The 1,019,219-nt window shown below is 37.1% G+C and overlaps 22 protein-coding genes and 7 non-coding genes across 40 annotated transcripts; 17 read left to right on the top strand and 12 right to left on the bottom strand.

Annotated features, from left to right (window-relative positions):
- Positions 1-3,500: 3,500 nt before the first annotated feature.
- LOC134742221 (uncharacterized) lies at positions 3,501-84,851 on the bottom strand. The gene is made up of 17 exons (XM_063675238.1): positions 82,129-84,851; positions 81,450-81,550; positions 50,199-50,350; positions 42,635-42,776; positions 39,530-39,983; positions 38,957-39,192; positions 29,547-29,661; positions 23,538-23,682; positions 20,267-20,438; positions 19,795-19,977; positions 19,119-19,323; positions 18,526-18,694; positions 17,558-17,697; positions 16,431-16,580; positions 15,217-15,361; positions 9,327-9,528; positions 3,501-4,424 (listed from the first exon to the last, which is right to left on the bottom strand). The coding sequence occupies exons 1-17, from the start codon at positions 84,813-84,815 to the stop codon at positions 4,261-4,263; spliced, it is 5,562 nt and encodes a 1,853-aa protein (XP_063531308.1). The 5' UTR covers positions 84,816-84,851; the 3' UTR covers positions 3,501-4,260.
- Positions 41,149-41,220, top strand: Trnae-cuc (transfer RNA glutamic acid (anticodon CUC)). The gene has a single exon. It is a non-coding gene; the product is annotated as a tRNA-Glu (tRNA).
- A 95,380-nt stretch (positions 84,852-180,231) lies between the features above and the next one.
- On the top strand, positions 180,232-193,846 carry LOC134742223 (Bardet-Biedl syndrome 1 protein homolog). The gene is made up of 12 exons (XM_063675240.1): positions 180,232-180,417; positions 182,132-182,350; positions 183,428-183,628; positions 185,212-185,313; positions 186,229-186,317; positions 187,710-187,863; positions 188,189-188,348; positions 189,152-189,220; positions 189,988-190,149; positions 190,845-190,978; positions 192,574-192,705; positions 193,547-193,846. Exons 1-12 carry the CDS (start codon positions 180,256-180,258, stop codon positions 193,826-193,828), a joined length of 1,866 nt encoding a protein of 621 aa, XP_063531310.1. The 5' UTR covers positions 180,232-180,255; the 3' UTR covers positions 193,829-193,846.
- Positions 193,847-205,089: 11,243 nt separating this feature from the next.
- Positions 205,090-210,524, top strand: LOC134742306 (acyl-CoA-binding protein-like). The gene is made up of 3 exons (XM_063675356.1): positions 205,090-205,104; positions 206,887-207,013; positions 210,339-210,524. Exons 1-3 carry the CDS (start codon positions 205,090-205,092, stop codon positions 210,464-210,466), a joined length of 270 nt encoding a protein of 89 aa, XP_063531426.1. The 3' UTR covers positions 210,467-210,524.
- A 1,903-nt stretch (positions 210,525-212,427) lies between these two features.
- LOC134742205 (acyl-CoA-binding protein homolog) lies at positions 212,428-223,179 on the top strand. The gene is made up of 4 exons (XM_063675209.1): positions 212,428-212,516; positions 212,730-212,770; positions 218,069-218,186; positions 222,251-223,179. The coding sequence occupies exons 2-4, from the start codon at positions 212,756-212,758 to the stop codon at positions 222,388-222,390; spliced, it is 273 nt and encodes a 90-aa protein (XP_063531279.1). The 5' UTR covers positions 212,428-212,516; positions 212,730-212,755; the 3' UTR covers positions 222,391-223,179.
- Positions 223,180-224,176: 997 nt separating this feature from the next.
- Positions 224,177-227,825, top strand: LOC134742204 (acyl-CoA-binding protein homolog). 3 transcript variants are annotated; one of them, XM_063675207.1, is made up of 4 exons: positions 224,177-224,277; positions 224,716-224,764; positions 225,614-225,731; positions 227,122-227,825. In XM_063675207.1, exons 2-4 carry the CDS (start codon positions 224,750-224,752, stop codon positions 227,259-227,261), a joined length of 273 nt encoding a protein of 90 aa, XP_063531277.1. In that variant the 5' UTR covers positions 224,177-224,277; positions 224,716-224,749; the 3' UTR covers positions 227,262-227,825. The 3 variants fall into 3 exon arrangements, with proteins under 3 accessions (XP_063531277.1, XP_063531278.1, XP_063531276.1); XM_063675208.1 differs by lacking the exon at positions 224,177-224,277 and adding an exon at positions 224,390-224,483; XM_063675206.1 differs by lacking the exons at positions 224,177-224,277; positions 224,716-224,764 and adding an exon at positions 225,078-225,105.
- Positions 227,826-228,261: 436 nt separating this feature from the next.
- LOC134742202 (superoxide dismutase [Cu-Zn]-like) lies at positions 228,262-240,601 on the bottom strand. Its single transcript, XM_063675204.1, has 4 exons — positions 240,167-240,601; positions 237,633-237,698; positions 229,079-229,306; positions 228,262-228,539 (listed from the first exon to the last, which is right to left on the bottom strand). The coding sequence occupies exons 1-4, from the start codon at positions 240,341-240,343 to the stop codon at positions 228,285-228,287; spliced, it is 726 nt and encodes a 241-aa protein (XP_063531274.1). The 5' UTR covers positions 240,344-240,601; the 3' UTR covers positions 228,262-228,284.
- Positions 240,602-244,738: 4,137 nt separating this feature from the next.
- LOC134742203 (uncharacterized) lies at positions 244,739-246,831 on the top strand. The gene is made up of 3 exons (XM_063675205.1): positions 244,739-244,974; positions 245,915-246,033; positions 246,745-246,831. Exons 1-3 carry the CDS (start codon positions 244,785-244,787, stop codon positions 246,829-246,831), a joined length of 396 nt encoding a protein of 131 aa, XP_063531275.1. The 5' UTR covers positions 244,739-244,784.
- An 11,876-nt stretch (positions 246,832-258,707) lies between these two features.
- On the top strand, positions 258,708-263,632 carry LOC134742220 (superoxide dismutase [Cu-Zn]-like). Its single transcript, XM_063675237.1, has 4 exons — positions 258,708-258,789; positions 261,101-261,168; positions 262,010-262,225; positions 262,851-263,632. Exons 2-4 carry the CDS (start codon positions 261,109-261,111, stop codon positions 263,103-263,105), a joined length of 531 nt encoding a protein of 176 aa, XP_063531307.1. The 5' UTR covers positions 258,708-258,789; positions 261,101-261,108; the 3' UTR covers positions 263,106-263,632.
- Positions 263,633-273,367: 9,735 nt separating this feature from the next.
- LOC134742572 (23 kDa integral membrane protein-like) lies at positions 273,368-277,538 on the top strand. 2 transcript variants are annotated; one of them, XM_063675785.1, is made up of 6 exons: positions 273,368-273,536; positions 274,311-274,499; positions 275,280-275,459; positions 276,000-276,120; positions 276,885-276,990; positions 277,448-277,538. In XM_063675785.1, the coding sequence occupies exons 1-5, from the start codon at positions 273,462-273,464 to the stop codon at positions 276,956-276,958; spliced, it is 639 nt and encodes a 212-aa protein (XP_063531855.1). In that variant the 5' UTR covers positions 273,368-273,461; the 3' UTR covers positions 276,959-276,990; positions 277,448-277,538. The 2 variants fall into 2 exon arrangements, with proteins under 2 accessions (XP_063531855.1, XP_063531854.1); XM_063675784.1 differs by having other exon boundaries at positions 273,374-273,536; positions 276,000-276,133.
- A 6,024-nt stretch (positions 277,539-283,562) lies between these two features.
- Positions 283,563-286,794, top strand: LOC134742571 (23 kDa integral membrane protein-like). The gene is made up of 5 exons (XM_063675783.1): positions 283,563-283,713; positions 284,107-284,295; positions 285,013-285,189; positions 285,701-285,940; positions 286,521-286,794. Exons 1-5 carry the CDS (start codon positions 283,651-283,653, stop codon positions 286,614-286,616), a joined length of 765 nt encoding a protein of 254 aa, XP_063531853.1. The 5' UTR covers positions 283,563-283,650; the 3' UTR covers positions 286,617-286,794.
- A 4,164-nt stretch (positions 286,795-290,958) lies between these two features.
- Positions 290,959-322,346, bottom strand: LOC134742216 (23 kDa integral membrane protein-like). Its single transcript, XM_063675233.1, has 5 exons — positions 322,118-322,346; positions 300,440-300,622; positions 293,692-293,874; positions 291,988-292,233; positions 290,959-291,395 (listed from the first exon to the last, which is right to left on the bottom strand). The coding sequence occupies exons 1-5, from the start codon at positions 322,178-322,180 to the stop codon at positions 291,321-291,323; spliced, it is 750 nt and encodes a 249-aa protein (XP_063531303.1). The 5' UTR covers positions 322,181-322,346; the 3' UTR covers positions 290,959-291,320.
- Positions 322,347-335,896: 13,550 nt separating this feature from the next.
- On the top strand, positions 335,897-348,776 carry LOC134742201 (23 kDa integral membrane protein-like). Its single transcript, XM_063675202.1, has 10 exons — positions 335,897-335,924; positions 338,413-338,514; positions 339,688-339,764; positions 340,565-340,603; positions 341,081-341,244; positions 341,972-342,160; positions 345,107-345,283; positions 345,737-345,902; positions 346,666-346,748; positions 348,492-348,776. The coding sequence occupies exons 3-10, from the start codon at positions 339,740-339,742 to the stop codon at positions 348,588-348,590; spliced, it is 942 nt and encodes a 313-aa protein (XP_063531272.1). The 5' UTR covers positions 335,897-335,924; positions 338,413-338,514; positions 339,688-339,739; the 3' UTR covers positions 348,591-348,776.
- Positions 348,777-348,908: 132 nt separating this feature from the next.
- On the bottom strand, positions 348,909-354,554 carry LOC134742305 (uncharacterized). Its single transcript, XM_063675355.1, has 4 exons — positions 354,466-354,554; positions 352,449-352,649; positions 350,452-350,595; positions 348,909-348,937 (listed from the first exon to the last, which is right to left on the bottom strand). Exons 1-4 carry the CDS (start codon positions 354,530-354,532, stop codon positions 348,909-348,911), a joined length of 441 nt encoding a protein of 146 aa, XP_063531425.1. The 5' UTR covers positions 354,533-354,554.
- Positions 349,119-349,189, top strand: Trnag-gcc (transfer RNA glycine (anticodon GCC)). Its single transcript has one exon. It is a non-coding gene; the product is annotated as a tRNA-Gly (tRNA).
- Positions 354,555-356,580: 2,026 nt separating the features above from the next.
- On the top strand, positions 356,581-360,117 carry LOC134742304 (uncharacterized). The gene is made up of 3 exons (XM_063675354.1): positions 356,581-356,684; positions 357,618-357,848; positions 359,402-360,117. The coding sequence occupies exons 1-3, from the start codon at positions 356,609-356,611 to the stop codon at positions 360,115-360,117; spliced, it is 1,023 nt and encodes a 340-aa protein (XP_063531424.1). The 5' UTR covers positions 356,581-356,608.
- A 3,009-nt stretch (positions 360,118-363,126) lies between these two features.
- Trnag-gcc (transfer RNA glycine (anticodon GCC)) lies at positions 363,127-363,197 on the bottom strand. Its single transcript has one exon. It is a non-coding gene; the product is annotated as a tRNA-Gly (tRNA).
- Positions 363,198-364,009: 812 nt separating this feature from the next.
- Positions 364,010-911,197, top strand: LOC134742211 (uncharacterized). 5 transcript variants are annotated; one of them, XM_063675216.1, is made up of 13 exons: positions 364,010-364,616; positions 510,763-511,168; positions 561,873-561,983; positions 700,544-700,680; positions 876,287-876,377; positions 895,253-895,402; positions 898,684-898,843; positions 899,186-899,340; positions 899,668-899,797; positions 899,916-902,106; positions 902,282-902,414; positions 903,286-903,424; positions 907,047-911,197. In XM_063675216.1, the coding sequence occupies exons 1-13, from the start codon at positions 364,579-364,581 to the stop codon at positions 907,214-907,216; spliced, it is 4,011 nt and encodes a 1,336-aa protein (XP_063531286.1). In that variant the 5' UTR covers positions 364,010-364,578; the 3' UTR covers positions 907,217-911,197. The 5 variants fall into 5 exon arrangements, with proteins under 5 accessions (XP_063531286.1, XP_063531285.1, XP_063531287.1 ...); XM_063675215.1 differs by lacking the exon at positions 364,010-364,616 and adding an exon at positions 390,610-391,087; XM_063675218.1 differs by lacking the exon at positions 364,010-364,616 and adding an exon at positions 390,611-391,087 and having other exon boundaries at positions 907,018-907,180.
- Trnae-cuc (transfer RNA glutamic acid (anticodon CUC)) lies at positions 374,634-374,705 on the bottom strand. Its single transcript has one exon. It is a non-coding gene; the product is annotated as a tRNA-Glu (tRNA).
- Trnag-gcc (transfer RNA glycine (anticodon GCC)) lies at positions 376,764-376,834 on the bottom strand. The gene has a single exon. It is a non-coding gene; the product is annotated as a tRNA-Gly (tRNA).
- On the top strand, positions 386,067-386,137 carry Trnag-gcc (transfer RNA glycine (anticodon GCC)). Its single transcript has one exon. It is a non-coding gene; the product is annotated as a tRNA-Gly (tRNA).
- Positions 417,849-422,863, top strand: LOC134742200 (uncharacterized). Of its 2 annotated transcripts, XR_010127926.1 has the most exons (3): positions 417,849-418,644; positions 419,626-419,785; positions 422,710-422,863. XR_010127926.1 is itself a non-coding variant. In XM_063675201.1 (2 exons), exon 2 carries the CDS (start codon positions 419,943-419,945, stop codon positions 422,580-422,582), a length of 2,640 nt encoding a protein of 879 aa, XP_063531271.1. In that variant the 5' UTR covers positions 417,849-418,644; positions 419,626-419,942; the 3' UTR covers positions 422,583-422,668. The 2 variants fall into 2 exon arrangements, 1 of the variants encoding a protein (XP_063531271.1); XM_063675201.1 differs by lacking the exon at positions 422,710-422,863 and having other exon boundaries at positions 419,626-422,668.
- Trnad-guc (transfer RNA aspartic acid (anticodon GUC)) lies at positions 423,763-423,834 on the top strand. Its single transcript has one exon. It is a non-coding gene; the product is annotated as a tRNA-Asp (tRNA).
- LOC134742218 (uncharacterized) lies at positions 612,203-656,166 on the bottom strand. The gene is made up of 2 exons (XM_063675235.1): positions 656,143-656,166; positions 612,203-612,917 (listed from the first exon to the last, which is right to left on the bottom strand). The coding sequence occupies exon 2, from the start codon at positions 612,871-612,873 to the stop codon at positions 612,262-612,264; it is 612 nt and encodes a 203-aa protein (XP_063531305.1). The 5' UTR covers positions 612,874-612,917; positions 656,143-656,166; the 3' UTR covers positions 612,203-612,261.
- Positions 635,319-637,258, top strand: LOC134742198 (sodium-independent sulfate anion transporter-like). The gene has a single exon (XM_063675200.1). It carries the CDS (start codon positions 635,506-635,508, stop codon positions 637,255-637,257), a length of 1,752 nt encoding a protein of 583 aa, XP_063531270.1. The 5' UTR covers positions 635,319-635,505; the 3' UTR covers position 637,258.
- Positions 911,198-915,489: 4,292 nt separating the features above from the next.
- On the bottom strand, positions 915,490-926,249 carry LOC134742214 (ero1-like protein). Of its 2 annotated transcripts, none has more exons than XM_063675231.1 (2): positions 924,623-926,249; positions 915,490-915,601 (listed from the first exon to the last, which is right to left on the bottom strand). In XM_063675231.1, exons 1-2 carry the CDS (start codon positions 926,062-926,064, stop codon positions 915,544-915,546), a joined length of 1,500 nt encoding a protein of 499 aa, XP_063531301.1. In that variant the 5' UTR covers positions 926,065-926,249; the 3' UTR covers positions 915,490-915,543. The 2 variants fall into 2 exon arrangements, with proteins under 2 accessions (XP_063531301.1, XP_063531300.1); XM_063675230.1 differs by lacking the exon at positions 915,490-915,601 and adding an exon at positions 918,979-919,325.
- A 2,020-nt stretch (positions 926,250-928,269) lies between these two features.
- Positions 928,270-962,123, bottom strand: LOC134742197 (tetraspanin-9-like). 3 transcript variants are annotated; one of them, XM_063675197.1, is made up of 6 exons: positions 961,951-962,122; positions 935,502-935,687; positions 934,594-934,758; positions 933,567-933,770; positions 932,513-932,604; positions 928,270-929,297 (listed from the first exon to the last, which is right to left on the bottom strand). In XM_063675197.1, exons 1-5 carry the CDS (start codon positions 962,008-962,010, stop codon positions 932,533-932,535), a joined length of 687 nt encoding a protein of 228 aa, XP_063531267.1. In that variant the 5' UTR covers positions 962,011-962,122; the 3' UTR covers positions 928,270-929,297; positions 932,513-932,532. The 3 variants fall into 3 exon arrangements, with proteins under 3 accessions (XP_063531267.1, XP_063531269.1, XP_063531268.1); XM_063675199.1 differs by having other exon boundaries at positions 932,546-932,604; XM_063675198.1 differs by lacking the exon at positions 928,270-929,297 and having other exon boundaries at positions 932,510-932,604; positions 961,951-962,123.
- Positions 962,124-977,242: 15,119 nt separating this feature from the next.
- On the bottom strand, positions 977,243-1,015,013 carry LOC134742569 (23 kDa integral membrane protein-like). The gene is made up of 5 exons (XM_063675782.1): positions 1,014,660-1,015,013; positions 1,014,059-1,014,247; positions 1,012,866-1,013,045; positions 1,011,374-1,011,595; positions 977,243-977,515 (listed from the first exon to the last, which is right to left on the bottom strand). Exons 1-5 carry the CDS (start codon positions 1,014,717-1,014,719, stop codon positions 977,351-977,353), a joined length of 816 nt encoding a protein of 271 aa, XP_063531852.1. The 5' UTR covers positions 1,014,720-1,015,013; the 3' UTR covers positions 977,243-977,350.
- A 474-nt stretch (positions 1,015,014-1,015,487) lies between these two features.
- On the bottom strand, positions 1,015,488-1,018,278 carry LOC134742336 (uncharacterized). Its single transcript, XM_063675386.1, has one exon. It carries the CDS (start codon positions 1,018,276-1,018,278, stop codon positions 1,015,528-1,015,530), a length of 2,751 nt encoding a protein of 916 aa, XP_063531456.1. The 3' UTR covers positions 1,015,488-1,015,527.
- Between the last annotated feature and the right edge of the window lie 941 nt (positions 1,018,279-1,019,219).

The raw sequence follows: 1,019,219 nt of genomic DNA, 5'->3' as shown, positions 1-1,019,219 counted from the left end.
CACTATGACATAATTACGAAATATTCCTTGTATGAATAAGAATAAGAATAAGAAATATTTATTAGCACAAAAAAAACAACTAAAAACAACATAAAATAACATTCATTTAGAATATAAACTAACAGAATTGTGCTAAAAGGTCCTCACTCAGCTTAATGTCCCGAAGTGAATCATAGGACTCACTACGTGACGCTGATTTTCAGTGAGGCCTGATAAAACTAAAACTAAAACTAGAACTAAAACTAACTAGGTGGCAGAAATAAGTATAAAATTAAGTATGTAACAAATTAATGAATTGCCTGTTAATTGGTGTTAGCAATTAAGCATATTCTAAAAATTATTGTCATTACATTTTATCCAGCCGCTATACATAGTCTAACTGTTGGAACTTATTTCCACGCAGACGAAGTCGCGGGCAAAAGCTAGTCAATTAATAAAAGTTAGAAAAAAGAAATCTAAAGAACACGTCGAACACGAACGGGTGTGTATGTGTTTGTGTGTGTGCGAGTGTGACTGAGTGTGTGAGAGTGTGAGTTGTGTGTGAGTGTGCACGGTTGCATAAGTGCTACAATTTTTGTTTGTTTAGTAGAAAATTCCGGAGTTTAACTTTAAAAGAGGTGACCGATAGATGGTATGGATGGTATAGAAAGGATGCCAATCTCTTATGGCAGAATTGTTGCAAAAGTGACCGCTTACAGCTTTAAATAGTAGTTCCTAATCTTTCCGGTGGCGCTAGTTAGGCTCTGGGACATGAGTATAACATGAACCATATAAGGCAACAAATAACCCGACCAAATTACGTAGGTTGTTTTTGGTAGTATTTCGGTGTATGGTGGCGCCGCCTAATTACTGTTTTTTGATGGACACTTTTCATACATAGAGATTTGGCTCCTTTATATAGTTTCCATGATTCCTTGGTTAATGGTTATATCTCGCTGCCCTGGTAACATTTCGTACACACCACAGGCGGTAGTAAGACGTCAGAAAGTAGATCTCACGTATAGGTATCGCCAGGAGAGTTAAGGCAAAGATACATTGATTGAGTAAGATGCGTAAAATTTAAGACAATTTCGTGCTTCGAATTTGACAGGTACATGAGATGGCGCTGTACAGCTACACAGAGTACTATCGCAAAAACATTATTTCATGAATGAATGAGTAAATGTGACTTAAGCGCACGATATTAAGCTAAAAAAAATTAAAAAAACCTTGAAAAAACTTTTTGCTCCACTTTCAATTGGCGGTTCAACTTACTATCGGTAACATAGACATATCGGTAAGAAAAAATAATACTAATTTCAAAATCTTACATGATTTTGTTGTGTGTGTGATTTCAACACTCGTGGCCATGCCTATACTTCGCCTTTGCCTTCAGCTACAAATAACTGATACCAGAGGCATTAAATAAACAGTATTATAATTCGCATTAGGATCTACCGCGTGGTCTAAAGTATTAGTTTGACCGTTACATGATACGTTACTTACATCTTACAACTAATCAGCAGTTCCATAAACATCTGTACAATAAACTCTCGAGAATCTCATGCGTAACTGTACACTCCTCTATACATTACATTATACGCTCACTATACTTACATTATGACGCTCTTTGAACGCGAAACATGAATACATCGTTATAAAACAAGCACCACTATCTTACTAATCTATTCCAAAAATGCATTACAATTACATGAAAACACGTATCAATGCATTTTGTTTTTGTAAATAATGATGTCTCACGCTACAGTTTACCGAACTGACTTTTAAGCTGGTTTTAACCTGTCGTCTACCACGTTGTCAAAAAAAGTACACCTCCAGTTTGTAACTTTTCGTATTTCTGGAAAGTGAAGTTGTTATATTCGGCACGAATCTGTAGCTCACTTCATTGCGTTTGTATTGGATTACGACTAATAGAATATAATACGTACTTTTATTTAAATAAAGCTACTTTTCGTAGCAATTACGGGGTACAAAATACTGGCCGAAGATCTCCAGCCTGGGTAGATAGAGGGGTGCTTTTTTCTCAGTCTTGACAAATGCGTTGGCCTCTTTTGGCCGGAGATCTCCGACTTGGGTAGACGACAGGTTAATAAGAGTAAAACTTGCATATTTCGCAGCGTAATGTGTTTTCAGATGACACTAGTCTTGTATGGGCGCTCGATATAGCGTGAGTCAAAACGTAGGTGCAGTAACATTATGTTGGTTAAAATGCTCCAAAATACTAAGATCTATAGTAATTATAGTCTACTATAAAATAAGGCAGTGGTTGGACGGACATTCTAGTCTTCACCGCTTCATCACTCAGATCATTATGAAATTGCAATAGTACATTACTACAGAGGCCGGGAAGTAAGGGGTTGCCGGCCGAATGCATATATACGGCCGAACGTAGTGAGGCCGGATAGTTATGAGGCCGACAACCCCTTTTCACGCCGATGTATGTATAGTGCTTTTCTCAAACATGCAATGAAATAAATAAAGAAATCTCCACGAAATCAAAGTTTTAATTCTAAAGAAACTAAAAGTAAACCAGGCACAAAATATAACTACCACCTGTACCTATCTTTATCACACGTGTCGTATATTTTACACATGTTGTTAATCAATTTAATTTATTACACAAATGTTCAAAGGTATATTTATGTATCTTTGATTTTTCGCCTTGCATCCTTCTGACTGTAGTTTTAGCCACATAACTAAGATTACATCGTTTTTTATGTTGATATTATGCTTCACATACATCGTTGCCTTAAACATGGAGTATAATTAACAGGTATTCATTTAATATTTTCGTCGGAACTCATATTAAATAACACAATAAACGACGCACAATAAATTCAATAAAATAGAATTACAGATACACAATGAAAAATGTTCAACTTTACCTCCAAAACGATTAAAAAAACACGAACGCGTGTTTGAGTAGACATTTTTACCGCTAATATTTAAATGAAATATAGTTTGTCAAAGGACTGTCTCATTTCAAACATAGACAGAGATAATCATACTATCTTTGTCTTACACTGGTACTAGCACCCAAAAGAAAAGGATGAGTATAGTTTTTTTGTTCTTATTTACTGACAAACAGGTTTGACCAACTATATTTTAAATCTGTATTTGTAGGTAAATTTGCAATTCAATATTATTGGAATTTGTTAATAATGTTTTATTTATATATTTTTTGTAAATTCGATACAAATAAAACTGAAAAATATATTAATTATCGTTTATTGTTTTTTTTAAAGGGGTATTGGCAGAATGTCATTTCGAACCATAAGCAAATATTGGTTATAGTTTTTTTTTTGGCTGAATGCCATGATGCTGTGTCACAAATATATGTGAAATGGAAATTAAAAAAGAGCCACTTCCCGGCCTAGGCCTGCAACTTTGTATGAAATTTCATTACAGGCCCCTCGTCTAGCCGCGCCGGAGTCGTGATACTTCCCAGCCTAATATAAAGAACGTAATATCAATATTACATAGCATGTTTGAGAAAAATATATTAATAATTACAACTCATTAAAGCACCACGATTCGAGTGGCTAATCTTATAAGTACTTGAGCTACATGATAGTTGGACAAAAAGACTGGACATACATATTCTTAATCCTGTGTGAATTTGCGACACCAAGCGATTTAATGGAGCAAAGTCCTTGGAAAAACAGCTCTTAGACCTTAGAATAGACGACAGTCTGTTCCTTAATACGTTTACCGAAAGTTTCGCAATCAGAATTGAAGTTTTTCACAACTAAAACATTGTGTAAGTGTTGATGAAATTTAAAGTGCAAAAACAATGTTTATGTCATTAACATTGCCAATTCAAGGGTGAATTCCGCCGGAGCTACTTGAAGTAGTTGCCCGCACGCTTTTCACATAAATCCTCAAAGCCCTACACACTGTGACACTTCTATTTCCTTCGGTAAGTCAGTCAGGTCAGGGCTTCTTATGCCCCAGACTCGTGCCAGAGTACCTTCATAGTGTAAAAGGTTTGTCAGAATTATAGTTACTTTTTTCACAGTTGCAAAGAATCCTATCGTAGCTAACTGACGTCCCGCTTAGAGCTGACATAAATCCTCGAAGCTCTCACTGTGACACATTTAGTATTGTCTGTGTGTCAGGCCGCTAGCAGGTTGCGTGCGCGCGCGCACCGAGGGGTGGTTCGGGAGCCTAGTTCTATCATAGCTATCTTACGTCCCGCTTAGAATTGACATAAATCCTTGAGGGTCTAGGGACTGTGACACACCTAGGTCCCTCGGCGGGTCAGGGTTTCTTCTTCTGCCCCAGGTAGGTCCCGGAGAGCGCCAGCAGCCGGTAGCGCTGGCGCAGGTTGCGCGCGCGCGCATGCGCGGAGGCGACCTCGGTGGTGTAGGAGCCGGGGAACCAGCCCGCCTCGCCGTCGCGGGTGCGCTCGCCGTAGTACCAGCCTGGAATAAAGTCAAAAATCTTTTTAAAAAAAATTGTTGGATTGAATAATATATGAACTCTTACATTGTGTATTTATGATTCGGATTGGGACTCTCATTTGTAATAAATAAATGCTGTCGGGTTACACTTAACTCTTGAGAGTGTGTGCTACCATTGAATATTAGTTGTAGCGGTCTAAGCGAATCTAGGTTCGAGTACGATGTATTAACCTTTTCGACGTCGTGTCAAACACAAAAGCTATCACTCGGACGCCACGTCACCGAAATGTCAAAACTGAAATTGAACTTTATGCACATGCATTTATCCGTCTTTGGCGTTGGACCTGCGGTGCCGATATATCCGTCATTGGCGTCTAAAAGGTTGATAAAGCACTTCTAACCGGAGAGATGGGGCTTGTTTGCAGCGAGACGTTGAAGTCGAAATCGATAACCAATCTAGCGAAACACGCTATAGATCTGTGTTTGCTCAACACAACCTCACTGAGCACGTTGCCATTGTCTCATTACATAACACTCACCTTCGCTAGTCTTGCGCGTGACGTTGAGCACATCTCCCTCTGCTAACGACAGCTCGTCAGGCTGAGCGGCCGCGTAGGCGTACAAGACTACAGCCTGAGGACAGTCCCGCTACACCGCCACAACACTAGACACTCACCTTCGCTAGTCTTGCGCGTGACGTTGAGCACATCTCCCTCTGCTAACGACAGCTCGTCAGGCTGAGCGGCCGCGTAGGCGTACAAGACTACAGCCTGAGGACAGTCCCGCTACACCGCCACAACACTAGACACTCACCTTCGCTAGTCTTGCGCGTGACGTTGAGCACATCTCCCTCTGCTAACGACAGCTCGTCAGGCTGAGCGGCCGCGTAGGCGTACAAGACTACAGCCTGAGGACAGTCCCGCTACACCGCCACAACACTAGACACTCACCTTCGCTAGTCTTGCGCGTGACGTTGAGCACATCTCCCTCTGCTAACGACAGCTCGTCAGGCTGAGCGGCCGCGTAGGCGTACAAGACTACAGCCTGAGGACAGTCCCGCTACACCGCCACAACACTAGACACTCACCTTCGCTAGTCTTGCGCGTGACGTTGAGCACATCTCCCTCTGCTAACGACAGCTCGTCAGGCTGAGCGGCCGCGTAGGCGTACAAGACTACAGCCTGAGGACAGTCCCGCTACACCGCCACAACACTAGACACTCACCTTCGCTAGTCTTGCGCGTGACGTTGAGCACATCTCCCTCTGCTAACGACAGCTCGTCAGGCTGAGCGGCCGCGTAGGCGTACAAGACTACAGCCTGAGGACAGTCCCGCTACACCGCCACAACACTAGACACTCACCTTCGCTAGTCTTGCGCGTGACGTTGAGCACATCTCCCTCTGCTAACGACAGCTCGTCAGGCTGAGCGGCCGCGTAGGCGTACAAGACTACAGCCTGAGGACAGTCCCGCTACACCGCCACAACACTAGACACTCACCTTCGCTAGTCTTGCGCGTGACGTTGAGCACATCTCCCTCTGCTAACGACAGCTCGTCAGGCTGAGCGGCCGCGTAGGCGTACAAGACTACAGCCTGAGGACAGTCCCGCTACACCGCCACAACACTAGACACTCACCTTCGCTAGTCTTGCGCGTGACGTTGAGCACATCTCCCTCTGCTAACGACAGCTCGTCAGGCTGAGCGGCCGCGTAGGCGTACAAGACTACAGCCTGAGGACAGTCCCGCTACACCGCCACAACACTAGACACTCACCTTCGCTAGTCTTGCGCGTGACGTTGAGCACATCTCCCTCTGCTAACGACAGCTCGTCAGGCTGAGCGGCCGCGTAGGCGTACAAGACTACAGCCTGAGGACAGTCCCGCTACACCGCCACAACACTAGACACTCACCTTCGCTAGTCTTGCGCGTGACGTTGAGCACATCTCCCTCTGCGAGTGACAGCTCGTCGGGCTGCGCGGCCGCGTACGCGTACAGGGCCACCGCCTGCGGGCAGTCCCGCTACACCGCCACAACACTAGACACTCACCTTCGCTAGTCTTGCGCGTGACGTTGAGCACATCTCCCTCTGCTAACGACAGCTCGTCAGGCTGAGCGGCCGCGTAGGCGTACAAGACTACAGCCTGAGGACAGTCCCGCTACACCGCCACAACACTAGACACTCACCTTCGCTAGTCTTGCGCGTGACGTTGAGCACATCTCCCTCTGCGAGTGACAGCTCGTCGGGCTGCGCGGCCGCGTACGCGTACAGGGCCACCGCCTGCGGGCAGTCCCGCTACACCGCCACAACACTAGACACTCACCTTCGCTAGTCTTGCGCGTGACGTTGAGCACATCTCCCTCTGCTAACGACAGCTCGTCAGGCTGAGCGGCCGCGTAGGCGTACAAGACTACAGCCTGAGGACAGTCCCGCTACACCGCCACAACACTAGACACTCACCTTCGCTAGTCTTGCGCGTGACGTTGAGCACATCTCCCTCTGCGAGTGACAGCTCGTCGGGCTGCGCGGCCGCGTACGCGTACAGGGCCACCGCCTGCGGGCAGTCCCGCTACACCGCCACAACACTAGACACTCACCTTCGCTAGTCTTGCGCGTGACGTTGAGCACATCTCCCTCTGCGAGTGACAGCTCGTCGGGCTGCGCGGCCGCGTACGCGTACAGGGCCACCGCCTGCGGGCAGTCCCGCTACACCGCCACAACACTAGACACTCACCTTCGCTAGTCTTGCGCGTGACGTTGAGCACATCTCCCTCTGCGAGTGACAGCTCGTCGGGCTGCGCGGCCGCGTACGCGTACAGGGCCACCGCCTGCGGGCAGTCCCGCTACACCGCCACAACACTAGACACTCACCTTCGCTAGTCTTGCGCGTGACGTTGAGCACATCTCCCTCTGCGAGTGACAGCTCGTCGGGCTGCGCGGCCGCGTACGCGTACAGGGCCACCGCCTGCGGGCAGTCCCGCTACACCGCCACAACACTAGACACTCACCTTCGCTAGTCTTGCGCGTGACGTTGAGCACATCTCCCTCTGCGAGTGACAGCTCGTCGGGCTGCGCGGCCGCGTACGCGTACAGGGCCACCGCCTGCGGGCAGTCCCGCTACACCGCCACAACACTAGACACTCACCTTCGCTAGTCTTGCGCGTGACGTTGAGCACATCTCCCTCTGCGAGTGACAGCTCGTCGGGCTGCGCGGCCGCGTACGCGTACAGGGCCACCGCCTGCGGGCAGTCCCGCTACACCGCCACAACACTAGACACTCACCTTCGCTAGTCTTGCGCGTGACGTTGAGCACATCTCCCTCTGCGAGTGACAGCTCGTCGGGCTGCGCGGCCGCGTACGCGTACAGGGCCACCGCCTGCGGGCAGTCCCGCTACACCGCCACAACACTAGACACTCACCTTCGCTAGTCTTGCGCGTGACGTTGAGCACATCTCCCTCTGCGAGTGACAGCTCGTCGGGCTGCGCGGCCGCGTACGCGTACAGGGCCACCGCCTGCGGGCAGTCCCGCTACACCGCCACAACACTAGACACTCACCTTCGCTAGTCTTGCGCGTGACGTTGAGCACATCTCCCTCTGCTAACGACAGCTCGTCAGGCTGAGCGGCCGCGTAGGCGTACAAGACTACAGCCTGAGGACAGTCCCGCTACACCGCCACAACACTAGACACTCACCTTCGCTAGTCTTGCGCGTGACGTTGAGCACATCTCCCTCTGCGAGTGACAGCTCGTCGGGCTGCGCGGCCGCGTACGCGTACAGGGCCACCGCCTGCGGGCAGTCCCGCTACACCGCCACAACACTAGACACTCACCTTCGCTAGTCTTGCGCGTGACGTTGAGCACATCTCCCTCTGCTAACGACAGCTCGTCAGGCTGAGCGGCCGCGTAGGCGTACAAGACTACAGCCTGAGGACAGTCCCGCTACACCGCCACAACACTAGACACTCACCTTCGCTAGTCTTGCGCGTGACGTTGAGCACATCTCCCTCTGCGAGTGACAGCTCGTCGGGCTGCGCGGCCGCGTACGCGTACAGGGCCACCGCCTGCGGGCAGTCCCGCTACACCGCCACAACACTAGACACTCACCTTCGCTAGTCTTGCGCGTGACGTTGAGCACATCTCCCTCTGCGAGTGACAGCTCGTCGGGCTGCGCGGCCGCGTACGCGTACAGGGCCACCGCCTGCGGGCAGTCCCGCTACACCGCCACAACACTAGACACTCACCTTCGCTAGTCTTGCGCGTGACGTTGAGCACATCTCCCTCTGCGAGTGACAGCTCGTCGGGCTGCGCGGCCGCGTACGCGTACAGGGCCACCGCCTGCGGGCAGTCCCGCTACACCGCCACAACACTAGACACTCACCTTCGCTAGTCTTGCGCGTGACGTTGAGCACATCTCCCTCTGCGAGTGACAGCTCGTCGGGCTGCGCGGCCGCGTACGCGTACAGGGCCACCGCCTGCGGGCAGTCCCGCTACACCGCCACAACACTAGACACTCACCTTCGCTAGTCTTGCGCGTGACGTTGAGCACATCTCCCTCTGCGAGTGACAGCTCGTCGGGCTGCGCGGCCGCGTACGCGTACAGGGCCACCGCCTGCGGGCAGTCCCGCTACACCGCCACAACACTAGACACTCACCTTCGCTAGTCTTGCGCGTGACGTTGAGCACATCTCCCTCTGCGAGTGACAGCTCGTCGGGCTGCGCGGCCGCGTACGCGTACAGGGCCACCGCCTGCGGGCAGTCCCGCTACACCGCCACAACACTAGACACTCACCTTCGCTAGTCTTGCGCGTGACGTTGAGCACATCTCCCTCTGCGAGTGACAGCTCGTCGGGCTGCGCGGCCGCGTACGCGTACAGGGCCACCGCCTGCGGGCAGTCCCGCTACACCGCCACAACACTAGACACTCACCTTCGCTAGTCTTGCGCGTGACGTTGAGCACATCTCCCTCTGCGAGTGACAGCTCGTCGGGCTGCGCGGCCGCGTACGCGTACAGGGCCACCGCCTGCGGGCAGTCCCAGCCCGCGTACACGGCCTCGCCGGCGCCGGCCTCGGGCGGGGCCAGCGCCTCGCTCCAGCGGGACGCGTCCGTCTCCGTCGGGCACGAGATTAGCTGACAAACAGATTAACTTAGCGTTATTTCTATGTGCTGGCTAGCGACGCAGTGTGAAAAATAGAAAGATCCTGATAGCAATAGATGGCGCGAATTTTATCGCGTTGCTCTACATGCTCTTCATGCGCTTGCGGACTTTTGTAATAAAAAATACATCGGTAACATAGCCAATTCTCCGAAGAATTAGCTCCATGCATGAATTTATTTTTATTTTTGGATTCATAATTTATATCGTTGGAACACCGGAAATGATAAAAATACTTTTGTAGACCTTAACATTATTTTATTAAAAAATATTTAAAATGTTGAAAATTGTTGAGCGGTTGAAACGCTCATAATTTTTGGCACGAATTCGACAGAGCGTGATGACGTCACACGTTGGGCGGCCCAACTGACGTTTGCTACTAAAGACACTAATCTGTCGAACGCAGCGTTTCGTTCACTAGCTTTTCGCGGGCAAATTTTTGTACTTTTTATTTATAATTTTAAGTAATTAAATGGTAATTTAAAAACGGAAATGCATTTGTAACATGAAATAACGGTAACAAACATCCGAATAAAACATATTTCGTTCAAATATAAACTTCATGCATGAGGCTAATTGTAAAATACGGCAATAAATACATCGTATAATACTCGTTTTTTAGGTAGTAGGTAATAGTTATTTACGATACAAGTGCGGAAAGTAGGAAATTGCGAGCACGACGAGTTGCGAATTACCTATTCGCACGTGTATCGTACAACGTTTTACAGTATGCATGGCCTTTTCAATTTTCGACATAAGCAAGGAAAGTGTTCATTCCCGCACTAATGCGGGAATAGCACCATACGTACTCACGTACTGTAAAAATAAAAAATGTGATACTGTTGAATGAAGGGCAGTTTATAATTGTGTTATTTACAGTGGTGTTTATAAATGAGGAAATATATAGGTTAGGTAAGTATGTAAAAATAACTGTAGGTTTAATATATGTTTTTGTGTTTAGAGATCAATTCACATAAGACTACGTTACGCTTAGACGGTGCAGTGTTTAATGATACATGCGTCAAAATTAACTGGTCGTAATTTTACGTACGAAAGTCGAAGTAAGTCCAGTCAGTTTGTCCGTATGTTCGTCTAAGTTATCTGAAAATATAGACTTAATTTTTAACAATAAAAATATATAACATACTTTCTTATGATATTAACCATATCATCGTATAAGATAATAATAATAAAAATAGTTAACTGTCAACGTCAGACGCGTTTTTTACTAAATTTTCCTTTTCTTTTTAATCAAATATGTTTTTACTGGCTTTTTCTACATTTTCCTTGTACTTTCTTGTGGAAAAGTTACCTCTTCACATTAATGCGACACTCGCAAAGGATACGTGACCGCAAAAATGTAACTACATATGTACAAAACTAGCCGACAAACAATGGTCGAATTATAAAGAAAAGAAAATGATCACAAGGAGTAAAACGCGTCCACAAGCGTCTACCACAACCAACGCACGCCCACCACCCTCGCCCGCCTCGTCCGTCTCCTCGCGATTGTCGTCGGGCGATGAATTCGCCACCGCGCCCGACACCAGCGAGTCGAGTGACGAGAGCGGGCCGCCGCCGCCGCCGCCGCCACGACCACCTGCGCGACGAGGGCGGCCACCGCTGCCGGCACGCTTGGGGCCTGCGGGACATCCTGCCCCGCCCACGGCTCCCGCTGCCGGTGGTGTAGTGCGTCGCATGAGATGGACTCAATCCATGAATGAGAACGTCATGCGCGCCTACTATGGGGTTACAGAGGGGGGAACCCGGCTGTCCGCGTATCGTTCAAGGATGCTGCCTCTGTTTCAGGCACTTGAACCTACCATCACCGTATCGGAGCAGCGACTATCGGACCAGGTGCGCGTCATTCAACGGTTAAAGCGGTTGGATGACGCGACACTTGATCAGCTTCGCCAGGAGGCTCTCTCTGCTCGCGCGGACTCCACCTCGGTACGAGATCTGCCCGCCACGTCGCCGGATCCGGTGCCCGCACCCGACCTGGCACCGGGGGCGCCGCGGGTTGATTTTAGTACCGACGAGGGGGATTTTGTGAGTCAGAGCGTGAGTACATCTGCCAATGAGCAACTGAGGAGGACTTTGGAAGAGGCGATTACGCAGTATCGCGCCACAACCAACTCTAGGCCACGTCTGCCTATAAATAGACGCAATCTAGCGCTAGTGGGAGCCCTAAACGCTTTACTAGAGCCACATTTACGGACTAGTAAAGATTTAGATGATACGCACTCGATCATGTACTGCGGAGCCATCGCGGCGTGCCGTGTTGCTCGAGTCAAGTTTCCGGACGCTGAACGTGCACCTAGGACCGCCGGAGGTGTCCCTGCATGGCAAGCGCGAATCGAGCGACGTATCAGCTCGTTTAGGACTCTCATTGCAAAGCTGATCTGTTTTAGGGGGGGCAACAACCGCCCCCGAGTAATGCGCTTTGTGAACCAGGCGTTCGCGGGGACGGATGTCAGGCCCCGCGACTACATGGCCAATGTCACAGAGCGCATCGACTTTCTAAAGCAGAAAGTCTATGCATGGGCAAACCGTATTCGCCGCTACAGAAAGCGTGTGGATCGATTCCAGCAGAATCGTCTTTTTCAAAGTGACCAAAGGAAGGTGTACCGAAGGTGGGAGGAAGCCGACTCTCGTGTGTCCGACGTGCGGCTACCGGATGCTACTGCCATGACTGATTTCTGGCGTAGCATCTGGTCAGTGCCTGTAGAACACACGGAGGGCGGTTGGATAGACGTTGTCGAACGTGAGAGCGAGAACATCGAACCTATGGGGGCTATCACCATCAGCCCCCATGACGTAAGTTGTGCCATCCGTACGACCCAGAACTGGAAAAGTCCTGGACCGGACGGATTGCACAACTTCTGGCTAAAATGGTTTCGATGCTCGCACGCACGGTTGGCAACGCAGTTCCAACAAGCCCTAGAGCTCGGTTCCCTCCCACCTTCCCTAACAACTGGTGTAACCTTCCTGCTCCACAAGTCCGGTAGTACCACGGAAGCAAAGAACTACAGACCCATCACGTGCTTGCCTACACTTTACAAGCTCCTTACATCCATTTTGAGAGCAAAAATTAACGCGCACATTGTCGCTAACAACATTTTGGCCTCCGCTCAAAATGGATGTAGGGTTGGGTCCCGTGGTACTAAAGAGCTCCTCCTCATAGACATGACCATATGCCAGCAAGTTCGGCGGAACAGGGGGGCCCTCTCGGCCGCCTGGATTGACTATAAGAAGGCCTATGATTCGGTGCCTCACTCATGGCTGAGAAGGGTATTGGAGCTGTATAAACTTGATGCAGCTTTAATATCCTTCCTAAGTGCGTGTATGAGGCAGTGGACCACAGTCCTTCGTCAACCAGAAGGTGGGGATGACCGCCCTGGCCCGCAGGACTTTATAAGGATCGAGCGAGGAATATTTCAGGGTGACAGTCTGAGTCCCCTGTGGTTCTGCCTAGCTCTGAATCCCCTCAGCACCCTGCTGAAGGATTCAGGGTTAGGTTGCCAGCTTCGGAGAGAGGGTGAAGTCATTTCTCACCTTCTGTACATGGATGACCTCAAGCTATTTGCGCCAAATAACCAAGACTTGATGGTGCTATTGAAAACCACAGAAGTTTTCAGTACCGCCATCAGAATGGAGTTTGGTGTCGATAAGTGTGCGGTTATGCATGTACAGCTGGGGGAGGTTGTAAATTCAACAAATTTACAACTTTCTGAGACAATGTCTTTCAGATCTATCTCTGAATCAGAAACCTATAAATACCTTGGTATGTCACAGTCGTTGGGTATTGAGGGCGAGGGTATTAGACGGTCGGTGAAGGAGCGCTTTTTCAGTCGGCTCACAAAAGTCCTTAACAGTCTTTTGTCAGGAGGCAATAAAGTGCGCGCCTTCAACGCCTGGGTAATGCCCATACTCATATACTCCTTTGGCATACTAAGGTGGACTCAGACCGAGCTGGACGCCCTGGATCGGAGGGTCCGTCTACTACTCACCACACACCGTATGCTACACCCACGCTCGTCAGTTATGAGATTGTACATCTCACGGAAGTGTGGAGGTCGAGGCTTCCTTAACGCCAAAGATCTCCACAACCGCGAGGTGTGCAATCTCAGGAATTATTTCCTTAACAACGAGTGTGGGATGCATCGTGATGTGGTGGCAGTGGACAGGAACTTCACGCCGCTCTCCTTGGCAAACGAGAACTGGCACAAACCTGTGGTACAAAGTGCTGTGGGCCGCAAGGCGGTATGGGAGAGTAAGGTGCTACATGGGCGGTTCTACAAGGCCCTCACGGGACCCGATGTAGACCTGCTCGCGTCGGTGAACTGGTTACGATTCGGGGACCTCTTCGGAGAAACCGAGGGTTTTGCCTGTGCAATTGCGGACGAAGTTATGATGACGAACAACTATCGGAGATATATCCTGAAGGACGGTACGGTCGACATTTGTCGGGCATGCCGCCGTCCCGGAGAGTCACTCAGGCATATCATTTCCGGTTGTTCTCATCTTGCTAACGGCGAGTACTTGCACAGACATAATCTCGTAGCCAGGATTATTCACCAGCAGCTTGCTCTTCTATACGGCCTTGTGGACTGCGAAGTACCGTACTACAAGTATTTACCTGTGCCAGTTCTCGAGAATGGTCGTGCCACGCTCTATTGGAATCGATCTATCATCACTGACAGGACTATTGTAGCCAATAAGCCTGACATTGTGATAATAGATCGATCGCAGCGCCGGGCCGTGCTCGTCGACATCACCATCCCCCATGATGAGAATCTCGTGAAAGCCGAGAAGGACAAGTCCAGTAAGTACCTAGACTTGGCTCACGAGATAACCGCCATGTGGGATGTTGATTCGACGATCATTGTCCCGATAGTCGTTTCAGCGAACGGTCTCATAGCGAAGAGTCTCGACCAACACGTTGAGAGACTCTCGCTAGGTGGTTGGATCAAGGGTCAGATGCAGAAGGCGGTGATCTTGGACACGGCGCGGATAGTCCGCCGGTTCCTCTCTCTGCGGCCCTGACCACCGGCAGCTTGGGCCCTGCCCCGCTGCTGGCGGCACCCTAGGTTAGGTTTTTTATAATTTGTTTATATGTATTTTGTATTGTTTTGTAAGTGTTTTTATATTTTACTTTTATATGCATATTATAAAAAACCTAGCATAAGAAAAATAATAAATAAAGAGAATAAAAATAGTTACATCTACCTACTGAGTGATGGAGTATGTAGGTATTTAGACTATTTAGGTAAAATAAAAGAAATTTTACATCGTCAAGCCATTTAGGATGCCAAAATTAGAGGGACCGTATCGAATGTACACGGTCAGATAACGCCACCGGTGACTGGCTGTAAAGATGGCGCTGATATATTTTTTTTCAGGAGAAAATAATGCTACACGCGCGGTTATCAGTGAACCAGTTTGCCATTCGTGGGGGTGTCTCATAAAGTCAAGGTCACATGATAGGCTATCCACATATTTGGCCAACGTAGCACGTAGCCGAATCTAAGGGACGCATTTATGCATTATATGGAGCAAGTGATATTGCTACCTTATTCCACCGCATAGCTGTGTCCCTAGGATTGGCCTAGGTTGGCCGAATATGTGGACTCGGCATGAGGTTTGTACGGACACGGACTCACCATCTCCAGCGTGCGGCCCTCGTGGTTCTCGAGCAGGGTGAGCAGCAGCGCGTGCTTGGCGGACAGCCCCGCCGGGCCCGCGTCGCCCGCGCACACCTCCAGCAGCGAGCGAGGGCAGAACTCTACCGCTATGTGGCTGTTCTCTCTGTAACAAACACAATCAAGTTACTATATGATTGGGTAAAAATATTACAACGTGGAGTTAGTTTAATAATGTCACTTCAATAGTACATCCGTTTTCACTTTACCATAGGTAATTGTATAAGTAAAAGGCCCAATTTTAAGTAAACGTAAAAACGTCCCAAGCGCCGTGCGTCACCACCGCCCCGCACTTTAAATTGATCCACTAACTAACCAAAAACTTAATTAAATATAGAGTATGAACGTTGGAAATCAACTGATTGAACAGCTTGGTAAGAATGACAAGTGCGTAAAAAAAAAGGTCGCAATAACAATCCATTCAAATTCCGACTTTACTGTCTAAAGCGTACGGTTCAATGTCTACTGACTCACTATTTGGTGATGATGAACAGGTCGTTGAACAAGTAGAAGTAGAAGATGCAGCGGCGTCTTGTGGAACTTGCGGCCGAACGTTAGCTTGGACTCGTCGGCCTTCCATACTAGCTGTGTAGCCTCGACTAGAAATAGCAACTCTACTGTCTAAATCATACGCATCAATGTCTACTGACCCCTTTTTCTTGGTGATGACGAGCAGGTCGTTGAACAGGAACAGATGCAGCGGTGTTTTGTGGAACTTGCGGCCGAACGTTAGCTTGGACTCGTCGGCCTTCCATACTAGCTGTGTATCCTCGACTAGAAATAGCAACTCTACTGTCTAAATCATACGCATCAATGTCTACTGACCCCTTTTTCTTGGTGATGACGAGCAGGTCGTTGAACAGGAACAGATGCAGCGGTGTTTTGTGGAACTTGCGGCCGAACGTTAGCTTGGACTCGTCGGCCTTCCATACTAGCTGTGTATCCTTGACTAGAAATAGCAACTCTACTGTCTAAAGCATACGGTTCAATGTCTACTGACCCCTTCTTCTTGGTGATGACAAGCAGGTCGTTAAACAGGAACAGATGCAGCGGCGTCTTGTGGAACTTGCGGCCGAACGTTAGCTTGGACTCGTCGGCCTTCCATACTAGCTGTGTATCCTTGACTAGAAATAGCAACTCTACTGTCTAAAGCATACGGTTCAATGTCTACTGACCCCTTCTTCTTAGTGATGACGAGCAGATCGTTAAACAGGAACAGATGCAGCGGCGTCTTGTGGAACTTGCGGCCGAACGTTAGCTTGGACTCGTCGGCCTTCCATACCAGTTGTGTCGCTTCGCCTGATCGGACTAGCCATCGGATTGGCCTAAATTACAGAAAGAGGATCGGATATAATTAAAATAATTGGTTTTCGTTGAAAATATTTGGGCGTTTTCTAAAATAAATAATAAAAACCTGATTAGTTCTTTCAAATCTGGACATTCTTGGGCTCATTCTACTCAGAATCGACAATCGACACCATTCTCCATTCTGCCATTAAAAAAAAGATCGCAAAATGTCCGTTCCATTACGTCACGTTTTAGTGGTTTTTTTTTTACTTGTATGTGTGTTACGTAGTGGAATGTACATTTTTCATACAAACAATACAATATTTGAGTGCCAGTGCACCGACGCTCGCGCCCTCGACATCTCGCAACCATTGGCACTACCAAAACTTGAAATGTGATTATGGGGTATTTGACAGTATTAAAAATAAATTATTTTAAACCATGCATGAAATAAAGCACCAGAAGATTAATAGAGAAACGTAGACAGCAGTTAATTTTAGACAACATTTCTATTTTAAAACCCGTATAAAACTATAAAGAGTAGGTAATTTGATTCATATAAATTCCATAGAAGCAAAATCGTTTTGACAGTTCGAAAAAAGAAACTGATTTGGCTAGTCAAATACCCTATTGACAGGTTTTTTTCGTCCATCTGGACAGGCCACGGAAGGTTTAAATTCGTTTGAACTAGGCGTTATATGTACAGTCTGGCAGTAGAAATTAAAAAGTGGCAATACTGTAGTGTCGTCCCTTTCAAATCAATCTAAGAATACGGGACGACACTACAGTATTGCCACTTTTTAATTTCTACAATTTCTTGTCGGACTATAAATCTCACATAAAGACATGTCGTGACCTACTGTCAGAGCACATGATTGACGCGACAGTATCTCGCCGCGAGATAGACTACCCGTCTTTTACTAACTGTATGAATTAAAGGGGGACGGGTAATCTATGTCGCGGCGAGATACTCTCGCGCCAATCATGTGCTAGCCCGGCAGAAGGTACTCGTTACCTCTTGTCTCGCCGCGAGCAGGCCGGCCCGAGGTTGGGCGGGTTCCGCATAGAAGGCGGGAACTCGATGCTCTGCGATATCCGGAACATTTCTTCAATACGCTCTGTGTTGCGCGCTCCCTCGTTACACTGTGACACGAACTGTAACAATAAATGGCAACTTTAAAACTAACTGTTTAAAGAGCATGACGCTATTACAGGGCCCTATCACAAAAAAACTACAAGTGTACAAGTCGACGATATTGTTACGTTGTAGATAATGTGTTACGTGCCCAATTATTACAAACATATCAGTGCCCTGTTTATCAAAAACTTGTAGCTTGTAATACAAGTGGAAGTCCCTTTTTAACAAAAGCTGTCAAAAAGTGAGTTCCACTTGTATTACAAGCTACAAGCTTTTGATAAACAGGGTACAGATCTACAAGTTTACAATCTACAAAAATTCACACTTAACAACGCGTAACACAAAACATGGTGCTTATGTCAAATGTAGATTAATTAATGTACATAAATAATACAATTTTGTCGTTTATTTTGTTTTCTGGTACACAAATTTGTAAAATCTACAATCTTGTAAATTGTAATTGTAAGTTTTTTGATATAGGGCACAAGTCTACCATTTTACTGAGACAATTTGGAACCCTCATTTGAGTTTGAACATGGCGATTCATTTACTGGCCACTGCTTAGTAAAGCTTTATCTTATGGCCAGTTGTAACAACCAGAATGGGGTTGGCAACTGTCAAAGGTTTGCAGAGATGGCGCTATTGACCGGCCAGCCCCATTAGCGGACTGATCAACGTCAATCAGCAGTGAGCTATGAAAGTTTTTGTACAATAAAATTTATCTAACGTATTTTATACGAACGTATATTGTAGAGAGAATCTTTGAGTAAACAAGCTCAGTTCATAAAATTAACACTATAACGAACGCCAGGTAACGACAGAAACTAGGTATAATAGGTACTGACGTGGTTGAGCGTGGCCAGAGCCAGCATGCATCCCTCGCGTTCCTCGTCGCCCTCGTTGAGGTGTTTGAGAACGGCGTCCAATAGTAAGGGCAGTCTGGTCACTCGCTGCATGGGCAGCATTAGGAACGAGTGGAGGGATAGCGACTGGCACGCTGGGTGGCTTTCGAGTCTGGAAACAGTAAAAAAACATTAATAAATACAGTTATAAAAAAAAACAAATCAGATCACGGAGCTCGGAATTATCGGTGAACAAACATTAAAAAGTCTGTAGGTTGGTAACTTTCACACGTCTGTATTTTCCACCGTTTCTCAATAGGAGACACACCCGAAAAGCAACTCAACAGTCAGTGTTTATTTAAAAATAAAATTTGCTTATTTTATTTCCTCGTTAAACTCAAGCTTATTTCCGTAGCGGACCTTTTCCTCGATCTTGGTATTTTTCATGGATAAGTGTTCACGGTTTATCAGTGTCCATTCTTAAGAAGTACTAATGCATGCGACTGGTTCGAGCAGGAATAGGTGTAGCTGTGGAATTGTTTCGCGAGGCTCCTCACGAGGTCACAAACACAGAGAATGTTCTCAAGATATCTCACCTTCTCAACGCAGTTGCAAACGTAGGTCTCTCTCTCAAACGCTGCAACGCGCGCACCATGAGCGCCTGGTTCGAGCAGTACTTGACGTAGCTGTGGAAATGTTGTTCGGCGTGTCTTCTCACGAGGTCGCAGATGCCGGTGAGCAGGATGTTCTCCTGCCAGCAGCGCTCAAGCTCCACCATGAGGAGCTGGGAGCACTTGCGTACTGGAAGGAAATGAGAAGATACAGTTAAGAAATATAATATAAGGTAATTAATTAGATAGGGCTAAATAAAGTAAAAAAAAAACAAGTTACAAGACCCATTGTAGGCAAACCTTTTTTACAAATACCCTTAACTAATAATATACTACAACCTTGAGAAGGTTTATGTGCCGATGGGGTTGACTTGTCCAAGATGCTTTCGGCTTACCGAGTTTGATGCTGACATTACAAATACAACTGGTGCTAGCATTAGAGACATTCCACCAGTGTCGTTTACGAACGCTACCTTTGAGTATTCTGAGAATGTTACAAAGCTGAATTTCGGTTAAGGTAAATGAGAGACTATTACAATTTTAAGCCAAGACATTTTGAATTTGACAAAATGATTTTGAAGTCATGAAATGTCATCAAACCAAGTATTAAAACCTTGGTAAGCGATTTTTAGTTAAATTTTACATTAGAGCCGATAGTTACCAGGTAATATGGTGGAAAAAAGCGCCTCCCATTCTTCGCGGGGCATCACTTGCGGGTCGCGGAAGGCGGGGTGCGCGATGAAGTGAGAATCGAGGACGTTCAGTGAGTTGAGGTACGACGCCTCTGAGGTGAGCAGCTCGAACTTGGCCTCTTGAAGGCGCTTCTGAGCTGGCGCTAGGGAACCTGCCATGATAGAAGTGAACATGATTAATGTTTGAGAATGAAAAAATTAAAAATGCATAAGTATTATGATGTTGAGGCTCTTTTACATACACGAATATAGGGTGTGTGTTACCTACTGTAGCACGCTTTTTGGCAAACTAGCGGACATGGGACGGGGTGGACTACTGTTTACTTTTTACAATAAAGCATTCGACAGCTATGGGTGTAAGTAAAAGATAAAATTGTGATTTTTAGTGCCTGGTGTAGACTGTTGGTACTTCTAATAGGTATGTACACCGACTGAACTTACTGAGGACAGTAGACTGTAGCACCTCGGGCACCTCGCACCAGAGCGTGCGCGCGGGGCCCCGGGGCGCCACCAGCGCCATGGCCGACGGCCGGGAGGGCGCCGGAGCGGCGCCCAAGCCGGCGCCCGCGTCGTATGCGTCCGAGTCCGAGTCGCCGGTGTCGCGGCAGACGGACTGTGAAATCAAAATATTTAGCATTTATTCCGTAACTGACATAAAAATAATGCCAGTCGCCAGCCAGAGGACTCTCTAAACAAACCAACATAATCAGAACAATTGATCAATTGAACACTATTGTCAAAAATCATCCCAACAAATCATGTAGGTTACAAACAAGGTCATAGGTTAAAGGATAAATTTAGAGGAACGCAAAAAAAGTTTAATTACTAATTTTGAAATTACTACTTTAGGTGCGTCTTTGGGTAGTCCGCGAGTTGAACAAGTTAGTGGCTTTCCATTTGAGATCATCGATCTACTTATATAAGACTTATATAATTATATAATTTTAACATTTATTATTCAAATTTTTACCTATACAAATTAAAGATCAAAATTTTTGACCCGTTACTCTCGTTACATTGTTGTGTCTGTACCATATGGTACTTAAATAAAAACGATTTAATTTTATTTTTTAATGAGTTCTTAACTGACAAAATTAGGTCAAATAGATTGTATCAAAATGCAATTTTAGACTAAGTATAATCACAATAAAAATCAAGTTGTTTGTTATTTACTTTCACCATCGACCTACCGTATCTCCGTCAGGCGCAGAACTCTCTAAAGTCTCTAATATCTTAAACGATTGCGCGCACAGCACACTTAAAGGACAATTCACATCTTTTAAACTATTCTTCCGAGATACTCTTTTAAGTTTATTCATTTTTAAATGCATTGAACACCACAAGCACTACTGTCATGTAAACAAGTCTACTTAATTATTAATTAACTCTCACATTTAGTTTAAACGAAGCGTCGGAGGTCACTCGGATAATTCACCGACCCGGAGGTCGGTGCAATTATAACGTCAATTATAACAGGTGCAATTCATTAGTGGAACGATAATTGCGTGCGAATTTTGAGCAATAAATGCAATAGTTGTGCTAATAATTTTTGCCCGGAGCGCAAAAACTTTTCATATAGGTATAATAGGGAACTGATTCGTGCCAATTCACGTTTCGTTAATTAGGTTTTAACGAAGCTCGAGTAAATATCTAGAACGACGTAATAACACGTACCTAACTAATGTTTCTAATGAATTCGCGCATGCTAACAACAAAGCGTGATATCGGTCATATTCTGGTCATATTAGTCATATACTTACTTATTTATGACGATTAAATATTTCATCAAATACAGCAAAATTGATAAAACGTCGTAAAATTAGAGTTTTGAATGATTCACGGTTAGTTTCACTAGACTTATATTGACCGGGATATAGACCGTAATTACCTTTTGTATTATTTGTGAGCTCCCGATATTTCGACGCAGTTACATGCATCATGTTCACGGGTGACACGGGAGCTCACAAATAATACAAAAGGTAATCACGGTCTATATCCCGGTCAATATAAGTCTAGTAAAACGTCGTAAAATTGAGTGATTAACGTACTAAAATTATCAGTAACCTAACGAAAATGACAACTGCTTATAAAAATTTTTTTTGCGAAAATGATAGGTACCTATCTCATGACGTTGTTATTGTTAATAGTTAGGTATTTTGCTAGTTTTTTGTTTCCGAAATTAACCGACCTAGAGATAACAATGTGGCTGTTCAGAATTACGTAAGCGACGCACGTAAAATACATGCCCTTTTGTCTTGTACCAGTCTTAACCTTACGTCTGACGCAAAGACGCATATATTAGCCTAAAGAATGGTTTCTGCTACGCCTATTGAGGCTGTGGGCTGTCGACACTTGTTGAGCAAACAACAATGATGGTATTTGGGGCTCATATTTCGTTCACGTCAAGGATTTGACACATTCAGCACTGTGTAATACTCCCCTAGAAAATGTTAATAGTTAAGGCATAGTTTGATTACAGTATAGCACAGTATAGCAAGCAGCGATGCTTTGTTCAGTTCAGTTCAGTTTATTTATTGGTAAAAAATATTTTACAGGTCACACAGGTACATTTGAAATACGACAGTTATATACAATTGAATATGATTGATAAAATACATTGGTCAAAGTTTTCAATTTCTTAAATAATCATCGTGCAATAGTTGTCAATACAATAATATTTTAAATTATCTCTTTCATAAAATCATCAATAGAGTAACATGCTTGGTCAAGGAGTAGACATTTAAGTTTTTTATTAAATATTGAATCTTTACTAGCTGTTATTGTATTTTATTTTATAATTTATGTGTGTGTTTTGTGAATTGTAATTGTATGTCACTAACCTTATTTCATTCTAAGTTTTGTTGTATTTACTAACACTATATGGATCAAAATGATTCGAATCAAATAAATAATAATAATAATAATAATAATGAATCGCTTTCTGTAAATTTAATGTCATTAGGAATTTTGTTGTATATTTTTGGCCCGATACTTTAGTTATAAAAGCTAGAACTAGGTAATCGAATTTGTTTCGTATTATCAAGAGATAAAAGCAAATAACGTAGGCTTGTGTATGTGTATAGATACACGATTCTTCAGAATATAGTAAGTTCCTGTAAGTAGAAGAACAGGTACAGAAATCTTAAAATTGACTTTTGCATTTCTAACAGGATATTTAATGCAGTGCTCATCTTTCATCTTCCAGGTTTTAGGAGCCCTTACGGATACACTTCGATTTCGTTTCGACCTATAGGAGTCTTGTGCAATTGGCCCCTGTTTGAGCCCATTCAAACGCTTGTTCAACAAATCAAATTATTTTATGAAATATTTTTATTTGTGTTTTTTAAGTAGTCACACTACTATATATAAATTATAAACTGAAATGGATATAGACCGCGGGCCAGGAACAGATTTCCATGACCAATCGCCTCCCGGGCGAAAACTCGTATAGTGGTTAACGGCTATGTATGATGAACCCTCGTGAACGTCAGCTGCCGCTCCGTTGGTGGGTTGCCGCTCCGATCTCGGGAGGCGATGACTGACGAAATTTGCGCCTGGCTCGCGGTCTAATAGTTGAGACTTGTTCAACCTTTTCCATATATCAGAAGATTCAGCTCAAGGGCAGGTATTCCTTTGGATCGAGTTATTCGGCGCCAGGCCTTCATTCTCTGCGTGGTGAGGGCGTGACAACCACACAGTAAGCAGTTCTTACCTCGACTTTAGCCGCGTTGTAAAACTGGTAGAGCGGCTCGTGTGTGAACAGCGAGTGGGGAAGTGGCGAGGCGGGGTGAGAGCCTGATGATGCACCTGATGATGATGAGATGTTGCCAGCTTGGTAGAGGCCGGCCTCCGCATACCTGTGGCAAAAGACAGTTATTGATAATGTTTTATTGACAATCGTTTGTAGGCAAAGGCGGACACAGCTATAAAACCAGGAGGCGTCGTTATCTACCATTGTACTAGACCCAGTCCAGGGGTCGTAGCACGGTACGCTTATCACCATGCCTGTCACGTTCTAACAAGTATGTGAGGGCGAAAGTGACGGACTTAGTGATAGGGGAACCATGGTGCGCGGGCTGGGCCCAGGGGAGTCATGACCCCCGTGTTGAAATGGAGCATGGGGCACCAGAATGTCGATCTTTACTCTTTTAAAACCTCTGAAGTGTAACACGATTTTTGATGTGATACTTGTTAAAAAAATTAGCAGAGACCAATCAAAAGCTCTATTTAGAAAAATTAAAAGAATGGCGCTCGTAAGAGTCGTAAAGTAACGTAAGTGTTACTCTTGTGCAATGCCCTGAATAGGTTTTTAATCAAATAATAGGTATCTTATGGTATCACAAAATTATCTAATCAACCTATTTTCACACAGGAAATAGGACATTATATGAGTAATGGTTTAGTATTAGGGCTAGATTTATTTGAAATAAATCTATCCAAAAACATTTTTTTTATTAATGTAGGTTAAAAAACATGCTAAAGAGACAAATGGACGCCACACTTACGTCGACCTATTGACCTAAAATACATAATACATCAACTTTAATCGGCTGCAAGTATCGGAACATCGATTTATCGCAAAGTAAAGAAAGGCCACTTTATTATTAATCTTCAATCGTAAACTTAATTATTAATCTTCAATCGTAAACTGTGTCAATGCTAGTAGGTACTACTATTACATGGTGTGTTTTAAATTAAATATTAATGTGTGACCAAACATTTAGCTATAATTAAAAATTATGGTTTTGTTTACCTACACGTGTCTCGCAGATAAACTAGGTAGTTACAATAAAAGTATGTAAATATCATTTTCATTTCTCATGCTCTGAAAGAGGGCCATTGTTGTTCTAAAAGGTGTGCAGAAAATGATACGTGTCTGCACTAGAGCATTTTACGTTCGAAGTACGATTTTTTTAATATTTTTACGATAAGCAATTGAAATTTGAGTTGAAGTGGATTTGCTATACAATTTCCATTCTGATATTTGACTCTCCATTCCATAAATAACGATACTTTTGCCTAAATTGTTAACTGAAAGTACCCTTAAGAAATACTATAAAAATTTATTATATATTATACTTAGTCATGTTTAAAAAAAAACATGCATTTTACTTTCCTCGTATTCGAAATGAAAAGTAGAGTGTTTAACTCGGGTGAAAGGCATCATTTCAGCCTCGGACTATTGGCGCTCTCACTGCGTTCGAGCACCAAAATACCTCGGCAGGAATGAGTGCCTTTCATCCCTTGGTTAACAATCTACTATTTTTTACTTTAAAAATATGTTACATCGATATGAAACTGTAAAACACATGCCTGATTATCATCAGCTAAATAAGATTAATAATAAGCAACCTTTGGTACATTTTCAATATTTAACGGGTTTTATTATAGATTAACGGGTTTTATTATAAATTATATTTTATATATTATAGCCAGTTGTCATAAATATGCAAATTTTAGTTTTAATGTAATTTTCCTGTTCCTAATTAGTATCTCGTCTTCGAGGAAATTGCAGAAATAAACACATTAAGAGTTATGTTTTTACCAATAACAATAGGTTCCTTTTTTGTACCTACATAAATGTTCTTATACTCCTCTTAGTTAATTACCTACATTGTGTAACGAAAGTTACCCACATAAATTGTAAGTTTTAATTAAATACTACACAGGCGTCCTACCTAAATAAGACAATTTAAAAGTTAAATTCAGGCCTTATTAAGAACATAATATTTGCCTTCCATCCAAAAACCTATCCATCAATTACTAATAGAAACTGCCGCCTAGCTTATCGATTTAGAGACATAAAAACGCGTCAAGTGCTAAACGTTTTATAAAACATCCGCACTAAAGATAACAACAATCTAACGCCTCAATTACCATAAACACGCCACAATACCATTGTTAAAGTATGACTTACACTTACAGCGTGGGAAAAAGAGCGTCGCTACAATCCTTCACCAACCAGCACGTTCCACACACGAGCATCACAACTTCACATACACTTTACTGAAAACAATTGAAAAACGAAAACAAAAACGGTATTCGATAGTCTGTTTTGAAATGTAACCGAATTCAACGTCCGCTCCGAAGGCAGTGGCGGTGGAGAATCGTTGGATACTGCCTTGTTCTTCGGCGGTGGCCTAAGTAAGAGGAATTGAGCGGTTGAATAGTTTAAGTAGTAATTGTTTTTGTAAATTCGACGTGGTTCTAATTGTAGCCCGTCATGCCTATAAGATTTATGGGAATGAGCTGTTTAGAAATGTGCGTAAATTGTGTCTGACTAATCAAAAACATCTCTGGAAACAATAACGGATCAGTTTGAAACAAATTTCGACATCCGAACTGCAAAAAATTATCGCACAAAAGTACTATTAATAATTTGTTGTTATAGCGGCAACAGAAATACTTACATCATCTGAAAATTTCAACTGTCTAGCTATCACGGTTCATGAGAGATACAGCCTGGTGACAGACAGACAGACGGACAGCGGAGTCTTAGTAATAGGGTCCCGTTTTTATCCTTTGAGTACGGAACCCTAAAAACAAAATAAAATAAATATTTAAGTGGGGCTCCCATACAACAAACGTTATTTTTTGCCGTTTTTTGCGTAATGGTGCGCTTAGTGCGCGAGTCCGACTCGCACATGGCCGGTTTTATTTGAGTCTTTCTTAGCAACGCGTTCATGCCTCACGCCAACACCTAACGGTGATGGCACTGGCTGGTGACTCACCGCGCCGGCGCATCGTTATCCCGACTATTCAAAAGGCACTATGTAACTACGACTCAAACGCACATACGTCCTTTCAGTTCCGCAGGGTATCGTTCCTTAGTAATCGTTGTACCAACTAGAATGCACATACGTCGTTTTAGTTTAGTAAGGTATGTTTCCAGAGTTACGTCGACTCACGCGCCGATCCAGTCATACCGGCGGTGGGATTGGGATTCTTCTACTTTGCATTGACGTGTGAATCGTATGGTATGATGCCTCAAAAATGTTTACAGTACATATGGTGCTACTTTCTCGCACTAGTGCGTAAAAGAGCACTTTTCGTGCATATGTCGAAAGTTTAAAGGGCCATATGTGCTGTAAAACGTTGAACGATACACGTGCGAATAGGTAATTCGCAACTCGTGTCGATTTAAAACACTCCCTGCGGTCGTGTTTTAATACTTTTAATTTATCGCCACTCGTTTCGAATTTCCTCTTTTCCGCACTTGTATCGTAAATAACTATTCCTGTCGGGACTTTCTTGATAAGTCAAGATAGTCCCAACAGGAAACATTTTGGTAAGAAGTAGTAGTAGTAGTAATCACTTTATTAATTGTACACAACACAGGTTTTCAAAAATAAATTACAGTAATGGAAGTACAAAGGCGAACTTATCCCTATAAGGGATCTCTTCCAGCTAACCTTCGAGTAGATGATGAGTAAGTAACTAAATACGCATATATCTCTCTTTGTCATTTCGAGTTTTTTAATAATTGCATTAGGTACCTACTAGCTATTTTTAGGGTTCCGTAACCAAAGGGTAAAAACGGGACCCTATTACTAAGACTCCACTGTCCGTCTGTCTGTCTGTCACCAGGCTGTATCTCATGAACCGTGATAGCTAGACAGTTGAAATTTTCACAGGTTATGTATTTCTGTTGCCGCTATAACAACAAATACTAAAAAGTACGGAACCCTCGGTGGGCGAGTCCGACTTGCACTTGTCTGGTTTTTTTTAGTCAGAAATTCGCTATTTCAGGTCTGAAATTAATACTTTTTTAATGCACTAGCATTTATGGAAAATAACCTATCGAAGAGATTGGCTTTTGGACATAAATTTATTTCACAAACGTATATATTATATAGGTAGGTGTAGTCTCTTTAGTATCTTCTATTTTTAACGTTAGTTTTTTAAGAGATTTAAATTTATTTCTGAAATTTCCATATTATATTAGTAACATACTAACATATTAAGATAATCTGAATTCGTTAGGTCATAGTTAAATGTGGTCTAAAGTAGGTAATCCTAAAAGGCCGTTAATTTTGAGTGCGTTCGGATTTGCGAACGGGTTTCGGATAACGGTCACCGTCTGGCGCGGGCGCGGGGTTCGCATAAGTTATATACCTACTTATTACGCAGAGAAAGTTACATTCCCGGGAGGAGCTAAAGGTCATTCTTATATTCATTCATAAATATATAGATAGATTAATTTATTTCTTATTGAAAATTACATGATATTTAACAATTTCACAATGTTTCTAAATAACATGAACTCACAAAAAGATCGTCAGATTGTAAAAGATAATAAAAATTCATTCAAATTATTAAGTATTAAGTAAAAAATTGAAAACAATCTTTACCAGTGCTTCGCTCGAAAGAGCGGAGTGTATAACTGAGCCAGAACCCTTTTGTTTTGCTGCAACGCACACAGCAATTCTACGGTTTGTTTTTTTAAGTTTTGTTTTTTATTTAAATGTTGCTTTTTTATATCTCCTGTGTTTCTTCTGTTTTAATATGTGTGTATTGTGATTGTGGCAAACGAATAAATGGTTTATCTATCTATCTATCAATTTAATAATCATACTAATTTTTTTTAAGTAAAAGTCATTTTTTTGCAAATATGCATCATGACATGACTCATGAGATACGATTTACAATGATCGGTACAGACGGATTAAAAAAAACCGTTCGATTTGTTTACTATTTAGTTGATTTCTTTGACCTGAACGGCTTTGAGATTAGGCAGGGGCAGGGCGATGAGAGTGCGAAACCCGAAGGAAACAAACGTATAATAAATAAATTACAAACCTTTAATCAGATCTCTACAAAAGGTTGAATTTTCTACTACTTAATACGTTTTACTGATAAATGTCAGTGAAGTTATGTAGAAAATGTTTTTGCCACTATAGGCGGAAGTACAGTTTACGGAAAACAGCAACGCCATATGCTATCGCGCGTGTATTTGTAATATAATAAACCGATAACAGTAGTGTAAGGGAAATTACTACATTACATTGTTAGGTGGAAACTGTAGATGTACGTTTACCTACAGCACGCTCCTGTCACACATTGTGTCATTGTACCTAAAGTTTTTACGAGTTCTTTAGGTAGGTATCTACTTTAAATGGGAAGGGAAAATGGGTTGTAAACGAATATTAGAAACTATTAAATGTCCGCTAGCTATATTACTTTTAACGAATGCGGCCGATTTTCGAGATTTGGATCGCTTACCTTATGTGGTACACATCTATTTATCAGATATGTTTTATAGTTTTGAATGTTTTGATAACTTTTTCAGTAGAAAATAGCGAAAAGTTGGAAAAATTTACGTGTGAAGGGTCGCTCTCCCATAATTTCGTGCCTTTTTCCACTGACAGATTTGTTTGACATACTAAATTAATATATTAGTAACTTAACAACTGGACGAAGTCCAGGGGCCCGTTTCTAAAAACCTTGTAACTTGTAATACAAGCGGATGTCACTTTTTGACAGCTTTTGTTAGAAAGGGACTTCCACTTGTATTACAAGTTACAAGCTTTTGAGAAACGGGCGCCTGTTGGTCTTCCTAGCTAGATATCGGGCGGATGGAGTGGAGGCGGATCTCCGTGAGCTCGGCGTCGGCGAATGCTGGCGTGATATCGCTCTGGACCGGGCAAAGTGGCGTGCTCTTGTGTTGGAGGCTAAGACTCATTTTGGGTCATCTCGCCAGCAAAGTAAGTAAGTAACTTACCAAGAAGTGTTGGAGGTGTGCGTGGAGGTGTCGGAACCACATTCAGCATACCAAGAAGTTCGCGCTCGCGGCGCCTTGTCCTTCCGCGTCAGCGTCGGCAGCAGTCGTTTTAGTTCTACATACAAACAACAATCAATTACTTCTAAGTTATGTAATACTTGCAGTTTATAAATGCGGTTAAACGAACAAAGCATATAGATGGCGTTGCAGCGAAACGGTGTTAGTTACAGATGAGATTTGATAAGCTCTAATAAAATATAATAACCGTTTATGTACCTACTCGAAACTCGCGGCTGATAACTCCGTCTATATTGTGCAATTGTCCGTTTAAGCGCAATCATAATAGTAATTTACATGTTTTTCGCTTAATCACGGTACTAGGAATGCAAAGGCTACCTACTGACCGGAATTGTGAATACCGAAGAGTTACGGATTGTGGAAGAGGTGTAAGTTATTTATTTAGAGGTGTACAGTATTTACAAAACTTAGTTTAAGCTAAACTTTCTCTCCGTATAATAAAGTTAAATGACAAAATGACGGACAGAGACTAACGATTACCAACGGCTTATCAGGCTTGTGTGTAACGCCATAATAAAACATCTTGCTCCCGAGTTTGACAGACGAACTAGATGACGCTATGCTGTCCATCAGAAGCAGAATACAGGGTAGTGCCAACACCATACTAAATATGTTAGCGGACAGGCCAGATAGTCTTTTACAAAGACATTGGATGTCCTCACTTATAACTTATAAACCCCCATTCAGGGGATATATATATATATTTTTTTATTTTATTATTACACACTAATAAAAATAGTTTTAGTATAAATAACCTAGCTTTTAAGTAACAAACTAACAAATTTGGAACAACGTGTCTGAATAAAGAAATTATTTATTATTATTATTTGTCTGTCTTTCCATATCTCGGGACCATGGGGTCCCCGACCTTTGGGAGGCGTGCGTGGGGCCGAAGCCAACAGCGCAGAGGCCTTTTAAGACAAATTAATCTAAAAGCAAGGGATACGCGTAGTGGTGGATACCATCCCCGAACGCACAAATTATGCGGCACCATATGTTTTGTGGTCACTCAATTATAAAATCTCAACTCTTGACTTGACCACATAATAAATTAATTAATGTACAGCTGTCAAATTCAAGGTACCTTTTTTCTGGCATAAAGCCTATTACGTCTAACAAGCCCTTGATAATCGTTCGTCCTTATCCGTCATATTAAACATTTGTATTTGTTAGAAGACTAAATATAACAAAGGTTTGCTAAGTTTTAAGAATACGGAGGTTAGACTTAAGGTACTATTAATAACTCTCTGATTTGAAATAGCAATCAGCACAGGTAGCCGAGCGACGCGGATGTTTGCGTATTCAATCAATATCTGCACGCGATCGTTTCAAATGAAGGATTTATAGTTTCTATGCAAATGCCAATACGAGATCGCAAGCGCATCTGAATTAACGACGCGTTAAGTGCTTCTGTCATCTGTTATTGTCTAAAACATTATCGGCTTCTTTAAAGCTGCCATAAAATCATAAATTGAAGTAGTAATCATAATTATAGTATGAATTATATATCTCAGATGATTTTTTCGGGCTCGGGCTCTATTCTGCTAAACAAAAGGTATTGTTTCCTTTATGCAGTGGTTACACTGCTTACTGCTAAATGCTAATAGCCCCGATATAAGTAACGGGAACAAGCCCGTTTAAAAAGCAAATTTACCATCTTAATTATATGGTTCAAATTCATGAAACAGCCCATTCGGAGATAACACGTTTTGTTATCTCCAAAGAAAAAAAACCACCCTGATTCTCTGAATGAGCTGTCACATAAATTTGAACCTTAATGCTATCACGATAGTTGCTTTTTAAGCGACATGGCTGCTTTGGCACGTGCTGAAGACCGAAACAAAGGCCTTTGTTTAACAGATTAGGGCCCGAGCCCGAAAAAATCATCTGAGATAATTCATATTATACCTGTATCACAAAGTATTTTTCGCGAAGCATTTGCAAAGAGACTAATTATACCTAAATTAAACACAACTTGGTACAGTCGCCATCAGATATATAGGAGCGGCCGAGGTGCTCAAAAATATCTGAACACGCACCTAGCGCCTTGGCAATAGAGGCGTGTTCAGATATTTGTGAAAGCCTCAGCCGCTCCGATATATCTGATGGCGACTGTAAAAACAAAAGCAACAAATTTAGCTTTACAAGAATGCTGCTGTTGTTTTTAAGTAGCTAGTTTCAGATTTAAAATTTAGGGGATATTTGCAAGTGCATTATTATAAATACAAAAGCAAAACCAAACAATTTTTTTTTTACAATACGACAATATAATACTGTACAAGTGTACAATATGCTTGGTATGATTAAAAGTCTGGCTTTTGTATTTATCGCATCGGCTATTTCGTTATCACTTTCACACGTGTAGCCACTTCGTGCGTATCAATTCGTCACATTATAAACACAACAATGTTTTGTATGACTATTAGCTAACATGCAACAAACGTGGGAGTTAAACAACAAAAGATATTACTCATGCTACTACAGTTCCATCAGACCAGTCCATCCAACATTCATTTACGACACCGGTTAACCTTCATTGATGCATTTTGCATTTCTCAAAGCGCACAAACACAGTTAATACTGAACATGAAACATGATGGGGTCCTAAACAATTGAAAATCATTTATAAAAAAACGCCCAACGAAACTTAAATCACGTCAATTTTTATTGCATCTGTGGTCCCGTTACATTGTTACTTTTCGATTTGCATTTGTCGATATAGGATTCTCGTCTTAGCTTCGGGCCCAGGTGCAATATTTTAAAAATAGTACCCATAACACAGAACACAATCACGACACAGACTAAACGAATAGATACGTGCTCGAGCTAGGAGCGCCGGCAGTTCACTAAACGGTACATACAAGTGATACAAGTAATAGCAGAACTGCTGGTTGTAATGTAATGTAATGTAATGATATATAATTGGTGTGCAGCGGGAAGGTCGCTGATGTCATAGTCATAGAGCATCATAGCGTGATAATATATAGAATTAGCTATAGAAATATTTGAAACATGTCATACTGAAAAAATAAGTAAGAGAACTTCGAATCAATGCAATTGAATGTTTTATTTGTTTACTTTGACTTGACTCCACATTAAAATGCCATTTTTGTACTACACATCAGTGGCAAACGAGCATACGGCCCGCCTAATGCCAATCGGTTACCGTAGTTATAGTTGTTGGCTGACTGAATTTTATTAAAAACTGTGAGTAAGTTCTCATAGGTAATTAAAGTACCTAACATTTCAAGATGTTTTTGCAAAAAAATTAACATTGAACTTCCTTTAATTTAAGATGAATAAAATTGGTAAACACGGATATTTTGCTATGATTTTCTGTAGCAAACACTAAATAACGACAAAGCCCTTTTTTCCTCAATTTTAGTTCTTTGTCTTTATACATAAACATACTGTCCGCGCGACAATTCCGTGCATTCGGAGGTCGAGGAAGTGTGGGGGGGGGGGGGGGGGGTTTGCGCCCGTACGTACAAAATGACACCAGTCACCGTCACTCTGTCATGACGCCCAACATTCCTGACATTCCTCAGCCGTGCACGGAACTCGCGCGCGGACAGTAGTTGCCACTGTGAGTCATCGGCATCGGTTGTAATTGTAACACTTGGAACGTACAACTAAGGACGTGACAAGCATTTTGAACCAAGTTTAAGAAAGTACGTGACAATTGCCCGCAAATTACCATGACAAACATATATTTAGACAGTTGGCTTTAAAATCACAACCATACCGTAAAATAGGGTGAGTAGGGTTCGCGGAGAGAGTTGGGTTATGAATGGGGAGAGAAGGGATGAAAGGGGGGTGAGATGGGATTTTAAGGCTACTGCTATAAATATAATCAAAGATACATATAACTCCGTAATAGATGGATACAGTCTAAGGAAAAAACGTGCCTCGAAAATCACGAAAATTTGATTCTCGATCAGACGGCGCCACTAGTTTTGGCCTACTCTCGTATAGAGGGCGTTGACTGTTTCGTTTGTAATTTATAATTTTAACGCATACCAGTGAAAGAACATGGGTCAAAATCATATAAAAATAATTAATGCAAATAAAAAAAACATTTATCCATATTTAAATACATTTTAACGTATTTTTATAAATCTTCATTTTTAGTTTTAAACTATGTCGATAGATGGCAGTGAATTTAAAGTGGTTACAAAATTTACTATGACAGTACCGCTCTATCTTATTATATCCTGATTGATATAATGTATTCCAATTTAAAATGGAGCTATTATAGTCAGTCAGTTTTGTCCCTACTCAAAATGGGGATTTTACGGTAATGAATAATAAAATGTAACTATATATATGTTGACTGTATAAAATGGGTTCTACACAGCGCCATCAACATCATCTCCAGCTGTCCAATTTAGTAGGTACGATTTTTTTCTTCGACTTTCTACCTCTTCTACTATTAAATACTCTTTGCCTATCTATGTCCAGCAATAAAACTAATGAATATTTACAATAATGATAAAAGGTATAATATGATATAGTACAGGAGTCGACGTCAAAAAGAGTAATGACGTTGTTCCGTAATAATAATTACCTTATGTGTAAATAAATGATTCATAGGGGCTCAGTGAATATCAATAAGTCTTAATACTCTTAATTGCAAGTCTAAGGTCAGATAATAAATTCATTGTCAAGTGACAGGAAAAACTGAGCGAATAATACCTGCCGGGCTAGCACATGATTGGCGCGAGAGTATCTCGCCGCGACATAGACTACCCGTCCTCCTTTAATCCATACAGTTAGTAAAAGACGGGTAGTCTATCTCGCGGCGAGATACTGTCGCGTCAATCATGTGCTCAGCCTACAGCCTTGTAAGAATTACCGTAGCGACTATTATGAAGGATTCCCTTCAATCCATTAGAGTTGTTACTGCCATAAATAACGCAGTTTTAATATCGATTCTATAGGTAGTTAGATGTATGTAATTTTTAACCGGATTTTAGATAATAACACGTTCAATAGAATTATTTTGTTACTTGATTGGCGGAACTGCAAAACATCTTCATAATGACCTTCAACATACACGGTGGCTAAAAAAATAAAAATAAAATTTACCCTCCCATAGAAAATGGACCAGCCAAAATGTATGTAACAGCCAAATTTTTTTTCGCGATTTCGGGGTTGGTCCCATAGTAAAAGTTGCTAAGTATAATCCCAAAACCTCCCTGGCAACGGACTTATTTTTTAGCCACTCTGTATAATATGGAAAAGGAAAATAATTCATACTATACGAAACGGTTTATATTCTAACAGGTACAAGTGTGTGGGCACATGTGAATAAGAGAAACACGAACATGATTCAAAGTCACTCCCACAAGCTTTTTTGCTATTATGATATCGCGATCGTAGCTAACTACTAAATGCGATTGCATCATTAAAATCTAGATAATTCTAGACTGACGTTTATAAATGTATGTCCTTTTTAAATGTACCTATGTATTTTGATTTATGTAACAAAATATCTATCAACTAGTATAAATAGTTGGTCAAGCAAATCTGCTATGGGAAGATATCCCTTCGCGGCTATATTTTTTTAAATTTGCCGCCTTTTTCTACTGACAAGATTTGCTTGACCGGCTATAGCTACTAATAGAGGAAATTTAACTTCTAAAAAATATTGCCCCCGTGTTCGACACATGATGTAGATGGCGCTATACGGTTCGTCAAACAGCTTTGCCGTACAACCAATGATATTGTATCCATAGTCCATACTAATATTATAAATGCGAAAGTGTGTCTGTCTGTCTGTTACCTACTTCTTCACGCTTAAACCGCTGAACCGATTTAGTTGGGTATAGAGATAGTTTGAGTCCCGGGGAAGGACATAGGGGGTAGTTTTTATCCCAGAAATTATCCTTTAAGGGGGTGAAAAAGGGGGGTGGGGGGGTGGAAGCTTGTATGGGGATCGATTGGATAATAAATAAGCTATCCAAATTACTAACTCCACGCAGACGAAGCCGCGGGAAAAAGTTAGTATAACTATAGATAGGTACATACATAAGGAGCGCAAAAAATACTTCCCTATTTATTTCTATGCCTACGAAGAAATCAGTTATTTTTGATTAATTTTCGAATTCCATTCATCTTTGCCACACTCGTTGTTAAACATGAGCTTGTCTCTTTCTCTATCGGTGAGTTAGCACGTGCCACATTTCTCGCTTGCTCAGGTGCGAGTAAAGGCAACTTGTACAATTTGTCACAAGGTAGCGCTTGCTTCAATTTTGGAACGCCTATAACGTATCTTGAGTTATAATAAATCATTGCGTACAGCAACTACTTCGGCCGTCAAATTCGAGGCCCAAAATGTTTTCTTAGACTTTACACCTCTTCTAAAAATAATAGCTCTTTGCAACCTATTAACTAATGACGGTTAAGAACATTAAAAAATCAAATAAGATTAAAAATTATAGTGCAATTTGTACATGGTAACTAAAAATCGCATGCTCGGTGAGTATTTAAAATATCACCAATGCACAGGTATTACGTGTTTGGTACGACAGATGAATGTGTGAGTGTTTAAGGACAGATGTGGGTAAGACAAAAAACAGTGCAAAAATAGAGCATGCTTGTGAACATAGACCTACACCATCCCGCGCTCGCTGGAAAATACTACAGAATTTTGAATATATTCGCATATACATAACAAAACTTCCGTGAGGCACTCACATATTAAATATATTAAACCGGGTCACAGAATAAGTAATAGTATTATCATACAGAGCGGCCACGCACCGCCCCGCCCCGATTCCAATTACCTCGCCCCGCGACAGCAGATTGACGGCCGTTTGCCGGCCGCTCAGTACTGTTTTTATGCAACTAACTCACACTATGACGTATGACGCGTGTACAGACGTGCCGTTCACACATAGAAACGCAAGTGATTTTTGATGTATAGCGTGTCCGCCCTGTGACCGGGTCTCTCAGCTTTATAAAGTCGATGATTGCACGACATCTTTAGCTCCATTATTCGCATTAGAGGTTGTCCCAGAACAACCACGTCACAGTGACACCGGTAGGTCAACTGAAGAAGAACCTAACCAGCGTTTTTTTAGTTGCATGGTTTTATCGATGCTGGTAGGTGCTAAAAATGTTAAAACAAAGGAGAAAAGTCATTTTTATTTTATTTCGGTAATAACTCGAAAACCGTGCAGCTTTTACTGGGGTCATGTTAGGCTGGTTAGGTTCCTCTTGAGTTGACCTACCTCCGGTGTCACGTGACGTGGTACTTTACTCTGGGACCCCAGAGTGTCTGTTCTCCCTAAGTGGAACACCGAATCGTTTAGGTAATAAAAAAGTTAGATTAGCTTTGCCAAGCAAGTGACACCCATCAGCATAGATCGATGCAGAGACATTTTGCGTAAAAATATTTAACAATTTGAAAAATAAAGAATTATGTTGTCTTCTGCCAGCTTCCGTTGGGTACATTCATTGTTACTATATATATTTGTGCATTGGTAGAAGGCCGTTGATATTATATCACGTGAAAATGATCACAGCTATTCATAATAGGTATTAGCTATATCAAGGTAAATATCAAATGGAGGCAGGAATGCTAGCAACTATCATATAGAAATAACTGAATTGTCCGGACGCAATAATCAAGTACCGTCAACCGGGGTGAATAGAGATGGCTGGGGTGAATAGGGACAAAACTTAAAATGAGATTTACCTGACATTTTCTTACATAAATCCCACACAAATTGTCTCATACAAAATCTACTATTATTTTCAATTGAATGATACAATTTGTGTGGGTATATTTTTTTTAATTGTCAGGTAAATAACATTTTAAGTTTTGTCCCTATTCAACTCAGCCATCCCTAATCACCCCTATTTGATTTTTTACGTATTAAAATTGTTATAATGTACCGTTTAGTGGGTACCTAATTTAATTTTTACACGTAATATTAGTGGAACTGATAGTATTTTCCAGTTAGCGCAGGCACTGACCTCTGTTTAGCGCTGTCTTCGTGTTTAGGAACATCGTCCGACATCGGACAGACGTCAACTGAAATTACTTTTTGTCGTATTTAGAGCTGTTCAATTAAGTTAGGCTTCCGTACCCAAAGGGTAAAAACGGGACCCTATTACTAAGACTTCTCTGTCTGTCTGTCTGTCAACAGGCTGTGTCTCATGAACTGTGATAGCTAGAAAGATAAAAATTTCACAAATGCTATATTTCTATTGTCGCTATAACAACAAATACTAGAAAGTAAGGAACCCTCGATGGGTGAGTCCGACTCGCACTTGTTTTATTTTACAGTGTTTTTTCGCAAACGACATATAGATACAGCGCAACAGTTTAAAATGATAATAACTTAGGTACCTTTTACTTTGTAAGTATTTATGTATGTAACTGAAATTATTCTTAATTTAAATAATACGTGTCACGTACAGTCAATACTATTAGCTTAGCACCTTTGCATACACATGTATATGTAGGGGGTACCTTTGCTCTGCAGCTGTCTGTACCATCAGCCGCAAAAGTGCATGGCGACTTTATCAGTGAATTCATTCATAATTTCTCCATGCAATTTCGCAGCCCACTGTACAGTCGCCATCAGATATATCAGAGCGTCCGAGGTGCTCAAAATATCTGAACACGCACTCTAACGCCTGGACAATAGAGACGTGTTCAGATATTTGTGAGCACCTCGGGCACTCCGATATATCTGGTGGCGACTGTACATGTTGTGTACGCCATCGACACGAGATTCGACATAGTAGTAGAATAAAGCCGATAATTATGTTGGCGTTACCATTATTTTACTTTTGGTTGATAAAGGTCTACAATTTGAAGGTACCATACACACTGTAAATCAACTGACCTTTAGGCCATTTTTTGACCAGAAGTTTTTGCGAGCCTAGATACATTGGTGTGTTTAATTCAGAACAAGGCAATGTTGCGTCCATGTCTGAAGTAGGTACCTACTGAATAGAATTACATATCTACAATTCTACATATCCTCGAAATTCAGCCTCTACTAAAGGCGACATCCGTTGATTAGCTGTCACAAACAGGAAGGTTTCTATTCTCCAAGAGCGCAAACGTATCAAATCTAGTGTTGTTCCAAACTAAACTAAAATTTAAGTTACTCAAAATTTAGCTATAATCTCTAGGTACCTATACAATCTAGCAATCTACATTTAATGCATTCTAAATTCAAATTTAAAGTTAGTCAAAACCTATCATCAACCATTATTAAAAGACGACTATTCCAAATTCAGTTAGTCAAATTCTATCATTCCCTACAAACTTCCAAGCAGTTAGTCCAAGCAAAAACAGTTGACGTCCGTACCTTCATTGACAGCGCTAATGTCAGTGGGCCGGCCGGGCGGCGGCGGCGGCGGCATGCTCGGGCGCTCGAGCGCGGCCTGAGTGGCCTGAGTTGCCTGTGTGGCCTGAGTGGCCTGAGCCTGGGCTCGAGCCAGGCAGGGCGTGGATGCGGAGATGAGCGCGCGCGTACCGTCGCGGTGGTGGCGCGCCGGGGCGGTCGGTGAGAGGGTCTCCACGCTGCCTTGCCCGTTGTCGCTGCTGTCGGAGATATAGTTTTTAATGTTTCATTTTAATGTTTTTATACATATAGCTCATCACAACAATGTGTTGGGAGAAGAGGCTGCGCATGGGCATAAATATAGAATACTAAACGTTGGGTTCATTATAAGCGACGAAATTGATGAAGAGCCATGAGTGATGGTGGGAGCTTTTGTTATAGCTAATCGTATTTTTTCAGAATTAGTAAAAACAGTAGCAGAATAAGTAGCTCTACGCATAAGCGTAACAAGACTCCATGACTAAAATTGCTTGTTTATAACAATTAACACATGCAACCAACAACAATTGACATTTTAATATAAGAAGCAATCCTCACCAGTTGCTAAACCCGGAGTCTCCATCCATCGAGTCAGTCAAATAGAACGTCGAATTCGTGATCTTCAACGCGCTAGGCACGTCCGAATTGATATCCACCGCCATCGACGTCGCTCGTCTGAACCGCGATTTGAACGAAAAATACGTCTTTCTAGACAACGTCCCGCTGTCTTTTTTAGTCTCACTCGTAGGGGTCGATGGTTTATCTTGCTTCTCAGGTAACGGTGGCGCCATCTCTCCATTACTAAATCTCTTCTCACTAATAACCGTCTTCAGTTCATCTTTGAACCCCTTCACTGGATTATCAGTCTTATTGAGTGTGTCTTGGAGGTTGATATTGCTGTAGCCGTGCTCGGGGCGCTCGCAGTTGGCGTATATGGGCGATTTCTTCGGCTCGTTGTATGGGTCGGTTTTCGGCGTCGTTACTTTTGTGAAGGGATTACCGTCCATTGCCACTGGAAAGATAAGATTAATGTTAATTCACTTGTTTTACTCGTTCTCTCAGATAAAAATAGCGCTGTCTTTCTCTTTTGCATGTGTGTGAAAAGGTCGAAACTAAAACAAACAGCCAGATCATTTTATACTACAATATATCCAACAAACAGAATTAATTAAAAACGGCCAAGAGAATGTCGGGCCATGCTCAGTATAGAGATTCGTAGTTACCATTATGTCAGAACAGGCTAAACGATAGGGCTATTAGCAAGTATCATGTACATTACTGGCATGTTCCTTCGCAGCGCTTTATACTTATACGTCTTTTTGAGGAGAAGATTTTTTCAAATTTCTCAAAAACGGCTAGACCGATCATCCTATGTTTCAAAAGTTAGAGGGGGCATATTTTTATTCTTTCGGAGCTATTATTTCTGAAAATATTAACTTTAATCAAAAACAGGAGACCCTTATTCGTTCTGTGACTACTAGTGATTATATAATTATTTTTGCACAGTTTGTCAACATCCGATATGGTCTAGTGGCTAATAGGATACCTGGCTCTCACCCAGGAGGCTCGGTATCGGAATAACTTTTTGAATTTTTGACAGAATTGGGAACAAAAGGCAAAAAAATAATTATTAAAAACCGGCCAAGTGCGAGTCGGACTCGTGCACGAAGGGTTCCGTACCATTAGGCAAAACACGACAAAATAAATACGTTTGTTGTATGGGAGCCCCACTTCAATATTTATTTTATTCTGTTTTTAGTATTTGTTGTTATAACGGTAACAGAAATACATCCATCTGTAAAAATTTCAACTGGCTAACTATCACGGTTCATGAGATACAGCCTAGCCTGGTGACAGACAGAGGGACAGTGGAGTCTTAGTAATAGGGTCCCGTTTTTACCCTTTGGGTACGGAACCCTAAAACCCCTTTATACTTCTCTTATCATTTTAAAATAAAGTAAATTGGCAAAGTGCTAACTATAATATAATCACTATCAAAAGTATGTTTTAAATATAGGTACTCAATGAAAAGATAGCATAGAGATAAAATTATCTGTCTTAGCGCGAGAAATTATGTCACACTCACTCGGTACGAGACAATGTTTTTATTTTTAGGTATATTTATACAGTTGTACTAAATCTCCATCAAACACTGAATTTCGGACCGCTCTACAACATCCGATATGGTCTAGTGGCTAGGATACCTGGCTCTCACCCAGGAGGCTCGGGTTCGATTCCCGGTATCGGAATAGTCTTTTTTGTTTTTTTTTTAACTATCCAATTGTATAAAGTACAGATACAATAAATAAGTAATTATGATATGTATATGTTTAGTGGTCAGAATACCTTAACTACTTATTTTTGTTAAGTGCTACCGCTTATTTACAGGGGTTTTATATAAAATGCAAAATACAGTTTTAGCCTAAACTTAGATATATGCAAAAGGTAATTTATCCGAAGGCCAACGAAAAAACTCTCCACAATAGGGTATTTGAGTTACCTATTTGGAAGTTATTTTTATTTGAAACGTATTTTTTTTTTATTCCCATATATTTTTTAAGTTTATACGTAACATGTTTGTAAGGGTCAAATCTTGCAAGTTAAGTTTGACCCACTTCCCGGTGTCACAATGCAATATTATGGTACCATCGAGCTGATCTGATGATGGAGACAGGAGGTGGCCGTAGGAACTCTGTGATAAAACAACGCAACCTAATTGTGTTTGCGGTTTTTAAAATTGTCTCGATGAGTATTAGTTGGTCGTGGAAAGAAAAGTACAGTCAGCGATAAAAGCTTGTACCAAAAATGAAATTTTTGCCAAAAACTTATCTATATCTATCTCATTTTATATATTTATCTAGATCTAGTTATAACATTCAAAATGTGTCAACAACCCTATTCTGGCGGTGGACGATGCTTGCTCTAACGTAAAAAGAATTTGTTCGTACCGTTTTTTCGTGAGTTTAAGCATGTTCGAGCATTATTCGCTATGGCTCTTACTATAATTAGGTACTTACTTAGATTTTAACCCTCGGTGGAAAAAGAAAAGAGTTATAATTTGTCTGAAGAATCGTAGCTCCCCTACAAATGAAATGATTGAGTAAGGTTTTTCGGGTCGAGATGACTCTTATAAGGATTTCTGTAGGTTTCTGTAGGTTAACTATGTTTGTGTCGGATGTTTTAAAAGTTATTATATTGCTTACCAGAGCATCGCTTGGTAAATTTCCGTTTCAGCTGTCGCATCTTCTTGTGAGCCACGCTGGCTATCTTGGCGAGCGTATATCCAGGACTTGGCGGAGCTGGAAACTGGCAGTGCTGGAGCTTGGTGAGCATGGAATAACCACAACACTTACCGGAGCATCGCTTGGTGAAGTTCCGTTACAGCTGTCGCATCTTCTTGTGAGCCACGCTGGCTATCTTGGTGAGCGTATATCCAGCACTTGGCGGAGCTGGAAGACGGGATGCTGGCAGTGCTGGTGCTTGGTGAGCATGGAATACACAACACTTACCGAAGCATCGCTTGGTGAAGTTCCGTTTCATTGCAGCTGTCGCACCTTCTTGTAGCCACGCTGGCTATTTTGGTGAGCGTATATCCAGCACTTGGCGGAGCTGGAAACTGGCAGTGCTGGAGCTTGCTGAGCATGGAATAACCAAAACACTTACCGGAGCATCGCTTGGTGAAGTTCCGTTTCAGCTGTCGCATCTTCTTGTGAGCCACGCTGGCTATCTTGGTGAGCGTATATCCAGCACTTGGCGGAGCTGGAAGACGGGATGCTGGCAGTGCTGGTGCTTGATGAGCGGCAGACTGAAATTATCGAAACATCATTTAGCAACATTTTTATAGTAATTTCTGCAGCATAACGCTTTAGGAGAAACCTTTTTTCTTTACAAGTGAATTCTTTGATTTGCTTTGACAACTGCCAAAAGAATGAAAAAAAGATGAAGGTGTGAAAACTGTCAATGTGAGAAGGAATTAGATGTGATGTTGAAAAAGTTATTGATCTTTTCACAAAATAAAAGTAATTCTGCCATTTCTGCCCATCTATAACAAGTACCGGGTTTATCCAGGATCACGGAAGTTTTTTTAACGTGAATAGCCGACCCTTTAGAAATAAGGATAACCGCTTTTTGTCGCGGGTAAGTCCGTTCCATATTCTATTTTATTATTTTATTGGTTTTCATTTCATCACTTTATTATAGCGTGGCCCTTCTCTTCGTCCGCAGTTTTTCATTTTATTTGGAGAACATATTGCTCCTACTTTTTCTGGACACGGATCACGGCGCACGCCATACCACAGTGTCCGGCATAGATCCCTGGTTGCGGCTCCGACATCCGCCTGACCGGAACCGGTATAGGCCTGGGCCTGTTTCTCCAAGCAGCTCACTCTCCTCTCTCAAGGGAAGTGACCAACCTATTTCCTACCTACCAATTTTAGGCAATCTACTCAACGTCTTCCTTTTTATATCTTTTATAATTTAAACCACTGTTAAATATTTATTACTCGCAGCCTTCACTCCTGGCTGATCCCCACTGGTACCAGTAGGCTTTAGCCATTTTTTATTTAATAAGATTGATTTCCGTGGCATTTTTATAAAATTGATTTCCGTGGCATTTTATTTAATAAGGTTGATTTCCGTGGCTTGTAAATATCAATATATATATCTTGTGGCATTTATATTTTTTATTTATTCCCAAAATTGCTACAAATTTGGCGCCCGAACTAAAAAAATAACTGTTTTTTTTTGTTAAATAAACTTTCGATATTAATTTTTTTTTTGTTAAAAAAAGGGGAGGGAGTCCGGTCAAACGGCCTTACTGTAACGCTTAGTTTCGTGCCCAAGAACAGTAGTGTTATAATGTCAAATCAAGGTGAAGGATCCATTGGCGACACTCCACACCGATCTCTAAATCCGTTTGCTGACCCGAATCCACGTGTGCTAACCATGGATAGCGGTGACGCGCACTCAAGTCAATTCGCGGAACCACCACCGCAGTCTGGACCATCTCCGTGTCCGATGTATACGAGTCACCAATGGAAACCAGAGTCGCTGACTAAATGGTGTCTTACCTTTTCGGGTGAGAGCTGTGTTCGCGATTTTTTCGGTCGGGTTGAAGAGGAGGGCATTGCGCGCGGCGTTAAACCATCCTACGTTGTACAGAGGTTTCACGAGCTACTTTCCGGCAGCGCTCTGAAATATTTTCGCGCTATTCGCCATCCGAGGCTTTCGTATGTTGAGCTAAAGTCAGCCTTTATGCGCACCTTCGATATTGTTGATTTTGATTTTAAAACAGAACGTCAACTGCGAGAACTGAAACAGTCCGATACTCAGACCGTTATCGATTTCGTCATACAGGTCCGTGACCTTAATGCTAAATTACGTGCCCCAGTCGGTGAAGACGACTTATTTACTATCGTCAAATACGGATTACACAAGCGATATCACCCATGTCTTGCCACAAATATTATAAGAGACATGGACGCTTTGCTGGAGGTAGCTAAAAATTTTGAATCATTCGAACCACAGCTGGTTCCGGCTACTACAGTGGCTCCGATTAACGCCCTAAGTCCAGCATGCCTTAAGTGTGACATGTTGGGACACGACTATAGGGGGTGTCCAAACGTTCGAGGGGTGGTGTGCTTTCAGTGCAAGCGGGCAGGTGCTGTGACCCGGAATTGTTCCAACTGTAACCCTCCCACGCCACAAAAAAACTAGATGTTGGCGGCGCCACGCTCAATCCTTCGGTGTCGCCGATAGTCATAAACAACTCTCTTGATAATAGATTATTTGTCGAAGTTTCTGTTTCTGGTATTCCTGTTAAAGCTCTTTTAGACTCTGGTGCTATGAGGTCTCTCATCGACCTCTCACTTCTTAGGGGTTTAGGTTTAAATTATTACACGGGTACAATGCCAGTAGTGGTATCCGCGGACAATTCACCGATCGAGATTCTTGGTGGAGTAGAACTTACCATTTTTTTTCATGGAATGTCTATTACCCACCCATGTCTCGTAGGTAGGAAGTTACCTACACAATTTATCCTCGGAATGGAGTTTTGGGATGTGTGCGGATTGACATCGGTCATCAAACAGTTTTTCGAAGGTGAGAATAGCGGTAAGCTTTTTGTGCCGTCTACTCACGTTCCTGTCAGCGGACGCATCGAGGCTAGTGATACTCGATATTTACATCCGAGAAGAGTCCTTTCTGCCGATCAAGAACTCAAACTCCAGTCCGTTATAAACACCCTGGAAGACATCTCTTCTGACAAGATAGGTCTGGGATGTACATCTTGGTTATCCCATAAAATCGAGACAATTGGACCGCCTATTCGTCAGCGTTATTACCCACTGTCTCCTGTCAAATTGAAGGTTCTCAATGAAGAGATTGATAAGATGCTTGCGATGGGGGTCATACTCCCTTCTCGGTCACCGTGGGCAAGCCCAGTTGTAATGGTGACAAAAAGCGACGGAAGTGTGAGATTCTGCGTAGATAGTAGGAAATTAAACAGTGTTACTATCCGCGATTCCTACCCGCTTCCGCGAATCCAAGACATCCTGGATAACTTACGTGGTGCCAGATACCTCACATCGCTTGACCTTAGGAGCGCCTTCTGGCAGATTCCGCTCGCCGACAAGGACAGCTGTGAACGTACAGCATTCATTGTTCCTCAACGCGGGTTATTTGAATTTGTCCGTATGCCTTTTGGGCTCACGAATGCTGCGTCAGAAATGCAACGGCTAACTGATATGATAGTCAACTATGAATTTTCAGCTGAATCAGACGACTTTGTATTTGGTTACGTGGACGATTTAATTTTAGTATCTCGCGATTTTGATAGTCATCTAAACCTAATCACCAAAGTCCGCGATCGCTTAAGAGAGGCCGGTCTATCTATCAATCTAAAGAAATGTGAATTCTGCAAATCGGAACTCAGATATTTGGGGTACATTGTCAATGAACGCGGGCTCCAGACCGATCCAAAAAAGTTAGAGGCGATTAGTAATTTCCCGACGCCTACGACGGCAAAATCTCTACGGGCATTTATTGGTATGTGCTCATACTACAGACGTTTTGTGGATAATTTCTCATCTATCATCGCACCTTTAACGTCTCTTATCGGAAAAAAGAAAGGCAAAGATCCCATCAGTTGGACCAGTGAGTCTGAATCTGCGTTTAAGCGATTAAAAACGGTCCTTATTGATTCTCCGGTTATGGCATGTCCAGACTTTACAAAGCCTTTCGTGTTGCAATGTGATGCCAGTTCGGTTGGTCTTGGTTCGGTTCTAGCCCAAAATATTAATGGAGAGGAGCATCCAATTGCCTATTACTCACGGTTGTTTTCAAAAGCGGAACGCAATTACTCAACGACAGAACGGGAGCTGCTCTCGGTTTTGGAATCTATTAAACACTTTCGCGGCTATCTCGATGGAATAAAGTTCAAGATAATTACAGACCACATTGCCCTAAAATGGCTCATTACCCTAGACAATCCAAGTGGCCGACTAGCTCGTTGGGCTACTCTAATATCCCAATACGATTTTGAGATCGAGCACCGAAAAGGCGCATTAAACGTTGTCCCAGACGTTCTTTCTCGTCCCCAGATTGGTTTGATTTCCTTCAGACGGGGTGACAGCATAACGACTGACCCCTGGTTCGAGAGGGTGTTTACAGGTACAACAAGATCGCCACAAATATTTCCGGCGTATGCAATACGGGATGGGGTTCTAATGCGTAAGATGGCGGTTAATAATCCTTTAGAGACTAACTCCTGGCGGACGGTTTTGCCTAAAGATAAAATAAGAGAGGCTATCGCTGAGATTCACAACGGGTTCCCGAATGTTCACCCTGGGGTCATGAAAACTTATTTGAAATTGAGAAGTTTATACTATTGGCCAAATATGTATCGCGATGTAACCGAATACCTTGGGGAGTGCCAAGTCTGTAAAGCATACAAGATTTCTAACACACAACCGCGTGGGCACCAGCTTTATCCAAGACCTGTATACGCTCCACTAGATTTAATTTCCATAGATTTGGTGGGTCCTCTTCCGATAGCCTATTACGGATATAGATATATTTTAACCATAGTTGACGTTTTTACAAAATTTGTATGGTTGGTACCTTTGAAGAAGGCTGATACGAGATCTATCACAGTTGCTTTGGAGTCGGAAGTGATATTGCGCTATGGAACGCCATTCAACGTTCTTTGTGATAACGCGACTGTTTTCCGTAGCATAGCATTCGTAGATTTTTTAAGGTCCTACGATATTCCCGGTCCGTGTTACACGCCCTATTACACGCCTCAGGCCAACGTCGCTGAACGTTACAATCAAACCGTAATCACGACTCTTAGTATTCTGACAGGTAATGATAATCGCACTTGGGCAAGGAATTTGCCAAAAGTAGCATTATATTTAAATTCATGCGTAAACCTCGCAACTTCATATACCCCTAATTTTTTAATGTATGGACGTGAGGTGGAGACTACGCGACAACGTGCCCATTCTCAGACTCCAGGCCCAGAGTTGGTCCGTAGTCGGAGTGATCGCGCCTTGTGTCTTGTAGCACTCCAAGACATCTATGCGAAAGTTGCTGATTCCTTGTTTTTTGCTTTTCAACGGAACGCAAACACCTATAATGAGAAAAGGAAGGCTGTTATGTTTCAGCCAGGTGAAATAGTATGGCGGAAGAATTTTCAACGTTGCCCTGTCGGAGAAGGAACTGGCGGGAAGTTCGCTCCGCGGTTTGTCTCGTGTCGCATAGTCAGGCGTATTTCGCCGCAAGTTTATGAACTGGCTGACGTAAGCTCACCACACGTTGGTTTTTATCACGTCAAAGACATCTTAAAGTAGCTTTCGGGAAAGTTGCGATAATTTAGTTTTTTTTGTTGCTTACATAATTCGTTTCGCGAGTGTCATAAGGTACCGTTTATTTGCGCCTGGTTGCATCTTCATAACAATCATTTGTTGTTAGCGTTTAAAGTTTTTTTTATTGGTTACGAAGAAAGGACACCTTGGTTAAGGATCAATTGTTTGCGGGTTCATTTCCCATATTTGTAACATGACTATGAAGTAATACTAGGAACTTCAGTCTGACCTTTTTAGTTGTTGGAGGTGCCCTTTTTTTTGGTATTTGTGTTGAGATACCTTTCATAACAACCACCTTTTTTTGTGTATGTTAGAGGATGTCTGCAGCATAACGCTTTAGGAGAAACCTTTTTTCTTTACAAGTGAATTCTTTGATTTGCTTTGACAACTGCCAAAAGAATGAAAAAAAGATGAAGGTGTGAAAACTGTCAATGTGAGAAGGAATTAGATGTGATGTTGAAAAAGTTATTGATCTTTTCACAAAATAAAAGTAATTCTGCCATTTCTGCCCATCTATAACAAGTACCGGGTTTATCCAGGATCACGGAAGTTTTTTTAACGTGAATAGCCGACCCTTTAGAAATAAGGATAACCGCTTTTTGTCGCGGGTAAGTCCGTTCCATATTCTATTTTATTATTTTATTGGTTTTCATTTCATCACTTTATTATAGCGTGGCCCTTCTCTTCGTCCGCAGTTTTTCATTTTATTTGGAGAACATATTGCTCCTACTTTTTCTGGACACGGATCACGGCGCACGCCATACCACAGTGTCCGGCATAGATCCCTGGTTGCGGCTCCGACATCCGCCTGACCGGAACCGGTATAGGCCTTGGCCTGTTTCTCCTAGCAGCTCCTCTCTCAAGGGAAGTGACCAACCTATTTCCTACCTACCAATTTTAGGCAATCTACTCAACGTCTTCCTTTTTATATCTTTTATAATTTAAACCACTGTTAAATATTTATTACTCGCAGCCTTCACTCCTGGCTGATCCCCACTGGTACCAGTAGGCTTTAGCCATTTTTTATTTAATAAGATTGATTTCCGTGGCATTTTTATAAAATTGATTTCCGTGGCATTTTATTTAATAAGGTTGATTTCCGTGGCTTGTAAATATCAATATATATATCTTGTGGCATTTATATTTTTTATTTATTCCCAAAATTGCTACATTTCGTAGTGATTTCAGGCTGTAACTTAGAAAACTATCTTTGTATTTAGTACCTTCATATTATATGCCATGAATAAAATCTAGATAGATAGAAATCATGATAGAAAGCTATAGCCGGTCATACAAGTTTGTCAGTGGAAAAAGGCGCGAAATTCAAATGTTCTATGGGACGATAACTATTCGCACCTAATTTTTTTTAATTTGCCGCTCTTCTACTGACGGAAATTGCTTGACAGAGTATATGTATTTTTATCTTCCTTCGGTGTAACATTGTTTGGTTGTTGTTGGTTATTTTTTATTTTAATTTTTTATTGTCTGAATTAAACAAACAACTAGTGACAAAAATATCACGATATTTAGCTAAAAAGCTTGTTTAAGGAAAAACAGATTGCTTTTAGAACAAACCTGGTGACGATCAGGAATATCAAGATGATAGGCCAGGCAAAGAAAATCGTAAATTCTCGGAGCTATACATACCGAGACACTTACGTAATACGTAGGACCCATCAATAAGAAGTGCAGAGACCGCAGAGTCACTGTTGTCACGTGCGTGTGTCGTGCGCGGCCGGCGGCGGTGTTTTCAGCGACTCGTACAGGGCTATAACCGCGAAAATCGAAGTTCGCAAATTGCGGGCATTTTTCTCTGTCACTCTAATTACGCCTTCATTGTAGTAAAAGAGAAAGATCCCCGCAATTTGCGAATTTCGGTTTTCGCGGTAGCCCCTCAAGCCAGAACGCTAATACTTATGTACTGTAGTTGGTTATCTTGTGTTCATCGTCGGTGTCGCTGTCGAACGAGTCGAATTCGTCATCTAGAGCGTGCGTACGTCGTGCGTGGCCGGTGGCGGTGTTTCCAGCGACTCGTACACGGCCAGAACACTAATACTTATGTACTGTAGTTGGTTACCTTGTGTTCGTCGTCGGTGTCGCTGTCGAACGAGTCGAAGTCGTCATCTAGAGCGTGCGTACGTCGTGCGTGGCCAGTGGCGGTGTTTCCAGCGACTCGTACACGGCCAGAACACTAATACTCATGTACTGTAGTTAGTTGCCTCGTGTTCGTCGTCGGTGTCGCTGTCGAACGAGTCAAAGTCGTCATCTAGAGCGTGCGTACGTCGTGCGCGGCCGGTGGCGGTGTCTCCAGCGACACGTACAGGTGGTTTTAACACTAATACTTATGTACTGTAGTTAGTTACCTCGTGTTCGTCCTCTGTGTCGCTGTCGAACGAGTCAAAGTCGTCATCTAGCGCGTACGTGCGTGTGTCATGCGTGAGCCTTGCCTCGTGCGCGGCCAGTGGCGGTGTTTCAAGTGACTCGTATAGGTGGCCTGAGTCGCCGCTGTCGCATTCTGTAAAAAAAAACGAGAATAATTATAAATGTTGGTTTAGAAATCATAAAAATACCGTTTTAATGCTTTCTCTTTATTCTAACTAACGATTTATGTCAATATATTTTTGCCATACGTAATAACGCAAATGCTTTTAACAGGCTTAGGTTAGGTAGCACCCATAGCTAACCCTTTGCATTTGTAATAGTTTACAAATTGTCTGTCAATATACTACACTTACGGGCAAATCTTGTCAGTAGAAAAAGGCGGCAATTTAAAAAATGTAAGCGCGAAGGGTTATCGCCCCATAAAAAAATTGAATTTCGCGTCTTTTTCTACTGACAAGATTAGCTTGACCAACTATATAAACCTATATGAACACTCTATCACCTTCATAAAAGTGTGCAGATATTTGTTCGCCTCGAAAATCTGATGATTTTCTAAGACCTAAGTTATTTATTTATTTATTTACTTCAGTAGCGCTTCAACTTATACATATACCTACACATCCTGCAATAATTTTATATTCTACGTTTACACGTCATGATTTCGGAGATGGCATGTCGCAAGTCGCAACGTCAGTCGAGCTTTATAGAGAAGTAACATTTGACATTTAATACCGTCGTCACGATGGAGATGTATATCGATGGCTGTTACCGAAATTGGGCTACCTACTGGCCTTCACTGGCTCTAGGTATGAAACGTGTGAAATTGTGCTTTTAGTCACAATATTAGCTATACAAAGAGACCGTGTGGTAAAGCGCAGACCGAGAAGTTATGTATGCAATTTTGCATAGATGCGGTTTCGAGACCGGCTAACGAAATGCAAGTAATTGAAGGGAATATTAGGTATCCTACAGGCTACACGTTTGTAAATAAAATACGACTTGTCGCTTAACTAGGTCCAAATATTCCTTCCCATTAACCCGGGGTTATCCGGTTAAACCCTTAGCCCAGTGTCAAATTGTACTGTGTTTGCGTGAGGTCAAAACGGTCAAATGATATCACACATCAAGTAATTTTTGTGACATCTATTTGCTAGGTAACAAAAAATATGAAATATCGTTTTTAAATACATGTTAAAATACATGTCGTAATAGAAAAAAAATGCCCTTTTTACAAAGGTCAACTAAAATGTTGCTTTTATATCTAACAACACATATATATGTACATGTAAGAGTACGTGTACACATATACAAAACAAAATGTCAAGGCCTCGTATGACCGGCATGACCCATCGCTTATATAACCACCTGCCCGTAACATGTTGTAACCAGCACCACAATGACACTGCAAAATCAACCTCATTGTTATAGCCTTAAGAATTACCATTTCCAATTTCACTTAGTACTACTGTAACACGCATATGTTTAAATTGCAATCGTATGATGTGGTGGATAAAGTTAATTTTTGTTTGATCGAGGATGAATATGAAAGTAAAATGGTGTCGAGTTGCCGGGCGGGTCTACTTGTGATGAAAGGTTAGGTTAGGTATGAGCATGGAGTTACTAATGATGGACGTTAAAATTATTAGGTACTTTGGCAAGCTGGTAGTTGTGGGGGTTAAATATTTTAACTACTTATATATTATGCTATGTTGTAGGTAGGTACATGAATTGAACATGGTAGGGTAGTTACAAACAGCATTCATATTAGTGATGGGCAGCGGTAACATTCCCGCTACCAGTAAGTTTCCATTTGGGAATGTTACTAGTAAGTTACCAATGTTACCAGTAACATTCCCAAAAGCCGGTAACATATGAAACTGATGATAGTGATGACTTATATGAGATAAAATAAGGTTCAAAAGTTATTTTTTTAGTACAACTTACTCAAAAATATGTCCCATAGTTCTTAATTCGCTGACATAAGAGCTATGGGATCAATTTTATAAATTTGGTATACAGATAGTGAGTACCGGGGAAGGACATAGGATACTTTTTTATCCCAGAACTCACCCCTTAAGGGGATGGAAAGGGGAGTTGACACTTGTATGGGGAATCAATAACCGCTGAACCGATTTAGATGAAGTTTGGTATGGAGATAATTTGGGTCCTGGGGAAGGACATAGGATAGATATTCGCGGGCTTGGTTTCCGCAACTCGACGTCTTACTATTGCGCCTATTTTGCGTGAGGGACACAGGATAGGTTTTACCCTAGAAATCAACCCTAAAGGGGGTGAAAAGGGGAGTGGAAATTTGTATGGAACCCAATAAAACCGATTTAGATGAAATTTGATATGGAGATAGTCTTAATTGTTGGGGAGGGTGTAGAGTAGTTTTTATTCCCGAAGTCATCCTGTTCTCTTCTCCACTCTTCTAACACTCACTCAAAGTGCCGCTGGTAATGTATGATGGAGGCAGCTCAAGACCTGGAACACCTGGAGTGCTCCTGGGTGCAACGGGTCAGGGGTAACAATCGCTCAACGTGCTGCTGGTAGTATACGATGGATAAAGCTCAAGACAATGTGGAGTGTTACTGGGAGCAAAGGGTCAGGGGTAACACTAGCTCAACGTGACGCTGGTTGTATATGATGAGGAAAGCTCAAGACCTGGAACACCTGGAGTGCTGCTGGGTGCAACGGATCAGGGGTAACACTCGCTCAATGTACCGCTAGTAGTGTATTATGGGAAAAGCTCAAGATCTGGAACACCTGGAGTGCTGCTGGGTACAAAAGGTCAGGGGTAACACTCGCTCAACGTGTCGTTGGTAGTGTATGATGGAGATAGCTCAAGACCTGGAACACCTGCAAGACTTTGGTGACCAAGTTTCTGCTGGAGACGCTGCTGATCTCCCACCAGGGGCTACCACAAGCTATTCAGCGGGTAAAATTTAGGTAGTAAAAAGGGGTGGAAGTTTGTATGGGGAAACAATAAATCTAGCTGATTGTTTAAAAATAAGCTACCCAAATTACTAATTCCACGCAGACGAAGTCGCGGGCAAAAGCTAGTATTTTGTATAAAACTGTGATCATTATTTATTATCCCTTTACTACTACTACTACTACTTTAATTTCAAATTTGATTAATTAATATAAAATCGAAATTCCAACAACTCAAAAATGACGTTTGTCACTTGAAACGTTATACGAAACTAGCTTTTGCCCGCGGCTTTTTGTCTAATGTACAGGGTGCGGGGGAGGCAGGGGAAGGAGAAAATATGGTTTTATAACTACTTACAAAAGATGGTTTATATGGTATATGGTTCGTAGGTAGAATACATATATATGTACTTACGATGTTTTGCATGTTACTTAGAATGGAAACCTAAACTTATAAGAAGCAAACAGACAACCACCTTCTTGTAACACCTTGAATGTACTCATTACGGATGCAGGAAGTTTCCCGATGACTTACTCCTTCCGCCCCGTCCGTCCCGCCGCGCCGCCCGCACTCGCCTAGGTACCGATTGACGACGATCGAGATGGCACCAAATACAAATTTAAAAATCTATTAGGATAACGCGGGTCTCCATACCTCAAAAGCAAAATTAGAACCCTTATAGGATCACGTGTGGCTGTCTGTCGGTCCGTCTGTTACAACCGATTTGCTCCGAAACTACTGGACCGTTTGAATTGCAATTTGGCACAAGAATTTTCATGAGCACATTATTCAATTTCAAAATCGATGCGATTTTCGTAATTAACGTCCCAAATAACCGACACCCATATTGATATTTAGACATTTCAACCCCATTGCACCCCAACAGGGGAGATGGTTTTTCACGTCCGTCACGTTGGATTTTAAAATCGTTCTTGTTTTCCTAATTAGCAACCCGATAAACCATAGAAACAATACCCATGTTGATTTTCAGACTTTGTCACCACATTTCCCCCTATTAGGGGGGAATTTGCAAAAAAAACCTGTAACACGTGTTTATTCATTTATCGTTAGGAATACTCCTGTGAAGTTTCGAATATAATAGTCTAACTAATCTTGTTTCCCCATACAAACTTTGAACCCCCCATTTAACCCCCTTGGGGGGTGAATTTTAAAAAAATCATTTCTTAGTGCACCCCTAGACCTTATAAGAAACCTACGTGCCAAATTTGGGATCTCTAGAACCAGCGGTTTGGGTTGTGTGTTGATATGTCAGTCAGGCAGTCAGTCAGTCAGTTTCTTCTTTTATATATTTAGATGTTGATTGGTTTATTCTAATAATTAAACTGATTTATACACATTTTTTTTTACTTTATTTTCAGTCTTCACTTTTAATCATTATTTCCAGATAGTAATGTTCCCAGTAACTTTGGAAAAATACCTGGTAATATTGGGAATGTTACCGGTAACATTGGGAATTTACTCTTTCAGAGATTCCTTGACTGTTTTATGACTGTAAATAATAGCATTATTATTTTATTAAGTATTTAACACGAAAAAAGCATATACAATTCTAATAATTTTTTCAAAGTTACTCAATGTTACCGATCTGGGTAATGTTACTGGTAGCATTACCGGGAATATTCCCACTTTTGAGTAAGTTACTGGTAACGACCCATCACTAATTCATATATAAAACTCTGCCGCAGAAGTGCGTCTGTACGTTGCTGTGTGCCACCACGTGACAACACACGACACACGACGCGGTACAACATTACCTATTTGATCGTTTGTCAAGAAATGTTGGTCATCCTGTTATGGGTCTAATTTAGTCTTTCTACAGTTTATTGTGGGACTGCATGTGAGTTTTATTTTCCACGAGCAAGGTATCTTAGAAACTTCCTTTTTTCTACAAAAAAATGTGTGATGATATCATTAGTATTATTACACGCACTTTACGATGAGAACACGTCAAACTTGTCTTTTCACTCTTTGATATATTTCTGACTAGAAAAGGCTTTATAAGATCTAGTGTACTTACTGACACTACAGTGTCTCTAGTGTCCCCACTTCCCAGTTTTTCATATAAAATGTATGAGTCAGTATTGCACTGCTTCATTCAAAAAACGCGAAGAGAGCGTCAAAAATAATGCAATAAGAAAAAACATAAAAATTAAAAGTATTTTTTGCTCGGAGTTGAAATAACCTTAAACGTTACATTTATTTTTTCGGAAAAACTATTTTTGTCAATCGTCATAAACTTACATTCAGTTCAGCAGCTCAAATAGCTCAATTTGAGAAGATTACATTACAGCTATCTGTTGCGTTATGTTCCGCACTCGTTGCGCATGCGGTTTTCTTACCGCTGCACGCCGTACGCGCATCATGTTTTATAATGCGCCATCATTTATAATGTCAGTACTTAGAGATAATTAGTGATGGGTCGTTACCAGTAACTTACTCAAAAGTGGGAATATTCCTGGTAATGCTACCAGTAACATTACCCAGATCGGTAACATTGAGTAACTTTGAAAAAATTATTAGAATTGTATATGCTTTTTTCGTGTTAAATACTTAATAAAATAATAATGCTATTATTTACAGTCATAAAACAGTTAAGGAATCTCTGAGAGAGTAAATTCCCAATGTTACCGGTAACATTCCCAATATTACCAGGTATTTTTCCAAAGTTACTGGGAACATTACTATCTGGAAATAATGATTAAAAGTGAAGACTGGAAATAAAGTAAAAGAAAATATGTGTATAAATCAGTTTAATTATTAGAATAAACCAATCAACATCTAAATATATAAAAGAAGAAACTGACTGACTGACTGCCTGACTGACATATCAACACACAACCCAAACCGCTGGTTCTAGAGATTCCAAATTTGGCACGTAGGTTTCTTATAAGGTCTAGGGGTGCCCTATGAAATGATTTTTTCAAAATTCACCCCCCAAGGGGGTTAAATGGGGGTTCAAAGATTGTATGGGGAAACAAGATTAGTTAGACTATTATATTCGAAACTTCACAGGAGTATTCCTAACGATAAATGAATAAACACGTGTTACTGGTTTTTTTGCAAATTCCCTCCTAATAGGGGGAAATGTGGTGACAAAGTCTGAAAATCAACATGGGTATTGTTTCTATGGTTTATCGGGTTGCTAATTAGGAAAACAAGAACGATTTTAAAATCCAACGTGACGGACGTGAAAAACCATCTCCCCTGTTGGGGTGCAATGGGGTTGAAATGTCTAAATATCAATATGGGTGTCGTTTTTATGGTTTTTTGGGACGTTAATTACGAAAATCGCATCGATTTTGAAATTGAATAATGTGCTCATGAAAATTCTTGAAAGTACTCGTATTTGTGCCAAATTGCAATTCAAACGGTCCAGTAGTTTTGGAGCAAATCGGTTGTAACAGACGGACCGACAGACAGCCACACGTGATCCTATAAGGGTTAATTTTGGTTTTGAGGTATGGAGACCCGCGTTATCCTAATAGATTTTTAAATTTTATTTGGTGCCATCTCGATCATCGTCAATCGGTACCTAGACGAGTGCGGGCGGCGCGGCGGGACGGACGGGGTGGAAGGAGTACGTCATCGGGAAACTTCCTGCATCCGTAATGAGTACATTCAAGGTGCTACAAGAAGGTGGTTGTCTGTTTGCTTCTTATAAGTTAAGGTTTCCATTCTAAGTAAAATGCAAAACATCGTAAGTACATATATATGTATTCTACCTACGAACCATATACCATATAAACCATCTTTTGTAAGTAGTTATAAAACCATATTTTCTCCTTCCCCTGCCTCCCCCGCAACCTGTACATTAGACAAAACGACATAGATTCTTAAATCACGCAGGCGAAGCCGCGGGCAAAAGCAAGTTTTGTATAACGTTCCAAGTGACCAACGTCATTTTTGAGTTGTTGGAATTTCGATTTTATATTAATTAATCAAATTTGAAATTAGAGTAGTAGTAGTAGTTTATATATAAAATACTACCTTTTGCCCGCGACTTCGTCTGCGTGGAATTAGTAATTTGGGTAGCTTATTTTTAAACAATCAGCTAGATTTATTGTTTCCCCATACAAACTTCCACCCCTTTTTACTACCTAAATTTTACCCGCTGAACATTCAGCTTGTGGTAGCCCCCTGGTGGGAGATCAGCAGCGTCTCCAGCAGAAACTTGGTCACCAAAGTCTTGCAGGCACCGAGTGACCCATGGGAAGTCACCTCCAGGTGTTCTACGTCTTGGAAAATTCAACCTGATTACAGCAAACAGTATCTACTGCACGTTAAGCGTGTGGTAGCTCTGGTCAGACGCCTGCTTCATCTGGCAGACCTCCAGGTGTCCCAGGTCTTGGAGAACTTAACCTGCCTACAGCATACTCTACCAACATCAGATTAAAGGAGTTTTACCCTCATCAGGTACATCCAGCAGCACTCCAGGTGTTCCAGGTCTTGAGCTATCTCCATCATACACTACCAACGACACGTTGAGCGAGTGTTACCCCTGACCTTTTGTACCCAGCAGCACTCCAGGTGTTCCAGATCTTGAGCTTTTCCCATAATACACTACCAGCGGTACGTTGAGCGAGTGTTACCCCTGATCCGTTGCACCCAACAGCACTCCAGGTGTTCCAGGTCTTGAGCTTTCCTCATCATATACAACCAGCGTCACGTTGAGCGAGTGTTACCCCTGACCCTTTACTCCCAGTAGCACTCCACATTGTCTTGAGCTTTATCCATCATATACTACCAGCAGCACGTTGAGCGATTGTTACCCCTGACCCGTTGCACCCAGGAGCACTCCAGGTGTTCCAGGTCTTGAGCTGCCTTCATCATACATTACCAGCGGCACTTTGAGTGAGTGTTAAAAGAGTGGAGAAGAGAACAGGATGACTTCGGGAATAAAAACTACTCTACACCCTCCCAAACAATTAAGACTATCTCCATATAAAATTTCATCTAAATCGGTTTTATTGGGTTCCATACAAATTTCCACTCCCCTTTTCACCCCCTTTAGGGTTGATTTCTAGGGTAAAACCTATCCTATGTCCCTCACGCAAAATAGGCGCAATAGTAAGACGTCGAGTTGCGGAAACCAAGCCCGCGAATATCTATCCTATGTCCTTCCCCAGGACCCAAATTATCTCCATACCAAACTAAATCAACCACTGCTACCAAATCGGTTCAGCGGTTATTGATTCCCCATACAAGTGTCAACTCCCCTTTCCATCCCCTTAAGGGGTGAGTGGGATAAAAAAGTATTCTATGTCCTTCCCCGGTGCTCACTATCTGTATACCAAATTTATAAAATTGATCCCATAGCTCTTATGCCAGCGAATTAAGAACTACGGGACATATTTTTGAGTAAGTTGTACTAAAAAAATAAGTTTTGAACCTTATTTTATCTCATATAAGTCATCACTATCATCAGTTTCGTATGTTACCGGCTTTTGGGAATGTTACTGGTAACATTGGTAACTTACTAGTAACATTCCCAAATGGAAACTTACTGGTAGCGGGAATGTTACCGCTGCCCATCACTAGAGATAATACATCCATTTTAGTTGATGTGTCACATGTTAAGAGGACTCTACGCTTAGAAGTGTACCCTTTATTTTGGCCAAATAAGAAAAAGAATATGATCAAGTCTCGCTTGCCAAGCGAGCACAAAAAATGCAAAAAGAGGATAAAACATTATATCTTGTAAGATACATTGCCAAGAAAAGGGTTGAATAGGTAAATGTACAACTATTAAATAATTTTCACTACCTATTTTAATAATCGTTATGCGTAGTACAGTCGCCATCAGATATATCGGAGCGGCCATGGTGTTCACAATATCTGAACGCGCACTCTATCGCCTTGACAATAGAGGCGTGTTCAGATATTTGTGAGCGCCTTGGCCGCTCCTATATATCTGATGGCGACTGTACATAATATGCTGCACAGTCGCAAGAAAGTTACATCTATAATAAATAAAAATGTACAGGAGTATTTCTGCATATATTAGTAATTCGTAAGATAGGTAGAGTCCAGGGTCCAGGCAATTTACAAACCTGGACAATCCACTTTCACCCTATTGACCATCACACTGACACTTAGACATGTTGCTAATAAACATGTTAACTAAATAACTAGAACATTATTTATAATGTTATATCAACATTATCCACCTGCATAATCAATTTGTTTTCACTTCGAATCATCTACAATCATCAATCATAATCAACTTAGTAAATTACCGAGGCTGTTATTGCAATGAGTTTCATGTCAGATTACACACGATTAACGAAGAAAACGTGACGCAAGTAACAGGTTTTTCTTATAAGCAAATATAAAATAAACACTAAAGATAAGTAAGTAATTTTTCACCTCAGCAGCTCGAACAAGCCTACTTTCGTCACTCCCTGGAGTGAGGAAAGTGCGACTTTCCTCACTCCAGGGAGTGAAACAATGTAGCTTTTTAATTTAGTGAAGTCCATGAACTTCATACTTTTATTACATTTTTTTTTATGGTACGGTACGGTACGGTACGGTCCGGTCCGGTCCGGTCCGGTCTCGTATTGTATCGTATCGTATCGTATTGTATCGTATCGTACATATTATAATACTTTTTTTTCTGTTTATTCTGTGTAATTCGAAATACATTTTAACCTTCAATATGTTCTCACTACTGAGGTGAAAAGTTATGTGTGCAATACGAGAGCAAAGTTATTTTAAATCTCGTGTTTTTGAGTCCCTCGCTACGCTCAAGATTCTACCTTAGAATCACTCGCTTCGCTCGTGATTCAATTATAGAGCCTTTCGCTTTCTCGGGACTCAAAATAAACACTCGCAAGAAAAACCAACTTTCCTCTCTTGTTGCACAAATAACTATAGCCGAGTTTTTCTGCACCAAAGCGAACGAGTAGCTATATAAAATTAAATAATAAATTATTTATTACAGCTATACTTAATGACTGACTCAGTTACAGTTTATAAATACTCAGTTAGAATATTTACATTTTGTGTAAAAATATATGGATGACTTAAGGATAAGCACGTATCTCACCTCTTTAGCATCTGTTGTTTTCTACATAATTATTGACAAATACAGTAAGAGTAAATTGTAAGATACAAACTTCCATATCAATAATTGTAAGATTTCCTGTTTTTTTTTTTTTGTTTTTTTTTTTTTTTTTTTTTTTTTTTATAACAGGAATTAGAGTCGACCGGACAATTTCCCGGCCCTATTTCTCTTTACCCTAAATAAGATTTCCTGTCGTAACTATTATGTTATTTATCTACACTGATTAAAAGATTTTCGATGACAAAGTAATATAGCGGTATGAATGAGTATAATCGCCAGTCTGTCAAGTTAAATAGACTATCAATGTGTTATTGATTAGCTTAAAGCGTTAGAAAGTTTATTTTTATATACTTACCCAGCAATTTGATAAGCCGTCCACTTTTTTATACACTTTGCGTTCTATATAAACACAATGTCATATTTACGCATAGCAATTTTAATTAATTGCTATAAACGATTAAAAGCTGTACGTTATTTTTGAGATTGGTTTGGGCTAAAGACTTTTGCGTGTAAGTTATCTATTAATTATCAGCCTGACCAAAAGACGTGAAACTATTGCTCAATTAAACGACCTAAAAGATTTACGATCACGCGAGTGAACGAATATATCTATCATTTCTATTTTTTAAATTGTCATCTTATTTAAATGACCAAGTCGTAAGTTGGCAATAGTACAGTCGAGTTCACAAATATGTATACACTTTATCACCTCATTGCAATGGATTATGGTGAAGAAATATATACACATATACATATTTATGAAATCGACTGTACCTATGTTACTACTGTAGCTACCATTGCTAAATTAGGATTTAGTCAATGCTTTGAAGATGACCATGCACCTAGAGCACCTAGGCAGGTGTATATTTACTAATTAGAATGTGTAACGTAATAGAAATGAGGGTTAAAAAGGCGACATGCGACAATATTTCTAAAATAATCAAAGATCAAATGATAGAAAAAGCCCTGGGTATGACAAAATTCGAGTCATGGACATTAAAAAAAATTGTATTAAAATAACACCAATTCTTACTCACTTGATTAACACCTGCCTTGCCACATCGGTATATCCCGACGAACTCAAAACGGGTATAATACGCCCTATTTACAAAAAAGGAGCGCATAGTGATTGTAATAACTATAGACCAATTACTATATTGTCGTGTATCGATAAGATAATTGAGAGATACCTCGGTAACGAAATCAGTAACTTTTTGACTCAAAACAATATAATTAACAGTAAACAATACGGTTTTCAAACGGAAACGATGCAGCGGATGAACTGGCCAGGAAAGGTTCAGAAACACCGGCATATGGACCCGAGCCCATTATGCCTCTACCAATATCTTACATACACAACCAGCTAGAACAACATAACAGACAACTGCACAACAAGTACTGGAGTGAATTGAAGACATGCAGGCAAACCAAAGAAATTCTACCGGAACTGAACCACAAGCTTACCAAAATATTACTGAAAACACCAAGAAGCCAACTACGTAAAATAGTAGGATTAATAACAGGGCATAACACACTAAACAAACACCTACATAATATGGGTAAAACTGACAGCCCCATGTGCAGAGCGTGCATGGAAGAAGAAGAAACAACAAAACATATTCTCCTAGACTGTAAACAGGTAGAAGTATATAGGAGCAAATACCTAGGGAATCCATGCACACTAAAGGAGGCAACTAGCAACCTGAAGACTTTGCTAGGCTTCGTGGAGGAGCTGGGGTGGTTAGAGTAGCGCTACCTCGTTTCACGCAAAATAGGCACATTGGATGTCGATTTGCGGAAAATGCCCAGCATAACTAACTAACTAACTACGGTTTTCAAAAAAATCGAAGTACCTCTCAGCTACTTCGTGACTTCAACAATGAAATCAACGATCACATGCATGAAAACAGGCATGTGCTCGTTGTTTTCATTGATTTCAGCAAAGCTTTTGAAATGCTAGATTATGAAACGTTATATTACAAATTAGAGCAGAGCGGTATACAGGGCCCTCTAGTTAACTTGCTGAAAAGCTATCATAAAAATAGACATACACGAGTAAAAATAAACAACACATACAGTGACGAAATAAAAACCGAAAAAGGCACGGCGCAGGGATCCATAATTGGCCCAACGGAATACCTGCTGTATGTTAATGATATGTGCAACATAATAACTGAGGGCTCTGTCTATCAGTTCGCGGACGACACATGCATTATCACAGCCGACCGTGACATAGCTGCCGCAGAACGCATAATGCAATCCAACTTCAACACCCTCTGCAAATGGGCGCACGATGTCGGTTTAGTAATTAACGCCCAAAAGACCAAGATAATGCATATTCGTTCAGCTCACAATAAAACTACTCATAATATTACTGTATTTGCACACCAACATAGCTGCCTGCACCAGCATAATATCACAACGTGTAATTGTGAAAAAATTGAAGTGGTCACAGAGCACATGTACTCCCTAGTACCTTGGGTTAATAATCGACCACAGATTCAACTGGGGACCGCACATTAATTATGTGTGCGATAAGTTGAGAGCCATCCTAAGTAAAATGTCAACATTAAGATATAAGTTACCGTACATAACCCTACGTATGTTGTACTTAGCCCTTGCTGACTCTGTGATCGGTTACGCTCTGAGTACTTATGGTAAAACCTATAAAACATATATAGAAAAAATATATAACTTACAAATAAGATTATTGAAGACACTTGTACCTAAGCATATCAAAAAGAAGTACGAAACAGACTATTCCCAACTTTTCAAATACTGTAATTTACTCCCAGTTCAAAATATGTGTAAACTAGCCATACTAACAGAAGAATATCACCATGTTACTAAACTAAAAGAACACAAAAGATGTACAAAATTAAGAAGTCTACAGAAGCAAAACAAATATTGTATACCCAAATATAACAACATATATGGCACTAGGCTATACACATATAAATTACCTAAAATATTGAATGATCTGCCAGAAGTTGTTTGTGCTAAATATTTAAATGGTAAACATATAAAACAGTCGTTAAAATGCACTTATTAAAAACTAACGACACAAGCTATGTATACTAAGAATCATACTTATGATAAGATATAGGATATAATATTGTTTTTCTTTATGTTATTCTCGAACTCCCCATCGGCACACAAACCTCCATAAGGTTTTGCCTACGATGGGTCTTGTAATAATCTAACAAACTGTAATTTGTTTCCTTATTCAATAAAAAAAAAAGTCAAAGTTAAGCAATTTTACGGCCACGTTTCTCACAAGCACGAATGGATAATTTTAACATGTTAGATAAAATAAAATCGCTTTCAAACACTCAATAAACACGAGTCTGCCATAAAGACTAACAACAGTCTATAAAATACCGAGAAAGCGCTCCGAGACTGCCATTTTAGTTATGATCAAGTCCATAACAGTGTTATCAAGCTAGATGTCGATGTCGAGAGAAATTGACGGTTAGCCGACAGCTTCCGATTAGAGCAAAAAAAACAGGAATTTTAATCATTTTCCGTCGATAAGCACCCTTATCGACGGAAAATTATTAAAATTCCTGTTTTTTAAGCGTGAGAAGAAAATAAATAAATGTTACCAAACATAGTGAAGTAAGTTCTTGGAATAATTGGTAGGCAAGGCACTCATTGCAAGTTTTATCACACTACTTGTACATTACAAATGTCTCACTGTTTACCAAAACTTAGTTTGGTTGTCAAGTTTGCGCGACATCCGCGGAATAGATTGATTAAGTCCGCTGGTTTTGTGTAATAACAGAGATCTGAATATAAGTTCCTAGTCATGCTCTCATGCTATGAGATTTTTAGGGTGATCGCATATTATTGTACTGAAAAAAGTAGTTTGTATGTTTTGGAAATATGCACAACCAACAGTTCCTAAATACGAGACAAACAAAAGCAGACTAATTTATTCTAACCTGCAGCGGTATCATGGTCGCATTTTTATCACCTGTCACGCGTCACTTTCGCACTTACATATTTGTTAAAACGTGATAGGCATGGTGACAAATGATAAAGAGCCGACCATCTTAGCCCTACTGGACATGCTATAAAAAGCACTATTTACCAATAAACGCGATAAGGTCTTGTATCTCGAATTCTCCATCCCGCAGCACAGTCCTGATGCTGAGCCAGCACGTCTGCTCCAGCACCTCGATGACCCTGACTGCGTCCCCCATATCGTCGGCCTCCTTCGCCACCTCATCGTTCTTGCTGTAGTGAGGCGACTTGACACTCGTGTCGATATACACCGTCGTCGGCGACGATATGAAAACTAAAAAAGGCGATCAAGATAGCTGTTGTGCTTACCATCTTCATACTATGAGATCACGTCAGATAACGCCAGAGCAAATACTAAAAATCTTAACGCTTGTTAGCTTTGAGTTCACAAGAAACAATTGCCCGGGTTGATTATTTAATTAGTTAGAATTTACTATTATGAGCAAGACTTGAAAATTTACATTTATTTAAGTTTTTCAAAATTCGCGACGCGCGGTTTGGCGTAGGCATTTTCTTGCAAACCGAGAAAAACAAATATTTTTTTTTACAAATGTACAAACCGAGAAAATCTTGAAATCTCATAGTGAGATCTTGATAACTCGGTACATTCAGAATCACATGGGCCCAGTTGGCTTCGCAATGTCTTAATTCAAATGAGTACTTACTAAGCAAGTATTTATAATTTCTATAACTGTGGCATTTTGTTCTTTCTACAGGTCTTGTGGTCAAGGCAAAACTAATTTCTATGGCCTCGAATGGATGCTAATTCAGACTACAATATGAAACCTATTTTGGCTTGTGCCGGTTGCCACATAATTGAGTCATGTTAATGTTGCCTGGCGTCGTCATACGTGTCTCGGCTGTATCACAACAGCTCTCAGTTGTCTCACAACAGCACCAACTCAACCGGCTCCTTGTTGACAAATAGCATCGCTTTCAGCACAACTTGTGTTACGGTACCAACTTGTTTGTTGCTCGGTAAACAGTCTCTGAAGTGTCTTTAAATTTTCAAATGACACTTGAATTGTCTAAATGCCTCTGCCGCTAGAAACTTTTACCGCAAATAGTGTTACGTTACAGTTAGATAGGTACTTTGTACTGTAAATATTTAGCTAGTAAAAGAAAATAAAAGTCAATAAACTAGTAATTTCGTAAGTAAATTTGACAATGCAAACAAGAAACATTTAGCGGTTAATTTAGCACATTACATCACAAAAAAATTACTAAAAAAAGACACCGAGCGACAAATGTAACACAATTTGTTCAATCCACGCTTTTAGTGTCAGAAAAAGTGCTATCTATAACTTGAAGCCAGCCGTGTCGGCCTTCTTGAGTTTCCTTAGGGCACCTTGATCGCCGCAGTTCCTCCGAAACGTCCGAGGCCTCACCGGAGGCCCGCTCACCGGGGGCCTCTCGGCGACCATTTTTCATTTTCACTACACTTCACTTTATTACGCACATTTCACTGATTTATCACCGACAAAAGTTCACGTCTTTTCAACTGTCATAAAGTAAATGAAAATGAGATTTCCATCGTTATGAGAAGCTGGTTACGTTGCAAGTGTTTCCTATATGAATGGTCAAGTTTCAATAAAAAACAAAGTGAGGCAGTGAGGCGGCAGCTGCGTTGCTCGGAGCGTCAGGGTCAACTGGTACGAGAGGCTTATTTTCAACGCCTTTAGAACCGAGAGCGGTTTTTTGCCGGTTTCAATGCTGCAGTAATTGCAAACAAACCAAAAAACATCTTTTATTGGATTGACCGGCCTTTAGTCACTTTAGAGATTTTCCAGATCAAAACCTACGTAATTCAGTTCAGTTGGAAAAATACTCAAACAACTTTTGGGAGGAAAAGTGGGGAATCCGTACACGATTCAAAACTTCCTCCAAAAAAAAAGGTAATTTTACCTACTGTAGATGTATGGAATTTGATTGCGATAATGCAAACCGAAACGGTTATGGTACAGTTGCAAAACTAGAAGATATGTGTGTATGGCGTTGCAATCAGAGCATTGCACGTTGCAAAACAATGAAGGCCTAACATAATCAGTTCCGCGGAAGGGAACCACACGATCAATTACCAAGTATTCGAGTTTGTATGAGCTCTTTATAAACCAATGGGAGTTTTGTATCAACAGATGAGACAATGTTCTGGTAGCCTATAAAATCTACTGGCAATATCAGCTGTGTGCTTGAAGGATTAATCTCTGAAACAACCATTTTATCAGACCAGAACTTTTCGTCGATCAAGCATCATCGGACCATGTGATATGAAAACAGATTAGGAATTATAAAAAGAACTTGAAATACTACTCTCAGGTCTTACATTATTGGCCGGCACTGTTTATCAGTGTTACCAGCATCGGTAGCACAATCATCAGGATTTATGTCGGTCTTCACTATAATTTTAGAGAATGTGCTATCTACAGCAGCTATGGCCACTTTGAGAAAATAAATGAAGATCGGTAGATAAGTTGTTAGCGAGCAATGTGGATAAATATAAGTTAAGTTAACACATGCACTCGCTTTTGTATCTCGATTCCATATCGCGCACTGGGCACGCGACACTTTCTAACATACGGCCGCGCGTGGCGATAGAAAACGTCAGCGAGTGTGTTTTGTCTCCGAGACCGTAAATAAAATGCGAACTGAAAAACGATTGCGAGTTGCAAGAAGCGAGGCAAGGCACGCAATGGTGATGCAATTTAAATGGTTTCAAAATTTACCACAACAGGATTGAGATACGTCTCGAAACTCTTGATCAGCTCTTACTGGATTTTGGCACAAGCTTGCGCTTCGCAGATAACGATAAAAGGATTTGTCTAAAGCGGATTTTAGTACAAAAAAGAACATAGAAGCAAGTATCGACAATGTCGGTACTCGGTGCAGACCAAACAAACGTTATATTATAACCAGTAGTTAAGTACAAAAACTTTCCATTATTTCATTATAGGACATTTCATCATCATCATTATAGCGGTTATTTGTGAACAGTAATCACAGTTTTGCTCACGTCCTGGTTCCGGCTACATGATCGCTTAAATGCGGATGGCACTCTTTATAAATACAAGCTGCATTGTGCCAAACTAGAATTAACTCAGTTCCCCATTGACCTACCAGCAGTGTACCAGCATAGGAAACAATAATACTATTATTCGTAATGACCGAAATTTACTTAATGCCATTGTGTTTTGAGAAATACGCAATATCGAGGTTGGGGAATCCAAATGATGTATCATTAATTTTGCAAAGAAATACACAATAACACGTCATATAACTAATTGAATTAACAAACTGGTGAGTATAATTGTGAGAAATAAAATAAAGAAGATTTTTATACATTGATGAAAAATCATTAGACTTTGGAATTGATAATGACGTTAGGACTTCTTTAAGCAAGAGAGACTTAATATTGTCTTCGGTTACCGCGATAGTTACTCATGAAATAAAACTATGAAAACGGATTATATCGCGTATATTGAATTTATAATACATCCCGACGTTTCGAACTCTTTACAGCGTTCGTGGTCAACGGGTGACAAGAGAGACTTGTTTGGGCTGTTAATAACAATAATATATCAAGTACAAAACTTAAATTCGATCGAATCGAAGCGTGACGGAAGATAACATACGAATTAGTATACAGTAACCGTAGAAAGTAAACTACAAAGCGTAGAGCATTAACTGCCCGTTAAATATTTGGTAATTGCTCGTAGGTTTTCGCGTGTTCTTGTAATTTCGGAGCAACGCAACCGGCCGGCACTTGCAACACAAACAAAGACACAATTGGCACATATGACACTTGAAGGCTCATCACTGATAGAATATCATTGCGAGTTCGAGTCGAGCGCTCCAGCAAACCAGTGTAAGCGCGTTCACCGAATTACGGATCTCGAGCTCTCAGCCACTGATTGGCTTTTGCTTTCGACTCAAGAAGCAATAACAACACACGGGCAGTAAGTACTTTCACAGGCTGCGCGGGCGCGGCGCGTCCGTTCGCGGGCAGGCGCAGGGCTGACTCGCGCCGCGCGCCTTCCCCCACACGTACGTGTACCTAAAGCAGCAACTGTAGCACCGAACAAGCGTTGGCGTACCAGAATGTCCATTTAGGTAACACCCTGATGTGTCCATGCGTTAAGGAGACACAAAGGAATGTCAAGTTGATGTCAGCATCAGTAAATCTTGGATGATTTAACGACATCATTATATTATTATATTAGGCTCTTAAAAACGAGTTTGTGTTTATAGTTTTTCATCAAACTGAAAGTAAAGAAGCAGTTGTGCGCACAGTCGCAGTATCAGGAACATCAGGATATGTATTATTTTATTGCTTAAATGCAACAATATTTAAGACAATAACGCAGGTGATAGAGTATGAAGTAGATGCAAAGAGCAGTCTAGATATTTTATAGTAGATCGGACAAATGATTCATGTAAATGCGTTCCCGTTATGTAAATCATTACAGCTTTCAATTCGGTTGCTGAGGGGAATGTCTTGTCTAAAACTAGAATGGAGACAATAGAAAACGAACTGCAACTGGAGCAACATTTCAGACTGGTCCAGTTAGACCGGCGGGAATGTAGGGCGAAACGATACTAATTAAATTAAGCTATAAATTTCGGCTCGGACAACAGCGATAAACGCAAGCAATCAAAGACAAAACGCCGATAATTTATTGACAGTAACTAAAAAGGTAAACAATCGCATGACACTAGAAGATAAAGCCACTAAACAAGATGTTGAAACCGTCTTGTTTTGAAATATTTTAGGTGACGTTATTTAGTGTTTAGTTAGCTGAATGCCTGAACGTATTATATACGTATATATAACAGGTTCGCCTAATTGTAATGCGCAAGAAATCTAGCGCATTGCTCTCGTCAGTGACATAACGTCGACAAGTCGCCCCCAACTGGATCAGGTAAATAATTGATCCCACGTTCGACTTCATCGGCGATTTTGACTGTGTGTTGAGCAACTTGTTTCACAACTGTGCCGAGATTTAGTACATTTACTCCTGGATTGCCTTCGAATTGTTCTATTTGGCTGAAATGGCATGTTGTGTTCGACGCCAGTTTAGTTGAAGGTTATTTAAACGTGACAATCTCCTTGTAAAAATTTGATAAACGTACTGTCTGGCAGGTTAATAATACAACAGGTATGTGCAAACGGCAGCCTGGGTCCAGGCTCAAGAGTTGACGTAATCGGTCCATTGTTATCAGGTTATAAAACGTTTCTCACCATTATATATTTAGTCGCGAATTGCTTAGCGAAAGTCATAAATTATAATTCAGTTGTATTTAACCAGACGTTTGTAATCGTTGGACAAATTTCGTTGTGTCTTGGAAACAGGTTTCCCCTTAATTGTTTTATAATGGAAATTTATCTGTTGATTTGAAAAGTGTCGTGCACGGATTGCATTAAGTGATTATTGGAATTGGCTTTTTCCTTCGAGAGATCTGATACAGTTTCCCGCGATCAAGTCGCTTAGCAGTTTTTGCTGCTACATTGTGTGTTGTGGAGACAATTTCATGTGGCTTATTGTCTTCGCCAATTTATGTGTTAAACGAACTTTCTGATGTGATAAAAAGACCTAAAGTGTCATGTATACGTTATCAACTAGATCTATAGTCGATCAATTCTTCCTGCTTGACCGCTTGGCTAAACGGTTTACAACTTGTTAAGTCATTAGTCTATATGCGAGGCTGTATTCAATGTCATTACAATCTTTTACGAACTGTTAGATAACTGCTCAATTTATTCCAATGGAATACACATTATCTTCTAAAACGCATATCGCTATAAAAACTCAAGTCATCGTGTACGCAATCTCCAGGGTAACATGACCTCTCCGAGTAGTCCTTGCCAAACACGAGTAGTCTTAAGCAAAAAGATCTCGTTTCACCGGGCAGGTTCAGTATTGCAGTAAAGACCATAACTTTTCGGTCAAGGTTGAGCGATATAGGCTCCACGCCGTGAGAAGATATTCGCGCATTATACCTTAATCACAATAGTTAGCAAGGAATTCTTTTGTTCTGGGACTTTAGATATCGTTTCGATGCTTGATTTGCATAAACGACGATATTTAGTGTCGTCTTCAAGAGATTGATAACTTTATTCAACTCTTTAGGTACATGTTTGTACAATTTAGGAGGGATTTAAATCTTCTCGGGTCAGAGGTGTAGGGCGTAGCTTTATTTTTATTCGACGTTCATAAGCGCATTGTAACATGCCTACTTGGAAAATAAACTATCTTATTAATAATTTATCTTTGTGTTTTATCTGTAAAGGGGGCCGGATAGATTTCTGAACGGTCAGTTAGTATACATAATAAGGAATACATGAGAAAATTTTAACTACCGGCACTTTTTACAAAATATATGTAGAGACCTTGATAAAACCCAGTCCAAATTATTCATTTTGGACCTCTGCCAAGCGAGAAGTTCACAATCCTTTTAATTTCAATGCCATGAGTGCCATGACACATCGAACCTCATACTTGGTTGCGTTACCACACCCAAATCGGACTAGTGTTTATGAAAGTTAATAAGCGTGATACGTCGTGTAAAAGTTGTAAAACTACGAAGCTATACTTAGAAAAACCAGGTAAATTCGCTTGACCAAATATGCCATCATGCAAGACCGAACTATTTGAAAGAGGAAACAGAACTTTCACCAGAAAACTAGGAACCGGTCCTGATGGTAATGTTTTCCTGTCGAACCAAGCCGGAAAACTGAACTAGTGCATAATGGCACGAAGGCAAACTTATGGATTTACGAAGGTAGTATCAATGTTGGTACCTGCGAAGACATAAGTAAGTAACCGTTTATGAGCCTTACTACTTATAACATAAAGTCTATTTATGTTCACTTAAAGTGCTTTAGTTTGCACTGAACTTAGGTAGATACTCCATTTTTATTCAGAGCAGTGTTTTATTCTGGCATTGAATATAAAATATGATTCAGTCGAGGCCGCTTTAGTACAATTTGACATCAAGATTTGATAGTCAAAGTGATTTATTAAATCTGCTCTAAACATGGCGAATAGAGCATGAAATAAGTCACTAATAGTAATGATATCATTAGGAGATAATTATTAAAGTTGCGACCGTCTATCGATATGGCAAGACACGTTAGATGTGGAATTAATTGCATAGGTTATCTTGGATTAATCAAAGACTATTTTTAAAACTATGCGGGGCCTAAAATGCAATTTTAGCATGAAATAAATAGAAATAGAGCATGAAATAAGTCACTAATAGTAATGATATCATTAGGAGATAATTATTAAAGTTGCGACCGTCTATCGATATGGCAAGACACGTTAGATGTGGAATTAATTGCATAGGTTATCTTGGATTAATCAAAGACTATTTTTAAAACTATGCGGGGCCTAAAATGCAATTTTAGCCTTAATGATCGTTGAAGATCCATAAAGATAAAGATAAGAGTCAATTCACGATGTTAAATGCCTTAGTCGTACTAGCTGTACCTAAGTAGTAAGTACTTAGAATATGTATTAATGATTCATTGTTGCGTTGTTAGATCACGTTGTTTAACTTTTATATTTTGTAATCCATGTCCATTGTTGTATTACCTACAAAGGAACAGTATTGTTAGTGCATTGTCGGACCTGTTATGTACATATTAGTAAATGGTTATATAAGACTTTCTATTACTTATTTTAGTCACAGATAACTTCAAACTTCAAATATTCTTTTCCCCTCACTAGCTCGGAAAGCCGTCTATTATCCTTTAAAACAAGCGGGGAAAAACGCATTTTATCCACTAGTGGGGAAAGTAATTTGACCTTGGATGGAGCGTGTTTAAGTAGCTTGACAGATAACAAAACGTAAAACGTTCGATATTAATTATCATTAAATAAATGGTCTGAGAATCTAATAAAAAATACCAAATTTAGCTTTATATTTTAAGTCATAAACCTTAAAATTCCATAAGAAATGTTAGATTTTTTATAATGATGTTAAATATGTATAATTCTGAACGCACAAGTTGAGTCGATGCAATTTCAAAACGCATCGTTGACATTTCATACGTCAGAACAGAAATGTCAACATTGTCAACAAAATTTTTACTGTTTATTTTCTAGTGTTTTCTGTTATAATATCGTAAAAAAAATAGTGATTCCAGTGATGAAGATGATTTAAACGCCTGTAGATGTTGCACTTTCCTAGCTATAGAGAGGGGAAAAGTTTTGTGTTACACACGGGTGCAAATGTATTTTACTTCTCGTGTGTTGAAACACTCGCGGGTAAAATACAACTTTGCACCCTTGTATAACAAATAACTATTATTCAAGTAGGCCTAGCAAGAAGCTCTTTCGAATTGTCGTTTTATTATCTTATGCTAATTATCAGAGCATTTAATTGCTGTATTTATTATTCCATAATAATATTAGATTTTTTATACACATGTCAAATTTAATAATAAAATTTCACAATAAGATCGTCAAACATTAAATAAAAAATTGTATAAAAAATACTAGTCTAGAGTGTATCTAGAATAAAAAATGTAACTAAGTAATATATTGATCGGAATGCCAAATTCATCATTATTGAAATATAATAATTAATTAATTATTTCAAGTCACAATTAATCCCACGGTGTTTTATCATTCATGTAGTCTTGTGTGGTATAACAAGCTTTAGAAATAAGTTTGCGCTTTACATAACAATCTTTATTAAATTTGTCTTATTAGAATGTACAGTCAGCAGCAGAAGTTGCTAAGCGGGCGAAGTGTTCAAAATTACCTTGACACGCTCTTATTCTCTTAACAATAAAGTCACGTCAAGATCATTTTCAACACCTCGCCCGCTTAGCGAGTTCTGCTGCTGACAGTACTACCAAAGAGGATATAATTATCTGTTAGTGCTAATATTATATATTAAATAAATAATAAATAAATAAATAATAAATAATAAGATAGAGCGGTACTGTCATAGTAAATTTTGTAACCACTGTAAATTCACTGCCATCTATCGACATACTTTAACACTAAAAATGAAGATTTATAAAAATACGTTAAAATGTATTTAAATATGGGTAAATGATTTTTTTATTTGCATTAATTATTTTTATACGATTTTGACCCATGTTCATTAACGGATATGCGTTAAAATTATAAATAACAAACGAAACCGTCCACGCCCTCTATACGAGAGTAGGCCAAAGCTATTGGCGCCATCTGATCGAGAATCAAATTTTCGTGATTTTTGAGGCACGTTTTTTCCTTAGACTGTATCCATCTATTACGGAGTTATATCTATCTTTGGTACTACAGTGCGGAAATCGCATGTAAAAACAAACAAATAAAATTCCAATTTATTTTCCATCCCACGCTCTATCTCGACCTTGATTAGTTCCGAATAACACTTTTTCAAGTAGCCTGTACTGCAACGTCTTTAAGTTTAATAAAACCGGCCAAGTGCGAGTCGGACTCGCGCACGAAGGGTTTCGTACCATTACGGAAAAAAACAGCAATAAAATCACGTTTGTTGTATGGGAGCCCCATTTAAATATTTATATTATTCTGTTTTTAGTATTTGTTGTTATAGCGGCAACAGAAATACATCATCTGTGAAAATCTCAACTGTCTAGCTATCACGGTTCATGAGATACAGCCTGGTGACAGACAGACAGACAGACGGACAGACGGACAGCGGAGTCTTAGTAATAGGGTCCCGTTCTTACCCTTTGGGTACGGAACCCTAAAAACTGAAGTGTTTACTTGAACAAATCGATACGTATCAAAACGGAATTCACGAATGCCTCAAACGTACTCGTAGCCATAGTTAGTTGAATATTTGTAGATAACCTTTACTGCTACGAAACAAGGTCTAACATCGGTCACGTGCTTTTTGTACCATCACAGCTTGTTGACATTCCATTCGACAGAGAATGATTGGAGCATTTTTCTCGTCAATTTAGCGTAGAAACACCAATTCGAAAGCCGCGACCGAGACCTACATGACCAAATGCGATTGAATTTTCAAGACCAAACTACACGTACAGATACTGAGAAGTGAGAACATTTGATGTGAAGTATTTGCGACAGAAGATTTTATGTTGTCTGGGGTGTGGTAAAAGTTTAGTAATAGTTATTTACACCAGCGTATGCCAGCGTAGTGCAAGTATTGTCAATTATTTTAGAATAAATAATAAAATGTGAACTGAATATGTTATAAATTTTAATACATAGCTTTACATGACGACAGGGCGGAAAACTTACCTGCAATGACAGTGACAGTGTTACTAGTAGAACTACAATATGCTATAGGAGCATGACTATGCCTACATCATATTCTATTTTTACACACTTTTATTTAGCTTCACTGCGTATACCTTTGTATATATAGTGCTTCAAATCTTGTAACTAAAATTTGAACCACTTCCCGGTATCTGATTCAGTTGAAATTTGGAGTACTGTCGTAATTCCGGTGACAATGCAATAATATGCTAACATGGAGGTGTTCTGATGATGCATACCGGTAGGTAGCCAAAGGAACTCCTCGATGGAAAAACACAAACACACCAAGTTTAGGCTCATTATAAAGGTCTCAAGAAGTACTCGATAGACATGCAAACGAGAAGAAGTACAGTCAGCAATAAAAGTGTGTCACAAAAATTTTTTTTGACAGTTACTTGTTACGGATAAAAATGCCAACACGATTAAAGTTACCTTCATTAATTCTGACACACTTCAATGGGTATAAACAAAGGAAAGTGAAGAAGCATTGACATTACACACCCATACAATAATTTACTATTACTATTCGAACATAATAAAAAGTATCAATATTACTACAAAATTTGTCCCACAACGTGTACAGTTAGCAGCAGATTCATTTACTCGTCCTCATGAAGAACTAAAAACCGGCCAAGTGCGAGTTGGACCCGCGCACCGAGGGTTCCGTACTTTTTAATATTTGTTGTTATATAGCGGCAACAGGAATACATAATCTGTGAAAATTTCAACTGTCTAGCTATCACGGTTCATGAGATACAGCCTTGTGACAGACAGACGGACAGACGGAGTAATAGGGTCCCGTTTTTACCCTTTGGGTACGGAAAATTAATAATCTATTCCCTACAAATAAGAGTTTATTTCAAGCAGCTCTTTCATACCCATCTGTTGCTTTCTGTATTGTGCGTAATTTGTTTAAGCACAATCACAATAGTTAACCCATTTAATGCGCGAGTGCCCGCGTCTTCAGCTCAATAAGGAAGTCCACTCCACTAGCGCTGCACAATCGCTAATGGTCATGATGCTACCATTGTCTTAATAATTAGCTACAATAGACCCTAATTAATTTACTGAATGCTACCTTTGGAGTTTGATACCAATATTTCGTGGTTATAATTTGTGAGGTTTTGCAATGGAGATTAGTGTGGGATAGTGGACTGGTGACTTATTTGAAATACACCATTTCTATAGGCGTTTGTGTATCAAAATGTATATAAGTGTAAGGTCAAAGTTGGTATACCTAGTTGACGGGTGATAAAGTAAGGACGCTAAGCACGAAGAATTCGAATTATAAAAAAAAATTTTTTTTGAAGAAAAATAAATAATATGTATACATTTCTTCACCTTAATCCATTGCAATAAGGTGAAAAAATGTATAAAAATTTATGAACTCGACTGTACGTACACGCCTTAAATCGACCACCCGAGAGTGTCTATGGAACTAGACTGGATCGGTAAATTTTAAAAAGAGTCATCCGAAATCACCAGTTCTCGAAATCTCAAAGTCGCAAATGTAGTATGTAGTCCAGAGTGCTCTATGAAATCGAAGTGTTATTTTGAGAGACTTGACGAGCCGTAATTTTACCTCCAAAGAGCTACATCCGATCCTAGTTAAATTTCAATTATACAAATAAATTCGACACGATTTAGATAAATCATCAACAATGTACCATAAAACCATAATTCTAGCAAATAAAAAACTATGACTATGAATCAATTTCTAAGCTAAGAAATAAATTTTAAAACATTACAAAACAACGTATACATACACATAAATACACACATAAGTATTGATATATTGTATATTAAAAACAATCATATGACAGAAAAAGATAAGGAAGGTGAACAAAATCAGGAAGATGTTTGCATATGTCCTCATAGCGTATAATATATTCAAGATACGTAATTTACGCATTCATGTGTGTGTACTAAATGGACATTAAGAGACTACGTGTGTAATAAAAACTCTTTATTGCTTTTTGCTTTTACTTTCGTCGGTTAACTATATGCTTTTCGCTTCCTTGCATACCAATGAACATTAATTACATGTTTGGATACTTCTGGTTCTGATGGATTTTCCTTTAAGCAGTGATATGTATTTTATGCGAAACTGTTAGTAGAGTAGTATAATTGAAAAAGTTGCTGCTTTAATTAACCACATTGACCCTTTTATGTACGGTTTACTGACAAAGATGTCTGCAGAAGATGATGGGAATGTGGATTTATCGAAGAATGCTCAAAATTAAATAGACAGATAGAATAACTAATGTCAGAGTTTTGGAAATCATGAAAAAGGCTTAGAAGTAGTATCAACAATGAAGAAAAGGAAAGCAGCATATTTTGGACATATATATAGAAACAATAAATACAACCTACTGAAATTAATAATTAAAGGAAAAATTGAAGGTAAGCGTTGTAGCGGTAGAAGGCGCACATCATGAACTGAAAATATAAGAGACTGGTTAAAAGTGAAGAGCATAGATAGACTAATTCGCATGACTGAACATAGAGACATAGACTTAGACATATGGTCGCCGACCTCCTGGACGGAGATGGCACGTGAAGAAGAAGACTGCCAAAGATATCTTATTACTTAGACGAGAAATGCGCCACACAGCACGACACCTTCCATGTTGAATAAATACAAACTTTTGCAATATAGAAATTAATAAAGAAATCTACAGGTACTTGCCTATTTATTTATTTTTTGCTCTACATAAGTTGTACAGTTTTTAAACCTTGATTTTGAACTAATCAAACGGTAAGGTAATATACAGTGTGGAAAAAAATTATGGGCCCTGGAGTGGAAGTACATCATAACACTAAGTTACCTCATTTTACATAAAGAGGACGTTCTTTTATTTAAAAAAAGAAACAATACTGCATTCAGATTTTTTTAAATACGCTTCCCTCGTCCGGGAATCGAACCAACTAAAAATTCTAAAAATACTAAATATGCATGCAATTATATAGATATTTTGTACGACAGACGAGTGTAAGACCTAATGTTTATTGAAGAAACTATCTGGAATAAAATAACAACTTTTTTTTGTCAGTTCGATTCTCAGGCGATACCAGCGAATTAAAAAAAAACTGTAAATGCAGTTTTGATTATTTTTTTAAATTTGATAATGTTTCCTTTAAGTAAAATGAGCTAACTTAAGGTTTTAAGGCACTTTCCCTCCTAATACCAGCCACCATGTTCAACAGAAGGGAAGAGGTGTTGCTTTTTGATATGCGTAAAAAAAGCACAGATAATAGATGGGATATAATATAGTGGGATATAATTTAGGGAAAAGGGTTGGATAATCCACAAAAATTTGTAACTTTCTGCCTTCAACATAAGTCATTAATTCATGCATGTATTCTTTTTGCTATGCTACGTCCATTTAGTATTCGACAAAAGTTACAAAACTAACATGTATACGTACTCGTATTTAGTTGTAGTTTACACATGCACTTAATTATTTAAACGTTTAAGTTAAAGAGACAAATAAAGCTGTCTCCGTGCTAATTTAAACATTTTTCTCACGGTTTTATTATACTTTCCGGTAAAACAAACATTTTACTGTTGTTTCCGAACAAGAATGCTACGGAGTTACCTATGTGCGCCTGATATCAAACTGGGTCAGCGGCTATCAGATCGATAGTTCAGCCAAAGTTATCAAAAGCATTCCAAGGGGAGATTAGAAGAGTTATTACAGGCACACATTTCACCAACATTTGATAAGATAACTGTAGATACTAACACAAATGTGAAAGTGGGGATTGTATAACCGACCTATGTCATCAGATATTATAACTTCGTGACTAATTCACTATAAATACGACTATGGGGATGACGCTTCTCTCTAATTGCTCCTTTCCCCACTTCATTACACTAAAATGAGGTTGGCCGGATTAACGAAGCCATCTACAGAATGAATCCAAAATGGCAGGACGATCTGAAGACGTGTAAAATATAGGGAAAAAAGTCCCTTACTAGTCTCACTTTAAAGTACCTCTAAGTTTACTTAACTTAAGCATTACTTACAAAACCACTTTATCAGTTTGCCGTTTGTTTGTTCAATATTTTGAGTCATCTTATCTATGTGACATTAATTCAGAAAAAATTACGAAAATAAAAGGAGTCCTCGGCGAGCTCTCTTTTTGCTCTTGGTTGCCTTATTAAAGTTATCTTAGCCCCATTGAACAAAATGATCAAACAACTACAATTATACACCGTGATTTCTCCTAAATCTTATGTGTATGTATGTATGTATGTATGTATAAACTCTTCATTGTACAAAGACATAGAACACAAATATGGCACAGAAATAGGCAGTACAAAGGCGAACTTATCCCTTTAAGGGATTTCTTCCAGTTAACCTTTGAGTAGATGAGAATTGATGAAGAACGGTAGACAGATATAGCACTGCGTACAATAGACTAGAGGAAAGTCAATAAATTTATAAAAGAGGGCGAAAATAAATAAAATAAGATAAAAATTTGAAGTAACAGTATAACAAATATATATAATACCTACGTTATATATAATAAACGATGTTCGTAGTTATCGCAGAAACTTTCATCGAGTTAAAACTTTAGCATTTGATGTTCGCTTTCTTCCTAAATGCGTGTTGGTAAATGAAACAATTGCAATAGCGTGTAATGTCTGTAGGCGAGACACGGCGGTGAATACAGCTAGCCCTAGTCCTTTATTATACGAGTTTTTTTTACAAATGAGTTGGTTTTGCTAGAAAATTTAAAAACTCCCTACAAAAATCATCTAATAGTGTACTAGATAGATACACTCTTGGACATTTCTATCACTAAAATTCGGAGTTACTACTTCATATCATCACTAAAGGTTGGAAGGGTTTCCAAATAGTCTCTAACTGTTAGCTGTAGATCTTGCGAAGCCGCACGGCGCCGCCATTTTGAAAAAAAAACCGAAAACTAATCCACAAAAAATATGTTTAATTCTTGAACCTGCTCACAAAATTTCACGACAATCGGTTGAGAAATGGGGACCTTCCTAACGCTCGGTCAATTATTGTCTTTTTACTACAGTGTCTTTAACTGTTCCAGATTGAGAAACCCTGTCAGATCGATTCGCCATATAAGAAGTTCTTTGAGAGATCGGTGCAATGTATATTTCACTAACTATTCATTCTGACTCGTCGTTGTTCACGGTAAGTATATCTAGATTTGCAGAATGCCTTCTCTGTTGTGCGCTGTGGTGCGCGCGCGCAGGAATCCGGCAACAATTAGCGGCGCCCACGGCGGGCCCTGAACTTGTTGCGACAGACAAACTTCGAAATAGTACAAAGTACAGTAAAGTATAACAACAGCAACAGTAGCAGGAAGTACAGTAGTAGTAAATTAGTAGTTATAGTAGTAGTAGTAATCAGTTAGCCGCGACCACGACCAGTGAAACCTGTGTCGAAACGTTGGTAAATAAAGGTAGGTAACTAAATAAATTCGCGATAGATCCGATTGTAAATGTGATTTAATATGTGTTCAAAACGCGAGAGTTTTAAATGTTATATTTCGAAATAGTACCCATGCAGATTTTAGAAAAATTAAATAAAATTGATAATGATAATAAGTTGTTATTATGGTATACAGATGGTTCAAATATTTTGCGTAGGTAAATGTAGGTAATTGCAACTATTAGGATTACAAAGCCGTCAACATCAATTAATCAATCAAAACGGCCGGTCATTCTAACCACAATGCCGGATATACCATAAGTGCCGACAACTAACAAACACCCAGAAATATAATTAAAAATAATGAAACTACTTTCTGTAGACACTTCAAAAATGTGTCTACAGAAAGTAGGCAATTGAAACGCCCATGATTCTGACCTGGTTAATTTGCAAAAAGAATTAATTTGGCGGGGCTTGACCGTAAAAAGCCGGATAAGTACTCAAGCAAATATACAAATAACAGGAAAAATAGATATTATGTAGGTTATGTTAAAATTTACAAAAACAATTATTTTACTGACACGATCATAGGACACTGAGCACATGTTATATTATAACTACTGGAAATATTTGAAATGCAATTTTATTTTGTGATATTTATGGCTCGGGACTCTCGGGAGCAGTTGGTTACCTAAGGACTGCATGTCATAACATACAAATTTATTTCTTGATCTATTAATCAGATATTCATGAGACCGGGTCAACCGTTTCAAATAAATTAGGCTTATTTACAGTTAAAATAAAACCGTGGCAATATGGTGAGAATACGGTACCAAACCCAATTGTAATCACAATTAGTTCACGCCATAAAACATCACAACAATAAAGCGCTAAATGGTATATTGTACACTTCTAATCTCTAATTAGATTTTTATAGCTTTCAACTAAAATGTAATCACATGTAAATGTTCTGAGAAACTGTATAATTTCAAGTCATTTGTATGCGGCGACAATGCAAGCGTAGGATGCCTGTCGCAGAAGCTTGTGCAACTTGTGTCTAAACCGTAAAAGCATTCCATTGTGAAATCGTACCAGGTGGCTGAAGGAGTCGAGAATCTAGACCTAGTTGATCAAAAACCTGCCGTAATCCTACACTTAGAGCCCTACGCTACGGTGCCTACGATAAATGATACAGGTACAGGTAAAATTTACATTCCCTATACCGTAACGCCATCTAGCGGTACCCGTGAACAACGCATCGATTAGTAAGCGTGCAGTTACATCATAGTACGACAGCATGCTAACAGATGGCGCCACGCGTATGAAAACATTACGACAGTTTTGCGCTAACTGACGTAGTGTAGTAGTATGCCACCTTTTAAATACAGATTGCTTTGAACATAAGTTTTTTTATTGGTACATCTCACAAACGACTGTATCATATCATATCTGTTGTTAACGTTTGTGATATGTAAAAATTATACGTGTTAAACATCATCAATCATGCATCTTACCTTGGTCGTTCTCAGTTTCTTTAGGGGTCTTCTGCCACTGGTGCCGCACCTTCTGCGACCAGCTGATCGGACTTTTTCTTCCGCGACTTCTCTCTCGCACACTGTAATAAACATTCATTGAGAATTAATGATATGTGGTCACCAGTCATCAGTTTTTACTATGGATGGTTGAGTTTTTCTAATGTTGGCATATGTAAGTATTGCTAAAATAACGTCAACCTAATTCGAGAACTGATGTGGTACTGAGCCGGTCGCTTAGGTAGGTATATCTTGCTCTGATAAGAGTGTTTACTTTTCTCTTTGGGACGCAGAGTGTGACTTATTAGCGTCATATTCTTGCACATTTTTTGGCACATTGACGCATTTTTATTATTCAGTAAATCTAGATGCCTGACTCGAATTCGACAGATGACCTACGTTATTTAAAGTGTTGTAAGATTGTGTATGGATTATTCGAAAATTAAGGTGCAGGAGATCCCAACTGGGATTCCCAGGGTTTTTTTTATAATAATAGGACAGGATTTATGTATGAGAGGACATGTTCATCATCAAACGACATTTGCCCTTGAAAGCCACCAGACGCTATTGAATTATAACTAAATAATCCCGCAGATCAGTACAAAATCTAATTTTGATAAGGTCAGACTATGAACTTGAGTGTGACCAGTATAATACTTACATAATGATCTTCTGTTCATCGGTTCTCTCCTCGTCTGACACGTCGACCCAGTCGTCACTGCGATCGCTCCTGTCGCTGACACTCGTCTCGCTGCTCGGCACTTGAAAAGCGACTTCTTGACCATTGTAACTCATCACAGATCTCTGCCCGTATATACTATTAGTCTTCTGCTCACTCGAAATCGTTGACTGACTTATATTGGACATATTATCGAACGACAACCGCTTATGGACAGTAGACGCTAATTGTTTCCTAAGATTATTTCTCAGTTTTACCATACTTGGGCTGTTCGGGATGCTTTCATAGCAATGCGATAAAGAATTTGCGTCAGCGTGCTTGATTGTATCATAGATGTTCTCAGAATCGTTGTAAGTCGTGTAGTCGGAGGCGTAGGAATGTCTTTTCCTATCCGTGGGACTGCTTTCTTCAGACTTGGGAGCTCTCGCGGGGATTCGCTCGTATATTCTGTCGGAGCCGATCTTTTCGTAGCTGACAGTGGATGTGCCGCTCACAGATTTGGAGACTTCGTAGTTTTTGTTAGCTTTCGGTTGGTAGGGCTGGTATTTTTCAGCTATTTGTATTCCGGAGCTGGAGGTAACACAGTAGGGTTTGATTGGCGACTTGCAGTATTCATAACCGTCGTCACTGTCTCCGTCGCCTCTAGTTCTCTCTTCTAACTGCGAATCGCACAGCTCGTAACTATGCAAACTACTCTCGTCGCCTTCAGGATGCGATCTCATTTCTAAAAGACATTGATAAATATTTTCTCCCGTGTCATCTTTCTTCTTTTCTATCGGCTCTTCTTTAGGGATTTCAGGTAGAGGGCAGTTTATTTTTGAAACTCTATCCAACGTTCTAACAGGTATTATGACTACGTTTTCAGTGTCTCTTGGTTCTAAGATTTCATAGTCGTCCTCAACAACGACGTCTTTTTTAGGTTTCGACGTAAATCCCACTAAAACTTCTTTGTTATAAGCCTCAACTAAGTTACTTTCAAAGTCTGAATTAGACTCATTAGTAGGATTAGTTCTAGTCTCTTCGTTAGTTTGCGAAATAGTTACTACACTATTAGGAGATTCTTTAGTAGATATGAAAACCTCTGGACATGATTCCGCCGTTTCATTAAGACTGCAGCTATAAAAACTGTACGGACTTTCAGACACAGATTTTTCAGAATCCGAATAAAGTATACTACTTTTCCGCCGCCAAAGAAATGATTCGTTAGGAGTTATACTATTATTAACATCTTGCACTTTTTCTTCCACTTTACTATCAGGCGATGCTACACTCTCTGGTTCTGGGTTAATCAATGTCATAGAACTCTCACTGACATCCTCTTGAATTATTTCCACAATCTTTAAAGGTAGTTTTTCGGAATGTATGTAGTTAGTTTTATACTTATTTTTATCATAAAGAGATTCTTTTCTTTTGAGATTTTCTGCGATTGGTGTTTTGACGTTTACTGGTTTTGGAGGTAGTTCCGAAGGAGCCGGTTTTATAATCTTAATTTTAGGAACACCGTCCTTTACCACAATGTTTTTCGTTAAAACTAAAGTTGATTTCTTTTCAGGTACTTTTGGTTTCTCTTTAGGCATGGGTAAAGGTTTTTGGGGTTTCGCAGGTGGTCTTTTTAGTGTGTTATTAGTTGAATTTGTTTGCGCAATGATTTCGCACTCAAATTTCTTAATAACATTTTTAACTACATTGCTCTCCGTTGGTTTTCTTTCTTTAGGGGGTTCGACGTCTTTACTGCTTGTTTTTTTGGGTGATCCATCTACGGAATCAGAGCCACTCTGTTCACTAGAATTGGAGTACTTTAATCTTTTCTTAGGCGATTTTGGTATTTTGGTGTTATCGGATTTTGAGCGGATTATACGCATTTTGGCTGATTCAGAGACGTGTTTGTCAATGGAATCCATACTAGAGCACCTTCGTCTACTATTGCGTTTCCTTGAGCCTCGTCGTTGACGTACTACTATTTTTATATTTGGGCTTGAAAGTGTCGAAGACGGTGTGGAGCTGTTACTTGCAGAACATCGAGCCGCTTGCACATCTATTGTTTTAGCCAATGGTTTTTTCGTGCCTCTGATCGGTTCATTAACTACTAGATCATTAAACTTTTTAGTCAATTCCGTAACTTTGCTGCTTGTGATAGTTACCGTCTTCGAAACAGGAGCTCGTCGGTAAGAGCTCCCAGCGTTTTTAATTTTAAAGCTCACTTTCCTTTGCTGTTGTTCCACAAGTTTTTTGATATTTGGAGATATGTCTTTTGGTGAAACAGTTTCCCTCATTTTGAACTGATTGACAGCTTGCTTGAAATCTTTGCCTCCGCCGGTGCTCCTCGAATCCTCGCTTTCTGTTGTGATTGCAATCTGAGCATAATGCAATGTAACTTCTTCTTTCTTGATTTCTTTTCTAGGCGGCATCGTTTGCGAGTTTACTGTGGAGTTTAAGAACGCCTGCTTTGCGTCATTGATGGACTTCATTCTTTCGGAGATCGGCGGCTGGAGGGGCACGGAGTACACGCATTTGTCGGTTTTTTGGTTGTCCTTTATCGCCATGCTTGCGTCCGGTAGGATGAAGTTCATCAAATCACTGATGGTCCTGTGTTCCTTTTCGAGCTTGATCGACGGTATCAAGTTGGTCTTGGGTAAAGGTTCCCCTTCCATTAGACCGTTCAATAACATTTGTGATGGATGTCTCTGACTGCTTTTCTACGTCATCTGAAACAACAACAAAAAATTAAACAACTGTGTAGTTGTAATGTAACTATACTATCATTTTATTGTCGATTGAGGTAAAATCCCTCACAATTATAAAATGTGAATGTTGAAAGATAACTGTCGCCAATAAACCTACTTTATGTGTGGAAACAGATCGTTGATTGCGAGCGAAAGTACGCGTTCTTTGGCAGATAAGTTTCCTCAGTAACGGACAGACTGACGTTGGGATTGCTAGTATTATTGTCTCTGACGTTCCCACGAGATCGCGATTACGATAGAGCTTGTATTCTTGTACCGTGTTGTACATTATGTTGGTGCTTTTTATAGGGCTTGCAAAATTGTCGTTTGGAAAATTCCAGTCCTTTTATTGTGCTCTATTGTGTTATTTTATTAGTTGCATTTAATTACCTCAAGCTAATTTGAATGATAATAACATGCATTCTGTGACGCGTGATAAAGCATAAAGAAAACAAAGCAGTATGGATGGAGACGCGCGATTTCTTGCATGACGATATGTTATGTTATTGCCATATATTATAACACTTCAATCTTATGTTTTGATAGGATTGATTAATATAAACTTTCAAATGTGTAGATCGATTTATTACATCAGAAAATTATTCATAAATAGGAAATGAATATATGTATGAGTATACCATTGTGCCAGGCTCAAGGCCTCCTCCCTTTCCTTTCGTTCGTTTCAGTTTTGTGCTACATCTAGCCAGTCTTTCAAAAAGGAGACGGAAAGTTCAACTTATAGGGCACACACTTCATGGTTGTGTACGAGTTTGAACTGTGGTTACATATAAAGAGTACGTCTATCTGTACAGTTACATCAGCTTGACAGCATTGGCTTCCCTTGAATGCGGCTGACCCTGGTTATCTTGGTCGACGAGCGTGTGTTAGCATCCTTCTTAAACGCATAAAATCAAATTTCGAAATTAAAAGGGTAGTAGCTGATTTTGAAAATGACGGTAAGGCGGCCAGGGCTCGGAACCGGTATTTTTAAAAAAACCCCGAAATAGCCCAATATTTTGAATTATTTTATGCTCATTACGTAGGACTGAATCATGTACTTAGGAAACAATTTTGCATTATTGAAACATCCCATTAAAAATGAAATTATAAACAAAAGAACGAAAAAGAACGTAATAATACCGGTATTTTTGTATGGAGCAAATACCGGTTTCCGACCCCTGCAGGCGGCCATTGGACGATCGGAGCTGAACTCAACAGTCGATACGGTGGTTACGTATTTTTAAAGAAAAATCAATGTAATGGAGTACTAAATCAAAATACAAGCCACGGATTTAAAGAGGATTTGTCTTATTTAATCAAGGACCGCTAATACGTGGGGATACGAAACGAACCCTAGATTCCACGGGAATAGTAGATTGTTAACCAAGGGATGAAAGGCACTCATGCCTTTGGACAAAAGGAAATGATGCCTTTCACCCAAGTCAAACACTACTTTTCATTTCGAATACGAGCAAACTAAAATGCATGAGTTTTTTTTTTTCATTACATTTTTATAGTATTTCTTAAGGGTAGACTTATATTGACCGGGATATAGACCGTGATTACCTTTTGTATTATTTGTGAGCTCCCGATATTTCAACGCAGTTACATGCATCATGTTCACGGGTTCATATCCCGGTCAATATAAGTCTAGTGAAACTAACCGTAAATCATTCAAAACTCTAATTTCTTAAGGGTACTTTCAGTTAACAATTTAGGCAAAAGTACCGTTATTTATGGAATGGAGACACGTATCATTTTCTGCACATCTTTTAGAACAACAATGACCCTCTTTCAGAGTACGAGAAATGAAAAGTATCTACTAGTCCAGCTCTATTTCCCAAGAATGCCAACAGCCCTTAGGTCGTACGTGACGTGGTAGCATCGTGTGCTTATGCGCAAGAGTGCAAGTGGGGTCAGTCGTGATCAGCTTTCACTGGGACACTGTCAGGTGTTTAATGGGGAAAAAGCATAGTCGTAGACATGTCAATTAAATGGCAACGTGTTTATAATATAAAGTAGAATTGTAACAATTTAATTAACCAAAGAATATTTTATTACCCTTACCGGACTTCTGTTTCCTTTTAATAAAATTATACACAACGATACGTAATACTAAGTAAAATAAACATTACTATACAAATATCGTACCAAATGTGTCCAGTGTTTATAAATGTAACACCGTTGCACAACAAAGCATGAGCACAGAGTAACAATACACAGAAAGAGTACTCAATAAAAAGACAATAATATGCCAATGTAGAAACGAAAAAAAATGCCATCGACAAAAAAAAAATAGCACAGCTGGATGTCATGTGGATGGAGGATATGGATGCAGGAATATCAAAACAAATGAAAAGTTATCGGTTTTTGCTCTTCCGAAAGATAAGTACCTAGACATTTTCAATATTACGTAACCCTACTGTTATTATTTTAACGATAGTTCAAAGCTACAATGGTACTATTTATTTTTTGAAAGATGTAATGTTTTTAACGACAGAATTATAGTTACATATCTACCTTACCTTATTTGAAATAGGGAAGTAAGTAACTTTTAAGGTATTTTGGTACATGTTTATTATGACGTCAGTAAGTAAGTACCTGCTTACTGCTATTTAAAAATATTATGTCCTGGTTATATCGAATTATAATTATCTCTGCATTCATGTTTTCAATATTTTCTTTATTGTGTAACGTAAATCTATCTGGTTTAAACCACACAAAGTTTTACAACTGATTCTTGCTAAGTTAATTGCGTGATTTATAAAACGGCGTAAACACACAAGTTTAACAACAGAACACTTAAAGAAGAAAAACAAACATTAAACATTACATAAAAGTAAAACAATTGTAAATTAATGATTAAAATACACAATTTATGATATAGATTTTGTTTTAAGTCACTCCGCTGTTTAAGTAGGTACTAATTTGTTAAATCATTTCTAAGCGTCGGCAACCCTAGCGTTGTGCAGGTGCGCGCGGCAAGTTGAAGGTCACTCCATTGTATTTTTGCGTAGGCATCAAAACGGTAGGTATTTGCGTTTTCTTTGAGAGATAAGTATCTGTTCGTAAGAACTATTATATAATCTGTGATAATACACTGAAAGCTAGGGTTTATTTCAACTGCCCTGAGAAATGTCAAAGTTTATACCTACACACAAGCTTGTGCTTATTTAGCTAGTAATATTATTTTAATTGAATTATGGATTCCAACAACACTATTAACTCTTTAAAGCCTATTTCAGATCATTATAGTAATTTAAATTTAATTTTGACACAAAATCAATGCACGTTAATGTATTTAAGAGAGATCTAGTTAGTTTCCTATTGCCCCTATTGGGATTTGACACTATGTGATTAAGCCTAGAGTTTGATTAGGTTAGAAGTGAAACTAGCAGCGCAGCACAGTTTGAGGCAGGTAATAGAGAAACATGATAATGACATGTTTACACTTTTGCAAATTACTCCATTGTAATAAGGCGAAAAATTAAAACATATCTTTGACGTCGACTTTACCAATACCAATCTCTTTGCCACAACAATGCTGCACCGAAACTGCATGCTACAACATTTACGACGTCTGTTAGGAATAGTAGATACTGTAGATAGGTACAGTAAAGTAAGTAAATGAAGTACAGTACTTAACTAATAGTTAACAACAGGCGGTCATATCGCTAAAATCGATCTGTCCCAGACAACTTTTGGCACATCTGCGTCTTTTTGTTCTGTGGTATGCGCGTGCGCTGATTTCCGCTCAACATTACGCGGAATGGGCGCCGTCGCTTCAGGCTCACGCAAAACTCTAGAAAGTCCGTACGTGACAGAAAGCAAAACAAAACATTACATCTTACAATTCAATATGTAATGCCGGCAATGCCGGCACACTTAGGTGCGATCGACTTCGTTGATTGTTACGATGTCAGGAATGCGACAAAATGCCGCGGTAAGTACAACTACGCCGCCGTAGAACTCAATCTGACTGTGGTTGGCTTTAATCACGCCTAAATGGCTATGGAAAAATCATAATTTTCTCAACATTACCTACCACGCCAAGCATAGCCAAAAACAGTGATTTTATACCAAAGAGCCGGCTATGTCATTCCTAATAATGGCAGAAAGGCGACCATTATAAGGAATTATAAGGAAAAGGAAAGGAATACATAAATAAATATTAGGGGACAATTAGGGGCCAATCTTCCAAAGATCGACCTAGCCCCAAACTTAGCAAAGCTTTTAATATGGGTACTACGCGACGAAATAGATACATACATATTTACAGTTTGTCAAAGGACTGTCTCATTTCAAACATAGACGAGAATCATACTATCTTTGTCTTACACTAGTCTAGTACCCAAAAGAAAAGGATGAGTATAGTTTTTTTTGTTCTTATTTACTGACAATTTGGTTTGACCAACTATAGATACATATATAACATCTAGAACTCGGGAACAAATATTCGTGATAGTAGAGACACAAATAAATGCCCTTACCGGAATTCGAACCTGGGACCTCCTGCTTCGTAGGCAGGGTCGTATGTTAGTTGTGGAGAAGCTAATTTGTTTTTATTTGCGACTTCATTTTGATGCCATACCTAAATATGAATAGATCTAATAAATAAAACAGCATTTGTTAAATATTTGTGTAACCAAATCACTCTAGGAAATCCGCTAACAACACAATGAAGGTTTAACATTTATGTTTTAACCCCGACAGGGATTAACTTCCGAAAAGCATGTCGGAAGGTAAGGCGGACGATGCAAATGATAAATGTAACTCATTTTAATGAAGTAAAACTGTACGAGTAAACGAACATATTAGAGCTAGATTGAAAATAGTTGCGAGCAAAACTGTAAACAATAACAATTTAAGTTTAGAACTACAACAAATGAAACCAACTATATAGGTAGACCCACAGAAAAAAACCAACAACCTACTTTAAAAAAAATGTTATACCACATCAGGCCATGAAGCATGAATCTTGAAACGGGATCTATCAAAAGTTATTCTGTGTGAGTTTTGTGACCAACATATGCAATTCACAAGTATGATGGCTAAAGGTAGAAAAATCTCCCCGATTATATCGAATAAGTGCCAGTTGCACCATCCGCACTTGACAGACTGATCAACGTCACCCGGCGCGCCGCGGCGGTTTACTATGAAACTTTGCATACAGTAAAATTTTGCGAACTCTAACGATGACAAACAGTTTGGTGCAACCGACCCTAAGTATATTCGTATTTGTGATGCAAATGTAAAAAAAGCACAATAGTACGTAAACTTTGCCGATAAGCAACTTAACAATCCGAATCAATAGAAGAAAGTCCACAAACTGGCACACAAACCCATATAGCCAACAAATACCACATTTTAAATTCAAACAGCGATTTCCGAATGCCGAGAAATTCCCTAAACGTGTAAAGTGAAGCTTGGTCAGTTCATAACTGTACTTGTAACGGTATTGACCGTTGGACTGATGAAAGAAGAACATTATTTGTTGTAATTGATGATAATGATGATCAAACCACGGGTCTGATTGATCCAACGGGTTAATTGAAGCGGTTAATTATTTGGATGCGATGATTGAGTCAATGATCGAACGGTTCAGGTTGACAGAGATCACAGTTGGCGTAGAATAAGAATACTCACTAAAGAAATTACGAAAACAAGATTAGTTGTAGTTTTTTCTCATTCATTCTTGTACAGATACATCTACATTTCGCGCCCTATAAATTCAAAAAGTTCAACTGCAGCTGCACTAAGATAAGAATCTATGTATCTATAGATTAATTTAAATATTGATTTATTGTTATTTTTTTACAATGCAAAAATTATGAATCTTATTTGCACTAAAACAATTATTGCGTCAAGGTTTACAACGAAGAATATACGAGTATATCTAATGTTATCATCATCATCGTCATCATTTTAGCCTCCAGTAGCCCACTGCTGAGCATAGGCCTCTCTTCGGCCTCCTACGAGTCCTGGGCTAGTCTCATCAACAGAACTGCCTTGAGATTATCCGTATGTTAATAATGTTACATACTCAACTAATGCTAATGTTATACATATAGTTATCACGCCATTCACATCTAAAAATAAGAACAAACATAATTGTTCGACTAAAATGTGACAACACTAATTATCTAAACACTTATAAATATAGGTAAGCATTTAAAAAAAACACTTTCACACTTGACCACTTAATTACTTATGCTTACAAAAACAAGAAGTAATAACTCCTCGTGTATGCTAATAATTCTTTTGTGTACAACTCTTTATGGCAGAGAGAAAATGAACACTTAGTATGCTACTGCATGTGTCTAGAATTACAAATGACAATAATATAAGCTGTTTGACCGAGCGCCTTTGAAAATGACCCTAATTACTGCTGCAAACAGTCGTGACTCGGCGAAAAGTGTCAATTAGTGCGAATATTTATACATCTTGACTTACTGACAAACTTAAGTAGCTCAAAGAAATTACACTCTCATCCACTATTATTGCTCTAATCTATGTCAAAGGCAAATGCATCGATTTCTAGAAGAGCCAAAATTTTAGACACGAAAATCATTGGGCGCTATTATGCACATACAATTACATGTCCATCGAGAGAACATTTAAATATTTTATGTTTTTTAGCCCCTCTTATTAGAAGCGTTAACTGCTGCAAAAAAACAACAATTTTAGAACAAGGAGGTCAACATTTTTGCAACGTTAAGACTGAGATGTGGAATGGTATTTCCTGTAAGATTATATATGTTATATGTAAAATATATCAATTCAAAATAGTAGGTATGTTGAATAGACAGATGGAGCTTGTTAGTGTCGCAAAATCTATAATGAACGCGATCAGTATTCAAAGCTGCCATCTTGATTAGGACGGAACAGGACCAGATTGAAAGATAATTCGAAAGTTAATGAACTACGGCTAAGAAAGTGAAAACAAATAGACCACTCGACAGAACTGAAAGGAAGTACGAAGTGTAAACACAAATGGGAGATTTCAATTCAAACGAAGAGAAATTATATACAATTTTCATAGCACGATCGACAGCTAAACACAATCTATGTAATTTCGATGCTTTTATACTAATAGCATGTATTAAAGAACAATTTAGAAAACTACTAAAGCGAGTAGTAAGTAGTAAAATATTAACAATCGTGACTCCAACGAATCCAAATGTACCTAATGATGACAAGAATGTTGCTGGAAGAGAATAATAATTGTTGTAGTTACGATAGAGATTTTTCTAGATTCTCGACACATTTTACGGTAATCTTGTAATAACAATGACATTACGTCTTTCGTACCTAGAACGCAGCATACGTAACGCGTATATGTAAGTGATAGGACAATTACAGAGCTACATATTATCTACCTACTTCCCTTTGGTTGTATGACTTGTATCATATAAGTCATATAAGTTGCAAGTAACTATGTAGGGCTGTTTTTTAGGATTCCGTACCTCAAAAGGAAAAAACGGAACCCTTATAGGATCACTCGTGCGTCTGTCTGTCTGTCTGTCCGTCTGTCACAGCCTGTTTTCTCCGAAACTACTGGACCAATTAAGTTGAAATTTGGTACACATATGTAAGTTTGTGACCCAAAGATGGATATGTAACATAAACAAATTAATTTTAAACACGGGGGCCACTTTTGGGGGGTAATTGAGAAAATTAAAAAATAAAGTTTGTCAAACTATATCGTGTTACATATCAAATGAAAGAGCTCATTGTGAGAATCTCAAATATTTTTTTTTTATAATTTTATGATAAACAGTTTAGAAGTTATTCAAGAAAATAGGCAAAAAATGACAATTACCCCCCTTTATCTCTGAAACTAATAGGTCAAAAATTTTGAAAAAAATACACAAAATAGATCTACCTATAGATCACCGGAAAACCTATTAGAAATGTGCTGTCAAGCGTGAGTCAGACTTAATTACTTAGTTTTTGATCCGACCCCTACGGGTTTTTTTAAAGACATTTCACATAAGAAATACATTGTTTAAATTGTGTAATGTACGGAACCCTTGGAACGCGAGTCCGACTCGCACTTGGCAGGTTTTTTACTGGAACATGCGTCACTAAAATCGCACTTTATAAAAACCGGCCAAGTGCGAGTCGGACTCGCCCATGGAGGGTTCCGTACTTTTTAGTATTTGTTGTTATAGCGGCAACAAAAACACATCATCTGAGAAAATTTCAACTGTCTAGCTATCACGGTTCACGAGTTACAGCCTGGTGACAGACAGACGGACAGCGGAGTCTTAGTAATAGGGTCCCGTTTTTACCCTTTGGGTACGGAACCCTAAAAATGGATAATTTAATAAACGACTAGTACCTGTGCATATATTTCCTGGCAATAACAAATTAATAATGTGCTAAGTGGTTTTATGCCATCTATATTGATTTTGGGCGATAAGGTTTTACTAGTTTAAGCTAACATTACAGCATACTACTGTATATAAATTTCTGTAAAAAAATATTAGGTAATGTTAGAGATTTCTCTAAATCGGAGAAACGCATAAAATACAAAGGGCCGTAACCCATCAAGTTCGAACTACCAATATGTTAATACTGTCAATTTACTGACGCTACTTTCACTTGCAATAAACATAAATATTAAATAAATGTATAGAAGTTATAAAACGAACATACCTACCTAATAAGGAATCTCTAATAATAACTCCAAGACGCCACTGGGATGTTAGATAGTAAAAAAAAACTGAAGAGTGAAATTAATTTTAAGGTCAACTTGATAACTAAACAGTCCATTAGTTTAGTAGTGAGGCCACAGATTTAGGTCAATTGAGAGTGTAAAATTGTAAATGTATCCTGGGCTCCATAAAAAACAAGCTTAATCAATACTGATATAAACAAAGTTGTTTGGAAAGAACCAATTAAGTAGAGAACGTATATCATTATTGGAATGGCAAAAGGACTAAATAAAAAGCATTTTTGTTCAATATGCATCTTGTTACCCTTGGAGAGCGAATGCGAATCGGAATATCCTTTTACCGCGTTCTTGCACATACTCACATTCACAAAATTAATAAACAAAATCAGTCAATAATCACCATGTGACTGATAATGTGGAACATTCATTTTTGGGAGCCTATGGCTTTAAACAAACCGGACAAGGTTTTTTAATGAATTTCTATTTCTACTTATGATCTATATAAGCCTGTGGTAGACCATGTCAGTCTCGCATCGGTCTATTCATCCACCAAAAAAGGTGTCTCTCCGGTTTTACACCATAAATCGTCTGCAATAGACGCAAACGCCAATGATGATGATTAGTCGTTGCTATAGTAATCTGAATGAATGTTTTAAACTTTTAGCACAGCAATAATTACTTACTACGTCAAAAAAAGGATTCTAAGGAGATGTAACATAGCTGAACTTAACTAATAAATATGTAATAACTATAGTATGAGGATAATTTCAAACAGATCTCAATGTCACAGTTTCGTCATCGATCACTTGTAACTTGAAACATGTAACAAATGTAATAACCAAGGGCTGGTACGTCACGAACTAAGACCAATTAAATAAATGACGTAAAGCCTTTGAACAAAATGATTTAATCATTTTACCACACACCATTAATCCTATAGGCAGTCAATGCACGTCAACAAGTACAGCACACAGCACCCATTGTTTAAAAGCATTATCTATCATTTCGACATAACGAATGTTACCAATTCTAAGAACTGATAGTGAGTTTGAAAAGAGATAAGAAGAGATAATTTATTTTAAATGAAAGTAACATCACGATTATATGCCTATCTCTGACTGGTTAAACCACGTCGTTAAGGTCAAAGGGAGGCAGGAAATTACTAAACCGCAACTTACGAAACATCTAACTTGTTTGTAAATGCTACTACCTATAGATGACTGGCTTCTGCTCGCGACTTAGTCTGCATGGGATGATGATGATGACGCTGATGATTGACAAAAACTATCCTATGTCCTTCTTCGGACCTCAAACTATCTCCACATCCACACTAAATTTCATGTTCAGCGGTTTAAGCATCAAGAGATTCCAGAGGTAACAGACTGACAGACAGACGGAGCTACTTGAGATACTAAATCGTCCTTAAGGTTTTAGAAATACTTTGTCAATAGAGTAGTGTTAGGATATTTACCTGTTCCAGAAAGACAATTAATCGCGGGCAGGTGAGGTCATTCTTACGTATTGTGTATCATAATTGTCTGTTTTAACAGATTTTATTAATTAAGGCACAAAGAGCTATACTTGATATAAAACAAATTCAAAAACCATTTACATTTTTCTTTACACACATGTGCATATTGTACCCTATAAATTTATGGTTTCTGCAGGTTTTACTTATTTTTCCATAACAAGGGTGAAAGTTAATGTTTGAATAAAAACCGGCCAAGTGCGAGTCGGACTCGCCCACCGAGGGTTCCGTACTTTTTAGTATTTGTTGTTATAGCGGTAACAGAAATACATCATCTGTGAAAATTTCAACTGTCTAGCTATCACGGTTCATGAGATACAGCCTGCTGACAGACAGAAAGACGGACAGCGGAGTCTTAGTAATAGGGTCCCGTTTTTACCCTTGGGTACGGAACCCTAAAAAAGAGGAAGTCGCAAAACTACCACATCGATCAATCCAATGAATAAAGAAGAAGCTACACATAGTCCGTAATGTAATACTAATAAAACCAAATATCAATCAATTCATTCGTATCTCAGAACAATAAGACTTTTGAGCAAAGTCGAGAGAAAAAGCTAACGCTCGAATACAAAGAAGGGAAGTCCCAATTCAACCATCAATCTGATTAACATAGAAGCGGTGTTCACCTTCGTAAAAGACGACGCCTCGGGCGTCAAGATCCTTATACCGCCGAAGTCTTATTGTCTCCATTGTCTTACAATTAAGGACTGCCGGTTTCGTCAGGTGCTAAACTAGGTTCAGTAGCAAATAGACTTGATAAACTGTCTTGCGATCTTGCACCTGCAGTGACAAGTGAGGAGTGTCTTTCAAAAGGGCTATTTCTCTTATGAAATCCATACAAAAATAAACCCTTTAAGTAGGGTAAACGGGTTTATTTTTGTATGGATTTCATAGAGAAATAAGCCCTTTTGAAAAGACACTCCTCAAGTGATATATACTATTATATCTGTAAACAGGGTTCTGCGTGATACCTACGAGTGGAAAATGACAAAGCTGTTACAAGGCCTTTCAACTCAACACAAATTATTTTTATTTTAAGTCACGTATTTACGGCAACACAAAATAAAAGAACGGTTAAAATGTGTTATATAATGTTGAGAGTCTATTTAATAAAAAAAAACAACGGCTGCACTAGACTTGATATAATTATTACTTTCAACACATTTCCATCACACCGATAAAACAATAAAAATAAAACAAGAGATTACAGTGTAAGCAAATTATCAAATCCTGAACCTATTTTTAATGACGGAATGCTGCTTTCGGCGGTTACACACTGATGCGGTTTCCAGAAGCGGTGTCACTGTAATAACCCCTTTAGACCTATAAGTATTTGTTGCGTCACAATAATAAATAAAATAGGCACTACGACTACGACCATTTAATTCTTACACAATGGCCTGTTTATATAAATGAAGTTACAATAAGGAAATGTTTGAAAATATGAGTAAAGAAGACGATGATATTATGTAAACATTGCCATTGACTTTTGCAAACATGGAGTACCTATTTACCTAATACATATAACCACACTGGAAATACCATTTTAAATCATTATTAGGTTCCAACATTTACACACAACAACAATTTATTACAAAGGATTTAATAAATAAAAAAGCATATTTAAATCAAAATATAACTATTGACTCTATGTGCTCCTGGTCTCGAGAATCCAGATGACCACCATTTTCGCTGCCAAAAAGTTCCATATTAGTTTTCGAACCTGCTCACAAAATCGCACGAAAGGTGATGAACAAAACCGAAGCTGAAACGGAGATGCTTCGTGCTAATCGTGCTCGTTCGGATTACAACATATTACATATCTTGTTTGCAGTATTTGGAAAATGTTAAAATGCAAAAGTAAAGTGAAAGTGATACAAAGGGTAAATGAAGCAGGTATAATCCTTAATCCCTCTAATGAGTTAAAAGGAAGGGAACCCCAAGGACAGACAAGACCGGACGACTAGCATAATGGGTATTGTCAAGTATTGTGTTGAAGACAATGGAACAGATTCTGTGGTTTGTTTATCTGCTTTACGATTCTAAAAACAGTATGAATAGTTTGTAGAAACACACATATTTAAAAATTACAATCAAAGATTTATTGTAGTGTCCAGGGCTGCAATTGAATTACCTGCCTCCTGCTCTAATACTCGTATGTAAGATTACTCTTGCATATCGCTCGAATATGCAAGAGTAATAGAAGGGCAGATAACGAAATTCCGATTTTCGCGGTACGTCCGCGGTAGATGTGGTACAGGTAGACTAGATTACAAACACTCTAATTTAACACAATTAATCTGTTGCCTACACCGCAGTCGGGTACAGATTTTTTGTTTATTATTTCCTATGTCGACCATAGGAGGAGACAGGAAAGATCTGGACGCGTTTCTCAACAACTGTCCAGAAATTGTGCTAAATCTAGTCATCAGCTCAATCAGTCTCGGAAAGGCTTTTGCTCATCAGCGGGGCTAAGATGGACTGCTGTCTATCATTTGTCACCATACCTGTCACGCTCTAACATGTACGTAAGTGCGAAAGTGACGCATGATATGACAAGTGACAAAAACGCGACCATGATACCGGTGCAGGAGATCATTTTATCGGCTATTATAAGAAATTCTTAAAAAACTACATATAACGGTTTCTATAAATAAACACAGATGCTCGCTAAAGCTAAACGAAGACTAGATGATCAAAAACTCGCACGAAGCTGCAACTACATGTGCAACGCCGTATTAAGGTCAGCTATCCGCGCCACTGGCTGCAATTACGGTTGTTAATAATATGAAGTAACGCGGCAGATGCAACCGCGTGACGTATGGGGGCCGTCCTAACCTAATCCAACGACTGCGAATGCGCACGCCGGTTTGCTGAAGATTGCGCGCTTTATACGAGAATTGCATGAGCTGTGCTCCTTGGGCGAGCTATCTAAAGCAAACATGGGTCTCGCGGTGCATTTGCTAGATCTAGTTTAACTTTATTTTTCTGTTTTACTTGTAGTGTAGATGAAAAACTTCGATGTGATAATATCTGGATCGAGCTTACAAGTTGTTACAAAGTTTTTTGTAGGCAATGCACACTTAATTTTTTTTTGCTTTTTTATGTAATAGGCAAAAGCACTTTGTATGGAAGTTCTACGCTCATTAGAACATAAAAGGATGCAATTAAGCCAAACACAGATTTTCTGTTTTATCCTGACTAAATCACTTGTTTGATTCTTATTTGATTTCAGACCTAATGCAAATGCTTATACCAAAGATAGATATAACTCCGTAATAGATGGATACAGTCTAAGGAAAAAACGTGCCTCGAAAATCAAGAAAATTTGATTCTCGTTCAGAGGGCGCTACTAGTTTTGGCCTACAGTCGTATAGATGGCGTTGACGGTTTCGTTTGTTATTTAACAATTTTAACGCATATCAGTGAAAGAACATGGGTCAAAATCATAAAAATAATTAATGCAAATAAAAAAAATCATTTATCTATATTTAAATTCATTCTATGGTATTTTAATAAATCTTCATTTTTAGTTTTAAAGTGTGTCGACAGATGGCAGTGAATTTACTGGGGTTACAAAATTTACTATGACAGTACCGCTCTAGTATAAGTTACTCTATGCTTATACAAAACAAACTGTAGTTTCTTTAATTAACAGATACTTCTGGTTCATAACTAATTCATGAAAACTTTTATAGTTAGTTACTGGTCTGAGTGATATAAAATCAGCAGCATCAGAAGCCACTGTAAACTTATATTCTATCTCACTGGCCTATACAAAAAACCAAGCCATAATTTTAGCCACGCCAGTAACTTCGTACGAAGATTGAATACTTATTAAACATGAAACCGCATAATTGCATCATTGGAGATTCGCGACGGTCAAGCGGCACGTCTAGACGAAATTCTAAATCGTTGACTTAGTTCACCGGCGCGAGGTAATTCGAAACGAGGAGTTGCGTGTGTTTAATCGACCGCTGTTAGATAAATAATACAGCTCATTTGGTGCTCGATTGTAAAATCGATAATGATAGCAGAATTTTACGCTATCAAACACGCTTCTAGATATTAAAACGTTCCTAATAAGCAATGTTTGTTGTTAGCGGCGTTCACGCACGGATCTTAAATGAAGAATCTGAATGTTTATGGGCTCTGATAGAAAAATATTTTATATCCGTTTGTGATGGATAGAAGCCCAACTTGCAATGAGAATTTGATAAATACAATTTTAGTGTCGCATAGCAATGGCAGCCAGCGTCCATAAAAGCGAATGAGACTACGCGATTTTCTAATAGTTAAGCTATTAGAAAATCGAAGAGAAGTAAATGGTATGCAGGGCAACGATATACATATAACTGAAAATATCAAAATAGTAAATGATTTTTTATACTACGTGGCAACAAGCATACGGCCCGCCTGATATGTTAAGCAGCCTCCGTAGCCTAAATTAGACATGTTTTCATGTTTTTGGTCTATTCTATCGAGGCAAGTTTAACCTTTTAATGTTTTGGTTGGGGTCTGTAAATATGGTCTAGTTTCCGTGTAAAATTTTCTAAGGCATTTTTGCACTTGATTACAACGTGTATAATTTCAATATAAAAACTACTATTTTGCATTAGCCCGCTCTTAACGTAAGTAGTTAAGCAACTTAAATAAGGTAAATGCTTTGCTCTACCTATTAATGACAGTTAATGTGTTTGTCATGCGGGAAACAAATCCAAAGTCCCAGTGACAATGTCAATTTATTTACCTACAAATCCATTAACGAGTCATCCTATGAACCATAGTAGGTGTTCTGTTTGTTATGATATCAATATACCGATGAAAACAATGCAGACTTATAATAATAGATAGTAACTAAATCAACAACAAAAACATTAAACAACAGGTTTTAAAGCATCCAAGCAAATTGGTAAAAAAGACAAAAAATAGGCAGTCTTGTGAGGAAGATAGAGTCAGTTGAAAATACCTAAAGTACGTCTTTTTTTAGCATTAGAAAGAAGGCAAGCGATCTTGACATGTCTTTTTATTGAAAAAAAAGACAACTAAAATGCGATCCTGTGGAAATTCTAATTTATTTTGCAGCTTACTGTACCGTCAGAATAAATATCAATATTCTCTATATCCGGTTGAGTACTTAATCAATTTTGATGCACAAAACGCACCGATCAATTATACGCGCTGCAAACTGAAGTGTACTTCAATTATATTCCATCAAGACCCGTACTTAATTGACATGATAATGATACAAAACTTAATCGACTTTCTCCACCATTTATAACATTTTAATAGCTAATTTTGAGTAATTTGCACCACAGTTAAATACCTGTAAGTTTGGGATATCCGAAATCACAGCACTACACTTCACTCTCACACATTGTACACTCACTGATGATTAATCGTGTTATTATTAGGTTATTAAAAGCGTTGTCTCTGCGGGTGGTGAAACATAACGTAAATATGAAATGCAGCTGCGCCAAGCGTGCGCGCTCCGTCGCCGTCGCATAGGATCTGACGTTGCGTCTGTTGTGATGTTTCGTTTCCACTGTGGACGGTCTGACCCAGTGGGCGGGAGGAATGCGAAGGGCTACCTGCTTAATCTGTTATTGAAAGAAAGTTAATCCCATTATTTATGGTTCATTCAACCAAGGTTAGACAGACTACGACAGTTTGTTAAGTGTGTAATTGACTGAAGGTGAACGGCATAGTCAGACCAAGCTAACTGTGTATGGGATTTGCAATGACGAAATGTGGCAATGTCTACATTAATGTCAAATTTCTATGCAAATATGTCGTTTATAATGTCACTCCCTCACTTTGTCCTATCCAAGTCGCTGCAAAGTTAGCTTGGGCAGATTCTATTAATGTTTTGGACTCTATAGAGCTTATAACACTATCCCAATTTAGTGACTAACAAGAGGGACGCCGCTATACGTGAGAAACGATAGGATGTATCTATTATCGCGTCTCACGTATAGCGGCGTCCCACTTGTTAGTCACTAAATTAGGATAGCGTAATAAGCTCTTATGAACTACTGGAACAATAGATTTGTGTTAAAGTACAAATTGCTTGTTGATAAGGTTGATTTCAAATTGAAGCTATATTATGGATATAGTGCCTTATTGACAACCGACAATAAGTACCTTTTTAGATGAAAATTGCACAATTACTGACCTTAATTCTGTACCCCTGGTGTGAATTTGATTCGATAGCGTGACGTGACGTACGCGTTTGCGTTAAGTGTCATTTTGTATGGGATTTTGAGTTTCTAAAACTTCCCGCTTGGCGCGCTGTTAAAAAATCCATACAAAAATAGACATAACGCAAACGCTCGTCACGCTATCGAATGGACACTAGTTAGGGGTTCTGGCCCCGTAAACAACATGCCAATCGCTAACGCTACGTAGCGAACGAAACGCAACTCTCACCTCTCACTGTCACAGTAATATGGAAGAGTGATAGAGAGACGAGAGACACAGCGATTCCATGGCGAAGCGATAGCGACTGTCACCTTGGCCCTAGCCTTGGCTGATCTGAGCTATTACATTTTTAATTTTAAAACTAATACGGGACTTAATCGCGTACAAACTTACGTTTATTTATGGCCGGACGATTCGAACGTGCTTTTACATTACATTTTGTTGCAGCGACATTAGTGGCTTACTTTCTTCACTAAGATAAGGTCCAAAATGACATAGAATAGAATATAAATCGTTTGACCTTACTGCAAGAACTTTCTAACTATTGTCAAAGCGAATGGATGCAGAGTTTAGGAGTTAGTTATTTATTTATCGTATGGCATCAATACACACACTTCTTAAATTAAACTTAACATCAAAATTTACAATTCCGCAGATACAAACTCGCGCTTTCTGTTAGATTTTTAAAATCCTCAACTGGGCCATTATATCTGGTAACAGGGCACTGAAATACCATATGATGTATGGTCGTTTCGGATCTCCACACTCGCACGCCGCCGACTCGCTCGGAGGAGGAGGAGTTAGTGTAGTTAAAGGTTAAAAAAAACAAAAACTGAATCTGAAAAACATTACAGAAATCCCAATTTTACAAGCCTAAAACCCCCTAATTAATCCTAAGAATTCAAATAATCCTACAGTGGCATTTGCCAGACATGATATGGCTCATTAGATCATTAGGTTTTACGAATAATACCACGCATTTAGAAAATAACACGTGCAATGTAAGTAACAAAAACTACATGATACATACATTTGTTTCGCACTTTAAAAAAGATTTTTTACAAAGTATTTAATAGCAAATAACAGAATAAACAATTTGAGAACAGTAAAACATACCCTGATGATGATACAGGTTCTCCGCCTACGAGTAGTATCCGAAGATTATCTAGACCTAGATTTGTAGTCCTAACATGTAGGACGATTTAGGCAAGATGGTTACATTGAGGATGGTTTGGTTTTGATTTTGTAGAAACTTAGAAAATACATACAATTCCTAGCAAATTAACAGTAGGTATGAAGGGGCCCACTGACTAGGTACTCGTATCAGTCCGCCGGACGATATCGGCCTGTCAGAACAAAAATTCCGAATAACTGTGAGGGCGATATCGTCCGGCGGACTGATACTCAGTGGGCCCCAGTAAAAGGAAATCGACATGAGTTGTTATACTACAGAGCTCTCAAGCCTCAGGTCATCAAGTGAAGGTTACTCTAAAGTCTACAGCTACTACACGGAATGATCGATGCCTCATTTCGTTCGTTACTACACTTCGTCCGACGCGACGCCCACCGCCGACCTCAACATTTCTTAAGACGGTCCACTCGTTTCTAGGGCGAATACCTACGCTGACTAACAATTGTGGCTTCTTTAATTCTAAAATACGTTTCCCATGAAACTAAGGACTACTTATACGACTTTAAAACGTTTTGTCAAATGTTTTCACAGTTTTATAAAACGTTAAAGTGAGCTGCGAATTTGCATGGAGAAATTATGAATGAATTTATTGATAAAGTATACATTATACACGAGGTGCGTAAAGATGCAAGAGTACTGGCAAGCATTAAAATGTTATGTTAATTACGTACGTCACTTGCGACAATGATGTTAATGATTTTTTTTTCGCTTAGCAAACGCCTGAGGGAGGCCACAGGTGACCCTCGCGCGGGCGGCTTTCTCGCGCAAAGATTGGCTATAGCAATCCAGCGCGGGAATGCCGCCTGCGTGATGGGCACCTTGCCTAGGGGGCAAAATTTAGAAGGGCCTTTTATGTAAGTATTTTTAAGTTTATTTTTACTTTAGTATTATTTAGTATTATTATTTAGTTTGTAATTTGTTTATTGTTTAAGTATCTTTTAGTTTTTTCTTAATTCTTTCTGTAGTTAATGAATGTCATTAACAGGTCTAACGCGATTAAATTTTTAAGCGAGCGAGCGAGCTTAACATCAGTCTTACTGGTATGTTTTTTAAGAATAGCAAAGATAAATGAGCAATTAAATTCTAGTGTGACCCTAAAATACAATCTCGACCATATCCATAGTAAAACAATTAACCAAATGTCATATTAACAATCTATTACTAGTATTACCGCAGTAAGTAAAGGTGTAATACGAGTAACAACACGCGGTGCCGCGCGGCGTCAGGCGCGGTTATGTGGGTCACTATGACTTATTAACGTGCCTGCATACTTCATTGTTAACACTCGTTATTAATTTTATAACAATGAGATACAACACAAGAAAATATGGCGTAGTTATTTAGTTTGAAAATATTGTTTCACGGAAAAATATAAGGAGACAATTAACGCAAACTATCCGAGTGCAAAATATTCGAAAACGGCGTCAAGGATAGGGCGGAGTAGAAACGAAAGACACGGAAAGCTGACCCGGAAAGTTGGGATATATAGCTTAGAAGAGAGAAAATGAGGGCTACCGTTGTTGTGCTTACCAGTTGGCGCCACTGTAGATGTAGGTCCAGAAAAACAGATCTCAAAATTCTTCTATGCTTATTTTTATAAAATCAATACATTCTAATATACACAAAGGTAAATTTAACGTCTAAATGTGAAATTTTTTCAACCTGTTTAATTTTGCATGTATTTTAGACATTTTAGTTGGCACTTTTTTTAAACCACTAACATTTATTGAGCTAAGTATGTCTATTGTCTACGATGATTAATCAAAGATGGACAAAGATTTACCACAATTATTAATAAGGACTGAAAATTCCCGATAAAAAAGCTTGAAACCCCCAAAACTTCTATGCATTTGACATTTTGAAAGAACTCCATCTACACTAGAGCGGCGATATTAAACGCGATAGTCCTCATTAACAACGCAAACTGTATACTGTATTGAGATTTATGACTATATGGAAAAGTATTCGAGGGTGGCAGATACTTTTGGTTCGTTGTTTCATACTGCTATTACCTATTGATTCTGACTACAAGTATACACTGAACATACGGGTGATAGTAAACTATAATTATGTTATCTCCCAAGGCCATTGTTGACTGACCCGTAATCGTAATACTGTTAACGATTCATCAAACCAAGCATGCAATCAGCTGTGCTAGTATTTTCGCTACTTATAGAACGCTTGCCTCACTCAGACCAATATAGTTAGGTACTATTAGATAATGCAATAACAAATCAAGATTGGCGATTCGAGACCTCGCACGAAAAATCTCAATCGAAATTGGGTGTTTCGAGATTTCGACTGTCAGACTTTCGAGATCGAGCACTTTCGATCCTAGTACGAGGAAAAAATAGTTACTCAGCCACTGATTCGTACTAAACGCTACGCATCTAGCTTTGTCAAGCATCCTCCACACTCGTGCGCGAATCGCGGCGCGTAGTCTGTAGCGAGCTTTAGAATGAACGGCTAAAGGCTTGTTTACACTATTTACACATTGATTAGTGTTAAGTCGAAGTACAGTCAAGAGAATAAATATATATACATTCCCAAAGTTTGAAAAATATGTGTACGCTCTTACGCCTTAGACAATAAAGTCGTGTTTACATATTTTTGAGTCATTTGTCTGGATCGATATTTTTGCCTTCGACTGTATATACATTTTGCTACTTGCGTTTAGTAGCCAAATGTAGGTATGTGCTCGCACTTAACACTAAATGTAAAAACAGGCTATAAGGTGTGGAATTCACTTCCTGCTAATCTATTCCCAGCCTACTATAACTTGGATCTTTTCAAATCGAGAGGGAATAGACATCTCTCAGGTATATATGCCCCATCCTAGACCACATCGGCACCATTAGGTCCACCAAAAAAAAAAAACGAATTTAAAAAAGGTGTGTGTAACTAGACTTATATTGACCGGGATATAGACCGTGATTACCTTTTGTATTATTTGTGAGCTCCCGACATTTCGACGCAGTTACATGCATCATGTTCACGGGTGACTGAAGATAGCGGGTGGGTGTCAAAGTTGTGTAGACAGCGCTCTGTCTACCCTCATTCTTGCGCGTCGGCTGCGTTCACTTTCAACGTTACCAACGGTCGCATTCACACTTGTTGGTCCGGTCGCGTTCACAATCGTTGGTCTGTCCAAACACACTACACTCACGGTGTCACTACGCGTGTTTGATTCGGAAACTCTAGGTGTGTGCAACTTTAAATAAAACGGTCCGCTTATATTCGTCTAGTGAAGAGAGTAACAGAACTCAACAAAAACTATTATCAATAGGCATTCACAATACGCATTCTTTGATGGTGAAGTAATACGTATTTGAACAAGCCTCGTCGTTACGTAAAAAGCATTATTATAACGTGGTTCGTGATCATCTTTATTGTAATACTATGGTAATTTGCTTTTTGGGATAAGATTCAAATAGTAGTCTCTCAATGGCTATGATGGGATGTATCAAGACATAAACACAACATGAGGTATTCATACCAATATATATATTTATATTTTAAATTATGAATAGGCAGCGCTGGTGGCCTAGCGGTAAGAGCGTGCGACTTTCAATCCGGAGGTCGCGGGTTCAAACCCCGGCTCGTACCAATGAGTTTTTCGGAACTTATGTACGAAATATCATTTGATATTTACCAGTCGCTTTTCGGTGAAGGAAAACATCGTGAGGAAACCGGACTGATCCTAACAAGGCCTAGTTCCCCCTCTGGGTTGAAAGGTCAGATGGCAGTCGCTTTCGTAAAAACTAGTGCCTACGTCGATTCTTAGGATTAGTTGTCAAGCGGACCCCAGGCTCCCAGGAGCCGTGGTAAAATGCCAGGATAACGCGAGGAAGAAGAAGGAGAATAGGCAGGCGTTTGACCACGATCCCACCTGAAGGTAAGTGATGATGCGGTTTACGGTGGAGCACGCTTACCTATGAAATACCTATTAACTCTTGCCTTGAAGAGCCCCAGATTGGAATATTTAAGAGCGGAATAGACATTAATTAGGAATTAGGACATCTTCAGTTCTTTTCTAATTCAATAAGAAAAAAAAACATCGAAATAAAGAAAACCCTATGACACTTTGCACAGTCAGCAATACTATTTGCTTAGCATCTTTGCATACAAACTTCTATGCAGGGGGTACCTTTCTCTGCAGCTGATTGTACCATAGATAGATTGATTATGTCACTTACTTTCATGAAAAGACACTCAATAGCCCGTCAATTAGACTGAATATGCAATTTAGCAGAAAGTCCACTACAGACTATCAATCTTGGTTCACATGCAAATGACTGATATCTTGACAGCCGTCTTCTTCACGTAACAAGTGTGGGAGAGAGACAGGTGTCAATGCGATAAGCACAGTCATGGATTCAATTAAAAGATAGGATGGAGTTGACTGATCATTAGTTTTCTCTAGCATATCGTGTAAATTTTTCTATTGATATTAAATTGGCTTGAAAGAACCATTAATGTTGCCATGTATAGTCAATTACTTTTTGCCAGTTTAGTTTTGTAGCAATTTTAAAACTAGTTCCGAAAAATAGGTTTCGAGAATTTCTCTAAAAGCAGGGTATCTCGAAGTGGAATTTATGAATCCCTAGTAGTTCACCACCACCAGTGATTGTAAAGGCTTTGCGAAAAGACACAGCATATGTTTTGTTTGAGAAAGAGGAAATTTAATACGAGATCGTGACATTATAGGTTTAAAAACCCCTCTAAAGCAGTTAAACAGTAGCTTAAGGTAAATGTGGGGAACACGCCCATATACAATTTTTGGGAAGACAATTTTTGTCAAAGAATTCTCGTATTTGAATACCTACTTCGCTCAGACACAGTCAGAAACAAAAGAGGTTCGCTCCTTCTGCTCTGTAAGAGAAGTATGTGTACAAACCACGTACAAACGCAGGAGTTAGAACTTAGAAGCAACGAAAGAGCTTGTACCCACATTGACCTTACCTACAAATAAACTTTTTGAAAGACAACATTGCTGATTAGTCTGTGATATAATAGCCATTTACACCATGTAATTCTACCCCGTAAATATTACATTACCATTATATTAGGAAGCCGGACGCTAGGGCCCAGCTAAGGTTTCCTTCCGCGGCCGTAATCGATTATACGGATTCCATATCCGATGTCGAATCGATTCGATATCGATTGCGAGATGTAAACGAGATGAGAAAGTGGTACTTCGATGAAGTAAGAGTTAAATAACATGAGTGTACGTGTAATTGCAGACGAGTTTCTTGTTTATGATCTGATGTTGTGATATGGGGGTGTATAATCAGATAAAAAAGCATGATATGGGTGGTAAAGGAGGCAATTATATTTGTAAAAAGTAAGTGTGGTATCACTGGGACATTCAAATTGTCTATTGTTGTTTTTTTTATACCACGTCGGTGGCAAACAAGCATACGGCCTATAGACGCCTGCAACACCAGATATATTACATGCGCGTTGCCGCGCGACCCTTTAAAAACCTGTGCACTCCTTTTTTGAAGAACCCCATACTGTAGCCCCTCGGGAAAATCTCGGCAGGGAGCTCATTTCACAGCCGAAGCGTCTGCGGGAGGAAATACCTGCACCGTCTTTGACATGACAAATTATGAAGTGCCATGGATAACGTCATTATCATAGAAATTCAACAATTATGCTGTCCTTTAGATACGTAACTATGCGTAAAACGGGGGTATTGCTAGGTAACTAGTAGTTTTTTGTTAATTGTTACCACTAACATACGGTAATACTTAGATGAGAAACCTTTAACGGGGATACTTAGATGAGAAAAAAAAAGTCAGTGGTTACGTAAATAGTGGTAAGCCTTTATTGGTCCACCAGAACCAAAGCGGTTAAGTTTATTTAATTGCAGCCGCTGTAAAAGGCTTTACGGTGTAGGGAAAGCGGCTGAAGGGACGCTGCACCTACTTTTCTGTCTGATTGCATTGCTGCGCTATATCTGGGTGGAGTTTATCGCCATTGGGATAGTTTTTTGTCACGCGACCAATTTTAACACCTCATTCTATTCAGCGGTGTTTGAGAAATGCCGTTGGGCGGACAGAATAAGTAAGAGACTAAAGCCACATTACAGGCTACACATAGAGCTCTTTCCCTGATGTCCAGTTTTTTGCGGGTACGGTTTTCTGCAATTCTTTGGGATTTGCCAAGCGGACCTCAGGCTCCCATGAGCCGTAGCAATATGCCGGGACAACGCGAGGAAGATGATGTGTGGTTTTCTGCAGGATCCCGTTTTAAAAGTATACGTGCTAATAATAGTAACGTTCTCACGAGCATTCTGTTTGCGGGATACTGCACGCATACTACAGAAAACTGGGTCCAGCAAAAAACTGGACATCAGTGGGAAAGAGCTCATAGAGCAGCTTCGAGAGATTCGAGAGAATATAAATTTTGAATTTCGCTACTTTATCTATTGACATACTTATTAGTTCGCCAGCTGACAACTTTATGGAATTTAAAAGAAATCATTCAACGGCCAAAAGCATCGTCTTCTCCGGGGGCTTCCTGGTGAGTCAACAAGAGCACACTTTCGTAATTATTTAGGAGATTGCAAAAACTATCCACGAATCGTATACTTTTCGCTTCTCGTTAAAATCAGTGACGTCATGACGAATCGTGCCGACCAGAGATAACATTCACAATGCTAACATGTGTCTCAGCAATGTGTTTTTTAAAATAAATAAATGCGCGCTCTGCGATGAAGTATTTTTATTGTGCATCCCGAGGCCACGGGAATTTGGTTTGATCGACAATTCGATTGGCCTTTGCTTTTGACCAATGAGAACACGGCCAGACCTGTGTCAGGCGGTAACCTGGTACAATAGGATAAAGTTTAGACATGGACATCTATACGAACTTTAAAATCTGAGGCTAAATTGATATAGTCGGACCAAGTTAACTTGCTTGCTACAGTTGCTACAAAGTAATACAGCGGCAAAAATTTCTATGAAAATGTGACATTTATAATTTATTTATTACACTATGTGGCTGGTGTCCTCACGTGTTCTCAATGTGCGCGGGGGTTCGCCTCGAAGATCGGCTACGTCAGCCATATTCGGGCGCACGAGCGCCGTGCCAACAGTAACAGTTAGCTTTAGTTACTAAGAGTCGAAGTGGTCGCCATGGTCGAAATCGGTCGGAAGGATCATCATCATTACACTCCATAATTTGTTCTATGAAAGTCGGTGCAGAACTAGCTTAGACGGACTCGGTTAATTTGACATTAGATGCTGCATGCATTTCGCGTGCCGTATGTCCAGTATATAAGTTTATAAGTGCGACGAGATGCACTGCGACTACGAGTTGTCAAATAATCATGTCAATTTGTAATTTACTTAAGGTCAGCCTTCATTTGTACTCTTTCAACATGTGTTCAACATAATCTTATAATCTACACTAGATGATTCAGCATATATTTGTATATGCGTGTAGTTTTGATAGCCGCCATGATTACCCAAGACGCCAAGACTAAAGATATACGCGTAGATATGCTGCTATCTTATGGTTTTTACTTACGTACGTACTTAAATTATGACGAAGGTTCCCACTTTGAAACTCGGAACATATGTTCTTCAAATGCCGTAAAGCTTCACTAAGGAAGGATTTTTAGAAATTCAACCCCTAAGGAAGTCAAAATGTGTGTAAATTATTTTAACGAAGTTTAGTCATTCATATTATACTATACTACATGTTGTGGTTAGATGGCGTATCACCTATAGTAGTATAGAATCTGTGGCTGCATCAGAGTACAATGCGTGGGAATGAAAGTGTTACCTTTAAAGTGGAACGTTCAATCAATCTCGGTGACCTTTGGCAAGTGCATCGTGAAAGTTGTCCGATAAATTGGAGTTGCAGTCCAGGCAACTTTACGTGAACTCTTTACAGACAGACTATAATTGCGTACTTTTCATGTATGTGCTCCCAACTCAACTTTAATATTCATTATATTGTCTTCGGTTACCGCGATAGTTACTCATGAAATAAAACTACCCCCGTCACCCGACGTCCCCGAGTCACCCGTTGACCACGAACGCTGTAAAGAGTTCGAAACGTCGGGATGTATTATAAATTCAATATACGCGATATAATCCGTTTTCATAGTTTTATTTAATATTCATTGTCACTGTTATTTTTCATATTCAATTATTCATAATGTAAAAAAAAACTGACAATCACAATATAAATTCCTAAGAATTTACCATGTGTAATTTAAAGTGCAATTGTATATTACGAGATAAATAAATCATATCATATCATTTCGATACGCTGCAGTCAAACATTAAAATTTTTACCAATCACGTGCTGCCGCGCTCCCATAGAAAAGACATACACGGGCAACTATTTTATATGCTCATGAAATAGTCGCGCGTTTGTGTCTTTTGTACTACATTAGGTCTACTGAGATACTTACCAATTTTCATTAATTATTTAGGTTTTATAGTAAAAAAAAGTATTATTTTAGATAACTCGTAGAAAACATATTGTACACAATAGTGATACAATCAAGCTTTTCAATCTCGTACCTTACTTTATGGAAGTGAAACGTGGACAATGACCCTAAGAGATAGAAAGAGAATGGAAGCATTTGAAATGTGGTGCTGGAGGCGAATGGAAGGCATTAGTTGGAGAGACAGGATAACGAATGAGGAGGTGCTAAGAAGAGTGAGTGAAAGAAGAGCTATTCTGAACACTATTGCAAATAGACGCGGGAAAATGATTGGACACTTAATACGACACGACTACTTCTTTAAAACTATCCTGGAGGGGCGGATAGGAAGGAAGCGGGGTAGAGGAAAACCCAGACGCAGCTTTTTAGATCAAGTGAAAGAAAAAGTAGGGGTCGTGTCGTATCAAAAAGTCAAAGAGCTGGCGCGGGATAGGGAAAGCTGGAAGATACTCCACCGACAAGAGAATAACTCTTAAGTTAATGATGATGACCTTACTTAGGCAACTCAGCAAGCTTCGTTGCCTAAACACGGTTGACTGAAAAGCTCTATTATACCACGATTGTATAAAATACTATTTGAAAAGCCTTCCTTTTATTTAATTAGTCTTGGTATAGTAGATTGTAGTTCATTATAGGTTTGAGGATAAATAAGGTTACTTTGGCACCCCTTTGCGGACGGAACCCTAAGTAATGCAAAGGCTAAAGGTTACAACTTTTCAACCCGCCCATACATAAGTGTGGCCACCACTAGTTTGGCAAGTAAACGCTATCGAGAACAAATTTACTTTCTATGCATCTCGTTCGTACTCGCGTATTAGTGCGAGCGAGATGTATAGAAAGTAAATTACGTAAACGTTAGCGTATTATGTCAGTCTTGACACTGTCAGTGACTCATGGTACGGGTATAGGCCTATAAAATGTCATATTACGTATACTCATACAGGGAAAGCGTTGTTCAATTAAATTGAATTTTGACATGACATGCGAAAAATTTGAATTTTTGTTAACTGCAGAATGACCAAAATTAGTAATAAATAATAATTTGTTGGTCCAGGTAAAGCGGAATAAATTAGTAACATGCGTAGAAAGAAGTCGCGACAAGTAAAATTTTATATTTGACAAATTTGAATAAATAAAGTTTCAAACTTCACGATATAAATTCTCATTTTTGGATTCGTTAAGTATTTTAGCCTATAAAATAAATAAATAAAATAAAATAAAAAATGTTATTTATTTAGGTATCTAATTTATACATTCTAATCTAATTTATACATTCTAATCTATATTAAATTTTACTATTCTAAACTAAACTAATTATTACCTAATCTAACACTAATTAAATATTTGCAGCGGAGGCCTTGCTCATACAGTAGCAGGTTGCGTACACTACGCTAACAATGCTGTTCATCGATTCGCTCACTCTCCCGACCGACAAACGACCAGTGCCTTTTACGCATTATAGCGTAAAAGTCGTCTACTCTGTTCACGGCGAACATGCCAGATGCACTACACCGCCACGGTAGCCGTAACATTGCACGAAACGCGTTGTTGTACTGTACTCGAAGCTTATTGAACGATCGTTTCGTGTAATGGTACCACAGCTGACTGGTGTAGAACGCCTGACAGTACGCCCTGAACAAAGTTATTTTAGCTTGGTCGGAACAGTGAGCAAACCGACGCGCCAACATGTTGCTTCTCATCGCTATGGCCCGCCGCTGTCTTTCGAGATCGTCATCGTCCTTTAGTCTGTCTGTCAAAATGTGCCCTAGATACTTAAAACTATTTACAGTTTTTAATTCTGTCCCGTTTAGCCTAACGGGAGGAACGATATCTGGGCCCTTATCATATTTAAATACAATTAATTCGGATTTTTTAACATTATATTTTAGTCCGTGTGTTGCAGCATAACGCTCACAAATCGACACTAGTATCCTTAGGCCCGTGAATCCCGTGATAGAGGGGCTCAGCAGCACCATATCGTCCGCGTAGCTAAAGTTGTTGGCACATACGCCCGCGACGTGACATCCGACGGCAGCGCTGCTGAGCTCCTCTATCAGGTCGTTCATATAAAGATTAAACAGCAATGGCGATGTCAGCCCCCCCTGCCTAACTCCGCATTGCAACTTGTACGGGTCCGAATTGGCATTTCCCCATCTAACGCTGTTCATCTGGTTACCGTACCAGTATCTCAACAGATTGGTTATTTCACTCGGTACACCTGCTTTTGACACTTTATCCCATAATAAATTATAGTCAATAGTATCAAAAGCACGGCTCAGATCTAGAAAACAGCCGTATACCGACGTTCTTTTCTTAAGATAACGGTTCACTACGTTCTTAAGGCAGAATATAGCCATATCCGTTGAGAGACCCGGACGGAACCCAAACTGTGCATCGTGTAAACGTATATGTTTGGTAAGTAACTACCTATACCTACTATGTAACTTAGGCCATATCGATTGACAACTCTTTTATGAAATTCAACTCATTGACCCATACAAGTCCATAACATTAACATATGTGTGATAAATTGATAATATAGCTAAAATGATAAAATAATGCGTATCTTTTCATCCCATGTGGCTTTGCTCAGTTTGACAAGAAAAGTAACTAATTCAGAATCTTAATTTACTTTACAATGCATGTGCTCGAAAAGTGCGTTTCCTACGGAGCCATATCATGCGGAAAGTACTACTTTTCCGCACTAGTGCTTTTTGTTTTCAATTTTTTTTTACAGTACATATAGTGCTACTTTCTCGCACTAGTGCGGAAAAGAGCACTTTTCCGCAGTAGTGCTTTTTGTTTTCAATTTTTTTAATAATTAAACTTATTTGCCACTAGCTTTTGCCCGCGACTTCGTCTGCGTGGACTTAGTTACCGCAGCTATAGTAAGAATAGCGCCTGGAGAAAATCTCATAGCAATCTAAATTTGAGCATATTATGCTCACAAATTAGCAGGCACTTCGTTAATTATCTCAATTCCACCCCGCTTTTTACTTTCTTAAGGGATGATTTTCGGGATAAAAACTATCCTATGTCCTTCTCAGGGACTCAACCTATCTCTATGCCAAATTTCATCTAAATCGGTTCAGCGGTTTAAGCGTGAAGAGGGAACACACAGATAGACAGACAGACTTTCGCATTTATAATATTAGTATGGATTATATGTTTTTTTTATTTACTCGCACAATGCATAGTAAAACATTGTATGATACACGTGCGTAAAGATGATTTCCGCACTTGTTGCATAAATAGCTATACCATTATATGTATGTGTCTTTAATGTGATTTCAATACTGCATATCGTATACGTTTGCACAAAAACTAATGCGGATTTAGATATGATTGTGAACCAGATCGAGCAGTTGACATAGGAAGGTAATCATTATGTTGGCAATGTGACATACTTTATTGTTATTAGCCTAATGATACAGATAGGCTTCGGGTATGTGGTTGCAACGCAACTGAGATCAATCTCAAAGATAGAAAAACAGTGCGGTCGTCGCAATATTACTCGGAAATCTAGGTTATACTGATCTTGCGGCATTTTTCTTTGTACTTACACTCAAGAGTAGAGAAAACGGGGCAGTTTATTTAGAAACTCGACTCCAACCATCCCTTTTTCATTGAATTCATTGATATTTCTTGAGTGTAGCTAAATGGCCGCGCATAATGACAGTACCGCAGTTATAAACATGCAAAAAACTTACACTATCAATGACATACTCGTAAGGTCCAAATGTGTATAGATATTTAGGACTAGGACTGTACTCGTGCGTAAATCTACGCTCTAATGGAGTATCGTATACTGATCTGAATTCTGAACAAAAGAGAAATTCAATTATACTTTCACCCAGAAATCTTTGAGCAAATATCGTTAAATTAATTGAAGATAGCAATCTGATCTTTCTTTCAATCGTGTTATATAAGGTGATCTTCTTTCCTTTCCTATCCCTACTAAAATTATCAATGCGAAGATAACCACCTCGTCTGTTTGTCTGTTACCTCTTCACTGATTTGAACTCTGAACTGATTTAGTTCTTATTTGACATGGAGATTGTTTGAAGCCCCGGGAAGGATATATAAGTTTTTATCATCATCATTATTCCACGCGGACAAAGGCGCGGGCAGAAGATAGTTTTGTCTATTTTTTTACCCGCTCTCCCTTTCTTGTTCGAATATTTACCTACATCTTAATTAATTCTAACAGTAGTCATCAGACTCATCAGTCGCGTTAGGTACTGTCATGTAACGCGCAGCCTAAATCATTAGATTAAGGTAGTATAGAATCTTTGAATATGGAGAATATGTATATTGTTTAAAATGTAGAGCTCCATTAAGAAATATATTTTGATCCCTCAAGGCTATAAAATCGAGTCTGGTGTCTAAAAAGGCCTGTGTAAATGGAGAGAGCTATAATGCCTATAAATCATCAGCTATACCGACAAGTTCTTAATTTATGATGGTCAATCAGATTACGTAAAACTCACGAGGAAATCGCAGGTCGTATAACAGTCGTATAGCGACGAGAAGACGCAAATTGCTTTAAATTTCCCCCAAAACTGTAATTGGTCAAGCAGGTTTAATTAGTAGTTTCTACCTGACGACACCTGATTACCGCTGGTGGCATTTCGCGGCGGTCGGCACCTTAAAGGCTAGGCCACACCGGGAACGTACGCAACACTTCTTCAGCCCTCTGCATGGTACCATCACCCACACTGTTGACTGTCGGTAAACCTTATTACAAAAGACATAAGGTCCACCGAAGGACAGTTAAGAGTGTTGCTGTTTGTACGTCGCAGGTAATTGAAAAGTGTGCTACAGGCCATGGTGCATTACGCATGTCATGTGCATCGGTCTTTAAGGGTCATCATGACCGCTTTCGTCAACTCAAATTTGGTGACATAATGTTCATGAAGAATGAAGCCGAAAAGGAAGCATTATGGGTGTGTTTACATTTAATAACCGCATTTGTCGTAACCGTAAGTCTCATTCGAAAACTCTTTACCGTATTCGTTTCCCCGTAATTTCGTGGGGTTACAAAAATTACAAAAATCCCCGAAGTAGGCATCAAATCTGCCGAATGAAGTAACTAAGCTACCACGTGCTAACAACGCTAAATTTATATTTAAAATCCCCGACGAAAAGCATGAGCTTGTGAAACATCTGCTCCGATCGCAAAAACGTGCATATATGTAAATTAGTTAATCCGCGATTGTACCTATAATAAGATGTCATTAAGAATCATCGTCTGTTAGTAACTTATTAAATTTGACAAGGATTATAAGAATATTGTCTTCGGTTACCGCGATAGTTACTCATGAAATAAAACTATGAAAACGGATTATATCGCGTATATTGAATTTATAATACATCCCGACAATAATTAATAATTTTTACAATGAATACAATGAATACATATGTCACACGTTTATGTACATAGTAACGCTTCTTGTATCGAAACATATATTTAAGCGTATTCGTATATATTATGACTCTTGTCCTACCAAGAATACAATATAGTAAATGTTGACACTGTTGACACTTGACAGTGACAGTCAGTTTTTCTTTTCATTTTCAATTAAGGGCTTACCTGAAGTTTATGTGCATAACGTGTTAACTGCAGGTTCTGAAACAATGAAAATTACTATAATTAAGAGTCAATTAAAAACAAATTCAACCGTCACTTTATTATACGTCATCATTTTAATAACGTAAACAGGTTTCGCAATTATGCCATTTCTGTCTGGGTCTATTTTTAACAGACTTCCTAGAGAAGGAGGTCAATATTAACACTTTTATTCACGCTTACAATAAATTTAAAATATCTATGACGATGCTATCAAGCTTAGAATAAATTTAAAAGTGGCAAAAATACTGTGAGACTTGAACTCACGGCCTCTGGACTCCAGACGCAGACTTTTCTGCTCGATAAAAATTAATTCACTTTTATTCACCTTGGAACTCTGTTTTTTTTTATAAAGATTTGAAAAATGTGATCTGATATTTCTTCTTCTTTCTTTCTTTAAAATTGTTGAAATTCCTCAAATACACACGCGACACACGCTAAAATGACAATAGTTTGCGATTTTCTAAATATAAGTACTAAAGTTTTTCGTTATCGAAAAACTTTATTCATATCGGAATCAATTTGGTTCATGGGAAACCAATAGCTATAAACTAGGTACATATTACCAATGAGGATATAATAAGTTAGAGCGGTACTGTCATAGTAAATTTTGTAACCACTGTAAATTCATTGCCATCTATCGACATACTTTGAAACTAAAAATGTAGATTTATAAAAATACGTTAAAATGTATTTAAATATGGATAAATATGAATTTGACCTACATTCTTTCACTGATTAAAATTATAAATAACAAACGAAACCATCAACGCCCTCTATACGAGAGTAGGCCAAAACTACTGGCGCCATCTGATCGAGAATCAAATTTTCGTGATTTTCGATGCACTTTTTTCCTTAGACTGTATCCATCTATTACGGAGTTATATCTATCTTTGATATTACTTTACTTCGCAATAATTAGTGCTGTTAATTACAAAATTAATCATTCCACAAAGACAAGGAAGATTCTAACGAGGATGTGAACCAAATAAGCAAAGAAATGGTTCCCCACGTACGTGTAACGTGTGTAATCGTCGTTCCATGTTTTGCAGCCGAAGGAAGCGCGTGAACAGCCATTGTTTGACACCGATTGTTATCTATCACAAATCCAATATGGCGGATCGATCCATAACAAATCTATTACCCTAGTAATTGTCGGGACATATTTCCGCGGCGTAATATCAAATGAATAGGCAGTTTCGTTTATTTTACTGTTTTTTTTTTACATTGCGTAATCTCCTTCTTTATAATAATACCTTGTAATTGTAAGTGAGCAGGTAATTTAAATGTGCATGAGAACATTGTTGGTGTTTACTTCCGTTTTCTTTTGCGTTACGTTATATGCGCGTGTGCTACTTATCGCCGCTGGAATGTAAGTGACAATACACGTTTAAACGTTTCGCAAAAATGTTTAGTAAGTAAATAAGCACATACAGTTACGTACATTAGTAATATTTCATTCAAATAGTAAATGTCTTGCATGTCATTACCCTGTCAATTTAACTTTGACGTCAATTTCATGCCAGGCAGGTATTATGTGCACAAAAAATCCATAAGGGACAATGTAAGTTTATTACCTCTTTCTAGAAGGTTTCTAAAGTGAATGACCAGACCGATAGTTTTTGCTTATTAGTCTTGCAATTTCATATACAAACACAATTACATATTATTTGCATAAACTGCATTTTTTGCTTATCTTGCACGATACGCTCATTATTTGTTACTCTCCGCTCTGGCATTGTTTAACATACCGCACCAGTTTGTTCTCATCTTTTTTTTTATACCACGTCGGCGGCAAACAAGCATACGGCCCGCCTGATGTTAAGCAGTCTCCGTAGCCTATGTACGCCTGCAACTCCAGAGGAGTTACATGCGCGTTGCCGACCCTAACACTCCTCTCCCTCGTTGAGCTCTGGCAACCTTACTCACCGGCAGGAACACAACACTATGAGTAGGGTTTAGTGTTATTTGGCTGCGGTTTTCTGTAAGGTGGAGGTACTTCCCCAGTTGGGCTCTGCTCTAGATCTGGAATGACATCCGCTGTCCTGTGCCCTACCACACAAAGCGAGAGGTCATTCACAGTGCCCATGCCTCTCTTTTGGACGTAGTTTAAGGACATACCCGCGGGTCCAATCAAATAAACACTGAAAACATTAAACTAATAAGCAAATAGGCCCAGATTTTAACAGCATCAATTAAAGTAAAATAACAAGGATTTTCATAAGGCTAAATAAATCCAACCTATCCGTTGCGTTTAATGAGGCGTTTTAAATAAGGTATGTTGCTATGTTACTTGTGACAAAATGCTCTGTTCTGATCTCGAATACCTGATAATCCAGGATTTCTATTATTTTAACAATTTTTACTACTAAAGACTTGTGTAAAGGAGCCATTTTCAAAGTGTGCTCCGCGGAGCCCTATAGGGCTCCGTAAACCCTTTGTGGGGGCTCCGCGAGAATATCTGTAATAATAAGAAAAAAACCAGCTCTATAGATGTCTGATCCACAGTGACGGACGGAAATTTAATTTGGAGCTCCGTCAAATATTGCGCTTTCCAAAAGGGTTCCGTCACCGAAAAAGTTTGAGAACCGCTGTTTAAGGCAAAAGTCACTAAGGAAAGAATTCAATGGTCTATAGGTGATCTGATAGGTATTCATATTTATTATGCATTACAGGTTAAAAATTGCGTGGGACCGTCAGAGTCAGACGTGGGTGGATTAGAACGGTTTCCTGATCCTGACATACAATTAGGTATATTTATAACTAGCGACCCGCCCCGGCTTCGCACGGGTAGGTCAACTAATTTACACAAAACCTTTACAAATTTATCAAATTATACATACATATAAATATAAACCGTCCTCTTGAATCATTATCTATAAAAAACGGCCAAGTGCGAGTCGGACTCGCGCACGAAGAGTTCAGTACCATTACGAAAAAAAATCATGTTTGTTTTATGGGAGCCCCACTTAAATATTTATTTTATTCTGTTTTTAGTATTTGTTATTATAGCGGCAACAGAAATACATCATCTGTGAAAATTTCAGCTGTCTAGCCATCACGGTTCATGAGATACAGGCTGGTGATAGACGGACAGCGGAGTCTTAGTAATAGGGTCCCGTTTTTACCCCTTGGGTACGGAACCCTAAAAAACCGCATCAAAATCCGTTGCTTGTTGACTGACGTCGTAAGTACATATCCTTAAAGGACGCCTAACACTAGAACAGAACGGTCCGGGTCCGGGTCGAGAAGTCCGACACTTTGTTCTCCATGAGATGGGTGATCACGTGATGTTTTTCGTGATGTAAAACGACCTGACCTGGACCTGAGTTTTCTTCTCTCCATTAAAACCCTAGCAACAAACTATTGCAACCGACACCTTTTAAGAATATATCAATGATATCTTTCAGAGTTGTAAGTATCTGAGGCTAATGTTTTAATATTAAGTCTGAGGTAATTTCAAACTAACGAAGCAAGGTCAAAATCAATTTTAAAAACTAGCAACTTGCCAGTAATATTACATATCTTATTTACGCAATAACGATTGAATTCCCAAAGGGCTTATAGTATATATCTTAGATATACTCAAATGCTATTCTTGAAACGCACGATTAAATTCTTACAAAAGAACATGTGGGAGAACAGACGCCATACACCAGTTTCATCATATATATATGAAGCTAAAATTAAGTTCACTTCTCATTGAATTCTGTATATTTATGGTTGCTTTTTGCTTAGCATTGTTTTTGCAAATACGGTAATCAAGTGCATTGCTCGTTGAGCTCTATTATTTAATCATTAGGGTTGATTTTAGATTAGCAGTTTTTGTTTTTGCAAATATTATAGATCTACAGTATTCCTCATGATACAGTGCATATTATAATGGTGCTAGGGTTGAATTTAGCTTGGCAGTTTTTTTGCAATGAGTTGGTCACGGACGCATGCGCGGTCAGTGGCTGCGATAAAGCTGCAATATGGCGCCCGAGGATGCTTGATAAGTTTTACTTAGAAATTTTGTTATTTTTGTAAATAATGGTAGTCTGTGCTGTCTGTGTGATGTCAATATGGGGTATGTTGGGTACCTACTATCTTTTTTTAAACATTGAACTTTAAGCTGTAAGTTTTTCTTTTTAAAGCACATTAAATTTCTCTGACAATGATATATTATACCTATTATTATTATGGAAAGCCCTCTCCCTCAGTGATTTGAATCAAGGTCAAGAATTCTTGATTTTTACCACTTCTTTCACCACTGGATATGAAACTATTGCAGATATTTATTTCTATATAAAGAAATTTTATTCAACCATAAATATCATTGTTGACAGCTGTCTTATCATATGCGTAACAAAATGACAACAAGAAATTACTATCTACATAAATAGGCCTCCAGGTATATTGCCTACAACCTACAACCTACAAATACCTAGAACTAATCCTGAAACTTAACAAGTTACTGTTAAGTGGAGCGCCAAGCTGCGTGTACAGTTCTCGAATTAAGTACTAAATGCGCGTCTGCGGCCACACTAGTGTTAATAAGTGGTTTGGTCTGGTATTCTGTAGTGTGGGTTAAATATAAAACCCGGTTTCCGGTCAGTTAGTGACAAGATAACTGATGTGTGTAGTCTGGTTTACAAGTTGAATTTAGTATTTATATTATTGGAGAATCAAATAGTCCGTCTAAGCTAACTTTGCATCGACTTAGAACAAAATGAAGACTGTCATTATAATATGGAACAACTTTCATTTTGTATAAGTGCCCATGTCGCTAAGACGCATAGTTTCCGAGATATAATCGAAAAAGCAAAAAAATGGGACCTTCAAAATCCCCTCTCCTCCCGGCTCAAGGGCTACGGCCGGGGACTTTTACCCCCTTATTCATAAACGTCTACTAAAGTTGACAAGCCGCTAATAATCGTTTGTCCCTTTCCAACGTATTGGTATGATGGAAAGGGACAAACGATCATTAGCGGCTTGTCAACTTTAGTAGGCGTTTACGAATAAGGGAGTTAATGTTTACCTCCTAACTAGTCCAAACAAAGTTACGAAGTCAAAAATTTTGTTCCAAGCATTTCCCTCTATAACTTTTTTTGAGCATTCATTGCCGGCCTATCTGTATTTTAGTCAAAACTTGACATCATAAGAATCTTTCACTTACCTATCTCTCTCAGTGAGTGAGCTGATTGTGAGTGCAAAATATTAAATGTGTAGGGTTAACGAAATATAATTTTTAATACAGTTGCTCAAAAAGTGTTACTTTTCGTGGCTGTTTAGCGTGCGGAAAGTTGGTTTTCGCGAACTAGTGCTTTTTACTTTTCCAATTTTTTTAAATTTTTACTTGTTCCAATTCATGACTACTTATTGATGAGTGTTAATATTAGTTTCCTTTTAACGTCGTAATCAACATAAAAACCTACTGTTAATGTAAGAATATGAAAAATATGCATATTTCATATTTTATTACTTACCTCTTCATCATTATAAGTATTATAACACGTTTATGTTTTAATGTTGAAAAACCGTTCTTAATAAGTTGTCTGAATGGAACGGAACGCCTGTCAAAGAAGAGGCGTATTTTCTTACTGCAAGAATGTTTTAAGTTTCCAAAGGCAACATTCGATATTGTTTTTATAAATATACGATACACAAATAATCGTAAATTACGATATTTAGGTAATAATAGTACAATGTTTTAATATTTACAATTGTTTGTGTCTTATAGAACATGCATTTGAAAAAAAAACATTCATTGAAGTGGGTTCAATAATAATAACAAAATCTATTCTAGTCGAATAAAAGCTAGAAAAACACCTCTTCATAATGTCAATGATGTCAGTGTCACAGAATTAATAATATAAAAGTTTCGAATTCCATTCCTTACTTGTTGCTTTTCTTATTTTTTCGCAACTGTATTAAAAAACGTCGTTCGATACACGTGCGGATATGTCATTCTTCACTCGTCCCGAGTATATCTTATCCCGAGTATATATAGAAGATATCTCGGTACTCGTAAAGTAATGACATACTTTCCGCACTAGCATCGAAATGTACTATTGCAATCTCGAACAACTTGTATGTCAAATCGGTGCACATTATATTACGTCAACTATCACTACCCCTCAAGTTTCTCACAAATCACTGCAAGCCACAATCACAAATTATGATGGATCTCAAAAACTATACAAGATGTCGAAAAACTTGACTTAAAAAACTTGTAAAAAATTGAATCACGTTTAATTTTGTATAAGTGGCCATGTCGCTCAGACGCATAACTTTCGAGATATAATCGAAAAACCAAAAAATCGAACCTTCAAACCCCACCCTCCCCCCCAGCACCAGGGTTACGGCCGGGGACTTTTGATATGTTCACCTCCTAACTAGTTCAAACAAAGCTACGAAGTTCAAAAATTGTGTTCCAAGCATTTCCCTCTATACCTTCTTATTGCTTGGCCTATTATGTTTAAGATTATACCCGCCAAGCAGTCAATGACTCCCGAGTCCAGTTTAATTTCACTTAGCGTAAATTAAACAGAGCTCGGTTCACGTCTGACAGTAGCCCTTGTTTATTCTTTATGTTAGTAAAGATCATAATATTCTGCAATGAAGGATTCAAACCAAGACTTGAATGGAACTGACTGAACAAAGAACTTTAAACTCACAAGTGGCAAAACTGACGCATTTATTTTTCTTTTTGCAAAAAATAATTTAAAACCATATTTATTATTTACAATGTGAAAACTAGAGGGTAGAGGGGAGGTAGGGTTTTGGATTTTTGGTATATACTACGGGCGGTCATCGAGGGCTAGGAGGGGGGGCTAAAAATGAAAAAAAAAATGGGTCACGTAGTAGGTATGGGTATTATTTATGTCCCAAAAACACAATTACAATAAATTTGGTAGGTACAACGAGCTGTAAACTTGGATTGACACATTATGAATGAAGTCATAAATGAAGTGGGTATACAATTCTTGGACTGGGTGTAGAAGTTTTTGTTAGTTTGGAAGGCCAAAATTAGGCTTCAATTTTGTATTTTTTCGTCTTTCAAACCGAGTGACCTAAGATAAATTTGCGAACTAATATGTATTCTGGATCATTAAATGCCAATGAAACTAGGTCACTGAACAATACGTTTGATTCACTCATCCTTATATTACAGAGTGTTTTAATAACAAACCACAAATGCAACATCCGACACCGTTCTCCGACAGTTCCAGTTTGTACACAACAATGATTCATTCATTTCTCCAAGTTTCGGATGAATGGACTGACACAGCACAAGCTATTTCAAATCACAACTACTTGTTAATAAGACGTTATTTGCATTGACGGCTTTCACTGCAAATTGCTGACCCGAGTGAGTCAGGGTGAAGAAAACGTAGTGGGTCAATGTGACGTCAAAATTTTACTCCGTAGATCCGTTTGTGACGTAAGGGTGCATATAGCGATACGATCAATTAATTTGAAAATACTTGACAATGATGACGCATGGTTTAATGAGGTAAAAGTATAAAAGTCACGTTTTGAAGCTAACCGCAGTGTTGAGTGGACAATGACAACTATTTTCGTGATGTACTTACCTACTTAGTATACCAAATTACCAACACAGTGGTAAATTATCTATTGATGTACTATGAAAGGTATTTTATTCATAAAATATACTGCATTTGTGTAAGACGTCGGATAATTGGATAATGGTCTTATACGACTTTTCCATTTTATTTCCGAAAATGTTAAAAATATGTTATGATAAGTATGAACTAATGTTGGAACAAAAACATCTGAAATTTGTACTAAAGGCCAGATTTGTTGGCACGCCTGTACTTACAAGCCAGTGACATCGATATAGGATGGTGTTGGCATTAATAAACGTACTTAAATATATTGGCAAAATTTTACCCTACTTCTCACACATCAATTTAAGCCTGACAACCCTGGGAACCATTCTCAGGACTAGTTTCAAAAGCAATACTTTCCCCATGTCCATGCATAATCTAGATAAAACCGTCAAGAATTACTTAATGAATAGTAAAACCTGATCGGCCGCCATGATGGAAGATTGCGGCGTTATCTGCGCCCGCGTACGCGCGGGTTATCATGTTATTAAGAGGCCGTAGTCGATTTTGGAGCAAAAATGGAAAATTGATAGATTTAGTCGTTAAAATTATACACGTTTTGTTACGTAATATCTAAATAACAAGTATTGATTTCTATTAGCACGTCTTCTCATCTTGCCTTTTAATAATGAGGTCGCGAGCGTGCGTCACCGGTAATGCATGAAGAGAAGGGGCAGTTTTTAAAAATTCATCAAAAAATCATGGTGGTAAATTATACAAATTGATGTATAAGAATAGTTTCAGCAAACGTTGTAGATTGTTTAAGTATCAAAATAACGTTGAAATTAAGTCGATTTTCAGAGAAATTGTCACTTGTTTTGAAGTAATTTCTGGAGAAAATTGATTTCGTCTAACTTTCATTTACACTACTTCAAAGTCATAATAATAAAAATGTAGTCTGATAAACGTTAAGTACAGGATATGTGTAATACAAAATTACCATGTTTAGCAGTCCAAACTTTACGAAATTTACAAATAAGAGCGACAAAATCAGTGCTTTACGCGCGTTTACCTAAACGTCCATCAGAAAAGCAAACATTACTTATTTAGTGAGTCTGTTTTCAAAAAACTGATCTGATAAAAGGTAAGATAAGAAGACGTGCTAATAGAAACTAGTACTTGTTATTTCAATGAGGTAACAAAAGGTGTAAAATTTCACGGACTAAATCTTTCAATTTTACATTTTTGCGACTAAAATCGACACCGGCCTCTTAATCAAGACATTTCGCAATGAAAATGAATGTGCTCCCGCCGTTGAATATATGTAAGGCATGCGAGTTACTTTGGTAATCATGGTAATCGATGTCGTAGTCGTAACAACTGTATGATTCCCGTCGATTTTAATCAAAGTTAAGAATGATAAAACGTGTAAGTCGTGTAACATTATTTAGATACTTACTTATGCTTTCGTTCTCAATACAACTGAAATGTAACTACAATTTTTATTTATCTTGTTTAATATACATAGGTAGTTATAGGTATTAATGAGGTTAAATACCTTTCATGATTAAGAAAATCGGCTTAAACATAAGCTTAATTGCATGCATTACATTCTTTAGCCATATTTTAAACTTGCAAGTTTTAAACACGGTTATACGCAATGTTAGCCACATTATTGTAAGATTTGTAAGCTACTTGCAAACTTGGAAAGTTATGCTCGAAGTGAGATATTTAATGGCAAAAAATAATGTATCGTAGAATTGACATAACCAATTGAAAAACCCACGAGTTACCGTGCGTCAGAAAATCGATTAGTGATTGGTAATAAAAACGTAACCAACTAGAGAAAGGTTTCATAGAATGTTTGTTACAAAGTTTAGTATAGACAGCAATTTCTTAAGGTGGAAGTCCTAAAGCACTTTCTAACGGGTGTCATTGATCTGTTAGTTGCCACGCCCTGGAACTAGCCCTTGTTGGGAAAACAATATACTTGTGCTTGTTATGGTCAATTAGTCACTGAGCAGTGTTTACTTAGGTTTCATGTCTACGAACGTACTTCATGATCGGTTGGTTTCAAGTTCAGTTTCATTTGGTCGATAATTTCGTAATATTCCTTAGTTTCAGGATGTTCAAATAGATGTAAATCCTAAAAAAACCCTCAAGTTAAACCCGTTTCAAGTCCGTGAAACTTAGGGTTTTGTTAATATTGTCTTCGGTTACCGCGATAGTTACTCATGAAATAAAACTATGAAAACGGATTATATCGCGTATATTGAGTCACCCGTTGACCACGAACGCTGTAAAGAGTTCGAAACGTCGGGATGTATTATAAATTCAATATACGCGATATAATCCGTTTTCATAGTTTTATTTCATTAGGGTTTTGTTAATAATATGGAAAATTTAAAACTGGAAAGCTAATAGAAGTTTTATTAAAAATGCTTCTTCTAATCTCTATACATATTCCGATGTCTGTAACGGATATCACCTCTCTAACTTATAAAATGCAATGGAATATGTATAAATATGAATTAGCACGCTGGTGTCAGCCAAACTAATTGGCAGTACAACTCATACTGCATAAAATCAAAGATAGATATAACTCCGTAATAGATGGATACAGTCTAAGGAAAAAACGTGCCTCGAAAATCACGAATATTTGATTCTCGATCAGATGGCGCCACTAGTTTTGGCCTACACTCGTATAGAGGGCGTTGACTGTTTCGTTTGTTATTTATAATTTTTACGCATACTAGTGAAAGAACATGGGTCAAAATCATAAAAAAATAATTAATGCAAATAAAAAAATCATTTATCCATATTTAAATACATTTTAACGTATTTTTATAAATCTTCATTTTTAGTTTTAAAGTATGTCGATAGATGGCAGTGAATTTACAGTGATTACAAAATTTACTATGACAGTACCGCTCTATCTTATTATATCCTCATTGATAAAATTAAAGAAAATGTTATCATTAGAGCAAAATAAACGCTTGTTCGTTCGAAAACAGTTTTCTTCTATTTGCACATTAATGTGTTGCCATGATGGCATTTCTGACGCGACACAAATCAAAAGCAGCCAACCTAACGGGTTAATCGATTTTTAATAAGGCAACACTGGCACACTCGACATTTTCATCTAGCTTTCATTCGGGGAAATGGAGAAAACAGAAAATCGTTTATGAACCAAATATGTTTTATTGATTCATTTGTAAGCTGGTCATCATGTATAGGAACCTACCTATAAGGAGATATGTATAACGAAGTAAGCGTGCGTCTTTCTATGTATTTACTACGAGTAAATAAAAAATCGGGAAAGTTCGAGAAGGGAGTTCTGTTCTTGTATCATCAGATCATCACACTGATTTCTTGTCTTGAAAGTGACTCATGATGTGTGCCATTCTCAATCAAAAGGGTACTTATTGTCGGTTGTCAATAAGGCGCTATTTCCACATAGCTTTAATTTGAAATCGACCTTATCGACAAGCGACAATGTGGTACCTTTTGGTTGAAAACGTCACATATAGTTAGCTTTACAGGTATATAGTTATTTGTTATACAAGGGTGCAAAGTTGTATTTTACCCGCGAGTGTAGAATTGAAACACGAGCAAGCGAAAGGATTCTATAGGTGAACCACGAGCGAAGCGAGTGGTTCTAAAATAGAATCCTGAGCGTAGCGAGTGTTTCAACACACGAGAAGTAAAATACATTTGCGCCCGTGTGTAACACAAAACTTTTCACCTCACTATAGCGAGGAAAGTGCAATATCCACAGGCGTTAGATCATCTTCATCACTGGAATCACTCATTTCTTTACGATATTATAACAGAAAACTTTGGAAGTTGTGTATTTTTACGCGAGTCGGTGAGAAAAGGTTTTAAGTAAAAAAATTGTTGACAATGTTGACATTTCTGATGTATGAAATGTCAAAGATGCGTTTTGAAATTGCATCGACTCAAATTGTGCGTTCAGAATTATATTTAACATCATTATAAAAAAACAAACGTTTCTTATGGAATTTTAAGGTTTATGACTTAAAATCATTAAATAAAGCTAAATTTGGTATTTTTTATTAGATTCTCAAACCATTTATTTAATGATAATTAATATCGAACGAACCATTGTCATGAGCGTTTTACGTTTTGTTATCTGTCAAGCTACTTAAACACGCTCCATCCAAGGTCAAATTACTTTCCCCACTAGAGGATAAAACGCGTTTTTCCCCGCTTGTATTGAAGGATAAACGACAACTTTCCGAGCTAGTGAGGGGAAAAGTCATAAAAGCACCATATTTGATGCGTATGTATACTTGTTTATGGAAAACGAAGCAAAGCGTTTTAAATTTTCAAAAGGGTTTTTTTCTTGAAAAATTCCATATATTTTCGATTTATTTGCAACTTTTTGGAAATGTTCGCCAACTTGTACATCTGTACGTATTTTCCAGTCGACCCAAATGTTGTTTCTTAGCACCTAGTTCACGATTTGCCAGCATTTCACGTTCAGTGTTCTAATGAAATACCTAACTTAGATATGTATCATCATGATTCGGAACGGATATGATATGAAATGCAAAAGAGTTACTGGAAAGTAGATACAATTGGCTTTACGTAAACTTTAGTCAATTATGTTTGCAATTAGTTGATTTGCGATTTGTTTTAGCAATCGAGCGAATCATTGCAATGCCAAATTCCTTGCAAGTCGATAAAAAAGTCATAAAAATTGTAATTATCCGATTTCTTTTATGCAATTCAAAGTGGGTCAGATAGGTTTTAAAGTTTTAACACGCATATCATCATATCATATTGTGTGATTGAATTATACCTAGCAATAGGTATGTTTATGTTGCAAGACTTCTGTAATAGTTCAGAAAAAACTAAACGAAAATATCTAATAGTATTACGACTTCTTTTCCTAACAAATTAAAGTCAAGCCAATTTAATGCTTTCTTCCAGTTTGGACTGTACTTTGAGCTAAGAACACCTAATTTAAAATCATGTTCTTACAACCAGGTAATTATTTATTTGTTGATTTAAATACTTTTTCAGTCACATACAACTGGAATGTGTTAATCGTACCGTTGCTAAAACAAAACACAAGCGAATTCCTATCATAAATCGATGCGCTTTAACTGGATTACATGCATCCAAAGATGTTGTATCGAATCCAACTTATCCAACGCAAAAGGCCAGTGGCAATGTCCTCTAAGCTGCGGTGCGCTTGCGTCGCCTCCGAAACATTTTTATTATTAGACTTATCCTCCACCTGTGGCTTCGTCCGCGTAATAGAAGTCTTTAAACTTTTAATACCATTTTCACACCGCTGTGCTAAAGACTATTCAGTAAAAGAATTCCAGGCTTTGCTACGAATTAAACCTATTTTTTTACAAATATATGAACGCGTTTCATGTGTCAGTCTTAAAAGCCAGGCTAACGACGAAATATCCGTGTCCGAAAACATTTTTCTTTTTTTGAATGACTTCTACTTGGACGAACATGAGCGAGACAGCGCTTTACGCGTATATATAGCGATGTCCCGCTCGCACACCAGGCCGGCATGGCAGTTAGTCCAATGTGAATAACGCCTAAAACGGTTCTGTCAATGATATTTGTGTTGTAGTCCTAAGGTTCGGAGGCTGCGTACGCGCACGGCATGTCTGCGGTTTCACGCTCGTGACTCGAATACCGAGGAAATTCTGCCAGTTACTTGTCAGGCCATTTAGCACCTTCAACGACACCATAGTGAACTCCAATTTTTTAAATTTAACGCAGCCTCTGATTTGATGGGAAGTGATGACAGATATTGCTTTGAAGAGATCTAGAGCGTATTTTCTAAGGAATATGGATGTCGGTTAGCAACTTCCACTAGCATTTATAGCACATTTAGCATTAGAAATCAAGAGGGAAATTCCTTCGTGCTAATAAACAATATTGATACGTAAGGATGAAATCTACGGAGAGTAAAACGAAAAGAATGTTTACCTATATTTATGACTGTTCTATATGCTATAGAACAAAACGGATGGGCCACAAAACTGATATAATAAACACATTTAAACTTATTAAAAGCATTTAAAAGTAAAAGTGATATTGTCTTAATGAAGTCGCTTAGAAAACGCTTAAAATAGGCACCATGCCATGTCACTCATGTCACGCAAAATGACATCACTCGTATTCGAATGAGATGTAAATCACAAGGCTAGGTCATTTCTTTCAACCTCAGCGGAGAATATTCATCAATACCTTGGGGAAAACTTGAGGTCTGGGCTATTACCGTCAACTGAATACAACCAGTATAGTTCAAACTACGCTTACGTATAGTTCTAACAGATTCTTAGGTCATACTAAAACCTACCGAGTTGCGCTGGGGCTAATGTAAGCGATAGGAACGCAGTGCCAGCCTTCGTATAAGAGTGCAAAGAATTTTAATGCAATCGCAGTAAATACATATATCGCTATAAAAGATAAAAGTGACAGACATCAGACAGAGCCCGGGTATTATGATAACGTTGAGTTACGAGTAACAAGACACATTTTTTTAATTAAGAATCTTTTTAGAAAAGACAACAGAGCGAAGGTTAAATGATAATACTTTTTTCCAGCATAATGTTATTCCCGGTTGCAAACGCAAAATGCTTTACAGCACGTCATCCACTGTATGTATTACGTGCATACCTACTTACTATACTTACTTAGTTCTGATTTTGATCAAGGAACTTGAAACGGGAAAAATCTTCAGATTCAGGATTATTAATACCTTTTCCTTTGGCGTCATCTACAAAATAACTTGTCTACTTGTCTTTGTGTTTCTTCTCCGAAATTCACATCTTTAATTGTCGGCCGTGATGTCTGTGTAGGCTGTTGTAAGTGTACCTATATGAAATAAACAGGAAGATTGCAGAGGCAAATGTACATAATACAAGAGCTTGGCAAAGCAGCAAGGCTAGATTTAAAGAGGACCTTTTGAAGGATATGTACAGGAAAATCCGCATGTAAAATTGTCTTCAAGATAAGAAGACGTGCTAATAGAAACCAGTACTTGTTATTTCAATTAGGTAACAAAAGGTGTACAATTTCACCTACTAAATCTATCAATTTTACATTTACTGCAACTAAAACCGGCCTCTTAACTCGAATGTCTTCGTTCAGGCTTGACTATTATTTGAATGTCGTCGCAATATATATATATATATAGATAAAACTCAGATAAAACCAAAAAGAACATTGGTATTGTATATATAGTTAATTACGCATTAAACTTATGGACTACTGCACCCGTACCATGAGTCACTGACAGTGTCAAAACTGACATATATGCTAACGTCTCCGTAATTTACTTTCTATACATCTCGCTCGCACTAATAGCGAGATTCAAAATATGTTACGTTCTCGATAGCGTTTATGTCAGTGCCAAACTGGTGGTAGCCACACGCACTATAGTAGGTGGTTTTACGGCTAGTAATATTAGGACCTTTCTCTTGGTATAATGGTGAAAAGAAAGACGAACTGCACTTTATATAATTTATTCTAATTAAATATTTGTGGAGCACAATCCAGACACTTGTACAGCGACGCCATCTTGGGTGGAAGAGAGAGTTGCCACAGATAACACTAAATCTCAAACTAAACTAGTGATGTTATTACCAACCTAACATCTCTCAAGCGTGTATGTTCAATCATATTGCATTTAAATGATACTTTAATGGTTATTCTCGCTAAGCAATCGCCAGTCAATATAATAATATGATATGACTATCATTGCTTCATATCATTGGTTGGCTGGAAGAGATCGCTGTTTAGCGATAAGTCCGCCTGTTGTTACCTACCAATTTATATCTTTTCTCAATGTCTGTATCTTTTTTTCATGTAGTGTGCACAATAAAGCATTTTATTATTATTATTATTGCTTAGAAAACGATATCCGTCGCTCTTTTCTCTCTTTCAAAAACGAAGGATGTTACGATCTCTCTTAACTACACATTTTAAGTAAATACACACGCGAGTCAGCGAAAGGTGTCCGAAAGTTCGTGTTAATAGGGTTATTAAGTATATGTACTTTAAGTGTTTTTAATAAGAGTCATATTCAAATGGCTGGCAGATTACGTGTGTAACATGCCCTGCTTATATCTTACACCCTTCGCACCCTGTGCAATAAATGATCGTAATAATTATCAAAGACAGGTATACTTATTATAAAGACACATAGTTTCAATACAAAGTAATGGGGACCTAGTCAAGATGACATTCGTACGTATCGGCAAAGATAGATATAACTCCGTAATAAATGGATACAGTCTAAGGAAAAAACGTGCCTCGAAAATCAAGAAAATTTGATTCTCGTTCAGAGGGCGCTACTAGCTTTGGCCTACTGTCGTATAGATGGCGTTGACGGTTTCGTTTGTTATTTAACAATTTTAACGCATATCAGTGAAAGAACATGGGGCAAAATCATAAAAATAATTAATGCAAATAAAAAAAAATCATTTATCCATATTTAAATACATTTTATCGTATTTTTATAAATCTTCCTTTTTAGTTTTAAAGTGTGTCGACAGATGGCAGTGAATTTACTGGGGTTACAAAATTTACTATGACAGTACCGCTCTAGTATAAGTTACTCTATGGTATCGGGATGACAAATGCTACGAAAAGTCACGTGACTATCCATCTTTGCGCCTCTATCTATACCAAATCAAATAACGAATAACATGACTTTGTATGGAATTGACGGTATTTTTTTCTCAGGTTTTCGTATAAGATATGCCCTTTTTTACCCTTCACAGCCCGTGGGAGATTTAGCGCGAAGAATATTACGCAATGCTGTCCGTAATAATTACGTAAAGAGTACAAGATGCATGTTTTCCATTTAAACTCGTTCACTTTAGGGCAGATTAAGTCATCAGTGTTAATTATAAAGTGAGAAATGTCGAAATAAGCAAACATAAATTATATTTCAGTTCGAACGTAACTTTAATAATTAAGGTTATAAATTATTTGCCTTTCAACTTTTAATAACCCGTACCTTAATTTCAAATTCACATTAATGGCAAGTGTTATTATCATTAATCAAGTAGTTAGATGTTATAAATGACGTATATGTTTAGAAAAAAATTCGGAGACTGTTATGGCCCCGTAGCTAACACGCCAATCGCTAACGCTCCGTAGCGATCGAAACGCAACTGTCACTGTCACACTAATATGGAAGAGTGATAGAGACACAAAGCGATCGTCTAGGCCGCCAGGTAAGCAGTAAAAAATCATTATCGTGACATAACTGATATATAAAGTACTTACTTCAAAAGTGGAGCCGAAAATGCTTTGATTAATCAAATACAATCAAAATGTTATCAAATAATTAATTAAATTGTACGTAGTTATTATAAATTATGAATTTTATTTTATTTGTTTTTCACTTGTCTTCACTTGTTATTTAATTTATTTAATTTTATTATTAAAAATATATTTATTTGCTGACATGTCCCATAATTACTCATTTTAATTTAATTAAGTTATAAGCATGTATGTAATTAGTTCGTAAGATTTCTAACACAATGCATTATTGTTAAAGAAATAAAAAAATAAAATGAAATGAAATACAAGGTGAGGCATTATAATATAAGAGATCACTTTCCCCTGTAATTGATGGCAATTCAATGTAATCAATCATTTGTGACTTTTTCAATCAAAAGGTAACACATTGTCGCTTACCATAAGGACGAAAACTGCTAGTATCTTTATACGAAAAACCTGCCAGCGTCCTTATGGTAAGCGACAATGTGGTACCTTTTGCTTGAAAACGACACATTTATATATAATTTAAACCCAAAACAGTAAGTACAGAGCGTACTCCCATCTTAAGGGCCGGCAACGCACTTGCAGCCCCTCTGGTGTTGCGGGTGTCCATGGGCGGCGGTAATCGCTTGCCATCAGGTGGTCCGTCTGCTCGTTTGCCTCCTATTTCATAAAAAAAAAGTAACAAAACTTAGGTATATCTACCTTGTTAAGTTATGTATATTTTTAATTAACAACCTGTATTTTAAATAATTAAACCGCAGCAAAAAAAACAATACTCCTTTTCATTGGATTACACAATATACATTGAGAGATAAAACAATTGAAGCCCTGAGACAGCAAACCCCGAAAACCTCGTACAAATCACGTTTCTATATAAAACATAAATACATAAAGATAGGCAGTTTAGTGTAAAGTTAAGAAATTGACTGATAAGTGTGACGCACAGAAATTCAAATCGAGATGAAGTTGGTCAACGGTCTTTGAAAATAGGCTTGCATTGACTGATAGTGAGTTTTTATCGCGTATATATATATATATATCTTTACTTGAAAATAATTGTAGTGTATAACTAGCCTTATGAACCGATTTTGCATGTACAACCAGCCTTAAAGTTCATAGTCTATGATTGTTCATTATTTTTTAGTATGTGGGTATTTTTGCACTTTGATATTTTTTCCTCAGTCACCCGTTGACCACGAACGCTGTAAAGGGTTCGAGACGTACGGATGTATTATAAATTCAATATACGCGATATAATCTGTTTTCATAGTTTTATTTCATGAGTAACTATCGCGGTAACCGAAGACAATATTATGTTAGTGATAAATTAATAATGCATTATTTTATTCCGTTAGTTAAAACTCACTGTCTCGGTCGAGTAAGTCTTTGACTCTCTGTAGTTCAATTGGTAGAGCGACGGGCTGGTATCGCTGAGTCGCCAGTTCGTGTCTTACCCGAGACGGTGAGTTTTTTCCACTTTTCCTTTATTTGTAAGCGTAGTATTGTTTGCATTTAGGCGAAACATCGTTTCTATTAATTTTAATTACCAAGTTCAAAGTAATTTCAATATGTGTGAACATGTCTGTGATCTTGTCATCAGTCATCAACGAAAACTGGCTATTAATACTCATAACGATGTCTTCATTAATGTTTTTACACGCGTTGCTTCACACCCGTGAGAATATTTCAGTTAGGAACAAAACACTATTGTTTTTTGCGAAAGCAAACCGTAATTATGCATGTCATTAATAATTGAATAGTTCATGCCTTGGTTTATAAAATACTTGACATACTTGTCCTTATTATTCTGCTTAAAGTAATAATCAAAATAATTAATAGTATTAATGCACATGATAACCTAAATGTTTTTAGTGCCGTTTGACTTTTCACTTTGAAATTTTTACGAATTAAGGTGACGCTAGGATGTCAATTTCCTTGATAAAATGAGTAACGTTCGCCGCCGCATTACTGCCGAGACGATCATCCCAGTCGCTCTTTTTTATCAAGGAATTCGACAGATACAGCGGCGGCAAACAACGCCGCAATAGTAATTTTTTTTTTTTTTTTAACGTTGGGGAAATGCGTTTACGCATGCCACCTGGTCCGGGGGAACCAGGAGGGATGACGGACTAACCAGAGGACTACCGTCTAAAACCACCAACGAGTGCCGAATCCGCCTTAGATGGGGTGCCGCAGGGTCGCTATCAGCATTCGACCGCATGCGGCAAAAGTAATGCTGCTGCAGTTGATATTCGAACGTTACCCTTAGTAGGTACAGTACAGTAATTACATTACGTACCAGTATGTATGTCAGTGTTTAACTAGCTTGCTGACTGGTTTATAACCTTGCACTTCCACAAATCAATCGCGATAACACCTCATTAAAATTGCTAGCTGGCATTTTTATCCGGAACATTTTAATTGCAAGTATTGCAACCACTTTTATCAATTAGGTACTAGCTACGAGTACTAGTTACACCTACAATGTAGTGCTTAACTTAGGTAATTCACTAAAATGTACACTACCGGTCAAAAAAATTTAGTCCACTATAATTTCAGGTTTTAAACTTTCGTGCAATCCATTTTTGCGGTATTTACGTAGTAATTTATTTTAAAGTAATCTTTAGATGTAATATTCCTAGAATTCTAAACAACACTCTTCTAATATATTTTATAGGCATGACGGGTTGAAATGTCATGAAAAACTGCGTTGCACTGACTGAACTATGACGTCTTCACGACTACCTAAAACTGAGAAGCAGAAACACAGCCATGGGCAATCTTGATGCAGCTATAGTAAATTTAGTTCTATCACTTCTAACAACGCGCTAAGAAAGCGAAATAGCTAAAATTGGATACTAAACGTTAAGTAAGATAAATATTGTGTCTGTCTGTTTTGTTTTCCGTTTACCGCTTCTTTAATTTACCCACAAACCCACTTAAAATGTTCCATTTACATGGAGTTACTTAAAATGCCCGATTTGCGACCTTTCGCGCGGAAAGCGGCGCGTACGCAGGCAATTACTGCGCGGTATGTGGCGCGGCTCGCCTTGCGCACGGCCAGGAATGCTGATGATACGGACACGCCGAGAACATGATGGTTTGCCAATCTAGCTTTTAAACATGTTCTGTTGTTAAAGACGATTTGAGTGCGGGTTGCACTACTTAAAATTGGTAGACTACAACGTTACAGCCTTTTCACACAAAAGGAGCGCATTTACTCGCTTACAGTAAAGCAGATGATACGGATATCATCATCATCTTCCTCGCGTTGTCCCGGCATTTTTGCCACAGCTCATGGAAGCCTGGGGTCCGCTTGGCAACTAATCCCAAGAATTGGCGTAGGCACTAGTTTTTACGAAAGCGACTGCCATCTGATCTTCCAACCCAGAGGGGAAACTAGGCCATGTTGGGATTAGTCCGGTTTCCTCACGATGTTTTCCTTCACCGAAAAGGGACTGGTAAATATCAAATGATATTTCGTACATAAGTTCCGGAAAACTCATTGGTACGAGCCGGGGTTAGAACCCGCGATCTCCTGATTGCAAGTCGCACGCTCTTACCGCTAGGCCGCCAGCGCTTCTTCTCTCATCTAAACAGAATACGGATATGATATGTTGGATATATTTTGCAAAATCAACAAAACGTAAACTGAAATAGTGGGTTTTAAAAACAATCTCGCATAGCGTACCTTGTACAAACGCGCCTCTACTGAGCTTATGATAAGGATTCTGATAAGACTGCATCACTTGTCTATACATCTTATAAAACAAAGTCCCCCGCCGCGTCTGTCTGTCTCTATGTTCGCGATAAACTCAAAAACTACTGAACGGATTTTCATGCGGTTTTCACCTATCAATAGAGTGATTATTGAGGAAGGTTTAGGTGTATAATTTGTTAAGAGTAACCCGTGCGAAGCCGAGCGGGACGCTACTTTACAATATTTTCCGACTATAACGACTCATCATTCGCTTGCCCTTATCCCATTCATTTGGAGTCGGCGCAGCATGTCTTTTTCTTTCATACCTCTCTCTCGCCCGTCATCTCATCACTCAATCGCATTCGTTTCATATCATCTCTCACACAGTCCATCCACCTTTTCCTCGGTCTTTTCTAGTCTTTTTTTCTCTTTTCCGACTATAACGACTATTTTGGATCAATTATTGACGTAAGCTAATTATTGTAACATATTTACAACATATACTGCAACGCTGAAGGATGATTCGCATGTATTGGAATGTTTTCATGTTTGTTCAGCTGTAGTTTTCAAGTGTGTAATACTGTTCAAATCTAGATTACCGACCTAAGCTCGTCTTTTCAAAAATACCTTGGGATAAAACTGTAGCTATTGCGATTCGTTGGCATCAAACTAGGTTATCATTTTTGCTTAGCTTATAACATTTATAAATAACGATGTTATAATAAATATGGTGGCTTTAACTAGTTGTGTGCTGTGAGAGGGTTAAAAGGAACACATTTAAGAAATATGTAAATTTACAAGATGTACAAGTTGATTCATAAGAGTGAACGCGAGATTTGTAATGAACTAGACTCGGACCAAGCTAACTCTGCATGGCATGCATGACAGTGTCATTAATGTCAAATTTCTATATAAATATGACGTAATAATGACACTCCCTCACTTTGTCCTGTTCAAGTCGGTGCAAAGTTAGCTAAAGGGGCTTCTAAACGGGCCATATTTTCACTGCAATATGTGGCCGGCAACTATTGGTGTCTCTTTCTTACTCACATGTTAGAGGCCGAGAGAGAGAAAATATGGCCCGTCTACAGGCTTCTTTAGACGGACTTTATCAAAATTCCCATATACATAAATCCGCGTCAGCTTTCGTCAATCGAACTATACGACAAAATGTTTAATAATCCGTAAACATTTTATACAAATTCGTCGCAACTATTGTGAACCGACCTGTCACTTGCACCCTAAAACAATACTCAATATCTTTATTGCTAATAAGGACGAATCCATGCAGTAGTGGATACACAGTATAAATGTCATATACTAAGAAAAAATACCCTACCCTACCCTAAAACAATGTTTACCAAACGAATGCGTACCTACCTACAGCTGATATGTTATCAATCAAGTCATTAGTGGAGCTGTCATTCAACAGGCCCTTAAAAGTAACAAGAAAACGTGACACAACCATGCGGCACAAGCATCCTTAACGAATTCATAAATATGAATTCAAACTGCCACATTAACGGTCCCAACAAAACTTACCACAAAAAGCTGAATGCTTGATCCATTGTCAGAGAATCCAAAACAAAACTAACCATCACTCCCTCTATCGTTTGAAATAGAAAGAAGACAGTAACACAATCACCAACTGTCACTTCACGTTTTTTTATTTATTTTAAATATGGAACGCGTCGCGCGCGGGTGCGCAGGCGCGCTGTCAACGCAGGACTGGAGACAGGCTTCGCGAAGGTTGTGTAGAGATGTGCTTTGCGTAACCGATACCGGCATCGAATAATAGAGAAATAGAAATAGACAGCTTAATTATTTCTCTATGATCGAATGTAATTATGTAATTAAAATCGATAACGATTATAGAAGTTAATGCTTTTGTTTATAGCCGTGGGTAGCTGTTTACGAAATTGTATCAACTAAAGTCAAAATCTTTTTGCGTAGTATTAGTTTGCAATTGATGTTTGGGAAGAGTAGTTTTTCGGAGGAACATTAGGCATATAGAATCATATTGTATTTTTCTTATGTTAGTATTAAAGTGGAATAAGTATAATTTTTTTCCTACTGTTACTGACAAAACTTTCAATAGGTACAATACACGCAATAAAATAAAAATAAAAATTATTTAATTCAGACTTTCAAAAAATCCGTATTTTGTTAGTGATACTTAAACTAGGGAACCTATAAACTAAGTGTTAGTCTAATTATAACATTTACAACAACCAATCCAATCAAAGTCAATAATATTTATTACATTAAAGAAATGAACATTGCAACTTTGTATGATCTTCTAATGCACCTATTACCTAAATGTCACGCGCGTTAATTTGATCTAAAACTACTTAATAGTTGCTAATTACCGGTCGTAATTAAGATTAGATGCTTAAATTAACATTAACAAACCAATTTCTATGCAATTTGTGACCGTCTTCAATTTGATTTATTACTTATATCAGGTACGTTGAATAATGCTAAATAGTTAGATGCATTGTTTTGGTTAGATAATAATTATTACATTTTATTATGATAATATCGGAGTGGCGAGCCTTGGGGGAGGCCTATGTCCAGCAGTGGACGTCTATCGGCTGACATGATGACGATGATGAATATCGGCCTTAAGGATAAAGAGTTTTTTTACCACACCAGCTGGTAAAGGCTCAATTTAATATAATTTTGGAATCTTTCGCTTGCTCGGGTATCAATATTAGCACGAGAGGTTATACATACTTTGCTCCCTTGTAAAACAAATAACTATTAAAAGTGTTTGATATATTAGAGATAACAAACATAAAATATAATTTTGTACCGTACTAATTAGATAGTATATTTTAGTAAATAGTAGTGAAAGTATAGTTTTGATTCCATTCGGTTGAAATGCACAGTAGAGTTTATAATTTTTCATACACATACTGGTAAAGGCTCTCTTGATTGTTCAAAAACTGATGAAAAAGTTGCATTCTAACCACATGTGGGGCAAAGTAATCTGATGCAAATTTTTAATTTGTTTCCTTATGATGACTGGTAGAATTGACTTTTAAATGATGATTTTGAATGATATAGTATTTTATGCAACAGTTGTTTAAGAGAGGTCAAAAAAGGCGAGTGGCGTGAGTAAAGACGCCACGAGTATTTTTTGACTCAGTTAAACAACGTGGCATACAATAGTTTTTCTAGCTTTCATTTTGGAATATTAGGCTTGTCGAGTGTCAATATTAGCACGAATGGTTAAACAACAATTTTGCCCCCCTTGTAAAACAAATAACTATTATACGTGCTCTACCCATACTGAAGTTTAGGGCCTACCTGAGGTTTTCATCGATTTTTGACAAGTTTTGACTAGTATCTCCTACTTTTACACTACATATAGAATTATAAGACAAGCGGCTATCGGTTCTTCAATCTTTTATCTCCATTTTTGTCTACCGGATTGTGAAAAAAATGAATACTTATTTATTTATGATTGTTTTAAACATTGTCTAAAAAAACACTTTTTTCGTATCTCGATTGCTGTGAAAGATCTTACTTATACGAAATCTACATATTTGGGTTCGTCTTAGACGTCTCTAAAAATTTGTCTAAGGTTTTAATTTTAAACTAATTAACACAAAAGTTATGGCCAGAAAACCAGTTTTTTGGCCCAAAATTGTTCAACTTTGATGCCAAATATTTCGAAAACAATGAACTTTGATATAAATATGGGATACCATATTGCTAAAATCCGTTGCTGTTAATATGATAAGCTACAAAAAACATTAGAAAACTAAGGGATTCAAATCGAAGGTCATTGGGGCATGGGATCCCCTTAAACCTTACTCTACCCTACGACTAGTACGCGTTAAAAGTGCTATAAGCATTTTTTGGGTCCTATTTGACTTTGCCTACATATACTGTCATATTTAGTTCACTACGGTCCCTCATATCATAATGCTGTCTGGAACAGAAAGTGACGTCACCAACGACCTCACATCTGCAACACCTGTTGACGTGTTGACGCTGTTATCGCTGAACTAAATTGCTGAACAATTAGGGTTGCATTCGAATTGCTACATATGAAGGGTACACGGAAAGAACATGTCTAGTCACTTTGACAACATTTTGAGTTATCGCGGTTTGAAAGGAACGATGTAGGTAATTAACCATATTATTTTCGTGTATAGGGGTTTTTAAAGTGAGACAAAAAGGAGTTATATTTATAATTGCAGCGGTAACAGAAGTTGTAACTAATAGTTCATTAAGGGCTCTACATTTTGAGATTAAAATCTCATTTTCCAAAAAAACTGACGACATGTTCTTCCGTGTACCGTTCATATACTGTCATATTTAGTTCACTACGGTCCTTCATTCACTTCACATTCATTGCTGCCTGGACCAGAAAGTGACTTCAGCAACATCTGTTGACGTGTTGACGCTGCTATCGCTATACTAAACTGTACAATTAAATGTAAATGTATTCAGTGATAGGGTAATCAGAGTTTTATCTTGTGCCATGACTGAAATGTTAACGTTACATTATAACTACAACATAAAATATAGGTGTTGTGAGTTCCCGGTTTGCTTTGGTACAAAAACCTGCATGCACAACCCTACACAAGCCAAACAGAATTGCGCTACAAACCTTAACGAGGACATCTTTTGTTCATAACATAACCCACGACCAATGTAACTGGGACCGTAAGCTTTACAGCCGACGTCAAAAATAAGTCTACATCTTTCACCTTATTACGAAGGAGTAAGGTACAAAATCACATACATATAATTGACATGCATCGACTGTACACATTCCAACGATAATCAGGTTCTTGTTAAATTGGTAAACGACCGCTTAATTAGACGTTCCGTTATGCGAGAAAATTAAATATGTTTCGTAACACATTTACTTTTGCCAAAATATTGTGCGGAAGAATGTCAAACATTGTTTGCAATTGACAACACGCATATCATAAACCCTCTATGATGCCTTCAAAATCCGTAAATAATGGCCAACATTAAGATAAACTCACTTCGTTCGTTTCATAAACCCACACTCGAGTTTGAATGCCTTTCATTATGTAGCAGTCACGTAAACTACTATTAAGTTCATGTGTTCTTAGAATTCCCAGATTTTAGGTTATCCCTACGCTCAGAACTCAGAACTCAAAATTTGGAACACTTATGTTCTTCTAAAAAAATCAGTAGTGTTATTTATTTTTAATCTTTATTGCACGAAAGAAAAACTTATCGTACAAAAGGCGGGCTTAATGCCAAAAGCCATTGTCTACCAATCAACCTAAGGCAAAGTAGAGAAATTTTGGGCGGAGTATTCATGATTCTGAATAGGAAAAAACCCAACATTTCTAGGAATAGTAGTAGTAGTAGTAAATACTTTATTGCACAAAACAAGTACATAACACAGAGAGAATACAGTAAATGTGTACAAAGGCGAACTTATCCCCTTAAGGGATCTCTTCCAGCTAACCTTTAAGTAACTGAGAGAGATACATATTTCGAAATGGTAGTCAAATTAAGATAATATGTACATGAAGGCAAGACTTTAAAGAAATAGCTAACCATAGAAACATAACTAAATACAATACGATGCATTAGGTGCAAAGGCATATATATAAAGGCTTAAAATAGGAATCCTAAGAACACAGACTTACAACAATAAAAAAACGCCAACCCATTGACGATGATGACTTGTACCGCTTGTACGAATGTATAAAAAATTTGACAAATGATATATAATTTTGACTTTCAGATTTTTCTCCGCATGATGTAAGTCGTATTACTTATTGCAAGCAATAAACAAATGCAATCAATTTCACGGACTTGTACTCAATATAAAATAACCTGCTCAGCAAGATTGTAAAATGTAACAAGTATTTTTTTATAAAAATATATTGGACGTGGTTTTTGGAAACTCGAATGATATGGAGGTTAATTCATGATTCATCAAGAACCAGAAAAGAAAAGTATTATATTTTGCAGACGTTAAACACTACATAGAGATTGCATAGAAGTATTTCAGTCTAGGCACTATTCATTGAAATAATACATTTATTGATTCAAGTACACAGAAATTTCAAAAACAGACAACATCACATCACGTAACGTCATTTGATATTTCGCAGAGATCAAACACTTAACGTTCAAGTGATGAAAGCGCCAACATGTATAGAATAATTAATCTATCGATATAAATGATATAATCAACTTAACATCGACGTCTAATTGATAATTGAAAACCCATAAACAAATTGACCTAACAGGTTACGTACCATCATCCACACTCCCTCCTAAGGCCCCCACCATACAAAAAAATGCCGCTTGAATTTGAAATTAATATTGAAGGAAATATGGTTACTTTTGTTTTGAAATCGAATGAAAATAGTCCTTCTTCCAATTGAAAATAGTTTAAATTACATTGAAATAATTAGTCCTACAGGTAGGACCGTGGACTTTACGAGGACTACGAGGTTAACTGATAATTCGTAAACCATATATCAACATCCACAGATGTTCAGTTAAGAGTTGATGTTAGTACAGTCACCATCAGATATATCGGAGCGGCCAAGGTGCTCACAAATATTTGAACACTCCTCTATTCTCAACTTTCTCAAGGCGCCAGAGTGCGTGATTAGATATTTTTGAGCACCTCGGCCGCTCCGATATATCTGATGGCGACTACGGTAACAGGTGGCCCTTCGATAATCAAATCGATGGGCAATCGAATTTATTGAGACACCCACTCGACGGAGAAAGCGCAGAATACAAACAATGGTTGCGTCTAGTCGGGTGACAAATGGAATATAAATAGTGTTGAGACTTTCGCCATTTGAGGTATGAGGTGCGATTGCGATTTTTAGAGTTACTTAAGCAAATGAAACCGTTGCAATTTTTTTTGTTGTGATAGACTTTAAATTAGGTACGTTAAAAATAGAAAAGGCATCTGTGAGCAATCTATAGTCATTGCTTCCCCTCATCTGTGGGAAAGCCCAACGACAGGCTTGATCAACTTTTATATATATAATTATGAGTTATGACATAATAAAAATCAAAATAGCTCGGGCCCCCTGGGCTCGTTCACAGCTGAGAGGATAATCTATTAAGGTTGGTTAATGTTGAACTATGCACTAATATTAGTAATATTTAAGACTCATATATGTGACAACATAAATGCAATAAATGATTAAATTGAGTTGAAATCAGAGAAAGTAGGTAGGTAATATCTGCTGCATTAAAAATTGTCGCTTTTCTCAGATAATCATTGGCTAGGAGCAGTTTAAACCCCTGTTTTACCTCCTTAAGCATGATTTTCAGGACAAAAAGTTGCTTATGTGTTATTTCAAGTTACATATGAAGTAAATATGTATACGTTACGCCCTTACGTCGTTTTTGAGTGAAAGAAAACGTACTCATACATCCTTACAGACTTTAATGTTTAGTTTTATTATTATAGTTCTTAAGATTTATTATTGATAAGATAATAATATATTTCCTTTACAGACATTTTACTACTTCCGAAGATTAACCGGGGAAAACTTTCGTTAGCCTTTAGCTTTCTTAGAAGATATTGTCTACAAGTATTTGTAAGATATATTTCCTCTAGTTATTTTTCATTTGTTTTTATTTAAGCAAGAGATTTTATCGATGATAAAAAATTACTAACAATTGAACCGAGATTTTTTTTAAATATTATCATACGTCATTTTCATCTCCCATAGTTGTTACATAAGTTGGATTAATTCTAATGGTTCTAAAATCTAAATAATAATAAAAAGTCTGTAGGTAAAATTACAATTAATTTGGAGCAGATGTCGGCTAAAGTCGCAAACCTCTTATCTCCTCCGAGAGGTTTGCAACTTAAGATAATGTTAGCTAAAAGCTAAAGTTGCAAACCTCCTAACTCCTTTGGAGGAGATAAGAGGTTTGCGACTTTAACCGACGATATTCACGTAATATGATTAGATTGATTACATTCAGAAAAAAAATCTGATTCTGAATACGAAAGTAGTAAGTAAGTAGGTAATAATTCACACGTCTTTTTTATCTGAATTATGCAACTGCAATGCGTGACAAAAACGTGTAAATAATTTTAGATTTATTGATTAGAAGTACGGCACAATTAGAATGAGTTGCATTAGGCTTTAGGCTATCTACATAGTATAAATGTTTGCTTAGGTACAACGATTTTCTTTCTACATCGATTACAAAGATTACAAATTCTAATATTATACTCTCAACGTTACGTTTTGATTTGTTTACCTACTTAAAGTCGCGTGTATCACGTAAAATATACAAGATAACACATCTATCTTTTCCTGTCAAGTGTCAAGTAGTGTCTGAATGTGACTAATGTTATAACATCTTTATCACGCGATACTCGCAATGCCATTACGGGCCTTTACATTGACCACTCAAAAAATCAAATGAAACTGCATATCGAATTGGCATAATGTATTAAATAAATTAATGCTGAATTATATAACACTAGTATTATGGGCTTGTCGAGAACTTACAATCCTGCAATTCCACTTTCGCCGGTCTACCGTAATATATAATTAAGCTACATCTTAATGCATCATCTGATTTAATGTTCTTAAAATAAACGGCATAGTTCTACTGATGACAGATCGCATCGAAAAAACGCATGTGTACTACGGAAATAAGTGCGTTTGGTTCAATTCAATTTATGTACTTAATTCGAAATGATAAAAACGTAATACAATATCCGTACTTCCAGGTCGAATCGCGAAAATATCTAGGCGAACCTGTTGTCCATATATCTGTTGTGAAATAGTTAGAGATTGCCAAATAGTTTTCTGTCCAGGCTAGGTTATCTTGAGGGAATGGATAAAGATTGCAATGTGAAAAGGCGTCGTACTTTTATGGGCCGCCTATTAGCCGAAGTACGCCCCAGGTATCGCATGGAGCGACATGGTGGAGGCGGGTCTGCGCGAACTCCGAGTCAACAATTGGCGAGAAGTAACGCAGTCAGAAAAGTGGCGCGGTTTTGTGTCCCAGGCCAGGCCAAGTCTTATTTTGGGTCACTGAGCCAACGGAGTAAGTTTGTCTATCCAATGTTTAAAGTTAACTCCTAGCAATGACTAGGTAAACCAAAAGGAGTTTTGCCCACAAATCTTACAAAAAAATGATTTGTAGGTATAAGTTTTGCAGAAGATTCGCTTGAATAACTTATATCACTCCTATAATAGAATACACAGTGGCATTATCTAAACGGACAAAAACGATATGTGATTTGATAACAAATAGACAGTACAATAGCCAGCATATGTTATAACAAAAATCTATTAAACATGGAAAGTTTTCAGTCGTGACAAATGAAATGTTATCTCATTTCGGCGATACGAGTAAAACAATGAGATGATGTAAGTGATGCTGTAATAACGTGAGAATGTGGTAAGTAGAATAAGTTGATTAGTTGAGTGACACCCGAGATGAAAAGATGAGATGATATTATATATGAGATGATTGGGATAATGATTCAATACACGAAGCGTGAGGCGTTAAATTCCGACTGATGGAATGGTCATTTGATAGAGGAAATTTTCTTATTATATTACCTAACCAAAACGATTTTCAATTAAAAGTAAAAGCGTTGATATAATTTATTACACGTCATTTCAATTGTGGACGAATGCATGTGCATTGGATTATTTGAATTGAAAGTATGTAGTGTTTAGTGTTATTCTAGAGAAACCTGTTTAAAGGATGACTCACGTTAGACCGGGCCGTGTCCGGGCCGGAGCTTCCGGCGCTTCGTTTTCTATGGAAAGCATCACGTGATCACCTGTCATGTCATAGAAAAGTAAGCGCCGGACGCTCCGGCCCGGACACGGTCCGGTCTAACGTGAGTCATCCTTAAGGCGGACAATTCTTTAAATGATGTACTTTAAGATTATCGGCAAATAACGCGGCCTTAACCCTTAAATGCATATTATTATTGTTGCCAAATGTATACAAAGCATTGGACAGCAAACAGATTCAACAGAAAAAAAAAAATGGGTTCCAAAAATAAAAAAAATCATGCATTTTAGGGTTAAGGACAATACTATTTTCTTCTGGTAAAGTTAAACCTTAGTTTAATTTTTGAAACGAAGTTCCTTATTGGACGGTTTGCGGAGGGGGGCTATTAGGCGAAAAAAAGTGTAAGATTTTGCCGTCACAGTCCATACACCTGCGATAGATGCAAATGTTTGATATTGGCGTCACAGACCATACACCTGCGATAGATGCAAATGTTTGATATTGGCGGCACAGACCATACACCTGCGATAGATGCAAATGTTTGACATTGGCGTCGCATACCATACTATAGTGCGATAGATGCAAATGTTAAATATTGGCGTCACAAAGAGAACAAAACAAAACAAAACAGAAGAGAGCAGAGCAGAGCAGAACAGAATAACATAACAGAGGACGAGCACCAGAACGAGCACGAGCATGAGCATGAGCATGAACACGTCACCAGCCTCTCTTAACTTCGTTCCAACCGAGTGTTCCACGACACCACTTTTTTTACTTGATTACATCGTAGCAAGCGCAAGGTTATGATTTTGACCGAAGACTGACTTATTAAGTTATAGAGGCTAATAAATATATAATCAAGTACCTAATATTAAACAGTTAACGGATCTACTACAGTTACTGATCTAGGAACGTTGGAAAGCCTCATATAAATCAGTTTTACCACGTTGTTAAAATGAAACTTCTAATACCAGTCATATTATCTACAACCTGTAATGCAATCGCATTCCCAACTCATTGGAAAGCACCGACAGAAAGCGAACCTGAAAGCTGCACTGGATGAGAACCAAGTCCTTCATTAACAAACAAAAGAACGGGTCCATTTGTCTTACTTCTCAATGAAAGTGAGAAGCCAATAAGTAGAGCAAATTGAACAAAAGACGATACTCGATACCATGGACGGAAATAAAGAGTAGTTTTATTTAGGCTTGTAGTATTTTTAACCAACTTTAAAAATTAAGAGTGCACATCCTAAACCATAGACTAATAGAGTAGAGTAACTTATACATACTAAACAGCCTTAAACAGTTTCTTGACAAGTTTTCACTATGACATTGATGCATCAAGGCGATTTGTTTACAGGTGGCCTAACACGAAGCGCGAAAATTTAAATTTCGTTATCTGCCTCTCTATCGATCGAATATGCAAGAGTGATAGAGAGGCAGACACCGAACTTTCATAATGAGTTTTAAGTCATAATGTATTTAATATTGTCTTCGGTTACCGCGATAGTTACTCATGAAATAAAACTATGAAAACGGATTATATCGCGTATATTGAATTTATAATACATCCCGACGTTTCGAACTCTTTACAGCGTTCGTGGTCAACGGGTGACTAACGGGTGACGGGTGATAATGTATTGTTCGTCCGCATTTTCGTTACTCATAATTTGGGTTTTCTAAGAAACTCGTAACTTTTCAGGATTGCCATAAAACTAAACCTAACCTTTTTTTTTTTAGGGGGTGGGGGGGGGGGAAATGCAATTACGCATACCACTCGGGCGCGGGGACGATCCCGAGTGGTTATGTGGGACTCCTTGTTTTGGGCTGATGGGACCCCAAGTCTACCCACTAAACAACCCCCCCGTCTGTCGCCTCGGTGCTGTAAGGCGGGGCCACGGGAACACCAAGTGCACACTACCGTGATCTCGCAGCGGCCGGCTGCTAAGCCCCATCTCCGGGAAATTGATTTCCCAACCGGGAAGGGTTTTATAGGATTGCCATAAAACAAAACCTAACCTAACCTATCTATAGGATAACCTTACGAAAATCCTGAAAAGCTAACGGTTTTAGAACTATGACTAATGATAATCTGACAATCATGGACAACTATGGAAGGTAGAGGTAAGGAAATGAATCTTCATGTACCAAAAAGTGACCGTAAAAAACAGTAAATAGGCGGCGCTACCATACACTGAAGTACCTAGACCATACACCTAGTATTTTATATAGATTGTGCACCCGTGCGACCGTGAGGGACAGAACATACGCAATGCGACAAAATTAAAAACACGTTTTAACATTCCTGATAACATACCAGAAACAACCTACGTAATTTGGTCGGGTTATTTGCTGCCCCTCCCCCATTTCATCTCTACATTATTATACCTCTATGGTTCATGTCATAGAGTCTCCCATATATCACAATCTCGCCACCGGAGAGATTAGGAACTATTTTTTAGTGACCGCTCACTTTCGCAACAATTCTGCCATAAGAGATTGGCATCCTTTCTATACCATCCATATGTCCCGGATCCCGTCTGATATACACTACGCAACCTCTGGTCGACCTTCAACGGAGTAGGCCTAACTCTTTAGCCCAGGGCACACTAAACCGGATTAATTGTAAGCAATCGGCGTGTGCCACTGCCATTGCCATCAATCATGTTATGGGTGTGACAACCATGAAACTATCTTGTTTGACTTGTTCTAAATCTAGCCAGTTTTGAGTTATTATGAATGCATGTAGCATTTGCGTATGCTAGTCAAATGTAATAACTAATAATAGCCCTACACAACTTTGGGGACAACTCAAATTATTTTAATAAATATTTTTGATTTGTGGTTCTTTTAATTAGTCACACCACACTACTATATATAAATTATAAACTACTACAACAACTATATACAGGGTGGCCAAAAAATATGTGCATTCCCGTTGCCAGGGAGGTTTTGGGATTATACTGAGCAACTTTTACTATGGGACCAACCACGAAATCGCGAAAAAAAAATTTACCCGCCCATAGATTTTTTTTCCGCGATTTCGGGGTTGGTCAAATAAAAAGCTGCTCAGTATAATCCCAAAATCTTCCTGGCATCTGGAATGCACATTTTTTTTGGCCACCCTGTATAAATAATAAACTACTACTATGACTATTAGGGGTCTTAGTCTTAGTTAAATGGCATATAGTCGAGAAATTGGGACGGGTTCCGCCGTGGCGGGGTAGCGTAGGGGTTCAAGGCGTTAGCCCGGATTACTAAAGACGCCGGTTTGACTCCGGCCTTGACCACTGGAGGGCTTTGTCGCTTTTTCTTTAATATATTACATCAATTTCAGTTTAATAATAGACCTCTTAATCCATTATTCCCAGAACTAGATTTTGGTCTGAACTCCTTGACGTTGTAACGTCTCTCTAACGGCTCTCTCTTACTCATTTCTCATTTCAATGAGGTTTTTCGGGTTGGTCGAAAACGATCTAATGGAAATACCTACGGGTATATGGGTTAGACATGTCATGCTCCATTGGAAGTTATTTATCCCCACAATCTCTCCTGCTTTGCCCTAAGGTTGACTGGTAGATAATGCTTTTGGCATTAAGTCCACCTTTTGTACGATAAGTATTTCTTTTGTGCAATAAAGATTAAATAAATAAATAAATATTACAAATGCGAAAATAACTTTGTCTGTCTGTATGTTACCTCTTTACGCTTAAACCACTGAAGCGATTAAGGCGCTTCGCGCAGTTTTTGGCCAAAAACTGTTACTTTTTAGAGCTTATAACTTCTAAATGAGTCAACCAAAAATTATGAAAAAAATATATATGCATCTTCACTCTATGGACAACAATCGCAACATTTGACTTTTTTCCTGAAATTTGTAGTTTCACCGAAAAAAAAATAACACGACAGGCCGTTTTGCGGCTAACTTTGCTTATAACTTCTAAACGGCTTAATCGATTAAAATTATTTTCAAACTAACAAATATGTTTTAACAGGTTCTACAAATGCAACATAGCTTTTCTTAATCAAAAAATATTTTCTTAAGAAAACGAACGTTTTTCCACATTTCATGCGTATGCAGCCTGAAAATGGCGTGGCCGGCAGTCGTGTGCCAGCTTTGAGACGAGGAGGCTGTGTCGCTCGTCGCTCCGTGCCTTCCTTGCACTATGTTCGCTTATGCACAAGCAAAGTGCTATAATATCGGAGTTATTGTGGCCAAAGAATAAATAACTGCAGAGCGCTGATTTGGTTGCGACGCGCATTAGCGAGCGCAACACGGTATTTTGCGGTCTATTACAATGAATGTAATGATAATATCCGTATATAATATACTATGATATACGTATGTTTGAGAAAACTTCATTTGAAATAAATAAATAAATGTTTTCTAACCGACATATTATAATGTCATTCAAGTTTTACGTTTTGAATAATGTTCCATTCCATCTCGAAACAATAAATAATTGATTTAACATATTTAAGCTACCTATTACCTATTACGTTGTATGTATGAATAGTACCTTTTAAAAAACATTGTTTTTGTAGTTTAAAAATAATTTTAATCGATTAAGAACTAGCAAAACGGCCTATCGTATTTTTATTTACGGAAAAACTTACTATTATGTTTATTGTAGGTTTAGTTAAGTAGTAATTAGTGTTAAATAGTGTAATTGTAGTTATGTCTGTAAATTTTTCATGGGTGATCCTTGCCTGTTAATAAACGTTTTATTATTTTATTATTATTTGTATCTCCTTCTGGATTTCAGTAATTATTTCATTGGGTCAACTTGGTGTATTATGTCTTCTAAATGGGTAAACAAAAAATTATGAAAAAAATATATATGAATCTTCATTTATTGTTCAACAATTATAAAATTAAACTTATTTCCGGATATTTATAGTTTTACCGTAATAAAAATAATAAAACAGGCCATTTTGCGGCTAACTGGTTATTTTTACTAAACGGCTAAATCAATTAAAATTATTTTTAAACTAACAATAATGTTTTAATAGCTGACGGTCTTTCCACAGCGATACAACCGGCCGACGATTTGTTTTATTAACAATATCATCTAAACTACCATCTGACAAAGTATGAAATGGGATGCGATGACTGAAAAGATTTTTTTACATGTTCATGTGACCAGCTGACGGTCCACCGAGATACAACCGGCTGACCATTTTTTTTATTCACAATAGCATCTAAACTATCATCTGACACAGTATCAAGCGGGAGGCGATAACAATTTTTTTTGCGTGTTGCGGTGGCTGCCATTCCTCAACCCATCAACGGAGCGGCGGCTGACGTCCACAGGGGTTCATCATACATAGCCGTTAACCACTAAAAAAAATGACTGCAAAGCGCTGATTTGGTTGTGGCGCGCTTGTAATAAAAACCGGCCAAGTGCGAGTCGGAGTCGCGTTCCAAGGGTTCCGTACATTACTCAAATTAAACAATTTATTTTTTATGTGAAGCGTGCGTGAAATGTCTTTAATAAACCCGTAGGGGTTGGATCAAAAACTAAATAATTATGTCCGACTCACGCTTGTCTGCTCATTTCTAATAAGTTTTCCTGTGATCTATAGGTAAAGATCTATTTTGTGTATTTTTTTCAAAATTTTATACTTAGTAGTTACGGAGATAAAGGGGGGAATGCTCATTTTTTGCCTATTTTCGTGAATAACTTCTAAACAATTTAAAAGTGCTTGTTGCTAGGCCTATTTGAGTAAAGAATATATTGAATTGAATTGAATTGAATTGACTATTTATCCTAAAATTATAAAAAATATACATTTGAGATTCTCACAATGAGCTCTTTCATTTGATATGTAACACGATATAGTTTGAAAAACTTTTTTTTTTTATTTTCTCTTTTACCCCCCAAAACTGGCCCCCGTGTTTAAAATTAATTTGTTTACTTTACATGTCCGTCTTTGGGTCACAAACTTACATATATACACCAAATTTCAACTTAATTGGTTCAGTCGTTTCCGAGAAAATAGGCTGTGACAGACGGACAGACAGACAGACAGACGCACGAGTGATCCTATAAGGGTTCCGTTTTTTTCTTTTGAGGTACGGAACCCTAATAATGATGATATTCCCACGTAATGATTGAGAAAACTTCGAACTTCGAAAAATAACACATTTGTATTAGTATATGAAGCTAGTAGGTACTTTAATTTTATAAGTTAACTATTAATGGCATTATTTATATTTATTTATTACGGATAAAAAAAACTGTATAAAATAAACGCACTGTACGCCTCAATTTAGTACATACCAAGCTTTAGCTATAAATCTTAATCCGTCGATTTGACTTAGGTATTTATTTGTAAGAAACAGATAAAACACAAATTAACTAATTGAGGCTTGTAAAGTATAATGCATAAGGGAATATATTTTTATTATAATTTACGACCACTACACGCATAATCTACTCATACTCAAACAACAAAATATCTGCAAAAGATACACAAATACGAGGTATGGCGCCAAATGCCGCGCGCCTCTGGGCTGTAGGTTATTCTTTGAACCTCGTTCCGCCGCAGTCGCCGCACCGAGACGAAATTCACGTACGATCGCAGTGAGCGGGGTGCGGGTACAGAGACGCTCAAGGCCAAATCAGCGAGAATCGTCTTAAGATGAAACTTAGTAAGGAGAGGCCCGGGGAAGGATATAGGATAGTTTTTATCATTCTATCATCATCATTCTACATATACGAAGTCATGGACAGAAACTAGTGGATGATATGTTTCGCAAAAATGTATTCTTCCGCTTATTTTTAAAGACAGGCATTAGTTTTCAAATACACCATTTTGGAAACCCACGTTATTTGAAACCACGGCACCAACTGTTGAACTCTAAGTATTGACTCTCATCGGCGGAACCAACTAACCATCTGATTGAGGTTATACGTAACTGCCTTGTCATCAAAGTAGGTTGCTGCATCATTTGACCACTGCCCAGTCATACTGTAACAACTATTCGATGATTCAAACTGGGGCGCGAACTCGATACTTTTCTAAACATAACCTCAAACCCTACTATACGAGTTTCAACTTTCGATGTTAGCTTTCAAGTGCAGTTTCAGCCAGCAGAGTTTTTGAAAAATCATAGCGTTTTTTAAATCATAAAACGGTCGCCAACATTTTTATTAGCTATCTTGAGGCCTTATTTTATTCTGTAGTAACTTCATCGATTCGAAACCATTTCTTGACTTTCGCCCGATAGAAATAAATCACGAACATAGGTCTTAAAGGCACCTTAAAAATGCGCTATCTTTATTTTTGATCGAACGCATCGATTACTTTGTTTTAAATTAGGTATCTAAGGTTATAAGTTTTTATAGTCCAAAACGTCTGTACCCTTGCCTTTCTAAGGGGTCCATTCTTAACCAAAACCCTTATAAAACCTTTATAATGCTTTTGCTCTTATATGTGAGTTATGTGACAGTGTCCAAGACATTTTTGCTAGTTGGGTATCTCGCTCACGCTTACGCTCAGTGTGAGTGAAAAAAGAACTTGAAACCCCTAAGTCGTTAAATAGAAGTGTAAAGGACTATTTTTGCATGTGTTTCTTTTCTTTTGCTAACGGTACGACACCGTGAGTTTGACCTTGATGCATTAAACCTGTGAACGCCTCCGTGTTTTTGGGGTTCAGTAACACGACAATAACAATGTCAATGCTTTATAATCATGTTAATACAAAACTGGCAATTGGGAATTTAAATTTGAATTTTTGTGACAGGCTGAGGTAAAAATGTTGCGGCCCATCTCTACATTGTAGGTAGAGATGGGCCGAATATATGGACTTTGCAAAATACGAATGTTCGGTCGAATATTCGGTTCAGATCATACCGAACCGGCCGGTTGTCATAGCACAATTAAGGATGACTCACGTTAGACCTGGCCGTGTCCGGGCCGGAGCTTCCGGCGCTTCGTTTTCTATGGAAAGCATCACGTGATCACCTGTCATGTCATAGAAAAGTAGGAAGCTCCGGTCCGGACACGGCCCGGTCTAACGTGAGTCATCCTTAACCCTCTATCCTACATATTATCTTGCCACGACAGTACATAAGCGGCACCATACAATCGCATACATTTGTGAGGTCACGACGATGACGACCGATTTGTCGTAACGAGTAAAGGCCCATTCATTGTTCGTCCTATAGGAGAGTAGATACACATTCCATGATTTGAAGATGGTATGCAAAATCATCATCACAGTTTGTAGTCACACTTTACAGCTCACGAAAATCCCGTAAAACCTACCTGTGTTGACTCGAGATACTTGATATCGTGGTTGCGTCATACGTGTGCAAAATAATTATTTGATGCTCACTTGTGGTAAATATGGTTAGTCTTTGACGCAGGTATTTAGTGTGTATTATGTATTTTAGCTAATGAAGGGTGACCTTCCTTTGTGTCTTAAGCGCAAACTCCTTGACTTGCGCATCCTGCCCATCCTATCCTACGGTCCACAAACTTATTAACTGAGGCCCTAAAATCGAAACTCAAGGTTTGCCAGCGAGCTATGGAGCGTAGTATATTAGGTGTTAATAAGACCGCTAAGCTTAAGACGATTCTCGCTGATTTGGCCTTGAGCGTCTCAGCGTCTCTGTACCCGCACCCCGCTCACTGAGATCGTACGTGAATTTCGTCTCGGTACGGCGACTGCGGCGGAACGAGGTTCAAAGAACAACCTACAGCCCAGAGGCGCGCGGCATTTGGCGCTATACCTCGTATTTGTGTATCTTTTGCAGATATTTTGTTGTTCGAGCTACACTACACGCATGATCTACTCATGGAGGTCGTAAATTATAATAAAAATATATTCCCTTCTGCATTATACTTTACAAGCCTCAATTAGTTAATTTGTGTTTTATCTGTTTCTTACAAATAAATACCTAATTCAAATCGACGGATTAAGATTTATAACTAAAGCTTGGTATGTACTAAATTGAGGCGTACAGTGCGTTTATTTTATACAGTTTTTTTTATCCGTAATAAATAAATATAAATAATGCCATTAATAGTTAACTTATAAAATTAAAGTACCTACTAGCTTCATATACTACTACAAATGTGTTATTTTTCGAAGTTCGAAGTTTTCTCAATCATTACGTGGGAATATCATCATTATTAGGGTTCCGTACCTCAAAAGGAAAAAACGGAACCCTTATAGTATCACTCGTGCGTCTGTCTGTCTGTCTGTCCGTCTGTCACAGCCTATTTTCTCGGAAACGACTAAACCAATTAAGTTGAAATTTGGTGTATATATGTAAGTTTGTGACCCAAAGACGGACATGTAACGTAAACAAATTAATTTTAAACACGGGGGCCACTTTTGGGGGGTACAAGAGAAAATTAAAAAAAAAACGTTTTTCAAACTGTATCGTGTTACATATCAAATGAAAGAGCTCATTGTGAGAATCTCAAATGTATATTTTTTATAATTTTAGGATAAACAGTCAATTCAATTCAATTCAATATATTCTTTATTCAAATAGGCCTAGCAACAAGCACTTTTAAATTGTTTAGAAGTTATTCACGAAAATAGGCAAAAAATGAGCCCCCCTTTATCTCCGTAACTACTGGGTATAAAATTTTGAAAAAAATACACAATATTAAATCATTTTACGGTTTAGACTCACTTGTTTTAGTCACTCGCGCGACATGTTTCGGAGAGCCTAGGTCTCCTTTCTCAAGCACTAATAGTGCGAGCAGCGTTCACGACGACCGTGTGTTGCGTACTGCCGCTGCCGTAATATTAGTATGTCTCACAACAGTTTAAATTCGAAAAATACACAAAATAGATCTTTACCTATAGATCACAGGAAAACTTATTAGAAATGAGCAGTCAAGCGTGAGTCGGACTTAATTATTTAGTTTTTGATCCAACCCGGGTTTATTACAGACATTTCACGCACGTTTCACATAAAAAAATAATTGTTTAATTTGAGTAATGTACGGAACCCTTGGAACGCGACTCCGACTCGCACTTGGCCGGTTTTTATTACAAGCAAATCAGCGCTTTGCAGTCATTTATTTTTTTAGTGGTTAACAGCTATGTATGACCCCTGTGGACGTCAGCTGCCGCTCCGTTGATGGGTTGAGGAATAGCAGCCACCGAAACACGCAAAATAAATTGTTATCGCCTCCCGCTTGATACTGTGTCAGATGATAGTTTAGATGCTATTGTGAATTAAAAAAATGGTCATGTAAAAAAATCTTTTCAGTCATCGCATCCCATTTCATACTTTGTCAGATGGTAGTTTAGATGATATTGTTAATAAAACAAATCGTCGGCCGGTTGTATCGCGGTGGAAAGACCGTCAGCTATTAAAACATTATTGTTAGTTTAAAAATAATTTTAATTGATTTAGCCGTTTAGTAAAAATAACCAAAGTTAGCCGCAAAATGGCCTGTTTTATTATTTTTATTACGGTAAAACTATAAATATCAGGAAATAAGTTTAATTTTATAATTGTTGAACAATAAATGAAGATTCATATATATTTTTTTTCATAATTTTTTGTTTACCCATTTAGAAGACATAATACACCAAGTTGACCCAATGAAATAATTACTGAAATCCAGAAGGAGATACAAATAATAATAAAATAATAAAACGTTTATTAACAGGCAAGGATCACCCATGAAAAATTTACAGACATAACTACAATTACACTATTTAACACTAATTACTACTTAACTAAATCTACAATAAACTTAATAGTAAGTTTTTCCGTAAATAAAAATACGATAGGCCGTTTTGCTAGTTCTTAATCGATTAAAATTATTTTTAAACTACAAAAACAATGTTTTTTAACAGGTACTATTCATACATACAACGTAATAGGTAATAGGTAGCTTATGTTAAATCAATTATTTATTGTTTCGAGATGGAATGGAACATTATTCAAAACGTAAAACTTGAATAACATTATAATATGTCAGTTAGAAAACATTTATTTATTTATTTCAAATGAAGTTTTCTCAAACATACGTATATTATAGTATAATATCATACGTACACGTATACGTATACGCATACGTATATTGTAGTATATTATCATTACATTCAATGTAATAAACCGCAAAATACCGTGTTGCGCTCGCTAATGCGCGTCGCAACCAAATCAGCGCTCTGCAGTTATTTATTCTTTGGCCACAATAACTCCGATATTATAGCACTTTGCTTGTGCATAAGCGAACATAGTGCAAGGAAGGCACGGAGCGACGAGCGACACAGCCTCCTCGTCTCAAAGCTGGCACACGACTGCCGGCCACGCCATTTTCAGGCTGCATACGCATGAAATGTGGAAAAACGTTCGATTTCTTAAGAAAATATTTTTTGATTAAGAAAAGCTATGTTGCATTTGTAGAACCTGTTAAAACATATTTGTTAGTTTAAAAATTATTTTAATCGATTAAGCCGTTTAGAAGTTATAAGCAAAGTTAGCCGCAAAACGGCCTGTCGTGTTATTTTTTTTTCGGTGAAACTACAAATTTCAGAAAAAAAGTCAAATGTTGCGATTGTTGTCCATAGAGTGAAGATGCATATATATATTTTTTTCATAATTTTTGGTTGACTCATTTAGAAGTTATAAGCTCTAAAAAGTAACAGTTTTTGGCCAAAAACTGCGAGAAGCGCCTTAAGTGGGACTGGGCGGGACATGTCTGTCGCATGCACCCGGAAAGGTGGGCCAAAATGGTTACTGAGTGGGACCCACGGAGCACCATAGACGGTGCAGGCCGGGGTTCAGGCAGACCAAAAAGGAGATGGCGGGACGACTTGGACGCATTCTACCCCAAATGGTGGGAAAATGCCGATGACAGGGTCGAGTGGAGAAAACGAGGGGAGGCCTTTGCCCAGCAGTGGGACACCAAAGTAGGCTAATAAAATAAAAAAAATATTTTAGAATGGTTACCAGTAAGGTAGGTAACATTGGAGCCTATTAAATAATACATAGAGCTTTGCATACATTTACATGTCTTACGATGGTATTCCATCTGTTCAATAATTTGGTCCAATGTGTATTTGCGACTCACATTTTACTTAATGAGATAGTGAGACGTAATGCACATTGGACAAAGAAATACGGAATATGCCAAATCCAAAGAAATATAATCCGTAGACTTTTATTTGGTTTCAAGTAAAGATGTGCTAGCTGCGGAAAATTACTCTGAATAATGAATAAAAATTAAATAATGACTAATGGAAGTTGCTATTTTGGAAACCGAAAATTTCTGTGTATCTCCAATTCTCCATGCAAAATTAGGAGAAATTTTCGAAATTTTACCTTGCAGATTTTTCGCAATTTTGATTAATTTTCTAGAGCCACTTCAGTATGTTCCAAGACAGCGGGAACCATTATAATCAGTGGGTTTTCAACCTCATTGAACCCAAAGCCAGGGCTCGGAACCGGTATTTTTTAAAAACCCCGAAATAGCCCAATATTTTGAATTTTTTTATGCTCATTACGTAGGACTGAATCATGTATTTAGGAAACAATTTTGCATTATTAAAACGTCCCATTAAAAATGAAATTATAAACAAAAGAACGAAAAAGAACGTAATAATACCGGTATTTTTGTATGGAGCAAATACCGGTTTCCGACCCCTGCCCAAAGCACTGCGAGCTTGTCAAATAAACATCATATTTTTAAATTTAGAATGCCTCTGTGCGTTGCGTACGCGCAGTTTTCCTCATCAAACCTGTTCGTAGATCGTTGACATTTGGGCAAGTTGCGGCCTTCGGCTCGCCAGGAATTAATTATCATCGCAGTCATACATAATTATAGGACAAGCCATGTCTTAATACTATTAAAGACTGTTTCTGCCGTTAAATATCTCCATCTTACAATCATAACCTTTTTATGGGCGATTACGAAGGAGCAATACCTAAATAGAGGGTTATTTCTTACAGTTGTATATCTGCCGGGTATTCTCAAATTCGAATTATCACTATAGTTCATAAAAAAATCTAAGAAAAGGTGTTAATTAGATTCAATGACCAGCCGTAAATTTATTTTTGACACCTAACAATTACATATATTATTGTATACCTATCTTATAGTGTTTCTGAGCTAATAACATGTGTGCCAAAACTAGGTAAGCCAAAAAAAACTGTTTCCTTTTTAATTTTTCGTTGTTTCTAGAAAACAATTTATAGCTTTATCTATACGTATGTAACCTAACGCTAAATGGGATTAGTACCTTCACGGTACCTCTTGTCAAAATCGTGTCTTCCAAATTAATGCTTACTTAGAAATTATGTTAATTACTCTACACCCGTTAGCCTTCAGCTGATGCAAATTTGTTTTCAAATTAGTAACACTACGCACCTAGTTAAATTAAAATTATCGTGAGTCTACTACCACAACCTACCTACACTACAACCAAATGTAGTTCATGCACTAATTATAAGTACTACAAAAATACCTAAATCATTGTAGGCGTCTAGATCATAACGTGATGAAAATAGGATCAACTGTACATATGTCATAATAGAGAGACTTTGATGCATGCGCTAATTTTGGTGCTGACTGTTTCTACAGGAATTGAGAACCGATTTTCGCGTTTCGCGTTAGGCCTGTAAACTGCCTGCCTGCTGCTGGCTGCCTTAAGGCATTAAGTCCGCCTTTTGTACCTTCATGTATTGTGCAATAAAGCTTAAATAAATAAATAAACTAATCGCCTTGATGCATTAATGTCATAGTGAAAACTTGTCAAGAAACTGTTTAAGGCTATTTAGTATGTATAAGTTACTCTATAGTCTATGGTTTAGGATGTGCACTAGTGCTGCATTCTGGCGGAAGAACATTGCAGTAATACTCTCTATTAGGAATGCGGAAACCAAACCGGTGCTATTATATTAACTGTCTACATCAAAAATAAATTAAAACCCAATCATCATAAACCAATATAACATTTAAACCTTCGCGCTTTGAACACATATTAAATCACATTTATAATCGGGTCTATCGCGAATTTATTTTGTTACCTTTATTTACCGACGTTTCGACACAGGTTTCACTGGTCGTGGACGCGGCTAACTGACGTCCCAGCAAAATGTCAAAACAGAATGTGTATGAGACGCCAGTTAGCCGCGACCAGTCCACGACCAGTGAAACCTGTGTCGAAACGTCGGTAAATAAAGGTAACAAAATAAATTCGCGATAGACCCGATTATAATATTTAATATCATAAACCAAGTATTTCACTCATGTTATAACTACGCTTAACACTTAAGTATATCCGAGTTTATCTGAAGAGTGCAAATATCAATCTAGAATAATATTTGATTAAAATCCAGTAACAGCCATACGATAAATAAATAAATAAGTATATCCTGGTTGACTGTAATAATATATTAGTCTTCGCTTTCCTTTTTATTGGGCTACATACATGATATTCTTTAATCACCAAAAACTCAAGATATCCACTTGGCTTGGTAGAATAGGACTTGCTCTACTTGTTTCCTCCAGAATAAATAAAAAAATTAAAAACTGAAGTCATTATGTAAAAACTACTTAGACCATGCCATCAGAGGCTCAGCACTATCCTTCTTTTTGAAATAAGTAAATTAGTACTAAAACAAAACTAGAAAAGAATGACAAGAAGTAATGTTGTACTAAAGCAAGTAAAATAGGTACTTACTTCTTCAGTAATCTACTTTGTTTAGTAATCATAAACGCACGCTTGTAGCAAGTAGCAATATATTTAGCTCGCAGGTTTGCTCACTGCTCCAAAGATGTAAAAGTCACCCCTTTTACACAAGCAACCTGTGGGCTGATTATACATATAAACGATACAGCGCTCTGCGTGTTCAATATAACAACGCTTTCAGAGTGCTGATGGGGCTGCCCAAATTCTGTAGTGCATCGGGGATGTTCGCGGAGGCGCGAGTAGACTGCTTCTACACCACCATGCGCAAGCGAGTTACATCCCTTGTGCGCAGAGTGAGGGCCAGCGCCAACAGCATTCTGAGAATGTTAGCAAACAGAATAGATGGCCTGTATCTGAATAACTGCTGCTTGATACACGCACGCAGTAATAAATAAATGTATAGTTATGGTTCCCGGTTCCCTGAGCCAGAAGGCGAAAAATCTCCTTATATGATCCTGTTTTTCTAAGAGGCGTTGATATTCGTAGACGTGAAAAAAATATATGTAGTTCTTGACTATATTATCTTTAATATCATAGCTTCCGATACACGAATTATGACACTTCGCTCGATACAATTAATTCCCAAAGTAACCTCTAACTCGGACTTTTAATCCAACTTTACTCGGTTATTTATTATGTGAACCTATAAACAAAAAAAGAAGAAAAAACAACCTTAACTTAAATAGTAATTTCATAGCTTTCGAATTTCGATATTGTAGGGTAACGTTTTAAAATAAATAAAAATCGACAAAATTCGATCAAAATTGACACTTGGCGCGCATGATCTTTCCCGTTCTTTCTTGCGAAATGTGACAGAGACAGCGGCAAACCGATGGAACGGCCTTAGGATATTTATGTATATAGTTCTAACACTTAGATAAGATTATTTAAATTTAAGGTAATTACTAACCCAATGATCCCCGATGGTCTTAAATAAAGAATTTTATTATTATTATTTAATATGACTAGCATAGTTACTAGCAATTTTCATGGTAATCTTAAACGTTCTCAACCTAACCTACTATGTCTTTTTGTTTAGTAGAAAATCTCATAGAAAGGTTCAACCATTCAACTTAGCGTGAAAGAATGAATCATTCACGAATGGGATATAGTTCAGTTCATTTAGCACGGTACGTGAGACGAAACGAAACGTACGTTTTTGAACACATTGCTTAATGAGGTAACTGTGTCATTGTCCGCAAAGGGTATCGTGAACTTAGGGGAAAAAAATTTTAACTCCGAAAACCTCTCGGTGTTATATGTAGGTTTGTGAGTTTGTGGCATCGTAGCTCCCAAACGGACGAACCAATTTGAGTGATGTGTTGGTAAAAGATTTATGAATTGTGATATACCAGCGACGATGGTTATAAACAAAAATAGATATAACTCCGTAATAGATGGATACAGTCTAAGGAAAAAACGTGCCTCGAAAATCAAGAAAATTTGATTCTCGTTCAGAGGGCGCTACTAGTTTTGGCCTACAGTCGTATAGATGGCGTTGACGGTTTCGTTTGTTATTTAACAATTTTAACGCATATCAGTGAAAGAACATGGGTCAAAATCATCAAAATAATTAATGCAAATAAAAAAAATCATTTATCTATATTTAAATACATTTTATCGTATTTTTACAAATCTTCAATTTTAGTTTTAAAGTGTGTCGACAGATGGCAATGAATTTACTGGGGTTACAAAATTTACTATGACAGTACCGCTCTAGTATAAGTTACTCTATGTTATTAGACAGGTTTTATTTTAACTTAGCGCTGTCATAGTTTTCTTAAGGAATTGAGCAATTTTTAATTTAATTTTTGCATGTAAAATTAAAACCTACCTACTTTAAGTTTACAACATAGCCTTGTTATTAGGGTTCCGTACCCAAAGAGTAAAAACGGAACCCTATTATTAAGACGCCGCTGTCCGTCTGTCTGTCACCAAGCTGTATGCTGTATCTAAAGAACCGTGACAGTTGAATCAATGTTGTCAGGCCTACCCTTTTTTTTACGTTAGGGAAATGCGTTTACGCATACCACCTGGTCCGGGGGAACTAGAGGGGATGACTGACTAATCAGAGCAGTCAGAGCACTACCGTCTTAAACCACCAACAAGTGCCGACTCCTCCTTACGGCCCGGCCACGACATCGCGCGGCAGCGGCAGCGGCGAGCGGCGGTCATAGGTGGGAACGAAAGGTCCGATCGCTGTGTCTCGCTTTAACCTATGGCCGCCGCCGTGCGATGTCGTGGCCGGGCCGTTAGATGGGGTACCGCAGGGTCGCTATCAGCATTCGCCCGCGTGCACCCCGGGTCTGGCCTACCCTAGAAATTGCTGTTGGATCTAGGGCGAAACCGTATGAGTTCTTCAATACAGTACAGTACAGAGTGTGTTTGACTCTCTTTACTGCTATTTAAGTTGCTAACCATGCAATATTGTGCAATAAACTTGGTCGCATTAAAAGGCTCCGTTTGACACGTTGGAATATACCACGTGATTCCTAACCTGTTATACAAACCGTTTTGCCATAACACGTAAATAAACATACATTCGCCCACATAACACCCCGTATACGGTATGCGCAGGGCATCGGCCGTTACGACTGTCTTTTGGCAGCATTTACAATTTATACGCCTTTGAAAACACATTTAATTTTATATCCTATGTCTATGATATAAAGTACATTTTAGAATTGGTTTTTAAATGCACTTACAGTGGATACGAGTATGCTTAGCCGTAGATCGTTGCAAAAGACGGTAAACATTAGCTTTCGTGCCGCGCAAGGACATTCTTATTTCAAACGCGTTTGGGATTCGATACGCGTCCTGGTCGCGAACAGGAGTGTAGGGTGGCCGTAATTCACTGGAGATCAGGGGAATTACAAATATCTCCTAATCAGTAGAGCCACCAGTTTGAGGCGTAAATCTAAGCCTTGAACTTGACATTGACTTTTCATGCCCATAAAGCAAGTGGGACCAGAGGGCCTACCGCGAACCACGTTCGACGTGTTGCCTCCTTGTCTCACTTACGTACGAATTTACAAGTGTAGCTAGGTGGGCATAATGTACAACAATACAATGTTATCTGTTTTAGGTATAGTATGGATGTTCTCAAATGATTTTTACGTCTCAGACCCCAATCTGTCAAACAAAAGCCATTGCCACGCGCTCAGACACAATGGCACACAATGACCGACCGCTCGCAAAAAAGAAACAATGGCTTTTGTTTAACAGATTAGGGTCTTAGACGTAAAAATCATTTGAGAAAATTCTTACTATATACCTACACTGAACGCTCCATTGCGCGTTGAAGGATCTACTGCGAAAATTTCGGAAACTTCTTTTATCATTGTATGGAGATTTGGAGATTGAAACTTTCAGTTTAAAAAAATAATGATATATTTTCATAATTTTTTCAAGAAACTTCTATAAAAATTTCCAACTTTTAGAATTTTTTCCGCAATTCGACATTAACACTTGGTGGGTGCCAATAAAATAAACAGGAAACTTTAGGTCAGATGTATCCGTTTAGGTAACTGTCCAGTGTCCACTTGTCCAGTCCAGAAATAACTGAACATCTCTTCATTTATTGTTCTGTCATATATTGCTAGAATAGAAAGGTGTTATTTTTTAACTCCAAAAATACGTCCAATACTTCGTCAGTTGGGTAAACACTACGTTCGTACTATACGGGGTACGTACTATAAAATAGCAAAATAACTCATACAACAGATATAAGTATCTAACTTTTGGACCAATCTCTAAATTAGCCTAACGCTTGGTAACCCTACACTTACGAGACGTGATCCAACTATATTACAAATTTATATATATAGATTATAAGATATCAATTATCAATTAGCTTTCCAGCTTCACTGTTCAAGTTACCAAAATACTTACTTTGCCAACGCCTACGCTTTCTTTCTTTGACATCTATGACAGGCGAAGGGGTGGAGGTGAAAGCAGCAACATAACAATTGCGTAAGTCCTTAAAACCTGTACGACAAGTGAATGTTGTTATTATTAAATCTTCAATAAACGCTTTCTTATCATATTGCATACATTGCAGTTATGGACTGAATAGTGTCTACTACTACTTAAATTAATTTTGATTACATTTGAAATTTGAATAGCGACATACGTCACACATATTTGCGTGTACCTATTGTTCGCGCATTTTATACATATTCGATTGGACCGAATCCGTTATTATCAGAAGATAACCCTTTATAAGTTTGTTTAGTTATTCCGTATTTTGTTTTTCTTTATTGAGCTATTAAGTGGTGGCAACTGTCTTGGTTTATGAATTATGTACAAGACACTAATTATAAGAAACATGTACAGTCGCAGGCAAAAATATCGATCCAGAGACAAATGGCTCAAAAATATGTAAACATGACTTTATTGTCTAAGGTGTAAGAACGTACACATATTTTTGCAACTTTGGGAATGTATATATATTTATGCCCTTTGACTGTACCGTTTGTGCTCAAATAAACATTAAAACAAGTCACCCAAATGCAATTTTTTTCATAATTTCTGCTGGAATTGTTCTCACTATCGGAACGGCAATGAACGTGCATGTTTCCGTTTATCTTATCGCGGTGTTAAATCCACATTACAGCTATACAACCGTTTAAATCTCTTTTTGCACAGTTTTTGCTCTTGAACGCAATTTAAGTGGAACGTTCTTATCAGGTGATTCGACAAGTTTTCCAGCGTTAAATGTGTCCAAATTGGCGTGTGATTAATTCAATATTCCATGTTTTACTTTTATCACTGGACTTCAAAAGCCGTAGCCGGACATTGCTATCTACTGTACTGTACTAAAAACGTATAATCGCAACTCGATCGAGTTTAAATGTTATTGGAAGCCTGGATGAACTTGTTTGGATGTTTTCACATTTTAAGCGTCTGAAAATAGAAATACAATTCCATGATACAATTACTACGAGACTACGAGGTTCAAACTACGAATGGTCACGTAAACATCTCATCAAAACTTAGTCCACGTACGTAGTAGACTATATTTAGTTCCGCGTAGGAGCAAGTCAACAAACCTTCAGGTGTACGACCTTTAATGCTTTTCGCAGGCACGTACATGATCTGCTTGATAGAAAAATGTACTAAGTATGTACGAAACATATGTACTTACTACGTAATAATAAGACGACAGAGCACAGCACGCAGAAGCGAGAACCTTTGTCCTGAGATTTTAACGGCCTTTCCCTTTTTAATAGAAACTTCCTTCGGTTTGAAACAACAAGTTGTAAAAGTAAACTAAGTAAGAATGTTACTACCAAAGTAATTTATTGTATCCCTATCTAAAAATCGGTAAGTTCAAGCTTTATAACAAAAAAATGGGAATCGGTATTAACTAGTATGAAGAAAATGATCATATAGCAGAAACCTCCATATTTTTGAGGAGGAAGATAGTTAAAGGAATTGTCTCCGGGGAAAGGAATAAGGAAAATGACCCACAGCCGACATGGTTATATTGGTTGGAGACAAGAAAAATATTTATAACAATTAAAACAAGATAGGATCATACCTAAGTTAAAAAAGAAGACTACTACCAGAACTCCAGAACGCTAGGATAACTTTTAGCTGTTTATAACGGTTTTATGAAACGTAATAAACGACATCAAAGTTCGTTTACCTTACTTTTCTAAAACTGTTCTCGATAAACTCTAATACCGTTCGTATCTTCAAAAGCGTTTATATTGAAAACAAGTCACATAATGAATAAGTTTACAATACTTGGAAATACTTCAAAACAGTCTTTCTGTTCATCAGTCCGTAATGGTGTATTTTGCATAACTGCATACAAGTCGCTGTTGTAGTGATAAAGGAATGTTTTCTGAAGATAGACAATCCAGCATTCATAGGTAAGGATTAGTAAAGTAATCGTCATTGTACTACAGTTCAGTTTTCTACTAGGTACTTACACCTAGTAGAAACATGAGACTAATGAAATTAACTAACTATTTGCGTAACTATCTCTATATCCAAATATGGATGTGACGTAAGTATTACTGGATGGACGAGTTTTACAGACAGTGTAATTCTCGTAAATATGGTGTGCAAAGAGACAGTACCCAGTGTTCCTTGTCTACTACTTTTATGCACGTTTCCTATAGAATATTATAGGTTTTGAAACCTGGGGTTAGCTCCTTAAGAAGCCCATCGAAAGACAAAGTCACAAAGTGTCGATAACCCAGACACGAATGTGGAAAAAGTAAGTAACACAGGGGAAAAGTAATACGCAGTGCAAGATGCAGTCAAAAGCTAGAATTCTCTCTTCTAAACAATCATCAAAGTGATACTTGTAGAAGATATGAACGCTTCCACAGGAACACCGCCAATGCGCAGACATCCGGCGCGCGTGCAGTCAATTTGCCGCACGATCGAACGCTGATCGCATTACATGTATATAGATATGAACAATCCATTACAAAAATACTATGTCTATGTAACTTTCAAGTGATTTTACACCTTGAGTATCACAAGACAAGCTATGTTTTAGTGTATGATGCTCTGTATCATGCCATGTTTACTCTACATGGTTGTCAGTGTCTTTGATGTAAAGTACGGGTAGCTGAAGTACGTACTTGTTTGGTTTTCACTTGCTTTAATGTTTGAGTGACAGTAAGCACTTGGTAATTAGCGTTTTGTTTGTCTGCTAATGTGTCTGATAAGTGATGACATAAGTTAGATTAAGATGTTGGCTATACAAATTAGTGTCTATTCCCTACGCCCACCCCACATATTATAAAACAACGCTGGCTACTGCAAAAAAGGTACAAATACTATGTACCATGTACCTAATAGGTAATGTTTATAAAATCATTGCCTATTAGAACACAGAAGGTTCCAAGCTTTTACGGATAACTAAAGGACTAGACTCGGGGCTTAAAAGACTTGGAAGTTTTTTAAGCGCTGCTGAGTCTTGTAAATACGATTGCGTTCTTCAAGATTCAAAAGAGTAGAGTTGCTAGTGCTGCCAACACAAGGTCGGATACGCGAGATGTTATCACGTCCACGATGGCTTCCAACGATTAGTGCGGGAATACCGTTTCTACTTTGATCTCATTGTCTTCACATCTGATTAGCTTTGTGGATCATACTTATTGAAAGGTTTAAGTGGTTTAACGACGGATTTTAGGTAGATAAAGTGATGGCTAAGAAAGTATTCGATTTCTTTTTCTTTAAAGAATTCTCCTTCACGAAAGTTATTTGATGCCATATAGCTCGTAAGTAGTAGATTGTAAAAGCCACCATGAATTGTCTATCTGAATGTGACAAAAAGTCATGATCAGTCTTATCAAATGGGTTGTGCAATAGAGATAGGACAGGCGGGTCAATGTAGGAAATCCCTCATCTTTTCTTTAATTAGTGTTTCGTTGTCTTGTCAGACCAAATATCATATTTTCGCCACTAGTTTAATGCCTAGTTACGAACGTCAGGATGGACCTGATAAAGAAATCACGAAGTGCGTTAGCAGGCCAAGGTTGGCAGATTTCATCCGCTGTGATATCGCTAAATACATACTTCTGCCATTGATACTGAATCACAGTTCGTTAACTATGTAGGTAACAACAAGAAGTACGTTAAATCTTTGTGGTTTATACTTATTATTAAGTTTGACATAAGTATCTATAATAATTCAATGTTTCTAAAAACTATAAAACTGCATCAATGAATTGCTCTGATATTTTAGATTAAGGTAATATTTTATAATACTTGACAATTTAAAAGTGTTTTGAATGATTCACGGTTAGTTTCACCCGTGAACATGATGCATGTAACTGCGTCGAAATATCGGGAGCTCACAAATTATACAAAAGGTAATCACGGTCTATATCCCGGTCAATATAAGTCTATTTAAAAGTGCTTGTTGCTAGGCCTATTTGAATAAAGAATATTTTGACTTGACTTGAAATTCCGTCCAAATACAATTAAAAGTTTCCAAAAAATAGATAACCTCATCTGATCCTCTCGTTAATTAGGACAAGAACGCACCGCACAGAACTTATTCGAAATTTAATAAAGATTGATCGGCGACTAATTTTTGGGATACATAAAAAAAACACCGGCCAAGTGCGAGTCGGACTCGCGCACGAAGGGTTCCGTACCATTACGAAAAAAAAACAGCAAAACAATCACGTTTGTTGTATGGGAGCCCCATTTAAATATTTATATTATTCTGTTTTTAGTATTTTTTGTTATAGCGGCAACAGAAATACATCATCTGTGAATATTTCAACTGTCTAGCTATCACGGTTCATGAGATACAGCCTGGTGAGGGTGACAGACAGACAGACAGACGGACAGACGGACAGCGGAGTCTTAGTAATAGGGTCCCGTTTTTACCCTTTGGGTACGGAACCCTAAAAGAATGAGCCCTTTGTCCGGAGCACTGTATGACGACTCGTAAAAACCGGACAAGTGCGAGTCGGACTCGCCCACCGAGGGTTCCGTATTTTTTGGTATTTGTTGTTCTTATCTATGGAACTGTTTTGTTTACATATTTCATCGTTGTTCGATGTCGATCGATGTACATTGCTGCTTTTTGTTCGTTTCCTAGGGATACCATACTTTAGTTTGCTTTACATTGCTACTGACATATCCAGCTTGACAGACTATAAATATGATACTGTACGTAGTGTAAGCAGGTGTCAACCGTAGACAATGGACTAACGAATTTGTGCGACTACAAGCAGAGGACATTGTCTTGCAGGTAAATGGTCGGACTAAAGATGTTCCACTGGCTGACCAGCCAAGTTCAATGTCACCGTATCTGATGCGTGAAACGGTACGCTTTCAATGGATATTCGCAAGGGTTTCTTTTCTTCAGACGAAACTCTTTTGATCCCATTCGCTAGAGAAAGTTGAGAACAGTTGGCTATCGAAATAGTAGACTGAAAAGGACACATTGAAGATGATATAAGGAGAAGAATTTGTTAAAACGTCTATGAGCGATTGCTTGTTCATTGTTCACTACATATGGTCAGAAAAGCAGAGGTACATAAAATTAGATGGCAATAATAGCTTGGACACTAGCACCTAGGGACTCCGTGCACACTAAAAGAGGTAGTTAGCAACTTAAAAACATTGCTAGGCTTCATAGAGGAACTGGGGTGGTTAGAGTAGCGCTACCTTGTTTCACACATACGAGTAAATAGGCACAATAGTTGTCGAGTTGCACTGGCCAGAAATGCCCAGAAGCACTAACTAACTAGCTTGCACACTGAAAAAAGTGGGATTAGATTAAGTGCAAATGCTTTATCATTGTTACTACTCTCGAATCCAGAATTAGAAAGAGTAAACTAACAGTTACGGTGTACTTCATTGCTTTATTTATACCTATGATTTGAAGTTACTTTTATTTAGTTACGTTGCGGAGGTCGCTCGTTAGTAGAGTCTAATATTTTTATATGTCTAAATACGTCTGAATCAAAAATCATTCTTTCCACAACTGTGATCAGTTTACTCTTCCAAATTCTGGATATCAGTATAGCACTGAATGTTAAAGAAACGCATAATCATTTCACAGACAGTATAATCTAATTCCACACAAAAACGCGCGAAGTTCAATGTCACCGAATAGGATGCGTGAAACGGGACGGTATCGTTTACGAGGGTTCATTTGTCTTGAGGACGTGAGTGGCGAATGGTGAAGCCGTGACGGGCAGAACGGATTGTGGGAGCTACATAGCAATTATACGGCAATTAAAAGGAAACAATACCTACAGTTTTTTGCATCCGTTCGAAACCGAATATAAAAGAAACGGTCAACCCCTGCTTGCTCTCATCTCAACGCCCCGTGAGACCGTGGCTTGATCAGACCTCCCAAGCAGGTCAGAAAGCTCTGAACCCATGATACCCAAACGGTTTTCGTGTTCTAACAAAGATACGATATGTCATACTGTCATCCGCCGTGAAAAGCGCCATCTCCATTCCATCATACTCTGCCCTGATTACTATTCTGTGAGGTTTATCAGTGGCTACTAAGTTGTATAAAAGCTGAAAACACATTTTGTAAAAAAATCACTAAACAATCATCATCAATCATTTTCACATAATAAGCATAATACAAATAAGTTATACTAGCCTTGCGGGAGGCCTATGTCCAGCAGTGGACGTCTATCGGCTGACATGATGGTGATGATGAAGTTATATTTCAACATTGTTGTGAAGCATCATTTCATGTGTCATACATCCAGTATCTCTAAAACAAATATCCTATGATTTACATCAGGAAATTACAATTCCTGAGTAAATACTAGAAAAAGTAAGAGCGAGATACCTTCACTCACTTCACTGTACATAATTTAACGCTAATGCATGACGGATACAAACACAAACCTTCTCAAAATCACAGCTCGATTTTTCACGATATTGAAACCTGAACAGTATCTTCTGTGTAGTAAGTCAGATTTTGCAATAGAACTGTAGCTACAGATATGAGTTTGCTCTAATAATTGTTACATTTCATATCCCGATACATCTCAGGAATGCGATGATCGCTCGGTTTCCTGTCGAACAAGCAAGATTACTGCAAAAACCCGACACTTTTTACTCTCACCGTTCAAACAGTTACTTCAAATTTAAATTTAATTGGTTCACTGCCATCGAAGAATTGATGATTTAATTTATGCTCAAGAATCTAGTTTCTCCGTTATTGTTTTAGAATGACAATCATCTCAATATTTTGCAACAATGTCGCTGTTAAATCATTCGTTAAATTCGTTTGTAGCAGTTTGAGGACTTCGGTAAGGTACTACAGATAGTAGATAATTATGATGTTCTCCTAACTTTCTTAGTGACGCAATTAACCTATGCCTGAACGAATATCTCTCATTATGCGGCGACTTATATGCACATGATTTGATCTTCCTGTGACCTGTGACCTTAGGACCGGTGCATTAGGACTTACCTCTGTGCATACCTAAATATGCTGGCTACAGTGGCCGCTCTCATTGTGATTTGTTATTGCGGTGTTTCGCTACATCACTTTCGTTTAATATGTTTAGAAAAGAGAATGCAAATAAAACAATTAAATAAATAAACAAATATTATGAACAGTCCGGTCAGCGGCAGAAACAGGCAACGAAGACGACATTCAAAGCATTCCTAATTCGCTCACGAATTCAATTTCGCAGTTAATTTGTTTTGGCTCAGTGTTGTTGGGAATCGACCAAAACTTCGTTCGTGAAATCTCATATTCGTTGTGTCAAGTTTTGATAACAGTCTGTCAAGTTCTGCGTGGACTTCTGGCCGAAGGGTGTGATATTTTGACGGTTTCGTGGGAATCTGCCGACTCCTACACCGAAATAGGGAGCCTAGTATGAAAACGAAACGCTATCTGTCTCTCTATCGCACTAATATAGAAGTGATAGAATTGTCGTAGCGATTGTCTTCTTTTGGCTAAGAGGATATAACCAAACGGAGACGCCACGTCTGTAATTTTCTGAACAAAAAAGTCTGCCGATTTTTGCGGGGGAGGGGAACGTCAAATGTATACGTAACATCAAAATAGGCATGTCAGATAAACGTTAGTCCATACATTGTGTATGACCATTGGCCGACTATTTTCGACAGAGGGGAACGCCTGTTAATGGCTACTCCGTTTAGTTATATCCTCGGTATCGGCAAAGTGATTTATAGCTTGTAAAATCTTTATTGTATGTACCAGATGTATGCACCTATTATCTATATTAGTCTGTAAGGTATGTAGGTATCTATCGGCCATAGTTTTCTGAAAATAAATGATAATTGATTTGATTTTTACTCTACCTAGGTACTCATATCAAGCTACAGACAAAAAGTAACGAGTTACATAACGAGCAACAGATGCCGTTTCCGTCGCCGGCGCATGCCACTGTGAACATTTGCAACCAATTTGCCGGTGTATTGATTCCATTTCGGAGTCGTGCGTGTCTTGTGACGAATTCAGTGGGAATGTTCTGATAAATTTGCCAATGATTGCGGTAGCGATGACAACAGCTACTGTTTATCCGAATGCAGTTTTACTACTAACTTGGTTATAACTTCTTTGAATCGTCTACTTTATTTACGAGTTTTACGACTCATCTCAGTTTTACACTCTAAATTACACTCGAAACTCGAGTTGTTTTGAACTTGTTAGAGAACCAAGCCTTTTGTAGACTTAAGTACTTTTCAAAGAACTCATTGTTTTTACTAAAAAAATATCTAAATGCTTTGTCTTCCTGTAAAATTCATGGGTTAGGTACAGGTACACCATACAATAACGCTTATTTTGAAAATTGTTGACGGAATCTTTATTCGGAGGCTCAAGTCCATTTGGATTGCACTTAAAAATACTCAATAAAGCACTCGGGATTTAAAGACTCGGAAGTTTTTTTAAGCGCAGTCTCGTGGAAACTAGTCGAGATCTTCAAATCTAGGCTAGTAGTAGCTAGGAGTAGAATTCCCACCAACACTAGTAAGTATTTAGATAAAACCTACAGAGGCTCGATGCTCTTAATTTCATCATTTTCTACAGCACAGATCAACAAAGTATCAGAAACAGCCACTGAAGAAATCAACGTCTTATTATTGCTAATATATTCACAGTTGAGCGAGCACAGCACATGGCAAGCACAATCCACCGGGAATGGGCCGTGACTAAGACTGAGAGCGACGCGATCTTATCTGTCCTACCCGGTTTCTACGAGCAGGCAATAGCTATTCGCAAAATGTTTTCAAGCACTGGACCAATCAGCCAGCCATTATTGTCGACACGACAGAAAACTATCGCAAAAAGCTATCTACGCACCTCTATGTGATATTTGTCATAATTTCAGCGCTGGGAATCGCCAGACTCATCACTACAGTCATACTGAGATGAGACCATTTCGTGGCACTTTCTTCTTCCTATGTATGTTTGTCTGTTTTGTGTAAGTAAGTACTGTTTGTGCTTACAAATATTTCTAAGGAAACGTATGTTAGCTGCTTATTTTATTCCCTTTCTTTGACGACGTCGTCACTCTCCCTTAAATAGGTTGTTCCCGTTACATACAATCCTTTCATTCAATAACTTATAAAATGAGCAAATCTGAGCCGCAGTAGTGAGTAGACTAACTCACACTGAACAAGAAAAGCGTGTGGGAGAGGTTATATTGTCAAGTTTGTTACTTCGGCAGGCATAAAAGCAAGACTAAATGAAAATTTCTAATCTCAGCTTACTGATCCTCCTGTGGATCGCTGTGACGCTGTGGTGTTTATTAGTTCAGAGGGATTTGCGAATGACACAAGTTGTCAACAGCCTCAAAGGGCCGAGATCCTATTTAGAGATTAGAAAATGGATTTCACCTGAAATCAGAGGGACTACCGCGAACACCGAAGTTCGCCAATTACGGGCATCTTTCTATTTAACTAAGGCGTAATTAGAATGACAGACGTCAATGGGAGGAAAGAGTAAAGGTTTAGCGCAGGAAGAGCGCTAATGTGCCGTTCGTGTTTCGCTTATTTGCCGTCATGTTAATGTCGGCACGAGGGTCATTTGAAAAGATTATGCTAATTTAATAAGGGAAAAGTATAAGTACTAATGTTGGTTATCTCTAATGCTTGCCCTCGTTAACCGTATTTTAAAGAAAATAGGTAGTGGTGACTTTCCTTCAAAAATTGGTAGCAACCATTGGATAGCTAACCCTTCTTCCCTTACAAACTTATATCCCAAAGTAGTACGGCTCTCTTCTCTAAAAGAAAGCATAAAACTTGGCAAGGGAAAACGAAGAAAAACTATCATTGGCTAGTAATAGGTTTCTATTTCTTATTTCTAGTTTACATACAATTTTCATATTAAAATTATAAAGTTAACGAGGGTTGTGCCACTGAAAGGAATAAATAATAGGCTTCGGATGTCCAAAATAATTAATGTGAAGTCTCCCCGCTTAAGTAGTCAAAGTTAACGCGCTTAGGAGGCGCTTAGAAGAATTAAAAAATGGACCCTTGTATTTTCTGATCATATTAAATAACAATTCATGATTCATATTACAGAGCAATTATAATAAAGCCAATGCCGTGTCACCTAAATTCAATCATCATGCAAATCTGAAAACAAACAGTAGCAAGTAGCAAGGCCGTTTCGTAACCGGGAGATATCGAGGCCGGAGGCCGCTTTCCCATTGTCTCGCCTTGGTACTCTGATACCATCTCACATACATACCTGCTAATTCAATATTTAGTCTTGAACATCTTGTTGCCAGCGAAAAACAGTTCTAGTGTGTCTTCAGTAAGGTCGGTTATAGGTTTGATGAAATAGCAGTATTGAAGTGGAAAAGCGGTTTGTTTTATGACTCTTAATTAGATGTTTAGTATAGCTTGATCAGCAGGTATAGGAATATGAGTTATGGACACTCGTTTCATGGATTTTAAAAGCAATTTTAGCAATTATTGTTCGGAATACAATTGGCTACAACTTTGATTGTTATGGATCCGCGAATACGGCCTCCTGTGGCTATTTTATTAAGGTAGTGATTTCAAGGAGATGTAAGAAGAACCACTCTCTGAAATGACTTGCAAATACATAATAGTATCGCTATTAATACTTTTATACTGTTATGCACATCATATGTAACTCGTTTTACGGATTTAAAAGTAGGTACCTATTAGGTACAACATTATCAGTCATGTCAGTTCATTATTTACAACGGGTGAGGCTCGGAATAGATAATAGGATGGGTCACTCGTTTATGGAGAAAAAAAACCGGCCAAGTGCGAGTCGGACTCACGCACCGAGGGTTCCGGACTTTTTAGTATTTGTTGTTATAGCGGCAACAGAAATACATCATCTGTGAAAATTTCAACTGTCTAGCTATCACGGTTCATGAGATACAGCCTGGTGACAGACAGACAGACGGACAGACGGACGGACAGACGGACAGCGGAGTCTTAGTAATAGGGTCCCGTTTTTACCCTTTGGGTACGGAACCCTAAAAAAGGAGTGTACCTACTGGTAATTACCACCCTATTACCCTAAAAAGTATGTATCAGTTATCCTTCAGTAATAGTTACAAAAAGTAACGTAATAATAGCTTATAGACATAGACCGCGAGCCAGGCGCAAATTTCGTCAGTCATCGCCTCCCGGGCGAAAACTCGTATAGCGGTTAACGGCTATGTATGATGAACCCTCGTGAACGTCAGCTGCCGCTCCGTTGGTGGGTTGAGGAATGGCAGCAAAAAAAGTCATTATAACCCTCTCAAAGACTATTATATTAACTGGTCCTGTTTTATCACCTGCACACCTGATACACCAGTATTGGTGATTCACAAAAACCGCTATGATAGCAAAGTCTGTATTCACAGACTGGTTGGTGAGTCAGCCGCCGTTTCCTCTAGACACGAATAAAATAAAACCAGAGCACAATATTTTAAAACCAAAACGTCTATAAACATTCCCGTAACGTATGTCGGTTACGACTATTTGCCATTGCGACGCACGCAAATCTGCCTCACTAATTCCAAAAGAACTTATAAACATTTGCTGAATCTCTGTCAGTTAAGACTATATGTAGATTCGCAATGATCTTGTCAACTGAAAGATTTCTGATCTAACCGTTAACAGTCTTTATCTAGTTGATATAAGGTTTTCAATCGGTCAACCAATTGTGTCCACGAAGTGCTACGAGTGGTTTGATGAAAGGTAAACAGCAACACAACTGATCATAAGTAGACCTTATATGTTTGGAATAAGGTTTATTTATGGGTAACAGCGTGGATAATGGTACAGGTTCCTAGGGAATGCCGTTAGGGCTATCGATGAGTCATCCAGAAGTTATATGCAGGTGCTTGTACTTATAAAATTAGTATCAAGTATTAAACAATGTGCAGATAAGATTAATATGTTTATGATATTAAATAAACACTAATTTCATAATTAGTGTTTATGTTTATACAGTAATGTTTATACAGTAATTAAGTACCTATTGTATGGGTGTTTATCTAGATATAGGTATAGGTAATATTTTTCTAAGCACTGCTTTAGATATCTGCGTATTTACCTACACCTAAAAGTCGACTCAAGAAAGAATAAGGAAAACTGGTCACTTTATAAGAAAATTTTCTCCTCATTAAAAGGTACCATATGGCGGTCGGCGCTTACGCCATTATTAGCGGCACGCCACTAATGCGGCACTACGCGACGTAAGCGCCGACTGCCATGAGGTCCCTTTTGATATGGACTGTCACATATGCCCTATTCTAAAATAATTTAGAGAAAAAAAAGTTAGAGAAAACCATTAGACAATAGGCATTAAAACCTTGTACATTTTTGTTTCCTCATGCGGACACTTTGGCTGTGGAATTAGTTCCCTGTCGAGGTACTCCCGAAGGGCTATAGTCAGTCAGTCAGTGTCAGGTTCTTCAAAAAAATAGAGTGTACAGGTTTTTAAAGGGTCGGCAACACGCATGTAATATCTCTGGTGTTGCAGGCATCCGTAGGCTACGGTGACTGCTTACCATCAGCCGGGCCGTATGCTTGTTTGCCACTGATGTGGTATAAAAAAAAGTTAAGAAATTTTTTAAATTAACCTATTTTCATTAAATTAACTGTAGTTTGACTACATCTAATAGAATTAACGGGGCAAATCCATTAAGCAATATCCTCTTATCCATAAATACTTCAACTTCCTCTAGAAAAATTACTATTACAGTACATTTAAAATTATCAGATATAAGCAATACAAGCATACAAGATTCAACACAAGGGTCTGAATTACTCTGTATTAATCTAATCTTTATGGCAATAAAAATATCTTTGTTGTAGGTATATTGTTTTGCCCTGGCTTGGGCATGGATGGCCATTTACATTATCTTGAAACGGTTTTAACATATTATACTATAACATAACTATTATATTCATTAGAGTTTTGAATGATTCACGGTTAGTTTCACTAGACTTATATTGACCGGGATATAGACCGTGATTACCTTTTGTATTATTTGTGAGCTCCCGATATTTGCGCGCAAGAATGAGGGTAGACAGAGCGCTGTCTACACAACTTTGACACCCACCCGCTATCTTCAGTCACCCGTGAACATGATGCATGTAACTGCTTCGAAATATCGGGAGCTCACAAATAATACAAAAGGTAATCACGGTCTATATCTCGGTCAATATAAGTCTATTATATTCATGTTATTAAAACTAAATACCCAATTAGCAGCAAACTGAGAACTGTAAAAAACTATAATAATAAATAGATTTTTCTTAATTCTGATCTCTAAGATCAGGCCAGACTTCTTGAAATTTTGTATGTATATTATGATAACACACAAACAAAGTTCTATTAAGATTCTAAGGAGAAATTCAGAAAATGATCATAGGTAGTTGGTAGTCCCACTCCCAAGCCAAAAAATTCCAGCAATCTGCAATTCCACAATCAGCATCTCTAGTTTTTTTTTTTATAGATAGGAATTTTTTTTAAATTACAGCAGTCTAAGATCTAGGATTATAAAGGCAAACAGAAATGAATATCTAAAACTTACCAAACTGAACAGCAAGTGGCAGTAGTAACACCTCACATTATATGCAATTAAAAGTGGTCAAGCATTTGCTAAAATTAAACTTGGAAACTTTTACATTATATCTTTGAAACAACAAACCGAAAAATCACCAAGAAAGTAAATTATTTTTTTTTTCTTTAAAATATTTGTATGCCAATGTCCATACAGCCATTATCAAACTATTTGAATTGTTTATGGTCCAAATCATACAAATTACATTGTTATATGCTTTATTTGACCTTTTTATAAATACTATGCAAAAAAATCGAATAAAACAAAAATGAGTATTAAAATATATTGATTTCCATTAATAACATAAAATATTAAAACATTTTGAAACAATGGAAAGATTTTTGCTTTTAAATTTTTAGATCACTTTTAAATTTTACGTTCATTACGGACCGGATCTGCTGTCACTGTGTCAGCTGTTGGGTTACCAGGATTTCAATATTTGCATAGATATAGGATTTTTTGCATAATAACAAGAAGGCACTAACTAAACTTAAATATATCTCAAAAATAAAATAGTGAGAATGATTTTTAAGAAATGGTAAAAATAAGTAAGTAAGTAAATATTCTTTATTGCACTAATAATTAAATTAAGATAGTGAATATAGACGTAAGTATAATGTAGTCTCGGAACATTTTTTTTTATAAACATATACAAATATATTCTTATTTTATTTCATTCAGTACTAACCGAGTTCTACTCAGAAGCATGCCATTCCATTATACAATATTCCAATTAAAATGACATTTCGATTGACCAACTTGCTAATCGTGTACCAATTTTGAACAAATATGACAGATCGGTCTTACAAAACGGGGCAAATGAGCGAGGCAATTCACATGGATGAGAACAGAAAATGACTCTGATCTTGATTTATTTTTAACATGAGTGGCACCCCTTTACAGTGTCAATTAGTTTTCAAGTAGTTTTAATTTAATTTTGTATGCAGTATAAGTAAACGCCTGAAATAAAAGCTTTATATTTTATTTATTTAGTTTAGAACTTTGAGGATTTTTTGCAAATAGTATGGCAACTCACAAAACCGAATGTCAAAATAATTGTCACTGTCAGTGTCAGTGCATTCACCTCACCATGGTGTCCATGGTTACGGCATGTAAACATTAATAAAACTGTGTCGTACCTAATTGTAACGTTTTATTAGTTAAATAATCATGAGCAGCATGACCCGTTGGTTGGACGTGGAAGTGGGCACGGACGACGTGGACCTGAACGCGCTGCCGTCCAACTTGTGTTTGGTGGATTTGCACAATGACAACGAATACAGGTTGCTCATGGGAGACTTGGGGAGGGAAGAGGATGGATCCAAGTTGAGGGTAAGTTATAATTGTAGTGTAAATGTGTATTTTTTATTTTCCCGTTTTAATTACCTTACTTTAAAGTTTAAAGTTGATAAAACTACTTAAGAGGAAAGGGGAAGGCCGTTTCTTCATAGAAACATAGTCCCCATTTTCCTTTCTGGATATTTACATTATGGACAATATTTTTACATAATTTGATGTCTATTAAGCATAGCTATGCCCTACTTGTTTGACTTTTTTAGATTTTTTGATTATTGTAAAAATTAGGAGCGTAAAACAATTTTCATACGAATTTATAAATGCTCCTCTTATAATAATTAAAAATTCGAAAAAAAAACAAACAGTTGATATACAATAAATTGTGTAAAAATATTTTCATTAATGAGGAAAACGAGGACTAACTTTGTATGAAAAGGCGATTTCGCACGGGTCCTCCGCTTTCGTCTTAAACTAAGTAATACCTTAAAAAACTTTAAAGTAATTATTGATGAATGTTGTACACAAAAAAAATTACACTGTGCTTATCCAGAAACCAGAAAACTCTTGGACTATTGTTTTTCTAATAAGAATGATTATTAATGTTGTATTACTAGAGCCCGCTAATTTAGCTGGTTCATTAAAATCTGCTTTCTGCAATATTGTATTGTGTAATGTGTACCTATATTGAATTCAGTAGATGATTATTTACGATTTTTCATATCATTATGTTTAGTTGAAATCCAAGATATAGACACGATAGTTTGTTTGTTTGATAATAATTTGCTTATCTTGATGTAAATAAATAAATAAATAAATATTGTAGGACATTTGTACACAGATTTACTAAATCCCACAGTAAGCCCAAGGAGGCTTTTGTTATGGGTACTCAGACAGCGATATATATAATATATAAATATTTAAATACATAGAAAACACCCATGACTCAGGAACAAATATCTGTGTTTATTTCACAAATAAATGCCTTTACTGGGATTCAAACCCAGGACCATCGGCTTCACAGGCAGGGTCACTACCCACTAGGCCAGACAGGTCGTCAAGTAACCAAATCACTTACACATTAATTAAATTAATATTTCCTAACATTTAATATTGTGACAAAACACTCATGGTCACAGGAATGAGTGTCCAAATTTTCTAGTAGAACAGGTCTCTATCAAAACACTGATTTAAACATTCACGATTTTTACTCATTATTATTTACAACGACGGGACTTAATCGCGTAAAATAAGTATTAAATACCACTGGATTGAGCTTCACAACCCTAGAATACTTTCTACAGATCGTGGGTTTTATAGTAGAAAAATCCGTGAAGCCATTGAAATCAAGAAACATAGAAATTTCAATCGAGACGAAGGTCTTAAGATCTCATCCACATGGAACCCAGTCATTAGTAAGTGTAAACGAAACCAAATATCGAAAGTTGAAAAATTGAATATTGTGAGTGTTGTGTGTCGACCCGGTAACATCCCTAGTGCGCAAAACGTTCAAGTTAATAAACAAGACCAAGTGCGGGTAGTTTGAAAAACTCGCGCGCCTAGAAGATGTTGATGTAAACTTTAGCCAGTCTTCTCCGAGACCACGGGGACAACGCCGTCCTCGAAACGTCGGAGGTAAATTTAATACTTATTTTACGCGATTAAGTCCCGTCGTTGTAAATAATAATGAGGTCTCTATCATTTAAGTACTTAAAATAATAGTGGTTTAAACCAACATTTCACCTAATTTCAGATCTTCCAAGGGGTAACCCAAGTGTCCGACATGGTGCTCCCCGATCTACCGCTAGCAGTTGTCAGTCTGTACACCAACGACAATGTGCCCCGCAGTCTCCCGGTCATTGCTGTCACGTTCAGCTCTTGTATCTACATTTATAGGAATATGAAGCTGTTTTATAAGTACTATCTGCCTAGTGTGGAGCTAAATGCGAGTGAGATTGAGGTTTGGAAACAGGTTAGTGTGGCAATATTTTTTTCACCTCAGCAGCTCGAACAAGCCTACTTTCGTCACTCCCTGGAGTGAGGAAAGTGCGACTTTCCTCACTCCAGGGAGTGAAACAATGTAGCTTTTTAATTTAGTGAAGGCCATGAACTTCATACTTTTATTACATTTTTTTCTTATGGTATGGTACGGTACGGTACGGTCCGGTCCGGTACGGTACAGTACGGTCCGGTCCGGTCCGGTCCGGTCCCGTCTCGTATCGTATCGTATCGTATCGTATCTTATCGTATCGTACATATTATAATACTTTTTTTTTCTGTTTATTCTGTGTAATTCGAAATACATTTTAACCTTTAACTTGTTCTCACTACTGAGGTGAAAAATTATGTGTGCAACACGAGAGCAAAGTTATATTACATCTCGTGTTTTTGAGTCCCTCGCTACGCTCAAGATTCTACCTTAGAATCACTCGCTTCGCTCGTGATTCAATTATAGGATCTTTCGCTTTCTCGGGACTCAAAATAAACACTCGCAAGAAAAACCAACTTTCCTCTCTTGTTGCACAAATAACTATTTAACAGTTTTTCATACCTGCATAAAATTTCACTAACATACACTAACAGAAAGAAAATTAGAGAAATTAGAAAAGATAGAGAGGATTGGCAAAGTACGGAACCCTCGGTGGGCGAGTCCGACTGCCACTTGTCCGGTTTTTATCTAATGATTAAGTTATTAAATGGACCCCTGGCCCTGTTATTGCCAGTTTTTGTCTGTGTTCTGTTTTTTTTTTCAATACAGAGCATTTCTGCACTACTATTCTTAACCTTTTGGACTCCAGTGACGGATATATCGGCACCGCAGGTTCAACGCCAAAGACCGATTAATCGGTCAAAGACCACAGAGCAACATAGACCTACGTGCATGTGCATGAAGTTCAATTTCAGTTTTGACACTTCGGTGACGTGGCGTCCGAGAGACAGCTTTTGTGTTTGACACGGCGTCTAAAAGGTTAAGGGTATTTTTTTCTAAAAACGTTAAACAAACCTTAATCTAATCACCACTAACACTATAATAACTATATTTTTCCAGCTCCTTACCCCAGCCAATCAAAACCCCGCCTCCATCAAATCCTACACCGACAGCCTGAAGCACTTCCCAGAGAAGACCCTCAGCCAGCAGTCGCAGAACTTCCTCAGCATGAGCACAGACCAGCAGTTGGAGTTTCTTGAACAGTCTCCGAAGCTGCCAGCAATGGTGCTGCCGGAGATCACTTGTGTTACCAGTATGAAGGTAATTAAGAGTAGATGGAAACCATCCATTTCTGATAAGATACATATTTTGCGAGTCAGAAATGGGTATTTTCACCCAAGGTCCATTTTTTCTAATGAGAAAATGAGCATAATAGAATCCTGCTTGTAAATGTACAAATACTAAAAGGTGCCCTAACATTCTTGTATCAATTTGATTTTACATAGTTTTACTAGGTACAGGAACTCTTAAAATTTTAAGAGTTCCTTTTTAGGGTTCCGTACCCAAAGGGTAAAAACGGAACCCTATTACTAAGACTCCGCTGTCCGTCTGTCCGTCTGTCCGTCTGTCTGTCTGTCACCAGGCTGTATCTCATTAACCGTGATAGCTAGACAGTTGAAATTTTCACAGATGATGTATTTTTGTTGCCGCTATAACAACAAATACTAAAAAGTACGGAACCCTCGGTGCGCGAGTCCGACTCGCACTTGGCCGGTTTTTTTTAGTCGTAGTTAAATCGAATCTTAAGATCGAAACTACATTTCGTTTGAAAGCTTATTTACAATGAAAACTATTTTGAACATGTTCTGAGTTTTCGCAAAAAGTCATTCCTTCTTAAAAAGACGTAAGTGCTGCGAAATTTAAAATACTCGTTTGATTAATTTGCCCATAGTCCGTGGCGTAGTTAGGCGTGGGCCAATGGGGCCTTCGCCTACTGCCTCGCACTTAGGGGGGCCTCGCAAAGCCAACCTTTTTATTACATTGAAAAGGGCCTCGCAGATGTAGTTTTGGCCCACGGCTAGATTGGTTCACGCTACACCACTGCCCATAGTACCTACCTATCTACACAATCTTCTTTAGTCTGCCTATTGTAACGGATAGGCAACTACGGAACCCTAGTAGGCTCCGTGAGTATGGACCGATATCTTCAGGTGACTACTTATATATATCCACAGTTGAGTTTTAGATGTCACCTCACTTGTCGATATGTTACCTTACAAAAATATACACGGTGGCTAAAATATAAGTGCATTCCCGTTGCCAGGGAGGTTTCGGGATTATACTGAGCAACTTTTACTATGGGACCAACCCCGAAATCGCGAAAAAAAATTTGGCTGTTTCATACATTTTGGCTGCTCTATTTTCTATGGGAGGGTAAAATTTTTTTTCGCGATTTGGTGGTTGGTCCCATAGTAAAAGTTGCTCAGTATAATCCCAAAACCTCCTGGCAACGGGAATGCACTTATGTTTTAGCCACCCTGTATAATGTCTTCTTCTTCTTCTTCGTCGTAACCTCATGGCTGAGGGACGTGACGAGTGTGGACACTCTTCACCAGTGCTCTCCAGGCTGCTCTGTCTTGGGCCCAGTGCATGCTAGCCTGCAGTGTGGCGTTTGTCACTGCTGTTATTCTGTCCGCCCAACGCGTGGCCATACGTCCATCCCTACGCTTCCTTGCCATGCGGCCAGTAATTATGAGCCTTTCCAGGCTATCTGGCCCTGTCCTGCTCAGATGACCGAAGAAACCAAGTACACGTTGGGAGCAAACAGTGGAAAGCCTCGTTGTAATGTTATGTTCGTAATGTAATGATGTTAAAAGTTTACATTTTTCTTTCCGTCTTACAAGTTGGCTTCGGTGGACAAGCATGCGGCTGCGTGTTTAGTTGTCGGAACGGAGGATGGAGATGTTTTTGTACTGGAATCACAGATGTTTAATCAGTTATCACAGGTAAGCGATTTTTCAATAGGTACCTATTATTTTTGTTTTAGTTATGCGCATAGACATACGACATACCTATATATTACTTCGTACCTAAAGACCGGCCTTACGAGCACTACGAATGGGGCCGATACATTGGAGTCAAAATCGCATTTAGTTACACCAGCGCGCTCAGTCGTGTGGCGAATTGCGCAGCGGAAAGGCGTCACCATTGGTGTAAACAAAGTATAAGTGTATGGATATAATTCCGACCGAACATCGACGTCTTTCCGCTGCGCAATTCGCCACACGACTGAGCGCGCTGGTGTAACTAAATGCGATTTTGACTCCAATGTATCGGCCCCATTCGTAGTGCTCGTAAGGCCGGTCTTTACGAAGCAATATATATGTCTATGGTTATGCGCTGTTTGCATAAAACCGTTCTTTCAATGTCTAAAACGTCAGTCCACAAAACGTCGAAGTTACGAACGAGCATATAAATGGCATGATGTAAGCGATTACACCGTCGCCCATGGATACGCAGTTGTAAGTGCGGTGCCTGCTGTAAAATATAATTCGTAGTATTTTTAATACTAAACATATTAATAGCGGGTCACTCACGTATTTTAAGTCCCCGCCCGCCGAGTCATCGGGCGCGGAGGGCTGCGGCCCGCAGTCTGCGCCGGTCTGTCACCGTCGACGCAAGCTCCTGATGACGCTCCTCGGTACGGAGTAAAACATGTCGAGCGTTTTTCGACTTAAAATATGTGAGTGACCCGTTATTAATATGTTTAATATGTCTGTGTCTCACGGAAGTTTTGTTATTAAAAATTTTAATACTTTAGGCACACATTGCCAATGCTAGCGGGGCAACCTAAAATAAGTCATAGAACATTATAAAATGGACTAAAAATGTATTTTAACTATATTTATTCGTGAATGCAGGCAAAGCTGTGTAATATGAAGAAAACACCGTATCAAATGGTGGCAACGGGACTGTACAGCGTAGACTATAGAATTACTGTGGCGACGAGGTGAAAGGCTCTATGGCTATTAAATGCACCACGCACAATTTATCTTTTAACGTTAAATAATGTACCTACAGTCACGGAATTTGAAGGTTTGTCAGTTTTGAAGCTTAATGCCATTACATAGATCATAGAGCAGTCATCCGCTTTTGTGTTTGACACGGCGTCTCTCTCTCTCTCTCTCCTTAGCAATTATTATTCCCATCTGATTGTGGGGTCTGCTTTTCTTGTCTTTTCTCTCCACTTCGCACGATCGGACGTGTCGTCTACTGAAACGTCGCAGGCCCTCATGTCTTTTGCTATGGTATCTGCCCATCTCATCTTCGGTCTTCCTCTTCCTCTGGACCCAGCAATGTTCAGATCCATAGCAACATTCCCGATGTAATCAGGAGGTCTTCTTTTCACGTGTCCAAACCATCTCAGACGACTCTCTTGTAGCTTATCGGCGATATCACGTACTCCGAGGCTACCGCGAACGTGCTCGTTGCGTATCTTATCAAGCCTCGTTACTCCGCACATCCACCGAAGCATCTTCATTTCGGCGACTTGGACGGACCGGGCATGGTTCTGCGTCATAGCCCATGTTTCACTCCCATAGGTTAGAACCGGTCGTATTATGCTCTTATATACTAGGCCCTTAAGCTTCACGGGCATCCTCCGATCACAGGTAACGCCAGAACGACGGAGAGACAGATTTGACACGGCGTCGAAAATGTTAAATATGTAGCGATTAAATAGAATCGAAAAGTGACAAGCTTTCAAATTCCGTGACCGTACGTATGCATACTGAACACAGCACAATATCACTACATAGTATAAAACAAAGTCGCTTTCCGCTGTCTGTCCGTCCGTCTGTCCCTATGTATGCTTTGATCTTTAAAATGCCGTGATTCTTCTCACCTGATGGTCTCATCGGAAGATCAGCGCTGGAAGTCACCAGCAACATGCTGAGATGAGGCCATTTCGTGGCACTTAATCTTATTTTATGTTTTCTTTTATATTATGTAATGTCTTGTTTGTTTGTGCTTACAAATAAAATCTCATTCTATTCTATTCTAAAACTTACGCAACGGATTTTGATGCGGTTTTTTTAAATAGATAGAGTGATTCAAGAGGAAGGTTTATATGTATAATTTGTAAAGGTTTTGTGTAAATTAGTTGAATTACCCGTGTGAAGCCGGGGCGGGTCGCTAAACAAAAGCCATTGTCTCTTTTGTGCGAGCGATCTAGCATTGTATGTGAGCGCTGCACGCGCCGTGGCACGCGCCAACACACAATGGCACACAAACGCGACCGCTCGCACAAAAGAGACAATGGCTTTTGTTTAACAGATTACCGTCTTAAGCGTACAAATCTTTTGAGTAGATGCAGACTTTAACAGACTATTTACAATTTCAGAGAGAAATCAGTGTGTCTACTAAAGAGGGGTTGGAGTGAAGGAAAGATTCTGTTCAGCACGGAGGAACATATAATTGCCATTGAAGTGATGCCGGTAGACAGCAGTGTAATCGCTATATGCGCCGATAATACGCTCACCTGCTATAGTAAGAAGGTTAGTGATAAATGGGGTTAGTTTGGTTACTGGGGCGACTGTGACCAAATCTTGAAATGGGACAGTAGCGTAATGGTTATATGCGCCGATAAATGGGAATAATTTGATCGCTAAGGTCTTATTTTAAAATACCGTGCTACGAAAATAAATGTAGGTACCTTACGTACTTAACCCATATATATGTATAGGCCAGAAATCCCATAATGAAAACTTTCGTCCTAAGACTGACCACGCTTTTACTTTGGCACGACTTGTTATATTTTCTCTCTAGCTCTAGAATACCGTGAAACTAAGTTTTTCTTCATTTAAATGCACATACTTTCAGGGTAAAAAGCAGTGGTCTCTTAACCTGGAGCACCGTCCGATCGCCATATCCCTAGTGGCGATATCGCACCTCGGGGCTACATTGATAGCTGTGTCGCTTGCTTCTGGTCACGTTCATCTGTATGATGGGAAGGCACGAAGAGATACTATTTTTGTTAGAGGTAACGATATCAATACGAAAGTAGCAAGGCTAAAAGATAATTATGTGTTTAAAATACCTATAAATAAAGTGTTGTAAAACGTGCTTCCAAAACACAGAAATAGTGTTCCAAAAGTACCTAAGGTGCATTGAGGTAACTTCGAAAACGGGATAATTTTGAAAAGACCGCCTGTTGTTTAACCTCTTCTTTTCTGTGTTATTTGAATTGTTTTCTGTATGAGGTGTGCAATAAAGAGTATTTGTATTGTATTGTATAGATACTAAACCATAAATGAAACACTTCATTCTTGGGAACACTTACGCCACTGCAACACTTATTACGAAGGCATTTTGCTTAATGTTGCTATATCAGTATAGAAAATGCTTCTAGTTTCATCATCATCGCCGAAAGACGTTCACTGCTGGACAAAGGCCTCCCCCAAGGATCTCCACAACGAACCGTCATTCGCTGCCCTCATCCAACGGTTTCCCCCGACTTTAACCAGATCGTCGGTCCATCTAGTCTGGGGCCTTTCCACGCTGCGTCTTCCGGTACGCTGCGGCTTCTAGTTTAGCAGATATTTGTGACGTTTTTAACCAAAAGGTACCACATTGTCGCTTGTTGATAAGGTTGATTTCTAATTGAAGCTATATGGAAATAGCGCCTTACTGATAAGCGACAATAAGTACCCTTTTGGTTGAAAATGGCACATTTATTGTTTTCAACATTACCTCGTTTCCGAAGTTACCCCAATACACCTTATTTTTTATGACGAACTTTTTACTCTTTTAAGATCAAAAGTGCTGACTGTTGGTTGTTTTCAGACGTGGCGTCAGTCCTAAAGTTTGGTCAGCTCGGACAAGAGGAGCACGTCTTCATTATTGTTACAGGAAGTAAGTTTTTAATACTAGCTTCTGCCCATTGCTTCGTCTACATGGAATGATAATGATATAATAGTTTTTATCAATCATTATCATTCCATGTAGACGAAGCAATGGGCAGAAAATGAAGAAGCCACACATAGGCCAGGACATATAATAGTTTTTATCAATGTCCTTCCCCGGGCCTCAAACTATTACTATTTCCATGCCAAATGTCATTTAAATCGGGTTTAAGTGTAAAGAGGTCAGACAGACAGATAGACAGAGTTACTTTCGCATTTAAAATATAAGTAGGGATTATAGTTAAAGCCACAATGGTACAGCTAGCTTCAAAAATATATGCTAACTCACTCAAGAACATTCACCGTTCTTATACCAAAATTTAGACAAAAAATCAGGTTAGTTTGATTCAGTCTCTGTGCTGAAGCTGAAGTCATATATGCGACATGTGGGAAAATGAATTTTCAAAGTCGCCCCTGCATTTCAAAGTCACCCCAGTTTACAGAAATATTATTCAATGATAATCCATTATTAGGTATTTTTCGTCACTAAAACAGAATTGAATGAACCCCTCAAAAATAAAACATTAAAAACTTTTCTATGAAAATAAACTTTAATTTTAAGATCTATTTGTGACGTTTTCAAACAAAAGGTACCACATTGTCGCTTGTCGATAAGGTTGATTTCTGATTGAAGCTATATGGAAATAGCGCCTTACTGACAAGCGACAATAAGTACCCTCTTGGTTGAAAATGGCACATTTATTTTTCCATTTGCAGGCGGCCATCTAATGCTAAAAATCCTGAAGAGGACGGCAGATTTCAACGCACATGGCGTGGGCATAGAATCCTCCGCGCCCAGCGCTGGGAAGCCGTGGCTCATACCCAAGAAGTCAAAGTTATTTCTAGAGCAGAGTGTGAGAGAAAGAGAAAACGCTGTTGGTAAGATTTCAAATCGTTTTGATTGAGAGTACCTAATTTGTACGTTATATAAAGCGAAAGAGCAATATCGCATTTATGTTTTAGATTATCTCTTGCTAGCATTTTCGCAGGCATGATACTGAAAACGAAATGTGAATTTCAATTACCGTACTTAATGTAGACTTAATTTTGCCCCCAAGAATCCGATGTCTATGTATAACCTTTATTGTTACAAGCTTTAACTTGCCCTGCTACATTAATTTGACCCACTTCCCGATTTTCTATTGAGATGATATTTTGCATAAGTACATATGTAAATCGGATGAAAATGCATTATTATGATGTCATATAGCTGATCTGATGATGGAGACAGGTGGCCATGGGAACTCTGTGATAAAACAACGCAAACAAATTGTGTTTGGGGTCGTTAGAATTATCTCGATGAGTATTAGTTCCCTTATTTGATGCATGTACGCTCTCCTTGGTCTTCCCTCCTTCCTCTTTGCTTCAACTTTCCCTTCTATGACGTCAACGTCGTGTCGTATCAGGCTGTCAAAGAGAAGGCAGAGGACCGCGAAACATGGAAATTGCTTCACCGACAAGAGACTTACTCTTAAGTATATGATGATGATGATGAGTTGCTTGTGGAAAGAAAAGTACAGTCAGCGATAAAAACATGTACCAAAAATTTAATTTTAGCCAAAAACTTATTTCAGGTATGCACATATCGTTCCAACAAGAGATGAGTCGCCTACGGATCGCAGCGGCGAAAACTCTACTAGAGGCGCATCAGAAGAGCGATAATTCCGTAGGCGTTGGCGCTCTAGAACCCATCAGGCTAGCTGCTGAGGTTAGTACCAACAAGATGTATCCTTATGTACTCTTCCATATATCGTGTCCAGGTATGCACAGTTTCAACAAGAGATGAGTCGCCTACGGCTAGCAACGGCGAAAACTCTACTAGAGGCGCATCAGAAGAGCGATAATTCCGTAGGCGTTGGCGCTCTAGAACCCATCAGGCTAGCTGCTGAGGTTAGTACCAACAAGATGTATCCTTATGTACTCTTCCATATATCGTGTCCAGGTATGCACAGTTTCAACAAGAGATGAGTCGCCTACGGCTAGCAACGGCGAAAACTCTACTAGAGGCGCATCAGAAGAGCGATAATTCCGTAGGCGTTGGCGCTCTAGAACCCATCAGGCTAGCTGCTGAGGTTAGTACCAACAAGATGTATCCTTATGTACTCTTCCATATATCGTGTCCAGGTATGCACAGTTTCAACAAGAGATGAGTCGCCTACGGCTAGCAACGGCGAAAACTCTACTAGAGGCGCATCAGAAGAGCGATAATTCCGTAGGCGTTGGCGCTCTAGAACCCATCAGGCTAGCTGCTGAGGTTAGTACCAACAAGATGTATCCTTATGTACTCTTCCATATATCGTGTCCAGGTATGCACAGTTTCAACAAGAGATGAGTCGCCTACGGCTTGCAACGGCGAAAACTCTACTAGAGGCGCATCAGAAGAGCGATAATTCCGTAGGAGTTAGCGCTCTAGAACCCATCAGGCTAGCTGCTGAGGTTAGTACCAACAAGATGTATTGTTATGTCCTCTTCCATATATCATTTACAGGTATGCATAATTTCAACAAGAGATGAGTCGCCAACGGCTCGCGGCGGCGAAAACTACTAGAGGCGCATCAGAAGAGCGATAATTCCGTAGGCGTTGGCTCTTTGGAACCTATCCGGCTAGCTGCTACCAAGCAAGCAAGCATGTCAACATGAAGTTCTTGTTTTGAACTGGATTTTTAGAGAAGCATGCGAAAGGCTAAGCATGTTAGTAGAACGTTATACAATATTTCCCTTTTACAAACTGTACAACGGCAAGGTGCGAAGTCGGTGGAGGCAAAAGTGGCGCTGATTGTCACAAACACACGTAACACGTAATCTTATGGAATGTCAAACATTAATGCCATCGGCAGCCGTTGGAACTAATTTTGCTTCATAAGATTTTACGTAGAAAAGCCGACAAAATGAGGGCACCATGACGGGGCAGAATGACAACATAGACAAGTAACTGTTAAAAATCTTTTTTTGTGACACACACTTTTATTGCTGACTGTACTTCTTCTCATTTGCATGTCTATCAAGTACTTCTTGAGACCTTTCTAATGAGACTAAACTTGATGTGTTTGTGTTTTTCCATCGAAGATTTCCTTTGGCTACCTACCGGCTGCATCATCAGAACACTTCCATATTAGCATATTATTGCATTGTCTCCGAAATTACGACAGTACTCCAAATTTCAACTGAATCAGATACCGGGAAGTGGTTCAAATTTTAGTTACAAGATTTGAAGCATTATATATACAAAGGTATATACGCAGTGAAGCTAAATAAAAGTGTGTAAAAAGTTGATTAACGTTTAATCTATAAAATTATTTACAGGTGGAAGGGCTAGGTCCAGTATTCCGAGTAACCCTTCAAGTTGAAAACACGAGCGAAAAGGCCGTGGTCGGCCTCTCCATACTGTTCCATGTGCACACCTCCAACTATAAGGTGTCGCAGCCATACATAAAGGTGATCATTATTAAGTTTGCTTTTTGCTTATGGCAGGCGTGGCTCACTCCGCGATTTCGTCGCGTCGCCACAAGTACATGCGGCCCCACGCGGCCTACACCAATTTTGGTGTCTAGCCATAGTAATTGCCGCGCACCGCTAAGGAACGGACGCCTGCTCGCGCTTGCGCCGCCTTGCGGTCATATCTGTCGTAATAGACGCGATTTGTTACGAGAATTACTCAGGTTAGGGTTTTTACAATATGCATAAAAAAGTAAAATACAAAAACACGTACAAAACAACACAAAAAATATATAAACCTAACCTACTATAGGGTGCCGCCAGCAGTGGGTCAGAGCCCAAGCTGCCGGTGGTCAGGGCCGCAGAGAGAGGAACCGGCGGACTATCCGCGCCGTGTCCAAGATCACCGCCTTCTGCATCTGACCCTTGATCCAACCACCTAGCGAGAGTCTCTCACGGTGTTGGTCGAGGCTCTTCGCTATGAGACCGTCCGCTGAAACAACTATCGGGACAATGATAGTCGAGTCAACATCCCACATGGCGGTTATCTCATGAGCCAAGTCTAGATACTTACTGGACTTGTCCTACTCGGCTATTATTATATGTTTATTATTATAAAAAAAATAAACACTTTTGTAATACGTGAATGTAATGTCACAGTTGTTGTGTTTATCAAAATGTTATTGTAATTTTATAAGCGCATTTTTAAAAACAATCTTGAAGCTGATGAATAAATTCTCCTTCAGAGACGTTATGAACAAATTTTAGTGAATTTAAAACCAGATTTGAACTCAAATACTGCATATTTAGCGGGCGCTCTTATTAAATAAACTGTTTCCAGGTACCGCTTCTAGCACCAAACAGCAAACTCCGCTTCCCAACCAAAGTCGAAGAAGTTTTCGATAGCGAACTGAACCCGGACATTTTCTTCCGCTCCGTAACCGGGCAGGGGGGAGAGCGGGCGCTAGTCAAAATACTGTTACTGAAGGAGGGGAGAAGGGGTCCTGTGTTGGCGGCTACGGTGCAAATGCCTCCTACAGACCCAATGATGCTGCCGTATGATAAGATGCAGGATACGGCCGGTTTTGGAGTTGCTAATCCCACGTTTGCTAATGAAACCTAGCCGAGTCACCTAGTGATCCTAAAATTGACAGTTCATTTAAACATGAGCAAAGATAGATATAACTCCGTAATAGATGGATACAGTCTAAGGAAAAAACGTGCCTCGAAAATGACGAAAATTTGATTCTCGGTAAGATGGCGCCACTATCTTTGGCCTACTAGGGTTTTCTAGGGCGTTTCGTTTGTTATTTAACAATTTTAACGCATATCAGTGAAAGAACATGGGTCAAAATCATATAAAAATAATTAATGCAACTAAAAAAATCATTTATCCATATTTAAATACATTTTATCGTATTTTTATAAATCTTCATTTTTAGTTTTAAAGTGTGTCGATAGATGGCAGTGAATTTACTGTAGTTACAAAATTTACTATAACAGTACCGCTCTATCCTATTATATCCTCTTTGATATGAGTCAAGTTTTTCAGACGGGTTTCTATAGGATAACAATTGTCAGTTTCACGTCAAGTAAAAAATACGAAGTTGGGGTTTTGACCCCATTAATTAAACCAGGAAAAAGCGCTGTGCAGTCGCCAGACTCGCGGCACAATTTGAGTCGCGAGCCTATTGTCGCACTTAGCATTTATATTAGACATGAGTAGTTCGCGAATGAAAGATTCAAATGAAGTACTTCACTTGATGTCACTCTTTCATTCACTAGTTCAGTTCGGATTTATTTAGTTCTTTACTTCAGCAGTTGAGTTTAATTATCTTTTCATTTACTTGCTCATTCGCTTAGAGAGTGACAAGGACGCCACGTTTAAACATTTAAACCTTGATTCATAAATTCATTTATTTGAGTGATTCATATTGAATGAAATTATCAATCGAATCCTTCATTCAACTCAATATATCCGCGAATGAGAGATAGAAAACCATTACTGTTGTTATAGATGAATCTTTTGAGCTACTGAACTAAACTGAACTAGTGAACTAAAAGAGTGAAGTACTTCACAGCGTATGAAAGATGCATATCAATCTTTTCTTTTTAGTGACACATTTTGCGCATGACTAATTTATATGTTAACTATAATTATAAATATCATATATATAGTTAGTTCTTAATATGTACTTGTATACTGCTGTAGTTTAAGCTTATTGTACCTTCTACTGTTTTTTTTCTGCGACAATAAATGACTTATTTACTTATTTATTTAAAAATCTTAACAGCGCGATGTAGAATTTTCAGCGCAACTTGACAGTGACATCTACCGTGAATTTGAGTAAACTTTTTAGTACTGCTACTCGCGTTCAGATGGCGGTATAAGTCTCAAAGCGGCCGTTCGCCTGAATCTAAATAGGGAATATTACGCGAAACTCTGCGTAGGTGGCGCCACTACCACAATCTAAGGGTCTATGGCAAAACAAGAAAATCGAAATTTCGTTATCTAACATCTCTGTCACTCTTGCATATTCGAGCGATAAAGGGGCAGATAGTGAAATTTTGGATTCGCGTTTCCCGGTAGATCCTCTGTAAACAAACCGCCTCGATGCATCAAATCAATGTCATACTTTATTATCTCTGAAAAGTATGTATAAATTACTCTATGGTTTACTAAAAAGGCTAGTGCTGCACTCTGGTGGCAGAACATTGCAGTAATATCCCCTAATACTAAAGGTTTCACTACATTTAAAGTCCATAATCCCTTGGCAAGATACTGTTTAAGTGTTTTCGACAACTTTTTACGGAATGATTTTTGTGGTGCCTCAAGGTTTGGGCTCTGACCTCTGCCCCCATTATGAGGAAAAATTATTCGTAAAATCAATGATAGATATAACTCCGTAATAGATGGATACAGTCTAAGGAAAAAACGTGCCACGAAAATCAAGAAAATTTGATTCTCAATCAGATGGCGCCACTACCTTTGGCCTTCACTCGTATAGATGGCGTTGACGGTTTCGTTTGTTATTTGACCATTTTAACGCATATCAGTGAAAGAACATGGGTCAAAATCAAAATCATAAGCGAGATTTAGACTAGCAAGAACTTGCATGCAATTTTCATTACAGTGCAGTATCTGATCAAACTTTTAATTGCGGTTTACCTTGCTAGTCGGCATTGTAACGTAAATTGCATGCAAGTTCTTGCTAGTCTAAACCTCGCTATATAAAAATAATTAATGCAGTTAAAAAAATGATTTATCCATATATAAATACATTTTTTGATATTTTTATTTTTAGTTTTAATCGTGTGTCGATAGATGGCAGTGAATTTACTGTGGCTACAAAATTTACTATGACAGTACCGCTCTATGATATACCTAAGTCTGTTACTAGTTTTCATTGCAAAAAAATGTTATACAAAGAAAATAGAGCGTGTAGAAGCTTTTCACAAAACTAATTTTTTGTTATTTCAATGTTCATGTCATTTCAAAATGTCGTTTTAAAATGAGAGCGTTAGTTCGATTGTATGGCGGCGTGGTTACTAGAATCGTGTGACTCTTAACTCTTAAAAAAACATATACGTGTTCTCGGCAGTGAATGTGTTATCACTGCCGAGAACACGTATATGTTTTTTTTTGCACAAAGGGTACATACATGCTTACAAACAAAATTTATGCATCGCCAAACTGTAACCAGTTTGTTGGCGATTAAAGCGCTCAATTACAAAACGGAATCATGCACCTAAACAAAACAATTAGCAGCTTAAACAGTAATCCTATCTAATATAAAAACGAACATGCACAAATACTTAATATGTAAATAAATTTTCCCAATGTTTAATTTTCTAAAAGGTATGTTTTAGCCTCTAATAAATGAAATAAATCAATCTCTCTTTAATGTTTGTTCATTTTGTACTGGAACAGGAAAGTGTTAGACATCTAAGATAATACGGCAAATCGTGGCATAATACCACTAATACTGGGCCGCCGATATCTAAAGATTACCGCACGATCGGCGCGATAGTATACTTAAAAGGATGTCGATATCAACCTTCTACTGGCCTAAGGTCAATAAAACTGATTATGCAAATGATTATCCTTCGGTGCATTGTGCAAGGAGTACCTGTATCATTTATTTATTTAATCGTATGGAAAACAAAATTCGAGTCGCTTCAAAATTACAAAATAATAAAGAATTAAATAACTATATCTAATGTAACATTTAAAACTTTCGCGTTTTGAACACATATTAAATCACATTTAAAATCGGGTCTATCGCGAATTTATTTTGTTACCTTTATTTAGCGACGTTTCGACACAGGTTTCACTGGTCGTGGTCGCGGCTAACTGAAACCTGAGTCGAAACGTCGGTAAATAAAGGTAACATAATAAATTCGCGATAGACCCGATTTTAAATGTGATTTAACATATATCCAATGTCTTGGCTCATTAGGGCCGCGTCTTCACTAGGAGCGAGCGAGTCTTCATGGTTGCCAATAAACTTTCTCTTAGGGCAGTCGAGTATTATGTGGTGGATAGTCTGCTTTGGAGCTCCGCCGTCTAGTAGTGGAATTATCAGTACTGCTACTTGCCACCAGATGGCACAAGTGCCGATTCTGACAAAAATTGTACTGCTAAAACAATTTACAACTAATATTACAAGCAGAAGGAGATGAAAATAGAGTTCCGGTTTATCCAGTTGTAATATTAGCTGAAAATCGTTGAGCATTAGTTTTCGTTCGTCGCGACATCTATTGTCAACTAGCAGTTGCCTATATGAGGTACATGGCGTAGCGTCCGATAAGAGGGTTGATGGTCAAGAACAATCAAGAATCATTGATAGAGCAGTTTAGAATATCCGTCATGATCACATTGCTAAAATAGGTATACATACTGATGTCGCACTCCAACACCGAAGTCAGGAAAGGGCCTTAATTAAAATAAAATTGAATTTCTTGACTAAATTCAAGCAACTATAATGAAGTCGGTAAGTATTGCTCATGCCTACCACTATTAGATGTTATTAAATAATTTTATTTCAGAGCTTCGTCCTTACATTTTTACCCATGACGAGGTACCTATTGGTGTAGTATGTTTTGGAATAAGAGTATGTCATAAAGTTTGTGTACCTGATGTGATTTAATAACAATTTTCTCTAAAGGATTACACTTATGATACCGAAAACTTGCTCACCATTGCCTACCATGCCAAACATTGCCTGACCTGAATCTGCCTGGTAGATAATACTTTTTTATCAAGCCAATCTTTGGCATGGCAGGAAATATCGACCAGTTTACGGTACACTAGTGTTGATTCTTCGACAGGTTATAAATTAATACCAGATGGTCGACAGCAATTCGTCGAGTGGAAAATGTTTAAGATCTGATGACTGGAGCCATCGGATATTCCTAGTGAAGAAACCGTAAAACACTTGTCCGCCATCGGAGCACCCAACTGGCATAAAGTAACGTTAAATAGACCGCAGTGGGGACATTTCGGGAATGTGTCAGGTACGTGACGCAATTTTTTTATAACTTTTATAATAAAGCGAAGAAGCCAGTCATGATAAAGATAGCATTTTGGTAGTTGGCATGATAATGTTTGATAATAATCCGATGGCCAACTGCATGAAACCCTACCTGATAAATAAAATTAAAATACCTAGTTTGTAGGGGTAGCTGATATGATCATGCAGTCGGTCACCGGACTATAAATGAAAAATTAGCTTTAAATTCAACGGTATACGAGATAAATCTCTACAGCTGTCATGCCCCTGAAAAAGTAAACCTTTTTGTAGAATGCCTCTGTGGCGTTTTCTTGAGTCGGAGGCCATAATCCTCTTTGGGTCACTGAGTCAGTGAAGTAAGTAAGGTAGTAGGTATAATATAATTTTATCAAAGTAGGTGAATTTTAAGGCCTACTGTCCACGACGCGTAGCTGCATAGACGCTGCATGAATACGCAGTGCAGCTGCCATGCAGCCCGGCGTACAGACGTTGTCCACGAAGCGTAGCGTAAGCGTATCGTAGCCTACATTTCCTTTCATTCGTGAGAATGTCGTCCAACGACGAAGACGTTATTTACAAAAACTCAACGTGCTATTCCTTGCGATGTAGCCCGGCGTATGACATGCAGTACGCCCAGCGGCGTGAAGCTTGCATGCAGCGTCGCTGACGCAACGTTGCCGCTCCGTCGACAGAGTTGTGCGGTTTTGTATGTAGGCTGCAAGCAAGCGTACAATGACGAGTACGCGTCTATGCAGCTACGCTTCCGTGGACAGTAGGCCTAAGTCTAGCAGTGCAGATGGGTAACGCCGATGGGTTCTTGCGACCATACCGGAAGGGGGTGATTTGGGGGAAGTGTTTTATATTTAGTTTCGTTTTAGGTTTTCTTTTGATTTAGCATGAGTTTAAATTTACTTGAATTTTATTGTAATGCGATAAAATGTCATGTAGTGTTTTTGAGAAATAATAAAGGCACTTTTTACGTTTTAAGTAGGTATAAAGTCTATCGAAGTGTTGGCGGAACCCCATAATGGTCTATAATAACATTGTTTGACTTGACAGGTGTTATCAGGAATGCACAAGTGCTTTGAGGTGTGGCTCGCCAAAACTCGCAAATTTTCCCTACTGATAGCATTTCAAGTGCATGACAAATAAGTGATATAGGTGACCTGCTTGCCCGATACGCGATAACTTTAGGAGATAGGCCGGTTTGGCATTATTTAACGCTATGGAACTAGGATAAGGTGAACTCTAGATCTCTGACAAAGCATTTGCAATCAGAGCTCAACTGAAGTTGTCAGAAATATGTTCTATATACGATTGTAAGAATAAGAACACTGAGATAAAGGGCTTACGTTTAAAGGAATAATAAAATTATATGAGGATATTTTTATCAATAAACCCCAATGGACTTTATTGCTTTGCAGATAAGAAGTGAAATTGAATATTAGGTCGGGCCAATTGTTCTTTACTACGATATTGCGAAAAAAGTTAGATCAATAATGCAGGTGTTTTTTTAGGTGTTTATCATAAAATTTAATGATGTGGTATTCTTAGAAACATACAATTATCAGCAATGTGTCATATCAGCCATATCTTTTTGCAAAAGCAATTGTGTCGCTTAGCTTTAAAGTCAGGTAAATCCATTCGACCCTCTCATCTTTTTATTACTCTTGACGTATGTACCACTAAAAAAGTGGTGCTTATTTTCCTTACAGTGTAAAATATTTAGTTATGCCCCTTGAATTTAAAATCTCTACTGTAAAAATTTGTAAACATTAAAAAACAATTGTTTTTAATTTTTTTTGGTAAAATCTCCATGTATTTTTTGGGCAAAACTTTACACATACATTCACAAAATAATGTTCTATTATATTCCAAACACAAATTTACTGTAGGACATAATGTGATGTCCACAACAATTCAAAGTTTAGACCCCGGCCTATTTTACGACTTGACTTAGTCATCCTGGTCCTTACTTTTTTAAAACTAATAATTAAAAAGTGGAGTTTTTTACGCAGAAGACATTCATTCTTAGAAGGTAGTTGATACCTAGCTAGAATCGTAATCATATGCCAAATCCCAATGGTCGGTCGTTTTATAAATGGCTGCTTATAAGGCCCCTTTTTGGGAATTATTCCTAATAAATAGGTAAAGATTAAATACAAGATAATAATTTGTCGTTGGTACCGATAAAAATTATGTGTAAAGTAAAGCGCACTAAAGATACAATAATATTTATGGTGAAGTGATAAGCAGTTTTGACAGATAGCACATTTTTATGATGGTGACGAAATAGGGTTGGCAGAAAATTTTATATGGATTTTTCAAATGCATCATATCAGCGTCAAATAGATAGTGATGGACGAGTGGCCAAATATATCGGCATACATCCTTATTTCTATGGTAACAAATTTAATGTGTTACAATATATTTGGTCACTTTGGCCGTCATCGTCACTATCTATTTGCTGTTGACTACTTTGGAGGAACCGGAACGTGGGTACGTCTGTCTTCATTATTGATATTTTTCTTAAAACTTTCAGACAAAAATTGATGAAATTTACACAAATAAGTAAAAATATGCTGTTTTATCCTTGAGTAGAGTTCTAGACGACTTACCACTTCTTGTCAAGTACTTAGAAATGTTTTTAGTTTAGCTAGTAGGTACATATTTTTTTCTTTGGTACGCGCGTCATATGCTATGTAAATTTAAATTTAAGTAGGTATCTTAATTATATTTTAAATATCGTACTTACACCGAAAAGGTACATCATAGCCGCTGCATGAAAACACTATCACCTGTACTAATGTATTTACACCTGTGATGACGAAATAAAAATGATTGATTGATTGATTAGTAATTAGGTAGGTACATAAGAAATAATATATTTTGAAACAAAAAATATGAATAATTAAAAACTATAATTTATTCATATTTAATAGGTTGGTTAGTTTGCAAATTTGTCCCATTTAATTATTTCGTGTTTTTACTTTAAATTTCATTTATTTATTTTTCATTCAATAAGCATTAACAGCTAAACTTTACGTGCTAATTGGTATTATAATTAATACTTAATGGCTAACATGCATTAATTGCTAAAAACAAAAAGATAGACATACAAATTGCAACAGTAAATAAGATTTCATTCAGGGGTCGGAAACCGGTATTTGCTCCATACAAAAATACCGGTATACGTTCTTTTTCGTTCTTTTGTTTATAATTTCATTTTTAATGGGACGTTTTAATAATGCAAAATTGTTTCCTAAATACATGATTCAGTCCTACGTAATGAGCATAAAAAAATTCAAAATATTGGGCTATTTCGGGGTTTAAAAAAAATACCGGTTCCGAGCCCTGATTTCATTAAACCCATGGAGAATAATTAAATCGGAATAAATGTCAAATAGTGTCATTTCACCCGAATACATGGTACAGTACAATGCAGTATATAGTGATGTCACAAAAATCCTAAGGCAAGGTAGACCTTTTTGACTTGCCTATCGTAAAACCGGGTTAAAATAGTTCCACGGGGTTAACATTGCCCAGCGAACCCAAGATATTTTTAAATAAACTAAGCAACCAAACAAGGTTGTATGATAAATATGCTATGTAAGTATAAGTTGTCGAGTGTAATTTTAATATTTTTTTAATTGGAAAAAAAAATGTTTTATATTTGAGTAATGTATAATTCTCCCCTATAAGGTCAACAGGTGGGACGGTGCAACACGACACAAATTTATTTCTTATGTAAAACTAAGCATATTTTTATGCGCCAAAACCGAGAAAAGTCGCGAAAACCTACATATTTTATACCACTTATTCGACTTTTCAAAGATAGATATAATAATTTTTGGTGTTCGAGCCCGTAGCTTAGCTAGATTTTCTACGTATTAAGTACTAGCGACCCGCCCCGGCTTCGCACGGGTGCAATGCTGATGTATTATACATATAAACCTTCCACTTGAATCACTATCTATTAAAAAAAACCGCATCAAAATCCGTTGCGTAGTTTTAAAGATCTAAGCATACATAGAGACAGACAGACAGCAGGAAGAGACTTTTCCCCTCACTAGCTCGGAAAGCCGTCTTTTATCCTTTAAAATAAGCGGGGAAAAACGCATTTTATCCACTAGTGGGGAAAGTAATAGTAAGTTGACCTTGGATGGAGCGTGTTTAAGTAGCTTGACAGATAACAAAACGTAAAACGCTCATAATAATGGTTCGTTCGATATTAATTATCATTAAATAAATGGTTTGAGTATTTAATAAAAAATACCAGATTTAGCTTTATTTAATGATTTTAAGTCATAAACCTTAAAATTCCATAATAAACGTTTGTTTTTTAATAATTATGTTATTTTATATAATTCTGAACGCACATGTTAAGTCGATGCAATTTCAAAACGCATCATTGACATTTCATACGTCAGAAATGTCAACATTGTCAAGCAAATTTTTACTTAAAAACTTCTCACGTAAAAGTAAAGAATTTCCAGAGTTTTTTGTTATAATATCGTAAAATGAGTGATTCCAGTTGATGAAGATGATCTAACGCCTGTGGATGTTGCACTTTCCTCGCTATAGTGAGGGGAAAAGTTTTGTGTTACACACGGGTGCAAATGTATTTTACTTCTCGTGTGTTTAAACACTCGCTACGCTCAGGATTCTATTTTAGAACCACTCGCTTCGCTCGTGGTTCATCTATAGAATCCTTTCGCTTGCTCGTGTTTCAATTCCACACTCGCGGGTAAAATACAACTTTGCACCCTTGTATAACAAATAACTATTGTTTTATGTATGTAGTGAAGCCCCTATAATGTTAACCTAATCTGATAGCTATTTTCGGTGTATTCCAATTTGTCCCCGCACCACGTGACCGCCGCCATACACGAGTGGGGACTTAAATGGGAATGATTTGTATGAAAACAGCTATTCCCATCTGTGCCCAGCGGGGACAAATGGGATTACACCCTATTTCCAGAACATTCCAAATATATATGTATTTTTTTAATTTAATAATAATAACATTTATAAATTATTTGTAGATTTTTATCAAAGCGAACGTTCTTGATAGTGTCAACCCTATCGCAAAAGTTCTGAAAACGCGGAAATTTAACACGAAGCCCCCGCGGATTTCAGTCAGTGCCGACGTTGATTCCGACCTAGCTCCATCCCCACGGTAAGTACTAAATAGTGCTCAAGAATCTTTGTTTAACCCCTCTTGAATGTATATAGTTGTGACTTGTGTTTGTTTATTTGTTGATCTTTTGCTTTCATCCATACTAATATTATAAATGCGAAAGTCTGTCTGTCTGTCTGTGTGTTCCCTCTTCACGCTTAAACCGCTGAACCGATTTAGACGAAATTTGACATAGAGATAGGTTGAGTCCCTGAGAAGGACATAGGATAGTTTTTATCCCGAGAATCATCCCTTAAGAAAGTAAAAAGCGGGGTGGAATTGAGATAATTAACGAAGTGCCTGCTAATTTGTGTGCATAATATGCTCAAATTTAGATTGCTATGAGAATTTTTCCAGGCGATATACTTACTTGAGCTGCTGTTACTAAGTCCGCGCAAACGAAGTCGCGGGCAAAAGCTAGTAAGTAATATAAAATAATGGTTGGTCCATACAACAAACGTGATTTTTTGCCGTTTTTTGCGAAATGGTACGGAACCCTTAGTGCGGAAGTCCGACTCGCACTGTGCCGGTTTTTTCTTACACGTTACATCTCTTTTACTAGTAATCACTCTTTGATAGAGAGTATCAATATCAAATCAGTAACAGATTTAAAACTCTAAATGCCGCACATGAGTTCGTTGACCCCACGGAATTTCACTATGGTCACGGTTGAGGCGGTGCTCGGGGGAAAATCGGCGCATCGCTTTTCTAAACAATTAGTCTAGTTGTAGTTTGGCTATGACTGACCATTTATAGTATCTGTGAGGTTTACATTACCTTGACTTATATATTTAATTACATATCGCCTTTTGACAGTGAAGTAGTCTTAACATGCCACTGACCTGACAGTGACACTGTTATATTCGCTAGCATGTGCGTAACTTACTTTCTATGCATCTCGCTCTTACTGGCATATTAGTCCGGGCGAGATGTATTGAAAGTATATCGGTGTCAAACTTGTGGTACGGTCACAGATTATTAACTAGTTACTTCGTGGTAAGGTATCGCTATTTAATACCAACTACCGTAAATTTTCATTGATTATATTTTGGTTGAATTTAATTTTAAGGGATCAACAACTCCCATAATTACTTCCCAACTAGCAAATTATGTCGAATAAGCTTCACTCTTTCGACTATTAAGTCGAAAAACAGTCGTATGAAAGATCTCTCGTTATCAAAAAGCCGTATAAAAGCAACTCTCTCGACTGTTTAGCATTGAACGCTTTTTTGTCGCATAAAATTGTCGAGTAAACGTGCTAACTCATATCGCTTTTACTCGATAATTGTATAAAGGTATCTCTCGATCGCCTTCTTACGACTGATATGTTGTAAGAAGGTTGTATAAAAGTAACTAAATTGCTAATTTGTCATCAAAACAGCTTTTATAGCGCCATCTTTCGACAGTCAGTTCTGACAGCAGAATTGTTGACCCCCATGTTTAAAGGTCACGGTATCGCATACCACTGTACTGGTCGTATGCGTGTTTGCCACCGACGTGGTATCACCACATAGTATAAAACAAAATCGCTTCCTCCTGTCTGGATGGATGTCTGTCCCTATTTATGCTTAGATCTTTAAAACTACGCAACGGATTTTGATGCGGTTTGTTTTAAATAGATAGAGTGATTCAAGAGGAACTTCACTAAAATATTTTTTCTTCTCCTTCACAGATCTCACCGACTAAATCACCATGTCTCTAGACGAGGTAATTATTAATATTATTTATTTATCATTTATTGCAGACAACATTGGTCCATATACATAATAAGCATAACACAATAAGACAACAGTTACAATTATAATAAGAATTAAAATAAAATTATGTTAAAAATTAATAATAAATAAATCTTGACATTAAAATTTAATAGATTGATCATAATAATGGATACTGATGGTACTAATAATAATAGATTGATTAAATTCTGATTAAAAATAATACTAAAATTAATATTAAAAATTAATAGTAATTCATTATGCGCAGTCAAAAATAAATTTAAATGTCAACTCTAAAATTAAGTTTAAATATTAACATGCAGACTATGCCAGTGTCCAGCTATCGGACAATCTAGCCTGTCTGCCACCAGACTCAGGATGCTGTTGGAGCTCCCACGCACTCGGCGCATAATGGAATCTGAATTAAGCATTATGATTAACCTTTCGACTGAGCCCTTCCAACACTTAAGCTAAAGATAAGATAAAGATAGAGATAAACGTCAAATAAAGCAACGCCGGCTCTAACCCTACACCTCTGCCTCGCGAAGATTTAAATCCCCCCTCAACTGGGCAGCGCCCAACTGGGGAGGTACCTCCACCTTACAGAAAACCTCAGCCAAATAACACTAGACCCTACTAATAGTGTTGTGGTCCTGCCGGTGAGTAAGGTTGCCAGAGCTCGAGGGAGAGGAGTGTTAGGGTCGGCAACGCGCATGTAACTCCTCTGGAGTTGCAGGCGTACATAGGCTACGGAGACTGCTTAACATCAGGCGGGCCGTATGCTTGTTTGCCACCGACGTAGTATAAAAAAAACTGGTGGAGGGGTGTCCCAATATGGGACCGGCAACAAACTCGGGCACATCTTAACATTAACAGATTACATCTTATAATTAACATGAATTACGAGTAAAATAAGAAAAAATACAATTTAAAATACTGTAGAATTCATGCAATTACATACAGTGGGTACTTTTCTTTATATAAATTTGATTTAAAAATATATATGTACATACATCAAATTATTTAAATACGAAAATTTACCTTTATAGCCCTAAACTTTTGGGTCTACAGGAAAGACGCGAACACAGTTTTGTGTTTGACCCACGTAATCGATAATTTATCATTGATTTATTAATATTTATTGATAAAGTACTTATGTGATAAGGCGAAATAAATTAAATGCTAACGTTATAATGCATACATGATACTAATTTTTTTACACTTGTACTTATGTTATTGATTCAGACAGCGTGATGCTATACTGACGCTGGCAATTCGATTATTCGGATTTTTAGAACCAAATGCATTTAATAAGAAAAGCTTTCCAGCAGTTAATCTGTATTTGCTTCCAAGTTTGATAAAATTGAACTTATAGTCTAACTGTACTTTGAATTAATTATAGCTTACAAACCTATAAGATTAAATGTGTCGTTTCCAAGAAAAAAGTCCCACTTTCTCGCTTGCCATAAAGACGCTTTGACAGGTTATTCACATAAAGATACAAGCAAATCTCGTCCATATGGTAAGCGACAAAGTGGGACCTTTGACTAGGCATCGATACAAATACGCAATACGCATCTTGTAAAAAGAGTTCATCTAAGAACCTAGCTTTTTTAAATTAGTTAATTAAACCACCAGGACCTTAGGAGTGAAAAGTTGGAGAAGGAATGCCACAAAATAGATCGGACTGGAGAGATTTGCTTGACCAGGCTAAGGCCCACCCGCGGCTGTAGTGCCTTAGATGATGATGATGATGGTTAATAAACATTAATAATTTCCGTTACAGCAATTCAAACAAGTCGCCGAGTCCGTAAGGAACTGGAAGACCAAGCCCGCCGACTCCGAGAACCTCGCTCTTTACTCCCTGTATAAGCAGGCCATCGCCGGCGACGTCAACATCCGTAAGTATCTGTCATCCGTAAAACGTCCGTCAGGAACGCACAAGCCCGCCGACTCCGAGAACCTTGCTCTCTACTCCCTGTATAAGCAGGCCATCGCCGGAGACGTCAACATCCGTAAGTATCTGTCATCCGTAAAACATCCGTCAGGAACACACAAGCCCGCCGACTCCGAGAACCTCGCTCTCTACTCCCTGTATAAGCAGGCCATCGCCGGAGACGTCAACATCCGTATATATCTGTCATCCGTAAAACATCCGTCAGGAACACACAAGCCCGCCGACTCCGAGAACCTCGCTCTCTACTCCCTGTATAAGCAGAACATCGCCGGAGACGTCAACATCCGTAAGTATCTGTCATCCGCAAAACATCCGTCAGGAACACAAGAACAAGCCCGCCGACTCCGAGAACCTCGCTCTCTCCAGCTGGTATATAAAGGCTCTCTTGATTGTTCGAAAACTGATGAGAAAGTTGCATTTTATCCACTTGTGGGGCAAAGTAATCAAATGCAAATTTTGAGTTGTTTCCTTATGTTTTGAATGATAAATATTTAATAGCATTCATTTTGTGTTGGTGTGGTGAAAAATTTTTTTCACATCACCAATTCGAAAAAGGGGTTTTTCTTCCCTGCTAGGAGGGATCAAAGTGGCACTTTTCTTCCCTGCTAGGAGGGATCAAAGTAACACTTTTCTGTTCTAGTGTCCACTATTAAAAAAAAAATTGCACATTATTTTTATAGCTTAAATAATATTTTTAAACATCATAATTACCTCATAGGCGATGTGAAAAGCAGTATGTGTCACATGGTAGCAAAATTATTTCCATCTTGGGCGTAACACACTTGAATCCCTCACTACGCTCAGGATTCTACTTTAGAATCCCTCGTTACTCTCGGGATTCTATCATAGAATTCTTCGCTTCGTTTAGGATTCAATGTACGGCTTCGCCGTAAATATGTCATTTTGCTCCCTTGTAACACAATCTACTAGTGTGTCACTCGGTGGAAAAATTAGTTTCTCTGGTGCCTTGAAACCCTCGCAACTCTCAAGAATCATTCGCTTGCTCGGGTAACCACATTAGCACGAGAGGTTAAACAACAACTTTGCCCCCTTGTAAAACAAATATATATTTAGGTAATATTGTCTTCGGTTACCGCGATAGTTACTCATGAAATAAAACTATGAAAACGGATTATATCGCGTATATTGAATTTATAATACATCCCATCCCATATATTTAGGTATTAAAACAAATTTGTTACACACACATCAGACTTCTATTCTTGTCATTATATTATTATTTTGCGTTCGAGAAAAATATTCTAACGTCGTTTGCCGATATACATTATTCAAGTTTGTCACGTCACAAAAACAAGTTTTGTTTTAATTTTTAGCGTCTAACGTAAATCTGACGGCATATATCGAAGATTTTATTATACCTGTATTTATTTATAGTAAAGACAAAAAACCATCCCTATAAGCGTAAAAAATAACCGGCCAAGTGCGAGTCGTACTCGCGCACGAAGGGTTCCGTACCATTACGAAAAAAATAACAGCAAAAAACACGTGTTGTATAGGAGCCCAATTTAAATATTTATATTATTCTGTTTTTAGTATTTGTTGTTATAGCGGCAACAGAAATACATCATCTGTGAAAATTTCAACTGTCTAGCTATCACGGTTCATGAGATACAGCCTGGTGACAGACAGACAGACGGACAGACGGACAGCGGAGTCTTAGTAATTGGGTCCCGTAGGGTAAAAACCCTTTGGGTACGGAACCCTAAAAACAAATCATTAAGAGACGGTGCGACAAGGACATTTTTTCTACAGATAGTTATTTGTTGCATTAATGTTTATTGTTGTTTGTTATTATATGTCGTGACCAGTAATATAAAAACGTCTGCCATGGCTGAAAGTTAACATAAAACATACATAATATACTTGTTTCATTAGTGTCATTACTGTCATTAGACAGAATAAGTGAGAATCAGCAGACTATGGATGGTATAGAAAGGATGCCAATCTCTTATGGCAGAATTGTTGCAAAAGTGACCGCTTTCAGCTTTAAATAATAGTTCCTAATCTCTCCGGTGGCGCTAGTTAGGCTCTGGGACATGAACGTAACATACACCATATAAGGCAACAAATAACCCGACCAAATTACGTAGGTTGTTTTTGGTAGTATTTCGGTGTATGGTGACGCCGCCTAATTACTGTTTTTGATGGACACTTTTCATACATAGAGATCTGGCTCCTTTATATATAGGTAGTCTCCATGCAGCAGACATTTTCTATTTCCTAGAATACTTAGTATGAATGGTATAGAAAGGATGTCAGTCTCTTATGGCAGAATTGTTGCAAAAGTGACCGCTTTCAGCTTTAAATAATAGTTCCTAATCTCTCCGGTGGCGCTAGGTAGGCTCTGAGACCAAAGAGTATTGTAATATATAGGAGACTACATAACCATACACCACACATGAACCGTAGAGGTATAATAATGTAGAGATGAAATGGGGGAGGGGCAGCAAATAACCCGACCAAATTACGTAGGTTGTTTCTGGTATGTTGTCACTGTTGTCAGGAATGTTAAAACGCGTTTTTAATTTTGTCGCATTGCGTATGTTCTGTCCCTCACGGTCGCACGGGTGCACATCTATATAAAATACTAGGTGTATGGTCTAGGTACTTCAGTGTATGGTGGCGCCGCCTATTTACTGTTTTTTACCTTCCATAATACCTAGTTTTTCAAGGACAGTCCTGTCTAGGTCTCTATCTCGACAAGTTACTAATCAATTTTATAAGTACCTAGTGTACCTAACCTACTCGTGATAGCCTGATAGGCTATCGTGATAGGCTATTGTGGCTCACTGATAGCCACTCAACATTAGTCATTGGTACACGTATCTTTCTATTAGTCACCTTTGTGCTTGTGAAGTTGTTCCTGTAATAATTATCATTGCGTCAGACACAATAAGCCAATTATAAAATAATTAAAAGTTGATTGTTGAGATGAGCAATTGCATTGCATCCACTCATTTTGTAATCTCTTCTACCACTACTTCTGCTTGGTACGGGTTTAAAGAAAAGATTTTTTCATATTTATTTATTTAATTATAAATAGTTACATGTACATATCCAGGTCATATACCAGTACTTTGGATCTTGAATAGTGTTCGATAATTTCTTCCAATCGTCTTCATTAATTCATAGGAAAGTCCTAAAATTACCCAATTTGACGATAGGGTGAGGTGGCCAACAATGAACCACCAAAAGTTTGGACCTTCATAAATCAGTCCTATAGATTTTAACGAAAAATTTTTTTCCAGCTGAGCCCAGCGGCATCGTAGAGAAGGCCAAGTTTAAGGCGTGGAGCGGCCGCAAGGGCATCTCCGCCGATGACGCCAAGAAGCAATACATCGACCTGGCCCAGAAATATGCGGGCAAATACGCCTGAATCTTAGTTTAAGTTTATTTGTTAAGGATTTGTTAATAATAAAATAATAACAACTTTATAGCGAGTTTTTCTAACCCATTCCTAGTCGCTCTGTAAGGTGTAGGCCTCGCTACCCTCCATGGCTCCGCCATTAGAAAGAAATCCTAAAGTAATGGCTCCTCTACACGATATTAAGATGGCCCAGCGTGTAGTGGTGGCGGATGGCTTATGGCGTTACGATTTACCTACTTATGTTCAAAGAAATAAATGGTGACAAAATTCATAAAGATAGATTTAAAATACTACTCACCTTTCTTTGTCTCTCGGAAATGAAAAAAACAACAAATTTTCCTTTGTTTTTTGACCTTTACACCCATCTACTGCACAATAATTACGTGGTTTCGGCATTTCGAAGCGAAGGCGGGGAAAACGTGCGGCGCGTGCACTCAGGCGGGCGTTCGGCGGCCCTCTGTCGGTTGTATCGTCGACGATACGCCCAGCGGTAGGCATATAGCGCGTGACCTTCAGCGAGTGAAGGAGGCCTGCCACGGTATCGGTTTTTCGTCCGCACATCAAAGGTAGTGGGCCGGAGATGGTGCGTACGCATCTACACGTGGCCGATTCCATAGTGCGTGCTCTCGACCATCGCATGGCCATCTCGCTGGTCCAGCGCTGGGCCATCGTGTTGAGGGGCCATAATACTGAATCGACGAAAAAGTTACAGGTATACAGGGTGTCCTACTTGGACGAAGCCAAAATGTACATATGCATTAGGGTATTTAGAATTAGTATGCAAAGTATCATAACAACCGGTGTAGCGGTTACGAAAATGGTTTCAGAAAACCGCCCGTAACTTTAAATACACCGGATGGTAAAGTCGAATTTATAAATATGTATTTATTTTATCACCGTATTGCAATGGATTAAGGTGAAGAAACGTATAGGTACATATTTATGAACTCGACTGTACCATGCCGCGGGGGATACCTTGTTTTAGTGCATTTTTTTAATTTTAAGGATAGGAGAGAAGAGAAGAGAAAAGAAGAAGATATGACTTCTAAATAAATTATAAAAACTATTCTACACCCTTCCCAACAGTTAAGACAATTTCCTTATAAAATTTCATCTAAATCGGTTTTATTAGGACCCATATAAATTCCCACCCCCTTTGCACCCCCTTTAGGGTTGATTTCTGGGGTAAAACATATTCTATGTCCTTCCCCGGGACTCAAAGTACCCCTATACCAAATTTCAACAAAATCGGTTCAGTGGTTTAAGCGTGAAGAGTTAACAGACAGACAGTCCGACACACTTTCGCATTTATAATAGTACTAGTATGGATATAATAGTACTAGCTTTTGCCCGCGACTTCGTCTGCATGTAGTTAGTAATTTGGGTAGCTTATTTTTTATCCAATCAGTTTTTTATCGATTCCCCATACAAACTTCCACCCCCCTTTTCACCCCCTTAAAGGATGACTCCTGGGATAAAAACTACTCTATGTCCTTCCCCGGGAGACAGACACACTTTCGCATTTATAATATTAGTATGGATGGATGTATTGTCCTATCATACCCTAACTCAGTACTGTAGACCTGGCTGCTGGGTAGTGGGGCTAAATCAACCCTTATAGTTTTAAAGATTTTTTTTCCCCAAAAAATCTGTAATTAAATAAACGATAGAAGTATCAGACATATTTTCATTAAAAATGTCTACCAGCTCTCGGTACATAATATTTATTCACACCAACCAAAGGAGACGAAAATTTCTTGTCATCCGTGGTAACTGTCATATTTCAAAATCAAAACAACTACTAGTAAATACAACGAGTAAAAAATTCGCTCGCAAAGCAGAATCCTCTGAATCCATCAAAAACAAAAGCAATGTGAACTAAAGGTCCTTTAATTTCAACTTCAGGATACCAAAAATATTACACGCTACGCGAAGCTATGACGCAAAAATCCGATAGCAAAGCAGCTCTGCACAAGTTTTGTTCAGCCGCGGCTCCATTCCATTACCTCAGTCCACTGGTTGTATCCGCGAGGAACACCCGCTTTCATTCTCCATACCTGTAAGTGCCGCTACTTTTTAAAAAGTTGAAAAAATAATAATATGCGAAGGCGTACCGCATATATGCCAAAGTTATCTCTAAACGAAAGTTTAAATAAGTTTATCAGTATTTTCAGTTGTGACGATTTCGTCGGTCGTAACACCTAATTTCACTGGACACATTTTGAATTAATGATATTGCATTTTCGATAATTTGAATGTTTGTATTTTACAGGTAACCTACTAACAGCACCACACACCATGTCTCTCCAGGAGGTGAGTATTATTTGTGTAGTTTCTTTGTATTTTACATTAAAACCCGTATTTAGATTCGCAGTGTTAAAGTTATAGAATATATACCTATTTAGAATTGTATGAGTACCTAAGTATATTAACCGGTTATTAGTTTCCTGTGTCAAATATTGGTCAAGTTAGATATTTTTCTGCGAAATGTTTTTTTTTCTAAGAACCCATTATAGCCGTCAGCCGCCCATATATTTATTAGCCGGTTCGGTGAGCTGTAAAACAACTGTAATAATTGTGCTATTTAGCACAATTTTGCTAATTATCTGAAAAAGTTAGTAAAATTGTTAGTTATTGTAAAACGATGCGAACGATTAACTAGTATAGGTAGTTAGCCGAAGCTAATTATGCACTGACTTGACTAGAACAAAGTAAGGGAGTGTCATTTGATTATAAAGGTCATATTTTTATAGAAATTTTACAATGATGACATTGCCATATTTGTTCATTGCCATGCAGAGTTAGCGTGGTCCGACTCAAGTGTATATACCTACAATATAGAGATCAGATCACGTATAGTCCGACCAGAAATTGTAGAAAATTATTGAGGGCGCCACTTCCTACGTAACCACACGTAACTGTCATTTTTGACGTAAGATGTATAGTTTACGACTAATTAGCATTACATTAACATGTTAAATATAAATATGATTGAATGGAAAAACACCTTTATGAAACAAAATAACCATAATGAATATGTATTAATTTTTGTACCGGTTGTGTAATGAGCATACATAACTGAATAAATTCTATTGTATTATAGTGAAATTATTAAAGTTTTGTGTATCTAGTAATAGGTAGGTATTTACGCTTTGCCTAAGGCCAACAAAAAACTAAAGTATAGATTCACTTCATAATGCTATTAATTGGTTATTCAATTGACGAATTTGAAAAATTAAAACTATTTAAAATATTTTTTTCTTTTTTTTAATTAAAAATATCGACGGCTCACACTTGACCGGGATTTACCTAATTAAAGTCATTAATTATCACTTATCGAATGATATGATATTTGTGACAAAACGCCACGTCAGATATTATATTATACCTACGCCGCTGTGGAGGGTCGTTTGACAGAAACAAACTAATGGGACGTTCGCGTAACACTGATTTAAACTTTTACGATTTTTAGTCATTATTATTCACAACGACGGGACTTAATTGCGTAAAATAAGTTTTGAATTTACCTCCGACGTTTCGAGGACGGCGTTGTCCCCGTGGTCTCGGAGAAGACAGTCTACAGAAGTCTTAGCCAAATAACTCAACCGCCACCAGGGGGCCTAGTCAAGATGACATGGAAATAGTCACGTGACTTTTCGTAGCATCTCTCATCAAGGTACATTTTTAGGGTTCCGTACCCAAAGGGTAAAATCGGGACCATACTAAGACTCCGCTGTCCGTCTGTCTGTCACCGCCGTCGTCGTCGCCGTCTCATGAGCCGTGATAGCTAGACAGTTGAAATTTTCACAGATGATGTATTTCTGTTGCCGCTATAACAACAAATACTAAAAAGTACGGAACCCTCGGTGGGCGAGTCCGACTCGCACTTGTCCGGTTTTTTTGGACGACATATGGCTAGACGATAAGATGGTCGTTGTCTACGTGACAGCGTGATAAAGACAGTGTTAGTCACTTTCATTTCAATCGCGCGTTAAAAAGTGACGGTTATTTTATCACATGGATAAGTCATCCATCATACACCTGTAACAAATACAAACGGGTCGAAAGATCAAGTTTAGTCTTTATGAATAAATTACAGTGACGTCGTGCTTACCTTTTTAAGTACTTATTTCCGAGCCCATTGTTCTTTATGAAGGACGTTAATGCCTGCAAAAATGGCAATTATTGTCTGACAATGGCCTGACACTCTTTGATAGAGAAAGATAGTCTTATTGCGATTCCTATAAGAGGAAAGAGAAAATAGTGCCATGCTTTGTCCTTATCACCGACCGGGTGGCATCCTATGCTGCCCAAATTTTATATGAATAGGTATTCTTTCTCTTACCCCCGGTCGCTCGGTGGCGCGTCTATAACTACTTGTATATACTATGTCTATGTTGTCTGATGTTGTGCGATTAATTACTGTGAACATAGTCGAGATAGAGACGAGTAGCAAATGCGAAAATGATGCGAATATAATAATCGTCGTTTCGTTTGACGATTGTCGATGGATGTGCATTTGTCTTACCTTACCTAAAGGCACAGAATAAGTAATAGTATTAGCATCTAAAGGTATGTACTGGCTAGTCGAGCAAATTAAACGAAATCGAGCATCATCGAGCGAATTGACACTAAACATTTAGCTAAATATCATGTTTTTTCGGCATTTGTCGCGGTTCGAAAGTCTGGAGTCCGCTTCTAGAGAGAGCAATCTAAATCGAAAAATTGGCACATGCACTATTGCGACTGCCATTTGAATCCAAGCGATATTGGGATTAGTCCGGTTTCCTCATGACTGCAATTAAAGATAACTCTAGCTAACCATTAAAGTCTGGAAGGCTAACAGACGAACGTAACCAACAAGTCAGGGCGACAGGGTTAGGGTCAAGAATTAATGACATGTTTTCGCGCCAAACTTAGATTGTTCTAAATGCCCCTTAGACACTAGCGTCTTATTGATAAAATAAATGACAATAGACGATAAAATTAGCATTTTGCACAAATTACGATGACGTGGCGGTTACATTGTCTGATTCGAGTGCAACCTCGAACCTTTGTCCATAATAAATCAATGTTCTTTATAACCGATGTCAAGGTTTGCACCAGTTATGACTTAGCAATTTGGTTGGCCAAAATCCACGATCTGAAAAAATGGTCGATTTATAAGACATTTTATAAGCGTGTCGTGAGCGAAATTGGGAAATACTTAAAGAATCCTCAAACTTGTTTGTAATGTCTACGATTACCTGTATATCATTTTTTCTTCGAGCCTAAAGATCCATATGAGTGCTTGCCCCTGTGTGGCCAGTGGCCATCTTGTGGCACGCACTATACCTATAGAGTCAGCAGCAAAAGCTAAGATGACAAGATGCTTCAAGATAATTTTGAACACTTCGTCGCTTAACTTTTCATTCTGCTGACTGTATAGTTGACGTGACCACAATAACTAATAGAGGAACTAATATAAATGACAAATGAATGATACAATTATCGTCCTCTAGTGAAAATTCACGTATTCAATCAACTGTCATAATCTTTTGTTTCGTTATTGTCTTAGTATTTAGGTAGATAAATCAATCACAATCATTGTTGACTATTAATGTCAACTTAATATTTAGTTACACACAGAATAAAATCCAATTTGCAACCATATAAGATGTTTACTCTGCCTAAATTATGATCAAAGTAATAATGCAATAGGCACACACGATTGATTTCCGTTTATGACGTCATTATGAAGTTTACAAAGTATTAGGCAGACCGAAGGTTACTTTACTAGGCATATTGTGTATATTTTTCATAAAGGTTGGAGACTTTGACCCAGCTAGGGCTGCAGAGTTAACTAAAAAACACGTCAATAATATCACAAGAGCTTCCCCAAATAATAACGCTATACGAACTGCAACTGCGATCCATAGCATGATACTGTCAGTACTAATGCAAAGTATTAGGCAGACCGGAGGTTATTTAGAGTCGTGTAGGTATGTGAACGAGCCCCCTCGTATGATCAATTTATATTCAACACATGCAAAGGCAATTGGCCTTTTTAGCATACCAGAACTATATTTAGGCCGTCCTCAAGATACTATTTTAAACTTAAAGCCAAAAAATCTTAAGTGACCTAAAATTTTTGGAAAATATAACGCTTCCCTTAGATATTATCTGGCTTGTTATATACACTGTCGCATTCGCATGTTACGTCCGTTGTTTTGTTCCGTTAGAGGTTTTTGTATCGACATTAAATCCCATTCGACCATGGCATTGGAGCACGCCAGTGTAGTGGAATTCGCCATCGTTTTAGAAACCTGTTTGAGTGGCCTTAAATATAATCTTATATAATAAGGAGATATCTAAATATAAAGGAGAATCTGTGGAGGAAAAAATGTGATTCATAGGATTAGTCGTCTAAAAAGGGTTAAAAAACGTAATGGTCTTGACATCGTATCCATTCCAAATTCCAAAGCAGATATAAGTACCTAATTACACGTTACTTAAATTATAATGCTGTTACAATTTTGTTACATCTTCTGAATATTAGTAATGGAGAAAGGAGTACCGTTATGGAATGACATGTAACTGAATACATTAATAATGATGCATGCATAATTGCATATTTTATATATAGCGTAATCTTAATAAATCTAGATCTAGCCAGTGCAGCTTTCTCAGATTTCGCCAGAGAAAGGTTTTCGGCAGGACTCGTTCGAGCGTAAAGCAAAACTTGCTTCATTTAATTCAACTGGTTTGATCACATTAAACAACTGGTTTTTCGAAGATTCCACATGTAGTGTCCTTGACTAGATTTCTACAAGCAAGCTAACTGTGTAAGAATTCTACAAAAACGCGTGGGATAAATCATTTTTCTCGAATTTTTAGAATTCTAGACAAGACAGAATTCATAGTAAATTTTAGGTATAGATACCTATCTTTACCCATTAAAGGTTCCAAATTTAATATAATAATTTGCTAATGTATATTATGAACCAATTTTAAGAAAGAATATTTTAATTTAACGGACACGGTCTCAGATATTGACACAGGTATAGATAGAACGCAATAAAAAAAAAATGTTTGACTTAACTAAACTACCCCAATTGTAATCAATGGCAATTATAGAGAAAGACAGAGTTTATTTATTGTACTTTACCTGCGAGTTTACTGGTAGAAAACGCGGGACTTCCCAAACGATCGGTCAAAATCTCAAAATCAAAACGTTCATCCTCTGGGGTCTTTCAATCTTTACTGTAATATGAGTAGACGCTCGAGTTGGGCGTGCAGCGAGCGGGGCGTGCGGCGTGCATGTTAAACAAATGCAAACTTATTGGAGCGGCCTTAGTACACGCTGCTCAATTCACTTGTGAGCCCGCCGCCACGCTGCACGCCCCGCCGAACACTGCGCTTCGAGCGTCCACTCAGGCCTTACCTTTAGGGGCTGTATAAGTCTCTAACCCTATGACGGTGACACCTACAACGTAGAGAATTTAATTTTGAAAAGGCTGAACTTCCCCAACATCCGATTACGTTGTGTTATCAACCTTAGCATTTTGATTCTAGTTCCTTGGTCCTGGTCTTTAAATAATTTATCAAGATAATATGTTTGTCTATTTCCAGCAATTCGACAAGGCCGCCGGTGATGTTAAGAAGCTGAAGTCTCTGCCCAGCGACACAGACCTTCTGGAGCTGTACGCCCTCTTCAAACAGGCGACCGTTGGAGACTCCGACCCTTCCAGTACGTATCAACATTTAATTTAGTTATTAAGTTTCCCCATAGTCCAACTTAGATTCACGTTTGTATGGGAAAAATTCAAACTAGCTAGAAGAAGCGACATCGGCACCCCCTTGTTTTGTTACACTTATTATGTTGATAAAACACGCCGTTTTGTATCGTTCTCAACTACAAGAAGGTGCTCAACCACTTTGAAATTTTTAAGTAGGTAGTAGGTAGGTTTTCACATTATTTAAAAATGTGATTTTTTTTTTATACCACGTCGGTGGCAATCAAGCATACGGCCCGCCTGATGGTAAGCAGTTACCGTAGCCTATGAACGCCTGCAACACCGGAGATATTACACGCGCGTTGCCGACCCTTTAAAAACCTGTACACTCCTTTTTTGAAGAACCCCATACTGTAGCCCCTCGGGAAAACCTCGGCAGGGAGCTCATTCCACAGCCGAAGCGTACGCGGGAGGAAATTCCTCTTAAACCGCACAGTACGCGACCATTTAGGTGCTAGGGTGTGAGGATGAACACCCTGCCGATGGCGAGCGGTGCGGTGATAGAAAGCGGCCGTTGGCATCATGTCAAACAATTCTTCAGAGCACAGCCCATTGTACAAGCGGTAGAACACACACAAGGAGGCGAAGTCTCTCCTTAGACTTAAAGGTTCGATACCGCTTGTGAGTTTGGGATCGTCGACGATTCGTACAGCGCGCCTTTGGACTGAGCCTTGCCTTTGGATTTATAAGTTATTAAGTAAAAAAGTTTGTTTATTTGTAGTATATATAATTATTTTTAAGTTTATTTATAGTTTACTGTTATGTGTGTAATCTCGTTTAGAAATAAATGAACCAAAAGTAAAAAAACATTTTTATTTTTATTTTTTATGTGTCTTAGGTGAAATAAAGAAACAAAACCGTTGAAATATTATAAAAAATTGAAATAAACATGTTTTTCTACTTCAAAACGCATAACTCACATGTACAAAAAGTGTGAAAACAGATACATAAAAAAAAATTTTTTTTTGGATTTTATACAACAAAAAAAATTCAAAGTGGCCCTTTGTAGTTGAGATAAAGTTACAAAACTTAGTGTTTTATCAGCATAATAAGTGTAACAAAATAAGGGGGTGCCCCGTCGGAAACAAAAAAGTTTTCTTGTCCGACTACGATGTTAATTTTATTTTGCATTTTGTCCTTTTTCATCCTCTAATCTCTTTTATCCATGTCCACAAATATACAGGCTATGAGATCGCACACGAAATTAAGATAGCCACATAATAAAATTCCCCAAAGTAGGATGCCATACCGTGGATAGAAATAATGTAACTAGAATATACTGTTAGCGTGGCGTAAAAATATTTAGCTAGTCTACTTTTCTAGAAGTGTCTCTAATAGCTCTAGCCATCATGCTGTGCCAACATGTTCTTGTTATTTTTATTTATAGCAAACATGACACTTCAATCATGATAAATCAGTGATGGATTGCGATTGATATCCATAGGTATATGGCATTTGTACTTTCTTATCGTGGAATTAGCTTTAACTGATCGTTTTTATCAAAAAAGGCGTAAAATTAAGTATAATTAAAAACCGATTATAAACCGATTTTGCATGCACAACCAGCCTTAAAGTTTATAGTTTATTATGGTTCATTAATTTTTGTATGTGGGTATTTTTGCACATTGTAGCTTTTCTTCAGTCACCCGTTGACCAGGAACGCTGTATAGGGTTCGAAACGTCGGGTAGTATTATAAATTCAATATACGCGATATAATCCGTTTTCAAAGTTTTATTTCATGTGATTAAATAGTTAGTTTATCATTAAAATCTAAAATTATTATGATTATTTTACCTCTACTCCTGGCTACTAGATATTTAACTTAAAATAGGTTCTTAAATCAAAGTGCTCACTCCATACATCAGTTACCAAAAAGACTATTATTTTCTTAGTCGACATCTAGCGTCAAGTAGCGGAATTATCAGTACTGCTACTCGACAAAAGATGTCGCGACGAACGGAAAGTGATTGATTCATTGATTGATTATCAGCTAATATGATAATCGGATTAACCAGAACTCTATTTTCAACTCATTCTGCTTGTAATATTTGTTGTAAATTATTTTAGCAGTACATTTTTCTTCAATAGCGATACTTGTTAAGTAGCATGCTGATAAATAGAATAGAATAGAATACTTTATTCGTAAACACACACAGACAATAGACATACATTAAAAGAACATGAAAATAAAGTGTCACGAAATGGTCCCATCTCAGCATGCTGCTGGCGACTTCCAGCGCTGATCTTCCGATGAGACCATCAGGTGAGAATCACGGAAGGTAACAGACAAAAAGAAAGCCAAATGATATAAATGATAAATTCACTACTTCACATTAGATGTCGACTACGAAATAACTCGCGTTTCGGTAAGAAACCTGAAGTATGGAGTTACCACGCTTTCTTTACTTATATTTCTCTATGCTAAAATTAAGAATTTAAATCATTTTGAGGTTTTATGACCCTAATAACCTCTCTGACGTCAAACAACCAGTTTACTTTTCAAGGTTAACTTGACATAGGTATTTAAATTCAATGCCACGATTTTGAAAAAAAAAAAACGACATTCGTTTTAAAAACCACATAATTTATGTATTATTTAATATTAGCAACATAGTTTTATGCAAATATTAACAAGGTGAGAAAAAATTGTAGCGCAAAGGTTTTTTATGACATTTTAGGTATTTTAAAACTTGTATACTAACATTAACTACAGCTTGTATTGTTAATTGTGTTTGAAGCGATCAATTTTACCGTTAATGATTTATTAATAATTGTTTTACTTATTGTTCCCTTAACTTACATACGTTGTATTGTTACCGAGCTTCAAACGCATACACCTAAATAAATATTATCATGTCTAGTGTCTGGCAAAAAAGAGTAGAAATTAAAAAATGGCAACACTGTAATGTCGTCCCCTTCAAATCGATCTAAGAAAAACGGGACGACAGTGTTGCCACTTTTTAATTTCTACTCTTTTTTGCCAGACTGTACCCTGAATAAGTACACATAGCTGTAGTGCCGGCCCGAGTCCTTGATCAGGGTAGAGCGAAATCGGGTTTTGGCGCCCTTCGTTGAAGCTTTTTACCCAAAAGCAAAACGAACCTTATTTTGGGCCCGCGTCACACAAGCGTCTTTTAAAACTTTTTTTTTCTCATTTGTCATTTTGGCGCCCCCCTTGCCATCCGGCGCCTAGAGTGGCCGCTCCACTCGCTCTACCCTAGATCCGGCCCTGCATAGCTGCCATTGCGTACAATACAATAATGGTGGCCATACACCATCCTTCTCGTCTAATCGGCATGACGCTCCAGGCTTGTTTAACAAGATCAGTTTAAATTGTCCAATCGGCAGCGACGTTCAGTTGTGGTAGCCATTCACCATCATTCCTATCTTCCAATCGGCATGACTCTATCGATCACGGTGCACGGTGCCTTGAGCACCGACATAAATCTTGATCTGACTGAACTGACGATCGCCGACCGCCAATACGCGGTCCAATCGGTATGAAGCCAAAAGAATCGAAATTCGTTTGTGCCGTCAAGTATAATTGTCATGCCAATCCACTCCCACACGGTCAGTTCTAACTGATCCAATCGGTAGCGTCATGCTGATTGGACCATAGGAGGAATGGTGTATGGCCAGCATAAGTGCCACTTGCACCACCCCACTAACCCGGAGTTAAGCGGTTAACCCAGTGTCAAATTGTACTGGTAACCATGGTAATTCTAGGTTTAACCGGTTAACCCCCCATTAGTGGAATGGTGCAAGTGGCGCTAAGTATCTCGGTGATTATGCAAAAAATACGATACGATTATCAACAAACTAAGATTAGGTGGGGCAAGAGAATCTGTAGACTTAACTTGCTCTGACCACGCTAACATTGCACAAACTTGGCAGTAAGAATGCATTCATATCCCGACAAACTCCATACTTGACATGAAAACTTAGCGTGATGCGACTTGGAGGATTCCCTACTAGTGTTTCTATTACCCCTCCTGACCCTGAATGTTTTTTTTACAGACAAACCCGGCTTACTTGACCTGAAGGGCAAGGCCAAGTTCGAAGCGTGGACCAAGAAGAAGGGCACCTCCAAGGAGGACGCACAGAAGGCCTACATCGCCAAGGTCGAGAGCCTCATCGCCTCCATCGGCCTCCAGTAAAAAAAAAACAGTTTGGGCGAGCGGAACCATTGTCAGTGTGGGCATTGCGTAATATGACAGAATTATTCATAAATCAGAACATTATAGAGTGAATCCTTCCATCGAATCTCTAATGGGCGAAAAAGTGCATTTAGTCAATAAAAGGTCATTATGAATTTTTACGCATGCCCTTCGGTATAACCAACGCTGACGTTTTTCGAGACTGAACATGAACATGACTAATAACTTATTACCAGTTACAAGCATTTGGAGCGCCCTAGTATTTGGGTCGTAGCGACTCAGTATCAGATGTGTGTTATGTTATGATGGTGAAAGGAAAAACGAACTGCACTTTATATATTTATTATAACTAAATATTTGTGGGAGCACAACACAGCCAATGGTACAGCGACGCCATCTTGGGTAATGGGTGCAAGAGAGTTGCCACAGATAACACCAAATACGACACAACTAAGACTAGTGATGTTATAACCAACCTAACATCCCTTAAGTTTATATTATCTCTTATTTAGCTCATCTTTACAACATGTTAAAGTCTACAGATCAATATGGGTAAAATTGCTTTCCATCAATTTGTTATATAAAGTTCCTGCCGCCCGTCTCATGAGTCAATTATTTATAATTTCGGTTTAGGCACAATTAGTATAAGATGTTGGACATCACAATATTGTAAGATGGCATCACATATTTATTGTGATTATAATTGTGTGATACGCTCGTTTTGAGTTGGTATTGTTTTGTTATACTTTTTTATATTGCCTGTGAAATAAAATCAGTTGTGAACTGTTATTTTTAAACAGTAGTGCTTCGATAAGTTAAAGATCGTGGGATATCGATAATATTTGATTTATATTTTTTTATTTTACTTATGAAATTTGTAGTCTGGGCTAAAGTAGAGGAAAGGCGCAAAAGTAGAAATAAGTTTTTATTCACTCGAACCGTCTTTTTTAGTAGACACGAATTGCTGTGTTGTATTTATAGCCTTTTTGTGTTAAAAACCCAGATACATAAGTACAAAAAAACAGGAATAATGAAGGTATTCACACAGTCGAAATTTAAATTATCGAAGTTTTACACTGTATGTTTTCTTCTTATAAGTATAGAAATCCCTTTAGATTTGCTAAAAATTCTGAACTTCCGATTACTTAATACAAATATTTTCCATATGGAACTAGTAAATGAAACTTAACTAATCGATATTTATCGATTGAAAATAGTTTGTCTAAAACCGAAGCTCATTTTTGCAGTTTCAATACTTACCTACTTATATACGGATGTGGAATAAAAAAAACCACGAACCCTAATCATTTGACCGAGCGTTAGTGAAGGTCTCCGGTTCAGCTTGGAGAAAATGCTTTCGTATGTCCGGTCCGGATGTATATGCTTTGGTACGGATGTCTCCTCTGCAGGTCGCATTACTCGCATTTCTTAACCGATTCCCATAAAATTTTGTGAGCAGGTAAAATATCAATACGGCTCATTTGTAAAGATACTAAACAATTGGCTAAAAAAATATTTTTTGCGGATCGTATAAAGAGAGCTCCATCAGCGCCATCTAGTATTGAACTAGAGAAGCAAACCTACAATTTCAATGCGATTCGCATCATTAATAAGTTTTATACAACTACTTACTTAGGATTTGTACTTATTTAGGAGGTTAATTTGTTTTTTTTTTAAAGTTGATTGTATATTTTATCGGCGTTTTTGGATTTTTTTGTAACTTTCGTATGTTAATAAAAATTGAGGACGGTGACCCCAACGTTGGGGGTCACGGTTGCTGTCAAAGTGACATTGACAGATAAAGTTTACTCAAGCAAGCTTCATAAATAAAAATCGAATCCGTCCGCCGATCTACTTATAATAATCCGTCTTTCTGCAAAAATAGAAGTAAGTATTGTTTCTTTTACATTGAATTGAAGTTCTAATTATGAAGCTGTAACGTTTCCTTGCGACGTAAAGTGTAGGTAACAAGTGTTCATGTATTCATCGAGTAGAGTGACGTGTTTTTATTACCTAGCTGATAATCAATTCACTTAGCCAGTCCATTGGAAGTATCCGCGGTAGAGACACCGGCTTCCGTTCTATTTAACTAGGTAAGAGTTGTGGCATTTAGAAAGTTTTCTTTCAAACTTTAACTCTACTAGCGGTGTTGACGTAAGGTTAGTTTGAAATTAGAAAAGTAAAAATTAAAAAAATATTAAGACCTTAACTTGTCCTTGTCAGTCAGCTACCGAGTAATGTAGTGATATCGCTCATCACGCACCTCGATTTATGCGAAAATAAATCCTGTTTAGTGAATAATAACTGAGTGATTCTGCTTTCTAGGTTTCCTGCTAGGTATATTCACCCACCACACATCATGTCTCTACAAGAGGTAAGTGGTATGTATTTGCATACCTGAATGTCATTGTTGTATTCCAAAGTCTAACTAAGAGGTCAATCAATATGTTTTGTCTGTGGTGGCAGATTTTGTACTTTTTTTTGCAATGTGATATATAGTTGGTCAAACCAAATTGACAGTAAATAAGAACAAAGAAAACTATAATCATCCTTTTCTTTTGGGTGCTAGTACTAGTGTAAGACAAAGATAGTATGATTCTCTCTGTCTATGTTTGAAATGAAACAGTCCTTTGACAAAATTATAAGCATTTTCTATTGTAGAATCTGCCATATTGACAGTGTTTTTACATTGTCAATATGGCAGATATGGATGTGGTAAGTATTTTATGAATTTTTGAAGATAACAAGAAACTCATTTGATTTGGTTTTATTATGTTGTGTCATGCACTGCTTCATCTAAGCATTTTTTCTTTTGTGTCCTACCAGAACTTATACAAACTAATAACTATTATACAAGGTGCAGAATAATATTAAATTTTAATTTTAATTTTATCAGTCCGCCGGACGATACAACCTGTCAAAACAAAAATTTGACAGTTCCGAACAACTGACAGGCCGATATCGTCCGGTGGACTGATAGTCAGTAGGCCCCTTTATGGAGGTGTTCATACATAGAATAGTAATCGTCATGTAGTGACTTGAATATTTACTGACAACTACAAGAACATAGTGAGAATGCCGCTTTAGGCGAAACAGCTAAAACAAAAATATATGTATAATGGGGAAAACTGGTTACATTGGTTATGCCATAAGAACTCAGGGTCCTTTTGGTTACTTACCATTTATACACAGATGTCTTTAATACATAATCCTGTCATTTCAGCAATTTGACAAAGCCGCTGAGGATGTTAAGAAGCTGAAGACATCTCCTGCTGATGCTGACCTTCTAGACATCTACGGGTGGTTCAAGCAGGCTACCGTTGGGGATGCTGATCCTGCCAGTATGTACTAAACTATGCATGAAGTCAGCTACTAAAATATCTACTCACTAATTGACACTAATAAGTTTAACTCACATAGACGGATAGGATGACAATGGAATCTATGGATTTTAATAATGTACTTAAGGTAAGGTGGGGTAAGACTGTCACCGGATCAAGACAAATACTTGTATGGAATTCTCATACTGTTTGTCTTGCCCTAAGCAAAATAGACTATATATTTCGGTAAATAAAGGTAACAAAATAAATTCGCGATATAGTCTATTTTAAATCACATTTAAAATCGGGTATGTTCATCTTACCCCACCTTACCTTACAAATTTTTAGTTTCTTCCGACTCTTTCTTTTAAATAGAAATTTGATACAGATTTTTAGTTTGGGTAACCAATTAATTAATAGAAAAAAGAGCAAGTACATACTTTAAGTACTCTCCACACATTCAGATTATTTCAGATTATGAAATTCTTAGATGGATCTGATGGAATTATTCTGAAAAGCATAATAAATTTAGAATATGAAAATTAAGATTTTGAATTCTGAATGCACCTCTTTCCATACATTATCTATGGATGAGCTCACACACACTGGAATGTTTGGAATCAATCGGAATTTTTAAGACATATGTGAGGCAAAGCATCGGACTCAGACTATGAATTCAAATGTGGTATTTTCTATAAAAAGGGACCTTATTGTCGATGGCGCTTACGCCATTATAAACGATACTCCGATATAAATACAATGCCGTGCGACGCTGTGCGGCGTAAGCGCCATCTAAATAAGGTCCCTTTTCATACGAAATGCCTCAAATTATAGATTCAGATTGTGTGTGGCCTCCCTAAAAAATTGTAATAGTGTAACTATAGTTTGTCAAAGGACTGTCTCATTTCAAAAATACACAGAATCATACTATCTTTGTCTTACACTACTAGCAACCAAAAGAAAAGGATGAGTATAGTTTTTTTTTGTTCTTATTTACTGACAATTTGGTTTGAACTATACATATGTCAGTAAGCAGAATATGATCAGCGTGTGATGGCTAATGATAACTACACAGTAGAAAAACTACATAAAAAATACAGTTATGTGAAAATATGGGTTCAGTACAGACTACAGTAACTTTCCACAACGATTTTACATTTTTAGGGTTCCGTACCCAAAGGGTAAAAACGGGACCCTATTACTAAGACTCCGCTGTCCGTCTGTTTGTCTGTCACCAGGCTGTATCTCATGGACCGTGATAGCTAGACAGTTGAAATTTTCACAGATGATGTGTTTCTGTTGTCGCTATAACAACAAATACTAAAAAGTACGGAACCCTCGGTGCGCGAGTCCGACTCGCACTTGGCCGGTTTTTTCTCTTTGAGAAACTAAAAACCATTGTTTTTTACAGACAAGCCTGGGTTCCTAGACTTCAAGGGCAAGGCTAAGTTCGACGCTTGGTCAAAGAACAAGGGCAAATCCAAGGAGGAGGCCCAAAAGGCCTACATCGCGAAGGTCGAGGGCCTCATCGCCTCCATCGGCCTCCAATAAGCAAAATAAAGGAGGCGAGGCAACTGTGGCGTCGGTTTTGTGTGGTGATCTTTATATTAATAGAAAATTCTAGAACCATCTCGGTGTTATACAATCAGTCTTAAATGGCTACTTAAAAATTTGGTACACTTTTTACAATGTACCTATAGTAGGCATATGGTTACAATTACAAACATATATTTGTTTCGATGTGTGTAATACTGCACACAGACTAGGACTGAGCCGTAAAGTACCTATACTTAGTTTGTTTTTCTTTTAATATGAAGGTCGAATATAAGCATCTACTCATCCTGTGTACGACTGACGTTTTTATGAGAGACCGAACGTAATAATTTATTACTGCATTTATGCCGTAAAACCTCTTGACACTTCCGTTGCTCTTCCGCTCATCTCATAAGGAAACTAAATATTTATAATTTCGGTTTAGGCACAATTAGTATAAGATGTTGAACATCACAATATAAGCATCACAATGTTGTGTTTATGGTCTTCTCTCTGGTGCAATGACTTTATTGTTATACATTTTTTATATTGCTTATGGAATAAAATCAGTTTGAAACTGTATTTTAAATGTTTTATTTGCCACCTTAATGCTTTATTGTGTGTTGAGCATATAGCGTATATAGCGTATTGTTGAGGAGGTGTAAAGTTTAAGAAAAAATCTTGAACAACTGAACCAGATGGCGTCGTAAATATACGTCAGTTTTTTGTAACTGAATTTTTCAAACGTCACCTTTTACCAAAGTGTGACCAAAGTTACCGCTGGACGGGCCCGTACAGAGACAATATGGTAAGTGGCCAGTTGGCCACCGACCAACTAACTGACCGAAGTCCAACTAGAAAGATGAGGATGGTAGGCGATTTTCACGGCCAACGTGGCCTTCTTTCGGTCTGATTTGATGTCAACTACGTAGGAAATCAGAACAATAAAACGTGTCAAGGTCTATTGGGTATATATTACATAAAGTTACTTGGCGATACACAATATTTATAGTATCCGAAATAATAAACTTAACCTAATAATTAATTCATATAACCAATAATACCACAAGCGACCGCAGGCCCTGACGATCCCGTCAACGCGCTATCCTCAGTCCCCGCTCTACCATAATCATCTTCTCCCTTAGTTATAGCCACAGATCGGCCAACTATAGACCTCGGACCGGCCAGAGAGATGAGGTGGTCGACGATTTTTACGGCCAGCGTGCCTTCGTCTGCCTTGATGTTGCCGAGGTCTCCGACGTGGCGGATGTGGTCACGAGGCCCGCCGTGACGGCCCTGGGGAATGATAATTGGTTAAGTGATCACTAAGTGTTTAACGGATTTATGAATGTGTTTATTGCGGGTTGCGTGTAAAAAATTATAAAGTTATGTAGTAAAGATAATGTAGGTTTATATGTAATAGGTTGCTATATTTGTAAGAAAGGGTGTGTCCCCTTTCGGTAGGGGCCCTACCGTAGGGCCAATCCTCGCTTAATCTTACTTCCTACATATATATTTGTTTTGAGTTAGAAAAGCTTTTATAAATAAGTTTAAAGTCCTAAAAAAGATTAGTATTATACAGTAACTGCACAATATGAATTACCCGTAATATTCCTACTTTGAAAAAATACTTTACTAGTTATTGAATTAATCAAAATTAAAATCATATTTATTAAAAATGATACTCTGTCGGATTGATCTGCGATTCTTTAGTAATCTCTATAAATCATACGAGTATAGTGTTGGCGGGGTTGTTTAATGTAATCTACTTTTTTGGTTTTTTGTTTTCTTGATGAGAAAAAGGGCCTGATTGTCTTATCTACAAAGGTACTTACGTAATAAGCGATGAAATGTGGTCCAATATCTTTACAATTATCTTGGATAGCTCCCGACTGGTGAACATGCAGCCCATGCAGCCCCGCCGCCAGGCCCGTGATGTTCCCCTCAATGGTAACAGGACCATTAGGCACAATTTGTGTGAAGAGCAGTTCCCCAGTAACCCCGGAGTCCTCGTCTGCCTTGAGATAAGCGATTGCTTGAAGCCCGGGTAGTGATCTCGGCGCCTGTAAGAATTTAATAAGTACGAGCGTAAAGTTCTTGCTATTAGTTTTGAGCAGGCGTTATGTTATAAGTAAAATATTTAATTTTGGTTGGCAATAATGGTGATAGTGATGTGATAGTGACCCAACTGAGTATGGTAACCAGTGTCATAACAGGTCATGGATTATTTATCAAACATCTTTGTATAACAGGTGTCACAGACAGTCCCCTATGCAGAGGATGCATGAAGACAGAAGAAAACAGCCTCTCACGTGGTGCTGGAATGCTGCGAAGTGGCCTCATACAGGGCAAAACATCTCGGATCCCCAAGAGACCTCCCCGAGGTCCTACTCAACATCAAAGGTTTGATAGGATTCCTCGAGGAGCTGGGCTGGCAGGACTAGCCCACCCCCCCCCCCATGTCATGCAAAATAGGCGCCAGTCGATTCGAGTTGCGGAAAATCGCCCGAACTACAATACAATACAATGGTGATAGTTACTTCTTCCTCGTCAATTTGTGGATAAAAAGGAGAGTAACCATTTGGAATGGATTATTTATTTTCTCGCATAGCTGATGAAATATAATTTGCACCGATTCGACATACAAGTTTTTCGAGAGATCGGTGCCAATTTTATTTCGTCAAACATAAGTTATTTTTTTGTAATAATCGTAAGTAGTTTATCTATACCTTTTAATCCTGATGGCATTGGTTATTAAAAGTTATCAGTATTTTTTCTACTAAGTAAGACATAATTAAACAGAACTATTAGCATATTTGATTGGCATGTTCGATCGCCCAAAATATAATATCAAGAAAAAAACCTCCATCCATAAACAATAATTTGTTAAAGCCTTCAATTATAAAGCGATTGAAACGATTATAAAACTGAAAACCCCACAATATATATGTCTATTATACAATACTGTTTATCATCGAATAATGTGAATTAAGTATAAAAACTTGCCTTAATTTTCATTGTTTACTTCTACAAGTGATTGAGGAAGAATTAAGTTGGTACTAAACATCTTTTTTTTTAAAGAATTATAAAATTGTCTTTTTATAAAGTAACATTCTTCCTGTAGATGGGCAGGCCCGGATATAGAGACCTAGGGACCCTAGGCACTTGGTATGGCACTTAGAATTTAGGGGGCGCCTCAAAACCATTGCTAGGTTGCCTGGGCCCTTAGGCCCGGGCTTTGCGGGCCTAGGCGGAAATCCGGCCCTGCAGATGGGCTCACATTGTCGAGGTCTCGTTACTCCATATACGTTTTTATAGAGCTTTATCTAACAAGGCCGACCGTATAAAATTGTACGAGTTTGTGAAATAAGGAAACAACGGCTTGCCAGTCTGCATTGTTTACATGTCTCTGTTTAACAAGACAGCGAGATATAAGTAATGTAATGTAATTGGAGCTGGCAAGTAATAGTACATTATGATACAAGTGTGCTAAGTTGGTCATTACACACGAGGCGATATTGTGCGCGCGAGCTGTAAGCGAGCGCCAATAAGAAAGCCGATGTGTGTAATGACCAATGCACACGCGTTTCATACGACGTTTTTCAACACACTTGCGAGAAAAAAAAGAAACTCATATTAATCAAATTTTAATAGTTAAAACATAACTAGTATTGTGTGTTGCATCTGTCATACTGCCGGTCGCCCCTCGCCCCAGCCGCGGGCGGCGCGGCGGGCGGGCCGGCCGGGCCGCGCACCGCGCAGGCGCGATGAGCGCGCCGGTGCCCGCCAGTCTGACCAATTAAAGAAGGCTCCCTTTCCATGCATATTATTAGCAATCAGTTACCTTCTTAACTCAGTCGGATAATATAATGAAAAAGCACGAGTGGAATAATACACTGAAAGAGCACGCGTGTTTAATATCTAGGATTATGAGCCAAAAATCGGTGGAATAAAAACGTCGTTTTGAGCAAGTGTGTTGAAAAAAACTTCATGTGTTAATTGTATTAGTAAAGAACTACGTGAGTGATCTTTTAAACAGAATGTTTCGCAGTAATTATTGGCGATTACCAGCACGGAATAAAGAAAGAACGCGCCGCGCCCTCGATTACTGAAAGTATATGCTGGCAACCTGGCAACACATCCTTTATTATATCCAACTCGGCAGCTAAGTTGCATTTTTCGTCCTACTCCTACTCTACCTACTCTTAAAAAATTCGCAACGCTCAGGAGTCTTTCTTGTGTATTAAGCATGATAGTTTTAAGACGTAAAAGGAAACTAAGAAAATAATTAAACGAAGTTGCATTATGGACAGAAGCTGAATACAACTTACTTATGTATCTGTTTAAAAGCCTATATCACAAAATCGGCACGGGGACAAAACTTCTTCTTAATATTTTTTTTAAATTATTTATTTATTTAATAAATCTTACAGCTATCCTTACAGTTTCCCAATGCGATAGTAGTGTACACAGGCTATTAACATTAAAAAATAATAAATTACTACTATAACTATACTTCTACTATAACTAGGTATAATGTTTGTTTGTATATGATTCCATGCGCGGTTTACGTGGCTAGCTTAATAATATGACCCTTTAAATTTTCGACAGGCACGTAAAGTGCTAATTACCGCATTAATGTAGCACCATCCATAGGTATGTACTGTAATAGTTACTTACGATACAAGTGCGGAAAGTAGGAAATTCGCGATGAGTGGTGGTCGACACGATTTGCGAATTACCTATTCACACGTGTATCGTACAACGTTTTATACAGTATATTTGGCCCTTTAAATTTTCGACATAAGCACAGGAAGTGCTTGTTCCCGCACTAGTGCGGGAAAATAGCACAATATGTACTTCATTCAAGGTAGGTACCTACTTAGATACGAAATACCCCCCTAAAAGTTACAAATCGCTAACGATAGACATCTCATGACCGTATTTAGGATGTAATCTCACGATGCGACAATAGGCCCCTAAAAGCGTGCCAAACTTAGATGCCAATCAACAGTCCTTGGCATGACAGAGTCGCAGTGCCAATTACTGGCACGCAAAGATGCACGTTAAAAACATGTTAGGTTACCATTCCGTGTCACCCAAGAACACGAATGTTCACGTGATTCTGAGTATTTATCTAAGTATATCTATGTAACCGATGTAGCTCTCCGAATCGTTTAACTTAAATGGCAGTGGGCGGGGCACATTGCACGTAGAACCGATGGCCGTTGGGGCGGAAAGGTTCTCGAGTGGCGAGTGTGGTGACCACGTACCGGAAGGCGCAGCGTGGGTAGACCCCCCACAAGGTGGACTGATGACCTGGTAAAGGTCGCGGGAGTCCACTGGATGCGGGTGCCGCAAGACCGGTCATTGTGGCACTCTTTGGGGGAGATGTCCAGCAGTGGACATCCTCTGGCTGATATGATAATGATGATATCTATCTACATATTATATATCGTCTAGTACCCACAAGACAAGCCTTATTAAGCTTACTGTGGGGTTAGGTCGATTTGTGTAAGATTGTGGATTGTGAATTGTGTTATATGAGCACCTTGACTGCTATGTCCTCGGTCACGTGATTAGAACTAGTGCAAAAGTGGAATTTACGACATTTTGACCATAAGGATGAAAGCTGTAGCCGCCGTGCAAGCTCGACGACTCAAATAAAAATACTTCGATTTGAAGTAACTTTAAATCTTGAATAGGTATTGGTTACGTTACAAGTTACGGTTGACGAAACGGTTAAATAAAAGGTGTAGAAGTGGTGGTTATAGTATGGAGGCTGATGCGAGTGATTAAGCGAAATTTGAATAGTAAAAAGGTAGTTTAAATGTGGAGCGCTCCTATTGGTGCTTTAAAAAAGCCTCCGCATACTAACCGAGCCCGACGGCTGCGTTTAGCTACTGCATTATACAAGTAAAAGGTTGCGTTCGCAACAAAAGCCATTAGGAACTAAGATGCATTACGTGATCTTCACCTTCTTTAACATAAAATCATACTTGGTAATATGTCTATGTGGTTATTAATAGATTGCGTGGCATCGGTAAGCAAGTGCTTCGTCCAATAGGACCCAGTATAAGACTTTTTATTGGCATAAATTTAGAAACTGTGGACTCTTTCAAATCCAGTATTGTCATTTTGCTGACCACACAAAAGGACTTTTCTGATTTTCGCCAACACACTACAGTGCAATGTCGGAAGCAAGAGGGCCTACCGCGAAAAACGAAAAACAATATTTCTTTATACAGGGTGGCTAAAAAATATGTGCATTCCCGTTGCCAGGGATACTTTAGGATTATACTGAGCAGCTTTTACTATGGGACCAACCCCGAAATCGCAAAAAAAATTTTGGCTGTTTCATACATTTTGGCTGGTCTATTTTCTAAATTTCTATTGGAGGGTACATTTTTTTTCGCGATTTCGTGGTTAGTTCCATAGTAAAACTTGCTCAGTATAATCCCACCCAGCCAGTTGCTCAGTATAATCCCAGTATAAACCTCCCTGGCACCGGGAATGCACATATTTTTTGGCCACCCTGTATATCTCGAATATGCAAGAGCGGATAACGAAATTTCGATTTTCGTTTTTCGCGGTAGAGCCCTTGTGTTATATTTCGACAGTGGGGCTACTCCAGTTTCGAGCGAGATAAGTAGGTATAGTTGGTCAAGCAAATTTTGTCAGTAGAAAAAGGCGGAAAATTTTAAAAATGAAGGCGCGAAGGGACATCGTCCCATAGAAAATTTGAATTTCGCTCCTTTTTCTACTGACAAGATTTGCTTGACCAACTTTAGATGACATTTGGCTCCGCTCTATCTCAAAATTTTAAAACTAACACAGGACTTAATCGCGTACAAACTTGCGTTTATTTATGGCCTGACGTTTCGAACGTGATCGTTACGTTCGTGGTCACAGGCAGACTGGCGAGGAATTGTATTCAACATCTTCTTGCTGCGCGGGTTTTGCGAACTACCCGCACTTGATCTTGATTATTAACTTGTACGCTAGGGTTGCCACGAACGTAACGTCACGTTCGAAACGTCAGGCCATAAATAAACGTAAGTTTGTACGCGATTAAGTCCTGTTAGTTTTAAAATTGTGAGTGAACATTGTGTTAGTTTAAATCAGCTCTATCTCTCTAAAATAAAATTAGTTTTTATACTGGTTTTATTGACACAATGTATAGGTACAGCTAACATATATTGCTAAAACACAAGTGTTAGATCACTCTTAGATTTATGTAGACACATGCGTACATGCGTAGGTATGTTTTAATGATTTTCGTGAGCATACGTATTGATAAAGGGTTTCTGTAATTACATTGAACATAAATTATTTATTGCCATAGTTGTCAAACATAAATTATTATGATTGCGGGTATTGCGAGATTGTCAAGATTGTGACGAATACGATACGAGTCATTTTTCTTTCTGTATTGTTTTATTTATTGAGGTACATGTGCAATAAAGAGTATTGTATTGTCATAGTACAGGTACGGAATTACAAAAATGCCGCTGATAAATGTTAATGACGTCTCAGTAAGTATTTTTATGAAATCAAAAAAGTTAGACGTATTCTGAAATTATTTAAGTAAAGCGCATAAATGAAGTGTATTTTAATGAAATGATTATCCAAATCCAAATACGCTACCTGTTTGTGTTTATGTACAGTCGAAGGCAAAAATATCGATCCAGACAAATGGTTCAAAAATATGAAGGTGTAAGAGCGTACACATATTTTTGAAACTTTGGGAATGTATATATATTTATGCCCTTGACTGTATGTTCGCGATAAACTCGAAAACTACTGAACGGATTTTCATGCGGTTTTCACGTATCAATGGAGTGATTCTTAAGGAAGGTTTAGGTGTAATTTGTTAAGGTTTTGTGTAACCCGTGCCAAGCCGGGGTGAGTCGCTAGTGTATACATAATTCGTAATTATTTTACGTCATTGTTGTTGAAAAGGTGAATTGCTTGATATGTGTGTACCTATCGGAAATTGTAGTTACTTATACGTCAATCTACCACTGAAGTCATTCAGAAACTCCTGATGCACGTTTATGACGTAACAATGTCATAGTCGTGCGACCTAAAGCCTTGGTACTTCCGTTGCGGGATATATTCCAAAATATGATCCAATCACGAGCCGTGATGATGAATCAACTTAATATCCAACAATGGATAAAGCTGACTTAACAGATTATGTGACACTGGTTACAAGCACATAATGGTGCAAAAAATAATAACATCGAATTTAAATTGTCGTGAGTCATAGTAATATTAAATTGATTTTACGGTTTATTTCGCGTATTTTTAGTCGCTGACGTGACATTTATCAGTCACTCGGGCTACATCCTGTAACTTTGATGTCGCTTGCAGTGTTTTCAATTTCGCGTATTTTTAGTCACTGATGACATTTATCAGTCACTCGGGCTGCGTCCTGTAACTTTGATGCCGCTTGCAGTGTTTTCAATTTCGCGTATTTTTAGTCACTGATGACATTTATCAGTCACTCGGGCTACATCCTGTAACTTTGATGACGCTTGCAGTGTTTTCAATTTCGCGTATTTTTAGTCACTGATGACATTTATCAGTCACTCGGGCTGCGTCCTGTAACTTTGATGCCGCTTGCAGTGTTTTCAATTTCGCGTATTTTTAGTCACTGATGACATTTATCAGTCACTCGGGCTACATCCTGTAACTTTGATGACGCTTGCAGTGTTTTCAATTTCGCGTATTTTTAGTCACTGATGACATTTATCAGTCACTCGGGCTGCGTCCTGTAAGTTTGATGTCGCTTGCAGGGTTTTCAATTCAAGCCTTGTAGTGCTAAGTAATGCAGAGTAAAACTTTGCAGACAAGTAAGACTTGTACACAGCAGCAAATTATATTATTTTTTATGAAATTCATTCATAAATTCATTTATGTGACAAGCAGCAGAATTAGCTTACGCCAAACCGTCTGTATAGGTACCGATCTAAGACCATATGCTACAACATAAATATAAGTATTAGTAAAACACTAATGTAAGTATAATAATAATAATAAAAATTGCCCGCAGGGCAGCTTGTGGCGAGCTGTTGGGGAGTAACGACCCCACGGACCCGAGTGCTCCCGAGAGTCGGTCAGGGTCTCCGTCTCCGGCGTGTCTTCGTCGGTCGGAGTGGACCCCAAGGGGACCCGCAGGACTCTCAGCTCTGGCTTGCCTTCATTGGCTGTCCAGAGAGGAGTCGCTAGAGCTATATGCTCCAGGGGTGGAAGTGAAAGATGCATAAGACGCGAGTTGGCACAGTGGCTGGTAACAGCCACTAGGTAGAAAGCGGCGCACACCTCTCGAGACCCCTGAGCCGCTCACACCGGTGTTGCTCCTGGTCGTCTTCACGACGGCAGTTTCAGGGGCCCATCTAGTCAGCGGCAAGTCACCACCTGCCTCGATAACGTGTGTTAGCATTGTTATGGCAGGTGTCCGGACTTCTTTTCAATAGCCCAGTCTCATTGTCCACCCAAACTTCAATCCATAGACCGGTATACTGTTCACTTTTTCTACAATAGTCCCAATGCCTGTTGCAACCGGTTCATGGGTGTCTATTGTTGCACCTGTGAACGGGTTCCAGCAGGCGTTCTACATGACATTAAAGCTCTCCAAGGGGCCTCTACGTGTTGGATCTATATCCCCACGCAAGCCTATCAAAAGACCGGGATTTATAGGCCCGAGAAATCCGAGGAGATACAAATAATAATAAAAATCTTTATTGCTTTAAACCTTGGATATTACATTTCACATGTAAGTTACATATCTATAGTTTGTCAAAGGACTGTCTCATTTCAAACATAGACGAAATCATACTACCTTTGTCTTGCACTAGTACTAGCACAGAAGTATAGTTTTTTTTGTTCATATTTACTGACAATTTTGTTTGACCAACTATAGTTATCCAGAGTTAATGTAATAGTACGTCAGTTGATGACTAGTTGGTCAAACCAAACTACATATCGATTTCAGTATTTTGTCCATGTAGCTAATTCTGACGCTGACTGTCACAGTTACAGTAATAGCATATACAGGGCCTGATTTACCCACAGGCTAATAAGGCTAAAGCCTAGGGCGCAAGGACCAAGGGGGCGCGCAAGGGGGCGCGCAAGGGGGCGCGGCGGCGGCTCTGAGTTGAGACAAGCGGGGGGCGGATATACATAGTCAGTCTAGGGCGGTCAGAACTAAGTCAGGCCCTGAACATATACTAATCTATGGCCTACAGTTCCCAAAATGGGTCTAGGTATATCAAGCAATAGGTATACAGTTCAGTTCAGTAAATTAGTTTAATTAGGAGTGTTTAGTAGGTATTGTTTAAATATTGTTAGTCGGTTATTTTTATTAAAGTAAAATCAACTTACAGCGGCTAAATCTATTTGTTTTTGCGACCGATCCCCTGAAAACGTGTAGGCTGGCCGGCTGAGATCCTGTAATACATAACTTCTCTTAGCGCCACTTGCACCATCCCACTAACCCGGGGTTAACCCGGTAACCCAGCATCAAATTGTACTGGTAACCATGGTAGCTCCAGGTTTAACTAGTTAACCCCGGGTTAGTGGGATGGTGCAAGTGGCGCTTAGTAATAAAATTATGGTTTTCGCAAAAAATGCAATTATTCAAAAGATGGCGCTGCTGTCGAGACAACCTAGCCAAAAAGGTTTATGTTTTATAAAAATATAAAATGTACATACCCTACCTATTAATAAAGAAAACTGAATAGTACATATTAGAAATAAAAAGGAAAATCTATTGAAATATATATCTTAGCCGTTGTTGAATTAATTCATGCATAAAAAATGATGAAACAGGCAAAATTGTTAGTAAGTAATTTACTTAAACCAAACTCTACGAATAAGCCAACATAATATTTAATTATTTTAGGGCCACTTGTACAGTAGAGTTAAACCCTGTATAAACGATTAACACCGAGTTGGCTAACCCTGCAACGCGTAAGTGATCCTTAGAAGAGTATTATTGTATTCCAGATAAAAAAAAATCCCACAATCAAAATAGTTATTTACGATACAAGTGCGGAAAAGAGGAAATTCGAAACACGACCGCAGGGTGTGTTTTAAATCGACACGAGTTGCGAATTATCTATTCGCACGTGTAGTGTATCGTACAACGTTTTACAGTACATAATATGGCCCTTTAAACTTTCGACACATGCACAAAAAGTGCACTTTACGCACTAGTGTGAGAAAGTATACAGTACAGTTATTTTTTGTAACACGCCTTTATATACTGCATTTATAATTACTCAATTGCTATAGTTATATTAGATATACCAATCATAAACTATACTTATTAGCTACCAAAATACAGTCATCAATTTATTCTAACTAATAGGTTTGGCTAGTGGATGAAGTCAATGACCAAGTCATGTCAATTTCCTGACCAGTTTTTGTCAAAGCGAATTAGAAAACTGTCAAGTCGCTTTTGATGTGTTGTTAGTTCATGGACCCATTGCAAAAAGTAAATGACAGCAAAAATGGATACGGTTAGTGCACAAGTTCAATAAACTTTAAGAACCGGGGCCCGTTTCTCAAAAGCTTGTAACTTGTAATACAAGTGGAAGTCCCTTTCTAACAAAAGCTGTCAAAAAGTGACATCCGCTTGTATTACAAGTTACAAGCTTTTGATAAACGGGCCCCTGGGGTCCGTTTATCAAAAGCTTGTAACTTGTAATACATGTGGAAGTCCCTTTCTAACAAAAGCTGTCAAAAAGGGACTTCCACTTATATTACAAGCTACAAGCTTTTGATAAACGGGCCCCTGGTGGTCACAGATTATTATAACACATGGCTGAAATTACAGTATCTACCTATCGCTATTTATATTACCGTTATTTATTTGTGATAGTTGCAATTTATTGCCGCGTTCCACAATTTCTCGCTGGGCAAAGGAATGATCCCTATTTCTGCCCGATTGGGTTGGGTGTGTAAAAATTTGACTGACGCGTTGAAGTCTTTTTTACTCAACTGCCGAAGCAGGGTTATGTTTTTTGCACGAATTTATGTAAAGCCTGACCAGTAATATATGATCAATGATCATTGTCGAGAGGGCGCTGTTCAAGCGCTGTTCATTCTCATGTATAGGGTGACAGTTCAGTATAAATAGTATGAAAAAAATGAAAATGAAATGGATGTGAAATTCCGCAACATGGCGCGTGATCATGTATATCTGGTCAGGCTTTATGTATGTCTAATTTCTTGGCACGGTCTACGTATATATATACGTACTATTCCTGTACCATTTGACGAATTAAAATGAGGTGTCATTAGATTCGTCGATGTGAGAGTGACAGAGCCTGATCTGATATCGGGTAGGCCTAATTTTATTTTCTGTTTTTTTTTTGTCAGAAATCGATATTTTTTTAATATAAAGTGTTCCCTATTCTGTACAATATAAGCGCAATTTTACTGCATTTAAACGAATAGTATTCTCGTAACTGAAGGGAAACTTGGTACATATATTTTTTGTCTTAGGATTTCGAACCTATTTACTCCGCCCAAAATACTCTATCGCTCTTAAAACTAACCAAATTTTAGTAGTTCGTTTATAGTAGAATGATTTATTTATTAGTTTTATGATTAGGATTAGGATGCAAGTATTGAACCTGTTACCTGTTGCTTGAAAACCAGTAGTTAGGATTAAATGAATGAAACTTGCAAAACACCGAAAACTCACACCATGCATGATTTTGTTCCATAATCATCAGCCTAAAATATATTCTCCAAATAGAAACCAAAGATCAGACGGACAGAAGCAAAATCATTTTGAATTTGGAGTCAATGTTTTAAATCCGTCGCTATTACGCTCAGGATTATTTCTAGTCTCATGATTTTACTCCTATGCAAAGAATAAAAATGAAAATGTAGCATAAGAAACTTACATATAAATATGGCTCCATGAACACCTCATAAACGTTGCTCTGATAATCTTCAATCGCAGGCAAAGTTTTTATAACCAAATTCCTCCCATAACCAGGGACCCCTTGCAACGTCTTCCCTTTCAATGCCGCAATCAGCCACACGAACTGGCCGAAAAACACATGCAGCCGCAGATTCATCACGAAAAAAAAAAAACAATTTAAAAATTTGCGGCAAATTATCCTTGTTCCGCTTCTCTGGACAGGCGCGCGGTTTTGACGTTTCTTTTTTTTAAAGCAGACGTGTGATCTTGCCAAACAGCCGGGTATCAATGATTTTCGCCTAGCAGAGTTCAATTACGTTTTTCAAGATGTTTTTACGGGTGTATCGTTAGGCCGGCTAAGCGGTAGTGATGATTACTCGCTCGTGGGATCACCAAGGCTCCGTAATTGAGAGGCATGATGTAATGATAACTTAGTTACGGCATTGTTTGAGCTATTGAGGGGAAGTTAATTCGTTCTTAATATGTAAAATAAGAGGAAACGTGTGATTGGCATCGTGATCGTGGTGGCTTTTGATTAATAGGCGCTCGACGGACATATTATTATGTTTTAACACATTAATTACTTATGTTAATAGTCAATTGAAAATTTGAAGGTATTAAATTCGTTACAAGTATACCTAAAACTTGTTAGAGTCTGTGCGGAAAGGGAAGAATCGTGGAATGTATGGGGCCCAATACATTTCAAGACTTCTCTTTCCGAACAGACAGACTATGCGGCAAATGGCAATTATGCTTTCTATAAATAAAGAATATATGATCACGCGCCATGTTGCAGAATTTCACTGGAACTATTTTTTTCATACTATACTGAACTGTCACCCTATACATGAGAATGAACAGCGCCCTCTTGACAATGATCAGGCTTTAAATGGAATGATAAAATTCACAGACTTTCCACATGGACCAACTACGTATGCACATAGAGTAACTTATACTAGAGCGGTACTGTCATAGTAAATTTTGTAACCCCAGTAAATTCACTGCCATCTGTCGACACACTTTAAAACTAAAAATGAAGATTTATAAAAATACGATAGAATGTATTTAAAAATAGATAAATGATTTTTTTATTTGCATTAATTATTTTTATGATTTTAACCCATGTTCTTTCACTGATATGCGTTAAAATTGTTAAATAACAAACGAAACCGTCAACGCCATCTATACGACTGTAGGCCAAAACTAGTAGCGCCCTCTGAACGAGAATCAAATTTGCTTGATTTTCGAGGCACGTTTTTTCCTTAGACTGTATCCATCTCTTACGGAGTTATATCTATCTTTGGTATGCACAACTAGTTGTGCCATAAAGATTTTTTTTTCTAAATCCTTCCCATAGACACAACTTGTTTACTGTCATTTAATTTTAGTTCCCAAATACACAATACCTACCAAGGCCTATTTATTGACTTCCTTAGAAATATATGACCCGCCAAAAGCTTCTATGTGTTGTCCGTTCTCAAAGAGTTCAGTAAAAGTTGCCAGTAATTAACATAAAAATATTTTACAACAGCAACTTTGGGCTTCGTCTACACAAGTCCGGGAACGAACAAATCAAATTATTTTATCAAAGAGAGAGAGATTTTATTAATTTGTATTTATAAAGTAGTTACACTACTACCTATATGTAAATTATTATTTATTTTTGACATAAATTATTACCTATTTCAGTTTGTATTTGTCTATGTTTATAAAATCTACAGAGGGTTGACGTGCCTCTTGCACTTGGGTCTGGCTGGTAAGAACTAAGAACATAGAGAAAATCTTTAATGTCGATGCTGTCATCAAGCTGTCATTAAAGTCATTGAACGCAAAAAATCAAAGTTTTCATATAAAACTAAGGATTTATTTGCTTAAAATATTTTTATTTAGTAGTTTTAAAAATTAAAACTAATCATATGCGCGAGCAACGTATGCTAAATGCGTCCTCGCACAGACTCGGTTAAATTTAAACCGTTGAAGTAATAAACCAGAAACAATAATTATTTCAAGGTAAGAAATATATAAATCTTTAAAAAAAATAAGCGTACTAGTTATTGCCAAATTCAAATATAATAATTTAATCTTACTATCACTTTAAGTCCCGCAGACGCTATATGGCGTCCGAAATTACAATCATAGTTCAGCATAGATGATAGATGCAAAACCTCACATATTGTTTAAGCTCAAAGCTGGCAAATTTAGACCCCTGGTAGCAATTTTAAGCGAGGTTAGTTAGAAGGAAGTTAGGTAATATTGTTTAATTTGCGACTGTTTTGTTTTAGAGAGTAAATCAACAGATGGCTTGAGCGTGAGATGATAGTATAACCCTGGACCGTCATATATAATATCTTTGAAAAAGCTCAAAGGGCAAGGATCTGCCGCATATACAGACTAGTTTCCCGGTGACCAAGACGGCTGCGCTGAGCTGTGGAGTAGAAAATGTCCCATAACCGGATAGACGTAATAACAACTTTAATTGCCATTTGCCATAATCAATGTATTTATTTTCTTTTGCACTGATAGATATAAACAAGATCCACAGTTAGTTCCGTCCGATGCATAATTTTGTACAGAATACGCCTTTTTTTCTGCCTATTATATTTTTTTCTAATCAAGCTCTTTTGATCCTACGTAATAGGAATGAAAATATTTATTTATATCATAATTAATAACTGTTTGTATTTTTGTATTGTAAGAATTTCTAAATATAATAAAAATCATTATCTCTTCACATATTTATTTATTTAATTGAGAAATAAATTAACCCCAACAAAAACAAAAAAGAAAAAATACAAAAAGAAATTCCCTCGCTGGGATTGAACCCAGGACCATTAGCTACCTGAATTTAATTACTGCTAATACCCGCTAGGCTAAACGGGTTGTCAATTTTAGTGTATGCTATAGAACCAGAGCGCCACTAGTATAAACGAACTTTTGAAAGGGAAATTTTTTTGTATGGAGTTATCGTTCTTCTCCTAGTGAGTATTATATTCTTTGATACCTACCTACGCTTTTTTCCCCAAGTGTAATGTTTTCTCGGACGTCACACTGTCAATAGGTAGGTAGGTTAGGTTCGTTAGGTAGCTTCAGATGCCCGAAGGGCAAACCGCCCAGAAATCGGAGCCCCGCATAGCGGGGCTTCGTCTAGTAAAGTTGCGGAATGCATGTTGTTAAAATTAATATGAAAGCTATCTATTTCCTCTTCTGACTGTAGTTGTGTTATAAGGAATGGTTAGAGAGCACATTAGTTGTGCTTAGTTGTGCCAATTGGGTGTAGTTGTGCCATTAGGAATACATATTTTTGATGGCACAACTAGTTGTGCATACGTAGTTGGTCCATGTGGAAAGCTTGAAAATTCACACATATTTCCGACCATTTTCTGACACAAAATCGAATTTGCGGCTGTCATTTTGTGATTGAAGTCAAAGATCGAAGTATGATCGAAGCATGATCGAAGTAACATCTGACGTATGGATGGTATAGAAAGGATGCCAATCTCTTATGGCAGAATTGTTGCAAAAGTGACCGCTTTCAGCTTTAAATAATAGTTCCTAATCTCTCCGGTGGCGCTAGTTAGGCTCTGGAACATGAGTATAACATGAACCAACAAATAACCCGACCAAATTACGTAGGTTGTTTTTGGTAGTATTTCGGTGTATGGTGGCGCCGCCTAATTACTGTTTTTTGATGGACACTTTTCATACATAGAGATTTGGCTCCTTTATATAGTCTCCATGATCTGACGTTTAAGTTTAAGTGTAAATTTTTCTTCTTATAACATAGAAACACTATCAAAGAGTATTAATAATATATGAAGGGTACACGGAAAGAACATGTCTAGTCACTTTTTTCGGAAAATAAGATTTTCATTTAAAAATGTAGAGCTCTTAATGAACTATTAGTTATATCTTTTGCTACCACTGCATAATATATGTACTTTTTTTAGTTAAAAAAGACCTGGTCACGGAATTAACATACATTTTGACATAGATCCAAATTTAAAACCGCGATTACTCAAAAAGTTACTAAAGTGACTAGACATGTTCTTTCCGTGTACCCTTCATATATATATGGCACTATTTAGAGGCATAAGCATGCAGGCATGGATCGGCCTTTTGTGTACGAAATAAGTAGTGATTATTTATGGTCTTTGGTGTACGACATCCCTATATACTTACTTTACTCTTTGACGACATCCATGACGACAGCCGGCCGAGCTTGTGGTCGCGGACGAGCACTACGTGAACAAGTGGTTGGCCCAATGTATAACTATGACCAATTTTCTTCTCAAAACATAAATACCACTAGGCACTAGAGAAAATGTAGACAGCGGCAAATTTGAAAGATATAGGCTAAAAGGGCTCAATCTCGCATAATTTTATTCGAGTTTCGCGCCTTTTTCTATTGACAAATTAATTTGTCAACTATAATTTGATAATTTCTCATCTTCATAGAGGTAGGATAACTCGTTTCATAGCCAACTAGTTCCCAACTGAACCTCCTCTCACCAGCCGGCATCCAAAAGAAAACAAACGTCAGCTCATCAAACGTCACGTCGGCAAACGTCATCGTCATCCAACAAAAATGGCATGCAGGCATGAATCGGCCTTTTGTGTACGACATCCATGAAGACAGCCGGCCGAGCTTGTGGTCGCGGACGGGCACTACGTTGAACAAGTGGCTGTGGGGCGCGCTGTGCTGTGGCGTGCCTGGGATACCATGCTATTTTTGTAATTGCCGCGCAAGGATTAATCATAACAGGGATCGGGAAAGGACTAGAGTGAATCGTAAGTTTGGTATAAGATTTACACATTTATACCGCAATGCTGCGGCTAACAGAGCGAGGTAAACCGTCCGTCCAGGCAAGGATGCATCCGGATATTAGAAATGCATCACCAAAGCCACTGGGTGCATTTTATCAACTAACTTATTCAGTCCGCGGCGCACTGGCAAGTTTAAAATTTAATTCGGCGCCCTGACGTAGTTAGGCTATTTGAAATAGATAAGGTCCACCGGTTCCATGACTCCACGTGGTGAAGCGGATTGCCTCACGGCGCCCCTCTTTACTGTCTACGGCGCTCCAGGGCGCCGCGGCGCACTGTTTGGGAGTTGGGAGCCCGTGATTACTTACTGATGTAGTTGCGTCGTTGTGGAATCGGCGAATCTGTGTATAATAGATTCCAAATAATTTATTTGAAGGTGGTAAAGTAATCTGAAGGCTCGAATATGGTAGAATTTAGGCAAGCGATGGATAGAGTTGACTTTCTTTTAAGGAATATGTCATCGTAAAAGATTTTCTAGCCAGATGATAAACTTGATCAAATCTAGACGAATGCGTTTCGTTCTAGAATCTACGTAGAGCAATAAATATTTTAAATGTCATAAATCTAATTATATTATTATATTCAGTTATCCCCACTATCCCCAGCATTGGCATATTAACTTGACATAACTAAACACCTCCTACCTCATTAATAAGTCATCCACCAAGCCTCTATTTCATTAATAAGTCGACCCAAAACAAGTCTACAAACTTGTTTGAAAAAATCTGGGCCCAACGACCTATTTCCCTGCCCGCCCTCTTCCACCATCTTTTTCGTGCCAAAATCATCTACCGGGCCTGCTTAATCTCGTCGCAGCTTTAGATACCTATTAGGTCTGATACGTAATGAGGTAGTTTGAGGAGGTTTGAATGATTTTGGATAGGTAATGACCTGTATCTTCCAGAGTCAACGGGAACAGCGGCGGAGCGGATAGCGCGGCCGCACCGACCTCACGCCCCCGGCGGTCGCAAGTCCACTCCGGAGATGCTCAGCGCCGTGCGCTGTGCGCTCTCACAACTACAGGTGTGAAACAAACTTTTCTCATGGCCTCTACAAACTTCACTGATAATCGCATGCGATTGAACTCGTTGCCCGTGCTTACGCAGCGTACTACGTAGGCGAACAACACGCGAACGCGAAGCGGAGCGGCGCGGCGTGGAGCGGGGTAAATCAGTCCTTTGATACCTATAGAAGTATCCTACGTGGGTGATCTCGTTGCGAACGCGAACGCCTTGGGCCCGCCGCGCCGCGCAGCGCCGCGCCGCTTCGCTTCGCGCTCGCGAGTGTTCGCCTACGTAAGACGCAGCGTAAGAGCAAAAGAGGACAATCTATTCTCCATACAAACGTAGTCCTCATTTTCCTCCCTGGATATTGACATTAAGGAAAATATTTTTACAGAATTTTATGTATTTTATTTATTTATTTCTATGCCCGACCGTTTGATTTTTTCTTTTTTTTTTAAATTATTATTAAAAGTTAGGAAAAAAGCAGGTTTCATACACATTTTTAAATGCTTCTCATGCTCTTATAACATTGAAAAAAATCCAAAAAAATCAAGCGGTCGGGCATAGCTATGATTAAAATACATCAAATTGTGTTAAAAATATTTTCAATAATGTTAATATCCAGAGAGGAAAATGGGGACTACGTTTGTATGGAAAGGCGGTTTCGGAGCGGTGGTCCCCTTTCGTCCTGAGTTGTAGTGCTAATATTAATTAATTATTTTATTTTTAGGGTGAGCCCGCTCCGCCTCTGCCCGCCAAAGATTCTTCAGAGAGCAGCAAGCGGGAGGCCAAGGCCGATGCCGTTCTACAGCAGTGAGGCATTAACTTTGTTTATTAACATACAAAAAAGCTTAAAAATTGAATAAAGTAGCGCTTTATAATATAATGCAGCCGCTTTGACATATGAAGCAAATTACACGACGCACTACGTTTTGAGGTTGCAAGACGCGTTGCCACGCCTATCAAAAAGTAAAGAATGTGTGGAAAGAATCATGTGACTTTTTTTTCGCATCTGCCTTTCCCTTCTCCTTGGATACGCGCAATAAAAGCAATAATTTGGAATCGTTAGGCGATTGATAACCTAGAGGGCGTGTAAGCTAAGTTTTCGCGTCAAAAATATACGTCAAGTAACTATCAACCGCGAAGTACGGGCACTCCCATACATAGTCGCTGGCAAGTCGGAGCAAAAACGTAGACGTGCGTTACCGTATCGCCGTCTACTTTTACGGTTTATGTTTCATTATTGGTGCAACGTCCATTATAGGAGAGTTTACCGTAGTCCTAAAAGTAGAAATATTAAGCATTTCAACGCCACGACTTTTTTAAGGCCTTTGGGGCGTCGGCTAGCGTAGTTCGTTGGTGTACGGACTACGGAGCGGTCGCACGCACGCGGGTGTCATTGTATGTACTCGTAGGATCGTAGGATGTAGGTAAAATCCGTCGCACGCGTCCGCGCCAGTTAGCACTAACGCTGCGTCTTACGTAGGCGACTGGCGAGCACTCGCGAAAGCGAAGCGTAGCGGCGCGGCGCGACGCGGCGGGCCCAAGGCGTTCGCGTTCGCAAGGAGATCGCCCACGTAGGCCAAGAACACTTCTATAGGTATAAAAGGATTGATTCACCCCGCTCTGCGCCGCGCCGCTTCGCGTTCGTGCAGTGCTAAAATATTATTTTGGGATAAGAATTATACAGTGTTATTTGTATGTTTAATGTTATACTTTTTAATTGCATTTTTTTTATTGTAGTAGAATAGTAGTTAATTCAAATAAAGTAGTTACTAAATATTGTTGTATTTTATTGAAATTATTTTTAATTAATTAAGCATCATTCAAAACAATTTTACCCGAAAGCTCCTATAATCAAATAACATATACTAATCTACGCCTATAATGTCTAAAAGCGACATCTAGTTTATATGAAGCTAAGTAGGCTCTATGTCTCTACGAAGATTATCAAGTACCTACTGAGTCATGGATGTCGTGGTTCGTGCGTCTTGATGACTGTTCTATAACACCTACCTAATCTAATAGTTCGTAAAGTTCTTCAGAGATGGCGCACAAATATAAGCATAGGTATTTGGTTTTAGGTTTGATATAGTCATATTGGTAAATAAAATTATAAGAAACAGAAATGACCAACAACAAGAACACGACGCTAGTACAGGGTAGAGGTAGACGGGTTGGGTAGGGATGCACATCAGTCATTGAAACCGAAGAAATGTTGGATGGATTTGAATCTGTGCCGTGTCCCACGGATACACATGCCGGTGACTCGCGGATTATTGAAATCATAATTTTGGATCTTAGCCAAGGGATCGGTAGATAGCCTTACTAAGGGATCGGTCCCACCGGTCAGCGATGGCTTCACCGAGGTGTTTAATGAAGATATAAATTTGCGGAGCGAAAACTCCATCGACGGATTAGACGAGGGGAGTGAAAGTTGCGTGATGCTTTTCACAGGCGTTCGAGTTTTTCTTTTTTATATGACTCTTTTTAATAAAGTGTACCTTTACTCTGACACAGCCACTTTGTCAGTAGAAGAAGGCGGCAAATAAAAAAAAAAATGTAAGCGCGAAGGATTGATCTCCCATAGAAAAATTTTCTACTGAAAAGTTGTGTGTGCTGAGTATAATTTATAAATGGAATTAGTGAAGACTTGTTTACCGGTTTTGTATACCACAGCAACAGCTTTGCAAACACATTCATTCATCTCACATACAACACAATGACTCAACCATGGGCACCATGGGAACCCCTCAAAGATCCTATAGGTACTTATGTTTATGTTATGTCAGACAGGTTTAACGGATGCGTACGCGCCGCGTTCAGTACTACGCGCACTGCCGACGCTGTCCGTCCAGCCAGCATTACGCGCAATTAAAAAAAAAGGTTTAAAAAGTTAGTGTTGTGGCCAGTGATTTGTGAAGTTTTAAAAGCTTTGGTAAGCGTTTTGTTTATTTTGAAATTGGAAGAGGAATTTGTGGTGTGCTGGTATAATTGGTGTTGGTATGCAGGTGAAAGAGTCGTTGCAGTTTTCTCCATTGTGTTATCTTAGTAGGTTGGAGATAAAAATCTCGTAAAACATACTGTAATACTGTGAAAATTATAATGCAAAGATTGTTTGATAGCAATTTGTTTATTATAAAAAAATGTTTCATTTAAAACTTTCGCGTTTTGAACACATATTAAATCACATTTAAAATCGGGTTTATCGCGAATTTATTTTGTTACCTTTATTTACCGACGAATCGACACAGGTTTCACTGGTCGTCGGTAAATAAAGGTAGGTAACAAAATAAATTCGCGATAAACCCGGTTTTAAATGTGATTTAAAAAATGTTTCATTGATAATTAGCTCTATCTGAATTAAAAATGTTTTCGGAGTATATTTAAAATAAAAGTTATCTAAATAAATAAATAATAAAAATGTTTATTGAGTTCTCACAAACAAACGTAATTATAACTGGGGAGGAATGACACTTGTGTCAAGAGACACCGCTCTCCCGTAGGTGGTAACAAAATTTATATAAAAGCAATAGGCTTAAAACTAATATTTTATATAACATAAAAAAATGGTGCAAGAAGGGCTCAAGGGCTCTTTCATAGCACTGATCATGAGTGATGCTGATGCTGATGTCATAAGTTTTCTAGTTAATTTTGATAGGTACATGTTACCAATTATTGATAGCCAGGTAGTAGTGGCAAAATCTACAGATGAACTCAAAATTATCAACTCACTATACATCAAGTTATCAAACTGAACGATTTTACCGACCGTGATTGAAGCAATTGCGTATACCAATGACCCAGTAATGACTTGAATCATTCTATGAATCTAAGTAAGTCTCTCGGTAACACTTGAATCATAAGTACCTACTGTTTTTAAATACCATAAGGATTACTCATCACCCAGCTTCTTATTATGTTCGCCGTGAATACCGTCGTCTGATGTTTGCCAAACACTTATTGTACTTTTTGCTAAATAGGTAGGTTAATAGGTAGGTATTTTATTTAGATACCCAAAATATTTACTTACTTATACCCAATTTGACCAGAATTATCTAGAATTCTAGATCTAAGCAACTAGGTGAATATTCCTTGTTTCGATATATTGTCTTCAAAATTTTAAAGATTTTCAATTTTCAATCAAAAGGTAGTAGTACCACATTGTTGCTTACCATAAGGACGAAATTGGATTGTATCTTCATACGAATAACCTATCAGAGCGTCCTTATGGCAAGCTACAATGTGGTACCTTTTAATTGAAAACGACACATAATAGTTTAGCTTAGACTTGTCACTCGACAACGATGTTGCGGGTCATCTAAATAACGGCCTTTTGCCTAACTTTATTCATGTTCTTCCAAATTGCAATTGATAACAACATTAACAACTAAGTGACTTTACCATGCGTACTTACATTGCCAACCGTTATTAAACCATCTACTTAATACTTTTAAAATCCATTTTCGCCTCTTAAAATAATTGCTACCATTTACGACGACCCTTTAACCCCAGAACCAAAATATTTAATTTTAAAGAATTTTCAAAGGCTTATAGGACATTTTAAAATTAGAATGCAACAAAGGAGCGTCCGCGCAGGATCTTCGGCTCGTTGGTTCCGTTTCGGTGTGTCAGTGAACTGTGGTGCCATCTGTTGAGAACGGTGCAGAAATTACGCTTTTCCGTTGAGGAGTTATTACAACTACTTGCAACTACCCTTTCGCTAGTTTCGCTGGACTCTTCTGCTATCTTGTTGCTGATAGGGACGGGGAAGCAATATGGCCAATATGTGTTTCTTTATCTGTAGATATAACTCCGTAATAGATGGATACAGTCTAAGGAAAAAACGTGCCTCGAAAATCAAGAAAATTTGATTCTCGTTCAGAGGGCGCTACTAGCTTTGACCTACTGTCGTATAGATGGCGTTGACGGTTTCGTTTGTTATTTAACAATTTTAACGCATATCAGTGAATGGACATGGGTCAAAATCATAAAAATAATTAATGCAAATAAAAAAAATCATTTTCCCCTCACTAGCTCAGAAAGCCGTCTTTTATCTTTTAAAACAAGCGGGGAAAAACGCATTTTATCCACTAGTGGGGAAAGTAATTTGACCTTGGATGGAGCGTGTTTAAGTAGCTTTTGACAGATAACAAAACGTAAATGCTCATAATAATGGTTCGTTCAATATTAATTATCATTAAATAAATGGTCTGAGAATTTAATAAAAAATACCAAATTTAGCTTTATTTAATAATTTTAAGTCATAAACTTTAAATTCCATTAGAAACATTTGTTTTTTTAAATGATCTTGAATGTAAATCTGAACGCACAAGTTGAGTCGATGCAATTTCAAAACGCATCGTCAGAAATGTCAACATTGTCAACAAAAAATTTCTCACCCACTCCGACACGTAAAAATACACAACTTCCAGAGTTTTCTGTTATAATATCGTATTATCGTAAAAAAATGAGTGATTTCAGTGATGAAGATGATCTAACGCCTGTGGATGTTGCACTTTCCTAGCTATAGTGAGGGGAAAAGTTTTGTGTTACACACGGGTGCAAATGTATTTTACTTCTCGTGTGTTGAAACCACTCGCTACGCTCAGGATTCAATTTTAGAATCACTCGCTTCGCTGGTGGTTCAACTATAGAATCCTTTCGCTTGCTCGGGTTTCAATTCCACACTCGCGGGTAAAATACAACTTTGCACCCTTGTATAACAAATAACTATTATCCATATTTAAATACATTTTATCGTATTTTTATAATCTTCATTTTTAGTTCTAAAGTGTGTCGACAGATGGCAGTGAATTTACTGGGGTTACAAAATTTACTATGACAGTACCGCTCTAGTATAAGTTACTCTATGTCTGTAGGTACGTCTCAGCAGAAAGCGTTAAAAAAAGATTAACCTCTGTTGAAACGGAATACTACATGGAAATTTGGTGATCGTCTCGATAAAAATGTAAATAATAAATTCTGTAAGCTAGTGTACCTATACAAGATTGTTTTTTAACAGAAACGGTTTCATTCACCAAAAAAAAAATTGCAGTTACCTAAGTCCTTGGTATTAGCAGAAGTTGAAACTCATAGCTTTTTATCGCAATCACACGTAATTGCTTTTTTGAACGAGTATGCTAATGGAACTGACGGCCTACGAGATAATCACTTCTTTTTTAATGATACAGTCAGCAATCATTAATTCAAGATAATTAAATATTTAATTACTAGCTTTTGTCCGCGACTTCGTCTGCGTGTGATGATGGTGATTATTGATAAAAAAAACTATATTATGTCGTTCCTCGGGCCTCAAACTATCTCCATACCAAATTTCGTCAAAATCGGTTCAGCGGTTTAAGTGTGAAGAGGTAACGCACAGACAGATAAAGTTACTTACGCATTTAGAATATTCGTAGGGATTGTAATGTCATAGCTAAACAAAATAGCCCCAACATAGAACTTTTAAGCCCCACAGCAATTAGGGCAAAGGCCGACTAAGAAATAAATTAGCGGGATCTTTCTAGCGGGATTAGCGGGATCTTGCTTAGCACATAGAGGAGTTGAGGACACAGAAGCGTAATCTCGTAAAAAGTGGAACTTTTGGTTATTTAATTTTTATCTGCTCTTTTCTTACTTTGTCAGAGTAAAGTATAAAAAAGTACCTAGGGTAAGCCTGGGATTTATCGAATTTGTTACCTATTGACACTTGATACTTTTCTGGTATTGCTTCATTTCCTCGCTTAAGTATATCACACCCAACAATTCCCTGTCAGCTTTAAAAAACAGTAATTATGACCAGTTCTTGCAGTTCCACTTACGAATATGGATATGGCACAGAAATAAATATACCATAGAAGACGCAAATGCATCTACTTCGCGTGTCCGAACCCCGACCAAGCGTCGAGGTTGACTGTCGCTCTTTACAGTCTACGCCGCCGGTTGTTGCAGTCGGACGTCCGTGAAAACTTAAAAAATGCTTCGTTGTATGATAATTAATTGCAACAGCCCAAAAATTGCGCGCACCCAACATATTTCCTATCACAGATAAGTAAGTTTAAAATTATATTATGCGTAAATTTTGTATGAATAAGTCGGCACGCTTGGTTTCAATACAAATCGTGGTATTTGCGTCATCTAGCGTATATATTAAATCTGTGGGATATGGTGTGTCAGGTAGACACTGAAAGAGGCAGTTAGCAACCTGAACACATTGCTTCATGGAGGAGCTGGGGTGGTTAGAGTAGCGCTACCTCGTTTCACACAAAATAGGCACAATAGTTGTCGAGTTGCGGAAAATGCCCAGACTTCAACTATCAATTGTGTCTAAATTATCATTATTGGGAAAATTAAAAAACAGCAAGAGCCGCAATGTGACGCGCGAGCCGATGTTTTCTCATAGTACTGTAATATGATCCTACTACTGCAGGGGCGTAGCTAGAGGATATGGCGCCCGGGGCAGTCACCAAGTTTGCGCCCCCTGACGACTGACAAAAGTTTCCCTGCTGCTGCCTTTTGCCCATTTTGCCTCTGCCCCCCCCCCCCCCCTAGTTACGCCACTGCCTACTATTAGTCTAATACAAAAGTTGCTGACTGTACAGCAACTGTGTCAAGTTCAACAACCCGTGCGAGGCCGATGACTGACATATCATGACATGATCGATTATCTATGATCATTGCACCGGACGTAGTTTTGGATTGATTGAGGTAATCCAGTTTGATGATGTTAGGTATGTTTTTAAATTTTATAGCGGAAATAACATAATTGCTAGGGTGAAGGCGGGAACAGTGGCTCAACGCAAACAGTGGCTCAGTCGCCCAAATATCGCTAAATCGCTATACACTGTAGCACCCTTACGTGTAAGTATAACTATATTTGTGACATTTTCAACCAAAAGGTAACCACATTGTCGCTTGTCAATAAAGTTGATTTCAAATTGAAACTGGTTGGAAATATCGCCTTATTGACAACCGACAATAAGTACCCTTTTGATTGAAAATGGCACATTTTTGTTCGTCCATTTGAATTTGTCCGATTACTGAATGTTTCTGCTGTATTAGCAGGGAATTAAGTAAATATCCTCTCTCATGTTGGAATTAGGTTGAGTGAGCCACTGTACCCGGCTATTTTTTTCCGAGCCACTGTTCCCTTCTTGTCCCTACTAGATTTCTTATAAAAAGGTAATGACCAAAATAATGAAAAGTTTGACCGTAAAATAAAATGAGATGTTGCTCATATCATATCCATTCATAGGTACTTAATATTATAAATGCGAGTGTGTCTGTCTGTCTGTTACCTCTTCACGCTTAAACCGCTAAACCGTTTTAGTTGAAATTTGGTATAGAGATAGCTTGAATCCCGGGGAAGGACATAGGATAGTTTTTATACCAGAAATCATCCTTTAAGGGGGTGAAAAGGGGGGTGGAAGTTTGTATCGGAAATCGATAAAAAGCAGACTGGATAATAAGCTCCCCAAATTACTAACTCCACACAGACGAAGTCGCGGGCAAAAGCCAGTACAACGTACGTAGTACGCTAGACCGGGCCGGGCCCGGGCCGAGGCGTCCGACATGTCATTTTCTACGACGGCTGATCTGTGATCTCGTGGTGCTTTCCATAGAAAACCAACGCCGGAAGCTCCGGCCCGGCCCCTTATACAATTAAGTGTATTGTGTATTTTGTTTTTTCTCTTGTGCAAATTTGTTTTGGGTAGTGGCAATAAAACTATTTTATAATTTAAATTATTCATCAGTTGCGAAATAACGTAACTTACTGAATACTAGTACATACATACCACACCACAGTATAAGGAGGATAGTAAATTTAGACCTAACTAACCATATGGTTCCTATGAGAAAGTCCGCCTGTCATTTTCCAACGTGTTATTAGCTAGCAAACGTTAATTAGCTCTACGTTAGTATTTAGACCAACACTTAGACCGTACATTAGCGTTAGGTCGCTTGACAGTTATCCTCTATTATAGAGTTGACAATGGACCTTTGAGAATAGACCTATAGTTGGTCGACATTGCTGGTTATCATAGAGTAACTTATACTAGAGCGGTACTGTCATAGTAAATTTTGTAACCCCAGTAAATTCACTGCCATCTGTCGACACACTTTAAAACTAAAAATAAACAATTTTAAAAATACGATAAAATGTATTTAGATATGGATATTTATTTTATTTTATTTGCATTAATTATTTTTATGATTTTGACCCATGTTCTTTCACTGATATGCGTTAAAATTGTTAAATAACAAACGAAACCGTCAACGCCATCTTTACGACAGTTGGCCAAAGCTAGTAGCATCCTCTGAACGAGAATCAAATTTTCTTGATTTTCGAGGCACGTTTTTTATACGTGTTGACTTTCACACAATACGAGTACAATATTAAAAATCTAGACTAGGTTTAGTCAGTCACTCCCTACACAGATCACAATGTAATCAGTACAATAGGGTGTCTTTTATTATGCAAATTCTGGCATTATGTGTATACACTGGCGTAGCAAATAATACAATGCACAAGCGTGCATTAATATCAGTCATTATGCTGGTTGATATTTAAATTAGCTGGATTTTAGATAAAGACTGTTGACGTGAAAATTTGTGTTTTAAATAAGTAGATATATATTGCATTAGATACGTTTAAACTTATACTGATGAGGTATTTATGAAATTTTAATAAATTGTTTATAAATTACGTTAGTCAAATCATACAGGCTGTACTTATTAAATAAGAAGATTAAGAAACTATTTTTGCAAATAAATTAAAACAAATGCTTATAACAAAAACCTATCATTCTGTGAATATTTAAACGACTTACTATAAAATGATTTTTTTTGTTTAATAAGTTAGTTACAGTTGTTACCTAGTGTAAAAAACCTTAGTTTAAGTTAGCTTAAGAATCATGAGCATTTAAGAATTGTCATGCCTTAGGGCGGGGCTCGTTTAATACTTTTATTTCATAAGAACTTATGTACAACATGAAAGCAAATACCGATCTCGATAATCTCGATCAGATGGCGCCACTAGTTTTAGCCTACTCTCGTATAGAGGGCGCCACTAGTTTTAGCCTACTCTCGTATAGAGGGCGTTGACTGTTTCATTTGTTATTTATAATTTTAACGCATACCAGTGAAAGAACATGGGTCAAAATCATGTAAAAATAATTAATGCAAATAAAAAATCATTTATCCATATTTAAATACATTTTAACGTATTTTTATAAATCTTCATTTTTAGTTTTAAAGTATGTCGATAGATGGCAGTGAATTTACAGTGGTTACAAAATTTACTATGACAGTACCGCTCTATCTTATTATATCCTCATTGATATTAGGTAGTTACTTATGTGCGCTGCGAAGTGTGAGGGAAAATACAAGCGAGAACAACGGCCGGCGTGAGAAAATTTGAACTTTCAGGGGACGACAGCTTCATACTATATGACGCTGTGAACTGTCAGATATCTAATGTGTCCGTAACCCGCTAGGGAGGCGCCACAGTCACAAAGAGAATATAGAAGCAGCAGTTTGAAGAGTACTTATCAGCTCTTTTCCAAAATAATGTGTAGGGGATTTCTGGCATAAAATGGATTTAAAAACTCTGTAAAATTAAAAACAACAACTACACATAAAAGACTATTATTAAAAACAACCCTTAAAAAGTAAAAAATATAATCTTTATAGATTTTTTTGTTCAGATATAATGTCGCGGCGGGTTATTACTAAACAAACTAAAGATCCATTCTGAACTTTTAATTTAACAGTTATGGCAAAGATAGATATAACTCCGTAATAGATGGATACAGTCTAAGGAAAAAACGTGCCTCGAAAATCACGAAAATTTGATTCTCGATCAGAGGGCGCCACTAGTTTTGGCCTACACTCGTATAGAGGGCGTTGACGGTTTCGTTTGTTATTTATAATTTTAACGCATATCAGTGAAAGAACATGGATCAAAATCATAAAAATAATTAATGCAAATAAAAAAAATCATTTATCCATATTTAAATACATTTTATCGTATTTTTATAAATATTTATTTTTAGTTTTAAAGTGTGTCGACAGATGGCAGTCAATTTACTGGGGTTACAAAATTTACTATGACAGTACCGCTCTAGTATAAGTTACTCTATGGTTATGGTAATGTTAAAATACTGGTTTCATATAATTTCGCTGTGTAAGGTCCGAATCCGAATAATCCGCACTGGCCTTCACCTTGACTCGACTCAAGGAGAAATTAGTTTATTAAATTAATCCTTTTTGTGTGTTTGTAGGTCTGTAGCACTATTGGCTATACGCTGTCTTGTACTAACCGTACAATTTTAGTAGTATTTAAAGCTCCTTCTCCTCCTTTCAAGACCTTGATACTGGCGAAATGGTCCCACTGGACTGAAGCCATAATTTTAAAAGAATGAATGAATGAGTGACAGCTATTGTGTTTGACACGGCGTCGAAAAGGTTAAAGATGATTACAAATAAATGAGTACGTGTACGATTCAGATTTATCAATTTGTTATGGTTTTGAACTAGTTTTGACACGACTTCAAAGATCTCAGGCTGATTGGTGCATGCGATTCATGCATGCATTTTTATTTTTAGACGGTTCGATTCCCAGGCGATACAAACGAATTAAAAAAAAGCTGTGAACGCAGTTTTGTTTATTTTTTAAAATAAAACAATGTTTCCTTTAAGTAAAAAGAGCTAACTTAAAGTTTTAAGGCCCTTTCCCTCCAGGGCCTAATAATTTTTTCCACACTGTACAATTTCGTCACCTTGTGAAACTTTGCGTGCACTGAATACAATTAAATCGTTACTTAATAACTCATTCTTCGTTAATTATCTTTATCTTTATCACCCATTTGTTTTCAATTTCTCGATTAACCGCAAGTGATTGTTACTTAGTATTTAACATAATATGTGTTCAGATTATACGCTCAAGTTTAGGTCATTTTGTCCATTTGTATGTATGTTTAACTAAAAATATGAACATTCTTGAATACAGATTACGAATTTTCAAATATACTCGATGGACTTTAGAGAAACGCAAAAAATGGTTTAATTACTGGATTACAGCACCAGGTTGGATTTTAAAAATTAGGAAATTAACTTTTTTTTGCGTTCTAAATTTGTCCATGAGTGTATAAAGAATGGTTTTATACAACTTCTTAAAAGCTTGTAGACTTTTTAATATTCTGAATTTATCTAAATATTCTAAATCAAACGTCCAGCCAGTGGAGTGACAAAACTGTTTATATTGTTATTTTAACTGTGTCAAACTTTATTAACAAGCAGCAATTTGCTATCGTCGTCTTCCTCAATAACTCACCTTCACCTATTACTAAATAAATGCAAAAACCTTTAAATCAACCTTGTATCGAGGAAAACTGGAGCGCAAGACTATAGTCCATTAATCTCAGACCGGTCCACCGACCAGCAAATAAGACCCCCTCGTCTCTCGGTTGTCCTATCCGTGGTCCTAAAATTGGCAGTTGAATTTCAAATCAATTTTGTAGCTAATATGGTTGAAATTGTTTTGTTCTGAAATCAAATTAAACAAAACAAATGCAACTTTGTTCCAATTGATTAAAAAAATATATATATTGAAGTAATAAGTAATGGGTAGGACTGTGGGCCTTAGCAGGCTAATACAGATTGGTATAATTAGATAAGGCAAGAGGGGTCTTTGTATATTGGTAGTAGTTAGTGCGTAGGGAGGAGTGTTTGTGTGGATTCTACCACTCAGTGTCGTTGAGATCTCAGAGAGGTGAGTCGTATTTATTATTTAAATATTTATATTGTTTTGATGTTCTTTACGAACAATTCGTAATCTATAATTAGTTTATTTAGATTGCTTACCGACTGATCTTTAACTATTTAGGATAAAAGTACGATATGTTTTTTATAGAATAATGTTCAAAAATGTTAAAGATTCTTTTTAAATCTTGTAATTGACATATTGACAACTTGTGAAGCGGTGTGATGCACATAAGTGCATCAACCGGGCCAAATATAGAGGTTGCTTTGTTATAAAACTTTGTTATTGATTTCGTTGCTCTCGTATAACGTAAGTAATTTGTTGTTTTTCTTTATTCACTGCACATATTTTTGACAACATTTGTCCTTATTTACGTTTACCACGTTCTATTTTTATATACGGATTAATGTAACGCTCATAGTTCTTCAACTGGTTGCGTTTTTCCTTTATTTTGTATAATTTTCAATTGAAATTAGTCTCCCATGGGATAATCCGTGGGATACGAGTTCAAATCTCATTAACTTAGGGGCCCACTGACTATCAGTCCGCCGGACGATATCGGCCTGTCAGTTGTTCGGAACTGTCAATTTTTTTTTCTAACTGACAGGCCGATATCGTCCGATGGACTGATAGTCAGTGGGCCCCATTTACTTCTATCTTCCCATATCCTAACAATGGACCGCCAGCAAAAAACCATTTTTGTTTATATTATATCACAAATTAGCCATTTATATTGTGGTGTGTGATGGCTTCCGTTTCTCACTTCTTCAGTTTTTTTACGATATAATTTTACGTTGATTGAGTGACATTAAGTCATCATCATTAGCCCCAGTATCTAGTGAATGGTACAGGCATTATTGTGTGGCCAGATTTCGAGCTTATTAAAATAAATTAGATATTACAACCATGGAGACTATATAAAGGAGCCAAATCTCTATGTACGAAAAGTGTCCATCAAAAAACAGTAATTAGGCGGCACCACCATACACCGAAATACTACCAAAAACAACCTACGTAATTTGGTCGGGTTATTTGTTGCCTTATATGGTTAATGTTATACTCATGTCCCAGAGCCTAACTAGCGCCACCGCAGAGATTAGGAACTATTATTTAAAGCTGAAAGCGGTCACTTTTGCAACAATTCTGCCATAAGAGATCGGCATCCTTTCTATACCATCCATAATTACAACATTGACACTCCCGGTAAAGTGTCAACATTTCTTCTTTCTTTCTTCTTTATAAATATTTACTAACAACACAAAGATAAGATTATAATAATAAGTTTAAGTGAAATAAATATTTACTCTAGAACTGTTGTACCTACTACTACTACCTATTTACTGACCTGTAAAACATTAACTTTTATCAATAAACGTCTTGTATCTTGTAGATGGATCCAAAATAACTTTAAAATATTTTAGGTAGTTACATTTTTAATTAGATAATTTTTTTCAATTAGATCCCTGAAAGGATCCAATGTTGTTCCCATCTATCGGACAGACCGGACAGACTTATAACCAATGATACAAATAAACCTCGTTACGAACATCGTTGAGTTAGCATCAAGGAGGAAGTTTAGTACTTACCTACTACCATTGCAAACGAGCTGAGACAAAATATGGTCACGAGTTATCAATTGAGATCTACCTCGTTACGCAGAACCAAACCTGTTTGAAGACTCTGAAGTACCTATGTCTAAGTCCGCCTATTAAACAGCTTGAGATTGAATGTAACTAGTAAGTATATCTAGTAATTCTGAGCAGGAATAACATACCATTCGAATTATTGAATGATGAATGCTGCCGAATTTGTGTGAATTTTGTAGATTGTTCATCTCGCTTTCGAAGATTAAGTATTAGGATATGTTTAGCTTCATGAACTGAGCTGTAAAGACATTTCACTAAGTATTGTTTTCTTTTGGACTGATCTGGTTGTCCAATAAATTCACCAATTCCGTAGAGGAGGTTCTACTTAGGTACGTTCAACTTGGTTATTTATTGTTAGTTAAACTGTCGTAAAAATATTTAGTGAAATGGGGCCTGGCGGTAGAGTTGTGCCGTTCCTGGTAACATTCCTCATTTTGTATGGGGAATGTTACCGAGCGAGAAGTTTCCCCATACAAAATTGGGAATGTTACCGGGAACGGCACAACTCTACCTGGCGGCATGTCGAGCATACACTATTGATGATAAATGCTGTAGATTTTTCCGCAGTGTAAACAGGGAGAGAAAGGCAAAATTTACCTAGCCTGAAGTTCCACGGTCTACTATGAGTGAATTTAGTGATTCTTCTAGCATTCAAGTGTTTTATTGTCTTCTAGAAGCAGCCATGAAGCACATCGTACTGTTGGCAGCCTGCGTCGCCATGGCGGCGGCACACCACGGACACGTAAGTGTGCTAATTATACGGTGTTTATCAATCGATACCTACCACGGCCGTTTTGATGCACCATGCAAATGCGAAAGGAAATTAACTAGGCACTCGAAGTTTGAAGTTCTTTGTTTAATAAGTTTCTTGTTCTGAAAATGCCGGGACAGCTTAATTCTTAATTAAATTTTGACAATATACAGATAGAGATATTTTGATATTAATCGAAATTAATCATGCAAGGCGCATCACCTCATCGATTAAGTACTTAAGTATTAGGAATTTGACATTTTCTCCCAGAAAACATTTAAACAATAGTCGACGCATTCCTTTCTGATATTACTCTTAAGTTAAAGAGTAAATCGAAATTAATCATGCAAGGCGCATCACCTCATCGATTAAGTACTTAAGTATTAGGAATTTGACATTTTCTCCCAGAAAACATTTAAACAATAGTCGACGCATTCCTTTCTGATATTACTCTTAAAGACCGCTTGATTGCTGTTACACATACGTATTATGGACGGTTTGATTTGACCAATATGAAGGATGACTTACACTAGTCCGGGTCGGGGCCGGGCCGGAGCTTCCGGCGCATCGTTTCTCTATTGAAAGCACCACGCGATTATCAATCAGCCGTCATAGAAAATGACATGTCGGACGCCTACGACCATGCCACCACCACGCCATGCTGCCACCATGTTGGACGTATTCTGGCAAATAAAGCAGTTCTATTCTATTCTATTCTAGGCCCCGATCTAGCGTGAGTCATCCTTAAATATGTAAAATCCACCTGAACATTCCTTATCAATTCTTTTTTCAATTTTTGAATTTTCTCTCAGTATTTTAGTTATTCCAACAGGTTCCCGAGCTCCGTGCCATCGCCCGAGTGGGTGACCCCAACAACCCAGCTAGCATCCAGGGCAACGTGACCTTCACCCAGCTTCATGACGGCAAAGTCCGTATCGAGGGCACTATTCTTGGTCTGCCTCATGGACAGTACGGGTTCCATGTCCATGAGAAGGGAGATCTGACTGGAGGGTGCTTGAGCACTGGTGGACATTTCAACCCGGAGCATGTAAGTTTTTGTCTACCTTTACTTATTCGTAGCTTAGGTACTCCATGCTATCATTCGTGAGAACGCAACAACTAGCATCCAGAACGTAGGGGGTTGAGACAGGTTTTACAAGAAAGAAACTTTTACTGGATTCTTTGAAGACGCCAATCACTTCAAGTCTTACATCAACATCGAGTACATAGCTTTCCATATTCATTAGAAAAGATACTTCAATAGTGATTAAATCCTGAGTTACAGTATTGTCGAGTTCCATCCCCATTCTCCTCATTTTCGGAAAAATATCCCTTATACTTTCCTATCATCATCTATATAAGGATCTTCTTAAGGCCAACTCTCAAGACTTCTTGATAGACAATTATAAATGGGAATCAAAATTGGGAGAACCTTTTGATTATTTAAAGTAAATAAAAAATATCACCCCAGTTCAAATGCCGAGCTCTATTCTGTAAGCACTTAAGCACAGAAGCGCTGCGACAGTATCTCGCCCGTGAGATATACTACCCGTCTTTTTCTATCTGTATTAACTAGAGATGTATGGGTATTAGTCTATCTCGCGGGCGAGATGCAGTTGCGGCACTCCTGTTCTAAGCCATCTGTTTACAAAACCATCTTCCAACCCTTCCAGAAACAGCATGGCCATCCCAACGACGAAGAGCGCCACGTCGGCGACCTCGGCAACGTGGAGTTCGACGACACCCGCATCGGCCGCATCGACTTCACCGACTCCCTGATCTCCCTGGTTGGCGAGCACGGCATCCTTGGCCGCGCCGTGGTCTTGCACGAGAGAGCTGATGACTTCGGACGCTCTGACCATCCCGACTCGAGGAAGACTGGGAACGCTGGCGGTCGAGTCGCTTGTGGCGTCATTGGCATTCTGTAGGCGCTTTTTTACTCTTTTGTTTTTGCATTTTCACACTGGCCAGTATGACGTTCTATGTTTAAAAGTGTTACTTATACTTTTTTTTTGTACTGGCCAGTGTGAGAATTGGTATTCTAATTTGGTTTTCGATTGCTTTCTTTTATGCCAGAACGGAGATCAATAAAATGGATATACTATATAGGAAACATTCCTTATTGGTTAGGAAGATTGAAGGACATTCTGCTTTCAAATCTGGATATATTTTTCCACTGATATTTTTTCCGCTCTCTAAGTTACCTATTGGTTTTAAAAATAGAAATTATGTAATGTAAATTATTAGTTTATCACCAGGTGGTCACAAAATACGTTATGAAAAGAATTAAGCTTGTTTACAATGGGCAGCCGTTGCACTAGTTCAAATATCTGGAAAGACTGGTTTGTCCGAACGCAATATTAAAGAACGATCTGAACAGGTTTGTTTCTCAATGTTCTCGCAGTAGGTTCGGTTAACGATTTTTGTATTTAAGTGAATAAAGATAAATGTGTAATAGTGTGTTTCTTTTGTATCAGATGTAGAATATTATTGCGAATATACCGAAAATAAAAGATTAAGGGTCAAAAACAGAAAAAAAATTAACATAAGTAGTCCCGTGGTGACAAGTAGGCATAAGGCATTCCTTAATAGTGTTAATAATAATAAGTAGGTTAGAGAAATTATGCATCTCTCACAAAAGTACAGATTTTGAAAGAACAATCCTTACATACAATCAGTCTCAACCTGATACTTAGAGAATAATTGGTCCCAAAATATTTGCTATAAAAATTTGACACATATATGTATGTTACCTACATGTCTCTGCCAGAAAGAACAGAAAAATCAATGACTACTTTGAACGTAGCTACTTAACCCCCGCTTTCCTGAGGTACCTACTCGAGTTGACATTGTCAATGTAAAGTCAGTCACGACAAAGCCTATGCACATATTGCACATATCTGATGCAATAATTCAAGTCTCCAAGGTGAACAGAACACAACCACGATTCACGCATTACTAGACCCTTTTTACATACAACTTCTCATACATGCATTTCGTACAACCTAAATCACACTTAGTTACAATAGCGATACAGTATAAATTTGATTGGCCGTCTCGAAGCTTGTAAGTAGCCTATAATTTTATTGTTCGATTTTAGAATTTGCATAGTTGTGATAGAGTTTAAAATTGGCTGATCGGACGTAAAGCTTGTTATACCTAGATTGAACACTGGCTGTTTTTGCACATTGGAATAAAAAAACCGGCCAAGTGCGAGTCGGACTCGCGCACGAAGGGTTCCGTACCATTACGGAAAAAAACAGCAAAAAATCACGTTTGTTGTATGGGAGCCCCATTTAAATATTTATATTATTCTGTTTTTAGTATTTGTTGTTATAGCGGCAACAGAAATACATCATCTGTGAAAATTTCAACTGTCTAGCTTTCACGGTTCATGAGATACAGCCTGGTGACAGACAGACGGACAGCGGAGTCTTAGTAATAGGGTCCCGTTTTCACCATTTGGGTACGGAACCCTAAAAAAGTAAATCCATTATCACGTTGGCAGAATCTTGAGTCATGCATGGTAGTTTAAGAATAAAAACAACATACAATCGGTGATTGTATGGGTGAGACATCGTAATCGTACTGCCCCACCAAGCATAATTCTACATACTATATAGGGTGATTCAGAAGACGTGAGCAGGATCAACACTGCGCATTTCGTAAATTACAAGCAACTTATCAGTATTAGTGAGTTTAATGTTGATTTTTTAGTCGCGTTGAAAAAAAAAGTTATTAATTTATTTACGACATGCATGGTCGTCCTACAATAGGGAATATTACGCGAAACTCTAAGTACGGGGCGCCACTACCACTACCACAATCTGAGGTCTATCGCGAAACAAGGAAATCGAAATTTCGTTATCTAACATCTTTGTTACTCTTGCATATTCGAGCGATAAAGAGGCAGATAGCGAAATTTCGGATTCGCGTTTCCTGGTAGGTCCTCTGTAAACAAACCGCCTTGATGCATCATTGTCATATTTTATTATCTGAAAACTTGTCAAAAACCTGTTTTAGGTACAGTATGTATAAGACTCTATGGTTTACTAAAAAGGCTAGTGCTGCGCTCTGGTGGCAGAACATTGCAGTAATATCCCCTATTAGAATAAGTACTAAACTACCGAGATTCTGTGTCAAATTGAGTGTCATCACTTCATCGTTGTCATCAGAGGTACTTTTGAAAACTCGTATCTCACTCAAGTTTGACAGTTTATTTTCTTTATAATCAAAATGCTGTCATTGCGGTTAAAGAGGTTTTATGTTTATTAATTAGGTGTAGGGTAACCATGATTGTAGAGAATTAAATTTGTCCTCACCAAAAAAGTAAAAAATCCGAAAAAGCCTGGTATGTTTCAACTAAATACGACGGTGATCGATCAATGAATCACCCTGTATACTGCATTGGACATGGACACTTATTCAATTGTATACCTATCTTGTTCTCGCGTGATAAAGTACCTAATATACTTTTCATTTCTCACGCTCCGAAAGTGGGTCATTGTTGTTCTATGAAGTGTGCAGGAAGTGATACATTTCTGCTCTAGAGCATTTTACTTTCCAAGTACGTTTTTTCTTTTTTTTCTACGTTTTTTCGCAGCGATACGATATTGATCTGTTAGTGTCGAAAGCGACATTTTTGGTTGAAGAAATGTCACTTTTGACACTGACAGATCGGTATCGTGTATCGTATCGCTGTGACATCTTGTAAGCATTGTTCGAATTGGGCCGTACGTTAGAACACAATTAACGCATCATATTAAATGGCTACAGATAAAAGGTCGAATGTTAACACGGGTGAGCTGATCTTGCAGAAACTTTGTAGCATTCCACTTATCATTTATGAAGCGATAATTACGACAAAATAAACAATGATAAGATAAATAAACAACAACTATTCGTACTAATCTTGCGGATCTTGCCTCGCTGTTTCGCTTGTCTAAACATGTCTTAACGGACTCCGATGATTCAAACTTTAATTGTGTGTGTTGTGACAATCCTTGTACACGAGCAGCCTGTGCGGTTCGGTACACGAAACGAGCATACAACGCCTTGCGCGTACAGTACAATTCTTTTAGAATGCTGATGGGACTGCCCAGCAGGTGCTCTGCATCGGGCATGTTTGTGGCAGCTCGCACGGATAGTTTTGAGACTATATTACGTAAAAATATAGTCTCATTACTAAGTCGTGTGAGATGTAGTCCCAACAGCATTCTAAGAGAAATTGCCGATAGGTTTAATTGTCCGATCCTCAAGCACTGGACCGAGCAAATTAAAAGTGTAGTTCAATTTATAATATAAGTAGGTACCTATTGTATTTAATACTAACACTAGATTAAGATTTTGCTTGTAGTACTAACACTCTATGGATGCATTTGTCCGAAATAAATAAATTTTATTATTTTATCATTTAATTAAAATTCTGTGGTAAAATCGCTTAAAATAAATTACGGTGGTAAGTCATAATGTAAAAATATCTCCGCTGCGTAGTTTTCTCCTGAAAATATATGGAAAAAAATGTTTTACTTACTAACACATTTCGCATCGCATGCATATGTTTTTAGGGTTCCGTACCCAAAGGGTAAAAACGGGACCTATTCTAAGACTCTGCTGTCCGTCTGTCCGTCTGTCTGTCACCAGGCTGTATCTCATGAACCGTGATAGCTAGACAGTTGAACTTTTCACAGATGGTGTATTTCTGTTACCGCTATAATAACAAATACTAAAAAGTACGGAACCCTCGGTGCGCGAGTCCGACTCGCACTTGACCGGTTTTTTTATATGCACAGCTAAAAGTACCTCCAATATTAATTTAATGGCCACTGCCACTAGTTCGATCCTCATTGTCGCCCGTTTTAGAAAGGAATTGTCGCACTCTTCTATCCTTCTTCAGCGCGTATGCGCCCACTGTTGGGCATACGCCGCTCCAATTTTCCTCCGCGCAGCCCGGTTTGCTGCTTCTCTCCTCCAGTGGGCCTGCAATCTTTTTAATATCATCCTCTCACCTGGTTGGCCTGTGAAGCCGATGGTCTGGGTTCGAATCCCGGTAAGGGCATTTATTTGTGTGATGAGCACAAATATTTGTTCCTGAGTCATGGATATTTTCTTTGTATTTAAGTATTTGTATAAGTATTATATATATCGTTGTCTGAGTACCCACAATACAAGCATTCTTGAGCTTACCGTGGGACTTAGTCAATTTGTGTAAGAATGTCCCTATAATATTTATTTATTTATTTATCCCGCCTTTTAGAACGAGGCCTCCACTCTAGGACACGCTTGCACAGCTTGCACTACCTACAGAGAAACCCCTTTTTTCCTGGCACGTACTCTACATTTGCTAATTGAGATATTATGTACAATCGAATTCACAAACATTTGCACGCCACCGCTCCAAAAATATACACGACCGTATTGTCATGCGTCTTAGTGGCGTGTTTCGTGTTAATATATTTTTGGGACGTTGGCTTGTAAAGATGTTAAACAACTTGACCGTACCTACTGAACAGATTGGCACATGACGGATAAAAAATCAGTTCTATAAGTAGTAATTATTAGTAGTTTCACTGTTATTAAGTACTTACTAACGATTTCTGCTCTTGATAGACGTTTAGGAAGCCGAGTTTTACCATTTGGGGCTGAATTAGCCCCAGCACCTCTCTACTCAACTCAAATTTCTTCCATATTCATACTAGAGATGCAACGAATAGTGGCTTGGCCGAATACTGAATATTCGGCGGAGCCATCGGCCGAATAGCCGAATATTCGGCTAGAAGTTTTACCTAAAATTAAGTAAATTCGAACGCGCGTATGCGTGCGCTGTGTAAGTTGCAACTTGTTTCTCGTTGTAGGCAATAGGCATGTCTTAATAACATTCATGAGTGTTATTTTGTTTTATATTATTCTTCTCATATTTTTGTACTATCTATGAATATAAAGGTATTCTGAAAGATTGATTATACTAATTTTAATAATTGATTACTTGTAGTTTGTTACTTTTACCCCTCGTATACCGTTATCTACGTGTTAACGTACTATTCGGTATTCGGCCGAATACTATGCCACTATTCGGTATTCGGCCGAATAGTGAAATTGTGGCCGAATAGGCCGGATACCGAATAGTGGCTGAATATTCGTTTCATCTCTAATTCATACTTATTTTTTCTGTTTCCAGGGATCCCGTCAATGGGTGGAGCAACACAGCCTCCTTAGCCACCATCGCACCATCAATGTTCCTCCTTTCATCTTTAATGGTCTTGCTGCGTTAATCCACTAACCTTAAATATTGGATATTTTTTTGTATATTTTACTCACACTCGAAGTGAAAAGCAGAGTCACTGAGATTCAGGCATAAATGTCCATTTTTATCCTCGACTATTATTGATATAGATATTGTAAGATGTATTTATATTTATTTCTGTTTAAAAGTGACTTTGAAGTCTTTGAACCTATCTTTAAATATTGCAACCAAATTATATTCATTTCAATTTGTGACGTTTTCAACCAAAAGGTACCACATTGTCGGTTGTCAATAAGGTTAATTTTAAACTGAAACTATATGGAAATAGCACCTTATTGACAACCGACAATAAGTACCCTTTTGATTGAGAATGGCACAATTATTTAGAGTCGGATCGGACCACGTTGTTTTAATGCCAAGCTACGTAACGTCAAGTATGGAGCTTATAGGGATATGTATGCATACCCTTCTTACCTACTGCTTAAAGTGTGTGCAAAGTTAGCGTAGTCAGAGTCTACGCTTCATTGATATTCGGAACTACATGGACCAGTAAACTGAAATGGTATTTATTGTATGTAATCCTGGATATTATTCCAGTGCTACGATTAGTACAAATTGTTTAATTATATAATTTAAATGGCCTCTAAAGAAATAAATTAAAGTGAAACGTATTTTCAAAGGAAATATTTAAAGATAGGTTCCAAGTCACTTTTAAACAGAAATAAATATACTATAAGAACAAATTAAATTATTTTCTATGAAATAATTATTTCAGAAATAAATATAGTTAAAACACACTAATTGAACCAAAGTGCAGTCAATTTAATTGTAATAAATACATCTTACAATATCTTGTGTTAATGTCATTTTGATTAGACTAACTTGAATTGAAATAAAATTGTTCATATTATTAACGGTTAGTAAGTATGTACTTGCAGTTTTGTATTATCTATTGATACAGTATTATTTACAGTCACCCAGTTTTTTGTAAAAAAAAATTGTGTTTTTTAGTCTCATCAGTACTTATTATAACATGTTTTGTTTGCTTTTACACCTGTACCTAACCCGTAAGTTATCTAAGTTATGTCCGACTTATAGTTATTTAAGTAAAATAGGTACATGCATATGTAAGTATTTATTTTTGCAAATCACTGTACAGAAAAACTTTTTATACAAATAAAGTGTGTTATTTCCACGTGAAACTGCATTATTATTTGTTCTTAAATTATAATATTTAGTAGAGATAGGCCGAATATGAAGTTTGCCGAATACGAATGTTCGATACAGATCATATCGAACCGAATATTGGGTCGAATTAATTCGGTTCATCTCGATTCGATTCTAATAAACCATTTGAAAACGCTTTAAAAATTTCCGCAAACAAAACAACACTCCAAATAATCAAAATATCATGTGTTTATATGACAACGGGAAAACGTAACGTATTTTAACGTATTTTTTCGGGAAAAGAAAACTTTAAAATATTTTTTTTTTATTTAAAGCATGTTAATGATGTAATATTTTGGAAAGATGTGTCTCGCCGAGTTTCTTGGCGGCATATTAGGATACCCTCCTCCAATTTGGGAAGGATTTAAATTTTCGCGGGCAAAGGTGTAGGGTTAGAGCCGGCTAGTGATGGGCAGCGGTAACATTCCCGCTACCAGTAAGTTTCCATTTGGGAATGTTACTAGTAAGTTCCCAATGTTACCAGTAACATTCCCAAAAGCCGGTAACATACGAAACTGATGATAGTGATGACTTATATGAGATAAAATAAGGTTCAAAACTTATTTTTTTAGTACAACTTACTCAAAAATATGTCCCATAGTTCTTAATTCGCTGGCATAAGAGCTATGGGATCAATTTTATAAATTTGGTATACAGATAGTGAGCACCGGGGAAGGACATACGATACTTTTTTATCCCAGAACTCACCCCTTAAGGGGATGGAAAGGGGAGTTGACACTTGTATGGGAAATCAATAACCGCTGAACCGATTTAGATGAAGTTTGGTATGGAGATAATTTGGGTCCTGGGGAAGGACATAGGATAGATATTCGCGGGCTTGGTTTCCGCAACTCGACGTCTTACTATTGCGCCTATTTTGGGTGAGGGACATAGGATAGGTTTAACCCTAGAAATCAACACTAAAGGGGGTGAAAAGGGGAGTGGAAATTTGTATGGAACCCAATAAAACCGATTTAGATAAAATTTGATATGGAGATAGTCTTAATTGTTTGGGAGGGTGTAGAGTAGTTTTTATTCCCGAAGTCATCCTGTTATCTTCTCCACTTTTCTAACACTCACTTAAAGTGCCGCTGGTAATGTATGATGGAGGCAGCTCAAGACCTGGAACACCTGGAGTGCTCCTGGGTGCAACGGGTCAGGGGTAACAATCGCTCAACGTGCTGCTGGTAGTATACGATGGATAAAGCTCAAGACAATGTGGAGTGCTACTGGGAGCAAAGGGTCAGGGGTAACACTCGCTCAACGTGACGCTGGTTGTATATGATGAGGAAAGCTCAAGACCTGGAACACCTGGAGTGCTGCTGGGTGCAACGGATCAGGGGTAACACTCGCTCAACGTACCGCTGGTAGTGTATTATGGGAAAAGCTCAAGATCTGGAACACCTGGAGTGCTGCTGGGTACAAAAGGTCAGGGGTAACACTCGCTCAACGTGTCGTTGGTAGTGTATGATGGAGATAGCTCAAGACCTGGAACACCTGGAGTGCTGCTGGATGTACCTGATGAGGGTAAAACTCCTTTAATCTGAAGTTGGTAGAGTATGCTGTAGGCAGGTTAAGTTCTCCAAGACCTGGAACACATGGAGGTCTGCCAGATGAAGCAGGCGTCTGACCAGAGCTACCACACGCTTAACGTGCAGTAGATACTATTTGCTGTAATCAGGTTGAATTTTCCAAGACGTAGAACACCTGGAGGTGACTTCCCATGGGTCACTCGGTGCCTGCAAGACTTTGGTGACCAAGTTTCTGCTGGAGACGCTGCTGATCTCCCACCAGGGGGCTACCACAAGCTGAATGTTCAGCGGGTAAAATTTTGGTAGTAAAAAGAGGTGGAAGTTTGTATGGGGAAACAATAAATCTAGCTGATTGTTTAAAAATAAGCTATCCAAATTACTAATTCCACGCAGACGAAGCCGCGGGCAAAAGCTACTATTTTATATATAACTGTGATCATTATTTATTATCCCTTTACTACTACTACTACTACTACTACTACTCTAATTTCAAATTTGATTAATTAATATAAAATTGAAATTCCAACAACTCAAAAATGACGTTTGTCACTTGGAACGTTATACAAAACTAGCTTTTGCCCGCGGCTTCGCCCGCGTGATTTAAGAATCTATGTCGTTTTGTCTAATGTACAGGGTGCGTGGGAGGCAGGGGAAGGAGAAAATATGGTTTTATAACTACTTACAAAAGATGGTTTATATGGTATATGGTTCGTAGGTAGAATACATATATATGTACTTACGATGTTTTGCATTTTACTTAGAATGAAAACCTAAACTTATAAGAAGCAAAGAGACAACCACCTTCTTGTAGCACCTTGAATGTACTCATTACGGATGCAGGAAGTTTCCCGATGACTTACTCCTTCCGTCCCGCCGCGCCGCCCGCACTCGCCTAGGTACCGATTGACGACGATCGAGATGGCACCAAATCAAATTTAAAAATCTATTAGGATAACGCGGGTCTCCATACCTCAAAAGCAAAATTAGAACCCTTATAGGATCACGTGTGGCTGTCTGTTACAACCGATTTGCTCCGAAACTACTGGACCGTTTGAATTGCAATTTGGCACAAATACGAGTACTTTCAAGAATTTTCATGAGCACATTATTCAATTTCAAAATCGATGCGATTTTCGTAATTAACGTCCCAAAAAACCATAAAAACGACACCCATATTGATATTTAGACATTTCAACCCCATTGCACCCCAACAGGGGAGATGGTTTTTCACGTCCGTCACGTTGGATTTTAAAATCGTTCTTGTTTTCCTAATTAGCAACCCGATAAACTATAGAAACAATACCCATGTTGATTTTCAGACTTTGTCACCACATTTCCCCCTATTAGGGGGGAATTTGCAAAAAAACCTGTAACACGTGTTTATTCATTTATCGTTAGGAATACTCCTGTGAAGTTTCGAATATAATAGTCTAACTAATCTTGTTTCCCCATACAAACTTTGAACCCCCATTTAACCCCCTTGGGGGGTGAATTTTGAAAAAATCATTTCTTAGTGCACCTTATAAGAAACCTACGTGCCAAATTTGGAATCTCTAGAACCAGCGGTTTGGGTTGTGTGTTGATATGTCAGTCAGGCAGTCAGTCAGTCAGTTTCTTCTTTTATATATTTAGATGTTGATTGGTTTATTCTAATAATTAAACTGATTTATACACATATTTTCTTTTACTTTATTTCCAGTCTTCACTTTTAATCATTATTTCCAGATAGTAATGTTCCCAGTAACTTTGGAAAAATACCTGGTAATATTGGGAATGTTACCGGTAACATTGGGAATTTACTCTCTCAGAGATTCCTTGACTGTTTTATGACTGTAAATAATAGCATTATTATTTTCTTAAGTATTTAACACGAAAAAAACATATACAATTCTAATAATTTTTTCAAAGTTACTCAATGTTACCGATCTGGGTAATGTTACTGGTAGCATTACCGGGAATATTCCCACTTTTGAGTAAGTTACTGGTAACGACCCATCACTAAGCCGGCGTATCTTTATTTGACGTTCACGCGCATTGTAATATGCCTACTTGAAAAATAATCTTTATAAAGACATAACTAAATGCATACAAAATGCTGACAAGCGAATCGATATCACCTTTTAATAATTCACTAGCCGATTAGCCATCTGGTGTTTCCCCAGAATTTATACCTAGTTTAATTTTCCACCTGACTCAATCAATGTCATGGTGTTGACCCAACCGGGTCTCTGTATACAAAGGAGGTTTGATAAGGAACTCTAAACGTGGTGCAGTACCGTAAGATGGTGTACCAAATGTCAGAATTTGGACACGGATGTTCGAGAATACTGCTGGTGGCCTTGAACGTGCTATGTATCGTAAGTGTTTTGATTAACAGCTATTGTTTATTTGCTTTTTCAAATCGTAGCGTATCCAATTAGTTTGTTTATAACTAATCTAGTTACGACATATTTTCTTTGTTCTTCGCTAAAACAAAATATCATGAGTAAACCCTTAGGTTTACTCATGATATTTTGGTATGATATATGATATTTCCCATTGTTGGGCATTTTTCTAAGCAGACACTTATGTCTGCTTAGAAAAATGCCCAACAATGGCACTTATACAAGGTGGCTAAAAAATAAGTGCATTCCCGTTGCCACGGAGGTTTTATACTGAGCAACTTTAACTATGGGACTAACCACGAAATCGCGAAAAAAAAATTACCCTCACCTAGAAAATGGACCAGCCAAAATGTATGAAACAGCTAAATTTTTTTTCGCAATTTCGTGGTTGGTCCCATAGTAAAAGTTGCTCAGTATAATCCCAAAAGCTCCCTGGCAACGGGAATGCACTTATTTTTTAGCCACCATGTATAAGCTGGTTATGATCTTATGATCGAATATGACTATGACTAGATAAGCACAACTCCAACTTATAAGTTCAAATTGAGATTCTATAGAATCTGCTCTTGCTTATCGCTCTAATAAAAAAAAACTTGCTTGTAATTTCAACAACCTTAAAAACTATTTCACTGAGCTGCTGTATGGGGACCGTGAGCTGGCATTTGACACTTACGCTAGCGACTGCGTGATCGCGATTGCAGCTCATGGTAGCCGTACTGTTGGTTCTTCCTAAAAGTTCATCGTTAGGTCACGGCACTCTTCATCTTCGGTTTCGCCGTGGTCGACACCCGCATCCTCCACCAATATGGCGAAGAAGAGGCAGCAGGCACCTACGTGGGCGACATGCTAATCATTGCCGCCTGTACACTGCTGATCATCATGGGCATTTTCGGCATCATTGCGGTTTTGAGGAACAGCGTCAAGTTGCTATACTTGGTAAGCTTCTTAGCGAAACAGGAATGAACAGCCTGCGGTTTTTCCGGACTGATACAACCTTCAAGAAAAGATCAGCTACCTCCATCTAAAAGGCAGTCACTTACAACCCTTAGTGTTGCGGGTTTCAATGGGCGACTTACTATCTTTTTCCTCGTTTTCTCATGACTGAGGGTCGCGACTACATGAGGTCATTATTTTTTGTACCAAGTCTCTCCATTGTGCAATGTTTTCCGCCATCCCAATAATAGGCGCCTGTGTTGATCCCTGGCAGGCCTACAATATCTACCGAGCGGGTGGATATCCACTACCCCGCCCTCCATCCACCGTGCCAAACACAAAGCAAGTGTTCAAGTTATCTGGCTCACATCTGGCCACGTGACGTGCCCAAAGTAATTAAGGATCTGCTGGAGGCAAAAATGTTTGATAAGCGGCACTGGACTATTAAGCTACATCTCTTCAAACTACCTGTATTAGAATATCTCTTATTTTCTAGATTCTGCGTTAAGTTAAATAACGTTTGTGAAATAGTGATTAGTATTTAGTTACCTTGCGATACAGGATCATTAAGGTCTGTACATCAATAATAGCCAGGGATTAGCCTATTCAGGAACAGCCGGCATACAACAGGGATCAAAATTGTGCGGAATATTTCTTCTTAAGTATGATACTATAGAGTAAGACGGTGGGCGGTAGGCATCAAACGCAGTTATTAGGTATGAGTTTTCGATGAAGACATCCTTATTTAAGAAACTTAGAACGTTAACAGCACCTCGTTTCCAGTACGTTGGCTTCCACGTCATCCTCATGGTGATGGAGGTGATGCTGGCCATCTATGTGGCGCTCCAGCGTTACGGGCTCGAGTACAAAGTCACCAGCTATCTGAGGGAGGACTTCTTCCGCAACGTTACTGGTGAGGATGTGGGGACACATCGGCAGTATTGGGAGTTCTTGGAGGCTAACGTGAGTTTGTGGTTTTTGTTCTGTCACTCAATTCTACCAACACACTACAGCTACCAACAGATGGCGTTACTATACCTATACTCTTAGTACTCTTACCATGATTACTGGTTCTACATCTCGCTTACGGAGTTGCAAATATCAGCTAAATATTATAAAAGTTCCTAAAACTGGCAATGATTCACAACAGTGCATGGTAAAATACTCGGAGAGAGAGATCGATTGTCTTGTAGGAATAAACTTAAAGAAGCTGAAGCACTAACCTATGACAAAAAAAGTTTTTTATAAAAAAAAAAATATGTTTTTACCGTATTGTTATACTTAAATGTTACATTTCTAAATAAAGGAAAGTGCTAAACTTTCAAAAAAAAATCTGCAAAAGCGACAGCTAATCCACAGTCTCCATATAAATGTGAACTGATATAGGGATCATTTCGATGCGAGAGGTATAATAAAACCTCTCAGGTGGGCCAGGGGGAGTAGCTTGCAGATCCCTCTATTATACACATTTTCTAATTTCAAAATTATTCCTCTTGTTTTCAGTACGAATGCTGTGGTCTGAACGGGCCAGATGATTACCAAATCGTGAACTCGCCTGTGAGCGTGGCTTGCTGCCCACGCGCATATCGCTCCCGCACCGCTGCTGTGCAGACGCAGCTCTACCGTAACTGTCTCAAGTAAGTAGGTATTAAGAACTTTGAACCTTCCCTAAATAATAAAAATATTGATGCCTTTAAGGATTTGCCACACTGGATGCGTTCTGCAGTCAGCGGTCAGGTCAAACCCGCATTATGTATGAAGAACATTGTCAATTGACAGCAACCTTTGAAGTTGAAGTTTGCCCTGACCGCTGACTGCAGAACGCATCCAGCGAAAATCCTTTATAAAAAAAATGTTGTAGTATAAAATTAGGAAAATCTAGAAGTGTTCATTATTAGTAAACCTTCCCGCACCTTTAAAGGGTTGCCACCATAATATTTCCTTGACCTCCGTCACATCCTCGTCACATCCTTGGGTTAAGTTGTAAGTGAGCCACCTACGTTGTTTTCTGATTATAACTTTGCTTGAATATAGTTAGATTACCCATTTAGTGATATTATGTCCCTTCTTAACATCTTCTTCCGTACTAAATATCACATGAAGAAAGAAATGTGACATTTGGACCAAGTTCCTAAAAATTTCACATCACATGGTGACCCTGCCAGCGTTGAAAAAAATCAACCATTAGGTCCGGCACAGGAGTGGCACGACAGTATCTCGCCCACGAGATAGACTATCCGTCCCTCTCTAATTAACACAGTGAGAAAAAGACGGGTAGTTTACCTATCCCGCGGGAGAGATACTGTCGCGCTACTTTTGCGCTAGGCCTACAGGTACACATAAAACACAGACTGATTGAATTTTCAATGCAACGCATTCCGTTTCTAGTATCAAGGCCTTCTACACAGAAGGTTGCGAGGACGCCATTTTGTACGCGCTACGTGACTCGGCTGACTGCATGATCGGCGTCGCCTCTATGTGCTTCTGGTTTGAGGTTAGAAAAGTCAAGTTCCCATTACCACACATATAAAAGAGCTATTCGCTCAGTGCATGACTGTGGGATAGAATAAGTAATAGTATTATCATACAGAACGGCCACGCACCGCCCACTCATAGTGTTGTGTTCCTGCCGGTGAGTAAGGTTGCGAGAGCTCAACGAGGGTATGGGGATGGGGTGTTAGGGTCGGCAACGGTGACCGCTTACCATCAGGCGGGCCGTATGCTTGTTTGCCACCGACTAAGTATTAAAAAATCTTCATATTTTAATTTTTCCAAAATTAAGCTAGACTTTCTGAGCTAAATATTAGTGTTAAAATTACTTCGGCCCGGTAGGCCATTGCCTGCGTTAATAATATGAGCAAATACTTTTAAAGATGAGAGAATATATTTATAAGATATTATTCGCTCACTCACTCGAACAAAATTACCTAATAAGATATTAATGTTTTCAGGTGACCGGGACGGTGCTGTCATTGATGGTGGCTCACAACCTGAAGAACAGGGTACAAGTTTACAAGAAAACTGTTAAATATTAGCTCGCAATGAACAGAGAAAGGAACGTATTGAAAAACTTTAAATCTGATACCAATTTGATTTCAGTATCATCAGGCGCAATCTGTCCCATCGCACCAGGTCTTTTATTGATAACTGTAATAATAGGCACTGGTTATCTTTCAGAAATACAATGTAATCTATCGATTTATAAAATAGATAAAACGAGTATCAAAAAACCAAAGCCCAAAAATACATAAAAAAGGTAAAAATCTATAGAAAGTTGTGAAGTCTTGCACAAAGTCAATGCGGCCCACAGACCAACCCCAGGGTTTTCTGTGATGCGACCAAATACGTGGTGGGGCAGATTACGCACGTGATTAGGATTTTTGGAATAAAAAGGTTTCAAAAAGATTTATTGTACTTATTTCTTTTGTATTTCCTAGGTTTATGGTCATACAACTCATACATGGCTCTCTAGGGGGCATGTCGGGGCACGACAGTTAGTAAAGTTTGCAAATAAATCAATAAATTTTCGACTTGTCAGAATAAGGTATTTGTACTTAGTATTTATAACCTGGTATTTAATCATAATGACGCATGATTTTAATTTGTTATATCCCTCACGTCGAATGATGATTCTTATGTATCTTAAGGGGCTTACTGACTATCAGTCCGCCGGACGATATCGGCCTGTCAGTTGTTCGGAACTGCCAAATTTTTGTTCTACCTGACAGGCCGATATCGTCCGGCGGACTGATAGTCAGTGGGTCACTTTAAGATGATTAACTGTCATTTACATAGTATTTGAGTAAAAATAAAGCCTGACCAGAAATATATGATCATTGTCAAGAGGGCGCTGACAGTGACAGTTCAGTTTAGTATGAAAAAATTAGTTCCAGTTAAATTCCGCAACATGGCGCGTGATCATATATTCCTGGTCAGGCTTTACATTATTCTGAAACTCCAAAATTTCTTGATTTATTCAGACTGACCAACCGACCAAATAGTTTTTTTATCATGTCATCTTAATATTACGAAAGTAATAATATAACTAACTATGCACATATATTACAGCGACAGCTAGCTTGCTAGCTTAGATGCACTATAGGTTTATCACTTGCGATGTTTTTTTTATACTGCGTTGGTAGAAAAATCATGATTAGGTTCCATTTAGGCCGAAAAGGTTCAATTTAGGCCGAAAATAAAGACGCCAGTTAAAAAGAAACATTTAAATTAGACAATCTTAAAGTAGCTTCAACTTCTATTAGGGAACAAACTTTCGAACCGTCTAATCTAAGGTAGGTAGAATATAGTTTTTAATACAGTTGCTCAAAAAGTGCTACTTTTCGTGGCTGTTTAGCGTGCGGAAAGTTGGTTTTCGCGAACTAGTGCTTTTTACTTTTCCAATTTTTTTTAAATTTTTACTTGTTCCAATTCATGACTACTTCTTGATGAGTGTTAATATTAGTTTCATTTAAACGTCGTAATTAACATAAAAACCTACTGTTAATGTAAGAATACGAAAAATATGCATATTTCATATTTTATTACTTACCTCTTCATCATTATAAGTATTATAACACGTTTATTTTTTAATGTTGAAAAACCGTTCTTAATAAGTTGTCTGAATGGAACGGAACGCCTGTCAAAGAAGAGGCGTATTTTCTTACTGCAAGAATGTTTTTAATTTCCAAAGGCAACATTCGATATTGTTTTTATAAATATACGATACACAAATAATCATAAATAACGATATTTAGGTAATAATAGTACAATGTTTTAATATTTACAATTGTTTCTGTCTTATAGAACATGCATTTGAAAAAAAAACTTTCATTGAAGTGGGGTTCAATAATAATAACAAAATCAATTCTAGTCGAATAAAAGCTAGAAAAACACTTCTTCATAATGTCAATGTCAATGATGTCACTGAATTAATAATATAAAAGTTTCGAATTCCGTTCCTTACTTGTTGCTTTTCTTATTTTTTCGCAACTGTATTAAAAAACGTCGTTCGATACACTTGCGGAAATGTCATTCTTCACTCGTCCCGAGTCTTGCCACTCGCCTACGGCTCGTGGCAAGATATCTCGGTTCTCGTGAGGTAATGACATACTTTACGCACTAGCATCGAAATGTACTATTTCTTAATGAAAAAATATGATGGTATATTTCCGTTTTTAATACTTTTGACCCAAAAAATAATCTCTTCAAAACTAGCGGCTCTGTGAGCTGTAGACCTCGCGAGGTCGAATCCGCTATTTTGAAAAAACCGGACTCGCCCAGCGAGGGTTCCGTACTTTTTAGTATTTGTGGTTATAACGGCAACAGAAATACATCATCTGTGAAAATTTCAACTATCTATCACGGTTGATGAAATACAGCCTGGTGACAGACAAACGGACAGACAGACGGATCCGTTTTGACCCTTTGGGTACGGAACCCTAAAAAATACAGAAACTAAAATCCATATACCCATAACAATGGAGCTTGCTCACACAATTTGGTGAGATTCTTATGAGAATCTGTTAAGAAATGAGAAATGGTTTTCCTCTAGGTCTAGTGTCTAGCATACTACGAAAGCATTTTTGCCTAAGTTGAAACGGATAAAAACCATTCAGGTACAGTCAAGTTCATATATATGTATACATTTTTTCACCTTATTGCAATGGATTAAGGTGCAGAAATGTATACATATTTATGAACTCGACTGTACCTTCTGTAAATCTAATGGAAATGCAAAAGACAAAAAGGTACATACCTATACAGTGTGGAAAAAATTAATAGGCCCTGGAGGGAAAGTGCCTTAAAACCTTCATGCAGTTAGCAGTTAGCTCATTTTACTTAAAGGAAACATTCTCTTATTAAAAAAAATAAGCGAAACTGCATTGACAGTTTTTTTTTTAATTCGCTTATATCATATATATCGCCTGGGAATCGATCCGATTAATAATTAAAAAAAAAACTTTTGGTATTTTATTCCACTAGTCGATACAGTTCGTTAATGTTAAAATTTATCCATGAAACATTTGGTCTTACACTCGTCAAAACGTTCATAAAATCGAATATTTAGTATTTTTTGAATTTTTAGTTGTCTCGATTCCCGGACGAGTGAAGCGAAACTTAAAAATCTTTGAATGCAGTTTTGTTTATTTAAAAAAATAAACGCATGTTTCTTTTGAGTAAAATGAGGTAACTTAAGGTTTTAAGGTACTTTCCCTCCAGGGCCTATTAATTTTTTCCACACTTCCAGAACATGGCATACTTTCAGGCGGTATTGACGACACGATACATTCCTGCGGGCTAAGCACGGTCTCATTTTTATCGCCTGTCACCATGCCTGTTACGTTCTAACAAGTAAGTAAGTGCGAAAGTGATAGGCATAGTGACAGACGATAAAAATGCAACCATGCTGCCACCGCTGCTCCATTATGAATGACAAATACATACCTTAACTAATTGGCAAACGACAATCAATATCGAAGAATTCATTGCAATAACGCAGTACTGTCAAACTAGAATAAAATGTGTTTTTCAAACAACTATAAACCTTATATCAATGAAACACGATCCAAACAAACCGCATGTTTAAATTGGTGCTGAAAAAACCCTAGAATAAATGTGGTTCTTGCGGACCACGAAAAAATGACATAAAAGCAATAGAAATTAATCCTTACGTTAAAGGGATAAAAGTCACAGTGGATGCAAAATTAGTTGTGTCTCAGAACAAAGACTGGTGCGCTACTGATAAAGACAGACCCTGATGTGTGGGGAAGTGGACACCTGGATTCTCACGCTCTATATATTGCCACTTGGTGATGAACGTAGCGGGTAGCAGAGCGGTTTATAAATAGGGCAAGGTAGAGTCATACTAAGCTAACCCTGCAGCGATTTTGATAGCACAGATGGTGCAAGTGTTATTATTTTAAACGTCATAATTTCATAGAGGTTTGATAGAAATGAATAATGAAGTTTGTGCTATCAAAATCGCTGTAGAGATAGCTTGGCCTGTTTCTAGTATGTAGGATGTCATGATTATATCCTCCATATTGATCCTCAAAACGGTGCTTTGTACACACCAACGGCAAGAAAAAGAGAAGTTTTTAAAATACAAGAATATTGTATAACAAAAAAGTAATGATCAGTGAATAGATGCGGGATTGGTAGAGGCTAGACTGCAGAGCCTTGAGCACCGTAGAAATGTAGCTTGTTTATCGGTATTCTACAGGATACATTTCGGGGAGTGTGCGATGGGATTACATAATCTAATCCCCCATCTCCATTCTGCCACCGTGGGACAAGACGCGGACTTGCGTTTCACCCTTACGTCGTTACTCTGCCACTGATTCATACTAAGCGCTATGCATCCAGCTTTATGATGCGAACGGCTAAGGAGTGGAATTCACTTCCTGCAAATCTATTCCCAGTCCACTATATCTTGGATCTTTTTAAATCGAGTGAATAGATATCTTTTAGGTAAGCATGATCCACCCTAGACTGCATCAGCACTTACCATCGGGTGAGATTGTAATAAAATTTTAATTTGTAATTAAAAAAATATATAAATTACCCGGGCTCCCGTGTAATGTAGCGAAACGGTCAAGCCACATATTTTGATTTGGGTGTAGAGTTTGTGAAGTTAGGGCTTGTAGAGTTAGGGCATGTAGACTTAGAACCTTGGCTCTACATGAGATCTGATAACTTTTTGACAGTGCGAGATATATGGTCGTCTTGGCAACATTTTACATGAAAATGTTTCTGCTGGGACTTTTTGTAGGTTACTTATGACAATCTTCCATCCCCTAATTTAAAGGAAGGGGGATGATAAAATAAAAATCCTGAAATACGTATTTTATTATTTATAACAAAGAGTCCCTATATCAATTTTCAGACCTCTGGCATCATAATTTACGGAAGTCTCATACAAACTTCCATCCCCTAGTTTAAGGGGTTGGGGGGGTAAGAGTTAAATGTTTTAGGATTTTTTTGTTGTTTGTGTCCTAATACTAGCTTACATACCAAATTTCAGCTTTCTAGGACTTCAAGAAGTACTGTAAGAATTTTGATGATCATTAGTGAGTAAAGGCGCGATTCGGGAAATGAATTAGAGATTCACTGGCCGTCTCAACCGCTCTTGACACAGCGTTGCAACAATCATCCGTCAGGGATGCAGTGGCCATTGATGATGAAATATGAAAGCGGCTGGCGCTTACGTCGCATAGCGCCGCAATAATTTGAAGGGTAATTAATTAGTTTTAATTCCAATATTAATTGGAGCGGCGTTAATAATCGCGTAAGCGCCAACCGCCATAAGGTACCTTTAACAGTGGGACGTCACATATCTTTACTATTTCATATCTAGTGAATCTCTAATTCATTTCCCGAATCGCGCCGTAAGTGACGAAATCGGAGTTTTTAGATATCAATAAAATTCAAAGTAATAAAGCTATAATGCAATTGAATTTTTTTATGTTTCATAAGTCCACTATTGACATCATATCCTGAGAATTTGTTTATCTGGTATAAAGTTTAATATTAAATATTCAGGGGCCTATTTTACAATTAAGCTAGTTATTAATTTAGTTTAATTTAATTTAGTACAGTATACATTTTTTATGTAAATAAATGCTAGAGTTTTGAATGATTCACGGTTAGTTTCACTAGACTTATATTGACCGGGATATAGACCGTGATTACCTTTTGTATTATTTGTGAGCTCCCGATATTTCGACGCAGTTACATGCATCATGTTCACGGGTGACTGAACTCACAAATAATACATACAAAAGGTAATCACGGTCTATATCCCGGTCAATATAAGTCTAGCAAATAAATGCTTTCTAAATGTCTTGTATTATTTAAAAAAATAAACTTGAAGTGATTAGGTATCTAAGATTTGATATTGATAGATGTAAGTAATTATTCATCATTTGAACATGTGACATGATTTAATCAAATCCTCAGTCAGTAACATAACACATAACACAAAAATTAATAGATACTTCATAAATATTCGCTCCGCTCGCCACCAAGCGCTCCTATAATCACCCAAGGGGTCGTCAAATGCAGATGATCGATACGATGTCCATAAGCCTCACTTCCTTTGGTCTCGTCCTAAGCTTCGGACATCGGTCACTTTGGCCTCTCGGCCTCCGCTAAAATGAAGTCCCGCAGCATACGCTGCATGAAGTTTTTCCTCACGTTATTCAATATTACATGTATCGTAAGTATTTTGTTTGGAATCAATATCTAATTCGGGCGTAGCGTTATCGATTGTTTTGTGATGTTATGGTATTACGTGTCCATGTTACGCTTTGACTGAAGGAGGTAAAATAGTTGCGGAATGTGGATGCATGCATTTGCTTTCACTTTTATTCGGTTTATTATTATTTGCTTTTACAACTGCTTTATTATAAATATTGTATGCAAAAAAAACTGTTCAAATTTCCCTAAAGCTAAAAATGACAAAAGTTCAAAATCCACTTATTTCAAATTTCCTATTGTCGCTTTCATGTTTTCTCTGTTTAAAATCTAAAATGTATGTTTTTTTTTTTGATATTTGTTATAGTTGACAAAAGGTAAGCGAATATAACCCTTCTGAATATATTGTCTCCAGCTCTTCGGTCTCATCTTAATGGCGATCTGCGTGATGAACATGCGTGAACGCAAGAGCCGCCCCGACGAACAGGCGGCCTTGTCTCGAGGGGTGCTGACTTTCCTTTTGACCCTCGGCTTGTGTCTCGTCGTCACTGCGGTGCTGGGCTGTATTGGAGCCCTTCGGGAGCATGTGAAGATATTATACGTGGTAAGTAGTCTAAGTACCGAGTCAGATGCGAAAAAGTCTGGGACCTGGAAGAGTACCCTGTGGAACTCTTTTTTTTAAGTCGTTATAAAGATCGAGGAATCTTCTCACACACACATACATTATCTTATTTTACATTTACTTATAAGAATATCTAAGATAGATTCTGATCTTAGAATTTGTCTGTATACGTTACTTTATATCATCGAACGAAGCTTCAGAAAGTCATAACTGATAAGTGGAGTTGCCTGGTGTCCTTGGGTTATCGAATCAATTAATATCGATCGTCAATTGGTATTAGTAGTGGTGAAGGTACAGTCAGCAGCAATAGTAGCGTATCAGACTATGCGTCAAAATGTAGATTCTCGAATTAAAACAATATTTATAACTCTATTTGTAGAAAATTTAGACCGTGTAAAATTCTTTTGAACGTGATCTGTAGATATAATTCTCAATTTGGAATGGTATTCGAGGGTGCCATGAGGGAGCCAAATACTTTTGGCGCCTTTTTCATCCGCTACAATAGACGCTGACTGTACACTACACCTACTGACCATGATGCTTGCTGTGTAAAGTATATTGTTCTGAATTTAGGGTTTGAGCAATTTCAAGTATTCAACGAATTCATATTTGTATTGTAGATAGTAAACGTTTTCTTGTTTACTGATAATCACAAATTTCCTAGGTTTTAACAATAATCTTTATATGTTTTACTTTCAGCATGCCTGCTTCTTCATATTCCTCGTATCAGTGGAGGTTGTAGTGGGGGTGGGGGCAGCCGTGCTCAGTGCCTGGGTGGGAGGGGGCAGCGAGATGCGCATCCAGTTCTACCGCAACGCAACGATCGATGATGAAGTTGTCAGCCATCGGAACTATTGGGATAACTTACAGTCAGAGGTAAGATTGCGTTACCTAGTTGACAAAGTATTACTAGTGACTCTATGAGCTGTAGACTTCGCAAACCCCTATGGCTCCACCATTTTGAAAAAAATCCAAAAACTGAACAAAAAAAATCTGTAACTCTAGAACCTGCTCACAAATTTTCACGAGAATCGGTTGAGAAATAAGATCTGTAGTGAAGAACATCCCGACATACGAAATAATTTTTGCCAAAGCTGGAACTTGCTGAAACGAAAAACTTCGTTCCGCTTCAGTAATTAGCTTAACACCGATATCCTGATCCTGAACAACTTATACGGCGGATAGGTGTTATACCTATATTTCATCAACAAAAATATTTTCAAATGACTATAGAAAATATAGGTTAGGTACAGGTTTTTACTACTTCATCAAAAATTCTTAGGATCGAAAATAACTTTCGAGAAATTAAATTAAAACCAAGACACTTTGTCAATGTTTCTAATGGACTTTCAATTTCAAACTAAGTAAAACTTCTGATATCGATTAGAATCAATGCTGCGGCGTCGACGGCCCTCAAGACTATGCCATCATCCACCGCGACATCCCACCTTCGTGCTGCGCCCGCGCTCATGGCCTTCGAGATGGTGGTGCTCGAAAACACCTTCATGGTACCTGCTTGGCTGATCGGAGTTACTATGCAAGGGGATGTGAAGAGGCGATGCGACAGAAAAAAGCCTTGAAAGGAAACATCTTCATTACTACTGGAGTTATATTTGCTTTGCTAGAGGTGAGTTAAGGAAATGTTTTAGTACATACTAGAAAAACCATTGACCATCTAATAAGTATTTTTAGGGTTCCGTACCCAAAGGGTAAAAACGGTACCCTATTACTAAGACTCCGCTGTCCGTCTGTCCGTCTGTCACCAGGCTGTATCTCATGAACCGTGATAGCTAGACAGTTGAAATTTTCACAGATGATGTATTTTTTTTGCCGCTATAACAACAAATACTAATAACAGAATAATATAAATATTTGAATGGGCTCCCATACAACAAACGTGATTTTTTTGCTGTTTTTTTTTCGTAATGGTACGGAACCCTTCGTGCGCGAGTCCGACTCGCACTTGGCCGGATTTTCTATCTTAAGATACCTTATATTTTGGAATTGGAAAGCAATTTCAAAATGTATATTGCATGGTTTGAGACCCTTTTGCTATTATTGAAGTATCTACATACCTACTTAGTAAGAGAGGAAGAGTTGTACAATCATCGAGCGAATGTGTCTATATTTCTGACTAGCAAATAAATAGCTACCTATAGTTAGAAATAATTGCGAATTAATATATTTTTATTCATTTGATTCTACAGTTAGTCTGCATCATATTGGCGATGTGGATGGCCAGAACAATACGAGCGGAACGTCGAAAGCTTCAGCAAAATCTACAAGCACATTTCGAAAACTAACAATCAGCATCGCATTTGCATAAGTAAACGTTTTAGAACACTATTATGTTTGTGAAGACATTTTTATGTAGAATTGTGTACGATTGAGAATTCACTCACACTTTTGTATTAATAGCAATAAGTATTTTTTTAAGTATTTTCGATAAGTATCTGAGGAGGAACTTATAATTTAAATTACTTATAATAAGTGTTGCTGTTGCTATTATATTTACTTCAGTCAATCTAATAGCAATGAAATTAGCCGTGTTTATTTCTGTCGAATGATTTTAATTGGTAATAGTTAAAATGCACAATGAAATTGAACTTCGGGTGCTGTCACGGTAGATGTTACCTTTTGCACTTGAAACGTACAACAGTTCTATGAACCGTAGCTGTATCCTGTGATAATAAGTAGGTTTAAGCAAATCAGCTGAGGCTATAGAGCCACATGGGACCAATTATGTAAATCTAGAACTAATCGAAAACACGCATATTCAAACTAATCTCTATTGCCATTCTCTGCTTCTTCAGTACTACTTGAGTTGTATGTTTCTCAAATGGATTTTGCACTTATGTTATATCTGATGATAGTTCTACATATTTATAGTTAATAGTTCTACATATTTATAGTTAGTAATGTAAATATATTTTTTCGTCGCATCGGTGCATCTCTCAATTAAACAAGTAGTTGTAACCGATGGTTGTTAAATAGTTACCATTATTAAAATATTCACTGTAAAAATATACTACTCTTAAATTAGAATAGATTATTATAATATATATTGATTAGTGCACTTTCGTTTATGAATTGAATGAAGTTAATACACTAGATGCACTAACTGTTTCATAATATTTTTGTGTAGAAGAACTCATGTTTTCATTATCTTTATTTTAGTCAGTGATTCTATAGTAAGTAGGACTCTCTTCTAAATGTCAATAGTATATTTAGAACTATACCTAATTAGAAATCAGCAAGCTAATATTCATTTAAATTTTATCTTCGAAGGGGAAAGTAAATTACGCCAAATGTGACCTTATTGTGTAGGTCATCAGTCAGGTATCAATTCAAAAGGATTATTTAAAAATGCCATAACAGATGTTAGATTCCCGTAGTGCATGATTGATTCTAACCAGTCGCACTATGCACTATAGGTACATAGCTTTACCGTGTAGCAAACGATCGAATACGAATTTACGTAGTTTAAGTCTTATGCCTACGATGTTGTGAGAAATGTTGTTTGGTGTTACAAGGTATGTTACAAGGTATGTTACAAGGTATGTTACGCGTTGTTTGCTTGCTGCGCGCTGTATATTATAGTGATCTTGCTTGATTTGCAAAATACTTATAGAAAAGGTTGTATAATTTGTAGATGTGAGATTTTTTGGCTAATTTATTTAACTTAAGTACGTGAGTTAATTTTTATTTTAGTTAATTGTTTAGTTAGGAATTAATTATGTTTAATGGTACACTAATTTAAAGCAAAATTTTTATTGCATGACAGGAGAAAGCCTTCGTCTCTTTCGTACAGCAATTAAGAGTGACATATATGTATTATATATTTCTTTCTTTATGACTGGCCGGGTATAGTCGTTATCTTATGATGTTTTGTAGATATATGTATAATTATTTTATTTTATAGGATACCAGAAGAATTATCAATTCCATTTCTGCAATAAGGTGTTTCATCACAATTTCTCGTAAAAGGTGATATTACACGTAGGCGATGCGGTCCATAAATCTTAAATTTCCACCAAGGGCCGTAATGTATGTACGAAATTAAGCAGAAGTTTTATTTATTTCCCTTTTTGAGCTCATGTTAATTAAGCCCTCGCCTTTGGCTTCGGGCTTCAATTCACACTCGGTAGTAAATTCTTGTTTACCACCCACCACACACAATATACTATTATTGCTTTCCAACACACAATTTTTCTCATTAAATTAGTTTATAGAACTTTCTATTTGAATTTTTTTAATTAAGTTAGTATTTATATCGTCTGATGATGAATTGCAGTAATTTTTAAATACTTTTGAGAACAATGAGTTAGCATTCGTAAGAAGTTATTAAATAATTATAAAAAACTTAATAAATTAAGTATTTACCTATAGCCCATCAATAGGCTGTACAATACTATTACTTATTATGTGGCTGTACACTGATAGAACTAGACAAAGTAGATGCTCTGACACCTCGCATTAATCTATTTTAAGAATAGAAATGATTAAATTGATATATTTTTGTCATAGAATTAAATTTGGTCGTTATGATTGCAGGCAGAAGTATTTTAACATAATATAAAAAAAAACTTGTAGTAATTAATAAGTCCAATTAGTCTACGTATACCTCTAAGTACAGTGAATGGTTTTTTCGTGCACTAAGTAATAATACATGGCCAGGGAAGTGACCCTGCCTGTGAAGCCGATGGTCCTGGGTTCGAATCCCGGTAAGGGCATTTATTGGTGTGATAAGCACAGATATTTGTTTCTTAATCATGGGTGTTTTCTATGTATTTAAGTATTTATATAATATATATCGTTGTCTGAGTACCCATAACACAAGCCTCCTTGGGCTTACCGTGGGACTTAGTCAATCTGTGAATGTCCTACAATATTTATTTATACGTATTATATTTGCTTACTGTTAAGGAATATTATATGTAAGAGGAAATTGATATTACTTAGTATTATTTATAAATTAAGGTTGGTTCATTCTGTAAAATGCTAAATAATATAAAAATAAATGTCTATTTTTAATAAAACACGACAACCTTCATACGAGTTTAGAAATTTTATATAAATTTATTATAATTGATTGAATGGGAATATTTAAATAAAGTAAAATGCCAAAATGATATTGCATGTTTCATAATGACTATGGAGGTATTTGTGAATAAATTAAATTTTGAATTATATATTAAATCTATATATGTATTGTTAGCTATGCTTATGTGTTGAATGTATGCAGCCATCTTCTTCATTAACATAATTATGGCTATATTTATGGTTCAATAATAAAAAAAACACCTACCGCGAGTTTTATTGCTATACACATAACTATATTACAATATAATATTTATATTACAATAAAGATATTAAAATATTTTTTTAAATGTCTAGATAAAAATATATTTAGGTTCAACTGATGCAACACTGCACTATCTTTTTACGAAAATCAATTAAAGGTCTAAATTATTATTATTACCAATTTATAATTGTAAATAAAATGCAAAGTTGGAACACGTTTATTTTGTAACAAAATTATATTTAACATATGATATGAGTTTCAGGTAATTTAACATATTCCCAAATAAACAAATTTAACATACGATGTATTTATAAACATACAAACCTTGAAACAGTGACTAGTAAATAAATATCTTAAACCATATGTTAAATAAAAATAATTACTTATTTATACTAAAGTAGATACAGTTTATTTAATTTCCATGGTCGCTACAGATGTCTAAAAAGCAGATTTTTTATTTTATTTTTTGAAATGAATTTTTGACAAAATATAAAGCTATTGGAAAACTTCGGAGTTTATATTAATCAGAAAATAATGATTGTAACAAAAATAAACTGAAAATTGTTAGAACAAGCATACATTGGGAGTTCATAACATATAATACAAAATGTGCATGTATCACAAACCTTGAGGTGAAATACAGATACACAATATTTAATTCTACTTAAAAACAAGTAGCCTTTGGTTTAGATGTTAAGTGCAATAATACTAATATTATTTTACAATCTAAAAGCATTATATACAGCAGTTTTAAGGTTCATTCATACATTCATGAAATTAAATGATGAAAGATAGACCATGAAAGTAAGATCAAACATTAAGTCAGTCAGGTGAGGTTTTAGGTAACAAGAATCTTTGTTACCTAAGTTTTCAATTTTGAAAGTGAATTTAAAAAAAGGCATATTTTTAATGGCACCCAGGCCAAACAAAGATTTCAATATAAGATGTTCTTAGAAATAAAACTAAGAATTATCACAATATTACGTTTTGAGGTGACCGTACGCTTTATATCTAATTCTAAGCAACTAATATCTAACATAGACTTTTTTTACCTACGTATACCTATATAATATTCGAGGTAACAAATATTAAAACTATGGTTATAAATTATTCTTAGATAACGGTTTCAATATAACTTTATACTTAAAACTCTTTAGATTCATGTGGATTCAGTATAGATTAGGTATAATTAGTTATAATTAATTGTCTTTTAAATATTGGAGGAATAGATAATGCACCTTTATGAAAAAAATATATCAAAATATTATGAATTATTTTCTAATAATGATATTTGATAATATCGCAATTAAATAAGATTAGCATATTTATATTTAAGAAGTAAACGATGCAGTGACAATATTTTTTTCTATTAAATAGGTAATCTATTAATATTAAAACAATAATTACAGTAGCTAGTTAGCTACTCGTTATTTAAATACTATGTCTAACTAAACCATCCAATGAAAAATCGTTATACTCTTAGCTTAAATATAATTGAGACAACATATTAAAGAGAGATTTCAAGAGAGCTAGAATACATTGTTTAATGGATTCCAAAAATGGAGAATAATCTTGCATTTTTTTCAATCAGTAAACAATTGCAGCAAACGAATTAAGATTCTGCCACGACCAACTCAGGTCGGTCGTAAGAATAGGTACCTACTGATGTTTCTATTTCTTGCAATACAATTCAAGTAAATACTTAAGCCGTGTCTCGGCTCTTTCCTTGAGTTTTAATAGCGTGCGCCAACCAAAGGGCGAGGACGATACCAGCAACCTGAAATATATAAAAACAATAAATTAAAGTTGCACATAGAAAAAAATAGAATACAAAAAATCAAAGGTTAAATTGGAGTTAATTTTATTCTGTATAATACATTTTGTATTTTATTGTGCTAATTAGTTCCTACGCCATTAATTACAAAAAATTAAAAATCGGTAGAAAAGTACACTACAAGTACAAGCTAGTGAGGCAGTCAGACCGCAAATCTTGATAGCTGTTATACCGTCATGATTGATGATTATTATCGGTATGTCGGTAACAATCTGTCAGGGGTGCAGGAGTATGGTGCATATGAATAGAAGAAATGAATAGAGTAAGAAAAATCCTTACTTTAGGAACTGTCACAGAAAACAACACAAAATGGTAGCAATAAGGGCTAACGCGTATGAATTCGCCGCTAGAGGCGCTAGTGTAGATGGTGGTCTTCGCAAAGTTCAAAGTGTCAAATGTCACTTGTCACGTCAATGACTGACAGCTGTTCTTTAGTCTTTTGGACCACCATCAACAGAGGCGCCAACTGGTGAGCAAAAAAACGATAGCCCTCATTGCTTGTGATTTCACTGGTAGTAGTAGAGGCAAGTCTCACCTCCAAAAAGCAGAAGAGCAGCCCACAGACAATAACAGTCATTCCCGCACTATGGATCGCACTGAGCACCTTGTCCTCACACCCCTGCTCGTAATACGATCCCGCGTTAAGGCACTCGGAGCGCTTGATCTCGGCAGATTTGTCGGAGTTGTCGGGAGGGCAGCAGCTGTAGGTGGGGTTGATGGCGGCCTGGCCGCGGTCGTTGGCGCGGTAGTCATTGGGGCCGGTGATACCGCAGCATTGGAGCTGGAAAGAGATTGATAAACTGTGAAAAAAGCAGCAAACAATTTATTGTCCCTAAAATTGGCACAGACCTAGACTGAGTTTTCGGTGAAATAGACTAAGAATCGATGCTGGCTGAGTAATAGAACTAGAAGGCACTATTATAGTATCTATGGTAGTTTGAAGTAATATCTCTTATACATGGTATGGTGTGGTCTTGTGGTACCCAAGCACTGACGCCAATGATTTGTTCATAATGCAGAAAAAATGCGTCCGTATTCTGACAAACACACGAATACCAAACAGCAGTCGCCCTCATTTAGTAAAACATAGACTACTTACCTTACCGTGTATATATATACTGGAGTGTGCACTTTTTGTTAGAAACCAAAATTGTTTTCGGAATTGTTTAAAACCAAAGGAGAAGTCTGTAAAACTAATAGTAGGTCTAAGAATCAGTTAGCCATACCAAATATTAAGTTAGCTATGTGCAGAAAGGGACCTTATTATCAATGTATTATAATCACAAATAAACTACCCGACAGTACAAAACAGGAACCGAATGATAAACTGTTTAAAAATACGCTTAAAAAGCTTCTTCTAGAGAAAGCATATTACACAATAGACGAATTTCTAAATGACCAAACACTGAAATAATGCTATGTACTTACCCAAATTGAATTAATTAAATTTTATTGAAATATTATTGTAAACATTTATTGACATTTATGCATTCTCTAAAATGACATATAGTTAATTAATATTAACTATATTGTTTCACATTATTTAAATCTATTTATAAATTAACCTGGACATTTAATATTTAGCATCATTATTTTATTATTTTACTAATTTTCTTAACGAACTTGACATTTAACGTTGCATAAACGTCGATAAAATATAAAGTTATAAATATAGATTTTATTGCTATTTGTATGAGATGCATGTAATTTTACCTAGACTTAAGAAAATTGAGTGCCCTGACAGGGTGTCATGTACCTACCATCCTCAAACTGTAACACCTAATGTATTATGAACATGACTGCAATACAATAAAGAATAAAGAATACAACAATGAAGCAAAGTAATGAAAAATGAGATGCAGTGAGGTAATACTTAAAATCGGTGTTGATTGATGCAGAATTAGAACTGGAAGATTTCAGAAGATAACAGCACTCATGTAGCCGACGAAGTTAACAAAAATGATGAAGAAAGATTAATTTTTGGTTAATTGTAAAGTGTTTTTAGATATCGTTAACCTATCGCTGGAATCGGACGAAAGTCTGCATGGCATTTGCAACACAAACAAATCTTCTTTCTTGTACAAATCGATACGAGTATACATATAATATATAAATAATGTTTGTGCGTTAAAGATTTAAATTAAAGAAATATCAATATAAACTAAGCGAAGATTTATTGGCTAAAAATGTTGTTAAGGATAAAATAAATAGTGAACTAGATAAACATTTCAAAACTCACGTTAGACTGAATGCGGTCCCAGAAGGCACGATAATCGTTATCCTCTTCGCGCAGCGACTTGTTGTTAATGAAGGACTTGCGCAGGTTGGCCTTCATGGACTCCTCGATCTGGGGGCGCAGCGCTGCCGCCGCGATACCCACGGACAGCTCCAGGAGGATGATGATGATCAGTAAACCGACGAACTGGAAGGGAAGATAGACAAGATGAGTTTTTGTTTACATCTGACCGTATAACATTTAAAACTTTCGCGTTTTGAACACATATTAAATCACATTTAAAATCGGGTCTATCGCGAACCACGTCGGTCGGTTGGTCGGTCGGGTCGGTTTCACGACCAGTAAAACCTTTGTCGAAACGTCGGTAAATAAAGGTAACAAAATAAATTCGCGATAGACCCGATTTTAAATGTGATTTAATATCTTCCCGTACTCAGGGGCTTGACTATGCGTAGAGTTAGTACTTTGTCAGGATGTTGAGGGTTGTGGGGACTTGGAGAGTGTCAGGGTTTTTTTAAATCTTAACTAATCACTAGAAGGTAGCCAAAAGTTAGTAGTTGGGGAGAGAAAAGGGAAAGATATGCTGTAGCAACAGCTTATGGTGGCGATTTAAGATACTAGTGCTTCTCTAAAGGTTTCGGAGTAAGGGATTTAGCTGGCGCTTTTTTAGAGAAATTACTATACTGCAAATGTCAGGATTTTTATGATGACGTTCGAGCTTTTGCCAAGCCCAAGATATTCTATTTTAACCCGCCAATAAATATGTGGGTTATACTAAACAAATTTTACTATGAGAATAACCACAAAATTACGAAAAAAATTGCTGTTTATAGAAAACATTAATATATATATACTTGTTAGAAGGGGTATTTTCTTTGTAATTGCGTTCGTTTTTTTTTGTAGGTAAGTATATTTTATAGTTTAAAAAATTGTATTTTTTTATTCTGATAATTAACTATATTATGTATTGTGACAATGATTTATAAATAACAATAATAATGTATGTAGGTATTCCAAAACTTTTATTCGTGGTTCATCAAATTGTACAGGAAAAGTAAGAGATGTTTAGCTTATTATCTTATTAGGAATACATTCATTATATAGTTCATTGTATCTTTTTCATTTATCCAAAGAGCAATGAATATTTGATTTATGCAAACGAAATGTAGGCGTGTTGATACCTACTTGCTGGCGACTTAGATAAAAAAAGTTTGAATGAATTTACAGACATAAATAAACTAATAAAAAAACTGGGTTCAAAAAACTATTGATATAAAGTAGCTATAGTATTAGAAGTACCTGTAGTATACGAAGGAAATGAGTGGGTGTAGAACATGGCCTGATTTCACGGGTCAAATCGAAATGATCGACTGTCACGCACTAGTAATGTTTTCTTGAACACACCTACTTACTATACCCGGATCAATACTTCCGGTATATTACTGTAACCCGGGAGGTTACTTAAATTAAATCAATTGTTTGTGTATCCAAGTAGTAAACAAAATACCCGATGAGATCAAGTTGGAACCAAATGACAAACAGTTTCACAAAAAATTAAAAAACTTTTCTCATACAGTACAGAAATGTTACTACTCAGTGGAGGAGCTTTTAAATGAGGAAACCTAGTCGCTGTAAGAGAAATTAACTATCAAGTATCAAGCATAGCAATTAAGCAAATATTGACATTGAATTTATTATTGTAATTATTTATACCTCATACATATACAAAAAAATCTCTCTAACCCATACATTATACATTAATTCAATTATTAATTATAAATAATAGCATGCATGGCCTATAAATGTAATTTAGTAATAAGCTAGATATAAGACTTTGTGTGCCCTGACAGGGTGTCATGGAAGCTTCCTGTATAACTTCAATAACATCTCATGTACATGACTTTTACAAATAAATAAATAAAACAATACTAAATATTATACTTAGTCAGGTCATAAGTTCTGTCACAAAGGTTAAACTGATAAAATGTAATAAAAAAAAGTTTGTTATGATTTGAAAGCTTGTTTAATACTGATCAAAACGTAATATAACTAGTTTAAAATTTAGATCGCGATTTTATTTACTACTTGTTTACTTTGGGATTGTCGTTAGTCGCGAATACGCGGGTGGATAGTGAAAAATTATACTTTACAAAAGGGAGTAAGTAAGTAAGTAAGTAATCATTTATTGTCAGATTGTGCATGTCAGTATACAGATGTTACAATAGTATCTTATAATAGTAAGTGTCACAATCAACCGGTTTAGGGTATACAATAGACTTATTCCTAAAATACAATAGTAATATATATATATATATTAGCTAGATAAATTACATTCCAAAGACAAGTAAAAATCAGTGTCACATTAATAAAATAGGTACAATTGTTTAGTTGTATGAGACTACTTTATTAGAACGTTATTTTATCACCAGCATTTAGTTCGCCGTCAACTCTGTACTTTAGCTAACCCTTAAAAATTTTTGACTGCCATCCAACCAGTAGGTAATAGGTTTGGTAAAACACGTTCAGTTGCAATATTAGCAGTCCAATACATATGAATTATATATTTTAAGAAAGATATAAGATCCAGCTTTTGTTTTATGTAAGATTCAACCATGTAAAAAAAGAAAAAAATAATGATCAAAATCGCTTTGAACAGCTCGCATATTTTTTGCACGTTTTTTATAACTTTTCTTCGAATATTTCATAGAATTATGCAAAACTGAGACAGCAAATTACGTTAAATTATTGTAATCATTCAGCATTAAATAAGCTTTCAATCCATATGTACAGTCAGCTGCAGAGAAAAGTGACCCCCCTGCATAGAAGTTGGTATGCAAAGGTGCTAAGCGAATAGTATTGCTGACTGTACGTACGCTCTTAAAGGTTTTTATTTTATTTTATCAACAGAGATATTTTTGAACGCGATTATAAATAAATACCTACGTATTTTTGTTTTAGGGAACGATTAACAAAGTCAAGTGCATTGGGAATTAATGGCTCAGTCTCAGTAATAACAGTAACACGCAGTTCCAGTGGTATTTAGAAACTCTATAAATTTTAAATGTATGTACAATCGGGGACATTTCCGGTGAACCACCTTAAGGGCAAAAATAGTTTAAAAGTCTTGCAGACGGTCAGGGGATATCATAAAAGTCATGACCAATAAATAGCATGGCACTTAAATATGTGGTTATTGTAAAAAAAGGTTAGCCGAGGCAAAGTTTATTACCGTCCATTGTCTTTGTTACGTCCTGCATTTGCAAACTAAGATAAGGAATCCAAAATGCATCTTAACTGGTTATCTTAATGGGGAGTCGAAGCTTAGCCTAAACAACAACGCCCTGTCCTTACTACCTATTGCTTGTACAAACTATAAATGAGACATCTCATTACCTGTTTTTAACCTTTTCTTTATTAACATCAAGTACAATCCTAAATGCATAGTAATGAGGGCTAACGCGTATGAATTCGCCGCTAGGGGCGCTAGTGTAGATGGTGGTCTTTTCCATAGTTCGAAATCTCAAATGTCACTTGTCACTTCAATGACTGACAGCTGTTCTTTAGTATTTTGGACCACCATCAACAGAGGCGGACTTCCGGTTCGAGCGCCATCTTGATAGTTAGCATCGTGATTAATTACTTTGTTTTTTGCTTATTAATATTGTTTAAAGTGTAATATCGATAGCTTATTATACAGTAAACTAATGTGGTAGTGTGCAGTGAATGGAGAATTAATTTTGAAGCGCGTTTAACCACCATCTTGGAGTCAACGGCCGGTAGTCCACGTGCTTCTTGTAAAGACTAGCTATCGATTTACAAGAGCTAACAAATCACCGTACACTGTCTTGTACAACCGTACAATTTTTGTCGTTTGTAAACCTCTCAATACCTTGATACTGGCGAAATAGTCCCACTGGGCTGAAGCCATAATTTTAAAAGAAGAAGAAGAAGAAGATCAACAGAGGCGCCAACTGGTGAGCAAAAAAACGATAGCCCTCATTGGTTACCTATCTCTATGGGAGGCGGAGTTTAGCTCGTTCGTAAGTATCGAGGTAAAAAAAAATCTGAAGTGGTTCACCGGGAATGTCCCCGATTGTACCTACCTAGACAACTACGTTTCTGTAAACGTAATCGTTTAGCTTAACTACGTTTCATGTAGTACATTAATAATGGATTGATTGCTTACAACGTTAGTAGTTTAATCGATTATGTTTTCTAAAAGTAGAAAGTTTAAGTAATACCGAGTAAAGGATGACTCACGTTAGACCGGGCCGTGTCCGGGCCGGAGCTTCCGGCGCTTACTTTTCTATGACATGACAGGTGATCACGTGGTGCTTTCCATAGAAAACGAAGCGCCGGAAGCTCCGGCCCGGACACGGCCCGGTCTAACGTGAGTCATCCTTTACCGACTGACCTCACAAACTTTGGTCAAACCTATTGTTTTATCCCCAATGGCTCCGCCATTTTTAAATTTTCCAAAAACGGAATACACAAAATTATGGGGTCCCTATGTTTGACATAATTATTGTCAGATTATTATTAGTCATAATTCTGAAACCGTAAACTTTCAGGATTTTCGTAAGGTTATCCTATAGGTAGATTTGGTTAGGTTAGGTTTGTTTTATGGCAATCCTGAAAAGTTACGCGTTTCTGAGAAAAACCAAATTATGACTAATGAAAAGGCGGACAAACAATTAATACATTATGACTTAAAACTTTATGGGAAACAATTTAGACCCAAAAATTATATATAGGTACCTAATTATCGAAATGCAACCAAATTTCACAAGAATTTGTTGAGAAATGCGACCTGTAGAAGAGAACAGCGAGACAGACATACGAAAGCACTATTGCCTAAGCTGAAACCACTGAAACATTGTCATTGACAACAAACAATTTTTGGGTTACTTCAGTACCAAACTTGTAGATTACGTTATTTTTAACTGCACTAACATTGATTTAAGACTGCTAGTTTTAAAAATTACAATATATCTTGACTTTACTATGAAAAGATATATTGTAATTTTTAAAACTAGCAGTCTTAAATCAATGTTAGTGCAGTTAAAAAAAACGCAATTTTGACTTTACTATGAAAAAAGTATGATTTGTACCTAGTACTTATAGGTAGGTAACGGTCTACAATAGTTGTAAATGACACATATAATGTATTAAGTTTTTCGTTTGAACGTTCATTAAAACGGACATAATTATTTATTTCATAAAAAATAGGCAGGGTTTTGTCGCGTGCGATTATTAATTTAGCCTGATGTATTAACAACTATGAAGTATAAGGTAGTGTTCACTGTACACTAGGGAACTATAACTATTTAACTGAAAAATTGTGTCATATTTTAACTATGTAGGTAACATGTGACACAGTAACTGAGGTGGGGTAAAAGGCGCATAGCGTCGCTATATTTACTCAACCTCATATCTGCAATCATCAACAACAACAACAACAATCATTTGATGGAAATGTCGCTTTTCTTTCATTCGGAATACGGGTGTTTTTGTCATCAAATGAGTGTTGCAGATACGAGGTTAAGTAAGTATAGCGGCGATAGGGGGAAAGAGAATCTATGGAATATTCATTCAGGAAAATTATCTGCCACGAGAACTATAAACTACTTATTCAATTTAGCTCCTCTTACCGTATTTACCTCACTTTAAAAACAATCTTTAACCTAACAAATTCATTCATTAATAACAAAACCATTACCTCGTTTAAAGTCACTCAATCTCTTCACATACCTATTTAATGCTAAAATACCAGTAGAGTATGCTTTATTCCGAATGTTTAAGATCTTATTTTGAACAACACTATCACAAGTGAATGAATGAGTTCATGAAGCTAATTTCGCTGGACACATTCTCCTGACACTTGCTACCATCGCTTCTCTCATTTTCTAAACATACCATTTAAAATGTGATCTATTACCCATACTAGTTACAGACTTCGAAGCCAGCCTTGGTTAGCTAATGTCAATGAGCTATGGATAACAGCATTCCCAGAAGTACTGAAATGTCTTAAATAATGGACCTGGTGACCGAATTACGGAGACTGCGGTACAAAAATAGACGCGATCGAGATTTGGGACGCGGAACATATGATTATGCGAGAAATAGATTTGACATAATCCCCGTATCGTCTCAACGTTTGGTAATCTAAATAGTAGTCGGATTTGTTTCTTAGGTGTTAGATTGTATATTCGAAATGTACTAAGGTAAGGTGAGAATTATAAAAGAACCTAGTGAGAGATATATGACTGAGATGACATATAGGTAATTTGATCATGATATAGATAAACTCATTTAGTATTATGATATTAGCACGAAGCGTCGTTTTCCGTACAAATATTTTTAATAAAGCACAATAATAAAGAAAGTTAAAAGATTTCAGCAAAAGTGACGCGTTTTTTTGCCTTGGATCATACGTTATAAAAACGGCATCTGATGTGTTGCCCAGTTTAAATACCGACCAAGCCCTGGATCATGTCATCTCATAAGACACTACTAGGTAGATAGATACCTATCAGAAGATACGTTTAAGCTTATTAGTTACTTACGAAATACAACAGCTTAGGGCTTTCCTTCCACGCGCCGAAGCACCCAAATGCAGCCACGATGATGATAATAAGAACGCCGACGGCTATAAGTACGACGTCCATTTCTGCATGTCGATCAAACCCTGGATCCCGATGCCACCTCAAGTAACACTACTGGATAGAAAGAGATAGGTATATCTACTCACAATATACAGAAGCTTAGGGCTCTCTTTCCACGCGCCGAAGCACCCAAATGCAGCCACTATAATGATGAGAACGCCGACTGCTATAAGTACGGCGTCCGTTTCGTGTCCACTTTGCATGTCAGCGAAGCCCTGGATCATCCCCATGTCCACGCATGCTGTCGCTATTATGACGATACCGAAGATCTGGAAAAAAGGAAAGAGGTGGTTAAAATGTGTGAGAATAATGAGTGAATTTTAAAGTTTGGAGCGGAAAAATCTTAACTGTCTAAACGTTTATTATTAAACGAGCGCCAATTTTGGACTTTTGATCAAACGCTCAAAGTGTGACCACTAAGTGACGAAGATTTTGGTGACGATGACGCTTGATTAATTTTATTAATATCATAATGATTATCTGATGGTAAATGAGCCAATGCTACTGCAGATCTCAAGCCTTACTACTCGTATTGCCCTAATTCCCAACAAACAACTTACTCCTCCAATCATGAAGACCTGACTAGACTCTGGTTGGAGCAAAAAGCTTTGGAAACTTAGCAAACGGCAACTCCAAATAATAACGGGGGTGTTTACTGGCCATTACGGGGTCAAGGGAATCCTGGCCAAGATGGGGCACGCTGACAACACCGATTGTCGTATGTGTGGCGAAGAGGAAGAGACAATAGAACACCTTATGTGTGAATGTCACGCCCTCGCCAGACAAAGAATGAAGGACTTTGGAACAGGCTACCTGGTACCAAAGGAATTCAAAAAGCTACCCATAAGGTCCATCATCCGGCATATGGAGATGGTGGGGAAGGCTCTTGAGTAGCGGACGGATCTTTTCTAGGGGGTAACTGCACAAAAGATCCCTATGGGTCGAAGTGTATCCGAAAGGGCCCCCGAAACTATAAGATAAGATAAGATAAGATAATCATGAAGACCGGTTAGGAAAAAACATATTTTTTCTATATCAAAGATTGAACTTGAATTTATTAATAAAACAGAGATTAAACAAAATCTAAACCTAAATTAGCCTGAGGCATTGTACCCAGGACACCGGCGTTCCCCCTCTGCACAGTGAGGCTGAGCTTCTGCGCAGAAAATGCGCCCGCTCAGAGGTCCCAGACACCCGGACTAGTTTGGTAGAAATTTCTTTTACTAGTTTTTTGGTGTCTGACGACCAAGGACCGAAAGTCTACTTGAATACTTACTTATCTGCTGACGAAATACCGTTGACATACCTCAATCAAATTACCGGTGCAGTGCCAGAAAAAGCTACTCGTAAGCACACATCACGACATTACACAATCCAAAGACATCTGTTTATCCAAAAAACTGGCTTGGAACAGGTATTCATTAGTAGGTACCTACTCGTAATGTTGTCGACACTCGACGGTAGCCGATTTTTCATGGTTCATTCATACAAAGATTTTAAAACAAAAGTTGTTTCTCCTGTAATATCCTTTGTTTATGATCATTTTTAAAGATTATTACCCCCTTATTCATAACATGTATTCATATTCATCATAGAGTAACTTATACTAGAGCGGTACTGTCATAGTAAATTTTGTAACCCCAGTAAATTCACTGCCATCTGTCGACACACTTTAAAACTAAAAATAAATATTTATAAAAATACGATAAAATGTATTTAAATATGGATAAATGATTTTTTTATTTGCATTAATTATTTTTATATGATTTTGACCCATGTTCTTTCACTGGTATGCGTTAAAATTATAAATAACAAACGAAACAGTCAACGCCCTCTATACGAGTGTAGGCCAAAACTAGTGGCGCCATCTGATCGAGAATCAAATTTTCGTGATTTTCGAGGCACGTTTTTTCCTTAGACTGTATCCATCTATTACGGAGTTATATCTATCTTTGCAATATTCATAAACGGCCCCGAGGAATTTTGTAGTTTTAGAATTACTGCTATAGTAAAAGTTGATCATAGAAATGAGTAAAATCACGTACATAATATCTTCTATCACCTAGGTACAAAATTACACCAGGATTTACATTAAATATATGAGGTTTCAAATTGGCAAACTATTGGTAAAAAGGGGAAGCTTCCTTTTTTAGGGTTCCGTACCCAAAGGGTAAAAACGGGACCCTATTACTAAGACTCCGCTGTCCGTCTGTCCGTCCGTCTGTCCGTCTGTCTGTCACCAGGCTGTATCTCATGAACCGTGATAGCTAGACAGTTGACATTTTCACAGATGATATATTTTTGTTGCCGCTTTAACAACAAATACTAAAAACAGAATAATATAAATATTTAAATGGGGCTCCCATACAACAAACGTGTTTTTTTTGCTGTTTGTTTTCGTAATGATACGGAACCCTTCATGCGCGAGTCCGACTCGCACTTCGCCGGTTTTTAAGTAAACAACTAACGACTTTGAAGTAACACCGATCTCAAAAAATCAAGTCCCGAATTTTAGGTTAAATATACCTATTGACAAAGGTTTTAAATTAAAGTTTACACCATGAGTTCATGACCGTGAGTTCAAATGATATGTTGGTCTAATCTCAAGTGGGCAGCGTTTACCAATTATCGCTGTTCTCTCCCATTTGTCGACGCCCACGGATCTAATGATATCTTAGTTGCCTAATCGTATTGTTAGGATCTAAGGATTACACAATACTTATTTCTGTTTTTGGATCTTTATTCGGAAGTAGGTAGTACTAGACTTATATTGACCGGGATATAGACCGTGATTACCTTTTGTATTTCAATCGTGAAGATGGGTTTAAACTGTCAAATGTGTGGAATCCTGTGGTTTGTTTGTGTAAAAAACCAGTGATATCCGAATCAAACACACGTAGTGACACCGTGAGTGTAGTGTGTTTGGACAGACCAACGAGTGTGAACGCGACCGGACCAACAAGTGTGAATGCGACCGTTGGTAACGTTGAAAGTGAACGCAGCCGACGCGCAAGAATGAGGGTAGACAGAGCGCTGTCTACACAACTTTGACACCCACCCGCTATCTTCAGTCACCCGTGAACATGATGCATGTAACTGCGTTGAAATATCGGGAGCTCACAAATAATACAAAAGGTAATCACGGTCTATATCCCGGTCAATATAAGTCTAGTGAAACTAACCGTGAATCATTCAAAACTCTAGTAGGTAGTACCTTGAAATAGTAGTAAAACTAGTCAAAATTAAAAAAAAATGTGATATTTTCTATAAAAAGGGACCTTATTGTCGATGGCGCTTACACCATTATAAACGATTCTCCGACATAAATACAATGCCGCGCGACGCTGTGCGGCGTAAGCGCCATCGACAATAAAGTCCCTTTTCATAGATAATGCCCCATATACCAATGCAAGAAAGTCGAGGTAGGACGACAGAAATATCAAAATTAGATTGATAGTTAAATACATAAGGAGTTTATGACACTTACAAATTTATCTACTGTTTTATTATGACTATAATTGGTGACCCCTCTTTTTATTTTATTTTATTTAATCGTATGGCATTATGTTAATATATACAGATACAGAGAAATCATAAATCTAACTCCAGAGAATTAATCCACTTGATAGCTTCGTCGTTCAGTTTTATCAGGTCTCTTTTTATTACTAACGTATTATGTACAAGTAAATGTGTAAAAAATAAACATTGAAACTATTTTTACCCCAACACCAACCCACCCAACCCTACCTATAGTACCTATACGTAAACCAAGTATCTCCTTTTCCATAATAGAACATATTGTACTTGTACATTCAACCGTTAAATGTAAACATCTTTAACGTTGAATTTCAACGTCAAAGATATGTTTACATTCTTCGCCTTATTAAAAAGTCAGTACAAAATTGACGTCTGACGTCGACTGAACTCAAATCTCAACTCTCTATAATCACTGATTTTCTTAACTTTTTTGAATACCTTTCAAAAGGCTGGTTGTGTAAAACCGTCTCTAATCGTGTTTTGTATTAAATGACAGCTGTCAGTGCCATATTTAACGGCATCTTACAACTAATCGGTTTTGGACACGGGTAATCATATGACGGGTCGCTTCAATGTGATTATGTCTCACCATTCTCATTTACATATCCCATTTGGTTAGATTCCCATACTTTTAAAGCACACAGACGGCGCCAGAGGTATCTGTCAACTTGGAGGTCATTCCGAAAATTTTGAGAAATACTTATAGCACAATCGGATTAAGACTAACCTCGAAATCTCTTCCAAAATTATGAAATTTGGTATGTATGGTAATTAAAGGTCTCTTTTTTATGTCCACACTATTTGACATTTGGGGACCTCGAGGACGCAGCCATCTTGGAAAATGTGTACCATCCTGGAGAAATTTGTGTTTTACTCTAAATCTACGTTATATTATTGGTCTTTAGCGGAATGTTGCGCCTACGCCTAATAGGAATATAGGAAGGTAATCAACCTTTAAACTGTTGGTTTAAACACCTTAATTAAGAATTAGTTTTTTGAAGTTGTGTACCTATGAAATAAAAGTTACTTTGGTACCTACGTAACAATCCAGCAAAACAAGAATCCCGCAAATCGTAAACTATACTTAATCAGTTATTTGAGTAGATAATTAGTCTTTATAGTTTTCAATGTTTTCACGGCCATCTTTCGCAGTTTAGGTCATTGCTTGGTGCTCGCTGAATTGGTTTCCAGGTTCCAAGAAGATGATGACGATGACTTTATGTCTTTATTAAACGTACCTTAGAAACTACATTATAGTCCAATAAAACAATTCTGTGGCCCTAGTGAAAAAGGTACATTTATGAAACTACGTTGCCTTATAACTAAGTACAATAATATTCGAACCTGAACTAAGATATCCGAGTTACTTTTGGACTATAAATAGTTGAGATTTTAGATTATAGTTTAGTGGTTTTACGTACACCATACGGTACACCTCCTCATTGCTATTTACAACGACGGGACTTAATCGCGTAAAATAAGTTTTAAATTTACCTCCGACGTTTCGAGGTCTCGGAGAAGACTGGCTAAAGTTGACATCAACATCTTCTAGGCGCGCGAGTTTTCACGAGTGAAAATCGAATATTGTGAGTGTTGTGTGTCGACCCGGTGACATCCCTAGTGCGCAAAACGTTCAAGTTAATAAACAAGACCAAGTGCGGGTAGTTCGAAAAACTCGCGCGCCTAGAAGATGTTGATGTCAACTTTAGCCAGTCTTCTCCGAGACCACGGGGACAACGCCGTCCTCGAAACGTCGGAGGTAAATTTAAAACTTATTTTACGCGATTAAGTCCCGTCGTTGTAACCTTCTCATTGCACTACCTAATCGTCTACGGAGCCTCACACATTCAACACGTGCCACCTTTTCCCATCATTTATACAATCCCACGTCATCTTCGGCAGTTAAAATAGGTCAGTTTACCTTATACGACACTAGGCGGGGGAAATGGGCCGTAATAAAAACGATGACGAAACTTTCGATGGTGTGGCAAGAGTGTCTTCTGTGCTCGTATGGCTTTGGCATTAATGGGGAACTTTGCTATAGACATTGTAAGTATAGTTTGACAAACATGTCGTTTCTACTAGTGAGTTTTTTAGATGGGGTTGGGATGGGTAGTTCAACAGTTTAGGCCGTGGATTGTCTCTCATCTTCTTGATCGTTCCCTCACTGCTGAGGATCGTGACTCCTTATGATCTATTGTCTCTCAGTCTTTAATTCTTTATATTATATAACATAACAATTTTATACCTATCCATGCACAAACATATGAAAATAAGCTTATATGACAATAGAAAACCGTGATTTTCATGAAATGGCTTTTTTATACATCATGGACAATTAGAAAACAAAATTATACATATATGATTTTTAGTATTTTTACTAATTGATAATAGAACATTTTAAAAGTAAATGACTAAAATATAATATTATTGTAAGCCAATTAAAATATGCATGTAACTTACTATTTTTAATCTTTTTAGCTACGTACTAAAAAGGTGTATATTATTATCTTTTGGAATTGACAATTGTAAGTTTTTAGTTACCAATATACAAAAATAATAGAAACATAATACATTAAAAAACCGGCCAAGTGCGAGTCGGACTCGCGCACGAAGGGTTCCGTACCATTACGGAAAAAAACAGCAAAAAAATCACGTTTGTTGTATGGGAGCCCCATTTAGATATTTATATTATTCTGTTTTTAGTATTTGTTGTTATAGCGGCAACTGAAATACATCACCTGTGAAAATTTCAACTGTCTAGCTATCAGGGTTCATGAGATACAGCCTGGTGACAGACAGACAGACAGACGGACAGACGGACAGCGGAGTCTTAGTAATAGGGTCCCGTTTTTACCCTTTGGGTACGGAACCCTAAAAAGGCAATGTTGTCAAAATATTTAGATAACTACGGTTTCACTTGCTACTTAGTATTTTTAGTCGCTTTTGGCCGTACCTTAGAGATATAAATATTTTGAAATATGTCTCACGATAGTTTAATTTCGATTAGCAACGTTGTCTCCATACTTTTGGCCTGGTATGTAGGTAAGTCTATTTCAACTTTACATGAATATCGCCAATTGTATATGCGTATTATGTATGTATAGGCCAGTTACCTTGAGCTAGAATAGGTGCATCGAATTTCCGTTGATCCACCTGCATCAGTGCGCGAAGGGCGAATCATTATCATTAAGATGAGCGTGACCGATGGCTTTGTATGAAATTGTTTCGTTGTGTTATATACTCATATGATGCCTAGTTTAGAAATATCATGATATGGGTAGTCTTTCTAAGCTGAAATGGGACTAGGCAGGGCACATCTGCCGAATCTGCAGAACGCTGGGCCAAATTAGCCACGGACTGGATCCCACAGGATGGATCTCGGGGCAGGCAGACCGGAACGGAGATGGCGGGACGATCTCGATACATTCAGTGTGGAGTGGTGGGAATGTGCATTGGATAGAGCCAAGTGGCGGGAGGAAGGGGAGGCCTTTGCCCAAAAAAAATAACCGGCCAAGTGCGAGTCGGACTCGCGCACCGAGAGTTCCGTACTTTTTAGTATTTGTTGTTATAGCGGCAACAGAAATACATCATCTGTGAAAATTTCAACTGTCCAGCTATCACGGTTCACGAGATACAGCCTGGTGACAGACAGACGGACAGACGGACAGCGGAGTCTTAGTAATAGGGTCCCCCCGTTTTTACCCTTTGGGTAGTCTTTATACTTTATAACGAGTGGCTACGAACTTTATAGTAAGTTTACGAACTATATCTCAATCTTTTTGGTGATAGGACACCTGAGGGCCCTTGATGGCTTATTTGGTCACTTTGGCCGTCATATCTATTTGATGCTGACTGTACCAATCTTGCGTGACTACTTACGATGCATCATGTCCCGGGTACATCGGTATGACATCATAATTGCATCATATACAGCAGTGCATCATTTAATTACACTTAATTCGTGACTAGTTCAAGTAGTGCTAGGAAGTGTTATTGTTTTTGTACCTTAGGCCCATCATTTGCACTATCCCACTGGGGTTAAGCGGTTAAGCGGTTAAACCGTTAACCCAGTGTCAAATTGTACTGGTATAACCATAGTAACTCCAGGTTTAACCGATTAACCCCGGGTTATTGAATAATGCAAGTGGCCCTTTTAGTAACATACTACTTCATTAGTTAGATCTTGAATTTAGTCAAAGTTTTGCTTAAAATGTGAATCAACTGAAGCATGAAGCTTAGGAACAAACTATCCGTAGTCATTACAGTTCTTCTTCTTTCTTCTTCTTTTTTGTCCGTCCCTGCTCCCGTTATCTGGGGTCGGGTCTCCTCACATTTCTGCGCCAGGCCCGTCGGTCCTGGATTGTCGATTTTGGCAATTGGGTTTTCTTGAGGTCCCTCTCTATGTTAGACCACCAGGTCAATGGCGGGCGGCCGATACCTTTCTTACGTTCTGGTAAGTTTAGAGCGATTTTTACCACATGGTCTTCACTGCGTCTCATTACATGGTTATACCATCTAAGGCGGGACTCTGTCATTTTGTCTGTTTTGTGTGTGTGTTGTGTGTTGTATCCGTAGTCATTACAGTTACCGTCATGAAATTTAAAACCTTTACATTATAACTTTTATAACATTTAACGTTTAACTCGTTTAAAAAGCAACTTGCTAAACATGTCATTGAAGACACACCTATAATATAACACTGCAAAACGAGTTGAACGTGTAGTTATGTATGTAGTTATATAATTCAGTTATACCTAGTAAAATATGCCTATTATTTTTGTTATGTTGCGACAACGAAAATAGATGTAAATATTGTATTTTCTATGTTCTATGTTCTATGTTCTCATGTCAGTGATGTATTATCTTTATGAGAATAAATATCTTTAAAACTAAACCGAACATATCATTACCGCCATTAAATTTAAAATCTTCACATTATAACATACCATGCGGAACCAAATATCAAAATTAAAATTTAACAAGATATTGTTTACCCAGTATCTCCGTATGATCCACAGTTTTAATAGATGCTTATTATATTTATTATTTTAGCATACAACAAGAGTATCTCCAGCAACAATTGTAAGTCAACAAAAAATGTTTTGATTGACAAGACCACACTGACTGTCATGTAAATCTTTATGCTCCATGTGTGGGCGGGACTAGGAATCATTAACAAAAACATAAATATATAGCATTTAAATTGCATGGCAGCAGAAGCAGTACTTAGTCGACTTCAAGAAAAACAAGAAGGAAGGACATTTTCAAGGCATTGTGTTTATTTAATATGTTCTTAGAGAGAAGAGAGGAGGGATGAGGAATGTAATAATACTTGTAAAAAAATCCTGAGAAAATCCGCGAGAAATCATCAACAGATCTATGCATTTGCGTCCGTAAACAGCTTAGCGAAGTATAATGGGCAGGATGCCATGGACCCCTGACGCCCCTGATAGTATAAAAAGTACCCGGATCATATAGCAGTGAGCACGTAAGGGATATCCACTACCTAGAGGTAGAAAATTGAGTACCAGATTAAACCGCCATGCACCCTCATTCTAAGAATTTGTCTTGGGTGGTCAATTGGGTGGTATAGTTCCGCTCCTGACTATAAGATACAAAAAAGAACTCAACTAGGTATTTAAACTATTAGTGCCCGATTCGCCGGATTATTGTTTTGCCGGATTCCTGTTTTGCCTGATTTACTTTGGTACCTATGTCACAATCCAGCATAACAAGAATCCGGCATATCGGGAACTATACTTAATCAGTTATTTGAGTAGATAATTGGCTTGACTTTATAGTTTTCAATGTTTTCACGGCCATCTTTCGTAGTTTAGGTCATTGCTTGGTGCTCGCTGAATTGGTCTCAATTACTACTCCGATCCGGGTATGACATCAGAAGGAGACGATTCAAGATTCATTTAATTGGTTTAATTTAGATTTTCACGAGGACATGAAATACTATTCTAGTGCTAAATAGACATCCCTGTTGGCGTAAATGTCATATGGCAATAAAATTAATATAAATATTGGTGTTGGTTTATGTACTCGTATAGTCATCATCATCAATAATAAAATATCTTAGACGAAGCATGCATGTATGTAGATCAAACTCGGCAAAAAGACATTATAATTATAGTATTTATTACCAAACATTTTCGTCTCTAAAAGCAGGCAGCAACTTTAAAACTTTGTTTATGTTTCAGAAATTAAATTACAATATTTATTAATGTAAAATGTACACTTAGGCAACCGTGCACACTAAGTCACTCACACACAAATCTCATGGACACACATACATACATACACACGAACATTCATAAGACTTAGGTATAGGCTAATTTTAATTATGACATTTTAATTAAATAATTACGCTTTCCCTTATTTATTTTTTACATTGTGTTCAGTCAGCTATAACCCATTTACTGAGTGCCACCTTGTCCATTTACTGGGCCTTACTGAAAATCAGCGTCGCGGAGTGTGCCATGTTGGCTCACACCGTGACACCAAGCTGAGTAAGGACCATTTAGCGCAACCTCATTCTGTGTAATTAGTTTTAGTTTTATGTTATGTTGTGCTAATAAATGTTTTTTCTTTCTTTCTTTCTTTCTAATGTAAATACACATGTTTAGCTTTGTGTTAAATTTTAGATGAGTTCTATAATATTATCAAGTTAAATAATTATAGGTAGTTACGTACTTCAATTTCGAGATATTTACAACTAAGTTTTAATAATCCCTCCAGCGTACTGCAAGAAAGCAATACTGATATATACATACTTCCCTGCCTACTTCGTATATCTACATACTTATGTATGCCAACCTAAGCCATTCTACTGTCATCGCAGGACATTTTAAGTACCTGTTGTACACCCCCCATGGTACCTAACTATTATCGTTCTAACAAATACTTGTGTTGTGTTGTGTTGTAAGTGCGAAAGTGACCGGCATAGCGACAGGCGATAAAAATGCAACCATGCTGCCACCGCAGCTCTATCGTAGAGAAGCAAAAGCGTATACACGACATGGCAATCCCATTATGATGCAGTCTTTTGTCATTATAACAATTGTTGATATAATCGACCGGCGTTACTAGCACGCGACCTGTATACGGTTATGATGGTTGCAATCGTCTACATGACAGTCTGATAACGACAATGTTTCTCTCTTTCAATCGTGCAGTGTTCAAAAGTGACTTCTCCCTTGTCACAGCGATAACATCGTCCATCATACGCCCGGTGCCTATTCATAAAACATTTAATTTTTGTCTTATCGTTAAGTCTTGATCCCTATGCGTGTAACAACTATTAACAATCACAGGTCGTATTAGAATAATGGTATTCTTGTGCGGAAATAGTGGCTATGCTCCACTGACCTGAGTATCGATTGTAAAATGACTTAAATGCCACTCCCCATAGTTTATTTTAATGGGTTTTTATTTGTTAAGTGTAGGATGTTTGTTTGGTTTGATTGTATCTAGGTAGTGATGAACTGGCCGTGTGATCACGTGATAAAACATCATTTTTTTAGTGCAAACATACAAAATTAAACTGCATAAAGTAAACAAATGGGTGGTTAACCCTTCAAGTGGCACCAGCGAAAACGCGAAAAGTCAAGTGGCGCCGTGGATTTGCGCAAAAGCAGTCACGTGGCGGGGCTCCGATGGGTGGTCGCTAGAAGAGCGTAAATATACTTAAATGCGTTCAATTTCACCTCTAAATTCGGCAACACCTCATCAACCACTCACTGGTGGCCGACAGTTTTTGGTTTTCGCATCGACTCGTGAGTGGTGGGCCGCCAGTTTACGGCTTTACGTAAGAAATACTTTCGGTAATGGGTTACAATAAACAAAAAGCCTTTTTGGCGTAGTTTAGCATAGTTTCTAAGGTCAAAGTAAATTTCTGGTTCCTGTTTTTCAATGTCTGACAAAATCTATGACAGGACAGTAAGGACAAGTCACAGGAGGTTATTAGAAATTCTTAGAACGGGGCTATTTGGAACTATGAGAATCATTAATAGGTAAGGTTTGGAATTATTAATAGGTAAGCGAGTTAAGCCGTAGATATAATTTATTATGAACATCGTTGAATCAGAGCAGTTCAAAAATTTCATTGACCGAGCGTTAGCGAAGGTCTCCGTTTCAGCTTGGACAAAAATGCTTTCGTGGATGTTCTCCTCTACAGGTCGCAATTCTCAATCGAACCTCGTGAAATTTTTTGAGTAGTTCGATGATTAAATAGATTTTTTATTTGCCGATTAAGTTTTTGTTGACGCATGACGCGTGTACAGACGTGCCCGCCCTGTGCTACAGCTAACAGATACACTAGTAGATAACCCTACGCAACGTTAGGCCCCAGGGCCCCACCCACACAAAAAAACTTGAATATATCGACAGATATTACAAATTATATGCCCCCAGCAACCCAGCTGACCTGTCAATAAATCGTAAACACTACCTTATGTCCAAATATAGCCGTACGTGCACACAAGATTAACTGACAGAAGAATGGACATTGAATCAGCCGTCATTAAAATTTATAAGCACGTGCCTACTTAAATAACCATCATAAAAAGCCTATCCCATTCATAAAACCTTTTGTTAGTAAGTAGAGAGAGTTCAGTAAACTTGCTACAGTAGAAAAATGGTATGAAACTAAGGCACTGCCAAACTACAAAAAAAAAAGAGAATACAAATAAAAACGAAACACAAATTAAACATTTGATTCGGGCGATATACAAGGTGTTAGCCGCGACCACGACCAGTGAAACCTGTGTCAAAACATCGGTAAATAAAGGTAACAAAATAAATTCGCGATAGACCCGTTTCTAAATGTGATTTAATATGATATACAAGGTGTTTACGAGGAAACCGAAAGATTTTAACCACGCTTTTCTGAGGCCAAAAGAAGGAAAAAAATTAATAAGTTTGTCATATTCGCAAAAAAAAATTTTTTTTTTTTTTTCGATTTTTCAGATGTATTTGTACATAAAAAGTAAATATTATTGGTAAACTTGTCACTTAAAATGGACTTTTACCTACTTTTTTTTCGTAAAACGTAGTTTTTACAAAGTGGTACTTTGACATCTATCAATAAGGTTACTTAGACTACGTCCCACAGTGGCAACATCGACATCAAATATGCGTTTTGCACTATGTAATAATAAAAACTTATTTTTTTTTATTTATTGGTATTAACACTATTAACTCTGAAACTAGGCAAATTACAGAAAAATTTATAGGACATTTTAGTCTTTAAATATGATCAGGAATAAGCTGTTAAAATTATTCGGTATCACCGTGTATAAAGTGAACCATTTTTCAAAAACCAATGACACGTCAACCTAATTTTTTTCATGGTGGCTTAATATTTTAGAGACATACCGTTCTCATTGGAGGTCAAATGTCTAACATAGCCTTGTTATCGAAATTACAGGTTCGAGACATACTATGTGTTTAAATATTCTATAACATCAAACATCACTAACGATCGACAAATATGACTGTATGTTTACTACTTACAAATAAAATACCGAAGTAAGAACTACACAACACCATGACATAATTTAAAAATTCAATGCACATACCAAATAAATAAGCCGAATGATATAATTGTAACAAAAATCAAGATTAATAAACCCATTTGTCAACTGATCACGCACTGGACATCGCTACACTTAGTTTCAAAAGGGAGTAAATGCTTGTATTAAGATTGGACTGAAGTCTTTTTATTGTAAAGTGTGCGCATGAGTGAATCACGGACTTAGACGCCTCCGGTAAATGTTACATAATCCACTCGCAGCCGTTGATTTAATTTAGAAATAGGGTTGGCAATTGGGTCATACACGTTTTAATTGTATGCTCTTTCGCGTCTCCTGTAGTCATCGATTGTGAAGGTGATACTTTTCACTAACGGTCTGATTCTAATTTTAATAAACATCAAAAATTAGATCTCGATACGATATCATGCGTCGTTGATAATGCCAAATGCCGTTATGTGCTCGATTTTTGATTGACGAAGTTACCTAGCAATAAAATACATAAGGTATTAAGATTTGGTATTCTCAACGACCTATTAGATTGGAACTGTCAGTGTTTTGACACTGACGTTTTTGTTTGAAGAAGCGTCACTTTTGACACTGACAGTTCCGATCCATATCGTATCGAGATCTAATTTTTGAAGTTTATTAAAATTTGAATCAGGCCGTAAGGCCGTATATAATTTCAGAACTGCATCCTTACAGACGAGATACATTTTTTCAGTCTGACACTTAAGAAAAACGGGTCATTAACTTTTGTTGTTTTGTCTACAGAAGTGACCGTTGTCTGAAATGTGTTTGAACCAACTCTAGATGTTTACCTAAGGTTAAACTTACAATATAATTCAACTGTGGTAGGATGCTACCATGGTTTTGGTATTAGGGTTGCCATAACTAGATTGCTGGTTATTCAGGGTTAAATAGGAATGGCTGGAGTGAATAGGGACAAAACTTAAAATTAGATTTACCTAAAAATTTCTTAAAAAATACACAAATTGCATTATTTGATTGAAGATAAAAGCAGATTTTGGATGATTTGACAGTTTTTGTATTTTTTTGAATAAATTGTCAGATAGATCATATTTTAAGTTTGTCTCTATTTACCCCAGCCATCATTAATAACCCCGGTTGACGGTATGTAATGTAGCCTACATTGATCAGATAATGAAGAAACACGAGACTAATATGAACAAATATAAGTACCTTTTAGGAAGCAAAGATTGACAGAAACATGGAGAGATCATAAAATACATACAACAATAGGAAAACTTTAACATGGTGTCAATTTATTTAAACTTACACGATTTTTACTCATTCTTATTTAATAAAACGGGACTTAACCGCGTAACATTAACATATAAAAATAACCTCCAAAGTTTCGAGGATGGCGTTGTCCCCGTGGTCTCCAAGACTTACTCATAACATTTATTAAATCTTCGAAAAGATAAATATGAAAGCTGAAGTAACCCCATGAAAGCTAAAGTAGCCCCATTTCTAGACTTTCTGGTCATAAATAAATGTCATACATACACATATTATATTGTCATACATATGCATATTAGATACCCACCCAAATTGTATTAGTATTAGTATTTCTATCAAATCAATTCTATTCAAAAACCGTACCTAAACGTACAAACCCTAGCTTTATTTACACATTGAATAAAAACTATTGACCTTCACGCTTTGAAATGAACAAACGCCCAGTCATACATGTATAGAATACAGAACAAAACCGTATCGGTTCCATGGTCCTAATGTCCCATGGTGCAAACAGACTATTGTGAAAATAATTTACTTTGAATGATTGATAGCAATAGCTTAACATGTAAAAGTAAAAGCCCCGATCCAAAACAGTTCACGGGCGGACTTTGATTTTATTTTATTTATTTTATTTTATTATTTAAGGAGTACCAACAGCTACAAAATGATTATGCTTATTTAGGTAACAATACAAAGCCAATTACAGGTACTCACAAATAGGAATTAAAAAATAAATAGAAATGAGAAATTCAGCTTTTTACTGCTACTAAAAAAGAAAGCTTTTAGGTTAGTAAATGTTGACGTATTATTTAGCCAATTAATTATAGGTAATGTCACTTAGTAATGTGATTTGATAAAAACATATCTCTCAAAAATGTAAGGTGCGTTGGGATAAGATTTTGGGTTTTTCATGAGGGGTAAGACAAAAAATCTTCCGTATGCCGAAGCATACATTTAATCTTAGCCCGCATGAAAAACCCTTTCAATCTTACCCCACCGCACCTTATCACATAACGTTAAACCACCCAGCTACTACAACCATAATAGTTGTTGACCATGTCTATTATATGATCTGTGATAATAGGAAGTTTACAGTCACATACGACTTTTTGTTTTTGAACATCACGGGCGTCAAATAAAGCAAATAGTCATATTTCCTGACGATTCAAAAAATACAAACGTCAAGTCAACGTCAAGTTTCCACTTCTTTTCACATCTATCGGCACTCTCGGAGTGCCACTGCTTTTTCTTTATGAATATTTGTTTTTCAGTTAAGGTTGTTAAAAAGGTTGGAGGTAGGTACACAGCGAAGGTGCAGAAAATGTTAATTTAAAAAACCGGCCTAGTGCGAGTCAGACTCTCGCTCGAAGGGTTCTTTACCATTACGCTCAAAAACGGCAAAAAAATTACGTTGTTGTATGGGAGCCCCACTTATTTTTTTTATATTATGTTTTTAGTATCTGTTGTTATAGTGGCAATAGAAATACATCATGTGTGAAAATGTCAGCTATCTAGCTATCACGGTTCATGTGAGATTCAGCCTGGTGACAGACGGACAGACGGATAGAAGGACAGACGGACAGACGGACAGACGGACAGACAGACAGCGGAGTCTTAGTAATAGGCTCCCGTTATTACCCTTGGGTACGGAAACGGAAACCTAAAACTGAAAATTGCATTCATCTTCTTTTCGTAAAAGTAAATAGTTTTGGTTTTAGGTTTTTTAAATCGGTAGGTAGGTATAGGCCAATTAACTTTCTAGACAGTCGAAGATTAGTCATAGCTCATAGTCACTTAGTTTATTGTTAATATAAATAACCATTTTGTCTGGTAAGCATTTACCCACTGATACATTGACCTACAAAAGTGCATACCTAAGATACAAGTAAATGTTTACTTAGTTTAGGTATTGTTATCAAATTTCCATGAGCGACAGAAAATACAAATTCGTTCGGTATTAAAGTTTTTAACTTGAAATTGTATATTTACCACTGTATAAAACCAATTAGCATAAGTTTTAAATGAATAAATATTATCTTATCTTATCTTATCATATAGATAGCCTTGGATACCTACAGTATGTTAATGTTAAATAATTCTTCTTCAATCCTAACGTAGTTCAAGCTAGCATTGGCACCACGAGAAAAATGGTAATTAAAACGTAAAACTAAATTTATTACCAGCATAAAGCCAGTTTCTAAATCATAGTTAACCCTAATTGGGACCTCGCGTGACGGTTACCACGAAGTGACCGCTACAGAAACGCTATCGGGGGTGATTTATCCAAGGAACATGAAAGTGTTCTTAAAATATAAGCTTAAGGAAAGCTAGGTATGCACATAGAGTAACTTATACTAGAGCGGTACTGTCATAGTAAAGTTTTGTAACCCCAATAAATTCACTGCCATCTGTCAACACACTTTAAAACTAAAAATGAAGATTTATAAAAATACGATAGAATGTATTTAAATATAGCTAAATGATTTTTTTTATTTGCATTAATTATTTTTATGATTTTGACCCATGTTCTTTCACTGATATGCGTTAAAATTTGTTAAATAACAAACGAAACCGTCAACGCCATCTATACGACTGTAGGCCAAAACTAGTAGCACCCTCTGAACGAGAATCAAATTTTCTTGATTTTCGAGGCACGTTTTTTCCTTAGACTGTATCCATCTATTACGGAGTTATATCTATCTTTGGTATGGATTATGATTACCAGATACAAATTTTGAATTTCCTGAGAAAATATCGGAATTGTGATTTTTTTTCTGACACTTGACGACGTGTTGTGTCTGATTAAACAAGACGATTTAATTGTTATCTTTGCAAATGCGAATAGTAGACGTAAAGATTTGTTAATTAATAATTACGAAGTTATTAAAAAGGTACTTTATAAAAAAGTTTATTTATTCGAAAAATTCCTGACATTTTCGTGTTCTGTCCGCATTCCTGACAAAAGGCGAAATTTCCTGATAAGTCAGGAAAATTCCTGACATCTGGTAACCCTGTATGGATGATAAAAATACAAGTGAAGTGTTTGAAAAACTTAAATCCGAATACGTATAAACAACTCTCTGAATTAGATGTCCCAATAAATGTCATATACATACTAAAGACATACACACTACATATTAATTATTATTATTATATTCATTATTTAAATTTATTGGATTTTGATTTTATTGTTGAAAGTTTTGTTTTTATTTTTAATGTATTTACTAACACATAGCTAAAACGATATATATTTTTTAAAGAAAAAGTGATCAAGCCCTTGGCGGAGACCGGGTTAAAACAGGTGTCTTGAGCTAGCTTGGCTAATGTCATGACCTCTATACCACTCATCAAGATGGATGGATGGATTGGATGGATTGGTCATGGCATTAGCCGCGTAAGTATTTAAATATACGTATACCGCTAGAATCATAGCGCTTTACGTGTTTGGGTAAAGTAGGTAAAGCTACTGTTTAGGGTCGGAATGTTTTAGCATAATAAAATTATTTTACTGCATTCTAAATGTAGGTTTATTTAAATTTAATATTGAACCACCAATTGGAACAGATACCAATTATCTAATAAAAAAAAATTTTATTTACAATGGCCTCATTTCACCCCAAAACGTATAACGAAATTTGTTATCAATACAATTTAACGTCAGAAACCCCGCCACCTGTCATCTAATAAATAACTGTCAAAATTCCCCACAGCCCTATTAATGAATGCGTAGGCTATAATAAAAGGGCGTTCAATTAAAGTGTTGCAGGAAATGTACGATTTATGACTAACTCCGTAATAGCCAGGTTTTCTATGACTAATTGACTACATCGTGTCATGCCTAAGGTGATGCTTGAATCACCTGTCGTTACTTACTAAGGACCCCCTCAGGGACAATGAATAAAGGGAAGGTTAAAGAAAAATGTCTCGACGAAATTTTTTTTTATACTTTTTAATATATATTTTTTTTTATGTAATATTGTAAAGAATTAATAAAGGCTTATAATCGTGTAGTGTCATCAATTGTGAAATAAAATTAAACGCTGAAAATGTATAGGACTACTTAATTAGTGAACCAGTGAGGCTTTGATTTGTCGTCGCTTAGGTATCATCAGGTAAAGGTAAAGGCGCTAAGGTAAATTGACTAAAATTATAAGGTAAATGCTCCCTTGCTTGAAACTTGAAACTGAAATTAATCTTAGGTATTCATAGGAAAAGATGTAAATACCGAGGATGACAATCATTATATGTTAAGGGGCCCACTGGCTATCAGTTCGCCGGACGATATCGGCCTGTCAGATAGAACAAAAATTTGACAGTTCCGAACAACTGACAGGCCGATATCGTCCGGCGGACTGATAGTCTGTGGGCCCCTTTAATCTTACACTACAGACTCCAAAAAAATGAAGTGTTCCTTCAAAAGCTACAACTGTTTTTCAAAAAAGTGACAAATCTCTCCAGTGGCGGAGGTCGGAATCGGAATCACATTTAGCGGCGTCTTCAGCTTACGCGGTTAAAAAACGCGGAATTATTAGAAATCTATTTGCGGTAACAATAGACCATCAGCATGAAACCCTGGAAATTGCAGATCGTACTATATTAAACTAACTATACTAAATTAATCATAAAAGCATTAGCTTAAACAATGATAACGATTACCGCTCAGATGCCAAGGTTTTTTAATGCAGATAAAACTATTTCTGTAGCTTTATTAATATACTAGATTACGTATTTGGTTATCTTTAGTAAAAACGTGTTGAGCCTTGGATGCCTTAGACCTAGCCTACTTAACTTGATATGTAAGTTTGCAATAGATTTATAAGGTCTAAACAAGGGCTGACATCTGTGACCCTAATCCTGTTTCCATTGATGTTTTTGTCATGAATAAGTACAGTTGGCCAGTGAATCATACGTACCCTGTTAATCCGACCAAATTACGTAGGTTGTTTTTGGTAGTATTTTTGATGGACACTTTTCATACATAGAGATTTGGCTCCTTTATATAGTCTCCATGCTGTAAATGTTAAAGTAGACGTCCGAGCATGGAGACTATATAAAGGAGCCAGATCTCTATGTATGAAAAGTGTCCATCAAAAAACAGTAATTAGGCGGCGCCACCATACACCGAAATACTACCAAAAACAACCTACGTAATTTGGTCGGGTTATTTGTTGCCTTGTATGGTTCATGTTATACTCATGTCCCAGAGCCTAACTAGCGCCAACGGAGTGATTAGGAACTATTATTTAAAGCTGAAAGCGGTCACTTTTGCAACAATTCTGCCATAAGAGATTGGCATCCTTTCTATACCATCCAAACGTCCGAGTGCTCGCCACTGTCCAAGTAGGTTCTTCTTCTTCTTTTAAAATTATGGCTTCAGCCCAGTGGGACTATTTCGCCAGTATCAAGGTATTGAGAGGTTTACAAACGACAAAAATTGTACGGTTGTACAAGACAGTGTACGGTGATTTGTTAGCTCTTGTAAATCGATAGCTAGACTTTACAAGAAGCACGTGGACTACCGGCCGTTGACTCCAAGATGGTGGTTAAACGCGCTTCAAAATTAATTCTCCATTCACTGCACACTACCACATTAGTTTACTGTATAATAAGCTATCGATATTACACTTTAAACAATATTAATAAGCAAAAAACAAAGTAATTAATCACGATGCTAACTATCAAGATGGCGCTCGAACCGGAAGTCCCCAAGTAGGTTAATGTCATCTTTACACTTAAGTCATTATTGGCTATAGAGATGACAACAGGGTGTGAACATGCCGCGCACTAGGACCTTTACCTTATTTTATTTTTTTAAATTAAAGGAAAACTTTAAAAATTCACCGCTAAAGGCAAGATTCGAACTTGCAAAGTTTTGGAACCAATCCAAAACTTTGCATCATCATCATCATCATGGCTTTTTGTTTGATTTGGTCCAATCGCTCTTAACGAACAGAGGGCCTACCACGAACCACGTTCGACGTGTTGCCTACCTGTCACGCTTACGTACGAATTTACTAGTGCGACAGAGAGGCAACACGTCGAACATTGTTCGCGGTAGGGCCTCTGAGCTACCAAAGCTTACCAGCAGCGTGCGAATTTTTAAATTAGTATATTTTTAAATAAGAATTTGTGGTAGGTATCGGTTGTAGACGTAACTGTTTGATAAACTATTTTTCCCTTCACTAGCTCGGAAAGCCGTCTTTTATCCTTTAAAACAAGCGGGGAAAAACGCATTTTATCCACTAGTGGGGAAAGTAAATTGACCTTGGATGGAGCGTGTTTAAGTAGCTTGACAGATAACAAAACGTAAAACGCTCATAATAATGGTTCGTTAGATATTAATTATCATTAAATAAATGGTTTGAGAATCTAATTTATATTGTACAAAAATGAGTGATTCCAGTTGATGAAGATGATCTAACGCCTGTGGATGTTGCACTTTCCTCGCTATAGTGAGGGGAAAAGTTTTGTGTTACACACGGGTGCAAATGTATTTTACTTCTCGTGTGTTAATACACTCGCTACGCTCAGGATTCTATTTTAGAACCACTCGCTTCGCTCGTGGTTCAACTATAGAATCCTTTCGCTTGCTCGTGTTTCAATTCCACACTCGCGGGTAAAATACAACTTTGCACCCTTGTATAACAAATAACTAACACCTTATTTTTAATTAAGAAGATCGCTTCGATGAAATACAGTTGAATGTCACATTAGAAGTTTCTTAATACAAAACTTAACCTTTCATTGTCCAACTGGGGCCCGTTTCTCAAAAGCTTGTAACTTGTAATACAAGTGGAAGTTCCTTTCTAACAAAAGCTGCCAAAAAGTGACATCCGCTTTTTTATAAAATGTACTGTGTATCTTGCCTGCATGCAAGCGTGCAAATCAAATCAATCTTAAAAATAATAAAAATAAATAACATATCAATGAAGCTTGTATTACAAGTTACAAGCTTTTGAGAAACGGGCCCCTGTAAATAGGTACCTTCTTGTAGAAAGTAAGTATTACGCACAGTCGATTCATACGCAGTGCGAATTTAATTATTTCTCTATCAATTGCACTTTACATTAAACAAAAATTACCCGACTTTCCAAAAAAAGAAAATTGTAAATATAGATCATGAAACTATCAGTGCAATCAATATCAAATAAAAATTGCCAAATTTTCAGGAGGCGTTATTTACTATGTCTATAAATAAAACTATAAACTTAAATATGTACTCCATTACATTATGTTTTGTGATTTTATTATTTACTTTTGATACCACAAACGTTAAATAACCAAGCTTCATTTGATTTGAAGTAATAATACTTAATTAGAAATCCCGATTTTCAATTAACCTGAGGTTAATTCATTAATAACCTATAAACAATAATTCACGCACGCTTCCCAACATCGTATAATTTAACTATCTAATCTACTCACCATAAACAATCCATTGAAGACGATCAGCAAATATTTTATACATCTACTGCCGCAACCCTCCATTTTGGAAAACAACACACAACCGAATTCAAAACAAGCGCGACAAAACTGACAGTTCCAAATTTAAAAGTTTATTTTTTATTTTTCACGGACGCGTTCACTCGGCGGAGACGCGGCGAATTCTGTGTATCCAGCCAGTGGCGTTGGAATAAAGTGCCGCTCCGTTACTACGATTCGGTATTTAGTACCCCAGTTGTTTGATGGTGTGAAATCGCGTGCGGGGTTGACTCACTACCCCCAAATTAGTTTGACCACGTTATTTAAGGGTGTAAAGTATGTAAAAGGATCGCAATAAAATGGTTTTGGTTTGGGTTATTGGTCCCGGTTTTCGGTTATTAATGTGTGATGGTCTGATGGTGTGATGTGGCTTGTACTTATTTTTATAGGAAACTGGGTTGGATACAAGGTAATTTTACTAATGGTGACGACTTGACAAGCAATTTACTTTCAACGCATCGTAAATCTTATCAAACTCAGTTGATATTTTTAACACTTAGTTAACACCTAGATATTTTGTAATACAGGGTGTTTTTTAGGGTTCCGTACCCAAAGGATAAAAACGGGACCCTATTACTAAAACTCCACTGTCCGTCTGTCCGTCTGTCTGTCTGCCACCAGGCTGTATCTCATGAACCGTGATAGCTGGAAAGTTGAAATTTTCACAGATGATGTATTTCTGTTGCCGCTATACGGAACCCTCGGTGGGCGAGTCCGACTCGCACTTGTCCAGTTTTTTTATTACCTACCGGCAATATTTTGCGATGGGAATATACATAGATCATACTGAGCAATTTTTACTATGGGACCAACTCCGAAATCGTGGAAAAAATTGGCTCTCCCTTAAAAAAATAGATTTTTTTCTCGTGTTTTTGTGACCAAGAAGTTGCTCAGTATGATAAATATATATATTTATATCGCTAAATACTGCCGGTAATTAAAAAAATATTAATAACAAGTGTGAGTAGGACTCGCGCACGAAGGGGTCCATACCTTTCCGTAATATCGTGCAAAGACGGCAAAAAAATTACGTTTGTTGTATGGGAGTCCCACTTAAATATTTATTTTATTTTGCTTTTAGTATTTGTTGTATTTGTTGTTATAGCGGCAACAGAAATACATATGTTAAAATTTCAACTGTCTCTCACGGTCCATGAGATACAGCTTGGTGACAAACAGACAGACGGACAGTGAAGTCATTAGTAATAGGGTCCCGTTTTTACCCTTTAGGTACGGAACCCTAACAACCACCCTCTATTATCAATCAATTAATTAATCACACAGTTACAATAATACAGTTGTATTTAAAAATTTAATTATTTGAAGAAATATGACTAAAAAAATCAAAGAAACAAAAAATTACTAATTATTTTTCCCTGAAAAGTTCACATGTAAAATCATCAGCTAACTCATGACATGAGATTATTTTTGAAAGAGAAGTCGTGGAATGTGTGGGGCCCAAATACATTCCATGATTTCTCTTTCCGAACAGAATCTATGAATGTCAATTAAAAAAAGAGTAGGTAAGTAAAAAAATAGTTAAAAAAATAGTGTGTCAATGTCACAATGCCGTCCGGTGGTCTCATTAATTTAGGTCAAAGAGTAGACAGTGGAACGTGATTCATTAAATAAGCTCCGGGAATGTACAGCTGGGATTTCATTCCGGAGTCACAAAGACAGTACGTCAAGGGCATAAATATATATACATTCCCAGTTTCAAAATATGTGTACGCTCTTAGACAATAAAGTCGTGTTCACATATTTTTGACCCATTTGTCTGGATCAATATTTTTGCCATCGACTGTACGAGCTTTGCTTAGTTTGGGGCAAGGTCGATTATTGTAAGAATGTCCCTAAGTATTTGTTATTTGTGACGTTTTCAATCAAAAGGTACCACATTGTCGGTTGTCAATAAGGTTGATTTCTAATTGAAGCTATATGGAAATAGCGCCTTACTGACAAGCGGCAATAAGTACCCCTTTGGTTGAAAATGGCACATTTATTTATTGATCTACCTTTAGGGTCGATACAGACGGACTGTAACCCGACTGCACGACGACGTTGCAGTTGGCGTGCAGTCGCCGTGCAGGCCGGTGTCGATTTTGGAGCAAAAATGTAAAATTGATAGATTTAGTCGTTGAAATTATACACGTTTTGTTTCGTAATATCTAAATAACAAGTATTGGTTTCTATTAGCACGTCTATTCATCTTGCCTTTTAATAATGAGGTCGCGAGCGTGCGTCACCGGTAATACCTATATATGAAGAGAAGGGGCAGTTTAAAAAAAATCATCAAAAAATTATGGTGGTAAATTATACAAATTGATGTATAAGAATAGTTTCAGCAAATGTTGTAGATTGTTTAAGTATCAAAATTACGTTGAAATTAAGTCGATTTTCAGAGAAATTGTCACTTGTTTTGAAGTAATTTCTGGAGAAAATTGATTTCGTCTAACTTTCATTTACACTGCTTCAAAGTCATAATAATAAAAATGTAGTGCTGATAAACGTCAAGTACAGGATATGTGTAATACAAAATTACCATGTTTAGCCATCTAAACTTTACGAAATTTACAAATAAGAGCGACAAAATCAGTGCTTTACGCGCGTTTACCTAAACATCCATCAGAAAAGCAAACAGTACTAATTTAGTGTCTGTTTACAAAAAAAAAATCTGATAAAAGGTAAGATAAGAAGACGTGCTAATAGAAACTAGTACTTGTTATTTCAATTAGGTAACAAAAGGTGTACACCGGTGGTGCCACAGGTGTGCCGACTAAATCTATCAAATTTTACATTTTTGCGACTAAAATCGACACCGGCCTCTTAAACGTTAAAACAATATCGGCCAATTATTTTAACACTCGTGAAATTGCTGACAAGCTGATTTTGGTTTGATATTGTTTTTATGTTAGGTAGGCTGTGATAGTATGTCATTAAAAAGTACCTTGAAGTGAAACAATACTCTGGTCATATGGTGTGCTTTTACAAGGAATAAAAATTAAATGGTTGGGATTTGGGATCCAAAAAAAAAAATTATGAACTGTAGCGAAGTCAACATTAAAATTAATGAAGATTGTATTTTATAACATGACGACCAAAAGACGATAAGAATGCAATACTTAAAATTCTTAAGCAATACCATTAATTTTCCCTAAAAATTGCATTTATTTCGTCAAGATTCCTGTTGAAGTTTTATTGGATGCAGTCAAAACCGTCGTATTATGGCATTGCCATGGCAACACTTTCAAACCACTGAGTTCCTTCACCTTGGTGGAAACACCTATGTCTTAAGAGTTCATTGTACTGATTTCCATAGGACTAGACGGCCGGATTTAGGGGAAGGCAACCGGGGCGACTGCCCCGGGCTTCCACAAAAGAGGGGCCCCCACAATAGAGACTTCGGAAAAAATTTTTTGGGGCCAGGGGGCCTCCACTCCTTTGTTGCCCCGGGGCCTCCAGACCTCTAAATCCAGCCCTGGGGCTAGTGATATTTTACTATTTCCTTCTGAATCTAGTAAACTACACGCAAAGTGACTAGATTAGCCTATCTTGTAGTTAGTCTAGATCGGTGGTTCTTAACCGGTAGTCCCTGGAAGTACCTGAAAAGGTCCGCGAAAATTTAAACACTAAGTAGGGTGACTTAACTAACTTAGCGGTTTCACTTACGTATTTTTAGTTACTAAAAAACGCGAGTACGCGATACGTGAGTGGAACCGCTAAGTTAGTTTATATTCGACTAAGTAGGGTGGTTCACGTTTGTATGGGAAAAATTCAAACTAGCTTGAAGAACCCCCCCTTATTTTGTTTCACTCATAATGTTGATAAAATACGTCAAGTTTTGTAACTTTATCTCAACCACAAGGGGTTTTCAACCACTGAAATTGTCGCTTACCATAAGGAAGAATATTGCTTGTATCCTTATACGGAAAACCTGTCAGAGCGTCCTTATGGCAAGCGACAATGTGGTACCTTTTGCTCGAAAACGTCACATTTTGACTTTGAAACTGAATTTTGACTTTAATGAATTCAATCATAAAGCGATTTGTGCGTGACATAGGCCGTCGACTTAGGCAAAAGGGAGAGGACCCCCGCTCCGAATCGTTTCTGGTGCAGAGGGTGTCCATAGCCATCCAGCGGGGTAATGCCGTGAGACACTTTTGCATCGGAAGCGATAACGAACGGGTTTGACTAAATTACCTCGTGTAATTATATAATTATTTGTAAGAAATGTAATATTTTATTGTATTGTGAATAAATTTTGAAAGAAAACAGAATAATGTCATAAATAAGTAGATTATGGTATTTCTTTTTGAAGAAGCATATTTTCATCAACTTCCGTGAACGTAGGGACCTATTTGTGTCTTAAGACGTCATTGCGTTGAATTTTATTGATTTAATAACTAATTCATTTAACGTCCGGTTACTTTGTACGGCCCTGACCAATGACCGATACCGAAAATGTTTTTCTAAATCCATTTAAATATGTATTTTTTAGGGTTCCGTACCCAAAGGTTAAAAATGGGACCCTATTACTAAGACTCCGCTGTCCGTCTGTCTGTCCGTCTGTCCGTCTGTCCGTCTGTCTGTCCGTCTGTTAGATACAGCCTTCTCATGAACCGTGATAGCTAGACTGTTGAAAATTTTGTTATGGGTATATGGATTTTAGTTTATGTATTTTTTAGGGTTCCGTACCCAAAGGGTAAAAACGGGTCCGTCTGTCTGTCTATCCGTTTGTCTGTGACTAGGCTGTATCTCATGAATCGTGATAGCTAGACTTGAAATTTTCACAGATGATGTATTTCTGTTGCCGCTATAACAACAAATACTAAAAAGTACGGAACCCTCTGTGGGCGAGTCCGTTTTTTTTTATTCCTTCTTTTTACAACATAATCCATATAATAGCGTGTCAAGAAGTTTATCGAATGTCAAGTTCATTGGACCTAGGTCTTTTATAAATCTAGCTATAAATCTTACTTAGTCACAGTAGCAATGAACCTGACACGAAAATGGTTATTCTAATCTAATGTGAGAACATGTTATAAGAAAATTACTTTAGTTTTACTTATAAAAAGAAAGGTTACTAATTTCATATTCGTAATTGTTTCTAGGTATGTTTAAATCTGGTTATTAACCTCTTGTGGGCTGCTAGGCGCGAGCAGATTTCAGGTCAGCTAATATCAAAGCAAAGGTTATAAATGTTAATGGAAAGTGGGACGACTTGGACGCATTCTACCCCAAATAGTGGGAAAATGCCGATGACAGGGTCGAGTGGAGAAAACGAGGGGGTCCTTTGCTCAGCAGTGGGACACGAAAGTAAGCTAATAGAAAAATAAAAATAAATGGAGTGAATAAAACTTTGATTAAATATCACTTTATCAAGACATGACATTCAGATGGAAAAGGCAACAGCGTAAAGGCAAAGATAGATATAACTCTGTAATAGATGGATACAGTCTAAGGAAAAAACGTGCCTTGAAAATCACGAAAATTTGATTCTCGATCAGTCGGCGTCACTACCTTTGGCCTACTCTCGTATAGAGAGCGTTGACGGTTTCGTTTGTTATTTAACACATATAATGCATATCAGTGAAAGAACATGGGTCAAAATCATATAAAAATAATTAAGAGGCCGGTGTCGATTTTAGTCGCAAAAATGTAAAATTTAAGATTTAGTCGATGAAATTGTATACCTTTTGTTACCAAATTGAAATAACAAGTACTGGTTTCTATTAGCACGTCTTCTTATCTTGCCTTTTATCAGATCAATTTTTTGAAAACAGACTCACTAAATTAGTAATGATTTTTTTTCTGAAGGACGCTTAGATAAACGCGCGTAAAGCACTGATTTTGTCGCTCTTATTTGTAAATTTCGTACAGTTTGGACTGCTGAAAATGATAAATTTGTATTACACATATTCTGTACTTGACTTTTATCAGATTACTTTTTTGTTATATGACTTAGAGTTCGAGGAAATGAAAGTTAAACGAATTCAATTTTCTCCAGAAATTACTTCAAAACAAGTGACAATTTCTCCGAAAATCTACTTAATTTCAATGTAATTTTGATACCTAAACAATCTACAACATTTGCGGAAACTATTCTTATACATCAATTTGTATAATTTACCACCATAATTTTTGATGAATTTTTAAAAACTGCCCCTTCTCTTCATATATTACCGGTGACGCACGCTCGCGACCTCATTATTAAAAGGCATGATGAGAAAACGTGCTAATAGAAACCAATACTTGTTATTTAGATATTACGTAACAAAACGTGTATAATTTCAACGACTAAATCTATCAATTTTAAATTTTTGCTCCAAAATCGACTACGGCCTCTTAATGCAAATAAAAAAATCATTTATCTATATTTAAATACATTTTATCGTATTTTTATAAATCTTCATTTTTAGTTTTAAAGTGTGTCGATAGATGGCAGTGAATTTACTGTGTACCGCTCTATCCTATTATATCCTTTTGGTAAAGGTAACGTTCAGCTGCATTATCGGTGCATTGCCGCCGCTATGTAAATTTCCTTAAAAAATGATTGACTGAATGAACATGACGGTATTTAGGTTGGCAACGCATAAGTGGTTTCTCTGATGTTGCTTATGTCCATGGGCGGCGATGACTGCTTCCCATCAGGCTCGTCTGCTCGTGTGCTTCCTATTACATAAAAAAAACCGGCCAAGTGCGAGTCGGACTCGCGCACCGAGGGTTCCGTACTTTTTTAGTATTTGTTGTTATAGCGGCAACAGAAATACATCATCTGTGAAAATTTCAACTGTATAGCTATCACGGTTCATGAGATACAGCCTGGTGACAGACAGACGGACAGACGGATAGACTGACAGACAGACAGCGGAGTCTTAATAATAGGGTCCCGTTTTTACCCTTTGCGTACGGAACCCTTAAAACATAATGGCGATCATTGGAAACAAGTATATTTTAAACTGGAAGTGTTATTTCATTACGGTGGTTCAATAATTAAAATCATCTCTATAATCCTTTTAATTTAAAAATATTTTGATCAATTCTGTTTTAGTACTGGTATTCTTTTTTTGGTGTTTTAGTTTTTATTCATCATGCGTATGACATTTTTACATCATAACTGGATACTCTTATTACAAAAAACAAACATGGACAAATCAAATGCAACAACTTACTCGAGAGAATCTGTATTACCGCACCTTATAATTATCCTCGGCGTCCTATAACGAAAACATTCTCGGTGCCAGTAACTAGGACCAACCTCGGTCTGCAGTCTCCCATGGTACGAGTTTGCGCCGCTTACAATGCCTTTATAATGGAAAGGGGTTACATCGACATTTTGACCGCTTACCCGCATTCAAAAATAAAATAATAGGCAGAATATAATAATAATAAAATTAAATATAATTAATTAGTATAATTTTAGATTTTAGATTTAATTGTATAGTTTTAGGTTAAGTGTGATCTCACTGCGATGCTTTTAGTCAATGTTATGTACTCCATAATTGTCATATATATCAGTATTTATTACCTTTTAAAATGTTGTTAGTGTAAGTTATAATATGTATGATGTGGATGTTCTTTAATAAAAAATAAAAATAAAAAAAAACATTAAAATTTACTTTACCCTCCATTACCCTTTACCCTCAAATCTAAAACTCCAAAACACTTATTTCTATATAATTACACAAATTAATTGCTATTTAGAAGTAAATAGAACTGAAAAAGAGGCCCCGATGTTATCTTAAAAACTATGTTATTCGTATGTTATATATTATGAAACTTATTAATTATGTTTCTTTTCCACTGTGCTCATATAGAATCGATCATTGGCTTAATGATTTACTAGAAATTGTTGTGTATGGTAAAAAATGCTCTATAATAGACAATCATAGCTTAAGGCATTATTTACGTTTTTTAAGAACGTTAAAAAGAACCTATTGTTTCGCTGAATTTTAAAATGTTTATAGGAAAATATATATGTTATGTGTTTATATTATGCTTACTTGTATTTCGAGTATTTTCATAGTACCTATCCGCTCTAGATACTCGTAATATTCGGTCAAAAGTCTCAAAGGGTAAATCAAAATCTAGAGCAAGACAATCTTTGCCCTCGTTTCGTTTCCGTCTAAAAATATTCTTAGACACCCCTAATCTAACCTCGATTTCAGTGAATTCTCTTGGCTTACTTACATTTCAATTATATAATACTAGCTGTTGCCCGCGACTTCGTCTGCGTCCAGTTAGTAATTTGGGTAGCTTATTTTCTATCCAATCTGCTTTTTATCGATTCCCCATACAAACGTCCACCCCCCTTTTCACCCCCTTAAAGGATGATTTCTGAGATAAAAAGTACCCTACGTCCTTCCCCGGGACTCAAACTATTTCTATACTAAATTTCAACTAAATCGGTTCAGCGGTTTCGCATTCGTAATATTAGTATGGATTAGTATGGATTTGAACAGTGGGTTTCATAAAATAAGAATAGAGAATGAACCTACCTACGCTTGTTAAAAAGGTAAAATGTAGTATATCACAATACTACATGTATGTAGATTATAGCCTTAGCTAATAAGTTAAAAGTTATAGATATAAAGTGAGGTTAAAGCGAAGTTTAGACTAGCAAGAACTTGCATGCAATTTTCATTACATTACGGTATCTGATAAACATTTTGAATGCAGTTTACCTTAGTAGTCGGCAATGTAACGTAAAATACGTAAATTGCATGCAAGTTTTTGCTAGTCTACCTCGCTTTAATATGAGAGCATCTACTTGCGCATGGAGACTATATAAAGGAGCCAAATCTCTATGTATGAAAAGTGTCCATCAAAAAACAGTAATTAGGCGGCGCCACCATACACCGAAATACTACCAAAAACAACCTACGTAATTAGGTTGGGTTATTTGTTGCCTTATATGGTTCATGTTATACTCATGTCCCAGAGCCTAACTAGCGCCACCGGAGAGATTAGGAACTATTATTTAAAGCTGAAAGCGGTCACTTTTGCAACAATTCTGCCATAAGAGATTGGCATCCTATATACTTGCGCTTGACTATGGTGTCAGTTGTGAATAAACCGCCAATGAAGTCACATATATCGTGTCACGTCATAATTTCATAGAAGTTTGACGTTTAAAATAACACTTGCACTGCGTGTGCTATCAAAATCATTGCAGACTTATCTTGGTCTAACTCTAACCTACTCCTTCAGTAGGTATCTATTTACTGTCAAGAAATGGGCACGTTAAAAATATTTAAAATGTCTCACAATGATGAATGAAATTAATTTATTCCAGAATGCATACTTCCATTTCTACAAGTAAGGAATTTTTATTTACATACAAGATATATACAGTGGTACTACGTAAACGAAATTAATAACTAGCTTAAATCTGAAATAGGCCCTTGAGGTATTGTACAAATTTAAAAGTTTTTTTTTAAATATGACGACCCGCCTGATGGGAAGCAGTCATCGCCGCCCATGGACATAAGCAACACCAGAGGAGCCACTTATGCGCTTAGTTCTAGAAGTTGCTGCAAGAAATCTTAATTTTGTGGGACGATATGACGTTTCCTGCAGCGATGCAGTCGGCAGCATGGTTGGCTGCTGAGTACATCGTCTATTTGTGCCATTTTCAACCAAAAGGGTACTTATTGTCGCTTGTCAGTAAGGCGCTATTTCCTGTTATCTTCAATTAGAAATCAACCTTATCGACAACCGACAATGTGGTACCTTTTGATTGAAAACGTCACATGTGTAACTTTGGACTAAATACTAATAAATTTCAACGTCATATAAAGTAATTTTTGTTATGAAAATATCCCTAACTGTGTATTGGGAAATAACAGTCCATTCACCTTCAATTCTTGTACTTATGCCCCCGAAATATGACCCATTCAAGTGGACTCTACACAATCTAATTAGTAAAAGTGATTGTAAAAGGAAACCGCTGAACCCTCGTGACAGCCTGACAGCCCCTACTTCCTGAAATTATTAGTCATTTACAATCACCTGTCAAAACATTGCTATCGTAATGATTTTGAACCGACTAGAATTTCGTCGAGAACTTTATTTTTTAAGATTTTCATTTTTCATTTTATTTCATTTCATTCGTAGTCCCTTGTGAAAACCTTGGCAGGGAGCTGATTCCGCAGCCGGAGCGTCCGCGGGAGTATAAATACTCACACCCTAGAACCTAAATGTTCATGAGCACCTTGCCGATGGTATGCTAAGTTCCCCCATTTCTCGAAGACGATTCTCGTATTACGCAAAATAAAATTCTCACACATAAGAAATTTGAGGATGGAAATCAAGGGGAGAGGCCTTTGCCCAGCAGTGAAACACTATAACAGGCTATTAAAAAAAAACCGGCCAAGTGCGAGTCGGACTCGCGCCCCGAGGGTTCCGTACTTTTTAGTATTTGTTGTTATAGCGGCAACAGAAATACATCATCTGTGAAAATTTCAACTGTCTAGCTATCACGGCTGATGAGATACAGCCTGGTGACAGACGGACAGCGGAGTCTTAGTAATAGGGTCCCGATTTTACCCTTTGGGTACGGAACCCTAAAAAGGAAAGGAAAAAAAAGGAAAAGGAAAAGAGGATTAAATTAATTTTAAGAAATGTGTGTAGATAAAAATACAAATGATACAAATTGCCAGTATTACAAGGTATTACAGTAAAGTGTTTTATGTTTACTGTCTTCGAATCTACAGAAATTCGCATGTTACTTCTAATTGCTTTCAACTATTTAACTATTGGCTTTCCCATTTGCTATATAAAAGCCTTGAAAGGCCATATTGTAGTATAAATTTGCGAATGATGGTATCGCCGGGGTTGCTTTTGTGCGTGGTGTTGTGGTGTCGTTGGCATGGTGACGGTCGATAGCTTTGACCTGTGAGGACTGGCGGTGTCAAAAGTAACTGACTAATAGTTTTAGTATTTTACTAAAACACTAAAGAAAGAAAATACAGTTCGATTTATTAATCTATCAACGAAACTGATGTACAGTCGCCATCAGATATATCGGAGCGGCCGAGGTGCTCACAAATATCTGAACACGCCTCTATTGTCAAGGCCCTAGGTGCGTGTTCAGATATTTTTGAGCACCTCGGCCGCTCCGATATATCTGATGGCGACTGTACTACAATGGCAATTAGGCAATGAAACGGGCAGATATAGTAGTAGATTGAGATTGGGCAATTGAACTTGTATTTAGTAGTTTAGATACGTTATTTTGATGTGATATCTTCGATAATTCGTAAAGATACTATCGGATTACGAAATTTACAGATCCTGATGTAGACTGTCTTTTACCAACTTTTACCTTCTTAAGTCCTACCACGCTAAGTTTTCATGCCAAGTGCTACGTTACGCATGACGCTCCTATGGTATAGGTATGTATGTATTGTCACTGCCAAGTCTTTTCTTAACTAAAGGTTTTTTAATAAAAGCTCCTACATTTGAAACGATAGCTTTTAGCTATCTCACAATATTAGTAAAAATCATATGAAAGCTATTAACCCATACTCAAAATATAACGTCTGTAGCCGGCTAACTAGAGCGGTTTTAATTTAAATTAGGTTTTTATAGTAAAACAATATAATAGTAAAAATATGTACAATAAAATATACTAATATCCGTCAGTACGAATGTCTAAACCAATAAAATATCATCACTAGCCTTAACGTTCTCGAACTCCAATCTTCGTCGAGCCGAACGATGAATTCCGGCAGCGGGTGCTACTGCGGGCTACGCGGGCTCACCAGGCGCAAGCAGATAGAAACTTCATCAGCGAATATCAAGAAAATAAGTAGCTTCAATCATGCGTCTTCATTTTTAAATAGGAAGAAAGGGCTGCAACAATCGTGCGTTCTTAGATTTCGGGTCGAAACTTAACCCAAGCCCCATTCAGTTACAAGAACCAGTGACGTACAAATAAGACTTGGATTAGGTTTAATTAAAACATAAACAGAAACAATACTATATACAATTATACAAATTTTACCTGCATTAGAGGCAGCCCACTATTAACTTTTAACACAAATGATAAGCATCGAGTAGTCACATTAAATAAATAAAATCAGTTGTGCTAATATTTGCAACAAAAATCCAAGAGAAAATTGATGAGAGAAAACAAAAGACGACCGTATGGCTTCGTTTTTTTTAAATCACCAGCCAGTGCAGCCACTATGCAGGTTTGCTATGTGACACGTCTCATAGGTAATCAGTCAGAATCTATAGGTGTCCAGTATGACTATCGAGGAGGCTCCCCCATCGGCAAGACGAAACGGACTGCAGGCCGCACGGTACCTATACATTTTTACTGCGCGTCTGTACTTATTACAAAAGGCTCACGACACAGTAGATGAAAACTTCTATACAATGTTTCGTTCACCGAAATTAGTGGAAGTAATATTTAAGTATTACATAAACGTTTTCATGCTAACAGTACCTTTTCCGAGTAACACTTTCCCAGGAAAGTTGGCTCATAAATTGGAACAAAGCAAATGACGGGCTTTCGTTGTTCAACGTCATCGTACGACATTCTTTATGTTCTGTATCCCTAGTCTAAACAAAAGGCTGAAACTAAAGAAATAAAAAAAACAAGAAATAAAGGACACTATCATTTTGAAAATGGAAAATTTCGGTTCCCAAAGCCTAACCAGGAATGATCACGCGCCATGTTGCGCAATTCTACTGGAACAAATTTTTTCATACTATACTGAACTGTCACCCTATACATAAGAATAACAGCGCCCTCTTGACAATGATCATATATGTGCCATCCTCAATCAAAAGGGTACTTATTGTCGGTTGTCAATAAGGCGCTATTTCCAAATAGGTTCAATTTGATCCTTATCGACAAGCGACAATGTGGTACCTTTTGGTTGAAAACGTCACATATATTTCTGGTCAGGCTTTACTACGTACTAGACCGGCTATCGAGAACAAATTGGGTCCGCCAATTTCGGCGTTTGACGTCTTTCCACACAAAGAAAAAGGCGTCAGGCCGAAATTGATTTTTAGTGAAATTTCAAAATTATCTTAATGGGCTTAAAACAACGGTTTTTCCACATGGAATGAAATTTGCTTTGATTATGTTTATAGATATTATTAGACTACATTTTTACTACACGCAAAGGCATTTTTCATTTATTTATTATTTAATTTTTGATACATGTGTATAGTGTCTCGTCAGTATAGATGGAGACGTATTATGAAGTGACAACACTTTATTGAGACTGTATTGGGAACTTTCCGATAACATATTCAGTAAATAATAATAATAGGCAATGGAGATTGTAGGTATATTAAATAGAAGTTATGACGTTTTAACTTCATATTAATGTAACGTAAAATAGGTAACGTATTTACCCTGTAATACAGACATACTTGTATCTTGTATTTACGAGTATTACATAGTACATGACGCGCGTAATATTTTACAGACTTAACGAAGGTGTGTCTTGTCGTCACCCGCTAATATCAAAACAGCGTGGGTTATTATATTTAGCACCAATTATATATAACACGATCATTTGATGGATATCATTGTCTTCCATTCATTTTATAGCGTTTAGTACTGACTTGAATTCGCTGCCACTCTTACGCCATTTTATTTTATATTATAAATTTTATTATAATTAAAAAAGTATAAATACGTGATAAATACAGTGATTCTGTGAAAGTTTTGATGCTTTGAAATTTAGTGGAGCCAATATTGTGATATTTTTATCGAATCAAAAGTGTAGGTACCTATATTGAACTTTTAATTAACTTGTAACTTTGACATTAGTACGGTAAGGGTATGAAATTTGCTCCGATAACCATTCGAATACTCGCAAGTAAGCAAATTTTTTCAGTCAGAATAAAGGAGGACTCACGCTAGACCGGGCCGGGCCCGGGGCAGGCGTCATGTAATTTTCTATGACGGCTGATCGGTGATCACGTGGTGCTTTCTCGCGTGCTCTTTCATAGACAACCAAGCTCCGGACTGGCCCCGGCCCGGTCTAACGTGAGTCATCCTTAATACTTCGAGAACAACTCGTATAAAAATATACCGGAACCTAATTGGTTAATGATTTGTCCACGTTTACCTAAACAACAACTGAAGAAGCCGAGAATATTTCAACGCTGTAACAACAATGAAACCAAGAGATAAATTGAGAAACTTATTTAAATAGGTACCTATGACGAATCAAATTTTACAAATTGTCAGTAGAAAAAGACGCGAATTTCAAATTTTCTATGCGACAAATAGGTATACCCTTCGCGCCTACTTTTTTCTAAATGGCTATGTGTTTGGCTAATTTCGATTAAGCTTTCGGCATAAAAATCATATTAGAAACAAGACCAAAACAGAACCTTCGGTTTTCTCAACAAATCCTATTTCGGTCGGACACAATGTTTTAGTAAGTAGGCTTTATTTCTTTGACCCGGCGACCCACCCGGCTTTACACGGGTAGAACCGTAACATATTATACACTTAAACCTTCCTTAAAAGTCACTATTGATAGGTGAAAACCGCATGATAATCCGTTTAGTAGCTTTTGAGTTTATCGCGAACATACAGACAGACAGACGCGGCATACGCCAGGATTCCCTAACCCTATCCCCCGGACATCATAGCATTGTCTCAACTGTCTCAAGGGCGTTGGTGATCGGTATGATTAGGTACTTCACCGGGTCTAGATTCTAGAGATACGCGCAAGACAAGGAAGTCGCACTACAAAAACTTTGGGTGCCCCCTGCGCTACTGGTTACAAGAAGGCCCAGTAGAACTTTAAAGAATCATCTTAATCTATTAAATATATTAATAACGGGTCACTCACGTATTTTAAGTCGAAAAACGCTCGACATGTTTAACTCCGTACCGAGGAGTGTCATCAGGAGTGTCTCCTCGGTACGAAGTGAAACATGTCGAGCGTTTTTCGACTTAAAATACGTGAGTGACCCGTTATTAATATATTTTTCCCCTCACTAGCTCGGAAAGCCGTCTTTTATCCTTTAAAACAAGCGGGGAAAAACGCATTTTATCCACTAGTGGGGAAAGTAATTTGACCTTGAATGGAGCGTGTTTAAGTAGCTTGACAGATAACAAAACGTAAAACGCTCATAATAATGGTTCGTTCGATATTAATTATCATTAAATAAATGGTTTGAGAATCCAATAAAAAATACCATTTAGCTTTATTTAATGATTTTAATATTGAATATGAAAGTATTGCTGTCTGATATCTCTTAATTTTACCTTAAAATTCTATAATAAACGTTTGTTTTTTAATAATTATGTTAAATATAATTCTGAACGCACAAGTTAAGTCGATGCAATTTCAAAACGCATCATTGACATTTCATACGTTAGAAATGTCAACATTGTTACTTAAAAACTTCTCACGTAAAAGTACAGAATTTCCAGTTTTTTGTTATAATATCGTAAAAAAATTAGTGATTCCAGTTGATGAAGATGATCTAACGCCTGTGGATGTTGCACTTTCCTCGCTATAGTGAGGGGAAAAGTTTTGTGTTACACACGGGTGCAAATGTATTTTACTTCTCGTGTGTTAAAACACTCGCTACGCTCAGGATTCTATTTTAGAACCACTCGCTTCGCTCGTGGTTCAACTATAGAATCCTTTCGCTTTCTCGTGTTTCAATTCCACACTCGCGGGTAAAATACAACTTTGCACCCTTGTATAACAAATAACTATAATATTTCTGTGTCTCACGGAAGCTTTGTTATTAAAATCATCTTAATCTGTTGGTATTATATGAGTTAAATGTTAACATGTTATCGATTGATGAATAAAAAAACTAGGACGAGCGAGATGCACAGATTAGGATGAGTTTTTAAATCCTTGCCTTCAATCCTATAACATGTCGGTCAGTCAAGGAATTTTGTTTGTAACTTTGTACCATTTCGTACATTGTGACAATATGTGCCGATTGTCTAGCATCTCATCCTCTACCGATCTACATTTATTTAATCTTTATTGCACAGTAGAAGATACAAATGGCCAACTTAATACCAGAAGGCATTCTCAACCAGTTAACCCTCAGTAAGTAAGTAATACTGTTTGGTATTTAACAATAGGTGCCGAACGTTATCACAATATAATATGAGAAACTGAACACATGATATTTGTTAGGTATTTGCTTCTGTTTGATTATCAACGCACTATCATCCAATGCGCCATACATCGCAGCGCGTAAAGTAAATGCTGTATTGTGCGCAGGAGTCGAACCGATGGAGCGTTGGACCGTGCATTGTTAGTGAGTATAAATGGAGGCTGTGTGCCAGCTGGGCGTGCGAGACATGGGATATTTCACGTCCTAAGGTACGTATATAGTTATATTACATAAATAATGTTATGTGTAAGGTCAGAGGTAAGAGAAACATAGTTGATTTTACTCGAGGCAAGAGAAACAGGAAAGTCCGTAAGTATTTTTAAGTTAATTTTATTTAGGCATCAGTTTTAATTTAGTATTGTCACTTTATTTAGTTTTGTAATATTTTTATGTATCTCTAAATGTTTATTTTTCCTAGGTACAAGTGTTTCTCTTGCCCCAGTGATTCTCTTATCCCACCTAACCTTATGTTATTATTTTATTATCGTCAGGTGACAACCAAAATTAACTTATTACAAAAGAAATAAATAAAAACCGGCCAAGCGTGAGTCGGACTCGCCCACTGAGGGTTCCGTTCTTTTTAGTATTTGTTGTTATAGCGGCAACAGAAATACATCATCTAAAAAAATTTCACCTGTCTACCTATCACGGTTCATGAGATACAGCCTGTTGACAGACAGACGTACAGACAGACATACGGACAGAGGAGTCTTAGTAATAGATTAAGAGTAAGTAAGTATACTTTCGCATTATAACCTCCTGAGGCCCACCATACCAAATTTTCCATTATTTTTTTAACCTTTTTGTATAAAAATTGGGTTGAAAATAGTTTGTTTAAGAAAGCAATGAAATATAAGAAATGCCAGTATATTTGGTTTATGAAAGGTTGTAATTAGATTGAAACGGAGTGTATATGTGCCATTCTCAATCAAAAGGGTACTTATTGTCAGTTCAGTTCAGTTCAGTTCTTTATTTGCTTTCTTAAGATACAAGTATCATGCAAAATTGTATACAATGCAAAATTGTATGTCGGTTGTCAATAAGGCGCTATTTCCATATAGATTTAATTTCAAATTAACCTTATCGACAAGCGACAATGTGGTACCTTTTGTTTGAAAACGTCACATATTGTAATGCGCATTGGGCCTTACGAGTATAATATTAATAGAGTTTGCACGGAAGAAATGTTTTCTTTGGGCTTATAATGCTGCCTGCATCATTATGCCCAAAGAAAACATTTCCGAAACTATTTCTCTATAAGTAATCATTATAAATTTTATAATATCAACATATGTTTATTTGTTTAAATAACCGCCTCTACCAACGTTACTATTGACCTCAGTTGATTTGACTCGATTGTTAAAATGGCGCCATGTTTTTAGTGCGCACTCGCCACTCCCTCCTCCCTCGGTATTATTGCAGACGAAATTCAGAATGACGGACACCAAGAAAAGCTCAAGTAAGTTTCTTATTATTATATTTCATAATTCATAAGCATGTAATGTAACATATTATGTACTTTAAAATATCTTTCAATAGCTGCAATTAAGAATTGTATGTTTATTCACATTGTTCATGTAAGATCCGGTTTTATAAATATTAGTTCAAGCATGTGTCGGTAATAAATAAATATTTTGAACGAATGTGAAATATTGTCAATAAATTGGCAGTTGTTTATACTTATATTGAAATTCGGTATGGAACAACCAACTTTTTTTATTACGCTACGTATCATGGTATCATCCCCGTAGCGTAATAAAAAAAGTTGGTTGTTCCATACCCGTAATAAAAGTATTTCATTATATTTCATTTAATCATATTTTTATCTCAGAGTAGATATGGAATACAAGTTGATAAAATCATCCTGTGCCATCTGATGGCATTTTTATAAAACCGAAGCTCACATACAGGGCGAAATTCTAACAACCGTTCATACTCTACGTAGTGAATTTATAGGTCATAACTGAACAACTTTTATTATGGGACCAATGCCGAAATCGCGACAAAATATTTGGCTGTTTTGTACATTCCGGCTGATGTGATGCCGCTGATTTCTATGGGACAGTAAACATTTTTTTCGCTATGTAGGCATTGGTCTCATAATAAAAGTTGTTCGGTATGACCTATAAAGTCACTACGTAGAGTATGAACGGTGGTTAAAATTTCACCCTGTATATAAAAAAACATCATTGTAACTAACATCTGGCTTATTTATTGGTATAATTAACCGGGCATTTTATTCATTATTTGCATATCCAGACTTCTTACAACGGCTGTACGGGTTCAGGAAAGATCGAGGTAATCATCGCAAATTGCTCGCACCAAAATATTTATAGTTGGGTCAAACCAACACAAAATTGTGTTCACGTCTTTCCTGTAGACATACCCAAAAGTTAAGGGCAATGAAGGTTAATATTTAACCTTTATCCGCATGATAAGGTACTCCTTTTATTTATATACATGCCCACAAACTATTGTCCACAGGAGAGAAAGCTTGTGTGCTCGTCAGAACTGTACAGTTCCACTATTAACAGGGATATTTAATTAACACCTGCCTACTTAACTTAATTCACTAACCCACTCATTAATTTGACGTCACAGTACTTGTAAGAATTATTAATACGCTACACTAATTTTCCTTGTAAGAATAGTACATATGCTAAACATAAAAATAACGATGGGCCTTTTTTTGTGCAGGTAGTACCTTTTATTTGTAGTGTATTATAGAAAAAAACTTAAAAAATACTGTAACTAATGATGTTAAATGTTTATCAGTCGCCGGGCAAGGCCAAACCCTGGAAGATATGAACCAGAATATGGGTCAGAAAGAAAACGAGTTGAAATTAGATGTACAAAAGGATGCGAAAGACATGAAGAAACTAAAAACTGGTGCGAAAGCCGTCGGTATCGCGTTCGGCGTTGTCACTGTGGTTACTGCAGTAAGTTTTTTTATACTAACAGGTAAAAAATTAAGAAATCCTTCACTGTATTTAGTATTTAGTGAAGTATTGGGATATGTATATTAAAATATTTTAATTTGTTATTAAATATGTATTGTAAAGTTTGCACTTTGCAGACACATTAGTTAAGAAGTTTGTTATGAAGATTAAGCTTACGTAGGCGGTGCAAAAATACGTTGGAATTTTTTTTTAGATTTTTTTTCCCTTATTTAATTAGTAATTAAAAATAAAAATTTCATTTGTTTAACTGGAACAAAGCTATTTAAAAAAAAATAGTAAACTTTCGTTTTGATACACAAACGCAAAGTAAAATATCTTTGTCAACGTATTTTTGGGTCAACCTGTATAAACTAATTTATTTAGGTACTTAAGTTTTTAACTGTACCTGCCTGTTATAATTTCGTTATGACTATTATCCACTTACGTAGAACTTCTTTGTATTTAGGGTCAACAATCAACCCCTTGACCACTATACCACTAAGAGCCCAGGGTGCCTAGCCAAGATGCCAATCGTTTGCGCTCCGACAACTAAACTCTTTCTGTCTCTATCACTATTACATATTAGTGCGATAGAGACAGATAGCGTTTCGTTGTCGTAGCGCAAACGATTGGCATCTTGGCTAGCCACCCTGACAGATTATTTATGTGTAAACATAAATTTATTTGCTACAATTTTATCTGCACTAAAAACTAAAATTCCTTTCAGCTCCTAGCGATATCCCTAATTGCCGTATCGACGATGTCTGCCGTGGCAGCGAGCGCGATGGACGCGCAGGACGACTCGGGACGTCTGGTGGCGCTGGTGGTATTGGCGGTTACGGCTGCTGTCACCATCGCCATAGTCGTTTATGCGCAAATTGCTACGTGTTCGAAGAAGATTAGGCCGATATTTGTGGTAAGTGACGACTCGAGGAATCTGGTGGCGCTGGTGGTATTGGCGGTCACCGCTGCAGTCACCATTGCCATAGTCGTTTATGCGCAAATTGCTACGTGTTCGAAGAAGATTAGGCCGATATTTGTGGTAAGTGACGACTCGAGGATCTGGTGGCGCTGGGGGTATTGGCGGTCACCGCTGCGGTCACTATTGTCATAGTCGTTTTTGCGCAAATTGCTACGTGTTCGAAGAAGATTAGGCCGATATTTGCCAGTGGTATTGGGGACCATTCCCAATCACTATTTGACCATGAAGATTTTGTATACCTACTTGTTTAAATGTAATCGTAGGTATAGTATAATTTTAAATTGCATAAATGTCAGCACTAAGTAAATCATTTATCGCTAATATCGCTATTTGCTACCCATAAAGGATAACGAGATACCTAATCAAAGTAGTATATATTGGAAAAGAACAATGTTATGTGAAACAATGAACGATCATAAAAATGTATCTATAAATTCATGTATGTACGACCATATAGGTAGGTACAGTCAGCAACAGAAGTTGCTAAGCGGGCGAGGTGTTCAAAATTACCTTGACACGATTAAATCACATTTAGAAACGAGTCTATCGCGAATTTATTTTGTTACCTTTATTTACCGACGTTTCGACACAGGTTTCGACCACGACCAGTGAAACCTGTGTCGAAACGTCGGTAAATAAAGGTAACAAAATAAATTCGCGATAGACCCGTTTCTAAATGTGATTTAATATGTGTTCAAACCGCGAAAGTTTTAAATGTTATACCTTGACACGCTCTTATTCTCTTAACAATAAAGTCGCGTCAAGATCTTTTTGAACACCTCGCCCGCTTAGCAACTTCTTCTGCTGACTAGGATACACACCAACACCAACCACACCGTCATGCATATAAACAACGAATGGTTATAAAGTGACATAATGGGCAAGAAAACCATTTATAAAATCATTGTATTATAGTTTTTGGATTATGATATTTATGATTTAAGACTCGGTAATAAGTCGGTTTCTAAGAAACTGCATTTATTGCATCCCCGCATGTAAAGGTTTGTAGATTATTTCCGTTTTCCTCAAGTCTGACAAACAAATACTAGACAAAAAAATGTATACTAGATAAGCCGGTTTCTAAGAACCTGCATTCTGTGCATCCGCGCATGCATATAAATTTGGTTTAAAGATTGTATTCGTTTTCCTCATCTTACCATCATCATCTGTGGTCTCAGTCGGGACCACACTGAATTTACACTGACTTTGCAAAGACAATGCATACATATACCGTATGATAGGAGCACCAAAGTTGTTAGCATGGTTCCTACCTTCTTATAGTTAGATCAAGTTCGCTCAGAGGGTCTACCTACCTCGAAAATAAAGTCGAAATTTCGTGAATGTTAGGCGGAGTAAGAGAAACTAGGAAGAGAAACTGAGAAACTATGGGGCGAGAGAAACACTTGTAGAGAAAACAAACATTTATAGTACTTAAAGATATTGACGAACGAAAACGAATAATAAAATTAACGTTCACTTTTTCTACAATAGTCCTAATGCCTGCTGCGACCGGTTCATGGGTTATTGCTGCGCCTGTGAACGGGTTCCAAGGGGCATCTACGTGTTGGATTGGATCTATATCCCCACGCAAGCCTATCAAAAAACCGGGATTTATAGTCCCGTGAAATCTTAGGAGATAAAAATAACAGAAGGACTTTCCTCATACAGTTTCTCTTGCCCCGAGCAAAATACTAATCTATGTTTCTCTTATATACGCTTTTCTTCTCTGCTGAAGGGCGTATGTGGGGCACCAGTATTCCACCCGGAATACGTCCGTCTGGGCCAGTCCCAGATACCGCTGAAGTGACGAAGCCCTAAACGACCTGTCCGCCCTCGGAATACCCAACTGGCGTGTAGTAGCGCAGAATAGGGCAGACTGACGCTCTCTTGTGACAGAGGCCAAGATCCTTTTTTAAAGCACTGAGCCAATGAAGTAGTAGTAATATGATTCTCTTATCCCACCTAACCCTATTTGCCCCAGTCGCTCGAATAGACAATAATGATAATGGCCGGTAGGCCCTCAGGTCAATAAGTTACTTTAGGTTTGTTTTAGGTACAGTATACCTGAACCTCTGTATGTAATGTTATGCTAATCGGCCAGGGTAAAGGCCTTGTGTTAATAATACCCCTTCAAGTTCACTGGACGTATAGCCTATCACGCGATCCTTGAAGACTTCGGGTGAAATCGCTTAACTGAATAACTGAATGTCCGGTCGTTATACTTTACTAAATAAATACCTACCATCGACAGGGGGAAAATTAGCCTGATGCACAAGATAAAATATAGCTCACATTGTATTGATCAGGGGGCCTAGCCAAGATGTCAATCGTTGATAGAAAACCCCAATCGAAATATGAATAAAATATGGAAAGGCCCCATCAGTGATATTATCGTCAGAGATATTTCTATCAATGCTATTTAGCTTACTCGTTGGGACGACACATTTTCGCAAGTAACGTAAAAAGTCCTCCTTAAGGATGACTCACGTTAGACCGGGTCGTGACCAGGCCGGAGCTTCCGGCGCTTCGTTTTCTATGGAAAGCATCACGTGATCACCTGTCATGTCATAGAAAAGTAAGCGCCGGAAGCACCGGCCCGGTCACGGCCCGGTCTAACGTGAGTCATCCTTTAGGTACCTACCCAGGCTGATTTATTTGTGTATTTTTTATTGAGCGAACATTGTACACTATGGTGTAATCATCTCCCTCGAACTTATTCCTTTAAATCAACTACACTCCCTACTGAAAATGGATCGAGATTACCGATCACCATTTCTACCAAAGCTGCCACATCTTTAATTAACAATATCATCACTTCCTGAAATGAGACTAGGAGCATGTATAATTAATTAATTATTTTTGTAATTAAAATGTCCCCAGGCGACGGTGGTGCTGTCGGTTCTGATGGTGATCCAAGGCATCATCGCCGGCGCATCCGTGCGGGTGTCGCCGAAAGACGCGGACCATATTCAGCAGTCGCTGAAGGATTCCTTCGACTTGGCGGCCAAGCAGCACAGTCCAAGGCATGTCAAGATGTGGGCTACTACACAGTCTACTGTGAGTACTACAATTACATATAATAAAGCCTTTGTTCGTGTAAGGTATCGATTGATTCTGCGCCATTCTAAAGCATAGTGCGTCCTGCTGTCAACTTAAGTACCTAAAAACTATTAGGTAAGTTCCAAAGAGCATTGCTTGAAGTAACTGAAATAGATCATCAAGAGAACCAAGGTCGAAATAGTTCAGTGTTGCCAGACTTAACATTTTATATGTGCACGGTGGTCTAAAATTCAAACCTCGATTCGTCGAATAAAATTCTTGAATATTGACCACGGATCGCAACATACAACAGGCTTCAAATGCCTATGAACCTATGACCAGTATGACCTACTCGACAGTACTCGTATGACTCTATAGTCATTCCAAGTTGTTTTGTTGTGACTTCGTACTGAAAGAAATAAAGAATAATAAAGAATATTTACTTACTTATAATAATGATGATCCTTACAGTTCCACTGCTGCGGGTTCCAATCCCCCTACGACTACACCCACAACGGGCTTCAAACGCCCGACGTGCCAATTTCTTGCTGCCCAACCTATGACTCGGAGCGCTCCGACCTGCTTCAAGAGAAGGAGCGTTTCATGTGTAAGGACAGAAGAGAGTTCTTTGACACAGGTATTTTGTTTTATTCATTATCAATCCTTTTTTTTTTTTTTGACCCAGGGGAAATCCGTTATGGATCCCACCCGGCCCGGGAGAAGCCGAGTGGGTATGTCCGACTCACACGGACTAAAACCCCTGGGGTGTTCCACCGCTCGCTTTTGGACGGGGTTTCGGGAACGCGGCTGCCAACTTCCGATTCATTATCAATCCTCATTTGACCTACCTCAACGGGCTGCAAACGCCCGATGTGATGTGCCGATCTCATGGTGCCCAACCTATGACTCGGAGCGCTCAGACACTCAGGCCTGATTCAAATATAGCGGTTCGTGTGCAAGGACAAAAGAGAGTTCTTTGACACAGGTGTTTGTTTAATTCATTTTCAATCCTCATATGACCTACCACAACGGGCTGCAAACGCCCGATGTGATGTGCTGATCTCATGGTGACCAACCTACGACTTTGAGCGTTCAGACACAGACATACTTCAAAAAGAGCGCTTCGTGTGCAAGGACAGAAGAGAGTTATTTGACACAGGTTAATACAGTTAGTAGGTCCGTCGAAGTTTAACCTCGCACCGGCTAGATAGCGACCACGTAGAGAGAGACCACGTGAGACCTGGTTGACCTTATGTCTTACATTTTACTTCCATCCGATATGCTATATCGGATCGGGCAATGTAAAAATTGTCTTGTCCCTATTGACCTAACCTACTTAAACTACTTATTCGTAATTTGGGATTCTAAATATTTTGTAGCTAAATATTTTTTTAATGCAGGATGCAGTGGCGACGTGCTGATGTTCATATCGGAGACTGCTCAGTGGGTGTTCCATGTTTCTACCGCGCTGATCGTTTTTGAGGTAATTGTTTCTACCTACACCCTACAGGATAATAGAATCCGAGGAAAAATCCATAGAAAGTTTGCAAGCGCTGTTGGCAATAGCCAGAGAAAATGATGAAATTATACTAATGGGGTTGGCCGGTCGAAATATTTTACAGATGGCGCAAGCATAGGTTTTACCTGTCAATCCTCGAAATGTCAAATTCTTATATTTTATTGGAGTTCTATGGCCTGGATGGTAGTCCTTTAAGCCAAATCCCAAGGAACAAAACTAGAGACAGGTAAAACCCCTACTGGCGCCGTTTATAAAAACATTTGACTGTTGCCAATCCCATTAGAGAAAGGTACATTTCATCAGATGATAACCAAAACTCACTAATTGCAAAAAGAAAATTTTAAATCAACTTAATTTAAAACCAATTTTACCATTACCAAGCTTAAATGAGTTGGGCGGGGCGGGACATGTTTCGAGGCAGAGTGATGGCAGGTGGACCAAAATGTTGACGGATTGGTGGCCGCTTTCGGATGAAAGAAGCGTCTGGCGTCCGTTGGCTCGTTGGGTGGATGACGTTCGAAAAATCGCGGGGCACTTTTGGATGGGACTAGCCAAGGACCGGGATAAGTGGCGTAAACGAAGAGAGGCCTATAATCAGCAGTGGACGACTGAAGGCTAAAATGATGATACCTATGATGATGTTTTAAAACCAGTATGATTCACGATGATTCTGAACTTGAGGAAGTAGGAGGCAGTATATTAGGTAAAAAATTGGACTAACTAGTGAGTTTTGGTTTGGTTGTCGTTGTCGCCTGACGTGTGACGATTTGTTCTTAGAGTCCGTTTAAACTTTGCACCGATTTAAAGAGAACAAAGTGAGGAAGTGACATTATAAACGTTATACTTTTATAGAAATCTGGCATTATCAATGACATCGCCACACTTTGTCATTGCAAATGCTGTGCAGAGTTATCCTGGGCCGACTTTAATATACTATATACTATACGAGGCCTATTTTTCGTGATTACGTGTTTTTATAATTATATGAGTTTATTTGAAATTTTATTTTAAAAACAATTATTTCATGATTTTTTAAATTAGGGACCTCCAAATTTTGTACAAGTGACCTCTGGGGGCCTAGCCAAGATCATCAAATCATTTGCAAAAAACGAAACGACACGCTATTAATTCCATACATTATTTACGTTTATCTTAGCATTCCGTTTCGTTTTCTACAAACTATTGTCATTTTTGCTAGTCCCCCTGTACTCGTAATAGGCAAAACTTCTGCGTAGGGGGCGCCACTAGCACAAATCTTAGAGGGCTTACCGCGAAACACGAAAATCAAAATTTCGTAATCTGCCTCTACTTGCATATTGAAGCGATAGAGTGGCAGACAATTTCGATATTCGATTTAAACAGACAAACCGCCTTGATGCATCAATGTCATATTTTATTCGTAACAAATTATCTTTAAAAACTTGTCAAAAAACTGTATAAGGCACAGTATATAAAAGTTGATCTGTTGATCTATAGTTTACGATAAGTGCTAGTGCTGCACTCTGGCGGCAGAACATTGCAGTATTTTTTATTTTAGTTTTTTTATTCTATTTATCTAGAATTGTACCTATATATCTATATTTATAATTAGCTTATTTAAAAATGTAGGTATAACCTGTAAAACATATTTTACCATTAACAAAACGAAAATAAATAAAACCGCTCGGCGGTCTCTCACAGCTTTATTTAATAATTGCATTTTTTTAGATACTTTCAGTTATATTTGGAGGGATTCTTGTCAAGAGACGAAAAGAATTAGCTAAAGCGAACGAGAACGAAAATGCCGACGACAAGGAAGCTAATTGATAATCATCACTCATCTCACAACAAAATACATCCTTATAATTTTGTGCCAACTCTGCCGAATAACATGAAAAACTGGCCAAAATTTCGGATTACTTGAAATTACAACTTAATTTATTTTTTATTGCAAACTTCATTGTAGAAATTGCCTTATTGTACGAGTTACAAAGTAAATTACAGTGAGACTTATGGAAGCATTTTAATTTTAATCCCAAAATTGATTTTTGAGATTAGCGCCATCTATACATTACACGGCGCATTATTTGGCCACACTGCAGTATCAAACAATCCGCAGCTAAACGTCTCTGATCACTCAACCTCTTAGTACATGAGATGAACCATAGATGGCGCTGTAATAAAAAATGTGTTGGTAGGTATATTTTTATTCCAATATTATGCTCGTTCAAATAAATGGAATTTACAGTAGGCCGTAGGTAATCAATGTAATCATGTAAATTACCATGCAAAACTCATTTGAATTTTATTTCATATTTGGCGTCCAGATTTATTTATTCACACCGTAGGTCATAAGCATCGGTGGTTCAGTGGTAGAATGCTCGCCTGCCACGCGGGCGGCCCGGGTTCGATTCCCGGCCGATGCATGTTTTTTTAAATATTTTGTATTAGAAAACATTTTTTCATTTTTTAATGACTAGCAACCCGCCCCGGCTTAGCATAGGTGTTAAAAGCGTGATTCTTGGCAACATCATTGGCAAGCAAGGTTAACTACCTATATTTTGTTGGTTTCTCCCGGATTTTAAAAGACGACTCCATACAAACATATTTGTAGTCCCCCATTTCCTCCCTGGATATTCAACATTTATCAGGAATTCATTCGCTCCTAGATAGATAGATAGATAGATAGAGAGATTTATTATTCAAAAGTTATACATACAAGTTATACAGTTTCCTACAAAACTGTTTTCACTCCATTTTGAAAGATAAAATGTGACATTTTCAACCAAAAGGTACCACATTTTCGCTTGTCAATAAGGTTGATTTCAAATTGAAGCTGTATGGAAATAGCGCCTTATTGACAATCGACAATAAGTACCCTTTTGATTGAAAATGGCACAAATACGTTTTGTTTCAATTAAAGGACTGTAGTTTTATTTTATAATCAAATTTTGTAAAAGATGTACCTACTAAAAAAAGTATATGCCGCCCTATTCGGTTTTAAGCATTGTAGCTAACGTGTACTTATGTCGCGAAGTTCATTTATTGTCCATTTTCAAATTACCCAATTGTAGCCATCAACAAAAAAACTCGAAAAAGCTACATATTTTTTGGTGCAGCGTGAATTAAATTAGATTCGTGATTTCTAGAGTTCAGCATACTATTATGTGTATGACCCAAATGGTGTGTAAATAAATTTATTTGTTTGCCTGAATGCTATGCGTTATCATACATTCCGACGAATACATCCGGATATGAAATACATAATAGTTTTACCTTACATAATTTTGACTTACTCACTACAGAACGAGTAACTACCGGTATTGAATAGAAGTTATACGTTACAGTACTACATTTCTAACTTCGGAGTAGGTACTAAAGAAACGCATCTACAGTTGGTAAAAGCTTGTATCAAAAATGATTGAATTTTGAAAAAAAACAACATTTATTTTTCGGGAATGGTATTTATTTTCCATTTCAGCAAGATGGATTTTATCAAATGCTGTTTTGTAGACTTTAACTTGGTGTTAAAGAAAGTGTTTGATTGTTTTTTTATTTTTTGGTTTCAACGTAAAGGTCCAAGCCCTATAAGGTCCTGTCCCTGTCACAGGATCTTGTGTCAAATATACGAGTGTAGTTTTGACAAAGTCATCATATTCTTCTCCTGATTTATATATATCTTCTTTACTGTCTTCAACTGTAGTTTTTTCATTCGATAACATTTCTTTTGATTCGATTGTGATATCTTTTTTGTTGACGATGCGATGTAATTCTTCTAGTTCTATTAAACTCAAATGTTCTATGGAAATTCTGATCCTACCTTTCCAGGAACCTGTAAATAGGTATACTGATTTAAGTAATTATCATAGTAATGAATACGTAGGTAGAGTTAAACCAAGAGAAGTCTGCGACTATTTTGATAGCATACGCAGTACAAGTGTTATTAATACGTAATAATTTAATAGAAGTTTGACATTTATTTAAAACAACGCATTGGTTTCAACGTAAAGGTCCAAGGCCTATAAGGTCCTGTCCCTGTCACAGGATCTTGTGTCAAATATACGAGTGTAGTTTTGACAAAGTCATCATATTCTTCTCCTGATTCATATATATCTTCTTCACTGTCTTCAACTGTAGTTTTTTCATTCGAGAACATTTCTTTTGATTCGATTGTGCTATCTAAATCGTTGCAGACTAATCTTGGTCTAATTCTATTGAAAAGTCTAACGCTTTGAGTAAAGCTAGACTATAAAGTGTCTATTATTATTATAAATGTGAAAGTAATCTAGGATTATTTTCACATACAGTCCATGAACTAATTTGATGACATTGTTGTATAATTTTGTACCAAAATCATCTCGACGTCTATCTCTATTCTACGGGCGGAGCCGCGGCAAGAGCTAGTAAAGTAAGTATGCAATGTATACAAACTTTACTGCACATAAACAAGTTTACACAAAAAAACGAAACAAAGTAAAAGAGTTAAGTACCTATAATATATGTACAAAGATAAGTAAGTACAAAGTAAGCAGGTATAAGTATATGTACTTATCTCTAAAAGGGATCTCTTCCAGCTAATCATTGAGATGATGAGAAAGGAACAAATTCTAAAAGGTGAACATATAACAATATAAAAAAATTGAACACACGTTAAATAGTATAAGGTGCTAACAAATCAGCTACCAATATTTTTACAGCTAATAGTACTAGGTTTTATAATGTTTTTAGGGTTCCGTAGCCAAATGGCAAAAAACGGAACCCTTATAGATTCGTCATGTCTGTCTGTCTGTCCGTCCGTATGTCACAGCCATACAATTTTTTCCGAAACTATAAGAGTTATACTGTTGAAACGTGGTAAGTAGATGTATTCTGTGAACCGCATTAAGATTTTCACACAAAATTTGAAAAAACAATAAATTTTGGGGGTTCTCCATACTTAGACTGAGACTCAAAATATTTTTTTTATCAAACCCATACGTGTGGGTCGTGGGGTATCTATGGATAGGTCTTCAAAAATGATATTGAGGTTTTTAATATAATGTTTTTCTAAACTGAATAGTTTGCGCGAGAGACACTTCCAAAGTGGTAAAATGTGTGTCCCCACCCTAAGCTGTAACTTCTAAGATAAGAGAATGATAAAACTGAAAAAAATATATTATATACATTACCATTCAAACTTCCACCGAAAATTGGTTTGAACGAGATCTAGTAAGTAGTTTTTTTTTAATACGTCATAAATCGTAAACCGCAATTTACCTTTCACTTACGTTTCACATAAAAAATACATTGTTTAAATTGTGTAATGTACGGAACCCTCGGTGCGCGAGTCCGACTCGCACTTGGCCGGTTTTTTGGAGAAAATTGGAAAACAAATTTGCTACGAAAAACACTCTCATTGCATAGAACAGATTCTAGAACTTCTTTTAGTTACCTAACAATTAACTGGCCACTTCACGTTGATAAATTAAATGAATGACACGTTGATAATGGCATTTAAGACAAACAATTGTTGACATGACAGAAAGTAATAGACATCCTCAGTTAAATGCACATGATGATTATTTTTAGATAGAACTATAATTTATTTTGTTCGGTAAATAAAAACAAAAAAATGATATGAAATATTTTCTTAATTTATCTCTTAAAATATCGGTAACTAATTTGTTAGCTCCTTTTAAAACATACCTCTTTCCGGTCCATAGTACTTCGTCTTCCCTATACAGTATTGTGAGCAGTGGTACTCGTTTTCGAACATATTATCTGTGGGACAACCGCGCCACATCTCGATCTCGCACCTCGAACCATACTTGAAGTATGAGAACACGGGGGTCGGGGGTGTCCCGCAGTCGCTCCGGTTTAGGGGGGAGAGGCAGTATTCGTCGGGTACTGGGAACAACCATGACGATTTTTGGGCCGAATTTATTTCTTTGGAAGATTTAATTTTTTTGTCAGATTTTGATAAAATTTGATAGGTTTGAAGAGCTCCTCATTCTGGTCGGAATATACACGAAACCCCAATTTGGGCCAAAAAAATGGTATGAAAATTTGCGTTGAGTTACGAAAATTAAAAAAACGTGTGGCGATTTCGTTTCATTGGAAGATTTGAATGAATGAATTTTTCTTTATTCAGGCAATAGACCCATTACTAATTTTGTAAGACATACGGTGAAGTTATGATTTACAGAATAGGGAATTAAAATGGGACAAAAATGAACAAACGGCAACATAATTTACATAATAAAAATTGCCCTTTTACGATTCGAATTCACCTTGAAAAGAAAAAAATTCGTTATAAGGTCATGTGGAAAGAAACATAATTTTTAATACAGTTGCTCAAAAAGTGCTACTTTACGTAGCTGTTTAGCGTGCGGAAAGTTGGTTTTCACGAACTAGTGGTTTTTACTTCTCCAATTTTTTAAAATTTATTCTTGTTCCAATTCATGACTACTTATTGATGAGAGTTATTAATATTAGTTTCCTTTAAACGTCGTAATCAACATAAAAACCTACTGTTAATGTAAGAATACGAAAAATATACATATTTCATAATTTAATTACTTACCTCATCATCATTATAACACGTTAATTTTTTAATATTGAATATTGAAAAACGGTTCTTAATAATTTGTCTGAATGGAACGGAATAGCTATGGAAGGTAGAGGTAGGAATAGCTGCCGAAACGCCTGTCAAAGAAGAGGCGTTTTTTTTCTTACTTTTACTACCTACTAAGAGGCGTTTTAAGTTTCCAGTTTTTATTCCTTACTTGTTGTTTTTATTATTTTTTCGCAACTGTATTAAAAAACGTCGTTCGATACACGTGCGGAAATGTCATTCTTCACTCGTCCCAAGTCTTGCCACTCGCCTACGGCTCGTGGCAAGATATCTCGGTGCTCGTGGAGTAGTGACATACTTTCCGCACTAGCATCGAAAAGTACTATTACTTTGCTCAAGGCGAAACAGTATGATGATATCCTACACAAGTATTTGTCTTACCCCATCTAACTTTAAATATTTTATTTTATTTTTTATTTTATAGCCTTTTATCAGAATATGTGGTATCGTTTGTTTAATTATTTTCCATTGCTAATTCTGTGTGCCCTTTGGCAAAGGCCTCCTCCAACATTTTTTTAGGTACTTTTTTTAACTTTAAATAGTTAGGTACTTATTGACGCCGAAACTTCAAATTGCATGAAAAATTTACGGCCCATGAGCTGAAGCGGGATTATGAAATTTATGCTTATGGTGTAGAGATTTCTCTGTCTGACTTCGACAAATATGATAAAAATCTAACAAGAAAACAAGACAAGTGTTCTTCAAATTGCAGTAACTCTTGCGTTGCAATTTGGGCCAAAAAAATTGTATGAAAATTTGCGTTGAGTTACGAAAATTAAAAAACGTGTGGCGATTTCGTTTCATTGGAAGATTTTGAATGAATGTAACCCATTGCCAACCCAATTTAACTCCAGTAACTAATTGCCAACCCTGACGCAGGAGTTACCAGAGCAAAAACGTAGTTATACTAGTTATATAGTCTATCCGATTTCTAAGATCAGGTTCGCCATACATTTACTATTGCGTACTTGATCTTAAAAAAACGGACCGACTATTACCTAATTTCTGATAATGTATGTGTTAACAAATATTCATAATCAACAAATAACAATGAACATTACGGTTATATTAATATACCTAATTACTTACCTAATTCAACATATTTCAAATAAACAATTATTAAAAGAAGTTGAAAACAGGAAAATTTTAGTTTCATTGTGCCTCACGCAATAAAAACCAATGCTAATCAAAATCCTTACTTTACATGTAATGAAGAAAGTTAAGTGGTTATTAAAAATGAACCATGAAATTGACTTTTAACCCTGCAACTGACGTTACGTCTGACAGACACCAAAATACCTACGTGCTGTTGCTACGTCGCCATTTAGCGGCGTATCGTTCTGACTCTCTCTGTACCTTCCTGCGTGGACGCACGCCTCCCGCCGGTGCAGCGACGGCAGCTGCGGCTTGCCCACGGGTGGAGTTAGAGCTGTTTGGTGTCCACAGGACGTAAGGTCAGTAATAAGTGATGGGTCTAGCAGACGTGTTGTCAGTAATATTGCTATAACCCCATACTGTCTCACATACGTCACGTCAGTAAAATAATTATATTCATAGTGTCTACCAGTCGTAACCTCAGTAAATTATTGTGAAAATATTTTCTAGGTGCAGCTCAGTATATTGTATGGAGACTTTGTGCTTCATTTGGCTCGTGAATTAGTGCTCCCTGCCTTGAAACAGAGAATTATAATGAAAAGTTGCCTAGAGAATTAAGGCTGACCTTACGCTGTGTTTTAGGTAGTGATTTACCTCCTCCGCCATCACCAACTTAGCCTGAATCGTCATCTACAAGGAAGTTATGTCGTGTTTGCCCAAGCAAATTGAAGCGGCAACAATAGATTGTGTCACAAGGGAGCAAAATGACATATTTACGGCGAGGGCGTACATTGAATCCTGAACGAAGCGAAGGATAATAAAATAGAATCTTGAGCGTAGTGAGGGATTCAAGTGATAACGCCCAAGATGGAAATAATTTTGCTACCATGTGACACATACTGTTTTTCACATCACCTATGAGGAAATTATTATGTTCCAAAATATTAATTACCTTAAAAAATAGTATGCAAAAAAGAAAAAAAATCGTGTCCTATTACAGAAAAGTGCCACTTTGATCCCTCTTATCAGGGAAGAAAAGTGCCACTTTGATCCATCCTAGCGGGGAAGAATAAGCCCTTTTTCGAATAGGTGATGAGAAAACGAGATTTGCCTGTTGTTCTTGCGCAAAGCCGATTTGTCTGCAGTGTGCGGCCCAAATTTGCAGACTGCAAGACCGAATTTTTAAGGCTGAATTTAAAAAAAAGTGCTCTAAGGATTATTTTGATTATTTTTTTATTGTTAATTTTATGCCAGAAGAAGCTAAATTTAAGTTATAATTATTGATTTTATGTTTCAGTTTTTTTTTTTTTTTTAAAGAGGGTTGTGTCAAAAGTTCGTATATTATGATGATTATAAAAAATATTGAATATTTTACTGATTTATGAGTTTTATTCCATCAAATTAACCTCTATCGGTTCTATATATTACTAAAAAGTTATACTAATACACTTCCATTTATAGTAGTTCATTATTTTTAAATATAATAGCAACTAAAATGCACGTCTGACAGACTACTCCTCAGTGGAATAATTACAAGAATCCCACCTCAGTTGCAGAGGGTTAATGTTAAATTAGTTCATAAAATGCAAAGTTGAGCACGGGCATAAATTAAGTACATAAAATTAGAAAAGTGCCATATTGTGACGCTACCTAATATTTATGTTTTAGGAAATTCTGGATGTTCTATGTTTGGCAAACTTTATTACTTGTTTTTAATAGATTTTCATAATAATTATGAAGTACGTAGGTATAGTTCGGTTTCTAAATGTTTTTACATATAGCAAGCAAATATTAAATATTAAAACTTTTCGTTTATTTCTTATTTCGTATCATTCCGTATTCATCACTCGTTCTTTACTCTTCTTGTACCCTTTGTCATTATCTTCTTTGGTCATATTCTGTTACTAATATTGGTCTTCCTTTTTAAAAATAGACGATGTCGATGATGATACCAGATTTTTTGTATGGCATAGAATTTTATCAGGTGTTTTTGCATTTTCATATCATATTAATTTGTACAAAACGGTAATTTATCGTCTAAAACAACTGCGCATAATTTCCGTTAATTTGTGCTGTAAATAAGCATATCGAAATACTGTATGTAGTACAATAAACCTAAACGATTAACGATTTGCCCATGATGGAAGTGATCGATGCTAAGGTGCTATTAAAATTGATTTTATCAGTTCTTTATGTATCCATTGTTGATTCAGGTGAGAATACAAACGGTGTAATAAGACAAGATTTAACTCTTTTTGAGTTGAGACTATAGAGATAACGTAAACACGTGTTACAGGGGGTCACTAAATCCCAATATTTCGAAAATTGTCTTACAAGTCCTCTGCGCTGTTGTGGCTTCGGCCCCACGCACGCCTCCCAAAGGTCCATGATCCCGAGATATGGAAAAGACACATAATAATAATAATTTTGCTCCAGGGGTGGAAGTGAAAGATGCATAAGACGCGAGTTGGCACAGTGGCTGGTAACAGCTACTGGGTAGAAAGCGGCGCACACCTCTCGACACCCCTGAGCCGCTCACACCGGTGTTGCTCCTGGTCGTCTTTACGACGGCAGTTTCAGGGGCCCATCTAGTCAGCGGCGAGTCACCGCCTGCCTCGATAACGTGTACAGACATTGTTATGGCAGGTGTCCGGACCTCTCAGCAATAGCCCAATCTTTTGACCAGCCAAACTTCAATCCATAAACCGGTATACTGTTCACTTTTTCTACAATAGTCCCAATGCCTGCTGCGACCGGTTCATGGGTGTCTATTGTTGCACCTGTGAACGGGTTCCAGCAGGCATTCTACATGACATTAAAGCTCTCCAAGGGGCCTCTACGTGTTGGATCTATATCCCCACGCAAGCCTATCAATAGACCGGGATTTATAGGCCCGTGAAATCCAGAAGGAGATACAAATAATTCTCTTATCGATGTCTACAGGAAATACGAATGAACGAGTTAGGCATAAGTACATACTATAAAATTAATCTTTTAGCAACATAATATTCTAGGACCTTCGTTTACGTGGCACTTAGAAACTTTTTTTTCTGCTGTATACAGCACGATCGAGGTTTGAGCCCACGATTTTTGACCAACACACATACATTATGTCATATACGCAAGGTTAACCTGATACATTTTAGTGTCCTCCAACTGCCAGACTCCTTTCAACAGCAGCGACTGCGGGCTGCCCTCTACTGTCGTATACACTTACTATAGCCCCAGTTCCATTTGCTACCCGGACTTATGGCGGGGGTGTCCGACCTACAACAAGTTCGAGAACGAGGACGAGTGCTTAAAATCCTGTGTTATGTATTTTGGAGTAACTGAGCCTATGCCGAAGAAAATGGATGCTATTGCTAGTAAAGTGCAGGGTAAGTATTAGCACCGAATAAGTAATAGTATTATCATACAGAACGGCCACGCACCGTCCCGCCCCGACTCGAATGACCTCGCCCTGCGACAGCAGATTGACGGCCGTTTACCGGCCGCTCAGTAGTCAGTACTATTTTTAAGGGGCCCACTGACTATCAGTCCGCCGGACGATATCGGCCTGTCAGTTAAAACAAAAATTTGACAGTTCCGAACAACTGACAGGCCGATATCGTCCGGCGGACTGATAGTCAGTGGGCCCCTTTAAGCAACTTATTACTCATACTATGACGCATGACGCGTGTACAGACGTGCCGTTCACACATAGCAACGCAAGTGATTTTTGATGTATAGCGTGTCCGCCCTGTGGTATTAGTGCAAAACTGAGCTTATCAAATCAAATTAAAAATCATTTATTGTCAGGCCACTAAAGGCCCATAGATATTATACAACAAAAGCAACAGACTAAATTACATACAATAGTTATAATCCGCGGCTGAATGGCGTCGAATCGCACAGGACAGGATCCACTTCGGGTCGCTGAGCCAGCGAAGTAAGTTATAATCCGTTCCCTAAGTTTGTCTAATTTGAATTCCCCTCATCTACTCGAAGGTTAGCTGGAATAGATCCTTTATAGGGATAAGTTCGCCTTTGTACATTGTACCTCCTGTGTTGTGTAAAATAAAGTGATTAGTAGGGTGGCCCAAAAATGTGTCGACAAAGATTTTGTACTGTACATATTGTTGATAAGATCACAGGCCTTTGCGTCCATTGCAGACGATTTATGCATTGTTTAGACAGCGAGTTTGGTGAGTGTGGAGGCCGATGCGTGAGCGGCACGACCTCACACATTTTTGGCAGAGAAAGCTCATGCCAGCTGAGGTTCCAGTCCCGGTTTGCTTTCTGCGACACCTTTTCTGCTATCTAACGCATTAAACCAGGCTTGGTCGCATAGCGTTCTCCCCTCCGCAACACGCTTGCGCCATCCATCACGGTCGTCAGCTAAGGTTTCCCAGGCATGGTGGTTGATTTCGAATGCTGACATGTCTCGCTTGACACCATTAACATTTTTTGATTGTTGATAACATTACGTTTTAAAGTGATTACTATTTATTACTACTAATAATCTTAAAATCAAAAAATCATTTTGGCGACCCAACAGTTCTTTGCTGCTGCATTACCTGTTCTGGTGTAGGAATAATTGACCGAGTGTTAGCGAAGGTCCCCGTTGTAGCTTGGGCAAAAATACTTTCGTATGTCCGGAATGTCCGGATGTTATGCTCTACAGGTCGCAATTCTCAACCGAATCTCGTGCAATTTTGTAAGTAGGTTCCACGATTAAGCGAAATATTTTTGGTCTGAGTTTTTGGAAATGACAAAATGGCGGAGTCAGACATTTATTCAGTTTAAAGCTATCCTCGCGAGGTCTACAGCTCAAAGCAACTAGTGTTTATGTTTAGGCAGTCAGCAACTAACCCATTCTAAGTACTTTTTAACTTTTTCAGTAAACTTAAGCCAGAAAATACGGTTTAACTCACGTAATTCATTATTTCAGTAAAAACCAACACGAAAAGTCAGTCAGTAAAAATCAACCGATGTGATGTCCCTCTCAACACCAGTCGTTGCTCTAAACACATGAAGTTAGTTTACACATACAGTGATGAAATAAAATCCTGCGTTATAGCATTGTGGTCAGGATGTCCTACTGAAAACATGTTTCCTGACATCACGTCGTGTCAGGATAACTGTCAAGAAAAGAAGGACAATAAACTGAAATCAAAAGATAAATCCAACGTACAACAAGCTTCTAATGTTCTTGAGCTGGTGATTAAGGAATCGAATGCACTGAATACAGATAACAAACTGGTACAAAATAATGAATATAAGATGCAAGAAGTTCCGATTGATCTTAAGAATTTGATAAAGAAAACTAATGCACCAAATGAAGAAAATAAAATTGAACGAAATGATAAATCCAAGGTACAAAAACCTTCGAATGTCCCGAAGAAGTTGATTAAGAAAATTACTGCACTGGATAAAGAAAATAAACTGGATGAAAAGGATATATTCAAGGTACAAAAAATTCCAAATGTTTTTAAGAAGTTGCTTGAGAAAATGGAAGCATTGAAAAAAGAAAAGAAATCTGGTAAAAACATTGATTTGAACGCGAAAGCCTACTTTATATATAAACTTGTAGAAGCTAATATGGAATTGGATGAACGCACTGAACATAGAGTTGATTTCATGTTACTTGACGAATATTTAGTTTAGAAGAATAATAAAAAATAAACGCTGGTCTGATTACTAGGCCAATCAAATTAGATCCAAAAAAAGCGTTTTAGGAATTGATTCCCAGCATGCTCTTTTGGTCCTTAATGCGTGTAATCCGAGTTTGCTCAATCCCAGGAGGTGTGCATAAATTATGGGAGCCTTGGAAGATACATTTTTTCTTGATAATGCACTCGAATTAGAAGCCATCAATTACAATGTTATGAGTGTAGTGACACACCACCAAGGTTTAGTGGATCAGACACTGGTGGAAAAGAGTTTTCGGATTTTAAAATTTTAACATGTATAATTGATTATACAAAAAAAAACAAAGCGGTGGCCACAAACTTTCGGATCCTCAGATATCAATTTTCATCATGATCAGAGAATTTTTTCCGTTAGATGTACCGTTTTCGAGCAACAAGCAAAAAACTGAAAAAAGAGCAAAAATGTATGCACACTCGGATTAAGCAAACTCGGATAACACGCATTTTATTAGGTAAGTGTCGTCCACAAATCTTAAGGAAAAGAGCGTACTCCAGTCTTAAAGGTGGACAATGCACTTACAACGCCTCTGGTGTTGAAAGTGTTCATGGGCCATCCAGCGATCCGTCTGCTCGTTTACATCTTAAAACACTAAAAAAATCACTAGCCCAGATTAGCCTGATTTAGTATGAATACTTAGGAGTTACGACCAGTCAAATGCATTCGAGTCGTTCGACCATTCAATATCGATTGTGACTTGAGTATTTCTTTTTTTTTCTTGTTTCTATAATTAAGCGTGTCTTCATAATATTATATCCTAACAGTTTAAGTAGATATAATCCCGGTTTATATCTGTAGAAGCACAAAGACCCCAAAGATCGTTGCTTAATAACCATTTGACAGCCAAAGACGTCAACGTCCGCGCGGCTACATCTTAATATCATCCTTCGTGCATTCAGACAAGGTTCATAATGACGCGCTGCATTCGATATGCGTGGCGTTCAAACGGTTAAACTTGAAACACTTTCAATAGACCCGCAATCCGATAAACTTTATCCGATTAAAGATAAAATTGATACCAATCGTAATTGACACTATAATGGTGGCGCGTTCGACATATTTATTTCTTTTGGTTATCACTTCATCGTTACGATTTTAGTTTTTAAATACAGTAATTTGAGATATTTATGGGATTTGATATAATTATTCTTATGTATAATGTCATCTGAATCTAATGATGAAATCCGGGTTTGGCAGCGGGTTTGTCTAGCTCTTGAAATTGCTTTCATAACTTTACTTTTCGCCCCAGGACTAATATAATAGTCTATTGTCATATCTTCAGATTAATGGATCAGATATACTAAAATAATAATAATACCTATTTATCTAATAGAAAGCAATAAAACGGTAAGCTCAATTTAGTAGAGTTATTGACTTATACCGTTCATATAGATTGATATTATGGATAATTGTTAAGTATATTTTCATAGAAGGTTGTAGGTATTTATTATATCTGTATTGTATTTCTACATTTTGCGAATCAAATGAAGAGCTAAAAGTGAGAGTGAAATTTATGAGAGATTTTGTTACATGATGTTTCCTAAAAAAAGCTCTCTACAGTCTCTACCTCTCTATCTCTGCCGATCGATATATTGGCGTACTGCCGTAATTTCGAATACAAAACAGTTATGTTAACATGCAACTGATCTAATGATGCATCGGAAGGTAGACAAAGGATCTTCTCAATGGAAAAACACAATAGTCAGCAATATAATGAGTGTATCGAAAAATATACGATGATGGTAGGTATATTGTCTTGTCAGTAACATTGTCTCACTAAAACGGCAGTAACGCAGCGTTACCAAGTCTTAATACGTATACGTAAGCGAACAACTCGCGAACGCGAAGCGAAGCGGCGCGGCGCGGTGGGCCCACGGCGTTCGCGTTCGCAAAATCGCAACGAGATCGCCCACGTAGGACACTTCTATAGGTATCAAAGGATTGATTCACCCCGCGCCGCATCGCTTCGCTTCGCGTTCGCGTGTTGTTCGCCTACGTAGTACGCTGCGTAACATTGGAATTTCGAATAGGGTTAACAAAACTAGGTACAGAATCTAAACCTAGTTTTGTTAATATAACAGATGTAGTACATAATTGTTTTCCATCGTATTTTCTCGGAAACTTTCGTATTTGTCATGTTACTTCAGTCAACCTCAGTACTTTTTGTACCGAGACTGACTGACATAGCAAGACACGTTCGTACGTTTCCGTAAAAATACGATGGAAACATCTGTACTACATCTGTATAAAGATTTCGATACGATTTCGACTCGTCGGTAGCCCTAAAAATTAAGCTCTAACTTAAGATTAAATTCCCCTGCTGGGCAAATCGTGAAGTTACTTTTCACATCTATTTATCAACGTCATTTCTGACTTATTAACTGCTTTCATAGAAAAGGACTTACAATTATTCTAAGCCCCAATGCTCTTAAGCTCTTTTGGCATAAACACGGCAATTTAGCCCCCTTGAAAAGGGTTTGAATGTCAAGGTCAACCGACCTTTTATAGGAGTGCTTAATGTTGCGATAACAAGTGGGATTTTAGTTCAGTATTGTTAATACAGCCAAACAATTTTATTGAACTATTAAGCGAGCGTAATTAACTAATTATACTAGTAATTCATCAGTAAAGTGATAAAGAAATGCAAAAATGTCATGTACTTAGATGTTTTTACTATTTATAATTTATAACTGAATATAAAAACCGGCCAAGTGCGAGTCGGACTCGCCCACCGATAGTACCGGTAGTACGGAAGTACTTTTTAGTATTTGTTGTTATAGCGGCAACAGAAATATGTACATCATCTGTGAAAATGTCAACTGTCTAGCTATCACGGTTCATGAGATGGTGACAGACAAACGGACAGCTGAGTCTTAGTAATAGGGTCCCGTTTTTACCCTTTGGGCACGGAACCCTAAAAACACAAAAAAAAGTTTCGAAAACTAAAGTTGTATAAAGCAAAAAGCATGCATCGGCCGGGAATCGAACCCGGGCCGCCCGCGTGGCAGGCGAGCATTCTACCACTGAACCACCGATGCTCATGGCATTTAAACGAAATTACTATATACATCACTTACGCTATTGTTACAACGAAAAATATTAATAATTATGATAGCCAAGTGTAAAGTTCATTGTTCCCAAAAATATGTATCCAGGTGTTAAAATGTGATGAAATGAAATGATACTCTAATAGAATAAAATATGGTTTTATTTAAAATTAGGCAACTACCTATGTTGATTATTAACTCAAGTGTGATATGGAATTTAGATCACAAAGGGCATTGGCTTCACAGCATAGCATCAATAATACTAAATAAATAGGTGTAAGGTAACTACTAGAAGTAATAAAACGTAATAAATCACCTTTAATAATTTATTTAACCTTTATTGCACAAAAGAAAACCATACAGTACAAAAGGCGGACTTAAATGCACTTTTCATTGTTAAATTCTAAAAATTGGTACAATAATTTAAATACAATCATCAATAACTGTCAGTACGTAAGTGATATCAGCCAAGTTTGCAAATTCCGTCGCAAATTAGGTGGTCTGTTTAGTTATAGAGGTCACCGATAGATGGCGCAAAACTCAATCCAAGATGGCGCTTTGCGAGCAGCTGATCGACCGCGCACCTTACGGGCAAGTGTGCACTGTGCAGGTCTGTTATTTCCATCGCCGAGAGCTTCGCTATATAAACCAGGTTAATCGTGGCCTCCGGATCCGTAACAAACATAAGCTATAGCAGATCACACTAATACTGGATTGTTAGAGACGTTTGGTCTATAATCGAAAAAAGGTCGGGCACACGAGGCCCTCGCTCAGCAGAGGACGGCTATCAACATAACTCAGTCGCAATTTCGCTGTACTAACGAACAGACGCGTACACCGCTTGAAGGCTATCCTGTCTGTTTGTTTATAAATCGAACAATGATCTTGAATTGTATGATAAACAAAACAATAAACGTTACCTAGCGTTTGATCTATGATGTGTTTTAAGTTTTAGTGACAGATTGTAGGATGTATAATAAATTATAAGTATGATTTTTATCGATTTTAAAGATGTTCGAAATGTAGAACGGAGCTGTCACCGTGTCTAGGTCAGTTGATATGCTTTGACAAGTATTGTCTATCTTATCAAACGGTGCAATTATTAATTCTTGTGATTCAATGTCAATGGCAGAAAACAGAAGTCAATGATTTATGATTATCTATCAGTTTAGAATTGATAACAGTTAGTATTAGACCGCTATTGTAGCTAAGTGTTTTTGTAGTTTTAGAAATCTTGTGAATGTAGCTCATAATTACCTTATATTAGTGTTGATTTGTGAAGCCCGGGTTTCTAGAAGTGTGTGAAAGTGCTTTGTTTTCTTTGTGAGACCTATTGTTAACGGATAATTGCTTGTCGTCGAAAATCAGCAAAATGTTTGGAGTTTTCATGAAACGATGGAAGCCAAAAAGGTAAGTGTTTTGTAATTTTTAATCTGCTCAACGGACTCTTATAGATATTTATATTCGTATGGGTATGTTATGTTATGATGATTTTCTTAATTTATATTAGCTTCTTGGCCTCTAAATTTGACCCGAGGTCCGAGGTTTATGATTATGATGCTCTGTTATGATGTACGTAGGAACTTTATTTTAATTTAACATGAATGGCTATCAATTACAACTGTCTACTTTTAATTAAATTTCGGGGAAACACGTATAATATATGAGTAATTAATTACGAATTCTGACAGAAACAATACAGTTTCATTAAGTTAATGGCACACGAAGTAGTATTTTTGTCCTTTTTGTGGACAATGTTTTAGCATTGTCACTTCAGTGTACTTTATATTTGCATAGGTATTGCTTGCTCACTTGTTCTACCCTTGACATGGACTTGAGTCCCTTGGAGTTTCTGTGACAGAAGTAGTTAGCAAACAACTGCATTGCATATGAGACTTTACCACATTAACTAGTACCTATCTGTGTTTGCCTTAGTTTTTATCTTTGGAAACTGCACATAAACAATGTGTCTAAATTTTTGTGTTCTTCTGCATCCTTCCTGTGATATGCGAGAAAATTAACAGCAGTTATGTTTAATACATGTCTTCGATAGTTTTCACTTATATATATATCTACATCTAAATAGCTTTAATTTTTCGATAGACACGTAATACTGCATGTTCCCTGCAGTGATTGATAACAAAGGAACGAAATTGACGAGTCAGGGACATTAAATGTGTATGCTAGTGTACCTTTATCTAAACATTATGTAAACACTTTATGTTAAAGTAGGTGCATGGTAACAGTAACAGTTTTCCATTCGTTAATTAATTATTGAAAAGGTCCGTAATTATCAACCACGAATAATTTCATTACAAAACATTTTAGGCACAATACGTTAGGCTTTACAGTCCAGTTAGCTATAGTGTTACAAAACACGTGTACACTCGTGATGTGCCAACATACTAAAAGTTTATGCTAATTAGACCACGTCAGCTAATTTGTATGGTGTCAAGTACATGACAACCGAAAACATTGCGATGCAAATAAACAACGAGCCAGGTGTCATATTCCATGTTACGTGGGTGGTTTCGAATTTGCTACTAGGCGTTTTCGGTACGCATGTGTTCTGCTGAAAAGGTATTTGAAAATATTATAAAAGATTTGCATGCGCCTACACTAACAATGTATGTATTACACCGAATGTATAGTGTAAATCTAAAAGGAAACCATTATCTGTAAGTACATGATTATTCATTTTATAATTATCTTTACATTCTATTTTTATCTTCTACAATCATCAAATATATGTAAATGTCTACAAAAGTTTAACCAGCCGGCACTAAACATCCCATTTAGTTACTATATCACAATTCCCATCGCTCAAACGAATAATTCCTCATTCGGCAACCGAAGTAACCAATCAAAACTGTAGCAGCCCTACAAATTATTTAAAAAGTAAAAAACGGTAGGGTGACCACACAGCGTGAAGCCCTGCAAGGCCGTGAGCATTACAAATAGAGGGCCAATTTCCAATTAAAGTCGCTGCATGTGGTCCGCCAGAGGGCAGTACTGGGGAATAGATTGGATCGAAGGGTTGAGAGTTCTGATTCAGTCATTTTAATTATTAGATATGCATAGTTGTATTTTTAAAGGCTTTCTGATCTGTTATCTGAATTATCTGACGCTACTGTCGAGTAAAAATAGTCTTGGTTGGTAACGCTGAACCGGCTGAACGACGAACATTGACGTATTATATCTAAGGACGGGCCTTACGGGCAATCATGGGCAATAAGAATGGGACCAGTACTTTGGTTTGCCACAGCTACAACGCGATTGGTTAATGAGTTCCCATCACGCGCGCGATTGGTCGAAGTTAACGCGCTACGCGCGTTAGTCAGCACGATTGGCTCGAAATTCGTGAGGCATTCCGCTGAACTAGCACCATTCTTGGTGCCAGTAAGGCCCGTCCTCAAATATACGTCAATGACGTCGAAAAAATATCTTTGACATCGTTAACTAATAGAGGTTTATTTCAAGAAATTAAAACATTATTTCATTACTTGATAATTGTAATCTTTATATTTTTTTTTCTTTTTTTAATAAATTACCGCCTTGCTTTAATTATTCTTATCAACCTGTGACCTACAAGCTACGTCTCAATATAGAACATCAAATCACAAGCCTCGCATATTGATTGTACTTACAGTAATTTTAAGTTCAACAGTTTTCATTACTTTAATTATTAGTCCATTAAAGAAACACGTGAACGTAAACACAAGCCAAGTTACAAACTAAAACCTCCAGCCGTTTTATCACCAAATTAATAACTAGCAATCAAACCAAGTAACTTTAAATACCAAATCAAACAGAACCGCGGGCCACACGTAAGTAGTTTAACCACCTCATAATAGCAGTTATAATTATGTTTTTTGTGGTTTTTACGTTTAAAGAAGCGGAAATGAGCGGCGATACGCGTTTTTGATTGTGGTGATTAGGCCTGTCCGTGATAATTTTAATTTTACGGCATTATAAAAAATAGAAAAAAAGCTACATATGGACGGAAGAATAAGTCACACTCAAATATAACGGACAAAAAATACATCTGCTTGAAATTTTTGTTAGTCATTAACCGCATTGTTGTGATTAGGTACCTAGTAATAACCACAGCCACACTCGCTAATAATAACAATAATTTAGACTCGCTGATCAAGGGTCAGATGCAGAAGGCGGTGATCTTGGACACGGCGCGAATAGTCCGCCGGTTCCTCTCTCTGCTGCCCTGACCACCGGCAGCTTGGGCTTGCCCCGCTGCTGGCAGCACCCTAGGTTAGGTTTTTTATGATGTGTTAAATGTGTATTTTTTATTGTTTTATTTGTGTTTTTATATTTTACTCTTATACTCACATTGTAAAACCCTAACCTAAGACCTAAGTTAAATAAAGGAAATAATAATTACACGCGTAATGTTAGGCATTTCAAGTAGGTAAATTTTAAGGTAGCTGATAAGAGTGATAAGCGATAATTAAAAGAAAAGTTCGTTATTCTATTAATATATTATTATTATTTTATATATTTTATGTTTATGATAGTTAACATCCAGTAATTTAATTATACTCGTATATTGTCACCGCCGTAAAAAAAACAATATAAATATAATTATAAAAAATATAGCTTTAACAGGCTAATTTCTTGACGCAAGTCAGATTTTTATTTATTTGTTAAAAAACTGCTATCTGTGACTTCACAGGAAGCAATTATTTATCGTTATGATATTAATATTTTCACTAACTGAACAACTGCATAAACATGCAAAATAAAATGTCTATAGGTACTTAAAGTTCTCTTGATTAATTATTCCGCCCGTATTAGTGAATTCCTTTTCCTAATTATGTACTTCAAAACGATTACATAAGTTAAAAGTTAGAGACTTCTGTTCAGAAGGTATATAATACGTCAAAGAACTAATAAGAATCGTACGATCATCACGCACGATCTTATCGACGGTTATCATTATCATAGGCATGTCGCCACAAATGTCACGGCATAATACCTTTACTTGTATTTCTTGTAATCTAAACTTGATTAGAGTCAGACACTCAAAGAAAAAAAAATGCGGTCTTCGAGTGTCTAACCTACCTCAAATAAAACGTATATTGGAATCTTAATTCCATTTAAGATTCTTATGTTTTATTAACCATTATTGAGGATTTTCTACAAAAAATATGGTGCATGAGACCATCCTTGAAGTAAAACCTTGTAGAATGCAAAAATAATTTGGAAAATCGATGGCTGAGTAAATGCATTAACAAAGGATAGATGAGGTTAATGTATAAATAAAATACTGATTAATTCTAAACTTCCTTTTTTATAGAGCCGTTCAACTTACATATTGATACATTGTAATAATATATATGAAAGCAAGAGCGACATAGCAATCTTGTTAAACAGAAAACAGACCACTAATGTAGTTAAATAACATCCCTGCGAAGTCATTTTCCACATGGCCGGCAGTATCATCGATGTAAAACTCTACTTTTATTTTGCAGCTTCCATAAAAGCCTTTCCAACGTATCTTCTGTACTAGTGTATGCCGCTGGCGACCAAATAGACGAGCTTGATTTAGGGTACCTTCATACCCGTTCGTTATTTTATAATAAGTACAAAATTTGTATTTTGTATTTGTATTTTATTTTTCTCTATTTTCAATAGCTCTGAAACAGTAGATTGGTTAGTACCATTTAAAAGTAAATTCGTATTAAACCATTTCGTTGAGTATGTTTATTCGTGCTGTAGATAAAACAAACAACAACCAAAAAAGTAAACAAATGAATACTTGGCTTGCATTTTTTCAACTTCCGCCCGGCTAATAATTTCCTACTAGTGATTTAATAAAAAAATATGCTAAGAAATACAGCTATTAATATGTTTCAATACATTTAATATTCGAAAACTATGATAAGCCTATACTTGAGCAATTATTTGTTACTTAAAAAAAACATAAAATATACATAATATTACCTAAGATAATCACTAGAAAAAACCAAGAACCCTTTCTTCATCCTCACCGTTCGTATTATGCTTTTTAGTTCTCTGAGCTAACACGATTCAGTCGTTCCCCGAGGGTAACAGGCATGGATACATTTTACACAAATTGCAATCGCTCTTGTACAATTTAATAACTGATTAATTTATAACCCTCACGCTCTAATAGAGTGTCAGGTTGTAAAGAATGGGGGTACAATAATTGCAATTGCTTTCCGATTTGTTTTAATTGGAAATTGCAAGGTTTTACCAACATTGTAGTGTAACATTTATTACTCATGTTTATGGTCTGTTGTAATTATTACTCTGTTTTCTACGTTGTACATAGTTACATACAAATTTGTAAGCATAAGCATTTTATGATAACCTAACAAATATATGGTCGCTGAAAAGAGAGTGTTTAATTAATTTGCACCAGTTTCCAACGAATGTCCTCCATTTGAAAATGCTTGGTCAGATATTAGACTTTAATCGACAGTATTGTTATAATTAATTGAAATCACATTCGTAAACTGTAAGTATCAGCAAAACAACCGCAGGTATATGCAAAATATTTTATAATTCTTGTCATATAACCTATTTAATAAAACGTTATTAGTTTTTTACTCGTTGTACTGTTACCACTGTTACTGTAAATATGTATGTATAATCTCTGTATTTCTCTTTCACCATTTCTATTTCTATCTTCATATTTTTTCTTCATGCCAATAACCGCTTGCGAACTCGTATATTTAGCATAAAATTCAAGTAAAATCGACATTTATATTTTTTAGGTAAACATGCTTAATTAAAACAACATCTGACAGTCATTTAATCAAATAGGCAAAACACAAACTGGCACTCACTTCGTCGGCAGAGTAAAATTAAACCTGACGTAATTTGTGAAAGACAAACTTGGTAAAGTAGTAAATCACTGTAGAACCTTTTCTCAATAGCGTAAAGGTGAGGTAAAGACAAATTACTGCCTAAAGTAATCCTTTGAATTGCCGCGACAAAGTCTCATTTGCCATCCAATTGGTTGAATGTACAGCGTTGCCTTGAAGTTGAAACTATCCGCTTCAATATTTAATCCTAAATTAGCATGCCCTTGGTTAAATCGGATGTTAAGATGAACTTGAGATTGTGTTTGACAGGTAAATTGGTTCCTTTAAATGTCTTTTAAGCTAAATTAAATTTGTCATTCCTACGTAGGTGTGGTACCTATCACCAATCTGAGCAAGTAGGTTTATCTAATAATTAAGACAGATAAATATGAAGCAGCAAAAATGAAGTCCAACTAAGGCCCTATCTTAAGTCTTACATATTGACTTATAAAATACTTATGTATCATGTTTGTTTTTAGATTCGGCGCAAAACATTAGGTTTAAAGATATTTATTCTCATAAAAGACACACACACGTCAAACGAGAACAGTTATAAGTAAAAGTCATCCTAATTACGGTAGCATAAAAACTAATACATTACCATCACATGTAATTTTCCAATAATGCGGAACTTTTCCCACACTGCCCACACATAATAATAATACTGTGACACATAGATAAGTTCAATACTAGTGGATCAGGAATCGACCGATAAGGCAAAACGTCACTTGTTGACTTATGGCACTGATAAAACGATATAATACACGCACGTGGAAATAACATTAAAATGCAGTATGTATATTCGATCAGCGCTTAAAAATATTTTGAAGCTTAATACCTAGACTTGAAGTTCTAAATTATATGTGATAGTATGATGTTCAAACGGAGTTATAACTTTTTAATTCTAAAGTAAAGGGCGGCGAGGTTAACAAGACGCACGCATACTTACCCTTTCCTGATCAAGGAAGGTGTTTGTTTTTAAAAAATGTCAGTAACGGTGGGTGATGTTTATAAAGAATTAATTGTGATGTGTTAATTATTGAAAGACTTTAATGTATTAAAACTGGAACGCGAGATCGCCTGATGATGATGTCATTTGTTTATTTACGAACTTGGCTGTCTTTTTACCTGAGTAACGACGGAGGAAGGATAATACTTTTTTAGTACTTTTAGTTTATTTATGAGACTAGACCCTTTCAGTTGGAGGTACTATTAGCGTTACAGGTAATAAGTAACAAAATTTGGATTAACTTTTAGCTACTTTCTGGATGGTGGTTTTGGGCGACATTAGTGATTAGTGAAACGCTGATTTAAACCTTCACGATTTTTACACATTATTAAGTCCCGATTTATAATTTAATAATTATAAATGCAAATGTAACTCTATCTGTCTATATATCTGTCTGTTACCTCTTCGTGCTTAAACCACTGAACAGATTCAAATGAAATTTGATATGAAGATGGTTTAAAGCCCAAAAAATAACATAGGACATAAGGTAGTTTTTATGAATAATACGATCATTCCACGCAGTTGAAGTTGTGAGCAGAAACTAGTTATGCATATAATGTTCAACTTTTGCCATAACAAGCGCTGTCATCGCTTTTAATCCCCCCACAAGTCACTTAATATATTTCTAGAACTATTCGGTGTATCTGCATTAGGTATAACCTGTAATAATGTCAACAAATGTAGAATAAATCACTAAACAACTTGTTTACATTATTATAGGTTATTGCGCTGTCGCGTCAATATTGAGCTAAATGTCGCCATTAAAACTAACAATTGCAACGTCTATCTCACGTCACTTCTGTCAAGTTGTCATTACAAATGACACTTAACTTTGCGTATTGTTTTGACAAAATTAGTCAGAAATAATCCTTACGCCAAGTGAATACGGATTGTTAAAATTTTGACGGTTACTATTTAAGTTGGTCAATGACTCTTTAGCATGCGAATGCTTTATTTTCATACTTCAACAAGAATCAACACAACTGCCTAACTACTTAAAATTCCAAGGTTTCAGTGTTAATTTGTTCGCTTGACTCAGAACTTTGACTTTGACAGTTGACACAAGGTTTAAAGTGAGGAGCGTATTACAATTGGCCTTGAATACTTTCTCATTGTCGAATTCGAATTATGCTAACGCAGCGTACTACGTACGCGGACCACACGCGAACGCGAAGCGGCGCGGCGCGGGGTGAATCAACCCTCTGATAGTGATACCTATAGAAGTGTCCTACGTGAGCGATCTCTACGTTGAGAACGCGAACGCCTTGGGCCCGCTGCGCCGCTTCACTTCGCGTTCCCGAGTGTTCGCTTACAAAAGACGCAGAGTAAAGGAAAGGCTGATTTACTGTGAATAACACCTAACTATCTGCTCAACGAAATCAGGAATTTCTATAATAATTTTCTAGTTGACGCGGATTTTGCATACAAATCAAGATTCTACAGTACAAAGTTAAAAACCGCAGCACTAGTCGCCGCTTACAAATGGAACTCACAAATTACCATTCTTTTAATAAATGTCGTCATCGAATTTAAATCTACGTTAATGATTTTGCAAAGCACACATACTCAGGTAAGCAGAACTAAGAAGTTGAAAGAGTGGACACAGCGTGCGTAACGCATAAGATTATCATAATGCATGATGCATGAGTCGTTCGCATACTGCTTTCTAATGCACCCTTCAGACTTCGACTTGAATATGGGTTTCATTGTTTGGAGACTTTTCTCTTGTTAGTATAAATGCTTACCCTTATTTTATTCAATTTAAACAAAGGTCAGATGCTATCTTATGGGAAATAACTCATACTGCAATGACAACTAACAATAATGCACTTAAACTGACATATTTGGGGCATTTTCTATGAAAAGGGACCTTATTGTCGATGGCGCTTACGCCGCACAGCGTCACGCGACATTGTATTTATATAGGAGCATCGTTAATAATGGCGTAAGCGCCATCGACAATAAGGTCCTTTTTTATAGAAAATACCACATTTAGTTATTTACCACAGCATTAGATTAAAACAAAACCAACATAAATGACTATAATTACATTAATTACTCAAAAATGCACCATTCCTTTCACTCTGAAATCTAGCAAAAGACAAAGGAATGAATGAGAACGAATTTATTTTTTCTCGCAAGCGGGCCGCCTGTGACAGATTTCTTCTGTTTAAAAAGAAAACATTCCTTTTTTAAATGCGCTGAATGATGAGCTGTTTCCGCTCGCGATCTATGGAACGTTTTTAGGCTGTGGTTTGTCTAAGTTTCACAAAATAGATGTTAGTTTCCTGGATCGAAGTAAGGACCATGATTTATTATACGTTATTTCGACTAATGATCGAATCGTGAAGCTGACAGCGAAAATATTCTGACTTGGCAGGTTTATTACGCTGATAACAGAGGGCCTACCGCGAACCACGTTCGACGTGTTGCCTCTCTGTCGCTCTTGTAAATTCGTACGTAAGTGTGACAGGGAGGCAACACGTCGAACGTGATTCGCAGTAGGCCCACTGGCACTTTATAAGCAGACGTAAACACCAAATATAATAACAATAACTTTAGGCATGTTGTCTATTTCCAAAATTCTACTTTTTACAAAATTGTATGTCTATTAATTTAACTTTATATTATCTCAGTAATCAGCTCTTAACGTAATTCAATACTTGTAGGTACTTTATTATGCGTTGTCGGGTTAATAACTGATTAAGGTCAATGACATTATATAATTTAATTAGATATACGGCACACATTTTCCGATTGCAAAAAATATCTTATCATAGATGGAAATCGTTTGTAGCTAACAGGATATTATATTATACGGCATTGTAAATATTACAAAATATGTACAACTTATCTAATATATATGTAATAAGCAATAACATATTCCTAAAAAACAAACAGTGATAGGGGTAGAATATAATTAATGAATTCTCCTTAGTTAAAGTACTTCCTCGTCCCGTTCCCGTGTCCGCTTTGCTTGACTTGGCCTGACGCACTACAGGTGCTACCGTATCTAAATACATGTAACTTGCGTATATATTTCGGCGTTGACTGTTCGCCTTAATACTTTAATTCAGCGCCATCTATCGATAACAGTAATTAACAGTACAAACTAGGGTACCTTACCACAAACACAGGTTGCTTTTGCTTCCTGGCCAGCTCGTTCGAGCGTCACGGGCAGTCGGGCGTGCTGCCACGGAAGGCTGATTGTTTCAAGCTACCGATATGTTGGTATTGTTTCTTGAGCTATTGTTTTTAGGATGTTTAGTAATAGGTAATTGATTTTGATTACGTGATCGGAAATTAGAATTGAAACTGAAAGAAAAAAAGTGTGACGTCACTGACGTCAATAAATGATATCGATTAAAAAGTCTCAAAGTGTGCTCAGCGGAGCCCTAGGTCTCCGCAAAAACTTTGTAGGGGCACCGCGAGAAAAAAACGAAAAAAAAAAAAAAACAAAATCCAGCTCTTTTATATTTTGGGGCTCGGTCAAATATTTAGATTTTCAAAAGGGTTCCGGCACCTAAAAAGTTAGAGAACCGTATGGAGAAATTAAAATGCAAAAAGTTATTCCGATACCGGGAATCGAACCCGAGCCTCCTGGGTGAGAGCCAGGTATCCTAGCCACTAGACCATATCGGATGCTGAGTGAAGTGTCGAAATTATGTATTACAAGATTTACAAGATTATATTGGATAAGATTGGATAAGATTTTCATATCGATCACATGTTTATCAAAAGTTTTATAATAAAATATGATTACCACCAAAGATAGATATAACTCCGTAATAGATGGATTTAAAATCATATAAAGATAATTAATGCAAAAAAGAAAACATGTATAGATACTATAGATAAATTTTATGGTATTTTTATACATCTTCATTTTTAGTTTTAATCGTGTGTCGATAGATGGCAGTGAATTTACTGTGGCTACAAAATTTACTATGAGAGTACCGCTCTATCCTATTATATCCTTTGTTACCACTGACCAGTATTGTTAAATAAAAGTACTTGCGGTTTACTATTATGATATTTAATTTTAAATATTATAATTAATAATACCTATTTAATCCGATTTATCCGTCATATATAATGGAGCAGCCAATGTGTTCAAAAATATCTAAAAATGCACATCTTTGTAATAGAGGCTTTGTGTAGATATTTTTGAATACCTTGGCCGTTCCGATATATTAGATAGCGATAATAATATTGAAAACAAAATCGATTGTATAATAACATTCAAGTTTGAAACATTATAGTAAATCGACTTAAATAACATAAATATAATTATAAACTAACTTGTTTAATAAACTAAAACTACAAATAAATTAAAATTAAAATTACTACTAAAATAAAAATAAAATAAAAATAATATTGATATTTTTAATATAACACTATTATTTCCTTAGCACGAAAATGGTAGATTAGTTAGGTAGTTAATTTTAATCTTTTCTTTCAGTTTAAATTAAACTAAAGTGCGACGGGATGCCGCTAGAGTGCCCATTGACCTAAATGAGTCTTCTGTAATCTCTGTAATCTAATTTTAGTTGACGTGTTTTTAACTCACGCTTCTCGGGAAGTATTAATTCTAAATCTTTTTCGCTAATGACGATCAAAATAGCTGTTAAAGATAGATGTAACTACCTAAAGTAAATGGAAATTGTGTAATTACAGGTTTTCATCTAGTTGAAGTAAATATATGTTCGGTTAGAGTTTTCCTCTCTTTAAGCCCGGGGCAAGTTATTCGCTTTTGAATTTGGAATTTTTTTAATAGGGAATATTACGCGAAACTGCGTAGGGGGCGCCATTACCACAATATGAGGGTCTATCGCGAAACAAGGAAATCGAAATTTCGTTATCTAACATCTCTGTCACTCTTGCATATTCGAGCGATAAAGAGGCAGATGGCAGATAGCAAAATTTCGGATTCGCGTTTCCCTAGGTCCTCTGAAAACAAACCGCCTTGATGCATCTATGCCATATATTTTATTATCTCTGAAAACTTGTTAAAAACCTGTTAAAGGTACTGTATGTTAACTTACTCTATGGAGTCTATGGTTTACTAAAAGGCTAGTGCTGCACTCTGGTGACACACAGATGCAGACTATTTTAACGATTAAATCTTCTTCTTCTTCAGGCCTTATTCCCATCTCTATAGTTCGTTTTTTAGCATTAAAAAGAAGGTAAGTGATGAAAAATCACTTTTGCAAAATAAGTCACAGCAAATATGTTACAAATATTGTAACTAGGTTTAAGAAATGGTGATGCTGATAAATTGAAATAAACAGATTTACGAATTACTCTAGAAATATATTTAACCAAATACGTAAGTAGTAATCATGATTACCCAGATTACCCATTAATCTAATTGTATAATTAACTGACCTCAGTAAGACCGCGACTTGACCCCATTGCCTCCAATTGGTAAATGGATACTCCAGTGATACATACTCAATGGGCGATGACGAATACATGTGCGTACATGTATGGTAATTACAATTTAATTCACTTAGCGCATTTCCCTAATCAGCTCGAAGAATAGATAAGGACTTGATCCTCGCGTAACGCTTTCAACGCGACAAATTCAGTGTCAAACTGTACTAATAACCATAGTAACTCCAGGTTTAACCGGTTAACCCCGGGTTAGTGGATGGTGCAAGTGGTAGGTACTCTGTATAAAAAAATGCAAAAAGATTTTGCATCGGCCGGGAATCGAACCCGGGCCGCCCGCGTGGCAGGCGAGCATTCTACCACTGAACCACCGATGCTTCGAACGTCGTTGCGAAATTCGGAATTGCAGTCCGGTTACTATAATTTAGTTCATCCGAATTACGATATAAAATGGAGTAATGTTATTTATAACCAAATTAAACTACAATAGTACATTACGATACAAGTGCGAAAAATAGGAAATTGGCGATAAATTAAAACACGAGATGCGAATTATACCTATTCGCACATGTATCGTAGAACATTTTACAGTACATATGCCCTTTAAATTTTGGACATAGTTACGTAATGTGCTAATTATCGCACTAGTGCGGTAAGGTAGCACTATATGTACTGTAAACTAATGTTAAATGTTACCTATAGATTTATCAAAGCCGTTACTTCCAATTTAAAGTATTATGTCTAGAAATATTTCAAGCTCAAGCAATGTTTTCTAACAATATCTTACAAAACGAATAACTCACCTAACTTAACCCTTACTGCTACGATATAAGGTCTATCGACAGTCACTGTGTCTTCATTAGCAAAGTACACAGCGTGTCGTGTTTCGTGTTCAAATTCAAACGTATACAATTCACAAAGTTCAATGTATTACCTACTGCTACCTACTTACTGATCGTTGCTCTTGCCATTATTACCTAAACTTCAGACACCCGCAACAGCAGAGGGATTGTAAGTGCGTTGCCGGCCTTTAAGATGTGAGTACGGTCTTTTGCTTACGCTAGTGTTCGACCGAAATTACGATTTCGGATTCAGCAGGTTTCGGCATAAAAATTATGTTCGGCCGAAGGTTCGATTTCGGCCGAAACGAGAAAAACCGAACCTTCGGTTTCAATTTCGTCAAAAAGTCCCATTTATTTCGGGCGGAAAATAACATAGTTGTGATCTTCTAGACATCGCTCGAAGACGAGTAGAAATGTTTTGTGAATACGAACATAGGTTCGACGTTCGCTAGTCACGCGCAGTTAGCACGACCGCAATTTTCTTTGAAAAAATATGCAAATTGTAACTTTCACGAAGGGATGCTGGTTAAGTTAAAGGGTAAGTCACGTGAATTTTTAATCATTAAACGAGTGATGTCAGTTATCCGGCACCCCTGCGTCTCGCTCGCGCTAACGCAGCGTACTACGTAGGCGAACAACACTCGAACGCGAAGCGAAGCGATGCGGCGCGGGGTCAATCAATCCTTTGCTATCTATATAGAAGTGTCCTACGTGGGCGAGCTCGTTGCGAACGCGAACGCCGTGGGCCCGCAGCGCCGCGCCGCTTCGCGTTCGCGAGTTGTTCGCTTACGTAAGACGAGATATGATTACGAAATAGCTTACCCACAGAAAATCTGTGAGCTCACGAAATTCCTTGGCAGCAATTTCAAGACGTATACGGGTAAGATTCGTTGGCTGAGAGCTGAGAGCCCTCTAGCGTCGAGTAGCATTGCATTACGAGGTGCAGCGTAGGGTTGTCAATGTAAAAAAATAGTACAAAAAGCGTGCAAATGTAAAAAAATTCTTCCCCTCGTAATCCGTAATAACATAAGTAATAAGAGTTGAATGATTCACGGTTAGTTTCACTAGACTTATATTGACCGGGATATAGACCGTGATTACCTTTTGTATTATTTGTGAGCTCCCGATACACCCGTCACCCGTGAACATGATGCATGTACCTGCGTCGAAATATCGGGAGCTCACAAATAATACAAAAGGTAATCACGGTCTATATCCCGGTCAATATAAGTCTAGTGGAACATAAGTAATAAGTATTGGGAGGTACAAAATTGTGCTATCGATATTTTACGACTTTTTTTTATCCAATTAAAAATTTAAAGCGATCGCGATTCTGAGTAGCTTATTATAACCTAAATCGCGAATTTGCACCTTGAAAGAAATATTTTTAAACAGTAAATTATATATAGGAGCATTTTTACGCACGATAAACCCTTAGTCCTAGGGACGTTGCCCATTCTAAAAATATTATCATGTCATTGATTAATGTGAAATCAAAGGTAAACTTATCAACCACCAAGTATTTGACAAGGACTTTTCCTTCTATGTAATACCAAATCCGTTTCAAAGGTCGCAACAGCCGAAAGTACCCATTCATTTCCCTTAGCGTCGTCAGCGTCAGCAAACCCTTATAAGAGTCAGCGACTCGAACTGTTTGACATCCTTAGTTTCCTTATCCTTACCTTACGTCCCTAATTAGGACGAGAGGATACAGGTGGATAGGGTTGCCACTTGGATAAAAAATGTCAACATTAGTTTGAAAATCTAAGCAGCCATTTAAACAAATAGAAAAATTCAAATCTATATGTATTTATGTGTTGGGACAAGTCCATAGAACCAGAGTTACGCTCTCAGTTTAAAACAACATTGTTAAGTTATTACATGACACTTGGCATGATTATTTACGTGGTATTAGTACTTATTAATTTCTAAACATTTTTGTTTTTATAACATAAACATTATTATAAGTATAAAATAAATAGAGCTCGCCCTAATTTCTTGGTGTTAGCTGAAAATGTCGTTTAAAAATGAAAGCGTAACTTCGATTTACGCCAAACGATTGGTACCTAGGCCAAGAACACTACCCAGTGAACACCAAACAGCAGCCCTCGAAAATGGCGGCACGACCCTGACATCTTTAGGAAAAGTTGGCCTAATAATTGTCAGAGAAGTGGAAGAAAAAGAGGGAGGTCTTTGCCTAGCAGTGGGACACAATAGGCTCAAAAAAGAAGAACTTACTCATTTTAATGCAGATAAGTGACAAGTTGACAACCCTAGCGCATTCCCGGAGGCTACGCCAAGTGACCTAGTTTTTAACGGAAAATATAAACCGCAATTTTGATGCCATATTTTATCATAATATTTATTTAGTACTTACTTACCGTGATGGAGGCACTCTAGGTAAGGCAAAGGTAAATTATGTAAGTACCTACGTATGATGGTACCTATATGTTGGAAGAAGTAGAATAAAAAAACTCAGAGTATGTACCCAAAAATAACCTTCGTATGCAATCTTTCACTCATTTTCTTTGGCCATGTATGCCGCTAAAGTCGTCGTCAATAGAACTTGCAAATAATGTAAACAAATATGACAGATTTTGCTAGCGTTTGACACATAGCCTAACATTTTTACGAAGGTTATTTTCCCTGAAATATGAATAATTAACATTTAATTTAACTAAAAATGTAAATAAATAAAACATTTAAGTATATAGACTGTTGATAAGGTCATGATTGTTATTTTAGAGAGCGAAATTACGAAGTAATGAAGGTGAGATGGTTTGTTTCCATTATTTGCAAGTTCTATTGACGACGACTTTAGGGGGATATGGTTATTGAGTGATGTGTGGTCCAGGGAAGAATGGATGGTAACAGGCCACGAACAAAACCACCAATGAGATAAACGGACCAGGTCAAAGCTGCAGTGGATTGGCTAGGACACATTGTACCAGCTATGGTCTCCTATTTTATGCTATACGCGGCGTCTGACGTTAGCGTCAACGTTCAATTCCGCTCCGATCGAAGTTTGAACGCAACGCATAGCGTCGGCGGTCAATACGTCCGCAGCAGAGAAGTGCGTTTCAGCAACTGCTCGCGAGCGTCATAGACGTTCTAACACTTTTAATGGTATATTTAAGAAGAGGCACAAGACGAACGTGTAAGAAGAAAAATAAGGGCAACACGGCATCGGTCATCCGACTGCATCACAATTTTTTTCCCAACATGTTTATAAATATTGTTTTTATGATTCTTGTTACTTTTATCATAAAAGTTTTAACCGATTCTATTAATAATTCGTCTTTTTCTGTATTAAATTTTATCATTTTGTGTGACGCGAGAGACTACCTTCACGCTGCAATGGTCCGAAATGGCTAGAGACGCGGCGCACAGTGTTTAGATGCCGCGTACGGCCTCAAGACGCCAACTTCGACGTGTGAAAGAGACCACAACAGTACATCTCTATAGTAAGCATTGTGACGCGGCGTACGACGTGACGAGACGTCGCGTATCGCGTATAGCATAAAATAGGAGACCATAGCCGAAGGCCGCCAACAGAGAAGTATGGTGGCGTGTTGTGATTGTGAAATTCGTCACGTCTCTAAAATGTATGTATGTTTACTGTACAAAACACAACACAAATATAGCACAGAAATAGGCAGTACAAAGGCGAACTTATCCCTTTAAGGGATTTCTTCCAGTTCAAAAAAATATATATGAAGAAATGGGAAAATGATGACCAAGACCACTTTGTCAAGAGTGAAACGACAAAGAAGAAGTACATGTATGTAACTGCCATTGTCCCTATTCTATGATGGAACGACCGTTGGGTAAATAGTCAAGTTTTCAAGTTTGACCGTGGATCTGGGAGCGTGGGCTTATCGGCCGATCGTGCGCCGAATAACGCAACCTAATTGGGGCTTACGAAATACGGAATTCTGATATACATGCTCGTATAGACGGAACTTGAGCTTTCTTAGATAGAAATATATAATACAAGTGTTCAAGAGTCTAACGGGCTTATAGTAAGAGAAAACACCTATAAATTCTGGTTTCTTTATTTATACCCGGTTCGAAGGACCATGCTTATTTGAACAGACCCTTTTCTGACGTACTTAATTATAGTGATAAAAACTCCAAAAATATAAAATGAGACGTGTAATCTTTGTGGTACAGGACATTAACATTAAATTCTTTATAAAAACCGGCTAAGTGCGAGTCGGACTCGCGCACCGAGGGTTCCGTACTTTTTAGTATTTGTTGTTATAGCGGCAACAGAAATACATAATCTGTGAAAATTTCAACTGTCTAGCTATCACGGTTCATGAAAAACAGCCCGGTGACAGACAGACAGACGGACAGACGGACAGCGAAGTCTTAGTAATAGGGTCCCATTTTTACCCTTAGGGTACGGAACCCTAAAAACCATAAATTATAATGAGAGGCGATTGACTGTGGCGCTTTTACTATGATGTTCATGTTCATGCAGGCGCTTCATTGGTCTGATTTTGACCCAAACAATGTGTGATAAGGAAAAATAAACTATGAATTGGATTGGATATAAAAAAATACCATATACCTAGGTGGTAAAACGGGCAATTATTTGTTAGAAGAAATAGAAAATTCCTTAACCCAAAATATACAACTACAATATATTGTACTCTATAATAACTAATTAGCTAATTACATACGAGTACAATAGGACAATCAAAAGATAGTATGTATTAGAATGTTATCACTACCATCATGTCACTAAATGCCATTTCTTATCAATATCTTATCACGAATTTAACGAAAGTAAGATAAAACAAAGGTGTAATTACTGTTGCCATGAGCAGTAAAACAAAATCCACTCAACCACGAGAACTCATCCTCCAATAAATTTCTAATAAGATTCCTCAAATGCCTTATGAAAACCGATAACGCCAATAGGTTTTCGGTTACGCGAAAATCAATTTTCCATTTTAACCTCTCACCTTCACAATCCAGACCCAAAACACACTTTTTCCTTTCAATTGTTACGTCTCTTACGTCCTTTTGGCAAAAGAAGGCAAAACCTTTATGCTAATATTGGTAAATTCGAGGATGGAATATCTTGTATACTTTAAGGTGAAATCGTTGGTTCGACCCAGTTCCGAGAGTGTTTTGTTGGGGAAACCCAATTTAATAATACATAGACGTGGATAAACTTAGATTTTCATCGGTTTGTGTGTTTCAATGATAACATTTCTTCATATGACATGAGACTGAGGAAAGGTGTACCTCAAGGTACTTTGTTTGGTCCGTTACTTTCCAATTTGTGCTAGTAGATAGTGGATAGGTACTTAACTTACATATATTTAATTTGAAGCGAGTTTTTCCCCCCTTTTTAGATTTTAGTCACATTACGTTGTAATTGTAAATTTGAGAAATACATAAATCAGAAATACTCAATCAATGTAATAAGACACTAATAAGTAAGTATTAGACTTATATAGTTCCTAAAATCCTTTAAATTAGACTATAGCCTTGAAAGACGTCATAAACCATCTTTAAACGCTTTTAACCTAGACTTCCTCGAAGCACTAAGTTACGAAGACAAAACCCATCAATAAGATCTACATATACCACTAAACGGCACAATTTTAACCTAGGTTCTAAAACATCGTATAAGCCATTGTTTTCCCAAGAAGTTACGACTTTTTTATTCTAAAGCAGCCGCTATCCTGCTTTCTTGAAAGGTCGTAATCTTGGTACAAAATGACCAGTTACTTACGACGTATACGCACGGAAACCATACAATTTGCCATGAGAAATTGTCGGTTCCATGCAATATAGGTAACACTTACGTGCTGGGATGTTCACACTCGTGTACTTGGTTGTACTGTTTATAGCTTGATGCATTACATACGATGTTAGAAGTTACTTGCAAATTTTCGAGGAAGGCAAGTAAGACAACATACGTTGACTTTTTTGCACATTATATCCATAAGTCTAGTTTGTATCCTCCCGCTGCCATTCGCTCCGGTCTTCAGCATTAGCTTTCTGTAAGCTGTAATTAAACTCAACTAGAGAACAAATCAAATTATTTTATGAAATATGTTGTGATTTGTTTTTTTTTTAAGTACATAGTCAGTTAGTCACACCACTATATATAAATTATAAAGTGAAATAGATATCCGTTTCAGTTTGTAATTAAACTTTTCAGCTAAACAATAACGGTACCTTTATTTTTATTTAACTAGATTACTATGTATTAAGGGAAAAATATAACTTATGAGTGCTTGTGAGTTCCGAGTCCAATCACGAACAGAGTAGGCCCTTTGTTCGTGATTGGATAACAATGGCAGCAGACCCTAACATCGAAAATAGAAATATCGTCGTTATCTGCTGCTCTGTCGGTCTTGCATATTCGAGCGATAGAAAGGCAAAGTAATTTTAATCTTTAATCTTTCTATTTTCGACGTTTCCGTGACTTCAGTACTCTCATCTCGATCTAAAATGTCGGAAATCGGAATATACCCAATAGGTATTCCTAGCCATGCTGAATCTCAAGTACATCTCCGCTGTAGGTAGGTATTAGGTATCGATGCAAAAAGTTGCCATGAACGTCTTTTTGACTAAAATCGACTGTGTCCAGTCACGTTTCAATTGATACGATTTGAATCGCTAAATGAGCCATTGAATAGAAAAGTGCTTGATACTGTCAATTCCTTTATTTAGCTACAATGGCGTTAATGATGCTATAGAGTAAATTAAGCTAGAGCCTTAAATTCAATGGAAATCGGTCAGTAGTTTTGAATTAGGCCTTGAAATCTAGGCCTCTGACTTAAAATTACCTTATTTAAATAAGAGTATCATAAGGTCAGGTGCAAACAATGAAAATTGGTTTTTAGGGTTCCGTACCCAAAGGGTAAAAACGGGACCCTATTACTAAGACTCCGCTGTCTGTCTGTCTGTCACCAGTCATCTCATGAACCGTGATAGCTATACAGTTGAAATTTTCGCAGATGATGTATTTCTGTTGCCGCTATAACAACAAATACTAAAAACAGAATAAAATAAATATTTAAGTGGAGCTCCCATACAACAAACGTGATTTTTCTTGCCTTGGTTTTTTTCGTAGGTGGGTATAAGGTGGCGTAATATGTTGGCTTAGTCAGTATAATTTAGCACACTGTTAGTTTATAACCTAGACAAATACTTAAGATCTTAATTACCTACGCCTAGAATTCATCCCTTAAGGGGCCCACTGACTATCAGTCCGCCGGACGATATCGGCCTGTCAGTTGTTCGGAACTGTCAAATTTTTGTTCTAACTGACAGGCCGATATCGTCCGGCGGACTGATAGTCAGTGGGCACCTTTAAGGACCTGAAATGATGGCTGAAAGTTTATAGTCTAAGATGATGGTTCATTATTTTTTGTATGTGGGTATAGTCACCCGTTGACCACGAACGCTGTAAAGGGTTCGAAACGTCGGGATGTATTATAAATTCAATATACGCGATATACCTAATCCGTTTTTATGGTTTAATTCCATGATGGCTGAAGGTACGAAAGTACTAGGCATCGCGACATTTGAGAGAGTACAACGACTTCTATACAGATGAACCCACTTGCGAGATTCCACAATTTCCAAACTGTACTATTCCCGGTACCGTAACAGCCCGCCAGCAAGTCTAGGGACCCTGAGTACTCTGATATTTTCGTAATAACAGCCCTGCGCGCCCGCGGCATGCGCATCGAATAGACCATTTTCGGCGTCTGCGCTTGTTGTTCTAAAAGACAAACGTCTGAGGAAGTACACAGTAAAAGTAACATGTCCGGAAGATGCGCTGCGAGTCATTTAATATGCTTTCTAGATACCTACATGCAAAAAGTTCGTCTTGGTTCCTCTAATATTCGTATTTCATTCAAGTCTTAGATTTATGTAGGTATGTATGTGACGTTTTCAACCAAAAGGTACCACATTGTCGCTTGCCGATAAGGTTGATTTCAAATTGAAGCTATATGGAAATAGCATCTTATTGACAACCGACGATAAGTACCCTTTTGGATCAATAGTCATGCAGGATCATCATTCTTGTTTACTTTCCGCACATCATTCGGGGACCTGGCCGATATAGGCCCTATACCGAAATACCGAAAATCGTTTTATGCTTCTCTATCGCTTGAATATGCAAGAGCGATAGAGGCAAATAATGATTTTTAACTTTTCAATGTTGGCGGCTCATGCTCAGTAAATTGCATAGCTTTGCTTCTGCAATTTGCCTAGTTTTTGATAAATTATGGGAAATATTGCAGAGAATGTGTGGGAAAATATTTATACACACGATCGATTTGTTCATTCCATGTGACCTAAAGGCCTCTTGAGGTTTCAGAGCGTGGAATTTCAAAACAAAAAAGAATTTCAAGCAGTATATTTTGACAATGTATGTATTTGTATAAAAGAAAATTCGACGTCTTGGTTATGTTCGTTCAGATATTTAATAGCACCTTGGTCGCTACAATATATGTGATGGCGACTTTTTTTAACGCTGTAATATTCATTCAAGTGTTCATTCATGTGTAATATTGTTATCAATGTTTCGTTACGCAAGCTACGTTCCGGTGGTGATCGCAGTTTATCTAAAATATCAGTAACTTGCTATCCAAGTGTGCACGTTATTTCATAACACATAAAGTTGATTATCGCAAGACTTAACATGGACTTTAATCACTTGCAAAATATTTAGAGGCGTTGCATAAAATTAGCTATTCGAACGGTACTTTCGACGTCACCGTCACAAGCATCGGTGGTTCAGTGGTAGAATGCTCGCCTGCCACGCGGGCGGCCCGGGTTCGATTCCCGGCCGATGCATGCTTTTTGTTTGTGGCACTTTAAATAATATTATCAATTCTCTACTTTTTGTTGCTTTCAGGTACTCGTGGTTTATATTTAGAAGCGACCGGCGAGAAGTGTTGAGCGAGTTTTCTCTAAGAAAAATATCTCAGCAGTGTGATCGGTAGTATATAAGTATCTACAGTGGAGTCTGGTTATTACGACTTCGCATATAACAACCAACCGTTATACCGTTATAGCGACGTAAGTGAAGGCACATGTTTGGTTTTAGTACAAAGTACAACCGTTTATTACGACTCCGCTTATAACGAACGACCGACTTTCGTCAAGTCCGGTTACAACGACGAGCGACGTAGTTTTTACAAAGGGTTGTGCATCCCTTCACTCACAGGGTTTACCAGTGCAATCAATCAACGTAGGTGTAACAACGTGCGAGCTGTTAGGGAGTAGCGACTCCACATACCTGAGCGTTAGGGAGTCCTGTCACACAACTTAGAGACAAATAGTCGATCGCTAGTCGTAGTCGCTTTCTCGCCTCCAATAAAGGCGAAATTATTTTCTTTATCAGTATTCTCTTCTCATATTAATCTTATCCTATAAAAAGCTTTCCCAATCCATTGAAATTGAAATTTACATTTTGACAAAGCATTTTTCTTGGCAAATTTTTTTCGTGGGCGGCTAAAGGTTGTGGTTACCGCGAGTAAAAAGTTTGGAAACCTCATTAACCTCAAAAGAGCAGTCACTAATCTTTTTACAGCACTTCCACATTTCACCATTATCCCACAAGCCTCCAGGTAAATGAAGCCGCTTAATCTTTCATTCCGTCCGTAAGTGGGTCAGTCGGCCGTAGGGACTCCAACTTGGCCGGGTTTTTGCCGTGCCTCGATCATTTATCTGCTACTGCTAGAGCATAATGTGTGACGCCGAAGGAACACGCACCTACTGAGATGTCTACACGAAGAGCTCCAGTGAAGAAGCCTCGGAAGTAAGTGACTGCGACATTCAATTGCTGGTCGAGAAGGACTGACAAAGTGATCTCGTCTCAATTTGATTTCGCCACCTTCCATCAAATGACATCACCGACACTACCAAATAACATCGCAGGAAAAAAGCGGCTACTCCCATTATATTCCGGTTTCCGGATTCTTGGATCACAGAATATCTTCAGAAGGAAGAAGAGATAATTACAACGAGCCTGACATGACCTCACCATGACATCAGATATCCACCAACGCTTTATGGCAAGAGGATCCTGATTAATCCTGATGTGGCACGCAGCAAACCTAGCGACCCGACTACTCTACTCAACGCTCCACTACTAGTCGTCGCCCTCAACGCTCGCCTTGTCGGCTCCGAGCACCCCGCTCGCCACAATGGCTCGAGATTCTCCGCTCGCCACCCTGGCTCGAGCATTTCCGCTCGCCACGCTGGCTCTGAGCACCCTGGCTGCACTTCATACGTCCGCCCAGACGTATTAGAAGACATAGGCACGTCTCCGTTTCTTCCAAGAACGACAAGTTTAAGGAAATGATGCAACGGGGAGGACTGTCACAACGCATCAGGAATATATTCAAGGGAATTCACGCCGAATTGCAAATTAATTAAATGAAGTCATGCCAGCTACATATTATAATTGTTTTGAAGCCGCACTCAAGAATGCAAGCAAGCACAATACGCGACACGCGCGAGGAAATTATTGTCAACGCAGCACGCGTCGAGACATGCCGCAGCAATTCATTTTCAAGTTCACGGTCGCGGAGCCGTGATTGAAGCTATAACGTCGTGGAAGTGAAATAATCGTATCGTAATCGTAGGCAATAATCGTATCCTGTTCAGGACAGCTCCTGCGAAGGACCTGGTCGTCAACCCTACCGGTTGACTAAGGGGGGAGTACTATGGCGGTCAGCAAAATATTATCGGCGCGTGTCGATAACTTAGTATAGGTTAGAGCACGCGCTGATTGGATTAAGATAATGTCTGTACCGCCGTAGATTAGAGATGTATAAAACACTTGATTATGATTTAATAAATCAGTCAAAGTCTACCCGTCAACGGTACCTTTTTCTCACCCAACTACGTTCCTCTAAACCATGTTTTCGTATGGGCAAAGAGGATATAATAAGATAGAGCGGTACTGTCATAGTAAATTTTGTAACCCCAGTAAATTCACTGCCATCTATCGACACACCTTAAAACTAAAAATGAAGATTTATAAAAATACGATAAAATGTATTTAAATATGGGTAAAAAAAAATTTTTTATTTGCATTAATTATTTTTATGATTTTGACCCATGTTCTTTCACTGATATGCGTTAAAATTGTTAAATAACAAACGAAACCGTCAACGCCATCTATACGACAGTAGGCCAAAGCTAGTAGCGCCCTCTGATCGAGAATTTGATTTCTTGATTTTCGAGGCACGTTTTTTCCTTAGACTGTATCCATCTATTACGGAGTTCTCTTTGGTATGGGGATCCAAATTTTCCATTTCCAAAATGAAAGATTCCTTAATCTTCTATGAAATTTTCCTGAAATTTCCGAGAACTTTTCCGACTTTTATAAAAAATTCTGCAACTTACACATCTGTACTAGAGCATATAAATGACTTAAGGAAAACCAACCAATATTGCGAAGAGTTTTATTTTGGACAAGAGAATTTTAATAATGCATACCTATGTACTATTCATCTCTCTTAGGCACAACATTAAAGCGCCTATATGCTTTGCTAACGGCGTAGTGCGTAGTCTACAAAAAGTAGTCTACGCCGTACCCTGACTAACGGCCTCCCAGAAAGGCCAACATTTATTTACGATCACATAAAATTATGTGTTTCTATCATTTTGCGGTTGTGGCGTAATTTTAAAGGGTGGGCGTAGAGTGGGTCATTCAGTGCGGTATTACTAACCCTATAAAACGCTCACTTTGGACCCTGTAATTTTAATTTGAAATATAAAAAATATTTGAAACCTAACGGGTTCGAGAAAAAGTTATACCTACTTACTGTACCGGTACCTACTGTTGTATCTTTCTTTGTTTTTTCTCAACTTGGCGGTGGCACTACCGTGTCCTCAAATTGGTAAATTGATTTTGATTTTGTCTGCCGAACAAGTGTTATATAGTCTGTCAAACCACTTTGTCAGTAGAAAAAGGCGCGAAATTCAAATTTTGTAAGGGACGATAACTCATGAGTCACTGACAGTCACATCATATACGCTAGCGTCAACGTAATTTACTTTTTATACATCTTGCTCGCACTAATATGCGAGTACGAACGAGATACATAGAAAGTAACTTAAGTTCTCGATAGCGTTTATGCAAAGAGGATATAATATTATAGAGCGGTACTGTCATAGTAAATTTTGTAACCACTGTAAATTCACTGCCATCTATCGACACACTTTAAAACTAAAAATGAAGATTTATAAAAATACGATAAAATGTATTTAAATATGGATAAATGATTTTTTTTATTTGCATTAATTATTTTTATTATTTTGACCCATGTTCTTTCACTGATATGCGTTAAAATTGTTAAATAACAAACGAAACCGTCAGCGCCCTCTATACGAGAGTAGGCCAAAGGTAGTAGCGACATGTAATCGAGAATCAAATTTTCGTCATTTTCGAGGCACGTTTTTTCCTTAGACTGTATCCATCTATTACGGAGTTATATCTATCTTTGGTTTATGTGATTTATGTCAGTGCCAAACTGGTGGTGGCCATGTAACTTGTGTAAAATAAATGTACTTAAAAAAAATATTGCCTAGCAGCATTTCTAATAAGGAAATATTAAAATAGTAATTAAAATGTAAGTATAAAAAAATGCTGCCGTATCGAAATTAATACGAAACAAATATCACTAGTGTTGTACCGCGCCCACCAAATTACTACGATTACCTGTTTATTACGATTAATCGGATTAGTTATCGTATCAAAATAATACGAAACAAATATCACTAGTGTTGTACAGCGCCCACCAAATTACTACGATTACCTTTTTATAACGATTAATCGGATTAGTTATTGATTATGATTTTATTCACCAAATTACCTTTAAAGCACTGTTGTTTCAAACTAACAATATTAAAAGGTTTATAAACTTATTCAGCGAGTGACATACTTTTTTTACATTTCTTCTCACGCAACATCATAATAAAAGCAGAATGAAAGGAAGAAGGGAAGTTCATTCAAGTTTTTATCGCTCGTTAAGAAAAAAAGTAAAGTCATCTGTTATGATTGTGATTGATGACAGTTCTAATGCTAATAGGCTTAAGTTCATGAATACACCTGTTATTTTACTTCCTGACGAGACAAGATTATTTACGAAAATGTATTTTAAGTAGGTGTGTTTGTTGTGTAGGTACATATAGACACGAATTTGATAAATGAATTAGAATTAAATTGTATGACATGCTTCTTTTATTAAATACAAAGGTAAAACGGGGAGGTAAAAAAGTATTTGTTATTCCGATTCTAAATCGCCGACGATACAATCGCTTTATCTTGCAAAATAGCCCTCCTAAGCGAGGCGGTGACACAAGCCCATTCAGCCAGCTAGCCGGCCACCACGCAGAGTGGTTGACATCTAAAATTTATTAATACTAAGCAACCGGGATACACACCAGCTGCATACTTGCATAGTGCAAGGGAGCTCGCGACCGCGAGTTCAGTCTCCGTGCAACGTCCGCCGCGTTTGCACGTGTCGCTTGTGCGTTTCTACGTTTGACGATTACAAAAAAAACAAATGACAATCGATTCGATTACGATTGCGCAACCGACGACGTTCTATTTTTAAATAGTGTTTGTAAACAGTTGCAATTCGGTGATCGTTTTGCGATCGGAATTATTTTCGCCCCTCAGTGTAAACTTAAAAATAGTGTTGTGCAGTGTTTGTGGTGTGTAGTAGTGATGTGAATTGTATTTGACAACATGTTCGGAGTTTTCATTAGACGTTGGAAGCCTAAAAGGTGGGTGTATGGTCTTGCATTAGTTTTAGCTCAAAATAAACATCCACATGCGAGATAGTTGACACAACTTGTTTGGTACGAGACTAATAATAGAAAGTAATAATCTTGGCTATAAAAACTTAAATTAACCTGGACGGTTCAGTGGTTTAATCAGAGGGTTACAAGAGAAACGGTTTTTATCGCCGTGCCGAGAGAAACATCCGAGTTTAAACACGAATAAAAATTGTTTAAGGCCGCGGCCGTGAATATTTTCTGTCAAAATGATAAAATACTTAAATAATTTTCATTTCACAATACGACAAATGACGATCTTTCTAGCTATATGGCCCACGTCCACCCACTGCTAGGCAATGGGTTTTTGGTCGTCAAACAGTTAAATGCAAATAATCATTTTGTATGTTCTTGTTGTCTGTGACAATTAGTTAAGTTAAAATTTAAAAGCAAACATTAATAGTTGTTACCTTGAATAGAAATGGAAAACTATTTTATGTGTATTTTTAGTTAGAATTTCTATTATCTATCTATAGGTATATGTATACGAAAATAAATAAATAATATAGATGAGTTTTAGAAAAGGATCGATGAACGTATTTAAAAACCGGCCAAGTGTGAGTCGGACTCGCCCACCGAGGGTTCCGTACTTTTAGTATTTGTTGTTATAGCGGCAACAGAAATGTAACATCATCTGTGAAAATTTCAACTGTCTAGCTATCACGGTTCATGAGATACAGCCTGGTGACAGACAGACAGACTTACAACGGAGTCTTAGTAATAGGGTCCCGTTTTTACCCTTTGGATACGGAACCCTAAAAATCATAAATCCGGGATCGATATTGAGTTGCCAATAAGGTAATCGATTATTTCCACGATCTTCATACTGAGAGATGTTAATTTTACATATTTAATAACAAGTTGGCACTGCACTAAAAACTAAACGAGATGCTTCAGATGCTGATACTAAAGGCTACAATCGTACAAATGCTAAACAAAAAGAAAAAACGCAAAGTGAAAAGAAAAACCCTCAGGTTATATATTCTACGAAAAGTCACGTTACTACTTTTATATATTATTTAATCAATCAATTGGCGATTTCTACTTGTCAAAGATTGTCTTCTTGGCTAGGCTCCCAAAAGTACTATCAATTAAATTTATCTAGGTAAGATACAAAAATCGTAAACAGTACGACGAAGCATGTCAATAAACAAAAAGGTACGTCACTACAATCGTAATAGATGTACCTTTTTGTGCCACAGAGCATTCACTCCGCGGTATCTACATATACCAACTCACCTATAATATTCCTTTTGTATTTACTTTCTCACATCCTTATTCTAAACTCATTAGACAAAAGAACATTGATATTTGCGGAAATACAGCGAGGAGGACCGACGAGGGCTATATAATTTTTCGGTAAAATCGCCAAAAATTTTACTCACAAAATTTCACGAGAATCGGTTGAAAAATGCTACAAGTCGCATTGTCGAGAACAACATCCAGACATACGAAAGAATTTTTGTCCAAAGACCTTCGCTAACGCTCGTTTAATAATAGTAAATAACTTAATTACATATAACACTTTAAACTCTCGCGTTTAGTACACATAATTATTGTAAGGTAAAATAATGAAATTTAATTGCGTTAGACCCGGTAATTACATTATTTACTTAAGTATATAATAAAACGCATTTATTTATTATCGTAAATAATAGTAAACAAATGCGCCTTAAAACTCGTAATCCCTTGACGAGTTGCCAATTAGAATCGAGTCGCGATCGATTATTTGCGGAACAAATGGTGACAGATGCGATCCGAGTGATTGGTGTACGGAATACGCGCCTTTTTCGAGGCAAAATAGGACCCTTGTTTACATCTCGTTTTGTTTTCAGGTCTGAATATAAATAAAAGTTACTTATAATTGGTTTGGTAAAAAAAATAGAATAAAATTTAATATAAATATTTTTATTCGTAACACAAACACAAGTGAAACAAAATATGTACTTAAAAGAAAAATGTACTAAGAAGAAAGTTCCATGAAATGGCCTCATATCAGCATGTTGCTGGCGAGTGGCGACTTCCAGTGCTGATCTTCCGACGGCATGTAACAAGCTGAGGTAACAAGTAACAAACTAAAAGAAAAAAAACCGGACAAGTGCGAGTCGGACTCGCCCGCCGAGGGTTCCGTACTTTTTAGTATTTGTTGTTATAGCGGCAACAGAAATACATCATCTATGAAAAATTCAAATGACTAGCTATCACGGTTCATGAGATACAGCCTGGTGACAGATAGACGGACAGTGGAGTCTTAGTAATAGGGTCCCGTTTTTACCCTTTGGGTACGGAACCCTAAAAAACATAAAATAACCAGAAATCTACAGTGCACAAATTGATTAAATAAGAAAACTTATACAGAAATAAGATGCAACAAAGATATAGAGAAGATAAAGAGACGGGGTTGGCCTTTAAGTGGAGTTGGACCAAGCTAACTTTTCACAAAATGCAGCGACTTTTGGCACAGTTGAAAAACTCCACAATGTCTTTTTACGACCAGTGTGGCTACCACCAGTTTGGCACTGACATAAACGCCAGCGTAAACGTAACTTACTTTCTATGCATCTCGCTCGTACTGACATATTAGTGCGAGCAAGATATATAGATAGAAAGTAAATTACGTTTAAGCTAGTTATTAATTTCGTTTACGTAGTACCACTATCTGTATCTATATCTTGTATATTATAACTAAATAATTACGTAGACTATGGATGGTATAGAAAGGATCGCAATCTCTTATGCCAGAATTGTTGTAAAAGTGACCGCGTTAAGCTTTAAATAATAGTTCCTAATCTCTCCGGTGGCGACAGTTAGACTCTGGGACATGAGTATAACATGAACCATATAAGGCAACAAATAACCCGACCAAATTACGTAGGTTGTTTTTGGTAGTATTTCGGTGTATAGTGGCGCCGCCTAATTACTGTTTTTTGATGGACACTTTTCATACATAGAGATTTGGCTCCTTTATACAGTCTCCATGACGTAGACGTTAGTGCATATGTCAGTTTTGACACTGTCAGTGACTCATAGAATAGAATAGAAGTAATTTATTCGTTAGCACAAACACAAAAATAGAAAATTATAAAAAACAGAGAAACATAGAAAGAAAAAGTGCCACGAAATGAAACGAAGTGCCTGCGTGCTCATGGTATGGGTATGGAATGTTTTATTCCATCAATCGATTCTGTCAATTAGTAGAGACTCTACCAATCTTCAATTAAAAAAAAAATCCTTCACTCACTTTTGCAAAAAGTTTCCTTCAGCGTCATGTCATACAATTTAAATAACGGCACATATTCCACAATACCCTGATAATAACATACATATTTACCAAAAACGTTATATCTGCCCAAAAACTAACGTACTTGCAACCTTTTTGCTCTAAACGTTGAGGGCAACGCACCTTTATTTAAACTAATAATACAGTCCGCTGCAAAAATGCATTTACTGCAAAAAGTGCACACGGTGAATGCATGCGGAACGCGAGAGCGCATACTGCAGACATTGCCAGCGGAGAGACGCTGTAGAGACTGTTTTACTTATTAGGTTATTTAAATTGAACAAAACATAATAGGTGAACAAAACACATACATAATGATTATGAAATAAATATAAAAACTTATATGGTAGTGTTGGGCGCAATTAATTACTTGTATGTAATTGAATTACTTATTGAATAAGTTGTTTGTAATTGAATTACATGTAATTCAATTTGGTATCCAATTATGACGTGTAATATGAAATATTATTATAAATAAATGAGTATGAGTATGAGTATGTAATTTTTTTTAAAATATGAATTAAATAACATTTATTGATCAGAAACGTAAAATTATTTAAAAAAAAAACAGAAATGAGCAACGACAAGAAAACGACGCTAGTACAGGTTAGAGGTAGACGGGTTGGGTAGGGCTGCACCGTCATTGAAACCGAAGAAATGTTGGATGGATTTGAATCTGTGCCGTGTCCCACGGATACACATGCTGGTGGCTCGGATTATCGAAATCATAATTTTGGATCTTAGCCAGCTCATTACTACACTAAGGGATCTGTTCCACCGGTCAGCGATGGCTTCACCGAGATGTTTGATGAAGGTGGACATTTGCGGAGCGAAGACTCCATCGACGGATGTGACGAGGGGAGTGAAAGTTGCGTGACACTTTTCGCAGGCGTTCGTGTATTTTCTTTTTTTCTCTTCTTCGGCGGATTTTAGGACGGATGCTACCGGACAAATGTCCTTATTTATTTGCATTTGGTTATTGCAATTAAAATAATTGGTAATTAAATTACATAATTAGTTTATGTTGCCAGAAGACTAATATAACAACAAACAGGCGAAAAAAAAAATTCAATAATAATTATGTATTAGAAACTCTTACTGTATTTTTTTTATACATTAACTTAAACCCGATGATATAAAAATATTACATTTTAATCTTTCGATTTCCCATACATGATAGAGTATTTTATTTATTATTTCCTTGTACAAAATCTTGCGAAAATACTCATTTACATTTTTTTAAATATAAAAAGTCAAACATTGTAAGGTTAGTAAATTTAGAGCTCATTTATAATTTTAATATGTTCGAAAACTTGTATTCAATAAAAGTAATTGGTAACTGAGTAAAGTATTGCAATTTCAAAATGTAATAAAAAATAATTAACAATTACATTTTGCAATTGTAAATTGAAGGCGCAATTACGTTTTACATGTAAGTAAATTGAAGGCGCAATTACTGTTGACATGTAAGTAATTGAAATTATTAATTTCAATTACTAATTGTAATTGCATTTGCTAATTAGTAACTCAATTACTTTTTGCATTACACTGGTAGCTACATTAGCTACAGTCAACATTAATACTAGCGGATGAAATGTACAAGTACAACGCATCAGAAGTATCTGCCACCCTAGAATACATTTCCAAAAAGAGATGTATTTCTACAGTTCAAAAGTATGTCATTCTAATTTTTTTATATACACGATGAAATTTAATCGGTGATCAGGAGTATTCAATACGTGAGATCTCATGCAATTTACTTCACTAGAGTTAGACCAAGTAAAGTGTGCAACGATTTTGATAGCATACGGAGTGCATGTGTTATATGGACGTCATAATTTCATAGAAGTTTGACGTTTAAAATAACACGCACTGCGTGTGTTATCAAAATCGTTGCAGACTTATCTTGGTCTGACCAAAAAGGATATAATTAGATAGAGCGGTACTGTCATAGTAGATTTTGTAATCACAGTAAATTCACTGCCATCTATCGAAACACTTTAAAACAAAAAATGAAGATTTATAAAAATACGATAAGATGTATTTAAATATGGATAAATGTTTTTTTTTATTTGCATTAACTATTTTTATGATTTTGATCCATGTTCTTTCACTGATATGCGTTAGAATTGTTAAATAACAAACGAAACCGTCAACGCTAAGCTAGTAGCGCCCTCTGATCAAGAATCAAATTTTCTTGATTTTCGAGGCACGTTTTTTCCTTAGACTGTATCCATCTATTACGGAGTTATATCTATCTTTGGTCTGACTATATCTAACATTCTCATAACGGTGTCTAATTAAAAAAAATATCAAGCGTAGTTTTATTTTCGCCTCGACATAGTTTAGAAATGGCAACGCGCGGTGAAAATAATCAGAGAACAGTGCTTCTGTTGACATTCTCGAGAATTTGCGCAGAGAATGTTGAATTAACTTATGGGGCATTCCACGAGAATGTCGCTTACGAAATGCCATTCTTCTAATTCTTCTGAAAATGCTGGTAATATTTATTTTTTTGAGCAGGCTAACAAATTAGACAAACGCGCATTTCGTAAGCGACATTTTTGTGGAATGCCCCATAAATTTTGTCTTCGAATTGTTGTGTCGTATGAAGTAATAATTTAAACTACGACAGTTACATTTCTGCGATGTAAGTTGCTAAATAAACCATTGGCCTCTGACTGAAGTTTCCTGTAAAGTTAATCTGTAAAACTATTACAATAAAAAAAGAATTACTCAAATCGGACCACGGGTCTCGGAATAATCGGTGAACATACATAAAAAAAAAATAGCCACAATCGAATACAGAACCTCCTCCTTCTATGAAATTGAAGTCGGTTAAAAAACAGGGAAAACATGATACTTGATAATGTTTTTGAGTGTATTACTAATTAAATGGTTAATAAGGATTTTAATTATGATCATAAATCAATTAAAACACGTCACGTTTAATTATAACGCGTAATTATTATGATCTAGAATATAAAAAATACCTATTTAGATACATAAATCCATTGTGTGTACATATTTATATTATTAATTTATGTGTTTATTTACAAGTAGATACTGTTGGTTTTTCCTTGTGTTTGTGACATTAAAATTGCTCTTCTTCTATGATTTCCTGTATATTATCGTCTATTGTTCTTTGAAGCCTTAAATATTGTTGAGCCCATGAAATAAAACTATGAAAACGGATTAATATCGCGTATATCGCGCGTCGGGATGTATTATAAATTCAATATTTGCCCGCGACATCGTCTTCGTGGACTTAGTAACTGTAGCTAGAGTAAGAATAGCGCCTGGATAAAGTCTAATGGCAATCATTCAGTTTGAGCATATTATGCGTAAATGCTTACACAAATTATCAGGCAATTCATTAATTATCTCAATTCCACCCCGCTTTTGACCCACTGTAGGGATGAATTTCGGGATAAAAACTATTACTCTGTCCTTCTCCGGGACTCAAACTATGTCTATGCCAAATTTTGACTAAATCGGTTCAGCGGTTTAAGCGTGAAGAGGTAACACACAGACAGACAGACATTCGGATTTATAATATTATATATATGGAAAGTATGGAATAGTATGGATTTATTAATTACCTGCTATGTGAGCTATGTCTCTATGCGACAATCATTAGGATAAGTAAGGAAGACATCTGCATCAAAAGCCAACAATATCTGTATGTCCATGACTCGCATTTTACTAATCAGCGAATAAATTAGTCTCCGTGACGTACGTAAACAGAACATTTAGATAACTTTGTTGTTCATTTCAATATCAAGATCAGGTGATCGCAGACGCGTGGAGGTCAAAAATGTCAGAACTCAGATGTCAAACAGTAAAACCGTTGTTCTAATTGAGGGACGAAACTATCGGGGACTATCTATTAGTAGTCATTTGTGCAGATACTACGTCGTAATAATTGGTTAATTTTAAATTAAAGAGAAAACGGAAAATTCACGGCGCGATTCGAATTCGCGACCTTACGGATCACCGACTGATCTGGCCCTTAAGGGCGTGTATGTATACAAAGAAAAGTGTGAAGTAAACATTCATACAGCTCTAATAAACTTTGTTCCGAATGGTCGCGAGCTCGAATCTCGTCGAAGCCTTAAAATGTTCTCTGCTTAGTACGACATTAATAAAACTCGTTTTCTTCTTTCTTTTCTTCTCTTTGACTTGACCTGCTTACGTCGTTGAGACTAGATTAGTTCATCCCGTAGGTCGTAAGTCATCCGGCGATGAAAATGTATCCGTCTATGACATAATACGGCCATTCTGTCATACTTCGGCCAAATTTTCATTAAGAGCACTGGAAATAGCTGACAATGTAAAAGGTAAACGAAATGATGGCTACAGGTGTCTTTGGAATCTTCGTCACGCTCAGTCAACTAGGTCAACCGTCCGCTACCGCTTATGACAATTTAACCTAAACGGAAATAAAACGTAGAATGGACCGCAAGTTGTTCGTTTATTCGCAACTAGCACAAGCCATTATTTTGTGGTCGGTAACAATAAAATATTAAATGCGCTGGTGGTATGTTAACTGTGCTTGAGAACAATACTCATTAAAATCTAGCTCTTTATTGTTTTAATATTACCATCGTTGTTGTTGTTACTAATGATTGAGATAAATCTATCATAGCTGAATGTCTCATAAAATATATTCCGTCAGGAAATAGTGTTACTGAAGTTGTATTTATACTGAAATTATAAAATTAATAACACAATTTTATGAAGAAAAACTTTGCTTTACGAGAAATCCAAGGGAACACGTAATATACCTAAGATATAGGTACGTGTATACTCTGTACCAATGAAAATTGGTAACTTTTGTTAGCACCAAACACTGTTTTTTTTAATATATGTTTATATATATGCAGTTACTTTTTTTTTTCAATTCAACAGAGGCTGTCTACAAAACTGTTTTAATAGTCAGGAAGTAGGCATATTACATTTTTAAAACAGTTTAAAAAAAACGCGTAAGTACCTACCTACTTACTGGCTTATTTGATTATGGTGTAAATTACATTAGTATGGTTTGAATTAAAATAGATTTAATTTGTAAAACACTGATTTAAACTTTCACGATTTTTACTCATTATTATTTATCTCCACGGGACTTAATCGCGTAAAATAGTTTTAAAATGTACCTCCGACGATGTACGATGTACGTCGGAGGTACATTTTAAAACTATTTTACGCGATTAAGTCCCGTGGAGATAAATAATAATGAGATTTAATTTAATCGCACTTAAACTATCGTGAGACATATTTCAAAATATTTATCAGTACGGTTTTTACTCACTATTATTTTTAGTCGCTTTTGGCGACATGTTTCGGATTCTTTGGGAATCCATCCTCAGGCACGAGTGTCCGCGGCGGTTGTTCGTCGTGCACTGCCCGCGCCGCCCGCCTCGTCGCTCGTTGCGCACGCGCTGATGGGGCGGGGGCGGGGGGCGCGGGGCAGTCCGCAGATGGAGTCGTCAAGTGAAGGTCTGGTAGGGCGGCTGTATCGAACGAAGTCAAGTGTGTGTGTGTGTGTGTGTGTGTGTGTGTGTAGTGAGTGCAGTGTGCTTGACTTCGTTCGATACAGCCGCCCTACCAGACCTTCACTTGACGACTCCATCTGCGGACTGCCCCGCGCCCCCCGCCCCCGCCCCATCAGCGCGTGCGCAACGAGCGACGAGGCGGGCGGCGCGGGCAGTGCACGACGAACAACCGCCGCGGACACTCGTGCCTGAGGATGGATTCCCAAAGAATCCGAAACATGTCGCCAAAAGCGACTAAAAATAATAGTGAGTAAAAACCGTACTGATAAATATTTTGAGATTTAATTTGTTTTCCGGATTCGACTGTAGTGTGTCAGCTACGTCTCACCCACACACCAGTCATAGCCTGAACACATAAGTGCATTGTACGTGTTATTTAAGCGAATATACGGTTATACTCGAACCTAGATGTTTGTCTTTACGTCACACCTCACATGGCGACCCTGCCAGGATGTGCAGAAACAAGGAAAATTTTAAGGACAGGAAATTGTTTCATCGCTTTTGTTCGTCACTAATCGGATTCTATTTATTTATTAGGTACGTTTTTTATGTATTGCATTTCAAAATGACGGTTTGACGGCGTTATGATTTTCACAACCTTTAATGATTTTCTTGAGTCTCCAAGATTCAACTATACATACAAAATATATGTCTGTTTTAAAACTATCCATAATAAAGTAGTAACATTTCAAACTACTCAAACAAATAACCTAATGGCATAACTAAAAGCGTGAAGAACATATTCATTTGTTCCATAACCGTAAAAAGCATAACAAAGTTATATATGACTTGGTTACATCCCACTATTATCATTCTCTAAGTCAGTAAGTCATAGACTCAACAACTTTTTACTATCTAGTAAAAAATGGCGAAAAAACTTGTACTCTAATCGATTTTTTCACGTTATCTTGAATGAGTCATCGGATATTGCTATTTGAAATTCAACCTTATAAAATAAGAATTAGAGTTGTGAATTGTGATTAGGATCGGTTACATTTTTAACTTGATACGCTTTTGTTTTGTGCCATTAAACAACCTAAAAGTAAAGAACTTTGACTTGGGTATATTTCTTCATGTAAGAAGTTCATTTTACATTGGATATTATTTCCATCTTAAAAGACCTGCATTTTAAAACGATATAAAGGACAACATAGATCTCACTCAATTGGTTGTAAGGTTACTGTTGTAGGTACTATAAAGAACTGTTTTAAGCGGTCTCTTCATGCAAAGGGTATAGCGTTTCAGCGTTTTTGAGAATTGGAACTTTAACCGATTTGGAATACGGTCGTTTTCTCAAATGTTCTTTTTAAGTTAAGTTTTTTGTGTGAGGTCAGTTTCGACCAATAGTAGTACTCGTAACAATAGTAATTAGGGTACAGTGCGAAAAATTTGCAGGTTAATTTGCCTTTCAAGAGCCGTTACTCGTAACAGTTTGGAAGAAGCGGTAGTACAGTTTAATGTCGGTTTTTATGGAACTGTTAGGATAGTAATTTAGGCTTAAAACAGTTATAACTATATATAATCGGGGATATTGGCGGTGAACCACCTTAAGGGCACAAATCGTTTAAACGTCTTACAGACGGTTAGGGGATATCATAAAAGTGATAACAAATAGCATGGCACTTAAAAATGTAAGTGTTGAAAAAAAAAGGTTAGTACAGGTAAAGTTTATTGCCATCCATTGTCTTTGTGACGGCTGGCATTTGCAAACTAAGATCCAAAATGCATGATAATTGGTTATCTTTATGGGAAGGCGAATCTTGGCTTAAACAACGTACGAAGTCTTAATAAATGCCCTCAATCAAGGTACAAGATCTTGAATGCATGTTCTATTGACAATTTGTTGGTGTTTGTCTTTATAATATTTACATCCTTTATCTTATTTTAGACATAAGTAATTTATAATATTATTTAGATTAAAAATACAATTGTTTTAAATTAATTTTTAACAAGCAGAAACGTCTGCGATCGATGCTATTAAGCTTAGAATAAATTTAAAAGTGGAAAAATTACTCTTATTAATTATTATTATTAGGGTCCCCTAGACCCATATAGTGGGAAGATTTGCTGACTATGGATGAGGTCTTGGTGGCTCAGTTGGCAGAGCGCTGGAGTATCGATCCAGAGGCCGTGAGTTCAAGTCTCACCCAAGGCAGTAATTTTTCCACTTTTAAATTTACAATTGTTTTAATCTGATTTAATTTATAAATGGAAGATGTTTTGTTTCATTACCTACGTATATGTACGTCTGTATGTATATTTAATACGACCAGCAGCCTAAAAACAGTCTATTGCAAACATTTATTAAATTTGTAAATTTTAATAACTGCGTTTTATTGATCTTCGTTAATTCTTTCTCAAGGTATTTTTTATTAAAAAAAGTTGTTTAAGAGGTAGTCAAGCTAATATGAGATGACCAGATGACCTTTTCAACTCCAACCCAAGCCGCAAAATTAAATCTGATATTGGCTTTACCCATTGAACTATTATTAATAATATCAAGCTAATATGATGAACTTTTTATTAGTTACTATCATATAGAACCGGCACAGAGAACCAGTATTTTGCGCCATGAGTTGCTGCCGTTTTGGCATCAAACCATAGAAGCGGAGCGTGAATCTCTCGACCTAAACGCGTAAGCGCCATTAATTTTTCGGCGCTTACGACGTTTTGGTCGCGTGGTACAGGTTGTGATTGCGACAATTTCATTGATAGGTATAAGCCTTCACAAATGACTTTTTCGTCTAAGACGGTAATCTGTTAAACAAAAGCCATTGTATCTTTTGTGCGAGCGGTCGGCCTTTGTGTGTTGTGTGTGAGCGCCGCACGCGCCGTGGCACGCGCCACAATGGCACACAAAGGCCGATAATAGCTCGCACAAAAGAGACAATTGCTTTTGTTTAACAAATTACCGTCTTAGACGAAAAAGTCATTTGAGATGATGCAGAGTGCAGACTATATGTCGTCTCTACTCTATAGTAATAATAACCAGGCATCGTAAACTGCGAGCGAAATCCATTAAAGTACTAGGGTTGTAAGTTGTAACTGGTTGTCATACGTCATTTCAATGGATTTCGCTCGCAGTTTACGATGCTTGATAATTAACTCAGTGGCTCTGTTTCATACCCCACAGCGTTGCCTCAAAATAAATTTACACATTAATATTAAACATACATCCTATAATAAAAGTTACATTTATTTCATTTGCTCCGCGTTTCACACGAAAATATTTTACCTCAGGCTTAGCCCCAAAGGAAATCTCCTCCAGGTCCAAAGGGAAATTGCTTTAAATTTTCGTCGTTTCTAGAAAACTGCGAGTGTTTTTATTTTTGTGGATACCTACTAACTGCTGCCCGCTACTTTGTCCGCAAAGAAGTCAAAAGGTTTCAACCTACATATTTTTATCCCCTAAGGCAGTTTTTTTAAAATAGGGAGACAAAAGGAGAGATTTACTTAATAGAGCTCTACAATATTTGAAGAATAACTTTTTCACCTTAGCAGCACGAACAAGGGTACTTTGCTACTTAAGTGAGCAAAATAGCATTATGCTCACTGAGTGAGACAAAATGACAATCAAGTGAGCTTTACCATAGAGTAACTTACACTAGAGCGGTACTGTCATAGTAAATTTTGTAACCACAGTAAATTCACTGCCATCTGTCGACACACTTTAAAACTAAAAATGAAGATTTATAAAAATACGATAAAATTTTGGGGATTCCCCATACTTAGAACTGAAAGTCAAAAAATTTTTTTTATCAAACCCATACGTGTGGGGTATCTATGGAAAATGATATTGAGGTTTCTAATATCATTTTTTTCTGAACTGAATAGTTTGCGCGAGAGACACTTCCAAAGTGGTAAAATGTGTGTCCCCCGCCCTGTAACTTCTAAAATAAGAGAATGATAAAACTAAAAAATATATGATGTACAATTACCATGCAAACTTCCACCGAAAATTGGTTTGAACGAGATCTAGTAAGTAGTTTTTTTAATGCGTCATAAATCGTAAACAGCAATTTACCTTTCACTTACGTTTCACATAAAAAATACATTGTTTAAAATGTTTAAATTGTGGAACGTACGGAACCCTCGGTGCGCGAGTCCGACTCGCACTTGGCCGGTTTTATTTTTATTATTATACGTAGTTTTCATTAGGTACAGTTAGGCTATGCATTGTGTGTCAGTATACATATAACACTCGAGTGTTTTATATATTTAGATAGGTATTTCTAAAAAGAACACTCAATGAGTGTACTTTGAAAAGTCCCTTTGTGCCAAAATATTCAGGTCAAAATACAATTGCTAACACAGAGAGTTAACAAAGAATAGTGATTAAAGATCTAGTTCGGTGACCAAGGGCCTGACACTATTTGATAGAGAAAGATAGTCTTATTGCGATTCCTATAAGAGGAAAGAGAAAATAGTGCCATGCTTTGTCCTTATCACCGACCGGGTTTTTTTTCATGGTCGCGTTATGGCAGCATAGGTAGGAGGCGATGGCGAAATACCGAAATTTATAAGAGTGAAAGAGAAAAAGGATACACTGCCATACATTAACCTGTCAATACATGAATATGTCTTTCTTTCACCCCTGGTCCCTCGGTTTCATGTCTATAACTACTATACTATGACTATGTCTGTGACCGAAGAGTTGAAGTTTCATTACTTTGAAGTAGGTACGAGGAAAAGATAGCAATTAAAAACTTTGTCATTGTATGCGGGTAGCTAAGTAAGTTTAATGAATGTTTTAATGTTAAGAATGGCGCTAATACCATCATACTTACATTTAATTACGTTAGTAAATGAGTATTGAAATGGGGTATAAGTTTCATACAAATTATATAGTACATGTGGCTCTTTCCTTGGCCTGAAGTTATACCCTAGGTCGTAGGACCAAAACGGGACCCAGATATCAAAATTTGTCAAAACAAACAATGATTTTATATAATTATAGATAGGCTACTCAATAAGGAGCACAAAAAATACTTCCATATTTATTTAATTACCTACGAATGAATATGTTTTTAACCGACTTCAATTTCATAGAAGGAGGAGGTTCTGTATTCGGTTGTGGCAATTTTTTTTTTTTATGTATGTTCACCGATTATTCCGAGACCCGTGGTCCGATTTGAGTAATTATTTTTTTATCGTTACCATTCATCTTTGTTATAGTCCTTTTCTTATGCTTGTCTATTTCGGTGTGCGGAATAGCACGTGCACATTTCTCGCTTGCCTAGGCACGACTAAAGGGAACTTGTACAATTTGTACAAGGTAAGAGTTTCAATTTTGGAACGCCTATAACCTATCTGGAGTTATACTATCATTTAAGACAAATGGAGTTTATTGTTGACTAGCGACCCGCCCCGTCTTCGCACTGGTAGTTCAACTAATTTACACAAAACCTTTACAAATTATACATATAAACCTTCCTCTTGAATCACTCTATCTATTAAAAAAAACGCATCAAAATCCGTTGCGTAGTTTTAAAGATCTAAGCATACATAGGGACAGACGGACAGACAGCGGAAAGCGACTTTGTTTTATACTATGTAGTGATAGTGATATGTCAAAAAGAGATATAAAATAAAATGGAATGGATAGAGGGTACCTACAGACCCTACAGTTATTTTGTTAATAGCAAAGATTATAACTCCGTAATAGATGGATACAGTCTAAGGAAAAAACGTGCCTCGAAAATCAAGAAAATTTGACTCTCGATCAGAGGGCGCTACTAGCTTTGGCCTACTGTCGTATAGATGGCGTTGAAGGTTTCGTTTGTTATTTAACAATTCTAACGCATATCAGTGAAAGAACATGGGTCAAAATCATGAAAATAATTAATGCAAATAAAAAAAATCATTTATCCATATTTAAATACATTTTATCGTATTTTTATAAATCTTCATTTTTAGTTTTAAAGTGTGTCGATAGATGGCAGTGAATTTTTTTTTATACCACGTCGGTGGCAATCAAGCAAACGGCCAGCCTGATGTTAAGCAGTTACCGTAGCCTATGGACGCCTGCAACACCGGAGGTATTACACGCGCGTTGCCGACCCTTTAAAAACCTGTACACTCCTTTTTTGAAGAACCCTTATTATTAATTTACTGTGGTTACAAAATTGACTATGACAGTACCGCTCTAGTATAAGTTACTCTATGTTAATAGTCATTTAAACGCGTAAAACAGTCAATAATTGCATAGGTATAGGCACAAATATATAGGTGCTCATTATGTATATTTATTTGGATCAAACGCAGGCAGATAATAGGACAAGACTGAATATTTATCAGTACGGTTTTTACTCACTATTATTTTTAGTCGCTTTTGGCGACATGTTTCGGATTCTTTTGAAATATGTCTCACGATAGTTTAAGTGCGAGGACAAGACTGAATAATTAACGAGCACATTTATCTTTATGGTGCAGGTGCAGGTTAATCATCAGATCCTTTATTCAGAATTATCTAGAACACATGATGAACCCGAACTGATACAATACCAATTACCTCACAGCACTCGTAAAACAATAATAAAACTTCACTGAGATGCCTCGACACGCCATATTGGAACGCAGCCAGCATGTTGGATTTTAATGCACTCCTCACCCAATATAAATTGATCTGCATTGCTCCTACCAACCCTCGTTTCCTGACCTAATTTCTCCTATCACGGGCAATGAAGGAGCTCTTTTCAAAATGGCTAACATCGGAGTTCTAATTTCAAATAACGTATTCGGAAACGAAAGAGCGACAGATGACCATTTAGAGTAATCAATTTTCAGGCATATTTGGAAGGTATTAAGATTGAATTTGCATTGTAGGAATTTGTTGTTGGGTTTTAGTCTTGAAGATTTTGACGTGTTGCCGGTGATTCCGAATAATTGAAACTGGCAAGTTTGTAACGATAGTGTATAAAGTTAGGAACAAATGGCTTTTTAAAGATTTGTTAGCCATAGACATTGTAGAGTAGTTTCCGTGTTTAATATAAGCTTCATATTATCTGCCAACTATGCAGGCATATAGTAAAGAGACCACACAGGACTACTCAAATAATATATATATAAAGATAGACACAAAATGTAAAAATATAAACATTATTTAGTTGGTCAAGCAAATGTTGTCAGTAGAAAAAGACGCGAAGATCTCCCTTCGCGCCTACATCTTTTAAAGCCGCCTTTTTCTATTGTCAAGATTTGCTTGACCAACTATAGAATTCTTATCGCTGTCTGATTTACAAGACTACCTACCTATACTCACACTTATGTATTACTTTTTTATTTTTTTTATTCATAAATTTTAGGAGTTTAGTCGCTGAATACTAGGGAGCGTAGTATATTAGGTGTTCGTAGAACTGATCGAATCAGAAACACGGAACTACGCTCCAGAACTAGAGTTGCAGATGTAGGCGTCAAGACCGCTAAGCTTAAGTGGGACTGGGCGGGACATGTCTGTCGCATGCACCCGGAAAGGTGGGCCGAAATGGTTACTGATTGGGACCCACGGAGCACCACAGGCGGTGCAGGCCGGGGTTCAGGCAGACCAAAAAGGAGATGGCGGGACGACTTGGACGCATTCTACCCCAAATTTGGTGGGAAAATGCCGATGACAGGGTCAAGTGGAGAAAACGAGGGGAGGCCTTTGCCCAGCAGTGAGTGGGAAACCAAAGTAGGCTAATAAAATTAAAAAAAGTCGCTGAATATGTATTACTTATAGGTACAGGTAGTTTAAACTTACCTGTTTTATTTACAATACATATTTTAAGCTTATAGCATCGTTAGCAGACAAATAGACAATACTAATTAAATTCACACCACTTAATACTAAATTAATTTTCATATTTTAACCAAGTTTTCATTAGGTAATAATAACAACACATGTTGGGAGGGTCCCTCCCTTTAAACCTAGAATATAATTTTGTTTGTATACCTACACACTAAACATAAAGGATAAGTTTTTTTCCTAGCTAAGAATTGAACCAAACTGGTTGCCACGTGTTTTGAAGAATACCGAAAAAAGTAGAGACATGTGTCGATAACCTAAACAGAAAAATAACGCAGAACGACTGCGGAATTTGTTCTCAAGTGTCCATGTGGACAAAAATTAACACTTACAGAAACAAATTAAAAGTGGAAAAAATCACTGTCTTGAATAGGTATAGTACGGGCGGCGACCGTATGATCTACTACGTCATCTGATACAAGGATAAACCCCGTGGCACACGTTTATAAAAGAGATGCTATTAAATAGTAAAAAAATTAAAAATTGGCCGAAAGCACGAAAAAACATATAATACCACTTCCGTTTGCAAAAAAAAAGTGAAATTTACGTCATCTGATACAAAGATGAGACTGGTGGCAACAGATAGGAATTTATATGTAGCTTCAGAAACCACTCGTCTGCCAGTACCTGTATGGCCGAAAGTGCGTCTGTCGGGCACTTTAAAGGTACCAAAAAGAGGCATTTGATACAAAGATGAGACTGGTGGCAACAGATAGGAATTTATATGTAGCTTCAGAAACCACTCGTCTGCCAGTTCCTGTATGGCCGAAAGTGCGTCTGTCGGGCACTTTAAAGGTACCAAAAGAGTCATCTGATACAAAGATGAGACTGGTGGCAACAGATAGGGATTTATATGTAGCTTCAGAAACCACTCGTCTGCCAGTACCTGTATGGCCGAAAGTGCGTCTGTCGGGCACTTTAAAGGTACCAAAAAGAGTCATCTGATACAAAGATGAGACTGGTGGCAACAGATAGGAATTTATATGTAGCTTCAGAAACCACTCGTCTGCTAGTACCTGTGTGGCCGGAAGTGCGTCTGTCGGGCACTTTAAAGGTACCAAAAAGAGGCATCTGATACAAAGATGAGACTGGTGGCAACAGATAGGAATTTATATGTAGCTTCAGAAACCACTCGTCTGCCAGTACCTGTATGGCCGAAAGTGCGTCTGTCGGGCACTTTAAAGGTACCAGAAAGAGGCATCTGATACAAAGATGAGACTGGTGGCAACAGATAGGAATTTATATGTAGCTTCAGAAACCACTCGTCTGCCAGTACCTGTATGGCCGAAAGTGCGTCTGTCGGGCACTTTAAAGGTACCAAAAAGAGGCATCTGATACAAAGATGAGACTGGTGGCAACAGATAGGAATTTATATGTAGCTTCAGAAACCACTCGTCTGCCAGTACCTGTATGGCCGGAAGTGCGTCTGTCGGGCACTTTAAAGGTACCAAAAAGAGGCATCTGATACAAAGATGAGACTGGTGGCAACAGATAGGAATTTATATGTAGGTTTCAGAAATTACTCGTCTGCCAGTACCTGTATGGCCGAAAGTGCGTCTGTCGGGCACTTTAAAGGTACCAAAAAGAGGCATCTGATACAAAGATGAGACTGGTGGCAACAGATAGGAATTTGTATGTAGCTTCAGAAACCACTCGTCTGCCAGTACCTGTATGGCCGGAAGTGCGTCTGTCGGGCACTTTAAAGGTACCAAAAAGAGTCATCTGATACAAAGATGAGACTGGTGGCAACAGATAGGAATTTATATGTAGGTTTCAGAAAATACTCATCTGCCAGTTCCTGTATGGCCGATAGTGCGTCTGTCGGGCACTTTAAAGGTACCAAAAAGAGTCATCTGATACAAAGATGAGACTGGTGGCAACAGATAGGAATTTATATGTAGCTTCAGAAACCACTCGTCTGCCAGTTCCTGTATGGCCGGAAGTGCGTCTGTCGGGCACTTTAAAGGTACCAAAAAGAGGCATCTGATACAAAGATGAGACTGGTGGCAACAGATAGGAATTTATATGTAGGTTTCAGAAAATACTCGTCTGCCAGTACCTGTATGGCCGAAAGTGCGTCTGTCGGGCACTTTAAAGGTACCAAAAAGAGTCATCTGATACAAAGATGAGACTGGTGGCAACAGATAGGAATTTATATGTAGCTTCAGAAACCACTCGTCTGCCAGTACCTGTATGGCCGGAAGTGCGTCTGTCGGGCACTTTAATTTAAAGGTACCAAAAAGAGTCATCTGATACAAAGATGACAGCAGATAGGAATTTGTATGTAGGTTTCAGAAAATACTCGTCTGCCAGCTCCCAAATGGCTGAAAGTGCGTCTGCCGGGCACTAAGGTACGAAAAAAGTGGAATTTATGTCAACTGATACAAAGATTGAATTGGATTGGATTTGGAAATTACTCCACCGACAAGAGCAAAGCTCTTAAGTTATGTTGATGATGATACAAAGATGGGACTTGTGGTAAGTGGCAACATGACTTATTGTCCTATGCCCCCTAGGTGGGGCAGAGGGCGTCCACAGTGCGCCGCCATCTGGATCGGTCTTGAGCTTCGTGCTTGACTTCGCTCCAAGTCTTCCCAATAGCCTTCGCCTCTTCAATGATAGTCCGGCGCCAGGTCTGCTTTGGACGGCAACGTTTCCTCTTTCCTTGGGGATTCCAGTCTAGGGCTTGCCTCGGTATGTGTTCAGGATCCCTTCGGAGTGTATGCCCAAACCAACTCCATTTCCGGCGCTTGATCTGCTGGTCGATCGGAGTCTCATTGCAGCATCTCCACAGGTTGATATTGGAAATTTTCTCGGTGTGTGTCAACATAATAAATAGCAATTTATTTGTAGGTTCAGAAAACACTCGTCTGCCAGCTCCCAAATGGCTGAAAGTACGTCTGCTTTAGTGCACGCTGCTCAAATCACTTGTGACTTGGGAGCCCATACATGAAAAGTACCCAATTACAGTTTGGTATACGAAATCTTAATTCAACTATTATAGTCGAGTAGAAAAAAAAGTTAATGGTTATAGTTAAGCAAGCACGTTTTGAATAGTTTATCAAACAATTTAATCAATCTTAGTAAGCCAGTTAAACTGCATTGTAATGGAAATATTATTATAATTTATTCACAACCTTGGCAAATAAGGCCGTACCTATAGTTTTACTACACATTGCCAAAGAGCAATACACTGCGTGTAGAGAATTTGCGAATGTATACTAATAATAAATTACCAATAGTTGACTTACATTCATCACGCTTTACTAACATACAAATCGACACACAACTTTGAGAACAAATAGAATTATTATATTAAATATTTTTTAATTTGTGTTTTTTTCCACCACCACCACTGGAGGCTTTCGTCACTATTTCAGTTTATAATACAAATCGACGTCAATTATGAAGAAAACAAACGGTATGGGTTATAAAATTTCGGTAACTGGTGTCTTTTCTGTAGACGTTACCAAAATTGACGATAAGGATACATTTTTCAAACTTTTTATATCATACAACTTGTAAGAACTAGAAGGTTTTAACATAATTAGGCTTTGAAGTCCGTAAATTTTATGATGTCCACAGGAAAGACGCATTAACCTTACCTAACTAATATAAATAAAAAAAATCACCCGTAGATAAAATGCCTAGAGCTAAAAAGAAGTTAGTCGAACAAAGAAACAGGAATCGTAAACCTGTGTAATACTAGATTGTTAACCAAGGGATGAAAGGCACTCATTTCTGTCGAGGTAGTTTAGTATAACTATCCGAGCCTGAAATGATGCCTTTCACCTGAGTTAAACACTACTTTTCATTTCGAATACGAGGAAATTAAAATACATGTGTTTTGTACAAGTATGTTTCAATTAACCATTTAGGTAAAAGTATCGTTATTTATGGAATGGGTCGTTAATTATCAGAATGGAAATTGTATAAGAAATCAATTTAAAACCATATTTTAATCGCTTATTGTAAAAAAAACGTATATACTTGGAAAGTAAAATGCTCTAGTGCAGAAACGTATTACTTTTTGCACACTTTATGGAACAACAATGGCCCTCTTTCAGAGCATGAGAAATGATAATATTTATAATTGACATCGAATCGAATTTCTTTTCGTCTCAAATAGAACGGAAAAGTGGCGTAAGCTTTAGCAAATAGATTTCCCAACCCGTGTTATATGGGCCAAAGAAATTTATGTCAGAGTCTCATAGTCGAAACTATTTTTAAATGTTTATGAGTGTCTGTCAAAATAGACCGCGGGCCAGGAACAGATTTCCATGACCAATCGCCTCCCGGGCGAAAACTCGTATAGTGGTTAAGGGCTATGTATGATGAACCCTCGTGAACGTCAGCTGCCGCTCCGTTGGTGGGTTGAGGAATGGCAGCAAATAAAGTCTATAAAAAAAATTTAGTCATCGCCTCCCGCTTGATACTTTGTCAGATGATAGTTTAGATGCTATTGTTAATAGACAAAATCGTCAGCCGATTGTGTCGCCGTGGAAAGACCGTCAGCTGGTCGCATGAATATGTAAAAAAGAAAATTCTTTTCAGTCATCGGCGTCATCGCCTCTCGTTTGATACTTTGTCAGATGGTAGTTTAGATGCTATTGTTAATAAAACAAATCGTCAGCCGGGTGTATCGCGGTGGAAAGACCGTGTTACGCGTTTCGGTAGCTGCCATTCCTCACCCCACCAACGGAGCGGCAGCTGACGTTCACGAGGGTTCATCATACATAGCAGTTAACCGCTATACGAGTTTTCGCCCGGGAGGCGATGACTGACGAAATTTGCGCCTGGCTCGCGGTCCAAAATAACATTCGCCTAAATGCATAGACGATATGTAGATGTGTGTGTAAACAAATAAACTATTTATGTGTGGGAGTGTAACGGTTGCGCGCGCAAAAGGAAATTTTAAAATTGTAATTGAATTGTGTTTACATTTGTTCTGTGTTGGTTTAGAGAATTAACAGTCTTTTGTTATACTGTTCATGTTTTGTTTACACGTAGCACTAGATAGATAAGATTTTAAAACAGTCTGAACCTGAAAAGTTTTCAAAAACATACACAATCTAATGAAATGATTAACTTTTTCTTATTACTCGTTGCCATATCATTTTGTACGGGGACAGTGAACTTGTTAAAACTATGCATTTTTATGGTTATAAACTCTCCATAATCGGCCATCTACTAAGCATATTGGTAGAACAAGGGACAAGGGTTAACATTTATTCTTACAAACTTTGCTACATTCGTCTTTCGGCTGACGGGACAGAATAGCAAGAAATTAATCCACCCTGAATTTTTTTAATAACAATCTATGTGAACAAATTACACAGGTTTACGATTCCTGCCTCTTTGTTAAGTCTCCAGCAAGCTTTCGGTTCTCCATACAAATAACTTAGTCACGCTTTTATTTCAAAACGACCAGCTAGATTGCTTTGAAACTTTGTACTTACAATAGAATAAGGTATATCTATGTCTGTAATTAGTTTATGTAGCTTCAGATGGGCTATTGTTGTTTTTTAAATACATACAAAATAAACTGCGAATTTAAGTTTTTCATACAAAACTTGTTTTCGCTCTATTTCGTTTGTTTTATAAACTGGACCAATATAAACTAGTTTCAGATATACCGGAGCGGCCGAGGTGCTCAAAATATCTGAACACGCACTCTAACACCTTACCAATAGAGGCGTGTTCAGATATTTGTGAGCACCTTGGCCGCTCTGCACAATCCAACACGTACATAGTTTTAAAATAAAATGAGACCGAAACTCTGTTTGTATGGGAAGGTGAAATTCGACCGAGCTTGCTGGGGCGTCCCCAGTGGGGACTCTTAACCAACTTCTTTCTAAACCAAAAGTTGGTTGCCGAGGTTGGTGCGTTGTAAAGGCTGATTAGACGAGAGGTTAATTTCATAGCAAGCATCCGTTATATAACAATACGCAATTCGCGAACTAACGCCCGGAGGCTCAGAACAGGTCTCATCTAGGCTGCGTTGCCTCACCACTTACCTAACTTGGCGTACCAAGTTCAACTAACGTTTGATGGAATTCATTATAAAAAGTGGTTTCTCTTAGGCCTAAGATTAAACGTAAGACGGAAAAGTTTTGTATTTGTAATTGTTTTGTATAATATGATTTTGTCAGTAACATTTATCCAAATGAGATTAAATGGACATTGATTTGTGAGTTTAAATCAGCTTCAGGTTACAAAAGTAGTCAGAAACGCGTAACTATTCAGAATTGCCATAAAACAAACCTAACCTAACCTTTATCAGTACGGTTTTTACTCACTATTATTTTTAGTCGCTTTTGGCGACATGTTTCGGATTCTTTGGGAATCCATCCTCAGGCACGAGTGTCCGCGGCGGTTGTACGTCGTGCACTTTTGAAATATGTCTCACGATAGTTTAAGTGCGACTAACCTAACCTATGTACAGGATAACCTTAAGAAAATCCTGAAATGTTAATTGTTTCAGAATTATGACTAATGATAAGCGGACATATAGTACGTTATGACTTTCAATAATTATGTGAAACAACCGTGCAATTTGGTTATACTTTTGCACTTTCGTGAAATTGCAACGTCTTTCACTTTATGATCCTAGCCCTCTATTATTCCCCTAAGGGGCCCACTGACTATCAGTCCGCCGGACGATATCGGCCTATCAGTTGTTCGGAACTGTCAAATTTTTGTTCTAACTGACAGGCCGATATCGTCCGGCGGACTGATAGTCAGTGGGCCCCAAAGGAATAGTGGTAGTGAAATATTCACATATAAAACTGAAAACGTTTATCTCCTTTCGTATCATTCGCTCGAGAGATCAATGTTTTATGATAAACTCTGGTATTTCTATTACAAAACCTTTTGGCGGCCGGTTGGCGTATTTGCAAAACATATTTATTTTGTTGTTCAATAATAATTTATTTGTGCCAACACGTATCGTTTTTATAGACGGCTCTTACGCCTTCGATAAAATGTGACGTTTACTTAAATTACTGCCGCCATTTATGATGTTCATTCCATCACTTATTTTATCAAGTCAATTTGTCAACAGATACAGCGGCGAAAACAACGAGTAAAGGGGCCCACTGACTATCAGTCCGACGGACGATATCGGCCTGTCAGTTTGAACAAAAATTCGACAGTTCCGAACAACTATCGCCGATAGTCCGGCGGACTGATAGTCAGTGGGCCCCTTTACGACGCCACAACAGTAATGTAGAGGGCCTACCGCGAACCGCGTTCGACGTGTTGCCTCTCTGTCGAACTTGTATATTCGTACGTAAGTGTGACAGGTAGGCAACACGTCGAACATGGTTCGCAGTAGGCCCTCAGCTGCAGTTGAGTTGACATCCGAATGTCACCTTTTCAAGTTTTCATTTACCCGTAACCCCGTAAGGCATCAATGTGGCATCAAAACATTACGTACCTACTAGTACCTACCGTACCGACCCATAGATTTAGAACTTGTACAATGTGTAAGTATGCTATGTTTTTATGTGCAAATAAATGATTGATTGATTGAATATGTCTCCAACCTTGGGGCTTTAACTGTAGGGCTCGATTCAACTCGCTAAATCGAGCAACTTTTACTATGGAACCAACCCCGAAATCGCGAAATTTTTTTTGACTTTCCCATAGAAAAACTTCGACATCTGATCAGCCAAAATGGTTAAACCAATATTTTGTCGCGTTTTCGGGGTTTGTCCAATAACAAACGTAGCTCAGTGTAGCGAGTAGAATCGAGCCCCATGACGAGAGACCTTGTATATGGCGTGGCTCACTCAGCGATTTCGTCGCGTCGTTACAAGTACATGCGGCTAACACCAATTTTGGTGTCTAGCCATAGGTAGTTACCGCCGTTGCCGCGCACCGCTACGGAACGGACGCCTGCTCGCGCTTGCGCCACCTAGCGGTCATATCTGTCGTAAATGTCGTAGACGCGTTTTGTTAGAGATCTGTACTATTATTTATTCTGTGGCATGAATTAGGTTTTATAATCCCAATTGTCTTCCATTCATAAGCCGGAACAATACCCGCGCCATCGTTACATAATCAGCCTTGGCATTGGTACGGCGCGGCGGCGTGCCAAATCTGTTCATAAGCGTTGCCAAATACGGTGCCAGGCAGGTGGAATTTTTTAGCTGGTTATAGGAAAATGCGGAGACCGTTATTTTTGTTGTTTGAAATTCGAAATTGGATTTTGTATTTGTACATGTTTGAGTTTTAATTTTTAATGACGTTTCTTAACTTTTTCAAGTACAAAACAGTACCACAGTCACCATCAGATATATCGGAGCGGCCGAGATGTTCACAATAACTGAACACGCACTCTAACGCCTTGACAATAGAGGCGTGTTCAGATATTTGTGAGCACTTTGGCCGCTCCGATATATCTGATGGCTGTACTTTACCTAGTTTGGGTTTGTTGGGGATGGGGATAGAAGGTAGTGTCCGACTAAAACCGATTTTTTTGCTTTAGTTTCCAGGAAAACCGAAATTTTCGGTAGTTTTTTGCCGAAACCGAACCTTTGACCGAATCATGATTTTTATGCCGAAACTCAATTCGAAACTTCGGTCGGACACTAACAGAAGGGTCATTTATTTTATAAGTACGGTACGACTTAGCTACGCGGGCAAAGTCGCGGGCAGAGGCTATAGTTAAAAAATCATTCATGTCAATTATATTACACAAGTGCATACAACGGTCATTTCTCAGTATTGACATGTCAGTTGTCATGCATTCGGTATTGTACAAACTTACAACTTAATTATTCTCAATGCGTCTTTCGGGACACTAAATTTGTACGCGTAATGAATAAAACACTGTTTGTACATGTTTGTCATACAATTATCACCCGCATTTGGGTGGTGGGAAAAATGCATTTATAAAACGTATATAAATATGACGCTGACTTAATATTCAAGACGTTATTTGTAAAAAGTTGACATTAAATATTATTATGTTACCGTAAAACCTGTTTTTAATTGAAAACGCGTTTTCCCTAGTTGAGTTGAAAGTTGAAACTAGGAGTTTCCGTATTGTCTCAGTGAAATTGCGTTTTCACTATTTAAAACTACTTTTCCGTAAGGCCTCGCGGCGAAAACTTTTCAGTCAAAACTAGTTTTTACTAGACGATGCACGTAATGAAAGAAGTTGTTTTTTAAGTTAACAAAAATACTTAGTCGGTATTTGTTCAAGGTTAACCTAACATGCTCCACCTCACTTCGCTCGTCGTCCCACCTATCTTTGACTTAGGTTCATTCACTTTTTTAAATAATCAAAACAAGTAACAAAAGCAGTGCGGTATTTCATCATCTTCCTAGAAATGTCCCGACTTTTTGCCCGAACCCATGAGAGCCTGGGGTCCGCTTGGCAACTAATCCACAGAACTGGCATCTGACCTTACAAGTTTCATAGCGTTTTTACAACATTTCATTCAGTCAAATGGTCTTACAAGTCAATTGGGTAACATACTACCAATTTACGTCATTTTACCAAAAAATACCTATTTATCGTATTGCAATAAATCAGTGCCGCCTGCGCACACGCCGATGTCTCCTCAATGAGTTTCATTCTCTCTATTTATAGACCAATTTCATCTCGTAAGTGCAATATTTATGTCATTTAAAACAGAACCTTGACTTAAAGCAATAAAGTATAATTTTAAATGTTTATTTATAGAACAATTTCAGCTGTTTTGTCGTTAGTCTAATACTAGTCACTGAAAATAGAACCTTGACTTAGCGTAATATGGTATAATTTTGAATGGTGACTGAGTGTGCTTTGTGTTTTCAAAGATTTGAGAGCTGCCACGGAATTTGAGAGTATAGAGGTTTGTTTACTAAGAAGGGCGTTTATAGAGACGTAAGGGAAATGCAAAGTGCAAACATTACTCACGGCTATAATGGCTATTTTCATGTATTTAAACTAACTAACTGAATAAACTACGTACATAATATATTTTAATTAGATAACAGGTAAGGTAATTAAATTACGTTTGTATAGGTGGGTGAATCAACTTTTAATGTTCAACATCAAACGTACAGAGTCCCTGATCGATATTACATATTTATAATAAAGGTAATGAGCTTTATTTGCATTCCATTCTGTTCCCAGTAATATTACGTAACATTTCATCACGAAACATTGAATTGTTTTTTACAATTTATCCGGTTTTTAATGGTTGTCCGAAAGACCAAAAGATGGTTTTCATAGTACGTCAAATTGTCCCTTTGCGACGGTGCACCATACAAATTTGAATCATGAAAAAAAATACTATTGTGGGATTGATATACATATACACATAATCATTTTTATGGATAAGTATCATCAATAAAACACCGATTTCTTATATTTGTACTAAACCGTTTATAAATTTCTTGCGTTTTAATTTTGTCCCTTGAAATTATCCGCGTCATGCAGGTCCATCGGACAACCATAAATTAGTTACGGAATCTAAATGTAGATGGCGCAGTAAGGCACTTGACAACAAGTTTAATTTCCTGGTAATCTGATAGGTCTAGCCGCCATTTTGAATAAACGACACTCGCGGCGTCAGTCGGTCGGGTACTGTTGGTGAGTGCGGGGTGGTTTTATTGTCTGTCCATCGGACCACCGGCACAAATTCGTAAGTACTTAATATATTTGAATAAATTATGTCGTACTAGATTCTGTTATATGTATATGTTACGGTAAGGGTGAAATAAAACACAACAAATTATTAATTTTTATTGTACGGTTCAAAGTTTTAGAAAAGTCCCTCGGACAACTAGTCACTCGGACAACTGATTTGGTTGTCCTTGGGACATTTTGGTTGTCCGTTAGACAAAAATGATGTGATAAGATTTTTAATAGGGTAAATACATGTGATAAGATGTTAACCTTTTGACCGCCAAAGACGGTAAATCACGTCGTCGACATTTTGTGCCACTCACGCCGCCGACGTCATTTGCCGTCCAAACTTAATTTATCAAAGACTCTTTAATAAATAACTATATTTCTTTGTTTGTATTTGCATTATTTTATTTTGCCCTTCTACTTTATTGTATAACTTTATTACAATTCAACTATGAATAGAAGGTTAAAAAAAAACAACATTATGTTATAATACGACTTACCCAGTAAATAGCATAGCTAGCCACGCCAAAAACGGCACTTGACGTCGCCTAGTGATGTGACCGAGTCATGGAGGAATAATATTATTATATGAAAGTAACAATCTCCTAATAGAAATCGTTTCGCGCAGTTCCGACAAACACGCTAGCGCCATCAATAATAGATATGGCTTAATCCCATACATTTTGTAATAGTTGTTTTTGCTAAAATAACTGCTATTTGTGCTGTTACGGTACTTGTTTTCGTGCTTAATTTAAACAACTTGGTTTGAAAGACGGTACTGACCTTTTGTGATAATGTAACCCCTTATGCATTTATTTTATTGTAACGATACTGCAGTTTGCTAATTAGTAGGTAATAATAATCGACAACGGGTTTGCACATCTCTGAGTAACGCGCGCTTATCAGTGTTCCGTGCGCCCATGACGGCACTTCACGTCCGATGCCTGACGTCACCACCAAGTAGTGATGTGGCATTATTGAGAGATTTGAGTGGAAGTTACAAGTACATTTTGATATTTAAATACGTTATTTAAAGGTTTTTAGTAGAGCTAAAAGCCAGAATTATCTAATATTATATTGTAAAACACCTGTGTAGTGGTTCTTCTAATCTAAGTATGTCAAAAACGAAATCAGTGAAAATATCGATATCCTGTTTTGTAATCACTATTGTTCTCTAAGGTTTTATTTTGCTTCATTGCGGTGTCACGTCGAGTTACGTCAATGCTTGGCGTTCAAAAGGTTAAATAGGGTAAATACCCAGTCTTTGACCTTTCGCTTTGACATAAGGTTAATTTTAAGATATCAACAATTACATTTTTTTTTCAATCACGGGGATCTTTACCGTAATTATAACTTGCTTACACGTATTTCATGTAAATAAAACTGTCTGTATGAAACTGTTTTTTTTTAATTTATGGATTGAAATTGTAAAAAAAATACCGTTGGTACGGAACCCTCGGCGCACGAGTCTGACTCGCACTTGACCGGTTTTTATTTACATGAGTCGATATCGCGGAAACCGAAGACAATATTAAATACGTATTTCATTTTAGGCAATGGGGTTGACGGAGAAGGAAAAATCTAGGCGCTATAGAGAGAGACTTAAAGCAGACCCAGAAAAATTGGCTGAAAGGAAGCGAAAAAAAAGAGAAAGTTATCATAAAAACAAAATATCGATATCAGCTATGCAGCCTGAGGACAAAAAAAACTGCAGAACCATATGGAAATTGCGTAAACAAGAACAAAGAAAGAGATCAAAAGCACTTCGAAACATACTACAAGAAACACCACCAAGTTCTCCGTCTACTTTGCAGGAAATCAATATACCACAAGATCAATATGTACCCACTCCGCCGGCTTCTCCCTTTGCACCTCTGGAATCTGAACAGAACAAAAAAAGAGGAAGGAAAATAATCCGTAGAGATAGATCTAAGATGTACAAAGAAAATTTAAAATTACGAAGCCAAGCCAATATGTGGAAAAAAAAATTTGAAAAATTTAAGAAGAGGGCTCATCGTAAAGCAAACGAATTAAATAAAATTAAAGAAAAAAGAACCGTGGCAGAAAATGAATTATACGAAAAATACAAAACTTTAACTCGTGCTATAAAGAAAAACTACATGACAACAAAGGCACGAGAAGGGAAAAGGATGTTGAGAAAGATATTTGAAAACGTAGATGAATCACGCAAGAAACAAATCATACAGGACAGTTTAGGTGTAAAAGGAAGCGCTAAAGCAAAGACAACATGTAAGGGTGAAACGGAACTAATAAAGAAAGTAAAATGTTTTTTCCAAAGAGATGATGTGTCAAGAAACACCGCCGGCAAGAAAGAAACCGTCACTAAAGGAAAAGAAAAAGTTCAAAAACGGTTCCTTTTAGAGTCAATGGAAAATTTATTCAAAGCGTTTAAGTTGGAGAATCCAGGGACAAAATGTTCCTATTTCTATTTTACGAAACATCGACCCTTCTACGTACTCAGACCAACAGTAGATGGCAGGGATATGTGCCTTTGTAAAACACATGCAAATGCAGCAGCTAAAATAAAGGCTCTAAAGCAGAAAAGAGTTATTAATGCGGTGGATACAAGTACACTGATTCTAGAAACAGTGTGTGACAGTAATAAAATGGATTGTATGTTTGGTACTTGTGTACAATGTCAAGATAGAGAAATAAAAATAAACGAAGATAATGTTAAGGGTAAAATGCAATGGTTTGAATGGGTGAGAGAAGAGGAAATTTATGTAAAAGGAGGCAAAAGGATGAAATCTATTAAGAATGTTAAAAGATTGAATGAAGATTTGGTACAAAACATGATAGATAAATTTAAAGAGGATCTGAAAATATTAAAAAAACATATTTTCAATATGAAAACCCAGTACAGGAATTTCCGGCAAAGTGTTGATAACATTAAACCAAACGAAGCCGTAATTTTAGTTGATTTCAGCGAAAATTATAGTGCAAAATGCCATGAAGAAATTCAAGCACACCATTTTGGTGGATCCCGCAACCAAATAACACTCCACACTGTTGTCGTATACCTGCACGACAAAGACAAAAATTACAAGGTATCTTCTTTTTGCTCTGTATCGCCATGCAATATCCATCAACCTGCTGCAATATGGGCGCACTTACATCCGATTCTAACAAGCATTATTGAAGATTACCCTGAAATTGACACTATCCATTACTTTTCTGATGGACCTTTCTCTCAGTATCGCCAGAAAGGTAACTTCTTCTTGGCTTGTACAAAAACATTTGACTACGGGTTTCAAGCATTTAGCTGGTCATTCTTCGAAGCAGGTCATGGCAAGGGAGCGGCTGATGGAATTGGGGGATTCCTTAAAAGAGAGGCGGATAACAAGGTAGCAACTGGAAAAGACATAACCGATGCATTTGGATTTTACCAAGCCCTCAAGGAATCTAGCAAAATCAAATTGTTTTATATAATCAAAGAAAAAATTGACGATGTTCAAAATTGTATTCCAAAGGATCTTGTCCCTCTGCCTGGAACCAAAGATGTGCACCAAATCTTTTCAAGGATTCGTGGCCAACTAAAGTATAGAAATTTGAGTTGTTTTTGCTCAAGAGGATTGTGCGACTGTTTGCATCCAAAGTTTTACTCACCTACCCCAACTTTAAGAATAATTCCATCCCCTGTGGACATGTGTGAGGACAACATACTTGATGATGTAGACAACATACGTGATGATATTATATCCAGTGATGATACTGATGATGATTTGCCTTTGAGTGCCCTGGTTTCTTTAAAACAGGATGACATCTTATTTACTGATCTACATAAGGCTCCAAACAAAAGTATTTACAACTGTGTGTATGGTTCTTCTGATGAGTCTAATGATGAAAAAAATACTACACAGCCATCAGTATCAGGGCAAAACCAGTTATTACCTGGAATGGGTGATTATCTACTCGTCAAAGTTTATGGCACCAAAGGCAAATCATACCATATTTACGCATGCATTGCTCAAAGCAATATCGACGACGATGGAGAAATTAAAGTCACATTTATGAAATGTGTTAAAGGTGGGAAACTATTTGTCCTCAATGAAAAAGATGTCTCCTATGTTGCTTATGAAGACATCGTTCAAAAACTTCCTAATCCGGAAATTCAATTGAAAAGAGGTGTCAATTATTTTAAGTTTCCAATAGACACCAATGTTTTTGAAAAGTAATTTATTGTAGGGAACTGTTGATCTCCATTAGGTTAAGAAAAACTAATTTTTCGATAGATACGTTAATTAGAAAAGAGGCGTCAATATTATTTTAAGGTTTTCATTGGATACCAATGTTTTTCAGAAGATTTTTATTTTAGGGGTATAACAACAACTGTTGGTCTCCAATTAGTCTAAGATTTTTTAAAGATTATTCTCTGAATATGACTCGTATTGTGATCTTTTATTATAAGAAAGAGACTGTCAAAGACTGCACTAAGTATAAAAAATGTTAACTAGTTGATTTAAAGTTGTTGATTATTAAGAATTGTATTATCACAATTCTTAATGTTGTTAGGTGTGCTGAAATATTAAAACTGCTTCCTAATACTTCAATAAATTTGTTTTATTTAGTACCTTCCTGAAGATTGTAGGCTCTAAAATGTCCTTTGGACAACCAGATATGTCCTTGGGACAACTACGTTGTCCCTGAATTGAAAATCACTTATTGTTATTTTTTTCGTTTTAACATCCAGAATTATTCATATTGTTTTAAAAATACAATAGCACAATACAAAACCAAGTAGCAGGAGGAATTTTGTTACATTACTATTACTATATAGCGTTTTAATTAAAAAGTTCCGATCCTGTGAAGTCACAGTTGTCCTGGGGACATGATAAGGGGAAATATTGTGAAATTCAGGGCGATATTGGCATATTTATAGATAAAACATGAAACTATATTGTTTAATCAATGTATGTAAAATAACTGTTTTCACAATAATTGATGTCTGGTTTGTTAAAAAAATAATTTTAAATAGTTGTCCAGGGGACAGCAGATTTAGGCTGGTGAACTTTTTTTAGTAAAATTCACTAAATTCGCAAAAAAAGTGCTCTGCTCTATACATAATTATAAATTATAGAAAATTATCTTTTAAACAAAATAATGAAATATGGAATATAAGAAAAAAAAATAAGTCCATAAATTCATCATGTGGATATTTAAAAGTTGATTCACCCAGATAATACAATTGTATGTTTATCTTATCTTATTTGTAATAAGATAATTTAGATAATATAACAGGTTAACAAACTTGATCGTTCACAAATTTGAGTAAAAATTTAAGAATGACAAAATGGACAAATAAGTTGGCGTTTATGTTGTTAGCATATCGTCGATAATTTCAACCTCATGTTTAAGTCTTCGGTAGTATAGTGGTAAGTATCCCCGCCTGTCACGCGGGAGACCGGGGTTCGATTCCCCGCCGGAGAGCTCTTTTGCATTTTTTTTATTTTTTCTACACGCTGCCACAATTCGTGATTTAGATTTTTTTTTAAATTTAGATATATCAATGTTTTTTTACAGTTATATATTCAAGTATTAGTAAGACTTGCGCAATACGCGGACACGGGCAGCTCTGGCTCTGTGAAGTTGTTGTTTATAGTCTGTAAATCAGCTTGTGAAATGTGCAGGGTATTTTAGGATGATGGCCGTGCGTTCCCGTTGTTGGTAAACTTACGATACGTCTTTGGAAGCGGTAAAAATAAACAAATAAGTTAAGTACCTATCTAAATTATATCTTAAAATACTAAGACAATACAAAAATCTTCTGTCAAATTTATCAACTTCGCGCATCACTTATTTACTTCGGGTCGATTGCACCAACCAAATCATCTCGTGTCGCCGTTAAAGCGTTCGCTTTTACTGTAGTGTTATTGTAGTGGTGTTAATCAGTCTGTCAAGTGTGGTTGGTGCAATTGGCCCTTAATCTGATTAGACCAACTGAAAAATATTTAATAAAGGAATATACACCATAAAGCGGCAAAAACTATTCCCTTAACAAACCATTTCCACATATTCCACGTTCCATTTTACAGAATGTACACAATACCAACTCATTCGTCCCAATAGCTTTAATTAATTGAAGGGTACACGGAAAGAACATGTCTAGTCATTTTAGTAACATTTTGAGTAATCGCGGTTTTAAAATTTGGAACCATGTCAAAATGTATGGTAATTCCAAAAAAGGTTGTGTTACATATATTATACAGTGGTAGCAAAAGATATAACTAATAGTACAAAAAGAGCTCTACATTTTAAAATACAAATCTCATTTTCCGAAAAAAAGTGACTAGACATGTTCTTTCCTTGTACACTTCAATTGCTGTTTGTCTTCGGAATTTGATATGTATACCTCTCACCTATTTTATAGAACAAACGGAAACAAGTGATAAACAAGTCAGTACGTATCTTGATTATAATTAAACCTTATTGTATAAGCCATAAGATTCACCTATGGCTAAGAGTGTTCCTATAGTACGTCGACACAATTCATTGACTTTTCATAAACTTTATTCCAACGTGTCAAGGTCTATGCATGGTCACTTATCGCTAGCTTCCGTTCGTCATTGTTCTTTGTCAAGCTTCCATACTGCAGTTGCAATATGATGTCACTGTTGTTTAGGTTTTAATCAAGGGCCTGACACTCTTTGATAGAGAAAGATAATCTTATTGCGATTCCTATAAGAGGAAAGAGAAAATAGTGCCATGCTTTGTCCTTATCACCGACCGGGTGGCATCATAGGTAGGAGGCGATGGCGAAATACCGAAATGTATAAGAGTGAAAGAGAAAAAATCCTATGCTGCCAAAATTTTATATGAATATTCTTTCTCTTATCTGTCTGTCTATGCTAGGGGTACAGACATCGGAGATTCGCAGAAGACGTCAAGTTCTAAAGGGCGGATTTCTCATTTCGTCGGAATCTATGGTTTGATAATTTTAATCCGTGGAAAATCCTAATTACTGTTATACCAATCAACAAATATAAACTTGGTCCATAAAATGCGTCTCTTTTGATGCGATTGCGGCAGTTTTCTCAAATATTTTCCCAAAAATTAAAATTAGGATTACTTTAGAGAGCCCAAAATGAAAAGTCTTTTGTTTGAATCTCATAATAGACTTGACTAATTTCAAACCTAATTATTAAATCCAGAAAATTCTGCAAATACCAAATCTTTTACGTATGGGCATCCATCTCGGTCGATCGATACACATGCCGCGCCTTTTACTTTTTAGTTTACGTTTCGTTTTCGTTTCTCATTGTATTAGTTTCGTGCCGCTTAAACGAGTTCACAGATCTATACAGAGTTTTTGTCCACATAATATGATGATCCCTTATAAAAAAAATCAAAAGAACAAAAAAAGCATTGCCCTTTTGACCAAATTTTACAAACTCATTAGAAAAAGCCCTGAAAGTCCAATAAAAAGTCGTATTCGAATGGGCACGCGCCATCTCGGCCGATCCACGTGGCGTTTTACAACTTTTTAATTTACGTTCCGTTTCGCCGTGTTTATGTTTATGTTATTTGTCCAGTGCCACTTAAACGAGTTTATGGATCGACCGTGGATTTTTGTTGAGGTTAAATTGTGACATTTTCAACCAAAAGGTACCAAATTGTCGCTTGTTAATACGGTTGATTTTCAATTGAAGCTATATGGAAATAGCGCCTTATTGACAACCGACAATAAGTACCCTTTTGATTGAGAATGGCACAATTATGCATTTTGCAGATATTATGCATAGTGACCTTTATGTTGATATTAGTTTTTTTGTAGAAGTATGTAGTTACTGCATACTTGTATTATGGAGACATTGGAGACTTAACGAAGCCGCTTAGCGGACTGAACATTCATATGAAAATTTGATGCCACATATGGTGCTGACACATATTATTGCTGCCAAGTTGGTGCAAAATTGACTGACCAAATATGCTAAAAAAATACCCTCCATACAAGTAATTTTCTTTCATTTTCATTGTGGAACGACAACGATTCAAAGTGTACTAATGTACAATTTAACATAGACAATGCTATTTTTTTTTAATTGTGTTTATACTTTATAGGAACGGAAAGTCGCACGCTGTCGCACCTCTAAATCAATACTTACACTTAGAACCCCTAAAATATTAATAACCTACAACGAAAATCGAAATAGAAAAAAAAAAATTTGTATGGAGGATCCAATTTTTTTGTGCGGTAGCGACTGCTAAAATGTAACATTAAATAATATAACGGTTTAGACTCACTTGTTTTAGTCACTACTAAAATGTATTTAAAAATTCTGGAAAAAAAGAATTATAAAAATCGGACTCCTCTGTAAAAAGTTATGCGTGGTCACATGAGAATTGAGAACCTCCTCCGTTGTTTCGTCGGTAAAAAATTACATTGGGTTTTTAGTGGTAAATTACAATAAGCACCCGCTTGTATTGTATTGTATTGTAGTTCGGGCGATTTTCCGCAACTCGACGACTGGCGCCTATTTTGCGTGACATGGGGGTGGGCTAGTCCTGCCAGCCCAGCTCCTCGAGGAAACCTATCAAACCTTTGATGTTGAGTAGGACCTCGGGGAGGTCTCTCGGGGATCCGAGATGTTTTGCCCTCTATGGGGTCACTCCGCTGCACTCCAGCACCACGTGAGAGGCTGTGCACCCGCTTATTATGCCCCGTAGAAAAATATAACTACGACGAAATAAGAAGCACCCTAACACACATGTAACATTAATAACAACTTGTCTATCTATAAATAAAATATATTTTATGTCTGCCAAATCACACAACACATTAGCATGATATATCTCTGACTAATCGGACGTGAAGTACCCATTAATTAGGTACTAAAATTGAATTAGCAAACATGACATTCCATGTGTCTGTATATAAACAGATCATTTTATGAGGAATCCATTTACTTTCATAACTAGGTACATGATGTGGGTAGATACTTGCTAGACAACAAATTGTGTTTGCCGAACTTGAACTTTTATTTTGGCACTTTTTTGATAATTTGGCACACCATGCATCAAATCCTAATGCTTTGCACATTTAGACTATGCAAGTTCCTTGCACAAGAATCGGCAATAATTGTATGCAATTATTTTGTTTCAATAATAGTATTCAAGAATTGCCATATATCTATAATGACATAGACGCATTGAATGATTTGTAAAATACGGTACTTACCTACAACCTACCTGCCTACTAAATCAATCATTTTTTTTTTTATTAGCCTACTTTGGTGTCTCACTGCTGGGCAAAGGCCTCCCCTCGTTTTCTCCACTCGACCCTGTCATCGGCATTTTCCCACCATTTGGGGTAGAATGCGTCCCAAGTCGTCCCGCCATCTCCTTTTTGGTCTGCCTGAACTCAGTAACCATTTTGGCCCACCTTTCCGGGTGCATGCGACAGACATGTCCCGCCCAGTCCCACTTAAGCTTAGCGGTCTTGACGCCTACATCAATCATAATGAAAAAAAAAAAAAAAAAGTACCGACAGCAACAAAAGTAGCTTTAGGCCAGGATTACACTTGTAAGTTTTACTTACGTAAGTAGGGACAAAGCTATTTGCTAGAATGAGATAACGATATTCATACCTCATTCTGTAGTATAGCTGTGTCCCTACTTACGTAAGTAAAACTTACAAGTGTAATCCTGGCCTTAGTAACATTGTGTTCACTGTTCAATTATGTTTCATCAGTTTGCCCACTTGGAAACTTCTTACTAATTGCATCTTTGCATCTAAGTATTAATTCATATTCCTGTATTCAGTACTGCATATCTCTGAGATTTAAATCTCATTGGTAAATACAACTACTTAAATTAATCAAATCTAATAATAATTTTGACTTAAAATAAAGCTCAAAGTCGTGTCACGGAACATGCTAGACGTCGTGTGTTAGACTCGGACAGATTAATCATAGACACCAGTACCTTCGACACAATGAACTGACCAATTTTGGAGTTTATTACAAAGAGATAAGGTGTACTTATGATCAGCTAAAGTTATTTTAATACACATGCCCAAAAATGCAATACAAATGTCAGCAAAAAATATGACAATGCAAATCTTAACATATATGGGACGCTGATTGCCTGCATTGTCAGTTTTTTGCTTATTTTTCAAGTTGTTTGAGGTTAAAATGTCAAATTATGATGACCTCTCGTTGGTTAATAATATTAATAAATGTGCCGGACATTGAAACTGACAAAAAGTAATTATTTAGGTTTTGAAAACCAGATTTGAAACCCTTTGCACGCTAAGGACGCATTCGTTGCGAGTTTTTTTGTCTACGTGTCAAATAAATATGATATGCTAAAGGGACATTTGAAAATGGTAGTAATTGCTAGGTTAATATTGGCTGGCCTGGCTGGCATTAGGTTTAAGATAAGATAAGATAAAGATAAGATATGAGGTTTAGTCAGCAGTTAGGTTTTCATGTAAAAATCTAAAGTATATATAACGATTTTGTGTTTGAAGTTTTGTGAGGTGTTTACCTAACTATATAAGATGGGCAAAAATATGTTAAGTTGGTAAGCAGCAATTTGTCCGGTATTTTTTTTTTAAGCAACTGTAATTATTGCTTTGGTGCTGAACTTAATCCAAAAGACAGTATGCTAAACTGTTATTTGCGTGAAATGTAAATTATAAAAAGCTGTATTTTAGTCTATAGAGTTCCGTATCCAAAGGGTAAAAACGGGATCCTATTACTAAGACTCCGCTGTCCGTATGTTTGTCACCAGGCTGTATCTCATGAATCGTGATAGTTAGACAGTTGAAATTTTTCACAGATGATGTATTTCTGTTCTCGCTATAACAACAAATAATAAAAACAGAATAAAATAAATATTTAAGTGGGTCTCCCGTACAACAAACGTGATTTTTGCCGTTTTTTGCGTAATGCTACGGAACCCTTGGTGCGCGAGTCCGACTCGCACTTGGCCGGTTTTTATTATACCTAATCCCTCAGGAATTACTCCAGGACCAGGACAATGACAAATGACAATAACTAACAAAAGTTAATTTGCTAGTGGACAAATTTACTAAACAAACATAAGTTTCCAACTCAATATGGGGCATTTTCTATGAAAAGGAACCTTATTGTCGATGGCGCTTACGCCGCACAGCGTCGCGCGGCATTGTATTTATATCGGAGCATCGATAATAATGGCGTAAACGCCATTGACAATGAGGTCCCTTTTTATAGAAAATACCACATATTTCATGTAATGTCCCAGGTGACTTTTTAAAGGACATTAGGCCCGTTGGAAAATTTTATCCATTTAAATATGTATACTAGCTTCTTCTGCCCGCAATGACGGAGTTATGGTGATAATGATTCATACAAACGGGATAGTTTTTATGAATAATCAGTCCTTCCCCGGGCCTCAATCTATCTCCATAACACATCTAGATCGGTTCAGTGTCCAATTTTTGTTCTAACTGACAGGCCGATATCGTCAGGCGGACTGATAGTCAGTGGCCCCCTATAGGGACGAAATCCCGGATAATGACACTCTCACTATTTTATATTTGTCACGGATTATTTATATGAACAAGTTTCAAGGAGCCGTAAACTTCAATACCGACGAAACAATAACACACAAGCATCATAACTTTGATTTATTAATGGGGCTAATTTGATAGTTTATCAAGTTTTTATTAATTAATCTTGATATCATTGACCTGTGGGTCAAGTGCATGTTTCGTATGTTATCAATTGTAAGCGTCGCGTCGCCTTCATTATTATCTCTGAGAATTTAAAATTAGTCTTAACGACCTAATTTCTTTGCTCTTTTAGTTATGTTTATTTATACAAAATGAATGTTGTTGCATAATTAAGTACTAGGTATTGAAATTCGGTTGCCGGTGAAAATTTTAATTTGACCATTGATATAGCAATTTTCTCGTTTTCTATATTTTAAGACGGCTTGGTGATCGTGCCAAACCGGATCGACTGATACCATTCAAAAAACTTGCGATCTAGCCAATTGACACAGTAGGTACTAGTTTTTTACGATTGTTACTGCCATATGACCCATATATAGCCATATGATCCCGGAGAGGAAACTGTGCGTCATTTGGACTACATATGCCTTTTATCTACCTAAAATTCGTTAATGCTAGTTACAAACCTTTTTTTTAGTTTATTTATAAAGGTTATATTAACGTGATTAGAGCTGGACTCGATTTTTTCCTTAAACTATTTTCAACTCGCTTTTTTCGCACAATTGAACTGCAATTCCGTGCCAGATTTGCGGATTCGATCGGATTAGAAAGTTTAATAGTTTCACGAACTGGCGAATTCTGTTCCGCTTCGATTTGTTTTTAGTTTATTTAGAAAGTTTACATTTGCGAAAATCAAGTGTTTCGATTATTTTATTTTTCGTAGACTTTATTAATTGGCAATGGCATACTTGTAGATTACCTTACTTAAATGCAGCATATGATGCTGATATTTTAAATTAATCTAAATGAATAACAGTCACAGTTATTGTCACAATATGTATATCTATTATATATGTTTAATTTAATCGTTTTAATATTAATCGGTATCCCTATTAAGTTTAAGATTGACATCTTTTTATTTTCGTTGTACTTCTTTTATATGTAAGTTTCATTATTGTAAACTGTTTTTGTGTAATAGCTTAAAATTAAGTAATAATAAAACAAATTCTTGGTTGTTTCAGGTACATACTATGTTTTATAACTGCGCACAATCATGTTGATCATAATATAATGATCGTGTCATCGTAGGTAAGTATTATTAAAATGTTTGTCTTGACACAAATTACAGTACAAATATATCTATAGCCTAATCTAGAGGCATTTGGGCACGTGTCTGTTTAGACGATAGTGGACGAACGTTTCTCCATACACATGTAGCTCCCATTCTTCTCTGGATATTGACATTATTAAAATACATAATATATTTGAAGTGTAAACATATTTTCTCATATTATCCAGAGAAGAAAATGGGGAGTACGATTGTATGAAAAGCGTTCTCGCGCGGCCGTCCACTTTTGTCTGAATAACTGTCAATTATGATGACAGTTAATATTGAAACCGTATAATTGTTATTAAATAGATTCAGTGGCCCAGAATTCCTTTTGACTGTACAACCTACTTGACCAAACATCACACCTCTCACAAAGTACACTCATTACTGTGAAGTGGTACATTCTAGAGACACAGTAATGCCACCAATACAGCTCAAATATTGACTGCACTTGCATTATTTTATCACCATCACGTCTTCGTCCGCGACGATTTTAGAATTTAAATTCTATGCTACATACAATACAGTCCATTTTGGCATTTTGCTATTAAGCGTTATACGAGGTTTAAAAATTAGAATGTATGACTAGCTATCATGAAGAGTAGGCCAAACAAACAGTGTTCAAGTCAAGCAAAAACAAAGAAAATTACGCGCTTGTCGAATTACTTAGGATAAGGGAAGAGAGTTCATAACAGCTTGATTCAGAATATACAGATGCACTGCAGTAGATTTTTTAATGTAATTGAGAATGTAATGTTTGCAACAGTTGTATGCTTAGATTTTGGCAGGTTGATAGCTAATATTTACGTGCGCTAATAATTTAGTTACGTTGTGCTAAACAAAGAAAAACGTATATGTTTTTATTGTAATCATAAAGTTTGTTTATTTATTGAACGAACGAAGCGGAGGTCACCGTTTCAGCTTAGTCAAAAATGCTTTTGTATACCTATTGCTTTCTTATATTTATTATTTTGTATATATATTCTCTACCACGGTTCGCATTTCTCGACCGATTCTCTTGAAGTTTTGTAAGCAGGGTCGTTAATTATATGTTTATTTTAACGATTCAGATTTTGGCTCAAAATAGCTGAACCATGAGCGTTCGCGAGGTCAAGAGCTGTCAAAGCTTAGTTACTTATTTAACCATTTTAATCGTAAACGAGAAGAAAGCATGTACCTACCTATACCTAATATACCCGTAGGACTGTTACAGTAGATAAAACAGAACTCGTTATAATGTCATCAATTACACGTTGTTAGAAACTTTTTTATCTGCGTGACACGATGATTCGAATTAACATTATGCATGAGATATCAATGACACTTTGTTGTGCAATAGAAGCATAATTTACAACATTTACATATAAGATGGTCCCTTTTCGTAACGCCTACATGTCGAGTTTGTCAGTTGCGAAACAAAACATGTTTTCAAATTTTCAAAAACCTAGTATCTCACTGAAACGATGGTGGGATGTGACTTTAATGTAGGCTTATCTACACACATATCATAAATCCTCTATGATGCGTTTAAAAACCGCTTGCAGCTCGCTCTGCTCGCTTCATAAACCCACACTCGTATTTTATTTTAATGCCCTTCATTATGTAGCAGTCACATAAACCACTATTTTATTACTGTCTTTAGAGTATTAACAGATCATAATATCTGGGGTTCTTTATAATAGGAGTGCACAGGTTTCAAAGGTTCGGCAATGATCATGTAACACCCCTGAAGTTGCAGGCGTCCATAGGATACGGTGAGCGCTTACCATAAGGGCCGTGTGCTTGTTTGCCACCGATGTGGTATAAATTAAAAAGTTATCAAACAAATCCGCACACCACCAGTGCAGAGTTAACTCCGCGATCCGCATGGCTTTATCGCAATGGGCTTTGTCGTTGTTACAGTTAACTTACCAACAATAACCCTTATTGCAACGAGATAAAATCTACTATAGGTACGTAAAGTGAGCCGGTAACTCGTCCTCTTATAGATATTTAAAATTGGATTTCGTGCGGAAATTGTGGTGCAAAAAATAGAACTGTGGAAATGAGTCATTCGGAGTTTTTGAATGGTTTAGTAAGTTAACTCTGGCTTGTTAATTTCATTTGAAACTTGTAACGCTTTTTTATTGTTTGGTGAAATTTTGGTTATGGATTGATGCCTGGTTGCCTGGTGCGGTATGATATGACGGATTGACTAAAAAAGCAAACATGATCATGTTTTCTTAGTTCATGTTCAACATAGTAGGTTGTTAAAAAAAACCATTTAAACGATTTGCAAGACCGAAGATATCCCATAAGTGCTTCGCGAACATAGTTTTGGTTGGGGCACTAATTAGTTTTGATTTGAGGTTAGTATCCTACTAAGTCCCATTGTCCTTTTAAAAGCCAAGGACGTGAAGCGTGAAAGGACCCAATAAATGCTAGGTGAAAGCGGTGGCGGCGGGTTATTTTATGCGATAAACGCAGCGTTGAACGCATGCGTCAACGGAATGTAGGAAAAATGATGCGTTTGCCGCTGCGTACCGCGTAAAACAACGTAGTGTCATCAGATTATTTGATTTAAAATGGGTGTGCGGCAAACTGCGTTTATCGCATAAAGCAACCGCACGCTTTATATCATTATTAAATATCAGTATTATCACTACAAACTACAAACTGTGAACTTTATCTTAAATTTGGTAACCGGTTGTGAGATAACCATACAGCAATCGAAGTAAAAGGTTATCTTCGATGAAAACATTAAGAACACGCAGCGAATTGATTGATTATACGTAAGATTGGAGAATTGCACAAGATTTGTTAGGCCTATATTATTTAAAGGTCATTATCACGTAACTCGAATATTATCCTGACCCAGAATATTTTTTGCAGTAAGTATTGAATTTGGAACCTCCTTTTATTCCATTATAGTTCAAAATTCAATTTTTTCTGTCCTTTTAAAAGGAACTCGGGATTTATGACGTTAAAATATCAATTATAACCTTTAATAGGATATGTTATGAATATGCATTACAAAAATTAAACATTTAATAACATAATACAAATGTAAAGCGTACAGATCTACGAGGTACTTATCTCAGACGATTGGTAAAAAAAACAATACGCTGCTTTTTTGGGCAGTCGTGTAAGAAGCTGCGGATTAAAACTAATTTATTATACCTATTACTATTACATTTTTACGTACAAACAGAAACACTTAACTGGCTTAACTGTAACCAGAGGATATAATAAGGTAGAGCGGTACTGTCATAGTAAATTTTGTAACCACTGTAAATTCACTGCCATCTATCGACATACTTTAAAACTAAGAAAATTTATAAAAATACGTCAAAATGTATTTAAATATGGATAAATGATTTTTTTATTTGCATTAATTATTTTTATATGATTATGACCCATGTTCTTTCACTGATATACGTTAAAATTATAAATAACAAACGAAACCGTCAACGCCCTCTATACGAGAGTAGGCCAAAACTAGTGGCGCCATCTGATCGAGAATCAAATTTTCGTGATTTTCGAGGCACGTTTTTTCCTTAGACTGTATCCATCTATTACGGAGTTATATCTATCTTTGCTGTAACGTTAACGAATTGTCAGTTAACAGGTAGTGTGGGCGATGGTACTTGACATAATACAAATCAGCTTCAATGATAGCAGTAATGGCAGGTGGGCCAAAATGTTAACGGAATGGTGGCCGCTTTCAGTCGAAAGGAGTGCCTGGCGTCCGTTGGCTCGTTGGGTGGACGTTCGGAAGACTGCGGGTCACTTCTGGATAAGATTGGCTCAGGACCGGGATAAGTGGCGTACTCGAAGGCAGGCCTACGCTCAGCAGCTCAACACGTAGTTTTAAAATGAGAACGTAACTCCGTTTGTATGGGAAGGTGAAATTCGGCCGAGCTTGTTGCGGACTTAAAATCCCTAAAAGAACTTTATTTGTTTATTTTTCTTTACCATTCCACAGATAGAGAGACTATGTTAAATAGGCACAGGCACAACACAATCTTCAATCTGAGATTTAAATAATGAAGCCTAAATACTGCTAGATAACATAACTGATTATCCCGATAACGATACAATTGGTCTCACAAACCACCTTTAAAGAGTTAAATACCGTGTAGGATTCACAATTACAATAATCTTAAAACACATCCAATCTTAAATTTGAACCGTAATACGTTTGGTTTGAGTTCAAATCTGATTGACGGTGATTAGAGATTATGATTCAACAATACGATGATCAAAACAAAAGTGTGTTCATTGTTATGAAGCCCCATTTTAGCGACAACTCCAGACAGTCTGGCGCGGCGTGTGTAGCGCGACTGGCAGATCTTGATACATTTATTCTTTGAGGAAGTGTGGATAAAATTGTATCGTTTTCAACCAAAAGGTACCACATTGTCGGTTGTCGATAAGGTTGATTTGTAATTGAAGCTATATGGAAATAGCGCCTTACTGACAAGCGACCATTAGTACCCTTTTGGTTGAAAATGGCACAATTTGTCTTTGATTATATGCGACACAGATAAGCAACGCATACCTAGTTTTAATGTTGGTTTTACGTTATAAACTGTAATATATGACATCTATTACAGTTTATAATTTATATATAGTAGTCTGACTACTTAAAAAACACAAATCAAAATATTTCATAAAATAATTTGATTTGTTTCCAAACTTCTTCGTTGGTCTTACATTACCTAGCCACTGTTTTCAGTGGCACTACACTTAAATACTAGTACGGGCAATATGCACTACGTCAAGTCAATACAATGTATATGTATCAAACAGACAGCTGTTTTTGTCATAATAGATCTGTTGCCTAGCTTTTTTTGACATACATTAGAAGTAAAAGACGATATACTTCTTTCATTGACTGAAAAAAGTGGGATATGAATTTGATCTGGATTTGTTATGGACTAATGGATATGATCTGTCAGTTTCAAAAGTGAAATCTGGTTAAATAAATGTAAAGAATACGCCTCCAGGACTAACAGTTTTCTGACTTGCACGTCTTGTAATTTTCCTTATTTAACGATAATTACCTACTTATAATATTCGTACCTGGTAATAAATTAATCACGAATATGTAGAGCGAGCTGCAAAACTGCATAGACACATTATGAATTAGTTCATTTATAAAGTGGCCTTGCAATTTTGCGGCCGGGTGTATCTACATAGTACAATAAAACCTACCGACCGACTGCTCCATGTATTGTTCTTCAATAAAACAATGTCTGAGATCTTCAATGGTAGTTTTATTTTTAATAAGATATAGTACCTTTTTTTTTATGATGAATAGGCAGGCGTTTGACCACGATCCCACCTGATGGTAAGTGATGATGTGGTCTACGGTGGAGCACGCTTACCTATGAGATACCTATTAACTCTTGCCTTGAAGAGCCCCAAATTGTACTCATGCGGAAACACAACTCGGGCAGGGCGTTCCACTCCTTGGCAGTTCGCATAAGAAATGTGAAAGCAATTCGTGCGTATTTTATGAAATGGTCCACTGCGTGGCGAGCGCAAGTCACTTACAGTGCACTCCTGAGCAAAAACAAGAATTAATTAATTAATCTAATAATTATATGGAACTTCATAAATTAATCGAATATACTAAGAATGGATGGCCAGACAAAACACATGTGTCAGACAATTTACAGTACTATTTTAAATTTAGATCGGAAATAACAATAGATGAAGGTCTAAGGAGGAATAGATATCACACTACATTGTAAGTTCCTGAAAGTTAAATTATGTATGTAAATTGTCACGTGACTTTTCGTAGCATTTGTCATCCCTATACATTATTTCTTTTCGTTTGTTTGTCGATGGACAATTGACATCTTGGCTACGCCCCAAGTAGTGCTACTATCAAAACATGTTAATCCTCACACACGCACATCGCGATTGCGACACCGCGTGGGCGCGCACCGGTTCCGATAGTAAATATTGCGGCTAACTGTACAAACACTCTAAAACTAAAAGGTCGTAACTCTATATGATAGTAGTATTGAGATACGATCTTTTCATAGCAAGCGGTGTAAGTATCTCAGAAAAAAGGGCTTAATTCTCTATGAAACTGGTATGAAGATATGACCTTTTCTTAGCAAGTTTGTCCTATTTACAAGAAAGGGCATAATTAAATTGGAACTTTAAGGCTGTTTAGTCGTTTTGGTTCTGTGTAGATTGTCTAGTCGATTGCACAGAGTATTGATATATGGAAGTTTATACAGGAATATAGGTTATTTAAATTTTAAACTAGTTGGTTAGTTTGGTTTACTCTTCAGTGAAGAGTAGGAGATGCAATAGCCGCACAAAGTTCATAACCGGTTTCCGTTATGCCCGTAAAATAACCGATAATCGGTTACGGTTATTTTCGACAAAAAACGATAAATCTACAACCAAGTTATCAAAAAAATACGAAAACAAAGGTAGTTACAGTACTATTAGTACAGTTAATAAAACACATAAAATATAGTAAGTGAAAATATGACCTTGGACGTGGTACAATTTATCAATCAAAATATTTTGGCAAGTAAATTAGGTATATTTCGTTAGTAAAGTACACGAATAACAAAAGTTATAGTCACAGGCGTCACAGCCAAAAAAAGGCAGGGTTTGTAATCATAAGATCAATTCAATTTTAGTCATAAATAAATAACCGAAAATAACCGTATGGGTTATAACCGATTATAGCAGTTACGGTTATAACCAGGTTATAACCGATTTGCATTCCCTAGTGAAGAGCAAGGCACAGTCAGCGGACAAAAATTGAAACAAGAAATTACCTTAACATATGTAGGGTAGGGTAGGAAACAGTGACTCGGAAAAAAATAGCCGGGTACAGTGGCTCACTCAACCTAATTCCAACATGATAGAGGGGATATTGGGGCGACTGGGTCACTGTTCGAGCTGAGCCACTGTTTCCCACGCTACCCTACATACAATATTTTGATTTCTATGACGGGTGATCAAGCAGTGATGCTTTCTATAGAAAACTGCCCTCCCGGCCCGGCTGCGGCCCGGACCCGCGGACCTTTCTAGTATGTCGTGAATCATCTTACTACCGCTTACCATCAGGCGGGCTGTATGCTTATTTGCCACCTAATTATAGTATCAACAAGTACTTACTAATATCACCATATTCAAACTAAGGTTAGATAGGGAAAGAAGAACACTGGGTCAAGACAAACACTTGTAGGGTAACCTCATACTGTCTCTTGCCCCGAGTAAAATTAATGTTTCTTTCACCACATATGACCTTACAACTTTTTGCTTTCATGTTATTTACGTCACATGGCTATTTGAGCTCCCTTCTATTTAAATATCGGGTTTCATATAACCCACAACCCACGTACGGATTAAGGATTACGTCAGTAAGTAGGGACTTAGGGAGACATACATAATAAATGTTCCTATCAATTGCTGTAAACCTATACGTCATTTTTTAACAGTAGTTTATGTGACTGCTGCATTATGACTTTCATGCATTAAAATACAAGTGTGAGATTATGAAACGAGCTGAAAGCGGGTTACATACACTGCTTTACCTACACATATGTTATGGCTCTTTATGATGTGTTCAGGAACCGCATGTTACGACAATTGCGGGATTAGATCACACACTCAATAAAACGCCATATAATAATAATAATAAAAGACGTTTATTCAAGAAGTTGTAACATAGGTACATAATAAAAGTACACGATAATGCTTACAAACTAATTGAAAGGGAAGGTGGCTCAGCTGATGTCTAAATTATAATGATGAACGTGATATAGAAATGAGGTCAAATAAAATTCGTTTGTATTTAAGATATATGCGAAATGTTTGTCATTATTAGATCGATTTCGACATAACGACACTCATGGACAAATTTAGAGGAAAAAAAAGGTTTAATTACTAATTTTGAAATAAGTTTAGGTGCTGTAATCTAGTAATTAAACCTTTATTTGCGTTCCTGTAAATTTGTCCATGAATATATTATATTACCTACGCAATAATAATACTTTAAATATTCCTATCAATTGCTGTAAACCTATACGTCATTTTTTAACAGCAGGTTATGTAACTGCTACATTATGACTTTCATGCATTAAAATACGAGTGTGAGATAAGAAAGTTCACAGATAAGAAAGTTATAACACAATAGTTTATTAATTTGCAGTTTTTAAACGAACGAACATGAATTCTGAATTGTACAGTCATTGCTTTTACTTTGTCTATACTTTCCCAACAGACAGACAAAACAAAACAAACTCCCCATTGCCCTCGTAAAGTGTACTTTGAAATATAACTCCATCAATTACAGCAATTAACGCGGAGGATAAATAAGCAGGACGGAACTAACATGTTTACAGTTACACACCTCTACACGAATTCATCCGTACTTTTGGTTCTACTTAGTATTTCCAAAGATAGATATAACTCCGTAATAGATGGATACAGTCTAAGGGAAAAAACGTGCCTCGAAAATCACGAAAATTTGATTCTCGATCAGATGGCGCCACTACCTTTGGCCTACTCTCGTATAGAGGGCGTTGACAGTTTCGTTTGTTGTTTAACAATTTTAACGCATATCAGTGAAAAACATAGGTCAAAATCATAACAAACGGCAAAGAGGATGAAACGCCGGAGTGGGTTTAGTGCGTAGGGCCAAGTTCTCCCTCCCCTCTCGCCAGTTGAGAGGGGACAAGAGCGGCGAGTCCCACACACCCCCCCCATCAAAGGCCTTCTCGCGGCCGGGGGGACGGTGCGTAAAAGCATTCGCCCACTCCGTGAACAAAAAAAAGGTCAAAATCATATAAAAATAATTAACGCAAATAAAAAAATCATTTATCCATATTTAAATACATTTTATCGTATTTTTATAAATCTTCGTTTTTAGTTTTAAGCTGTGTCGATAGATGGCAGTGAATTTACTGTGGTTACAAAACTGACTACGACAGTATAGCTCTATCCTATTATATCCTCTTTGGTATTTCACTTGCATTTCATCTAGGGTGCGTTGGGGCACAGGGCGGACACGCTATAGTTCCCGTTTCAAAAAGACGGAAGCCTAGTCGGAACTGCCTGCCTGCGAAGCAAGAGATCCCAGGTTCGATTTGTGAACTCGACGGCACTTAGGTACTTATTTGTATTCTGCATCTTCGCCTAACTTCGCAACGCCTAAGACCCTAATCTATTAAACAAAAGCCATTGTTTCTTTTGTCGAGCGGTCGGCCATTGTGTGCCACGCGCTCAGACACAATGGCCGACCGTTCGCATAAAAGAAACAATGGCTTTTGTTTAATAGATTAGGGTCTTAGTAAAAATCATTTGAGAAAATTCATACTACCTATATATATGTAATTGTAAAAATTATGCAGTAATAACATGAGAACTTTTTCTCTAATAAAACCATAATGTACAAACTGTAATAGATGTCATATAATAAAGAAAAAGTGACGAAGCCCTCCAGTGGTGAAGGCCGGATTCGAACCGGCGTCTTTAGCTATCGCGGCTAACGCCATGAACCCCTAGACCACCCCGCCATGGCGGTACCCGTCCAAATTCGAATCCGAATTCTATTCCAGTTTATAATTTATATATAGTAGTGTGACTATTTATAAAACAATTCAAAATATTTAATAAAATAATTTGATTTGTTCCCAAAATTGAGCATAATAGGTACAGTCAGCAGCAATAGTTACTAAGCGGACGAGGTGTTCAAAATGATCTTGACGCGAATTTATTGTTAAGAGAATAAGTGCTGGTAAAGGTATAATTTTGAACAACTCGCCCGCTTAGCAAAACTTTAATATGGAAATTGGTAGTTCATTAATAGCGTTTACCCCTTAATTTTTTTCTCATGTTACCCCTATACTTTACTATAGATACTTTCTTTAAGAGCATAGTGTGTGGTCTTACAATGGCATTGTCTGTACCGGGAACTGCAGTTAGACAATAGGAAGTGCGCTCGGGTGGCATAACTATACTTATTTTACGCGCCGATGCGTTGGGGATTTTGTAGTTTTATGTTTTACTGGCCAATGATATAATGTTGCACATTCGTGTAGTTTTTAATGAATTGTGCGTTTTTTATATTTACTGGTTTTATAATGAAATATAAAAAAGTGGTATTAAATTATCACATCGATCACCGTCGCCCATGGATATTAGCAACATCGGAGGAGCCACTTATGCGTTGCCGACCCTTGAGAACCCTAAATCTGCTTCTTCAATAACCCCATGTCATATAGCGCACAGCAAATACCTTACTACCCTACCACAACATACCTACTGACCTACCCATAAGTAGTAAATAAATAATAAATAAATAAAAATAATTTATTTCAGGTCTTACAAACCCATATTTTAACACACTACAAAAATTACAATAAGAAAAATAGAAAATAAAAAATGAAAAATATAAAATAACATTAATAAAAATTCAAAATTAGGTAAAAATAGGGTCAAAATAATTCAAAATATCGTCGTAAAACATAGGGAAAAATTCTATTTCAAGTATATTTTTAGAAAGCAGCAGTCAATGAAGTGAGAAGGATGTATTTGATTTCTTTTCTCTCTCTCAAGATCATGATACCAGAAATAAATATCAATAAAATAGCATTAAACAGCATTATTGGATGGTTGTCCTAATTCTGCGAACCGATAATAAGAGCCATTTCAATCAAATCCAATTGAAGAACGAGTCGATAACGATAAAATATCGATTCCTTGCGACGATTTATAAACTTGACACCTACTTGTACCAATAAAATGAAGATATATGTGTTAAAAAAATTGCAATTTCATTCCTTCCGAGTCCCTTTGTTTCCCATAATTATTGAGTCATAATGTAATAAACTCTAGGTCCATGGGGTCCCAGCGCGCATAAGTTGTTTGCAAAAATCGCGAAGCGTCTGGTTGACGTAACTGGTGACCGAAGAGCTGGCGGCTTTCTCGCACAACGTATCAGCATTGCGATACAGCGGGGAAATGCCGCCAGCATCCTTGGTACAATGCCTCAAGGGCCTATTTTAGATTTAAGCTAGTTATTAATTTCGTTTACGTAGTACCACTGTATATCTTGATATCTTGTATGTATGTAAATAAATGTTTATATTGAAAAAAAAAAAAATGTAATGATTGTCAGATTATCATTAGTCATAATTCTGAAACCGTAAACTTTTCAGGATTTTCGTAAGGTTTATTTTATGGCAATCCTGAAAAGTTACGGGTTTCTGAGAAAAACCAAATTATGACTAACGGAAATGCGGACAAACAATACATTATGACTTACAACTTTATGGGAAACAATAGAGACCCCATTAATTCACTTACTACCAAGCGAAGCGTTGTAGAAACGAAAATCTTTCATACAATTTCACACAACACTTTGGGAAGTGGAAGTTGACGTTTCAAACGTTAATCCAAAAGTGAAAATGTATGATTAAATTTTAAGTATTTAAAAGTGGAAAAATGACTGTCTTGGGTGAGACTTGAACTCACGGCCTCTGGATCGATACTCCACACTGCCAACTGAGTCACCAAGACCTCAAATATAGCCAGCGAATCTTTCCAACATATGGTGTATGCAAAGTTTTATTACAATCCAACACGTAGTTTTAAAATGAGAACGAAACTCCGTTTGTATGGGATGGTAAAATTCGGCCGAGCTTGCCGGGGACTTAAGTGGGGTGGAAATGTTTCTGCGTATAGCGATGGCCAAAAAAAGCGCAAGGGATTATTTCAAATAATTCCTATAAGTAATATCCCGTATAAGTAAGATAATTATGTTCCTGAATGGTCACCAGGTACTTACTCTTACTTACGTGAATTTAAATAAGATAAGCATTAAGCATCGTAAATATTTATTATCGTAAATACCCACAGATCAAGAAATAAAATATGAATATGAAACGTTCCGTCTTTTTATCTCCATATACACGTTACACGGCGATCGTAAATACGTCCTATCTGCGCACGGGCATAATCCTTGTGCGATGTATTTAGCATTTCCTGCTTGTTGCTGTCTGTTGGTTATGAATGGGAGATACTGGGCTGATAAGTTAAAATGTCGCATGGCAGGTTGGTCCGAGTACCTATGTTTGTGTAATTCGAAATACGATGTGCAGTACATAAATTGCAAGCACAATATTGCGAGAGTATAGGGTTGATATGCGAGTATGTCAGGATTTTCCCTGACATTTCAGGATTTTTGGTTATTTGTCAGGGTAGAGAGCAGACTTGCCAAGTGGCAGGATTTTTCAGAAACTACAACGAACTACTAGAAGCTAGCTAGAAGTTTGAGATTAGGAAAAGGAAAGATAGAACCTAGAACTTTTCATGGCAAAACATGTGCCTGATAATATTAAACGGTTTCAAAAACTTCGAGTACGTTGATTGGGGAGTTTGGGGTTTGGAGTAATGTCAGGATTTTTTACTTTTTCATATGGCAACCTAAGCAAGTAGCGCATTCGCCAGGATTTCTATCTATCTGATCTGCCAGCTGCCAACAGTGACATTTATGGTTGAAGAAATCCTCTAGATTTGGAGTGGAAGTTGGAAGTTGTGCAGGAATTTGGTCGAGTTTCACGCGAACGAAGTCACGGGCTAAGGTTAGTTATTAAAAAACATTACCCTTCTCCTTTGGCAGTCGGGTAAAAAACAGCATGAGTGACTGATCGACCCATAGGATTCAGTGTAGGTACATTTCAGTTATGTTTAGATAATTTTATTTTAATTTTATTATTTATGGCAACAAACAGCCATTACATCGAAAGATACAATAGATGGACTACAGCGAAGACAAACAGTGCCGAGAATTTTTACATGTGATATTGTAGAAACATTATAAGAGTTGATACTGAGTGGTAAGGAGCCCACTGACTATCAGTCCGCCGAACGATATTGGCCTGCCAGTTGTTTGGAACTGTCAAATTATTGTTTGTAACTGACAGGCCGATATCGTCCGGCGGACTGATAGTCAGTGGGCCCCTGTAGAGAGAAATGCATCTCGCAACCCAACAGACAGGTTTACAAGATTTTAACTGTTAATCTATTACTTTGTATACGTACGTATATGTAATGAATTTTGAATAATGGTGGACAATTGGACATCAAACCATTAATTTTTATTCAGTTTCTATCTGCACCACAAAATCTGCCATCGAAATAAACTTCCCAAGCATGTAATCCCACAGCAATCGAAACAGCTAACAATCGATATTTCTAATCACACACACAATAGATATCGATTTTCTAGTGCGTCCCGTGTGGGGCAGATGAGAGGGATGCTGCATTGTCAGTCTCACCCCCACACGTGTGCAGATAATAGGGTAAATGCTCCACTTAGTGGATTGGTGAGATTTTTCATGTTCCGATCATAATTTTAACGTCTTTTATGTGTGGTACATACCTACTAGTTTTCGTTGCTATAAATTGTAATACAAAGAAATTAGAGCCAGTAGACGTTTTACATTCTCCTACTGACTCGCAATATTTTCTTTGTCACATTTTTTATGCATGATCATGCAAGCAGTTTCATGTAATTAGCTCGATTGTATGGAAGCGGCTTTTTGGCGGTGGATTCGTAATACTGACTATTAGGTACAGCAAGTTAAATAAAAGCTTCTAATTATTGTACCTGTCTACTTACACTAAAAGTGAAGGGTTTCTTATTACCCAAAGTTCACAGTGCATTAAATTTTATACCAAATTGTACATAAACCGTGTGTATCAAATTGATAATATCACCGAGTAATTTCCAGTAATAATAGAATTATGGCCGTATCGCATTGGAGTATTACGATATTTCCATTCTAATGACCTATTAAAGTACCTATGCGTTAATAGTTTTATGACTTATCTAATGAATTATGGATTACATACAATATAATTATTAACTCTGAGGTTAATTAACTCACAAATTGTATTACATCACGTAATAACAGCAATTGATTATAGAGACAAACGTGACGTAAAGGGATGAAGAGTACCCAGTTAAAAAGGCTAGCTATCCCGGAAAAGAGAAAAGGCGGAGAGCGCCACCTAGCTACGTGGTAAAGTTCCAAAGACCTGGAACGGGCTCAGCTGGAAACACAAACAACCCAGGACAGGCGATCCTGGCACCTAAGGACGAGGAGAGCAAACCCTAAATGAAAGGATAAGGCTAGGAAGAAAAAGAAGATGGAGACAAACGTGAACATGCTTGGTAATTTTATTTCAAGCCAAAATTTAATATGTATTATTTGCAAGTCAGTATAATGCATATTAAATTTTCTTATAGCTTCAAAATAGCGACAAAGGTTTCAAATTAATCTCCACCATTACACCATTATATACGCACGCGATCTCTCATTATCCCACGCTGTCGACTGCTAGGGATTGACACCTGCAGGCTCAGCATGGTTCCATTTTTATCGCCTGTCACTATGCCCGTCACTTTCGCACTTACATACTTGTTAGAACGTGACAGGCATGGTGACAAGCGATGAAAATGCGACCGTGTTAATCCCCCAGGCGCTAGTGTTGTCGTAAGTTTCGATTTTCCGGTTAACGTATACATAATTAAAAGAAAAAGGAATACGAAATCGCTACTTTGCTCTATCCGTCACAATACGCTCAATGTTTTTACGCCATGTCTTTTCTCAACTTAAGTAGGTGTATCAATTTTAATGTCGCAAAAAGAAACGTGAATGTTTGGGGAAAGCGTTTTATTAGGTTGTCATAAAGTACAAGATGGCGTCGTTATACGGATGATAACCTGCGATAACGGGATAAAACTGTAGTAATACTGTTGCCACAGGGATCCGTATAAATAAGGGCTGTTTTTTTTTCGTTACAGTCTGGCAAAAAAGAATAGAAATTAAAAAGTGGCACCACTGTAGTGTCGTACCTTTCAAATCAATCTAAGAAAAAAGGGACGACACTACAGTGATGCCATTTTTTAATTTCTAGTCTTTTTTGCCAGACTGTAGATTTGGATAAAATTTGGCTGGTTTGAAAAGCTCCTTATTCTGTGTAGGATAAATATGAAATCGCAATGTTAAATTAGGCTTATATTGTACAAAATAGGGAACTACATCAAACATAAATCCACCAAAGTTTATGGATTATGGAAATCTGATAACTCGAGGAACAACAGAATCGACAAGAAAATAAAAATCGGCTATATTCTACTTTTAAATTTTTCTTCGAGTTTTGAACACTTTTTCACACCCCTATCAACTCGTCATTTATAGATTTGTGAGTTAAGTGATTGCATGATTTGATAAATGTTGTTTTATTTCAGGTTTGATTTCCTATAGGTTGGTCTCAACCAAAGTTACCTACAGGTAGATGATGCACAACTCATTATGTCAAAGTTAAATAATAAGAAATCATTTATGTTTTTTAGTAATACTTCTTCTTCTTTCCGTGTTTCTAGTTCTTTTCGTTTTTTTTAGTCATACATATCTTCAATTTGCTAATCTAGAATGGCCCCTATCGGTACTTATCGTATGTACATTACATAAACATAATTATTTCATGCTTTTATTTTGTTTCAGGTACATAATACTTACCAACTCTTGAGAGTTATCCACCAATCACACCCATGAGATGTGTGCGAGAAAGTGTTTGGTAGGTACTTATTTACCTAGTATTTACCTACACTACGACTTTACAGGAGACCGAAATTATCATATTCTTTACTCTAGCATTCGAATGTCAAATTCAAATATACGAATCAGCTATGATCTTTGGTCGTCGTGTCTTTTATTAGCAGGCATCGTAAACTGCGAGCGAAATCCATTGAAATGACGTACTTTGACTTGACTAAGTAACAATTAACCCTAGTACTTCAATGGATTTCGCTCGCAGTTTACGATGCCTGTTTATTAGACATCGACTACTTTTTGTACGAAAACTATGAAATTAAGTGTTTGCAACATGTTGTAAACAGTAGCACAATTGTGGACGAGGCTTTATTTTGAAATACCATTTACAATCTTTTACAATTTATCTGGCAACGGTAGGTAGACTAGCTATAGCTAGACGTTAATAACGTTCTTTATAGACGCGTTTCGCTATGTGACCCTTTTGACAAGGCTTAATCGATTATCGTCTTTATGGCTTTGGATATAAGTTCTCGTATTTATGGCATTCGTTAGGATCACTATACTTGATGACAATTGTGAGGATACATTTTGCAACTAGTTAAGCAACATGCATGCATCATGATACGTGAGCTTTTAATATTGCAGTTAGGGGAGACCGAGGTGAATTGTGACAGAGGAGGGTTGGGACATCGTCGATTTTTCGGAACTTATAACTACTAGTGAGCTCACAACAGCCGCGCATTTGTGAGTTCTAGACTCGAATTTGAAGATGTCCTTCTTTTACTCCTGGTTGCTCGGTTTCATATCTATAACTACTTGTATATACTATGCCTATGCTTTATAAGGACAGTCGAATAACACATACAAATAATAAAGACTATGACGACTTTTTTACGAGCCCGGCCGAGATTGACTATAAAAAACCTTTTATAGCTTTATGATGCGTCCTAACTGCCGTGATATATGACATGACGATGTCCGATATGAAAAACTAATAAAACACTCGAAATGTTTTTATGAATAATGTTGAAGCTGATTTAAATGATGACAAGCGCTGGCGCCCTTTTAACTAAGACTCCGCTGTCTGTCTGTCTGTCTGTCCGTCTGTCACAAGGCTGTATCTTATGAACCGTAATAGCTAGTTGAAATTTTCACAGATGATGTATTTCTGATGCCGCTATGAGAATCAGTGGCAGAGTAACAACGTTAAGGGTGGAACGCAAGTCCGCATCTGCACATTCAAAGTGCAGTCGCTGAGTGGCACTGGCTTCCAAGTCAGAGATCATGGGTTCTCAAACCCCCGCTCATATTAAGCCCGGTTCACATTTGTCTGACGTGTCGTGTTGTGTTGTGTCGTGACGCATATCGCTTTCATACATTTAATATGGTTGCGTTCACATTTGTCTGATGCACGCTGCGTCAGACACATGTGCACGCAACCATAAAACTATATTAAATGTATGAAACCGATATGCGTCACGACACAACACAACACGACACGTCAGACAAATGTGAACTGGGCTTTAAATACCTATATATGAGTACCTACGCCGATATTTGGATTCGGCCAAACTAACTTTGAACAGACTTTGCAGGGACAGCGTGTGGGAGTGCCAGTGCCACCATAATTGTGATATGCTTTGAAAATAGGTATGAAGTTTATAGTGGCACTGCCACACCCACACAAAAAGTTGTTACCGTAAAACCACCATCTACAATTCAAAATCTAACTATGGTCCAAAATTAACACTGATATTTGAATACTATAAACTTACTTGAAATGAATGAAATGTTATTTGAAAGATGCAGTTCGAAGTTAAATCCATACTTATAATGTTATAAATGCGAAAGTCTTGTCTGTCTGTCTGTATGTTACCTCTTCAAGCTTAAACCGCTGAACCGATTCAGTTGAAATTTGACATAGAGATAGGTTGAGTCCCGGGGAAGGATATAGGATACTTTTTTCCCGGAAATCATCCCTTAAGAGGGTGAAAATTATCTCACTTCCACCCCGAAAGTGAGATAATTAATGGATCGCCTGAGAATGATGTAACTATTATGCTCGAATTGAATCATTGCCTTTACAAAATTTATCAAGGCGTTAGAAGTTAGAATTGTCTCTAAAATAAGGATATAAGGAAGTTGGTCAAGTTGGTATAGGGAATCAATAAAAAGCCAGATTGGATAAAAAAAGAGGCTACCCAAAATACTAATTCTACGCAGACTAGGTCGCGGGCAAAAGCTAGTATTTAATAATACTTCAAGAAAAAACTCATATGAAACAGAAAATAACTGGTATTAATACTTAGTTTGTTACGTATTGAACCTTTGGCCCATAATAGTTGGTTTACGGTGTACACGTAAACACAGAACGTACCCAAGGAATACCAAACTAGGCTGAGCTTACTCGGGAAAGTGACATATAACAGAAAAATATGGTTTAGTAACAGTACTCCACCGTCTTCAAACCGTGCCGGTCCGCCGCCTGACTCTCCTAACGGTTGCGGTCGGATCGCGTTACCGACACTTCCCTGTGCCCTACTAGGATAGTCAGGTTTCCATGGTACAGTGAAATACAAGCCCTACCGGGATCTGAGTAAAAAGAGCACGCAATGCTCTGTTTAGCTAGGGATATATAATCTTTATACTAATACTAGCTTCTAGCTTGGGCCTGGGCCTCAAACTTTTTTCATACCAAGTTAGCAGTTTAAGCGTGGAGTTCTCACCGATTTAGGTGCTGCAGCAAAATAAATACCAAACCAATGACATTAAGCTATCATTAATATCTCTCTCGAATAGGGTATCTGCCATAGCAATGTGCAAGTTGCAGGACTTAAAGAACATTCTCAAAATGTCCGAGATTTTATGGAAACTATCATGAGAAAATTGTCATTCAAGATTCCACTTAGAAAGTTCCTGTTCAAATTAGGGATTATTACTTACTCACTATTACTCACTCAGCGGCGTCTATTTCAAAATAGAAATCTAAAGAAACTGTAAGAAGATTTGGCAAAAAACGTGCTGAAAAAATAATACCTAGAAGATTTCATGGGAATTTTGCAATTTTTGAAAATTCTTTTTGGCATATTGCTAATCTGCCATATTCATGATCGTCTTCATTATTAGCAGACCGACAAGTTTGTCGTCATTTAGCGATTCCCTGCCATTTTAACAAATCGTTGTTAAACCATGTTGAATGCCTTCTAGTATTTAAGTATGCAGTCGCTACCTACCTTACCTTTGAATCACACCTGATACACGCAAGAGCTTGTTAAGGAAATCTGCACAAAATGAGGCATTTTCTTTACTCTTGAATGTACAATTGTAGATGCTTTAGCTGTATATTCAGTTGTATTCAAAGACATACCTATTACCTACTAGCTGTCTTTTAACTATTCGTTTTCTCGTAATAACTATTCCAATAGACATATTAAATATATTAATATCTCTGTGTGATCTGTGTCTCACGGAAGTTTTGTTATATTCCAATAGAGTTGATAATATTATTTGAAAGATATAGTTTGTCAAGGGACTGTCTTATTTCGGGCGTAGACGAAGAGGGTCATACTGTCTTTGTCTTGTACTGGTGCTGGCGCCCAGAAAAAGGGGATGTGTGGTTTTTTTGTTCTTCTTTACTGACAAGATTTGCTTGACCAACTATTAGGTATCAGTCTCGATATATTTAGTATGCAGCGAAGGCTGACACTGGCATCTGAGCGTCAAGTTTTCCAGAAGCGATAGAAAAAAAGATTTACAGCCAGATAAGTGGAAGCATAAAGAGCTTTCCTACACTAGTTATAAATAATCTATTGTCCTACATCTGTCTGTGTGTTTTTATTGCCATATCTAGGATCTCAAGTGACATAGTTGCACTAGAAAGAGATGGACGTGTCGGTTATTGGTTCATATAAATTACAGTTTTTGCAAGAAATACCGTTTCATTCATTGATATGATTGACGAATGGAATGTTTCTAGTTTTTATATAATTACTCTGCTTATTCTTGAAAGTAATTTCGATCCGATCCTAGTGGCCCGGAATTTTATCACTTATCGTTGTGGATAAAACGCCCATCACTCCCGACTTGTCAGAGCTTGACGGATGTCTTTTACATTTCATTATATCGTAGCTGGTGTAATGTTCTTAAAATGTGTTTCTTTCTTTTAATAGGTAACTGTTTCCAACGGTTCCAATAAGCAACCAAGCTTGATATAAAAATGAAATTATTTTTTCTAACAAATTTTGCTATTCAAAATCTGTCATTCAGGTACATTATGGATATTTTTCCAATGTTTTGAAGTTTGATATTGCTATGAACTTTGTGCTTAAAGGACATGTATCTCATGAGAGCACAATACTTATTAATATCAAATACCCTGAGAAACTTTAAACCATAAATAATCGCGTGAAAAGTTAACGAACCAAACAAAAACTTTTTTAGAACAGTACGCACGCGCTTGCAAACAAGAGTTGTGCCGAGAACCGCGCCTTACTGCTAGCGACACCTATGGAGTGTCGTCAAAATAAAATGCACTAAGTTTATAAAACGTTTGTATGTCGATACGACCTTTTTCATTGAGCGCATCAATAGCAAAATCTAATGGAAACAGAAGGCAGGAAAATCGTATGTGGCTCGTATGTTAGGACCTTTTTGAAATGCGCGCATTCTTAATAAGAAACTTACATCAGATACATGCGAGTTTTATGAAGATGGTTCTGGGAAAAGACGATGTGAGAGAGCAGTCGCGATAAATGATATAAACTGATAATTTATCTAGCTAACAGTACTCTAACCTTGATTCATTTGGCCGATGAAATTATACCAGCGACGGTCGAAGCTCTTATAGTAGATTTTAACTTCAAAAAACCGGCCAAGTGCGAGTCGAACTTGCGCAGCGAGGGTTCCGTACATTACATAAATTTAACAATGTATTTTTTATGTGAAACGTGAGTGAAAGGTAAATAAATGGCGGTTTACGATTTATGACGTATTAAATAAAAAACTACTTACTAGATCTCGTTCAAACCAATTTTCGTTGGAAGTTTGCATGGTAATGTACATCATATATTTTTTTCAGTTTTATCATTGTCTTATTTTAGAAGTTACAGGGGGGGGGACACATTTTACTACTTTGGAAGTGTCTCTCGCGCAAACTATTCAGTTTATAAAAAATTGATATTAGAAACCTCAATATATTTTTTTAAGACCTATCCATAGATACACACACACACACACACATACATAGACACGTATGGGTTTGATGAAAAAATTTTTTTTGAGTTTTAGTTCCAGGAACCCCCAAAATTTATTGTTTATTTTTTCTATTTTTGTGTGAAAATCTTAATGCGGTTCACAAAATACATCTACTTACCAAGTTTCAACAGTATAGTTCTTATAGTTTTAGAGAAAAGAGGCTGTGACATACGGACGGACGGACAGACAGACATGAAGAATCTATAAGGGTTCCGTTTTTTGCCATTTGGCTACGAAACGGTTTACGATTTTTCTCCGTTACTTTGCAGTAGTGCTGATCAAATATGCAACCTCATCAAGTACTTTTTCCTCTTAAAACCTATCACTTGTCGCTGTTTTTCCGTGAAATTTTACAATCGTTCAAGCTTAAAACATATAGGTAAATACAAATCATAACAGTGAGACGCGTGAGAATGCGTCTTTTATCTACTCGCACACATGTATGTCAGTCTGTTGAGCTATAAACAGTGAACAATGCACGTGCGACAATGCATTGGCAGTTTCTTTGCTTTATTTGGCGTTTATGGCACATTCAGAGAAAATAGAGAGTTGGTTTCATGCGAAGATTTCATCCTAAGGTGGGTGGGCTATTTAAAGGCTGATGATTCTATTTGGCCCTGAGATAGTGTCGCTAAAAGCAGCTTACATATGGCAATCATTTTGGTACGTTATGTACTTGTAGTTAAATAAAATATCAGTACGGGTCATGCCAACGACTAATAAAAAAAAAGAATGCTACGCGTTATGGTGATTCTATATTATTATGTCCCATCATTGTATATTATATCCATGCTCTACAGACAATAAACGAATTAATCTTGTCTCCTTTCATTGATGTAAATGTTGTCTTGTAGTCATAATATTTTTTCTTGCATCTCTGACATTCTTTTTTGCATTTTTGTGGTAAAATCGGTGTGTTGTCCAAAAGTAATCCTTGTCAGTAAAAAAAGTAAACCACCACTAAAGATCCGTAATGTGGCGGGCAAATATAATCTTGTCAGGTTTTAAGTGACAAATACCAAACGTTTAGTCATTGTCATTGCTAAGCCGGCTGAATTGAAAGGCCTTTCAGGTTGCGTTTTATACTTTCCCGTGTTTAGTAACAACTAGGTTGTTAACAAAAACCGTTTTATACGCCATAACTAATCCTAAAATTCCAGTATTTAATTTATGTGCCGACTTAAGGCTGTTCTAATAGGGCAACGCATAGCAAATTATAAATAGAGTAGAGATGCCTGTCAAATCCTCTATTATTGAGAACTTTCTTTCAAATTCCTACCAACACATGTGCAAACACTAAAATTGGGTTAACTTGTTTGAATAGACAGTAACAAGCCCAGTATAACGTGGTCTTTAAAGCTTGTACCATTACTATTTACTACGGATCAAGAGAGAATTTCTTCAACAGTCTTTAAACAACCAACGAAGACGATTCTTCAGAATGATAAATAATTACGTTAAGACAGGTCTTCTTAAACTGGATATTTCTTAGTAGAAAAGAGCTCTTAACGCTTTCATAAAGTGTGGGCGGAAAGGTCAAGATACAATGGTTTGTTATAAGTGTAACTGTCAAAGAGTAAATAAAAATGATGGAACGGAATAGTCTTGTGTAATGTGCAAACCAGATAACTCGGGGCACATTTTAGGGATTTAATATCGATAAAAAAGATGTCGATAGAGTTAGAGTAAGTGTTATTTATACGTCGTAATATCATAGAAGTTTGACGTTCAAAATAACACTTGCACTGCGTGTGCTATCAGAATCGTTGCAGAATTTTTTTTTGTCTGACTATATATTTTGCATCCGTTAGCCGCCCATTAGTCATTATATTGTCTAAAAAACTATTTAACTAAGAACTCCTTTCAGGCATATTTTACAAATAATTAAGGTTTGTCTCGAAATGGTTTATGTACCTAATGGTATTTTTATGACTTAAGGTAAATTTCACTTTTTATTTACTTTTAGCAATAAATGAAAGTGGAATGTTTAAGAAATTTAATAATAAATAACGATATAAAATGATTAGAATAAATATTTAGTGCCAATGTGGAAAACAGGTCAGAAGACCTGGATTGAAAATAAAATAAATTCTTCGAAAAAACACCCTTTTAGAATTTAAGAAGCAGTATACAAAGCGATTTTGTATAAATATATTTATTTTGTAGAACATTGAGATGTTGACAGTAACATCGATATATTTAATTGTCTATAATAGCTATTTATGCAACAAGTGCGGAAATCATCTTTACGCACGTGTATCATACAATGTTTTACTATGCATTGTGCGAGCAAAAAAAAAAACATATAATGGCAAATAAGTTTAATTATTAAAATATAGAAAACAAAATGCACTAGTGCGGAAAAGTGCTCTATTCCGCACTAGTGCGAGAAAGTAGCACCATATGTACTGTAAAAAAAAATTGAAAACAAAAAGCACTAGTGCGGAAAAGTAGTACTTTCCGCATGATATGGCTCCGTAGAAAACGCACTTTTCGAGCACATACATTGTAAAATATTTTGCTACATCACTAGTACAAGTGCCCCGAGTTATCTGAGGTTTGTGTGACACTTTTTATAATCCAGTAATGCAAACGAGTATGTATGAAACTTTAATTGCTTGACAGCTTCGAAATTAGTTTGACATATTGGCTTATATTATAATCAATACAAATAAAGAATATGAATATATAACTAGCCGCCTCCCACAGAAAATGGACTAGCCAAAATGTATGAAACAGGCAATTTTTTTTTCGCGATTTTGGGATTGGTCCCATAGTAAAAGTTGCTCAGTATAATCCCAAAACCTTCCTGGCAATGGAAATGCACTTGTTTTTTAGCCACTGTGTATATTATATACATTTTTTGATATTTTTATTCATATTCATTTTAAGTATTAATCCTGTGTCGATAGATAGAGTTAATTTACTGTGACTACAAAATTTACTATGACAATAACCCTCTATACTACCTATCTATTGTCTTTGGTAGTCCGATTAGTACGTACGTAGTACTTAATGACAGCATTGTAGACAGGAACAATTTGTTTAAGTCCCTCAAAGACCTTAAAAGTGGGTACTTTTACTGCAAATCATTCCACTACAAATTGAACACCACCCAAAAAAGAAAATTAATCGCAAAGATATTCATCGACGCATCAAGATGCCCGTCAAATTTCCGCATAGCTTCACCAAATTATCTTTTTTTAATTAAACACGGGCGTAAAAAATGTCATTAAGGGCTCCGTGAGTTATTATAATTATTGATACCCAGTAGTGTAGCGAGCGTTCGAGTTTACCAGTAAAACATAAACATTATTATTCACAACGACGGGACTTAATCGCGTAAAAAAAGTTTTAAATTTACCTCCGACGTTTCGAAGACTGGCTCAAGTTGACATCAACATCTAGGCGCGCGAGTTCCCCCTAGGGGAGTTGGGGAGGAGTTAAGTCCTGTCGTTGTGAATAATAATGAGTAAAAATCGTGAGTTGTAATCAGTGTTTTAAAACATAAACATAATTTATTCAAAAACACGTGGCATTCTTACATTCTTACAAAATAAAGACTTACAAGGTAGTAATGGTTTTACATTGCCTGAATAACTAGGGTACCCGGTTGGACTAAAGCAAAGGGGGCGCAGGACTTAAAAATTTTTTGATGGGGTTGGTGTTATTATGACACCTATTTTTTATGATGCTATCGTATAGAAGACGCTAAAATAAGCAAGATTTGTAGAAAAAACTTTTTCTCTAAAATAAAAAATGGCCGAGATATTGGACCTGAAAGTTGAGCCGATTTTTAGGACATAGAAAAAGTTCGATGGGTGTTGTTGTCATTATGACCCCTATTTTTTATGATGCTATCGTATAGAAGACGCTAAAATAAGCATGTTTGGAACAGTAAATTTAAGTAACAGAGACAAGATAGGTGCGACGACGAGCGAAGTCTTTTTTTGCACCCCCTTTGCTTTGCCAATTTTGAAGTCTATTATCTCGGTCATTTTTGATTTTAGAGAAAAAGTTTTTTCTATAAAACATGCTTATTTTAGCGTCTTCTATACGATAGCATCATAAAAAATAGGGGTCATAATGACAACAACACCCATCGAACTTTTCTGTCCTAAAAATCGGCTCAACTTTCAGGTCCAATATCTCGGCCATTTTTGATTTTAGAGAAAAAGTTTTTTCTACAAAACATGCTTATTTTAGCGTTTCGAATAAAAAATTTCTAAGTGTTTTATGATTCCTGTATAATTTTCACTTTTGGTCAAAAATTTTCTAAGTCCTTATATTGCGCCCCCTTTGCTTTAGGCGGACCGGGTACCCTGTGTTTCAGGCGAGTAAAAGTGGTTAAGACCCCGGGTTCATTTGGGCTTAGCACGGCATTTTTATCGCCTGTCACCATGCCTGTCACGTTCTAACAAGTATGTAAGTGCGAAAGCGACAGGCATAGTGACAGGTGATAAAAAAGCAACCATGCTGACACCGCAGGTTCTTTTCTCACTCTCACTGAGCGTAAGCGTGAGCGATATTGCTATGCTATACTCGGGATCGCGGATATCATGTTTTAGTTTTTTTTAAGTTAAAAAAAAGTAATCGATAAGTTCAATCAAAAATAAAATTGCGCATTTTTAGAAGAAATTTTCATAATTTTAGCTTTCTTTCAAAAAATGTTACAATTTTTTAAGATGCGTTGTAGACCTAGCTATGTTCGAGATTGAGCTGCCTCCTCCTAGATAATAAAATTTGTAACTAAATGTCCCCCTCCCCTTGGTCATCGGCCATCAACTGAAAAAGAAACCACTCTTTTTCCTAATATACAGCGGTTAATTGATTAAGTAATTAACTTTAAGTAATCGGGCATCTAAAAGTGCATACAGCAGCATTTTTATCACTTGTCAACATGTCATGTCATGCGTCACTTTCGCACTTACATACTTGTTAGAACGTGACAGGCATGATGACAAATGATAAAAAACCGACCATCTTAGCCCTACTGGTCTAAGCATTAAACTTTGCCTCCACTTCATATGCAATTGGAAGTCATAACCTGGTCAGTCCGGTGGCGCCAAGCAAAAAATACGGATAAAGCAATGTTATTAATCCCGACCTGAGAAACCGGAATCGTGGACACTTTAATAAGGTAAGGTGTTGTGGTGACAACGCGTCAGACGCTGATAAGGATAGTCTTATCTTTGACAGCGACAGGGTGAGATAGTGTCTAGTGGTATTCGAGTTACGCTAGTATTGTGACTTTACTTGATATGCTAATTGTAAAGAAAAAAAGTTGAAAACAAAAGTGAATATAAGAGTCCAGGTTATACATATCCCAGCAAACTTGATCCTGACTAACTTGACTACCTAAGACACTATTGTATTGTATTGTATCTCGTATTCTTTGCAAATAAATACTTACTTGCTTGACGTATCGGGCATTTTGACGTGATAACGTCTTATCGTCTTATAAATTGATGAACACCGGTAGCATGCACGAAATAGTGTCACGTTGTGGACTGATCTCCATGGTAACGTTACGGCCTTTTCAACAATGTTTTCTTATGACGTTATCACGCAAAATTATCGTCCGTAAACCGACTTTACAACCATTTTTTTTTCGACTGTTGGTGGAACCTTCAAAATAACTTTTGTTCGTGCACTAATGCTTATTAGAATATTTAGAATAATACTGATATAGAAACGAACTACAGGACCCAGGACGCTGAGATCTTAGAGCATTTAGTAACTGGAGACGCCTTGTCTGTCATTTTCTGTACAATACAGTGCCGATTTTTGCGGGGAAGGGGCACGTCAAATGTATGGCTATTGGCTATTTGTCCGTAACGTACAAATAGCCATGTCAGATAAACGTCCGTCCATACAAAAGTATGCACAATTATGCAAGGTTTTCGGCAGAGCAGAGTTATTAAATGCTGTAAGGCTGAGATTAGTGGAGTTTGAGACTATTTCAGGTTAGAAAGTAAACCGACCGTATGACGCGATATAACGATACTGACAAAATTACGTCTGCTGCCCCTCTGACATTTGTCCCAGTCTGTTTTTAAAAATTCACTTTCGCTCAGCTACTAGAACGTTGCGTCCGTCCAAGCTTAAACTTTGCACCGATTTGAACAGAACAAAGTGAGGGACTGCCATTTATAAAAGTAATATTTTCATAGAAATTTGACATTAAATATGATGGCATTGCCTCCATTTGTTATTGCAAATGACAGAGTAAGTTTGGTCCAACTCTAGAAAGTATCGCTTTCTTAATTAACTGACATCCGATCTCCCAATCTGTTTACAACAGCTGATGTTATATTCTACACCCATGAGCAATGAGAACGTCACTTTGTATTCTTACAAATTCTTACATTCCATCTAACGTGACCTATGTTAATTGCTCTTGAGTGTAGATGCCGCTATCTGATATATTTAAAATTGCTAGACGTTGCGTGCGGGGGTTGATAGTGTTGAATGTTGATGCTGATAATTGCCGTCCGGGAAATGGCTGTTTGTTGCGAGTTTATCGGACGCTAATGAGTGTGAAAACTGTTAAATTATTGACGGTGGAGAGTGGAGAAGGACAATAATTTCTAATTTCAGAATGCGAGTTGGATATGTGAAATAGTTTTGTTAAAAACATATATAAAGTCCATCTTATCTCAGTTTGCAACGATTATAACAGAACAAAGTGCGGAGGTGCCATTATTAACGCCATTCTTTCATATAAATTTGTCATTATGACATTGCCACACTTTGCCATTGAAAATATCATGCTGTTAGCCTTTTCCGACTCTAATATTTTTTATTATGACTGATTAATTGCTTAATAATAATTATATTTGTCACGAATACATACATGGTTCTTAATGACTTTTGTGGTAGGATTCAATTCGAGTTGATCTTCACTACATAGTATAAAACAAAGTCGCTTTCCGCTGTCTTTCCGTCCGTCTGTCCCTATGTATGCTTAGATCTTTAAAACTATGCAACGGATTTTGATGCGGTTTTTTTAATAGATAGTGATCAAAGAGGAAGGTTTATATGTATAATTTGTAAAGGTTTTGCGTAAATTAGATGAACTACCCGTGCGAAGGGGCAGGTCGCTAGTAAAAAAAAAAAAAAAACAAAGTAGACTTTTCATTTCACGATGTTATCACTTATCACCATTCATTCAAATTCCCCAGTAGCATTTATACGTCATTTTGACGTTAGCGACGTCATTATGACGAAATAATGCCGTCATTAAGACGTCGCTGACGTCATTTTGCTACCTGGGAAGCTATATCTATGCAATGCGTCTATATCTCATAATTCCGAGTAAAGTTACCTAACTTCCTCGCGAATATCAAAAACGCATACCAGGAATAACAGTGCCAAATAAAACAAAAGAACAGTGGCGGTGTTTAATATCCGATCTCACAAGTGTGACCACAGGACTGCATGCAACACGGATATGACACCCGGTTCTCATGGCCAACGTATCCTTCTGCGAGTCATTTGTTTATAAAAGCTATATGCCACTTCTCAAAACAACTCAATTCGCAAGGAAGTGGTAATTGAACACTTCTTTCTATCATGTAGACTTCTTTCTATAAATGGAATTGGGCGGGACATGTTGCCAGAGTGAAGGCAGGTGGACCAAAAGTTGACGGATTGGTGGCCGCTTTCGGATGAAAGAAGCGCCTGGCGTCCGTTGGCTCGTTGGGTGGATGACGTTCGAAATCGAGGCCTATGCTCAGCAGTGGGCGACTGAAGGCTAAAATGATGAAGTTGAATTTGTTCGTTTGACTCAATGAGTATGAGACTATTCATACTAAATTTGCCTAACTTGTCTGTTCATACACACAAGTGTAAAAATTGTATAAGTTAATCTGCCGTAAATATATTAGATACGTTTTATCTACACTTTCTCAACGTTTTATTCATGTAGTATAGTATTATATAGTTTAATAACTCTGTCGTATCTTTACATAAGCGTTCTATGCAATTAACATGGTAATTCTTTATCTCATATCTCTCATTATCAAGATAGTGCATGATACTTACTCACCGTATTACGCAAGTCATTCCTTACTTTACCAAAATAAAGAACCTTCAACTTGAACTCGTATTTCCCACGGCCCACAATGATCAGTCGAACGTTACATTACTCATGTTAATTTTACGCTTTATACGTAGTCGTTCTCCAGTAGATCTATTAATTAAGATAAACCGTCATTTGTCTTGTATTACACCTTGTTACATACTTTTGTTACACAAATAACCTTAAACATGAACTTGGAAGAGATTAGTCCCTTTCTCATGGCTCACAATGGTTACGGCGAGCCATGAGAAAGTGGTGATCTTTATTTCTAGTGTAGGGCATCCAAAATTCTCAATACCGGTATTGAAATCCGATATTGACCGGAACTCCGGAATTAATACCGGCATATTTTTACTACCTATCCCGGGTGGGCCTTTGTTACCCAAATAACCTGAAACTTGAACTTAAAGAGACTTGTACCTTGTACTGTTCCCACGGCCCGTATTCACGTAATTACACAAAGTTTTCGCATTTTACATAGGTACATAGTTGTTCTTTATTTCTATAATTATGTATGTAAACACTTTATTGTACATAAGACAGGTTAAGATACAATTAAACAGAAAGTATACAATAATCAAAGGCGAACTTATCCCTGTAAGGGATCTCTTCCAGTCAACCTTTGCCCGTAAACCGTTTAAACCGTATTACGCAATTCTCTTGCTACATTCCTTTATTGAATGACAACCTTAATATTAAGACTAGTCCCGTTCCCACGAGCCACGATGGCCACCCTGACGTGACTCACGCTAATTTGTTATTGCCGGCGCTCGCGCACGTCCTGGGTGCTTAATATGTATTGGTCGTTGTATTGGCTATCTTGATAGATCTTACTTTCATTCGTTCCCCACTATTTCTGTTACACTCTGTACACTGGGACAGTCGCGAGCACTCAAGTCCTGCATCTTACCTGTATTTTCTGGGGTTTTCACTGCCCCTTTTGGATTTAATACACTATATGGGAGTGTTCATTAGGGTTTTGAATGATTCACGGTTAGTTTCACTAGACTTATATTGACCGGGATATAGACCGTGATTACCTTTTGTATTATTTGTGAGCTCCCGATATTTCGACGCAGTTACATAATACAAAAGTAAGTAAGTTATAAAACATTAAAACATAATACAAAAGGTAATCACGGTCTATATCCCGGTCAATATAAGTCTAGTGTTCATTAGGACTACAGACAGCATTAGAACCATATATTTTTGTTTGAAAATGTTAACTCTTAAATTAGTAGACATTACCAACTTTTGAGAAAATCCCGTTATCGTAGTTACACCCACACAACTACCCAATAAAACAAATTGCACGCCTTTCGCTACTAAAACGTGTAACACAATTTAAATCCATGTAAACCTTCTAATTTCATGTTAACACACAGCCCTGATAAATCGCTAACAGCTGTGTAAAATGCACTGCAATCTATATTCACAAACTGTCGACTCAAATTTTGCAACTTGAACGGTTTTGATACGACAGAGCATGAGCGATCGTCACCTGCAAGCGAAATGAAATGAAAGTTGCGCGTGAGATGTTCGCCAATCACCAAGACCAGTCGGCAATCTTTTATGATACAACACAACCAACAACAGAAACAGAACAACAACACAACAACACACAACACTACAACAGTAGAAATCACTAGTTTTAGGAAGCTCAAAGAACATTTGTATGTTGCTTTCAGGGGTCTAAGAACTCTCAAATGTCCATTTCTCGGCTCACTGGATGGAAGAGCCGCAAATGTACCTCAAAAGAGCCGCATGTCGCTCGAGAGCCGCGGCACAGATTATATAATAGTTGCCGCGGTTTGCAGACGCCTGGGTGGTCAAAGCCAGTTTAAACCCGTAACAAGTGTCTGAATCGGGCTGAATTTGCAAGGAATTAATGCATTACGACCCGCGCCCACGATGTGACCCCAGACAAATCACAATGTCAAAGTGATAATACGCAATATAAGTACGTGGAGATATGTAGACCTCTAAGACCAGGTTAGCTTGGTCTCTTGTTTAAGGCGATTAGCCCAACATTATATGTGTGTCGTGGCCAAATCTTAGAATTGATAATTTCGTAGTGTGACAATCATTTCATGAAATGATCGGTTGGCAACTTAAAAAAGTCAAACCTAACCTAACCATATCATACCTCCGAGTGTGTAGGACTTTACACCCAGACCAGACCATTGAACATAAACGTAGTGTTGGAATTAGGGAATGCTTCCGGTACTGAGTTTGTATGACGAGAGCTGGGAATTCCGGTACCGTATTTGTATAATAAACCAGTACCGGGAACACTCCCTAGTAGTAATGTCTTCTTATAACATATGATTAAGCCATAAGATAAATAAATACAGTCATTTTACATTCTAGTCACCTTAATAAAACTTGCTGGGCCGAGGGCTTACTTTAGTGGTGACCTAAGGACCCTAAGCTAAAAGACTGAGCGTGTTATGTTGCGTACTTTGATTTATGAAAGACTTTCCAAACGTCCCGTTTTGGGCAAGACTTACGCAAATAATGATTAAGGTAAGACAAAAAGACAGAATTCAAATAAGCTTATAGAGAAATCTGGTTCGTGCTACATTCTTGAGATAAGGGCAGGCAAACAGATAATTGTGATTTATTGTCCGTAAATTTCAACGGGCTCTGTAGGTTAGCTGCAATATTTACATTAGCTACAAAATCTGTGCACGCAAACTGTATCTTCCTATGAATTTCGCACTTATTTTGAAAATGCGCGCCTTAACGAGTTAACGTATTTCAATGTTTTATATTTTATTTTTATATCCTTTCACACCTCATAATTTACAAATCTATGGGTTTATAAAAAAATTCATACTGATTACTTAATATAATTAAATAAATATATTAAACGTTTGTACCGATCGAGGTTTCACCTCCAGGCCTCCGGTCAAAACAACCAATTTTGATGGTTTAAAAAGGAGAAAGAAAATAAGTATTATGAGATTACAGTTCAAAGGCTAGTAATACTTGTTTTTTTTTAATGCACATTTTTTTTATCCCTATGCTAAAAGAGGGGTATTATAAGTTTGACCGCTATGCGCGTGTGTCTGTCTGTGGCACCATAGCTCTTTAACATCTGAACCGTATGTAGTTTTTTTTTCATTTGAAAGCAGGTTTTCTAGTGGTGGTTGTTAGACAAGTTTTATCAAAATTGATTCGTCTCTTTCATTACGTTGGGTATTTTTTGGCAAAAACGGGATTACTAAGACTTCGCGGTCCGTCCGTCTGTCACCAGGCTGTATCTCATGAACCGTGATAGCTAGACAGTTGAAATTTTCACAGATGATGTATTTCTGTTGCCGCTATAACAACAAATACTAAAAACAGAATAAAATAAATATTTAACTGATGGGGCTCCCAAACAACAAACGTGAACTTTCCCATCACCACAAGTCCCCCTAAGGGGGTCCCTTTGTTTGACATAATTATTGAAAGTCATAATGTAATGATTGTCATATTATCATTAGTCATAATTCTGAAACTAAACTATTCAGGATTTTCCTCAGGTTATCGTACAGATAGGTTAAGTTAGGTTTGTTTTATGGCAATCCTGAAAAGTTACGCGTTTCTGAGAAAAACCAAATTATGATTAATGATAATATGACAATCATTATGACTTTCAATAATTATTTCAAACAATGAGACCCCTCTCTAAGTTGTCAGTGTCTCTGCGAGCTATGTGTCCGAAATATCTCAGTACTAGTTGAAGACAAATGGTGGATAGTCTAGGTTCCTTTTCCAATTTAAACCCCGTCTTCTTCTTCCTCGGTCCCTCATTGCTGAGGATCGCGACCATGTATGCTCCGTCTCCATAGTGTGCGGTCATAAGCCACATGAGTCACGCACTGCATGTTGCCGCCAACCACCCTCTTCACACCATCATACCATCTCGTGGGTGCTTTTCCTCGCCCGCGCTTGCCATCCATTTGACCCAAGATAATCTGCCTTTCTAGGTCATGCTTCTTAGACCGCATGATATGTCCAAAAAAAAGCTGAGTGCGCGTTCTTGACATATTGTAGAGAGCCTCGTGGTGATTTTCAGCTCCTCTAGGATGGACTTATTGGTTCTCATAGCTGTCCAGGGTATACGTAAGAGTCTTCGCCAACACCACATCTCAAAAGCGTCGATTTTTGCCCTGTCGCGACTTTTCAAACTCCATGTCTCGGACCCCGTAGGTATACTTAAAACAATATAAAACTTCCATGATTTTAATATTTAAGAAAACATCAAAAACCGATCTACGTAACCTTTAAAACATACGATACCGACGTACATGGAGTGGATCTAATATGATCAGATAAGGCACTACCTGCTCCGAGTGCCATAACCATATTAGTAACAATGCCGCATACGGCTAGGACGTTCACTCTCGGCGTAGGTCAGGTTTGTTAATGATGATGGGAAACTATTCTATGAACAATTTTTTTTTTATACTACGTCGGTGGCAAACAAGCATACGGCCCGCCTGATGTTAAGCAGTCTCCGTAGCCTATGTACGCCTGCGACTCCAGAGGAGTTACATGCGCGTTGCCGACCCTAACACTCCTCTCCCTCGAGCTCTGGCAACCTTACTCACCGGCAGGAACACAACACTATTAGTAGGGTCTAGTGTTATTTGGCTGCGGTTTTCTGTAAGGTGGAGGTACCTCCCCAGTTGGGCTCTGCTCTAGATCTGGAATGACATCCGCTGTCCTGTGCCCTACCACACAAAGCGAGATGTCATTCACAGTGCCCATACCTCTCTTTTGGACGTAGTTTAAGGACCCGGGTCCTTGTTTTGATGCTTGTTTAGTTAATAATTTATTAAATTTAGAATTATAAACCGGCCAAGTGCGAGTCGGACTTGCGCACGAAGGGTTCCGTACCGTACCATTACGCAAAAAACGGCACTAAATCACTTTTGTTGTATGGGAGCCCCACTTCAATATTTATTTTATTCTGGCAACAAATACTATCTCTATCACGGTTCATGAGATACAGCCTGGTGACAGACGGACAGACAGACAGCGGAGTCTTAGTAATAGGGTCCCGTTTTTCCCCTTTGGGTACGGAACCCTAAAAAGAGACTAGACCAGATTTAAAACCTAAGTGCCATGTAACCTGGCATCAAAAAACAAAGTCGCATACTGTTCTGATCGTGTTATGTCCATGTATGGCTTATGCTTCTTACTTCTTTTGTTTTTAGTTGTTACGCTGCATGGCATGGCGCTTGTGGTTATGATTGTGTTTTGTTTTTATACTTCCTGGAATTAATAAATGATTATTGAGTGTAAGAAGTGGAAGAATAGATCAGATAGTAAAACATTCGTGATGCATTTTTTGTACACTCAAGGGTAAATATATCGATGCTACTAATTTAGCAAAAATATATGTATAATAATATGTATAGGATGACAAACCTTACTGCCTTATTATTAGGTAGGTTACTGACAGAAAATTTTCAAATATATAAATTGATCGTGAGATACCAATGGCTAATAAATACCTATTTAGTTCAGATGGTCGGCTAAATTACGAGCTAGACCCTCGAAAACGATCATTTAATGGCAGTAGCTTTTCTTATTATTAGAGCACTAAGATTAAAACTGAAATAATCGAAGTAACCAACACTCAGTGCCCGATGTCTAATTCGAACCTGCGAAATGTTTATATGTGATTTGATTTATTCCATAATTATTCACAACGGCGGGACTTAATCGCGTAAAATAAGTTTTTAATTTTTTTTAAGAAGATGCCGATGTCAACTTTAGCCAGTCTACGAAGACCACGCGGACAACGCCGTCCTCAAAACATCGGAGGTAAATTTAAAACTTATTTTACGCGATTAAGTCCCGCCGTTGTGAATAATAATGAGTAAAAATCGTGATAGTTTAATATTACATTACGATACAAGTGCGAAAAATAGGAAAACACGACTAAAGGGAGTGTTTTAAATCAACACGTGTTGGGAATTACCTATTCGCACATGTATCGTACAACGTTTTACAGTACATATGGCCATTTAAATTTTTGTCATAGTTGCGTAATGTGCTAATTATCGCACTAGTGCGGTAAAGTAGCCCCATATGTACTGTGTGAAAGTTTAAATCAGTGTTATTCCATAGTATTTACTAAGAAAAATTACACTACAAGTAGGACGCGAACTAGGAAACAATCAGCCAATCGTGCGCAATCACAACGGTTGATACCCTGAGGACTGAGTTCCCACGGCGCCATCATTGACATCATTGCCTGCAGTACATTTTCTGGAAACAGTACGATTATGTATTTTTGTAATGTTTTAATATGTATGTGTGTTATCTGTCGTGGCATCACCGAATGGGCCCTACGCAACACCAGCGCTGGCTTTATAGCTAGCATTATGCTGAGTTGGGTCCATGATGTGATGCACACTTGATGATTTCTTCTTTTCTTACTATTGTTGTCTGTAGTGCTCTGTACATGTTCGTACTTGTGTTGTGATCGTCACGAATAAATATCTTTTATCTTTATCTTTATTATCTTCTTCTTCTTCTCCTTGTCCTTTGCCTATTATTTGGGGTCGGCTCTCCTAGTTATATTTCGCCAGGCTTCTCGGTCCTATCTCTATCGGTCGGTAGGTCGGTTTATCTTTATTATATAAAATATTTTTATCGACAGCTCCATTAATGGATCACAATAGATAATTTTATAATTATATAGAACAACTATATTTGTTGCTTAGTAAAATTCGTCTAGTACAAGTAAGACGCGGTGGACGCGAACTAGGAAACAATCAGCCAATCGTGCGCAATCACAGCGGTCGATACCCTGAGTACTGAGTTCCCACGGCGCCATCATTGAAATAATTCCCTGCACTTTGCAGTAAATTTATCGGAAACAGTACGCAGTGTTGCCAGGGCTGTTGAGTCATGCGTTACGTTTCGTTTGAGACGAAAGTGGAGGACCCGCGCGAAATAGCCTTTTCATACTCCTCATTTTCCTCTCTGGATATGAACCTTGGGTTTTAACCTTGTTTACTGTTGCAAGTGTTAATCGCGTTGGCTGATGCTTGTTAATTAGATGAACGAAACGCTATACTACTTATCTTGCAACATGTGCTAATGTCTCAACTTTTATGGGTTAGTTTTACTTAGGTACTGTTTTAACACTTTTAACCTTGTTTACTGTGGCGAGCATTTATTACGTTGGCTGATCTTCAGACGATTAGATCAACGAGTTGCTGTCTTATCTTATTACAGCATGTGCTAATGTCTTACAAATCTCATTGGTTAAAGTGACTTACTGTTTTAACTTTGTTTACTGTGGCAAGTGTTGATCTCGTTTGATGCTTCAGTTAATTAGATGAACGAAATTCTATACTCCTTATCTTGCAGCATGTGCTAATGTCTTGCATCTTTGATGGCTTTTTTAGTATGAGAAAGTTATGTCGATAAATGTGTCGTTTTCAAGCAAAAGGTCGCTCTGACAGGTTTTTCAAATAAAGATACAAGTAAGCGACAATGTGGTACCTTTTGATTGAAAACGTCACAGATACTTGCTATGTTATGTAACATCCAATCAGTATCTTAACTATCTTAACACGAGTGTATAATAATAAAACAAACAAACAATCATACGGCCCGCCTGATGGTAAGCAGTCACCATAGACTACGGATGCCTGCAACTTCAGGGGTGTAACATGCGCGATGACGAATCTTTAAAAACCTGTACACTCCTTTGAAGAACCCCATACACTAGTCTAGCGGTTCTCATACTTTTTTGGGATCCCCTTTTGGAAAGCGAAATATTTGACGGAGCCCTAAAGTGCAAAGAAGAAAAGTACAATCAGCGGTAAAAGTTTTTACCAAAAATGAAAAATTGCCAAAAACTTATTTAAAATTCTCTTTGGCACATTTCTACGTCTAACTAGAGCTCATTTACCCCACGGGTCATTAGGTAGAATATAGCAATTTATGCAACAAGTGCGGAAATCATCTTTACGCACGTGTATCATACAATGTTTTAATATGCATTGTGCGAGTAAATAAAAAAACATATCATGGCAAATAAGTTTAATTATTAAAAGGAGTGTTTTAAATCGACACGAGTTGCGAATTACCTATTCGTACGTGTATCGTACAACGTTTTACAGTACATCATCATCATCATCATGTCAGCCGATACACGTCCACTGCTGGACATAGGCCTCCCCCAAGGCTCGCCACTCCGACCGATCCTGTGCCGCTCGCAACCACCGAATTCCCGCGACCTTCACCAGGTCGTCGCTCCATCTCGTTGGAGGCCTACCGGCAGTTCGTTTTCCGGTACGCGGACGCCACTCCAGAACCTTCCGGCCCCACCGGCCATCAGTTCTGCGAGCAATGTGCCCCGCCCACTGCCACTTAAGGTTTGCAATTCTGCGAGCTATGTCGGTGACCCTAGTTCTACTGCGGATATCATCATTTCTGACTCTATCACGCAGAGAAACCCCGAGCATAGCTCTCTCCATTGCCCTTTGCGTGACCTTGAGCCTTCTTATGAGGCCCATTGTTAGCGCCCACGTCTCAGATCCGTATGTCATCACTGGCAACACACACTGGTCAAAGACTTTTGACTTAAGACACTGCGGCAATTTGGACGAAAAGATACAGTACATATGGCCCTTTAAACTTTCGACATATGCACGAAAAGTGCTCTTTACGCAGTACTTATATGTACTGTAAAAAAAATGAAAACAAAAAGCACTAGTGCGGAAAAATAGTACTTTCCGCATGATATGGCTCCGTAGGAAACGCACTTTTTTTTTATACTACGTCGGTGGCAAACAAGCATACGGCCCGCCTGATGTTAAGCAGTCTCCGTAGCCTATGTACGCCTGCAACTCCAGAGGATAGGAGGAGGAGGAGGAGGGATTGGACTTTTCGAGCACATGCATTGTAAAAACCTTTTTTGACGTTCTTTTAATAAATGCAACCACTCAACAACAACAACTTTATCTTAAAGTTCTTAAACAAATATCATAAGTACTAAACCATCAAAATAAATAGTCAATTCCTAATTCGTCACTCCCCATTTGAAACCTTTTAAAAATGACTTTATCTTAAAAGGTTTTTTACACAAGACTTTCCGTTTTTACGAATAACGTTTGTATCCAAATAAATTCTATTTATAAAATTGAAATGAGGTTTATTTAAAAAACTCTTGTCGTGTAAGTACAAACCAATCTGTGTGTCGGGGACCTATTCAACATTATTTAATAACAAACTCATGATGTGACTTTTGAAAAGTGTCTTTAGGGTTATAGTCTGCATCTTCTCAAATGGTTTTTGCGCTTAAGACGGTAATCTATTAAACAAAAGCCATCTTTTGTGCGAGCGGTCGGCCTTTGTGTGCCATTGTGTTGGCGCGTGCCACGACGCGTGCAGCGCTCACACACAATGGCACACAATGGCCGACCGCTCGCACAAAAGATGGCTTTTGTTTAACAGATTACCGTCTTAAGTGTAAAAATCATTTGCTAAGATGCAGATTATACACGAAACCTAGCTGCCGTCATAAAATCGATAACACTCTCATTTTAAAACACCGAGTTATTATTACTATAGACACGACATACCAAACAATGAAATTGTCGCAATCACAACCTGTACCACGCGACCAAAACGTCGTAAGCGCCGTAAAATTCATGGCGCTTACACGTTTTGGTCGCGAGATTTACGCTCCGCTTCTATGGTTTGATGACAACACGGCAGCAACTCATGGCGCAAAATACTGGTTCTCTGTGGCCGGTTCTATACGTTAGTAATAAAAGTTCAATGTTTTAAAACGACATTCTTGAATACTAAACATGAAGTGTCTATAGTACTTTTATGCACCAACTGTTTGTCATCGTCAAAGAGTTCGCAAAATTTTATTGTACGGAAAGTTTCATATTCAACCGTCGCGGCGCGCCGGCCGGGTGACGTTGATCTAGTTTTCGTTGCTATTAGGAATTGTAATACAAAGAAATTAAAGCGAACTTCTACTTGTACTTTCTTTGTATGAAAATCTTTAGTAACGAAAACGTATCTATATACGAGTATGTGTTATGTAAATGTTTATGCCAAGTTTTATGTAAAAGAAGCATGTCGTTATGAGAGTATGGGAGCGACTTTTATTTGGCGGGTTTGAAGGACTCTTAAGCAGTTTTAACAGCGATGTGACTCAAGTTTAAGTGCATTTGTAATTTGTAAAGCAGTGACGACAGCAGTGTTTTGACACTTTTTTCTCTACGAAATCCTAAACATGGAAAACTTGAAAAGGCATATATTCGTATTGAGACGCGTCAACATTGGCGATGTCACCAGCCAGATAAAGTCTCCCGAATGGGGCCTCTTATCGAAACGCTTTCTCCAAATTTGACGGTTGGTTGGGCCCGATAACGTAAATAGTGTTAACGAACCATACTCAAATTACAGAAAAGTAATACGTTTGAGTATTTGTAATGAAACCACTTTGCTATGACTAATGCGTTGAACGCTCGAGTATGTGGAGCTATGAAACTGATATGGATATTTTTTATTTATTAAGGTATCAATATTAATTATAATATTGATACCTTAATAAATAAAAAATACTGTGTAATTTTAACTACAAGTTTTATTTTATTTTATAATGAATAGGCAGGCGTTTGACCACGATCCCACCTGATGGTAAGTGATGATGTTGTCTACGGTGGAGCACGCTTACCTGAGATACCTATTAACTCTTGCCTTGAAGAGCCCCAAATTGTACTCATAATATTTACGAAAACGGGATTTAATGTGCAACAATCGTGAAAGTTTAATTTAAATCAGTGTTCCTTGATGTGTTATTTTTAATAGGTAACCATTAAAAGTAGGACCACGAAAGAAACATTATTCTTTAGGTAAACGTAGTAGAGATCCACTAAGAAAGGATTTATCGAAATTCAAACCCTAAAGGTGCGAAAATTAGGGTTGAAAGTCTTAAAGGGTTCTAAGTCGCAAGCAATTCGCAAGCAGAGCGTGAGTTTTGATAATAATATTGTAACTTATTTTTTCACGTCATTGAATTTTTTAAACCAAATACTATAGCGGAAAAAGATGAATTATGAAAGCGATACATGCTTACACAGATTTCATTAATTTAATTTATTACTTTATTGTCTTGAAAACAATGATTTCAAAATATTGTCTTCGGTTACCGCGATAGTTACTCATGAAATAAAACTATGAAAACGGATTATAAACGAAACGTTCGAAACGTCGGGATGTATTATAAATTCAATATACGCGATATAATCCGTTTTCATAGTTTTATTTAATGATTTCAAAATTAAAGATATCCGTCCCGGCCCGTTCATACAATTTCGACCGAACATTGACACCCAAAATGACACCGCTGAACTGGCACCATTCTTGGTTCTTACGAAGTAATATATAAGTCAATGCTTGAAAATTATTATAAAATCATTCGATTAGGTACCTGTATGAAAAATTGCAATTTGAATTTTGATGCAAAATGGATGTATTAAAAGTTAACAAAGTCAGAATGACTTGTCAATTTCAGATGTCGGGTATTTACAATTGCAATAATAATAAATGGATAGAGGTTTGCAAATAGATAATGAAAGAACTAACGCTCTTAATTAATAATGTTTACTTCAAGGGTGTCACATATTTTACTACTTTTGTATGATTTAGGAATTGCTTGCTATCAATTGTGTGAAACTAAATAAAAGCTTGTAATAAAATGGTGCTGCATGTGCTGCTGTCGGAGAGGGCTTCTTGCCGCCTGTATAGGTACATATTACGAAAACAAAAATAAAAATTCCGATGTCCGATCATGACTCTCCATAACAACATCGCAGCTCCGAGTGCGTTGTGATTTGCTGCAAACCGCGACGAATCGGCCGATGTGACGAATCGCGAAGGCAACCCAAGCTTTCAAGATTCGACGTTAAAATATATGTTTGCGTTTTTTGAACCTTACTCCTTTGTAATAAGGTGAAAAATGTATACATATCTTGTTAGTGCCTATAAAAACTTTAATTAACTTTCTTCATTAGTTCCTTACTAATTTCGTAATTTCTTCATTTGTGAAATATAATGGGAAAGTGCAAGTAACGCGTATTGATCGTTTTGTAGCTTTCTGTTTTGGTTTTACTATGAAAAATGGTTTTCATATAAAATAATATTTGTATCTACGAATATTTAAATTTATTAGAAATTTTCAAAAAAATATTTACGTCATGTTATTACCTAATTTGGGTTGTAATAGTAAACTCTTCATGGTATAAAACACAAACAAAATGCAATTTAATTTACAAGTATGTAAAATGCAATTTAATTTGAAAAGGTACAAAACCTGGTCCTAGCTTGGTCACAAAAAATCAAACCGAATGAGTTAGAAATCCAAAATATGACCTAACTTTGCTTACGATTTACTCTAAAATAAGATAATACATGAACATAACCTTAATTAAACAAAACAAGCAAAAATCTACCTTATCCGGTAAACAACATGGTACATATTTCCTTGACGACTGAACTCAGACAATTCAGAGTAAAGAATCTTATACAGAATCTGTAATAAGCAATAACTGAATATCTGCAATCATGAAATAGACGACTTAATCTCCGTTTTCAATATAGCAGTCGTGAATCTGTATAATGTGTATAATATGTATAACTGCAGTTATTTTAATCGATGTCTTCAATCATAGAGCGTATCGACTCTATTTCGTATAGGGTTGCCAAAAAGCATTTAAGTCAAAATATTTATCAGTACGGTCACAGATTATATAATACTATGTACGGTTTTTACTCACTATTATTTTTAGTCGCTTTTGGCGACATGTTTCGGATTCTTTGGGAATCCATCCTCAGGCACGAGTGTCCGCGGCGGTTGTACGTCGTGCACTGCCCGCGCCGCCCGCCTCGTCGCTCGTTGCGCAAGCGCTGATGGGGCGGGGGCGGGGGGCGCGGGGCAGTCCGCAGATGGAGTCGTCAAGTGAAGGTCTGAAGGTGAAGGTGTAAAGGCCAAAAGCGACTAAAAATAATAGTGAGTAAAAACTGTACTGATAAATATTTTGAAATATGTCTCACGATAGTTTAAGAGCATTTAAGTCCGTAAAATAGCAAGTTCCATCGGTTTGCCGCTATCACTGTCACATTTCGCAAGGAAGAACGGGAAAGACCATGCGCGCCAAGAGTCAATTTTGATCAAATTTTGTCGGTTTTTATTTATTTTAAAAACGTTTTCTTACAATATCGAAATTCGAAAGCTTTCAAATTACTATTTAAGTTAAGATTGTTCTTTCTTCTTTTTTTTGTTTATCACATAATAAATAACCGAGTAAAGTTTGATTAAAAGTCCGAGTTAGAGGTTACTTTGGGAATGTATCGGAAGCTGTTACGTCTACGAATATCAACGTCTCTTAGAAAAATATGATCATATAAGGAGATTTTTCACCTTCTGGATCAGGGAACGGCCTTAAAATTATTATGTACAATCACTCTGATAGCATAAAAGATAGGTAAATAAGGATAATAAGTACTCTAACGAATCAATTACAATTTAACACTCGAAAGTTTCACTCACTTATTTTTGGCCGTAGTGCGAGCCAAAAAATGAACAATTGTAAAAAAGTTGCCTTAGATATTCCTCGCACTCACCTAACAATTTGTTACTGTTTGAGTTTTTTTTTTAATACAACGTCGGTGGCAATCAAGCATACGGCCCGCCTGATGGTAAGCAGTTACCGTAGCCTATGGACGCCTGCAACACCGGAGCTATTAAACGCGCGTTGCCGACCCTTTAAAAACCTGTACACTCCTTTTTTGAAGAACCCCATACTGTAGCCCCTCGGGAAAACCTCGGCAGGGCTCATTCCTTTTATATTGTACAGTCATCAAAAGAATCTGCCACCCTGGAATATTTTTCCATATGAAGATATTATATACATATACCATACAGCATACAGCGCATTCAAAAATATTGTTCTACATATTGAGTCATCTCTCTTTTTGTGAAGCTATTAGTGAATGATAGTTACTTTTGACACGTAGTCTGCTACTTTTGATTCTTTGCTGAATGTATGTCATAATACACACATGTTTCCTTGAATGTTATCAACGAATCGATAGGCACCTCCGATAGCACAGTTGATTTACTAACATACTGCATTAGTGTCAACCCTAGAAAACGGCCGTACATTACAGGGCCGGGCTCTGTATCCAATTTCTGAAATTTATCGCCAGCGTTTATCCGAGCTTTGATAAATGTGTGCAATCCGGCCCTGGATGGATATATCCACTTCTTATTTTAGAGTTAGGTTGCAGGCTATATTAACGCTACATACACTGATGTATATAACTATGTATAGTATATATACATGATTGAGAATCCCCTACTACATAATTTACATAAATAATGCAACAAACATGCCAAAATAAGATGAAATACAAAAATTATACCTATATACAACTAAGTTAAGTACACTTTGCAAAATAATAAAGGACTAAGTAGGGTAAAACAGAAAAAAGCGTGTTCACATCACCAATTCGAAAAAGGGCTTTTTCTTCCCCGCTAGAAGGGATCAAAGTGGCACTTTTCTTCCCTGCTAGGAGGGATCAAAGTAACACTTTTCTGTTTTAGGACACTATTTTTACATTTTTGTGCGCATTATTTTTTTAGCTTAAATAATATTTTTAAATATTATAATTACCTCATAGGTGATGTGAAAAGTAATATGTGTCACATGGTAGCAAAATTATTTCCATCTTGGGCGTAACATACTTAAATCCCTCACTACGCTCAGGATTCTACTTTAGAATCCCTCGCTACTCTCGGGATTCTATTATAGAATCCTTCGCTTCGTTTAGGATTCAATTGTACGCCCTCGCCGTAAATATGTCATTTTGCTCCCTTGTGACACAATCTACTATTTCGTAACATGTCAAGACATTTTAAATTAAGTAAACCTATGTTTATAACCTGACTTAGTTTTATCATTGTGATATGCAGTAGGTATTCTCAGGAAAGAAGTTTGAAAGAGATATTGAATAGGTATATAAATATACTAAGATATCGTTTTGGCGTGTATCGACAAAACATCGGGCTCAAAATAAAGCTATAAACACATTGAATGTATTGGCAATAAATTGTCTTGGCAAAATAACCATGAAGCGCACGAGTTCATATTGAACAATAGCAATATTATCTTATTTATCCACAAGTTTTTGTAAGGAAAATTCTAAACTAATACTTGTATTTTATTGGAGCGTATTATAAGTTTCAATTTTTTTTTACTAGCCTAATTTAGTGTCCCACTGCTGGGCAAAGGCCTCCCCTCGTTTCCTCCACTCGACCCTGTCGTTTGTAGTGTCCCGCCAATCCGGATAAAATGCGTCCAAGTCGTCCCGCCCTCTCCTTTTCGGCCTGCCTGCACCCCGGCCAGCACCATCTATGGTGTTCCGTGGGTCCCACTCGGTAACCATTTTGGCCCACCTTTCAGGGTGCATGCGGCAGACATGCCCAGCCCAGTCCCACTTAAGCTTAGCGGTCTGGACACCTACATCTACAACTCGAGTTCTGGAGCGCAGTTCCGTGTTTCTGATTCGATCAGTTCTGCGAACACCTAGTATACTGCGCTCCATCGCTCGCTGGCAAACCTTGAGTTTGGACTTTAAAACATGGAGAAGAAAAATGAAATCCCTTCTTAAAAGGCATTGTAGGTATATTATGAGAAGCCTACAAATCAAATAATACCTAATTTTCTTGGGCGAATTGGGGCAGCGTTTGTGGGAGAGAGGTCATGACCCTCGTTCCGGGTCATTCCAGAGGCTGTCTGTCGCGATCCAGCGTGGCAACGCGACGAGCGTGATGGGCACCTTTGCGTCTGGACGGGCGCGGGACAAGTGGTTTAACTAGGTTCTAATTGTGTCTTTTTTAGTTTAGTTTTAAATTAAAACTAAACTAAAAAAAGTTTAGTTTAGTTTTAAATTAAAACTAAACTAAAAAAAGACTTTTAATTTAATTTAGTTTATAGTTAATTTTAGGCTAATTTATTATTATGTACCTAGGTACTCGTATTGTTGTGACTAAGTTTTAGTTTAGTTAATTTAAATGTAATTTATTAATGTAATGATTCATCAAAAAAATATTTATACCTAGTCACACCTGTACAAGAATGTTTGAGTAAATTGGACCATAGTTGGAAGCTTTTATGGAACTTCGGTGGAAAAATAACAGCATAGCTATACTTGGAAGGTAAACGAACAAACTGGCACGACAGTAAACCCACAGAAATATTGATCCAAACTTTCTTATGCTATTCCAAGTTCCAAGGAATATTGCACATAAAACCCTAAACACATGGGCCATAAATTATTAGCAGTGACCATAATTTAGAGGCCGATTCTGATCTACCAATGTTTTACGGTTTTGATATTATGACTATGACGATAGCTCATGCCGTTTGATGCACACGACATGCACTGGTAGCCGTGTCATTAAGGTATCTCGCTTGCACTTATTAGTGCAAATGAGATTAACTGTAAGTAGTGTCAATACATGATCATAACAAGATCCAATCAAAATCTTGCAACTGGCCGAATTCTACACCAAGTCAGACGCAACGGAGCTACGCTGTTATGTCGTCGCCCAAATCTAATGTTTAATTTGTCTGGTTTTTATTTGTAGTTTTGTTTCCTTGTATTTTGTAGTTTCACAGTGCTTTGGTTTTATTGTACTGCTGTGTCGCTTATTTGAGTAATAATTAAATAAATAAATAAAATACGAAGATTAAAGAATCATCATTAGAAAACTTGTTTTCAAATTTAAAAAACCCGATTAAGTGCTACGTTGGTATAGAGAAACGCAGAGACATAGCAGTCAAAGTTATTAAAACGATTCTTTTAGCGCCGGGGGTTAATAACAAAACAGTAAATCAGAATATGCCTCATGGCCGAATGACCCTGCCACCGCGGGGGCTTGGTATCGCATATTCCTTTTAGTTAGGACGAAAATTAAAACAAAAGAAAGACATGTCTTTTGTTTTAAACCCACTGTGATAAATTATTGCGATTTAAAGCGAAATGGAATATTGGCAATAATAATAAAGAAGCGTGTTTATATTGACAGATGTTTTCGTTGTTTTGTGGATTTATATTAAGGATGCAGAGTGCACAGTTGTTTGGAATATTTGCTATGATTTTTAGTGTTTCGTGCAAAACTTTGTTTTGACAAACGGAACACTAAACTTATGGGATCACTTCGGTCTTTTAAAATAACGATTCGTTTTTCTGTTTCAGGTAACAAAATAATGCAGTAAATGAGGCGAAAGTCTATAAGCCGTAACGTAACGTAGTAGTATATAAATAAGATACTAAACGTAAATAAGGGATGCAAATTCTTTGAGAGTATAACTGTAAAATCGTTCAATCGATCAATGAATTAATTAATTAATAAATACTATCAACATTTCCCTGAAACCACAAATTGATATATAGGAAACGTATCAACCCTTAAATCGACAAGGGAAAAAATCATGATTCATCATCAGTCATGAATCATGATGATCAAGGGAAAAAAATTCATGATTTTTCTACAATAAACAACCACATAATAATACCAAAAAAACGATACAACACAGTTTTTTTTAGATTTTTTTCCCTAATTGATTTAAGGGTTAATTGAAAATAAAAACCTGGAGGACTTTTTGCAATTACTTAAGGTATAAAATAATTAGAGATAATAAATATTAGACCTGTATTAGTATGGAAAAAGTAGACATCCGATGGACATACCAAAGCATTGCAATTTGCACCCTAACATATCCTACAAATTAGCCAATTACATGCTTTGTAATTCAAAGGAATACATTTAGATCTAGTTATGAACCGTTGACCCTTCATTGGTATCGATTATAAAATAACCATGCATCGATATCGCATCACAATCGGTTGTTGACCTGCGATGGAATGGTGCTCATAGAAATAGAAATATAAACAACATGCGGCCCAATTTAGATTTGACAATTTGTTAAGGTTTTGATACAACCTTGACGATATCACAGAATAAGTAATAGTCACTCAGCCACTGTTAGTGCTTGAAAATGGAGACCTAGGCTCTCCGAAACATGTCGCGCGAGTGACTAAAAATACGTGAGTAAAACCGCTAAGTTAGTTAAGTAAATTCAAATAAGTAATAGTATTATCATACAGATCGGCCACGCACCGCCCCGCCCCGATTCGAATTACCTCGCCCCGCGACAGCAGATTGACGAGCTTTTGGCGAACGCTCAGTTCGGTTTTTAAGCAACTTACTCACAATGACGCATGACGCGTGTACAGACGTGCCGTTCACACATAGAAACGCGAATGATTTTTGATGTATGGCGTGTCCGCCCTGTGACGATAGTATGTATTGTAAACTCTTTATTGTATAAAACACAGAACACAAATATGGCACAGAGTTGGCAGTACAAAGGCGAACTTATCCCTTTAAGTGAGGGAGGGACGATAGTCTTGGTGATTGGCGCGCATCTCTCGCACTTTCATTTCGCATGCACCAGTCGTAAGCGTTTCTTCACGGTGGTATCAAAACGAATTCAAAACCATAACAGATTGTTATATCTGAATCGGGTTAATGATATATGGAGTCTTGCTTTCATAGAAGTTGATACAACTGATGAAGCTGCCTGGTTTCAAAATTGACATTTCGTTGGATAATGTATGCCGTATGATAAGATAAACGAGATCGCCCACGTAGGACACTTCTATAGGTATCAAAGGATTGATTCACCCCGCGCCGTACCGCTTCGCTTCGCGTTCGCGTGTTGTTCGCATTCGTAGTACGCTGCATATTTATCAGTACGGTTTTTACTCCCTATTATTTTTAGTCGCTTTTGGCGACATGTTTCGGATTCTTTGGGAATCCTTCCTCAGGCACGAGTGAATTGGCAAATAATAGTGAGTAAAAACCGTACTGATAAATATTTTGAAATATGTCTCACGATAGTTTAAGTGCAAAAGGTTTCAAATTCAAAACTGCAAAATGACTGTGGGACTTAAGAGGGTATTCAGTTTAGATTACCGACACCTAGATTAACTACTATGTATTAATGTAGATACTCAACATATTTCGACTTTTTTCAATTCTACATTTCAGTATCTAACCCTTACAATACTCTACAGTCTACACTAACACAGACAAGAACCAAGTACCTACTCGACATAGCCATTGTTAAGCCTCTGAGGATTTTTTTGTGTCTCGTAAACCGAAACAAAGACGGTATTCCTGCTCAAGCCTTATCTTTCGACAAAGCTCATTGTTTTAAAACAGAATCCTGATTATTTTTATCATTTCCGTTCTTTATTCCTTGAATTAATGCGTTACTCCTTTCAAGTGTAATCATTTATGATTCTTGAAGGATATTAAATGGAAATGAGTTTTGGTTTGAAATTTTGAGGCAGTTTTTCGAATTTTGAGTCACACATCCAACGCCATATAGTTGCTCTTATACAATCGGAGGTACGCTTTAATTTTAAAACCACATTGTGAAATGTAATGAAATTGTAGCTATAAAAAATTCGTTGCTAGAAATTGTAGGTTAACAAAATAAAAAGTTTTAATCCCTCCATTTCCTTTGTATAACACATTTTAACAACGAAAACTAATACGTAAATGTTTATGCCAAGTTTTATATAATTTAAGCATATATTTTTAAAATAAGGGCGTAAGCTATAGTATGAGAGCAGCTGATTCTTAAATACAATATATACCGAAAAGCAGGTGCATAGGGTAGATACTTATCGCATTTATTGTAATATTATGTACAGTCAAGGGCATAAATATTCACATTCCCAAAGTTTCAAAAATATGTGTACGCTCTTACACCTTAGACAAAAAAGTCGTGTTCACATATTTTTGAGCCATTTGTCTGGATCGATATTTTTGCCTTCGACTGTACCTACATACAATAAAGTTATAGCCCTATTGCCCTATTGAATAATTTATTCTTCTGTAGTTCACGACATATACAGGAAATAACACTCATAACCGTAACAACAGAAACTCAATATTCTTATTCAAAGTCTAATTACCCATTATCTATACAGCTCTATACATTTTAAAAAGTTATTCGAATAAATAACGTGAAAGGCACCTTATCGCAAAGGCAATAAATCTTACATTCGTTTGGCGTACGGTGAAGCCCTTTACAAGATATAGTGTGGGAAATGACAATGTGTTATTAATTAGGTATTCATACGACGTGGCCGGTACTGTATTAGTAATAGGATATGGTGATAGGCGGGCGCGGGAGCGTAAGCGGAGTGATTTCAATGTATTAATTCCTTGAAGAAATCGTAATTGCTGTTCTTTATTTTTGTCGCAAAAAAGCCACAGTAAAAGCCACAGTAAAAACAAGCTACCAGAGATAAACACAAAAAGGAGTCCTGGTTGGTGGAAGGGAGATTGTTTGCGCTTTTATTTGTATATTTTTTATTAGTTTTTTTTTTGTGTAATTTGACATTTAGACGAGATACATCTCTAACAAAGTATCTAATATTTTATTGATTCCATATTTGTAATTTTTTTTTGTAACTTTTGGTTAATTTTATTGCTTGTAAAACTTGACATGTAAAAGTGCCCCTGTGGCCTATTTGCTGAATAAATGTTTGTTGTTTGATGTTTGACAAAGTTGTGAACGCCTATATTCCAGAGAGGTAAATAGAAGATCAGGGACTGCCAATTGTTACGTAGTTTATTGATGCTCATAATTTCTTTATAATCGCTTATTAGTTCAGTGTAGCATACAAGAGGGAAGAGGGTTAGGTCAGGGCAAATCTTAACTTGGCTTACTGTGACCTTAATTTCCGAATTATCTCACAATTGTCTCAAAATAATCATTTTGAGTGAAAAAATAATTTACATGTGACATAGTCTACAGAATAAACTACCCTTACTGACGTTCAAGATATCCGCTAATGCTTCCGCTTCCGCTGACTTATAAAATATCCCTACTTACCAATACATGTACTACATACTCACTCATTCTAAAAGGGCTATGATTTCGCCTTGCATTTATAATTACTTTCACCCGCATTTTCATTCGTGTACTTTGATACCGAGTGACGCAACTACAGTTAGTAAGACAAGCAATTATGACACTAATTAGTAAAAAATTAATTTCTTATTTGCGTAAATATTTTCATGGCTTTGACTAACTTTGGCTATAAGGGGCTACCCGAGGTTTTCATCGATTTTTGACAAGTTATGAATCGTATCTCCTACTTTTGTACTACATATAGAATTATAAGACAAACGGCTATTCGTTTCTTCAATCTTTTATCTCAATTTTTGTCTACCGGATTTTGAAAGAAATGAATACTTATTTATTTATGATTCTTTTAAACATTGTCTAAAAAACACTTGTTTCGTATCTTGATTGCTGTGAAGGATCTTACAGATACGAAATCTACATATTTGGGTTCGTCTATGACGTCTCTAAAAATGTGTCTAAGGTTTTAATTTTAAACTAATTAACCCAAAAGTTATGGCCAGAAAACCAGTTTTTTGGCCTAAAATTGTTCACTTTTGATGCCAAATATCTCGAAAACAATGAACTTTGAAGTAAATATGGGATACTATATTGGGGCATGGGAAGTAAAGACTTTGAAATGCTTGTTAATGAAAGTTCAAATGTGATTGATTTCTGAGTCGTTTGTCGATAAGAATTCGATTAAAATGACTTGACTTTTCAAAACAACCTTCCTGCTAATTTAATCCAATATAGCAGTAGCAATACCTTATGTAGCAGCAAACTAGGTACACTTTTCAATGACAACTTCAAAGGTAACGAATTTACAATAAAAATCCGACGTGTGCTTGTGGCAAATGCTACTTCACTGATATGAATTCAAAGTTGAAAGCGGCCTTAAAACCTGCCAAGTAAACGACCCTTTTTGATCAGATACCACAAATGGTACAAATTATGAATAAATTACTAAGTTTGTAATTAAACGGTGTTTTTGAAGATTACCATCAGATTATGATAATTTCTTGTTAAGAAGTTAAGTGTTGTGTTGATAGTTATTATGTGTTACCCGGGTTTTATCATAACGGAAATTTGTTATAACACCTTTCTAGGCTTATGATTATTATTACGACGATATTATTATAAAGGAAATAGGGTTATAAAAGGTTAATAAATTAATAACCGTACGAGAGACATTACAACTTGATTACATGATTATGTACATAACACACTTAATTGAATCTTATTAATATTTATCTGTACTTTTTGTTTGAGGTTCCAGTAATAAAACACACATATTTTTTGAAAACAGGACAATATTTAGTTTAGTTTAGTTTTAGAAAGAGAGGACAAATAACTTCTTTGTTGAAATGGTGTATTTTATTAGATGACCTATTTAAATAGCATGTATTATAATTGTAGAATAATAGTTTTAGTCCATGTATTTTGCCCAAATGTCCAGTCAGCTGTAGAGATAACTGACCCCCGCCCCCATAAAAATTTGTTTGCAGGGGGTTCAACTATCTCTGCAGCTGACTGTAAGAACTATACAAACTATAGTTGCAATAAATGCTATGACTGTTGAGGAGGTTGTTCATGAGGTTCGCGATACAATAACGGTAAGAGTGGTATTTGACGCGTCTTGAAAGGATCTAACAGTATTTTCTTAATAACGAATGCGCGTGGAAGTCGTTCATAACTTTCAACTCCATTTTCTCATTAGAATGTTTAGGATAGTGTAGGGTGTAAGTTAAGTTTCACGAACCCTTTCTGATGGGATTTTGACATTGATTGTTACTAATTTTAAGGGTAAATGCTACCTTAGACGTTCTGTGCATTATATGTCAGTCTACGTATCAAGGTACCTGTACCATTCTATATGAAGACGATGGAGTATGTCACCTGATGGAAAGTGACAATGGAAACGTATAGCGTCTGTACCTGTAGCGATTTGGCTGATTAAATATTGCCTTGAAGAAAATTGCGCGAAAACAGATAATAATTAAGTACTATTTAATTAATACAGACCTTGAACAGACCGGACCCCACACGACAAATCGCGAAATACATTAATTTTAAAAGCTTGATCGAAAGCTCCAGGAAATGCCATTGCAACAAAAAGCCCCACAGGAAGCGCAGGTGCAAGTCTGTCCGTCTGTCTGTCCGAAACTCGAACCACGCCGTTATTCACCGACTACTTTATGCCCAGTATAAGTTTGTCTTGCAATCGTAGCAGTTATTACAGTTTTTGGGATCAAGTTATGGTAGAAACAAGTTGAAGATATTTTTTTGTGAATAGATAGAATCATATCAAAGAACCGGCCGTATACATTATGTATGAGTGCTTTCATTGATAATTCGAACTTGTTGTGAGCATTGAACAGACATAAGGTATTAAATCATATGCTTTGTTTAAATTGGTCTTGGTCTAAAATCTTATTGTTCTTTCTCATTGACATAATAGCTGCGGTGTCAAAGTTAAAAGGTTTTCGATGAACAACTTATTAGAGGACGAAGTGTGGTGTATGAAGGAAGGGTCCTCAAAGAGTCCTGGGACCCAGGATCTGATGAAGATACCAGGAAACCACCACCATATCTGCGCAAATGCACACGACCGGCCATTATTGATGGTCATTAGGCTGCCCTTCCACTGAGGTGGAGATGAGCGGTTTGAGAGGAGACGTGCGGGAATCAACCAATAGCATTCTCAAACGTCTCCCTCATCTCCGCCTCAGTGGAAAGACAGCTTTAAGTTCTTTGTCTAGCAGTGGAGATACATATTTTGGCTGAAATAAATATGACATTCCTTGCACATACATATTTGTTGTTAAGTCAGGCAGTTTTTTGTGTTGGCCTGTGAGTCTACTCGGTTTTTTATCATAGAGACCCACAAGTGTGTAATGTATACATTTATAATAATTGCAAAATAACATACTGCAGACAAAATCTGCCTGCAATTCTTAAGATAACTTTACACGCACGAGTATACATGATACAAAAGGGCATAAAAATTAAACTAATTAGCAGAACTGGCAAGCGTTCCAAACCACTTTACATTTAGCTACAAACACACCTAAAATTCTCCAAAAGGTCATAATGACAATAATAACACGAATCCCACTTAACCAACAACATTACCATTCCTTATAAAATCACTCAAACTGTTACAAAAGCATTTTAAAAATGCAGTCAGGTGCTATTCATTGGCTGTGGAAATAAAAAATCGATTTTCGAATATGGAACAAAAAGGTGTCCAATCGCGCAGCTGCCATGGCTCGTGCCACATGTTTAAACGGCTTTTTTACTACCTTAAGAATACATTTCCAAGCTCATTTGTTATCTAAAACAACGCTTTCAATTACAACCTTATGCCTTCCAGTTAAAATTCAAATTTAAATGAACGCGGCAGCGAGATAAGATCTTTCTACGGAAACCTTTACTCCGTTCTTTTTTTGAAAACGGCAGAATCTCTTGTTTAAATCGAATGCATTGTCGACAGGTGGGTAGCAGAACATTAATTGATAGTAATGCATGTGTGTGCGTAACGGGTCTTACGATCTTTGTTGCGCGTGAGTCACTGCTGAAACTGTCTCAGTTCTAAACAAGCTCATGTTATATTATATTATATCAGAGGAGAGAAATAACAATAGTACGTTTCATAAATCCAAGAAGATCAATTAGAAATGCTGTATTTTTAATGCATTTCAACCTGCTTGCGCCTGCGCCTGCGCCTGCTGCAGTAGCGCCATTTGTTACACACTGTGGCAATTAAAAAATGATTTCAATTGAATATTTTTTTCATGTTATAATTTTACACCTTAATAAACTTTAGTCTATAATTATGTACACAGGTGTAGTCCGGCAAGATATTGTAGAAAATAAATGAGGGCACCACTTTAACTGTCACATTTTTGACGTAAAATGCCACTATTTAGTATGGATTTTTTTAGTTCTATTTTATTTAATATCTACTATATTATGTCTCACTATATATGTATATAGTCGAGACTGTTGTTTATTTATACCTCACCAGGCAGTACTCCCTTTGGGATTTGTGCTGATTTTGTATTGATGTACATTAGGGGCGATTTTTATTTTTAGTCGTGTCTTATTCAGATTTCGATATAATTTGGTGAGTTCCCGATTCTGTAAGTACAATATAAGCGCAATTTCACCCTATTTCCTAAAAAATCTTCCTCAGAGTTCGGAAAACGTTCGGGATTCAACGAGGTTGCGGAGTGTCAACGTCGGCAACGCGCAGCATGTAACTCCTCTGGAGCACAGATTATATAACGAGAGTTGCAAGCGTATATACATAGGCTACGGAGACTGCTTAACATCAGGCGGGCCGTATGCTTGTTTGCCACCGACGTAGTATAAAATAAAAAATCGTAAGGGAAATTACATACATGTTTTTGTCCAAAGTTAGTCCGCCCAGAATGGACTCTCCAAACTTTCCAAATTTTATCAAAATCGCTCAAAAAAAATTACAACAAAATAATTATCGCCCCATTGCCCTCAGTGCATTCTCCTGTGCTTTTATAAAATTGTTACTTCGATAAATGTCATATCAAGATCGTATTCTAAAAGTTCAAATACGCTCGAGCGAATAACAGTCCCGTCTGACCCACTGAGCTTAGTTCGCACGTTTTTTACACGACATTCTTCGTCTATAATTTATTTTTAATCTGATTATGTATCGTGGCGTATTAATGATGTATCGTCTCGATATAGAGGTTATTATTTAATCCTGTTAAAAGTAAGATTAATACTTCCGCTATTTAGAGCGCGATTTATGTTAAGTTTTTGTCTGTTCGATTTAATTAGTTTCGCATTATAGAGTGCTTTATGTGTTTGTATTTTAATCCTGACTCCTACTTAATATGTACCTTGTAACAGTCGTACCTAAATAAATATTTACCAAAACGTATATTAAATAATCAAAATCATCGCTAATACACTATACGACATACGGTAATGCAAAATGTTTTGTTACTCATTTTATTTCCTCCATATTAACAAAATCAGTTTCCATAACAGTTTACCTCATAATCTTAAACCAGATCAGCTACAGAGAAAGCGTCAGAATTCGGGCTAATCTCAGAAAGCCGCAAATTGCCCAAACTTATAATACGGATAAGAAGAACACGTTCCGTCGTTTAATTTAATTTGAGGATTATCAGTTGCGAGAATTAACTACTCGGACATATTATACAGGGTACAAAGACGGGATATGAACGAAAACTTATGTGTACTATTTTGAGAAAAGAGATTTTCCTGTTTCTTTCTTATCAAAGTTGATTGGCAATGGCGCTTACGTACCTGAAGAAGCAAATGGAAAGGATCTCATCAAGGTAGACCGGAAATCTTCTCAAGATTAAAGAGACTATTCGATATGGGAGCACATGGCCGACCGCCGTGGAGGTTTTTCGTGGAGGTGGAGAATGAAAAACCCAGACAAGACCAAACAGAATAGAACTTAATTACGTATTGAACTTATACCATAGTTCTAGTACCTAGCTACCTACTGGGTTATAGTTGAGTGGTTTTACGGTACCTATTAAGTATAATGATAATGATGGCTGGTATAAATATACAAATATTCACGATTCACGATTTTCTCATACTTATGCGTAACAGTTAGAATGCAATCTTTGTTTTTTTTTTCTTTTTAATACTACGTCGGTGGCAAACAAGCATACGATGATGTTAAGCAGCCTCCGTAGCCTATGTACGCCTGCAACTCCAGAGGAATTACATGCGCGTTGCCGACCTAACACTCCGCACCCTCGTTGAGCTCTGGCAACCTTACTCATCGGCAGGAACCGATCGAAAATATCACCGGTAGCGATATTTGGCTGCGGTTTTCTCACATATAAACTTACATCCCCTTTTTAACCCCTTTAGGGGTTGGATTTTTAAGAACGTTGAAATAACTTTTTTGGAATCTTATACAATGCCTTTCTAAGAAGTTTCAAAGCATTTGTAATAGATTCACTTTGAACCCCTTTTTAACCCTTTTAGGGGATGAATATTTAGAAACGCTTAAATTACTTTTCTTGTATTCTAATAATATATGCCTTTATACAAAGGTTCAATTCCCGGCAATATTTTTTGACGTCAAAAAAATATTTGATCTCCATACAAAATTTAAACCCCATTTTTACCACCTTGGGGGATGAATTTTCACTTTTCTTGTATTCTAATAACATGCCTTTATGTAAAGATTCAAGTCGCGCACTCAAAAAAATGTATGATCTCCATACAAACTTTCAACCCCTTTTTCGCCACCTTAGAGGATGAATTTTGAAAAACCCCTTCTTAGTGGATACTAACGTCATAAAAGCTATCTATTGTGAAAAATTCAGCTCTCTAGGTCCAACGGGCTTTGGGCTGGGCGTTGATTTAAGTGAGTCAGTTAGTCAGGACTTTTACGTTTATATATATAGATTTTGTCGTTTGCGTCCGCACCACCTGATTTGGTCTGGACTGCCCTTAACTTCGTCCGGAAATCGCAAATAACTAATAGACAAAAAACTATAAACTATAAAAGACACGATCTCTGTGCATGCGCGCTCGATTCGAGAAGTAATTTTAAAATTACCTAAATTAATATTTAATTATCTGGTCAGAGACCAGAAGCGGTCAGAGATCAGCGTGGGGCAACTGCCCCAGCTTGCCCCACCGTGGCTACGCTCATGGTTTTCTGTAAGGTGGAGGTACTTCCCCAGTTTGGCTCTGCTCTAGATCTGGAATGACATCCGCTGTCCTGTGCCCTACCACACAAAGCGAGATGTCATTCACAGTGCCCATACCTCTCCTTCGGACGTAGTTTAAGGACATACCCGGGTCCGGACGTAGTTTAAGGACATACCCGGGTCCAATCTGCGTATTTGAAGTTACAACAAAAACGGAATGTCTTTTTTTTAAGAAGTTGAATAAAGGTTCCTCGTTGATACAGCCTTGTTGAATTTAAAATTATACCACGAATTGTTTTAATGCCAATACTGGCATCTTCTCCATAATTTTGTTGTTCGTGATTTCTGATATAATCTGTTTCACGAATTCGGTGATGGAATCGACTCTGACACGATTTTGTCCCGTTTTCCAGCCGAAATGCCAAGGTACTCTGGATGGATTTACATATATATAGGTACATTATACAATGAAGTAAAAATATGTGAACTCTAACCTAAACATATTGCGTAGTCATTATGGCATAAACTAAACACTTATTTTTTCGTCACGTTCGTCTGGCTGTCTTGTTAGATAATGTATGATTAGGAAGTCCAAAAAAAGTCCCACCCCCCGCTAACTTAACTTATAAGGTCGAAAAAGTATAAAAAATATCGAGCAATTAAAATAACATTGATGATGAGAGGTTAAAAAAAATGTAGTAAGTTACCTATCGCTCGTAGACGTATCAGCTGCTTGATATTTTTTTTGTGATTTAGCTGTTTAAGCCTTTAAATTCTCTTCTAAGAAGACAAGTGCCGTGCTATCATGGTTGTACGGTTTTTGTGTGTAATTTTTTTTAAATATACGGAGTAGGTACCGAACCCTCCATTTTATGCGATCCGACACGCACTTAGGTGGTTTTTGACTACATTTACTTATATAACATTTAAAACTTTCGCGGCTTGAACACATATTAAATCACATTTACAAACGGGTCTATCGCGAATTTAAACGTCGGTAAATAAAGGTAACAAAATAAATTCGCGATAGACCCGTTTGTAAATGTGATTTAATATACATTTAGCTATAACCTGAGCATTCGCTGCTAGGCCAAAAATTCATTATTTCGCACAAGTGAAGAATGTTAACATTACAGCATAAACAGGTAAGTAGTATATATACGTGGCATGCAATTAAAATGAAGCACGCTGGAGGACGTCTGGCTGCACGGAGTGGAGGGCTAGCCCTCTGCTACCTAATTTGAGACCTTTTAGGCGACCTCGCGAGAAAAGGGTGTTTTTTCATGTATAATTTTGAGAAAAACAATGTGTTAGATATAATTATGTATATGTTAATACTTAGCTTGTCGTTAATACTCAAAAACTAATAAATGTAAAATTTGAAACTATGTCTAAAAATTGCTTATGAAATAGCAAAACGAGATATTCTATTCTTAGTAAGTTGGTCCGGTTGTTCAGGATCACCCTGTAGAAAACCTTTAATTAGGTATGTATACCTGACACCATGTAGGTTAGGTAGGTACTATTATAATGAACGCCATAACGCTTATAATTTTATAAACGTATTGGGCGCTATTGATAGTTCTTGGTATACAAATGTTTAAGACATTTTTTTGACTGAGCGGAGCGAATATCTCCGATTCAGCTTAGGAAAAATGCTTCCTGTCTGCGTCTGTTAGTACAGCGGTGGCAGCATGGTTGCATTTTTATCGCCTGTCACTTTCGCACTTACATACTTGTTAGAACGTGACAGGCGATAAACATGCGACCTTGCTTAGCCCGCAGGTCGCATTTCTCGACCGATTCTCGATAAGTAAGTACATTCAGTTTCATTAAATATTTAAAATGGATGGCGTAGCGATGGAAAACGTGGGGATTCGTGAGGTTTACAGGTCACAGAGCTGTTACTTTTATTTAAATATATTTAAATATATATTATAAAATAAATATAAACGTTATTTTTCGATAAACTATGAGATAAATGTTACTGACACTCAACAAATGTGCCATTTTCAACCAAAAGGGTACTTATTGTAGCTTGTCAGTAAGGCGCTATTTCCATATAGCTTCAATTAGAAATCAACCTTATCGACAAGCGACAATGTGGTACCTTTTGATTGAAAACGTCACAAATATATGGTTTAATTTATTGGCCTCAGGTACCCGGGTCTACGCTTTTACACTTGTAGCATTTAACATTCTTTCTCTTTTTTTAACCACTTACGAACTATATTAGGAATCGCCCTTAAACCATAAGTGTCGCAAATTTATGTTCTCCTCTTATCTTTATCTGTGCATAAAATATTGTGACAACCCTAATGGCTTTTGCATATTCAATTTGACAACATCGTATCTCGTTTTATAAAATAGTTCAAAGTTGAATTTTCAGGTGAAAGAAATTGGGTTGATTATCGACTGGCATTTAGGATAATTATATGATGTTTACATTTTTGTTGATTTGTTTGGTTCAAGGTTGCCAATATGGAAAGTGCACGTAGTATATTTATTCGTAAATAAGAAAAATCTTTTAGTACGTTTCTAGAGGGAAGTACAGTCACGATCAAATATATAGTGACATCCAAAGTGGCCAAATATATCGGAACACATCCTTGTTTCTATGGTATGGTATCATAACACACACGATAGGGTCATTGCGCTAGTTTCCGTCCATCCTCTAGTTTTCGTCCACTTGCCGTGAGCCCGCCGCGCCGCGCCTCGCGGGCCCACGGCGTCGCGTTCGCAACGAGATCGCCCACGTAGGACACTTCTATAGGTATCAAAAGATTGATTCACCCCGCGCCGCATCGCTTCGCTTCGCGTTCGCGTGTTGTTCGCCAACGTAGTACGCTGCGTTATACCAAAGATAGATATAACTCCGTAATAGATGGATACAGTCTAAGGAAAAAACGTGCCTCGAAAATCACGAAAATTTGATTCTCGATCAGATGGCGCCACTAGTTTTGGCCTACACTCGTATAGAGGGCGTTGACTGTTTCGTTTGTTATTTATAATTTTAACGCATACCAGTGAAAGAACATGGGTCAAAATCATATAAAAATAATTAATGCAAATAAAAAAATCATTTATCCATATTTAAATACATTTTATCGTATTTTTATAAATATTTATTTTTAGTTTTAAAGTGTGTCGACAGATGGCAATGAATTTACTGGGGTTACAAAATTTACTATGACAGTACCGCTCTAGTATAAGTTACTCTATGGTTATACAATCCTCGCTTTGCCTTATTAATCTACTGAATCTACTACTAAGCCTTAAAAAGCAAAATAGCATATGGATTACTTTACCAATTTAAGGACTACTATATCGATGTATCAGATTGTCTCAAATGGTGCATGTTAAAAGTTGCACTTTCGAATGGACACGCTCAATATTATACGAATGTGGTTTACAAATTAGGAGTGCAGTCTGCACTGCGCTTGACTGCTACCCAGGTAGCAAAGTGACGTCAGCGACGTCATAATGACGTAATTATGGCGTCATAATGACGTCTCTAACGTCATAATGACATATAAACGCTGTTAGAGTTTGAATTTAGTAGTTTTTTTACATATTTTTGTGATCAAAGACATTACTTTATAAAATACATTTTGCGTAAAAAGTATTAGTTTCTCAATTCATAAGTTTTCAAAAATGGAACAATACCAAAAACGATGAAGTAAATTGTCGTACGGGGTCCATTCGGCCCCGTACATCTATATATGTATCGTTAATTGATGAGTTATACAAATTGCTAAAGAGAACGTTAAAGTGGAGGTAAAATCATTAACAATATATTATTATGCACTAATACAAGGTAATAAGTAGATTATAATTATCTACTATACAGGCCAGTTCGAACGTACTGACATCAGAATCAGAATGATATTTGAGTACGAGCGAAAAGCACGATAACTCAAATTGTGATTCAAATAAATATCATTCTGATGTCAAGAGTACGTCAAATTGGCCTGTATACTTATCGGTCTATCAGACTGTCTCAAAAGGAGCGTGCAAAAAAGTGGCACTTTCGAGTTCGCACGCTCAATACGAATGAGGTTTACATAATAGCGGTGCAGACTGCTTAACTGTTAGTTTGGCAAAGATTAATAAGTTCTCGTGCGATGTTGTTGCCTAAAAGGATTGATAAATTGTTAGTAATTTATAATTTACCATACAAATTGTTCGTGATTTTGTGTTTCAATACATAAGGAGATAAAAGACGTACAACCGTACTGTATTTTCTCGACATGACCGATTAATATAACTATCACATTTTTGAGATCTAGTGGCGTGACAAGGGTTTCTCGCCCAGTTTTTTTTCTATTAAGATGGATCAGTATGGTTTTGTTGTATGACGACGATTGCATAATTTCAAACGATTTGCATACCAAGAAGTTGTTGATGACCAAAAGTATGTAACTAAATGGGGTGTGTAGGTGAAAGTATTTTACAAATGGTGCCAGCATTAGGTTTTACTTGTCATTCCTACGAATAGTGACAATGTCTTGTTTTTTTTTCGAATTTTATGGCCTGGGTGCAAGCCCTTTAAGCCAAATCTCATAGAACAAAACTAGAGACAGGTAAAACCTATGCTGGCGCTATCTACACAAACCTGTGACAGTTAAGTTGCCAACCCCATGTAACTAATCATAAAAGATTAAATCGATAGTTCATTCTGTAGGTTGACGCTCTGTGACCACTGACCACATTTGCACCGTACCTACCATTTACGGCAACCTGTGGTGTTATGGTGCTATTCCAATATATCAAGCAGACGAAATCTAAAACTTACTAAAACCACTAAAAGTATTGGTCTCTACTTACGCATAGTTGTCAGGGATCTAAAGGTCACGTTTGCGCTGGTTTACGCTTGCACGTAATGCAACGCCTGTTATTAATGGGAATATGTATCTATCAGTACGAATATAGTGCGTATACGCAGGTCAAGTTGTGCCGTCTTTGACTGTCTTTAATGGTTCCGCGTTATTAACATTTTTAAGTCATACCGTAACTTAGGTAAGTTATAATTTATTTTTTCTGTAAGGTACGTTGAGGTCACTTTGAAAGCGAGTTAATTTTTAAAACGGCATTATTTAAAACCAGACGCACGTCATACATTAGCAACACTTAGCTCTTAGGTACGCTACTGTAATGCTTACCATCTTGCTTACTGTTCCTACAGTAGAAAGTGATTCTAGTTCAGTAGATATATTTGCCATTTTTTTAATACCCCGTTTTCTAAATTATTCCCATGCACTATACCCAAAAGTTGGAAAATATCTATAATGGGTCAAGTTCACACGGCGTAAATTTTTCCCGTAGGTATACGGTATACGGGATTTTATTTTACGGGAAAAATTAACGCCGTGTGAAGTGTGAACCTAGCCTTACAGTTTGCATTTTACTTGCCTGCACTCTGTAAGCTATGGGAACTACAGATGTGCATGCGCAGGTCACGCCGCGGCATCTTTGATGGTGCCGCGTACTATTGTTATCTAATTATCCGTGTCTTTTGTGTTAATTGTGTTTATTAAGCAGTTGGATAGCGGTTTATGTAGAGATATCTATCCGAGTCTAGTCGGCCATTTGTACTTTCTCGCTGTGTGCAATAAAAGTTAATTAGATAAATAAATAAATATACCAAATCTGTGATAAATTGATTAGACAACTCTACGGGATATTTAAGTACCGTAAAACCACAACCCAACTATAAAGCAAAATCTTAAACCAAATATGTTTAGTCCAAAATTATATAATTATTTACGGAGCTCTGAGGCAAGATATTTTCATAAATGAGGTAAATAACTCATATAAAACAAAAAATAACAATGGTTTAGATAGGTACAATCACATATTGAAACTGTGGACCATATAAATATGTAGTACTTAGATAGTTTGGGGATTTTACGGCCCGATTCGATCATGGCTTATTAAGAAATCACAGCGGTACGATACCGATCTGTCACCAACCAAGTGACCTTTCTTCAATAAAAAACGTTCTTATACCTAAACCTTCTTATAAACTTTGTTCGAATATGGCCGAGAATATTTATTTTAATGATACATAAGGCAAACGAACCGTCGAATCGCCTGATGGTAAGCGATTACCGTCGCCCATGGACACCCTAATTGTAATTGTGGGCGCAACTGTAACGCAGCGTACTGCGTAGGCGAACAGCAAGCTAAGCGATGCGGCGCGGGGTGAATCAATCCTTTGATACCTATAGAAGTGTCCTACGTGGGCGATCTCGTTGCGAACACGGATGCCGTGCGCCCGCCACGCCGCGCCGCTTCGCTTCGCGTTCGCGATTTGTTCGCTTACGTAATAAGCGGTATCTTCCATACAAAATTGTACGGGAGCGTTTATGTGAGGTGACCTCGATTGTCTTATGTGCTCTATCTACTAGTCGAGGTGGTCTGTGGAATGGCAGCCTTAGCGTACTCAAACATAGAGCATACGAATGACGTAGCTTCGTACCAAGAAATATATAGAATTTCTGCATTTAAGACATTTCTCTAATCACTGAGATCAAACAAATACCGCCGCTGTTTCTCAGACACTTAACTAAGCAAATATAAACCTTATTGTAACTATATAAAGTAGAGTATTGTTCACGTCAATATGTTGTTTGTACGAAAGGAATGGCTCGCGTTTGGCCGAGATTGAAGTTCTGACATAGACATATACAAGAGTTTTGAATGATTCACGATTAGTTTCACTTAAATATATTGACCGCCTTGACCGGGATATAGACCGTGATTACCGTTTATGAGCTCCCGATATCCCGGTCGATATAAGTCTATAGACATATATATTACTTCGTAAAGACCGGCCTTACGAGCACTACGGATGGGGCCGATACATTGGAGTCAAAATCGAATTTAGTTACACCAGCGCGCTCAGTCGTGTGGCGAATTGCGCAGTGGAAAGACGTCGGTGTTCGGTCGGAATTGTATGCATACGCTTATACTTTGTTTACACCAATGGTGACGCCTTTCCAGTGCGCAATTCGCCACACGACTGAGCGCGCTGGTGTAACTAAATGCGATTTTGACTCCAATGTATTGGCCCCATTCGTAGTGCTCGTAAGGCCAGTTTTTACGAAGTAATATATATTTAAAGACAGATTGATTAAATAACCTCTATGTATAGGTACGTTTTTTGTTTTATGCAAATATTTAAATACTTTTTAAGACTTTAACCTAACGTTAACTGTGTTTCATACTCTTATGCCAAACACTGCAGTATACTGTAACACTTCCTATTCATTTAGCTGCGCATAGACACCTCAATGCAGGGAGAGCGTTGAACTGGCGCGTGCGCAATTAGCCTGTGCGCCGGTGGGAATCTGCGGTTACCCAGACCAGGGTAGTCTTGATACTTGCTATATTCAATCTATTCGTGAACTGCCAAATATTTTTTTAAATATATTTTAGTCGGGCGATTAAGGCCTTGGGCCATGACGAGTTGTACCTTTTTATGAGGGGGTTGCACGCTGGTCCAGTGCGGGTTGATGGGTCGTCAATGCCTCGTTCGTTATTCAGCAGGGCATACCACGAGCATGGGGAGGTTGACTTGAAGCCCTTGATGTTAATTGGGCTCTCATAGAGAGCAATGGAACGCAACATACTTGGTGTTCGTAGCACCGACCGTATTAGAAACTGCATTCCAGAACCGGAGTTGTGGATCTGGGCATGATGGCCGCCAAGCTAAAATTTGACTGGGCAGGGCATGTCTGCCGAATGCACCCGGAGCGACAAACAATTTCAAAGACTTATTTGATTTGCCAGACTTTTATTTGGGACATTCCATAAAAATGTCTACTTTGTCGGGGACGTGACGGGTGTGGCAGCTGAGTTAATAACCTGCAAAATCTAGTAATTTTAAAATTGAAACGGGACTTAATCGCGTACACGTACAGTTATATTTAGTAGGTATGTACCTATTTAAAATTATGAGTGAAAATCTTGTTAGTTTAAATCAATATACCGTTGAATTGAAAGTTAAGTTATCAAACGTCATGCCAAATATCGGCTTAGATTTATCAGAAGTATTAAATAAATAGCGTCATGTATTCGTCATTTTTCTGGAGTGCCTCAGTTTTTTTTTTTACATGACAAGTATTAAAACTGCGCCAACCAAAAAACACTAGAACGCTAAATTATTTTTACCACCATTCTTAATCGCAATCAGTGCACTTCCGTTGCGCTATGCAGCGACTTAATAAGTGCATGTATCTTCCTATCCCCATTGCTTTATAACAATTCAACAACCATCGTCAGTTGAACCCTGATGTGTATAACAACTGTGGTTTATCAGGGATCACTCTTACTTTGGTTTAACTTCTGTCATATGAATAGCAAGATGCATTCACTAGACTTACCAGACTAACTACACCAATCAAAAAAGGCTTAAGGTAGTAACCTTACCTTGGTACTTAAGACCTTTTTCAATTGTTAATTGTAATCGTTTTTGATAGTTTTAAATGACTTGGCTATTAGTTTGAATTAGTCAATTTGTTTAATTGGTGGTTTGATACTGACCAAATTTGGCTTTGATTTTGAAGTTGTTTCATTATAGGTCAAGTGGGCAATTTAGCTGTATTGTAAGTGTGTTTAGTACTAAGTGGCACTTAGTAATAATGTGCTAGTCTCTGTAATATTCATAAGGAATCCTTATGCATAATATATAATCATCAAAGAATAAAATAATGTTATATTATTTTATATAATATAATGTTATATATTATTTTTTAAGATTTTCTCAAAAAAATCACATCTCCACATTTTCCACATTCACATTGACACCAACTTGGTTCTACTAAGATTCTATTAGGGCAGATTTGCACCTAAATGTAAGTAATAAATAATAATAATAATAAGATAATAAGATAATATTTATTCATTTAAAACTTATGCTAATACACAATTAATTATTATTATTATTATTAGACAATAAATAACCGTTAGTATAGGAATAATTTACGTGAAGTGAAGGTGGGTCATTTTTGGTACGGACGGCTAAAGAATGGAATGCGCTCCCGCCATCTGTATTCCCTGATCAATAAATATAACCTCGGTCTAGTGAATAGGCTATTATTTACTGAACCGGTGAGCTCGATCTTAGGCCCTGTCTTCACATTCCATCGTGTGACTAGGGCCAATTGCCGATTAGTTTATAATAATAAATCTTATTTATTACTTATTAAGTATTTCAATGCCTTTCACTGAGTTTTATGTATAACCGATTTCGCAATTTCTGTGTAACCTTTTGCCTTTACAAGATAGGTACTTTCTCGTGCTTCTGTATAAAGATATATTTAATAAAAATGGAAACAGGTCTAGACTAAGAGAAGAAACTTTAACAACATTTTTTTGTATGACCGTTTGTTTCATATTTCAATAAATAAATAAAAAAAAAATAAAAAAAAGTTAAGTCAGATTTACAAGTATTTAATAGGTTTAAATCCCTTAGGGACAATCCCGATTTCACTTATCATAGTTCATTGATAACTACTTGTTTAGGTATTGTATTTGAAGGTTGATTAGGCATGAGTCAGAAAAACCGGCCAAGTGCGAGTCGGACTAGCGCACCGAGGGTTCCATACTTTTTAGTATTTGTTGTTATAGCGGCAACAGAAATAGGTAGGTACATCTGTGAAAAATTCGACTGTCTAGCTATCACGGTTCATGAGATACAGCCTGGTGACTGACAGACGGACAGACGGACAGCGGAGTCTTAGTAATAGGGTCCCGTTTTTACCCTTTGGGTACGGAACCCTAAAAAACAAGCACTCAATGAAAATAGAGAATATCTGCTGTACTTCATATCTCAATATTTATATTATGAAATCGCTTTCTATCCAAATATACCTTTATCTGACTGCTAATGCCCAAAGCTAAGCTCCTAAACCAGCTATTCTCAAAATGTGCTCATCTCCCTGACTTTCTCCTCCTCAGACTTCGCTATGAATTCTGAAAATAAAAAAATAAAAGCTCGTAATAAAAATGACCTAAAGGTTTTTAACATTATGTAGGAATTACAAACGTTGATTCTGTAAACATAGGACCCGGGTATGTCCTTAAACTACGTCCAAAAGAGAGGTATGGGCACTGCGAATGACATCTCGCTTTGTGTGGTAGGGCACAGGACAGCGGATGTCATTCCAGATCTAGAGCAGAGCCCAACTGGGGAAGTACCACCTTACAGAAAACCGCAGCCAAATAACACTAGACCCTACTCATAGTGTTGTGTTCCTGCCGGTGAGTAAGGTTGCCAGAGCTCGAGGGAGAGGAGTGTTAGGGTCGGCAACGCGCATGTAACTCCTCTGGAGTTGCAGGCGTACATAGGCTACGGAGACTGCTTAACATCAGGCGGGCCGTATGCTTGTTTGCCACCGACGTAGTATAAAAAAAAAATGTTCTGGTTTAAAGTTTAAATTCACCAAAATGACTAAAAAATTAGTAGTTTTAAAATGAGAAAGAAACTCCGTTTGTATAGGAAGGTGAAATTCGGCCGTGCTTGCTGCGAACTCTTAACTTTGACTTTGACAAAAGACGCCCGGAACAAATAGCACAACAGTTTGAGAACCGCCGTAGGTACTAGATATTTCACAACCTTAAAGACCCTACTTGACAGACGTAGGGTCAACTAGGCCCTTCGAGTCCCGTAAGGTCAGCTATTGTTGAGGTCTCGTGGGATTGACAGCTTTGTGTGTGGATTATGAAGTTGTTAGGTATATAATATGGCAGGGAGAGCGCTCGGCAAGTTAATAAATTAAAATTAGGATGGTACTTAAACACGATGATACACCATACAACAATTTTAAAGATAGGTTTTTTAAAATGCAAACTATCAAAGTTAAGTTGTCATTTTTCTAAAGTATGATGTACTTACAGTGAAAGTGCATGTAAACTTGTAAAGTATGTACTTTTTGTAAGAGAGAAATTATAATTTAACAGAAATTACACAAATGTATTTTGCAAGCAGGTAAGAAAATTGTTATTTGTTCAGAATCAGAATAGTACATTTCGATGCTAGTGCGGAAAGTATTTCATTACTTCACGAGTACCGAGATATCTTGCCACGAGCCGTAGGCGACGAGTGAAGAATGACATTTCCGCACGTCTATCGAACGACGTTTTTTAATACAGTTGCGAAAAAATAAGAAAAGCAACAAGTAAGGAATGGAATTCGAAACTTTTATATTATTACTTCTGTGACATCATTGACATTGCCATTATGAAGAGGTGTTTTTCTAGCTTTTATTCGACTAGAATACATTTTGTTATTATTATTGAATGCACTTCAATGAGTTTTTTTTTCAAATGCATGTTCCATAAGACAGAAACGATTGTAAATATTAAAACATTGTACTATTATTACCTAAATATCGTTATTTACGATTATTTGTGTATCGTATATTTATAAAAACAATATCGAATGTTGCCTTTGGAAACTTAAAACATTCTTGCAGTAAGAAAATACGCCTCTTCTTTGACAGGCGTTCCGTTCCATTCAGACAACTTATTAAGAACGGTTTTTCAACATTAAAAAATAAACGTGTTATAATACTTATAATGATGAAGAGGTAAGTTATAAAATATGAAATATGCATATTTTTCGTATTCTTACATTAACAGTAGGTAAGTTTTTATGTTGATTACGACATTTAAAGGAAACTAATATTAACACTCATCAATAAGTAGTCTAAGTAGTCATGAATTGGAACAGGTAAAAATTTTAAAAAATTTGAAAAGTAAAAAGCACTAGTTCGCGAAAACCAACTTTCCGCACGCTAAACAGCCACGAAAAGTAGCACTTTTTGAGCAACTGTATTAAGAAATTATTTATTTGCATTGATACAGTATGGGGATGTTACATTAGTTTTACAGTTCATGTATCTAGCTTGCATGCAAGCGTGCAAATTTAATGTCAATGAAATTACACACAATAAATACATTCATAGATTTAAGGCGCATATGTAATATCTACATCATTAGGTATATTTTATTCTTTGATTAATATTACCATATATCTACAAAAAAAAAAAAAAAATTAAAATAATTGAATTCTAAATTAAGTATATTAAAATCAACATACTGAAAAAATGTTAAAAATAATTATTTTGTAGACATACAGTAAATTATTTAAAATTTAAAATATAAAGTATAAGTTATGCATGCACTATTAATTCGATATTTCTCTTATAATATTGTAACGATATTAAGGAATAAACGGCTTTTTTTATTTATTTATTTATACCTACAAAGAGCTAAAATTTGAATCTTATCATGTAATTTAGCAAATTTCTCGTTCTATAAATATTAGACGACAAATTACTATACTTAAAATATTTAATCCATATTATCGAATTATATAACATCCTTACACTGCAATCTATCATATTTGGCCACAGGCGTGATTATATTATCTAGGCTATGCTAATTTTAGGCTGCCCAGGTCGGCTAAAACTGTTCATAATCTACGTTATTATAATTTAATACCAGATTACTATAGCACGAGTTATGGTTTAGATTTAATCTAAAATTGACTGAATTTTATAATAAATTGTCGGTAGTCGATTCTGGTTGCCTTTGGTATTGGCTTTGTTGCGTAATTTTAGAACTTGGCTGTGTTATTTCAACGACTTACCGAGCATTGGGAGCTTAAAAAGCATTAAATTTATTAGTACATCTTGTAGGGTTTTTGGATATATATTAAAAAACCGGCCAAGTGCGAGTCGGACTCGCGCACCGAGGGTTCCGTAAGGGCAACAGAAATACATCATCTGTGAAAATTGTTAACTGTCTAGCTATCACGGTTCATGAGATACAGCTTGGTGACAGACAGACGGACAGCGGAGTCTTAGTAATAGGGTCCCGTTTTTACCCTTTGGGTACGGAACCCTAAAAAAATATGCGCTTGATACCGTATTCCGTCGTCTTTTCGGTCCATTTAATATTTTTCCCACTTTTAAGAAGTTGGACTTGCGTTTAGGTCTTTGGAATAAATCTCATTTTGGCGGATTTCCTGTTATTTATTACGTTATTTCCGTATTGTTTTAAATAATTGATGGGTCCTCATTACTCAAATTAAGCTGTTATCAGTTTTGCTTATATGTCTTGATTAACGTTAAACGTTCCGGATTGCCTGACGTGAAACATCTACATATCGCTTAACGTTATAAACGGCCCTACACTGGTTTTCAAAGGCGACCATTAGTGTCCCAATAGGAATATAGGGCCAAGTTCTATAAAGTTGTTATTATGGTGGCGATAAAGTTGAAATGTTATCGCTTGTCTGCTGAAACTACAATGTTGCGATGGTGGCGGCAACGGTGGCATTTGCATTGAACATCGTTATGTGCAATTTAGATTGCAAGTCGTAGTTTTTTATACAAAACGACTTGCCACTTTTTTTCAAATGCGAACTGCTAGAGTGAAATTTCGGCATTCGCTCACGCCTGCGCCGGCATTAGATTTTTGAATCAATTTGATTGATATTAGCATAGAGTAACTTATACTAGAGCGGTACTGTCATAGTAAATTTTGTAACCCCAGTAAATTCACTGCCATCTGTCGACACACTTTAAAACTAAAAATGAAGATTTTTAAAAATACGATAGAATGTATTTAAATATAGATAAATGATTTTTTTATTTGCATTAATTATTTTTATGATTTTGACCCATGTTCTTTCACTGATATGCGTTAAAATTGTTAAATAACAAACGAAACCGTCAACGCCATCTATACGACTGTAGGCCAAAACTAGTAGCGCCCTCTGAACGAGAATCAAATTTTCTTGATTTTCGAGGCACGTTTTTTCTTTAGACTGTATCCATCTATTACGGAGTTATATCTATCTTTGATATTAGTTAATTTAGACTTTGAAGTCATTTATTTTATGATGTGCACAGTAAAACACATAAACATAACTGAACTCACATTAAAAAAGTTTTTGACTTAAATTTGACCCTTAAATTTAAATCTCGATTTTCATAAAATAAATATTCATCATTAAATTATCCATATAACGGTTTTTTAAACATTAAAACTGCAAAATGGGACACAAAAGTGGGGAAAGAAGAGAAATACCCACTTGACAGGTTGATTCCATTCTACTTCTACATATTTTCTTTCTTACCTATTATCATATTAATGTAAAGGGGCCCACTGATTATCAGTTCGCCGGACGTTATCAGCCTGTCAGTTAGAACAAAAATTTGACAGTTCCGAACAACTGACAGGCCGATATCGTCCGGCGGACTGATAATCAGTGGGCCCCTTATTAACACTGAACTGAGCTGGACTATCAAGTAAGTATATCCTTAAACAAGTGTCTCAACTCCTTATAATGCCCTATTATTATCATTATGTCGTTATCGTTACGTAGGGCGTGAGTACGATTAAGGGACGAAGCGGGTACGATTAAAGTTCTATTTATACACGGTAATAAATAGGATGGTTAAAGGGTATCCGGTCGCAGGGTTTTTAAGTTGTCCGACATGTCCAAGGCTTTGGTTAAATGTGATTTCCTTTATAATTAGTTTAATTCAACAGGTTGTTTTGATGTTTAACTTTATTCACCTTTTCCGTGTCTTTTTAGGTACAAAATTCCACGTACCTTTAGATATAAGTAATATTATTTGAGCAATTTTTTCTAAGAAATATTTTTTATCTTTTCAGGTAAATTTATAACGAGATAGCCGGTAAAGGTACAGAAGGATGCCACAGCCTTATTTAAGTAGTTAATACTAGAAATCTGATATCCCTTTATTTATTTACACAGGATAGTACAAATGGCGGACATCTAGAAAGATTAAATAGGTGCAGGGTCTTTAAAAGTAACTAAAATTGTAAACAAGACATTAGATGAATATTAAGCTGTATTGATAAACTACACATATATCTATACAAATAGACATACATATATACCTATGTGTATCCACACTAATCCTAGTGTTAAAGATTCTATTAAGAGGACGATGTAGAAAATTTGTCAACCAGTTACAATGATACAAATCATTTCCGCCATACTAATTGTATGTATAAACACGGAATAAGAAGTAATAGTATTATCATACAGACGGCCACGCACCGCCCCGCGCCGATTCGAATTACCTCGTCCCGCGACAGGTCGTCAATCACCTTTTGCCGACCGCTCAGTACTGGTTTTAAGCAACTTACTCAACAATGACGCATGCCGCGTGTACAGACGTGCCGTTCACACATAGAAACGCAAGTGATTTTTGATGTATAGCGTGTCCGCCCTGTGGTATAAGTGAAATGACTGGAAAATTGAGGTATCTATTTTTAATAGCACTAAGCTAAACATCAATTTAATGGTGTTCCTTCACCATAACTTGTCACAAGTAACAATGCACTTATCGTACGGTAGCGATAACTGCAGGTATCCTGCTTACATTAAAAACGTCTTATCTTACCACGAAACTAACGTTATTTACGACAATTTGAAAATGTGAGGTAGATAACGGCTCGTTGAACTCTATCCAACTGCATTGTAACTTTTAACTCTAAAGGGGCCTACTGATTACCAGTCCGCCGGACGATATCGGCCTGTCAGTTGTTCGGAACTGTCAAATTTTTGTTCCAACTGACAGGCTGTTATCGTCCGGCGGACTGATAATCAGTGGGCCCCTTAAAGGTATGAGAATCGTAGGGTGAGAATACGGTTGTGCCAAATACATCATCTGTAAAAAAAAACTATCTATCACGGTTCATGAGCTGGTGATAGACAGATAGACGGACAGAGGAGTCTTAGTAATAGGGTTCCGTTTAGCGAACCCTAAAAAGGGCAGAAGAGTTGAATTTAGAAGGTAAAAAGAAGCTTATTACAGCGTGTAAAAAATTAAGAAAATCATAAAGATATTCACCGAGTTCGAATAAGATTCCGCTTTCTCAGTTGGTTAGATAATATATTCTCAGATCATAGAATCATGATTCCTTCTATGATCTGACGATAGATGTTTTTTTTTTCATTAAAAACATCAAGTTTTTAGCTAATGTTACATTTATTTAATAAATTTGGTTTTGAAAACGATTGATATTTTGAATTCCACGCGCTCATTTTCTACATAATTATCTCCAGTGAATACATTTCGCCCAGCTCAAATGACACGCCACGCGTCAGTCGCAAATAGCGTATTCTGACGTGACTTTGACACGCTTTGATCTCGCCTCGCGCCTTACGTGTCACCTGTGGAAATTCACTACTGACTACCTAACTAAAAATAAAATAATGTGAAAAATAGTAACATCATTAGTTATTTCTTCAATTTCTGTTAGAATTTTCAGCTCCAATTTGGAAGTTAAAGGCATAATGCTTTACATAGGTAGACCGGTGCTTAAATAACTAAACTTGTAGAATGTAGTTCTTCATGCTGCAACTATTTTGTGTAATAGACCATTAGTGTAATATACCATAGACCTTTTTTCTTGCCGAGTACCACCTATTATCTTAAAAATTAACCGTTTTCCTACACCGTGTTAGTAAAATTATACAAAAGCAAATTTTACACACTAGACTTTTGCGTATATTACGCAATCGAAAACTTATTTCCAAGTTCACAATTTCAGTAGTCGCCCCAAAAACGTCAAACAGACACAGTGCCCAAATTATGTTCGCGACAAATGGAAGGCATTATGTTGCGACCAATTTGCCAGCGCTATTTAAACCCTTAGTACCAAACAATAAAGTTAAATTTAGCTTGTAGCTTGTATTTTCGTTTATATTTGTTTTGTAAAGTGCTTCCTTCCCGTCGAGCGGACGAATATAGAAATCGCCGGATTACTTTGGAAACGTCGTATTATATTTTTCTAAGACTAAGTATTTATTTGCATACAAACATTTTCCCTGTTCATTGTTATTTATTTTATGATAGCTTCGTGAGGTCAAAGTTTTTTAAGGATTTGGGTTGCCGATGACTTGGCATTATAAGGCGAAAAAGCTTGATTTTTATTTTTAAAGCTTGGTTTCAATTTTAAGACTGAAATAATCGTAAAACAAACTTTTTCGTAATAAAGAATAAGAATAAAGATCATTTATTTTCAGCTAAAGGTTACAGACATTCCAGGGGTCTCCGCACTAGGCAGTGCCTGTATCGCGGGGAACCAATTACAATTTAAATATCAGACTTGTTACAGTTAGTTTACCTACTATCATTTAGTCAGAAACTACTAACTACAAACTAAGGCTTAATCTAGACACAATATTGAAACTAAATTTTGTTAATTTAATATTTTGTATTTAATATTGTTAATTTATTAATAAGAACCTAATATAGAGTCAGACCAAGCCATATGCCATATGGTAAAGCTAGCCCTAGATTTGCCAACGACGAAACGGGGACCTGGAAGGCCACCCACCACTTGGCTTACGACGGTCGAGAAAGACCTAAAACAATTAGGATTGGACCCTGCACAGCTCAAGACCGAGCACAGTGGAAGAGAAGGATAAGGAGGGCCGACCCCAAGTAGATGGGAAAAGGTCGCGACAAAAGAAGAAGAAGAAGAAGATAGAGTCAGACCAAGCTAACTCGACAGCAATTTTAATCGCACAGGCTGTGCAAGTGTTATTTTAAACGTCATGATTTCATAGAAGCTTGACGTTAAAAATAACACTTGCACAGTCTGCTATCAAAATCGCTGCCGAGTTAGCTTGGTCTGACTCTAGCTTGGATTTTCTTAATACAACTCTTAGCGCCACTTGCACCATCCCACTAGCCCGGGGTACACCGGTTAAACCGTTAACCCAGTGTCAAATTGTACTCCAGGTGTAACACCAGGTTTAACCGGTTAACCCCGGTTTAGTGAATGGTGCAAGTGGCCCTTATTATAATACTATACCTGTCATTGGTTTGTGAAAATTGCAAGATATCCAACATTTTTTATTTTACTATGTTAGATTACGCAACTAATCGAAACTCAGCGGATTTCCGTCTACCCGATTAACTTGATTAACAGTTACTACCGAATCCAACTAAAAGCCCATCTGTCTTGCTTTACATCAAAGCTTGCCAAATTCTTTATCAAAACAGTCTTATGTGCCTTCATATTATTGCGGCGCTTGCGACCTTTTAGATTTTGCTAGCGGAGCAAGGTTGGTATTATGTACATTCGTATATAAAACCACTTACGCTGTTTTGTATAGCTACGGAATGACGATTTTAACGCTATAAATCACGGATTTAATGCATCAGAGACTTTGTTTGTAGATCTTATTTAAAAGATAATAAGGTTTAAAATACTGCAGTATTTGTATACATTACGAAATGTCGTGTGAAATCGTGTAACGCCGGCTACTTTGTTGTAAACTTTGTGATTAATTTTGATTATAGGTCATTTATTATATTTAATAATCGTAAATTTGGGAAATGTGTGTTTGAAAATGTAATTTATGTTGTTATTGCCATATCGTGTTTGTCAAATATGATCACTACATTATGATTTAAGAGGTATAATTACGTGAAAATGTTCGTGAGTTTTCTTATAGGAAATATTATTAACACAAAAATACACTTACCACTTCATTCTTTCTATTTAGAATAGAATAGAATAGAAAACGTTTATTGTAAAAATCTACATACAGCACCATACAAATTTAAAAAGAAGAAGATCTTATACACTAACACGTAAAATTACAAGTAGCTTATACTAACATGCAATAATTACAATATTGATGCTGCTATAGAGGCTACAAATGGACACCACTCAGCATATGCTCTAACATATAGGTATATGCTACAGCGCTGGTCTTCCGTGGAGCCCAGGGCAAGAAGATAGCTCAGAACAGTAAAGGCAGTAACTAATAATTAGGACAAATTAGAAACAATATACAAGGAAAAATTTGAAAGTGGATGTGGAAGTGAGTGGTTTGGGAATATGTAAAAATATATATAAAGAGGTGTAAGTCAAGCATGTATTTAGTTTAATATATAGTGGAGCATATATGCCTTAAGGCATTAGATCTATATCTATTTGCCTCTCTATCGCTCGAATAAACACGTGATAGAGAGGTAGCTAGAGGCATGTTAGAGGTAACTAATAGTAATAGGCCGGGCATTGAGTTATTACTATACCTATAGATAGAAAGTCATACCAAACAATGAAATTATCATCGCAACCAACACGCGACCAAAACGGCGTAAGCGCCTTAAATTCACGGGTGCGTTAGAGAATTTCCACAAGCCTAAAGCATAAATAATGGAGACTTGTAGACACTTAACAGATTTTAACAGTCCTCAATAAAATAAGAACATCACCAAACTGTATTCAAGTCGTAGAAGAGATAAGAATAACGAAACATCCCTTCGCGAAATTTCCAGAAGCGTATACAATTCGCAACAAATGTCGAGCACTAGATTTACGAGAATTCGACCTTGCGCCATAGACGTTACAGTTTGATTTTGCTGTTTTGCAGTGTTTGTGTTCGGATACTTAGTTGCCTAGTGTACTTATCTGCCTCAGCAGCTTCGTATAATTTGGCGCTTAGGCTTTAGATACGCTGAAAAGTTTTTTTTATTTAAGTAGGGTTAGTATCTGAACGTTTGAAAAGAATTTGTTTCTTTTGGTGAACGTTTAATCGCTTATTTGTCTTTTCTTGTTCCATTTCCTTTTTAGGACGATCATCGTCATATATATAAGTTATACTCTTGTCGGTGGAGCGATTTCCATGTGTGTCGGTCCCCTGCCTTCTCCTTGACAGCCTGATACGACACGACGTTGAGTTTTACTTTTGTTGTTTTTTACTTGATCTATGTATGTTCTCCTTGGTCTCTCCATCCGTCTCCTTGCCTCAACTCTCCCTTCAATTATGTTTTTGATAAATTCGTCGTGTCGTAGTGTCGTTTAAGACGATAAGAAATACAAATACAGTAATCACTATATACTTAGTATAAAACAAAGTCGCTTTCCGCTGTCCGTCCGTCTGTCCCTATGTATGCTTAGATCTTTAAAACTTTTTTTATTAGATAGAGTGATTCAAGAGGAAGGTTAATACTTATGTATAATTTGTAAATGTTTTGTGTAAATTAGTTGAAGTACCTGTGCGAAGCCGGGGCGGGTCGCTAGTTATTAGATAAAAGTTAAGGTAGGTAGGTAACACTTCCTAAATAATAACACACTTCGCTCGTGATTCAATTATAGAATCTTTCGCTTACTCGGGTCTCAAAATCAACACTCGCAAGAAAAACCATCTTTCCTCTCTTGTTGCACAAATAACTTATTGTATGTTAATGTAAACCGCAGTTTCAAAAATGTAATAGACATGGCAAAGTCAGTAGGTATATTATTAAGTATGTTACTTTATTTTAAAATTCAATGCACAAAAGTATAGCTAACTCTCAATTCCGCTGCACGAAATTGTAACTCCTAAATTAAATTCTGTTTTTCTAAACAGAACAACTTCAGTTTATTCTCGTAAAAACCTTCAACATAATAAACAACTTGACATCGCGTAACTTTACCAAAACTTCCACGAAATTTACTTTAACTCTTAAACTGCATTTCCTTGGCAAGTTTGATATTGGTTAAAGTGTTAAACTATTTAATGCATAAATACTGAAGGCACCAAGTCGGGAACTCTATTAAAAGTTAACCCGTTTGCTGGCGATAGGCGACCTTTAGAATTGTATCGATGAAAGGGTTAAGAGTAACAACAACATAGCCGCCGCTATACCATCGAAATGACATAATTGGAATATATAGAAAACAGAGCGAGTACAAGTTTTGTATATGTAACGTCTACCTCGCACTAACAAAAAGGGTAAAAACGGGACCTGTGGACGGGACCCTATTACTAAGACGTCCGTCTGTCCGTCTATATATCCGTCTATCCGTCTGTCTGTCCGTCTGTCACCAGGCTGTATGACAGTACCCCTATCCTATATTCTCTTTGACTATAGTAATAAGTAAATAGCTTAAGTTTTACAACTCACAGATGATAACTTAATGATAAGGATCGTAAATATAAGTGTAAGCGGACGTTTATAGCTCTTGTTTATGCTAAGCACTTACGAAGATTTAATTAGAATTAAGTGCCTAAGTAAACTTAGTTTAAATCTGAAGAGATGGAAGTTTTTTTTAACACTATGGTACAAAAAAAAACAAAAAAAAAACATACAACCGAATTGAGAACCTCCTCCTTTGAAATATTGAAGTCGGTTAAAAATTAATATGCGTTTTACATTAAACGGGCTTCTGTCATATTTAAAAATGTCATCACTAAATAAGGTCAAAAATCAAACATTTATTCAGCAAATAGGCTACAGGGGCACTTTTACATGTCAATTTTTACGAGCAATCAAATTAACCAAAAATTACAAAAAACTTACACATATGGAATCAATAAAATATTAGATACTTTGTCAGAGATGTATCCAGTCTAAATGTCAAATTACACAAAAAAAACTAATAAAAATATACAAACAACAGACAAGTACTAAAAATCCATGTCCATGGTCCATAAGAAAAAAAAAACTCACCCAAGGCAGTAACTTTTCCAATTTTAAATTTATTCAAAATGTTTTGTTGACAAGGCTCAATGGGTATTTCTTAAATTATTACCAGGCAGGGAATTTGTATGAACCATAGTATAAAAAAACCCTCTACAAAAAACAACTGAGAAACACTTAACAAACAGTTTTTCAACCAAGCAGCTACCTTAATACATTTGTCAACAGGTTGCTAGATAAGGAAGCTCATAACAGTAGCCAGATCTCTCTGATAACACGGATGTACCCTACTTACAACCTTTTCGTACTCAATGACTAAATGCCACCCAAAGTGGGAGTAGAGATGTGAAGGTTGTTTTTATTGTGATAAAGTTCTAGAGCATTTTTGTAAGATTTTATCGTAAGAATCCACAAAATGTTAGAATTCTGTACACATTTGTTTTGTAAGTAGCGTGAGACTGTGGACAATTGTATGTGTACATGACTGCGGCGCCGTCCTATCGGTTATAGAAGCACTTAGTTAGTTTGAGTTGCATAAAATATTAAGTAAAATTCCACGCTCAAACCACAGGGCGGACACGCTATACATCAAAAATCACTTACAGAGTTAAGTGACCCCCTGCATATTTTGTTGTCACACTAAAGAACTCACCTCCGATGATGCGAGGCCGTTTTGGGGTATATATACGGAGCGGTGGAAAAATGTTACAAGCGCGTTGTAGGACATTTGCGTGATTTTGTATGGAAATTGAGAAAAAGATTGATAAATCTGTAGCGCAAAGCATGTCAATACATCAATCAAGCTTATTTAAACATGATAAGGTACTTTTTGAATCAAAATTAGGCTTACTTTAGAAGATATTTCATAAAAATGGGAATATAAACAGCGTGAGTGGTGCTTGTGGCGTCATCTAGTAGATCGTCGCGTAAACGTTGTAGCGCTGAAATTGAAACCGGCAAATTCCGCTTCAAAACAGTGGCGCTTTTCTTAACTTACTGAAGAATTGAGACCAAAATGGTTTTAGTTACAGAATTCTACAAGTGTTTCTGTAGGTTATGTAGTTTATTACATGTTACGTGGGTGGCTAACAAGGGTCCGGCCTACCTAAATGTAACTTCTTTTTGGTCACTTGCAACGCCGTGCCGGATAGTCCCTAACGGTCTCACGCGCGTTGTTGACCCACTATTCGAACTGTAACATTTAGCTAGTTTCTACCTATGTACTTAAAATGAGTCTTGGCCAAGAGCACGCCACTGTGCCCGGTCCAGAACGATATCACGCCAGCTTTCGCCGACGCCGAGCTCACTGAGATCCTCCTCCACTCCATCCGCCCAACGATATCTAGGACAACCAACAGGACGGCGTCCAGTTGGTCGACCCAAGTAGGCCCTTTTGGCTGCCCGATCTTCACCCATCCTGCGTTCTGCGTTACCTAATTTTACTTTTTTTTTGTTGCAGAACATCAAACGCCGACAGAAATGAAAGTCCCGATGCAGAAGGCAACATATCCCCCGAGCCTCCCGACCGTCCCCCCGGAAAGGCTCGCCAAGTCCATCCTGAAGAAAACACTCAAGTCCTCGCCTACGACTCAACTTACAAGAGAAAACCTAAAGCGCTCCCTCTGGAGGACTATAGTTACAACCATTTAGCTAACACGAACGTAGCTATGTCGCCTATGTATCCGTTGACACCGAACATTTGCGTTGAGGGAGGGAAGATTGAGTTCATAAAGTCCCCGTCAGGGAGCGCTAGGAACAGTGTGGCGCTAGTGTCGCCCCCGCAGACGCCGGTGGCGAGGCGCGGGTCGAGAGAGAAACGAGAGCGGATATATGACGAGCCGACTGAGAAGTTCGATGGGGATAAGGTAGGTGGCGCTGTTTGCAATGTTTGAGTTTTGATGTTGAGATTATCTTACATGATAAATTGATAAGGCAATGATATAAATATAAAACACTTTTGTAGACTAAATTGACACTTTAACATGAAGTCTGTGCCGTGTGCAATTGTTGCGATGGTCATTATGTCTTGTTTAGATGTAATGATGTAAGGTAGCCACTTAAAATCCGACCACTAGGCCAGACGACCGGTCTGGCCTAGTGGGTAGTGACCCTGCCTGTGAAGCCGCTGGTCCTGGGTTCGAATCCTGGTAGGGTAATTTATTTGTGCGATGGACACAAATATTTGTTCCAGAGTCATAGATGTTTTCTATGTATTATAAGTATGTATTTATCCCTACAAGTATGTATATCGTCGCATAGCACCTTTGCTTAGTTTGGGGTTTGGGGCTAGGTTGATCTGTGTAAGATGTCCCCTAAGTAATATTTATTTATTTATTTAAAACACCGACCTTCATACCCACATAAGTATTTTAGAAAAAAACTCGACCTAAACAACTAAACTGAAGCGACAATAGGTTTCGATTTTATATCTACGAGCAACATTGGACCGGTAATACTTTCAAAGCAAGCAAAAAACTAAAACAACATTTAATAAGAAAACTTCAAGTGCCCCGCAAACACTTAGAAAAAATCTTCCTTCAATATTCGATACCTTTTTCAGTTTCCAAAAGTTTCCACAGATAATATTCTTCCGAAGCAAAAGAAGCTAAGGGATCACATTTCAATTTGAACAAATCTTCAACACTTGCGGTTCACCCTTATCAAGAATCTTTGAAAGCCTCTAAACTTTATTTGTTCGTATACGTTTACAATTTAATCTTTTAGGGAAAACGAGGTATAAATATACACTGGGGACAACATCTCGTTAAAAAGGGAAAATTGTGTCCCACCGAAACCGCACTTTGAAAGTGGTTAAAACTTTTACCCCCTTATTTATAAAACTTAGCAAACCTTTGTTTTTTTAGGCTTCCGTACCCAAAGGGTAAAAACGGGACCCTATTACTAAGACTCCACTGTCCGTCTGTCTGTCTGTCACCAGGCTGTATCTCATGAACCGTGATAGCTAGACAGTTGAAATTTTCACAGATGATGTATTTCTGTTGCCGCTATAACAACAAATACTAAAAGCAGAATAAAATAAATATTTAAGTGGGGCTCCCATACCACAAAAGTGAAATTTTTGCCGTTTTTTGCGTAATGGTACGGAACCCTTCGTGCGCGAGTCCGACTCGCACTTGGCCGGTTTTTATCCCTTTATTACAAAACAAATGTCAAAATGACGGATAAGGACAAACGATTATCAAGTAAAAGTTGACAAGCGTTTAATGAATAATGAATAACGCCCATAATATCATTATCATACCTACATTGAAACGAAAAATATAGAATTAGGCAATGGAAATTTTTGATAGGGATATAGCTTTTGGCACTGAATAAATACTTTTGGTAATGTTAATGTATTATGATAAGCTTGAACAATTTTTGTTTTATACTATATATTAGAAAAATAAAAAATAATTTTCAGAATCCAAACTTTGTATTGCGATAGTAATGTTCACTGTAGTTTTCATTTAATGTCTTTCTTAACTTCTATTCCTAAAATAGCACTTTCCTTTTACTAGATAGGTATTAGGTCATTTACTTGTATAGTATAGCAGGTCAAAATAGAAACAGTAAGCAAGATGCCTTGGTTACTGTAATACGGGCATGTAATGCGTCGAGAAAAAGATCACCCGGTAAAATTGCTCTAGAAATTTACATAGGCAAATAACAACCAGGACGCCCAAAACCTAGAGAAACAGTCGCAAAAAATATCAGCAACCTACTTTGACACAGCCAAATGGCGAAAACATATTCAGAGTTCAGAGGGCCGACCCCAAATACGGGAAGAGGCACGGAGAAAGAAGAAGAAGCAAGATGCCTTGGTAAGCGTTGCAGTAGCGTAAGTGTGTGGCTTCTGGTGTAGCAGATATTGGTCATTTTCAAAACTACCCCGTTTTCAAAGGTACCCCAATGCATATCCTCCATATAGAAAAGGCAAACAAGAACGCCCGAAACGCCAGTTTTATCTAATAAACTCCGATTTTGCAGCAGCGGCAAAAACATTTCTTTGACATTAGCAATTCATTAACTGCAGGATTTCAAAGAGAATACGTAGCCATATAATATATTGCAAAGTAGGTATATAAATCCCAGCCACTTCATAATTGTCTACAATCGCAAGCCAACACAGTTTTTACTAAAGGCGCCGCAAACTGAAAATGGTTTCCTGTAAAGTGCAGACAAGCTATTAATATTAATAAAGGAATCATTGGCCGCGATGGCACACTACTCAGATTATAAACCGTAGTATAAAATAGGAATGAATAGGCTCAGGTCTCAGATTGGCCGATGTAAACAGAGCTTGGTCGAATAGCGACTGCTTCCAGGCCACTCTATCCAATGTGCTTGCGACACAGCACAGCCAACCATGGCTCACCTGCAGGATAGCCCCGCGTGCCCGCACTCCTGCTCTGAATCTGACCTGAGAGATGCCACGGTCCGGGCTGTCAGCACCGCTGCTTTCCACTACACCGCCAACCATGGCTCACCTGCAGGATAGCCCCGCGTGCCCGCACTCCTGCTCTGGATCTGATCTGAGAGATGCCACGGCCCGGGCTGTCAGCACCGCTGCTTTCTGGGCATCCACTGGTTTTCTTCATTGATGACGATGATGAACGTTAAGGGGTCGTTAAATAATTTTCTTAAAAAGATTAAGACCCCCTGGTTTGTTACCATCCTATTAGGGAGACCAATTTTTAAACCCAACTTATCTTTATTCTACACGGTGTTTTTTTTAAACTCCTTTATTAACTTTAAGGGTGCATTCCTGAGCTTAAATTAAGTTATTTTCACCGGTTTTTTTTTATTTTTATTATAAACTGATCGGCGATTGGCCCTAGTCACACCTGATGGAAAGTGAAGACAGGGCCTAAGATGGAGCTCACCGGTTCAGTAACAGCCTATTCACTCTTGTTTTAAAGAGACCGAGGTCATATTGATCAGGGAATACAGATGGCGGGAGCGCATTCCATTCCTTAGCCGGTTAGGTATTCTAATTAACTTCATTTCGGAGATAATAATAAATTTATTTTTATCTAATAAGGCCTATGAACGTGTACACTTGCATTAGGGCTTGTTATATTGATTTAATGTTTAGTTTTATGAGTTTATCCTTCCTCTACAAATCTGTCCACTGCTTCTCACCTAATACATGTTCAGATGCAAGCCTTACATGATATCGGAAACACATTTGCATAGTTGAATGCTCAATCCGTGCTCACTTGCTTGCTCGAATACTTGATGCTTATGTGGGACATATGGAACGTAGCTGCAGTGTGGCGTAACTAGGGGGGGGGACGACGACAGAGGGGGCAAGTGCACCGGCCGCCATCCAAGGGGGGGCGCCAAAATGGGCAAAAGGCAGCAGCAGGGAAACTTTTGTCAGTCGTCAGGGGGTGCAAATTTGGTGACTGCTCCGGGCGCCATATCCCCTAGCTACGCCCCTGCGTAGCTATACATAGATTATAAACTGAAATAGTTGTCATATACAAAGAAAAAGCGACTATAAGCCCTCCGGTGGCCGAAGTCAAAATCGAAGTGGTGTCTTCAGCTAAAATTAAAAAACCGGACAAGTGCGAGTCGGGCTCGTCCACCGAGGGTTCCGTACTTTTTAGTATTTGTTATAGCGGCAACAGAAATACATCATCTCTGAAAGTTTCAACTGTCTATCTATCACGGTTCATGAGATACAGCCTGGGGACAGACGGACGGACGGACAGACGGACAGCGGAGTCTTAGTAATAGGGTCCCGTTTTTACCCTTTGGGTACGGAACCCTAAAAAGGGTCAGGTAACCTATTTAGTGGTAAGATTAGGAGGGATTACAGAGTACGAGTATTACTCACAATTGATCTACACGTCTTTACATGTATTCACTCACACTAACAATTATCTTACAGAAATTATTTAACTACCGACAATTTTAACTAACTTCATGCATTTCATTATCATTTAGAGAAAACTTCACTAGAAGTTTCCACAAGAGAAATGAAAGCAACTTATACTAGATGAGTTAACTATCCGAATTGAAGTAACGTGTCTTAACTACTTATGAAGACATAGATTAAACAAATATAGATATGCTTCATGTCCACAAGATAAAATAATATGTGACTATAGTTATATAGGTACCGGGTGTTTCCTGTAACAGGAGCAATAAATTAAGCTATAGGCTGTACTCTTCAAACTGACCAACATTAGTTCAGCAACTTTTAAAAATAACTTGTGTTTTGATTTTTATTACACTTTAAAGTTTATTCAAAGACGCAATGTATTGCAAAATTTGTTATGTTTAAAGGGTGACAAGCAACGTCAAACACACAGATGGCAGCGTACATTGAAAATAATATTTAATTATTATGAAAAAGGTATAATCTACAAATTTCAAAATTTCATAATTTTAAAAAGTTTCTAAACAAATGTTGGTCAGTTTGAGGAGAACTGGACCGCGAGCCAGGCGCAAATTCCGTCAGTCATCGCCTCCCGGGCGAAAACTCGTATAGCGGTTAACGGCTATGTATGATGAACCCTCGTGAACGTCAGCTGCCGCTCCGTTGGTGGGTTGAGGAATGGCAGCCACCGAAACGCGTAACACGGTCTTTCCACCGCGATACAACCGGCTGACGATTTGTTTTATTAACAATAGCATTTAAGCTATCATCTGACAAAGTATCAAACGGGAGGCGATGACGCCGATGACTGAAAAGAATTATCTTTTTTACATGTTCATGTGACCAGCTGACGGTCTTTCCACAGTGATACAATCGGCTGACGATTTTGTTTGTTCACAATAGCATCTAAACTATCACCTGACAAAGTATGAAGCGGGAGGCGATAACTACATTTTTTTTATAGACCTTATTTGCTGCCATTCCTCAACCCACCAACGGAGCGGCAGCTGACGTTCACGAGGGTTCATCATACATAGCCGTTAACCACTATACGAGTTTTGACCCGGGAGGCGATTGGTCATGGAATTCTGTTCCTGGCCCGCGGTCTAAACAGCCTACAGCTTAATTTACTGCTCCTGCTACAGGAAACACATGGTATATATGATGAAACACGTCTTATAACTCCTTCTGCATAAGAACATTGTTTTGCTGTGGGCCGTCATTTCAAACATAGACAGAGAGAATCATACTATCTTTGTCCTACACTAGTACTAGCACCCAAAAGAAAAGGATGAGTATAGTTTTGTATTGTTCTTATTTACTGACAATTTGGTTTGACCAACTATATTTACGGAAAACTAAGAAAGGGACCTTTACACTTTTCAAATCAAGTATTCTTCAGGTTCTAACAATCTGCAGTCCTCAGAAACCAGTAACGTGCACGCATTAATTCATCCACTCTTCGAGCAGCGAGTGGCTAGATACGTGAACTGGATATTTCACAAACCTAACATCTGCGAAAAGCGACTTTATGTGGATTGGATAGAGTTTAATATCAATTGATAAAAATCATTGAAAGGCAAAGTTTTCCAGCTTCTACGAGTTCGATAGCGAATAAAAGTGACTCTTATAATAAGAAGTAGAAATACTTGTACGCGCCATTAGAAACTTGAAACGGTTGAATGTAACATACATTAAGGGTTACACTTGATAAAATAAAATAGGGTTGCTGAAAAAGTGATTTATGTATAGGTGTTTAGTGTGCGTTTAGTCAGTTCTTGTGTAAAAAAGCTATAAAAGCATGTATAAAAGCTATTGACATTAATTTTAAACATGAAATAATTTTATAATTATAATATAATATTAATAGCTCAAGTCTCGAAATCTCGCGAGTCCACTCTCGAGGCTTTAGGACTCGTAATTGACTAACCAATCAATCAATTTATTTTGCTATAATAAGGGTTGGTTTACAAGTGTTATTACAATAAGTATTTTTAAGTACACTCCTTAATTAGCCATAATCTATAGCATGCAAAATATTTACAATTATTTACATATGTACAAATACAATTTAAACTTAACTAAAAAATAAATAATATTAATAAATATTTCTAATCTTATTGCATTATAATATACATTAATATAGCAAAAAATCATTCAATTTATAAAATCTGCGTTCTTATAGACCGCGAGCCAGGCGAAAATTTCGTCAATCATCGCCTTCCTCGCGAAAACTCGTATAGTGGTTAACGGCTATTTAAGATGCACCCTAGTGGAAGTCAGCTGCCGCTCCGTTGGTGGGTTGAGGAATGGCAGCCACCGAAACACGTAAAAAAAAAAATGTTTTTAGTCATCGCCTTCCTCTTGATACTTTGTCAGATGGTAGTTTAGGTGCTATTGATAGTAAAACCAATCGTCAGCCGGTTGTATCGCGGTGGAAACATCGTCAGCTGGTCACATGAACTTGTAAAAAAAAAAATGTTTTTAGTCATCGCCTTCCTCTTGATACTTTGTCAGATGGTAGTTTAGGTGCTATTGATAGTAAAACCAATCGTCAGCCGGTTGTATCGCGGTGGAAACACCGTCAGCTGGTCACATGAACTTGTAAAAAAAAAAAATGTTTTCAGTCATCGCCTTCCTCTTGATACTTTGTCAGATGGTAGTTTAGGTGCTATTGATAGTAAAACCAATCGTCAGCCGGTTGTATCGCGGTGGAAACACCGTCAGCTGGTGACATGAACTTGTAAAAAAAAAAAATGTTTTCAGTCATCGCCTTCCTCTTGATACTTTGTCAGATGGTAGTTTTGGTGCTATTGTTAGTAAAAACAATCGTCAGCCGGTTGTATCGCGGTGGAAACATCGTCAGCTGGTCACATGAACTTGTAAAAAAAAAAACTGTTTTCAGTCATCGCCTTCCTCTTGATACTTTGTCAGATGGTAGTTTTGGTGCTATTGTTAGTAAAAACAATCGTCAGCCGGTTGTATCGCGGTGGAAACACCGTCAGCTGGTCACATGAACTTGTAAAAAGTGATAGCATATCAGTAGTGTGTTTGTGCCGGTTCTAGACCAAAACTTTTCTGCTAGGGGACAACACTAATCTAATGAAAAATACTGCAAAAATGGAAAGTATATCCACCTGGTGCATTAAAACATTCAATGTATTAGAGGAAAATATTTACAGATAGAACTTTATTGAATGATTTTGATATTGATATTTTATGTATTACTGAACTAATAATGAATTAATGCCTCAACTTAATAACCACCAGGTGGGAAGTTCGTTCACCAGACCTAGTTAATTCGGTCGTTAATTATATTAAATAATAAATAATAAATCATTTTTATTTCGAGTAACTTTACAGACTCATATAGCTTGTGTTAGTAAGTACTTATAGCTATGTTAATGCTTACATCTATCACTATATATACAGAATAATTATTATCACAAAAATTAACATTACAATAAATAATAAAAAATAAACAATATTGAAATGAACTGACTTATGTTTCTAGAAGTACATACCCAAGTAGCTTATACATAATAAGTACTTCTAGAAACATGCATGTCCTCACAGTGCTCATATATGGGCAGTCAAACCTCTCGGCTATCAACCGCAGGATGGGGTTGGGGCTGGCCCGCACCCGGCGCACCAGGGATGTGCATCGTTTGCGCATAGTCGTATAAAAGCAATCTATGCGTGCTTCAGCAAACATCCCTGACGCGCTGCAGAAGCGAGGCAGCCCCACCAGGACCCGGAACGCGTTGTTATATTGGACCCGGAGAGCCCCATAGGCCCGCTGCGTGTAGTATGTCCATAAGCTGCACGTATAGAGGGAAGTGCAATATGCTCTAAAGAGAGTTAATTTCACCTCCTTAGTACATCGCGCAAACTTACGCGCAATCATGTTTGCCCTCACCGACAGGGCCCTCCGTTCACGCTCGATATCCATGTTGTCTTTTAGGTCTGAGGTGACAACATGGCCTAAATATTTAAAAGCCCTCACCCTTTCCAGTGGAGTACCACTCAGGTTGATGGGAGGTACCTTGGGTATCCGATACCCAGTAGGTTCAAACACCATGTATTGCGTTTTACCCACATTATATTTTAGCCCATGATGGATGGCGTAGGTCTCGCAAATACATAAAAGTTTTCGCAAACCACAAGCCGACGCGCTCAACAAAACCATATCGTCTGCATAACTCAAATTATTCAGACAAACTGTGTCGATATGGCAGCCGACATGAGTTTTGCCGAGCGCCTCGAGAAGCTCATTTACGTAAAGGTTAAAAAGTGTGGGCGAGGTCAAACCCCCCCTGTCTCACCCCACACTCCAACCGATACGGGTCCGATAAGGTACTTGACCATCTAACGCTATTGACCTGATTTCCATACCAGTACCTCAGGATTTGTATGGTCTCATTAGGTAATTTAATGGCTTCTAGTTTTTTCCATAGGATATTGTAGGAAACCAGGTCAAAAGCCTTAGACAGGTCTAAGAAGCACGCATAAACTGGCGTCTTTCTGTTTAAATAGTAATTGACAGTGTGCTTAAGGCACAGTATTGCACTTTCCGTTGATAACCCTGGTCGAAAACCAAACTGGTTGGGGTTAAGGCTCACGTACTTATTTAATTGTACATTAAGCACACTATCAAATACCTTAGCAATAATAGTCGCAAGGGATATAGGCCTGTAGTTATTGGTGTCGGACAAATCTCCAGTTTTATTTTTGGGTACAGGAATAACTACAGTTTTCATCATATCCTCGGGCAGATAACAGTGCCTTACACACAGCGTATAAAACAAAGCTAACACTCTCGAGATATGGGGACCCGCATTTTGAAGGTGTTCGATGCTGAGGCCATCGTGTCCTGGGGATTTGCCTCGGGTGATAGATTTAATAGCCTCTGCTACATCCTTAGCAGAGTATCCCGGTCCAGGTTTCACGTTGACCTCAGCACCGTTCATCTCATCCTGCGACCGCACAAGAGGTGATTTGACAACGAAATGATCTTTAAAAGTGTTAGCTATGTCTTTGGTGTCAGTTTTGCCATTAACACTCACAGGGCACGAAGGTCGAAACTTCATGTTGTTTGTGGCGTTCCAAAATGACCGGAAGTCCTTTTTGGAGTGCTGTGAAGCTAGAATATTCATTTTTATTTGGGTTTGATGGTCCTGGCACCATTTTAAGCGAGATTTGAATATTCTTCGCGTTTCACACATCTCATTAAATAACCTGCCCACTTCCGGTCTACCACAGAGTGTCCACTCGTGAAATTTCTCTCTTGCGGCCCTGTGCGCATCGCTGACATTAAACTGATATTAAATAGTCATTTAAAATTTAAGGAACGTAAGGACATTGTATCCATGCCTGTTGAACGATGTAGTAGAATTGGAGCAATTTTGAAATATTTGAAAGCATAATGGAATCTGTCCTACTTAAAATATCACCTTCTAGTAAGAAATTACTTATATAAATGCTATTATAAAATTAATGAATATTTCACATCTGTAATTGAATAAATAATTTTATGTAATAGTAATATTGTAAAACCGTAGGTAGAAATGAAATCATGTATGATCTGTATCCCGATGATGTTATTATTGTATAACTTATTAGTTATAGTACGTAGCTAGTAAGAAAAATTTGCATGCTTCTTTAAGTGAAATGTACGCATCCAAAATTACCGTCCACCTATGTTCATCACTACATTTGTACAAATAAACACATCTTTATCTTTAACTGTAAACCTAGTTGAAACGTCGAAATAAAAGGGAAAATAATGAAATTTAATCGCGTTAGACCCGGTAATGACATTAATTATGTGTACAAAACGTGAGAGTTTAAAGTGTTACATCTTTACAGATATACAGATCTTTATTGGTAAAATAAAGTACATTTTACAAGTCACAAATTCTTAAGAATAAAATAAAGATAAAATTATTATACACAATAATAGGTTAATATAAATGTTTAGAGGAAGTTACGATATGGAATCAATGATCATTTCGCATAGACATCATGAATTCGTCGATCGAGTAGTAAGCCTTTTCTACAAGTAACGATTTTAGCTTTTTGTTAAATATTGTGTCACTTTTCGATTCTTTTATATCGGTCGGTACTGAGTTACAAAGCTTTGGTCCCATAATATTTAGTGACTTTCGTGACTTCGCGAGCCTGCATTTAGGGGCGAGAAGAATAGGCAACCTGCGGGCTGGGCCACTGCGGGTAGATCCACTGGATTTATACAAGTGCATATTTGTTCTGACATACGTACATGCGGTCAGTATATATATACACGGTAGCGTTAATATCTTGTGTTTTTTAAACAGAGATTGTGCAGGATAGTCAACGGGTTTGCCATCAATAATACGAAGGGCGCGTTTCTGCATTCTAAGCAGTCTATCTCGATCAGCAGCTGTACCCCAAAGATCGACACCTTGAGAAAGTATTGCGCGGAAATATCCATAGTAGGCGGTCTTTAAGTTCTCAATAGATAAACTGGGTGCTATTCGGGACAGCGCAAAACAGGCTGAGGCAAGTCTGTCGCAGGTGGATTGTATGTGCGGGGCCCACGTTAGTCCTGAGTCGATTTGGTATCCTAGGTATTTCACAGTGTCTACTTGTGGGATTTAGGTGTCATTTACTACAATATTCAGTTTATTTGTATTTGTATTTTATAGTCGAAAATGAACAATATTTGTCTTGTCAAGATTAATTAACATGCCATTTGCAGAGAACCATTTTTCGATTAAACTTGTCACGTGACAGAGTTTGTACTTTAAATTGTTGAAATTATCCGCTTGTACAATAATACAGGTATCATCCGCTTTATCTTAAAATTGCTCCCATTCTACTGCACTTAGTTCTATAGTCCGTTCAACAGACATGGATACAATGTCCTTACGTTCCTTAAATTTAAACTGACTATTTAATATAATTAACGACCGAATTAACTAAGTCTGGTGAACGAACCCCACCTGGTGGTTATTAACTATTAAGTTGAGGCATTAATTCATTATAGCTAGATAGTTTAGCTTCTGTTGTGATTAAAAATAATCGTCAGCCGGTTGTATCGCGGTGGAAACACCGTCAGCTGGTCACATGAACTTGTAAAAAAAAAATTGTTTTTAGTCATCGCCTCCCGTTCGATACTTTGTCAGATGATAGTGGTGCTGTTGTGAATAAAAACAATCGTCAGCCGGTTGTATCGCGGTGGAAACACCGTCAGCTGGTCACATGAACTTGTCAAAAAAAAAAAAATTTTCAGTCATCGCCTCCCGTTTGATACTTTGTCAGATTATAGCTTAGGTGCTGTTGTGAATCAAAATTGGCTCGGTCAGCCACCTATTTTCTACCAAGCCACTGTTCCCTCTTTGGGTCCAGATATTTGATCCAAGTGAGTGTTCAGAAACTTTTTATGGAAAATTGTATATAAATTTGCTATATGATGTTACGAGTTATTTACGAAAAACTAAAATACCTACCTTTAGGAACAACCGTGATCTGATTCAGTTGAAATTTAAATTACTTCTTTATGTCCGATGACAGTGTAATAATATGCTAATGCAAAAATAGACGTGATCAGCCGGGCTAGCACATGATTGGCGCGAGAGTATCTGCTACATAGCTATCCGCGACATAGACTACTCGTCCCTCTTTAATTCATACAGTTAGTAAAAGACGGGTAGTCTATTTCGCGGCGAGATACTGTCGCGTCAATCATATGCTCGGCCTACTGATTAGATATGAGCGCCGCCGGTCAAAATTAGTCGGCGGCGGCGACGAATCGGCGGGATGGCCTTAAAAGGCTTGATGTAGGTAGGTATGCAAAAAGAATTCAAATCAAAATTAAGGCAGAAAAATATGATTTTGCCTTGAAAACGTTATAAAATCAGCACATTATTCATTTCAAGGACAATTTATCGAATAATGGTTATTGGGACCGTGCACGAAGACAGCGCCACACAGCGGTTGCAACTATAGGCTTGTATTTTATCAAAGTATTAAGCGAGCAGTAAGTATATCGTAATAATTTCAGTGAAAACTACTGAACGGATTTTTATGCGGTTTTCACCTATGAATAGAGTGATTCTTGAGGAAGGTTAAGTCGTATAATTTGTTAAGGTTTTGTGTAAATTGGTTGTAATATGACGATATTTGGTAATCAAGTCAGAAAAAAATCACGCTGGCTAACACATTTAATCGAAAACGCTGCCCAACCCGTTTGAGATATAACAAAACAATGTATGGTGGAAAGATCTCTCTTTCATTGCTCTACAAAAAAGTCCGCGATGGTGTATGTCTATCTTTTAAGGATAACTTACTATACCCATTCTTATCTTTACTACAAAAAGATTTCATAGTATGTGGTATTTGCAAAGCTATTTACACGGATACAGTATTAATAATAATTACCAAATTAAATACGTCAGTTATATTAAGCATTTCATACAGATTACAAAGGTCCCTTACACCATACAATTTAAATTAATATCTCAGGAGTAATCGTAAATTAAACTTCCATTTCGACCCATATAACTTGTATGAAATGTTAAAGACGCTAATCCGTTAGTTCAGTTAGTTGTCAATCTTTACCACCTTATGCGCTGACAAAATATCTATTTTCTGATTCGGAAAGTAGTAGTATCTATAAGGTCACGAGGGAGTCCAAGGGACGCATTTATGCGTTAGAGCGAGAGCGAGCAAGTGATATTGATATCTCATTCCACCGCATAGCTGCGTCCCTTGGACTGGCCTACGCTGGGCCATCGTATAAGAATGTACAAATATATTGAAAAATTTATAAGAGCCATTTATAACGGTATTACGTTCTTTAAAATCGACAATCAGGATACCATGGCCATCCCAAAAGATTGTGCACATCAGCTTTTTGGTGGACTGGTGCACCTTCGCTTTAATAGGGGGCTTTTCGTTTTTAAAACGCCACTCAATCGACTCGCGTTTGCTCTCGGGATCATAATAAAGCACCATTGTTTCGTCTCCAGTTACCAGCCGTTTAATTAAAAAAAAAAAAATATATTATAGGGACATTCTTACACAAATTGGCTAAGTCCCACGGTAAGCTCAATAAGGCTTGTGTTGTGGGTACTCAGACAACGATATATATAATACCTATACAAATACTTAAATACATAGAAAACATCCATGACTCAGGAACAAATATCTGTGTTCATCACACAAATAAATGCCCTTACCGGGATTCGAACCCAGGACCATCGGCTTCACAGGCAGGGTCACTACCCACTAGGCCAGACCGGTCGTCATAATTATGCTTTTAGGGTTTTCGCCACAGAGCTCCAAAAATTTAGAGGCACATTTCACGCGTTCTTCTTTCTGAACAGCTGATAGAAGTTTAGGTACCCACCTTGCACTGACCTTACTCATGTGAAGATGATCGTGAATTATGCGGTGGACGGTGCTCTTAGAAAGCCCTAGTCTTGCTGCTATTTCTCTGATCTTTAGGCGGCGATCACTTAAAACTTCCTCTTGGACGCTGTTGATATTTTCAGAAGTGAGGACCTCCACTGGTCTTCCATCATGTCCCAGATCTTCGACAGCTTCCCGACCAAATCGAAACTCGTTTACCCAGTTTTTTACGGTGCTATAAGAAGGAGAAGACTCGCCGAATACGCCATCTAAACGATCTTTGATTTGAGCGGGAGATAATCCTTCTTTAAACAGGAATTTTATGACACTTCGGTACTCAATTTTGGACATTGCTATCCAATAGTGCATAACATGTCATGACATGTCGCGCAGAAATGGGTCAGTCCAGGTCATTATGGGACAACCTGGTACACCTGCTCTTATTAGGTACTATCTTTGTATACCAAATTGAAAAGCAATAAAAATACTTCCTTTACTATTATGGTTTTGTTATATTCATTCAACTCTTTTAAATCTTTTTTACATAATATTAGGACTACTTGGGCGGTTTACAAGTAATTTTTTTTGTTTGATATCTTGCAATCAATAAAAGTTTTTTGTTACAAACAAAAAATGGTACTTGTAAACTGGCCAAGTAGACCTAATATTATGTGGGACGAAAGTACACGTATGTATGCATATGTAGTTGTGCACGCACACATATATACTTAGTTTCAGAATAAAATCAAAGATGGCGCTTTCAAATCAGTTTCCATAAAATGCTTCAAGTGCTCTCTTTACCTATTATACTTACTTTACTCGTTGGTATAAATTATCTATTGGCATTTTTATCTGTCACCTCTCCAGTTATATAATTCTTAAACCTCCTTTATAGTTATGTTAGCCTGGTACATGTATGTATCAAACAAGTATACACAGAGAGAGAGGGAGATAAGACACCGTGCTGGTCGAGCGAAAGTTAACTTTAGTGAGTTAATAATAGAGTATAAAATTAAATTATCTATGGTAGCGATTTATTCTTGATTTATTAAGAAGAGCATCAATTACCCTACTTTCGGGAAATTACCCTATTCAACTTACTGGTCACACTCTTGTATTTGTATATTCATAGTTATGTTCGCCTGGTATATGTATGTATATTATGTATGGTATAAATTAAATTATTATGTATGGTAGCGTTAAACGTTTAACGCTGTCAGTTGGAAGTGCCATAAGAAGTTTCACTTCAAAAAATATTTGAGATTCTCACAATGAGTTCTTTCATTTGATATATAACACGATATAGTTTGAAAAACTTTATTTTTTAATTTTCTCATTTACCAAGTGCTTAAGATCCATTCCTTCGACAAGGATTCCCATTTCCAGCAACAAGGATCTATGGAATCGATGCCACCAAGTCCCGGTCAAACAAGAAATCGCGAAACGGAAGTGGAAGTGGATAGGGCACACCCTCCGAAGACCAGATGACAACACGGCCAGGATTGCTTACAAGTGGAAGCCGCACGGGAGCAAGCGACAGGGCCGGCCGGCGCACACGTGGCCAGGGCTCGGAATCGGTATTTTTTTTAAACCCCGAAATAGCCCAATATTTTGAATTGTTTTATGCTCATTACGTAGGACTGAATCATGTATTTAGGAAACAATTTTGCATTATTAAAATGTCCCATTAAAAATGAAATTATAAACAAAAGAACGAAAAAGAACGTAATAATACCGGTATTTTTGTATGGAGCAAATACCGGTTTCCGACCCCTGCACGTGGCAGCGCACAATCGACGCTGAGCTGCGGGCAGCAGGACTGAGTTGGAGGGACGCGAAGCGCGAGGCGCAGGACAGGAGCGGATGGCGACGTCTCACGAAGGCCCTTTGTACCGATGGGGTACCATAGGACAACAACAACAAACAACAACAACAACAACATTTACCCATGACTTAAAACAACTTCATTTTTGAATTAATAGATAGACGATTTATTTTTAAAATGTGCTTCATAAATGGTCTCCAATACGAGTACCTATAATAATTCAGTTGCCAAATAAATACTTGTTACCTTTCTGAAAACAAACAAAAGCTGTAACAGCATTAAAACACTACTCATATTTATATGTATAACTTAGCTCCGTTTTAGTTGCTAATCTATTTATTTTAGTACTCATTTAAATTTATTTAAACAACCAGAATTAGATTAATTAGTTGACCGGTAAAATACGTACCCACCGTGGTCCTTTGATTCATTTCTTTCTCCGAAAATATTGGAAGGAATGGATAGAAATGAATTGGAGGGGAATGAAGTTTCAACGTTTTTTACTTTTAATTTCTTTATCGTCTTTGTGGCTAGAGGGTATCAAGCAAAAGGAATGAAAATATGTATACCCAAATGCTTATAAATAGTTAACGATCTTTTTCATGAGATTAATAAATTACTATGTATAAGGATAACAATGAGTAAATTAGCATTTTACAAATTCATGTGACCAGCTGACGGTGTTTCCACCGCGATACAGCCAGCTAACGATTATTTTTATTCACAACAGCACCTAAACTATCATCTGACAAAGTATCAAACGGGAGGCAATGACTGAAAACAATTTTTTTTTAAAGAAAGAAAGAAAGAAACAAAGAAAATACATTTATTTTAACATCAACCAACAAGTTCACAAGTTTACAAGTTCACTGACCACCTAAACACCTAAACTACCACCTGACAAAGTATCAACCGGGAGTCCTCAACCCACCAACGGAGCGGCAGCTGACTTCCACTAGGGTGCATCTTAAATACTTTGAATGTTTTGATGCACCAGGTGGATATATTTTCCATTTTTGCAGTATTTTTTATTAGATTTAGTGTCGTCCCCTAGCGGAAAAGTTTTGGTCTAGAACCGGCACTAACACACTACTGATATGCTATATGAAAGTAAATTAACTAAAATTTTATTGAAACTCATGCCTGCTCTGCACCTAAAACAGTTTTTTGTGCAGCAGCAACACAGCAGCATCTGACAAAGTATCAAACAACGGGACGGGAGGCCATGACTGAAAACAATTTTTTTATATGTTCATGTGACCAGCTGACGGTGTTTCCACCGCGATACAACCGGCTGACGATTGTTTTTACTAACAATAGCACCTAAACTACCATCTGACAAAGTATCAAGAGGAAGGCGATGACTGAAAACAGTTTTTTTTTTTACAAGTTCATGTGACCAGCTGACGATGTTTCCACCGCGATACAACCGGCTGACGATTGTTTTTACTAACAATAGCACCAAAACTACCATCTGACAAAGTATCAAGAGGAAGGCGATGACTGAAAACAGTTTTTTTTTTACAAGTTCATGTGACCAGCTGACGATGTTTCCACCGCGATACAACCGGCTGACGATTGTTTTTACTAACAATAGCACCAAAACTACCATCTGACAAAGTATCAAGAGGAAGGCGATGACTGAAAACATTTTTTTTTTTTACAAGTTCATGTGACCAGCTGACGGTGTTTCCACCGCGATACAACCGGCTGACGATTGGTTTTACTATCAATAGCACCTAAACTACCATCTGACAAAGTATCAAGAGGAAGGCGATGACTAAAAACATTTTTTTTTTTTACAAGTTCATGTGACCAGCTGACGGTGTTTCCACCGCGATACAGCCGGCTGACGATTATTTTTATTCACAACAGATCCTAAACTATCATCTGACAAAGTATCAAACGGGAGGCGATGACTGAAACTTTTTTTTTAATTTTCATGTGACCAGCTGACGGTGTTTCCACCGCGATACAACCGGCTGACGATTGTTTTTACTAACAATAGCACCAAAACTACCATCTGACAAAGTATCAAGAGGAAGGCGATGACTGAAAACATTTTTTTTTTTTACAAGTTCATGTGACCAGCTGACGGTGTTTCCACCGCGATACAACCGGCTGACGATTGGTTTTACTATCAATAGCACCTAAACTACCATCTGACAAAGTATCAAGAGGAAGGCGATGACTGAAAACATTTTTTTTTTACAAGTTCATGTGACCAGCTGACGGTGTTTCCACCGCGATACAACCGGCTGACGATTGGTTTTACTATCAATAGCACCTAAACTACCATCTGACAAAGTATCAAGAGGAAGGCGATGACTAAAAACATTTTTTTTTTTACAAGTTCATGTGACCAGCTGACGATGTTTCCACCGCGATACAACCGGCTGACGATTGGTTTTACTATCAATAGCACCTAAACTACCATCTGACAAAGTATCAAGAGGAAGGCGATGACTAAAAACATTTTTTTTTTTTACGTGTTTCGGTGGCTGCCATTCCTCAACCCACCAACGGAGCGGCAGCTGACTTCCACTAGGGTGCATCTTAAATAGCCGTTAACCACTATACGAGTTTTCGCGAGGAAGGCGATGATTGACGAAATTTTCGCCTGGCTCGCGGACCATTAAAGCCACTCACGTATTTTTTTATTAAATTGGTTATCGGGCACTTCTTTAAGCTGTTGTGGTATTTTATTATATATGTTTACATACATCACCGTACAATTCTTCTTAAATCGGCTTGTTTTTTGTTGTTTGTCCTCCACAAGTCGGTTACAATTCCTTGTGTTCCGTGGAAATAAATCACTAGCAGTATTAAAAAGTGCTCTGTGCTTTCTTACAAATTTAGACAATTTCTTCAATATAAAATAACTCACAACACTTGTTACAACTTTCCAGTGGGTTACGTAAATTATTTATTTCTTTATTTATATGAGCCTCATCCCTCCTCCCTTTCCACGTATGCCGGTCTTGACCCGTCTCCTACCAGCTCCTGTAAAAGGCGTCGAGGTCATCTCGCCAACGCCGTCGAGGTTTGCCGCGATCTCTGGTTAGATTTTGTGGGGTCCAATTGGTCGTTGATTTAGCCCACAAGTCATCTAGCATTCAGCAAACGTGTCCCGCCCAGTCCCACTTCAGCTTGGCGGCTGTTTGTCACGTCTGCTATTTGGGTTTTGGAGCGTAGTATAGTTTCTGATGCGATCGGTCTTATATCACTAATTCACTACACCTTATGAAACAAAGTGCCCCGCCGCTTCTATCTGTTTGTGTTCACGATAAACTCAAAAACTATACTAAACGGATTTTCATAGGTTTCCACCTATCAATAGAGTGAATCTTCAGGAAGGTTTAAGGCGGTTCCCTGAGCCAGAAGGCGAAAAATCTCCTTATATGTTCATGTTTTTCTAAGAGGCGTTGATATTCGTAGACGTGAAAAAAATATATGTAGTTCTTGACTATATTATCTTTAACAACATAGCTTCCGATACACGAATTATGACACTTCGCTCGATACAATTAATTCCCAAAGTAACCTCTACCTCGGACTTTTAATCCTACTTTACTCGGTTATTTATTATGTGATACTATAAACAAAAAAAGAAGAAAAAACAATCTTAACATAAATAGTAATTTCATAGCTTTAGAATTTCGATATTGTAAGGTAACGTTTTTAAAATAAATAAAAACCGACAAAATTCGATCAAAATTGACACTTGGCGCGTATGTTCTTTCCCGTTCTTTCTTGCGAAATGTGACAAAGACAGTGGCAAACCGATGGAACGGCCTTAAGTGTATAGTTTGTTAAGGTTTTGTGTAACCCGTGCGGGCGGGTCGCTAGTCTTATCTAAATTAGTATGCATCTAACACGACCATCGTTAAAATGGCCGAACTTGGCTGCAGTTAGTTATGCTTTCTGCTTAATAGGTCGGAGTGATTTGCATTTACAAATAATGTTATTAGCCATATTGATTGTCCTCATAAATTCTAGATTTAGTTCTACAGTAAGCTTCTTAGGATCGTAAGTTTGGCAATGGCATAAGCGTGAACGTAACTTATGTTTCCCCTCACTAGCTCGGAAAGCCGTCTTTTATCCTTTAAAACAAGCGGGGAAAAACGCATTTTATCCACTAGTGGGGAAAGTAATTTGACCTTGGATCACAGACCTAAAATTTATGCTGTGCCTTGGATGGAGCGTGTTAAAGTAGCTTGACAGATAACAAAACGTAAAACGCTCATAATAATGGTTCGTTCGATATTAATTATCTTTAAATAAATGGTTTGAGAATTTAATAAAAAATACCAGATGTAGCTTTATTTAATGATTTTAAGTCATAAACCTTAAAATTTCATAATAAACGTTTGTTTTTTAATAATTATGTTAAATATAATTCTGAACGCACAAGTTAAGTCGATGCAATTTCAAAACGCATCATTGACATTTCATATTTCATACGTCAGAAATGTCAACAGTCAACAAAAATTTTACTTAAAAACTTCTCACGTAAAAGTACAGAATTTCCAGAGTTTTTTGTTATAATATCGTAAAAAAATGTGTGATACCAGTTGATGAGGATGATCTAACGCCTGTGGATGTTGCACTTTCCTCGCTATAGTGAGGGGAAAAGTTTTGTGTTACACAAGGGTGCAAATGTATTTTACTTCTCGTGTGTTAAAATACAACTTTGCACCCTTGTATAACAAATAACTATTCTATGCATCTAGCTCGTACTGACATATTAAGGCCTTTATCAGGACCTAAAAAAAGGCTGGTTCATTCCTAGGCCAAAGAATTAAATAGGCATAGCTAATCAGCGCGGGAATGTAGCCAGCCTTATGGACACCCTTCTGCAGGAGACAGATCTAGGGGACTTATGATAGGTGGGTAAGTTTTATTTATTTATTTTATGCTTTGATTTATTTTGTGTATACTTAATTATAATAATAGTTTATAAGTTTTGTTATTGTGTTTATATATTATTCCACAATAATTTCGTTCTGGTAGATACTTTCTACCAGAACGAAATTCCTACCATTACGTAGACGTTAGCGTATCTGTCAGTGTTGACACTGTCAGTGACTTGGTACAGGTAATGGAAACAAATGAAGTATTCCACCATCATTCCATTTCATTTGTAATAATAGTGTTGATTTGACTAATAATTAATAAATGTTTTTGTTTTTTACCAACCATGTTATCAATATTTTTTACAGGTTGTAGACTCAACATATGTATGCTTAAAAATCTCTCGTAAATTGCGTTTGTTTCGCAAGTTATGATGCCTGGGTGGCTAGAGCATATTACTCACATGTAATTAAGAAAGTTACTAACAATTAGTGTTAAATCCTATCAACGCTGCAACAACGTGCAAAACACAAATTAAACCAACTTGGTGAAACAAATTTAAGGTTGAACTTTAGTTCTATATGTATCGAAACTGCAATAGATTTTCAACACAAATTTATTTTTCTACCTATCTCCCCTATTAAATAACAATGCCGTATATCCCGGCTTAAGTAACTTTATGAAGAATCCCCTAAACCTCCGCCTTGAGCTTTCAAAAACAATTTAGGCGCGACTAAGGATACATTAAGGTGCAGTTCCAATTATACTTTTACAGCGCCCCTTGGGAAGGATATGTGAGGTAACATAAGTTTAAGTAAATAAAACTACTTATAGGTACAAAGCGTTCATGATTTGGAGCCGAGTTTTCAGTTAGGTATACATTTAAATCGTCCGATAATATTCCAACGAATTAAGTTATGGAAATGTCACATGAGAATCGTGTTATCAATGGAATAAATCCTACCCATCTGTTTAACTGGGGACTGAATTTTTTTTTGTATTTCTAAATCCACTAAATAAAAATAAATCCAAATATAAACCTTCCTCTTGAAACACTATCTATTTAAAAAAGCAGCATCTAAATCCATTGCGTATTTTTAAAGATCTAAGCATACACAGGGACAGACAGACAGCAGGAAGCGACTGTTTTATACTATGTAGTGATTATGTTATGAATAAGTATTTTGTTATAATAAAACATCGAAAACTGTCAGTTGGTCAAAATTCTCCTTCATCGTCATCATCATTTTAATGTTTGACAGAAACACAGCCGTCAACTTGGCCACTTTTGGCCGCATCAAGCGTGGTTTTTGTTTTTCTTTACAAGAACTTTGCACCCGGCCAATAAATATAATACGTCACCTAGTTGCTTTCAAAGATTTTACCAATTATTCCTACGAAATAACGCTAATAAATCCACAATCTCTGACCTCGACCGATCTTCTTCTTCTTCGTCGTTCCCTCATGACTGAGGATCGTGACCAAGAACTATATCCCTCCATTTAACGCGATCAAGGGCTTAGGGCTGCCCTCTGCATGGAACCACATGCTTGTCTAATGGAATCCGACCATCTTGCCAGGGCTCTTCCTCTAGCGCGCTTGCCTTCAACTTGCCCCAGTATGATGTCACGTTCGAGGCTGTGGTGCGGCGATCGCATTATGAGCCCAAAGAATCTGAGTCCTCTCCTGGCAGATTGTTGAGAGTCGTTTGGTGATTTTTAGTTCTCTCAGAATGGACTCATTTGTTCTCATTCATTTGACCTCGACCGATACAAACGCATTAATTAAAGGTGAATGAATTTTTGAGTACACATGACGAGCAACCCTTCTAGTGAATTATTCAGAACCTATCGGCTGATCGATGTTTTAATCTAACGCGGCAGGGTTACCAGCCGTTAGGATTTTTCATGATATATCGGGAATACAATGAAATTATTTTAAGGCGGTTCCCTGAGCCAGAAGGCGAAAAATCTTCTTACATGATCATGTTTTTCTAAGAGGCGTTGATATTAGTAGACGTGGAAAAACTATATGTAGTTCTTGACTATATTATCTTTAATAACATAGCTTCCGATACACGAATTATGACACTTCCCTCGATACAATTAATTCCCAAAGTAACCTCTAACTCGGACTTTTAATCCAACTTTACTCGGTTATTTATTATGTGATACTATAAACAAAAAAAGAAGAAAAAACAATCTTAACTTAAATAGCAATTTCATAGCTTTCGAATTTCGATATTGTAAGGTAACGTTTTTAAAATAAATAAAAATCGACAAAATTCGATCAAAATATTCACTTGGGGTGCATTATCTTTCCCGTTCTTTCTTGCGAAATGTGACAGTGACAGCGGCAAACCGATGGAACGGCCTTAAACAGTAGTAGTAGTGAAAATCCGTGGTCTCTGCCTATTACCCCTCCGGGAAATAGGCGTGATTATATGTATGTATGTATGTATTGTAAACAGGACATGTCGGGAATTTTGGTTATACGTCCAAGAGTGAGTAATGAAATCTGATAGAGAGATCTTTATTTACGTAGATACCAGTATGTTATCTACATATGGACCCTGGAAAATGGTGTAGCAAAACGTTCAGAATATCTATCTAACTGATTGTGGATGGCACTTTTCTAAATTCCATACGGATATGAGACACAGAGAATGAATGGTTACTATATGGAGAAAATAGAAAATCATACAAATAGTTAGCTAAGTAAAAAGCGTTGGTGGCCTCTAGCGGTAAGAGCGTGCGACTTTTAATCCGGAGATCGCGGGTAAACCCCGGCTCGTACCAGTGAGTTTTTCGGAAGTCGGAACTTATGTACGAAATATCATTTGATATTTATCATTCCGGCCCTAAAGGGGCCCACTCACTATCAGTCTGCCGGACGATATCGGCCTGTCAGTTAGAACAAAAATTGAACCCGAACAACTGACAGGACAATATCGTCCGGCGGACTGATAGTCAGTGGGCCCCTTTCTAGTGAATTTCAACAGATTTGATGGCCAGGAGACGGAAAATTTTAAAAGCAGTAGCTACTTTCGAAATTTGTCTCTGGTAACCCTAAAACGGGCCAAAGCGCAAACAGGCCGGCAATCTATTAAATGCCATTTTTTGTAAATGACAGTTATCTGCGTGATTGATTGCATTTGCATGCCCTAGGGCGTCGTTAAAGTTACACGCATGGCGGATCAATGAGAATGCAAATTTTCAACGGATGTGTGGAAATATTGTCGTTTATTCTCATGGGGCGAAAATATGATCGATATATGCCAATCATCGGTGATTCAAAATATTTAGAGTCAGACCAAGAAAAGTCTGCAACGATTTCGATAGCCCACGCAGTGCAAGTGTTATTTTAAACGTCAAACTTCTATAAAATTATAAAGTATAAAATAACACTTGCACTGCGTATGCTATCAAAATAGTTGCAGACTTTTATTGGTCTAACTCTAGATCAGTACGGTTTCACTCACTATTATTTTTAGTCGCTTTTGGCGACGCACGGAATACAACTGCCGCGGACACTCGTGCCTGAGGAAGGATTCCCGGCGAATCCGAAACATGTCCCCAAAAGCTACTAAAAATAATAGTGAGTGAAACTGAAACCGTACTGATCTAAATATTTAGAAATATGTCTCACAATAGTTTAATTTTCAGCAGTGAATTATTTAAGGCGTGTCGATGGAATATATATATAATATATTATACTACTTTTGTAACATAATGGTTTAAAAACTTAACAATGTCAATATTTAATAGGATTCCATATTTACTTCAAAGTTCACTGTTTTTGAGATATTTGGCATCAAAGTAGAACAATTTTAGGCCACAAAACTGGTTTTCTTACCATAACTTTTGTGTTAATGAGTTTAAAATCAAAACCTTAAGACAAATTTTTAGAGACGTCAAAGACGAACCCAAATATGTAGATTTCGTATATACAAAATCTTTCACAGGAATCGAAATACGAAAAAAGTGGTTTTTTAGACAATGTTTAAAATAATCATAAATAAATAAGTATTCATTTCTTTCAAAATGCGGTAGAAAAAAATGGAGATAAAAGGTTGAAGAACCGATAGCCGTTTGTCTTATAATTGTTCATGTAGTGCAAAAGTTAGGAGATACGATTCAAAACTTGTCAAAAATCCCGCCCGGCCCTTAACGCAATTTCTTCCAGTCACTAAAACACACGTCACTCAATTAAGACAGTAGACAGACTTTAAGTTTCAGCTCAGACTTTAAAGTTCAACGGCTGAGGCCCCTTCCGTCTAGAGAGCCCTTTTAGAGATTCACATTATTTCCTAATAGGGATATACTCTATGTACTTCACAGGGCTTTCAGATTTCCTGCGAGAATTGTAAATGTACACGACAAACAGAAGTGCAGGTCCTTGACAGAAAAAGGCAGCGAGAGAGGTTGAATGTTTGCACCCAGAAGGCATCATTGTGGAAGTATCCATATTGTACTTATACCCCGAAAATAACCCGAGTTGACTATTTATAAAGAGTGAAATTATCTGGAAAAAGTATGAGCTTCTAAAGAAAACATGTTATAAACCAAAAGAGAAGACATATTTTTAGAATTTGGAAGAACGGGATGAGGAGAAAATATCAACAAAATAAACGTAAATGTAGAACTGATCATTAAAAAACCTTATAACATACCATTTTTCATTGACGGCATCTATTCATAATAAATTTCGGTTTAGTTAGAGCAATTTATTAATTAATAATTCCACACCATATCCCTAAAATCATATTTTTACGTAAATAAATGGTCAACTTTCCCAATATTTCCCAAATGTTGATCATCTCTCACATGATATACACCTGGCGATCAGCGCCATCTGCTGGTAATTAATTTCGTTATGGCCGCCATTGGCCCGCTTCCAGCGCAGCAGTGTGTTCAGTTCAGTTTTTGTGGAGTTTCATTTTCGAATTTTTGAATGAGGGCTTTGGTTGACAATGGATTTTTAGTAAGTACTTTTGTTTGGGTTCTGCGGAATCTACGTTTGCTCAAGGATCTAAGTTTCTAGTCTGTTGTTCCTTTTTCATTGTTATTGAGTGTAAAGTCACATGCGCTGGTGGCCTAGTGGTAAGAGCGTGCGACTTGCAATCCGGAGGTCGCGGGTTCAAACCCCGGCTCGTACCAATGAGTTTTTCGGAACTTATGTACGAAATATCATTTGCTATTTACATGTTGCTTTTCGGTAAAGGAAAACATCGTGAGGAAACCGGACTAAATCCAATAAGGCCTAGTTTTCCCTTCTGGGTTGGAAGGTAAGATGGCAGTCGCTTTTGTAAAAACTAGTACCTACGCCAATTCTTAGGGATATAGGGATTAGTTTCCAAGCGGACTCCAGGCTCCCATGAGCCGTGGCAAAATGACGGGACAACGCGAGGAAGATGATGATAATTGAGTGTAAAGTCCATACAATTAACACTGTACCTATATATTGTTTGTATGCATTCATTAAAACTTCATTTATAATCAATATACCTACCTAATTTAATAAGCCATACTACCTACAAATTTTTTGGTTAAAAGAATAAAATTAAAAATAGAATAACCTTTTTTATTATTAAAAAAATTTGTAGCGACGCGAATCTCAACTTTCAAGATGAGATTATTTAGTACTAGGTAGGTATAGGTACCTACATAAATTCCGAAAAACTCATTGGTACACAAATACATACATATCTTCCTGGAGTGCATAAACTACCTCAAATCCATACACACACATTCACATTAACGACAATAGGCAGGTAACGGTCCCATTTAGCCACTCGGGCTTGTCTGAGACATTAGGTAAAGCACCGCATATGTTATTTAGCCCCCGTCTATTACTGGGGTTATTGGTTTGATGTACTTGATGGGGTGAAGTTATAGGTACCTTTACCCCCATGTGTCCGTCTTCTTATTTTCTCTCCTCAAAAAATATGAGACGATGACGAAATCATTTTTGGGGTTCCGTACCCAAAGGGTAAAAACGGGACCCTATTACTAAGACTTCGCTGTCCGTCTGTCCGTCCGTCTGTCTGTCTGCCACCAGGCTGTATCTCATGAACCGTGATAGCTAGACAGTTGAAATTTTCACAGATGATGTATTTCTGTTGCCGCTATAACAACAAATACTAAAATATACGGAACCCTCGATGCGCGAGTCCGACTCGCACTTGGCCGGTTTTTTTTATATGACATTTAACGCTAGTTATGTTTACGGTACGAAACTATAGCCTGGGCCACTTTTAAAGTCAATTCTTATTTACTCATGCATCATTTTTACAGTAAACTTAAACACTAACATTGAATGAAAGTCAAAAAACTATAATATAAACGATAATAAAAAAAACGATAATTAAAGCTAATAAAATTAACCTATACTTAGTCTAAATTCTAATTACACAATTGGTAAGAGAGGTATATTCAATCAATTCATCAATTATCTATCCATAGTAAATATATTTTATAAAAAAATATTGTATTATTAGTATCAATTGTTTTCTGTATGCTGTATCTTTTACTGAGGTGTGCCAGTAAAGAGTATTCTATTTATCTATCTATCAATCTATTCTCGTACTGAGTTCGAATAAAATTATATATTTTGTACAATCTAGATTAACGTATATTACAGCTTTTTTTTGTCCAGGAAATCGTACTCTAAGAAGATGAAATATGTGTTTATTTTTCTAATTATTTCATAAAAACTTCTACGCATCCAAAATCGAGTCTAATCTGCAAATAATATCGTTGCTAGCACTTACGAATCAATCGTACCAGACCAGACATAAAGAAATGATGCATACCTACAAACAGATTCTCACGCACTTACCATACAAAAGTTAACCCCTACCCAATTTGAGTAATGGAAAAACGAATTTGGCAAATGGATGCGTCTCTTTGAAGCCGTCTGTGTTATAATCCTTGGGATTAGTTTGTTTTCGTTTGTAATTACTGTTGCCGCATCTATGTTGTTTCATTATTGGTTTTGGTAAGGGAGTAATATTAATTTTGTAAAGATATTTTTACTTTGCTACACGAAATACAATTCAATTAAGGGGATCCCATGCTCCAATGACCTTCGATTTGAATCCCTTAGTTTTCTAATGTTTTTTGTAGCTTATCATATTAACACCAACGGATTTTAGCAATATAGTATCCCATATTTACTTCAAAGTTCATTCTTTTTGAAATATTTGGCATCAAAGTTGAACAATTTTAGGCCAAAAAACTGGTTTTCTGGCCATAACTTTTGTGTTACTTAGTTTAAAATTAAAACCTTAGACAAATTTTTAGAGACGTCTAAGACGAACCCAAATATGTTGATTTCGTATAAGTAAGATCTTTCACAGCAATCAAGATACGAAAAAAGTGTTTTTTAGTAATTTTTTTCACAATCCAGTAGACAAAAATGGAGATAAAAGATTGAAGAACCGATAGCCGCTTGTCTTATAATTGTATATGTAGTGCAAAAGTAGGAGATACGATTCAAAACTTGTCAAAAATCGATGAAAACCTCAGGTAGCCCCTTAACAATAAATATATATGAAATACAATCGGCAGAATTAATATTTTATGGCATTCTGTCTCTACCGTTGGACATTCATTATATAATTATGTATGTTGATGAAAAATAAAAAAACGGCCAAGTGAGAGTCGGGCTCGTGCACGAAGGGTTCTATACCATTACGCAAAAAAAAGGCAAAAAAAACACGTTTGTTGTATGGGAGTCCCACTTAAATATTTATTTGATTCTGTTTTTAGTACTTGTTGTTATAGGGGCAACAGAAATACATCATCTGTGAAAATTTCAACTGTCTAGCTATTACGGTTCGTAAGACACAGCCTGGTGACAGACGGACAGACAGACAGCGGAAGACATTTCTTTGGCATAAGTAGCGTGCGGTGACGCGCGTGCGTGATCGCGTGTGGCAGTGGCAACCAACTAGCTGGCTTTTGTACCGCCGGCGGGACGAGATTCGTAGGCATAAATCCGAACTCGCGCGAATAGTTCCATAGGCCTGGCAGCATGTACACATTCGTTCTCGGCCTGCCTCGGCATCTTTCACCGAGTGTATACAGCCCGCATTAAAATAAGGCCCTCTTGTTCTCGATACTGATACTAGCAAACAAGCGTACTTCATTTCATTACATGTTATTATCGTTGTCCATTCAATGCAAAACGTATTGAGAGTACGCTGTATCAAGTGTGCTATGAACCTAAATTAAACGCAGAGTATTGTGCGGCAGAGGCTTCAAAACTTATAAATATATTATTACAAGCTTTTATATGTAACTTGCTGTTAGCACAAAATACTTAAATAGGTATTATTCATTAATACAGCTAGTTCGTGTTTCATTATTAGGTATCTTGGAAAGAACCACTTTCTGACGTTTGATTGGGCTCACATACATACATTCAGCCATGATGGCTTGTTGTATCATGAAATTTGTGAAAATTAATTATCTTGTTATTTCAATGTCGTAAAACTAAAAAAAAGCGAGCAGTACAGTTTAAATAACTAATTAAGGAAGTAGGTAAAGTCTGCATCTTCTCAAATGATATTTTCATCAAAGACCTAATCTGTTAAACAAAAGTATTGCGCGTGCCCATTGTTGGTGACCGAGTGCCCATTGTTCGTGAGCCATGCCACTCGCTGATACACAATGGTCACGCGCTAACCAACAATGGGCACGCGCACACATAATAGGAACAAAGGCTTTTGTTTAACAGATTAGGGTCTTTAGCTAAAAAGTAATTTGAGAAGATGCAGACTATAAACTAATAGGGACAGGAGCCTGATTAATATTAATAATATTACTAGACTAGATTACTAGACTTCAGTTTGTGCTAAGCAGACATGTGCTTAGTCAGCGCAGTGAATGTTTTTTTTTCAATTAAGTATAATGTTTTAAAACCCTGATTTAAGAAATGCATAAACAAACGTATTATGTTATGCCATTCTTTATGGTACTCTACCAGTCGCAATTGACTGACTCGCGCCGTCCTCAGTTCATATTGAAACTCGTAACGGACCGATTGTTCAAAACAATGCCATTGCTTCAGTGCGGATATTTTTAATTAAAATAATTAATTTTTTTCAATCGTTTCATAATAAACCAAGAAGAAAAAGTGTGCTTTCTGATCTAAGTACATATGTGAAAGATAGTACGTTTTAGAAAATTATGTACTGTTTAATTTGCTTTTTAAATTAATATCTTGAGAGTTACATCAATGTAAATCAATATCAATTGATAAAAAGATTTCTTATATCAAAGGCGTTTCTACGTGTAATGTATGTAAAAGTGTGGAAATCGTAAACTAAATAAAACATAGTTTTTTGTTGTTGTTTTATTCTGTTACATTTTGTATACTTAGTGTGATTTGTCAAAACTTTTTTCATAAAGTAGTTTAGTGTTGCATCCTTGATTATTGCATTAATTTTTAAAAACTGGTTATTTAAATCTAGGTGTTCTCCCATTGGAAGATATATGTGCCCTTTTCAACCAAAGGGTACTTATTGTCGGTTGTCAATAAGGCGCTATTTCCATATAGCTTCAATTCGAAATCAACCTTATCGACAAGCGACAATGTGGTACCTTTTGGTTGAAAACGTCACATATGTTTGCGATTAGTGCTATTTAGGTTTTCGTAGCGATAAGGATGATCCACGTATAATAATAGTAATAGTGAGTGCCGTGTATTTATCTACTTATTCTGTATTGTGAGAGTTATTTAAAAGTCTCGTGTTGTGAATTAAATGTAGTGTCATGTTTAAGTATTCATATAACAACGGGAATTCTCATTATGTTAAGGTAAGCATAAGTATAATTAATATTAGTAAATTTAATAACGCGTTACAAATACGTGTAAGTTATCTGTATTTTATTATATTTATTTATAATAAAATTGTAGGTGTGTAATTTGATATTTGGATTTTACTAATATAGACTTTTAATGTTGTTATCCACATAAAAAAATCTTATATTAATATTGTCTTCGGTTACCGCGATAGTTACTCTTATATTTTTAAACTTCAATATATTTTCTCTCTTTCATCTGTTTTAGCCCTATGACATTTCTGGTTAGACTATTGACAAAGATAGATATAACTCCGTAATAGATGGATACAGTCTAAGGAAAAAACGTGCCTTGAAAATCACGAAAATTTGATTCTCGATCAGATGGCGCCACTAGTTTTGGCCTACACTCGTCTAGAGGGCGTTGACTGTTTCGTTTGTTATTTATAATTTTAACGCATACCAGTGAAAGAACATGGGTCAAAATCATATAAAAATAATTAATGCAAATAAAAAAATCACATCCATATTTAAATACATTTTATCGTATTTTTATAAATATTTATTTTTAGTTTTAAAGTGTATCGACAGATGGCAGTGAATTTACTGGGGTTACAAAATTTACTATGACAGTACCGCTGTAGTATAAGTTACTCTATGCTATTGAGGACCACTGGAGCATTCTTTGGTTTGGTGCTTCGCGTGTAAATATTATATACTAGGTCGTTTAATGAGAAATCTAGACGTGATAGGTACGATTAACCGGCGTTACAATACAGCCAACTCTCCTCTACAGTGCTTTACTTAAAAACTACGACTTACAAACCAATAGTTAAGTGCCAACGTGTACCTACAATGTAGGTTCGGCACAAGCACACTTTGCTGGCCTAAGCCAGAAACATCGGTAAAAAATATCTTGAATCAGTTAAAAGCGAGTTTCTTATACATTGTGTGTGTTTGAACATGTTTTAACAACAAGTTGAAGTTAATAATATGGAAGTAACTCGAGTTTTCGAATATAAAAAGTTTCCCCTATTACGTGCCGCAGTTGGTGTTTATTTCCCGTTTATTTGCTTTCTTGTTTATTTGTTTATGTTTGATTCACCGACTTGGAACGATTTCATGACTGTTCTTATTTTGTATATTCATTATTCGTACAGTCGCCATGAGAGCGCCCGATATATCGGAGCGCCCGAGGTGCTCACAAATATCTGAACACGCCTCTATTGTCAAGGCGTTAGAGTGCGTGTTCAGATATTTTGAGCACCTCGGGCGCTCTGATATATCTGATGGCGACTGTACACTGAATCAAGAAGATTAGTAAACTTCAGGCGAGGTATTAACAGGCAAGATTTTTAATCCAGCACATTGTAGGTATTTTCGAGCTAAACTAGATAGGTTTAGTAAATTCTATTAAATGTTTTTTTTAAAGTAAAGGTATATTATACATTACTTCTATTACCTAATAATCTATATATAAAGTCCGCTCTATAGGAAATCGAGATCTAGCCTAGCAAACTAACTGACGTCATTCAGATATCGTTTTGCTGTCAAGAATTGGCGTATAAATAATTTTGTGTTTCAAAATTTCTCTATTAATATCAAAATATCAAATCTTTATTTATTAAATATCCATTACATACAGTATATATACAGTGGTACTACGTAAACGAAATTAGTAACTACCTTAAATCTAAAATAGGCCCTTGGGGCATTGCACCAAGGATGCTGGCGGCATTTCCTCGCTGTATCGCAATGCTGATACGTTGTGCGAGGACGCCTGCCAGCTCTTCGGTCACCACTTATGTCAATATTTTTAGACGTCATTAGATTTCGTAAAAAGGAAGGACATTCACCGTAGGGTTTTCGACGATTTTATTAGAGATGTCACGTTGTAAACAGTATAATTTCAACGTACATTAGCCAATGCCTTGCAGGATACGTTACGAGCACTAACTAAACTAGTAAATTGGAGGAACAGCGAGAGTTTCATTACAATCGGTTTAGCCTAATTGAAGCATTGTCGGTTGAATTACGAGTTCACTTGGAGCAATTGACCCGAGATGACCGAGTGTTTTATACTTATATAGAAATGTTTATAAAGGACACACATACAATGCCAATTAATCATTATGTCTAAATGTATGGTACCTTTATTTGGCTGGGAAATTATTTCTAAAATACACGACAATAAGCGACGATGATCTGAAGATTAACTGTTCTTGTAAACTACAATGCATACAAACAAAAAGACTTACTTACAAACACTTAAGTACATTAACCTGCTTTTTTTCGTAATTTGGTTAAAAACTAATAGAAAATAATAAGCGCCTAATATGAATATAATAAAAATACTTGTATATATTTTTGCTGTGAAGAGTCAGTCAAAAATAACAATTATAAAAAGCAAGATTTCTATAAAGGAACTTAAAAATAGTAGATAATCGAAAAATCTTGAAGTGAGTATATCTATGCTTAAATTGCTTTGACGGTAATTTAAATATTGGTTACTGTTGAAATATGATAAAATTTATGAGTAAAATCTTTGCCTTGGAAATAAAACAAAATAACAACAAATGGAAACAAATAGTATTAAACGTGTTTTATCTCAGAAAGCACCACTGTTGAAGACAAATTCCATACAAATAATATTTCAAGCAAAACAATCTTAAAATGTTAGAAAGTAAATCCAGCCACTTTTCACCGAACTACAAGTGTAAGGCGTGTGCACACTACAGGTGATTTGTCTAAAACAAAGCGCAGGTGTGTTTGCGGCTTTAACAAATGTAGTGCCATCACGCTCAGGTGTACAGTTAGAGAAAAAAGAAAAACTTGGGTAGATGAAAACAGTTTGAACAAGTGTAGGAACCATTTTACTGAAGTTATAATTTTAAAAGTAGGCTGTTTGTCCTGACAAGTTCTTTATTATTCATTAGTTTTGTTATATGTGATAAATATAATAAATGCGGAATGGATGAAATGGCGACAGGTAAGGCACAAGTTGCGATCCACGAATGCCTCTTAAACTTAAGCGGTAAATCTACAGGACGATCGTAAGACCTGTTGTAAGGTATGGATCAGAATGCTGGGCGGCGAAAGTTGCGGATGAAAGAACTTGAACGAAGAGTGCATGCAGCGGAAATGAGAATGTTGAGATGGATTTGTCGAATGACGGGAAAGGATCCGATTAAGAATGAGTATAAGGGGAAGTTCGAAAGTAGCACTGGTAACTGGTATGGGCATTAAATGAGGAGGGATGAATGCCATATAGGCAAAAGAATCTTAGGGATGAATGTTGATGAACGGAGAGCGGATGGTAGACCCAAAAAACGATGGATGGATTGTGTGAAAGAGAATATGAGAAAGAAAGGAGTGTGCTGAGGTAACGAAAGATAGAGGAGAATGGAAGAAAAAAACATGTTGTGCCGACCCCACATAACCTGGGGTAAGAGTTTTGTTAGATGTGTGTTTATATTGAAAGTGTGGAATATAAATATGCCTGTAAAATTAGTGGGTAAAGTCGCTTCACGCGGACTGTACTTCGACAAATATATATTATCACTGTAATGTTGAGGCAGCGATTTTATTTTCTTAAAACAAATATAACCGAGTGTACCTACAAAAACAGTAGTTGTATCTTAACTAGAGATCTAGTGGTTTTTCCACATCTGAAAATAGTGTACGTTTCGTATATTTTTTGTAACATGACACTAATTATCTCCTCGCAAAGTTGTAATTTACCAGTATATAAAATTCGTTGGAATATAATAATATAATAAATGTTTTTTTTTTAAGCAGGTACACGTATGAGTCTTGTCTGAGATATATAAATCGATACCATATTGTATTACGAGTGTGTTCACATATTTATGAACCCTTCGATAACTCAGCTGGTCCTAGCGTATTAAAAACTTTGGACAGGCATTGCAATCAATTGATTGCAACCAATATGGGATAGCCACTAACCTTGAGCACACGCCGATGATTTTCGGGGATCCTGGTCCTTCTTCAGCTAGCTAGCACTTCCAGGGCCTTGAGAGGTCGTCACACACGCCTTGTAAACTGATTGTTCGCAAACACCACCGAAATACCGAATTTTGGAAATATTAACACACAGAGGAACATGCGTTGCAGGCCGCGCCCGAGCCGAAGTGCTTGACAGTCAGAGGTGTTGAATCTACCTCCGAATTTGCTCCGAAACGGCATACCCTCATATTAAAAAGATTACAATGCCCGGACAGAGTGTATATATAAGTATATCAATTTCTAAACCACAGATAAAAGATCTTAGTGTGAGTATGAAATAGTCTATGCATGTTAAAAAAACTTTTTTGAAGAAGCTTTCACTAAAAACCGAATAAGATCGTGCCCTATAAAAGGTTAATGAATGTAATCGTAACTAGCATTTATGTTATACGTACTTATACATTAGTAATTAGGTATTTTATTTATATGTAGCAAAACACTCTAGTTAAAAGAGTGATTTGTTTTTATTACGCCGTCCTCTGTAGCGGCAACTTTGTCCAGTTTAAATTGAAATGAAAACTAATTACGAAGTTTAATTAATGCAGTTGCTGTTCTTTTATATCCGCATGTTCAACTTTAAGTTACTTCTGATTATGATGTAGGTAGTTACCAAGTAATGCTAAATCAACCAACCAACCATATGTATAATCAAAAGAGCGACCAAATTTCTAACTCATTTCAGTTTTAATAACAAAACTTCCGCGAGACACAGACATATTAAACATACCCGAGTGACCCGTTATTAATATGTTTAATATGTCATTTCAGTTTTTTTAATAATTACGATGAATTGCCGATCACTATGACTACTTTAGGATTGGTTGATGCATCTTCATATATTTTAGGGAATGCTTCGTCTATTGACTTCATATTTATTTTAAAATTTAACTCAGGCAACAAGCCCCAGAAAATTGTATTCAAAAGGTACCATTAAAAAAGAAGGCATTCTGCCCCTATTTTTTTTTCACGTAATTTCTATTGCATTTCTGTATCGTATTGTTATTTTTCCCTAAAAAGTCCCTCTCTATTCACATTGTTGGGGTCTGATTGATGAAGTCCTTTGGCCCTTTGTAGACAACTTGAGGGTCCGTCTGACCCATCGAGTTAAAAAGCTATACGTTGTTTTTATAAGGTAGGGTGTGATACTTTGAAATAGGGCACTTCTCGAAGTACTTACAATTAAATGCACGGTGACAGCATTTTGAAAGTTTCCAAAAACTGACCCAGTAAAAAATAAATACATAATTATACATATTTGGGAGATTTCTAAGATTTGCGTTTGTAAATATTATACAAAACCTAAGATTTTGAGGATCCTCCTTTCACTACCAGTACTGTAACGTTTATCGCTTTGTTAATTACTTACAGCATGATTCATAAACGCGTTACTAGCCTGAATTAGCTATGAATCGTTTGTCTTTATCTGTCATTTTGACTTATGTATTTGTAAGAAAGGGATAAAACATAATTTAACTAAATCAGGCCCGTAAAGTTTTATGTATAAGGGGGTTTACGCTTTTAAGACTTGTTAAAATTAGAACGGTGGCTGTGTCGATGGCGACAAAAAAGAATCAAGGAACAAAGTATGTATGAACATGGGCAAAGTTGTCTTTTAATAAATAAATAAATATTATAGGACATTTTTACACAAATTGACTAAGCCCCACGGTAAGCTACTTACATAAAACTTACATCAATTTCATTAGTTCGACAAAATGTTAGAGAAAAAAATAACCGATATTTCTCTCAGACCGGTACCTATAATATACATGTCATCCAACGTCCGGTCAAGTGACTACCGGCCTGACGTTTTAATCTGGACCGTTAATTATCTCGATCTGTGGAGGGGAGAGGGGATAGAGGGCGGAAGGGGATGTGATGAAGTGCCCTACACGTTAGATTAGCCATTGTCCGCTAATGATGGATGAAAGGGGGGGTGACGGTATTTTGGGGTTGAGGGGCGGGTTACAAGCGGTAGCGAATCATTTAAAAAGAACGTAGAAATAATTATAAATGGCAGATGCTGCTGGACAGTATCGTTACACATACAAACAGTATTACAGTTAGGTTCGGTAATAGTAACCTAGCTAAAATTGACTAGTCCTATATAATCATTATTAAATGAAATTTATAACATTTTATGATTGTGTAGCATTTACCTATTTTACTTAACAAAAAAAATCTAATTTAAGAAAAATATTCGATGATTTGTTTTTGAATGTTACATTTTTGGCTTAACTTGAAATTTTTTAGGTAAATTTGATGTGCGGAAAGAGAGATGGGTTTTATGGTGCGATAATGGCGCTTGTAACAATATGCTTGACAATAATAGGTTTATTCACAACTTTTTAAGTAAGATTAATTTTGTTACGCGAGTTTTCCACGCCCGGCTTAAATAAACCCGTAGATAACCACAGAAAAATTAAAGTTCACAAAATTTTGAGGTTTCCTGTGTTTAAGCCCTAGGCGTCTCGCCAGCGCTATGGAAAATGGAGTCGTTGCGCCACGGTTGCGCAAACGTTGCGTCGGGCAGCAGCCATAAAGTTGACAAACGCTGACATTCGGGAGACGCTAGGTCTCTTACGCTTGTCGCTTGCACTACTCACGCGCCCGCGGTGCGGGCTCTGGTTAATTCCGGGTTAATCTTGCCTCATTGTCTCTGAAGGTTCCCATTCGAACCAGTGTTTATGTAATTGCATATCAGATACGCCAAACATATTTTTCGTTTGACAGCCAGCTATGACAGTAGATTCAAAATTTTAAAACCGTGACATATACTCGCGAGCAAAGAAACGGAATCACTTCACATGTGTAGCTTCTCCGCTCAATAACTTCTCATTTTCATCTCATCAAACAGCCACATATTTTGCCCTAGGTGTAGAGTTTGTGAAGTAAGGGCTTCTAGAGTTAGGGCGTGTAGAGTTAAAAGCTTGGCTCTACATGAGATCTGATAACTTTTTGACAGTGTGAGCCATATGATCTAGTCATGGCAACATTTTACATAAAAATGGTGGGATACCTATTTTCTAAAAATAGACAAAAGAAGCTCGGAAAAAGTACAGTGATTTTTGTTTTTAAAACATTTTCCTAAGCTATATTGTATAGGCAATTGAAATTGTCCTTAAGATCTTAATTGGGGTCCGAAAAAGGGAGACACAATAAAGCCGTCCGTAGACAAATGGAGACAATGGGACAATGGGACGTTGTAGTGGAGAATCGTGGTGCGAGCTCGGATTTGGACTACTGTTTTTATGGTATATGGTTGTTATGGTGCCTGCAATACGGCCACATCTCAAACCCCCAACGCTTTTTGCGTCGGGGGTTACACACCAACTTTTCGAGAAAACGCGTGTCAAAGTTCTGACAGTTGAATGTGCATCAGTCTAAATGGTCAAGCTTCTTTCATTTTTTTTGGGTGAACTTCCAGCATAATTTTACAAATCAATTTTTTATATAGGTACATTAATCGAGCGATGCAAAGGACTCCGTTTCAGCTTGCTGTCGTATTACTACTCTACAGGTCGCTGGTTCGAAAATTACGTACGTGTCATTACTCTCTGGACATTGACCGAGATGCCGAGTAGAGTTCCTTCTCAGGAATGTTCCAATTGTGTAAATTATTTGATTAGATGAATCTGCTCACAGGGCCACTAGAACAAAGTTAGAAATCACATCAAGTCTGTACGCGCACAACGATCGTTCGCTGACACGCTGACAGGGGCAGGGCACGAATTTATCGCGAGCGTGAAAAATGATGCAGCCTTGTTGACAACCCTGGAAATACGGATAGATTGAGACAATGCAAGCTATAGGGGAAACATTGTCTTAGCGCCACTTGCACCATTCCACTAACCCGGGGTTACCCGATTAAACCTGGAGTTACCATGTTTACTAGTACAATTTGACACTGGGTTTAATGGGATGGTGCAAGTGGGCCTTACAGTTACAAATAAGGTACCTGCAATAAAGAAGGCCCATCGTTGTTTTTTATGTTTGTTTTTCTTATGTTTAATATAAACTTGCAGTTATGTCTATGGTACCTACTAGCGAACATGAATGCAAAATTGGAACCCATTCACACTTATAAAAGTATGAAATTTTGAAAGTAGGCAAGCTTAAGAACCGGGCCTTATTTTGCGCAGGGTACTCTACTCTTTATTGCACAAATAATACATATAGCAAGTAGAAATAGACGAAAACAACAGGCGGTATTTTCGCTTAAAATAAAATACAAATTAGAAGCCTTAAATCCTTTTTTGTACTCCTTAAGTAAGGTTAATCAGGCTATAAGTACTTACTCGCATTAGGCTGAAGGACAAAGTTTCAGAACAATCTAGCTAGTCGTTTTAAAATGAGAGCGGAACTACGTTTGTATGGAGAAGCGAGCTTGCCGGAGACCCTTAAGAAGTTTTACTTCTACCTATTAAATTCACTTTATGCAGTAAAACGCGTATATCACCCAAAACTATACCAATTGAAATTTATGTTCTAATTATATAGGTATTAGTTATAATAAACATATTATATCTAACAATATCTTATTTTCCGGCCGCGTGGTGATACGTGATTGATTAAGTTTGAACAAATCCGCTGCAGATAGCATTAGGCGATCATTAGCTCCCTCTGACATTGACAGCGAGCGATGGTGGCCAAAGCCTTAAAAATGCGCTTTGCGGGCCCCGTCGCTAATGAGGATGTTGTTTCAAGTTTCTCCTATACGATCTGGATAAAATCAGAATGTAGGTAGATAATAGGTATTGTTTAATATAAAAAAATATATATTTAGATTAGATAGATAGATTAGAGTAACAAGTTAGGTAATGACATAGAAACAGTGAGCCAATTACAAGTTCCCACAGATAGAAACTGCGTAAAGTACTGTCCGCGCGCCAATTCCGTGCATTCGGAGGTCGAGGAAGTGGGGGGTGGGGTGGGGGGTGCACCGCGCCCGTACTTACGTACAAAATGACACCACTCGGTCATGACGCCCAACATTCCTAACATTCCTCAGCCGTGCACGGAATTCGCGCGCGGACAGTACTTACATGGCGTGCGAAATTTAACAGTTTTTTGACAAGTTTTCAGAGATAATAAAATATGACATTGATGCATCAAGGCGGTTTGTTTACAGAGGACCTACCGGGAAACGCGAATCCGAAATTTCGCTATCTCTCTTTATCGCTCGTATAAGTCGTATATGCAAGAGTGACTGAGATGTTAGATAACTAAATTTCGATTTTCTTGTGTCGCGATAGACTCAGATTGTGGTATAGTGGCGCGAAGTTTCGCGTAATACCTATTCCCTATTGGTTTAAACAGTGAACGAGTAGAACAAAAGAGAAAAAAAAACACGATATAAATACATAAGTGGGAGAAGTCTTGGCTCATTAGTTTACGTATAGCATTTTCGCTACATACCGGGAACCCATATAATCGGCTACGGCGTAGCGCTACGACCGTAGCTGAGCGGTAAATGTGTTAAAAGTCACTTATCTCAAGCTGTTGCTAAAGAAACTGCGCGGTGATTTTTTAGGAGGTATCAGTTTTGACACTTAAACAACATAATAGAATGGAGCCAAACAGCCAAGCTTTTAACCAGTCCGTGACTGACCATAATACATTTATACCAACCCTCTCAGTTAAACGGTAGACCTGTAGTTACTTCTGTTGCTGACTGTACTTATTATTTGGCTGCTGCACACAAAAAATCACCTACATCGCCCCACCTACTTTTTGCTTCAAACTACCTCTTCACCAGAAAACGAATCATTTTTTTAAAATTCGAAGGCAACCGAACGCGACAGGCCGTATGTTCCAAACCGTCCGGTAAAAACAAAAGAAACTGTTCCATAACTCTCTTTCCATCGTAATTCCTTTTAATTATATAGTTGAAAATTGAACATTATGCTATTGAGTCAAGGTTGTTTTTTGAACGATGCAGTTGATTGATATGTGAGGTTTTGAAAGCAATTGCATGAAACGCCCAGTTAAAAGTCTGTAAGCGGCAACGACACTCCACAGGACGGATAGGCGACTGTATTACTAGCGCGTCCCGAGCTCATCACTCACCTCAGACCAACCAGTGCCACAGATTATATAATCCCAAAGATAGATATAACTCCGTAATAGATGGATACAGTCTAAGGAAAAAACGTGCCTCGAAAATCAAGAAAATTTGATTCTCGTTCAGAGGGCGCTACTAGCTTTGGCCTACAGTCGTATAGATGGCGTTGACGGTTTCGTTTGTTATTTAACAATTTTAACGCATATCAGTGAAAGAACATGGGTCAAAATCATAAAAATAATTAATGCAAATAAAAAAAATCATTTATCCATATTTAAATAAATTTTATCGTATTTTTATAAATATTTATTTTTAGTTTTAAAGTGACAGATGGCAATGAATTTACTGGGGTTACAAAATTTACTATGACAGTACCGCTCTAGTATAAGTTACTCTATGATAATCCAGTGCGGAGTGAGTCGTGAAAACTATACGTACCTACCTACTTTACTGGCAAAAGAATTGAATTGAGGAAATAGAACTTAAAGCGTAATGTGCGAAGATTAGTAAACGGCAGTTGGCGCGGCTAAGAAAATGTTTTAGACATTCTTCATGTGAGACAATTAGTTTGCAAGCTATGAAATTGCACGGAGCCTGTGTGGACGCGTTTGAACGCGGCGTTCCCGCTCACGTTTGTTTTTTAAAGTGTACTTCAAATTTGCCAACGGTTTTGAGCCTATGTCGCGGTGGTTTTTCTTTGCGTAAATATTTTAGTTGGATTTACGTGGAAGTGAGATTGGAGGATGTCTGGCAGTGAGTAGTGAAATAGACTTCCGTGGACCGTGTGATTCGCTATTTATATTACTAATGTGCCGTCGGTCGATGGAGTCTCCAAAATTTGCGAAATTTCTTCATGGAAAAATTCCGGAATACATTTTACCATTTTCTTATTACACGTGTTTGGGGATCGACAATATCCATTTTCATAACAAGTTTTCTTTGTAATTTTCCTGAAATTTCTGAGAACTTGCCAACTTTTAGGAAACTTCCCGCTACATTTGTATTAATAATAAACCCAAAAAGGATTTGTACACCACTTTGATATGTTAGGAATATAAGAGTTTGTGCTTATGCTCATCATCAATACTTCTGTGCCACTTTAATTACCGAATCAAATTAAAATAGAAAAGAAGATTACAAACCAAAAATTATTTAGAAAAAAATGATGTTTTTTATATTGTTTTTCTCCTGGACTGTTTTAAAATTTTAACATTTTAACCTTTTGGACGCCAATGACGGATATATCGGCACCGCAGGTGGAATGCCAAAAACTGATTAATCGGTCACAGACCACAGAGCAACAAAGACCTACGTGCATGTGCATAAAGTTAAATTTTCAGCTTTGACACTTCGGTGACGTGGCGTCCGAGTGACAGCTTTTGTGATTGACACGGCATATAATGTGAAAAATTGCGAAAACCTTAAACTTTTAGTTACATCATAATTATAATAAAAATATTTTTAATAATTTTAAACTTACTACCCCTTTCCTCATAAACGCGTAGAGGTATTCAATTGAAATTCATATCAAAAAATATGACTCGATTGTCGTGATGGGTGAACTTTTACTTATATACCTACAGGTTTGTACGAAACCCTCGGTGCGCGAGTCCGACTCGCGCTTGGCCGGTTTTTTCTTCTTCATATGTATTAAGCAAAACATAGGTATAATGTGAAACAAAGTGACACAAGACTAGTTCCAAGTTCCAATAACCAGCTCAATAAATAAACTATTCCCCTCAAATCTTTATGGGTAATTTGCCAAATATGAGGGGGGGGGGGGGGGGGTTAAAATGGAACATGCAGTTCCGATGTAGGCCGTTCGTTTCGCGATCATTCCGCATTGATTCACCCCCTTCGGAAGTGATGTCGTGATATTTTAGCTAAGACTACCTCCGAAAGATTCCGCATTATACCTAGGATGCTTACAGAGACTCGCAGTCGGGTCAAACACATTTTGAAATAAAATTATTATTATTAAAAAACCCGACTGCTTTAAAAAAAACCGGCCAAGTGCGAGTCGGACTCGCCCACCGAGGGTTCCGTACTTTTTAGTATTTGTTGTTATAGCGGCAACAGAAATACATCATCTGTGAAAATGTCAACTGTCTAGCTATCACGGTTCATGAGATACAGCCTGGTGACAGACAGACAGACGGACAGCGGAGTCTTAGTAATAGGGTCCCGTTTTTACCCTTTGGGTACTGTTGGGGATAGGGTCTCGCCGCGGCGAAATGATGAACACGGTAGAACTTTTAACAGCTTATATTTCGAAAACGACACACAAAGTACACGAACAGAGAATTCAAAAATGACAATTGTGTGTACGTGCGCGCGCGCGGATAGCATGGACCGACTGAATCGTCATACAGCGCACATACAAACCAGAATGGCGGCTCGCGGCCACCGTTAAAACTACCCTTAAGTTTAGGTTTCTTAATCTACCTAGTTATATATTAACACAGCATTTAGCAATACGAAATAATAAAATATGAGCACGTCGCTAACAGGTACGGAACCCTAAAAATGAACTAAAAAAAAGGAAAAACAATTTTAGACTTTTTAGTGTGAGTTACATATATTTTTGAAATGTTCATTTGCGGGCGCCATTTTCAAAATTTATATAGCCTATGTTACTACCACAAATCAAAAACCATCCAGCCGTAGGCTGTAGGACAATACAATAAAAGTTAAGAAATGTGGACGACGCACCTTTTTTTTTTTTTTTTTTTTTTTTTTTTTTTTTTTTTTTTTTTTTTTTTTTTTTTTTTTTTTTTTTTTTTTTTTTTTTGTTCAACTGGGACTATCCGGACTATCTATACTATCCGGTTCGAAGGACCACAATGTAAATTATAGGCGCACTAGTTCATGACAGTATAGGTGTTTATTCTGTGAAATCTAGGAGAATACTAAACAAAATCAGAATATAAAAAGGAACATAAAACTACAAAAAACAATACAATTCAAAAATATAGAAAAAGTATAAAAAGTAAACATGTAAAAAGGTGCGTCGTCCACAACTACTTTGTTACATATAGTAACCCGTTATTCTTATTTGAGTCTCAAGTACTGAAAAAACGTATCCCGCGTAGAGTTGTGCCATTACCGGTAACATTCCCCATTTTGTATGGGAAAATTTCTCGCTCGGTAACATTCCCCATACAAAATGGGTAATGTTACCGGGAACGGCACAACTCTAATCCCGCGTAAGGGTGCAGCGTAAATTATAGCTTTAGATTGCCTTAATTTTGCTATGTCTACATAGAAAATGCGAACGAGTTCAGCATACTATAAGAAGTGTTATATGTATGACTAGACCTGGTGTGATGATTGCAAGAATAGTACATTTCGATGCTAGTGCGGAAAGTATGTCATTACGAGCCGTAGGCGAGTGGCAAGGCTCGGGACGAGTGAAGAATGACATTTCCGCACGTGTATCGAACGACGTTTTTTTAATACAGTTGCGACAAAATAATAAAAACAAGTAAGGAATAAAAACTTTGGAAACTTAAAACATGCTTGCAGTAAGAAAAGACGCCTCTTCTTTGACAGGCGTTTCGGCAGCTATTCCTACCTCTACCTTCCATAGCTATTCCGTTCCATGCAGACAACTTATTAAGAACGGTTTTTCAATATTCAATATTAAAAAATAAACGTGTTATACACATGCTACATGAGTATCGGTCATACGCGGACGCATTTGAAAAGGGCGGTATAATACCTTAGTGGCTCTCTTATACTAAAATTGGGAGAGACAATGAATGGTGATCACAAGTTTTATGAGCCATCTAGTAGGTGTGTATTATGTGTATCCTACCCTTCTTAAATGATTCATAAAGAAAGGCTTAAGTGACATATTTTTCGTATTCACATACTTCGTTTTGGGATAGTATATTGGTATTGTTTATGCAGTGGCGCCAAGATTCTTGGCAAGGAATTGTTAGGACATTATAATAATTGTCAAATATTTTAAGGAATCAAGGTATTGGCTATGAAAAATGAGTGAAAGATGGAAACAACTGATTGAATGGTGATTATTTTACATTGTCATATTATAACATTATTTGACTAATCCAATTAAAATCAATAGATTATAATTAATTCGTTAATACGCTTTTATCAGTGGACAGTGGACAAGAATTACTAACGTAATTAAAGTTATTATAGTATTACTTACTTCCTACTTATATTTCTTGGGTATTTCTGCAGTGGCACCTGTACCCTCACCATGAGTTTTACGCGGCCTTAAACGCTAGCGACTGTGTCAACTCAAACGCAGTGCATCTCAGTTGCACCAATGTCAGTACGAGGAAGATGCATTTGAGTTTACGCATCAATCGCTAGTGAATATGTAAGTGTCAAACTCGTGGTAAGGATAGGTATAGGTACTTATTGACTACCGTACCTACTACCTACGTTGCTCTTTTGCTTGAAAACTCCGTAAGTAGGTAATTATCTTTAACTAGACTTATATTAACTGGGATATGGACCGTGATTACCTTTTGTATTGTCCCGGTCAATATAAGTCTAAGGAGAGACTTCGCCTCCTTGTGTGAGTTCTATCGCTTGTACAATGGGCTGTGCTCTGAAGAATTGTTTGACATGATGCCAATGGCCGCTTTCTATCACCGCACCGCTCGTTGTCGGCAGGGTGTTCATCCTCACACCCTAAAACCTAAACGCTTCGGCTGTGGAATGATCTCCCGAGGTTTTCCCGAGGGGCTACAGTATGGGGATGGGGTTCTTCAAAAAAGGAGTGTACAGGTTTTTAAAGGGTCGGCAACGCGCATGTAATATCTCTGGTGTTGCAGGCGTCCATAGGCTACGGTAACTGCTTACCATCAGGCGGGCCGTATGCTTGATTGCCACCGACGTGGTATAAAAAATAGTCTAGTGAAACTAACCGTGAATCATTCAAAACTGTTATATTATCCTTAACTTCGCAAGTCCCTTGGGAGTTTCAATTTAGATGAAAAAATATACGAACAAACAACTCCATTTGTCTTCCGAGTACAAAAAATACAATCCGACTCATTTGACTAATGCTGGATAATTAATGCGGAATCAAAATCACTTTTCCGCATCCTTAGAGTGCAGTTTGGTATGATTAAATCACAGTTGAGTTCAGTTTGGTGTGATTTAATCATGATTAATGTGGTGGGGTGTCTTTGTCTGAAAGAACTCTTTCGGAAAACTTTGATGTATTACAGAGTGATTTGATAATAGGGAAATCGTGTGAGAAATTAAATCGTTAGGATCTGGTGTCTTCCTGAAAAAATTATGCTTTTTCAGAGACAACCAACTGTTCGGAAGTTACTTAATACTTATGACTTGGCACCTTGGAATACACGGAGACTTATTCCGCTGGATAAAGTCATATATAGAGAATCGGAGCCAATGTGTTGTTCTAGCAGGTTACGCCTCTCAATGGAAGTCTATTAGTTCCGGAGTACCACAGGGATCTCATTTAGGCCCTTTACTGTTTACGCTTTTTATTAATGACATAGATAAATATATTAAAAACTCGAAAGTGCTGCTCTACGCAGATGATACAAAAATTTATAAGATTATCAATTCTGTTGAAGATTATTATTTGCTCCAAGATGATTTGAAAAATTTTGAGACATTTTGTACTAAAAATAATTTATTTTTAAACTTGAATAAATGTTGTGTCATCAGTTTTTCTAAGAAAAAACATAATGTTAACTATAATTTCACATTAGGCAACAATAATCTGAGTAGAGTAACACAAATCCGCGATCTTGGAGTTATTATGGACTCAAAACTAACGTTTATACCTCATTTAGAATCGGTTATAAAAAGGGCGTACAAACAACTAGGTTTCATTTTACGGGTGGGAAAGCCATTTAAAAATAGTGTCACTTACAAAATCCTTTTTAACAGTTTTGTTCGCAGCCACCTAGAATTTGCCTGCGCAGTATGGAAACCCTATCATAATGTTCATATTGAAAGAGTGGAGCGAATACAAAAAAAGTTTGTTAGAACCCTCGATTTTAGAACTGGTCATACTCACCTTAACTATAACGAGTCGCTGATACATCATAAGGTCCAAACTCTCGCTAGTCGACGAGACTGTGTAGATTCTGTCCTACTTTTCAAAATTATGAACAATGTATTAGATGTCCCCTCACTACTACATCAAATACGTTTGAGAGTTCCTCGTAGACGTCAGCGCCACTGTCAGAAGAAAAAAATGTTTTCCATTCCCTATAGTAGAACATGCTATGCACGAAATGTATTTATAAGACGTGTTTGTAAACTTTTTAACGAAAATGAAAAACTTAATAATTTGGATTTGTTTAACTGTTCCATTAATTCATTAAAATGTGTTTTTCGGTAGTTAATTAATTATGTAAATTTTTCTTATGTATACTTATGTCACTTTCCGGAAATCATGTCATTACTTATTAATTCCTACATTACTTATTAACTTTATTACCTGTACCTACTCATGGGTCGATTCACGAGAATCGGCGAGGATTTTCTTTTAGATATAATTTACAGTTTCAGTACAAATCTTCCGCCGGCTCTCGTGAGTTTTACCTATACCTACCTTCAAACTATTACTACCTAGTACCTACCTACTTTATGTTTTTGTTGTTTTATAGACTGCAATTTATATACAATAATGAAACTCCAGGTCTTAATTTAAGAAATATTTGTAAACTTGTTTGTAAACGACTGTTTGTTTCTTAAATAAAATAAATAAATTAAAAAAATTAAATGATGAATAAAATCATTTCAGGTTGATAATAGAATAATTTGATAGGATGTTTTTAGTTTAGGGTATTGTAGGATTACGTTTTTTTAAATATATTTTAGTGTGTAGCTACCGGTAGGTCGCATAACCTCCTCCTTTTTGCAGTCGGTTATAATATGTGCATTTTTTAAAGATAGCTTTAATGATAATTGTAGAACTCCTAAATGTTTGATAAATGTACATATATCATGCCTTTACTTTACACATTTTAAGTCTAAATAAGTCTGTGTGTGATTAAAGCGCAGATGTAAACAATTGCTTAAAAAATGTTAGGCGCTTTCAAAAAATTTGCGCTATGCTATGAATAACCTATACTATTATTAGTTCTCAGCTGAGATACGATAACATGATATCAATCTAAAAATTAAATAAATCGAATCAATCGTAAAAAAATCATCATTCGCTTGCCCTTATCCCATTCATTTGGGGTCGGCGCAGCATGTCTTTTTCTTCCATACCTCTCTCTCGCCCGTCATCTCATCACTCACTCGCATTCGTTTCATATCATCTCTCACACAGTCCATCCACCTCGTAAAAAATCTCGTTTTAGTAATCGTAAAAAAATGACAACGGTAATTATGTATCTATTTGTACAACAATTAAACTGAAGGGTACACGGAAAGAACATGTCTAGTCACTTTTTTCGGAAAATGAGATTTTTATTTCAAAATGTAGAGCTCTTAACAGGGACCGGACAACCCTTTCCGCGATAAAACCCTTTCAATGGGCGACACTTAAACACGGCTAACACATTGAAAGACTTTCCCTTTTAAACTGCAAGCCCATTCATACCCTTACCTTTGACTAACCCTTATTGAAAAGCTAACCAAATATAAGGCTAGCCCTTAATAAGGGTTACCCTTATCTTTAAGCGCTTTTTATAAAGGTTTCCCTTTGCGTGAAAGAGACAGGATTAGTATATATCTACGGTAGTGTATGAAAAGGAAAGAAAATACGTGCCTAGTCAAAGAACGCCGCCGTCGCCGCCGACGATCGCTCGGATTCGAAGTAATGTGTGCTTTATGAACAAGGTAGACGACTTAAATTAGCACGCTTATATGCTAAAAGGGAAGCCCTTTATAAGGCTAACCCTTATAAGCAATATGCAAGGTGTTGGTGAGCGGATGATAAGGGTTTTGTAAGGGTATTTGGGCTACCGATTACTCAAATGTGGTAGCTTTACATAAGGGTTTTTAAAACCAAAACAAAGGGTTTCGTCTGGCAAAGGGTATGGTGAGTTAAGCTTTATGCAATACCCTTATAAAACCCCGATAAGGGATAGCGGGCCGGTCCCTGGCTCTTAATGAACTATTAGTTATACCTTTTGCTACCACTGTATAATATATGTAACACAATTTTTTTTTAGTTAAAAAAGACCAGCCCGCGCAGCATGGTTTCCCCTATCACTAAGTCCGTCACTTTCGCACTCACATACTTGTTAGAACGTGACAGGCATGGTGATAAGCGTACCGTGCTACGACTCCTGGTCACGGAATTGCAAATTTTAAAACCTCGATTACTCAAAATGTTACTAAAGTGACTAGACATGTTCTTTCCGTGTACCCTTCAACTGTAGTAGCTACACTTTTGAACGCAAACTATTGCGATATATCTCTATTCGAAAAAGCAATCCAGGATGGCAGATATTTTATGGCTCCTCTGTGTACTATGGGCGATTATACTGGCTAAGATGGGCCAGCATGTAGAAGAGGGTAGTGGTGTCGGATGGCTTATGGCGCAGCGGGAAGGCGACGGGATGGCCACGGTGTCGGTTTTTCGTCCGCACATCAAAGCTAGTGGGCCAGCGATGGTGCGTACGTAGTGCGTGCTCTCAACCATCGCATGGCCATCTCGCTGGTCCAGCGCTGGGCTATCGTGTAGAGGAACCATAACCATCGCATGGCCATCTCGCTGGTCCAGCGCTGGGCCCTCGTATAGAGGAACCATAACCATCGCATGGCCATCTCGCTGGTCCAGCGCTGGGCCATCGTGTAGAGGAACCATAACCATCGCATGGCCATCGTGTAGAGGAGCCATTAGATCCGTTACTATTTATGCAGACTGTACTACAAAGCTTTTAAGTATACATATACCAAATAAAGGTAGCATTACAAATGGCAATACATTATCTTGTAAATGAAAACGCGCATATTTCAACCGTGGAACAACAGAGGGCGCCGGGGTCGCATTTCCGGCTAATGGCGCTGGATATACGACGTCACTTCCGGTGGGTGCTGGACAAGTAAAAGCGACGCCTATTTGTTAATGGCATTATCTTTCTAATTTTAAGTTAGTTTAGTTAAGAATTTCGTTTTATTTTGGTAATTTGATTAAGTGTCAATAATGATTATTCGGCAACTGGACGAATCCTGCATTTAATCGGGAAATTAACTCCATTTCGGAGATAATTAATAATTTAATTTTACCTGATAAGGCCCCTACGAGCGTGTACACTTGCCTTAGGGCCTGTTTACATATTGATTAGTGTTTAGTACGAGTTTATACATTTTTAAACGTAATTATCTATCTCGGACGATCGATGTTTCGAAATGACATTGATATGTCACAGTTTTCAATTGTCTGGTCGAGTTAAATGTAATGCCCGAGTTACAGTGCGGCATAAAATAGTAGAAAATATGATAAATTATACCATTTTTATTCTTCAGCGCATTCCTTTTTTAATTACTTTGTAAGTATTCATCTAAAAAAAAACCTGTGGGAAACTAGGTTTAATTAAATATCATCGCAGTGTAAAATATTAAAAAAAAAACACTTTACCCCTCGGTTCAGCTCTATGGATGACTGGTAGAGGATTTAGGCATTAAATCCGCCATTTGTATTTTGTTTTTGTATTGTGTGCAAAGTTTAAATAAACGTACTGTAATATTATCGTAGTTTATATTTCACTTTCAAAAAGAGGTCAACCGTGCACCGTGCCCATTTAAATATGAGAGAGGCTAAAACAATAAATCGGCGAATAAATGCAGCCAGGACATTAAGCCCGGGAATGGCCTTTCAAACTCCTAATTATGGCCCAGTCGTTAATTTTGAAATCAAGAAAATTCCCGTAAGTTACTGCTTTGGGGGGAGAAAGTTACAGTAGAACCAATTTTAACGGGACTGCGATTTGACTGTTGGCCTAGGCTCCTTTCTAGGTAATGCAGGGACGCCTAAGTGGTTTTTTAATAAAGATTTGTTATTCAAACATATGTACAATGATTTATTTCGAATTTAAAAATGCATTACAGTATCAATAATTGTGTACCAAGTACCAACTTGCCTTTCAGCGGATTGTGTATAATTGTTATTGGTTGCTGTCGGCGTTATTTCCATTCGTCGCCGATTTTCGATTTGCGGAGGCAATCGGCCGTCACTTTGGAAGAAAAAAAAAAGCATATTTTTACGACACCACTTGTTGGGTAATAATAATATCCAATAAATAAGTTAGTTTCACTTTCGGGAGCTGAAAATAGAATGTATGATAAATAATTATACTACAACTTTTATATTTCCATCCTACTGTTACTTTGCGTTTTATGCTTTTCGCCCAGGGAGAAACAATAAAAAAACAAAATGGCGTCTTTTAATGAGCAATTTTGTGAGTAAACGGGCTCAATGAACGCTCTGTGTTTTCTTTTTGTAGCTTTTCTTTGAGTTTGCGATTTTTACTGCGATCCTGGTTGGTGTTAAAGTCCCGCCATGTAACTTAACATCGTTAGTTTTTTTAAATTCCACACCTAGGGTGGTAGTTTTGTCATTCATAAGTGCATATGCAAAGATTTTCATTTTGCTAGACTTATATTGACCGGGATATGGACCATGATTACGTTTTGTGTTGTTTTCGAGCTCGAGTTTTGTATAAGTCTAGTGAAACTAACCGTGAATCATTCAAAACTGTTATTTTCATTTTGATTTTCATTGTTTCAGGAACTGCTGGAAAGGCGGATTAAACAGCTGGAGGGCCAGCTAGAAGAAGAGAAGTCGCGGACACAGCGCGAACGGATGACCGTCACCAAGCTCCAGAACAAGCTGATTAAGGTACGTGCTAGAATATTCTTTCATCGTAACTTTCATTACATTTAACATTCGCGGGCACCGACTGTGTATGACGCCAAGCAGAGATACTCTAAAATAAATCTGAATATGAATGCCCAACGGTACCTACGCTGATGTTCGCAGCTCGAGGCGGTGATTTATTCCATTTTTCTCTTTCAAAAATTGTTATTTTCTTGTCATATTGCTTTGCTTTCTAAATCTAGTAGTTAGGGTTCTAACATTTTAAAATACCTTTTTGATTAAGTATTTTGCGTATCACAACTGCTCCTGCAAGCAATTAATTTCATAAATTCCATGTTTTACCAAATGAAATTAATTTTAACCGAAAACGTGCTCAAAATCCGCTTATTTCCCAATAATAATAGCAACTAAGCACATTCAAAATCCTACTTAACTTCTCTGAAATAGGGTTTAAAATTCAAAAGCTATGTAAAGATAACCTGTCACCTAGTTTACAGTACATTGTCATTGATTGAAGGGTTAAAACGAAGCCCGAAGGTTCTGATTGAATTTTTCGTTTGCTCCACTGCATCTTGGGGGGAATAATCTTTAGTTAAATATTACCTCGGAGATAGAAACAATTATAAGGAGGCTTTACAATGGCTGTTTTATTTCTATGGATACCTGCTTCGTTAAGGCGAAGTAGTGGTTTTGATAACCGAGGACTGTAATTGTAACTTATTTACTTTTAGATTGTATGAACAACTAAAAACACCAAAAAGGAGTTGGAAAAATTAAATATACATTTACAAAATATAATACAGGTATTGGGAGTATAAGAGAGTGGATGTATTGACTGAAAATAAAATACTGTATCTATATGTATGAGTATCACAGTCTCACGTCTCACCGTAAGAAAAGTTATATGTAGGCTGACGTTTTTATAAAATGTTCGTCATAGTTTTATCATAAGAAAACGCAGTGATTTTACAACACCAAAAACCACGTCAGAATGTCTCGACTTTTGCACCTTTTAGCAAATTGTCTGCTACTTACACAACTTTATAGACAACATAAGACTTGCTCTATAGAATAGACAATTAAAATCTATAATAGAAAAACAAATGTAAGTACGAGTAATAAGGTAAAATTCAGCCTTGGCCTTAACAGAGGTTGTCAATATTTGGCTTCTGTTAATTAAGCTCCCTCGCGATGGTTTAATCAGACCCGGAAACAGATGGATTGCCGATGTAGATCCGGCAATTTATAGGCCCTTGAAATAACTCATATTTATAACATATAAATGTGATCAGAAATTGTACATAAGGTCATATAATTTTATAGTATGCTTAATTCGTTCGCGACATTCTAGTAGACATCACAAAGTTAGGATATCTAAAGCTAATTTTTACGCTGCACCCGTAAGTCAAGATACATAGATAGATAGTTAGATAGATAGATATTTTCTTTAAAAATGTCTTTGTAGTTTTACATGCATGTAAAATGTATAATTTTTGGTGCAATAAAGAATATACTTACTAACTTACATCAGTACTTGAGACTCAAATAAGAAAAACGGGATATAAGTATGTACAGTGAGCTGCGAAGTTGCATGGAGAATCCTCGGCGCCTTGCCTACTTTTCACGTTTTCGCTGGCGCCACTTGAAGGGTTAAATTATAAATGTACGCCAATGGCTAACCATAATTTACTTTTCAGAATTAAATCACTCTTAATACATGTTTCAAGTTACACCACAGTGAAATGGATCCCAATAACCGTCATAAAATATTGGATACCTTCCCTGCGCAATCAATGTTCAATTAAAGGGGGTTTGTGAAATTCAACACATTTTCCACCAGGCACCCTAAAAACGAAATAATCCGACCTGCCCATGTATTGGCCTGGGAGTCGATTCGACTTGTTCAAGTAACAGATGGTGACATGGAAAAATTGCCTTTCAACTTTTAACCGTGACCAAAGGATAAATAATAGTAATACTTAGGTACAGAAAATTCACTCTCTAACGACGGCCGGTTTTGTATTACTTTAGATGATCGCGTTTGTCCAAATATTTTTTCTTATTTCTCTGACAGCTGCACGCGCAACTCAAACGATCATGCTCGTATGTATGTATGTCACTTTATTGCACATAAACATGTTTAGGTACACAAAAAAGACAAAACAAAGTAAAAGATGTGCCTACCTAAGTATATGTACAAAGGCGACATTATCCGCAAAGGGATCAATACAATACAATACAATCATTTATTAATAAAATTAAAATTTTACACGTCATAGCAATTTACAATGCTATTCTAAATTACATTATTATTCACATACATTAAATTATTAAAATTACAATGCATTATTATAAATTCGGTACACAATTGTTAACCAAATGTTTATTATATATAATATTATAATGTTTTAAATATGCAGGACTCATGTGACATTCTATTCCTATCAGAAGAATTCGTTTAACGAGTAGAAGGCAGCAGAGACTAGGTATTTTTTAAGTTTGAGTACGAAAGAATTGTAGCTATTCGCAGTTTTTATGTCTTCAGAGACTCGGTTATAGATTTTAGGGCCAATTGTGTGCAGACATTTTTTAGATTTAGCTAGCCGTGTGCGGGGTGGACGAAGTTCATGGCGGTGCCTTAAGTTGTATTTGGGTTCCGCAGCGTAAGACTGGAACTGTTCGTAATTAAACCTTACCTGTTTAGCTACCTCTAGGATATAAAGGCAGGGTAGTGTTAGTATTTTGTTACTAGTGAACAGTTCTTTGGCAGGGTGGTCCCATTTGACACCGGCGACTACACGAATTGCGCGCTTCTGTAGTTTGAAGACTCTCTCGCGCTCCGCGGCGTCACCCCATAGGTCTATGCCATACGTTAATAGGGAGTGAAAATAGCCAAAGTAAGCCTTTTTGACGTTGTCGGGGTGCAGACTTTGGCGCAACCTTGAGAGCGCGAAGCAAGCGGCAGTAAGGCGGTCTCTTTTAGCTAACCATTGGCAAAATGAGAAAAGAACAAACGCACGTATGGTGAGCGTGTCACAAAGTTATCCATGTTGTAGTGTATAGATAGACGTCTCGAGCGCCTTACGTCATGTTGACGTCACTGACAGTTAGGGTCAGTCGATGACAGACCGCGGGCAGGTCACTTTGTATCACGTGGTGTTTGCGTAGGCGAGCCGTTGGAAATACATTACATCGTATGATTTACTGTGGTAAATACAGTACATTACACATGTCACGATTTTTTATTTAACATTTTAGAATTGGACCCACGAACCTGCGAATACACCTGCCAAAAAACAATGCGGAATGCAGACCGGCTGGTATTTTTGCTCAGGGTATTTTCGCTTCGTATGAGTCCTGCACTTGAAAATAAAACTATGGTTCTCTAGGGGTAGTTTAATAATCATATTAGATCGACACTCCAGTTTATTAATCGCACTTCAATTGAATACTAATGGAATCGGTAACAATTTACACTTTTATAGGTAATTTTGTAAGGTAAGTATGATAAAATCATTACCTACAATGCCCACAAGCTGTTAAATATTGCCCACAGGAGAGAAAACTTGTGTGTTCATCAAAACTAAAGTTTTTGTTTTCTGTGGATAATATTTAACAGCTTGTGGGCATGAAGGTAATGATTTTATCATATTTATCCAGATAAAAGGTACCCTTTCCTGTGGATAAGGATTAAATAAGAAAATAAACCTTTATAATCCTTAACTTTTGGGTATGTCTACAGGAAAGACGTGAACATAGTTTTGTATTTGACCCATCTGTAGACTTCTAGAGTAACATATGATACTCGTTTTGAGAAAAACATATTTTTTCTCACTTCTACCATGGATTCCATAAAGTAAGGTAGCATTTGTGTCTAGATATATATAATTAATACAAAAGTGATAGCAAATCATACAATGTATCTGACAACGATTTCGTCCGGACGATAGACTGGACGAAATCGTTCGTAAACCCAGAGAAAGAAAAAATAATACAAAGGGATTAATCAGAACAACAATAATAAGCGTATTAACAATTTAACAGGCGGTGTTATGGCTAATAAACGATCTCTTCCAGACATTTGGGTAACAGGATATTAACTTACAACTGTCTACTGTCTAGTGTCGTTTTTCCACTATTTAATACAACGGACACAACTTCATACAATGCGTCATTTATCCCTATCCCGACACAGCCCTAGGGGACCCTTGATTGCCGCGAAACATTTATCGGTCTTCTTTTTGCGTCTGATTAAATATATAAATTAGACAACACGATGGAAGTTGCTTTGATGGAGGTTGCTGATTTCAGGATCTAATCGGTATTGCTATGAGATCTTGTACCGAACCTTTCGCGCTTTCTCACTCTTATTTTATGGCCACTTCTATTTTTATTTCTATGTTTATGCTTATTTTCTGTTTTATTTATGTATTTTATTTCAGAACTTTCTAACACCACTCAACTACACACTTTTTACAGTACCGTATACTTATCACCGTCATATTTACCTAACTGTAACGTGATCTGGGTTCCGGCAGAATATCAGTGCTCCGCTCAATAGAGTGGAGCGTATAGCTGAGTCGGAACCCTTTTGTTGTTGCTGCAATGCACACAGCGTGCAGCTAACCACTAAAAACTAATTTTTCGTGTTTAAGTAAAAAAATTTTTGTTAATTTAATTTAGTACATAAGTTTTGTTCTGACTGCAATGTACCTACTTATACTAAAATTGTGTGTTTTGCAGCATCCAAATAAACGTCTTATCTATCTATCTATCTATCTTTAAAAACTTCAGAAAGTAAGAAAGAAAGAGGGAGAAAGAGAGAAAAAGAAAAATAAAGAAATTCTCTTTCTCTTCTAAAACTCGCGATTTTCAGTGTTGTTTTCCATTTAGCAAAACCAGGACACAACTTCACATAATGCGTCATTCATCTCTATCCCGACACAGCCCTAGGGGACCCCCGATTGCCGCAAAACATTTATCGGTCTTCTTTTTGCCTCTGATTAAATATATAAATTAGACAACACGATGGAAGTTGCTTTAAAAACTTCAGAAAGTAAGAAAGAAAGAGGGAGAAAGAGAGAAAAAGAAAAATAAAGAAATTCTCTTTCTCCTCTAAAACTCGCGATTTTCAGTGTTGTTTTCCATTTAGCAAAACCAGGACACAACTTCACACAATGCGTCATTCATCTCTATCCCGACACAGCCCTAGGGGACCCCCGATTGCCGCAAAACATTTATCGGTCTTCTTTTTGCCTCTGATTAAATATATAAATTAGACAACACGATGGAAGTTGCTTTAAAAACTTCAGAAAGTAAGAAAGAAAGAGGAAGAAAGAGAGAAAAAGAAAAATAAAGAAATTCTCTTTCTCCTCTAAAACTCGCGATTTTCAGTGTTGTTTTCCATTTAGCAAAACCAGGACACAACTTCACACAATGCGTCATTCATCTCTATCCCGACACAGCCCTAGGGGACCCCCGATTGCCGCAAAACATTTATCGGTCTTCTTTTTGCCTCTGATTAAATATATAAATTAGACAACACGATGGAAGTTGCTTTAAAAACTTCAGAAAGTAAGAAAGAAAGAGGGAGAAAGAGAGAAAAAGAAAAATAAAGAAATTCTCTTTCTCCTCTAAAACTCGCGATTTTCAGTGTTGTTTTCCATTTAGCAAAACCAGGACACAACTTCACACAATGCGTCATTCATCTCTATCCCGACACAGCCCTAGGGGACCCCCGATTGCCGCAAAACATTTATCGGTCTTCTTTTTGCCTCTGATTAAATATATAAATTAGACAACACGATGGAAGTTGCTTTAAAAACTTCAGAAAGTAAGAAAGAAAGAGGGAGAAAGAGAGAAAAAGAAAAATAAAGAAATTCTCTTTCTCCTCTAAAACTCGCGATTTTCAGTGTTGTTTTCCATTTAGCAAAACCAGGACACAACTTCACACAATGCGTCATTCATCTCTATCCCGACACAGCCCTAGGGGACCCTTGATTGCCGCGAAACATTTATCGGTCTTCTTTTTGCGTCTGATTAAATATATAAATTAGACAACACGATGGAAGTTGCTTTAAAAACTTCAGAAAGTAAGAAAGAAAGAGGAAGAAAGAGAGAAAAAGAAAAATAAAGAAATTCTCTTTCTCCTCTAAAACTCGCGATTTTCAGTGTTGTTTTCCATTTAGCAAAACCAGGACACAACTTCACACAATGCGTCATTCATCTCTATCCCGACACAGCCCTAGGGGACCCCCGATTGCCGCAAAACATTTATCGGTCTTCTTTTTGCCTCTGATTAAATATATAAATTAGACAACACGATGGAAGTTGCTTTAAAAACTTCAGAAAGTAAGAAAGAAAGAGGGAGAAAGAGAGAAAAAGAAAAATAAAGAAATTCTCTTTCTCTTCTAAAACTCGCGATTTTCAGTGTTGTTTTCCATTTAGCAAAACCAGGACACAACTTCGCACAATGCATCATTCATCTCTATCCCGACACAGCCCTAGGGGATACCCTCGATTGCCGCGTAAAATTGATTGGTCTTCTTTTTGCGTCTGTCTATTACTCTGGTGGAATTAGTCTGCATATTTCCTCTGTGATTTGTGTTGGCTTTGTTGTGCTTTAATTAGACGAGGTAATTTAGCGCGTTTATGGCGGATGCTGACTTTGTTGGCATTTTTACTTTGTTTCAACTTGAGTTTATAGCCCAAGAAGCTGTGTTGGTTTACATGGGTCTGAATTTGTCCATTGACCTGTCGCCAAAGTGGATTTGTTATGTTATGCAAATTTTTTAATTTAATTTAATTTTTATTCATAGACCAACTGAGATCATTGTTGTTAGTACACATAAAGCTTAAATATATGGTTAGTATTATTAATAAGTATTATTATTATTAATAATAAATGTTCATTTGCCATCAGGCGGACCATTCGCTTACTGGCTACTGTCATGATATAAAAAACCGGCCAAGTGCGAGTCGGACTCGCCCACCGAGGGTTCCGTACTTTTTAGTATTTGTTGTTATAGCGGCAACAGAGATACATCATCTGTGAAAATTTCAACTGTCTAGCTATCACGGTTCATGAGAGAGACAGACGGACAGCGGAGTCTTAGTAATATAGGGTTCCGTTTTTACCCTTTGGGTACGGAACCCTAAAAATAACTTAAAACCGGAGAATATAAGAGTGAGGAGCATTAACTAACTTAGCGGTTTCACTCACGTATTTTTAGTCACTCGCGCGACATGTTTCTGAGAGCCTAGCATTAAAAAAATTGTAAGGTGTTAGTTTTTCGCTCCTAATTTTAATCATAATTGAAAAATCTAAAAGTCAAACAAAACGGCAGGTTAATATACATCAATTTATGTAAAAACATTTTCCATAACGTCAATATCCAGAGAGGAAAATGGGGACTACGTTTTTATGAAGAAGCAGTAGTTTTTTTTTTATACCACGTCGGTGGCAATCAAGAATACGGCCCGCCTGATGGTAAGCAGTTACCGTAGCCTATGGACGCCTGCAACACCGGAGATATTACACGCGCGTTGCCGACCCTAACACTCCTCTCCCTCGTTGAGCTCTGGCAACCTTACTCACCGGCAGGAACACAACACTATTAGTAGGGTCTAGTGTTATTTGGCTGCGGTTTTCTGTAAGGTGGAGGTACTTCCCCAGTTGGGTTCTGCTCTAGATCTGGAATGACATCCGCTGTCCTGTGCCCTACCACACAAAGCGAGATGTCATTCACAGTTCCCATACCTCTCTTTTGGACGTAGTTTAAGGACATATCCGGGTCCGGACGCAGTTTAAGGACATACCCGGGTCCGGAGTCCCCTTTCCTTTTATTATTTATTTATATGCAACACATCAGCAACAACATCATACGATGATTATGTTAATTGAGTATAGTTTTATACTGCCAGTGTATCCTATTTTGTTTGTCTTGGTTTAGCCTTTGTTAACTTACTCATTTGCATACTCTTTTTGCATTTGCATGTTAATTCATCACTTTCATCAGAATCACAGCATGCAGTATGCAGCAAGTCTGTTTCGATAACCCAAAGAGGAAAGCTTTGTAAAATATACCTATAGAAAAAAAACAGATTGCCGTTTGCTTTACCTTTATATATTTTTAACATTTTATTGACAGTATCAAAAAGTAATCTATGACAATATGAGATTAAAAAATAGAGATTTATGTAACGGGTCATTTCTATGATAATTTTTTGACAAAATGACACGTTTTTGAGTGGCATTAAGGAGCCCACTGACTATCAGTCCGCCGGACGATATCGGCCTGTCAGTTGTTCGGAACTGTCAAATTTTTGTTTTAACTGACAGACCGATATCGTCCGGCGGACTGATAGTCAGTGGGCCCCTTTATAATCGTACTCTTCCGTCACAAGCCACAGGTATCTTAGGTCTAGGAGATTTTCTTTTCTTTTCATCATTTCGCATTTTGCATCTAGATCGCATTAGATCTAAAACCAACTTTAAACTTCCATCTCGTATTATTGCTCAAGAAATCTTAACCTCATGCCTGTGTATGATAAGATTGATAAAGATCCTGACCACATTTTCAGTATTTTTTTTCGAGAACGATTTGTTTTGCTCTATACAGCAAAACCGAGGTTTGTTCCCCCGATTTTCGGCCACCACACTAATGAAAGGTTAATACTATCCACTTCGGCTGAAATTCAAACACAGACTGTCAACTGCATCGTCAATACGGTCATACTATACTACCATACGAAAGAGCTTATAACCGCCCGTCTGTCCGCAACTGACGCATCTTCTTGTCTCAATGTCCGGTTATGCTATTCACAAAGTCTTTGCTGGTCTTATTTATTTATTTATTTAATCTTTATTGCACAAAAGAAAATACAATCGTACAAAAGGCGGACCTAATGCTATGAGGCATTCTCTACCAGTCAACCTTCAAAGTGACTCGTAACATAATATGTGTAGGTACTAAACTAACCTCATCTTTGTCATAGCATTCTTGTTGAGGTCGTAGTCGTCACATCAGAGGCGGTAACTTCACATAATGAAATGGACTAATGACTAAAAGTACCATTCGGATTCAAACTACACCCATATTCCTGCCTACGCGCAGCAGCAGCGCGACATCACTGCCGACTGCATTGCTACCGCTAACGTCAATCCGGGCAGCGACATTGATTTCGACATTTTAGACAGTAATGCAGTCGGTAATAATAATGTCGCGCTGCAATACTGCTGCATACAGATGTGTCCCCCCGAGTCTGTTGCCGGTCCCATATTGGGATACCCTATTCCAATTGCGGGGGGGATTTAAATCTTCTCGGGGCAGAGGTGTAGGGTTAGAGCCAGCGTAGCTTTATTTGACGTTTATAAGCGCATTGTACAGGGTGGGCCAGTGATAAATGCATTTAAAAAAATTGAAATGTTTCCTCAAAAATTGATATCGAGGCGAGGTGACATTGGTTGGCCTCCCAGGAGCCCTGACTTAACTTCGGCAGACTTCTTTTTGTGGGGTTACTTGAAGAGTAAAGTGTACTCCAATAATCCGACAACCACAGCAAAATTAAAGGAGAATATTCGTCAAGAAATCCAATCAATATCTCCGCAACTTCTAACGAAAGTCTTTCAAAATTTACAAGCAAGACTGGAAGAGTGCCGCAACCGCTACGGACGACATCTTGATGATTTAATTTTTAAAACGTAAAATGTATTTCTTTATCCCAAATTCTAATTATAATTTTTATTTAAAAACATAAAAATTGATTATTTATTAAAAAAAAATTAAATGCATTTATCACTGGCCCACCCTGTAATACGCCTACTTGAATAATAAACTTTGGGTTAGAGCCGGCGTAGCTTTATTTGACGTTTATAAGCGCATTGTAGTATGCCTACTTGAATAATAAACTATCTTTATCTTATCTTTAGCCAGCAACATTGCTTCAGGAAACGTCAATAGGGTCATTTTATCGAGAAATTAGTATTAAATTTGACATTAACGTTGTTCGATGTACTCCTCAATTAAGCTCTTCTGATGAAGAATGAAGGAACTCCAGGATAGTACTAATCTTCTTTTAAATAACTTAATAACTAATAGGTGCAAGTAACGTTTAGGTACTCGATATATCTACCTATATATAAAATAATTGATATGTGTAGCCGCTTCGGCTGTACGGTGCAGTCTAAATGTAGGTACGCGGAACGGGGAGCCGTGACGTATGTGTGTGACGTCATATGTCGTCAACTGGTCTTCGCTGGTACTTATGTTGCGCCAGCAAACGTAATATTCAGTACTTATGTGACTTTCCTTCTTGAATACAATTTTAAACTGAATTCAATCAAACTAACCTAAATTTTATACTGGTTTTCTACGGCCGTGGATAGTTTGTGAAAATCCACTATTTGCCGAGACGGACCCGCCGGCAACTTGCACCAACTCTAATGAAACTCGCAACTAAAATACTGCATTCTCAATATAAAACTATTGCCGTCCATAGGGTAAACGTACCTGTTACTGCCTTTTTATAGATAAAACTGTAACATTCCCAATATAAAACGATTGCCGTCTATAGGGTAAACGTGCCTGTTACTGCCTTCTGTGGAATGGAAGTGCAGGTGGAATGCTCTTGTATTTTAGTTTTATAGTTGCCTGTTTGATCGAGTAAACAGTTGAAGTGGTTTGAAATGGTTATAATCATTTATTGGTCTTGGTGTCTGAACGGCGTTCGCAAAATTTGCGCCCAGTTAAGGCGGTTCCCTGAGCCAGAAGGCGAAAAATCTCCTTATATGATCCTGTTTTTCTAAGAGGCGTTGATATTCGTAGACGTGGAAAAAATATATGTAGTTCTTGACTATATTATCTTTAATATCATAGCTTCCGATACACGAATTATGACACTTCGCTCGATACAATTAATTCCCTAAGTAACCTCTAACTCGGACTTTTAATCCAACTTTACTCGGTTATTTATTATGTGATACTATAAACAAAAAAAGAAGAAAAAACAATCTTAACTTAAATAGTAATTTCATAGCTTTCGAATTTCGATATTGTAGGGTAACGTTTTTAAAATAAATAAAAATCGACAAAATTCGATCAAAATTGACACTTGGCGCGCATGATCTTTCCCGTTCTTTCTTGCGAAATGTGACAGAGACAGCGGCAAACCGATGGAACGGCCTTAACGTCAGTCGAAGAATCGATGACTTGGTGCCTATTTCACCAACTTGACAATCACCCTGTTTCTTAAGAGGGGAAGCTCGACCGAATTGCACCTTCCCATACAAACGTAGTTCCGCTCTCATTTTAAAAATATGTGTTGGATTGTAATGAAACTTTGCACATACAATGACATGAGGTATATCTAAGTCTGAAATTAGTTTATATAGCTCCAGTTTATAAAACCAACGAACTAGAGCAAAAAAAAAAGTTTTGTATGAAAAACTTAAATTCGCTGTATTTCTTTAACTATGGTATCTGAAGCTAAATAAACTAATTACAGACATAGATATACCTTATCCTATTGTAAGTACAAAGTTTCAGAGCAATCTAGCTAGTCGTTTTAAAATGAGAGCGGAACTACGTTTGTACGGAGAACAGAGCTTGCCGGAGACCCTAAGTCCCTAAGTACTTTTTGAAGAGCCCTAAGTACTTTTTGGATCACACTACATTACTTCGCCTCTATGAAATAAAGTTGCCATTCTCATATAAGCCTTAATTTCATACCTGCCTTTAATTACCAAACATCCCGAGAGGCCACTAAACCATAATCTTGACAAAGAACAGTAGGGCAATAATCGTTACGCATCCAACTAATCAAACTTGGGGGATTCAATTACACGCGGCGCCATCAGATGACCCTTATTACTGAGACAAGATCTTTACTGTCCCTACTGGGTATGGTTTATTGTGAGTAACGCGGCGTTTAGTTTTGAGCGTTTTTTTTAACGTCAAGGCCCACTACTATTTCTTATTTTAAATTTGAATCTTGTAGTATAGTAAATTAGGATGAATTTCGGAAAGCAATAATATAAAATAAATGCTATTTTATTTGGTTTATGAAAGGTTCTAATTAGATTGAAACGGAGTACATAGTAATGCACATTGGGACTTATGAGGTTAAATAGGGCCAAGTTATGCTATCTTATCCTGTGTGGCTGCCAACAGTTTGGCACTGACATAAACGCTATCGAAAACGTAACTACTACTACTATGCATCTGGCTCGTACTCGCATATTAGTGCGAGCGAGATGTATAGAAAGTGAATTACGTAGACGTCAGCGTATATGTCAGTTTTGACACTGTCAGTAACTCATGGTGCGGGTACTGATAGATCATTGTTATTACCTCTAGATTTGTTAAAAAAAACGAAATTGTAAATACATACGCACCTATCATCGACTTTCTTGTAGTTTCTTGCGAACATGTCAAGTTGAATGTCAATAAAACTTCCTGTTTTGAATAATGTAGGTAATTAAAATGTTATAGGTTGGGTTTGTACGTTTTCATCTTAAAAAGTAACACACGAGGAATGAAAGGAGTCTAAAAACCGCCCGTTTATCCCCTAAGTGCGTCACAAATGAGTTCCTTGTCTTGTGATCTTAGTCACGGTTCGTGCCCCTATGTAATTGTTTCTTATTCAAATCGAACGTTAATCAATAGTTAATGAAGCCGTTCACATTTGGTAATAAATATTCACATTCGGTTATAAAAGAGTCAGTTATAAACCCAATATGTTGTTTATATTATGCGAATAGGTCACTATGTTAAAATACAAAGGTAAATTATAACGAAACTTACAAGATTAGAAATAGTGTCTTGTTTGTGAGTATTTTTTTGATGACACCATATAAAAATAATACCTAGAATGACGCATAGAATGAAATAAAGTGACGCAAAAAACATATAGTATGAATCTTCTCAAATGATTTTTACGTCTAAGACCCTAATCTGTTACAATTAAACAAAAGCCATTTGATTATTTTGTGTGAGCGGTCGGCCATTGTGTGTCATTGTGTCCGAGCGTGTGCTACGGCGTGTGCCATTGTCAGACACAATGGGCGACCGCTCCCAGAAAAGAAACAATGGGTTTTGTTTAACAGATTACCGTCTTAGGCGTAAAAATCATTTGAGAACATGCAGACTATACTCGTATCTACTTCTACCTGAATAAATCTACCTTAGCGCATGTTTGACCCTATATTTGACTGGGAGACTGGAAGCATCGCCATCATAGCTTTAAGTACGCCTTTAGTAGGCCTCATATGTTTTTTTTCAATAGTCACAAATAACTTGCTTGCCGTGCAGTGGTGTGCCACTTAAAAAAACATTATGATATGTTAAGATTTGAACTAGTGATCATGAATGTATCCGCTATTTAAAAAAAATATAGACAAAAAAAAAACTACTTAATCTTCGAACCTGCTCATAACATTTTACGGTAATCGGTTGAGATTTGCGACGTGTAGAGAAGAAAATCCGGACTTAAGGCGGTTCCCTGAGCCAGAGAGCGAAAAATCTCCTTATATGATCATGTTTTCCTAAGAGGCGTTGATATTCGTAGACGTGGAAAAAATATATGTAGTTCTTGACTATATTATCTTTAATATCATAGCTTCCGATACACGAATTATGACACTTCGCTCGATACAATTAATTCCCAAAGTAACCTCTAACTCGGACTTTTAATCCAACTTTACTCGGTTATTTATTATGTGATACTATAAATAAAAAAAGAAGAAAAAACAATCTTAACTTAAATAATAATATCATAGCTTTCGAATTTCGATATTGTAGGGTAACGTTTTTAAAATAAATAAAAATCAACAAAATTCGATCAAAATTGACACCTGGCGCGCATGATCTTTCCCGTTCTTTCTTGCGAAATGTGACAGAGACAGCGGCAAACCGATGGAACGGCCTTAAAAAAGCATTTTTGCCCATGCCGAAATGGAGACTTTCGAAAACGCTCGGTCGGTAAAATATATCATCGGTATGCCATCCCAACTATGGACACAACTGAAACCCGCCACACTGAACGCTTAACCCAAAACTGCCAAAAAAGCGTTAAATTAAAATTAAAGTTCTTAGAAAACAGGTGTCGAAGCCGGGCGGTCCATACATTTGTTTACACTCCGACATCTTTGATGTGCGGAAACAGACAGATGGGTTTTATGGTGCGATAATGGCGCTTGTAACAATATGCTTGACAATACTAGGTTTTTTCACAACTTTTTAAGTAATTTTGTTATGAGAGTTTTCCACGCCCGACTTAAAGAATCCCGTAGATAACCACAAACAAATTAAAGTTCACAAAATAACTAAAAAAACCTTGCAGAGTGCAAGCACAGGGCGGACACGATATACATCAAAAATCACTTGCGTTTCTATGTGTGAACGGCACGTCTGAACACGGGTCATGAGTCATAGTGTGAGTAAGTTGCTTAAAAATAGTACTGAGCGGCCGGCAAACGGCCGTCAATTTGGTGTCGCGGGGCGAGGTAATTCGAGTCGAGGCGGGGCGGTGCGTGGCCGTTCTGTAATACTATATACGTTGTGTATGATAATACTATTACTTATTCTGTGGTGCAAGGTAAGCTTCCACTAGATTAATGTGGAAATACTAAAAAGTTAACAATCGGTGCACTTGATTACTTCCACCAGTTTCAGGCACCGTTAAGGGGCCCACAGACTATCAGTCCGCCGGACGATATCGGCCTGTCAGTTGTTCGAAGCTGTCAAATTTTTGTTCTAACTGACAGGCCGATATCGTCCGGCGGACTGATAGTCAGTGGGCCCCTTTAGGGGAGCGTTTCTTGCGACACAGGTACATTTATTTCTCAGTGTTTATAGGTGTAAAGTAAATATCAGTGTTAACAAGTCATATGGCTAAAGCATAAAGCACCACAAGAAATAGAAAAAAAAAGTTCTAAACCATCATTGTTGTTTACATATTGGTCACCTACACAGTGATTATGTCAGCCCTCATATTAAAAGTTGGTAGGTAATTATGGTAATCATGCTTTTCGTCAATTTCTTTATCAAAAATTAAACATAAATAAACTCATTATATATTATATATGTTTTTAAATGACGCCTAATTTTAGTATTAGAAAAGTGTTGCCCCCATCACATCTCGAGTTAAGTATGTAAATAAGCCACAATACCCGTCTCACCATCTATTGCATCTATGCAAATCCTCGGATCACATTGCAACACGACCCCCAGACGATACAAACTTGCCCAGGTTCAGAGCGGTCAAGATGTCTGGCTTGATGTTTAACTTCGCCGACTAGCGACCAACCACTCGCAATTTGCATAGCTACACCAAAACAAATGACTGCTGGGCATGCTTGAGTTTAACTGGAAATCATCCTGACATGAACAAAAATTAGAAGATTTTTTTGCTATAATAGGCTAGGAATTGGCTCTTGAGTTTGATAAGCTTCGGTTTGATATTAGTGTAGCTTAAAGACTGACATCAGAATAACTACATGATTTTACAAAATCATATTGGCACAATAAATTTACTAGTTAGACCAAGAAGTCTGTAGAGATTTGGACAGCACACGCAGTGCCAGTGTTGTTGTTTATACGTCATAATTTCTTAGAAGTTTGACGTTTAAAATAACACCTGCACTGCGTGGGCTGTCAAAATCTCTGAAGACTTTTCTTGGTTTAACATTTTATAGATCTTGACATTTCATTTGTTGCGAACCATATAGATACATGCCTAATATTTTCTAAGTATGTAACTGGCTCTAGTGTTGGAAGCAATTTCAATCTTGTGAATCTTAATCCAAAAAAACTCTATTCTTTTTTACGAGGCTCAGCGCAAAACACTTCCGAGTCTTAAGTCCCGAGTCGGGTCTTTTATTAAGTCTTCTTTAAACGCAACTCAAAAATTCTCGGACCTTCAAATAAAGACTGTTTACAATTTTATAGGTTTTATCAAACTAACATTGAAAGAAAATAGGCGTAATTGTATGATTTGTGTAGCTTACACATCAATTTTACATTACGAAAAATGCGTTTTAATTTTTTTTAAATGATTAAGTCATCTGAAAAGGAGGTCAGAGGTCTCTACAAAAGACAGGTCTCTAAAAAGTTGAAAAGGACGCAAGCTTATCTTTTAAAAGCCTGAAAAGTAAGTCAAGTCTTAAACAGGAGACTCAAATGACTTGAGTCTTAACCAACACTAACTCGCTGTCACAGCACAGACACACTGACGCCAGGGCTATAACCGCGAAAATCGAAGTTCGTAAATTGCGGGCATTTTCCTCTGTCACTCTAATCACGCCTGCATTGGAGTAAAAGAGAAAGATCCCCGCAATTGCGATTTTCGGTTTTCGCGGTAGCCCCTCAGCAATCTTCAAACGCTTCAAGCATACCAATTCATTAGAACAAGAGAGCATAAATCTCCAACTATGGCTGTATCGTCGCAAGGCGCATGCCAGACAATATATGGGCGAAAGTTTAAAACGCCACTGAGCCACGTAGTCAACTTTAGGAGATTAACTCGTACGTGAGTAGGTACAAATGAGGAGAATCGTGTTTTGAATTGCATGAACTTACTGTTCGTTGTTTTCGCTTGCTTGCTTAAATTATCGACATGTTATTATTAGTGAAAGTTTTAAGTCAAGCTTATTACGATGTCAAAGCTTCACTTCAATATTTCTCATGAATACAAAATTGAGATAAAAGCAGGATGTACTTTTAATGAAATGTCTCCTTTTCGTCAAACTGGTAAACAGCCAACTCAGGCATTAACTAAGACCGTAATGTTAGCACATTGGTGGCCGCTTACAGACGAAAGGAGCGCAGGAGGTGGACTACATTCGAAAAATTGTTGGTCACCTCTAAACGAGATTAGGACGGGGAAAAATGGCGTATTTGAAGAGAGGCTTATGCTCAGCAGTGGGCGATAAAATGCAGCATATTTTTCAAAAAAAAATATGCTTCACAAATACCCCGTCAGTTACAACAACCGAGATCCATCTTCATTAAACCAATCACAACCCAGCTTTCACGAGCTCTTTGATACCGTAACAAATCGCAACAAACAGCCAAGGAAGCGAGCTAATGAATCAATCTCGTACGCAATTAACCGTAAAGGTGGACGGCACGCGCCTCAAAGGGTGCGCGCGCGCAGGAATGTGCGTGACCGGCGCAATTAGATGGTCCTTCGAGCCGGATGTTTTTACACTACCCACATTTAAAAACAAATTGACTTATTAGTATTTATCATTAACAAAGTAAATGTAACCGTAATTGATTGATATAAAGTCGAAGTTAGAATTGAAATAAATTTAAAACAACTTTAATGACAAATGTGTTATGTGATAATAGCTGTCGATGCAAATAGAGTCTTATAGATACATATATAAGGTTGGTAGTTGATGGTCGGGTGTTTTTTGGATGTGCTCCAGAGATTCCTCGATTCGCGATGCATTTTGTTTTGCATCACCTGAATGTGGCACCTGCGCTCGTTTCTCATCGGGTCCTGAACTGCGCTGAAGAATGTTTGCGATAATTTTAGATTGCATTCCTTCTTTAATTAGTGTCTACTAAGTAGATATACAAGTTACTGGAAGTTTGTATGTATATACTTCAACTTCACATTACCGTATCACAATTTAAATGCACTGAAAAAAATACAATTATCCGAACTCATTTAGTCATTCAGAAAATAACTAAACTTAATATTGTCTTCGGTTACCGCGATAGTTACTCATGAAATACACAACAATATAGTTATTCATGAACGCTGTAAAGGGTTCGAAACGTCGGGACGGGATGTATTATAAATTCAATACGCGATATAATCCGTTTTCATAGTTTTATTTCATAATTAAACTTAACCAAGATTAAGCAAGAAATCAATATTTATCCGAAAACCAAATAAATTAGTACCAAAATATTTTGGGTTGGAATTGGTTTTATGGTGTAAAATTGTTTAACTATAAACAATGCCAATATTTTTCTGGTTACCCAGATAATCATGCGTCTCCCTATAGATATTGCTTGCCCCGCGAATGGGCCGATAAATTGTGTGTCAGAGAGCATTTCCTGAAAATAATGGCCGTCATTTTTCATAGCGATTATACGCGATAGATGGACGTTTGTCATGTGTCTGGCGTATGTGGACTGTTGAGTGTGTGTATCAGTTAGTATTCTCACACTTAGTTATCTTTATATCTTACGGGTACGGACTAAGTATTATTTGGAACTTAAAAAATATATAATTATATCCAGTAGGTTTAGATCATATTTTCTTTTTAAATTATTGAAACAGTCATGTTATAGTACTATAACACATACATACATGTTAAGAACAGCTGTAAAAAGTAATGAAATAAATTCATTTGTATTTGTATTTTGTATACATTTTCTCTTTAATGAATATAGGTACTAAACGTTGAGTTTACCCTTTCTGTTTAGGATGTAATTCTATAATGGTTTCTGTGAAATCTTATTCTGAATGTGATTGAAACACCCATAACACAAAAATAAATTTGTATTTTACATTTAGTTTATCAAGTTTTTGAGTTGGTTGCGATAGTTTTAATAAATATCTCCCTATTTTTCTCCTTGCAACATTTTTAAATGTCTCTGTTTAGCCCGATGGTTGGCTGGTAGAGATGCCATTAGGAATAATTATTTGTACATTATTGTTGTATTTTGTGCAATACAGTTTAATAAATAAATAATAAAAACCATTGGTATCTTCATCAAAGATTCCCAAGACTCGAATCTAAAGTATGAATTTTATTCAAAGTAAATATGAAAGAGAATTTTCGCTTCTTATTTACTAGCAACCTTTTTCGCAAATGTACAGTATTAAGTGGTGAGAATTCCATAAATTTATTCTGAGAGCCCCATTCCATATTCAGGGGCGTGAGGACGCAAATACTAGCTTACTCGGTGCTTCCGACGTACTGGTGCAGGATACAGTTGGAACGGGTTATATTTTGCTAGATAATAATTAAGTACCTATGTAGTTACCACATATTAAGGGTCTCCGGCAAACTCGGTTCTCCATACAAACGTAGCTCCGCTCTCATTTTAAAACGACTAGCTAGATTGCTCTGAAACTTTGTACTTTCAATAGAATAAGGTATATTTATGTTTGTAATTAGTAATTAGCATATGTAACTTCAGATACCATTGTTAAAAAAATACAGCGAATTTAAGTTTTTCATACAAAACTTCTTTTTGCTCTATTTCGTTTGTTTTATAAACTGGAGCTATATAAACTAATTTCCGACCTAGATATACCCCATGTCATTGTATGTGCAAAGTTTCATTACAATCTAACACATAGTTTTAAAATGAGAGCGGAACTACGTTTGTATGGGAATAAATAAAAAAATTATTGACTATCCGAAAATTAAAATCACGCTTGAATAGAAATCGCAAACATTTGTGACGGTTTCAACCAAAAGGTACCACATTGTCGGTTGTCGATAAGGTTGATTTCAAATTGAAGCTATATTGGAAATAGCACCTTATTGACAACCGACAATAAGTATCCTTTTGATTGAGAATGGGACATTTGCTTGGCATTAAAATCCTGCACGGATAGGTCCATGCAGTTGGTTTACGTGATATAGTAATAAATACAGTCTCTGTGTCTTTCGATCGCATGATGTTAAGTGACACTTATTTTGTCACGTCGATAAAGTTATCCATAATTCCCCTGTCGGTCGTATCATATTCCAAAACAAACTTTTTAAGATGTCATTTTAGCATATAAAATCATCTGCATCTACTGTTGCTGTTTCTTGTCGCGTCTACGTTCTAATACCTTTAAAGTAAAATGTTTTCAAATGAACAAACTGTTTCTCGTTTTTAATGTCTTTTTTCTGCGGCTTTACATTTCTTTCGTTGATTGTGCTTTTATTTATACTGTTTCCACATTTCGGATATGGTTTTACTGTAAAATAATTATTAGTATAGAAATTATATAGCGATATTTTACTACGCGATAGACCCGGTTTTAAAGCTTTAATTGTAATACAAAACTTTACATTTCATGTTGATTATTCTAAACCATGTTTGTATGTTCACATTATTCAAGTACTATCATTAATACGCTTAATATCAATGATTATTTAAAATTTTTGATGGTTAATATTGTCTTCGGTTACCGCGATAGTTACTCATGAAATAAAACTATGAAAACGGATTATATCGCGTATATTGATTTATTACATCCCGACGTTTCGAACCTTTTACAGCGTTCGTATGGTCTGAGGAAAAGCTACTAAGTGTAAAAATACCCACATACAAAAGTAATGAACCATCATAAACTATAAACTTTAAGGCTGGTTGTACATGCAGAATCGGTTCATAAGGCTAAACAAATTAAATATACGCGATATAATCCGTTTTCATAGTTTTATTTTTGATACTTGTCAAGATTTTTAGAAATATAAAATTATTTATTTTATTTTACTCATTATCACAATGAACGTCACCGTGGAGATAATTTTTATCATACCGCCATCTAAGCTAAGTATGAAAGACTGTTCAAGAATAAACATTAACATCACAAATTGTTTAGTAGTCTCCTGGCAATCTGGGATGCAAATGAGTGCAGGTGAGTGCACCCAAAGTGCACTTTGGACAATTTCGGTCTTAACGATTGTGACGACGTGCTTAAGCAGCTTATGTGTTGTGACCACATTCTGGTTTAACGGTGTAAAATGGCGGCTTTTGTTCGCTTTTATAATATTCTGAGTCGCATTTTCAGAAATATAACGACTTACCTTCCTTTAGTATCTAGTAGTTCGGTACTTGCGGGTCTAGTCTCTAGTTATGTAAGTTATTTAACTTACTTAATTATAGTAGGTAAGTAATTACTTCAACATATAATGGTATGGTATTTTTAACATAGATTTAAATCTAGATTTATTATTTTCACGTCTTATGGCTTCGGACAAACTATTAAGTAAGTATGGAATTCTTTTTCTAAGGGTTCAATCCCCGTTACTAATTCTAGGAAGTTAGTAGTTATTAATTCTAGGAACGGATAGTTCGCCTGAAGTCACAGCCTTAGTTTGGTCACAATTTGTACTTAATCAATATCATACCTACTTTTAAACTTAAGCTTCTAAAACTTATTAATTTAATTAAATATGCTAACAACGTGGAAGCTCGGAAGATCATACTTTTGCAACAAATGATTCAAATAAGAACTTAGTCTTTTAATTAATATCCTTTCCTTTCATGCCTTTCCTCTACAAGTAATTTTACCCGTTTAAGTTACTTCTGAATACTTTTAAGTCTTGTTAAGGAATATATTTACTTGAAAACGCATTGATAGTACAAATTTAGACTTTATTTCGACGGAGTAGAGTTTAGTTTCGTTTGGAAGGGATAGAAAAGAGAAGGGTTATGGAGAAATATTGGAGAGCCGTCATTTGAAATCAAAACATTAGAAACTTTAGTAAGGACTAGAAGCGCATAGGTTATTGCCGTAAAATTTAACTGGGTACATGACTTTTACAGTTATAAGATAAGATAAGGAAGATAATGCAAATTATTAGCACAAAAATACATAGTATATATAACACTGATTTAAACTTTCACGATTTTTACTCATTATTATTTACAACGACGGAACTTAATCGCGTAAAATAAGTTTTAACTTTTACCTCCGACGTTTCGAGGACGGCGTTGTCCCCGTGGTCTCGGAGTAGTATATATAAATTAATATTTAAAGGAACAGAGAATTGCGCTAAAAGGACTCAGCTTGATATCCCGAAGTGAACCTAGGACACACTACGAGACGCTGATTTTCATTGAAACCTGGTAAAACTAAAACTATTATCATACTTTTGCGAATCCGCAAGACGCTATGGTGTGAGTGAGACAGCGCTATGAATGATTTCACGTAGGGTAAACTCGCATTATTTAGTGACACGCCTAATTCGGTGATACAAATTTTAAAGCATGACACATTTAGGAAAGCTAGTGAATTAGGCAGGAACCGGCCCGCTTTCCTTTATCGGGGTTTTATAAGGGTATTGCATAAGGCTTAACTCACCATACCCTTTGCCAGACGAAACCCTTTGTTTTGGTTTTAAAAACCCTTATATAAAGCTACCACATTTGAGTAATCGGTAGCCCAAATACCCTTACAAAACCCTTATCATCCGCTCACCAACACCTTGCATATTGCTTATAAGGGTTAGCCTTATAAAGGGCTTCCCTTTTAGCATATAAGCGTGCTAATTTAAGTCGTCTACCTTATTCATAAAGCACACATTACTTCGAATCCGAGCGATCGTCGGCGGCGACGGCGGCGTTCTTTGACTAGACACGTATTTTCTTTCCTTTTCATACACTACCGTAGATATATACTAATCCTGTCTCTTTCACGCAAAGGGAAACCTTTATAAAAAGCGCTTAAAGATGAGGGTAACCCTTATTAAGAGCTAGCCTTATTTTTGGTTAGCTCTTCGGTAAGGGTTAGTCAAAGGTAAGGGTATGAATGGGCTTGCAGTTCAATAGGGAAAGTCTTTCAATGCGTTAGCCGTGTTTAAGTGTCGCCCATTGAAAGGGTTTTATCGCGGAAAGGGTTGTCCGGTCCCTGGAATTAGGACCTTTTAAATGGGACCTCACGGCTTCACGGCTTCGGATTCACTATCTTTCTCGGTGTCATGCTTCAAAACTTGTATCACCGAATTAGGCGTGTCACCAAATAATGCGAGTTTACCCTACATATAAGGCGGCGGTGTCGTAGTGGGTGGACGCAGGGTCAGCAATCTGAGATACGCAGACGATACGACGATAGTGGCATCAAGCGAAGAGGAGATGGCAACCCTTCTGAAGAAAATTGAGGTTGAGAGTGCTAGGCTTGGTCTTAAGATTAACCATTCCAAAACGAAAGTAATGGTGATAGACCGAGCCAATCTACTTCCCATCACCGATGCACTGAGAAAATATGAAAAAGTAAGTGAGTTTGTGTATCTCGGGTCGCTGATAACCTGTGACGGTGGCTGCGATGGCGAAATACGTCGTAGATCTGGTATAGCCAAAAGTGCTATGGCGAACCTCGACAAGATCTGGAGGAACAGAAGCATTCGTCGTTCAACCAAGGTGCGTCTGACTCGATCTCTGGTATTCTCGATTTTCGTATACGGTGCCGAGACGTGGAGTTTGAAAAGTCGCGACAGGGCAAAAATCGACGCTTTTGAGATGTGGTGTTGGCGAAGACTCTTACGCCATACCCTGGACGGCTATGAGAACCAATAAGTCCATCCTAGAGGAGCTGAAAATCACCACGCGGCTCTCTACAATATGTCAAGTACGCGCTCTCAGCTTTTTTGGACATATCATGCGGTCTAAGAAGCATGACCTAGAAAGGCAGATTATCTCGGGTCAAATGGATGGCAAGCGCGGGCGAGGAAAAGCACCCACGAGATGGTCTGATGGTGTGAAGAGGGTGGTTGGCGGCAACATGCAGTGCGTGACTCATGTGGCTTATGACCGCACACTATGGAGACGGAGCATACATGGTCGCGATCCTCAGCAATGAGGGACCGAGGAAGAAGAAGAAGACCCTACATATACAAGGTCATTTAATTTAGTCGACTGTCAATTTCAAATAGTAGATAACTCCGTTGCATCCAGGGGATACCTACAAAACAAAAGTGTATTTTTAACTACTCGTGATGTTGGTTAATTAGGCTGAATGCGATAATGTAACGCTACGACATTTTTTTTTACTTTTCTTATTTATGGTCCTAATGCCTAAAAATTGTATCTACCAGTGATTAGGTTATGTAGGCAAGTATATAATTTAACCGACCAACGTTTTAATTATTTTCACACCTTTCTTTGTTATTGCCTCTCTACTAGTAAGTGTGTATTTCCAACGACTCGTATACTCGTATACGTAACGTAGACTCTGCACTCCTACAAAACATAAATTGTAATTCAAATTGTCAGATACCCCTTCCACCCCCAGAGTGGCCTCTCGAACCAAAGTATTCGCTAAGCATAATTAGAAGGTAAACGGGCGTGACCGCTACGGAACCCCTTCAGGGGTTCCATAAGGGTTCCGTAACGGGGCCCATAGCTTTATGAACACGCCCCTGATTCCATTCATTATTTTATTTAATTAGACGTTTTGAGACGCTTCAAAACTTTATGGGGCCTGAAAGCTTTGGAAATTATTTGAGAGATGATTTTTCATGAAATGTTTGACGGTGATTTTAACGAGCTGTAACGGGTTAAAAAGTGGAGATTCCATTATGGTTATTAGAAAAGAAGCTTTTCATCCAAAATTAAGACAGGTACCATCTTCAAATTCGCCTGCGATAAGACCGCCTGTTGTTACCTCTGCCTTTATGTATTATGTGTCTTTCTTTTTAAATGTTATTTGAGGTTGTGCAATAAAGAGGAATTGTATTGTAAATGTTTTAATTATGGCTATGAAGGCCATAATTTAATTTTAGGGCATCCTTTTGTTACCGGAAGACGCAGCTCCAGATTAGATGGACCGACAATCTGGTTAAAGTCGCGGGAAACCGTTGGTTGTGGGCAGCGAATGACCGTTCGTTGTGGAGATCCTTGGGGGAGGCCTTTGTCTAGCAGTGGACGTCTTTCGGCTGAGATGATGATGATGATGATTTTATGCAAGCAAGTATAGTGGTCTACAGACATAACCTCAACAACAGATTTTGTTTGTGTAGGAGGACGAGATGGCTGTCGTTTTATAGAAATTTGTGATTATGTCAATGGGGCTGGCCGGTTGAAGTTTCTTACAGATGGCGCCAGCATAGATTTTCCTAGTTAATCCTACCTATAGTGTCACGTCCTTTTTCTATGGCCTGGATGCTAGCCTTTTAAGCAAAATCCCAAAAATAAAACAAGAAACGGGGGATGATAATTATTCAGGCGCCTACTATACAAAACTTAATATTTGCCTTTCCCATTCTTGCAAAAGCGCACCATTCTTACCAACCGAGGAAAACGCTAATAGGTGGCGTAGTGTAGACACAGCCTTACAAATGTCAGGTGTCCGTTATGACCAGCTTGTACGTCATTCGGCTTTATGGCCCCGTTATGACGGACGGGGCGCGGATTAGTGACGGATTCATTACGGTGAATGACGGTATTCTCAGTTCTTGTAATGATGGAGGGTGTCAGGGGGACAAAAATTATTTGGGAAAATATAGGTACAACCAAACATTATAACAATAGGTGTAAAATACATAGTTAAAATAACTTTTATCCTACAAATAATGATACTAAATTAAAAGAAAATACAAAAAAAAAACATTTGAAACTAATTACTACAATGCCCGTAAATATTATTTCATTAACTGTTTTGACGACCGGTCTGGCCAAGTGGGTAGTGACCCTGCCTGTGAAGCTGATGGTCCTCGGTTCGAATCCCGGTAAGGGTATTTATTTGTGTGATGAGCACAGATATTTGTTTCTGAGTCATGGGTGTTTTCTATGTATTTAAGTATTTATATATTTTATATATCGTTGTCTGAGTACCCATAACACAAGCCTCCTTGGGCTTACCGTGGGACTTGTAAGAATGTCCTATAATATTTATTATTTTATTATTTATTTAACCATAAAATTGAATGTTAGCACAAACATTAAAAATATTAAACCGCGTTGTAATTTAGGTATGTAGCTATTTTTATTACCTATTATTGAATTAGAATTATTTTTGTTTCAGGTAAATTTAACAACATACTTATACAACATATAGCTGTCGGTGTTGGTAAGACAAGATACTTGAATTCATCTCTTTTGTCATCATTTCAAGAGCTCTCAATCCCTCTCCACAAGGTCATAAATAACCAACACCCATTTATAAATAAATTCCATTTCATTTAAAACTTGCCCGGAAATGCATACATAATTATGGTTGCTTGTGATTAAAACACAGGTGGGTCCCCCCCTTAATTAAGGCGCGGTGTCATCGAGGGAGTCCTTGACGTGAATAAAAGATACGGTGTGAACGACCTTATTTATTAGATTAACCCTAAAATAGCGTAAGTTTGTATAAACTATCAAGGGAGTTAATACTTTTTGGAGTTGGGTTTCGTTTGACCCGATTTGCCCTCTTTGATACTAGCTGTCATTTGTATGATTAAATCATTATTTGGGTTAATTAAGATTAACAAAGCAGACGTGGTGAAACGAGGAACTGTTAATACAAACAAGGGGATATACATTCGGTATGTGTTAGCTATTGTAAATGTTGCAAAATATTGCAGGAAACAGTTGCCCAGGGATAAATACCAAGGTAGCAAAGTGACGTCAGCAACGTCATAATGACGTAATAATGACGTAATTATGGCGTCATAATGACGTAATTATGGCGTCATAATGACGTAATTATGGCATCATAATGACGTAATTATGGCATCATAATGATGTAATTATGGCGTCATAATGATGCCGCTGACGTCATAATGACGTATACATGCTGTTAGGGTAGCCAAAATGACAAACATGGGGCCCTTATATTTTCGCCATATCCTTCTTGTCTTTCGGACCCTCTGGATCAGATACATACTTACAGTGACGGCCAAAGTGGCTAAATAAGAAAGATGTAATAAATAAATAAAAACACTTGTTTTGTTATATTCTAGTAAATATCCTTAGTTAGAAACCTTTCGACATGTGTTTTTCTGCGAACACATTCAATACTACTACGGTAGCATGTGATGAGAATTGAAATGTTTCAGTTTTTCCAAGAATTCTAGGCATTGTTTTGATGCTCGAAAAGGTTTCGATAGTTCAGGCAACAATTTGCTGGAGAAGCAAATAAAGGAAATCGGAATTTTCATTGGAAATGTTTGATTGATTTTTATACAAGTCGAAAAGAGTAACAAACAAAGCTTTATAAACAAAACTTGTGCTTATACGAGTTCTTAGTACAAACTTACTTATTTGGGAGAACTATAGCGCCTAGATATAAAGTAAAGGCAAACATTCAATTTGAGCATATTCTTACATCAATTACCAGGCGATGCATCTATTAAATCAGTTCAGCGGTTTAAACGTGAAGAAGTAACAGACAGACAGACGTACAGAACTACAGACAGTACAGTCACACTTTCGCATAATTATTATTATGCTAGTATGAATTTATATTGCAATATAAATTGTTTTTGCTTTGAAAATATACCGGTGTAGTTTAAAGGAAAAAAATAAATAATATAAATCAGGAAATAAAACTATGAAAACGGATTATATCGCGTATATTTAATTTATTTTGCCTTATGAACCGATTCTGCATGTACAACCAGCCTTAAAGTTTATAGTTTATGATGGTTCATTACTTTTGTATGTGGGTATTTTTACACTTTGTAGCTTTTCCTCAGACCATACGAACGCTGTAAAGGGTTCGAAACGTCGGGATGTATTATAAATTCATTATACGCGATATAATCCGTTTTCATAGTTTTATTTCATGAGTAACTATCGCGGTAACCGAAGACAATATAATATAAATCAGATTTTTTGCTTCCCAATGTTTTATTGTTTTAGAAAGGAATCCCTTATGCACAACATTATAAAATACTGTTACACATTTAAATTTAGTATTTAAGAATTTTGCAATGCCCTGACAGGGTATCATGTACCTCCTCATCATCATCATGTCAGCCGATAGACGTCCACTGCTGGACATAGGCCTCCCCCAAGGCTCGCCACTCCGACCGATCCTGTGCCGCTCGCAACCACCGAATTCCCGCGACCTTTACCAGGTCGTCGCTCCATCTTGTTGGAGGCCTACCGGCAGGTCGTCTTCCGGTACGCGGACGCCACTTCAGAACCTTCCGGCCCCACCGGCCATCAGTTCTGCGAGCAATGTACCTCCTACTTTACAAATAACACCTGTGTATTTGTAATGTACCTGATTATGCAAATAAAATGAAATGAAAATATATTTATACCTTTATTGTAATAGTATGCAGGCAGAAACCCCCGTGTCACATATGGTAACGTCATTTTGATGGAATTTTAAACGATACTTGTGTCCGTTTTTACAAATAACACCTGTGTATTTGTAATGTACCTGATTATGCAAATAAAATGAAATGAAAATATATTTATACCTTTATTGTAATAGTATGCAGGCAGAAACCCCCCGTGTCACATATGGTAACGTCATTTTGATGGAATTTTAAAAGATACTTGTGTCCGTTTTTACAAATAACACCTGTGTATTTGTAATGTACCTGATTATGCAAATAAAATGAAATGAAAATATATTTATACCTTTATTGTATTAGTATGCAGGCAGAAACCCCCGTGTCACATATGGTAACGTCATTTTGATGGAATTTTAAACGATACTTGTGTCCGTTTTTACAAATAACACCTGTGTATTTGTAATGTACCTGATTATGCAAATAAAATGAAATGAAAATATATTTATACCTTTATTGTATTAGTATGCAGGCAGAAACCCCCGTGTCACATATGGTAACGTCATTTTGATGGAATTTTAAACGATACTTGTGCCCGTTTTTGCATACGAATTAATCATAAAATGGCTGTGATAGGCTAAAGGTCATATGTTTAAGGCAAATCTACGTATTATAGTGTCTTTCTTACTTACAATGTAACAGGTGAAGGGTAATGACAGGGTGATACAATCGTCACGTTTAGTCATGTAAAGTTAAAAGTTTTGGAGGTTTTCAGTTACAATTTAAGTCAGATCGGCTTTTTATGCAATATAAATGCTTGAAGTATTGTGAGATGATGGATGATAGGCTAGCTAGTACCTCTATTCCTCCCTCTGTTTTGTTTTTAGGGTTCCGTACCCAAAGGGTAAAAACGGGACCCTATTACTAAGACTCCGCTGTCCGTCTGTCCGTCCGTCTACGTCTGTCCGTCTGTCTGTCTGTCTGTCTGTCACCAGGCTGTATCTCATGAACCGTGATAGCTAGACAGTTGAAATTTTCACAGATGATGTATTTCTGTTGCCGCTATAACAACAAATACTAAAAACAGAATAATATAAATATTTAAATGGGGCTCCCATACAACAAACGTGATTTTTTTGCTGTTTTTTCCGTAATGGTACGGAACCCTCCGTGCGCAAGTCCGACTCGCATTTGGCCGGTTTTTTATGTATTCTTGTTTTGTTAATTTGTTAAAATTTAATTTCTCGGTGTATTGGTGTAAACTGTAATGCCATGTTAATAAATGTGTCAATAAATATCTAAAATATCTAAAGTATTTTTTTTTGGGAAAATTCTAATACGTAAATCAAAGTTTTATCGTGCCCCATCACTCCCATCAGTATTAGGACTTTGAACCCCAAGAGGATATCACAATAAAATTGTAATAAATGTTTCAGTGTTTAATATAAATGATAATACTCGTACCACAGTCATTTATGTAAGCAATATAAAAGCACTAAGAAAAAGTTAATTATGTTCAGTCGGGATCCAGACTAGGTACTTAATTAACATTGTTATTAAAATTAAGACAAGTTCATTGTTGAAGAAAAATCGTGTTGTATTGTGGTTCAGACTGGAAAATATCATCTTGTAGCTCTAATTTTACCGCTGACTCGCACAGATAAACCGCAGTGCTGGGTTCAATTCAATTTTTATACAAGACTATTCCAGCCTACTAAGCAGTTTTCTTTGTAGAATTGTTAATTTACGAGTATAATACATGATTTAAAATACATATACTAAAAGTTGTAAATATCAAGTATCATAATACGCCACTCTTTGTCAGCTGTTTATTGGTGTTGTTGTAGCACAACTCTTATGAAAAAAGGACTAAAAATGTGTTTCCTGTTATTATAAAATATCAAAATTTGCCAAAACATTATTTCTCAATGTTTCATGAATATTAGACTTAAGTTAGTGGGATCATTTGGGTCTTGCCTGTATGTATAATCTCACCTAGCCACCTATATTCTGTAACGGATAGCCACCGATCGATTACAGTACCCTCAGTACAGGCTAAATCTCTCGCTTGTCACTAAAGGGCTCATTTGTAAACCCACACCTGCGGCCGCTGACCGCAACAGAAGTTTAGCTGGACTACAGCTGTGTAAACAGACGTTTAAACGTCGAGGACAACTTCTTACCAAAGTTAAGCGTAGCTACATACAATACATACCTACGCTATAACGTTTTTTGAAGTAAAACTTCTTTTGGCGCGACTAGAGGGTTACTTGGATTCTTTTTCTGGCGGATGTAACGCTTAGTAGTGACACACGTACAATAGGACACAGGTCAAAGTGCCAACATAGCGATAAACGTCAAATGCCAGTAGCCAATACAAGAACATAGATAATTATATAAATATTAGGGAACATTAGGGGACATCTTACACAGATCAACTTAGCCCCAAACTAAGCAAAGCTTGTACTATGGGCGCTAGGCGACGATATGCATACTTATACAGACGAATACATACTTATATACATAGAAAACATCCATGACTTAGGAACAAATATTTGTGTTCTTCACACAGATAAATGCCCTTACCTGGATTCGAACCCAGGACCATCGGCTTCACAGGCAGGGTCACTACCCACTAGGCCAGGCCGGTCGCCATATATTAGAATCAGGTTATGTTAAGTTAGGTAAACTCTTCACGGAAAAAAATATTTTTACAATACTACCAGAATGTATAGTAAATGGGAATTTGTTCTTGTAACAAATTTTGCGTTCTAACATTTTTTTCTGTTTAGCCAACCATTTGATTTGAAGCGATTACAATTCGTTTGTAACGGGCAATAGTATATAGTGTGTAGTAGTAGTGTATAGTTTACCTATAGTTTACTATCTGTAGAGTTGTCACATATACTACGATAAAAATTGTAGGGTCTACCGAATTCTCGTTACAACAACCAGATTTTTTTTCGGTGTTGCCAAATGAAAGTAAATGAGTTACTGCAGCTGAAACAGTTATTGCAACAAGCTATAAAAGCAAAAATGGTTTAAAAAACCAAATCCGAATTTGCGCGTCCCACTAAATGTAACAGTTGCATATTTCAGGCCTAATAACGTCGTCGTTAGAACACTCAGGAACACTCCACTTAACAGAAAATGTTATGTTTTAAACGAGCCAAAGGAGCGCGAGGCACAGACGGAAGCGGAAGCGGGCAGATAACACGACTTAAATTAAGACACAGAATAAGTAATAGTATTATCATACAGAACGGCCACGCACCGCCCCGCCCCGACTCGAATTACCTCGCCCCGCGACAGCAGATTGACGGCCGTTTGCCGGCCGCTCAGTACTATTTTTAAGCAACTTACGCTATGACGCATGACGCGTGTACAGAGTTGCAGACGTGACGTTCACACGTGGAAACGCAAGTATTATTGATGTATAGCGTGTCCGCCCTGTGATTAAGATGCGATTGCGAATCTATCTTATTGTCTAAAATCTAATTGCTGGTATATAGTCTTTTCCTAGAAAAAGTCACGGATAATTTTATTACTTTAGGACATTCAATAAATTATAATTAATTAGTGTCCCTTATTTGAATTCAATTGTAGGTATTTCTCGATTTTTTTCCTTTTCAAATTATCAATCAAGAATAAGATTAGATCATACAATTTTGACAATCAATATCAGGTTAGTTCCTTACCATCAACTTGCACATGTGACACTGTGTCATGACAAGAAGCGCGTACCCATCTTCTTACAAAACATCCATGACACCGCAATAGCGCCAGCGCCGGGATTAAAAACGGTCCGTCGGTTATTGTCGACGCAGTCCGATGCGCCATCTGCTAATGCATAATGAGCCCGTTCTCGCCATTCCGGCTCCGCCGATCGCTTTTGCCTTGCACTCCACCATTTAACGCGAAATTAAATCTGCGGCTGTGCTCGTATAGGACATTAAAATTATACAGGCACCCGAAACGTGAATGTCGTGAATACTTTACGCTGTTGTTAGCTAACGGAAACGGAACCGGCGGCCATTGTTACAGGACTTGCTTCCGGTTTGTTTCGCATTAGCTCAGGTATTCATGTTGAGGATGTAGGGATTTGAGGTTCATAAAGGCAAAAGGGTTAGGTAGCCCCGCAGACCCACCGGGGGAAGGATGCAACGAGGAAAGGACCAAGTTATGGAGGGGGATTCGCTCTGTGCATGACTGTGGCGCCACCCCGGCGGGTATGGGACACATTGATTATCTGACAGTTGAAAACGGTTAAACCCATTGCTCTAGAATCTAGAATGATGCTTACGTTTGAAGATAATTGCAGTGTGCAAAAGGGAATTTAAGTCATCACGTACCTATATATGAACAATTTCATAAGTGCGAAAGAGGCAGACTGTGCATTTATTTATTGTTTTTAAGTTAATATTTTAGGAAGCTAATCTATCACACCAGGTAGCGCTTCGTCTAGAAAGTTTCTGTTTATCAAACGAAAAATATAGTGTGCAAGTGTTTTACGGAACAACCAGCCAGTGAAATATAGATATACCTACGCAAGAAAAGTGCCAAACTTCCAGTTTAAATAAAAAATACTCGTATATTTCAAAACAAATTGATAAGTTGCAAGTTGCAAAGAAATAAGAATTTATATTCGAGTATAGTATAATATTGGTACCTAATGTACATAGGCATATAATAAAGAGAACCTTCATTAGCTGGTGTGGTGAAAACTATTCTAGTGTTAACGCAGTGAGCGAATACAGAGTTTAAATAGTCACTTTAACTACTGCCCTCGTGTAAACTGAAAGTAGCCTGAATCCAGTACAACTTGCCAGATTGGATTTCAAATGAGTTTCGGTTGTCACTCGCCGAATCCTGAATTTCGTATTTTATGTTTAATATGTGCTGAAATATTTCTCGTGCATATGGATGAGATATGTGACGGATTTTGAATGCAATATTTGAGTTTATAGACGAGTTATATTTGCTTACTGTGCGATGGGATTAAACAAACTGTTTTTTTTTGCATATTTATTGTATAAAAACTTGTTTATTAAATCACCTATAGATTAAAACGAATTTTCTAATCAACGGCAACAGTTTTGAATCGTCTTAGTGACTTCTAATTAGTCGATTTCGATAGTATAGATATACGCACAAAACTTAAGAATAGAAAACGCCTGAAACCTTTTTACCTACAACGTCGAAGTGATCCTATAAGTGTTCCGTGGCCAAAGCTTTGTAGAAACATCTATTTATCTATTGTACGACCATTCATCACGCGACAAGTTAGATTTTAATTATACCATATTTAATACCCTAGAGATACATAACTATATTCATACCAACTAAGTATGAGAAGGAAACGAAAACCAGTAGGTACTAATTGTCGGACCGATAGACAAAGTATTTTGACGCCCTCCACTGTGGACTAAAAACTTTAGTATTAGTTATTCCCTTGACAGATCGTAGTTTCACCGACAGGCCGGCTACACGGCCTTTAAGTAGTTCGGTTCGGTTTAAGTTTGACGTTAAGAGGAAGGTTATAATGGAATCTTTACTGAAATCATTTCGAGATATAAAAACTTTATGTGTGAAAAGCGAAATACTAATTTAAACATTATATTTTGTAATTTCTCTCAGAGCATCTTGAGCGCATAAATTGAAAAATATTTAACCCTTTACTACATACGTAGCCATATATGGCATTTATCATATTCAACTCTATTGACAGCTATCAAAGTTCAAATTTAAACAAATATTTTTTCATGACATGCAGTAAGGGGGACGAAATACATGCTCAGTGGGTAACGTCATTCAATTTAATATCATACGAGTATCAAGTAGATTTTGAAAATTCTAATTACGCTCGTGATGAAGGCATCAAACCATACGTATGATTTTATGACGTATTCTTACTTCTTTTTTATGTGTTTGATCTCAATAAACGAATGATTCACAGGAGTTGTTTCTCAATAAAACCGTTATATTTTCCAGCCTTGCAAATAATCACTAAAACTACCACGGAAACATGAGTTACAACATTAGGGCAGTTTTTCCGCGAACTCAGGGTCTTGCAGGGCATTAGCACAATAGAAATAGTGTTAACAGTATCTTAACTAATTCATAATGGTGTTAAAAGTTGTAAAAGATTGCAGTGGGAAGCATTTTTTCTAGGTTTTTTATTTAACGTGTAATATTTGTCAGATTGTATCTTTTGATCAAACCTTGTAAGTAATATTTGAAATGCAATCTGATGTCCATTTCTACTAAATTAGTATAACGTGACCATCAAGCTAGTACATATCGTCGGGTGACAAGCAAAAGTCACTAAGTACCACCATTGACGAATTTGTCGAAGCGTGTAGTGACTAAATTGGAAATTTAAACCTGTTGTTCGACCTTGTACGATATTAATTATAACTATGTGTGTATATACCTATTATGTACCTACACAATTTTGTGAATAAATTGTATCAAATTGTATATACTTATGAAACTTGACATGTAAAATACTATGTTTTATGAATAAAAACTTGAATCTTGAATCATAATTTCATAGCCATAGTGAACCGTATTATTATTCGAATAAGGTTGATTTTTGTTTATCGATTCTTCAGTAATTAGTCAGTTTTGCTTGTCGCCTGACGATATTATGATAACAAAGAGCAAAAGGTGGGCATCTGAGCATAGTTGCTCTGGTATACATAAAGCAACGGAACCTCATATCTGTATTTTCAGTGCCTAAGGAAGCTTTCAAGATCGTACTATTATGTCCAAAGATAATATGCTGGTGCAGCTGTGTGCTATGCGCTGCGACCAGATGATGTTTAGAGCCAAGATACTGGTCAATATGATTCGATTATGTTTCGTAAAGGGCATTACTCAGAACTATGATTCAGCCCTTCTGAAGTTTGATAAACAGCGCCATCTTGCGTGATTCATTGACAATGTTCATGCAATTTGGGGTAATGTGTTTTTGTTATAACATCATACAAGTATATTGTAATGGACTAGTTTCTGATGAAATTATAGTACATTCAATGACATTAAAACGGATAGTTAAAATTCTGACTTAAAAATGGTTCGAACTTTTCAGCAGGGACCGGACAACCCTTTCCGCGATAAAACCCTTTCAATGGGTGACACTTAAACACGGCTAACACATTGAAAGACTTTCCCTTTTGAACTGCAAGCCTATTCATACCCTTACCTTTGACTAACCCTTACCGAAAAGCTAACCAAAAATAAGGCTAGCACTTAATAAGGGTTACCCTTATCTTTAAGCGCTTTTTATAAAGGTTTCCCTTTGCGTGAAAGAGACAGGATTAGTATATATCTACGGTAGTGTATGAAAAGGAAAAAAAATAAGTGCCTAGTCAAAGAACGCCGCCGTCGCCGCCGACGATCGCTCGGATTCGAAGTAATGTGTGCTTTATGAACAAGGTAGACGACTTAAATTAGCACGCTTATATGCTAAAAGGGAAGCCCTTTATAAGGCTAACCCTTATAAGCAATATGCAAGGTGTTGGTGAGCGGATGATAAGGGTTTTGTAAGGGTATTTGGGCTACCGATTACTCAAATGTGGTAGCTTTATATAAGGGTTTTTAAAACCAAAACAAAGGGTTTCGTCTGGCAAAGGGCATGGTGAGTTAAGCCTTATGCAATACCCTTATAAAACCCCGATAAGGGATAGCGGGCCGGTCCCTGCTTTTCAGAGAAAATTATGCATAACTGATGACATATTATTAGTTTTGGAGCTATACAGTATAATACCAAAGTTCCTATAATGCTAATAGCTATCATGTTTTGTACGAAGTATTTACCAGACCGTCAAACAGATTAGGATCGTGCACGACGACAGCCACACAGCGGTTGCAACTATAGGCTTGTATTTTGTCAAATCTATTAAGCGAGAAGTAAGTAAATCGTAATAATTTCAGTGAAAACTACTGAACGGATTTTTATGCGGTTTTCACCTATGAATAGAGTGATTCTTGAGGAAGGTTAAGGCGTATACTTTGTTAAGGTTTTGTGTAAATTGGTTTTGTGTAGATTGGTATATTTAGTAATGAAGTCAGAAAAAAATCACGCTGGCTAAGAGCTTTAATCGAAAACGCTGCCCAACCCGTTTGAGATATAACAAAACAATGTATGGTGGAAAAATCTCTCTTTCATTGCTCTACAAAAAAGTCCGCGATGGTGTATGTCTATCTTTTAAGGATAACTTACTATACCCATTCTTATCTTCTACAAAAAGATTTCACAGTATGTGGTATTTGCAAAGCTATTTACACGGATACAGTATTAATAATTATCAAATTAAATACGTTAGTTATATCATAGAGTAACTTATACTAGAGCGGTACTGTCATAGTAAATTTTGTAACCCTAGTAAATTCACTGCCATCTGTCGACACACTTTAAAACTAAAAATAAATATTTATAAAAATACGATAAAATGTATTTAAATATGGATAAATGATTTTTTTTATTTGCATTAATTATTTTTATGATTTTGACCCATGTTCTTTCACTGATATGCGTTAAAATTATAAATAACAAACGAAACCGTCAACGCCCTCTATACGAGTGTAGGCCAAAACTAGTGGCGCCCTCTGATCGAGAATCAAATTTTCGTGATTTTCCAGGCACGTTTTTTCCTTAGACTGTATCCATCTATTACGGAGTTATATCTATCTTTGGTTATATTAAGCATTTCATACAGATTACAATGGTCCCTTACACCATACGATTCAAATGAGTATCTCAGGAGTACCTAATCGTAAATTAAAATTCCATTTCGATCCATATAACTTGTATGAAATGTTAAAGACGCTAATCCGTTAGTTGTCAATTTTTACCACCTTATGCGCTGCGATCGTTTTACTTACCCCCACCATGTGCTTCGCACGGTGCCAATACAAACCTTGGGCAGTAAATAAGAAAGCCTCTTCTTACTTTACTGCCCAGGTATGTAGGTAATATAATTATGTTATAATATTTTGTCAATAAAGTTTGGTAAAATGACACATTAGCGACATTTTTAGATTCTTTTCACAAAAAATTAGACCAAAGTAGTAACCAGTAAGTAACCAGTTACAATCATCTATATAGGTATATTTTGAGTTAACAATTTTACACCAAAGCAAACAAGGTAAACGTAACAGTAACAGAACCCTTAATTAAACTGCGAAACACCTCAGTTTTACTTTTAAACGAGCTGTCAAACGCATCGTCACGGGCACGGGCCGCCATTGGTGAATTAACAGTTGACAACTTTACAAAGGTGACGAAAATGGGAAACAACATTTAATTTACCGGGTAGGTAGCGGAATTCGAATGTTTTTATTTTACAGTATAATAATATATGGTATGTTGCTACTTTACCGCACCAGTGCATTAACTCACACATTTTTTTTTAATACTACGTCGGTGGCAAACAAGCATATGGCCCGCCTGATGTTAAGCAGTCTCCGTAACCTATGTACGCCTCCTATGTACTCCTCTCCCTCGTTGAGCTCTGGCAACCTTACTCACCGGCAGGAACACAACACTATGAGTAGGGTTACACATTACATAATGTCGAAAATTTAAAGGGCCATATGTAAACGTTGTACGATACATGTGCGAATTTCCTAGTTTTCGCACTTGTATCGTAATGTACTATATACATACTGGTTTTCATTAAAAAGCATAAACTATAGAGCAGAGTTTTTCTGTGTCCCGTACAAAAGCATTTTAATAACATTTGAAAAAATAATTTTATAGCACTTAGAATATATTTAAAATTACGTACTTACGTCACAAAGGAAAACAATGTAAACAAAAAAATGACGTCCCGGAAAGAGCAATTTTAAGACCGCAAGAGCAATTTTTACAGCGATTTTTAAAATGTACCGATTCTAACAGCGAATGTACCGATTCTAACAGTTAATGTACTGATTCTAACAGTTAATTTCTTGTAGATAAAACTTTTTAGTCACCCGTTGACCACGAACGCTGTAAAGAGTTCGAAACGTCGGGATGTATTATAAATTCAATATACGCGATATAATCCGTTTTCATAGTTTTATTTCATGAGTAACTATCGCGGTAACCGAAGACAATATTTTTACTAAAAGTTTAAAAATCCCAAAGCGTCAGGTTGAAGGTACACTTGACATTTTCACAAGTCGCCCACGTTAGTCCACGTCTTATCCAGCATTCCCATAAATGTTATTACAAACAACTAAATATTATACAAAAGAATTCCATTATAAACTGTCCGCATTTCAACAAATCCCACGACGTCGGACCAATGTCCTCCGTTGTGCAAACAAGTTGGATTTTCACTTGAATATTTGTAAGTAGACTTTTGTTCAGTCGCCGTCAGATATAACGGAGCGGCCAAGGTGTTCACAAATATCTGAACAAAGGCGCTATTTTTAAGACGTTAAAGTGCACGTTTAGATAATTTTGAGCACCTTGGCCGCTCCGATATTTTTAATAGCGACTGTAGTAACGGTAACATTTATCTGACAATAGGTAGATTGTATGTCGTTGCAGTAAGGTTTAGATATGGTTAGCCAACTATGTTCACGATGGTATTTGCTAAAATGTTTTGTTGACTTGTCGTGGGCACGGCGCACTTCACATTTTATAAAAGTTCTTTGATATGATAATATGCAATATGTTGTAAGGTTGAACATTGTTGAATAATTACAAAAAAAGATATAGGTAATTACTTACTATTATTATATTTTACTGCATTTATGTAATCTTGTTTTATGACTTCATCATCATCATCATGTCAGCCGATAGACGTACACTGCGGGACATAGGCATCCCCCAAGGCTCGCCACTCCGACCGATCCTGTGCCGCTCGCATCCACCGAATTCCCGCGACCTTCACCAGAATGACTTAAGAATTTTAAATGTATTAAATGCATGTATAAAAATATGAATACATACCAAGTTTGTTTGATTTCAATGCAACGAAAATATTGTTCTCCCCTTAAAGCTTACTGCTCTAACGTTGCATTTATATTTCGTTACTTACCTTTAAATTATGCATTTTCACTTCATGCAATTTGCTTAGGTTTCAACCTATTATACGTAATGTACGTATAATTCCTTGTAGCTTTTTCCACTGACTCCACCTTCTAATTTAAATGCATACATTTCTCAAACACCTGCAAGACGCCATTAACATACGTATTTGCCATGCAAAATTCCAGAAACCACCCTTTTAATTACAACAAAAAACATTTACCACCTTGTAATTAAGGACGTCAAAATGCAAGCCAAACTGAATAATTTACCTAAAAACAAATTATTACCACACCTCGCTAACAAGTTTACAGAGTCATTGTGTATTTATGGCATTAACGATGTTAATTTTCACATGCCAAAGATCTTATTTTATGGACGATAGGGATTATTATTGTGTGGTTTGTGGAGGTTTAAGTTGGTTTGCTTGGAAGGGGTAATGTGACGTTGACAGGTAAATTGAGCATTGGTGTTGCCAGTCGAAAACACTGAAGGTTTCCTTGATGGACGCACGCAACAACTACTTTATGTACATATTTAAAAAGTATATTCTTTTCACTATTACTTTGTACGCAATCAAAATAAATTCACATTGAATTTACCCTTTAACGGACTATATAACAAAAAACTGGCCAAGTGCGAGTCAGACTTCAACTGTCAAATTTCAACTGTCTAGCTATCACGGTTCATGAGATACAGCCTGGTGACAGACAGACGGACAGACGGCCAGACGAACAGACGGACAGCGGAGTCTTAGTAATAGGGTCAAGTTTTTACCCTTTGGGTACGAAATCCTTAAAATACACGTTTCAAGCCCCATCGGTTCCTTAAAGTCCTTAAAATCTGCGTAGTAAAAAAATGATGTTATAGGATGGTCATTTATTCATATGATATCTAAGCGTGCTCTATAAAGGATTAATGCACTAAGCTATTACAAAGTTTGAAAAGAAAACGTTACGCAAGAATTTTTAAGTTTAATAATCAGTTACAAATTGTTTTTTATAAGCTTAATTTTATATTTTTACATACCTAAACGATACTAGCAATTATTTGTGTTGTATTTTCCGTTACGGAGACAAACTTCACCTTTGATTGATTGGAATACTCCTGCGCAGTCCTACCGCTTCTGTTCAAATATTAATCATTTTTTTTTTTTTTTTCATCTGCGATTTTTTTATTGTGTTCAAGTTTTTATTTTTTTTGTTACAGAGCTGACAGAAGTCAAACTGAAAAATTTGGATTTGTGAAAAATAAGTGTAAATTGAAAGATCATTCCCAATTAAATTCTAACATTACTTCGTATCTTTTTTTACAGAAAAAAATAATTAAATTTCAATCTTGATTGAACTTATCGAACACTACCCTACGAGTATCTGTCTCATAAAGTTACGTTAATACAGGATGGCCCAAAAATACGGTGATTTTAATTTTAATGTTGTTGATAAATTTAACAAACGTTTGCGTTTGTGTATCAAAGCGAAAGATTCTTCTTTAGCTTTGAAATGTTCTCATTTTGAAGATAATGCGTTTTGTTTCAATTTTAATGAAATTTTGTAAAAGACGTGAAAGCAAGAAAACTACTCATTAAAAAAGAGTCAACGTATTTTTGGGTCATTCTGTGTTTTAAACGTGCAAAAACTTCATACCTACTCTTGTTAGAAACTTTTATACCGCATATATTTCATGACGATCGCTTAGTATCTTTCATATTCGGTTGAACAGCGACAAAGCTCACATGTCGCCCCCTCGTACTTTATGGCATCCATAAAATCGTATAACATATTAACATGGAAGTGAATAATACCAGGTCTGCGCGACGCCGCTCAGTCTGTCCTGATCGGTGGTTGACCCCGTTTCTAGTGCTACACTTAAAGACACAAGTAACACAAACAAGTACAGAATAGAACACAGACAAGTACTGGACAGAAGTAGTCATTGGTAGGTCTAAGTTACTAACATAGTGTTAAGGCTAAAATGTTACTAACTCTAACACGATTTTCACTCATAATTTTAAAACAAACACGGGATCTAATCGCGTATACAAACGTCAGGCCATAAATAAACGTAAGTTTGTACGCGATTATGTCCCGTATTAGTTTTAAAATTATGAGATTGCTTTTGGTCTGAAATAAAGCTTTTTTTAAGCAATGGAAATGGATCACTACAATTAAACTTCCATATTTAATAGTTCAATTGGTAAAGCACAGCTGAAATAAAAGCTTACTAAATTACTACACCAACTAACTAGAATAAATTTAATATAGAAGTCTGTCTAGTGCTCAAAAACCGGAGAAGTGCGAGTCGGAGTCGCTCACCGAGGGTTCCGTACTTTTTAGTATTTGTTATAGCGGCAACAGAAATACATCATCTGTGAAAATTTCAACTAGATATCACGGTTCATGAGATACAGCCTGGTGACAGAAAGACGGACAGCGGAGTCCTAGTAATAAAGTCCCGTTTTACCCTTTAGGTACGGAACCCTAGAAATGACCCCACAGAAACTGTGCCGCGAGCAACTCAACTGTACAGCGCAGGTGATGACAATGGCAAATATTGTAATGCTAAAACAGGTTTCACATATATTTATTTTATTTTAGTCAATTGTTACTTTTTATAATAGCGGGAAATTGTGTGTCATATTGGGGTAAAACTGCAGGCGGCATATTTATGGAAAAGGAACTTTCAGTTAGATAAAGTGTCAGTCGTATAGGCATTTTTTGAAGTCAATAATGACTGTGAATTTCGTCTATATATATTCCATGTGTGGTGAGGTGACCGAGAGTTGCCCTGGATGCTTCACCCAAAATTGCGGCATGAGCAGGTCACGGCGACGCCGCTCAGTCTGCTCTGATCGGGAGTTGACCTCATTCTTAATGGGACCAGTGTACGACAGTATTTGCTTTACTAATGCTCTAAAAAGGTCGTGCTCCGTTACTAAATACAACTACGCTACCTATGTGTGGTAAGGTGACTGCGCGAGAGTTGTCCTGGATGCTCCATTCAGAGTTACGGTGTGATCAGTTCACCGCGACGACGCTCAGTCTGCTCCATCCAGAGTTGCAGTGTAATCAGGTAACGACGGCGCCGCTCAATGTAACCTGATGGGTTGACCTCTTTCTAAAGGGGACCAGTGTACGACAGTTTTTGACTAATCCTCTAAAAAGGACGCGCTCCGTTACTAGATACAACTACGCTACCTATGTGTGGTAAGGTAACCGAGAGTTGCCCTGGATGCTCCATCCAGAGTTGCATGTGATCAGGTCACCACGACGCCGCTCAGTCTGTCTTGATCGGGAGTTGACCTCATTCTGAATGGGACCAGTGTACGACAGTATTGCTTAACTAATGCTCTAAAAAGTTCGCGCTCCGTTACTAAATACAACTACGCTAGGTACCTATGTGTGGTAAGGTGACCGAGAGTTGCCCTGGATGCTCCATCCAGAGTTGCAGTGTGATCAGGTCACCACGACGCCGCTCAGTCTGTCTTGATCGGGAGTTGGTCTCATTCTGAATGGGACCAGTGTACGACAGTATTTGATTTAGTAATGCTCTTCGGAACGGAACTTTGTTGAGATAGTTGGATTCAACTTTCTATTGTTTGTTTTATTTGTAAGTGTTAATGTATAAATCATACATGTTAAAAGTTATTCGTATTAGTGAGTTTTAAGTTCATTCTGTGAAGAGCATTGGCAGTAAAAGTTGATAAATGGTTCACAAATTGAAAACACCCACCACACATAAATGTTAATTTAGCTGATTTTAGCTGCGTAAGCTGAAGACACGAGCTTGGTTACTTTTTCTTTAGTGAATGATATCTATATCAGTTTAAAATACAATTGATTCGTTTACAATTGTACCTTAGCAGCAGAACCACAGCGTCACAAATTGGGAGACAGCAATACTTACACTTTTAAATAAATGTTCTATTTCAAAAAGTCTTATAAGATATATTTAATGCAGAGAAAACGGTTTATAAAACCCATGTAGCTTAGCTGCCTTTTCACAGAACACTACAGCTATAAATTCCTTACAGTCAACATTTTAGATTATGCGTATACAATCAGCATCAATAGTAACGGATGAGACTACGCGCCAAAGCTATCATTCATTTTCTGGACTGTGACTGATATTTTAGATCGCGAACTGTACAGACAGGTACTTTCGGAGCGTTGTTACGTGTTTTTGCTGACTATACACCCCAACGCTGCAACGCATCAGTTATTTATTGCTTCTCAAACGATTCCTCAACATCGTCATATCTCTTCCACGCCATTACTCAGACGCGGGCGCATCAATTATGTAGCTGCTCTATGATTTTGTAATGGGGTTACTGAAGATTAGAAGACGGGGTTTGGGGGTTTGAAAGAAGGTTTACGGTAAAACTTTTGAACAATACATTTGTGTACACACAATGGATTTAGACAGGTATAGGCCATACCCTAGGAGGATATAACCAAACGGAGTAGCCATTAACAGGCGTTCCCCTCTGCCAATGGTCATACACAATGTATGGACTGACGTTTATCTGACATGGCTATTTTTACGTTACGTATACATTTGACGTTCCCCTCCCCCGCAAAAACCCGCAGACTTTGTACAGAAAATTACAGACGTGGCGTCTTCGTTTGGTTATATCCTTCTAGGCAATACCAGTCTAAATTCGGACTAATGTTTTAATGTTTTAGCTACTTAACTACTAAGCTAATTTTGAATGGCATTTACAATGATAAAGTGTAACAATGTCATCATTAATGTCAAATTTCTACGAGAATATGATATTTATTATGGCACTTACTCACTTTGCGCTGTCGAAGTCATTGCAAAGTTAACTTTGACGGACTTTACACAATTTTCAATTCGAATTTCCTATCTCGATATTTCTTTTTACCTGTGTGAATTGAATTCATAATTCGTTCTTTTCGTCTCTCTATAAAGTTAGGGTATTTTACTGTTAAAATTACAAATGCGACTTTGCCTTCAATCTGCTCATTTTCCTTTGGAAATGTTTATACTGTGCACTGATGTGCTGTCGGAAACTTTCCAAAATAACGAAATTTCAATATGGTAAAATTTTGGTAACCACTCATATTTTTATATGGGAATCGAAATATTCAATCTCCTACATGAAAGATTTCCTTTGTCTCCTTTGATTTTTTTTTAAAAGTTCCGAGAACTATTCGAACTTTTTGGAGACGTTCCGCAACTTGCACATTCGTAATTACATTTTGCGTAATGGTATGGAACCCTTCGTGCGCGAGTCCGACTCGCACTTGGCCGGTTTTCTTGAAGAACCTAATACTTTAACCCCTCGAGAAAACCTCGGCATGGAGCTGATTCCACAGCCGGAGTGTCCGTGGCAATATCAGCCTTACCATTGGTGAAAATTTAAGTGTTACAACTTTTGTGTACGAATCAACCCCAACTATTCCAAAATATGGTAATTAACCCCATTAACCTCTTATTAATTTCCAAACACAGAATTAACCTCCAACCTACTTCTACACACATCTCGGCTCCCGTAGGATCTAATTGCATTATTCCAAAGTTACAAATTAACGCTCTCCGACCTTCCGTCATGTAATTGAAGACCCTCATATCAGGGGATGTTTGTCATAGTCGGCGGCAAAGATTACGGGGTTTGCAGAAGCATCACGCCTTCTAAAGATGACATTCGGAAGTAAAAAAAAACAAAAAGCATTTATTTCGTTAAGTAGTACATCATAACACTCTCATGGTTGGGACTTCCTAGTAAGTATGTATAATACCTGTGACAGGAAGCCTCGCTCTTCCACATTTATCTAGTACATTTGTACACAGTTAACCATAATAAAATGTAACATTGTGCAAACTGCTATTATTTTAACAAAATAATAACTTACCTAATATTCAAAAGTCAACTGTAGATGCATTACAGTTGCGAAGATACTGGAGCGGCGTTGATATCGCTGCTGTATCTGTCAATTTCCTTGATAAAAAGCATGACGTTTGCCGCACTGTCGCGATTATGACGTTCAATCCGTCACTCATATTGTTGTTTCGCCTCTTTTGAAAAGTATTATATGGGCTAAGATGCGCTAAGAGCGTAGCCTATACATTGAATGGGTTAACACATTCACAGCACTGTCAGCAGTGAACGGAAATATTGTCAGCGACGCGAGCCTACAGCTTTTCGATACGAACGGAAAAAAACCGTGGTGTTATCGGCTACGCTCGTAGCGCGTAGCGTAATCGCGTGGCAGTAAATGTGTAAAAGTGTATTCTATAGTATTTTCATAAGTAAAAGATTTATCTATATCTTTTTATCTTTATCTTACCTATTTCCGCCTCTGTCCTAAACTAGTCTAGGTCCATAAATTCCTGGCACTTGATGTATATTAGCGACATGCGACCCCCGAAGATATATCCCTCTGTCAGATTATACGCGCAGGCATTTGGTTATGTGCTGGAGTGAAATTCACTCACATCGCTCTTACTATTCACCTCTAAAATGATCTGTACTTACTGTTTCTATTTTTTAACCTTCAAAGACTTTTTATCTATTAAGATTTTCTAAATGAAGATTTTCAGTATTATCTTATTTTAGTCACTGCAAAAACATACGAATTTTAATAACATTTTAGTTTTACGTTTTTCGAGCGATATCAACAAAATTCAGTAATTATCTAGAATAAAAGTTTAGTAAATTTTAGGCGTTCTTTATTGGTAATTTTGTTGGTTTCGTTTCACAATAGGTACTGACGACTTTTCTACTGATTTAGTGACAAAATGGTACGCGAAGTCATAAATACTGAGACAAATGTACAAAAAAAACCCATTCAAACGTATCTGCAGATCCCCAAATTTTCAAAATCCCCATAAAATTCGCAGATAACGACCAGAATCCGAATATAGTGAGCCGCAGAGCGTTCGCAAAAACAATGAGAAATCATAACTTGCTCTAACAAAACGTCCCAAGGTTTTGTCACGTCTGTGGCGGATACAACCTTCTTTTTACTAAAAACCGGGATACTATTCCAAACGCCTGTTGAGCGTTGACGAGTTGATCGTTCAAATAAACCAGTGTAAGGGGTACGCGTAGTTGTTAACTATCTCGAGGTCTACTTACGCTGGGTGGTTTAAGAAGCCGATTTGCCCGCGTTTCGCCAACTAATGAGAAGGCACGGTCAGCATATCGCAGCAAGGTAAACCCATTATCAGGGTGCAGCGGTGTGCAGCGGAAATGTAACTGCGGCCATTTTTCATCGCCCTTCACTCTAGATTCAAAACGACATATGTCTGTTGAAAATTCCCGTAAGTTATACCCTTTCATTTTAGGGTATCGTGTTCAGGGCATCTAAAATACATAATGGTCTGCGTTCTGTTTTGTGGTTTTTATGATTTGAAACCTATTTGTTTTGCCGTTAGTGTACATAATGAATACGCTAAAGGGCTACATTTTTTGGGGCTACGTTTTAACTACCTAAATAAAACACAGAAAAACCTGTTCGTTTCAGTAATTTATGATATACATATATGTAGCAAATAAATAAAAAGACAGATTTTGCCAATACATTTTTCGAAATATTTCTCTAAAAATTGCGACGAAATATGGAATACGGTTTCACAAAGACAAAAATCGATGTAGATACTAAGTTTCGTTCTTCGCAAAGTTAGTCTTCATGTCTTTTTGCGCGTATTGCAAGAAACACTATAATATATATTTTCGGCAATGTTTGAAGAGCTCTACCGCTTCAAAAAACCAAAAAAAAAAGAAACTGACAAAGATATTGATAATACTAATACCTATGTGTTGAAAAAAATCATTGCTTTGAGGTCAAAAAGCACGTGAGTGGAGTACGTTTGTATGGAGGAATGACCACTCCACTTACCTAATAAGCAATTTTAGAAACCACATTCTCCAAAGGTTTTAATTATATAGCATCCTGCTAACACATAGGGTTTTACATATCTTAATACCGTGCCAATTTTATCAATATTTAATAATTGTCAAACCTTTTATGCTAATGCGTCTGGAGTCACAAAGAAACCGTGTGTCCTATGGGGCGTTCAGGAACGTTCAAAGAGACATGAATTTACAAACGGGTATTTGCAGGTAATTTGTGAGGGGTGACGTTTGATTTTTTTACCACAGCCAATTATTAAATGGGTTAGGTAAAAGGGTGGTTAAATAAAGCGAATACCGAATAGGCATTGCTATTGAGCGAGAGCACTGCCTTTTGGGAATTCTTCTCAGTAGCGACGTAAAAGCTTTAAGCCCCAATACATTATGTTACAGGCCAATTCGAACATTTCATCAACCAAACACGGAAACAGATCGAATAATTTAAACTCGCATTGGCCTGTGCCTCATTACTTAGTGGACCGATCTTTATTTTGCTATCGATGGTTTTTGGTCATTTTTTTTTGTAATTTGGTGTATCGATAGAATTATTTTTTTACGGGACAGTGTTTTGAATTCATATATATTCCACCTAGAATGAGGAGCTATTCAAACCAGCCAAATTATATCCAAATAAAAAAAAACAAGTTAGACAAAAAATAAAAATCGGCTCTAGTAGGAATCTTTTACATTTTTTTTATTGTTGTTAGTTAATAATTATTAATTAGACATCGTTACTAAAACTTAAAATAATACTTATAAGCTTACCGACTATTATTATTTTTATGGAGTCAACGATTTTGTTAAGGATATTGGAATAAGAAATAGGTACGGATTAATTATAAAAAGAACCTTTTATAATGATTTACGGTGGTCAAATCAATAAGGAATAAAGCCACTAGGGATAGTAAATTGATCAAAATTGAATATAAACTACAATTATTAAGTGTATCGACCGATTGAACTACATACTAATGACTTACATGTAACAAAAATATTTTAAGACATTCCATAAGGATTCATAGCTTTATCAAACCAACAAAAATTTTACTTATTTGTATCTTTAGGTTTTGTTTTGTGGTTGGCTAAAAAGTATTAATTAGGTATTCTTAACCCTTTAACTATCCAGATTTAAAAAAATATACGATTCAAATCCTATCGCATCTTTAAAGTCCTGAATTATGCATAAGAAATAAATAGAAAAAGATGATATTACTTATAGGATTTATCAAACTGGATGGATAGGGTCGCAGGTGTCTCCATATAATTTATAATCTAAATACGCCAAATCTTGCAAAATTTTATTGAAATGACACCTGTCAGAGTACCCATCGAATTAGCAATATGATATATAGGATGGTCATTTTTGCCGTAGTGTGGCCTTAAAGAATTAAGCAGATTTTTAACCCAACACTTTCACTAAAACAAGCCTTATAACCGTGAAACTTGCAATTTTCTATGCCTGTCGCCCCTTCCATTTCAGGGATCAAGCTGTGAATACTGTGATGCAGCGGGGTGCATAGCGAATGCCGGCTGACAGGCGCCGACTAAAAAATGGAAAAAACTTTCTTTTTAATCCTAAGTGGCAACGAAAGTTCTTTATGAGGAGATAAAGGAAACGTTTCTTTGAAATTTTGAGACTGGCTTTTTAAATTGTGTTGCAGGGATTTAGAATTACTATGGCAGTTTTTTTTATAACTTCATCTTAATCTGCAATTCGTATCTATATTCTTGTGACGCCCACCATACAAAATTATAACTTGGGAAGTTTGATTCTAAGTAGTTGTTTTTTAATTGGGTTGAATTTTATTGGTTAGAAAATTTTGTAAGACAAAAGCAATGCTACTTTGTTTGTTTATTATGAAAGTTGAAATTCCATTGAAACAGAGTGTAGGTACATCGTAATGTACATATGGCGGTAAGAGGGTATAGCTTTCTGATGTTAGGTATGTGAATGCATGAAAATTCTACCTGCTTTTAACAAACACACTCCATGTGCTATACAAAACCGGCCAAGTACGAATCGGACTCGCGCAAGAAGGGTTCCGTGCCATCACGCAAAGACCGGCAAAAAAATCACGTTACTTGTATGGGAGCCCCACTTAAATATTTATTTTGTTCTGTTTTTAGTATTTATTGTTATAGCGGCAACAGAAATACATCATCTGCGAAAATTTCAACTGTATTACTATCACGGTTCATGAGATACAGCCTGGAGACAGACAGACAGACAGCGGAGTCTTAGTAATAGGGTCCCGTTTTTACCCTTTGAGTACGGAACCTAAAAGATCTTGCTGAAATTATTTGACGTGATTTTTGACGACCTACAAAAACAGGCTACGTGACGTGTAACTTCTCCAAATCGTAGTACATAACTATGTTAAAATGGAAGAGTATAGAATAGTCATATGCCGGTTATCACGGTTATCTACTTCCTATTTGTTCTTTTGAAATATATATTTTTAATATTTTACAGTAAAAGATCGAAAATTGTTTGACCAACGCAACTACTGTAGTCTTGTCATGACGCCTCATGTCTAACCTCTACTCCTAAACAATGTCCCACATCGATCAGTACAGTCAACGGCGCCGCTCTGTCGAGTAATCTCAGGAAGTGCCGTGAGTTATTGACGGCGTGCCTTACACAGTTGCCTATTGTAGACCTTAATGCAATGAGATAAGGTTCACTGATGGTTCAGTGTTGTTGTTAGTACAGTTTAACGCGATTATGTTACCATGTTTGAGGGTGATATTGAGGCTGAAATAATAAGATACGCGTCTGATGCCTATTTGCGAAATTAAGTTTGTGATCTTAACGGTCTTTCGGTTGTTATTTAACCTTAAACTTGGCAGTGTATCTATTATTTGATACACTGCCAAGTTGAGGGTTTTCTATATTTTTTGTATTTTTTTAGATACAGATTGTTTTGCTCTTTTAGACGCAACTGAGGCTATAACGCATGATTTTTAGTGTTCCGTAACATAAAAGGAAAAAACGGAACCCTTATAGGATCACTCGTGCTCTGTCTGTCCGTCTGTCACAGCCCATTATCTCCAAAACTACTAGACCAATTAAGTTGAAATTTGGTACACATATGTAAATTTGTGACCCAAAGACGGACATGTAACGTAAACAAATGAATTTTAAACATGGGGGCTACTTTTGGGGGGGTAAATAAGAAAATTAAAAAATAAAGTTTTTCAAACTATATCGTGTTACCTACATATCAAATGAAAGAGCTCATTTGGAGAATCTCAAATATATATTTTTTGTAATTTTGAGATAAATAGTTTAGAATTTATTTAAGAAAAGAGACAAAAATTTCCCACCCCCTCTTTATCCCCGAAACTTTTGGGTCTAAAATTTTGAAAAAAAATACACAAAAGAGATGACAGGAAAACCTATTATTGTATTGTAGTTCGGGCGATTTTCCGCAACTCGACGACTGGCGCCTATTTTGCGTGACATGGGGGTGGGCTAGTCCTGCCAGCCCAGCTCCTCGAGGAAACCTATCAAACCTTTGATGTTGAGTAGGACCTCGGGGAGGTCTCTCGGGGATCCGAGATGTTTTGCCCTGTATGGGGCCACTCCGCTGCACTCCAGCACCACGTGAGAGGCTGTTTCTTCTGTCTCCATGCATCCTCTGCATAGGGGACTGTCTGTGACACCTGTTATAAAAAGATGTTTGTTAAATAGTCCATGACCTGTTATTACACTGGTCACCATGCTCAGTCGGGTCTTTCCTAATTGAAGGAGCACCCTTGTGAGCTTTCCGCTGATGCCAGGCATAGCTTGTTTGGCCTGTCTGCATCCAGTCTGGTTTAGCCAATGTTCTGTGTGTAGTTTCCCTGTACGTGCCAGCAGCATTGAGCGTACCTTGCTAAACGGTATCGGGAGGATCGGTTCTGGGCCAATCGCTCCCGCACTCGATCCTTGCCTGGCAAGCTCGTCCGCAGCATCGTTACCCCGGGATCCGCTGTGTCCTTTGATCCATTGTAGGGTGATCTTATTGTTATGACATACCTCCATTAGTCGTTCGTGGCATTCGTGTATAAGTTTGGATGTGACTATATGGCTTTTTAGAGCCATCAAGACTGCTCTACTGTCGGAGAGTATGCGGATGGAGGATCCTACTACCTTCCTTGCAGTGATGGCAGCCGCCGCGTTTATGATGCCCATGCACCTATTATAAATGTGCAGTCAAGCGTGAGACGGACTTAAATACTTAGTTTTTGATCCGACCCCTATGGGTTTTTAAAGACATTTCACTCACGTTTCACATAAAAAAATACGATTGTGTAATGTACGGAACCTTTGGAACGCGAGTCTGACTCGCACTTGGCCGGTTTTTTAGGTTAAACATGCTATTGTATTACACTTTTGATTTTTCATGTATATCCGTTCAGATACTTTTGAGCACCTCGGCCGCTCCGATATATCTGATGGCGACTGTACTATTCATAAAATAATCGTTTATTTTCGAGAACCTTCAAGAAATAAACTCACTATTTCGTATTTATCTTCCGTCCATTTTGTCTGGTATTAAAGTGAAAGATTATACGTCAATACAGCCCCAGGAGAAATACCATTCAAGTCTAGACTAGCCACTTACGAACTATGAAAAGGCGTAACATGTAATTTGGCCGGTCATTATACAATTTGCTTCTAATCGTCGTGACCCATTCATTCGAGCTTTCTGAAATCCGTTCATAAAGTAGGGTTAAGGATGGGACACGATTTTAAATATCTGTGGAGTTTGATTTTGAAACGAACCATTTTAAAACTGACTGCTTTCGGCAAAGGACCTACGCTCACATTGGTGGTTAAGTGCGACGACGGACGAAGGAAGGGGGTTAGGTTTCTCAGACCAAATCGCGAGAGAACTTAAATATCACTCGATTTAAATATCTGTGAAGTCTTATTTTGAGACGAACTATTCTTATATTCTGCGCCCCATCCCAGAGCTCGTCTCCCACCAGGAAAAAAGGGCACGATCGACAAGAGGTTGAAGCTGAGAAAAAAATATTGGAAATCCAAAAAGTAAAAGTGCTTCTGTAGCTTTATAAACAGACTTTTTGTTAAAAAGTTAATGGGTATGTAAAAGTATAAACAATATCATAATTTATGCTCATAAATATTTGAATTAATGTATAAATTAATTAATAAAAGAGACCAAAAACAATGTTTACTAACCTCTTACGTGTATCTACACTACGTATATATTACAGTATCGTTGTCAGAGAGTGCAACTTTCTTAGCCATGTTCAAAGCTAGAGAGTTTATATTTATAAAAAAACCGGACAAGTGCAAGTCGGACTCGCTCACCGAGGGTTCCGTACTTTTTAGTATTTGTTGTTATAGCGGCAACAGAATACATCATCTGTGAAAATTTCAACTGTCTAGCTATCACGGTTCATGAGATAAAGCCTGGTGACAGACAGACGGACAGCGGAGTCTTAGTAATATGGTCCCGTTTTTACCCTTTGGGTACGGAACCCTAGAAACGGCATACTAAGCTCAAAGGAAAAAATTTGGGCCACCATCTTCCCTGGGCCCATTTAGGATTTGAAAAAAATCCAGTGATGTCTTTATATGGAAAGGTATTCGGGTAAAGGGTACGGAACGGTACTAAAAATCAATCTATAGTGTAATCATACTACTACTTGTGTACTTCTGGATGAGATTAGCTCAGGACCGGGACAAGTGGCGTACTATATAGTAGAGTTCTGTGCTCAACAATGGGCTATAAAGGGCTGATATGATGATGATAATGGTATGATGATAATAGGCTATTTGACTAATTTTTGAAAATGGTTTTAATTTATTGTTTATGACTTAATAATTACACTACATTGATATTTTCGTGAAATTTTCTGTATTAAATATAAAAAAACAATGTTAAAGTTTATTTATTTTGAACGCGCCTTAAACGCTGTTTTTGCAAAGGGGCTAATCACGTGACACGTGTGACGTCACACGCGAGTAAACTCAGTCAATGACCTTAGTAAATCTTATGGTTTATGTGCATTGAATTGATTATTTCACTGTAAAGTGGTATATAAATGGTGTATAGTGCCGCAATGTTAAAGTACGACTATAAAAAATCCAGATAAATTGTTTGTTTCCGTTCCAACGAATCCCAAAAAAAGAAAAATGTGGTTAAAACTAGCGCGAAGAGACCCAAAGAGCATTTTAGCGCATACAAATGTTTTTATGTGTGAAGACCACTTCGATTTAAGTAATATTTAACTGTAAATAAATATGGTAATTAAAGCAGCGGATTTTGTTATTTAACGAAACAAGATCTAGGTATTTAATGTATTACTACATAACCTCATAACATAGCTCTTTCAGCATTAGTAGGTAGGCATACTTTTTTTTTCAAACTAAAGTGCAGTATGGAGATATTATTCTCGTCATCGTATTCTATATATCGTCGTCGTATTCGTATCATCGAAATCGAAATGTTCGTAAATAAACAATTTCTACGTATACTCACACAGCTATTTTTACATTTCTAAGTTCCGCAGCATTGTAATCCGGATTATCTTTAAAGAAAAGTGCAACCATTAATGCGTCTGTCTGGTAGGTTGCGCTATCAGCTTTTACATATTTCGGCTCTATTTTGAGATTCTTATGAATATTGTGCTACTAGATATACGGATAAATCGGAATATATCAGAAAACTGTGGAACAATAGCTAAAATTAACTAAATACAAATAAAACAGTTAAAACATTCAAGGCAATCAAGAATTTTTACACGCGTGTGACGTTATCCGAGCGTTGACCAATCACAGAGCGTTCACGTCCCTGATGAAATTTCAAAAAATATTAAATTTTCTTTCGTTTATTTTCCAAAAAATAAACATAATTTACATTCAAATATAGTGAAATATACTTTATTAGTTTATTATCTTTCAGGATGACAGCAATTCGTTATATATTTTTAATGTTGTCAAATACCCTATTATGAGTGTAATCATAGTCATAGTGTAGGTAAATAACGTCAAGAATTTATTCATTGTTTTATTGTGCTAATAAGTGCCTTGAACGTCTGCCGTTGTAGGTAGAATGCTGATGCCATTGTTTTTGAAATACCGCGAAGCACAAATTTCAAAACCTCTTCGCTGTCGCATCCCTATATCATAAAGCTTTCAGGGGTGACAAAAGCGCGGGGTAATTCGCATTCGGGGCTTCCGGCGCCCGACTTCCGGCAGATTTACATACGGAACGTCCATGTTAGGGTAGCGAAACGGACTAAATAGATTAAAATTAACAAGAAAGTACATAAACTAACAAGTAATTTTTATATTTAGTCTGATGAAGGAATCAGTAATTTTGAATTGTAGGAAAAATGGAAGGACTGAAGGAGAAGGTGAGGTTTCATCTTCCGGCTCTGGGACGCTGATCCAACGTTCTACAAACTAAGGAACATCAGATTATAGCAAAACTTTTTTCGATAGAATGATGACGAAAGATTTTCTAGTAGCCAGTTCCGTCAGTAGAAAAGGGGGCAAAATTAAAAATATATAAAACTTTAAATTTCGCGTCTTTTCTACTGAAAAAGTTGTTTTGCCAGAGTATTGATTCTGTGCACAGTTACATCAACTGGCACTTCTTCTTCTTCCTCGCGTTATCCCAGCATTTTGACACGGCTTATGGGAGCCTGGGGTTGGGCTTGACAACTAATCCTAAGAATTGACGTAGGCACTAGTTTTTACGAAAGCGACTGCCATCTGACTTTCCAACCCAGAGGGGAAACTAGGCCTGGTTGAGATTAGTCCGGTTTCGTTCACCGAAAAGCAACTGGTAAATATCAAATGATATTTCGTACATAAGTTCCGAAAAAGTCATTAGTACGAGCTGGGGTTCGAACCCGCGACCTCCGGATTGAAAGTCGCTTTTACCGCTAGGTCACCAGTTACACCAACTGGCACTAAAAAGACATATTTTAAAATACCTGACAGTAGACATTAAAGTAATAATAATTACTTATTTTTTAAATTTAATACATTATTTAATACATATTAAATGCCCACTGACAGTCCGCCGGACGATATAGGCCTGTCAGTCGTTCGGAGCTGTCAAATTTTTGTTCTAACTGACAGGCCGATATCGTCCGGCGGACTGATAGTCAGTGGGCCCCTTAGAAATAATTACTTTATTAGCACTATACCAACGAACACAGAAGTAGGTACATAGTTATTACCTAATATGTGGATTCGTAATTTTCTTAGAATATAAGTAGATAACCGATCAGACATTTTCATATCTCTAATAAATATACCTACGCATCCAGGGCAGACGGTCAAAGAACCTATTAATCCACAAAAACACCGAACAATATCTAGGCACGTTTAGCAAATTTAATAACAAAATTTCCGTGAGACATAGACATATTAAATATATTAATAACGGGTCACTCACGTGTTTTAAGTCGAAAACGCTCGACATGTTTCACTCCGCCCGCTCCGTGTCTGCGCCGGTCCGTCACCGTCGACGCAAGCTCCTGATGACGCTCCTCGGTACGGAGTGAAACATGTCGAGCGTTTTCGACTTAAAACACGTGAGTGACCCGTTATTAATATATTTAATACGTTTAGCAAACTCTTATTTTCATTTCGCTTTAGCAATAGATCACGGGGGTGCCCCAACAAGTTCGTGAAAGTGTCTCACCGGTCAATTCGAACAACGTGATAATTACTAGATACGAGAACAATTACGTACTTAATAGATACGTTAGTAGTACGTCTCAACTAGTTATCTTTTGCAGTTCGATTCTAGAAACCAATTGTCATTTCACGCTACAATTATTGTGCCGTTTTTGGATATCCATTAGATATCCATCGGATGTCTAAGTAATATTTTAAGCAATTCTTAAAGAGATCGTTCAAGAGGACATTCGGAATCGCGGAAATGTCAAATTTGATATGACTTTCTTAAATATCTCGTTATCGCTTCTGTTTCATACAGGGCTCGGAACCGGTATTTTTAAAAACCCCGAAATACAACTATTACGTAGGACTGAATCATGTATTTAGGAAACAATTTTGCATTATTAAAACGTCCCATTAAAAATTAAATTATAAACAAAAGAACGAAAAAGAACGTAATAATACCGGTATTTTTGTATGGAGCAAATACCGGTTTCCGACCCCTGGTTTCATATCTAGTTGATATCTAGACCATTGTTCGAATTGGAACGTATGTCTGGGCAATGGCCAGTGAAACTTGTTAGGTGGTTTAACAAATTATTGTTAGTCTTAAAGCTTTGGGCTGCTGTTTATTATTTCTTTATTTTTCCTTCTTAATTGTATTACAACTGTTAGAAAACGAAAGCCAAAATTGTATACCTACCTAAGTATGGTATGATTGGTATGAAGTATGCAGAGGAGAAAAATAAGGGTCCAATTTTTCTAAGTTCTTTGTTCTCGCTATTTTTCGTTATTTGCTAATTTTAGGTATTAATTATGCTAACTGTAACTGTGCCTCATCTTTCAAATTCATAAAGTATAATACAAAATACAATATGTGCTTGTATACGTTTTGTATATTTTACTATTACTACTACTATTTTAGTAAAATATACTACTTTTATAATAGTAATATTATAAAATAATAATAGTAATATTATAAAATTAGTAAAATATAAACGTTTAATACAACCAAAATGGATGAATGGATTATTGGCGCGAGATAGAAGCAAGGAGAGAAGTTAGGACAATTTTTGATGTGAAGATTTTACTTCACCGTATACTTTTGTAAGCCCCCACACATGGGTCAGGGGACATGGGTCGGAAAACTATCGTAACAGCGCATAGATTACGAACTGGTCACGTGCCCCTCAATAAATTTAGGTTTCTAATGAAGCAGATCGACTCTCCTAACTGCGACATCTGTGGATCAGTAGAAGATGTCTATCACATTCTAGTAGAGTGTAGTAGAAATCGCGCCCTTAGGGAGGCGCTCATAACTTCAGCCAATCTAATGCCATATGACATCGGTGCATTTATACACATTCTTGGTAACCCAACATCGGACACGGCACAAACGGTGTATAGATTGGCTGAAGTTAGGCTTAATAAATAGATTATAGTTGTTCTGAAATTATAAGAAGCGGACTTAATAGGGCCGATATGTACAACAGTATAAAGGTCCTGTAAAATAATAAATAAATAAAATATATATATATATATATATAACAAGTTTGGGAACAAATCAAATTATTTTATTAAATATTTTGATTTGTGTTTTTTAAAGTAGTCACACTACTATATATAACAGTCTATATCTATTACAGTTTTTAATATATATATATACTTTTGTAAATATAAAAATCTATACCAACTAATTCATGTTTATACTCATGGTAAGTGCACCATGGCGGTGCCAGTTGTCATCTTAAACTCCTAGAGAATCGTCAAATTTTTAAACCGATTATATCTTCAACGATATATTAAGCAGTATCTATTATGAACTAAACTTATTGAATTTTCTAGTAATCTCTAAAATAATCTAGTATTGATGATACCTGCCAAACAGATAAAGCTTATAGGCCTGGTAAAAAACGAGGAAAACGGTATTTTTTCCTGTCAGTACACAGTCTATGATGACCGATAGTGACTTGAAGATGTCAAGTAATATTTTATCTTCATCTATACGACATACGTGATTCCGTACCAAAAAGGTACAAAAGGAACCCTTATGGTGCGACTCTGGCCGTCTGTCCGTCCGTCTGTCACATCGCTAAATATTTCAAGAACTATTCAAGCTATTTATTTGAAATTTGGAATAGTTATGAACAACGCTAACTCAAACAAATTGGAAGTGTAATTTTTTGAATAGAATATAATAGAATTTCTTTATTTTCCAAAATACGTATGGTACAAGATGACAACAGAAAAGATATACATTTATATTTTATTTTTATTAATTATGGAAAATGCCCAATATAAAGAGGAGGAAATTAGTCACCCATAAGTCTTGGCGCTATCAGAGCTTGACATATAAGTTTGTCTCCTTTCCAAAATGACAAACAACGCAGTTTCTCGGTCTGTCATCTATCAAAACTACAAACGCGTTCAAATCGTCGTTATCTCGTGTCCCTAGGGCGGGTATTTTTATCTGCGAACGACAAGGGGGTGATTTGTGGCCTCGGGTAACAATACACTTATTAGTGGACGCGGGCGGTAAACGTCTTGTGTAAAATATATGTTCGAAAATTGAAGACGTATTTTTATAGTTTATGACTAAATTCGTAGACACTCGAGTGGGTTTTGGAGGATAATAATATTTGTTAAGAGAACTAGATGTACTTACTTTACAATTTATTTACACTGTTAGTAGTTTGAGTAAATGAAGCGCTGGTGGCCTAGCGGTAAGAGCGTGCGACTTGCAATCCGAAGGTCGCAGGTTCAAACCCTGGCTTCAAACCAATGAGTTTTTCGGAACTTATGTACGAAATATCATTTGATATTTACCAGTCGCTTTTCGGTGAAGGAAAACATCGTGAGGAAACCGGACTAATCCCAACAAGGCCTAGTTTCCCCTCTGGGTTGGAAGGTCAGATGGCAGTCGCTTTCGTAAAAACTAGTGCCTACGCCAATTCTTGGGATTAGTTGCCAAGCGGATCCCATGAGCCGTGGCAAAATGCCGGGACAACGCGAGGAAGAAGAAGAGTTAGTAGTTTGAGTAAATATTTGTTTTGTAAGACCTCTAGGGATGGGCACGTAGTACGAGTACATAAATAGTAAACCGATTTTTAAAATACTGGTACTGTCAGTTTTAGGGTTCAACATGATATTTGATAAAAAGCATCGTTAAATTAAACTAAAACGGTTTGTCTCGATACTCCATTCCGCAGTACTTACATAATCAAATATACAATACAATACTTAAGTACCCATCCAATCCGTAAACAACATAATGACATAATTGGGTACGGACCCAATGGGTAAAAACGGACCCTATTTCTAAGACTCCGCTGAGTACGCTGTCCGTCTGTCTGACACCAGGCAGTATATCATGAACCGCGATAGCTAGAAAGTTGAAATTTTCACAGATGATGTATTTCTGATGCCGCTATAACAAAAAAATACTAAGATCAGAATAAAATAAATATTTAAGTGGGGCTCCCATACAATAAACGTGGTTTTTTTGCCGTTTTTTACGTAATGGCACGGAACCCTTCGCGACTCGCACTTGGCCGGTTTTGACCACTGAAATACTACCCATACCAAGTCGCGGGCAGAAGCTAGTTTTATATAATATATTTGAAATATGGCAAATAAACAAAACCCTTTCATAAAAAGCCTCTTCAATATAAACTGAAATAGATGTTATATATATTTAGGAAAAAGTGACGAAGCCCTCCAGTGGTGAAGGCCGGATTCGAACCGGCGTCTTTAGGGCTAACGCCTTGAACCCCTAGGCCACCCAGCGACGGCGGAACCGGTTCAAATTTCTCGACTATATGCCATCTTAATCTTACTAAGACTAGGCGTCTTTGACCAACTCTAAGGGCGAGCAGTAGCAGTGCACGCTTCCACCTCCTATACGAATTCCTTACGGAATTACGATATAGCGAGAGAGACTGGTGCTGCCATCTATACACAACTTTGGGAATAAATCAAACTGTTTTATTAAATACACAATTCAAAAATATTTAAAAACACACTTCAAAAATATTTAATAAAATAATTTGATTTGTTCCCAAAGTTGTGTAAAAAGCCTCATTCGATTCATTTGATACACATACTAAACCTGTAATATGCCAAATACCAAACACTGTAACAGCCATCGAGTCAAGAGCGTTAATATCAAAGCAACACTTTGAGCAAACACGACAAACTGATATTATTGATTATTGTATACAAACACGTTAACAAGGGACAAAGACGACCGGCGCCGGGCGGCGGGCTTGTATCGATGGAGTGTCAATCAACGGTGGAAGCGAGAAGAGCCCTGGATGTGGCAATTTTAGTGTATTTAGTTGTTATTTTAAATTTATTGCATATTATATATCATCATCTTCCTCGCGTTGTCCCGGCATTTTGCCACGGCTCATGGGAGCCTGGGGTCTTATTGGCAACTAATCCCAAGAATTGGCGTAGGCACTAGTTTTTACGAAAGCGACTGCCATCTGACCGTCCAACCGAGAGGGGAAACTATTATTATTGCATATTATATATGGAAAAGTTAATAGGCAAAGTTGATACCTTGAGGTATTCTCTACTTTTTAATGATATAGGAGGCGGGATCCCGTTGTTTGACATAATTATTGAATCATAATGTAATGATTGTCAGATTATCATTAGCAATAATTCTGAAACCGTTAACATTTCAGGATTTTCGTGAGGTTATCCTGTAGTTAGGTTAGGTTGGTTTTATGGCAATCCTGAACAGTTACGCGTTTCTGAGAAAAAACTAATTATGACTAACGAAAATTCGGACAAACAATACATTATGACTTAAAACTTTATGAGAAACAATAGAGACCCTATAGGAGGCACACGAGCAGACGCATCGCCTGATGCCCATGGACACCCGCAACACCAGAAGAAGGGGAGGGAATAGTTGTTAACCATTGGTAGTTAACAACTACTGAACCATAGGATTATAGAGTAATCGCAGCTGTCACACGAACCGGAAATATAAACAGAAGAGGGTTATGAACTTTAAAAATCACATCTTTTTATTCGTTTTTTTTGTCACAAAACGTCAGCAGTTATGTTTAATGACCACCACCATTTTTTATATCGAATCGTGGGAATTAATTATAAAGTAAAATTATGACAGGTTTATTTAGACTGTTATTTCGTCAAATAAGCTAACTAGCGTTTAAGAAATTCATCCTGCGAGAATTCAAGAGTACTTACCTTAAAATTATACGACAGCCAAAGCGTTTAGAATTATTTATTTTAGAATTTTTTATTAAGCGTTTGGAATTTGAAGAGTTTTAAATTTCTCAATCGTTTCTTATTTTTAGCTCCTTTCCTATATTAGATTTCCTCTCCACCCACTAACAGCTGCTAAAAACTGTATAAAAACCTTAACCACTACCATCAAAGCAAGCAATCACCCATCTAAATTCTAATACGTTTACACTCATCTAAAATTCATTAGAGTCCGTGAGGCCTTTCTGCATTAACAATTTGATATAGTTTTCATCTTGTTTTGATACGACCTCGAGCCAGCGTGCGCTGCTGCACCAATCAGCTTGCGCTGCTGCTCCAATCAGAGTGCGCTGCTGCACCAATCAGCGAATACTTCTTACGAATTGCAATCAGGAGACGTCTCAAGGCATCTCGCTCGCATTAATTGGTCACACGACCTTGAGCCGAAAATAAGATGAAAACCATTTTTTTTTTATTGAAAGGAAAAATAGAGAATTTCACCGCTTCTGGCAAGATTTTAACTTACGGCCTTTTGAAACACCGGTCCAATTGCTCTTAACCAACCGAGCTGCATGCTGAAGCTTACCAGAAGGCCTACCGCGAACCACGTTTGACGTGTTGCTTCCCTGTCACACTTACGTACGAATTTACAAGTGCGACAAAGAGGAAACACGTCGAACGTGGTTCGCGGAAGGCCCTCAGTAGCGTGCGAATTTTCCATTCCTTTATTTTGTTTACACGCCTCAGGGAGGCGCAAAAGTAAAATGGTAAGCTTTGGTAGCTCATTTGGTGAAGTTCCAAAAGGTCCAATAGGTCGCAAGTATGAATCTTGTCCGAAGCGGTGAAATTTTCCATGTTTCCTTTATTTATAAAAACCGGCCGAGTGCGAGTCGGACTCGCGCACGAAGGGTTACATTACGCAAAAAACGGCAAAAACATAACGTTTGTTGTATCAGTTGTATGGGAGCCCGACTTAAATTTTTATTTTATTCTGTTTTTAGGATTTACAACAGCAACAGAAATACATCATCTGTGAAAATTTAAACTATCTAACTACACGGTTCATGAGATACAGCCTGTGTTGACAGACGGACAGACAGACCGCCGTCCGTCTGTCTGTCTGCACAGCGGAGTCTTAGTAATAGGGTCCCGTTTTACCCTTTGCGTACGGAACCCTAAAAATGTAGGATCGTTTGCAGACGTATATATCTGCTTGATAAAAAATAAAACCATATCAAATTGATTAAATAGAATCGGCCTCGGTTCCTGCCGTCAGACCGGCGCCGCGGGTAAAAGTTACCCTGACATTTGAAGGCTTTGTTTTTGTCGTTAGTGTGCCGTGGCGGATACAAGGGAATATTGTTGACAGGTCACAAAATCGAAACGTATAACTATGTTGTGGTACTCTAACGCAAAATTTCGTTTAGGTACACATTTTCTTAATCGACTTTTCTAAGTTGTAGATAACAAATTGATAGTAAACAGGAAAAAAGAAAAAGGGTACCATTATCACCACCAAGATCACCACCAAGCCAAGCAAGCAAGTGGTTCAAACCAAGGAAGAATCCCATCCTCCCAGCCCACCAAACAACCGAAGACAAACAGATGCCAGGGAGTACAGCATACAAGCACAATAACCAACAAATCTCCAAAAAACTAATACTAAATAACCAAAAGCAACCGGAAAATAAACAAACAACAACAAAAACAACAATCCCAACTACGGCCGGTCACCGCGGGAGTATTATACCAATACCCTCTTGCAAATAAATAAAAAAATATAAATATATCAACATTGAACACAAGAACATTACGAAGCTGGAGGAGGCCTTTGCCACAGAATAAGTAATAGTATTATCATACAGAACGGTTACGCACCGCCCCGCCCCGACTCGAATGACCTCGCCCCGCGACAGCAGATTGACGGCCGTTTGCCGGCCGCTCAGTACTATTTTTAGGCAACTTACTCACACTATGTCGCATGACGCGTGTACAGACGTGCCGTTCACACATAGAAACGCAAGTGTTTTTTGATGTATAGCGTGTCCGCCCTGTGCCTGTTAAGCGGCACACTAAGCTTAGAGGCATACTCTAACTCAGAATAAAAGGGCTTAAGATAGATAGAATAGATAGATAACAAACTGCGAAGAATATTTGAGTGTCAAGCACACTCAAATGCATTTAAAAAAATGACCTAATCTTACACAGAAGCCTTACGTAATAAATCTTGTCGTCTTCTATATTATTTGCATAATTTAAATATTCAACACATGAGTGGTCTGCCCAGAGTGTCTAGACGCTGATTTTTGGCAAAGTCAAGGCTACTATAGTCGTTGCGTGCGCTATATATTAGTTTTAACGATGTTTGTATGTCGTTAGTTTTGAGTACGTCATTTTTATTTTTAGAGAAATTGGATTGCGTCCATATCAATAAATAAATGAGCATTGCGGGCCGCTCTTGCTTATTATATGCCTGGAAAGGAAAATGCAAATAATGTTTCTTGTTTCAATTTCTTGGCCATTTTTGTTTTATACCACAGAATAAATAATAGTACTAGCCTATTATAAAGGTAACAGTGTCTAATTGCCATCTTTCTTAGCATTAATTTTACATGGACTGGCAATAATTAGAGACGAGAGAGAAAACGTAGTGGAATATTTACAAAATAAGATAATCTCAAAAAAATCCACTTTACCTATAATATAATGCAATGGTACAGTATAATGAAGGAGCAAATCCCACCTATATTACTTTACACTGAAACTTATGTTAGTAATTTCATGTGCTTAAGGCTTGATGAAAGGTTAACGAGGTACTTAGACATGCTTTAGACTACCCAAGATTAACGTTTCTAAACACTAACCTCCTGGTTTAATAGTATACTCGTTCACTAGCACTTTATTCAAAAGAACGTTCACCTATCGTTAACATTCCTTCACAAAAAAGACACTAAAACACAATTTTCCCGTGTCCTTACTACTTTTTTCTTCCCTGCAATAGTATACCCTTGAGTAAAACTGACCTCCATCTCCAGCGTATTGGTACCATTCCAACACATTTCAAGAGCGTGAGGCGTGTTCGGATTTCAAAAATGTTACAACAGTTTATCATTATTATTGGAGTCTCTTACCAAATTATGGGTGCAAGCGAGATACACACTTGCTAGTTTCATGTTGTTATACTATTTTTTAAGTCGGAATACGGATCATGTAACGTCTGTATGGACTTCCCGGAGATTTGTCCCGCGGCTTTTCATTTCGTTGTTAGAAACTTGGCAACAGTTCGGTCTTTGCAATCCGATGAATATATTATTTTTACGGTGGAAATGCAGATTAAGAAAGCCAGGAGATTTAAAAACATTGCCAAATACCTATACTTAAAGTGTTTTCATATCTTTTTATATGCAATTTTTTGGTTTATAACAGAGTAGGTACCTGTATTTACTTGCGTTCAAATTTCTCTCGCAGAATTAAGCTTTTATAATTAAAGCTTCGCAAGAGTTTCTGCCAGTTTTTCATAATTAACCTAAACTTAATTCGCAAAAACACCTACGCATTCTCTCATCTTAATCACAAGCTTACTATTAAACATTTATTACCCATACAAAGCAATCGAGGCGTTAACCCTCCCGCCGCCGGGGGTTCCGACTGTTCCGACCCGCCGCGTTCCGTTTACTGTACGGTATTAATTCGGCCCGTGAATTAATCGCCTGCCGCCGACGGCCCGATGACTCGAAGATGAGGTATGGTCTTATTTGGGGTTTGTGTGTGTTGCTAATTTATTGAAACATTATTGGTACAAAGAAGCGTGAAAAATTTGAATGTTTGTTAGTGGTTGAGTCCGCGGTTTGATATAAAAATTGGCGATAAGTAGTAATAACAATAACACCGGGGAAAAAATACACAATTTTAGTTTTCAGTTTTATAAACTGTCGCGTTAGTAGGTTAAATTGAAGCGCTGGTGGCCTAGCGGTAAAGCGTGCGACTTGCATTCCAGAGGTCGCGGGTTCAAACCCCGGCTCGTACCAATGACTTTTTCGGAACTTATGTACGAAATATCATTTGATATTTACCAGTCGCTTTTCGGTGAAGGAAAACATCGTGAGGAAACCGGACTAATCCCAACTAGGCCTAGTTTCCTCTCTGGGTTAGAAGGTCAGATGGCAGTCGCTTTCGTAAAAACTAGTGCCAACGCCAATTCTTGGGATTAGTTGCCAAGCGGACCCCAGGCTCCCATGAGCCGTGGCAAAAATGCCGGGACAACGCGAGGAAGATGATGAGTAGGATATATTATCATATTGCGGCATTAAAATAATTTGCTTAGATTTGATTAGTTTATTTCAGGAAAGAAGCTTAACAATTAGAATATTCCTCTTGTATTTTTGATCAAAAATTTTGATTCAAATATATGTTAGCCATTACCAATATTTTTACATTAAATCCTAATTTTAAATACCTTTGTTTCAGGTAAGCAAAGCTGTCAACACAAGAAATTATAATTACAGTCACATAATAATTAATTATGTAAGTAACTTCTAATATGACAGAACTACAAATTTAATCCATTCTATTCTCCTAAACTTAACAGCAAACTTACTGTTCCAAATCTATTCGGGCTTGATTTCCAACAATAATTAAATTTAGTTACAACTCAAAACTTAAATCTCTTAGTATTTGTCACTCAATTGTCTGTAACTTGGAACATTTTGCGACAATGGATTCTGGAGGCTTAATTCTAAGTGGGTATTAATTCTGCTATATATCAGACAAGTTTTGGGGTCTTTGGCACCCCTGGAGCAGAGAAGGGTTACAATGGATTCATATTTGTATACGCTGATAATCTTCATCATTTATTTATGGGATACAATCGCAGTTATCGATTTTCTACTATTTCCTAGAATTTTGCATTTGGATCAATCAATTATTCTATTTATTTGTGGAAGACCTCTCGCTGCCCAGATGCCTATAAAAAGGTTCTCCGTTCCTTTGTTTGTGGATTTTCATTTTGTCATGAAAATATTGCATTTGTATTTGTAAGTTTTAATTTGTGGCCGGCCAGATGAAAAAGCAACTATTTGTGGCTTTCCATACGGAAGGGTCCTTATCCTTATGCTTCATGTGCGATAAGAACCATTCTATCAGAATTTATCTTGGAATTTCAGACGAAAAACTCCTTTTTTTTATGAAATAGGAGGCAAACGAGCAGACGGATCACCTGATGGTCAGCGATCCTTATTGCACTTACAACATATGGACCCTTCTGAGCTGGAAAGCCACATTTATTTAAGTAGTAATAAAAAGGTAATAAGATTATATATTATGATATTTTTCATAGGTTTAAAAAAACATTTGATAAAGCTTATCACATAGATGTCGAAGATAATAGATTTTGCCAGACAACATAACAATATTTTTATTTTCTTTCTCTTGTAGGTTTATTAACATAGATTATCTAAAAGATAATCCTGTTGGATAGGATATCAAAGATATTCGCGCAATAATCTTAACGTCTCAACCTTCATGTGTTGAGATTTTTTAAATTTGATACAAGCTTTCGCTTTTTGCACACGGTACTTGAAGAGTTCAAGATAAAAACGATAATAATATTTTTTTTTCTACAATTAATTTCGTTGGTTCCTTCCTTTGCTATAAGTACCTATTTAGCAAATGATACCTACTATTTTTTTAGAGATTGTAGAATCATGTGTGTATATGTAATAGATACTAGTAAAGCACTTTGAATGTAAATTCAATTCAACTCTTAATATCGTGGTCTAGGTATCACGTGCGCGTTGCCGAATGTGTAGAAAACTGTACACTTATTTTTGTACTTAGTCCCTCAAGAAAACCTCGCTTGGGAGTTTATTCATTTAACCAATTTAAATTAAAAAAATATACAGGACGGCTAAAAATATGTGCAAGGGAGGTTTTGGGATTATACTAAGCAACTTTTACTATGGGACCAACTACGAAATCGCGAATAAAATATTTTTTAATACAGTTGCTCAAAAAGTGCTACTTTTCGTGGCTGTTTAGCGTGCGGAAAGTTGGTTTTCGCGAACTAGTGCTTTTTACTTTTCCAATTTTTTTAAATTTTTACTTGTTCCAATTCATGACTACTTATTGATGAGTGTTAATATTAGTTTCCTTTAAACGTCGTAATCTACGAAAAATATGCATATTTCATATTTTATTACTTACCTCTTCATTATAAGTATTATAACACGTTTATTTTTTAATGTTGAAAAACCGTTCTTAATAAATTGTCTGAATGGAACGGAACGCCTGTCAAAAAAGAGGCGTATTTTCTTACTGCAAGAATGTTTTAAGTTTTCAAAGGCAACATTCGATATTGTTTTTATAAATATACGATACACAAATAATCGTAAATAACGATATTTAGGTAATAGTAGTACAATGTTTTAATATTTACAATTGTTTCTGTCTTATAGAACATCCATTTGAAAAAAAAAACTTTCATTGAAGTGGGTTCAATAATAATAACAAAATCTATTCTAGTCGAATAAAAGCTAGAAAAACACCTCTTCATAATGTCAATGATGTCAGTGTCACAGAATTAATAATATAAAAGTTTCGAATTCCATTCCCTACTTGTGCTTTTCTTATTTTTTCGCAACTGTATTAAAAAACGTCGTTCAATACACGTGCGGATATGTCATTCTTCACTCGTCCCGAGTCTTGCCACTCGCCTGCGGCTCGTGGCAAGATATCTCGCTACTCGTGAAGTAATGACATACTTTCCGCACTAGCATCGAAATGTACTATACCCTCCCATAGAAAATGGACCAGCCAGAATGTATGAAACATCCAAATTATTTTTCGCGATTTCGTGGTTAGTCCCATAGCCGTTGCGCAGTATAATCCCAAAACCTCCCTGCCAACGGGAATGCACTTATTTTTTAGCCACCGTGTATATTAATTAATTCTCCCGTTTTCATTCAGTTTTAAAACTACTGATGAAAGTCATTGTACCTAATCATCGCACGATGATTGATCATCACTCCCCTAACAATTATTAAGCTATTCACTACGGCTTTAAGCGTATTAAAAATGGAATAGTTGCTTAAAACCGGATTTAAAGTTAATGACGTGGAAGTAATTAATGAAGTTTAAGTTTTTAAGTGCTTTGGAGTTTATGAAAAGATAAACTTTATAACTAATGTTAATTATGAAATAAAACTATGAAAACGGATTATATCGCGTATATTGAATTTATAATACATCCCGACGTTTCGAACTCTTTACAGCGTTCGTGGTCAACGGGTGACTGAGGAAAAATTACAAATTGCAAAAATACCCACATACTAAAATAATGAACAATCATAGACTACAAACTTTAAGGCTGGTTGTACATGCAAAACCGATTTTACCGGAATATACGCGATATAATCCGTTTTCATAGTTTTATTTCATGAGTAACTATCGCGGTAACCGAAGACAATATAATGTTAATTAGTTTATTTTTTGGCCACTTTGATGCTGGAGGAAGAAATCTTTTTTGCTTTAATTGAATCCTTTTTAACCCATTCTGCTAAACTCACGACACGTTGTTGTTTTGCCTCTACGAAGCATATCCGCTACATACCAGGAAATCCATGTTATCGGCAACGACGTAGCGCTACGACCGTAGCTCGGCGGTGAATGTGTTAAATGGGTGGGGTAAGATGTTATTATCATCATTTGTACCTTCAGATTATGCACATAAAAAATAAAATTAAAAAGCTTTTTATTTCTCGCAACTAAACAACTTTTACATAACTAAAATACTTTTTCTACTATTCTATCTTATGATTAACATCTATAATTTAATTTTTTGAGATTATAAAAATACTTATCTACAAGAACCCCTCCGCAGGTGACGGCCTCTTCCAAAGATGCCCAGTTTGCTCTATCCTGGGCTATTTGCATCCAGTTAGGACCAGCTATTTTGTTTATCTCGTCCGCCCATCTCGTTGGGCATTTCCACGATGTCACTCTTCATTTTACTTTTTGGGAATATTTCATATCCGACATATATTTGTAGGTTTATCAATAGCTTGTGATATGCTTATTTCAGTGTGATGCACATATAGATCCGTAATGCACTTTCAGGCATCGTTGTTAGATACAAGTCATCTCTCACGTGCCAAAATGAATACTCGGGAAAACTCCAAAGTAAGTAGGTAATAGTCATTGACGTCATTGTGATATGTGACATTTTTGACGGTAGCTGGGAGTTTACACACTTTGTCATCATGTCACTTTGTCATCTTTGTTTGTATCAAGGAAGGACAGGTTTTTAAAAAGCCACTTGAGTTGCTTGTCGACCGCCATCTTGGTGATATCGAGTCGTGATTATTTTTTTGTTTTTGCTCATTAACGTAAACATTAAATATAAAGTGTAATACTGATAGTGTAGAAGTGTGCGGATAATGAAGAACTAATCTAGATACTAGTTTATCCACCGTTCTGGCGTCAACGCCAAGTAGCTCCACGTGGCCCTTGTATAGTCCTGCTATCGCTTTGCAAGAGCTCATAATAAAACTACCGATCAACGTTGCGCTCTATGAGCATTTGCACAATTCCTATTACCGAATCAAAATACGTCGTTATTCGCAAATCCTTCCTGAACCTACTAAAGGGAAAGCCACATTTTAATATAAAAAAAGCTACTTCCGTACCTACCAAACGATTCTTGTTTAAAATCGTCTTAGTTTCTTGTTAGTCGTCCATCTAGTCTCGTCTGTTTTCTGTTGTTCAAGTGTAACGGGTATATGTCGAATATTTTCCTAGTGTGTACAGAGTAAAACTTTACAAAACTCCAACACATAGTTTATGAAACTAGCCAGTCATAATTACAAACTAACCTTACAATATCAGACCCCCCAAGTTTGCTAAACTGATTTTTAATGTAAACTGCCTCCACGGGGCGCTAAAGATTTTTCAATTAGTTAAGCTGAAGCAAAAAGCTAATTTGCAAATTTAGCATAAACCTAACAAAAAGTATCAAAACAATCCTGAGCTCCACTCCATTCTATTCACAACCCTATTACAATAGTATTAAAACTTTGTTTACAACTAAAACACGCAGACGGAACTGTACCAAGACCAAAACCAACAATAGAAGCCAACCGGCGGATACTCTATGTCCATCTTCTTAGAGGTTAATTTCAAATGGTTTATCAGCACATGTAACGTGGTTCCCCGTAATGCCAGAAACATATGCGTGGCCACGTGCACCTCCATCACACCCTTATCTGGCCAACCCGGACTCGAAACTGGAAAGGTTCCTATCGCTCACCAACAGCATGGTTTATAACAGACCAGTATAAGTATGTTCCTCTATTACACATATTTGTTAGAATCTGAAGCTCAGGTTTATAGTGGTTCTCTCAGTAAGGGCTCGGAATGACCTCCTGCTATCGTTGGTCGGCTGAAATGTCGATAGCATCACGACGTATGGCGACATGCGTGTGGAATTAAAAAGTGGGTTTTGAAAAGGGCCTTTTAAGGATTTAGCTTGAAGGGTAAGGACGGTTTCAGGTGATTGTTCAATACTTGCTTATCTTTAATAGTAGATAACATAAACAACAAAAACAGTACACCACATAAATATCTGTGCTTATTGTGGAAAGGAATCTAGTTGACCTTAGGGAATTTCACCTGTTGAAATAAAGTTTAAGGACATACTGCCTTCTTATACCGCTTGTAGATGATCTGCGTTTTTTATTTAGATAAAATTAGGAAAAGTTTAATCTCCATACTGAAATTAACTGCCCTAATCAGTTTTTTTGTGACAATTATAAATGGTGAGAAACACGGTTCTTTTCAGACATAAAAAAGTCAAGAAACCCTAAAAAATAATGACAAGAAATCACAGGCTATCTTGACAAATAAACATATCAGGGCATTCATGCAATGATAGCGAGGTCCTACTAAAGCTTCTGTCAGTACTTGCTTCAATGTCTCGGCAAATAGTCGTGACTCTCATATAAGTAGTATAACACTAAAAACAATGACTCTTTCAAATATTACAACAGAAGACCAAACTTCAAATGAAGATCGACCACCATCGTCATGTGTAGAAAAGAAGTTATGCAGTGTTGAAACGATTAAAAAGAGACTACCTATAACAACATGGCTACCGGAGTATACATTATCAAAACTAATGCTGGATATGATTGCTGGTATCACTGTTGGACTAACTGCTATCCCCCAAGGCCTGGCATATGCTGATGTAGCTGGCCTGTCTCCAGAATATGGACTTTATTCAGGATTGGTAGGAGGTGTTGTTTACCTGTTCCTTGGTACCTGCAAAGACATTACCATCGGACCAACCGCCATCATGTCAACGCTGCTTTCAAAATACGTCGCTGGTTACTCTGCTGACTTTGCTGTTTTGGCAGCCTTCATGACCGGTGTTATTATATTATCAATGGGTGTATTACGACTTGGATTTTTAGTTAACTACATATCAAAACCAGTTATCAGTGGATTTACAACAGCAGCTGCCTTACAAATTATAACATCACAGTTTAAATCATTACTAGGACTTCAAGGATCGTCAGGGACTACGTTCCTGGGGTCTATGCAAAATTTTGTAAAGAATATGAATACAATCCAGGTTTGGGAAGCTTCTTTAGGTTTATCTACAATTGGTTTTCTTTTATTTTTGAAATGGGTAGGGAACGGTTGCAATCGTACCGACGGCGTTTTGAAACGGTTAAGGTGGTTTGTTTCGTTATCTCGTAATGCTGTAGTTATTGTCATAGGTATGGCAGTAGCATACATTTTATTAAAAACCACGGGCGAAGAATCAATAGTTTTAATAGGAGATATAGAAGGAGGTTTCCCAAAAGTGGCCGCTCCACCTTTTAGTAGTATAGTTGGTGACGAAACATACACGTTTACTGAAATGTTACAAGCGCTCGGCCCTAGTGCAATAGTCCTACCTTTTGTTTCTATTCTTGAAAGTATTGCTATCAATAAAGCGTTTGCCGGGGAAAATACTATGGATGCTACTCAAGAATTGATTGCTCTCGGTGTTACTAACTTATTGGGGTCTTTCTGTAGAAGTATGCCTTTATCGGCATCATTTTCGCGTTCGGTTTTGAATAATGCGTCAGGGGTTCAGACTCCTGGAGGTGGCATCTTTACTAGTTTATTCATTCTTCTTGCATTAAGTTTATTGACTTCAGCATTATACTTTATACCGAAAGCTCTTTTAGGCGGTTTGATTATCTCAGCAATGCTGACTATGCTTGATTTTGCGATGTTTATCAAATTATGGAAGATATGTAAAAAGGAATTTCTTACTTGGAATATTACAGTCATAATTTGCTTATGTTTTGGGCTGGAATACGGTATGTTAGCAGGTATTGCGACAGAGGCTTTCATTTTACTATATATTTCATCAAAGCCTGTTGTAGACATTAACACGATTAAGGGTGACAAATCAGAATTGATAATTGTGCAGTTACCAGAGCATATGTTGTACTGCGCTGCCGAGCACGTTCGTCATGAAGTAAATAAAGTTTCACATCAATGTTCTTTAAGTACCGTTGTTATTTTGGACGGTTCAAACATGAGAACCATGGACACAACAGTAGCTTCAAATCTTATGTCCGTGCTCAAAATACTGCACAATCGTTGCCAAAGAATTGTTTTCTTGAACTTTATTACTAGGTTAGAAAAATTGTGTCTAGAAATTAATCCACAATTTGAGAAAAACTTTTTAATTGCTGCTCGTGTTGAAGATCCTCGAGAACTCGAAGTTTTATTGACATCGTTATCGTGATAAGATTGATGTATTTAATTATATTATGTATCTATCTAATTGTAGTATTCTCTTGTTTTTATTTCTAAGTTTTTATTATGTTATGTGAAAGTACTGTATTATAATGTAAGTTTTTTTATTTACGAAGTACTGCAAGCTATAAGTGTATACCTACTATATAAATGAATTTCATTCATAAAGTGGGTATGCAGTTTTGCAGATGCAGTTAACATTTTAAAATTCGCTTTGTAATATTATAAATTATATCAATATTTTAAAAATAATTTCTCATTGAAGGTCTTTATTGGCTTATAACGAGGAAAATTAACTCTACGACGATATCTCTTATTTTATAAATACCTATTGTACGTGTAGAGCGCTACCCACTGTTCTATTATTTGTAGGTATTTATTTTACATGCGTTGTAGGTTACACGGCGGCTGCGCGTGCATTAATTTTGTTGGTCTGTACCTGTAGCTTTTCGTTCGCTCTCTCCAGGGAGCGCAGTACAAAATACAAAGTAGTTATGTAGAACGTGTAGGTACCCATCCCTAAGTTGCTAACGTTTTCTAAATTACCAATTCAATGTCAACATCGGTAAGGTGCATTAGCGTAACTTCGAAAGTGGATTAATTTTGAAAATCGCTAATATTTACTAAACAAGAAGCGTTTCATACTTTGTCAATCCCTGTGCTACTGCAACACTTGTCAAGGCATCTTGCTTACTGTTGCTACAATAGAAAGTGCTTCTAGTAAAGTAAATATTTGCAATTTTCAAAATAACACTACTTTCGAAGTTCCCTCAATTACAGCAATTTAACCGTGGAAGTAAACAGTCAAACGGGCGGACAGATTGCCATTTTTGCATAATATTAAAGAGATTCAAATTATCAGTCCCGTTATCAATCTCGTTTTCGCAATATCATCTCTCAAGATCACGAATATCACGATTAGCACTCAAATGATACCGATAAGTGTCTTGTCGATATGTCTTTCAACGTTTTCGCCCAGTAGCTCTTGAGCTAAATCACGTGAAGCTTGTTAAAATAATGACAGTTCTGACTGTAACAAGTGAAAATGGAAATCAATTACGTAGAAGACTGAAAAAATGTTCCAAAGACCTGTGTAGTGTAAAGACAGTGAAGAAAAGACTACCTATAACGGAATGGCTACCAGAATACAATCTGACGAAACTGATCCAAGATATAATTGCGGGAATCACAGTGGGACTCACCGCTATTCCTCAAGGCATTGCATACGCCGTTGTAGCCGGTCTGTCTCCTGAATATGGTCTTTATGCAGGCTTAATGGGAGGATTTGTCTACTTATTCTTAGGAAGCTGCAAGGATATCACCGTTGGACCTACAGCTATCATGTCTACAATGGTATCGAAATACGTCTCTGGCTATTCAGCAGACTTCGCTGTTTTGGCAGCATTCCTATCTGGACTGGTGGAGCTTGGTATGGGGATAATGCATCTTGGATTTTTGGTTGAATTTATATCGATGCCAGTCATTACCGGATTTACAACCGCCGCTGCTTTACAAATAGCTGCAGGCCAATTAAAATCGATATTCGGCCTCGACGGAAAATCAGGAAATTATTTTTCAGAATCCTTGTACAATTTTGTAATCAACTTTAAGAGTATGAAAGTATGGGATCCGATTCTAGGATTTTTAACAATCGGTATACTGTTGGTGTTGAAGAATATTGGACAAGGGTGCAGTCGTACTGACGGCTTAACAAAGCAACTTCGATGGTTTGTTTCACTCGCTAGAAATGCTGTGGTTGTTATAACAGGTATGATCGTAGCATATATCCTAAAGGTATCGACAGGCTCGGAACCTCTAATTCTGATTGGTGATATTGGAAGTGGACTACCGAAAATAGAACCACCGCCTTTCAGTACAACCGTAGGTAATGAAACCTATACATTTAGTGACATGATGTCAGTCCTGGGGCCTCAATCTATAGTGTTACCCTTAGTAGCTATTTTAGAGTCCGTGGCGATTGCAAAAGCCTTTGCAGGAGGCAAACCCGTTGATGCCACTCAGGAAATGATGGCATTAGGAATGTGCAATATAGTTGGCTCATTTACTAAAAGCATGCCTATAACTGGCTCATTTACACGAACAGCTATAAATAATGCTTCAGGAGTACAAACCCCTGCAGGTGGTGTCTTTACTGGTTTTCTAATATTATTAGCTTTGAGTTTATTAACGTCTACATTTTATTTCATACCTAAAGCATCACTGGCTGGTTTAATTATTACAGCAATGTTTTCTATGATAGATTTCGATATATTTGGAAGATTATGGAGGAACAGCAAAATTGAATTATTTTTGTTACTTATTACAATGGCGTTTTCTTTGTTAATCGGATTAGAATACGGGATTATTGCTGGAATAGTTGTTAACGCCGCGATATTATTGTATTCAGTTTCACGACCATCTGTGAAAATAACTACAAAATTATGTGAAAAAGGAGAATACTTATCAATATGTTTACCTGATAAATTGTCGTATTGTGCGGCTGAACATGTTCGGCGCAAAGCATTGCAAGCAGCTCAAAATGCAAGAAATGCAGCAATTATCATAGATGGTTCAAATGTCAAAAAAATGGACTCCACCGTGGCTTCAAACCTCATGTCTGTAATTCAAGATTTGGACAAAACAGGCCGAAAAGTTATGTTTTTGAATTTTTCCAATAGTATTGTTAACTTATGTCTTGACATTAACCCTAAATATACTGACAGGTTTGTAATTGCCTCTAACTCTGAAGACATTCTAATAAAACCGTAAAATCGTAATAGTTTAGTTTTTGGTTATTTCACGAATTACTGTTTTAAGTGTTGATGAACTAATCATGATAGAGTTAGAACAAAAATAAGTCTGCAACGATTTTTATAGCACACGCAGTGCAAGTGTTATTTTAAACATCTATGAAATTAATACGAGTATAAAAAACACTTGCACTGCGTGTGCTATCTAATTGGTTGCACTTACCTCTTAAATTTATTTTAATTAGACTTGCACAATAAATTTTAGATTGTTCATTTTGGAGGTAGGAAAGTTGCTCCCTTTTAAGCTTTTCTCAAATATTTTGTTGGAAACTCCAAAAAACACTCTTATCTGTTAAAATTCGGTTTTAACAAGTAAGTATAATTGTAATTAAGGAATTGCATGTTACAATATCATTTTTGCATAGCTAACGTAGTTAACATCGTTATAATTAACATTAACATCTGTTAGTTACATTATAAACCTGTAAACATTTAGTATGGGAGTCTGAAATTTTGCTAGCACCTTTTATATATCTATAATCGAAAGTATTATATATATTGTATATATATATATATATATATATATATATATATATATATATATATATTAATAAGTATGGAATCATTATTACAATAAATACAAAATTTTGTGAGTTACCTATCCTTATTTAGGTTTTGGTTCCTACCTCTACAAGTCCACTGTTATTATTTGTCTGTAACTCCCTGTTAAGAGTAAATCCTAAGTGTCTGTTAGTACTTAACTAAGACTGATAAAAGTCATATCAATCTCAAGCAGCTTTTCAAAATTACGTACTACATATTTATCAGTGCAACTGCAGCACAAGCCATTTGTAATAATGATAGCGTTTTTACTAAAAATGTATGAAATGTTTAGATACAGAATTATTATTAAAAGTAATTAAGTCAAGTTTTAAATTAATAAAAAATGTGTTCTTATTTATATCAATTGCAACTGTTTTTTAATACTGTTTTACTCTATTTAGAGAATTAATAATATACAAGGTAGCCTAAAAAATATGTGCAATCCCGTTGCCAGGGAGGTTTTGGGATTATACCACTGTATTAACTTTTACTATGGGACCAACCCCGAAATCGCGAAAGAAATTTGGGTGTCTCATACATTTTGGCTGGTCCATTTTCCATGGGAGGGTTAATTTTTATTTCGCGACATCGTGATTGGTCCCATAGTAAAAGTTGCCCAAAACTTATACTATATACGATACTGTATACGATCGAATTTTGTCATATACCTATATATGTATACTCATATGTGTGGGTAGAGAAATAAAGAATCAGTCTTACAACTAGCTTACATACATACATATAATCACGCCTATTTCCCGGAGGGGTAGGCAGAGACCACGGATTTCCACTTGCTACGATCCTGACATACCTCTTTCGCTTCCTTCACTTTCTTAACATTCCTCATACACGCTCGCCGGTTTAGGGTGCTCTTGACCTGGCCTTTCTTCAGGATTTCCCCGATCCGATCAGAGAAAGTCCGCCGAGGTCTGCCCCTTCCAACTCCCGTTTCTACCTCTCCCTTATATACTCTCTTTGTTAGCCTCCTTTCACTCATTCTTTCCACGTGTCCAAACCATCTCAACATACCTTTCTCAATTTTTGTCACTACATCTTCGCTCAGTCCACACTTTTCCCTTATCACACTGTTCCTAATTCTATCTTGTAATCTCACCCCACATACACTTCTTACGTGTATTACTAGCTTACGCGTATTACTTACGTGTATTACTTGCTCCTCCGACCTACATATTTTACATGGCGCAGTCGGTAGGATACGAACTTACGCTTCCATAGGGAATCTGATTTCGATTTAAATTTAAAATTGAATAAACACAGTCAAAGTTATGATCGTCAAAATAAGCTGTAATAAATTCAATTGTTGTTGATAGATAGATAGATAGATAGATAAACTGTTTATTTGTTTGCCACAATACAAACAAAATATTCAAATACAAAAATGACATAAGTACACAGAACAATCTAGAAAAAAAATAAAAATTACAACAACAAATAAGTCACATAGATTTTTACATTTTAATAGAGAAAAAGGAAAAAATACATAAAAATACTGTTTTATACAAATAAAAATCCTGTGTGCGTTGCAGCAAAACAAAAAGGTTCTGGTTCAGTATTACGCTTCACCCATTAGGAAAAGCACTGATTTTGAAAATAATGAAATAGTCGAAAGTTAGTACTTACCTAATTAATTATTAATAAATAACTAGTGACACAGTTTAAACTATAGAGACATTTAATGCTTGCACATAGTTGTGACATAGAAGTGTCAGTGTGGTTAGCATGTATGTAGTGGCAAATGTGATTTAGAGAAAATCTTTATTTTTAAGCAGGATTACTAAGACTAAATTCGGTAATCAGCAACCAGGTAACCGTAAGGAATTCCCAAACTTTGCTTCTCTAAAAGGAATTTTTTGAAATGAAATTTGAAACTACGCTTAGTTTTCATAACACGAATAGGTGGAGGAATATTGTTATACATAATGTCAACAGAAAATGATATACTCACACGTTATGATGATGGAATTTTAAATTTGTCAAAATATTTGTTAGGTTTTTGGAATAATCGATCGTCACCTGTTTCCAAAAGGGGCCCTTATCAGCCGTCCCCCATTGCGTCGATGTCGATGCGTCAGAGGGTGTGCAGTTTCCTTAAATTTATTAACGTGATTCAGCAGTCTGAAAATGACAGATTTATACTCTTTATCCCATCAACTAAATATGTGCTGAGGTTTCGATTAGGATAATGTGGTGACGCGTTTATTTTTGATGCAAGATTTAAGGATTGGTCTATCTTCAATTGTGTACTAGTGGAACAAAAGCTTAATTTGTTAAGGAATGTTTTTGTATGAAAACTAACGTTGACAGGTTTAAAGTTTTTAGCTTAAGTATATGCTATAAATAAACCAGCAATAAGATTTCAATAAACTGAGATCATAATCAGAATTGACGTTTTATTGTTTAGGTGTAAGTAAGTAAATATTCTTTATTGTGCACCATAAAGTTAAAAAAAAATACACAGAAAGCGAAATACACGCTTAAGACTAGGTAACAACAGGCGGTCTTATCGCTAAAAAGCGATCTCTTCCAGACAACCTTTGGGTAGCAGGAAAGTTAAGTACTTGTAAATACTTTTTAAATGTGTAATAACTATTTATTCATTTAATTTTATTTTCTGCCTGCATTTTCTTTACGCAATATTTATATAGGTACCGATGCCAAATTAGCTTTATACCAAAAGCCTCTAAGACCGGCAAGTCTGAGCAGGTTCCGTCGTCTAATCTCAACTGCCAATAACATGCGGAAATCCATCCCGCACAAAATGGTAATCTTGAAAGAACCGATCACCCGTTTTGGAGGAAAATATTTTGTAGCCGAGAAAATAAATTTTTGATTCCGAGACATCCTGCTGGGATATGACTTGGTAATTTAATATCTTTATTGAAAAAGTTAGGCTACGTATTTTTAGCAAAACTTGGATGGCTTATTACTCGGGTCATGAATATTCTGAAGTATTATGTGTCACACACTTTAATAAGTACATAAGTAAGTAATATTAGAGATCCCTAAGTTGCATTGTTAGACTTGCAATTGAATTTGTTTTGAATGTGTAGGTTAAATGTGACTGTGGCATAGACAATAACATCATAAAGCCCACCGCGATCATTGACCTCAAAAGCCCTGTCAAAATAAAGACATACACAAGCCCAAAATTTACGACGACAATCGCATTACAAGTAAGCCATTACGATTATTGCGTCGTCACGAACATCTCAAGAACGGAATATTCGCGTGCGACTGAATTTCGCTCGCCTGATATTTAACTTTATCTGTCATACGAAGTCATGGCAATGACATGTCAAATCACGTGGAAACAACGGTTGAGTGAGCACATCGTTCTCTTGCCTACGCGCCAGAATCACGAGAGCTTCCCACCCTTCCTGACATATATTTAAACATTCTTCGTCCGGGGGTATTCGTGGAAGTTCCAGAGCTCTGCGAAAATTGGCCGGGTGGGCACGAGAGACACCGTGGACCGTTTTTTGTGTAAAATTTCAAGCTTCTGAATAGAGAATAGTTTCCAGGTGATTAGCTCCGGCGTTATATACTGATTTGCTACAAGGAAATGCGCCATCTGTGAAAGATTGAGTCTTTGTCATATTGAATTATGGAGGCGATACGTAACAGGATGATAGTACCTGGAAAGGTGTTTCTGATTGAATTATTCGTACAAAGAACTTTCTTTCATCTTTTCAGCGACATTAATTCGAAATTTATATTATATTACTTAATATTTTATATAACGTAATTGGAAAAATAGTAGAACGAAAACTACAGCCAATAATAGTTATTTTCATTTCTCATGCTCTGAAAGAGGGTCATTGTTGTTCTAAAAGGTGTGCAGAAAATGATACGTGTCTGCACTAGAGCATTTTACGTTCGATGTACGATTTTATTAATTTGTTTACAATAAGCAATTGAAATTTAAGTTTAAATGGATTTGTTATACAATTTCCATTCTAGTATTTGACTCTCCATTCCATAAATAACGATACTTTTGCCTGAATTGTTAATTCAAAGTACCCTCAAGAAATACTATAAAAATGTATACTTAGTCATGTTTTTTAAAAAACCCATGCATTTTACTTTTCTCGTATTCGAAATGAAAAGTAGAGTGTTTAACTCGGGTGAAAGGCATCATTTCTGCCTCAGACTCTTGGCGCTCTCACTGCGTTCGAGCGCCAAAATACCTCGGCAGGAATGAGTGCCTTTCATCCCTTGGTTAACAATCTACTATTGTTATACAAGGGTGCAAAGTTGTATTTTACCCGCGAGTGTGGAATTGAAACACGAGCAAGCGAAAGGATTCTATAGTTGAACCACGAGCGAAGCGAGTAGTTCTAAAAGAGAATCCTGAGCGTAGCGAGTGTTTCAACACACGAGAAGTAAAATACATTTGCACCCGTGTGTAACACAAAACTTTTCCCCTCACTATAGCGAGGAAAGTGCAACATCCACAGGCGTTAGATCATCTTCATCAACTGGAATCACTCATTTTTTTACGATATTATAACAAAAAACTCTCGAAATTCTGTACTTTTACGTGAGAAGTTTTAAAGCAAAATTTTTGTTGTCAATGTTGACATTTCTGACGTATGAAATGATGCGTTTTGAAATTGCATCGACTTAACTTGTGCGTTCAGAATTATATTTAACATAATTATTAAAAAGCAAACGTTTATTATGGAATTTTAATGTTTATGACAAAAAATCATTAAAAAAAGCTAAATCTGGTATTTTTATTCGATTCTAAAATCATTTATTTAATGATAATTAATATCGAACGAACCATTATTATGAGCGTTTTACGTTTTGTTATCTGTCAAGCTACTTAAACACGCTCCATCCAAGGTCAAATTACTTTCCCCACTAGTGGATAAAATGCGTTTTTCCCCGCTTGTTTTAAAGGATAAAAGACGGCTTTCCGAGCTAGTGAGGGGAAAAGGCTATTGTGCCATTACACTTGAATAGCTGTCCCAACAATTTATGAATAAACAATGATTCGGTTTAAATTCCGTAATAAACCCTTCTCCATCCATTAATCCCTACTTCCCGTTAAACGCCTGAATAATTGAGGTCACATCTAAACAAACCCGCATATTAATATTAACACTACCTGATACCTTTTAAACATACAATATTTCTTCAATTTTATCAAAATCAACTTTAACTGTATTTACATTATGATTTGAATTTGCATGTGCATTATTAAAATCTAAACTTTCCAAATCATTTACCAAGTTCGCTCTCATCATCTTTAGTCTCTATTCCATCATCGTTAAAGTTAATTTTACTATCATTTGGTTGTTGAATAAAGTTGTACGCTTTGGGTCCAGCCCTTGTCAAGCGGTGCCTGCTTCAGACATAGGTAATGAAATACCTAACAAATGAGCCATACATTGTTGCCAATAGCAACGCGTCACTCATTTGTTTAGTTTTGGAGTGGGGCTCTGAAGGTATGCCTTTGAATGTATGTAGGTATTGACTGTTTGGGGATCGATTAGTTCACTTCCTACAGTGTTTGAGTCATTATAACAACTAATACTTGAATGCCTCTCTTTAGCGATAATAACGCCAATTGTCACACTTTTATGGTTGTGATTGTATCATTATCATATTATATATAATTCGAATCCAGCCTTTACCACTGGAGGGCTTCGTCACTTTTTCTTTAATATATGACATCTATTTCAGTTTACGAAGTACCTATTTAGAAATGAACTTACCTACTTCAAACTTAGGTAGGTACAGGTGTACCTAGGCTAAACCTACCTAGCTAGTTTAATTCAATTCATTTATTTAGACACATAATAAACTTACAGTAAAATCATTGTCATTTACAAGTTAAATCTTAATTCTAATGTCAAGTTATTGTAATATAAAAATGTCAAAAACGTAATAGGTACAAATATAATGAAGTCTCATTTATAAACCAATAAAACCAAGAAGTAGTAACCGAAAAGAAAGACTACCTACAAAAAAAGATAAGATCCTATCAAAAACATTACATGTAAAAAGATGCAAGTCTCGCAACGCAATTCTTCTACTACTTACAAAAAAGTTTTAAGATGTAATGTGAAACCAAGTCGGTTATTTTAGTCAGTGCAAGGGGGTGTTAAAACCGTATCAATCTCTCTCTCCGATCTTTAATTTTTAATACATAATATAATGACTTGGCAATCACTTCGGCCAAAACTAAAAACTCCTTGGAGAAGACCGTCGGACATTCAGTCGGTCCGCTCAGCGCAAATATTTTTATTTTTATTGTGTCGACATCTCGAGATGTCCGTACATACTTTATGAGTAGATAGATACATAATCCTGAGTATCCTGACCATATTCGGCGAGTTCATTAATCAAAGTATTGTTTTATTATTTAAAAACACTTCATTTAACAATCGGAATGACTTAAATAAGGTTTAACTTTTTCTGTAATTTTAGCACTGTAAACCGTTTATTTAATCCCCAACTTTGTTTTTTTTTTACTATAAAACGTGTCATAGTCTCAGCATCGTCAAAGTAACGAAATAAAAACAGGCCACTCGGGGCTATATAAAATATTCATTGGCCATATAAGTGTCCTGTAAACGCTGGTTAATAGCTTTCAGGGACATTAAACACGACTCACTATGAAAGCCTCTACTTTCAGTTTTATTCGGCGAGGAAATAGCTTTTTCATTGGTACGCAATTTCGTTGCAATTTAAAATTATTTTCGTATCGAGCGGAGAAACGAAGAGTTCATGTTAAGTTGTGATTGCGTTTTATAATAATATTGATTATTATGATTTGAACTGTCGTCACACGGTTCCTTGAATTGTGCAATAAGAAAACGCCAAATCTGTGTCGTTTTAATTATTAGGAAAAATAATGAAATCCGTTAATAATGTGGTTGGAAACTGTCAAAGGTTTTCATACATTGCGCCAGCATAGGCTTAGGCCGATATGAAAAAAAAATTACATAAGTCGTAGGCCTATTCTAGTTTCAACAATGATAGTGAATATAGTCATAGAAGAAGTAGAAAGAAGTAATAATTATACGTTAAAAGAATAACGAATGAATTAAATTGTACTTTTTTATTCAAATCCTAAAATAAGGTATACAAAAACGCGCAATTTTATGGAATACTTATTCATTTATCCCAACAAAAAGCACACGCTTTAAAGCATGATAAAACATGTTTATCGATCGCCATAATAACCCCAGATTCGCATCTCGGCCGCAAAGGGTGATTCTGAAAAACGCCCAGCATAAACAACCGCCATTATTATTCTTTGTTTACACTATTTTCTGGTTGCCCATAGTTTATGTGGACATTTTTAACCTTTGACACGCGTGGGTGTGATGGAAATTTTATGACGGTGTGGCCGTGCATTCTGTTTTAGCAATGGGGTTGGCAACTGGGTGTTTTCTTAAATAAATATTGAAAACCTGATTCTCACAGATCGTAGTGTTTTTGGATTTTTTCAACTCATTACTAGCGTATATATGTACCAGTGTCGGAGCACTCACCACCCGGCCACAAAGAACCATGGCCCATCTGGAAGGCGATGAACAGGTCTCAGGTTGGCCGTTGTAAGCAGAGCATGGCTGAATGGGGACTGCTTCGTGGCCACTCTACCCAATGTGCTTGCGACACAGCACCGCAAACTATGGTGCACCTGCTGGACTGCCCCGCGTGCCCGCACTCCTGCTCTGAATCCGACCTGAAAGACGCCACGGTCCGGGCTGTCAGCACCGCTGCTTTCTGGGCATCCACTGTTTAGGGGAACCTTGACACGAGAGAAGAAGAAGACTAGCTTATTCAATCCTGATGATAAAAAAATGTCCCAAAATTTGTATGAAAATTGTACATACTACGTCACGCACATACAAATGATTTTTTTTTACACTAAAACATGACGTAATGGAATGGACATTTTGGGACAGCTTTTTTTAATGGCAGGATGGAGAATGCTGTCGATTCTGAGTAGAATCAGTCCAAGAAAGTCCAGATTTGAAAGAATCAGGTTTTCAATATTTATTTTAGAAAAGAGTTTTATTTTTAGATTTGGCTAATAGGGCATCCTGGCCATAAAAATCACTAAAAACCGAAAATTTTACACATTTCTAGGGATGGACAGGAAAATCTATCCTGGCGCAATCTATAAAGAACTACGACCGGCTAACGACATTGAATCGGATAATGTGAAAACATGCACACCTGCTATTAATATATTAATAATTTAACACACTAAACAAAATAGCGTCTCCTTAAAAGCCATTATCCAGCAATACACGTTTAGAAAGTGAGAATGGGGGTTTTTCCAGGAAGTCATTATTAGCAATGGCTGTATTAGAGTCGCTTAACGGCTGTAAACTGGCCGTTTGGGCTAGATTGTATGGCGGAATAACAGGAAACTGTATCGTAAGTCCATGTCTACTATTGTCTAGTTATGCTCTTTAATGGTTTTGAGTAGTTTTAATCTACATTTAGATGTAGCTTCACGCTTTCCCGCTTTCATTTGTTTTAATTCATACGTTTGATTAGTTAAATTGATCGTTCATTATTGTCATTATTTCACATTGGTGTGAGTGAGATGCGTAGCGAGTAATAACATTCGATTACATATAAACAAAGATAGATATAACTCCGTAATAGATGGATACAGTCTAAGGAAAAAACGTGCCTCGAAAATCACGAAAATTTAATTTTCGATCAGAGGGCGCCACTAGTTTTGGCCTACTCTCGTATAGAGGGTGTTGACGGCTTCGTTTGTTATTTATAATTTTAACGCATATCAGTGAAAGAAAATGGGTCAAAATCATACAAAAATAATTAATGCAAATAAAAAAAAAAACATTTATCCATATTTAAATACATTTTAACGTATTTTTATAAATCTTCATTTTTAGTTTTAAAGTGTGTCGATAGATGGCAGTGAATTTATAGCGGTTACAAAATTTACTATGGCAGTACCACTCTATCTTATTATATCCTCTTTGATATAAATAACAGATTTTCAAATATCGAAATCTTAATCAATTGGTAACACAAATTACTCCACAGTTTAAGTTAACCAAAAATTCAGTGTTGTTTCCATTTTCTTCGAGTATGACGAGTGCACCCATATTTTTACACTTGTGACTTGACTGTACTTGTTCAGATCTAAATTTGTATATGATGAAATAAAACTATGAAAACGGATTATATCGCGTATATTGAATTTATAATACATCCCGACGTTTTTTTTTTTTTTATCGCGTATATATATATATATCTATCTTTGAAAAATAATTATAGTGTATAACTAGCCTTATGAACCGATTTTGCATGTACAACCAGCCTTAAAGTTTGTAGTCTATGATTGTTCATTATTTTAGTATGTGGGTATTTTTGCATTTTGTAATTTTTCCTCAGTCACCCGTTGACCACGAACGCTGTAAAGAGTTCGAAACGTCGGGATGTATTATAAATTCAATATACGCGATATAATCCGTTTTCATAGTTTTATTTCATGAGTAACTATCGCGGTAACCGAAGACAATATTTTGTATATGATGGTTTAATAAAGGTATTGATGTATTTTCGATTAATTAAATAAATATATAAATATAGGTATTATCATTTGTGTATACAAATACAAACACGAAGGACAAATATTTTTCCTTAATATCTATTTTACAGTACATATGGTGCTACTTTCTCGCACTAGTGAGTAAAGTGCACTTTTCGTGCATATGTCGAAAGTTTTAAGGGCGATATGTACTGTAAAACGTTGTACGATACACGTGCGAATAGGTAATTCCTCCCTGCGGTCGTGTTTTAATTTATATATATTCGTAAATGTAGTCATTTAAATAAAAAAATGTTGTGTGTTGTAAATGTAGAAATAGTTTTCTCAATACTTATTCCGGCAAAAATATAATCCAGTCTCATATCCTATACGGCTACGAAGCACACAGCTTGAATAGATCGTCTGCTTTCTCTATTCAACCTAAAAAGGTCTTAACTACCTGTATGTTTCATACATACTTACTCTTATTATCTTCTAAACAAAAAATACGCACGTTTCACCGCCACATCAATGAAAGAGTTTGTAACCCTTATAAACTCGTATCAGCTCATGATGTTGTTCTAAATTTAAACCTTACGCATTAGTATGAAGAGTTTATTTTTAACTGTGGACGTTGTTATATACGAGGCTTTATAAGTTACTTATTGTATAGGTTATGTAGTTCCAGATATAGTCTTGTAGTGTTCTAGACTCAGTCTAGACTTAATTGCATATTATGAGTTGTTTCATCGACGCACGGTGGAAATAGGATTTTTGCCGCATCCCTTTTTAATTACTTATATAGGTAAGCATTTGTACTCTAGCTTTTTTTTGTGAGAATGACTTCATAATTATGGAATATGCGTGTCTGTATTATTCACATTATGTTTTATTAAGTGTTTGTTTAATTAAGTAAATAGATTTTAACTATTTTTTTTAATTATTTTGAATAAAAAATCTAGTACTAGATTCGACTAAACTTTAAAACCTACCCCGAAAATCGAAAATCAGTTTCGTTATCTGCCTCCCTATCGTTCGAATACGCAAGTGATAGAGAGGCAGATTTTGACGAGTCGATTTATTGTTTTCGCGGTAAATCCTCAGTTGTTGATCTGTGCTTGGTAAGCAAAGTGAATACAAACATCAACTCGCTTGAATGATCGTTTAGGGATCTTATGCCGTGGCAATAGGGTATATTATAGGACAGTAAATTTTATCATAGATATAGATTATATAGAACAGGGGTTTTCAAAGTGGGGGGCGCGCCCCCCTAGAGGGAAACGACCGCATTTGAAGGGGGGCGCGGGGCCTCGGGAATTAAACTTGTTTGATTTTGAAAACTAGAACATAGGTACGAAGGGGGGCGTGGGAATTTCATTTTAGGCAGCAGGGGGGCGTGCTTAAAAAAAGTTTGGGAACCCCTGATATAGAACATAGGTGAGTTAGGACCTTTACGTTATGTTGGCAGCATTGTATCTGGCCGGTAATTGTTTAATGTGTTTGTTTCTGTTTGTTGGCAGCACTGGAATTTAGTTTGGGTTTCCGTTTGGTAACCTAGTTTTCAGTGGAATGCAGTTTTCCACGTTTTGGCTTAGATGCACTGAATTTAGTTCTATGCGAATGCTCTACAATTCTGGATTCGGGCCAAACTAACTTTTCATAGCATTTGTAATAAAAATTGTGTGAATGTCTTCATTGATGTCAAATTTCTATGCTAATATGAGACCTATTTATAATGACACTCCCTCACTTTGTTGACAAGTTACAAGTCGTTGAAAAGTTCGCTATACGGGCTCTACGAGCTTAATGGTGTCATTTTCTAAAACTTGGCATAAACTTGAAATTCTATTATTTTTAATTTGTTTGTCATAGGTGCTCAATTTCTGTCCATATGTAGTAGTACTCTATGTTACATAATTAGACACTTAACCTATAGGTATAGACACTTAGCCTTAAGAGACTTGACTGACAGACTGACCAACGTAAATCCCTAGTAGCTAAGGTTATTAGCATTAGCACCTATCTTCACCTTTAGACATACTTTTTTTTCAATCTAGTTTTTAATTCACTAACTGGTCGCCCAAGATACAGGCTATGCCTTGTTTGGGGACCCCTGTTCATACTGTTTTAAATGTACCGCTGTATGCGCGCAACCTGAACCTCATGTATACTCCATCTGCAAATTCCCATCTTTGTGTGCAAAATAAATATATTTTTCATTTTATTTTTATAGGTAATTAATTATATGGATTGTGAGTATGTCTTTAGGATTACTAACTACACCATTGGGAAACTGTAAAGATAGCTGTAGGATTTATTAAATAAATAACAATAAAATAAAATATGACAAAGCTTTATTTACAGAAATAGAAATCTTTTCAATAATAATGGTTGCGTATGCTCTTTCAACCTTTATTTCCTTTCTGTCAAGTTGATCTTCAAAAATATCACCCTCAATGCTGTTCTTACGTTTCCATGTCACCTAAACTTATTTAGCGTGTCTATTTAAATTCCCACAATTTCCTTCATAAATAAGCCGAGCATATGGAGCATATCAAGTCTAAAACGCTCCAAAATTTAAGAACATCCTAAGTATAGCTGGGCAAGTTTACTTGTGCGGGTGGTGAACTAAAAGAATGACGATGACTGCGTACAATAATTGAGGGCTTGTGGACTTTTGGCGCCGCTTTGAGCTGAAAGTGTAAATTTGTTTTTGTAAGCTTGGCAAGTTTACTTGTGCGGGTGGTGAACTAGAACAATGACGGTGACTGAGTACAGTTAGTGAGAGTTTCTGGATTTTTGGCGCCGCTTTGAGCTGAAAGTGTAAGTTTGTATATCTGTAAGCTTTGCGGTGCGGATATTTGAAACCAACGGAAGTGGTACTATTTGCTCGTTGGGTGGGGGTGCGTTCGAGAAACTCGCAGTTCATGCATTTATAACCCTAGAACTTAAGGATAGGTTACTCAGACGGTTTATCCATTTTCGCATTCTGGTAGAAGATAGCTTAGTGAGGGACTAAGTCAGTTTAGATGTTTAGATACAGGTGTAGTGCATAATTATTTGCCATCGTATTTTCACGGAAACGTACGAACTTGTCTGTTAGTCAGTCTCAGTACAAAAAGTACTGAGGTTGATTGAAGCAATAGCATGACAAATACGAACGTTTCCGAGAAAATGAATACCCTATTCCTAAGTGCCGCGTCAAAACGGTAGACATATTGTTATTACCCCCGGTTCTTGGTGGGTAACAATGAACCCGACTAAATTACGCAGGTTGTTTTTGGTAAGTATGTTATTAGAAGTTAAAACGTGTTTTTAATTTCTTCGCATTGCGCATGTTCTACAGGCGCACGCGTGTTTCTTCTCTATATTATTGTACCTTTATCACAGGGCGGACACGTCATACATCAAAAATCATTTGCGTTTCTATGTGTGAACGGCACGTCCGTACACGCGTCATGCGTCATTGTGTAAGTTGCTTCGGAGCGGTCGGCAAACGGTCGTCAATCTGCTGTCGCGGGGCGAGGTAGGGGCGAAGTAATTCGCATCGGGGCGGGGCGGTGCGTGGCCGTTCTGTATGATAATACTATTACTTATTCTGTGCCTTTATGCTGCCAATGGTAACGCTGTCAGTGACATGACGTGCCGTCAGTGTAGAATGTCAAGGAAATTGAACACGCTCGGCGTTTACGAATGAATTTATTCCAATTAAGTGTAACATCTAATGTATTTGTAAAGCCACATTATGTGGTAAGTTGCTGAATTCACTGTATCAGTTACAAGTATTCATATTTAGGAAAATAATAAGAAATATTGAGTGTAGGTATTAATAAGTAATAGCCACTGACAATGACATATATTTTCATTACGCAGCCTACTAAGAGCGTTTTCACATTATCCGATCCGAAATCGGATGCAGGATCCTGTTTTCCCGTAGTCAGGCCGCGGTTAAGTCCGCCTGTTTTGCGTTATTTATCGTTTTTAGGGTTCCGTACCCAAAGGGTAAAAACGGGACCCTATTACTAAGACTCCGCTGTCCGTCCGTCTGTCTGTCTGTCTGTCTGTCTGTCTGTCTGTCTGTCTGTCTGCCTGTCTGTCTGTCCCCAGGCTGTATCTCATGAACCGTGGTAGCTAGATAGTTTAAATTTTCACAGATGATGTAGGTATTTCTGTTGCTGCTATAACAACAAATATTAAAAACAGAATAAAATAAATATTTAAGTCGGGCTTCCATACAACAAACGTGATATTTTTTTTGCCGTGTGTTGCGTAATGGTATGGAACCCTTCGAACGCGAGTCCGACTCGCACTTGGCCGGTTTTTATAAATAAAGGAAACATTACCTTTGATAAACACGCCTTGGTAAAGCGTAAAAGCCTCGCCTCACCGCACTAAACCAATCTCCCTGAAAACTAGAATATAAGGTATTAGTAGAACTGCTTTCGGCATTCCGCCTGTACGAGTAATTCTCCGCCTTTCGGCCGTTTGCTAACAAGCGTCAAAGAGAACAGCCTACCCTAAGTGAAAAAACGCGTGGGTATTGCGGCCTGTCATTTTCCTGTATGAAAGCACATTGAAAATACCAGTCAATGGAATATTCCACGAGCTGTCACGTATAAACGCATGTCTATTTGGATTTATTCGGTTTTCTGCGTTTCGAGACGATAATTGTTTTATTATAAGCACATGTCTGTTTACCTCCTCTTTTGTCACTGAAAAATAAATGTATAGGTAACTTTGGGACCAAATCAAATTATTTTATTAAATATAGTCTAGAAATTGGGACCGGCTCCGCCGTGTCGAGGTGGCCTAGGGGTTGAAGGCGTTAGCCATTTCTTTAATATATGTGGTATTTTCTATAAAAAGGGACCTTATTGTCGATGGCGCTTACGTCATTATAAACGATGCTCCGATATAAATACAATGCCGCGAGAAAATCGAATTTAATTTGTAAGATTGTCGGCATCTACATCTGATATTATGTAAATATATTATGGCGTGTCATATCTAAATAACATAATATTGGTGTCAAATTGTCAAATGAGCACTCCCTATTATTAGATGCAATTGCGCTAAAATGCACCATGAATTATGCGCGATGGACCACGCCTCTTGCTTTTAGTAGAATTAAATAGTATTCTTATCAAGTAATGCCTAAAATCTGTTACCTAACCTTAAAGTTAAATTTTTGAAACATCTCTGTGAAGCCACTCTGTTAGTTTTCCAGGTTATATTAACTATTCGCTAGCTAAGGGAGTTGTTTGCAGCAGTACCGATACATAGCGGTTTGGTTTGTAGCTTTGTAGGCTGACCCGTTGTTGTTCCAAGACTTCCAAGTAAGTAAGTACCTACATATTTATTTGTCTAGTGTCTTTAGGAGCTAGGTGACAAATTGATTGCTTATTCTGCTATTTATACTAAAATCTCAGAACGACTACAAATATATCTGTATACGTCTTCAGAGGAAATATTTTACATTGTAAGAGCAGTTATAGAAAACGCTCGTTTTTATCCATAGGTGTATAGGCTGAGTTACCCTAAGTCGGTAAGTCGGTCCGTTTGATGGATCGGCCGGTTTACTGCCGCCGTAATGAGCCCGGTAATCGGACCGGGTTTTATCTCGATGCCTGATGGATGCTGGCGTGGAAACAATGTGTGCAGCTTGTGAGAGGGAAGCTGTAACTAAGCAAAAAGCCAACGATTAGCAGGCGTGGCTCACTCCACGATTTCGTCGCGCCGCTACAAGTACATGCGGCCCACACCAATTTTGGTGTCTAGCAGTAGTACCTACTTGCCAAATTAAGGCCAATAAAACGTGATAAAGAATGTATACAAAACTTTTTCAAGCAAGTACTTTCGTTGGTGTAGCATTACTTTTTTTTTCAAAATTAGATAAATGGAGCATTTTAACTGTTGATACATATTAAACATAAATAGTATTGATCCGAATGTAGGTGCTTTATTAATAAAATCATCCTCAAGGCTAAACGTCCACCCCCAAACTTTAAAAACGTGACCACCCAAGTCTTATTCACAACTTACTACTGTCCAAAATCGAATAACGAAACACGTAAACATCACAATTAATTATCATAAAGTCATAACTAACTTTCACTTTCACTGTAAATTAAGCCGTATTTCCAAGTAACAAGGTAGGTTTTAGAATGATTTATGTATGCTTTTACTCATTTAATTGGACAGTTGATATGATATTCCCTTTATTTAAATACCCGAGGGTGGGAATAACCTTGAACGGTCTGGGGTCTAGACTAGACTTCGTGTTTGCACTAATGTTGGACGGGGCCCTGTTTTAATAATAAGGATACTTAGCTTTGTTAGGGTGAGACTTTTAGCTAGAATATTTTAATCAAATTACTAAGTTCATGCTTATTAAGTAAAAATTATGATTTGACTATTAAGATTCAAGTCTGGAGTCATACTAATGATACTTTCAGAATTGAATAAAATAATAATATAATAATGTTATAATCGTTTTTAATATAATAAATTTAACATCGTAAGTAGCGTCCTTGGCTTTATCAGCCCATTGGTAAAACTCAGTGATTTCTAATTTCTTGTTTTCTATTTAAAGTAATTTAAAGGCTTCAGCAAGAGCAAGAGTAAGGAGCGTACATAAGTACTATTTAGTACTGCAGCAAACATAAAAAACTATTTTGAATTTTGAGCATTGTATGATTCAGTTAATTATTTATGGCATAGCTATTATTTATATACTATTGTATATAAACGTCTATTTAGTTAATAGCAAATTAATATTTACGTTTAAATAACAAGTTCAAATATGCGCGACGATCACTTTGCGACTTTTCTTTTCTTTATGTATTCATAAAATTCTATGAAAATTGTACGAGTATTGCAAAGATTAATAATGTTCTATAATAAACAGATGAACTTTAGTGAATAAATAACCATTATTATAAGTTTTGAATGATTCACGGTTAGTTTCACTAGACTTATATTGACCGGGATATAGACCGTGACTACCTTTTGTATTGTTTTTAAGCTCCCGATATTTCGACACAGTTACATGCATCTTGTTCACGGGTGACTGAAGATAGCGGATATCGGGAGCTCAAAAACAATACAAAAGGTAATCACGATCTATATCCCGGTCAATATAAGTCTAACCATTATTATGCCGAATTTAAACCTAAGCTGTACGGTACGAATACGGTTTAACTTACGTATATTTCAGTCGCCTGCGCGACATGTTTCGGAGAGCCTAGAGGCCCGTTTCTCAAAAGCATGTACTACTGGAAGACCCTTTCTAACAAGTTTATTACAAGTTACAAGCGTTTGAGAAACGGGCCCTAGGTCCTCCATTGTCAAGCAATAACAGTGCACGAGTAGTGTACACCATGGGCCATGGAGACTATATAAAGGAGCCAAATCTCTATGTATGATGTGTCTTTCAAAAAACAGTAATTAGGCGGCGCCACCATACACCGAAATACTACCAAAAACAACCTACGTAATTTGGTCGGGTTATTTGTTGCCTTATGTTATACTCATGTCCTACAGCCTAACTAGCGCCACCGGAGAGATTAGGAACTATTATTTAAAGCTGAAAACGGTCACTTTTGCAACAATTCTGCCATAAGAGATTGACATCCTTTCTATACCATCCATACCATGGGCGATGGATTATGTCATCCAAAAACGTCAATAATGAAGTAATGAACTCGCGACGTGGGGGTCTCCCGCGCAGATCTATTTCGGGCACCACACGTATGCTCCAGTTACCCACTATACCCATTCATTGGCTGGCCTGTCATTATTAAATACTAGCCTTTGCCCGCGACTTCGTTTGCGCGGACTTAGTAACATCAGTTAAAGTAAGTATAGAGCCTGGAAAAATTCTCATGGCAATCATTCAATTTGAGAATATTATGCACACAAATTAGCAGGCACTTAATAATTATCTCAATTCCATCCCGCTTTTCACTTTCTTAAGGGATGATTTTCGGGATAAAAAATATCCTATGTCCTTCTCCGGGACTCAAACTATCTCTATGCCAAATTTAATTTAAATCGGTTCAGCGTTTTAAGCGTGAAGAGGTAATACACAGACAGACAGACTTTCGCATTTATAATATTAGTGGATTAAAAGCATGTCATATGTCAATAATGACTCTATTCGTAGGATTGACAGGTAAACCCATGTTAAACCTACGCCTGCGCCATTCATAATTACTTTGACCGGCCAACCACATTAAAAGAAACCATCACAAAAAGGACACTATATTAAAATTCAATTTTCTGAAATCTTCATGATAGTCCCAGATCAGTCAACTGATAGAGTAATGGTTGTTGTTCAATTGTTTCCTCATCAACATCGATTGTATTAAATGGTATTAATGACTGGTTAAAGTGGTTAATAGTAAAATGATTCTTATTAAGTCAATAAATAAAATACAAATTGCTGTGTGATTATGATCGATGTTTCATGAAGATAAATTATGTAAAAGTGTATTATTTATTTAAAGAAAACTAAAAATTGTTATTAATCGTTATATAGGTGTTCTATGTTCAAATATAAATTGTCTGATCATATTTTTTTATTGTTTACAGGTAAGCAACATATTTGGCAGCATAAGCATAAGCTGGACACGTGTAGTGTACGCAGTACCTATATTACTCGTAATGTAAAGCCTGACCAGGAATATCACGCGCCATGTTGCGGAATTTCACTGGAACCAATTTTTTCATACTATACTGAACTGTCACCCCATATATGAGAATAACAGCGCCCTCTTGACAATTTTTTTTTTAATATTTATTGGTTCACCAACAATTGTTTACACTTTGTTAAGTATAACTACAAACGTTTAAACTATTATCGCTTAGCGTAACAATTACTTAAAGGTAAACACCACATGCATTGAATGAAGTAAGAAGACTTCTACGTGTCATACTTTACAATAATAATAATGCAGGCATTAATTATAACAGGGACTAATACTGTTTACAATCGAAATTAACTATCCTATCGTGAGACATATTTCAAGATGTTTAGATCAGTACGGCGTACAATGATCATATATCCCTGGTCAGGCTTTAACTACTTATCCTAAAGTCCGTATCCTAACCTAAATTACTAAATATTTTGAGATATCGTTAGATCTCATTCCATCCTGCTAAGCGCCACTTGCACCATCCCACTAACCCGGGGTTAACCGGTTAAACCGTTAACCCAGTGTCAAATTTTACTGGTAACCGTGGTAACTCCAGGTAGACTTGTTTATCGTGGGGTCTTGAATGTGCATGAATATATGTGGAGGTGATTTTCTTTGGTTGATGACCAAGAACATAAAATGCAGTACCCAGTGGCGTAACTAGGGGAGGGGGGTAGGGGGGGCAAGTGCCCCGGGCGCCACCAAGGGGGGGGGGGAATGGGCAAAAGGCAGCAGCAGGGGAACTTTTGTCAGTCGTCAGGGGGCGCAAATTTGGTGACTGCCCCGGACGCCATATCCTCTAGCTACGCCCCTGGCAGTACCTAAATATATCATCTGAATAGCGTCTAAAATATCATTCTCTTTGACTAAGCGTCCTATGCAGCCCATGCAACTTCGTATGCAAGCATCTCAATACAGCGTAATGCCAACATTAAAGTGCCTACATATCTCTAGCCCATTGACGTTTCTATGAAAGAACGCGCCGGGAGGAGAATATTTAATACACGACCAGACAGTGTATGATTACAGACAACTTACCTGCTAGACCAAATGAAATAATTTTAAATTACAATCTCTTAAACATTGTCATAAGATCTAATTTCTATAATGATTACATTAATACTAATACCTAGCACACTTTAGATTTAAGACTATTGCTGTGCCCTACCAGAGTCCATGTGACTATGTATGTACCACCATGGATGCAATAAATAAATTATGAATTATGAAATAGAATAACTATAGAAGTCTGAGCTCAAAAATAACCCCACGGGAATTGTGCTGCGGGCGACTTTGCAGCTGCATCTTAGCGCGCATGTTGACAACGTCATAATATTATGAGGCTAAGATCATCAGTCATATCTATGGACTCGGGCTCTAGTCATCTATATAATTCCGTCGCTGGCTAGATTGTGCTAGACGGATATCAGGGAATGCGAATCGTGGTCATCGCTCCTAAGTACATTAAATATTAATTTAGTAGAGCGCAATTTTCAGTTCGGTTGCAACCACCTTGACGGTCGAACTTTAAATTTTTTAATATGATATTAATATTAACATCAATGGATCTCACCCGCACATATTAATGCAATCAAGATACACTGCGAGTTATATCAATTAATATCAAACTTATGTAAATTACCTATATCAACAAAAATTAATTAGGCGTAGAAATATTTTTTACTGCAACTAAATGGTGCCCTTAGTTCAGTAACGGCGAGTCTTCGTTTTATCCTTCACGCTGCGGAGATTGCGGACTTGCGGAGTCTATAGAAAATAGCCTACAGTACGGCGTAGTACGCTCTGTTTACACTTGCTAGCAGTAAAAATTCTATGTGAACGTAGAAAGTTGAACAGCTCAAGCCCTGCCGTTCGTCAGGATTTTATTTAAATTTTCAGCGTATATTGATGCTCTGTTGACGACTGAAGCAGAATATATTGCAATTTTTCTTTACAGTTACATGTTTCATCTAATAATGTGGTAAGTATAAAAGTAAAACACTATTTTTTCCAAATATTTTATTCTTTGTAAGATTATTCAGACGTCTTTTATAACACTTCATATGACCTCGTCAAAAATTTCCTACTGAATGAAACTTTGAAATGAGGGCTAACGCGTATGAATTCGCCGCTAGGGGCGCCAGTGTAGATGGTGGTCTTTTCCATAGTTCGAAATGTCACTTGTCACTTCAATGACTGACAGCTGTCTTTTGGACCACCATCAACAGAGGCGCCGGACTTCCGGTTCGAGCGCCATCTTGATAGTTAGCATCGTGATTAATTACTTTGTTTTTTGCTCATTAATATTGTTTAAAGTGTAATATCGATAGCTTATTATACAGTAAACTAATGTGGTAGTGTGCAGTGAATGGCGAATTAATTTTGAAGCGCGTTTAACCACCATCTTGGAGTCAACGGCCGGTAGTCCACGTGCTTCTTGTAAAGTCTAGCTATCGATTTACAAGAGCTAACAAATCACCGTACACTGTCTTGTACAACCGTACAATTTTTGTCGTTTTTAAACCTCTTAATACCTTGATACTGGCGAAATAGTCCCACTGGGCTGAAGCCATAATTTTAAAAGAAGAACAGAAGCGCCAACTGGTGAGCAAAAAAACGATAGCCCTCATTGTAAATTACAGTCCTAATTGGGACATATACGGGACCCGACATAGATGTGATTAAAAGAGTAAGTTTTTTGTTCTATAGTTAGAGGGTTTTCATATAAAGGGAAGATTGTAAATTAGCTAAGGGCACTGCGAAAAAAACCGTTAATTTATCGAAACCTTCCCATAATATATGAGCTTCCGGAAAATTCAATATTTAGGCTAGTAAAAACCGTTATCCGTTCGATTATATTTAGTGCATTCTATTATGTTATCGCAAAACCGTAATAATTTACCCCTGTTAGGGACAACAAAGAGGCCAAATAAGCGCCCTCCGAAGGGAGTGAGCGAGAGGTTTCGGCTGTGTGAGTTCCCTAGTCCAGTCAGTCAGGGGTCGACCACCGCGGAGGTCGGACGCGTGCCGGTTTGTTCCTTAAATCAGCTGCGACAGCCAAACAAACACTCAGTGATACAAAAGTGACCTTGAAAGTGCTTGGACAGTGTTGCAACATTATTGGCGTTGTGTTTTGTGCGTTTAAGGACGGAAAGGAGCGAAAATTATTTTATACCAGTTTTTTAAGGTGATTTGTTTTTTTTTGCCACACCCTTTATAAAATAAATCTTATATAACATGATACCTTTAAAAACACAAATTAATTTTAATTTACAAATGGATGGTAATGAATAAATAGTTTAATTTTGGGGAATGATTTAGTTTAGTGTTAGTTATGTAAGCAAACCTCGTGTAAATTCCTCGAATTAAATAATTAATTATCTCATTAATAATATTTAAAGGCTTTGATAATATCAGGTAAGGAAAGTAAATACTTTTGATGATAATAAATAAAATATTGTAGCCCATTAAAAGCGAACCGAATCGGAATGATCCCGAATCCATGAATAATGAATAAGACCGCTTATTGCCGATTGGGATAAAATTACCATTCGATGTGAAATAAAACAAATATTTATTTTCATGATGTACCGAAATCACAATAGTTTGCTGCTTTAATTGAGCAAATTAATGTATTATTCAGTAAAGTGTTGTATGTCTTTACCATTTTTAACAAAACCTTTTTACAAACTTGACTGCCGCATGTAATTGTATAAACGAGTTATTTATTATACTACCTCAAAGAGATTGCATATATTTACAAATTACTGATACTGAAAACAGTATCAAACAAGTTTACATATTGTTTTGTAAATGTACAGACAAAACTAATTTTTTTTTATTACTTATTACTTAAATTTAAACAACCATCTAAAACATAAGAATTTCTTTATAAAGAAAAAAATCAAAAGCGAACAATAATATTATAGGTATATAGATACTTATTTCATATAGGTAATACTCTATTAAATTTCATAAATTTTATAATTAGAACCAAATGTTTGAACCACCTTCAAAAACGCATTATTTCAGTAATTGGAACTTTATTTACTATATAACGCTTATGCTTGCACCGTGCCTGTTTTGATAGTTATTCCTATCATATTAATCTCACAGCATTTCACTTGTGATTATTAATATCTAATTATATTAGCAGACTTTCCCGCGAATTTGTCTGCGTAGAATGGGGATGACTGATTATTGATAGAAACTACCGTATGATCTTCCCTTAAGACGAAGGTTTTCAACCAGTGTGTGTTGCCAGTGATGACTTACGGAACAGAGACGTGGTTGCTCACAATGGGCCTCATAAGAAGGCTCAATTTCACTCAAAGAGCAATGGAGCGAGCTATGCTCGGTGTTTCCCTGCGTGATCGAATCAGAAATGAGGAGATCCACAGGAGAACCAAACGGAGGACCAATTGCCAGACTTAAGTGGCAGTGGGCGGGCCACATTGCTCGCAGAACCGATGGCCGATGGGGCAGAAACATTCTTGAGTGGCGACCGCGAACCGGAAAACGCAGCACGAAATGACCCACAACAAGATGGTCCGACGATCTGGTTAAGGTCGCGAGGAGCCGATGGATGAGAGCAACGCAAGACCGGTAGTTGTGGAGATCCCTGGGGGAGGCATATGTCCAGCAGTGGACTTCTTTCGGCTGATATGATGATGATGATGATCTTCCCCGGGCCTCAAACTATCACCATACCAAATTTTATCTAAATCGGTTCAGCAGTGTAAGCGTAAAGAGGTAACAGACAGATAGTTAATTTCGCATTTATAATATTAGTAGGGATTTTAGAATCTGAACTCAAAACTGAATAAAAAACTCTCATTAGAACTTGATCAAATGATGGTAACTCGGTTATGAGGGCCGGTTATACGTATATCATATCGGTGAAGGGCGCAACCCCTTGCTTTTATTTAAAACTAACCGTATTGATCGGACAGTTTAAGTATACTGGTCAATGTGGAGGGTTTTGCAAATTAATTATTAATTGCAATTTTTTTCGGGTAATGACGAATTTCAGTAGGTATTGGGAATACACCGGTAACAGATAAATAGTGTCTTAGAGAGATATATTTTGCTTCGAATAGGAAATGCTACGACAACTAATAGTTACTGTATATTTACTTAATGAAACAAAGCATTTCCTATATTTTCGTAAATCATGATTTACTTGTATTTACAACTACATCATCATCATCATCATCATGTCAGCCGATAGACGTCCACTGCTGGACATAGGCCTCCCCTAAGGCTCGCCACTCCGACCGATCCTGTGCCGCTCGCAACCACCACCACAACTACAATTACAATTTAATTTATTTAAATTAGCGATAAATTGTTATTAAAATGTTCTTATCATTATGTGCACACATGTTAAGAGTATCCAAACTATATGCTAATACTGTAATTTTTGAAATTATCTGTAGCTCGTTTTGTGAGCCAAATAAATAAAATAAAATAAAACATTTTAAAATACGAAATACATTTACGCGATTAAATCTATTTTACAACAGTTTTAATCAAATAAATTGCACACTATTAGGTATCTCATTACCATTCTATAGTTTAACATGAAACAATGATCACAAATCAAGCCTACTGAAAAACCACAATATTATAATTATTGGCAAGCACCTTATTTCAAATCATTAAGGTTAGCTTTCGATTAACTAAGCCCCCTAGTTAAAGTTGCAGGGTATAAACTGTGATACAGGACGAAACTGCCGCAGTACGAAAAAGCGTATGCGCCATTTCAAGGTTCATACACATATGGCCTTTTAACTTCGTTTCTATTACACATAGTACACAGTGAGTCATGGCTTACAAGCCCCCATAGATTTAGAGATAGAATACTAATTAGGGGATGGCAGTGATACCCCGCGGTTAGATTTTAAAGATTATTTTAATTAGAAACATTCACTTTGTGATATATTTCAGAAGTGCGTATCCTTGATATATTTAGGTGACTTATTGTATCTCAGTGGGTACTTGGGTAGTGTCGTCTCTACTTATTGGGGAAAAAAATCCCTACATCGTTTTAGAATGCTACTAAAACTACTGTCCGACTCACGCTTGACTGCAATTTCTAATAGATTTTCCTGTAATCTATTGGTACAGATTTATTTTGTGTATTTTTTTCAAAATTTTAGAACCAGTGGTTTCGGAGATAAGGGGGGAATGGTCATTTTTTGCCTATTTTCTTGAATAACTTCTAAATTGTTTATCCTAAAATTATAAAAAAAACATATTTGAGATTCTCACAATGAGCTCTTTTATTTGATATATAACACGATACAGTTTGAAATTTTTAATTTTTTAATTTTCCCATTTACCCCCCCCAAAAGTGGCCCCAATGTTAAAAATTAATTTGTTTACCAAATATCAACTTAATTGGTCCAGTAGTTTCGGAGAAAATAGGCTGTGACAGACGGACATACAGACAGACAGACGCACGAGTGATTCTATAAGGGTTCCGTTTTTTCCTTTTGAGGTACGGAACCCTAAAAAACGAAATATCCAGTGATAATCGTAATGCTTAAAAAATATATGGCATAAACATATTAAATGCCTCGTTTTACGCACTATATATGTTTAACCCAAAAAAGACATCAAGGTCTTTAAAAATTGTACATAAAGTAGAATTGACGATTTGATTCCGCAAATGTCTTTAAAGAAGGCTATAAAATCGAGGCTTAAAAAGGTAATGTACAAATTGTGTTGCAAAGTTACGAAACCAAATGGCTATTCCAAAGTAAGTTGCAACAATACTGGATTAAATCGAAGACTTATTCAGAGTAGATAATATCTACATTCGATTGTTTTAAAGATTCTGTTGGCTACATTTTCAGGCACAAAAGGTACATGTCGAGCGTTTTTCGACTTAAAATACGTGAGTGACCCATTATTAATATATTTAATATGGATAATAGTGCTTAAAGCCGATGATGTTAATATGATAAGCTTAAAAAAACATTAGAAAAGTAAGGTATTCAGATCGAAGGTCATTGGGGCATGGGATGGCATGGGCCTTAAAGAAATTGCGAGATGCATTTTTATAGAAGGTATTAGATTATTTTTAGATTATTGTGTGTCTCCGTGAAGACGGTCCTCGTAAATTGGACCGAAACATGTCGAGCTACTTAATAATACGTGAGTGACCCGGTTTAAAATAATCTAATATGTTTGAGTCTCACGGGAGTTTTATAGTTTATAGAAGGTAGCCGAGGCAGGAAAAGTAAGGGCAAATCGCCTAGCATGTTACGGGCATGTGATGCGGAGGGATGAAAGTCATGTGACGAGAAAGGTATTAAGAATGAATGTGGAGGGAGGTACGAGGAGAGGAAAACCGAGGAAAAGGTGGATGGACTGTGTGAAAGATGATATGAAACTAACGCAAGTGAATGATGAGATGACGGGTGACAGAAAGGTATGGAAGAAAAAGACATGCTGCGCCGACCCCAAGTGAAAGGGACAAGGGCAAGCGAATGATGAGAAGGTAGCAGAGTTTCGGGATTAAAACTAGTTTATATGTTACATTTTTTGTACTAACATAATACTAATTAGCTTCAAGCAAGCCATCGACTAGTCCATAGCTGACTATAATAGCTTTAACACCTCAGTTAAACGGTAGACTTAATTGGATGTAGTATGTAGAGTAACAAGAGTTGAGTGACAGGTCACGTCAGTCCATGTCGTCGAGCTCTAATAGTATTAGGCTGCCATAGCCCGTTATAGCCGGTGGATACAGGTTGTAGCAACACTTCGGATATATTGATGGCTTTTGTGCAATAGACAATTTGTTAAATGGGTATAACATATTGAAAGCTATAAGATTACGGATGTATTGCATTTTAAATATGAATATATACACACAAATAACAAGACACATGTTTATGATTCATATTTTTTAACAGAAATTAATTCATCTATTTACATGAAATTTAATTTACGGCGTTGATACATGTTTATGATTTCTAATAATAGAAAAAAAAAATGGTGATGACAAGTGTTGAAGAACCCAAATCACAAATTTCAGGAAATCAGGCTTAATTACCGTACGTACAATAATCGAGTAATCGGATCAGGAAATAAATATTTTTATATTAAAGACAGTAAAAGTATTATGTAACCAAATGGAACAAAACTTAAAAGTGATGTAAATGAAGTTATCATCAGAATAAGAAGACAAAACACGTTCGCCCACGGCGGCGTGGGCATGAATGGCGAGAGATGATGCGTTTTGGTACTTACGTTTCGTATACTAAGGCAGATATATTGTACTAATATTTATGGTCTGATATTTTTAGTGGTCTTTATCTTTAACCTTGTTTCAACACTCGATCGTGCTGTATAGAGTAGAAAAAATGCAAAAAGGCTACTAAGAACTCGATCAGGCTCCTAATCATACACATACATGAGGTTAAGTGTTTTCAAGGAAAAACACAACGAAAGTTCAACTTGTTCTTCGTGAAAATAAAAAAAAATTTAAAACTCTATTTAACAAAAACTAAGCCAGAACATAATACTAAACTAAGTAATTTTTCATATTTTAGTAGTATTTATAGTTTAGTCATTACCATACACATATTTGAATATCATTACCATACACTTACTCAAATATCATTACCACTTACCTTATTAGTTGTGAAACAAATCAATTGCTTGCTTTCGCGAACTCTTCTAGTATCACTGAGAAAAAACAAACAATGAAATGAACTATGGTATAAACAGGTTATCTATGAGTTCGACAAAGGAAGTATTCGAGTGGGTGTTTGGCATTTCTATTTTATTTCCAAAGAAGAACTCAAAATAAATTGTAATTCTTTCTTTCCAGCTTCCACGTGAACCACAGTGGCTTTAAAAAGACTAATATACAAATTGTGTTCAAACTTTTACAATTGTGATATAATAAGTGAAAACTTTTCTATGAAAACTGTGCCAAATTTACCAGCGAACTAACTGTAAGTGTAGAGTAATTTGGACTCTTAGTGTATGGGTTTAAGGTTGGAATTCCGCCATTAATGGCTCCGGATGGGCACTAACCTATCTAAATTGAACAAGACACGAGTCTCCGGTGTAAATCATGTTAGTATTATCATTTTCTACTATTTTTAAGGCTTTTGTATAGTGCTCATAGCTTTTTTTTGATAATATTGGTTTTTTGTTAACATTTTTTGCATTATGAGTTGCGTAGATTTGTCAATTTTACTTTTTTTGCGATCTCTTATTGTTGTCTTACTATTTTTAATCAACTACAATTTAATAATATTTATATTAGTTTTAAAAGATTAATGAAATGAGTAAATAGAGTAGAATTAATTCAGCTTAATGTTAGTATATCTCACGATAGTTTTTAGGGTTCCGTACCCAAAGGGTAAAAACGGGACCTTATTGCTAAGACTCCGCTGTCCGTCTGTCCGTCCGTCTGTCCGTCTGTCTGTCACCAGGCTGTATCTCATGAACCGTGATAGCCAGACAGTTGAAATTTTTACAGATGATGTATTTCTGTTGCCGCTATAACAACAAATACTAAAAACAGAATAATATAAATATTTAAATGGGGCTCCCATACAACAAACGTGATTTTTTTGCTGTTTTTTTCCGTAATGGTACGGAACCCTTCGTGCGCGAGTCCGACTCGCATTTGGCCGGTTTTTATTTTTTATGATATAGGAGGCAAAGGCAAGTTTAAATTCGACTAATGAACTAATAGCTTCGGAAGACCATGCCTTCAATAAGGGGGCCCACCCATTACCAGTCGAGTGGACGATATCGGCCTGTCAGTTGTTCGAAACTGTCAAATTTTCTAACTGACAGGCTGATATCGTCCGGCGGACTGGTAATTTGTGGGCCCCTTATTGTTTTGTCGATTTTTAGTGCTCCGTATAAAACTTTGAGATCACTTCGGTCTTGAAAAACATTTTTCTCACAGGCTGTTTAACGTAGATACTTAAAATTTGAAATAGTTATTTTTACTGCCAAGTTGGCTGACGTTAAATACATACAAATATTATAAATGCGAAAGTTTGCCTGTCTGTCTGTGTGTTACCTCTTCACGCTTAAACCGCTGAACCGATTTAGTTGAAATTTAACATAGAGATCCGGGGAAGGACATAGGATAGATTTTATTCCGAAAATCATCCTTAAGAGGGTGGAAAGCGGGGTGGAATCATGGTGGAATTGAGATAATTAATGAGTTGCCTGATAATTTGTGTGCATATTATGCTCAAATTGAATCATTGCTAGACTTTCTCCAGGCGCTAAACTTACTCTAGCTGCTGTTACTGTTTCCAGGCAGACGAAGTCGCGGGCAAAAGCTAGTAAAAAAATAAATAAATAAATGATAATACTGATCTGTTCATGTTTAGCCGATTTAAATGTGCATTCAAAAGTACTTATGGCATTATAAGACTACGGCAGCAAATATTACATAACAGCAATTTCTCCAGCTAGGCCATTAACCGCCATAACTCAGTTAGTGCCGACTGCAGCCAACGTAATAGTGGCGTGTCGGGTAAAGGAAATAGGTAGAGGCTTAAGGCCGGGAAGACGTTGATTTCTGGTTAGGTACTTCACAAACATGTAAAATATAATGAAGGGATACCTACCTACTTTTGTATTCCTCTTCTTTAGTGACAAAATAGTTGGCCAATCCAAATTCTTACAGATAAATTAAAAAACGCGAAACGTTTCCGTACCAATTCTTCGCAAAAGAAAGATACCTAAGAAATATCTACGTTCGTTATCGTTTCTTTTGTAAAAAACTATCTGAGTAACTAACAGCAAAAAGCAAGATGTTTTTTATCATTTATTTTATGTATATGTAGTATAATTTTAATGATAAATAGGTATTATAATCTAGTAAACACCATTATTTTAAAATATTTCTTTTACAATTCGAAAGCAATCTACTCCAGATGTTAAAAAGGGTCCGGTAGTTTATTGCGGGATAAATTTCGCAAGATTTTATCTTTTTATCTTATCAGCTTGTAATGAATTCCCTTATCAGTGGGGACATCGACCTAATTAACATTTCCACACCTTAGTCCCTGTCCCAGAATAACGAAGTATCTACCTCGTTATTCTGGGACATAATACGAGTATAACTCGTTTAACTCTCAGGATATTATAAATATTCACAGGCACACATTTCCTTTAAAAAATCGCCCAAATGCGAATCGCGCACGAAGGGTCCCGTACCATTACGCAGAAAACGGCAAAAAATCACATTCGTTGTATGGGAGCCCCACTTAAATATTTATTTTATTCTGTTTTTAGTATTTGTTGTTACAGCGGCAAAAGAAATACATCATCTGTGAAAATTTCAACTGTCTAGCTATCACGGTTCATGAGATACAGCCTGGTGACAGACGGACAGATAGACGGACGGACGGACAGCGGAGTCTTGGTAATAAGGTCCCGTTTTTACCCTTTGGGTACGGAACCCTAATGAACTGACAGGCCAACTCAAACGCACACTGACATCAGAATCATTCATTTAGTTATCGTGCGCCTCGCGGACAAGTACCATCGAAATGCATGAAAACTAAATTACATCATTTAGATATCATTCTGATGTCAGTGTATGTTCGAATTGGCCTATGAGTTAAGTTTATTGTTAGTTACGTTTATTTAGGAAAAGTATTTGTAAAATCTAATGATATTGAAAGGTTAGTAAAACTCAGCAATAGTATTTGAATATTATTGTGCGTATATTTGAATCTTATTTATGGCTTTATTATAACAATGAAAAATTATTAATGTAGGTGTAATGATAACACTTAATTCTAAATATATTTCAATGTTTAGAATTTATTTTTAATTGACATTATATGAGTATAGGTTAGTACATTAAATATAATTCCGACGAATGCTTTAAGAAGTACTTGCCATAAACAGACCACTTGAAACCGCTACTCTTTTATACAAGTGCAAAAAGATCTTCAACATTTCTCCGTTACAAAAACCAACAAATATGTATGATTTACAAGCTGTTTGTGACACCACATAACTCACGTTAATGGCGTCGGTATCGCTGAACCAGGAAGTGCCATAAACTAGATTTATATCGAGGATTGAAGATATGAAGAAAAACTTTAAGTAGTTAGCAAAAAACAGCGCCTCGGGGTCATACATTTTGTTGGGAAACGCGGAACTTATTTTGATTACTAAGGTACTTTGGGACCAGCTTACTTATTTAATACAATTTTCTCCGTTATTCAACATTTTATACTGGTCCCGGTAACTGTTTTCATTAATTTTTTCTTGGTTACACTTTAACGCTTAATGACGCGGTGAAGTGTGGGACGTCCAGGGGTAAATGACAACACTAGAGTTGAGTATAGAATGAATCTTTATTGCAAAATGTTGGCCTTATATACTAGTCAAATGTACAGCTGTTTCTTTGTTCTGGTTAATTGTTGCGTAATACAATAGATTTCCTTTGTTTGTCAGGAATGCTAACATATGAGAGTGTGACGTATCAAATCAGCTAAGAGATAGGTATTAGTTGTACAGGGTGATATTCGGCTGTGGCCTACACCACAGCGGTCCCTTCAGAATCTCCTTTAGCGGGTGTAAATTCTGAATTATATTAATATATTAATTCTGAATTGATAAAAATAAGTAAGGCAATGGAATAAATGTTATAGATAGGCATCACTGATCTCTGCACAATAAAGGGTCCATTTAGTTCTAAATAAAGCATCAAATTTATAATTTAAAATCGTTACAAAGTACCTTTGTTACTCACAAGTACATGCTGGCATTTTAGAGATGGCGTTGTTGCTATCTCTGAACCACACAGTCAAAGTTATATTGTAAGTACGTATATTAGGCAGATATATTACATTTTCAGACACCTACTTAAAAAACTCCGTTATTCAATCGTAATGTTAAAATACGAAATAAATCAATATTTCGTCGTCATTTTTTGTGATGTATGATATGACTATGACAATTGAAACTTTAAAAACCTAAACATTCACATAAGCCGATTATTATGCTCTACATGATACGTCATCGCGATCAGATATCATCAGTCATCAAATGCATGATGGATGACGTGATGGGAATCTGGTTAAAAAACGATTGACGCATGTGCTTAGGGAGTGCAGATGCGTTTCCAGTAATTAGGTTTAGGTTTTTGGATAATTTATCATTGGAATCATTTATTTTCATAATATAGGCAGGTAAGTAGGGGTACACTACATAATTCCGAAAAATGTTATGCCGTATTTTAGAATGTCGAATTTTATCATTCCGATTTTTAAATGCTCGACCCATAAAAATTCCGACTGTCGTAATTACGAATGATGAAAATCGCGAAGATTTATATTTCCGCAAAGCCGAAAAGCCGAATTTTGTAAATTCCGAACCACATAATTCCGATTATAACAATTCCGATGGTGACAAATGCCGAATTTAACATTAACGATTTTTGCAATCACGAATTCCGAATTGTCATTATTCCGAAATTTTTAATTCCGATTTAACGTGATTCCTATTTGAAATATCCCAATTTTGTTATTTTCGAATAACGATATTCCGAATTTACATGAAGGTACCTACGTCGTTAAAGTTCTAACCTGGTTAGGTTAATAGAACACTTAACACTAACACTTTTAACACTTTTGGTAACAGATCGTTTTCTTGGGGGTCGCAGTTCTAACCTAACCTAACTCACTTTTCTGGCAACAGTTCGTTTTCTTGAGGGTCACAGTTCAAACTTAACCTAACCCACTTCTGGCAATCGGAATTTAAGTTTTCGAAAATAGCGCATTCGAGATTTTCTTCCATCGTGTTTTTTAAAAATCGTAATTATGATATTTCGGACGTATAAAAAATCGGGATTATGAAAATCGTGGTTATAAAAATCGTAAAAACATATTTCGGAATATTTCGGTGTTCCCAGCTAAGTAGGTTTGTTATACGTATTACTAAATTCCAACAGAGTGCATATTGTAGGCGAAAAGAACTATGCTGCAGACACATGATGAATGTGATGATCTTATGCAAATACGTGATATTTCTACTGAACAGAAATTACGAATTTTCAACATGGTCAGGTTCCCTCCAGAGGAACCGGACCTCAGTAAAAGTTCCACGGTTTTCGAGTTATTAAAATAAATAAAAAACGAGAATTTTCCCCTTTGTTTTAAAATTTTTAGTACCTACCAGCATCGATAACTCGAAAACCATGCCTATTACTGGGGTCATGTTCGGCTGGCGGAATGCCTAACTGCATTACTTCACTTTAAAAAAACGCTGGTTTTGACAATTACTAATTTCGACGATCCAAATAAAATTACAGTTCTCAATTTCCACACGCATCGCCCACTGTTAACTGACAGTTCGTAAAGGCGATGGACAGTTAACGAGTGTTTCTGTACATGAATATTGTATAATAATCCAAAAACCAAAAAGAAACAAATCAAACCAAAAAGAAAAAGAAACAATTATACAAAGCACATCTATAGCAAACCATCAACCAAAACAAACCCAATAAGTGACGTCAAACACAATTTTTTTCCGTTCAGTAAGTTTGCTTACTACAGTTACAACATCAACAGCAAAAAGACGAGTCCAGATCTTCCGGCGGCAGAATTCAATATCCGCCCGTGGATTTGATTACTCGATTACTTGCTCGTATTGCCTCTGTTACTCGATTTAAGATATTCGATTATTTAGTGATGTTGGGGAGGAATGGGGATAGTTTAAATTGTTACTTACGCTGGAAGTTTAGCCATTGTTGGTGTGGTATAAAACTATAAAATATATCTATAGTTGGCATTTTAATTATGTTACTTAAATACTCTTCCTATAATCAACTTTAAAAAATCTAGCTTCCTATATAAAGTAGGCGGGTGGTGTGCGGTTTAATTAGGATTTTATTACTAAGTTAAAATGACTTAGTAATTAATTTTAGTAATAATACTCATGACTTTTACCTAGGTATCGGAAATGAAAGAGATATCTTGCCGTCAAGTTAACCCTACCTAGTTCTATATACTTTCTTAAATATATTTAGTTATTAGTAAAACTTAAAGTAAAAATAAACTAGATTTAGTGAAATTCTTAGGTTTAACAGAAAGCTCAAGATCTAGAAATCCTTTTATAAAAGGCATAATCCAATATTTTCCACACTGTTCTGCAACTCAGCTAACCCTAAAACTTATTTGCCAGTAACTCGATAAGACTGTCTGCTGGCGCATCTGGTTTTGTGTTTTCTTCTATTTTGTTTCTTGGTCTCGCGTGTTTTCGAACATACTCCATTTCTCACGAGAATTCAGCTATATCAGTCAAGCCTTTACTATTTTAAATGTATTTATTTATAATCATTATAATTTGTTTAACAACTATAGAGCTAGCAGCTAACTGCAGTTCAAACACAATGAATTTCTTTTGAAGTTTTGAATGTTTTGATGTGAACTATTTTGCACTAATTTTCTCTAACTTACGGATAAGTAGGCACTGTAGTGTCAATATATTTTTCCTTTTTTATTGTGGGACGTACCACATTATTACAATCTATAAATTGTATATACAGATGTCAATCACAATGAAAAAATCAACGATGATCAACTGTAGCTGTAGTGTCATTGATGAAAATATAACACAATGAGAGTATTTCTTTTAGACCTTGTAGTATTACCTACTTTACTAATTATGAAACTGAAGTACGTTGTGTATATATTTAAAAGGTATTTCATGTATCGAAATCCCAAATGAAATCAGAGATAGCAGTCTTGATATCTTGAATAACGCGCTGCCTCTATTGATTGACAACCCTGACTTCAATTGTATCGCCGTCGCCTCTAATTGGTAACGCTATACGTGCAGCGGCGAGATCAAAGCGTTACGCGTCCAATAAAACGTCGGGGAGCTGTGACGTCATGTTTATGTTGTTGTAGGGCTGGCGATTCTTAGGTTACAATGATCTCAAATAAAATTTTGAATAATGCCAAGTGGCAATGTCGTTTTAAGTAAGTAAGTAAGTAAATATTCTTTATTGCACCAAAATTATACATTTTACATACATGTAAAACTACAAAGAAATATTTAAAGAAAAAATAGAACCAGGTAACAACAGGCGGTCTTATCGCTAAAAAGCGATCTCTTCCAGACAACCTTTGGGTAGCAGGAAATGTAGAACTCATACAAAAGTCAACAGGTAGTGCAAAGAGCTAAATATGGAGACTATTAAACAAAAACACACATACTACAATTACTACTTATACATATAAGTATTAAAACGAAACCTAACACACAAATAAATATACAATACAATATATATATATATATAATATATATTTATACAAGCATATATACAATATATAAAATGGCAACTTAAGGCAGAGATAGAAAGTATAGTTTTAGCAGATTTTTGAATATGGGGAGAGATTTAGCTAATCTTAATTAATTTATTATATTTATTTTAATTTATTTTCCAAGAACAATTTTATAACAGCATATTTTACGCATAGATTTTATTATTTACAAGAAAAGAAAAAACAATTCAGGATTACATGGACTTGAAACAATGTTTCTATAAAAGGTGGGACGTATGTAATACCTAAAGATCCATTTTCTGATTGGTATTGTTTTAAGAAAAATAATATTGATTTACAATATTTTTTGTTCATACCTAGATTATAATTTTCAACGCCACTGTCAGTCTCGCCGGCTCATCTGCCTCTATTCTAATTTCGCAACTGCGAACTGGCAAATGTAAAAAACCCATGTTTTCAAAAAGCCCGTCATTTATATTTACCAACAATCTATTTTCGCAACCACACCCCTCTTTTTCCAAACGTTTACATGTCTACTCTAATGACCGAATGATAGGGTTCATTTTACAATGTCAGGATCGAATGAGATGCGAGGTTTAGAAAATAATACAAATATTTACAGTACTGGCCAGTTCATGCATCATGCAGCATACGTAAGTCGAATGAATTGCACCAGCGCTTTCATTCATAACGGCTTCCAAGCCTTAGGTAAACCAGAATAAGATTGACCTCTAAACTTATAACAACTATTCGTAACCGAGGGTTATATTTATACTGGTTATTATTAAGGTATTGAGTTAGCTAAGGGAATGAATGACAGCAAATAGAAAGGGTGCTTTTAGCCGAAATATCCGGATTTACCGTAAATTTAAAAGGATTTAAGGGACTATAATATTCTTATGATAAGCCTTTCTTTAATAGTTATTGGGTTAGATTTATTGTTGAGTTCATGATTAATGATAATGAAATAGAAGTATATAGTTAACCCCATAAAGTAAAAAAAAGTCTAAATAGTGGCATTTGGTATCTAATCATTAAGCCAGGTCCCCACAGAAAACTAGCGCCACGGTTTGCCGCGGCACTATGCTGAGTGGGGATCCTTTTTGGCGTCCAAATGTTTTTTGTCTGCATGCTTTTCTTTTTTATGTACTATGTTGTGGCGTCAAATAAATGTATTTTCTTTCTTCTTTCTTATGCAGGACACTGATTCAAATACAATAGAATGACGTTCGTACATGGATGTAAGTAAATGCGTTCGTATATGACGCGCAACCGGCGCATCAGCTCAGTTTCATTAAAAATATGGTTACTGGTATTTGGTTATTTTGAATAGTAATGAAAAAAGAAGCGATTTACTGAGAGCCTAGCCAAGTGACAATCTGTTATTGAAAACGCCGATTGAAACTTAAATAATGTATGGAAATGATGGCGTGACATCTCCAGTTTTTACTTTTTCATTGTCATGTAGGTTAGAATCAACACACTCTTTACCTGATGGTATTGTGGTTTGCATTTTTCCCAACCAGAATCATTAGAAATAAATTAAGTGGAAAAATTCACTGTCTGGGTGTCCGGGTGTCCTCGGGTGTGGTCTCGGTAGCTCAGTTGGCTGCGCATTGGCCAGTGATCGCAGTGTCGTGAGTTCGAGTCTCATCCGGGACAGTGTATTTTTAAGCTTAATAGCATCGGTTACAGACGTTAATTCAGCATCATTAGGACAATTATTAAGCATCAAAGGAGGCTTGAACGACGCTTTAAACGGTTCCGGCCTAGTGGACTTTTAAATACTCGATTAAAATATGATATTTTTAACTAAATGGTACTGTTGCGAACGCAACCTTTTATTTGTATAATGCAGTAGCAAACGCAGCCGTCGGGCTCGCTTACTATGCGGAGGCTTATTTAAATGCACCAATAGGAGCGCTCCACATAACCTGTATCGTGGCTAATTAGAGGCACCTAAATTTAGACTACCTTTTTACGATTCAAAATTAGCTTAATCACATTCGCATCAGCCTCCATACTATTACCACCACTTCTACACCTTTAACCGTTTACGTCAACTGTACCTTGTAAAGTAACCAGCACCTATTAATTATAAGTTTACTTCAAATCGAAGTCTTTTTATTTGTCGTCGAGACCTGCACGGCGGCTACAGGTACTTAGTCTAATTTTAAATAGGAAAGAACATTATCCTTTTAAAATTGCAGGCTGAATAAGGATGTTCTATTTGCATTCGATTGATCGACGAGGAAGCGGTGTCATTGAACTATTCCATTATTGCATTAGCACTCAGCTCATTGTACTTAACTATTTAACGTATGTTTAACAAGTAGGTATAAAGTTATCAAAATCCGCAAATAAATTTGCAGTTTTTTAGTTATAAATAATCTCAATATAAATAAATATTAAATCAAAAAGCCACTATTTAATTTTCAATCCTTGTCAAATCGTATTATTTATTGTAAGAATTGATCTACCATTCGGTTTAGGGTGGAAACATCCTAAGTTAAAAATGTAGGCCCAGATTTTAAGAAAAACAATAAGTACTTACTTAAAATCCGAGCCTTTATACCCTATATGTATACAGGCTCGAATTTTAAGTACCTAACCTAACTCCTGAACTTACATAATATATCTCCCATAAATCCTAGCAGCTTGGCCGAAGCATTAAATTGTAAAAATAGGGTTTATTTCGCTAAAATCAATGATTGATTTTTTATTTATTTATCAATTTTATTTATTACCTACCTATTTATTAATTTAACTCGGTTACGTGTTAATTTATAGTTTACACTGCCATAACAATTTATTCATTTGGTAGGTATATAAAAACTTTGAATCGAACTATACAATAAAAAAACCTTAAAAGTAATAAGAGTTCAAGAAAGAACTTTATTGAAGATACAAGTGCTATTTGTAAAAAGGAATTTATCGTCACACCAATGTGCTATTGATAGTTCCCTAAGTTCCCTACTTCACCCTGTCAAGCTGACAGCTCCTCATGTCAAATTATTTATCCCCCAAATGTCAGCCATTTCCGTCAGAAAGCATCTTCATCTCAATCGAATCAAAAGCAGAGATCATTTTTCCCTCTTTTTATCCGTTTTTTCCCTAATAACACTATTAGAGGAATTGCTGAGGCTCGGAAAAAAATCCAATAGACTTGACGCCATTTCGGTGTCCAGAAAGGTGTATTTTTTTTATTTAATTCTGCAAATCCACCCCTTGTTTTTGTGGGGTGATGCCATTGTGGTCCATACGATCAAGTATGGGCGGGTCACTTTTATGCTACCGATGGTGGTTAACAAGTGTACGGTGTCGGTGCGGTGCGGTTTTGTTAGTATGATGGCGATTTAAGCTTTTGGCATAAACCGACTCTTATAAGATTCTTGTAGGCGTCTGTATAAGTTTTTAAATGAACATAATTTACATCTTAGTACTAATAGACTTTAATTAGGTGTGTCTGACTTTTTACTAAATTATACGTTTTTTTGTAATAGCCTATTTTGAGTCCTACTGCTGGGCAAATTAGACGTTATTTAAGGGAAATGATATAACCCACAAGAAATACAATACAATTTGAACTAGGTACCTATATATGTCGAAACCAAAAGTCATTCATATTAGTGCCATATTTTTGAGGTTGGACCCTTTTCGGTAAATTATGTCCAATTTTGAACTATTAAAAATATAGGTGCTTCTCATGAGTCTCATAACTTGGACCACAACCCCACTAGAGGGTAGTGGAAATCAATACTCGACAACTGTCGGTTTGAAATGTTTACGCGAAAATTATTCAATTAATCCGCCGAAGGGCACTTGTGAGCTTTTTAATAAACAACTTGTTTGTACAACTTTTGTTTACCGATCAATTATACCACAACATTGATCAAGCATTCAAAACGTTTTGACGAACAGTTTCAAAATTTGAATATAGAACGTAAACTTTCAATAGTTTCGAACGTTCTAGAGTCAAACCAAGAAAAGTCTGCAGACGTTTTGACAGCACACGCAGTGCGGGTGTTATTTTAAACGTCAAACTTCTATGAAATTATGACGTATAAATAACACTGGCACTGCGTGTGTGTGCTGTCAAAATCTCTGCAGACTTTTCTTGATCTTACTCTATGTATTTATGAATCTGGAGTGGATCTTTATCAAACAAACAAATAAAATATTCCACGTAAGATTGACCCAAAACTACATGGACAATATTATTTTCTGCGTCATATTGTTGATAATTTTAACAAATGTTAGCGTTTGTGCTAAAGGAGAATATTTTGAAGATACGTTTTTTTTTATTTATTTATTAAGTACAGCAACATCGTATGTATTACATATGTCGCATTAAAATTGTGTGTTGTGTGTGTGTGTTACGTTTTGTTTTAGTTAAGTAAATAATTGTAGTTTAAATTTTTTAACACATTTTGTAAAAGGCGTTTAGGTAAGTTAGAAAAATATTTCTAAAAATTCTTTGTCATCGTATTTTTAGGCCACGAATATCATAAGCAGTATCAAATGAATCAGTTATTTTCAAGTTGCCTCTCACAGTCAGCGTTGCCAACTGAATGCCAGCATTCTTCAAAAAATATTTTCCAGTGTAGCGCTGTCATTTTATCTCAAAGTAAATGAATCTAGAGACAAAACGTGCCCAAGTCGTCCACTCCCAGCAACTGTTTTATTATATTACGTTCCCTCGTTTTCTTTATTGCGTATGATGTAGCGTAAAAAGTCGCAATGAAACACTTGTTTTGATTATTGCGTGTCAATATAACGTTTTTATCTTGGACTTTTAGCGAATGAAGACTTAGTAATCATAATATTTTGAGGTATAGGTGAAATTTATCCATGTAATAAAAGTGGTAAGGTTACGTCCACTCCTAGCGACTGTCTTATTATATTACGTTTCCTCGTTTTCTTTATTGCGTATGATGTAGCGTAAAAAGTCGCAATGAAACACTTGTTTAGATTATTGCGTGCCAATATAACGTTATTATCTTGGACTTTTAGCGAATGAAGACTTAGTAATCATAATATTTTGAGGTATAGGTGAAATTTATCCATGTAATAAAAGTGGTAAGGTTACGTCCACTCCCAGCGACTGTCTTATTATATTACGTTTCCTCGTTTTCTTTATTGCGTATGATGTAGCGTAAAAAGTCGCAATGAAACACTTGTTTAGATTATTGCGTGCCAATATAACGTTTTTATCTTGGACTTTTAGCGAATGAAGACTTAGTAATCATAATAAATCACATTTACAATCGGGTCTATCGCGAATTTATTTTGTTACCTTTATTTACCGACGTTTCGACACAGGTTTCACTGGTCGTGGTATTAGTAATCATTATATTTTGAGCTATAGGTGAAATTTATCTATGCAATAAATGTGGTAAGGTCGACGCTACTCTTGGGCAGTAAATACAAAGACGCGAGGATGATTATAATTTTATTTGAATAAGTTATCAGTATTATCACGTTATTATTGTTGTCTTTGAATATCAATTAAAGTTGATTTAATTTTCGGGCTTTACCCACAAGGCTTGGGCAATACTAGGTATACCCAAGCCTAGAGCAAGGTTTTGTTATGTTTTTCTTGTCTCGTGTATGAAATTTTATTTCCATGTCCTGGCGTTTGGCCCCCGCTGAGAGCCGGACGTTTTTGAAAATAAATAAAAAATAAACAAATAATACCCAGCTAAACTTAAGTCTTTTATTTGTATTTACTTTAATTTGTATTCGGCGTTTAGCCGTATACAACTAGGTCTACCCAACACTGGGAGGGTAATGTCAGAAGTGATGATGCAACACCTAACATTACCCAGCCAGTGTTGGATGGACCTAGATCTGTATTGGTAAACGCCGAATACAGATTAATGTTAATATTGTCTTCGGTTACCGCGATAGTTACTCATGAAATAAAACTATAAAAACGGATTATATCGCGTATATTGAATTTATAATACATCCCGACGTTTAGAACCCTTTACAGCGTTTGTGGTCAACGGGTGACTGAGGAAAAACTACAAAGTGCAAAATAACCACATACTAAAAATAATGAACCATCATAGACTTTAAGGCTGGTTGTACATGCAAAATCGAAGCAATCGAAGGGTTCGAAACGTCGGGATGTATTATAAATTCAATATACGCGATATAATCCGTTTTCATAGTTTGATTTCACAGATTAATGTTGTTAAAATTTTCGGACTTTACCCAAAGGGCTCGGGCAATACTAGTTAAACCAGGGTAAACTTGAGTTTAACCTTCTAACATTATCCGTAGCAATAAATACCTATACGAGTAGGTTCCGAAAAAGGTATAAAAAACCGGCCACCGAGGGTTCCGTACTTTTTAGTATTTGTTGTTATAGCGGCAACAGAAATACATCATCTGTGAAAATTTCAATTGTCTAGCTATCACGGTTCATGAGATACAGCCTGGTGACAGACATACGGACAGACAGACAGACGGACAGACGGACAAACGGACAGACGGACAGACGGACAGACGGAAAGACGGACAGACAAACACATAGGTCACAGCATAATTAGAAATCATTTCATTAACTCCATCTTATCAAGGCAGCATTCACCACAGACCTCGGTCGTAGATCACAGGAGACAGTTTTATAGGCTAGCTCGTGTGGACCAGTGGACGGCGGTGGACCCTTTCGCAGTTAAGATAAATCAGTACCTTGACTTTAATTTATTAAAGTTTTATCTAATATGGGCTTCATAACTGGGAGTTACAGTTTTATATGTAAGTTCATATGAACTGAACAGTGATGAATTACTAACATAGTTAGATATCATATGAAATCCATCAGGATCCTGTGAATTAATGTCGGTAATGTGAGGAGTACCTACTTGTTATCGCGACACTTTCCATGACTGATCATATATTAGTTATTGAATTATGATTACGACGTGAACAGCGTAAAAACAACAAAACGTAAGTCACACACTGATTTTCACTTTATTGTACTAAAATGTTAAAAAAGCTCGCACATTCTCCTTTTTCAGGACCTTTTTCGAAAGTATAATATCTGATGTGCACTGAGCCTAAAAAACCGGCCTAGTGCGAGTTGAACTGGCGCACGTAAGGTTACGCACCATTACGCAAAAAAACTGCAAACAAATCACGTTTGTTGAATGGGCTCTACTCAAATATTTATTTTACTCTTTTTAGTATTTGTTTTTATGGCGGCAAAATAAATACATCATCTGTGAAAATTTCAACTGTCTAGCTATAACGGTTCATGAGATACAGCCTGGTGACAGACAGACAGACAGACAGACAGACAGACAGTCAGACAGAGAGACAGAGGGATATGATTAAACAACCATTAAATGTTTACTATTAAAGCGATGACAGTCTAGGTACTGCTATTATGCTGACTGTAACCGTTCTGACTGTGAACGTAGGAAGATTTATATTGGTCCCCAATTGTTATCAGGTTCAGGAAAATTGTAGGAGTCTGGTTTCAGCTGCAGGGGGTTAAATTGCTGGATTTGTTGTAATTAATAGGGTTGTAGAAATTACGGTCGTGCAAATGTTAAAAAGCCCTTCAGCGCTTAGTTTCAGTAAACGTTTTTTAAAATTAGTTATATGTTATTGTTGCTTTTTAGCTCAAGAAAAGAAAATTTTCACCTATTTGTATATTTTAATTGTTTCGAAAGGTTGATAACTCGATGAGATGCGATACCCAAGCCAATATCCTTCAAACGGTTTGAGCTTCAGAGAGTGATTGCTAAAACATATTCATAAACACCTAATACATTAAGCTCCGTTGTTTAATATATTAGGTTAGGGTAAAAGCAGACATAATTTTGCCACAACATCCAATTTTCTATAAACAGTAGCTCAACTCCAAAGCAAACGTTTGGCATCAATAATTGGCGTTGTCTCTCGCTAGGGTTGTTAAAAACGGGCAGCGGACCGTGCCGTCTCGCAGCCCTTGTTTAAGCCACTCCGGATTATGGAGGGTCAGCAGGGGTACCACTGTTTTAGGTTAACGTACAATACTGTATACAGCAAATATTGTAGACAACAATCGGTCTTAAGGGACCCACTGACTATCAGTCCGCCGGACGATATCGGCCTGTCAGTTTGAACAAAAATTTGACAGTTCCGAACAACTGACGGGCCGACATCGTCCGGCGGACTGATGTCTGTGGGCCCCTTTAGAGCTAAAATCTCTTGGAGTTAAACCCTTTGAGTATCACAAAAAATATAGGCAAAGAAAAAAAACCGGTCAAGTGTGAGTCGCCCACTGAGGGTTCCGTACTTTTTAGTATTTAACTACACGAACGGGTCTACCGCGATTTAATTTCATTCTTTTTATCTTTAATTCCGACGTTTCTACTAGGTTTAGGTTTTTAGTATTTGTTGTTACAGCGGCAACAGAAATACATCATCTGTGAAAATTTCCATTATCTAGATATCACGGTTCATGAGATTACAGCCTGTCGACAGATAGACGGACAGACAGACAGTCTTAGTAATATGGTCCCGTTTTTACCCTTTGGGTACGGAACCCTAAAAATGGTGCCTAAAAAAGTAGCTACATTCACTACCTTTTATTTTTCCTCGGCTGTCAAAATAGGATCACTTTGGCATGAACTGCTGCCCAAATATGTAGCTGTTCCGCATAACTTGGATAGAGAAAAAAAACACAATACCTAACAGTGTGATGGAAAAAAGCATCGATAAGTATCTATATTTTTACCGATAAAGGTACTCTCATCGTACTCCCTATCATTTGGTATACCACCAAAAAATCGATACCTGATCATGTCATTAAAGCCAGACATCATAAAAACCGGCCAAGTGCGAGTCGGACTCGCGCACGAAGGGTTCCGTACCATTTCACAAAAAAACATCAAAAAAATTACGTTTGTTGTATGGGAGCCCCACTTAAATATTTATTTAATTCTGTTTGCAGTATTTGTTGTTATAGCGGCAACGGAAATATATTATCTGTGAAAATTTCAACTGTCTATCACGGTTCATGAGATTCAGCCTGGTGACAGACGGACAGACGGACAGACAGACTGACATACAGACAGACAGACAGCGGAGTCTTAGTAATAGGGTCCCGTTTTTACCCTTTGGGTACGGAACCCTAAAAAGATAAACCAATACGATATTAAAAGCCCCATAACAGGTCTAATGGTAAGCCTAAGTAACTTTACAACACCTATAAAACCTCTCTATTACCAAGTCAAAGGTGCATATGACTCATAACCAACCACAACACGAAAACTGCATTACACTGCATCGACCATCAAAACCACCCCTGCATTAATTTGCACACCGTACCTTAGGGATTATGGCCCTAGTCTTGGGATAGTTTTCTGTCCCTAAAACCGTGTTTGAAGAGGATTTAGTTGTCAATTGAATGTTTTGTACTGGTATTTATTTTTGAGTGGGTACTCGTAGAGATGTGGTATAAGTATGAAGAAATACTTAATGTTTTATTTATGGACTACCGCTCTAAAAGTGACGTTAGGATTTCAACTACAGCAGGCGTGGCTCACGCCGCGATTTCGTCGCGTGGCTACAAGACTACATTGTACAGAAAGGGAACTCTATAAGTATATCCACTCATTTGTATCAAATTCTGACAAATACTACAATGTCATATAATCAATTATTTCGAACAACAAAGATTCATAATTCATAGTTAGTAACATAATAGCTCATTATCTTATTATCTATGTTAGTTTTCCTATGTCTAAGGTGTTTACACTGTTACGAGATAAATACTTCATTGCAACAGTGCGCACATCACCCGATTACGTGAGCATTCATTTCGTGAGCTTATGTGCGCCGTATTGACATAGGTACTACACGAATAAATGCCAAGTTGATCAGCAATCCCAACTTATAACCTGAATCAAGCTACCCCATATAAGCGAACCAAGCTACGAGTGAAAAGTCATTGGAAACATACAAAAAATGTGCTCCCAATTCGCAAATACATAGATTAACATCATGCAATGTAGATTCTGCTATTAAAACGAAACACAGCGATGGCCGGTGCGAATTCTCTTTACAACCGTACGTTCTGATTGAAAATCCATGAGCAGGCATTAATTAGGCTTACTACGAACTGGACGGTGTTATGCAGCATCGAACTATCCAATAAAAATAACATAACTGACAGTAGCCGAAAACCATCAAACTGAATCCCACGTGTTACAAGATTAGTTTGTTAATCTAATAATTAATCCCATTATTTATCCCATATGTTAGTCTTTACAAAGAATGGCAGTCGAATTTTCGTGTTTTTATTGAATGACACATAAAGCATAATACCATCCAATCAACAGGAATAACAGGATACCTGTTAGAACCGCTGAACTGAACGAATTTCTGAGAAACATCGCTGCAAATCCGGGCTGAAAGCATTTCGTGGGAGTCCTTTTGGTGAAGAGCTTATTTACGGAATTCATGAAACAAAGAGATGTTCCTACGGATCGAAAACGGACATGAATCTGTATTTACTTTGTACGTTGGAGTTAATTATTTGGATCTTTAATTATGAAAAACAATGACCCACGACGATACGACGACTAACTAACAATATTCCTAAAATTGGCGATTTCGTTATTTGATGCACAAATGTTTATTACTGAGGAAATTAAAATATTTTTTCTTGCATTTTTTATACAATTTCTATAACACCAAAATGTTACATTTTATTTGTAAGGCTAACTTAGGATAAAGCATAGTTTAATAAACAACCTTCATTGAATCTCATTTAGACTTTTCTCGCAGTATTTCGCTCGTATCTAGGTATTGGTGTGTTGCTATAAGAATATTTAAATGTAAATATGACATCAATTTCAAAAGTTCATACACGCATCCTTCTTTTACTCCCTACATGGTTATAGGTATCGCCAGGAGAGTTGAGCTGAATGAACACATAGCTACACAGAGTAGGTATTTACTATTTATCGTAAAAACAGTATTGAATGAATGGATGACTCAATGTGAGGAAATTAAACAAAAAAAAAATACCTGAAGAAACTTTTTGCTTCCTCTTGCAGTTGGCGGTTCAATTTGCTATCGATACGAAATAATACTAATGGGGGGCCCCACTACTATCATTGACTATCAGTCCGCCGGACGACATCGGCCTGTCAGTTGTTCGGAACTGTCAAATTTTTGTTCTAGCTGACAGGCCGATATCGTCCGGCGGACTGATAGTCAGTGGGCCCCTTTACTTTAAAATCTCGCTGTCATTACATACATGATTTTCTTGTTGTATGCGTGACTTCAACTCTCGTGCCCATACCTATACCAAAATGACTTACAGAGCAAGTAATAGTCTCAACCCTAGGATCAGCGGGCTTGTCACCCGACACGGAAGCCCTATTTAACTAAGTCAAGGGGTCACTGAATCATTTGCATGCCAGCGCCTCTGTAATCTTCACCTGTCTGTGTTGAAACTGATAACACTTGATATACTCGTATGAGTATCTTTGTCTTGGTATTTAGTTCCATAATTTTATTTGTATGTAAAGTTGAAGTATCGCTCGCAAATTTTTGTCTGTTTCATACATTCCAGCTGATGTGATGCCGATGATTTCTATGGTACAGCCAATTTTTTTTCGCAATTTTGGCATTGGTCCCAAGTCGTTCAGTATTACCTATAAAGTCACTATGCAGAGTGGCTGATGGTTAAAATTTCAACCTGTATAACAAGCATTGTTACAGATTTAATTGCCTTATACGGTCAAGAAATTCAATTTCTGTGCCACTTCGTACCTTCGTATAATATATTGATTGTCATTGTGGCACTAAAATCAAATTTCTTGACTGTACCTATACATGATAGTAAAAAGTACCTATGTAGTAGGTACCAACCTATATTCATTGACTTGATAAGAAATTGAATTACTAACGTAAATAATAAACGAGCATCGAGTAATTAGCCCCGACTCAACTTTAATTAAATGTAATGCATGTATCATTAATCCTTTCGTTTGACTCATTCCAAATGTACCTGTAACTCAATCCAAATATATAATTAGTCCTCCGTAAGTTCCAAGTTACGGTTTACATTTGAGCAGTTAGACGGTCATTAGATGTGCGAGAGGGACTTCGCATTATATGTGCATATCGATGTCTCGCTCACTGAAACGGAGTAAATTTGCACAGTTAATTCGTTGGACCTGGGTGTGAATATTCTAACTTGTCTTGTGGGTTCTAGCACTTAATTTGGATGTCGAACTGAGCTATCGGCTCCGATAAACGTAACTAGAGTTGCTATCTTCGACAAGTTTGGAATATCGCACCAATTGTGTAAGCTTAAGAAGGATTTATAGGAGCATAGGAACAGATAGTACAGAGTTAGCTTATGCTTATTGATGGATTCCTTGAGAAAACACGTTATCAAAAAAAAACGATTGTCGGATTTAAGTGAAATCATTTGAGTATTTTTTAATCGGATGGTAATGGTATTAGGCGCTGAATTACCACGTAGGTTAATCAGAAGAGAAATTAGTTTTTTTTTAGTTTATTTAGAACACAAACAGTCACATATACAAATGGATTTGAAGTACAAATTTACTTAACTTATTGATGGATTCCTTGAGAAAACACGTTATCAAAAAAAATAAACGATTGTCGGATTCAAGTGAAATCATTTGAGTATTTTTTAATCGGATGGTCATGGTATTAGGCGCTGAATTACCACGTAGGTTAATCAGAAGATAATTTTTTTTTTTTTTTTTTAGTTTATTTAGAACACAAACAGACACATATACAAATGGATTTGAAGTACAAATTTACTTAACTTATTGATGGATTCCTTGAGAAAACACGTTATCAAAAAAAAAATAAACGATTGTCGGATTCAAGTGAAATCATTTGAGTATTTTTTAATCGGATGGTCATGGTATTAGGCGCTGAATTACCACGTAGGTTAATCAGAAGATAAATTAGTTTTTTTTTTAAGTTTATTTAGAACACAAACAGTCACATATACAAATGGATTTGAAGTACAAATTTACTTAACATACTTAAGAAACAGACCTGGAGGTGGAGTTGGTTTGATAAATTAATTACTTTGCACAATACTAATGTCATTCCCATAACCAGTGAACTAGGTATATTTGTAAACGCTATAAAATAGAAAAATCGAAGGATACTTCAACACTATGGCTTCATCCTTTTGGAAGAAAAATCATGACCAAAGTCAGCCATATTGGATTTAAGTAAGCAGATTACGGGGGTGACGCTGCAGTGACAAACATAATTGCTTATTGAATTATTTATATCAATAATCCTTATAGAATCTGGCAGTAGGGGTATCTAATGTGACTAACGGGGTCCAGTGTTAGTGATTGATTTGAGTTATTGGCGGCGAAATGTATTGTGTTTAAAGCTTATTAAACCGTATCGGTGTTTGGCAGATGTTCTAATGACAGATAGGGAGTGAGCTTCTATGTGATTTAGACTTGTTTGAGTATTAAGCTCCCAAAAAAGTAAGCTTGAAGCTAAGAAACGTTAACTTTGTAATAGGGACCTATTAAATTTGAACTTGGAGAGAAGTTTTTTTTGGGCGAATCAACTTTTTGATCGAGTTTTGAGTATCTTGCGTTACTCAAAATGTCTCTGGAGTTACCAAGAAATTGGGCTTCTAATATACATTAGTTTCTGTTTATTGTGTTTAACAGTTGGGGCCTTGAATGTTAAATACACACCATAAACTGAAACATCCAAATTTTACAAGGAATTTTTTAAGTTGTGGACAGATTTGTATCAGTTAAAAAGTTAATTTGCCCTTTTAACGTCGGCATCTTTAATAGAAACTTATTTTACACGCTTGAATTAATAATCGATCGCTAACTATCTCCGTCTTTCACTTTTTATACATATTTTGCTTTTATTTGTACCTATACTTAGTTGTAGTTACTGACATAGTTTAAATACATATTATTTATTTCTTTAAACTTTATTGCACAAAAGACAAAAAAAATAAAAAATGGCGGACTTAATACCTAAAAGCGTTCTCTAAATTTTCATTCTTTTTCTTCTAATCACGATTAAAACAGCCCTTTTAACACGCCAATGGCGCGGAATTATTACAAATTAACCCTCTAAACACCAATCCCGACTACCAAAGCTCACGAAAAGTATGCAAATTTTCTTTTCAACTCCTCCAAATGTTTGACATTGCGCGCAATTTAGGCGGGAAAAGGTCGTAATAAGGCGGGCAAATTGACGCGTGCCGGCCACGTGCCGCCATTTTGACCAGGGCTTGGTGACGTCATCGCATGGGAATGATGTATTGTTTATGGAACAAAAAAGATAATTGGATTTTTTTCAAGATTACTTAATGTTTTCCCGTGTAACCAGCAATAGTAGGCACAATGATTGCTTGAATGAAGGATCCTCCAAGAAACGTACTAATTAGAAAATTACTACCAATTACTACGGCTTCGTTCGTTTCGATTTATATTTCTTTGGCACATTCCAATCGTGTAAATCCACACCTCTGATCTGGGCGGCATTTCTCGAACGATATTGGACTAATATTATTAGTCCACGAACTGTCAAATCGTATGAGTAGCCATGGCAACACACCAATAATATTAGACTAATATCGTTCGAGAAATGGGCCCCAGATTTAACGTTATATTTATCGCAGTTACATGAATCTTTGGTTAATACAATATGTACAATTACTTATGTAATACTTTTTTGAACAACTTACCCAGTTAAAACAAAACTAATGTTTATATTATTCGGTTTATGGAAAACTTATGTAGGTATGCTATTGGTTTTGGCAGACGGCAATACCGTTTTTTAACTTGTTGCTCTTTTAATAATTATGACTATACCTATGAATCTTCGCGCCTACATTATTGTGCATAAATATACAGATATATCAAAACAAGTATAAATTTACACGAAAACAGTATGCTAAGCGGGGTGATTTGCCGCGCAGGCAAATATTTGGCAACACTATTTATTTGCAAGTTCACCCTTACACAGTACACCCTTGCCGGGGTTTATTCTAATACCTAACGCCTAAACAAACTGAGATAAGTAAAGTACACAGATTTGAACAGTATGACGATGACCTAAATGTCGCATTTTAATATAAACGCTACAACTACAATTTTAACAAGAGATAAATTAAAATGTCACCCTGTCAAAATAGCAAAGCAAGACGAAGCAAGTATCCCGACAGTCACTAATAATTAATTAATTAGAATGATGTTAATGGCCGAGAATAAAAATAAAATAGGGCCAAGTAAATAAATACTATTGTGTGTATCGTACAATGTGTTCACATTTAACTGAGAGGAACACGCTAGGTGTGTTTATTTTGTATTGGAATTGGGGCGCTTGGCACTTAAAGTGTTAATTTACGAAGGTAGAACAATTTTTTGGTATTATTTATCCGTAGGTCTTATGACTTTTCTACTGTTTTTGCAGATCATACTCTTGACTATGTGAATGATCGGTAGTTGCAATACTGTTTTTTATTAGTGTTCTATCAATTTGAGTCGACCCTGACAGAACGGGGGATGTTAATATCGACATTTGCTGACGAATTACGGGAACTCAAAAAGTATGGCGACTTTTTTGCCATTTTCTTTCGGAGGGGTCTAAGGTTTCCGATGGGGTGTCTGGATCTGTTTACATAAAATTAAAGTCTTGGAAGAATGGATTCGTTAAGTTGTGTACCTACCTAGTTTACCTACTGTTAGGGTCTATGAATTAAATGGCTAATTTGAAGAAGAAAAAAAAGGATTTTTACAAAGGTGAAAATTAATATTAGTTATTAGTGTAATGCGTGAAAAAACTGTATTTACCGTGTTTAAGAATAAATATAGTTACTTGAAATGAAATATGGATTAAGTATAGATTTTTAAGATAGGTATTAGTTTGAGCGAAAATGTTTTTTTGCCAGTATTCGGATTAAAAAAGCACAATTCAAATAATTATAGCGAAGGATCTTATATTGTAAGAGGCGAGTGGTTTGAATTTTTTTAATGGTGTATAGTTTCTTATACGTTATTTATATAACATTATTGCACAATACATGAAAGTACAAATGGCGGACTTAAATTCAGAACGCATTTCTCTACCACTGAACCATGGGCTAAAACGAAAGAAATTGAGTTAACACAGGGCCATAATTTTTGTCACGCCAAAGAATCATTTTTTCATTTTTTTTTCATTATACGGTTCTGATTTAACCGTATTTTATTTGCCATCAATCACTAGCCAGGTTTCATTAAACTGCCGGTGACATTTCGCGATACTTAAAAACACATTATCATTCGCCATCTTTGTTTACGAGGCAAATTTTAATAATGAATCATGTTTATAAACTTGAATTATTAAAGCAATTCAGTTTATTTTCTTTCGGTTTTTTATTGAAAATTATTCACTATTGTCATTATTTAATTACCGTGACAATAGTTTTATTAACTTGTGTGATAAAACTTATATTGGAGAATATTGAAAATAGAACAGAATTATGAATTTAGCAACGATTTTAATTTAAAGAATATATATTTCCTAAAGATATTTAAAATAAATTCACTTATTGTGACAACAATTAACTGTACGAGTATATTTGACGACCGGTCTGGCCTAGTGGGTAGTTACCCTGCCTGTGAAGCCGATGGTCCTGGGTTCGAATCCCGGTAAGGGCATTTATTTGTGTGATGAGCACAGATATTTGTTCCCGAGTCATGGGTGTTTTCTATGTATTTAAGTATTTATATATTATATATATCGTTGTCTGAGTACCCATAACACAAGCCTCCTTGGGCTTACCGTGGGACTTGATCAATCTGTGTAAGAATGTCCTATAATATTTATTTATATTTAAATTAACAGTAAGCTAGCATGCAATTAAAAAAAGCGCTGGTTAGGCCGGTCCGCACAGTTCAAAATGTATGAGAAATCTACATTAATTCTCACATTAGAGATTTTTTGAGATGTGATTACCTATGTTACAAATAATATATTTTGAAAAAAATCTCCACAAAATATGTCAATTTGTTTTTATAAATCCAAATTATTACTAAAATAGAGAAATAAACCAAAACATCAATCCCCACACTAGAGATTTTCTAATATGCTGTTCTCAGGCATATACTCATTAAGTATTTATATTTTCTTCCAGCTTGGCACCACCAGAAACCTGCCCCCAATAACTTTCTTTATTAAATTTTTTTTTTACATAAAAATAACAACTAATGTGTACATAAAAATTACATGTTAATTAAGCTCTTTATATTTACTATATTCTACAAAAAAATCTCTAACGTAAATGAATCCGTTTTATTACTATTAACCATTTTTGTTTCGATTTTTTTTTGTTGCTTATAGAAAATGGACACTCGACTTTTGTCTCACCTTCATAAATCTCTTACTCATGTTAGTGTAATAACAAAAAAAATCTCACGTATATGTAATATTGTATGGAATACAACCATAATTATTACGACGTCCAAGCTATTTAAATTACCCACGCAGGCACTAACTGACGGGTACTGATTCACTGTAGAGAACGTTTGATCGACTTCCATATCTCCGTCTCACTTCAATGTTCGCGGTAGACGATCGGTCCGCTTGAACTGCCAAGAGTTCGCGATGCGGTCGACCGTTAATTCTCCCATGACTAACTTACCCAGTTTCATCGGTACGCGTAACGATTGTTTACGCATGTTTAATTTTGATTGCGCGCTTACTTAACACACCTCAGGCAAAGCTCCGATAAAACGCGCAATGCATACATTGCGGCATATATCTCACGTATGTCAGCTATGAGGCTATGACATAGCAATGACAGACAGTGGCAGTTAGTGCCAAATTAGAATACAGACTTTTTTACCAACCATAAAGTTTAGTGCAAAGAGAATTTTAAACTCCTTAGTGAAAACCTCACGGTTTGTGCGAAATTGAGCGTTAAGCTATGCTATGCTAATAAAGATGATGGTGTGATTTACGGAAATTAATAATAGATATAATTTATTTTATTGTATAATACATTCCCGTTTCATTTACACCCAATATTATATCTTTTTCCGTAATCAAATGCGTTTATAATTACTGTAACCGTCTGTGTAGTGTACCATAATATACGCGATGGTTTGTCCTCCGGGCCCAAAATCGATGATCCCCTTTGATTATTTATTTTAAATGAACGTCAAAATCCAGACAGGAAATTTGATTTTGACATTTACGGCTACTGCCGTAGCAGTCGACAGCAATGTCGCGCTTCAATATTGCTGCAGTCGACTGCATTGCTGCAGAAAACGTGAAAAAGGTCATTCAATTCAATGGGTAGTAGGGTTATGAGATGAAATGACGCAATAATGAAACTTTAGTTAATTAACAATATTATATTAAATCATTATTACATACTATTTTACTCGCAAAAAGGTTTACTACCAACATACTTCTTGGTGCCCAAATGAAATAAATAGTACATTTCGATGCTAGTGCGGAAAGTATGTCATTACTTCACGAGTACCGAGATAGGTATCTTGGCAAGAATGGGGACGAGTGAAGACTGACATTTCCGCACGTGTATCGAACGACGTTTTTTAACACAGTTGCGAAAAAATAATAAAAACAACAAGTGAGGAATAAAAACAACAAGTAAGGAATAAAAACTTGGAAACTTAAAACGCCGCTTAGTAAGAAAAAACGCCTCTTTTTTGACAGGCGTTTCGGCAGCTATTCCTTTAAAGTGATATTTTCCAGAATGAACAATAAATGGGCTACATTGTCCATTTTTTTATTTAGTGCAAATCGCCACACTGTAATTGTAACAGGGAAAATTGTCACAAAAAAATACATAACATTTAAATTTTTTGTAAACAACTTATTTTTTTTTTATGGAAAGGTCTAATATTTTTTTCAAAAATGAATTCCTCGTTCCTAATTAATACGAAAATGATATATAAGTTGCCCTAGTTGCTAAGAACAGGAAGAAATATAGCATAGATTGGACTTGGGGAGCCGACCCTTTCACCCCCCTTTTGGGGGGCGTTACGATCTCGTGGCTACCGGGCTGAATCAGTTTTATTTGCCCTAAGGAACAATCAATCGTGCCAAGCGGCATCGCCTGAGACAAAAGTGCATACTCAATGCGCTTACTTACCACTATAATTTAATAATCAAATTAATGGGCCCTGGAGGGAAATTCTCTGAAAACCTTAAGTTAGCTCATTTTACTTAAAGGAGACATTCTTTTATTTTTAAAAAGAAACTAAATTGCATTCAAAGGTTTTTAATTTTTTTTTTCAATTTTGCTTGTCTAAAAATATTCTTGAGTACTAAATATTCGATTTTATGGAAACTTTGTACGACAGACGAGTGTAAGACCTAATGTTTCTTGAAGAAATGTTATCATTAACATTAACTGTATCGACGTGGTATCGACTAGTAGAATAAAATTTTATTTTATTGTTTGGAATTTATAGTCGGTTCGATTCCCAGGCTAGACAAGCGAATTTCAAAAAACCTTTGAATGCAGTTTTGTTTCTTTTTAAAAATAAAATGAGCTAACTTAAGGTTTTAAGGCACTTTCCCTTCAGGGCCCATAAAAAAATTCCACAGTGTATTCAGAGCACGTCTTATTCTTAACTGTTAGACCTTAGACTAATATAACTTGATCCCAAGTTTCCTTACATTTATACGTAATCGAGGGCCAGGTTCATACTGGTTTCATGTCGCGATGCGCTCGCTGACAAATACCAAGCGGTAAGAATTGCTGACATTTGCGTCTTTTCACTCTCACAGCTCCCGCTACTAAAAGCATCGGATGACAGGATCGTTGAAAAGGGACAAACATATCGTTTGACGTTACGTTACTCTTCTCGTGAATTGTCAAAATTTAAAATTCGAAATTAGCTTTATAATTTGTCCGGGCGGCTATTCGAAGTATAACTAAGTGGACGGTCCTTACTAACCAGTAAGATTCAGATCAAGCATAATAGATAGTTGTAAGACTTCAAGGGTCTATTTATATCTGACACAGCATCCAGTATTCTAAACGTTTTGTGAATATATATAAAAATTTGACAGCTATCGTTTTTCATATAAAGACAGACACTTAATGCATTAAACTATTGAACCTTAACGCAATGCCATAAGCCATAAGGTATACTTTCCTAATATACCTTGAGGCTATTTCGAACTTTGTTATTAAAGATATCATTTTTTTAATTTGCGTGTGCGTTTCGCTCGTACTAGTTAAAATATGTTTTGGAGCGAGCGAGACGGTCGGGCGAATGATAACAAAATGATATATTATTGACATCTTAAATAAAGTTCGAATTGGCCTCTGTGAATGCCTGGAAATACCGCATACTTTTTAATTTTTTTATGCTGGAAATTGATTTAATTATCGAGAGAAAAATGAATACGTTATTCTTCCATAACTTGTGCAGTTACTGGCAAAAAACTAGAAATGTCCATTAATTGTGCAGAACATTATTTGCTGTTTGTTTCCAAAATCTTGCTGCTATTCTACAAATATAGTAGTGACTCGGGAGATTTTTAAACATGATCGATACAACTACTTCATAACCACCATAGTAAACTTTTCTCTCGGTGTGGGAGTTCCTCGGTCATGAAAAACTTACAAAATAATAATTTGTTTCAATAAATCTATAATTTACATTGTTGTCGAGAGATATTCTGACCGTGTAGTCGTATAAGCTTCATAACCCATTCTACGAAAAATATCTTATGTGGGAATTATTGTTTAAGTAGTATAAAAGATTTAAAAAAAAGTTTTATTTCTCAAAAACGGAAACTGATATCAAGTTGTTACTTTACAGACGGGTATTCAATATGATATAGAATTCACCCATGTAGAAAAATTTGAGTGTGCATTTAATGTAACTTAAACTTTATATTGACTCCACTATGGTGGCCTAGCGGTAAGAGCGTGCGACTTTCAATCCGGAGGTCGCGGGTTCAAACCCCGGCTCGTACCAATGAGTTTTTCTGAACTTATGTACGAAATATCATTTGATATTTACCAGTCGCTTTTCGGTGAAGGAAAACATCGTGAGGAAACCGGACTGATCCTAACAAGGCCTAGTTCCCCCTCTGGGTTGAAAGGTCAGATGGCGTCGCTTTCGTAAAAACTAGTGCCTACGTCGATTTCTTAGGATTAGTTGTCAAGCGGACCCCAGGCTCCCAGGAGCCTTGGTAAAATGCCGGGATAACGCGAGGAAGAAGAAAGTAAGCTAGCATGCAGACTTATTTGATAGGTTCAACTTTTTTTCGTTATACATTAACGAAATTTATACGCTTACATAAAACTTATTAATGTTGTGGAGACTTTTTGACACAAGTCAGATGAAATCTTTTATAACTTATACAACTTAACTGTCACAAAAAATGTCTAAAGCTTATATTTTACATTTATAACGAGCTGTAAGTATAAACCATGTCACCTAAGTGTTATGGCACGGAGGGCAAGTTATTCCGGGCGTCAATCAATCAGCCGACCGCACCGAGCTATGCGGATGTTTTACATACCGGTGCGGCTGGTGGTGACCCGGCTTCAGTCGTCTATGAAATGGCTACCTGAGATGAACTTATGAGTGTGCTAGTTTTAACTATTGTACATAGTCCAAATTAAACTATCGTGTGGCACTTTAAACTCGCGTTTTGTACACATAATTGTCATTACCGGTTCTAACGCGATTAAATTTCATTATTTTACCTTTTTGCCGACGTTTCAACTAGGTTGCACTATCTGTGGTCACGGAAGACTGACGTCCCAGCAAATGGCAATTGAGATATAATCGCGTATTTAATCGCGTTAGACCCGGTAATGACATTAATTATCGTGAGACATATTTCAAAATATTTCGATCAGTACGGTTTCTTTACTATTATGACTAAATATAATAGTGACTATAGTGAGTGAAATAAAAATAATAGTGAGTGAAACCGTAGTGATCTAAATATTGTACATAGTGTATGTGTCACGAATAAAACAGAAAATCGAAGTTTGTAGTGACGATAAACTTGAGACTAAATTAGCTTGGCCATTTAAAAGTAGTCTAAAAATATGTACGAGTTAGACCAAGAAAAGTCTGCAGAGATTTTGACAGCATATGCAATGCCAGTGTTATTTATACGTCATAACTTCATAAGCTCGCTCCACACTTGTGCGTGAATCGCAGCGCGAAGCCGAGAACGCGTGTGGAGCGACTCCACACTCGCTGCACATTTTCTTGGTGTAACTCGTTTTTTTTAATGAATTTTAATTTAAATAAATTTTCAATTCACTACATTTTACATTCAAATAATTATAATTTTTCTACTCCAGTTTTATACAATGTCAATTTGAAACTAAATACATATTACAAATATCTGCCAATTAAATAACAAAACGGTATTAAACCACTATACGTTTTGGTATATTATAGACAATTCCTGTAAGCAATCACTAACAGTTTCACAATGAATCATTATGAAACTGTTACTAAATACTAAAGTCTACCTATAATGACCATTCGCTCATTACCATCATTTAGTTAAGTGTTGTCATGTAACGTCACTGCTTACAACCCTTCTCGAGTGAACCTAACACCAAGCTAACACCAATATTTGTACCTGCGCACCCTACTGTCAACGTTAAGTTGACACGTTGACAGGTGTAAAGTTATTGGTAATGGTTCGACGGTTATGGCGTCTCGAGTGCTAATTGTAGGGGTGAAGTGGGAAATAATCGGTATAAATTGTATTTAGTATTTGAATGAACAACCCATCAAATAATAAACCTCTAGATGCTTACTCGTTTGAGCTTTCGTTTTAAACTCATTATCTAAACAGCTGTGATTGTTTCAGAAATTCAATGAGGATACTTTGTCATAAAGAGCCCGTTTTTTTTTTCAAAAGAGAAACCACATCCAATAATACTTTTTACAGAGTATCAGTATGTTTGAAAAATATATTAAACAACTCGCCACGCCATGAAGAAGATGCGTAAAAAAACGACATCCCCACTTTATGCATGAAAGATACAATATAACACTATTTTATTGCACTATACCCGATAGTATGTACAAAAATGTCATTTGAAATTACGAGTAATAGCGATACGTTAATATGATTTAAAAGGCGAGTTAAAGTCTGTTAACAAACTTCAAGATGTTTCATCGAGATCATAATGCAAACTTTATGATGTTCATCAAGTCCATAAATCTTGTTTATATTCCAAGCTCAACTTACACTCGCACTAACCAAACAATATTTTATTACAAATCCATTTCTAAAGACGTTACGAGGAACCAGTAAGCCTCTCTAATGTTTATTTAATAGAAAAACACGTCCACTCATAGAGTTTCATCTAAAATAACACGTCGGTTGAGCCGCGGCGGAAACGGACGGGAATAGCCGGGTGCAAACGGAACGATGCCGATTTGATACCGAAATACCGATACTATAGGCACCTTATACTTAAATTATATTTTACTGGTGATGTCGAAGCTACTGCGCTTGAGTAATTTATAGGTAATAAATAATTATGTAGTTTAATCTCTTGTCTGGGTATGATAAGGATCCTGACAGAAGTTAATCAACTTTTATTGTATTTTGTCTGATTTAATTTCACTTCTTTTCAATTTTAATTAATTAATTTATTCTTAAGTTTATTGACATTCGTTCTATAGTGTATAATACTAACCATATATTTAAGCTTTATTTGTAATAAAAACAATGATCTCAGTTGGTCTATGAATAAAATAAAATAAAATAAAATAAAATTTTGAATTTTTTTTGGGATGATTTTTAGGGTTCCGTACCCAAAGGGTAAAAACGGGACCTTATTACTAAGACTCCGCTGTCCGTCTATCCGTCCGTCTGTCCGTCTGTCTGTCTGTCACCAGGCTGTATCTCATGAACCGTGATAGCTAGACAGTTGAAATTTTCACAGATGATGTATTTCTGTTGCCGCTATAACAACAAATACTAAAAACAGAATAATATAAATATTTAAATGGGGCTCCCATACAACAAACGTGATTTTTTTGCTGTTTTTTTTCGTAATGGTACGGAACCTTTCGTGCGCGAGTCCGACTCGCACTTGGCTGGTTTTTTCTGCTTTATTCAGCACAACCGAGGTTTGAACCAATGATTTTTGACCACCACACTTATACGAAAGGTTAAAAGTACTGTCCTTACCGTTGTACTTTTTTTTGGGATGACAGTGAATGTTTTTTACTATCACTAATATGAATGAATCACTCAGATCGCAAGTTATTCGTTGTACGAGTACATTGACAAGCCAAATGTGAGACTTTTTAGTTACGGTTGGAGACAGCAAGAAAGTAAATTTTAGCGATACGAGTAGGTAACTGTGGCGAGATACCATTCCGCCCTATCTAATCTATATAAGTTACATAGCTAAGTACCAAATGCGAAATGTAGTAACAAATCCGAAAAACTACTATGAGATCACCTTTCGCCCTTTCCTTGATTCAATCCAACATTATCTTCAACCATTTGTTAAAACAAGCTCCTCAAAAGAAGTAGTTTATATTAACTGTAACAATTAAAACTCATCTATACTCACAAAAAACTGATTTATCTTAAAACAACGACTAACAAATGGTAATGACAAATAATGAAACCCTACACTTATACTAAGTGCATTCCTTCTTAAGAATGATTCCTCTGAAAATAGAATAGGAAAGTCTTTACTTTTAAAAAGACGTAAAAGAATTAGTTTTGTTAGTGATATATTCTTTTTTGTAAGTAAACTTGACGCCGGGCTTATTTCTGTCAACATTGGAGGGAGCATGGAAGCTTATAGACTAGTATTACTGGTAACTACAAATCGGAATTTTGTTTACTTTTTGTGATGTAAAATTTACAAAATAGCTTTCATCACGCAAGATTAAAAATTGCAAAAATGAAATAGGATTTATTTCAGTAAAACAGTGGTTACTTTAGAAATCTATTTCTCTATTTGCCAACAATAAAATACAAATATAGGTATACGTATAAGTTTTGCATAAGTGCTCATACGCAGGTGTATAAAAAGTAATACTTAGATGTGAATGTAAACTTATATTTTTTGCAGCGAAACTTATATATGTGAGGGCGTCCCTACATAAGGCGGCCAGAAAAAACAACGAACTAAGTAATATAAGATATATATTGTTTCATAGAAAAATAATTTCAAGTGTATCAAAGAATTCAAAGATTAGATGAAGTTAATTCTCAAAAATTTCAGTTGACCACTTACAGTGACAAAATATATCCAATTACCTATAGGCGTTTAAAAACCGCAAACTTTCGTTTTCGCTGAAAAACATTAAGTCCAAAATCGAGTTCATTTACCGGTCTACCGGGCCAAATGAACTGGAGCCGGCAAGATACGGCCAAGACTAATTTTCAATTAAAACTTCATCAAAGTTAAGCTAGGAACAAACTTGCTGGCTGGTTTGCTTCAAAGGAGGCAGCGATATCTTTTGCCCGTTGCTGGACATATGCCTCGTCCAAATCCGCCCAACCTTTTCTGTCCTTCGCTACTTGGAACCAGTTAAAGCCCGCGTGTCGTCTAAGGGCGTTCCATCGATTTGCCGCTGTCACTGTCACATTTCGCCTATCTTTCTGGTGGGCGATCCGTATCCCTCTGATTTTCCCTGGCCCTCCACTGTAAGGTTATGGTTCATCGTTCGGTCCATACGTACGATATATTTATATTTGGTTAATAAGTTTATCAAACTAGTTTATTTTTCTTAGTTTAGTCAATTAGCAAAGTAGGCAGGGACATTAAAATAAATTACTGCGCTCATCGAAGTGTAAACTTTTGTAGATTAAATTTTTCATTCTAACCATATCGAATTGTAATTTCTAATATTGACAAAGTAAACATCTTGACTCGTATTTGTTGTTTTTTCTTTTTCATTTTAAATTAGTTTTATATCGGTTTTTGATATAGAGTAGTAAGTAATTGAACTTAAGACAGATCAGTGATAGCCTATCACTGATGATAAGTCAGCATATCCTACTTTTATTACATGTGCTTTTTAGTAACGATAAAGTAATTATATCCGTAATCCAAAAGTCCAAGTTCAACCGCTTTTCTTCTAAATTTGTACCACATCCAATATAAGATCCGCTATAAGCTCACTTAAACTGCAGGTAGCGTGAAAACTGCCGGTAAATATTTAGCTCCAGTTAGCCCGTTATTGCCCAATAACTGCAATAGTTAGTTAGTTTCAAACTAAAACTAATTTAGCTTTCCTTAATATTGCTTGTGCCTAGCAAAGTTTGCGTGCCAAAGGTTTCATGTGCAAGTATTTATTTATTTTCATCATTCCCTGTACGATGGTCATTGTCGTCTACGCGACGTGTGATAAAGACAGCGCGGCGCGGTGTTAAAAAGGTTATTTTATCACGTGAATAAAGCCACTCTTAATGCTGTCTATCTCTTATTAAATCTTGTAAGCTAAATAATACCTATTTCTCAGAATCCGTATCAACTAAAATTTTAGATACCTACGGTACTTCGGTAGCATCAAGAGCCAAATATGGCCATATGAACTCGGTATTACCAACTCTACCCGACTGTGTTTAGTAGGTAACCGATAAAAGAAGAATACCTAAAAAGACAAAAAACGGCAAAAAAAATCAGGTTTGTTGTATGGGAACCTATATTCATTTTATTCTGTTTTTAGTATTTGTTGTTATAGCGGCAACAGAAATACATTATCTGTGACAATTTCAAATGTCTAGCTATCACGATTCATGAGATATAGCCTGGTGACAGACAGACGGACAGTGGAGTCTTAGTAATAGTAATAGTTTACCCTTTGGGTACGGAAGCCTAAAACGAAGAAAGCAGCTCGACGATAAAAGCTGGCGACGAAAATGTTTTTTATTTAAACGTTTTAAGATGAGATTTGGTTTCATGTATTTGTTTGTATTTGTACATGTTGCACTTTTATCATGTGCATAACATTTTATGAACAAGTGAGTAGGTAAAACTCAAATCGAATAATAGCTCTTAAAACACCAACCGTTTGTTTTCTGGAAAAATCCAAGTCATAAATAGTTTTAATATAATTGGACGATTTTTTTACAATCTCCGCCCGCCATGGGTACTCACTGATTTTTACCACCCATAAAATCTCTCCCGAGATATGTTCTAAATTAATATTTTATCAAGGGATGCGTGTGACAGGCCCAGTCTGCCCTCAAGTAGTTAAATAGTCGTATGTGCTATCGTGAACACAGTAAAATGACTTTATGTAAACCTTATTCCAACAGCGTAAGGTCTACCGATGGTCAGCAAAGTGTTGCTATTATGTTTTATTGCTTTTTAGTAAAGCTAGAGGACGCGGAATAGGATTCTTATCTGATGAAGTGATATCGCTGCCAGTTAAGTGGGACTGACGGATCAAGGGATTGAATTGGGAATTTAGGTCTTAAAGCGGATAGGGGATCATGAAACTAGTATGTGGTCAGTGTATGTTTTGTTTTAGGTTTAGGTTAGGTTTCCACTGCAAACCGTTGTACAGTCGCCATCAGATATATCGGAGCGGCCGAGGTGTTCACAATATATGAACTCGCACTCTAACGCCCTGACAATAGAGGCGTGTTCAGATATTTGTGAGCGCCTTAGCCGCTCCGATATATCTGATGGCGACTGTATTTGAATCCGCAACCTGTTTTGGAAATAATTTTTATATTATGTAGTATGCTCACCCAGGCAAAGAATCGGTTTACACATCATTATTTTTTAAACAGCTCATTTTTATACGATACAGTATGTAGACCACATGCTACAAATATACCCACATACATATAAGTTCATTCTGAAATGTGTACAAAACTCGAATTTAAACTGTTGTGAGACATACTAACATAAAATAATTTTGTGACTAAAACACACTTGTCACATTTTGACAGTAGACTAGTGAGTCTAAACCGTAAAATTATTTAATGTGTACAAAACTGTCAAAATTCTCTTATAGAATCAGATCCAGATTTCGTGGATTAACCTATACATTGACTGGTATATTGATAACTGTTTTCCAGATTTCCTGTCCAATTAGCATTAGTTTCAAATAATGTGTAAATTATCAATTAAGTAATTAAATTTTACATATTTCATTGTTACAGCGCGAGGGAGCGGCGCGCAGCGATGCGGAGCGCGAACGGCGCGCGCGCAGCGACTGGGAGGCGCGGGCGCGCGCCGCCGAGGCCGACGCGGCGCGTCTCGCCGGCAAGCTGCACGCTGCCCAGCGCGAGATATCCAGGTACAGTCACAGAATAAATAATAGTACTAGGTACAGAAGATTCACCACTCTCTCTCAGATATGACCGCTAGGTGGCGCATGCGCGAACAGGCGTCAGTTCCGTAGCGGTGCGCGGCAATTACTATGGCTAGACCTCAGAACTGGGGGCGGCCGCATGTACTTGTAGCGGCGCGACGAAATCGCGGAGTGAGTCTCGCCTGGTACAGTGTTAATAGAGTACTCATGCAGCATGCAGCGACGGGTACACGCTTACAGCCAATAATGATGAATTGCCTTACACAATTTTGCTGTCGCAAATTAGGAATTATTAGGTAAAAAGGAGTGAATTGAAAATCTGTTACTTTTTTGTACATACCTACATCGAAACCTAGAGAGATAAGACCGAGATTTCGGTTTCAACAATGAGAATTGCTAACAATAAAATTCACAGAAGGAAGTTTTACAATGAAACATCATACTTCGTACAACTAATTCACTGAGACTATTGGCTAGTAAACTGCCACAATCAAGCTCAGCGTGCACCGTTATAATTAGGTATTTCTGTTTCACTAATGATAATACCTCATCATCATCATCATTCGCTTGCCCTTATCCCATTCATTTGGGGTCGGCGCAGCATGTCTTTTTCTTCCATAGGTACCTCTCTCTCGCCCGCCATCTCATCATTCACTCGCATTCGTTTCATATCCTCTCTCACATAGTCCATCCACCTTTTCCTCGGTTTTCCTCTCCCGATACTTCCCTCCACATTCATTCGTAATACCTTTTTCGTCAGATGACTATTTTGACTAATGAGAATACCTACTATAAATGAATTACAGACTCCACAAATGAAACAAGTATGTAACTGACAGTAAAACATCAGACTTTGTAACTACAACCAATCCTCCGAGACCGTTGGCTAGTAAACTGCCACGATCAAGCTTTGAGCGCTCTGTTATAATTACACTTCGTGTCCTGGGACGCGCGAAATGAATCGATGCACGCTCTAGAGAGTTTCATACAAGCTCGTTATGTGCAACTTATGACATAATGGACCGACAGAGCAATAAGCATATATGGGGCATTTTCTATGAAAAGGGACCTTATTGTCGATGGCGCTTACGCCGCACAGCGTTGCGCGGCATTGTATTTATTTCGGAGCATCGTTTATTTACGGCATTGCGTAAGCGCCATCGACAATAAGGTCCCTTTTTATAGAAAATACCACATATTGTTGTGTTTTTTGTCTTTTCTTCTTCTTCCTCGTATTATCCCGGCATGTTGCCACGGCTCATGGGAGCCTGGGGTCCGCTTGACAACTAATCCTATGAATTGGCGTAGGGCTGAGCGTTTTTCGACTTAAAATACGTGAGTGACCCGTTATTAATATGTTTAATATAACTGACGTAGGCACTAGTTTTTACGAAAGCGACTGCCATCTGACCTTTCCACCCAGGGGGAACTAGGCCTTGTTAGGATTAGTCCGGTTGCCTTATGATGTTTGCCTTCACCGAAAAGCGACTGGTAAATATCAAATGATATTTCGTTCATAAGTTCCGAAAAACTCATTGGTACAAGTCGGGGTTTAAACTCTTACCGCTAGGCCACCAGCGCTTACTGTTATGTTTTTGTATTGTTTCATTTTAAGGATTTCAATTGATGAGCCGGGGCTTAACACATTTTAGAAATAAGTTAACTTACAATGCATAACAACAATAATGGACGTTGCATAAAAAAAACGGGCCAAGTGCGAGTCGGACTCGCGCACGAAGGGTTCCGTACCATTACGGAAAAAAACAGCAAAAAAATCACGTTTGTTGTATGGGAGCCCCATTTAAATATTTATAGTATTCTTTTTTTAGTATTTGTTGTTATAGTGGCAACAGAAATACATCATCTGTGAAAATTTCAACTGTCTAGCTATCACGGTTCATGAGATACAGCCTGGTGACAGACAGACAGACGGACAAACGGACGGACAGACGGACAGCGGAGTCTTAGTAATAGGGTCCCGTTTTTACCCTTTGGGTACGGAACCCTAATTAACGACCGGTACATAATTATCTATACCGGTTTCTTATTTGAGTATCCTTGTTTTTTCTGGATTGAATGAGAATGATTGAATCAGAGCGGGTCCCTGACTTGACAAGTACTAGACTAGTTTACTAAATTAAATGTCAAAATTACCAGCCAGTCAATACAAAATCAGCCAACTTTCTCGCCGGCCACAATTTAAATTGGTCCAATTTTTCCGAGTGTTAAAATCGCGTTGTTAACTCCAACCCGTAACAGGATTGCGGCGTCCGACTGTTAATAAAACCGTCCAATTAAAATATTGCCTTTTACAAACAATCGACGTTCGGAAATCAAACCGAGTTGTAACTCTACAACAAAAAATACGCTATCCAATAAGAACAGCCTTGGACATACGCCATTTTGAAATCGGCGTTCGAAAATCAAAATAGGAACGTAAGTTTCAAAGAGACATATGTGAGTATGAACAGTATTTTGAGATAGGACTTTATTTAAGAACTACGTATATTAGGTTCGTTAGCACGCTCGAGCGTGAGACGCAGTGGGATTTTTAACTTATGTTTGATGTTTGCGGATGGTATTGTAGATTGAAATCGGAAACTGTTGGCTGGTGTAATTGTTGGATTCTATTTATTTATAATTTTAGGCTTGCTTTATTTCGATGGCTAACAGAACTAAATTAAACTTAATTTCCATAGAAACAAATTAAGTACTCAGATTTTGTCACAATCTTTATTATTAACACCTTGTTATTTGTTTAACGGCACTGAATAACAAATTAAGTACTCAGATTTTGTCACAATCTTTATTATTAACACCTTGTTATTTGTTTAACGGCACTGAATAACAAATTAAGTACTCAGATTTTGTCACAATCTTTATTATGAACACCTTGTTATTTGTTTAACGGCACTGAATAACAAATTAAGTACTGAGATTTTGTCACAATCTTTTTTATTAACACCTTGTTATTTGTTTAACGGCACTGAATAGCAAATTAAGTACTCAGATTTTGTCACAATCTTTATTATTAACACCTTGTTATTTAATATTGTCTTCGGTTACCGCGATAGTTACTCATGAAATAAAACTATGAAAACGGATTATATCGCGTATATTGAATTTATAATACATCCCGACGTTTCGAACTCTTTACAGCGTTCGTGGTCAACGGGTGAGTTTTCATAGTTTTACCTTGTTATTTGTTTAACGGCACTGAATAACAAATTAAGTACTCAGATTTTGTCACAATCTTTATTATTAACACCTTGTTATTTGTTTAACGGCACTGAATAACAAATTAAGTACTCAGATTTTGTCACAATCTTTTTTATTAACACCTTGTTATTTGTTTAACGGCACTGAATCTATATTCTATGTACTAGAATTTTAACAATTATTTCATAAAAGGAAACATCGCGTTCAAACAGGCATGAAATCCGACGTTTTAAAGGCAACCTTCTCTTCGTGAACGTTATCCCGTTCAAGTCGAGGTTTTTTACTCCTAATAAAAGCAATAACATATTTCCGAGTACTCCTGCAATAATCTATTTCTCACTAAAGGTATAAATTGAGCATGCAACATTGCGTAACTAACTAGACGACCTATTTAAGACGATAGTGGACAACCGCTTTTCCGTACAAATGTATTCTCCATTTTCCTGCCCGGATATTGTCATTATGGAAAATATTCTCACAGAATTTGATGTATAGGTATTGTTTATTTACCATAGCTGTTCCTCTTCGTTTGAATGATTCATGCAATGTCTATAAAAAAAATTAATCAAGTTCCCCAACATATTTCAAACGAAAAAAAAACACAACTTTTATAAAAAAACTAAAGGCCTACTTATTACAGTTATGCCCATATTCCTTGCAGGATTTCTTCCAAGACCAACCTTAGCCTCGATTGTGTATAGATATGTAATGAGTGCAATATTATACTTATATAATAATGAAAAATTTTAAGATTGTATTCCTTTTGTAGTTATAAGCCAATATTCAATTATTCACCACTACCTACTGGGTAAGAATAATTATAATGTAAACTGCTACACCCGAGTAGGGTCCATGTTTGTACTTAATTAGACTTTTAACATCCTTGTAAAATACCATGGTTGCATTGAATAAATGATATGATATGATATGAATATTTTATGATTTTTTGATTATTATAAGAATTATGAGCGAAAACCAAACTCGAAACAAATTTTAAAAAGCTCCAACCACGTATAATAATTGAAAAATAGAAAAAAGAAACCAAACGAAGGGACGTAGCTATGGTTAATACACATCAAATCGTGTAAAAATATTTTTCATAAGAGTAATCCAGAGAGGAAAATGAGGACTTCGTTTGTATGGGGAAGCGGTCGTTACCTTTCCTCTTAATCAGCATTCGACTACTGTGAATTGATGTGCCCATTCCAATTTCAAACGTGTCGATAACGGACAGTTATGGCAGTTACATTAACGGGCCGTTAAAATTGCGAACAATCCAGTTAATGGGTAGTTAGCTTCATAATTAATAGTTAGATAGCGTTTTGGCAATGTTTACAGGTAATTAAGATTAGTGGTTAAATTTATACGCAGTTTAGATAGAAGTTAATGTGATTTATATTACGTGGCTATGTAATTTAAATTGCTTAATTTTAAACTAAAATTTGTAGGTTGTAGTGTGTACACTTTACGGCATTAAGTCTGCCTTTTGTATCCGTGCAATGAATCTACATAAATTAATAAATTATTATCCTTTTTACATGCTCTTCATTGTATTTGCCTTTGAAGTATAAATTGTAATAAAATTAATAGAAGACTACTACAGTTTTATTACAAGTACTTACATAGTAGAATATTACCCTTCTTTACTTTATGAGTAAGTCGCTACTCTGTGAAGTTAGAAAATTCTTTTGTATTAAGCTCATGAAAGAGCAGCAACATAAAATGTTGTAAATTTAAAACCTTTTACGTAGCTCTTATTTATAAAGAAACGCGCTACACGTTGCTACGAGAATTTCGTAGCACATTATTTACTCGTAGCATCTACGAAATAAAGCTACGTAGCACCTTATTTACCCGCATTCTCAATAGGAGGAAGGGTCCCATTATGAAGTCTTAAACGGCTCGAAAAAAAAACCAATTTCAATTCATCCGGACCCCGGCAAATTGGGTCAAATCCATAACGGTCTCGATGCCGTAAATCCCCAAGTTCGTATTTCGAACCAAGTTACGGCCCATCGGCCAATCGGACGCGCTTATCGGCGCCCAATGACACCGGCCCGATTACGCTAGAACGTAAATTCGAAAATGGAACTCGAGTTCGTTAATTACTGAACTGTTACGTTCGATATCGTGGAGTTTGGAATCTAATTCTAGAGCAATTATGAGTTTTTGAATTTGGAATTTCGTTTTTTTGTTGTGTTGGTGTTTTGTTTAGTGTTTATGTTGTTCGCCAGTTTTTTTATTCATTATGTAAATCCTGACCAGTAATATATGATCATTGTCAAGAGGGCGCTGTTGTTGCGCATGTATAGGATGACAGTTGAGTATAGTGTGAAAAAAATAGTTCCAGTGAAATTTCGCAACATGGCGCGTGATCATATATTCCTGGTCAGGCTTTAATATATCTTTTTTATACCACATCAGTGGCAAACAAGCATACGGTCCGCCTGATGGTAAGCATTCACCGTAGCCTATGGACGCCTGCAACTCCAAAGGTGTAACATGCGCGTTGCCGACCTTTTAAAAACCCGTACACTCGTTTGAAAAACCCCATACTGTAAACCCTCGGGAAATATTGCCGGCATTTTGTACTGACAAGGTCGCTGTGCTAGAGTATATATTATACCTATTTCATAATTGAGCTTATTAGTTTATCCTGATACTCCTTATAATGAGTACGTATGTGTGTATGTACATACAGTTGCAAAAGTTCATACCCACTTTATGAACGGAATTCATTCATATGCACTTATGCAGTTCGCTGTATATAATTAAATATTGTATGTTTCTAATAATATGTAACTTCTATGCATACTCGCCCGACTCAGCAGCTTGTCAGATACGAGGTATTTGCCAAATTTGGGTTCAAAACACGGGTTCTGTTTCCATAGCCAGAATTACTTGTAAGTGCCAAAATGTGTATTTAAATTTTATAGAATAGAATAGAAATAATTTATTCGTTAGCACACACATATAGAAAATTATACAAAACAGAGAAACATAAAAAAGAAAAAGCGCCACGAAATGGTCTCACCTCAGCATGTTGCTGGCGACTTCCTGCGCTGATCTTCCGGTGAGACCATCCGGTGAAACAATCACGACAGGTAACAAGAAAAACAACAAAATTAATATATAACAAACAAAAGACAGAGACAGAGATAAGTTAAAAATACATATTACAATAAACGGTATTATTACGTACAGCTGTTATATCCGGCCGAACTCAGCTTGGCCGTACATTATGTCTAAGATTATAACTAGCGCCATGCGGCAGATACGCAAACTATACTAAAATGACAGCTAAGACAGGTCGATTTTATTAGAACTTCTCTTTGAGAACAAAAGCAATACTGTATCGATCTAAATTTGACTGCTTAAGTGCTTACAGACAGTCGCAAATTTTGTAAATAAATTTCCTACACTTGGCACAATATATATCCTGTCTGATCCAATATCATTTCCACCCTAAGCCTGCATTTCCCACCATTCCGACAATAAGTGCGCCCATCGACCCGTGGTATACGGCCGATGTCAGTCAAACAGAAATGCTGGGAATGCACACATCTGGACTGATGTAATAGAGGTGTTTACAGCGGCGACAATTGGGCATTTAAACGCTGACGATAAAACGCGCTTTATGAAAATCTCATTACAATGCTAAGGCCTTTTTAATTAAAACCCATATTAGGGTAAAACGTAAAAAAACCAGTGACCGGGTTTAATATATTTAATACTAGCTTTTGCCCGCGACTTCGTCTGCGTGGAGTAATTAATTTGAGTGCTTATTTTTTATCTAATCTGCTTTTTATCGATTTCTCATACAAACTTCTACCCCCCTTTTCACCCCCTTAAAGTGAGATTTCTGGGATAAAAACTACCCTATGTCCTTCCCCGGGACTCAAACTATCTCTATACCAAATTTCAACTAAATCGGTTCAGCGGTAAGCGTGAAGGGGTAACAGACAGACAGACAGACATACTTTCGCATTTATAATATTAGTATGGATGTCTGTGTCTCACGGAAGTGTTGTTACTAAAATGCTTTCTTGACATGCAGATATGCAGTAGTTCTTCCAGATGCCAATCAGCTGCAAGCAAGGTGGACAGCGCTAAGGGGAGTCAATAAGGAGCCTGATTCTTTCAGGCCACACGAACGTACACTGATATCACGCTAATTTCTTACCGCCAAGTCAGATATAAATCTATTAACGCTCAGTAGCCAACATAATTTTTGCATGTATTACTATCTCATTAAGTGAAATGTAATATTTCTTTTGAGACAAATAAAAATATCTTTAACCCGAAATTGTATACATATACTTGGTCTAGCAAATCTTGTCAGTAGAAAAAGGCGGGAAATTTGAAAAATCGCGGGTTAGCAACACTACGTTTGAATTGTTCGAAAATCGCGTGTCATTTATATCTTATCTGTGGAACTGTTTTGTTTACATTTCATCGTTGTTCGATGTACATTGCTGCTTTTTGTTCGTTTCCTGGGGATACCATACTTTAGTTTGCTTTACATTGCTACTGACATATTCAGCTTGACAGACTATACTTGGTTTTAAAAGTGGTTAAACCTATGAAATGCTGAATGCTATTTTAAAGAGACTGAAAAATCAGCTCTTAGTAAAACTTTTGTTTTAACATTCGCAAACGTACATTTGGCCGAGCATATGATTGGCGCGACAGTATCTATTCTCGCTGCGACATAGACTACCCGTCCCCCTTTAATTCATACAGTCAGTAAAAGACGGGTAGTCTATCTCGCGGCGAGATACTGTCGCGCCAATCATATGCTCGGCCTACTGTACGTTTACGAATGTTAAAACAAAAGTTTTACTAATAGCTGATTTTTCAGTCTCTAATTAAATAGACGGATAGGATTTTTTCCATTGATAACACGATTCTCATGTAGGGTTGCCACCCATACTATAATATATAGTATCGTACTATATTTTAGTCAATTGTACTATATATTATACAAAAACAATATAGTACGAAAAATACTATATTTTCATAACTCAAGAAAGGGTTATACAAATGTCACCGATATCACATAGTATGCGAATTGGATTTTTAATTCGCCTCAAATCGGCGTCCTATTTTTTTTTCCCAGTAAATACTATTATTTTGTCAATATTTTGACAAAAATACTATGTATGTATAGAAAAAAGGTAGCAACCCTATTATTCTCATGTGTCATTTTCGTAACTTAATTCCATGGAGACTATATAAAGGAGCCAAATCTCTATGTATGAAAAGTGTCCATCAAAAAACAGTAATTAGGCGGCGCCACCATACACCGAAATACTACCAAAAACAACCTACGTAATTTGGTCGGGTTATTTGTTGCCTTATATTGCTTATGTCCCAGAGCCTAACTAGCGCCACCGGAGAGATTAGGAACTATTATTTAAAGTTGAAAGCGGTCACTTTTGCAACAATTCTGCCATAAGAGTTAAATGGGAAGTAAAAAATCGGCCCTAAATGCATAATATTATTTGAGCGTTTAATATGCAGTGATACAGCAGATGTAAGCTGTATTTTTGTGAAGTCCATGTTGTAAAATAAATTCAGTTCGTCAAATATCCGGGGGCTATGAAGGGATTACCGATGCGGAGTAAATATTTGTATTCTACATTTATACGAGTTTATAAACATTTTTTTTTATAAAAATAAAATTAAAGTTTTTTGATTATGCGTTTTGTTCTGACATAGAATTTAGATTATTTGTAGGCGCAACAAATGTCATACAATTTCTTAAATCTGTTTATGATAGGCTTTTTTCAGTTTGTAGTAAAAAATATATTGAATCCGATTCAAATTTTAATTTCGTATAACATTCGCATTCTGAACACATTTTAAATCATATTTAAAACAGGATCTATCGCGAATTTATTTTGTTACCTTTTTCCGACGTGTCGACGCAGGTTTCACTGCTCGTGGTCGACTTTTAAACTTATTAATAATACGTCTTAACCAGCATACCTCCCAAACAACTTATTATTTATTAAGTAAGAAAATTGATGTATGGAGTGAGCACTATAAACTGCCTATTTTTCTATGGTTATACTGAATATAATTATGGTTTTGATACTATTAAATTGGTATTATTTGATTGCCATACAAAACTATTCAACAAGGCCAGTAGGCATACTTCAGTAACGTACGTACGTACAGCACGTACTGAGCAAGGTCAAACTGAGCATGTTTTATAATATTGTCTTCGGTTACCGCGATAGTTACTCATGAAATAAAACTATGAAAACGGATTATATCGCGTATATTGAATTTATAATACATCCCGACGTTTCGAACTCTTTACAGCGTTCGTGGTCAACGGGTGACTGAGGAAAAATTACAAAGTGCAAAAATACCCACATACTAAAATAATGAACAATCATAGACTACAAACTTTAAGGCTGGTTGTACATGCAAAATCGGTTCATAAGGCTAGTTATACACTATAATTATTTTTCAAGTAAAGATATATATATATATACGCGATAAAAACTATGCCGGCTCCAACCCTACACCACGGACCCGAGAAGATTTAATTCCCTCCTAAATTGTAGGAGGGTATCCCAATATGGGACCGGCAACAAGTCCGTTTTCATAGTTTTATTTCATGAGCATGTTTTCTTAAAAAAAGAGAAATATTCAAGCGTCGTGATATGACTTTTAACTTAATTTCATTCGCAATACCCCGACCTTATCCACTTGGTATTCAAGGCACGCTGGTGCGGTAGGCCCGGGTTCGGTTCCAACCCCTGCTCATTTGTATGGCTGGCGCGGCGCTTTCAATAAATAATGAAGGTTATACGGGGCCGAATGATCATTTGACACACGTCAGTGGGTTCGGATTATCTTGGAATGATCCGCGTATTTTTCAGAAAAATTATTAAGGTTACCCTTTAGAATAAGGCAGTGTAGGCTAGAGTAACTGAGTTGCGTGGGTTAGTGGATAAACGTATTTACTATGATTTACTTGACATAACAAAGGTGTTTTAGCTGATTATAAAGAGAAACACTCAAAATTAGTCAAACCACGAAAAATAAATATATTAATAACGGGTCACTCACGTGTTTTAAGTCGAAAACGCTCGACATGTTTCACTCCGTACCGAGGAGCATCATCAGGAGCTTGCGTCGACGGTGACGGACCCGTGAGTGACCCGTTATTAATATATTTATTATGTTTGTGTCTCACGGAAGTTTTGTTATTAAAACCACGAAAAAGGTACTCGTAGAAGAGTGTCGTCAAAAGAAGCACAAGTAGGAACCTACTCGCCAATTTGATATTTCATAGATTAATATTCATTATTAATGCTACATAAATGTATAATTCTTCTGTGATGATATGTGAAAGAAGCGGTGACTAAGACAAGAAAATCTTAACCTCTAGCCGCCCTGAGGTCTAAATATAAAAAGGTCCCGTTTCATTCTAGGTAAGTTGAATGACAACAAAATTAAATTTTTGTCTTGGCAAGTTTTTATGTCTGGGCGGCTAGAGAATATCCTCCAAGAATATATACGTAAAATTGTCAGCTAGCTAGCAATAGTAGTAAGTAATTAGGAAGAAAAATTATGTGTTGAAACTGCGTTTGCTTTGTACTTCCAAAAATATTTCTCAGATTGCCCATGTTAAACGAATATATACCTAGTTTTAGATTTACAACAGGCCACGTTCCTTTGCGATTCGATTACTGTTCTAATGTCGTATCTAGCTCGTAACTAAGCTGTTATCGGAGCATAAACAGTAGTCAATGGCATCAGATATCGACCGTGCGCCGGCAATATTCATGAAGCCTAATCGAACCACGGTGAAGGCCTGAGCAATAATAGTAGTTCGGTTTCTTAGTATAAATTATTGGAAATTATGTTTTAATTTGAACCGACTTGCAAATTCGGGCTAAAAGTAGACCTTTCTCCCCACATCATCGGTACCTGAATAAGCTATAATTGCAAGCTAAATCTCATGCTTTCTGCCGGATGACCATTCCTTTTGAGATTTGATAGGGTTCGTAACTTGTGAGTACTTCATAACTGTCCTCCATTTAATAAGTTACAAAATTAATTTAAATGTTATGTAACACATTGATAAGCAGACGTGTGCTAACTCGGGGCACGACACTCAAGTGATGTTACCTAATTATTAAAGTATATCTTGAAATAAAACTATGAAAACGGACTATATCGCGTATATTGAATTTATAATACATCCCGACGTTTCGAACCCTTTACAGCGTTCGTGGTCAACGGGTGACTGAGGAAAAATTACAAAGTGCAAAAATACCCACATACTAAAAATAATGAACAATCAAAGACTATAAACTTTAAGGCTGGTTTTACATGCAAAATCTGTTCATAAGGCTAGTATAAATTAGTAGTAGGTAGTAGTATATTATAAATTCAATATACGCGATATAATCCGTTTTCATAGTTTTATTTCATGAGTAACTATCGCGGTAACCGAAGACAATATTAAAGTATATCTGTGATGCATGTAATCGAACCTCTTTACAGGATTTTCAATGAGCAAATTCATAAATACACAACTATTTAGTAGACATCACTTTAGTGTTCGTGCCCCGAGTTAGCACACGTATGTCAACCAGTTAGCAAAAAAGGACGCTTAAAAAACACAAAGCTAACTCTGCTAAAAACCTAGCCAAAATCCAAATAGTGAATAGGCTGTTACTGAACCGGTGAGCTCCATCTTAGGCCCTGTCTTCACTAGGGCCAATCGCCGATCAGTTTATAATTAAAAAAAAATAGGCAGATTATGTTACGTAGTTAGGTAGGTATATCTCGGGCCCCGCATTGCAGCTAAGGTCAAGGCCTTTGAGATGTTGCCAAGTACCTAAACCGGGCTATGAGGCTTTAGCGGAATTTTACTTTCAATAGCGACGTGATTCAATATTTTTGTTATTTGGTCTTAGTTGAATATAAAAAGTTCCATGCTTTCGTAAATATTAATCTCGTAATCGTTTTATCTTATCTTAATCGTTTATTTAGTAACCTGATGGTTCACTAGTAGAGAATACCTGAAAGCCTTAAGTCTGCTCTTTGGACATTTTACGTCGTGCAAAAAGTTAAATAAATAAACTTAAGTGTAAAGACAAAAAGTCCACCGTTGGACATACCAAATTTCATCTAAATTAGTCCAGAGGACGTAGCGTGAAAAAGTACCAGACAGAATAGACAGAATCACTTTCGAGGTATAGGAATTCCACTGCCGAGTCGCGTATAACCAACAGTTTAGGCTGAATTGGAGACTACCGTACCGATTGAACGAAATGGAACGAAAGAATAATTTTTATCTTTACACTACTTCGTATTACCAGCCTTTTTTTAATTTTATAGTTAGCTAAAACCAAACAGCTTCGATATAATCAAATCTTTGTTCCTCGCATGCTCCATCATACTAAATCAGCTAGCCCTGAACTTGCCTCGCCTATTTACGGCGTCGTAAACTTATAAATAATAAACGGTAGGGCAACGTAAGGATACGACCGGAGGATACAGAGGGGGGGACGTTGCTTTACACGAAAAGCGGTTTTGAGTTGAAAACCGCTTTTAAATTTGAATAAAATTATCGTTTTGTTGGCTTGGTAAATATTTTCATTGGTGTCGTATGTAGATTTAAAACAATTAACTCCAACACCCAATATTAATAGATTTAACCAGAAAGTGTTATATTTAGTGTTATATCATATTGCCATCTTTAGATGAGGTTCTGTAACGTGATGGACTCCAAGCAAATGTCTATGTCACAGACATTATTCGCTGAATTTAATCTAACCCTTTTTTCTAAAATTTATATACTAAAAAAAAAACAACGTCTGATAACTATTCCTATGAATTAAGTTATGAGAATGACACATGAAAATCGTGATATCAATCGAATAATACCTATCCGTCTGTTTAACTGGGGACTAAGAAATCGTCTCTTTACGTAACAGAACTTGCTATTAATTAAAGAAGGTACACATGAAAAGAGTAATGAAAATCGACCACTTCGTCTAGGAATTGCAATATTTCAAAAATGAGGCATCAAGTGACACATTTTCAAAAATACACCACCGAGATTTCCTTAGATGCCAATTTGATATTTCTCATGCAAAGTATATTTGTTTTTAATACAAAAAATTGAATATAATATACTTTCCTATTCACTCTGTCCGTGTCCACGCCTTCACTCGTCGATAACGCTATATCGGGCCGTATGATGGACATCAAAGTTGCCTTACTCATAATAGTACATTACTACAGAGGCCGGGAAGTAAGGGGTTGCCGGCCGAATGCATATATACGGCCGAACGTAGTGAGGCCGGATAGTTATGAGGCCGACAACCCCTTTTCACGCCGATGTATGTATAGTGCTTTTCTCAAACATGCAATGAAATAAATAAAGAAATCTCCACGAAATCAAAGTTTTAATTCTAAAGAAACTACAAGTAAACTAGGCACAAAATATAACTACCACCTGTACCTATCTTTATCACACGTGTCGTATATTTTAAACATGTAGTTAATCAATTTATTACACAAATGTTCATAGGTATATTTATGTATCTTTGATTTTTCGCCTTGCATCCTTCTGACTGTAGCTTTAGCCACATAACTAAAATTACATCGTTTTTTATGTTGATATTATGCTTTACATACATCGTTGCCTTAAACATGGAGTATAATTAACAGGTATTCATTTAATATTTTCGTCGGAACTCATATTAAATAACACAATAAACAACGCACAATAAATCCAATAAAATAGAATTACAGATACACAATGAAAAATGTTCAACTTTACCTCCAAAACGATTAAAAAAACACCAACGCGTGTTTGAGTAGACATTTTTACCGCTAATATTTAAATGAAATATAGTTTGTCAAAGGACTGTCTCATTTCAAACATAGACAGAGATAATCATACTATCTTTGTCTTACACTGGTACTAGCACCCAAAAGAAAAGGATGAGTATAGTTTTTTGTTCTTATTTACTGACAAACTGGTTTGACCAACTATATTTTAAATCTGTATTTGAAGGTAAATTTGCAATTCAATATTATTGGAATTTGTTAATTATGTTTTATTTATATATTTTTTGTAAATTCGATACAAATAAAACTGCAAAATATATTAATTATCGTTTATTGTTTTTTTTAAGGGGTATTAGCAGAATGTCATTCGGAACCATAAGCAAATATTGGTTATAGTTTTTTTTTGGCTGAATGCCATGATGCTGTGTCACAAATATATGTGAAATGGAAATTAAAAAAAAGCCACTTCCCGGCCTAGGCCTGCAACTTTGTATGAAATTTCATTACAGGCCCCTCGTCTAGCCGCGCCGGAGTCGTGATACTTCCCAGTCTAATATAAAGAACGTAATATCAATATTACATAGCATGTTTGAGAAAAATATTTTTACTCTATAGCCGAATTCTTTTCTATTTCGGTTTAAGCTACTATACACAGAAGCGTTATTTTTTACAAATTTCTGTATTTTTTTCTAGTTTTATTACAAGTACCTACTTCAGATCTAGTTTTTAGGGTTCCGTACCCAAAGGGTAAAAACGGGACCCTATTACTAAGACTCCGCTGTCCGTCTGTCTGTTACCAGGCTGTATCTCATGAACCGTGATAGCTAGACAGTTGAAATTTTCACAGATGATGTATTTCTGTAGCCGCTATAACAACAAATACTAAAAATTACGGAACCCTCGGTGAGCGAATCCGGCTCGCACTTGGCCGTTCTTTTATTTGTACACATAGTTATATTGGTTAATTCATTTAAAATACAAGGTACATCAAAAACGAAATAGAGTAAATAGCCGCCCAATCGTGTGAAAAGGTCAATTTTAATATACCCCATGATTTTTTCAGATATTATTTCTCATAATAACAGATATCGCTCTAAAAGACAGTAAATGTATGCATTTTATGCATCAAATACAACACTCATTTTGTAGCTATAGCTTACGTCCCAGTTTTTATACCTTCGAAGATAAGAGCCGTTTGTGTGCAGCGGTGTAAAAATAATAAGACACCCGATAATAACCCCTACGTCACACCCCGGGGGAACTTAATACCTCTGCGTAATCACTTTTTTGCCTTACGCATTGGTTTTTAGATGAAATTCCACTGTATTTGCTTTTTCTTTCTATAAATACTGGATTATAAACTGAAATAGATGTAAACTGAAATAAATATCATATACGAAGGAAAAAATGACCAAAGCCTCCAGTGTCCAGAGCTGGAATCGAACCAGCGTACCCCGTTTACCGGACAGGTGCCTGAACCGCTCGGCTATCGGCTTCGGGAATTGTCATATACTTGGAAATTTCGACCCATGCCACCGTGGCCGGATAGCCGAGCGGTTCAGGCACCTGTCCGGTAAACGGGGTACGCTGGTTCGATTCCAGCTCTGGACACTGGAGGCTTTGGTCATTTTTTCCTTCGTGTATGGTATTTATTTCAGTTTATAGTTTAAATAGTAGTGTGTCTACTTGAAAAATCACAAATTAAAATATTTTCATAGAAAATAATTTAATTTGTTCTTAGAGTGAAATAGATGTGATATCTGCCGCGGCAGTGGTCTTCAGTTTTAGCGGTTAACACCTGGACTTCTAGGCCACCTGGCTACGGCGGTATACGTCCCAAATTCTCGAAAATGTGCAATTTTTGAAAGGCTAAAGTTGATGCTAGGCAGTGCCATAACACGCTTGTAACTGCAAGGTCTTTGCAGTTACTTTCCGATTTACCTATTCTGAATTTGTGTTTAAAACCCCTGTGGTTTACGAATTTCCAATAATTTTCTAGTATATATTTTCTAGAAAAGAGCGTGCTCCCATCTAAAAGGTAGGTAACGCACTTGCAACTCCTCTGGTGTTACAGGTGTCCGTGGGCGACGGTAAAATTACTTACCAGGGGATTTGTTTGCTCGTTTGCTGACATATCATTAAAAAAAATTACGCTTACTTAGGTAATCACAGTCAACATCCTTATTAAAACAATACCTAAATAGTGTAACCTTACACGTCGTCATAATGACTGCTCCCCCGTAATTGTCTGTCTGTCCGTAAGCCGACACCGAGGACTTCAAAGACGGTTTTTTTCTAATTTTGATGACGCCGGTAACTTGAGGATTACGTCATTTTGAATGAAGTCGTTAGGAATGGGGAGTTCTAATTTTGAAGACAATGGTGGCTCGCCCTCATAAAAGTACAGTTTTTTTTAGAAATACAAACAAGAGCACTTATGTATGATGTGTTTCACGATAGGCGGGTACCTCATTTATCATCATAGGTTGATCACCACTACCACCGCCTTAAGGATGACTCACGCTAGGCCAGGCCGGGGCCGGGCCGGAGCTTCCGGCGCTTCGTTTTCTATGGAAAGAACTACGTGATCACCGATCAACATGTCGGACGCCTCAGCCCCGGCCCGGCCCGGTCTAGCGTGAGTCATTATAGTCCTTTATTCTTTTTTACAATAATTAATTAGGTACCTTCTTATAAATGCAAACTAGCATAAGTTTCCGTCAATATACGAGTATAAAAACACAAATTGAAATGTCTCTACTAAAAGATACAATATAGCCAGCAGTTATTTATTTATTTATTTTATTTATTTGGGGCATCAACAGCAATAAAAAAAGTAATACATAGCATAGTGAACCACAGCCAATAACAGATTACAAAAGTATGTATTAATTGTTTCATAGCTTCAAATATAATGCCTTTTTAATTTCGCTTCTAGGTATGTATATGTCGACACCGTAAATATTGATTTAGAAATTCGACCGTTGCACGTTTAACGATAATGTATTCGTTAAATTCGGCCTTAAATTATCCTAACTAGAATTTTGAATGATTCACGGTTTTGAATATCGGGAGCTCACAAATAATACAAAAGGTAATCACGGTCTATATCCCGGTCAATATAAGTCTAGTATCCTAACTAGTGTAATTATTTACTATCGACTTTTTATTTTATTCACTCACATGTAATTATTCCCACAAACCACAATCAGTTGTTTTATTCTACCATACTGCATCCATTTATAAACAGATAGTAATTACCATTAAGATAATGCATAATTTATAATAATGTACCGAACTCTTAAGTACCCGTCTTTATGGTCACCATATGTTAGACACATTTCAATTAAAATTCAACTCTATTACATTACCATTAAAGCTTACATTTCAATGATGAATGTAGAGAATTGTAATAAAACATAAACGTAGCGCATCTTTCAGTTTTGTATTAACTTTGTTGAGTGAATAAACGATGTTGGTTCGTTTTTAAATCGAATATAACATGCCTTATACTTTTAAAATAATTTAAATTGCTTTATAAACTCAATGATAGGAACAATAAACACTGTTTACATTCTTCAGATGTTTTCGATATAAAAATAAAGAAATATAAATTAGGATCACAATTAACACTACCTACTGACCGGCGGGGAATATGCAAGTATGGGATTTATAAGTAAGTTATTATAGTTATTTTTTTAAATGTGAATTACAAGAGCTCCGGTAATTTAGAGTCCAGTAAGCCTGCTACTTGAAAATAAAACGTAGTGCGTTCCGATCGGTCCATCGAGAAATGATGAAAGAGGCAATAATCCCAAAGCTATAGTGTAACAATAACAGTTGCATTTACCTCGGTTGACATTACCTATTGTTTTCGTACTGATCTCATGGAATTTGCCATTAGACTTATAAAAAGTTTGAGACACATAATGTCAATTTCAGAAATATTATTTTATAATATTACTTGTAGTTTTAAATGTTTGAAGTAAATCATTTTCTTTCTTTAAGTCTAAATATTACGATTGTCTTTTCCTGCTTCCAAAAGACGCAACGAACCAAAATGGCTGACATGTGATGTCACGAGGGTGGCTCGAGGGTGCAGGCTGCATTTTTATTAACTTTCTTCTATATTCGATTATGAAAGTAGATTAAAACATTTGTTCGGTGAAGCATTCAGTATAGATAATTTTGAAGTTTTAATAAAGTTAAAATATGTTAAAATTTATGGGATACCTGCTACTGCCCGCGACTTCGTTGGCGTGGAATGATGATGATGATTGATAAAAACTATCTTATACGCACCTGCACCCTTTACCCTAAAACTATCTCCATACCTAATGCCAGCAAAATTGGATCAGCAGTTTAATCATGAAGAGGTAACGAACAGACAGTTATTTTCGAATTTATATATGGCGTATGTTGTATGCTCCCTAAACTAAACGTAAAATAAACTTTATTATGAGTCCTATGAACAATATTTGTTGGGTTCTGTCTGTGCTCGCGCTTTAAAAAAGTGATTCTATTTAAACAAAAAAATATATTGTAAATATAGGTCTTGAAATCTTGATAAGTTTCATGCATGGAAAATACTAATAACATTGTTACTTTCTAAAGGTATTAATGATGTTGTGAGTTTTATATGTTAAGAGGCAGTTGTAGATAATTCTGTAATCTTTTTGGAGATGTAGGTACACATTTACATTTCACATACTTAAGTGTAGCGGTTTTTCACCAATTTACTGGTTAGATGTATTGTAATTTATAATCATAAAACAAATGTAACCAAACACCTGGCATGTCATAACTCTAGCCATCGTCTGTACATCCGCCTCCTTGTCGATGAAAATTAAACGGAGCACACCCTCTTTGTCACCAGAACTTCGTCTTTACTAAAACTCAATTTCTCATGCATCATCCTGAACCTTATCACCAGTATTTAGGGTTTATTATACAAGCGCTTTGTGGTTTAAAAGTGAAGTGCAGTTTCCAACCTTAAAGATTGGACATTAAAGTTGGTTTTTGCAGATGTTTTTCTTGTCTACGGTAATGTTATGTTTGTAAAACCATATGGCACTCTCATCTCAGTGTTTGCGACGCTGCAATTAGTTCTTAGCGATGTACGTAATGAGAGATGTGTCTTGTTCTGATTATATATTATAACGTTTTCGTTTTGTGATGTATGGGCGTGTTGAAATGTGTTGTGTAATTTGTGTTCATGGTGCTCGTTAATGTTATGAAATAGAATTACGAAGAATAAATCTTCCAGCAGTCATTGTAAATTAATTGGTTGGTTACTGAAAATATACTTTTACAGTACATAAATGGTGCTAATTTACCGCTCTTGTGCGGTAACTAGCACTACGTGCGTATGTTGAAAATGTAAAGGGCCATATGTACTGTAAAACGTTGTACAATACACGTGCGAAAAGGTAAATCCTACTTTTCGCACTTGTATCGTAATGTACGAGAAGATATCATAGTTATTTTTATTTGTTGCAGGTATTACACACAAATATTTTAGGTCAGATGAGGTAAGAGAAACATAGTTTATTTCGCTTGGGACAAGAGAAGCCGTATTAAGGAAAGTCCTTCTACGTAAGTATTTTGAAGTTAAATTAATTTATGCATTAGTTTTATTTTTAATATTATCATTTAATTTAGTTAATTTATCTTACCCAATTTAACCTTATTTCAATTTCAATGCGTTATTGCATTTGACCCGTAAGTGCTAGCAAGCTGGCAAAATATTTTCTTATTAACGGGTTCTAAGATAAACTCTGTTTTTCTGGGATATATACATATACAAAATGGCTTAAACGAATAATAGCAGTTATTGGCCCCTCCATAGTAATAACCCACTCTTAATTAATCAGAAAGAAACAATGCAATAAATAGAAGTCTTATTGTTAAGAGTTGCCAATTACTATGGAGTGGCCAATAACTGTACCAGTCACCCTACTTGGGATATAAAAACAAAGTTTAGGCTGGGTACATTTTAACCCAAGACTTCAAAGTGAAACTAGCGTTCGTTCTACCGCTGATTACTCAAATTGGTGGATCGATCCCTATTCGTCCGCAGTAAAGTTTAGTCTCACTTGATAGCTCGCTGCAGGCGTGGTTAGATAAATCCATGTGCATCTCCGACAACTATAGGTTCTCGTATTCATTTATCCTTATCACTTACTATTTAATTACAGTGTTTTGTGATTGGTAACTTGTTTAATCCAAGACTTCAAAGTGAAACTAGCGTTCGTACTACCATCGATTACTCAAATTGGTGGATCGATCACTAGATATTCGCCCGCAGTAGTTTAGCCTCGCTTTATAGCTCGCTGCAGGCGTGGTTAGATAAATCCATGGGTGCATCTCCGACCACTACTACTGTATAGAGGTTCTCGACTTTAAGTCACTTACCTACCTATTACTTAGTTACGCCCAGCCTAGTCGGTAGTGACCCTACTTACGAAGCAGTAGATACCGGGTTTGAATCCCGGCAAGGGAATTTACTAGTTACATACATAGATGTTATCTATGTATCTATTTGTCGATATAAGTATGTATATCGTCTGCTAGTACCCAAATTACAGCAGTTTACTTATTTGTCCTATTCAGATTACCTGTCATTAAAAAAACTTAAGTACACTTGAGGAAGTAAAAACCAATTTTTTTTGGTAGGTACCTAATGAATGACTGACTGATAATATATATACAAAAGTTCAGTACGATCATTTTAGTAAAAATCTCATCAATTATGTACCTATACGATTTAGCGCTCCTCGGTTTAGTACTCCAAATGGAAGCAAATATGCCAGTAGGCCGAGCACATGATTGACGCGCGAGATAGACTACCCGTCTTTTACTAACTGTATAAATTAAAGGGAGACGGGTAGTCTATGTCGCGGCGAAATACTCTCGCGCCAATCATGTGCTAGCCCGGCTGAGTACCTAATAATGCACCTTTTAGCAAGCACTCGCAAGAAAAATATTAACAATACCTATTGATATTTGGTTACACCATTACAAACATGAGGTGTCGTCCTCGATATAATAATGAATTGAAAATTTTGATATCTCTGTCTCAGCTCACCTCACATAAGAAGTGAGAATTATGCTAGAGTGAGTTGAATCCAAGCAAGGAATCGAGAACCAAAGGTATCAAAACCCATAAACATGGGGTAAACACTATAAACATCCCCAATTTTACAACCTGCAGGGGTCGATTTGCATACAATGCACGTATTTGCCATTTAAATTTAAATGGAATTTGAGTTTTACATAAATAATGGACTCGCTTTGAGTCTTGAATGTAACATCTCTTTTACTGTAGAGTAATTAAAGAAGTTCAACCGTAAAATGTAAGTAAACATGAGATGTGACACAAATTACTGATTAGCAGAACATGAATCAACGAAAACTAAAAAGTGATACCTAATATTGCTATTCCAAATACTTGTAAATCTTTACATATACAAAGGTTTATTTACTTTTCTGTTCTCAAATGAAGAAATCTTATCTCAAGTAAAGTAATAAATTTTAGCACAATTCACCGGAATATGCTGAATATACCAAACTCCTAATACTAAAGTATCATTTACACCCAAAAATGTTTTTCCAAAAAGCCACTGAGAGGTCTGACAAATAGTAATACTACGCGCAAAAAAGTTAAAAATGAAATGACTAAGTTTACCTACAAATACATAGTAAAATTCAATATCTATAATATATTACCTTGCACATTTACACGAAGCAAATAACCATCGAATGCACTCTTATTTTCTACGGCGATTGAAAGTGAGGCTCAGACTGATATACGACCGCCATTCTTATTCCGACCACGGAACCAAGACCTACGTTTGTATATCTGGCCTGTTATTCCCGAATGAATAAGTGTAAAACCATTTATTTTAGACAGCAATCGTTTACGGAGAAATTCCTTACAAATAAAATACAAAAAATATCAATTATAATATCTTAAATATTAATTTAATCACTCACTCCTGGATCTCTGGACTCGGGTCACTTCTGGATGAGATTGGTTCAGGACCGGGATAAGCGGCGTACTCGAGGAGAGGCCTATGCTAAGCAGTGGGTGATAGAAGGCTGATATGATGAAATATTAATTTAATAATGGTAATCACCGTAGCTTCGTTGCGTAGTCTGATCTGACATAATATAGGTATAGTACTTATAGGATTCCGCATGTTGCCCCGGGATCGTCAGAAATATCTACTCTCGCTATTATGGTCTCCTAAATATAACTTAAGTACTACCTAAGCGACTATCACAAGCTGATTAAGTCTCGAGTCAAAAAGGAGCCTTATCTGTAGAAAAGATTCGCTTTAGAAAATACCGAATAATTACAAAAAGGGAGGCGAAAATGTCTCATATTTACAAGAAAGCACATAACAAGCAACAAACTTAACAAATTAATGATCTTAGGTATAGGTACTTTATAAGACTGAAATTGTTCTCGTCAAACCTATAAAACCGAAATGCGATTTAAGTCTATCAACTAAGTATACCGATCACATAAATAAACATAGATGCTAGTGGTTTTGAGGTCACACTGGCTCAGCTGAGGCGATTGCTCACTTGTGCTGGGTAGCAATAGGAATAACAGCGGGTAATGGGTAAGCTGTATCTTGTCTCACACCGTGTCTAGTTGTCTTTGCGGAGTGTGACTTCGCTTTCTTTTTTAATCTAGCTGAGACACGAAGAACAATGTTTTTACTGTTTTTGGTTGTGAGATTTTTTTTTAATATTCCTATATATACCTACGCCTTCGTAACGTAAAAAGGATGTTTTTCTGATAAAATTCTTGAATGATAAACTTTATAAAAAGGAAAATAATAACAAACACCCAGAAATTACTGTTGTAGTTGAACAAATATTTTAAATTTAAATCTGTGAATCGGAAAATATGCAATACATAAACTACCATGTAGTATCGACATAGAATTAAAAAGCTTAGCTTCTTTATCCTTGGAGCTAGTGTCAGCAGAAGTAGATAAGTAGATGAAGTAGGTTAGCACCCGAGATTTTCAAAATAATCTTAGCATAACTTTAATGTTAAGAGAAAGTGTGTATCGATAATGTTGACCATCATAAGATGGACCGCATAGTTTATGGCGAATACCATCAACAAGTCAATAAGTCAAACTCGGAACACGTATTATAACGACAGAGATTTTGCCGCCATCGCAGCAATAAAGAAAATGGCGTCGCACAGCTGTGCCTTTATGAAGTGACACGCGAACAAAGTTGCTGGCGATTTATTTTGTCTTATGATGTAGAAAGTTTTTCGAACTGTTGCAGTTATACATATAACCGATAAAATTGTGGAAAATACTTTGTTAATTCATACAGATGACAGAGTATAATATGTACTCGTACTCTTTATTCAATAACGAAAAACGATACTAATCACAATCTTAAAAGTAGAAGCCACGCAATCGGCTGTCTTATGGGCGAATGATGTGCATGAAGTAACTAATGTAATGGATAAATACTGTATAAACCGAATTAATTGCATTGGTTGTATAGGTGGATTTTTAGTTGTCAGGCAGTCGTATAAAAAATACATATAAACAATTGAAAAATTGGCATCATCGTAATTATTGAACTTTTACAGTTAAAGTAACCTTTCTAATTTTGTGGTGTAATTTCTACCTCTTAGCCTATAATAATAAAATTATTCATTTTATGTACATGAATATTAGGTTAAAAAATAAAAATGTAAACACGTAAATTAACGTAGAAATAAAAATCCTCCGTAAAACTATTATGTTAAAGATTTTAACGGCTGCCACTCCTAATACACAACACGCTCTTTTTCATGTTTTTTTTCCTCTTTCACGCTAAGCATGCGACTACACTAGTATATCACATACTTGATTTAAATACTGTATAAACTGATAAACAAGTAAGTAGCTATATCACATAACTAATAGGTAATAAACATTTCAGCGGCACTACGACGGAACGTTCTGTTACGGGCAACGAGAACGTCTGCGTTCTAAGTTCTAACTTGTTCCTGTCTTGTTTGTAGACATGCTAGATGCTGGTTTGTACTAAAGTACCTAATGTCCTATCCTCTATGGACGGTCATCTTTGAATGTAGTTTGCATTGTTTCCAAAATTGGTCTCATTGTTTCTATGAGCAAACCGTTTTTGCCTTTCTACATTATTTTGGATTAAACTGCCTGTATTGTTGATTATTTAAACGAAACATAAGGTTAACCTAACATAACATAATAAATATACTTCAGGCTCTGAAACCCCGACAAAACCGTTCCTACAACAAATTGCTTCCAACCACAAAACCCAACCAATAACGTCTAATCTCAGGCCAAAGGTATTACCGGCTCAGACATATCTTACACCACCTCCTATCTAACCTAAACCTAACAGTAAACTATGATCTTTATCCCAAGATTCTAACGTCGCATTTGCAATGAATTGTAGACGAGAGATAGGATGCAAACAATGAGTGATATTACCTTCTGTGGGCAAAGGCGAAGATTGACTGGAATTTACTGGAAACGTCTGGAAATCGCGGGCTTATGTCTGCCTTTCGCGCCATCTTTAAATAAATAAAAGATTTGTTTAGTTAAATTTTGAAGGTTAAACATCAAATCTACTGACTCAGTTCTTTGAAACTGAATCGCAGCTATTTGTCAGATATAATTGTCACATCGACCGTAGTCAACGTTTAAAATTTCCACTTCAGGCACTTTTATTAGGTAGCTCCTGCCCGCGACTTTGTCTGCGTGGGATGATGATGATAAAAACTATCCTAGGTCCTTTGTCGGGACTCAAACTATCTCCATACCAAATTACATAGACAGCGTGGCTTTCGAATTTATAATAATATTAAATAGTAGGGATTCAAAGACAACTTGTAACAGCGAAAAACTTGCAATAAAAAACTTTTCAGACCTCTACATATTTTTAAATCTTGACAGAAAATATTAGGTAATATACTTAACAAACAAATCAATTACCAGCAGCTCTCGCAATTCTTTTGCCATGAATTTAAATTCTCTGGTAACTCAATACAGCAAGAAATATCTAAGTAATACAAACACACAAACGGCAGAAGACATTGACACGTATATACAACCTCTATAAGTCATGATAACACCCCCTATAATTCACTTCGCATTTTAATTAAACTCAAAATGGAGCAAAAATTATTCATCCCCCGCGTTGCTTATCTACGAATGACTGAATGAATGAGTGAATGGTAATGAGAAGCATGAAAGGCAAGAAAAGGCAAAGGTAAGAATAATATTGTGCCTGGCATGTTTGACGAGACGTGACATTCCAGGGGTGCCTCACAATAACTTATAAAGCAAGAGCGAGACGATGCTTCAGGACCAGAAAAAAGGTTAAACAATGTATGAAAATATATCTTCACTGTCACATTGCTGTGTTGTGTGCTTTAAGCAATACGTTACGATGTTATGCGCGAGCACACGTCGGTTGTAATGTTCGGAATTATATGGACGGCATGGCAGTTGACCAGATCTCTCATCGCCCACGTAGTGTGTTTAAATAGATTACGCACCGTTCCGACTTTCTGCGTATAGGTACACACATGTTTACAGCCAGTAATGTATTATATTATATACGCGCTGTCAAATCGCTTGACTTGCGTGACTGTAACTTAATGTATAGGTTGCATTGTCTATATACTTTATTGGTTCTCCCAAGATCTCGATGTACCTGCTTTAGCGAAAGCAATACACCCAGGGACGCCATTATGCTGTAGTGCATCATTTCAGGACAATATACATTTGGAAATTCTTGGTGCATTTTGCCCACTTTTTCATTAGCTACCGTGCAAGAGTTGATTCGAGTGGAAATTAGTTTTTGATTAGTAGGTTTATTTGATTAAAACTTTTCGTTATTTTATTTTCTTCGTAAATTTAGCAAACATTCAAACTTGGAACAGCTTTACGATGAAGGGAAGGAGTAAGTGAAACTTGAATTTAAATTGAGTTATTTATGCTATTCTTATATGACTGGACTTCAGAATAATTTATACAAAATCAAAACACATTTATTGATGACAAGACTTATAAAACTTGTATCATTGTGAGACTGTTTGGCTATTATGGAGTAAAGGAAATTACTTTGATGTGCAGTTAGGTTTAAACAACCATATAACCAGAGGCAGTTGAAAAGGCAGCCGTTTCCATTTACACAAATAAATAAATAAACATCAGCAAGGCGAGACGTATAAGAATGCAACCCCCACCCCAAGAAATCAGGGTGCATGCCCCAGCGCGAGATATATGATTTTAATAATCGCCAAGATTACGGTAAGGAGGGATGCGTCGGATTCTTTTCGAGTGTCCCTTGGAGAATCGACTGGGCGTTGGTCCCGGTTCAGTGTTTCCGTTTGGCATGTTTTCAATTTCTTTTAACCATCTGTCGGTGTATGATAAGAATCCTGATCGAATTTTAAGTAATACGTTTAGCGTTTTTTTTTTTCGAGAACGATTTTTTCTGCTCTATACAGCACAACAACATAGGTTCGAACCCACAATTTTTGTTCACTATACAAATATGAACGCTGTCACGTTGCAGTCTGTACAGTGGTAACGTAAGTTTTTTCTTTATTGCCTACCGGGCTACCTTTGCCTGTCTTGAAAAAGTAGTGATTCTTTACCAAACAGCTGTCTTTAACTATTTATCTATTTTTTCACAAAGGTAAATACAAAAGTTTATTCAAAATGAGGTGTTTTTCAACGTAAAACAGAACTATTAAAAATAAATTCAAAATAAAAGGACAGTATCTAGACAGTAATAAAAATGTTGATAAACTTGTTTTTTTACAAATGAAATACAACTTTTCTGTTTTTTCGTATAACAACATCAAAAACCCATTATTACTGATAAACAGTGTAATAAAAAGGACTCAAACAAAACTTTCTCGTTCGCCCAAACGGATGCCCGAACGGGACCACACCCCATCCTGAGAAATCGTCCCCGAGCTATTTCATTTGTGAGGGCACTTGATATATGCCAGTCCTTGTATTCAAAGAAACCTTTTCAGTTAAGGAATTTCTTTTTATTCCTGCCTTAAGGACCGCCTGGAGAGTTTGGTCTTAGTCAAATTTTCCTGGATCAAAGCATATTTGTCTTAATTATTGTTATTCGGTTTCTGCTTTTTGTCCCTTGTTAAGTTTTTTTTTCTTTTGTTTGGTATTACGCTGCTTTAAGCAGCCGCTCAAAAATGTAAAAAGTGTCCCCCGTATAAAATACGTGTCTGCATCTGCATAGTTATAAATAATTAAATAACATCAAAGATAGATATAACTCCGTAATAGATGGATACAGTCTAAGGAAAAAATGTGCCTCGAAAGTCACGAAAATTTTATTCTCGATCAGATGGCGCCACTAGTTTTGGCCTACACTCGTATAGAGGGCGTTGACTGTTTCGTTTGTTATTTATAATTTTAACGCATACCAGTGAAAGAACATGGGTCAAAACCATATAAAAATAATTAATGCAAATAAAAAAAACATTTATCCATATTTAAATACATTTTATCGTATTTTTATAAATATTTATTTTTAGTTTTAAAGTGTGTCGACAGATGGCAGTGATTTTACTGGGGTTACAAAATTTACTATGACAGTACCGCTCTAGTATAAGTTACTCTGTGATAACATATATGTCAGCAAAATATTATCAGCGCGTGACGATAAAGAAGAGGTTAGGCGCACGCGCTGATACAGTTCAGATAATGTTTGTATAGCGTAGATTAAGTATGTAGCACCACTGTATATAAAGGCATTTTCACTTGTCTGTGTACCATTAACGGCCGGTTAGCAATCGTCGCAAAACTGGTGGTCAATGTCAAATCCTATAAATTTTCTCAGGAATGTGACGGTTAGAAGTCACTGAAACACGACTTAAGTCGCACTTTAAAGTACAAGTTAAAATAAAAATGCCCATAAGCACCAATAAATTTAATATGTTATAAATCACTCTGTGTAAATGGTAGCTTTACTCATCAAGCCGCGGTCCCGCAAAAACATTTAAAAAAGAACGTTATCTTTTAACACAGTGTAGGTACTTATTACAGCTAAAACAAGCTCTTTAATTAGACTAACGTACGTCGAGAGAGTTAACGGAAATGATACATAACTAGTGCAGCATAAGATACGATTCGCAATTCCGACAAAGTCATTACTATATATCTAAGTAAATTTAAAACGTAATAAAAATCCTTAACTCATTGCTATCCTGTAAGACACGCTCAGCCAGCTAGAAATGTTTAGCTAGCTGAAATTAATTCTGGTCTGGCACTAGACGTTTAATTAGATATCTCGTCTACAGCGAGAAACGAGTTATTTGTCGCGCTACGTTAATTTGTTATTTGTTAAAATGTGAAATTATGAAATAGTTGAAGCATAGCGAGCGTTGCTATGTTGTGACATTTGTTCTAAAAATTTAATTTTAAATGAAATATTTAACCCGGAGGCGGACTTGTTAGGTATGCACAGTTGCACACTACAAAATAGTTGTTGATTTTTTATTTTATTTATTATAAAACTGAAGTTATTATACTTTTTTTTTTTTATTATAAACTGATCGGCGATTGGCCCTAGTCACACCTGATAGAAAGTGAAGACAGGGCCTAAGATGGAGCTCACCAGTTCAGTAACAGCCTATTCACTCTTGTTTATACTAAGGACAATCTATTACAGGTTATGGCCAGTAAGATTCTCTCTGTTACGGATGCTGTTTAAGATGTGAATCACTCTTTTAATGAAATTTTCCTAGCACGATAACTTTAATATATCTTTTAGTTACCGCCATTAGTTACCACCACAAACTGCGTCAAGATTAAAATGACATACGACTTTAAAACCAAAAATCAATCTCTGTCTCCTAAACTGTCAACACTCACCAAGTTGTACCAAATTAGACAGAGAGGAATTAGTCCGACGTCTGAACTAATATCGCTGCTTATTAAGAAACCGCAGCATCCGGCGTTTTGACGCGGTCGTTCAAGATGGCGGAACGCTTATAGCTGTAATTACGTAATTAAAAAGTGTCAGTAATAAATAGAGTTTATAGTAAGAAGCGATTAAATATTACACAAGTGTGTTAACCTATGTAAAAACAACAAGCCAACCAACTTTTTATCATAAGTTTATTAAATTTTTGGCGGCAGTGGTCGGGGCACATTGCACGTAGAACCGATGGCCGTTGGGGCGGAAAGGTTCTCGAGTGGCGACCACGTACCGGAAGGCGCAGCGTGGGTAGACCCCCCACAAGGTGGACTGATGATCTGGTAAAGGTCGCGGGAGTCCGCTGGATGCGGGTGGCGCAAGACCGGTCATTGTGGCACTCTTTGGGGGAGGCCTATGTTCAGCAGTGGACGTCCTCTGGCTGATATGATGATGATGATGATTAATTTTTTTAACACTTTAGGTGCTGTTGACTAAATATAATATAGATAAATATTGTTATTCAGTAGTCTGTCTTTAAAATATTAGTAACTAAAGGCTCGATATTTTATACATATATTTTCGTATAAATCATTATTATTCCACGAAAAATAACAATACAATAGTTTTAGTGTTGCTTATCTTGGCACCCTTAATTTTGAATGACACTTTTACAGGTCCAAAACAGAAAAAAAGCGCGTACAAAACTTATCTTAGCTTTGCAGTTAATATACTCGTAATGATCAAAAAATTTATATCATTTACTTATACCAAACTTTTGTAAGTTGCTGAAAAGTACCTAATTAAAAAATGTATTTGAAATGGCGGATATTAAAATAATCATTAATTAATACTAACAATACTAACCTCTTGCACTAACAATCTTACGTTGCATTACATCCGGATAAACAGACGAACGAACTAGCAATGGCGGAAATTGAATTACCACCAGCGGTCATGTGGGGTGTGAAATATAAGTTAAAGTGCAATATCAGCGTGACGATCTGCAGACGCAGTGGATGTGGCAATTTTATTATATAAATGTAGAGTTAAAGCCAGATGAGGACCTCGAACGTCTGGCTTACTTCATTTTAGGTATAATATGCGAAAATATTTTACTAGTATACATATTTACAATATTTACATATATGTGGTAAGAGTTTTTCGACTACACCGGCGTGCTAGTGGCGGTGACTATGTATAAAAGCGGCCAAGTGCGAGTCGGATTCGCGTTCAACGGGTTCCGTACATTACACAATTTAAACAACGTATTTTTTATGTGAAATGTCTTTAAAAAAACCCGTTGGGGTCGGATGAAAAATAAGTAATTAAGTCCGACTCACGCTTGACTGCACATTTCTAATAGGTTTCCTGTAATCTATATAGGTAAAGATCTATATTGTGTATTTTTTTTCAAAACTTTTGACCCAGTAGTTTCGGAGATAAAGGGGGGGTCAAATGGTCATTTTTTGCCTATTTTTTTGAATAACTTCTAAACTGTTTATCTTAAAATTATAAAAAAAATATTTTTAAGATTCCCACAATGAGCTCTTTCATATTATATGTAACACGATATAGTTTGAAAAATGCTTAAAATTCATTTGTTTACGTTACATGTCCGTCTTTGGGTCACAGACTTACATATGTCTGCCAAATTTCAACTTAATTGGTCCAGTAGTTTCGGAGAAAATAGGCTGTGACAGACGGACAGACAGACAGACAGACGGACGAGTGATCCTATGAGGGTTCCGTTTTTTTCCTTTTGAGGTACGGAACCCTAAAAAGCGTGACATTTGACGTAGCGAATTATTTTAGTAAATGGAGTAAACTTCGAAAACGGGGTGATTTCGAAAAGAACAAATATCTACGCAACTAGAAGCATTTTCTGCTATAGCGACAAGCAAAATGCCTTCGTAAAGCATTGCAGTAGCATTCTAGCAAAATTGCCCCGTTTCTTAAGTTCATCATCATTTTAGCCTTCAGTCGCCCACTGCTGAGCATAGGCCTCTCTTCGTGTACGCCACTTATCCCGGTCCAGGGCTAGTCTCATCCAAAAGTGCCCCGCGATTCTGAACTTACCCAAAAGTATTTTACATTAGATTGTACCCAATTAATGGTTCAGTTTCAGAAATATACAATGCAACGTTTTGTCTGAAAAACAACCTTGTGTCAAATTGTTGTTTCAATACCTAATGCCTTTCGCTTAATGTAAAGTACATGTACAAAATACATCCAACTTACATTATTCTCTATGGTTTCTCTACATGCCTATGTGACAAATTATACCAATGCTTTTGCGTCAATATCGCCCGAGGGCGGAAATTTCGCTTTGTGAATACGTTTTTGCGGCGCGCCTATAAAGGCCGCAAAGGGCACTTTGCCGGACGCATTGCTGAGTTATTGTATCATGTAGCCTGGCTTTATTTGGATTAGTGACGAAACTACACAGTATTGGTTTCTATTGTGCTTTGACATTGTTACGCTCTGATCGTTTTGCTGTCTGGTTCAGAGGCTTGTACATGACGCTAGCTGCCGAAGTTACAAAATAAAATGTACGTTTTTAAATTCGCTTATATACCTATAAAATTTTATGAAACACTCGAAAAGACAATTTAAAATTAATCCGGACACAATTTGAAGAAATATATAACTATTAGAAATACAGTATTAACGCTGTTGGAATATTTTTTAAATAATCTTCATTTAAATTTTTTTTTGCAGTTTTACGAGTAGGTAGGTAAGGGCGTTAGTAGGTACAAAGGTGGTGAATTCAGAATTTGGTAAATGCCTAAAAACTGATATTCTTATATATATATTGAAATAGTTTTTGTACGATTTTATTAGGTAAATGTAGGCTGAATAAGTTTAAACTGGAATTTAGAAACATTACACAAGTGATCGAAAACTTTGCGGTGCCAAATTGTGTTGTCAGTAACACTCCGATGAGGTTTGTGAAAACACATATCTAACCCTACTTCTGTGCAACCCTCTTATAAAAATATCATCTCTTATTTCACCCCTGTACAGGTTGATAATCGAAGACATATATTTCATAGTTTCAGTGGTTCATGATAGTCATGATATTGTGTAGGTATTTTGTTTAAAGATATAGAAAAGATCAGAAAAGAAACTACATTTATGTAGCGCACGAAAAATAATAAGTATTTTCCTATTTTGTTCTTATCCGCATAGCATAAAAAAGCTTCACGCAGGATATTGACAATTCATGTTGCGATTTGTGGGAAGGTCTCTAACCTAATTGAGTCAACGGAACGTCAGACTAACTATTAAGTACCACTACCACTTTAGTACCAGTCTCACTTTCATGCAATAAAAAAATAATTAATGTACTATGATTTAGACGTACGAGCATCAGCTGCCTGTCTAAAACGAAATAACAATAACAAATAGTTACATATAAATAAATAGATTGATAAAAAAAACTATGAGTAAGGTCAATATGGATGTGTGGCCTTCGCATTAAGCAAATCTTCGCACATTTATCATACATTTGCTACTAGCTACTTGCGTTTAGTAGCAAATATAAACTCGGTGTGCTCAATAAAGCACGGCGATACTTTACTCCGGGGCAAAGACTGCTGCTATATAAATCGCAAGTCAGACCCCATATGGAGTACTGCTGTCACCTTTGGGCAGGAGCACCTGGATGCCAGCTTGGACCCTTCGACTCAGTCCAAAGGCGCGCTGTACGAATCGTCGACGATCCCAAACTCACAAGCGGTATCGAACCTTTAAGTCTAAGGAGAGACTTCGCCTCCTTGTGTGTGTTCTACCGCTTGTACAATGGGCTGTGCTCTGAAGAATTGTTTGACATGATGCCAACGGCCGCTTTCTATCACCGCACCACTCGCCATCGGCAGGGTGTTCATCCTCACACCCTAGCACCTAAATGGTCGCGTACTGTGCGGTTTAAGAGGAATTTCCTCCCGCGTACGCTTCGGCTGTGGAATGAGCTCCCTGCCGAGGTTTTCCCGAGGGGCTACAGTATGGGGTTCTTCAAAAAAGGAGTGTACAGGTTTTTAAAGGGTCGGCAACGCGCGTGTAATATCTCTGGTGTTGCAGGCGTTCATAGGCTACGGTAACTGCTTACCATCAGGCGGGCCGTATGCTTGATTGCCACCGACGTGGTATAAAAAAAAAATGTAAATATGATCTTCCAATAAACAGTAATCCATGCAGCCACACTTACCTGGATTGACCTTATCTAAATTTATAAGACAAAAACTCGCGACATGTCACATACCTACATTGACATTATTGACAACTCGAAGAGAGACTTTGTGAATAATTGTAGACTCCATATCTAATTTAATCATGGCGCCGAAAATATTCAAAGTTCACTCCGTCTCAGAACGAAGCATCAACATTTGTATTTAATTCAAACAAAGATGAACTCTCGAGACAGTGCTTAGTTATGAACGCTCCGGAACTTCGTCTGCTGAAGTTAACATTTTACTTGAAGATTGTTAGCGACTGCAGCAAAAACAAAGAATAATATTTTAATTATCTTTAAAATATTGCGTTTTAAAGATAATATTTATTGTCTAAAGGCAAACGCAATTTTGGTCATAACACTCATAACGGAGTCTTTTTATTACACACAAAAACCATAATATAAGGCTTTGAAGTCTTCGGTTGACGGCGTTCACTGCGTGTTTTACATAAATATTTATTGGTCAATCTTACACAAATCAAACATAAGTCCCACAGTAAGCTTAATATCTAACGCTCGTTGCACACTTGCACAGCATTACGTTCTATACCCTTGCACATTCCTCGCATTTTGAACTTTATTGGAATAGTAATGGAACTATTGAGCGTCAAGGAGGCTTGAACTCACTTTTGCGCCAAATTAAGGGTTAAAGAAGGTTCCAAATTCAAAACTGCAAAAATGACTGTCTGGGACATAGCAGGATAGAAAATTTGCTGTCATGCTGTCAAGCTATCATAAGTGACGCTGTACGAAACGGACCGCTTCAGGAGACCACTACTTAGTAATGCCACTGCCAAGAAAAAAGAAATCATAACAAAATATCAAATTTTGTTCTATTAAAACTACATAACTCGTAATGTAAGCATGTCCTTTAAAAATACAGAATTAATTTAACTAAAAAGCGAACAAAGCTTAAAGTATGCCCCGGCCGGAAGCGGGTCTAGTGCAAACGGAACTGCACGGGTTTGTTTTAATGCAATTGTGATGCAAATCCGTGAATTAATCGTTCTACTCCGCAGTTTTACTGCTTTTATTACTGCAGTTACATTTAAAATGGAGCGAGGCTAATATTTAAAATCCCATGGCTAAATTATGAAAGTGCCACTGTGTGCTAAGTGGGTTAAAACTTCTAATCTAAATAAATGCCATAAAACGTGACACACATAATTTTAATATAACCACCACTTGATCAAAATTAAACAGTCAGCCTACAAAAAACCTGGATGTTTTGTTACCTTCTTTTTCCTATTAAGTTCAATCAGGTCAATTTGGAGAAGATACAAAAAAGTTTTGCTTGGAAAGACTCCCGTACTTGTATTTGTATACGTACCTCAGACACAGTCAAAAAGGCAGAGCTTCGCTCCTTCTGATCTAACGACGAGTGTGGATTATGTGGACAAACGCAAGAGTTAGAAGCGATAGCTTGTGGAAAGATACCTGGGCCCGTTTTTCAAAAGCTTGTAACTTGTAATACAAGAGGATGTCACTTTTTGACAGCTTTTGTTAGAAAATGACTTCTACTTGTATTACAAGTTACAAGCTTTTGAGAAACGTGCCCCTGATAGACGGCCTTCTAATATACATTAGCCTCAGTACTTAAACAATAATAGTTTTATTGTACTATAAATAAGAAATTAACAGGATCCGTAAATTTTATTTATTTCATAGAAATTTTACTTAGTGGATTTGCTGCGATATAACAAGGAAAACATTTTAGGTTTAAAAAAAGATTGAATTGCTTACGTAAAACACACCGCAGAACATTAACCAAAACGAAAACCGACAATCTATTCAATTTTTCATCCCTAAACCACTTTTTATCCTTATACTAATTCATATCAACGCCAATAGGGTGACCATGCCAGTCAGGTGTTCCTAACTGCGGGCCGCTCACCGTAGCTGCTGTTTATTGGGCCCATATTTCAGCACCCCTGCGAGACGGAACCCCACTCGATTTGCATCTGACAACGACCACCTACGTAATAACGGAACCCCATTTTTTGAATTATTCGTTTAGAGAAATTTGGCGAAAAATTTGAAATGCCGATTCGTCTCTTGTTTCAATTAGTGGATTGGATTGATTTGCTGCTGAATCAGTCTTTTCGGTAATTTTGACTTCAATCGGCTCTGATTGGGATAAAGTGCTGAAAAAATGAATGAAGCTTGTAATTTATGAGGTCTCCAATTCAATATTTCCTTCATTACTCTTATCGATTTGACATTATATTAGATGAAACTAATTAACTTTTTTCTTTAAAGTTTTTTCCTTAATCTTTATATTGGTCTTTGGTGTAAATAATCTGAAAGCATCACATACTTTTGAATAGTCTGCCTTTACCTGCCTGCTGTTTTTCATTTGCCTTTTGTTTCTCTGTCTTTATGTATTATTTGTGTCGCTTTGTATATTCCATGTCGACGATGTTCAATAAAACTAACTACTGATATTATATTTTTTTGTTGTTTAAAAAAATCACTAATATGAACATGATATGAATCAGTGATATGCTATGAAATACTGCGTGAAGTATCATGCAGTATTTTTTTTATATAAAATAGCCCCTTGGCTCACTTATTCCCACCTACACAATTTTAACGCTCACTCTAAGTAAGCTCTAGACAAATTAATAGACAGTAATTTCATTTGATAACCACGGTACTTAAGCCTCAAACTTGATCCCACTGACTGCGCCAGTTAGTACTAATCGATGCCCATTCCACCATCATCACGACTTCCGGACAGGGCAAGGCATCGAATTGACGACAATTCGCGGCCACCCGCGGCGGACAATTGCCCACTTATCTCTGATCACTGATCACACTAAGGGACAATTGGTTGATAAAACTATTATTTTCTTATAACGTCTACCTTAACTCAGTGTAAATTAAACCTTGATTAGCAGGACATAAGGTTGAAACTTTAATCCATGTTAAGAACAAATGAGGAGCAGCGTTTAAAAGGGCGTATTTGCGGTTTAGCGGTGGTTGGAAAGTGAATCTTATGGCATGTAGTTAAAGTCGAATATAAATATGGAACGGTAAGTATGTGCTATTTTGGAAAGCGTTTTCTCGAATGCAGCCACAATCGATTACTTTATCTAACTCCCATCTTAGTTGTGAATTGTGTTCTTAAAACAACCTTAGTATGTAGACATTACGGTTGGAAATAATATGTAATTAGATTTATAAAAGTTGCTAATGGTAGTTTAATGGTGTTAATCGACAAGATCTAAGTAAGTGTTAGTTTTGTTATGCGACAGATTGTTAAAGGGAGGATGTTCTCACAGAATTTGTGAACTAATGTGGTTAGCAATTACATTTTTGGTGTTTCGTGGACACCCGAGTAGATGCAACTTTCTTAGACGACCATGTATAAAAGTTGTATACGAGTTGTAAAAAGGAGTTTGTTAAGAATAAGTAATAACACAATGTTTTCTTTTTATTTTCAGGTAAATATAAATATTCAACGAGTCTACAATGTCAGTCTGATGATGGTCCTGCAAAGCTTGATAGAACAGCGAATGGTAAGTATGTAGGTACGGTCGAAGGTTTTAATTTATGACCCATTTCGTACCTTGTCACAGTGATAAACAATATGAAAGTCGCTAGAGACCTCATACTATCGTCACTGTGACAAGGTACAAAATGGGTCCGAAACTAAAATCTGACTTTACTAGATACATAATAATAATTGCCAATACAAATACTTTTGTACTCAGGACAAAAAACACTACCTACCAGGCGCCGTTCTTTTTCTTCTTATATTTCTCTCTTCTTCTTCTTTGTCGTAACCTCATGGCTGAGGGACGTGATGAATGTGGACACTTCACCAGTGCTCTCCAGGCCGCTCTGTCTTGGGCCTAGTGCATGCTAGCCTGCAGTGTGGCGTTTGTCACTGATGTTATTCTGTCCGCCCAACGCGTGGCCATACGTCCATCCCTACGCTTCCTTGCCATGCGGCCAGTAATTATGAGCCTTTCCAGGCTATCTGGCCCTGTCCTGCTCAGATGACCGAAGAAACCAAGTACACGTTGGGAGCAAACAGTGGAGAGCCTCGTTGTAATGTTAAGTTCGTCAAGAATAGACGCATTTGTACGGCGTTCAGACCATGAAATCCGGAGCATTCTTATATTTAGGACTCCCAAACTTTCCACGAAATATTTTGAAGAGTTTGTCCGTCAACTTGACAATATTAATTCCTAACAGTCCTCATTCTCATTAAAACTTATTAATTATTCTTTCAGGTTAAAAAAATTGCCCAAAGAAATAACGAGCCCACTTTAACTCACAAATGTCCCGTCTAGACTTCAGGTGTTGAATTCTCGGGGGGCAAGTTTCAGCCATAGCCATTAAAAGATCCCCTCTACATTGCCTGAAAGTTACATACAATTGTACAATATATGCCTACAATTTGAACCTTAATACAATGGAGGAAGGTGCTGAAGTGAGAATGTATTGACGACAGTAAAATGAACACAGAAATGGGGAGCATTGAGTGCGCTAATGGTGAACGAAATATATTGTGGAAGTTTTTAATGCTGTCCTTGCATTTTTAAACCTTAGAGTATTAAAAAAAATTTGCTGCTATTAAGCAACATTTGTCAGAGCTATTAAATTAAAGACTGTAAAATGTCAAAGTAAATAGACAAAACGGTCATAAATATCATTGATAATAAAAACGTAAAAAAGTTATTGTTTAAAAAATTTGCAGTCACACTTCTCACCTTTAACTCATTTTTGTAAATTTTAAATTCTAAGAATGGTCAAATGGGACATTGTGTTTTTGATGTTCATTCTTCTACCAAACACACTTATTTTAACTTGCTGATATAACAGTTTTTCAAAATACAACAGAAAATTGATACCTACTTAAGACCCGTTACAATGCAACAACTTATACCTGTATATTTTGAAAGATAAACAATTACAGATGAAACACATACATTATCTCCCTACCGGGAAAACTGAAGGTGCCAAATTTTCTACAGTTGACTCAAATTCTTATTTCACCCTCATTAGATTAGACTAGACATAAACCGGATTCCAATTTTAACTATATACAACCTAATCCCACATAATCACCCTAAACTGAATCATATTCCCAAGCAGTAAGATACAATTTTAAAGACACTTCCAAATATGCACAATTTTCCATAAACAAATTTTCATAAAGCATACGGCGCAGAATGCAACTTGTTACCATTGGCACCCTTTCCCTTTGTTTGCATAAGTCACTAAACGCACCCCTACTAATGAAAACCTGAGGGAAAATTCGGGAAAACTGAAAATAAGGGTGCGTTGATGGTATCAAAGTACAGGATGTTGAAAGCCTGGCTTTTGAAATTTTTAATTGGTCCCCAGCTTAGTTTAGTTATTATGTAGATATCGTGCATTGTAATTATATCAAACTAATGAATTACCTCTTTCTAATATTGCTGGGTTTATTTGACATATTTCGTTTGTAATGGTACAGTAATAAAATAAAATAAATTACACGAAAAGACGTCTGGGAGACGTCCGGTCGGAAGGCCTAGGTACCGGTGGATCGATGAGGTCCAGAAGGACCTATGTGACATCCAGGCGGCTGAGTGGCGTCGGATCGCACAGGATAGGAACGAATGGCGAAACCTAGTATTGGAGGCCAAGATCCACTTCGGGTCGCTGAGCCAGCGAAGTAAGTAAGTACACGAAAAGCGTTGCTACACAATTTAAAATAAATACTTGAGTACTTAAATGAAAATTTATACAATTAAATTTAAGTTTAATTTTAGTTTGTCGGCTAACAATTACGTCCGACAAAACCATTCGAGCTATGGCTCCAAAGAGGCTTTAGCTCACCTCTAATAACTTTACTAAGACAGGTAATATCTCACAACTTCTTGATTCATAGTTCAATAAAACCTTAATCATATAGAATATCAACAAAAGAGAAATTGTTTCTGTTCAACACATCAGCCTGTACACTCCAAAACAGATATCCCATAAATTCAAAAGGCCCGTTGGCTGAAATTGGACGAAATTCAAAGTTGCATGCAGATCCGAGACAGATGTCGCCCCTCACGATTATCGTATGCAGATTACACCGCCCCCAACTCGGTTAGTACCTGAGTTAGCCCTAAAACGAATCTTCCAAAATCCTGAATAATTTCACCGCTATTTGCATTTTGATGCCTGGGTTTTAAAGTTAATTTTAAAGTTTTTTAGAATACGATAAAAAAAATATTAATAGATTTAATTTAGAAGTTTGATGGCTGTGATAAGTTTATTATTTTACCATTTCGATCGATCGATATAGAATACATTTATGCAGTGTATACGTTTAAAATTAGAGAAGAACGGTTCCTGTATTCGTATGTACATTTAATGTTAATCCAGACATCAATAACTTAGGGTACGATGCAGGACGGAGGCGCATATTAGTTTAGTTTATTATTAGTTTTAATTATTGGTATTTTAGTTTATTATTAGTTTTAATTATTGTTATTTATTATTAATACCTTTTGTATTGTATTTTACCCCAATTTTCAAATATACTTCAGAGATAGAGATATATTTATAGTTCTGTATTCGTAAAAGTAAGTGAAGATGAGATTTTGGCGTGTTGTGTGTTTGATATTATTTATGTCTAACTGTACATTGTGGCTCTATTACGAATTTCAAATTTTTATTCTCATTAATAACTTAGGTCATTTGGTTGTGGCGTCTATACAAAAGTTTTCGATACGTTGACGATATTCCAAAAAAATTCTTAAATTTTCAACACTGCTGTTTATTCATTTACTTAAATAAGTATAGCATAATGCTTGTAGCTTCTTGCATAAGTTTATTTTTCCTCTGCAAACATGCCAAAGTTCGTAAACCGATCTTCAAATATGAATATAGCGAACACCAATTAAGATCAGGTACATCTTCGTAAACATCCCAGTCTATGTACCCTCACCAGGTAGCATCATTATTTATTTAAGCGTGCGTAAAACTCCCTCCCCTAATTTGGGTAATTATTTGAGCAGGGAATCCGCTACTCAAATATTGAAGCCTTTGAAGTTATGGTGGCGAAGTTTTGGAGTAATGGTTTTGGTGTATAAACACATCGAAGTAATGTCACAGCTAGATGATTTAATGGTATCCAGGTGAAGCTAAAAGCAGTTTACATATAACGTAATATGACAAGTATATTTTAGGAAAGCAGTTGACATATAACGTCAAATGACAAGTATAGGAAAGACTGCTAACATATTTTTACTATTTATGATTTAATATTATTACTTATACCAATCAAAAATCTAATTAAGGATCATTATGTATTAGTTATTAGTTTATCTTTTGTATATCATATAAGTATTAGTATTTAATCATAATTTTGTTAGTTTACGTTATTATGTTTATATATATATATACATAATATTTGAATTTTTTTTGGTTCTATTTCTCGTTATAATTTATGAATCTATCCTGCACCAACATTTATGTCTCTGTTTGACCTAATGGTTGACTGGTAGAGAATGCCTTTTGGCATTAAGTCCGCCATTTGTACATTTTTCTTTGCTTGTGCAATAAAGTTTAAATAAATAAATAGACACGCAAAACAAATACTTAATAATTTTGTGACAGAAACAGGTACCGATAGTAGAAAAAGAAGCGGAAATATGTAACTTGTAAAAAAGGAGGACACATGGTGTGATACAGCTTTTTACCGCAATTCGATGTCCCTATGGAAATTATTGAAGCGCAGACACAAATGAAATTAATAAACATGGCGTAGACAGTTTTTTATTTTTTAGATAACATGTGGCGCACCGAAGAATCTTACAGACTATTTTTTTTATTTTTTGCAGTTAATAAAAAAAAGTTATTAATCCAGTATGACATGAGCATGACATTGTGCAAATATTTGTGATAATATGTTTTATTATTGATACAGAATAAGAGGGTTGTTAATATAAGCGAAATGAAAATAAACTTATAATATAAATCTTCCCAACCTATTTAAACAGAAGTATACAATGTGTGTCATAATGTGTTTTTCTTATTAAAAATATAACTCCAAACTTCCTCTTTTGCACAAACCCAAATGAAAAGTCCAAAGCCTTTGAACAAAACCCACATTTCCATTTGAATAGTATCTCTGGCTTCAAATATAAAGCACGTTATGCCAAAAAGTCGTATCTACAGAAGCTTTGTAACCAAAGCTTAGGGGAGACCAAGGTGAGTTGTGACAGAGGAGAGTTGTGACATCCTGGATTTTATGGAATCTATTAACTAATAACGAGCTCGCAATACCGCGCGTTTGTTAGTTCAAATTATTTGCTAACAAACGCGCACTGTTGCGAGCTCGCTAACAGTTAATAGGTTCCAAAAATCGACAATGTCACAACTCTCCTCTGTCACAACTCACCTCGGTCTCCTCTACTATGCGCAAGCGAGCATTTACCTCAGTCAAACCTATTTATGTCTATCATCGAGGGTTACGAATCGCAAAAGTTTTTATGGGCGAAGTTTAATTTTCAAAATTTTATTTGTTCGAACGCATTTTTTCCAAAAAGCCGTCGATTTTTCAGAATGGTTTACCAACCTAACTTAATGACTTCTACACGATACCTTTACACGATATTACCTTTATAAAAACGTTAAATAAAACACGTCCTTTAAAACGAAAATTGGCAAATTAAACATTAGAAAATAAATTGCGTTAGGACATCATTATCGAGATCTGTAAAGGGGCCACTGACTATCAGTCCGCCGGACGATATCGGCCTGCCAGTTGTTCGGAACTGACAAATTTTTGTTTTAACTGACAGGCCGATATCGTCTGGCGGAATGATAGTCAGTGGGCCCCTTAACGCCTCTCAAATTTGAGATCACTTTATATTGGTTAAGCTGAAGTGGAGTGCATGACAAGCTTTGACAAGTGATGAAAATAACAACTTTGAACTGGCGCATACGCTCTTTCAACATTAGTTAGTGGTAGGTGCAAAATAAACACACCCTTAAACCCTTTAAATGCTCGAGTTAGAGATTGAACGCTTTGTGGTGCAAGTAATTCTGACGTTAGTTGAAAAGAATTTGTTACAACGTTAGCATTGATGAGGTGACAGCCGTTAAGCTTAACTATTACCTCTCTTGTATCTTTTTCTCGTTTCGTTCGTAAATCCCAATTGCATCCTCAGGTAGTGTTTTCCCGAACTTATGTAAGTAGCTCCTTTTTGAAAATTATTATTAAAGCATTTTTAAGCAAGGATAAGTTATTTATTTTACAGATATTTTTGTATATTAAGACAACCCAACCTCTGGTCTGTATATGATAAAGATCCTGACCACATTTTTAGCCAACTTTTTGCATTTTTTCGAGCATATTTTTTCTGCTTTATACAGTACAACTGAGGTTTGAACCCGCGATTTTTGACCACCGTGACAAATAAAAGGTTAAGAGTTAAGACCGGCAGTTAGCCCAATATGATTTAACAGATCACCGCCACGGTTCCATTTATCTTAAAGCGAATCATTTTAGATTTATTAATGCATTGTCATAGCAACTCATACAAAATTATATTTTGTGGTCCATTGGAACCACTTTAACTTAATTTTAATTGGAAATTTAACTTAACTTTAGAGTAATGTAACCCATTTCTGAGATGGCGGGACGAGCTTGACGCCTTTCACAGAGACTGGTGGGAGACTTCCGAGGATGGATACGTCGAAAGAATAAGAGGGAGGCCTTTGCCTAACAGCGGACAATATGGGCTCAAATAATAAATTAACCCATTTCTGCCTCACAATGCTTTCAAACGCAATACGAATGCCGCTATAATTTGCAAACGAACTTAACCCTTAGCTGGCGGTATGTTTAATGCTTCAATGTATTTAGCGTTAACGGGTTGCCTTTTGTAGGCGTGATCGGTTGTGGCGGGCGCGAGAATTTCTACGTGTCGGTAATCGATAGGTTTTAAAGGTATTTTGGTGCAAAATATGAGAGAAAGCGAATTCCTCCTAGCGTAGTAGATAGTGACCAAATCTACGAAACAGGAGGTCCCGGGTTCGAATCCTCGTAAGAGTATTTATTTTTGTTTTTATCACAGATATTTTTCCTCAGTTACAGATGTTTATGTTATGTTAAGGCATAAGGGTGTTTATCACGTTCAAATAAAGTTCAAAATCAGGTGGGAAATATATTCCCACTGCCTTATAAAGGCTTAAGTATTTATTTTTATATATCGCAAAATATTACCACATCATAATTCTTTTATGAGTCCAAATATATCCTTTAAATATATCGTTTTTACATGACCATTAAAAAGAATTATATCCCAATGCATAAAATCAATAAATTCAAATTGATTTTAAAATTTTAAGAAAAAGAGTTAAATTTATTAATTTCAATCTAAATCAACCAATTACAGTGTGCTGAAATGACACCTTGTGACCTGATTTGGAACTACATAATGGTTTCCACTTTAAAAACGCCATAACAGTACAAAGATCGTATCCTCCGTTAATTAAAATTCATTTACATTTCAATCGCTATCACCTGTATCTTAGCTCTTTATATTACTTTAGAGCTGTTTCTAGAACAATGGGAACACTATGGAACTTATAGCGAGGACTCCATTGTCAGACTTCGCAGACGTCTCGAAATGCTATTAACCGCAAGATATTAAAATTCCATTACAAATACAATGTTTGCCTGATTTGTTTTGTGTTTGCACAATGAAAAGGATTTGTACGTGGCCAGTGTTTAAACCACCTTCGTAATTTACTATTTATAGTGGGACATAAAATAGTAGAAATTAAATAAAACGGAACTGAAAAATTTCCATACTAAATTGTTGCCACGTTTAAGCAATTTACGCCAAAAATGTGACAGTTATCTAGGAAGTGGCGCTCTCAATAATTTGCGGAATTCCACAAGGTAGTGTAATAGGTCCACGTCTATTCCTGCTTTACTAAATCGACCACGCGTAGTTAAGGAGATATTGGATTGAAAAAAAAAGTATAAACAACAGCCAAATATTGAATGAATATAAATATTAATTCATTTTGTAGACTAGACCAAAGTTGACGAAACGAAACCAGTATAGACGATTGAAGAAGTACTACTAAATGAACATGATTATACTAACCCTCCGAAATGCAGTTAAAATGAGAAAGTTTGCAATTACATTACTTACGAAAAATAAAAAAATTAAGGTGTTTCAAAAACCCTCAAAGCAAAGATAGATAACTCCGTAATAGATCGATACAGTCTGAGGAAAAAACGTGCCTCGAATCACGAAAATTTGATTCTCGATCAGATGGCGCCACTAGTTTTGGCCTACTCTCGTATAGAGGGCGTTGACGGTTTCGTTCGTTATTTATAATTTTAACGCATATCAGTGAAAGAACATGGGTCAAAATCATATAAAATTAAAAAATGCTAATAAAAAAATCATTTATCCATATTTAAATACATGTTAACGTATTTTTATAAATCTTCATTTTTAGTTTTAAAGTATGTCGATAGATAGCAGTGAATTTACAGGGGTTACAAAATTTACTATGACCGTTAGTACCGCTCTATCTTATTATAATTATATATCCTCTTTGCTCAAAGTAATATCACATTTTAATAAAAATAACTGTAAAATTCCGGTTCATATTACAACCTTGTTAGTGACGATACATACCTCTAGTAACAATTTTTTTGTCTCCAATGTCGTTTTTATTCCGCATTATTTTGTTTATTGCAAATTAAAACATCCAGTGTCAGGTGTCAAGCTGCCGTCTCGGGGGCCCTGTATCATTGGCCCCTCGCAATAAATCTGGCATCAGGTGGCTGAGGCAATGGTGTTTTTTGTATGGAGTCATTTGGGTTAACTATTGCTTTGGGATGGTGATGTTATCAATGAAGCTTTCTATGCTTTGTTTTTTGAATATCAATAAAATAAATAAAGTGGAAAAGATTTTTATGCTCGCCTAAATCTTTTGGCTAGGTATTGCTTGGACATTTGTTAAGTGTTTATTGAGTAATTTTAGTCAAGTTTTTTTCTTAAATATTTGACCATGCTTCATTCGATACTTAAAACTATGATTTTAAATAGCAAATAAAGCAGAAAAGGACTAATTATTACTTTAAAGTACCTACATAATCTCTCTCCCATTCTACATAATATCTCTGCCATTTCATGTGATGTTAAATAAAAATGTTCTATGTCTATGTCTATAATAAAGCCTATATCACCCTTAATCCTACGTTTGACAGAAATCTAGCAACCAATCACCATTATCTGACAAAAATGTTAAACTCTGCCTAGCGGTAAACGTAGGTGGACTTAACATACATTTATAATAATTAATAATGTATAATCGCTATACCCTCTCTCCCTCTATAATCGAGTAAATAGTGTTGTGATCCGTGCATACCTGTACTATGTATTTACATATTATCACCGAGCAATGATGCTTTATGCCATGTTAAATATATTGTTGAATTTTTGCATCATTGTCATCATCTTCATCAGTGACTAGATTCAATAAGAGGCATCAAATTTATAAACATTTCATCCTCTACTTAATGTGAACTCATCCTCAGATATTTTTGAGCGAGATGCGCGTAGACTCTGACCACGCTAACTTCGCACAAACTTGGCAGCAAAAATCTCTATACGCTCCATACTTGACGTAGCACTTGGCATGAAAACTTAGCGTGGTCCGACTCTAAGTGCATTGTGCCCACAGAAACCACAGATTCGTAAAGGCAATTTTGTTTCCACAACCATATCCAGCAATGATTTATCCGCCCTCAGCTCTTAAAAAGTCAGAGTCCCTCTGGTCGCATGTTCGTGTTTACTCTATTCCTGGCGGCGTAAAATCTAACTCGGCCCCGTGTTAATGGGCGCGGTGAAGTCTGGAGGGTTCCGCGATTTATGGTACACGCGTCGGATGGGACAGGTGTAAGCGGCAGCGGGAGCGATGCTTCAGCAATTTTTACGAACAGAAAACACCATCATTGCCATATTGATACTACCGCGTCTTAAAAGTTGCTTACTGTTACCTCAAAGTTGACTGGCGATTGCTATATTGTCATTAATGACTGGCGACTGAAATTTAAGACGTAATGAAAGTTATTGGCACTGAATGAATTTGTATATAAAAGCCTGTCAATTTCTTGTTTGTGAAAATACCTTTAAAGGCGAGATAATCTTATTATAGGTACATATTAAGTAAAAGTGCATAAAAAGTATGAAATAAGAATCTTGAATGAACTTATACAGTTGCGTTGGTTAGTTGGTATTTTCGTTTAATTTATTCATACCGCAATCATGACTTTCGTATGGATGTATCAGTTCAAGCGGTATTAGAAAGATTACCACTATTTCATAGTGCGTAAAACGTGTTAACTCAAAAACTTTTATCCTTGAATACTTCTGTCATATTGCAAGGAAAGACGGTGGCAACCTCGACAAGCTTTTTGTTCCCGGCAAAGTGGATGAGAAAAGGCCTGGACGTTGACGCAGTCCAATACGTTGGTCTGACCAGATCCGCACCGCTCTTGACTCCACAGTTCACATGGCTCTCCACACCGCCAAACAAAAACAGATGGAGGAAGATCGTAAGAGAGAAAGTTATACAAAGGGGAGTTCTCGACCCTCAATATTGAGGAATACGACGCAAGGAGGAGGAGGCAACAACTTTTCTCCTACTAGTATAATTATGATGATTTTAGCCTGGCAACCTAAAACCGCTACCGATCCTAACTTGACCCACAACGTACCATGGTTTTAGGGTTCCTTGGCGGCAGTATAAAATGCACCTGCCGGGTTCAGTGGGCGGTGTGATTGTTGCGTATAATTGAATCACACGAGAAAGATATACGGTTTCATTAGGTCGATGCAGAGTGATTTCTGGAGTGACTTTGATAGTTTTAGTTTCGAAGTTAATATTCATAAACAACTGTGCCTTATTTGGAAAGATATGGTGAACAAAATGTAATGATTTTTGTGAAAAAAAAAAATTCTAACATGAGAGAGTATAATTATGCTTCTATGCTAATACTGCAGAAACATTCAATAATCGAACAAATTCAATTGGACGAGCAATGGACAATGGTTATTCTAACACGTATGGGTGCTACAGTGTATATCGATATTTAGATTCAGGGCGACTGAGCCACCGTTTGCTTTGAGCCACTTTTTCCGCTTTGACCCTACCTACCTATTTACATGTCCTATTTATGTGTTTATGCGCTGTAATAAAATTGATTACTCTTATACAGAAACGGAGTTCATTCTAAACAAGTCAAATTCAATCTTCACAGCAAACATACCTACCTACAAAATATATAAAAGCTGCCATACAACAAGTAACAATGGCAATATAAATTAACTAATTACTAAAACCAACACTACCTTCTCAGGTCAAACAATAACCAAAGCAAACCTTCTAATTGGTGGAGACTAATCTCAATGTTTGCGGAGTCAGAATTAGCTGAGAGAGACCAGTGTATTTTGACCCTTCTGTGTGAGGGGTATCTTTAAAGTTACGTTATACAGGTGGCTTGCTTAGCATCTAGAGCCTAGTGGCTTGCATTCTGTGCGGACGTGGTCAAAAAAAACAAACACTTTTTTTATAAATAAATATTATAGGGACATTCTTACACAAATTGACTAAGTCCCACGGTAAGCTCATGGTTATTCTAACAGTAAGTGTTTGATGTTTGAGCTCAAGAAGGCTTGTGTTGTGGGTACTCAGAGAACGATATATATATAATACTTATACAAATACATAGAAAACATCCATGACTCGCAGGAACTACTTGTGCTCATCACACAAATAAATGCCCTTACCGGGATTCGAACCCAGGACCATCGACTTCACAGGCAGGGTCACTACCCACTAGGCCAGACCGGTCGTCGGTTCGAGCGAACGATTGGCATCTTGGCTAGGCACCCTGAAATATTCTTCCTTCATAGTACAGAAGGGCAGACTAACATCAAACTTACACTTGCACCCACACACGTGAACTTTCCACTTACATTATCCAAAAGTAGCTTATTCAACAGTTCACGCGACTGTAAACTTCCACGCCATACATCTTCAAATAGCGTTAGAGCTATATTTGCCTGAGCACTCGCAATTTACGCTATGCTTGTTAACTTTGGCTCTTGACGGCGCATTTTGGTTGCAATTATTAAACTCTTCTCGGTATCACTCAAAATAGTCAAAATAGTACATACTTTTTTTTTGTAAAAGTAGAGAAAGATAAATTGTCATAAATCTTTTCTTTTATTAAATCACATTTAGAAACGGGTCTATCGCGAATTTATTTTGTTACCTTTATTTACCGACGTTAGCCGCGACCACGACCAGTGAAACCTGTGTCGAAACGTCGGTAAATAAAGGTAACAAAATAAATTCGCGATAGACCCGTTTCTAAATGTGATTTAATATGTGTTTAAACCGCGAAAGTTTTAAATGTTATATCTTTTCTTTTATGTGTGAATTTGAAGTTACTCCTTTTTAGGGTTCCGTACCCAAAGGGTAAAAACGGGACCCTGTTACTAAGACTCCGCTGTCTGTCTGTCCGTCTGTCTATCACCAGGCTGTATCTCATGAACCGTGATAGCTAGACAGTTGAAATTTTCACAGATGATGTATTTCTGTTGCCGCTTTAACAACAAATACTAAAAAGTACGGAACCCCCGGTGCGCGAGTCCGACTCGCACTTGGCCGGTTTTTTTTTTAACTACCGCACTTGGCTTGAAAAATCATCTGAATACATTATTTGTATGACAATATAAGAGCTTGTGTCGATGATTCTGGAATTTCGCCCAATTAGTCACTTTTGCTGCTGACTATTGTCCGCGCGCCAATTCCGTGCATTCGGAGGTCGTGGAAGTGGGGGGGCGTGCGCCGCGCCCGTACGTACAAAATGACACCACTCGGTCATGACGCCCAACATTCCTCACATTCCTCAGCCGTGCACGGAATTCGCGCGCGGACAGTATACGGGTGTGGCCTGTAACACGAGCAAATAATTAAAACATAGATTGTACTCCTCAAGCGATGATACTTTTGTTCAACAACTTTTAAAAATTATGAAGTCTTTAGACTTCCGATTTTTCATACAAATTAAATATTATCTTCAATGAGGGTAAGCTATTATCATTGTAATTAACGTTGCTTGTCACGCCATAACAAATTGCGTCTTGGAATAAACTTAAAAGTGTACTAAAAATCAAAACTGAGTACAACCTATAGTTTAATTTTTGCTCGTGTTGCAGGCCACACCCGGTATAAGTTAATTAAAGAATGAATAAAATTAAAATTATTTTAATATATTTGAGTCTCACGGGAGTTTTATAGTTTAAATAGTATATCTTACAAACAAGTCAAACTTTAAATTTTAGCCAGCTTATAACATATGCATATAGTGCCTTAAAATATATGTTTTAAAAATAATTGACCGAATCTTTATTTGCCGAATTTCTCTGCAGGTCGCATTTCTTAGTCGATTCTCGTAAATTTTGTAAGCAAGTTTGGTTGGTAGAAATTTAAAGGATTTAAGCCCCAGAAAGGTCTATGACACTTAAGACCATTGTGAGTTCGCTTTGATAAAGACTCAACGAAGTATTTTTACGTTTTTAAGCTTATTGCGAGGTCTACAGCTCACAGGTCCACTAGTGTACTTAATTGGTTTGATTAAAAATTACACAAACACCTATTTAAAAACAAATACTCGACCCCTAAATCCTGCAACCCACCCAACCGCTGAAACTTATCTAAACCCAGTCGTGCCGCAAGCAAACGCAAATTTAATCTGAAAGTAAAAGCCGAGTATTTTTCCCCGTTGCCTACTTGGTATTCGCGGCGCGTGTCACAGTGATTCCGGCGAGTAAATAACACTCGGCTAAACAATCACTTAAGTGCCGATTGTGGAACTTGTAAGTTATATGGGTGGATACCTGTGACATTGTTTGGTGAGATTTTATTATAGCTGGTTGTTAAGATGTTTTGTGATTGGTATCAAATCTGTGCTTTGGTATTGGTAAAAAAAAATATAGGAATTATTTTGGAAATCTGTTACATGTAGTGTGGTGAGATTTTATGATATCGCGAGTCGAGATCCTTTCATAGGTGGGTCAGTAGGTATTACTTTTATGTATGTCAACTCTGTGGTGATAGTGCCTTATAGCCAAATTTTAATACATAGCCCTTTAAAAAAACGGCATGTATGGTCTATTTATGTCTATTCATGCCGAATATTCTTGAAACCACTTCGCTTTCATTTTGATGTTGAACCTGAACACCTTTTTTTTTAAATAAACGGCATTGGCATGTCATCCACAGCCATAGAGATTCGCGTCACGCGCTGCCAACATAGCGGCGGCGCGCACGACCGACCACAGGTTTAATTTGTAACTGTCGAAAGTTTGCGCACGGACTTATTAGAGACGTCGAGTGCACTGCATTAGGTTTTGATTTTGAGGTTTGTTCAGGGATTTGGTTTAGGGAATTAATCTGATAGAGTTTGACCAAAAGTGCGGCCATGTCATCATTTATGTCAAATTTCTATGAAAATATGCCGTTTATAATGACACTCCCACACTTACGAGTCGTTGCAAAGTTAGCTTATACGGACTCTAATATCTACTTAATTAGGTATCAGTCAGTGATATGTATCTTCTGCCAATAAAAATGTTGTAAATAACTACTTGTTTTTTTTTCGAAAACTATGGTTATTGATAGCTAACGGTGGACTGTATAATGAGTTGAGATGATAGAAACACATATTATAAATTAACACTTAATAAAAATACTAAATAAGAAAATACGGCACAATATTTATAGGTGACAAGGCAGACTGAGAATTAGTATTTGACATATAGAACAAGAATGAAGAGCATTGGCATTGCATGCCAGCCAGTCACCAACAATTATACTGGTTATTTTAGCCTCCTGAGACCCAGTAGCATTTGTTTTGTTTTTGAATTTGGAACCCTTAGTTAGTCAACAAAAGTTCAAAATAGATTTTGGAATATGTACAAAAATTTGTACGCGGGGTCTTAGGAGGTTAGAGCTAAAATTAAGATCGACCCTTCAATGTTAGTCATATATCGTTAGTTTAATCGGGTGCCTAAAAGTTTGTTTTGGGGTTTTAAAAGTAAAAGTTGTAAAAACACAGAAATATGGTCCTACAATAAAATGCGAAACTGGCACACTTATTTATAATATTCACACATCAACTATACGAACAGGTTTTATGACAAACCCACCATTAAAATTAAACTACTTAATATGATTTAACCCCTCGTTCATCAATTTAGACATTTACGATCTTTTTAGGGGAAAGCTTTTTCAAAAACCATTAGGTTGGAAATCGAAATATTCATCTAAATTAGGTGTCCGTAGTAATTAATGTGACTGAAACACGCTTTCAACATGAAATAAATTAAGTTTTAAATTTATTAGGTGCTGAGTTTACATAACATTAGGACATAATTAGAAAACGTACTTTAACACATTAATTTTGGGGCAAAACTAGGGCAGTTATAACCATAACCCCAAATTGGGCATAATATATCGTAGGCTTATTTCAAATAAAATTAAAATAAAGAGAGTAATTTTTTGTGTATTTGGATACATCAAAAATTACATCATTTTACTTAAAACTGGTCAGACCCATTTACTTAGCTAGTAGCTACTAATTTGTCTTGTGTTTGTCTGTACTACTTAGTAAAGTGGAATAGAAACTTTGCTTATAGTTTAGCATTTGTAAATGTAAAATACCAGGTTCTGCTCTGTGAGTTCTGTGACTTGGTCTGCATGGAATAATGATGATTATTGACCTTCCCGGACTCGCCAAACTATCTCCATACCAAATTTTGTCTAAATCGGTTCAGCAGTTTAAGCGTCAAGAGGTAGCAGACAGAGTTCTGTTACTATCCCTTTTGTAACACATATAATAATGCTATTGCCCACATCTTATTACGATTGAATTCGTTATTAATACCACTCCTATACAAATTAATTACAGGATAAAAAGTACATTTATTTGTTATTACGGGTTTACTGTGAATGTGACAAAGGACATACAAATCCGTTCACTTGTTTTTATCTGTATCGGAAGACTTCAACTTCAACTAAATTCAATACAAATGAAATCACTTATTTCTTACTGAAGTCGCCGATTGTATCGAAATGTTAGAAGAAAGCATTTTAATTACCAAAGAACCATTATCTCTTCTTCAAGCCCATTTTCAATCTTGGCCCATTAAGGCCCCTCACACTTGCGTGACAATATTAATAATCGGAGTTCAAACAACGGGCGTGTTCTAATTGTATAAATCATTGAGAACGCGCGTATGATTAACTACGTGGAAAATAGTTGGAGTTGTTAAAAAACATTTTGTTCGCACCTATGGCCGGCTATATCAAAATTTTACGCAGATTACTCATGTCTTATTAAGTCGAATAAACGCTCGACATGTTTTGATCCATTTTCCGCATTTTCGAGGATCTTTGACTGGAGCACCGGCTGCACTGTCTACGATCAAACGTGCGACGTGTGTGTAATTTATGGCCGGCTCTTACGTAGGCTATTACTTAACAAAAGGTAAACAAGTACAAAATCGACCTTTTCGCTTTAATGTATCTAATACATTGAGTGGTATTTTCGTATAGTAAAATCTACATTTTCCTGTTGATAAATTACATTTCAACTTTTTCACATTGTTTAATAACAAATATAGTTTGTTGTAATATATTTATATTTAGATACAAACCTAAATACAAACTAGAACCCATTTATAGAGTTATAAAACAAGTCGAGATAATATTCTACTACCCGTATATGTTACAAAACACTATGGCAAAAATCCCACATAAAACCACTAGAACACTGCAAAAAATTCCACATTTGAAATATAAATCTCCGCACATTACCCACATAGTCCAAGGAATTTAATACCTATTAAGCCGCGCCCCCATTGCCCGATCTAGACGGCGATTATTGCACAATTACGGCCAGTGTGCACGGACCCTTACGCTCGACAAAAATGCATCAGTAAATTTCAATTTATCGGGCGATCGCTTGTCGATAAAATTCCCTGTCGACTCCACTTTGCTAGTGAGCGAACATAGTTCAGCGTTTGCTGACTTAGGTAACATTTATTAAGCCAGGCGAACCATTGGCATAGTCCAACCAGTATTAAGTACGGTCTTTTATAATGCATAGTTGTTACGGATAGAAAGGCTTCCTTAAGCTGGTTGTACTGAAGAATAATTGATTAAACGGTTGATATTACATGGCCTTATGCCGCCTATGTCGTAAAATTTGCTGTAAATGCCGCCAATATGTGCAGCAATTGCTTTGTCATATCATTTCTGTAATTAAGTTGAAAATTCTTTCACAGTAAGAGTTTTTTTGGGACATATTTTCCCGGGGCAAAAGGAACAGTGTAGAAATCTATGCGTGTCTTTTTACTTATACTATTATCAACAAGCGTATCTATTATCTTTGTCGCGTAATTTTACGAAAGTAAAACAACTATTATTTTATACAGACGGCTAAGAATATCCCTACGCGTCAAAGACGCAAAAAAAAACTATTTTCTTAAAAAGGGATCAAACGAAGATAACGAAGAAAATGTCTTAAGGATTAAGCTTCCCAAAGCATTTTAACGCTAGTCTTCTTAAATTAGCGCCTTTGTAAAGGCGGGGATTACTGAAACTATTCAATCTTCAGCAGTCTTTAATTTTAGAGGACTGGCGGCTTAACTGCTTTTGATGTAGACGGTTTTAAAAAACAAAGCGAAAATTGCTGTTTTAATTAATGATTTTTGTAGATTACAGGGAGAATTTAAACTTTCACTATTATTAATAATGTACCTAAATGTAAAATGTGACTGTTTTCATATATTTCACTATAACAATAATGGGGTTGGGTACAAATTGGAACGATATTACATTCCATGGATATTGTGGCCGAGCGGCTTTAAGTTTTTAAGTTTTACTTTAATTTTATCTTCTAGGCTTTATTATTCTAAGGTGCTGTGTGACATAAAATGTACTAGGTAATGTAATGTTTCCTAGGTAGGAACATGTAATGTACCTACCTAGGAAACTATAAAATGATGCAGTATTCATGCAAATTATATAGGCTATCCAAAATATTTAATTATTCAATTGAAAACTACACGTTTAACACAAAATCTATGAATATAATCATGAAGATCCAACACATTGAAATGAAATCTCTATGTCAGACTAGACAGTGGCTCATAAATAAAAACCTCTGTCTAGCGTACATATCTATATTATAAAAAATATTTTTATTACGCAACCCCGCAGTGTCAGGAAGCCAACAGCCAAAGCTCCTACTTCATGAAGCTCACTAGACCATAAAAAGTAGAAACTTTAAAAAAAATCCTGATAAAGTAAATAGTACACTTAAGAAAGCACTGATTAACATGAAATAAAATATGTTACAACTAATATTAAAAACAATACATATAATTAAGGCTAAACTTAGTTAACATAATCTCCAAATATAAAGATTGTAACTGAGTATTGACTGTACCTCTAACATTAATATGAAATAAACAGATTAAATTAACAAAAAAAAATGTTTACACGTTCAGAAAGAAAGGCTTACAAATTAGTACAAGCCATAATTGGGTTTAAATCGAGCAAGCTGTACCCGCACCTTTTTCATTACTTACACCAATAAAATGTATAGATAAATACTTACCTAATACCTACTTGCTCTTTATACTTAGATGGACTAATTACCTACCTAACCCTTATACTATAACTAAGAAAAGCTGTAAAAAGTAATGAAATAAACTCATTTGTATTTTGTATTTCATTTGTATTGTTTTGATACTAGTCGTCAACGCAGTGCGTATATTGAATACATTGACCTCAAATTTATTTGCTCATTGACCCAAAAAGGCACATATTATATGGAATTGCGTCCTTTTTTACGATGCCAAAGCTTATAAGCCAAAGCTCAATAAGCTTTAAAAGCTGTGACCTTATAATTGTGATAAGTAAAAATAATTTCCAATGAAAATGCGTAGTTTCCTTTAGTATTGTAGGTACATATGTATATTTTTTAACTAGTCTCATTCTTATATATATTTTTAAAATATTATTGACCGGGTTACTGTACCCAGCGATGTGACCCAGTAGCCCAAAATTAACTATTAATTACTGTTAACCGCAGATAATAGAGTTAAACGCTCTCTGCGGACAGTAATCGGACGCGGGAGTGACAGGCAAATCCGACGGCTTAGCCTTGTTCTAACCCGAATTACTCTCGAGAGGGAAGATATTTAGATATTTCATACTAAAATACATGTTTTATAACAATCAAAATGTTTTTTTTTTTAGTAAGTCATTACCATACGACTGTTTGCTATCATCAAACAAATTTAGGAACTTTAAACAGTCACACGGTTTTTAACAGTAGTAATAAAATAAATATAGGACGCCATTTCGATACTCAAAATGCGTTTTATGTATTTAATTAATATATATTATATATGCCATTTTTGTACGTTGTTGTATATATTTTGTTATAAAGCTTAAATAAATATACCCAAGTTGGTAAGGTACCTAACCATCAACGACAATTTTTGGAAAAAAACTAACAATTTAGAGAACACAAAACAAAATCGAAACCACGTCCATCCATGCAAATAACGCTGTATCGGTTGCTCTGACCACATTTTTTCCAGTAAATCTCCATTCCGATCACATTTCTAAATGCCATTGTTCTTCATATAGGACGACTAAAACGCCATTCTTCATATAGGACGACTGTAAACCGATTCTTTGATTTACGGAGCCGTAAATCTAACTTTTGACTTTTTGATAGCGCACTTTGTTACCGTTCACAGTGCTAAAAGATCATAACTACTACAGTTGGACCTCAAATTTTATTTCTCGACGTCATTATTTTCTTTTTTCGTGGTCCGGTGTATTTTGTAAACAAATGATTATTAAAAAACCGGCCAAGTGCGAGTCGGACTCGCGCACCGAGGGTTCCGTACTTTATAGCATTTGTTGTTATAGCGGCAACAGAAATACATCATCTGTAAAAATTTCAACTGTAGCTATATCACGGTTCATGAGATACAGCCTGGTGACAGACAGACAGACGGACAGACGGACAGCGGAGTCTTAGTAATAAGGTCCCGTTTTTACCCTTTGGCTACGGAACCCTAAAAATAATGTCGGTATCCGCCTGCAATCTCATACAGTTGGCAGCAGAAGTTGCTAAGCGGGCGTTGTTTAAAATTACCGTGACACGCTCTTATTGTCTTAACAATAAAGTCGCGTCAAGGTCATTTTGAACACCTAGCCCGCTGAGCAACTTCTGCTGCTGACTTACTACTTTGATTCGGCGACCGCATTAGGTGATCGACCTAATGTTATTGCACCCTTAAACTGCCATTTTAAAAGAGAAATATACTTACTTAAATATACAAAATATATAGGACGTGTTTGGAGAATTCCACGGGCTGTCCCGTCGTTTGTACATTTTAACTATTTTCTGTTGCGACTTTTTTTCGGCGTTTAAAGCAGATGATTATTTTTCTGTGCATATTTATGACCATTTGTCACAGAAAAGGAAACTCTTATACCTGCAAATCCTGCGAAAATTCGCGTTCGTACGGGACAACCGTAAACAACTGCTTTTTACTGCAGATTTAGAAATAACTGCTTGATTTGAAACATGAACAAAAATATAACATTTACTAAATATTTTGATTATTCAAGAATCTTTTTCAGTCAGCAGTGGGACACCAAAGTAGGCTAATAAAAAATAAAAAAAGAATCTTTTTGCAGTTTACCATGTAAAAACGACATTACACCTATGCTCAACTATAACAAAACACATTAATAGTAGAAATTTAACTTGAACCAGTACGGCTACCATCAGTTTGGCACTGACATAAACGCTGGCGTGAACGTAACTTACTTTTCTCAAACATGCTATGTAATATTGATATTACGTTCTTTATATTAGGCTGGGAAGTATCACGACTCCGGCGCGGCTAGACGAGGGGCCTGTAATGAAATTTCATACAAAGTTGCAGGCCTAGGCCGGGAAGTGGCTTTTTTTTAATTTCCATTTCACATATATTTGTGACACAGCATCATGGCATTCAGCCAAAAAAAAACTATAACCAATATTTGCTTATGGTTCCGAATGACATTCTGCCAATACCCCTTAAAAAAAACAATAAACGATAATTAATATATTTTGCAGTTTTATTTGTATCGAATTTACAAAAAATATATAAATAAAACATTATTAACAAATTCCAATAATATTGAATTGCAAATGTACCTTCAAATACAGATTTAAAATATAGTTGGTCAAACCAGTTTGTCAGTAAATAAGAACAAAAAACTATACTCATCCTTTTCTTTTGGGTGCTAGTACCAGTGTAAGACAAAGATAGTATGATTATCTCTGTCTATGTTTGAAATGAGACAGTCCTTTGACAAACTATATTTCATTTAAATATTAGCGGTAAAAATGTCTACTCAAACACGCGTTGGTGTTTTTTTAATCGTTTTGGAGGTAAAGTTGAACATTTTTCATTGTGTATCTGTAATTCTATTTTATTGGATTTATTGTGCGTTGTTTATTGTGTTATTTAATATGAGTTCCGACGAAAATATTAAATGAATACCTGTTAATTATACTCCATGTTTAAGGCAACGATGTATGTAAAGCATAATATCAACATAAAAAACGATGTAATTTTAGTTATGTGGCTAAAGCTACAGTCAGAAGGATGCAAGGCGAAAAATCAAAGATACATAAATATACCTATGAACATTTGTGTAATAAATTGATTAACTACATGTTTAAAATATACGACACGTGTGATAAAGATAGGTACAGGTGGTAGTTATATTTTGTGCCTAGTTTACTTGTAGTTTCTTTAGAATTAAAACTTTGATTTCGTGGAGATTTCTTTATTTATTTCATTGCATGTTTGAGAAAAGCACTATACATACATCGGCGTGAAAAGGGGTTGTCGGCCTCATAACTATCCGGCCTCACTACGTTCGGCCGTATATATGCATTCGGCCCGCAACCCCTTACTTCCCGGCCTCTGTAGTAATGTACTATTCTATGCATCTCGCTCGTACTGACATATTAGTGCGAGCGAGATGTATAGAAAATAAATTACGTAGACGTTAGAGTATAATTATTTCAGTTTTGACACTGTCAATGACTCATAGTACGGGTACTGGTTTAACGAAACAAAATAATAGTTATTTGTTATACAAGGGTGCAAAGTTGTATTTTACCCGCGAGTGTGGAATTGAAACATGAGCAAGCGAAAGGATCCTATAGTTGAACCACGAGCGAAGCGAGTGGTTTTAAAATAGAATCCTGAGCGTAGCGAGTGTTTCAACACACAAGAAGTAAAATACATTTGCACCCGTGTGTAACACAAAACTTTTCCCCTCACTATAGCGAGGAAAGTGCAACATCCACAGGCGTTAGATCATCTTCATCACTGGAATCACTAATTTTTTTACGATATTATAACAGAAAACACTAGAAATTCTGATTTTTACGTGAGTCGGTGAGAAAAACAGTAAAAATTTTGTTGACAATGTTGACATTTCTGTTCTGATGTATGAAATGTCAACGATGCGTTTTGAAATTGCATCGACTCAACTTGTGCGTTCAGAATTATATTTAACATCATTATAAAAAATCTAACGTTTCTTATGGAATTTTAAGGTTTATGACTTAAAATTATTAACTAAAACTAAATTTGGTATTTTTTATTAGATTCTCAAACCATTTATTTAATGATAATTAATATCGAACGAACCATTATTATGAGCGTTTTACGTTTTGTTATCTGTCAAGCTACTTAAACACGCTCCATCCAAGGTCAAATTACTTTCCCCACTAGTGGATAAAATGCGTTTTTCCCCGCTTATTTTAAAGGATAATAGACGGCTTTCCGACCTAGTGAGGGGAAAAGGAAGTTACTTAGCTAAAATTTTACCTCTATTGCATAGACTAATTTTGGGATTATCTCTATTCGTGATATCTCATAGACTGAATTTTAACAGAACCAGTTACTTCTTAGAAAACTATTCCTCTCGTTATTCCAATTAAATTACAATCCTTCTGTCAGTTCTATTCAATTAACATTCACGTACGTTCCGTCAAACGGCCAGGGTCCTTCATCAAACAGTTAAATGGGAAAAGTCAACGGATGTAACTAGTGCCCTGTGTAAACTACGTTTAGCGCGACCTGCGCCAATTAAAAGTTTAATCAACGGTTAAAAGATTCTGTGAAAATGGGCCTGATGAACTAGTTGACGTTTAATATGTACCTAATTATTCTAATATATAACTTAGTTACGTGATGGGATTAGTTTTATAGGCAAAGGAAGTTAAATATTTTACAGATTTAGTCACATTTATGTTCTCTAAAAAGGTTATACGACAAAAAAAAAATTAAAACAAAAAACCCGACTGCACACTAAAAAGAGGAAAACAAGCCCCACAAGAAATATTGTTTAATCAAATGCTAAAACCAAGCTATGGAATGTAATCGATAGTTAAATAAATAAAAACTTATTCTAAATACTAACTAAATATAATTTATAAATGTTGATGGTAAGTATCGCAGGCGGGGACCAACACAGGGTTACTTATAGTCATTTTGGTTGTTAAGTTCACTATTTAGCAGAATGTTACTTAGGTAGGTATTTTCGATGGTGGCGGTCAAGTTGGTCCCCGCCTGCGATACTTACCATCAACTTTTATAAATTATATTTAGTTAGTATTTAGAATAAGTTTTTATTTATTTAACTATCTATTACATTCCGTAGCTTGGTTTTAGCATTTGATTAAACAATATTTCTTGTAGGGCTTGTTTTCCTCTTTTTAGTGTGCAGTCGGGTTTACAGACAGGACAAAACAGGACAACTGCCATTTGCACTAAAAATTTTGACCACGTAACATAACCCAGCATTTGTACATGTAAATTTTGAATCTATACTTTTATTATATAAACAAATAAATCCACCTAACCGCAACATCACCGCTCCAATAACAATTAATACGCGACGCTCGCGACCGCCGCGCCGCGTCGCATTAAATATCGCTTCGAGCTCGTACGACGCACCGCGATATCCCAGATTTATACACTGAACAATAACTAAAAGTTACATGATTTTATATTGATAACGAAACTGTTTACTCCCAGAGAAGTTTGAGAAATTAATGATAATGATTGTCTACTCCTATCACTGTCATAAACCAAATATACCTAATGTCATGAGCTGCTGTGTGTACTCACGTAGATTTCGAAGAAGAAATTGCATCTGTTTCTATATAATTTTATAAAAACTGAGTATTATTTTTAACCATGTATTTAATTTTACTTGTTTGTACTAAATGCATTATATTTTATTGTTACAGGTATGAAAACAGTGAAAAAACATCGCAATTTGACACAAAAGACAATACTGATAAACGTAAGCTCCAAATTGGTCACGTCACAGAATAACTAATAGTACTACGTCACGTTGTATTAAGGGGCCCACTGACTATCAGTCCGCTGGACGATATCTGCCTGTCAGTTAGAACAAAAATTTGAAAGTTCCGAACAACTGACAGGCCGATGTCGTCCGGCGGACTGATAGTCAGTGGGCCCCTTTAGGTACACGTTTTTATTAGGGTTCCGTACCCGAAGGGTAAAAACGGGACCCTATTACTAAGACTCCGCTGTCCGTCTGTCCGTCCGTCTGTCCGTCTGTCTGTCTGTCACCAGGCTGTATCTCATGAACCGTGATAGCTAGACAGTTGAAATTTTCACAGATGATGTATGTCTGTTGCCGCTATAACAACAAATACTAAAAACAGAAAAAAATAAAAATTGAAATGGGGCTCCCATACAACAAACGTGATTTTTTTGCTGTTTTTTTCCGTAATGGTACGGAACCCTTCGTGCGCGAGTCCGACTCGCACTTGGCCGGTTTTTTAAACTATCTTTGTACATACCTATACACGGTGTTACTTGAGCCACTGAAAACCTGAGACACCCCAACAGTTTTTTTATTATTTTGAACTCATCTTGAGTATTGATTCTTTAATCCGATAAATATTTAAAAAAATATTAGTTGTTTAGTTTTCTTAACAATTCTATTCGACTGGTAATTCTACACAAGATGCTTCGTCGTTTTAGTGACATCAAACAATTGCTAGTTACCATCGTAAACTGTTAACAGACCATTTGCATACCTTACTGTAACGAGATAAGGTTTACCAATGGCCAGTTAAGGGTGTTGCTCACTGACAAATAAAAATGCTAGTTATTGATATTGTTGCTTTACAAATCTGTAGAATGGGCATGTAAAAATAATAAAAAATATAAAAAAAAAATCCCAAACAGCGCGATCGATTCTCCTATCGATTCTAAACAGTTTTTAAGTTTTCAGTGGGTCATGAAACACCGTGTATATGTGTGCTTCAAATCTTGAAACTTAAATTTTAACCACTTTCTGATTCAGTTGATATCCGTGATTCCGATGACAATGCAATATGGTAACATGGAGCTGATGATGCAGTCAGAAAGGTAGCAATCGGAACTTCTAGATGGAAAAACACAACCCTTCAAGTTTTGGTTCATTAGAAAGGTCTCGAGAAGTACTTGATAGACATGCTAATGAGAAGAAGTCAAGTCAGCAATAAAAAAAAACCGGCCAAGTGCGAGTCGGACTCGCGTACGAAGGGTTCCGTACCAATTACGCAAAAAACGGCAAAAAAATCACGTTTGTTGTATGGGAGCCCCACTTAAATATTTATTTTATTCTGTATTTAATATTTGTTGTTATAGCGGCAACAGAAATACATCATCTGTGAAAATTTCAACTGTCTAGTGACAGACGGACAGACAGACTGAGAGATAGACAGCGAAGTCTTAGTAATAGGGTCCCGTTTTTACCCTTTGGGTACGGAACCCTAATAAGTATCGTAAAAAAATTGACCGTCATTTGTAGTTTGTCTCTTTTGTACAGTCGATGGCAAAAATATTGATCCAGACAAATGGCTCAAAAATATGTGAACACGACTTTATTGTCTAAGGTGTAAGAGCGAAACTTTGAAACTTTGGGAATGTATATATATTTATGCCCTTTACTGTACCCATGAAATGTTCATACACGATAGCTTCCCTTATACACACTTACTTATTGTCGCTTGTCAGTAAGGCGCTATTCCCATATAACTTCAATTTGAAATAAACCTTATTGACAACCGACAATGTCGTACCTTTTGGTTGAAAACGTCACATATTTGGAAGTTCGTGAAACGATGTAGAGCTCTCCGATGTAGAGTTTTTATAAGAGAAACGCAAACGTTTGTTAAAATTATGAACAAAATGCTGCAGAATAAGAAATGACAACGTATTTTTGAGCCACCCTGTAGGTACTTAATATTATAATAATGGGTTCTGCATCTAACTGCGCGAATGTCAAGAATCTCAGAAACATTACTCGAGATTAATGCTGCATTACGGTCGCAAATAAATATTTCATACAAAAACGCTACGAGGATATCTTTATGCGATGAAGGAAATGTAAATATTCTCTTGAAAAGCACTTTTCTAGGGATCCAAAGCGACCAAACGCTTGAAGTGTTTGCGAGTATAAACTTTGCTTTCAAACGCGTAGGGTTTAAAATGGAATGTAGTGGAATTGCTACTAAGAACGCAAAATAAATAGTTGTTTCATAGAAATACTTCTATCTTAAGAAATAATTTTTAAGATTTTTTTTTCCTAATTTTGATACGCTTTGTTTATCGTTGAGATGTTCATTCCAACAGTTAAGTCATTTGTGATACAACTGATACAAGGGTTGAGAGTATGCGTAAGTTGAGAGCATTTCTGAACGTTAGACATCACTCATGCTTCTAACGTAACCGTGACGTCACGTGTGGAATTACCATCGCGGCATACCACGCCGGAGGCACTGCGAAAACCAACTTTCTGAATTCATTTATCTGTTTCTCTATAATTCCAATTTGCAAGAGCGATAGAGAGGCAGAAAACGTTTTCAGATATTTCGATGGTGGCCGCGTAGTATTCGTGGTATTCGCAACAATCGCAACGCACAGATTATATAATAGTTGCCCTTAGTCACACAGCCGTACACAAAGCACACATGGACAGTAAGTGGTATTTACTGCACTATGTGATATCATGTAAGTAATGAAGCATTTTTAGAACACAGTTAAATACCTACATTATAATATAGGTAAGTACCTATATTATAATGTAAGTATTTAACTGTGTTCTGAAAATGCTAAGAAGAAATTGAATGGAATTGAATGGAATGAAATGAAATGAAACTTCGTAGCTGAACCAATTTCTTCTTTCCAGCAGGCATACAAAAATGTACCACTTTTCTCATTCATATAATATTTTTAAGTAGAAAGAGAACTAATTAATTGGCGAACTCACAAAGAAATGTTATTACAATTAATTAAAAAATATAAAGACTGACGAAGTTAACTTGCTCTCTATAATTTCCGCTTCTTGCTCTTTTAAAATAAAGCTGCAAAGAACTTTAAAGTTATATCAGACTTCAAAGGCGAAGTAAAGGTTTTGATTTTAAATTACTTTGTCTCTGAGGAAGCTATAGAGTGAAGGAAGAAAAGTTGAATACGTTAAAGAGCTGTCTATTTTATTAATCAAAAATATCTGCATTTCAGTAAGTAATTATGTAGGTATGGTATGTGTGTTTTAATTTGTATGAAAGCGGTAGTGGCCGAGTGGATCTGACGTCCGACTTTGAATCCGGAGGTCGCGGGTTCAAATCATGGCTCGTACTATAATGAGTTTTTCGGAACTTATATGTATACGGAATATAACTTGATATTTACCACTAGCTTTACGGTGAAGTAGAACATTATGAGGAATCCCTCATACGTTTGAAAAGATTTCAAAAGTGTATGTGTAGTCCCTAACGCACATTGGTCCAGTGTGGGGACTATAGCTCAAGCCCTCTCGCGCATGAGAGGTCAACCATTTAAGTCTAAACTGAAATAAATGTCATATACTAAGAAAAACCAGCGTCCTCTGCTATCGCGGCAGGTGCCTGTGCCATTCGGCCACTGGGCCACGCCGGCATAGGTCGAATTTTTAAAAGTATATGCACTTCTTACTGAAGGCTATGGCGCCCCCTGGCCATCCCTAAGGTAGAACAATATGGTTCGACCTTCTAACTGAATCATCCATGTGATTCCGAGCTGCCAATCACTACTTGTATTAGAACTTTCAAGTAGAAACACTACTATATAAATTATAAACTATATTTTCTGAATATAATTTAATTTGTTCTTATACTTCTAATAGCATTTTATTCTATTACTAGATATCATGGACATCAAGGTACAATCATCATTAATTACTTGCCAGTATCCAATCAGCTGTTAATCTCAGTGTTAATTACTACGACTGATTGATTGTTTGTAAATGATACCGTTATGTAGGTATGTATACATTATTATGTTAACGTAACTAATCTTAATTAGAATACAAACCTGTGCATAAGTCAAGAATGAAGCTAACTTCTAAATACGGGCTGTATTTTTTTTTGGACGAGATATAAGTATGCGGCTGTAATCATTATTGTAAGCTATTTTTTTAAGACCATTAAAACATCGTAATATAGGTCATCGTAAAAAAGATAAAAAATAGGAATGTTGAAATAGTTTGGTACTTTACATATCGCCCTTACGAATTGCCTTTTTACAAAATGTTATACTGAATGGAATTTGGGTTATTTACCTAAAATGTTCTATAGTTATTTGTTTTACCATTGTTTGTTTTCTAATTGTCAATGAGAATTTAAAAATCCATCGCATGAAAATCACAGTTTTTTATTGTCATATAAGCTTGTTTCCATACTAGTTACTGGTCTTGAGCTGTAAATGTTAACGCACGCAAACATAACAATGAATGAGCTGAGCTATGTAGGTAGGTACTTATACCTAATACCTATATCGCATATGCATTTATGTGCGAGAATGCCAATCAGTATCAAACGCTTCGGTGAATCGAAACTATAATTACCATATCCCTATTAATCCGTATCACAATATTTGTTCAAATACTAACATATTAGCCAATATGCGAAACTTGTATTATAAGCACCTCTTTGGGATTACGGTATAGCTACGTAGTCAATCAACCATCAGACCGAAAGTAGTACTAATAAGCACACTTGTCCCACCATCTGTCGAACTTATTTTGTAGCAGTACCCACCCAAGGTCTATGAATATTAAGTTAATTATGTCGATGACGGTACAGCAATTAATCAAACAATTGTGCTGTAACCAAAATAATTTTGATATCTGATCAGTCTACTTGTGAAAGTTATTCTGTATATCTACAGCAGGCGACCTAAAGTGAACTAAGTCCGGTTCTTGGCGTTCGAAAATTTATTCAACAAATTTATTCACACTATACATCAAAAATCACTTGCGTTTCTATGTGTGAACGGCACGTCTCATACGTCGTACACGTGTCATACGTCATAGTATGAGAGTTGCTTAAAAATAGTACTGAGCGGCCGGCAAACGGCCGTCAATCTGCTCTCGCGGGGCGAGATAATTCGAGTCGGGGCGGGGCGGTACGTGGTCACGATTGATCGTTTTAAGGAGTATGTATAGTAGTCGTTTGTCAACAACACCATAGTTTGTTATAATTTGATTGTTGTTTTAAATGCTGTCTATGTGATGAAAGCTACTGTACAATCGCCCTCGAGTAGGACAATTGTATTTCGAGAGAAATTTAACGATCTACTGCCAGTGAAAGCGAATCAATCGAAAGCAAACTCACCCCGTGTCTGCATGTCGAACGGCTGGTCGGTACCGACACTCTCCAACGGCGAGCTGATGCTGTAGTGGCTGCAGCGAGGGTTTTGAGCACACAAATCGACAGTTTTAACACATTTTGGGTTTATCACGACGAACGAGCTTGCGCATACGAGAATGAGCGGCCATCAAATCGATCTACCTTCAACTAACTTTTTATAAACGTCAAAAATATTCGAAAAACTACCCTACCTACTGTCGCTAATCAATGTGTTCCATTTTACGATATATAGAATGACATTTCAAAAAAAATAAAACTAAACTAGATATGGTGTCCGGAACCATCAGCTACCATCGCCATATTTAATTAAAATGTATTTTTGCGACAGCTGACAGTTATCAAATTAAGCGTACAAAAATCCCGATTTACGCTAAGCGAGATCATCGGTTCAATTCAATATAGTAGCAGTTCACACTGACGTTGAAAACGTTTCGTGTAAACACGTCAACACAAACACGTGTTATGCGTTAACAGTTCATGCGTGTTACGGCCGATCGCCAGTTATTGAACGCTCCGGCAGATTGGAAATTTGGGGCTGTGATTACTTGCAATATTAATTCGTGATTAATGATGAAAATGCTATATTCATATTAGAATTTTACGCATTATTTAAACAAAAACGGGACTTGGTGATATTACGAGTCTTGGTCGCAGGTTGTAAGTATCAGAATTTTATAAATCTAGGTATGAATTAATTGAAAGAAAATGGTAAAATTTATTGACTAGGTAGTACTCGTACGTTCATTATTTAACAAAACTGTAGGTCTACCTACCGTTTAGGTAACTAAGACTGTTGAAGTTATTATGGTCAGCTACGGACTGGTTAAAGGCTTGGCTCAATGAAGCCGATAAAAGTGTAACACAGAAACTAGCTCGGGGTCAAAATTCAGGTCCATTCTACAAGAAATTTAAATTACCGCACAACTTCTTTGCCTGACGTAACTGGAAGAACTACCTAAAGATATAACTAGATATGTTATACAGCATCTGTTAAAAACCTTTTGCTTGAAAAATCTTGCATTGTTATTTCATGCACTACAGCCGAAACATTTCCGCTCCCAGAATGCACAAATGTCTCCTTTTTACAAACAACAAATTTAAATATAACCAGTCGAATAATTCACCATTTGTTTGTGACATTTGCTAAGGATGTTCGCCATTAAAAACAAAATGTTTGAAGTCAAAAAGACGTATGTGCTTAAGAAACTTGTGTACGATAAGATTTTTTGTGTTATAGAGGTATAATAAAGGGACAGAGAGACGTTTATTCAGCGTTTAGTAGTGTATACTGGCAGTGACAGTAACATGAGTGCTCTCGACGTAATATGCTTGCTGGCTTGTGTCAGTTTTGTATGGTGCGATAGCGTCTGGCAAATAGTTTATGACTTGCTTTTGTAAAAATAATATTTTGGTAATGTTATGCTCAGTCAGCTGCAGAGAAAAGGTGCCACCCCTGCATAGAAGTTTGTATGCAGCGTGGCACCTTTTCTCTGCAGCTGACCGTACAAACAGCAACATTTTAAACTGTCCATCAATGGCCTTATGCCTTTTATATTGATTTAAACTAACACAGGGCTTAATCGCGTAAAAACTTACGTCTTTTACAAACGCTTTACGCTTTTTTATGCTTATGTCTTTTGTAATAAGGTTTACCGGATGGATAATTAACAGTGTGGGCGATTGTACATGGAAAACACTTTGTTTACTTATAACTTAATAAATCCTTGCATATGCTGGCACATAACACGACTCGCACTTTCACAAATAAAAAGATTCTGATTCTGATTCTCGGTGTAGACCATTTAGCTACAAATCGAATAATAAATTTTTCTACACTACTGAGGCTTATAATAACAGATTAGGAATTTGATCTGGATATAATCTGTCTGTGTCAATAGTGGCTTTTCTGGTTGAAGAAATGTCACATATATAACCCATACAAGTTTTTCGTTCCTGAAAATTTGACAAATCTCAACATTCATACTTATTCTTCTTCTTCTTCCTCGGTCCCTCATTGCTGAGGATGCATAGTGTGCGATCATAAGCCATATGGGTCATGCACCGCATGTTGCCGCCAACCGCCTTCTTCACAGCATCAGACCATCTCGTGGGTGCTTTTCCTCGCGCACGCTTGCCATCCATTCGACCCAAGATTGCCTTCTAGGTCATGCTTTTAAGACCGCATGATATGACCAAAAAAGCTGAGTGCGCGTTCTTGACATACTGTAGAAAGCCGTGGTGATTTTTCAGCTCCTCTAGGATGGACTTATTGGTTCTCATAGCCATATATATGGCATATTTATTACACGTTAGTAAAAACTGTATACATAGTAAATAAGTAACAAAAACCTGCCAAGTGCGAGGCGGACTCGCGTTCCAAGGGTTCCGTACATTACACAATTTAAACAATGTATTTTTTATGTGAAACGTGAGCGAAATGTCTTTAAAAAACTCGTAGGGGTCGGATCAAAAACTATGTAATTAAGTCCGACACACGCTTGACTGCATATTTCTAATAGGTTTTCTTGTGACCAAGATCTATTTTGTGTATTTTTTCCAAAATTTTAGACCCAGTAGTTTCGGAGATAAAGGGGGGGAATGGTAATTTTTTGCCTATTTTCTTGAATAACTTCTAAACAGTTTATCCAAATATTATAAAAAAAATATGTTTGAGATTCTCACAATGAGCTCTTTCATTTGATATGTAACATGATATATTTTGAAAAACTATTTCTTTTGAATTTCTCATTTACCCACCAAAAGTGGCCCCATGATTAAAATTAATTTGTTTACGTTACATGCCCGTCTTTGGGTCACAAACTTACATGTGTGTACCAAATTTCAACTTAATTGGTCCAGTAGTTTCGGAGAAAATAGGCTGTGACAGACGGACAGACAGACGCACGAGTGATCCTATAAGGGTTCCGTGTTTTTCCTTTTGAGGTACGGAACCCTAAAAATATGTTGATTCAACATCATAAACGCGTAAAACGCCCAGTTCATCCTTTGTGTATTTTCACATTCGAAAATATTTCTATGATCGCTCGGTCGCGCTTCCAAATCACTTCTGCCGCCGACTTGTTTAAAGCGAAAATGTATATAGGGTGCGTTATTATCCCTGTTATTATTATAGGCCGGGATACGGGAGTCTGATTCTAAAATAGCTGCAGCTAAACTTTGTCGGTTTGCATGCGTTGTTGGCTTTTGATGAAAAAACTTACCTTTAGAATTTTTGGATATTAAAAAAGTTTATAACTAAGTACATCAATGAAGTTATTCATAATGTTTTAAATCTTAATCATTTAGCTACTTTCATAATTCTAAAGTACCTTCAATAATGTACTGGGAATCAACAAAAAAAATTTGGTAACAAATAATCGCTAATACTGTTTCAAAAAAATCCTCCCCGAAAACTACGGCTGCTGAGCCTTTCCCGTACAGGTACAGTCGCCATCGGATATAACGGAGCGGCCGAGGTGCTCAAAAATATCTCAATACGCACTTAACGCCTTGACAATAGAGGCGTGCTAAGATATTTGTGAGCACCTTGGCCGCTCCAATATATCTGATGGCGACTGTACCTACAAACATGTAGGTCCTGTAATGCTCAGCAGCCTAGTATTACAAGTGTCCGTGAGCCTAATTCAAATTTAACACTTTGTTATGATTATGATACGACCTTGAAGATCGTTCACGCTGATTAGCGTGCGTAATGAAGTGAAAGTAGTGCGTGACATGTACGCCCATCAACAAGATGATGGTCACGGTCATATCAAAACCATAACAAATTATATTGATTTAACTAACACGATTTTCACTCATAATTTTAAACTAACACGGGACTTAATCGCATAAAAACTTATGTTTATTTATGGCCTGACGTTTATAACGTGACGTTAAGTTCGTTTTTTATACCACGACGGTGGCAAACAAGCATACGACCCGCCTGATGGTAAGCAGTCACCGTAGCCTATGGACGCCTGCAACACCAGAGATATTACATGCGCGTTGCCGACCCTTTAAAAACCTGTACACTCCTTTTTTGAAGAACCCCATACTGTAGCCCCTCGGGAAAACCTCGGCAGGGAGCTCATTCCACAGCCGAAGCGTACGCAGGAGGAAATTCCTCTTGAACCGCACAGTACGCGACCATTTAGGTGCTAGGGTGTGAGGATGAACGCCCTGCCGATGGCGAGCGGTGCGGTGATAGAAAGCGGCCGTTGGCATCATGTCAAACAATTCTTCAGAGCACAGCCCATTGTACAGGCGGTAGAACACACACAAGGAGGCAGTCTCTCCTTAAGGTTCAATACCGCTTGTGAGTTTGGGATCGTCGACAATTCTTACAGCGCGCCTTTGGACCGAGTCGAAGGGTCCAAGCTGGCATCCAGGTGCTCCTGCCCAAAGGTGACAGCAGTACTCCATGTGGGGTCTGACTTGCGATTTATATAGCAACAGTCTTTGCCCCGGAGTAAAGTTCGTTGTCATAGGCAGACTGTGCAGATTAAGTGTTAGTTTAAAACCATAACAAATTGTTAAATTAGAATTGACCTACAGGATTTTAACACATTGAGTGTCGGGAAACCGCTCGGCGGGTTCTCTGTTCGCAGTCGCTTTCCTCTACAAAGCAGAAAATCGCTGTGATCGGCTAAGAGCGTAGCGCTAAGAAAACGTAGGCAGTGAATGTGATAAAGGGCAATGTGAATGTGACACTCCTAGTATAGGTCCGCATCCTACACTTAACACAACAAGGTCCTTATAAAAAATGTTGCAAAAATTGTGCAAAAATTGTGTGAATACCCAACACCCACAATACTCCTCTCCGCGGAGGTGAAAATTTAAATCAGTTTAGGCGAGTAGGGATTATGAAGGCCGGGGCGCCATATCCATGCAAATTCGTAGGCCGATATTGTGATAGTTCCGTTCCCACGATACACGGTATACTTGTCTATTGCTATTTATAAAGTGCCACTTCTAAGCTTACAAGCTTAGAAAGACGAAGCTGACTTACAACTTTCAACTTGATACTAATATTGTACGACTTGTTAAATTGTACGACTGAAATAGATGTCTTAAGATGGTAATGGTTATCCCTCATCAGGGACATAGGGCTCTCAGAAGGATGTGTTATACGAAAGAAAAAGTGACAGGGCTGGGTTTCGGCTTCCTCTACATTCGCGGTAGATGTCTAGACCACTCGGCTGCCCTGGCCACGGTGACATGGGTCGAATTGACACGTTAATAAACAAAACAACATTATTATTTATTAAATTGTTTGAATTGTGTCGTTCAGCGGTCGCATTGTCGTTACGCCTCTATGAACCATGTCGTCCATGGGCGACGATGACTGCTTCCCATCAGGCGGCTCGTCTGCTCGTTTGCTGACTATCACATAAAAAAAAATGAAGCATTTTGCTACATACTGGGAACGGCATAGCGCTAGGCACGTGACTGAATTGAATGAAAATGTCAACTGACGCGCCCGGCTACAGCCCAATATCAACCTTCATGCATTTTGACAGTGACAAGGTTCATGATGACGCGCCGCACACGATAGACGTGGCGCTCAAAGGGTTGATATTTCGAGAAAAACAGCAGGTCATTGCTCTGAAACTTTGTATTTATAATAGGATAAGGTATATCTATGTCTAATTAGTTTATGTACTCGTAGCTTCAAATACCATAGTTAAAAAATACACAGCGAATTTAAGTTTTTCATACAAAACTCGTTTTTGCTCGATTTTGTTTGTTTTATAAACCGGAGCTATATAAACTAATTTCAGACCTAGATATACCTCATGTCATTGTATGTGCAAAGTTTCATTACAATTTAACACGTAGTTTTAAAATGAGAGCGGAACTACGTTTGTACGAGTATGGGAAGGTGCAATTCGGCCGAGCTTGCCGGGAACTCTTAAAATCAGGATTTTAAGTTAAATTTTTTGAGGCACTTTATATTGTAGAAACAAATTAACATTCTACTCGTACAATTAGTACGGCACGGATAAAATCACGACTGAGCGATTGATAGGCTCTGTTTAGAAGTGCAGAAACCCGAAGCATGAACAATTCAATGTATGATATGTCGTGTATCATGTAAGATAATCCTTTGTGAGATACCCAAATTCAATCCGCCCGCGACACGGCAGACATCTTAGACGCTACGTACAGCGTCATGTAAATTGCTCGAGGCGTCGGCCTAACGAAGGCAAAGATAACGACGATTGCGACATGCGCGAGGCAATGGCGTGAGTGAAGAGAACGTAGCGAGGAATTATAGTTAAGAATGTTTACTTTACTATACTGAAACGATTTCATTCTTAAACTCGTAGGTGTTAGGTACCATGTGTCGATAAAGAGTGCTTTAACATTGAACATTTACAGCTAAACTGTGGAATGAACTGTCGCCTGCGGTATTTCTAGACCGATACGACCTTCAAACCTTCAAGAAAAGAGCGTACTCCCATCTCAAAGGCCGACAACGCATTTACCCCTCACATGATTGACGCGAGAGTGTCTCGCCGCGACATAGACTACCCGTCCCCCGTTAATTCATACAGTTAGTAAAAGACGGGTAGTCTATCTCGCGGCGAGATACTGTCGCGCCAATCATGTGCTCGACCTACTGGTGTTGCGGATGTCCATGCGCGACAGTAATCGCTTACCGGCGATTCGTCTAATGAACACAACTTAAAAAAAAAAACGGTAGAGTGCGAGTCGAACTCGCCCACCGAGGGTTCCGTACTTTTTAGTATTTGTTGTTATAGCGGCAACAGAAATACATCATCTGTGAAAATTTCAACTGTCTAGCTATCACGGTTCATGAGATACAGCCTGGTAACAGACAGACGGGCAGACAGACGGACAGCGGAGTCTTAGTAATAGGGTCCCGTTTTTACCTTTTGGGTACGGAACCCTAATGAACGCAACTTAATAATTAATGAACACAGTTTTAAGTAACAGCTTGTATCTTGTGTTTTAAATGCATACGGTAATGTGACAGTGGGTAACGACGTGGGCTGATAGCGGCGCTTATTTAACCCGCCGAAAAACTGGAGCAAAACACTTTGGCGGCTTGAGAGACTTCCAAGTGATTTAAGAGTTCATCTTGTTAGCTTTGAAACTGTCAGTGAAATACAGGGGCCTAGACGAGTGTTTAGTGTGAGGTGATAGATTTGCCACTAGCGAGTAGCAAATGTATGAATTTGAAATCCACACTAATCAATGTGTTAAATAGGCCCCATTGTGAAGGCCAATACCTACCGCCGCCATACTTAGCCGTGCCTTAGAATCATTTAGAATCACTTAGAATCATTTAGAATCATTTATTCATCAATTGTGCATTACAGGTAATGAATACAGATGTTATAAACAATTTGTTCTCTGTAATATGTCTTGCGACGTACAATGATTTTGGTTACCTAGCGCATGCAATATTATTAGAAATGTCACTTTATTTGTCTTACTTACAAATATAAAATGAATACGTGTTAAATACATTTAGGGACAAAATTAAAAATTAAATATGTGTGTGAATTTTAATAAAGTTTACTCTTTTAATAAAATATTCAGTATAATAACTGCCCATGGAACTAGTGTGCAAATTGAGCTCATATACATTTTCCTTGCACCTGAGCTCGGAGTTTTTCAGTATTTTATAGTTTTAATATTTAATAAAGTTTATATTTTTAGTGACAACAATTGTAGCAGCAGTTGTAGTTGTTAAACTATTATATATTAAATTTTAAAATGAGCAGTACAAAACGTTTCACGCATCCTGTTTATTTGTTTGTAGCCAAAATATATAGTTGTGATCAAAATTGTTGACTTATTTTTATCCTTACTAATTTATACATGCGGATGTAACTGTCTATCTGTCCGTCTGTATGTAACCTTTTCACGCTTAAATCGCTCAACCGATTTCAATTAAAATTGGTATGGAGATATATGTATAATAAATTTGTGTGTTTTGTTTTCGAATCAATACTAACATTACATTGAAAACAATACTAATCCTTAGCAACAAACTGTGACGTTTCAACTAAAAAGTACCACTTTATTTGACAAACGACAATAAGTACCCTTTTGGCTGAAAATAGCACAAATAATGAATCAAATTTTTATTTGATTATCTGCGTTTTTTATACAATAATTAATTAATATTTTAACTAAATTAACCTAATTTAAAATGTTAAATTATTATTAGCTAAACCTTGTTTATCTTACAGAAGCCTACGAGTATCTCTCCCAATTTACCGTAACCTTATTAAAACCTTTGTCCTTAACAAAGACCAAAAATTAAATACCACCGCGAACCCACGTAAACTCCAGCTAATTTTAACCCTTGCCTCCTATTATCACCTGAACAGTGTTGCCACCTCAGCTTTTCTAAATCCAAAACAAGCAGACGGTAGCTGGCAATGGCAACACTTCCACAGATACATGCAAAAATATTAGATGGTCGATGAGCGTGACTTTGCATGAATTTAGGAATATTTTGCGTGAAATTTTGGCAGCATTGATTGTTTGTTCGCTTTTGATATTGTAATCAGAGGCTGTTAAATATTTTGTTAAAACAAAATGAAAATTGAAACAATATTCGTGAAGGTATTGTTTCTTTTAAATATTTGGCATACGTGTTTTTTTAATAAAAAAAAAATACTTACTAGTTTGGCGCGATGACCCAAAATGAGATTTGGTCTCCAACGCAAGAGCACGCCATTTTACCCGGTCCTGCGCGGATTCACGGAAAAAAATTATTCTATTCAGTTCAATTTATTTATTGCAATCATGTTTATTGTATACAGATCTTAAATAAAATATAGTCGGTACATGACACCCTGTTAGGGCACAGCAATTTTCTTATATTCTAAATTATTGAACGACTGGGATAGTGTGCATTTATTTTAATATTACATGAGCTAAAAATTATCGAATATTTACTAAACACATTTGGATAGATATTATAGAAATATTTAAGCTGCTATGTTAATATAAAAAATAAAACCTCTTGTTACTAGTATTGTGTATCAAGCGAGTGATTTTTATCTTGCTGTATCACGTAAATTTATTATTATTTACAACGACGGGACTTAATCGCGTAAAATAAGTTTTAAATTTACCCCCGACGTTTCGAGGACGGCGTCGGCGGTCGTCGGAGGTAAATTTAAAACTTATTTTACGCGATTAAGTCCCGTCGTTGTAAATAATAATGAGTAAAAATCGTGAAAGTTTAAATCAGTTTAAATTTAGTCCGCATCACAAGTAATAATTAAATTAATTTCGTAAAATGTATAAATCTTACCCATAATTACCCAAAAAAAATCATTATTACTCTCACGTTTTAATTCATTACTTCAAACCGGATTTCAAGCACGCAAACATTCCAACAACACCCAAAAACTCATTGTGCCAGTTAAAAACAAAAGTCATAACAAACACGGAAACCCAGTTCGGAGTTTTTACAATTTCATGGCGCTAATGAGAGCTATTGACTCAGCGAAAACCTTAAAGAGTAACTCATTTGAATACATACAATCCGTTATTCACAACTTTTATGGCACAATCGAATGGAGACTTTGTTACATGACATTACAGTTTTATTTTAAATGAAAAGTAATGATTTGTAAGTTGTTGGTTTGTTACGTGTTTACGCATTAATATTTTTACAGAATATACTGGCCGGTTATACAAAGTGATGCCTTGTTGAATATGCTGATATCTCTTTGTTGTATTATCTGTAGAGGATAACGTGTTTTATCGCGTTCGAATTAGAAATCGAACATGAACTTCCCTGGCTATAGGGTCGTATTTTTATGACTGTTCTAATACTTCACTGTAGTCCGTAGAAAAAGGCTAAATATGAATATCTACAGGGTGCTTAGCCAAGGTGCCAATCGTATACGCTACGTAGCGAACGAAACGCAACTGTCACTGTCGCACTAATATGGAAGTGATAGAGAGAGACAACCGTATCGTTCGCCACGTAGCGAACGCTACGCACCCATATGACAACAAAATCTCACTACTTGCAAAAAAAAACTAAACAACCTTATTTTAACTTATTTTAAGGTTAACTATGGATCTTGACTTGTAATAGTAATTAGTGAGTTTTGTTGCGAAAGATCGATAAACACTGAATCTTGCACCCTTTTTACTGACAAATTTGTTTGCTAGAAACTAGAAATACATTTGCAAAGTTCAATAATAATTTTAATAACAAAACTTCCGTGAGACACAGACATATTAAATATATTAATAACGGGTCACTCACGTGTTTTAAGTCGAAAACGCTCGACATGTTTCACTCCGTACCGAGTAGCGTCATCATGAGCTTGCGTCGACGGTGACGGACCGGCGCAGCTCCTGATGACGCACCTCGGTACGGAGTGAAACATGTCGAGCGTTTTCGACTTAAAACACGTGTGACCCGTTATTAATATATTCAATAATAATAGTAATAAGTGCCAGAATAGGACTTGAAACTGCATTTAATTCAATAAACTTTAGTGCTGTAATTATGCCTACTCGTAAAGACTTCCTCCGTCTGCTGCCGGATTAAGTGTGAGAATTAATAGCATCGGTCTACCATTCTTAAATTCTTGGCAAGAGGAACTAAGAATTGTGTGAAAAAATTGGCATTCTTGCCAGCAATACATACTTAGTGTTAAAGTTGACTGTTATAAGAAACTATTGTATGCTTAAGTATAAAATAGGATACCTAATTGTTTTTTTGGTGTCAGTTAAGCTCTCAATTTATTTTTCTTTTAATTTATTTTTTGATTTCAACATAAACTTACAATGTTAACACCAAATTGTTTACACGAGATATTTAATTTACCTATATCTACGTCATCAAACTATATATTAAAAAGTAAAATGGTTTTAAAAAATCGCATTGTATGTAAGAGTAATGTATGTATAATGAATGTATGTAGTAAGAGTAAAGAGTAAAAAAGTAAAGAGTAAGAGTAAGAGTAATGGTGCTCCTACACTGGCAGTTATATAACGTTCTACAACATTGTGTGACAGGAACAACAATATATCACGTTGTCCCTGTCACACGATATACAACGTTATATAAACTGCCAGTGTGGGAGCACCATTGCTGTTGTACTGTTAGATTGACGGATTAAATTTATGAATATTTCTATAAACTGTAGACTGGTTTCAGTTACCTTCCTATAGAAGTATAAACCGGCCAAGTGCGAGTCGGACTCGCGCACGAAGGGTTCCGTACCATTACGCAAAAAAAATCACGATTGTTGTATGGGAGCCCCAACTTAAATATTTATTTTATTCTTTTTTTAGTATTTGTTGTTATAGCGGCAACAGAAATACATCATCTGTAAAAATTTCAACTGTCTAGCTATCACGGTTCATGAGATACAGCCTAGTGACAGACGGACAGACAGAGACAGCGGAGTCTTAGTAATAGGGTCCCGTTTTTACCCATTGGGTACGGAACCCTAATAATACAATAATAAAGTTACAGCGTTTTTCACCCTTACCAATTTTCACATAAAACCGCCAGAATAATATCAGCGAGAGCAACTATCAATACCAACTCTCCTGCGGCTGGCTTAACATAAAAAACGTTCTATCACAACATAAGCAATTTTTCTCCATCCAATAACCATAAACATAATTCCTGCTCACTCCACAACTCACCCTAAGCGAGAAAAAGAGAAAAATATATAACCTGAACTAAGTAAAAGAGGGACAAAAACGAATAATTTTACTGAAGTCTGCCACTCGAGCTTTCCTGTGACGTTACAGCAATAAAATTGTGCAATATTTACTGCAGTTTATATGCTTCACCGTTAAGTTAAATGTAGTTTTGTTGGTTTGCTATTTGTAAGTTTTACTTGAAGCTTGCGGTTCTTTTACAGCTTTTAGAGATATAACTTTCGGGCTTCAGCTAATCTAGAGTTTTAAGAAGTGCTAAAGTTTGAGGTGCTTTGATATACTGTTTTGTTGTTTTATTCTGATTGACACTCTTAATAGGAATTGAGATTGCATTGTACTTATATTTTATTCCATCCTACGGTCTAGGATTTCTAAAATAAAGTGTTATTTACCTAAATATAAGATTTAATCTGAAGCCTCTAGCGTCCAACGGTCCTTATACTAATTACCTCCAATGAAATTTAAATCATTATCAAAATTAAGTTGCTTTGGATTTTGTTAGGTTCGTTTTCTAAACGATTTAAATTTAATTCTATTTTCTAATACCATTAGTTAATATTAGACTGCCAATTTTTCTTGTATAGAAGGACGGATGTTTAAGGTAGGTTACTTAACATCGAACTTAAAACGCTCTTTAATAATTCAACTTCAAAACACAGCTAAACGATTATCTTTTGCTTCCTGAATTTTCCCACCTTCGCAAAATATTAAAAAATATCTCTAAAAGCGGTATTCAATAAAGAAAGGGAAAAAACCGGAATGAGGCGAGTGGCGACACTCAAGTCGTTTAACTGTCGTTGAGAAGCGGAATTATGCGGAGTTTCGCACTTTGCAAAATTTACAGGGTTTTTAGACGCTTTAGCTGGCGTTTTTTTTTATAATTATAATACTTTTTTTTTCGTGTTCCTTATAGAACGTGGTGTGCTTTTTTTATGAGAATTTTACAAGAGTTTACTGCTTTTAAGCGTTTTTATTTGTTTAACTATATCCACTTATCTAAGAAAAAAATATGTTAAATTTTTTTTTAATCGCTTATTTATGTCTCTTTTCAACTGCCAATAAAAAAACTTTTACTTAATAATATCGTTTTATCATCCGTTTGACTATGAATACGATACGTATACCTAGTTGTCAGGGACTGTCTCATTTCAAACATACAAAGAATCACACTTTGTCTAGTAGCACCCAACAAAAAGGGATGAGTATAGTTTTTTCTTCTTATTTACTGACGCATTCGGTTTGCCAGACTATATTTTATTAATAAACACAAGTAGAAAAGTATTTAATATCTTACGTATCAAACATACAAAAGCATCGCACTTAGTTCAACAATTTACTATAAAATCGACGACCCTTCCACAACTTATAACCCGCGGTATGGTATAAATAATAGCCTCATTAAAATAGATCGCGTTCAATATTTATTGACATATTGCGTCATTACGCAGCTTTCAACACCTGCCATCCCCAGGCGGGTTTGTGGTGGTACGAGTATAGGAGACAAATTCTAATTTAATAATTTGTTAGGGTTTTCACCTCACTCACGCTGCATGGTGCGCTATAACAATGGTGTCTGCACACAATTGGCCCTAAAATCTATAACCGAGTCTCTGAAGACATAAAAACTGCGAATAGCTACAATTCATTCGTACTCAAACTTAAAAAATACCTAGTCTCTGCTGCCTTTTACTCGTTAAACGAATACTTCTGATAGGAATAGAATGTCACATGAGTCCTTCATATTTAAAACATTATAATATTATATATAATAAACATTTGGTTAACAATTGTGTACCGAATTTATAATAATGCATTGTAATTTTAATAATTTAAGGTGGTTCGATTTTCATACAAAATTCAATCTGCTTTAATTAAGGCACTACACACTATTACTACACAAATATTTGCTCATTTATCTACTTTCGAATATTCGTTTGCGCTAAATTAATAGAAAAACTTTGTTTCATACAGAAATCATACATAAATCAACGTAATTTTTTCATCAATTTTACGTATGTGTGTGTCACAAATGTCGTGTACAAATACGTTGCGTGCGACGTTGCCACTCTATGACGTTGGCGACGTTGCCTGGCCGACCTGGCAGGATTTGCAGTGCCGTCATGTTTAGTGCATTTTTATTTGACAGTGTTGACACTGACACATAGGGTCATGTTTATTGTGTCAATTTGTTTGTATAAATTGAAAATGATAGCAACGTCTAAATCAAGTTACAAAAATCATCGGTGTTCTGGTCCGCGAAAATCCAGAAAAATTCAGACTCAATTGAAGCGGAATTCATGATGGTGAAGTTTCGTAAGGTAGGTACAGTTTCATTCCTTCATTGTACATTGTAATTTTCTCGTGCCGATCTTTTTAGAAAATAATTCTCACTTCTTCCGTAATGGTAGATATAAGCAGTGAACAATACCTATATAATGTAATTATTACTGTTTTGGTTGCCGAATAGTCAATGTGTCACTAACTCTAGGTTTTTTTAGGTATTGTGCAAAATGAAGAGGCATTCTTGGAAATATAATGTTTTCCTTCATTAGCCAGAAAAAATCAGGACATCCTCACTGCAATAAAGTAAAATAAAACATTTCCTGGGGATGAAAATTATGGAATTTTGTCTATGAATGAAAAACACAATTATTACTAGGTAATTTGTTGCATCATCTTTCTTCCTATAACATTAGAGATTTTGTGCTATCATGATATTATTTTTCTTTCAGGTACAGGGACAACTACGGCTAACAAATATGAAAAAATGTTATTTCATTTGTTGTGTGAATCCATCTACACCAACAAGACATCCACTGCTGGACATAGGCCTCCCCAGGGATCTCCACAACGACTGGTCTTGCAAGACCGGCCAAAATATCGAGAAATAAATAATATAAATAAACATGATAAATATCCCGTTTTCTATAATAGTTATAATTAGAAGGCCATGCAATGTTGTTACTCACTGTACCTACTTGAATCCAAAAAAATAAAATAAAAAAAGTTTTAATTTTATTTTACAATTACTACTTTATTATTAGTACATTACGATACAAGTGCGAAAAGTAGGAAATTGGCAACGAGTAGCGATAAATTGAAACACGACCGAAGGAAGTGTTTTAATCGACACGAGTTGCGAATTACCTTTTCGCACGTGTATTGTACAACGTTTTACAGTACATAATTATGGCCCTTTACATTTTCGACATATGCACGTATTGTACTAATTACTAGGGCGGTAACGTATATGTAGCACCATATGTACTAAAAAGTATTTTATAGTACATATGGTGCAACTTTCTCGCCCTAGTGCGTAAAGAGCACTTTTCATGCATATGTCGAAAGTTTAAAGGGCCATATGTACTGTAAAACGTTGTACGATACACGTGCGAATAGGTAATTCGCAACTCGTGTCGATTTAAAACACTCTCTGCGGTCGTGTTTTAATCTGTCGCCACTCGTTTCGAATTTTCCGCACTTGTATCGTAAATAACTATTTCAAACTGCAAGGGTACGATGATAGATCTCAATTCAATATAATTTTGCAACATCTGGCATTATTAGGTTATAAATTGTATGGAGATGAAATCTATCATCGTACCCTTCCAGTTTGAAAAATACTATAGAGGCTGGGCAGTAAGGGATTGCTTTACTTGTAGAACTATATTTAGCCCTTTAAAAAAAAACTGATACCTAACACTTACAAACCTGGACTTCCTTGGGCTAGTGCTACTAAGAATCGTCAGTATTCTCCATCCTTTCTGAGTTGGAAGAACCCAAAAAGGTGAGATTTGTGAAAGTCAGGTTTTCAATATATGTGGCGTTTTCAACCAAACAGGTACCTACTTATTGTTGTCATATTTCCATAAAGCTTCAAAATGAAATCAACCTAATCGACAACCGACAATGTGGTACCTTTTAGTTCAAAACGTCACATATTTTTATAAAACGTTATAAACTAATTTATTAATAATACTGAATATCTGGAAGAAAAAGAAAACATAAGTAATTACTCAAAAATGCTCGTTTTCCCAGAGATAAGACCTAGCTAGATCGAACCCCTTACAGCAAATTTCATCGAAATCGTTAGAGCCGTTTACGATATCACTGAAATATATTTCGGTTATATCGGAATCGGACAAGAATTCGAAGAATAAAAGGTATAAGAAACATAAGATAACACAAAAAGGACAAAAAAAAGTACCCCTGTCGTACCAGTTTCGAACCCGAATCCTTTTGCACGTATTTCCACGAACATACCGCAACGCCATTGCAGCATACTTACACTGCTTGAAATTGTCTACTACAAGCATCACGGAAACACTGTTTGCATGTGTGAGTAATAGTAGGAAATAGCATGACAGAAACACTCTGTCGACTTTAAAAGTGTTTTTTGCACTAATGAAGTATTCAATGTTTATTATAATAGTTCAATATTTATGTAAAGAGTGCGCTAAACATACTTTTAAGTATACAGATACCAACACTATTCCACAAAAAAATAAAACCTGAAAATTTGCGAAAGTGACGCCATCTAGCGGGCTTTAAGCTTTGGGTAACCTAGTCGAACCACCTTAATGTATGTGAATAATAATGTAATTTAGAATAGCATTGTAATATCATTACTATGACGTGTAAAATTTTAATTTTATTAATAAATGATTGTATTGTATTGTATTGTATTGTCAATAGGCATCTCGCTCTTACTTATTGGTGCGCGTTGGATGCCTAATAATACGACTTGGTCGTCTCAAAACAAGATAAAAACATAAACAAATTAATAAAACCGGTCGGTATTAACCCTGCCCATGGAGCCGGTAGTCATGGGTTCGAAACCGGTATAGGCATTGTTTTGTTTGACGAGGAAAGAAAGTTCCTAAATAATGGGTGTTTTCTATGTATTTGTATATTATATATATTGTAAAGCAATTACTCAAACCCGTTAATGTTTAGGTCATACTGAGCAACTTTTACTATGAGACCAACCCCGAAATCGCGAGAAAAAAATACTGAGTATCGCTGTCTGAGTTACTACTGAGTCTGAGTGGCTACTGTAGCCACAACTCATACTTTTTTAAGTTTACCATGCGGCTTAGTCAATGTTATTTAAAGGTGTTTGTATTATATTTATTAATTATTTATTATAAAAACAGAATCAGCCCCTAGTAGTCGGACGCCGAGTGGTGATGAGATGCTTTTATGTGACGTTGATAGCGTCATTAATGTCAGATTAATTGTCAGGCTAGATAAACTTGATGATTTTGACAATTGTGAAAATGTAGTGTACTTTTTGGTTAGGGAATGATATCGGTAAATTTAAGTATGAGTTATACCGGTGATTTGTCGGTTTACCGGTAATTACTGTAAAAAATACCGATTTGCATTTCCTAGGTTTGGTACACAGATTCTTTGAGATTATACTTTAAAAGTGGTAGTAAGTATCAAGCCAATTTTTGTTTAAAGAAGTAAATACATATCATAATTTATAGATATTATTTCAAAAAATCGATTACATTATAAATTGTTACATTTAGTTATTTTACTCGTATTATATTATACAGCAAAGATGAAAATCGTTTATCAACAATAAGCCGGTACAGTACCTTCACTATACCTCGTTTTTTTAGCATTAGAAAAAAGGTAAACAATCTTGACAAGTATTTTTATTGAAAAACACTTTAAAAAATAAGTCACGCAAATATGCAACAATTATAAGTCTTATACGATAAGTTACATTATTTTTCACCTCAGCAGCTCGAACAAGCCTACTTTCGTCACTCCCTGGAAACAATTTAGCTTTTTAATTTAGTGAAGGCCATGAACTTCATACTTTTTTGTAATGGTATGGTACGGTACGGTACGGTCCGGTCCGGTCCGGTCCCGTATCGTATCGTATCGTACATATTATAATACTTTTTTTTCTGTTTATTCTGTGTAGTTCGAAATACCTTTAATATGTTCTCACTACTGAGGTGAAAAATTATGTGTGCAACACGAGAGCAAAGTTATTTTACATCTCGTGTTTTTGAGTCCCTCGCTACGCTCAAGATTCTACCTTAGAATCACTCGCTTCGCTCGTGATTCAATTATAGACTCTTTCGCTTTCTCGGGACTCTAAATAAACACTCGCAAGAAAAACCAACTTTCCTCTCTTGTTGCACAAGTAACTATTGTTTGCATAAGTAATACTTACTGATTTTTAATACGAGTTAATTTTAAAAAAAACACGATAGAATAAAAAGACACGTCAATATTGTTTACCTATTTTTTAATGCAAAAAAAACTAGGTATAACGAGTAAAAAGGTACAATGTACAATTGTACATAAACAACAAAACCAATATACTAAGAAACAATACTCTAAATACTGTAATATATATTCATATTTGCCAAATTATAACGTCCATACCATAATTACATCTGCGCATTTAATATTCCGCGGCGGGGCTATCATTCGTTGCCACGAATTAGTGGTTCGTGCCCTGAAACTAGATGATTGCTGATGACCCGCCATTTTAATCTAAACGCCGCCACCGCTCATTTGAAACTATTCATTCAGATATGGCAATGTGGGTATAACATCTAGGTATTTTAGAAAGAAAATTATATGATATTGCTAGAGTTGGTGGCGATGCTGGAATGATTTGTTTATTCCATAGTCGACAAAAAAAATAAAAAAACGGTCATATAAAAAATTATCGCCTTTTTTGAAGACTTGCGGAGTAACCCCCCTTATTCATAAAAAACTGACGAACAATTAATAGCTAATCGAGGATTGTAGCGCGTTTATAGATAACGTCATAGAGGTCTATACGTATTGTACGTCGTTTAAAATAAGCAATAAAAAAGAATAAGTAAACAGTAAATTTAAAAAACTCAAGCTCAATCTTTTTTTAAGTATACATTCGTTAAATTTGGTTTAGTTTCTAGATTACTTTAAACTTCTGTAAGAAACCCATTTAGTGTATGAGTATTTCGCATTTCTTATCACACAACGGTTGAGACTTAGCACAAAATATAAGGTACGTTGTATATATTACTACACTAACCCTACCAACCAGCACCACCTAAATTATTATTAAATTTTTCTAAAGCTATAGACATAAAACTTTAATCGTTATTTCTTTGTTTCAATTTGCTCGCAACCTCTCAACGCAGTCAACTTGAACTTTTGCAAGAACTTGGATTCGAAAAAGAAGTAAATGCCATACAAATCAATTATAGACGTGATCTTTTACAACCCGATATTGTGGCCATAGCCACACAATACTGTTAAGCTGCCGATCGATCTAGAACTTTCTTCGTCCTGGAGTCATTCGGATTTTATAAACCTTTTCTTGATGTAACACGTTAACTGGCACAATACAAAATGATATGACAAAGTCACACGTCCAAGTGTGCTTCCACTTTGAAGGTGTGCACCCATAGTGGAAGCACAGACTCCTGAAAAAAAGCTTCATGACACCACATTGGGGGCACTCGGACAGGGAACGTGTTAATATTGACATGATAGAAACAACCAATCGACAGATCGAGAATCGATAATGTCACACCCATGGTAGGTATTAACGGTAATTCATAATATCGCGCTTTTATAGTTAGTATTTTCGTATCAATAAAGTGTTTACTTTCGGCAATATTGTAAGTTATCATTAATAATCAAGCAAACAACAGAATATAATTGGTGTATGTAGCACTATTAGCAGCCCAGACACTATTTATGGACTTTAATGACAAGAATTCTATGGAAGTTACGCTTCTTTTGCGATTGCACTAAATTTGCATACCACTAATCCGTATTCTTGCAAATAAAATTTATGATTTATTTATGAAGGTAAAATATCTAAAAGTTTAGGTACGAGAGAGCTTCGCTGTTGTGTAGAAATCATTCGTTATTTGACAATTCAGATTACAGGTCGTGTGATAAAATTTTTTTTAGTGCAATCGCAAGAGAAGCGATACTGTTGTTCCATAGAATTCTTGTCATTAAAGTCCATAAATAGTGTATGAGCTGCCTGTGCTACATACATCAATTATATTCTGTTGTTCGCTTGATCATTAATGATAACTCACAGTATTGCCGAAAATAAGTTATTGATACGAAAATACTAAATATAAACGATATTATGAATGAGGACACGCGTGATAGGTTCTAATGATGAACGTGTATTGACTCGTATTTTATTGCTTTACGCAATTGTAAGTAATTTCGCTGAAATATATGGCAAATGTAGACCGTACAAATAGGTACCTAAGATAGGTCATACTCAAATCCTGAACGTAACCAATTTTCAGGCACAGACACTTGGTTGAAAGATTTAAAATGAAAATGCTTAGCAGACAGCTTTTTATCGAAATGCTTAAAAAATGAGCGCCGGAGATTGGGCCCCGACGGAACTGCGAAACAAATTGAGGATTTGCCGGATTTCAGCTGGATAAAGAATTATACTTTTATATAGTTGGAACTTTCCTTTGAGCCGTTTGACTTAAGTTCACAGTTCACATCATATTTTTGGTGTGAGTTTGCAAATTGGACAAAATAAACTGTTTCATGATTTTTGTACGAAAAAGCTAGCTAGACCAAGACAAGTCTGCAGCGATTTTGATAGCACACGCGGTTATATTATCAACGTCAAACTTCTATGAAATTATGACGTACAAATAACACTTGCACTGCGTGTGCTATCAAACTCGTTGCAGGCTTATCTTGGTCTAACTCTAACAGCTAAGCTACTTAAGTTTTTTTTTTTTGTTAATTCCTTACTTTATAATATATATTATTATTATTACCGTTGTATTGTATGACAAAACTGTTCCATTTTACCTATTTTCAATATGTATCGTTTTATTTTAAAGATACTTTGCGAGTCGCATATTCATTTTCTAAAATATGAAGCAATAAATTTTTGATTCTTAACAAAATAGAACCTTCCATATAAAACACGGCAACAGAATACATGACATGAACCTACAGAGCCGCGTAATCAAATCTAGTGTATTTAAATTTTGAGTCAAAAACCCATTGAATTGGTCATCAAATTATTTCACCCATTTGTTTTACATGTATTTTAACACCGACAATAATGGCATATGAACTATATTTTTGTCGATTATTTTATGGAAATAAAACCTTCACACAATACATCCTTTACATCATTGGCATGTAGGTATTTATGTATATTTCGCGTACCTTGAAATTGTACTGTCCGAAATAAAACGAATTAAAAACTGTCTGGCCTAAAAGACTTCATATACCATGTAAAAGAAAAAAGAAATTCATTACCGTTTTATTCACCGACACCGGAGGCGTGGACAATAAAATTGGAATCATCGAATTACAGGGACCGTGGACGATAAGCCGAATCGTAAATTCGGCGTTCGGCGTTCGGCCGTTTCGCCGACGGTTCATTGGTCGTACATTGTCCGAAATGTCAGCGTTCAGCGTTCACGCTCCGAAGGAGGTATTGTTTTTCTAAATGACGCCTCCCATTGTTCTGAATGTGAATGATTTATTCATTGCGTCTGTGTGAACATTGAAAGGACAGTGCGATAGCGTGTTTACATTTGGTTTATTGAAGACCTTTTCAATTTATAAGCTTTGTGGTACGTACGTTTAATCTAACAATGTGACATAAGTCTCAACCGTTGTGTGATAAGAAATGCGAAATACTCATACACTAGATGGGTTTCTTACAGAAGTTTAAAGTAATCTAGAAACTAAACCAAATTTAACGAATGTATACTTAAAAAAAAAACATTTATGAATAAGTTGTATAATAGAAATAACATAAATATTAATCAACATAAGCTTAGTAATATAATCTTAAATTAAAAACAAGATTAAACTAAGCAAATTGTGACTAGTATAGTTTGTAAGTCTTTCTTGAAATAAACAGTTTAAATAACCTATATTTTTAGTTTAAATAACTTATATTTTAGCTTCCACTATAACGGACATTTTATTGTAACTTCTCACCAAGCGGAAAATCACGTCATTATTATAGCCACATAGTGGTCAACCAATCGGAAATTGCCAATATGGCACGTTCAATCATACAAAATATAGTACCTCTAGGTATTCGCTTTGCCCCGCCCTCCTGAAAATCCCTAAATTCCAATTACTAACTACACATGCTGCGACACGTCTGGCTCGGTCAAACAAAACACTGCAATCTGATAACCTAAACGCTCGTAAACTAACAGATGAATACACCGGAATATAGTCACGAAGTCTTTTCTAATTTAACAATTTGTTATGGCTTCAAACTGGTTTTGATATGGCCTTGATGATCGTAGTATTACGCGGAATCTCACGCACGACTTTCACTTCATTCCACTTTGCACCAATTAACGTGAGCGATCTTCAAGTTCGTATCAGCATGGGAATGACACAAAAAGGTCTACTTTGTTCGGAACGTGACGCGTAAGGCAGCGAAAGTCTGTATTAAATATATACCGTGGAATTTATTTATCAAACGTTTCATGCCAAATATCGGCTTCTTAACTTTATCAGAAGTGTAAAAAAATTGCGTCACGTACCTGACACTTTTCTGGAATGCCTTAACCCCTTAACAAATTGTTAATCTGAATCGATTTCTACTCGTAGCTTTACAATCAAAGGATCTTTCTAAGCTAGTCGTGTTACTGACCAAAATGTATTAAGCTAGCGTAGCTTCGGCTGGCCGTATGCTCAAGAGGTTATGGTGGACTGGTCAGACTTTGCAAGCCAGATTGCCGAATCAGCCAGATCGTCATTGGTTGTATGAGTCCAGGGGTCGTACTCGTAGCACGGTACGCTTATCACCATGCCTGTCACGTTCTAACAAGTATGTGAGTGCGAAAGTGACGGACTTAGTGATAGGGGAACCATGCTGCGCGGGCAGGTTTTTAAACGAAACATTGTAGGTAACATTGAACAGTGGATCCGTAAAAACTACGCGTTTGGTGATTGGTCTACGATTAACATCGGCTGGACCAGGCCAGAGCATGCCTTACCATATGCCGAATATGAACTAGTACAATCATATAGGTAAACAAACCAAAAGTATTCAGCTAAGATACGCGAGAAGTCGCAATACCTTCACACTCGTACGTGCCCCGGCCGCCGGGGCACGGCGGGTTGGTCAACGACACCTTCTCGTAACTCATGAGGCCCCGGTACTTGCTACGCGCTAAATTCAATTTTTAGACAGTTTTTTTCTCGATTTTGGCGAGCTGTGATTGGTCAATTTAATTATACTAGACTTATATTACCGTGAATCATTCAAAACTCTCAATTTCATTATAGTTGACTAAACCGTTTCGAAATGAGTATTATAGTTGAGTTGGGCTACATGAAAATTACCCAATTGCAGTTTGGTATACGAAATTTTAATTAAACTATCACAGTCGACGAGTAGAAAAAAATAAATGCTTCTGCAGATGCTACGAAGTCGTGACTATTTCCATATATTATTTAAATTTCGATTGGCGTTTTCTATTAACGTTTGTTATCTTGGCTAGTCCCCCGGTGTCTGTGAGCTTTCTGCAACGCGGTCTGACCCGATCTATGTAAATCGTACATTACAAGTGTATTGGCCAGCCTGAGCGATCGACGCGACAAGCATTTGTAATGTTCCCTAGTAGGGTTCTCATTGACCAAAATAATTTGGACCCCGAATCATATGTATGTACATAAGCTATAGAGGTTTTGATAGTCCGGTCAGAGTTTAAAACAGTAATTAATGTGTAGTGTTGACGCATAATATCTTCATCAATGAGTGTGCTCTGTCTGAGCTCAAAGCAAATACGGCTGGACATCTGCAGCTGATTATGGGTGCAGAACATTGATTGGTTCAGTCGGTTTCTACGTTTAACAGAGCTATTAAATATTTAACTGTCTATGTTCAAGCGGTGATAGCCGGAGGTTTGGGGTTCAAATTAAAATCCCTAGCTTGACACTAGTTTGTATGTTGTCTTTGAACATTTTCCCATAAAAAACCTATTTTTGGATAGGCTTGAAATTCACAATTCACGTTCCGCTATTCTATAAGTGTGCAAGCTATAATAAATCAAATTTATCTCAAGAAATCGACTTTCGTGTTCAAAATTACTATCAAGATTCCAATCAAGTAAATGTTGTGTGCGTGTGTGTGTGTGTGTGTGTGTGTGTGTGTGTGTGTGTGTGTGTGTGTGTGTGTGTGTGTGTGTGTGTGTGTGTGTGTGTGTGTGTGTGTGTGTGTGTGTGTATGTGTGAGTGTGTGAGTAGAGTTAGCAAGTATTCTAACATTAACGCACTTTTGAAAAAAAGAAAGAAAATACATTTATTTGACGCCACAACATAGTACATAAAAAAGAAAAACATGCAGAGAAAAAAACATTTGGACGCCAAAAAGGATCCCCACTCAGCATAGTGCCGCGGCAAACCGTGGCGCTGGTATTCTGTGGGGACCTGGCTTAAGGAGCCCCCTGACTATCAGTCCGCCGGACGATATTGGCCTGTCAGTTAGAACAAAAATTTGACAGTTCCGAACAACTGGCAGGCCGATATCGTCCAGCAGACTGATAGTCAGTGGGCCCCTTTAATCTAAAAAATAATGGCGACACGTACGCCAACGAAACACAAATAAATTTACATTGACATAAAAATACAAACATTATTAAACATAGAAAAACATAGAAAAAAAAGAATTTTTTGAAAGGTGATTTTTATATTATTTATGTCATGGAAAGCTTACTGAATATATATAATTAATGTATTTTTTGTTTGGTTTCAGGTATGTCAAAAGGGCTACATGTAAGGACAGCGTAATTATTTTTATATCTACGTACATATATCCGCCGTCAGCCATAAAAATCTCATTCAGTTTGTTACCGTTACAATCAATATAATAATCAACGTATCAGCATTGCGATACAATTAGGAAATGCTGCAAGCACCCTTAAGATTTAAGCTAGTTATTAATTACATTAGTATTTGCATAGTAACTAGTTTACGGCTGTTATACGTGGGGTAGAATTTGTGTTCATAACTGACAAATATGAGAAGAATATTCACACCATGCCACATCGACTAACCATTAAATCTATAAACTGTCGCATCTCAGACGTGCCGGCCCGACCGCTTAGTAAACACAACCATGTGCCAACGTGCAAATACTGCAGTTACGGGAGCTTGAGCCGATAGGCTGCAGCCTGACCGACGAGCAAGCGACTTTTTCTTGGTAATCTAAGAGGGTGCTTACGCATGATTGTAATTCTTATTTTGTGTTTTTATACGTTTGAATCACGGGAATGCCATTAAAAATTCCCACGGAAATCCATATCTATACTAATATACTATATACTAATGTACTAATATATACTAATATACTAAAAATATTATAAATGCGAAAGTGTGTCTGTCTGTCTGTCTGTTACCACTTTACGCTTAAACCACTGAACCGATTTAGTTGAAATTGGGTATAGAGATAGTTTGAGTCCTGGGGAAGGACAAAGGGTAGTTTTTATGGGGAATCGATAAAAAGCAGATTGGGTAAAAAATAAGCTACGCAAATTACTAACTCGACGTAGACGAAGTCGCGGCAAAAGCTAGTTAGATTATATTTGCAAGACCAGACCCCAAGCGAAACCTTACTATTTAGGTGAAAACAAATAAGTAATAAATATCTATTTTTAGGGTTCCGTACCCAAAGGGGAAAAACGGGACCCTATTACTAAGACTCCGCTGTCCGTCTGTCCGTCCGTCTGTCCGTCTGTCTGTCTGTCTGTCTGTCACCAGGCTGTATCTCTGGAACCGAGACAGCTAGACAGTTGAAATTTTCACAGATGATGTATTTCTGTTGCCGCTATAACAACAAATACTAAAAACAGAATAAAATAAATATTTAAGTGGGGCTCCCATACAACAAACGTGATTTTTTTGCCGTTTTTTTGCGCAATGGTATGGAACCCTTTGTGCGCGAGCCCGACTCGCACTTGGCCGGTTTTTTCATTAAATTTTAACTATATTTTTACCGTACCGGAAGACGAACTGCCGGTAGGCCTCCAACGAGATGGAGCGACGACCTGGTGAAGGTCGCGGGAATTCGGTGGTTGCGAGCGGCACAGGATCGGTCGGAGTGGCGAGCCTTGGGGAGGCCTATGTCCAGCAGTGGACGTCTATCGGCTGACATGATGATGATGATGATGATGATATTTCTTCCATGAATAACAGCAATATAATTCTAGTATGAAATAGCTAGTGATTCCCGAGGGATTTGACAAGCAAAATTTTTAACAGAAGAATACTTTCAGAGTTCTTGAGGGAAAAGCTTAAAACTCGCGCAATCGCCGCAATGGACCGTTAAACGCATTTGGGTAGCTATATAAATAATATACCATTGAGCTTCTCATCTTTGTATAGAAGCTCCCATACAAAAGGACACGTTTTCATTGTTCTCAAGTATAGTTAAATAATCACCAAGTTACGCTGCACCAGCTGCAGAATCCGAGAAACCCTCAAATTCTGCAAGCTGCGTGCATCTCAACGAGACATGCAACCGCAACAGCCTGTACACATAACTCACGTGTACACATGCAAACACATACGCATAATAAATACCTATAAACAGACGAAACACAAACATGTATTACACTCTACTACTTACGTGTTACGTGTAGTGCGACTAGTACAAAACTAGTGTATCGGCCTATTTGGCACTTGCTACTTATTGCTAAATATGATTTGTGCCATTTTCAACCAAAAGGGTACTTATTGTCGGTTGTCAATAAGGCGCTATTTCCATATAGCTTCAATTCGAAATCAACCTTATCGACAAGCGACAATGTGGTACCTTTTGATTGAAAACGTCACATTTGTTTAATATGATAGCTGTCGGCTTATACTAAGTTTAACTAAGTAATTTGTTATCGATATAATTGTAGCAAATATTTTAAAGTAACGAGAAGACAAGAAGAAACAATATAAAAACCATAACATTTTTCGCAGTTTTAGTGAAATAATTTTGAGTTGTTGAAACTACCTAACTCTATTTTGTTTTTCTACGGGTCTCCTTTACGAGTATACATAATCAATACATCTTTCTTCAAAAAAAAACCCTTTAGGAATGAGCGTCTGTTGCGTCATGTTTCAGTGCCACTGTCGAAAGTAAATTGAAATTAGAGTTTTGAATGATTCACGGTTAGTTTAACTAGACTTATATTGACCGCTATCTTCAGTCACCCTTGAACATGATGCATGTAACTGCGTCGAAATATCGGGAGCTCATAAATAATACAAAAGGTAATCACGGTCTATATCCCGGTCAATATAAGTCTAGTAAATTGAAATTACCAAGTCGTGTCATAAATGTTACGTCAATATTAAACCAACCAACACGACGAGCAAACTGTGGCAACACGCAGTACAAAGTACAAGCAATACATACGTACGTACCCTAATATCCTCATGTGGTAAATGGTGGTTTAAATTATTAGCAGCTGGCTCCAAGACTGCTTGCGTGTAATCCACACCCTAGATAATTTCATAGTACGGGCACTCAATGGTATTTATTGAAGCCATGTTATACAGGATGGCTAAAAAGTAAGTGCATTCCCGTTGCCAGGGACATTTTGGGATTATACTGAGCAACTTTTACTATGGGACCAACCACGAAGTCGCGAAAAAAATGTACCCTCCCATAGAAAATGGACCAGCCAAAATGTATGAAATGGCTAACTTTTTTCGCGATTTCGGGGTTGGTCCCGTAGTAAAAGTGGTAGGGAAGTAAAAGGGGTAAGTAGGGACGTTTAGGGATCATACTGAGCACAGTATAATCCCTAAACCTCCCTGGCAACGGGAATGCACTTATTTTTTAGCCACCGTGTATAATACTTGTTCGAAGTATGGAGGCGCTGACCCGCTAATAAAATCAATTTCCTTGAACCTTTTATACTTTAAAATGTAATCCGGGACAGCTCAGACTATAAGTGAAATTTTGATCTATAAATAAAAAGGGATCTAAAAAAAACGATAGTTCTAAGAAAGTGATATTTATATATTTTGATTTACACAAATATAATGAGCACTTAACCTGAAAATCACTAAAATATATAATAGAATAAGAACAAATCTCATATTTCGCAGAAAAAACTACCATAGAACGCCAACTACCCAATACTGATGACAGTCAGAGGAGGGTTAAACCGATAAATGCACATTGCACGTTCGTACCGTCCACTTTTGTCGCCATATCGCCGCTGTTGTCCCTTATCGAGAAGATACGGGGACGAAACGACCGACGCGATTTACAACCTTGCGGGACACCCTGGGATGCTATTCGATCCCCAACTACGAGCAAGTCTCAGAAGAACCAGTGTACGTACATTTTCATGTAACGCTTTGTTGTGATGGATCCAGGGGTCGTGTTATACTGGAAAGCTCGAGAATTTGAGTCGCCTAAGATTGTGGAACCAATGCAAATATCAGTTGACCTCGTAACTTTCAGAATAGCTGATAAAGGCCAGTTTTATACGATATGAAACGGAATGCCTTTTACGTATTATAAGGTAGAAATTCCTACTTTGATTATGTTTAGGAAATTATTTATTTATTGGAAGGTCGATTTTAGATTATTATTTTTTTCAATAAAGGAAACAAATAGATTGTCAAAACTTGTGTACGTCGAAGTCGAAAATTGAAAATTATTTATTGTTTACTTAGTCACTGGACTAAATAAATATCTATTGCATTTTTAGAAAAGAAAGCTGTACCTAATTTCAGGCTTATTTAGTATGAAATAAAATATATATTTTGTTTATATATTTTTTTACCTGTGAAACTAAACAAAATAACCACCCGAGCAGTAAGTAGCAATAATACAAACTAGAAACTAAAACAGGTTCTTATAAGAGTCTAGGGAATTTTGCACGGGCAGTCGACCATAAACCGTTCTCCTTCATTCAATTTTAGAAACAAATATGATTTCCGATTACAATCCCTAATTTACCGGTGCGCAGTTAACGATAGACGGGTTAGGGGCTGGCGTTGGGGGCCGATTAGGGCCCCAAGAGGGTTTCGCTCGATCGCGCCGGTATCGCTTACGGCATCTTAAGGCCGGGCTGAGGTTTCTTGATAGATTAGCGCGGAATCTGTGTAGTTAAGAGTTGGAAAACATGATAGTAATGTAATGTAACGCAAAATGGGGAGTTAGAGAACTTCACTACACGTTATAAAACAAAGTCCCCACTGCATCTGTCTGTCTGTATACTTACTACGGTGACACAATGACCCAAAGTGAGTCCAGGTTTCCGACACCAGATCACGCCATGCCTCTCGGTCTGTCAGTGGGTCGGTCGGTCAGTATGTCTGTATGTTTGCGATAAACTCAAAAACTCCTTAACGGTTTTTCATGCGGTTTTCAGTTATCAGTACAGTGATTATTGAGGAAGGTTTAGGTGTATAATTTGTAAAGGTTTACCCGTGCGAAGCCGGGGCGGGTCACTAGTACAAAATATACATGTCGCGACGAATGACGGTCCCTATGAAAGTTTCTTTTGGTTAGGCTTAATGTCAAAATAATTGAAGAAATATATTATCTTATTTAAATTTCATAAACATGTCTATATTTTAAGTGACAGCTACCCCGTATTAAAATGAACTGTCAGTGTATGGCCTGAGTGGACGCTCGAGTTGAGCGTGCAGCGGGGCGGGGCGTGCGGCGTGCATGTTAAACAAATGCAAACGTATAGGAGCGGCCTTAGTGCACGCTGCTCACATCACTTGTGAGCCCGACGCCACGCCACGCAACGCTGCACGCCCCGCTGAACGCTCCGCTTCGAGCGTCCACTCAGGCTTTACACTTTACACATTACTTTAAAAATACCCACATGGTAAGTATGTTACTCATATAACTTAGCAAACCTCTGTTAATTTCAGTCTGTTTCTAACAAACAAACAAACGAAATTAATATGAACTAACGATTCTCAACAGCTTGTTAGAATCGACAGATGTTTATGATTTTTATAAATAATTCCATATTAGATACCTCATTGTCATCATATCAGTATTTTATCGCCCACTGCTGAGCGTAGGCCTCTCTTCGAGTACGCCACTTATCCCGGTCCTGAGCCAATCTCATCCTAGGAAAGTGACCCGCAGTCTTCCAAATGTCGTCCGCCCAACGAGCCAACGGACGCCAGGCACTCCTTTCGTCTGAAAGCGGCCACCATTCCTTTAACATTTTGGTCCACCTGCCATCACTCTGCCTGGCAACATGTCCCGCCCAGCTTCATTTAAGTTTGGTAATGATGTATCCGACGTACTCGTACCTAGTGATTTTAAAGTCTTTAACTCTCTTTTTTATTTTTGTATTGTGTCCGTATTTTTCGCCTACATTTAGCTTTACTCCAAAGTATTCGATAACTATTCAACTAGGACAAAGAGTCAATGTGTATCCACCATTGCATTCGTATGAAATTGGAATCCTATAGGTTTTTATACGCTTCGACTAGCGCGAAACCCGAGTAACCAATTTAGTCTGTTTCTAAAAATACATTTAAAATGTAAACTGCCACTTATAGTCAGAGCTATCGGGATTAGTGTCAACACATTTTAAAGATTAAAAATTCACTGCAATTCAATTGAGCGGGCCAGGGCCTACATTCTGCAACCAAACATCAAATTCATACACAATTTCTTCGTAGGCTTTTTAGATTACATAAATTTAGTTATGAAACAGAAATTACTATGAATCAATAGGATTTTTTATTATCCTCAACAGGTTATGCTAGTGTAGGATTCTGACCAACAATGTTCTCAATTAAGGCCACTTTTGTTCCGATTTTGGAATTTCTGGTCCGGTTTCACATAAAATAAAGTGTTCTTTATTGAGAACATTGGGCAGGGCGAGGTTATGTTAAATATCAATCAGTAGTACTGTTAGTCGTGTCGGAACACAGTCCGAGCTAAGCGCATTATCGCGGGCTACAGCGGCGGCTAACGACGCGTCAGGGACATTTGCACTTTGACAAATTGCGCTCAACTGTACCTAGAGCGACAGTGAGGTTAGGTTATACCAAAGAGAATTAAGAAGACAAAGAGTGTTCACTCTATGTCTTAATTCTCTGGTTATACGGAGCCGGCCAAATAGGGATATGGGATATTTACCTATTAATACGAGTAGATAAATCTGAAAAAGACGCCTTATGCTGAAGTTACTTCTCAAAAATATTTTAAAGGTCACAGATATTAAAATCAATACTTTAATCCATTCAGTATTTTTGGGGGATTTAAGTATTAATTCTATGCGATGATACTGATAAAGTGAGTTTGAGGGTTTAAAAAAAAACTTCCATCGTCATGGTTATAAAAACACTCATCACTGAAACGCCCATGCGCGTAATAGTTAATAAAGACCCTTTATAAAAACCGGATAAGTGCGAGTCGGACTCGCCCACCGAGGGTTCCGTACATTTTAGTATTTATTGTTATAGCGGCAACAGAAATACATCATCTGTGAAAATTTCAATTGTCTAGCTATCACGGTTCCTGAGATACAGCCTGGTGACGGACAGACGGACAGAGGAGTCTTAGTAATAGGGTCCCGTTTTTACTCTTTGGAACGGAACCCTAAAAATCACCTTTCAATAAAAGTACGTTAATGTTAGAGTACTTGCTAGCACACACACAACATTTACTTGATTGGAATCTTAATAGTAATTTAATAGATAAAAAAAATGTAACTACAGCCTTTTACACTCATTTCAAAATTTAAAAGTAGGTAGTGCTTTTCAATTCAGTCAGTGGTCATTTATCATATTTTATTTAGATTTTGTTGAACAAACAACGCCGCAATTTTTCTAGTAACAAACCAAACATACTGACAACTCAAGCGCGCAGAACACAAAAAGTACACGTCCAATCTATTCCCCATTTTAGCAAAATCATTCACCCAGTATACGCATGGCTGAAATGCATGTTTCAATTCGTGAAACAAATTCATCTGACACTCTTCAAAATGTTTCAAAACCCATCCACCGGGGATTTGAGGCGCAAATCGCTCCGGGCACAATGGAAGGCGAAATAATGGAAAGTTCACACCTCATTTCATTGGGGAGTTATGGAAACCAGACCTTTTGATAAGTGATGTAGCGACTGCAGCACAGAGTTCATGGTTCACAGTAAAATTGATTAATTTCACATTCTTTTTTTTTATATTACCCTGTTAGTGTGTCCCACTGCTGGGCAAAGGCCTCCCCTCTTTTCCGCCACTTGGCTCTATCCAATGCACATTCCCGCCACTCCACACAGAATGTATCGAGGTCGTCCCGCCATCTCCGTTTGAGATCCAGTCTGTGGCTAATTTGGCCCAGCGTTCTGGGTGCATTCGGCAGATGTGCCCTGCCTAGTCCCATTTCAGCTTAGCGGCCTTCACGCCCACATCCATCTCATCCATCTTTTTTTTTACCTACCTATTTTTATTACACAGTTTTTAAGTAATGGGAAGAAGGGGTGGGCTTTATTAACTGGCTCTATATTTCCGACACTTGCAAAAATGCCAACTCGCGAAAGCACGTTGCCTATTAAATCTGTCTAGTTGAAATTTTTCTACAATCTCGCGTCGACTGTACTCGCTGCAGACGTCGCAATTTCCTACAGTCTGCATTCAGTTACCCGGCCGCGCGCTTATCTAAAATTGATGTATTATTTAACTTAAATATATCTACGGATACGCTACATGCTGAAAGTGGAGTTGAGAGATTTATTTAATTCGTATTGTAGTTTACAGAGTTGCTGAATCAATGAAACAATAGGTAACATTACAATACAGATGAGAGATTTAAAGAAAAAAAACTGTTTTACATTTTATTACATCAACCGTCGAGAGCTTAGGTTTCTAATAAATTAGGTTGTTTTACTGGTGACATAAAAGAAAACAAAATATGAGTAGAAATTGTGTAGAGTTAGACCAAGAAAAGTCTGCAACGATTTTGAAAGGACACGCAGTTGCAAGTGCTATTTATAAGTCATAATTTCATAGAAGTTTTACTTTTAAAATAACACTTAAGGGGCCCACTAATTACGAGTCCGCCGGACGATATCGGCACGTCAGTTGTTCGGAACTGTCAAATTTTTGTTCTATCTGACAGGCTGATGTCGTCCGGCGAACTGATAATCAGTGGTTTGATAGCACACGCAGTGTAAACGGGGCTCACTCAGTGGGGGCCCGTTTACACTGCGGCTCGATCAATTGTTAAGAAAAATTGCAATATAAATGTTATTATTTTATTTACTGCTGGTAATACTAACTTTTCTGTATCTTTTACTGAGGTGTGCCATTAAAGAGTATTCTATCTATCTATCTTTTTTAATTGAATCGATAATTATGATAGTACGCATATTTGTATAACTTGTTTTTATCCAGTTAGGACTTAAATGTTACAATGATTATTATTTTGTATATTAATGACCTAAAATGTCCAAATGTAATTTAAACTCTCCGTCCATATTATTAATAGAATAACAGGATAAATACAGGCAAAGTTTATAATTGCAATCGCGCAGTTCGCAACTAACTTGAATGCATGGAACCGAGCTATTTAATACTACATGCAAACTGTAAATTGAATTTCGAAACTAGTTTTAAATTAACATTTTATTGTGACTTTGTAATTATTGTCTGGTAAAAATGAATAAAACACAATACATTAGAAAAAAAACAACAAATACCTGTTTATTAGACAAATAAATGCCCATACCGGGATTTAAACCCAGGACCATCGGCGTCGTACGGCAGGGTCACCACACCGACAAGGATTCAAGGCTGGTCGCCAATTATATTGGTGGGACTGGGAAACTCGGATAGACCGATGTCAAACAAATTAGAAGAAAAAACCTCCATAAAAGCATACTTATAGTAGCCTAAAAACAAAACAGTTTTATGATAATTGGTACAAAAAATTCCTACTGAGAATATAAAAAAGAAACCTCCCTAACTCGTTACTGGTTAGGCATATTTATTTTTTCCTCCCCTCATCACTTTAACGTAAATTGTAAGTACCTAATATAAATTATCCACAAACCGTCTATTCCGTCTAGTAACAAATTGGCAAACTGTTATTAAAGTCTATACCTAGATTACCTAGGTCCCTATTAACTTCAAAGCTCAAACTGCATCATATTCCTATCATCCGCGTAACTATTTCTTCCGCAATTAGTGAACACTAATTAGCGTATTTAGTGTTAAGCTGTTTGCGCGCTGGATGCGTATTATGCATACGCGCGCGTTATGTACGCTTACGGCTTGCTGATGTGGGGTAAACGGGTGACATAGAGGTAGGATTACCTGCAGCCTTGAGTTATGGTTAATTTTCACCAATACGCATGTACCGAATAATTTGCCTAATTAGATGAGATAGTTATTGCTTTGACTTTTGACTAATTTATAAATAAGTACCTACTTATAGTTAATTTATTGGTGCTCTAGTTAGTAAAAACATGTTTATTTAGTATTAGCGATCTAAACTTTGTATTTTTAATATTTATTTACTCATAAATTATGAGCCACAAAAAATACCACAAATCAGTTAAAAATGGCTAATTTAATGCTTATTAGTTTTAAAATAATTTAACGGGTTACTCACGTAATTTTAGTTGAATAATGGCTCGATATTTTTCAATGCGTTTAGAAGATCTTCGATAGGAGCGCCGTCTCTAACAAGCGCGCGAATATACTGCGGACTAGGGCCCGGGACGGGCTTATTTATTTTCTCTAACAATCCACCGATAAAAGTTAGAAACGCCGGAGGAAAAAGTCCACCCTTAACTTATTATTACTTATAATTTGCATCCTTCCTTGCGACAACAAAACAAAACGTGCTTAAGCCGCCTACACACTGTCCGATAAACACAAAAACACAAAGCCACAAGAAAAGTATCCTCAGCTTATTATCAATTTCCCCAGTGCGAATGAAACGTGCTCCAAGGGCCGCATTCGAACTTGCAAAGCTGCTACTTTATTCGATATTTATTTCAGTGCTTAATTATCATCTGCACTTATCGACCGTACGTCTCGTTTCAGCTTAAGAAAAAATTACTGTCTATCCGAAAGATCTCCTCTACAGGACGCATTCTCAACCGAATCTCTTGAAATTTGGTAAACAGTTTCGATAATTATACAATATTTTTTTATTGAGTTCAGACATTTGGAATGAGAGACGTTAAAAATATCAACTTTTAATTCAACATGTACCAAATCCGAATGCCGCCCCTAAAGCCGGCTGCTCACTGTCCGCCGTCACGTACGAGGAAATGAATTAATTCGCCGCGGAGATTTATTACGCGGGTGTGATGCGACTTACGTGTGTGGGGGGCTTTATTAGTCTGGGAAATTGCGTTTGTAGTTGCGCTTTAAATTTAAAGAGGACTTGAATTTTAAGTGAGTGCTTTGGTTGTTTTGTTTTTTTATACACTAGTTTGTTATTAATTTAAAGTATTATAGTGATGTTTTACTTCAATTTAAAAGCCGTATGTAAACATCAAGAATTTAATCTAAATTGAAGCTATTGCATTAATAGCTTTAATTATATATTTATTTAATATATATTTAAATATTTAAAATATTTTGTTTCTTTTCTTTTACATAATACATATTATGCCATACAATTTAATAAAAACAAAAATCATTTTATAACTGATTTACATTGACCATTTAAGTAATTATTTTAAACTTATTAATAATACGCTTTACCTCCCATGCAACTAATTATTTAAAAAGTAAGAAATAGAAATATAAGTAGAAATAGATTCATATTATTTCTCAAGCAAATAAAAAAAAACCTACGAAAAACAAAACATCACAAGCTTTTTCGTTCAAATGAATGCCAACGATATAATCATTGTCGATGATAAAAACAGTCAATAAAAATAGAAACAGTTAATTGTTTATTCATTTCCATATCCATTACTCACTCTGCTCGGTTACCATAGACCCATATCTCTACGAAGGCACCACTAAACTTTACACTCAAAAGCAATTTTACGAGTTGAAGCAACTTTATAAGCTGAAATGCCTATAAAAAGTGCGGACCGTTTACTGCACAACTTTTTATTGGCTCACCGATATTCATATCCATTTATAACTTTATAAATTACGTATCTAAACAAATTATTTGTACAAATATGAACCTTACCACACGCAGTTACAGTTGGATGTGGGTCAAATATAAATCAAGTAGTAAGTGTTTTGGTAAATTGTTGCTGAATATTATTGCGATGGTAACTGGGTCGCAACTGACTATTGCTTCTTTGTACAAAAGGGAAGATTTATATTGGAAACATATGTTACTTACGACATTTTAGTAACATTACAGTACAGAGGGTAGTAAAAGTTTGACTATGTCATTGGAGTTTTCGAGTCTAGGGAATATTTTGCGTTCACGCTATGGCGCGAGTAACGTAATGGCATTTTCTTTTAAATTGTCCACGATTTTTGATGTTGTCATAGTCACGTTTTATGTCATGATTATCCCTGAAAAGTAAAAAAAAATGGTTATTATTTCAATTACGTAAGTTATTTTATTTTAAAACTAGTTGATACTTTTGGGAAGTTTAAATACCGATTAAAATTGTGTTATCAATAATATTAAGCCTAAGTTAAGATTCAAATAGCCTTAAAATATAATTTAACGGCCGCCTAGACTAGTCGGTAGTGACCATGCCTACGTAGCAGGAGTCCTGGGTTCGAATCCTAATAAGGGCAGTGTGTTAATCACAGATTTTTGTTCCTGACTTATGGATATTTTATATGTGCATATTTACCTATAAGTATTTATCACTATTATATAAGTAATAAAACAAGCCTTATTTAGCCTTACTATTGGACTAGGTCGATTTGGGTAAGATTGTCCCATAATATTTATTTACTAATGAATATTCACCAGGATTTAAAGTTCTATGAAACAGAATCACCTCGATTTAGCCACTCATTTCATTAATTAACGCACACCAACAATACAATGATTATTTAATAACCCTTTACTCACAACGCATTTCGCGAAACCACAATCCGACCAAAATCGGCTCAAATGAGCTCCACCATCATTCAGATGCTGCTTATTTATTGACGGTAATTCATTATACACCAACCAATTTAAAAGACCTCTCTACCCTTAGAAATCTAACTAATATACGTATCATGTTATAGTGGACGATAGAGCCACAAGCAGCAATTATGTCAAGGAATTTCCGAGCGTACTAAACAGAAGAAAAGCTAAGGTCTTCCTCCAATGGCCGCGCTAGAGCTTCAAATAAGACCCGCTGAAGTGGTCATGTCTTCCACACTTTCCAATTTATATAGACCTCCCCCACCTCCCTTTCTTAGTTAATTTAGATAGCGGCCAGGGTATGTGGTCGTGTTAAGTGGGGTCTATCTTCGCTGGTCTGGTGAAGGGCTTTCAAGAAAGGATGCGTCTCGACCGCTTCTTGAGAGTGTTCACTTATGTTCCCGTAAAGTATACAGGGGGTATAAAAGTAATTAGTTTGCAGGTACCTTTTGGGGCTGTAATCCTACGGGGTGAATTATTTCACGATAATTCTGTAGAATATGTAAATCAAGTGTTGTTTAATCTTAAATTTCAACGTATTGAGCAAACCTGGGTGATTTAATTTCCTATTTTTTGTCCTATTCATTTTCCTTTTTATACATTTTCAGTGAATAAAAAATGTACCTACTAAAGTTAAAATTATATTAACTCAAATGTATCAGAATAAAATATACAGAATAATACATAATTCAATGTTTTTGATTCTAATTCGACTTATATCATAAAGTCTCTTAAAAGGTTCAGTACATATTCTCTGTGTCTGAATGTCTGTGTCCCACAGCAACGGACACATTCACCACATAGTCATAAACTTAACAAAGGCACATAATTTACAGCTAACATTATATGCCAAATAAAAAGCATTTCTCCCCCCAGACCCGCCTCTTCCCTGTCCATCGCCCGTGAATTCCCTTTAAAAGCTTCACTTGTAAACGACTTATATCTCATTGACAGGATACGTGTTCATAAGAAAATCGCCTTTAAGAACATTGGCGCTTACGTCGTCAACGGGCCTACCAAAGTTCTGAAATTGCGGGCATCTTTCTCTGTCACTCTAATTACGCCTTATTTTGAGTAAAAGAGAAATTCGCGAACTTCAGTGTTCGCGATACCCCTCAGCCGTCCTTTTTGTATTGTAGCTTAATAAAGTCGTAAACGCCAATTGTACTTAAGCTGGTTTTTCTGTGTATTGTTCCAAGTATACTTAGTATTTTCTTAAAGTTGGGTTGGTCGGATGATCTGCACGGCTTAAGACGCACTTACGGCTTAAGTCAGGGGCCATTACGCCGCCAAATGTCCGATGCTTGTAGGAAATTGTTTGTTTTGTCAGATGCATGTTTCTAATGACGGACAGGGGGCTTAGCTTGGGAGAGAAAATTACAAAACAAATAGTTGAAAAAAAAAATTGGTTTACTTTTTTCATACTCCACAATTTTAATAACGTGTTTATTGAAAGTAACTATGACGAGCTTTTGTTTCCTTTATTTTTTTTATAATTTAAAGCTAAAAAATAGATTTGAAGTTAAATTTTTTAACCGGCCTTTTCTGTTAATTTAAGTAAATTTTATTTGATAACAATTTAAAAAAGATTTAACGTATCTAAAGGAAACATCCTTACTACTATTTAATGTGACATGTAAAGTCAATATCATAAGTAGGTAATATTTGTCCAAATTGTAAGCAATTGTATCGACAGACATACGCAAACGAGAGAATGAGGGCTATCGTTTTTTTGCTCACCAGTTGGCGCCTCTGTTGATGGTGGTCCAAAAGACTATAGAAAAGCTGTCAGTCATTGAAGTGACAAGTGACATTTGACATTTCGAACGATGGAAAAGACCACTATCTACACTAGCGCCCCTAGCGGCGAATTCATACGCGTTAGCCCTCATTAAAATTAAATGTCTGGCACAACATTATTATCCCTATTGAAGAATCTACGAAATAAAAACCCACAGAAAAAAAAACAACAAACCAGCACGAATAAATTAACCCTATTCATAGCGAATAAAACTCCGCGGGATTAACCTTTTTACAAACATGTTACAAATACGCAACTAAAATATAATAAATCTACTTTAATCCCATTGCAATTTCAACCTTAAGAATCCTTATTAAGACTCTAATTACATTGACTAATCTTATTAACTCGGACTTGGTACTCTCAAGCGTAGCCTATTTAATTTATCAATGTCGCATTTCCACATGCATTGTTTTAAAAGTACTAAATCTTATTGTAAATATCTAAGGTCGCTTTTCCAATGTTGTTGGTAGTGAGATAAGAGTTTTGGAAAGTAATATTGTGTATGTGACGTGTAACAATGCTTGCAAATTAAATCTTCTGAGCGAGCTGATGTGATTTAGTCGTCGGGGAATAAAAAAGTCAACGGAAAATGTTTAAAGGTAAGGATGTTTTGTAAAAGGAACTTTTTGACACGGTCTTGTAAATATAAGAGAATTTAGCACTTAGTTTTTTTTTATAATGTTTGGTTTATATGAGTTTGTTACATGACCATTAAATAAATATGTACTTGTAAGTTCGAGTTCATCCTAGACCTTCAAAATTTAGGTTAGGTAGATCTGTGTGGATACTAAATATAGCTATTTAAATATCCTAGCAATACAATACAACACAACCATATAAAAAAAGAACAAAAAATTACGTGCACAAACCGAATAGACTAGAACATCAAAAACATACGCTGCGTCTGCGTCTTACGTAGGCGAACACTCGCGAACGCGAAGCGAAGCGGCGCGGCGCGGCAGGCCCGAGGTTCGCGTTCGCAACGAGATCGCCGAAGTAGGACACTTCTATAGGTATCAAAGTATTGATTAACCCAATTCGCCTACGTAGTACGCTGCGTTATACTACTTTTCTCTTTTGCATACATACCTTTACTTAATCAAATACCCTCCGATATTCAATAGGCAGAAGATTGAGGGATCGTCAATTTTCTCTTAATATGGGCATGCCGATGGGCACTTGGTAGAGCAGACGCTAAATACGATTTGGGATTAAAAGGTACCTGGGAGTATATATAGCGAGTATAAAGGGATTTCATAAATTTCATTGTGTTGAGGGATATAATAGGGGTCATTATTGTATTTATACCTTAAATCCTAAAAAATGAAAATTAAAATGAAAATGAAAGTTTATTAACAAATGTAATTTATTGTAATTTATTATATAATTTAATATTAATTTTACATGTTATTCAATTATGTAAAATTAGAATACTAACCTTAGTTGTAAGACTTCATACTGCTACTAACAAATGTAATTTATTGTAATTTATTATATAATTTAATATTAATTTTACATGTTATTCAATTGTATATGGACATGGTCCGAAATAAAGAATATTCATTCATTCATTCATTCATTAATAACAACCGTTACAGGTCTGTTTATGTTTTATACATATTAAACCTACAATATATATTAAATCTAAATGTATGGGATATCGCTACATGTAAGGTATACTTGGCGTTGAAGGAGCCCAAGGTCCGCTTGGCATCCTTATCTTAAGAGCATTTTCACAATGTCCGACACGATATCGGATGTCGGATACTGCCACAAAGAAGTAAAATTAAAAAAGTGCCATCATTTATTTATTTATTTTATTAATAGTAATAAAGTAGGCTTTATAATAATTAATCCGGTTTTCTTACGTTTTATTTTGAGTTTCATCTCTTAAATATAAATTATAATAAAATTCACATTTTTAAGCGAGCGATTTGTATTCGACATATTATAGAAACACCCTTCTGATTGCTTTAAGTGCTTTAACCAACTGAACAATCAAAGCTTTCTCGATCCAGATGACAGCATATTTTTCCGGTTTCCCATCAGTAAATAAATTTAGTCAGACCAAGCTAAGTTTTCATGTAAATACGTCAAGTATGGTGCTTATATGTGTAGGGATATGTATGCATTCTTACCGTTAAGTTTGTGCAAAGTTAGCGTTGCCACATGGTTGCCACAGTTTAATTATTTTAAACATAAAGTTCCTGCCAACATTATTACTACCAATAAAGCCAACTAATTTGTTCCGGAAATAGACAACTATTTTTTTTAACCGGGACCAAAGGCCAGTGACAAATGAGAAGGCGGTACGGTTAATGCCCGGAGCCATTCGGAGGCCGACGTTGAAGGCTTGTTGGGATTATTTTTGCCTACCAAGCGTATCAAGTGTGCATTTTATTTTCTTTGGGGTAGTTGGTACTATGTGATTATTCAGTCGCACCAATCGCTTCATTACCATTCTCACATTATTGACGAACTGCGTATAAATGGTGAAGTCATTTTCGGTTGTCTTGTAGCATATTGTACTTCTGCTATTCTTGTCACAATGATCCTGTTTGCTTTTATAAAACGGCCAATAATGTGGTGATGGTAATTAAGAATCAAAACGCAGTACAAAATCGCGTAGAAACATCCTTTAAGTAAAGCGTTAGGGAAGGTGTCCCTTTCAGCTTGCATAAAAATACTTTCGTATGTCCGAATATTCTCCTCTGAAGTTCGCATTTCTCAACCGACTATCGTTACTTTTGTGTGCACGTTCGGTAATTAGATAGTCGTTTCGTTTTTAGCTAAATGTTCAAAATGGCGGAAATTGGCCTAAAGGTGCCAGTTGGGTCACTTGGGATGGCACTTCAGACTATTGTTAGTTCGCTGTGATAATGATTCAACGAAGTATATTTTTTACATTTCTTGCTTCAAGCTTGTCGCGAGGTCTACAGCTCACAGAGGCACTGTGCTAAATGCTATGAAGATAATTAAAAATTCTGGACAATCAATTTCATATACGGCAGACTCGTTATTATTTATTTACATAGCCACAATGATGTTTTAATGTACAGTGGCAGCAAATAATCTATCATATTTTTTCAGATACATTTGCATATTTTTTTTTAATAATAATTTTTCAAAAACGATTCCTGTGATTTCGATGAAATTTACAATATAGGGGCGTATAAAAACAGCAATTCGATTAAGCTAGGATTCATTTTAAAAATAATTTGTTTGCCCGAGTTTCCGGTAGCCCGGTGGGTATTAAATTGTAAGATAATGATGCGATTTAATTTTTAAACCAGAGGCTAACGAGGCAGAAATATCGATCCATCTAGGTTTTATTGTTGGTAAGATTCGATTTTGAGTGTTGTTTTAAATAAGAAATATTATTAAGTTTTATAACATACATTAATTGGGGGTGTGAAGTCCCCAATCCGCATTGTGCTAACGTGGTAGCCTACGTTGCAAAGTGAGTGGGACGTAAGCATATTATAAATGGTCGTAATGATGATACAATCATTGTTTACATGATATATATGTGACGTTTTCAATCAAAAGGTACCACATTGTCGCTTACCATAAGGACGAAGTTGGATTGTATCTTTATACGAATAATCTGTCAGAGCGTCCTTATGGCAAGCGACAATGTGGTACCTTTTGATTGAAAACAACACATATAATCTAATTTCATGAACTTTCGAGAGATTGCCTGCAAAAAATAGCAGTATGATAGATTTTCTGCCGCTACTGTACATATAATTAATAAACTAATAGGTACAATAACTTTAAAAAAAACACTAAATTATGAAGATAGGTAAGCAAAAAATATCACAGCAGGTACTTATTCTTTATAGTCTGTGAGGAAAGAGTAGAGTCGTGGAATGTACAGTCAAGGGCATATATACATTCCCAAAGTTACAAAAATATGTGTACGCTCTTACACCTTAGACAACAAAGTCGTGTTCACATATTTTTGTGCCATTTGTCTGGTTCGATAGTTTTGCCTTCAACTCTATACGACCCAATACATTTCACGACTTCTCTTTCCGAACAGACTATTTATATTTAATATCATCACTCTTGATGTGGAAAAAGCTAACTATGCTTCCATTTGTAGCTTTATTAGCAAATGATATTTGACATTACAATTTCCTTCCTTTTCAAAATCATGGAGACTATATAAAGGAGCCAAATCTCTATGTATGAAAAGTGTCCATCAAAAAACAGTAATTAGGCGGCGCCACCATACACCGAAATATTATCAAAAACAACCTACGTAATTTGGCCGGATTATTTGTTGCCTTATATGGTTCATGTTATACTCATGTCCCAGAGCCTAACTAGCGCCACCGGAGAGATTAGGAACTATTATTTAAAGCTGAAAGCGGTCACTTTTGCAACAATTCTGCCATAAGAGATTGGCATCCTTTCTATACCATCCATATTCAAAATGAAAAATTCTTAAACAACAGACGTCTACCGATCAAAAATGAATGACAAAAGTGTTCAGCACTCGGTAAAAATATAATAGAAAATCCCAAAAAGTTGTTCCATTTTAATAAGAAAACGCCCCTACCGTCAAGCAGATCAAACATTGTTTTCAGGAGTTATTTTATAAGACTGTCTCGCAGAATCCTCAAATACTTTTAAAAGATATTCAGCATAGGGCGAGAGGTTTCCAAATTAAATGTGCATTAAATATAGCTCGTGTTACAACCGCTTAAGGTATATTTTGATAAAAAACACTGAATACAAATTTTCTGTAGATCTTCAATATAATTGCAAGTTTAAAGAGTCTACATAAGCGTTTTAGAGCCTATTTTTACTTGACGAAAAAGTTTCTATTCCGAATTTAAAATTCTTTGGCATACAACTTAACAATGCATTTAAGAGAATTTCTATCACTATTGTCATAAAGTTTATTTTTCCATGCAAGGTAGACTTGTAAAGTAAGGAAGTTTTTCTATGTCTGGCATCATGGCAGATGCGAAAAAATGAATATCTTACGCATTTGGTATCGTATTTTTTATTTTTCTTTTGGTATTAAAGGAATTCACACTTAGAAAATAGACCCATTGTTTTTCTTAGCTAGGGATTTTAGTTGATTTGTGTAAGATTGTCCCTTATTCAATTTTGTTGACATGATGACAACGACAACAGGTTACCTGCATAATTTTAAAACTAAAACGGGGCTTAATCGCGTAAAAACTTAGGTTTATTTATGGCCTGACGTTTCGAACGTGACGTTACGTTCGTGCTCACAGGTAGACTGGCGAGGAATTGTATCAACATCTTATTTCTGCGCGGGTTTTGCGGGTTGTAGTTTACCTATTTTACTTTGGAAATAATTCGTGGCACACCTATTATTTTATTTCTAATGTAGTATTTAAAAAAGTTCCTATTATTTATCTTCTCAACTAGCCCTAGTTAACTTTATTAATCTTATTAAAACAACAACAAAACAAATAACACCGCGGGGCACAAAGACCTAACATTTTTACTTTTTTTTATCACGACCCACCGCGCGGCCCGCGGCACATTCTTTCAGCCAAGCAGCCAAAAAAAACGCTGGCAACACAGCCATAAACGTCCTATCTTAGAAGTTTGACATGTAACGCATATTATGGGAATTAGATAACTGTAATATTGTAACATTTTTGCTAGGAGGCATTCCAGCCATTTTGTTTCTTGCCTTTAATACTTTGTTGGTAGCCGGGGGCGTTTGCTTCTAAGGATTTTATTTAATGTGGATATGTAATAAAATTGGTAGAATATTGCTGCTATGTTTGAGGATATTTACAAAATATTTGAAAAAAGTAAGCATCAATAAAACACCAATATTAGAAAATTATATTATTATTAAAAATACGAACATTTTGGTTTAAATGTTTTACGTAGTTTTATTGTACTAACTCTCTTATTTTTTTGTTTCAGGTACTTAATTCCAACCATATGCAGCATGCATCCTTTTACATTGGTAAGGAGCATCTAAGGAAAGCATTTCAGTTTCCTAGGTTGGTGTTGGTGCTATAAAATAGTAGATTGTTAACCAAGGGATGAAATGATGCCTTCCACCCGAGTTAAACACTCTATTCATTTCGAATACGAGGAAAGTAAAATACATTTGTTTTTTTTAAACATGACTAAGTATACATTTTTGTAGTATTTCTTGAGGGTACTTTCAATTAATAATTCAGGCAAAAGTATCGTTATTTATGGAATGGAAATTGTTTAACAAATCCATTTAAACTAAAATTTCAATTGCTTATCTTAAAAAAATTAAAAAAATCGTATTTCGAACGTAAAATGCTCTAGTGCAGACACGTATCATTTTCTGCACACCTTTTAGAACAACAATGACCCTCTTTCAGAGCAAGAGAAATGGAGTATATATTTTTTACATTATTAAAAAAAGGTAAATCCTATTATTAGTGTAAACTCCTTATCACTAACAAACATGTCACTCAATAAAATTAAAAAAAAATTGAGAACTATTGAAATACGTGTATTTAAAATTTAAACTGGCTGTACAGGATATAAAAATAAGACAGGAATTTCAACCCGCACTTCAGTTATCAGCTTTCCGCTTGGTGGCGCCACTGATGTCTTTATTGGCCATTATATTTATGCCACATCTTGACTTATGTAGCGGGTATGATAAGAGCTTTGTTTTCGAAGGGAGACATCGAATTGCATAGGAGATTGGTTCATAGAAAATAAGCACATATAAGAATAAATATAAATAAAATCACGTTATATATTTACGATAATATTATACAGTAATAAAGAGAACTATATAGCGTAACCATTTTTCTGTGTTCAGCATTCTACGTTATATGATTGTGCTACGAATAATTATGTTTTCGCTGTAGGTATAGTAGTTAGCTTTCAAGCTGGCCCCTAAGGGATAACTCTTTCTTTATTGTACGAGTAAGTGAAACCGCACGTGCTACTTAACTGCATAAAAAATGGTCGGGCCGTTTTAACCGGTTATTGAATTACCACTCTATGGAGATTGCAATAAGGTTCAAAATGAACAAACAGAAAAATAATTTACGATTTCATGTGTGGTCTTTCTACGGTTACTTAGTGCCGGCGAGTCGAACGTAACAAAGGCACGTTATCGGATAACGCACTTACACTGGTTTTTGGAGCGTTGGACTAGCCCGCGCTCAGGTGCCAATTAGAATTATACGCCAATGACTGACCGTTTTTTTTGCAGGTGCGGATTTACTTAAGAATAGACACAGGATTAGCCGTTCGGGGCCAGCTACAAATCGAACGACAATACACGAGAATTTTACTTGCCACTCGCTACGCCGTAGCACCGTAGCGCATGTGTGTATGTGCGTAAACGCATGAAAACCAGATTTTAATTTCTTGTTCCGAAACTGTTATGGATTGATCTGTCAGCTGATAAAAGTGACATTTCTGGATAGGCCCATATATCAGAAAAAATCTCCTCCTTTCCTTTGGCAGTCGTGTAAAAGTAGGCCTGGACCGGGACATTATTTAATCATTATTTTCAGTTTTAGCACTTTTTTAACGCTAACACATAAATGTAAATTATAATTTACACATGCATAGCATCGGTAATCGTAGAGGTTAATCTTAAAAAAAATAGAATTCAATGCGACGTAGTTCCAATAACGAATATGTGATTTAACATTAACATTTAACATCGAAAAAACATACACACGCAACACATATTTTGCAGAAAAACATTTCCACCTAAACTCCAATTCATTACCTGTAGGCGTAGGCAATAATTACTGTACTAATTATGGCAACATTAGTCCCGCGAGTCACATTGCCGGCCGCAATTGCAAATTAATTCAGTTTTAGTTCACTAGTGCGGCAATGCGTGTTTTTGCCGTGTCGTTGTCATGTTTCGTGTAATTTTGTGGGTTTTGAGATATGTCGGCAGTACACTGTTATTAGCCAAATGCCGAACAATTATGCCAATTAATGTTTTTTATTTCCACCCCTTGAAATATGAGTTTAAAAATACAATTCGGTTTTCGTTCATTTGTGCAACAATACGTGTTTTGTCGTGTCTACAGTTGTCATGTTTGTGTATTGAGATATATTGGTAGTACAATATTTTTAGCCAAATGCACAACTTCTATCAATCTAAGTAAATAAGATAAGTAGATATCATAAACATGTTTTATTTGACGTCTTATTAATGCTTTTTAATAAAAAAATCTTCACTATTCACACTTGTATAGTTTGCACCTTAACAACAGATGCAACAGTGGTGACTTTACTACAAAAATCGGTGCCATGACTGGCACATACTTTTTAGTTAGTAACTCGATTAATACATACTATTGCACAGGCCTGTGGATAATAGCGACTTGAGAGCTCGTTGGTTACATGCTACGCTGACTTAATGCCTATTCCACACATTATCGACAGCTGATATTATCACGACGATTTTGTGACTTACGGCCCGATTCGAACAAAATACGTCAAATATTAGGTCTAAAAATGATATGGATTAGATGTCAGTGTCAAAAGTGACGTCTTCAAACAATAACGTCAATTTTGACACTGACAAATCTAATCCATATCGTTTCTAGACCTAATAATTATTTGACGTATCTTTAAGTTCGAATCGGGCAGTTAGTTATGTCATTACGAGGCAGAAAAAATATGGTAAGCTGTGAGCGAGCTTACAAAGGCTACAGGATTCTCAAATTTTGATTTCTTAATCAGCAGTTAGCGTTAGAGCGCAAATTCACAATATGGTTTTAATTAAATTAACATGATATTTTATGTGATTTAGTGTCAGTTGCTCCATCCGCACTTGACAGACTGAACAACGTCACCCGGCGCGCCGCGGCGGTTTACTATGAAACTTTCCATACAATAAAATTTTGCGAACTCTTTAACGATGACAGTCAAACATCAAACATCAAACATCAAACATTTATTCAGCAAATAGGCCACAGGGGCACTTTTACATGTCAATTTTTACAAACAATAAAATTAATCCAAAATTACAAAAAACAATTACATAAATATAAATGTTAAATTACACAAGAAAAAAAAAACTAATAAAAATTATACAAATAACAGAAGTACTAAAATTGTAATTAGAGATGTAAAAGTCTCTAGGTGTCAGAGACAAAATGTATATAATAATAAAAAAGATCATCAAATTATCCAGAGATGTAAAGGGTGTCCAAGACTTGAATTGTTATATAATTAATAAAAAGACAAGATATTAAATCAGACAAACAGAGAAGAACCGAATGAAGTGCAGTTTGGTGCAACCCACGCTAAGTGATTAGGTATTAAACCTAACCTGTAAAAGCCTGCTCAATATCGTAAGCTCAAACGTCGGTGTATTTAACTTAACCCCGTAAACATTCTTCAAGCGACCTCATCGCTCATCAAGCAACACCTAAAATAAAAGGCCGATGACTGGCATAAAAGCTGCCAGTAACGTATAATTTCATAAAATCTCTAAAACAAAATGAGATTATTGTTATCTATAGCAAAGACAGATATAACTCCGTAATAGATGGATACAGTCTAAGGAAAAAACGTGCCTCGAAAATCACGAAAATTTGATTCTCGATCAGATGGCGCCACTAGTTTTGGCCTACACTCGTATAGAGGGCGTTGACTGTTTCGTTTGTTATTTATAATTTTAACGCATACCAGTGAAAGAACATGGGTCAAAATCATATAAAAATAATTAATGCAAATAAAAAAATCATTTATCCATATTTAAATACATTTTATCGTATTTTTATAAATATTTATTTTTAGTTTTAAAGTGTGTCGACAGATGGCAGTGAATTTACTGGGGTTACAAAATTTACTATGACAGTACCGCTCTAGTATAAGTTACTCTATGTCTATAGTATTCCTTACAACATTGTCTCGATCGCTGAAAATGTAAATCTAAATAATCTCATTATATAAGTAATAGCAGACAACGACACCTCGACAACCGTTGAATGAAGAAAATTTGGTACAACTTTACTTCAAATGTTGTATAGCTAAGAAATAAATGTTTGAAATTCATCTAGTAAATAACGTTGAAAGTTTTTTAAACTTCTACGCGGGCAAAGACACGGGCGTAGACTAAAACATACAGCTAGTAAAGTAGTAGGTACAAGCGCCCAAGTTACAACTCCATATAGATCCGGCAATTGTGCGTACTTTACTTTTAAATAACTACCTTTTAAAGTAATTTGCTCAAGAATTTTAGCAGCTGTAAATGGAGTTAAAATTTTAACTGTCATGGTTTAAATGTTAAACTCATATTGTATTACTAGCTTTTGCCCGCGACTTCGTCTGCGAGAAGTTAGTAATTTGGGGAGCTAATTTTTTATCCGATCTGTTTTATATCGATTCCCCATACAAACTCCCCCCCCCCCCCCCCGTTTTCATCCCTTAAAGGATGACTTCTGGGATAAAAACTACCCTATGTCCTTCCCACTCAAACTAACTCTATACCATACTTCAACTAAATCCGTTCAGCGGTTTAAGCGTGAAGAGGTAACAGACAGATAGACAGACACACTTTCGCATTTATAATATTATTATGGATTATCATACAAATAAATAGATTCCGCCTGAACTAACTTTGCACCGACTTGAACTGAACAAAGTGAGAGAGTGTCATTATAAGCGTCATATTTTCATAGAAATTTAACATTAATGAGGACATAGTCACACTTTGTCATTGTCATTCCAAATTTCGTGCAGGGTTATCTTGGCCCGACCCTAAACAACTCGAACATATTCTCTAACCGACGTTCTGAATTCAAACTCATCGTTCATAGTTCGAGCGCCGAAACAAAAGAGTGACTGGCACAAAAACGGCAACGCCATCAAGACGCCCCATTAAGTTGATGAAGAAAGTATTTTATAGCTCGCAACCCTAATTACACAACGTAGCGAGCGGCAGATGGTTCATTGGGATTGTGCAAACTCATTCACTTTCAAGCTAATTCGAACGTACACTGATATCAGAATGACATCTAACTGATGTCATTCATTTGTCGTGCATTTCGCTCTTACTTGTCCGTAGGTACATGGATTGGCGCGGGCGAGACGCATGATAACTAAATAACATTGATTCAAATATAATTTTGATGTCAGTGTACGTTAGAATTGGCCTGTCATTCAGGCGGCACTGTCATTGCATGATTTCTGTCAAATTCTCGAGAGCGAATAAAAACCAATGTGACGTCACTTTGTAAGAAAATTTCCGTACACATTAACGCGTTTTAAGTGTAGGTAGATAAAGCTTTTTTAGAAACCTAGAATTAAATATCGATATGAAAATGTATATACATACATTTTGAAGCATGATATCGAACTGATTTAAACGTGCGGTGCGTCCAGTGCGTCTCACTCACACCATAGTCATTACCATAGTCATTGTTATCATATTTTAAAAACATGCTTATGGTTTCTACTTATTAATGTTAGTTAGCTACAATATATTAATTACCAAGCAATAAAATTATAGGTTCACTGTAGGTGAAGTAAATACAATGTATTACAATTTGCAAAAATTTACGCAGCGCAAGGAAGAACTTGTTTTCATTTAAAAGACTTTCTGTACTCTTTTACTCTGTAAGTAATTATTTTGAGTTTGATGCGCCATAATACAATTGTGCCTCTCGCTTCCTCATTCACGAAATGACAAAGACGCAGTTCACCAGGGCTGTAAAACAGCTGTTAAATGCTTAACGCGATTTGCATTGGAAATCTAATTTTTACTGCGTTTTAATCACTGGACTTTTGCCTTTTTATTTCTCGCGAAGATATAAAGTTTCATTTGATGTAATTAAAATGTTTTTAATGAAATTTTACTTAACTTTGTAAGTTGCCGACTAACTTTCGGTTTGTATTTTGGCAGATCACATAGCGAAATTTACAAGCGCAACGATGATAATTCACGCGAGACGCGAATGTATCGTAAGTACGGCGTATGTATGCATACTGAAACACACCCGACTTGTCCGTAGAAAAAGGCAAGAAATACAAATTTTCTATGGGAGTTCACCCTTTCGCCCCTACATTTTTTTAATTTGGCGCCTTTTTCTACTGACTCAAAGTGGTTGTGCCAGAGTATATTTATGTCACTTTGTTGCACATAAAAAAGTTTACACAAAAAGACAAATCAAAGTATAATATATATGAGGCGTTAGTTGGTAGATATCCCTCCTAAAAGGGATGTCTACCAACTAACTTTTAAGAAACACGACACATACCTACGTTTGAGATTTATTTCGTTAGCACAGTAGCGTTTGAGTGATGTATTCATATATCTATCTGTGGCAATACTAACTATCGTCTACCTCCTTTAATATCACTTTGTTACCGCAATCTCTAATCCAAACCTAACTCCAAATCTACTACAAAGTTAAATCCCACCACAACACTTGCAAAAGGGAGTATCTTAGTGGTAATACTTGCCGGTTAAGACCTTTACTTGTAATAGTATTGTGCAGTGGAATGTCTTTGGTTGAACATTTAGAATATTCTAGATGGTGAACAATAGTGTTAGGCATTATAGTTTAAGTTGTAGTTTAGTTTGAAATGTCTGAGGTACGTTAGTTAATTCTTGGCGTCTAAAATGTACTTGTAACCCGACTATATCAAATTTAATTTCGGCAAATCAAAAAAAAAACGTCTTTGAAGTATGTACAATAAGCAAAACACTTTGCTATATATTTTCTGGTCATTCGACAAAAGTTCTCGGCACGTTAAACTAAGATCCATCTATCAGTGCGAAAAATACTAAACAAAATAAGGAAAACTGAATCAAACACACCAATATTGCTCCAACGATCAAGAAATTATGAATTTCAAGCAAAACGCAATCATAAATTGGAATGCGAAATTCAAAATTCAAACTTGGAATTGGAGACGGTCCGGCGCGACGGTTTGAAATAGTCCGGAAATCGGTGATCGGACGTAGGCAGGCCGGACATTGTCTTCCGGAAGCGGACGAGCGTGAGGGACGGCCCGGACCGGAAATAGCGTGTGTTACCAATAAGAGCAGAATGGTGCGATTAAAATTAGCAATTGAAGGGTTATTTGGTAAGGTTTAACCCTTTATGTATAGGGCAGCGGTCTCAAAAAAAGACCACCCTATTAGACCATATTTTTGTATTTTTTCCTTGTATAGATTTTTGAGGCTTGAATTAAGAATTTTTTAGTATTTAAAGGGTTAAGGTGTAAGTGTAATGGTGATATATGTATATAAAGTAATTAACCTGAGAATTCAAACAAAAACTACCACAAAAATAAAACCTTTAAAATATTATAAACATGAGATTCTGAATCAACTGACTGTCCATTCAGGGGTAACTAGGTAACAGACTCTATAAGTAGGTAATAGTATATGAAAATCAAGTTACTTTGTTTAGTTAGACTAAAGTCATGCCAAAAAAAAGAATACTTGCTTTGCTGTATGCTGTAACATAAGCACATACGAGTAGGTACGTTCAAATAAATTAATTTCCGACCCATTTCGTGCCTTGTCACGATGACAATCAATATTAAAGGCGCTAGAGACCTCATACTATTGTCACTGTGGCAAAGTACAAAATGGGCAGAAAATTAACTTTGTCTGTACATTTGATGAACATTATTCAAAAATCAGGCTACGTCTTCTATAATAAAATATACAAAAGAACCATGAAATCAACCGCAGGACCACTTTATTCACTTACATAGATAAATAACGTAACTTTCTTTATAAAATATTAGGCTGCAGTCGCGGTTTAAGTTCCAAAGTCAATAAATACCCCACGATAGCGATCGTCTATTATCAAGTTAGCAAGTCTGAAAAAGACATGCGAAACAATACCGAAGGATAGAATTCAATTCGGACTCACTGCCAAGACAGTGGTTCTCGTAGCTTGCCGAGGACATTGCTTTAATTTCATTGTTATATTATATGATAGGAAGCAGACTAGCAGACGAGCCGCCTGATGGGAAGCAATCAACGCCGCCCATGGACATGGGCAACATCAGAGAAGAACTTAAGATACACTTAAGATTAAACTACAAATATGCCGTTTTCAACCAAAAGGGTACTTACTGTCGGTTGTCAATAAGGCGTTATTTCCATATATAGCTTCGATTTGAAATCAACCTTATCGACAACCGACAATGGTACCTTTTGGTTGAAAACTTCAAATAACGATACTAAGTAACTCATACACTTCAGAGCTCGAGCTGGCTTAGTCTGGCTGGTATATACCAGCGTTGGCAGCATAGTTCCATTTTTATCGCCTGTCACTATGCCTGTCACTTTCGCACTTACATACTTGTTAGAAAGTGACAGGCATGGTGACAGGTGATAAAAATGCGACCGTGCTACGGCCGCAGAACCTGAAAACAAACCTGAACAAGAGTGAAGTTGCGGCGTGCTTTCTTATTGGCGTGTTCGTCATTCTTGCGCATTTTATCGATTTCCTTATGCATTATGTATGTGCCTTAGATTTTCTTTTCCTTTGGAACCCATCTATAATAGCAGTTTTGCTATCATCCCAGCAATTGCCAACTTTACCACAGCGGCAGTGAATAGTGATCGTGAGGCTGTTGCAAGATTTAATTTCATTTAGCGCAGATTTCTAAGTCAAGATATCTAGTCTCCTGCCTTATATATTTCTCTGTGATTATTTGCGTGACTCGAACACGGCTTGCGCAGGCAAAATTTTTAACATTTCTTGTTTTTTTTGGAGGTAATTGAAAATGTGAGGACTTGTCCTCTGCAAGAGTATTTCATTTATCGTTTTATTTGGCATGATCCCATGATATACCCAACATTATATCGCTTTCGGGATTTCACAGACTTCAAGAGCAAACTTAGGCTGGTTCAACACAAGAATTTGCGTTTGGTATGCGATGGCAATATCGGTAAAGTTCCTTAATAGCGATTCAATATGCACATAAATTTGTCTCGACTTCTGCATTGGATAAGGTCTGCGTATTGTGAGATCTTGGGTAATCTTTAGGCTGCTTATTCTTTGCGAATGATAGGGATTTCATTTTTACTTTTAAATGAAGTGTTATAATACTTGTATATGTACGTATATAGGCAACATAATAATGTCTAAACTGAAGAATTAAGACTAACTTTGAAACACGTTTAAGAACGTTTCAGTTAAGACTTTATGATAATGCTTAATCGTTTTATAGTCCTACACTTGACGTTTATGTTAGCGACTGCGTAAACTCAATCGCAGTCCATCTTGCTTGCACTGGCGTGTTGGTGCGATAGAGAGGGAATACGATCGAGTTCACGCAGTCGCTAATGTAAATGTCAAATGCCAACTCGTGGTAGCCGTGCTAAAATTTATTAAAATCTCCGGTTTGACACAATAATCTTTATATTTAATTATTCGGTATAAATATTGAAGACAAACATAAACCTTTAGTATAAATAGTAATTGCATTGTTTGCCAACCAGAATTTGAAATAATTTACACAAATAACAAATCGCAAAGACACCCTAGCACTCCAGTCTTCACTCCACAGCTTCAAATCACAAAAAACCGTTAAGAGCGTATTTCAACCGTTTTCAAACGAACTCAAATAGCGCAAGCGATATTTTCCCTCGCCTTTCTACCACGGAAATGGCCTTCTACTGTTCGAACTTTATCTATGAGAGGCCGATTCTCATTTAACATTTTGATATGGTCTTAAGCTCATTTTGACCTTGAGTCGGGGCATCGGGCATATGCGCACCAAGAAGTGCGAGAGAAATACCTTGTGAGACTTGATTGAATTTCGTCACCACGAATTAATATTCGTCACCAATCAATCACAATGTCAAGGTCTGTATCAAAATAAGATGAAAACCATTATAGACGATGTGATGTAATAAGTTTGCAAGAAGATGCATTATTGATTATGAGCTAATGATTTTCCAGCTGCGATCGCACCATTTAGTATGTGCGCTTCAGGAGCATTCCATGAAATTGTCTACCGTTGTCCCGTAAAAATGCGAATTTTCTGTTTGCAGGTATAAGAGTATCCTTTTCTATGACAAATGATCAAAAATATGCACAGAAAAATAATAGCCTGCTTTAAATGCCGAAAAACGTCGCAACACAGTAAATAAAATGCATCTGTACGCGACAGCCCGTGGAATGCTCCTTCAGCTCGTTCATGGTGCGCGTGCCGTGGCCGCTGCTGGAAACCATCGCAAGCGCGGACTTCTGGCCGAATGTTGTGGTAGTTCGGCGGTCCCGCGGGAACCTGTCGAATCTTACACTAGAACAAGTGATGAAAAAAAATGTTGTATCGCTAAAATGATCTGGTTTTTTAAGATTATATTTAATTATTGTATGTAGGTTAATCTATAATCTTTTTCATAACAAATTGTGGAAACGGAATCGTCTTCCGAATCGTCATTTCAACTCGGGTGGCTCTTTGAGTAGTTTTTAATACTAAAAGGGCTTACGGACTTAAAGGGTACAAAAGACTTAGTGCCTTTTAGTTGGAGGGTATGCGATTTGTGGTTCGGCTTTTAAGTTTTAGTTTAAGGTTTGTAGATGATATGGTGTCGAAGTTTTCCTGTGATTTAAAATTCTTTTGAGTTCTGCGTTCTTTAAGGTCGTATTATATAGGTATTTTGTACGCTACTTCTACAGGAATGGTTGTAATTTACAATTGGTAAACAAAAAAACCGGCCAAGTGCGAGTCGGACTTCGAACGAAGGGTTCCGTACCATTACGGAAAAAAACAGCAAAAAAATCACGTTTGTTGTATGGGAGCCCCATTTAAATATTTATATTATTCTGATTTTAGTATTTGTTGTTATAGCGGCAACAGAAATACATCATCTGTGAAAATTTCAACTGTCTAGCTATCACGGTTCATGAGATACAGCCTGGTGACAGACAGACAGACGGACAGACGGACGGACAGGCGAACAGCGGAGTCTTAGTAATAGGGTCCCGTTTTTACCCTTTGGGTACGGAACCCTAAAAATAGGAGTATGCGGACTGTCAGAGTTGAACTGAATAGGTAAGTACAGCAACATTTTTGTTCTATTCTCCTTATGGGAATATTTATAAGAAATAAACATTTAAGTATGACAAATGTGTCATATTTAGATTCAGAAGTACACAAAGGTAACTAAGAGTTAAAAGGTTATGTTTTAAGACTAGTATTTAAACAGCACTAAGTTTACTTACTAAAGTATCCTCTAGTTTAATTGTATTTTCCTTCCAATTTGCTTATCCCGTGCATTCCTTTAATCTCCTGAAAACTTCGTCTCGCCCAACTTCGCCCTCGCTGTTTCTAGATAACGATGCACTGTTGGGATGTTAGTTTCGTATACATTTTTGCTAACGTCAATTTTAGCGTGTAAGAAACCACTCTTCGAAGTAACGAAAACACTTGCAAATCCACAACCAGATTTATAGTTTTACCAAATTAAAAATGATGAAGTTTGCTTGATGACGGGTTAGGAGGACACTAAGAGTATTTAGTGTTCGTAACATTTAAATTATTAGTAAAATGAAATAGAACTAAAGAAAAATCAACCGCCCAAACTGAAAACGCCGTTTCCATTCCGGCCTCGACCGCCGCTCCGAAGGATTTGATCACTTTTTCTTTAGTATATGACACCTATTTCAGTTTATAATTTATAAATAGTAGTGTGACTACAAAAATACAAATCAAAAAATATTTAATAAAATAATTTGATCCCTAGTTCTTCTCCATAATTTATTATGGAATTTCATTGATGTATTTAATTACGATTATCAAAGTATACAAACGCCAAAGCTCAATCACACAATAAATGTACCATTCGCGCCCATTTCCCGTACCAATTACCCAAACTGCCAATTAGGCCAAGCAGAGCTGAGGCAAGGAAGGCATTACTCATTTGTAAGGAAAAAATCCATGGCACAGAAAATGTCGCCGATAGTGATGGGACGGTCATGGGAACGTTATGGTAATATAGGTCAACAATGCTCGGAAAAACGGCGTCTTTTCTGTGCACATTACAAAAGTTCACGATTAGGATGCGTTTTTCTAAGACGGTACCTCTACAAGAGGCTATATGGCCGGTATCCTTTTCTCTATCCCTCGTTGTTTGTAGCAGGTATGGTCGGATTGGAAACGCCGGAGTTTCGGAGGAAAATGCTTCTCGCGATCCACTATGTCTTGCTTTTCCAGGGCAAAGTGGATAATCCTTGTATGCCCTTGAGCATACGGCTGTTTGTCCGAAACGACTATGTGGGCGCGGGCACTCGACGCAGGCACGCGCTTTTCGCAGTCCCCGCGACGCGCACGCAGTACGCGCGCCGAGCGCCCACGTCGAGAGCCCTCGAACTTCTAAACGGTTTAGTTGGCTCGGTCCAGGATGCTGACCTTTATAATGACAAGTTGTGTCTTTTGTGCTCAAAAATATCCCAATATTTAAATGTTTTTGTCACACGTCCCTAGACAAAGGCGGTTGGGAGATATGCCCGAATATAAAATTACACAAACACAAAGCAATTATATTTCAGGAATATTCCCGGGAATAAGAAAACATTCCCATGTCACGTCACTAACCGCCACTATCTGACCTACTTCCTAGCTCAACGACCTCAGTGTATACCCGGCATTATTTTAACGCAAGCCCGAATTTCACACTCCCATCTCCCAAGGAATTCCAACCTTATCTCTATTGTCACAAAGTCTTTATTGATTTGGAGGTATATTAATTTAATTTAGGAATTTATCTGGTGGATCATGAGTGTAAACTTTATGGTGTCTTTATTGTGCGTATGTGAAGGGATACAGCTGTTTGTGTCAATAAAATTGAATATTTAATTTAGCTTATGATTTATGGTTGCGGCTATAAATTAAAGTAAATGACAGTAGTTTATTGGTTTGTAAATGCAGGTTTGTATTTATTTTGTGAAAGGTTAGTACTAAATTGGAAACAACAATTTACTTTACAACCTAAGACTAGATTTTGAACTAGGTGGAATAAGGACTTAAACTGAGATAAAACTTCAATTTATCTTTGATTATTCTTGAGGTAAACATTTTTTTGTTAGACGAATATACACTTAAGCAACTAATGCTACTTCAAAAGTTATTTTGAATTGGACACTCATTGGTTGATTGACTTTTAATAATAATTTTGACAAAGAACTTACAGAAACCGTCTCAAGTACCTAAAGAAAATAGTAAATGAAAAAAAAACCAGTTACCTGTCCTAAAGAAAAGATTTTTTTTAATTTTGCTATCAAACATAACCAATTATTGGTATCAATACCAAATGATACCAAAAACATTTGTGTAGAATTTCCATCAAACAGAACAAATTCAGCAGCCGTCTAATAAAACAAAAACATTCATTCAACAATTTATTCACATTCAATACCCCAATAAATTCCTTCAAAAACAAACTCATCGCCAAACTGTCGTAACTAGGCACGAAAGAATCGTAAATAAGAGGGAATTGGGGCAAAAAGGACTAAGTGAATGCATCCAGTAATGAGAGACGGAATTAGGACTCGGCAAGGTTCGGGCACGCTCGGGTGTCGTCGTAAATTGTCGCTCCAGTTTCAAATGGAATTGTTCTGGAATTCGCAAAGGTACCAGCCACGATGAAATTTCGTCCAACGAAATTCTACCTTCAATTGTGCGTGGTTCTTAAGTAAATAGGGGTCATGTTATATGAAAAGTTCAGTGGAGAATCCATTGGGAATGAAGCTGTGGAGAGTTGACTAGGAGTTTGGAGGTTCTGTAGTTGGAGAAGTTTTGCAGCGATATAATTAAATGAGAAAACGTGCGAGGTTTTGCATGGCTGGGAGCGGGCGTGAAGATATGATTATTCAGCTTTTACATATGTTGATGGTATAAAGCACGTTTCTATATAATTGTGATTGTAAGTAGTTCCACCAGCTCTCTTAATCAAAAGCAACTTGTTTTTGACATCTGTTCAATATTATAATAATTAACATAATCATTATTGACATCTTTAGGATGGAAGGGAGGACGTAACGTGACCACTTCTCCGTACAAATGTGGTCACAATTTTTAGGGAGAAAATTGGGGACCACGTTCGGAGAAGCCGTCGTCCACTATCCTCTTAAGAAAGGTATGTGATGTCAAAAAATCTAGACTATAAATCTATTGGAGTTTTATTACTGACAAGGTTTTTAACCGACTTCAAGATTTCAAAGGAGGAGGTTCTCAATTCGGTTGTATGTTTTTTTTTTTGTTTTTTTTTGTTTTTTTTTTTAATGTTTGTTACTCCATAACTCCGTCATTTCTGGACCGATTTTGAAAATTCTTTTTTTGATTGTAAGTATATACATACAGATTGGTCCCGTTTTTGTCAAAAAGCAGTTCTGATGATGGGATCCATGAGGAATCGAGGGAACTCCTAAAATGTTAAAGGCATACATATAGTGATTTTAGTATTTTCATCAACAAATCAAGCACTTACATTTAAAAAAGTGACATTTGATGAAGTGGAACTGCTGATGATGATCAGAACGGAACTCTTCAATGACGCATAGTTCACGTTTGGCGATTTGTCCTCTTCATTTTGTTTGTTAAGTAAGTTAGGTTTTCAAGAAACATTTTTGTCAAGCTCGAGTTCTGATGATGGGATCCATGAGGAATCGAGGGAACTCCTCAAATGTGAAAGGCATACATATAGTGATTTTTGTATTTTTATAAACAAATCCAGCACTTCCATTTTAAAAAGTGACATTTGATGAAGTGGAACTGATGATGATGATCAGAATGGAACTCTTTAATGACGCATTGTTTACGTTTGGCGACTTGTCCTCTTCTTTATGTTTATTAAGCAACTTAAGTTTTTAAGACATATTTTTGTCAAGCTCGAGTTCTGATGATGAGACCCACGAGGAACCGAGGGAACTCCTCAAATGTGAAAGGCATACATATAGTGATTTTTGGATTTTCATCAACAAATCCAGCATTTACATTTAAAAAAGTGACATTTGATGAAGTGGAAACTGCTGATGATGATCAGAATGGAACTCTTCAATGACACATAGTTCACGTTTGGCGATTTGTTCTCTTCCTTATGGACCCAGACCTAAACTTAACTTGGACCCGGACTCGGACCCGGACCCGGGTCTGAACATGGACCCCAACTCGGACCCGGACCCGGACCGAACTCTGACCCAAACTTGGACCCGGACAGCCCGACACGGACCCGGACTCTGATCCGGACCAAGACCCGGACCCGGAAATGCTACTAGAAAAGTGGGTTAGGTGGGTGGTTGGGTTTTGAACTGCGATTCTCACAGAACAGAACTGCTATCAGAAAAGTAGGTTAGGTTAGAGCTGTGGCTGTGATCCTTACAGAAACGAAATGATATCAGAAAAGTAGGTTAGGTTAGGTTATAACTGCGATCCTTACAAAAACGAAATGCTACTAGAAAAGTGGGTAGTTTTACCTCCTTTTCTACATAATTAGGCAAAAGATGCTGTCTTTTTCATTTCATTGTCTGGAATCTAAGAGTGCACCATCAACAATAAGTGAACTTTCAGCGGCCCCCATTGAAGTCGGTTTTTTTTTCTTAAAAATTATGTAATGTTTATTGCTTAACAAAAAAAACGTTTTCGTTTCGGGCCCGAACTTAACGCGTTCTTACAGCCAACGTTGGTACAAAATGTAGGCATTGTAGATCAAATAAACCAAATACTCTTGTAAATATCCTAAAGAGGGTTATAAAGGAGAAAACGGGTGGCGTATAATCCACCCGAATGAACGGGATTCTAGCGAAGAATAACTCATAAATAACCTAAAAAAGTCAATTTTATTCAAAGGTTTTCACATGGAACCCTAGAGCAGAAGGGAAGACAAAAAGGACCAAGAGGGATATCTCAGCCCATTCCTTTGATTGCCTCGAGGATTTGATCGCGATTGATTTGTGCACTGAATGGCGGTTTAATGATACGGTCGGAGTAAACGTTGAAAAAGTAAAGTGTATGTGTAGATCTTTCTTTATCCGTACTTTGTAATACTTATGTTTTATATTGTGATTTTATAACGCCTAGAGGGCTCATTAGAATATATCCACTGCCAGCGACCCGCTAGGTGGGTCTGTAAAATTTCAACTGTCTAGCTATCACGGTTCATGAGATACAGCCTGGTGACAGACGGACAGACAGACAGACAGCGGAGTCTTAGTAATAGGGTCCCGTTTTTACCCTTTGGATACGGATGCGCGATGCTTGCAGTGAATGCATTAAAAATCCTAATATAATTTAATAATTGCGAATTTGACAATATCAGTGAGACCTCGATTGATCGTATGATATCAAAATATCCAAGGTTTTTTATTATTTTGAATCACGTCGACCACTTAGCTATACCAAGCTGTACGCATTGACCCCATTTCACTCAAAAAAACTAAGAACCTGTAATTATAATAAAAACAAATCAAATGACAATCAATCAAACTATAAGTATGTATATAACATAAACAAACTTACATATCACCGTAGCAGTCCGTACCAAGTTTACATCCATATACAGTGTGGAAAAAAATGTATGGACCCTGGAGGGAAAGTGCCTGAAAACCTTAAGTTAGCTCATTTTACTCAAAGGCAACATTCTTTTATGTTTTAGAATAAAACAAAACTGCATTCAAAGATATTTTTTTTAAATTCGCTTGTCTTTCCCGGAAATCGAACCGACTAAAAAGTAAAAAATCACTCGCTATTTTATTCCATTAGTCGATACAGTTCATGTTAATGTTAAAATTTCTCCAAGAAACATTAGGTTTTACACTCGCCTATCGTACAAAATATCCATAAAATATATTTAGTATTTTTAAAGTTTTTCTTTTTTTAAATAAAAGAATTTTTCCTTTAAGTAAAATGAGGTAACTTAAGGTCTTAAGGTACTTTCCCTCCAGGGCCCATTTTTTTCCACACTATAGCAGAAGCTTCACGTAGCACGGTGATGTGACAGGTGCCCTGAAAGTGTTAAGATAAATGTATAATTAGTACTTCGTAATAGCACTTTCTCTTGCGCAAATTAAATTATCATTTCCATTTATTTCAAAAACAATGCTCCCTGTAAACAATATCTCGGAAACATTAAGATTTCGCCTGTTTTCAAACGAAATACAATATTCAAAATAATTTGATGAATATTCACCCTGAAAGGGATACAATGATACAATGAACGTTATTAATTATGTTTTGTGAATTGTTCCATTAATTGTTAATTTTGGGCTCGCATATTGTTGATATTTAAATAGGATTCGTCGTGTTTTTGCAACATTAACATTTTGTTAAATCTGAAGTAATAATTAGTATTTATTTATAACCTATTTGCGTGTTAAAAAACAACATCTGACATTGTGTCAAGTCACTCATCATCTTCCTCGCGTTATCCCGGCATTTTGCCACGGCTCATGGGAGCCTGGGGTCCGCTTGACAACTAATCCTAAGAATTGACGTAGGCACTAGTTTTTACGAAAGCGATTGCCATCTGACCTTCCAACCCAGAGGGGGAAACTAGGCCTTGGTAGGATTAGTCCGGTTTCCTCACGATGTTTTCCTTCACCGAAAAGCGACTGGTATAAATATCAAATGATATTTCGTACATAAGTTCCGAAAAACTCATTGGTACGAGCCGGGGGTTTGAACCCGCGACCTCCGGATTGAAAGTCGCACGCTCTTACCGCTAGGCCACCAGCGTCAAGTCACTAGCATATCTTTAAGATTACATTAAATATATTACATTAAACATTAAAACATTAAATATTAGTTCAGTTCATACTAGTAATCACGATTATAATATTTTACAATTACGTAAGTACCTACATAATGTTGGTATGATACGTCCAAATTTTATCTACATCGACTACAAAAGCAAAATTTTACTTACCCTTGCACTATTTAACGTCCAAACAAAATTTCCCCAAAAGACCGGAGTATGCTTATGATTTAAGTGATACGGTTTATGACCAATCACTGTCACACAATATAATGTTCCTATAAGCAAAGAGGATATAATAGGATAGAGCGGTACTGTCATAGTAAAATCGCCTCACTTTAAAACTAAAAATAAAGATTTATAAAAATTTGATAAAATGTATTTAAATATGGATAAATGATTTTTTTATTTGCATTAATTATTTTTATGATTTTGACCCATGTTCTTTCACTGATATGCGTTAAAATTGTTAAATAACAAACGAAACCGTCAACGCCCTCTGTACGAGAGTAGGCCAAAGGTAGTGGCGCCATCTGATCGAGAATCAAATTTTCGTGATTTTTCGAGGCACGTTTTTTCCTTAGACTGTATCCATCTATTACGGAGTTATATCCATCTTTGCTATAAGTATGAACGATGATAGGGTACACCTAGCCGCAAAATTGGATGGCCACTATGAATTCGTTTATGATGTATCTATGCAATTTTGGAGCTCGCTGTACATACAGCTGCAAATCGTATACCTACCCATTTTATGAATGGAATTCATTCATAAAGTAGGTATGTACTTTTGCAGCTAATTGTACATACAAGTAGTGTAGTATTTATGTGTTGTGGTAATGTGGGATAAGAGAAACGGTATAACGATTTATTAAACATATTAGTAACGGGTCACTCACGTATTTTAAGTCGAAAACGCTCGACATGTCATACGAATATGTATGTGCTCATGAATACGTGAGTGACCCGTTACTAATATGTTTAATATGTCTGTTTCTCACGGAAGTTTTTTTTTTTTACACAAAGGGTACATGCTTACAAACAAAATTTATGTATCGCCAAACTGTAACCAGTTTGTTGGCGATTGAAGCGCTCAATAACAAAATGGAATCATGCACCTGAACAAAATAATTAGCAGCTTAAACAGTAATCCTTATATATAACATAAAAACTAACATGCATAAATACCTAATAAGTAAATAAATTTTCCCAATGTTCAATTTTCTAAAAGGTATGTTTTTAGTCTCTTTTTAAGGACCGGCTTCCTAAACCTAGATTTATCTCTCAACCACCCTATTAAAATTAAAATAACGATTTCCTATAAGTGTTTCTCCTGCCTAAATGTTTCTCTTACCCCATCTAAACTTATATATGACATTCTTCAGGAAAAACAGGATCTGAGCAGGCTGTTGAACTCTTGAATCAGTCGGCATCCTTTCATCTCTCATATTTAAATCAGGCTGTTCCGCCAAATCCTAGCCTGACCCATTTCCGGGACGTAATGCTGCACACTTCCGGACGAGGTACAGCCCTTTGCTGGCGGATTTCTATGTTTAATGGATTATTGGAAAACAACTGATTTGGTGGAATGTGTTATTTCTAAATAATCATTTTATGTGCTTAAAGTTAGGCCAATTCGTACCCTGATATCAGATTGAGATCTGAATGTAATTTAGTTATCGTGCGTCTCGCTCACGCCAATACATTGCACAGACCAGTACGAGTGAAGTGCACGATAACTGAATGACATTATTTAGATGTCACTTATATCAGTGTACGTTCAAATTGGCATGTAAGTATTCATAATAAATCCCGATACATGTTGCTATTTTCATACAATTTCTTATTTCTATCCGAAAGAGTTTCTAAGAGTCCGAATATCATAAGTATATTAAAAACACAAACAATCTAAATTGCAGATTTAGGCGCCAAAATGTATGTTTTAGAATATTTATCTAGGTAAATAATATAAAATTTATGAACGAATATTTTAGGGCATTATTTAATCTGTTAAATAGTCTGCCAATCTAAATAATTGTAATTATAATCATTTTACGTCCTTTCACAATCCTCATTCGCTTAAACTCAAACCCGTCGCAAAAATACAACAACTCCTCCCCGCATCCGCTACGCCTTCAATTCAAAAAAATAATAATAACACTTTGCATAACCATCCCTACCGGATCCAAAACGCGCATTTTTCACTGAAACGAGCCTTCCGTAAGTAGGTTAAGTGAAATCTGGTAGCAAAGTCTTAAGTGCTTCGATGTAAGCCTCCTTTGTGGTTTTAAACGGAGAGGTGACCCAGATGTGTCTTAATCGAGTGGCGCATCCACCTCCTTGACTTTGAGAGCGTTTTCGTCATGAGCGGTTTCGCATAGTGAAGATTCTACGGCGAATAAAATGCCAATGTTTGAAGTATATATATTTAGTTAGATAGCACACTTATGTAAATTGTTACTTTTTACAACAAGAAACACCAGTGAAAGTATGAATGAGTCAGGATGGCCTCTATAATCCATACCAGGAGGCGTATTCTGTTTGTAATCACAGCTTGTGAATTTGATCTAGATTTGTTATGAATATGATTGCATTCTTTCAACCAGAAACGTCACCTTTGACACTGACAGATCTATAAGAAATCCAGATCAAATTGATAACCTGTTATTACAATCAGAATACACATCCAGTAATTTCATTCACAGACTAAAACCAACCACACCCGCTCAGACCCTTCGTTAGATGAGCTATTTCATGAATAAACATAAAGATGGCGGATACAGCTGATTTACTACCCCCGCCCGGTGCAAGCATTATCTCTGTAGAAATGAGTTAGTTTTCTTTGAAATTCTGTTTACTTTCTGGTTTTTACATGTAGAGAGAAATAAATAGAGAATAGTAAGAAAAGTAATGACTAATGACCTTGAGAAGATAAACGAGTTTCCGAAATAAACTTTAGTTACAATTTTTTGTTTCACAACTTTTTTCTACGATGTAATTGATTTACTTGATTCGTTGACTGCTCATAAATTGTAATTGTTCTATAACCTTAATATATGATGAATGAGAAGTAATAATAAGATATTAAAACATTGTTTAGCATTTGCGTGAAAAGTAACGGGCTCAAACATAGTTTGATCCAAATAGTTGTTTTATGTCAAAAGAAATAAACATTATACATAGAACAAGAAGACCAGAATTACAAAATTATATCACATTTAACCAAATGCGTTTGATCATGAAGAAAACATGACGCATATTCGATAACTATTTCAATTTGTCATCGCACAGTTAATAATATGTTGCTGTGAACGTGGTGTGTCTTAAATGATGTCAAAATTTTCAATACTACGGCATTTCTCGCGACCGCCAGCTTCGCTCTTCTGGCAATATGTCTCTGTCCATCCCTTTTCACCGAACCGGGTTCATGTCGTATTCGTTCACTGTGCAGGTGGCGCGCCTTTGGAACGGACTTCCTTTTAACATAAAAAATGCGCCAAATAAGTTCGCGTTCAAAAAATCCTTACGTGCTTTCTATGCTAGCGGAAAGAAAGTTTCTTAGTGTATTTTTATTAGTTTCATAATGAGTCTCGTCGTTATTTATATATATAGTATATATGTATATTATATTTGTATATATGTGATTATATGTTATTTTTATTTTATTTTTGCTGTTGTATTTGTAGCACCGCCCACAATTTCTCTGCTTAGCCTTAAGGTTGACTGGTAGAGAATGCCTTATGGCATTAAGTCCGCCTTTTGTACTGTAAGGTTTTCTTTTGTGCAATAAAGATTAAATAAATAAATAAATAAATAAAATTTATTTAATTTGTACAATACTAATGAGTCTGTCACAAGTACAAATGTACAAGTTGCGGATAGTCTCGAAAAAGTTGAGATTCTCGGAAATTTTAGGAAATTTCATAGGAAATTAAAGCTTTCATTTTGGCAACGAAAAATTTCGATCCCCATACAAAAATTAGAGAATTTTCCAAAGAAATTCAAAATTTTTCACAATTTCGCAAACCAGTAGTCGCAAGCCTTGAACGGACTAACCTCAATAACTTGAGCCGAGATTTGCATTACCGCGTTAACTCCCGACGGGACACATCTCTAATTCAATCGGCGCCTATCAAGTATTCATGTATATGATAATCCGGCTCGAACTAGTGAATACGTAGCGTGCGCTGTGTTATTACTTATTAGTTGTTATTACAGTAAAATATATTTTAGTAATTAATCCATTTAATCCATAATATAATTCACAGTAGAGCTTTTAGTTAGTAATGAAGGCATTTGACTGTTTTGCGAGTGTAAAAACAATATATTTAATGTAGATGACAAAGACTATCAACAAGCAATAAATCTTATTGAGCGGCTGGTCTAATTGCCAAACGTTAATATAATTTACAATAATTTGTACACTTGGCTAAAATATCCTAGGCACCAAACCTGCACATCCTCTTTCACTTTCGTTTAATAACGCGCCAACATTTTTTATGAAGTAACTTATAAGGCTACAAAATACAAGATATTACTCCCAGCGTTCATAAAACACACAACGTAATACGTCAAATATGCTACGACGGACAACGCAGCCCCTCATCAAAATCCTAATTTTAATATCTTCCTCAAAACAAATATGGGGCCAAGTAGCTTACCCTGAGCGACTCAAACAATTCCCTGAGAAAAAAAGTGAATTTCATCAAAGCGACGACACCATACACTTCTAAATTCGTTATCCACCAATTTCTTCGTCATAAAACGTAATCTTGTTAAAGAAACTTATTTCATAAAGTCGAGGGAAAACTGGGGTAAAAATTAAAAGAATTTCGGGGGAAAGAAATTCTTATTAATGTTCGTTGTAGGAGGCCCATTGTAACTGTTCTGTAGGTTTAACCATTACTTTTTTCGGTGGACTTTCACATCATTAAAAAGTTTTCGTCGGACGGATAAAGTTAATCTTGTTAGGATCAAATCTACCTACGATAACGACTTGCTTCATTGTTCTTTGTATTGTGTCCACTTGTGTTTTCGTACTGGTCAATGTTTAGACGTCATTCGTTTCGGGTACTAATTGCTTACATTCTTGATATAAATGTAAATAAATGAATAACTTTTTCAAAAGTACCTACCTAAAATGGTTAATGGATCGTTGTCTACAACATCACTAATATTTAAATATAAATTCATGTTGGAAAATAAAATAATTTTTACTAAGTTATTAATTACAAAATAAACACACAGCATATATTACGACTGCCATTTAGTATTAATTATCCTCGTAAATGTAGGATTGACTAAAAAGCAAGATATAGAAATCATAAATGCCTAAAAGCCGTAGCTCTCCAATTTATTTGTTTTACCATATCGTATTATACAATCGTTATCCAATTTCAGGAAGTATTCGGACCCCAACCAACAAATTAAATTATTTGAAGACGGCAGTATAATCTAATAGCATGCCTTGTGAAATTGTTTAGCAAAATAAAAAAAATATGGCGTTCGTCTGCCGTCAACGCAATTCCCGTCTTCATTTATTACGAACGAATCAAGTTGGTAATATTTTTTTATTACTTAAAAACTCAATTTACGATCCGAGGTCCTCTATTTGCGCGGTGGTAGAATTTTATCTTTATTTTATTAAAAAATTTAAACTGCCCTTTTTACGAAAAGGTTTTAATTTTGACCTACTTCCTTTGTTTCATAATCGTAAAGATTGTTATCTTATATTTCTTCGAGGATACTTAGTTATTTAACTAAAACGTTGTAACAAAAGGGCAAATCACAATTTATTAAGTTTGAATCCGTACTACGCAAATTTATATAATAATGTACTTTTTTGACACATATATATATGTAAACTAGTCTGTGAGCTGTAGACCTCGCGAACTCTAACGGTTCCGTCATTATGAAAAATGTTTAATAACTAAATCGACAAAAAATATATTTTACTATAAAACCTGGCCACAAAATTTCACGAGAGTCGGTTAAAAAATGCCGGACATACGAAAGAAATTTTGCCCAAGCTGTAACGGAGACCTTTGCTTCGCTTCGGTCAACAAATGTAGATCTATTGCAATTAAAACAAACTCATAAACCAAAGCCTGTTTTCGCCCAACAGATCAAAGCGGGCATCTCAAAGAGTCAAGCTCGGAGCTCGATACGAATATACAGCCGTTTGATTGCCACATACAGGTCGGGCTGACCACTGAGGGAGGTGATTTTGATTGGTTCGGAGAAATCTGATACATTTGCAATGGCAACGACCTCTGGCGGTCAGATATTTGCAAAATACGATTAAAGGTCACATTCGGAGGCAACTGCAGCAGCATTACTATTGCAACGTTACCTAACTTCAGCAGCGTGACGCGAACGGTGTCAAACTTCAGATTCCTACCATTATTTGTTCAAATACTTTTAAATCTTCTTAACTGGCTTACAAAAACAATACGTACCTAAGTAATTCAAAATTCAACTGCATGCATCTTTAATTTTGGTACCAATAGTTTTTGCAAGTCCAATTTTTTCATTTTAATGAAATACTAGCAAATAGCAACATTAAAAACCACGACCACGACACAATAATCCAAACTAATACTTATTATAAATGCGAAAGAAACACCGTATAATATGTCTGTTACCTCTTCACGCTTAAACCGATGGACAGATTTAGATGAAATTTAGTATGGAGATAGTTTGAGACCCGGGGAAAGACAAAGGTACTTTTTATCAATCATCATCATCCCACGCAGACAAAGTCGCGGGGAGAAGCTAGTACACAATAATTTCCTGCAAATTGCAGCTACGCAGCTGCAGATTCCATGCCATCTAATCCTCTCCCGTCCAGTGTTTTCGTGCGAAGCCGGCTGTTTGCTCAGGCCAGGATATTGCCGCCCTCAGGCTGCCGACTGATACGTAATTAACCGTGAAATTTATTTGTTTTAATGTCTATAGATATATTGTTGCTTGAATAAGACCGCCATACATGCGTAATTGAAGCTGGGTAGCATTTTGAAGAAAAATACAGAGGATGAAGAGAAGAGGAAACTTTTTAACATTGTCACAATATAAATTGGAATAAATGTCATATAACCGAATTGATAACCTCCTCCTTTTGAAATCTTGAAGTCGGTTAAAAAAGAAAAGTGACCAAGCACTCTAGTGAACGTTATAATAATGGTAGTGTGACTACTTACAAACACAAATCACAATATTCAATTAAAATAAATTGATTTGTTTTGGGAATTGAGAATCTGAGTATATATGGCAAAACATACAAACTGGCCCTTTAAAATTTTGACATAGGCGTATTGTGCTAATAGGTAATAACCGCACAAGGGCAGTAAAGTAGCACCATATATACTGTAATATTACGTAATGAATTTTATTTGGAACTCAGTAATACCATTGACCGCTTATATGACCGAGATGAAACAGGCGAAGAAGATAATTTGACTATTGAATTGAACAGATTTTGACCGTCCTTTATCATTTCAACAAAGCATCAATTTCAATAGCCAAAGTCCCCAGAAGCACCTCGCCAATATTTTAATAATCCCATCTTCATACAAATTGAATTTACAAAGAACCCGGTAGATACAAGGGTCTCGCAAATATCCCGAAGGATAATAACCCAGGAGCGGACAAACAAACATACGAACCCAATTAAATGGCCGCTGTGTGCTTAGGACCCTTTAGATACGATATATTTGCCAAGATGTAATTTTATTGAGTGTATTTTATGTAGGGTATGTAAATGTCGTTACGCCTGTGTCTGGTTGGAGATACATTAATGCTTTGAATTCGGCTGAGTTAAAGTTTGTGAGGCCGTTCAGTGCTCATCAATCACTGTACAGGACATATATCATTTGCTGGTGCCATTGGCGTCTCTTTCGTTTTAAAGTTGAAGGAAAGAAATGCGACTAAACATCAGTGGCTTGAGAAGGTATCAGTTTCTACATTACGCCAATTCTTCTATCAAATGTTAACCATAATGTTTTTGGAATATTACGACATATATCATATCGTTTGAATATGTTGTGTCTAAAAGGAATCTTCATCTCGTGTCGATGGTTTCAAACTATGCGGGACAAGGTAGCGACATTTATCATCATTCATTCATTATTATCATATCATTTATCTAAAAGGAATGTGTGTAACCTTTACATTTTTTGCGATTTCCTTGCATAGGTATAATACAAAACGTTATATTGTATGACTGCAGGATTCTAATAATGTTTATTTATTAATACAACAAAAGAAAATAACACTTTTAACTAGCAGTCTCGTCGCTAAAAAGCAGTATCTTTCAGACTACCATTAAATACATATACTACTTATCTCGATTGGAAATAATTTGCTCAAATATTTACTCTTTCATCAATATCCTGTAAAGTAAATAGGTTTTTCTAATACTCTCACATAATAACGGCAAACATTTTACCTCACAAAAAGGTTTTCCTGCACCAAACCTGCAGGTACGCATATTAAATTTAAGCAGAAAAAGCGGAGTTCAAATTGCGAATGCCATACACTAATCTGCAAAGTGTCTCCCCCAAGGGAGCTGGGCCCTAATTTATTTCATATTTGTACGTACAGATATTCTTTTTAAGGCCGTTTCTACAGTTAATTAGATTCTTAAATGAATGCATTCAATAAGTTTATTAGATTCGCAGTATGAAGCTTTATATTTATAAGACTATTCAATGTTTGGAAAAAAGCATTTTTGTTTTTGTTTGTAGTAGTAGTAGTAGTAGTAAACTCTTTATTGTACAAATATACACATTAAAAATTACATGGTACAAATAATAAGATGTACAAAGGCGAACTTATCCCTATGAGGGATCTCTTCCAGTTAACCTTTGAGTAGTAGTAGTAGTCTGCGTTATAAGGACGTGCTCAAACGACACCTGAACGCTTGCAACATCGATCCTGAGCGTTGGGAGGAGCTTGCTACAGACAGGTCATCTTGGCGGTCGACCATCTTTAACCGCATCAAATTATTTGAAGAAAACCGCCTCAATACCTTAGATGTCAAACGCCAACAACGTAAAGAAAGACCGAAGCCCTCGTACGCGTATACGTATAACGCGTCTGGCCAACTCTATTGTGGCACCTGCAATAGAGTCTTTAAGACCAAGTTCGGCCTGGCCAGCCACATTCGAGCCCATAATAGGCGTAATCCATAATTGCTGAGGTCGCCGTCATCGAAACCGTTGAGGAGGACTATATATATATATATAAAACACTATTGCAAAGAAAGAGTAAATAACAAGATTCTAAACACATTTGATATTAACTAACATCTGAGAATATGACAGGCAAACGAAATATGTTAACATTGATTTCAGTCAGTCAGATTGAGTAGCTGCAGAGATAAGTGACCCCCCTTGCATAGATGTTTGTATGCAAAGATGCTAAGCGAATAGTATTTTTGATGGTACAAGATCATAAAACATACAGAGAAGTACGCTGACAAGTTCAAACTGTCGTGAGTTAATTGTAATAATGAGTAAGCTAATTCTACGGGTTTTAGTCCCTCGCGTGACATGTGTGTGTTTCATATGTGAAATAGACTTAAGCTCTTCGAAATATGACGCGCGAGTAAAAAGACGTGTTATACGGTAAAATTAGCTTAACCCTAAAAGCACGATGAGGGCAGCGCACAGCCAGTTGTTATTGGAGTTCTTAGAGAGTGGACGTCTTCTGGCTGGTTAATTAAAACAATTTTTATATACTTCACAGGGCAGACAAACTCTTTAATAAAGGGTTGAACAATGTAAAAAGGCCATTGTTTGCAGTGCCCATCGGTCGAGAAGCGATCAACTCTCAAAGCAAACACGCAGTGGGACGTTCCTACCATCGCTTATCGAACCAAGTGCTCGGAATTAAGTCCCCGGCAAGCTCGGCCGAATTGCACCTTCCCTTACAAACGTAGTTCCGCTCTCATTTTAAAACCACGTGTTGAATTGTAATGAAACTTTGCACATACAATGACATGAGGTATATCTAGGTTGGTAATGAGTTTACATAGCTCTAGTATATAAAACAAACAAAATAGAGCAAAAACAAAATTTAAATTCGCTGTATTTTTTTAACTATTGTATCTGAACATACATAAACTAATTACAGACCTAGATATACCTTATCCTACTGTTAGTACAAAGTTTCAGAGCAATCTAGCTAGTCGTTATAAAATGAGAGCGTAACTACGTTTGTATGGAGAACCGAAATGCCGGGACTTAAGCTTCTTGGATGTCAGTGGTCTCGTGGTCACTATTATACTGGTTGGCCTGATCATACAATTAAGTAAGCGACACGAACACGTGAAATGGAGTCGTTTGCACTCGCTACACGTATTTGCGAATAAATATTTGGCGTTTATCTACTGTAGAGCGTTTTTAATTAATTAAAATCAATATTGTGTCTGGTATTAGCTTTGTGAACTCAGACCGCAAGCTTTGATTGGGTTCGATATATGAAACATTTCATCAGTATTTTACGGCCTCGTGGGCTAATCGGTAGTAACTCTGCCTTCGAAGCTAGTGGTCCCGAGTTTAAATCCTGGTAAGGGCGTTTATTTTTGTGTTTATCGCAAATATTTCTTACTGAGTAATAGAGGTTAAAAGAAACTTGCAATTCATTTCGAAAACTGTAAAGTAAATACTAAATACATGCAACAAAAGTAATAAATTTATTGTTTAAGATACAGTCAAAGACAAAAATATCGATCCAGATAAATGGCTCAAAAATTAGTGAACACGACTTTATTGTCTAAGGTGTAAGGTGTATATTTTTAAGCTCTTACGAGCATACACATATTTTGAAACTTTGGGAATGTATATATATTTATGCCCTTGACTGTACTGTAATATTCATAATTAGTAATTTGATTAGTATGCTGACAGGCGTGTAATTACTACATAGTATAAAACAAAGTCGCTTTCCGCTGTGTATGTCTGTCCCTATATAAGCTTAGATCTTTAAAACTATGCAACGGATTTTGATGCGTTTTTTTAATAGAAAGAGTGATTCAAGAGGAAGTTTTATATGTATAATTTGTAAAGGTTTGGTGTAAATTAATTGAACTACCCGTGCGAAGCCGGGGCGGGTCGCTAGTATGGTACCTATAAGTCTAATAAAAACTCTCAAAATAACTTTAAACCGTTTACAAGACACAGATGCAAAGCGTAAAACTACATCTCCATCGAATCAAAATAAAATTCTATCATTCTAATTCTCCTTGTAACTTTTTAAATACCCATGGGTTACAATGCACCAACTCCGCTGCAAGTTAAACGAGTTATAGGGCCGCAGATGCGAGAGGAATGGATGCAATCAGTCCAACGATAAATGCGTTTTATCTAGGCACTTGATGAAAGAGACTTATTCTCAGTAGGGATTAGGGAATATGTCGCCACTAGCGTTGTGTACTTGTCTTGTGCTATGTCTGTTCTATTGGGGTCAAAAACGTTTAGCAAAACCGACGTTATTTCTGAACGTTTAGAATAAATTTAAAAGTGGAAAAATTACTGCCTTGGGTTAGATTTGAACTCACGGTCTCTGGATAACAATCAATCTGGATTCTTTTCTGTAGACAATACAAGAGACAATTTAAAAGCATTTTTACACTCATATATAATAAAAAAGTTTTTGACCCATTATTTAGATTGAATTGAAAATTAACGCTCAGCAACCTATATCGATTGACGGTTTTTTAGTTTCATAGTAAATAGTTCTAGTTAAGTTAGTATTTCTTTAAGGGGACTGAGAGTATTATAGTATGAAAACTAAATGCAATCAAAACACTATTTTTAAAGTTAGAACGCACTCAAGTTTGCAAAAAAACTAATTAACCCTTAAAACGCTAACAACAGTTGAAATTGTCATGTTTATTATGCCCAAGGTACAGTTATCAGATATATCGGAGCGGCTAAGGCGCTCACAAATATCTGAACACGCCTCTATTGTTAAGGCGTTAGAGCGCGTGTTCAGATATTGTGAACACCTCGGGCGCTCCGATATATCTGATAGCGAATGTATACCTGTACAAGTTAGAACAATAAACATGATTATTCTTGAGTTCAGTTGTATAGATTTGATGCTGTAAGTGTTTTTTTAGAATTGTACATTTTACCTGTGGGTAATTTCGCCGCGTTCCGAATGTCTTGCCGTACCACGCATCCCTAGATCACTTATTTTTACAAAACAAATCACGTCGGTAATGAATTAGTGACGTCATACGTATGTAACGTAGGGCTGTAATTGTGACAGACAGACAGACGGAAAGGGTTGCGCTAATCGCATTCTCAACGTCATTCACTGTAATTATATTAATGCGAGCTTTTTCCCTTTACTTACGACATTCATTTGTCTAATTTCTATCCTTTTTTTCCGTCTGAAATATTACCCATTATATTTTTTTCTCGTTAATTTTTTTTGTTTTAACTGGTGTCGCTAGTGTCTCTCTTGGTTCTGGAGTTTGCTTTTAAAAAGCAATTTGTCTATACGCAACTTTGCTCATTGAATTTTGATTGATGCTGCTGCTGTGGCGCGACTACCTCAAGGGGATCTTGGCCTCCGACACCAAAGACCGCCATGCTACTCTGTCCAAAGCCGTTTCTGTCCAGTCGACGGCGCCGAGTTCGCTGAGGTCTTTTTTTTTTTTTATTACAAAAAGGCAAGCACGACCGCAATCTCACCTGATGGTAAGTGCCGATGCAGTCTAGGATGGATCATGCTTACCTAAAAGATGTCTATTCACTCTTGATTTAAAAAGATCCAAGTTATAGTGGACTGGGAATATATTTGCAGGAAGTGAATTCCACTCCTTAGCCGTTCGCATGATAAAGCTGGATGCATAGCGCTTAGTACGAATCAGTGGCAGAATTAGTAGTTACGAATTAGTCTTAATGGAAGTAATTGGTTTGTTTAATAGGTGTTACGCAGTCAGTGGTACTGTAAACTGGGGTTGCTTTGCTATGAAGCCTATGAATCGTGGCGAAACAATGTCCTTTTTTTTTTGAGAAATAGGGAGTTGATTTAGAACGTAAGTTTACGAATGTTATGATGCGGTTGGCAATCTTAGCTAGAAATAAAAGACGAAAGCGTTCGATAACTCGTTTCTTATAGTTTATAAATCGATTAAATTTTAGTATTTTTTACCGGTAGTTACCCAGTTTACCGTTAGTTAATTTATTTTGAATTATTTGTTATTTTTCGTTAGGTGCTACCTAATACTGAACAATTTGTAATTTAAAATCATTGTAGACATTGCAATACAATGTAAAGACACCGCAAAATGCTAATGTCCTAGACGTCTAATCCAATACTCCAATACTTTATTATCCACTCGACAACTTTGAAACAATCTAAATAAATCCATCTCAGGCGGAAACTTTACCTCCATCCCCCCTTACCCACTCCTCGGCTTCCAGGAGTATGAATATTGAAGGAATATCTACTAATCTCCAGGGGAAATTAGTCTGGGGTGCAAACACATACAGCTTTGCTTCTTTACACAACATTATACTTGTAAATATCGCTTCCAGTATAACATGTAATTAATATGTTACTATATTACTACTAGTACTATTGTTTATTCAAACCACATTATGAGTAATATTGTCTTCGGTTACCGCGATAGTTACTCGTGATATAAAATTATAAAAAAGGGAATTACGCGATATAATCCGTTTTCATAGTTTTATTTCACATTATGAGTACATTGTGAATTATTCATATGCTTGCTTATTTTCATTCTAAGTGATATCTGATTTTGATGTAGGTATATCTATTTATATATTTTTTCGATTGGTATGTAACCTTTCAACTGAAAACTTATGCGTGTGTATAACTGCGTGTGTATAATTAAGGTGAATTCACACTGTTTAACAAAGTCTTCCGTGGTCCTTTGTTCTAATTGTTTCTATAATTATGTTCCTTAACACTACCTAATTGTTAATGGTACAAGTCATTCCCATAAAGTCAAGGACACAAACAAATATAGTCTTAATCATTATAAATGCCGTGCAGAGTCGTCATTAATCAATCATCATTACGATAAAACAAATCGCTACACGCTCATGCCGCGAGCTTACATAAATCAAACCTTAAATAAGCCGACAGAGTAAACATTTTATCAAAATTTAAAATGTATACCCCGTCAAATGCCTTAATGGCAAAATAAACTGAATTTTAAGAAGTTCAAACTTGGCTTGGTAAATTTCTTCCCCATGAGACACTGTTAAGTAAAAGCCGGCAATTTGGGCGGCGAAAACCCTCGCATCTCTCGTGCTTTTCTATAATTTAATCATGTTGCTTTTCGATACTTTTATAAATGGTTGAAATGGTTCGTTAAATAAAATATACTTAAGGGAAGCTTTTGCATTATAATACATTTGATTTTTAAAGAGAATGGGGGCGTATGTATACCATGCCATATATTTTTAAATAAACTGCTCCATACTGTCCGCGCGCGAATTCCGTGCATGGCTGAGGAATGTTAGGAATGTTGGGCGTCATGACAGAGGGGTGTCATTTTGTACGTACGGGCGCGGCGCACCCCCCACTTCCTCGACCTCCGAATGCACGGGATTGGCGCGCGGACAGTAGATACAGCACAAACGAAATTTGAACCCACGATTTTTGACCACCACACAAATATGAAAGGTTATATTAATAAGATATTTCAATAAACGCATATATAACTTTTGTTATCTGCCGTTTTGTTAAGCCGTAGACAAAAGCTCAAAGAATAATTGGCAGCCATTGATTGCCACAGCCGATTTCATCAACGACCAGCCAGATTTCCATACCTAATTTCCCGGCTTCCATAACTTCAACAAAAGCGGACAGGAAATTAAATTTTCCATAAGCTCATTCGACGTTCGAAAATCAAATGAAAGTTTTTTGCAAAGCTTCTGTAACTGAATAATCATTTGACTGTTTTTTGTTACAGGTATGAAACGTTTTAATCGAAAAATTCAACATTAAAATCAGAGCAAGTGAAGCAGAGTGAGTTGGTAAGTGAAATCATTTGAAATTAGAAGCAATGAGAAATCTAATTGACTAGGTAAATTTATTTATTTTCCTATAAATAGGTATGTATTATAAGTTTAGTCAGCTGTGGAGTGGTTGAAGAATAAGGAAGGGCCTATGACTCAGCTAATGAATAAATATTTGATATAATATATTATATTTATATATTATATCAAATATTGCTAAGTATTTACTTAAATACGTAGAAAATACCCATGACTCAGTAACAAATATATGTGATCATCACATAAACAAATGCCCTTACGGGGATTTGAACCCAGGGCCATCAGCTTGTACTTCCAACTCTTCCTAGGCCAGAATAGTCGTCAACGTCGTTTTTGGATGGTATAGTGCATTTAAAAAATACTTTTGTAGCCGCCTATTATATACTTATATTCAATCCAAAACGTTTATACTATTACTTAATATTCTTTGTCATGCCTTGAATTAAATCTTATCAACTAAGTGAATACTTCCATCAAACCAAGGGGTCTCTCCCTAAACGTGAACGCTGTAAGAAATTATCTACCCTTCCTCTACATTTATCCTACAACTCATACAATTAAACTTCAAGAGAATTCAAGAATTCTGGAGTGTTGTTGTGCACAAAGGTTGCGTATCCCTTGCCTTTAACGCTCTCGGGTCCAAAGTAAAATTAAATCTACGGATTACTAAGGCAGTTACACTTTTTTACCCCCGACGAAATGAGAATCTAATTCAATGAGTTTGGATTTTTTGGAATAACTTGTTTGCTGATGAGCATTGAAGTAAAAAAAAGGAAGTTTTGAAGTCGGTAATGAGTTTTCTTTTAGGGTTGGAAAGGATTAAGAGATAGTCTTCGTGGTAGTTGAAGTTAAAACGTTGAAAGAGTTGCTAAAATGTTTACTTGAGTCAAAGGAAAAAGTGGGGAAAAGGCACTTTATTTTGCTGATATGAAATCGACATCCTTTTTGTGTGCGCGAAACAGTTTGCTGCTAACTTTTAAAGGAGGAAATCTAATATAGACAGTTTTTGTAGCTAATAGCATACTCGATAATGTTTATCGTTCAGAAATGTATTTAAACATTTCTCAAAACTTGATATATTTATTGGATGTTATTTATATGTAATGTAATTCGCTGTTTAACTGTGTACTTTACTAATACCAACATTTAGATGTAAGAAATTAAAATCAGAACTTTTACTTAAACCACAGACGACAACGGAAATCAATCATCTCAATTTCATAAATCTAAATTAGAAAAAACGCCATTTTTAAACATAAAGGATTTTTAATACGAAACGTCATTACCAGTCCTCAGAATTAAAAACATCCCCTGCCGTGTCCTTTGCGTAGTTAATCAGCTGAGATATTTCATTACCGGGACTAACATTGCGGCCTCAACCCTTCAGCGGCGCAAGGGTAAAGTATAAGGAAGATTTGAAGTTTAAGGAGAAATGTGATTTAAGTTTTAGCCTATGGCGAGTCGTGTCTAAATAGATAGACATCGAGGATATGAAACTAGTGATTCGTTTTTACTAATTTTACTTATTATGGGACAATATAGTCGTAGATTATTTGTTTAATAATTATATTTTAGATACTGTTTATTTTTTCTAAGACGAGAACGCCTATAATAGTACATTACGATACAAGTGCGAAAAGTAGGAAATTCGCAACGAGTGGCGATAAATTGAAACAGGACCAAAGGGAGTGTTTTAAATCGACACGAATTGCGAATTACCTTTTCGCACGTGTATTGTACAACGTTTTACAGTACATATATTGTCGACATAGGCACGTATTGTGCTAATTACCGCACTAGGGCTTTAAATTTGCGTCATATGTACTGTAAAATTTATAAATGCATTATTATGCGCATAGTAAGTAGTAACGTACCCAACGATTTATCTCAGAATATATTGACTACATTTAAGATAATGACGATGCCCAAACCGAATTGTCATTTTGCGTTGACGAATTGTCGTTGATTTTTGTGTCCTTTACCAAAATTTCACAGTTATTCAGACACATTTCAACTTTTTTTTAAAGTACCTAACTATATGGTAGCTACATCACCCTTTCCAACTTACTCTAGTCAAATATATGCAGTATATGTGGCTTTCCATCAGAGAAGGGTCCTTGTGCACATGGAGCATAAGGACCCTTCTCTTCTGAAAAGCCACATAACCTTTCAGCTTATCAAACCGCTCTCGCTCTTGCCGTGGGCTCGCAGTAATAATTCATAGAAGGCTCAATATTTCACCCAAGGCGGACTCCTTGTTTATTAAGCCCACCAATCTGCCTTTTTTACCCCTTTAATGCCCCCTGGGTGACTATTTAGGCGAAGATATTAAATTAATCCCGATTTTTAAATTCAATTTGGATTTTTTGTGGAGGGTTCGTGATTGAAATTGTGTTATGCTTATGGATATTGTTTCATGCATAATATTTATTAAGTAGTTATTGGTTAACAAGTTTGGGAACAAATCAAATTATTTTATTAAATATTTTGATTTGTGTTTTTGATTTGTTCCCAAACTTGTTCATAGATGGCAGCACCAGTCTCTCTCGCTACAACGTAAATCCGTAAGGAGTTCGTTTAGGAGGTTCAAGCGCGCACTGCTTGCCCTTAGAGCTGGTCAAAGACGCCTAGTCTTACTAAGATGGCATATAGTCGAGAAATTCGGACGGGCACCGTCGTGGCGGGGTGGCCTAGAGGTTCATGGCGTTAGCCGCGATAGCTAAAGACGCCGGTTCGAATCCGGCCTTCACCACTGGAGGGCTTCGTCACTTTTTCTTTAATATATGACATCTATTACAGCTTTTAATTATTGGTTATTGATCTCAGTGAGCAAGATAATCAAAATATAATTTTCAATTGTACTTTTCTCATTAAGATGAATTTGATTCAGCGGTAACAAGAGGTAACAGACAGACAATTACTTTCGCATTAATATTACTATTATAAATTATTTACATTACAATGTAACTTTTACATTGTAACTTAAAAAAATGAATAATTTCCAACACAAACCAGCTAAGTTCATTTCGCAAAGCAGATAAGCTGCGAAAAATGTCCTCAAGAATTAATTAATGTAATAAGTCACCGGTTACGAACTCCGGGCTGTCTTAGTTAGACGAGATTAGTCTGAGGCCGTTTACTTTGTCTAGGTTACAGACACTAATCTGTTTAAACAGACTGACGAAGGAGAATCTGTGGGAAATTGTATGTGTAGGAAATTATATGTGTAGGGACCTAAAGAACCTGGCCGAGGACCGAGAAAACTGGCGCATACTCCACCGACAAGAGCCATGCTCTTAAATTATGATGATGATGAGGAAATTATAAGAGCAGTGATTGACTATTATACTATAATGCTGCTTATACAGCGTATATGTGACGTTTTCAACCAAAAGGTACCACATTGTCGCTTGTTGATAAGGTTGATTTCAAATTGAAGCTATATGGATATAGCGCCTTATTGACAACCGACAATAAGTACCCTTTTAGATGAAAATGGCACAAATATTTAATATAACCGCAAAATGAAACGCGACGTAGGTTTTAGTGCCGTGCGGTGAAACGATTTTGTGTGTGGCCTATACTAACTACCCATGGAATATGTGATCGTATTCAAAGTATACTGCGACATAAATTAGTAGAAATTTAAATAAAATGGAATAAAAAAAACACACTAAATTGTTGCCATGTTTAAGCATTTTACGTCAAAAATGTGACAGTCACATAGGAAGTGGCGCCCTCAATAATTTTCTACAATTTCTTGTCGGACTATACACACTGTACAACATGTTAAATTAATGATTGCTGAATGATGTACCAATTGATTTGTTTTTACGACCGGCGTAGGTTAAAAAAATTTCTACATATAAAAATAGACAAGATAAATGTACGAAAAAACAATCATAATTTTTTGAAACTTATACGTACTCGTATTGTGCAATTATGAATTCAAGTGGATTAAAGACTACATGAATCTTAGATTGTATAGGTATATGTCAAAATTTTATATTATAGCTAATTTCGAATCCTTGATAGGACACCAAATGTTCCGCGAAAGAATTAATTCTTACATCAAAGCAGTTCTATTAACTTTCTTAATACATATAGTCCATATAGATACATTCGTGACCGCCAGCCCTAAGCTCAAAATGGAATCCGTAGAGGCGTTCCAAGGTTTTATGAGTTAATCACTTGCTTTTGGTAGCTTTAGTACCCATCAACCTTATCATCTAGACAATAGAGTTCCAAGTGACTGGTTAATGAATCGCTTTGAAGTTTGACGAATAGGGAATATTTATAGCTTCGATCACGGCAGGCTAGGGTTGGTACGTGATTAAGGGAGCCATTGTTTTTGTGATTGGAATTTTCTTCGTTTTCCATGTTTCGTTTATGTTTGAGCTACTGTGAAAAGGCATTTTCTCCGAGACATTGACAAAAAGAATTCTAGAAATGTATGTTATTAAAAATATACTGACTTCTCGTTTGTAAATAGGTGATTTAAGATAATTTTAAAGCATGACACTGACATTTCAACCTTTTGTCGATTTCAACATAACAAAAATTTAAGTACGATAAAGTATTTGAAAAAAAGATTGATATTTGAACTGTTTATTCCTTTTAAAAATTAATCAATACATGTTTTAGGGTACTTAGCTTAATCTTTATTTAAACTAGGGCATGTATGTACCAGTACATATTCATATATGAATACTAACAAAGTTACCATGAAATGATAGGTCGATATTAAAACTCGATGGAGGGTTTCAAATAGTTAGTTATACTAATTCGTCATTATTAGTTATTACACACGTAAAACGAAAAATAAGTCAACAATTAAATACATCTTTCAAATTTTATTAAACATAGCCGGCACAGTGGTTAATATGTATACTGTTTAGCAGATTTCTAAGCGACGAGCGCGTTTATATGACAGAACAAGCGAAGTGCAAATACTAGCTCAAGTTGCTGACTTGCCACTTGACTTGCTTACGAGTTACTGGCTGGATCCAGTGAAATGCGGTTGTGGTCGTTTAGACTTAGATCTTGTCTGTGTCTAGGGAGTTAGGAAATCCGAACCTTAGGAAACGACTAATGTACAATTACTTATGTAGATTCAGCAAAACTGTTAGCTGCATAATATATATTGCAGGGGTGCTAAGCTAAGTTTTTCTGAATTTACCTTGATTGGTTTAAATCATACACCCAAATGGGTCCAAATGCATGGCTGAGATATTGTTTTGTGTTTGTCAATAATTGCAAAATGGCAAAAAAAAACTTGTCGTCCTGGATATTTTCTTGTAATAACAAACGTTCTTTTAAAACGAACTTCAGAAAACATTATTAGTAACAAATTTATAGTGGAAAGCTAATGTATAAAATACAAAAATAATTTATTGTCATGTCTCCCTTTTTAGACGTTAGTTCAAAAGAGCATTATTTTACCTACAAAAGCACCGTCTTCAACCACAAATAAACGAATTTAAGTACATGAAATGCTCACATGTCGCTCGTCTGCTCGTTTGCTGACTATCACATAAAAAAAATGTATTATGATTATGAACTATATCACAAAAAACATTTCCGAATTTATTTCTACCATGGCGCTTAATTCAAAAAGATAAAAACCGTCTTATTGCATTATACCTTACCACGCAAACCTGACACAAAACATATTGAACACTAACTTACGTACCTTTAAACGTAACTACCGATAACGCCATCCTTAAAACCTGCTTGCAAAAGGGCATATCTTAAATAAAACAAAAATATCTCTTACGACTTTTTTCGGGAAAAACTTCCCTATCATCAAAAGATCATATCCTAAATATACAAAACCGCGTCTTATGCCCTTTTGTATGGTATAAAGTCGTATGTAATAAGTTATTTATCGTAAAATTCAATGCCACGTCGATTCCGTGCCGGTCGGTATGAAGGCGACATAAAATGAAACGCATAATAACATCAAAAGGAACGCACGGATTGACTCGTAAAGTGTTCAGTATAATGTTTTGGGAGTGCGAGTATGAGCGAGTCCATAAGCGGAGCGGGTCATAATTTCTTGAGTTGTTTTATGATTACATCGCTGAAATATGATGTTTCGTAAACATCATATTCCCTTTAATAATAACTTAATGTATAATAACTTAATGTATAATAACTTAACTAACAATGTATTCTTTTTTTTGTAAATAGTAACATAACATTAATAGTAACATTATTGTCCGTGTACTTTTATGACAGTGGCTGTAGAAAGATCACTGCGTCGCGTCGCTGGGCCATGGGCACCGAGCGGAATGATTTTACGATTGGAAATTTCTCGATCTTTAAAAACTTGCTTTGTAAACGTGTTGCTCGGCTGTGTTACAAAAGCGTACTGACTTAGGAGAAAGCAGCCGAGCGCTAGCATCCAAGCGACGTTAATACTTGAGTGGTGCGATAGATGGCGCTACTAGTTGATAAATTCACTCAATTATGGCTGAGTTACAAGGGTGTAATCTCATAATGTGATTCAAGCGAAGGCACGAAGACCTAAATTGTATATTTGCATGTATTACTTGTATTACGTATAGACCGCGGGCCAGGAACAGATTTCCATGACCAATCGCCTCCCGGGCGAAAACTCGTATAGTGGTTAACGGCTATATATGATGAACCCTCGTGAACGTCAGCTGCCGCTCCGTTGGTGGGTAGAGGAATGGCAGCAAATAAAGTCTATAAAAAAATTTTAGTCGTCGCCTCCCGCTTGATACTTTGTCAGATGATAGTTTAGATGCTATTGTGAATAAACAAAATCGTCAGCCGATTGTATCGCTGTGGAAAGACCGTCAGCTGGTCACATGAACATGTAAAAAAGAAAATTCTTTTTAGGCATCGGCGTCATCTCCTCCCGTTTGATACTTTGTCAGATGATAGTTTAGATGCTATTGTTAATAAAACAAATCGTCAGTCGGTTGTATCGCGGTGGAAAGTCCGTGTTACGCGTTTCGGAAGCTGCCATTTCTCAACCCACCAACGGAGCGGCAGCTGACGTCACGAGGGTTCATCATACATAGCCGTTAACCGCTATACGAGTTTTCGCCCGGGAGGCGATGACTGACGAAATTTGCGCCTGGCTCGCGGTCCAGTATGGCAAATAAATGATTTCTTGGAACGCCATGCCTAACACGGCGCGTCATCGTAAACCTTGTCGGAACGCACGTACTTATGTATTATTGAGCTGTAGCCGCGCGCGTCAGTCACGTCTGTGGCGGTGAAATGGCTAAAACCCGAAGCAAAGAAACCAGATTTGATGCACCTATCGCGCAGTCATAATTCACATACGTATCATTCGAGTTTAATTAACTACAATTACTAACCTACTCCGCCTCACGCTTCCTTATTACACTCGTGCAAGTCGTGAACTGAGAAAGCGTGAGGTCATGCGCTAAGCAAGCGAAGCTCTCGCGTTTTGTACACATAATTAATGTCGTTATCGGGTCGGGTAACGTCGGAAAAAAGGTAAAATAATGAAATTTAATCGCGTTAGACCCGGCAATGACATTAATTAAGCGAAGCTCCTTTGTAATTCCTTTAATCTCGTGTGCAGACTACTTTTGACGCTGACTTTACCTACCATATTACTTATGAAAACACTTACACAAAACCGTCCAAAACCAAATATTAAGAGATATCCAATGAGAAAAGACGGCAAAAGTGCAAACGGTTTCCGCCTTAACTGTGTCCAACCTCAATATCAGCGGCACGAGACCGCGCGGATTTATATCCGCATAAAGCATAAAAGGCACCACTCGCGCCTTGACGTGAATAGGCGTCATGAATTATGACTTCTATTGGCGTACTATATTATATTATTTAAGAAATAAATTAGTCAGTCGCACGAACTTACACAATAAACGAACTATTAAGCTAATGAAACTGTTCATAGGTGACGCCTGCGTATACCTTATTACTTATCTAACTTGTGGATTATAGTTGTAGTACTGGACTTACGTTGGGTGTATTTACGGTATATAATTTAAATAGTATATAATTTATGGTCAGCCAGAGCAATTGGAACTATGTGGCAAATGTAAACTACTCTAAAATACAAGTTGAACTACATACGAAGATAAAATATCGTGAGACATATTTCAAAATATTTAGAGTGCACGACGTACAGCCGCCGCGGACACTCGTGCCTGAGGAGGGATTCCCGATGAATCCGAAACATGTAATATAAAAATAATAGTAAATGAAACCGTACTGATTTAAAAAAAAACCAAACGAAGAATTAAATAAAACGATATCATAAAGTATCAGGAATTACACATTCCTATTACACTGTGATCTTTAAAGTAAGTACCTACATAATACCGCAAGATGGCTCTGTCTAGACATCTTACAGCTTTGTTGACTATATGACATATAAGATTTATTTACATTACTTAACTTTTTATTAACCTTAATCTTTTATTACCAACGTCTAATGTTTTCGTTCTCGATCGAACCTTTGCAATAGAAGTCGGCTACAAAAAACGACCTAATGTCCAATAATTGACACCCTGTCTGTTAAATTACTAATTGAACATTTTTTCTTAATGAAATTTTTAAAATACCAACCCTGTTATTAATGCAATAGTTAAATAAGTTTAGAATTGTATTCAGCTACTATACAAAAAAATCATCACCCACATCGTTAAAATAAAAAAGTGTGCGTGTAATCTTTACGCGCGATTGAAGTAAAACTTCAATGACGTTGACGTTTATAGCTATGTTGGCACTTTGACGTGTGTCCTATTGTGCGTGTGTCAGTACTGAGCGTTACTTCCGTCAGAAAAAAAATCCGAGTTACTGTCTAGTCGCGCGTAAACAACGCAAGAAAATTGTATACTATAAACACTTTTTACTACACTGTAATCTCTTCCAATACACCGTTACGGCCTTAAAACACAATTTTATTATTATTACAACTGTTTTTATTAAGATGACGTAACATTTACGACTTTTAAGATCGTCAAAGTGTTATAAATTTGCATATGTGCCTTAATACTTCACATAAGGTGTGATTCGAGCGTTAAACGCAATTGTTGCTTGAATTTCAATGAGCTTATTTTTTAAATACACCCTACAATCGAAACATTACTTAAACAACTTAAGTTTAAAGTTTAAATTCGTACGCAGGCTGTAATATACTGATTTATATAGGGCACGTTGATAACCGCTCCGTTTTTATGACGTCATCAAAGCGTTTAAACCTGTGACGCTATTTCTCGTATTTCGCTCACGAAAGTGAAATACAGCGTTACACTTTCCGCCTTCTTTCTTGAGTTTGCTTAAATTTCAACCTTGTGACTTTCTAATAAGTTATTATTAGTATTTGAGTAGTTGAAAAGGTATATTGGTGGCGTGAATATATTGTGTGTGCAAATTATGTATGTTTCCAGCGGTATGTTTTATGGGAAGGTTTCGTTGGTTTTTACATAGACTGTTTTTCAGCGAGTCAGTATGGTTTTCGAGTTATCGTTTAATAATGGCGCTTTTATTGGCCTATCCGTCGACACCATTAAGTGTTATTTGAATTGCCTGAATAAACTATTTTTGTCGCTCGTTAGCCAGACATTTTCAAAACTCCTTTTTGTGGTTTACTACGTGAATGAAAGATGTTTTTATAAAATAAAACTATGAAAACGGATTATATCGCGTATATTGAATTTATACCACATCCCGAAGTTTATTCCAACAACGACAACACACAACGACAACAACGTGTTGTTGTTGTTTGTTTGTTGTTGTTGTTGTTTGTTGTTGTCGACGATGTTTTTATAGTCAAGGTGATGTTAATTTGAGAAACGGGGTTGTTTCGAAAACAGCTAATAAGTATATAGAAGTAGACTAGAAGCAGTTCAAATTTTGACAATACTTAAGCCTCTGTATTCTCTGCAACACTATTTAATAAGGCATGCTAGAGTAGCTATCCATTTTATGAAGTAGATAATTTAAATTGCCCAAATCCTTTTTCTTTTGCAGTTACACATATTAATGAAAAATCAGATGTCTTTTATAGATTCTGATTTACCTATAGTTTAACTTCGTATTATAAGTATTTCTTCTTAAACTGCTGTTATTTCACGTTTTTATTTCTGACATTGATATATTCATTTATTTTCAACATGTTTATAAAAATATATATTTTGTTCTGTGCTTATTTGTTCACACGAGTATATTTCCGTATCAACACCTCGATGACTACGACTTTTCTTAAAAGTTTACCGACTTAATGTATTATTACAGCAAGCGTAACATGTTACCTGTCACGCTCCCCCATTTACAAAATACCAGGTTTATCTAAACTGCACCTTGTAACTCAAACGTTAAGGTCGCATTTAAGATGAGAGTTAAGGGGCATATAAGCCGATTTGAATGACAGACTCAAATATGCGTTGTAGTGACAGGAGTAAATGTGCGAGTCTTGTTCTTGACACGTTTCGTGTGCTTGTTCTATCTTTTATAAGTTACATTTTTGGCGAGGTAAAGTTATTTTCTGTGTGTAGGTATTTTTCAAATAATAAATAGGTAGGTCGTATCAAGGACGCAGCCGCGTAATGTTTTGAAACTTCAGCGTCAGATCTTAGGCCTCGTGCTAATTGACTTTTGGCCTCCGACGAAAGGGCCAACGAAGCCCTCGGCCTTCGCAAGGACTCAAAGGTCACGGCCTCGTAGTTTGTCTTAAATATTTGTATCATTAAGTTGTTTCCAAACTGTTCTCCAGCAATCGAATTTAAACTGTTGTGAGACATACTAACATTAAATAATTTTACGGTTTAAAACAAGTGAGTCTAAACCGTAAAATTATTGAATGCTCTCCAGCAGCCTGCCGGTCTTGCATTAAAATTCAGATCAATAATACATTTGTCTCCTGTCAAACCTTCTCACACGTTAACGTCGTGTTCTTGTGTGTTTTTTAAGTTACATTGCAACAAAAACTCATAAATTCCATGTTATTGCAAATAACTGATATATCATGACAGGGGGGGATGCTGAACGATGACAGGTAATGACACCTGTGACGTCATGAAACGATAAATGGTCGGCAATAACACGGCAATCATTCAGGTGATAGATTATGCTGTTGATGCGAATTTTCATGCATTAATAATAATATTCCGATAATATTCTGCACGTCATGCATTCGTCACAAGTATTTTATCCTCTAGCCGCCCAGAGACCTATAAAAAGGTCTTCCATTCCATTCTATTTAAAATCTTTAATTTGACAAATCAAAATAGAAATTGTATGGCAAGATTTGACATATGTTGTAGTTAAAGTAAGTGTAAATGGTTTAACGAGAAGTAAGTTGATAGGGTTAAAACATAAAAACTAAAACAATAAAAATTATATTTGTATTTAGGTGTCCTTGCCTCCCGCTTGAACCACATATGAGATAACACCCTTGTAATTCAGCCCTACTTAAGGGAATTTATCAACTAGCAGCGCCATCTATCGCGCCACTCAAGTACTAATGTCGCCCGGTTGCTAGCGCTCGGTTGCTTTCTCGTCAGTACGCTTTTGTAACTCAGCACTACCTTCCGGTACTTAATGTTAACACAAAAGTGCTGCATTATCTAAAGATATGTGCCATTCTCCACCAAAAGGGTACTTATTGTCGATTGTCAATAAGGCGCTATTTCCATATAGCTTTAATTTGAAATCAACCGTATCGACAACCGACAATGTGGCACCTTTTGGTTGAAAGCGTCACATATAATTGAAATGCCTTCATTGTTCGTAGCGGTACTTCACGTTAACGCTTGCCGCAACTTGCTACGCGACCAAATGCTACGAGTTCACGTTAGAGTTCGTAGAGGTTCGTTCGTAGCTTGCTCTACTGCTCTTTCAATAATATACTTATAAAATATCACAGCGATACGATACCGATCTGTCACTGACGTTTTTAGTTGAAGAAATGACACTTTTGACACAGATTGGTATCGTACCGCTGTGACATCTTATAAGCATTGTTCGAATTGGGCCGATAGTAGCCAATTCGAACGTGCACTTGTCATTAAGTTATCGTTTCGCGTGTTCATTTCGTTCGGACTTGTCCGTACATGTATTAACGCGAGCGTGACTCACGGGCGAATGAGAACAAAATGATATCATTTAGATATCGTTTTGATGTCAGGTGTCAATTTGAATTGGCCTTCTATTGTTGTACATTATCAAAGTTTAGTCAAACACAAATCGAATATGTACGTTTATTGTACGAGTATCTACAGTTATCTATATTTTTCAATAATTATGAAATGATTCACCTAAGTAACAAACTATTACTTTTGTCTCCTGACTAACGGAGTAACAACAAGAACTATTTGATCGACCCTCTTATGTTAGTATTCGTGATTGCATAAATGACAGATAAAAGTACGAGAGAAGAAAAAGGTACCTCTGATCCATCAATAACAAGATCACACCGGAAGTGCCACCGGAAGTCGGCTCCGACACAATGGCGCTGGCTAGAAGGGCTATTCAAACTTACGTTGTGACATCAAAATGATATCTAAATGATGTCAGTCGCCTGCGCGGGCTGTGCGTCTCACTTGCGCCAATACACGTATGGACAAGAGCGAAATGCACATGTGAATGACATCATTTTGATGTCGCAATGTACCTAAGTTTCAATTGGCCTTTCACAGGACTATTCGAACTTTGGCAATCTTATTCTCACTATGATTTTTTTATACTACGTCGGTGGCAAACAAGCATACGGCCCGCTTGATGGTAAGCGGTCACCGTAGCCTATGTACGCCTGCAACTCCCGAGGTGTTACATGCGCGTTGCCGATTTTACCCGTTTTTACCCTTTGGATACGGAACCCTAAAAACGTCCTAGAACAGAAAAGTGCCACTTTGATCCCTCGTAGCTGGGATGAAAAAGCCCTTTTTCGAATAGGTGATGTGAAAACATATTTTACAGTACATATGGTGCTTCTTTCTCGCACTAGTGCGTAGAAGAGCAATTTTCGTGCATATGTCGAAAGTTTAAAGGGCCATATGTACTGTAAAACGTTGCACGATACACGTGCGAATAGGCAATTGGAAACTCGTGTCGATTTAAAACACTCCCTGCGGTCGTGATTTAATTTATCGCCCCTCGTTTCGAATTTCCTCTTTTCCGCACTTGTATCGTAAATAACTATTCTAGTTTCCTTAATGTTACTTTTTAGTTTTTTATTCTATGCGAGCAATCTTCGAGAATATATCAAGTTTGGTATACGAGTATATGAAGTGATAACATTTTAGTATTAGTAATTTTTACATATAATTGCATCAATTATAATTTTCCATGTCTAATTTTAACTCCCTTTTACTAATTCCTTACATCCCGATTGTACGTGCAACACGTACTCCACTCCTTAACTCCAGTAACATTGTTATAACCGTCTTTTAACTTTTCCAAGTTCCATTACCTCAAGCACTTGAAACAACTTTGACTAATGCCAAGAACTCAACGTCATACCCATCTAATTAACGCACGATATAAAACGACATCCGATTTTCAACTCTAATTTTACATCAGTAAAGTTCAAAATCTGTTTACGTAAGGTATCGCATGTGTTACAGTGCTAAATTTCAGCATTTGTTTGCTTAAATGGAATTTTTCAACAATGGCCAGTTAGTGCGATTTATGTTCGAAAAAAGCTAAAAGGGAAATTAATATCCGCTGCTCAACGTATGAAGGCTTTAAAGGAATATGGGGATTTTAATTTCATTGCTTCAATTTCACCGGAATTTTGGGTGACTTTTAAAGATTATTTATTAAATATAATTTAAGCCAAATTCACGTTTGTCTGAAGTGTCGTGTTGTGTTGTGTCGTGACGCATCAGAACGGGAACAAATGTGAATCCGGCTTTACCTATAACACGTGATGATTACTTATGGTATTTCGATTATTTTCATTAAAGGAAAACATATTAAATCATTAGCGCAAAATACGTTTTAAAATAAATATTCAGCGTCAAGCTAAACTTCAAAATAATGCAAACTCTACGTTTACGTTATGAAAAATAAATAAAAAAAGCTTTGCTATAAGATACCCGCTTAGGTAATAATGATATCTTAAGATAAATAACTTACTTGAACCCATACGCGTCAAATAACGCCTTAAACGTCTCCTCCCTCACAACTCCCCGCCCGAGCAATACAAAAAACAATCTCTTCGAAGACACTCGTTAGACAAAATACACATCCATTTCACTGAATAAGGAAAACGCGTCTTATTTTAATTCCCGCCGAATAACTCCGGAATCTCACCGTTAAACATATTATTCGTGAAAAGGAACGTTTCCAAATTTAATAAGTGGAACTGAGCTGTGCGGAACGTAATCCTGTTAGAGGAGACAAAAAGAGGAACGTAACGATCAAAGTTCAGTTGAACAATTAGGACGGATGTTGTTCGTATTCGTACCTGGGGTGAACGCTTGATTTTAATAATACTAGAAGTGTGGAACGTTTAAATGTGTGCGTGTTTTAAGTACAATTGTAAATGTTTCATATGCGATTATTCAATGGATATGGAACATATTATGGACTTTTGTTTGAAATAAATGATATATTGATTGATTGATTGATTGATATGTATTTTAAGATTGGAGATGTACGTAAACGTTTCTAAAAACCTTTTTGTTTCTTACTTTATACTTCGAGGTATTTTGAAGTAAAACTTTTTTAATGGCGACTAGAGGGTAACTCAGATATTTTCTTCTGACGGAAGTAACGCTCAGTAGTGACACACGCACAGGACACACGTCAAAGTGCCAACATAGCGATAAACGTCATCGTCAAATAAGTTTTACTTTAATCGCGCGTAAAGATTACACGCACACACTTTTTTTTAACTATTTACAATGGTCACAGCGCCAAGTCCACTTGTCGACGCAATGTTGTATGTAGTCTGTGTAGGTATTAAATAATTTTATCCCCAGCCCTTTCGGCCCTAGGTTATTGCATCCAATCACTCGCGATGCACCGACATCGACAATACGCTGCGGGCGTTATCTGCTCTTTGTGATGGCACGGCACGTGGTGTCATATTACTGATATTACGCTGTTTGACTTGCTGTACCTACATGTGGTGTGGTGGGTGTGGTGTGGTATGTGTGAAGTCTGTATTTGTGTGTTGTCTTGTATATGTCGCAGGCATTTTGTAAGAATCAGTCCGCCGGACGATATCGGCCTGTCAGTTGTTCGGAACTGTTTTCGTTCGGACTGATAGTCAGTGGGCCCCTTAACCTACTTACCTACCTACGCTTTTTTCCCCAAAGTGTAATGTTTTCACGGACGTCACACTAAATCAATAGGTAGGTAGGTTAGGTTTGTTAGGTAGCTTCAGATGCCCGAAGGGCAAACCGCCAAGAAATAGGACGATAACTAAACGTTTTCATTCAGATATCATTCTGATGTCAATGTACGTTCGAATTTATTTATTTATTTCAAAATTTAATTCAGGCAACAAGGCATTTCATAAACTTAAAAACTAATCACTATTTTGGCGATAGAACGGCGTGAATTGACCTGCTAGGTTCAATGTAACGTACTATTAATCTTCCCACACCTGTAATAATAAGGCCAAATAATGGCAACCATCCCCCATCGATGGAAAACCGCCACATTACCGCCACCTGTGCCCAATGAGTAACGTCTATCCTATCAGTAATAACCACCGTAATGGCTATCATAATGACCACTAGCTGTAGGAAAATGTTATGAAAATAAGGTAATGTGCAAGGCCAGTCAAACATTTCAAGAAAGTTACAAGCCTTATTATACATACATACACCTGAAGGCCAATTCAAACTTTTGACCAGATTTGTTCCTTTGAGCCAGAGCCCGGAATTTTCGCGGCAAAACAAAAGACTGTCGCAATCTTGCTAGAGTTTTTTGATCGATATCGATAGTTGTGTAATAGAATAAAACAACAGTCAACCAAATAAAAACAATATTTCAAAAAAATATATTGTGAGGTTTGTATAAAATTATATAGAAACAGATACAATTAGTATACATAATATAATAATATACATAAATGGCTTTATAGTGATAAATAAACGACTGTTTACTCCCAGAGAAGGTTGAGAAATTAATGATGATCTACTCCTACATCACAAATCAAATATAATGTCATGTGCTGCTATGTGTACTGACGTAGGTTTAGAAGAAGAATTGCATCTGTTTCTTAATAATGTAACTTTATAAGAACCTCATGTAAATTGACTTTTTTTTTGTGGACCGTTTTTTTCTTCCATTACCCAACTATCAATATCGGTAAAAAAATGTTTCTAACTCTAACAAGATTGCAATAGCCTTTTGTTTTCCGCGAAAATTCCGGGCTCTGCATAAAAAAGTTGAATTTTATTAACAAGTGACAAAATAATTTGATACAAATTTTAAGTTGTCTCATGTCGGCTGGTGGAATTTACTTTCAAGTGATTATTTTGAAACATTACAAGTTTTACACTTAGTATTTCCCTCGTGGTGAAAAATTTTGAGGTTTACTCGGTGGCCAAGTTTGTTTAACCCCATTTTCATTTATAAATCTTGGAGTTACAATTTTATAAAGTTTAACACGATGATTATGATTCGGGACAATCAACATTTCATCAATTTATCATTGTAACGACGTTACTTGTTTGCTGGTTTAGTTTTCTTGGGTTATTTATAGTTAGTTACCTTCAAAATGTAGTGTGTGTTACGATGATTTATTCATAAGACCTTGGTGGCTTGGTGTTACAATGGTTTAAATATTAATTCCCTCTAGAACAGAATGTTATTCTGTCAACCTTGTTTAATACTTAAACAGTTTGTCGCTTTTAGTTCCAAGTCACACAAATCAATATTCCATGTTTTTATTGCTAAGAAGGAAAAATCCACACTATCAAACCATCCATTTCAATTTCACGCATTTAAAGAAAACAATAAAAGTCATAAGAAAATTTAAACAAATATTAAAAACAAAGGAAAGAAACTACACAAAATTAAAATTAATGAAGATATTGCGCATAATGGTAAGAATACTTTGTTTGACATGTAAAACTATGTTTTATAAAGGAATAAATGATTAAATGAATAAATGAAAAGTAATGAATAATTATAAAATTAGTAAAATACACAAAAAAAAGTTAAAGTAATAGAAATCAAAATGTAATGGGTGTAATTAATATGTCTAAAATAATAATCAATCCATTAATTTACCCCTGCCACAGTTTGAACCAGACATCCAGAAGATTTGAACCAGAAAGTCCTTATTGAAGACCATCTTTATCCGATCAAATTGTATGTAACTGTAATAGATTCCTTTTAATATTCCTAACGTCTTTAAGAATTGCCCTTTCATACCTTCTCATTGTTACTTAGTAGAACCTTAAAGAAACGACCATTGTAAATAGACCTGTCTTATCTCGAAGCTCAAAGAGTAGTGCTAAAGGAAATTGGTAGTGTATAGACTGTCGCGGGTCTGGTTATGATGGATGATATGCTCGATGGGATTCACGGTGGATTGAGATAATGTGAGATATTTTACGCGAATTGACTAGGGAAATGGGAAAAATTGGATTATAGTTTTAGACGTGTGTACATCACTAAAAGCTAGGAAGTAGTTTTTTTGACGGTTCGCTTTACACTCTTTACACCATAGAGAGATAAGTAAGTTTAGAGTGCTCACTTAAAACATCGGTTTCCTTAATAATAAATAAGTTGTATGGAAGGTATAAAACGTTTTATTAATAAGTATAGAACTCGCTTAAAAGTTAATATTTTATTAAGCTTAAATATTTTTACAAATTAGTTTTACCAGTTCTTAAAACTTATTATAAATAGGTTTTTATCTTTGTATGGAGTGAGCTTACTTAGGTATTTCTCAAAGTTAGAATTGATAGGTAGGCCGTAAGTTAAAAGACAAAGATTGGGCAAAGTCAACTTTGTCAATAAAATCCAACGTTAGGAATAATAAAAAAAAATATTTGTTACCTACCAAAATATAGTTGTTGTGTGTTGGTGTATTTGGTACCATATTAAAACACATCATGTAGTAATCAGATTTCATATGTCTTGTGACTAGAGTAAGACCATTATATAGTTTCTCGTTCAAGCAGCCAATATACAATACACCGATATATCGGCTTTCAGAGGTTTCCGCGCTCTGTCAGCCGTGTCAAGATGCTTTTAGAACGGTTATTGCATGAGTGAGAGCGGAGGCGGAAACTACATTGCCAAACCTGTATGTTTTGTTAAAAGTTAAGGGATGAAATACAATCCATAAAGGTTTTAAGCCAATTTAAGGAATATTTTTTTGTAAGGGCAGACTTCGATGAAAGTTAAGTGAATAAAAGGGTAGTTAGGTAGTAAATAAAAAGGGCAATTCAACTTCAATAGTTCTTCAACCCCTTAAAAATTTAAACGTTGAATATGAATGACAATTTAAGGCTTTAGTAAACATTATTTAGATTTTATATGGCAAAATGGCCACCCTATAATATCATATTTTTGAATTTTTTCCTTATGCAGAATTTTTAGGACTTAAAGGAGGCGATGAGGCTTGAATCGTGTATTTTTTTTAAATCCTAACCGTTAAATTGTGGTTAATACAGCTACCGACGACTCGCCACAGTCATAAGCGACAGCGGCAGCGTTATACACTCACACCACAGCCTTACCCATACCACGAGCGCGAACACCTCACTAAAAGCCTCTCCACTCGCCACTTATTGTTCCATTGTGCACCATTGTTTTGTTCTAGTAGCTTTCCTACCGTAACCCACAAACTGGTTATGTAATGCACTGGAAAAAAACAGAATAGGACTACTGGTGTTTTGTTGTGGTCGGACACAGTAATTAAATAATAGTCCGTTATTACAAAGGCCGGGAGATGGGGAATTGCCGGCCAAGTGTGGAATAAAGGACTGAGCGTTGCAAGGTTATTTTATTAACACCGAAGGCCGGTAATTCCTTTCCTAGCCGATGGTCTTATGTATAGATAGTTAGTTGTTTTTTAATGCGTGGCAGTATAAATTAAAACCAATTTTTTATATATAAAATAAGAGGTATTTGGAAGTCGGTTAAAAATGTATGTCACCCTTACCATAAAATCGAACTAGGATCTATTATTTATCAAACGGTATTAGAGTACAATTTGGCTAAGAAGGAACTTAGGGATCCGGCCTCCGCCACTGGAACTTTAAGATACGTCAAAAATTTGCTAAAGGTACGATATGGATCGGGTATTTCTTCAAACAAAAACGTCACTTTTGACATTGACATATCCGATCCATGTCGTATCTTTAGCAATTTTTTTTTTGACTCCCGTTCGAGCGCCATCTTGATAGTTAGCATCGTGATTAATTACTTTGTTTTTTGCTCATTAATATTGTTTAAAGTGTAATATCGATAGCTTATTATACAGTAAACTAATGTGGTAGTGTGCAGTAAATGGAGAATTAATTTTGAAGCGCGTTTAACCACCATCTTGGAGTCAACGGCCGGTAGTCCACGTGCTTCTTGTAAAGTCTAGCTATCGATTTACAAGAGCTAACAAATCACCGTACACTGTCTTGTACAACCGTACAATTTTTGTCGTTTTTAAACCTCTTAATACCTTGATACTGGCGAAATAGTCCCACTGGGCTGAAGCCATAATTTTAAAAGAAGAAGCAAATTTTTGACTTATCTTAAAGTTCGAATCAGGCCGTTATTCTTTAGTATAGTTATATGATATTTATTTCAGTTTATAATCTACTATTACTCCAGTACTTCACGAACTGTCGAGTTGTTGGGGTTTTTAGTAGTTATGTTAATAAATTAGCCAATGATGTGTTTTAAATTTGTACGTACGTATTATAATGTACCTCGTTCAACGCTTCAACAACGTTATAAAACTATAATATGACGACATCAAATGCAGGCCGCAAAATGCACCATTCCCGGTTTATTGCCAGGCTTGTTTACATCGCCGTGTTTGCTCATGTTTGGCCATTTTTACACAATATAAAACGTAACACGTAAAAAAATGCAAGATTTGCAGCCCAAAATGTTGTGAGAACCAATTCCACTTGGATGAAATCGCAGGCGAAGGCTAGTTCCATGATATATTACTGCTATTTTATATATGTGTTGTTTCCAAGAAAAAAGTCCCACTTTGTCGCTTGCCATAAGGACGCTTTGACAGGTTATTTGAATAAAGATTTAAAGATACACGCAAATCTAGCGACAAAGTGGGACCTTTGACTAAACTTCGGCACATAGATATATTTAGTAGACAGTAATGTATAAAAAGGTATTGTTATTTTTTTATGGATGAACGGTTTTTCTGAATACAGTATTACATTTAATGTATATTTTAAGATCGATCATTGGTATTAACCTCGTAAGGCTCACCATACAAATTTGGCCTATGTTTAATTTGAACCTTGTATAGTAAATTGGGCTGATTTTCGTTTGTTTGAGACAGCAATTAAACAAAAGAAATGCTGTAGTGAGACAGAATAACATTAGTACTTCATTTGGCGTCACATTCCATCCCTACAATCCCAGCCACATCCCCATCCCTATTTATTAAAGATTCTAAAGAGATTGTAACGGAGTGTACATTGTAATGTACATTGTATTGGGCCTTATAATTACAGGGAAGGTATTTAATGTCGACTGGAAACCTTATCGTTGAGTAAACCAAGCATTTCCTTGTAAGTCGGAAAGACGTTAATCGTGATTAATAATGCAGCTGAAGGCTAAATACGGCTGAAAAGTTAATGCCGAGCCAAGGCTGAAGCGAGGCAATTTTTATTTACACTACATTTTTTGTTGGATTATTTAGGTAGGTAGGCATTAACATCATCTTAAGAATGATTGCGGATAAGCCTGATTGTCCGCTAATGCTACACTGTGCGGGGCTACATTCCCCAATGGGCTCCATACAGTGGTAACTTATAGGTTAAGTGTGTAGGTTTAGGTATAGGTATAATTGTTAGGCTTAGGTACTAACCCTTTTGAAACTGTTTTTTACTAACAAAATGTATGTGTCACAGTTACATGAAAATAAATGATTTCAAATTTAAATTAAGATTTTACAATTTGCTAAAGTACTGATATTGTTATTGACCGAGCGTCGAAGGTCTCTGTTTCAGCTTGGCCAAAAATGCTTTCGTCTGTCCGAATGTTCTCTGCATCGCAGTTCTTAACCCATTCTCGTGAAATTTAGTGAGCATGTTCGGTAGTCAGATAATTTTTTTCTGTCGTTTCGTTTTTTGGTAAATGTTCAAGATGGTGGTATAGTTGGCATAAAGGACTTAAGTACCAGCGGGGTTGGCACTTATAGTTAAGACCATTGTGAGTTCACTGTGATAATGACTCAACGAAAATATTTTTGAACAAGTTTTGTTCATAGATGGCAGCACCAGCCTCTCTCGCTATAACGTAATTTTTTTTTATACTATGTTGGTGGCAAACAAGCATACGGCCCGCCTGATGTTAAGCAGTCTCCGTAGCCTATGTACGCCTGCAACTCCAGAGGAGTTACATGCGCGTTGCCGACCCTAACACTCCTCTCCCTCGAGCTCTGGCAACCTTACTCACCGGCAGGAACACAACACTATTAGTAGGGTCTAGTTTTATTTGCCTGCGGTTTTCTGGTTTTTTTGGCGGTGAATTCCGTAAGGAATTCGTTTAGGAGGTGCAAGCGCGCACTGCCTGCCCTTAGAGCTGGTCAAAGACGCCTAGTTTTACTAAGATGGCATATAGTCGAGAAATTGGGACGGGTACCGCCGTGGCGAGGTGGCCTAGGGGTTCATGGCGTTAGCCGCGATAGCTAAAGGCGCCGGTTCGAATCCGGCCTTTTCACCACTGCCAACTATGGAGGGCTTCGTCACTTTTTCTTTAATATATAACATCTATTACAGTGAAGATGATTATATTTTTACATTTTAAAGCTTATGAAGCTTAACGCGAGGTCTACAGCTCACATAGCCACTAGTGAAAATTCACGGTTCATGAGATACAGCCTGGTGACAAACAGACGGACAGACGGCCAGACGGACAGACGGACAGACGGACAGCGGAGTCTTAGTAATAGGGTCCCGTTTTTACCCTTTGGGTACGGAACCCTAAAAACTAAGTGCCTATCTACTTCTGAAACAGCAAACAGATGAATACAAAAGTTAAAACATCCCTTCCAAAGAAATGGTTACATTTACACACACAACTGAACATTACATTACATCCTCCATTACAAATATCAAGGCATTAAGGTAGTGGAGAAAGTTTTATTTTCCGCCCACTTAGCTGTTTAGTTTATGGCGCCCGTTTCCTTATGTTATTTTGGCTCGAAATGGCAAAGGTTAATTTTACTCACTTGAACGTGTGCCGACGACGTTTAGAAAAAAAACTAAGGCCATTTTTCAGTCACGATGTGTTTGTTCAGTTACAAGTTTTCATTTATTATTGTGTAAGATATTTGGAGACACGAATATTAATCCGTTCGTAATTAAGTCGCCTGAAAAAAGAGTAATTAAAACGATTATTTCGATCGTTTTTTGCTGTGCTAATAGAAAAGAGAAAAATACATAATAAGATTATAAATAAATATACACATCATACTTATATACAGGTTTAAAAAACCGACCAAGTGCGAGTCGGACTCGCCCACCGAGCGTTCCATACTTTTTAGTATTTGTTGTTATAGCTGCAACAGAAATACATCTGTGAAAATTTCAACTGTCTAGCTATCACGGAACATGAGATACAGCCTGGTGACGGACAGAGGGACAAACGGACAGCGGAGTTTTAGTAATAGGGTCCCGTTTTTACCCTTTGGGTACGGAACCCTAATAGGATCCAATGTGTCTCCAACGCAACTCATTTACTCCGCATTCAGCAAAACTTGGAAAATATACGGTTTCCTTACGTAGAGCGTAAAGAACCCCAAAAGCCGAATGCAGAATGCACCGGCATTGTGCACATAGCGAGTCAGCAATGCCAACCTTCACAATGCGATGTTTGTGCCCCGCATACGTTTGTATTGTGGTTCTTTGAAAATACGCTTTCATATTGCATTCGTTGTGGCGATGAATATGTATGATTAGAACTACACGAAAATAAAAACCGGCCAAGTGCGAGTCGGACTCGCCCACCGAGGGTTCCGTACTATTTAGTATTTGTTGTTATAGCGGCAACAGAAATACATTATTTGTGAAAATTTCAACTATCACGGTTCATGACAGACAGACGGACAGACGGACAGCGGAGTCTTAGTAATAGGTAACGTTTTTACCCTTCAGGTACGGAACCCAAAACAGGGTCATTTGATATTTGTAGTCTTTACTGTTAATCTCGTCGTCACCAGCGTGTAATATAAAAAATAAAATAAAATAATAATAACATATGGATGATTAAAGCAATAATGTGTTAATCCACATTCATTTTGCGCATATACTTAGTTTACCATTTTATTGTTAAATGCATGCTATGTCAATGTGTATTGCTAAATGATTCATTACAAATCAATCAAAACAAATTTCACCTTAGTCTACACATTAGGTACAGTCGAAGGCAAAAATATCGAGCCATTTGTCTGGGCTCAAAAATATGTGAACACGACTTTATTGTCTAAGGTGTAAAAGTGTACAAATATTTTTGAAACTTTGGGAATGTATATATATTTATGCCCTTGACTGTACACTACGTACTAGGTAATTGAATTGGCTGCATTTGGTCTAAGTTTAGTTTTTATTACATGCCATAATGCATATATCAATACTTTCTTATAGAAAATGTATAAGATTCGATGCCAAGATCCTTTCAAATTGGTTAATTACTGGCAATTGCGGGAAAAACTTTTCCTGGCTGTCTTCCAGATCAATTTGTTACTCTCTAGGATTTATACCCCACTAGCTACCTAACTAAACCTCGTTGCTGGCTTGATAATACATTCAAGCAAGGAGATAACTTTTTACTATAGTATTATAAAACACTGATTTAAACTTTCATGATTTTTACTCATTATAATCGCGTAAAATAAGTTTTAAATTTACCTCCGACGTTTCGAGGACGGCGTTGTCCCCTTGGTCTCGGAGAAGACCTGACTCTGAGACCACGGGGACAACGCCGTCCTCGAAACTTCGGAGGTAAATTTAAAACTTATTTTACGCGATTAAGTCCCGTCGTTGTGAATAATAATAAGTATTACTTACTATAGTCCAATACTACTATGCTCCAAATTCTCAATACTGAATAAGGTACCCAATACCTATGTTACTTTTAGTATTTTCTGCTTTGGACGTTGTTGAGACATTTTGGCCTATTGTAGTTCGGTGGTTTTACTGTACTGAGAAACTTCTAATATGCGTTAATTTGAAAGCTTTCATTTAGACTATTATTAAAATGAATATTCCATGCGAGAAGGAAAAATAAAGTTTATGAATGGAAGATAAAACCCGGACAACAACAAACAGAATATTGGTAATTAGCCTCATGCATGAAGTTTATTTTTGAACGAAATATGTTTTATTCGGATGTTTGTTACCGTTATATCATGTTACAAATGCATTTCCGTTTTTAAATTACCATTTAATTACTTAAAATTATAAATAAAAAGTACAAAAATTTGCCCGCGAAAAGCTAGTGAGCGAAACGCTCGAAACGCCACGTGACGTCACGCGTTCGACAGATTAGTGTCATTAGTAGCAAACGTCAGTTGGGCCGCCCAACGTGTGACGTCATCACGCTCTGTCGAATTCGCGCCAAAAATTATGAGCGTTTTTTAATAAAATAATGTTAAGGTTTGCAAAAGTATTTTTATCATTTCCGGTGTTCCAACGATATAAATTTGAATCCAAAAATAAAAATAAATTCATGCATGGAGCTAATTATATATACTTAAGTAACTTGTGGATCATAATTATACTCTTAGCTCTTATGTATTATATACTTACTCTGAAACCAAATTGACAGTAAATAAGAACAAAAAAATATATACTCATCCGTTTCTTTTGGGTGCTAGTACTAATGTAAGACAAAGATAGTTAGAGTATGATTTTCTCTGTTTCTCTGTCTATGTTTCAAATGAGACAGTCCTTTGACAAACTATAATTGGGAAGTTTTATGGTGCTGACACAACTGAACATGTTGATTCAGAGAACATTGTACCAAAACTAGCAAGAAACCCGAAGTCTCAGCTACCAACCCAATTAGGGCAGGGTTGGCACCTGTCGATAACGAGAGGTCGCAAAAAGGCCCTGACGACCTCATGTGCTAATACGATTGCTTGCCAAGCATGACTCGTAAGGGCATTTTAACTTTAAGTTTCAACTTCATTTAATAGGTAGGGCAGTTACAAAAGTGTCCTGTTGTTAGGTATAAATAACAGTTCCAAATCTGTCCAGAGTGGCGCTAGAGTAGCTATGAACTTAGCCGTTATTGACGGAGTGAAGAGAGCTATCAATGCTTTGAAACTTTTTATCAAATATACTTTAATGTTTGACGGGCACTTTTTTATTATACGAAGTGTTCTCCTTCCCTCTACCCTCCATACTGCCTTGGTACATAAACTTTAAAAAATATTGTCACCTAGCGTAACACGCAGCGTGTTGAGTAACTTACGATAGTAAACAGAACATAATCTAAGCGGGTAAACAGCATGCTCCATAAACCGTCGGTGTACGTCAAAATTTCAAATTTAGAACGGCGTCGTAATTTAGGCGCGTTCACAGATACGGCCTAGTTACACGAACACCGATCACCGTTTACCACTAGATGGTGCATATGAGACGACTGCCGGTCACCACATGCAAATTATGACCTTCGAGAGCGAAGACTTTATACTCTGGCAAACTTTGTCAGCAAAAAGGTGCTAAATTCAATTTTTTTATGGTAGGTCGGTCGATCCTTCTTGCCTAATATTTGAAATTTTGCTGCCTTTTTCAACTGACAACGCTGACTGACTGACTGATGTTTATTATTTATTAGCCATGCCGCCTGATGGTAAGCAGTCACCATAGCCTATGGACGCCGGCAACTTAAGAGTTGTTTCATGCGAGTTGCCGATCCAGTCGTTGCATGTTAAGATTATTCAGTAAAGTCCTATTAAGTCTCCATGTCGTAAACATAAACGTACCCAACAGTGCAGCTTGCGCCATCTGTTATTTTAGTCTAAAAGCTTTGACTTTTGGGCTACATGGCCATCTAACTACTCGCGGCCTAGTAAATAATAAATTTAGGATTATCTAATGGACGAAAACTATCGAGAAGGATATGGAAATCCTAAATTTACGTAAGGAAGACGCTCAGAATAGGAGATTCATAATAAGAAAAGAGCTGACCCCGGATCACGGGAAAAAACGAGAAAAGAATAAGGTGCTTCATAACCTACCTAGCGGGAGGTAATCAACACACGAACGTGTACATTTTTAATATATTAGCGAAGTGGGTCAGGTGCACACCTGCCGTTTGGGAGTCGTTGTGCGCGCACCCTTATCTTTTATCCGTCGTTTGTTTCCAGAATGTTGATCATGTGTGGCGGTGCCATTTGTCATTTTGACGAGAATTTTTGTCGGTAGATAGGCGTGTGATGAGAAGCTATTTATGTGATGTGTTAAAAGCGATCAAAATCATTAGATTGTTTAACCTAATAGTGATTATTATCAAGTGGCATATACAACTATTTTTTTTCATTCTTTTTAATTATTAGCATTTTTGTTACGCCATCTTTACATCTCATATTTAGAAATTTGACAAAAAACACATATTTTGTATGAATCACAACAAAAAAATCCTGTCTGTAGCTTAACAGTGACTCCCGCCTGGCGACTTTCAGACAGTTATTTGACAGTTGACAGATGTCAACACAGCATAGACCTTCTTCTGGCTGGCAAGTTATGTTTGCCAGACTATAGTAGAATATATGGGTATACAACTATACGTGTTGCCTGAAATAAAACTTTATTTATTTTATTTTATTTTATAGTATGGAAATTTGCATTCACGAATGTTTTAATTTTTACTACAATACTGCTTTTAGTTCCCTAGCAGTGCTGAAAAATAAATAACACACATACAACACACATACGGCACGCATTTCTCACATAGGCAAACGAGACACGTGAAAAATAAATAAAAAGTTCTAAAAAAGTTTGACGAGCGATTTGTACGGTAAATCTAATTCTTTTTACTGGCTGTCTGGCTCGGTGCGTCGACCATCGTCCGTTCAGGTGCGGATACAATCCCTGGATATACAATTAGGGGACATTGATACCGGGCGGGTGAGGTTGGTGCAATACAAAGCAGAAAGCGATTTATCTAACATAACCTGAGGCAGGCCCAGGCGAAGATGGCGGGACGACTTTGACGCCTCCCTTAACAACTGGCCGGAAGAAGCGCCTAATCGGGTGTTATGGAGAACCAGGGGAGGCCTTTGCCCTTTGCGACACTCAAGTAGGCTGAGAAAAAAAAAAAAAAAAAAAACCTGAGGCTCTACCGCGAAACACGAAAATCGGCATTTCTGTATCTACTTACCTCTATCGCTGGAATATGCATCGCTCATGCAGAAAGGCAGATAACGATTTCGATTCTCGCTATGTATGTGTATGAATATGTGAATCAAGTGGACGTGAGTTTTGCCAAGAAGAATTAGCTATGTGCATGACGGCTCTTCCCACCTATGTAAAGTAGGTACCCTTACCATGAGTTTCACTCGGCCTTAAACGATAGCGACTGCGTTAACTCAAGCGCGTGCATCTCGCTTGCACAGATATATCAGTACGAGAGATGCATTGTGAGTTAAGTTTACGCAGTCGAATATGTCAGTGTCGAACTCGTGGTAAGGATACAGGTCTACCTTTCCTACTTTTAAATAAATAAATAAATATTGTAGGGACATTCTTACACAAATTGACTAAGTCCCACGGTAAGCTCAAGAAGGCTTGTGTTGTGGGTACTCAGACAACGATATACATATATAATACTTGTACAAATACTTAAATACATAGAAAGCATCCATGACTCAGGAACAAAAATCTGTACTCATCACACAAATAAATGCCCTTACCGGGATTTGAACCCAGGACCATGGCTTCACAGGCAGGGTCACTACCCACTAGGCCAGACCGGTCGACAGACTTTTGGCTTGTGTAAGTACTTTTCTTTTGTGTGGGGACAAATATGACCTTTCAAAACATGGACCACACTAGAACGTTCGGGCGGGTTTAATAGATAAGATTTACGACGGCACTCATCTGGTCAAGGGGTACGCGGTAATTTGTCACGAAGGGCGATTTTGTGTGTATAGCCACATACGCAAAACGCTTTCCAAAACGCTAGTTGTAGCGGTAACGCAAACCGGCCAAGTGCGAGTCGGACTTGCGCACCGAGGGTACCGTACTTTTTAGTATTTGTTGTTATAGTGGCAACAGAAATACATCATCTGTGAAATTTTCAACTGTCTAGCTATCACGGATCATGAGATACAGCCTGGTGACAGACAGACAGACGAACAGCGGAGTCTTAGTAATAGAGTCCCGTTTAACCTTTGGGTACGGAACCCTAAAAAACGTTGACTTAAATTTAATCAAACTTTTGAAAACTATAACCCGAAAAAACCTGCTTATTTTCCATTTCGTTCGTATGATTGTTACTAAAATTGATCTCTGATTGGGGCGCAGCAATAACTCTTTATTTGAATACGAGCAAACTCGCAATCTACAGTTGTATCCATCAACCAGTTCAATTTAATCATGTAAAGTCCAGCTCACATTCCATTAGAAAACTAAAAATAGCCAAACTACACGTTATAGAAATAGAAATACCTCCCTGCCAGCTGGTCGATATTGTCGTGACTGGCCGTCGTAAAAAAACAACGTAGGAAAAAAACAAAACATTAAATTATACTGTAATAAGCCGAAGGCCCGAAGCCCAAACAGCCAGGGTGATCGACCGCGCGCTCCTAGATTTTCCACATGGGAAATTTGCGAAAAAGTAAATTGTTTATGGTCGCTTTTTTAATTACGGTAAAGGGATGACAAGAATGAATTTGGCCGCAGCTCTTGTTTATGGTATGCCGACATGTGTCGATGCTTTGTAATCGAGTTTATAACAATAACAGCATATTTTCGAAATTTAAAACATTCATATCAGTATGATCAAACTAGTGGCTAGACGGAATTTTATTTGCTGTGCAATAATATTATTACCACTTTATAGACGATATTGAAGGTATTATACGAAATATCAATAAAAGCGCCTATTAAATTCTAAAATCGCAGTCCGAGCCAGTTCGAATTTCAAATTCTTACTTGGAATTTGAATTTAGAATATTGGAAACGGTTGCGTTCTATTGTAATCAAAAATCTGGCACGGTGGAAAGAAAACGAACGAGCGCTGTGTGCCAAATTGCCAAGTTATCTGCGTTTTATTGAGATGTCATTCACCGTATCTTTTTAAAAGATTTTTATTTTTATAGTCTACTATATTTTTAAAAGTTTAGTCTATATCTTGTCAGATGCTAGAGATTATTCACCCCACTTTTTTTTTTAAAGATCCAAATGCTGAATCAAATTCCGTTGAGTGTTATTTCTAATAAAGAAAAAAATACCATTCAGAAAAGCGTACTAATAATACCTGCAGTACATGGTTTATAGGTGTATTCTGCATAAAATGTGCTTAACTGTACCTTTTAGAAATAAGTACCTAGGAAATAGTAGGTATATTAAAATAGTAGTAGTAGTAAGCTCTTTATTGTACAAAAATACATATTAAAACAACAATCAAGGTACAAATAATAATATGTACAAAGGCGAACCTTTAAAAATACCTTAGGTATTATAAGACACAAATTAAGCTTTCCTTCAAGACAGCTGGCTGCCAGAGATGTTTTCCCGTAATTTATGAAAATACAAATCATACGCTCCAAAAGCCTTTCTTCACTCACAGATCCAAAGTAAACCTACTCAAATAACTCCATTAGGTTTTTCTTAATACTGTAATCTGCTCTCAGCGGTGTATTAATAATTAAAAGAGGGCAGAATGATTATTCCCGGCTGGGGGTTTTGTTTTAAAGAATGTAAGCCGATTTAGGGGACCCCGTGTTTGGTTCGGCTTTCGAGAATTATGGATTAAAATTTGCAGGTCGGATTTCGGCTTCAATTTCAATTAATATTCTGGTCAATTGCATTTAAATAAAATAAAAACTCATTTATGGAGTTCAACTCTTATTATATATTTTTTCCTTATTATATTTTTTTGGTACAAAATTTAGTACGTACCTGTTTCTATATACCTAGTTTCTGGATACCTACACGTAGGTACTTACAGTGAAAAGGAATAATTAAAAAGCGCCCTAATACTTTGTCATAATCATAATTATATTGATCTCAGTTTAGCAAAGGACCACCCCACATTCGTCATTTCATAAGACGCGGAAAGTCGAAAACTTTTCAAAACTAAAAAGTAAAAAAAGAAAACAAACGCACCACTGATCGACAACTTTTATTTTTAAAACGCTTGTTTGTTCCAAATCTAAAATCATAAACAAACGAAAACAATTCAAATTTCGAACGCGTCATTTGACAGCGTCGCGAACGGAAGCCACCCGCTAATGAAGTGGCGACGACGTCAAGTGCACTTCCTCTCTGTCTCTCTTTCGCACGCGTGTTCAATAGCCTGCCGTCTCTTTTTGTCGTAGAGTATGCAAATCCTCGCGTCTAGAGATTATGCTCAGTTGGCGAGTTTGATCCATCTACGTAATGAAGTACGTTGAGGAAGATCAATCCGGCTTTTGTTGCCTTTTTTCGAGGCTCTCTGTAAAATGTCACAGTGCTCCGTTCTTATGGTAAATGAAAAGTGTGGTGAATAGGAGCTTTATTGAGAGATCTTCTCGTAATAAGATGCCAGTCTCTATATGAAAGAGTTGTAGAATAGAAATGTCTGTATTTTTACCAATTTCCTTTTTTGTAGCTAGGGCTATACTCGTATTTGTATTAAGTCTACGTGAACCACAAGCTTCCACGCCATTTCAAACGAACTATTACGTTTTGGAACCCGTTATAAAAACATTTTTGTAACTATTACCAGTACCTACGATAATTTCTCAATGTTACTTTTACAAAATAATCCAATCTTAACCAACAGCGCTCAAAGAAAATCTTGAAACAGTGCTCAAAGTGGCAAGTTTTCAAGCTACGTGTGGAAGCACTAAATTACGAACTAAGTGAATATTCCTATATTGTCTATGCGCGGCACGCGCTTAAGTTGGCAGACATGGAACTGATGGCTCGAACCGTGTACGGAAATTTTGTTAGTGATGTTGGCATTGCTTTCTCCCTATTATGAAGTATACCGATTTATCAGTAGAAAACGGCGGCAGATAAAAAAAATTGTAAGAAGTTTTGCAAGTCATTTCCGTCAGTAGAAAAAAATACAAATTTAAAAATGTAGGCGCAAAGGGTCAACCCATAGAAAATTGGAATTTCGCGCCTTTTTCTTATCAAAGTCGGTTTGGCAGAGGAAATTATTAGACTGACAGCATTTTGGGTAGTATGCCGATTGATTGACGTTTAAAATGAGTAACAGTATTTCTTTAAAGACTTGCATATAAAGAAACAAAAAAATATAATTTTGACGACAGGTTGGCGTAGTGGGTAGTGACGTAGTGACCCTGCCGTTGAAGCCGATGGTCCTGGGTTCGAATCCCGGTAAGAGCAATTATTTGTGCGATGAGCACAGATATTTATTCCTGAGTCATGGATGTTTCCTATGTATTTAAGTATTTGTATATTATATATATATATATATCGTTGTCTAAGTACCCACATCACAAGCCTTATTGAGCTTACCGTGGGACTTAGTCAATTTGTGTAAGAATGTCCCTATAATATGTAATATGTAATAATAAGAAATATTTTATCCTCCTAAAGTCCCAGTCATTTTTGCAGATTTGAATTTAAAAATTTCTTTAATTCCATTATAGTTAAAAATTCGGTTTGCATTTGTCCTTTTAAAAGGACATCGGAACTAGAATCGGAACATATAACCATATGTGACCACAATATCCTGTCCACAGTAAAATGAGCTCTATGTTCCTCGCATTAAGGTTACATGTCGCTTGTTGCAGGATGGAGGAGACAGTGCGATCGCTGCTGCAATACAAGGGCCGCGTGGAAACTCTGAAGCAAGAGAAGGCTTCGCTATCTTCCGCCCTGGAGGTAAGCTACATTGAAAATTGTACTTTAACCCTTTAGAATATGGTCGTAATTGCTATGACTAGGTGGATCAAGTTACGAGTTTGCTGTAGGAACAAACTGAAAATTATCGTGTAATTTTTTTTTGAACTAACGTACGTATGTCCTGGTAGATACCGAATTAGGAATGTCTATACTTACCTACCATCATCCCAATTCTTATGTATGGTTCCGAAAGCTGGACCCTGAAAAAGAAGTTGGTCAACAAACTAAGGGATTTTGAAATGTGGATTTATCGAAGTATGCTCAAAATTAAATGGACAGATAGAATAACAAATGTTAGAGTTTTGGAAATCATGAAAAAAGGTTTAGAAGTAGTATCAACAATTAAGAAAAGGAAAGCAGCATATTTTGGACATGTATATAGAAACAATAAATACAATTTACTGAAATTAATAATTGAAGGAAAAATTGAAGGGAAGCGTGGTAGTGGTAAAAGGCGCACATCATGGACTGGAAATTTAAGAGACTGGTTAGAAGTGAAGAGCCTAGATAGACTAATTCGCATGACTGAACATAGAGAGACATATAGACATATGGTCGCCGACCTCCTGGACGGAGATGGCACGTGAAGAAGAAGAAGAATACTTACCTGGCTTCATTTTGAGCAAATCTTTCTGTTTAAAATAAAAATAACCTCGAATTCGAAGAAAAATTAATGCCAAGCATAATTTTTAGTATAGAGGAGTATAAAACATACAAGAAACATTTGAGTTATTTGAGCAAATCTTGATCGAGCAGGCAGTTTTTGTCATTTTAAGTATATAAAAAAAACATATGAATTAAAGCTGGTCAAATGTTAAATATGTACATTTCTCGAAATAAATTTTGATATCGGCACATCTCAATGCGTCTTTATAAAATATTTATAATATGACTAACAACGTCCCCGATATTTATAAAAATATATCGCATCGATCCCTTTTGATCGTAAATTGCCCGAATTCCCCAACTTGTCATATTAAAAATTCAGTAAGAATGCTTGCATGAAACACCAGTTTAAAACGAACTTTCATTTTATTCACTCATAACATCACTCGTCTCTCATCTTGTGATTCTAGTTACGCTAAATTGAACTTTATCTCTTTTCTTTAAGACTACAATTGCAATAGCTATACGGGTTACATTACGTGCTTGCAATAGTGACACTTTATTATAATAGAAAGTTGAACGAGCTAGGGCATTTCGAACTGGAGCTTAACCCAGCATAACCTGACCTACCGTTCCGTTACAACTATACGTAAGATTATAGCGCACTTATAATGGTTCGTCTGAACATTTGCTTCGCTTCTGCTTTGTAAGCAATTGGTATAACATTAAAAAGTCAAAGTTGGCTGGTGATGGCGCTTTTCAAGTGTAATAGTAATAGGAAATATGCAAAACATTTTCTGGACGTACGTAGTATAGCCGATTTCTATTTTCTAAAATAGGTATGGAATTTTACTGGAATTTTCTACTGATTCTGCATTGTAAAGGATATTGCATTTTTATTCAATGGCTTTTCAATTCACATTAAATATAGATAATCAATAACTATGCATATAATATATGTAGGCAAAAGTAAGTAAACAACAGGCGGTGTTATCACTTTTAAGCGATTTATTCTAGTTAACCTTCGAAATTATCTTTAGGACCCCGTCTGTGATTTCGTTTTAAAATTAACATTCCGCAGTTATATAGTTGGTCAAACTAAATTGTCAGTAAATAAGAACAAAAAAAACTAATATACTCATCATTTTCTTTTGGGTGCTAGTACTAGTGTAAGACAAAGATAGTATGATTATCTCTGTCTATGTCTGAAATGAGACAGTCCTTTGACAAAATATATATATTGTATACATTTTGATATAAGTACATTTTGTTCATTTCAATATATTCACTCCCTATCAGTACACAAGATACAATACAAATCTGACACATCAAAGCTTCCAAAATCACAATAGAAAATAATCAACCTTACTATCCCAACCTCCTATCACACAATCACAACCACTTAAAATTAGAACCTTATTAAAACGTTGCAAGTTCCATTTTCCACAAGCAAAAGACACAAGCTACGATTTGGACAAATCAGTATGTTCCCGTTTCGCTCCTGGTCATTGTTGCTCCCCCATCAACGTCACCGTTATCTACGCATTTGAATGGCGAACGCGAATTTTGATTTTTCCATTTCCCGTGCTTTTCAATACCTGAGTATTTTCACCACTTATAAAACTCGACTCAAACTGTCCAGTGTCATTGCAAACTCGAGAGCCATAACAACTATTCATATTTAGGTATCAATTTAAAATGGTTCTAGTAAGGCTAGTTCTCGCTTGAGCTTTTAAATATAATGCCTACTTACCTACCTGTACCCATTGTGAACGAACCCCTATTTTTAATATCGGCCCTTAACTTTTTGCGTTGTCAGCGTGGGTGTCTCGCCGATTTTTCGTGCTTTTTATATTTTTGCTGACTTTTTCCTGGTGTTTATTGCAAATACAACTTATTTTGCGCGTCGTTATTTACTGGGAATCAGAGAAAATATGACCGCCAAGTTTTTAACTCGTTTTTTAAAGGCAGTTATAAAATTAATTTATGAAGTCCTGCATCCAAGCACTTATCGAAAGAAAGACGACTAATTACGCAAAAACGCCCCTTCATACACACTCATAATCCCTCAAAGAACGTCCAGTTATGACCAACCAACGTAACTTGATCTACCCCTCCTTCAGGACATAGACGCAAGTGGATATAGTTCTAAAAGTGTGAGGGGTCAGAGTAATTTGGTGAGTATCTTCGAGAATTAATTCGCATCTGCAGGGGCAGTAATCCGAAAATGATCGCCTGTCCCCCTCCTCGATAAATGGGTTTTAATATCGCTAAACGACCGGGCAAATTAAGAAAAGACCGGACTGAGTACTTTTTGCACTAACTTTAGGTATAATGGTTTAAAGGTCCCTTTTTATAGTTTTTCGTAAATAACTCGTAAACGGTAGCCCGTAGTAAAAAATGTTCTTTTACATTTTTTTTTTTTTGATTTATTTATTCACTTTAAATATTCATACAACTTTTGCCAGCATGCCACCATTGTAAACCTCTTTGGTTTATGTAATAGTTGGCGAGTTCGCGCGGTCCGATCCGCGTTTGCTTAATACTATTAGGTATATAATTATATTATACTATTATATATATATAAAACTAATCTATACACATCAAATCTCTGCATCTATTTTATACATTACTCTAGACTTAGGTAGTATTTTTTTAGTCTTGGCATACATCTGCCGTGGTTTTCAACAATGTTAATGAGATCAGTACATTTTTAGGTAAGGTGTTTAGTATACATGGGAGTAGAAAGTCAGTTACTCTTTTACCGTATACATTGTTACTTTTTGGAGTTGTATATGCAGGTAGATAATCTAAGGTACGCAAATTACTGGAGCGAGTATTTTTATCTAATGATGGTATAATTACACACTCCTCTGTAACTAAGGACAAGCAAAACCTATCAAAAACGTTAATAACTTTGCAATGTTTAAATAGACCCTTTTTATCATTTTTATACTTTCCTTTAATTTTAATTGGTACAATTGTTTTTAAAAGTGCTGATTGTAGGGTAGGTTTGAATGTCCGCCCGTAGCTTGTGATACCATAACTTATAATTGAGTCGGCGAGTGATAAGTACGAGTATAGCATACGTAGTGTATTATATGGGAGTTTGTATTTAAGCAATGATAAGTTGGCCATGACGGATCTAAGTTTTGAACATATGTGATCTATGTGTGGTCCCCAATATAGACAATCTATATAGATAATCTACAAAAAAAATCCTACAGCTAAAAATTAGTTCACTTTCTGCTAGGACCCATATTTAAAAAGATTTTAAAGCGGGAAAGTTACTTATAATCAATCCTAAGATCGTTCTTTTTAGTTTTTCGTAATAACTCGTAAACGATAGCCCATAGCAAAAAAATAGTATTTTACGTAATTAATTTGTATAAAATTTTCTACAACACAGATTGTCCCAAAAATATCACGTCAAACTGACACTATAGTATGTATTGCATAGTATGTAGTGCGTATTTTGGTAAAATACGCTTATACACGAATCATTCCCCCCATTTTTCCTTCGTTTGGTGGCCTAATATTTATTATGCGCGTGCGATAGAGTTAGCAAATGGCGGGTCAATGAACGAAATTCCTAACCAATACTTGCTATTACTGTAACATGTATTAGTTTTCAATAGAGCTGATAAATATGACTTGTAAACGAAATACGAAGTATTGTCAGACATGAGGGGGGCGGCACGTGGCCTGTTGTTGCTGTCTTGCTGTGACTCATGCGATGATGCATCGGGCTACCCCTTAGTTTGCACTTTATAGTCCGGCAAGAAATTGTAGAACATTATTGAGGGCGCCACTTCCTACGTAACGTCTCATTTCTGACGTAAAATGCTAATGACGTAACATGGCAACAATTTAGTGTGGATTTTTTTTAGTTCTATTTAATTTAATTTCTACTAAGTATTTTATGTCGCACTATATGTCATTATTTTGTTTAGTTTTTTAGATATGTGTAATGGCTGTAAAGGGTTTAGCTTTGAGTATGTCCACAGGAAACAGACGTATCTAAATAGCTGTATAATTTATGTCATCAGCACTGAAATCAAAGCAATAAAGTTGAAACTAACAAACTGTTTCAAGAAATACGAAAATTATATATTCTTTTAAGTTCCGATGTCCTTTTAAAAGGACAAAATCAAATCGAATTTGTAACTATAATGAAATAAAAGTAGATTCCAAATTCAAAACTACAAAAAATTATGCGGAGACTTGGAATGATACCTATATCAATTACACTTTGCCCAATACTACCCAAAAGTCCGTCTAATAATTCCCTCGGGTCACTTACCTATTTATACATTGTTGTCTTCCCAAATTCCATCTACCCCAGACAGATTAACCAACATTTATAATATCACAAGGGGCCTCACAAATAACCTAAGATGGCACATTAGAAATACTTAAGACTAAGATGGCTGCCGTAATGGACGGCTGTATATAGTTTGATACGGTCTCGTGAGGGACAGATTAGTTCAAATGGCCGTGACAGCTAATGTTTATTTGTGTTTTTGCCCCGACAGCGTTACTGAGAAGATTGGGATATTTCGTCACTCGTAAGGCTACAGTAAAAGCTGCCATACGTGGAACCACCCAACTATTGTCCTGTACCTACAATTATTTACTTACTTTGTTGTTATAGCGGTACAGAAATAACATCATTTGTGAAAATTTCAGCTGTCTAGCCATCACGGTTTATTAGATACAGCCTGGTGACAAACAGACGGACAGCGGAGTCTTAGTAATTGGGTCCCCTTTTTACCCTTTGTGTACGGAACCCTAAAAATCAATAAATATTATACGACAATCTTACAAAAATCGACTTAGTCCCACAGTAGGTAAGCGTAATAAGGCTTGTGTTGTGGGCACTAAGACGACGATATACTAAGTATGTACCCCTAAAAATATCGCAAAATGAGTCTCAAATAAATTAATTAAACATCGCCATGGTCACGGCGCAATCTGGGTTTGACACATTAGCATATTAGCAAATTTGAATAACACCTTAAATATTCGTTTGCACACAGCATAACCGAGTAGCTGGCAACACAATTAGTGCGCGGGTGTAGATGCGTGAGGGGTGCACCCTTCTAGGGATGGGCAGAGACAAGCCTAGGTATTAAATAGTTATTTATTTAATTTAACTTATTTATTTTGAAACTAGAGAAAAATACTCTTCTTATTTATTTAGGTACATAATATATATAGGCAAACAATTAAAATATACTTGGTCAAACCAAATTGGCAGTAAATAAGAACAAAAAAAACTATAATCATCCTTTTCTTTTGGGTGCTAGTACTAGTGTAATACAAAGATAGTATGATTCTCTCTGTCTATGTTTGAAATGAGACAGTCCTTTGACAAACTATAACAACAAATTAATACTAAAATCAGATGTTAACACTCAGCTGCATGTGAGATGGAATAGTTTGTCAAAGGACTGTCTCATTTCAAACATAGACAGAGAGAATCATATTATGTTTGTCTTACACTAGTACTAGCACCCAAAAGAAAAGGATGAGTATAGTTTTTTCACCTCAGCAGCTCGAACAAGCCTACTTTTGTCACTCCCTGGAGTGAGGAAAGTGCGACTTTCCTCACTCCAGGGAGTGAAACAATGTAGCTTTTTAATTTAGTGGCCATGAACTTCATACTACGGTACGGTACGGTACGGTCCGGTCCGGTCCGATCCGGTCCGGTCCGGTCCGGTCCGGTCCGGTCCGGTCTCGTCTCGTATCGTATCGTATCTTATCGTATCGTACATATTATAATACTTTTTTTTACTGTTTATTCTGTGTAATTCTAAATACATTTTAACCTTTAATATGTTCTCACTACTGAGGTGAAAAATTATGTGTGCAACACGAGAGCAAAGTTATTTTACATCTCGTGTTTTTGAGTCCCTCGCTACGCTCAAGATTCTACCTTAGAATCTTTCGCTTTCTCGGGACTCAAAATAAACACTCGCAAGAAAAACCAACTTTCCTCTCTTGTTGCACAAATAACTATTTTTTGTTCTTATTTCTCTGACAAGGTTTGCTTGACCAACGAGAACAGGTCTTCCGGTGGTCCAGAGTATGAATGCAAAGGACAGTGCTGGATAATGTGTTCCATGGTTTGGGCCTCTCTCATCATGTTTTTCTCATGAGAAACCATGAACCATGATGTACGAACCATGGTTCGTACTCTACTGATTATTCGTTTGTATATCACGGTACTTCAGTTTTGAGGTGTTCCATTTGGTATTGTCTTAGCCCCTTATTAATAAAACCTTCAACCCATAAAACTTTACGGGCCTGATTTAGATAAATTATGTTTTTATCCGTTTCTTACAAATACGTAAGTCAAAATTACAGATAAAGACAAACCATTCATAGCTAATTCAGGCCAGTAACGCGTTTATGAATAAATTAATAATCAACAATTGTTTAAATAATAGAAATATTAACGGCTTGGGGTGAGATATGAACAGGTGGCTATGTAATCGACAACACTTCGGTGGCTCAGTTGGTATAGTTAACGCTATCTCTACTGAGCTCGTTCACTTACGTACTAACAATGGCATTATGTTAAACAAAAGCCATTATTTCTTTTGTGCCTGAGCGCGTGGCCTTTGTGCCTGAGGCTCCCACACAATAGCCACGCGATCAGGCACAAAGGCCACGCGCTCAGGCACAAAAGAAATAATGGCTTATGTTTAACAGAATGCCATTGTCAGTACAGGTAAGTGAACGAGCTCAGTAGATAGACCGCATACTTATAAAACGTTGCGCTGGTGTGTGGTAGATTGGCAACATGCCTAGTTATATAAACGACGTGTGGCCTATTCAAAGTTCTGTTGTGTCATTGTTATGATACGAACATGACACACAGCGTTTCGTGCGCATCAAAAAGCGGGAGCAAGATGCATTCAACTGCAAGTGTTATTAAAATTTCTTCATAAAAACAACGCCATTTTTCTGGAATTTAGGTCCCTAACTTGATGCGGTTATGAATAAGTACATAAACTCAACTATGCGCATGTAATATCCCTAGTGTTGCAGGCGTCCATAGGCTACAGTGACTGCTTACCATCAGGCGGGCCGTATGCTTGTTTGCCACCGACGTGGTATTAAAAAAATAACTATTTAAAGTATTTAAACCTAGAATTAGTTACCCATCCCTAGCCGTAACTGCGCCCTTGCACTTTGGAAGGGTGAAGCTGAATTATTGTTTAGCGGGGGACCTTTTAAACCGGGAAACCCCAGGCATTGTGCATTGCCGATTTCCCTTCCGCCATTTTAATGTCCGAGTGCGACTGGTGTGGTTTGAGGACTGAGAAACAGCGATTCTGATTAAATAATTATATATTTACTTACCTACTTTCTTACTTTTTCTTACCCAAAATGGGTCTTGGCCTAGAGGCCAAGAACACAAGAACACGCCACTTTGCCCGGTCCAGAGCTATATCACGCCAACTTTCGCCGACGCCGAGCTCACGGAGATCCGCCTCCACTCCATCCGCCCAACGATATATATTTATTAAGACAAATATTAAAACAGTTCACACATTTTCCATTCGCGATAAATTTTGGACTTTAAAAACGTAAGTCCTTTCAATACTATATCTTAGAACCCACGGAAGTTTTGTAATTAGTTTGCTAAATAAATACACGAGTTAATTAAAAGAAAAACATTCAATGAAATACATTAAAGGTGCTGATAGACGAGCGTTTACTCGAGCACTTCTGTTCGCGAGAATGCTCAAGTCTCTAAGGATCTTTATTGACATGCTTATTATTTCTTAAGTTTCCTCGATTTCTCTAAGATCCTGTCTTGATGACATTGAGACTAACTGGGAACGAAAACTTAAGTACCAAACAAAAAAAATCCATCCAGTTGTGTAAAAACTATAACCCAACTACGGATTTTGTTCGTATCCAAAAATATAAAAATAATTTTCAATAAAATGCAGCGCCACAAAAATCTCGCGAAATTGTTTCATCACTCGCACCACACTGAAAATTTGTCTGTATTGTCATTTGTACGTTGCGTGTGTGCGTTTATTACAGTTCCGAGTATTTTTCCCTAACCGACTACCATTGAAACAGACTGACCAATCTTCAACCTTACTGAGACGAGATAAGAACTACCATAGTTCTGTTAAATACGTGAGTACCTGGTACGGGGGCGTCGAGTGTTTTTGTGGAATGGCTACGTTTACAAGTTACATAATATGTATTACCTATATCGTTACACTTGACATATGTATTGAAATGGGTTGGCATTTCGATATAGTTTTACGCCATCTTACATATGTCGCATGGATATGTTTTTGTACTTGAATATTAAGTATAAGTTTTGACTCTAAGTTCAATATTACAAACGAAAGATCGTGTAGAACTTTTGTACTAAATTTGAACCCCGATTGCACTTCTTAGGATCTCGTAAAAAAAAATTTAGTATAAAATTTAATTTTAGTATGTAATGCTTTTTCATACATAATCTATCTATAGTTTGTCAAAGGACTGTCTCATTTCAAACATAGACAGAGAGAATCATACTATCTTTGTCTACACTAGTACTAGCACCCAAAAGAAAAGGATGTTTTTTTTTTTGTTCTTATTCACTGCCAATTTGGTTTGACCAACTATATATGCGAGGTATACAGCTCAGAGAGCCACTTGTCATATTAGTAGGATAAACTGTTACAGTAGAGTCGCAAAGAATAGATAACATTGTTACACATAGCGTCCGCAAAGCTGAAAACTAGAGCAACGCAAAATATGAACTAACCGCTCAAAACAAGAGATTCGCATTTTAAACTGCGAACAAGGCAAGTTATCCATTACGCGATCTACGGGTAGTACGTAATTGCATTACTAGCATCCTGCGGGACGGCTACGGGACGACTGCGGGACGGCTGCAGGGTTGCCAGGCGTATTTCCCTAACTAGTTTCAAAAAAACCGGCCAAGTGCGAGTCAGACTCGCGTTCCAAGGGTTCCGTACATAACACTATTTAAACAGTGTATTTTTTATGTGAAATGTCTTTAAAAAACCCGTAGGGGTCGAATCAAAAACTAAGTAATTAAGTCCGACTCACGCTTGACTGCACATTTCTTATAGGTTTTCCGGTGATCTATAGATAAAGGATCTATTTTGTGTATTTTTGTTTCAAAATTTTTGACCCAGTAGTTTTCTTGAATAACTTCTAAACTATTTATCTTACAATTATAAAAAAAAATATATTTGAGATTCTCACAATGAGCTCTTTCATTTGATATGTAACACGATCTAGTTTGACAAACTTTATTTTTTAATTTTCTCATTTACCCCCCAAGTGGCCCCCGTGGGTAAAATTAATTTGTTTACGTCACATGTCCATCTTTGGGTCACAAACTTACATATGTGTACCAAATTTTAACTTAATTGGTCCAGTAGTTTCGGAGAAAATAGGCTGTGACAGACGGACAGACAGACAGACAAACGCACGAGTGATCCTATAAGGGTTCCGTTTTTTCCTTTTGAGGTACGGAACCCTAAAAGTACCCTACTTTTGACTTTCATGCCGCAATTTTCCAGGATTTCATTGTTTTTAGAAAAACTGTTAACACATTCACTGCCATCGCGAGCTACGCACTACCAGCGTAGCCAAGAACACAGGTTTTCCCGTTTATTGCGAAAATCGCATACGAACAGACAACCCGTCGCTGGCATTGAAGTGTTAAAGTTAACACTTCAATGCCAGCGATAACAATATAACAAAACTGCTATTGCAAGTGAATGAACTTTAGGGTTAAAATTATCGTATGAAAAGATTATCGTGCACCTCTCAAAAAAACCCTTACCCCTAAAAATTACTATAAAAATGGCAACCCTGCAGCTGCGGGACGAGAGCGGGATGCGAGCGGCAGGAATCGGTCGCATAGTTCCCTAATGAAACCAATGAACTGCCCGCGTAAGACGCGATGGTATTTTGGACCAAGATTGTTTGAGTGATAATTCTATTATGATATGTATGCATACCTACGTGTTTCTTGTTTTGAGGTTTCGAGTTTGAAAGCCTAACCACGTGTCATAGGTGTTTTTATGATAAGTATGTCGTTCCATACAAATATTATTTTCGGCTTTGTCAGCACTTTTAAATACTCTGCCCATTTTAATGCATTTACTGGTAACCTACGCTCGTCGCGCTACGCCGTAGCCTAGCCTAATACATCAAGCTGGAGGCCAATTCAGAGAGTATTTTTTTGTTATATATTTATAATAGCAGCTGATCAATCATATCCATAGCAAATAGATAAGTCGAATTACTATCTGAATAGTCCTGTAGGAACAACCCTCCGTAAAGATTTTACATCACAACTCGCGCGTAGAGTCGTACAGTTTTCCCGGTATGTATCTGTAGTAGGTATAGCTTTCCCGGTATGTATCGAAAACGCTTCGTAGAGGTGTAACGACAACGTGTCATGACATATCCAACCAAAAAAATACATCAATTGTTACATACATATAACAGAAGCAATAAAATTGTTGTCTATATTAATTTTGCATCGAACAGTTAAAACCAAAAATACAAGTATTTTCTGAATCTACTTATTCAACATTTTAAGTTCAAAATAACTGTAAGTACCCCTTGTTTTTCTCTTTCAACATTTCTAACCGAAATACGAGTTATTATAGACTTCACTAATAGTGTAACCATTGTGGGGTGCAGCCCTTCTAATATAACCTACCCTGGATGCCTCTACAAACTTTCAAACACAACATACAGATCAAAAGATTTGGAGGTGCCCCTTGTTTTTCATATTTAGCATTTCTAACAAAAATATCAGTTCTAATGAACTTCTTTCCAACGGTCCCCTTTATAACCTCTAGAAACTTCAGTAGTTTGCTTTTCGTCGCAGCCTTAAGAAATAGAAGTTTAAAAATCCCCCGTTTTAGTAAAATAGCACAAATAGAAACGATAAAGTTTGATCTTGTCCATTCGTCTTTGCGTTTGTCCGAAAGTCAGCCGTCTGAGTCAATAACGGTTTTATGCTCATATTCATTCATGAGTTTCATGACCTTTAAAAAAGTACATATATCGCTATTTTCAAAGCGAAGTGGAGATGCGCCCTTTTACCGGTCGTTTTTTTATCTCGTATGAAAATACGAAACCCGCTATTATACTTAGGTACATGGTTCACGCCCTGTACCGAGTTTTTTTACTACGCAATTCAAATCCATCCGTATTATAAAGTCCTGTGTTATTTACTAATAGCCTACCGTTGAAGGGTCCCTTTATGATCTGCCCTAAACTTTACTAGTTCGGTTATTCGGCTAATATTGCCGGTGCTCGGTTTTAAATTATAAGAATCAGCGATTTGTTTTAAAGCATAATTAAATAGTGATAGCAGGGGGTCCCTTTGTTTGACATAATTATTGAAAGTCATAATGTAATGATAGTCATATTATCATTAGTCATAATTCTGAAACCGTTAACTTTTCAGGATTTTCCTCGGGTTATCCTATAGATAGGTTAGGTTAGGTTAGGTTTCTTTTATGGCAATCCTGAAAAGTTACGCGTTTCTGAGAAAAACTAAAGTATGACAATCATTACATTATGACTTTCAATAATTATGTCAAACAATAGAGACCCTATAGCAGGGGTTATCTGGTCCAGATTTTTTCGAGCGAGCTTTAACCATGGATTAGGCATTTTCCGACAATTGTGAAAAGAGGGATGGAAGTCATGGAAGTTTGTATAGGAAATCAATAAAAAGCAGATCGGATAACAAAATGAGCCCCCCAAATTACTAATTCCACGCAGACTAAGTCGCTTAAACCCCTTTAATCCCCAAAGATGTTTTAGCGTCACCACCATAAAGTATTTAATGTTTAATAGTAATAACTTAGAAACTGAATATTGTAGGTGATAACTGAATTTGACGACCGTTATGGCCTAGTGGGCCCTGCCTGTGAAGCCGATAGTACTGGGTTCCAATCCCGATAAGGGCATCTATTTGTGTGATAAACACAAATATTTGTTTCCGAGTCATGGGTGTTTACTATGTATTATCATAATTATAAGTATGTATTTGTCTATATATGGCCTGGAAATGGTCTCATCTCAGCATGTTGCTGGTGACTTCCAGCGCTGATCTTCCGATGAGACCATCAGGTGAGAAGAATCACGGAAGGTAACAGACAAGAAGAAAAGAGACATAAAATAACATACAAAGAACAAATAGTTAAATAAGAAAAAGGTACACAGCAAGAAATACAACATAACGATTAAATTAAAAATGATTTAAGGAAGTAACACAAATCAGTCGGGGATAGAGCGAAGTGGAAACGAAAGATTCGGAAAGCTGACCCCATCACCATGTGGGATATATAGCTTGGAAGAGCGAGAGATAAGTAAAAGTAGGTATTATAAAAGTCGTGTACCTATTACCTATACACCGTTTCTATTATCCGCCACCGCTTGTACTTTGCTGCCATCGTCTCAACTTTGAAACCTCTTGGATCGGAATCCGATAAGATAATTTGATGTAATGGGAAGGCGTATTAACCGCTTCCTCTTCAACTATTAATGCATATTATGGATATCTAATATACATACGGATACGTATATGGGATGGGTTACATACCGAATACGGATATTAAAGAATTTGATACGTACGCATAGGTAGTGGATATAATGTGTTGTTTAAATGTCCACAAACACTCACTAAACTCGAAAACACAACACAATACGAAAATATATTTAAAAAACTCATTGCAAAAATCTTACACAATGACGGATCATGGGTACTTGACAGACTGACGTACGTAATAATAAACAACAGAATTGTCTATTTTTTTTTTTCGACTTCAATTTCAAGAAGAAAGTTCCGTATTCGGTTGAGGTTGTTTTTTTTTAAGTGTATTATGTTCACCGATTATTTTCTTAATATACCTATAGACATACAAACTATAGTAACATGGCGAAATTTAGTTAGTTCTACTGGGCATTTTCCGCAAGTCGACATCCAATGTGCCTATTTTGCGTGAATACGAGGTAGGCCTATTCTAACCACCCCAGCTTGTCCATGAAACCTAGCAAGGTCTTCAGGTTGCTAACTGGCTCCTTCAGTGTGCACGGATTCCCTAGGTATTTGCTCCTGTGTACTTCTATCAGTCCAGAAGAATATGGCGAAACTTATTAATGATGCCAATATTATTATTTTCCCTCGACTATAAGGACCTCGGGCTTAAATCTTCATCTACCCAACCCCGCCTTGGCTATGTGAACGGTTTAGAACCCAAAATAATGACTAGTAATTAATTGGCAACCGAACTACCTATTCACAAACAGTCAATCCAATGAACCAAATGCTTTCATCAAAGCTTTCGACTACACGTCGCTACAAACAAAGCTAATGATGTCTACGCCCACCAACTTATCCAAGCCCTCAATCAATCAAAAATAGTCTTTAACACAATGTAATAAAGTCTTCAATAAGTGACGTATACTCACTGGTTTCTACACTCCAGGCCATGATTAATGATACACGTTTAATTCCAGTTATTGCCGCAGCGGCGCCACCCGCGCTGAAAGGGCTTTTGTAAACTATTTTCGGATTAATCTTGACTTACGCCATTTGTGTTGATTCGATGGGATTCTGCAACGTCATGTCGTTATAGTTAATTGCGTCAGTGATTCAATTATGTGTGTGAGGATAAATGGTTATAGTAGATACGTGTTACGAATTTCGTGGAGTCAATTTTCGAAGGAGGAGAGTCATGTCCATTTTTAAAGTTCTAATAGGCTCTAGGTTTAAGATAATCTAGTTTCTATTTAAACGTGATAATTACAATTTAAATGTAGATGCTATAATTTTTGGTCTACTTATCTAACTTTATTACTACTGTTAAAACGAGGTATGTACCAAGTATGTTTCTTTTTACAGTCTCGCAAACCCAATTTGACAGTAAATGAGGAGAAAAAAAATTATACTTATCCCTTTTTTTGGGTGCTAGTCTCTCTATGTCTGAAATGAGATAATCCCTGGCTAAACTATAATAGTAAGTTCATATATAATGTAAATTACAGTCTGGCAAAAAAGAGTTGAAATTAAAAAGTGGCAACACTGTAGTGTCGTCCCATTTTTCTTAGATTGATTTGAAAGGGACGACACTACAGTGTTGCCACTTTTTAATTTCTACTCTTTTTGCCAGATTGTATCACGTCACGTGAGCTTGAAATCGTATATTATTTCTAATTCTTCTACTACTTGCATAGCATAAAGTGACAAAGCGCTTCTTACTAATGGATCTCAAGTGAGCGTGTAAAACAAAATATATTTTTAACTTAACAAACATCCCTGAGAACTTTTTACTCAATGTCATTTCATTTCCTATTCCCATTTATTTATAGAAAACATAAAAATGCAAACTCTGATGCCGTGCCCGGTAACGACAAAAGAACAACATTTGATAAATCGACACGGTCACTAGGGGTCGAGCAATGTCTAACCACAAATATCGAATAATACCAGTACAATTACTCTCATATGGTTATTTCATAGTTTGATTCAGGTACCAATTATCTTCAGACTTCGTCCGCATAGAAGTTATTAAAAACTTTTAACTTAATGTTTTCTTCAATGAACCTCCAAAATAATACTTTTTTCACTCACATTTTTTTGTAATACTATATCACAGAACTTTTTTGTTATTAGGTATAAACCATTTTGTATAAGTACGTCTACTTAGATACTTCACCAACACCTCGTTTACACTTAGTAATTTTAAACTACAATTGCCAATTCAATCTAGCAAGAATTGTTTATCTTAATTCTCTGACGATTTTGTAACCGTTTACAATAAAATAGCTATTGTACCTGTCACTAACTAAACAAGGGTTAAAAAACGGCCGGTTATTTATTAACTGCGGCATTAGGCCGTTGTTGGCGTGAAACTAATGACAGGTAATGCATTTATTCGGAATGGTCATGTACATTACTCGTTCGGGATTTAATAAGCCAGTTATTACCAGCAGGTGTAGAATTTAAAGACCGCTGCAATAATATTTTTGCTGGTAAACTACGTTTTATTACGCAAGTTCTTTGTTAATCAACGTTATATACGTTTTTCAGCAGAGTTTACAGAGTTCCTAAATTAATAATTGCAGAAGTTCAATTAAAAAATGCGTATGTTTACTTTAAGTACTTAGTCAATCTTATAAATATAGATATAGGTAGTTAAATATTAATTTAGTACTCATCATCTTCCTCGCGTTGTCCCGGCATTTTTGCCACGGCTCCATGGGAGCCTGGGGTCCGCTTGGCAACTAATCCCAAGAATTGGCGTAGGCACTAGTTTTAACGAAAGCGACTGCCATCTGACCGTCCAACCCAGAGGGGAAACTAGGCCTTGTCGGGATTAGTCCGGTTTCCTCACGATGTTTTCCTTCACCGAAAAGCGACTGGTAAATATCAAATGATATTTCGTACATAAGTTCCGCAAAACTCATTGGTACGAGCCGGGGTTTGAACCCGCGACCTCCGGATTGCAAGTCGCACGCTCTTACCGCTAGGCCATCAGCGCTCTAAATATTAATTTAGTACTAACACTATATAAAAATAAATGATTTCAATAAAGAAATAGATATAAAATAAAACTATGAAAACGGATTATATCGCGTATATTGAATTTATATTACATCCCGACGTTTCATAGTTCGTTCGTTTTCAAAGTTTTATTTTATGTGTAACTATTGCGGTAACCGAAGACAATATTAAAGAAATGGATATTTAAGTTCTTGATCGTTGCAAAAATATATATAAAATCTCCAATGCCGTACCTTTTAAATGAATTGCTCCGTCCCGTCATGTCTGTAGTTTCAAGGATAACGCAAATATTTGGACACATTTCAACAAATTGTGACTTTTAATTCATTTTCTTTTTTTTGTTTAAACAGACTTAACTACTTAAACTCTTTCCTTGCTGTTACATTACTTATTTACCCTTATTATAGACTTACATTACCTAATTTATACTTTTAACATAATGTACTCACTGCGAGTGAAATTCCTTTTATAATTCCCATTCATTAAACCTTAACATGACTCCTCACCAAATTCCTTTCACCTTCAAACAGAAATTTATTTATATAACGTATAAATAAATTTAAATGCAGACAATTGTTACGTATTAAAAGCGGAGCTGCAAAGGTTATTTACGACGATCTACAGCTTTATACCCTTCAAAGTACTTTTCGATTTCAAGTTATTTTCTGTCATTGATGGAAAAGCAATTACAGTACGGAGATTCAGTTTAATTAGCTGCTACAGCTGCGGTCACGAATTCCAAATATAAATTAAATTTTATAAATTCACTGCAACGGTGAAATTCCTGCGTTAATTTAAATTTTGATCAAACAGTTCGCGGTCTCTATTTTTGTCCGCAATTGTAATTACATGTTTGTCTATGGTTGCTAACTTACTTTTAAATTTTAACTAACCTTTCTGATAGAAATGTTCTTGCAAAATGACAGGGTCAAACCAGAAATAATCATTACTCGTTACTCTTTCAAAACAAAAATCATTTATTTTTCCATTAGTAACCTTGATAATAATATTACAGTAGTGCGAATTTAAGTAAATATTTACTGTGTTATGTTGTCTACTATTTCGGTAAATACATCAAAGGTTCTTATTTACCTATTGCTCTTCGCGAACTCTTTCTTTTAAAATCAAAAACAACCTTCAAAATGCCTGCGGAATTAAAATAAAGGAAAGGGCGCCCAAATTGACAAAACCATTGTTTATATCCGTTAAATAGGCAAGGGGTCTGTTTACTATATCCTCAAAAACAAACCATTTAGAAACCAAACACAGATCTGGAATAAAAATCCAAATTAGCAGCGGCATTCAAGCCTTCCCCTTGTATCAACCGCATGTTGTTTCAGACAGACGGGCGCGCAAACAGACAAACAGACTCTTTGTGTCTCACCCTAATGAAAGGCATATACAATAAATAAGTCAAACGCGACCGTATCTCGACGCACGAAAGACTAAATTAGTCAATTAAACCGCAGCATTAAATTGGCAATTTTATCGTGTCACACCAGAGACCTTCAACTATGAATGGAAAACTCATTCCTAATGGGTAACTGAAACCTATTCTAATTTTACAATTCGTTATTGTTTTTGATCTTGTTATGATTTATGATACTATCTTGACACGGCTCGCAGTCATTGAGATATTATTACTATAGAAAAGTCATACCAAACGATGAAATTGTCGCAATCGCAACCTGTACCACGTGAAGAAAACGTAAGCGCCGTAAAATTCATGGTGCTCACGCGTTTAGGTCGCGAGACTCACGCTCCGCTTCTATGGTTTGTTGTCAAAACAACATCAACTCATGGTGCAAAATACTGGTTCTGTGTGCCGGTTACGTAGTAATAATAGTTCAATGAATGACACGTTATCGTCTGTTCGCGCCGGTACCAATCAGCGTATATCAAGCGATTGTTAAAGTCATATCAAAACACGATCAAAACTTTAACAAATTGTTTACTCAGAATCAGCCTTATTGTTGGTCGATTGGAACGCGGGAGTTCAAATAAAACTGGTTTGTTTATTTTAGTAACTGTGGGCGGCTTAATTAAGAGTGCGAATGATGGGAGTTTGGGGGTGTTTTTTAAATGATAATGGGTCGGCGAGTGAAGCCGTGACGCCTAAATATGAAGCTTCATTTGCGGGCCATGTCGCTTAAATTGGTTTCCGGGAGTTAACTAACGGGAGGACGCGAGGTTGATTAGATTTGTTTGGAATATATTTTGAATATTCTCTAAATAGTTTTCATTAGCTACATTCTACGCATAAGCGTACTTCGATCCTATTTATAACATTAATTATTATAAAATATCTTATTATTTCTAACAACTGTTCGCCTTATTCAATGCAACGAAACGAAATATGTAAGATTTACAAATTATGTGATCGAGGAGTTGTAGTATACCGAAGTTGCTTTAGGTTTGCAAATGATTACCTTTTTTTAAAATTTGCAGTTCAAACTAAGTTTTGAAATTGGAGCGGCAAGAGCTTAGCATGGCTGTATTTCAGACATCAACAATATACCAAATTTGATTAAAGTGCCTAAGTTATAACTACCAAGCAAGTAAAACAGTCTTGCAAAATTCGCTGTAAAACTTCCAAAATTTCCAGTTCAAACTGGGCCTTATGGTCGGCAAGAGCTTTAGCATGGCTTCCTTTCAGGCTTCAGCGGCGCACTACCAGAGCCAGCTGTCTGCGCTGACGGCGGAGAACGAGCGCCTGCGCACGCAGCTAGCGGCGGGCGGGGGGGAGCATGAGCGGCGGCTCGACGACGTCGCGCAGCAGGTGGTGCGAGCATTACTGTCACAAAAGGTACTGCAACATGTATAGTGCGCTTTAGAACTGGTGGGTGGTGGGCTTCAGCGGCGCACTACCAGAGCCAGCAGAGCTGTCGGCGCTGACGGCAGAGCACGAACGACGGCGGTGGGGAGCATGAGCGGCGGCTCCACGACGTCACGCAGCAGCTAGTGCGAGCATTGCTGTCACAAAAAGTATTTAATAATTATCACCAACAACTCTATACTACTAAAGACAGACGTCTACGATGTACTAGGCCTTTCTCATTCAACTGTTGCCAGCAGAATGAATGGCAGTGTAAAACAAAGCAGTGAACAAGAAGGAATGGTCGAAAGGAACGGTGATACAGCAACGTTGAGTTGGGGCATAAAGTGTTAGGTTTTAAAAAAGATACAAGATGCTCAACGGCGTTTTAGAAAGTCGTTTATCAAAACAAATAATGTGTACTTTAGGACAATCCAGGAGTCTACAAACTACAACAAATACCTAGGTCTCCTACAGCAACAGATTTGTTTAATAAAGATCAGTTAAAGCTTGCTTTACCCGCTATATTGCATGAAAATCCTACCGCACGTCGTTTACCGAAAACAAATCCTTAAAATTAATTCGCTAAAAACAAACCCGCCTAATGGCACCCAAATATTTTACACAATTCGACCCAATTTCTGTATCTCTTAATCCAGTAAAAGCATTAAGATGCATCCCAGAAATTGTTTTCTCATAATTATAGTCGACCTGTTTCGCCGTCGCGGATTATGCGGCTACATTCGCACATAAATCGCCCGAAATGGGACATCCCGGTTTTAGCTGCTACCGTAATAATTTCCAAAGCTTGGCCCGCAGTAATCTGGACGTAATCTGGCCGATAATACGAGTGTTTGCGTTTAAATCCAGTTTGCGAATGTCCGCCATGTTGTTTTAGTTTTGGCGCGAACTTCTCAAAGATGGCGCCGGGTGCACGGAACGGCTGCGTTCATTTGATTGTTTTTTGAAAGTTTAACAGGTGTTCTCTGTGGGTACTTTTAACTTTTGTGAAGTAACTTTTACATTGAGATTGAGCGAGTACTAATGGTACTCGCTTTACGTTGCTTTTCTTTTTACTCCCTTTGACTAAATTTATCTAAATAACACTTTAACCCACCCCTATAACAAATGCCTTATAATTTACCTGTTTATATAATTGATACACTTTTTTTAATTGCCTTTCTAATTTCACTCACAATTTCCTACCTGTAATCAACATCTTCGTGTTAATTTCCACCTAATTTAGCTGAGAGACATGCTTTCATCTCGACCCTCTAATTATTACTTAAGATAATTCCTTAAGACGTTCCACACATGGCGCCCTAACATCTGCATATCAAGTCCATTATATTATCAATAAACTCAGGGGATGATCAATCAAATCATAAGGTGGGTGACGTTAATTATATTCTTGAGATAGAATACGAGTCAAATGGCGGTATAATGTTGTGATGAGAGGCATTGCAATATTTAGTTATTAATCATTGTCTTTGCTTATCGAAATTTCACAGGTGGGGCTCGTTTAACCACTAGGTTCACTAAGTGTTAACTTAGTTCTCCTTTATCTCCAAAATAAAATAAAAAAATAAAAATCATTTAATTCAGAAAACATAGGTTCCATAATATGGTTAGTAACTCTTTACTTGAGAACTATGTTAGAATATTATTAAAAGGAAAGGAAAACTAAACTAAAATTAAAATCGATCCAAAACTACTGGGTCTAAAATTTTGAAAAAAATACACAAAAAAGTTCTTTACCTAAGATCACAGGAAAACCTATTTGAAATGTGCAGACAAGCGTGAGTCAGACTTAATTACTTAGTTTTTGATCCGACCCTACGGGTTTTAAAACTCACGTTTCACATAAAAAAATACTTTGTTAAAAATTGTGTAATGTACGGAACCCTTGGAACGCGAGTCCGACTCGCACTTGGCCGGTTTTTTTTGTGTAGGTTAAATATATATTTTATAGTCAAGAGTAACAGAAACGTTTACATTTAGAAACAGTGAGAACAGGAGATTTAGCCGTTTTAATCATTAAAAAAATCCCGTTTAAAAAAAATATCGGTTTTTAATTTGTTTTCTCTTTTATGCTCATAAGTATACACGTGTTTTGAGGTGTTTACTTTAAAAGACGTGAATGCATGTTATTTAATATGGCTGACGTTTTGAAATTCCTGCTAATGACGCGAAGCCGTCCAAATTCGGAGTCTTCCGTAATTATAATTATCTCCCGCGTTTGGCTGCTCCAAAAATATTATATTTCAACCATCTTAATTAAACTCATACGCCTTTAATTAACGTTTAAACTAATTTAACAAAGTTTGGAAATCTCTAAACAAACTCTAAGGGGCCATGTTTTCAAAATTTAAGTTGGCAACACTGAAAGCAATGTCTTGTTGCCATCTCGCTATCTGCATCTCCCCTCCCCTTCTAATTACCGCTTGTCAATTACTTCTACTTGAATTTAATTTAAGTAATGAAGCGTAATTAAAATATACGCGTTTATTTTGAAGATGTCTGACGATCCCAGAGTGGGGTCGAAACGATCTCGTAATTGATATCGTTCAGTGCAAAATTCTGATTAAGGCTTTATATAAATTCACGAAATAGCCTCTTTACTTGGCAAACATTATTCTTATTGAAAATTTTGAGCGTTTGGTTTCTGCGCTGATGGGTCAATTATATATGGTTTAATGATCTAAAGGGAATAAATTTATTTATTTATTGATTTATTATTTATATTAATGGCTGTATTATACCCACTTAATGGTGACGTACTCGTAGCTTAAGAACTGCCAGACAGAAACAATCATTTCTTAGTCCATTTACTATTTTAATATACAGATTAATTGATGCGTAAAGAAAAAACGTATTTAACCGATTTTCAAGACCGAAGTGATCCCATAAGAGCTCCGTGTACTAATTTTTGTACGGTGCACTAAAAAATATAGGTATTTATTTATTTGAATTGATACTTTGTGCGCCACGTCGTAGCTACTCAAACCTCACCTCAAACTTAGATTTCAACCAAAATTTACCATTTGCTATTGTAGGAAATACATCGTAAGGAAACTTGCATATAGCTGCTAAGGAGTTCTAAGATGTTTGTGAAGGCGCCAATACCCAATGAGTTATCGCGAGGTCTACCTAAGCCCTCTTGTATTTTGAGAGAAATTCGTGCTTGTCTGTGGTGGTAACTTAAGCCCAAAGCTTACTATAAGTAGAATGAACTGTAATTGACACTGACCAAACATTTCCTTAATTTCCAGAGCGTACGCGAAGAGCTGGGATGCGCACGAGCACGCGTCCGAGAGCTGGAAGCTCAGAACCGAGCGCTGAGCGCGCTGTTAGTCCGTCAGCTACGCCCCGTCCCGCGGCCCTCGCCCGCCACTCCGCACACCCCGCTCACGCCAGCCAGGGACCTGCAAGGTGAGAGCGATATAACAGAACCGGACGCTGAGCGCGCTTCTAGTCCGCCAGCTACGCCCCGTCCCGCGGCCCTCGCTTGTCACTCCGCTTACACCCGCCAGGGACCTGCAATGTGAAAACGAGAACTAAGATGCGCTTAATGCACTGGTAGAGCCTAGCTAGGGCCAAACACTTGACTGACACCAAGTCGGACCTCTCGCTCCTTTCGGTGAAACGAAGCGAGTATGAGCTGTTTCCTGAAGATCATAAACTCTTTTAGGCATTTGAAACTGTATACAGATTCATCGGAGACCAAGGTTTCACCAATAAACTTTTTAAACCTCAATCTTCTCCAAATTCCAGTGCATCTCGTGGACGTCGGCTCCTGCGGCTCCCTTATCTCGTTCCGTGACTCCCCGCCGCCCCCTCCGCCCCCTCCGCCCGGCCCCGCGCCCGCGCTCTGCCACGACGACAAGCGACGGCACCAGATACTTGCGGACATCTGGACTGAGCTCAAGGTAAACTGAACTGATGAACAAATGGGTAATAAACCCGTAGTATACATGTAGAACAACGAAAAGAAGACGCAGTACGGACTTGGGTATTTTGGCCAGGTGAATTGATAGTCTGATGAAGTTGCATCAGGTTCCCCGCAGCTGGATCGGCAGAAAAGGAACCATGATTAGTACTTGAGACGGTAGGTACCTACTTTTTGGCTGGTAAATTTACAGCACACAGCGACTAGATATTTTAGAATTAAATAGCTCATCTAATCGGAAATGCTTCATAAACCTTTACACATCATTCTTATCAACATTTATGACTAATCTTCTTTGTGTTTACAGGGCTTGGAGGTGACCCCTGCTAACCTGGCCCGAGCATTGTCTGCTGTGGACCCGACGCTCTGGGCGGCGCCACCCCGACCAGCCACGTTAAGCCTCAACATGCCACAAGCCTGTTCAGATCCTGTTAAAGGTAAACCAGTATGAGCCAAACTAATAGTAGTTACTAAGTAACTAATAGTACTTATAGAAGTAGAACTTCTAAAAGAACCTTAAACTGGGCATTTACATGGCATTTGTAAATATTTCAGATGGAGCAGGAGATAAGGTGACAGAAGAAGAAAATTGTGAGACTGGCGAAGCAGGTGCAGAGTCTCCAGAAAGCGGCGCCAAAGATGAGGGCTACTCCACAATGTCCAGCGATGTTCAAGCCGACGCGTCAAGGCAAAGTGACCATGCGGCGGACAGAGCCCTACCCGACCTTAACGAAGCGTCTGATGAAACAGATAATCAAACAATAGTATCCATAAACCCCAGAGAATCTCGCCGGCACGCCAGGCTACTAGGAACCGATGCGGATTATATCTATTTTCCATTCGGTGTAGCGTTCGCTGGAGTCCGAGGTAGCTACCCTCCCTCACGACCAGTTTTGCCCTTTCAACACGTTGTGAGAAGTTTCTCCGATAGTCATCTCTGTCTGAAATTACTCGCTGGAACAACATGCCCGACGAGTTGTCTAGACAGCCCAACGCCTAGTTCAGGCATGTTAGTTTTAGATCTAAACCCAGGCCCAGAGAGACCACTAAGGCGACCAGCAATTGTATCCACAACGAGTTCTGAAAGAGTCTCGTGGGGAAGTACGGCAGATGAGCGAGCAGATGGCTCGCAATACGATGCTGACTATGTTCAACATTGGCTCGAGTTAGACGATGCCAGGTCAGCCTTACAACAGCGACATCGAGATATAGCCGAGCTTGAGTACGACAGAGCGGAATTAGAAGATTGGAGCTTATCACTATCATGTGAGGATCTCAGAGACAGACAATCTCCATTCGCTGAAATAACTACACCTGGGCAAATTTCGCTATCGACCCTACCGAGTATAAGAGAAGATGACGCTTTAGAACTCGAGGAAGACGTAGGAGATTGTCTATGGAACGACTGTGGTTTCGCGACAATCGAAATTGACGAGTGTAGAATAGGAGAAGACTTAGAGACATCTGAAAAGCGATGGGAATGTTCCAGAACTCATTCACCTGGTGGCTCGTGGTCAAGTACATCAGACGCTCCAGACAAACGATCAAGCACAGCGCTGAGTGAGGATGGCGACTGTGCAAACGTAGGGCTTGATTTCACCCGGGACTTTTATAGGCTAGTTAAATATGAGAGCACAAAGAGCTTAGCATCAAATTCTTCAAGAGGTTTACCGACAGCTGACGGCAATACCCATTTACGGTTTCACGATGTTCAAGCGATGGCATTGCAAGATCGAGAACAGGCGCTTCAAAATGTACTTAATTTTATCGCAGAACAGCAAAAGTATTGCCGTGATAGAGAGGAATCTGATTCAGTGTCTTCAAGACCCGTATCTGAAATAAGAGAACTGCCACCTCCATACGCGGCTGCCGATTTCGATGATGAGTCAATAGGACCGCGAAGTGAAGTTTCAGAAGACCGTCCCCGACCAGACTCTTTTAGCAGCTTCTCAGAGAACGACTCCTGTGACGTCCTTCCCGAGAGGCCGAGAATCCAATTTTGTGATACCGTATCCGAGCCAAGGTCTACTGCACGTTTCATCGAACGTGAAGGTCCTTACGTAGAATCAGAGGATTACTACGACGAATTTACACGAACGGATAACGATGAAAATGAATTAGATGAGCATCACCTTTTAAAAGTACAACGGAAGAACGAAATCAATAGGACGAATGACCTAAGTAAAATTACAGATTTAGACATGTCTGAAAAGTTCGAGGAGGGGTCATGTGATATCGATTCTAGTCGACCGGAGGATTTCAAAGAGACTGCTGTAAAAATATTGTTGAAGCAAGGCTTGAGCGAGTTGCCAGAACTAGATACGTGTCTTATAAAATCATCGAGCTTCCCCTTCGCCAACGGCGAGACCGAAGTGTCTTTAGTCGAAGAAGTGCTGAGCGCTTGTAGGCGGAGTACGGGAGCTTTGGTTACCGTTCCCGAAGAGGAGGAGAATTCATCTCCCGAAACGGGCTCGCCTCAAATGACGGAATCGAATACGACGAGCACTTCCACTGCCGAAACTGTGATAGTAAGTAATAAGGAGAGGGAGAGGCCTAAAGAGAAGAGTCGTATACCGATGTTGCTGGGCGGGAAGAGGCCGCCCGCGTCGCCGCGGCGGTCGAAGATCCCCGTGGTGGAGAAGAAAGGCGTGGCGGCAGCGCCGGAGCCGATCATCGTCAAACAGGAGCACACGCTCAGTTTCCATGAAGCTGCCACTTCTAAGGACGTCATTGAAGAACTAAACAGGTTAGTCCCATTATTATAAACTGCATTGCATTTAAAAACAAAAATCACTTATAGGGGTTTGTTATTATGGTGATTATTAAGAGTAGGATTAGAGAAAAAGTTCTTCTACATTTGTATGTTGGTTTTAAGATTGCGTGAACGTCTCAATGATGACGTACTTGATATTTATTTTCAGAATGATCCGTCAGAGCGAGGGCGCCTCAGAAGTGATGAATGAAGACCGAGGGCAGGCGCAGAAAGATGGCGCTCAGTGGGCGCCGACTGGCTGGGTTCATGTTGAGAAGGACATCGACTTCAGCGACCCTAAGGTAAAACCACGACCACGACCTGATTGAACAGGTCAGGCCAAATTGCTGCAAAGAGGCCAGCATCTAAAGTTAAGATAGTCAAGCGCCAATGAAATTGCCTCTAATGATATTTCTGTCGATGCATCTCGAAATTGCTGAAGGTCACTCAAATGGTCACATTATGGGATTTATGAGCGAGCGGAATAAATGTAATTCAGTGTACACAATTTTAGACGACGACACTATTCATTTCCAACCATCTGATACCGCCAGGTTATAAAGTAATACTGTTAATAACAGTATAAGTAAGTATTGTAATAGGGCTGAAGTCCTCAGGATCAGAGCGAAGGCAGAACAGGGAACTTTAGCAGAATTAAATGAAAAGAATCCGATGATAAATTGTTGATTGACGGTGATAATTTGTGACGTAGGCAAATATTATTGTTAAAATTTATTGAATAGTCAATAGTCATCCTATAATGCGTATTTTATCTTTATTATCATAACGACTGATAACAATTGTAATATCTTTATAATTAAGTCAACGATCATATAAATAAAATGAATGTTTCTACAATAAATGATAAAATACATTCATTCAATATCTGCGTACGCTAACGCTTGTCGGTTTACTTTTTCTTGAAAAAGTTTATACATCACCTGTTAACAATGTGAGTAACTAGAATTATCTTATAATGTTTATTAAAAAATTGCATTATTTCACATTTTCTCCCAATTCCCAAACCAGTTTGTCTAGCCGGTCCCAGTTTAGATGTATCCAAACTTATTCAACAATAATTCGCGGCTTCAGCTTCGAGCATTCACTTTCAGAGCTTACACGGGCTCTACTTTCTCCGCTCTTAAATATCAGTATCAGTGTTCTGTACTCCAGGCGCGCGCCAACCTGCTGGACGTGATGCTGGCGTCCAGCGACTCGTCGCCGTCCTCGTGCGGCTCCTCCCCCGCCGAGCCGCCGCCGCCCGTGTATTCGCGGCTGCACCGCCTGCACCGTTCCCGGAGGCAGAAGACCGGTAAACACTTACACACTCTCGCCAACCTGCTGGACGTGATGCTGGCGCCCAGCGACTCGTCGCCGTCCTCGTGTGGCTCCTCCCCCGCCGAGCCGTCGCCGCCGCCCGTGTACTCACGGCTGCACCGCCTGCACCGTTCCCTGAGGAAGAAGACCGGTAAACACTCACACTCTCGCCAACCTGCTGGAGGTGATGCTAGCGTCCAGCGACTCGTCGCCTTCCTCGTGCGGCTCCTCCCCCGACGAGCTGCCACCGCCCGTGTACTCGCGGCTGCACTGCCTGCACCGCTCCCGGAGGCAGAAGGCCGGTAAACACTTACACTCTCTCGTCAACCTGCTGGACGTGATCAGATGCTGGCGTCCAGCGTCTCGTCGCCGTCCTCGTGCGGCTCTTCCCCCGTCGAGCCGCGGCCGCCCGTGTACTCGCGGCTGCACCGCCTGCACCGCTCCCGGAGGCAGAAGACCGGTAAATACTTACACACTCTTTTAAGGCAGGGGTCTCCAAATTAACACAAGAAACTTGTAATCTATCAAAGTAATTACTCAATTGAAAAAAGCGGCTGAAAAATAAAGGAGCGATGGAACATTTCAATTTACAACTTTAATTTCTGGCGTGAAGTCGGTTAAGGCGGAAAACCAGAAGGCGAAAAATCTCCTTATATGATCCTGTTTTTCTAAGAGGCGTTGATATTCGTAGACGTGGAAAAAATATATGTAGTTCTTGACTTTATTATCTTTAATATCATAGCTTCCGATACACGAATTATGACACTTCGCTCGATACAATTAATTCCAAAAGTAACCTCTAACTCGGACTTTTAATCCAACTTTACTCGGTTATTTATTATGTGATACTATAAATAAAAAAAGAAGAAAAAACAATCTTTACTTAAATAATAATTTCATAGCTTTCGAATTTCGATATTCTAGGGTAACGTTTTTAAAATAAATAAAAATCGACAAAATTCGATCAAAATTGACACTTGGCGCGTTCATTCTTGCGAAATGTGACAGAGACAGCGGCAAACCGACGGAACGGCCTTAAAACTGAGATATATTACACATATATGTTTATTGCCAACAGTTTCTTACGCCTCCAAAGTATTCCTTGGACTCGTAAAAACGATACATTTAGAGCCCAAACAGTAATGGATTTTCTAGTAGCTCCCGAAGAGTCTAACTGCAATGAAATTTCTTAATTTTAGAGATGCATGAGATTTCGTGAGTTTTCATGCCATGTTTCTCACGCTTACGCACGTTTATCATAAAGCACTATTTATTAGAGGTAATCAATAGACCTCAAACATTTTGGAGACCCTTGCACTACTTTTAATTGCTAAGATCGAATTAGTTTACCAATGAAACCGGGAAGTTATTATAACGAAGAAATGTTAATATTGTAAGCCTGAATCATGGCAATGAATACTTCTTAATTTCACAGATATAATTACCTTTGCGTGTAATGAGTTTTAAACATTTTAACCAACTTTGTGGTGACACGGAGAAGATCAACACACTTCATTGTTATCATTCAAGCTTTCGCAGTATTTGTTCATTTTAGATCCGGGTCACATTTTGTAAGAATTCTGTTAGGCTTCTCATAGACGAAAATTCATATAAAAAGTCAAATTGTAGTCCCATAATGGCGCAAAAAAGTGATCGTCTATAGGGAGTCTTAAATATTTATAAAGTATTAGTGGGTATCATTAATGTGGCTGATTGTAATTCTTTTGGTATGTTTGTACTTTCAACTTTGTTTTTTTTATTATTTAGTTTTCTGGCACTGATAAACATGTATTAAACACTCATGGGATAAGGGTTTCATTTTCAATCTTGATTATGTTTGACGGTGCTGACTTTTAATTTAAGTTCATTGTCATTTTAGTTTGTCAATGCTTTATTATAACATTTATTATTAAGCGTGAATTTTTGAAACAAACAGTAATTATCTGGATAATTACTATAATTTAACACGCGTTATTTCTTCTAAATAAATGCATTTTCAATCGATTCATTGCGTATAGAATTTTGTACTTCGTTCCAAATAAATAAGCGCGCGATACGAATTATTACTAGGTATTGCATATAATTTTGACTCCGGAATCGAAGCGTAAAATATGTATGTATATGCAATTACACTGTAAAAAAATTCATTACCTAGTCAAATGAAACTATTTTTTTATTAAAATGGAGCCTTGCTTCTGTATTCAAATGAATGACGTAATTGAAGGTACAGCCAATCTTTCAAAAATTCGCGTGCCAATATTGTTGTCATGTGTTGTCATGTAGCGACGTCATCTGTCAGTGACAGGTGGCGTCGTGTGTGTCATGTCCTTGTCACGTCCAGCCACGTCACGTTTCCGCTCTCACTCACGCACCTCACTCTGTCGCCTCATCTCGAGTAGACGTCATACGAGATGCCGTACGGCTTTGCAAATAAAATCCACAGAAAGATGTCATATCTTATGTTGAAATTAAGGTAATCGTGCGCTGAGAATGCAGGAAATGCATATCGTTGATCACTATTCGGACTGTTCACACAGACGGCGAATAGTATTTCTTAGGCCTGATACACTTGTAAGTTTTACTTACGTAAGTAGGGACACAGCTATACTACAGAATGAGATATGAATACCGTTATCTCATTCTAACAAGTATCTTTGTCCCTATTTACGTAAGTAATACATACAAGTGTATCTCAGGCCTTAGAAAAAAACCTGCTCGCGAAGCAAATACTCGCTCGTTCTACTCGCTTCTCACTGGTCACCGCCGATCGGACTATTTTCATTTGTTACCACTGTTTTTAACTTTCAGTTAATATTATAATCTCTTATTTATTCTGACTCTAGATTACTGATATTTTCTGTTCATAAAATTTGCAAAGCAGTAGGCCGATCATTAAATGATCTACTTGAGAGTAAATCGTGTTTTATGAACCGAGAAACTTTCAGGTAGATAAGTTTCATATTATTACATCAGGGAAAGCTACTAGATACTGTTTTTTTGACTTGGATGTGGTCTAAGAAACAGATGAGGGGGCTACTGACGATTAACTGTTGTTTTTTTTTATAGATTTTTACGAATAAAAAATTAATGACTGATTATTATTACTATTAGGGCCACTTACGCGTTCTAGGGTTAGCCAACTAAACTGACTCAGAGTTAACCGGTAAACTGGAGTTATACAGTACAATTTAACCCTGTTTGAAATGTTAACTCCGAGTTAGTTGGCTAACCCGCAATTAATGGCTCTAACATACTTAATCAGTATTTTATCCGACCAGATCCTGCAAAAAGGGAAACATTTAAGCTGGGTGCGTAATCAACATGCCAATCGTTTACGCTCCGTAGCGAACGAAACGCAACTGTCACTGTCGCACTAAAGAGTGATAGAGGCACAAAGCGTTTCGTTGTCGTAGCGCAAGCGATTGTCGCCAGGTCTGTCATATATCCGGAGTTTGGAAGTATCAGTATCCCCCTCAACAGTAGTAGGCGCTAGGCTAGGCTAGACAACGCGTGAGAGACGGGAGCTTGCCTGGCTGCGGAGTGCGGGCTCACCCTCACCCGTGACCCGTCCGCGTCCCGTCTCCGTAGAGTCGCCGTAAGCGTTGCGCGTGTTGCAGCGGCCGCGCTGCGCAGCCGCGGGCTGGGCGTGCTGCGCTGGCCGCGCGCGCGCCGCCCCTCCATCCTGGGCCGCGACGGCTTCTTCGTGCGCTTCGGCGAGCCCGAGCGCGCCGCCGTCGCCACCTTCGACTTCCTCGAGGACGAGGAGACCAAAGACTGTACCTATTAGCAATAACGCGTCCTAAAAACTATATTTTTCTATGTGATACGGTGACTTAAGTGTATGTCCGCTTCCGCGTTTGTGCGAGCCAAATTGTTTTTCTAGTGTAGCGTTGTTGATTGCTGCACGCGTCCGTGTGGCTGCGGCTTCTTAGACGTTTTACGTATTTGTAAATCCATCTTGATTTTGCCCCGTTGATACTGTCTCTGTATCTTGAAAATTACTGAAATGAATTACTCTGGCAAAATCAGAATGGATATAAAACACTTACCTACTTTTAGGTGTAGTAATTTCACTCTTGTAACGTTAACTCGAAACTACGACGAAGCACCTAGTCTTTGAAATCTTCCTCGTTTTTACTAGTAAGGTAGAAAATGGGCCGAGTTGTATGAAGACGTGTTTGATGTACAAATTGGTAAAACTTTTACTTCTGTTAATTCGTATAACAAAATCGTACCGCATTGAATGAAATTCACAATCCTGTTTTGCGTAATTATTGTGTTAGATTGTTTTATCTGCGTGTAAACGCTTGCAACACAGTTTGTACGAGCGATAATAGCTTTTATTACAATAGCAATACGAACGGTTGATTACTCCCAGCGATGTCTTGCTTACGCTTCGAACGACTTAGGTAAGAAGACGAAATAATTACTTACTAAGAAAATGGAAAGCTGCGGCCTCGAAGTAATGTGATATTTTTGTATATACTGTAAGTCCCACTTATTTTCGTATACATTTAAATGGATTCATTTATAACCGAACGGAGCGTTTTCAGCTGTTGGTTCTAGGGTGAAAATAAAATGTGTTTTCGTGTAGTGTCGTGCGTGGCGGTAGTTGCACGATATAGGCTTGAAGTTGTACTAATACACTAAGAGATGGCGCTATTGTCAATTGCAACTTTTTTTAAACTAATTAAACGTTGTATCGTCCAACTATCGCCACGTAAATTAACTATTAGGTACTTATGTAAATACTGACGATGATTAATTCGCGTAATAGTAACTACACCTATTAATTATAAAGAATAGTCATCTATATTATAGTGTAACTTTTTAACCTTACAAAATCCGTTAAAATCGAAGGGTACTAAAGTATGTTAAGTGTACATAATATTACTTGTCATTGATGCTATTTATTGATTTGTATCATTTGCGGGTCTTCGATCGTTTGTGGTATACATAGGTACATATCATGAATTTCTCGTTTATATATTTATATTGGCGTGATTATGGCGATTCTTGACTTGGGAACTGTAAAGGCCACAATTTGGGTTGCTATAGCAAACGACTCCCTCTGCAACATGAATCTCAAAAGGGTTTACTAAAAAATGTTAAGCCAATAAAGCGCCATATGCCGAACGTTTGATAGCGGCGCTGGGAAATAATTTCCGGGATAAAAGTGATAAATTGATAACAATTTGTTTAACTGATGGTAAGGTATGCTTCCCACTTTGCAATGTGCACACTCAACCAGAAAACAATACGGTATTAACAGTTATATATTATACATACTTATATACTGCAACTACCAAATTGTTTATAAAACTCACTAAGTAACAAATGTATTATGGGAGCAATTTTCCTTTTACCCGCAAAATCTAAATGTTTTTTATCAGTTCATTGACAACCGTTTTAAAATACTCGTACCTTATGCTTTCCGGTTGATTTGCACATCATTGGATCAAGTCAAGGTACGTCTGTTATGTTTACTTGCTCGTAATTGTTTATATCTATATATTTTGATTGCTTATGGTTGTAAACCTTTGCCTATTATGGTTATTAAATTGCATATGTCCAAAATCGCGTCTAAATTAAAATGAATTCACCCTACCGCTAATTTGTATAGTTTTGCAAAGTGGATCTAAATCCAACAAGCATGTTTTTTAGTGGATTCTTAGGACGAAAGTCTTGATTTATGTCATTTGGATCCTTTTATCTAACTAAACTGTCCGTTTATATCCCAGCCTATCTTACGTGTGAACAAACAAGATGTCGATAGAAATAGAAGTTATTTTTTGTTTGAACTCGCAGAAATTGCAGAGAAACAGCGTAACTAGCAATAACAGTCAATAATATTTAAGTTGCTATACTAATATCTCGTCACACTTTCATTACAGATAATATGTAGCAATATAAATATACAAAATAAAATTCATTAGGCGCGTGTGATACCGCTACCGAAGCTTGTAAATAAAAGACGGGTCATTTTAGTATAGAACTATTCTAAATGTAGATGTCCTATGAAATGGAATCTTGCCTAATACTAATCCAAGACCTTTATTACACTTTGCTTTGATCTCATTGGTTGCAATATTGCTGACTGGTTGATTGAAGCACCTAAAGTTCACTTAGGCAAAGTGGAATAGAGGCTCAATAGGATTATTTTTTCCGATTACCTCCTAGTTTATTAGCATAACAAACATTTTCACGAAAGCCACTCGTTAAGCACACACAGTTTCAGTTAAGGGACTTTGCTATAAAGTTTCAAAACGAATTTACTACTTTCGTTGCTATACCTTCAATTTACAATTTGACATTTCACTTCACATAGGTGAATATTTTTTGTAACTTCGTTTGTATACTTTTGAACCAGATTCCCTGGTTAAATTACCCCAGCCTTGTTTAATGGTTAATATGGAAGACAATAAAGGAAGATTTATACCTATTATTAATTATTAATAAATATAAACGAAGCGAAACGATCGATATCTAAAATATTAACTTATTAGTATAGGTTACCTACATTATTGATACGATGTATTTGGTATTCTGTAAATCCGAATTGGACAGGAATCGTCTGTATATACATTTGGGTACATAATTAATGTCATTACCGGGTCTAACACGATTAAATTTCATTATTTTACCTTTTTCCGACGAAACAAACATTAAAGAAACGGAAACAGAAACGGGTAGATAAATTTATTTGTCTACCCCGAACATTTATATAAACTAATGTCGGGTAGTGTAGTGTTGTTTACCAATATCTCAATTGACATTTTGCTGGGACGTTAGTCTTCCATGACCACAGCTTAGCTGAACCGTCGGAAAAAAGGGAAAATGATGAAATTTAATCACGTTAGACCCGTTAATAACATTCATTATGTGTACAAAACGCGAGAGTTTAAAGTGTTATGTACATTTGGGTATTTACTAATTAATAGTTATTACGATTATACAATTGAGAAGTTTTTGTAGAGAACCGAACTATTAAAAATATCAGTTTAATTTCATATTATCGTCCTCGTCCATGTTGGGTGTGGTAACCCTGTGTTTGATTTATCAATACATACCTAAAAATAGTAATGTTAGTAAAGTTTGATAACATCTATGCAATTTACCTCCGGAAATTAAGTATGTAACTACAATTGTTTGCGTTAAAATTACGGAAAATAATGTAAACCTGGTGGTTATTTTTTGTCTCGACTGAAAATAATGTTGAAACATGTCATAACAATTCTTATTCCTTGTATTGAAATATTTAAGTGAAACGGATCCAACCTACAAAATAATGATAATTTAAAATTGTTTAAAAAAAAGGTTAAATATAAATTGATATTGTTTACGAATAATTTGATCCTTTTCGCTAAATTATTTATATCGCGATTATTCAGATGTACCTACTTACTTTCCTATTTCTTTCATTCCTATCCATAGTTGTTAATTGTCATGTAAAATACATAGTTGAAACGAATTGGCATATTTATTTCATAATAAAATCGTATTATAACCATTGTATTCATTATAAATAATCGTAGGATCCAAGAGGTACTGTGATTGGTAACTACCACTTAATTTTGGAGCACAATTCGAAATAATTGAAAATTTAATATAAATTATTCCTTGGTATTCGGTGCATTTGTTCGTACATTCTAACCTAAGAAATAGAATACTTGAGATAGGTAGGTACTTTGAACAGTACAAAAAGTGTAGAATAACTGTATAATTTAACTATAACAGATGGGTAATAAACGATTCCGTTCCCAATTGATATTTTGTTTGATTTACACCTATTTAATAAAATATTTTTTTCAATTCACATTTCCTATAAAGTTTAATCTTTACATAAGTCACAATAAGAAGTCGCTGAAATTATCTGTATTAGGCCAATCAAATTAGATCCATAAAAAGCGTTTTGAAGAATTAATTCCCAGCAAGTTGGAAATCGTTCCAATGGCACTTATCTTAGCAAGGTTTAGTGAATCAGATACTGGTGAAAAGGCGTTATCGGATTTTGAACATGATCATCATAAGGCCTTTAACATCTTGACAGATGATTTATGCAGCATCTGTATGCGAGGAACAACGTCTCTCGTGGCTGTCTAAGCGAATGCGGGACCGGCATTTGCGACAGCATTCGTGGCAGCTGAAGTAGGGAAGGGAGCCATGTCGGCAGTAACATCAGGTGGATTATGCCCCTTTTCAGATATAGAAAAAACTAAAAAAATTCGAAAATTTATGCACCTCTTGGGATTGCCCAAACTCTGATTACATGATTGGTCCTAAATCCAAAAGAAGGTCTTTTGGACGCCAATGACGGATATATCGGCACCGCACGTCCAACGCCAAAGACCACCAAGGTCACAGAGCAACTTAGACCTACACGAGTACACGTGCATGTGCATCCAGTTCAATTTTAGTTTGGACACTTCGATGACGTGGCGTCCGAGGTCCGAGTGACAGCTTTTGTGTTTGACACGGCGTCGAAAAGGTTAAAATCTCATCAGTTGTGCTGTATAGAGCAGAAAACATCGTTCTTAAAAAAATGCAAAAAGAAGACTAAAAATTCGGTCCTCGGTACACAGAAAAATATATTTGTCTGGTATAGTCCGCGCGGGATTTCCGTGCACGGCGGAGGAGGATGATTGCGAGAAGCTAAGCTAACTTCGCACCGTATTTTATACCAGTGTGGAAGTGGGCACGTCATACTTCTATGAAATTATGGCGTTTTAAATAACACTTGCACACTGTGCTATCAAACACGGAGCAGTTAGCTTAGCCTGACTCTATTTATACTCAAAAAAAAGAATACCCAGTCCAGAAGCCATAAAGCCGGCCGCGTTACTTCTCTGTATTGCCATTACTGCCAGCGCTCCGAAAGTAAGTTTTTTTTCCGTAAGTTCACTTAGAGCCAATTATTCAGTCCCCAGTTAAACAGACGGATAGGTAGTGTTAGTTATAAGATAAATATTATTAAGTTTGTTGTTATTATGTCGAATGATGTCACTTGCTGCTAGTATTGTCAGAATTAAATAATTCAGATGACGTTAATTATCATTTTCAATTTATAAAACTCGTAATTTAAATAATTAGTAATGTGATTGATGTTTCAAGTGACATCATTCCATCATTCATTCAAACCAGTTATTCATTCTGTAAAGTTATATAAGCAGCGATCACTTGGGATCACTGGCTTTTGGCTGTTGACTTGTCAAGGAATAAAGAACTAGTCGTACTCGGAGTGTCATTTAAAATTATACTCAACTAATAGTAGGTATTCCATTGATAACACGATTCTCATAAATTAATTCTTTGGAATAGTTATCGGATGAGTTAAATGTCGGATGGTAACTGAAAAATCGGTTCCTAAAACAAGTGTTTGAATAAAACAATAAATCCAAACAACTGACTTAACAACCTTCTAGAGGTTTTTGTCCCCCGTAGCGTATCATATGAGCAGAATACCGTTATTTACTCAGTTGGTACCGCTTTTTAAAGGTGTTGTTCTTATGCAAATCCCTCATTGTTTTCTCATAGCCCAACCTAATATTGCGTTACGTAGGCTCACATTTCCGCGGAGATATTCATGATAATGCTAAAACTGGCATTCCTGCAATGGCTTCACTTGATTAAAACTGCCGCTGAAATGTAGAAATCGATTAGCATTCTGCCGTGCTAACAATATCTGCAGTAAACGTCATTCAAACATCATGCAATTGTTTCTTCGTGTCAATTGCCACTCTCCAAAGTATATTTATTGTGAGTCGAGTACACTGTATAACAATGTCACCATCTACATAGCCACAGATTCTGGCATTTGTATTAGACACCTCATTTGGAACTTTCTCGAGTCAAATAGGCCCATTGACAACTAAACTTTGTTATCGATAATTAGTATGTAGCGTGTAGACATAATTCATGAAAATGTAGAGCAATTATCGATCATGCTATTATTAACATATAAGTAGACTACCCGTATATTTTGTATCAGATAAAAGCTGTGGAAGGCCACATTGGTACTATTACGATAGGTACTTACGGCTATGCATGGCATTTCATATTTTATTTAGGTACCCCAACGAATTCAGTTTCACAGATTATTGCAAAAATATACGGTAGGTATTTTAATGCAGATTAAGTTATATGAATACGATGTTGAATATTAGGTAGTTTGTTTTTATACACGGTGGCTAAAAAGTAAGTGCATTCCCGTTGCCAGGGACGTTTTGGGATTATACTGAGCAACTTTTACTATGGAGTATCCCCCCCAACCCCGAAATCGCGAAAAGAAATTTGGCTGTTTCATACATTTTGGCTGGTCCAATTTCTATGGCAGAGTAATTTTTTTTTTCGCGATTTCGTGGTTGTTCCCATAGTAATAGTTGCTCAGTATAATCCCAAAACCTACCTGGCAACGGGAATGCACTTATTTTTTAGCCACCCCGCATAGGACATAAAAGTTTTATATATTCAATTTTTTCAACATCATCATCGAGTAAGTATAATATGGTAGTTAGGATGATTCAAAAATCAAAGTTTTAATTTTTATTACTCACTTAGTTATTCATTTGGGAATTTTTGATAAACATTTAGGGGTCGCTACCTCGCTACCACCTGCCAACTTTCACATTTTTTTTCTACACAATTACGCGCGTTCTTACTGCGATGTGGGATATGGTTTGCTTTTAATATGTTCCATGACAATATTTACCTATTATAGTAGTTTATGTTACTGATATAAGGCGTCATTTACGATAATTTACTTTGTATAATTTCACAAATTTTCAAATGTCGGCGCAGCGACCCCTAATTCACACTTATTCCTATACCATAAGCTGTGCTGTTATGTCCCAGTCCCAGGTTCGATTGGCCAACTTCCCAATTTGCCAAGTTTTTTACTAAGAACCTGACAAAAGTTAAAAAAGTGTTACAACATAATTAAAGTTGAATACCTAATAAAATAATTTTTATTTTTTCAGTAGTTAAAAATGACGGTTGGGTTCGGCAGATTGGGTGAAAACACACTTTAGTCACGAACCCACACTTATGTCTGCCTGTTTTTGGACTGATAAGCCCAAGGCCAGGTCTAACTCAACATTCAGAGCTAGACTATCTTCACGGGTGGCCGGTGCACGTGTGGTCTTGTCAGATAACCTAGTGGGTGTGCGGCGGAGTTACGTTTCGACAGCGGTATAGCGGAACACTGATTTAAACTTTCACGATTTTTACTCATTATTATTCACAACGACGGGACTTAATCGCGTAATAGTTATTTTCGATACAAGTGCGGAAAAGAGGAAATTCGAAACGAGTGGCGATAAATTAAAACACGAGCGCAGGGAGTGTTTTGAATCGACACGAGTTGCGAATTACCTATTCGCACGTGTATCGAACAACGTTTTACAGTACATATGGCCCTTTAAACTTTCGACATATGCACGAAAAGTGCTAGAAAGTAGCACCATATGTACTGTAAAATAAGTTTTAAATTTACCTCCGACGTTTGAGGACGGCGTTGTCCCCGTGGTCTTGGATTTTACACGATTAAGTCCCGTCGTTGTGAATAATAATGAGCGGTATAGCGGTTTCGTTTGTTAGGTGGTTTAAGTTTATTTTAAATTGATATCGACGCCGTACATAAGTAAGGAAAATGTGACAGAAACATCGAGTGCTTGAGACCGGATTAAAAAAGCGTCTTACGGGCCAATTCGAACAATGATCTAGATATCCACTAGATATGAAACAGAAACGATAACGTGATATTTAAGAAAGTCATGTAAATTTGACATTTCCGCGATTTCGAATGTCCTCTTAAATCTTAAACGATCTCTTTAAGATTTGCTTAAGATATTACTTAGACATCCAATGGATATCTAATGGATATCCCAAAACGTCACAATAATTGTAGCGTAAAATGACAATTGGTTTCTCGAATGGAACTGCAAAAGATAACTAGTTAAGAAGAACTAAACTACGACGTAGATCTCGTATCTAGTAATTATCACATTGTTCGAATTGACCGGTGTGCCACGGGGAACCTATACTTAATAAATACAACGCAAAATGTGGCAATTTTGTAATAAAACACAACAAAAAAATTATAAGCAATCCTACAGTTCATTGTACAACCTTCCCTTTGGTGCATTCCAGAAAAGCGGTTGGCTCTTGGTGCGATCTGAAAATGAGCAAAACTAACGTGAATTACAACATGTGCCTTTCGCATGTTAGCTGAATTAATTTTCTGGTTAGTTTACCAAACACACTGCATGTGGCCACACTCACACAACGTTAGTTGGTTTAAATACTTACACATCGGTTAGAATTTTCATTTAACTCCAATTACAAACTTACAAATCTTGAAGCAATACCTTTCTCTAGAAACATTAAACTGTAGTCTGTGCGGAAAGAAAAGAGTCAAATGAATGAATGTATTGGTTCTCTTATATTCCATAACTCTTTTTTCCCGCACGGACTCTACCTGTCTACCAATGTTACTTTAGACTTTTAGATTTGTAAATTATGTAGTTTGGTGAAACACAGAAATATCCATATGACCAGGGCAATAAAAATACAACACACGGTATTTGAAAAAACATTTATTTAAAATATAAAATAAATAATTTTGTCATGAAAGTATTAGACCTTATCACAGACAACAAATCCTCGGCTATAGTTAATTTGCAAAGGTTACATGCAAGCATATAGCAATCATATGCTGTTTTTTTTTAAACCACAAAACAGACTTTGTAATGTAAAATGAATTTCTAGTATTTGTAACATCTTTAGGAACCATTAAAACTGAGATGATATATGAACGAAGTCGACTTTTCAATATGAAATATTAAAAAATGAGCAAACATACCTACATTTAATAACGAAATAAGTTACAGCTCAAGTCAAAAACTATTTAAGTTAAGGTTTGCTACAACTATTTGTAGCCGAACTTAACTAACTACTGATATTGTATAACTATTAAGGTGCGATGTACTTATAAAGTGACTATTTATACTAATTAATACTTATTTTGTAACCGAATAGGATTTTGTGACAAAACCAGTCAGGTAATAAGACAATTATCACAAGAACAAATTAAGAAAAGACAAGGAAATAACAGATTTACTGCTACTGATTGTTTAACTTTGAATAGGTACGACAACACTGTTGAAAGTATATTACAAATAGAATATAAGTACACAGTTCAGACACTATATCACGTAAAGGAAATTTTCAGCTTGAATGTGAATAATCTTTCAAACTCATAAGTACAAACAAACAAATACAAGCAATATATAGTACCAGCTTTGCTTAGTTTGGGGCTAGGTTGATCTGTGTAAGATGTCCCCTAATACATGAAACTTTTTAAAAACAAGAGTAAATTGAAATGTTCGTTTGCGACCAACAAAATGTAACATTAGTGTTAAAGATAGCTTTAAATAACACTCGTGTATGAAACCTAATTGAGTTTGGCGAATAATTCCACCGAGTATATTTGTCCTCTCTAAAAGCAACTCTGAGCGAATGCCAAATGACTATTTGAGTCGGTACATTTAAGTCATTATGAAATGAGTTTGAACTAAAGCCAAAATAACCGGTAGAATTCAAGATCAAGGTTGAAAACAACACATTGATAATAAAAAATATGTACATTGTAAAACTGCATAAAGTTTAAATAAAATATACAAAATACTGCATAAATACACATATAGAGTTGAGGTTATAATAATGTCTATACTATACAGTAACTGTTATACGTATTATTAAAATTGCAATCATCAAAATGTAAATAGACTCGTTAGTCTGTTCCCCATCCCGTAGGATGTAATAATATTTAATACTTACATTTTGTTAAAGTACTTATTTGTTTAAAGTTTGAAAAGTGTACCTACTGCTCAAAAGACGTTTTTCACTCACGACTGATACAGTACACAGTATACTGACGATACTAGACAATATTATTTATGAAAGTGGACAACATAGGTATGAGATATAAATCTGAGCGTAATCTATTTCGTCCGAATTTTTGTCAAATTAAAACAACTGATTCGCCAAATAATATAGCATAGCATCATATTCAACATACATAAGCATCCTAAAACTGTAAGTAAATTTCAAACAGAACTTTATGTAACAATAAGCTTCTTAATTGTTATAAATCTTATGATCTAAATAATGTGGTAAAATAATTTTGGTCCAGAATTGAAAAATATTAAAATTCGGTTTAAAGGAAATACGAGTACACGAACAATTGCATGTAACAGAATGTAGATTCCTCGCATTATTTCATTTTAATTGATGATCCTTACTACTACTTAGTACAAAGATAAAGATGAGGTAAAGCCGAATATGATTAAGATTAAGTCATATCAGACAGAAGACTTCGTTTGGCATCATAAAAGGTTCATTTTACAATAAATAACTCAAGTGAACAAATCTCCACTAGAATTACAAGATAATGCTAAAATTAACATAATTCCTTTAAAATTCGGGAATTAATTTAAGACTCCACAGATCTAAGAATCTACATTAAGTATATGGTCTCAGGTGTAGCTGTAGCTATAGATAAATATTATTCTCATGCTAACAATAATAGCAATTAGTGCTGTACTTGTTTGTGTGTCGCTATACGTACCCATCTACAAGTACCTACTCTTTTAAGGATTGTCATAAAATACGTCTGCACCGAGCAGATGAAAAAACAACGTTAAATTAAAAAAGTTATACAATCTAAACTATATTACGTTAAATACATATTTGTAGATATTTATTATGACATTCAAGTGGGCGAGTCTGAGGTAATCATTATTCTCATAAACACTATATTCGGCTTTACCTCTAATTATAAATAAGCTCAAAACGTCACTGGATATAAATAAATTAGTTTTGTGATGATCCGCATAATACTGGCGTAAAAAAAGTACGGTAAACTAAATGCCAAGTTTCGTGAACTTGGTCTTAAATGAATGAGCAGGTTTATTGTTTATTAAAGTTACACTAGTGGGATTTTAATGTATTAAACAAATCTTACGATTCTACATTGAAATGCTAAAATTCAGGTCTACACCATTACTGATTTTTTGAAGATATTTGTTTAACCAAAAGGCTAAGTTTTAGTTAATTCATTATTTTGTATTTAGAAATGTTTATTAAAGAAGCTTTATATATTTTCCAACCTCTAGGTACTAATAATCTATTCTAATAGATTATAGAAAATAGAGGATAATCTAACGACCCTGACAGCGTTTTCAGAAAGTTCTCCAGAGTTTTCTACTAGCGATAAGTGCAATTAAATGCAATTAGTCGCTTTTACAATCGACAACTGTTGCTGGCTTGTTGTTGGCAAGATAAGAGCAATTACTTTAATACTTACGTTTTTCTCTAGTTACTTTCTGATAACTGATAACCTATGTCTTTATATATATCAAGAATTTACACAATCCAAAAAGTTTTTCCAGGAATTGTTGTATATTTGAGACAAACAAGTTCATCATCATTAACTTAAGTTATTCTCTTGTCGGTGGAGTATCTTCCAGCTTTCCCTATCCTGCGCCAGCTTTTAAACGACACGACCCCTACTTTTTCTATCTCTTTAACTTAACATAAATTGTACTTCAAATCTCTAAAATATTAAGAAATCTTATCTGTAGTCTGGTATTTAAACCTGCGCGTAGGTACATTACCAATTACCCGTACATCATGAGATCATGACTCACTTTTTTTACGCCAATATTACAAAAAATTTGTAATGTACCTATGTACATTTATGTTACTAAAAATTTACACTCTAGCTCCAAATTTGTGGCTTCGCCCCGCTGGAAGCGCAATGTTCCTTCACCTTACTCTTGTCACTGGAATCTCTAGCGCCGCCAAATATATTTTGCTTCGGTGTCTCTTTTTGCGAGCTGCGTTAAAAATTAAAAAAATATGTTTAAAAAATTTTGAGCCACAAGTATATTGAATACAATCCCTGCCAATTAAATAACTGCGTATAACCTCTCTCTGATAACAGGTTTATCTATAAACCTAATGATGATAAGTCGAGTTGAAAGTATCGTTTTTCCATTTGATGACGTAATGACGTCATCTGGTTTGTTTGGGCCACGTCAGTAAGCTCTTTAGTCAACAAAGGTTTGAGTCACGACTACGTGACATGGTCAGCGTTCCTAGCTTGTCAACCCGGTTCAAAATGCACTGAGCCATGAACTCTGTAGTCAGTGGAAGAACTAACTACGCACTTCACCTATAGTAATCAACTAATCAATTAGTTCACGTATGGATCCATACAAAGTGTCTTCAATGTGAAATGAAAGACTCCTTGAGGCAAAATAGTTTTGTCTTTTTAATTATTGAAGTGATATTGATATTTAATTTGCCTTTTTTATCTCCGAAAATCCGACTTTCTTACAAGAAATGGCCAAACTTTCATACAGGCCAAAACTACGGCCAGAATTCGGCCAATATTAAGCAAGGCTTATTTTTGATGCTAGTTTTGTAAAAATTGGTCAGTTTTAAATGGTTATTTATCTTATTTAGGATCACAGGAAACTGGTGATTTGGTCCATCGGCGGCGACAAGAATTACGAATGTAATAATCTACTTTTTGGATGAAAGCAGACCAAACTCGCTTTCAACTAAAATTTTCCAGTGCTGTACTAAAAGTTATAAAAATGCTCTGTGATACGAGTACGTTGGCACTTCGGCAATAAGTATATACTAGTGATATACATATGAAATACACATTAATAGAAATATGTAAATTCAGTGGCCTTGCAAACGTACTAAAACGAAAATTTTATCTAGAGCTAAACCACAATACATTTCAGAATAATGCCTTTAATATTGCCGTAGACCGTGAACTGAAATGTAGCGGAAAACTTTGGTATTGTTTTAGAAGACAAAGTTAATTTGAAGCGAATAATTTATTCCTATTTTTGATATTACTAAAAGCGTAGATAATTTTCAAGTCTCGTATTTTACAAGTCATTGCCGTAAAAACATTATTGACTACAAGCAAATTGTTGCAAAATTTAATAATAGCAACTAGGAAATGCACCTGCAGTGGCTTTAGGAAGTAATAAAATGATAAACAACAAACAATTTTCTTGAATTTCGAAACAAGATATGTAAATAGTAAATAGGTCATGTGTCATGTCCTTACAGTACCTACAGTCATTAATAAACTTATTTTGACGTTTAATGCAAAGAATAATTGTAGTACGTTATAGATATTGAATCGTAGGACTGTGACACACACCTACATAAGAGCACATCGCCTATTGACATGGAAATTGTGTGATGTGACTCCATTAATTTATTATTCGTTCCATGACTCTCTAAATGAGGTTAAAACCCCACAGAATACTATGGTTTATGTTATCTGGGTCAAAACTATTTTCGTTGTCTTGTTTTTTGTCCCCAAAAAATGTGACGGAGTGAAACTTTTTGTATGAGATGAAATTTTGTTTTATATTTTTCTCATTTAAAATATAATCTACAGCTAGAAAGACATGCGATAGCACTTGACTTTTTTCATTTATTTGATAGAAGACAGAAATACAAGTGTGACAGAGTGGTCAGAAACAAGACAACGAAAAGAATTTTGACCCCTCCAATGGTATGTTTTGTTATTAAACAATTGCAGCGCCATCTGCGTTGTTTTGCGCGTTATTCCTTATTGCATGACGGAATATACAACATGTCATTCCGAGTTCTCGCTAATTTATCAGTAAATATTCGAGTTCCATTGATGCAGCACCTAACTACGTGACGCCATACAAGTGTGCACGCTAAATAGGCTGACGAAATAAATACCTATTAGGAAACTGATCGTGGCTATTTGAAATGTAGGTTCATTATTTTTATAACTAATGAATGGTGTCCTTATAATATGTAAACATACATAGCTTGAACGTTACTAGAAGAAAAAAGGTATAATAAAAAAATATGAATATTGAATCAATTTTTCACCTTACGTCCATGTGACGGTAGCTAAATGGCAAAGCCACATATTTTGACTAAGGTGAAGGTAAGGTGGATGTATGTGAAGTTAGGGCTTGTAGAGTTATAAGCTTGACTCTACAAGAGATCTGATAACTTATTGACAGTGCGAGCCTTATGGTTTCGTCTTGGCAACATTTTACATGAAAATGTTTTTGGTGGAATTTACTTGAAAATTAGCAACTTGACCTTAATAATTGTTAAAATAAATCCACCATTGTTCTTAAGAACATGCGCTTGAACCTAGCGTGCAAAATAAAAGGATACCTAATTTTTTAATGAGCTATTCAGTTAGCAGAAGAAAACGTAGCTACGCAAGAAAAATATCCAAAATTATCTGCACACGGGTACACAGCTCTACAGTCTAGTGAACCTATGAAACTTACGAAGCTATTCTATTTCAGACACCGACTGTTTTTTTACGGATCATCGTGTGTGCGAATCATGAACATATAAGGCTACTTGTTTGTCTTTCCTGTTTTCGATAATTTAGGACAAGGAAATTATGGAAATATCCGTGCCAATATTAACGATTAGATACATCCGGATTATTTGAGATCACGGAAATCTGTCAAATTCATTGCAGGATTTCAATTTAAAAGACTGCGAAATCCCTAATTTTGGTGCCTAGTTACGCCCAACTAAAGCCTAAACGTAAGAGCGCTAAGACTAGCGCTCTCAAAAAGAATAGGCTCCAGTATCTATGCCAGTATATGATTTATTTCTTTTTTTTAATTTTCCTTATGAAATATACACTTGTGATAGGTGTATCGGATTACGCCACGCCCACCTGTTACAGAGAGAGAGTGACTCAGGCGCTACGTGATTACTGCAACGTACGAATTTATACGGCTTACTCTGATTGATAGTGCGAGGAAATAAAATGCATTTACCTTACCGATACCGGCTATAAGACATTATTATTAAAAGTTATGTGTGTTTTGTACTTTTGAAGAATATAGAATCGGATTAAGCTAACTCTGCTGTCTTCACAGACTTCGTAACAGTGGAGAAGTGCCGTATTTTGAAATCTTAAGAGTTCCCGGCAAGCTCGGCCGAATTGCACCTTCCCATACAAACATAGTTCCGCTCTCATTTTAAAACTACGTGTTGGATTTTAATGAAACTTTGCTCATACAATGACATGAGCAAAGGTCTAGGTCTGAAATTAGTTTATATAGCTCCAGTTTATAAAACAAACGAAATAGAGCAAAAACAAGTTTATGTATGAAAAACTTAAATTCGCTGTATTTTTTTTACTATGATATCTGAAGCTACATAAACTAATTACAGACATATATATACCTTATCCTATTGTAAGTACGAAGTATCAGAGCAATCTAGCTATAGTCGTTTTAAAATGAGAGCGGAACTACGTTTGTATGGAGAACCGAGCTTGCCGGAGATCCTTAAATTTTACAGTAGTTTCCAAATTATTAGTGCGACATACGAATGCCGGTTAAAAGAAATGATTTGTCCAATATTCGCGTGCTTAAGAAACAGTAGAAACAGTAGAAGAAACACCAGTTTTTTTTGTTTATTGAATTTTGGCTCTACAAATAGATATTCAACACCGTTAATACCTACTACCGACGTACTTTAACTGTCCAAAGTAAAGTTACTACCAAAGTTAAGTTAGTAGTTATAAATCCTCCACCATCTATAGCAACACAAGGCACACTCAAAAATCCAAGCAACCATTGAAAGTCATATACAATACAATCCGTAACGAATAATCCTCTGACGTTAGAAAACAGAAATCCAATTTAAGGTCAATCGTTTCATACATTTTGGCTGGTCCATTTTCTATGGGAGGGTAATTTTTTTTTTGCGATTTCGTGGTTGGTAAAAGTTGCTCAGTATAATCCCAAAACCTCCCTGGCAAAGGAAATGCACTTAGTTTTAGCCAACCTGTATAAGTATTAAATACTTTATTTCTACTCTCATCTTCTACTCTCTCGAATTTTTGATAATCTACTTAGTTATGAATTATTCTTTACGGATTGATTCAGACTTAACTTGGCGCCTATATATTTTGAACACTACAAAGTGTACAGAGGCAAACCAGCCAAGTACCCTTACGACGAGTTTGACACTGACATATTCGCTAGCGACTGCGTAAAGTAACTCACAATGTATCTCCCTCGTACTTACTAACATTGCTCAAGCGAGATGCAGTTTGAGTTGACGCAGTCGCTAGCGTTTTAGGTCGCGTAAAACTCATGGTGAGGGTATAAGTACGTTTATGGTAATTGGTAAGCAATAGATTTACTGTAGGCACGGTTTGTTCAGTGCATTTCGCCAACGGCAGCCAAGCTAAGAGCCGCTAACAAGATATAACACACAGACAACTGACAACTTCACGTCACGTTAAACCAATCACTTTCTACTGCCGAAAGAGAAATTGCGTCAAATTTCGTCATATACGAAATGTATGACGTTTATGTTTAGGGATTTACTTTGAGATGTTGAGTAAAATGATCATGCAATACAAGTAAATAATTAGTATTTCTTTGTACAAATACTTATGCCCTCTGGATTTAGTTTAATTCGTAATAGCAATATGCAATATTATGTGTATTATCTATGCCAATATCCAAAGGTATACTTGTGAATATTTAATTGAACAACTTTATAGGTGACTGCTATAGTGAAAGGCCACTACATAGTAATTGGCCACTCTTAACAATTGGCTTGTTTCTTTCTGATTTGTTAGGAGTGGCCAATTACTATGTAGTGGCCAATAACTATAGCAGGCACCCTAGTGACTAGTGACCCTAGTAAAATAAAATTAATAATACAATAATGGGACAAAATGAATAAGTGATTGAATATTTAGCGAAGATGTCTAGAGTCCATTTATCAGTTGAAAATATCAACCACACACAAACACACTCACACCATGTCATTTACAAACAATGATAAAAGTAAATATTTACTTCTTTATGGCAAACATGTCATAATTGAAACTAGAATCTTTAGATTCTGAAGGTCCTAGGACTTTTCTAAAGTTTAGAGTAATTTTTTTTTAATCGATAACTGGCCACCACCATTTATTTTTATGTCAAATAAATAAACTATGGTTCAACTATGACTAGACTAGTAATTTTACTTATTTACCAATGACACTAGAGCTACTAAGATACTATAACACTAAATAACAATTTGGAATTAAGTCAGAAAAAATCAAATCGGATCTCACCTCAACATGTTCCGGAAGTTTTCAAGTTCTCTAATACTGTTAGAAAGTCTAGCAAAGGCATTGAATAATGCCACAATCTCTGTTCTCTGCAACCTTTCATGAGCTTTATGCCTCAGCGGCAACCTGCCCTGCTCAGGATCGTCCTCTGGACCATCCCATTTGCCTGAGAATAAGATCTTCAAGGCTGTGCCGAGCCCCTGGGTCTGTAGCTTCCCCCACAGCTTACATTTATCACACCCCACGCAATCCATGATCCTTGATATGTTACGGAAGTGCTCACGGAACTCGACTTTCAGTGTAGCAGCTTGGCTGCCTCCGTTGAACATTGAAGACTCATTGAAATGGTCCGGGAAGCTGTAGATAACACCGAGCATATTTCTAATAGCTTCTCTAGTCTCCTCGTCTTCTGTGGGATTGCCTGTATAATATTCCTCTCTTTCTAAGTACGGACCCGCTTTGGCTAAAGCTCTCATTTCTAATAAATAAACAAAATAAAGATTTTTCAGCCAATTTGGACTTTCGCCTAGTGTCTGTGAGGGGTCAAAGCGACGCTGGAATTCTTCAAGGTTTGGTCCCCATTCACCTTCTGGGGAAGCAACAAAACCAACTGCTTTTTCAGCCAGGAGGTACTTGGAGCACAAATGAATGTTAATGCTGGTATGCATGCCAGAAACTGCTCTATAAAACACCCTTTTCTCTAAGCACATGTTACTCAAATCAGTACTCAAAACATATGGGAATGATTCATAAGGATTAACCTTAGGACGGAAGCAATTTTCCTGATATATGCTCCTCCAAATTCTGTGTGCTGAAGGGCCCTTGTATCCTGTGTATCTTTCGGGATTCAGAGACAAATCCACATACTCCGCCTCGGCATCTCTGTCATCACATTCACAAAAGTTTTCAAGAGCATCATCATGGGCTTTCCACTTTGCTATTTCATACTGACTGGCTGCACTTATAGTCATATTCAAGTAACCCAGGTCTGGGTCATGATCAGAATCAGAATTGCAGTTAGATTGAGCCTCTTTAGAATATTTGCTTGCTGGTGTTTCATCTAAGATCTCATTTTCATACCCGTTTTCGTATCCAGGTACACTTTCCTTTGTACAAGTTTTGATATGACAGTATTTCATAGCACATCGGCTATCGTCTGCCCAGAAAGGGCATTCTTTCTTCAAATTGACCTTATAGAAGCGAAAATAGTCCTTGCTTACCAAGCTCTGTATGCGGGGAAATATCTTGACGTTATTAAAGTAGTCTATCGTGTCTACATTACAAGAGCAGTCGCCCAGAGCCCCGTGGAGCGCTTCGAAGCACACATTGCTGTCGCAAGGCGTCGATTCGTACAGTTCCGTGTCGTAACCGACCACTTGGACTATCGCTAAAGCGAAAATTATAAACACAACACAACAATTTTTATATGCCATTTCAGATTTCATTCTATGACATGAAGGTCTTACGAAACAATAATTAGAATCCAACAAGACTGCTCACAACATATTAAGGAAACTTTTTGAGTCACATAACACAAAAAGTGAAAGTGAATTTTTTAAACCGAATAATACGACACTGTAGAGTAGAGACGAACAATAAGCCGTCACACATCTCAACGCAAGTTTGATTGACCACAAAATCCACACCACAGATAACTAATATATGAGTCTGACAATATTGACAGTTCAATAAAATGTTGCCAGTTTGGCTGGTTCCTAGTTCCTACCACAGATTAATAATATGTGTTCCTACCAAAGAGTAAATTGGATTCTTCCATAGACTGTATAGACCTGCCAAATAAGTTGGACAAAGGCATACTAGATGGCAGTAGCAACTCAAGTTCACTAACATTAACTAGATGGCGGTGTAGTCTCGTGGTTTGTTTTCGTGATTATAACTTTCATTTTGGAGAAAGATGGACTTCCGGTTCGAACGCCATCTTGATAGTAGCCTCGTGATTAATTCCTTTGTTTTTTGCTCATTAATATTGTTTAAAGTGTAATATCGATAGCTTTATTATACAATAATCTAATGTGGTAGTGTGCAGTGAATGGAGAATGAATCTCAAAGCGTGTTTAACCACCATTTTGGAGTCAACGGCCGGTAGTCCACGTGCTTCTCGTAAAATCCAGCTATCGGTTTTACGAGACAACTACAACAACCACCGAACAGCGTCGTGCTCTAAGAGCATTTATTTTGTTCCTACCCTTTTACGTGACATTGGCTACGGGCAACACCGCCAAGTCCATCAAGAAAAGAAAGGAAGAACTTTCATTTCTATAGGTAGGTATTATAACCACATTATAACCAGTTTTTAGGTAAATTCGCTGTCGCCCTAAAAGTTCCTTACACATCCTTACGAAGCAAAACCATTCGAAAAATAGTAAATATACCTTCGAAAACCCTTGAAATACTGGACTGGTCCATGCTTTCCATTATTTTTCCGTGCCACACAAAAGGTCATTGGACTCGGTAGACTTAACGCGCGTGAATCCCCATTTCCCCAAAAGGTGCACGTGCCTCATCAAATGCGCCGGTTGCTAAAACGAGTGTAGGACCCACGCGAAATCGCTTTTTCATACAAACGTAGTTATTAACCCTCATTTTCCTCTGGATATTAACATAATTGAAAATATTTTGTCAGTTAGAACAAACATTTGACAGTTCCAAACAACTGACAGGCCGATATCGTCCGGCGGATTGGTAATCAGTGGGCCCCTTAATGCACTACGTACAAAGACAAGGTACAGTACATGTCGTAGATCGTCGCTCGTGTTGTCACAGAATAGCTAATGTGTTGTGTAGGTAAGGTAAATGCCTACTCAGTGAACGCGCGGCAATCAATACAACGCAGGCAGTTAGAGCCAAGCTGCGTAAATGGAAATAATCCTTTATAAAGGACTAGGATCAAGGTGGGAAAAAGTATTGCAGTAGTGAAACCAAAAGCGCAAGATCAATAATTCTGAATCATTTTGCTCAAAAGGAAAAAACGGAACCCTTATAGGATCACTCGTGCGTCTGTCTGTCTGTCCGTCTATCACAGCCTATTTTCTCCGAAACTACTAGACCAATTAAGTTGAAATTTGGTATACATACACATAAGTTTGTGACCCAGAGACGGACATGTAACGTAAACAAATGAATTTTAAATATGGGGGCCACTTTTGGGGGGTAAATGAGAAAATTAAAAAATAAAGTTTTTCAAACTATATCGTGTTATATATCAAATGAAAGAGCTCATTGTGAGGATCTCAAATATATTTTTTTTTATAATTTTAGGATAAACAATTTATAAGTTATTCAAGAAAATAGACAAAAAATTACCATTTCCCCCCCCCCCCTTTATCTCCGAAACTACTGGGTCTAAAATTTTGAAAAGAATACACAAAATAGATCTTTACCTATAGATTACAGGAAAACCTATTAGAAATTGCAGTCAAGCGTGAGTCGGACTTAATTACTTAGTTTTTGATCCGACCCCTACGGGTTTTTTAATGACATTTTACTCACGTTTCACATAAAAAACACATTGTTTAAATTGTGTAATGTACGGAACCCTTGGAACGCGAGTCCTACTCGCACTTGGCCGGTTTTTGTACTTAGGTACCGGTAACATAATAACATACTCAATAATAGAAAAAAAAACTGAATAATAGTAGAAAATTTAATTTCGCCATACAGTACAGTATCATTCACAAAAGCGATAATATATCATTGGAAATGCACGAGATTCAAAACACGTTACACAGACACTTGTTCCCGATACGATAAAATAACTATTTATATACATACTAGTAAGGCAACACCTATTAAATCACATTATAATAGAAATGCATATAATTTTTAACACTTTAAATATAAGTATTGTAAATTGGACGTACAACATTGAATAGTATGAAAATACTTTTATTATAGTTCTTACAGTAATGTAATATTACAAACAATTTCTTAACTAAACTTAACAATTGTTTTAATGCAACAAAAGATAATCAAATGAAGGTAGAGCGTGGTTTATATTTAAAAATCATGTCAAAATAAAAATAAAACCTGTGCTGGTCAACAAAAATGGAAGATTCGTATTAAACACAGTAGAAATCTGGTGCGTACCATACATTCACTATGCTTGGTAGACTGGATAGAGAAATTTTTCTCTAAAAGGGAATACACCAAAACGGAATCTGTGCCATCTTTTTACAGTACACATTTAATCCTGGCACTATTTCAGTCAATCTCAGAAACTAAACATCGTTTAATTCTAAAGGGTAGGCGTATATTTTGTATCATTCGTACTGCCTCTACTGAACTCATTTGCCTAAAACTTAATGTTCATAAAACTTGTGCGTTCAAAAGTTGCATGAAATTATTCTGTAGTAAGTTAGTATTTTTTATGGACAATTAATTCCTTAGGTATTTTTTTGTTGCAAACCAATTGATTTTAAACTATTAGGATGCATTAATTATTTATGTTATACCGTATAGATAGTAAAGTACAAAAGGGTTGTAAATAAAGGCAATAGGAATGACACATAATTAATTGGTCATATTTGACCGTTCTAGCTTTTTTAACAGTTATCTAACTTAATTAACTTGTACATAACATAGTGTGGTGAGTTTCTTTCGTAAATATCTCTTATTGTTCTTATTCGAATGTTTCGTGATGTCTTCTTTTTAGGCGTACCTGTAAATATAAAAAATTATAAGAAAGAGAAGTTCAACTTGTAAACATACAAAAGCAATACAAAAAAAAACACTGGTACCATAGATAACCACAACCAATAGTGCCAACAAAAAAACACCAAAAAAAAAACAATTAACAACCACCAAACTGAATACAGGCCAGACACTATCATGAATAATGACATTACTCTGAACAAATGACATTGTAGGGATTTGAATGAAGTAATGACGGCAAGGAATGAAATAAGTTTAAATGTCTTGTTTCAGTATTGGAGTTATGTCAATGTAATGACACTAGAAATGACAGTACTATTGACAGTGAATTGATTGGAATGATGGAATCAGAAATGACCGAATCAATGACGGAAGATAATGAAGTTATTAAACTAGTTTGATATTTTTGAAGTGTACATTTTTTCAATACTTTTTTGTACAACATTGAAACATAAGAATAGTATGCATATGTATTACCTTCTTAAACAAACATGCTATTAAGAAGAAACAACACAAACATGCCATGTTAATATGTATTTACAACGAACTCACCTATTTTTAACCGATTTGTGCAAAAAAGTATAAGTAAGTTATTCAGAGGATGTCCCAAAATAACGGCAAATTTGTAGGCAAATCATGGGGTGTTTTACAATCACAGGTCATTTCTGCAGAATACTTTAGTGCTTTAGCTTTCAGTTAAAAAAACACTAATAAATTAATAAGAAGTATAAACATCTGCCTATTGTCATTTTACTCATTATTTACGACATACAATGTTATAATATAATACAGGTGTAAATCAAAACCCAATGAGTCACACATATAGTTTATTGAATTTATAATATTCTTTGTCAACGAAATACAGCAAGGCACACTTTTTGCAGGTATAATATGCAAAACTGAGTGTTTTGGCACCTTATGTATACGAGTGGGTATGACTAATAGTCTCAGGCAGCTTTCCTCTTATACCCACGTCCCAGGAACTAGAACCACCGATATATTTGACTTGGAAATAATGCCAACTACTCAAACGGTTCTATTTTTTTAAACCGGCCATGGCCGTTGAATAAAGTCATAATAATAATAATATTACATACGACAGCTAAATACCGAGTCAGGCTACTGCCAATAGTACTATTAAATAATTTTTGGTTGAAGTTTAGTGCCTGTCTATATCAAGAAAGAAAAAATCCGACTGAGACCATCACATTTCGTTAATTTTATTCCCGTTTTTATATCATAACTGATAATCAAATGTCAACTGTGCCTTAAATAATGCGTACGCTTCAAAATTACGTTGCCATAAAAATGTGATAATTTAAACATCAAGAATAAGGTGTTACAAAAAGATAAATGTATATACACTCTTTTAAAAAATATCACAATCATTACAGAAGTGCAATAAGCACGATTTTGAAATAAATGCTTATTGACTACAAAATTTAATCAAAAATACTTATTCGAGATTCTTGGACAATTCCATTAAATAGTAGCGACATATAAAATACACCAAAGGCTATATATTCTACGCCTTATATACAAATAGGAGCATTGCGAGAGCCGTAGACATTTTGCCCTCTGACAAATCAGGCTCAGGGGCAATCTTCAATGTCAGTCATGCGAGTCATCGTATTATCGGGTAAACATCGAAACGCCCACTCATGGCCTCTACAAACATCACCAATAATCGTATAAGATTTCCGATACATTGCGGCATTTGATCGATCGATTGAATTCGTTGCTCCTACTTAGCCGGCAATAGTCTAGAATCGGATGTCGTCTGTCGCAACGTTTGTAGAAGCCTTTACACTGACTCGCTGCTCCCTTCTTGTCTAACGCTTTTTACCAACTATTATTTGATTACAAGATAAATGTTTAACACGTTTATAGCTTCAATTAGGTATTAGCAAAACATCAAAAGCACTTGCAACATACAGACCGTGAAGGCTTATTATCAATTTGGGGAAATGAATGAAATCCATTACATATTTATTTTTAATCGAAATAATCCATTGCTAATTCGGACGGACACCGCCGTGGCGGGGTGGCCTAGGGGTTCATGGCGTTAGCCGCGATAGCTAAAGACTCCGGTTTGAATCCGGCCTTCACCACTGGAGGGCTTCGTCACTTTTTCTTTAATATATGACATCCAGCAGTTTGTTTGTTTTGGCAGTTTTTAATCCATTGCTGTTAAATCCAAATAAACGTTCAAGTTATAATAGGGTATTTGACTGTATTCAAAATATAGTTCATTTAAATGCAAGTGTGGAAAGTATATTATTATTAACGAGTCCATACCATAGTAGCAAAATTGTTTTGACAGTTCGAAAAAACAAAACTGATTTAAAATACGCGAGTGACCCGTTATTAATATGTTTAATATGTCTGTGTCTCACGGAAGTTTTGTTATTAAAACTGATTTGACTAGTAGTCAAATGCCCTATTCTCAGAAATTTCATAGACGAACCGTGCATGTTTGAAGCATGTTTATGTCTAACTTCATTCAGTTCAGACCCTTTTTAAGCTAAATTAAGTATGGTTGTCATTAAATACAACACCATTACAAATCATTTAAATGCACTTATTAGTAATTCCCCCCGCTTCGAGGGCTCTACTGAATATCGACGCGTATTAATCGACCTTATAACTTGGTCAAGCAAATCTTGTCAGTAGAAGAAGGCGGAAAATTTGAAAAATCGCGGGTTAGCAACACTACGTTTGAATTGTTCGAAAATCGCGTGTCAGTTATATCTTATCTGTGGAACTGTTTTGTTTACATTTCATCGTTGTTCAATGTACATTGCTGCTTTTTGTTCGTTTCCTAGGGATAACATACTTTAGTTTGCTTTACATTGCTACTGACATATCCAGCTTGACAGACTATAGTTAATTATTCATTGCGCAAGTTGTTAGTATAAAGCCTTATACGAAAAAAAGCGATCCTTACCAGGATTTCCAAGCCGTTTGCAACGGCATTTCTAATAGTTAATATTAAATTACGTCCGAAGTTACAGTTAAGGCGACGTCCATTTTAACATAAACATCGTTGAACCACGCTTAGTTGAAATATTCTGATTATTAAACTGGCAACACTAATTTTTTGACAAAATTTAAAAAACAACTAAACATGTTTCAGATTCCTGTTGTTCAGCCATGCAGTACACAGCCCGCTTAAAATTATGTTAAAAAGTCAAAACAAAAATAAATTGTGATAATAGGTACCAGTATTAATGTACAAAATATTAGTAGCGAGACCTTCTGTCCATATTTCTTATGGAATTGGCGAGACACAGGGCGAACAGCGCTCCTACAACCTGAAAATGAGAAAAAAATGGTAAGTAAAAGAAATAGGTAAATATGTTGCTGATCCGTTTATGCCATCAAGTCACACACCCCGTTAACATCATATTTAATACTCCTCATACCTCCCTCCTTCTTTCATTAACCATAAGCTATAACCTACCTCCTTCCGTTCGTGCCTTTAGATTATAAAGAGTGCTATGCCATAATATGGGCAGTAAAAAAAATATTCAATGAACACCAATAGCATCTTAAACGATGAACTTGTGTTCATGATAAAGCCCTAGCTTTTTAGTCGCATCGCTCGGAAAACACGGACTCCAAAGATTTTTATAATATAAAAGAAAGTGCAAAATTACCTCAACATTAGCGACTCCAATCGCGATTCCAGCGATGTATTTGTTCTTTTGTCATAGTAATAAAGTATTCCTAGCATTCATTTAGGTGTACTCTGTCATGACTTATGATATATATGTCGTAGTAATCCAGCATTTTCGTGGTGCATCCAGTCAACTAGACGTTCACGGTGGAGCTCATCTGACTTTGTAGTCACTCAAAAAATCCGGACCCAGAAGACAACGGATTAGAAAAATGTTGTATTACCTCAACACAAGCGACTCCAATAGTGATGACCTTGTGCGATCTGTCGTAGTAGTCCAGCATCTTGCTGGTGCATCCAGTGGAGTAGGCGTTGACGATGGAACAGACTTGGGAGCCGTGGTCGCAGCATTCGGGAAACATGGACTCCAAGGAGTCAATTAAAAACAGTTCCGAGCCATCGCTACCTCACAACGAGCAACACCAATAGCGATTCCAGCGATGATCTTGTCATAGTCAAGTATTTTGGTGGTGTATTCAGTTGACTAGGCGTTCTCCGTGGAGCATTGTTGACTTAACACTCAGAAACACGGACTCCAAGGTGTCAATAAGATCGTAAAAGGAGTGCTAAGCCATATTTTGGTCTGTGAAAAATTACCTCAATACAAGCGACTCCAATAGTGATTCCAGCGATGATCTTGTGCGATTTGTCGTAGTAGTCCAGCATCCTGGTGGTGCAGCCGGTGGAGTAGGCGTTGACGATGGAACAGACTTGGGAGCCCTGGTCGCAGCATTCAGGGGGCAGGTTGGCGACGGCCTGGACGCTGTAGTCGATGGGGCCCGTCTTGCCGCAGCAGGACAACTGAAATTGATAATTTTGGTTTAAATATTTTGTATGATTTTGAATATTCGGTGAGCAAATAATTACGTCAACAAATATCCAACTTGGCTATTTTGATTTATATAGTAATTTTATGGATACAAAATGTGCCATTTTCAACCAAAAGGGTACTTATTGTCGCTTGTCAGTAAGGCGCTATTTCCATATAGCTTCAATTAGAAATCAACCTTATCGATAAGCGACAATGTGGTACCTTTTGGTTGAAAACGTCACAAATTAACAAATATCAGAACCTTTCTATATCTTTCTAATATATAAAATAGAATATATAGGTAGGTATCGGAATCTACATACGTTGGATGGTTGGTTTGGTACTCAGAAGGAGGGTAATATATTTCAAGCGTGGGTATGTATAGTACCTATATATGTCACGCCATTAATTTGGCACGCCCTACAGCCTAAACGGTTGGACGGTTTTTGACATATATGAGGTGTGGTTGAATTCGAGAGAATTATGGTAGTGACAAGGGGGGAGGGGGGGGTTGTTTTTTTTCTTATGCAATATGGGTACCAAATGTAAGCTAGTTAAAAGACCATTTCAAAAATATATGTAAACAGTCAGGTTTTTTATTTGCTTTAATAATTGTTGCAGATTTATGTAACAGAAAATTATACTGTTATTCGACTTGATGTACTTTTTTATTTTCGCGCTTGTCGTCTCATATATATTTATATTCAGGACATCATTCTGAATGCACTGGTACTAAATATACCCATATCTGAGATGACATGAGCCAAATCGGTACAAGCTTAGCTTGGAGTCTAGAAAGTAATGATAGATTACCTGACGCTCAATCTGGTGGAAGGGGTTGGGGTTGAGCGAGCGGCCCTCCTCGAAGGACCTGTCCATGCCGGTCTTCAGCGCCTGCTTGATGCTGTCGGCATACACGAAGATGCACACAGCCAGGATTACTTCCACGATGATGATCACAATCAGGAAGATCGCGTACTGGAAATGAAAACAATAGAATATTATTAGTAATTACAAATGTAAACTAGAGTCGGTAATGGTATCTCGTTCGTTCGTCGTCGTTCGTACTGATTCTTAGAAGTTAAGTATCGTGCATTATTTCTGCGGATGATAGCGGACAGGGTTGACTGTCCCTACTTGTCACACTGCGAGGGATTACATTCTCCCGTTAGTGTTATTTTGTTTTAAATTTAAGTCTAGCTGTACCTACCTACTAACCCCATAGTTTTGTAAGTGTTACTAATAAAATGTGCCTTGGTTACATGAAATAAATGTATTGAATTGAATTGAATTAATACCAACAATTCCAACAAACATACCAAGAATAGGTATACTAATTTTTATTAAGCAGATACGTCTGAAATTTCTAGAAATGGTTTAGGGTGAGATGACGCTGTTAAACGCCCAATTTGAATTTAGGTCAGTTAGCCATCAGTCATCAGCAGGCATCGTAAACTGCGAGTGAAATTCATTGAAATGACGTATGACAACCAGTAACAACCCTGGTACTTCAAATCGCAGTTTACGAGGTCATCAGTACGCGCAGTACGCGCCCTGCGTAATAACTTGTATGTGTTGCACTGTGCGCATAAGAGAACTGAACAGTGCATCCCAGCAGCAGTGCAGCTGTGCAGTGCAGTTGTGATTAAAGTTTGGCACAGGCAAATTAAGCTATTATCAATGGCACAAAACCTTTGACATCTAACTGATGTAACACATACCGTGACAATCATGCAGTGACTCTCGCGAATAGCTCCGCAGCACCCGAAGAACGATATGAGGAACACCACAGCCCCGATGATGATGAACAGCCACGGTGCCACGTTGAGGCTTCGGGAGGCGTCCTTCACCACCTGCCAGTTGAGCACGACTGCCACGCCGATGCCCACCATGGCGATGCCGATCAGCTGTGAAAGAGGGGATACGATAAGCAACATTATCCGATATTATAATGATGTATCTTTTTTGAAACATGACTTTACTTTATAAAAATATATCAAAGAAAAAGATCTACTGGTCAGTTCAAAACAAGATCTGAAAAGTATTCATCACTTTAGTATTGTTTATCACAATCATGTTTCCCGCAATTACTGATGACTGAGTTATTAGTTTTAGGGCTCACTCGGTATAGGATCTGTGGATCGACAATAGACGATGCAAATATTGCATAGATCGCGATATTATCAGTACACATCAAGACATGTGGTTTTCATTTCATATTTGTGCAAAAATAGCAAACAACCTCCTAAAAAGGACGTCGAGCGAATTATTCAATAACAATCCCACATCTCAAATGGCATTACCCAGTCAACGTAACTCTAATCTTAACAAATGTGCAAGCACATATCAATGCAGCTTCAAAATGTCCTAAGTGACCACAAGTCACATTCACTTGAGATGTTTAAAAATTCAACAGGTCCAATGGTTCACCGATCGCAACACAAGCGAGTAAATGCAGGCAGATATATCTTCTAAAATCAATTAATCATGCTCAAAATTTTTACGGGAGTCAAGTAGGACCCCTACATAAAGACAAGTCGAGACTATTTACATTATATATTTTTATTACTCGTACTTCAATAGTAGAAAAAAAAACAAATAGGTAATAATATCGGAATCTACACACGTATAACCTTAGTTCGTATGACTTAGTGGCCCAGTTAGTGACACTATAAAAAACCATTTCTCCTTGTACGAGCAAGTGTGGTAAAGAAAATAGTTATAGTTATATATGCGCTCCCTAATTACACTGTTTTTTGCTTTTTTTTTTTAAATTGACTACACAGTTTGGTCGGCATAGTGACCAGCGACTGCTCATTTTATGAGAAGATTGGTGCCGTTGCCGACACTTAGTTGTTATGTATCTCATTATTCATGGTACTTTGCAAGCCTTTGGAATATGATTACGCTGCTGGTCCACCGATTAAAAAGGCACTATAATACCTGTTGTATAATGGTACTTGTAACCTTATGGACTTGTGAAGTTTAAGACGACGCCGACGCTCGTCCTTTTCATACGTATGAAGGAGAATAGAGAGATTAACATAAGGGCAGCTTGTATCCATTACGTAATGCTACAGACATATGCGGGATATTGAGGTCAGTTGATCTGTTGATTGAATCATTCTGCAATTTTATGCTGGTGTTAGTGCTAAAATTTATTACTAGTTGAGAGATTGGTTGGTAGACTTGGTAATAGTAACTGTTAGTGTTAAATATAGTGTAGTCTGTGTAGTAAACACTGGTTGATTTACTACTGATGAATATAATGAAACAGTAAATAGAGCTAGACCAAGCTGTTGGCAGCGATGCCAGCGATTTTGATAGCCCTGACGGTGCAAGTGTTATTCTAAACGTCATACTTCTATGAAATGATGACAACACTTGCACCGTCTAACTAACTAACTAATATGGCTCAGCGACCCAAAGAGGGCTTGGCCTCCAAAACGAGAGCACTCCACTTTTCCCGATCCTGCGCCGTTTTCTGCCAATTATCGGCTTGAAGCTGCCCTGCGATGAAGTGCAACCCTCCATAGTGTTGGTGTCTAGGCTTCTCTGCAAAAACTTGCACCGTCTGGGCTATCAAAATCGCTGCCGACTTACCTTGGTCTGACTCTAGCTAGGGATATACGACTAGACGCACAGATGTATGTTACATGCCCTCGGTGTGGACGAGCACTGCAGACGTAGATTGGATACTGCAGTCACATGCGGGCGCACAAGCGGGTGGACCAGCTCAGTTCCCGCTTCTAATGTCGGCTGTACACACGCGTCGAGAGTCTCGGCACCGCTCCGATACAATCGGAGAAGCACAAGACGAGACAAGGAAGAGCGAGACGAGAAGAGAGCATCATGTACACACTCGTTCTCGGCCTGTCTCGGGATCTCTCGACAAGTGTGTACAGCCCGGGTCTCTATTGTTTCCCATATAGTTTTAAGTCATAATGTATTGTTTGTAGAAACGCGTAACTTTTCAGGATTGCCATAAAACTAACCTAACCTATCTATAGGATAACCTAAAGAAAATCTAAAAGTTAAAATTTCAGAAGTTTATTACTCAATAATTATGTCAATCAAAGGGACCCCGTACAACCCGCATAAGCATATAATGCGGTCGCTGTAGCCGAGATCGGCCAGGAGAAGAAAGAGATATACTCCTAGCTAAGAAGTCCTAAGTCTAGGCCGCTAGGGGGGTCTTAGACCCCTCGCGCCTGCTTCACATAATATGTACATCATCATTAACAATGCAGGTTATTTTAATTATTTAATTTGCATTTTAAGAGCCAACAGGAGCTGAGCGAATTCTCAATTTTGAGATTTCAAACTGATTATCTCCGTCGCGCTGACGGGGGCGGCGCCGCCATATCCCCGTGTGTGTGGTGCACGCACACAGACGCGCACGTCATTTGCGCTCACGGACCTTATGCCTGCAAGTCGCGTCGCGGTCGCGGCCCGCTATATAGGCATATCATAGGCTATAGCTAGTTCTTACAAACTTTTTCTGTTAGCTTAGCTCGCTACCACCACTGAGCGTTTACTTATTTCCTGTTATTGTGATATAACTTCTTTATAATCTTTAATTCAATATCCTTCTACAACCTGCAATCCAAATAACATTTTGACTTTTACAGGAGAGTAAAAAAACAATCATTTCTTTTCTCGTTTCCGTGCGGAAAGTATCAACTTTCGACACGCTGTGCTATTAGTACCTACATTGTGCAACGAGGGGGGTAAGTGAGATTTTGTAAAGGAGGAGTTTACAATATTCTTACCCCCGGAGTTACACACAATGGTTTTCGTTACACTTGTGATGAAAAACTAAATTTTCAGGGAAATAATTATAAAATACGGTGACATTTCAAATATTCGTCCGCCATATTGTCATTTCTTGACAGGTTAGGCATCTAAGGCACAGACCTTCGGCATTCAGCCACGATTGAAAATTTTGTGTAAAAATATTTTAAACGGCTATTAAATTAATCCAATTAAATATTATAAACAAAAATACTAAATTATAATTGTCAGTATTTTAGAAGTAAAACTCCCTTACACACCCTTATACTTTAAACAAAGTATTTTACTTATAACTTACTTGGTTCGTACTTCGTATGAATTAGTGACATATCTAATTAAAAAAAGAAAGCTATAACTCCCGCGGGAACAATATAGGCCTTTTGTTTTCCCTTCAGTACACCTGCATGAAATAAGATCTTTTCGAGCAAGTGTGATGAAAAACAAATTTGTCGCTCTCCGGCTTCGTTGATTAGAAAAAAAGAAAGCCTCAGGTTAGATAAAATTATCATAACAAAGAAACATGTGACATGAGATATTTCTTACGTTGATGTAATTATACAGTTTTATTAATGGTCCGTTTTTTATTTATGAGTCAGATTTTGATTAAAATAGGTATGTTTGAAGAGCTCCTAATCCTGGTCGGAATGAATAAGAAACCCCAATTTGGGACAATAGTCTAGTCTACAAAACGTTCAAGGTGGTTAAAAATATAGTGTAAGCTGTTCGCATTAAAAAACCGCAAATCGATGTACAGGTTAGCCGTTTGGTACACGTATACTAGAGGTCAAAACAAAATTATCGACCCGCAGTTCCTAAAAAAAAATCCCTTGGGAGGGGAGTGCTGAAACTTTTTTTTGTATAAAAAATCTTTTTTTTTTTGTATAAAAAAACTTTTTTTTTTAAACCTATCGTATTCTTCTCTTATCTATCATACGAAAGGGCTTTTTGAAGCGATTCTGAAAATATATCACATCATTACATTTTAGCCATTTTTCTTAAATTGAAACAAAAAGAATTTTCAAAACATACCAAGTTTGGGCTCCTCCAGATACGATATGGCTGATTTTTTTTTGTACAATATACCAAAAATGATACGTGATTTCCTCATATCTAACCCAAAAAAAGGAATTTTAAAAATAATTTTATTTAGTTTTTTTTTTAAATACAAAGTGACACAGTTAGGTTTAAAGATCTTTATTTTCTCATAAGAATACATAATATTCACTTACACGAGAATTAATTGTTTTTTCACGCAAAATACATTTTATCGGTGAGCGCACACTTAACCTATAACAAATAACTTAATATCGTAGGTATTAACATATATGACTTAAACTAAAAGTATACAAATTAAACTAAATTAAACAAAAAACACTTTTTTTTGTTTTTTTTTTTGTCGGGTATATCAATAACTTATAAACAGAACAATTAGCAATGGAATGCGAGCGTAGTTGCTACGGCCCGGACCAGCCGTTCTACTTCAATACCTATTTTACGAGACTTATGGAACTGTACTGCAGATACGGTACATATTAATCATACAAGGATACGTAATATCCATATATCCAACGGGAAATACCTCTTTAACCCTTTAACTTGACCCCAAACTTGGTATGTTTTGAAAATTCTATTTGTTTTAATTTACAAAAAAAAATGGCTAAAATGTAATGATTTGGTATACTTTTAGAATCGCCTCAAAAAGCCCTTTCGTATGATACCACACACGATAGGTTTTTGAAAAAAAAAAATGTTTTTTTCCATACAAAAAAAAATGTTGTAGCACACCCTTCCTAAGGGATTTTTTTAGGAACTGCGGGTCAAAAATTTTGTTTTGACCTCAGTATGCGTGTGCCAAACGGCTAACTTGTACATCCATTTGCGGTTTTTCTTTGAAATTGGGCTTGTACGGCTGCCACTAATAGAGATACTAACTCCTAAAAATACGTATGATACCTCATTAGATTCGGAATGATGTCTAGAAAAATGTATTCGAAGCATTCCCACATAAAAAAAGTTCAAAAGCTATTAACAATAAACGCAAACGTACCATTACGCAAAAAACAGCAAAAAATCACGTTTGTTGTTTGGGGAGCCCCACTTAAATATTTATTTTATTCTGTTTTTAGTATTTCTTGTTATAGCGGCAACAGAAATACATCATCTGTAAAAATTGCAACTGTCTAGCTATCACGGTTCATGAGATACAGCCTGGTGACAGACTGACAGATAGATTGACAGACAGTCAGACAGACAGACAGATATTATTTTAAAGGTATTAAATATTCTTTTAAAAATTAGAAAAAAATATGGTGCATTTAAAACATATCATGGAATATACTACGGTTATAAGTTGATAGTATGTAAAGTTATTTTTTCAACAAGTTAGGCAATTATTAAGTAACCACATTTTTCTCGAACTTTCGTCTTTGTTGTAAATAAAAAAAAAAGAAAATAATTGGCGTAAAAAGTATTTCGCCTCGTGGAGCCCTTTTCATATACATAAGATCACGTTATAAACGATTTAATAAAAGTAATACTTTATTTAAAATAAATTTTAGAATAATAGTGAAAATTGTAAAATATAAAACAATATTTTAACCAAAGTATTACTAATTCTTTTTACAATCAAATGTATGAATACGTACTTAGAACTGATACTTTTCTAAATAACGAATAAATGGACTAAATTGTGTAATTAATTTTTAGTGCAAATCACCACAATTTGCTTCTAAAGAGCAAATCAGTGACCAAAAATTATATATGATTTTAATGTTTCGTTCATATATTCAGATTTGTGTATGAAAATGTGAAACTATTATTTCTAAAATAAACTATTCGTCCCTAATTTACACAATAATTTTACCAAATTTGATCTCATAGCAACAGATATGTAGAAATAGAGGCAAACTGGACCGCAGAAGCCGACTTTTCCCCTCCCTTTTTCGCGGGTTACCAGGACTTAATCTCGTAGCTAGTGCGTCAGCTCAGCTTTGTATGAACCAAGGAATAATAAATAGTGTTAAACGATATCCCCTGAGGCCAAAGTGCATACTCACTTTACTTACTTCGCCTACTAAGAGGCAAATCGCGACTTTGAAAAGGTTTATCGATCTTATCACATCACTAGATTATCGACATTTAATTTCGACTATTGCCCATCACTTTTCTGTCTGTGTACGTATTTAGAAACTTGACCCCGCCCCTTAAATTAGTGCGATAAGAACAACTGCAGCTTAGGCGAAAAATCCTGCGTAAAAATCTCAAAAATCGAGGTTTTGTACTCGACTGTTTCCTCCTCCAAAACTTAACCAATCGTAACCAAATTTGGAAATCTAAATGATTATGAAATTGTCTGTGTCGGACTGTTTTGATTTTTTGGCTAATTGATACCAGTTTTGAATACCACGCCTCTCATTGCGGCATAGTCAGTGAGGCCATTTTTGGCCATGTGTGAAGGGCTCTAGCGCCTTAAAAAACAAAAATATCAAAAAAAGCAAAACACACCGACACAGATATTGACAATATTAATCTGTGTTGAAAAAATCATTGCTCTAGCTTCAAAAACCACGGAGGAAACAGTCGAGTACGTTTGTATGGAGAAATGACCACTCCTGTTGGCTCTTAAGCCGGTTCAACTTAGAATAGAATAGAATACTTTATTCGTAAACACACACAGACAATAGACATACATTAAAAGAACATGAAAATAAAGTGTCACGAAATGGCCCCATCTCAGCATGCTGCTGGCGACTTCCAGCGCTGATCTTCCGATGAGACCATCAGGTGAGAATCACGGAAGGTAACAGACAAAAAGAAAGCAACGTAAAAGAAAGAGACATAAAATATGGCGAAAAATAAAATTACACATCGTTTACACAAACTAATACAAAAAGAGATACAATATGACGACATAAGAACATAACATAAGTACATAACATTAAGTTACACGGATCAACCGACCGAACATGTGCCGGTCCGGTCGGACCATATCGTGGCGCGACATTAAAGGTGACTGTCCAATTGTAACTGCCGCTGCACTGCAGTTGCGACGTTACGCGGTGCCGCACTACTGTAGCAGCACGACTGCGGCTGTTGCGGCGTGCAGTCGCGACAGCGTTCGTTGATGGCTTGTCAATGTCAAGTCATATAATGTCATACGTACAAATAAAATACTAATTTACTTTTGTATTTTTTACGTGAAGAAGCGAGTGACGATAATGCTACATGCTACATGAAAAAGAAGACCAGTTTGCCTTTCTACAATAGTCAGAGTCCGACGAAGGCAGCTACGCAATATTAATAAAAAATCTGATATTTAATGGTGATCCTTTATTCAGATAATATTGCCGATTAAATGAAAAGCAATTCAACATTGAATGAGACTTAATAATTGACGAAATACAATCAAATTACTCAAATAAAATTAATGCAGAGGAAAAATTATTCTTAACATTAAGGTAAGTTCACAATGTGAAATTTTCTTCCCCATCCTCTTGCCTAAATGCGTGACCACCGCACACAGCAATCCGACGGAAACGGGACTCATGGAGTTCGTGATATATACGGGGGGAGTGCGCACTTGATCCACCTGCATCACGTATAGGTACTCGGCCGTCAGAAACGTGCGGCTGGATTTAGAAGTCTGTAATAAACGTCCCCTCAAACCATGCCAGGTAGGCTCTTTTAGCAGGCCTTTTATTGATTTCTGCAAAGTGATTCAAGGGTTCTGGAGATGACGATGCGACACGTAAGAATAAAATTATCCAATGGTGGGCAGGCAGTCGTTCGGTGTTAGCAAAATATTACAGATTTATCTTTCTAAGTATCCATATTAAGCCAATTTTACTTTCCTTAGGTACCAAACAGTGAAGTATGATGAATAAAATAATTTGTAATTTACACTTCATATTGTCCAGTTGCAGGTGTGAATGGGCGACGGCACTCTATGATATGACCGCACCATCCATATAAAACTTGACGGGCGAGACAAGAAATCCTTTATGAAGAAAGATATTTCCCTCGCCTTGGCCGATAGAAAGAACTTTTAATAAATTAATTTGAATAATAAATGGTTTCCTCGTGTTGGTGTGAAGAATTACGTGTTGCACTGTAACACAGTTTGTTTAACCCTCATGCCTTGAGACCTCCGCAACTGTCAATATTCTAAATTTTAAACCATTCGCTTCTCTCGTGGTTCAATTTTGTATCGTTTCGTATGTTTGGATATCAATATGTTACCATGAGGTATTAAATAACATCTTTGCCCCTTGTAATAAAAATAAATGATTGCTTCTTTTATTTAGCTCAGGAATGGCTTTGCAATGACAAAATGAGAAATTGTCACCATAAACGACATTATATAATATGATATATTACAATACAATTACAGTTGCCAGGAATATTCGGCAACTATTCGGTATTTGGCCACTTTGCCGGATATTCGGTATTCTATTTGCCTCTCTATCGCTCGTGCCCTGTCGAGCTTATAGCTATCCTCGCAAAACTACGAAAAAATAAAAGAACAGTTTATTTAATGAATCTATAAATAATATCGTCGTATTATTTGAATCCCTAAATCAATAATCTCAAAATACGCTAAATTTGTGAAAGCTGATTCCACAAATCTGCCTTAAGTTATATACCTTAGTTTTATTGGATGTATATAATGTACAAATTTCTAGAGAAGGCGGAGAATGTAAAGTTATAGCAAGAATAGTGCCTGGGCGTGGGCATAGATTTAATAATAAACTATATAATTATTTTCTGGATCAACAAGAGTAGAACCTAAATCAACTTCAACTGAATGCTACTAAACAAAGCCCTCAATGTCAACCTTACGTGCAGAACATGTTGAACATATAATGTATACACTTTTTTGGGAAACAGGTTTTTCGTAAATTAATAAAAAAGTAAAAAATAAGACATGTTTTATTTTTCACAACTCTTTATTAACTTTAGTTTTGTCCGCCATGATCGTGATATCAGCAGCTTGAGCCTTGAACTGCAACTTGTAGGTACCTGGAAATTAGAAATTATCTTTTCAGTTTCATGTTGTATTTTGAATATAACTATGTATTTTTGTATGTATATGATTTATTGCTTGCAAGTTACATATATGTATGTCTGTTTGTTGAATTTAACTTCTGTGTTAAACGGTTTGTCTTTAGATATTCTGGCCACATCATCACAGAAAATAAATAGGTAATAGTGACCCGACCACCAAAATGGACTTTTAAATATTCGTAGTAAAATAATATTAATTTTATACTTACATCGACGTGATCCTCACAGCAATATTGTGTGTAACACTTGAAGTATTCCATTCCACATTTACTTCACGACAACACCGTCTTTCACGTAGGTCTTCGCGGACTATAATTTTTGTAAATCATTCCCACAAGTGGAAACAAGGTTTTTGATATATTAAGCAATCAAAATCTACTGTTTAGGTATTAAAAATTATAAATCAAATCGTAAGAAACTAGCGGTTTAACTGTTTTTTTTTATTATGACAATTGATGACAATGACATCTTTGACAATTACGTGAGTGACGGATTTATTTACTATGGTTCGATAACTTTTACTATACGATGACATTATTATATTCAGCCTCGCGAGAAGGTCAAAGGTTTGTTGAAATATCTTCAATCCTCGATTATTATATCGCAGCAAATGTCGGAAACTGTTTAAAAACCTAATATCTCGAAATGGTTTTCGAAATAGAACATTAAAAAAAAATTAACAATCCTAATTAGAGATTGGATTTTGCAAGTAGTGAGTGAGAAGTGCGACTGTGTGCACGTTTTCCCCCGCAAAAAATGGCAGAACGATTTGTACGGTAAGATATCGCTTGGGCTCCTCCCTTCCGACGTGTCGGAAGCCGGTGTTGCTCGAAGGGTTTGCCAGACTATAGTTAACTTCCGAATTTGACACTCTCTTTTTCTGACCTATCATTCTCGTTTCCTAACTGGCTCTGTGATACTCGTATGGCTCAATATAGATTAGCAAAAAAGTTTACAGTAGTACTACAGTCGCCATCAGATATGTCGGAGCGACCGAGGTGCTAAATATATCTGAACATGCACTCTAGCGCTTTGACAATAAAGGCGTGTTCAGATATCTGTGAGCTCCTTGGCCGCCCCGATATATCTGCTATATATGGCGACGGTACCATCGGGGTTGTTTATCCGTGGGTGTAATAACTCCTTAGAACGTAGTGGTTATATCCTCTTTGCTTAAAACTACTAATATCTGTGATCAAAGACAATTCAGTGCAGGTGACAGATTTGACGTGCGGTCTGCAGCCGCAGTTGCAATAATACACCAAATACGCAAAAATGGCCATGCTACGTGCAGTCGGTCTCGTCATTCATTTTACTATGGAAATTGACAATAACACCGACGTGTCGGAGCAGTAGTGCAGCTGCGGTCGGGAAAACGTTAAAATCACCATATTACGTGCAGTCGATATCGTCATTCATTTTACTATGGAAATTGACAATAACACCGACGCGTTTCGGCCGCCGCAGTAGTGTCGGAGCAGCAGTGCAGCTGCGGTTGGAAACGGACAGTCACCTTAAGCGTGCATAACTAGCGCCAGTGGTGGCTACATGACATTAAATTCAATGACAATGACAGAATTGATAAACATGCATAAATATGAAGCATAGATGTGAAGTGAGTGAATCTAATATTTTATTAATTCTAATCCGTTATTGATCATGAAAACCATTAACCATTAACTTACAACTCTCATCGCGCCTTCAACACTGCTATGTTGCCTTAAATGGCGAATAATGAGTATGACAATGACAATTCAACATATTGGTTATAATATACCTGCGCACGCTCTGTCTATAGTCAATAAAATTGTGTTCGTTTTGAACCCCTGGCGGCAGGGGTTCCCCTGGTTACTGTTCCTTCGAGACAAGTTTCAAATTTCTGTAAAAAACAACTTTCTGAATGTTTTAATGTTAGACGAGGTCATCAGTTTTGGCATGTATCTAGAACAGCTAGTGCTAAACAAATGCTGTCACGAAGCTAGGTCATATTCCCGCTAGATCTAAACGAGATCAATATTAGCGATATCGCAAATTGACACCTATTTCTTTCAATTAGTCAGTGGTAGCGATAATTCTGTACATTTGTTCAGAGATGTGCTAGGACTAGGATGCGTAGCGAGGGATAATATATGTTTGTTAAAAATTATAAGAATCTCTTATAATTTATACCTTCTCCTCTCCTTCACGCAGAGAGTTCTTATCAAAAAAATCCCTCGCTACGCAAGTACGCACCCTCGAACATCTCTGGTGTAAACGCGGCATCAAACTCGGCCAAATACTATATATTATGTACAAAAAGTTGGATTAAGATACTGAGTGGACGTCCCATCCCATAGCATATAATATATTCTTAGGTAGGCCATGAGAGATTTTTAAGATTCTTGTAATAATGTGACCAAAATTAAGACCAACGAGGACGGACACGAAGACAGGGAGAATGTTCCAACTAAATGATTTTTTGCATCAGTCTTATGTTAATGTATTGCTTGCATTTTAATAATTTTGTTAAATAAATTGATATTCAGAATATGTTTGTGTTTGTTTTATCTAATGCTATTTGCCTTTTTAGAGTTCCGTAGGCAGAATGGCAAAAACTAACCATTTAGTTTCGCCATGTCCGTCCGTCTGTCACAGCTATTTTCTATATAAGTACAGTACACACAAAGTTATGTAAGGTACGCGTTACCAAGCTTCTTGGAAAAGGTCCGCTATCTACGTTCTAAGAAAATACCATCATCATCATCAATATCATCTAAAATAGAAAACAAACTACAGCTTTTTATAAGGTCAGTTAAAAGCAGAGATCACTCAGCAAGTTTATTAGCCTAATCAAAAAGGTTTGGTTTCGCGGCGTCGATTGGGCTATTTTTAACCCGCGCCGGCTGTTAACCTTTCAGGCGGCGAACGGGTTAAATGTCGGCTCGGATACTCGGTAGCTTGGGACTTGATTACGGATTATGGGAACGTGGTTTCATTGGAGATTTTATTAATATGTAGTTTCGTTGTGGCTTGTGTTAATAGGGTAGTTGACACATGTTGAATTTTATAACTAAATCTATTTAATAGAAAATGAGCAATTTCTCAGTATCACAATAAATTGGGAACTTAAAAAAATATGGGAATAATAAAAAAGTTCAAGACCTCGGTTTCGAAAAACTTTTTTTTAACTTTCAAATATAGTTGGCCAAACCAATTTGTCAGTCAATAACAACCAGGAAAATTATACTTATCCCTTTCTTTTGGGTGCTTGTAGTGTAAGACAGAGATAGTATGATTCTCTCTGTCTATGTTTGAAATGAGACAGTCCTTTGACAAACTATAGGAAAAAATAACGATAGCATTCGATTCCTTACATTTTATTTAAAAAAATATTGTATAGCAACAATATACATAAACGCAACATTTCACTGACAAAATTGCAATTTCCTTGTTTTCCATACAACGAAACGGCTTCTAAGCACAGCGAGCGGCTGCTAAGCAGTGACGTCATGATGTGTTGCCATTTTGTTACAGCTTTTCGTCAGTAAAGTGCGGGTGGCAGACTGACCATCATTTGTAACTTTTGTATTGCTTTAAGACAATGGGTCCCATACAGACATTAAATTTGATCCTCAAAACCTGATCGACTGATGCGATTAAAAAAATTGTCAACTACCCAATTATACCTATCCTAAACTTTAGGCAGATTACCTAAATAAAACATGACAAAGTTTACTGTCACAGATAGAGCGGTTACATTATAAACAACTCAGCTTAATCTGTTAGTTGATAGTTTGGAAACATGCCAGCAGGATAGGTAGGTATATTAAATAATCAAAATATAATAACAGGAAGTAGGGATGTCTAATATTGTTGCATTTATTTTAATGACAACCAAGCAAACAATTTGAGAAATGGCAGTCCAGAGAATGTCCGGACTTTTGTTAGGATATTAATTTTTTTCATATGGCAACCCTATGATGGGGCAGAATTACAGTACCTACTATTATCTGTTTTCTCGCTTACATGGTTATACGACGTAGACGTAGGTTATTTGTATCCAAGGTGATTAAGTTGTTTGCCGGCTGCCTATGTAGGTAACCTATGTTATAGGCTATAACGTAGGTATTAAAGTATCCACGTAGATGCTTGATAACATAGGTACTTAATTAACATTGTAATTGTATAAGAAGCTGTAAGAAAATCTTAAGTTTTCTTGTGTTGTTAACTTGTTTTGGTCCCTAAACTCAAACGAAAGGATCGATTTAGATGCATTTTTTTATCATGTGTGTTATACCTTTAAACGAGCAATTATTGTATATATATTAATCTATTTTGGGGACCTCGGAAGCGGCTGTATGTAACAAATTCGACGAAATTTGCTATATGGGGGTTTTCGGGACGAAAATCGATCTAGCTGTCTTATACCTGGGGAAATGCGCATTTTTGAGTTTTCATATGTTTTCCGAGCAAAGCTCGTTCTCCCAGATATTACCATATTATTTGAGTTGGTACCTTCTGATTTAGTTAGTGAAAAGGTTTTGGAAAGCTTGAAGAAACATAAAAATAAAAAGATGTTCCCAAAAGATCGTGCGAGTTTAAGCCAGCCACTCCAGCCAGTGACCTCTAGAGGGTCTAGTCTAGGATGTACCTTAGCCGACTAGGCTAGACGTCTAGACAGGATGGACTATTTACAATTAAGAGAAAGACAGTGCAATGACACAAGACAATGGTGCATTTCCTAATTGTTTTATTTATTAAAATATGACGCTAATTAGGTTCAAAATGAGGTATATTTGGGTAATTTCGAGTCAATTCCGAATGTTGGGTGATTCCAAAAATCACGCTTAATCCCTACTTATTATAAATGCAAAAATAACGAGTAATTTTAGATTATTAGGGTGTTTAGTTTTAGATACTATCCGTCCGATTCCGATTCGTTTGACCTATTTGTCACAATCTTTGGAAGTTACTCTGTCTATTACTTCTTCTTGCTTAAACCGCTGAAGCGATTTAGATGAAATTTGGTATGGAGATAGTTTGAGGCCCGGGGAACTAGGATAATTTTTAGTTGTGGGCAGAAGCTTTTTAGTTCCATCATAATCGGACTCCAGTTTCGGAATTAGCTTACCTACTTTGGGGTCGTCCATTCTTTTTTTTAATTTTTTATTTATAATTTTATTAGTTCCATAATACCTATGGTTAGTAACTATTTACTTAAGAACTTTATTTTCAAACAAACATTTATTATTTATTAATTACATCACAAAAAATTTCGATTTTTTAGACCCCTTGTCACACTTTTTTATAGGAAAAAGATTGTCACCCTTGGCATGACTCCCCGCCCCTTTCCCTGTTGCTGTGAGGTAATATGTGGATAAACCCTGGCAGACTCAATCCATCATGATATTAGTTAAATAAATATAGCTCAGTGATGAGTGTGATGACAGTACATTTTCGTTTCAAAGTTGAATAATGATCCGATTGCATGAAGCGATATTTTTAATGACACTTGTTTTATTTTTAATGCTAGCTGGCTTGTGTCGCCCACATGATGGTCACCAGCCAGTGATTCATGTGGCGATACAAACACAATTCGCGGCGGTTGATGTCATGCATGGATGCATGTCAAAATTTTAAGCATAAAATAAGCATAAAATGAAGAAAATTACAAACACTATAGGTATTGTATTGGTTAATAGTTGTAGGTGTATCGGTTCTAAGTGCTCTAACACCCAGCTTGTAAATATTGAACTGTATCTTTATAACTTTTCTAACGTAAACCAGGTAGACATGGAGACTGTATAAAGGAGCCAAATCTCTATGTATGAAAAGTGTCCATCAAAAAACAGTAATTAGGCGGCGCCACCATACACCGAAATACTACCAAAAACAACCTACGTAATTTGGTCGGGTTATTTGTTGCCTTATATGGTTCATGTTATACTCATGTCCCAGAGCCTAACTAGCGCCACCGGAGAGATTAGGAACTATTATTTAAAGCTTAACGCGGTCACTTTTACAACAATTCTGCCATAAGAGATTGCGATCCTTTCTATACCATCCATACAGGTAGACTTCAAATTAATGTCACTAATAGAATTCGGAACATCCTTGCTTCGTAGATTTTCGTGAGAGCATGTGCTAAATGCAATATTTTACACATTAGTCACCTTATTTTGACTGCTGTAAACGACGTGTTTTTCTGAGAGTTCATTTCAAATGTACAACGTACGAGGATATGCTTCCACACATGATCGTTTAGTTTTGTTATCTATCATTTGACGCAACACATCATTAAATGTAGGTATTCAGTTCATCCAGCATCTCGACCAACTCAAAATCACTTGATGGTAACACTTACGTTACATTAATATAAGCCAAAATTTAGTAACAGTTGTAAAATTTCTGCTAAATGTGGCTTTTGGTGTAAAAATGTATTTCAATTTATAATACAAGTAGGTACCTATTGTATTAAATACTAACACTAGATTAAGATGTTGCTTGTAGTACTAACACTCTATGGATGCATTTGTCCGAAATAAAGAAATTTTATTTATTTATTTATTATTTATAAATACATACTTGACAAAACATAAAATCCGATAGATCTTATTTTAGTTGTAGGGTATAAGGTGGTAAAACTAAAAGTATCTGTATCGCCCTTATAAATAAAACCTCAAGTCTCTTAAATAGTCATTAAATTGTGATTAAAACTAATTCAAAACTCAACTAATTCAAGTCTGGGTCTTGATCTGTTTTAAGAGTACTTATAAATTGAGCTGAAAACATATGTGTGCAGTTACTTATATATCTACCGTAGCTAATAAGGTAAAGCTATGTTTGTAAGGCGCAGAGGTATATAGTTTTTCTGTATGAGTAAGCACGTTCCATTACTTTAAATGGTCACGTCACGTCATTACGAAGAGCTTTGCCGCCCTAATGAGAAAAGTGCACTGAATGCGCCTGACCTGTATTTCACCCTCATTTGTTAATTTACACAATTACGCCAATTGAGAGGTCAACTGCATGGAAATTGAGTGAATATGTATATTGCCCTGGAGGTTTTAAGTATCGATCTGTACAATAAGCCTCAGAGCGACTCGACCGGTATTCGGCAATAGAGATTTTAAATTCAAATAAATTATAATTTTTATACCAATCAAGTTCAGAACAGAGATTGTGTTTAGTTATTTTATTTATCGTGAATGGCCATATTATTTATAAATAACATTTTAGAGGTCATACATTTATAAGAACTTTAACATCTGGTTGTAATAAAAGTTTCACTATACTAATGATTTATTTATAAGTGGTTTTATGGGTGAAATTCGGAGGTTTAGAATGTTTAGATGACAGATTTAATACGGACGGGTATCGTATAGGCACGATTTCTATGATACGCTTGATCAAATTGAAAACCTACGCACATGTTTCTTTATGTTAAGCGGGTATAGGTACATTTCGAGAGAGCTGACTTTTCTATTAGCAACTTTTACACATTACTTTCGTTACTTACCTACATGGTCTACATGTGTGCGCCATAGCGGCGCCTCCTTGGCGGCTATGGAGTGGAGCCTATGCGATACATTACTTATTTGGGTGATTTTTTTTCTTATCACTCGTTGCCATGGTTTTGTCGCCTGGGTCACTCTTAAAACCCTTGTTTTATGGTATTTATGTGATATACTCAGTTTGGCCACGGACTGTCTCATCTCAAACATAGAAAATCATACGTTTTTATCTTACGGTACAGTTAGCACCCTAAAGAAAGGTTAAAGTTTTGTGTTACACACGGGTATTTTGTATTTATTTTACTTCTACTTCATAAATGTATTTTACTTCTCGTGTGTTGAAATGAAACACAAGCTAGGCTCAGGATTCTTTTTTAGAACCACTCGCTTCGCTCGTGGTTCAACTATAGAGTCCTTTTGCTTGCTCTTTTTTCAATTCCACGCTCGCTTGCATCCTTGTAGGCTTGTATAACAAATAACTTGAAATAACTATTTTATTTATATTTTCTTTAAATACACTGTAGAATCGGAAAATACTACTAAGTACTTTTCTCAATGTTTCTACGATTTAATGTCATTGTTAACGCCACAACCACAATGGGACCTACTTCCCAAGATACAATGGGTGAAAACCCAGTCCTATGCGACCTTAGCACGATGACTATAGAATAGATGACCTAGGATGATTCCTACCAGTTTTTTTTCCATTACAGCTAAACTAAAACATTTGTTCGACTAAATTTGGATGAATATTTGTTATAAAACGTAAAAGTAAGAACTCATTTCAACGCAAATGATAATGTTATTCTAGCAAGTTATTCAATCATGGTAATTACTAGTAATTAGTATTGTAATTAATAAAAGATAATCAATAACTTTACCACTAATGTCGTCCCTATTACCTACCATCTTGTGGAGAATCTTTTTACTGCAAGTGTATTATGTCATATCTTATTTCGTAACGTAGGTACAAAATGTATCAAAGTAGGTACCTATCGTAGGAAGGTATCCTTGAAATCCCGTTTTCATAGCATACTGTGACGGAATGTCCCCTAATTTATTGTATCGCTACTCGGCCCCCTTTGAGAGACACAGATGCCCTCTTGGAATAAGTCATCCGACGAGCATCCATCTTTCAGTTAAGCTATACTATGTAGACAAGGGCTAAAAGATCTTATACATATTATGTGTAGAATAAGTAGTGACTTTCTTGGCATCCTGCCACTCCAAGGAAAACATTTGCTCCGTCAGTTATATAGGTACTTAGATACGTATGTGTAGTACTAAAATATACGTTACTTACAATACTTACTACTTTTACTGTGTTTGTTACAAGAATTACATTAAATGCAGTAATGTTTATTTGCTTATTTTAAAACTGCTTGTAAATGCTTATTTTAAAACTGTTGGGCATCAGTGAAGATATTGAGGTGAAGTAGAGTTGCACAAATTCTTAAAAACAATTTCTCACGCCGAATAAGCTTTCTAATATTTACCTACGTTTACCCCGGACAAGTGCAAAATATATTTATGACAAGAATTCGGGGGTTTCCCTACCAAAACCAGTATTACCAACCTACTGGCGACCTTGGAGTGACCCACGCATGATAAATCACAATAATAACAACCCAACCCACAAAAATATTTCCATCAGCTACAAAACTTAATTAAATTATAATTACATTAAAATTCCCAAATGTAGGGTAAGTGCACCATTAAGCGACACCTTAATAATACGAGGAACACATACTAACTGAATTAGTTTGCAGTTAAAATCAAAACAGCCAAAGTGGGGTAAACGCACCCATGAGCGGACGATATATTTTAATAGGTACGAGTTCTAAAAACGTCAGTACGTTCAGTTCTCGCGTTTGCATAACTGGCGTAATTATACGTTGCGCAGATACCGCAGCTGTGAGTAATCCTCGTTGAGCAACTTTACCAACATATGATGTCACTTTGAAAAAAGTCTTGGTATCAAATGAATCAGATATGTAGTTTTGTAGCTGACAGAAAAATAGAGATTGAATGATGTTATACTTTGAGTATTGACGTTTAACCGTAGTAGTCTAACCCGTTCGTATAAAAATACCGCAAATCGATGTACAGGTTAGCCGTTTGGCACACACATACTAGAGGCCAAAACAAAATTTTTGACCCGCAGTTCCTAAAAAAATTTCGCTGCGGGGGGTGGTAAAACATTATTTTTTTTGTATGGAAAAATTTTTTTTTCCAAAACCTATGGTATGTGGTATCATACGAAAGGGCTTTTTGAGGCGATTCTAAAAATATATCACATCATTACATTTCGGGCATTTTTTTTAAATTAAAACAAAAAGAATTTTCGAAACATACCAAGTTTGGGCTCCTCCAGACACGATATGGCTGTTTTTTTTTTGTCCAATATACTACAAATGATACGTTATATACTCATGTCTAACTCCAAGAAAGCAATTTTGAAAATAATATCATTACAAATTTATTTTACAGTACATATGGTGCTACTTTCTCGCACTAGTGCGTCAAATAGCACTTTTCGTGCATATGTGGAAAGTTTAAAGGGCCATATGTACTATAAAACGTTGTACGATACACGTGCGAATAGGAATTTCGCAACTCGTGTCGATTTAAAACACTCCCTGCGGTCGTGTTTTAATTTATCGCCACTCGTTTCGAATTTCCTCTTTTCCGCACTTGTATCGTAAATAACTATTTTATTTTTCAATTTTACAAAGTGACACAGTTCTACTTCAATACCTATTTCACGAGACCTATGGAACTATACTGCAGATACGGTACATATTAATCATAAAATGATACCACATATCCATATATCCAACGGGAAATACCTCTTTAACCCTTTAACTGCGCCTTTCATCAGTTGGTATAGTTTGTTTTGTTTTTGACACAAAATATCAAGATTGTATCCTTCAGATACGATCTGATCAGTTACGATCTGATACCAACCGATGAAAAGGCGCAGTTAAAGGGTTAAAGAGGTATTTCCCGTTGGATATATGGATATGTGGTATCATTTTATGATTAATATGTACCGTATCTGCAGTATAGTTCCATAAGTCTCGTGAAATATGTATTGAAGTAGAACTGTGTCACTTTGTAAAATTGAAAAATTAAAAAAAAAATGCTAATGATATTATTTTCAAAATTGCTTTTTTGGGGTTAGACATGAGGATATCACATATCATTTGTGGTATATTGTACAAAAAAAAAATCAGCCATATCGTGTCTGGAGGAGCCCAAACTTGGTAAGTTTCGAAAATTCTTTTTGTTTTAATTTAAAAAAAATGCCCGAAATGTAATGATGTGATATATTTTTAGAATCGCCTCAAAAAGCCCTTTCGTATGATACCACACTAGATAGGTTTTGAAAAAAAAAAATTTTTTTTTCCGTACAAAAAAATAATGTTTGACCACCCCCCGCAGCGAAATTTTTTTAGGAACTTCGGGTCAAAAATTTTGTTTTGGCCTCTAGTATGTGTGTGCCAAACGGCTAACCTGTACATCGATTTGCGGTATTCCTTTGAAATTGGGGTCGAGCGGCTTCCGCTATAGCCGTAGGGCACAATCAGATATTGTTAGGCAAAAATGACCGGGATCTCTTTTTGTATAATTTTTTTCTTATGGAGATTTTTTAATCTGGTCCGTCAAAAGGTTAAAGTATAATTAATTTCAAATGTTCCCTAACGATTTAAAATATCTATATGTTTAAAGGTTTTAATACAACAGTGCAACTAAACGCAGATTTTTACTTTCAGACTGGACTTCGATTTTACGCGATTTCAAGTAAAAACACGTTTGTTTAAATACCTATTCCTACAATTATTTTTTACTATCAAGTCTTCTTATTATTACACTGAGTCCGTTGAAACTTCCAAGTATAGCGATAGTGATGCTATCGTTTCATATTGATCGTTTGACCTGACGGGACTTGGTCATTATGGATGTTTATAATAACGGAACTTGAATAAATATATGTCATCAATACACTTTTGCTCGGGAAGCGTGTCACAGAATATATTTTTGTTTGAGATGCGAATCCTCAATCTCTGCTATTTTGAGTTTTGCGTACTTATTTATAACACGGGCTTCTCAGAAGAATCTGCTAAACGGGAGGCCTGTTCAGATACTAATTTGTTGTTATGAAACGGTTATGGATATGATCTGTCAGCCATCAACAGTGACATTTGGTTAGAGAAATATGAAAATATCACTGTTAACAGCTGACAAATTATATCTATAACAAAACTGTAACAAATTAAAACTCAAGCGCTCCGGATTCAAAGTGGTCTGTGGAAACAGAACAAATAACAGATCAACGAGCCATTTTATAGTTCTACAAAGCCGCATTTTAAAGCCCTTTGTTATTGCACTTTTACAGCCAACATGATAGCATGTTACAGCAAAGCCACTGGTTACCGGTAAGCACTTTAGCTCAGAATGCAGGGATATACTGCAGCTAAGTAAAAATAGACTCTAAATGCTCGTGAAAGAGTGTATTTTTAAATATAGAACGTATAAGCTCGTTGTTAGCTAACGCGCGGTCAGCAACCCATCATGGTGTTGACCTTATTTCCAGGGCACGAATAAACGAGTAGGAAATTCATTCTTTATCTGCTTAATGAAGCGACTGATTGAGCCAAGTTAGCTGTGAACTAAATGATACAAGTCCCAATTGAGAATTGAGGCCGTAATGGGCAAATTGTTAAGATTGACACACCGATAGAAGTAGATCCAGTTTGGAATTATTCTAATAGGGAAAGGTAGGACCTCATCGATGCTCGTATGTCTTTTATTTTAGACCAACAATGACAAGCTATATTTACCGACATGATTTCACGCCAATCAACTTAGCATGAGAGAAAATAGCGGACCCGGATACACAACTCCAGGTGTCCCAACGTTGCATAAGCGGGTCGTCGACCGGCGACAATGGCTGCCACGTGAACGAGGGGGCGGCAGGCCTATAGAGCTAGGAGACACGGACACGGTAATCTCTAAGCCCTTTCATGGTCACAAGATCACGACTAATGCGTAACTGGATATTGGAGTTTCCGTGTGTTTTACTTTTGTTTCTTTTAGTCTTTTATCTTTTGAATGTATCTGAAACCAACTGTTTGACTTGTTTTCTTTGGTATTTCATTCTGGCACAAATGGAACATGAGAACAGATACTTCAAGTCCCTGGAGCCTCTTGTAGTTTAAAACTCAACACACCTTACTATCCAACTAGGGAACGAATCAAATTATTTTATGAAATATATTTAAAAAAAACCGATTCGTCATCCCATCCATTTCGTCGCTTCCCGCCTCGGCCACCGGTGGACTTGGGTCACTTTTCCTTTAGTGTATGATATCTATTTTCAGTTTACACTTTACTATGTTTACCCAACCAACCCTCCCTCTCCCTATCCTCCTGAGACCCAGAGGCAATTGTTTTGTTTTTGATGTTGGAACCTACAATTAAAGAAAAAAAGTTCAAAACAGATTGTGGAATATGTACAAAAAAGTCCTGGGGTCTGGTGGGTTGGGTATAGCTCAATGAAACAGTCGTTTTTAAAAAGCTGTACAACAACAAATACAAATGGCAGTAGATTGTGTAAAATATTCATTAGTATGTCGCCAAGGATCCGCGCCATTTTGGCGGACTTAATTGCCGATGACTTCATTCGGTGTTCACAAATACAATAAGAAACATGCTATTAATCTTTACGACTGATACAGGAGGATAATCCTATAAAAAACTATGTATTCAATTCATGAAGCTTGAATATTGCAATGTAGATCCTTCAAATTGCAAGACAGATGTGTTGCAATTGTGAAATGGAGTATAAAATCGAATCAACAAGGTCGACACGCAACATCCGCAATTATGAAGCCTTAATGCGGTGTGCGAACGTGTTACTAATGTAAATAACACTGCTTAAACAAAGTGATGTCATCGTGAATGACTTCAAGAAAAAAGGTCACTGATAAGAAGGATCTTTAGCGGAGGAAAAAATAGTCAGAAAAAATATAGTAAGTATTGGGCGGTGTCTCGATACGATAATATATATAAAGAAGACTGAAGAGTGTATAACCAACATTAAGATATTATTAACTAAACACAAAATAACAACGTGCCACTTGAAATGGCGGCTCTCAGTTTAAAAGAGATTGAAAAAAGTAATAAATCCTATCAGTACGTTGATTATACAAGTACTGGTAGCTGGAGCTTAAGTGGCGGCGCCAGTGGGGCGTCTGAGAGTGCTCGTTTATGCGATGATGTCACGGGATCGGGTCACGTGGGAGAACTAAGCTAGGTATATTTAAGTATTTATCCATTGCAGTTTCGGGACCAATTTTCAGATATCCAATGATCAAGAAATTGATGTACATCCAGCTGCAAAAGTGCATGGCCACTTTATGAATGAATTCCATTCATGCAATTTGACAACTTACGGGCAAGTCATTGATTTTTTGTTTCATTCATACCTTGTCACAGTAACAGTCAATATGAAAGCCGATAGGGATGTGATTCATGTGATGACAAAGGACGAAATGACACAAAAAACCGGGCCTTGCCCGGGCCGAGGCGTCCGACATATCATTTTCTATGACGGCTGATCAGTGATCACGTGGTGCTTTCCATAGAAAACGAAGCGCCGGGGCCGCCGGGAGCTCCGGCCTGACCCCGGCCCGGTCTAGCAAATTTACATTTTTTATGGGAACCGAGATTGCTAGAACAATGACTGATAAGAGTCAGATAGTTAACCGTATAAAATAGTCAGAATCCACAAGGATAATAGCTAGGAAAATCTCGACACAACCTTGAATCTAAGTCACGTCTCACATCCTACGTCCTAGCCTTGGATATTTCCGAGCGGAGGATACTTCCTTGACCTACTTCTTGGAAGAGTTTCTACAAGGGCATCCAGTACGAAAGTCATAGCCTTAATAACAGCAACCTTCGAGTGAGAAATCTTTGGCATCGCAAGTGATTTCAAGCTCGGTTTCCTCGAACGAGTCATTATTCCTCGTAAACTACTTTACCGAAATTATTGCCGATATATTTTGCAGTTTACGATTTTTTTGACAGTCGAGAGATTCATTTTTGCATATTAATGATAGAGGATAGACGTACATAATTTTATAAAATTATCAAAACAATTTCCAAGGAGTCCTGTGTCAACACTCAAATGACTAGTAGATTGATTAGAGGCATTCAGAAGTTAATCAATAACTAGATCCGGTACAACGCGGCTGAGCCCTGCGTACAACCCTTTGTTGTGTTGCATGTCACCGATCATTACTAAGCCAATAACGTCAATAAATAGCTGAATCATTGATACCTATAGCCAAAAGTCATTGTGAGGTTTCTGCTATTAAATTATTTCAGCCACAGGAAAACGGTGAGGAAATTACCGGAGAGTTACGATACATTAATTATTCAATGAGTAGGTTGGTGCTACCACTGCTACCTGTTGCCTGCAGGGCGAAGGGAGCTTGGTCACGCAAGCCGCGACCCAGTTAGGGGAGCTGGGTGCTGTTCAAGTCAAATATTTTACAAGGTACAACAAGTGCACAGGCAACGACTTTGTACAATCTGATAAGGTAGTAGGAATCATGTAGCACTCGTGAAAATCGGGTTGTGTCGGACGGACCTCGGACCAAGCAAACTCTGCATGGCATTTGAAATGACAAAACGAGGAAATGTCATCAATGATGTCTAATTTCTAGGAAAATAGGTCAGTCCCAAAGGGGCCCCAAAGAAAAAAGACAGAAAATGTTTGACCAAAAGTGCAAAATACATAGGAATGGTAAAAGACTTACACTTTTTGCTGTGTAATTAACTTTTTTGAGCTGTTGAAAAAAAAAACCTCTAATACTAAGGCGGAAGCAGTAAGTGGGTTTCTAATTCTGAAGAGCATTTTTCCTACTTTATTAAATATGGATGATGATGATTGATGATGTTCAGTTTAGTACATGTTGATGTTGATGTTGTGTGTTGTGATGATGTTATCGAAAGCAAAAAATGATTTGCCAATTTTCAGTAAATTGTTTGCTGTTACTACATGCTTAATGCTTTAAATTCAACATGGTTTAATTAAAACCACGCCTTTCTCAGCATCTTGCATTCAGCAGTAAGTTGGCATTGTGTGACCTGCGTGCGATCTCGACTCGAACACATGGCGTTTTTTCACATGCCGGCAGGTGATGATGCATTGGTATTCCCCTTTTCAAATGCCGTGCATATGCCACACATGGTTTACATCCACCTTTTATAATATTGCACTGTATTACCAATGACTTATTATTATTATCGACTGGAAATTGGTAAGATGGACTTCCTTTGAGATTTTTAGAATTGTTTTGTCGGATGTTTATCTTTTAAGATCCTGTGCTGCCACTGCCACCAAAAGGTGCGTCGTGCGTCTGTTTAGATTCAATTCAAAATATTCTTTGTTCAAGCACTTTCGAATTAGTCAGTAGAAAAGTAACTTGACTGTTAAATAGTTGTTAAGCATAATTACTCAAGAATTAAAAATGAAATGACGTTAGTAACATTCTATACACTGAAAATGTTTATTTGAATAGGGTGAAAGGTGTGTCATGTCCAATTACAGTGACAGGTTATTATTAATGTTTTTGAAGTTTCAAATAGATGCGCTATTATGTCACTGGGTATTTTCATAGGAAAAATAATGACTATAATGAGCTCAAGCGTAACGTAATTAAATATATTTTTGCAGAGGTAAAAAAATTATTCGTAATCATAATTGCGCCTAACCTAATAGAATAATATGATTGGTTTCTTAGCTAAAGTGGACCTAGTGACAGTAGTAACTATTATTAATAATAACCAAACGTTGAGATCCAAGGTCAGTACCTACCATTGTGTTGTTGAGACCAAAGAAGACCGCCAGGTGCAAAGAGTTTCGTTCGGCTAATATTGTTCTATTTGCATTTTAAATTTGCAAAGCAGTTGGGTAGGTAGTAGGTACATCTCAGAAAGGAATATTTTATTATGAAAGTTTTCTATTTTGTTACATATTCCTAAATCTGCATTGTTTTGAATTATTGAAGAGTTCATACTTTACGCGTTATCATATTTTTTTTATTGTTCTAGTGAGGTATTACGCTCATTGGGGCATTTACCTTACTTGAAAATGTCACTTTGAAACAAAGTCATTACCTTTTTCAATCAACGATTGAGTTAAATTTAATTAAAGGCGCCTAGGTACTTCTTACTATGTTGGTTTTGGTGCACTTATTTGGTACTTAAGTGTACTTAGGAATCTTGAACTGGGCGTATCCAGTTTTCAAACTTAACCGTTACCCACAAGCAAATGTTCACTTATTAAGTGATTTGAAATTAATGTTATTTTGTAAATAAGTAGTAGGTACCTACATATTTGAGACGTTTTGAGATTAATATACCTACAGATTTATTTTTTATACATGTCTTAGGTACTACCCACCCACGCTAATGCAAATACAATAGTTGGGTAGTAAAAAACATCTTAATGAAAATAATAAAATTAAAGTAGGTACTTGAGAGGACCATAAAGTAAATTTTGAGTTTGTAACTGTTAAAAACCAACAAAAAAGTCGTTCACAATTTTTCTGTAGAACATCCTTTTGTTTCAACGTTTTGTTATCTCACGGACAATCCAACCGAGCGAGCGTTGCGTTCAAATTCAAATTATAAAACTGACGCAACCTCAGGTAAACCTCCCAGCCTTAATGGCTCCACAGGTATGGCCACGTCACAGGGCTGTTGGTTGACCACGAACCGGAACCAAAAACCGGTTCCCACTCACCGCGAATAGCAAGTTGAAGAAGAACAGCACATATTTCACAAAACTCGTACCACAACCCATGTTGGACACTGTTTTGGTTCTCACAAAACTTCACACACACGCGGTTGTTTACTTGGTGCGCTGACGGGACGCAGCCTACTCGGGTTGGCGTCCGAGACTCTGTGAGGATCGCGATGGCCGCCGCTCGCCCCCTGCCCCCTCACCCCTCACCCCGCCCCGCGTGCTCGCAGGTACACGCGGGGTATTCATCGTCGAACATTTCGTCGACAAAAAGCCCCTTGGCTTGCATTATCCTCATCTCGCGTGCGATGCAATCTACTTCTATTATTTACCAGATGCCACACTATTATGCAACAACTTTTTGTTCAAAGCTAAGATAAGGTTCGCCTTTAATGTATATGTTGATTATGAAATGAGAACTTACTTAAAGCAATGTTTTAGGAAAGACCGATTCGATAAACCTAAACAAAAATTGCTACGGTCTTGCAGATAGAATAGACAGTGCCGAAGTGATCTCATAACTGCCATGAGTGCTCCATAAATAAACCAAGTTTGGTATTTACAGAATAGCTACTAATACCTACTTTCTGCTGCTGATGCTAATTTATCTAAGTGTCGAATATTCTGGTAAAGACTGTAAACTGCCACTTTATAAGTAGGTAATTAATAGTATAACACACGACTGTAAATAATAGCATTATTATATATATAAGTATTTAACAAGAAAAATGCATATACAACTAATATTTTTTTTAAAGTTTCTCAATGTCTCCGATCGGGGTAATGTTACTGGTAGCATTACTGGGAAAATTCCCACTCTTGAGTAAGTTGCTGGTAACGACCCATCACTTGAGAAGACTATAATCCCCAATTCCCCAGTAACCTACCTATAAGTTCTTTAGCCCTCATGCAATTGAACAAATCTACCAAACATGCTCGACAATGAATAGCCCGCTATGATGCATCTGCTTTCTTGTTATGATCAGATGCTCGGAATGCAGAATATTTTCAAAGGATAACTTCTTCAAGCTCTCGCCCCACTCGATTATAACCCCAAACGATTTCGACGTCTCTATAAAAATAAAGTTGAAATTCCAGTGAAGACATGGTTGTGATAAGAGTTTGCTAAAGTTAGTCACGCTCCCTTGGTTACTTGGGGAGAAAAGCCAGACAGGATCACGGTAAATACTTTTAGTCCGAGTGAATATATTGTAGATATAAATATATTAATGAAGATTGTTGGTAAGTTGGCAGGGTGTGAAATTGTGAAATAACTTATCGACACAATGCAGGGACATTAATTATATACTTTTCACAAAATGCGGGATGAGTGGTTTTTGCAATATCGAGGACAGTTTAGAGGTTTTAGAACTGCGGAAATTGCATAGAACTGATCCGATTATTAACACTATCAAGTTAATTTCAAAGCAATTTTATCGACAATAGTGGGAAATATGAGTCCAAATACTAAGGTTTTTGGGAGCCAATTAATGGTTGCTTTACCCTATAAATTACAACTCCTTTGATACTAACAGGTATAAATTTATTTATCTTCATATAAAATGGTACCTACTTTGCTATTTGTGTTTAAGTATTGAATTTTACGTTCTGTGTTCCGTCCGAATCCGATCCCATGCAGTGCAGTGGCCCATTTGTCACAATCTTCTGCGACAAATATTATAAATGCGAAAGTTACTCTGTCTGTCTTTCTGCCTGCCTGTTACCTGTACACGCTTAAACTGCTGGACCGATTAAGATGAAGATGAAAATTGGTATGGAGCAAGTTTGGGAAAGGGCAGACTAGTTTTTACTCGTATTATAGAAAATCACCCCTAAGGTGGTGAAAAGGCGGGAGGAATTTAGTATGGAAGATGAGTTTGTTACTAAATTTGGAACGAAAAACAGATTTCATACAAACTTTTAAATTCTCCTAAGTACCTACTCCTAACTCTTATAATAATAAAAAAATCGATAAAATAACGTAGGGTAGCTGTGTTTGATATACAACAAATCGCAAGGAAAATCGCAAAGGACTACGTTTGTACGTGAAAATGTTATTTCCCGAGGGTCATCCACTTTCGTCTTATTAATTAAAGCTGTTTGCAATGATTTTTAACTCTGTCGATAAATACCTAGGTAAGTACTTATATGTTTTTTAAAGTTAGAAAACAATACAGTTATGGATTTTCATACAACTTCCCGTTCGCTAAAACAGTACAACATCTAATGATTTTCACTTTTTTTGTCCATAATGAAGAATTTCCCGTACTATTTTTACTACAATTACGTGGACATTTCCGATCATATTTGAGAAATTTACTTATACTCGTAACTACGGGTATCCGCGCGGTATATAATCCAACTTCCTATATATTGGCATATACCATACCATATTTCATACCAAATATTATATGATGACATGATCAGGAAAATATATTCCATTATTTAAGTTTCATTTACCTTGTTTTAACCGTAATTTACATTGCCTAATGTGTGTTATTAATTAAAGCCAGGACATTATTTTTCAAATTACATGTTGATTTAGGTTTTTAGTTTAATTCTAATAAACATATTTTATTTATATCACTGACGGAAATATGTAATGAAAATTACACTTCTACGCGGGAGTACATTATAGTGATCCTCTTTATGGCATACTGGCATGTCGGGAAACTGTATGCACTGTACTATTGTGCTTCAAATGTGAAGTGAATACTTCGAAACTTTGAGTAAATTATCATGTTATAATCATGTTCAACCGTTTCTACAGTAAAACCGTAAATCACAGTTCATTCGCGGGCAAACAGCATTCTCAATTTTTAGCTTTCGATCCGCAAAAAGTGGTCGCAAGCAACGACCTTTAGCGGCTTGAAAAGACCAGAGAAAGTTAAACTCGCTGGGCCAATGCCGTAGCCCTTGCTCGGTGCCATGGTTTTACCACGTGCCTCGTAACTTGAAAGTTATAAAACAGAACGTGACAACGTTTGTATGACTATTGAATGTGAAACGTTAAGTAAGTATTTATGAAGTATTGATTGAAGGACAGTCTACAATAATATGTTGGACTGGATGAGGAAACTGCGAGTACTACGAATCATATTCATATATCATTAAAGTAGACTTATATTGACCGGTATATAGACCGTGATTACCTTTTGTATTATTTGTGAGCTCCGGTCTATATCCCGGTCAATATAAGTCTAGTGAAACTAACCGTGAATCATTCAAAACTCTTATCATTAAAGTGTCCTAAATTACGTCTTCCTTCCACGTGAGATATAATAATATTTTTTTATTAGCCTATGTGTGTATCCCACTGTTGGGCAAAGGCCTTCCCTCTCCCTTTCCAATCCTCCCTGTGCTGAGCAAGATCCCGCCAATCCCGCTGAACGCATCCAAATCGTCCCGCCATATCTTTCTTTCTCGCTGTCTTTTTTCTTTATATAATAATAATATTAAATAAATCCCAGTCCTACTGCTGGGCACAGGCCTTCTCATGCGCGAGAGGAATTGGGCTATAGTTTCCGCGCTGGCCCAATGCGGGTTGGGGACTTCACATGTGAGAGTCTTCCAGTAAAACATATATTAAGTAGATAACACAATTTCTAGTTTTAATACTAAATTATAGATTATACTTGCGTTGCGGTATATAGTGTACACATTGTTATCATTATCATTTTTTAGTTTTTAAGTATATATATCTTAAGTAGTTTGTGTTGTCGTATATAATTATAACATGCCTTTTAATATCTGACGGCAGCATGTGTCTCGTGTGTGCAATTGTAAAGCCATTATTCAATACCTACCTTTTGATTCAATTTTGTGTGTTATGGCTCTATCAAGGTGTTGATGATTCGGCCAATTTGGGGTCGGATAGGCCAGTATGTATCATGCCATATTTTGACGATACGGTGTTCAGTTGAATATCCGACCAACCTACTTAATATATATATACTATATATATAACATATATAATAAAATTGAATCAAAAGGTAGGTATTGAATAATGGCTTTACAATTACACACACGAGACACATGCTGCCGTCAGATATTAAAAGGCATGTTATAATTATAAGACTGCCTTTTAGTAGGTATCCGACAGCAGCATGGAACTCAAAGATAATTAGGTAATAAAGTTTCAATTAACTTGGTACCTTACGAATTACAGTTCGACTAAGCTAACTTTGCTCGAACTTAAACAGACCAGAGTGGGGTAGTGTCATAATAAACGTCGTTTCATAGAAATTTGACTTTAGCCTAGCATGACTCTAAGGAGGCTGAAAACCAGTGGCTTAATTTCGTAAAAAATACCTAAACGCCTAACCATCAAAATCACCACATACATTACTTACCTAGTACTTATGTATTTAGTTATTCGTTACCGGTCAACATTAAATCGTCATTTAAAACCATAGCCCTGCAAAAGCATTAAACAGAAACGCTTACACAACTCGTACAAAAAAGGTAGTGCAAACCTATCTAGAAAGTGGTAAGTAAACAGCCGAAGGCGACGAACGTGGTTACTGTGTTCCTATCGCTTAACAAGCGTTTGAATCAAAATACACCACACCAGTTAGCTGCAATATATTCTCCACAGCAAAATGCTCAAAAATGTCTGACATTATACGTTTAGAGAGCGTAGTAGAGCCATAAAAGTGTGTCATTTAAGATATGATAGCTCAGTACTGTGCAACCCCGTAGATATTTATCCGTACAACTGCTCTGATACCAAGATTCGGCTTGTATGTTACTGAGTTTGTACCAATGTACTAAAGCAACAGCCATCTCAGGGTCTAAAAACGTTTTGACCCCCGAGCACTGCAAAGTCAACATCCAGTGTGTCTTCCTTGTCCTTAGTCATCCACATTGGTTACCACTTCGTGTAGGATGCTTTGAGTTGGGCGGGACATGTTGCCAGGCAGGGTGATGGCAGGTGGAACACAATGATGACGGATTGATGGCCGTTTTCATATTATCCCGGCCATTACCCCGGCCACATACTCAACGAGTGGCATGGGATGTAGCGAGGGAAGTAAAGGCAGAGACGTAGTGTGGCCGCGCTACTCGTCATGCCAACCGCTCCCTATTTTATTGGTTTTTTGGCGCGAGTCAAAGGACCGGCAATATGAAGTATGGTGCGTCGCGATTAATCGCGCGAGTAGGGCAGTGTGTGGCCGGAGCGGGCAACATCGCGGCAGAGCGAAGAGCAGAGCGAGGAGCAGCGCGATAAGCATAGTCTATCCAAAGTTTATGAAAGAAGCGCCTGGCGTCCGTTAGCTCGTTGGGTGGACGACATTCAAAAGATCGCGGGGCACTTCTGGATGGGACTATTGGGACTAGCCCAGGATCTGGATAGGTGGCGTAGACGCCAGAGGCCTATGCTCAGCAGTGGGCTGTCAGGAGGCTAAAATGATGTTGAAAATGTAGGGTGCCCGGAGGCTTTCCAGGTGCTTCACTAATTATGCATGCAATGGAAGATCGTACGTGTACTTGTTATCTGACGCAAACGCTCGCCTTCGCCCGGTTAGAAGCGGAATAACAGCCGTGGTAACCGACTAACCGACCACTTTCCAATCGAAGGCCTATGGTAAATATTTATAGTGTGTAGGTGAGACAATGCTGAGTTTGGGCGATCAGACGCGAAGGAAACATGCTAAATCTGTGCTTGATGTAAAGTGACTTCCGATTAAGTAACTGTGCATACATTATCTTCGTGGTAACACACGTAGAATTGATATTAAGGTAGTTAGGTAGAGACGATTTTTACAAGTAGATGCCTAACTGGTTAAATAATATTAAAACGGTTTTTAAGAAAATGGTCTTATATTAGGAAATAAAACAGTCTCATTCTAAGTTTGAGAAGTAAAGATAAGGTTCGTAACACAAAAGCTCACCAATATTCATCTAACGATCATAATGTTTTTGATTGATTTGACCGTAAGGAGGATATTCATTTATTAAAGCGTGCTAACATAGACTTTTAGCTAAAAGTACAGATTAAAGATGCCATTTCAAAGAACACGAAATCTGCCTAAATCCTACATAACAAACTGGACAACATTTTGTGCGGCATACGTCTTCGCCATTAGTATGCCCACACAAAGTAGCTATAGTGTAACCCGTTCGAATAAAAAAACCGCAAATCGATGTACAAGTTAGCCGTTTGCCACACGCATACTAGAGGTCAAACCAAAATTTTTGACCCGCGGTTCCTAAAAAATCCCGGGGGGGGGGGGGGTGGTAAAACATTTTTTTTTTTGTATGGAAACAAAAATCAAAAACTGGTATCATACGAAAGGGCTTTTTGAGGCGATTCTAAACTACTATAATATCACATCATTACATTTCGGCCATTTTTTTTTAAATTAAAACAAAAAGAATTTTCGAAACATACCAAGTTTGGGCTCCTTGTACCAAGTTTTTCAAGGATACAACCTTGATATTTTGTGTCAAAAACTAAACAAACTATACCAACCACATACCAACTGATGAAAAGGCGCAGTTAAAGGGTTAAAGAGGTATTTCCCGTTCGATATATGGATATTACGTATCATTTTATGGTTAATATATACCGTATCTGCAGTACAGTTCCATAAGTCTCGTAAAATAGGTATTGAAGTAGAACTGTGTCAGTTTGTAAAATTGAAAATTTAAAAATAAAACGTTAATGATATTATTTTCAAAATTCCTTTTTTGGGGTTGGATATGAGGATATCACGTATCATTTGTGATATATTGTACAAAAAAAAAAATCTGCCATATCGTATCTGGGGGAGCCCAAACTTGGTATGTTTCGAAAATTCTTTTTGATTTAATTTTAAAAAAATGGCCGAAATGCAATGATGTGATATTATTTTATTTATTTATTTTATTTATTTGGGGCATCAACAGCAATACAAAAATTAATACAAATCATAGTGAACAGAAAACATAGCCAATAACAGATGTCCACAAAAGTACAATTAACATGCAATAACTAAGTGGAAACACAAAAAAAAAGAAGGGAGTAAAAAAGCATTCTATACAAACTAGATATGGCTTGCATAACATGTGTACGTGTGTGTTTTGAGTGATTGTGTGTGCGTGTTCGTGTGTGTGTGTATGTGACTGTGACTGAGTGTGTAATGGAAGACGGAAAGATTAAGGTTAGTTTAGAATCGCCTCAAAAAGCCCTTTCGTATGATACCACACACGATAGGTTTTGAAGTTTTTTTTTTCATACAAAAAAAATAATGTTTTATCACTTCCCCCCGGGAATTTTTTTTAGGAACTGCGAGTCAAAAATTTTGTTTTGACCTCTAGTATGCGTGTGCCAAACGGCTAACCTGTACATCGATTTGCGGTATTTCTTTGTAATTGGGGTCGAGCGGCTTCCGCTACTATCAAAATACTTAGCAGTGTATTTTGTCTGTTATTGCCAAACATAGGCTATAATATTTTACTTATACGTTTATTACTATTATATTACATAAGTATGTAGCTAACAGCGGTGTTATATCATCGTCAGCATCCTTTTTGGGCGATGCGTGGGTCGCCAGCATCACATTCATTAGATTTACTAATGTTACATAGGTACTAGATATACATGTGTTAAATTTTATACAAATTATTGTGTCGATTATGTTGTTGTTATTCAGAGTCTAGATCATATTGGCTACACTGTAAACATAATTGAAAATGTAAAAACCCACTACGCACATATTTATGCTTTACATCATTTTGAAAAATATTCTTCAAATTGCTGCTTTAATCAAACGTAGCAACTACTGCAATGAAACTAGCTTTCTCGTAAAAAAAACCGCATCGAAATCGGTCCATCCGTTTGAGAGCTACGATGCCACAGACAGACAGACAGACAGACAGACATTGGCGTCAAACATACCACATCCCCGCTTTTTGCGTCGGGGCTAAAAAACTTACAAGAATTTGATAGGTACTTGATACACACTTGGTCACTTTTTAAGTCTAATTGTATCGATTAGTGGAAGGTAGGGTTTGCAATCTGGGTTAAACTAGTATGGATTCATCCGCAGTCATGGATCCAGATTCGACAGATCTTCCATATAATTTAGAGCCAGGATGATCCAGGATACAAACCCTAATAGCGATGGCGGAGAGTGCATTTCAAGATTGGTACAGCATTGGTGCTCCAGTATTTTCTACTTGTATTCAATGATCCGGTTCTCTGATCGTTAGTCTTGCTTGAATAGGACCTAGATTAATCTGAATTTTAGATTAGATAATTGGCTAGATTTAGTTGCAACTGGTACGGATAGCCTTGGTATAAGTGGGTAATGCCAGCACGCTCCGAATTTGATAAACTATACTAAATAAACAAGTTGTGATAAAATACACCTTGGGAACAAATCAAATTATTTTTTGATTTTTTTTAGTAGTCACACAGGTCACACTTACTAACTATATATAAATCGAAATATAATGTATTTTAATGATTGTTTCCGAATCATATATAAATTATATGATCTGAAAAAGATGTCATACTAAAGAAAAAGTGGCCAAGCTCTCCGGTGGCCTAGCCGCCGGAATTGGACCGGCGTAAAGAAAAGTGACCAAGCTCTCCGGTGGCCGAGATATCACGAAAAATAAAATTTACCCTCCCAAGAAAATGGACCAGCCAAAATGTATGAAACAGTCAAATTTTTTCTCGTGATTTCGAGGTTGGTCCCATAGTAAAAGTTGCTCAGTAAAAATCCCTAAACCTCAATGGCAACGGGAATGCACTTATTTTTTAGCCACCGTGTACATATAAAAGTTATGACTTGACAAAGTGTGAGAAGTTTTAAAAACTGAGATCGTGAGCAGACCTCTCTTCGAGCCATCAATATGAGAACTACAACTCCAGGTTTTACCAAACCCTAAATACCCTAATTATACTGTAACTGCATATTTGCAGCAATTGAATAGTGATATTACTATCAAAGTTGTGTAAGGTGCAGCTTCCTCAAAAACGGTTAACCAATGTAAGCAAATTTCATTGCAATGTCGGACGCATTGCATTGTATGTCGGTTGCAAAACGTAAAAGAAGTCAAGGCAGTTATTTAATCGTAATATTTGCAGGGGTCTAAGAGAGATTGAATTGGAAATTAGATCCTTAGGAATAAAACAAAAATAGAAAACCAAGGATATTATGCATCGACTAGGTGTTGCCCGCGACTTCGTACGCGTGGATTTGTATGATGGTGGTTAAGATGGTTATATATTCTACATGAGTATATAACATTATGCAGCAAAAGATAGCAGTAGGGACCGTTAATTACAGGTACACCCGCGCGCCCGAGTTGTCAACAACTCGGGCAAACTAAATGCCTATTACTTAACCTACCATTATTTCCTTAATATTGGTAGGATCCGGATAACCGGAGTGTAAACGAGCGACAATGGCAGCAGATAAACCGTACGCGGTTTTCGCTCGCTGTTTCCAAATGTAAAAAGTATTTTTAAGATTGTTTTGGATATATAAAAAAAAAATTGTTAATCATTAATCATTACTTAACGAATACAAAGCATGAGATTTGGCTGTTTAAACAACGTTTGAGACTGAATACGAGAGATTGAGCCAGCAAGACGTCTTTCAGCTGATATGATGATGATGATGAATACGATGATGTTCTCACATATACCTATACGATGTAGGTTTTTACTGTCACTGCATTATAAAAGAAAATAACGCCTTAATTGTGATATTCGAACTGCTATAGGTAATATATAAATTAAAAAAATATTTGTGGAAACAGGATATTCATTCTTTATTAGTTATCACACACAACTAGTAGGTATCAGGATATTCAGGATAATGTTTATCAGTAGGTATATAAATTAAAACAATTAACCTCGTATAACTATTTTAATTCCGAGTACAAAATAATACCTAAACGGTACAAATACAATTTAAATGTCTTAATTGTAGGTAAATTTAAAATATAAAATTAACAGAAAATAATAACAATCGCACAACCCACACATCACTATACTTAATTATTTACTAATATAAAAGCCGTAACACACTACCGCACCGCACCAAGGTCGCGGTGCGGTGCGGTAGTTAGTGTGTTACAGTATAACTAAGTACAGTCCGCACGCAAGCTCCGAGCATTTTCAAGCAGAGGAAAAGCTACAAGCTGGTATCGCGGGGAGGGGGGCAGGAGTAGCTCCCCTACAATTCCTCAGAGTTCGTGTGCACACTTGTACCTATACTACAGAAACAAAATTAAATACAACCAATGCCTAGTTTTTGTGAGGCCAAGGGATCAACAAGTGGTTTCACTTGTGCCCATTCGACCTTGTGAACTATATTAATACGATTTCTGCTCCATAGTACGCATAGTAGTGTCACGGGTATTCGCTTTTGCCGTTTCTGCGACACTTACAAAAAATTACGTAACGTTCCAAATGGTCATTTTCATGCATCTATAAATAAACTACATTAGGTAATTATTTAACCATTTACATTTTAGCTCTTTTATCGTCATTCATCATCAACACATTGTCCTCTCTATGTTCTCTACAATACCTATTTATTAACAAGTAATTTTCCAATATCCTCGATACAGTTCCAATTGGGATCGAATTCTAAGCACGAATTTGTCTTCTAACTATTTAGTACAATCATTATATAGCCACAGAATAACTAATAGTACTACCGTACAGAAAATTCACTCCTTCACAAAAGCCAGATTTAGGTATAAAATTATACCTACACTCGCCGCCTGCAAGCAAAATTGAAACTTATAACCGCGCACGAACCGTGAATCTTCTTTGCGCGCCGCAGTTTTATGACCGAGCTGCGAGTGTCGGCACGGGGTTGTCACTTGACAAGTTTTTGTACCTATACCTACTGATTTATTATTTTTAAGATAAATATGTAGGAATTACAAACGTTGATTCTGTAAACATAAAAATTTTAGCCGGGGATAGTATGTCTTATTCTCACGGAAGTAGGTATGCCACATAAGTACTTATTCCTTTGAAAATATGTCGGTCAATATAGTCCGGAATTAAAAAAAAATGATTTTTTCTGCTTCCTTGTTCTTCCGTTTATTCAGACATCCGTAAACAGAACATTATCTTTTATACAGATTAGATAGCGATTTAGGTTTCGAAGCCATTGCGTATTTTCAAATTTTTCAATTTTGCGCGAGCGCCAGTTGAGCACGTGACACGACTATCGTGCGAGCCAAGCGGCAGCCCACTGCCATACACCTGCCCGGGCGGTGCGCCGGCCAAATATACCTAAACTGCGCAGTGACACCCCCCTGATATAGCCCATCGACTTAGTTATAACTCGACTGTAGCTTCGACTTAATTATGAGTCTGAAAAACGGAGTCTTGTCTTAAAGCAGAGGACTCAAAGGACGCAAGTCTTAACCAACTCTTGTTATACCTTAACCTTGTTATATCAACGAGTATAAAAACTAAACGACGAAACGATCAAATGAACTCAAGACTCGGCTGCAATCAAGCCCCCTTCCCGCCGGGAATTTCCCGCCTCGGAATTCCACATCTCACTTTGCACTTAGCTTAGGGAATTGTTGGAAATGTTGGACCTGGATTCTGGAAGGCTTAATCGTATTTAAATTATAGCGAGCACTATAAAGGACAGGCTAGATTGTCAGTTTATCCCAAATGCTTTGCGGAGTCTCGTTTCACGTTCCGATAATGAAAACTAGACACCCCAAGACGAATATGTAGTGAAGCAATAATGATTCAAATCTAATATCAATACGTTAAGGCCGTTCCATCGGTTTGCCGCTGTCTTTGTCACATTTCGCAAGAAAGAACGGGAAAGAAAACACGCGCCAAGTGTCAATTTTGTTCGAATTTTGTCGGTTTTTATTTATTTTAAAAACGTTACAACATCGAAATTCTAAAGCTATGAAATTACTATTTAAGTTAGGATTGTTTTTTCTTCTTTTTTTTGTTTATAGTATCACATAATAAATAACCGAGTAAAGTTGGATTAAAAGTCCGAGTTAGAGGTTACTTTGGGAATTAATTGTATCGAGCGAAGTGTCATAATTCGTGTATCGGAAGCTATGTTGTTAAAGATAATATAGTCAAGAACTACATATATTTTTTCCACGACTATGAATATCAACGCCTCTGAAAAACATGATCATATAAGGAGATTTTTCGCCTTCTGGCTCAGGGAACCGTCTTAAATTGTTGTTTTAGAATTTAACGTCCCTATGACTGGGAAAACTCACTGACTATCAGTCCGGTGGACGATGTCGGCCTGTCAGTTAGAACAGAAATTTGACAGTTCCGAACAAAAGAATAAATTGTAAAATTGTAACTATATCTTTGACGTCTACTGTACACGTACGTTTTAAAACTCGAGCATTACGTTACACTTTGATTAAAATGAAAATTGAAAATCCACTTCAATTCACGGTAATTTAAAGTAAATCGTCGAATAAACTTAATAGTAGTTTAGTAAGTTACGTAGCTATAAAATAAGCGAAAATAATAAATCTAACCAAAATATTCTGATTGAGCTTTTGGTACAACATACGTTAAAATTCGAAAAGCACTTGTAATGCACACATTTTTCATTCATAATCTGTCAAAATATCATTATTGTTTCGTAGCTAAGGTACCTACTAATACAAAGTTTAAAATCCATCAAACCAAAACCAATCTAAACTGAGAATGTAACAATAAATTTTAACAGCGTAGTAATGGTCTTCAACGTACAATAATGCCATTTAAATGAGGAAAATCGCCAGGACATCGGTTTTCAAAGAAAAATGACGGACGTCTGACGTGCATGACATGATACGAGGTTGATGTTTACAAAATGGCAGACGCGGAATGACGCATCTTCAACAAGTGGGTTATTTTCATGCACGGTTTGAACTTGAAAACTCTTACATGATCCATTACGTACTTATTAATTAGTCTTTGTAACACTAACATACACGCTCCGAAAACACTTAAGTATTATTAAAGTATAAACGAGAGACTCCTAATGACATAACATATTAATTGTATTCAATTTTGTGACGTCTATTTAGGTCCGAAATAATAATATAGCTTAGCAAAAAAATACAACATTCAACCTGTGTTATGAATAAATGACTGAGTATGGGACAAATGCATTTTTCATGTAGGAAACTAATAAATAATAGGTACTAAAGATATAATTAGAAAAACCGGTCAATGCGAATCGGACTCACGCACGAAGGCTTCCGTACCATTACACAGCAAAAAACGGCAAAAAAATCACGTTTGTTGTTATAGCGGCATCATCATCATCATCTGTGAAAATTTCAACTGTCTAGCTATCAAGGTTCATAAGATACAGCCTGGTGGCAGACGGAAGTCTGTCCGACTGTCACCAGACGGACGAACGGACGGACAGCGGAGTCTTAGTAATAGGGTCCCGTTTTTACCCTTTGGTTACGGAACCCTAAAAATGATTGTTGATGACCGTTTACCAAAATATAGCTGCAAAATTCCATGGACATATTATAAATGGAATTTATTTCAAAATGGTGTACCTACGGGACAGTGAAGAGTACTCGGACGGCAAACTTAGTAAATCTACCTTTTTAGGTAAAACAGAGAAATTTTATTGTAGTACAATAATACAACCACATGGTACAAACTTCAATAAAAAGTGACCAAATCCAGTTATTCAGTTTTACTTAACAGTTCATAGACTGCATAGCAAAGAGATGTCTAATTAGATACGCGTCAAAGTTATACGACATTGTAACATCTTCATAACTCCTACATATAATGTTACTAATGTTTATAAGAACCTACATACAAGTCAAAATTACAATCACTTATGGAAGCATTACTTATATTTGACGTGTTTTCAGCAAAGAAGTGTTTAATTCACGAACATGGCCTTGAGAAATGATTGTTATCTAGTGTGTTACCTATTAGTTTACGCTTAAGATAAATCCAGGGTCTTAAATAAAGTAATAATATAATAACATAATAGAGATATACCTAATTGCATAAGTACCTACCTTTTCTGTCTGATCATAATCTTGATTGCATTGGTAGACAGGTAAGCAAGTAGTTGCGGAGGCGTGACTTAGTGTTTATACTTAATTGATTATTATATTTACGTCAGGGGTCGGCAAAGTTTTTAGAAAAAGAGCAAAGCCCAGCAAATATCAGCAATAATATGCGACGTTTTCAACCAAAAGGTACCACATTGTCGCTCGTCGATAAGGTGGATTTCGAATTGAAGCTATATGGAAATAGCGCCTTATTGATAACCGACAATAAGTACCCTTTTGGTTGAAAATGGCACATATGTAGCCCAAAGAGCCATAAGTGTTGCTTTCGGTGGTTTAAGAACTAACAAATGTGATTTTTTAAATTTTTTGTACCTCAGTTATACGTTAAGTCCTGTCATATAAGAGTAAGAGTATTTAGAACTATAAGACTTGGTGCATATTTACTAGACCAAATGGATTAAGACTTTGATTAGGGTTAGACTTACAATGAAAACTAAAAACTTTGAAAAAATATTCATGTCATACTTATTAAATATATTAGACCGGGTCACTCACGTTTATAGAGTCTATGATTACTTGTCATGTTTCATGTCGATGTGTTTGGTTTAATATATTTATATAATATGTCAGTGTCTCACGGAAGTTTTCTTATTAAAATACAGTCATATTCATGTTGTTGCGATCAGTCATTTTTATAGCTATTTTAAGGGCTCTTAAAACTTTGGCAAGATGGGAGAACGTCAGTCCAGCAGAAATCTATAACATTTTACAAGAATTATAATGTAGCCTGATCTATCTTGTAATGTCATATGCTCATATTGAATACAAAAGTACCCAAGGACCTCAGCGTCAACGGAGTAGGTATATACCTATTTATAAACTCAATTATGGTGACTTATTGTATGCTTTTTAGTGTAAAAAAGTATAATTTTTCTGCTTATCGCATTATCTTCCTACTCTTTGCCTGGATTTGTTTTAACGCCATGACAAGCTTATACTTTACATGGTACCTACTGTAATTTCTCCTAATTTTAGCGTTTTCCGAGCTGCACCCGGAAAGAGGATAAACACTGTCCATTTTTGACGTCGCATTAGTGTCGTGGCGTCAAACAAACGTAAGTCTAATATAAAAATGAGATGGAGTCAATTTACCTTAATATTTTCAAGGATTCTGGATAAGGATCAAAGGTAATTCACCCATCTGTCTTAATATTTTTAAGGCGCGAGCAGGCGTCTCGTCTTGCATCGAAAAACTTAGGTTCATGAGGTCTACGATGAGACTCCAGAACTCTCGCCTAGAGTAGTAAAGAGTCGTCAGGAGCAGCAGATAGATATAGCAGCTTCGCGTAGGGATGAGGAGTTTACGATGGACGCATGCCGACGCAACCGGATGGAATATAGTCTAATACTTTGGCAAGGTATGTGTTGGAGCGCTGGGCGACAGCAACGAGTCGTCAGGAGCACCAGTGAGGGCAGCTTCGCGTAGGGATGAGGAGTTTCTGATGGACGCGCGCCGACGCAACCGGATGGCATGCGCGAGGAAGAACGTGCAGAAGATACCGGAGCTCTGTGGAAGAAAGGTGTTGTTAATTTTATGCTCTATGTAAATAGTAACTTGCCCCTAAATTCTTTCCTATGCGGTCATCTAATGCTCTACAGATGTACTATTACCATCGATATTTAGTGTTCGATATTTATTGTAAGTAATATAGGAATTTTCATACATACTGCGTCGAAGACGTCGAAGCGTGAAAAAGAAGGTAGGTAATCTTTGAGTAACTCCTGAGCTCCTAAATCTTTTATAAAGCTTTCCTTAGTAAAACAAACCAGCAGAGTAGCAGAATATCTAGTCAATATTAAGTAAATAATTATTGAGCAAATAATATCACCATGAAACACAGAGTGGGATGTTAGCTTGACCTACATAACTAGAGGTAAGTATAAATTAAAACAGAACTGTAGTTCATTTTATATATAATACAATAAACAATGTTAAGGATCACAAAGTAAGTACGATGTTGTTTAAGTTTAATTCTTGACGTTCCAAACTTCTACAAAGAACGTCTTATATTTTTATCAGCCAGAAACTTATCAGCCTCCAAACAAATAGCTAAGATCCACGTCTTTAACTACGTCATCCCCGACAAAGACCACTTGTTTTTAAAATTGGAACAAAGCGTCTCTGAACGGTCGGTATTTCAATTGTTTTCTTCACCAACCTCTTATCTATCTCAACTTCAACATTGCAAAAGTAATCTAGCTGCTTTACAAATAAAGTTCAGATTTCAATGAAAGAGGCTGTTTCGTTACGAGTAGGAATCTCAACGGTTGTTATTTGTTGACAATCTCATAATTTGTAACTAGCTGGAAACGCGTAAGTCATGAAACAAAGAGGTCTGTAACGCGAACCCTGCGGCTGGCCGCTAAGCCGAAACATTCGTGTTCTTGTTTTGAAATAAGCTGGTGTGATTTACTCGTGTTTCACACTGTGAAAATATTTGACTGAAATAAAAATAATATTTGTTAATTTTAAAATTCAAACATTGTCGTATTTTCGTTCGTGTAATATGTTATTCGTGAGGCCGCTTAAAATAAATCTCGTTTGGCAGGTATACTCTTTCTTCAGAATAAAACCTTTACCACTGAAACCAAACAACCTAACCTAAAGGTACATCTTTGATAATTTGATTGATATACATATAGTTTGCCTAAAATGTCACAAATTGAATTGATGAAAAATTGCTGACGAATAGGGATAACAGCAGGTTATCTAGGCCAGAAAACCTTAACGTTTCCATAGACCAACTCAGGTAAAGCATCTAGGTAAATAAAATGGCATAACCAAGGTAGTCATAGATTGTTATTATTTACATACACGTGACGACCTTACATTATTGCATATTTTGCATACGCAGAATATTAATGAACCGCCATTACACCCATACCACTATAAGTATGACTTCAAGCTTCATAATAACAATACGTCATCAGGAATCCAAGTTATACTGGCTTATAAAATCCATGGGAATTAAGTCTAGAGATTACCTCATGACTTATCAAGGTCATAGGCGCAATAAAGTTATTGTTGTCTTTGATTGGATATCATTGTCATGGTTTAAATAATTATTAATGGTATGAAGAATGCCACTGTCACCATCGAAGGTAAGTACGGGGATATACCCGAATACCTACCAGGAGTTTCATGAGCTAATGGTTTCGGTCCGAATAATAACTCTATTTTCTTAAGAAACACTGGCCTATGGGGAAGAGGTACCTTGAGAAGAAGTATCGAAGGAAGGATAAAGGATGACTCACGCTAGAACCGTCCGGGACCGGGCCGGGGCGTCCGACACTTTTTTTTTTTTATCCTATCTGGCTTTTACTCCCCGCCGTCCGACACTTATTTTTCTATGACAGGATTGACAGGTGATCGGTGATCGTGATGCTTTCTATAGAAACTGAAGTGTCGGGCGCCCCGGCCCCGGCCTGGGCTACAACTTGATTCAAAGATTCAAAGATTTATTTGTTCAACATAGGTAAGTTACAAGATGTTAAATACATATTTCAGTATCACTATGTCGTGCCTATTGGCATACAAATTCAATAAAAATACACGCTAGTCATAATATCACAGAAAACAATAATAGTCAAAACAGGGTTATGTCATGCAGTAAATCTTAATTAGGTAATTCAGTCAAAAATTCTATAATAGAGTAATATGCTTTCTCGGTAAGAAAAGCTTTTAGGTTTTTTTTAAAAACATTATTCTTGTTTTTACATGCAATTATATTCGCCGGTAACTTGTTATATATTTTGTGAGCCATTCCAAGTATACTTTTTTGTAGAAGTGCCGTTTTATTTGGTACTTTTTGCATAGACTTTAGTTTGTTTTGAAGGCGAACGCTTTTAAACTTACTAAATAGGCTGTGGTTTGTATTTACAAAATTGGCCATTTCGTATATATACAAACATGGCAATGTAAAAATTTTGAGACTCTTGAAAAATGGTTTACATGGCTCACTTTCTTGGACACCGCAAATTGTTCGTATGCATTTCTTCTGAGCCTTAAATACAAATTCTTTATTGGTGGAGTTTCCCCAAAAAAGGATACCATATCTTAAATTAGATGTGACATAAGCATGATAGGCGGTTAAAAGTGTCGATTCGTTTGCGATTTTTTTCAAATTGTACAACGCGTATGAATATTTACTTAATTTATTACATATATTGTCAGTTTGTGTTTTCCATGTCAACTTATTATCTATACTTAATCCTAGAAATTTCGTTATGTCCGTTTCATTCACTTTATGTCCCTTATAAACTATGTTTAAACTAGTAGATTTGGTTCTTTGCTTAAATGTCATAATATTTGTTTTGTCCAGGTTAATTCTAAGATTATTGTTATCAAGCCATTCTATAATAGTTTCTAAGGTATTATTTATGTCAGTTTCATATGATTCTATATTTTGTCCAGAAAAAATAATGGTGCTATCATCTGCAAAGAGAACCATCGGGTGTACCGTAGCTTTAGGCATATCGTTAATGTAAATTAAAAACAATAGTGGGCCCAACACACTTCCCTGGGGTACCCCATAACAAATACTCCTAAAGTTAGATGAGTAGGTTTCCTCTTTTTTCGTACTGGGAGATATTCTTTTGATTTGTGTAATTTGTTTCCTATCTCTCAGGTAAGAACGGATTAGACTGAAAACATTACCGCGAATTCCATAAGCATGTAGTTTGTCTAAGAGAATATTATGGTCAACAAAGTCAAACGCTTTTGACATGTCCATATATAAAGCGCATGTAGGGATTTTTTTGTCCATGTTATTAATAACTTTTTGTACTAAATCGAAAATTGCTAAATTTATTGATTTTCCCTTTCGAAACCCTTTTTGTTCGTTTGCAAATAAGTTTTTTTTTTTCAAAGTAATTGTAAAGACTGTTGTATATAACTTTCTCTATGATTTTGGCAAAGACAGAGATTAACGCAATAGGCCTGTAGTTCTTCATGTTATCTTTATCCTCCTTTTTATAAAGAGGTCTCACAATGGATAGCTTTAGTTTGCTAGGAAACTCACCATGCTCAATACATAAATTTACTATATGGCTGAGTATAGGAGAGATAATGTCAGATGTTTTTTTTATTATTTTCGTATGTATACCATCGTGTCCAGTGCTATTTGTATTTTTTAAAGAATTTATTATTATTTTTATGTCATTAGAATTTGTCGGCTTCATAAATAGGGAGTTAGCATAGTATGTCATTGTTTTCTTATAATTATTTTTGTTGCTAGTGCCACTATGAGGAGTAGCAAGACGAACTTGGTCCACGAAATAATTATTAAATTCCTCTGCAATATCTTTAGGATGTGTAACTGCCTTTCCATTGGATATAATTTGCTTAATATTTTCAGTAGGGTACCTAGCCTTAGATGGGTTAATAATTTTCCAGGTGGCTTTTGTTTTATTCCTTGATCGTTCAATGATACTGTCATGTATGGATCTTTGAACACTGCTTATAATTCTTTTAAGATGTCTGGAATAACATGTTAATTTTTCTTTTAGGTCCGATTTTCGCGTCAGTCTATATTTCCACAACAATTCTCTTTTCCGTTTACAACAATTTTTAATACCGTTTGTTATCCATTTAGGTTTAGTAGTGGTGTTAATTTTATTTAGTTTCTTAGGAAAACACAATGACATGAAGGGAAACTTGAGTCATCCTTTAAACGATATTTGGAAAAGTATTGAGTTGTCGTGTAGGGTAATTTAGCCGGTTTACCGGCCACCCCCGGTTCTCGGCCACTACGTACCAAAACTGTAATAACATGACAACTTTACCGTATTTATTGAAAAAAATAGGGTAATCGGATAAATTCAGTTGACATTGATATATCCTTAATTTGTTAGTTTGATAACGTTTTGATTGACTCGTCAGTGCAACAAAGCAATTTACACGGTGTGAATGTTAGACAAATTTGCAAAAAAAATATCAAAATGCAATTAGTGTGGGGTGGCCTTTATGTAAATCGGCTAAATAGTAAATATCCAAGCGAAAAAAATAAGACAAACAGCAAAACGGAAATTTATATAAGTTCAAAAGACTTCATATCCATATACACTCTAAAAATGTGTAAACATTGTTTCACAATGTTAAAAAATATTCATACACTCATGCCTATTTTGATAATCACATCCATACGAAGACTCACAGCATTCTCAGAACTGGACTGTTTACATTACCTCTCATATCGCAAATTCGGTTCAATTAGATCACCTTGCCACTTGCCATACGAGTCGACTTGTGAAGGCCTTAATTGTCATAAACGTAGCTGAACAATGCGTCAACCATCTTCTACAAGGTGCAATTGTGACGTCACGTTGTGTTAACGTTAGTCAGGGAATTACACTGAGGCATCGCAAGGTAAATCGTTGGCAATACTTAATTTTTATGGCCCAAAATAAACAGAATTAAAAATCGTCAGATTTTTACACTGACTCATCTCAATCTTATCCTCAGGCCTAAAAAAGAGCTAAAAAAAGGCCTCTAATTATGACAAATCAAAATTTCATATTACCTAGTTATGGTTTGCGGGCGGCTATAGAGGATAAAGAAGAATAATTTCACAACGACGGAACTTAATCGCGTAAAATCAGTCATTTTGTGTTGACGTTGACCAGTTTAGACCATGTTAATTACAGTCAATGTTGCACAAGCATACAAAAGATGCACCTACGCATCTGCCGGACTAATTGCCTTTGAACTAAAATAACTGTGATCCCGGCACCAAATGTCAACAGAAATAAACATCGTGTCAGTATACGGACGGACGTAAGGCGTCTATTATAAAGGTTGTCCCAAAAAGGACGCAAGATTTGAAATTGATGAAAAACACATTTTTTTTTTCGTTATAATACATTTGTATATAAAATCTTGAAATACATAAAATAGGGTTATTTGTGGGATAATACGTCAGGCTAATATCCTCCTAGGCTTTGCTGGCACATACGCACTCTTTTGTCAAAATTTTCTATGACCATTTTGCATAGATGCGGCTGAATTTCTCTGATGCAGCGTCGAATTTCCTCTTTTAAAGCATGAGTGGTTGTAGGCTTATTGGCATAGACTTTAGACTTTAAATAACCCTAAAAAAGAATTCTAAAGGCGTTAAATCGCAAGATCTAGGGGGCCAATTCTGATCACCGAATCGAGAAATCGCACGACTAGGAATTTTCGAACCGTAACCCGCCAAACATTCATTAATTTTGAAATATTGTTCAATAATAAAAACACGTTGATCCTTCGTATAACCCGCCATTTTTACAAACCCTAAACATTCAGCTGTCAAATAGTTTTGTTTTTTAGGGTTGCCAGCACTAAAATACAAAAATAGCGGCAAATTGAAATCTTGCGTCCTTTTTGGGACACCCGTTACAAAGATGAATTAAAAAGACATTCGGGAGTAGTAGTTATGAGTTATGACTCATAATAATTTTATGTGCAGATATTTTTGAGAGCTACTCGATTGTTAATCGTACATTACTAACGCCTTTTCCTTTAATACTTATACAAATTTGTAGTATCGCTCGAAAACGTATCTGTATCTGCTTGTTAAAAGAATTGGATTTGAAAAGCCTAACGCCAAGACGCTTTTGACTGATTTCGTTGGTATTTTGTTTATACTATACTGAGACGCTTATAATAATATTATTAAATTGTACGAATTGTTTAATTCTTTCAATAAGAAACTAAGAGCAATAACAACTCAAGAGCACACAAGAACTGAATTATATGCAGTTCATCAAGTACTTTACTACTTTAATATAGCGCTCATTATAGCTTAATCAAGCTCCTGATTACGTTGGTAGTGCTGTAGATTGAATCCTAAGCTCCCATTGTTCCTACAGCTGAGTCATTCAGTTTACGAATCGTGACTTTATAACAAGAACGGTTCAAGTACAATGAAGATTTGCTGAAATATAAACTTTAGAACCTGTGGAATAAGACTGAAATTATATTGACCGGATTGTGAATTGGCAGCTTTTAGATTTTAGGCTACGAAATTACTTCCTCGTACGGTGGTAAATGGCAACGCGAGTGTAATAATAATAAGATTTAAGGTCTTTGCTGTAGGTAAGCCTACTTAGGTACGTATTGTAGAATGGCAAATTATCACCAGCCTATGTACAGGTGAACAGTAGGCTACAGAGCTAGTTATACGATGGTTCCCGCTTATAAAGCCTTTCGATGACGAATAAGGCCTAATAATAGCAAATGGAGACCAGTCTGTACTGTACACTACATATTTACAACAGACACGTTTAAGTAAACAAAGATACCATACACCGTTACCGTTACGTACATGTACGATAACACCCGACCCCCTTTTTATGTCAGATAAAAGTGTAGGTCACGTTAAACGTCTTGCCTTGATGCTAAATGGCTAATAACAAGCCACTGCTCCTAATAAAATGCAATCTTAATAACTAGGTATAACAGTTAACACTTGATGACTATTTCACATTTTAATAAGATCAGCTTCGACCTGTGAAGACATAGCAGACGATTCGTTACAATTTCCGAGGGAATTACATTAACGAAGCTCTCTATAGTCTCTATGATGGCTGTACAGCGGGATGCAAAAGTGCATGGACACATTATGAATGAAATCCATTCATAAAGTGGCAAATTTGCGGTGTATTTACCAATACGGGACTGGCAAGAGTGCTCACGTTTTGTCTGCAACCACATCAGGCCACCTTAACAGCAACTGATGCGTTGGTGTAAACGTGGTAAAATGGTGTCATAACTGTCATAAGTATAGTATAACCGTGTTCTCTTATTTGCTAATTTATGGTACCAGACTCGGTTTACTGATGTTTCGGCGAAAATTACTTGACAAACTTTCAGTTCCCAAACTATCCCATATTTTTAGTTGGGCGAGATTTCATTTCGCGAATTTACATAATCCAACCTAACCTAACCCAACCTATAGTACGTCATTTTCATTTCGCAAGTACGGGGTTGGGAAATGAAATGGTTGCGAAGTAAGGTTATGCCAACGATTGGTTTGCCAAATGAAACTTTGGCGAAAAGTTAGTTGCCAAGTAAAATTTGGCGAACCCAATATCATCGGTGAAACGAAAGCCCACAGACTTCGCTGGTTTGGTCACCTACTCTGAATGGGAGAGGTCGGGCTGTCAAGAGGGCGTTCTTGGGACGACCGACTGGTAGCCGTCCGATGGGTCGCCTAAGGTATCATTGGGTAGACAGAGTGACGGCGGATCAGCTTCAGCTTCGCGTCAGTAACTGGCAGGAGGTTGCGCAGAATCGGGACAGGTGGCAGTGGCACGCTCTCGTTTCGAAGGCCAAGATTCTCTTTGGATCACTGAACCAAAATAGTTAGTAGTAGTAGTTACTCATACAGAGTCCGGTGGCAAACTGATTGTGAGTATCTACTTAGCAAAGCAAAGGATTCTCCGACAGAACCACGAGAGTAGCTAATAGCGACTCAAGAAACTCACTACCAAAATGTTGCCGTATAAAAATATGAATGTAATTTAATCTCTATTAAATGGCCCTATAAACAAAAGCATTTCTGTGATGTTTTTCAACTTTATTGTCCTGTCAAGTGGTGACAATAGTATTTACGTATTGTAGCACAGTTGACCATTCCTAACCCTTATTGCAACCACATAAAGTCCACAAAATGTCAGCAAAGTATAACCCGTCGCCAACGCTTCGGCATTGTGCAAGCGTTCTGGTAATCCAGCCACAAACAACTCCCACTACGTCATTGTTTGAGTTATTAACTTGGTTACCTATTACACAGTCGTCCACAATTTTGAGTGACAATTCTGAAACCTTATCGTCAAAGACATAAAGGCGACCGGTGGTCAGCTAATGTTGCTTTTAGTAGGTACCTACTGTTGACGCTGCATATGATATCACTGTCATCACGCAATAATAGGACGCTCCTTACTCATGAAAACGTTGTGCGTACTTGGTACGTCGTGATTTTAACAGGAAACACGACTCAACGGTCATAAAATTGCTCAATATTATAGGAAAATTGTTATTTTGTAGGGAGCAATGCACACGTATATTATAAAGCCAACTCAAAGGTAGGTTAGGATTTAGCATGAAATGGTTATTGCATACCTCTACCTAACCAAATCTAAATTTTATTATCTCTCTCTCAATCTTTCCAATATGCAAGAGCGATAGAGAGGCAGATAACGACATAACGATTTTCAATTTTCGCGGTAGTAGTAGGCCTCTGTTGTCGTGTTAGTAAGTAATTCAAACTATTCAAAGGAAATCCCGCCACGCCGTCTCAGTCGAGTACATTCTGGGAGTAACAGCCATAACGCTGAGAAATAGTACATTGTGCAACATGGGGCGTAAGTTAAGTATTGCAAACGAGAGTATAGTTAAATCGCGACGGCTATGTTTGTCATCACACTTGCGATACAAAAATGAAAAAATGAAAATGAAAATGAAAAATTGTTTATTTTGGTTAAAACATTTCACAATTTACAATTTAGTTATGCTTGGAATCTCCTTGTAAGTATTGTAAATACTTGTGGCAGAAGACCCCGCTACTACTATTAAGGGTTTATAAATAGTAACCGAACATAAAACAAAAAAATAAAGTATAAAGACAAAAAACTGTTAATTATAATACTAGAAACTTCATAACTCCCTAGGGAAAACGCTTTTTCTATAGTTCCCGCTAAGCCCGCGTGCAATTCCACATTCACTGAGCGAGGAAGCTCCCTTCACTCAGGTGTTAGGTACTTCCTCGTCTGATAAAAACTAAGTATTTTATCTTCAAATCAGCCGTTCAACCACAGCACAGCAGTCATTGTAGTAATTTAGACGAATTAATGGACCATTATGAGTGATTCACATCGCGTGACAATAGCACAGACACTGTCCTTGTGCGTGTTGCAGCTTCATATTAACAACACTTTTTGTCGAGTTTGAGCCCGGCTCTGGTATAAATTGACATTAAGATTCGTAACAACGAGAAGTTATTGGAGATCAGACTTATTTGGTGCTTGTGTGTAAGTTGTAAATAGCGACAGCTATAGCTTTGTTTAGGTATGACTTAATGTTTTCGTAGTACTGTGTCATAGTTGTATCTTAGTAGGTAACATCGTCATATATATCGTCGTATAATCGTCATAGTGAGGACAAAATATTCAGGAAAGATCCTTTTGAAAAAAACGGGCCAAGTGCGAGTCGGACTCGCGCACGAAGGGTTCCGTACCATTACGGAAAAAACAGCAAAAAAAAATGACGTTTGTTGTATGGGAGCCCCATTTAAATATTTATAATATTCTGTTTTTAGTATTTGTTGTTATAGCGGCAACAGAAATACATCATCTGTGAAAATTTCAACTGTCTAGCTATCACGGTTCATGAGATACAGCCTAGTGACAGATAAACAGACGGACGGACAGCGGAGTCTTAGTAATAGGGTCCCGTTTTTACCCTTTGGCTACGGAACCCCAAAAATATTACTATTAATTATTATGGGCTAAAGCAACATCCATCAATGGAAAAAAAAGCGAAGGACAAAAAGAGAACCTCTACTTTCCATACCTATGGCAAATTTTGTAAGACTACACTCCACAAAGCAACATGGGCTTATGGCCCTCTATTACTTACCACAAACTCTAGTCTACGTCACAATACTCAAAGTATTCGTAATGCTAGTAAACGTATCACATACTTAGTCATACATTTACGTCACACTGTGTTAATTAAGATTATATAGGTAATTAGCCAGTTAGCCTACGAACGTAGTCGGCAACTTTTGAACACTTATGTAGTTAGGTACAGGTGTACAGGTGTTTAAAGTAAAACTAAAAGCATTATGGCTCGTACAAAAAGCCTTCTATTCCGTTGAGGAGTACATGACATCTTTTGAGTGAGGTAGGTGCATGATAATTATAATATAGGCCTTGACTATGATTGTTTAAACTTAGTTTTAGTTGTAAGTTTAGTTTTTTGCATGCCAGATGCTGGTGAAATATGTGTTACTTATGTATAATATTGTCTGACCACCTTTTGTAACATATTTCATGCAAAATAAAGTTATTTGTATTTTTATTTGTTCAGTCAGCCTCAATAATAGCGGATGAATCAATCAACGCGCCAAAAGTATCTGCCACCCCGGATTAATCTTCCAAAATAGAGATATATTAGGGTTCCGTACCCAAAGGGTAAAAACGGGACCCTATTACTAAGACTCCGCTGTCTCTCTGTCCGTCTGTCAGTCTGTCACCAGGCTGTATCTCATCAACCGTGATCGCTAGACAGTTGAAATTTGCACAGATGATGTATTTTTGTTGCCGCTATAACAACAAACACTAAAAACAGAAGAAAATAAATATTTAAGTGTGGCTCCCATACAACAAACATGATTTTTTGCTGTTTTTTGGGTAATCGTACGGAACCCTTCGTGCGCGAGTCGGACTCGCACTTGGCCGGTTTTTTTTATATAGGTAGGAGGAAACGAGCAGATGAATGGCCTCATAATAAGCAATCACCGTCGCCCATGGACACCTGCAAGACCAGGGCGGTCGCAGGAGTCGCAAGTGCGTTGTCGCCCTTTAAGATGGGAGTACGCTCTTTTCTTGAAGGTTTGAAAGTTGTATCGGTCAACAAGTGGTAATTTAACGTTTTAAGCGCCACTTTTACCTACAGTCACTCAAACTGTCAGTCAAAGTCACAAAGTCAGTGTGAGGTTAGCTTGTTCAGACTTAGTTCTAGCTTTAAATGCCTAAGATAGACACCGATGTATATTAAATATCGCGGTAAATGGCCTCGGCAGTCTAGTTTGAAAAGCCGTCCGTTTATTTACCGTTTATGGCAGTTTTGTGAGTGTTCACAACCAGTTTTATCGGACGTGAGTTGGCTTAGTTTACACAGTTTAATCATCTTTATTTTTGCACGTCCGGTCATTTCACGTTTAAGACCATGAAATAATTTCATTGTTGTTAAATAAATAAATAATAAATAAAATTTATTTATTTCGGTCAAAGAAATGCATCCATAGAGTGCTAGTAACACAAGCAGTATTTAATACAATAAATAGGTACCTATATTATAAATTGCCTACTGATGAATTTGTAAATACGTACTAATTGGTGTCGAATAGTACATATAACCTATTAGCCACAGCCTTAAGAAAAAAACCTGTTATTTTTTAATTTTCGTAAAAAAATGGTGGGTTAAGAGAATATTTAAGACTGTTTTTGTTTTATTTTTAATGTTTATTTGGGCACAAACGGTACATGTTTCTTATAACTAGTGTCTTATACATGATTCATAAACCAGGACAGTTGCCACCACTTAATAGCTCATTAAAGAAAAACAAAATACGGGATAACTAAACTTAAAGATTAACAACGAGGGTCGAATTAGGACAGGGGCCAAATTAATGAAGATAAAACTATTTTTATACATTACATTTGCAATTAAGTGTAAAGTTACAGTGTATTTAATTCGATTGTTTATTTAAAACCAGAAGTACTTGACGTTTAAATTTAGACAAGGAGTCATTAAATATATCAATTTTTGAGAAAATATCATTATTAAATCTGCAAGCTCTTATCAGAAAGAAGTTTGATTTGTATTTCTTTTTAGTAAAGGGAATACAAAATAATTTATCGCTACGCCGCGTGTTCAAGCGGGGAGTTTTAAAGCTAAGTCTACTTAACAAATATGGGGAGTCAATTAAATTTCTTAATACTTTATACAAAAATATTTGATCTTTTAATGTGCGCCGGCGTTCAAGAGACACCAGTTTATTCAGGTTAAGCGGTTGAGTTGACACAAGGTTTTTATATTTTAAATGTTTGATGAGCTTCTTTTGAATTCTTTCAATACTATGAATATAACATTTATAGCTAGGGTTCCATACTGTTGATCCATATTCCAGAATTGGTCTGACTAGCGAGTTGAAGAGTGTCAGCAAGGTGATAGCGGTGATAGCTTCTTTGAATTCTTTACAAGTTCTCAAGATGAACCCAAGTAACATAAAGGCTCTATTTATTACGTTGTCGATGTGGTCGCTGAATAATAATTTGCTATCCAAATGAATACCTAAATCTTTAATGGTAGAAACTCTACATAATGACACGTTGTTTATAAGGTAGTCGTAGTTAATAAATTGTTTTTTTTCTACTGAACGTTATTATGTTACACTTATTTATATTTAAGTGCAAATGATTTAATTGTCAATATATATGCAGTCGGGTTAAGTCTTCCTGTAAAGCTTGACAATCACTTATGCTCTTAACAAGTTTCAGTATCTTTTTATCGTCGGCGTATAAAAGGCAGGTTGAAGATTTTAGATGGGAAGTAACGTCATTTATAAAAACATTAAAGAACAGGGGCCCCAAATGAGATCCTTGAGGGACGCCGGAGCTGTTAAAACAACTTCTGTAAGAGTACCTATTAGACAGGTTAATTTATTTATACTTAGGGCTTATGCTTCTAACTTGCTCAATTTTATCACAGTGCTATAGCAAAATTAGGCAACCTGGTGGGAATCAAGTTCTATCAACTCCTCCACTGTGGTAACAAGCCAGTGAAGCCAGTCCACTAGCTTCATACCAACGGGCCGTATTAAAACACCCCCGAAACCGCGCGATATCCAAACACGGCCCGTTGAAGCGAAAATTGCTCGGATTAAAGGAACCTGACCATTTATTTTTCGAAGAAACCTGTAATCCCAAGTAACGCTATCTCAAGGAGCGTTTCAACTATCTAAATTCTGTGAGGCTGTCGCGCAGACTGCTTCTTCCCGTCCCATCTTCTTCTTCAACATTTTACTACACTTTATTACCGTTCAAGCTGTCCGACTCTGGAACTCTTTACCAGGCAAGACGTGCTCAATCTCTTGCTGTTTTTTTCAGGTCAATATTCTTACCACGAACTTCGCACAAATCCAACAGTGGGAACAAACCTGGTTACTAGCTGCATATCAACGGACCGTATTTAAACACCCCCGGAGCCGCGCGACATTGAAACATTTGAAACACGACCGCTGATGCGAAAATTGCCCGGAGAGGATGTCACCTAATACACATCGTTACGCCAATCTAAGCTCCCACACTGATATGATATAGGTCATGTGCATGTGTGTTGACTTCGCTAAATTTAGAGTGCTCTCTTGTTTCCTAATGTGAAAGTGGAGACGAATGAATGTCAAGAAGCGGGAAAAAAGTTGGAGCGTGTCATATTTTTGCGTACTTCGTTATGAAAGATATTAAAATCAACATCCTCTCTAAGCAAGAATTTTCCAGTAGTCGGAGGGAAGCAAAAATTTAAGGGAAACCGAACATACGTAATATTGTGTTGATGTTACCTAATACCTAAGTATGTGTTATGTATGTGTACATTATAGTGGTTGACTTTGGGATCGAAATATGTATTAAGGTAGTCATACTGAACCAGGTTTCCCACGGGCCCACGTTTCGTCTACTTCGGGCCCTCAAGGTGTCCGTTAGATATTTTTTCGCAATTTTGTGGTTAGTCCCATGAGGAAATCTGTTTAGTATGCCATCTCAACACATTTTTGACATTCAGGATCACGACCACAAAATCACCCAATAATCAGTATGTAGGCATAGGTACAGTCAGCTGCAGAGAAAAGGCAACCCCCCCCCCCCCTGCAAATTTACAGAAATTTGTATGGACGTGGGGTACCTACATGATAGATAGATAGATTTTTATTCGGTATTAATCGTACACTGTCAATTACATAATAAAAATTTATTACAAAAATCATAATAAATTAAAATTATTCAAATTCACATAAAAATTAATGTCGACAATTTTGAGATTCTAATACTTACATTAGGAGATCAGTAAAAAATAATTCAAGTTAACTAATTACAATTACAATAGATAAACAAATTAGTCACCACAAATACGGGTAAGTACGGGTAAACCAAATTTAGTAGGTAACAACAGTCATTTGATTTCCGTTAGGAATGAGAGAATAAAAACCCACAATATGACTAAGCGATCGTTAATTAGAACAAACGACTTTATTACCTGTAGTATAAGTAGTTGTAATAGTATCGTATTTAACAAATAGATTATTTCAGGTTCCATTTCTTAACTAATACAAACGATTAATTCTGGACATTGCAAAATGTTTGAAATAATTAATATTATAGTCGTTTTTTATATATATTTTTGGTGGACATAGGTACTTTACATACAGCTCTGTACTTCATAAAGTACATTCGCCAGTCAGAACAGCTGTTTAACACAAAACTTATGATATTGTCTTCGGTTACCGCGATAGTTACTCATGAAATAAAACTATGAAAACGGATTATATCGCGTATATTGAATTTATAATACATCCCGACGTTTCGAACTCTTTACAGCGTTCGTGGTCAACGGGTGACTGAGGAAAAATTACAAGTGCAAAAATACCCACATACTAAAATAATGAACAATCATAGACTACAAACTTTAAGGCTGGTTGTACATGCAAAATCGGTTCATAAGGCTAGTTATACACTATAATTATTTTTCAAGTAAAGATATATACTTATGGCTAACCAACTTTAGGCTCAGTGTAGCTACCACCAGTTTGGCACTGACATAAACGCTATCGAGAACGTAACTTACTTTCTATGCATCTCGCTCGTACTCGCATATTATAAGTTACGTCGACCGTAGACGTTAGCGTATGTGTCAGTTTTGACACTGTCATGGTACGGGTACAGATAGCGACTAGAACGACACATGACACTTCATTCATACGTGGTTGCGCGTACGTCGGGTGACCACGCCCGGTGTGACGTAACCGGCGCAGGCGAGTCAGGCGACCCCGATCCGATGTAATGCTAAAGGCTATTCGAAGCTTGCAAATTAATATCAGACAGTTTTTTTTATTTGATGCCACTGCCGCTCTTGTTTGATAATATGTAATTGCCAGTTTTTCTGATAACCTCTAGCCAGTCTAGCCACCTAGAAGCCTAAATTAGGGTTCTTATTGTTCCTTTTTGGAACGGAACCCTAAAAAGGCCTTCCATCGCGTTGTAGGTAATTTTATTTATTCTGACTAACAAAAATTGCATTTTTCTTGGTAGATTTTTATTTGCGGACGGCTAAGGAATATGTATCAGTGTTACGTCCATTATTAATCCATGACTTAACTTATACGTAACTAATACCCTACACATTAGCTTACTTAGTCTATTTGTTACTTGACTTGTTGTTTGACTCGTAGCCCTGTTCCTAAAGTAAAATTATTCGTCATGCAATGACCTTCAAACATATTTATGACAGGCGTCAGGCCTCTTCCAGACTTGAAATTATCACATATTAGTCTCAGTTATAAGTTTCGGCACTATTTGTCTTCGCTGTCTAGTCCATCCATTGTATCTTTCGATGTAATGACTGTTTGTTGCCTAAAAATAAAAATTATGTACATTGTACCTGAATACTAATACTATTTATTCCATAGAACTTGCTGCTGTACTTGGAAGACTCCGAGACAGCAGAGTATTTGTAATGGATCCATCGGAAAATAATCAGCAGGCATCGTAAACTGCGAGCAAAATCCATTGAAATGACGTAGTTTGACTTGACAACAACCCTAGTACTTCAATGGATTTCGCTCGCAGTTTACGATGCCTGATAATCAGCCAGCGGTGCAATTATTATTTGTCTTGTTCGTGTCCCTAAAACAAATTCCAATCAAAGTAATTTAAATACTACTATTCGTCTACTACTAACTAACTACTAGCTACTACTCGTCTACTATTCGTCTGGGTAGTTAGTAAGTTAGTTAGGTTAGTTATTTATTTAATAACTTAGTTAAGAATTAGCTTTAAGTTTTTGGTTGGGGACTGAAAATCAGCGGTCTCGCTGAGTCTCATCCATTTTACTACACAAATATTTGTTATTCTATCTAATTTTCTATTGCACTCGCAATTCATTGTTTTTTTGTGTTGGTAAGTAAATAAATATCTTTTTTTTAATAGCCAAAACAAAAGCAAACATCTTAAACACAAAGACGTTGTCAAATTATATCGTGCTTTAAAGATTTTTGTCCGGATAATGGTTATATAACAGTTGTGACCTCACTCGTCAGCATCTTGACCTCGCTACTTAGAGACGGTCTGCGCCAAAACTTTGCTAATACGAAACATTATTGCAAACTTGTCGGTGAGGTAAGGTGTAGTTATTAGATTCGGGCTATTTATTAAGACATATTCTAATTCCTCAATAGAGCAATCAGAGCACTAAAACACCGAGACGTAAAATCTTACGTAATAACGTAAAACGTGATTTGCTGAAGATACAGATGCCTACATTTTTCACTTAAACACAATTCATAATTCATTTTTTTATTGCTTTTGTGAGTTTACAATATGTCTTATCGGGTTTTATATGCACTTTTTCTTTACTACATTTATAAACAGTGTGTGTGTATGTTAATAAAACCGAAAATTTAAACGAAGGCTTAACCGGCCAAGTGCGAGTCGGACTCGCCCACAGAGGGTTCCGTACTTTTAGTATTTGTTGTTATAGCGGCAACAGAAATACATCATCTGTGAATTTCAACTGTCTGGCTATCATGGTTCATTAGATACAGCCTGGTGACAGACAGACAGACGGACAGACGGACAGCGGAGTCTTAGTAATAGGGTCTCGTTTTTACCCTTTGGGTACGGAACTCTAAAGACTACCAGAGCGTAATTAATTAAAAAAAATGAGCGGTAACCTATTGCGTCCATAATCATCATTTGTGACAAAAACAAAGTAGTTGTAGTTATAAGTTTGCGTTTTTTTTAGGTATGTGGAGAACTGAAAGTTTTTAATATACCATTATACCATTATGGATCATAGGGCCTAAGTATACTAGCTACCTACCCTTAAAATATATGATCGTATTTAAAATACAACGCTGTATAGCTCTCGTCTTCCGATAGTAAAGATGTTCTTTCACAGTCAAGACGTTACTCGATCACAATGACCTCACCCAGAGCATGACCTCGCGGTCTATGCGCGATTAGCCATGCCTAAGCGGAAGGTTATGGTTTCAAGCCTGATTTACTCATTTAAGTGTAGATTCTTCTATTGTTCTCTGATAATGGAAGCTTCACGTTTTTGTTAACTTTTAATTTAGAGGATAGAGGTAAGATTAAAGTAAAGTGCTAAACTCTTAAACTAAAGTACAATTTCCTTTATAAATCTTACGTTAGACTACAGTGTTTCAATAGGTACACGTTGTCGCTTTCAGTACAAAATAATGATGTCGGAGAAAAAATACTGTTCTACTTTTGTAACTTGGTTATGTCTGAAAGTATGAATATTAAATATGCTCTTACAAAATACCTAGGTCAGGACTGTCAGGAGACCAGAATCTACTACATATTAATCAGATTTGTCTAAAAACTGTTCTAATGGTTATCAATGTATGTTATGTATGGACCCATATTTCGGTCTTCCTCAGAAACCATAAATTTGTCAAAGAATTTAATTTCCTACCCATTTTGTACTTTGTCACAGTGACAATTAGTATGAGGTCTCTAGCGACTTCATACTAATTGTCACTTTGACAAGGTACGAAACGGGTCGGAAATTAAACTCGTGACTGTACAATGGGATTCAAATCGGTAGCTTTTAAGATCCTCTATCATGGGCCTTCGTTTGATCAATACTAAACGCGATTACGCGTCAGCCTGTATGAAGAATAAACACCAGTTGTTTACCGACAAAGTAGGGTGTTTAGGGCATAATAATCAAGTACGTGACATCATGATCAACTCAATATGGCAGCCGCGACGCCTATGAATAGATAAATGTCGTCTGAATATTCAATGAGTTCCTTTCGCGACGTTTGTACGCAACAACAATTTCTCCGTTGTTATGTAACTACTACTTAGTAGTTCGCCCCGAACTGAGAACTCGCGGTTCGCCAAAAAGTTAGATCAATTGAATCCTACCTAAGTCGGCAAAGGATCAAAAACCGCGTGCGATTTATTGCAAGGTCTGTGGAGCCCTTAACTGATAGATTTAAGTCATTTAAGTCCCCATAGAGATTAAAATAATCTGTATCTGTGGTAACCCGTACTTTCTTGTCAAAGGTCAAATACCTACCTATATTTTTCTTATTTTATTTCGTTTTTATAAATCTTGCCAATTTTTTTACTATCGTAATTTAAAAAACAATATTATAAATTATTTGTAAACCGAGCACTTTCATTTGATACCAAACTCGACCATACTTTCTTGCAAATAAGATGACCGGAATAGCAAGACCCCCCACAATTAGCTTTTTGGCCTTCTACGTTCTTATAGCTCCATAACCCCTTGATCGAGCCTGCTCATAATTTAATGACTAAAATTTAATGCCTTCGTCTACACGTTTGCCCAATTTCATTTAAATTAGAACAAATTTACTTAAGTTACTGTCCATCAAACTATCCTCTGCTAGTTCAGCTTAAAAAAAACCGGCCAAGTGCGAGTCGGACTCGCGCACGAAGGGTTCCGTACCATTACGCAAAAAAACGGCAAAAAATCACGTTTGTTGTATGGGAGCCCTACTTAAATATTTATTGTATTCTGTTAATTCTATTTTTTGTATTTGTTGTTATAGCAGCAACAGAAATACATCATCTGTGAAATTTTCAACTGTCTAGCTATCACGGTTCATGAGATACAGCCTGGTGATGGACGGACAGACAGACAGCGGAGTCAGTAATAGGGTCCCGTTTTTACCCTATGGGTACGGAACCCTAAAAACATCAAAATGCCGGGACGTGCCCCTAGCCGGCCGTGTGTTCCAAGTTGAATGTATACTTCGCTTGCTCGTTCGATTAAATAGAATCCGCCTATCGTGCGTCTGTCTGTCTGTCCGTCTGTCACAGCCTATTTTCTCCGAAACTACTGGACCAATTAAGTTGACATTTGGTATACGTATGTAAGTTTGTGACCCAAATATGGGGCCACTTTTGGGGGGTAAATGAGAAAATTAAAAAAATAACGTTTTTCAAACTATATTGTGTTATATATAAAATGAAAGAGCTCATTGTGAGAATCTCAAATATATTTTTTTATAATTTTAGGATAAATAATTTAGAAGTTATTCAAGAAAATAGGCAAAAAATTACCATTCCCCGAAACTACTGGGTCTAAGATTTTGAAAAAACTAAACAAAATAGATCTTTACCTATAGATTACAGAAAAACCTATTATAAATTGCAGTCAAGCGTGGGTCGGACTTAATTACTTAGTTTTTAATCCGACCCCTACGGGTGTTTAAAGACATTTCACTCGCGTTTCACAAAAAAAATACATTGTTTAAATTGTGTAATATACGGAACCCTTGGAACGCGAGTCCGACTCGCACTTGGCCGGTTTTATATACCTACTTTCTAACTCAATCTTAATAGGTACCTAGATTATAGCTTCACTCCTCCTGTCTGGACATCCATATGCTTTAAAACGGTGACGTTATGCTATGCGATATTAATCTTCTTCTTCTTTTAAAATTATGGCTTCAGCCCAGTGGGACTATTTCGCCAGTGTCAAGGTATTAAGAGGTTTAAAAACGACAAAAATTGTACGGTTGTACAAGACAGTGTACGGTGATTTGTTAACTCTTGTAAATCGATAGTTAGACTTTACAAGAAGCACGTGGACTACCGGCCGTTGACTCCAAGATGATGGTTAAACGCGCTTCAAAATTAATTCTCCATTCACTGCACACTACCACATTAGTTTACTGTATAATAAGCTATCGATATTACACTTTAAACAATATTAATGAGCAAAAAACAAAGTAATTAATCACGATGCTAACTATCAAGATGGCGCTCGAACCGGAAGACCATGCGATATTAATGGTGCCCGACAATCTCGAGCATCCTCTGCCTGAGTCAGTACAGTACGACGATAAAACACTTGTTTATTTTAACCCCGTGACTTGATGACGTGTAGCCCGTGTAGGTCATTCTTTGGAGTGTAAACATAAAATTTCTTGGAAAGCGTACCTATATCAAAAGCATGAGGAATGCTTGGCAGACCACAAAGTCAAAGCTCAATTCGTAAACCATCAATAGTACATTACTACAGAGGCTGGGGCGTAAGGGGTTGCCGGCCGAATGCATATAGACGGCCGAACGTAGTGAGACCGAATAGTAACGAGGCCGACAACCCCTTTTCACGCCGAGCTATGTATAATCACAAATATGCAACGAAATAACGAAACGAAATAAATAAATAAAAACTCCACGAAATAATAAAACATTTATTTTCGTTATTTCAGGGAAACTGAAAGTAAACACAAAATATTACTAACACGTATATCTTTATCACACTTACATTTTACACGTTTATTTTTTCGCCTTGTCCATCTGACTGTCGATGTCGTGTAAAATATATAATAACGGTTACAGCGAGACCTGTATGTTTGATCTGACAACCAGCGGTTATCACCGGGTCTTTCCCATGTCAAACTGATAACAAAACGTGAGTAAAAACCACCTTCCATGTTTTTAATTACATTGTCAGGAACATGTAAAATTAGGTTAAGGGTGAGTAAGTTTCATGTGAACTACATAATTACCGGTCTCCTAAATGTGTTGTTAAGAGGAGGTGTATATCCAGGAAAAATGGTAATTAGCAAATTAGAAAAGGAAATAAAAGATATGGCGCGTCGCACGGATTTTGCGATTGGACATAGGGATATCGCGCGAAATAAAAAGTGTATTCTGTTTAAAATATTGCTGGTAACGACGCTCGGTTATATACTAGTTATTTTATACTAAAATTGCTACAAATTTTTGAAAATTAGATATCCCCGAAATCGCGAAAAATAATCGTCACGTCCCATGCAAAATATCAACATCAGCCAGCCAAAATGTATGGTAGTCAATTTTTTTTCGCGATTTCGGTGTTCGTCCCATAGTAAAAGCTGCTCAGTATGACCCATATATTCACCCCAGATGGCTACCGTTTTTGTGCTCACCAGTTGGCGCCACTATAGATGTGTAGGTCCAGAAAAACAGATATCAAAATTCTTCTATGTTTATTTTTATAAAAACAATACGTTCTAATTCACAATAATCTACAATATACACAAAGGTATGTTAACGTCTAAATGTTCCATTTTTTCAACCTGATTAATTTTGTATATATTTTAGTTGGCACTTTTTTTAAACCACTAACACTTATTGAGCTATATCTATTGTTTACCATGATTAATCAAAGATGGACAAAGATTTACCACAATTATGAATAAGGAGTGAAAATTCCCAAAAAAAAGCTTGAAACCCTCAAAACTTCTATGCATTTGACATTTTGAAGGACCTCCATCTACACTAGCGCCCCTAGCGGCGAAATTAAACGCGGTAGCCCTCAATGAAAATGTTTCATGGTGACTTTATTTCTACCCAGCCAACTTTAACCTAGTATGATTTGTTTCATGGCATTTGCCCTTGATTAATGTGTAAATGAACAAACAATTTTGCGTTACCCCCCTCTTAACGCCGGCAGTAAGCTCGAGGGGTTTTATGCTCATCAGAAGGACGTGTTTGTCGACTTACTTTTTTGGGTCATGCTCATAAAAGTTCCAGCGTAAAATGTTACGGAAACTAGGCATGGGATCGGTGTGTCGATAGATCGATATAGGTAGTCGAATGACATATGTGTTTTTTATTAATAATTAATCGAAAGCTCCAAGCAAAGTTTCGAGTCGAAACTTTCTACACAACACATTATATCGGACTAATCTGATCCTGATAAGGCCTTTGGGTTCAAAGGTCAGAAGCAGTCGCTTTCGTTAAACAGACAGACTGACAGAGTCAGAGTCGAAACATAAGGGTTCCTTTTTACCTTTTTGGTATGGAACCTTAAAAAAGGAGTTCTTGTGCGAATTCTTGTAATTAAGTAGCCAAGCGGACTCCAGGCTCACCAAGTGAGCCGTGGCAAAATGTCGAGAAATATAGATTCAAATAGTATGAAGTATCCGTATCGGTTTCGACTGATCTTCCTTACAATTAGGCTTCAAGTTGCAAGCCCTAATGTAGGTGCGTTCAGTTTAAGACTATTTCGAATTTGCGCTATACATGCTTTACCTAAATAAACGCATCGCTCTTAGGTGTAATATGCTCAGCTCTAAGATTAACGGGTTTAACAAATGAACATCAGAATTAATTGGGGGTGTTCACAGGCGCGCCCGCGATCGATTTACTGTCCCTCGTAATTTGATAACAGCTAATCGCTGGGCGCGACGTCACGGAATGTTTTGGTTTCCGAATGTTTTTCATGAAATAAATATCCAAGGGAAAATAAGTGTTGTATAACTCGACTTATTTAAAAAATTACGGCATATGACACTACCAAAACTTATCTGAATAACGTTAATACTTTCTCAATATCTTCTATTTACTACAATGAAACTAAGGAGAATCTAGCAGCACCACACACGTATAAATGGGTAGGTTCTTGAAGTATACAGACACAATCAAACAAAAAAACATTACTAATTCTCTTTTCTTTGTTCTCTCTCAGTTAGCAGTTAGTATCAAATATAATACCAATTCAATATAAGTGTCATTTAAATGAGTACAGGGAATGGCATCGTGTGGTTAAACTTGAAGCAAAGATAGATATAACTCCGTAATAGATGGATACTTGACTTACTTTGACTTATGGTCCTATATCCCCTAGATGGGGCAGAGGGCATCCACAGTGCTCCGCCATCCCGTTCGGTCTTGAGCTTCGCGCTTCATTTCGCTCCACGTCTTGCCAATGGTCGCCGCCTCTGCGATGATCGTCCGCCGCCAGGATTGCTTAGGGCGACCACGTTTCCGCTTTCCTTGGGGATTCCAGTCTAGGGCTTGCCTCGGGATGTGATCCGGGTCCCTTCGGAGCGTGTGGCCGATCCAGTTCCACTTGCGGCGTTTGATCTGCTGGTCGATCGGAGTCTCACCGCAACGTTCCCACAGATCTACGTTGGATATTCTCTCGGGCCAGTATACACCGAGGATACGGCGAAGACAGCGGTTGATGAAGACTTGGAGCTGACGCGAGATGTTGTTAGTGACCTTCCACGTCTCACATCCGTACAGCAATACGGTTCTCACGTTGGACCGGAATATCTTGAGCTTAACTCTCCTAGTCAGTTTCCGCGATTGCCATACCGGACGGAGCTGTGCGAAGGTTGCTTTCCCCTTGGCGATTCTCGAAGCGATGTCCTCTTCGGTCCCTCCTGTTTCCGACACTACACTACCGAGGTACGTAAACTTGTGGACCTTCTCCACTCCCTCTGTGCCGATGAGCAACGGCAACGAGCTCGTCGCTCCGCACCTCATTTCCTGGGTCTTCCGGATGTTAATCTTTAGTCCCACCTCCAAAGCGTCTCGCCGTAGGTCGTCCAGTTTGGCTTGCATGTCGGCGCGCGTGTGGCTCAATAGGCATAGGTCATCGGCATAGTCCAAATCTTCCAAGACGTTGGACAGTCCCCACTCTATGCCGCGGCGCTTGCTGTTGGTGGTGTTATTCATGATGCCATCGAGGACGACAAGGAAAAGGAGAGGTGAAAGGAGACACCCCTGACGAACACCCGCATGGACCGGTATGTCCTCCGAGACGAGGCCGTCGTGAGTCACCCTACAAGAATACTTCCTGTAGATGGCCTTAATCATGTTCGTGATCTTCTCGGGGACTCCAATTTCACGCAGCCGGTCCCAGATACAGCTCCATCGCAGCGTGTCGAAGGCTTTTTCGAAATCCACAAAGGTCAAGTACATTTCCCTCTGCCATTCTGATGCTTGTTCGAGTATTATGCGCAAGGTGTTGATCTGGTCCGTACACGATCGGTTGGGTCGGAATCCAGCCTGCTCTTTGCGAAGAAGAGGTTCGACGGCCCTCGACAACCTGTCCAGGATGATCTTGCAGAGCACCTTAGAAGGAATCGAGAGCAAAGTGATGCCTCTCCAATTGCCACATTCACTGAGGTCTCCCTTTTTGGGCACGGTGATAAGAAGCCCTTTGTTCCAGTCGTCGGGTAACTCCTCGGCTGACCAGATGTTCCGTAGTAGGGGCGTCAGCGCGTTCGCAGCGGTAGAGACGTCAGCTTTCAGCATTTCCGCTGTGATGAAGTCGACTCCTGGGGCTTTCCCGTTCTTCAGTGATCGGATGGCCTTCACTACTTCCTCTCCTGTAGGGGGAGACACATCAATGTCCAGCCTTTGTGCGGGCGAGCTGGCGGCAGGTGTGTCTGTAATAACGGGGTCGTTCGGGACTCGGAAGATCTCCTCAAAGTGCTCCCGCCAGCGTTGAAGCTGCCCCTCTGATGTCACAATCAACTGGCCTCTCTTGTCCTTCAAGGGCTTCTTCTTCCCCCGGTTCCGGTTCCCGGCCAAGGTCTTCGTTGCCTTGTACATCTCCCTGAGATTGCCGGAGTTGGCAGCGCGTTGGGCGGAATCCGCAACAGTATCAGCCCATACTCGTCGGTCATGACGGGTACTGCGGTAAATTTTTCTGCGTATGTGTCTGTATTGCCGCCTCAGGTCTTCACGCACTACCACGTCGCTGGTTACCAGGAGTTGAAGATGGAGTTGGCGCCTTTCTTCAATGAGGTTCCAGGTTTTCTGTGACATCCAGTCCTCACGTGTATATGTTTTGTGTCCAAGAACGACGGAGCTGATAGATGGATACAGTCTAAGGAAAAAACGTGCCTCGAAAATCAAGAAAATTTGATTCTCGTTCAGAGGGCGCTACTAGTTTTGGCCTACAGTCGTAAAGATGGCGTTGACGGTTTCGTTTGTTATTTAACAATTTTAACGCATAGCAGTGAAAGAACATGGGTCAAAATCATAAAAATAATTAATGCAAATAAAAAAAATCATTTATCGTATTTTTATAAATCTTCATTTTTAGTTTTAAAGTGTGTCGACAGATGGCAGTGAATTTACTGGGGTTACAAAATTTACTATGACAGTACCGCTCTAGTATAAGTTACTCTATGCTTGAAGCAACCTAAATGGGCCAGTTACCGTCACGTTACAGAAAACAGAAAAACAAAAGATATGTAATTGTTTTTTCCTGATGGTAAGGTTGATAAAGGTTGATGAAGCTGTGGCGTCTTCGTCATCGCTATATTTTTTTAAATGATTGGCAACGCAATTGACACCACCAGAATTCCAGCATTCGTAAGTTTTGCCATCGCAGCGATATAAGAAAATAACGTCATATGCAGTCCCCAGTCATGTAATCAAAGCTTTCTTGGAAGAATCTGCATTCCGCATGCATTTTTATTCGGTTAACGTGTCTGCCAGACGGAATGTCGCTTTTTAACATTTCATAATTGAGCTGTGATAACTATTGGCATAACTTGTTAGACAAATATTTTAGGGCTTGCATCAATCTGCCTATATTTTAACACGTGCTATACGATACGTGCCCTTTCCATCGAAAGAAACTTCGCTTTAAATAAGATTCCTATAAAAATACCTACTTATACAAGGACCAGCTACACTAAAAAAATAACAATTCGTCTGTCATCGTAAAAATGTTCGCTAGAATCACGTTAGCCAGTCTGACAGATATACGTACGTAGTACCTATACCAAAGATAGATATAACTCCGTAATAGATGGATACAGTCTAAGGAAAAAACGTGCCTCGAAAATCACGAAAATTTGATTCTCGATCAGAGGGCGCCACTAGTTTTGGCCTACACTCGTATAGAGGGCGTTGACGGTTTCGTTTGTTATTTATAATTTTAACGCATATCAGTGAAAGAACATGGGTCAAAATCATAAAAATAATTAATGCAAATAAAAAAAATCATTTATCCATATTTAAATACATTTTATCGTATTTTTATAAATATTTATTTTTAGTTTTAAAGTGTGTCGACAGATGGCAGTGAATTTACTGGGGTTACAAAATTTACTATGACAGTACCGCTCTAGTATAAGTTACTCTATGCCTATACTAAGTCGCGTTATGTAAGCGAACCAATCTGGAAAACTAAAAAGCACTTCTTTAAACTCTACAAAGAACTGTTTCCTATTTTAACTTCAATAAAACTTATTTCACTCCAATATCAAGCTTTAAATGTGATATATCAATTACGTCAAGTATCTTTAAGGAAGATCAAACAATGCTTTATGAACCGCTCATTTTCATTTAATATCGATAAAAACAATTGAATAGCGTGACAACACTGTTTATCGCGCGACAAACTATTGTTTGAAATCCGATATCGCCGTATCAACTACATTTTTTAATGTTACGCTAGTTGCGGTTGGTCGAGGTTAAATGAATAAATAATCACAAAAGCTGTATGAGTTGGCCTTGTAAAATACAGTTACATTGTTGAAAACTGCTGAAAAACGGTGTTAATTATGTCAAACGTTATCATAATCGAACTCGTTTTATTTTACTGTTTAATTTAGTTTAATCAACTTTCCGGGTGCCTGATTCGAATTAACAATTTGTTATGGTTTTTAAGTGGTTTTGATACGACCTTATAGGGGCTCACTGATTTCCAGTCCGCCGAACGATATCGGCCTACCAATTGTTCGGAACTGTCAAATTTTTGTTCTAACTGTCAGGCTGATAATCGTCCGGCGGACTGACAATCAGTGGGACCCTTAAAGTTCGCTGATCGCGATCGTGATCGTGCGTGAGATGCGCGCCAATCACCAAGACGATCCTCAAGGTCGTGTCAAAACCAGTACAAAACCAAAATGATAGACGATGAATGCTGGGCACGATAGTGTAAAGGGCATACTCTGCAGTCCCCGCCATTGCCAATTATGGCGGTCAGCAAAATATTATCGGCGCGTGTCGATAACTTAGTATAGGTTAGAGCACGCGCTGATTGGATTAAGATAATGTCTGTACCGCCGTAGATTAGAGATGTATAAAACACTTGATTATGATTTAATAAATCAGTCTAAGTCTACCCGTCAACGGTACCTTTTTACTGACCCAACCACGTTCCTCTAAACCAATGATCGCCTGCGACCCGTGAGTTGTCGGTTTTTTGGGCACGCATCAAAGGGAATCGCCGGGTGGTTGCGTTGCACAGGCGATCATGTGAATGATTGCGCGATGATCTTGCAGATGATAGACGTATCGTCAACGATCATCGCCGATAGTGTAGAGGAGGCATCAAATTGTTAATTCTAATAGGGCTCTAGGGTACTGTACTTGCTATTCGGCTAGACAATATAACAACTTGAGAAGATAATAATTATGTTGACGCGTTCATAAGAACTCTACTCCCGCCGTTTCTCCTAATAGGGATGTTTCCTGTATTTAAAATAAATTATTTCACCAGCAGAAATAAAGCACCAGAATTACCGAAAGAACTATAAAGAGTTGGTAACTTGACCGTGACGTCATTGTTCTGTTTTTCATATTTTTCCATATTTTTCCATAGTGGTTATTGGTTAATCGTTTTGACAGTTCGAAAAATGAACTGATTTGACTAGTCAGTCAACTACTCTAGTTATTTCAGAGTTGAGTACCTGCAATCTATCGTAGACAATCAGAATGTGTCATAATAGTATCAACTAACGTCGACAGCCAAAGTTAGGATGAAATCAGTGGCGTAACTAAAGGGGGGGGCAGAAGGGGCAAGTGCCCCGGGCGCCATCCAAGGGGGGGGCGCCAAAATGGGCAAAAGGCAGCAGCAGGGAAACGTTTGTCAGTCGTCAGGGGGCGCAAATTTGATGACTGCCCCGGGCGCCATATCCTCTAGCTACGCCCCTGGATGAAATGGAAACGACTGCTGACAGAAACCTTTAAAAAGCTTCTAAACTTCTTATTAATCACGACCGGCAGAAAAGAAGACAACGAATTGGTCAGAAAAAACTAAACCGAGCCGTCACAAAAAATCGATAAATCGCAGGTTGTTTCGTTTCTTCATTTCACTTTCTATGGTGACATAACACAAACTGCGCTCGTTAAGTAGGTATTGCGTAGATGGGTTTGTTATGGTCTTTAAAAGTTAGGTACTACAATTATGAAACTAAAAAAAAACCGGCCAAGTGCGAGTCGGACTCGCGCAAGAAGAGTTCCGTACCATTACGCAAAAAACGGCAAAAAAATCACGTTTGTTGTATGGGAGCCCCACTTAAATATTAATTTTATTTTGTTTTTAGTAATTGTTGTTATTTTTGCGTTAACACAAAAGTTCACGAGACCTCTTTGATATTGGCCATTTTGCCGACACGAAACGGAGACAACACGAATATACGCGAGACAATACGAACATAGACGAATACTCACTCTACACACTCGTATTCGGCAAGCCTCGTGTAGTTTTGTCGAGTGTGGAGCGGGCTTAATGGATCTAGACAAACATTGAAACGATTGGATCGTTTCAATATTTTTCTTCTGGAGGAAAACGTTGCTTTCAACGTTGCGTTAGGATGTCCAATCCGTTGATTGAACATCCTTCTGGATGTAACCGCGGCAAACGCTAAGATGGGTCATTCTCAAAAAATAAGTGCGGGTTGCAAAAAAAGTCGTGGCAATTAGACGCAACCGCAGACTTATTCTCAGAGAATGACCCAGATAAGGTCGTAACAGCCTATGTAACACAGTTACAAAAATGGATTGAATTACTGAGAAACACACTCCTATTATAATTCCAAGCCAAGTGCCAAATCTACGAACTGGTAATTCGACAATGAATCCCAATGGCCAATTGAGATTCCCAACGCTAAATTGGCACTGGAATCTGATGATTCAAAAATGTCTTTCTAGAAATAGGCGTAGGTGCCTCCCTACTAAACAGATATCCATTTTTTACCGACTTCATAAACAGAAGGAGGTTTTCAATTTGTCAGAATCTTTTTTTTATAGTACCTAGATAAAAAACCGGGCAAGTGCCAGTCGGACTCGCCCACCGACGGTTCCGGTTCCGTACAAATTTTACGTATTTTTTTTATTGGGATGTTTAAGTTGATCTCAGTTCATCATACCGCGTTCCGACCGGACAAACGTTTTACCTAGTTAAAATTGCAAAAGTGTAGCGATATAATAAAATATTCGATCAAGTGAACCGACTTGACCGAGTACTAGTAGATATGACTCATATACCTATACTTGTATGTTCATATTCTTTCCCACTTTACCTACATATTTTATTTGTTTAATGTCCTAGTTATATAGTCAAAGGTTGCGTGACCTTTTACTTGGCCTTGAAATAATCAAGTCAAGGTCACAGTAGGACCTTTATAACCCGGTCGCCTTTGCAAATAATACCTTTGTAGAGTAAGTAATATCTATAAAGGGTGTAGTAACTTTGCCTAAACCATTAAGTGTCACGAAGGAAATAGATTTATCATAATATTATTTTGAGTTATCGTTAAACGGTCCCTGGAAAAGTAGATTTATTCTTTTCAAAACAGAATTTTATCTGGGATGGAATACTGAGAAATACCGTTTCTGAACCGATTAGGAAATATGTACTTGTGCTAATATTGAGACCTGAACAAGCGGAATACTAAACAATTAAACCACATGTCAAAAACTGGAATCTTGATCGTTATAATTTAAGAAGCGTTGTAAGGGTTTCAAGACACCAGAGCCACACAAACTTTGCTGCCCACCGCGAGGAAATTACTAGCTGTAAAACATTACAAATCTTATCAAAATTCAAGCTGTAAGTAGTACAAAAAATATCGCATCCACATCGCATCAATCTTCCCAGCTAATTGAAGAATCAATTCAATATTATCATCACATTACTTCGCAGATTTAAAGATCATCTAAACAAAAGTACCTATTTCATTGTCGATACCACGTAGTACACATAATTACATGTACAATATACATAATAATAATTCAGCCTTTATACGTCCCACTGCTGGGCACAGGTCACCTCTCATGCGCAAGAGGGTTTGGGCTATAGTCCTCACGCTGACCCAGCGGGTTGGGGACTACGGGACTACACAAGTACACATGACACTACACCTTTGATTTTTTTAGCAGATGTATGCAGCCTATGCAGTATGCAGGCTTCCTCACGATGTGAACTGAAACGCTAGTAGTAAATATCAAATGATATTCATAAGTACATTAAGTTCCGAAAAACCACTACCGAATCCACCGATGATACCACAATACCACGTAGTACCTACCTACTACACATTCATTATATATTATCTTCGTATGACAAGTGGACAACTACTTGGTTACAAGTATTCACACGGGAGACATAATACTTCGCTGTTTTAAATATAGACGTTACGAGTCAATGGCGTTTTTATTTTACAAGTTTTACGGGCCCATGTTAAGAGGCGCGCTGGACTGTTAATCGGCGGAGGTGGTAATATGATGTGTCATTGGCTTACTAATACAGTAGCGGGGCGTTAAACATGTCTGTTCGCCAACCTAGAGCTAATTTGGTTTAATTTTTGTTTAAAATAATGCCTTCAACTGTATTAAAATAGGCAATCCCGTGGTGGGATTCGAGTTCTGTGGGCTATAATACACTGCGTGCTGCTAAAAATAGGTATCTTAGAAAAAATATACCTATATGCAGAATAATACGAAAATAACGGGATGTATTATGGATACACTATGGTTTTAGTGCATGTTAATTTTGGTCATTTGCTACGTTCGATAGTCTGGCTGGTAGACTCATTACTTGACAAAATACATTTTACTCACGAAAACCGAAATAAAGAGTGCTAAGAAATACAATAAAAGGTAGTAACAAATGGCAGAAAAACAAAAGTTGAAGACATTTGTTTCGCCAATGTCGTTAAGTTTCAGGAACTGAAAAGACAAAAATTAGAACTACTGGCTATTAAAACGAAAGTGTTAAGTGCTGTCCCCTATCGGCCACCTTTAGTACTACTACATACGTGAACTGCACTAAAATGTAGGTGTTGCTGAGATCAATCAGAACGACCTCCAGCAAGCTAGTTTAGTTCAGTAGTCTGTAGTTATCGAAGTATACAGTAGGTGGCACTAAGAACATAGGCACAGACTGGGATGGGTATTGACTGACTTCTAAAAAGAATCGCAGGTTTTATTTCAAAAGTAGCCAAGTTCCTATCATTTCACTGGAATACTTGTATTCCCAAATCATGAATCTTGTAGCAGATTCCCTAAACATCGCTGGAAGAAATCTTTATGGTGTGAAACAAAGGCTTTTTCAGTGCGTCTTACGTCTCTACAATCTAATATAATGTTCGAATTTAAATTGTTGTGAGACATACTAACATTAAATCAATTTACGGTTTAGACCCACTTGTTTTAGTCACTCAATACACGGTCGTCGTGAACGCTGCTCGCACTATTATTGCTTGAGAAAGGTGACCTAGGCTAGGAGGCTCTCCGAAACATGTCCGCGAGTGACTAAAACAAGTGAGTCTAAACCGTAAAATGATTTAATGCTAATACCTAATAATGTTTCAGAAGAGTGTAATTTCTCTATCGCTAGTGGATTAAAACACTACGTTAGTTAAACGTTCAAGTTAATAAACAAGACCAAGTGCGGGTGGTTCGAAAAACTCGCGCGCCTAGAAGATGTTGATGTCAACTTTAGCCAGTCTTCTCCGAGACCACGGGGACAACGCCGTCCTCGAAACGAGGTAAATGTAAAACTTATTTTTTAATACAGTTGCTCAAAAAGTGCTACTTTTCGTGGCTGTTTAGCGTGCGGAAAGTTGGTTTTCGCGAACTAGTGCATTTACTTTTCCAATTTTTTTAAATTTTTACTTGTTCCAATTCATGACTACTTATTGATGAGTGTTAATATTAGTTTCCTTTAAACGTCGTAATCAACATAAAAACCTACTGTTAATGTAAGAATACGAAAAATATGCATATTTCATATTAAATTACTTACCTCTTCATCATTATAAGTATTATAACACGTTTATTTTTTAATGTTGAAAAACCGTTCTTAATAAGTTGTCTGAATGGAACGGAACGCCTGTCATATTTTTTTTTTTTTTAAAGAAGAGGCGTATTTTCAATGTTCCAAAGGCAACATTCGATATTGTTTTTATAAATATACGATACACAAATAATCGTAAATAATGATATTTAGGTAATAATAGTACAATGTTTTCATATTTACAATTGTTTCTGTCTTATAGAACATGCATTTGAAAAAAAAAACTCATTGAAGTGGGTTCAATAAAGATCTATTCTACACCTCTTCATAATGTCAATGTCAATGATATCATAGAATTAATAATATAAAAGTTTCGAATTCCATTCCTTGCTTGTTGCTTTTCCTATTTTTTCGCAACTGTATTAAAAAACGTCGTTCGATACACGTGCGGAAATGTCATTCTTCACTCGTCCCGAGTCTTGCCACTCGCCTACGGCTCGTGGCAAGATATCTCGGTACTCGTGGGGTAATGACATACTTTCTGCACTAGCATCGAAATGTACTATTACGCGATTAAGTCCCGTCGTTGTGAATAATAATGAGTAAAAATCGTGAAAGTTTAAATCAGTGGATGAAAACACTGTTGGTACTTACTTGAAATACTCACAAAGACGCCAAAAACTTCATCACCACAAACACAGGGTTGTTCCCTTGCGTACTCTTTCGACGGTGTCTGGATTATGGGTCAAAATTCTGTTCGTTGTCTTGTTTTTTGTCCCCCCAAAAAATGTGACGGAGTGGGGCTTTTTGCATGGGGTGAAATTTAGTTTTTAATTTTTCTCAAGAGAATTATAATATACAGCTAGAAAGACATCCACATAGCATTCAACTTGTTTTTCTTATTTCATAAAAGACAAAAATAGAAGCGTGACAAAGTGGTCAGAAACAAGACAACGAAAAGAATTTTGACCCCTATAACCGCGAAAATCGAAGTTCTCAAATTGGGGGCATCTTTCTCTGTCACTCTAATTACGCCTTCATTGGAGCGAATTGCGGTTTTCGCGGTAGGCTCTCTGAATCTTGATTAGAGTGCCCACAACTTCCCACCCTACAATTACTGTAACCAAGATAAAGGTCACTGTTAATCTCCACTCTCCACTAACTTGCAACACAGACGCGACCAGCGCCGTCATAGCCACCTCAACTGGTGTTTAGCGTACCTACTCATGAAGTGGATTCCTACAGCCCTGCTGGAAATATAACGCTTACAGCTTTACACGTACGTAGGGCTTCTGAGCCAACATGAGGATGCCTTTGCCGCTGTTCGCATGTGGCTTTATTCAGTGTTTAATGTATCTCCAGTACGACCTTCCATGTTTGTGAATAGTGCACTTTCATTCGACGCTACATTTGCGAGTAAGATGCTATACTGTTCGTAAATATAGACACTAACTTGTAATTAGTAACAAACGCCACTTAAACCCTTAATCATGACAGAGGCTTATTTAGAATGATAGTGTTCAGAACTTTCGAATCTAAAGTTGTACTAACCTGTAATACAGACGCGACCAGCGCCGTCATAGCCACCAGCATCAACTGCTGTCTAGCGTACTCATGAAGTGGGTTCCCGCAGCCCTGCTGGAATATAGCGCTGTGGTCAGACACGTAGGGCTTCTGAGCCAGCGTGTCGAGGATACCCTTGCCTGTGCAGGATACAGGGATGTTGTTGGTGTGGAGAAAGTCTCCCGGGCCCGTGACGCCGCAGCACTGCATCTGAAATGGGAGAATAGTTTTGTCATTTACTGGAAATTTTGAAAGTCCAAGGAACTGAACTGATCGACTTATTTTAGTGTTTTCAGAATCAGAATCAGAATCAGAATGCATTTATTCGTTATAACATAGGTACATTGTATTGGTCTTATAGTTAGAGCATATTGCGAACGCTATGTTTTGCCGCTAGGCGTACGAATTTGTTTACCTATATAAACTAAGTTAAACATGCGCTAGTCTAAGGTATTCATGCTTCAATAATCAAATCAATTACAAAAATAATAAATAAGAACAGAAAGATAATTCACAATAATAATAAAATTTAAAACAATAAATATTAAAGAATGTCAACAATGAAAATTTCAAAGAAAACTACAAAAGAATTACAAAAATAGAAAAACGAGCTATAAATTATTATCATTCAAGAACTGCTGTACGCTATAGTAACATTTCTTGATTAGCAGTGATTTTAAAGTCTTCTTAAAATGTACAATATTTAATTCTTTTATAGTGTTCGGAATTTTATTATATATTTGAGGTGCCATTCCTAGCACACTTTTGCGCATCATGGCTGTTTTACATACTTTGTGGCATAAATCATTTTTATATTGAGATCGTACAGGGAGCTTTCGTGTGTCAGAAATTTTATCAAAAAGTTTTGTGGTTTGTATGGTCTGTTTTTTTATTCCGTAGACTAAAATAACGTTTTATGTGTATGAGATGACATTTCTTAGTAAATAAAATGTCATTTTAGTCTACGAAATAAAAAAACAGAATATAGTTGGACATTCGTGATAATTTTTTTTTTCTAATAGGTAAGAGGATTTGTAAATCTACGATTGCAATGATAATTTATAAATTGTCAGTAGCCTTATTAAAACTCGAACGGAAACTCCAAGAATCGCACTTATATTATATTAAAGTACTTCGAGACTTCGACAATAGGAATGTTGACTGTTTTTTAGAACTGTTTTCATTTTATAGATAGTCACGTAATTATTGCAAAAAAAATTAATTTTTATTCACTATTTTTTTTTTTTAAATCGACGTTAATTAGTTTAGTGTTTAAATTTCGCGCAAAAACGCTCCAAGCTGTCACGTGATCTGGATGACGTAACGATGTGATAAACAAACGACTGTCGGTGCCAGAGGACCACCAGGTTTGACCATAGGATACCATGTTGGCCTTGATCTCCAGATCTACGCCATTGCAAACCACCTTGGCCCACACGAAACAGGCAAACTCGAACACCAGGATCAGTATACAACTTACATCTTTATGCAGTTTGTCCCACCGCAGCAAGTCATACGAGCTGTCCTTATTTTCCAAGGTGTACTGCAGATAGGACGCCATATTGGTCTTGATCTCCAGGTCCACGCCGTCCCAAACAACCATGGCCCACACGAAGCAGGCAAACTCGATCACCACCACTAGGATTAACAGGATACCGGTCTGGAATTAAATAAATGTGCATTATTTATGGTTAGGTGTTAGGTATTTAAAAAAAATGTGTACCATATACTTTCTTTCGAAAAACTTACATCTTGGATTGTTTCGACTCAAAATCACGCCGACAATTGATTTAAAAAACCGGCCAAGTGCGAGTCGGACTCGCGCACAAAGGGTTCCGTACCATTACGGAAAAAAACAGCAAAAAAATCACGTTTGTTGTATGGGAGCCCCATTTAAATATTTATATTATTCTGTTTTTAGTATTTGTTGTTATAGCGGCAACAGAAATACATCATCTGTGAAAATTTCAACTGTCTAGTCATCACGGTTCATGAGATACAGCCTGGTGACAGACAGACAGACGGACAGACGGACAGACGGACGGACAGACGGACAGCGGAGTCTTAGTAATAGGGTCCCGTTTTTACCCTTTGTGTACGGAACCCTAAAAAAATGGCCGAAAAATAGTCCTCGTGATTTATTTAGTTAATAGATTTATTCAAAAGCTAATAGATTTAAAAAAGTTGTACTTTTCATTCTGAAAACGCCCTAATACCTGTTCTGTATAAGGTGGGGTGGCATTCCACCAGAATATTCCTTACGAAATGCTTTTGCCTTGTATACAATCAAATCCGTAAAGGTCGAGAATATACTGCCAATTTGTTAGCAAAGTCATGAAATATTACCAGACCCAATAAAAGATATAATACTCAATGCATCCTTGGTCAAGAGTCGAGATTCAATTTTGCGTGCATTAAAGTGGTATAGACACGAATCTACATATATCGCACTTGTATCAAATAAGATTGAATAGATCTCCTATTGCCTTCTTAATATGATCTAGTTTGCTTTGAAGCATGAACGTTTGTTTGGTTCGTAGGTACCTATAACAAGTGTGCGTCTATTTATTTGATACCTGTTATTTCAACGTCATAGGTAAGATTTCGATGTCTTTATATAAGTCTTTTGTTATGCCATCACTTAAAGTAAAGAAACTGTGTGAAAATACGCACAATGGTGACATGAATTTGATGCATAGACGTAGCCGTTCTCCAACCAATCCAGGCTATGGAGCATGTGATGATGGCCATCATCAGAAGCAGGATTGCAGGGTATTCCACATTCACCCCTATGAAATGCCGGTAAATGAAGAGACGATATAAAAGCCAGCCGCTCACTCCAAACAATACTACTGCTGACATCTGTGAAAAAACGAAGACATTATTTAGTTACTTGTGAACATTAACCGACCGATTTCTAAAGTCGACATACGCGACAAGTTTTCCAGTTCTAGATTCCTGTTTACTATGACTACTAGCGCTACTAAAGTTCGTCATGTATCATGCCTAAATTAATCCGATTCAATTAATTGGAAGGAAGAAGTTTAGCGAGCTAATTCTTCAAAGTAATGACTGAAAAAAGTGTGTCATAGCAATTGATCTCACAATTAATCACTAAACCTTATCATAGTTTACATTATTCCACTGAATTAACAAAAGTTATAACTGTAAACATTGGTTTTGCCAAGCTGTTGTTATGACTACGTAGCGAACTACTTATAACGGGAACGGACTTTCCCCGTTTTTCAGTGAAAAACTTATAAATAAAACTCACTGCGAATAGTACGTTGAAGATAAGCACTAAGTACTTCCAACAGTTTGCTGAGATGGCCATTGTACTGTAAACAAATGCCCTTCACATGTCAAGTAATGTTTGAAAGTGGACTCATAACAAAGAGCCCGGTCGTTCCACCTCACGGATTTGTTTGTGTTCTGTCACTGCGTGCGCGCCCACGGAACGAGCGCCGACTGTGCCGAGTGATGCAACTGAGCCGCACTTCAGAATAAACCATTCGACATTTATCTTGATGAACAATGGTCTTATCGCAATTACTAAAATCCAATGCGTATGGACATATTGTCGACAAAGTTCTGAGGAAACAAGTTATTCATCAAAATATCGCTTATCAGACATCAAATGATAACGATGTATACAGGTGTTCTTGAACGGTTGATCTAACCTAATTCCTGTAGGAGATAACTAAAGTTTAGTTTGAAATGTAGAGTGCAGGCGAGTTATTCTTGGCCCTGCGACATGATACATTTTCTATTTCCGTGGGACCGTTGGCGGTTTACTCTCGCTACGTCAGCTACGTACCACAAGTAAATGACTTAGAAATTATACACGACGAACCCATCATGAATAATCCATTAAACATGGAATATTCTGGATAGAGGCCTGAAGGAGACTCATGTTTTAAACATCATATATTATCACATGGTTATCACACATTTATTGTTACTTTACAATAATAGTTTACACGAAAATCGTGTAAGCGCTATGTTTTTTTGCTGACTGTACATTAATTCGTGGACTGTACCGAGGTACATACACATACTTAGTTCTCGTAAATGGTACAGCATTGTCAATAATAGGTACGGTAAATAAGATAATAACATTAATCATATATCGTAAACTCTAATCATTCATATAAATCACAAAAACACAAATCTTTGACTAAAGCATCGGGCATGGTTTGCATTCGGAGTTTCCCAATCAAATCATCCATCTCTTCCTTAAGATCGGGACTGATAGGCCCTGCTTGATTTGCCGTACGGATCATAGCCCTCGCCTTATCAGTGAGTTGTTCTTGCATCGCCAGAATAGCCAAAAATGCCCAGCCATTTGCAAGCATTGGCTCCAAATCGACAGCGGCAGCGGCCCAACGTTCAGCCCGGTATCGATCTCCCATTTGAGCGTATATACGCCCAATCAGGAGAGCTGAATGGCCTCCTGGAGCTATCTTATAGCAGCGAGCTGCTCTCTGCAATGCTGCGCTAGGGTTAGTGTGAAAAGTTCCCCAAGCCGCTTGCAAAAGTAAAACTGGACATTGCTGCGCTCCTGCTCGATCCGCTTTCAGATATGACGCCTCGCAGTCCCCATCCCAACCGTTAATACACGCTAAGCAACTAGTCTGCATCTGTGAGAGAATAGCACATGGACCAAATCTACTGATAGCTTTCAGTGTCATTTCTAACGCCGCGTCATATCTTCGTCTAAGGAGAAGAGACGCGGCACGAATATAATACACATCGATGCTAACTTTACTGTTAAAATTATTATGCGCTCCTCTGTTAAGGCATCCCTCCTCCACGCATTGCAGCAATCTCTCAGTAAAATGATAGCATTTTAAACAGAGGAAGAATGCTGCCGAAATTAAAAATGGGTCTGTGACTGCTATTACAGTTGGAATCCAAAATATTTGCTCTTCTCCAGTTGTTTGCACCCAACGCTCGTAAAACTTTTTCCATTCCCGGGGTAGCACAAACGCTTTTCTCATATACTTTGCAGCTACGAATGCTGCATATTGATCGCCGATATAATGATACAATGTGTGGACAGCTGCCCAAGATATTGCATTAGAAATTCCGTCAGACTTGTCACCCTTTACAGCTATTCGTAAAGCAGCACTTGCAGTTTCATTTGCTTCTGGGCCTTTGTCGAATTCTTGTGCTCCAAATAACCACAATAAATATTTGTTCTTGACCTGAATAGTTAGTGCTCGTAAATAGTAATTTCTAGCCTCTGAATCGTTTCTTGCTTCAAGGCATACTAGAGCTTTAGACAAAAGGGATCTGGGATGACTTTTTGTAGCTGCTACTAAGGTTTCAACGTAATGATTAGCCAATCTCGTGTCTCCAGCTAATCGACATCTTGATGCAGTAAAGGGCGCAGGCGGTCGAGGTGGAGGGGGTCGCGGCTCGAATGAAGCTGTTACAGCGCGCCTGGCCGCGGCGTGCTGGCTCGTTACTGTATCTTGCCATTCGAGAGTCGTACAATCACCTGGTGGAAACTGCCTTATCATCATACGCACACGCATCATTAGTCGGCTCGCCGCTGTACGCTTTATGCTTTGACCCATACGCACAGTGCCTCGAGTCGCCAAGACTCCTAACTCTCTGTGAACCGCTAATGCTCCACAATCTTTCCTTATTTTTCGAGCATCTAATGACGGATCTTCTGAAGGCGCTTCCGATGGGAAAGTATTAATTGGAGTTGGCGGTCCCTCACCAGGTAACAACTCTAGGCCTAAGGTGTTGAAAAACCATGACAGTTTCGTCTTTGGCACGAGTGGTTCCATTAAATCGAATCTGAGAATAATGTAGGCGCAGTGGCCGTATTCATCTCTTAGAACAGGATCCGCGTCTCGAGCACTGGTAGCCTTAGCGCTAGTAGGTGGTAATTCCAACAGTGGCCCACATTTTGGTAAATCATTTTCGTTATATAACAATAACCTTGTGCTGGTCGTAACTCCAAATTGTGCGCCTTCCAACAACACGTTTGCAGAAATGAATGCCATATATCGACCACGCAATTCTGGTTTTCCAAGCTTTGGCACTCCAGCCAATTCAATAAAGAGAGGGGATGAAACTCTAGTTCGCAATAGTAATGGATCTACTAGGACTCGCTGCATGGAATTCCAGTACACTGATCTACATTCTGGAGTGTTTTGGACTTCCAAATCCGACGGTATAAATACATCATCATGTGGCACATTGAATTGTGTATTAGCTGCATATCCAGCTTGGCTGGCTGTTGCCCACACAGATTTCGTGGCAGAACGAGAGCTTAAGGACTTGCCGAAATTTACAGCTGCTATTTCAAGAACTTCATCGAGAGCAACGGCTCCCAAGAAAACTGTTCCATCTTTAAATGAAGGTAAGCAATGTGCAGAAACTAATGTCAAAAGAAGAGTGCTTTTATAAAATTTTGGGTCAGCCTCTGAATCTACCGTTACTTCAACTGATAATCCTGTATCTTCACCGGTATTTATTAATACTAGAGGCAAGGTTACACATATTTGGTCTGCCCCAAGTACCAAAGGAAATAAGTCTACCGTTCCTCCGGCGCGATTATCTCCGTGTAACAAAGGATCTGGATCTTTAGCTCCCTTACCTCCAGACACTCGGAGCAAACATATTAATGGTTGACTTGCAACTAACTGCTGAATTTCAGGTTCCTGAATGTTTATCGGTAAAGGAGTCGTTTCTAGTGACAAATCAGCGTGCCATTTACATTCAAGCAGTATAAATCCATTGAATAATACCATAAAAATATATTCCCCAGCACCCAGAGGTGTACCCTCGAGAATAACAGAACACCTTAGTACTTCATGAGATAACAAAGTAACTGAAGAGGGAGCTGCGGAGCTAGATTTCGATCGTAATGGCATTTTTAACAAATGCAGTGGTTCCAAATCGCAAGTTTAGCAAATTATTTCATTTCATTATCAATAAAACTGAACATTCACCAAAAGTACAGTTTTCATTTATTGAAGTTGTCAAGTTTAGATATATAGCTGCCAATATATGTAGAAATAAAGCATAGCTTGCAAATAGGTTTGTTATATATAATAGTTGGTCAAGCAAATCTTGTCAGTAGAAAAAGGCGCGAAATTCAAATTTTCTATGGCAGAATAACCCTTCGCGCCTAAATTTTTTAAATTTACCGCCTTTTTCTACTGACAAGATTTGCTTGACCAACTCTAACTGTATACCTGTCATACCTACCTACTTACTTACTGTGGAGTGTAGAAGTAAATTACTTACGTTCACAGGCCTGATGCTGGCACAACACTTCGCCTTATATGACAAATATTCGTGTTGCATCCCTTTTGTTTTGTATGTCAAAGGAAAGAGATGCAAATGAATTGTGGTGCTGGCACGACACTCTTTGATAGAGAAAGATAGTCTTATTACGATTCCTACAGGAGGAAAGAGAAAATAGTGCCAAGCTTTGTCCTTATCATCGACCCGGTGCCATCATAGGTAGGAGGCGATGGCGAAATAATGAAATTTATAAGAGTGAAAGAGAAAAAAAATCCTATGCCGCCCAAATATATGAATATTCTTTCTCTTACCCCCGGTCGCTCGGTGGCGCGTCTAGCGCGTCTACGGCGTCTATTAGACCTGTACCAATAACTTCTGAGGTTATAAGAATATTAATGTTGCTTATTTTTTATATATAGTTTCCAGACCATATACTAAACCTAAAAATAATATTTTGTGTCATCCTAGGTATTTGCTTAGGTAGAAATTTAGGTATTTCTTTTTTCAATCAGCATTCTGTAAAAAAAATATTCGAGACGAAATTCTTTGTTTCCCTGTAAAGGCA

This window comes from Cydia strobilella, chromosome 6 (assembly GCF_947568885.1).
Source record: "Cydia strobilella chromosome 6, ilCydStro3.1, whole genome shotgun sequence".
NCBI lineage: Eukaryota > Metazoa > Arthropoda > Insecta > Lepidoptera > Tortricidae > Cydia > Cydia strobilella.
Note: the sequence above shows the minus strand (reverse complement) of the source record. Positions and strands in the feature narration are given on the sequence as shown.

Excerpts from the sequence above, each read along its gene's own strand:
- LOC134742221 (XM_063675238.1), bottom strand. The coding sequence starts at position 84,815 with ATGTTATTGAACGGTCTAATGGAAGGGGAACCTTTACCCAAGACCAAC. Across the intron at positions 29,662-38,956 it reads CATTAGCGCTGTCAATGAAG|AACTAAAACGACTGCTGCCG; the intron begins GTACGGACGTCA and ends GTTTGTATGTAG. Across the intron at positions 19,978-20,266 it reads GCTACAGTCTACTGTCCTCA|GTTCCCTAGCGCCAGCTCAG; the intron begins GTAAGTTCAGTC and ends CTATCATGGCAG.
- LOC134742223 (XM_063675240.1), top strand. The coding sequence starts at position 180,256 with ATGAGCAGCATGACCCGTTGGTTGGACGTGGAAGTGGGCACGGACGAC. Across the intron at positions 185,314-186,228 it reads TGTTTAATCAGTTATCACAG|GCAAAGCTGTGTAATATGAA; the intron begins GTAAGCGATTTT and ends TCGTGAATGCAG. Across the intron at positions 190,150-190,844 it reads AGAAAGAGAAAACGCTGTTG|GTATGCACATATCGTTCCAA; the intron begins GTAAGATTTCAA and ends AACTTATTTCAG.
- LOC134742306 (XM_063675356.1), top strand. Across the intron at positions 207,014-210,338 it reads CGCCGGCGACGTCAACATCC|CTGAGCCCAGCGGCATCGTA; the intron begins GTAAGTATCTGT and ends ATTTTTTTCCAG.
- LOC134742205 (XM_063675209.1), top strand. Across the intron at positions 218,187-222,250 it reads TGGAGACTCCGACCCTTCCA|ACAAACCCGGCTTACTTGAC; the intron begins GTACGTATCAAC and ends TTTTTTTTACAG.
- LOC134742204 (XM_063675206.1), top strand. Across the intron at positions 225,732-227,121 it reads TGGGGATGCTGATCCTGCCA|ACAAGCCTGGGTTCCTAGAC; the intron begins GTATGTACTAAA and ends TGTTTTTTACAG.
- LOC134742202 (XM_063675204.1), bottom strand. The coding sequence starts at position 240,343 with ATGAATCTGCGGCTGCATGTGTTTTTCGGCCAGTTCGTGTGGCTGATT. Across the intron at positions 229,307-237,632 it reads AACAAATAGATTTAGCCGCT|GCGCCGAGATCACTACCCGG; the intron begins GTAAGTTGATTT and ends AAATTCTTACAG. Across the intron at positions 228,540-229,078 it reads CACATTTCATCGCTTATTAC|GGCCGTCACGGCGGGCCTCG; the intron begins GTAAGTACCTTT and ends ATCATTCCCCAG.
- LOC134742203 (XM_063675205.1), top strand. The coding sequence starts at position 244,785 with ATGAATCGGCCTTTTGTGTACGACATCCATGAAGACAGCCGGCCGAGC. Across the intron at positions 244,975-245,914 it reads GGAAAGGACTAGAGTGAATC|AGTCAACGGGAACAGCGGCG; the intron begins GTAAGTTTGGTA and ends TGTATCTTCCAG. Across the intron at positions 246,034-246,744 it reads GTGCGCTCTCACAACTACAG|GGTGAGCCCGCTCCGCCTCT; the intron begins GTGTGAAACAAA and ends TTTTATTTTTAG.
- LOC134742220 (XM_063675237.1), top strand. The coding sequence starts at position 261,109 with ATGAAGCACATCGTACTGTTGGCAGCCTGCGTCGCCATGGCGGCGGCA. Across the intron at positions 261,169-262,009 it reads CGGCGGCACACCACGGACAC|GTTCCCGAGCTCCGTGCCAT; the intron begins GTAAGTGTGCTA and ends TTATTCCAACAG. Across the intron at positions 262,226-262,850 it reads GACATTTCAACCCGGAGCAT|AAACAGCATGGCCATCCCAA; the intron begins GTAAGTTTTTGT and ends CAACCCTTCCAG.
- LOC134742572 (XM_063675784.1), top strand. The coding sequence starts at position 273,462 with ATGGTGTACCAAATGTCAGAATTTGGACACGGATGTTCGAGAATACTG. Across the intron at positions 274,500-275,279 it reads GCGTCAAGTTGCTATACTTG|TACGTTGGCTTCCACGTCAT; the intron begins GTAAGCTTCTTA and ends CCTCGTTTCCAG. Across the intron at positions 276,991-277,447 it reads CTATGTGCTTCTGGTTTGAG|GTGACCGGGACGGTGCTGTC; the intron begins GTTAGAAAAGTC and ends TAATGTTTTCAG.
- LOC134742571 (XM_063675783.1), top strand. The coding sequence starts at position 283,651 with ATGAAGTCCCGCAGCATACGCTGCATGAAGTTTTTCCTCACGTTATTC. Across the intron at positions 285,190-285,700 it reads GGGATAACTTACAGTCAGAG|AATCAATGCTGCGGCGTCGA; the intron begins GTAAGATTGCGT and ends GATATCGATTAG. Across the intron at positions 285,941-286,520 it reads TTATATTTGCTTTGCTAGAG|TTAGTCTGCATCATATTGGC; the intron begins GTGAGTTAAGGA and ends TTGATTCTACAG.
- LOC134742216 (XM_063675233.1), bottom strand. The coding sequence starts at position 322,180 with ATGGAGGGTTGCGGCAGTAGATGTATAAAATATTTGCTGATCGTCTTC. Across the intron at positions 293,875-300,439 it reads GCCCTAAGCTTCTGTATATT|TTCGTCGGTTTACTGATCAT; the intron begins GTGAGTAGATAT and ends CTTCCCTTCCAG. Across the intron at positions 292,234-293,691 it reads GGGACCGCATTCAGTCTAAC|CTCCAATGCTGCGGTATCAC; the intron begins GTGAGTTTTGAA and ends ATCTCTTTCCAG.
- LOC134742201 (XM_063675202.1), top strand. The coding sequence starts at position 339,740 with ATGACGGACACCAAGAAAAGCTCAA. Across the intron at positions 342,161-345,106 it reads AGATTAGGCCGATATTTGTG|GCGACGGTGGTGCTGTCGGT; the intron begins GTAAGTGACGAC and ends AAATGTCCCCAG. Across the intron at positions 345,903-346,665 it reads AAGAGAGTTCTTTGACACAG|GATGCAGTGGCGACGTGCTG; the intron begins GTATTTTGTTTT and ends TTTTTAATGCAG.
- LOC134742305 (XM_063675355.1), bottom strand. The coding sequence starts at position 354,532 with ATGAAACTAAAATTTTCCTGTTTTCAACTTCTTTTAATAATTGTTTAT. Across the intron at positions 352,650-354,465 it reads TTTGAAATATGTTGAATTAG|TACCCGACGAATACTGCCTC; the intron begins GTAAGTAATTAG and ends GGTTGTTCCCAG. Across the intron at positions 350,596-352,448 it reads GTACTATGGACCGGAAAGAG|GTTCCTGGAAAGGTAGGATC; the intron begins GTATGTTTTAAA and ends ACCTATTTACAG.
- LOC134742304 (XM_063675354.1), top strand. The coding sequence starts at position 356,609 with ATGATGGAAGTGATCGATGCTAAGGTGCTATTAAAATTGATTTTATCA. Across the intron at positions 356,685-357,617 it reads TGTATCCATTGTTGATTCAG|TGTCCTCCAACTGCCAGACT; the intron begins GTGAGAATACAA and ends GATACATTTTAG. Across the intron at positions 357,849-359,401 it reads TATTGCTAGTAAAGTGCAGG|TAAAAACCAACACGAAAAGT; the intron begins GTAAGTATTAGC and ends TCATTATTTCAG.
- LOC134742211 (XM_063675216.1), top strand. The coding sequence starts at position 364,579 with ATGTTTGGAGTTTTCATGAAACGATGGAAGCCAAAAAG. Across the intron at positions 876,378-895,252 it reads CGCTATCTTCCGCCCTGGAG|GCTTCAGCGGCGCACTACCA; the intron begins GTAAGCTACATT and ends GCTTCCTTTCAG. Across the intron at positions 902,107-902,281 it reads GTCATTGAAGAACTAAACAG|AATGATCCGTCAGAGCGAGG; the intron begins GTTAGTCCCATT and ends ATTTATTTTCAG.
- LOC134742200 (XM_063675201.1), top strand. The coding sequence starts at position 419,943 with ATGGGGTTGACGGAGAAGGAAAAATCTAGGCGCTATAGAGAGAGACTT.
- LOC134742218 (XM_063675235.1), bottom strand. The coding sequence starts at position 612,873 with ATGGCTCTAAAAAGCCATATAGTCACATCCAAACTTATACACGAATGC.
- LOC134742198 (XM_063675200.1), top strand. The coding sequence starts at position 635,506 with ATGACAGTTCTGACTGTAACAAGTGAAAATGGAAATCAATTACGTAGA.
- LOC134742214 (XM_063675230.1), bottom strand. The coding sequence starts at position 926,064 with ATGAAATCTGAAATGGCATATAAAAATTGTTGTGTTGTGTTTATAATT. Across the intron at positions 919,326-924,622 it reads AACTTCCGGAACATGTTGAG|CTCGCAAAAAGAGACACCGA; the intron begins GTGAGATCCGAT and ends TTTTTAACGCAG.
- LOC134742197 (XM_063675198.1), bottom strand. The coding sequence starts at position 962,010 with ATGGGTTGTGGTACGAGTTTTGTGAAATATGTGCTGTTCTTCTTCAAC. Across the intron at positions 935,688-961,950 it reads TCTTCAACTTGCTATTCGCG|CTGATCGGCATCGCCATGGT; the intron begins GTGAGTGGGAAC and ends CCTCTTTCACAG. Across the intron at positions 934,759-935,501 it reads GTCACTGCATGATTGTCACG|TACGCGATCTTCCTGATTGT; the intron begins GTATGTGTTACA and ends TTTCATTTCCAG.
- LOC134742569 (XM_063675782.1), bottom strand. The coding sequence starts at position 1,014,719 with ATGGCCATCTCAGCAAACTGTTGGAAGTACTTAGTGCTTATCTTCAAC. Across the intron at positions 1,014,248-1,014,659 it reads TCTTCAACGTACTATTCGCA|ATGTCAGCAGTAGTATTGTT; the intron begins GTGAGTTTTATT and ends GTTTTTTCACAG. Across the intron at positions 1,013,046-1,014,058 it reads ATCAAATTCATGTCACCATT|ACCGGTATCCTGTTAATCCT; the intron begins GTGCGTATTTTC and ends ATTTAATTCCAG.
- LOC134742336 (XM_063675386.1), bottom strand. The coding sequence starts at position 1,018,278 with ATGCCATTACGATCGAAATCTAGCTCCGCAGCTCCCTCTTCAGTTACT.